The sequence below is a fragment of the Passer montanus genome, unplaced genomic scaffold, assembly GCF_014805655.1.
Source record: "Passer montanus isolate IOZ18808 unplaced genomic scaffold, ASM1480565v1 scaffold1, whole genome shotgun sequence".
NCBI classification, from domain to species: Eukaryota; Metazoa; Chordata; class Aves; order Passeriformes; family Passeridae; genus Passer; species Passer montanus.
In genome coordinates, this window is record NW_024356504.1 from 23,339,817 (window position 1) to 24,473,423 (window position 1,133,607).

At 39.0% G+C, this 1,133,607-nt stretch overlaps 2 protein-coding genes across 5 annotated transcripts; both read right to left on the reverse strand.

The window, feature by feature from the left end:
- Nucleotides 1–1,243: 1,243 nt before the first annotated feature.
- Nucleotides 1,244–165,477, reverse strand: LOC120502356 (von Willebrand factor D and EGF domain-containing protein-like). Its single transcript, XM_039710115.1, has 31 exons — nucleotides 165,226–165,477; nucleotides 129,276–129,460; nucleotides 118,865–119,090; nucleotides 116,087–116,319; nucleotides 107,990–108,079; nucleotides 106,586–106,721; nucleotides 102,008–102,225; nucleotides 100,317–100,390; nucleotides 94,291–94,561; nucleotides 91,636–91,814; nucleotides 87,169–88,112; nucleotides 73,826–73,962; nucleotides 72,627–72,782; nucleotides 68,190–68,294; nucleotides 65,270–65,384; nucleotides 61,993–62,243; nucleotides 60,544–60,763; nucleotides 55,777–55,914; nucleotides 53,132–53,272; nucleotides 51,417–51,572; nucleotides 37,051–37,911; nucleotides 29,084–29,179; nucleotides 28,241–28,336; nucleotides 25,856–25,951; nucleotides 24,281–24,376; nucleotides 9,877–9,972; nucleotides 8,676–8,771; nucleotides 8,085–8,087; nucleotides 5,079–5,107; nucleotides 1,527–1,592; nucleotides 1,244–1,306 (listed from the first exon to the last, which is right to left on the reverse strand). Exons 1-31 carry the CDS (start codon nucleotides 165,320–165,322, stop codon nucleotides 1,244–1,246), a joined length of 5,670 nt encoding a protein of 1,889 aa, XP_039566049.1. The 5' UTR covers nucleotides 165,323–165,477.
- A 121,785-nt stretch (nucleotides 165,478–287,262) lies between these two features.
- LRP1B (LDL receptor related protein 1B) lies at nucleotides 287,263–913,798 on the reverse strand. Of its 4 annotated transcripts, none has more exons than XM_039700520.1 (92): nucleotides 913,690–913,798; nucleotides 752,986–753,111; nucleotides 655,414–655,551; nucleotides 583,088–583,207; nucleotides 581,318–581,446; nucleotides 574,829–575,086; nucleotides 555,052–555,214; nucleotides 518,884–519,106; nucleotides 515,870–516,041; nucleotides 513,289–513,432; nucleotides 511,240–511,476; nucleotides 506,630–506,810; nucleotides 503,609–503,828; nucleotides 501,661–501,850; nucleotides 496,555–496,677; nucleotides 494,715–494,855; nucleotides 491,231–491,356; nucleotides 489,373–489,489; nucleotides 486,030–486,110; nucleotides 484,628–484,795; nucleotides 482,781–482,963; nucleotides 476,211–476,411; nucleotides 474,386–474,631; nucleotides 468,379–468,576; nucleotides 467,486–467,690; nucleotides 464,997–465,161; nucleotides 464,180–464,424; nucleotides 457,054–457,185; nucleotides 455,662–455,889; nucleotides 452,715–452,889; nucleotides 452,305–452,399; nucleotides 448,562–448,711; nucleotides 439,666–439,806; nucleotides 438,806–438,931; nucleotides 437,532–437,663; nucleotides 435,430–435,564; nucleotides 434,425–434,554; nucleotides 431,857–431,983; nucleotides 431,551–431,702; nucleotides 431,143–431,267; nucleotides 427,722–428,093; nucleotides 416,698–416,887; nucleotides 414,444–414,648; nucleotides 408,955–409,147; nucleotides 407,683–407,808; nucleotides 405,559–405,687; nucleotides 404,155–404,274; nucleotides 402,429–402,542; nucleotides 402,090–402,239; nucleotides 399,467–399,589; nucleotides 397,616–397,735; nucleotides 395,514–395,642; nucleotides 394,535–394,657; nucleotides 393,564–393,704; nucleotides 392,260–392,447; nucleotides 390,629–390,812; nucleotides 389,322–389,407; nucleotides 385,717–385,839; nucleotides 381,825–382,006; nucleotides 379,391–379,590; nucleotides 367,171–367,359; nucleotides 366,285–366,433; nucleotides 363,604–363,697; nucleotides 362,439–362,555; nucleotides 362,149–362,268; nucleotides 359,721–359,840; nucleotides 354,044–354,160; nucleotides 349,059–349,165; nucleotides 348,257–348,386; nucleotides 347,413–347,519; nucleotides 346,968–347,100; nucleotides 343,662–343,784; nucleotides 343,081–343,203; nucleotides 342,684–342,821; nucleotides 342,044–342,178; nucleotides 341,273–341,392; nucleotides 339,886–340,127; nucleotides 333,987–334,210; nucleotides 333,623–333,729; nucleotides 331,767–331,883; nucleotides 329,749–329,922; nucleotides 329,104–329,229; nucleotides 321,915–322,079; nucleotides 313,391–313,552; nucleotides 309,154–309,328; nucleotides 308,431–308,535; nucleotides 306,353–306,466; nucleotides 297,443–297,519; nucleotides 295,278–295,368; nucleotides 292,857–293,001; nucleotides 291,748–291,846; nucleotides 287,263–289,359 (listed from the first exon to the last, which is right to left on the reverse strand). In XM_039700520.1, exons 1-92 carry the CDS (start codon nucleotides 913,769–913,771, stop codon nucleotides 289,219–289,221), a joined length of 13,914 nt encoding a protein of 4,637 aa, XP_039556454.1. In that variant the 5' UTR covers nucleotides 913,772–913,798; the 3' UTR covers nucleotides 287,263–289,218. The 4 variants fall into 4 exon arrangements, with proteins under 4 accessions (XP_039556454.1, XP_039556427.1, XP_039556445.1 ...); XM_039700501.1 differs by lacking the exon at nucleotides 306,353–306,466 and adding an exon at nucleotides 289,792–289,841 and having other exon boundaries at nucleotides 289,224–289,359; XM_039700493.1 differs by lacking the exon at nucleotides 306,353–306,466 and having other exon boundaries at nucleotides 287,264–289,359.
- Nucleotides 913,799–1,133,607: the final 219,809 nt, after the last annotated feature.

The window sequence follows — 1,133,607 nt, forward strand, 5'->3', positions numbered from 1 at the left end:
ACTTTTGGGAGGCTTATCATCTCAAGTTTTTTACAGAAATGTGGGTATGTGTACAGTTTACTGTAATCCAGGCTAGTAAATTAGCTTTTCATTTCCACATCTCTCATAGTTTTAACTTTTTGGAGGAGTAGCTCATTTGCTTTCATATAACATAAGCCATGTAATTTATATCAGACACCATGAAATCCATAATTTTAATTACTAACTGAATTTAGCTTTCAGCAAGGCTCACAGATTGAAGGAAACCTGTTAAGTCCCTTTTATTCAGAACATTTCCTTCTTCACATCAGAGCAATACATGTCCATGTCAGAGCAGCCAATCAGAATTTCCGCAGAATAAGCCCTGAAACTGAAGAGTGCTTCAAACAGTCTTAAAAACTGTGAGAGTTGTGAGATCATTGCTAGAGAGACATGTGTGTTTGTATGTGTCACTGGTCACTTGGCATTTTGGACATACATAATTTGCAAAGTCTTTTTCTACTTTCTTTTTCTGTCAGGACTGATTTAGTGTGTAATAGTTTGTTCATGTGGAAAAGGAAGTTAGATTTTTAAAATTATTATTATTTAATATTTTCTTCTAAGTGTGATAGACTTCCACTTTATTTGTGAAATGACAAATATTCTACTTTGCACATTCACAACTAGAATTATTCTTTAAAGCAGTCCTGGTAATCTTGGTCTGATGAAGCCAAAAGGTCAACTCTTGACCTAGCAAGGGAAGTCTCCTGAATGGAAGTACCTGCAGAGAGTAATTCCAGTTTATCTTGGAATATCTCTGCCTTCATTTAGACTTCTTCTGGTAATTATTTGAGAAAATGTTCACCTTACTCTCCTAGGCTATGGCCAACCTGTTAAATAGGTTTTTTTATGTATAGAAAATTGCATCACTTACTCATCTTATCTACATCAGATGATTTCAGTATTGATGTAGGAGATGTAGTTTATTAGGAGAACGTACTTGTTAAATCTATACAGAAATTTAATTGTGATATTAAATTCTAATTATCATTAACAAAATTAAGTGGCTATTTGAATAGAATTTCATGCTTTCTCTTAATATGTTATGTAATTGAAATGAAAATACATTGATTTTTGCCCCTGGCCTTCCAGTACAGGTGAATGATGGGGCAGCCTCCTGTTTGGAGAGCTGGAGGTTGGGCCAGCCAGGACATCTGACAGGAATTGTGTTTTGGTATGGGAAATGACTGTGGCTGAAAAAAAACCCTCTGGTGTGATGGCCAGGTCAGGCCCAGCTGCCAGAGGTGCAATAGCCTTGCAAACCATTCTGGCATTCAGACATGTCTGACTGAGGGTAAGGCATAAAAAAAGGGGTGAAAAGTTATCCAGAACTTGATTATTGGCCTAGTTTGCAGCTGAGCAGTCATTCAACTCTTTTCAAAGGTCATTCTATGACCTTATTTACATCTTCCATAGGGTTAACAAAGCTTTATTCATTTACCTGTAAGCTATTTCAGTAACATCTGGTTATTTTTGTTACCACAAGGATCAGTGGCTTTGGGCATTACCTTCTTCTCACACACAGATCCAGCACAGCCACTTCTGCAAGCACAGACATTTGGTCTGATCATCTGCTCCCAAATTGACAGTTTTGCTCAAAAAGTGCCACAAAGGAGAGACAAAAGTCTTTAGAATAAGTCTCACAATCAGGATGTGAATATTTGAAGATACTGAAAACTAAAGATGGTTTGTCATAGGCTTCTCACTCCTCTGTGTCTCTTATGTTTACAATTTTTAGTTTTTCTTTTTGTTCCCAATGATGGGGAAAAGAGAAGACTGACAAAATAATGACCTTGTCTCAGCTGGAAATGGATCAGTACGAGCCCTAATTTTGAAAGCCAGGATGCATTCTGAACATTGATGATTGGGCAAGATTTGTGCCAAAACTGATTTACTTTTGTTCCAATTAAAATAAAAAACAGCTGTTAAAAGAGCTGACCTCGAGCTGAGATGAAAGAACACTCCCAAAGGTGATTCTATCACAATAAATAAATAAATGGGAGAATTTGGTGAACTTCACACTTTAGACCTCTAGAAACCAAAGAACATGTGATTTAGTGGTCATAGAGAATTAGGAATGATCTACTTATCCCAAGGGGGAAAAAACCAGAGAAATGTTTTATCTAGAGCACTGCATTTATAAAGGCCCATCACTTGGGAGATATTCTGTTCATAAAAGGATCAGTGTTCTATTATTTTTTAAAAGAGAAAAAAGCAATTAGTCAAATTTCAGCTGGTTTTTCATCCTCATTAGCAATTTCCATTGTTATGACATTGTTTTGGCATAGAGGAAAAAGAACAGCCAATTCAGAGGGCACCAATTCAAGAAGAACACACATCACAGTATTTTAATTAGATCTCATGAGCTAAACCTTCTACAAATATTGCCAGAATATTGTATCCTAGTTTCAGGCAGTCTAACTAAATGCCTTAAACACTGGTCAGATGTGACTCAACAAATGGTTTCTTACATTTTCTTGTGTGGCAGAGGAGTACAGGAAGCTGCCAACCATGCCCCATTAAGACAGAGCTGAAAATAAAGTAGACACATGTCTGTGACCAACCTCCTTCATGATGGAGCAGACATTCCATCAGATTTAAAGGAATTTGCTGTATTCCTGTGAGCTTTTTTTTTTTTTCCTACAGGAGATCAGCTTAAAAAAATTAAGGGGCTGAAGGATCAAATTCCACAATTTCAGTTTGTTGCACTTAGGTTCTGATTCTGCCTCAGATTTAAGTTAGTGAAAAGTCTCTGTGTTGAGATCTGAAGTCTCAGACATAGACCAGGACAAACTTCTTTAGTAAACACATTGTGGGATCCTAAGGCATCCAAAAGTGATTCTCAGCATTTTAATAATTGTAATGGTGACCTTGGCATCATGGAATGACCTGGAATTTGTATTGGGTTAGTTCTGTCAGGTTATTATGCCAGTGAGGAGGCTGAGGTTTTGACAGAGTGAGGAATATTAAAATCTAAATATCTCTAACGAACTTCACAGCCATGGGGCAGAGAAGCAAGGAACCAGGCTTGCTGCCACTCCACACTTCTTAAAGAGGAGAGACTGTAACCAGCTTGGCAAAAGAGTGTTTTTATGATCAGGTAGTGAGAGCTCATGCTGTGTCAAAGCACTGCCCCAGAGCATGTCCAGAATAAGAACACACACAGACCTGCATGTGCTGGTGACCTCCAGGTGCTCCTCTGGGAGCAGCCAGCTGTGCCAGTGGCTGTGTGCTGCAGGACTCCACTGACCTCACAGACTTGCTTCCCTGGTCTATGAGCTTGTTGGTGTATCCCTGCCACTTTGAAAAGGCAAAAGTGCTGTTTCCTTGAAACAAATTTTAAGGAGGAAACTTGGTTTTGTTGGGTGTCCGTTGCAAAAATCTCCTTAAGATACAGAACAGTGAACTGAAAAGCTCAGAATTTCTCCTTTTTCTGAAAGGGCAGGGGGCAAGTTTGAATTCTGGGTGTGGAGGGGGCAGAGGAGGAATGAAATCACACTCAAGCTAGAACAGGGATCTTATCTCTGGAGTGATACTCCAGCTCCTCCAGGAACCTTGAAAAGACACATTTACAATTGGAAAATTCTTAGAGTTTGGCTCACTGGAGCAGAATCATTTCCCAACAGGGGTTACATTGTCAGCAGAAAAGGCTCCTTGTGCCCCAGCAAGTTTTGCTCCACTGTATGGTAAGTCTCCTTGAAAAGACAGATTTACAATTGGAAAATTCTTAAGAGTTTGGCTCACTGGAGCAGAATCATTTCCCAACAGGGGTTACATTGTCAGCAGAAAAGGCTCCTTGTGCCCCAGCAAGTTTTGCTCCACTGTATGGTAAGCAGGAAGAGAGAGACCTGTGTGTGATAATATTATTAGGGGAAGAATTGTGTATATTTCTATTATTTGTTTGACATGAATGGAGAAAAATGGAAGCTGATTTTCCTTTCATCTTGGTAGCAGATAAAATAGGAACAGGTAATGCAAAAAGAAGTGGATTTTCTGCAGATCCCTACAGCATCTGGGGGTGTTCTGGTACACATGGGCATCAGATGAGGTACTAGGATTTTGTTTTCTGTCTGTGGTTTTCCTGATTCTCAGTGTGTGAAAATGAATTTTAAAAAGGGAAAATATTTCCTCCTTTTTTCATCCTTTTCTTCCTATCTCTCCCTGTTCACCCCCCAGCTTCTTTCTGTAGCGCTCAGAAAAACAAGAGCTCAGTTAGGAGAAAAGTTCAAAACATTTTGGAGGAAAATTGGAATTGACATCACAGAGGATAATAACAGAGCTGAAGTTCAAATGAATATTTCATAAATGTATTTACAAGGGATGCTAAGCCACTAAACACTAAAAATGACACCAGCTATGTATGCATTATCCTGTACAGATTCAGCAAAGTCATTTGACAGGCTAAGCTTATGTTAAAATTATAATCAATAAATGCCAATTACAGAAAGAGTTTTATCCCTGCATGTTAAAAGAACAGAGCTATAATTTGCATGCAAACGACATTCTTTTCAAAATTATTTGCTTTTTTAAGGTTTGGAAGGGTTACAGAGGAAAGCTTGAGGAAATCCTGCCCAGGATGTTGTTCAAGGCAGAGAGAGAGAATGTGAAGAATATTGAGGAAATTATAAGGCCATAAGCTTGACACTTATAACATGCAAATAAAGAGAAGTTATTCTGAAGGGCAATGAGGAGCCAGTATGGGTTCAATAATATTAGAACAGAAGACAGCAGCATGAATTTTAATGATGAACATCCTTCACAACTATAACCTTCTTATACTTTATAATTAATTGTTAGAATTATATCATGATCCTGCATTCAGAGCCTCAAACAACAGACCTGTACCTCTGGCCAGAAGCCTTCTGACTTTACTGAGCTGTGTTTTGGGTGTATCTGTCAGGGTGATCCGGTTCTGCTGCCAGATGTTCATTTCTTTGGCCCAGTGTTTCTTTCTGAGCCCAAGAAAAAGAGAGATGTGAGTTACCAGCACAGGAAGCAAGGGGAAGCCACAGACCTGGATCTTTAAACTGGTGTCTAATATGGAATAGGAATGAAATTACTGATGGGAAAACACAGTGATCCTGGCATACTGTTTCTTTCTTTTCAGAAAGGCAAGTTTTTGGATATTTTTGCAGCCATGGGAGCTAAAAGCAGAATCAGACAAAAATAATTCTAATGGAAGAACCCTCCTCTATAAAGCTGCTCTTTTCTATAGTTGAGACACATTGAATATTTCAAATTACTTTTTTTTTAACCTGTTCTTCCAAAAGGTTATTTCCCTACATTTGCAGTACAGTCTGAAAATTGACCATTATTCCTTAAACTATGCCCCTCAAAGTCACAGGTATTTATCAAGGATAACGTGTGTATTCCCCCATACACCCTATTTGTTGGGACAAATGACCTATTTTATCGATTCTCTTTCAGAAGCCATTCTGTTCAGTTACAGATGAGTGGGGAAGAAAACTACTCTTTTGACTGACCTCTTTATTTACAGTCTGATAAAGGAGGACTATTGTGTTTTATCCATTATCAATGTCTACTGAAAGTCTCTTTTGCTCTTGCCAAGTTCTCTAGTTGCAGCCAGGGACCTGTGAAACTGTAAATAAACTTTCCTGCACAGATGTCTCTGGAATGTCATTGTGAGTTTGACTGATTTTAGCATTAAGAAATTATAATTCACTGCATGACACGGACATGCAATTTCATTGTGCATCGTTGCAAAAGAGGCAGAGTTTTTGCCTGTGTGATTGCATCTCCAATATGTAGCAGAGCTGCTCCAAATTAGTTATAAGTTCCTTGTTACCTCTGATATTACAGCCCCATTCTAGCTCTCTGAGGCATTTTCAAAATATTTTAGATACAAACTTATTCTGCCTTAGACATTGCCAATCTTTATTGCAGTAAAATGGAAAATCTGCTCTAGGATACTGTCAGTGGGTTTGTCTGCTGAAAGTTGAAACCTTTTGGGTTATCACTTGTGGTAGAGATTTATGTCTTTGTTCCTGGTGAAAGGTGACAAGAAAACCTGAGACATCAGTATTTGAGGTTGCAAACAGTGAAATTATTGGAGACCTAAAAGTAGAAAATGTTTTGCCTTTTTTAGTAGAAGGCTGAAGAAAGAAAGTGTTTAGAGAGGAATTATTGTGGCAGCTGCTGCCTCCAAACATCTTGAATAGTCCATGTGGGCTCAGATGGACCATTCAGATGGAGGTGATCTGGGACTCTTATGAAAGATAAATCAAAAAGTAGATGTCCAAGATGATTTCCTAGTATTTGTCCATTCTTCCTTTCATTGGCTTAAGGACCTACTCTGGCTATCTCAGTATAAGGGACTGCAACAACCTGTTCCATCTGGGAAATGTCCAGAAAATGGTAGTGGAAGTCTCTGTGTATCCTGTGGTTTAGTCACCCTCCTCAATGTGTCAGGAAGTGAGGCAGGAAAAAATGAGGTTTGGGGTGTAGATGAAACCTGTATCTTCATTTCCATCACCACCATCCTGATAAGGACAGTCGAGTGAATCTACAGGCTGAAAACAAAGAATGAAGCTGGGATTATCTAATTATCTCCTACCCTTGAAAAAGCCCCTGAGAAAAAATCCTGCCCTAATGGATTCTAGGTTAGAGAGTGGTTGTTGAAAACACCTATCCTCTGAATTGTTACTTGTAGAGTGAGATGAAATATTTGCATTATGAAATGGAAATTATTGAGATTAACGAAATAGAAAAAAATTAGATTAATAATTTGAAAACATAGAAATAATAACATTATGAATCAAAATATTCAATATAGTGTAAAAGCCTGTAGTTTTGATTTAATTTAATGTTATAGAATAAACAAATATAAGTATGAAATAATATGTTCATATAATGTAGCATCTACTACTTTATCATCTTACAATGTGAACATTTTGCTCCGTTGTTGAGTTTTATAGCCAAAGTCTGTGGTTAAAGTGGTGCAAATCTAGGTTGAATTCAGCCTTGCTGATGTTACAGTGGAGTTTGGGAATACACATCCAAGCAAGACAGGGGTGCTGTGCTCAGGGAAACCTCAGGAGCTTAAATGTGACAAAGCAGTTTTGCACAGGGGAGTGGAGCGATGAACCCAAGAGCTCCTTGCCAGAAGCTGACGGGTTTTGGCAGAGCCTGCGGGTTTGGCCCAGTGTCCCTGTGCTGCTGGGAGATGGGACAGAGGCCAAAGCAGTACAAGAGCAACAAAACCAGTGACCAGGGGTTGGTTTCAGTTGGTTTCTGTGCTGCTGCAGCCTCTGCCAGAGCTCAGGAGAAGGTGAGCAAGGGAGGCAATCAGGAGGCTTCTCATGTTTAGACAGATAAATTCATTTGTTCCATCGAGTCCAGGGTTTGAGGGAATGGCCTCCCATTAAAACATGAAACATGACTTACTTTCAGGGTTACACTTCATGCCTAACATCTGTGAGGATGAAGACTTTCCTGTTCCCCTGCTTCGCCCCTGCCTCACTGAGAATACCCTGGAGCAGCATTGTAAGACCTCACCATCTGCTCTCTGACAATAGTCTACTCTCCTTCTCTTTAAAAAAGCACAAATTTGGGGTTGCTGTGGGACCTGGGAGTTTCAGCCAGACCCTTTTGGACAAGAAAAAAAAAAAGATTTAACCTCCCACTATGGGAAGAAGTAGTAAAATCAGAATGACTAGCAAATGAAGGGATTTGGAGCAAAGTTTCAAAGGTTAGATAAATCTATAAAAAATTACCTGGCTTGTGTGCCTGCATAGGACAGCAGAAATTGTTAATGCTAGTCCTACTTGCCTTTCACATGAGCAAGCACGATTTGTTTATTTATTTTATAAACTGAGTCAAGAATATGCCATCAATAACTTTAAACATTCCCATGTTTGAACTAGAAGACAGCTGGCACAAAGAAACAATTACACAGCCATTGGGAGTTAGCTGACAGAAGATTTCCATAAGTAATTATGCTCTGTGAGTGTGAGGGAAAGGATGATAAAGGAGATAATGCCCTTTACAGGGGATAATGCCTTGATATTTTCCTCATACCCTTTTGCTGTAAAGCTAATGGCAGCAACAAGCTGAAGTGACCCTGGATGTAATTGGCAATAACAGATCTCTTCCCATTCCAGCTCTGCCACCCCTCCAAATGCAAATACTTCCAGCCACCTTGGTCAGTCTGAACAAGCAGAATTTACAGGGTCAGACTCTAAGGTTAGCAGACACACAGAATTTCTGTGCTTAATGCCACGTGGGTATAGAGAATGGGTACTCCATTTCCTTTTCTCCTTGACCTCTCCTTTTTACCTTGTATTTCAAATTATTTAATTTAAAAAGTACTTATTTTGGCTGACAGATTGATGTCAGCATCAATGTGAGAAAAAAGATGAGTCAAGCCTCTTATGCTGAATCTAGAAATGTCTTTGAAAGTACCTACCAGTTTCACTGGCAGCATAGGACAGTTCTGACAAATAAAGAGGAAGAATTTAGGTGCTAATCATGTTATGGTTGACTTTTACACGTAATAGAATCATGGAATCTTTTAGGCTGGAAAAGACCTTTAAGATGATTGAGTTGAGGCACAAACCAGACAGAATACACACAGAGGAGAGAATGCAATGTGTAAAACCCTGCGGTGTCACAAAGCTGCAGGAATCAGGAGCACTCACGGGTCTGGCAGAACGTTCCCACCCATCCTCTGGAGCACTGGCAGACGTTGGGACCGACACACTCCCCTCCATGGAGACACCTCTGCAGGCAAACAGCTGGACAGGGACAGGGAACCAGTGAGAGGATGGATGTGATGTACCTCAACAGCTGGCTGAGAGGTGACCTTAGGCTTTATTCCATGTGGCCAACTTGCAAAGGAATGGGTGTGTTCTGTTCATCACTTCCTCAGTATGATGATCAGCATTCTTTGATATTTTCTTCTTAAGAAATTTATCTCTGCTAACTGTCTGCTGGGAGACTTGGCATTTCTAATGCTTAGCTCATCATCAGCTAAGAAAAATCTCTCTATGATACATTCATGCACTACATATTCTATGTAAAAAACAAATATTTTCATAGAAAAGTTTGATATGTTTATTGTATATATTTTTTGTTCAGAGATCCTGAAAGAGTGAGTGTATGATCTGGTCTATATGTATGAGAGACACTTCCTTCCTTCAGCATTTCTGAATAAATTATTAATATTATAAATTCAAGCCACTGGTTCTGAAATCATATTTACTAGCAGGACCTAAAGGGTAAAAAGCCAATATTTTAATCTGGTTTACATACAGTATGTCATCTTGATTATAAATTTATTCAGTTTATCTGTCAACTTCACGGTAATGAATAGCCATGTATGGAAAAATATTCCTTGAAAATATTTTAGGGTGAGAGGTTTTTTTTTTTAATTACATTTTTATGTAACTGTAGTCAGAGTTACAGAGTAAGAACACGTCATTCTCCAAATTATGCACCAATGACCTTGAGAGTACATCAGTTTGGAAAGCTTTATAGCAGGCTTTAGATAGTTCTGTACTTTGAAATACATGACATTTCTCTGCAGAATATAACAAAATATGTGAAGCTGTTAAAACATAAAATCAATGCTTCAAGTTTAATACTGTAAAAATGAATTTCCATAACAAGATGTATAACAGAGCTGCATGAAGCAGAACCAGGGTTCCCCCACACGCTTTTTCTCCTCTGCAAGCATCAAGTGTTTACAGCATTTTGTAGCACCTGTACTTAAAACTGTTATTTCTTCAAACTGCTGAAGTGGCAAAACAGATTCTGTGCTGGTTTTTAGTATTAAAAGATTGCAAATTGCTGTTGACTGCACTAATGAATATAAACTTGGATGGGAGTGGAGGTGCTTACGTTTGCTGCAGTGCTTTCCCCTCCAGCCGGACGGGCAGTCACAGACATTGGGGTGGACACATCTCCCCCCGTTCATGCACGTGGGCTCACAGACACCTGCAGGAACACAACAAAGGAAGAATGTGAGGGCTGGGAAATGAGGGAAGACTTTAGTGCAGGATCACGTGCTTCCTTGCAGAAGGTTAGTTGGCTTGTAATTAAAAACCAGAAAAGTGGTTTGGAATTGAGAATGTGAAACCCAGAGGCTCGATAGGTCCCAGAAATCCTTATGGGAAATGCTGTGTCATGTGGAAACTTTTTGGCTGAAGCTCTGGTAAGAGCTGCCTCATCAGAGCAGAGAGGCTGATGACAAAGATTCTCAGAAAAGCAAGAGGACAGGCCAAAGATTGTTAGAGCTTTCGCTTCCATATGGGAAAACTCCTCCATCATGTTCTCAGATGTTCATATGGGTAAGAAAGGCCTTAATAAGGATGGATTGTTTTCACACAGTTTTGGGTGTGATTTTGCATTCAACCAAGCATAAATCCTAAAATCTATTCATCCATTGCCCTTTTGAACCGTTACTTGTTAAAATACTTACCTTTTTACTTTATTCTTTTGTACAAATAAGATGTGAGCGCTGAGTTGTTCTTTCAAACACAAGAAGCCAGATGTGTTTTTTGTTGACTTCATGGAAAAATTGAATAGCTAGTTTTTGTGTCTTTGATTAAGCTGTACTTATCAATGTTGTTTCAGAACATCTAGCATTAAAATCTCACATTTCTGGGATGTCACACATCTGCAATCCCAACCTGCTTTGATGTAGGGAGATGCCATAGGCAGGTACCCAAATTCCTCCTGTCCTGTCTCTCCCTGCCTATTAAGGTAAATGCAGGAAGCACCCATCAGAGGCTGGGTAATTCAGAAACATGGCAGTGCCAGTATGGTGAGAGTGGGAATGATTTGCATTTTACATGGAAGGAGGCATGGGATAATTGGGTGGAGTACAAAAAGCCGTGTAACACAGCAAGTGGCTGCAATGGGCTAGGAGAGCCAAGGCAGGAGGAGTTTGGCAGTGAAGGTGTGAGAACACATTTGTGCCCAAAGGCTCCTGCCATGTCCAAAGCTTTGTATGCACAGTGGGGCTGGCAGTGACCCCTTCCCACCGGGGGTAATTGATGTTGTTCCTCCCTGCCTGCAGGGATGGGTGGCCGTGGGACACCCAGCTCCTCTCAGCAGAGCAGGGGACTCGAGGGGCTGACAGCTAAAACACAGCAGTGCCTCCATCAGCCCCGAGGCTGTGCTGCCTTTCTGCACATCACTGAGTGTTAATGCTGCAGCAATCCTGACTGTGGAGCTGTCACTGCACACAGGGCTCTGAATGACCACAGTCCCCCTCAGACCTCTGCTGCAGGAGGTGGAATGCTGATAGAGCTTCAAAATAGGGATGATTACTGAAAGACAGCATGCAAAAATGCAGCAACTTTTATTTGATGGGAGAATAACCTTTTGTTCCTCTCCCAGGGATGATCAGGCATTTTTAAGTAGGTAGATTTAGGTTCCCTAATTATTCCTGTGATGTAGTGAAATATTGCTTTTGTGGCACTTTGTGCGCTGGTCTCTCCCTTCAGCCCAGATGCTGCTGCACTGGCAGCTTTTGGAGCTGTATTGCTGCTCTTGCTTGGCTGCTACATTTGCATTTCATTCTGTGCCAAGCCTCCTGGATCCCTCAGCTGCCCTTAGGCAGGGCAGGCATGGCCATGATTATAGGGGCTGCTTGGACCCCGGCCCTCAAGCTGTCATTCTCCATCTCCTTCTTTCTCCACCTCTCCTGATCCATGCTGGAATCTTGGCCTCTGCTTACTCAAACTAACTGGGATCTACAGTTCTTGCTGAGCTGTTAAAAAATGCTGCAACCACTGGTTCAAACCTACATGAGTTCAAAGGGTCATGGCCTCCGTAACTCTGAAATAATTTAATCCCTTATTTTCCCTCTTCCTTTTTCTCTCCCCTTTGATCTCACATCTCCAATAAGAGATTTTTGATCCACAATCTTGGATCAATTCTTATTTCAATTATACAACAGCTCAGACATTCAGAATTTAGAAAAGATGAGCCCAAACCATAAAGTTTTGTTCTAGATTTAAAATCACTTGGTGCTTTTTGATATTCATGGACCATGATGTCCCTAGCACTAACCCGCTTTCCTAAAATCAGTTGAAAATCTATAGATTTTGTTTTGAGATAGTCTGAAACTTGGACAATGTCTTCCCACCACCTCTTAGAAAGTGAAATCAAGGTATTGAGGACAGCAGCATTTGTTCAGATGGTTATTTCACCTTTTTTTCTTTCTTTTGTTGCTTACATTTTCTGTATATTTTTAACCTTACACAAACAATCACATTCTTATTGTTTGGGTTTTTTTTTGTACTGACAACAGACCCAACGGCAGACAGTCAAATTATTAATTCAGCAATGGTTTCAGCAACAGGTGAGGTCCAGTCTTGATCTGAATAAAACACATAAGTTCAAACTGACTTTCAACTTTTCGTTTCTACCTTTTTTTTTTGTTCAGTTGCCTTACAAATGACCAAGTAGCTATGAAAATATAGCATGAACTTGGGGTTTTTTTTGTACTGACAACAGATCCAGTTGCAGGGAGTCAAATTATTAATTCAGCAATGGTTTCAGCAACAGGTGAGGTGCAGTCTTGATCTGAATAAAACACATAAGTTCAAACTGACTTTCAACTTTTCGTTTCTACCTTTTTTTTTGTTCAGTTGCCTTACAAATGACCAAGTAGCTATGAAAATATAGCATGAACTGCCTTTATTACTTATGGCATCTCTGACTCCAGTGATAAATCCAAAGGAGTTCAATTCAAAGTGAACTAAGGGTTCAGGTCAGTACCAAACCTGTTCTGAACTGGAGGAGCACTTCTGCCTCCCTGCCGTCTGGGGAAGAAATTCTCTTTTTTGCAAAGGAATTCACAAGCACCTTTAGGTAAATGAATGCAGTGTTATCTCTCCCCTTTTCCTTCCTGACATCTCCACCTTGTCCTCCCTTTCTTTAACTTTCTTAAATACAACTCCATCTCAATACCCATCAGGCAGGCTTCAACATTTGTTAATGATAACTAGTTTGGATCCTTTCTGGTCCCACTCCTTGGCCTCTGTGGAGGAGTTCCAATTTCAAAATAGCAAACAAAAATGCTAGAGCGTCTCACAGGAAAACTAAATAAATTATCAGACACTAGGAGAGCAAATCAAATTATTGCAACCCTCCCAGGTACGAGCATGACTTTGAAAAGACTCGTATTTTTTTTGCCCTCCTTTTAAGAAAGCCCTGGTACCTTGACCCAAGACAACAGGGGTTTGATAAGTTTTCCATCTCTCTTGGGAGCTAGTCCTAATGCCATGGATATAAACACATTTGTGTCTTCCCTTTGCTGCAGTTAGGCAGGATATATCACTGGGACAGGGGCTGTCCACAGGTCCTGGGTGCAGGCTTGCTGGCAGTCAGTGCTTGTCACCAAAGCCTTCCTCATTCCCCTGCTGCCAGTGCTGACATCTCCATGCTCTTCAGAAAAGCACAGAATTTCATTTGCAATGGTGTTTCTCAAGCCTGTAACGTGCCACAATTCTCTAAGGCCACCACTTACAGCTTGGAACCACTTCCATGATCTTCGGCTGCCCTGAACGGGTGGGTTAGATAAGGTGAGCCATGCTGAAGGTGGTGATGCAGATTGAAGGAGCAGTGTGGTTCTGTGCTGTATTTCAGAGGAGGGGTGGTTCTGATAAAGTGACAAGCAGCTGCAGGTGCTAAGATAAAACACAGGTGATGCACAGAGCACCACATAAAACAGGCACCCTCCTCCCACACACTGAAAGGCATTCACAGCTTGCTGAATTTGCTGTTTAATGCAGCAGCTTTTTCTCTTTGATGGCTTTAATGGATTTTGACCTTACAATCACTTAAAATTTCCTGTGACCCTTTTCATGGCTTATCCCCTCTAGGCTCACTTGACCCAGTGAAGTGCTTTTTGAAACTCTTTTATCGACCTCCATGAAGCTCCATACCAAACTCTTCAGCCCTAAAATCTCAAAGGTATTCAGACCTTCTGCTTTGTCAGCCGAAGAGAGGAATTTGCCTGCAAAATAAATATTTCTGGATTACTAAAACCACCCAACACCTGAAATGTTGTGTTTGAAGTGAACCCTGCTCTCCTGCTGTGAGTAGCACCAGCCATGGACTCCCACAATTTCAGTGACTTCTGCTGCCTGCCTTTGTTCCCATTGATCTGCAGCAACACTCCTACTAAAATATAAACAGTATTAAGCAAATTATCTGTTGTGTAAAACCAGATGGGTCTGGGGGCAAAGTTAAGCACTGGGCGTGCTTTGCTGGGTGAAGGGTCACACTGCTAACCATCAGTATCTGACCAGACACAGAGATTACAAACAGCCAGACTTGTCCTCCAGACTCCCACTGCTTCTGTGGATTATCAAAAACTGTCCTAGTTTAACCTAAGCCACCTTTAGACAAAAGGACCTCATTACACCATTTCTCACTAGAAGGAGATAATAAGTAGTGAAAAGCTTTTAATTTTGCTGAAATAAGACATATCACCACCCTCATAAAGTAAAAAAAAAAAAAAAGAGGGGAAATATTACACCATGGCCTTGAAATCTTAGAAGAAAGAGATCTTCTGCAATGTTTTAGCAACTGAAACATCCTTGTCCTTTCCTGGCCATGAGACTGCAAAGACTATTTCTTTCTGAATCAAAATTACCTGTCATCAGGCATCCTGAGCCAAGGCTCTGATGAGGAGACTGAATCAGGCTGCAGTGCTGATTAGCAGACATAGTTTTCAAAATAGCTTTTCTTTCAGTTTCTGCCTTTTTTCTTTTTTTTCTTTTCTTTTTTTTTCCTTTTCTTTTTTTTCTGTATGGAAGCTAAGCAAATTGACCTGCTTCTGAGTGCCTCCTGCCTTTGGAAGGAAGAGAGAAAATAGCCTCAAGCAGTAACATCTGTGTGGGCCAGCTAAGGCAATGCATCAGGCTGTATCTTGCTGACAAAGAACACAGAAATGCAGCCAAAAGATCACCTACTGGTAGATACTTCAGCTTATCCCTTAAGTCACCATCCCTGTGCTGACACTTCTGGGTGATTCACAGGCACTGCTTTTATTTCTGGCTGGTGTTGGTTTTGAACTGATGACTTCTCTGTGGGTCCAGTGCATATTTCAACTTGTTCTACTGCTCTTCTGTGGAGCAGGGAGCTTGATCAGTCTCAGGTTTGCTTTTTCTATGGGTACGTGTTGTTTTCATGTTTGTTTCCTCCTTGCTGCTTAGTGGTTACTTTGATTTGCTGTGACATTCTCAAAAGCAAAGAGCTGTAGCTGGGGAGATACAACCCAGTATGGACACAGAGCATGGGGCAGATTTAACAATATCATTGACTGCTCTTGTCAGGAAATGCAGCTGGCAGAGCTCGAGCTGTGGACAAAAATGAAGCCATTAAATGTGAAAGAAGTGGATTTTGTGCTAAAGCTGGCACTTCTAGCCCTTTCAAGTGTTTGTAGGTAAAATATATCACCTATTGATAAAACAAAATGAACGTGGAGAGGCTGTGTGCCAGGAATGGCATGATCATGACACTGTAGGGATGTTGCTGATCCTTCTCACAGGACACAAACTGGAAGGTCAGACCAGCAGTTTCACAAAATAGCACAGTTCAACTGGTCCACTGGAGGACGAGCTCCATCTCTCTGGGTGCATTATGCACCCAAGCAGCACTGCTCAGATGAAACATTATCCTGACTGCAGAAAGGGAACAACTCTTTGGATTCTTCTAGGCTCCAAATAAAGATTTGATCTCGCTGAGTGATTTTCAATCCTTTAAAATAAAAAATAAGAAATAAAAAAAAAAAAAATCCCCAAGTGGGTGTGTTCTGGCCAAAAAAGATGTTTCTAACAAAGGACACCATTGTTTGGATTCTACTGGCAGAAACTAGTAGAGGTAGAAAAATGTCATTCACCCTTTAGAGGGTATAACTGATGCTCAACAGATCATTAGTGAGATGGATGTACCAATATATCTGCTGCTGTAAAGGTCCCAAATGCACACAGCTCTGAAAAACACGTTATGGATTCGGGACACCAGCAATTTCCAGTCCCCTTTTTCTGCTTCAAGGGCAGTGAGGAAATAGTTTTGCCCATGCTGAGTTTTAGGCACATATGTTCTCCCACAGCTTGATTTTATCTGAAATTCCTCATCTGTGTTGATCTGGGTTTGTAAATAAATAACTTTCTCTGCAAGCTCTCTCTGAGTAACCTCAGATGTGTGATCCACTGAATGGCAGTAATTACAGCCACAGATTAAATTTTAGGGAGAAAGAATACTTCCCATGTAATAAAATTCCAAATTTTGTGCAATGCTTGAAAATTTGGATCCTTATCCATATCAAGCTACCAATCATTTTGAGGTTTGCTCACCCTATTTCTCGCTTCATGTACCTCTGACAGAGATGCAAAGCACTTCTTCAATAAATTACCTTTCTGAATAATAAAAAATAATCTGGTAGAAACCTCTGAGGGATGCAATGCGGGAGAACAAATTACTACAAGACACAGAGGGAGCTGTAAATGTAATTGTGATGGTTGTGGTGACAGTTTGCATTTCTAATATATTCACTTTACCACAGAGCTCCAACAATAAGAGTTAGTTTGCATGACCTAGCACACATTTCAGAAGAAAAAAAATGGTCAGAAAAATTGCAAACCATATAGATAGCATTGCAATGTCAGTGCTTTGCCTAATTATGTCTGGGTCTTCATGCTGATGTGTACTCTGATATACTTATGGGGCCTTTTAGAGATATTAAAGCAGGAAATAAATCTAATTTAGTTATTAGTTCAGTAAAAATGAGAAAAATAATTACTACTATATGGAAAAACTACTGAGCTGCTAGACTGCACTCCCAGAGTCAGTGTGTGATGCACTGCAATCCTGTTTGCTGTCACGTTATCTCAGCAGCTGATAACATTTTCTGTCAGCTAAGGAGGATCCTGATCTCTCCATCTCTACCTCCAAAGGATGCCCTGGGAGTGAGTGGTAGGCAAGACTCCTAAACCTCAGGAATCAGTGGGGGATTGTCACTGCAATACAGGCAGGGGACTCCCCACTCCCCTTGCACTGAAATGTCTCTGTCTTGGTCTCATGATCTTCATTTTGGCTATTGTCTGCCATCAGGTGAAACTCGGGACATGCAATAGTATCATGTTGGGATAGCTGTGGAATACTTCAGCATCTTGCAGAATGAAACCACCATAAACAAAATAAGCACGTGCAGGTGCACATTTGGATGTTTGGGGAATATTCTGCTAGGAACTGAGATTTTGAAACCATTAGTAAATCCTTTTTCTCATTTATGGACCAGTTTTAGTCTGATTGCAACACTATTAATTTGAAAATTACTGTAGCTCTGCTTTATCCTCATCTTTGCAACTGGTAGTGAATAATTAATGTGGGGAATTGCAAAGTATACTCTCAGCACAGGTCATATTCCCAACTTGTTAGGGGCTTGAGTCTGGTAACATTTTCTCTTCATTGAAGAATGCTCTGTGTTTTATTAGGTCAGTGAACCATTCCAGCCTGCATATAAATTGTTCTGCTGAGCTGCTTTCTTGTCATGCCTGAATGAGAAGTGAAAGAGTCCTTATACACACAGTTTCTCCTCTCTTGATTGTTTTTGGAGCTCTGTGCTTGAGGATGACCAGCAATTCAGGCCATTTGGGCACATTCTCCTTGCCCTGAGCAGGCTAAGGCATTGCCTGTGCTTGGTGCAATTTGATTCATTTTCATCTGTGCAAAAGAAAAGGGAGATTCAAGTCCCAAGACAAGGAGAGCAGGCACAAGGTGCAGTGGTCTGGCTGATGACCTAGCCAAAAGTGAGGACCTGGTCAGGAAGTTTGGATCAGGACTGCTGCCTGCACTGGCACTGCACTATTCTCTTCATCACCCTGCTATTATTGCCTCAGAAATAAGCTTGAGCTTACATGGAAATCAGTGCTGGAGAGGATTGTCTTGCCTCTGTCTTTTTGTGGATAAACAGACAACATTAATCTCCATGACCATCTGTCCTCTGGGCTTTTCAAGTGATAGACCCATTGCTCCTTTTTTAAGAGACGTTTAAAAATATTTTAATCCAAAAAATAGATCCCCAAAATGTTGTTTCTTAAATCAATTAGTGGGCAAAGAGAGCTTTGTGTCACACAGAAGCCCACTGCAAAGAGAGATACAATAATTCAGGAATCCCTTTTATTTTGCTTTAGGCATCCTTTTACATACAGCAGCAGATCTGGTACATTTCTTCAGTGCATTTAAGATATAGGTAAAGAATATTAAAATTTAGATGTTCTGCTGTAGTAAAATTCATGCTGCAGTCTGGGAATGTTCTGCTTATGGAATGAATAAAAAATTTAATAATGCTTTTGGGCTTATTTAGGAAATATATTCTGTTCTTACCCAGATTTATTCTTGTTTCCTTCCTGAAAAATAAATTTAGACAGATGCATGTACTCAAACCCCTTATTAAAATAAATGCATCACCTACATATATATGAAAAAATTAGTTTTTAAGAAAGGTCGACTAATGGTTTTGTCACAAATCCTTACTAAGGGTGAGCAGTGAGGAGCAGTGCTCTGGGAGCACACCAAAACCAGGTTGTGCCGTGAGTTACTGTCTCCTGTTGGAAGTCACAGCTCTCCCTGTTCCCCCCAGGCAAGATGCACGTATCATGTTTTGTTCAGCTGAAAAGGAAAGACAGCAGTAGCCTGATTTTTTTTTTTTGTTCATCTTCTGTTGCATTTCCTGCCCAGGGGAGGAAGATGGCATCTAATACGAACCTATTATGTTACACAGACTGGAAAATCAAGTGAAAACTGAGACCAGTGTTTCCTTTTCCTGTGTCTCCAGACTGGACACCAACCAGGGGACAAGCCAGCCCACAGATTTTGTATTTTTGTTGCTTTGAACAGGAAGTTACAGGTCTGTTTGCCATAACCTATTGCATTTGCAGGGTGCCCTGATGAAGGAAGGAATGATGAATCTGACTTCATGTTCTCAGAAGGCTAATTTATTATTTTATGATACTGTATTATCTTAAAGAATACTATACTAAACTATACTAAAGAATACAGAAAGGATATTTACAGAATGCTAAAAAGATAAAAATGAAAACTCATGGCTCTTTTCAGAGTTCTGACACAGCTTGGCCCTGATTGGCCAAAGAGTGAAAACAACTCACAGCAGAATCCAATGGAACAATCACCTGTGGGTAAACAATCTCCAAACACATTCCAGCATAACACAGGAGAAGCAAATGACATAATAATTGTTTTCTTTTTCTCTGAGGCTTCTCAGCTTCCCAGGAGAAAAATCCTGGGCGAAGGAATTTTTCCAGAGAATGTGAATGTGACAATAAGCAGCTGCTCATTTCCTTCCAAGCACCCACTGTTCAAGCATATTTTCTGTCCAGGAATCTTAGATAGACACTTGTTGCTTTTAAAGAAAACATTCTTACTGTATGAAAAGCAAGTCTGGTGTAAATGGTTCCTCCATCCATTTGGATGAGATACGTGGTTTGTTCCCTGCTTGTTTGTGTGGGAGGGTTTGCTGGACCTTTGGCTTGCAAACTGGCTGGTTTTTGATAGCTTTAGTCAATCTGGCTACTCAGTGAAGACATTCCAGAGAATATATCACACAGTGTCAAAATGACAACTCGGTGGGAGTCTGATTTGTTGAGCAGTAAAACTTCCTGCTTATGCAGCTGGCGAGGCAGTAATGCACAGAAACATTACATGGGAAGGCTGGAATGTGGGAAATCAGTGACTTTCACAATATGACATTGCTTAGCAAAAAGCTGCCTTTGAAACCCAGTGTTCACATTTCCAATTAGTTTGCCTCTAGTTCTCATGCAAGGAAAGTCCTCATGCTACCGGGAAGGGAAAAGAAAGGAGGAGGGAAGAGGAGCAAGCAGAGCTGGAGGAATGACTGTGAGTTATATTGCACACTGTGAATTGGCTATAAATCCTGGCTGCAGGAATTACTGAAATGGAGAAATAGTTATCTCCTAACTCTGAGATCCAATCTGCAAAGCCCCAGTGTCAGTGGGATGATTTATGTGGTACAAAGTTGTCAGGATCGAGCCCAACACAAGGAAACAGCTGCACACAGAAACTTGCTCTCAGTTTTACATGGGGAGCAAACCCCATGTCTCTGGCTGTGTTGCATAGCCATGAGGTAGTGCCAGAAGAGGGGCTGAGGTCAGGCTCCAGGCGTGCCTGGTGTGCTGGGAAAGGCAGGAGGAGGATGCTGTTTTCCCCTGACCTCTGCTGGCTGATGAGCTCCAGAGGGAGCTGTGGCTCGCCTTTTCTCGCTCAGAGATGCACTCACAAGAAGCAGACAGCAGAGGAAAGGATAAATGTGTGGTCCCGTGAATCCTTCTTCCTCTCCCCTTGTCTTCATTCCAACCTTTCCTAAGAAAACTCAGCTTTTATGGGCTTTCATTTTGAAAGGTGGTTTGTAGAGCAGTCCTATGAAAATACACATAGTAAATAAAGGAAACCTAGTGTGTCGTCTTTGTTTATAATTTTAGTAAGGATGCAGTAGATATCAGTCAGAACCCTGCTTTAAAGCCTCCTGAAAAGCAGTGACATGCCAGGATTGTTAAAGCTGTGTTTTTCAAAAGGGAATTCAAATCACTGCACAAACAGTTTTTCTCTAACGCCTGAGTGTGTTTGTTGGATGCAAAGTTGATCCAGAAACATATTTTATTTTGAGGTGCTGCCAGCATTTGCCTCTTCCCTCTCAACAAGACTGATCATACTGGAAACAATCCTTCTCAAGCGAGGGTACGAGGTTGTAGATTGCTGAGGCACAGCCACACATTTCCCTGTCAGCTCTGCCACCCTCGCCCAGGCTGTGGGTGTCTGCTCTGCATAGTCACAGGCACTTACTGCAGCTGGCAGCCAGTCACACCTCCCTGATCCACACTTCTTGGGGTTTTGGAGTGATGTTTATTTAGATACAAAACACAAACTTTCAGGCTGAATGCCTTTCTCCACACACTCAGGAAGAAAAGGAGAGCGAGCCTGAACAGAAAAGATGAGCTGCCACCACTGTGTCCTGCACCTTTTTGGCTGTCATGCAGACAATACTAGAATTTCCAAACTGTGCAAGGATGAAACTAAAAATCATAAGGCAGAAATTCCAAACAGTACAGGGATGAAAGGGATGACCCTAAGCCATGGTTCTATGTGTTTAAAATAAACAAATAGCTTGTTTGGGTTCAGTTCAAAAATAATCTCTTTGATGGGTTGTGTGGCTTTTAGTTTTTATTATCTCCTTCAACTGAGAATCTGAAGCTGCCAAAATTAAATAGAAGCTTTTTTTCCTCTGTCCCTGCAGGTGAGATATTAAGAAGGAAAGAGAAATGTCTAAAAGCAGTGGAAACAATATCAGTGCATCAAACAATGACAACATTGAATTAACTGCCAATTTGTCTGCCTTAGTATTAAGTTTACTCACTCTTTTGATAGGTTTTATTAGTCAGGTAATCATCCACCCCAAATTTCTGAGATTATAGACTCAGTAAGTACATAATAAAGCTGTTTTGCTGCCAGAAGTGTTTGAAATGGTACTAGAAGTGTAAAAGTACATAAGAACACAGCAATTTCATATCCAGAGTGCAAAGAACAATTAAAATAATGATAAAATCCTTCAAAAGATTTTTTTTCCCTCAGAATTGTCACATTCATCATTGTGGCTAAGCCACCTGTACAATTCTCAGCGTGAGGTCACCTGGCAGCAACAGGGGACACCACTGAGCTGTGATTTGGGCCACAGGTTCACCTTTAGCAGTCTCTCTGGCATTGTCCTGGTATTTGGAAATAGGAAATGATGCAGTGTTAAACTTCCAGTAAACTTCACATCTGATCACAGCTTTGCTATCATGATATGTGCATTTTTTTTTCCTCACTCTTTGTATGGATTTTACAACTCTGTGCAAGCTGAAGTGTCCTGTGCAACTCAGGGCTCAGCTAGCTGACATGGAATCCTTAAAGCCTGACAGAAAAGATGCTCAAATCCAGAAAAAAAACCCAAAAACAAACAAAACCAAAAACCCTCTGTAAAGCAGAAATCTACTGGTTTTTCCTGATTCCTTCTTGCCATACCCTTCCCGGGAAAGTCAGCAGAAGCATTGCACAAAAATTCTCCCAGCTGGATTTCTGAGCACTCAGGCACACAGCCCATGGGGCTGTCTCACCCCTGCACAGTCAGCTACCCTAGATGGCCTCAGGATTATCAAAATTAACCTGATTAATGTATAATTACAGATGTTTACTGCTAGTGACACTGCAGAATGAGCTGCGTGATACTCAACTGTATTTGGAATTTCAAATGGATATTATGGTAGCTTTTACATGTTTTATTTAAGAAAAAGAGGGGTTGGGTAGTAGGAATTCTTCATGCTATGGACTTAATATGTGTATGCCACATATTTTATCTAATCGCTGTATTTGGAATTTCAAATGGATAGTATGGTAGGTTTTACGTGTTTTATTTAAGAAAAAGTAGGGTAGTAGGAATTCTTCATGCTAGGGATTTAATATGTGTATGCCACATATTTTATCTAATCCCCCAATTTAGTCTATGCCTGATGCAAAATTATACAAAATCATGCCTAAAAAAGGGGTGAGATGTTCTGCGTTTGGGATCTCAGTGTTCTGCATTTGAACTCTGAGTGGTTCATAGGACAGAGAGCAGCCTCCCACTGCTGGGAGCACTGGTTTTCTGCATTTTCTGGGGAGGAAAGTTTGCAAAGGTCAGCTGAGACTGACTTCTGCTGTGCTCTGCAGGCTTCTGCTCCAGAGGAACAGCAAAATCTGGAACCTCTGACAGAGGAGAGAGAAATTATTCTATATGACAATAAGACATACAACTCTAAGAGAAACTGCTTGTTACAAAATCTTGTGAATTAACTACTTCTTTTGATGAATCTTGATACTTGTCCCATGTGCTCTTGATTTTAGGCAAGAAAAAAAGAAACATTTTTCACCAATTAGCAGTCAGTGGCCAGAATCAGCAAAAAGTAGCGCTTTCCTTCCACTTAATTATGTTTCTCTTCATTCATCACATTTACAGGTCCTTTATTTAAGTTTTTATAACACTAGGCTAAATAAACCAGATTAAATAGCAGTTATTGAAGTAGAATGAAGGCTTGGATCAGACAGAATAAAATTGTTTTCATCACCTCAAAAAACATTTTTGCAAAAGATTTTACCAAGATGGACAACAAAACCTCAGAAACTTTTGGAAAGGAACCTGCTGTGAGTTGGTGGAGTTTGGAGGATTCCAGGGAGTGCTTTGCTAGACTGCAATCATCATCAGCACGCTTCCCTTTGATCTGCCTGGAGATGTGGCAGGGTGTTTAAAGCTGGAAACAGCACTTCTCTAATGTTCCCTAACCTCAAAAACAGGATGCCAAACATAAGGTTTTTTCCTCCTTTTTTCTCCCTCCAGCACATTCCTGCCAGAACAGACTATTCAATTGTGCAGTGTGCGTCACGACCCTCTCTGCTGAAGGAGGGGAGAGCGGCAGTGTGGGGAATGAGAGGCCTTTTGTTGCTGCAGGGAATTTTTTACTGGCTTTTTTTCCCTCTGTGTGTGAGAGACATAAAATGCTCTGGAAATGTACAGATTCTTCCTGCCAAGAATGGTTGTTTTCACAGCTCCCCTCTTGCCAATTTCAAACTGATTAAGAAATAATAAAACAAAACAAAAAAAAAAGTTTTCACATACATATCCTAAACTCTCTGGCTGACAGATATTGTTGAGCAATTGAGTCTGTAAAAGTGCCAAAATAACCTATTTCCCCAGAAGAATCGAAGAATCAAATATTAATACTGATGGTAACGTGAAAAAAGGGAGTTTTCAGTGACAAGAGCAAATTCAAGGATAAAGTGCTGTTAACCAATTACCTTAATTAAGTTGGAACTATGACTTTCTAATATTTTTAAGGATCTTAGTCAGCTTCTTGGCCTTTTGCTTTAATTCTTTCTCCAAAAAAATTATCATGCAAAATAATTAATTAATCTCTGAATACAAATGTTACTCATTTTGAACACATGAAATATTTAGAGAGGATTCCAGCAAAATGTTCTCCTCCCTACTTTGAATTGACTTATTCTAATTAACAAGTTGGTTTTGGGTATATTATGGGATCAGATGGAAATATAGGTGATCACAGCATAAATACAGAAAAATGTTCTGTGGAACATGCACAAAAAGGAGAAAAGCTGTTTAGGAGTCAGAGAACTTCTGGAAAACAAAAGGAAATGCTTTGAAATGTTAACTCACTTTTCTGGCACCTTGTCCCAGTGTAGCCCTCGGCGCAGGAGCAGACATTGGTCCGGACACAGTGACCACCATTCTTGCAGGGGGGAATGCAAACAGCTGGGGAGAGGAAAGGAAATGTTCTGTGCACCAAACTCACCTGGGGGATCAACACTGCCAAAGCACAGGCTCCTTATTGAGGTGCCTCTGTTGGGAGAGCAGCTCACAGAGGTGTTTCTTGGGAAGGTGTTTCCCCAAAGGGTGATTTGGGCAGGTGCCTGGATGGACACTGATTCTGTGTTTGTGGCAAAAATGTGTGGGATGTGATTCCCAGCACCTGAGGATCTCTTAGATACTTGCAGTTAAGTGGTCAGAATATTCCCAATGGTGTCAGAGTTTCAAGTCTCTGTCAAAGGGCTTCCTCAAGGGCTTCTCCCCATGAAATATAGATCAGTGTTGGACGTTTGCTAACTTGGCCTTTGCGCTGTTTCTTCTCTCTTTCTCAAAGAAGCAGAAGGGAGGGCTTTGCTTTCCTTCAGCATCTATCCATTATATCCTGCCATCAATTTCAGATCCCATGAATGTGGATACTTATTTTCAAATTTTAGCTCTGTCTAAACCAGAACACTTGAGAGCAAAAATTTCAAATCAGCTAGATGCTGAAAATCACGTTCTGTGTTCAAGAGAAAGATCATAAAGCTACAGTCTCTAATTTTCACTCTCTCCTTCACCCCCAACATTATTAAAAAAAAAAGTTTCCAGCGAGCTCCATTTTCAATTAGATTTTTCTGTGTGAATCATTCATTTGCGAAAATATACATCAGGACCACATTCATCTAGGAATGTGGGACACAAAAGAGAGTAAGAACAAAAAACTTTAAATGTTGAAGTTGTTTTGGTAATAAAGGTGCGTTTATATTCCCAGATTCAGGGGGAGTTACTAGATCCATATTTGAAAAAGAGAAGCCAGTGGTGCTCCAGCTGCTTGGGCCCTTAGTTCTCCTCCTTGTATGAGACACTGGATCATTAAAGGATTAATTAATTTGTCTTCTACAGCACAGAGTAAGAAGCCCAGAATACTGTTAGTCTCAGCTTAGAGCTAGGACAGGGATTCAAAAATCAGAGCAATATTGGATCACATTTTTAAGCAAGGATCTGATGAAGTCCTACAGAAGTCTCCCATCCACAACAATTTAGGGTGGTCAAGTAGGTGGCACTGTGAGCCCCATTTGAAGGTAAATTATAACCTGGCTCTGAAACCAGGATAGTACACCCCACAGGGTACCAAAATGAACAAAGTACTGCCATGCTTTCTCATTTCATTGAATAGTTGCTAATTAATGATATCACTGACTCAAGTAGTTTTAGAATAATTATTTAGTTACCATTAATGGCATCAGCAATAAGTTGTTACTTCTTCTCAATACCATCAGGAACAATAAAAAGTGGATTTATGGCAGACTATAACAACAAGGAGCACACGTAGTTATGACAAGGAGAGTCTCTGGATATATTTCATGTGGGGGTAGGTAATGTTATGGGTAGATTTATATTTTGAGCCTGGGCCCTTTATCAAGATGATAAATAGAATTTTCTTACCTCTCTGGCACTGTGGCCCATAGAAACCAGAAGGACAGGAGCACGTGTTTGGCCGTACACAGACTCCTCCATTCAGGCACACAGGATTGCACACAGCTGGATGGGAATATAGGATAACTTCATGAATCTCTGATAATGTTGAACTTTTCAGAGTAGGCACTCTTTTACTGCTGCACATGCCATTAGAATTAATATTTCTAGTGATACTGTGAAAAGTTTAACGCAACCCTTGCAGATCAGCTGTGCTGCAGCATTTATTCATGGTTGACACAGTGGGAGCATTTCCGTGGTGTTTTAGCCTAGCTTGGGAGATGAAAATGACTATAATTTAATGTAATAATTTAATTTCTTTCGGATGTATTCTTTTGATTCGCACAGTTCATTTATTTCCATTCCAGTATTCTCACCAAGCACAATCCCAAGGTAGTAAATGTAGTCAAATAAAATACACCCTGGATAACCTGGAGATGAGATATTAATTGTTTGCTGCTTTGTCTGAGTTCAGCAGAGCATTGTGGCATTTCCATGGACTTGAATAGGTGTGCACCAAAAAACCTGTTTGTTCTGCCTCATTTAAATGCCAGTTCCCACAACACATTGGCTCATTCATCACCAACAAAGCCACTGGCTGAGCTCCCTTTGCCTCTTTATGTATCTGTTATTACTCTAGATGATACAACAGGCGTTAGGAATTAAAAGCTGTCTTGCATATTTCTATGTGGCAAGTACCAGACTGCTAAAAACAAAACTATTAGAATTTCAAATTGATTTAGATGGGGAGTCAGTGTGTGAAGAATAAGGAATCTGATCGTTTTCATTGTAAAGCAGAGTGACACTTTAAACCAGCCTTTTTCTTTCTGTTCCCTTTGTCTTTCAGTATCTTACAGGATATCCCATTAAAATATAAATGCATTTAAGCTTAAATAAATTAGGGGTCGCTAAAATGTGTCAGATGAACTAAAGAAGAAATAAAATGTCAATTTGGAAAAGAAAAGAAAAGTGAAATTATAGTCTAGATGAGAGTTTTTTCTGACTAAGGAGCAGTCACTTATGAAGTCAAAATGGACTTAATTCATTGCTTAAGGGGAATTTGGTTTAGTCATGTCATTGTCCTGGCTACTTCATAGATGTCCATAATTGTGTCAGTCTGTCAGTGTTTATATTTCCAGTGGTAAAATCCTCTTTTTTTTTAAATTTTAATACCTGTATTCCTGACATTTCTATCATAGAACTTGAGGTGGGAAACCCCAGCAGTGCCCTCAAAATATTCTGTGCAGTGCACTCAAAACTGTGGCAGAGAGGTGAGTCTGGCAGCCTTTCACCAAAGATAAAAAAAATCCTGCTGCTGTTATTCTGGTCTGGAACTTACTGCTTGTTGTTTGTCCTTCTCTTGGAATGATTCTGTTCAAAGCCACCCCAAAATAAAATTGCAGAACTCCTTGAAAAGAAAAAGCAGAGCTAGTGGGAACCAGAATAGCAGTGACAATCCCACTCATTTCCTGGGGATCATAGCTGGGCTAATTTATGTTTCCTCAGTAGGTCTGTCATTTTAACACTTACAGGAAGAGCAATCTCCAGGAGATGGAGGTTAAAATGACATCTCTCACCTTCCAGGAAAGGTAATGTAGGCTGAAGGTGTCTCAGCCATTTAATATTCACAGTGGCAGAGGCAGACTGCCTCTGGAGCCTTCAGGTCTGGCACTGATTCAGGTAGTTCTCATCTTTTAATATTTCACTATTTTGCATGCCTTGTCCCAGGTGAGCGCTGTAGTTTCTGTGCCTTTGGAGAAAATATCCACCCCAGCTTTTAGGACTTTGATCCTGAGAGGGTGGGGGGGGTCTGCGCTCTGTCTGTTTAAAACTTTGGGCCCTGACTAGAAATAAGTACCTAATTCCAGTCCACACCTTGTCATTTTGTACTGGTGGGTGGAGGTGGCTTTTTCCTGAGCTCCCCCACTCCTGTGGATGCTTTCTGTGGGTGCTCTGCAAGTGTGAGATGCAGGCAGGAGGAGCAGTGTGAATTCTGGCAGCACAGTGTGACAAGAACTAGCTCCAGAATCACACAAGCTTAAAAAGCTGCAAAAAGATTCTGTTTGTAGGTTCCCTCTATAAAACCCTGAGATTTAGGTAAACATTTAAACTTAGGAATACTTACATAAATATCTAAACTTATGAACAGTTACATAAACTCAACCTTTCTGAGGTTTTGCCCTGTACTTGGTCTCCTCTTCTTTAGCTTTAATTCTTCCTTAGGCTCCTCTTCTTAGGCTTTCATTTTTTAATGAAATTAAAAAAGCAATTCCCAGTCTGAGCACCGAGCTGTGGGGTAACCTGAGGGATTTTGGGCACTTTTGGGCACAGGCTCAGGCCCTGCCAAGCACTCACCTGTCTCACAAGAGGGGCTGCTCCAGCCGTGCCTGCACTGGCACTCGTCTGGTGACACACACACCCCCCCGTTGTGACAGTGCCTGCTGCACACCACTGCAAAACACACAAAAAACCAAAATATCTCATCACTAACTCCAGTGCAGATCCTAAAGTTGCCCTATTACAGCCAATAACTGATAATATTACTCCTGGAGGTAAACTGAGGGTGGGAGCTGTCCCTTTCCTTGATTTGCTGTCTCTATTAGAAGCCATACACCTAAAATTCTTTGCTTTTTAAGTGTTCCAGCTACTCAGTTTCACAGATAAAATTATATTCCTCTCAAGGGCAGCCTGATATTTAAATAAGCAGCGAGGTCTGTAATGATGGAAGTGCATGTGTTTTGCTGATATAGAAGGGTTTGAAGGCTGATTTTCAGATATTTTCTGTATTGAACCTCTTTTTAAATTGTATTGCAGAGTAGCATTACTTCTAATAGGTGTGGCTGGTCTTTTGTATTCTCAAAATTAGCATTACTATGTTCACTCACAATCTTAAATTTCCTAAATATTACTATAAATAACATGCACTTGTTTCTTCTTCTTTTTTGGTTTGTTTTTCCAGAAGCAATTTTACATAGAAAATGTTGATTTAGATGTGCATATTTCACATAATACAGCAATGCTGCTGGTAAATATATGCTCTGAAATAGCTACTGTATTACTTGAATCCTTTGTATTCAATAATCATTTTAAGAGGAAATATGGGGGAAAAAAGGCTTTTTGGTGGTGGTTTTTTTTCTCTTGTAATTTTTTGCTAATTGAAACATGTGATGAAGAAAGCCTGGGTGAGTTCATACGTACTTGTTTCACACCGAGGCCCTACAAATCCATAAGCACAAGAACAGGTGTTGTGAGGCAGACAAGTTCCTCCATGCTCACACGGGGGCTCACACTGAGCTGCAGGAGTGAAAAAATACAGTTCAAACATGAAATTCTCAGTGGTTGTGAGCACAGCACAGGTTACTCCTTTTCCCAACCCATTGTATTAACCCAGTGAGTAATTTGGCTGAGGAAAACACGGCAGGATAGCAGTAGCTATCCCATTAGCAACAGAGCACTAATGAGCAGCTGTATGAAGTCTGCAAGGGAATGGTTTTAACATAATCATATTTAACGTCTGAGCATGCACGTTTTTAAGTACATGTTTTGAAGGCTAGTGATGGATGAGGTACAAATGCAGTCACAACTCAAGACCTTGCCCATCCCTCTCTACAAATCTGCCTTGTGGATGGTCAGTAAGCTTCTACAGGTGTCAGAACTCACAATAAGGCAGAGATTAAGTGTTTCTTATAGCAAATAGTTGTGTGTGGATTTGTCAGCAAAATGGCAAACATTTAAGCAAAACCAGTTAATATTTAATGAGTAGCATGAGCTCTGCAGACAAAGCAGCAAATCAGGTAAAGATTTCTTGACTTATTGCAGTATGCAATGTAATTCCGTGGAAGGAAGAGATGAGTGTGGAAAGAACTGCAGCTCCTGAAACAGGCTGTTTGCTGAAAGCATGCTTGTTTTTCAAATGTTATTAATTTTGAATCTAAAAACTTTATTGTACAGGAAGCCTTGGAATTTTGGACCCTTAAATCTAGGATCTAAGGCAGGTACCTGACAATTCTTTTGTAATACTCTAATAAGAGTTAATTGCTTATGGCAAACTCAAAAGAGGAGGAGGAGGAAGATCACTGAAGGGACAGGATGATCGCTGAAGGGACAAAATAATTCCAGAAGGGACAGGGTGACCACTGACACTCAAAGGAGAAACTCTGTGGCAGGAGCAGAGCAAGAAATGTGTTCCAGAGGCACCTCATGCCTCTGGAAAAAAAAAAAAAAAAAAAAAAAAAAAAGGACCTCACAGAATGAAAAATATCTTCCCTTCTGTGTGGGAAGTGAATACAGTGAAAAATGTTGTACTTTGGCTCACTTCACTGGCAGAGTTTTGTCTTTTATGAAGGATATGAGGCTAAGCAAGGTTATTCCAAGGAAAAAGCAAAATGAAGCTAACGAGACCTGAAACAAAGCATCTTTCATTTTAAGAATTGTTACGAGGGAAGAGAACCTTTATGCACCACATTTTGTTCTTAAAGCTGGAAAATGGGCTATGGAAATGGAAAGCTAAATGAGGGACTAATTCTTGGGGAGCCAAGTAATTTAAATGCAGTTATTGTGTTAAAGACCTCATCACCTCTTGTGATTTTCACCAAGCCATAGAATATGAACTTTGCCATCCAAAAATATAATGAAAGCCCTCATACATTTTCTAATTGTATTAAAAAAGACAAACTCCAAGAAGGTGCTGTTAGATAAACCATTTTGCCATAAATATCACTGAAGAAATAAATATATTTGATATTTAATGATGAAATTTTTAATACTGCATTATATAACTTCAGGATTTGACCTTCCTGAGAATAGAGGAGTTACAAGTGTATTTTAGATCCATACTGTATATGCTGAGAATGTCATTAAGCTAAATTTAGTTTTGATGGGATAAGGTTTAGAAAAATTGCAAATCAACATGTACTTAGCTGAAATTCCAAGTATACATCCATGGGAAAAAAAAAAAGAAAAAAATAAGGGAAAAACCCAAATAATCTTTGTCTGGACAACTAAATAGATTTAGATAAGTTTAAATAAGGTGTTAGGAGGAAATGATTAGCTATGAAGATGATGAGACATTGGCACAGGGTGCCCAGAGAAGCTGTGGCTGCTCCATCCTTGGAAGTGTCCAAGGCCAGCTTGGATGGGGCTTGGAGCAGCCTGGGACTGTGATTTCTTTATCCCCCTTTGTAAGGGGGGTATAAAACCCGGGGGAAAATGTACCACTCTTTTTAAAGTACATTAAATGTGATTGCCTTTCCTGCAGGATGATGGCTGCATAAAGCCTCCAGGTGCCTCAGTGCTGTGCCAAGCACGGTGACATTCAAGCATTTTACGCTTTATTTCAGTGTGGTTTGTGTAGCACTTAGAGCGAGTGTGTCCGTGTGAATAGAACACTTTCCATCTGGCCTTTGCACATCCTGAGATGCATCTGAACTGTCAGAAAAGAACATGGTATTTTGGATATTAAAACATTTAGCTCTTACAGTGACATTTAATAGTAAAATGTTTAAAACTGTTCTATTACTGGTGAATAGCAAAAGATAAAAACTGAACACTGGCTCCTCTGTGACAGTAAGAGTAATATGCACTTAAAAGACATTTCCCACTGTAATAGAAATATACTGCTTATGTCAAATTATTTTCCCAAACTTCTGTCTTTCATCTTCTGAAATGAATACTTTTTTCCATGAGCATTTGCTAAATTGTAGGAAGGTATTGCGGTCTTTTTATACTAAGCGGTTTTGGATAGGGAAAAATAACAGCAAAGAGGAAAGCATTGCTGCAAATGGTCAATCTTGCTGTCAAGTGTACGTATGTTTATGTTTACAATTTAAAATCTGGAGGTGAAAATGGAGAAGTGCATTATTGTTTCCTTTGAAAAGGCTTTTTGGGAAATATCCCCAAACTTCTATTTTCCATTAAAATGAGATCATACCGTTTTTATAAGTTTCTCTGCAATAACTTCAGGGGCACTCAGGAATACCAGATGCTGTGTTGTTTCCCTTATTTTCCATAGCCTAATCAGCAAATATCTTCCAGGACAGAGTTATTGCTTGGCATCTCCACAGTGAGTAACTCCCTGTGCCATCCCCACGCGAGGCCCTGGGTCTGTGCAAATAAAGCCAGGCTTGGAGCTGTGAGAGCTTTGCCTGCTTAGAATTTTGCACCAAAGTCAGGTCAGGACAGGCTTCGCTGAAGGGAGCACAGTCTACCTTGTTTCATTGTACATTATTTATTTCCTTTCAAAGATACATTAACCTAACTTCCAAAATGTGAAGATGAAGTTTTAATGTGTTCCGCACAAGGGTGGGATGGAAAAAGGGAAAGGAAAGCTCCTCAGTTGTTGTTTTTTTCTTTTGGAAAGCTGTGGACTGAAGCTTTTCTTTTGCATGTAAGGTACACAGATAAATGAAATGAAGCATAGGATTAAAACATGTGCTACTGCAATTAAATTAACTTATTGCATATTTAAATAGTCCAGCAGTCTGGGAGCCCAGTTGTGAGAGGAATGTCCATTGCAGCAACTGGAATGTTAACAAGAGAAACTTGACTGAATAAATTGGGAATACAAATGCAGGCACCAGTGCTGGCTAGATTGTACCAATGCATTTTGCTTTGTGAAATGTCAGCGGAGTGCTCATCTGCAGCCAAAAAACCCCAAATAAAGTGGTAGGAATCATTAAGAAAGGAGCAGAGCACAAAAGGCCAGAATTCCTTATGCTCTGTACGCATGGTGAACTCCATCTTAAATACCATGGGCAGGGCTGAGCCCTCAGCTCAGAGAAGCTACAGTAAAAGTGGAAAAGATGCAGAAAAAGATTCAAGGACAAATAAACAAAGTTATAGAAGAGCTTTTGTACAAAGAACAAGTGAATAATGAGGCTCTTCAGAAATATATGACTTTAGGATAGAAAACTGTGAAATCAGATGTGAGCTGGAAAGGGTGAACAAGATAAAGTTCCAAGGCATCACCCTGGTGTTTTGGAGCACATGATCCATAATTTCTGAGAAGCTATTTCAGGGAGTATCCCTCTATCTTTCCCACATATTGCCAGATAAATGAAGTTGGCAGCTCTTGGAGAAAGGGAAAGTACTTCTGGTTTGATAGGGTAGATCTTATTGGGCATAAAATGTAAAAAAAAAATTAGTGTGAGCTACCAAATTTTTTTTCTTGTTACATGCAGCTCTGCATGGTGAAGTCATAATACTTTCCCAACTACTCCATCTCTCCTGTTATTATGAAAATTATTTAGTTTGAAAAGTGTTATTGTAATGTCAAGTCAATGCTGTGTTTTTAACTCTTGAGCAGAAAACATGACTCCCACTGTTCCAGACTTCCCACTGTTCTAGACTTCCCCTTCTCTTTGAAAATACTGTACAAAGACAATTAAATAATCCAGTTTTACTGACTTCACTCTCTTAAGAGTATTTCTCTAAAGTATTATAACTTTATCTTTGACAGGAATGCTGAGGCTCTTTTATGACTGCTGAAATACCAGAAAGATACCACTCCTTAACTGTCAACCTAATCCAAAATGGTTTTAAATGATTGTCTGTATTTTATGAAATGGAGGCTGACTTTTTAATGGTACAGGTTTAGTGACCAGACACTGCCTATCAAAGGAACTTGGAGCCTGGGAAACAAAAAAACCTGAAAAGGATGATGAGAAATTTGGTTTAAATCCTTATGTTCAATCAGTTTTCAGGTCTAGGTCTCAGAAAGAAGCTCAACGACGATACCCAGAGCAGAATTTTTCATTAAGTTCAATTCTGTTATCAAATGGAAAGGCAGGGTTCCACCTCAGGGCACCCTAAGGAGCTCCAGCTGCTCTCAGGCAGTGCCATATGCACAGACCCTGGGGAATGAGCTGAGCCCAGGGAAATGACAGCATTTTCCCCTTTTCCTTGTCCAGTGGATGCAGCAGCTTTGCAAGTGATGACCTGTGCACCTTGGCAGAGTGGGGAACAGAGGCAGGATGGCAAGGAACTGCTCTAGGGTGACCACCAATATTAACAGATATTTCAGAGTGTTAGCCCCAAGTGTTACAAATCACTGCAGCACTCGTGCCACTTGTAACACACCAGACAAAATGTCAGAAATGCTGATATCTGATCTCAATCCTGTTTGGGCTCCTTCTGCATTGTTACAGTGCTAGGTTTTCATTCGACTGGCACACGGAGCTGAAATGTGTAAAGCTCTGTTTGTGCTCTGATGCTCCTGCAGTGCTCCTTGGCAGATGATTTGTGCTGTCCCAAAAGCTGATAGAAGGAGACTGTACCAATGCATTGGTTTGTACTGCAGATATCCTTGGAAACAGCACTCAGAGTCAAAATTAGGTATTTAGCAACCTCCCTCATCACCAGAGGAGTGCTTGGCTAGGCTTATTCCAGAAATGCCAGAGAGCATCTTCTGCTAGAGAAACTGTGGGAGAACCCAGTGGACTACAGCAAGCCTTTCCTCCCCTACTTATTTTTTAGTTTTGTATAGTTGATGCTGACTGTCTCCAAAACGCTGCTCTGAAATGAAGATTTTAAAGCTGGCCTGTTTGGCTGTGAAGTCTTAACATTAGGCTACTAAAAAAAGCTCCTATTGCCTTTGTGCAGGAAGGGGAAAGAGCTGCAGAGCCTTGAGGAACTGTTTAATCTCCCCTCACCTGCAGAGTACATAGCTGCTGATGGAAGGAAAATAATCTGTAATTCTATATTACACCAAAGCAGGAGGAACAAAAGCAGGATTCTACTTCTGACAGACAATGCAGATGCCAGCAGTGAAGGGAGTGATCCAAATGGAATAGTGTGAAAATATCTCAGTTCAGATATCTGAATATGAGCCAAACACACTGACATTTAGCTGTGTTTGTCCAAGAGAAGGTAGGAGGTTACACCTGATGGTCCCCAGGGGTCTCTTCCATCCTGTGGTCCTGAGAGTTTTTCCCAAAACACTCTGATTTTATGGATTCCCACAAGAGTGTGTGACCCCCAGGGCAGGGTGACAAAGCAGACAAGGCTTCCAACTGAACTGTGACAGAGAGGCTGAGGGGCATGTCCAGAGGGATAATCATATTAAAGAGATAAAATTTTATATATAAAGATATAAAATATATATATTAAAGATATAAAATGTTATATTTAATCTAACATTTTACATTAAATATATAAAATGTGTTCTGACATACTTTAAGAAAGAACTTAGTTTTCAGGGTGCTGCTTATGTTTTTTTTCCTACAAGTCCTCCAAGTCTGGTTTTAATCTGCACATTTAGAGAGAAAAAGAAATTGTATTCTATCACAGCATACATACCACTTTTTAAAGCACTTCTTATTTTACATTATTTTCAGACATTCTTATTAAACAAAGGTCACATCCCCTCAAGATCCAAAGGTATTAAAACTTGCTATCAGCAGCCTGGTTCTTTTATCTCGTTGAATTTTGATATGAAATAAGATGGTGACAACTATCAATAGTGTCTGAGTCTCTTGACATTTTTGCTCACTTGCCAAGGATGTTATGTTGAAGCCTGGAGATTTTGCAAATGTTGGTCTCATCTAAGCTCTGATTTTTTGCCCAATGTTTGTGTCTCCTGTTCTCAGAGGGCACTGCTGTCTCGAGGGGAGTTGGGGTAGTGTGGGCATCACAAGGTGCTGATAGCTGAGGTTGTGACAGGCCTTAATCCAAGAAATTACCCTCATTTTTCAGCCTCGTTTGTCATGATGGATCACCTTCATCTGACATGGGAAGGGACATCCATGGCTGGAGGTACAATGGGGGCTGTTCACAGCACTGGCTCTGCTCCAGGGTGCAGGTGTGCAGGGGGCTCAGGATGGAGAAGGGAAGGGACAGGCTAATTATTGAGTCAGGTGTCATGGTCACTGACAAAAGACAAAAAAGGATGTTTGTGCATCGTGTCATCAAGCCCCAAGATGCAGAATGATGTTGGTAATAAAGTATTTCATCCTAAGGACTCTCCAGGGAGATTTTCAGTAATACCAGTAACTGAAGGGAACATCTCACAAGTAAAAGGCAGAGGCAGATTTACATTTTAAGGTAGATTTATGTTTTAAGGATTATAGTGATGGGTCTGCTGAACACACAGCAGCCTTTTGTCCAGACTGTAAATATTCATAAGTACATGGCCCTGGTCTTTGAGGAGAGGCCTTTCTGTGGCCAGACTTGCTTTGAGCTTCCCAGTACCAGAACCTGTTTGGGCCTTTTCCACTCTAGGTATAAAGCAGAAGTTAAAGACAAACTCCTTTGTGCCAAGTAACTCTAAATCCTTTAGGAGGGATGTTTCAGAAATGTGCAAATAGGCAAAAAAAATGAAGTGCTCAACATTACAGAAACCTTTTTTTGTACATTTTGTATCTCCAATAGTGCACTGAGCTCAGACAGGTGTAGCAGTGCTGGGGGCTGCAGACCCCCACAAAGCCTGGCTTACAGCAAGGTCCTTCCTGGTACATCTTGGCTGAGACCCCCCTGCTCTGTGCATGAGGAATGAGAGACCAGACAAGAAAGAGAAGAATGAATGTTACAAATACTTTTGCTTTGTCTGTTGGAAGGCCAGTTAAGATATCAACTTATCAGAGGGATGTCAGCGAAAGGTGTGATTAATGATAGCAAAGTCAGGGAATTCATTGCTTCAACAAAGTACATAATCCTATGGGTTTATGGAGGGATTCTCAGGTGCCTAATAAATAACTCAATATATTGTGAAAACCCTTCTGGTGTTATACATTTCAGATGACAGGTTCAGTTTCATATTTGAGATATTAGATAGACATTTACAGGTAATTTTTAAGATATTAGAAAAATTAGTTTTTCCTAGAATGTGTTGTATAGAGAAGTAGAATCAATTTTTCTCTTTCTCACAGAAATTTTATACGGTTTTGAATGTGATGACTTTTGTAGGATGAATCTGGCATTAAGCAAGATCACAATCTGTCCCTGGTTTTAATAGATTAGATGGTATCAAATAAACAGGTCATTTTTGTAAGCAGAAAGAGCTGTTTCAAAGTTATAGGTTTTAGTTATTATTTTGAAATATAATTGGTTTTGAAAACAGAATGGTCCCAGACCCAAAATTTCCAAATGTATAGTAAAAAAATAATTTTTACTGTGGAGAATTATTAGACTTGGAGATATCAGAGTGGTTTAAAGGGGATTTTCTCCCTTACCTTCACATGTGATTCCATCACCGCTGTATCCAGGGGGACAAGGACCACAGTGGAACTCTCCATCTCTGGCTGGCTGACACTGCACCCCTGTGAAGCAGGGCAGCTCAGCACACACCGCTCTGTGCTGCACCCCAGCGCTGGTTTTTGGCAGCTCCACAGCACCCCTTGCTCTGCTGAACGCCCTCCTGGCTGCTGGGCTGTGTGCTGGGAGCCCTGCTCCAGGAGCAGAGCCAGCACTCCGGGATGGAGCAGCAAGGGAAGGGCCCAGCCAACGCGGAGGAGCAGGGAGGAGCGTGGCCAGGGGAGATGCTCTGGGCTGCTCTGTTGGGAAACCCTGGGGTGCTTTATTCCTCAAGATTGAAACTCGACTGGGCCATTTCCTGGGAGAGTAACCATGCCTGGAATGAGTCTGTGAGCTTGCAGGGAGTGAACCTGGATTTGTGTTGGGATGGGGAGGAGCAGTCCGTGCTGTAATTTCTTTGTGCTGCTTAAAATGGAGAGAGGGGTGGGAGGTCACACCAACACCTGGGGCTCTGGGCTCTGGCTCCTCATGCAGAAAGGGAGTGATATCACTTCTTTTCTCAAGAAAAGGTTGTTTCTCAGGTGCTGTGAACTCCGTACCAGGCTGGTTTTCTGGTGATGTCTGAGCTTGGGAAGTCTCCCTTTCCATTGTAAGGGATGGAGTGTGAATGGCTGTGGGGTTTCTTTCCAAAAGGAATGTAATATCTTGTCTTGGGATTTGGGGTTGGGAAAGAAAGGAAAATACATTTCTTGATGTCTTAGATACATCTTGATGAGAGCCTCCAGCATCTTCAATATTTCTTCCAAGAAAATCCACATGGGCTTGGAAAGATCTTGAAACTAGGGCAGAAGGAAGATATATATTAGCTAAATTTGCTGGTCTAGAATTGAAAGGAACCACAGTTAACCTTTGGGTTTAGAGCAAACAACAGAACATCAAGTCTAGATGTAAAAGAGTTAATTATCAGATATTACAGGGAGGTTTATGCCAATTGGTTTAGAAATTACATGGGGCTGTCTGCTGTAGGTGACACCAGCACTGATGCACAGGGAACTGCAGTGATGACACTCAAAGGGTGGCATTCATGAACCAGATGAAATATATTTTTGGTAGCAAGTTTCAGGGAAGTTCAGGCATTATTTGTGTTGCAGCACTGGGCTGACATGCAGGGGTTAAATTGCAGCCAAGCAAAAACTTCCTGTGCTGCTGTACTAATTTTGGCTTGCACTAGTCTGTGAGGTTTTGGTACTGTGCACCTTTTTTGTGGTGAATCTTCCAGTTCTTGACCTCCTGAGCCAGGATTTTCTTCTTCTTACCTGTCTGTACTGCAGTGCTGTGCTGGGAAATGCTCTGAGGGCATAACTCAGAGTTCTCATTCCAGCTCTCTGAGTCAAGGAGACAGAACATCCCAGCTTGGCACAGACAGATGCTGGAGCAGGAGAAACACACAGTGTCAACATGGCCCTTGGCAGGAGCGTGCCCTGGAGAGGCTCCAGTGCCATCACACCAGTGGGTGACTCGGGAATGCTGCTGTAGCCCTGATGGCAAAGGGAAGTTATAGGGAAGATTTTAAAGGAGACAAATGGCAGAGCTTTGTTGGTGCTGTGCACAGCTCCCCGCAGACGAGAGGGGCAGCGTGTGAGGGAGCGGCCGGTTTGTTACTGTCACCCACTTGTCCCAAAGCCAGCCACCTTTTCAGCTGTGTAAGGAGGGATGATAGATGGGCAGAGGGGACTCTGTGAAGGGCCTTGAAAGTGGAGACGAGTAGTTTGAATCAATACTTTCAGGAAGATTAATGGCCATCTGCTGACGCTAATGAATGGAAGAGGCTATTTTTAACCGGTTCTGGCACACTCACTCTGTAGGATATGGAATACATTGGATCCTGAACAACAACCCTCCCTTGGTTCTGGGGTTAACCCCATGCAGGATGCACCTCTTTCTTTAAATATAAATATTAATCACTTTCTAAAAACTCCCATTGATGGAGATCTTAACCATAGATTGCAAGGAATGCTTGGATGCTTGGCAAGGGTCGGATGAAAGTTAGGGCATTGACTGGACCAAAACAAATCCTGGCAGCCAAAGCAGTGTTTATTTGGCTGATAAATAGTGTCATTCTGCTGGCAGCTGATGAGTTTTTATTGCCCTGAAGCACAATGTTTTGGAGATTTACAATGGTGCTGGATCGAGCTGTGGCCATCAGCAGGTAAATACATGGTATTTAGTGGAGCAGAAGGCAAATACATGGATTTCAGTATCCAAAGCAAGGCTGGTAAATGATGGGGGACACAGAATGGGAGAGCAGAGATGATGAAGCAGGAGGACATCAGCAAAAAGAGCATGTAAGGATAGGAGAAGTCAAAGGATTTTTAAAAATGAATGAATGAGAGAAAGATGAAAGAAGTATCTCCACAGAAAATTATAGGTAATAGATGATCATTATAGCCCTTAGAAAATTTGATTCGGGGACAAGAAATCAACAGGAATGACAGTGAAGGGCTGAATGACCTCTGACAGATTTCCAAAATGAGCCCTGATTATAGCTTTAAGCTCCTTCCCTGTGTCATAATTAAATGGGTTTCCCTCCCAATTAAATTTGAGTAACTAGTAAGGGGATCAGACTGACTACCTGAGAAAGGCAAATCTTTTATTTCTTTAGCAGATGATAGAGGTGAGATATCCATCCTTTAAATAAACTTCATCTTTTCCTGTAATGGGGAGCATATTTTTGGAATATTTCCCTGATAAGGTAATTTTTACATCTCAAATGCTACCATTGAAGAGTAGTGACACATTTTTGTTGGTCATTCATTATGATATATACAGATAAAGGTCCCTCAGCCACTCTATAGAGGTGACTAAACTCCATAAGATGTTGGTGTCATTGAAGGGTGTTGACCAGAGTGTCCTCTCAGCCTTTATTGTTTCAGACTTTTACTTGTATTGATAGAGTGCAATTTAGTTCAGATAAGAACATGATAGATTTTTCTCTGGAATACCTGAAAATTTCTTTCTGCAGCCTTCCAAGTATCTAAATAAGCTAAAACAAAGAAAGCAAACCAAAAGAATGCAGACTCAGTTGTCTGTAGTCAGCAGCTTTCTCAAATCCTGCATTACTTCAATTTATTTTCCTTGCTCAAAATATTTTCCTTGATCAATATCTTCAAATGTGTAACCCATTATCAATGCAAACTGTGAGAGTGTCAATCTGTTTTCCCTGTTATGCCAGCCTATGATTGCATATTGGACTGGATGAAATCACCAAAAAACCCCACAAGGTGAAGTGCTCAAGGTTATATGATGGAACAAACCCACATTTTCACTCCCTGTCAGTATTTCTGCACAAAGTAATGGGGAAGTGTGCAGCACTGGAATAACTGAGTTTATTTTTCACTGAAGTAGATAAGAGACAGAAATGCTGCTGCTCTGCTCCAGCTGGGCATGGCAGGACCTCAGTTCTTATTGATGTGAGCAGAGCATCATTCCTGTATGGATCAGCTCCCAAAAAGGCAGATTCCTCTGCTGTCCCCCATCTGGGGAGCACTGGAGCAAGGGTGACAGAGAGCAAATTTCTGAGACACAGGTTTAACATCCCTCATCCAACTGGATGAGGCACTTTCCACCAGGACACTTTCCATCCCTGTGGCGCAGAAGTCCCCCAGCCTGTGACACTCCAGCCTCTGGTTCTCCAAGGGTTTCCCACTGGGATTTCACAAATCAGAACTGTCACAGCCAGCCCCTGGTTCTCCAGTGCCATCATGGTGTTGCTAAGGCACAGCAAATCTTAGGATCCAGATCATTCCCAAGGGAATAAAAATGATTGAAGTTGGTGAAAACAGCCATTCACAGAGAAGGTACTTGACATCTCTTAAACCCAGGCTACTTGACATCTCTTAAACCATCAACATTCCGAAACAAAAGGAAAATCAAATATATTTTTTTCTCTTCTGAGTTTATGGTTTGTTTTGTTGGAGTTTTTTTCTTTTACATTTAGAGTCTTTCAAAAAAAGACCAGATCCACACTTGAATTAAGAGAAGTCATGTCCCCTTCTGACCCCAACTACTTCTGCTCCCAGTGAAGCAGCACACATTTCACACCCTGCCTAGAGCAGGCTGCACCAGGCTGGTTGTTATTCCTTGGTGCTGTTCCCCCACATCTTTGCTGGGCTTAGACTTACACACCTTCACACTGTTCTTCCCAAGCCATGTGCCTTGGAGACAGCCCCATCCTGACCAAACCTGGCAGCTGACACTTCAAACACTTGCCTAAGCTGCCTGCAGATATCAGTATTTATCACCTTTCCATTGCCATGCTTCTCTTTGCAGCTATTAGAGTTAGAAACTTTCCTTTGGGTTTAAAATATGAGTGTTACTTTTTATTTACGCAATGGCTAGAGCATCTTCATGTAGTCTCAAGTGCTTCTCTCTCTTTTAATCTACTAAAATGCCCCAAACCAGTCTGCTCTTCAGGTGGAGACTGGCTCCTTCTCCTTAAACTCCCAGCCACAGAAGTGGCTGTGACCACTTCTGCCTTTTACTTCAGAGGATTATGGGCACCTTTAATTCTGCTCGAGTTACAACTCTTCAGAATTCTGTGAGCAGTTTAAGGATTCATTATTAACACAATTCAATAAATTTACAATTTGTGTAGTTTTAGAGCTATTAACATTTAGTAGTACCTGCTGTCCAGCCCATTTCTCATTCAGAAGAATGTTGGCAGAGAAATGCTCTTTTGACATATTACACTGTGTGGGTCATCATTTAAAATTTGAGACATCTACCAGCACATAAATCTTATTTAAAATGTCAAGAGAGAACAGAAAAATTACACTGGTCTAAGAAGTCTTGTTACTAGAGTGCTAAAGATATTCCCATTTCCCTCTGCATCTTTCCATGTTAATATTTGTTTCTGTATTTACTGAGTGAGAAAAGGGAAACAAGAGCAGCTGTCAATAGGATGCTCCAGGGAAATTCTGTTTTTTTCATCAACTGTTCGTTTCCTCTTTTATATTATTATGTTCTGGCATTAGTTTCTTTTCTACTCAGAGTGTGCTTAATTCCTAAATCTCTTGTTTTGCAACCCAGTGATGCCCTAATGTCTTCCCTCTCCTAAATATTCAATAGCACAGTTCTGATTCTCCTTTCCTTCCTTTCCAGCATCCAGAAGCTCCCCACATTAGATGCTGGGTGGAATTCCCAGCCACCACATCCCTTCTCCTACAATCACAAGCAGTAACTCCCAGAATAAATTCCTCACCACCTTTAAGTGAAATACAGCTTCAACCTCCCAAGTTTTACAAAGAGTTACATCCAGGATTTTTTTTTTTTTTGGTAGCAAAAAAAAGTATTTCAAAGACTCATTGTGATTGGGGTATTAATGTGCATTTAGATAGGAGCTTAATTTTTCACCTAATGATCCTTTACATATTTTTTAATGTAAAAAAGTGGAAAGTCAAATGTGGTGTGCCTCACATCCACACAGCTCAGCACAGAGCAGAGCAGTCACACGACTCTCTCTCCATCTGTACAGGAGCATTCAGTCCTTGTGCTCTCAAACCACCACTTCTGTGATGGGCAAATTTACTCACTGGATGCTTTAATGATGAAATTAAAAGGTGAATATCTAGTTCACAATCCCTGAGCTCTTTCAGCCTGATAGAAAATGAGATTATGCCGCTGATGTCGCTGTCTGGTGAGCAATTTTCTTCCCCTTCACCTACCAAAATCATGAGCAGCAGGGAATAGTTTGTGGACTCTGCATCACTCAGCCACTTCTGATTATAACAACTCCCCTGCTCCAGACTCTGTTTGCCAACGTGGCTGCAGCTGCACATACACAATTCTCTAACACCATTCACAATTTGCAAGGCAAATTTGTCTTGTGTCAGTGAAATACAAAATCATTCTGTTTTAACACAATTCTTGTGGGGAGGAGAAAACCTGGGATCTTCAGTCAGCTCATCCACTAAACCTTGTTTATGAGACTTTCTGTGTTCAGAGTAAATGATTCCCACAATAAAAGGGGGTCTAGACTCTGCTATCAAGGAGGTCTTTTCCAGTTCTGGGATGTTGAAAACCTTTATGAGTATACAAGAAAATATTACCTGAGTGTGAGGGAGTGGGTTTGCTTATTTCACGTTAAAGGTAATTTATAATTTTTGCATCACTGCGCAGTTCATTTGCCTTAAGGTTTTCAGAGCAATATAATTGACATCTCAATTCATTAACTGCTGTCTTTAAAGAAAATGGGGATTCTGAGATGACTGGCCAGGAAAGAAACCATTCATGAAGATGCAAATGATATTGCTGACTGCTTGACAAAGTTTCCAGTCTTATCTAAGATGCGTCAAGGAGTACATAAAGATTATCCCTTTCATACTGAACAAATACAAAACAATTGTTAGAAAGATTTTGCTAAGGTATAGCTCTTTTTTAATAGGGAATATTTTTCTTAATAAGGAATATTTTTCTATTTGTAAAACTTTTGCAATAGAAAGCATTGTGATTTAGAGTTTAGGAAACAAAAAACCTTTCATGACATTTAAGAGATTGTGGGGATTAATTAAAGAGTAATTATGAAGACTACATGACAGAAAAAAGTAAGAAGAACAAAGAGTTGGGGCACTAATAGTGCCTTAGTTCATAATCATTTAAGCCAGATTTCTCATAGATTTAAGTGATCAGCTCCTTTTTTGGCCTCCTGGGTAGATAAGAGTGCTATTAGGCCGTGAGTTGGAGTTCTAGTCTGACACTCAAGTCTGAAACTGATAGAACAGCTTTAAATATGAAATTTATCCTAATACATTACATTTCCCTCTCTTATGTGGATCTGCTTTCCAAGTAAGATTCTTGGGACAAGACATCATATAGAGGCAAACTGCAGGAAGGTGATTAACACAATGAGAGAAAAATGGCTCTTGGAGGAAAATAATGTACTTTGAGCTCTTTGTTTTCACTCTGTTTGTTGAGTGGATTTCTTTCTTTCTTTTGTGATTTTTTTCTATATGTTTTCAATACAAATTTTACCATCAGGGTCACAAGAGACAGCATTTTTAAAATAGTGTAAGAGTTACTGATTGCAACGGTATGAGCATGCTCCCCACACAAGGATTTTTCTCCCTTCTCTACCAACAATTTCCTTTATCAGTAGGTTGTTTTTTTTTTTTTTGATTGCTTATGGAGGTTTATAAACCTGCTCTGTTTTTACAAACAAGGTTTTCTCAAACACCTCATCTACCTTCCAGTTTATTTCAAAATTTAATTGAAAACCTCCCTCATGTGGGCTGGAAAAACCTCAGAATGTTTGATGTGCTCTCACCCCTGGCACGGGAGCCGTGCTCCTCTCACTGCTTGGCTGCCAGATCTCCTTCCCTGCTCTTTACATTCCTTGGGTCTAACCCCTTCTCTGCTGCTGCTTTCAGAAGTGCTCTTCCTGTGCTTTTCTCTGAATTCCCAGAAAACAGGAAGAGAAGGAGAAGTGAGGCTGTGTTTCAAAACACACCCTGGATCTCCCACTTAATCCCCTCGTGGCTGATTTATCACCCTTCCTTTCATTGTGCCTTGTCCAACTTTCAGGTGTGAACTTTTACCCCTCCTCCTTTGTGTTCTGCCTCCTCCAGTTATTGGAACTTGAAACTGCATTATTTCAGCAGCTACAAAGGTGGTGTTAAGATTGAGTTAATGGAACCAAATTATATTTTCCATTCAAGAATTGACAGTATATTTTACTTCTCAGAACTAAGGAAGATGGAAAAATTAATAGAAACTGTGTTCTTATCTGATGATGCCTCATGGGTCTTCATACTCATAGCATGAACAGGTTGATAGATGTATAAAAAATAGGCTAAATTAAGGCAGATAATTTCTGAAGCATCCCTATCTAATACTCTGAAATATCTATGTAGAATCCTTTAGAAGAGTAATAATAGATTATAAAGAAAGTTCATTCCTTCAAAAGAAAAGCCATAATATTTCTTCAAAGAAAAAAATAGCTGAAATACTTCAAAGTATTTCAGCAAAGAAATAGCAAAGAATAAATTACTGAAATACTTCTTTTATTCAACTCAAGAAAGAAATGGTCTAAAACAATAATTATGTTGTTTTGAGCTGTAAACATATAAAAATTGAGTTATTTTACATATGAAAGCCAAGACACAAAGTGAACTATGCCTTACTGGGAACCAGTAATGAACCTATTTAAATATCATGTAAGCATGTATAAATCCTCTCAGTGAAATCATGCTTTTATGGAATTCTCCACAATTTCAACTGATTAGGTTGACAAGTACCTAGACTTTCTTCTCAATCTAGAAAGCAAAAGGCAAAGAATTACAATAATAAGATTTCAGATGGTGTGGAACAGAAGAACTTAGGTAGTTCTTTTTGAGAAAACAAAGGTTCCACCCGATGTCTTTTGAGGTCCCTTCCAACATTGTTATTCTGATTCTCTGAAATTCTAAATCTAACATATCATCAGCATGGGCAATGATTTTCTCCTCCATCCCAGGGGATCAGTTGCCTTGTGTTGGCTATAGGCTGTTGCTGTGTCTCTTCAGGAATGAACCAATCCTATTCATGTCATGTGTAATATTTGGGGAAAAATTCATATGATTTGGCAGTGGACATCCCCTGGTTCTGCAAGAAACTCCTGTGAAGTCCTGCTATGCCTTTATATACCTGTTCAAAACCAGTGAGATGTTTAGGAACTGATCCTAAATGTGTCCTGACCATGATAAGTCTGTGTATTTCACACCTATTTTTTGTTTAAACCCTGTACTGTGTTGTGTTTTGTGCTGCTTATAAGTCCTTTCTCTTCAAATCCTTCTTTGCTTTATCCCTCAGTGTTGCTTTAATGGGGCCAGGATATTGGTCCAGCCTGAGTTACTTCCAGTTCTAAAGGGGCCTTTAAGTGCCTTTAACAAAACAGCAATCTTGTCAAATTTGTGCAAACAGGGTTGGCTCCCTTTAAAAGCTGTGTGCTATTATAGCTGGATGATTAAATGAGCCTGGAAATTCTAAGAGAAGATAATCTTGCTCAGCTCTGTCAATGTAAAAAACTACTGAGCCTGTATCCTGTGTAGATTATTTGTTGGAGACTGAGTTGTTATTATCACTTAAAAGTCATGATGGCCCAGTGATTGCTTAAGCAAAAGGTGGCACATTCTTGGTAGGAGAGAAATGTAATCTGTACTTGATATTCTGATTGAATGTAAATATTATTCATGGCTTATAGCTGAGTCCTCTTCCCTAGTGGTTTTATGGCTTGGGCTTCATTGGTCTTCTATTGCTGAGCTACATCATTTCCTAAATATATCATCTGTATTGGAAGCACTTAACAAGTTCTGGATTGACAGAGTGTATGGATCAGTGAAGCTGGAGACCATTTATCTTTTAAATTATCTAAACATATTCTTCCCACTGTGTCTACTTTGGTTGTTATGTTTGGGTCATGGCATATACTGTACAGGTCTCTTGATATTTTTCTGAAAATACTTAATATTTTATGAGGTATCCTTAAGGAGGAGAAAGACATCAGAAAGACTCTCTCTGGTTCCCTTTCTGTCTTGACATGTACAGGAGTGGATTTCCAGTGGCAATTACAGACTCAGAGGGCAGGAAAGGGTAAGAGCTTGTGTCCAAAATGCCAGGTTGATCCAGGCCTCATGTGAAGATTACTGGCATGCCATTTGCAAAACTCACTCTTTCATAAGACCAAATTTATATGGAATGTCTTTGTGTGGCATTTCTAACCCCACTTCAGTGGCCATTTCATCACATACCCCTTGAAGGAGACATCTTTACAACACAACTGCTCCATCTGAAAAAAATGTACATTTTGTCCTGAAATACACCTTGGCTAGAAACACTGAAATTTTGTTTCTACAGGGATTAGCAGCTCCCACCATGCATTCCAGGGATGAATTGTGGACAGTGTTTCCATGGCCTGAGTCAAAGCTAGGAGCTGGAAGCCATTGGCATTCAGTGCTTCCCAGTTTTGGAGCCCAGAGGCAGAGCTGAGAGCTCTTACCACACAGAGGCAGATCAGAGTATCCTTTGCTGTGTGTTTAATGGTTCTGTTTTGTGTTTGCAAGGATCTCAGGCAACCTCACAGCTGATGGCTGCAGCATCTCCATCCCTGCCTTCAAGTGTGCCGTGTAACTCGTTGCATAAACCATGTCAGGATGGGTTAGTTCCTCTTTGCAAAGCACTCTCTGAATGCTGAACAGTGCTGGCCTTTTATCTACACCTATTGGTACACACAGATCTCAGATTTAAAAATCCCGTGTGTGATGTGCCTGCCTTAACAGGGGCTTTTTGTGTCTTCCAGGAGCTGTGCTCAGTTCAGCCCATTAGGGTAATGCTACTTGTGCAGTGGAGTCACTTATGATTTACACTGGGGTAAGTGAGACTGGAAGCTGGGCCTTGATCTTTTTAATGCAAATTCATCAATTCTGTTAGATACAAGATGAAAGGAATCTATTACATTCCTCAGTCATCTCTTGAAACAAAATCATTTGATTGGTTCCAGGCAGTAAGAAGTCCTTACTCCTGTAGTTATCTCCAGACATGAAACCTTGAGTTATCTACCAAAGCTCCTACTGAAGATATTTATTTTTCATGGATAGTGATTAATGATGAGTGCTAATAATGACAGAAGTGATTTCCAAGTTAAAATGTAAGAATGCAAAACTTAAGGTTAACATGTTCCTCTGGTGTTTGACTGAGCAGTGTGTGTTTAAAGACACGCACCTTTTACTTCAAAACGTTTTATTCTCCTTTTAAATCCGCACCTGATGTCGATCTGACAGCGGTGCAAATGAGGAGGTGACAGAGGTCTCTCTGATGTAAAATCAAAGTGAATTCAGATGCACAGTGCAGACACTGGAGGAGTGTGAAGCACAGAGCATGTAAACATAACAAATAGCTGCACATGCAAAAGTATAGCAAGTGCCAAATGTCTACAATACTGCAAATTAACTGCTATGACAGGAGATCTTGCAGTGGTGCTCTGAATGGGAAAGCAGAACTCCATTACAGAGATCATAAAATCACCCCCTCCCTTGATCTTCAGCTGCCTAAACCAGGAGAGGCAGAAAGAGCTGGCTCTGAACAAACAATCTTTTATGGGTGATGGATGTGGCACTGCTTTGTCCAGTAAAATTGCTGATTTACTAATAGTTAAAAAATAAATCCTTTGTGATGACACCAAGCTCTCTAACCTGCTGAAGAAAGTGCAAACAGATGGGTATCTGTGTGACTGTGAGTGATGAAAGCAGTCTGGAGAAATACCCACAGCTCCTGACGAGAACTGATATTGCAGCGTGCAGGAGCATCACCAGCATCCCCATTAGGATATATTCATTTTCTTTGTGCCAAGAATATGACCAATGATGCTGGGTGGTTTGATTTAATAGATCTGCCTCTTCTAGCAAAAAAGCAACAGATATTTTATACAAAAGTGAAATGTGCCCAGGGAAGCCTGGACAGATTTAAATTCCTCAGGCTTTCCTCTTTATTGCAATGCCAGCAGACTTAAGGGACTTTTGACCCTACTAGTAAATTTTTAAATAAATGTAGGATACCTGCTTTATGGGTCTGAAAGGGACAGGAATAGCTTTTCATTTCTGAGAGGAGAGTCTGTTAGAAAAAAATCAAAAAACTTCCCTTTATATGTGAAATTCCATACTGGCTTTTCCTTAAGCCTGTTCTGATTTACTTCAAGAAAAATTGCAACCAAGTCTGGTTGGTTCAAAGTGGTACAAACTACAGATATAAGCCAGGTAAAATATGTAAGTGAGAACAGAATGAGGCCCTGCATTTTTAGAGCAGATAAACGTAGCTCAGAAACTTATTTTTAGAGTTACGTAGTTTGCAGCAAGTCAAGCACTTTGAGAGATGAATACCTATCACATATCAATGCCGAGGAAACGGTATTTTGTTGATTATAAATCAAAATTGAAGGAATTTTTGGGTGCTGCTCATCAAACATTGATTTAGGAAACAGTTTTCCTCTGGAATATTTTACTCCTCAGCAGCCTACAAAGGCAGTTGGGTAATTTTTGTGGTTTCGGTATGAAGAAATACTTATCCTTTAATCCTTAAATCACTGCAATTGAGTATAATTTCATGTCAAAAGCAGCCAATAAAAGTACAAAATAGGGATTAGCGGGAGTATTTTTAGATTAAAATTACTTGAGTTGGAAAGAAGTGGCACATAATCCCAGTACCTTCACGAGCACTGTAGCAAGCTGAAGAGGATTTGTTCTGTTTCATTTGAAGACTGATGGCATAAGTTACAAGGGAGAGAAGCTATTATTACAACAGGGAGGATTTCACAATAATCATAATCCACAACTGTACATACATTTAATTGAGAGTTAATACTTTTTTGTCTGATATCTTTTAATCATCAGTGCTGTACAATACTTCTGCTTCTACTTGCAAAGCACTTGGGAAGCAAAGTTAAACCCATCATTTTGCCCATAAATTGGGACACTCATAAAGCTGCAACAATTGCTTCCATTTCTAAGTATTAAAACAAATGACTATTCTCATTTAACCTTGAGGCACAAGATTCTCATTGCTTGTATTGTGATATAATTCACAGGAGTGAATATAAGCTTCTGTTGGACAAAAATAATAATTCCTCTTCATTCTCTTCCTGAAGTGTTCAAGCTGGCATCATTTTCAGCATGAACTCCTGCCTAGTTTGCATATTCAAGAGAAAAGTGTAAAACAATCCCCCTGTCTCTGACATACAGCTCACTTTTGAAGGAAGCATGTACTTGTTTCAGGTCCTGATACCTGGGATATTTCTTAAATCTTTGTCTGGAGTTGTATATGACAGGTATGAATAACAGCAAATGGCAGCTTCTCTGTGCATTCCATTTCTAGAACACAGACAAATTTATTGGTTAATGTTTATATAAGCCCAGTGTAAGTGTGCCTGATTTACTGTACCAATGCCTGCAGCTGTAGAAAGTCTGTTCTACTCAACAGCATTTAAAGGACCTTTGGGGTGCACAATGTGTATCCCATTATCCCATTAATGACAAGGCTCAGCTTTGGGCAATAACAGAAAAGTTATTTATATGCACAATGATTTTTTTTCTTCCTCAACCACTTTTACAGCTTCCCCAAGTTATAGAAGAGTCAATAGCTGGCTTAGTGATGCTGGCAGACTAAGTAATACTTTGTACATACTCATTGCTAGGGAGAGAAAAATGTTGAGTTTATTTTTGTGACCTTTAGATTCGGAGAACTGGCTAAAATCAATTTATAGTTCCATGAGATTGGATGATACCTACACTAAGCAGTAAAATTGCTTCCACTTTGATAGAGTGTGTTAAAATATAACAGCAGGGAAACAACCATTGATTAGGATACAGAATGGGAAGTGAAGGGGGGTTGGTCAAGTGTAGAAGGTCAGGGAACAATTTGACAGGTTTCAAGCCACTCTGTCTTGAATGCTTAGGAAAAAGATTTTAAGGAATCTAACCTGGCAACTACTGTCATTAAGGAATAAACATGAGCACTCCTGGCAGTAAAAAGGGGACAATCATCCAGACTGTGCCTATAGAACCATACATTGAATTATGGGAATATCATCGAGAGAGACCAGGATCAGATGACAGCAGTGGCTGTGCCACTGCCACTTTGTGCCTGAGGTCAGGACCCAGCTTTTCTTTCACCACAGCAGATCTCTTTTAATGAGGCCTTCTCTTCAATCCTCAGTGATTAATGGGAGCAGCTGATTTTCAAAGCTTCCCAAGGAAGATTACTGCTCAGGTTATGAACAATACTACAAAAATTCCTTAATTATCTGTTGCCTTCAGTTCATTCCTATACACCTTCAGGTATAGTTATTTTTGCATGACACTTTGTTTATTATTGCCTTCACAGGTCACCTTGCAGAACAGATGCCTTGCAGAAGAAGAATTAGGAAAGAAGGAGGGCTGAGTGATACTGGCATGTATCTATCATGTCATGTCCTGATCCTACTGAGGAGGAAACGAGCCCTGCATTCCTGTGCCAGTGCTGTGGCAGAAACACAGATGTGGTGATTCATACCACTGAACAAGTCCTCATGTGAAGAATTCCCCCTAGCAGCAAATGAGGTGGTTTATCTACTGGATTTCAACTCGTGGAGCCAGGTATTCCTGAAATAATTCCTGCCAGCTGCTCCTCAGCTGAGAGTGGCACAACACAGCCATCAGCACTTGATCCCAGAGTACAGAGTGTTGTGATGCCATGCTAGCTCACACAGTCTCACACCCTTCCTATGCAAAATCTAAAATGTAGAAATTGTAAAAATTGTAAAATTCAAAAAACCAGGAAGTACCTGCTCTGGGGACTTTGGTACAGCTCCGGCCATTTCCAAAAAACCCCTCAGGGCAGCGGCCACAGAGGTACCCAAGGAAGGGGGGCTTGCGGTCGAAGCAGGGCGCTCCAGGGAAACACGGCCTGCTGGCACAGCTGGGGACCTGTGCCACAGCTCCTGCACGGGCAAAACAAGGCAGGTCAAGCATTTATTTATAATTTATCAGATGAAACACATACCTAAGATTTAGCCCAGCTAAAGCTTTATAACTACTTTTATTCTTTTAAAATCTAATTAATGCGAAATGTTCGCAAACCTTGAGCCAAAGATGAGAATGTCCTGTAGGCACAGTGTAACAGAACAGCTGTTTCTCATTAAAGCAAGATTTATTAGTTCTCTAATTACATGTTTTGAAGTTTATTACTCAAACTTGTTTGGCGTTTATCATGTAAAATATAGAAACTGTAATTTTCAGCATAAGTGAAAGCTTAACTGAGTGAGAAAAGGTATTATTTGACATCTTTTTTGGTCTTTTATACTTGGAAGGTAATTATCAAACCTTACAGAACCTATACTGTACTTTTGAAATTACACTGTGAAGTACATATGTTACTGATCTGGAAATCATCCTTAATGTGTCAAACCTTGTATTACAGAAAACTGCTTTAATTATCTTAGGACTATGTGCAAAATCTAACACTCTGGTAGTATACAATATTTCACCACTTATGATGTCACTGAATAGCAAGTGTATATGAACTGCCTGTGAAGTATTTAATAGTGTCAAGGCGGAGAACAGATGATGAATACAATCTTAATGATAGTTGTAGATCCTTTTTAATTGCTTCCCACGGAGGTCTCCATCATGATTCTCATGCATTTTCTGCATTATTCTTGCTCTTTACCTACAGTATCATGATATAGGACACTGTGAGATATAGTTCCATGAGATTGGATGATACCTACACTAACCAGAACCTGCAGGAGGCAGGTTCTGCTTAGGGGTTGGCTGGCCTGGTACAGATAGTACAAAAAAAAAAGAGAGGAAGAAGAAAAAATACTTTAATTTTCCATATAAAAGATGTTATTTTTAAGTATAATATGTATACATATATTTATATATATTTATTTTTATATAAAAATATGTTATTTATCTGTTGTCTCTGTACAACAGATATGACCAATCTCAATTTTTTGCTGCCTGCTTTCCCTGGAAAATCAATTAAAAATGCAACACTCACTAAAGCAGGACCAACACAATCATGGTGCAGGTGCACACCCATGCCAGAGTGCTGCACCTTTGGGAAAAGCTGCTGCCACAGGCAAGCTCATTCCTCATGATTAAAACTCTGTAGCAATTCAATGGCTGCCCAATAGATACTTAAATAAAACAACAGCATCACTTGGTCATGGCAAGCTGCCATGCCATAAGCTGCCACTTTTTCATCTTGCTTTGCACTGATCACTTCAATTTGGGGTGGTTTTGTCCTGCTTCAGAGGTGGTGATGTCTAATTAAGCCTGACCACTCTGGTTGTTATTGTTGTAATGCCTGCCTTCCATGTCAAATTGTTTAGCAGCAATCCACAGTCTGATGTATTGAATGTTTTTTTCTAACTCAAATTTTCTTGTGTTATAAACAGCCAGTTTGTGTTTACTGTTAAGGTGTTAAAATTAATGATTTCTGAATCCATAATCTTTCCCAAATGAAAAATATTTCATATCCTTGTATACCTACCGTGCCTATCACTTATGTTAAAATACTTAATTACAGGAGAATCCTTTGTCTCCAAGGATTGCAGTGGCTGCTTAACCTTAGTCCTGTTCAATTCACCTTTGCCATTGCTTAAAGCTTCTGTAACGTCAGCAGCAAGCACAGCTGTGGAAAACATCACAGAGACAAAAACAAGGTGTTAGAGCTCAGCTGTGATTGATGATAAAAAGCCACAGCAACAGCAAATCAGGTAACCTGGCACAAATTTACTCTGCAAGTCAGCAAGCAAATAAAGGTAGATGAGGTGGGTCCAGCTGCTGACGTGCAGCAAAGCTTCATGCAAGTACAGGAAAAGTTACTATGCCCAAGCATTCTGAACTCTGCTTGTCTGGGAGCCTGAATGTGCCCTGTGATCTTTCACTGGGCTCAGGGCACCTGGAAAGGCTCAGGTCAAGCAGTGTCTGCCCCTTGGATGGGGATGCTGCACCTCACTCTGGGAGCTGTGCTCTGGCTGAGTTTTTCCCCTTCTTGACACCTCTCCTTCCCTCTGAAACTCTGGTGAGTGTGTTTGTTCAGTCAGTTCAGCTGCCAGCTTTGTGTGCTTTGAAATATTTGTGAAAAGTGCACGTGGATGCAATGAGGAAACTGAAAAATATGACTTTCTGCATAATTTTAAGGTAAGGAATTAGAGGTACAGTCTTCATGGATAGTGCTGCAAGCTAAACAGTTATTGCCTTGGGTCTTTTGAATATTCTCTGCTCTTAATAGAGCCTGAAATTCTGACACTTTGTATATTAAACAATACAATGAGCTGTTGCTCACTTTAGAAGCTATAGAACAGCTTCAGTCCTCCTTCCCTTTATACTCACTTAAGCAAGGGAGGTAACAGCAGGAATGTTAAGTTTCTGAATCAGAGCTAAAAAGAATAATCATTCTGAACTCTGCTTGTCTGGGAGCCTGAATGTGCCCTGTGATCTTTCACTGGGCTCAGGGCACCTGGAAAGGCTCAGGTCAAGCAGTGTCTGCCCCTTGGATGGGGATGCTGCACCTCACTCTGGGAGCTGTGCTCTGGCTGAGTTTTTCCCCTTCTTGACACCTCTCCTTCCCTCTGAAACTCTGGTGAGTGTGTTTGTTCAGTCAGTTCAGCTGCCAGCTTTGTGTGCTTTGAAATATTTGTGAAAAGTGCACATGGATGCAATAAGGTAACTGAAAAATATGACTTTCTGCATAATTTTAAGGTAATGAATTAGAGGTACAGTCTGTGGATAGTGCTGCAAGCTAAACAGTTATTGCCTTGGGTCTTTTGAATATTCTCTGCTCTTAATAGAGCCTGAAATTCTGACACTTTGTATATTAAACAATACAATGAGCTGTTGCTCACTTTAGAAGCTATAGAACAGCTTCAGTCCTCCTTCCCTTTATACTCACTTAAGCAAGGGAGGTAACAGCAGGAATGTTAAGTTTCTGAATCAGAGCTAAAAAGAATGATTTTTATCCTATCCTGAGTGGACAAATAAGCCCACAAGTTTATTCCTTCTAATAAATGTAATTTCAGAAACAGAAATTTTTTTTTCCTGTAATTAAAAAATGCAAAGTAAGAAATGTTATATTTTTCAAAAGCACATTGTTTGGTATACCTTTCCTTTGTGGGTCAAGTTAAAATATGCATTTGGGAAACAGATGCAAAATCACTTTGAAATAACCAATGTGGCCAAATGCTACATCACAGAAAACTTTATATACAGGTGTTTGGCAATATGATTGAAGGAATGTTTGGTAAATCTGGCAAAAGCAGTGCTGCTGGTGCCAGGGTCCTGCAGCTACCACTCAGTCTGTTTGCAATGGATATTTTTTTCCATTCTGTAGTCAATATGGGGAAATGTTAATGGCTGCACAGCAAATATCAGCATCTTCCGCTTGGATGTCTTTGGAAATACCAAGAAACAAGTAAAAAAGTCTTCAAGTGTTGATTTATTTCCTTCTGGTTAAAAAAAGAAAAAAAAAAGAAAAAAAAATTCTTTTGGAGAAGGCTTTTGTCCATGTGCCTGGAACAAGCAGAGTGTGTGTGAGTCACATCAAGTGCACTGGAAGGTCTCAGAGTACAGAGTCATCTTAGGCTCCCCCGTGAAGAATCTGTTGCTCTAAAAGCAAATATTGAGTGAGCAGTTCTAAAACTGTTCATGGCCCTTTCCTTCACTAGCTGGGATCTGAGGAATGACATCATGCCAAGTGTTCCCTGGGCTCTGTCCTCTAATGAAAGCACAGCTTGGAAACAGAGGAGAGAGGATGGAAAGGTTTGGCACATTGTCCTTTCTCTTACTCTCCTGGCAGCTGCCGCCCAAAGCAAAATCAGCCCTGGAGGTGCTCACCAAATACTCACTCATGGATGTGTATTTAGGAGTGAAATAGTGGAGAACGTGCAGCGTGTCCTTGGCAAATTATCTATCTGTGAAGTGCTTTTTTGTAGTCTGTGGTGCTCCTTCTCTACCAGAATGAATAGCAGAGCAATTTGCAAATATCCACATCAATATAATATGACAATAGTCTGCTTTGTACATTTAAGGGTCTGTACTTGAAATGAGTGGCAAAATACTCAATTAGGGATAATAGCAGTAGAATTGAACTCATTCTCCCCCAGTCTCTTAAAATAAATCATGTAAAACACTTACATTTGCAAGTTTTACCATTTCCCTCCATCCCAGTTGGGCAAATTCCACATACATAAGATCCAAAGGTATTAATACAAGATACTCCAGGAAAACAAAGACTCTCTTCACATTCGTTCTTGTCTTCCTGACAAGTAAGCCCTGTGGCAAAGCAAAGGGGAAGTTAATAATCAGGAAAGGTTCCCTGTTTATAGTTCAGCTCAAATGTTGAAGCAGACAAAGGCTCACTTCTCAGCTTCAAACTCATTACAGGGTATGTCACTCATGTCCCAGCCAAATTCCCCACTGTCTCACTTAAACCTGCTTTTATCACACTGTTTATTGCTGTCATTATTGGCACCAGAAGTGCTGAATTTGAGACTACTGCTCATGGAAAGCTGTGCACGTTAAATAAAAATGCACATAAATGAAATTAATATTGCCCCTGCATGTCATGTCTTTGCTGCTGTTTTTGTTGTCTTGTTAATGTTGTTAATATGAGATCTTTGTAATGTACTGAAGAACCCCCTGAATTTCACCTTTTAGGCTTTAGGATATGAGGAGCCACTACTGACCTCTATTGTACTTTCTGTTTCTATGTGAACCTCACACAGCTGTGAACTGGCCTGGTAGAGTCTGGTTAAAGGTAAACCTTACAAAATGATCAGATTTTTAAAAACAACCCACATTTTTCTATTGAAAATAAAAATTTGAAGGAACATTCTGAAAATGTCACTGAGGCACAGTACTGGTATTGAGAGGATAGGCTGCCACAGGATCTGAATCCAAAATAATATCACTTGACTATTCCTGATTTTAGAAAGAAGGTTTTAAAAATCCCTTAAAGCAATTGATTTTCAAATTCACAACATTGAGTGATTTAATGAATCAAATTAAGGGAGGGTGACCCAAAAGATAAAAATACAATCTGAACAGCAATGAGGCAGCATAATCAAATATAATGTTGTTTAAAACTCCTCCAGGTTTCGGGTGCAGCTGTCTCTGTGCAGTGGGTCAAACTTGCTTGGCTGCTGCTGGTCACAGGATTTGCAGCCCTGAGGGCAGCCACAAACCAACCCTGACCACTTTTATTAAAACATCCCCTTTGTCCCTGCAGGAATAAACAAGGAGATTGGGACGGCTTCTGGAGAATCCAGGGACATGCCTCAAGACACAGGTACAGAAAGGTTTGATCCATATCAGATATCCACTTTTATTGTGACAAAAGGTCTAAGGATAAAAGAATCTTCTTTTTTTTTTTCTTTTTTTTTTTTCTTTTTCCTTCAGAAAAGAAATTTGTCACAGAGGAATGAATTGCAGGATGATAAAAACAGAAAGTTATTATTCACCTCCTACAACATAATCTATCCTTGCTTCAGCATTGCAGACAGCTTCCACTAGTCCTTTCATGTTAAAATAGTATCTCAATGTAGAAAACTCAAATGAAGTCTGTTTATAGTTTGAGCTGCCTAAAAAGCCAGTGACATCACCTTCCCATGCCTGCTTCTTGAGGAAAAAAGAGCAGCAGCAAGAAAGCTGTATCTCTTTTCCTGTGCCATGTCAACATAATTTATTATGGTTTTCATGCTTCTTGCTTCATTTATTGAACCTGGACATCACACAGTATTGCAGGGCTGGGCTTACCTTTTCCCTTCCCTTGTTAAATTTTGGCTGACTGTTTATATTTCATTATATTTCAATTATCACATTCCTGGCATCAGGCTGCTTTTCTCTGCTGCTGATTTCTGGTGATTCATTGGGAAATTATTAGACATCACATGGAAAATATTGAATGAGTAGCCCTCTGATTAGATTAGTAATTTCTTTCTCTGAGTATCATGCAAAGAATAAACATGTTACCATAAACTATGAGAGGAGGATCAATGTTCCCAGTTTCAGTAACAGCAGTCACTTCTCCCTTGGTCCCTCATACTTCCCTTCTCACCTTCAAATACTCTATTTTCACTGCTAAGGGCTGTCTTTCATATCTCAAGGACAAGAGCATTATAGAAATCAAGGAACACTGTAAGTAACAAGATAAAATTCAGCCACTTTGTAAAGCTGGAACTATGCAAGCACTACTTTTTACATAGAGACATTTGATTTTAAACAGTGTCTGACCAATTTGGGCATAATGATATTCCTGATGAATTCAAGGAGTAATGTTTGCAAAGACTCAAATTTGGTTGCATGATGCTGAAGAAGCAGCAGAAATGGACACAAAACTGCACCAAGAAGTGTCAATTATTCTGTTTACAGGACCTCCTGTGCACTGTAGCACAGGGGAGTCTCAACTGTCTTGGCAATTCTACAGTACAAATAAAAATAATAGGAAGAGAAGTTCATCAAGTTCCAAGGCTGAGCCATCTGTTTGTGTGCCAGCTATATTTCTCCATCCCTGCATGGGAAGTTGTTTGAGAAAATAAAGTCCTTTCATGCCTCGATAGGAGCTGACCACCTGCAGATGCAAAGAAAGATTTTTTGACTGTATTCACATTAAGCTGACTCTAAAGGAACAGAAAAATCCCATTTAGGGTCTCTGTGGTTATTAGAAACCAGTAACAAATCCTGGGAGTTTCTTCAGTTTCCTGAAATATAAAATGAAATTACGGTTCCATCTTGCTGCCCATCCCACCCCCAACTTTGTACTAATCACTGGTGTATGGGGAAAGAAATAAATGATTTTGTGATTGGGATAGTTATCAGGGATGAGTTCTCAGGTGGGTGATGTTCTTGCTTTCTGTGGCCAGAAGAATAAACAACAGGGAGCTTTGTTGTCGTGTTGACAATGCAGATGAAAAATGAATGAGCTTTGAACACTCAGAGATCCAGTAATAACTCTGGAGTCAGCCTTCTCTCAGATTTCCTACTGGATTTCTCCCTGCCTTGCTCCCATCCTTACATTTTACCCTCACATGATGCACCTGAGCTGTGCTTCCCTTGCAGGGGTGCTGGGGAAGCTCTCACAAGTTCACTCCTTGTTTCTACTGCCTGTTTGCTGTACATTTGTAAATGATGCCTGTTTACATCATTTGTAAAGATTTGATGGTGAAGTGGTGCTGTCACTTGAGCTGAATAGCATTGCCTTCTCATTAGATTATTGATGGTTTTCTGGGGAATTGAGGCATAAACACAGCATCAAGAATGAGCTTTTATTGTTGTCACCAAACCTGCCCTGAAGTAAAATCATCTGCTTCCCAGCTGGCTTGCAGCTCCACTTGTTTATAATTTTTCACCTGCTATTAAAACTTTGAGATGTATTCCTTTTTCACTCAATCATATCTTATTTTATTTTCTTTTGTTGCTTGTGTTTTGGCACTTTGGGAAGAATAGCAAAACCCTTGTACTGTTATTTAACTTGCAAGATCTAAAGGTGAAGCAAAATCTGTTTTTTCTGTGGCCATCAAGATTCTGTGTGTCCTTGTCTCTCCAGTCAGAAGCTCCACTGAAGTTATTAATTAATGGAATTATATTGATTTTTATTCATTCAATCAAACTATTTACAGGCAATCAAAACGTTTTCTCATTGTCTATCTTCATATAGACACATCTATCATAAAAAGTTCCCAGTTTTTCCTGTGCTCATAGGAATGTTCTTTCCAGGGGATGACAGACATTCTTCATATGTTTGGTTGGCTAGGGATTTTTATATTTTGATCAAAATTCTATGTTAGAGCTTTATTCTCCATGCTTAGGCTTGTGTGCTCTTGCCTCAGTGGAGTCTCTGGTGCTGTAAAGACTTTGGACAGCAGCAGGATTTGGCCATTAGGCAGCATCAACTGGAGTCAACACAGATTAAGTGTCACAAATCTTTTAGGCTATTTTTATGGACTTCTGAAGGATTTTTAATTTTAATTTCTGCTGGAATTTTATAGAAATGAAATCTGGGCTTGCAGTCCCACATGGCCAAAGCAATAAAGCTGCTGACAGGCAGGAAGGGTACCTTGCCCACTGAGTAAAATCTGTTCACTGCTTTTATTTAAAAATGAATGTTTTTGTGTATATATGCACAATAAGCAGTAATAATTATGTGCATTTGATGTTATTTCTACTTTATTTTTCCAAGCTGTAACACTGGCAGCAGCCAACCTTATGTGTCTCGAGAATGTAAACAGAGAAGGGGGTTAAGTGATTATCTTTCTTCCCTTAATTTCTTAAAATCACACTTTGGCCAGCTTTTCTGGTTTTGGCTTGGATAGAATTTTGAAACCAGGGCACCAGCCTTGAAGAGTTTCAGGGGTTAGATTTTGTTTCATCATCGTGTTTGCAACTCACTGGGCTTGTGATTTTCTAGTGCTTAAATTTAATGAAGCTTCAAGTGGGACTAAAGGAAAATTTATTTTTCCTTGTTTTCCATGCCTTCTTATTCCTAGACCTAAGAAACCTCATTTAATCCTAGTTCTTTCCTCAGCTTAATTAAGTGAAATCCTGTCAAGTGCAAAAAAGGCCCTGGATCTTTGCCTTTTCTCTCTTTCACTCAGTCTTCTCCTAGCTCATCTCATGGATGGATAAATCCATGGGAAGCGAGCAGGAAGCAACAGAGATCTGCGAGGTTCACATCCTCCTTGAGTGATCATTTCAGGACAACAGAGCTTTAGGTTATTTTTCCTCATTATTAGATAGAAAAATATCATCTCTCTATGTCTACAGCTGAACCACAGCAGCAGAAGAGCAGGATTATGTCTGCAGTCCATTTGGCAGATGTTGTGGTCATGCTACACTGAAAGAATCCTGTAGCTCAGTTTAACCAGACTTGTGGTTAAACCAGAGATGCAAACAGAGAGGTGTTACCTCCCAGGCCAGGGGGGCATTTACAAAAGTAGCTCCCCACGCTGTCCACACAGGTTCCACTGCCACAGGGGTTTGATTTGCAGTCCCTGATGTCTTCCTGGCAGAATTCTCCATCAAATCCATTTGGACACAAGCACAGGTATTCACCAAGGCCTGGAGGGTATTTAATGTTGGTGACACATGTGCCACCACTGAGGCAGCTGCAGGGCTTCACTCCAACCTGGAAAAGGCAAAAGGGATTCTGGTAAGATTCCTCTGAATAACCACAGCTGGGATATGTATTGTTCCCGTTTTGCAAGGGAGAGATTTGCACTGCAAACATGTTATCCACTATTACGGAAACTTATTTTAACCAATTTCCTTTGTCTAGGTAGATGGTCTTATACTCACTGTACTTATTTATTTGACTGAGAGCTCGACTTCAAAGGGATTTCTTTTTTTTTTTTTTTCATCATTTAAGAGGCACATTCTGACTTCTTATAAGGAAAAAAACCCAATCTTATTTGCTGTAACAGCAGATTTCACATCGTATCTGAGGGCAGAATTTGTTCCTTATTCTTCGAAGAAGAAAGGAAAAATCTTTTCTTTTTGCCTGCCTGCCCACCTTCCTCTTTCACGTTACAAATGGCTCCCAGGCAGGAACATGACTGTGGCATTCCTTATCTGGTGTCTCCCTTCAGGGAAGGGAGATCCATGGTTGTATTTTGCGTATGTACAAGAACTGCATTTCTACAGATTCAAAGCTCTGCATTATCTCCCCCAGATAACACAGGTCTAACTTGAAATATTTCCATTACAGCCATATCTAGGCTCCAGTTTCCCCTTTGCTGTGTGGGTTCAGCAGATTGGTATTTTGTGTTTTGAATGAGCAAAAATAGGAATCTCTGGGAATAAAAATCTTTTCTTCACAAAACTGTTCTTATATCAAGAGTCTGTGTCCTGCTTTATTAGCTCATCTGATCAGAGGATTAATGTTAGCCCATACAATAAAGACAAAGCCATGCACAAGCTCTGCCAAGAAACTTAGAGTGTGGAGTAAAGACATAAGAGCAAGACATCCTCTAAAAATATCATTGAGAATGAGTTATAATCTCCCTTTTATAGCTAAAGCCTGGTCTTTTATGTTATATGCTTTTTTTGTGCAATCCAGATGCAAAATGTGAATTTTAAAGCAGATTAATGAACCATTAAAAGGCTCTGCAAGAATGTTCTTTCAAACAGCAATCAATAGCACTCCCTCTTGTTCTCTGTGTATATAGTTTCTATGTTCTCAGAGATATTTATTCCATTAATTGATCATTATTGCTGTGCTGGATATTATACACTTATGAGGAAATAGCTGAAGCCTTGTTTTTCAAGACAGTAACAAATTATTAGCTATGATGACAATTGCATTGACATGACAAACAGGTTTGTTTTGTTTTTCCTTTAAAGTGCTCTTTCCCTTACCTCAATAGAGTATCTGCTCTGTGCATTGCACTCATCTGACACAGTGAATTCAAAGGTCTGCATTTCTTCTGAATCCACTTTCCAGAGGAGCAGGCCAGCAGGAGAGAGCCTGGCATCCCGTGGCCCAGCCTCCAAGATGAATAGCACAGCTGACCCTTCTGGATCCACTGCTATTAGCTGGTAAACAAAATTCTCACCAATAAATGTCAGCAGCTGGCTGGAGGGGGCCTGGAACACAGGAGGCAGGTTGTCTAAACAGCAAAAATGAAACCATGATTACATAAACTCCAGTTTCTCCCACGTAGAGATTCTCAGAGTGGGTCTTTGAAGGAATGCTCTCAAAGAAAACATGCAGATCATGCCCAGAGGCTGATGGGGAAGAGATTTGTGTGTTAGAGGCAGCAAATAGCTTTACCAAAATACCACCTTTTTCCTCCCCTTTTTTTTCATTACCTATGCTGAATTTTTGTACCATCCTGCAGGTGGATTAATTTTGATGCACTATCTTATATATGGGAGTAAATAATACATGATGTCTATAACCTCCCCCTAGTCCCAATTCTTCTTAAAACTGAAATTAGTTATATTTCTTATACTTACATACATATTTAATCTACCTACCATCCATCCATTTAAATAAAATCTCAAAATGCTGAATGACAAATGAACTGGGTGGGCAACTCAGAAGGAAAAATAAATTGTCACTCTTCCACTGAGTAGACTCTCCTGCCTTTACCCATGAGGAGTAATTAAACAAGCAGTTTGAGTGAATTCAGTTGGACATTTCTTCAGGAGCAAAGGTCTTTTCAGTGCCAGCAGAGACACATCAGAGGCTGCCCATCCCCAGTGACTGTGCTGTGTATCATGTCACTGCTGGCACTGTTATTTCTGGGGTTGCTGTTTACATTCAGTGTTTCCTTAATGAAGATAAGCCCCCCTAATTTTACAAGGCTATTTAACAGCAGAAGATATATGCTACCTGAAAATACTTTCAATGTACATAGGTAAGGAGGGCAAGGTAGAGAAAATGATTACATTTTATAATTAGAACCAAGGAAAAGTAAGATCAGATGAGTACCCTGAGGTGACAGCAGCTCTTTTCAGGGCCAGGAATTTCATCTCCATGTCCTAAGCCTCCTCAGTCTCATGGCATCTTTCCTCTTTAGCCAGTAGTACAAATTGACAGGTATTGATATTTAAAGGAATCTTTCACAGTGTAATTTGACCATGGTTTTGTTTAACTTAAAGCACATTTCTAATACCCAGGATTAATTTCAAGCCATGCTCTAACATTATGAACTATATATGAGTTCTCATAAGGACTCCTTGCACTATGCTCATGGGAAATCATCATTAGGGGTTTTTTTGTGGTGCATATAATTTCTATCCAACTTTGCTTTCCATAGCACAGCTTAGACGATGCAATTATTTAAATATGTGTCTCCTTTATTGCTGCTGTGTTATGAGAGCTTTCTAAAATGCTTGTCCAGCAGATTGTCCTGGCATAACTGTTGAAAGCTTCCATCTATTCATTTACCTTTTATTTCCCAAACACTAAAGCCATGGAGCCCATAAAAGTTGTGCCCAAAGTAATCAATGAAATATTGATGCAGGGCATGCATTTATGGATAAACACAAAGGTGTTAACTGAATGGATGGTAAGTGGAAGTGGTAGGCACAAAATAACATAAAATCAGATGTTCCGAAAGGAGTCTGTGGAGTGTTTCTAATCCTACAGAGATCTGCTTGCCCTCCAGTAAATATATATATACACTCTCCGTACTACTGCAGAACTTTTAAAGAAGTTTTCACACTTTTGAAAAAAGTCTGACAAACCCTTTCTTCTAAATATTTTTAAATTTTGACATCATTTAAAAGTGAACCATGAGTTCACTTTCAGAGTTCCCAAATCACTTCTAGTTTTATAAATTTCAAAACAAATGCAGTTTTTTACTTTTTAAACCATGTCCTGAATTTGAAAATTGAGCTGTCTTGGTATTAGTAATGAGTCTGTCTGTGTAACACCCAGGATCAGCTCATCCCTGGGGATGCTGCTGCTCTGGCCAGCAGAATATAAGGTCAGGTTGGATGGGGCTCTGGGCAGCCTGGTCTGGTGGAACGTGTCCCTGCCCATGGCAATGGGTGGGACAAGATGATCTTTGAGGTCCATTTCAAACCCTTCAAAACTTTCTATGATTCTGTGACAGAAATGAGGCAAGGTTTGTGAGTCACAGATAATGTCCCTCATTGGATTAAATATTTTTCTGGGGAAAAACACACAGTTTTCAAGTGTACAGACTCTCTTTCAGATCTGACACACCCCTAGGCATTTTAACTACTCATCCAAGTGACATCCAAATGGATCTTTAGTTGGCCAGCTTTTGGAATGTAATAAAACCCCAAACAACTGAATCAGGCTGGTTCTCTGACTCACACACCTTTCTGTAATGTGTTTGGCTTTGCAAAGCCTAAAATGCAGAGAAACTCCTTATGGAAGCACCATGTGGATTTACATAAAAGCAGTGATATAATCTTTATATTGACCAGATCAAACAAGTAACGGAGGAGATGGGCTGTGAGGACAATGCTGCTGGAAGCACGGATTGTCTGTAAAGAGTGGGGTGAGCAATGGTTGTTGTTTACACTGGGCAGGTAGCCATGAAAAAACTATGATTTAGTCTTCATTCCCCAGGAGATGCTTCAAAAGGCAGCCTTCCCCATGACCCCTGCCTCCAGGGGCTGCAGAATGAGCCTCTGGGTTCTGTGAAGGTAATAGTGGCTGATCCCTACCACCTGGACTCCCTGCCAAGCCAAGCTCTGTTATGAGGCATTTCATAGGATTTGGCTCAGCAAAAGGAAGCAATTCTTCCAGACACCAAAAATACATGCTAGCGTTTTAAAAACAGTATTTCCCCCAAATTGCCTCCTTAAAGATTTGTACCTGCGAGATGTTGACAGAGATATTTAGGGTTCATCACCTTTAGCTGACAGACTTGGGCACTGCATGGGGCACTGGCATGTCAAATTCTAATTTTCAGGCTCTTTTTTTTCATTTATTAATCTGAGATTTATCAGGTTTCAGACAGAACAAGGTGCATAGTGCATGCAGTGGAGGCTGCATTTCTGATGTACCAAATTATTCCCACTGCAAACAGTCCATGTGCACTCACAGGATAGATTCAGGTCAGCTAAATGGAGGAATGATATATTTAATAAAATGAGTCATAAATTCCCAGATAAGTGCTTCCAAATTCTAGAAAAGAAACCCCTGTCTTACTTTCATTAACAGACCAGGTGAACTTAGAAATGCCAGGTTCACAGAGAAGACAAGGGCTTGTAGGGCTTGACTCTCCTTCACCATAGCAAAGTCCATCGATATTGCATGTATTTTCCTGCCAAAAAAAAATTAAATTAAATGGTGGGAGGTGAAGGCAATGAAAAAAAAGGAACAAGAAAGATAAGAAATTGGCAATTATTAATTTCTGAATATAAGCAGAAATTCATTTGTCTCTTGAAACAAGGAAACAGCAGCAATTTAAATGTTAGTGCTTTCTGCTTACAGTGAGGAAACTGGAAGTTTTCCAGTCCCAGCTTGGGATCCTTGTAGCTTTGAATGTTTTAGCTTGGGCAATGAGGTGTTGCTTTGTCATAGATGGATGATGGATGCAACAGAATATGACTTGTCCCATTTGCACACTTATGTGGTGTATGTGGTCACTATTCCCAGCTGTGACTGTTCATATGGGGAATATCAGGTATCCATGAAAGGTCAGCTCCACAGGACTCCCAAAACCCGAGACTAGACTATTTCCATTTGAAATATTGGAATCTTGCTCTTCATAAACATTTGCAAAAGCAAATTCTGCTATAGCAAATTCTGCTATAAAAGCAGAATAAAGAAGTGCATTAGGATTCAGGCTCCCATGAGTTTCCATTTGAAATATTGTAATCCTGCTTTTCATAAACATTTGCAAAAGCTAATATCAAAATTCTGCTATAGCAAATTCTGCTATAAAAGCAGAATAAAGAAGTGCATTAGGATTCAGGCTCCCATGAGGGAGAAGAGCTGAGCACATCCCTGGTGCCTTGGTGGGGCAGAACATCCCAAAAGCCATTTGAGAGGGGATGCTCTGTGGGCACAGCAGCCTTTGGGCTGAGCTGCTCCTCTCCCACCAGGGCCGGGAGAGGGGTTGAAGGCATTTGGGTTCTCTGAGAAGAGAACACAAGGACATAATTAACAGATGGAGTTAAAGATCTATCCTGTGCAAAGGTCCTGTGGAGGAGTCAGGCCTTGTAGCCTGTGTTGGGCAGGTGGGACTTTATCTGGCCATGCAGATTCCCATAAATACATGGAATACTTCTGGGAACAAGGGGGCTGTCCTTGCCGCAGTTGGACAGTAGGATGGACAAGCCACCAAAGGCATTTTTCCTTTCCCTTCCTTTGTTTTTCTGAGACTGGGGTCTGTCCTGTTACTGGCCCTGTGTTTTCTGTCTACTGCATTAGTCAGTAATACCACTTTAGGGTAATGGGTCAGGTAGAGAAACAAAAAGCATTCTTATAATTGGCCACAACATGATAGCACATGACAGATCTCCAGCATTAAAACCTGGATGTTAATTAGATTTTATGACATTGTTGTTTTCAAGGGTTTGATGCTCTGATTAAAAAAAAAAAAAAAAAAAAAAAAGATTTTTTTTTTCTGATGTGACACAGTGTGGTACAGAATGGGCCCCATAAAAGAACACAGAATGTGAAATGAGCTGATATAAAATGTCCCCTAATTGAAACACCTTTTCTGAAAGCAATTTAGGTGTTGTAGAGTAATGTAGAAGGGGAATAATTAGACTGTGGTCTGATGCAATTGGAAGCCTAGTTCAAATATTCCCTTGAAGCATCTTAGAACAGAAATTACTATAATCCCTAGAGAACACCATATTGAGAGACCACATACATTTCTGAGTTTCAAAAACATGAGAATAAATAAAGCCTTTGACAAATAAAGCCCTCCCCTTAACTTTAAGTGAAATGATTCCAACACAATTCTTTAAATCTAAAACTAAAGTGGTTTTGCCCTCAGTTGGGCTGTGCTGGGTTTCCCTGCCCTTATCTCTCTGAGGGCAGTGACAGAGGCACTTTGAGGCATCCAGTCAGGGTCAAACTACCACACAGGCCTATAAAATAACTTCTGTTCACTCACTTACTTTGAAAAAAAGTGAACTTTAAAAAAATTTTGGTAACTGGTATGTGCTTGCAATCAGTGCAGGTTTTAAAGCTGTATTTTCTCATTAGCATTAATGAGAACAGTGAGGCAAATGAGTTAAGATGTACCTGATTAATCTTCATTTTATAAAAAAAGCAGACTGGTGGCCTCCTATTAATTCATACTTGCCTCAGGGCAGGAAAGCAGGATCAGCGCATTCAAATATCCCACCTAATACCCTCCAAAATTTTTTTGAAGCCCCACTGCAAACCAGATAATTTGCTTAATGCAGGCCTCTGGAAAAAAGAGAAGAGAAGATCTTTTTAAGGGATGCTACACCAATAATTCCACAGGAAAACAGTGGGTTATAGTGCTCTGCAGGCAGTTTCTAACATGTTGGCAGTTTAAAACGTGGCTCTAGACTTTTGGTTACGGTTTTGAAACTGTCAGAATACTCTATGTTTGTACTTAGCAGTGTTTAATGCAAGCAGGAATGGTTTATGCTCTCTCAAGGGTGTTCTCACATGACAAAAACTGTATAACATGCATCTTTGTGTGCCTCTTGCTAAGGCAGAAAATGGGAATAGAAATGATATACCCTCACCAAACAGGCTGGGAGAGGGAAAATAGCAGAGACACTTCAGAAGTGAAGCTAAGCCTCTCAGGGCAGGCTCCTCACTCTTATTTACTCCCACTAACAGCTGCAAAGGATAAATATTGCCAGCCATGAGCTTTCCTGAGGTGTTTGTGTGAGGAAGGTCCATCATAAAGCATGCTCTATCAGGTGTTCATACCCCACGTAAATATGAAAAAGAAATAAAATATCGCAGACGCGAGGCTGTGAAAGAGAAAAGCAAAGTGTTGGGCTGTGCAGCTGATCTGTGAAATAGGTTTTCCCCTTCCAGAGCAGTCATTCCACACAGCACATCCGAGGGAGGGAGAGGGCTAAGGAAGAGATGAACGATCTGTATTAAACCTTTATGATCTTTAAATTACCTTTAATTTACAAAGTGCGGTGGGGTGGAGTTGGCAGAGCTGGCAGACCGCGTCGTACAGGGTCAGCACTCGGGAGTTGCTGTACTGCAAGCCATCGTTAGTGACCTGAATGGTACAAAAATCATCTTTAGAAGTAATAATGCTCCATATGGAGACTGTCTGCTCATTGTGGAGCACATACCACTGCCCCCTTGAGCTGGATGCGTGCCAGCAAGATAAATTAAACCACTTGTGAGTGGCTCTGCGAGCTAACAAATTGCTTAATGCTCCAAACTGGAAATTCTTCATTAATAACCGAAAGATCTTTTGGCTCAGCTGGTATTCAGCTTTCTGATTGCTATTAGGTTTTATCCTGAAGGTGGTTTTTTTTTTTTTCTTTCTGATACCCTTATGGAAGCTGTACTCAAGTATTAAATTGGGGATTTCAAGGAGTTGTGAAACACAATTAACATTTTTGGCTGGGACTCAGAACCACTTTTTTACTAATAACAAATCAGTAGAGTAAAATCCTTGGCCTAAAAAAAAAAAGAATGTGTATTATATAGGTTTGTTTGAAATTAACCTTATAAAAGATGCAAGGGATGATAATATGAGAGAGAAACAGTCTCATTTCTGTAGAGCAGTCGCCTGTCCCAGCTCATAATGGGTAATCAGAAAGCCTTAAACGTGGCCTTTATTATATAAGAATGCTTACACAATACAAAGGAGTTGAGTAAATTTATCTTTTAATTTTTCCACAGTAAAAATGAAAAGATAGCAGACAAAAGTGGATAAGTGGGAAGCTTTTGAGAGTGCTTTGTGAGACATCTTGAGTGGTGTGAACTTGAAGAGCACCCCAAAACCCTAGGGAAGGGCATGCTGTAGACACTGATGAGAACCAGCAGGAAAGCAAAGCCTTTTTGTCAGGTATTTTTCAGGTTTTGTCTTCTCACAATCAAAATAAAGCTGCTGCTTAGCAAATCTGACAGGGTTTGCTTTGGATTCATCAGGTAGCCCTGTGTTTTCTTGCTATTAAAAACCCATCCCCAGCCCTCCTCCATCTCTCCTGAGACCACAAAGCTGAAACATCCTCGGTCCCTTTGCAGGGGATATTTATAAAACTGAGGCCATAAAGTTTTTGATCAATCAATAAACTCTTCCAGCTCACAGAAAGAATAGTAAGTTAAATTGAACAAAAATAAACAGAAGTACAGAGAGCAAAAAATACTTGGCAAGTTTCATAAAAAGTAGCAATTAGCATGAATTGGTTGCAAGTTCATGGGAGATGATAGAGCAGATTCTCCCACAATGTCTCATGGGATGTTTCTGCATTTTGAGCTGAGTGTGTCTGCAAAAACCACAAGGGCAGGCACAGGCAGCATTCATGAATATTCACAATTTCAACTTTTGGAAGAGAAATTACTTCTTTGGACTAATACAAATTGGTCCAAAAATTCAGTCAAATTCATTGATCTAGTAAAATTCACTGGTTTAAGGAAAATATGAGACTAGACTATTGACATATCAGAGTGTGTTGTACTACAGGTAAAAGTGTTTTTAAAAGAAATAAAGGATTTCTCCTGCAGTTTGAGAAAAAACTGAAACAGAAAACCTCCCTGTAGACCTGCTCTTCTCTGAAATACTCTGGCAGTAAGATTTCCATTAAGAATTTATTATTCTTAATGCAATTTAAACTTAAATTCATTATTTTACCAGAGTGTCCAAAGTGGTCTCAATACTGCTGCACTAATAATGGGTGAAAAAAATGGCTAGACAGGGAAAAATACAAAAAGCTGTAAAATTGCACTAATTGTTCTGTCTGAAGTGAGAGTTGTGAGTGAGACGTAACTTCTGTAATTTGATTATTTTTTAATCTGTTTTTTTTTCTACATTCTATTATAAACATCTATTTTGGTTTCTTTTTAGAATTGGGCTGGTTTATAGCTATTTTAATTGCTTTTTCATTAGTCATCTTAGTGATGTGGAACAAACAATTTGATGAGAACTGAGCTGAGCTAAACCTTTAATTTGTTTGGACCTTAAGAGGCAAAAACCAACTTAGAGCTGGGCCTTGTTTGCTTGGGCATAGGTATGATTTGGAAAGAAGGAGCTGCTTCTGCAGAAATGCAAAGGATGATCAGGAACTCTGTTGCTTCTGTCTCAGGTTTTTCACCCATCATGAAATGATCTTGGCTATTGGCATCACTTTACATACACTTTGCATGAAAGTTTCTAAAAAATAATTTGAAAGGTGTAAAACTGTGTAGAGCTCAAATTCAGTTTTTGCCTCACTGAATTTTTTGTGATTTTTTTTTCCATTCTAGACAAATACAGCAACAGCAACTTAATGAAAAGGATGAGAGCTGCTTCCCAAATTAGATAAGTGCCTGCCAAGCTCTTTCACCTCTTTACCCAGGCATCTGCCTGGACAGCTCAAGTCATCTGCTGCCCAAGCATGGGTTTGTATTTTGATATCTCAATTAATTATGCCAAACACTCTGGTGTAGCCACATGTACTTTCTTATCTGTGTTCAGCAGCATGTCATGGGAACAATGGGCAAAATCTGAAACATGAATACAACAGGAGATTAAATGAAAGAGCACTGAGAAGAGCTCCTGCTCCCCTAGTGCTGGTAGTGAGAGAAGCTGTAGTGAATTTTTTCTGATTCCTTTGAAATTTGATTTGGGAAGGGGGAGAGATTCTGAAAATATTGAACAGTGACATTTCCAGAAAGAATTGTGTTGACTTTTGGTTCTGAAAAATCCTTTAGCTATGTTTTGAAAAGTAGATACATAGATACATAACCCAGATCATCAATAAATCTTATGAGCTGCAATAAGTCTTAAGAGGAATTTTCTGGAACAAGAATTTTTGAACACCTGTGGAATTAACTGAAAGTAATTTTTTATCTTGAAAAGCTCCATGATTTTGTTCTCTCTGCTGCCATGTAAGGCCAGCTGCCTTTGAAACTGAGCACTAGGCTCTGCCTTCCCAATTTGTTCATCTAAAGATCCACAGGAGTTCCAGACTCACGTGCAGACTGAGATGATTTAATTGAGCATTTGCTGCGTAGCCGTCAGCCTGGTTCCTCTGCAGGGTTTGAAGGAGAGGGAAAGGGCAGAAAGCTTGCAGGTGCAGAGGTTTTCTGCAGCTTTAGTGCACGGAAAGAGTTTTTGTAGCTGTTTTTGAGGGGAAAGAATGAGAAAAATTGTACAGACCTCCTCAGGGCTGAAAAAAGAAGCACTTGAACACAATCAGAATTGTAACAGACCTGTGCTGTGAGGACGATGTCCTGGAACACTGAGGAAACCTTCCTGGGCTCATACCAGGATTTTAGCTGTCCTCTTGGGCCAGGAACACCCAGGGTGTCTCCCTCTCAGATCCTTCCACCATGAGACAGCATTTTATCTCACATCTGGCAGAGTTCAGTACCTTTTTGGAGCAATTTTGGAGCCCTGAGCAGAGCACCTTCCCTCCTGGTTCAGCCCTGGTGTATGTATGACACAAGGAATGTCCAAGGTCCACCCCAGCAGCAAACAGCCAGGCTCTGCACCCTCAGAATTTTACCCTAATGTCCTAAACTCCAAAATCCTTATATTTTTAAAATGAGTGACTGACTAGAAGACTTGTCCTGCCAAACATCTTTCTGTTCCCCCCCGGCCACATGGCTGCACGTGTCCCCAGCTGGGTGCAGGCAGCTGCAGGGTGCAGGACAGGCAGGGGAGAGTTTTACGTGTTTCATTTTGCATGCTGCAATTTTCAGAGCACATCTGCAGTCTCTCTACAATGACAATATATTCTTCTCAGCTTCAGAGCCCTTAAAAAAAAAATCTCAGTTTTGTAAAAAACAGCTGATCTGCAGAAAATAACCATTCAGGCCTAGAGTGAGTCCAAGGGCAGCAGGCATGCAGGGTCAGGAAGGCACTGGTTTCCTGGTGATATTTAGAAAAATAGGTACCATTTTGTGAAAAAAAAAAGGGCTAAAACTGCAGCAGAGAACCCAGAAGAAGCAGATACTGCATGTGCCTCTTCCTGCAGCCATTCAGACCATGACTGTGACCGTGACATCCCAGCTCAAGCCTGCCCAGGAGCCAGCCCGTGCACCCAGGGAGCCAAAGCTCTCTGACACTTGCTGCCTAGTCAGGAGTTTGAGCTGGGGTTTTCAGAAATGCAATGCTAATGATTAACAATTGATTAGCATAACTGCATCAATCTCAGGTGATTACCTCTAGAAGTGGTTGTAATTTGCTCTTTTGGATTGGCTACATAGACACCTGGGTTTAGCTCATTGTTTTGGTTGGTGGGGTGTTTTTTTTCCTCTACGTGACATTAGTGCAAGTATTTCTACAGCATTTTCATTTCTGAAAGGAAGAAAACTGTGCTTTGCATTTTAATTTGCCATGACAACTGATTTTCTCTTTCTAAAACATTTCTTAGAAACATAATAAAATTCCTACTTTCACTTGCCATCTTGCGAACGGCTCATCACCAGCCACGAAGTGCACGGCCTCTGTGATGTTCAGGAGTGGGATCTGGCAGTCCACAGCCTCAGAGCTCAGGAAATCTGCTTTTGTGCTTTCTTCTTCCCTTGATATCCATTTGCCATTGAGATGCTACAGTAAAGCAGAGGGAGAGTGCAGAAAATGAAAGCTCATAAAGAGATTCCAGTGGTCAGTGTATGTTTCTATTTCTAATCAATAATATAAGGCATTCCTAGGTGCTTTATTCAAAAGGAAACATGCTGTTACTATAGCTACAGTAAAGGGGAAGCCATGCTTAGCTAGGCATGCAGGTGGTCTATTGATTTAGGAAGTGCTGTGATCTGCACTTGGGATGAGATGGGGTGATGTAATCGAGTAACTTTGTGTTTCCTGCTGGAGCTCAGCAGCCGGCTCGTGGCTCCTTGGAGGTGATGTCAGCTACTCCCCCAGATCAGCTGCACAAAACATTCCAACTTGGTAACAGCCCATGGAGCCCTAAGGGGGCTCAGCAAATCTCAGCTGTGCCTCGTGAGTGTGCCAGCATCGACTGGGAGTCAGGCTGAGTGTCTGTTCTGAGGTGGATTTATGAGTTTAATCAAACATTTCATATCTGAGGACGCTGATCCACCAAATAACTCAGTTGTAGCATTGACTGTGTATAGTCGTTTATGATAAAATTACAGTGCTTGCATAAGAGATGGGTTTGATGCTCATCAAAACCTCTGATTTGGTGTTGAAGTGTGACTAAGAAAATTCAAATAAGAGCCTGTGTAATTGTGATGAGGAAACCCTATATTCAACCACACAAAACTTAACATTTAAATGTGTTTAGGAAAACAACCAAGTGTAGTGATTCCAGATGTACAAAATGAGAAATAATATTGTGATTTCAGGCTTCAATGGACTACAGAGCAGTTGAACCAAACAGGAATCAAACAAAACTCCACAGAGATAATGAGCAAGAGCTCATAGCTGTGCATTTCCAGGGAACCAGTCCTGGAAAGTCTGAGCCTCTTGAGGTCCCCTCACTTGTAGCAAACACATTGACAGTGGGCTCGGAACCTGCTGAAGCAGTGAGGGAGGATCGCACAGATCAGAGTAAAACATTTCTATATAAACATGCCGATGTTTCACTGCATCATCCATATTTTAGGAGCCAACAGGAGGCAGCTTACGATTAGCCTGGTGACCTGGCAGTGCAGGCTGGGAGAGTCTTTGAAGCCGAGGCCAAACACCCGGATCCTGCTGCACTCCGAGGCTCGGATGTCGCAGAGGCCCCCGTTCTCCAAGGCTGTGATTTCCAAAGCTTGCTCTGCAGGGTGAGATGGACACAGAGCTTTAGAGAGCAGCACTTACACGCTGCTTGTTCTGCTTCAGCAGAGATTTTGTTGCAGTTGTTCCTGGTTGTTGTGGTTTAATACTTTTCCTTAGGGTCTTCCTTGCCTCCCTGTGGATTTCTCTTGAACAGAGAAACAGCAGTTGTCAGAAGGGGAAGCAGCAAACCTCTATTAAATATTGTCCTGTACACCCAGTGCTGCAAGATGTATTAGTGAGTGTCAGGGCTCCTGAATCAATTCCCTGAAGCTGTGGTTTCATGTTAAAAGGTCTCCAGGGCTAAAACTTCTGTTGACCTAAGTATACAGTGGTAATACATCTGCTGAGCCAGGTAAGAGGGGTAATACATCCCTGAGCCAGGCAACAGGATGGGAGCACAGCTGAGAGGGCAAGGCCTCATCCCACAGCATAGAGAGACATGGGAACAAGAGGTGGCCCATGTCACCAGGATCCCTGGATTGTTAAAAAGCAGGGGAAAAGCCAGCCCTATGTTTTTGTATTTTTATTTGTTTGTTTGTTTTTTTCCTCTAAAGTTTTGGCAGCAGTAAAAGGGTCCTTAAAGTAAAGCTTTCTTGTGAGGGTAAAATCATTAATGGTGGCACTCAGCTGTGCACTGTGTCAGCACAAAGGTCATGCACCAGCTAAGTTTCACTTAAATGCTACATTAAGGCCTTAAGTAGAGCTTAAGTGAAGTACAGCCTGTGCTGCTGACTTCCACTCATGACTGCTTTAAAAAGGTTTTATGGCTCTCAGGTAAAGTTTCATTTGGGTTCTGTTTTATTTTGGGTATTCACCTTTTAAAATTGCTCATTGCTTTCATATTGGGGTTATTTCTACAGAGGAAAAATGCAAGTCCATTGGATGTCAGAATTCACATCTTTAATTAAGAAGAATTATAATTTGGTAGATATTTGCACCAGCTCTTGGGTAGCAGAAGAGTCAGAATGGCTCCAATATTATATCTTAATAATAGCAGTTGTTTGGGATCATGCCTGAATATTTTGGTTTATGCTATTTGTAGATTTAGTGGTCAGGAGAAGCCACTATGATGACAAGTAACACAAAACAGAACATTTTCTTCTTGTCTCCTGAACAACACTTAATAGCAGGGGCATGACCAGGAGCCCTGGGAGGGACATTGCTCACCTGCAGAGTGGAGTTGTTATCCCTGCGTGGCTTCCTCTTCCCTGCCCCATCACCACTGCTCTGGCAAAGCAATATTGCCCATCAGTTTTCTCTGAGCTGTAGCTTGGCTAAAACAGAAGCTCTCCATCACCTAATATCTTAATGGTACCTTATTTCAGCTCTGATTTGAGGGGCAAAAGGCCCTGAGTGGAGTTGATAACCTTCCCTAGCACCTTGCTGTTCCTTTAGGGCTCTGCCATTTAGGCTGTATGTAATTAGGAGAAATGCTGTTTAAACACTGCCATCCCACCAGATTGCAGCCTGTAACAACAGAGCCACATGGCTCATGTTTTTCCAGAGGAAAAAAAGAAGGAAAGCAACATAAACATGAAAAAAAATGAAAATACTTTTTTTCCCCCCCTGCACTTCTGAAGTGCTTTTAGCTTTTCTTTCATTTTTTAAAGAAATTGATTTTATTGCAGCAGTATTACCAACACTGCTGGACATTTTGCAATATTTACAAGAAGAGAAATCGTTTACAGCTTATCAGCTTTCATCAGTTACTGGTGGATTCCTGTAATGTACAAAACTATTAGTCAGATGTGGTGACTGGTTTTGATAAATTGCCTTCTTCTGTGGTTAGTGCATAAAAATTAAAAAATAAAAATGCTTCATTATGTTTTTCATGAGATTTTAATAGTTAGCTCCACTAGTACTGAGGTAGCTTGGATTGCATTAATGTTTCCATTATCACTGCAGGTTTTCAGGCTTCTGTGGGTGAGGCAGAGTCGCAGAGCCTGGGAAGGAGTGGGGCCCAGGAATGTGCTCCTGCAGCCCTTCCTGCTCCCCCAAAACACTCAGCACTAAACCCCTGCACTTCCCCAAGGGTTTCCTTACATCTTTATGGCCAAGGTCAGGGCAAGGTTACCCAGCCCCAGTGCTTTGCCCAGTGACTTACAGGATCAGCTCAGCATTTTGTATTTATTTCTCTCAAACCATTCTGTACACACTTGTCAGGGTCTAACCCCAGCCAGGAACTGAATATCACACAGGCACTTCTCACTGCCCCTCCTGGCAGGATCAGGGAGACAATCAGAAGGGAGAGAATGAGAAAATGTGAGTTGACTTAAGGCCAGATTAATGGGGGGGAAAAGGAAGAAAATACATATAGTAATACATAGTAATGGTAATAATAATGATGAAATATTTAGAATATATACAAGTGATGCACAATGCAATTTCTCACCACTTGCCAAGAGATGCCCAGCCAGTACCTGAGCAGTGACCCCTGCCCAGCTTTCTCCCCAGTTTATGCACTGAGAGTGTGCCATATGGAATGGGATATCCCTTTGGTCAGGGGGGGCCAGCTGTCCTGTTGGTGTCCCCTCCCAGCTCTCTGTGCAGCCCCAGACTCCTCACTGGCAGGGCATGAGAACCTGGAAAGTCCTTTCCTTAACACCAACACTACTTGGCAACAACTACAAACATCAGTGTCTTGCCAACTATAAATCTGATGGAAAATAAAAGTAATTACATAAATTAAATAAATTAAAATAAATTTATAATTGAATAAAAATTAAATAAATTAAAATAAAACTAATTACATAAATTAATTAAGTAATTAAATAAAAGTAATGTCTCTTTAAAAAAAAATGGATATTAGAGTTCAGCCTTTGGACCTCAGTATAGGCAGTAGATAAATATTGATAAGGGTTTTTATTTTTATCCTTTTAATTTTTTTAAAATGTCACACATAATGGGTGTAGGAATTTTTGGCATTTGGTTTTAATAATGGTTTCTGTCTATCTTCCCCTCTGCCTTCTAGGGTTGTTGCATTTTAGCCAGTTCGAATCAAAAAGGGGAGAGGAAATCTCCATTCCACTGGCTTTGGAAAAGTCTCCTGGCAGCTGGGCACTCAAACACCCAGACCCTGCTCTTGCTGGGTGCAGGGATCAAGGTGTGCTTCATGGAGGGGGAGTTGGAAGTCCAGAGAGCTGCTGACATCAGAAGGGAACATTGGAGAGCCTGAAAAAACCCAGCAAAAGAGCTGCAAGGAGTTCAGCTGAAGACTGGAGGGAAGAAGGACAGGAGCAATAAAAAGAGCTGGGAAACATCACAAAGGTGAGAGTGAGGGCAAAAGTGCAGAGAAAGCAGAGGTTGTGGAGACCTGGGATGGATGTCTGATGTCTGTAGAGGAGCAAGTTAGAGAGGAGAGAAATCTGTAGGTAATCATGCAGTTCCTGGAAGGTGCTTGTAAAAACTATGATATATTCAAACATTAATAATTTATGTTTAGGGAGTGTGAATGTCAAAATACCACAAAATCCAGGGCAGAACATCCTCTTTCTTTTCTCTGTATGGCCTATAGGCCAAAAATGTGCTTTGACTTTTACTAGTAGATTAAAAACTGAAGCTCAGGGTGGCTCAGATGTGTGACAGGGTGCAGCACTTATGGAGGAGTAGTTAAGGAGCTGTGTGTTCACATCCACTGGCTCAGGCATGGGCATCCCACTGCATTTCCAGTACCCAGTCTGTACAGACAGCAAGGAAACACAAAAAAATGCATCAGCCACCTAGCAGAACATTGCATTGGGATAGTGACGAACAGCAGGAAACGTTGGGGAAAAAAAGTTTAAAATCTTGTGTTTTCATGAAATTGTGTTGAGATGAAATGGAGAGAAGGATCTGGAGGTGAAGGTGGAAATCTCAAAGACCTCCAGACAGAATAAAGGATCTGTCCTCTGTGGTTTGCAATCCTTGTCCTCATGGTACACCTCCCCTGCCTTCCCTTCCTTCTCCTCCCATTTTCAGTAGGAATTTCCAGGAAGGAACAGTAAATTCAGAGTTTCAGATGGTGTGGTTTCATTCTGTAATCATTTACATCAATCAAACCTGACAAAGAGCACAGGCTAAATAATAGACTGAACTACCCCCCATAAATACATGGCTGGATTTGCAGGTATTTTTGCAGTGCATTTTGTAAATAATATGCACAGTTGTAGAAGTAAAATGAAGACAGTTGACACAAAATCAAGAATATTGCAAATCTACACTTATTGAAGTCTTACTGACAGATAGAAATGGTTCATGTTGGATTTACCATTTGATTAGAAAACTATCCCAGCACAAATAAACTTTCTTCTGCAATGTTTGAAAACTACACATGTGGCTTTGGGCTGGAGCAGCAGACTGAAATTGAAACCAGCAAGAATTTTGTTTGAATAAATAGAAGGAAAGGAACTGCCCTGCTTTTCTTAAAGGGGATGATAAATAAGCAATCTAAGCCATGAAAAGCAAATCAAGAGCCAGATCATAAGTGCTGGGTTGGGTTAAATCTTTGCTGAAGTGAAAAAGTAAATGACCCATGATGCCCAGCTGCCCCTTCCTTGGAATCAGGCAGCTGATTGAACAATTTTCCATGCCAGAGCTTGCTGGTGTGGATGTGGACCTCCAGCTACCATAGGTATGAGGGTTCTGTATCAGAGCAAACTGATCAATTTTCTCTACAGCTTGTACAGAGCAAGTCTGAGTCTGCTTCCATCCAAATGTTTGCACAAATATTGTATTTGTTTTTGTATATAATGTTATTCTGGTAATCACAGACACAATCATTGAATGCATTATCCTGGAACTCGTGCTATCCGTGACCCAAAGCTCATTTGATAATAAAAACCATCAGCAGCCATATGCTCTTTGCCAGAATTCTGGCACATCAGTGACCTCCCTGGCTTCTAAATGAAAACTGTGTTTTTCCTGCTTCCAAACCCAGGTCTCAGAGGACCAGAGCAGCTGAAGGAGCTGGGGGTGTCTAGTCTGGAGGAAAGGAGGAGCATGGGGACCATCCCTCTACAACTCCCAGAAAGGAGGGTGTGGCCAGGTGTGGGTTGGCCTCTTCTCCCAGATAGAATTCTCAAATTGCAGCAGGGGAGATTTAGATGGGATATTATGGAAACTTTCTGTGATTAAAGGGTGGGAAAGGGTGGTCAAACACTTCCCAGGGAAGTGGTGGAGTCACCATCCTTGGGGGTATCTAAAAGCTGTGTAGATGTGGCACCTGGGGACACAGTTTAGTGCTGGGCTTGGCAGTGCTGGATTAACAGTTGCACTCACTGACCTTGGGGATTTTTTCCAACCTAAACAACTCTGTTTCCATAGTACCAAACTCTAGATCTGTGACCTTTTGCTGGCATGGAGTGAATCTGGTTTTCTGCTTTGAGGGTCTCTGGTATCCAGTATGGATTGCAGAAACGAGCCCTGAGAGAGCGTGGGGAAAAAACATTTTGCAAGAGCTCCGTGCCTGTGAGAAATGGCCTGGCTCAATTTCACACTGAAAGCATCCATGTGCTGCAACAATATGGTAGATTATTTTTTGCTTTGGAAAACTCACTGTGACATTTTAGGTTTATTTAATCCTTCTATTTTTAAAAGGCTTGCTAGCAAAGTACTTCAGCAGTAGAAAAGAAGAGGATTGTGCTGTTGAATATAGAATATTTTTTCTTTTCCAGATGGCCTGGAGAGGTGACCTCGTGTAAGGCTCTGGTTGTGCATTCATGGTGCTCACTGGCATGCCAAAGCAGGTCTCAGTTTTTGTCCCTCAATGGCATGTTAGGGAAGAACCCTTGGCAGCTTCTTGAGGCTTCCTGAGAGTGAGTGCAGTGATGCCACAAAAAGAGTTTGGGTCATCGTGGTGTCATCTTGGTCCTTATGCCCACTCTAGTGCCCAATTAGTTGGTTTTAGTAATTTTCCCATGTTTAAAGTTACTGAGTTGGATTAAATCTGGTTATTACACTTGGGGTTTTGTTCACAATTGGTTGAATGTTCTGTATCTGGTGGATTGTGAGCTCTTTACACAACATAAAATATTATGTAAAGGCCTTAAAGGTTTGCTCTGAATTTTTGGTTTTGGCCAATTTAAATCAGACCTTTGAAAGGTTTGCAAGTTTTAATTCTAGTTTATAAACTGTTGTGAATTTGTTATTTACCTTGTATGTGCATTGTATTTGGAGTATTTGGAGAAGGAGGTTGTTTTTTCAGGGCTTTTTGTTTTCTTTTGGATTTAACAAGATTTAATGTTGAAATTTCCTGTGGTACCTGTAAACAGCCTGGTGTAAAGAAGTTATAGATGTGCTTCTGGGGTGTCTGGCTTTGGTCAGTTTGAATGAGATCTGTAATTTTTTTAACTTTTCTAGCAATTTAATTCTGTGTTCTTTGGAAAATGTTATTTTTTTTTAACTACAAGTTTCACTGGACTGTTTTCACTGTTTTCATTTTGCATTAAAGCAAATAAACTAATCTGCAGAAAAGACTGATCTCCCTGACCTGGTTTGCAGGGAATTGTTTGGACCACTGAGCATGCAACCTTCCATGTCCCTTATCACCAAGATCTGATATCCTTTTAAAATTCGTTTTCTATTGACTTTGTAACGATAAAGCTAATAGTCCTCTCCCTGCTCAGCCAGTCTGTGTCTCAAATGGAAAGAACTGGGACTTAAAACAGTAGATTAAAGCTGGTATTGATGTTTGCCTTTTCAGATGCTTGTTTATTGCATCTGCACCAGCAAAATCTAAAGTAAAACTGCTGTGAAAAGAAGAAAGGCTTCAAAACTAGCAAGAAGTCCCCAGTCCCTGAGAATTGCCCACAAAGATGTTTGATGGGATTGAGAAAAATGTTTCTCTGAGCAGAGTATGTGGGAGTCAGTGAAGATGCATCTGTGGTAGTTAAAGTTTGTGCTTTTCTTCTCTTTTGATTCTAAACTGTTTTTCTTTTGTAAATTTTGCAGTTTTTACTAAAACTCTTGTGGTTGGGGGTGTTTATTCCTCTAAAAGAACAAGAGTGCTATTTTCAAAAGGTGACAAGTCCTAGGTTCAAAAATTGATATTTTGAAAAGTAATCTCAGAGTTTGATGTTTAATCATGATACCTTTTCAAATTGTGTCTGCTAACACTGGCTCTGTCTTTAGCCTGAGAAGAATGTATTTGTGTAAATTTTTACGGCCCAGGCCTGAAGACACTATAGAATAATTTTCTTCATACAGGATGCTCCAAGTCCCATCTAACCTGGCCCTGAACCCTTCTAGGGTTGGGAGATCCACAGTTTTTCTGGGCATCCTGTGCCAGGGCCTCAATGATCCTCTATGCAGATGGCAGGGAGAAGGAAAATGGTTTTTGCAAATAAACACTTAAAAGATATTTTCCCCAGTTTTCTTTCAGTACCAAATCATAAATTGTTTGAACTAGGAAAGAGCTGACTAACTGAACACAATGTAATCTTAAATTGCATAATATGTATCTTCATACTTGTTCTTTATCTACTTTCCAATATTGGTAAGCTGAGAGAAAAAAAATTCATAGTAAGTGGAGATAACAGGTCTCAAAAGAAAAGTTTTCATTTTCAAGCTTTATAGAACCTCTTTTATGGAGCATTGATATCTTAGTGAGACTTCTTTAATGTCAGCTTCAAGGAAATAAGAATATATCTTTAATATCTTTAAGCCCAGTGTAAAGAATACATTCCCAGTGGGAGGGCAGCTGTGTATTAAAGTGTGGTTTATGCTGCAATGGTACATAGGGATCTGCTTGAAATGCTCCCTGCCTTACAGGATTCTCTACTGAAGAAAAATGTATTTGGTAGAAAAAGATGCCCCAGCTTCTAAAGTTTAGTACAAGAACACAGCCTCACACCCATGAGCTGTTGATGAACCTTTAAACATGAGAGGGAATGGGGAGGCTGCAGGCAGTGGAAAGTTTCAAACCTCCCTCAGCTGGATAGACAGGAAAATTCAACATTTTGGAATGCAAAAGTCAACAGGTAGTATGAGAAAAAGGGAAAAACAAAAGCAGATTTGTGAAAAAGAGACCTGATTTTTGTCTTGATAGTGTAACTTCGTCAAAGTGACAGGAACTGTGATTTTGTTAATACTGTGTCCACCAAAGTCAATGGAATTGTTATAATGAAGAGTAGAATTAAGCCCAATGACTTACTATTTGAAAAGAAGAAGGGCTTTTTAAGGGATAATGCAATTTATTATTTTTTAATAGCAACAGTACTTTGGTGAGAAAAGTTTAAAACCGTGAGCATGGTTTTTGCTGTTCTCACAAGCACATTTGACTCTTCTTATGAAATCCAATTTTGAAAAATCAATGGAATTGCTAAAGTGTATTGCATCCTCTCTGCCACAGAACATGTTTTGCCATATTAGCAAAAAGCCTGGTTGTTTTTTCTTTGTTTACAAGCAAAAGTGATTTGAAAAAAAAAAATCAGTTCCTGTGGAAAGGGTCACAGTTTCTGGTAACTCTGTTTCTGGGGCCTTTGTGTTGCTATTAAATGGAATTCTCCCTTGAAGGTCTGGTCACCACAAGCTGGTCCCAGCCACAGAGAACACCAGTGAGAGCAATATTTTTCATTGCAGATATCCTGGGGATTTAGAAAATGGATTATATTTCCTTTTAAAAGTCTAAGATGCGTTTTTTACTTTGCATAATATTTTAATTTATTTATTTTAATTTATGCAAGGACAGCATCTATTGAGCCATCACACTGTGATGGCTCCCTCTGCATCACATATTGAAAAGTGTTCATTTACTTGACTTCCTAACAGCCCTTACATAATCATTATGATCTACAATTTTAAGATCATAGAATTGATTAAAGTGGGAGAAAAGTATTTACTCCAGCCAGTATTTTCCCATACAAATGCTCCAATGTCCAAAGCAGACTGGAGTTTGATGTAGACAACTGAAATGCTCTGTTCCCTTTCACCTGGGGATCCTGAAAAAATTTAAATATTTTCTTTCAGTGTCTTCCTCATGCTTTGTCTTTGAAAATGAGAATTATGCTTAAAAATAAATCACAATTAATAAACAGTAAGATTTTTATAATATGTACTTGACCTTACATTCATCAAAACTCTGAGCTCATTCTTCCAAGGAGGAGAGGCATTTTCCATTGGAAGATCCAGCCTGAAGAACTGAAATAGCTGACCTTATTATAAATACATTTTTTAAAATATTGCATCTTTAATTCATATTATTTAATTACAGCACATGAACAGGACCCAAAGCAGACTGCAGAATTCAGAAAGGTCTGTATAACCACTCTAAAAATAACAGGGTGCAATCGACGTAGCTGCTGTGGCAGATGGGTCTGGGGGACCTGTGTGGTTGTGGTTCACAGCTCTGAAAATGCAGTCAGGTTCACAGCCCCTCTTGGTAACACCAATGGAATGCATTGATGTGAAAATGGGATATCTGTAAGTGTGGTAGGTGAACATTCCCTTCTCACCTTCTCATCATCATTTTGTGCTCGCTTTGATTTCTTTGCTGGTTAATTTTTTTTCTCCCCAGAACTTTCCACGTAGAAATTTAAACTTCAAGTGTCATTACTTCACTGAAACTAATTTGTCGTTATTATTCCTCATTACCTTTTATCTTGTAATTGCTCTTTAGAGCTTCATACAATCTGCATATTACATTACTCTATGTGTGCTTTACTAGTCCTGATATTTTTTAATAAGCAACATGGTCAATATATACAAATGGTAAGCACCAACCTGATTTGCTATCTGCTGTAATTGGATTCTGCCTTTAATTACAGGTGGTAATGACATTTTAAGCACCTTATACAGGTGTTGGGGGGGGTGGGGGTTATGAAATGTTAAGCAACATTAAGAAATTCTAAGCTTCTGGAGTGCTGCCAAATTTCAGAGGTGCCTTTCAACTCCAAATAGCGATTTTCATGTGAGGATAATTATAGCTCTGGCCACCTGGACTGCTCCTATTGGAGTCAGGCAGAGCAGAGGAGTGAACTTGTCTGCAAGCCACACTTCACATCTTCTCTCTTTATTTCTGTTTTCATTTTAAATCACTTCAAATATATCATGGCCTGTATTTTGATTCCTAAAAATACTGCAGGACCATATTTTTGGGTGTGTTTGCTGGCCAAAACCAGTGGCAGAATATATTGTTCTGTATTGGCAGTGTAGCTGAGGATGGGTGACCTTGGAAAATATATTTGAATTATGTGGATACCCTCCTTGATCTTGTGGGAGTTTTAATTCACATCTATAATTCCAGCCTGAGAAAATTAGACAGAGATTTGTTTTGGAACTGATGGGAAAATATATAGCCAGCAAAAGGAGTTGCCTTCTCCTTCATTACTCATGTAGCTTCCCATGGAAAATAACTTTTCCCTAGCAATAGCACTTAAAACTCAGCATTTCTGAGATCAACACTTATTCTCCTGTTTCTTCTGTCCTGACTTTTTAAAAAGAAAGTGAAAGAGACAGCACTTTTATATGTCCTGCAGGAACCTAATTCAATTCTTAATTTCTCCTCCTTTCTCTCCCTTCCTACAGAACCTCTGCTCATTAGCCACAAAGCCCAGGGGCTTATCCTGCCTGTGCTGATTTCCTGGGCTCTGCCAGCCAGGCCAGGATTCCTGAGCTGCAGGGATGAGGCTCAAGCTGCTCTGGTTGGAGCACACAGCTTTATTTCTGAGACTGATCTTAATTCTTCATCTCTAATAACCTGTTGTGGTGTGAGAGCCAGGCTTTAGTGACATCAGCAGGAGCTCAGTTCTGAGCACCTCCAGTCCTGTGAAGTGACATTTGAGAGGTTGGTTGTGGCTGTGTGGTGCTGCTGGGCTCTTCCCTGGAAAGAGGTGTCCCATCACTCGAATACCTTGGGATCTGTAGAGGAACAGCCCTGGGGGATTTAGCCTGGAGAAAAGGAGGCTCAGGGGGGATTTTATTGCTCTCTGCACTACCTGAAAGGAGATTGCACCAGGTGGGGAATGGTCTCTTCTCCCAAGCTGAAAGCAATAGGACAAGAGGATCTTGTTGCTGTCATCACCAAGAGATGTTTGAATTGGATATTAGGGAAAATGTATTCACTGGAAAGGTGGTCAGGCGTTGGAACAAGGAAGTGGTGGAGTCACCATGCCTGTAGGTGTTCAAAAAACCACCTCAGATGTGACACTTGGGGACATGGTTTAATGGTGAAGATGGTGGTGCTGGGTTGAGTTGGATTCCATGATCTCCCAGAACCTTTCCAATCTAAATGATCCCATGCTATCTGTGTAGAACATTTCTGCATGTGAAATGTGAAAACAGCAAATATCCTTAAATACATTTTGAATGAAATTCCAAAATCAAGAACAGCTAAAGGTGAAGCTCCCATGGAGGCTTGTCTTGATTGACTGTACCAAATTATCTAGATGACCTTTTCTTAGTATTATAATGTCAGGGTGATTGGCATGCCAGAACTAAGGTTTTATTTCTCCTTGTAGGGGATCTGACCTTAGGCTGTATGTATAGATCTCCTTTATATTTCATTCACAAGATCAGGTAATTTTATGTATATCTAATCTATATCTATATCTATATCTATATCTAATCTATATCTATATCTATATCTATATCTGTCTATATCTATATCTATATCTATATCTATCTATATCTATATCTATATCTATATCTATATATATATCTATATCTATATCTATATCTATATCTATATCTATATCTATATCTATATCTATCTATCTATCTTTATATGTATGTGTGTATATATATAACAGCTTCTCAATTTTTCTATATATAGAAAAATATTCTAAATCACTAATAAATGAATTAATAAATAATCTTTAATAATAGACCTCATTCCAACTCATTCCACTGATTTACTCTAGACAGTGGCATCACTTTCCTCTCCATAGTCAATGTTGAAATGAATTTAATGTGTGATGTTTCCTCCTAATTTCTCTGCATTTATACCAAAGACGAGGGAGAATATCCTGAAAATTAAGCATGCCAGTTGTTACCTTGGTTTTAATTTTCTGGGTTTTTTTCTCAATTTTTCTCTAACTCAAGAAAAAGCATTGTCTAGACAAGATGGCCCAGCACCCTGTCCAGCTGAACATTGAAAATGTGTAATGCAAAGGCAGCAAGAGACAGAAAAAGCAGTCAGGGCAGAAGAAGAAAATGACTTTGGGGGTGTTTGCCACAGCTGATGTGTGTTTGTTTTCCAGTTCTCACCTCCCTGTGCAATCGCAGGCTGAGCTCTGTTCTCTGTCCTTGTTTATATTTGATGTCACAGCAAGAAGACAAGGTGCCATTAGCTTTTACATGAAAGGTCATATTGAAGCTATTTTCCTCTAATCTGAGAGATTTCAGCCAAAGCAAAATAAAATTTTAAAATTTGGCCTAAGCAAGCCCCCTAACCCCTCTGTATCACAGAGAAATAAGTTAAACATTGAATTATATGTTGGGCAATTGCTTTGAAATTGCTCAACTCACTTTTCAGTCCCTGGTGACAGTTTTTCTCTGTGTGAAAGAGAATTAATTCTCCCATATTTGGGAAATTATTCTTCAAATTTTAGCCTGTCATTAACAAAAAAATGGATGTCAGGATATATTTTAACTGCTTTAAACCCATGCAATGCAGTCATGTTTAATGTGAGGAATATGGGTGATCCCATCCCTAATAATAAATGCATTGGGGTGTCAGATGTGCCACTGGGCTCCTGGAGCTGGCTGGAGATTTGGATGTTTCAGCTAAGCCATGGTGACTGGCCCTAGACTGACCCTATTTGATGGCTTTGGCAGGGTTACTTGTTCATTTTGTCACTTTTAATTTTGTGTTGTTACTAGTACAGTGTTTGAAATTAAGGTTAAAACTTTATTTTCTCTTGACCAGGAAAAAAAAAGAAGTGAGACATATCTCTACACTGTTTACATGATTATTGACCACAAGGTGAGCAGGACGCTCTTCTTTTTTGTGAGAAGCCTGCTTGTCAGCATGCCAGTGATAGATCAGATGTAAAGAAAATCACTTCTGCAAAACCAATTTGCTAAGGGGCTTGTAAAATCCATTTTTAAAAAGTTACTGAGGCAAAAAAAGCGAAGGACCAGCCAACCAGATATTTTGATTGGCTCTTCAAGGTCAAAACCCGATTACTAATTCATCAAATACCTTACTGGTAGCGCTGCTTGAGGAGCAAACAACTCGGCGCAGATGTTCTGCCTAATAATGCCAATGTGGAAAGAGGGCTTTACTCACTTTTGGCAGTGCTGCAGTCGTGGGAGCTGTGGCCTGCACGGCACTGGCAGCCCAGCTCCGCGCAGCGTCCGCGGCCGCTGCAGAGCGCGGGGCACCGGAGAGCAGCAAGGATCTCCTCCCGGGCAGCAGATCCCTGGTTTCCACCTGGGAGCTCTCCCTTCCTGCTCCCCAGCACTCTCCTTTCACACTCATTTTCCAACAGGGCTACCAGTGCCCTCACCCAAGCCACGTCGTCTTTGAGCTGCAGGTCCAATAGGCAAATATCAATTGCCTCATCCAGGTGCTTTGCCAGGAGGCCTTTACACGCCAAGCCAATGGTGGAATTTGCAAGAATTTGGTGGCAAATCTCCTGAGCTTTGGTGGCAGTCAGGCCATTGGGAGTGGGCCATGACAGTGGGAATTTCATCCGAACCCCTTCGAAGTAGTCCTCGGGGAAAAAATATGCCAAGCTCTCCGAGTGTCTCTGGGCTGTGCCATGCAGTGGGTGAAAGGATGAGTATTTATAATACTTGTCTTGCCTCTTTGCTCTCCTTAGGTCTCCTGTTGGTTTGGTAGAGTGAATAGAACTGCTGCTATTCATGGAAACATTGTGTGGGAGGGGATTTAGTGGTACCTCAGGGCTTCTTCGCTTTTGGACTGATTTAGAAAAATATCTTTGACCAAAAGCCTTGGTTGGTGGTTTTGCCTCTTTTCTCAAAGTTGACTCTGCTTCTGCATGAGTGACAAACTCAGATGTAACATCCAGATATGGGATTGCAAAGCTGTGGTCCACATGGTCATGATGGCAACCAGAAGGCTCAGGGGAAGAAGTCTGAAAAGCATTTTTTGTGTTTGCCATGGGCACGGGCTTGGTGCTCTCCTTCTGGCATCTGCAGAAACTTTTCCTTTGCTTCCTCTCAGAGGGTGCTGGAGTCTTGTCAAATAAACTCTTCCCTGGAGGAATTCTGATTTAAAAATAGGAAAGGATTAGAAAGAGAAAAATTTCAACAAATTAGTCTATCATAAAAGGAAACTTTCACTGAGGGTAGGGTAAGCATAAATACCCAATCTAAAAAGTACTTGAGAAACACTTAAGTTTAACCTGTTTTCTTTAGTCACTTCTGCACTGCCCTTCTTGAGTTGTCCTGTGTGTTTTCTAGCACTCCATGGAGATTTTTTATACCAGATGTTTAAGTGGCTTGCTGGAGCACTGCCTAACTGCTTGACTTCTCTTTGCAGGACTTTCTTTGAGGTGCAGGTTATCCTTTGTGTATTATACATGAAATAAGGCCTTGGATTTGTCCTTGGGTGACACAGCTAACTCTTGGAGAATGACAAAAAGTCATATTTGTTTCAAATCCTATATTATGAAAATCATCTTTATCTGTGTGCCTGTTCTCTCCTCTAAGATGTATATTGCTAACTTTTTTTATTTTAAAATGTCTCCCCCCTCTTTTTTTTTTTTGCATACTTCATTTCATTCTTTCCTTCTACTAGAGTTTTCTTTGATTTTTCTTTCAAAACAAAGCAATTCTCTATTGATCATAGGGCATCATATAAGCTGAGATGATTGTCTTCCCCCTTTTAAATTTAGTCTTTAATGATGGATGAACTTCTACAGACTTCAGTTTGAATAAACAGCCACGATTCAAGATTCTTTAGAAATCTCATATCTCTTATTGATCTTATTTGTGCAGCACAAGAGGAATTTTAGAGCTTCATAGGAAAGGATATGTTTCTTGTCCCAATATTTTGCAGCATGTCATTACCAGACACATTTGAAAGAGCACCAAAAATTAAAATAATTTTGGCATTAATTTTGTCTTGCAGCCAAATGTTGGGGTTTCAGGAAAGGGAAAGCATTCGCCAACATATTGGAGCCAAACATTAGATACTGTTGTTGGAAGCTGTAATTGCCTTTATCCAATTTGTTAGAAATACATTTTAAATGGCATATCTGATATTACCATTTTGATCATTGACACAGTCATAACTTTTAAATAGAACATCTCAGTGACACTGGCAAAATGAACTTATTTCTCCTCCTGAAACATGAGCACAAACATTTACAGAACTGTTTTGCCCAAAGTGTGGGCTCAGCAGGAGCCAGTATGAGACAAAAGAGTGGTTTCCATGCTCATGGAAATGAACAAGCTGTTCTGCACTTCTCCCTAGTCTAGGAAAATAAAAGGGTTTTGGTGATTGAGAGACTTGTCCTTTGGACAAAACATTTTAGTGTCTGAATGAGTGTCCTTCACGCTCCATTCCTCTGGTTCTAATGGAGGGGTTATCTGCCCCTGAAGCTTCCCTGACTCAGCATCAAGTAAATTTAAATCTGGACTAAGGCAGCAGAAGTAACTCCTCCTTTGATATACTACATAAACTAGAAGCTATTGTAAATATTATTTATTTAATAAAAAAAATCAACCATAATAAATAGTCCAGAATCAGGCCAAAAACTTAACACACCAATGAAAATTTCACTAAAATGAAACTCTTTTGCCTTGATGTTTTATTGAAACAAAATCCTCTGTTCATCCTACATGAAACCAATTACCTTCTTTTGGTCAGCCCCTGTCCACAGAACTGGGGTGTATGGTGTGGAAAGAATGGAAACCCCAACCTCCTCACAGCCATGCACGTACAGCTGCTCCTCAGTGAGCTCAAATGTCCCTTTGTCCCCTGCATGAGATGACCAGACTATCATTCCTCTGAGCCACCCACTATAATCCAGGAAGAACTAAAGAAAAGGTTTTTTTCATCCAATTGAGTTGGATGCTATTATAGAAAAAGTACCCAGAATTTAAGAGCATTTCTGCTGGTTTCTTGGTATATTTTTAAATGTCTGAAGATTTTATTTTGCCTACTTAAATCACATGTTTTAAAATTCATCTCTTCTCCGGTTGCTATTTCATGGCTGGGAAGCTCTGATGTTGTTTTATTGTTTAAAAGTTGTGTTGGAAAGCTGGTGTGTAAAACTGATCTGTGCATGCAGGGCCCTGCAGCTGCTTGAGAGAGGTGGGAGCCAGGGAAAGCTCTGAACTGCCAGATGGTGGGCACTCAGACTAGCTTCAGGTGCTGGAGAAAACCTAGCACACTTTCAGGGTTATTTTAAATGAAATTAAAAACAGCAGCAGAAAAGGAACCCTCTAGCTTTTGTTTTTTACTGGGCCGTTCCTCTGTGAGTGGATCAGAGAATGATCCAGTCTCCTCTGGAGGTGACCTCAGTTTCTCTATTGGTTTATTTACCCAGGTTCTGAGGGGTCCTTGAGAATCCATCCTTGGGAGTAGTGCAACATGAAACTCAGCACCCCTCCTGCCCTTCTCACTTAGCAGGAGCTTCTGCCTTCCCTGAAGAATCTCCATCACACAGCCCTAGAAAACTCCTCAGTGTTTCATAAATAAATTCCTTTGCACTGCGCTTTAGCTCCAGCCTTTTTCAACAAAATTGCTTGAGCAAGTTCTCCTAAGGACCTTTTAGCCCTTTTTTGGGGCAGTGAGTTATTGGTTGGTTCTTGCACCAAGCTATTTCTCCATCTGCCTTCCCAGAAGCAATCTCTGACTGATTACCCCATTATTAGGATGTTAATGATGGCTGTTGAATTCTAAATAGTAGAATTTACATTGACAGGCCAAAATAGACATTAAATGGCCATTACTTAGGCCCACTGAACAGAACTACAATATGGCAGAGGTGCTTGTTTGTTTTCTGAAGTGCAAGAAGTCTAAAAATTCATTGCTCCTATAGAATTGTGCTGAGCTCCCAGGTACAGATTAAGTGCTATGTTAGTGTTTTGCCTTCTTTACTTCACAAACCAGGCTACTACATAAGCAAACCCATTTTGGTTGTAGGAACACCTATTAGGCACGTTTGAAGTTCAGCAACAAGAATTAAAATGTGGGATAGGGATAGAGACAGGAACAGGGATAGGGACTGTGACAGTGAGATGGCAGAGTCAGACCCCTGACTGTTTCCAGACCATCTGTCCCAGAAAGCACAAGTTTTCAGAGCTCACTGTCATCATTAGTGGAGTTGATATTAGGTTTCAGCATGGTACATATATTACCAGACTTTGTCAAAATGTAACATTTAATCTATACTCACATATTGTAATTAGCGTTCAGGAATGAAAGAACAAGAGAAATGTGAAACCCTTAATTAATCCCTATTGTCAGCTACCTACATTTTCAAGTGTGGGTGAGAGCTGCATTTTTTTTAACAGCTGAGAGGGATCTTAACACAGCTGTTAACATGGCATCACTTGTGAACATAAAGCTTCTCTCTTGGTGACTGCTGATGTGTTTTGTGCTGACTGAAAATTAAGCCCCTGTGCTGCCAGGATGGAGATGGGACTTCAGGCTTCTCCCTGAGGTTAAGGAGGTCTCTCTGTCAGGCCGTTAGGGGAGTCTGGAATGAAATAAACCCATCAAGGCCACTTGGAACACTGCTAGGAGCATCTCCTGGGAGGGATCTCTGTGGCTTTGTACCTCCACTGCTCTATGAATTCTTCCTCTGGCACGTTGCTGAGGTCGTTGTGAGCCATCCCATCAAAGAGGCCACACAAGCCCCGCGTGCTGTTGAAGTCCCTGCCCGGTGTCCTCACTGTCACACCCATTCCCCACTCGCTCAGGTCCGCTCGAACAAATGCTCCAGAAGGGAACAGGATCTGAAGAGGTAGGGAAAAAAAATAAAAAAAGCCCCAGTGAATTGAAGCTCTTACCAAGTTTTTTATGCAATAAAAAATGTCTCTTTCCATAAACAAACATTTCAAAGCAGGATGTTGGCGATGGCAGAGGTAATTTAAGATCACTTAGAAACACTATAAATATCTATTTGTGGTATTATTTAGCTTGCTTTCAGATTCCATGGCATTAATATCTGATAGCATCACATAAATATATAACTGCATGAGTACTTTCTTCTTAAATTAATATTTGCATCCATTAAAGTTTTCCCAGTGGTAAGTTACTAGCTAATTTTTGAGGTGACTTCCATGAGAATAAGGCCACCCTTGTGTCTTTTATATTAATAATTTTATAATAATAACTTTTTTCAGAGAAACTGCCAAGATTGAAAAATATCTTTCTTCCTTCTGAACAATTGTTTCATTTTCCAAGGCTGGATTATCCAGAAAATGATTGTGTTTTAAAGTGGATAAAGCAATTTTCTCATTAAAGGACTAGTGGTAGGCTTACACTGACCTTTAAAAGGAAAAAAAAAACCAAACCTGGCAGGGTTCAAAACAAGAACTAACTGTGTGGATAATGGATTTTTCAGATTGGTTTACTAACCAAATAATAAAATGAAAAAAAAAAGCAAAAAGAAAATATCTGTTCAACTGATTTTTTTTTTTTTTGTTTGCAGTATTTTTACAGGTAAAAAAGACTATTTGAAAATTATCTGGGTCTGGAGAGGGACAGGAACATACTATCCTGATAAGTAGCATTAAGACTTTCTTTTTATCCAAGTTAATCTTAAAAAATACATTTGAGTTGCAAACATCTCATTATAATAATTTCAAAACAATTATTTTCCTTTTTTAAGTGGCCCCTGCCTAGATATAATTTATTCATCCAAATAATGTCCTTTGTTTTCCTTTATTTTGGGTGGGGATTTTCTGGTCTTTGAAGTTCCTCCCCATCAGATCCAGTCATACCTGTGAAGGCATAACGAGCTCATATTTTTATTCTTGTGCTTGAATCGAGAGTTTACTCAGAGTTTGGCTTCACTAAATTATAATTCTGCCTATTTTTGTTCCCCATTACTTCAGGCTTTTTCTAGAGGGCTGCATGTAAAACCCTTGCAGTCAGAACTGCATGAGCTGCTCAGTCTTCTGCGCTGTCCAGATTAATACTTCCAGGTGTGGATTTATTTTGGGAGTTTGGAGGGCTCTCACCCTTTCCTATCCTGCTGCCCTGAGCAAGGCATCCCACCTGGATTTAATGCTGCTAATTGAGGCTTCAAAGAAGGTTTTTTGAGCCCTCAGTTTGCAGAGTTATTTAGTGACTGCCTGCTGGAAGCATTCTGATCCTCCTTGAATGTCATGGGAGCCAGTGGGAGCCAGTTCCTGAGCTGCATGAGGATAATGATGGACAAGTTGGGAGGATTGGGATGCACCCCACTCGGAGGTGTGCTCAGGGATCCTGTTCACTGCTGCACAGCTCCTGTAGATTCCCACTCATGTCACAGCGGGATTCACACTGTGTCCCCAGTCTGCCCTGATTTGTTTCCCTGCGTTTTACCTCAGGTGAAAATGAGAAAAGGGATTCCTTGCTAAGACTATCCCGGTAATAAAACAGTAATTATATTGCATTCAGTTGCAAAATGAAATGACAGCTTGATTCCTGCTTTTCCTCTATTCTATAATTAACAGACTTTCAATTACTGCTTTCCTGAGGTCTATTCCAAGCGAGATCACAAGGAGAGCCAAGCACAGGCACTTCCTGCATCATTCTGGCTCTGCTGTGGACCGATCTTCATCCAAAACATTTCATGGCAATAAATCTTGATGATACAACTCTGGGATAAAATTATCTTCTTGGCCATAATTTGCAGCTCTTTTCCTTACCAAAACCCCTGGTGCAGCCTGCTCTTATTTTTCCAGTGATTTCAGTCTATTAGTGTGGATAAGCAATACTTATGCAAAGTAAGTTGTGGCCATATATTTGTTTAGGCAAATGCTTTATGTTACAGCAAATGTTGCACATTTACAACCCATTTTCATAGCTTTTGGGGGCTCTCTGGATCTGACTAATAGTGTCTTACTGCTCCACTCAAAAACTCCATTACTCTGCTACCTGTGATTTTTCCTTGCATATTTATACCTTGAGCTCTGCAAAGAAATTTGCTTTATGTGATGTGGTTGGGTAGTGCCTGGCATAAGCAAACACGGAGTGCTGCAGAGAGTAAGCAGTGCTATCAGAGCTCCGCTGTGTCGCCAAAAAATTTCCAGAGGTATTTTTTTTGTTTGGTTTTACAGTTTGCTAAACCAGCACATTAACCAGCTACTTCCCTGCCTCTCATTTTGGCTGCAGGTGCTCTGATAGCTTCAGATATTTTCACAGCAACTTCATTGATAATTCAGAAATATTAAAGGCATGTTCACAACCGCCACGAGAGCGCTCAGCCATCCCCGCACGTACTGTTATTTTCCTGCCTCCGTAAGACTTCAGGATTTTGACTTGCGGCGATGCCTCGGTGCTTCTGATGCTCAGCTGGGGCCTGCTGTCCTGCAAGTGGCCATTGCAGGTGTCCAGCACCACGGTGTCCCCCCCTTCTCGTGCAGCCAGGCCGCAGTTGCAGGCGGTGGCGGAGCGGTGGCCGCCGCAGTCCCACTGGCGGACGTGCACCTCGAACGCCCGCGACGCGCCGCGGCACAGCAGGAACGTCCCGACCTTGTGGCTGTCGTAGCGCCTGAGCAGCCACGAAGGAACAAAAACAGACAGGGCTGGACACCCTCAGCACGCCCCCGTGTTGGGAGTTTGCTGGCACTCGTACAGCAGCGCTCCATAAGTAGAGCAATGCTGGCTGGCCTTGGAGGAGGGAGCCGTGCACAGGTGGGGAAGAGTTTCTCAGGGTCTGTATCCAAGGGAATGCCGCGGCAGTTGTTAGCTGGAAGTGCCTAAGAATTCCTGTGAGAAGCAGGAGCTGTGTCCCAGCTGCTGCCATGGCAATGGGCATGGATAAAAAGTGTAAACATTTGATATAAAGCAAATGGGAAGAAGTTTCCTGCCTCCAGGTCTTAATAAATATATTTTGGTTCTAACCGGTTGATTTTAGAGTATGAGGTTCAAAGGGAAATCAGTGCTCAAATAACTTCTTCTGTGACTAATCAGCGAATTTTACAAGTCTGGCTGTGGCTAGGTAAAGGCTTCCTGTGAAAATCTGGGATTCTGCTGAAAGCCACTTAAAATGAAGTTTGTTCCTCCCCCTCAATGACTTGCCCCTAAGCACAACTTTCACACTCGATGGATCAGCAATCAGCATGGGGAACAATTTAGGACTTTCATTCTTTTCTATAAGGAACATCCCTTCTCTGTCTGGGTGAGACAAGAGCAGGATACTTCAATAAGTTTGCAAGGTTGCAAGGCCTCTGCATGAACTGTCTGGAACCTCTGTGGTTTCCACAGCAGAAGCCTGTGAGAGGACCCTCTTCTGCTTGTTCTGTGTGCTCTCACCCCATAAACTTGTCTCATTCTCACTCTATTTTATTCTGTTATATAAAAGGAAATAGTAGCCATATACTTAATATATGTTGTTGATATTTTCTTCCTATAATCCAACAGCTTCCATCTTTAAAAACAATGGATTATTCTGCTTTCTTTTAAGGCACTGTGATTAGTTTTAAACTCAATTTTTATGAAATTAACTAATATGGAAACTAAACTATAGGCTTATAATAATAAACTTTATTGTTTTCTACTATAAAAAAACATTAAAAGGAATGTATAAAATGCTTCTGCTAAATGACAGGATTATTTTTTAAACAGTGGCATACAAACATCCACATTGTTTCAGGCCATTAATGCTTCTTAAGCAGAGGAACAAATGGCTTGTGAACTGTGACTTTTTCACGTATATTTCTGTGTTTTGCTCCTCTTCAGAAAAAAAAAAAAGGCAATAGATAACTTTGTAGCTTAAAACACAGTAAAAAATTTAAACTCCAGCTCCTTTTCTCTCACAGAAAACACATCTGACTTTATCTTTCATCTTGAAAAACTTAGGTTGGCCATAAAGTGATAAGGTTTTGAATGGTTCTGTTTCATCCTATTTTCTAATCAGACATATAAATCCTGTGTTACACTGCATAGATGCTGCTGCTAAGATTGATCAGAACTAAGGACAACATAGAAAATAGATAATCTCTTTAAACCTCTAGTACTTGCTCCATTTGGATGTCTTTGTGGGGGAGAAAGAGGATATTTTATGAGAGCACCTTCCACAGTTTCCTTCTACAGGATCAGCTTAGAAGGAGAGGTTTTTGAGGAGGCTGATGGGAAATCAGGGATCAGATTGGCTGTACCCAGACTAATAATCTCTGTCTGGTAAAGGAAGGCTCTTTTTGCATATGCATATAAATGTCATTGCAGTCAGGGGAGCTATTTATTGCTTAATAATCACTGACAGTGGACCCAATCCAACCCTCCTGGAAGTCACTCTGAGTCCTTCAATTAAGTCATGGCATAGATTGCACAGCACAAACCTGCACCGTGCCTAAATTAGAGCTTTCAGGCTCCCTCAAATCAGTTGAATGGATAATTGGATGTAGTCAGGTAAACTTTTGTGCTGTTTGTACAACTGTAATTGTGATAATGATTCCTTGGACAACCTTGGAGTTGCCTGTAGTACTAAAAGCCTGGAGTAGGCTTAGAGCAGCTCTTGCACAGGGGAATTCTGCATGTTCCTTGTGAGCCATCCACCACTGCTTGTGTGTAAATCTGCCTCCACAGTGCCTTCCCCACCCTGCTCCCCTGACAGTCTGCAGCCCCTCTGTGTGCTTAGATTGTTTTCCAAGGGGGAAGCAAGTTCTTGTCCTGGCACAAAGTCACAGCTCGAGTTATGCTCTTTGTCCAGTAATTATAAAACACTCTCTCCTGTTTGGTTATGGCAGTGAGCTTCTATAGGAATAATTTCTGTTGGTAAATCATAAGAGATGGCGTAAATAAATCATAACAGAAGGGGATATAGACATATGTAAACTACTACTCCCTAGTAGTGTTCAATTAACTCACACCCTGCACTTCCACTTCACTGAGCTGCACTTTACCTTTGTATTTATTCAGTGTTTTTTGTGGTCATTCCTGAAGATTTTCCACAACAGCTTTGCCATCAGACGATTTGATTTGTTGGCATGGCACTCCAGGCTCCTTCTTTCTTTGCTACTAGGAACTATTTCATGGTAGGCTTGACCTTATGAAGAGCTGGGTGATGCTGAAGGACGTTCTCTGCTTTCAGAGTGTTCATCCCATCATGTTGCTCTCAGAGCAGATGTTGGGTTATATTCAGCAGGCACTGGATGCCTGGGGACACCTAAACTGCTGCAGACTATCAAAACCCCAGCACCTGGCAGGGCTACTCATGCCCAGGACTTAGCTAGGGCTCCTATGATGAAAGCCATTAAAGCCAACCAGCAAATGGTGCCATTTCCTTGGAGATAATATTGATGGGATAATATAGATTAGTGTAAATTTTTGAGAAATCTGAAAAATCTTTTAACCTTTTTTGGTTAGGTAAAATGCAAAATAACATAAATGATGTATATAGTTCCCCTTTATATCAAAAGAAATTCCCCTTTTTACTTTGCCCTAAAAGGATTTTCTGCATATTTAGTTTTAAGCTAGTACTTCATATTTAAGAATCTGCGATTTATGGCATGAAAAGCTTTTATATTTATAATGTGCCATAACCAGTAATGAGGGCTATACTTTTGCTTTACCAGGCTTTCACATTTGTTTAATTTAGAAGGTACTTTGCTATAAAAGGAAGTGCTCTCTCTGGATTTTAGCTGGCATAATTAACGTTATTTCACATCTACGCTCCAATATACACAAATTGATTGTGCTTATGCTGTAAAATATGACACATTCTTCTTTGATTTTCAGTCACTGCCTTTGGTGAAAAGAATGAAAAGATTACAAGATAAATATTCCTACAGACACATATTAGCAGGAGGCACAGCAAAGGGGAGTGTTATTAAGGAGTGGGAGTCGGGTATTTCAGTTGTCTAATGAATAGCTGACTACCTCAGATGTAACGTGAGCTCACTGTGTCAGATTAAAACCATTGGAAACATCACAATAGAAGTTAAAATTACATTGGAAGTGGCCATTTCAGTAAGGAAATTGTACTGCCAATAAGAAAAACACTTCCAGTCTTTTGATTTTTGTACAATTTTTCAATTTTCCAAATTCATTCAAATAGCTATTTTTATTGAAGTTAAATTTTAAATTTTTAATGATTGTAGTTTACATTTTGAAACCTCGAAAACGTTCTCATTCCAAACACATTTTCCCATGACATTCCCTTCCATGAAAAGATGGGAATGCTTCCCTTCCAGATCTCTGAGTCAGCCTTTGCCTTCAGATTGTACTTTTGTACCAGGACAGAAGCAGGAATTGCTTTCCTCACTCCTTAAAGACGGAGCTTTAAAATAATTTGCTAACGTGGTAACACTTTTTTGGATAGGCAGTTAGAGAAGTTGCTTAACTGATGTGTAATAAGGTAGCCTAATCATTATAATAATTGAAAGAGAAATTATTTACAATAATAAATGAGAATATAAGTAGGAGTAATGGGACTGTGAAATGATGGGTAAGAAACTTGGCTGAATATCAAGAAGTGATACATCTTAGGGAAATAACCTAGTTATTGAGATGGACGAAGCCCCATCAGCGTGGCTCATTTAAAGCTGCACTGGACAGAGCAGTGATGAATGTCTGTCCACAAGGAAAAACGTGCAGCTTTTGAGGGGCCAAGCTGATCCTGGTTTTTTCCTCTTTCCAGTCTGTGTGACTCTGAGGCAGGATGACACAGACTGATGGGCTTTTCCAAACTCCCTGGGCCAAAACAGAACATAAATTGCTTAGAAGCATTTCTGTGTGATATCAACAATAGGATTAAAAAATTAGTTCTTCAAATAAAATTGCTTTATTTGGTTTTAGACCTTTTGTTCTCCCACGGAAGCAATGTAAAAATGTGCTACATGGCCGGAAGGGCGTCCCCATTCCAAGAGGTACTTTTCAGCTATTTGTAACTCCCTAAACACAACAGTCTGACAGATCACTGCCTGTTCCCAGCCCTAAATCAAAAGGGTGTATTTTAGAATATAAATGTATGGAGAGGTTTGAAATAATACTCTGATCTAGTTTAACATCCCAGAGCTGAAATAATTGCAGCTACATGAGGTATGGGAATATCTTTGAACCTCATGCAGCTCTAATGAAGCTTCCAAAGCAAGAAAAGCACCCAAACTTGTATGGAATAAGTTCCTGGTCACGTTTAAATGCTGTTCAGCAAAGCAGAAAGGGGACTGGGAAACCATGGATAAGCAGAGCTAATTTCCTATCTCAGACTGCCCAATTGAAGTGAAATCTTTGTTAGCAGCAGAAGTGTAACCTTTAATGGAGTCACTGCCTTTCTTACTCACATTTCATCAACAGATTTCTCCAGCTTTGATATAATTTCAGATGCCACCTCCAGAGCATGTTGGACTGAAATTGGGATGTCAGGATAGCAGAAATTCCCACCTGCCAAGTCCTTGTGGATGCTGTGCACCCAAAGTCATTGTCTGTGCCATCAGGAGGTCAATGGCAGAATGACAAAATTGGAATGTCATCTGAAATATTTGCAACATTGGATCAAATGTGCCAGGTGCAAATTTGAAAAACTTTCAGTGGTGCCAATTAGCTGGGATAAACAGATTCATGAATGATTAGGGGAGTTGAATGTGGAAAAGTTCTGTACAGTTCAGGCCGTCAAACACAAAGGCACCATTGTGGCTCAGTAACTCTTTAAACAGCTCATTGCTGGGTAATACAGAAGGACATTTGGACACTACAGGAAGATGTACAACTTTATTTTTGCATTCTTCTCCTTATATTTGCTTATAATTTCTGCACTTCTTTATCTGAGACATTAGAGCTATCTTTATGGGTTTTTTTGGTCGTGTTTATGATTGTCAACTCCAGCTGGACATAAACCAGCTCTGGAAACAGAAGAAATCAAGAGCATCCTTCTGATGAGTGACTTTGCAGCTGATGTTGCTAAACTCCTTGAAAGGTTTCCCTGTGTGCTGCCCTGGTGACATAATGTGTCACTTGGATGGCACTGGGGTGTGACTGACACAACAACTTGTGGTGCAGACACCCTCACAAAGCCACTAGTGATGGTTCTATTTGAAGAACATTTTGGAACCTGACCTTTGTCTTGTAAAATTTACTCAGATTCAAACCCATAGCTCCTCAAAGATTAATCCATTTCTAGTCCTTTTGTTAAAAGGAGTACACAGCCTGAACGAAAGCATTTGTGCTGTTGAAGGAGAACATTCCTCCTTGTAAGCAAACCTGTTCAATGCATTTTTGATATTCTAATGTAAACCCAAATGCATGCCACATCCAGAAACTGATAACTGCAGTAATTGAGCCAAATTATTTCAAAGTAAAATACTCACCATCCATCAAATGTGATAATGTGTGGATCAGTGAAAGAGTAGCAGTTTCCTGTTGGGAGGTCTCGAACTGTGACCTAGTTAAAATGAAATGTGTAATGAATACAGTCTACACAGCAGTTTTCCTTCATTACTGCTCCTCACAAAACATGAGGGGCAGGATTCATGGGTTAAGTACAAACTACAATCTGACTTCTGAAACATGATTGCAGATGGGCACAAAATAGGCTTTGCTTTCAAGAACAGTGTTTAATCATAGCCAGTGAGGGAGTTCAAAGTGTTCCTGTTCACCTGATGCGATGTCTTCCTTTATCTGGTAAAGGCTCTTTTTTTTTTTTTTTATTAAAACTTTTTGCTAAGGAGCAGATCATTCACTGAAATTACCAGGAGAATAGAGTGCTCATTAAATTGTACTAATTTTAATGCCTGAAGTATGGTAAAAAGGTATGCTGTAATTAAGTAACATTAGCTTGTTTTAGTAGTAGCTGCCTGTCCCCTGATTTGACCTCAGATTTCCCGTTACAGCATCAGAATGGCTGATTTATCTATTTGATGTGGATATTGATCAGATATTGATGAGGAGGCTCCAAATCACACTGCTTTAAGTATGTGGGTGAAACAGGAGAGGACCTACTGCAGCTGCAGAGATCTTCACCTGCATCAGCCCTTGGGCACCAGCAGGGTCACAGAGGAGCTGAGAGAGCCCTGGTGCCCTGCAGGGAGCAGATGTGCAGGCAGGGCTCTGCAGCTCTAACACCTGAATCTCAGGCAGAGCTGGGCCCACACTGCCAGGTCTGCTCCAGAGGGTGTTTTTCTAATGGCTGAATGCTCTCCTGACCAGCTCCCAAAAATGCAGGACCGGCTTGTGCAGTGATTTGTGATATGAAGAGCTCCCAGTGATATTGGTGGGAGTGATGGAGTGCAATGGTTTTCCATTACCCATCCTGACAGACTGATTTCTTGGCCAGGGCTGTTAATTCTTTGCTCCCTCCCTGCCCATGAGGAGCCCAGAGGTGCACTTCAGTTAGTTCTACCAGGATCCATGGAGCAGGGAAGAAGGATGGCTGCTATATCCCTGTGCAGTCTTTCAGTGACAAGGCAGAACTTGGCTTTTGGGAGCAGGGGTGAAATTAAATAAATGAATTAGAGGGTGAAGATAGAACTTCAGTTCCTGACAACATTCCTCACCTGCAGCAATGCATCATCTGTATTTCAAAATGTCCCTAAACCATGACACAGAAACACTTAGATGCCCACCTGTGTCTGGCACACCAAACTTTTAGAATGATGGTCTTGAAGACTAAAAAAATTAACTTCTCTTTGAACAACTTTTTGATCTGGGGTCAGCTGTATCATTTGGATTTACTGTGTGATATGAAGTGTCTCAGAATTCTCCCATTTTCTCCACAGCCTCACACATCCTAAGTAAAAGTTTAGCACAAACAAATCCATGTGGCCCTTCCTGCTCCGTTCCTTCTTGCATGATTTCAGCAGAAGACACAATTCCTGGCTGGAGGCAGGACAAGTTTGCTGACAAAACAGGTCTAGATGTGTTAGTATGTTCTGCCACCATTTCTGTTCATTTTCTTTGGAAAAAAAAAGGAAAAAAAAAAAAAGAAAAAAAAAAGGAAAGGAAAAAAGAAAAGCCCCTCATTTAGATTTGCCGCATTTTCCAACTGATTTCAGGGCCTAACCTTCACATCCCTGGGTGTGTGAGCCCTCCAGAGCCCATCCGTTGGCGCGGCGGGCCGAGCGCTGACGCGGCTGACGTGGGTCCCGTCCTGCGCGAAGTCCGTCACGGCTGTCACTGTCACCGTGGCCGCTGCACAGCTGCTCCCCGAGCACGGCTCCGGCACCAGATCCACCTGGCAGGCCGAGAGGGCGATGTCTGGGGGCCCTGGGACCTGGCTGCCTGCAGGGAACACCAGCACAGAGTCTGACAGGAGTCACCCAAAGTGCCGCTCGTACCGTGCTCTGTTCTACAGAAACGCTTCCCGTTCCAGGACACAGACACCTTGTGTCCAAGGCTGAAAGATTTAGCTGGGCTGTGTATTCTATTGCTGTCTGTTAGAGATGGGACAGTTATCTTCTGTTCATTGGGCAGTTTTTCTCTTCCATGACCAATCAAGATCTCTTCTGTTCATGGCTGATAAAATTCCATAATCCCATTGGGAGATGCTCCGCCCAGGGGAGGAGCCAAGCATTCCTACCTGGATATAATCTGACCCTGGAAAACCCCAGCAGCCTTTGCTCCCTGCATTCCCAGAGGAGCAGCTTTCTTCTGCCCTGCATTCCCAGAGGGAGACCAGGCCCATCTCCAGCAGCCCTGGAGCTCCAGAGGAAAACTCCAGCCTTGTGCAGGATCCCTGCTCCAGCAGAAGCACAGCTGGCACTGCAGGAGGGCTGAGACACCATGGGATGGGACTGTGCCACCACCCTGACCCACAGGGTATCAGGGCATGTTCTGACTTTGGCAGTGGTTTGGTTTTTTTTTTTGTGGTTTTTTTTTTTTTTTTTTTGTTTTGTTTGTTTGGGGTTTTGTTTGTTTGTTTTGTTTTGTTTTGTTTTGTTACTATTGCATTTGGTAATTTTTTAATTGTCCTAGTAAAGAACTGTTATTCCTATTCCCATATCTTTGCCTGAGAACCCCCTAATTTCAAAATTATAATAATTTGGATGGAGGGGGTTTACATTTTCCATTTGAAGGAAGGCTCCTGCCTTCCTTAGCAGACACCTGTTTTTTCAAACCAAAACACCTTGGAACCAGATGGGCTTTGCATGAAGACAGTTGTGACTGACTGAATCTGGCATCCCTCTGCACTCTTCACTGTGCTGCTTTTTTATCCCCAAAGTTTTCTAAAAACTCAGTGGTGTCTATTTTTCCACAGGTGCTAATATTTCTGGGATGACAGTGTTATCTTTATGGGTCCATGCCCAGGGAATGAAGACAAGTCGTTCTCATGACAAAGAAAGAGATGAATCTGTGTTCTGGAAAACAATTATCTTTCACTGTCTGGAGTATAAGGAGGTGTCTGCTGGGAGTTATTTAATTTAAAATAAACAGGTGTTTTGATGTGAAAAGGGAGGGTTCTCAAGTAAGTTTTTGGTGAACTACGGATCCACAACTGCAAGGCAAATGCAGCAGGTCTGTATTTGTAATTTTTGGCTTAGTTACATTATGGTGTTTTGCTTCCCAGTCTGTAAAACAATGATAGTTTTATTTGTGTCCTTTGCAGAAGTATTGTGCTGATAAATTCACTAAAAAAAATGAGGAAAAATAATAAGCTGTTTAGATACTGGTTATGTCAGCATCTGTGGTGGGTAGAGAAATGATGTGTGGTGACAAAATCAGTGTGGCAATGGCACTGCACATCATATCTTTCCTAAAGAGACCTCCACACATAGCCACAATGGCAGTGTCCCCTTCTCTCAGGTCCTGACCCTTTCTGCTGAGGTCTCAGGTGAAGGGAAAACCTGGATTTTTATTTCCATAGGTGTGTTTTCCCTTACACACACTGAATTATGATAGCATTTAGTTCTGAGCCATCTGCAGTGCACTACATACAGTGTGCATTTTCTTATCAAGAAGCCACTCAAGCTTTCATGAATCCTTTGGCTGGCAGGAAATGAAACTGGTCCTGCTGAAGCCAGCCAGAATCCAAATGCTGATTTCAGGACTTACAGTGTTTCTTGAGGAATACTTAGTTTTCTGTCCCAGACCACTAATTATCATCAGATAAGAATAAAGTTCTAGAAATGGTGGCCATAAAATCAATCTGAGATGAAAACAAGTGATTTTCTGATATTAAAATAAGTGATTTTTATACCATTGTTCCCACTTGTAGAATTGCTTAATAATTTCTAGAGATGGCATTAAAGAATTTTAAGATGGCATTTCTAACACAATCAAATTATCACTGTCTTATCCCTTATAGAAAAATCTTATTAAATATAATTTATATTAACCCTGTACAGTACTATGGGAACTGAACTAAAATCTACAGATATTAATGGCATTTTATCTCTCATATCAAATCCTTAAAGGCTGTCTCACATCACATCTTATAGAAAAGTCCTGGCTCATTTTCAAGGTTCTTGATTCAATTAAATTGGAGGTTTCCATGAGGAATAGTTACTGCCATTACAGCCCCATGAGCTATGCTCAAAACCCAGAACAAAAGTTTAAAATCAAAGAAAATCATCTTGTCAAAATAGTAGCGATAAACTTAACAGAAGCCAAACTCCAGTGGCTCTGCTGTGCCTTGCCGTTCATTATGATATTGTCTGAACTTGGAGAGATATTTCTGTGCTTGTAATTAGCTTTCTTATCACTTATTCCCTACATAATTAGCACAAGAGTGTAGTTATATGGATTCAGCCAGACAAGGAGCTTGTCAGTTAATTTATTCGGTATAAATGAATCGCAGCTAAAATGGTTTTTATTTTTAATTTCCAGCACTGTGGCCAGCACACATTTTTCAGAAGCCCGCAGTGCTCCTTCAGATAAACTAATGGAGCCTAAAGACAATAAAGGCTCAGAGCAAATGTGGTTGTGCAGACACCCAGCAGCAGATCCTCAGCCTTAAGTATATATAGATAGCTCAGTAGATAACAGCCCGAGTGTCATCCCAGGAAACAGCCTCGGGATGGAGCAACCCAGGGCTGGAGCTGGGTTTAGCTTAAGCTGCAAAAATGAGTTGATCGAAACTAACAGGAATTTTCCACTTCAGTGACAACTTCCTTCAAATATGAGTTAATTGGACGAGCTGTGCCTTCCTCCTGGCACCTCTTGGCACCAACACATCAAGCCCATTGACAGCTTGAAAATAGAGCTGCTTCTGCAAGTCCTGTGTCCTCTCTTTCTTCCAGTCAAGTGCTCACTGTGGGACTGGAGGAGACCTTGGTGAGGAGTCAGTCCCAGTCCAATGTGCTGAGCTCAGCCTCCCCCACCTGAGAGCCCACGCTCCCAGTGTCAGAGAGACTCTGAAAGCCTTGGTGGATTCCCAAGAAAATGTGAGTTAAACAAATGGCCTTTACTGGGACTAATTCCTGTCTGACCTTCAGTGTCTGAGTTGTTTGGGGTCCGTGGGGATGTCCCAGCACACACCAGCCCTGACATCCCAGTCCCTCAGTGTGAGGAAGCCTTTCCTCCTCCTGGCTATCCAAGGAAATCCACTCCCATGAGCTCAGAGATGCCTTCCTGATGGAGCAGCCCAGACTCCAAGCCAAGAGCAGTGTGTAGAACAGAGCAGCACTGAGCCATGGAGAAATGCAAAGTACTGCACTCACGAGAGCCAGCACAGCTGCTGGAACCATAAGGTGCTGCTCAGTTTAAGTTCATTGTGTTATGATACCATTTAAATTATTTTTCTTTCTTCTGTCTAAGCACTTGGCTGGTGGTGAGGAGAGCTTGGAAAGGGAATTAAAAAGAGAAATATATCAGGACCTATCTGGATTTTGTCAACATTTTTTAGAGCTGGCTTTTTGTGGGTAGGGAAATTGCAGCTGTAATCCTATCTAAACATTTCTCTCATTGAGTCACTTATGGAAGAGAAATAAGTGACTTATTATAAAAAAAGCTTGGGTGTTTTATTTAGTGCAAATGGAAAGTAAATACCCACGTGCCACCCTTAGGCAGGATGAGTATTCCACCTGACTGACCTGAAGACAGCATTTACTGAATAAAAGGGCAAGAGTTTTCTCAGTGACATTGTCAATGTTTTCAAGTTAGCAAAATAAAAAACCCCTAAATGTTTAGAAAGAGAATAATACATAAGCACAAGAATGATTTTTTCCTTCTGTATTAAGTTAGACACAAACTATAACCCAGCAAAAGAAAGAAAAAAGGCTTCACTACACATTTACTGAATAATAAATCTGCAGGGGAGCTTTTTATTGATAATTAATGAAATTATTCTACCTAAGAACATTCCTGCTACAAAAGAACCCAAAACCTAAAAGTAGAATTTTATGCTCCTGGAATTTAAAATAAGTTTTTCTACTCTCAGTTATTTCATCCATAAATCTCAACAGACTACTGTTCAGGTTATTGCTAGTCATATTTATGGCTTTGGGGTTTTTTTCTCTCAAAAATCTGTCAGATATATTCAGCTGGTTTATTCTGCAGATAAAAATATGGCCTAGTTTGCTGATTTTATGGCTTCTGCCCTTTGGTATTATTTATATATGATATTTTCTATTAGAATTCATTGTAAACGAAATAACAGAAAAAGCAATCACATTGATTAGATGTCAATATGCAAAGCTCTTACCCAAGTCCTCAGTACTTAGTTGCAAAGTAATTTTACAGGAATCATCCTGCCCAGGACAGGCAATGGGTACTGTGCTCAGGACAGTCAAAACATGCTCCTTGCCATCCTCTGCAATTTCCAGTGATTCTGGTAAAAACTGGAAATAAGAAAACAACTTTAAGTTAATTTTGACAGGCAAGAGTGATGACAGATTAATCAGGCAACACTGACATCTGTGAAGTCTGAAGTGGTTTTAACCAATTATTAAGATATTACTTGCAAAATAATAATAATCTTTATCATAATCTCCTTAATAATAATAAATTTTGCAATAGCGATCTTCAACTTTATAAGGTAAAATTGCTTTTAACATTTTTTGGCAATTAAGAAAATGTTTGCAGTGCCTATATATAATGTGCAATTGCTTCTCATTTCCAAATCAGAAAGCCAGCTTTTATTAAGCCTGAAAATAATACTGTGGAATTTATTTAATTTTTAATATCCCTGGTTTAAAGGAGCTCCTACCCCAGTGCAGTAGGAGGAATAGCATGGCATAAAGTCTGGCACAGCCTCATGGTCAAGGACCCCATGTTTGTAGTCTGCACCAGGTGCAAAATAATTGCAAGTTTTCTCCAATTCCCCTTCCCTGCTATGGCAGGAAGAAAAATTGCTTTGCAGATAAAATATTACAGGTTTGGAGACCCCTGCCCCTGGGACAGAGAGCTGGGGTTCTGCCTTTTCTGTCTGCCCATTGTCCTGGGAAAAGAGCAGAAACAGCACTCAGGGCTAGTTGGAAATGGGAATTTCCACTCCCTGGAAAATTCTGACATTTAAAAAAATTCCTCAGAAATTGTTCTTCAGATACCACACAGAATGGGCTGCCAGATGTTTGAAACCCCTTTGATGGAGGCATGACACTTGGATACTCAGAAGATCCCAAAATCTCCTGGGCTGCCCAGCTGCCAGCCTAATCCTTGAGTGGGATTAGACCTGGTCCTTGCACTCAGTGTGAATTTCTCTTCAGCAACTTCTGTTTTGCAATGCCTGACCGCAACAGGATGATGGATAAAAATTAATATTTTGTCTTCACTTTGTTTAGTTACAACAGAATTGTAATGAAACAATTACAACTAAACAAAATAAACAATCCTTTGTTTGTAGGTTTGTAGAGTGTCTTCCCATCCCACAAAACCCCCAGAGCTGTTCAGGGCACATTTACTAGCACACGAAGCTTTGCCCATACTTTGTGGCACACCAGTGTCCACACCTGCACACGGTGCCAGTGGTGCTCCAGGGTGTTTTACAGACAAACTGAAAGCCATTTTCTCACAGTGAGCATCACTGCTTGTGACCATCAGGATTTATGTTTCTTCATCATGATTTTCAGATATTCCCCATGCAGTGACTCAGGGCTATGGGCGTTACCTTAATCCCAGCATAGAAACCTTTGCTGTCCTCAGGCAGTGACTGCTGCTCAGGAGAGCCCCTCCTAAAAGCTGTGACAGTGCAGAAGACCTGTAATAAACAAATAAACAGCACATGGTATAGCATTTCTTGAATAACATTTGTATAATTATGCATCTTCCTGTTGCGCAGAGTTTTCAAGATTTCATTCTAGGGCTGAAATATATTTTGGGGAATTAGGCTTTGAGAATATTTATATGTAAATTTTGAGATTTGGAAGAATTTTTGATGCATTTAATAAGCAAAGAAATATGGCTTTTGTCTCAACAATTAATAACACTTTATCCTTATGACATGTATTCTTCTTCTTACAATGTGTTTTTCTTCTTTCTTTAAACACCCTGGTTTGTGATTTTGACTCATTTTACTAAGGAAAAACTACATTGTTCACAGATGTCACTGTCAGAATTCAGACATTTGCTCTTGGGATCCCAGCTTCCAGTCTGTCCACTGGATCAAGCATCTTCCTTCTGTACCACGTTTGTAAGCAATTTATTTTAAAATTTAAATTTGTTTGACAGTCATCCAGTCTCAGAAACTTTGTCAGCAATAAGAGAAGCTTCTTTTTTTCCTTATGGTTTTATAAGAGATGATGCAGATATGCCTACAGGGTTTATATTGCATTAAAAATCTAAGAAAATTCACCCAAATAAAAAAACTCCTCCAAACACAATGTACCAGGACACTTGTGTTGTATTCCTAGCACAGCCACACAACTTTTATCTCTGCTGAGCCTGCACACCATCTGCCAACTTAATGTTTCATTGGTTTCAGAAAAACCAAATTGCAAAAATCATTTCTAGGATCATAAGATTAAAATACAGAAATTTTCCTTAAAGCAAATGACAATGGACTCTGAAGCTGTAGTTCTGAATATTTTTTTTTAAGTCTTCTTGGAAATGAAGTAACAGATTGTGACATATTAAATCAAATTCCAGATACTCAGATGACATATTTATAGCTGCTGTCTTTTTTAAGCCTCAAGTAACCCACAAGGAAGAACCGGACCAATCCAATTTATTTTCCATTATCACAAATGCCTTTGGATAGATTTTTCTGCATCACTCACTGGCCATGCTGATGCTTGTGGCTCTCACCTGCTGGCTCAGGAATGACCCTCATGACCAGTACCTGCAAAGCAGGGTCTGCACCAGGATATTCCCAGATTCATGTAGTCATGAGCCATATAACAGCCTGCAATATTTCTTTTAGCACCCTAAAAGTCCCTCCTCATTACCATCTAGTCATGAGTTTCCTCCAAAATGAAGAATCCTCTTTCCCACCTCATTTGTGCACAGTGGAAATTCCCCACCAGCAATACGGGGTCGTCTGTAGGGCTGTGGGGAAAAACAAGTGTTTTCTGTGCTCTTCAAGTGGATTATTTCCAGTTCAGCTCCGTCCCAGCCTTATGTGCCTTTTGGGATGGTTTTACCTTCACAATTTTTCTCACTCTCTTGCAGACAGCTCCAGACAGTTTGGCCCAGTGAAAATGGTGTCATTTGTTACATTAACAAGATGGAAGCCTTGAGGTCATACTGGGTGTACTGGGGGAAAAACAGACAGATCTCACCTCACAGAGACACTTTACAGTTAAAATTCCTCAGATATTTCATAGTTATCCAGCTTGCCTCTGAAGGGGAGCAAGTTGTTTCTCCTCAAGGTAATAAGCCCCTGTTATCATTAGATATTTATTATCTCCAATCCTTCCCTAAAGGCTCGTGTTCAGCTTACAGACTTTTCAAAACAGTTCTTCTGCTGGGAAGGCAGAGAGTGAGCGTTGATCATGCTCCTGCAGCTTCTCCTGCTGCTGCCACAGGGAGAGTCTGCAAAATCAGGATCTGGCAAGGTGGTGACAACAGATAAAAAGTATATTCCCCCTACCAAAAAACAAACAGCACTGACCCCCTTGCAGAGCTCATTGAGCAGATCACACGGACCCCCATTGCAGATGATGTATTTGCTCTCACTGGGCTGTTTGCACTTTTGGCTTCAGTGCTTTTAACCAAAAATGTTCACACTGAGATTCCCTCTGAGCCCAGCACGGGGAGTGTTTGTGCCAGGGAGGGAGCTGCAGCTGCCAGGGACAGGCACAGGGATGCCCAGCACTGACAGAGGATGGCCTGGTGATCTTCCCCAAAGTGAAGTTCTGGAAAATACCAGAACCCAGCCTCGTTGTATTTCCTCTCTTATATATTTTAGATGTATATTTTATAGATAAAGCACCAAACACTCAAATAAAAAATTACTCCCTAATGGTACACAGAAATATCTGTGGGCTACCAGTCCATCCAGCTAAATCTTCAGTGCTTTTGGAGGTCAGCACAAACTTTAAAAATTCAAAATGTATGGACAGCCATCAGAATTTACATTTTATTTCTGTCTTTTATATAATTCCCACCCTTGTTGGGTGCACACCTCACAATCAGCAGATATGTTCATCAGATACTGAGCTACAGGTTGACAGTTTGTCACATAATTATGATAGTCATCCCAAGGAAGAGGGATTTTTTTGCCTTCAGCTAAATACTAACTCTTTTTTCGGCACTTCAGTAATCAACTTTTTCTTTCTCTTTTTCTCTTCCCCCCCTACACCCATCTCAGGATGCAGCCTTTTTAAAGCAAAGAGATAAAAGCACCACTGACAGCAGTATGCTGATGGCCGTGACAAGTTAGGAAGTATTTTTCCACAAACTCATTGGATCTCTTAAAAAAAAGTCAAATTCTATTTTGTCATCATCTCTTTTAAAGGGACAGGTGCCCTTGGACAGGATGACTGGATTGCTTCTTAACATGGGATGCTTTCTTTTCCCTGTGTGCTGGCAAAACTTCCCATAGGGCAGAAGACTTATTCTAGGCACAAAACTCTTATCAAAAAAGGCTCTTTTAGATAAGAAGTGTCTCCTTTCATGTATGTTGGAGCAGATTCCCCCTTTCCCTGGACTCAGAGTTGTACCCATTTTGACATGAACCACATGTGTGGCTTCTTTGGCTAAAAGCAGCAGTCAGTCATTAATTTGGTGAGGATCAGTTAGTTCTGTGAAACAATTTAGGAGAATATTTTAATCCTAGGACCTGTCACCATCCCCCAAAAATTTCTCCTTAAACTTGCACATTAAAATGTGGGTATTTCCCCCTATAGCTTTCAGAATTCAGATTTCCTCCAAATCAGATGTTTCTCCTCGCTTTGATGACAATAATGTCTTCAATTTCACTTTTCCTCTTAACCAGTTCTGAATGTGGTGTGGGTGGTCCAGCCTGGGGCAAGGATGGGGGTGTTTGCCAGCAGATCCAGCTTTGCCTGGCTCCTCTCCATCAGCCTCTCCCCCTGTGCTCTTGCAGGGGTTCAGTTAACAAAGGCAGCTGTGGGGAGCTCCCCTGTCCCCATAAGGAGCCCTTTAGGGTCCCCTCCTGCTGTCCATTCCCTCAGCAGGGCAGTCTGGGAGCTGCAGGTGCCAGTCTGAGGGGGAATGTTAGCCCTGGGGTTGGATCCAGCCTCCCGTGGGTGTATCACCCATGTCAGAGCAGGCTGGGGCTGCAGGGCTTGGGGTGACACTCCTGGATTGAAGGTGGAATCAGGTGGAATCCTGGGCAGGGAATCAGCAGGCCAGGTGAAAGGTGTGTCCTGGTGGCTGTGGGGCACTGCAGCTGCCATTGCCTTCTCCATTAAACACTAATGGGCTGGGGTTAGAAACTCTGCTGGGAGCTGGGAGGGAGCTGTGGTTTACAGCCTTGATGAAAAGAGAAAAGGATGAGCAGAACTGAGGGGTGACATTTCTAGGGAAGCAGGAAGAAAAGAAAAATAGTTCTCATTAGCTTGAGAAAATGATCTGGCTGTAGGTATTTGCAGAAAGGGGTAGGAACAAAGTCTCTGGGAAGGCTTTCCAGAAGGGTTAGCAGGAAGGGGAAAGTAGGGAGAGTCTGTCTTTGATTTAATTAATGAACTAGACCTTGCAGCTTTAGAACACAAATCACTCCCTGTGAGGGGCTGTTGGCTGTGGAAGGAGGGAGCAGGTGCAGCTGTGTGACCTGGCACTGTGGGTAGCCCAGCTCTGCTCACTTTCTGCTGGCTGTACAGGAGGAAGGCAGCTCTTCCCAGGAGTCAAATGGCCAGGCAGTGTGGGGAAGCTGACTCTGGGTCATTATTCTGCTAAGGAAGGAAATTTTCCCAGGGTAATAGGAAGGTGTTTTATCATCTGCAGAGTTTTGCTCATCATCTCTCTGACCCTTTCTGCTTTAAAATCTCTGTTCAAGTTCACCCAGAGTTCTGTTTCTGCGGGGATGTTTCTCATATTCTACCTGAAGGTTAAGGAAGAAATTGTAAACTCAGCTGTGACCTACAAACAGGCAGGTCTTCCATTCCTGTTGTTGATTTTGACAAATCCAGTGGCTGGAAGGGGATTAGTACTTAAGATGGGGAAATGCCACTTTGTCACTTTGGAGTCCAGATGCTGGTGCAGACCTCTGAACTGGGCAGTGACAGAGTCTGAGTCAGTGAGAGCTGAGCCAAGGGCATGAAGGGGAGATGCTGAGAGCCAGTGCTGACTGGGGGTCTGTAGGATTTAACCTTACTATCTCTGGGAGAGGAGAAGGGGCAAGCCCTCAAGATGGCCTTCCAAGTGCTTGAGTATTTCTATAGGTACAGACTTAATATGATTTAACATTTATGCCCAGGATTTTCTGTCTAACTGCAATAAATGCAGTGAATCCATCATCTGCAATGAGCTGCTTCTCTCCCCTGGGCTGAACTGGGGCATCTCTTAGAAGTGCTGGCAATAAGACAAAAATCCTATTTTCCTTGAGAGATGAAGTGTGAGTGCTCTGCAAGACCTGGCTTTCTTCAGCACCAAGAACAACAGGACTGTAGGGTCTCTTGCTTCATCACTGGAGTTGTTTAAGGCCAGCTGGGACGGGATTGGAGCAACCTGGCCTAGCAGGTGTCCCTGCCCTTGGAGGGGGTTGGAACTGGATGACCTTTGGGCTCTCTTCCAATCCAAACCACTCTATGAAATTTCACACTTTTTCCCTTGTGATAGAAAAATAGTTATTTTATACATTGATGCAAAAATCTGCTGTCTTTTTGGCTGGGGCATAATCTCCTTCTGTTGCAGAGTGCCATGCAAAGCAGCCACTTCTATCACAGAGCTCAGAAAGGCTGGTTTTGCTTAAACATTCTTATTTTACAATGAGCACCGTGGTTTATGTAGGGTGACAATTGATCCTCGCCATGTGAACTTTTGGATTGCTGTGCTGAGCAAAATCTGCACAGTTTTCTTCTAAACACCTTTCTTTCTTAGCATAACTCATTACTCACAGTGTGCTGCTATAATTTATAGATGGCTGTGCCTCGAGGAATGAAATGACCTCTGTCACTATCACATAAATAAGGCTTAGGAATGCCAGGATTTTCATATCAGATGGAGTAGGCTTCTTTCAGAGCTTATAGAGAAATAGTGGCATGTTATAGATTTATTTAAGACTGCAATAGTTTCATGAACATTATGCTGCCAGCATTACTGTCTGAAATAACAAAATTGGAACCCAAAGATGGGGGGAAGAAAGGACACATGATGGCTATTAAAAAATAACTGGCTGTTTAGTCAATACAAGTTCAGGAATGCTGGCTGGTAAATCCCAACTCTTCTCTAAGGTTTGACTGCGTATTAAAATATATCAATAACTATTCCATTATGTGACTGACCTATTACCTGGAGATGTTTTTACAAAGAACAGCATTGACATCAACCACCCAAAAAGTGATGTAAAAAAAATTAATCTTGCTTGGCTGTGGTTTTTTGTCAAGAAAGGAACAGAGAAGGTGCTGATTTCAGGCCGTGAATGTGTGGAACCAAATGCAGGTTATTGTGCAAGTAGAGATTATGAGTTAAAAAGGTTCAAAAAAGGCAAGCAGTTTTCCAAATGTCCTGAGGGACAAATTCTGCCTTGAATGCCCCTTGTGCACCCTGTCAGTGCACAGCCTTGGGGATGCAACCATTGGGCTCTGCATGGAAAAAGGGAAAAGTACTGGAAAGTGCTCCTGACTTATTGTGTCCCCTCTCATACCAGTGTGAACCTGGCCTCCCTTTAATGGAGAGAATATTCTTCCCTCTGCATCTTTCCTCGAGGGTAGCCTTACAAGTGCTAAATTTCTTCAGATTTACACCACTGGAGGTGAGAGTCTTCTCCCTTTTGACTCCTGTTAGACATCCAGACTGGGATGGCAAACAGTGAAATGCTTTTGTAAAATCTTTATTTTGTAAAACTGAATTCTCAGCTGCAGCTTCATTGCTTGGTTTTCACCCCTGATGATTTATGGATAATTACAATTAGTCTAATGGGCCATGAAGACCTTTAAAGAAGCCTAACAAGGAAGAGAATGTTTTAGTCTCACTAAACCCACTAAATTAAACACGTAGATTCAGCAGAGGACAAAGAAGGGCTTACTGGAAACTCAATACAATAAAAATAGTCTTATAAAGATTTGGCAATGCTACTTATTAACAGAACCATATTTTCTCTGAATCCCTTAGGAATGTTAAAACAAGATTTGAAATGATTGCAAGTGAAATAATTTGGATGAGAATATCTCTTCATAGCACAAACTTGTCTTAAACTGGCAGAATTATCTGCCTCATTTTATAACATGTGAGGGCATCATCAGTCAGATCCTGAACTGGGCTAAAGAAATCGTTATCTCAGTCAGCATTTCTCAGGCCACATCTGGAATATTGTGTTCAGTTTGTATCATCACTACACAAAAACATGTGGGCAGCCTGGAGAGGGTTCAGGGAAGGGCCACAAAATGAGCCAATGTCTGGGGAGCTGCCATGTGATGGAAAGGTTGGGTTCATTCAGCCTTGATAAAAGGAAGCTTAGGGGAAACCTCATCACCATACTCCAGCTTTTAAAGAGTGGATTCAAAGATGGAGGGTCCCTTTTTAAAAGTAGTAACATGGAAAAGGTGAAGGAAAATTCAGATTCAATACAAAAATAATTTTTTTCACAATGAGAACAGTTATCCATTGGAATAATCTCAGCAGTGGTGGATTTCCCTACATTGGACACTTCAGGTTCAGCAGGAAAGGGTGCTGGGCTGTCTTGTCTAGACTATGCTTTTGCCAAGAAAATTTAGACCAGATGAACCTTGAACCTTGAACTTTTAGACCCGATGAACTTTGGGCTGGTATTCCATGATTTCATGATCTCAAAGAAGAGCTGCAAAATACCAAGACTATTTCCAACCCCCTTTTAACACCAGGACATTGTCCCTATTTATTCTGTTTGCTGTAGCATCACTAATGTCCCTCTGCCTGTAAAAGTTATGAACCTAATTTAAATTTAGAAGTCTTCTTTCTGAACCATAAAAGGCCATGAATTCATACACAAGTCATTTTTTTTCCCACATCTGTATTGGTTTCTGTTTTGTTGTTGTTGTTGAGAGCAGATCATTGTTGCTGTGTAAGCCATCAAATATACTTCTTAAAGATTGTTTTGTAATGAACTCTATCTTTCAGTATGCTATTGAACCAGGAATTTGGAATCAGAGAGGCAGAACAACGTAGAAAAAAACCCATAAAATGAATCTCTCTCTCTTTTAAAATGTATAATTTTTTTTTTCCTGTGAAAAGATGTTATTGTGTCTCTGGTCCATGGATATAAAAATTACTGAGTGCACGCAGCTGAGCCTGCCTCTGCTGCAAAATCTCACTGCCTCAAGATACAAAAATACTAAGCAAAAATTGGCTCAGGCACATGTACCCACCACTTATACAAACCTCAGAGCATTCAAGGTGTAATGTAACTGCAAATATTCAATTTGCCTTTAGAATGGGGTAAAATACCTTCCAAGAACTCACTGCAATTCATAGAAATTTTACAGGTCCTGAACCCGGTTAATGTTATTAAATAATCTTGCCGTGGAGCATTCTCAGATCTTTTTTGGGCAGCAGCTCTAAGCAGAGGGAGCGAGGAGCAGCACTAATGGAAGCACAGCAAGGGTTTGGGAAGGAGTTTGATCCCTGTGGGTGTGTGCCCTGTGCCGCTGGAGGCGGCTGGCGGTACCGTGTCTCCCAGGCGGAGATTCACACCGTCCATCTCCACGTAGGAAAACGGCTGCGGGGTTGTCTCCTGGTGGATCTGCTCCCTCTTCCCAGGGCTGGAGAGGCGAGACCAGAGCACCCTGAAGTGCACCGGGGGCTCAGGGGCAGGGGGGCTGTAGCTGCACTTCAGGTGGACTCGGCCTTGCACGAGCTCGGGAGTGATGGCCGGTTGCAAAGCCAGGGCTGTGGGCTTGTCTGGAAAAGGAAAACAAAAGAGGGATGTGGCACAAAATGTCGTTTTGATGTTACAGTTGTTCACCTAACAAGAAGATGTCAATGCAATTAAACATGGGAGAAGCACTACATTTTATCTTCCTGTGGCTTAATTAGTAACCATGCAAGCAAGAAGGTGTGTTTCATACTAAATGCAAAAATTGCTAATTGTGTCCTGACTGCCTATTGCTGTTATACCATCTGACCTGCTGGTTTTGAATGTGGTTTTTTGGTTTTGTTGTTGTTGACTTTTTTTTTTTTTAAATTTTGCAGTGAGAAAAACATTATTGAAATGAAGGGCTCAGATTAATACAAATTAATTACCCTGGCAAAGGTCCTCAGCTTTGCATTTCCCTGGAGCACAGCCTTTTGATCCAAGTTTTGCAATAAGCACAGGAGAGATATGAGAAATCACTATGTTGCAGAGGTAAACTGACTCCCAGAAAGCAGCCAGCCTCTATTGCCTTGCTGAGAACATCCTTTCCAGGCTGTTTTAGGATGTATCTAGGCTAGGTCTGCTCAATATAGTCTCCCTCTGCCCAGAATAATTCTATTGCTCTAAAAATACAACTTGCTTTCCGTAGGCTTCAACAAGTAATGAAGTCTGAAACATTTCTTCCTGTTAAACTCCCCTAGAAAGTAGAAACAAAGAGAGGTATAATAGTGTAAGGGGATGTTTTTCATCTCTAGAGACCCAGACTCAAACAAAACATGAAGCTGGTTCAGATGTTTTGAAAGGATAAATTAAGTAACTTTTTTGGACAAGTGTAGAAAATATAATATGTGGGAACCCAAGAGAATAAAATATGAAGCTGTTTCAGCAGAACAGAGAACCGATGCGTTAACATCTGTCCAGGGCAAACAGCAAGAGGTAAGAAACAAGTTACTTAAAAGATGAATAAAGACCAGTTGTTTATACCCTTTTGTATTTCATTTCTTAGAGATGTTGCCTCAAACTGTGGCTCACATCATGGCTGTGTGCAGGAAATTATCCCAGAAGGACAGAGTTAGGTGATCAGCTCAGGGGAGGATGTGAGTGGAATTGCAAGCACGAACTCTGCTTTTCCCAGCTGTGTCCTTTCTGCCAAGTTATGGAGTTTTAAATTCGGTTTGTTTTGCAGCTCAGAAGCGCTGATTGCTGTCCTGCTCCTGAACCCCCAGCAGACGGGGCTGGGGAATTGACCCTGACACAAGGCCATGGCAGCTGGACCCAGCAGAGCCTCTTGTGGTGCAATATTTACAGCTGAATTTAAGCCATGAGGTAAAAAACCTCAGTAAAAAAACTCCAGATTTGTGTTTTTTCCATCCAATGCATGAGACTGCAAAAACATCCTAAAGGCAAGAAATTAAACACTCTGAAGGACTGGACCACACTGAAAATGAGATTGGGATAGATAGGAAGGGATAAGCTTTCTTACCTTAGAAATGCAGGTGGCTTTACATCACTGAACAGGTATGAATCATCACATAGGACAAAATTATTCACCCAAAATGTATTGGCAAAAAAATTCTTTGAACAAGAGTGGTGGAAATCTTATAGTTTATAAAAAAGCCAAGCTTAAACTGAAAAAATGACTATTCAGTTAAAAAGTAATTTCGGAGTAAGAATCGGTTTCATTTATTTTAATGGATTTTTTTTATTTCAAATACTGAATTAATCTCATGTCCTTTGAGCCTTTCTTCCTTCCTCTTCTTCAAGTAGGAATGTTAAAATATTGATAAAGATAAGAAAATAGTTATCTTTCTCTTTAAAATTTATTTAAGCTTGGATTTTGCCCAATTGAAAAGCTGATAACCCTAGTTTCTCTATGTCATGTTTCTGTCCAAAAACACTAAAAGGAAAGTATAAAGGTAATTTTTTCATTTTGAGAAAGGAGCATGTTTTCTGATGAAATCTATATGCACCTGGCTGTGCTCCAAAGTTCAGGAGGTTTAACTGAATGAGCAATTGCTTTCTGCTTTCCCTTTGTTTCCTAGCTACCGAACAGGGGTTACATCTCTCGTAGTAGGCTGAAAATTATTTCTGATGAGAACAATTATATAAATGTCATGAAAAAGATGTTATCAGTTTGGTCCAGGGTTGTTTTTTTTTTTTTTTTCTCCTTGCAGAGTTTCAGAATTACCTTTTTTGAGGGGGGATACTGCATTGTTGAAGATAAGGAGAGGCCTTAGAGACAGTCTCCTGGATACGGTGCCTGGGTGCAGCTGAGATGCCTCCGCTCACTCGCGTTGCAACTCCAAGCCAAAGTGGAGCCAAAGACAGTGAGAAAGGTTACACGTGAGCTGTAACCAAGCGCAGAACGCTTCAGCAATACACACCAGATTGCATTTTGCACTGGTAATAGGAGCTATTCTTCAGGAACACCTTGGACTGCCACTGATTTATTTCCTACAGGCTTGGCGCCTTAGCGGGAGTGACGCTTGACTCGCAAGGTCGCCGAGATGCACACTGCAGCACCGGGGCCTCTGAACGCCCAGCCTGAGAGGCGTAAGCAATCTTGTTGATAAATACTTTGCTGGTCCTCACCTTCTGCACAGTAGCCCATGCATCCTGGGGTGGGCTGCAAGAGATACACAAAGAAAGCGCCGCAGTTCCTGACGGTGACGGGGATCTGGAACAGGCAGCAGTCCCTGGTGCCCCCAAAACCCTGCCAGGTGGCACAGCCCGTCAGCCTCTTGCTCTCCCCAGGAGCTGGCAGGGATTCAGACTTCAGCGACAGCCACACCGGGGCTTGTGTCCCACATTTGTTCATCTGAGGGTGCACACAAACGAGACGTTTACGGCAAGTGTGTAAGATTCCTTTCAGGAGAAGGAATTGAATTGTGGAATCACAGAACAAAGTCTAACAAACACTCTGTAAAGAAGCATTTGATATGATCAAATTGATACCTTTTGGTATGATCAAATAAAATGCAATTGAAAAAACCCCAGAAAATTTGGAAACGGAGTGACTACAACCGAATGGACTGAGATGAAATGAGGGGCAGTGCAAACGACCGAAACTTGCCGAAATTACTTCAATTAAAATCCTGAAATCAGGGAAATAAAGTAAATAAAGAGACAGGAGAAGAATTTGAAGAAATGAAACACTTAAAAAAGAGAAAAAGGAAAAATTCTGATACCAAGTGAAAACAATAAATTGAGATGACAAGAAGTGCAGGGAAATGGACTAAAGCTTGCCCAAATAATCCTCATTGAAATCTTTAAATCAGAGAATAGAGGTCAGCAAATGCTCTGGAAAGGAGATACGATCAAAAACAATGCAATTGAAAAAACCTACAAAATTTAGAAATTGAGTGACTACAACAAAATGGATTGAGATTAAATGAGGGGCGGTGAAAAGGACTAAAACTTGCCAAAATTACTCCAATTAAAATCCTGAAATTAGAGAAGAAATGTAAACAAAGAGAGAGAAGAACCTAAAGAAATGAAATGTTAAATTAGAAAGCAAAAATTCTGAAACCAGGTGAAAACAATAAATTGGAATGAGATGACAAGAAGTGCAGGGAAATGGACCAAAGCTTGCCCAAATAATCCTCATTGAAATCACAAGATTTCATTCACTTTCCTGAAAATGGAAACCACTAAAACCCAAGAGCCTGCGTGAACCTGGAGGGTCAGTGAAAAAGCTGTGTAGGTGGGGATGAAAATGTCTTTCTCGGTTTTGAGAGGTGGCTTTACACAGATAAAAGTCTTAAAGGACACAATAACAGGATTCCAAAGTATTTTCCTCTGGTTTTGGTTGGTTTGTATGAAGAGGATGAAAGCAGGCTAGATGACCTGCCCCCAAACCAGCTGCCCTGCTCCTGACAGCTCCTGCCCTTCCAGCACACACTGGGCACATCTGTGGGGACTGTACCTCTCTCTCGTTCTTGAAGAGAGACACACATGAAGGATGGACAAAACATATGTGCAGGACATGCATGACTTAACTTTCTAATTTTTTTTTTAGTTTTATATTTGCTTTCAGACTTTTATCTATTAACAAATTCCCTGAATACAGAAAATCCCAAAGCTGAAAGTGTTGCTCTTAAATGGTTTAAATGACAGCATGTTGAGTCATGGCCAGGAGAGACTGATTTCCATTTCCCAATGTAGGGATGTGTGTTCAGGAATCTCAGATCTGAGCTGCCCTCTGTACCTGTCAGGCTCTCTCTCCTGACTAAAGGAACATGGTTCTCTAAAGCTGTCTTTAATTTAAGCACCTCAATGAGGAGATTAGGTGTAATCAGGGCCTTATTAAATACACAAAGCCAATTACAATGGTGACTCATTTTTCTGCACCATTACCTAGCATTTGCCAATATGCAAAGCACAGAGGTATCTGAGCTAAAGTTTGGAAATTATTACCAAATACTGACAATAATTTGCTCTCAGATATCAGTCATATTCAGCAGAGCATGACTGCTGCTGTCACTTTGCATTTCTTCAGCCAGTGACAGTGAACCATCTCTACTAGTCCAGCTTGGGAAACGTGATTCCTCCCAGTGTGAGTGTTTGGCTATAAATCACATTGGGGAAAAGAAAAACAAACCACAAAAAACAAAACCAAAACCCACCTTTTTTTTTTTTTTTCCATTGGCCCATGTTTGCTGCTTCACTTTCAAGATCGAAAGTTATTTGTGACAGCAGTGGAAGCAGTGAAAGTCAAAGGATAAATTTATTAAGTCACGCACCAGTTCCCTCCTGCAGTTTGAGTTGTACCTGGGAGCTATTCAAGCCAGGAAGCAGGGGCAGGGGAGAAGGGGTGCACACCCAGGAAAGCAAGGGTAGTTGAAAAACAATCAACACTGTGACATGGCATGACACAGTCTGATTTCCATTTGGAGCTAGTTATTGCCAGCCTTCTGAAAACAAGGATTCCAGAGAGACACCACTGCAATTGTCCAAGGTTGTTGGGGTTTTTTTCCTCCTGAAAAGTGGCAGCAGCTGAGCAGAGAGGCTGACCCTGCCTTCCCTGTTTGGTGTTTGGTGGTCTTGCAGGTGGCACTGGAGCTCACACAACGCAGCAGCTCCTGGGGAGGAGCAGCCTTGCAGCACTGTGCAAGCAAAGGAGAAAAAGGGCCAAAATAAAAATTATTCTAGGTGGAATTTTAGACCAATCCCTTCCCTTGCTTCCTTAAAAGCCACATTGTGTGTAAGTTTAAAGAGGTTCTTTCTGTTTGTTTATTTACAGCTTTACGCGACTCAGGTGTTTTCTGTGCTGGGAAAAATACAGATAATGGGAATTTATTGCATCCTGGACAACTTCTGACCTGGAGTGCAAGATGTGATGTAGAGAAGCATGTTTCCAGAACGTGCTCATGAGCATACACTTGTAATGACCTGGGAGAGTGGAAAAGACAACATCCAGAGAAGCAGCATGGGAGAAGAAAGAGGGATGGAAACTGAAGCTCTGTGGTCTCTGCTGTATCCTCATCTGGGTGTGATACCTGCAGCCTGAATTTCCTCTTACACAAGGAAACCACAAATTTCAGTGCCTCTGCTTCTCTAAGTAAAGATTGCTGGACTGGAATATTCTTTTTGAAATTGCACTAAAATGCAGGTATTAGTGAGTTCACCTTGGAGGTGTTTGGAGCCACACAAGCTGGAATAATAAGTTATGGGGAGCAGAGCAGCCAGGATGAGTGAGCACTGGATTTCAATGGATGTATGCAAACTCAGAGAGTCTTGTAGTAAAGGGTTTGGTGAGGAGACACAGCACAAACTACCCATCCCAGCTGAAAAAAAAAAATAAATCTTATAATTCTCTGTAAAAGAACTTTTGTTGCTTAAAATGAGCTACAGCATCCATCTCATGCTGCTTTTGCCAGTGTAACTGGTACCAACACATCAGTGCTGCTCCACCGGGAGTGCAGCTGCTGGGCTGCCTCTGGCCAGGCACACACTGTGCCTCAGTTTCTCTGGCTGCTTCACCTTGGGCAAATACAAATCACTGACTCTCTGTGTACCTCACTTCCTTATCTCTCAACCAGAGGTGGAGGTGGCTGAGATGGTAACAGCCTTCGGTGCCTTGCAGCAGTGCAGGGAAGATAATTCATTAATGAGACACCCACCTCTCTGCTGTGCTGGGGGCCATGCAAATAAATAGATGTGAATGCATTCTGGCTGTGAGAAAAGACAGAAAGTGATCCATACATAAAACTGGGCCTGGATCTCTTGTTAACAGACAGAAGAAAAACTGAAATGCTGGAAGAAGAGGATGGTGATTTTCCCCCTCTGTTTTTATCCTCACCAGAAGTCCGTGAGCCATTTCAGTGCTGGAGGAAGTGTGGATTGGCATCACTGATGTCAGAATGCAGCTTTCTGATAAACCCCTACAGGGATCTCCTGCATTTGCCCTGGCCAATCTGGCACTGAAACCACTTGAGAGACAGTTTGTTATGTAACATGCACAAATTACAAGCAATGACCAACCCTTAGGAGGGTAAAAAAAAATCAGACTGTGAGACAGCAAGTCATTGCAACAAGCTGTGACACAGGATAACAGGCTGACCAGGATTTTGGTATAAATCAAGCGTTTCTGTTTTCCCGGCAGCTCTATGACACACATGAATTTATTTTCTCTTCTGAGCTGCATGTGGTCCTTCGGAGTCAGGCAAGTTGCCACACACTAGCCAAAAGGATTTGCTGCATGAGGCCTCTGTGAATTAGAAGACAGACCTGGGAAGGCAAGGGCAAATGTATATTCATGTGTTCAAGCAGCAGCAGAGATAAGAAAAGAAAAAATCCCCAAAACCCAAACAAAACAAAAAAAGCAAAGAAACTTAGAAGAACAATCTAGGAGAAGAGGCTTCAAAGAGCCAAAATTTTCAAGTCCCCACTGTGGCATGATTTGCATTGAATTTTGTAGCTGTCATTTGGGAGAGTAACCAGAAAATTGAACACAGAGGTAGCAGATGATTGGCATTTAAAACAGAGCATTTACCTGCAATGCCTGCAGTCACTGCTGCTCTGAGGATGGTGGAGAGATGTGGGAGTCTCACAGCCCCACTCAGCAGCATTTCCAAAAGGAGGGAGGAATTACACAGCTGCCTCTACTATAGGAGAGCAAACTCCACAAGTTCAGGTGTCCAGTGACACAGCTTGCACAAAGGAGAACTTCTCCAGCACAGAAGGGGCACTTCAGGCTGTTGGCAGCCTTCTTTAGTATCTTTCTATACTTTATCCAATTGTAATTAAGGGGTGTTTTTAATCTTCAAAGCATTTTATAAAGCTTACCCAACTAATCTTTGCAACACCTCTATGTGGCAGGTAAGCATTCATTAAGTATTTTTGATTCCTAATTAGACACCAGCTAATAATTTAAACAATCCAATTTAGAAAACCTAAACAACAAAAAACCACATTTTCCCCTTTCCCAAAACAAGGGAATGAGCCATTATTGTTTAATCCAATGATGTCTCCTTCCATTTGCTTGGGGTTTGGAGTCTCAACCAGTTTGATTGATTGGACACTGTGGTTCTTCATAATTGCACAAAGAAATCAAGCTCGATTGTTCTTGTCACTTGGGTACTGCTGAAATTATGCTGTTAAAAATAAGTAGCACCATATGTGAGGAATGCATTGTTTTAGTTGGATGGAGATGGAAGGCTTTTTGGTGTGCTGCTGGTTGGCAGTTAAAGCATTATGATTTTGCATCTGTTATCCACTCAAAACTTTAGGGTTTTTTTTTATATATTTCTTTATAGTTAGTTAAAGTAAATAAGTTTGTTTTTTTAATTTTTATTTCAGATTGGGGCCAAACTCCACAGAAATCAGTTTACGTCAGGAATATCTGTAGTAGCAATTAAACTGGTGCTTGTCTTGTTTTTCTTTTAAGCACATGCCTCTGAACAATAAAGGCTGTAATTGTAGTTTGTGCAGAAGGGCTTTTGCATGTCTGAAAAACAAGCAAGAAAAACAAAGGCTCTTCATACCTAGCATTATGATTGGGAATATTCACATAAGTGTTCAAGAAAGAATTACAATTTAAATAATACCTTGAAAGTGTCACTTGCTTTTAAATTCATAGAACAATTGCAAATCAAAGTGGGGCTGGATTCAGAGCAAAATAATAATTGAAACAAAATAATAAATTAATGGCATGCAGCTGAGGTACTGTGTTTTGATTGTGAGTATAAAATGTTCTAGAAGAGGTTAAGGAGGAGGGAATGAAACTAAGTATGGAAAAATAAATCTCCTCTAGAGACTGACATATTAAGCATTATAAGCAGGTTAGATTTGCCATGCTTGAACATGACCTTGTTTTACACACCAAAGATTAGCATTTAAAACTGTGTTTGATCCTAGTATACATGTAAAAAAGTAAACCTATAGTGCTAAAAATGAAATTATTGAGAAAATACCAACCCTTACTGCATAACACTTCCTCCATTTACATGCACATCTGCTGTTGTACATGGATTTACAGCATGCTCAGACTTGGAGAGGGTTTTGCTCATTTAGAGGATGAAACTTTTGAAGAAGGGTACTGGAAATTATCTTGATACCCCGTCACAGGCAGGTATTATTGGACATTTCTCAAACACAGTCCCATATCCATAAGTAGCCTGTAGAAAATGCTACAGAATTCTGTGTGCCAAAAAATTGCAGTTATGGGGCTGGCTCATGGGAGAGAAATTAATTTAATCCACAGAATCACAGAATCTGTGGGGCTGGAAGGAACCCAGAAGGATCATCAAATCCAAATCCTGGCCCTGTACAGAACAATCCCAAGAGTCACACCAAGTGCCTGAGGGCATTGTTCAAACACTTCTGAGCTCTTTCGAGATGTGTGAATCACTTCCTTGCAGTTCTTGGAGCTGTGACCCTTCCCTGGGGAGCCTGTTCACTGCCCCACCACCTCTGGGGAAAGAACCTTTTTCTAATATCCAACCTAAGCCTCACCTGACACAATCTCAGGCCATTCCCTCGGGTCCTGTCACTGTCACCACAAAGCAGAGATCAGTGTCTGCCCCTCCTCTTGCCCTCACAAGAAAATTGAACAACCTGTGTCTGAACTCAGGAGTCTCTGAACCAGGAGTTGCTGGAGATTTTTAATGTGCAAAAATGAAATTATTCCCCTTTCCTGCCATTCCCTCCAGAAAAACACATTCAGCTGCTGGTGAGGACAAACACCTAGGGCCAGTGGAACTTCTCCACAGGAAGAAGAGAATTTTCAGCCCATTTCTGGCTTTGCTGTGAGTGTGGTGTGGCATTTGAATTTGCATTACAGGCAGCAGCGTGCACTGCTCTGCTGTAATCCACAGATTGATCTTTTATCTGACTGTGGAGCAGAGCTTCAATAACATTAGTGTGTGATGTTCCCTTACATTTCTTTTTAATGTTTGTGCCTCCCATGGGGCTTGCCCATATGTACACGAATCCAGGTGTATGCATATACTCTGCATTATTTGAATTCAGAAGCTGGAATTTCTCTAATTGATGTATGTTTTCCCATATTGGCTGTTAAGTACTTATCTGTATTTTTAATAATTTTCTGTTGAGCTTTAATTTTTCCATCTTTTGTTCTTCCTCTGAAGGTCATTTTACCACGGTCTGGCCATGTCTGTGCATTGTTTCTTGCTTCTTAATATATTGTCTTAATCTTAGTAAAAGCTTCACTATACTTTTTCTTTTTTTTCCATTCAGTGTTTTTGCCTTTCGCATTTGGCAGTTCTTGAAGAACAAACCATGATCTGTGGCAGCAGCCCCAACACCTGAGGATCCAAAATTTGCAAATTTTTATTGGACTTCTACTACAATATATTTTTGGATAGGGAAGTGGCTGTGACCAGGAGTGCATGTCCAGGATCTGGTAATTGCTGTGCCTCCTTTGGGAGCATGGGGGGAAAGGCAAGGAAGAAATAGAGGGAGGGAGGTCAGGAGCATTTGTAACCTGCCCTGAGAAATGCAGCAGGCAAAGCCTAAATTGGAAAGCTCTTTCAATCAAAAACATTTTGCCACTGGAGGAATAAGTTTATGGACAGCAGTTGGATTCAAGGGATGGCAAGTCCAGGAATGCAATTAATATTTTCACTTTCTCTGACATAAAAGCTTTTGGGTTTTTCTTCTGTCTTTTTTTCACTTTGTAGCTTCTGGGGTTTTCTTCTGTCTTTTCTCCCTTTTTCCCCCCCCTTTTTTTAATTAAATGAGTGGATGAGAAGCAGCTCCTTAAGAGCTGCTGCTCGTTTTTCATCGCAAAGTTTGCTGTGCCCCTGAGCTGTGGCAGGGCTGCATTCTGGGGCTCTCACATCCCCTGTGTGTGCCCTCTGTAGAATTCTCCTTTCTGTAGAATCTAACACTCCCTGTGCTTATGAAACCACGTGCAGACAGGGACATATTTTTATTGTGGAGGTTTAGTTCATGGCAGGATTGGGAAGCGTGGAGAGGCTGTCTGGAGGAGTCAGGCTGTGGGAGCTCCCCTCCCTCGTGTCCCCCAGCACTGCCTTTTGTCCTCCCACACTTCTCCCCCACGCTCCAAATCTGCTTTATGGCTTAAATCCCTCCTGAGCTCAGCTGGGTGACAGGAATCCTTACCTACCAGCACTCTGAATTAAGAAGTTAATCTCATCCATCGATAAGCAGCTAATTGTATCTGGCCAGTATCAACACAATATCACTGGGTATATATTTTACAAGGTGCTGGAGTAATGTACTTTTTAATTCTGCAGCCGTATTGTCAGGCTTTATTTGGTCTCTTTTCTCTTCTATCTGTTCAGGGTTTTGTCTTTGACTTTTTTAATTAAAATCAGCTCGCTCCAGCCAGACTGGAATGTCCAATAATAACTGCTTATTAAGGAGTGGAAGCTGCACAGTTATTAATTTAAATTATTTTGTTCCAGAGGTTTTGCTGAAATTAAATGGAAAACCAAATCAAACAGTGATTTAATTAAGTGGAAGAGATAGAATGTAGAGGCAGATTTAGAAGGTGAAGATCTAAAAGAAGTGTATTCTTTCAGTTTTGACATCTAACAGATGTAATCCTTCATCAGCATGGCGAAGCAGAGATTTACTGTCATTCAGAGGATAATGAAGAAACCAATGGCAAGAATTATGTTACAAGATAAGAAACTAAACTAATGAATATACCTTCACAAACCTGAATGAAAAACTCCAGAGAAGAGATTAAAAGAAACAAAGCATGCATTGTTAGAAAGCAATCTCATACAGCTGAGCATTGCTACACCCTCAGAACTGCTGAAATATAATGAAAAATTAAATAATATTATAGAATATTTATGTACACTTATAGAGCAACCTGGAAAACTTCATAGTGCATTGGGATATTTGAGGATGCCATGAAATTAACTTTCAATAGTAATCCCACCAATTTATTAATGTCAATAAAATTTATAGTTTATATATGCAAAGTGTTATAAATTATACAGAAATAACAACTATCTCTTAACATTTCACTAAATGTTAAATTATTAAGACAAACTTAAGTTGTGGTGAGTTCACAGGTCCAGTTTGAATAGATATAAAATGTTTTTGCTAATTTTGAGAGGGTTCTCCAGCTAGAGTAGAATCACCCGATACCAAACATCCTGACACTCTAGGTTGAATATTTCATCTTTCAAGTAATTTATGTTAATTAGTTTATTATTTTCTGAATAATTTTGTTTAACTTTATGTTTGAAATTATGCTAACCTCCTGCAGCTGGGATATTTGAGGTGGCAGTGACTTTAGTGAGGGGCTCAAGTTGCTCTGGCAACAACGATTGCAAGTTAAACATTATTGTCATACATATTAAACACAGATAAAACCAGATAATTATTGTTTTGTCTCTTTTTTAGAGAATGGTGGAGGGTTTTTTGCTCCACAAAGCCATTAGCATATTTATGAAACTAAAGAATGCAAGAATTGATTCAATGCAGAAAGAGATTCAACTTTAGTTTTTCCTTCTGTTTCCCCAAAGATCACTTTAAATATTATTTTTTCTGATTTCTCCCTTCTCATTTCATGAGCAGAAGAAATCCCTAACTCATAATAATTTATATGGGAGAAGAGTCAGGTTGCAGAATCCATTCTTAAAGCCATACATTTGCTTGGAAAAAGCACAGCTTGAGGTGACATACATGGTTTACTAAAAATCTCTCTGTGGAGTTGGAGAACGTCTGGTTTTATGCTGGAATATTTCCTAACCTGGTTAAATATTGGCTGCTCCATAGGGATCCTGATCTGTGACTGATGTCCTTGCATGTGACAGTGGTGCTGTGTGCCACACACTTGGGGTTCACCAAATGTGGTTGTGTTCAAGGGTCTCCAGGATGAGGGAAGAGATGAGAATCTTGACTCCATATTTCAGAAGGATTATATTTATATTATATTATATTATATTATATTATATTATATTATATTATATTATATTATATTATATTGCTATACTAAAACTATACTAAAAAGAATAGAGAGAAAGGATCTCTCAGAAAGCTAGAGAGGAATGGAATGGAATGGAATGGAATGGAATGGAATGGAATGGAATGGAATAAATAATAAAAACCTATGACACTCAGAGAGTCTGACACAGCTGGACCATCATTAGTCATTAAGTAGCAACAACTCACATAGACTAATCAAAGATGCACCTGTTGGTAAACAACTTCCAGACCACATTCCACCATTATCAGATAGTCATTGTTTACATGTCTTTTCTGAGGCTTCTCAGCTAGAATAAGAGAAAAATCCTAGCAAAGGATTTTCATAAAATATCACAGTAACAGTATTGCTGGTTTTGATGGTGGTGGTGGTTTTGTTGCTGTAGTTTTTATTGTTGTGGCCATTATTCTTGTAATTATTATTATTTTCATCATAATTAAAATGCTTTTCCCATTACCACCCCCCTATCCCCACTGGATACACACTGTTGGACAGCACAGAGAGGGATGGGGAGGGAACCCCCCTGGAGGGTTTATTCCAGCTGCCCAGGGGCAGAGCTCAGGTTGTGCTGACCTCGACGCATCTGGTGGGCATTTCCACGGGCCGCTGGCCCAGCATGAGGCAGTACCAGGCCGGGGGCAGGGAGTGGTCACACACCAGGTCCCGGCTGCCCGCTCGCTGCAGCTCCAGGGAGTCGAAGCTGGTGCTCCTGCGGGGGTTGCGGAGGACGCGGTGCCCCCCCGGCCAGCACTCGGGAGCTGGGGAGGAGGGAGAGGGCAAGCAGTAATTAGTTAATCACTTTAATTCCTCTCGATGCTGCTAATAGCTTGTCTGAGATTGGAAATGGGGGGTGTGTGTTCTATTCCTAGAGGTGGGGCAGTTATCTTTTGTTCATTGGGTGGTTTTCTTTCTTTTCCACAAGCAATCCTCGCTCTAGGAAATGTCTTCTGTTAATGGGCCATTAATTATTAATTATCTTCTGTTAATGGGCCAGTGAGTGTCCCTGCATGGCTGATCAAATTCTATCATCCCATTGGGAGATGCTCCACCCAGGGGAGGAGCCAAGCATTCCCACCTGGATATAATCTGACATTTGGAACACTCCAGCAGCCTTTGCTCCCTGTATTCCTGGAGGAGCAGCTTTCTTCTCCCCTGCATTCCCACAGGAGCACCAGGCCCATCTCCAGCAGCCCTGGAGCTCCAGAGGAAAATTCCAGCCTTGTGCAGGATCCCTGCTCCAGCAGAAGCACAGCTGGCACTGCAGGAGGGCTGAGCCCCCATGGGATGGGGATGGGACTGTGCCACCACCCTGACCCACAGGGGTCTGCTCCTGCTCTGACTCTGCCAGGGGTTTGTTTTCTTTTTTTTTGTACTATTGCATTTGTATCGTAATTTTCCTAGTAAAGAACTGTTATTCCTAGTCCCATATCTTTTCCTGACAGCCCCCCTAATTTCAAAATTATAATAATTTGGATGGAGGGGCTTTACATTTTCCATTTGAAGGAGGGCTCCTGCCTTCCTTAGCAGACACCTGGCTTTTCAAACCATGAACATCCTATATCCTTTTATGTTCCCATTCGTTTTAGGATTGGGATAATTTTCAAGGTGAACAAATCCAGATTTAAAGCTATAAATGTGGAAGCTTAGTAACATAAATATTTTAGTTATCTAGATTTTCATCATATCTGAATCAGGACCAAACCCCTTCACCTTTTAACGTGATTTCAGCCTAATGTTAGAGATTGATTCGCATCTGAGTGTCTCCTCCTCAGAAATCAAGCAGTGTTTTGAGGTTCCAAAGCCTGGAACCTGACCTTTGAAAGTACGTGGGGTTTTAATTTAATTTATTACATGCATGAACAATTTAATCGTGATATAAATTGATGCTCGAGTACAAAGTGCACTTCACATGCTTTTAAATATGTGCTGAGAAGATTCAGAACAAGAAGTGTTGAAAAGACAAAAGAAAAAAAAGAGAGAAATTGTATGAAAACAACAGTAAAGGGTTTTGAGAAATCAGCTCAGGTTAGGCTTGAAAATATTGAAGCCACAGGTCAGACTCGCTTGAGCTTGGCATAAAGCCAAGCACATCAGGGCTTGTGTGTGTGCATCAGAGTCTGAATCAAACCTGCTGCCCCTTGACATGTGTTTGTTTACTCGCCTGCCCTGTTTATTTTCATACATTTCTTGAATTTTGCAGAATATTCAATTCTTTTCTTCTCACCTAATAAAAAGAAGCCTTGTGGTGATTCTGTTAGAAGCTGTTTATCTGCAAAGAGCTGAGCAAAAATGGCCTTTTCTGGTTGTCTGAGCCGTTCCTTGATGAGGCCAGGTCCCTTTTCCCCACGTCAGCGCTGCAGGGTGGGCACAGGAGGGGACTGAGGTGGGGCTGCTCTGCTCTGTGCCTCAGCCACAGAAGGCTCAGCTAATTTCTTGCTGCAGTAATCTTTAATTGCTAATGATGATGTAAGAGGCAGAGGCCACATCACAGGAATTGCACAAACTGGCAGTTAGCAAAATCACCTCTTTTCCCTGTAAATAGAGCTTATTTATGTGGCACTGTTGACAGAGGATAAGACCCCTCCCCACAACCTAATTTTTCAAATGTCACTTTTCAGATTGTAACTCTGCTTTAATATTACGCCAGTGGCACTCTGAAACACATTTATCATTTTTATTTTATTGACAAGATACTCAGAAGGTCAAAGTCAATCCATTTATGGCAGTATTTTTAAAGATTATTTTGATTGTGCCAAAGGCAAGGCAATGGTATACAAGACAAATGGGGACAAAATGTAGCATAACGAAGGCTTTATTGCAATTTTCAGGGAACTAAACTGTCAAAGCCATTGCAATTCCAATGCAAAATTCTGCTGAATTAATACAATTGCCTTTTTAAATAAGAAGGAAATGCCCTAAGCTTTTCTTTCCTATAGGTAAGAGACATTTCAGAGAGAGAGCACTTGGAAATATTGCACCTCTAATTAAATCTGGGATCAAATTCCTTCCCTCAGAAGTCCTTTCTGGAGACCACATGGAGACTGTCCTTTGCTAATTCCCAGCCCAAGGGAAGAAGTGACATTTCAGCAGACCAACTATTTTACAAAAATGAAAAGTTTACCCTATATTTAAAACCCCTTACAAAAATGCAGACCCTTGCTGACCCCTCCAATACCACTCAAGGCTTCAGGACTGTTAATGGGAACAGAATCTTGGCTCCTGATGCCTTTTGCTTGCCTGAATTAGCTCCTGTCTGAACAAAAGGAAAAAAGAATCTAAAAGCAAACAGCTCTTTGCACGGTGTTGCCACAGGAATCTTGCAAGGACATTGTAATTAATTGCGTTCACTTTCTCAATAATAATAATAATATCAAATAGTGCCTTTAGATGTAACTAATAACCTTCTGCTTGATATGTGTTAGCTATAATCCAAATTCACACCACATGTTGTGGTCTTACCAGTGATTAACTACTCTGTCTAAACAATGCAAATATATCAGACGCTGACACATGGCTAATTGTTTTTCATCCCTTGCATGGTTTTGTTTGCAGTAGTTTAGAAGAGGCTTTCTCACATCATTCCAGAGGAGCAGAATGATGCAGATGGGCCTTGGAGGAGCACAAGGGGGAGACCTCCAAGGTCCCTCAGGAGAGAGGTGTTCATCCAGTAAATTCAACAGGATCTGGGACAAAAAACCATGAGTTTGGTCCCCCAAGGAGCCCTGGCTCAAACAGCCCCCTCTGAAGGTGTGTTTTACCCTGAATTCACTGCCAGAGTCTGTTTGTGTACCTGAGCCTGGGTTTGGCTGTGCTGGCAGGCTGTCACTGAGGAGGCAGGATGGCAAATTGATCTGCTGTCACTCCCCTGGAGCCAGCCTGACGGATTTTGTTCCCTGCCTGACGCAGAGCAGACCCAGGCACGATGAGCTGGTGGCACAAAAAGCTTCACCCAGGTTTTGCAGCGAGCCATGAGCAAAACAAACCCTCAATTACTGAGTTCCCCTTGTAAAATGGTGCTCATTATGGCCCCTTGACAGGATGATTGTAAACTTTAACATGCAAATTGCAGGCTGTGGTGCGAGTTAATTACCACTGGCTTTCCTGCAGAAATAAATGAATAAAGGCATCAATGTAATCAGACTTTATTATAAAAATGTTATTTAAAAGAAAACAACAAGAAGGCACAGCTGAGCCCTGGTGGTTCTTCATCTGAGAGATGCCCCTTGTACTTTATGGTGGCTGCAGCTACGTTCAAATCAGATGAAACTTTCCTGTTCAGTTTTAATTCAGGTGCAGGTATCAAGCTTATGGACAGCCATGAAGTGCTCAACGTCCCAGCTGTCCCCCTTCATGTGCAAATTCATGTCTAGTATGGAACCAGTGCTACTCTGGGCTATGCAGATTAGGTTGTCTTAAAAAGGAAATATTTATTTTATTAAGATAACAAATTTAATTTAATCCAGCACTATTTCTACTACTGTATTTAAGGAACCCATGAAAAAAAAAAAACCAAAATCTGGCTTTTTAGGGAGGTGGTCATTATGACCATTCTGCTTTCCTTCAGCAAGAAATTAAACATTGCAGTGAGATTTTGTGGCTCTCTATCTGGAGCTGCTGGAATTAAATGCTGGATGTACCTGGTGCTTTAGTCTCCTGCAAAGAGCTGCTCCTTGAACTACCACCAACTCAATATAGGCAAGGAGCTGTTGCTAAGACATAAGCATTTGGTTTTTTTACTATAGACTCAAAAGCTTTTATCTTTTTTTTTTTTTTTTTTAATTTGTTTGCTTTACTATAGACTCAAAAGCTTTTATTTTTTTTTTTTTTTTAATTTAAGGATTTTTTTTGTCAGAAAGTTGTGGCAAAGAGACACTGAGTAGCTCCTTTTTTTTTTTGGTCAGAAAGTTGTGGCAAAGAGACACTGAGTAGCTCCTTTTTGACACTGAAAGCAAACAAATAATACCTGTTGTAAATGCTAAGTGAAAGTGACATTTGAGTAGCTCTGGTGGCTGGTGGAGCAGGTTCCTTGGGGAAAAGCCTGTCTCCATCGAAGCCATGAGGAATGCTGCTGCTAATGCCTGGATGTTGAGAGTCATCTGTGGATGTGTGGGAAAGGAGGGGCAGCCTGCAAGCCCACCGGGGAGAGGGCAGCCTCCTGCAGAAGGCAGAAGCATCCAGAAGTATCCCATGGGAAATGAGCAGGAGGTGGACATCTGAGCTGAATGTGCTGCTGTGGGCAGGGGGTTTGGCTCTCGGATAAAGGAAACATCAATGTGACCACAGCTGGGGGAGATATTTGTGTCAGCAGGTCCTGGGGACAGCTGGAAGCCCATTCTGAGCTGGCCAATATTGTACCAGGTGGCAGTGAGGCTCCACACTCCCCACCAGAGACCAGCCAGACACAAATCTGGAAAGGTGAACAGAGGGCATCACTTTGGGAGACTCCCTGCTTTGGGATACCCTCCCTACCCACACATTTAACCCCTGGAACACCCACTGGAGTTTCCAGCAGGTTGGTAGCTGGATGCTCTGCAAACAGCTGAGTCACCTGTACACTTTTTGGGCAGAGGAATTGCTGGGAAAATACTGCTTTGGGTCTTCTTGCTGAGGGTTTGTCCCTGCTCATGGCCGTGGGAAGAAGCATCAGCCATAACAGAGATAAAGCCAGGAAACTTAAGAGTGGCAGGCTGAAAAATCATAAGGAAATAACTTGCTAAACCTTTGCTTTCATTTCTAAAGACAGGTGAGTATAAGTGTAATAGAGCTTTACCTGTCCCCCTTGCTCCCAGTAAATATCAGTGGCTTAGCTGGAGGAAGGTTTAAGAAGTTGTGAGATTTTGTTTGTTTGCTTTGAATAGCGGCTGCAAATCAAATAATATCAATAGGTGATGGCAGCCAGGAAACCCTGAAAGAAATATAGTCCACAAGCCTGAGGTGCATGTTTGCTTTGGGCAAAGCCACACAATATATCTAAAGGGCATTCTAAAGCCTTGGGAAATAGCTGGCAAATTGTAAAATAACTTTTGTGGGGAGGGTGATTGAAAAGCCAGGGACTGATGCAGGCAATGCCAACCAACAGCAGCATTTGGTGATGGGCTGTGATTGAAAAGCCAGGGACTGATGCAGGCAATGCCAACCAACAGCAGCATTTGGTGATGGGCTGTGATTGCTCTGTGACCAGGAATGATGGGTCCCCACATGCAGATTTCCTTCTTGCCATCCTCTCCCATATTGTGGGAATTCAATCTGGAGTTTGCCCCAAAAATACATGTAGGCATATGTATGTATGCATACATTTATTAAATATATATATATTTCAAATTAAGTATGAGTACTTGTATTTTTGACATTTGTATGAAATACAGTAAATTTTTGAGGTCCCTCCCTCTGTGGCAAATTTTCACATTTCTGCTTTTTGTATCTTACAGCCACAGTGGAACAGAACCTTTCCCATCGTGTTTGACTTTCTCTTCACGGGAAATTATGAAATAATTTCCATAACTCCAAATTAATTGCAGACAAAGGATGTGTTCCCTGTCTTCTCTTTCTGTTTTAGAAACGGAAGGAAACATTTTAATCACCAGCCACTTCCATGCTCAGGGGCTGGATTTCAGAGAGGTAGAAAAGCTCAGGTAAGAGTTTCTGAAGCTTTCAGCATGTCAGTGCCACCTCTTCCCCATATTGTCATTTACCACGCATTGAAAGAGAGTTTGTGGAGAGAAGGAAAGGCAGATGTTGGGAAAGGGAAATTCTTTCCAAGCTCTTAATGGATGTGTTAAAAATAACATAGAATCCAACCCATCTGAGAACATTTAAAAATTCCTTTTGGTGGTTGCACGTTCCAGGTGAACAAACATCTATTAGTAGATATTTGTAGCTAAGGAACACCTGACAGTTTATCCAAGTTAAAAGTTCCTGCCCTTATTTCACCAATACTTTAAAGATTTTGCTTCAATTATTCTGCCTTCTGATGACAAAAAATTTCATTCTTAATGATATTCAGAGGCAGAAATTTGTTGTGAATGTGACAGTGATCACACACTAAAACGCTTGAACCATGAGTGCTCCTCTGGTAGATAAAACATAATAACTGTATTAAAAAACCTTGATAGCTAATAAACAAAGCTATTTTCAGAGATTTCAGAATCAGAGGACCCTCCTACTGAGCTGAAATGATAAGGAAGCCCATTCTACAAACACCACACACTCGTAATGGCCAGATCCTCAACAAGTCACAAAGCATTCATAAGGCAAAATTGATACAGATAAATGAGCCATTGTGCAAAATGAATGTAATTATAGAAATTTTGACCCAGGAAGAGGCAAGAGGCTGAGCACCTGCTGAAAAGAATATGACATTTAATACATGTTATTTGTACTGAATAACAGGCAGATCTGAGGAAAAAAACAACCCTCTTACAATCTGAAGGTGTTGTTTTATAATGCATCTGAATTTCATTTGTCTGGGAACAAGGTCACTTGTCATCCTGGTCTTCTGTGGAGTAAAGCAATAAAGTATTGACAAACCAAGGGCCAATGCTCAGTTCCAGAGCAAACAATTATTTATTCACGCTCCTATCTCTTATCTTGCCTTGCATTTCTATTTTTAACTTGTGGTTTAGAAAGGAGGAATTGATTATGTGAGATTTTCTTCCAGTTTGTGTATCCCCTGAATAATTTGCAGAATAATGAGCTGCACACAGCTCACAGAGGGGGATGCAGGGACAGGCAGGGAAGCATTTTGTGTGGGGCCAGGGAGGTGTCAGGAGGGGCTGATCAAACAGGTGGAAACAAGGGGTCCTTGTGAGCAGAGTCTGAGTATCTTCCTGGCAGGTTACAGTGGATTTTGGAGAACTGTCACAGCAGATGGGATGGACAACACTTCCTTCAGTGTCCTATATATAGAGCAGATGAAGGAACTTTTTATTTTCAGGGACAATGCATGTGTGGCCAACTGAAATAAATGAGCCAAGAAATGTCCAGAATATATTTTTTTTTACTTTAAGATGTTTCAATTTCCAAGAATCACTGTCTGGCATCTCTCATCAGTGTGGAAATTGCTCATGGACAAGGTGGTGGATGCAAAAAGGACAGGAAACATCAAATAGATAAAAAGCAACAGGCCAGGTGAAGCCACTACTCCTGCTTTGCAAAATGCAGCCTCATTTATTAACTGTGCCATTTAGAAAAAAACAGCAAAGCTAAATTGTGTCAATAGCTCTATTGTATTTGACCAAATCTCCTCCTCCCTTATTCTGGCTCAGTCCTAAAACCAGGAAGGCTGAGAATCTGAATATAGAAATCACTTGCTATTGCTGTGTCACAACAGAACTCAAAACCTCATAAATTCCCTCAAGTTATCTCTAAGTTAATCATGATGTCTTTAAAGGCTTCTTAATAAAAATCAATAAAAAGAAAATTATAATTATTGTTATTGATCGGTCTATTTTGCTCTCATCCCTCAGAATGAAAAAGTGAAATCAAAGGAAAAGGGTCTTTCTTACCTCCTAATCTCAGCTGAGCATACAGTCACAAATGTAACTTTCCTAAATAGAAGCGACAAAAACAAACTCACAGGTTTTGATTTTAGAAGCCACTGGGCTCTATTCAGATGGAAATTTGATTTCCATGGAGAGCTGGAGGTGTTTCTACACCTCAGCCATGACACTGGCTAATTACCATTTGCGAGCCACACATTTTTCCAGACTGCCCCCATGGATAATGCTGAATTTTGGGCACATTTTCCTGCACTTCCTCAATGCAGTGCTGTATGTGGGTGATATTGTGCTGGGGAAAGTGTCACCACTGCCTTGCTGTCAGTGCTCCCAGGCTGCAGCAGAGGCTGGTGAGCAGATAAGGGGATGCTGAGTGCAGGCAGCTCAGCGCTGCCAAATTCCAGGTCTGCCGTGTGTCCTGGGTGTGATTCAGCTCCTAGTGGATGCAGGGTGACCAGGCAATTTTTCCTGCTATTGTTTTGCTGTTATTCATTGCTGTTATTCATCCCATTCACTGGCACTACAGTGGCTTCAGCTCCTCACGTGTTTATAATGGGCTTTTCTGTCAGGGCTCTGACATTTAGGATGAATGGCTGGGCTCCCTCTTGCCTTTGGAGTAAGGCTTTATTTGCTACAGTGCTGCAGTAATGTACAGAGATATGCTCCACTTCCCAGCTACTGCACAAGCCTGGAAGGATCTCTCCACCATCCTACCAAAATTTAGGTTTTCTCTGACCCTGTCCTTCACCCCCTTGTGGGCTGTCAGCTGTGTGAAACTCAGAGAGAGTTGATATCAAACAGTCTCGAGCACATAGCAACTCCTGCTGTGGATGCAAAAAGTTCTTCTCATGCATTATAGCACTCTGGATGGATTTAAAAAATATTGAAATAAAAGGTCATGAGCTAGAAATAGCCAGGAGCCTGCCTGGCCACTGTGATAAGATAAAGCTGTGTACTCCCAACCGTGGAATTGCGACATTAAGCCTAATAGATTTCTAAAATCCAAATTTATCAGCAATCCTCACTGTTTGTTTCTTCAACTTTTGGAAAGCACTGATTCTGTACATATAGCCATGGTCTATTCAAACCTAAAAGAAATCAGTGCATTCCTCCCACGAAAACAGGATTGTATCAGTTCCAGCCAGCATTTTCCCTGGGCCACGATGGAATTCCAGGGAATCTCACACACCTGGTTGTGTCTCTAGCACCTGACAGAGGTCTGGTAATGTCTATTCACACCATGAAACAGCAAGGCTTTCAGTTCCTATATACAAAAACCTCCAGATAAATGTATTTGCTATTTTATTTAGTTGATTTTAGTTCTCAGTTCTAAGAGGCACTGATTTTCCTGTTTTGTTTAGGGTCATTTCTGCTTTGGTTGCTCCGCAGATCTCTGCTTATTTACCAGGAGTAGTAGGGCCATCAATAAAAATAGTAAGCACTGATTTTCCTTTTTTGTTTAGGGTCATTTCTGCTTTGATTGCTCCGCAGATCTCTGCTTATTTACCAGGAGTAGTAGGGCCATCAATAAAAATAGTAAGCACTGATTTTCCTTTTTTGTTTAGGGTCATTTCTGCTTTGATTGCTCCGCAGATCTCTGCTTATTTACCAGGAGTAGCAGGACCATCAATAAAACCAGCAAGGTTTCAGGAACCTATGAGGCCTTCAGCTATAAGCTGCTTTTTGATGTAAAAGAAAACGCAGCTCAGCTGGTATCAGCTGAGTCTTCATCACATTTACAGCTGCTACCTGTGCAACCTTTTAGGATGTAATTACCATAATAAGAAAAACCATCTCCATAATTATATATATGTAAGGCCCAATGCCTTTCTGTGGCCCTGCAGCCAGAGCTGCAGGTACAGATCTGCACGTTCACAGGGGACACAGGGGATTAGGGAGGCACAGGAACAAACAGGGGACAATTGTTGCCCCATATGGTGCACATTATTGGCAGCTGTGCTTTGATCAGGATCAGCCGTGCAGAAGGCAAACCCACTGATTTCTTCTCATTTACACTGAATTAACTTTGATCACAGCGTAGCTTTGTGTGTTTTAAAACTTCTGCTGTCTTGAAAATGTGCTGGGGAGGTCTGTGTCCTCAGAGGAGAGGAAATGAGCAGAAATGAGCCCTGTCCCTCAATGGCTGATGGGACCTGGGAGGGTTTCCCATGCAGGGATGGGTTGGAATGGGATGGGGATTTCTTCCTCACGGTCTACATGGTGTTTCTTACAGGAGGTATAGCACTGGCACTTTCTTTTCTTTAGAAAGAAAATAAAAGAAAATCAGATTGCCAGATGGAGCATTCTCAATGGGAACCACTCTGCTCCTCAGACACGGACAATGCAGTACAGTTTCTTCTCACCAGATGAGGTGAATCCTAGCAATTTTTTATTTCCGTGGAGCCATTTCCATGCTGAGCTTTTCATTCTACTCTTCCACCTCCTTCTTGCCTGATAACAGCCAGAGCATGCTTTTAGGTTATAAAATAAAGTTATACCTTTTAGTGAAATACATGCTTTAAAAAATAGCATTACTGAGCTGAAGGAGGAAGCAACCAGATCTCAGTTCTTTTGCTAGGGAATAATTCAACTGAAAATGTTATCTGTGCACCTCCATCCCCAGGTAAACAAGGCAGCATTTCAGGCTTTCTTCCATCTTTCTGTCATCAAAACAAGACTTGGTTTTGCATTCTTATTTGGTAATTGGCTAATAAGTGTAATTTTCATCCTGAGAACATAGGCCAGTAACCAGTGCTCAGAAAAACCCTGCAATATGACAATTGATCAATTCTTCATTAGACTTGATGCATTCAGGTTAACACAGTCATTTCTTTTGCAATTTGAGCTAAAAAATAAAAAACAATCAGCAAAAATCTAGTCAAGCAATTTCAGGTTGGAAAGCCATAACACAAATTAATGCACAAAGAACCAGCAGGCAATCAATTTATCATTTGCTACTTTATTCTTTAGCAATTTGCAGTCATTGCTGAGTTGCTTTTGAAACTTGTAAAATTTGATTATGTGAGACCTGGTGAGTGTCAGGCTTTGGTCATTTTGTGTTTTATGAGTTGTTTTATGACAAAAGGATGTAACCTCAAGCTGTACCAGGGGAGGTTCAGGTTGGAAATCAGGAAAATTTATTCACTGAAGAGGTTGTTAAGCTTTGGAATGGACTTCCCAGGGAAGTGGTGGAGTCACCATCCCTGGAGGTGCTCAAGAATTGACTGGATGTGGCACACAGTGCTCTGGTCTAGTTGAAAAGGTGGTGTTTGGCCTGAGGTTGGACTCAATCATCTTCGAGGTTTTCTCCAACCTTAATGAAGCTGTGATTCTGTGACTCTATTCTAGGGGCTGGTAGGAGGACAGAGGGTTTGTATAGGTGGGCCTGTCTGGCATCTGCTGATGTCCTGCACACACATAGCTAAGTCTTAGCCTGGAAGTCCTGGCAGCCACATTTCTGTAGTTTTGTACAATTAACCCAATTCAGAGAAGGTTTAGTTACCCCTAATGCTTCAAAAGCCACTTTGAAAGCCGCAGTGTGGACCTACAGCTGCAGACAGTGCAGGAGGCAGCTGTGGCTCCTGGAGCAGGAGTGGCTGTTGCCTCTCCCACGGCACCCCCAGGGCGGGTGGGCTAGCACAAAAAATGTGATGATGCCTTTGACCCTGGGGTTTGGATAACTCACCTGCCAGCCCATGAACAAGGAGGGCTTTGCCTGTGACAGACGGAGCAGTGGTGGTGCAGCCCCTACACCTGTCACATTTACCCACAGGTGACTTCAAGAGCACCTTCTCTTTTGTTGTCCCTCACAATGCTCATCTTTTGCATTCAGAAATGAGGGCCCCTCTTTGCCCTGATGATGAACTGAGTTGTATAAATGTTGTTTTCAAGCAGCAGGAATGCTCCAAGAGGCACTGGGTGTGTTTGGAGCACAGGCAGCAGAACAGGCCTAGCAGAAAGCAAAAACCAGGTGAGAGCAGCAGGGTGACTTGGGGACATTTTCTGCTGTGTTTGAGCTTCCTGGGCAGATTTGGAGATGGCTGATTTTCCCTGACTTCAAACCATGACTGCCATGTACTGGGGCAATGGCCTGAGCATTTGGCTGTTTCATGGCAGATCCCCTCCCACTGAATCCACTGTCTTTTCTGTAATTTTGTTGACTATTCAAATATAAAAATAAATAAGAATGCTCTAACTTTGCCAACTTCCAATGCTGTTTTCCTTCTTTGAATTTTTTTTCTTTGTTTTTTTTGTTTTTTTTTTTCTTTTCACTGATGCATATTCAATATTAAACATAAAATGCATATTTTCTTGAAGAAAACCTACAAGTCTAATACTAAAATGTTCTGCTGCTGCCTTGCTGGACTCTCATTCTCACCCCATGTTACTGCTTGCCCTTTTTACCACGGACTGCAGCTCTCTGTGATGATCTCTCAGCTCTCCCTCCATGATCCTTTTGGGTCCCTTCCAATTCAGGCTACTCCAAGATTCTATTTTTAACCCACAAAGGCTTAAAAATGTGGTGTGGAAGGAAATCCAGGGTCCAAATTTACTGTGAAGATCCCTGCTAGATATTCCTTAGCCTCTCATTCCTCCTCTGCCATGCCACAATAACACTGTAGGCCAAAGTCAAGTTCCATTTCATCCTCTCTATTATATGCTGAAATAAATGTCTGGTGCAAAGCAAGGCACTCAAATCTGGGTTATTCCCTCACAGAACATGTAGATTCAGCAGCATGGCTTGATATTAATAACATCTGAATGGCTAAATCCCTGCAAAGTGGGGTAAAAGTTTGCTCCTAGGGATCCAGCAAACACATTTGAACCACTGAATTATCTTAACTCTAAAATAGTCTTCCAGCAGCACCACAGGGCCAGGACACACTCATGGGTTATTTTGCTGTATCTGGAATTTTAAGGCTATTCCAGAGACATGAAGGCACAATGAAAAGCAGAGTTGGACAAACATGTGAAGGCTTGAGGTATAAAAGGATTAACAGATGCTAATGTTCTACATTTTTCTGCTGCAATAATATAAGTACAGACAGCTCCCAGAGCAAAGCAGAAAATGAAGGATTGCATGTAGGAGGGACAGAAAGACATGGCTATCATGGTGTGCTGCTGTAAATTCTGAAAAAAGGCAACTGTTGAGCAGATGTTACCAGCACACAGAAGATTTAGTGTGCAGATGATTTACAATTCACTGGTCCATTGAGGAAAAGTTACTTTTTTCCTTCTAAAGTAAAATCTTTCCAATTTCCCAGAGAAATAAAATCTTTAAAATCACAAAGAATGATTTATAATATTGAAATTCAAGCTAAGCTCCTTGTGAGCCTAAAATTAAACATTTTGTAAGCAGGAGGCATTTCGTTTGCACAGACATTGAAAGGAAAAAAAATATTAAACTTCCAGAAAAAATATAGCTCTTTTTCTCTAGGCTAAATAGCTTGTCAGATTCAAAATGAAATTATGGTAGATCTTGCTGACATGGGGAAAAGTGTCATTGGTGCCATTTGAACCCCCCCATGAACCCAGAACATCCTCTCAAGGATGCTCACAGCATTGGGTTTGCTCCAAGGAGAATGATCCCTGTGTTTTTGTTTTCCTTATCTCCATTTCCTTCATTCACGTGAAATGTTTTGTAAAATGAACTTTTTTTTTTCCTTTTTTTTTTTTTTTTAATTCTGGCTATGGAACAGCCAAGTCCAAAATGCAAATCACCTCAAGAAAGGATGTCTAATTCTAATTTATCTCCCATACAGTACAAGCACCTAAATTAACATGTCCCCTAGATACTCCTGCAAGATTTTTACGTATTTCTTCAGCAGCACAACAGTCTTCATCCATCCTGAGGGACAGCTGTCCCACTACCATTTTGGACCTTTTGGGTTGCAGTTTTTCACAGTCCCAAGGAAAATGTGTTGGTGGCAGCCAGTCTGAGCTGCCATTCTGCCCCTGGGGTCCCAGTCACTGATGTGGGTAAGGCAGGGCAGGCCTGACTCCAGTGGCCACGAGACCCAGTTAATTTCTGCCTTCCTCTCAAGCTCGTTTCTTGGTATTTGTTGCTTATTCATCATGACTCCTGACTGCAGAGAGCACATCAAAGTGGGATTTTTCTCTTTAATCAGGGACCAAAAACATTATCACTCTGATCACAGGATTGCAGTCTCCATATTTTCTTCTCAAACCTATTCTTGGAATGTGTCCCATCATTTAAAATCCTCTTCTAAGACAGGAAAAATTACCTTTTCTCTTTCAAGGCAAACCTTTTCTTAGGAGATAGACTTTGTGGGTACATGCCAAGAATGACATAGATTTTTTTACAGATTAAATCTTATTTGCAATAATGATTTGCAGTATTTTCACATCACCAAAGTCCTTTCCAAGATTTCTTACAACAGCAGGTTATTTTGGCTGTGATTACATGAGAAATTACAGTCCAGCTCTTTGCAAAAGCCTCTGCAAATAGTCATTAAGATAAATCTCCTTTCCCTGAGAGTGGGATGTAAAGAACTGACATGTCATCATATGAGTGTGCACATGAAATATGCAGATGACACTGTTTTCCACCCTCTTTAAAAGATAGGTGCATAATAAGTATATTATATAGTTATTATATATTTATAGTAACTAAAATAAGAGCTGATGTTTTCCTGCCAAATCAAGCAGAAGTTGGACCTGTTAACAAACAATGTCAAGATGAAACAGAATAAACAAACCAATTAATCACTTCTGGCCCAAGTAAAATTAACACTGCAGCTGAGTTAGCACCTCTTACACTGAGAGGAGAATATCCCTGTCCACAACAAAACCTTGCCAGAAGGAGAAAGAGAGGGATGCTCTGGGGACAGACTGCCTGTCCCTGCTGTCCCTGCAAGCCAAGCCAGCAGCAAAGAACCACAGGACACCTGGGTGCTGCAATGGAAGGTGAAAGCAAACAGGGCAGGAAAGGACTGGGGAAGGTCATTTAATGTCCCTGCATGCAGCAACACCCCCAGGGACTGTCACACACCAGATAACCTCTGTGAACTTAGGGATGCTCAATTGCTGGGTGTGTGCTCTTAGCAGAGAGCTTGTTTTGGGTCGTTTTGGGTTGTTTTGGCAAAAGACTTCTCTCTGAACAGCTCCCAGTGCTGGAGCTGTGCTCCTCAGGGGGAATATCTCAGGTCCCTCTGAGGAGAGGACTCCAAGCATTCTGATGCTCAACAGCAAGGGGGGCTCCTTCACACCCCTGTCTGTTTAGGGCTTGGCATGGATTTTCTGTGCTCGTTTTACTCTCTCCTTGCTAACAATTTGTCCCTGAGTATTTGGACTCAGTAGCAAGTAAATAGAGTGAGATACTATTATGTTAATTCCAGCATGCTTTTTGGCTGATAAAAGTGAAAAGTATAAGCTCTTGGGGAGATTATTGCATATGAATAGGCTAAGGCAATGGCATGGAGAACCTAGCCAAGCAGCAGCTTCACCATTAAGATTTTATCTAAATGATCCAATGTTATGAAGGAAAAAAAAAAATAAAAGGCAGCAGAAGGCTGGGTAGCAAGATCAAACTACCTAAAAATCTGATTTCTGCTCATGCAGAGGTTTTGAATGTTGAGGTTTTTAGTATGTGTATGAGATGCTCAGGCTGTGGTGGTGCATCAGAACAGTTAATCTCTTGCTGGGGTGACTGTGTACATCTTGCTAGAGCAAACAAATAAAAGTGGCAAGGAGGGAAAGGATGTTGTTCCCTGACGCAGTTGTTCTCCTGACACTTCACACTGTGAAATACACTCCAATTTCCCAACAGAAAGAAACTGAAATTATGAGGAAGAAGATTGACTGAAACGGATGGCAGTGTTTAAAAAATGTTAGCTGGTATTGATGTTTTGGAGGGAAAAAATGACTCCAGGAATGCTGGCCCGAGCAGGTGATGGATAGGGCTGCCACGGGGGCTGTGTCATGCTGGATAAGTCACTCCAGCCGTGTCAGAGGTGATCATTACTCCTGTGCTCCTTGTTTTCTGGGTGCCTGACTGACGACCCTGATATGCAGAAATACGAGGCACTTAAAGCTCAGCTGCCTCTGAAATCTTGGTGTTGGAGCAGGCTGTGAGCTTTCTGATGAAAATCTTTTTTTTTTCCCCTCTGTTGGAAAATGTTGGCTCGCCACAGCTGAGATTTTCACAGAGTGTGTTTCTCCATTGAAGTTCTTGTTGTGTGATTTTTAGTACAGAATTGCCAGAGGGCAAAAAGGGAGGAAAGAAAAGGGAGAAAGCTCTGCACTTTGGCATAATCAAAGCACATGAGACAACACAAAATGAGGGGCTTGGGCTCTGCTCTGGGTGTGCCTGAGCAAAACTTCCCAAATTAATGTCACTATCTCCTGGGCTGGTAGCTACTAGGGGGTTGTGGATGTGGGGAAAGGGGAGGAGAAAAGGATCTTTCTCCTTTTTCCTCTCTTTCTATGTGCTTTTACTAAACATTTCAAAAGAATTTGTTTCATTTCAGTGTGAAAGAGTGGAAAAAAGTCTCTGTGCTTTTCGTGAACGGGAAGAGCAGCTCTGGGTTCAGGGGTCAGACACCTCAGCAGATGGGACACACTCAGCCCCATTTCCCTGTCTCTGCAATTTCAAATTAACAAAAACAATTAACTTCTTGTCCTGGAGATGTTGGTGAAGGCAGGATACCTCACACTTGCCTTTTACTAGACCAGTAATGCTGCAAGAAAAGAGAATTGGCTCACATGCTGCAATTGGCTCTGAATAATCCACACCAGCCTTTTCCTTATTTCCCTGTTTTCTGAGGCAGGATTTAAGGTTGCTGAGCCATGCACCTGTGGGGTTTCCCTGCCCTCTTCTAGTCCCAGGTGAAGGAATTTTGTGAACAATGATCTCCCAGACAAGGTGTCTCACCACTTAAATCGTGGCTAAGCCCATTCCAGCCCAGGTCAGGCTGCTCTCCCTCTTTCTCCACCATCTGTGGCCATGAGGAACAGCCAACTGCTGTCCTGGTAGTGTCCTGTCAGCTTCCTCAGGGCACTGAGTGCTTCCCTGCCTTGGAAGGAGTTGGGTCTTTCCCTCCTGCCTCCATCTGTTACTGTTCCATGCTTATCCACTGGAAAAGGACAGAATAATGAATATACTCCCAGTGAACACATGCATTTGTGGCTATTTCCTCTGCTGAGGTGTGTGGTGGGTGTCTGATTGTGCCAGTGCTGCTCTCTCCAGTGCTGGTACCCTGCTTGCCCCGTGTCTCATGTGAGCATCTTCTTTGTGACTTTTTGTGACTGCACTCTTGGACCCAGAGGGAACATTTGAAGTGGACTGTGTTGTCTCTGAAGTGACCAAGGATTCCTGCAATAAGGCTGTTCTTACCTGGTGACCTGCAGCAAAATTAAGACTTTATTTACTGCTGGAGAGGTGTGAACAGCCGCCAGAGTGAGTCCAGACTTGACCTTACTTTCCTCTCAAATACTTTTTTTTTTTCTTGTACATTTTTTTTTTTATTCTCTTGTCCAATCTGGCTGCTGGGGATTTTACTCACAGGCTGTCATCTGACCTTTCTGCCCATGACTGTAAAATTAATTAAACATGCCTCTCTCCATGCATGCTCACTAAACAGGCTGTCCATTCCAGCATTAGTTAGTACAGAGTTCCCATCAATATTAACAGGAGAGATCTGAATACAGGGCATGGAAATTCTGCACTCTGCCTGCTGCACAAATCAGCTCACTGTACCTCCCCTCCATGTCCTGTATGTGTAGCCTCTTGTCTCCTGTGTCCTTTTGACTTAATTTTAGTTTGCCCTCTACTTTCCCCTCCATTCCTGTGTTATACATGGGCAGTTGGCCGTGTGACTTTATCATATTGGTCTCCTCCTGCTGCTTTACCTCAATCATCTCCAACCTTTCTGCACTGAACTGACAAAGGGACTTTCTCCTGTGCCGTGGAGAACATGAGCTAAACCAATATGACAGAGCTGGGGTTCTGCATGCATAATTTCAATAACATCCCGTGTAACCAGTCACCAGGCTGAGCTCTTTTTAATGAAATCACCCTTGTTATCAGCCTGTTTTCATTCAGTTCTCACAGAAGGATTGCTCACAGCGTGAGTCATGCCAGGCATTCGGTGTGTCTCTCAGGAAAACAGTAAAGATAATAAAAAGGGGTAAAAGCATAAAAAACAATTGGAAATATAATACTTAGGAGAAGTGATGCTGCTGATCATTTTCAGCCATTTTGCAGAACATTAAGAAAAAGAAAACTCAATCAAATGCCAAAAATGACATTTTATTCATTGATTTAAAAAAAAAAATATTTCTGGGCTTACTTGCATCATTGTGCAACTCTAGGGTTCCATCTTTTTTTCATTTTAAGGTTTTCTGCTCTTCCCCACAGAATAATAGAAAACTCAGCAGGGCAGGAAAAGACACTAATTTAATCATGTGAGGCTGGGGCTGAGCCCCCTGCCATGGCTGCAGTGAGGTGGTGCTGAGGGCTGGAATGTGCCCTCCTGCTGCCATCCTTAGGGAGCAGGGTGAACACTGTCCCTCTGGCTGGGGAGGTGCTTCCTGACCTCAATCCTCTCCTGTCTAAGCAAGGAAGGACCACACCACACACAAGGGTGCACTGAGATCATCTCTTGGGCTTTTTTGCACACATTTTCCTACAAAAAAGTACTTTTTTTTTCTTTTTTGCAAAGTCAGTTGGTGATATCTACATCATTATGAAGCTTTCCTGGCACTGCATCTGCTGATTGATGGCTGTGAAAATGCAACATATTTCATTTTCTTTTCCTAGACATAAAGCCAGCTGCTAATGGTTTTCCCAGGGTGAAGCTGGCAGCTGCAGGATCAGGTCTCGGGGCTCTGAAATGTACATTTGCAGGAGAGCCACCTGGGCTTTTGGCTGTTTCATTAGTGGTCATTACTGCTTGTGGAAAAGGATGTAAGCAGAGTGGGTGCTGAGCCTGGCTGTAAATTCTGGGGTTTGGTTTGGGAAACCACAGCCATTAGTGTTGGATGGAAGCAATCTCAATGATCTCAAAATCTTTGTCTGCAATTAAAACTTCCATCTCCTGCTTCCAAAACCACATTGAGTCCCATCGGATGGAAGCGGTCTCAATGATCTCAAAATCTTTCTGTCTGCAATTAAAACTTCCATCTCCTGCTTCCAAAACCACATTGAGTCCCATGGTTTAACAGTTCATATTTATTTACTTTTATTCATCTGCCTCTTCAAGTCAAATACAGAAACTCATGCATAAATAGCACCCTTTTAATGTTAATTGTGAGTGCTTGCTGAGGACTGAAGTGTGAGTGCCAGAGCATCATTAAGATGAAACTGTGGCTCTCTGCAGACACCAGACAGCAATAAGCAATCTTCTCCTTCAGTTCTTGGATAAAATTATTATCTAATTCACTCTAGAAAGAGGTGTTTTATTAACATGTCTGTATTTAGTCTGACTTTCCTGTATTTAATACACAGCAAGGGACAAGGGACTGTGGTGCTCTCCAAGGCCATCTGGGCTATGGGATTGTTGTTCTGCTGCTTCAAAATCCCTCTCTGACTTTGGAAAGGGTGGGATTGGTCCCTCCCAGATGTGTGGATGGCACGTTCTTCTGGGAGGTGGAGGCAGGCAAACTACAGGGGCTTTGGTGGTGCTGGATGTTGCTCCCTAAGCTGAATTTTAAAAAGGCAGGCAAGAGTTCTTACCTTTCCTAGAGAAATATAGACTCACCTGCATGCCTGTGGCGGGGGGAAAAATAAAATAAAGCAGAGCTGTGAAGAGATTCCCCATCAGTTTTGTAAGCTGCTGTCAGACAAGGAGCAAGAGGATCTGCATTTGCATTTTGTGGAGTGTTTCACAGCCACTTAAATGGGGAAGAACAAAGCAGGAATGATTGCTTGTGCTGCAGTTTCTGAGAGCAGCAAGAGGATTTCATAATCACACAAAATCACGCAAGCACAAATTTTGCATTGTTGGCCCCTGACAGAAAACTGACCTTGACGTACACTTGAACAATCTTAAATAGAATAAATAGGTTCTATAAGCAGAAATACTGTAAATCAGAACCTTGCTTCCACGCAGGGAAGTCCTGTTTGCTTGATTTCTAATCTGAATGATCAAGAAAAAGCATTCCTAACTGTTGAGTGGTTGAGAAGTGGGCCCAGAGTTTAGATCCTTTTCTCCTGTGAGGCTCTGTGGGTTGAATTCTCTCTCCTCAGTGAGTGGCACAGAGCCTTTAGATAAGGAACCTGTGAAGAATAGCTGAGCAGTGAAAGCTATTATCCTAAAGACTGATATTTACTGGATTCCTGCTTTTTGCCTTTCTAGCTGAGTCACAGAGTTTCCTTTGTTGCTGCACATTCATTTCCCTCCTTCCTCCAGCAAATACCATCGAATTGAGCAGGCACGTCTTATACACAGTTACCCAGAGTCATCTCCAGAAACCCTTTTAAGTCCTGCTCACATACCAATGAGCCTTGAACACTGCCAGGGCAGAGCAGTGCCTTAGCAAGCCTGAGAATTAACAATAGAATTGGGTCAATAAGAAAAGGATATCCCATCTGATCACAGGGTTCCCCCTGCAACGTGAAAAGCTGCTTTCAGTGCTGGAAATACAGCAGAGCAACAGTTAAACTGGTGCCACTGCACAGAGCTCATTTGGATCCCTGCCTGCTTGTTCTGATTTGCACAAGCAGTGGGAAAGGCTATTAGGATAATCAGGAGAATGAAGAGCTTGCTTTTAAAGTATAGGTTGAAATTAATTTGCTTAGCCTAGCAAAAGGGAAAACGAGGATGCATTTTGTGTTGCTGATATGTGCATAGCAGGGAGGGGAACTTGGGGTAAGGGAGAATGTGGTGAAAACATCTGCTTTCAGAGCAACATCTGTGAACATATTTGAGGTGGAAAATAGGGAATTTCTTTCCTTTGAAAGGTAAAGATCTAGGTGACTAGAGCAAAATATCTTTTTTCCAAGATGGAATTGTCCCTTGCCTCTACAGGAAGGGGCTTGACCTGGGCAAGAGCCATGGCATGGTTGGTTCAGGAGGGGCTTCTGTCCTGTCACTGAGGGAGTGTCACTGCATGGTGGCATTGGCCAAATCCTTTCTTTTCTCTGTCTCAGAACATGGGTGTGACCAAAACAAATCCTCTGTGTGGCAGGCAAAAAAACAGAGATAACCCCAGCCATGCTGACTGGGCAGGCAGGAATTATATCTTGTGGATGTAATGCCTGAAAAACCTCCTGGAGACCAAAAATGAGCTTGATGCAAGAATCTCTCCCCCCAGGTTACTTGGGTGTATTTAATGAAAGGAAAATGTCTGCATATGACTGCAGACACTGAAGCTGGAAGATTCTGGATCAGGGGATCAGAGAGCTCTGAAAGTTTTGGAAATATATTCTTGCCCTCACCCACTGCAGATTTGATTGAATGCGTGTAAACCATGTTATTGTTTACAATATTTCACTCTTCTGATGCAAGTATTTTGAAACCTGTTATCTATTTTATCATCAATTATTGAGTTATTGTTGGGGGAGGTTTGTACATTCACCATCTTATCATAAATATCCTGGAATATAAAAATATCCGATTTTTACACTCTTCCTATGAATAAATTAAGTTGGATTTATGAGGCTTATGGCCTGTTCTTCCTCTGTTCTTTGGAGGGCTTTGTGAATGTGCAATGAGAGCTCTTATTTCTTATTATGGAATTTTATAGTCACCATGTAACTGGGTTAATATAAGAAGTATAAATAAGGATATGCATTTGCCTGTGAGATATTTGAATATGGAGAAGAGCATCTGAAGTTCAGAAAATATGAACTGAAGCACAGACTGTATATCTTACCCTGTAAATAGGAAGAGAAACTGTTTCAAGTGCTGAAAAAAGAATGGAGTGTGTGGGCATTGTCCCCTAGGAAAGGTAAAAAAGCCATTGGATTTATTTTTTTTTAAGCCATCGTGCTCTACTCTCCAACTACATTTTAGCAAACAGCCTCAGATGCTGCAGTTGCTCCCTCTCACCTGCTGGTCTCCTGCACAGGCTTTCACAAAGTGAAAGAAAAGGCACTGAAAGCAAGAGAAGTTGGAAAGGATTGACAGCCAGGATGCTTTGCCTTCCAACAGTTCCTCTTCTCTTTGGTCTACAGGAACTTGGGTGCTGTTAGTGCACGCAGCCTGAGACCCAGACAATAACCCCAGCCTCCTTTTAAAAGAAAAAAAAATAAATAGAGACACACAAAATACTCTTTTTATTAAAGAACACAGGCTAAATCCTGTGATTCTCTCTCCTGTGCCTGAGCAAAAATTGTCCTCATTCATCCCTGCCCTGTGTCCTTGTCCTTGCCATAGCTGAATGCTGCTTTAGCAGAAGGATGAAGGCCATGTCCCTGCACACAAAGGAGGGGATGGGGATGGAGCCAGCACAGCTGTGCCTGAAGAGACAGCAGCTGGAGAGGACTGGCGTGGCCACCAAAAGAGAGAACAGCTGGAAAACAAACAAAAAATTTGTTTTAAAGGAGGCACAGACAAGCTGGCTTAAGTGAGAGGAGCAGGTGCTGGTCTGGAGAGGTGAGATCACCTCGTGGGCTGGGGGGATCCTGGGAAAGGAGCAGGATGGGAGATGGGAAGGAGAAAAGAGAGTTTGTGCTTCACACAGGTTGGGGGAAAGCCATTCCAGCAGCTCTGCAGCCTCTGGGCTGTAGCAGTAAAAGGCCATGGGGAAGGGGCTTGGCACAAGTGACGTTTTTGGTTTCCCTTCAAAGCAGAAATTTGGGGGAAGCCAGCATGAGGCTGCTGCTCCCAAAGGGCTCTCAGCCCTCCTGGGCAGATTTCCTTCTGCTGGCAGCAGGATTGGCTGTGGCCGTCTGTAGGAATGGGACAACACAAGTTCATGGACAGGCTGACTGTAAAGCTCAGTGTTTTGGAGCAGGGGTTCACTGCTCTTTGTGCAGTACTGTGGATGAGAGCTTTTGTACTCCTTTCACTGTTAAAAACCCATTTTCCTTTAGCCCTAAAAGTGAGAGTGCAACAGGTATTCTGAGCATAATGGGCACTTTATTCAAAAGGTTAAAAAATCACTCTGCTCTAAAGCAAAATGGTGATTTCCCACTGTGCCTCACTGCTGTACCCATCTTTGCTGCTCTGGGGTGTCAGAGGGAGAGCCAGGCAATTGTGCTGTGTTCTGCTTTGCTGTGAAATCCAGTCAGATTAATGAATTTGGGGTCCCTCGAGATTTGCATAATTTATATCCACATCTTGCTGTTTAAAGTGTTTTACAAAGTCAGGAAATAAATTGTAGGTTTTATAAAAATATCATAATTAAAAATTGACTTGTACTAAATATTGGCTCCAGGAACGTGTTTGAAGTTCAAGTATGATGGATTGTTTTCCTCACTGAAAACTATAAAAAACCAGGAGAGACTTATGATGATAAAAAGTACTTTTTTTAGGTGGTTACATTATCAATCTTTATATTGAGCCAAATGCTGCTTGCGTTTCTTCTGTGCATATTTTATTGACTTCATTGTGACCCATTGGGGAAGGACAGAAATATTTGTATTGCAGTGAAGAAATATTGTCACATACAAAATCAAACTGTGTTCTTTAACCAAATATAAAATTTCAGAAGACAGAAATGTCTTTAATATGACTTAATCACTCCAGATTCTGGCAACCTGCAATAAATTTTCTGCTATAAAAACAGAAGGGGAGTTTTCTTGCCTTCCTTTGCCTTAGTAATACAGATATCAAGATGATGAATGCTATTTTTTCAATAGTTTGATTCAGGAGGAGAAAAAAAATGTAAAACTATGCAAAGGGGAATGTGTGACATGTAAGGCTGATCTCAATGTTTTTTTAATGAAAATGAGTTTGAGGACAGCTGTTACAATGAAAAAATGAGCCAAACTCTGTTCACTGTATGGCTGTTCTGTTCCCAGTGAAAATCAGTGGAGCTGGACAGGACCAACAGCCTTGAATTTCACATGGTATTGCATGTTAAATAACATGAGTTTAAAATTAGGCACACAGTCTTCTATTTTTATGTGATATCAAACCAAGACTCAATTGTTTAAGCAGGGTACAGAGACATGCAAAAGAATTGCTAAAAATGTGAATTTCTACCTTGCTGCTATGATTAACTTTTTTACAGAAAGGGCGATAAAATCCTGGAATGGTTTCCCTGGGGAGGTGGTGGATGGTTAAACACCATCCCTGGGTGTGTTTAACAAAGCCTGGATGTGGCACTGGGTGCCAGGGTTGAGTTGAGGTGTTTGGGCTGGGTTGGACTCCATGATCTTGGTGGTCTCTTCTAATCTGGTCATTCTGTGATTAGACATGAAGCAAGAAATGCTTTCCTACCCTTTCCCCCTGGAACAAGGGTGCTGGGAGAGACAAAATGTCCAAGGAAAAGACTGAGCAGGAGCTGGAGAACAGCAGGTGGGATGAGGCAGGCTCTGGGCAGGGCAGGAAGGAAGCAGAGTCCCTGGGCAGGGATAGGAGGCACAAAAGCACCAAAACCTTCTGCTAAAGCTCCTCTCACAGCCCTTGGCTTGAGCAGAGTGACTTGGGCACACAAAAGTCTCCTCATCAAGCACAGGAATGTCTGTCCTTGGAGGTGGTGGAGTCACCATCCCTGGGTGTGTTCAACAAAGCCTGGATGTGGCACTGGGTGCCAGGGTTGAGTTGAGGTGCTGGGGCTGGGTTGGACTCCATGATCTCAAAGGTCTCTTCCAACCTGGTCATTCTGTGAATTTTGTTTGTATGGGCTACAGTGTGAGACTGCAGGGCAGGTCTGGCTGCAGGCTCCTGCTCTCCCACCCAGCCCTTCCCTGGAATACAGCAAGGAGCTCTCTCCTGCTGGATTTACTGCTCAACAAGCTCTGCCCTCAGTCATGGAACAGAATGGCCAAGCAAAAGGGAGAGAGGCATCCTTCTGCTGCACCCTCATGGAATGGGTTTGAAATAAGTTTTGATCTCTGTGTTGGATATCTGTGAAAATAAAAATGAAATTCTGAAATTCTATTCAGTGGCTGCTTTTTCTCCCATTTTGCTGCCCAGTTCTTGTCTGTTTGACTGTCTTGCCTCACTGAGAGCCCTGAGCCAAAACAGGATGGGAGTTTCTTTAAATAACAACCCTGAGATCATGAGGCAAATACGGGCAGAGCTGTGTAAAAACTTCTGGATGGTAAGCACATCATGAAAGTGGTCCCTCAAGCCCAAGAGCCTGGTTTTAGGCAGTGGCTGTCCTACAGATGCTGCTTGGTGCTGTGTGTTACTGCCAGCTCACGTTCCTCCACAGCTCCACTTGGGTTTCAAATCAACAATCACACACTGATAAGTTTCCTGGGCCTTTATTTTCCAGTTCCCTGAATTATAGGCTAGTGGCAAAATCACACAGATAAAATCTTCCAGATGCCTTATCTGCGTTTCAGAAATAAATAACATGCTGGGTTTCCTCTTGAACTCCCTCACAAAATGCATCACTAGGGGTCACCAGAAAGAAGCAAAACTTTGTTATTTAACCTGGAATGCCTATGAATTTATACAGTGTTTTTCAGCTAATCTTTTAGAGAAGGTAATTTAGTCTTCAAAAAGCAAGACAAATTATTTTTCTACAGACAACAGGTATTTCCTGCTAATGAAAATGCCATTATAGAAGGCCTGTATTAAAAGAAAGAGGGGGAAAAAAAGGCTTGTGTGCCATTCCTCACTCCCATAATTGCATGCTGATACTGAATGGACACTGTGATTTGAAATTTTACTCCAAGCTAAAATAAGATGTTTGCCTTTCTGGTTTGGTAACCTGTGTCAGAATACCAGCTAATTTAGCAGTCTGAATTTTAATTTTTCAGCTGGGCTTTTACTAAGCAGCAATGATTTGATTCTGATAAAAACTTACTACAATATCTTTATGCTCAAAATTGTAGAAATACAGATTACAGCTCTTCAGAATTTGTTCCAGCTCTTTGCTTGCAAATCTTAGAAAATATATCACATGAGGTGATGAGGACTTTACCCAAGAACAGTCTGCTCAGGTCAAAAGATTAATATTTACGGGTATTTTGGGAGAAAGGATCAAAGATAACATAGGTGGAGTTCAGTGGAGCTTTGAGAAAGAATGAAGAACAATAAAATGATGCCAAGCCAAATTCTTGGTGCTGAACAAAGGCAAAGTTTACCTGTGAATATTCAGCCAATGGTCAGTTTGGCTCTAGCAGAGATTAAGAACAACTCAAGGGATCAATCTCTTTTTAAAATAGATCTATTTCTGCATTTTTCCAGTGGCTTGATGCCGGTCACAGGAAAGGCCAGTGTTTGTAGGGGTGTTTGGATGTGCTGAGATCAGAGATCTGCCTGTGCACAGTCTGTGCTGCCATCAGTGAACATTCATGCAAGTTCTCCCATGCTTTGTCTTGTCTCCCTTCAGTTTGGGTAGAAATGGCATTCTTTCCTCCTCCCTCCTCAAATGTATATATTTTACAGCTAATGAAAAAGCTCAGGAAATATAACTGTCCCTTGTATTGATTTTGCTTTTATGTAGTGCCTTTTCCCCAAATGGATGCCAGAAGGCACTCTTAAAATCAAACTATATAGAACAATAATTTCTACCAGAATGGAAAAACATGGCAGCAGCTTAACAGAGCACTTTAGTGCTAGGCAACACTTTAGGAAATGAAGGTGGCTTTAAAGAGCAGGAATAAGCTTGTGGCCTTGAAGAAGTTATTGGAAATGAATAAAGAGCCAGATCAAGAACAGGCTCTGTAATCCACAGCTGCCTGCTCTGGATGCAGGGAATATATTTCCAGTCCCTTGCTTAGAGCCTCTGATATTGGGAAATAGGTGTTCCCAAGAATATCTTATAGGCTGAAATGTTATTTAAGTTATGAGGGCTCTTAAGATGTCAGATTTCAGCTCATGTCACAAATAAGCCAAGAGCCCCCAGCCCTTCACAGAGAAATTGCTCCAATATATCCCTGTCTGCTGTGGACCCGCTGCCCCAGCTCCAGGACCCTTCCAGAACCTCCCAAATTAAGGAGGCCCTTAAGAAATGTGATGCTTAATCACCTTAAGAAAAGTGATGCTCTTTGTAAAGTAGAAGTTAGGTTCTCTTTATCCCTTTTTCTTTATGCAAAATATCTAGTAGCCTTATGCCTTTCCCTTAAGCATAAAACAATAGGGGGTTGCAGGATAGTCCACGGCTTTCTTTGGGCATAAAAGGACCTCTGATTAAAAAAGGAAGTTGAAAATTGGTGTGTTAAAGCATTGCTTCCGAGGCACAAAAGAACATAAATCACTCCTTTCTGCATTGCTGGGGACTCACAAACAAGTATCATTACTAAAATTGAAATTTATTGCCCTTTTTATTCAGCTTGTCCATTCTTCTAAAAAAAAGTATGCTCTGGTCAGAGCTGGTCAGGAATTTTAAGTGTTGTTTATTTTACATGCTGTTAATGAAACTCTTTATCGAAATTTGAATAGAATTTTTGTTGTTGGTGAAGTTTTTATGTTAGGAAAGGAAGAGTTTGAAGGCTCATGCACTTGGGCATAAGGTTTTGACCAAAATAACAAGTATTGATCAATTGATCAATTGATGATTAGTCTATTTACTCATCCAACTATGCCAGAACTGCTTTATTATTATTTTTTTATAAATAGCATATATACATTATGCCATAGAATGATTGAAGCTGCTGTCCATCACAGGTATTTATACCTTTACTGAACACATGGGAGACTGACACCAAAGCCCTCATTTCAAACGTATTTAATTGCTAATAGAAAGTGAAGTAGTTCAGATAAGATCTTCTCTGTGGCATAATCGATGGAGCAGCTCTGAGGGCTGTGACAGCAGAGATTGATCCAGTTCCTGTATCCTAAACCACAACATCTTCCCTGTCAGCAGTGATCAACACAATACCAGACTATCAGTTTCGGCTTCTCCTGGTTATGTCTCAGTGGAACAGTATTAAAATTTCTAAATGTGTGCAGTTGTGGAAGCAATCAGACAGAAGCAAAGCTCTCTGTGTGGATCAGCAGGGGTTGCTCGTGCTGAAGGAGGAGCTCTTTGGGCAGTCACATAACCTGTAATGCAGATAATCACAGTGAGGGGCTGGGCTGCAACAGCAGTGATGGAATTCAGAGGCAAACCCCCCTTCATGGGTGGATCTGTGATTTGTGAGGTTTGTTTTTTGTGGCCGTGATTTTTCTTGCAGCATTTCTGCAGCACTGATTGCTGTGAGAATTGCGTGAAGCAGGGATGACTCTGGTGGCCACAGGGATGTTTCCTGTGCTTGGGGCCCCACTGGCCACCTCTGCTGCCTTTTTTAGGACTGCAGAGTTTTAGTTTCATACTCAATTTGGCACCACTGAAAACAACATAAAGCTGTCTGCTTAGGGTCTTAGAAAATAAACCCTGATGCTACCACAAACCCCAGATTTTCTGTTTTCAGAGCTGATTGTTTTCCAACTAATCAGGTATTCAGGGTCTCTGCCTCCAGATTTTCTGAGTGGTGAAGAAGCTCCTGCTTTCTTCCAACACAGGCTTTTGCCCTTGTGAGGGTTTCTGTGCCTTGGGAGCAGAGTGGGGCTGACCAAGGACAGCTCTCCAGGTCCCCCCACAGCGTTCCAGCACCTGATGGGGGTGCTTGGTATTCCCAGAAGGAAAGCTGCAAGCTCAGATCTAAGACAGAAGATGAAGTTGTTTGGAAAAAGCAGATGGATAACGTTGTCAGAGGTGTATTAATGAGAGAATGTGTCTCCACACCCATGCAGAGTAGAGGTAATAGCAAACAGAACAAGAAATCTTCCTGCATAGCAGACGATAGGAAGCAGCAGGGATAACTGTGGGGGATTTTCCTGATTAAGATATCAGTTATTGGGGAAAGGCAGAGAAGCAGCGAGGGACTGGGGTGGGCAGTAAGTAGATTTATGATTTATGTCAGAGCTGTTTGTACTGTCAGGCAGCAATCATGTCAGGAGGAGGAAAGAGCTGTGAAATTCCTCTGGGAGAGGCATGGGCTGTGCTGGGATTGCCTGCAGCTCCAGCCCAGCTGTCCTGAGTGCATCAGTGCTGTCAGCCCAAAGCCTTCACTCCAGGGACAGGGGTCAAGCCCAACCTCATCCTTCCACACCCAAGACTGAGCTTCCACGTGCTCGTGGTCTCTTGCTGTGATCCCCCAAGGGAATGCCAAAGCTGCCTGCCTCTGAGGGGCACAAGGGAGGGCTGTGTGGGCAATGCTGAGCCCACAGGTGATGGCACAGCACGTCCTGCCCCTGAACCCACTCCCAGGGAGGGCAGCGGGAGCCAAATGCATCTTTGCTCCAGCCTGGGAATGCTGTGAGGGCACTCCAGCTTTCCCAGTGAATTTCTGTTGCACGGTCAATTGAGAAAGCTAAACCTGGCAAAAGACTGAAAATTATCTGAATTTTTGTATATTTTTATATTTAACAATTGTAAGTGAGACTCTTAAAGGATGATCTGTGAGAAAAGAAGCCCAAGTGCTCCAGGAAGGTTATGGGATGTGGGTGTCTGGCATTCACAAGACTCTGTTGGATGCAAAAACTTCTGGGATGGTTCTGGTCTAGCTAAGGGAAAAGGATAGATTTCTTTGACCTTTATTCTGCTTTATACATGTTCAGAAAATCAAATATCCATGTATTTTAGCATTTGAAGAGGGAGTTGCAGGTACCGTGGGATAGGAAATAGCCTTCTCTTCATTTTCCTTCTATTTCTTGCAGAAGAAAACCAAAAAATTAATTAGATTTCATCCTGTTTATGTCTCTGTTGCCAGCTTTAATCTTAATATCTAATAGAAAAACAGAGCAAATGGCTTTGTGAATTTTTATATATTTTTTTCCTCTAGTCCATTAAGAAAAGAGGTGATGATAAGGTAACCTGCGTGAATTAAAGCATCTGTGCTGTGCTCTTGAAGGAGGCTGAGTCACAGACAATGAGTTTTATAGCAAGCCCTTGGCTGATTGTAAAGTAAATAATTGGGGGAAAGGGACAAAGAAGATTAAAGTAAGATCTGAATCATGTTTGTGAATTGGTCTGGTCTGGTACCTGGACCTGGTCAACAAATAACACATCTGATGGATGCACTGAAGTCTAATATGCTAATTCTAAAGAAATTTTTAATTGTTAAGTTATGACTAACAAAACATTAGCTTAAGTGTTGAATAAGCCATTGCCTGAATTTTACCTGCCTTTGGTCTTCCTATCAACCTGCAGGATATCAGTGAGATAAAATTCCATGAGAATTTTGCATGATGGTCAAACATCAGCAAAATACAATTTCAAATGGAGATGAGAAGGAAGAAAGTGTTGACATAAGGCAGTCTCCTTTCTGTGAAGGAATTGTCTAGTTCAGATCCCAAGTAATTTTTCATTTTTGAAAAATTTTTCATTTTTGAATTTAATTTACCATTAAATTCATTAGAGAGCTATTCAGGCACTTCTGAGAACCCACTTGTTTTTGTATCATCTTCCAGATTTATTTTTGTTCCACAGACTTTTTCCTTCTGAGACAAATTGAACATAAATTGATCAGCCATTTAAAGAATGGAGAGAAAGGCTGGGGGATGTTGTGCCTCTTCTTATTAGAATGAGGAGGAGGAAAAGTTGGGGCACCCTCCAGTCTGGGGGAAGTGCAGTGGCTACTGAAATGATTAGCAAATACTGCAGGAGGGGGCAATCACTGATGCAGTCAGCACACAAAGCTGCCAAGGGACAGTTGAGTTGTAAAACACTTCAGCTGCCACAGGAGATGCATTACATTATTGTGGTAAGCAGATAATTTGCTATCCAGCTTTTGGAAGCTGCTTTGTAGCAAAAAAAAATAAATTAAAATGGGGAATAAGCAAACTCGTTCTCAATCGATGAATTAATATAAAACCAACAAAAGAAGCAGAGCAGACTACTACTATCCCTCAGCTATATTAGGCAATCAATTTTTTTTTTCCTTTCAATATGTAGAATATTCCCTGGTGGCTCCCTGTGGATGCCATGCAGTGTGAACACAGCAATCAAAGTAATAGACGTCAGAATAATCAAAATAAGATGTGTCAGAAAGAAGCAAATGAGTACATACTCTCATTAAGTAAATCTCCTAAGAGCTTAACATACCAAACTCTTCCCAGAAAAGCTGTACAAACAATTGCCTGCACTAACACATGGCTTTATTGCTGTTTCAGAGACAGCAGAGATAAAAATATTCTTCAATCTAATCCATGTTTTTTCAGATTTTACCATAAATAATCTCTACCTGAGGCAAAAAACATGTGGCTGCCACAATGACATTAATAAAGGTCATAACTGAAGGTAAAACATACTACTTTGAAAAAAACTTCAAAATCATTAAACAAGCAACGTGCTGCCAACCATGTTAGACAATATCCATTTCTGCAGTGGACTGGCAATGTCCAACACCAAACTTCCATCTGTTAGGTGACAAGACACTTCAGGTAGTCAGCACCAAAAAATCAGTATAAATCTTCCAGGGAAACAAATTTTTGGATCAGTAATCTGGCTGCCTTGGAGACTTATCCCAGCAAAAAATTTCAAAGAGATGCAGTACAAACCCAGTCCAAAATCAACAAAATGGTATTTCCACAATGTTCCCAGCCTTTTGAGGCAGCAAAACTATGGCACAAAAAAAGGGGAGGAAATGTATTTGGAGGAAAGAGCCATTTCCAAGGTTCAAATTATTTTAATATTCTACAGAAGTGGTCTAGGAGGAAGTAGGAACAATTGGAAGAGAAATTCTGTCTCTAATGAAGCTAATTCAGGATTAATTTTTCCTTCTGCTCTCCTACTATATTTGTATGATAAAGAACTTAGATCATTTTGGAAGGTAAATGGGTCATTTCTCATTGAAAACAATGGGAATTTGTTGGGAATTTCAAGTACTGACCAACTAAAACCTGTTAAACAGACTAAAAACTACCAGAAATACTTTGAGTATGTGTGTGGCCATTTGACTTCAGACTTTACAGGGAGGATGGTGAGATGCTGAGCGTTTTTATTGCCCTCAAATTTATTACCTTGGCTTTTGTGCCAGTTCTGAGCCGTGCCACAGCTGATGGGGCTGGGCTGTGACCCCTGGGACCCATCTCAGCCTCCCCAGAGGGTTTTCCTCGTGACCTTGAGGCACTGCAGGTGCCCGTGCCATCAGTAAGGGAGAGGGATGGTGCTCCCTCTCCGCAGTGATCTGTCTTGTCAGGTCAGGAGCAAACACTGATTTGTCTCGACGCCTCGCGGCTCCTATCGATTGCCAGGGAAGTTGGATGTGCACAATGCTTCTTCAGGTTTGGCATTCTGAGACAAAATAACTTTGAGGAACTGGACCATTAAAGGAAACATTTTGGCTGTGAATGTCCTGTACTGTTATGAGCAGTGTCTAATAAATTGATTCTCAATTTCAGCACAGTACAAAGTAGTAAATAGCTGCTAAACAGCTTACAAGTTTGTCAGGAAAATGGGAAATAGGCAAATCTTTGGGACATGCAGCTGAAAGGCAGCCCTCTCACATCAAACTTTTCTTTAAGTCTGTATAATTTTGAACAGAATCATTAATTTTTATCAGAAGATTAGAAAGCAAATGTGTGAGCAAACAATTATTTCAAAGTTCTAAAATCCAGTAGTGGCACAGGAATCACTGGCCAGTACAGGTCAGGAGAGTCAAAAATAAAGGTGACAGAGGTTCTCTCACCCCTAGACTGCAACAGTGCTCAATTCTGCTTTCTTTATTAATTAACTTTCCCTGAAGTGGCACAGCCCTTGTCCTTCAGGTAAAAAGGAGTGGAACAAAAAAGTTATCAGCAAGCAGAAATCAGTCTACAGCCCCTGCTTCCCTTTGAAAACACAAAATCAGATAAATTCCGATTTCTATCTTGGTTTAAAAAATACAAACTGGCTTAATTTGGGCCAGTGGCCTGGTTGGTGGGTGGCAACCCTGCCCATGGCAGGAGGGTTGAAACTAGGTGGTCGTTTAGATCCCTTTCAAACCAAACTGTTCTGGGACTCTGTGATAATTCCAGGCAGTGAGGCTATAGTGGTATTTGATATAGACAAAATGTAATGAGAGGGAAATAAAATTTTAGCCTGTAAACGACTTTTGATGATTACAAATAATGCTAGGAGAGAAACATGCGGTAAATGTAGTTCCTCTCTCTTTAGGAGTTGTTACAATTTCTTTGGCATGGCTCTCCTTCCATTCAGTGGGTTGTTGTTTGCTTGTGAATGTCTGCTGTGCTTTCTCCAGAGCAAAGCCATGGAGCCAGATTAATCCCAGGGCTATTTCCAGAGGCACAGAATGGTCTGACCAAACCCACTCATGGCCTGAGAGCTTGATCCCTGGAAGATGTTTCCAGGGATTGCAGATCCTGGGGATCCCTGGGGTGGTCAGACCCCTCTTTGCTCAGGCACCCCAAGGGTGGAAGAAGCCCTGGGGCTCCAGGGTGTTGTTCATCTGTGTGTAATGTTTGAGCCTGACCAAGGGATGGGACAGTTTATCACCTGTGGCTGATACCTGAAGCAGCTGGCAAAAGTCCTGAATAGTTTGGTTAGTTCCTTTTGAAATACTCATGGGGAAATGCCTTCTCAGCTCCAGCAGATTTTTGTTTCCAGCATGGACAGACAAGGGCACTCAGGATTTGCAGCAGAAGCTCACAGTGAAATCATGGGTTGCTTTTGATTTGAACACAAAGCAAATTAGATACTCTGACTTTCATTTCACTCCTGTACAAAACAAGACCAGCACTCATGTAATTGCAAGATACACTGAGTGGTTTTTGCCTATTTCCATTTTGACTACTTTCCATATTTTGATTATTTCTATTTACTTTCTTAAATCAAATTAGACCACTTGGGTCGCTGGAAACACACCATCTTTCCAGGCTAGCTGTAGACACCTCACCTTCCCCTGACACCACCCTCTCTCTTCTCTTTCTCCACCTTTGGATATGCTCAAATTTCTTCTTGTGTGTTTCAGAGCTGAGGGAAACCCACAGGAGTAAACTTGCAAACAACTAATTGTAGCTGAGTTTACTACATATGCAACACCTTGCAGTGAAGCCCCAGTGGGTTTTGGGAGCTTCAAGGGTACCTTTGCAGGAAACTCATATCCAAATTAAAAACTTTCTCAGTTGTACATTATGAAAAGGCTCCAGAGGGGATGGGGAGAAATTCCTTTTCACTGGTGATGTTACAAGCAACTATTTTCAGATAAATGTTTTTTCTGTAAGACACCACTGTAAAAAAAATCTATTGCCTTTTTTCTCTTGACTGACTTATTTACAGAATTTCATCTCAGAAAACTCTGACAAGCTGTGCTGTGTCAGCCCTCCCACATCTATGATTGGGTTGCTTTTGTCCCTGGTGCTTAGTCCTGTAATAGAGAGCAGCTATGGGTATTGTTGGTAAACTTTTTTTTTTTTTTTATTTCTTAGGGGATTTAATATAAAAACCCCAAATATTGAGAATTCTCTCAGTCACAGGGAGCTTCATTACCTAAAATAAGATTATAAAGTTCTTTAATCTTTAAATTACTTTTTCATCTTCTTTTTTTTTTTTTTTTTTAACAAAGCATCTGCAAAGAGTTCTTTGGTCAGATCTTTCTTATTCACCATTAAATTCTTATGGGACTAGTAGGTTTATTAGAGTACAAAAGTAAACAGCATATGGCTCTGTTAATATCCTTGTAATGTCACAACCCAATCTGTCAGAATGTAAAGTTTTTTAAGCAGTTTCATTTACTTCAAGTTCACTTTATGGAAAAGAAACCCACAACAAGCCTGATGAATCCTTCTGCATCCCCTAAGAGACAGCACAATACTTAATTCTTTTGTGTTCCCAGTTTATTATGTCCACGCATTTTACCTGCAGTAGGAAAAATACAGTGGCAAATACAGTAACTTAGTTACTAGGAGTTAAAAGGTCATTTCCTCCTGATGAAAAGCCTGCTCCATCAGACAAGTGGCTGCTACACTCCATAAAACTGGCACCCCTTCAAAAGGTTTCAGAAATTAAAGGCATTGTTTGAAGATAAAGGCGATAAGGTCATTTGCTTTGAGTTTAGTCCTGCAGAACTTTCTGGGTGACCCTTTGATATTCAAGTGAGGAGAGCTCCAAGTTGTTTTATCTTCATGGAGCTAATGAGTGCTGGCTGACAGTCACTGTTAAGACCAGTTGGGACTCTACTGGAATTAAATATTGTAAAATATTACAATACATCTCCTTTAAGGGGGAGTGCCTCTGCTGGGTTTGCCAAAGCTGAATTCATAATCACTCACAGCACTACGCTCTTTGCTTTTCTCAGTTGCTTTTATTAACTCAGTTTTCACTAGCTGAATAATGTCTAACATGATTCTCAATGTATTTTTGTGTTCAATTAATAAAGCTATATAAACAAGCCACATATATGAAATCTATGTCCCCTTCAAACTCTCTGCTAGAGTGAAACAAGACTTACATTTAATGTGTACAGTAGTAGAGAAATTACTCAAGAACTTTTTATTGCTGGAGGCTGTAGAGCTGTGTATGATTATTATATGTGTAATTAACTAATCTATAATGTTCCTCTGATATATGGTGTATATAATTCTTTCCTAGAGGAACAGAATGTTATTTTAAAGCCTTTTTTTTCTCTTTTATGGTTTGTTTCATTTATTCCATTTATGGGAAAATGTTATGTATACTCCTTAAATAATTTTACTTTTTTTTTCTAGTAGGAAGTAAGATTTTTTTACAGGTTTTAATTTTTCTTTTTTTTTGTTAAAAAAATGTGGCAAAGGAAAGGGAATGTCCTGTAATGATCAATATACATCATGTGCTTGGCTTTCACTGTGACCTTCTTCATTACTTTAGTTGTTTATTTTAACCTTATCTCCATCCTATTTCAGAGACTCTCTAATAATAGCCCTCTGTCACTCTAACCCACATTCAAAAGTAAACGTAAACAAGATCATCTCCGTTTCAAAGACACGTGAACTCTATCCCCCAAACGACCATCAAGGAATTAAAAAGCACAAAATCCTTACCCAAGGTCGCTGACTCAGCGCTAATGGCCAGCAAGGGAATCCAGCAGAGGCAGGCAACAAGCTGGAGATGCTGATGGAAAGGAAAGGGCTGCTGCATCGTGTCCAAGACAGCTTTTATCCCTGCATCTGCAGTTGCTTACAAGTTAACTTTTTGAAGTCCTGAACTTTGCAGGAAAAGCCATCAGCCCGCCTGCCTGTTTCAATTCTTTTTGGAGTTTTTTTTTTTTTTCCTCCCCCGCCTTTCTTTCGTTCTTTTCAATCCAGTCTCTCGGAGAGAGTTTAATGTGTCATTAATCCCAGAATTTCCAAGAGGGAAGCCCTGCAGCCACACACTCACACACACACAGAGCACACACGTGTCCCTACAGCTGCTGCAGCCACAGCTGCTGGGATTTGTCCCCTGGAGCTCCAGGACAGCCTGAGCCTCGCTGTGGGAGCTGATCCCAAAGGAACTGGGGCTAGAACGTGCTGCTCCTCAGGGTTTGGAGGCAGGCAGCACCGAGTGAAGATCACAGCAGTCACATCTGAGGGGCTTGAGGAATGAGAGGGGCTGTTCAGTGTCACCACAGCAGCCAGTGACAGAATAGAGCACAGGAGCCAAGAATTCCATCACTCAGGTTGCAGTGATGCTTAGGATTTTAGCTTTTACATTTTTCATATATCTGTAATCCTGCAATTCTTTAGTGTACAACTCTAAACTCCATACAGAGTATTAGCTGCTGTCTTCACATTTTGGTCAGACACAACAATTCCTCTCTAGGCTTTGCAATCAAGCACACCTTTCTGTCTCAGGCCCTGAGAGATGTAAGCAAAAGTGAGTTGGGGGAGCAAACTGGGGCTAAATAACTTCATTACCTGAAGCTGTAATTGGAAGATTAACCCCCAATGTTCAAATGGTCCAAACTTATAAGAAAACCCATGACCCATGGTCCATTTTGGGTGTAGCCCCTGGGGGTGCTTCATCTACCCAAAATGTACCTGGAGGCCCTTCAATATGTAGAAATGCTTTTTATTCTCTTAATTTTGTCTGGCATCTGTTTTAGGTAGCCCCAAAAAGGCATCAGCACTATCACACTATCACATTTTTCTGAAGTTTGGTCTTTCAAGATGTCCTGTTGCTGCCACATGGTTCCTGCTTTTACTCAGTGTGAACAGAGTTCATTGTGTGACAGTGCAGTTCCAACCTTAATGCAAAACAAGATTAATTTGCTGTTGAATTGCATCTTATACTCTGATATTTACACTCATAGTGTTTTATTTAGAAAATATTGCATCCCCACCCACTGTTCAGCATTTTCCATACCTGCCAGCACTCCTTTTCTTTGACTTGTCAAGTTTAAATATCTTGTGTCTGCTTGTTTAAGTGAGGATATTGTGAATTATCTGATAAGAGAATATTATGCAAGACTGTAAACATTCCACGAAAATCACTGTGAGGAGGATTTCATGGAAAAGTACACACCAAGTCATTACAAATATTTTGTCGTGTAGCCAAGGAGTTTCAAAAGTTCTTCATTTGGCTTAACTACATTGCTCAAGGAGTTTTATTCTTGGATTCCTTGAGGAAAAAAATAGGTTTCTGAAGAAGTAACTTCTAAATCTTTGTTCCTAATTTTGATTTTGGATTTTGCTGTTGCAGAATCACTGGTTTTAGCAATCTCATTGGACCAGCCATCTTACAGGCCTGACTTGTAGCCCTTTGGGAGTCTTTGGAAGTATTTCCATTAATTTCACTGATGTTTAGATTATATTCCTTCAAGATCACCAACACTCCAAGTCCAGTATTTCTGATATTTTTTAATAAGAGATCTCTGTCTGTTTCCTAGAAATGGAAAAAATAATATGTTTTTAACAGTACACAATTTTTACTTTTCTGTGGCTTTCTCTGCTGATGTTTGAATTTATTTGTGGCAGTCTCTGTGCACTGGTAGGGGTCCAGTGGGGATTTTGACTCTAAGTTGTGGCCTAAAAGGCACAGCTTTGGAATCTGTTGAAGGGTGAGATTTATCCTTGCCAAAATATTGGTAATCAAAACCAATTTCCAACAAAGAGAGTTTTCCAAAATCAGTCCAGCCTTTTTTAGTTGTCTGTTTACAGAAAACAAAAGGATAAAAAAAAGTAAGTGTAAGGTATTCAGGGCAATGGGAGAAAAGGGAAAGTTTTAGGGATTGTCTTACCCCTTACCTGTGTTCTCCTAAACAGATTTTAATCAGAGGGAGCCTTTGAGGGTGGTAAAGATGAAATTTAAGCTTCCCATTGTCTCAAGTAAGATTTTTTTCCTGGGCTGGCATGTCAGACAATGAGGTATTTCCCATTCTTCCCATCCAAGACAAGACCTTACAGAATTCAGGAAAAAAGAAAAACATTGGCTTCTCCTTACCTCCGCTAAATGTCATTCTAAAACTAACAAAACAAACAAACAAAAAAAAAACACCAAAAAAACAAAAAAAAAGGTGAAACTAAAACCATGGAGAACGTACATAAAAATATCAGAAAATATTCTTGCAGTTTCCACAGTTGCTAAATGTCATTCTAAAAATAACAAAACAAACAAACAAAAAAACAAACCAAAAAAAAACCAAACAAACAAACAAAAAAACCACCCCCAAAAAAAAAGGTGAAACTAAAACCATGGAGAACGTACATAAAAATATCAGAAAATATTCTTGCAGTTTCCACAGTTATTAACCTGAATAAGAGGAGAACCTGAAACTCCACAGAAGGTCGGTACAGTCAAATGAGGGTAGGGGATGCTTGGAACAATTCTCTTCACTGTGCACAACAGTGAACCCTTTACACCAGTCCTTCTGGTATTAAATGGATTTTCAATGGTGGGGGTGCATACAGGGAGGTAAAACAAGCCAAAAGTCACAGCTGGGAGCTGCCAGCAGCATTTCAGACTCAGCCAAAAATTGCCTGATGGATACACACGTTGGGTACTCAGATGTCTTCACTCTGTTAGAAGGAGACAGTGTTTGCCTGATCTCTCCTGGCATGGCAGAGTGGGGAGGGGCTGCAGGGGATGGGCTGGCTCTGCAGGGAGGATGGAGCAGCCTGGGGAACCAGCAGAGGGGGAGGAAGGCTGGAGGAAGAGTATTAAGAGCAACAATCTTTGCCTTTTTCTTCAGACGCAGAACCAAGTGTCAGGATGGAACTGAATGATAACACAGTCACAAAAATGCAAATACCTAAAGGCCTCCAAAGGTGTGGTTTTTGACACTTTGCTCCAAGTGTGAAATGTTCAGGATCCAGAGTCAGTGTAGGAGGTTTGAGTGGCCACAGAAGACCTGGGCTACAGAGGAGTGTTGAGAGATAAGTCCCATCCCTCACACACTTTCTGGTCAGGTGGAAGCATCCTTCCACTTGGGTACCCCCAGGAAGGAAAGGAGAGGGGAGTTTCATGTTCTGCTGCTCAAAAAGTGTGGCTAGCAGTTTCCTTTTGCACTCGAGCCAGCAGGGAGCTGTACAATCCTTTATTTGCTTCTGCTTCCTATGAGGAATACCCTTAACATGAGGCTGTCCCCTGGGGTGTCTTTCTAGGCAGAGAAGAGATTTGTTATTCACAGGTGACATAGAGAGCATGACCCTGCCTGTACAAACACTTTCTTAGTAGGACAGTGTCCTTCAGAGGGAAAAGATGTCTTCACTATAAAGTTTCTTTTTTGCAAGTCTGAATTTACACATTTCACTTCGTAAAACCCTCCTCTGTCCATTTTTGTTGCTATTTTTTTTTCATCTGACTGAAAATACCTGCCAACTCCAGTGACAAGAAATAAACTCTGTGCCCCAAGGGCAATTTCCTCTGTTGGTATGGGCTGGCTGTGTCCTCTGATTCTTCCAGTCCTTTCTGCAGCTCCTGAGCAGGAGGAAAGTTTGGCATAATGGATTTTGACTGAGTCCCCAAAGGATTCTCCTCCCCCAAATCCCACCAAAGGATTTTTCTAACAGGGATGAGAAGAGGATCAGTTCTGGGATTCTCTCTCCCTATTTCTTTTAGTCACCTTTTCACATATATCTTAAAGAGATGCCAAAAATCTTAGGATCACCAAAGTGCAGTATTCGAACTTCTTGTTAGCCCAAACAACTGCTCCTTATCTCTTACTTTAGGACTGCACAGATGACATGGAATGGGGGGAAATTCATCGGAACTTATGCCCACTTTGGGGAAATAAGCAGTGGCCATACAGTGATAAGAGTTTGTGTTTCCCTCTGTTTTGTGTTCTTGTGTACAGAAAAGAGCATTGCTGGCTCTTCAGAAAATAGTGCAAGGAGTACTGTATCTAATTTAGAGGACCAAGCTCTTCATTTAAGTGAGAACTAGTTGTGATTTTTAGGGTAATAATTCATTACACATAAACATATCCTCCTTTTCTGAGCTTTGGGATTACAGAGAATGATTTCTACATCAGATCATTTGGTGTGTTCATCTTTCAGCTCCTAATTCCCTTGTGAGAGGGACAACTCTTTTAGAGAATCACTCCTCATTAGCCAGTGAAGGAAAATACAGGACTTCAAACTCTAAAGCAGAGACAAATTGCAGGAACCTCATGATTATCTCCAGGTTTTTTCAGGCTAGCAAGAGCATGAGTGCCTGGGCTGTGAGACAGCATAAGTGCTCTTATTAGAGGCAATAAATCAGTTCCTTGTAACTGCAGTGCCCCGTGGCATGGATCAAGGCAGGGTGAGCTCCCTGCCCTGACCTGGAGCCCTCCCAGCTCTGGCAGAGCAGGGGCAGGAGCCTCTGTTTCTCTCTCCTCACTGTTTTGCTGCTCTGACCACCTGAACTTTAACTGGGCGCAGTGTGCCCTTATTAAACCTGCAGAGTGCCCCCTCAGTGCCCTTCTTGGATGGCACCACTGCCAGGTGCCAGGGCACAGCCAGGACTGGTGTGTGAATTATTCATATCAGCTCCTTATTTAATGGGAAACCCCACACTGTTGCAGAGATGTCACAATACATCACATTGCAATGTGCCTTTGCTCCAGAGTGCCCCAAGACATGTCTGAGAATGGCTGTTGTTGCTCAGCAGTTCAAACCCAAAAATGAGTATTCTATGGGAAGAGATTGGCAATTACCAAATATTCACAAAGAGGACACTCATGTACATCTATGTGTATTGGAACTGGCTGGTGGTTTCCCATCAGAATCCATTTTCACAAAAGCATATGATTTCCATGAAGTCTGTATGAAAGAGAAATCTTTCATTTCATTTTTTAGAAATTTTTTTTTCCTTCTTCTTCCTAGATGGAAATGGATACATGATTAAATAACCAAACAAACTTCATTTTGATCCTCCTTCTGCAAAATTAATATTAATGACTATGGAAGTGTTATTGAAGCTCTTTGCCTCTCCTTCCTAAGTCTTGACTTATTTTGTCTCAATAGCAAGAGAAAGAGAAATGGCTTCTCACAGCCTTCATGCAGTCACTGTTGCTCAGAAATTTTCTGACTGAATTTTCCCACTGAGTGAACTTTCCATTTAGAAAAGAATTTCCTTTGAAAAAGCAGCAGAAACACATTCCACAGGAGGTTTTCATCAGTATCAGCAGTGGAAAGGCATGAAGTGGAAAGGTGTTGCCCATCCCTTGAACCATTTCATTTAGCCTTTTCCTTTTCTTTTCTGAAGAAATCAAAACTCTCAAGGGCAATCCCCTCCCAGGTGTTCCAGCCAGGGGTAATAATGAGAGTCAGAGCAGAACCACCAGCTTGGACTGAAAACAGACTAGAACCAGCCCTGGAACTGGCTGTCCACATCTCTTCTCTCATCCTCCTTTCCCACCCTGGCTGCTACAATTTGTTGTTGTGGGAGAGGCTCTGTAAGCAGATGTTGAGTTCAGGGAGAGCTCAATTCCTGCTCTGGGGCAGACCTGGAGGTTGCTGCCACTTCCACGCAGATGGGGCCTCTTCCAAGCTTTCAAACAGGATGCTAGGAGTAAATAAAAAACATCAGAGCTGTACTGAAAGTGTTATATCAATGGTATGAGATGCAAAATATGGCAAAGCTATTGGGTGAATGAAAACAAGAGACATGGGAGTATTGCAGTGCAGATCACTCCCCTAATTTGATTCAATTGCCTTTCCACATTCATTCCAGACAGAAAAATGCTGCAAATATCATTTCTTTTCAGAGATGATGGGTTAGTATAAGTATTAATAGGAGTATTCATCATGATCAGATTAACTCTAAAGCCCTAAGAGACAGGAATCCCAGCAGATTTAGGAGGACAGTTAAGCTCCTCCATAGGATGCTCACCATAATTTATTGTTTCAGAATTCCTGAGAAATCCCCTGGAGAATCCTCACTGCATCCCTGTAAAGGAATCCAAGGCATCAAAGTGTGTTTTTAAAACTCCTCCCCTTCTTCCAGTCTGTGTCATACACAAATAGGAAATGAGGTTTAACAATTTTGTTAAAACATTTGCAATTACAAATAAGAATTTTATGTCAAGCTCCCAGTGACATATGTTCCACTCCACAACCTTATCTCAGAGTAGATTGCTTTGGAAAAGACAGAGATTTATTCTGAAACATTTTTCTTTCATCTCTTTATAGTTCTTTTGATGATTTTAAATGTTTGTGCTATTGGTACTTACATACAGTAAATGATAAATGATATATTGTAACAACAACTCCACGAAGCTGAATTGCTTTTTTTTACTGAATTTAGTGAATTTACTGCCTTGAAAGGTAACAGATTGATAGCACTAGTGAATTAAATCCTCTCTTTATCCCCAGAACAAGAATAATATGGGCATTGCAAATATTTTCCAGGCCTATAAATCAGCCATGGCACCTCAACTCTCATCCACAGGGACCTGCTGCTCCCTGCTTGTGTTTTGCTTTTTTTTCTAAAGCTTCTTTAGGGATTTTACACAATACATCAATTTTAAGAAGAAGAGGGTTGTGGAGTACATCATAAGCCTCTGGTTTATGTATGAAACAAAAATTATTAAATTATAAATTATTAGAAATATTAAGGAATTTATGATTTGGTGGTTAGTGCTGCCTCAGAAGGTGGAGCAGGGGCTGCTGAAATAAACTCCTAATCCAGCCATGGATGGGAGACTCCTCCACCTCTCACAGACACTGTTTTCAAAATCTCCACTCTTTTACTGAGGTCATAAACCTCCAAGTGGCCACCTTGGAAACCCCAGAAACCATAGAAATGTTGGAAATACAGTGCTGCCTTCTCTCAGATATATTTACTTCGTTGCTCTCAGTGAAGTTAATCTGATTTATACACATCACCCCACAGGAAAAGCAAGTTTCCAACAGAGCTCAGAAAGACCTCATGGGAGCTAAGGGTCAATTTCTAGCCAGCCCAATAATTTATTTTCCACAAGGCTTCCTCTGTTCAGTATTCTCCACCACACATTTTGCAAAATCCAGATTTTCATCTTTTGAGACAGGTAAAAATCAATTCATTACTGAATTTTTCTGAAGAAAATTGTGTGCAGGGAAAAAGCAGGTGTTAAATAAAAACTGAGGCACTCCAAACACATTATTTCAGCTCTTATAAATAACAGTTGTCTCTTAAATTCATCTCTTGTAAAGAGATCTCATCTAATTCACCTGCCTTTGAAAAGCCAGTAATATGAAACTAATGGAATAATATTTATTGTTATAGACCAGTAGCATTTTAGAGGCAATGAAGGGACTAGAATAGCTTTTATTTCATGTGGGTTTTTTTCACCAAGGTAAGTATTCATTTCAAATATCACATAAATTGGAATCATAACTCTGTGTTACAAACCTGTGTGGCTTTTTGGGCAGTAGATAATGGGCTGCTCATAAATAATTGCCTTCCTGTCTCCCACTGCACACAGACCTCCCTCGGGCTAGTTTTGCAATGATTTCTTTCTTTCTGCCCAACTTTTTCTGTTGTTGTCCATTTTGACATTTTTATGACCTCATTTTGGATTAGCTGTTTCAGCCACCTTTTTAAGGGACATTTCACCTCCAGAGTAATGGCCCTTAGCTTCTAATATTCATAAAATTCAAATCTTGCCTTCAGCCAGTTATTCCTGTTGCTTCCTTCTCCAGTTGCTTTTCTATCCTTTCAGTTTGATTGGCAACATGAGTTTTGCTGTGAACCACCCAAAAATTCTGCAGTTGCTGCTTCTGAGGGTCCATGAAAACACAACAAGTGCAGCAGAGGTAATTTTTCTGTTTTCAGCTTTATTTTTTATTGTGGCTCAAACCAGCGCAATGCAGAGACATGAAATTAGTGGTGTATCAGAGCAAATCTTATGAAAGCATTCTGGTGTTTATCTGTATAAACCCAAGAAAAAACATTTTTACTTTATTAGGGGCTTTAATAACATTTACCTGTTTGGATTTTACGGCCTCAGTGTCACATGATGTGTTTTACACAGCTGACTGCTTGTTAATTGAATACTTCAATTCAGCCTCTAATTCTGCCTTTTAATGGTTGAAAGGCCATTAAAGCAGTTATTTCTCTAATAGCTGTGGAGAAAAGGTGATTTTTTTTTTTTGTTTCACCCCAACCAACTCTCTCCCTCACCTCTGGCTGAGTGCTCTGAAGGGGCTGACCAGAACCTTTTGGTTCAAGCTTGGTGCCAGAGCAGCTCAAAGCTCATTTTCAGAATTATCTCACAATGCAAACAAGACAGACCTGCTCTGTGTGTGTTTTCCACAATAAAACACTCAGATCAGTGTTTCCTGTTAGCTCATATTAATTTTATTTATATACTATGTACTATATACTATATAGTATATACTATATACTATATAATATATAATATTATACATTGTGTATTATATATTATATATATTATATATATATATTATATATATTATATATATATATTTTAAAGTTTTATTAGCCTCAAACAATGGTCTGCTATATATATCATAATATATATAATATATAATATTATAGTATACATTGTGTATTTTATATATATATATTTTTATATATATATATATAAAAAAATTTTTTTTAAGTTTTATTAGCCTAAAACAATGGTCTGCAGAACTCCTTTCAAAAAATTTAGCCAAACCCTTTTTTTCCAGTTAGAGAACCTAGATGAAGCTAAATAAGTCCTCAGAAAATTGCACAGGAGGAATGAAAGCTTGATTTGTTTTTTTTTTTTTAATTTCCCCAGCACTCTCAGAGCTTCATAAAATTCTGGTTCAAGTTGAAGCACACTGGGTTGCAGGACACTTCTCTGCAGCTATAAAAAAAGAAGCAGATGTTTGCACCTGCCAGATTTGCTTCTGACTCCCATGCTGTGAACGTGTAATCACTGCAGGTAATGGCATCTTGCTGAAGAGTTAACTCAATAATTTGCATTAAGGGACATGGAGCTTATGATTCATTTTGTTACAGCATTTTGTTACACACTTAGTGGAACTGACTCAATACCAATGGCTAAATTATGACTAAATACCACTGGCTAAGTTATCAAGGTATCTGATTTTAGAACTCCATCTTAATGTGCTTTGCTCCTTTTTGGGCTTGCTAATGTATTGCAAATTGTCAATTCTTTAAAATATTCTAGAAAATGTCAGCTCACATCCTTGCTTGGCCTAAAGTCAAATGTAACAAATGCTTTGGTAAATAATTGGTGTAAGACTAGAGAACAAAGTCATCCATCACGGAGTCACAGGTTTTGTTTTGTTTCCAGTAAGTTCCTTCAGTGCAATTTCCTTCTGTAATAAATCTTAGATCTGTGATATTCAATAGCATTACACAACACTGAATTTTCTCTGTGTTTAACATAGGCTAAACACCAATATGAAAACCAAGAGCTTACACAGACCTTTCACAGCATTTTTGAGTGTATAGTGGGCATAAAATATTTAAGATGTGAGCCAACTACTGCTCAGCTGAAGAGGAAACTTCTGCTATTCCCCCAGTGCTCATTATCAAGTTTGCTGAACTTTCCTCAGGAGCAGCTGGTGCTGGGCAATGCCTGATGAAATGAACAGTCTGGCTTGTCACATCACAAATGCTTCCTCGAGTTTGGAGGGGGTCACAGAGCAGAAATTGGCTGTTTCACGGAGCAGGAACTGTTGCATCAGCCACATTTCCAGCTTTTGGATAAAGCCTACCCCAGTGCCCCTGAGTGAGGATCCCCCTGGCCCTGCAGAGCCCGGCACTGGAGATGAGAATCTGGGGAATGGGGCTCTTCAGTGGTGTAAAGGGATCTCAACAGTTTGGAAAGGCATGCCTCCTTTTCTAGTGTGAATCAGTGAATCTGAGAATCTAATTCCCATTATATTAACCTTCTCTAATGCTGTGATTTTGGTTTTGATTTATTTAAATTCTTTGGAAGGCAAATCAATTAGTAAAAGATTCAGTTGCACAAGCTCACGGATACATGAGGGTCTAAGTGGTTCATTAAATCAAAGAATAAATGGAAATATTTTTGATAAGTTCTGGCTTTCTCTGGGTTTTAGGATCTGAGTCAAAATGGTACCAAAACACAATGCAATTTGGTCCATTTTTTTGGCTGAAATTATTGAGAATTTCAACGATTCTATAAGATTTTCAGATGAATTATGAAGACCCTTTTATCACCAGTTTCTCTGAGTTTGTCTTACCAAAACTGACTCCAGGTTTAGTTGGAAAAAACTTGCAATGTTTTCCCCTAAACTAGCAGTGTGAACCCATTTTCAGTTGGCCAGGATTCCACTACCTATTCTTCCAGGAGATGCTAAAGCAGAGATTAAACTCCAGGGAAATACATGACCACCAGACCCATGGATCTGGAGTCTACAGGCAGATTCCAGTCTCTCGTGAGGTTTCTTGTTATTTTTTGTGAGGTGGAGGCAAGATATAGGTGGTATTTTAACATTTACACAAGGGCAGTGGATGAAAGCATTGGCATCTCAAAAAGACTGTGGAATTTCTGGCATATCTGCAGCATTTCCTACAAATTGCTAATGTCATTTGGTGACAGGCTGCAAATAACTTAAAATGGTTAAATATGCTTGTAGATGGGCTTGTTGAAATCTTTGATCACAGAGAGAAAGGGACTCTCTTAAAAACCTACTGTTAACAGTAGGTAAAAAGTTAATGAGAAACATGTAAATAATTAATTCTTCCTCTAGAGGCAGAAAAGATTTGTTGTTACTGTTAATGGACTCACTATATATGTTGTATTGTCTTTTCTGAAGTAAGCACTCAATTACTTGATCTCCATACAAAGGGAAATAATTTATTGCACCAATAGCTTTAATACTGCTTTCCCTGAAAACAGTATTTTCCTGGGTTAACTACAGGAGCATGCCTTGATGATAACACATGGCTCAGCTAAAGTGACACTTCAAAAATAAACAGGATCTTTTAAATCAAAAAACTGGAGAAGGAAAATATGGAAAAAAATTCTGGCACTTGGTATTTGCAAGAAAGCTATTGCAAAGCACTCGTAACTCTCTCAGATGACCCAGCTGTAATACTGCATTTAAATAGATTTCCTTCCTCCACACAATGTTTTCTGAAAGAGTTGCTCCAGGAGAAGCAAATTTATTTATTTGTATTCATTTATAAATATAATAAGCAGAGTCTGAAGGTCACAGCCTGAAGGTCATTCAGGTCAAAAATACTCAGAGGATTGTTCAGATGTGGTCATTCCACAGCTGAACTGAAAATACCATCTCTCCCCACTTTATTTGGTATTTTGGCAGTGTTACAATGACCTCTCCCATAATTTGACATTGTGGTATTAAGTAATGTGACTGCTCTTAGCTGGCTCAAGGAAAAGAATTCCTGGATAGTTGTGATGAACTCCTAATTTTAATTCAACCTTTCTGACCTCATTCTCTGCATTGTTTTAGAAACTGGGCTGAAGCAGGGGCACCTCATGTAGTGGTGTTTTGTCATGAACCAGAGGATAGCTGGGTGTAAAAAAACATAAAAATTGCCAGCCAGGTCCTTTCTGGATAAGATAGTCAGCTCGTGGTACAGCTTCATATGTGTGTGACACACACCAATGGTATTTAATCATTATAAATGCACAGCACCTACTGCTGCTCCTGCTCCTGATGGAAAAGCTGCACCTTGGCTATCGGAAGCTATTAATTTTGATTTATAAGTAAACATAAGTGAATAAATATAGTGGAAGGATTTCTATTGTTATTTTGTTGTTATTGTTATTTTTAATTATTTTATTTTTTATTGTTATTTTAATTTTTTTAATGAGAGTCATAGTAAGTTCTGTAGCATAGAAGAAGTTTCCATAGCACAGAAAAAACAGGGGAAAGAAGCAATTTAAATATCCCAGGATATTTTTTGTACTGATCATCCCAGGAGGAAGCCCTGGCGAGGTCCCAGCAGGGCTGCAGCCACATCCATGCCCACACTAGTGCAGGACCTGGCCTAAGTTTGTGCCTTCCCTCATCCTCTGCATCACCACCTATTCCCCCAATCTCCACGAATTCCCTAACAAAAGGTTCTTCATCCCCACAGCCAGGTGCTTCATGCAGCCTCACCATCCTCCCCAGCAGAGTCCTGCCTCCAGGCAAACCTTTGCAGCTCAGGCAGCAGATCTGCCTGAGCATCCCAAAAAGGATGCCCATCTCCTCTGAGCATCCCAAAAAGGGATGCATTTTAAATTTCAGCAGGAGTTTCAGGACACTGAATTACTTCATCATGTTTTCCTCATTCCCCATGGATGTCTGAAATAGCTGGAGGTGTCACAGCTTTTATAACTTTGTAAAAACCAACAGGCTGATGGAGTGGGGGTGGTAGGTCTTGTGTAGCTCCAGCAATTGTTCCTCTGCAGAAATGGGAATCTCACTGGCTTTTCACACCAGGGCTGCCACTCATCTTCACTGAGGGACCCCAGCAGATTGTCTCCCCACAGCAACAGGCACATGCTTGAGCCTTTTTTCCTGCTTCCTGTGAAAGCTTTCCTCCACTGATCCAACTGTTCACAAGTCTTTGGTCATTTGGTGGGTGGGAAAAGCTTCTCACAGTTCCAGGCACGCCATCCCTGTTTGTGCCTTAGGCTACAGGAGATGATGAGCCTTGCCCACGTTAGCTGAGCTGGCAGCCCTGTGCCTTTGCAGCTCATTGCTGCTGAATGCCACCCATGTGTCACAGCACCTCACGTCCTCCCTGGAAAACGCTTGTGTCAGAAATGAGGCTACATCCAGCAGCCAGTGATCCTGCTGCACTGACAATTCCTGCAGGAACCATTCCTGGGCCTTTGTGACGTGCTAGTCCCCACATCTGGCCGTGGCAAGCATCTCAACTCGCCAGTGGACATTGCTGTTTCTGGGTTTCTGCTTGCCAGGCTGGGTGTGAGCAGCTGCATGTGACCTAGCAACAGATCTGGAGAGCAAATGATACCAGTCCTGATGGGAATTAAAATCATATATCTTTTACAGGGCACAGCTGCTCTAGGGGTGCTGCTCCCCACGCAGAAATGCTGTGAAAAATGTTCCTCAGTTCCCTCCTTGTGTCATGCAAGGCAGACATGTTTTGTTATGTATCTATTTAGCTGAGTCTTACACAGCAAGCAGCCTGGGGAAGCATCAGCAGGCATCAATAATAGAAATAATTAAGAATTACGTGATGAGGGCTTACCAGGCATGTTCCAGTGTGTACCAGGGAGCTGGGAGTCACACACACTCTCATCTCCGAAGGAGCTCTCCGCTCCCTGAATTACCCAGCTGCCCAGCAGATGGTGGTATTATTTCAACTACTCTGCTCTGAGCTCCCTGGGAAGCAGCCAGGCTGCACGGAACAACCATCGGGAAAGTTGGTTCGGGATTTCACAGCTCACACTCTTGCATTTGCAGGTTATTTCCTGCAGCATCCTGATATTCCTTCTCGTAGAAATAAATGTTACTGATGTGTATCAGCCTCCTGGTACCCAAAGGAGACTTAGAAGAAGGTTGAAGAAGGACTTTTTTCAAGGGCAGAGAGTGACAGGACAAGGGGCAACGGCTCCACACTGACAGAAGGCAGGGTCAGACTGGAAATCAGGAAGAATTTCTTCCCTGTGGGACTTAGAAGGTTGAAGAAGGACTTTTTCAAGGGCAGAGAGTGACAGGACAAGGGGCAAGGGCTCCACACTGACAGAGGCAGGGTCAGACTGGAAATCAGGAAGAATTTCTTCCCTGTGAGGAGGTGAGGCCCTGGCACAGCGTACCCAGAGAAGCTGTGGCTGCCCCATCCCTCTGTTCAAGGCCAGGTTGGATGAGGTTTTAAGCAACCTGGTCTAGAGGAAGTGTCCCTGCCCATGGCAGAGGGATTGGAACAAGATTCTGTGATCTATTAAGTTAAATTAATCATATCTTGCATCAAATGCTGGCAACATGAGGGAGATCCCCTTCTCACTATCAGGAAGAAATAATTGCTTTAAAGGTCTCTTTTACAGAAATTTCAATCAGCTACAAGCAGCATTTGAGCCATGGCCTTGTGGTGTCATTACCTACAGGGAATTCCAGCCTTTTCCACAGCTTATGTGGGACAACGCAATTACTCATCTCTACCAGCAATAAGCTGTTTGTTTTTCAGTTCTTGTAACATTTTATTCTGCTCTGGTTCTTTCCTCTCCTGAGCAGATACTTCATTAGATTTGACTCTCTTCCATCTCCTTTTTGCAGTCTGAGTTGTGTCCTTTTCCCTCTGAGCTGCTGGCACATCTACAAACATCAGCTCCTCTCCTGGGTTTTTGGCTGCCATGGAGCAAGATTCCCCAAGGGAGAAGTAAACCCCATCCCAGATCTGATGGTGTTGGTGCCTTTGGATGGGAGCTAGAGAGGGGAAATAGCATTTTTAGTGTGGAGTCTCTCTCTCTACTCTCTTAAGTTGTACTTAATCTTTTACTTTACTATAATCCATTGAAGCCTGACATGGTCAGTCACCAGTTGGGAATGATCATCCAAAGGCAGTTGGAAAAATCTGCTGAATAATACTCAATCATAATTGATAATATTTAATAATTGATACTATTCAATCAGTTGTGACCTGACACAATTCCAGATGAGTGAGGAATGGCATGTTTCAGTGCAGACATCATGAGCTGCTGCACATATTTATTTAGCTGCCGTGGATTTCATGAATACTTTATATGAACCCAAAGTCTGGAACACGATGCAGTAATTTTCCTGATGCCAGCAGGAGCAGAAATTTGTCATACCTATTTAGGTCTTGTGACTCCATAGTAGAGTGCTAAGAAAGCAATAACTGATTATGAATATTGAATATGATGTAAAAAATATTTAGGACCAAACTTTTTTTTTTTTAAAATATTGCTCACCTGCAGCTTTCTTTGAGCTCTATCACTTAACCTGCAGCTAGGTGGCAGAGAGCTGGCAGAACATCCCATCCTCTGGAAATCTGGCCCTGGTGGGAAGTCAGGAAAATCAGAATTTTGAGACCCCGACAGTGCAGATACAACTGAAATTTGAGGGTGGGACCCAAGATTCTGTTTCAAGTGTCTTTCCTCAAACAGCTCAGTCCATCCCTGGCCAAGGCTGGTACTGCAGAGCTGTAGCCTGGGTTGCAGTTATCCCACCCACTCTGCCATGCACAGTGAGGGATCAAAATGTGAGAGACATGAGAAGGAGACTGCTCGTGAGGACTGCAGAGTATAATTTTTGTAATATAAGGCAATTTATATGTAAAATATCTGCAATCTGGAAAAAGCGTCTTAAATACAATATTCCAAATTCAGCAATAAAAATCCTGTATCAGACAAAGATAAAACAGTGTATTAAAAACATGTCACTCAGAGAGGAGGTGTTTGTGAGGGAAACAAGGATTGTAATGTGGAGTTAAAACAGTGGTGACGTGAGCAGGGTCAGTCATGCACAGCTGATCCCTGTCCCCAGCAGGGCCAGGATGGGAGTTTGGAGGTGCAGAAGAACTTCACACTTCAGAAGGGGTTGTGGGCACCAGGACTCTGCACTGGGGCTGCCAGGACTGTGGATTTGTGGAATTGGACCCTACAGTAATAGGAACTAGTTGCTGGTCAAGTGGTAAATTCTTCTAAATTGGCTCAAGTGGGAATAGTCTAGAAATTCCTTTCTTCTTTGTGTCCCAGGCCCCAAAGGACTTCCTTTTCAAACAGTTAAAAATAATTAACAAACTAATCAAGTCTTATCTAATCATCCTGGTTATGAATATTATGAATATTACCTTTGAATCTTACATCTCCCTGGACTTTTAGATGGCATTTCACTGCACTTGATCGCTACACAGAAGATTTCCTTATAACCCAAAGACAAATAAACTAAGGAGACCTCTCAAAGTAGAATTTAGAAGCAGTTCCCTAACTTACAGAAAAAGCAGCTAAAAAAATTCACCAAAGAGAGTGGAATAATGCATACCCTACATCCTTGAAATGAATTTTAGACAGCTGTAGAAGAACTGGGACATTTCAGTTGTACTGTACCAAAAATGAGGTCACAACCTAGCTTTCATGGGAATTAGATCTTTATATATCTTGTCTGTGCTTGATTACAGTGGTGGGATGAAGTGCAAGAAGTTTTCTAATATTCTCTCTCTCTCTCTCTCTCTTTTTTTTTAATTTTAATTTTTATTTTTATTTTTAATTATATTTTTATTTTTCCCCTGTTAAATCTATTTCCAAAGTAGTAAGATGGAAGGTTTAGATGCTGGAATGCAACTCTGCCATCAAGCAGTCTTGGTACAGAAGACATAAACATGTAATACAGTGTGTAATTTAACAGGATTATCAGAAAGTGTTACCCAAGATTTTGTTCTACTAAATGTTCACCCATCCTTTGTCAAGTATTTCTAATTACCAGGATTTTAATGGTAATGTTTAACAGCCCCAGAACTCCAGGGTCTTTTAATATCTGCCACAACTGAGTTTTCAATTATCATAATTCTGTCCTTAATTTCCATCATCATAATTATCCTTCATTACAGCAACATTCTTAAACTGGACTCATCAAAGCAAAATTTTTCCTTGTTCAACTTGACTTGCAACTCAGACTGGGATTTAACCTCTCAAACTGTCATTTCACTGTAATTTCAATAAGTGGAAAAAAGCACCAACCCACTTTGGTTTCCCCCATGCAGCAGTTGTTGTTTCGGTGTGGGAGACACACCATCATTTTTGTCAAAACTGAGAGTCAAGGGTTGAGTATTTATACAATTCTTGTAACAATAGCAGCAACAGTGCAAGATAGAACTCTGTGATATTTGCAACAGTCCCTCACATCACAGCATGGCTGACCTTCAGAGAACCCAGCATGTAACAAAAGAGCATTTGTAGTAGATAAGAGCCATCTCTCTGATAATTCACCTATCTTAGAAGAGCAATCCATTTGATATGCTATTAATATCATTAAAAAATGCTAGGATACCAGCAAGCTACAGCTCTTAATTTATTTAAATTTCTCATATGCAATTCATTTCCAAAGTGCCTCAACGTTTGCATTTGGAAAATGTGATGAGCCTACAAAGGAATTTCGATGTTCTCAGTGTCAGATCTTCCAGCCTCCAGCAGCTGGGAGTGACCTCAGTGTGATGGCAAAGCAGGATGGAGTTTGTCTGCCTCCAAAAGGGGCTTTCAAGCCCACTGAAGCAGGTCACTGGAAGCAGTGGTGCACTGCTGCATGGAGTCATTCTCCACCTCACCCTGAGCTCATTGAAAGCAATTTTATTGCTGATTTTGTGGGAACAGACTCCAGCTCTCCATCCCTTTGTCGGCGTGCTTTCAAAATCCCTTCTGCAGTGCTTCATCCAAGAACTCAATTTCACAAATTCAGATCAGGAGGACTGAAAATCAAATGTAGCTGTGACAAGCAGGTCATGATAAAGGGTTGGGGGCTGTTTATTACTTTGAGTAGTTCTGTGGTATTTCCTCTCTTAAGCCTGTGTAGCAGCCTCAGCTTAGAAGGTTTGTAAATTAAAACTAGAATATAAGAAATACTACATCATAGAGAAAAATAACTGGCAATCTCACTTTATTTGATGAAGAAAAATAACTGGCAATCTCATTACCCTCTTCTGTCATTGCCCTGAGGGATGCTGTGTGGTGCAAGGAGATTGTGGGGTGTAAGCCAGCCCTGGTACGCAGCTGCGCCTGGGAGTGCCTCTAGAATTTTGGACCAGTCACTTGACCTTCTTCCCTTTCATTCAAGAAAACTGGAAAATCAGAGGCAACAGAGACCCAGAGAGTGAAAACTGGACATTGCTTATAGCAGTGTTTTTAGAATGGTGAATTGCAAAGCATAATTTGGGAACAGCAGCTTTGTTCAATGCTGTAATAACGTGTGTGCCACATGCAAGCAACAATTCTATATATACAGAGTGCAATATAAATTTATGAGATTTATAGATGCATGTCTTTGCTTTTTGGCTGTCTGCTATGCACTAAAGAGATCTTCTTGCAGGTGCCTAAAATCTATAGATAGTAAAACTGTAGTCCATACTCAATTGCTAATTAATCTAGATCTTCTCTTTACATTTTATTAATTTTAATGTAGCTGATTAGCAGGCAAAAGACATGATTTATGTACAGGCTGCACTTAGCTCATTGCAAGAGGCTTAAGCTCTCAGCTGTAGCATGAGAAGGAGGGAGCCTGGAAACATTTTCCTTCTCTCTCTTTTGCATCCTTGTTCTCTGCAATCCAGTGTTGACTGCACAGTCTGGCCAGGAGACACAGAGCCATTCCTGCTCTTGGCCATACCTGATCTTGGTGAGCATCCTGCACATTCCTGTTATTCCTGGTCCTGCTGACCATGCTGCTCCATTCAGGCTGGAGTGGATGGCCTCCAGATGTTCCTCCAATGGGCACTTCTGGATTCCCTTGGTCCTGCTGCTCAGGGGTACAAAATCAGCCTGGATGGCATCACCTGTGAGCAGGGGACACTGCAGGGCCTGGGGTGCCCTACTGAACTTTTTAAGAGGTTATCTTGGGAACCTTGGAATCCTCAAGAGGATTCATGTTCAGTTTGATTCATGTTTGCCTGGGAATTTTTCTGGGGGTGCAAATCTGCATCTGGGTCTTACTTTTACCCCCACTAAGTGCCTTTGATCCAAAACCTGCAACTGTTGTAAATGGGAGATGGTAGACAAAACATACCCCCTCAATGGTAATAAAACATACTCCCTCAAAAAAACCCAACAAACAAACAAACAAACAAAAAAGCACAAAACAAAAACCACAAACAAACAAAAAAGGACACCATAAAATATATTTTCCATCTAAGATGATAGTTAATTTACTTTTTAGAAGTTTTACTTTTTGTTACATTTTAACAAAATATTCTATTTCACATAACAGTTCCTGAGCTGCTGACAATTCCAGAGTAGCAGCCTGAGAGCAGTTTTGATTTTCCTTTCTGATAAAACTCCTCCTGTTCTCACAAATGTTGCTACAGTTGCAGTAGGATAATGTTAGCAGTGAAATCTACCTGTGTCAGATCAACGTGATTTGATTTATAGTCTATATGGAGCTACTTAATTCACAGCTATATAAATAAATATTTTAAAAAATCAAGTACTGCAAATAATAAGTCAGAGTGGGAATAACTAAGATAGTTTATGGAAATATCAATAATGCCATGAGTATGTGTGTGACACCAAAGAAATAAGCAATTACAAGGCATGACTTGAATACTACTGCTGTGGTAGTAAAGCAGTTTGAAGCAAGGATGAGGATTTTTATTTCTTGATGGCATTTTGAGAGCCAGCCCCCTTACAAGCTGGTGATCCTTAACTCAATCATGTTAAGAACTGTCCAGATTAAAGCAAATTTGTGTACGTGAAAGAGTAAATAAATGCATGTGCTTGATCTTACCTGTTTGTTTTCATGCAGTCCCAGTGTAACTGCTCTTTACATTAATGGTCTTAAGAACTGTCCAGATTAAAGCAATTTGTGCACGTGAAAGGGTAAATAAATGCATGTGCTTGATCTTACCTGTTTGTTTTCATGCAGTCCCAGTGTAACTGCTCTTTACATCCATAAAGTTAATCAACATCATGGCTGATAAAACTTCTCCTGTTGTGGCCCATTTACAATTTTTAGAAATTATTGGCTGGCTTAAATAATGAGAGGATGAAATAGCATTTGCTTCTAGTCGTTGGACTAGCTTTGTGCTGCAACACTTGCAATGTACAGGAATGTATAATTAAAAATTATCTACTATGTTTTAACAATATTTACTGAAAACACTTTTGTTCACACAATATTGCCTATTCCTCTTCAATTTGGGTTTCTAGTAAAAACATGTGGAATTTCAGGGGTGATCAAGAGAGGCAGCACAAAGCATTGGCCCAAGCTCAAGTAAATTCATAACTGAGTTTTATCTGTCCTGGATGAATTAGCAGCTCTTGCTAAGCACTGCTCTGGGTATGGCCCATCTGCCTCTTCAGCACATTCTACCCAACATCTTCTGTAAGGTGGAAGCAAACAAAGAGTCATTCTTTGCTTAACCTCTACTTGAAGGAGAATCTGTCTCATAAATGTTGGGCCCTGAGTGGGGAAAGTATCTGAGCTCACCTGGAGCCAGCTGTGCTGGGAGCTGGCTGCATTGCAGGAGTCCTTCACAGCTGGAATTCCTATTTCATCTGCTGGGACAGAATTCAGTGCACTTCATCCAAGCAGCCCCCAGAAGAGGCAGGCAGGCAAATTCTACCAGAAAAATCAAAATTTGGCTGGGTGTGGAGAGTTGACTCTGGCTTGAGTTACCTTTATGAACACGAGTGCATATTTCAAACGCTGCAAGCACATATGGTAATGGCTGGCAATTAGGCATCCCCTGACAAGGATATTTGTCTTCAAAGTCAACAAATGCAGTATGATTACCCTTCGTCTAGGTAAAGAACAAAAGTGTTGCAGTTCCTTATTTAAAATTATGTACTTTGTCATTCATAGAAGTCTAATCGTGCCATCATTTAATAAAAAAATATTGAAGGAGCCAGCAAGATCTCAGCAAGGAATTTTATCTGTCCTTTGATTGCAATAACTTACAGGCCAAGCAGAAAAGCACTAAAGAGAATGGAAAACATTCATCCTGTTCACTTTTCTATTAGCACAGGATTGTTTTGCCTTCTGTTTCATCAGTGTCTTGTCTAGTCTGGTCTCCAGTGTTCCTATGAGACTTCTGAAATAATTTAGCAATAAAATAGATAGTGCTGTTAAAATTTTCTCTTTGATATGTATTGGCATTTGTCAGATATTTCACTTTTCTCTGATTAAGAAGAAGTGGCTAAATGTAAACCTTAACCAATCTTTTTTTTTTGCAGGGTGTTTTGGTTTTTTTATTATTATTAAATGTGATGAAAACAAAGATTTCTTCTTTTTAAAGTCACACTAAAATCAGGATTTGGTTATGATCATGTTGATAAAATTTGACAAGTTGCATTTATAACCTCTGAGTTAATGTCCTGTCCAAAAAATCGTATTTGTGTGTCCTTTTAATCACATTTCTGTCATTGATAACAAGAAGCTGCCCTATAGTGCTTGTGATCAAATCTGCTATTCATAGGCGTGTTTTCAGATGAAGCTGTAATAAAGAAATATTTTCAATGGAGCTTTCTTTAACAAAATATTAAATGCACTCTTGCAAATTAAATAAAGTATAAAAGAAAGCATGATAAATGTGAATATGTCAACAGTCAAAGGCTATGCAGTCCTGCCCTTGACTGACTGAGGGAAAGCTTTTCTGCTTTGGTAAATATTAAGAGTAGACTCTGCAAAACACTAATTAATGTGCACAGTGCCTATTGACTCTCAGAAAGACAGGACGTTTCAAGGTCACTTATCCATTTTCAATTATTCCATCTTTAGGCTTTAACAGGAGACTCACATCACCATGGTGTTCAAGAAAAAATGGCGTGTCATTTATTAGGAGCTACTCTAATGAGTGAAAAATCTAAAGCCATTGTATTTAACTGTTTAAAACCTTCCATTAGGGGAGCCTTGCCTGGAGTTTGGACAGGGGATCCAAAATTTCCTTGGATGTTGGGGAGGAAAAAGTGTAGTAATTTCCTCTGATAATGAATGCAGAACAGCTAATCTTCCTCTGACTCCAAAACACTTTTACCTGGGCCCAAAGTGAGCTGTCATTGGAAAAAAAAAATCATAAATAAATGCTTTAATAGCAAGAGCAGACTGAATTACTTCCTGTAGAGGAGAAGAGTTGTTATGACCAACATCAGATTAAAAATGAGTGTTCCAGAATAAATTCCTTATTGGATGTAAAACCCACTACCTGTCCTTCCCTAAGGAACTGAAGGTTGGTTGTTTCTTTTTAAGAGAAAAAGCCAAAAGACTATAAAGGCAATAAAGAGGAATCATACAGTCTGCCAGCAAGGCAAACACAGAAGTCTGGATATGTGTATCCCATTTTGCCTTGTATGCTGACAACTGATACTGAGAAATACCACCAGCCCATACCTCTGTCCTCCCACTGCTCATCCTAATCTTGACTAAAAAGAAAATTAAAAAATGGAGTCTAGTTATAAGAATACAGAGTTTCCTGTCCTGGAACAGTGGGGAGCCAGCAATGAAGGGAAACATTGAGATAAAAGTAGGATTTCATGAACAAGGAATATTTATATTATAATTAGCCCAAGAAGAAAAATGCGTTGTGTGAGCATCAGGAGGCATATTTTGTCCTGTGATACCAAAATTTCAATTCACCTCTGGGATGGAGGCTTACAAAATCCTGAGGTGGAAACATGTTGAAACAAACTGTTCCATTTCCAACTCTGGCACCAGCACCACACAGGGTGAGCCACCCACTTCTGCTCTGTCTCAGCTTCCAGCTCTGAAAACCAGGTTAATAACACCTATCTCACAGAGAATTCGTGAGCTTGCATTTTTCAGCCAGATTGGAGACAGCCAGAAAACACGCTGAGGTAATTGACTGATAGTTGCAAAGCACTTTGAATGTAAATATCCAGTAGCCTGACTTTATTCAGGATTTCTTATCTTTAATTTCCCATTTACAAACATGTGGCACGCTTTTTAGTTGCAAAAGGCATTTTTTAAGGGAGCTTACAAGTGGTAGCATATCAGAAGATCAGAACAGGGTGGATTTGTTGTGCTTCTTTCAGGTTAACTGTTTGCAGCTTTTACCACAGAAGTTTCAAAAGTGCAACCTAACAAATCTAAATGCCTATTTAGCTTCAAAAGCATTTGGAAAACTAATAGCATGATGGTTTTATTCCCATCATTTCAGTGATTTTTCATCTTTCCATTTCTGTCTTACTCTTGTGCTTTTATCCTTTTTAGTTTTTATTACCTGATGTTTGATTTCTTCCCAGGCACCTGCAGAAAAAGGGTGAAAGGTGGGATCCAGAAAATCTGCTGGCACCAGCTGCAACTTCTTCCACACAGAAATGCTCCCAGGGAACATCTGTTCTTCCTCAGGGACTTGCAGAGGTGGGTTCCTCTTCTTCCTCCTTTTCCTTTAGTAAAATACTGATGCACGTGCTGTTTCTCCTGGATAGGCATTGCACAGTCATGATTGGAGAATTATTATTTTTATAGTTATTTAACAAGACCAAAATGTGTGGATCAAAAACATTTCCTTTCCGGAGACTGCTGTGTTTTTTGACGGATGAAACAGTTCCTTTGGATGATCTAGCACAAACTTTTAGGGGTTTAATGAAGAGACCAGGAAGGCTTTAACAGGGTCAAAGACCATTTTAAACACCACACACTTTGGTGACCCTGCTTCACACACGTAAGGAAAGCCCAATCAGCTGTAATAATATGCCTTGCCACACTGAAGTGTATTGAAGCTCATCAAAGCTCCCATTTTCCACTGTGTTTCAAAGCTCCTGAAATCTGAACTTCTACCAATTGGCAGCACAAGTATTCAGCCCTAGATTTCAAATTGTCATGTTGCTTTTGCTAAATGGGAATGCTTTTGAGACAATTGTGTTCCTGCTCCAATAATCTCTGTAGCTGCTTGTTTCCATCAAACCCTTCCTCTGTGCTGGAGTGATTGCAGTTTCTTCCAGTTCAGGAGCACTGCTACAGGCAGGCTGGTCAGAACTAGCTCTGGCATGCCTGAAATTCTGACTCCTGCTTCTGCATGTCACTTTTCATCTTGTTTGGGCTTTAAGATGAGGGATCATTGTGCAGTGTTGTTCCAGAAGGCTTCAAAGTCATTGATCAAGAAATATGAATCCATCACTCAGTGTAATTGGCTGTGAACTGTCTTCATCCCGCAACTGGCACTTTGGCAACATCAGAAGGGATGCACTTTTACTGAAATAGCCATCATAGCAGGATCCTGTGTCTTGCTCATGCAGCTTTTACTAACTGAGAATGCAGAGGATAATTTGACATCGCTGCTCAAAGCAGCTGGGAACAGTCCTTGAGCCTGCTGCACGGGCTCTCGTGGGCAAGTCTTTTCTGGCATTAAAATAAATGAATTTATGGTCCTAGAGTTGGGTAGCCAACTTCTCAAATGAAAATTACTGCACAGCAGTATCCAGAGCTGTCACAGCAGAGTTTTCAAAGGGGTCTGTCTCAGTGAAGGCCCAGCTGTTGTCAGTGCCATCACAGTGGGTGAATAAATATTGGCTGGCCAAGAGGCTGCTCTGACAGGGACATTAGGTAGGAATTTGAAGTGGCTTCTTGAACAGGAAACATTCCTGGGAAGTCCTGATATATTCTTTTTTCCTGCTTTGCAAATTTTAATCCATTGTTTGACCCTCTTAGACACCCACTAGAAGATCAGATGCTTATCTCCCACTTAACTCCCTCTTATGAGCTCTGTTCTGCTGGGAATGAGAATAACCAGTGTGCAAACTCATATTATTCCCACTCTTTATTCCCTCTTTTATCTCTCTTTGAATGTGAGAGTTGAGGAGGGATTGCATTTCTGAATTGTGCAGAGATCATCACACTTTTAGGCAGTGCTACCAAAAAAATTAAAGAGAGTAAAAATGGAACAGAGATTATTTTCAAAACACCTCATCATACTTCACTGGCTCCCATCAGTCCCAGGATGTGCATGAGGAAATCCTGCACACAGATTACATCAGAAACAGGAACAGACTTTTGCTTTCTAACCCAAGAGCTCTTATCAATATTTCATGTTACTTTTACTTGGACTGTGTCTTTTTAAATGTGCCTTGAAATCTTCTGTAATGTGAATCCAGTCAAATAAGTGTAGAGACTGCTTCTTTCTCTGTATTTCTCATTAATGCTTTGGACAAAATATTTCCATAAAAGCTCTGGCAGTGCGTGGCAGGCTTCATATAATAGAGGCTTGCAATGGATTTGCTGACAGGCTCTTAGTTAGTGCAGCACTAGCCACCAGAGCTATGATAAAGAGCTTTATCTGGGATTAAAGCTTCTGGAATTACTCATTAATTGGATTAATGAACTGTAATTCATCATGCATGTCAATCCTACTTTGCTCTAGCTTCTTCTTCCACCCTCCTTGTAACATTCATGCAAAGGAACACCTCTGTTCTGGGAAAGTTCAAGAACAATGTTAAGATTTCAATGATTCATTTTAAATCCCTAATGTGATCAAAAGTCCCTTTATTTCTTCCTGGAGCACCTCTACAACTTTTCGTTATATCATACTTAGAGAATTTCTTTAAAAGCTCTCATTTCTGAGCTTAGGTCTGTTTGAGATGTTTTTTAAGCTTTCAAGGCTGTAGAAACATCTTCACTGTTGTTTTTTAATTTTTTATTTTAAGAAATTAAAGTACTTCAAGTGCTTAGGTTAGATTTGTTTATGTGTTGTAATGCATTCTATTAAAATATTTACTTAACTAGGGCCAGAAAGAAATACGGGTTGAAACTTCCAGTTGATTGTGGTTAAAAAATCTTTGGAAAATACGCTCTACCTTTTTATTCTCACTTTTTTTTTCCCTATGTGCTGATAAATGATCTAAAATATTCGCATGTGTTTTTTAGCTTTTTGCCTCAGATAAGCTGTTTCATTTGCACCTTCAAAGGACACTTCATTGAATATACAGAATATATATTGCTCTACACTCTGAAACAGTAACATTAGCCCTGCTCAGCTGTCAAAAGCTGAAAACCAGATTCTGCAGATATCACTCCTCCAGAGCTGTTAATAAATTGCCTCGGAGTCTGCTTGCAGAAGAATATATGCGTGGCAGGAAGTCAGAATTTGAAATGAAGATGTTTCTGAAGTTTGGAGGTTTCCTAATCACACATCTTCCTGTTTGCTCCGTGAGCACTGAAGCCCCTTGGCCTGAAACTCGGAAGGGCAAGGAGCTCCCTACTTTCACACCTTGCTGTGGAGAAAGGGATGTTTCATCTGCATATCCCAGCCACTCTCAGTCCTCAGCAGCTCCTGAGGGATAGGAGCTATCTACTCCCAGTTATTTGCAGAGTGAAAGGCAAACATGGTCACAGGAATGGTTTCAGGTACATGTGCTTTCCGTACAGAGCATTTGCAGTAAAACCGCAGCACTCGCCCTGCCTGAGAGAAGTCAGAATAGACTGAGGAGTGGAGCAAAAAGATTCTGCTATTTCATCTTTCTCTGCTCCTGTGCTGGGGGGAGGGTGCTTTGATGGAAGCCTGCACCTCACTGAGGTGCAGAGCAAAGCCCCTGTGCAGGAGGAGAGCGGAGATGAACAATGCCAGCGACACCTCCCCAGCTCAACCTCAGAACGTGATCGCTCCCTCAGAGCTGGGCCAGGACCTCCAGAGAGGGCCAGCCTTGGCACACAGACCAGAAATCAGTCAGGCTGACTGCACCCAAACTGACATTATCATATTCCCTAGCACCAAAGCCAGGACCTAGCCCAGCCAAGGAAGAAGAGCAGCGGAATGACATTTTTCCACATGCCCTTTTCTTAGTCAGGGGAAACTGAGCTAATGAAATACCAGCAGTGTTTCTGTGAGTGAACACATTGCTGAACGTTATAAGAGAAACATCTTTTATAAGGAAAGGTAACATCCCTTATTAAACCAACTACATAATTAGAAAACAGAGAGACTTTCAAGCCAGAGTCACTTTGTTAGTCTGACAAGAACAAAATTCAGCTTAATGTAGGCCAGACACAAGAGCTCATAATTCAAGCTAATTGTGTTAATCACTTTGTGGCAGAGAAGGGAGGTGGCACACCAGTGCGGGGAGGGCTGATATCAGGGGACAAGGGGCCATGACCTTAGTTTGGGAGTAACATGAAGATGCTCAGAATTGCAGAGTGGGTGAGGGGAAGATTGCAATGTACTGTTTTACAGATTTTTATTAACCAGTCATGTTTTAAGATTTAGTTCCTGGCTTGTCTTTTGATAGTATTTTTAGGGTATTTTCATTTCCTGAGAATCAGCTCTGAGAAATTAAATATGGAGCATGTGCTTGGAGGAAATGCTCCTCTGGAAGAACAGAATTGTGATTCATATGGCATCTCTGCTTCCTAACAGGACTGTTCACTATCTTTTACCCCCAGAAGTTTCCCTTGTTTTGTACACAGACTCAGGGTGGGATTTACATCACTGACATTTAACCGTTTTATCTAGGAGAGCCATCACCCAATCAAGGGGAAAAACACTCCTCCAGAGAAAAATTCACATCACCCACCCTCAGGAGAGGCTTCTACTGGATTAGCATAATGTATTTGACAGAAAACCCTGGTAATTCAATAGCTGTCATGTCATCAACAGCATCCCACAAAGGGGCAACGACTGAGGGATCCCCCCAGGGATGGAAACCATCAAGGTGATCCAGCCTAAGCTACTCCTGATGTTTCAGATATATTTTTAAGATGGGTTAAATCGGCCTTCAGAAGTGGTGAAACAGAAAGCACCAAGGTAAGAAGTTTTAACCATCTGACTTACCAATGCAGCCCTCCCAAGTTTAATTATTTCACTTTTTGAAAATAGGGCTTACCAAAACATTATTGATCCCAGGAATTCACAGAGGCTGCACAAGGCACAAGCAGTTTTCTTTAAAGAGATCAGCTTGTTATTTGAATCTGGCCCTTGCTATTAATAGTAGGATATGAAAGATTAAATCTAAAGGTAATAAGCATGGAAGATGTTTGCAATTAAAATTATGCACTTAAAAAAAAAAAACCAACAAAAACCATAGAATAATAAAAGTGAATTGGGTTGAGTAGCCAGTTGATTTCTGCTTTGAGGACACCTGGAAAACTTACCACTGCTCTGAGGCTTCTCAGCATGGGTAGAAGACAGAAATTAATTCAGCCAGTGGGATCTCTTAAATATAAAAGACTGCTCCATCAGTTCTAAGTAGGGAGATTTTTTCTTTTCTTCATTGCAGATGCACACTGGGATGGTGACAGGAGGACACTCCCTTGTCATGGACAATGAAGGTGAAAGAGAGAGCCCAGGGCTCTTGGGACAGTCAGCCTCCTGCCACGAAGGTTTCCTGGAGGTGACCCACCCATGCCAGCAGTGACCCTGTGTGTGTCCATGGAGCGCTGACTCGAGGCTTCAGGGGCTCGAGGCAAAACCTTCTCCCTCAGCCTCAAATTTGGAGCAATTTGCACAAAGTTAACAGACAGAGTTCAGGCCCTGGGACACAACAACAGGCAAGCACCGTGTAGAGATGGCACTGCACAGATTAACATGCCAGAGGAGCGTAATGATGAATGGAAATTTCATTTGTGGCTTTAATTTCCTTAGGTGAGAAACAGGGTTGTAAACTCCATGTCTTGAACTGCAGTGCTGGCACATCTCCATTCCACATGGAAGTGTCAAGGCCACTGAAACCCTCAAAGAATGTAAGTGACACCCTATCTATATTGAAATAATCTCTATAGATTTTATTTTTCTTTATTCCAAGCAGACTATGAGGTTTTTTTACACAATATACTGTGTATCTTGTGATCAATCCCAGTGGTTTTTCTCTCCAAAGCATTGATCTCATCCTGCTCCCAGACCAGCTCTACTCAGATTTGTTCTGTGCCTCACAGAGCCATGATTCCCATTGCCAGGCACTGGCATGATTCCCATTTGCTCCAAGCAAATGATAACACTTTACTTGTGTTTTAGGATGTGGATTGAGGCAAAAGGCTGTTTTTCTGAAAAATCCCACATCTTCCACCATTATGGAGCTTTTCTTCAACAAAGCTGACACCACTTCAAACCGAACATTTTTAGATGGCTGTCACAAAAAACATCAGACTCTTCTGTTGAGTGTAACAGTCGGTGCCTGAACCCCAGAAACATTGCTCAAATTATCATTTCAAACGTCAGCACTGGCTATAATGAAAACTGAATTTCTAACCACTCAAAACCACACTTACAAAAGGATTTTTCTGGAGTTTTGATAATTCTGTAGTCTATGAGAGAAAAAAATCCAATGTTATATGTATATAAATTAATTTCCAGAAGCACAGATTATGTTGCATTATTATTTTATTAACACTTCATGACTGGATCACCCTACCAGGAAGATGACAGTTTCTGCAGAATTGCAAAAAATACATGAGCCTAGCAAATAGAATCTAATACAGCACAAAATAAATTATGATATGTAGTTTTCCCAAAACATGAATGCCACAATATTAAAGAAAAAGTTTATTACACATAATTGCTTGCTCTGTTTATGCTGTTTCTGTAGAACTTGGATAAGCAATTTAAGTTACAGAGATTTATAACTGTTTCCCTGAAGATGTATGAAACTAAAAAATTGCAAGCCTTTTTAATCCACCTATAAATCATTTTATACATTTAATTTCTTCTGTATACATTTCATAGGTTCATATATAAAACACAACTGAAAATTGCTACGTGCTTTCATATGAACCAGCTTTCACATTTCTTTTCACCTCTTTATCATTACTTTATGTATTCACTTCAAGTAGAATATATTAAAATTCCCACCGGTTATTTAATATTAAATATGTAATGGCCGTACAATTCTGCATTTAAAAATATTTTTGCAGGGATGTCAGTGGTGAGTATTGCATATGCTTCTCCTCAACAGGACTTGGAATGTGTTGATTACTTTGGAAACCTGAGTACTGACGAGGGAGCCCCAGACAAGGCAAGGCTGGCCCAAGGCCCAAGGCTCTGGGGAGACCAAAGAGACCTTTCCAGTGCCTTGAGGGGCTCCAGGTGAGCTGGAGAGGGACTTTTCACAAGGACATGGAGTGACAGGACAACGGGAATAGCCTTAGGCTGAAGGAGGGAAGGGTTGGATGGGATATTGGGAAGAATTCATCCCTGTGAGGGCAGTGAGGCCCTGGCACAGGCTGCCCAGAGAAGCTGTGGATGCTCCGTCTCTAAAACCATTCAGTGCCAGTTTGAACAGGGAAATCTGGTCTAGAAAAGGTGTCCCTTCCAACACAAAGCATTCTGTGATTCCATGACTCAAAGGGAAGCTCCAGCTGGGGGCCAGCACTCTTGGATCAAGCCAAAGTTTTCTACATTGCCCCACCTCTGATCCCTGCCCTCAAGGCAAGCCCTGGAGAGCTGGGGATGTCGGACTCACCACTCAAAGACTTTCCTGTTTCAATCTATTTTTCCTCTTCGCAAGGTGCAGCAAAATCCCTCATTTGCTGTCAAGAATCAAGGTATTTAACAGAAAAAAGGGGCAGCACCAAGGCTCTGACTCCTCCCTGCCCTTGGTGGCTCAATCTCAGATGTCTCCTCCCCTCTCCTTGTCACACGCGCTTGGCCAGACCCCTTCCTGAAAAGTTAATGCAGGTTTTGCTGTAATTTCAGTGGCAACAGGACCTTAAATTCTGAAATCCCCTAAAGACTTTTGAAATGTCTTAGTCTGAAGTGTGACTGTGCCACTTCTAAGGTAATAACATGGCATTATCCACTCCTGGTTGTTTTGACTGTTTTTTCGTAAGAGTGGATTATTATGCACATTTGTTCTTTGTGAGCAGTGATTTCTGACATTCTCCCACCAAAAAAAAAAAAACCCACAAAAAACCCCCCAAAACACAACAACAACAACAAAACCAACAACAACAACAAAAACAACAACAACAACAACAACAAAAACACAACAAAAAAAACCACTGAGGAAGATAAATTAAAAGTGTCCTTTTAGCATAACATTCTGCAGATAGGCCAAACACATATGGAAAAATTTAGGTCTATTTTATTTGTATTTTATCTAATAATAGCAGAATTCAGACATATAAAATGCTTGTATAGTACTTTTAAAATATATTCACTTGATTGGTGTCTCATACTGAGCAGCTTGTCAGTGATTAATCAAGATTATATTTAATATTCAAATAATTGAATTGGCTGTTAAAAATTAGGATTTTATTCCTCTGGGAAGGAACAAAGTTTACGTTTGGAAAAAATATATGCCACAGTACTAAAGAGATTTTTCTAGTTAATTATTTTTCCATTTCTTTTCATAGCCAAATATTTTATTGAGCAGATGGGACTCTGATACTCCAGTATCAGAGAACATATGTAAAATATAATATCCCTGGCTGCCTTGTTCACAGGGGTATGAGAGAATTCTATTTTGTCCTGCGGTTTTGAAGCCTTGACTGAGATGCAAGATGAGAAATGTGTGTAACATGGTAGATGCACATTTATGTGTCTCATAGCTAAAGGTGAGAAAAGCAGTTGAAGTAAGAAGATGCTACAATGAAATGAACTTTTGGATAGATCTCAAAATGCTTTTGTTTAACAGTTTAGGCTTGTTCTGTTTCTTAATAAAATGAAAAGAATAAATTGAGAAATGGTGAAAAATTACCTGCAGTGCTTGTTTCCTGCTCTGCATCACTGGAGGATCCCCCATGAGATTCACTGTCCATGTAGGATGAATTTCTCATGGTGGAAACGACCACCAAGACCCAAGTTCAGGAAGAAATCTCTCTTTTACCTCTAAGTTGGGCACTTTTCATCATTGCCTATCCCACTCTTTTGTTGCCTGAATTTTTATGGGCTGTACTTCAGCTCTGCCAAGAGAACAGCAGCTCCTAAACCAGGAAACATTTTCACACAGGGCAGCTTAGCCCTTCATGCATTTCCTTATGGATTTTGCTTCTTTCCATTTTGTTGTACAAAAGCAGGCAGCAGACCTAGTTTCTCAATGGAATGGTTTGCTGTGTTTGCTAGCCTTGAGAGGGAAACAGTTAATTTGGACGTGCTCATTTAGATGATCTTTTTACCAGTCCATGTGGGAAGACAGAGAATTACTTGCAGATATTAAAATCTCAAAAATGCGACTGAGATGATACCTTAATAGAAGTCAGACCTTATAAATATTCCATGTGCCTGGGATTGTATATTACATTTCTGCAATTTTCATTCTGCTATTATCTATTTTTATTATGAGCTTTATTCCATCAGCAGCTCTGATAACTTCAGTAAAAAGTTTATTTAGAAAAACAAATCCAGAAAGGTTTTCATTGTAGACTGCTAGGGAATTTTTGGACTGCCAGTCATTCTTATTTCCAGTTAGGATTTATTGCCTGTTTGTCACTTGTAGTCTACAGATTATACTTATCAATAAACAAAGACTTGTTTTTTTATTACAGTTTATGCATGTCAAGGATGATTTTTCATTCACCTGCATCATCAGATGAGTTAATTTCTGAATATTCAACACCTCTGGTTTGTCAGCTCATGGGATGACATGACACCCTGCTGCCATCCTTGAGAGGTTTTTATATGAAGTATTATGTTAGTGTCAAACTCATGGATCTGTGACTGAAGGTACAAATGTGAACAAACTGGGAAGGGTGGGTTGGTTCTCACAAGTTCCTTAGGATTAACATGGTTTGGGGTCCAACTTAAAATGAAGAAAAATGTGGTTGGTTTCAGAGTTTCAAGAGTTCTTTTTCCATGATCAATCTGCTAGACTCTGTTCCAGGGAGGGAAGCTAAATAGAGAAATAATTTACCTCTTGTAAAAGCTGATCCAGGACCTTTCTGCTTACCTGCCTACATGGGTTAGAGCAGTCACACAGCAAGGAGGAGGCATTTGCAGGGGGCCACCTCCTCCATATGGGGCTCAGACACACTAAATAAATAATACATCCCTTCCTAATGTCTCAGCAGGATGATCTTTCACCCTCTGGCTCTGGTCTCCGGGAAGCCATTGTAGTTCCAGTTACAGTCATGCACTCCTAATTTTTGAAAAGGTTAACACAGTTTTATCTTTAATAGCTGCTTGATCATTGCAGAAGCTAACAAGTCATGTTGGAAGCATTAGTCAGGGAGACAGGGGAATATATCTGGATGTCTCACACAATTATAAGGAGGGTTTTTCTCCTGCTGTTATCACTGCATTACCATGGCTGGTATTGAAATGACATATTTATTAGGGAAGAGTACATGGGGTTCAAGAAGCTTTGGGTGCTTGCCAGCAGTGGAGTGTTTGCCTCCCCTCTCCTCCATCTGGTCATCTGCTTCTCCAAACCATCTTGTGAAAATAGTCAGGCTATTGCTGCTCCTCTTATGTTAAAGGATTTCATGCTTCCACTTTCACTGACCAAGTTCCCTTCCACAGTAATTTGATTTAATGGCAAAGTGCTGTATTAGGTATACAGTCAAATGAAACAGCTTCTTTTTTTTCAAAATGTACTTAATTAAGCATATGCAACTTTGTGTCAATTGTCTTTGAAAAATGAATTATAATACAAATTTAGTGTTCATTTAAAAAATCTTGTGATTTTCCCTACATCTTCTCTCTGACCAGATTCAGCCGAGCTCTGTGTTTGCCAGGAATAAGTAAAATTCCTCAATCTCTCCTGCTTTGGTGCTCCATCTTGGGAGAGATTAATATCAGGAACTGGAGTCATGGGACAGGTCAAGGGACATAAGCAAAAGCAGTGGCCTCTCATGTGGTTTCAGCTACAAATTCACTCTCTTTCTAACAATTCAGACTGAGAAATGTTATAATTCTTCCTGTTTTTAAGTAACTACGTGCTCTGGGGAAAAGGTAGGTGGATGCAAATTTGTTTAAGTTGCTTTTTCACTGGAAAATAAAAACTGTATTGACTTGGGTATCAGCACATGGATATAATGTTATTTGGCAGTCGTCCATGACTATGGCTTATTTCTAGTGTTTACTTTAGTTCATAAAATACTTTGCAAAGATGGACTAGAAACAAAACTGTATTTATTTTCATTGCAAAATATATTATTATACATTTTAATATTACATATCAATATGTAAATAATAATATATCTATATATTACTAACATATCTATATCAATATCTACATTTGTAGAATGAAACAGATATGGACGTTCATATCATTATAGATATAAATATCCCTGTGGATATTCCCAAAAGCATTCTGTGTTTAAGGAATGAGTAGTCTAACTCAAATATAACTAGCAACATCTGCAGCTGTTATCAAGGTTGCTCAGGTAATTTTTCATAAAGACATAACAAAAATTGTAAAATCCATTGGTTTAGAGAAATCACACATTGCATTGCATGAAGAAATAGTCAGTGCAAGATTGACATTTATCCACACCTAACTACATTTCAGTTGAATATAGGTTAATATCACAGCACCTTTTGTAGCAATTTTCACTAAAAGTAGTATTTTACTGGCAAGATTTGTTGCTGATTTCACACTGAACCACTATCACATTGCATTTAGACTGTTTTAAATTTTAAAGTTGTGGCTGCCTCATCCCTGGGAGTGTCCGAGGCCAGGTTGGATGGGGATTGGAGCAACCTGGGACAGTGGAAGGTGTCACTGCCCATGGCAGGGAAGTTGGAAGGAGATGAGATTTAAGTTCACTTCCATCCCAAATTCTACGATTCCATGTTTTCAGTGGCTTAGTCTTACTACTTGAGGGCTAATTATTTGCTGTAATTGCTTAAAGATTCTGTATTGCCTTTAAGTGGGGAAAAGAAAAACTAATGAAGTTGTACAATTAGAGTAATCATAGCTAATAATTAAATAAGGCTGGAAATTGCATCTATGGAGCTGTTCTGCAGTGTTGTTTTTTTTTAATGTCCTAATCTTAATGACTTTGCTGAGCCTTAAGAACAGAAGCTTAAGAGAAATTTAATGTTCCCTGTCTACAGCGGATGGCCAGAGACTGCAACATCCCAAAATAATTAAAATTCTAGCTGAAAGCCCAGCCCATATTCATTGTAATGTAATAACATTTTGATGCAGTTACTGCAATAGCGTTTTGATTTTTACTGTATCATGTGAAAGTATTTTGGAATTAGGAAAAGCAAAATGGGCAGAAATAGTCTTTTGTCTTGCATAGATTCAGGAGATGTCTCTGACCTGTGCTGTGGGTGTGCAGACCCTGACATCCTTTCTTGTAGCCACCTTCTGGTGAGAAGGGAGGGTACTTGGGGGATATCTAGAGCAGTGAAGAAGGAAAAAATGTCTTAAATAAAACTTGTTAGAACAACACCACAAGCTGGGAGGGAAATGCTCTGGCTGATAACTGGGGGCAAGTCTGTAATGGTTGCGGGCAGTAGAGCACCAGCTTGGCCACACCAGGTTCCAGAGAAACAAAATATAGTACTGATTTTTTTTTTTATAATTTTCAGCTAAAGATTATTTTTCTGGGTTTGGTTGGGTTTTTTTTCCTAGCTAGAGCACTCTCTCAATTTTCTTTATTTAGACTGTTTGCACACACATATTTTCTAGTGTTGGAATTCTCTGCTGCTTAATGTAAACACTGGGCAACATCTCGGTTATTTTATCAGGAGTGTTGCACTAAACATGAATGTGTCAACACATGAATAAACCTAGAAAAATTCAAAATAATTGGACAAGTAGCTTCTACTTCAGCCTTCAGCTGACTAAACTAATAGCAAATGAGAATGCCATGATGGAAATATTGAGACATGCAGTGCAGAAAACACATGAAATGCTAAATGAATCAAGGAAACCCTGATATCAAATTAGAACAGTGAAGCAAAACCTGACTCCAGGTTTCTCCAGGACTCCTTCCAGGAGAAGGAAAATGGAGCTGAAGGTCCTGCTAAGATTTTGACAGGCTTTGGCTATAATCCACCATCTAAATACATGTGTGTGTCCCCTGAGTTTAACACCGGTGTCACAAAAAACCACACAAAAACCAAACAAAAAACCCTCAGCTTGCAAAATACAGAACAACTGGGGTAAATTAAAAAAGTGTCTGCTTCTGCCTTTACCCTATGAAAATGTGCTGCTGGTACCAAAGCTCTGGAGTCACCTGGAACTTCTACCAAAGAACAAAATCAATGTGGAACAGCTCACAGTCTGGGATGGGCATCTCATAAACCCTCTGAGCCTTGCAAAATTGTCATTTAAAAGGCTCCTTCAACCTGGGAAGTTTAAAAAAAAGCATTAAAAAAAACCCTAGAAAATAAACCCCAAACTAACTAAACAGAAGATAGGAACAAACTTCCAACAGATGTAGCTGTCATTTAAAATTAAAGCAAAAAGCTGTGGTATGAAACCTTATGATGTGTGCAATCACCCTTGTTTCAAGCAAAGCAAAAGCAGCAATGTCTCCCAAAATAAATCCGTTAAAAATAAAGGAACAAAGTGCACCAACAGTAATTAAATCAAGACACTGGGTAGAAGAGCTCCACAATCTGTCCACACACCCATCCTATAGGCACCTCAAAGCCCTGTCCTCAAGGACCAAACCAATAATCACTCCAAGAAGTGATTTACTTTCCTTGCCACAAAACGTGCTGAAACATGAAGCCTTAAATTCTCCTGCTGAAAAGAGGAACACATACCTGTCCTAAAAGTGAGAGGAGCAGGGAAGAGGAATGGTTAACAAAACCCACAGCACTGAGCCTTGAGCCTGGGCAGGGGAGCACTGCTGGAGGCCTTGGCTTGGGATCAAGTGCCTATGAAAGAAGCAGGGAAGATGATTGTTTTAGGAAAAAAGACCCATTTCAAATAAGGCAGCCATCATATCACCATCAAATTAGTGGTGCTTCCAAAAAAAAGCCCCCTGCTAACCTGGAAATAAAGAAATCTTCCCAAACTCATCTGTTCCAGGTCTGAACTGCACTCGTGTCCCCTCGGACAGAGGTGTGGATGGGACAGAAAACACCTCATGTCTCCAGAGCCTTTTTCAGCCTCTGGTTTCAGAGGGGACTGGGGGAATAGGTGATTGCATACCCTAAGTGGGAATAATTGTTTTCAGGTAAAGAAGATTACTGTCATAGCCAAAAATCCACTTTTACTCAAGTAACAGCGAGCCCTCTATATATATTAAAAAAAAAAAAAAAAAAGAGAAAAAAAAAAGGCATCATGAAAATATGTCAAATATGTTTAAATTCCTGTGTATTTTACTTAACCAATGAAAAAATAATTTGGTCACATTTTTATTTCTGAAATTATGTCTTTCCCATTCTACATAGATATCTTTAAACCAACCTTCTGTGCTGTTTCACCTAACACCTTAACACTTGCATACAAGGAAACATCATTTTCAGATTACTGTTTCTGCCACGTACATTAGAATTCCTTCCCAAGGGAACGAAATCCTAATTTTTAACAGCCAATCCAATTATTTGCATTTTAAATATCATCTTGATTAATCACTGACAAGCTGCTTGGTACAAGACACCAGTCAAGTGAATATATTTTAAAAGTACTATATAATCAAGCCATTTAACGAAGCATTTTATATGTCTCAGGACAAAACAAACCTCTGTCAATAAAATTACAAGGCATATCACAATCTACAACAGATGCTTTATTGAATTCTTTAAATATATTACTCCATTAGCATCAGTTCATGTCAGTGTGGCACATCAGGTGAAGGCTTCTTAAATGAGCACCAGATAAAGGATGAACCTGTTGCACCAATAGATTTACTGTTATGGATTTAAGAGGCCTCTGCTGTATTCACATTACTTTATTACCATTTAGCACATTCTAATTAAAAATAAAAAGACTTCTTCCCTTCGCCTCCTTCCCTTGTGCATTGAGAAGTGATTTAATTCTACAGAGAAAGAGCAAACGACGGATCAAAAGAAAATGTTAGACTATAAATTACCTGCTTCTCTGGACATATGGACTATTCATTAAGCATGAGGTTGAATGTTAGTTAAATTGCTTGGCTGTCAGATATGCTAATTCAACCGAGTCATTTTCTACATCGTGTACGACATTCCCTCGCTGTGATTTAGGGAATTGCTTCTCAACTGGAAGCTCTGGTTCCCAGACACTCTCCAGCCACATCTTTGCTGGTGTGACAAGGACTGGCACTGCCCACAAGGCCAGGCAGGTGTCTGTTCCACCACTACCACCCAAAACCTTATATTCACTCAATTAACCTGAGAAGGAAAGCAATCTCAGTGGATGAATGGCTAGGAAAAAAAAAATTGCTAGGAATAGAAATGTCAGCAGCACAGATTCGTCCTTCTCAGAGAAAAGCTCAAGTTTGCCTTTATGGAAATGAAATGCTGGGCTCCCCATGTTTCAAAGTGTGCACATCTTTAAAGACAGCCTGTGAACGGCAGGACAAGGCAGGCAAATTGCACTCACAACAGAAATGGAGTTGCAGAAAAAACTATGCTGTTGACAGCCTAGAAGTATGTTAATGGGAGAGGGGGTAGCTCATGCCTTTTGGTACACTTGGAGGGGGCTGTGTAAAGGACCTACATTAGCACTACGTTTTATTATTTAATTAAAACCTCCCACAGACATTTTTGTATTTTTGCCAATTTTTGAGAGTGGAAAAATTGTTGTTATTATGCATGAAAGTCCTGAATCCTCATTGTTGGATTTTTATTTTAGATTTTGATGGCTCTTAACATTCATAAAAAATAATAATAAGACAATTTGCACTGGATAGATTCTGGCAAAAGCCTGCCAGAACCAGCTTAGCCTTAGCAGAGCTGAGTGAATGCAATTTAGCTTTCTCCAGCAACCCTTTGCTCTTCCCAGGCTTCCTTTCATCAGAGACTTGCCAAAGTGTTTTGAACTGCTTGGTTATTTCTGACTTAGATAAACACCCTGTAGGAAATTAGATTAATACTAGTTCACAGTGGGAAAAGCTTATGACCCCCTTTCATTATTACCACTCCTATCATCATTCACATCATGAATAAAGATGTGGGCCATTGCTCCTGGAAATACATTATGTTGCTAAAAGGCTGCATTTTTAAAGTTACCTTTGCCTTGCTGGAAGGGGAGAGGTGGTGCCAAGGCAGGTTGTTTGGAAGAGCTTCACATTTGCCAAAGTGAGCTGATACAGTGAACCTCCAAAAAGCAAGGCTAAGAAACATTAAATATGCCTTAAACTAGGGATTTGTTTTCTTTATGATCGTTTAAAGCTTACTTAGTCTCTGGTTAAAATGTTTCCCAGATGTTGGATAGGGACATATTAAGAAAGCTGAAGTTTAATCACAGGCTGGCATTGCACTTCAAAATAGTTTTTGCTGGATGAGTTTCCAACTCAAAGAGCACATGGTTAAAATTTATTTGGGACATTTTCCTACACAGTAAATTTACCAAAAGGAAATTCAGTTCTGTGAGAGGAGAGAAATCTTCTGTGTATGTCAAACTACTTGAGTCATTTGGGCTGTAATGAAGAACATGTTATCCAGCTTTAACTGGATATTCATGTCAGGGAGAAGATTTCACCTACTTAGCAGGAATTTATTGTGGAAATCAGTAATTTCTCTGAAAAAATACTGCTGATTAATCCTGTTGTGGCAGGAGTCACCAGGAAATTTTGTTAACAGCCTTGAAGTTATTTTACTCAGAGAGAAGGCAAATCAGAATTTTTCTCTGGAAAAGCACTGTGTTGTTCACTGTTCTCCTAAAGAGTGGCCCCTTGAGAGAAGTTGTCAGATAGTGGAGAACATGTTTTTTGCATTTTATCCTCCATCTTTCAAGGAAATTTCTAGGACAGAGCAGCTTTTTGGGAACTGAACTGTGGTTCATGGGCTAAATTTTTCAGAAGATTGGGTTATGGTTTGCCTGAATATCCCCTTTTCCTCTGATGAGACTGGTGTGCATATGCACAAAGTAAGTTAAACTCAGACTGTAGTTAAACTCTAAGTTAAACCAGACTGCTTCACTGGTTTCTCCTCCCTGAGCTATTCTCTAAGGGCAATGCTAAGCACTCAAATGTACATAACTTATTAGAATGACATTGACAGTCTGGCCAGTTGGGGAGAGCATAAATCTGAATTAAAACGTCCACTTTTGAAGATTTTTGTTACTGACACTGATTGCAATAACTTTGCAATCATACCCCAAAAATGCAATTGTGCATGAGTTTGTAGGGTTTTATTTGTACATAATTAATATTTTGTCTCATTGGTAGTGGGTACAGAACATTTGCAGTGGTTGGAGAGATGAGGGGAGGAGTTGGCAATTCCCACTTCAGTACTCAGAGCTACTAAACTTAAAATTCAAGTAACAATTCCATAAACATGAAATATGAGGGTGAGAAGTGATTTAAATTTATGAATGGGGAATAAAATTCTCCTGCTCTAAAACTCTCTTACCATTTGCTAATGGTAGAATGGTAGAAAATGATGGAATGGTTTGTGAATTTACTTTGTGACTAAACTACAGATTAAAGCAGTTCTGAGCTTTCAGAACATCAGAGTTAGATGAGACACAGCACTATGTAACTGTCAAGTATCACACTATATCCATAAAGAAAAACTCATTAACAGCAGTGAAACTGCAGATGATTTGAAAGGTATCTAAATGATTCTAAATTTAGCTCAATTAAAATAATAGACCAGTGTGAAAAATAGTGCTTAAGAAGTCTGAGGGGAGAAAAAAATTATTCTAGTGATCTAGTAGTCTGTGCTCTGCATAAACAAAGCTCTAAAGATTCAGAAACAAGATACTGTAATTGAAGTCCATTAAAATCAATAGAGGAATAAAAAGCAGAGGGAAATAGCACAGGGAGGAAAACATGCCAAGGGAGTTTCAGGGTACTGATTGTACCAAGGGAGTTTCAAAATATCGAGTGCTCACCTGCAATTTCCACTGGATAAACAAAAGCCATTGGTGGTCAAGAACTGAGGAAGCCTTGGAAATCTGTCTGCTGGTAAATTTTGGCATGAAACTCTAAGGACATTATTCCACTGACCTCGCTCAGCCTGTGATCCCACCCCTGTCCCTCTGTTTTTCCTTTTTACAAGGTGTGGATTATAAATAAGTCATAATGCTGAATCACACGCTTTCTGCAGTGCAACGTTCTCTGATCTGCTGCATTCGCTTCGTCTGAAAGGGCAAAGAAAAGTATTTATGTCTGTCCTTAGGCTTGCCACGCGTTACCCTGTCAGCACCCAGTATTTCTAAAAATATATCTGTCATTCAGAGAGTTCTTGCTCCCACCCTGTCCTCTTCTCCCTCATGGCCACGAGGATCCTGAGGAGCCTCACCAGTTATAGGAACTATACACCAGCAGTGACAACCTTCATGTTCTGACTTCATGAGCCCGGCTTCAGCAGCAAAAGATTTTACTTCTATTTGTGTTTTCCATCTGTTTTTTCATCTTCAGCTGTCATTTTCATGACTTTTTTCCTATCTATGAAGAATGTTATTTTTCCCATTCAGGGAAATGCAATTTTAAAGAATGTGAATGTCATTTTTCCCATTCAGGGAAATACAGTTTTAAAAAAATGTCATTCTAAGAGTTGATGCTTTAGAAGAACATAAACTACCATGAGATTTATAAGATATAATTAAATGAGATTTTGTTGGTTTACCTTAGAGGAAATTTTCCCTTATTTTCCTGACTCTTCTCTCTATTAAAATAGCACAAAAGCAGGGAAAAATCTGCAGCATCCCCATACAGTCACCATTTGAATTTACTGTGTTTGGGTACCCAGCAGACCCATTAGTGAGTATCATTACATACAGAGAGTGCTTATTTCAGGAAGAGCATCATATTTGATTATAAACTGTGGAACACATATAATTTTAATATGCTGTATTGGCCAGATTAATTGGTCCTTCCTCTTACATTGTAAGTGGTCTCATTTATTTCAGTACAGCACAAAATTAAGTTAAGGAACAAATAAAAGCAACAATGGGTCAATTTAATAGTCAGGAGGTTGCACAGCCTGCACCACTTTTTCTGCTTCCACTCCAGACAGGCTGCTGTGATAATTTTAACTCTGCCTGGTTAATGATGATGTGAAATGCTGGCCAAGTATTGTACACCTTGCTCATGCCAGCAATCCCACTGAACCCTGGTGTTTATAGCAGTTTCTGTACTCCATCACCTGGATGCTATGAAATGAAGTAGGATAGTCCATTAATTTCTTTTAGTGCAGGACTGGCAAACTGAATACTGCACCAATTGATGTGCTGAACAGGGGGCTGGGAGGATGGAAGTGTACCTGATGCTGCATCTTTGCACACAGCTCAAGTAAAAAAATAATCATTAATCCATAAACAGCAAAATGTATTTTTCAGAGGAATTTTTTTTCCAATGAGAAATCAGCTGCTAAAATGGCTGCCATAGGAAAGTTTTCCCATTTCAAGTGAAGTATTTGTGCAAACTGGCTGATAAACAAAAGAAACAAGATTATTTTGTAGCCACCCTTAAAAGAAATTTTAGGCCCATCAAACAAAAAGATGATGTGTTCCTGTGCTTATGAGTGCATCCTTGCCTCAGAATTTGCTTTGCCTTCATTTGGTGGGCTAATTAATTCCCATTTATGTTTAAGTAAATGCTTCTTCACAGCATTCACTGACTTAGTCCTTATTGGATAAACATAAACAAAATTTATGGATAACTCTAAGCCCAAGTCCTTGAACTGCTGAGAGGACTGTCTTGAGAATTCAGCCTTCAATTCCCAACTTCTTAAAAAGTCCACAGTAAGTAATGATGCTCAGTATATCAGCCTGATACTGCCTCTGCACATTAGCATTGCTTGGATGGTGTCCATAACTCTTGCAAGCTGAAGCCCACAGTAAAAACAAGCACCATCATGAGGCTTTTCTCCCTCAATAAAAATGTTTCTTTGCATGGAGACCTATAAGCCTATATCAAAACAACGTGTCTAACTAAATAGCCATTTGCTCAGTGGATTTTGGGGAGTACAAAGGTTTTGAAAGGCACAAGTTTCAGTGGGCTAAGCTGCTTGTCTGGCTTTATTTCCTCTGCCATCTTAAAGATGCTCAAATGTGGGTGACATTGGATCAAATGATGTGGGAACTTGTACCTATGTATTTTTTTCTCAGCCTGGAGAAGAGAAAGCTCTGAGGAGAACACATTGAGGCCTTTCAGTACTTAGAGAGGGCTTATAAAAAAGGACAAGGGCTTTTTACCTGGGCAGACAAGAGGGAATAATTTTAATCCGGAAGAGGATAGAGATTTGGATTAGGTATTAGGAAGAAATTTGTGTCTGTGAGGTTGGTGAGGCACAGGGTGCCCAGAGAAGCTGTGGCTGCCCCATCCCTGGCAGTGTCCAAGGCCAGGTTGGATGGGGCTTGGAGCAACCTGGGACAGGTGTCCCTGCCCATGGCAGGGGTTGGAACTGGATGAGGTTTAAGGTTCCATCCCAACCCAAAACATTCTCCAATTCTCTGCCTATGGAATGAAGCAATCAGGCATTTCAGAAATATCAACAGGAGCAGTTTACTAAAATCCCTGTAAGTGGTCTCTTTTAGATCTTCGGGAAAAGGCATAAAAATTAATGATCATAAAATAAAAATAATGATTTTTATTTTATCAAATCATTGATCAATGATTTTAATAATACCTAATTTTGCATTGGTGGTATCTATTAATGTCATACTGCCATTGCCTTTGGTTAAATTTGGGCAAGAAAAGTGAGTGTGGACCTGACCCATGGGCACTCTGCCAGTGTAAGAAATCTGCTTGAGAAACAAAAGCAGGCAGGTATTTAAAAGAAAAAAGCAGACAAACAAAACTACATTTTCACTTAGAAAAGGAATTTTAAAGACAAAACAGGCACAGGCACTGTAGAAGCAGATAGGCAGCATTTTTAGAAAATATCTAGACTATAAGGGCAGCAAAATTAAAATAAAAATGGAACAACTTAATGAAAAGAACAAAAGATTCCAAAAGCATTGGAGCACCTGTTTTACATAATGAAGAATTCAAAAGAAAAGAAGAAAAATAATGAATTTTAAATACTGTTTTCAGTAGTACCTAAGTCTCTAATCAAAAACAGAAGGCTTTGTACAGAGCACAGCAATTATAGTTATCAAATACAGTGTGCAAGTTTATTTCTTTGGACTTTTTCTTGTTTCTTGTTTTTGCTTTTGTTCTTTCTTTATTATTTAGTTATTTATTTTTCTCTCTTCCCTGCTTTCTTGTCCCCTGTGTGCATACTATGTGCATACTATTATTTTTTCATAATTTTTCAGTGCATTTTCTTGTTTTCATTAAGTTATTTCTAGAAAACCTTAAGATGACATAGTGAAAACATGTGAAAGACATTCTTGTTGATTCCTGTAATACAAAATTTTTTAAACTGTGTTTGGGCTATGACTGTGAATAATTATATTTAGGCCCCAAGAATGTAACATGACCCCAGTGGAACGATATTGTTTGTTACCTGTTAAACTGTATTTTGTAAACACAAAGATGTCTCCCAGCGGGATTTGATACCAAAGTCCTTTGGCATCAGAGTTCTGACAACAAGATAAAATAGGAAATTAGGCAGGTGAAAATCAGTTATCTGTAGTGAGTTTCCTTTGCTGAGACTGCAGACTCCAAAGCAGAGTTTACATTGGTGTCACCCTCAACACCAATGGCATCAGACAGGAAATGTCTGATATTATAAACTAGCCCATACTCAGCCCCTTAGCAGCAATGATCACACCAATCATTTCAACATCAAATACACTACAGCAAAAGTCTGAGTAGCTTTAAATCATTTTTCTTTAGAGTGGTTTAGCTTGTTGGCTCTCTCTCTGTCATTATACATCTCTCTCCTTTTTTTAAGGCTTACATAATTTAGCATCAGAAAGAGTTGGGAATGAAGTTGTCTACATCAGAAAGAAAAACCCAAATAAAACAAATAAGGCAAGTAAAGCAGAAATAATTTGTTTATTTTATCCCCAGATCCTATGAAAACCATAAAAAATTACTTCAGAATCTCTATCTCTGCCCATTTTGGATAAGCAAAACACATGAAAACTGTGGCTAGAAGCAGAAAAGCTGCTGTTGAATAATTTACAGTGTAAAGAAACACATGCACATCTCGCTTTTCTCACTTTTCCAACTGATGCCAAGCTTTGTGAAACAACACATCTTGCCAGACATATCTGAATGTCATCCCACCCCCAGGAGTTTCTACAGAAGACAACCTAGAATGCTGCAACATTCATACATGAAATAGTTTTCATTTTCTGCTGTTATCAGGGCAGAGGAATATTTTGATATAAATAGACTAGTTCCCCACAACACTGCTGATCTCATAAACATAATAAATATCAATAAGGCAATATGAAGCCTCCAAAATTATTGATGCCCATTGACAAAATTTCCATTTCAAGAAAATCTTAAAGACATTTTAAGAAGCTGATACACAGAGCTTTTAAAAGGCACTGCTGATAATCCTCTATTGTGTCTGCAGCTTCTAAGTCTTCCAAGCTGCTCATTTTTAGGGAGATTTACATTAGAGAGAAAATTAAAGGGTTTAGATTAAGCATGAAGATTTTTAGATTACAAATAATAAACCAAACCTGAGTGTCTGAATAAACCAAATTATTGAGATTTTCAGGCTCACCTAGAAGACTGTTTCTTTTATCACTAGATCTTGCACTTCTGATAATTCAGGTTTTAACTGGAAAGAAAATAAATCCGTTCCTTCAAAACAAAATTATTGTAGAATTAGCATAAAACAGAGTTTAACATTTGTTTTTCAGCAAGGTGCCTGATACGGTAGATTTTAACTAGAAAATAATAGCTCTGTATTTCCTCCACTAGGGAAAGACTTAGGAAAAAAGTAAAATTATTTATGCTTTATTATTTCCTTGGGAGACCTCTTTTCCACTTCTTTTATGATTTCTGAAGTCCCCAAAAGAGAATCACTTATGACATAAAAGAGGAAAAAAACAGAAGCCATTTTCTTTCAGCTTATGTGGACTACGCTGTAGGTAGGAGTTGCCTCTTTTTCACCCAGGAATCATTTTCACTCAGTTATCAATACTGACAATTTTACCTGTTTAGGAAAGGTATGATTGGTTTTGACAGGTCCTGGTGAAGGATGCACCCAGCTGTGTGCATCTCTCAGGCTCTCTGCTCTGATTCCTATCCCAGAATGTGAAATCTCTGTTTTCCAGCAGCTCAGGTGCCCTCCTCTCCTGAGGAGTTCAATTTCCTCACGGCCAGTAAATGAACGGGTGAAGACGCTGCTGCTTCAAAAATCATTGCTGGGCACTGGTGGTTCACAGTAAGGAGAGGAAAGAAGCCAGTGAGTGATTCCTGTAGTTGACCTTCACACACACACAGATGGGCCTGAGCAAGAGAAAGTGCCACGGAGAGCAGCGCTGCAAAATCTGATCAGAAAGACAAACACTCCTGATGGAAAGTGATCTTTCACCATCAGCTCCTTGGTTCAAACCCATTCAAAGGCCGTGAGGTCAAGCAAGGTTAAAGGACTGAGTTACTGAGACCCCAGAGCTCCAAGAGTTTCCTTGTCCTCTCTGTGTACTTAAAAGGAAAATATGAATGCACAGAAATACCTGCTAAAAATTTCAGTGAGATGTGAATGCCCCTTGAAAACTACAGAGAAACAGAGTTAATGCATTTCATGTATGCTCCTGCTTCTAATGGTAAACACGGCCACATTGTCCCAGACATTAAAGGAGATAAAAGTTAAGAGGGAAAATGAGCACTGCTCATAATAACAACAAAATATTTAATTTAGAACTGTTTTGGTTTTTTTCTTTTTTTTTTTCTTTTTTTTTTCTTTTTTTTTAATTGTTTGTTTTGTTTGGGGTCAAAAAAATTTCTTTTTTTGTTTTGTTTTATTTTGGTTTTTCCCCACTACCACGAGGTTTTAATGTTGAATCCTAAGTTTTGAAGCATGGCTTATTGGATAGATGACAAAACCCAGCATGGCAATTAGCACAGACAAGTGTGAGGGAGCAGAATCAGGCTTTCTTGGCAGCACAGTGAGTGCTATGCCCTGATGGGTCCATTTTCTCCTTTGCTTGCAGAAACAACTGCACCATTTCCTCATGCTGTGTCTCAGTTAGAATTCAGGAGCAAATGGGGAGAAGTCATTGACAAGTTTTTTCCAGCACAGAAAGTTGACTTAATTTGGTAGGAGATTGTTTTCTTGTGCAAAAACACCATGATATCTGACATGAGGAGCTTTCTTCTGAGACCTAAATTGTTTTCACCAATTCTTACAACACCATTTGCTCCACTCTCCTTAATGGTTCAGTTACCAAATGAGATAGAGGAAAATACTCTCATATCCCTTTAAAATTCCAGGAATAATTAACCTCTAAAATAAACTTTTGTTCTACTTTTGGAGGAATCATTAAGCAATAATGGAAACAATAGACGTTTTAATTAAACTTCACTGGAGAGGCAATTCTGGTATTTGCTGAGCTTGTCAGATGCTGTGATAGCATTTCCCAGTTTTGCTGGCATTTTGCTGCTTTTTCTCCCTGACCCTCCCTGAACTCTAGCTTTATTTAGGGAATCTTGATGTTGACAAAGATGTTCCCAGCAATCTGAGTTTTCATCTTGCTTGCAGACACTTTCTGGTTGCCAGTGTCACCTTGTGCACTCCCAGGGTGTGGTGCAGGCTGCCTGGCTCAGCTCACAGTGGCAGGTCAGGTTTCAGGGAAGGGAACATCCATCCTTCAGACTTGGTCATTGGCTCTCTGCTCGTGTTTTCTCAGGAACCACCTGAAGTCCTGACTTCTCCAGGAGCAAGCCAGATTTCTGGAGGTGTTTCCACTCTGTTCAAAAGGGATTGTCCCTTGACATCTGGACCACCATTACTGACCACCCCAATCTCTGTTGAGGACTCGTAGGTGCTTAGATGAAATCAGCCTGTGAAGGATCTGCTGGGGAAAGGGCAAGGAGAAGAAACACCAATGTGAGCAACTCTAGATTTTGTCTCCTTTTGAATAGTCTGTACAAGATGAGATAAAAAGCACAGAGTAAGAAGTGGGTGAAAGAGGCAGAGCAGTAAATTAAGATATCAGAGGCAACAGAGCATGATGAGTTTGGGAAGTTTGTGTTAGACAAGTGTTGTGTTTGAAATGTGTGACAGAAAGTTGCCAGACAAGGATGCACACAGAAGAGTGGTCAGAGATGGGCCATATTTAGATCTATATTTAGATTTATTTTCATCCATATTTAGATGTTAGTGAGGGTGGTTAGACATTAATGGGTTTTCAAATCTCAGAGTAAAATGGGTATCAGGAGCTGAAATGAGAGCAGCTCATCCATACTCCCCAGGGGGAAAATAAACTCCACTGTTCCTTTGGGTGCAACAGAAGGAAAATCTGCTGCCAAACCCTGTCACGTTCCAATCATCTGCAAACACAACATGATGAAGGCACCAATACAAGTCGTTGTTAGTGGCACAGCTCTTCTAAAAATGGGTTTTTTGAAGTCTTGGATAGACAAGTCCAGAGGTAAAGGTGGGAAGAAAGGAGACAGCTCAGACACAGTGCAACAATTAGATCTTCTCACCCAGTCAGGTAGCTGAGTGTAAGGAAAAGCCTTATCAGCTCCTTGTGAGGAAGTGGAAACCTGGGTTAGACAGGTATATTGAGGTACTATAAAAAAGGATCTCAGGAAAGTATCAAAAATTGTACTAGCAGATTATTGTGGAAAGGGAGTTATAAGTAATCAATAACTGTCTGGATGTGAAGAAAGCCTTGGCTGTGAAAAATCCAAAGGAAAATCTATTTATTGTATTATAAAAACTACTAGTATTATAAAAACTAGTCCTTTAATATCAATGTCTATTTTAGATCTCATAACTTCTCTCTGCAGTTATCCAAAAATTGCAGTTGCAATTTGTTGATTGCAGCTATGGTAAAAATTAAAAATAAACTTTTTTTATCCTCTTCGACCACCTGTTTTAAGAATGGCATTCAGTTCTGCTATAATAAATGCAAAATACATAAATAATGTTTGGGGTTTTTTCACTATAGAGAAAATAATTTGTTACTTGAAAATTACAGTTTTCAAACACCAGGAGCTTAATTTCTGACCAGGTGATTTTAATAGGAGTGACATTGGATTACTGCCAGGCATTTCATGAAAAATATCCCCTTAAGTGTCTTCATTATAATTATGAAAACAGTGCAATTCAGCTAAATCTAAAAAACTTATCCCTAAGTAATCATGCCACGACTTTTCATTATGGTGCATTAGTTTAAAGCACACATTGAACCCAGGCCAAATCAATACTTGATTTAAAGAGGAAGAATGGAAAGTTTTGTAAAAGTCTGGAGGTGTCAGCATCTGTACATCTCTTTTTCCCAATAAAAATGCATTGCAGTAGCATTTTCTATCTGAGAAAACATTTGGTTGGCAGGTTCTAAACACACAAAACCCAAACCTGACGCAGATGCTTTATATAAAATCTGGAAATCCAGCTGAGACCCACAGCTGCAGGAGGGACATTTGAATAACAGAATAAATAGGGGGCCATTTTCTGACTGACCAGCTCATTTCTCAACTCATGTAATTTGAGAAGTGCCGAGTTTTCCCTTCCAAATCTTCCATCATCCAGAGCACACCTAGCAGAGTCTGATCTAATCCTTCCAGGAGTTAATTTCCTTTGTGTTCAGCAAAATGTTCAAGACTCCCTATTTAATCTTTTGTCTGTTATGTGAGCTTTTAGAATGGGTTCAGAGTATAGCAGTTTTTACATTATGTGTTTTTACTGTTTATTCTGATATATGTGAAATCTCAGTCAAATATTTTACTTAATTTTAAAATCCTATTTTTATGCCTTTTCCAGTAACATTAACAAATATTGTGTTAGTGCAATAGCTAAAATATTAGCATTAAATGCACGTTAAATACCTGGATGATTTCTAGGCTGAACTACACCTTCAGCTATTGCTGTTTAACAGTCATCAATTCCTGTGAATTGGAGGAGAGTTCAATTTTTCTTCCTAATTTCTCCCTTATGCTTTTTCAGCTTTCAGACTCTGGCCTTTTGGGGGAATATTCTCCTTTCTGGACATACATGTTCCAGTGCTGTGGCCATGGAAACTGGAGTCCCAAATAAGAAAGAAAAGCAGAACAGGAGTTTCTGCCTCCTCCAAGACCCAGGACTAAGTCCCAAATCATCTTCTGCACTTCCCTTCTCTTCCAGATAATTGTTTGCTTCCAACTATTTATTTTTCTCTTGAACTGGTTTAGTTTTCATCTTAGTTTTCAACTATTTTTAAAGGTATAAAGATTGATTACATTCTCTCCCTTTCTTTTTAGCTGCCATTTGTCACTGTTGTGAAAAACATCAGCACAAAGGCTACTTCTATTAAATGGGAAACACTATAATTCCCATGCAATTTGTCCTTGTATAAGGAACAAAAAAAAAAAAGGGAAAAAAATAAAGAAGAAATAGCATTTCCTCCATGGCTAGATTTGATTTCCCCACATAAATCCACACCTTCACACATCCCACCCCCACATCATTTCATATCTGCTGCAGAGTTAGTGAAATGCCACGGACTACAAGGAAATATTTTAGAAACAATTGCATTTATCTTGTGAGTGGCACCCTCTGATTAGCTTCCTTATAATCAATCACACTGATATCTGATTGACAAAAGCCCAATTATGCCTCTGTAAGAGCAATTAGATGGAGACCTTAAAAGAACAGATTAAAAGGTTTGAATACTTGGAGAGAGTAATTTAAAAATATTTAAAGGAAATTACTTTTTAATTTTATGTATTCATCTATTTGTAAGTTAATGAAATTAATGAGGCAAGAAATGAAATGGAAATTCCACAACTTTGCATTTCTACAGTTAGTTTGTTTGCCCGAAGCAAGCACAGAAAACCATATTTACTACCATTCTGGAGCTAAAAATAATAAATAGTGTATAATTGCAAGAGTAATTCTATTACATATTTTGCCCCTTTTCTCTCATATAATCTACAAATATCCTAAATATCTCCCTGAAGGAATCTCTGTTGGCCAGCAGGAGGCTGCAATTCTACTGTAAATGTGTATAAAGTGGCCCTGGAAAAATCAAGCATTTCTATTGAGATTGGTTTTTTCCCTTCTGCAAACAATATCTGCTCAGCTTTCCGTGTCAGCCTAACTCTGAAATGAATCATTGGTGGAACTGAAAGCTGTGGCCTAGGAACTGTGAAAAAAGCAGTTTCCAGAAGATATGTGTGTACTTGAAATGTTTTCTTCCTGCCTCAGATGGGGAGAGATTTGCTCGTTTCCTTCGTCCTAGCTTGGAAAAATCAACACAATCAAAATAAATATAAGAAATGGGCTGAAACTCAAACCTGCAGCTCCTTTGCAATCACTGAACATCTGTAAGTCTTGATCAAGCACCCAAGCTAAGGAGGAATTCCAATGATTGATTAGGCCAGGTTCTCTAACGAGGGAGCTGGGCAGCATCTCCTCCTGCTGACGTCTTCTGTAGCTCACTCTTGGTGGGCTGCCATCCTGATTTCTTTTGCTTATTAAAAAATCATAATTCACCATCCCAATGCAAGGACACACTAATATACACAAGGGATTAAGTTTTAGTGTCTTGGGTTGGGTTGGGTTGTGTTGTTTTTGGGTGGTTTTACCATAGGCAGGATCACTCCTCTGGGTTAGGATGGGCTGTGGGATCAGATAGGAGGCTCCTAACAGACAGTGACTGACATTTTTTGTTGTTTAGACTCAAAAATCTATCATCAGTAGGTGCAGACACAGAGCAAGAGAATAAAAACTGACAGTGTTGAAATGAGGCAGGAACAGGAACCACTGCTCTTAAAGATTCTCCTCAGAAATGTTAGGAAGGTCATTAAACAAAGCCTTGCTCAGAGAGGCACTGATATTTGATAAAGTTCTGAACATCAGGATCTGACATTACTGCTCATGAAATTGGTGGGAGCCACTTGGTTGAATCCTAAGATCCTTTTGAGAACATCCTTAGAAGGATCAAAAAGGGGAACAAGCAAAGCATCAAAATCTGAATGATTACATCTAAAGTAAAAGGGAGTCATTGCAAATATTCAAAGAAAGTGACATCAGTAGCCTTTAGGTCTTGTGAGAAACAAAATTATAACTTTTGAGAAAAGTGAGAAAAAGTACATCATCAGGGCAGATGTCCCAAGCTAATATAACACCAACAGAACATATTTTACTTTTACTGGAAGCCGTGAAGCACTTAATTAAAAAGATCAAGTTGGCAAGAAGCCTTCTTATTAGTTATATCTAATTACAAGCAATTGCTGTAGTATTAAACAGGTAATATAGCAAAAGTGTTGTTTATTGTTATGAGATTCTGTGTAGTTTAAAGCTCTGTTTAATAATACAAACAACAGTGATAATAGCGTTAATGTACAAAGCATTAGCAGGAAGCTTATGGGGTCATTGTCCTTGTCCTGTCAGAAGGAATCCTTCTGGCAATTTTGGTTCTCTGATTGGACTTGCAGGACTCAAACAAAAAGGAAATCTTTAAGTTGGAATATTTGGGTCTCAGCCCATCAAATGTGAATTTTTTCAAGCTTGTCTATATCTCTTGCTCTTGATCCCTCATTCTTGGAGACCAGGATGCAGCATGGCACCATCCCTAGGATCCAAGCATGGGAACATTCTTTACATTGGTATTTTTTTTTAAGAGGACAGTTTAAACCAGGTTGTTTTTTAAAGACAAAATACTTCCTCTAAAACGAATGGCTGGACACATAGCACTACAAAAGCAGCAGACATTTGGCTTTGGATGCTCATTAGCTGTTCTTTGGCTGGGTTAACAAAGGCATCAGTCTGGATTTGATAGGGAAATCCTGTAGATATTTATTCTCCTAATTTTCCTCACTACCTTTACACATAGACCCTGACGCTACACTCCTTGCTGTACCCCATTTCTCTCCTGCCAAGCAGGAATCCAAAATCTCACCTGACCTGTGAGTTCCCTTCTCCTTTCACTCATGCCCCACTGCAATGCTGACCACAATGGTGATTATGTTTCAGGTCTGGTGGTGATCCACATGCCTGAATGGTCATCAAACTTTAACCAGTCCCCATCATTTCTAGCCAAAATTATGCTAATGGAAAACTGCGCAGCACTCAGATATATCAAAGCATCATATTAAGAAACAATTTTAGACTTCCACCCAAAATTCATAAATTCAGCACAAACAGATTCCTGGAGCTGTCCTGTTAAGTCAACTGTGAATATCTGTGGGTAAGTGTAATTGCTTATGTAAGTAAAATAAACAAATAATGTAGCAGATGACATCATATCTTTAGTAACACAAAAAGAAATCTTCAAAGTAGAAATAGGATTCAGTACAAATTTGTGGGAATACAAAATGTTGCACAAGATATAAAAAAAAAAAAAAAATTAAGCAAATTAACAGTGCCCAGCAGTGCAATAGTTCATCCCCCTGTTTGCAGCAGCCCCACTGCCCACACTGAAAATCTCATGCCTTGATATGTAACAAACTTGACTTGGAGAGAGTTTGGACCAAATTGAGTCAGTTGCATGAAAAAATTCTACTGAAACCAACCTCTTATTGTATATTTGATTTTAGATTTGAAGGACAAACCCTTTTAAAGTTTAAATCTAGCCAAAGTTTTACTTTCTTTATGATCTTTATATTATTTTTGCAGAGAGAGATTTTGACTTCAGAGCCTGAAAACCAACAAGATATCTTGATATTCTCACCTACACAAATTATTATCCATAAAGTCATGCTGTCTCCTTTGATGCTTTCTCATTGAAACTGGAATCATTGATACTAAATGTATTGACATCTATGTGATTTTAGGTGCATCAGTGCATCCTTAGGTATTTATTATTTTTGTATTTCTCACTGCTATATTGTGTTTTTCTTGGCAGCAGCTTTCTCACCTCTGCTCACGTCATTACCTGATATAATTAATCAGCAGGAAGTGCTGGGCTCTACAGTCACTGAGTCATAAATATTATAAACACTCCTTCAGTGCATCCTGAAAACATAAAAATAATGATATCAAAGTGTATTTCTATGAGTCATGCAGCTACTTCTATGGAACCAAAAATACATCGTTTTTTATGGAAAAAAAAGGATCTTTTTGGCAGAGGTTGATTTCCAGAGAAAGAATTCACTGTAGCTCTGTAATTCTGCTTGTTTTTCATTTGCTTCATGGATGATTATATTCAGATTACGGATATTGTAATGACTGAATATTTCAATGACAGTTTGAGAATGAACTATCTGAATTTGCTCAACAGAAAATAAATTCACAGTAAATAACAAAGTACCTTTGTCTTACAAAGCAAACTAAATAATGGATTCAAACTTCCTTGAGAAGAAGTATGGAATGCTTTCAAAATGTTAATTTAGCAAATTGGATACTCACATTTGTTTCCTGCATTTCAGGATGATCTGAAAGTGGAATCACTTCTCAGCCAAGCAGGAAAGAGAAAGAATAAAATTTTCAGAAATACTTACAGTAAACCTAAGTAATTTTTTTTCCACTTTGAAAATTATAATTAATAGTGATATAAACCCATGTCAGTTCCCAATTTTGTGTTTTCCTATATATTGGCAACTTTTGCAGTGTGATCTTAGTTCCACTGAAGTCCGTAGTACAAAATAAAATCCTTCAGTGGCTAAACACAAGCACCCTGCGACAAAAGAGGTACTCTGAAAATGAGGACCTTGAAAAACACAACAGACTTTTTCTTTCATCCTGATCTATCATTTTTATCTCTGTGAGCCCTCAGAAACCTTCAGCTTATTTTTCATGGAAATTATGAACACCCTTCTCTTTTAAACATCCACCAATGCAGAAGACAACTCTTCTTATTTGCAAAACAGAGCTTTAGAGCTATTATTTCTCTCCCCAAAAAACATAATATAGGCAGCAGCAGCAAACTCTTTTTGTGATCTTTACATTTTGCTCCAAAATACTACAATCTTTGAAATAAATGCTGGAGCTGGAAAATTCATACATTCACAATCCCCTCAATAAGGCAAAGATTTCTTTAGTGGCCCCTGCCAATAAGACATGACATTTATTTTGGCCAGGATTCATATGTGTTGACAAGGGAATGAGCAAAGTCCTAACCCACTTTACACAGGCCATGAAATATTCCCATCAAAGGGCTGCACTGCTAAACTAAGACTGATTTTAAGAGGTGAAGAATGCTGTATAAGCATGATTCCTTGGAGCAATTATAACCTTCAAAAGGCAGCCGTGTAACAGGATTTAATCTAGAGTAAGAAATAAAAGACCTACATTCTTGGGTCACATATGAGATAAAGCTCAAATTCTGCATTTTTAATTTTTCTCCCAAGAAATGATTTGAAGAACATCGACTTTATTCAACTGCCAGACCTAAATCTTTCCAAGCTAATACACTGCTTCCTTTGATCCTGCTTTGGCACAGGCACAATCTGCCTCATTGTAATCTGAATCCCCTCTTTTGTTTTCTGTTTAACATCAGACACTTTAAGAGAAGAATGAAAGTCCCTGTTCCATACAGGTCTCAAAAACCTCTTTGCATCATTTGGCTTTACCTCTGAAACTGGCAGGACTCACAAGTGTAAGACTCCAGCTATGATTTTCCAGTGATTTCTGGAAGGTTCCCTGTCCAACAGCTCTTGTATTTACAAACCTGCAGTTTGCACCCATAAAATGCCCTCTGTCCTTACCTTCTGGAAAACACAAAATGCATACAAATATTAAATTCTTCCAGTTCTCCATCACATCAAGGTGGTCAAGTTGAAGTTGCTGCCATGAACTCAGGCCCTCAGATTATTCACCCTCACATGCAAAAATCAAGCTTTGAATCTGAGCTTTGTAGATAAGTTCTTGAAAATTGAATAATAGAACTAAGATTATAGATGTATAGTTTAAATAGAAGTGTGTAATACTATATAGTAGAAAACTTAGAGTTTAAATTTTAGAATATAGTAATCTATATAAAATAAGTTTTAAAGTAGAAAGTAATATTTTTTAAAATTAAATATTTTTTTAATTTAATTTTTAAATTTAATTTTAATTTTTTTTTTTTTGCATAGCTGAGAATTTAACAATTTGACTGTGCAAACCAAACATTTTCTGAGTGCTAAAGCACTGCGCATTCTTGCCTGGTTTGCTCAGAGGAATATAAATGAGTGGGTCAGATGGGAATCTTTATTCTTTCGTTTTTAAATATCTACTAATGAAGCGATTGTCAGAAGGCTGAGTCATAATGTAAATGTGTTTCTGACCAAAGGTCTGACTGCTCCAGCACACTTCAGAGTATCCGGAGGAGTACATCTAATCTGCATCCACTCCAGTTATTCATCAGACTCCTGCAATTATCTCAAGAGTGCTGGAAGGAAACAAGCAGACACAGGGAAATTCTTGGAGTATATTTTGATCTGACTGAACTGAAGCTGCTACTTCTACTCCAAGAAGAAATATTCTTCACAGAAGTTGAAAACAGTTACAGTAAAATATGTCAGGGTTCATCCTGGCACCAGAAAGGTGGCTAACAAGTGTTTAGAATAATTTCTCCTGGAAGGAACTTTTAAAGGTCACCTAGTCCTTCCCCCTGCAATGAGAAGGGACATCTTCAATCAGATCAGGCTGCAGAGCCCTGTCTTCTCAGAGGATGCACAAGTCCATCCCTTTTGATGCACAGGGGAGGGAAAAGAGCCACCAAAGGAGAGGGGGAAATAAAGAAAGAAGGAACAATGGCATTAATACAAAGAAGAACCAGCACATTTAGTTCAAATCCTTCAATATGATGTAAACTAACAGAAATCAAGCTGCAAGTTATATTTGAAATTAATCCAAAGTAAAACCATAATATATGGTGAGAAGTTTTAGCATTGCTCACGTGAGAATAATGGCACTGTCCCTTCCCCTTGAGAGTATGGATCATTCATAATTGTTACTCTAATTTAAAGGCTTCTGAACACTTTTCAAGCACCTTCTCTAGACGGTGGATATAAGAAGGTCAGAGGTTTTATAAGTATATAGGAAAAGAAGGGACAGCTAGCAAACAGAAGGAGGAGAGAGTGAGAAAGAGATATTAAACTGGTAAAAAGAGAGAGACTGGGATGTCTGGTAGCTTCTCCTGCAAGTACTGGAATGGTTTGCAGAGGTAAAGACCTTCCCTGAAAAACTTTCTCAGAGCAAAGACATATTTACAGTTTGGTAAGTCCTGAAATCAACCTGTGCTTTCCCATAGATCTACATATCCTCACATCTTCCTTCCACAATTTCAAAAGATATTACTAAAATATGCAACCACGGTATTTATTTCCTTAATGCTAATTGTTGTCAAAGACCATGATCTGTTTTGACAGCCAGGGTACATTTCTATGCAGCCTCTCAGCTGGAAAGGAGCTAAAGCAGAAGGAAGGATTTTTCTGGACTAGCCTGCTAGGACACGAGATTTTGGCTGTACAAACAGGCTCTGACTCTCAAGTAGGTATGTGCATGTGCTTGCACAGTGTTTCAAATATTTTTAACTTTGGATTGCCACCAACTAGTAAACTTTCTGTGTGCCTGTGCACATTAATTATTTTCCTCGCTCTAAACTTCCTCACCTTCAGGGAAGAAATGTCTTGAGATTATGTTAGGAAAAGAAACACACTTGGCCCTAGGTCTAGGTCAAACATTGACTTGAAGAAACAATAATTGTGTCAGTAAATTATTTCTGGCACAATATCTGTCACCTGTTTCAAAAGAGTTGAAGGCAAACATGCCCATTCCTCAGCTTAAACAAATCTGGCCTCCATGCTGCTGAGCTGGCAAGAGATGCTTATATTCCTTTTCTGATTTTTTTTTAATCAAGTTTTAAAAAGTCCTTGTTGCCAGGTTTCTAAACAAGCCATTTCAAGCCAACTTCTGGTTTCTTTGTTTTTTCGGGGGGAATTTGAGGGCTTCACTCTGAGGGATTCAGACAGTCATTTTCCTGTGCTTGTGTCTCCCCTTCTGCTGGAGAATCAATATCTGGGAAGGATTTAAAATTTGGGGAGCTGGTAAGGACTAGGAGTCAAAGTACTCAATGAAAGTATTTGTGTAAACACTAGGAAACCAAAATACTAGATAATGTTAACATTATTGTATAGGAGAATAACAATATTGAATAGATGTAGCCACACACCTGCTCTGGAGAGCTCATTTTAAATTGATTGTTCAGGTCTCACCAAGTGCAGCAACTTTTTCTGCTGATGCTTGTGTTAGTTTGAAGCTCAAGTGAAATGTTATTATTAGTTGCTTCTCAGTTGGTTTCTCACTTTACTCGTTTCTGAAGGATTTTAGACCAATCTTGTTATTTTTCATACTAAATGAGGAAAACCAGATGGACAAGATGGATCACAGACAGCCTTGAAATTATGCTTGTTCCCCAAGGAAGGGATGAAATCCTGCAGTTATACCATTTATGAGTAGCTGTTTACTTTTACTGCCTCATAACCAGACCTTGGGATCCATTAATGACTAGAAATCACACACCCTGTAGCCACCATTCATGCAAACTTTAGTGAGCAAAAAAAAGAGCCATCCATATCTTTCACGTTATGCTATAGGAGAATAATAACATCAAATAACCCAGAATATGCTGCAATGTAAAAGTATCAGCTGCAGGTCTGCATACAAAAAAGAAGACACTATAAAACTTTATAGTCAATGTCTTTTTAATATTCTAAATTAACACATAAGTGTAAAAAACTACTTTGCCTGTGTCCTGTTAGCCAAGGAGGGCAGAGGTCTAACGTTTCATCTCATAAATTTATTTTAAGAAATAAGAAAACCTGCCTTTGAGAGGTATGTCAATGCAAAAATAATTATTGCATGCAAGCTCCTCAGCATAAAATGAAATTAGACAAGAAATAAGGGAAATGAAACAATACTATTTGAATGATTAAATCAATTTTGGCTGGGGTCATGTTGCATTAAGGGAAGACATTATGCAGGCAGGACTAAATTTTCCCTTCCTGTCAAGAGGACTGCAGTTCATTTGACTCCTACACCTCAGCAGTGCCTGTGCCACCCAGGAATGTTATCTCCCACTGCCATTTTATAGGAAATGAAAGCTGTTCCTCTCCAGTGCAAACCTCGTCACTGTGACCCAGGTGTTGTTGAGTTTGGGCTGTTTGAAGAGGTTATACCAGTAGTCACCTCAGCAAATTCAATTATCAAGGGCAATCGTATCTCCCCTTCTCAGTGTTTGAGCAGAAAAAAGTCTGATTTTGTAAACAAATTCTTCTCTGGGATCCTTTATCCCTTCCTGCAGCAATTCCAGTCTGGATTCACCATATCTGAAGAGGGATAACAGTCAAGGTGTGCAGCAGCACACTTCAGGGTCTTATTCATTAAGACTCCTAAATACTTAATTATCTTCACTGGGAAGAGCCTGCAATTACAACCCCTCAGAGCAGTTTGTAAGCAGCGTGCAGCTGAATATGATATCTTATATTTTCTCAGGTGTCAAACTGATGACTTCATCACCAGCTTCTCTACACGAAGTAATAATTTTCCATCTTAGAGCATATCAGATGTGCTGCTGAAACTCAACCCCCAAAATATTATTTCACTTTTCATTTTCTTTTTTTTCCCCCAAAACACATCATGACTAAAATATCACAATGATTTAGGGATAATAAATTTATAGACCATTTTGCTTTATTGCCTTGTATGCATTTTATTTGTTCTGAGTACAGATAGAGGTGAGCCCAGCCGTGGTTTCACATCTTGCTTCAAACAATTTTTTTTTCTCCTTCTAGGGCTTGTAAAGGCTACATCAAGATGTCTAGGCAGTGCTTGTGTGTAGTTGTGTGTCAACAGATTATTCAAGATTCTAAAGACTCTTAAATTATTTGTGCACATGGTTGGCATCAAACAATTAGGCTAAGGAAAGGCCTGGGTTTGGGACCATGCATCTGCAATTTGTTGAACTGATTGCTGTCAGATGGTCCCCAGGGAAGGAGTTTAGAAGGATTCAAATGAGTGATGAGCCATGGGTGTGGATGGACAGGAGGCTGACTGAACATCAAATAAGGACACAATGAAGGGCTGTGAGGCCCTTGCTTCAGGCCATAACAAGAGCTGCAGTGCTTAGGAGGAAAACACTGCTGTGACTGGGTCTTTCCATCACCACCAGGATTATTGGATTTTCTTATTCTTATCAAACAGTGCCTAAAGAGCAAAGGATGCTGCAGTGGCTGGACCACAGGACAGTTGTGATGTTCCAAAGAACAAACTCAGAAAATCAACACTCATCAGTTTAAACATCTTAATCTATTCTATCATTTATTCTGCCTATCCTGTTTGTAAACTCCATTAAAGTGAATTAACAAACTATAATACTGAAGGCAGACAAGAAATCTAATTATCTTTTGTCTCAGAGCACCATATGCTTCTTTTAACTTCAAATAATAGGCTGAAAAACATTAGTATTTTAAATGAATCTTTGATGAAATTGAACAAGAGAGAGGAAAAAAGCATAAGCTAACCAATCCCTTCCAGTTATATTGCTTTTTGCTAGATGGATTTACCTTTTTCATATGCTTGTTTTGCAGCATACCAAAGGGCAAATGAAAACAGGTGACAGGGTTAGTCACTTTTATGTCAGACATCATTTTGCTCCCAGCTGTGGCCCTGAGGAAGGTTTTCTTCATTGTTTTTTTTTTATATTACTGTATTTTTGGCATGCTCAACTAGCTGCAAAAGCACCAGATGTCTCCATTGACTTTTTGAATAAACAAGCAAACTAGAAAATTATAATAATTTTAAATCCCTTCATATCTTGCACGCATAAAGGAGGGTCCTGTTCTTCGGGATTTATTTTTTACTCCAAAATGTTACACCACCAAAAAAAAAAAAGCAAACAACACCCCAACCCACCAAAACAAAACAACCCCCTGGAGCAATACCTTCTTGTGGCTGATGGCAAGTGTGGATCCAGTGGCCTGGAGAGCACTTTCTCAAAAAGTGGAACCCAGGAATTGCCCCTCCATCCTGCTGGGTGTCTGAGTGCACCGAGGGCAGCGAGGCTGTGTGGGTGCAGAACACCCCAATCCATGATCTTCATCCAGGAATGCTGGCTCTGTCCAAGGAGGTGTCCATTTCCCCAGGGGCATCTGAAAGGAGGAGAAACCTGTATGGAAAGATAGTTAAAAAGATTTCTGTTAAAAATAATTCTATTAAAAATATTTCTATTGCTAAGCTCACTTTTGCTCACTTTTTCTTTTCCCTCTTCCTTGTTCACAAGTTTTACATAAGAGGTAACTGGTTTATCTGTACAGCTCTTTCTATCAGCAGCAGCTATCAGAATTTTTTAAAATGCATTATTAGTCTTCTATAGAATAATCCACAAATAAACATAGAGGATAAAAAAATGGCTGTTCACAATACTGATAATAAAAAAAGAAAAAAATCTATTTTAGATACTTGGCAAGACTCCTTTTTGCTTTGTCTCCAGGCAGGAAGAGAACAGGAACCATTTGGTGTTTCTGTGCTGGTAATGAAGACATGCACATGGGCTACCACCAGCTCTGCTTCATGAAGCCATTCTGTGCTCTTCAGGTGATTAATAAAAGGCTTTGTGGTTGAGATTTAAGGAAGAGAAAGGTTTTCATACATTTGCTCTGGTTTTCTTTTAAAGGATTACTCACATTCTTTCCAAAAGAAGCTGGCAATACTTTTTCTCAGAAAGGAAATTAATTATAACAGCAACTTCTGGTTTCATTACATATATTAGTACTTTAATATTTCATATTTGGTTAAGATCTGAAAAGAGAAATAAAAGCTGTTAAATCTTTAGCACATCACTTCAATTTCCTCAGAAAGTCTGGGGAAGCAATTCCTTCTATTCTATTCATTACATAAAGGAAAAGAGGATTATTTCAAATGTATTCAGAGACCTTAACTATGCAATATCCTGGTGGAATTTGCATGTAATGAAGATTTTAGACCGAATTCTTCTTTCGGATAAAGTCACAGTAGTATTTTTTGATTTCAGGACTGGTTCTAATGAAATCAGATCTTGACCACCTTGAGCTCTGGCAGGTTTTTGGGCAGTGCCTCCTTCCCTGCTGGAAGAACTGCTCATATGGGTCAGTCCTGCTCTGAGTGGAGTCTCAGGGACCACCAGTCACCTGCAATATCCTCTGATTTCATGTGAAAAGTGAAAGGATATGGAATTTAGATAAAGAATTGGTTAACAAAAGAATTTTACTGAAAGCAATAATCCAGAAATAAAAAATATGTTTTCTAGCCCTAAGAATGCCCTTTTCCAGTTTCACCTGCAAGAAAGGCACAACTGGCTAATACAAGTTCCAGACTGGAAAGAAATATTTTCCTTTCTAAGCATTTCATTTGGATCCTGACAGTTTTTTCACAATCCTTTGGGTTTTCATCCCTCCACTTCAAATATATTATTCCAGGTAATAACTACAGTATTTACCATTTTTATCTCCTCTCAGTGGTGCTGTGAAAGTACTTTTTGGAGGTCTGAAATGTTTTTTTGCAGAGCATCTGAGGGGCACTGCAACCCCTCTCAGGTGGAAGTGGGTGCTCGAGACACTTCTGACCTTTTTACCCTTTTATCAATGAAACTTTTGTATACTCACTTTAAAACTGGACCATCCATACCAGCCTTATTTGTGTTTCTTTATAAAGTCTCTTTGCTGCTGAATCCCTTAGCAGTGATTCTTTTGCAGCTGGCCTTGCTTTTTTGGGCTGCATGTTCTGTTTTCCTGGAATGAATCTCATATCACTTCTAAAATGTGGAATACTGTCAAAGGGAGGGACACTGACTGCATCTTCACAAAAAAACCCCCCAAAAAACTGCTGAGAAAGACACATAAAATGGATCTCACCCCTGGCTGAGGAGGACTTAGCCCCATCCCAAGACTACTAGACTAAACTAGGCCTACTAATAAAAAATGTCAAACTGCCTCCCTTTTAGGGGTTCTACTCCACGTTTATCCAGGGATGCTGCTCTTACATGAGCCTCCATCAGCTGTTCAAATGCAGGCAGGTGATGCCTCTCTTCATTCAGTCCTTCCAGGTGAGATGTACCTGGATGTGGACAGGTCTAGGAAGCCCCAGGTGAGAAACCTGTGCTGCAGTGGGGGCAGCATGCAAAGGACTTCCCTCTTTAATATCTTACACTTGCTTATTTTAAGTGGATGTGTCCTAAATTGTGCAGTTAAAGACCTTAATAATTGAATTATTGAGGGTGTCTCCTCACTGTACAGTTTTGTATCCCAGACACTTAGGAGAAAAACTAGAATGCAAATAATTGAAGTCCACTTTTTGAAAAAATTAGGGCTTGGGTTTGTTGTCGTTTTTTCTTTCAGTTGTATTACATTATCATGGTAGGTCTCTTCCAAGTGAAAATTTTCTATTCTGTCCCTTTTAATGAGTTCAGTCTTAAGCAACAATTGCACTACCAGCCCCTCAGCCTGTCTTCACTGCTGAGTGATACTCTGATCAACAGGAAAAAAATAGAGAAATGGACAACTTCCCCTAAGCCATCATAAATATTTCCTGCCAGGACCCCCGTGACAAGATGGAGCTGCTGATTTCGTATTGCAGCTGCATCCCAGAATGGCAAAAAGGAATTGCATGGTGCTGCTGCTTAGGGAGCCCATAAAGTCCCAGCTACATCTCTGTCCCCACACCAAGGAATGTATATGATAAAGCTTGGACCTCATCCAAGCCCTGCTTTCTGTCTCCAGCTTTCTGTTTGCAGCAGCCCAGCCTTTCAAATTTATACTGGAATAATGCGACCTCGGGAGATCTTTATTTAAACAAATAGAATTAGGTTGTATAGCTATGCGGTTAATGACAGTTCCTGAAACACATTCAGCAGCAATTTGATGTTATTATTACAGCTAAGTAGTTTCCATAAGGTCTCAGTTAAATATTTCCCCACTAACTCATCAAGACAAAGAGTTGACCTCAGCTTTCTTTCGGAGTCCATCAATACAGCTATTTGGGAAGCAGAGGGGCTGTTTAAAACAAAAATAAATCCAAGAAATTCCACCTCCTCCTGTTCCGTATTAGCTAAACACACTGAGTCGGCAGGGCTGCCCATCCCCTGATGGCCCATAAGAGCTGTTTTCATTCTATTTTTAAGGGTAAAGTTCTCTGTAAAGGTGGGCTGCCTGCTGGGATCATGATGGATTTAAGATGTTGGTATTCAGATTAGGGCAGAAGCAGCTAAAAAGGAAGGAAAATATGTTCTAGTCTTGCTGTTGTGTTCAATGGAAGTCTAATCTCATGAGGCATTTTTTTTCAAATTAGCATTATTTGTGTTTAGCCTTCATTAACACAGTTTAAATTGAACAGTTGGTTACAGTAAACCCTACAGGAACAGGGACATGCTTCAGCTTCTTTGCAAAGGGGCCTGGGGGTTGCATATTTATAGAGATCCATGGAAAAGATTACAGATAAAAAAACCACAGATGCCTTTGTGTGAATCTAATTCATATTAGTAATGTGAAGATATCAACATGAAGGAAGAAGATTCTGTTAATAAGGGAGCATCTCTGCACTTGTCAGCATGACAGAACTGCTCTGTAGATGGGCATTTTCTTTAGAATATGCCCGTTGTAAAGCTCACCAAGCCTGACATTGCCCCAGAGTCTGGGTTCACATTCAGGGGCAGATGAAGAATGGTTTGGGTGGAAAGGAACCTTAAAGATCATCTTTGCAACCCGCTGCCATGGTCAGGAACAAATTCCTGTCCCAGGGTGCTTCAAGCCCTGTCCAACCTGGCCTTGAACACTTCCAGGGATCCAGGGGCAGACCAGCTTCTCTGGGCACCCTGTGCCAGGGCCTCACCTCCTCACAGGGAACAAGTAGAAATACAGACATTTATTTCCCACAGAGCACAGCTACATGAGACCTGCAGGGATACTGGAGGGTGAAATACACAATTTTTTTTGCTGGTTGGCCTCTGTGGTCTTGGAAAGCTCTCCTGGATCCAGGGATTGGTGTGGGCTTCCAGGCAGATCTCATGCCCCAGAGGTGCCCAGCAATTTCTCAGAAAAGTTACCTGAGAAAGAGCTACCTGAGCTTTGTCCACTGCCTGGAAAAGTTCTCATGTCCTTCTGTCAAGTTTCCCTGTTATCCCAGATGTCCTTGTCCATGCCTTCTACTTGCCCTCTATATTTTAAGCCTGAACTAATGTAGAACTTCATCCTCCAAAACGTCAAGGCCCATTTCCTTCAATCTTCCCTTCATGAGCATTAACTCCTGAACAGTCTGGGATACAAGCAGACAGGCACACAGCCCTCTCTTCCAAGTCCAGATAAATTACCTGCATGAGCTGCTCTTCCCTCTGTTCAAGGTTGTGGTTTTGCACCACGCCCTCGATGTCTGAGGGCTGAAAAGGTCAGGGGATGTTGGAACTCTGATGGTTCACCAGCAATGGAGGCAGTGCCTGTCCTGGGGCCCAAGGACAGTGCCAAAGTCTGCCAGAGCCCCGTGAGGTTCTGCCCACCCAGCAGCAAGAGAGGTGATGGCACTGCAGGAGTGAGCCCAGCACTGCAGGAGCAGAACTCACCTCTGTGTGAGTCCCCACTTGCTCTCCGTGATTTAAAAAAGTAACTACAGAAAAATAAACAAGATTTTGCTTACAAATATGATTGAAGCACCTCAGTGGAGGCTTTTACAGCAACCAAGGGAGCACACTGTGAGTTTGTAATCAGGCCATGCTGTACTGTCAGAGACTGAGTCCTTTCAGCAGCCGTGGCAATGACGTGCAAGTGTTGAAAAGTGAAAAAACAACTTTATGTTTTTCCCCGTGGGGGAAAACACTGAAAGCCTTTTTTCCTTTTTAATATACTAAGAGGTGTAAAAGATTTCATACTATCTTCAGATGTCAGTATTAGATTAGGATGTGATGACAGAGGACATAAGGTATTGCTGGACAGTAAAATGCCTCTGGCCACAAGCAAGCCTGTCCTCGTTAATTTTATCTCAACCTCATCTCTCTGATTTGTCACTGGCTCTGAATTCTTCAATCCCTTCTCTCCATAAAAATGTCTAGCTGTCTCTTAAATTCATTTATGTCATTGCCTTTTATGACCTTTCTTGATAACTTACTCTTTGTATTTTCTATCCTGAGTAAAAAGCTCTGCCTGAATGAATTCACTCATTGGTCTTAATTTCCTACTTTTGAGGGTTTCTGGCTGTCTGTCCAAGTTATTCAATTCTGCACCAATAAGAACTTTATATTTATGGAGATTTAGTTTTTTCACTATCTAAAAAGCTTGGGGAGTGTTGGGGTTTTTTTAATTTTTATTTTTCTTTTTTTTTTATATAGAAGTTTTTTTTTCTGAAACATCCATGGGCAGCCTTTTTAATATTTTTAATAATTTTTTTTGCCAGATGTAAGTTTGGAAAGAGTTTTAAATCTATACATATCTATACTGTACCTGGAGCAGGGAGTCTTTAGCAGGGTTGGGTGTGAGCCAGATAAACACAGCCGTGACTCAAGTTGCTGACTTTGGCAAGTTCCTTCCCAACCTACTCTTCTCTTCCCCTATTCTACGGTTTGTGTGTTTTAAACCATCATCCTCTACTCTGTCAACTGTGAATGCAGCTTCTGCAAAAATGTTCCTCTTTACTGTCTTGATAATTTTTGCAGTACTTGGAATATTAAAAACTTTGAGAAACAGTAAAAAAATACAATGTTCACATGTATCTCTATTCACATGCATCTCTATTCTTTACACCTCAGCTTGGGCTACCTATAAAAGTCTCTCATATGCATTTTCCATTTCCAGACTTTGTGCTCCAGACCAGTTCAAAAGGCTTTATTATTAAAACTTTACCCATTTCATTTCTGTGCAGATTTCATTGTCCGTCATGGCCAATATATCTTCTCTTAATTTTCACAAAGTCCAGCCAGGTAGGTCATGACCAGATTCTTCTATAATCTTTTTATATATTTAGACACTGTAATGAGATCATCATCCAGTGTGCTTTTCTTTCAGGCTAAATATGCTACACTTCTTGTGTCCCTTTCTCATCCATGGCATAAATTTAACTCCTTACCTTTACCACACTGCTGCAAAAACTGACTGAAGTCTCAAAACTCTGGGTGGCTTTTCAACTTTTTTGAGTTGGTACACTACTTTAAAATTTTGTGGGTCCAGCTCCTTCCCTTCCCTTCCCTTCCCTTCCCTTCCCTTCCCTTCCCTTCCCTTCCCTTCCCACACTGCTAAGTGTTGCAGAAGCTGCCATTTGGAAGCACTGGTGAAAAAAAAACCAAACCCAAATCAAAACTCAAAATTTGACTGCTTTTTCCCAAAAGCTGGCTGTTCCATGGGTTATTCTTACCAGCATCCAGCCCCTGGCTTGGAAAGAAGAATAAAGGCTCAAGACCTTTTTGTTCCCGTATTATAAACCTTACAGGTAACAGAGTTGAGTAGGAAAACTGTGTAAATTCTCAGCAAAACAACTCAAGTTCTGCTCTGGAATGTGCATAATGCTCTTTTATAAAGGGAATTTTTTCTTCTGGACTTATTAATGAGAAGAAACTGTGAAACACTGAACACATGGATTGTTCTGCAGCACTAAATAATTACAGCAAGTTCTTCTAGTCCTGTCTGTGAGCTGGCAATGAAATGATTCTTTCTTTCCTCTCAGTGTTTAGCTATATTAATTCCTATGTCCCTGAGTTATTTGGCAAGAGTAAGCTGAAAATTCAGAGGAAATGCTGCATTTATTTTTTAGTACTGTCTTCAGTCTCATGGGGCCAGCATGGTTTGTACTCAGGAAAGACATAATTTGTTCTGCTTGCAAGAAAGGAAAAAAGTAATTGGGGGGTGTTATTTACCATTGTTGTATAAATAAGAGCAGTTTGATGTTGAATTTGGAGGAAGATGTGATTGGATTTTTCAGACAGGTAAGAGTGCTGGAGCTGATGCTCAGCAGCCAGGACAGGGAGCACCAGGGACAAGGTCCCACAAGTGCAGGGAGGATGGTGGGCTGACGCCTGTGTTGCCATCCCTCCCTGCAGGACCAGCTCATAGGCATGCACTCTGCATCACTTCAAAATATTTGTTTCCAGCTGCAATTCTGTGCATGAGCTGCTTTGCTTGGAAGCTGCATATCCTGCTCGGGTGTTTCCATAAAGATGGGAAAGTTTCTCAGCAGAAAAGGATCATGTAACAGATAAAGCACCACAAGCAAATATGTATTTTTTTAATATTATCAGACTAGGACTAGATTAAAATGATAATTATCAGGAAAAGAAATGCCATGATAGGCTTGGTTTACTCAAGTCTGGCTGATCATATGAGCACAGAGCTACACTTCCTCCAAAGCATGCCTGAGATCTGTTCCTGAAACTGGATCCAAGTGATATTCATTAACAGCTCTACCCTGCATATTTATTTTGCAATGCACATGATAATGTGTGAACAACAAAAGGGATAATGTCATTATGGAGGTGCAAGTAGCAGCTCTGTACTTGTGAGCAGCTTTATTTTCTCATCCTCTCATTTTCTGCTCTGAAGATCTGTCTGCATTATGTTTTTGGTTAAAATAGCAGATAAAAAAAAAATTTAGGAAAAAAAATTGTTCCAGGAAATTTAAATCCAGATTAAACACATTTCTATGCTGATTATTAAAACATCATTTTGGTATCATCTTATGCTTTGCTTTTCACACAGATCTCCCACACTGATGAAAATTTGGCAGAGATGGACTTCGAGCCTCTCTTTGCTTCAGGAGCAAAAACAAGAGATGCAGTTCAGGCAGCCCACCCTGGAGATGGCAGCACTGGCCAGGTTTCCCGAGATTATGAGTGTTCTGTCCTCTCATGCTTTACTTGAAAAAAGCTTTGGCACAAACCCTGGTGCCAGAATTTATATCAGAAAGTGTGGAAAGCTCACAGGGCTCCTCTGAGATGCCTTTTGCAGCACTAGTCTGCTCATGAGCTCCACAGTTTCAGTAGCTCAAAACTGCATAAAGGAAGATGTGTTTTTTGAAGGAAATAAAAGTCGCACCTAGGAAAAAAAAATCTAAAATACCCCTGAAAATATGAAAAGACAGAAAATGTTAGTATTTCAGGATGGCTCTGAAGCAGATTTTGAAGCAAACAAACAGTGAAAGAAAGTTACAGGGGAATTTTAGAAAGGTGTTTCTGTAAAAAAGCAGGCTGCTCCTGTGTTTGTTGCACATGAGAAGGATGCAGGAGCCTTGTGCACGCCCAGGCTCCTTTGGTCACAGCAGGACTTGTTCTGTCCTGCCTCGAGCAGAGCAACTGCTGTCACCCAGCCCTGAGAGCCAACTGCACAAACAAACAAACAAACAAACAAACGGGCTGGTACCCACCACACTCGGGAATTTCTTTGATGAATTGCCACCAGTGGAGAATAATTTATCATAGCTGAACCATTTTTTGGTAGAAAACACAGTCTGAGCAATGAAATATGTCAGGAAATACTTTTTAGCTGGAGGTTCTGTTCAGGATGAAAAATGGCTTCCTTGAAGGAACCAGCACACTGATCCCTAGGGCAGGAAACGGGGATGTGCAGGGAAAGGTCCTTTATCCCAGGAGTGCACTGTAAGGCTCAAACAATGGAATCCCAAATGGAATCCCTTGTCTGCACAGCCCCGTGGTGAGGGATGCTCTTGGAAGACACAGAAATGGCAGCGTGAGGACACGAGTGTGCGTCCTACACCTCCAAACAGAACATGTCACCTCTGCCCAGGAAAATTATTCAAATCTCAATACTTCCTAGGAAAGGAAAATTCTCCTCAAGAGGGGAATGTGTCTCTCTTAGGAAGGATGTGCTCGTTCTGGAGCAACAGCCAGCCAGCACTGCATTTCCACCTTTCACCAGAAGTCCTCAGGAGCCATTGTCTAATCACTTCTTTCTTGTGTCATGTGTGGTTGCAGACTTTCCTCACTCTAAAATTAGTTTGTGTGTCCTAGAAAACCTGGGCACCAGGAAAAAAATACTAGCCTTTTGTTGGGGCTTTTTTGGGGGGGCTTTTTTTTTGAGATTTAGGAAATATCACCATCTACCCTAGTGGTATAATAAACAAAGAACCTATTGGAACAAATGGACAGCTTTCATTTTTGTCTCCTCTCTCTAGTAAATAACAGCTCATTTGAAAGCAGCAGGAATTAGCTGCAACTAAATGAAACAACTATCCATGATAAAGGTTTATGACAGCCAGGCAGGAAATGGTTTTCTGGTTTCACCCAAATTTTGTAAGTCTGGGACATTTGTGGCTGCCTGGAATGGGTGAGGGCTGAGATCTCACTCTCCATTACAAAGAGGATGTGAAGCTGGTGGAGTTCTCATGAGTCCACCAAAACTTTTATTTTTCTCAGGTTTCATTTCAGTTTTGATTTTCTTATGTTTATACTGCAGTAAGGGAGAGCAAAGTATCAAAACAAAACTCATTTCCAACCTTCAGAAAACGTGTAAGTGGGTTTAGAAAGGGTTGGAATGAAATACTTCAATAACATGCAAGCCTTTCTCTCTGAAGAGTTTCACATCAATATCTTTGTGGAAACAAACATTTTCCTGATTTCAACATGCCAGTGCTTCTTCTCAAAACACCTTTCAAGGCTCTCACCTAATTCAGAATGTTACACAGACACAACTCCAGAAATCCTATGACTTTCTTTAGGCTTTTTGAACTTCCCTAAAAAAACGGCACGAGTTTCTGTTCCATTTTCTGGGACAGAAATACCTGTGGAAAATTGTAATTGTTTAACATTCACTGGAGTTTTGCAGCAAAAGGTGAAACACAAACCTTTATTCCCAGGTTCTCCAAACCCCTATACTTTACAGCTGGGGTCCAGAAGAGAGCACCTGACATTTCCTCAGTGTCCTCACCTGGCACTGGCACAAAGCTCCATGCAATTGGAATCTTGCTTTGAAATCCATGACCTTTTTGGGAAGCTGAACATGTATTGTTCAAGCTCCACCAGCAGAAGGAGGGCAACCAGCTGCACCCTCATTTTCCTCCCAGTGCACTCCTAAGGATCCCAGTGGGTAACAAAAATTTTGCTTTATTACAGCCCCTCTCTGTATGGATTAATGCACTCACTGCAGCCTTCTAGCACTCCACTGCTCAAGTAATAGACTATAATATCCCTGACATTCAGGATGAAAAAAAACAGAGTACAATTAAAACCAGAATACATAATATTCACTGAAATAAAACAGATTTCCAATCAATTAAAACAGACTCTCCTTCCAATAGCACCAGACAAATAATACATTTACAAAACTAATCGGTTCTACACAAGCTGAGCTAATGAGTGTCATTTGGGTCACATCCTCAAATTGCAAATAAATGTTATCATTTATCAACCTAACACATTACTCAATAAATCTTCTGCACCACTGTTCATACTTATCAGCTGTGTCATTTAATATTCCTTTCTGGTTTAGAAAACTATTTCCTCTGGTTCCTGACCCTTTGTAATGAAAAACTCCTGAAAACAGACAGTAGCTAATTCAAGAATCATATAATTTGGAGCTAAACAGAGCTGTGGCTGGTGTTGAAATGCTCTAATATTAATTTTTCAATGGGTCTCCTCCCAGGCTGGAAATACTACGATCTGTTGAGATGAAATTTTCATTTAAGGAAGGTCAGACTGCAGTCAATGCCATAAGAGGTTTTACAGTATATAAAAGCATGAAAATGATTTTCTGTTTTTTCATTTACGCAAGAGCAGTTTGGACACTCCCAGTCCCAGGCATAAACCCTCTCCATGTCAGCCACCTAATGCACAGCACAGCACCTCACATGCAGATTGGTGATTCTGGTGATTTCAGCATCCCCCAATTCCTGCTGGCATGGAAAGGAGAAAGGGGGCAGCTTCCAAACACTGCTGACCAACATCCCTCCATCCCTCCCTGACAGCCATGGGACAAACAGGTCTTGATACCTGGGGGGTCCTTTCCTTTGTCCCAAACTGCTTCCCCAGCGGTGGCATCCTGGCAGGCTTACACAGAGAGGCCCCTTTTCCCAACACATCCATTCCAGAGCTGAATTACTCAGATTCATCTTCTTCCCTGCCAGCACATAATGCACAGGCACACAGCCACTGGGACACATCTGAGAGGGACATCCAGTGAGTGCCCTTCTCCAGGAGCGTGCTTGTGTGTCTGCAGAGCATGTCCTGAGTGGCTGCTAAACACTAAAGGAGCCATGAGCTGCTGTGTCCTCTTTGTGCACCTGCTTTACAACCCACAGCACAGCTGGACACAATCCACAGCTCCACATTTCACCAGCAGGGCCCTCACTAGCAGTGCTCGGGGTAGTAAATTATCTGTTTGATGTCCATGGCTGAGCTGGCCATGCTGATGGTGACGTGGCTCAGGTTACTGTGTGGCTCTAACTCATTCCTCATTTTCAGTTCTCTTTTTCCTACCTCTTTCTGTTTCCTGCTATTTCCCCCATCTCCTGCTCCTCTGCTGCTCAGAGAAGTGCCCTTGCATTGATTCCACTCCCCCTTTAGCACCATCAATGCTCCTATCCCATCATCTTTATGGCTCCTAATGTTCTCATCAGCTTCCTTACTTTTACTTTCAGCTCACACCCCACCCATTTCTATTTCCCAATGCACCACAGTCCATTTTCTGTCACCTCCTATGGTCTCTCTCCTTCATTTCCCTCCTTTTCATTCTCCTATGTCCTTACCTTTCATCATTTGAGCCAGATATGCCTGCCTCTGGCACCTGCACAGCTAAAAGCAAGGATGAGAACATTTTGTTGTCAGCTCGAGCCTGGTTGTGACAGAAACCACCAAATGCAGAAAGATTTGACTGCTCCAGCAGCTGGAGACCCAAACAGAGTCACAGAATGGTTTGGGTTGGAAGGGACCTTAAAGATCACCTGGTTCCAAACCCCTGCCAAGGGCAGGGACACCTTCCACTAGAAATATGGGCAGGCTGTCACCCCTGAGTAGGAGCAGTGGAAGTATGGACTGTGCAAAGCTCTGCAAAGCTGGGACACACACAGGGGTGTGCAAAGACTTCCTCTTTGGGGAAGTTGTGATTGCAAAGTCCGCAAAAAGCACCTCTGGTACAGGAGGATCTGCTGACAAATAACAAGCTCTCATAGTAGGAGATTTAATCAAGGTAATGTGGCTTAAATTATGTAGCCAGAAGCAAACATAAGTGTGGGAAGTTATAAACAACTGAAAATTAGAGGTTGATTATGGGAACTGCTAGACAAATTTAGCTAAAATGTAGAATTCTCACTATAGATAATACTCCCATATTGTTTATAAACAGGCTTAGATCTACTGAAATGTCCCATCACAAGGAATTCTGCACCATCAAAAACTGGCCACTTTTCTGACTTCACTGAGAATATATGGAAACAAGCAAATCTGCCATTCTGGATTTCCCTATCAACAGAACTCAGATAAACATCCCAACACCTCACCTGCTCCTTTGAGCTGTAGTTTTGATGTTCCTGCTTTCAGTGGGAGCCCTGGAAACTTAACTGCACTGGAATATCCAAACTGGATTCTTCTGTGCAGGTCTGAGGGGGAACTTTCCCCTTGACTGTTAAATTTATTTTAATGTTTGTTTATATAATTTAATAAACACATCAGTACTATAGATGGAATTTAGCAATGTGTAAATACCTCAAAAATAGTATGCATAACATTTATGGTACAGCATAGTCATAACACATCAACCACTATTAAAAACCCATTTACTTGAATTTTAGGGTTGCACTTCACACTGCTAAATGTCTTAGATAAGTTTATCCAGCCATTTCTAATGTAACATGCAACATTAAAGTAAAGGCATTTGCAGTGCCCATTGACCACTTTAACCAGTTTAATAAACCTTGAATAATAAGGTACATGCACAGAAGTGTCGAATAAGTATTAGGTGAATCTTCTTTTTTAAAATATTCATCTCCCCATCTAAAAGAAACACTTTTTCTTTGAATGACAGTGTGCTGAACTCCTGTGAGTTAAAGAGTCTCTTTGTGCTTTCAGTAAATATTTTCCTTTGTGAGCTCAGCCTGTGTGTATTGTGTGTGGGGGTGCTTCAGATGAGTATTTTCTGGCAGTATTTACATTTCTATAATCACATCACCTGTAGTGACAATGAACAGTTGTTAAGCATCTTGTAGAGCTTTGTCTTGCTCAGAACTACTTCTTCCTCTTGTGCATAAAGAGATGCCATAACTGTGTTAGAATGTTTGCATTTAGAGGAGACTTCACGTTTGTAATCTGGAAATGTCTTGACTGAGTCACGTTCCAAAAGACAACTTTTAGGTCACCTGGCACGGGGTGGACATGCAGCCTGTTCCATGAGAGCATCTATTTTCAGAGACACAGCAGTGAGACCTGAGAGCATTCACAAACCACATTCTGCTCTCTGTGCACATTGCTGCACAGAAGTAGCAAGCAGATTTTCACAGGGATGTGAACTTAATGCAAATTCCTTGCCTGTTTATTCTGTGAAGATACATTCCATGCCTTTATTCCTTCACTAAAGAGTCCTTCATTTAATTACAACTTCGTGGCACATAATCCTTTCACCCATGCACAAACTCCTGTCTCTGTGCTTTCCCTTTGTCCTTCTCCCATTCAGCAGTGTGCAAAGCCCCAGCCTTTCTCTGCATTTATCATTCCTCTCCCTGCTGCAGCTCCTGCAGAACCTGGCTTGCGTGCTGAGGAACAGCCAGAAAAAAACACCACCCAACCATTTAACAAGACTTTGAGCTCCAGTCATCTGGATTTACTCTGTGGATCTTGCAGCTGGTATTGATCTCAAGGAATAACTCTGAAATAGTAAGTTCTGGGAAAGTAAATAGAAACAGCCACCAGGGTTTTTCTTACCCATGCTCCCAAGTATTGAATGCTCCATTATGAAAGCCATTCTGGTTATAATTCTTCCCTTATCCTAACTTCTCTCTGCTGCTTGCTATTTTCAGGAAAACCTAATAAATAATTTCTCTAGGGTTTTGTTTTCAAGGATACAGAATAATGGTTGTAACTTGCCTCAGGTGCCTGTTCACCATGGTTACCACATCGAGGTTCAGAGAGCTGCAGAACTTTGGACATCAGGGATGTGGGCTGAGGGAGTGAGCCCCTGGCAGGACAGGGAAGCAGCTTGGAGACTCCTAAGGTGGCAGAATAAATTACAGATTAATTACCACTGTCTAAGCAGTGACAATCATAATTTGTTTTTCAACAAGAGATGACATCAGAAGTCCTAAAAAAAGCCCCCACATCATTTTAAAGCCAGGCAAATTAGTACAGGTATGTAATATGTCTCACCCTATGGTTATTTATAATTGCAAAACTTTCTTGACCTTCCCTTGAGATGTCGAAACTTTTACTCTGAGCTCTGTCATTGCTTAGTTTTGCCCTTCTTCAACATTATGCCTAGATTTTTAAAAGATTTGTCCACAGCACTAAGCAGCAATCAAAGGATGATGAATTTTAGACTTTGATTGCATGTAAAGTAGAGAGACAACAATGCATCAATATGCTGCTGCTCTGAGCAACAACTGAAGCCTATTCTCTCACCAGCTTCATGGCTGTAGGAATCTGACTCATAAGAAGGTATTTCATTTAGTTATTATATCTCAGAGCAGGCTGTGCTCTGTATAGTGCAGAGTCTGCTGACTGAGTCTTCAAGATTAGTAATTATTCTCCAAAGATGAGGTTCAGAAAAGCATCACCTAATCAGTGTGCTGGCTTTATTGCACACGTTCGTTGACATTAGCAGTCTGTTTTACTCCAGGCTCTGCAGCATTTTGGACATCTTTTTTGCAACTACTTCAATAAAGTTTTGGTAGAGAGCTCAGGGTGTTAAGCACATGTTCAACATTAACAATAATGGCAGTCATGCACATATTGCTATCAGGACTTCATTTACTAATTACCTCCAAGGCTTTATATTCTAAACCAAATACATTAAGTGTAGCATTTGCCAGAATGCACTTGCGTTTCTTCCATTCATACTTCTGTTCCAGGCTCCAGACAGACCAAATATTCTGATCGTGTCACTCTTTGATGCTAAATTGGATACAAATGTACTGGGGTAATTAATCACACTCAGTGTTTATTGTGCATCTTTCTTATTATTATGCAAGCAGATTTCTCACAGCTTGTAGTTCATTATCAGAGTGCATGAAAACAGCTGATTACCTTTCTTCTCATATAATTACATTAACAGCAAGGCCAACTTCCTTTTTTCCATGTATCTTTGACCATATGAAGTATTTGGGAAAGAATCATGGGGAAAAAAAGAGCAATATTTCACAGGTTTCAACTACCACCAACAAACAGAAATAACAGAAATACCCAGCATTCCCATCCTCATAGAAAAATACCCCAAAACACAGAAACATAGGAGTGCAGAAAACAATAAAAAGACTAACAAATAAGTCTAGCTTTAGATAGATTTGGCTGAAGAAACATGTTTTTCATGGATCTGTGATTTCATTATAAAATTATTAAAAAAATAAAAAATTACCATGACCCAAGTTGCATCAGTTCACTGACTTTTACTCATCAACCCTCTGGGTCATTGGGGCTGAGATTTTTTACCTTATGCAAGTATTGCTTTGCTCTGTGCCTATAGTCCCCAAAAAAGTGATCTTTTGGGACCCTTCTTTGGAAATGGGTGCTCATTTTCCAGCCATCCCACAGCTCCCTCTGTTGGTTTGGCGTTCCTACCTTGCTCAGAGCTCTCTGTATTCCCCTTGGCCAGCTGCTGTGTGTTCTGAATAAGATGTAGACATTCAGATCTGGAGCAGCTAAAAGAGAGGTGGATCCCATTTGGATTTAAGTTCAGCCTTTTAATGATGGACAGCATGTAAATAGCTTCACCTAAACTTATGCTTATGATGGATATTTTTAAAACAAAGTAAAAGTGTTATTTAGTTAACATTATTTTTTTTCTTCTTGAATGGATAAGCAATTTTTTTTCATTAAATTACAAGAAAGTGCACTGTGAGATCTTAGCTTCCTTTTTCAGTTCCTCTAGTAGATATTTTGCTTTGCATTGAATCTGTATTGCATTATTATTCATAATTGCCCCATTTTGTCTGATAAATTACAGGGAATGAAGAAGAGTGACTCAAATTCTACAAGGAAATTAGAAAATTTGCTGGCAAAAAGATTAGCACCATATTGACTCACCTTAGTGTTTTGTTAAAGCCGATTATTAAAGGAGAATTCATCATCTAAATTTTCCCTAAATATATCAAGCCTCAGCCCATCTCTGATATAGAAAAATACCACTCTATGAAAAGTAATGGTAAACATAAACCAGAGAAACCTTTGTTCAAGGTGCTCTTATTGGCCCCATCCACTGAAAACAAACACAGAGCTGCTATGTCCCAGAACAGGGGGTAAAATCAGCCTTGTTCTCCCCGTGCAGCTTCTGCAGGGTTGAACAAACAGGTGAGCAGATAGATTTTCCTCACTCAATGCTTCCAAGGGGAAGGGCTGCCAATCAAGGAGCTGTTCCAGGTGATGGATGAATGATGGCAAGGGCTGCTTACATCCAGGGCTTTTTGTGTGTGTAAGGAGGGTCCTCACTCCAGTTCTGCCCCACAGTGCAATTACAAATCCTCATTTTGTACCATGTACCTCCTTTTGTTTGAAGAACAGGACGCTTGAGCACTCACTGTGCCTGTTTGCATACGGGCATTTTACAGCACTTATCATCAACCCTGCTCCCTTGTGTAATTATACCAGCCCAGCTTTTTCCTGGGGCTCTCTTCTCCTTCTCATTATGCCTTCACCAGCACTAAAATTCTCTGCGCCTGCCTCTAAATTATCTTCTGGACACAATCAGTGTTTAGAGCTTTAATCAAACTGAATTTAGACTCTGCATCCTTTCTCATTAGTTTGGTTACACTTTAAAAAGTGTAGAGACAAATAGCAGTATTTCTACTGTGCTTTGGAATTATTTCTATTATGCTTTAGAATCACTTCTGGGATCAAATTATCTTTCACATCTGGATGAAGCTGTTGACTTCACTGGGACTGCATGTGCAGATATCAAAACAGTACAATGAGACCAATGGATGCTTAATAAATTAATACTTTCAGAAAAATAGCTCTGTTCTCTGATGGGATAAAGCACTGGCACAAAATCAACCACAAACATGTACTTACAACACAGAGACCTCAATTATTTTCCTAACATTTATTTTTATTGTCTGTAAATTTACCAGGAGGGTAACTCCCTCTTGTAAACCATATGAAATTTCATAAACGTGTTATTTTCTTATTAATGACTTCCCTCTAGAATTTAAGGTGGAAAAAAAAATAAAGGGTGGGGGAAGGTAGGTCATGCACTGTACTGCTCTGGTGCCATATACATATTTAAATACTTACTGCTTGCACATGTGGATCCCACTCCAACAGCAAGTAAGGAAGAGAAACTTTCAATCAGCTTCCACAGTTCCAGGGTTTCTCTCATCACTGCTTTTAGACTTTTATGCTAGAAAATTATCTTCACTGTTAATTTCACATATTAAATGGAGTAGCCTTTGAAATTTGTGTATGGTTCCTGTACATATTTCCTATGAATAGGCACCATATTTTCACTGCTGAAATATTGGAACTTTTTCAGATGGCAAATTGTCCCTGAGATTTATTCTTGCAAACAAGAGCATTATTAGTTCCTTCTTTCATTTTTCAAAAATTGGTATATGAAAAAAGAGAGAACTCTGCCCTCAGATAATTTTTCAAGTAAACTGGTTTCATCTTATATCAAAAGCAAGCCAATAACTACTGTCAACAAGAGACATAACCTAGCATAAATAAAAGGGGGTTTAATTGCTCCTATGATTATATGAGATGAAGGTAAAATCACAGGTCTCTGATGGGCAAAAGCTGCATCTCATCTTGTCATTTGTGAAAATTCAGGATGTTTCTACTTATGCTGTTTGGGACCACTGTTTTATCTTTCAGTCTTTTCCCCCCTTTGCTTCCTCCCATTTTTATTCCTATTTTATGAAGAGCCCAAATTTAATTTCTTCAGAAGGCCAGGTTAGAGCAGCTCACCCTCTACAAGTGTTTGAGTTCATATGCTGTGGGGTACTTTGGAAACATGAGATAAAAAACTTTTATTCTCTCCTGGTATTCTCTGGGACTCAACACACTCTGACAAATATGTTCTCAGCCCCAAATTATCCTATTTGGATCAGCAGAGCTTGCTGCATCCCAGAAGGAATGGAGGCAGCAGAGACCTGTCCTCCTCTTCTTCCTGTGTAAGAAATAAACCCTGGATCAAACATCCTCACAATCACCACCCTTGTGAAAGAACAACAGATGGACAACTACAATTTAGAATCTCTCTGGAATTCCACTGGAATACTTAGCAGTGTTTCTTTTGTTGTTGTTGCTGCTGCTGCTGATTTATGGAACAGAACAAGATTAAAAAGTATTGTCTCACTGGAGAAGCTGAAAATTGTAATGAGTTTTGTGGTCAGCGGTGATCATATTAGCTTTCCTTAAAATAGGATATATCCAAATTCTCATCTAATTACAGTTTCAAAATGAAGTAAGGGAGAGAAAGGTCACAGCATTAGAGCCAGCATATTTTGTTTTCCTCTGGAAAGAGTACAAGAATAGTTTCAATGGAAGCAGTTTGTGATTAGGCTTGATAATTTGTAATTAACTCTCCAGGGTGCTGGTGAGGCCTAATTAATTACTTATTGGAAAGCATTTGGAGATCTTTGGATCAACGCTGTTATAATAATGCCAGGAATTGTTGTTATTGTTATCATTAGGTATTTTCCATCCCCAAATGCAGTTAGGTGGAAAATGTACCTTTATTACTTTATGATGTCTTACAGGCAGGACTAATCTGCAGAAAAGCAGTATTTAAAAGCTGAGAATCATTTTCTCTGCAGTGTGAGGCTGGAGATGTTTATTCCAAACCTGTGAATATAATTTATGAGTAAGGCAAACACATAAATTGCATTCAGGAGTTTCACAGTAATAACACACTTTATATTCTCCATCTGCAGATAAGCAGGTGCATCTATTTGCAGGATTTGTCTTAAGTTATGGAACTGTCTCCAGTGCTGTGAAAGTAGCATAACATGAATGCCTCTGTGTGTTCAGCATCCAGCATTCATTCTCAGGCCTGTCAGCAGGAGCATGCCACCTCTGCAATTAACCCAAATTAACACAGAAATGGAGGGTCGTGAAGAGATGAGGATCTCCATCCAAACCAGGATTATACCTTGCTGCAAAACACCAAGAAACCAGTCCATACAATATTTGTTTTTCACAGAGCTTGGGTTTGCAGGGTGGGACAGACTCACATGTAAAAAAGATGACAGATGCTGGCTTTTCTCCCAAAAGTCAGAGAAGAGAAGGACAGGTCCAATAAACAGCACCTTGCAGGAGGCTTGAGCTGGAGGGAGGAACTGACTTTGGCAGTCTCTGCTGTTCAGACGAGCTGTGGAGGAGGGAGGTGAGCAATGGAACAAAAGCTGTGTGCAAGGACTCGGGAGCCTTCCGGTGTCTCCAGACATAGCTCCAAAAATGTTCAGTCTTGGTAGAGAAACTGAAGAATCCATAGAGAATTTTCTCAGAATTGTAGATATTTTTCTCCCCCACCCCAGATCTTATGTTTTATGGTAGGTAAATCTAAAGCAAATGGTTAAGTTATGCTCTGTGACTCCTAATCATAGCTGCAGGTTTATCTTCAGTATCAGAACCCCATGGAAATACCTGCAGTGCAAAAGTATCTAATTGTGCCTCACTGAAGAGTCCAAGAGATAGGAAATATTCCTGAGGTTTTGTCGCTGTGAAGAGCTAACAACCTGGGAGTCTAAAGCAGGATGCTTTGCTATACACTGTTCAAACAAAGCAAGGCTGAAGTCTGAAGATAGTGAGTGTCTTTCAAGTACAGAGCGACCCTGGAGGAACCCTGACAGTGCTGGGAAAATGGGGGTAAAACCAGACACAAATATGCATCTGATCTACGGAACTCATAATAATTACCCAGAGAAATATGGTTTACTCATAGTAAGTATTCATGCTTCTTTCAGAAGAAGAAAGATCTCAAAATATATTGCTTTCAATATTTTGTCCCATGCAGTAATACATTCATGAATAAATCTCTAGATAACCATATAACACTCCTTTTTTTTTTAATATTTATTTTTTATGGTGTTGAACGTGTAGTTCCCTCAAGCATTAGCTGTCTCTAACAAGCAGGTTGTGGTGGCTCTCTGTTTACCTTGTCAACAGTACTCATTTCTGTTATCACTCTTCTGGAAGAACAAAGTTTCTAGATATGCCTCAAAGGTGAACATAATTACGCTGTTTACATTGTTATTCCTACAGGGATCATGAAACAGTACTTAGAATGATGTTTACAGTCATCAGCGAGGCAGAAATCACTCTGTAGGTAGGAGAAAGGCAGCAACAAACACCCCATCACCGGCTAATTACAAATGGGACTGTGCTGTGCAAAGATCCCCTGCCTCACACACGATCTAGGTGTGGGTACAGCAGTAGCCTGAAGCATCCAGCAATTAATCTGTCCATCAAAACAAAATTTCTCTGAGGTGTTTTCATTGGGGCCCTGCAGACAGTGTGACTTACCAGTTTCTAACCTGAGAATCAAGGCAAAAAATACCTAAAAAAACACATATAATGATGTAAGCTTTAATGTACCAAAACTCCCACATCCTTCCTCTGTGCCAAACTTTTCTGGTTTTCTGCTAGGCTCAGCAGCAAAGTAAACTGAAGCCCACAGAATAATTTCTTTTAACTTCAGAGTGGTTTGGGTCAGAAGTTTGCAGAGGAGCTCATGAAAAACAGCAGCGAAGTGGAAATTCTGCTGCAGGGGTGTTCACACCGAGGGAGCACAGCTGCTGCTCCTGCCCTGTGAGCTGCCTGTGAGATCACAGACACAGCAGCACTTTTAAAGTTACTTCTCTAAAATATACAAGAAATACTGATTTAAGACAGCTTAGCAATGATCATTTACGCTTTGCTTGAGACTAAAACTTCGATTTTTGCACAAAACCAGATGTTTTCCTTATTTCCTTGTTGCTAATCACCAACAAGCCTGTTCCATTCAACTGTGATGTTATTTGATATTCACAATCTTCCTGCTGTAATATGAAGTTTATCCTGGCTGACACTTTCCTTCCCTCATTTGGTGGCTTCGTAGTCAAACATTGTTGCTGTTTGTGGAGGAAGAGCACGGGGGAGGCATCAGCTCCATTGCACATCCGTGGCAACATCAGCAACACAAGTTCAAATTAAACAGCCAACATCATCAAATACCTATCATAAAAAACCCAAAAGCTATCATTTTGGAGAGAAGAAAAATAATAAAAGAAGTACAGCATATGAAATGCATCGAGGATGCAGCAAAACCAATTTTTGTGGGAATCCTTGGACCTTGTCGACACAGCTCTGTTGTTTATGGAGGCAATTATGCCAGTGTAAGCACTCTGCTGAGAGAAAAGTGCAACTTTTGAAGTTAAACAGATGGAGGATGTACCTTTGCCCTGGTTAACCTGGATAAAGGTCTGGGACAGTCATGCTGTGCTCTTGGTCACCTGTGGGCTGCACTGGAAATTCAGCATTGTCCTGGGGTGCCAGTGGAAGGACACCAGGGCACTTTTGCTACATCTGGAGAACATAACCCACAGAATCTGTTGCTCTCTTCTTCTAAGCCTTCTGATGTTTACCTTTTTGTAATGGAGTTCTCACACACTTTTATCTAAATAATTATTATTTTTACATTCTTCTCTGGAGGAGGAGAGAAATTTGATGGACTGTTGGTTTGACCAGTGTCATTGGAGATGTGGCACTTTCATCCTCCAATCCAGGGTCACTTTTGGAATTCTATATGTATCAAGGCTGAGAAATAAACTTCATTCTTTTTGCCTTGAAGGTTTCAGAATGTGTGTTGTTCATCTCATGTCCTATTGAGACAAAATCATGAAGTGGGGTGGGCTGGAAGGGACCTTCCAGAGGTCGCCCAGCCCTGCCCCTGCCATGTGCAGGATGCCTTCCATGAGACTGGGTTTCTTCCATACAGGCTGTCCTTGAATCCAATAATGCTCTGGAAATTGCTGTCCAGAGACCAAAAAGGGTTTTGAGAGGTTTTCAGTAATTTTTTTTTTTCCTTTTGATTCTGTGAAAGAATGAGAGCTGGTGAAGTCACTGAGCACATAATCATGGATGACAGCGAGGTCAGGGTTTCCACCAAGCTGTGAAGTTTGTTATTAGCACAGCACTTCCAGCTGCAAAACACAGGCCAAACTCAGGGTTATTGCTGTCACATATATTTAAGAGGTGACAGTCATGAAAGAAAGGGCACAGAGTCCACCAGAGGTTCAGTTCATACATTAGCAATTTCACAACCCATCTGTTAAATTCTTATCTCTTTAGATTTATCACCAGCTTGACAAAATAAAGCTCTAAAAAGATAGAGGCATCTTCTAATCACTCAGAAGGCTGAAATAAAACATTTCCATATCTTTTTTGCTGTATCTTTTTTTTTTTTTCGTTTTTACAGGATGTTTCAGTCTCAGTTACTCATGGAGTGTTTAAACTATTTAAAGTGAAACAGGGGACAGTGTTGTCTGCTTTTCTCTTGCAGAGTTTCAAACTAAAGAACTTATCAGGTCTCAAAAATTTCAGTGTTGTATCTGGTCTCATAATATAAAAAAGAGGAAGCTTTGGTGTTCTTGTCTTTGTAGAATATTATTAATACTTTCCTCTGCAAATGGGGCAAAATTTAGAAGCCTGCACCACCTGTAAAGCATTGACAAAATTTCTGACATTTCTGGTTGACATGTATGTTTTTCTTAATTATTTCTTATTTTATCATAGCCCAAACTCTCCAGGTTCAACAGCCATTCATATATAAGGACTCTCATTGATTGTGATTAAATTCTTTCTGCATCTCAGTAATGAAGGATAAGTGCTCCAATTAATTATAGAATTAACTGTTCTCAATACTATTATAGAACTACTTTTTAAAAACTACATTAATATGATTTAGCAATTAAGATCAACATAATTAAAAAAATTAAAATTGTGCAAAATTGAGAGGATCTGCTCACCAACTCTCAGACCCATGAACAAAACACAACTGGAAGCTGAGGTAGTGCAGATAGAAGGCTTCACCATGTTGTTTTCACAACTTGTCATCCTCTCTGAACAGCCATTCTGTTTAGAAAAAATGAACAGCTATTTTTATGTGCTTTTCTTATTTTGTTATGCCCCCAACCATATCTTCAAATTAAATTTGCTATTTCCATTCCTGGTTTAAATTCTGACTATTTTACTTTTCTGAGTAACTCCCTAAATTTGTTTATTGTAATAATCTTTTAATTTATATGTGGATAAATTCATGCACAATTTCTTAGGTGGATGAGGAGGATGAGAATATATTTTAGTAATAACAATCAAGCCTGTCTCATTTCCTTGGGATTAATGATTAGCTGGGAGAGCTGATGGCCTCAAGTAGGAGTCATTATTTTATTAGAGGTAATTGTTTTGTTTTGTTTTTAATTAGGCAACAATTAGAAAAAATCCTGACTTCTCTGTGTGTAAGACAAATGAAAGCATCACAGGAGAAAAAAAAATACAATTTCTCAGACACGGGAAAAGGTTTCTTTAAAGTGTTTGATAACCTTTGGTAAGATAAGCAGGTTAATACTGCAACAAACCAGTATTTTCTGTGGGTTTCATCTGTTCTCTCGAGTGTTTGTGTTTCTCTGTTCCCAGTGGGGTTTTTTGTTGATGTTTTGAAAAATGAAGCATGTAGATTTTGAGAAACATCTGTAAATCTATAGTGCATGCTTGGAAAAGGTTTTACAACATAATCTTTTATGATGAGTGGCTCTGTCTGACTTCAAGTCTGTCAGCTGAAATGCATTGTAAGTGGGTGAGGAAAAGCAAAACTGGAAAATGTCAAAGACCTTTAAAACTTAAAAACCTTTGAGCCCCTAGGGAGATAAAAACATAACCCAAGCCAAAGCAGAAAAGAAGAGGCAGAGGTTTAAAAACCAGTCAATATAACCTCTCTTACCAAGAATAAAAAATTATAACAAATAGTTAACTATTTGCAACTACCCAGAAGACATTAGAGAAATGGGTAACAACCCACACAAGTTCATCAATAACTGTGACATGATTGTGACAAATTTCTTCACTGTCAGTTGTGTCAACTATTTTCCTATATCACAGTAAAAGACTCCTGCTATTTTTATGTGCTTTTCTTACACTACAACAACTTAAATGAGCTTGTTGGGATGGAGAGTGAAAAACTGCCAGCAAACACACACTGAGAGGGAAGGCAGGAGGGGCTGGAGTGTCAGAAGGTCAGACCTGGCAGCTGCAGCACCCTCAGGTTCCTGTAAGAACAGGTTTTATCAGTGACCAGGGAAGGTCAGAGCACAGACTTATAAAATTTACACCCAACATGAAGCAGAGGGGAACTGCAAACACATTGGAATATGAAAACAATTTAAAAAAATCAAGATGATTTTGAGTGGTGGAGTAGATCTGTAAAGAAACACAAAGGAGGAAAAAATCAGCAGGAACTAATTTTGTGCTTAAACATAATTATCTGCACAACTACAGAATGGTGAAAAGCACCCAGTTATGGGTGCTGTAAGTCAGAAAAAGTTGTGGAGGTCAAGGAAAAATGTCTGAGAAGTGCAGAAGTTATGACCAGAGGTTTACACAATATGCAGTCCACACAGGCAGCCACACAGAGCTGCCATCCCTGATTGTGGGGAAAGAAGAGGCATGGTACTGTATGACAAGGTGATGCAGGGATTTCATAGATAAAGACAAGGGCAAAAATACTTGAGATCAGATGGATTCTGAAGAGAAGTTTTTCTAACTATGCCTGACCACGTTGCTCTTGGGTTCCTTGGCAGTTTTTTGCACTTCTCAAGAAACGTTGTCAAGAAAAGGGAAGGGAAGAAACCTTCTTGGTGTGTCTGACAAGCAGGATCACACATCCTGAATAAGAAAAACCTGCACCCACTAGAAAAACCAGTGTGCAAAGTTCAGATCAGTTTGATCTTCATTTTCCAAACAATTTATAAATTAGCTGCATCTTGCAGGTTTTCACTCTCATTAAATGTGTCATTTATACCTCTAAGTGTTGTAGCTGAGGAGAACCAGTGCCCATGACAATGCTGTTTTCAGTTCAAGCACACTCTTGATGACTTTGTCTTTGTTAACTTATTTGTCTTTGCTTTGTGAAATTATCTGCCATTTGCTCATCATGTTCTGCAAATCCTCTGCAGTAATAACTACATGCAGCAGCCCTTCTGTCTAGTCAGTCGAGATTTGACAGCCTCTGTTTGTTAAAGGAATCACTTCACTGAGACTTTGGAACACACTTTTCATCTCCCTCCATTCTCATTATCCAGCTAAGGTCCTTATAACATATGGTCCTATTTTCCTAATTGCATCCTCCGTTCCACGTCAAACCAAGCTAATCTTTCAAACCGTCAGGCTAATCAGTACAAAATGCATGGCCACTGTTTGCACACATGCTGGAAACAAGAGGGGAACAGGACCTACACAAATCAGAAAATGCCACCGAGTCCCAGCTGCCTTGTTTATTCCTCCCTCATTTTCTAAGATTATCTGAAATGCATCTTCTTTCGCATTTACATTTTCCGAGTGATTTTCTCAGCAGAGAACCATTAGCACTGGTGGCTGGTGTCCTACCCAGCCAGACCTCCACCATAAAATACAGCTTTCACTAGTGATTCCCATGAGACAGATCATCAGGTGAAGGAATAATGCTGCATAAAATGTTCCTATTATCCACAAGAAAAGACAACATATTATTTAACTACCTTTAAGGCAGCAGAAAATGTAGTTTGTGCGGCAATTACCACTCAGTTGCAGGTTTCTTATTTGGTAAAAAATAAAAGGTAACATGCAGCTTGTAATCTACTTTATCATAACTTTGACATAATCCCAGCAAGCCTGATCATTCCTCTAAAGCTGGCTGGCTGGGCAGCTAATGCAGAGAGGGGCTGGAGAGATGTTGTTTTGTACATTTAAACACACAGCTATATACTGAATGAAACAAACTCCTTCCTTGCAGTTTAAATATATTTTTGGTATCTGAGCCAGCTGATACATCAGAGACAATTCCATCAAAGCTGTATGAATTCAGTAGACCTGATCTAACTCCTAGTGCATCTTCAGACTGAATTATCTTTACTCATGAATAAATGCAACAGAAACATGAAGACTGAGACAGTTCTGAATTAGGATTTCCATCAACTTTGGTTTCACTCCTCAACATCCCACCTGACACATTTGTGCCCTGGGTCCTCACATATGTGTGGGGCTGAGCTTTTAACCACACACACAAACAAAACCCACCCATTTTCTGTGTTTGATCTGTGCCTGTGGGGAACATTTCTCACAGAGTTGCTCCACAATAGCACAGGAAAAACTGAGAGCATCTTCTCAGTGAGCAGCATAAGAGGTGTAAACCCTCATTAAATTAAAACATGGGTGCCAAAGGGACAATTGGTTAATATGATCAGAATCTGGACTATCTTTAGGTATAAGCAAATGTTTCAAATATAATTAGTACAAATCCTTATAAGCCTGCCTTGAAAATTAGTTCCTGTAAGAGCAATTTAGCTGTCACTCCCCATTCCTGCATTGCGGACAATCCTGTGCAAGTCATTATGTGACTTGCTCCTGGTTACACAGATCCTGGTTTACCTGACCTTGGAACATCAAGATCTGTTCCTAATCCAAGATAACGAGCAGTGAATGAAGGCAAAGTCTGTATTTTCTCATACAAAGGGAAAAAATACAGAATTCAAGGGTCCCGCTCTCGTTTCATTCGCACCTTGCGTGTCGGATGTGTCTGAAACAGGAATTGTGGAACTGTCTCCTGTAAAAGACACCTAAGTGCTGCTCCATGGAAATGCATGTATTCACACTGGGGCCCTATTTAGTGCCTTGGTTTGATCTCCAGTCTAAAGATACCTCTGAAGTAACATCAAAGCATGATTTTAGAACAGCTTTCCTCACATGTATTACACGGAGTTGACTTTATACAATCCAACTGATACAACTCAGACTAGAAACCAAGTAGGGAGGTATTAAATGTGAGACACATGGCAGTGCTGGGAGAGGCACACAGGAGAGGAAAAGGCTGCTGGATCTGTGTAGCTGTAGATACAGCCTCTGAGTAGGGAGAGATTAAATGGGCTGGTGCGCAATCTGTTTGGGAAAGAGATGGCTCAGGTGGGATGTCGCAGAGGAAAGTTATGAACAGCAGAGGAAAAGTTAATAGGGAGCAATTATCTGCTGCTTCTCAACACAGAAGGGTTTGGGACAGTGCACTAAATTAATTTGTGTAATTTAAGAAGAGGCAAAGGGCAGCATTTTTTTCATGCATTCGCGATTAAACTGTGGAACTGGTAATTATAGGGTGTTACAATCATAAAGAGGTTCAAAGGCAATTAAACTAATAGAGAGAAGAAACACACTTCTGGGGCCAATCTACGATGATGTGGATGCTGTGTGGGTGAGAGCAGGGGAGCCAGGCTGCAGGTGTGCTCTCCTTCCTCAGGCATTTCCTGACAGCCACTGCCAGGGATGAAACCCTGAACGGGATGACTCCACAGCCCAGTCCATCACAGCCAATTTTCTGGTTTATATTCTGAGTTTTCCCATAGTTCCAACCCTAGCCACTCCAGAGCCTCTGGTAGAAGGGGGCAGTCACATCCCACAGCAAAAATAAACCCCAGGCTACAGTGCTGGGCAGGCTGTAATGCCTGGCGGTAATTACTACAGGTCACATAAACATAAAATAATTTTCTTCTAAACACATTACTAAATTTCACCCAATGGCCAAAAGAAAACAAAATGTAATTAAGTAAATTATGTTCTCCTCTATATTTCTGAGGCTTTCTGAAGAAGAGAGGGGGAAAAGGATGCTTAGGATCTTGAATTTTCAGTTCCAGATAATTAAGTTCTGCATTTGAGGCTTATTAAAATATATTGCCCAAGAGACCAGACAGACTGTGAGATGGCTGGGTACAAAACTTTTAGAGATAAAGAGAACAAAGCTGCGAGGCCTAAATGACCTTTTATTATTCCTGAATACCTTATGATGTTGGGGAATGAGGACTGTGAAACAGATGGAGCTGTTAACGAGTTTAGGCAACAACAAGACATATGCTCAGAAAGACTGTAGCAAAAATGCTTGAATTTTGTGTTAAAAACTGTGGGTCATTTAAGATCAGTCAAATGTAGAAGGGAAAAAGTAAAGAATCATAACTTTTTTTTTTAATTTTTAAAAGCCAGAAAAGCTTCTCTCCAGATGACCTGCCAGAGGATTCCCCAGATGCCTCTGGTGGGCAGGATAGGCTGGGGATATCTCAGGAAAAGGGACCTGAAGCCAGTCTATACTGGAGCTACCTGCTGTGGTTTATGCCTAAATAAGTGAATTGAATCATTCAGAGGAAATCAATCAGCAGAATTCAATCAAATTCAGCACAAAACTATGGATGTTGCACCTGCAGACAACTGTTGCTTGAGAAAAATAAAAGCACTGAGTTTTGTTTGAAAACGAAGGGCCTACTAAGAGTTGAGATGAGTAGGACAGCCTGTGTCGATGCTTCTTGCACGTGTCTGAGCTGCTGAGCTTGGTCTGTCTCACCAAACTGCACCTGACAGAAAGGTTAGATAAGCTTTCTGTTACATTTCATACCCACCACACACAATATAGAAACGTTAATAATTTATTACCGTTTGTCATTAATATTGCAAAGTCAAGCATTCATAAGCTGGGTTGTCTGGGCAACCTTCTCTTTTGCTCTCTCGTGCACTGTATTGATGAGTTCTGTAATTACAGCAAGACTTGCCATTATTTCTGCAGGACCCTCAACTCGTTTGGTGCACGGATCAGCCTCAGCTCCTTTAATGAGCACAGCTCGTCAATATTTTATTTCAGCCCCGCTGTTAATTGTGTGCCTGCATCACATTTACCAGCCCTGTTTAAACACAGTGCTGAGGACTGACCTGCCAGGCTCCCCGCTGACTTTTAAATCACATTCATGATTCCCCCACTTTTGTGCAGATCAACTGCTTGATCCCGACACCGACACCACAAGGACAGGGCAGGAACCTGCTCATTTCATTGTGGGAAACTGAAATACCTACAGATGAAGGTCAAAACAGTGTCCTAGTTTTCAATGTCCAGCCTGGGGCCTCTGGGAGGTGAATTTTTGAGAGTGCTCAGCATTATGTGACATGAGGTACATGCAGTGCACCCCTCCTATTGCCATTAGCTGCATCTACAAGCACTCAACATTTCTACATGTCACAGTCAAAAACAATGACCAAATGGTAAAAATATCAGAACTTTAAGATGCTGCAAGATTTGCCACATTAGGTTAAATTAAATAGTCTTTCTTGTTGAAATTATGGTGTGTTTCTATCTTGTAGATATTTTACATTATTTGGACTTTCCTTCTCTTGCTCCCACAGAATCCCAGGCACTGATGTCCTGACGCTGCTTTCATGGAATAGCAAACCTTTCAATGGTTTCAACAGAGCCAGGCTTGGCCTGACATGAACAATATCTAATGCTCTGTTCAATTTGGTCAATGATGTCTCCTCACAATACTGGAAACAAGGATGGACTGACCCGTGCAGTGACCCGTGCCCTCCTCTCATTCCCCTGCCTTCCACCACGCAGCTGAACAAATTAATACAACCTCAAGGCAGCCGAGTTCAGGAAGAACAGTAAATGGTGTGTTCTCTTCCAAACCCCCAAATAATCTACATTTGTTTTGGAACACTACCATGAATCACTTTAATCTTTCCTTTCTCGAGATATTTTTTTGATTTCTTTCCATGAATTCCATCCTTCCCCAGCTGAACATGTCTGTTCTGGGTGCATTTGAAAACTCCTCAGATGAGGGTTTTAGTCATTTGCTTTTTGGTGAGTAATTGTGCTCATTTTCAGCCAGAAGGCAGTTAACCTTTTGAGACAGTCAATTGCCCTCTCTGTGTACCTACTGCTGCTCTTACGGGTGGTGGAAGGCTAAAACTTAATAACCTAGAAAAGATGAAGCATTAACTCCGCTCTGAAAAAAACCCCATTCTAAGTTTTAAGGCCAGAAATTTTCAAGAGAACCTGAAGGATTTGGTTCTCAGAGAACTATTGTAGAGTTGGAAACCTGACTAACTTAGTACTTACTAAATCACAGTCTGTATGACTCAGACAGCATCTGTGACATGTCCTTATGTTTGATTGTGATCACTTTGTGAGTTTGAAACTATTACTGAAAGATAATGTAAAATATAAGGATTGCATGTATGTATATATCCTCTTTATCAATTAGAAAATCTTGCTTTGCTTCAGAAAAAGAAACCTATGCACTTAAATTAAATGATGGCAATCTTTAACAAACACACCAGGAGACTGTGATTACCTATAAGCACATTAAACTGTGCATATCTCTGTAAAAATCCCATTTAAAAAGCACTATATGCATTACATATGCAAAACAAATATTGCAACATGATACTCTTAGAGTAATACCTGTGATAGCAGCCAAGTTATAAAAGACTGGGCAAACCCAGCAATAAATCTTTAACACTTTATAAGTGAAATTCTGCCCCACTTTTTGGAAGGGCTCACAGTTATGCAGGCAAGCCCCAGGTGGCCTTTAAAGATGAGAACAAGGGGGAGGCTCTTTATCTGTGCCCTTGAAGGTGGGCTTTAAGCACCTACATTTCCTCCTTGTTCCTCCCTCTTTACCCTGGGGGCCACCAGAACTGGGACAACTGGGACAGAAGGAGACTGGGGGAGGTCAGAGGGGGATTAGACCCATCCAGCATCAGTGATAAAGTGAGGGAAAAGAGAGGGCAAGAAAAGCAGGAAGGGACAAAAACCTGGCTTGGGGAGCTACCCTCTGTCAGTCTGGGAGTCCTGACACAGAGTGGGCACAGTCAGAAATCCTGGGAGTGGTTTTGAGGGGGAGGAGGTGGGAGAAGATGATGTTGAGGAGACACACAGGCAGAGCTCTTCATCTGAAAGTCAAAGACAGAAAAATAACTGGTTGTGGCTTTGGGGACTGTTCTTTTTTGTTTTGCATTTACTTTTTCTTGATAGAGGAAGAGGAAACAGGGAATTTCCATTGGGCTTGGATTTAAAGTGGAGCTGTAAAATCATTCTTCACTTGACAGACTTGGTCTCCTGGGTGGGAAACTTTCAGAAGACGGTTCAAAAAAATAAAAACCAAAAAAAATCAACAAACCACCAAAACAACCCAAGACAAAACCTGCTAAATATCCCCACAAGTATGAAATCCAAATAGATCTGTGTGAGAGATGCTCCTACCCCTGGCAGAGTAAGCCAAAATGATGATGTTGCTGTCTCAGAGAAGAGCAGATGTAAAGTTGTAGAGTGAAGGGAGTCTCTGACTCACACACTTCATTATTTCCCTGTGCATCATGAAAAATCAGGCTCTATCTATGCCATACAAAGCAGGTGTTCTTTCACAGCTCCTCTTCTGCCCTGGTCTGATCTCAGTGTCTTCTCCCCCCACCCCAGCTTTGCCACCAGGTGCTTTCCCTGCTCCAGCAGCAGGAAAACAAACCCCAAACTGGAACATCCACAGCTCTTTCCTCATCCCTGTTTGTAGGAAAAGGTCTCATTTCTAGAAGCTTTTGTGTGGGCTTGAATACCTTAAATACAAATTAATTCTTTTTTGAAATGCTATAAATTCTTAATTCCTCAAATGCTAAGAACATTTGCTGCTGAAAAATGCTTTATAGAAAAAGTTTCTTACTGCAAATCCATCTGTCTGCTTAAAGGTGAAAAATTACATACATTTCTTAACAGACCCCAAAGGATATGCTCTTCTGAGGGGCCTATTTTCAGGTGTTTTGTATTTTGCTGCAATCAAAATCACAAAACTTTTTAAAATGATAACTCAGAAAATTATATTTTTGTGACTTTGTGATTTTCCTTCAACTGACTACAAAGTCAAAATTCTTTAGGCAGTCATTATCTGGCAATTTTTAAGCAATTTCCTTGCCAAAACTAAAGAGAAATATCCCTACAAAGATACTTAAAAAGAGACAATACCTGCTTTGGTGATGACTCCATGCAAAGCCTTTGTGAGAACTGAATTTAAGCAGACATGCTTGGAGCTGGAAGTCTGTCTTTGTTGAAATAAGAATGAACTGACCTGAAACAGCATTTTGGCTCCTTTTCAACCCCTCAGAAACTTAAAGGTGTTGCTCAAGGAATGTCCTGCAAGAAAGAATAAAATGGAAGCTTTTACAATGCTCAATAATTTCTGCCCATACAAAGGAGACACAGCCACTGAGCTCAGGAAAAATTATAGCCTAACCTGCACATGTTACAGCATATTAACTAGGGATGACCTGCTCCTGCTGGCATGGCAATTCCATGGAAACACTGGGCAAACGAAAAAAAGTTAAAGGAGTGAGGATTTTTAGCAGCCAGTGCCTGGCAGAGGTGATGTCTCATGCTGAGTGGTACGTGGTGGTGCCAGGTGAGCACAAACATTTCTTCCAAGAGCCCTTGTTTTCATTGTTTTCATTGATCTGATAAGATTTAATTGAAAATTCAGCTTTGACCAGTCCTAAAACTGTTTATTTCAAATGGTTTAGTATATCAAGCATAGTTCCTGCATTTTTTCATGAAGTTATTCTGGGCATGGAATTCTTCTTGATAAATCCATGTTCCAGGAAGTGGGAAATTTAGTTGCTATTTGGTACATCATCTGTCTTTGCAAACCAATAAAAACACATGTATTATTTATTTATAAACACTTTTTGCTCTCTTAGATACTGAGCCAGGGAATGGTTTTCTATACTGTTCTTTTATTGAGAATGCTGTCACATTTTTTATTATTATCAGTTGGGTTTTTCCAACTATTCCTCCTCACCCAATGCCTGGAAATTCAAAAAACATTAAATATGCTGGTTTCTCTTAAGAAGCTTCAAGTATTTCTCCAAATTCCCAGCAAATCAGGCAACAATTATTAAACACTTTTCACAAATCATAAACTATTCCAGAAAAGCTCCCTTCCTTAATACAACCATGATTTAAGAGAAGCAATTATCACTGCAAAGGCTTATTTTAGGGCTGCAGCTGTAACAGAGTGAGAGCACTGTGATTTCATTAATAATCAATAAAAGAGGCAATAGAAGCCTTCCCTTTAAGCATCCTATTCATCGTGAAGGAAACTTCTAGTTTGAAGCAAAAATGCAATGCAGATGGATGATGACAACATCACTGGAAATATCTTGAGGCATTTACATATTTTTCTGATTCCAAAACCCATTAGAGAAGTCAGGCACATTTTGCACTCACTTTTGAGCACTGTGAACACCAGGAATTTAATAACGAGAAATGTTCCAAGTCAGTGCTAGTGTAGTGTTAAATGCAACCTGTATTTCTCATATTTTTTTCTCCCCCTAAGTGACAATCTTGACAAGTCTAGACAGGCTTTTTCTCCCACATGTTCACTGAATTTGCCACTGAAAATTTCCAGCAGCCTCCACAGCGCAGCAGTGCAGCCAAAACCAAACATAAAATGGTGTTACAAACCCTTGGTGGGGAGTGGTGGGGAAATAAATTATGTTTTTGCTACAGAACTGGTATTTGTACTTTAAAATCTTCTTTTTATGCATCCAAGTTAAAAAAAATCATAGTCCCTGATGGTATCAGGGAATGGTTTGCAGATGGATAGATATTTACCTTTCCCTGCTAATATTATGATAGTAGTGTAAGAGCTGGAATATAAGAGAGATGAGGTTTTCAGGAAAGGAGGAAATACCTTTTATTAAAACATAGCTGGAAGAATCATGAATCTCTATCTGTGGTAAAAGTTTTGTATCTGAAAGCATCTATTGGGGTTTTTCTCTCTCTACTGAGAGCAATTTTCTTCCTACAACCACTTATAACTCATTTACACCACCTATGTCAGGGAATCCGCCAACCTTCACCATCTCTGACATTACCAAAGACAGTAAAAATATTACTCCAAAGAGACACTCAGAGCTTCTTGACTGCCTTTGGGGTGAAAATTGTCCAAAAAAACCAGGGAGAAAAACTGGGCTGCAGTTCTCTGTCCTGGCTTACCTACCTCTGGAAGCGACTGCCACATAAAGAGGAATAAACAGAGAATCCAACATAGAATATTCTGTGTTGGAAGAGACCCACGAGGGTCCTTCCAGCCCAGCTGCTGGCCCTGGGCAGGGCAATCCCAAGGAGCCCCCATGTGCCATGGTGTGATCAGCACAGAGCACGGAGGAGGACGATGCCCTGTGCAGTCTCTGTGTCCTTGTGCAGACCCAGCTGAGCTGAATGCAGCCAGGCCTTTGCACAGAGGAACATTGCTCCAGAAGCTCCTGGAGCCCTCCAGCAGCCTGGTCCCCAGCAGGCAGCAGGGCTGGCATGGACCAGCCATCCTGGCTCAGCTCCTGCAGAAACAGGGCAAGGAGGAGGAACACCACTCCAACCAGCACAGGAGGTCAGTGGAGAAGAAGACTAAGGGATCCCTGTGGTTGTCAAAAGTGCCATCTTTTAATGAAAATGGCAAGCACAAAGTCACTTATTTTTCGTGTATTACATGGCAACGCTTGTCTCGCAGTCAAGTGTCGCAGGCATGCTTTCAGCAGGGCTTTTAATGAGGTGCTTGATCCTTATGTAAAATCAGCACCAGAGTCCTTATCCAGCAGGAACTAACAAGGAGCTATAAATGGCCCAATTACCAGACTGAAATGTCATTCACACATTTGTTATCTCCCACACCAACAAGGAAAAATAACGCAGAGACACAGTAGCTGAAGGGGAATTGAAATTACTGTTGATTGAACTAGAACTTGTGAAGCTCTTCATGCAATTCAAAGCTTTAAAATTTAATGTGAACTATATTTAGTTTCAAACATTAGCTGGGTTCATTGATATTTTGTTTTAGCCTTGCCAAAAGTCACAAAATCCTTATTAATAATATTAGCAGCTTTGAGTGTTGCCTACATGATGATGAGCTCTCTAGAGAAGTTCTTTAGAGGAGTTACTTTGGGAGCAGCAGCCCTCAGCACAGAGGATTTCTGGGACATGTAGTCTTTGAGGTCAAATGCTCTTCCTTCAAGCCAACATCACTTTTGTGTGAGGCATGATACCTGAAGAAGGGATTTTGCATGTTTGATTTTTTTTAACTGAACTTCTCATCTTAATCATTCTGTTGCCAAACCATTTGCTGGCTAATTTTGCAGAACAGATGTTAATCCCATATTATTTAGATCTTTATATTGGCAGTACTATAATAGTAGAGCAACTAAATAATTAAATTATAGAATGGTTTGGATTGAGAGGGATCTTAAAGCTCATCTTCTGACTGCCTGTCATGGACAGAGACAACTTCCACTGGACCAGGTTGCTCTGAGCTCCATCCAACATGGTTTTGAACACTTCAAGGGATGGAGCATCCACCACTTTTTGGGTGAACAGTGCCAGAGCTCCACCACCCTCACAGTAAATAACAATAAATAAAAACTACCATGAAAGAAAAAGAGAGCTGCTGATAACATCATAGTCTTTAATACTATAATGTAATTTTAATAATTGAGCTCTGTCAGGCAGTGGGAGCACCTTGGCCATGGCACAGCAGCCCTCAGCTCCTCCCATCTTCCCCTCTTTCACAGGCACATCATCTAATTCAAGCAGAGCTCTGAAATAAATGTTTCCCACTTCAAGTTAGCACAGGCAGCTCCCAGCAAGCAGACATCATCTAAAGCCCTCACTGCTTTCTACAAAAATAAAGCTGTTTTTCCTCCTTCCTTTCCTGTGAGCTGTGGGACACCTGGCTCCAAGCCCATGGGGGATGCTGTGATCCCCTACAAAGCCCTTCGGATGAAACAAAGCTGAATGTCTCATTCCTGAGGTGCTCAGGGAAGACACAGGGCGTGTTCAGATCCCAGCACTGTCACGTTTAAAGAGCCTGCTAAGAGAAGGGAAGAGTTTTGCATTCCCCTTCTCACTTGGAGCTGTCAGTAAATTCACTAACTGGGGCTGTGAAATGGCTCATTTCTGGTGTTACCTGGGAGGCAAACAAGGGCTGGGGGTCAGGAGCTGGAATGGAGGGTGCAGGTTTGGGACCCACTCAGTTCTAGACACACCTTACACGGGTGCACATCACACATTTGCAATATATTTCTGTTGATTCCCAGCCAAGAATTTTCAAGCAGATTTAAATAAATGGGGTTAAATTTGCTTGCAGGAGCACGCCTATATTGCACTTTAAATAAAAACAAATTATGATAATGTGTGTTGCTGAATGCAGAGAGCTATAAGCACTGAAAAGAATAAACATCTTATCTTCCTGCCTTTGTAAGTGATAATACTTCAGGCTTTTAATAGTGAAATAGCTCTTTTTTTTTAGCTTTGGCGTGGCATATTAATCCATTAGATTTCACTGAACTTCGGTGCAGTGAAAGGAGACAGTTTAATTTTCAGTGATTTTGGTAAATCTCAATTTACCATGTATTTTACAGAAAACACTGAACACATCATGTTAGGGACTTATTTAAGTCACAAAAAAGTACATTTTTTCCTATTTTTTTTTTAAGTAAAGATATCAGAAAAAAAGAAAAAAGTCTGATTTTCAGCACAACTATATACAACATGAGCATTTTTCATGAGAATATTGCTATAAAGCATCAACATCCTAACACAAAAAAGGACCCCCATTTTAATGCTATTTCTTCAATTAATATTTAAAACACAAGGAGCTACTTACTTCCATTGAGTAGGTCTTTCCTTCTTGTCTCTCATTTTTACTTCTGTTTTGTTCTTTTGGCTGTTCTTTTGGAGACTTCTCAGGTGATGAGGGGGTGGTGTTGGCTTTGCCTTTTTTCTTCCCTTTCCAACTATTAGGATGGAAGAACAAGATAAATTACTTTTTCTACCCATCATTTTTCTCCTGGAGTATCCTTTGCATCAGCATTTCCCTCCAGCTAAACTCATGCTTCACCAGCATTTTGAGCACAAGGAACCATCTCTGTGTTCCCATCTCGGAGCAGAGTCAGCCCAGCCTGCACGAGAGGATATTGCCCCATGCTCCCCACCCTGCACACATCACTCCCTTGGGAATTTGTGCTATAATTTTATTTAAGTGGGAATATACAGCTGTTTCCTGCTGTTGAATGAGGGAAGATTTGGCCTTTGGGCCAAATGTCACTTGCAACACGCATTGGAACAGTTGTGCATGGTGGATTTGCTGCTAAACCCACTATATTATGCAAATTTTCCTTAGCAATACAGTGTGGCCCTAGAAAAAAACCTAATAAACCACAGATAGAAACAGAGGAAGTCACTGGAGTGGGCAAAGCAACTTCACTTTTTTACTTTTTAAGGATCACCTGGGTGAAGGTGCCTGGTTTTGGTTTGGGAGGGCTGGACACTGTGATCAAGGCAGATCCTTCTCTCAAACTCTCCTGTGATCTGCTTGTTTTTGTTTATTTGTTCTTTGGTGGGTTTTGTGTGTTTTGTTTATTTGTTTGGTTTGGCTTGGCTTTTTGTGTTTTTGTTTGGGGTTTTTTTGTTGTTGTTGGTTGTGATTGTTTTTGCTTTTTATATATCATAGAACCATAGAATGGTTTGAGTTGGACAGGACCCTAAAGATCCTCCCGTTCCACCCCCTGCCATGGAACACCTTCCACTGAACCAGGCTGCTCCAAGCCCCATCACCATGGACACTGCCAGGGATGAGGCATCCATAAGGATTGTCACAAGTTTTGCCTCTAAGCTCTGAGAGCTTACATGGAATTTTAGTTATAAGCAAACAAGCAGGAGAGTTTAAAGTACATCCCTGCTTGAGTCAAACAGGAACTTAATCCCTGAGCAGGAGCAGTTCCTACACTACAGCCTGACTTGTAGATTAAATTTGCCACAGGACACGAATTTTCAAAGGGAGAAGATAATCCTATGGACAGACAAGGTATCCAGAGACATAATTAGCAGCTCCTGGAGAAGCTGGAAGGAAGTTCAAACATTTATATTTTACATATTAGTGGGCCGGATTGCTTTTTGTATCTTTGCATCCTGAATTTAGGGGAAGAGCTTATTTTTTACTTTTTTTCAGGCATCTCACAACTGACAGAGACAGATTGCAGAAATGTGTGGTCTTTAGGTCTCATTCAGTTCCTAATCACTGCATCCTCAGATGCAGTCAGGCAGCATTTTTCTCTGCAATCACATTACAATTTGTAGGCGAACTCAGTAACGCTTTCTAAACTTGTTTAATATTTCTAGTGCAGTTGTCAGCCGGCTTATGAAATGTTTACCTGTGCAGTGGTTTTCTTGTTCCTCTCACCGAGTTTCTTCTTTGGAAATTAAAGCTATCCATGATCTTGTGCAAAGATATTGCCAGTGCTGCTGACCAGAAGGAGCATGGAGTTTCCTGAGGCCACTTTATAATTGCATTTTGGAATACAAATGAGTTTACTCTCCGAAGCAGATATTTCATTTGAATTCTTCCCAACTTAATTTCTTTTGTAAACTCCATCATCCAGTGTTCCTGCAGTCTGTCCACAAATTAAACTGCACTTTGTGACAGTGCAAAGTGGCTCCTGTGTGGGATTCTGACACGTGATTTTGTCCCTGGTTTATAGCCTGCTCTCTGTGAGGATGAAGGACAGATGAAGCAAAGTGGGCACAACCAAAACCCTGTGTGACGTGCATCACTCTGCAGTGATACTGAAATTGCAAATCCAGAGCCCCTGACTTGCACAGCTGTGAGTCAAATCAAAATAAAATAGGCAACAAATTGCAAGTGAATGCTCTCTCGGACCACCCAGAGGCTCTGTGATGGAGCAACGCTGAAATAACGCTGTCAGGTGGTGGCAATTGCTATTAGAGCTGCCCCACTGTGGGGATTTGGGTCAAAAGTCTCCTGAAATGCCAGAATGTTCTCCATTTCATATTGCTGCTTTCTGATTTCAAAAGCTGTGCATGCTAAACCCCCCAGAAGTTTGGAAGGGAGACTTCTATAACTCGATAAATGTCTTGCCAGAAAAAATGTTGCCGCAAATAAGTGGTGATTCTGTCCTTCTTGTATTCATTCTTTTTCTCTAGCTTTTGTGGCATTTTCCCCCTCTTCACTACTAAAACACACACTTTTGCAACAGGCAAGAGCTGCTGAAATCCTTTGGTCTGTCTCCCTGCACTGTGGTGTCCCAACCAACCCCAGCTGGTCACCATAAATAAATACCTAAAGAGGGATTTTCTGCTTTGTGCTTTGTGCTCACATTACCTGTGCCAGCCCTTCAGCAGAGTTTTAATGCACTGAACCATTCCTCTATCCATTTTTACAACCTTTAAGTATTTCTAATCATGGTTTTCCTGCCAGTCTAGACATTGATAGCTCATTTTATCTTTCCACACAGTGCCTGCTTTGCCGACCTGCGAACCATTTTTAGAGCTTTTCGCTAAACTCCTTCCAAATTAGTCAACATCTCCCTGCTAATGATGCATTCAGAGTTAACACAAAGGTGAAAAAGCATCACTAAATGAGCTCCTTTCTACGTTAGCAGTGACTTAAATGAAAGCAAGTTCAAGTGAAAAAGCTTATTTTAATGGTAGTGGTGTCTGAGCAAAGTCTGCTCGGATGTGGAGCACCAGGCAGATGAATGGCTGAGTGAACCTGAACAGGCCAACATGCTAATGTGGGAATGCCAATAAACAGAACCATTTGGATGAATATTTGATGGGTTCAGGAGAGCTTCATAAGGATTTAAATTTTATCATAAAGGTCTTGGAAATTAGAGAATGACTGAAATGTGTTCCCTTCCTGCTGCTTAAAGGGAGTTGTGGTGGTTTTTTTCCATCCAAAAATATAAATTTTTTTAACAGAAAGAATAGGGAGCATGAAGTCTCTATAGCTGCAGACAGATCAGTCTTCAGGGACAGCCTGGAATATTGATTCAGTCTGTAGCAGGAGGGAGATTTGGGGCAGGGGGCTCGAGGTAGAGAAGGAAACTTTCCAGAATATCAGTAGGGAAAGCACTGAGCTGGGATGAACCACAACCACATGCTGCTCCTCTGCACTCACAGGCCACATTACAGATTCTTTGGTGTTTCAAGTAAGCAGTAGAATGGACTTGTGTGGAATTTCTCAGCCTACAAAAACTTGGTTGTACAGAGACATATCTCTTAAAGTTAAAATTGCATATTTTTCTGTACATGCCTTGAATGTAGCACAGTGTAGAAATAGAAGAAATTAAGTATTAAAAACATCTGCTCATGAAACATCTTTTCAACAGAAAAGAGAAAACTAAAAGTTGGAGAACATTAAATGCCAGCAGCTAGATCCACAAATGGTAAAGCAAATACTTAATCTTTGCACCTTAATTGCATGAATACTAAATCCATGACAAAGAGTCTCTGGCTGGACTAAGAAAAATACAAGTAAAGCAACTTAGATTCAACATCAAATAATGAGAAAAATTGTGCTTCCCACAATTAAGTTAGGTTAAGCTCAAAGCATTTATGGAAATTCATAAGAAAATATAACTCAGTGAAAAGGAAAAAGGTTCTTGTAAATTTTTAATATGAACTATGCAGACAATTATATTAATAAGATTTAATTATACCATGAAATATTTAGTGTTTCTCTCTATGCTAAATATTATTTTGAACACAGTTCTAGAAAGATTATAAAGCTTAAGAGATACCAAGAAAGAAAACAAGAACAAGTATTAAAAAAAAATTTTGAAAATGCATTAACTGTAAAGACCATTTTTTCAGTCTTTACTTAAAGAAGGGAACTTTTTTTACTTAAAACAAGGGAACATTTTGGTCAGCTATTGCATATTAATCTCTTTATAAATACAGATATAAGGAATACTTTGTGTGCTATGTTTAATTAACAGAAAAAAACAGCTCATGTCTTATAGGTCACATTTAACAAAATCTACAATTAACATCCAAGTTTTGGCAGAAATGCATAACTATTTATTAGTGTCAACATTTACTTTTTATTATGCCAGAACTAACCAGCCATATGTTTACTATCAACCACAACGTGACTGGCTAATTAACCAACTTGTGAAATATTTCCTAAATTGTCTACTCTTGCTATCTTCATTCTATGGCTCTTTGGTCTCACACTACTTCATAATTAGTGAAGCCAAATTTCCTGCAGGAAGTGCACTGGATTCTGTCCATCCTCAGCCCTGGTTCTGCTTCAGGGTAGGCTGCATCCCTACTGACCCCCAGGATGGGCTCCCATTGCCACCCAAATGCCCTGATGCCCACACACCTGGTGCTGGGAGTTCAAATTGTCATTTAAACTTATTGCCAAAAGCAGCAGAATACCCCAGGACAGCTGTAATTGTATAAATAAATTATTATTCCTTAAAATGCACATTTTTAATGCTATGGAAGTCTCCCCTGTACCACCCACCTGTGCCTCAGACCCACTGATTTCACTGAGGTTCATAAGGAATTAGGTGCCAGAACACCACCAAATGTGGTTTTTCACCCTAAACATGAACAAAATGCTTTATGCATCTAATAAGACCAATATTCAATAACCAGAAAGGGACTCCAAAGGTTTACCTGACTTCCAGGTGAGCATAGGGCAGGTGGAGAAGCCAGGGAAGTGTGCTGGAAACCTGGGCAGCCCAGAAAACATGCAGGATAAGTTCTTCCTGGGGTTGCTGTCTGCTCCTGAAGGGGAATGAGTGCTGTGGAGGTGGCCCTGAAAATATTTGCATCATTTTTTGTAAAGGGGATGTTTGTCTTTACATTTCATAGAGCCAGAGAGTCACAGAATGGTTTGAGTTAGAAGGGACCATAAAGGTCCCTTTAACTAGTTAAGGGATCTTAACCTTTAGTTAAGGTTAAGGGATCTTAAACAAATCTTAACTACCCTTAAGCTAGTCCCAGCCCTCATGCCATGGTCAAGGATACTTTAATGGAGTTAATTAATGTGAGTATCATTTTTTGTAAAGGGGATGTTTTTACATTTCATAGAGCCAGAGAGTCACCGAATGGTTTGGGTTAGAAGGGACCATAAAGGTCCCTTTAACTAGTTAAGGGATCTTAACCTTTAGTTAAGGTTAAGGGATCTTAAACAAATCTTAACTACCCTTAAGCTAGTCCCAGCCCTCATGCCATGGTCAAGGATACTTTAATGGAGTTAATTAATGTGCTAGCTCAAATCTATACATATTTTTAATAAGGATATAATATAGAACATATATTTGCATATGGATGCAGAGCTGTCTATATGTACACACACACACAATCTGTATGGAAGCAAAGCCTGCACCCTCTGCTCTGCCCTCCCCTCCCATCCCTGTCAGAAATACAAATTAACCTTATTTCTGCAGGGCATGACCACAGTTTGAGGAAGAAAGAGGTGAGGAGCCTGTGCTGCTGCTGGCACAGGGCGTGTCCCCATGAGGACAATCCCTGCTTCCCACAGCCAGGGCACTGATTTAAGGTGGGTTTGGAGCCTGCTCCCTCACCAGTATCACTTGACATATGGAACAGGGAAGTGGCACTCGGTATATCCAGCCCCAGCAACTCCTAATGCTTTATTTAATAATTTGTCAGAGGAGGAGGTGCTATAATTAATTCTGAGTGCAGAATGCTCACACTGCTTCAGCATGGTGAGCTCTTTAAAGGATCTGCCAGAAGCAGACTCCAGTTGTGATTTCCCATCCTGCCTGACCTGGTCTCAGCTGGGGCACCACAACTTCCAGACCAGCCCTTGGTGGGTGGTGTCTGCCCATGGCAGGGGGTTGGAACTGCATGCTCCTTCCATCCCAAACCACTCCATACTCAGTGATGTCATTCTATTCTGTTTTACATGGTTTCTCTGCCCTTCACCACTTTCACTGTTTTTTTTTTTCTTTTTACTTTTAATTCCCTCACTTTTATCTCTCTTCCCTTTTGCCTACAACACCGTTTTAGCTTTAACACACTATTTCACTCTGCCTGCTCTGCCAGGGAGCAGCTTGGATTTGTTTTCCATTTTATTTGGAAGCCCATAAGGGAGGGAGAGGAGCAAGTGGTCCCAGGTGCACAGGGGCAGCCACCTGCCCCTTGTGCCACATGGTGCAGGGGCATGAAAAGCAAAGTTACAGATGGGGAGCACGTAGCTCAAGGAGAGAGGCTGCAGGGGGATGAGGAGCCAAGAGCCTGGGCCCAGAGGAGGGGAGAAAATGAACCTGCCCAGAGATGAGAGAGAGGAGGGCACACTTTGCTGCAGCTCAGAAAGAGAATTAACCAAAGCAAATCCCACAAGCCAGCACAGACCTGCAAGTGTGGCAGGGGAGACTGGAGGAGATGCACAGAAAACTCTTTTTTGCTGTTCTTCTGTCACTGCTCAGCTCATTCCTTTGAAGATTTCTGTTTGTTTTAGATGGAAAATACTAGGCAAAAGTGAACTGAAAAAAATATTTTGTAGGTGTTTCTTCTGTCTTTTTTTTTTTTTTTTTTTTTAATTTAAAACACTCTACTCCTTCTGGAGATCTCAAAACCCAGAGGAGGCAAGTGCAGACCATCTCTGACTGGTTTGGGGTCCCATCACATCTGCCCTGGGAGACACAGACAGGAATGGGCAGGGCTGACTCCCTGCATAGCACACCAGGCAGGAGAAGACATTAAATTTTATAAGATCAGAAAATAATTTTAGATTTGTATTTAGTGTTTTTTTGTTGGGGTATTTTTATTCCTGTAAGGGTTAGGAATATCAATCCCTCAATCTTTCCCATGTCTAAGCACCTGCTGGGGCACTGTGTCACAGCTTGCATTTAGTGAAGAATAGGATTTAGGTATAAATCAACCCTATTTCCACTTCTCCAAGCAGGAAACTGGGCACAATGGACCTCACCTTTTCTTTTTAAGTGTAGGAAGATCATCCATGCAGCTCTCCTCACTGGCATGCAGGAAGGTTGCCCACTCTGGACCAGCATTCTGTGGGTAGAAAAAGAGGTCACTTGCTGTCAGCACAGCATCAGGCTTTGCAACAAATGTCACCATATTAGGCACCCCCAGAAACTGAATTTTCTCACCTCAGACACACTGCCATGCACATGGGCAGGAGGAGGGAGGAAGAAGAAACCTCTGCATTAGGCCAGTTGTGGAGAGCACCAGGTTAAAACTAATACTTTCAGAATATATTGATTTCAAATTAAGTATCAATTTACCTTGCCATCCTACAAGCTTTTTCTAGGACACTAATTAGTGTTACACACACACAAAACAGTTGAGGAGCCAGAAATAAGACATGCTGGTTGAATTTAAAATTATTTCTGCCATAACAAAAAAACACCAAACAAAAAAAACCCAAAAAACCAACCCTTTTTGTGCATAACAAAAAAACACCAAACAAAAAAAAACCAAAAAACCAACCCTTTTTGGGGGACAGATTCTCAGATAAATCTGCACAGCTCCTCTGGAGTGAACTGACCCATGATGTTTTGTAATCCAGCTACAGAGTTTGTCCATGTCAGATTGATCCTGATGGACACAAAGTCAGCCATCAAATCCCCTGTATTTTCAGCAGGGAAGGATTGGTTCCATTGTATAAACATAGTCAAGTTGCTGAAAATATGAAGGAAGAAAAAGACATCATAAAGTTCCTGGTTTCCTAAGCAGATGGGAGAAAGAATGCCAATTATAGTGTAAAGCATCATTTCACCAGGAGAAGTGTCCATGCTGGAAGAGCTCTCAACAGAGAGGATTTTGCTTGGCCATGTGTGGTCTCTGGGAAACAAAAGGAAGGGTGTGACTGAAATGAAGACAGACAGAATGCAATATTTCCCTCTGATGTGTAAACAGATTTAATGCAACAAAAATCAATGAGGAAACTCTCCAAAGGAGAGTGTTTTGATGTGTTATCATATTTCACATAGATTTCATAAAAATTCAATTTCAATTATAGCACAGTTTACAAACAGAGGAAAGCGCTGTGCCTCCCTGGAAAACATATGGCCATCAAAACTTCAAACAAAACACTGCCAAAGTCACTCGTAAAAAAACAAATAGCCATAAGCCAGTGTGTTATTGTCCTTTTAATGCCTGCTGAATGCCCATAACTCTTCCCGTGCCCGCCTCGGCTGTCAGCTCCCTGACACTCCAGCCTCCTGTTCTCATAGCTCCCCTTGATGAGCTCCCGGGGCAGGAGCTGCATTGTGAGCAGGGCTGGATGGTTCTGGTGTTATCTCACATCTCCAGCTGGCTGCTGCAGAAGAGGATCCAATAAATAACCCCAAAGAGCCCCAGCGTGGCAGTGGAGCGGCAGCAGGGAGAGGCTGAGCCCAGCCACGGGCCAGGGATGCTGCAGGAAGAGAAATGGGCTCTGTCCCAGGCAGCAGCAGTGGTTTCCTGAGAGCTCCTGGCTCCAGCCACCAGCTCCTGCTTCCCCAGATTGAAAAACCCATTTGGTTTGCCCGAGCTGGACAGCAAGACTCAGTGTGGGGCACCTCATTTCTGGCTTTGCTGCAGGTGTACGGAGGAGCTCTGGTCCTGTGCAGAATCAAAAAGAGTGCTGTGCATACAAGAGAGACCTATTTTGCACTTTTGCCAAGGGGCTGGGATAGGAATGAAAGGAAAAGTCCAGGCTGGAAGGCAGAGGTGGCTGTGAGACACCACTCCCTTGGCAGAGGTGCAGCTTTGTCATCAGCACATCCTGTACCCCAATGCCCATTGCTGGGACACATTTGTGTGACAAACCCCTTTTTTCCTGCCACTGGGATACAGCTAAAGCTTCATGGAAAAGCAATAATGCTTTATCCCCACCTTTAACTGCTAGAAGGATCACCATATCCCTCTCTGAATTTTCCATCTGATGGAGAGAAAAGCTGCTTCTATTAGCAACCAAACTGTGCCCTTTTTTCCAATATTTTGTCCTTTAAGAGCTTCCTGCTGTTGGATGGACACCTGCAGGGATGCCTGGCTGGGGGAGGAGAACGTGTCCCACCCCTCTCTGAGGTTTTGGCCCTTTGCAGAGGGAGAAAGGGAGGGCAGGGAGGGGGGAACTTCTCTTGAGACAAGGCCAGGGGACAGCAGGGCAAAGGCAGCATTCAGGGAAGAGCCAATCTCCAGGGCAGCACTCCCCAGCCCACTCACATCCCAATTTAATTTGGAAATACAGCAGACACCTACTGGTTATGTGGGTTTTGCTCAGGCTGGAGGGAGGTGAATAAGGAGCAAGTGCCAGGAATGGAGCAGAAGAAATGAAAACCAGAAATACACGGAAGAAGGAAGACATTATTGATGGCATTAGGGAATGTAAGTGTGGGGGAAGAAAACTTGATGTATGCTGGCAAGGGAGCTCACAAACCTGATGTATTTTATCTGAGGGAGAGAGGACAGGGCTCAGAGCTGACACTTTTCTCAGGGCACACCTGTCTGGCACAGCCTGGGGGATGTGCTGGCAGCAGCAGGGCTGGCTGCACCTCCACAAGCTCCTACAGCTGCCACCTGCAAATTTCACTCTGCTTTCACTGGAGCACAGGACAGACACCCCACATAAATATAAAGAAGAAGAAAAATAATTTCTCCTTTCTTAATAGTAGCCTGCACCTAGGCTAGAGAATTCTTTTTCCAGAAAGGCTATAAAATGTATCATCCCTACCCTCCCACAGGCATTAATGTCTTACCTCAAAATACGCCCAATCTCGGCTTTAGGACGTGTGGCCCTTGGAGTAAGGCCAAATATCCACACATCTGCCATTAGGATTTTACAGGAAACCATTTAGTGGCAAGGTTTTCCCACAGGCAGTTCATCTCCTCACTAAATGAGCCATTTTGACAGCTTCTGGACCATCTTTCTCTGTGAGCTCTTTGGGGCAGGTTGGTTTTAAGGCTCCTGAGCATAAACAGCCAACAGCTCGGGTTTGGTCACTTCTAGAACAATAAAGACAAAAAGGAAAGGCTACTGATTTTTTCTTTTTGATTTTTTTTTTTCCTATTACAAGCAATAGTATCTAAGCTCACAGTGGGTATCCAGGAATATTAAAACAGACCATTCTCCAAGGGCCTGAGAAAATAGCAACAATTAAATGCTAAATATAAATGCATGACCCTTTCAAGGTAGTTCAAGCCAGCTTCATCAATAAATAGCATTACAGGGAAAGATGAGTCTCACAGCATCTCCCAAAAGGAACTAAAAATGATGGGAAAACTTCAGGCACAGTCACAACAGCAGTAGCATCAGGGTGCACAGGAATGCATGTTTCTGCACACTAAATATTCTCCTTACAACTTTCCATCTGGGTCTCTCCTGTGGGGGTAAATTTATTCCAATAAAGTCCAATCCTCTACTTAGAGATCTGTAATGGCAAGGCAGCCCAAAGCACAAATTCATAGAGACAAAAGCCCTGGAGAGCATTCACAGCTGTGTGCCTCCACTCAGCCTCACCAAGGAACACAAAAGCCCAGAATCTGCAGCAGTTTTGGATCAGATATACAGTATTTTTTAAGTTTTTGTTGGGTTTTTTTTTCTGTTTTGTTTTGGGGGTTTTTGAGTTTTGTAGTTTTGGTTTTGTTTTTTTTGGGGGGGGGAGGGTTGTTTGTTTTTTTGTTGTTGTTGTGGTGGTGGTGGTTTTGTTTTGTCTTTTTTTGGGTTTTAGTTTTTTAGTTTGCTTTGGGTTTTTTTTTACTTTTGTTTCCTCCTGCCCTGTTAGCTGGGTGCCCTTCCTGAGGCTGAGCAGTGTAGTGGGGTGGGATGCTCAGGTGGGAGAGCTTTGGGTCTGTGTGCAGACAAGGCAACACATATTTGGAAGTGATCTATAAAAAAGCCTCAGGTTGATACCTAAATTCTCTTAAATATTTAACTAATGGCCATGAAGAGAAAAGTGGCCACCTTGTTTAACCTATGAAGCACTGGGCTGTGTGAGCTGGCTCTAAAATGTGTCTAAAATTCCAAGAGGAAGGGGAAAATAAAGAAACACAAATGCAGGGGCAATGGAGACATAAAAGCACCTCTGCCAGTGGATAATTTGGAAGCTTTGCTCTGCATGGGAGGTGGGACTGGAGCTTCCAGGGATCATGCTGTGGGTTTGAAGGGTGATGGTGTTTAGAGACCAAGCACAGCCTGTCCCCAGGACAAGGCTGGAGGGGAGGAGAGCAGCTCAGACATGTCACCTCCAGATTTCCAGCTGCTTCTGGCTAAAGCAACAGAGAAATATATCCCCTTCCCTTCCAAGAAACTCTCCAAGGATCCACAACAGTAAAATTAGAAAGCTCTAACCTAACATTTATAAAGAAGAATATAAAAGAGGAATAAAAAAATATTGCACTGGTGGGTAAGCAGTTGGTTAAATCAGGCAGGAAAGCCAGGAAAATGCCATCCCATGTGATGAAGTGCAGCCAGGAGGACACAGCAGTGGGAGGAGGAGTGTGGAGCTCTGTGATGGAGCACAGGCTGCTTGCCTGGGGTGCTGCAGCAGCCTGCAGGCTTGGGCAGTGCATCCATGCCTTGGGCATGTTCAAGGGGAAGAGAGAAAGGAATGAAGGATGTGGTTATGGATTTTCAGGCAGGGCAAGGAGGAAAAAGTGGCAAGACCAAAAGGGTTCTGGTGAAATTTGCAACCTCTTGGCATGCTCAGGGATGACATTGCTTTGCTGCTGAGGGAATCACTGCTGGAGCTCCCCAGCATGAGGTGACTTTCAGAGAGCTGCAGTAACCCCAGGAGAACACTGGGCTGGTGAAGATCAGCCTCGGGATGGCCCTCCAGGAGAAGAGCAAATAAATCTGGGCCACAGCTTGCCCACTCTGCCCAAGGAGCTGGGAGAAGTCACAGTGCAGGAAAGTTGTGCTGGACTTTAATGAGGCTGCCTGTGGGCGAATGTGAAATGAATAAAAGACAGCTGATGGAAACTAATCACTGCCTAAAAGAGCTCTGTACAGATGTGTTTAAGACACAGTTATGAAAGACAGGATTGAACATCTCCTCCAATAAAAGCTGTGTCAAATGACAGCCAAGGCCGACGCAGTTAATTAAAGCACAGCGTTGAGACACTCATGTATAGAAAGCAATAAACAGCTTTTGCAGTTGATTAAACAGTGAAGACTGGGGGTTTTAAATTGGCACAGGAGATATTTGCTGTAAGCACACCTCAGAGTCACAGGTATTCATGCTCCAAAAAGGATGGTTTGCTCAGCTTACCTTCCCCAGAGCAGGAGCAGCAAGCGCATGGACACAGGCAGATGGATTTTCTTCTCAGCAAAGGTGGCTGTGGTCATGGGGGAGGCTGGGGAGAGGCTGCTGTGTGGAGCAGAGATGACCTGAGCCTCCAAAAGCAGGTAAAATGCTTGATAACAGGCACTCATTTTGTTGCAGTTCATCTTTTCCATTTCATGGATGCCCCTGTTGGTTTTCAGACACACAAAAGCCGTTCCAGAGCTGAAAATTGCTCTTACTGTGAGAGCACCTGGCTTCTGTGGCTTGCAGCTTGCAGCCATCCCCAGCAGCAGCAGCCAGACGTGCTGTGTGACACTCAGGATACACACACAGCAGCAAAGTGCCTCACCCCAACTTATTTTTATAGACAAAGCAAGAACAATAGCAAAGCCAGAGGCACATTATATGAGTTTCACAATGCCCTGCCATCAAACACAGCCTCCTGCAGCCTTTCCTCCTGAGCAAAGAGTTTTACAGAACAATTTACCAGGGCCACAGAGAGCTAAAGCTGGGAGTGGGTGAATATTTTGCTTTCCCCCTCACTGGTTCATTAAGCACAATTAACCCTGCACTCGAGTGTGCCACCAGCTGTGCCTTCCACTGCTCTGTCCTCTGCTATGCCACACCCACCAGTGGCCCAGGATTTGTGAGCAAAGCTCATACTGGGCATGGAGAGTCCCACACTTGCAGAATATTTGCAAGAATAGGGCACTCACAGCCCAGAGGAAAAAGGGTAAGGTGGTGAGGCAAAATATTTGCTGTGAAATTCACTTTTCTGTTAAGTGGCAGCACCGTGTTTCCCAGCTGTATCTACGTGATAAGCAGTGTAGGGAATTCAATCTGAGGAATTCTACTTGAAATATCATCTGAGAACTGTAAATAATGTAATTAATATAATGTTGTAGTGCAATGTAATTCAATGCAAGGTGCATACAGGTGTCAGTTGACAGCAAAGAAAGAGAAGGTGCTGGATACAGGCTAATTGACAGTGCTAATTATTCTCATGAATGGACAACATATATAAAATATTATAATTTGTATGGGATCCTGAGTGCTGAAGGAAGATAAAACCATGAGGTTATGCTGGGAGGAGCAAAGGGACAGGATGGATTCCAAGGAAGGGACACAGAGCAATGCCCTGTGCTGCTTTCAGCCCAAGTTCTCCAGGCTCAGGAGTCAAGCAGGGCCCCCTGTCCATTCTGTACTGAACTTTACAGTGCAGGGAAAAGCAGGAGCTCAAAATGAGTTTCAGTAGTGAAACTGCACTTTACTTTTCATAACAATGGATTTTTTAAAAGGTATGTCAAAGAGAATTGAATTTGGGCCCATGAATACAGCAGTAAGTGATGTAACTCAAGTTAATTGCATTCTCTCTGTCTCCCAAGAACTGGATTTTTCCTTCCTCCAGCAGATATACTCTGTGTATTGTAGGCTTGGTTAAAATCTAAGTGTTCACTTTAGATCAAGGTGCTTTCCTAGTGAAATATACTGAATACATTTTGGATTTATAAAATACTCTCATGAGCAAAAACTGTTGAAAATGAAGATGGGAAAGCAGGGACCGTATGAAACAGTGTGTAAATATTTTCTGTGACATTCTGGTGCATGTGGAGGAGTGCCCCTCCTGTGCTCCAGGGGGTAGAGTCCCTTCCCTTTGGCCAATACTTTCTATCAATATACTACCTATAATAATATCTATACTTTTCTAGAAAAAAGAAAAGAAAAAAAACCCAAAACTCCTTCAATGCATGAAAGAGCCCCTGGGACCAGGAAATGGCCAAACTGTTTCTTGAAGCATTAAATCATGGAATGCCCTGAGGTGCACGTTGAGAAAACAAGGTTTTCTCCAGGCTATGTGGAGAAGATGGTGCTGCTCTGACAGAGTGATTGTTCTTATTTCTTTTTGGCCTTTGGCATGTGACTATCATTTCACATCCTGATGCCCATCAGCAGTGTCCAAACAATGTTCATTGCTGTGACATTATTGTTATTGTTGTTGAAAAATGGAAGTAAACAAGGGGCCTGGACATATCCATAGGGCAACAGGATTTTACAAGCACTTTTAAATACACAATTTTTCAAATTTTTCACTTGAGTACTCTCAATAGCAATACTGTGTGCTCTTACAAGGGTTTCAGCCTGCAGATTTATGCTCTAGTGTGAACTACATTGCTACCTTCAGCTGTAAACCTGGTCCAGGAAAAAGAAATAAACTCATATGCCCAGACTGCACAGTGAACTTAAAAGAAAAAACCCTGTCATTAAGAAGCAGGTTTGCTCTACAGAATTTTGAACAGCCTTTAATTTCCACTGAACATTCACACACACACACTGGACGAACTGCAAGCTCTCACAGGAAACATCCAGAAAGGGATTTTAAATTCTAGAGTATAAAGAAACTGATTTAATCAGCTTAAAGCATGTTGATAAAATAGTTAAGTAGATTAGATTAAAATTCAACAGTTTCAATGCTTCATGAGTAAAGCTGTTTGGTCCCTATGAGAGTGGCACTTTTTTTGCCATCATCTAAGGAAAGCAGTGGACACTGAATACATGTCACATCACAATAAATGCTCTTTCCTGGCAAACTTGGAACTCAGAGCACTCTTAAAGAGCAGGTTATGTAAATATCCATTTCCTATTAGAAATTTAATTATGTGGTACCATGCTATGAAAATCAGAAATTCACTTCCTGCCCATGTACCTGGACTTTAGAAGACATCCATGTGTTTCTGCAGCACAATAATCTCAAATATTCTGAAATTCCTAAAAATTCCTAAAAAACCCTAAAAATCAGTGTCACCACATCACACAATGACACAAAAAATACTTAGAAAAGTGATTTTGACATTCTAAAAGGAAGCTAAACAGCACCATGAGCAGAATCAAGTAAAGCAGATCCATCTCTGTGGTGGCTGCTGCCAAATTCCCCCCAGCTTAGCAAGCAGAACAGGTACAGAGAACTCTTAAAAGCAATCAAAACTGAAATTACAGGGGGAAAAAATGTGGGATAATGGAGCACTTTGCTTTGCAAGGCTGCTGTAGGTTAGGTCAGGCAGAGTTTTCAATGGAAACAAAAAATCTCTATGCAGTGGCAGCAAAGAAAACTGAAATAGGCGATGCCCTTATTATCATAAATGTCTATTTTCCCCTGTATCCTTTAGGATATAACTTTTCATGGACCTCATTGCTATGTAAGGTTATCATGAGCCCTGAGGGAAGCCAGCCAGTGCAGCCAAGCTGGCTGAGATGTCCCTGCTCTGGTGGTCATGAGTCTGGTGCTCAGAGTGGGGCTGAGAGAGAGCTCAAGAGCCATCAGGAGGAGAAATGGCAGAATTTCAGTTCCTCGGGGCAGAGAGCCTGGTGGCAAGGGTGAGGAGTGAGAGGAGGGAGCTGGAGTGCAAGGTGAGGGCTGCTGGAGAGAAATGCTGGAGAGAAAAGGGGTGTGATCATTGCAACTGCACAGAAAAGACACAACGCCTTGCACAATTACTGCCTTTACAGAGAAGCATTGTTCTGCCCTTCATGAAGGAAATGTGGGGTCAGGGCCTTCCTAGGATTGCTCTCTGGTGTTCACTTCTCTTGATTTCTGTTTTGTGAAATCTTCCCTTTAGCAGCTAATAGTGCTGAAAGGGTTGTAAGAGGAATCCCAAACAACAAAAAAATCCCACCTCACTAGCTTCTTTTCTGTTTTGTAAAATCTTCTTTTTAGCAGCTAATAGTGCTGAAAGGGTATGTAAGAGGAATCCCAAACAACAAAAAAATCCCACCTCACTAGAGCACCTGGCAACATGACAAGACACCAGCTATTTGAAATGCTATCCTGGGGAAAGTCTCTTCTTCATTCTACCAGCACAGACCTTCCTTCAACCCAAAAAAACCTCAGAAGTTTCTCCAGCAGAAATGATTCAGAATGTTTGTAGGCTTTAACAGGCATAATGAAATTAGCTACATTGGCTACATTATCATAGAATCATAGAGCATCCAGGGTTCAAAGTAACCCACAGGGACTGAGTCCAACTTCTTAGATACATTAAATACTATCTGCATGACTCTCTCCTGCCCAGAATTTTGCAGAGGTATGGATGCAGCCTTGTATAGTTGGAATTTTTCTCTGCTGGAATATGAAGATATCTGCTCACAGTGCTAATTCAATTTGGGGGTTACAGATCATACCTGGCATCAGCAAGGGATCAGTGCATGTCTTCACCCACAGAGCAAGATTTACCAGCAATGAAGTGACAATTCAGAGCTCTGTGATCACTTGGACTGCACTAAGGAGGAGACAGAATGCAAAGAGTCTCCATGAGTCCCTCCCTGCTCAGGTATCACACACAGACCATGGGGTGCAGCAAAAGAGAACAACCAGACCCCTGTGGCCTCTGTGCTGCCCCACAGCCTGGCTGGAGGTGACATTGCAGCAGGACCCCCTGTGCTCATGAGGTGTGGAGCAGGTCCCACCACAATGGGGTCACCTCTGCTTCATTTTAACTCATCACCTTCTTAAGGGCTGTAAAAAGTAGGGTAGTTTGTCCAAGCAGCTTTAAACTTCACCAGTGGAAACTGAGACATATGCATTTAAAAAAAAAAAAGAAAAATAAGGACAGCAAGTGCTGAAATTGGCTGTTTAAGGATATTGCTGTCACTCTTGAAATTGGCTGTTTAGGGACATTGCTGTCACTCTTCAGAAATTCTGGAGAAATGCCTGTGGAGGCTGCCTGAGCTATAGCTGATGCTGTTAGAGAAACGTGGAGAGGGCAAGAAGAACCCCAAGGTACTGTCAAGCCCGGTGATTCTGTATTTCTTATTCTTAATTAAGTAGTTCCCTCCCTCAGTGCTGTCCACAGGGTTTCTGTCATCTGTAATGAGTATGATTCCATTTTTCTGTCATTCAACTCTTCCAAAACACCACAAGTTTTTAAACTGCAATTTGAACTCTGAAATTGCAGGAAGTATAAATAAAAGGAACTGCTCTGTACAAAGAACTCAATTTCATATTATCTGTACCCATGGAAATCCAGTTAATTTCCCTGACTTTTTTCAACCTGCCAGGGAGTAGGAAGCAAAACACCCTATGAAAACATTAAAGAAATAGAATTGCATTTGAGTACTTTGGAATAGGAATAAAGAAGGGTTGAAAACAATTTAAGAAATAAGAGGCTTCCAGTAACTGAGTCCTACAGACTTTGGATACACATAGTATCTATAGAGATAGTTACTCTCTGAAATAACTGAAAACAAGAATTCAAAGGATCCTGTCGGATATGTAAGGTGCTTTACTAGTTATTTTCCATAACTTCCTGTGTGGAGTTATTATCCTGAGCTTTGACATCCCTCAAAGTCCTCTCAGCCAGCTAAGGTAAAATCTAAAGAGAATTATTTCCTCATAATATCCACATTTAAAATACACCACATAGCTGCAAATGAACACCACTCACCAAAACCCATAAGTCTCATTATTTATCTTTTTTTTTTTTTTCTTTTAATTTTAGGTAACTTACATGTAGCTTTCCATGTACCTCTTGGAATCTTCATCATTTTGCTCCACACCTCTGGAGACAGTTCCCTCTCCCAGCACTTGTTCATGGAGCCAGGCAGATTTTGTGAGCTCCCCAAAGGCTCGTCCCAGATCTAATCTTGCTCTCTTGCCATTACAAGACTGTGTAGGTGTTTTATTTTTTTTTTTTTTTAATTAAGAAGGGCCTCATTTCCTTCCCTCTGAGACACAACTGCTGCTTTGTTAGGTCAAGAAACATTCACTCTCCTGATGGACTAATTAATTGCTTCTTGTCCCAGGGAAGGTAACGCTTCTGTCCCCTCCCTTCAGAGAGTCACTGGGCTGGTCTGAGAGTGAAGTGTCCTTTTCAATGAACGTTCATATTTTACATCAAGCTGTACCAATAAACAGACCTGGCCCAGCAGTGCAATGGAGTTTCAGTGTCCACAGGTTATTGCCTGCTCCTAGCTGACATGGGAGCAATGAACCACCCCAGGGTGACTGACATCAGCATTTTTCTCTTTGGTGGACTGTAGCAATTGTTCTGATATTAATGATGCTAATGAAAATAGGATGTAATGCAGTAATATGTGACAAGATCCAGGTTGTCATACTGTATTTATGGGATATGGCTATTTGGACAGACAATACGATTGCTGCTTTTCAATTTTCATTATGGTAATTGATTTGCTGTTTCATTTACTGCTAATGGGCTTGTTAACCTAAATTATTTTATTCCTTCATTAAAATGTTAATTTAGAAAAGCATCTTTCTGAAAGTCTACTTTTAAAAGATACGTGAGAAGAAAATTCCTTTAAGGTATTTTCAAATATTGAAATGTTATCTAAATTTTAAAACACTTATAGAAGTAGACACAGCTTGTAATGGATGTATTAATTTTTTACTACAAAAAAGAGGTTTGCGCTGCTTAGAGCCTTACAAGTAATTTAATATTGTTCCATTCAGTTTTGATATTCCTTAAAGAAATACACTGTTGTCAAGTCAGATGTGCTTAATTAGGACTTTTTCAGTGACAAGTTCAATCCTTTAAGACTAATTAATTCTACAACAAAATGCATGAGAGCTGTCATGTAGTTTGCCAGATATTCTTAAATCTGGGTAGATAATATTTGGGTAAGGATTATGGAGAACTGTAAGTGTTCAGCGTGACTCAGTCTGGGCTAAGAATTTTGTTGGGTAAATAATATTTGGGTAAATAATATTTAGGTTTTGTTGGGTAAATAATATTTAGGTAAATAATATTTGGGTTAGGATTATGGAGAACTGTAACTGCCCAGCGTGACTCAGTCTCAGTTAAGAATTTTGTTGGGCTAAAGAAGTGGGGCCAAACTCAGTGGTGGTGCTGGTGGTCCTTCACCCCACGAGTCCTTCAGTGGGACACAAGGATGTGTAATCCCTATTTCCCTGCCAGTCCTTCCATGCCTGACATTCCTTTCCAGCTGCTGCCACTGCACTCGGGGATTACTCTCAGCTCTCCCAGTGCTGTGTCCCCGTGCCCTTGCATTTTTAATCATAATTGGAAGTCAAGTGACTTTTACGAGACATGAATGTTAATTACCTTTCAAATTGCTGGAGAGGGTACTTTGTCTGGAGTTCCTCTGATTGTGGTAATTAATTAGTTGTGCGAGGTCAGCCTCCTGTCTTGCACAGTTCATTGAACAGCGTCTTTTCAAATATTTATAAAGATGTTTTAGTACCTATCACTGAAAGCTGCATTAATGTTTTAATTTAAGCAGAAAAAAGCACAACTTAATCCTGTCAGACACAACTGTGGTAGTATATCTACATAATAGCAATCTCAAATTAGGCATTGTGTTTTATTTTGCTCATGTTCATTAGGGCAGAAATGTATCTGATTCTGCATTGTAGGAAACAAACTAGAAAAAAATGAACTAGAGCTAAAACTGTAGAAAAATTTACATTAAGTTACTTTTCAGGGCAATAAACTACTAGGATTTCAGGAATTTCAAAATTATTAAAATAGCTAATATATGCAGAAAATCATCACAGATCTTCCTCTAAGGTTTAACATCTTCTGAAAGGTGTCAGACAACACACATCAGGGCAGAGCAAGGGCTGAACCCAATCATGCACACACTGACAAATCCCAAAGAAGGTCTATCTCAATGACAGACCAATTTTCCAGCTGCCTGTTGAGCTACAGAGCCCTACAGGTGAGAAAGGTTTTGTTTGCACCGCCACAGCTCACCACAGCCGGTGGAAAGGACACCAGAATTCCTTGGGATCCCCAGCCTGGGGGAGCAGAGGCTGCACACCAGCCCTGGGGAGCTCACACATGGCTTTTATTGCACATTTTATCGACTCTGGTTCTGTTGTACAAAGAGCTCTGCTACACTCTTACTGCATAAAACAAGTTCCAATGGCTGCCAAGCTCTAACTGGAATATTGTGACTCCTGAAGCAAGGACAGACATGCAGCATTGCTAGTCCAGCAAATCTGATCACTGGAGAAGGCACGGGACGCCTTTACCCAGTTCTACTCCCCAGTGCACTCCTCCTGCTCTGAAAAGCAGCAGATAAGACCAGGCTTTTGAAGTTGAACATTCACAAGTGTACACAAAAATGCAGGATATGCTCATACTCCATTTTTGTGTCAGGTAGGAGAAAAGAGATGTCCAGAATTACAACTTACCTGGAGAAGAGCAACCTTAATCTTACACATAAACCAGACCACTCATCCCATCTAGTTTTATACTTCCTAAAGGATATCTCTCCTGATGTATTATTATAAGATATGGCAGACTACCGCCCAATATGTGGGAATATTACTTGAACATTTCTTCCTTTTCCTTTTAAAAAAAAATATTTTTTAAAAAGAATTTTTTTATGGACATCTAGAACCTCAAAGTAACAGCAGTATAGCTGCTGTACTTACATTTCAGTAATCACTTCCTGATTTACCAAGCAGTTGATCTCATATTTCACCAAGTGTGCAGAATTTCTGTTGGGCAGCTCTGGGGATAGCTGGCCACACTCTGAATGTGTGAAGGAAAGGCAGTGTGTGGTGTCCACAGCACAGCAGAGGGCAGAGCTGGAGGTTAGAAAGCTCCCCCTGAGCTCCCTGCTGCAGTTTTCTATCAGGGGTCACTGCTCTCACACCCAGCAACCTCATGCTCTTCAGAGCTTCATTCCTGCTTTTCTATCCAACCAGGGCTCCACTTTGGGATACCCCAAACCTCAGAGTCCTCCATGGAATTAAAGCTTTGCCCTAACATTGGCTGCTGCTCTTTGGACAGAGCAAGCCCAGCGTGGCTCCTGCCCTGGTTCAGGTGCTGGTCTGACACAGAGCTCGGTGAGCTGCTCACACACACAGGGAACCAGATCTAAACACCATCAGGTGGAAACCCATTCCCCGAGGCTCAAATGCAATCCTTGCCACCGCCTTCAGCTATTCAGGAGCTTGGACACTCACCTGTTGAGCAGGTCATCTCTTCAGCAAGGGTTCTCATGAATCTGCACACACTTACCTTATTCTCTTTATCACTAACAAATCCTCCAACACCAACTCATGTGACAGAATGCTGCCTGTGCATTACAAACAGTGAGAAACTATTGGACTACACAGCTTGTTTCCTGAAATCTTCTGAGGTGCCAACTCTTGTAACATTCAAAATTGTTTATTTAAGAAACATTTCAAGAAAAAGCCAGTGGGCAGTTTCTATAATCCTTATTTTTTTTTTTCTCTCCAGCATGAACAGACACTTAAAAAGAGCTTTAGCAGTAATCCTAAATTAATATTTCATTTGAGTTTCCATGGTAGTTTCAGCTCTTCCTATTCAACTGTGAAAATTATTTTTTACTCAGAGTAACTACAGATGAGTTCTGATACTATACTATTCACTGTATACATTTTGCAGTAACAGATGAGTTCTGATACTATACTATTCACTGTATACATTTTGTATTTGTACGTATTGTGGTAAAGGTTTGTTTTTTTTAACCAAAAAATGGATCATTAGAAGGCTCAGTAGCAGTAGTGGAGGTCAGCAGTATCATCAGCTTCATTCCAGGGTAAACTGATTGAACATCCTTTGAGGCCAGCAGACAGTTCCCTCTATACAAGTTTGACTTTGAACATCACTGCCAGAGGTCACAAGAGGCACAACACATACCAAGTGATGTGCAGCTGGCACAGGGGAGCAAAAAGATTCCTTATGCTTTTGTCTTCCTTTTTGTCACCTTAAAATATGGGCACTGAATGAGAAACCCCTGCCTCCATGAGATCTGTATTTCACATGTGGAGATGTGAAATACAGATAAATTAGTGACCTAGGATGATAAATTATCCTTCCTTCCATCAGCCATCCTTCTGTCCAGCATAGATTTGAAAAATTCCAAATGCCCCAGTACTTTTGCAGAGACGTCCAGGGTTGGACAGACAAGATTCATTGTTGGTCTGCTTGTTCCACATGAAAAATATTTTCACTTTTAAGGCTGACAACCTTGAGGACCTTTTATCATCACTGACATTGTTTCCCTATATCATCTTCTCATCCTCCACAAAGGGGATGGCATTCGTTATATTCTGATACATTAGGCACTTCCACAAATTGAAATGTTCACACAAAATTCGATTAATATATGTGGCTACACTGATTCTGATAAAAACATAACAATTGCTGCTACATTACGAGTTTCTCAGCAATCTCACTGCTAGGTAATAGACTGAAGTAGGAATTTTAGGCATTCCACTAGGGAGTTTTCCTTCTGCAAACATCAAACACCATGACTGTCTCAGAAATGAGAAAGAAACAATTAGAATATGCTCAGCAAAATAAATATTCTCAAATCTGCTTCCTAATGTTCATCAACAGGACTGCATTGATGTTGGCAATCTCAATTTTGTGGAGTGAGTAATCAGAGTACCAGGAACATCACCCATCTCAATTTGTCATTTAGAGTTTTGTTGTCATCATTCAGAGTTTATCCAAACTCTTGTATAGACCAAGAGAACAATCACAAGGCAGAGACTCCACTGCACTATCATGTAAATAAACTGGAATAACTTCTGTGAGGAAATATAAAATTGATTAGATGGAACTATAAGATTTTCAACACATCCTTTTTTTTCTCATGTTTTGCATAGAGATTCTCCATTCAGCAAAGAATTTTAGAACCTAGTTTGTGATGGAGCACATCATGTCCCCCTTCAAACTTAGATTTCTTTCTGTTGTCTATTGAATGAAAACATGGGTATTCCTTAGCCTAAGAGCACAATGTCAATGAACAGTTCAATTTCTGTAAATAATTTTAATTCCTACTATTTGTGGAACCCACAGACACCTTCCCATTGCTAAGCAAAATCATTAGTACTGTGAGAGAAAAATTTTATCTCAATGAATTCTATGCAATAGTACAAGACTGGCATTTCACCTGAGTGTTCACTGGATGCTTTCACAGGAAAACAACCGGGAAAAGCCTTGCAACTACACTCTGAAGAGACAGATTCCTCTATCTGTGTTGAAGCCAATTTTTTTTTTACTTCTAAGCTTGTGTCAACTTACAACACACATGAACCTGTGCTCTACATAACAGCAAAAAGGCTGTGGGAATGTGAAAAGTTAAACATTTCTCTGTCCCTTGTAAAATTTTATAGAATTTCCTGCCAAAAACCATTTTACTGAACTTCTGAGGATGCATAAATAAGTAATTGATCAGGTTCTCAATCTTTCACCCATCAGCTCCTTGTGTGTTCTGCCCACCTACAGAACCTGGGGATTCTGGGGCTGTTGAAGGATTGTGGAGAGAGTTCCTGTGGAGAACTTTGGTAAAGCAAAAAAACAAAAAACCAAAAACCCATTGTGGATTTTTACACCTAGTGCAATTTAAATGTTATTAAGTATGGCAGTGGTAGAGCTCAGTATCTCCATCAAAATTCTGCCTACATACTTATGACCACATTCTGATCTAATATCAAATATTTAATAGCTCCACTAACATCAACTGTGTATTTATAAGGAAATAAAAATATTATTTATAAAGTGAATAACTCTCAAGCAGGTGTAAAGTAAATAAAATGTATCAGTGAAGGGAAACTGAGACATCACAATAAGTAAAATTCCTTAGGCCTGTGTAAGAATTCATGCTTTAACTCATGTTACTTCTATACCCACCAGATAAAATTTACATCTACCTGAGTTTTGAAGATAAGAGATTCTCTTCCAGAAAATTCATAGCAAAGTTTCTGAAATTTCCAACTACTTACACCTCATAACAACTACAATTTTGTGGAAAAAAAATAAATAAAAGAGGGCCTGATCCATCTCTGATGATGTCAGCAGAACAAAGGCAGAACCTGTGGAATCATAGCTGTGTGGTATGAAACTATTTAATACAGTATTTTTATAGAAAAAATAATAGCTTTAAAATTCTATTGACATTAATATACAGCTATACACCTAAGTCATCCAAACACGTGCAGAGCTGCAAAAACATTCAAATAGAATTTGTATAAAAAGCAAAAATTCTCATTAAGAAAATGGATTTAGCCATTTGTACAAAGTAATATTTTTTTTGCTTCAATTTGCTCTTTCTTTAGCTTTCATTTTATAAGTTAAATTTAAAAATTAGTCAACACACTGAATTAAGTATGTAGATTTTCATTTAAATAAATCAGTCAACAATTTTTTTTATAAAGTATTTAACACTTCATTGTAGAAACATAGGCAAAATGACTATTATAACCAAAATGAAAAATACTGTTCAATTTAAAAAAATGTACTTAAACAAGAACCTGAAAAAGTTTATGATATGCATAACATTGTTCAAGCAAAATTGCACTAGTATTACATAAATCAAGAGTTTTATAAAGGCCCCAATATGGCAAAGTTTAGAAATAGGTAGTATGCATGCACAATAGTACAACAAAAATCTCTTATAAAACAGCAGTTATTTTTGTAATGCTTGTACAAAGGGAATAAAGAGCAACCACAAACATATTTAATCTGTTAGGTTAATATATTATGATAGCTAAAAGTCAGTCATGTCTAGCAGAGGAAGGAAGAGTCCTCCACAACATATGTGTGAATACGTCTTTTGTGCCTTTAAAGTTATGTATAAAATATTTTGATTCAGTTCAAACCTGAAAGTAATTGTATTCTTTATTTCCATCAAAATTAAAAAAAGTGAGTCAAATTTTGCGTCTTAGCAACAACAGAAAACAGGCCAGGTCAGAGAAGTGCTGGAAACTGATACTGATGCTTTTCACTTTTGATACTTGGACTTTGATATTGAACCCAGACTACTGAAACTTAGGCTTTGCTAAGGTCACACTAATACGCAGCTTTTACCTCCACAATACCACAGTTTATCTTAAATTAAAGAAACTGCCGTGTTCTGAATCCTTTAATATCACTAAAGAGGTGTGAGGGGTTTTATTTATGATTGTCAAAACCGAATGCTGTGATCATCTGAGTGTGCTTAAGGTTTGGGGTCTGGCTTTTTCCCTACTGCTCTGTGTGAGCTGGGGAGTTATTAATCCATAAGAACTGCGTGTGATTAAGTGAATAAACATGTAAAGCATGTGTAGGCAATGCCCTCTTGTGCTCTAGGGTGGCTACTGTCCTACAGGACTGTTGGAGTTTGTATGCTTTGTCCCACAGCAAGTAAGGTTTCAGCTTCCAAGATATATTGTTACTATGTTCTATAAGGTTTTAATAAATACAAAGCTTGTTTACATGGTATATATGTTTAGTATATCATGTACAGTCACTGAATTTCTGAAACATAATCATTGTGTTCATGCAGATCATTAGATGTTTCACTTCTATAGTCTTGTTTACTTCTTGGCAACCTAAAGCTAATTCAAAAGCAAAGTTATGTTTGTTTGTGAAAAGTTATCTAGCTTCATCAGGATCTGAAGAGAAGTTCTAATGGGCACAAAGAAGAGAGTAGACCATTCAATCATTCTTTCACCATTTAAAATAAACAAAATTACACACTGTACTACAGCTTCCAGACTACATAATGAAAAAGTGCAGATACCATCTTCATCGATTAAGTAGAACCAAAAAAGTTCATAGAAAATAGATTGCTCATTTTCACGCTACAAACGAATATGTTGTTTGCCATTTTAACAAATTTAAAGGTGTGTTATTTCAGCAGCATTGTTGTAAATTGTACCGTAGTGCAGTTTCTTTTTCATAAAAATACCTTACAAATGGTCAGTCAAAAGTCATCAGCAAAAGAAAAACCCAGAAAACAATCAACCAAACAAAAAACAGAGGTAATGCTGATGCCAAAACAATTATAATACTGTTGGTACATAGAAAAGTAATCCTTATATTTTTATACATTTATACAGAGTATAAAAGGTAACAGCAGATTATGCCACAGTCTCCCTTATCCCAATATCTATTTTCTTTGGAAGAAGTTCTCTTCTTTCATCAACACTTGCTAAGGAGTTTCGACAGTTTTGTCCATCCACGTATAACTTTGCATATACTGGATTGGCGTAATTTGTTGGCTGCAGAGAAATTAAGCACACATTAGACCAGTCAGACAGAATCAAAATTAGCATTTATGGAAATGGAAATGGCTTTGTTAAAGCAAGAACAAGTACACATAAAATACAACAGGACATATTTAATAGATACCTGGACGTCTGCAAACCTGATGATGAGTTAATTATTTAGTTGAAAATTAAATTCATGATGGGACATGCTATTAAAGTAACCAATGACATGACATGCAGCATATTATGATATTAAAACCATAAAAACATTGACAAAAATTAAATTAAAAACCTTGAAAAAATGTCTCTGAGGTTGACTTGTCCACCTTATTACACTGGAAGATTTCAGAATAGATATGAAGGAGTTTATAGAGAAGGTGCACTGTGAGACCATGTGACAAATTTAACAGTAGAAAACTGCAGCCAACAGTTTCCATATATTACCTGTTCTAAGACATCAGCATCCCATCAATAGCTGACCATGTTTTCGAATTCTGTGGCCCAAATACACAACATGATTTGACCAAAAAATTCAAGACTTTCGTCATGTAAATTAAACTTTAATAACAAACCAGCATAACTGTTAATATATCATAGCAGTTACAAATTGAGAAATCTTTTCTCAGCAATTTTGGTGGTTTGGACTGTAATGAAAAAACATCTGTTGAAAAGAGTGGCATTTCAGCATAGGACAAGGCCATTTTTAATGCCTCAAAGCACTTCATTGTGTGAGAAATCCCCTGAGTCTCCACTACTTCCTTCATACTTTGTACCTTTATTGCCTCTTGAAAAACTTTGCTATCCAATTAGAGTTCAGCTTTTACCCATGATAACATGAAAGGGCACCTTGTGATCAAAATCCTCCTCTTTTTATAACTAATTTATCAGCACTGCTCTGCTTGCACAGATACTGAGCGTAACATCAAGAAGCTCTAAAAAAGAGAAATTAATTTGTTTGGTGTAATTTGAAGTGGCTAAACTTTGAATTGGCCAAACCAGAACTGAGGAGGTTTGCCTGACTTGAAAATATCCTGAGTACACCCTGGGAAACAAGGAATGAAAAATGACTTTAAGTCTTAGTTCTTCCTTTCCTTGTTGCTTAATTCTGTTTCTGAGCCCAGGATTCAGATATTCCCCAGGCTGGACAGCTACAGCAGCTGCTCAGTTAGTGAGTTAAAAGCTGCCCATTCCATCTATTACAGATGAAAAAGTGATTCCTCATGGTCCAGACTTTCCTGGAATGGAGGCAGAACAAGTTGAGCCACATCTATTTAATTAAAAAACAGAAAAAAAAAGCAAAAATAATAATCATAAAAACACGCTACTCTCAGTTCTATCTGTCTGTCTGTCCCCATCGACCTTTACTTTTGTGGTCATGATTATAATCAGAAATTTAGGTCTCTTGCAATTGTCAGGACTTTTTTACTTCATTGACAACCATTATTAAGGATGATAACCGCAACAGAAGAGAGATCTTTTGCATCTATGCAGTGCCTTATTGGGTTATTAAATTATATCTAATAGTAGGGTCTGCCTCATGATACCCCTTTGAGTGGTACTGATTACACAAGGCAGCAAAGTGAGGTTCAGAAAGAAGCTGGAGTGACCAGAATTTAAGAGAAAAAGTTAAAGATGAGTGAATATTCTGGCTTTTATCATCCATGGTTCTGTGCTCCATCAGAAAAAACACACCCCATAACAATTATTACATTTCCAAATACAACATATTACAATCATGCAAGAACGTGAATGGCACAAAAAATGGATATATACTGAGGCACATGGAAATGAATGTCATATTGATGTCCTTTTTGTATCTTAAATCTTAATGTTTGCAAACCTCCTACTAAGTTGAAGTAAAAAATTCAATATTTGAGAAGTTCTTTTATGATACAAATCCATTGAAATCTGAGCAATTAAAACGTGCTTTGCAAATACTGAAGGAAATTGTTAATTTTTTATGTGCATCAAATTCTTCTAAAATAAAACCACTTGTTTCCATTATTTGGGACCATCTTTCAGTGATAAACTTCACTAAATGTCTGTAATTACAGACAGATTGCGAATATATCAGGATACATGGCTGTGAAGGCCATGCTAAACTTATATAATGTTGTGGCAAAGCATGATATTGCTTACTGTTTTTTTTATTCTTTTGCAAAGACATTTGCAGTTTTATATCATGTTAAGATGATGGGTACAGATGAAATTTTGTATGCAGAGGGGCACCCTTTATTTCAAATAGAAAATGTATTATTTACTGTCATTCTTCATTTCAGTAAAAGAAGAAAAACAAAATTAAAAACAAACAGAAAATGCCTCTATTCAAAAATGACAGACAAACTTTCTTTAGAAAGGGGCTGTGGTGGAATGGAATGGACTTGGATCATCATTTCTCACCCCTGTTGATAGTGGTCCTTTCAAGTCAGAGTTTAAGTAGATTGATGGAGCTGTGTGGGGCAGCTTGAATGCAGTGGACCCTCCCCCTATGTATCTGGCCTGTATAAACAGAAAATTTCAGTTTCTGTGCTAATAGAGCATTTTCCATGTGTACTTATCAACACTGTTAAATAAACAGTGCACCAACTGAAAACATTATTTTAGAGTGATCTACATTTATAAAAACCTCCTTCCAGGCAATCCTCAGCACAAAAAATTTTTACATTCAATATGTTAATAAAATTCAGCATTTTCCGACCATTTCCCACTAAGGATTAGGGCCAGACTCCACAATAAGCATTGGCTCAGCCACTCTGCCTCCAGTGAGTAACTCCATTTTCAGCTTACCTCCTGCACTGAGCACACTGCCTGTGTGATGCAGTGGTGACATTCCTAGAGCTATCAGTAATCCCGTTATTGCTTTGTCATGAACGCCACGGAGCGATGGCTGCCCTTTGGTGTGTGTCTGATTACGGAGCTCCGGGAGCGATGCCGCCGCATTACCCCGCTCATCCCGCGGCACATCACTCAGGCACTTCAATCACTGGAGTGCTGCTGCAGGACTGACAGCATCTCTCACAAGGAAATGATAATACTTGCTAGCTTTGTGCAAACATTTAATCTGTCTGCCCCGTCAGGAATCCCAGTTCCTCGCGCTTTGGCAGGTTTTCACACGTGAAGTAAGTTAGTTTCCTATGCATGCATGCACTCTTTTGTGCTTCAGACAGGACAATAATGTGTTTCCAGTTTTAAATATTTGCCACTAGGTTGTGGTTTGCCAGCTCATAGACACGTCTTCCTTGACAAAAAACCCCAATCATATTGTAGTTAATTTCTAACTCTATTTTGATAAAATACAGGCACTAGGAAAAATGACCATCAGGCAGCATCAGACTACAAAACAGCTGTTAATATATACATGACATTTATTCTAATGAAATCTAACTTGGTTTTATATTCATTAACTAAATCTAAATGTCATTGTTCTACATTTCTATTCGTTACATTTAAAGACAAAACCTTTGCAAGAGATAAAATGGCTTTGCCACCAGAAAGAGAAAAGAAATTACCTTTTCTGCATTTAGAGTAAAATCTGAGGCTAAAAGACCACCTTCACTGTGGTCATGGCCCACCTCATACATGTTATATGATGGATTGCCAATTTCTACATTGATTCCTCCATTTATCATGGGTTGTCTTCTGATAGTTTTTGTCCTGTAATGCAGAAACATACAAAAAAGAAGATAGTGAACTTTCAAGCAAGCTGTTGGGTATTTTGTTTCTCTTTAATCTCTAAGATCAACAGGATGAAAAAGCATTTCCTGCAGAGACAATCATAAAATCCTTCCATTTTCCAAGCAAAGTAGCAATCTGAGTCTACGTATAGATCTTACAGAAGCTGGAAGCAGAATTTGATTGTTTTTCTCCGTTTGACTGTAGTGGTATGAATCCATACAAAGTGCTAACTCGCTGTCTACAACCCTGACTTCCTCCAATTATTTCCAGATTTCCCTCACTTCCAAGGAAAGCCTTGTAAAGTTATTGCCAATTCCCTGCAGGAATGAAGGCAAAGAGAATATGAGTCATGTCCTCTTGCTCATTCATTTCACTTTTGTTTCAAACCAGTTGCCCAAAGTCAGCTGTAAACTGAGGACAAGCAAATGTTTCCATCACAATGCATTAAAAATGTATGAACTTCTCCTCATTCCAGTTTGCATTCCCTGCCAGTGGTGATTGGAACACTGAAGTTCAACTTGAATTTTCTTTCAAGCTTTAATAAAAGACAGAGCCTTATTTTTAACCTTGAATTAGGTATCAGTAAAGATAAGTGATTGAGTTGAATTGTTTCTGTTGCTGAATTCATTTCTTTTAGCTAAGGAGGTGATTTCAGCCCGAGCAATTGAAATAACCTCAAGAGGGTAATTTTTTCCCAGTGCAATATGTTCTCTAGAATTACAAGGGAATAATAGGGAGGTCACAGTCAGGATGATAACAGTTGAGTCCTCTTGTTGGCTGAGTAAGATGCAGTCAGTATCTGAAATCCAATATACTAAATGATCTGTATTTTTCAGAAATGTCATTGAAAAAATATTTCCTAAAATAGGCACTTAACAGTAGCATGCAAGTGCTGAACAATATACCTGGTTTAATACTTGACAGTCTTCTCTGAAGAGGTAAAATAGCTCTAAAATACATTTTCAAATATAATTTTAAGAAGAAAGCCCTTTATTGAGGCTAGTTCTATTTCTCCACTGAAAAATCTATTATTTAACAAGTGATTCTCAGTAACCTAAATAATTTACAGAGCAGCAACTGGTTTCAGGATTTGGCTATCACTAAACTTGGCATTTTAGGTGCAGCAGCACATAATGACATCCATGGAGTCTGGCAGGGTCAGCACTACTAAGAGTATGGTCAGGAAATGTATTTATCTTATTGGCTTTACAAAAAAGGTTTTAAAAATTGATGCTCACTAGTTTACACCAGAGTTGGCAGGGGAGAGAGACGTTGCATGTGATGCCAGATCATAGTAACTTAAAAGATTCTTTCAGCCAGGAGCACTGAAATAGCCTCATAAATGGCCACACTTGCAGAAACAGCAGCTTCATCACTTATTTTTAAAGGGCTTAACAAAGAGACATTATCTTGGTTTCAGATGTGGGGTAACAAGCCCCAGGAGGAAGGAAGACAGCTGCTCAAGGCCAGCAAGCAGGACAGCTACAGGCCTGAAGTAAATGGTTTGCTCTCCGATTCCTGCTCCGCCTTCCCTAGTGGGCCATGTCCTTATTACCAGGAATCTCCCCTTGTAAATCTGCATCACCATCAGTGTGATGTTCTTTGAACATGTGAAGGGTAGCAGCTCTCTCAGGTGTCTCATACAGCAGAAACACTCCTGCCTCTCCTGGCCACCAAAAAAGGCCTTGGAAGAAATGCCCAAAGTCAGAAAGTTGAACTCAAGCTCATTATCAGCTCTAAGGCAGGTAAATTCAAGAGAACAAAGTATTCCCTACTCAGTGCTGGAATTTTTCTTCCTGTGCAAGATACTAAAGGAATACAGTAATGAGGAAAAGGTTTGGGACTCTACAGTAAATATTTTGAGTATTTACGTCTTCAATATAACTTGAAGATGTAAACAATACTTAAAATTTTAGAATGTGGCTTCAATGAAATACATTAATTCTGTTAAGTTCTCTAAGTGTCTGGATAAAGTTAAGTATTAACACTTATACAGCCTTGTCAGGATTGAGCAAAGTGGGTAAGAACTACAATTTTTTTAACTACTGCTCAAGGAACTCGAGTATCAATAACAGATATGGTTGTTCCAGCAAGAACCAAAATGTAACTGATTTGCTGCCTCCAGAAACAAGTCATGGGTCATTTGTTGCATTTTTGTTTCTCACATAAAGTGATTTTTTGTATATCAGAAAGGTGCAAATACTTTAAAGATTTATTTTTTTTTTTACTACATAAGTGAACATAAAATAACTTACCTTCGTTTTCTTTTGCAAAGAAATAGTCCAATTACAAGAGTAGTGATCAAAGTCACCAGTAGAACAAGAGGAACAATGATTGCTATGCTTCCTAAAACAGAAGGAAATATCATTGAATAATCATGGCTTCACAGCTGTAAAACAATTAAATCAATTAAAAGAGAATAATTTCCCACACCAACAATGAAATTTCATGCAATGAGCTTCACTCATCAGTTTGAGATTTTAATGCTGATCAATAAAAAACCCAACTTCATTACAGTTAATAGTGTACACACAAGTACTTTAATAAACAAATCAGCAGTTTTCTCTTTTTGGATACCAGTATAATTTGGATTAATTCCCTGCCCTCATTTGCAGCAACAATCCATGAAAATCTGGAATTGCTGAACTATTTGGACTGGAGCAGCACAGCCAGGATCTTGAACAGTTTATAGGTCATGCAATTATTAATTTAAAATATCCAGTAGGCCTAGCTCTGGTTGAAGAATTAATTAGTATTTTTAGGTACCTATTATCTTTACTTGTGGGAAAATAAAAAGCAGCCAGTAATCTTCATTTGTAGATAGTTGGTGCATTCCTGCATTTTGCTGCATTTTACTGCATTGTACTCGAGAGCCAACAATTTTGTTATGTTGATATAAGCAATCACAAAAACTACAATAATGCTTAATGCAGCAGAAAAACAGTGCACAGATCAGACAGCAATGTTAAAGGAGAGGAGGAGCAGGGAAGAACAAAATGGCTTCACATTATTTTGGCAGATAATTTCACTGAAATGAGACTATCTGCAAAAATAAGGTCAGTAACTGTACCCTTATTTCTGAGCCTTGCTTTAAGTATCTGCTCGTAAAGAAATACATGCAACAAATAATTTCATGTTATAAATACAGGACTTATAAAAGCAGGAATCCAGCATAAAGCCAGTGTGGAGTGGCATGTATTTTCTTTAATATCACAATCCTTAACTGGCGCAAAACAAAAATATTGCTGGTTGTTTCACTGACAACATTTATTGATTTATTAAAAAAATAAGCTGCTGGCAGTGTCTGCTCTACATTAAGTCTAAATAAAGAATTGAAAACTGCTTTGAATTCTGCCTGAAGGCTTTCTGCCTGAAAGCCAAGTCAGGTTGTCAGAGACATGAAATAAAGTACTGAATAAAAACTGGAAGCATCCTGAATTCACTTCAGCTTATAAAGATTCAGCGTGTAAAGGATATTACAACAAGGCTCTTTTAAGAAAACATTTGATAAATAAGTGTGTTAAGGTCTACTTAGGTGCCAAAAGAAAAAAAAAAAAAGTTAATTTTGTCTTGGCATATAAACATTGAGGAAAAAATCCCTGAAAAACATCCCAGCAGGCATGAGTTACCATTTGGTGGCCACGGTGCAGCCTGGGGTCTGGGAGAAGCCCCTTCCCCAAACTGCAGCTGTTATTCCCTCACAACGACGCAGTGCCCCATGTTCTGCCCGCTTTTTTTGCCTATTTCCAGCTTGTTCTCTCTCTCGTGTGGACGGCTGGGAAAGTTTCATCCAACCACCAAGCTGACCTGAATAGCAGGCAGCTCATTGTGCTGCTCCACTTGGGCTAAATGTGACCAGGGCAGGTACAGCAGGGCACCAGCAGCACACTCAGCACTCTGCAGGCAGCCTTGGCCACTTTCAGCTGCCAACACTGCAGCAATGCCATCCTTTTATGCTTTCAGAGGTGTTAAAAAACATTCAGCAGGAGCTATTCTTACTTTCAGGATGATTTTCGCAGTAGGTAAAACTCACCCCTCTGCAGATGGCCAATACAAAAGTTGTGCACCACTTACAGCTCTATTTTTGATGCTTTCAGTAGGATTTAAATGGTCAGAGGTCTCCCATTAGTTCCCTGCACAGGGCTGATATGGCCAAATGCTTGTCACTGGATATTCTTTTCTTAAAAAAAAGTGCAGGTAGTCCTTGGAGCAGGGAGTGCAAGGCCTAAGAACTGCCTCGTGCAACATAAAATGGCAACCTAAAAGTCTAGAAATATCTACATTTTGGTTTTTTTAAAGAAAAAGATACCGGTAATGAGCATTTTTCATGACATAAACTCACATTTTAAGATAGCACAAGGCTTATATTTCTAAAGTGACCCAAATTTGCCAAGTGACAGCAGTGGCTGGAAGTACTTACTGGTGCTGATGTTGTCAGACTTGCTGCTTTTGGGAGCTGGCCTCTCACACTGTGTGCCTGACCAGTTGGCTGAACATCTGAAAGGATCCAATTACGATGGGAAAGTTAATAAATGTCAGCTATTAACCCAGCAACCCATGAAAGAGACCACCAGCATCTTCTCAAGAGCTACATGAACGACAGAAGTGCTTCTACAAAACCAACATGAATCCTCATGGAAGGAGTCAGCTGGACCCTGACACAGCACTGACAACATTCAGAGTAGGGATTTAGTTTAAACCTACACCTTTGTGTGTTTGATTCCTGTTATTATCACTGCAACCTTAATTCCAGAGTTCTTTTCTAATCTCTCAAATAACAAAACAAATTTAATCAAAGGTATATTAGCATTTTAACTTTTGAAATGTTGAACTTTATAGCCAGATATTTATTTGCAGAAATATATCCACATGTGTGTGTGTAAGCAGGCCGGAGAGTCAAAGAATAAAGAGTTGTCCTACAGGGACAGGAGCATCTCCTGGCCTCAGAAAGCCCTAAATACCATTTATATTCAGAATATGTGTTCCAGGAGCCAGGTGCCTGGATTATGCACAGCTATTCTGCTATAATTTCCTTGTGTGAATATCAATATGCAAATAGTTCCTCAGTTGGGATTCAGAACACTCTCCATGCACACAAGGAAACACAAGGAGTCCATGGAAGCAGACTCAGCAAATCCATCAAAAAGGGAAACAAATACCTGAATTAAATTCAATTGCTTATTCAACCTGCTGTAAATATGATTAAGTTTACTACAGACCCTCAAACTCTCCTTGTGGAAACAGCAGGAAGTAGTCACTTTTCATCTGTCTCTCTTGCATATTGTGCAATGAATCATGTTTTTTTCTAAGTATTTTTGAATTATTTATGAATTTCAACATCAGTTATCTTTAGGGAGGTGCAATAGAGCGTTGCCCTCATACAGTTCCAAGAACTACTGCTATCTGATGCCTTCCTAAGGATTTAATAAATTGCCAAGTTTAGAGCTGGTTATGCTTAACAACTGATACTGTTCTATAATAAAAGAAATTTTGGAAAGACACCAAATATTCTAGACAAAACCAATGCCATTCTCAGAGAGGAGCCCCAGGCAGCTGTGCTGGTGATGCTTTGGGCTCTCTTCTGTCTTTGCAGATCACTGCAGAAGACTGGCTCTTCTCTCTCCTTGCTCCTAAACCTACTCCAGCACAACCTGACATTCAGATAAATCTCTTTACTGGGTTTCATATTAATCTTGAACTTCTTTAGGAAAGTTATTTTAATTTTTAGTGGGATACACTATGAAAGTGCTTAAGCTCTACAGAGCGAAGGCACAGAGGGTCTTTAGAAGCATTATTGATTTTTTAAAGATATTGATTATTATTGCTAGTTGATTCATATATTGCCACACACTAGCTAAATTGCATTATAATTTAGAAGTTCTTCATGTTTACTGAAATAAGTTTGTTTACTTAAATAAATATAGTTAGGTTTCCTCACTGCAAAGAACCCCCAATTCCTAATTACACACATGCTTCACAATGATATATTTTATAACTGAACCCAACTGACTTTTCCACCTGCTTACCATCACTTCAGCACATTGCAAGTCACAGGGAACACAACTTTAATCTTTCAAAAGATGCATCTGTTCCTTTTTCTTTCCAGATTACTTTTTAGCAATTATGTAAGATAAAAATGCTTGCACTGACAGCTTACCTTACTAAGAACTGTTCAAGGAATTTGCTTTTTAAAAATATCAATTTTCAACATACAGCTGCAAAATAAGTGTCTCAATTCTTGTAGAGAAACACTATACATCTTTACACTTAGAATATTCTATTCAGCTCCAAGCTGTTGGCACATGACAAACATGAAACAAAGTCTTTCTATTTCTTTCTGATATTTTACATCATTCCTGCTCAGCATTCAGCTCATGTAATTAAAACTTGTGATGACAGGCAATTTGCATTTAATACTACACTACTGAAGGCAAAAAATATTTTCAAGTTAGACATATCTAATTTTGCAACTAAATTCTTATGTTAAATGTTTCAAATGCTTCCACTGCATATAAAATCATTATGATAAATCTGTCACAGAAGTAGATAAGGCAGTGAGACTAGCAAAAGGATCACCATGAAGCATTCAAGTACCAGCTCATGAGAAAATTGTATAATGTACAATTACATTCTTCAAAACCTTTCAGCAGACATGATATCACAACAGCTGGTGAAGAAAAAAATCCTAAAGCTAAATATGCAGTAAACAGAGGAAAAAATAAGACAAACATATTAAAAGTTCTTTACCTATCTTGTCATTCTAACTGCAAAAAATCAGCAATATTGAAACACCTGAGGCACTTGATAGAAGCCTCATAAAAACATTGTTAGTTGCCACTATATTTTAATTTTTTCCAAATGCTTGCTTTCTCCAGTAAACTTTAAAGAGGCTGAAGCTGGAAGGATGGCAGTCATTTCCTTCTGCACTTTGAGGTGAAATGACTGCCCTTTGATGGTCTAGCAAGGTGCTTAAGGCTTGTCTTGGGCAGACACAGGAGGAAAAGGAATAAACCCCAGGGAAAAGGGATGTTTTCTGCAAGGGAATTTGACACAGCAAATCAGCCATGAGCAGGCACATAAATAATGGTGGGATTGGGACATGGACAACTGTTCATGCAGAAACATGGGAAATGAGCAGATCTTCCCCAGTTTTAATTCTCTGCAGAGAGAAATTGCTCTTAATAACAGCATTTTCTGGTGTCAGGACATTTAAGTTCAGACTGCTCAGTTCCTAGCATGGGAACTGGCTCCTGGATGAGCTTGATGGGCAATGGTTTGTCCTTTTCCAAACTCTTTGGTATCAGGAGCTGTTCTGTGCCATTTTCAGGGGCTGGATGGTCAGACAGGACATTTGCAGTACGAGCAAACAAAAAGCAATTGACAAAGCAGAAGCACATAAAGCTGCTTTGTTTCATCAAAGACGTTCCCATCATCACAAACTCAGGAGAAAAAACAGTGGAAATGCCTGATTTGAGTCAGCCCCAGACAAATACAGATGGAAACAGATGGGGAAGCTGACAGTGAAGGACAGGCTGGAGTCAGCTGCGTGGTGCAAGGTGCTGCAGAGAACATCTCAGGTGCAAATCTCCAGTTCCCGGCAGAACCAGGGAAAGATCAAAGAGCAGCAGTGCCACAGGGGATGCCCACATGAAGACTGAGAGTCAATGTAATAAATAAAGGTTGCACACGTTCTGCTGCCAAGGTCATTAATAAAACTGCTACAGCTGTCTCTGTAACCATTTAATTCCACATTTATAAAGAGATGCGTGCTTGGGAAGTGCCTCCTGAGGTGCTGAATTCCTGTGCCATTGGAATTATCTATTTTGAGAAAATAGCACTGCAAAGAGAGAAGTTTTAAAAAACTTTCAACTGAGGTTATGAAGGTGTTGCACTTGGAGTGAGGAATGTTTAGAATGAAGATATTTACATTTCTGATCATGTTGTTGAACAGAGTCTGTTCCTGACAGAAAATGTCTCTCTCTTCTACTTCTGTATAAGCCCTACAAGTCAGTGTGATCAAACTCTCTAAACTCCCTTATACAGGTACTTGACCATTTGACTAAAAAATGACTGAATTAATAAAAAAATAGTAAAAAAAGAGCTAATTTGGTGGCAGTGTGCAATTTAAAAAAAAAATTGTTTCTCCTTTTTTCTCCCTCTTTGTGCCACAGGCATTGTCATAAAAATATAATGAGAAGGCGTAACATGCAGTTAAAAGTGCTTCTGTAGATAACTGTTTTCCAACTCAATATACCAGTGCAGATCCAAAAATGACAACACTGAAAGATTACTTTAGAGGTGTAACAGATACTGTGGAAGAGTCCTTACAAAACAGAGGTGGAAGGGGAACTGAAAAAGTTTCTTAGGTATAAATGATATGTCTTCATTATACAAAGTATTTTTTTTAACTTTTCCCTTTGGTCATGACATAACAATATATACTAAAATATCCTAATGAAAGTATCTAGCCTCACTATTTTAAGAACACTTAACATTAAAATTTCACTGGAACTTGTCTTATTATCTTCAAACTGCAAGACAAGAGAACATCTGGATTACAGTTATTTACTGTCTACATTAAACTGCATTGAAAGAGAGAAATAAAAATTCCCTTTTTCCACATTAGTTTTTTTCTAATGAGCATCCCTCAACATCATAAAAGGAAAATAATATAGAAGCTAATATATATATTATTATACTTGTTACCTGAAAATGAAATACAAATTACCTTGCAATCCAATACATTCAGAATAGGACAATGACATCATTCAAATGCAGGCAAAACAATAAAAAAATTTCTTTTCAGGAGCACCAAAAAACCCCTAAAATTTAGTCAAAATATACATGGAAAAAAAAAAAAGAAGCAACTCTAAAAATTAATTTTAATTTGGGCATGAGATTACTATGCACAAATCATTATTCACAGCTGCATGAAGCTCACTGAAAGGAATTTCCATGTGAAACTCAGCCTCACTCATCCCAAGGTAAGAAAAAGAAACTGAGAGTTATTAACCACCATGCAATATGTGTACAGTACAGAAGCTATACAAATACTAAAAATAATAACAGAAAAATATATAAAAGCATGTCCAGGTGACTACTACTGCAGCTGAAATTACACTGAACAATAAAACAAAAGGAAAAGAGATTGAAATGGTAAAACTAAAACGAAAAGATGAGAAAAGACTGGGTAAGTAGGCAGATAAAAACCCAAGCATGTTTTTCCCAAGCAGTGGTACACAGCAGCAAATATTATACAAGTTTTATCTAAACAATTTTAAACTCATGGACAAAGGATATCTGCATTACAGCCTAGTTAGTAAATGCTCCATGAAAAAGATACATATTCCTCTTTTCCAAGATCTTAACATTTCCTCCTCTGACAACCACTCTTCAAACACCTGTTTTGGTTCTTGAACTACTACTAGTTCGTGGTACAAAGTGGATAAAAGATCTTTTATCATACAAAGGTATAACCTGCGGATTATATTCAGTTTCAAGATATTTATAACAAAGATATTTTTAGTTGAAAAAGAAAGCTCTCAAAGGACTGGCAGAATGCTGTGACATTCCTCTTGTAATTGCAATTGGGGAGCTCATTAAATATACCCCAGGAAATCACATGGAAAGCATTTATTGCAGGATACTTGATAAAATTTCCTGGTTTGTGTTGCCTCTCAGGGTTACCAGGGCCTTCTCTTAGTCAGGCTTTTCAGTCCTGTGACTGTTCTATACCACAGAGGCTTTTTCTACTCAGCCTCCAGAAAATGCCAGTCAGGGACTGCAGGCTGTGGTCCCTTTCTTGTCCACAACTGGACCATGGAAGTACCTGAACCTTTTTTTGAGCAGAGCTTTGGTTTAGTGGTGAGTTTATTTATTATAAACCTGTGTGTAAATGTAGTACCTGTACAGGTGCATTGGCACTTAAATAAAAACTGTTCATATTGGAGGATTTTTCAACAGGAAAGGAATGTCAGGAGGAAGGCACAGCATCACAGGCAATTGAGCTGCAGGGTAGCTCCTCCATAAAGAGGAATGCACTCTTTTATTTCTGAGTTCTGGGACCTAAACACACACACAGAGTGCTCACCCCCACTCTCCCCTCACACAGTGCCTCTCTCCAGCCTCCTGGATATAAAGCTGGCAAGAACAACTTGGCAACACTGGACCAGGCTTCCCAGAGAAGCTGTGGCTGCCTCATCCCTGGAAATGTCCAGGCCAGGCTGGGTGGGGCTCTGAGCAGCCTGCACTAGTGGAAGGTGCGTTGGAACAAGATGAGCTTTAAGGTCCCTTCCAACCAAAACCATCCTAGGATTCTGTAAGAATAGCTCTCCTGCTTTTTTCACTCCTGCAGGAGCTACTTTCCCTAATTTATCCATGTCTGCACTTCCAGGTTCAAACTTTTTTATCAGTTTTGTGTAATTCCACAACTTGTTCTCTCCCCAGTTTTTCATGATCCTCAACCTGTTATTTGACCAAAATTCTCCATTAAGAAATGAAGTTATTTATTTCTTCTCCACCCTTCGCTTTTCAGTTTCCTCTGTTACCAAACTTAGCCTTTCTTCCAAGCTCCTGCATGGTCTGTGCCTTCTCATTAACACTCCAGGATGACTCGTTATTCATTACAGAGGAACTGATGTTTGCTCTAAGATTGAAATACAACACACACTTGGATCCCTCTGAACAGTTAGCACATCCAGCCACAGGCAACTAATGTAATGCTGTGCTTTGTCTTCTGGTTTTTATATTTCTAGAATGCCTAAGGGGGTTGTGTAAGGGGATTATGATTTGATCACATTTATTCTCAGATAATAATAACAGAACACATCCATGTACAGGTGCAAATACCAATAGTAATAAAAAAAAAGATGGAGTTCTAGCAACTTATAGATATGGTGAAGGCATAAAAGAAACAAAGCTGAGAGAGAGAAATATTCTGTGCTAAAGATTCTGTAATGAAAGCCCGGCCCATTCAACAACCAGAGCCACTCTTGAGTACTTGAAAGTTTTAATTCTTTCCAGTTCTCTTCACTGGTAACATACAAGGTGTAATCTCTCTCTAAACCCTGCTTCTCTTGCAGGAATGAATATACAGGTGGGTAATTAGTGAGAAGGAAACAGAGACATAAATAAAGGTATTAATTAAAAGACAGATTGATAGAACAGATGGAATGAACAGTTTGTGAAATACACAGAAAAAAATTTTCTTGATTATTTCCCATATGAATCTGATCTCCTGATCATTCTTTTTTTCAACTGGTTTGTGAATTTACTGGGGCAATTCAGGCATGCCTCTCCTGTTATGCACATCACACACAGACCCCACCCATTATTGAGTACTAAAGAGATCCTTGAAAATGTAGAATGGGAATACTAAAATGACAGTAACTATACATAAGATTATGCTACTTTAAGACACCCTAAGTGGAACATTTTCCAGAAAAGGTCATTACCCCAAATTTTAACATTCTGAAATTCTCTCACAACCTTTGTAACTGCGCAAGAACAATAATGGGGGGAAGGGGGAATAATAATAATCATATATCTAAAAATAATGTGAAGAATTAATAATCTAGATTGTACAGAAGTCCAAAGAGAAATCACAGCATATTCTGCATATTCGAAACCATGACAGAGCTTTCACTGAAACTGGCAATAGCCTTCATAAAACCTTCTTTTGTTTTAGTGGCTTATATGAAGCCACAGCAAGGCCTTAATTCATTCCTGAAATGGTTAGGTGAAAACCACAACTCCTCCTTCCAGAGTGCAACTGATATTCAGGTCATTTAGTGCATTCAACATTAAAAAGACACCTTGAGACAGGAAGATAAAATAAAAAAGTGTGCTAGCAGAAAGCTGTTGAAAGGAGAGTCTGTTCTTACAGGCTTAGAGTTGCTCTATAATTATGGCTTTAGGATTGCCCTTTGGAACAGCTAAGTCTTATTCTCTGTTGTCTTTACTGAATGATAATAAGGGCATGATTATGTGTAAAGTTTGCATTCTCAACTGATGCTGACTGTGAGAGAGAGCAGAGCTCCTGCTGAATGACAATAAACCCAGGCATCTCCTATTTCTTCTAAAAATCACCCACTCCCCAATTAGAGACTGCTTTAGAAAAACATTGACCTGTGGACAAATGGCTCATGGAGCATTGGAGAGAAAAAGCAGGAAAGGTACATCCAATATGTGACTTTATAGGCAGCAGTATGTTCTTAGGGCTGCATGATTCTGAAAACACAAGTATGATACATGGGGATGCAAAAAGTTCTGAGCACCCCTGTCCCACACACTGCTGACCACCCCACGCTCTTCCAGCTCTCAGAAGTGGTAGTTAGGACACTAATCTTATTTCCAACAGATTCATGGTACCTCAAGACAGGGAGTTTCATTGCATGAGAACAAAAAGCAACTGAGACCATGTTAAAAAAAAAAAAATTAATTATTCACCCTAAACAGTCACTGCCTTTGCTACTCACCAGACACCCACATCACATCCCCACAGCATTCTGTGTTTCCATAAACCATTCACTGAGACAAGTCAAAATCTGTGTAAATTTCACATTTTCTCCCAAGTCTGGGTCTTTGGCTCATGATTTCACTACTGACTTTTGCATCACAACCACTGAATGAAGCTTGTTCATCTGACAGATATTTTGTATCTCTCTGTACATATGCCTTACGGGATTTTCAAAGGCTAAGGTTGTTTCTTTTCCTGATGAAGAGTAAAATTTTCTCTTTAAGAAACAGACCTAAAATCCTTTAGAAAAGTAGAGAATACAAATGTAATTTTCTTTTTTTACCACAGAAATCAACATTATGATGTAGCTCATATAATTTTGTTTAACAGTTTCTGTTGTACAACATTATTTCTATAAAATTAACAACAAGACTTATAAATACAAGGTAAATTCCTGAAGTAGCACCTAAATACCTGTTCTGTTCCTATTTCTTATCTGAACAGGGAAAGAAGTCAGACTTCAGAACATGTGCAATATCATTGTTGACTAAACTTTATGCTATGTAGGATTAACTTTGTAAAATATCTCAAAACATGAGCAATAGAGGCCAAGTGGCATTTTCAGTTTTCTTCCAATTTATTTAGTAAAATAAAGCCTTTTATTTCTTCCTCTGATGATACACACACTCCAAATGTATTTTTAAATATACTCATCAGTGCAACTCTCAAAGGGTAAGTGTGTATTATAGAAATGGTCCCCCAGATTAAGTATATATTGTGAAATGTATGTGAATGTGCATGACTTGAACCAATGAACTGTGGCCTGGAATGATGTCACAGAATGTGCAGCATTAAGTGGAAGGTTAAACCTACTTGCATCTCGGTTCATTAAACGTGGTTAAAGTGCAAATTCCCTCATTCTGACAGTAGTAATCACAAGGGTTCACTTTCTGGTCACAGCGCTGACTTTTAAACCCCACAGAGCATCTGCAGAATTTCAGTAAAATAGACCTACATAAATATTCTGCCTTGTGCTGGACAGATTTTAAACGCGTTACAGACAACGACGGCAAGACACGCACACACACACACACGGGCACACACCCACAGAAGACAAAATCAATATTTTCTTTTCCTGGAAGGTCCATCTGACAACACTGAAAAGTTTGCTCATGAGTGATGATCAAACAGTTTTTAAAACAATGATCCTATGCTGCCTGAAGGGATCTCAGAGTATTGTTGTCAGATGTACATTTCTATCGATTGATCCAGATTGCAATGGCTTTAAAAATGGTCATCACCATTTTCTTGGTATTGCCAGCATTTGTGTCTTGCAAATCCACACACAAATTACAGCACAAAACCTTTTTTTTTTTTCCTTGAGATGCTATGGTGTTCCATGTGAATTGAGAAAGAATATGAGAGTTTTATAAGAAAAAATAATGAAAAGTCACAAGCTTCCCAAATAGCCATTCTAGGTGTTTAAGCAAATGAATTACCAGGCTTAGTCAGCATATTTGGGCCTTACATATCATAGCTATGATACTCTCCTTTTCTCAGGATTTATCAGTCTCTAGTCCTCAACTAAAAACATTTAAGGAGGCACAAAAAACAGGCAAAATGGTAAAAACAGGTAAAAATAATAACAACAGAGATAAATAAACACCTAAAGTATTTCCAAATTAATAAGGGCTACCATGCAAAACTAAATTTCATTGTCTTCAGCCCCAAACCTGCAAACATACATTGACAATTTTTCAATGGTAGTGCCACTACAATTGTGTGTCCTTTTTCTCAAGCAGAAGTGCTTCAGGTCTCACAGGGAGGAACCCTTGGCATGCCTCTTCCACTGGTCAGACTAATGAGATCTAGGCATTTATGAAACTCCTTTGAGAGTCCAAATAAAACTCTCTTTCAAGATCACCTGCATCAACAAAATGAAGGAATGACTGTATCTTTATTTACAAAATTGTGGTGACAGATTCCTTTGGGCAACAATTTGCTCATGTCACCCAGGGAATGAGACATTCATGTCCAATTCTGTCTTCCAACACCTCTCTCCTCCAGCCTGGAGGATGCTCTGAGCTCCAGGTTGTTTGGAGAAGCAGGAGATCATTGTGAAATGAATATTTTAAGAAAATAAATTTAAAAATAATAATAATAATAAAAAGAGTGTGACTAGGTAGCTCAGAGTAACGCAGAGCAGGAAAGAAATTAATTTCTTGCTACAGTGACTACAGTATTTTGTATTAAGCATCTGAAAAAGAAGATACACCATAGCTCTCAAGAAAGGAGTAGAATGTAGGCTTTTCTGCTTGCAACAGTATTTCACTTCTAAGCCCCAAAACACATATTTCTTTTGCATTTTATGTCTGAGCTTAATAAAAGCACCCTGAATCACTCTCTTGACCATGACACAGGAGGGAGCACAGCCTCACCCCAGAACAGCCACAATACTCTGGGCAGTGGGAAGGTTAGGGCAGAAATATGAAATACATGAGCATATCTATCTCCTTAAGGGAAATAACACTGACATGATTTTTCCCATTCTCTAGCTACCAGGAGAAGGGTTTTGCCTTCAAATCTGACCATCTCTGTAGGAAAAAAGACTTAATCCACCTCTGAGAAACAGGACAGGCAATCTTGAGTTTCCATTCCAGAAAAAAATGCCTGAACAGATCTAAAATTACTATAAGTCTCCAAAGATATATCTTTGTATCTATATGTATTCACAATAGAGCCCTTAGTTCTAAAATTCAACACACATTTTGCAAAAAGGTATGCAAAGTATGAGGTTACACAAATAGCTAGAAAAAAAATACTGTAAGCTGAAACTGCAACCATCACATTATTCATCCTAGAGAGACCAAAAATGCAGACACATGCACAATAATTTTAATATTTGTTGTCACACAGGCATTTTAGTGATCTGCAGGATGCAGGATACTCACAGACAGACAGGTATGTTTGTCTCTGGGTCCAGCTGACAGGTGCCACCATTGTAGCAGTAGCCATCACACAGCTGACAGGTGGAGGCAATTTTTCCATTGGTGCAACTGCCATGGTTAAAAAAAGAAAAGCAAAGTGTAATCAGTATTTCAGTAACTCGGAGCATTTAATTGTAAATTCAGTTTTTAAATATATTATTATAAGATCTACTGATTGAAAGAATTCTAGGTTTCTGGTTTGAAAAGCTAGCACAGACAATGAGATTTTTGCACAAAATATATTTTATCTTTCTTTTAATGAAAATAAACTATTATAATACAAAACACTCAGTAATAGAGCAGCACATGTTACCTATGCCTCCAACACTATTTATTATGTCTCTATCACTGTCACAGATAATGCAGAATTTTCAACAGTGAAGAACAGTGAAGACATTTCAACAGTATAGAAGAACTCCATTGCTAACTTGATTAATTTCAATGTTTCCAAGTGAAAAACCATTCAGTCCCCTGCTACATTCTGTTTCCTCCAGCGAGGAGTGCTCCATGAGTTGGTTTTGAAAGCCAGGAGCCATGGGTTTGGTATGAGCAGGAGCCACACAGAGGCACTGATGTGACATGACCACTCCAGGGACAAGCTACGGCGCGAGACGTGTAAAGAACAACACAGCAAACTGCTGTTAAACGTAGGATTTGGAGCAAAACCTCTCCCCCACACGCACTCACTTGCACACTACGTCACTGCTGCCCTTGTTTGTGATGCAGTGTCCCCCGTGGCACCGGGTGCACTTGTCCACCTCGCACTTGGGGCCCTCGAAGCGCGCAGGGCAGACGCATTCCACGCGGCCGTCGTCGGAAATCGTGCACGACTCGGAGTTCACGCAGTAGTGGTGGCAAACATCTGAAACAACACCTGACCTAATTACTGAAAGACGTTAAGGAGCATTATAGAATTAAATAATACATTTCTTTCATGTTTTAACAGGTACTGTAATAAAAACAAAATGGAAACTGAAGCTAGTGACTCACTGGCAACCACAGGAATCGAGAATACCCCATAAAGAGATATATAATATATTAACAATGTAATCTTGGGAAGTGAAATGGAAGTATAAACTCATAAGAGGGTTTTTTTTTTTTCCTTTCTAGTTGTCTAACCATTTATAGCATCATTCCATATAACATAAAGACTCCTGATGAGAAAGCAGAGCAATGTTAACGTATTTAATGGGACGTTGGCTGAATAAAAATCTTCTGATACATTCACATTACCATTAACAGCATTATGCTAAACTGAAATTGAAACGATATTTTGAAATAATTAAGTTTTATTTTCATTTATCCACATATTAAAATTTTATGAAGTTCTAATAATAATATATAAAGACATAATCCATAAGTTCTACAAAGTACTACAAACATGCATAAGCTTCACAGACTGTGCAAGACCCCATTATGGTATTTAACTGTTTAAATGCCAATAGGATTGAGATTTCAAGGAGTGTATTCTTTGACTCTTCAGAATCACCAGTAACTGTCTCAGTTTTCATCCCTTTTAAAAAAGCAAATTGCCTAACTGAAGAGGCTTCCAAGGGCTACGATATACTGGTATCTTAACATTTTGGTTAATTTTTATTTACGTGGTAGTTACAACTTTATTTCACGGTTTGTTTTTTTGCTTTAAAGTAATCATTTATGCTCCTTAATGGGCAGGGACACCTTCCACTATCCCAGGCTGCTCCAAACCTCATCCAAGCTGGCCCTGAACACCTCCAGGGATGGGGCAGCCACAGCTTCTCTGGGCATCACCTGTGGGGGTATCTCAAAGTCAGAAACACATTTTGCCAATGTTACTCTGTGCTGTTTTTCCTCCTCTCCAAGAAGTGAGTACTGCTGGAAGAGTTTTGCTGAGGGACAGATCAGGGCTGTTGGAGGAGTTATTTCTGTTTGAATATTCATTTTATGTCTCCACTGTCTGTGCAGGATGTAGGCTCAGCTGCTTAAGGAATTAGCAACAAGAGCGGCTTAAAAAATGCTAAATGAAGTTGTTGATTGTTTCTTGTTCCCCCGTTTCCAGGTATGGAATGGCAATTTGCAGCAGGGGGCCTGTTTTTGGAACAAAAACTACCGCAGTTTGAAAGCTAGTACTGAGAGTGATTTTATGTAAGAGCAGTGCAAGGGGCATATGTTTGCGTGTACATTATGATTTTAAAAAAATCCAAAACTGAAAAACACAAATGCGTAGGAGTAGGAATGTCATATGTCAAAACAATTATTAGTTTTTAGGATTGATTTCAGGCACAAACATCTATAGTCATCTGCAGTATCTAAAATGTTTATGCTACATTTGGGTTGAAATGACACAAAATGATTTCTTTTTTCTCAAAAAAAAGGGATTTCAGTTGCAGAAAAAGTCACAGCTTGTGGGATCACCGCATCCACTTTGAATGATTGCAACTGCAAATGTTTCCTATTTTTTAGGTAGTTTGGGCCTTAAATGATACAAGAAATGAACTTTAGCTACTCTGTGCGTCTTTTTCTGGAATTTAAAACAGGGAGCTACATTCAAATGCATCAGATTTATGTGTATTTAATAACATGCACAGTGTTAGTAGAATTCTATGCAAATTCAGTCACTTAAATTTATTTCAGCCATGCCAGTGCCTTGACACGGAGCGCTCATTTAGGTTATTAGTCCTTATGTGAACTAATCACAGGAGAAACTCTGCATTGGGTAATTGGAGACGATAAGTGTGGGGAAAATGAGGTCTTTGCAAGCTGGTAATACTGCAAGCAAATGTCTTCTCCCTGCCATAAAACCCTACTAATAATATTTTAAGCTTCGGAGCAGGAGTAAAATACCTGCACACATTCACGTGTCATCCTTTGCATATGAACTACCTTCAATCACAGCAAGGACAGACTGAAAAAGATATCTGGGAGGCAACCAGTCTTTGTAATAATGCCATATTAAAGTATTCCAACTGGCATACAAAGTGAAGGTAATTAATAAAGCAAAAGATCATCCACATGTGTGAATAAAGCAAAAGAAAACCCAGATATGGCTCCATATACACATTATTAACTGTAGACTGGTATAATATCACAAAACTTATTGGGCAGCAAAAAATACTCTAAAAGATTGTGATACCTTTTTTTCCCCCAAAAGACTTAAGTTTTAAATCAGCAAAAGCTTAATTTTATTTTGTATTTTATAACGTCTTCGAGTCTCTGTATTGTGGCAATTTCTCAGACAAGCCAAATCTGATAATAAGCACTGTTTAAAAAGTACCCCTAAATTCCTGAATTTACATTTAAATTAATTCTCTTAAAAAAAAAAAAAAAAAAAAAAAAGGATGTTTGCAGAAGCATTCAACTAGAAACAATTTGTTTGGTTTTGGGTAAGCCTCAAGTAAATATTTTTCCTTAATCTGTGTGTCTGTCTGTGCATGATTTATGTGCTATACTATTTTCAAATACCCAATTGTGTTTGCAGATACTTATTTGTGGATTCATGCAGTTTGTTTAATACCAAGGGGGAGAGAATCACAATTACTGCTGGTTTTCCATTCAAAGGTTTCAATTTATTTCATAGTCTCCCAACTGGAAATATATTCAGTTTACTTCAGTACAAATCCCATTTAAGATACACACTATCCCTTTCCTTGTCTGACAGACCTTTCTCTAAAACTAAATGCTTTTTTATATTGTAGATAATTCTAAACCAGTCCTTTATAACAGCTAATTTCCCATCCCTTTTTTTCTTAAATCAAGCCTTCTTCAACAAATTCACTGAAGGTATATAAGAGATGATGGCTTTCACATTTAATGTTCTATGATAAGCACTATGACAGTCTTACTAGGCTATGACAGTCCTTGCCTTTAGAATGTTACAGTCAAATAAAGGCAGGAGCAGAAAAAAGGAGATTATTAAAAAACATCATTCATATCTCAGTAAAATAATTGGTTCTAACTTAAGGAAGGTTGCTTGTGAGTCATCATTTTTGAAAAGACATAGGGAAGACAAACTCATTTTTAAATGAGTGACCAAATGAAGAAATTCAAGATTTTGTTCAAATGTCTTGGGTTACTGAAAAGAGATAATGGTGAAAGAAAACAAAAGCATGGCAAGAAAAGTAATATAAATGAAGTAAGAGCAAAATGCTTATTGGTTGATAATCTACTTTTCTTATTCTTCTGTTAAAGAAGTGAAAAATTAGAGGAAGTTGTAGAAAGTGAGTAGAGCCTTTCTAAGGGCATGGAAACCTTCAGAAAACTATCTCAATGAGAAGGGACTGATGGGTCAGTGGAATAAAAAAACGGGGAGAAATGCAGACACAAAAGATAGAACCTAAGACCTGAGATTTAAACAAGAGTAACATTCAGAAATCCTTTACAATTCTAACATCAGGATGGGGCAGAAATCATATTCAGGGTGATCTTTAAGTAAGCTGAAGGAATATAGCATTGTGAAACTCTAAGCTATCCTCAAAGTGTTGCTTGCTGGGGTTAGAAACAGAAAACAAAGGGAAAGGACCAATTTAAAAGACTTTTTTGTCTGCAAAGATTAGGGACACCAGAAGGTTCTTTAACCAACTGTGTCAATTCATTACCAGCATAACAAAACACATGACAAGTTGTAGTAGAAGATTTTAACACAATTATCTCATGGCTACTGACAAAGTCATCTGTCTTGTACCGCTCCACTCTATGGCTTATTCATGAAAAAAATAATAAATCATTCCTAAAAAAGCTCTTTCTTCAGCCATGTAGAAGGGGAGAACTCTGCTCAAAGATCACCTGAATACACCAGATGACATTGCCTCAGCTGCACGAATAATCCAAGGCCAAATTTAACAACACCGTAAAAAAAAAAAAAAAATCACCCACGCGGGCTTTAACCTTCCATTGCGTGGAGCTTTTCCTACAACCCCAGATGGAATAATTTGTGGAGATTACTTACAGTACTGGCACCTGTCTCCTGTGTACTCGGGCAGGCAGGCGCAGAAGGGCTGGTTGCCAGCAGTGACACTGCAGGTGCCCCCGTTCTGGCAGAAGCGCTCGCACACGGTCTGGTTGCAGCGCGGCCCCGTAAAACCCAGAGCGCAGCTGCAGGTCGGCCGGCCTGTCCAAAACAGGGAAAGCTATTTTATGATAAAAATAAATACAAATTGAAGTAATAATCAGCAATTTCGCAACACAGGTTTATTGCAAGAGTAGGAGGTTTCAATGTTCCAGCCCAACTGGAACGTGGCTTTGCAAGCATTGCTCTAATGTAGAACTTTTGAAAAACTAAATAGAATTATGGAAACTCAAAAACTGCATCTGTACATTTTTATGCTTCTGCATGTAAAATCGACTCCTTTATGAGAAAATAAGTCATTATTTAAAAATATACAATCATTTCAAACGTGGTCTTAAGCAGGAATTCAAGATATGACTGAAATCTTCAAGTCATGCTGCCATCCTGGGTTCCTCCTGTTGCAGAGGAAAACTGTGCGATCACCATTGGTATCTCTGGAGAGTGCACTATATTATTCTCAAATCTACAAACCCTGAGATATAATCACATGAAAACAAATATTTAGTAATGCAGTAATAGCTATACTTTACAGAACAATTTTTAATAAACCACAAGTATCTGTGCCTGTTTGTTGTGCCACCCCTCTCAGATAATGAAGACTGTTACACAAAAATTGCTGTCTGGCATCAGACCAAAGATGCCTGTAACACCAATATTCAATGTCTGAAAAGCAGCTAACACTTGGGGATGAACATTTGCACACAATGAACTCCTAGTCTACAGCTTCTTTTCAAAGGATTTTAAAATAGGCTTTAAAACCCAATGCATTTTCCCCCTATGATTCTTCTCTATTGTAGTTTTCCCATTTTTTTCCTTATCTAAATCTCATGTCTAAAGGATTTATAGCTTTGTTACCATTCCACTGTTTTATTAAACCCTTCTACTTTCTCATCTTATTTTCTTAAGGGTTATCTTCTTTAAAAAATCTTCTAGATCCCATTAATGTTTTTCCATCTCCTGACTTTGCTTTTTTATCTCATTTATAATCTTCAGGCAAATGACCTGATGTGTCCAACCAGCCATCTCCCTTCTCACTTCCTAATAAACTATTCTCATTCTTGATTATCTCTTGCAAGACATTATTTTTCCCCCACCCTCCTCTTTGCTTTCATTCAGCTTTAAGGATTTTCCCAAATTCACAGAGAACAAAGTTTAACACTTTTATTTTTCCTGGCTTCCTGGGAAGGAAAGAGATGAAAATTAAGCAAGACCTGAGGACCCTTCTGAAATAAAAGGGCAGACAGGATGGATTGGAATAAGATGAGCATTAAGGTTCCTTCCAACCCAAAACATTTCATGATTTGGTGCTTATTAACTACATGTGTGATGCAGAATCACTGGACTGGAATTATAGGCATAAATAACCTCTCAGATTTTACCATTTTACCACACAATGTATCCACTTTCCCACTTGCCTCCTGATGCTCACCACAGCTGCATCTGAAACTCGGAGATGTGCAACCCTGCTTACCTTGGTGGGCTTTCTTCTCCACTTAGCTGGCTGTGTTATTGAGCAATTAAGATTAAACTGAGTATTCCACAAACCCCACAATTTGATTTTTCTTCTGGTCTGCTTTTCTTTTAATCCTGTGCAATCATTTAATATCAAATTCCTTGGAGAATTTTTCAATGCAACTGAAGTACCCTCATTTTGTCTCCTCTCTCTGACTCATGCAGAATGATTTATTCAATCTTTTTCCTTCACGTCTCACCCTTCTAACGCGACACACTTCATGTAATTCTTTTCTGTATTTTCTATTTTAAGCTATGCTAATTTAAAGTGTTTTGCAAATCATCCTAAGGGCCATGAGATCAGTTAGTCTCTTTCTCTAATGAGTACAGCAGGAACAAAACCATTGACCTAAAAATAGCTCCAACTCCTTTAATATGCATCAGCCTGGTTATTCATATCTGTCCCCTGTGATCTAAACATTAAATCAAAGATGTTGAACTCAGATGTTAGCACAGATTCCACTTGTTTTTCCCCATGTATACAGACGTATTTAAATTTCTGCCCCCAAGAGAGGGGGTTTCACATAATCCTTCATCTGAAGCAGTGTTTCAGTAAAAAAAAAAAAAAAAGAAAAAAAAAAGAAAAAAAAGGATAAAATAATGATAGAACATTGATCTGGAGGTCTGAAATCATTTACATTATAAATACTCCTCTATCTGTTAAAAAGATGAGACAATGATATTTTTCTAGTTTATAGAAAAGATTATTCTGTTCTTTACTAAAGTAGACTTATAAATATGCCAAACTGCTGACAGCTAAATGAAAATTTAATACAGTATAGCCTAAACCCCATTTTTGTCACTCAATTTAACATGACTTTCAGTAATGTTAACAGTCCATTGCCTATTTATACACAGACTGTTGACACCAGAAATAATACTAATAATGACATTTTCATTTGCCTTATTCTCATAAATTATTTCTGATACCAAAAAAATGGTTCCAAGAACAGTTTAACAAAACAGCAGCATTAAACAATGCCAAACAATCCCATAAGGTTTTGTATCACGGAATCAGAACATAAATTTATGTTTACAAAGGAAACAGTCATGTAACCAAGATGTCACATAACCCAGCTAGCAGAAACTGCAGGATGAGCTCATGCACAGAGAGCTCCAGCACGTTCTCTGGCCAAGAAATCTCAGGATTAGAACTCTACAGACACAGAATTAAAACTCCCTCTGAATTCTTGACCCTCATCACCACAGAAAGATTCACAAAACTTTAGCATATAAAAAATATTCACATGGAAAGTGGCTTATGGAATGCTAAACTGCTTCAAATGCAGAACGGAATTTAGTAGAATAAAGGAGGATCTATTCTGGTAAGTCTAAGATGTAAGTTATTTTTGGCAGTAGGATATGAAAAAATAGATGAAATTTTTGACATAGAAATGAAATGTAGTTTCACCCTTTCTTACAAAAAATAAATCATTCAAAAAGAAAAAAAAAATTATCCAGGGATTAAATTTTTTCAATGTTCAATTAGGTTTGGATACAGAGGCTGTAGCTACTCCTGGTTTGTCAATTTAATTTGCTACATAATAACTTTGTCTACATAATAACTTTTCAAATAAACTTCAAACATTTCAGAAATATCTTGGTTTACTTGCTTAGTAATATGTGGGTGACTTCTTTTGGGAATTCATTTATATATCTTATGCTTTTATTCATACATATTTTGCAAGGATTATAATTCTAAGGAGATACATTTTCATTCATGATATTGCCTAAGCAACAGAGAAATACTCTGCATTTTCAATGACCAAATAAAGTTTAAAAAAATTAAAAATAATTATAACCTAGGTCAATAGCATTATCTTTTAAGCTTTCTGCAAGTCTTGAAAACTGAGATCATCCAGGTGAATGTCTTCACCAAAAACATACACTATTTCTTTCTTCCAGTCACTGGTAAATTCACTACAAGAAATTTGTGTTTTGAACATACGTTGTGTTATGTGTGAATATGCACAATTAACTTCAATATTTAACTTGTTGTCACTTGTTAAGAAAAGGAGGTGGCTCTACATGAGCTTTCTATAAGCAATATCATGTCCTTGGGAGTTGTTATCAGCAGTCTGTGGGAATCACAATATTCATTTCTGTGTGGCTGATGAACCATAATTAGCTTTACTGAAACAATAGGAGTGGAGAGAAGCTGCATTATTGAAGATAATTAGTAGGTGAGCTGATTGGGATCTATCCCAACAGATACAGAGTCTCTCCGTGTTATTGGAAAGGAGAAGAGAACAATTTCTAAATATCTCTGAGGAGTCTCAGGGACTGCTTTTTCCAGTGCTGGTGGTGGTGGTTCTGCTGGGATCAGCTCCAGGGAAACACCACCCTCATGCTTCCCTCAGCCCCTGTCCTGGTGAGAACACCATGGGAAACTCCTGCGACTCATGTGGCATCAGCAAAACAGGTTCTTCACTGCCTGTTTTCAGTAGGCACCACATCACCATGTTTTGCTCATAAAATAGAATACAAAATAATGTCTGCTTCATACACAATGATTCTTTCAGAATATTTCATACATTTTCATGTAAAGACAATCTTTTTTCACTCATTTTGAAACAAACATCACAATTCTGTATGATTAGACATACCTTAGACAATCAGCAAACTATTCCTGAAATAATTTTACTTTAAACTACATGGAGAAACAAAGTGTGTTTTTATGGTGACTTTTTTGCCCAAATTCCCATTAATTTGGCTTACTGGAAAGTGTTCATTATTACACCCAAACTTTTAATTACATGTCTCAGATGTGTACTTTTAATTAACTGATGACATTTTCTTTGTTCAATTATTGTAGTTCAATACAACTGTCGTAAACTTATAAATTTTAATTAAAGCTGCTCCAATCTCTGGCTATATAACATTCACATAGGAATTTGCCAAAAGGCTTAGCAGTAAGTAAGCCAACAGTGAATAATCCCTGAATTGCCAGTGGGATTTGTTTAACAAATTAACATTTGTGTGCAGATAATGAGGTTCTACAACTTAACACATCCAGCAAAGATTTAGCACAATCATGTTTAAAAAAATTAGTAATACTCTGCAATTTACTTAATTAGTTATCACATTACTATTCTATATTAGGTAGGGAAAGAGAAGAGGATTTACACATTCGCTGGAACACACACATTCAGCACAAGAGTAATTGTATGCTGCATTATTTTATTTAGATCAGAATATGAAGCAAGGTTAATTCCCAGGAAATGTCTCCATTGTTTGAACGAGAAATGCTCAGTAAGGAAATTCCTTGACTCTGGGGAAGCTTCCAGCTGTGGGGACACTTTGGAAGCATCATCTCATGAGGCTAAATCTGCTGGCAGCCCCTAAGTTCTCCAGAGGCCACGTGTACAAAATGACACTTGTGAGATCGACTGCATCAAAGCTGTTAGAATAATATGTCAGAATTGACAAGGGCAATTCAAGCCTCCAAGAAAGAGAGGGTCAAGCAAGCTGAAATGATCACAGGTCATTTGTATTTTGAAATGATAACAGGTCATTTATATTTTGCAGATGGGATTAGATTGGCACTGGTACACATATGGCTTCTGCAACTTCCAGAGGAAAAATTGTCATCATTTTGAACATCATTTTGAACAAAAATACACTTGAAGAAAAGGCAAAATTGGGAAAACATGTACAACTTGATTGCATGAGTTTAGCAGGTCAGTTTGATGAGTCAGATGTATAATGGATCAGAAGGATGACTGCTGCTTGTTGAGGAGGTGTTTGTGAGTATAGACAGCAACAGCAGATCAAAGTCAAATGATACTGAGCTGACTTAATTTTAAAATAGCAATCTTATACTTCACAGAGATTGAGGGAGTTCTTTACCAAAATCAGTTTGCAATGTATCTATTGGAACATGGGGATTTGAAGGATGTGCCACTTGTAGATTTGCTTTAGTGGGGCACTGGCAGAGCTGGGTTAAGGGCTGGACTCAACCTCAGATCTTTTCCAGTCTGAATTATTCTATGATTCTATTGCTGTCAGACAGACCAACCTGGTAGGACAAACTACCAATCTAGGCAAAATGTAATGCTGAAGTTCTAAAACCATTAATGAGAAACTGAACAACTCCTGGTGATAAAGGAAATTTTCATTCCTACGTGTAGAAATGTGCAAGACTAAAGTAAGGACAGACTAACAACTCTCACATGAGCCTGGCACAGCAGCTCAGCTCTGCCTGGAAGGCCGAGACAAGAAGTCTGGTCTGGATTTCACATCCTCTGTCCAAGTGCAAGGGGCTTGTCCATGCCCTGCAGATAAACGTGTCCTGCCCTATTCAAGGGCTGTGTATCCAATGGGAAAGATGAAATGGTTGCTGCAAAAACACTTGAGGAATTAAAGCTCTCTTGCTTTAATTACATTTTTCAATGGTTTTGGGGAGACCAGTGTAACTTCTCTCTGTAAAACATGTAACAGCCTTAGTACATCACGGGCTAGATTAAACTGTAATAAGGGGCATCTCACTGGCATGCTGGTTTGTTTCAACACCCCACGATTTATGGACTGATAGAGATAAGAAATACAGCCTGATAAGAAATAGAGATTTCCTCTTAATAGAATATTTACCAGGTCCAGGGGCTAGGCATGCAAGGAAGATGAGATGCACATCAACCTGAACATTTTATCTGGAATATTGGATGGAGTCACTGTGATTTAGAAAGATACAAGGTCTTTTTTCCACATTTCCAGCACATGAAAGTTATGGTGTGGGCTCCAAGGCACAGCAACCCTCATGAATTGGAAATGGCAGGTAGGACATCTGGTTAACTTGAAATATGGCTGTTAAAAATTTGATGAAACTAAAGGCAGCCAGCACAGTAGAAGAATACTCCTGTCAGTGGGTGTGCACAGGTACAGCCATCAGAACCAGCTCTGTGCTCATCTCAGCTCTTAAAGGCATACTTTGGTCATTTGGGACCAAGCATCAGGCTGATACCTGCCCTCCCCAGGCTGATTCCTGCCCTTCCCAGCCTTATTTCATCATCCCCAGGCTGATTCCTGCCCTCCCCAGGCTGATTCCTTCATCCTCATGCTGATTTCTGCCCTCCCCAGGCTGATTCCTTCATCCTCATGCTGATTTCTGCCCTTCCCAGGCTGATTCCTTCCCTTCTCAGGCCCATGTTAAGAATTCAACAAAGTGTACTGTAGACCCTGCTCATATCTTGACTCTACACACTGGTGGCAAAACTCACTGCACTAATTGTTTTAGCAAGGCTGAGAGATTTCAGAGGCTGGATTTAGCAGGAAAATGAAAATTAAAAATATCCATGCGATAGCATAGCTGTGTGAGCACAGCAAGTGTGAGCTGCCTGGGAGAGGGAAAACAAACTGCTGGAGGTGAGTGAGCCCTGTGGCTACTGCCAAAAAAAAAGGATTACATAAAACCCTGGGGTCTCTGCAGGACTCACAACAGAGCTCAGTTCCAGGAGCCAAGTTATTAATTTTATTAAGCCTTTTAACCCCACAAAAAATCAATTAGATGCCAGACATGTAAAAATGTGGGAATAAACATCCTCTCTTCAGATGATGAGGAAGCTCTGCACACCATTCAAACCATCACTTCCACTCACTTGCACGTCCTCACTTAGCATTTATTGATCTCACCACATTGATAAAAATCGCTGCTTATCACTTGTGCCAGTAGTTCCATCAGCTGTTAGGAGCAGTTTAAAGTCTAATTCATCAACTTCCAGTACAAGTAATTCTCATTTTCTGATATTTAGTCATTATTATGAACAACATTATTAACCCTCAATGACTCAGAACTGAAAGAATAAATTACCAGACTTGCATTTATTTGGAATTTTGCCACCACGCCTCAGTCAATGGGAGGAGGCTCCAGAGAAGCCAGCAAGTGGAGCTAAATTAGCAAATTACATAGGCTTACATAGGTTAATTAGTAAAGAATGTAATGGAAATCTTTACAATCTAAGCCCTCTCTGCCACAGAGACTCAGATGCATAATTCTGCATTACAGGGAGGAATCTGTGATGAGCAGTCACAAATTTCTCAAGGTCAGGTGCCTGGACTTTTTTCAGAGGGTGGTGGCCACTTCATCACACAGGAGAAAATGATTCACAGCATCTTAGGCAGATAAAAGCTTCTGAGAAAGAAGCAGCAAACTCTTCTCCAGCTCTTGTATTTTGAGTATTTAAATATTCCTTGAAGCAGAAAATAGAGTTCTACTTCTCTTTTCTCACAGAATTGCTACATTTTAGAGGACTTCTTTTTACACTTTTCCACTCCAGCTCAAACATTATACCAGATACAAAAGCTTATGTGTTAGGGACAAAGACCAATTGTCAAATTCCTGCTTTTTAACAGGATAAACCCCCTGAACCCGGGAGATGTAATTTCAGATTCCTTCAGGGAAAAGAAGGATCTGAGTTCTCATCTACAAAGTCTTCCTGAGAATTAGGTGAGTAAAATTCCTGTTTGGTGAACTCCAGTAGGACAAAGGTAAAGGATTGAGGTCAGGTATTTAAGCAAATATCTCTGTGTATGCACATATAAATTTAGGGCATGAATTGATATAAATGTAAAGAAGAAAATGTCTGGACTTGTAGATGTAGTTTGACTGGACATTTTGCTTTACAATTCTGCTGCTACACCACAACACGTGTCATTACATTGAATATTTACTTCTATTCTTCCTTTTCTGATATAGATTTTAACTGTGCTCAAACACCCAGATAAGTGAATGAAAATCCCTATTGATTACAAAGAATACGTGGGGAATATGCTGCTATTTTTTTTATATTAAGTACAGACAAAGCAAATAAAGAGAAAAAGAAAACAATTAAAAGGAACAAATTCAAGCATTTAATGCAGGTACAACAGCAAGATAGAGCTGTTCAGAAATCCTTACCAAGCAGAGAGGCCCCACAGGTTCCTCCATTCTGGCAGTAGTTGTAGCAGTGGTTGGTTTCACACCTTTCACCAGAGTAGCTTGGCCAGCAGTGGCACCGGGCATCCCCCTTCTCATTTATGATGCACTTCCCTCCGTTCTCACAGGTTAATTTACAGCTGTCATCTGCAGCAAGAACACACACAGCTTCAACAACCCCAGCTCCGTGAAATGGCAAAAACAGAGCCTTGCCTCAAACTCAGCCACGGATCTCTGTCAGTGAGGGGCAGAATACCACTTTTCAGAATGGAGAAAGTAAACTGTGCCTCCTGTTTGCCCAGTGACAGAAAAACCCCACAAATCTGGGGACCATAAACCCTGGAAAGGCTGCCAGGAGCTGTAGGGCTGGTGAGAACTTTCACATGGCACACAGAGAGGTTGGCCTCCCTAGGATCTTAGTGAATAATGATCGTGTTAATTATTGTTTGAAACTATGATTCCAAGTTTGAGAATTGGAAAATTGAATGCTGGTTTCATCTGGGAGACCTTGGAAAACTTCAGTCATTTTCTTGTGACTTCAAGCCCCTTTTTATTACCTTTTTTTTATTCTCTTCCACACTCTCTGCTAAATAACATCCTTCTTAACGAAGCCTTGTCCAAAATATTTAAAAGGAAATTATGTAGCCTTTAATTCCTCTTCCAAAATTGTTATTTGCATACAAACTTGTTACTCCTAATTAATATTTTCTACTAATTTATTTTTCTCTGCTCAGACTGTAAAATCCCTGAGAAGGGAAGCTGCCTGCTGCTCTGCAATCACATTTCTTATGGCAGCAGTGCCACCCTCTTAGTGATGAGGTGTAAGGGGACACAAACTCTGATCAGGCCAGATTCACTCTTCATATAAAGATCTTTTGTACTTAGAGTCGTGCCTCTCCTCGAAACACTTTGAACAGTAAACCTCTATTAATTTCAATGAACAAGGTACAAAATCACTCAATGATAACAACAGCAAATTAATTATAGATAAGCACACATACAATGCTCAAACACACAATCAACTGCAATCCTAAAGAAGCAGAAAAGCACCTTTCCAGCCCAAATCACACTTTCAGCAGTGAGACTTCATTTGTCACGTAGCAAAACAATTCTGTGAAGCCAGACTGCTTCCTAACTAATCCAGGAATTTAGCCAACATGGTTTTAAACAAGAGAGATGCCACAAGAACCAAGAACTTTTCAATAATACATCCACTGCAGGAGTGTTGCTGAATTTATCTGCTTTATTCAGACAAGTAATGAAAAAAAGCCAAAGTTCCTGTTTGTCCCTTTCTGGTTGAGGTCTAACATTGACTGACACGGCACAGGCACAGCACCTCCTTTGAGTTTTAAAGAAGCATATTGTGCTGCAAATGTAGAGTTTAGGAATGTTAACACAAAACCTGGGATGGAACCTATTTAAACAAAACTTCTGGAAACTGTCATCTTTCAGATAACTGTAGCTTTCTAAAATTAAGCTGCAACTAGGCAGCAAATCTTTAATTTCCAGACTGACTGGTGCCTCATAATTTCATGATTTTACAATAAAAATATGAAATCCTGTTTTTCATTTGATTTTTTCAGTATCCACCCTGTATGTATACAATTGCTGTAAGAAAGCTACTTTGTATTTGGGAGTTTGAGGATGCTTCAGTGTTTTATTAATTTGGGTGGTTCATTAAATCCTTTGATGTTCCATGAACCGTTCCTCAGTTACTCATTACAGAAGTTGTTTGAATGGATAATGTAGCATATCTTATTGGAGAGAAGGTCTATTTTTGTTTTGCTTATCTTATCTGTTTTACTTATCATTAGTCATGAGTTTATGGAGCAGAACTTGGGAAAAACAGAATAAATAACAGTGACGTACAGACAACTGCTCATTTTTATGAACCTTTCTGATAATGCATTAAAAACATGTTCTATTCCTCTTTTAGAGCAATTCCACAAAATTAAGATATAAAATTTGGGAGAGAAAATGGAAATTACTACTGATTTTGTTCTCTATGAAACATTTCAAATTCAAGAGTCTCAGTACAACTCTAATATGGAATGGAGAAATGGTAATACAGCAATTTTGGACTTTCAATAAGCTGAGAAAGAGGATTGAAAGATGCAATGGAAAAGGCAGTTTTAAAATAGTGTATTAGACTTGAACAATATAAGGGGTTTAATGCTGCTGCTTTGTTGTCTGGAGGTAAATACAAGAAACAAATTACACTGATTCACATAAACTGAGTACAAAAAGGGGATGACATGCCTGCCTTTGTGTGGGAAACATGAGCAGAATGGTTCCATAGAAGACAGGAAGAAAAGGAATACAGGAGAAAATACTGAAGAATTAGTAGAAAAAGCTGAACACAATTAATTGGAACTACTGAATAAATACCTCAGAAAGGAGAAGTGGGAACAGGTCTAGCAAATACCCACCCTTGGAACAAACTTGTTAAAAAGACAAAATCAGAAAAGTTTCTAACTCCAGTCATCAGTGCTGCTCTGAGCTTGCTAAACCCAGACTTAAACCTCTCTCAGCTGCTCCTTTCACTTCTGAAATGACAGAGGTATATAATTTCACTTGTTATCCTACCTCTAGTCTAGCTACTGAATCTCTCTAACATGAAATAAAAAAAGGATTACAGATCATGTAATTTTATATATTCTCCCCTAATCTGGATATTTAGTCTTCTGCTGCTTTGTTTTGCCTATTTCAATCTTAACATCTTTAATACATAATCAAAGAATTTTGATTTGCCATTTCTCTTACGATTTTCTTCCCACTAAAATTGTTTGACACAAACATTAATAGACTTTGTCTTATCAGCTTCATCATTGATTCTTCCCTTTTACTGGAAGCAAAACGGAAATCTTACCAAGAAGAAACACTGATAAAACAGCAAATCAAAGCTTTGCTGGTATGTTTTTCTTTCACTTCTTCAATTTTTTGATATTCCATTCCTCTCCCTCACTTACACAAGACACACCTTTTATTGGCATTTCTATAACAACTCTATTCTTTCTTGAGAAAAAATGCACCTTTTTTGCTATTTTCTCCTTTTGGAGAATTTCTGGACTAGACAAGTTAAATGGGGAGATGATGTTATAGAGCACAAGGTTCGGGACCGACATTCTTTGGGACAAAAACAGTTTCCACCACAGTGGGAAAAACTCATCCCATGGGGAAGAAAGTTCTTTGCTCTTGGCTCGCCCTTGGACAAAGATGTAGCTCATCCTTTACTGAACTGAATGCACCTAATAAAGACAGAGAGCAGAGTTATAATGTTGAGGTGAGGTTCTATAAATCTTCCTTCAGATGAGAGTTGTACCACACCTGCCAATCTGCCATATGCTGAAAAGTATCAGAACAAGTTGTTCTCCCCAAATTTTGTCTGAAGGCTGTAAGACAGATGCTCCTCTTTGTTTTCCCTTCACTTTTTTTTCCTCTTAAAACATCTGTTTTCTTTACAATTTTGAAAGGAAGAGAATGGCTAAGAAAAAAATGCAGAGTGTGAAAATCTAACTGGCATCCATTCTCTTCTGCACTGGGAAACAACCTCCCAACAAGGACCCCTTTGTAAATACAGAAGAAATTCTGTAAACAGATTTTTTTTTTCCAAACCAGAAGCAGATTTCTTTGTGACCCTTGTTTTTCTGAAATCTAAGAAGTCTGGAAAAGCAGAGAACCCCCAGGAAGACAGTATGGACCAAAGTGCCACAGCTCCTCTTCCCTGAGGCAGACTTTGGGCTTGAAAAAGAAGGAACACAGGAATGAACCTTTCCAACCCCAGCCGAAGCACCTTCTCTGCCTGCAATGCAGTGGGCAAGTCCCCACTGAGATGTGCTGAGGGAAGCAACATAATAAATTAAATGTTTCATCTCTATTCAGAAGAAACAACAGTTCTGAGTCTTTGGAATTCTTTCCTCAGGCTTTTCATTCAACCAAAAAGAACAGAAAAGTTCCCCTCTTAAGAGGAAAGTGATAAGTGTGAGGTTCCAGAACAGGGAACTCTTGGAAGTTTTCATTACTCCTGCTCTTCCAGCTGTGGGACTCAATGTCTTCCTCCAGTGCAATTCTCTCCATTTTCATCCTCTGGGTACATTTTTAGCTTCATTGTGCTACAGACAATTAGACACAAGAAACCCAATGGATGCAAATGCAGGGGTCTCTTTTAGGAAAATGAGGTGCGGTACTCTGCTCTATCCTGTAGGAAAATTAAAGGGTAGCTTCTAAACTGAAGAAGTCCAGCCTGTTTCAGTCAATAAATAAACCCCAAAAGAATCTGGTCTGTCAGTCACAATCATCCAGGGAGAAATGAGATGGAAGCTTATCTCATAAAACACTGGAACTTGTACTCACTCTGTTATAATAAAACATTCTCAATTATGCAACACACCCATATGTTGTAATGACTCCAGCTTGAAAACTCCAGATCAAACCCAGAAGCTGTTTCTCCTCAGTTGCTTGAGGTGCTGGGGAAACAGCTGTCTGAGACAATCTGGATTCAGTGTACAGAAAGCCACTGAGGAGTCAATATTTAACATCCCTCATGTATGGCGCATGAAGAAAAAAAAAACAATGGACCAAGCCAGGAGGAGCAGCATGCAGAATTTTAGGACTTAGCTAATTTTCTTCTGATTAAAAAAAAAAAAAAAAAAAAAAAAGGAAGAAACAGAGCAATCCATTGAACAAGAATCTGAGTCAGTTTTTGGGATGTAGCACAAGGAACAGAGCAAGACTGAGATTACCTTGCAGTCACCAACCTTTATAGTAGACAGACTAAGAAGAAACTGAATTGAAATGGAGATGGCTGTCCCATTTTGGCTCTGCCAAGTCATGGGAATCTACCAGTAGTTTCCTTATTGCATTTAAAAAGACTTAAAAAACACTCAAATGCATTAAAAATATTATGATTATTCAAGATCCTACTATTTTCTATTGTAACTTGAATTATATATTATTCAAAAAGTACAGTTCAATCCTACAAGTTCTTGATATCCACAACTGCTATTAATTTCTAAGAGTAAAAAGCTTCTCACACGACCTAAAATAGCTGTGTGCAAGCATAATAAAACCAGAACATCTCAAAAACCAGAATACCACCAAAATCAACAAGAATATTTTGACTGATTTTGAATCAGGATTTTATTGCAGAGCAACAGAAAAAAAAATATGTCTGTATAGCCTCCCTTCAACAATATACAGTCAAGTAAGGCAGGATTTTCTGTTTTGGGTTATTGACAACCTTAACAGTCCCAGAAATATTCTGAATATCTTTGAACAAGGTGAATGTGTGGGGTCTGGACTATTTCACATACATTTTCTAGATCTTCATCAGAAGAGGAAAACTGCAGCTCCTAGTTTTTTATTCCACACTGTATAACTTCTTAAAGGAAAAGGACCTGATTTATAAATTGATTTTTTGTTTGTTTTCCAGGCTATTAGTGAACTATTAATGGCAAGTGACTATCAGTCAGCCTTTAATTATAAACCTGTATCAGGTCAAGATGCTGATCTTGGCGTCAACACTGATCTTTCCAGAAATCTCTGCTGGTCTTTGGGAGCTGAAGTGGAGTCTCAGCCAGAGACAAATGTTTCACATCCCCTTACACTTAAAAAAAATCAAAATAATGCATAAAAATTATGAGAGAGTACTACAGAAGTTTCAATTAATAATTTGAAATCTGTGATACTACAAAACTTGCAGTATACTATTACAAAAATAACAGAGATGAAAGAAAAAGTAAGAAAAAGCCTACATTAGGCATTACTTGAAATATGATTGTAAACACAAAATTAAGGAAACACTTATTCAGCAGCCCTTTAAAAAGTCATAACAGATATTGCAGCCATGGGAAGGTACTGAAAATTATCAATATATTAAAAATGCTTCTCTTGGCATTTTCTGTCTGCCCATAAAAATTTATAACAAGTAATTTAAAAACCTCTTCAGATCTCTCTTTAATAAAAACACACATTCCTGAAAACATTACCACAGCATAATCCTTTGCCCACCAGTAAAAATGGAGCATTACTGAAATTATGGGTACAAACTGGTACAAGTCAGCAGTGAAAAACAAATCCTTCTATTTGTCCATTCTTTAACACCTAAGTAGTGACTATGGGTAATTTGAATTAATTTTTAGGTGGTGCTGGAACAGCAGAAATTCTTGATATGTGTCCACATAAGATGGACAAAGAGCTGACACTTGGGCAGGAATGGTGTTCAGACTGATTTGTGTCCAGAGTTGGACAGTTTTATTAATATCACATCATGAACCACTAAAACACAGTCCTGCTAATTCAATATTTAAAGCCTAGGCAGTATAGATCTGTGAGATTTTCTCCAGAGAATTATGACATTTCAGGTAAATTAATTTAATTGCTAAATTGGGCACTTTAAGCACAGAGGATCTCACCAAATATCCATCACTTGCACTTCTGAGCCTGGAATTAAACATCAGAAAAACATCATAATACACATAATAAACACAAGAAATGCTATTCTGTGATTTCTAGAACATTTACAAATTCAAGCTGGCTAAGAAATCATTCCAGCTGTGTGACCAAGCTAGGTTTGGCCTAAATTAAAGACATTTTAAAGTACTTAATAATATCCCATGGAAATTATTCCCTCCCTACCCTTAAAACACATCAAGAATTTAGAGGCTCTTTTCTCATGAATTCTGGTTTCCTGTGTCTCAGTATTAGTCATTACAGAGGTTCCCAGAATATATAATTTTAGATAAAAATGCCAAAGGTATTTTTGTTCTTTCTTTGACTTACTTCAAAGTCATTATTATTTGCTATGTTGCTCTCACTTCCTTTTCACCATTGCTGCAATGTTTTTTTTTTCTCCTGAATGACTCACTTTTAATTTGGAATCCAAAACACCTCAGTGCTTTTCAAACTTCTTTTGGTCAGTATTTATACCCACTCACTTTTAATCATCTTGTATCAGTTAAGCTGAAAGCTCATTTTTCATTTTGATGAATACTAGCAGGGGAGGTATTTTTTTGAATCAGAGATTTTTTTTTTCCTTCACCTTTCAGTTTCAGCTAATTAATGTGTATTAAACATCACAAAACTCTGCACTCACAGCCAGCCTGGCCTTTTGCAGTGACCAAAACTGACCAGCTGTTTATTTTCTGGTTTTCCTGCAGTTCTCAGTACCTACCTAGGAGGCTCTGATCAATGCATGTTCCATTCATCAACGCCTTTCCTTCAGGACAAGCACATGTTGCACCAGAAGGGTTGAGTAAACAAATGAATTCACACGTCAGGTCCAAGCAGGGGTTAGGCACTGTTTAAAAAAACCAAAATATTAGAAATATTGATATTTATTTATTTATTTAATAAATTCAGAGTTTTGTTCTAAAGCTAAGAAAAGATAAATAATCAGATAAAAAATTCCGATACACTTCCACTTCCCAGGATATCAACAGCCTCAAGTCTGTTTGAATACATTCCCCCAAACAACAATGCAAGACCCACAGAAGGACAGAACTTCTTCCATTACCAAAAAATCTATTAGTAACATGGAGTAAAACATTTCATCTGCTTCTGGCTAGAGGGATTTTCATTCACCTCTCTTCTAATTTTCTTTTTATCTCAGTTACAGTGCAGGTACAAAAGGCATTTCTGTACAAATTTGTACAGATCCTTTCAAATGGGTACAAACACGTCAAAACTCTATAAAGAAATATGACTAAATCTATTTTCAATTTGTACAATCAGGCTCTGGTTTATATTTATACAACTTGGTTACTTTTCCCCCCCTGAGGTTGAATTTAAAGTATTTAAAGTAATTATGCTTACTCACAGTCCGTTTGTTTGTAGCGGTGAAAAATCAAGGCACTTTTTGCTTTATCAACATCCACACTCAGATATTCTACAAGGCTCTTGCCAAATTTGTGCACTCTAAATGCACCATTTTTAGGGCCTGCTCCATATATGTAATCCTCAAAAATGTCAATTCTATGTGGATGCAGTAAACCTTGAATAAAAATGGATAGTAAATACAAATATATACTCATATTCAAATAATGAACAACTTTTTAAAATAAAAACTTCATTACTGTGATTAACACTTAAGGACATTATTTTTCAGACAGCTTGTTTGGTCCTCACAAAAATTGCTTTAAAAAAAGCAATCTTCCCCAAAGGAACCCTTCCCATTTTGCTGACAACTTAAATTGCAAGATTTTTATCAGTTTTCCACCCAATTGAGCCTCAGAAACTGGCTGATCATTGAAATAAAAGGAAACTCTGCAGTAACAACTCACTAATTAGAGCAGACTTGTTCTACTTGTTGTACCTTAGGTACAACACTTTAACTAGATGTATGTGACAAGGAAGAAAGAGGTCATTTTGCTTCACATGAAAGAAATTATTCTGACAAAAAGAAATTATTCTGACAAAACATTTCTTCAGCTCCTTCCTAACATATTTGAAATGCTAGCTTTTGTACCACACTTGTTTTAATTCATAATTATAGTAAATTAATGCAAAAGGAATTGTTAACTCTACCAACTCCACATTTTTAAGAGCTCTGAGGGCCTCTTAGCCCACCAGTTGGATTTCCTGTGTACAACTGGCTGCAGAATTTCACACTTGCCCTTCATAAAGCAATGGCTTCTAACTAAAACTTCTTTGTCTGAGGTGCAGCTCTTCCTGAAGCCATAAAGAATCTGAATTTATTCCCTGTGATACCTTGTGCCTGCTATTTTCAACATTTACTCTAAAAATGGTTTTGTACTTCCCTTGTATTTACTTAATTTCATCAATCAGCCTTTATTTCTTCCTATTGTTCTTACATACTATCAGTGCTTGGTACTCAGTAGTTCATTTTCATAAAAATATTAATGAATTCTAATTCATTATTTTAGGATTGCTTAATTCAATGGATTGAAGGTTTTAGTCTCATTGCAAAGAAATTTCTAAACTGCCCCAATTTTCCTTTGGTCCAGTGCTAGAGGAGGTTGTGGTCAGATCCCTACACCCAAAGTGATCTCTCTTCAGATGATTATCTTCATGTATATTGACACAAATTGGGGAATAAAATGCATTTAAACCAAAATAAGATGTTTTCAATCTCGTCCTGCCCAATTAGGGTTATGGGAGATTCCTCCTAGTATATTCCAGAATATCCTGGTGAATTCTGGGTTAAAACACTCAGTAGCACCAGGTATAATAACACCCTGACAATTCTCCAGAACCAGCTGCCCACTAAGCAATTCTCCCCAAAAGGCTGCTTTCAAATCTTTTTAAAATGTGTTCCTTTTATTTTCTATTCAAATTTCATACATTTCTTACTTAACAAATTGTTAAAAAGCCATAGTGCAATTGAAAACAGTTTGCTTCACCAGAATCTCCTTTTTTATCAAAAGGAACTTTCTTATTCACATTCTGTTAGCAGAATTCTGTGATTACTTACTGACCTAAAAGCCAAGCCCATTATTCTCCCAGAACTGATTCAGATCAACTGTTCTACAACCCCTAAAACTCCAGTTCAATGCAGGCAGCTCTAATAGAAGTCCAAGTGAGATCAAGCCTAAATATTAATCACAATGTTACTCAGTAATACCTATACTTGGAAATCTGACATATCATTGAATCTTTGTTCCCCTAAGGTAATTTTATCAGATTATCTTAAAGCTGAAATTATCTTTATCCTATCTAAAACACTTGCTTAGATAATGTTTGAAACATTGTCTAACAAAAGCACAAAAAATTACTCAATAATCACTGCTTTTTGTTAACATAATTTGTCTGAATAGTGAAACTTCGGCCAAAAAAAATAAAATAAAATGAGAATTTTTATGCCAAGGCTCTCCATACCTTGTTTTGTGCTCACAGACACAACTGAGTCGGACCCATCAAAAAGAACACTGCCAATAACAGACAACTCAAAGTCAGCCCAGAACAAGCGCTGGCTGAACTGATCAACTACGAGACCTACAAAGGAGACAAAGTTCAAATAGGAACATAAAACCTGAAAAAAAAATAGTATTTTTCTATAACTCTACATTTTTATGTCATCCATAGTCTTATGTGCACAAAATATTGCAGTAATGAAAAGATTTGACTGGAAAACAAAGAGAATAAACTATAACAGCTCTCACTTAAACCTTCCCCTTGGGGCAACCATGGTTTTTTTTGCTTTCTTTACCTTACTCTGCCAAAGGTCAGCACCTTTTTCTAACCCATTCTCCTCAGCAGGTAGGGATAGAAATACCAGGTGGGAATTAAATACAGAGTCAACTCCTCTAACCTGTTCTCCCAGCCAAAATCTAATATGCCAATTGCACCAGTGTGATCCTGTGTTAAAAACAAGGCATTCAGAATTCATGGAGACTTTGCACCCTGCTTCCACACATATTGAATTCTGTTCTCATTTTATCACTGAGACTTCCCATGCAGTCTTTCAGAATTAAAAATGAGATTATTTTAACTACATTACTTCTGCAAGACTTAAACAGCAATATTGGAAGATATATAGTTATAAATATATTTTTTCATCTGTATATGAAAAGAAAACAAAAGAGAATAAAAAGATCAATGACATTATAAATACCCAGCCTCTAGGCAATAATTAAATAGTTAAATCAAGTAGTCCATGCTTCACAGAGGAAGATTAAATGGTTAATATGCCATTTTAGGTCATGTCAAAAACTTCAGCCTGAAGAAAATATTGGAACCATAAAATAATTTCATCTGAGCTTTTGAAGTTGCAGTGCATCTTTAATAAGAATGGGAAAAGGTATTTTTCTTCCTATTTATGTAAGTAGGTAAGTCAGAAAAAATACATCAAAAGAAATTATACATAACAGTGAAAATACTCCTCTTAAGGTCATAAATTAATCAGCTACAGATAGATGAGAGGAAGTGGAGAAAATCTGACTCACAGACCAGTGAAATATGTTTACATTTAAAACTCCATTAAAAAAAGCCCTCTTTTAAAGAAACACTGGCATTCAGGGAAAAGGCTGAAGACAATAATTTCAGGTAAAAGGCAATCCCAATGTATCATTTCTGTGTGAAACATAGGACCTGTAAGGGGCATGCTTTAGAAGCAATACCCACTTTCCAGCTTCAAATTATTCTTTGCATTTTAATGAGAAGATTTAAATATAAATTAACACATAACTAGCATTCTCAATGTACTTTGATGATATCAGAGATAAAAGTATTTCTATTTGTTTTATACATATAACACTCCTGTGACAGCCATTTCTGTGTGAATCCTATGAAGTCAAGCCCAAATGCTCAAACTCTCACTCCCTCTTATTTGAAATAGGAAAGCCACATGTGGTAATCAATTTAAGAACATCATAAATAGTATTAATAAAATCCTATTTGGGGAAATATTAAAGGTTTGAACTCTTTCTTTGCATTCCTTCTACATGGACCTGCGTTAAATATCTGGCAAAAAAATTTTAAAACTATTTATTTCCTACATTAACATCTACCTTCTACCATGAAGTAAAGAAAGAAAACACAGAAGGATGGTACTAAAGTATTTTCAGGCAGTAAATACAGGAAAATGCCCATTTCTTGGGTGTTTGGTCAGGTTTTGTTGTTGTTGTTGTTTGCTTTTTTGTTTGTGTTTTTTGTTGTTGTTTTTTTTTAACTGAGAAACTGAAATCTTCCTGAGCTAGTGAGTAGCAGGTATTTGGGAAAAATAAGGTGTTTACCTGTAGGTCTTTGCAGGTTCTTTTGAACCAGTATCCTTCTCAGAGTGCCATCCATAGATGATTCCTCTATGTGAGACCGATCCCCAATAACTGTCCAGTACATCATCCTGAAATAGTCACCACAAAAATTGAGCTGAACGCCTGCTCAGAGCCTCAAAACACTTCACTGATACTCAATTGTTGTGAGCCTTTCAACATTCTTGGCAGAGTGGAGGTGTTGGTTTACATTTAGGTAAGTTGAGCAGGAAATTAAATAAACAACTTGGAAAAGTTTAGACAATTGCAGACATAATTTTCTTTCCCTTGCTGCATTTTGCAATTTTATCTGAATTACGAAATCACAGTGATGTTGAAGGATACATACCCCTTTTTTGGATTTACAGCAATTGCATATGGCTCTCCTGCAATGCTGGTGAGGAGCCTGGTGCAGTTGGGTCCCTTCAGCTGCCCCACATTGATGGAGTACCTGAGGCTGGTCCAGTGAGTTGTGTAGTAGCTGAACCAATGCATCCGGGAATGATCAGTCCAGTAAATATTCCCAGCCACCCAGTCCACAGCAATGCCCCTGGGCCTTTTGAACTCTGGACACTAAAAAGAGCAGATGGTGCAGTCAGATTTGTGGAAACGGCCTTTCACAGCAGCTGCACAGCCACAGATTTGTGTCATTTTTACAGAAATAATGTATTGGAAAGACTTAAACTGCACCTCCAAGAGTTCAGCTCTGAGGGTTCTGCTGACACCTCTATTCCATGCAGAGGAACAAGGCAATGCTTCCTTCTAATCTGTTTTCTCAACTTTAAGGCTACCCACATTAGGGACAAGTCACTTTGACACCAGCTACTTTAACTATTAACACTGAAGCAAACAAGTGTTTTGGATTGTAATTTGAAACCAAAGAAAAAGGAAAAGATTCTGCAGCTATTTGATTCCATGGTGTTCATCCCAAAGCCCTCAGTGAAAACAGAGTGAGCCCATCCTGAGGAGTAGGTAGAGAAAATCAGTGCATTTAGAAAACTGCATAAAATTCCCTCTGTATTCATGAACGTTCATCTTCACACACAAAAGATGCTTGGCTGATTATAACATTAAATTTATCAACTGGAGGATCTCTATATTTATATTTTTTCCCATAATCATTAAGGCTTAGCTCTGGAAGATGGTCCTAAGGACAGGAGTTCATATTGCAAATAGGAGATCTATATGAACAACTCTAAAGTTTACTGGAATTCCTGTGGAAATGAGTATTCCCTGTAAAATAGGATTACCCAACTCTTTGTAACGTGAATGCAGTGTATCATAAAAACCTCAAGGCCAGCATGAGATAAATACACATACAGTTGTTTGCCTATTTCCTTATAACTATATCAAGTTAAATTATGAAAAAACTCATATATTCCTTAAAAAATAAAGCAATGAAGTGCTACTAAGCCACATACTGAAAACCAGGAAAGAAAATCCTAAAATAACTTGTTTTCCCTTAAGTGTCAAAGTTCCCTAATACCACAAGACATTTGTAGACTATTTTCATCATAAAATAAAGGTCATTTCATTCTCTAGGTGAAATAATAGGACCACAATGGTGAATTTATTGAGTTCATTGCTCATAAACTTCTTGATTCTGCAAAAATTTCATAGAAGGTATGTGTTATAGATACATAGAACCTTGATTTTCTATTTAGGGGAATACTAAAGCAGCAAAATCAGTCACTGCATTTTAAAACCAGTAATTTTTAAAAATAGAGTCACAGTTGATTTTTAAAGTTAAATAAAATATTGTGCCATCATTCTTTGGTATGAAATGATGACAATGGTGGCATATGCTTCCACAAATAATACATTTTTTTAAGTGTGGCATTTCTATACAAATAACTTTTGTCTTTGTCACTATACAAGCAACATTCACAGAAAGGACCAGATACCAAAAAAAGGGGTATTTTCAGAGAAGACAAACTGTATTTTTAGTCCAACCTGCTTTTAATTCTGGGCAATATTCAGGCACCTGAGTCAAGAAACCTCTCGTACCTGGAGATCTCATGGGATACTACAAGGATTAATGGCTTGCAATGCTGGCACCAAATATTCTTTTAAAAGGAAAGCAGCTGTCATGGCCAGAAAAACCTCTCGCCTTTTCTCTTCTTTTGACTGTTCAAACCTACAGTTCACCATAAGACTTTTTTGAGGGCCTGGAAAGACCAAGATGGGAGTTGCCAAGCAGACTGAGAGATGGCTCCCAAAAAAGGTGGTTCTAGAAGCAGATGAGATATCCTAAAATAGACATCCTATGAAAACTGGGGGGTGAGGATGAGGTTGTTGAGGAATACTGAGCCTGTCTCCCCAACTAGACAGGAGAAGTCTGGTTTCAGTTCCAGTAATGCTGGGGGGATATTAAAGATCAAATGAAGAAGGAGATGAACAGAAGAAATGTCAAGGAGCCATCTGGTGTAAGAGATTTTTAAAAAAGAATTTAAAAACCACTAGCTGATGCTATGGCTGTGTAATTTCCAGTTGTGTTCATTAAATTGCAGCTACATCATATTTCTGAGGTCTTCTGCATCTTCTCACACTGTCTAGTAAAATTGCTAACTGGAAATGAGCTCTGACCTAATAGCTTATTTGGATTATGTTAATTTTGAAGAATAATTCTGCATACAAAATAAGGATGAAAATACAGGAAGAAAATCACATTAATGTTTTCTACAGTGATTTTAGCACTCTTTGATGGTAATTATAATGTACTACAACTTATTAGAAAAATTGGGGTTTGAAAGCTAATTGCCTTTCACAGTTTGGAAGTCTCTGCACAGCTATAGACCACTTTTGATCAGAACTGCTGTCTTTTGTAAATTCTGTTTTCAAGGTAAAGAATTAGTAACAAAAAAAAAAAAAAAAGAAAAAAAAAGAAACCCAAACAAACAAACATAAAAAAAAAGAAGCTGCAGTAACAACTTGGATCTGGAAACCTTTTTCATATAATGGCAAATTACAGATTTTCAGCCCCTCAAGTGGAGTTTAACTGAAGAAAATATGTTGCACATGCAGTAGGAACACATCCCTTTGCAATGTTTAACAGGAAGAATAAATGACAAATCTAATTTGTATCATAAGCACAGGTGAAGCAGTATTTTATCTTATTGATTTTGCAGATATTTTGGGTAAGGAAATGCTGTGGAACAAAGTAAAGGAGTGTTTTATTTTGCCTAAAATGTCTTCTCTAAAAAATAATACATTATCTAATGTTATATTAGTAGAACAGTAAAAAGAAATTAAAAACAATGAAATGTTTAGAATTTTTACCATTGAAACATGCATTTTTTTTGATAGATGAGCATCCCAGTGGGTGCAGTAATTCACCCAACCACCACTGGTATTCCATAAAGTAGGATCATTTATAAACCCCAACCAGCTGATTCCAGAAAGAGTCTTCTAAGTATGTAAACTTCATCCAGACAGAGCTGTAGCTCTGAGATAAAACCATAAATTCCTGCTGTTTAGAGAAAATGGGCTGGAAGCAGTTTCCATTCACAGGGGTGCACTGGGGCAAATGTTGGGAAACACAAGAGAACTCATCTCAAGGGTGATTAAGGGCTCTTGGGAAGCTCTCAGAAATCTGGGGCTGGAGCAGGCTGCCAATAAACTGGATACAGCACAAAGCCTGTGCTTTTCTTCCTGTTAGACAGCATCATCATTTTAATGTTCATCCTTTTGTCCTCTTCCACGAAATAAAGCACTTGAGCTGAAGTGTGGGGTGGCTCCATGTTCATTGTTCACCTCAGATAACTTCTGCAGCTCCCTCCAAGGATCAGGCAGCAAACAGCTGCTCCAGTTATCACCAATTCACTTTGACTGCCTGAACTCTGTTGGGATGAAATCCTCTTCTGCATCTGTCAATAAACTCTGAAGAGCTGATATTTACTATTTCCTTTAATGCTTGAATTTGTACCAGTCTTAAACCCCTTTTCACAGAAAATCAGGAGAGCTACTTAAAGCTATTCTCTGAGGAAGGCTCTTGATATGCTAATTCCGTGGAGCAATTTTGGTTGAGATGGATTTTTGCATTAATGTAATTACCTGAAAATGCAGGTGACTTTGTTCAAGTTTACTGTCCTGATTTACATATCAAAGTCTAGATATAAAAGTTATAATGTAACCTTTGAAAACTTACCTATTAGAAAAAAACTTGGGTTAAAATTAAGGAATTCTCAAGCCTTTTAAAACCAAATTTTGGTGACAATATTAAAGCAACATTATAAAACCAATTAACCTATTGATCAGCTGCAAATAAGGCAACAATATTTGAATATTAATGAGATAATGCTGGGAAAATAACTGAACAGTTAAGTACAATGAGAAGCAAATGTTTCACAAATATAAATGAGAAGTGTCCAAGACATATTCAAATACAGTCTGCATTTTTCACATTCAGATTTGTAAAAATCTTTGTCTAGCTTGGATCAAGCATTGTCATAAGGACCTACCTGCACTGAAGAGACAGGGGAACATGGGGTATAAAGAAAAACACAATTTTTTCAATATCTTTGAATAGAAAAGGAAGTGACTGAGATATATGCTCAGATAACAGTGAAAGGGATAGAAAAACTGAATACTATGTCAGTACATTAAGAAAATGTTAATTCTAAGAATATTTTATCTCTATTCATTTAAACAGGGAGACAGTGACAAATGAGCTGTAAAAATTTCAATCCCTGGACTATGAAGATGTCTGAAGGAAGCTTATGCTCCATTTTATGGACCTCTAAGAAAATATTCAATCTATTAGAGCGGCTGCAGGTCAGCAAACTGCTCTTGCTGCAGAATGCATCTGCAGATTATCCCCAAAAAGAAAGAAAATAAATAAATAACACCACCACCTTCTCAACATTAACTTCACAAGGCTTTACAATTTCATTATTTTCTAATGAATAACTCAATTCAGAGATCTGTTTATCAGGATTTTTTAAACAGAAATGTACACCACATTGTAAAATGAGATAAACTCCATAGTAGAGTTACTCCACATCTTCAATACAAGTATCCTTCTGCAAAACTCAAACGACAGAGCTGACCTGTTGGAGATCCTGGTCATTATTTTGTACTTCAGATCTGCTTTCCATACACTTTCTCTGAACAAAACCTAGACACTTCTGGACAGGGGGAAGTGCTGCTTTTAAACCACTCTTATAAAGATGCAACAACAGATTCCAGGTTTCTCCAGTGTCCATTGGTGTCTACATCAGGAGGCTTTTTGCCCTGCTGGTGTCAAAGGTCAGGAATGTCATTCATTTGGAGAGGAAATATCCTTGGCTGGGATGTACTCAGAAGTGGTTTCAGAAGTGTATGAATTATAGATGAAAGATTGGGTTACTGTTGCTAATCCTGTTTATTCTGGGTGTATAAAAGCAGGCATGTGATGGGAGGTCATCACGGTTACCTCTCCTAAGTTTAAGGAAACGTGAAAAAGTCAGAGAGGTGTTTTTTCTAACTGGCCAAGAAAAAATTAAAAACTCTACTCTTCTATCAAATTCAGTGAAGACTAAAAAAAACCAAAATCTAAATTTACTGCATTATAGAAACACCAATGTATAGACCACATAATTATTCTCAGTTCAGCAATATCACTTCCTAGGGAATTTTGTAGAAATATTTTAGGCAAGATGAGTAACAACCTACATTTATTTTATTTTCAAGGAAAGACCACTTAAAATAAACCAAGCTTATGAAAATCCACATTTCTGTTGCAAAGTCCAAACCTACATTTATGCTTATTCAAAATCAGATAATATGCAGTTCAACAAAAAGGGAATAAATACCAATTGTTCTAACATTTAAATGTATGTCATAACTTTGCCAATATCATTGTTTATATGATCACTGTAGAAATTAAACTTGTGTTTAATCTCCATTTTCTGTCTTCCAAAGATTTGAAATTCATGGCTTTCCTCTTCTATATATTATATTCTTCCCTTTTCTCTGTTGAAATAAAAAATCTTGATGGTATACAGCCTTCCCAATGTTCTAATATAGTGTTTACTTCTCTGCAGGAAAGTTTTTTAAATCCTACAATTGTGTTGTCTTGGAGACTCTACCAAATCTGTCAGAGTCTTGAACAGGAAAGCCTTAGTAGCCATATATATCACTGAAATAAAATCATTCTCAGATAGACATTTTAATTTACTGAATCAGCCCATGCTATTACAGAAGAGTCAGAATAGAAAAATAAATTGAATGAAATTTGTGTGATTTAATCTTTGATTTTGATCACTTACTATCAAGCCACTGTTACTCTGCCTTCTCTCTCTGTCGTGAAGTTTTCTGTAGAAAATCCCTCCTGGATTAAACTGAGTGCTCCAAACAATCATATCCCCTTGAAAATATGCATCCATTCCAGTTATCCTTGAATTGTGTTCAATATGTGATATTTGCTGATGAGCATCGCTGTAGTTGAATGGATATGCAAAACCCAGGATGTCAGTGTCATTAGCAACATAGAGAACTTGATCTTCAGAGCCTAGGGATTATTATAATGAAACAAAAATAAGGTAAATGTCAACTAATGCAAAAATCAGTGCGTTTTACTCAAGTAGCTTTTTTGTGCTCAGCTGATATAATTTCTGAGGTTAAAATTATTTTCTGGTTGTTGAAGCCTGCAGAAACACCTACATCTGGGCAATGAATGCAACTCTTGATATTCTGATATCAACACATCAACTTCAGTGCTCTCCAAGCACACAGTGAGACACCCAGGACTACATTTTAAGGTGTATGTAATATTAGAACTTGAATATTTTTAAGCAGTATACAAAAAAACCAGGATATTATGCATTCAACCCATATTATTCCCATATTTTTATATGCATGCTGTCTTTAGAGGGTCCTAAATGTATATATTAAAGGAACACAGAGCTGTCAATAAACATGTTTTTAAATTGCTCTATTGGAAATGAGAAGTGGAATGATTTTATCTTTAGTGAAGGCTGTGAAGTTTTGACAGCAACAGAACCTGTGTCTTACATCACATTTCAGATAGCTAGATATCATCTTAATCCAGATGTTGTAAAGTATATTATTCATAAGAAAATGTTCCCTAATATCAATACATTGGGTTTTGAGAAAGTTAAAGTCAGCTTGATAATTTTGAATGAATTTGGATAATTTTTATTTCTCCATTCATATCCCATTTATCCATAGAGAATCAATTTTAAATGTCACACTTCCCCCTTATGAGTATGAAATATCAAACATCATTTGTTCCCTTCCTCCTGATAAATGCAAGAACAAAGAGGAGGTTGCTTAAAGCAAATATCAATGAGGAAAGAAGGCAGCATGAACTGTGTTACAATGGAATCGAAGCTCGTGGACAATTCAGATTTAGGACAATGACTCCCAGATTTTTAAATTATAAACTCTCAGAATTATGTCTGTGTTCCTATAATAACAAACCATTATCTTCAATTAGCAACCCTATTTGTTCCCATGTCATAAACTGATTTCTTTAGTAACAGGCAATGATGCCAAACCCTGAGAGAGTCCACATTATGCATGAAATACTAATGACTCATTAATATGATCTTCCCATGGCAAATTTGCTTCAAAATTATGGACAATCTATATAAAAAATGACAGCACTGTCTATTTTGATTTTTATAGAATTACCTTTTGCTATGCAACTGTAGTTCCTCTCCTTGTAATTTTTCTCACAGGCACATCTGTAAGAGCCCTTTACATTGTGGCAGTGCTGGGAGCACGTACCAAATACCATGCACTCATTGATATCTATGAAGAAAAAAAATTGTAATTTATATACCTGTAGTTTAATGGACTATTATTTAAAATGTTCTTAAAATCATGGAACAAAGCAGATGAACAAAGAGAACTCATAAACATTTTCTTGTTAATTTGTATGGCACCATCTACATTTTCTAAGGAAATTCACTTATTATCTGTTCACTTTGATTTCAATTTTGTATTATGCATCTTTATTATTTTATGCATCTCAAAATATCCTCATATGTCAACTTCAACACCAATGTTAAATTATCTACTAGACCTTAAAAAATCCATTTAGTGCTTAAATTATTTAATAGCCATACTTGAACCTTTTAACATTCTAACAACTTATGTTCAATTAGTTGTTCTTAACAACTAATGTTAAATCTTTGATAACCTCTCCAGGTAAAATGTATGAACCTACATTTTGTAAATACTTTCTGGTGTTTGGTTTTGTTTATTGCTGATTTTTTTTTGTTGTTCTTTGTTTTGTTTTAGGTTTTTTTTGGTTTTGTTTTTTATTTCTTGATGCCATAGCTATCAAACAGCTTTTATTCTGTGGAAAAAAAATCCCAAATGTGATATGTATCTCTTTCTTCAGCACAGAAAATTGACTTTTAATACTTCACAGCAAGGGAAGATGGAAAATATTTGTACCTTCACATTGTCTATTCCTCCTGTTTCTCTGAAATCCAGGTTTACACTGACACAAAAGGGATGATTTTGTTTGATTACAGAATGCATCATCTCCACAAGGATTCACATTATCTTCACATGTATATTCAGCGACGCCTAAACATAAACAAAATGTCTAAAAAATCCCTGGTAGAAGTGTTCAAAGGGTTAAAAATTATACCTGAAGTGACAACAACAAATAACAAATTCATCTTTCTTTTTAAAGAGGATCAGGTAAATCTTTAACAAATAAATGACATTATAGTGTTTATTTAAATCTGCATGATTTAATGTATTATATTTGATGTAATGACTGTATTTAACTGAGATACATTTCCCATCAAGAATTTCATACTACAATTTTTCTTGTTGCAAATATGAAACAATACAATGAACTTGTGCTTAAATTTTGTAAAGAACTTGTAACTACACCAAAAATCCTCTACAACTCGAATTGCTACCAAATTTGCCTTGCTCTTGTGGTACAGAATTCCATCCATTTTTAACTAAAAGAAGGAACTACATTCTGTATTGTTCAATAGGTCTTGCACAGATAAATGTCTTGGTTAATTGTTTCTTTTCTGCTACAATCAAGAGAACAGATCTTGCCAGCCCAACTCACTTATTTTGCAGTCTTGCTCATCTGAGCCATCTCCACAGTCATCAAACCAGTCACACTGCAGCTCCATGGGAATGCACTTCTTGTCATTGCAAGCAAACTCATCTTTTTTACACGGTCTGGCTTTATATGTGATTTTATCTACATAATTACAGATTAATAAGAGAAAAAACAAATCAGTATTTAGGATTCTCAGGTTATTTTAGACATGTACAAATGGGAATGACTGCCAAGCATTAAGCAACTAGAAATTATTTCAAGCTTAATTTCTTTGGGTTTCAAATTCTGATGGGCTAACCTGCAGTTAAGCCTTACTGAAGGACAAGCAGATCTGTGCAATAAAGTTAACCTTCAAGGTGTTTTGTCTGATCTGAATGCCTTGAAAGGTGATATCACCTACCACAGTGATCCTCATCCGAGTTATCTCCACAGTCATCGACCTCGTTGCAAATCTGCTCAGGCCGCAGACAAACCCTGTTGTTCCTACACCTGTAGGGCCTCGTTGGAGGGCAGGGAAACTTCACTGCACAGCAAAGAAAAGAAGCAGCTGTTAGCCAGCTATTAATCCTTTTTTACACATCAAAGCCAGATAGATATGTGTTGGCACTCTAAGTTCTTCGTTTAGAGGTTTTGTGTCATAAGGGTGATTTATAGCTTTTTTTTTAAGAACTAGTAAATATGGCAGAAAAAGAGCAAAAGAAGGATGAAGTGTAATGATGCTCAATATTACATCACACAAGTAACTTTTTCCTCCCTCTGTGGGTTTCCTACAGAAAAGTTTCATTTCTCAAAAATAGCAAACATCAAATATCTGAAATTACATGAAAAGCAATAACAAAAGAAAACTATATCCCCATATTTCAAGCTTATCTTCTAAAAGCAAAACTAAATTTAAGACACATGTGCCTTTATATATTTGTGCGTCTCAAATGTCATTCTTGCTTTATTATACAAAAAACTCTGAAAAATATAATGCCATACCACACATTTCAGCAACTTCATCAGAGTTATCTCCACAGTCATCCTCACCATCACAAACCCAAAAATGCAGTTTGCAGAGGGAATTGTTACACAGAAATTCATCAGCTCTACAAATATTTCCCCCTGGGAAGATGAAAAGACGACAGAAAAAAAAAAAAAAGTCAGGAAAACAAAAAGACAAAAAAAAGTCAGTTTTTGATAAAACCACTGCAACCACTTATCACACACTATTTGCAGAGAGTAACACAGGTAGCATAACTAAATTTACAGATCCCAAAGGAACAGGTTGGAGAGGCAGAGGAATACTCATTCAAAAACTCTTCCTTGACCAAACAGCTCCTGTTCCTGACTGTTAGCTGGGAATTACCAAACCAGTGACCAGCTGGTCAAATGTTCCACTTGCATTTAGCCAGGAGATGTTGAAACTCCCTGTCTGCAACTCTCCTTGGTGATGCAGCCTCTTAGCAAAGGCCTGGCTGGCACATCAGGAATTTGGACCATCAGAGAATGAGATAAACAGAAAAAGGGCCAAACATGTGAAAAGCCACTTCAGTCAGTTTTGTTTCACACCAAGGTCTGATTCTCCACCTATTTCTGCTCCACTCTCTGAGCCACACGTCAGAGACAAAGTGATTGCAGCCCATCTTCTCCTGAGGAGCAACAGGCTTGGCCAGGTTTGTAAAACCCCCACCACCTCCAAATGCTGTATCCAGGAAAGGTCCAGCCATGTGGGCACAGAACAGGTAAAATTAAGGGACCTCTGACAGGATCTTCCTTTCTGCAACTTCTGAAATGCCTCATCAGGATATTTATTGAGCACAGAAAGCAGCAAGGATAAAATCTTCCATGTGCTCTGAATCATCTAACAAAAGGGAACATGGGGTTAGGGCAATGGTTTAGGACAGAATGCTCTCAGGCTTTAAAAATTAGTTTAAGGTAGATTCAGTTTCAATGTGTATTGTAATAAGAGAGAATGTGTTTCTCAATTATGACTAAATTTTATCACTACCAATCAACAAAGTTATGGAAAGTTCTTGCAATTAATTTCCTACAAAACTCATTTTTTTGCTAACTGGATTTTCAGTTTCCTGAGAGGAGTGGAGTATAAAATAAATAAAGCTGTGTACCTGCAGAGAAGGAAACAATGAAATTTTATATGATAATGCCAAAACTCTCACTGTGGCTTACCTCAATGCATTACACCCACACTAAGAGCTAGATCAGGCTTCAGTGGCTTTTTACTCATTCATTCAATGCCCTGTTCACCCCTCATTAAAATCAACAGAAGGCTTTCTTTTGCTATAAAGGTTCAGAATGGCTGAACTTTTTTCCCCCAAAAACTAATTTCCATTAAATGTCCATTGCATAAAAGGATGTTCGAACTCTCACACGATGCTACCAGGTATAATTCACTCCCATGGCAAATATAACTTATGAACATTAACAGAAATATCCTGTATAATTATCCAAGGAAAATATATGAAATTCAAGTACTCTTCATGATGAAAGGCATGAATCCAAATAATAGTGTGTGCAATCAAAATATAACCATCATTCTAGTTGTTTAATAAGATTGAAGAGAGTTATTTTTATAAACATGCACAGTGGGCCACAGATAAATATTATGGATATTATTTTAGAATCCTGTAGAATAAAACTTCATTTGTGTTTGCTGTATTTCCAAAGATGAAAAAATTAGTTATCAGTGAGATAAACTGGCATTTCTTTCATGTGGTTGCTCTGGCTGTCATAATTCCTTTATAAAATAGATTTCTGCAACAGAATCACAATTGTGACATAAATACAAAGTATGATAGCAATAACCAACTAGGAATAGGCTTCTTATTGTATTGTAAGCAATTTGCAGTTCACAGAAGCTCCATTATGCTGCCCAAAGAATAATGTGGGCATCAGATAAAATAAGTGTATTACTATTTACTTACAGTCCATTGGGCTTTAAAGAGATACAGTCCAGATATTTTAAAAGCAGTTTTAAATGGACTAGATGGTTGATATTTATTTATTTATTTATGTCTTCTTGCACCTAAACATCTCTGGAATATTCTCCACATTCTCTGAATTTTCTGGTCTTTCTTTCAAACTTAATCATCCCCACATGATGTCTTTGTTTCCTTTTTTTTCCCTTTAGTCTTAACTATTGTGTAATAGACTCAAAACAAGGAAAGGGTAATATACTATGATTGCTTTGTACCTGATTATTATCCCATATAACTGTACTCCATTATGTTTTGAATTTATGCACAGAACATGTGACTGTAGATGGCTAACCCACAGAACTATCCACTTAAAAAAGGAAAAGAAAGAAGAAAAATCCAGGAAAAACCCCCAAAACAGAAGACAGAATGCCAATTAAAATTATTCTTTAGAAAAAAACTCCTTTAATTTCACTTAGAGGAGGGGCTGGTGAGGAATGTGGAGCTCAAGGGCAGCCGGGGCTGCAGGGACCATGGAATCGTGGAGTTCAAATCCCTTAGGGCTGCAAGGACGGTGCAGAGCAAGCTCCCTGCCCTGGGCTCCAGGACAGCACACTGTTCTCTCCAGGATGTGCTTGGGAAAGCCCTGGAGGGAAGAGGAGCCCAGGAGAGCCTGGTTGGTATCCAAGCATCACCTCATCCAAGGCCAGGGGGAATGTGTCCCAACAAGAGAAAGTCAAAATGTGCCAGAAGAACTCTGTGGATGAACAAGTTGCTCCTTGACAAACACAAAAAAGAAGGTGAAGCACTGGCACAGCCTGCCCAGAGATGCCCATCCCTGGAAGTGTCCAAGGCCAGGCTGGATGGGGCTTGGAGCAACCTGGGATAGCAGAAGGTGTCCCTGCCCATGGCAGAGGGCAGGAACTGGATGAATTTTAAGGTCTCTTCCAATCCCAAGTGTTCTGTGATTTTCTGAAATAAACAGAAACCTGGGCTCTTAAGATGATTTATTTAGCAAATGTTCATTATATTGCACAGCTGTGTGATTTATTGTGCATGGCTTTGTAGTTTATTGGGGCCTGTAAAAGCCTGAATTAACCAGATTTACTGCTGATTTCCTTGATGAAAAAGAACATGCTTCCAGTAACAACATGACCTTTTTCATCACTGGGGAGGGAAACAAAGGAGGAACAAATCATAAACAATCCAAGTTTCCTTATTCCTGCAGATCACTTGTGAAGCTGCTCTACTGCCTTTGTCAGGAGAGGTCACAGAACTTTCCTTTCTCCACTCAGAATGGCCAGGGTGCTACTAACTTGCAATGTGTGTGCACATAAAGCCCAATAAATGTTTTTAGAGAGGTGCCTCTTGCCTTGGTCACAGTTTTCTTCATCGCTGCCATCCACACAGTCGTGGATCCCGTCACACAGCCATCGCACAGGGATACAGTAGGCCTTGTTCCTGCACCGGAACTGATCCTCTCTGCATTCTGTCACACAATCCATCTGAGGGAACACAGACACCAGCTAGGCATTAATCAATGGCAGCAGCAACAACTCGTCCATGCTGCCAGGAGGGAGCAGTTCCTGATGGAAACCATCCCAGAGCCACGCTTGGGGGTTGACTTTGAGAAAACAAATTTCTGCACTCCAAAACCTGCCCGCAGGGCACAGAAACATACAACCATGGGGCTAAGTTATCTGACAGCACTCAAAGGATGCAAGAAAACCCTATTTCCTTTTCAATTATTTTGAGACCTAAAAATTTTCAAAAAAAAATATCAGGAAGAAACAAATAAGCAGAAATGTGTCAGGTACCTCATCAGATCCATCAGCACAGTCCAACTCCCCGTTGCATTTCAAGGATGCTGAAATGCAGCCTCCACTTGCACACACGTACTCACTTGAAGAGCAGGTTGGAGATGCTGGTTACAAACACATATTTTAGCATTAAGAAAAAGACAATTCATGAATAAATTGATTTTTAATTTAAAGTTTCCTTCTGGTTAATAGTGAACCAACTTGTGTCTAAGCACTTTCAGGAATTACAATAAATCAAATTGACAAATCTGAATTGTGGCATCTTAAATAAATAGCATAATGATAGTGAAAAGGTATTTGTGTTTTTTCACTTAAAAATTTAATTTTATTTTCTCCTTATGCTTGGTAACAAAGGCAACTATACAAATGCATATATTCATAGAATGAGTATATTTTTAAAATTGCATTCCTTAAAATGGTCTTAGAGTTTAGCTAAATAAAAAAACAAAAAAAACCAAAACAAAACAAAAAAAATCCCCAACAATTTAGTATACAAAATCTTTGAGTAAGGACTATTAAACTTAGAATGAAGACCACAAAACATTTCAGGACATGCCAAGATTTACTGACATTTTCAGAGCAGAATTTTATATGTGGAGTATTTATTATCAAATTACAATACAAAATAATTAAATTAAATACCTATGCCCCAACAGGCTTCACACTGCAGAGTTGTACATAAGTAGGATTTTCAAAACACCAGTAGGAAGACACAATGATGCAAACTCAAAAGGTAAAGTTTCAGGTTTTTTGCACTTTCTCACTACTAGTAGTACCCAAGAAATCTTGATTTGATGATTTCTGACTTCATTTTATAATTCAGAATTACTTAAAACAATACCTGGTTCACAGTTTTTCTCATCATCCCCAAGTTTGCAGTCCTCGTGACCATCACATTTCCATTTTGCTGAGATGCACTGGCCATTGGAGCACTGGAACTGATCCCTAGAGCAGCCTGTTTCACAATACCTCTGGTACCAAAGAAACAACCAATAAACAAGATCAAGAGTTTATATTAAACATTGGTAAATATGCAGCTGGTGACAGAAGTTACAGCCCATGATCCTCCATGTTATGAAATATGTAGTAATTAAAGTCTTGTGAGATGAAATATATTTGTGGATATGATCCAAAATGGTGGCTCACACCCTCTAAATAGCTGGAAACACCTGAGGTCCAGTATTGACAGGAAAAGAGAAAGGAAAAAAGGGAAAAAAAACCCCAAAAAAACCAAAACCAAGAAAACCAGTGAAGTATTATCCAGTGAGCTTCTGATACAAAACAGTCTTCATTGCTCTCTCAAAAAAATCTCTCAAACCAAACCAGTGCTGTGTGTAAAAAGAATGGTTTCCCAATCAGGACACATAGTATTTATGTGACGGGAAGAGGTTCAGATAACTGCTGGGACAAGAAAATGTAGAATACTCTTCAACTTTATTTGATTTATTTGTATGTTCTCTTTATTTAAGGAATAATTACATCAAGAGGTTTGGTTTTAATTCAGTAATGAAATTTGCATACAGGGATTCATTGTGTAGCGTTCCCACTGCTGCCTTTTAGAAAATTTCTCTGCAGGAATCCATTCTCCAACAATTTTAAACTACAAATTCTCTGAAGAAATACTTTTTCTGGAAGATGCCTACCTCATCTGAGCCATCTGCACAGTCATAGTCTCCATCACACCAGAATCTTGCTGAAACACAATCTCCATTTGCACAAGGAAAGTCTTTCAAAGTGCATGTTTGAGGCTCTGAAAAAAGAAAAAAAACCACTAGGTTTATTAGCATTTCCTTTAAATCAATAAATATAAATAAATACAAATCCCCCAATCAATAGATATAAATAAATATAAATATCCCCCAAAGAATAAATATGAAAAACTCAAAACAATTAGCTTGCAAATGATAAGGAGTGATTTTCTGTGACATTTTATTCCACAATATCTTTTAACTAAATTTCATTTACATACAGTAAGATAGTAATGAAAATACTTCCATTACTTTCATACATTTGGGTTCTACTAAATTTCTTTGCAAAATAACATGATGTTGAGTATGTATATATATTTTACGAATTTCCACACACGTACGTCATTACAGGGTTTGTGAGATATGCACCAGAGGCCAGAAAAACATTTTGCATGTCAATATCCAATGAAATTGGAACTAAGCAGATTTCTGACTTTCCATCACACAGTAGCACATCATTTATCACATATCTTTTAGAGTGTGTGTGCCAAGAGCGCGCTTCCCCCATGCTCAGCATTCAGGGAAACAGCAAATGGAACACAAAATTTGGTGTTTCAAATAAAATTTTTCACTACTGCTGATGCAGAAACATTGGCAAGGGGGCCCTCTGGGGAGGAGTCCCACAGGAGAACATCATGTGTTTTCCTCCTGAGAATGAGGACCACTCCAAAAGATATTTTTTGGATGCTGGAGCATCAGACTAAGCAAAGGTAAAAGGTATTGGGGATTTAGGAGATGGTCAGCAAGTCTCTATATGCAATTTAGATCTGCCAGTCAGAGGGCTTGGGGAAAAAAAGGACTTTAAAAGCAAAGAAAGATTATTGGTGGGATTATTTCCACCACAGGAAACAATGCATTATAAAATCAAGAATAAGGATTAATTAGTAAAACCTTTTTAGCAGAGAGATGGGAAACAGCAAATGACAGTGACTGAACCAAAGGAAGAATGGGGGGAAAAAAAAAGAGCAGAGACAGAGCAGAGAGCTGCAATGGAAGCAGGAATAGACAGCAGTAAATTGAGAAATCCTGAAGGGCTCTTTAGTGAGTTATGGAAGGTGCAAGCATGAATGCTTTTCTAAAATCTACCGAAGTGGTAAAAGCAAACACAAAAGTAAAGGCCTCAAACTGAGAAAAATTTGCCACACATGAGTCACATGGATGTAACAAACTTGACTTCAGGTGTTTTCTTTTTCATTTTTGTTTTTTTTTTTTTTTCCCCAGGATTTATAAAAATCAAAAACTATTCCAGGAAAGACGTAGTTTTAACCAACTTTTCCACTACCTTTTTTCCACTCTTTACTTCATAAAAAGACTCAAAATTACTCTGTTTGAAATTCTTTAAGAGAAATTTCATTTTTCATGTAGGAACAAATTTTAATTTTGAAGTTGTAGGAAAATAATTTTAAAAGCACATTTACAGGAATTGCATCAGTTCTCCAGAAATGTTATATTTCAGCAAATCAAAGGTTGGCATTTATGTGGACTCAGATTATATGCACACTACCTCAAATTTTTTTTCCAAGTGTAAGCTCTAGCAAATCCCTGACATTTGATTCTTTTTGTTTTCAAGAAGCCAAGAAGGAGAATTTAATGATATGATAAAATATATAAAGGAACTAATTTGTGGGAAAAGTAATTCACAAGTAAAAAAAAAAAATTGTCATGTTTCTATATTGATTGGAAAAATTCAAGCAAATAATTTTTCTATACTGCTAATAAATTATTTATAAGCAGAGATTTGATACTGGAAAAAATGTACACAAAGAGCTAAGTACTCAATTCTCTACTTGCAAGAAATATTTCTTCTGCTGCTGGGATCCAGCTCTGTGATTTACATATGAACACAGCAAAGTACTTTTTCCATAAGTGCTCAGATTGTTAGAAAGGAATAATTATTAATACAAAACAACATTAAAGGAACAAGCATTAATTGACTTCTGTATAACCCATGAAGGACAGCATTCTTCAGCTTCTGCTTTACCAAAACACTGAAACTCCTTCCCAAGAAAAGCATTTGAGATATAAACTTATCCTAGGACAAAATTAACTAATTTGTTTTCTTGGCAACGTGTAGAAGCAACAAAAGAGCATTAGGAAGAACTTGTAGCAGCATAAATATTTTTACACTGATTGAATTCACGTCTTGCTACAACATTATTGTGTTTGCTTTGCTTCAATGGCTACAGTATCTTACATTTTCTTTAACCACATTAAATTAAAAAAATACTGGTGCCTTCTTTTTAGGTTAGATAGATAGAATAAGATTCATTCCTATGGAATTTTCCTTTTTTGGACTTTCCTGAAAGAGCAAACACTATCTTTGCGGTAATTTGTTTTTAAAAATACAAATCTGAAAGCAAATTCTCCCTTCAGACAGATATTACCTCAGAAGAGTTAACAAGGTATCCTACATTTCTTATTGTGGACCTTTTATGTACCAATATCCAAGCTAAAAATTCTTATTTCAGTGTCCAAATATAAATAAAAAACAATAGACTCTAAGACAAAGAATGACAAACGCACTTATAGGAGCTGTATCAGCTATGAAAAAATGCCTGACCTCTCACTGCTTAATAATCTGGTGAATTAAAAATAAATATTACAATTAGTTTATCTTTATCAGTTAGTTACATATCACATTTCTTATCTCTGAAAAAGAATCATAAACACTGTTCAGAGGTAAAGTGATAAGCATTTGTTAACAAGGGATTCCGGTGTTAAAAAAAATAAAACCTGAATGGGTGTGAAAAATGATTAGTGTTGTATCATTTAAGCCCTTTAAGACTTTGTTATGATATGACCAGAAGAGTGAATTTCTTGCATGTGAAGAAACTACAGAGAAAAGTGCAAATGCTTGAGCTGAATTTCTGTAATTCAGTGAATTCATTCCACATTCTTGAGAAACAACTCATTTTCTGATATAGTTCTCTGACAGCCCTTTCTATATTATATTCATGGATGCCATGAACAATTTATCTCACTGTGCAATGTAACTTATTTTGTCAAATGCTTTTGAAGTTCTAATTTCATATATATTTGTTTCATTATGCTTTATTCTGTAAGTGGCTTGATGCTCTATAAAAATTTTATGCAACTATTTCAAACAGCTGAATATTATGTACTGTCCCAGTGCTTCCAAGATTTTGGATTTTAAAACTATGCCAGCCTACTGTGTTTAATATAAACAGTAGAATCTATAGCTAGAATTTCATTTTGCATATGACAAGCAAAAGTAAATTTTACAAAACCCTAACACTTTTTTTACCTGAATACTGTCAACTCACTAATTCCATCCATTACAATTTATTACAAATTTCTTTAAGTCTAGAGAACAATCAAGAACTGAATTTTTAACTTAGCTACTAATATGGACACAAAGTTGGCTAATGCCATAGTTTTCTTTTTTTCTTAGAAGCTCCAGATTATTTCTCTCATTATTTGAACTTTTAAATATCACTTTGTAGTGTGATGATCTGATCTTTAAGGAAGAGTATTGTTACTGCTGGATCATACACATGGCTAATTCCAAATATGGTACTCAGCACTTATTTTGCCAACAGCAACAACATTTTGTGGAAGATTTTGTTTTTTCATTTTTTTCAAATGTTCAACAAACTGCCCAGTCCTGTAGATTAACATCACCACAGCAAAACTATCAGTCTCTATTTGATTTCTACATGAGAACAAAAACATAAAATATTTTCTTGCTACTTGCAGTACAGAAAACTGACACTAATAATCAATTCCTAAGTAAAATCTGCCACAAATCTAAGAAAGCTTTTGTGTGCCACCCCCCCGGGGTATAACAACAAAAGGCTCTGAGTGATTACTGAGCCACACCACATTTTCCCTTTTTTATGTAACACTTGCATATGAAAACCACAGCACCGCTGCTTGCAGTAATAAAACTCACAACAATTTTCAAGTGCAGGGAGTAATTACCAGGCAGAGAAATCCACTTGAACCTCCCAAGCTGAATGAGCCACCCTGTACCTATGGACACCACATCTTGGACTGGAGAAAAGGGCAGCAGCATTCACTCAGCATTAGAATGCCTAATTTATCCATCTTTCTAGATCATTACCTTGAAGATACTAAATATACACTCATGGTATACAATCAGGAATGTGTATTCAAGGTTATGTGCAAGAAAAAGATATTAACTTCCTGCATTTCTGAGTAAAAAGGAAAAAACAGAGCAATTGTCAAGAGAAGGCACTTCAGAACTATTTTGGGAATGTCTCTCTTGAAATATTTTATAAAGACAATAATTATTAGATAAAATTATTACAAATTTTTCATTTCCTCCTGAGACACAGATGGAAATTAACTCCTTGAAAGTGGTATTACAGAGATTTATTAGGCCTTCAGGTTCCTCATGGGTAGGAGAGAACTGGGTATCTGAGCTACTTCTTAATGCAATTAAATACTACAGAAATTGACTTCTCAATATGAAACAAGGCAAAAAACTCAAGAATATAATGAATATAACGAGCAGTGTTTGATCCAAATTCCTTGTTAACAAATGCTTATCAATTCACTTCTGAACAGTGTTTATGATTCTTCTTTAAAGATAAGAAATTTGATATGTGACTAACTGATAAAGGTAAACTAATTGTAATATTTATTTTTAATTCACCAGATTATTGAGCAGTTGGGGGTCAGGCATTTTTTCATAGCTGATACAGTTCCTTATAAGAGTGAACAGAATTGGAGAATTACAGCAAGGGACATTTTCAGTTGTGGTCAGCTGATTTTCAGCAGATCAGAGGGTGTTGAATGAAAAGACACACCTTTGTTTTATCAAAATTCAAAAGTTTCCTCTTGCATGTTGCTAATCTGACTCTGTTCCAACATGGACCAAGGTAAAAGTTACTTACTACAGTTTTCTTCATCAGAATTATCTCCACAATCATTCTGGCTGTCACATCTCCAGTGATCTGGAATGCAGTTGTTGTTTTTGCACTGGAACTCATGAGGTCCACAAGTTTTTTTATCTGTAATTAGGGAGAATAATTACAGCATTGCAAACAAAGAGTCAAAATGAGAAAGACTCCCACTAAATGCATTATAAAGTTACGGGATACATATAAGGACAAGCAGCCATAATATTTGAAGTTTTCCTTTCACAAATAATTTATTTCTCATAATATTCTTTAAACTTCTATTTATACATTCACACCTGAATCTTAAATTTGATTAAATTAAAATATGCAGTGTATAAAGTGTCATACATAGTTTAAAAATATAAAATTCAGAAAGGGTCACAAGAGAGGGTATTATTACACTGAATCTCAGGAACTGAATTCACTTTTCCTTGAATATATCTGTAAGATTACCCCAAAAAAGATCAGATCACAGTAAATGACTATAATATTGATTTGAACAATGTACAAAATATGTATTTCTCAAAAGTTATTTTTGCATATAATAATTTAGAACAGAAATTTTGCACTTTGATTTCAATTTTTACCTACTGATGGATTGGATTGGATTGGATGTTGCTCATATTGTGTAAAACATTGCAAAGCCTATAGTGTTGACCTGAGGGACATTTCCTCATTTCCTTCAGGTTCTATATTTTCAATGAGCTTTTCTATTTACAGAGAAGCATTAGAAGCCTCTTAGAGATACATGAACACCTTGAACTCCTCCAGCAGGAAGGAGCTGCCTCTGTGTGTTCTGTGAGCAACCCTTGAATAATTTGTTCAGCTTCTAAGGACTGAGATGAAATGAAGTAAATTAAAAAGTTATCAGTGACATTTTCATTGGGGGAGGGGAAAAAAAGAATTTGCTTTGTAAAAGCCTCAATGACATATTTAAAATTACATGTCACTGTGATATTGCACTAGAAAATGCTAAATTTCTGTAAGGAAAAGTCAAAACTTGTCAGAGCAGCTTCACTCTGCTCTCATGGCAACCCCTGGGCTGGTAATGACTGACAAACAGCAGCTTCAAGCACCTGATTCCTCTGCTGCTGAACCACAAATCAGAGGTGCTAATTTCATGCAAGGGCCAAATGTTGCATTTTCTCTTTTGTTTTAGGTGTGGCTCTGGAGCCAGACTGATAAAACTACATTTGAGTACCAAGACTGGTGTTGCAGCTCAGTTGTGTGCACTCAAAAATCTGGTCACTGCAATTCTGCCTTTTGTGCTTGTTTCTTGTTCTCCTTGTTCTTATTGCAATGTCACAATTGCAATAAGTTTTCTCCCAAAGTATGTTTTTTTCCATGACATTTTTTTAATATTAAAGTCTATGATACTTGCATCATAACATTTCAAATACTTGCACTGGTAAACAATTAAAAATATGTAACATCACAAAACATTAAAATATTCCTGCCAAACTTATGACACTCTTGCATTTTCATTCTGTAGTTCTGCAAAGGATAAAGTTTCAAACCTGAAATCCATCCTATGTTTATTAAAATACTTCCAGTAAAGTCTGCAATCTCCCACTAGAGTAGTTGCCCACAAAATGAGTTGTAGCACTAACGACAGATAACATCACAGCAACATATACATATTCTATTTATCCCTCCACATTCAGTAGAAATACCAAGATGTAATCAGTAATACACAAAAGCTAGAGATGACACCCATTCATTTCAGTTACCCCAACATGAACTATATCTTTTCTTACCCTTCATAAAGAATTATTTAGTTCTCAAGCATGCTAAATAAATTTTGTAGCATTTTCTTCTCTAAGCATGTGAAGAAAATGTAGATTTTTTAATTTATCCAACCTTAACCTCTAATTGCTACTTGAATGTTAATCTTTCTCTTCATACTTTATTCCTACCAAAAAAATAAAGAAATATTTCTTTTAATACAAAATATTTTGCATTTTTCTAAGGCTCTCCCTTCTTCACAAATCTGAAAACTTTATTTTTCCTCTGATCTCTAACAGCTGACAGTGTCTTACAAACCAGATTTGCTTGCCTTGTATTTCTTTCTTTGCTTTATTGAGAACTGAGGGAAACATTGGGATACCAGAGACAGGATATAGCAAAGAGGAAAGTTTGGGAAAGTTGTGTAACAATTATCTGATCTTTGAGAACGATGCATTCGTTCACCTCAAATAAAACACTGCAAGACCTTCATTATTGGGAATTGTGCAACCATGAAAAGCACAGGGGGGCCCACGCTCTTTTTGTCATCTCTGCCTTCAACACTAAATTGCTTTCTCATTTTTCTTAAAATAAGACCCCCTTAAAGTGTGAAAGTTCAGATAGAAATGGTGCAAAGGAGCAAGCAGTGATAATTCCATTTTCATATTGCTCTCTTCAAGTTGTCATTAAGAGATTAAATGATCTGCTGTAACAGGCACAGCCCTTCCTTAGAAATTTGTGTGACCTGAGGGAGCTGCTGCAGAGTTGGATTCACGTTTTTGTGCTGAACTGAACTAGGATTTCATTCTAGAAATACTTCTAAATGATCATGAGGAAAATGGGATGAAGGCTGAAACAGGGAAACAAAAACAAAACAAGGCAAAAAAGTCCATCTGTACCCTAAACACATTTTCATTCAGATACCAATCCCTATGAATGAAACCACTAATTGTATGCATTGCTCTTTGGGATTTTAAATCCATATATTTTCATGAGTGTGCATTTGTGTATGTGTGTAGTGTGTGTCTGAGTGGGAAAAAAAATCAAAACTAAAATGAATTTGCTTTTGATCCATGATCAGCTGGCTGTCTTAGAGCTTGGCAGGCTGTCACCCATGCTGGAGACAGGAAATTATAAGCCTGTTGAAGGAAGTTCAAGATTATATAATGCATCCTCCAAGTGCCTCAAAGAAAATATCCTTTATCTTCAAGAAAAAAGCCTACTTTTTTACTTTCACAGCTAAAAATAAAATCAATATTTAAAAAGTGAGAAGGAAGAAAGCAGTCATGCCAGTGTTGACACATCAGGGAAATAAAGACCTGAAACACACATAACCTTTAAAGAATATTATAAAATCACTTTTCAAGACCACACACAGCTTTCTTCAGATTCTAGCTCAAACTGGTCCATTTTGATGTAAAGTACCAAAGTTGTGAGCAAGGACTAGCATAATCTAAAGGATTTCTTTAATTGCCTGGACAGTTAGCACCAATGAACTCCACCTCCTGTTCTCTGAGAAACACCAGACACTCCTAAAGAAACCCACATTTCCTGATTCTGCCTCAACTGTCTGAGTTGGAAAGCAACCACAGAAGAATAAAGACATTTACACTGCTTCTAGAAATGTACTCAGTGCAATATATCCAGTAACACACAGCAGCAGAAGTTGACTAAGCAAAATACATATGGCCATGCAGCACTCAAGCAAAAAGAGATTCTTCTACACAAGTTTTGCATTGCAGACATTTTAGAAATTAACTCCAAACAATAACAAATTAGTGTTATAGCAACATATGTAAATCCTTTTTATACTCATTCATATACTTCATAGAATTTAATTCTATCAAACTTTGTATATAAAAATAACAATCTTTAACTTGAAAAATAAAATGCAGAAGAGCAAATTGTGTTGAAACTACTGCCATTGTAAGGTCACTTAACCATATTTTCAAATGCTAAAAAATATGGAAAACTTCAAAATGTGATTAAACACACCCTGTTCTTGTCAAGGCTTAGCTGTTCCATGTGTGCTCAACTGTGTTTGGCACAGAGATTGTGACTATGGATAAATTATTCTGTTTCCTCCAACACAAAACCCAAGAGCAGTGTATGCAGCCAGGAGATTAAAAATAAAGATGTGGGTGTTTTTTCAGGGAAGTGTGTGGTTAAGCTGTGGGACACCTCACTGCAGCATGTTGTGAAAACTTCACAAAGGCAAAAAAAGTGAAATCTATGATGAATTATAGTACACAGAGACATATTTGACTGACAATATCTCTGATCCTCCAGTTGTTAGAGGATGGAAGAGTATCCCAGGGAGGTTTCAGTATGGGTCTACTTTGCTCACATATTTCTGCCAGAGACAGGACAAAAGTCGAGTCTCAGATATGAACCAACACCTCCAGCTGGAGGTGATTTAAAGGTCTGATTTAAATATTGTGATTTAAAGAAGCTTTTGAGCTTGATACTGCACACAGTCTCAAATTTCTTCTCTATACTTTTTTGTCATATGAGTAATTGTTATTCTATCTATTGTAAAATGATGGCTCAGAATGAAGTACTTAATTCTAAACACAATTTTTCCTATTTACTGTCAGTATTATTTCTTTTTCTCTTAAAAAAAAATTGTTTCTCAAGGATACTACAATCATTTGTGCCACATCAGTTGGGTGTGCACAGGTTGGCCAAAATGTGAATCCACAGTTTGGAAGCTTGGAATGCTGTCCCAATTGGAAAACCACAGCATGTTGGAGATGCAGATGATGTGGAACGGTGGAGGAGAAAGTAGCTGTGATGTAGATCAGAAAGTGAGCAGTGCAGGGCTGCTTCAATAACAGCCCAGACGTGGATGTGAAGCTTCATCACCTTTGCATTCACTGTTTCTTCAAGACAAAATGATTCCTTGCACTGTAAACCTCTCACCAGTTGACAGGAGTAATTATTTTTCCCCATCCTGGCAATTCAAACGATGGTCGTAGGTTTCCAGTGTTGAGAAAGTTCATTTTCCCAGGCATATTTGCCATCTTCAACATTTTTTATATATGCTCATGTGTCAATTATTTAAAACACATCCATGAAAAAGCAGCTCAGTGCTTTGTTCTTGACTGCAGCCTGTAGTTTTGTTACTCTGTTGTCCCAGAGATAAACCTGTCCAGACACAGGTGTTTCATCAAACCATTCACTGATGTGTGGATGAATAATTGAGACAGCTTTAAATGTTCCATATTTGTCTTGTTCTCCTCCACCTCAGACCATTTTTCTGTATTTTCCTTTATAGACCAGTCTTGGAAGTTTCACAAGTGTTTCTGCACATGGTCAGTGTGTGTCTTGCACTGACACACATCTTCAGGGATTTTCCAGCAGCACTGATCCATTACTCTGCCTCTGATTGTCTGTAATCCATTTCCCAGGCAGAACATTTATATTTATTATTTTCTCTAATTACAACAATAAGAGCTGGGTCATAACTCCCTGGAGCTCACACAGCTATGTCAAGTTAGAAACTGCTCTGAACCTTTCTGTACCATCAGTCTTAACTACCAGGATTTGCAAATTATTGTATTTTCACTATTTTCCCTACTTATGAACTTCAGCAGCAATTAAGTGCAGGCTGAACTGATAGAAACTGGTTAACACTGTGAGAAAAATAAAGAATATCACCTTATCCTATGACAGCCACTACATTCTGTGACACTTCCATGACTCTAAATGCCAAATGAAAGCCTCATTTGCAGCTCCTGCCAATAAATAAGTGGTACAATAGGAATTTTATGAAGTGCTCATACAAAGATTGCCATTCAGTAAGAACTGGATGAGCCAGAGAGGTTTCAGATAGGTATTACCAAACACTGAAAGAGGATATAAAATGTGGTATGATTATTTCCTTTTGCTAAAACAATTTAAAGCCACAGCAACAGATGTGCAGCAGAATCACTGGCATACTCACCACAGTTTGCTTCATCTGACCCATCTGCACAATCTGGGTCCTCATCACACACCCACAGCTTGGAAATGCAGTGTTTGGTTGTTTTGCACTGGAAGTGGTCTGGAGAACAACTGTTTTCAGCTTTAAATAAAAGAATTCCAGGTCAAAATTAGAAATTTCTGCTAATATTTACAATATGCGTCTCAAAGAAACAAAAATTGAGGATTCAAGAATCAGAAATTGGGTATCTCTAGCACAATTTATATATCTGCAAGAAAAAAACAAAACATTCAGGTTTATACTGCTTATAGTTTTGTCGTTTTCTTATATATTATTTTATATAAACATTAAGGTAAAACAAATGTAATGAACAAAATGTCTATTGTGATATTCTTTTAACAGCAAAAAGCCTTACTATTGATAGAATCAAACCACTTTAGCAAAAATCAGGCAAGTTTTTTACCTTACCTTTCTAAAATGCCAGTTATAAATTCTGAGAGTCAGTTTATAAGACTGAGGCAGCTCTGGATGCTTTGATCAAAAACAGAATCAAAATTATGCATGATTTTTCTGAAATTCTGTGTTCTGTTAAATTGGGCAAATGTTGAGAAAAGTTTGACAAATATTTCACTTTATCAGCTTGGAACAACAATTTTTGAATGAATCCTGCAGCAAGAAAAAGATGCAGAGATGCAGCTGAGCTTTCAGCCTCTTCTTTAAGGATGGTCTAAGTTATAGTTTAGCTGCATTAACCTTAGAACAGCCATTTAAAAACAAAACAGATCCTCAGAGCACACATGTGATTTCAGATTTTCTTTAGAGATATGGACTCTAAATAATTTTGAACTGAATTGACCACAGGGGAAAACCAGGAAATGTTTGATAAGGTTTTCCCACATTAACGTATGTCTCACCTTCACCTAAGGAATTTTCTAGTGCCTCAAAAAACTTTCCTACCCCTGTTGAAAAACAATTTACTCTCTGATATTATCATTCTTGTTCCTCAGGTTTGGCAACGTGAAAAACTTTAGGTTTGCTAAAAGTTGGTGTATTATTTCATTCAATGTCACATTTCCATAGACTTGGGTATGTTCCTAACTGTACCACAACAAATAATTCTGATCCTCAGCTTGGACACATCACCAGGAGATTTCACAGTGCTTCACAAAAAGGACACACAATGGCCTCCTTTGTACATTTGGAATGCCTTCTGTATGAAATGTGACTATGAAAAATTCACCTGGTAAGCAAAACAGAACAGTGGCAGAGCTAAAAAAACAAAAGTATTTTATGGATCCCAGACTGGTGACATTAGAGTGAGAGAGAATCTCACCTGTTACCTGTCTGTGCCAGGAGCCCAAGTCAACACGAACTCACAGCCCCTGAGCCTTAGACTCTGCTGCTCTGATTTAACTTCTGCCAGCTACACCTCAAGGTTTTTGGGAGCCTTCCATGTACCATGTGCAGTTCTTTCCAAGGGAAAAAAAAATTAATCTCCCTTATCTTTCACAGGAGCTTTCCTGATCCTTCTTAATCAGTTTTTAAAGAAACCCAACATGCAAACCAACACAAAGATATTTCTGCAAAACTTGTATTTACATCTGTCCTGAGCAGTTTGGAAGACAGCCACTAAACATGACCATCCACAAAGCCTTTCTGTCCTTAGCAGCCCTTCTCCCCTTGGAGAAGGATTTGCTTTTTGCAGAAATGCAGCACATGCAAACCTTGAGAAAGCTGATCTGGAACAAGCAGCTCAGATCAGCAGCAGATCTGAGCAGTGAAATCAATAAAAGACAGAGCTACATTTCAAGGCAGCCCCATCATCTTTGTTACAAAATGATCAGACACAAACTTATTCAACAAATTTCCATTATAAATCTAAACATATTTTCTCCACTTATGTCTAAGAAATGTAAAGTGAAAATAAATGTGTGAAAAGTAAGTTGCATAAAAGCTGAGCAAATGGAAATCCAGTTACATAGATAAATTCATTAAATCCCCAGAGACAGTGGAACAGAAAAGGTAAAAATAATCAATGAAATAAGAATGTAGAAGGAGCTTTGGATCTACAGCTTTTCCAACAAAAGATTCTGAAAAACATCTTTTTCCACTGAAATGTATTGCTGCAAGGCATGGCAGATGAAAGCCTCAGGATGATGAGTCATTTGTGAGGTTTTTCAGAGTCAAATACGTGTTTCAACCTCAGTCAAAAACCCAATTAAATGCCTGAAATTGTTTATACCTCTCTCTTATTTGCAATGACTTCAAATTGGAGTTAATAAATGGCATTTTAGTTTGCTCTTCTGTATATGAAGCATTGCTCACCAGTCCTGTGAATTAACTGTTTGCACATTCTCAAATTGTTTTAGATAGAGGACATTTACAGTGCTTTACTCCAGTTCCCTGCTTAAAACCAGGTACAGAGCAAAATTCTCTAAGCAAAACTTACGACAGTCTCTTTCATCTTCTTCATCACCACAGTCATCCTGGCCATTGCATCTCAGGTTTATTGGGATACACTTCTGGTTCTTTGTGCACTTGAATTGCCCTGACAGACACACGTGTGTGTCTGTAAATGAAAATAAAACAAAAAGAACAAGTTAAAATGATTAAAAGTTGAAGAGATTCAAAGCTTCAAAGGTGGATGAAGAAAAATGCCTTTTGTTGACAGAGTGTGAAACATGACATTTAAAGAAATTTGGCCTGTTTCTGAAGCCTGCAGTGCATACAAGCACCTACCACAGTTCAGTTCATCAGAATTGTCCCCACAGTCGTTCTCTCCATCACAGATAAAGGCTGGGAGAGCACAAAGCCCAGTTCCACACTGGAAACGTCCTGGCTGACATCTGAATTCAGCTGGGAAAAGACAAAACTGCTTATGAATACTAGCAGAGCAATGGTTAAAGTCTCACTATTGCTGTTCTTACCCTGTGGACTAATCCAAAATACCTATAAACTTGTATTTCCTTTATAATCTCAATCTGAGTAGACATTAGTAATTAAAGGGTACACATATGATTGCAAGACTAATTTCAAAGTCTGATATCTTTCATTTGTGCAGCTCTAGTTACAGTGCTAATGACACAGAGTGAAAACCCCCTGCAGGTTGAAGCTTACCAAAGGCTCAACAGAGACCTAAATGTTCAAGTCTGCTTTTAAGAAATTCCCTATCCCACTGTAATTCTATTTCCCAAGAAAGGAATTGTTCCTTCTCCAGCCACTGTCATTAGAAATAATGAGCAATTATGTACCTCTATAGTAATATTATATATATGCATAGAGTAACTTAAAATAAAAACTTATGTAGAATGATTACATATGGTAACATTTGCTTCAGAGGCCTTTGCAGCAGGAGAAAAGAATTAATTATAAAATTGTAAAAAATAAGGGTGAGGGATTTCAACACCAAAAAAAAAATCAAATTAACTGTTAATTAACCAGAAGATTGTAGAACACACAGAGCATTTTTTTTCAAGTATAAGCTTAAGAAAGGAAGGCAAGGATGACAGGGAGAATATTGTTACTGCTCAGAAAACTGCACTGAAGAATGTGTATCTAAATGCCTACAAATGCAACAAAACACAAGCAAATGAAATTAGAATCCCACATTATTATTACACAGGAAAAAAAAAAAAGCCAAATAAAACTGTCAGAACTTTGTGTTCATGCAAAGAATCCCAGAACTTCAAAATTAAAATTTTTAGCGAAAACGTAACCGGGATGAAGTAAAGGTTTGAAAGACGAAAAACATGTATGATTTTCCAAAGCTCTTAAAAGACTCAGAGACCAAAAAAGATAAAGTAGTGCTGCAAACTAAAGTGCCCGCAAAAATCCCCTTCCTAAACTTATTTATAAAGTGTTCTCTTTGGCTTGGGCCCTGGTGACGGAGCCAGCGCGCACTCACGGCACTCGGCGGGCTCGTCGGAGCCGTCCCCGCAGTCATCCACCGTGTCACACTTCCACCAGAACGGGATGCACTTGTCGGTTTTGCAACGGAACTGCAAAGAGGAAAGGCCAGCAGGAGTAAAAGATTTCATGTTGACATTTATCCATTTATTTATTTATTTATTTATAAGCAGGAATGGCACAGTTTATGAAAATCGGCTCCGCTGTAACATGGGCTTAGAAATTTAACTTAAGGTAGAAGTCACTTTTGGCTTTAGCTGGAGTCTGTTGTTTGAACTTCTTAAGTCTGTTAACTTGTGCTCGTAACAGAGAAATAGATATTCTCTGCAGAGAAAACAATGGAGACTCAAAGCTACTTGGAAAAGAATGCAAACATCCAAGATGAAGAGAGATAAAGAGGGTCCCCACCGACGTTGGGGCTCAAGCAGACAGAAAAACTGAATCTGGGTTAAAAGCACCACATTACAGCTATGTGACTGAAAAAACGTGCAAGCTCATAAAAATTGGTAAGAGAGTTCAATACATATGCATATGTCTTTTATGCATGTGCAACAGGTTGGGGGATAAAACAGACTCAGGAATTTTTGGAGGTACACATGTCCTTTAAAGGAAGCTATCCCACATGTGTCCAGCACTAAAATAAATCATATCGACCACAACTTTTACAAGTTGTGGAGTGTTTTTTTCTGCAGATCAGCTGCTTGAGGCATTGATGCATTGAAAATTTTCTGGCTGTTAATTTTACAAAACTTGTATTTTAAATATTGGGGTTTGTTTTTTATTTGGAGATGTTTGGCACTGAGGTTGCCAAAGTGATAAAAATCACTGAAGTTTCAATGACTGTGTTATGCTGGCTTGCAATGTCCCAACACAAACTGCTCATTACATTTTGCTGCATTCTGTGATTTCATTCTTGAAGGTCTTATTCAAAGCAAACACTTCAATTCTCAGTTTTTGCAGACTGTTGAAGCAGACATCATAATTTTTCCAGATAAACCCAAACATCCACAGTTACAGAAAAGAACCTTAATGTTTGGTGTTGTGTACAGTATTGCTTACATTGTTTGAATTAAATGAACAAACCAAATGTAAAGCCTTCCAGACTTCAAAAGGATAAAACATCTGTAGAAAAAACTGAAAAATCCTTTGTAAGAAGGCTGTGCATTTCCTTTCTACTCAGGTGACTGTACCTTTGTTCTGACTGAAAGTGGAATACAAACAAAACAAACAGTACAAGCTGATGTAATTTTCTAGGGCTAAACCTAAAAACTGAGTACATGATGTGGCTAATGTCAGAGATAAAAATCTAGGTAGATTATCAGTCAGCTTTTAAGAAATGTTGGTTTTCCTACCTCGTGTCTCTGTGAGCACAGAAAGGAAGGAAACCAAAAAATTTAGAAAGGCAAGACATTTCCTCTTCTGTTTCTGGGCAGCTTTTTTCACATTTTAAAAATTGTTGATTATTCAACAAAGCTGCTTTTAAATGGTATATTAAATTTGGTACCTTAGCTCAGTTTATATTTTCTGCCAAGAAAAATCAGGGTTTCAAAGGCATTTATGACATAGAACTTATAGTTGGAGCTACATCATTCCTGTAGCACCTTGAGGGACCTGCTGTGTAACAGGCTGGGCTGAAGGGCAGCTCTTACTGCCCCATACAGATCTGCAGCTCAGAGGGGTCAGCAGGAGGATGCCAAAGGCAGGAGACAAACAGAAACTCAGACAATTGTCATTCTTTGTGTTCTCTACTTGTTCTGCTCACCACAAAGGGACTTCAGGCTGTCAAAATGGCATTAGAAACTTGTTTCCAGGAAATAGGTACTACATCTTAGATGTTGTTACAAAGATACTTGTATTGCCTTCTAAACTGAGGACACAAAACTCTGCAAAATCAGGGATCAGGGTCATATGGGTCTAAAAAGGATGGAATGTTGGTGTTCTGGAGTCTAATGGGATTTGTATTAAAAAACTACTCATTCCAGATGGTCCATCACAGGATAGTCTGGAGGGGCAAGGTCAGTTTGTGGACCATCCAACTCCTTTCCATTAGAGATAGCCAAGGGTGGCTGTGCTGTCAAAAATGATGACATCGTAAGAGCAGCTCTGATTTGACAGCATCATCTGAAAATCTTAAGGAGAAACAAAATTTTGCCACTGATCTCTGCATCTGATGCCATCAGACTGATGAGTTATCAAACAGTAAACAGATTGCAAACCTGGAAAAAAAGAGATGAATAACCAATGTCAACCTCTAACTTCCTGTCTCTGTAAAAGCTACCTCTTCTACATAATTCTGCTGTCCACTCTGTGGATTCCATAGGTGATAAAATATTGCTCCTCAAGTATCCAAGATATGATGCTATTTCTTCAATTCGTACTACCACTGAATTAATTAGACTGGAATGGAGCCATTCAGCCAACTGGTAGTATATAATTCACAGTGGAATAAGCTTCTAGTGTCATTTAAAGAAATATTTTTTTTAAGTGTGGGCAGGTCTCTTCCATCAGCCAGCTCCTCCCGGCTAAGCCGAGCAGGGAGATCACCGAGAGGTCTCAACCTCACAAGGCTCCAAGTGCCCCCCTGAGTGCTGAGCTCCTTTTGAAGCTCCCCATTCCCTGGGTGAAGCCAGCACTCCCTGTTCCAGGAGCAGGGCAGTGGAACCCCCTTCCCTGCAGTACCTGGCTGGCAGTGCAGTTGGACAGGCACGTCCTGTTGTCCGCGGCCAGGTAGAAGTTGGTGGGGCAGGCACAGGAGTGCAGCTTGTCAGGGGCCAGCAGGCACAGGTGGCTGCAGCCACCATTGTTCAGGGTGCACACGTGTCTGGACACTGTGGACAGAACAGGGAGGTAGATCAGAGCCTCTTAGCACACTTTGGGGTATCTGCTTTATGGATGAAGAAAATCGTGCTCTGTGTACTGTCCTTACAATGCAATGTCTCAAATCAAAAACTCACAGAGGCAAACTCTTCCTGCTGCCTTTAAGCTATTCTCTGCAAAAATGAATTATTATCATGGCTGTACGTTCAATACTGAAAGAATAAGAGGAAGAAAAAAAGCTCTTTTTTATAATGGGAGAAAAATTAGCTTATCTAGGTCAATTGCCAAATAGCATTCAGTTACAATTCAAATACAGTGATATCAGCAGATAAGATACAATCATACCACTCACATTCTGACATTCCCTCATCGTAGCAGTATTCTTCAGCAATATTAACATTTTCAAAGAAACAGGTTAAAAGTTTTCATAACACTCTGTTCCTCTCTTAAAAAATAGTAACTTGTACTCTAATGCAACTTAACAGTTCTTTACTTTCAGCCAGTATTTGGCTTAATTTTTAAGCACATAAATTATTGCTCCACTGAACAAGTTTTGTTAGATTTATTTATTTAATACTGGATGTGCTTAAAACATTAATCACAGATTTATGTTTAAAAACGATAATTTGACAACTTCCACAGAACAGAAACAATCATTGCAGATAAATGAGCACACAGTACCACAGCACATGGCTACTCAGTTAAATACATCCATGTGCTGCTTGGGAAGCAGAGACAGGATAATTACCATCAGGCTGCCTGTAAGAATGATACACCTGGATGTCTGTGATGGTGTGCCACGAGTTAATCAGGGAGAGCCTGTCTGAGCCAGAGGTTTTGTGGGCACGGCTGAGGGATTTGGTTTTCCCGTCTGTCCAGTAGATGTAGTCCTCAAACAATGTCAGTGCAATCACCCCTGGGATGTCTTGATTAGGGACTGGAAGGAGAGATGCTCAGTTTAATGTTCACTCTTGGGAAACTGCCAGTTAAAATACTCCCCACTGCACAGTATTAAAATATTCCCCACTGTAACTTTTCCCACTCTTTGCATAAGCAACATAAATTGGCTCTTTTACTGCAACACAAGTTATTAGAAAACTTCCATAACATAACATATAAATCCCTGATGCACTGTGTTTAATATCCTTTCATACAATTTATAGCATTTTATTTCATCAAAATATACTGACAAGAAAGACAGGAAAAAATAACAAAAAAATTTGCATTAAAATAATCATTGCAGTAAGAGGGATTGTTGGTTATTTCTAGCATCACCAACCACACAAAAAAATTTAGAAAAATCAACAAAGTGATGATGATAGTCCATATCTACAGTATCACAAAATTATGAGCCACCATTATTTGAAAAAATGATGGAAGGACAAAAGGGAGAAAAAGCTTTGGAGCATTCTTTATCCTTCAGTAACTCCTTAACCTGAAGTATTTGTTCTTGGTAAACAGTAACTGAATGCCACCTTTCTTTTTTTCTCCTTTAAACATCAATAGTAGCAATCATAGATGTCACAGGAGACTATCTGCCCACAATAATTAATTTGTAAATGATAATCTTTTGCTGCTGAATCACCTAATTACTGATAAAGGTGAAAAGGCAGAGCAGCTGACTGTCACATTTAACTAGCACGTCTTTAACACCTTTACCTTGTTTCCTGCATCTTTTTACCTGAAAAGAGTTGACACAGAGTAGGCAAATCTCAAATTCCTGTTGGAACATTTTATAGCTCACTGAGATCTGATGACTGGTACTGAGTATATGGAACAACAACTTAGAAAATTCAATTTTCTACCCAGTACTCCTCCCTGTACTGAGCTCCAGTGCAGGACATGTTGCCCTCTGGTCAAGGAGACCTTGCTGCTTATGCCTGAAATTATTTTGCCCTCTTCTATGTCTCCATGAACTACATCTATCACAATGAAATAAGAACATGATATTTTTGAAAGAGCTTCAGAGCATTTCTGAGAAATCAGTCAAAGTCCAAAGACATTTTGGCAAATTTAATCTTAATTCTCATAAGAGAGGCAGCTTTGCCACAGTTCCATACATGGTACAGTACAAGAAAAGCTCTTATGATTTCTGTGATTTGTAGAATCCCATTGTGTGATGTTTCCAATGAGAAATACAAACCAGGCTGGCAGGAGAAGCAGGATGGGACCTCAGAAGCTGCTGCCCTGAATGAAGCCCTGAAGCTTTCCATAAAACTAATTATTTTTGCTTCAGTTCTGAGACAGTATTGGTTCATAAAAATTATAACCCTTGCTTCTACTTTTGGCACCAAATTAAAGATTTCAAAGGTCCCACTCCAGTCTCTCTAAAGACAAAATATGTCCTATTTTATCTGTCTGTTTTCTCCTTTTCTGATCAAAGTTAAGTTTAAAATCAGAATAAAAGGGTATATAAAAGCATTACCATACATGAAGATATTTAAATAGAAAAAAATATTTTGATTTCTTAATCTTTATTATTACCAACCAATGAAAAATAACCCAATAGTCATCCTTATTTTGGATATCCAGGAAGTAAACCCCATATCCTAAGCATAGATACATGAATAAATGCTTATTCTTTGGTTTTGTGGATGTTTGTGGGTAGCCAGACAATTTATCCTGTCTTCATTGGATTAGACATACATCAAATTCCAGATGAAATTAATATTCATGAGCTAAAGACGACTCAGGAGATTACCTTACACTGCCTGAATTGGCCCATCACACTGCATTAACAGGGAAGCCAAGTGAAGTGTGTGGCACAAAATATTAAATATTACAGTTAGAACACTGCACATTAGAAAATTGGTCACTGACTCAAGTACAATTTTCTTTTATTTAAAAGAAAAAATAAATTCTGTAAGTACCAGGTTTAAAAGCTTAACTCTTTCAAACTTCTTAAAAATAAACCAACCTTACCAGGAACAATGCAACAACTATTAGACTCTCTTCTTTTTATGTTCTTTAAAAGAAGAATGACAAAATTTATTTCTTTCTAAAAACTGGGTTTTCTATTATTACCATTTATAGGTATAAAGTTGAAACTGTCAATGGCTTAGCACTCACAGATTCAGGTTGCAGTTTATCCTGTCACTATTTTTATTTCTGAACAACTCTGTAATTTTAATGGGCTTCTGCATTAACTTTCCATTAGGTCACAATCAACACAAAGTTGCACCATTTAAAGCTTTAAAAGCTAAATGTATTTTGTTGTGAAACAAGGTTATTAAAAAATCAATTAAGAAAGCAATGAATAGTACACATATATGTAAATGAAAATCCATTTGAAGAAAACTGAATATAACTACAGAATCACTGGACAAATATTTCTGACAAAAATTCTACACTGACCTTAAAAATATAAAATTCTTATAAAAGAAGAATAACAATCACATAACAGAAAAACTTATAAACTTATAACTTTCTTCTAAGCTGACCATAAAACTCAATGTATTTTCTTGTAGAAAATGAACCTGTAAAGACTGGGCAGAATTAATAATAATTACATAACTTATTACAAGAAATTTTATAAGTTCTTAACTGACCATAAAACTCAATGTATTTTCTTGTAGAAAATGAACGTGTAAACCCTAAGAGAGTTTTCTGAAAACAGGCATTATTCAGAGTGGCTACTAATTCTGACTTACTTTATTTTTAAGGAATAGTTCTACCATAGCTGAATACAATTCTTCTTTGCCTTTTAGTATAAGCAAGGAAACATCAGAACTGTTGACATGCAAGAGGTTACAGAATTTACAGTTCCTATTACTTGTGAATGACCAAACAAAAATGAACAGAAAACTGAGGTCATTTTTACATCTGATTATCTGATGGAGCAGTAAAATAGTCTCTCATGCTCTTTATTCTTTGCCTTTGAGAACATCAGTGTTTCACAATTTCCAAAATTTCAGGCAGTGAATATTGATTTTTTTTTAGAAATGTATGGAGTAGAAGAAACACCCACTTCCTTTTTTCACTCTTTCCTGTAACTCCAGAAAAAGCTTTAGCTGATTGATCTCACAATAAATGACATACAGTACTAACACTGTATGTCTAATACTAATTATTAACACTAATTATTAACCCTATAGCAAGCTGTGTGGTGTGAATTGCAGTTTTAAACAGAAGACTCATTGCTCCTCTTTCTTTGGCAAGCACTGCAAACCACATTATTTTGTGTGAGCTTACATTAAAGGCAGATTAGTCATAAAAAACACCTCTGTTTCCTCTGCATCAGCTATTTGAAAACATTTTATCCCATCTCAAACCCATTAGTAAGAAAGGAATATATTCTGTTAAAGCTAAAAAATTTACTTCATTATTCCTTTCTCCTCCACAACCTCCTCCTCTCAGAGCTGGGCAAGTTCCTTGCAATTCCTTCTCTTCCAACACACCTGCTGCCAACTCTGATTCTCTAGTGGTTCATTTTACACACGAATTTTCTGACACTGAATGCTAATCCCAAACAGGGATTGACCAAACGGGTAGATGAGAGAAGGGGCAAGAAAGAGGAGGCAGAAAGGAGAAGGCATGCAGAGGCCTTCCACAAAGCTGCAGAAAACAGGAAGAAAAAACACATGCAGGTAATAAAAGGGAAAAACAAGGAGGCATGTAACAGACCAGAAGTGGTGGGAAATAAAACTTATTAGATACTTGAAGACAAAAATGACACTATATAACACAATAAAGGAAGATAAAGCCACAAATCATGGATTTTCTGACCTGAATGCTAATCCCAAACAGGGATTGACCAAACGGGTAGATGAGAGAAGGGGCAAGAAAGAGGAGGCAGAAAGGAGAAGGCATGCAGAGGCCTTCCACAAAGCTGCAGAAAACAGGAAGAAAAAACACAGGCAGGTAATACAAGGGACAAACAAGGAGGCATGTAACAGATCAGAAGTGGTGGGAAATAAAACTTATTAGATACTTGAAGACAAAAATGACACTATATAACACAATAAAGGAAGATAAAGTGCTGCATGAACTTAAGAGAAGAACCACAGGAGGGAACATGGTTGTGTAGACACATAAGAAACATGACAGACTCAAAGTATATCTCTCTCTCCTGCATTTTGTATCAATTTTGATGCAAGAATATAAATTCATAGGCTGTAAGTCATATTTGTGATACAAATGTTTACTTTTCTCTGGAAAGTGAACTCTGCTTCCCTTATATTTTCTGAGCACATTTACTTAAGCATAAAAAAATGCTCATTTGATTTCAGGAATGAAATCATTCCATCTAGGATTCCTGAGCTACAGAACTTGAAGCCACACAGAAGTGAAACCCAGCTCCCTTGGCTCTTATTGAAACAGAAGTTTTTCCAAAAGTAAAAGCAAATACAATAATTCAAATAATAATTTAAAAGGTCTCACTGGTGGATGGTAAAATCAATGTACCAAGAAAAAGTGTCCTTTAAAGGACAAATGTTGACCCCTTGTAAGAGAAAATCAAAACCAAAATTATCAATGCCCTATCATGTCCAGAAAATGGTTGATCACTTCCAAGACAGAAAGAGATGTGTCCCTTCCCTTTCCAAAAACAAGGGACTGCAACCTTGCCCTGCCCTTGTGCAAACATTACAAAAACAGAAGGGGTGAAAGATCCCTGCTAGGCTCTTCCCAAAAATTCACCCTGCTAGAATGCCAGCCCTGGGAAGCTATGGCTAAAGGTAATTAATTATTGTTAAGCAACAATTTAAATTCCTTTCTAGCTCCCTGTGGCATTAGAGCAGTTTCTGTTCAAGAGTTTTGGCACCCAAACACAGAAAATTTACATGGGTGACCCAACCTGATAAAACAGGCTACACTATTTTGAATTCCACTCCCTGAAACTTGATTTTCTGAACTGCAATAAAACAGAAATAAAAAGCCTACTGACATCTCGATCTAAATGGAACCAGTGGTAATCTCCTAGGAAGGATTACAAACCCTCCAAAGACAAATTATATCAAAGAACAACACTTAATAAGAAAATAGCAATTAAACCTACAAAACCAAATAAACTTGGAGATTGCTGATTTCTTCTGCAGCAATTCCTGGCCCCCACTGTCCTCTTGCCAAGTGAACTCCCTTGTAGCTGTTTCTGTCTCATTTTACATTCAACTTGGAGCCTCTCTGAGACACAGTCAATACCTTTTTATTTCCTATACTACTTACTTCTGATGCTTGTTCCCTTTGATAAAGAATTTGAAGTGCTTAGTCCATAGTAATGAATAATGACAATAACATTATCTTTATTAAGCTTGTGACAAAGTGTGTAGTTCTGACAGATATAATTAAATTTAAGTATATTACATTGTATTATATATTACATTAAAATACAGTATTTTAAAGATATTTTATAATCATTATTACATTTATGAAATTGACACTTGGTTTAGAAACCTAAACCTGTCAAACTCAATGAACAAAAAATAAATATTAATGGAATATATAGATTAAGTCTATATATAACTATACAGACTTAACTATATAGTTATATATAACTATATAGACTTAACTATATATAACTATATATATAGTTATATATCGAGAGAGAGTTTTATGATGTTAATACTCATATCTTTAATAACATGTCCATGCATAAATATTTCTTTTATACATCACACATCCAGCCTGGGTTAAGTATGGAAGATAAAAGTCCTAGCATTCAGTGGTGGGATATTTTGCCAGTATAAAAATGTAACTGAAACAATGAAAACTGAGAGTATTTCAGTACAACAAACTCACACAGAACTTGCTACACATCCCCAAACTATTACTAAAGAAGCAGGAAATTTAGCCTTAAATCTAAACATCTTAAGGCATTCATATGTTTGAGATATTAATGCTCACTATTAGATATAACAACACCATAAGAAAACATGCATACATTTTTCAAAATATGCCTATAAAACCAATTGATAAAAACTAGGAATGCAATATTTTATTGACCCACTTTAAAATGTTTTATTACCTTCTTTAATTCACTGTGAGCAGCTGTTTATATGCCAGTTACTCCATGGCAGTACAGAGCAGTAATAAATTACTCTCAAATATACACAAGTCACTATTTGAGTGGAACAACTGTGTGTGCTAGTGAGTTTCAAAGGATTTTTTAATTATTTACAGAGACCTTTTACCTGCCCGCCAGCCCCTCATCTTAGACTCCTGTCTTGGTTTTGGTATTCATTCCCAGTGACCCTCCAAGCTATTCCTTTTATCTTTCCCTCTCCTGCCACCATCCAACTGTGAGGACATAAACCACTGGGCCACTTTGGTTTACCCCATTTATCTTCTACTGGAACCATGGGAGCTGTCCAATACTGCAACTCCCTTGATCAAAATCCACCTGTTTTCCATTGTGTTCATTGGAACAGGGAGAAAACAGAAAATCAGTGGTTTATATTCTCTGTCCTGACTGTCCCCTGACAGGAGCAGCTGCATGGAAAATAATGCCCATCCCTTAAAATTTGTGATGGCACAAGTCCAGCTCATGGAGAAGTTTCGAGTATAGTGAACTATTTTTATAAGTTTATAATCTAATTTAATTGAGTATATTTCACAAGACCAGGGGAATATACAGAAACCAACCTGCTGACAACCTTTGATGCCTCAGATTTTAGCTTTTATATTTTTCAGATTCTGTACTGCTTCAGTGTGCAGTTCTGAGCTTCATGTTAGGGGATGGTGAGCTCTCTGCACAGAGTAGGGAGATGAAACAATCCCTTCTCTAGCTGGGCACCAAGGACAAATGATCCAAATCTCCGGCCCAAGAGCATAAACAATGGTGGGCTGCAGAGAGAAAAACAAGCAGGGTGGGACTGCAGGGGCTGCAGCTGGGGTTGGCCACTGAACTGCAATGTGCACATGGAGCAGAGCTGAGCCCAGGGAGAGACCCCGGCAGCGCTCGTGCATTTTGGGACCATTTGGGTTCATCTTGGGTGCAGCCCTGGCTGGGCTCTTGTGCTGCCCAAGGTGCATCCATGGAGGAGATCCTTTGAATAAAACCCTACTTTATTCTTTAGTCCCATCTAGCCTCTGTTCTTGGTCAGCCTTCACAAGGCATCACCTTCATAAACTGGAGATTGGGAACCCTTAGAGTAAAGTAACTGTGTGAACTGCCTGTAATATAGGTGAATCTGAACAATTTCTCCTGAATAATATCCTTTAAAAGAGAAGGACCCCAACAAAATAAAGTAATCAGATTTGGGAAGACATATAAGAATTTTATAGGAACAATTATGAAAAGTGAATCCAGAATTCAGGAATGGAGAGGAAGCAATTATCAGTTTGCGTTATCAGATGTGGCTACAATGAATAATTCTATAGACTCCTCAAAAATTAGGAAAAAACGCCATATCAGAACTACTTCTCATCTGCTCTGAGAAACAAACCCTCTTCAGACTTCTCCAATTTTTCAGCTATGAAAACTTCCAATATAAATCTGGAAGGAATTGGCTTCTATAATCTTTTAGATAACTTCTACATTAGGACAAATTTATAAACAATTGGGCATATACTCTTTTAAAACTCTGGTGGCAGAGTTCAGAATTTGACACAAATACTCATCTTCTACCTACGGACTCCTGACAATGAGAAATTTTGAAATTACAGGCACTAAAAATAAAAGTGGTTGCAATCTCCAAACCCCTTGTTCTCATTACTTCAAAACTTTCATATATACTCTCCAATTCTGAAAATTTCAAACATTCAGACAGAAGCTGTCTCAAGAACAGGGTGTTTTTTCAAATTGAATGACTCCAGGAAAGCTATTATATGTTAACTATATTACACCTAAAGAAGTAATTTAATAATAAAAATTTAATTAAAGTGCAACACTTTTCCACTGCTTAATTTCCACCCCCCTGTCAGATGAAGGAATGAAGTGCCCAACTTTTTCTTTTTTTTTGCAGTATAAACCAACAACTTGACACAGTTTAAGGCCTAACCTCAGAGAAGGTTGTCTACGTCCTAAACTGAAATGCCAGATTTCCTGTTTATAGTTTCATTTTACTGAAATGCTCATCTTCAAAGGGAAATAGGGCAATGCAGCCAGCTCTGGGATTTAGGAGCCCTGAAGGTTGGGAAAACCTGCATGGAGCAACCAGATACCCAAGAAACTGTGAAGCCTGCATCTCCTCTGAGCTGTGGGAACAGAAAGCAGCTAAGTCTGACAAATTCTTAAATTTTTTATTTATTTTTTTTAATGCTCACATAAGTAAACCAGCTTAGTGCTTAGCCAGATTAGTGCTTCAATACTTGCTTAATCATTTACAGGGTATAACATTTGTGAATGCTGCAGTGCTGAATTGGCTAAGCTCTAAAGACACTTTATATAACCAAGCATTAAACTTCAAACAGCTCAGCAAGGTCATCACTGCCCCAGCGCCAAGAAGAGCTCCCAAGCACTCTAAGATTTCTGGCCTAGTTAGCATGTTTTCAAAATTCTTACTAGGAGTCTCTTGGCAATTATAAAACACAATTTCTCTGCTGAAATGCAGAGGAACTTTACAAGAAAAAAGCAGCAGATGTGCCCCTCAAAAAGCTTTAAGGTTCAGAAGAAACAAACAAATTTTGAAAACTCCATACTTGTTGAAGAAATGTTAAGACCAAGATCTAAATACATGTAAACTCTCATTGCATGTAATAAACACTCCCTGGTTTAGCAGACAGCGTGTCAATAATTAGCCTAAGATTGTTGTGTTTATCCTAAATTATCTGATGTGGAGCACAGAACACTGCACACTGTCTCATACCATCCCTTAATGATATGAAATCCACCAATTCTTAAAAGCTAATTATTTGCTGAGTCTTTTGAAATCCCTGTGGCATTTTCTGACACATTTTGTGTGTCAGAAATTTAAAACAGACAATTTAAATTCCAAAAATCATAGTGTCAGGAAAAAAACCTTAGAGCAAGCCAGCCTTATCCTCAGAGGTCACAGAAACAGGTGAGAAAATGATTAGCTTGCCATTAGGAGCGCTTCAGATTTCATCACTCACAGCATTCCTGTTCAGACTTTATCCTCTCCTCCATGAAAATGTATTTTGTGGTCACCATATCTGTGCCTTTATCCTTCTCCATTCAAAAACACAAAGGATAAGAACAAACACAATCATCTCCCCCTTAGTTAACTTTGACAATACATAATGTCCAAAATGACAAAGGAAAACAGACCATGAAATCCATGTGAAAAACATTCCTTCAAGGAACACAGTTATCACAAGTGATAAAATCTAATCTTTCTCATTTAAGTTCTTATCACTGTGGATTACAGATATCAGAAGGCCAAGGGGGATCACAGTTCCAAACACTGAACTTGAACACTGTTTCCCCTATTAAAATAATTATTTTACAATGGATAAATTTCATTGTCAAAAATATTTCTAGTCTTGTGCTGAATCACAAAGAAATTAATTTTTTTTTTGGTTGGTTGTTCCAGGAGAAAGCAGGGAGAAAGAGAAAAGACTTTGATTAAAGGCAAATTGATCATTATGTGTGAACTCTGCAAAACTGTCAAAGCTCCCCTTGGAGCACCCACGGGGCTGTTTCATCTCTTTCAGACACCAAGAATTCTATCACTGTTAAATCCACAGAAACTTTTTACAACTTCATTTTGATTTGTTAATGATGTTTTGAGTGGAACTCCTGACAGCAGAAAGCGACAAGAGGCATTAGGTGTGGGCAGGCGGGAGAGGATCCAGACAAGGGCTACAAAGATGATCCAAGCCTTGGGAAGCTGCCATGAGAGCAAAGGCTGAGAGAACTGGGTTTGTTCACTCTTGAGAAGAGAAACCTCATTACCACATCCCAGCCTTTAAAGAGGGCTGCAAAGAAATGGAGATTCCCTTTTTACATGGAAAAGGTGAGGGGTGATAGGAACAGGCTACTCTTGGGAAGATTCCCACTGCAGACAAGAGGAAAAATTTTCACAATTAGAATATTGGAATATCTTCCCAAAGAAATGGTGGATTGGACACTTATAAGATGCAGCTGGACATGGTTGTGGGTCATCTAGACCATGCTTTTCCCAGAAAAGATTGGACTAGGTGATCTGTGAGGTTGGACTAGGTGATCCATAAGATCTCTTCCAACCTCATCCTCCACAATGATTGCCTAAGGGAAAAATCTGCTTTCACATCATTTAAATACCTCAGGATCTTTCTCCCAAAGCTCAATTCTTATGGCTTGAATATTTATACACCATCTGGACTTCAAAGAGACATGTCCTCAAAAGCAGCAGGATACCAGCTTTACACAAAGTCACTATTGCTTTTGGAGCTTGCCTCAGATACTTCACTGGTACCAAATTTGGAAAAAATTGCTGCAGCATTGTGACAAATTTCCTTATTCTACAGGATCAGATATCCTGAGGAGAAGACGTGAACTCTGTGGATATAAAGCAGTTGAAACTGATTTTACCCAGTTGTGCAGGAGAACCCCACAGGCTGAAGACTGAGGCAATGAAGATGACCTGGCTGGAATTTTGCAGCTATCTCCTCAGTTTAGTGACAGGAGGACATTTTTAGGGAAAAAAAAATTCTGAAACTCTCAGGCTGAAAGGGAAGACTGTGAAAGGTTTGACCACTGCAGTTTAGGGCTATTATTTACCTCTTTCCTTTGAAAGTTTCAGAAAGAAGAGTAAGAGGATGATTTTATGGGAATGAAAATAGCAGGATAGCAGCACAGGGAATGACATCAAGAGGAGTAGGGAGCTTTGCTTCCTCTGTCAGAAGAGCAGAATGTCAGCAGGAATCCAGCTCGGGGCTATGTCTGAGTGAGTGCTGCTTAGGTGAGCAGGTTACAACTGACCGGTGTTTATCCCAAAAAAACCATTATGCTGAGAATTAATGGGAATGTTTACAGCTCTCGTAGTTACTGCTAGAGTGTCTCCAATCTACCATCTCAGACAACTGCCACTGAATTATTCATGATGTATTTATAACCTACAATTCATGAATGTAAGGGCTAGAAAACTTGTTTTGCTTTGCTTTTTTTTCTTTTTTTTAATTTCATGATGAAGTTTTGATCTGAAAATAAAGTAGTTATTTCATCATTTGGATTTGGAGAAGACCTGAAGGTACCCAGTACGAGATAAAAGCCTAAAAACGCCCAGATCAATGAAGTTTTACCAGCAGTACAGCAGTGCTGAGGTTTGGGTAAAGCTTGAGGAAGGAGCTCAGGTAACAATTTTGTCTCAAATAAAGCCCCAACAAAAACTTAGTAGACTGATACTATTTAATATATTTGAATTTAAATGAAAGATCTTTAATTATACCATTTGGAATATGAGAACAATTCATCATAGTGTAGAATTTTTTTTTGAATACTTTACGGATAAATGATACAAGCTTTTTAATTACCTGTCAGGTGAGAAGCAAAACACAGGGATAAAGATTAGTTCATTACAGAAGTATTTCAAAAGTTATTATTTCACCCATCTACCAGGAAAGCCCCAATTACATTTGACATACTGGTCTCATGCTGAGCAGAGTAATAGCATTTCCAGGCTTTCTGAAGTGGGAGAAAAGGCTGATTTTAGCCCCCTATTCTGACACATGGCACAGAGGATCTATCCCTTCTACTTTTACTCACTTTGTAACTTAATCAAGAACATGACTATATAGGCCAGAGTATGAAATTGAAAGGGTCTCAGATTTCTGAGTGTGTTCTTAGACACACTCACACTTATTTGACAGTTTTCCCACAAACACATAGTACTGGCCTCAGATTTCTGAGTGTGTTCTTGGAGCTTCTTTTACTATTTGACAGTTTTCCCACAAACACATAGTACTGCATGTTTGAAAACTATTCATATCCAAAAAAAAAAAATAAAAAGGAGATTTTAAAATATTCATAAAAGGAAAAAAATAATCTCGAAAAACGTTGGAAAAAGGTTTGAAAGGACAGTTTTTATATAATTATATATAACATGGAAAGCATCAAAAAGAAAAAAAAAACAACTGGAGTGTTCACCAACCTTTATGTCTGTGAGATCCATCCATGTCAGAAAACTCAATGTGGTTTTCATCAGCCCAGTACAGTCTGTGGTTGACGTAGTCTATGGTGAGAGCCATAGGTCTGGATATCTGTGTTTCTATAACCACAGCTTGCCTGGATCCATCCATCCCAACACGGCCAATGTGAGGGGACTCACAGCAATCGATCCAGTACAGGTATCTGTGAACAAAACACAGCAGCTGAAAAACTGTGATGCCTCAGATTTTATCTTTTCTATTTTTCAGATTCTGTGCTGCTTTAGTGTGAACTCTTGAGCTTCATATTAGAGGATGGTGAGCTCTCTTCACAGAGAGAGGTAGACAAAACAAATCCTTCTCTAGCTGGGGACCAAGGACAAATGATCCAAACCTCAGACCCAAGAGCACAAACAATGTGGACTGAAGAGAGAAAAACAAGCAGGATGTGACTTCATGGGCTAAAGCTGTGATTGGCAATTCACTCCAATGAGCAAATGGAGAACATATAAATGTGAGAGACCCCGTGAGCGCTCGTGCATTTTGGGACCATTTTGGTTCATCTTGGTGTAGCCCTGGCTGGGCTCTTGTGCTGCCCAAGGTGGACCCATTGAGGCCTTCTATTAAATCCCTACTTTGTTCTTCAGCTCCATCTAGTCTCTGTTTTAGGTCAGCCTTCACAAGGCATCAGCAGTAATAATTGACCAGAGAGGTTGTGGCTGCCCCATCCCTGGAAGTGCCCAAGACCAGGCTGAATGGGGCTTTGAGCAACCTGGGATGGCATCCCTGCCCATCTTGGGGGTTTGAAACTGAATGATCTTTGAGTCTCTTCTTAATCAAACCATTCTGCGACTCAATGCTTAAATTATTTAGTTGATCTCAGCAATAAATCAGTAATTACAATATTTCCACCTTCCAGATAAATATTTTCATTTTTCTGGGCCTGTCTCTAAATAGGTGTGCTGAATGTAAAGGGTTTGAAGAAGAATCCCCATGCTAGATGTGATTTTATTAAACTGATGATGGACTAGTAAAATGTGCATTTAAATGGCTTAGTCTTGATGCCTTAGAATTTGAAGCATCAGCCAAACTGGACTTTGTGAATCTCACATCCTGCATAAATGGATCATTACTAAATTTATCAGAAATATGATATTACATCTACTTCTTTTTTTTTACACATATTACAAAACTTTTTTTGCTGTTAACAGCCACATAATGCAAATTGAATTGCTTTAATAAGTACTAGCTCCAAAACATTAAAACAGTTTCTTGCACAGAGAGTTTAAAAATGTGTGAAATACTGAGAGACACTGTCGGAAAGCTGAACAGAAATTTCCCCCTCAATATGCTATTTAACCACAATGCAGAGCATGTTTGCCATAAAGAAAGAAAAATCCCATTATTTAGCACATGGATGCATGTGGCTGCTGTTGTGTGCCATTACTCAGAACCTCAGGACAGATCTTTCCAGCTGGGAAGCTCATTCTGCTCTACAGGCTTTGGACAGGCTCTCCAAAATCCAGATGCAGCTCATACTCTTAATAACCACCTGGAACAGAATTTGTGTGCAGGAGAAAACGGTGGCCCTAAGAACAGTTACAGGTGTCCTACAACACACAGGTGCAATATGCTGGCACCCAGCCTGCTCCACACTAGCAGCGGAGAGAGGAAACTTTCCCCACTCTCTCCAACAGAAAATGTTTTCTTTGGAAACAAACTGCATGGCAGCAGCAGGATAATTCACTGAGCATTTCTCATTTGTGAGGAGAAAAACACAAACCCAAGATACAAGTAACACCATTACAAATTATAAGTCTGAATTTGAGTTTGTATTTTCAGTAAAATTCTATTTTAAAATAAATGAACAAAGGCTTATGTTTAGCAATAAAAATGTAAAAAAACCCAGCTTTTGAAAGCTGTCTATACACACAAAAAACCCCCCAGTAAGTTATTATGTCTATTTATTTATATATCTAAGCCTTCCTGAAAGACTGGGACTCTGTGTACTAACTTTGCAGAGTGATTTTTGCATACTCAGGGATGCCCAGGCAACCACAGAAAGATCCCATGAATTCATCTCTTGAAAACATTAAACAAAGGTCTGCATCCTCCCTCCCCAATTTTACAGGGAAGAAATGGCACAGTTACAAGCAAATTAAATTCTAGTTCTAAGAAATAGTAGAAAACAGCTTTTACCTTGAAAAAAATAGTAAACTAGATAGGTTATATTTTTGTGCAAGGAAAAACACTGCTTTTCTTTGTTTAGGTAGAATCCAGACCAACACAACAATTTTCTCCTATCACTGAATATTAGATTAAAAAAGCCCCAAACCAACAAACAACTAAGTATTATTTCCTATGCATTTTTTGAATAAAAAATATTTTAATATCAAATAAGGATTAAGTAGGAAGTACTGAAAACTGGCTGCTTCATACCCAGCTTGAGGATCTAAAGACAGATCTCTCGGAAACTTCACTCTCTTGCTCACGAGGACGGTTGGGTACAAGCCATTGAGTTTAGACACCTCAATAATTCTCTTTTCAGTATCAGACCAATAGAGATTCTTCCCAATCCAATCAACAGCCAGGGCATTGGGAACAGCTGTATTGTGAACTACCTGGAAAAGCAAAAATGACATTAATTATTTATCTAAATAACTGGGAAAAGGAACAATAATTTGAGAGCTACTGATGCCAGGATATTGAGAGACTGGATGTTTGATACAGTGACATAAAGCATGTAAAAATTGGGTATTGTTTAGTGCTAAACACTGACACTTTTCAGGTAATGACACTTCTTAAGTAGCTACAACAATGTGACACTTTTGTCCTAGTAAGGGAGAATGGAGTATACTGTGGTATTGTAAAGAGGAAATTACCAATGTCTCTGTATTATGAACTTTTAAAAACTTTTTATCTTTCATTTTTCATCTTAAGCTTCTAGTTTTCTCTTAATGTAAAATAAATAAATAAATAAATAAATAAAACCAAACCAAACTTTTCTCCCTTTCACTATTTTATTTTTTGTTCCGCAGAACACAGTGGAGATGAGGCTGCTCTCCCCACAGCGTGCCCTTGAGCACATCTGCTGCTCATCTCCCCATTTCTCTCAGCAGTCTCCATCAGCATATCCTTCATTTTAATGTCACAGTAGTGCCATATGTCATCGAGACAGAGAGACCATGAGAGCACTCAGAGTTGCTGGCTGGAAAGGAAATACTGTGCTCTTATTTCCAGCATTCATGCAGCAGAAGAATTAGGAACTTCCCAAGAATTTGTTAAATTTCAAAAGGACTACATTGTTAAGAGACAAAAGCAATTTAGTCACCTACTGGAAAGCCTAAAGACTACTGATAGGGATGTGTTATTCTAAGGGTTTTTGATGACTTGGATAATTCTGGAACTTGAACAAATTCCTCTAGATATATGTGATTACAAATCTCATCATGGCATGAATCAGTCTGGCTTGTCTGGGAGTACTTCATGACAAGTGTTCAGTAATATTCGAATGTTCACAATCATTTGAGTCCAATTTCTTCTAGGCTTGAAAATTCTATTCCTGAGAAGATCTATCCTGACTATTCCATTCCTGATTAAGTCCTGATTAGGTTTGTGCAACTAGAACTTCAGGAAAAAAACCCACAAATCAAAAAGCAATACTTGAAAATGTATGAGATTTCTTAAGCACTAATAATGGGTTTATTACTCTGGTGTACATTCTAATTTACTGTTATCTTTATCACTAACAGCATGTGCACCAGAGTATAAACATGCATAAACCTGTATTATGTACAACTGAATGTGCTAGTTTTAAATTTATTTACCATCTGAAGACATGAAAAAGCCTTCAAGATAAGAAGGGATATGGTGAGATGCTTTAAATCAATTTTATAGTTATGAATATGTAAAAGCACCTTCTCAGGTTGTTACATAATTTATCACCTTATAAAATCTTTTTAAAAGTTAAATTCCAGGATACATTGCTTTCCTAATGGAAATAAGAGGTTCTGTTTTCTAAAACCTCCACACTACCAGCTTCACCAGTTTATAAATGAGTAATTGCAGCAACTGCTGCACTGGCACAAGGGACATTTCATGCAGAAATGGATAACTCTGAAAAAGTAGGTAGTGGTTTAGCTGTCTAAACACTACACCAGAGCACCAACCTAAATAATTAGTCTCTCTTTCTGATGACTTTTCCTTGGGAGAGTCACTTCAACCTGTCCCAGTCACTGAGACCACCAGTGTGGCACTTCATGTGCGTGGTCCAGCTTCTGACTGCATTTCCCACTAACATTTGAATCTGAACTCTCCATAAAACACTGCTAACAGCTGACCACAGCCATGTGAAAAAGCTGTCATTTCAATTCTCTAAGAATCTCCTCCATGAGCAGAGGCAGAAGAAAAATGAGATGGCATCAGGCTCCCCAGAGCTGGTGTGCTGAAGAAACGCCATCTCCTGCAAGGGGAATCCGAGGCAATACATCAAATAGCATCACTTACACTGAGAGCAGACCTGTTCATAGCAAAGAATTACACAACAAGGGGGAAAATATTAAAATGAGAGATCCATCAGGGAAAAAACACAAAAACACTCTCATGAGAAAACAACCCCATTAGAAGATGCAAACAGGTTTGCTAGATAACGAATAAATAACACAAGCAATTAAATAATTAAATAAATAATCATAATAATTTCATTTGAACTAATTTTTAATAACGTCAGTTATTAAGTATTTCCTATAGCAACCTAATAAGAAAATCAAAGAGCAACAAAAATTTGGCACTGCCTAAAATGTTACTGACAGACCATTCAGGTTACAGACAGGCTACTGATTAGCTGCAGTATATAATTCTTATTGATTTTTTTCACCTTTTTTTTTTTTCTTTTGCTTTCAGAGGCCAAATCTGGGCCAAGTTTTTCACAGAAAAAAACCAGCTTTTTGTATAAAAATTAAATGGACTTATTTTTCTGATTATTGCTTTCAATATGGCATCCTTTATGAACAAAATTTTCATCAACATGACACTTGCACAAATTACACATTGATGGAAAAATAAAATATCCTCCATGTCCTCATCCTAATTTTTTTCTAGTGGTTGTTCAACTTTCTGATACCTTTTCTTAAAAAATGAAATTAGTAAATCAGTAGAAAGCAATTTTTTATAGTCTTCTACCTGGTTATTGGAATGTTTTTAACTGGAAAAAATTCTTTGTTCTTGAAATAGCGAAAATTAGAAATAAAGAGTCTGAGTAATCCCCAGCCCTTATATAATACTGAATCATCCAGAAGGGACAGAAGCTGAGGAGGATGCTTTGGAAACTGTTTAAAGACAATAAATATGATTCAAGGATTTAATGGATTTTGAACCCCACACTTGCTAGTCTTCTATTTCTTTCCCCACACAGGTAAAACTTCTGATTTTTTTGCTGGGCTTTACTTTTGCCCCAGTGCAATCAGATTGCCAGAAGCTGCTCATCCACTAGCTTCTTTTTTCTTTTTAAGAACAATTATTTTGGTGTGAAGGATGCAAAGGCTCACTGGCTCCAAAGGTTCCCTGGAGCCAGTGAGTTTCAAACCCTGACTCATAAGGAGCAAAGCTGATGTGCTCTGAGGTTGTCAGTCCATGCACAAGCTGAGAAGGAAAACCACAAATCTTTTCTCTCTGCATGTTTTTTGTTCCCTCTTTGCACACCAATATTCACAGGCTATGTTGCTGCTCATTTAACTCTGTGTTTCAGAAGGTCAGACATAATAGAATAAACAAAGCATTCCTTACTGCTTATCACCAGTTCTGGGAAAACGTTCACACAAGTCAACAAATGTGTTTTATAGTGGATTTGTGAACTTAATCCACTACAGAGGCAGAACAGGCTGTGCAGAAATGGGAGTGCACTTTTACCCTTCACAGCAAAGACAGTGAGTTATTTTAATTATCAGTGTAGTGGAGGTGAAACAAAAACAAACTGAAGATCACAGGAAATGTTATATAGGAAGAAATAATACACCAGTGTATTTACACAGCTTACACCTAATTATAGCTCCTTTCTTTGGCATCCTGAAAGCCACATGGAACTGCCAATTCAGTAAACTGTCAGATAAGTCATAAGGAATTTAGCTCCTAAATACTCCTTAGTTCTCCTTGTCCCTATCTTTACTTCAAATAAGATACAAATGCAATTAAATTTTACTAGGACTTGCTAACTCATGCTGTGTTGGTATTCATACACCAAAGCCTCACAATCTGGGTTAAATGTATGAAGGAGCATTTCCCAAAGCACTCAAAAAATTTAATTCTAGTAGTGACATTATTAATCCTCAATTACCTTGATGTCACTTCCATTTAAAGACATTCTGTTTATGCGACTGCCATTTGGTCTGCTGGAATCAATCCAATAAATGAACTCTTCTCTGTAGTCAAAGTCTATTGCAATCACATTGTTCAGCCCCTAAAAACAGAAAAAAGGTCCATTTATTCAAATGTTTGAACACAAACTGCTGGATAGCATTCAGAATGCAAAACATAGTTAATATTCCTAATGCTTTATTGTACTGTCTGCATATTTCTGAAGCACTTCCCTCTCATTTCCATACATTACTTGTAAACAGAGTCAGACAAAGACTGTAACAGAAATAAATATGGTGACAAATTAACTGTGTCACTTCAAAAAATGCAGATGATACATGAAACTAAGTGAGGCTCCTGTGTTTTTCTATACTCTGATTTAAATGAAATTTAGCAGTAAATACTTCTATTTTTTGCTCAGTTTCACTGCTGATTACTACCTTTAGCCTTTCTTTAGCAAACTAGATGGGAGGATCAGAAATAATATAATCTTTATGACATTTAAATAATGAAAAAAATTTCCTTAATAATATAAATTAATCAGGAATTTAAGATGGTGATGGTGCAAAAATACATTGATGTTAATTCCTGAATGAGGAGGTTTTGCCTTCTTAGGTGTATTATACACATACTATATAGATATACTATATACCTATAGTATTATAGGCACACATTCTCTCTCTTTATACATACATGTATTTATATATATGTGTGTGTGTATACATGCAGACACAGTGGTAGATACAAAAAGAATGAAAATTGGAGATCCAGCAGGAACCTGGGAATCTCCTATGGCTCCAATTACAAAGCCAACACATTTTGAGAGAGTGGTGATTATATCTGAGGTACTCCAACACCCTGGGAGGAGCAGTCATACAATAATGGCTTTTCATCCCAAATGGCAGATAAGGAAGAAGAGGGTTGCATTCAGATGATGCCTCTTATTTCCTTATCTGCCCCATAACCTGCTGAATATTCTGATATGTAGTGAAATCACAATTATCCTTAAAATGCCAGGTTGTTGTTATCAATGAAATACGGAGCAGCAGCGCTGAAAGGAACGGATGTGGTCTGTATTCCCTCTATAAATTCAAGGTCAGTTAATCAATTCCCTTATCAGCCCAATGGCATCCTGCTCTCAGGTAGATCAGCAGCCTCCCTGTTTAGTGTAATTCATTGCTGGGAAGGGGTGTGCAGGGCCAGCCAGCTCCAAAATAAACAACTAAGGACAACAATATTTAACCGTACAGAAACTGATACACAGCTTATCCGCCACCTACTGCTGTGTAATTACTGTAAATCTACCTTTTGATCAAAATGTACAGGAAAAGAGGAGTTAGGCTGCACAAATCATCATTATAAAAAGCCTGAAACAATTCAGTGTAGGAAGATCATTCTCATTTTTCAAAAATATCATATACATGCAGACACTTTTCACAAAACCAGCTGCAGCTCTCACTTGTAACTGGGCTGCAAAACACTTCTCCTGTCTCTTTTCCTCCTGTTAGTGTAATTGAATCTACAGAGAAACTACCACCCCAAATTCTTAACCAAGGAGACAACAGGTCAACGAACACAAAATATTATTTAATACTATTTTATAACATTCTATAAATCAAAGACAGCAATTGGTAAAAAATATGGCTTTATCTCTACATATTCCACAACACTGTAAAAGTTTCCTAAGGACCAAGACCAATACAGATAATTGGCTGCCTGCACTTTGGTTTCAAGTTTTATTTTGGGTCAGCTTAATTTCAATTTTTATCAGAACATCAACTGCAGATAAAAAATTCTGTACATCTGTAACAGAGTTTTCTGTCCAGACATAATTTCCTCTTCATCATATACATATCTCACTTAAGCCATCCTAGCATAATTCTTTGTCATTTCACAAGTAATCTGCTTTTTAGAAGGGATAGGGAAGATTTCAAATGGCATCAGCTGCCTTCGTCTCTCATCTTAAACCTGTGGGTTTGTTTCTGTTACACACAGCACACAATATATCCTTGGCTGTGATTTATGTTCCCTTGGTGCCCCACTTAAAAACATGGAGATAAAAATCACAAATAATGAGGACAAAGATTATCTACTCTGCCTATTGAAACCCTGAGGATTTTGATGACTAGGAATGAAGGAAATGGAAAGCAAAGACGATACATGAGACACAATTCAAACAGTTGTATTGTTTATGCGTATTTGAAAAAAAAAAAAAAGAAAAAGAAAAAGAAAATAGAAGAAAAAGCTGGCACATAACTCAGAGAAGACTGAAGGAGCTCCTGCTTTCAGTTCCTTTATTCTGAGTTTATATGAACAACTATTAGAATGGTAATCACAGATCAAATACACAGAGAGAAGGGTGGGTTTGCTCCTCTGCCAGAGCCACTCTGGTGTTTGCCAGATGTGCAGGAAAGAGCCAAATCCATCATGGCACGACAAGGACACAAGGATGTCCTTATGAGGGACACAACCCCCCTGTCCTGCTGCCTCTTTGGCTTTCACATCAAATGCTGCCTGTGCAGGAGCAAAGACCAGTGGGTTCAACAGCAGAGGTGTTCATCAGCCCACTGAAGGAATGGAACATGGAAAACACATATTTTGTTCAGTGGCTGGAGCTGCTCCCTAATGCACTGAAGAGGAGCCCATTGAATTCAGGACCATCTGCCAGCACCAACCACGAAGAAAATTTCCTGTTGCTCCCCTCTTTTCACAGGCTTCTATGAACAGATACACCAGCAAAAGAGAGAGGCAGTGAGATGCAAATGAGAGGGAATCAGAAGGACTTCAGGAGAACAGACAGACTTTCACAATGTCTAAACTTAAATAAAGGCAATGTTTTATTCAAAATGGCTAATTTCATAATTACAAAGTTACAAAAAGCCCAATGATATTGATGGGGAGTAAATAATCTCCTAGTCTTACTGCAATTGATCTATTAGTATTCAAGGAAATCAATATTTTTATTAAAACATATTTTGGAAATCTAATCTGTGGTAAATAACTACACTTGGGTGAAGCATAGAAGGACAGCAGACTGCTACAAATGGCAGCTCTGTATTTACTGGGTGACTTTCTATTTTTGCAGCTTTTCATTTTTTCTTTTCTCTCTTATAACATTTTAGAGTAATTACTTTCAAAATTAGATTTACACAAATATAAGAGTTCACATTTTGTAATACCATAAGTATTGGGATTGCCTGTCTGAAAATAGATTTACATTATGACAGTAAGTGGCCCAAATTATACATGGCCAAATGGGTGGGGATTTGTTTTGTTTTGTTTTGTTTTTTTCTTTTTTTTAAACTGAAATAGACAAATTGCACAAAACACATTGTGATGGAAGAGGATCACAAATAACATAATTTTTTAGTACATCAGAATGACTGACAAAACAACTGCCTGAGCTTTAATCATGTCAAATCCAGACAAAATAGTCAATTAAAAGTATTGTAATTACTCTGAAGGTACTGCAGTTGTTCTGTGGTGCACACAATGCCAATTATAAGATGATGATTCTGTCAGTTGCAAACTTTAGAAAAAAATAAAATATTGAGTTAAACTTAGAGCATGGTACTATGGTTATACCTGTTTCAACAAAGTGTAGTTGGATCCATCAGTGCTAATTTTTCTTATTTCATGATGATCAGCCAGAATTAAGAAAGGTTCCTCATCTAAACCCCGGGAGAAAGAATATATTAGACTAGCTTTTACGTTAATTTATGGAAAATCAGGAATACAATGCTGAAATACAGATGGCTTGAAAAATAAATGTTACATGCTCTGATCAATGTTATGGATGAAAGAAATATTTAAAACATTCAAATGCTCCAAGAAAGATCAATGATGCAGTATAAAAATGAACAAAGCAATCAATTAGTATATCTTTCAATGCAATTTAATTCTTTTGCCTTTGTAATATGGGAACCACACTGTATTTTATCTTAGTTTAATGTCACCGATTAAATGGGAGATATATTTAATTCCATATGTTTTAATTTCAACATTTCCTTTCAATTTAACATTTACTACTAATTATGGTTGCAAACCAAGCATGTTTTGACCATTGCTTTTTGAGATTTCATTAGTCTGAATGGTACAGTGAGAAAGGAACCTACTCATAAAAACCTTGATTTTTAAGTTTAAACTGAAGCCAATTTGACTTTGTGTAACCCTGGCTTTCTAGTTTATAAAAAATATTTACTTTCAGATACTCATTCACGACACCACTGAAACATCTCTGACACTAACATACATAATTCTAAAAATATTTTTTTAAGGCTGTCTTTATTTTAGCTCTATTGAGAGACACCTTGACAAAAAAAAAAAAAAAAGAAAAAAAAAAGATTACCAGAGATAACTAAAAATGTATTAAAGGCTTTGTATCTTTGCTCTTGCACTCTAGAATGTAATGTGCTGCCCAGCCTACTCTGCTCCTGTACCGAACACATTTGCATGTTATAACAGAGTTGCATTTCCTATTTTTTTTCCTCCTCCTCCTCCTTTTCAGATGAGGAAGTTTGATGTACATTCTAATATTCTAAAGGTGATGAAATCTTATCATAACCATGCTATTATCATCTGACTCAGAAGCAGAACTAAGTGATGTATTTTAACTTTTCTAATACTTTTTCTAATAAAGTTAATTATTCACACTTTCGAAAACCACTGTATCTACTTGCTACAAGTGAGCTGAGGAAAACACAGCCTAAAAATATAACTTATTATTGCATTCAGACACAGTCACATTCCTATTTATATTAAAAAAGTAGCAGATTCAAAGTAACTCTTCTTTTATCTTGCATATAAAGGTATCACAGACCTCGGGGCTAAGTTTTTTCCCCACAAATTATTTGGATACAGCTGTGGATAATAAAAGCATTAAATAGTAATACCTGAAAGGGATTTGCAGCCATTTGGGTTATCAGGCTGTGTTTCATACCCTTCTGCACACAAGCATTTGTAGGTTCCGTAGGTATTGATGCATTGCTGGCTACAGGGAAATCCAGATGAACATTCATCAATATCTACACACGTTTTGCCATCATCCTTCAGGAGAAATCCAGGCCAGCATTTGCACTGAGAAAGAAAACCAAACACATTCATTTTTAATTCTGTTTATCACCTGTGTGTACTTGCTTCTGAATATGTTAGCATCATAAACTTTTTATGCATCCCATTTTTTCAAGTAACATCCTAATTATTTTGCTGCTTATATGGTTTACAGGAGGCATGCCTACTTTTCTTCTCAAATATTGCTGATGTGATCCTAAGCATTATTTCCTCCATAAAAACCCAAACAAAACCCTGTAGAATGAGTAATTATTCTTTCTACTTTAGCTGAAGAAAAAGTAAAGCACAGCTTTTCAAAAATATAGAAAGGATTTTTTCTTGAAAATAATGATGGATGGACCCTTTGGAGATCTTAAGTTTCAATTATACATGTGTTTTTTGGTAAAGACAGACAGTTTTAATTATTTTCCCTGGAATCATTGATATCATTGAGCAATCTGTGTAACCAACACAGGAATGTGAATGAGAACTCTTGAGGCTGATTAGGAGCTGGACATGGACAATTCTTGTAGATCCCTTCTAACTCAGAATAGTCTCTGTTTCTCTGACATTTATTTGGGTCTGATGATGATTCTGGCAACTTTATCACTTGCAATGTGAAAGGTGCAAAATACAACTGCGCAGAGGGGTTTTGAAAAAGGGGCATAAATTTTATCTGCAGAAGACTTCCTGTCATGTTCCCTCCTGTATTCCCTATTTCTCTCTGCAGAGAGCCAGGACGTGCTTTCTCCACCTCTTCAACAAGGTTTTTGTTGAACCCAACAGCTCCTGAGTCGCTGTCTCAACCCTCACATTTCCAGAGGGTTGAGTACCTGAGATCTAAGCTATGCTGCACAGATTTTATTTAGTTCTCAGTGGGCCAATGTTCAGCTGAAAAGATGGAACTTTGGGAGGGCAGTTAAGGTTACTTCAGAGTTAAAACCCTGAAAAAAGTCTTTCTATTTTTAGCTGCTATTTACAGGCTACTGCAGGCTGTTCCTGTCTACTTGTCAAGGCCAAAGAGCAGAGTCAAAAAAACATCCTCACATGTAGACAATGAAGAATTTTATTCTGCTACTAAAGTGATATTACTTTGTTTAAATATTTCTGTAAGAGTCTCTGTCTTGGGAAAAAAAACAACAAAACAAAACAATGGAGAAAACCACTATTTCTGCTGTTCATTCCTATATGTTGTAAACTCATTGATTTTCAGTGTTCTGTATACACCAGTATGATTTGTTGCATTTAAAGCACCTTTCCACAGGTTTAAAATACGTACTGTACCATTTTTTAAATACAATTGGCAATTGTTTGCTTAGAGGAAATGAAAATTTGAATGTTCTTATTTTGGTACGCAAGCTACTTCACTACAAAGAGGTAGCACACAGTGGGCCTTTATTATAATCATGCAGTAGTTAAACACTTGAGAGCTAAAAACTTGCATTATATTAAACCACATTTTGCAATTTTTCACCTTGTATCCAACAGGAAGGTCCTGACAATCTTGGGAACAGCCACTGACTTTCTTACTGAGGCACTCATTAATGTGGCAGCTTTTCTCATCAGACCCATCACTGCAATCTTCTTTGTTATCACAAACTTCGCTTTGAGGAATGCATTTGCCATTTTTGCACATAAAAAAAGAGCTGTTACATGACTGCTCTGGAAAACAAAAAAGAACACACAACTTGGTGTCATCTCTTAGTATTTGGGATTAGTTTTCTCATGGATCAGCTGCTGTGTGTGTACAAAAGGAAAAATTGTATAACAATTCTTTATTGATAGCTTTATAATAATGTCTCACTTTTCAATATCTTTGAAGGTTATTCCTCTCTTGGAAAAATGAGTGAAGACATCAACTTATTACTCCCTCCTACATATTTTTTTTCATATAATGGAGAACCCTCTACATAATCTCTGCACAAAATACTCTTCTAATTTCCAAAAGTTAAAAAAAACTCATGGGTTCTCCCCTCTGTGTGGGCTGAGGTGTTTAGGAACACAACTGGCTGAATTCCAATGCATTCCTTGTCTAATGACCTTATGTCATATGTTCTTCCTTGTTTGGCAAAACTTCAATACATCATTTCAGCTACATTCAGATCCTTCAAATAACAATTGGAACATTTAAATAAATATAAGGTAGGTGTGCTGCCTCACCGCACAGCAGATGAGTGTTTTCCATCAAAACTGGAATAAAGAACCAGGCTACAGAGCAATGAAGACAGAAGAATCGGTCTTTCAAAAAGCCACAGACTAGAACAACAAATGCAGACCAGGACTAATTTCCCTCTCAAAAACCAATCAGACCTCATAAAAATTATTAATGTAAGAAGAAAATATCAATAAAACAAATAGCACTGGGTCAATAATTTACTAAAAAAAAAATAAAGTACTGTTTATTATTTATAGTGGGATATATTATTTATATCCCCTTTTATATGAACTCCTTCTGTGTGATGAATATCTTGAACACAATAACCATTATAAGAGAAAGCTAGAAACTTTGGAAATTACAATATGAATATAATCTTATTTTAGCATCAACAGGAGTTATGCATTAAGGAAGTGTCTGTTATTTTATGCCATAGGAACTGGTGGCTTGGACTTTGTGAATTGAAGTTTTGGAGGCTCAGAACAATTTCTCCTTGCAAGACATGAGCAAAATAACCAGGAAAGCACTGAAAATTTAAGGTATGAGGTTTTTGCTGACTTAGGACTCTAAACCATCGCTCTCAAAAAAGAAAGATCACACATGCTCTTCAAAAAATTACAAACCTGAACTTTTGCACTTGATGTTGATAGGGGCTTCATCAGAGTGGTCTGGGCAGTCAAAGTCCCCATCACATTGCCACTGGGAATTCAGCAGGCAGTGCCCGTCAGCACAGGTGAACTCTCCAGGACGACAGCGACGATACCCTACAAAACCAGCAACCACTCACCTCATGCTTGCTCTCATAGTTTCAACATAAAATTCTGCATTTTTGAAGCAACACAAATAAAATTATTTTTTGCTCCATCTAGAGATAGAGAGTGTTATGCTCATACACCAGCAAAGAGAGAAATCAAAATAAGGAAATCTATAATATACAGATATTTTCTAGATATTTTCTGTTGTGGTTCTCATTTCTGGAGCAAATTTAAGAGTAAATAACCAATATAGATTGTAACAGCATAAAACCAGGCATGATAATCACCAATTTGTCATTTTGAAGGGGATATTTGCTCTGTATTTTCCATAAATATTATTTACCTAGATTAATGTTTTTGAGTATGGCCCAGATACTTTGAACAGACACTCAGAACATATAAGGAACCCTAAATTCAATGTTGAAAATGAAACATTCACATATGGTTATAGTTGATATAATTTAAATGCAGTGATAATCATGACAGATGTGTTTGATTCCTTGATAGAAAAAAACCCCATATATGGAGACAAAGACAAAATATATACAATAAATATAAACTTATTAAACAATAAATTCTAGGACATACTTTTAAAATTCTTCTAAAGACTATTAGCAATCAACTGCAAGACTCTATGGAAAACAATTTGTCACTGTAGCCTCAGATCCAAGTCAATTTAAGCTGTATTAATTAATGCATAATTTAAAAGTGAGAATAAAAACAATTAAAAGAAAAAGAACTTTCTTTTTCAATAATGCCTTAGAGTAGCAGGCCCTGAAGAATGCCTTACAGTTAGCAGTGTGAAATTATTTTATTTACTCTATTTTTGTTATACTTGCCACATTCCAGGGATTCATCTGATCCATCTCCACAGTCATCATCATGGTCACAAACAAACTGTTTGGGAATGCAGACTTTGTTATGGCACATGAAAGCATTCTCATCACAAGTGTTATTGGGAGCTAAGGAAAATACAGCACATAAAATAAAAAAAAAAGAAAGAAATTGAGAACAATCAGATAAACAGCCGTTTTTCTTGCACAAAGATGAAATGAGAAGTGAATTTGAGGGAACTCAATGGAAATAACCATAACTTTTTAGTCAGATAAAAAGCATCACACAAGTCAATACCAGAAAAAGCTACTTATCACAAAGAATGCTACAGAAGTTCCGACAGCTAAAATCTTCTGTAATACAAGAAAGAAAAGCTTCAGAAGTCGATGCTGTCCATGACTAAACTAAGGTCTGGCTCTGAAGAAATAATATTTGGGAAAAAGAGCTGTCCTTATATTGGTCTGCTCCTGAACAAATGCTTTTTGAAGTCCACAAACACTCAAAATATATAGAATATACTTATGTACCATTTTTATATATTAATAAAAAAAAAACTCTCCGAGGAAACTATTACTGAACTCTTGACACTGTTCATGGAAATGTGTCTCCTGGAAGTAACATTTTATAGGGCAAGAGATGCCAGGATCTGAACAATTAGCCAGAAAAAACTGAAGACAGAACTTGCATCTCCCTTCTTGATGCACAACCTCCGTGACATCAGCAGCAGCATTTTCTTCAGGAAGGGCAATAAAACTGCAGAGCCACTGAAGTGCTGATTTTCACCAGTGAACACTGCAAAATGCCTGTGGCGTGCCACACATCCTGATCTCCAGCTGGGCTGCCTTGTTGTGTCAGCCTGAGTAAAGCTGTGAAGGATCCTCCCCATGTGCTCACACATGGCTCAGCACTCTTCACCAGCAAAGTGGACATGAAAACAACATGAAATAGCATGAGAATAACATTTTTTTGGACGTGCAAACCTACCACAGCCCGCTGTGGAGAGCTCATCGCTTCCGTCAGGACAGTCGCGCTCCCCGTCGCAGAGCCAGTGCTGGGGCACACAGGCGTGGGAGCCCAGGCAGCTGAAGGTGTCTGCAGCACACGTCACTGAGCCTGGGGACACATGGCAGGGGAGCCCTCAGCACTGAGCCATCCCAAATCCCCAGCTGGAACACCCTAACCCATGTTGGTATGCTGACTGGTAATGATTAAAGGGGTTTATTTTAAAATCTCAGTGACTATTTCATTCTGCACATCATGATAAACCTACTGGCTGGGATGATTTTACAGTCAAATTTTCACAGAATTCACAGAATCACTGGGTTGGAAGAGACCTTCATCATTCAGTCCAACCCAGCCCCAGCCCCTCAACTAAACCCTGGAAACCAGTGCCATATCCAGGCATTGTTAAACACATCCAGGAATGGTGACTCTACCACCTCCCTGAGCAGCCATTCCAGAACTTTATCGCTTTTTCCATAAAAAACTTCTTCCTAATATCCAACCTGTATTTCCCTTGGTGCAGCTTGAGGCTGTGTGCTCTGTTTCTGTCAATGCTGTCTGGAGAAAGAGACCATCCCCACCTCACTAAAACAACTCTCAGGGAGTTGTAGAGAGTGACAAGGGTCACCCCTGAGTCTCCTTTTCTCCAGGCTAAACAACCCCAGCTTTAGACCATCTGCTGTTTCTTTCATTCTTTTCATTTATCCAGCCTCTTAAATTCCCCACACTTCATGGAAACTATCCAGCAGAACAATTTTTCAAACCAGTTTTGGTCAGTAACTTTGGCTACACGTTTGGACTGACTGGACACAGGAACTGATCTTGCAAACCACATATTCCCTGCATCACCAAACTATGCCAGGAAACCAAAGGCACTCCAAGCTTTTGTTAATCAGTCCCACAGAGAAGAAAATGTGTACCAAGTATAACAGTAGTGGGAGCAAAAAATATCTGACAGCTCTGATCCAACTAACTCAAAATATTATTTATCTGACTAATTGTTTTTGGGCATTTTTTAGACAATATTATACCCTAGGGTTATACTTCCTCCATTTGGAAGTAAAAAAAAACAAAACTGATTTTTCTAAGATTAACATGAAGTTTAATTCCAGAAACATCAAAAAATGGCAAATGAGTGTAAGAAAGCAAAAGTTGTCCCTTTTGCATAAGATAGAAAATAATTTTAAAAATATTTTAATATTTTATTAAATTCTAATTAAAACTAGTAGAAAATGTACTGTCTCCATTTTAGTGGAGTATTTTTAACTTATCTACGAGGGAAAATAAGAAAGAGCTAGAAAAACCCCAAACCTAACACAAAAGTACAATAACATTAGGGTCTTTGACCACCTGGCATTCTAAAACTCAAACAGGGGTTTTACATCAAGGGTAGGAACTGGGGAACAGGCTGGCTGTCCTTTTACTCAGTTTGTCATTCATAACTTTACTGATAATGATGCCTTAAGTTTTAGCTTATTTTTGAGATTTTGTGCTGCCTCAGTGTGTGACTCAGAACTTCATACTCAGAAAGTGTTAGTAAGTTCTCCTCACAGCTTAGTCAGACAAAATAATCCTTTTCCAGCCTGAGAACCAAGGACACCATTGCAGCTTCTGGCACAAAAAATGTAAGCACCAGCGAACTGAGGAGAGCAATCTGGGTGGATGGGACTTCATAACTTGAAGCTGTTATTGGACAATTGACCCCAATATGTAAATGGAACAAAATGTATAAAAGTGTGGAAACTCCTGACTGATTGTCCATTTGTGTGACTATTTTGGGTCCATCTTGGGCAGAGCCATGGCCAGACTCTCATACTGCCCAAGGTGTATCCTTTGAAGGCCTTTTAATAAATACCTACTTTATTCCTTTAATTCTGTCTAGCCTCTGTTCCAGTTCAACCTCTTTAGGCATCAATAGAATTACACAAATCATACAGTTCCCATAAAAATGAACCTCTCTGCTGGATCCCTCACACTCTTTGGAGATTCTGTCCTTGTTCCCCTCCCAGCCTCTCCTTGGAACACGTGGTCCCCCTCGCTCAGCACGACCTGACCCAACCCAGATCTGAAAAGATCCAACTCACCGCAGATGGCATCGCTCTCATCTAACCCATCTCCGCAGTCGTCCTCGCCATCGCAGGTCCACTGCTTGGAGATGCACTTGTTTGCAGAGCAAGCAAACTGATTCCAGGAGCAGGACGAATCTGGGGATGACACCAGGCCCTGCATTTGTTAGGTTCACAACATCACTGCATTCCCTGTTTCAAGCACAGTTTAGGATTTTTTGCACTGCTCCTTTCTCTTCTCCCAGCTTCCATGTATTAAAATGTTCCAACTCGATACAATCCCAATCTTATTATTCAGCATATTATCAGTTTGTCCAAGAGTTTGCATTCACCAACACATTTTTAAAACTAAACAGTGAAATGTTCCAAAAGGCATTCTGATATTTTCAAATATTTTGTAAGTGGGATGAGGATAAACAATTTAAAAACCTGAAGCCTGGTTTGCATATTTAACAGGTGCTACAACTATGGTGAACTGCTTTTTTTGGGTAGTAGGACAGAGAGGGCAGAGATCAAATTTTCCAGCCCAGCCTTCCTCCTAGTATTTCAGAAGTTAACTCCATCTTTAAAAGATGTTGGGTCATTTTTTCTCACAACAAATATTTCTGTGTGTTTGCGTTATCTTATTTACACTTTTCTATCCATTGAAAATAAGAGCTTAGCTTCTACATTTCAAAATCAGACTGCAGAACTGTCCTAAATCAATGCTATTCTTTTCTGAAAAATTCAGATCTTGCATTTTTCCCAGGCTTCTTTCTTTAAGAATAAAGTTTATTTTGTTGCAACTGATTTTGATGACAATAAATTTTAATATTAACATTAAAAATAACTTTAGGCAATAAAATCTGAATTTAAAGGAGAGCACTGTAACAGGTATCTCAAAATGGGAAACAAGCATTGACTTAACCCCCTTCCATTTTGCCCATAAAAATCAGCTAATTCAGTTTGCAGTATTGTACACAAGAGTATAACACCTGGAAATGTAAACAACAAGTTATGCTTGAAAATGTGGCCAACAAAAAAGACTCTGATTGTCACAGTGCATAGCACTTCCTAATTTCAAAGTTATGAGATAAAATATACAATGTAAACTGCAAATCAAATATGGAAGCCTGTCAGTGGGAACTGGGGCATGAAGAGAGTAATAAAATAAGTAATAAAATGTTCACGCATGGTAAGAAGTAAACGGAAAAAAAACCACAAAAAACTGAAAAAAGCCCCGAATTTCAGGTCTTATTTAAATTGGGAATAGAAAAATTTCACACTGTTCTCTGGTACAATTCCATGACAAAAATAATCCATTCAGGTAATCCATACAAACTGAAAAGACCAGCTCTCACTAGGAGTAAAACCCACCTGCTTTGTATCTCAATTACATAAAATTTAAGAATATGAAATTATCTAAGACAGAACAGTCCCTTAACCCAGTTCACAGTTCATGCTGTATTTTATTTACATCACTTTTGTCATTACTTTAAACAATTATAACTGTATGGCCTCTGATGCAAAGCAATGCCTACTTTGACGTTTGGGTATTTCCTGCTGGGCCCCAGACCCTGATTCAAATTCATTCTATGTGTAAAACTCTTCTAATCAGGAGTTATGAAGAATTAGTGGAATTGTTAAATATTCAATTAATAGAAATCCCTGTATAAAAATATATCTTTAAGAGAGAAATAAATAAATTAAAGGGCTTTCATTCTGGCATGAAATAGAATTGAAGGTATTGGCAGCATGAAGTATTAGAGTGGAATCTGAAAACACAGCATTAAAGACTTTTTTATAGAATCTCTGAGATATAAATGCATACTTCTTTGTTTCCAAAGTGCATTGGTGACTAGAGAAATACAAATAAGACAAAATGCTCACCACAGTGCAATTCATCTACTCCGTCCTCACAGTCTTTCTGCCCATCACAAAGCCAGGTGGTCAGAATACATCTTCCACTAGGACAACCAAAATAATTTTCTTCACATGTGGGTTTGTTTTGAACTGTGATAAAATAAAGAATGTAATGTAAAATGGTCTCTACTAGTATGATTAGGAGCCTAATACATTTCTGCTAAATTTCTGAATACTGATGGACAAAGTGTTTATGTCTAAAAATGGGGAAAAAAATTGTGTTTAAAAAAAAAAGTGATTGCTAAGTAGTTTAGGGAGTTGAAATAATATTTTTTTATTTTTTCAGAGAAGAATCAGAGCACAGCTTCAAACTCAATCAAAAGGCCTAGAGAGGAAAGTAGTTCAGTTTACAGGTTTTGAGGTCAGGCAGGTCAGCATTGCTTGTTGTTTTACACCAGCTGAAGAAATTGCCCTTCTGAACTTTCTGCTGTCATTTACAAGATAATCTAATTGTGGCAGTATTTTTGTCACTGGGAGAAGCCACAAATCTCATGCATGCACTGACTAACAGGAGCTAAACCAGTGATGCTGGAGCCAGAGGTTTAGACTTGGTCAGAAATTAAAAAGTTCTCCCTTGTCTTTTTAATGTTGTTGAGTCAGAAAGTAATTTAAAATTTTACTTTTATGAATGATTAAGAAAACAGGTGTGGGAAAGAAAGCATGCCACATGTAGAGTTTCATGATGCAAGCAGAAATATTAGTCTAATAACAGCTTGCTTTCAAAATCTTAAGCAAGGTCCTGGGAAAACCCAGGATGGAATTCCAAGCACTGGAGACCACTGAAACTCTCTGCCATGGTTTTCATTATTCCTTCAGTGTACTGGATTTGTTTTCAGCCTCCTCTCTTTTAAAAGGAAAGGTAAAGTAAACATTTATGGCTTCTACAGCTGTATGAATGAAAAAAAAAAAAGACCAAAGAAAGAAGTGGAACATTTGTGATGACTTGGTAGATATTAAGGATTCCCTAAGCAAAGGTAACCTCCATGGGTATTTTGCTGTAATGTTCTGTAAGAACAATGACACTGAACCAAACTGCTAATGGGAATTGCAATATTCATAACAGAAACAACACTCAAAAACTTAATGTGCCAGAGCTGGTCAGTTTTGAATGAAATGGCAAAGGAAATCACGTGTAGGCTGAGTGGGAATGGTATTGCTTCCAAGTAAAGGAAGGAATGATCCAGGCAATTAGTCACACATTAAAATGATGGAACATTTTGGCACACATTTGGAATTCAGAGAGAAGTAATACAAATAAATGGACAATGGAATAAAATGCACATTAGTGTACTTATGCAACATTAGTTTACGGAAGCTGCAGCACACTGCTCTCAACATTTTCCTTGGTATGGAAAAAAACCCTTTCTTTGTCTAAAGATACAGCAAATTAAACTATTTTGACCTTAATGAAGTGTTATATACAATAAATTCTTCATAATTAAGAGATAATCTAGAGAACATAGAGATTAGAATGAAAACTCTAACTTAATATGCATCTATTTTAAAGGACTAATGGAAGTTCTTAAAGACGGGTTGGTTGACAGTTCTGCTGAAGTCCCAGGTTCCTCTGGATCCTGGTAATATTTTTGTCAATAAATTTGGCACAATGTATATGAGAATTCTAATAGAACCTTCTGGTGACACAACAGGATTATCACACAGATACAGAGAATATTAAATAGAAAGAATCAGATTTTGTCCACTACTATGCAAAAATTTGATGGCATTGAACAAGAAAAAATTAGAAGTTTTAATTTTACAAATGAATAAAATTTATTATCTAGCAAATATTTATTTTTATTTAACACTAGTTCCTAGAGGAAAGAGAGTTACTGGTCAACAGGAGGTCAATTTCAAGCTACAATGAATCAATTATAAAAACAAATAGAAATAAAAAATGTTTTTGTTTTGTATTTAATATTCTCAAACTCAGACGAGGAGTTCTAGATAAAAATTGAGCAAACACCTAAATGCCCTCCTTCATTAGATAAGAATTGAATAATATGAATAATTCAATGGTTAACATTAAATAGAACTTCAGTCCTGTGTCTGGGGCTCAAGTTGTCATGATCCCTTTCTCCTGGCTGCTATCATAAAAGCAATAACCCTGGATTCTACCCTGGCAGCCTATTCCAAGGACTCCACCAAATAAAAGAGAAAGTAAAACAAGTCAGCAAGAAAAGAAATACCACCCACTAAAGTAGCAGCTAATAAAAGTTTCTGAGTGATTATGCTGATGCTTGATGAGCTTGACATTTTAATGACTTGTGTTTTACTTAAATAAAAATGATAAATGGCAGGCCTAACCTGGAGGAAATGGAAAGCTAGACATTACCGTCTGCTTCAGAAAAAAAGTCAGTATTCATTTGTAATAATTTGCATAATCCCAGGAAACACAAAATAAAGGTGAATATACTGCATTCAACATTGCAATAATCTCTATGTTAAATAAATCAGTATTGACCAAATAAACATTTTGCAGCACAATGAGAAACATTCTGCCTCCCCAAACAGGACTTTTCAAAATTTGTTTAAAAGGTAAATTAATGTTTTGTGTTTGTTTTTTTTAAAAATTTCTTTTTACAGTTACCTGGGCATTTTAATTCATCTGTATAATCTCCGCAGTCATTAGAGCCATCACAAATCCATTCTGGCAGTATACAGAGAGAAGTGGAATTGCAGCTGATAAATCCTGAAGACTTTATCCCAAGTTTATAGAAGTAAGCACAGTTTGTATTATCTGGAAAGAGACAGAAGATTACCACACACCTAACGCAGCCTGAGAGCCTCAACGTTTAATTTTCACGTGAGGCTGAAGGAGCCCGCGCAGGTGTTGGAATCCCAAACAGCAACACCCAGGAATGAACCGCTCCATAACAAGGAATAATCAGGGAGCAGCTGCTGGGAGGGAGCAGGAACACAAACTCACTGCAGTTCTTTTCATCCGAGGCATCTGCACAGTCAATGATCTGGTTGCACCGCGCTGATTTCCCCACGCAAAGCCCATCTGCACAGCGGAATTCTGTCGGGGCGCACGCCGAGTCTGCAACATATGGTTATAAAGGATGTAAATTTGTGTGCTAAACACACTCTTCAGATGCACATCAGACACATGATGATGCTTAAGCCTTCTGCCTTTCAGAATGAGGCATTCAGAACACACTGTTCCTTCCAGCAGACATATGATTTGGAGTTTATTATACCTTAAAAGTTGCTAATTTTTTAATTTATTTTTTAGCCTAAAACTGTCTCTAGGTAATTCAATTCATTTTGAGATAATCAATTGTCCTGGCTCTGCATGATTGCATATTTCCCCGGGCGGCTGCTATTCATGAAAAAAATTGTGAGCCATGAGAGAACTGTTTATTTCTTGTGGAGAAGTCTCCACAACATTAACAAAGGGACTTCTCTCCCTAAGCAAACTGAAGAAAGACTTTTCTAGAAATGGTAAACTTACTGAAATTTTAGGTTTTGTTTCTTTACATTGTCAGTGGGAAAGAAAAGCTTGTGGGGGAAGAAGAAGTGCTCTGAAGGTTTTGTTTTGATTCTTATTACTCTTACTTATAGTTACTGCTAATAAACCTTTCTTTTTATACTCTTTTAAAGTTTTGAGCCTGCTTTGCCTTTATCCTAATCCTAGCTCACAGCAGGCTAGTTACTGCTAATAAACTTTTCTTTATACCCTTTTAAAGTTTTGAGCCTGCTTTGCCTTTATCCTAATCCTAGCTCACAGCAGGAAGTGAGTGCAATGGTGATTGGCCAGCACTGAACCCACCACACTCACTGGTGTGTTGGCCAGGAAATCTCAAAATTGACAAAATCTCAGATTGGTGAACCAAAACCATTACAAGAAATTGGTGTTTCCACCTGATTTCAAACTGAAACCACCACATCATCATTTGAGGGAGGAAGAAGCATTTTCAGGATCATCCATGAATCTCAAATTTATTTCTTGTAAAACCAGCTTGGGGTTCTTGCCTATATGTTTTTCACTCTACTTACATCTAGATAAATTATTAAAAACAATTTGGTGCCTTCAGAAAATGCTTATTACTACAGCTATTTAGCTTTTAGCTATAAATCACGTGGAATAATACCCCTGCCAACCTTTCTGAATTGTAACTAAGGATTTGTGTGGTCTACTTGCTGATCTACATGCATTGGATATATATGCATATATCCATTGCACGGATATAAATATTCATATTAAAAGATATAAATCAAAAAACAATTCTGATATGAAGAGGAAAACAATTCTAGCAAGAATTGCAAAGGACATGGACACAGTCATGCATTTGGGAAGCAGAGAAATAGAGCATTTCCTGTTTCAGAGAAGAAGCACATCCAGAGAAGAAATCACATCTTTCAATCTGTCTGCAGTAAAGTGACTCTCATTATTTCACAGAAGATACAGAACCCGTATTTTATATTTTATACATATAAAACATAAAATATTATATGTACAATGCACATGTATATTTTATAGTCAAAACCACTCTCCTTCTAGAAGGCCGTAGGTGCAAACCAAAATCAGCCTTTGCATCAATCCCACCATTTGATTAAATCACACGTTATTTTCCAGCTACACCTATTTGCATAATGAGTATTTACAAAGCAATATTCCGAAATCACCTTGAAAATAAGATGCCATTTACCTTTGCAGTCGAATTCATCAGAGTTGTCACCACAGTCATTGGCACCATCACAGACTTTGTCGCTGGGAACACAGCGGCGGTTGGAGCACGGCTTGAAGCCCTTCCGACAGCCTCTGTTTTCTGGAAAGTTAAATAGCAGCTCATGATTGGATTGACACCTCATGAAAACAGCCTCACCCTCAATACAAACAAACATTCCACAGCAATATTTTAATTGGTGATGCATTCCAAGCTAGAGAAGGAAAAAATCAAACTTCAGAAATAGTTCATCTATTATGCAGCATAACTTGGACTTATATAGGGATAAAGAGCAATAAATGAAAGCATGATGAGAAAGAATGACATTAAAAAAAAGAAAAAGCGTGGCCTGATTCCCAGCTTTCATTACCTTGGTACAAAATGCCCATGTATTTTAAATGCATTTGTTTTGAAACACTTGTTTGGGGAGAATGTTTGCATGTGGCATCATACAGAATGAAGCATACCAAATTTGGCCTAAACCAAAACAGGAATAAATGGAGAATAAAATAACAACAAATATTAGCAGAGAGGTTTTTGGATTTCTGAGCACCAATACCAACAGCATTCTGCTCAAGAACACTATTGAAGAATGCATGAATTTTACATATAATTATATGTTTGAAAATTCAGGACTGATTTACTAAAGCCCTAATTATTGCAGAAGTTACAATAATAATGTTCCCTGCATTAGTTATTCAAAATAATGAGTCCAGCACTTTGTTCTTTATCAGATCCAGAAAGTAAGACCCTGTATATGACCCAGCGCATGAAAGTGTGTAGCAAAATATTTGGTAGAATTGATTTAAATGAGGTAAAGTGTTCACAGTCACGCTGCAAATTAACAGAATGGTCTTCATAAAATTATGTGGCAAATCCATGCAAAGACAAATTGTTGGTTCTCAGAATCACAGAATAATGGGCAGGGACAGGGCAGGAACTTCTCCAAGCCCTGTCCAACCTGGCCTTGAACACTTCCAGGGATGGGGCAGCCACAGCTGCTCTGGGCAACAAATCCTGTATTTATAAATCTATTTATAAATTTAATAGCTAGAATTCATATATTTTACAGTACTGTACAATAAGGTATCTTCCATCTTTAAAAAAAGCAGTTAGCCATGTTTTTCCTTATTTTTGCTCTAGAGACAGGAACATGAGAACATTTTAGATGCTTTTTATTAAATATCTTATTTAATACATGAAGTTTGGAAGAAAAAAATATTTTCAGGTAATCTTTTCCGTGTCATGTCAATGTTTTCTTAATGTGTGTTGGCATTTTCTTCCTGGGCAGCTTGGCCGAGCAGTTGGTGTGAATAAGAGGAAACAAACTAAGCGTGTTTAACACCAAAATGACAACAGGAAGGTGAAAGATATGGAAATACCCACCACAGTAGAAAAGTTTCTCATCAGACTTGTCCTTACAGTGAGCAGTGCCATCACAAGTCAGCTGATAATCAATGCATTCACCGTTCCCACATTCAAACTCTGAATAGATGTTGCAAGTAGAATTTTTACCTAAAAATAAACCATATCAACACGTAATTTTTAAAAGCTTTTACAAGTAGTGAAAATAAAACATGCTGGCTGCATTTCAATTTTGACCTACACAAATTTTGAAAACCTGAGTACAAAACAGTAAAGCACACCATGGCATCAGAATTTAAAACCTTCTAGAAAGAGAACCTGTAAAAGAAAATACATTGACAAATACCCATGAAGGAACATGCAGTGAAACAATCCACAAGCACTCATTCTGATAAGGTAAGAACTTGGGCACTACTGTGCTCAGCTTCCTTCTACTCACCTATGCCTTCCCAATGCCCAGCTTGAATGATACAGCGTAAACCCCAAGGCAGAAAATCTGCTGCTTCCATTTTATTTTTTTCTTTTATCCACAAAAACCCTCCCCTTCTCATCTAGTGGATGTTTTATCTGTTATTTTAGAAAGGCCCAGCTGAACATTTAAAATTTTTCCTCTTTTACTTAAGAAACAAAAACATTTCACAAACTGGATACAACAGTTTGGACATGAACTTCAGGATAAGTCATACATCTGCTTTGTGAGCACGGTTCTAACCGAAATATCAAAGTGAAGAGAAATGAGGAGCATTTAGGACAACTCAAGAAGAAGAACAATGGAGAAATTATATCCAATTGTTATGCTTCTTTCTTGTTTCCATTATAATCACTAGAGCAAAAATTCAGGAAGAACCAATGTTACATGCAATAGCCAAGCCAACATAAATTGAAAACATTTCTTGATTTGATTGAAACATGAAGAAAAAGTGTTGAAAACAGATTCTGAACAAGGTGATATCTGATCTTGAAAATGATTTATTTAGTCCTTTACATTTGAAGTATTTTTATCTCTTTTCTCTCCATTTTCTAGCACTGTAGGAACTTATGCAGAATAATTATAAATTGCATTTGTAGTTCATCTAGTTCAGCATCTTAGACTGCAATCTTTAGAAAAAACATTAAAATAGTAAAAGTATGTATAATATAACCTGCCCTCAGTTCGAGTCTAACTGGACACACTTGTAGAGATTGCTTCAAACTCCATCTTGCAGAAACAAAGAATTTAAACGCCTTTCAAATGGTTTCTTTGATGACAAGTAAGTAGTCGGAGTAGTCATTACCCATATCATCATCTCTCCCTCTTAGAATTTCACTGCAGCTTTGTCTCAAGACTCTTGACTGGCAGTAAGTTACACAGCCTAATTACACTGTGAAAGGACAGTTAATTCCTTTTCTCAGCTGGAATTGCTAACTTTCAATTTTATTGAGTATCACTTGCAGTTCTGTTATGAAGAAAGGAACTTTTGATCTCAAAGCTAAACTGAAGTCTGTCTTGTTTCCATCCTTTCTGTGCTACTCTACCCCATCATTTAATGTCTTCGTTTTTTTCCTGATAGCTGAGATCAACATTTCCTGCAAACACTCTACAGAATAATTTAGCAGATTAAATCTTATTTCATGTCCTAGATGACAATTTCAACATGGTTTTACCTAAGAGCAATTTTAAGAGTTGTGATACATTTGGAAAATATAAATGCCATATAATTATAAAATAAATTGTTAGGCGTCTGAATTAATCTGCTGAACCTCTCTCACTTCCACTGCCAATCACCGGTTTGACAACATAGAGAGGTAGGTGAGAAAGTGCTTTAATTAAGGTACAACTTCAGTAGCTTATCCCACATAACCCTAGGGAAGGATACATACAGAGATTTCTATCTATCTCAGCAGTAATTGTGATAAATACATAAAAATCCTATTAATAGGAAACAGCAACCCACTACCATAATAGGAATTTAAGGAGAGCATGAACACTTTTTAACCCTCCAAAAAGCTTACAAGACAAAAGAGTTAAAAGCCTGGTTGGGGCTGAATAGCCAGATCAATTTCTACACTATACAGAAGAAATAAAATTAATGGCTTGGGCCGTGTCCTATGAAAGCCAAGTGCCTCACAGCACAGAAAAGCATCGTGTCAGCCACCATTACTTACTCACACATCTGTTATCATCTATCAGGACTCTGTCCCCTCTGCACGAGCAGTTCACTCGTCCATCAGGCGTCAGAAGGCACAAATCATGGCAGCCTCCATTCATTTGTGCACAGGGAGATAACTCACCTGGAAGACAAATGACAAGAGATGAACTCTATTTTATTAAATTTGCTTCAGTGGCCAATGTCTTTGAGGGAGCAAAAGTCACCATATCTCAGATTCATGGGCAATTGATTCGGGTTTTATCAGTCAGATGAAAATGTCAACATCCCTCAGATACTGGCATGCTAAAGGTAAACAAGCACCTGAAAAATAATAATTTTAAAAACCTGCTACATTCAAAACTGCAGAAATTTGACAGGAAAGTATTTAACTGCTATCCACTGAGCTCAACGCCCATAGCAGAACTTTCCAAATAATGCTTATTTACTTGGTGTCCTGGGCCATAAGATATATCTGTATTCTATTTGCCATCTGTTAGAGGTGCGGCAGTTATCTTCTTAATTGGGTAGTTTTCTTTATCTCTTCCACAACCAAACCTCCCTCCGGGAAATATCTGCTGTTCATGGGCCATTGAGTGTCCCTGTGTGGCTGATAAAATTCCATCATCCCATGGGGAGATGCTCCGCCCAGGGGAGGAGCCAAGCATTCCTACCTGGATACGATCTGAGCCTGGAACACCATAGCAGCCTTTGCCCACTGCATTCCCAGAGGAGCGGCTTTCTTCTCCCCTGCATTCCCAGAGGGAGAGCAGGCCATCTACAGCACCCCTAGACATTCAGAGGAAACTCCAGACTTTTCCAGGATCTCTGCTCCACCAAAACCACTGCTGGCACTGCAGGAGGGCTGAGCCACCATGGAATGGGACCTACTGCCACCACCCTGACCCACAGGGTGTCAGGTTGTATTCTGACTCTGTGGTGGTTTGTTTGTTGGGTTTTTTTGTTTGTTTGTACTATTGCATTTGTATTTTAATTTTCCTGGTAAAGAACAGTTATTCCTATTTCCATACCTTTGCCTGAGAGCCCCTTAATTTCAAAATTATAATAATTTGGAGGGAGGGTGTTTACATTTTCCATTTCAAGGAAGGCTGCTACCTTCCTTAGCACACACTTGTCTTTTCAAACAAAACACTTTGGAAAAAGTTATACACCATCTTTTCTTAATGAAAGAATTTATGAAACATCATGAAACACTTTTAACTCAGCTAAAACTAAGTTAAATCCCTGAAATGAATGATACTGGCATTAAGAAAAGTACTTTGTAGCTTACAGCTGTTGGTGTCGTTGGCAACAGCGATGATTCCCATGGGCTGGTGCGGGATGTCGGAGCGGAGAACTTTGGTGTCTCCTCCCGTGTATTTGCTGGAACGCAGGATGGCTCTCCTCACTCCATCTGACCAGAAGATGTACTCGTCATACACAGCCAGGCTGAGGAACGTGCCTGGGCCAGACTTGACAATGACCTAAAATGCAAAAGTGCAGAACAGAAACAGGAGTGGCTGTCACTGAATGAGAGGATTTTAAAGTGCAAACTTTGACTCCCATCACGTTTAGGCAAAACACTTAATACTTTTATACCTGCAGCACCAGGGGAAATGAGATAACAGCACTTAAAATGTGTTAAAAGGATGCCACAGGCATCCAAATTTCAGGAAACCAGGCATCTGTTCCTTAATTAAAAAAAACCCACAGTTTATCTAAATGTGCCTGTAAAAATACCTACTCAACACTTTACCTGCTTAATAGCTCCAACAGAAGAGAGAAGAGATTCTTTCACATGGCTGAAAGTCTAAAAATTCAGTCTTTAGGAATCAAAGTGAACTGAAGAGTGCTCACCACATCATCACATTAGAAACTTGAACCCTAGACAATAAATGTTTCAGGTCTCCCCATTCAGAAAAAAAAATATAATCTCACCACAGTAATAAGTAATTTAAAACCTAGAAGGAAAAATGAATGGAAGGTCACTATATAGTAAGGTTTGAAAAAAAATCTAGAAATACAATTAATTTGATCCTAATCAAAACCACGGCTCCTGTAAAATATTTACATATGTTCTTTTTATTCCATATATCAGAATTAAAAATTTCATGTGAACAGTTTCCCTTCTGATGAATAGGATGTATTTATATCAGTTTTTTAGTTGAAAGTTTAATTTTGGCTGGACAGAATTACTGGAAGGCAGTTAACATTTCTCCATTAGATAATGGACGTAAATAATACTCTTCCTATTTTTATTGAATCATATTCTAAGTTTCTCTGTGAAAAAATAGTAAGTTATGTATATTTATGAAGTGAGAACAGTTCTCAACCAGGCTATGGAAAAAAAAATCCTGTGTCTAAGTGCTATTTATCATAGGGAAATTGGGATAAAACTAGAAAAATAATATCCTTTAACACATGTACTTAGATCACCATGGTTTTCCATCTGCTTTGTGTGCTTTATCCCCTTTCCCAGAGGGAGTTTATAACAGCGATGAGATTTCATGGAAATCTCCATGAATCAGCAATCCTTTGTGCTTGCAAGGGGATGCTGTGTGACAGCTCTTCAAAAAATGCTGGAATGAGAATGGAGCAGTAATACTCAATCCCATATTTAATTATTAAATAACTCATTGTGGGTGTGTAGGAAGTCTTTCTCCAAATAACAAATGCACCGACTATAGAGGACATCCAAATTTCATTTTGTGAAACAAAAGCCCCCAATTTTGATACTGCAGCTTTGCCTTGGAGAATAAGAAGGTGTCTCAGTTCTGCAGGATTCAATACCAAGGGATGCTCCAGGTTTGCTCCCACCTGTGCCAGTTCAGGTTATCTCAACAACCTGCTAACATAAATAATTCTAGTCCTGTGCACAGGAGCATTCCTGTCCATGTTTAAATTCACTTATACAGACAGAATGTCAAAATTGCTTACATTAATCAGATAATTATAACAAATTCTGATTCACTATGTATTTCTGCATATTTTAAAGAGGGTTAGACAGCAAATCATTTTACCCAGTAAAACTTTTTTCCCCATGATAAATATCCCAAGAGGACAACTTTTCTCTACCCAACATTTTTCCAGAACAAAAAGTATTAAAAGATAAATGGGAATAAATTAATGGCAAAAGATTTCTTCTCTAATTGTGCACATTTCCAGTAAGACACTTTTCATAATACACCCTTAAAAGCTTGCAGTATTAATATTCAGGCATTTCAGGGAAAAAAATTAAAAATCATCTATGTTTCTGAAAGATCTTTATGAAATCTGGCCATGCAGATTTTGCAGCCCCATGTTCTTCTCCGTGATAGTGTGAAACTGTCCCAATTGGAAAGATTTTTTTGTTAAAACCAAGACTAAAACAATGATCTGCTCAGCTTTTTGTGCTGGGGAGCACTGTCCTAATTTATCTCAGACTGTAACAATAGAATGCAAATTCACTACAGAACTGATCATTGCTGTTCAGCCTCGGGAGAGCTGAGATCCAAATACAGTGCCACAAAACCAAACATTATTTTCACTATTGCTCATTGTGAGTCTCTGTATTATGTCACAGCCCCAGCCCCATCCAAGGACATTGGTTTTATTCAAGCAACCAAAATAAAGACTTCATATTTCTATCAGCTTTTGGCCACCTTTACAGCTCATTTAAATTCTAATTTATATAATAACACTGAAAGTTGTGACAATTTTTTATTTCTATTTTTTCAAGTCTGAATTTATACTAAAACTTGCAACAACACAAGCACAATTTTAAAACTTTAAGGAATCATGAAAGGACATCCCTACTATCCCTTCCACCTGCAAGAGTGGAAGTCAGACACATCCAAGAGTACATCCCATGTATCTCAATGATACCAAACTTCTGTTACAGAAGATATTCCAAGCTCAAAGTAGCAGATTAAATTTTTTCTCTGGTTTCTCTGTTTTTTCATAAATTCACAACCAAGCCTAAAGCTTGCACTTCTGCTGTAGACTGAAGAAGATATCTGATAAAATCTAATTGAATAAAACAGAAGTTGAACACCAACTGTGGAACTTCTTGAATTGCATTAATACAGAAATTCAACTGAATAAAAACAAGCATCCTGGAAACTGAAAGTTACAATTACTGGCAGGTTGCAATTACATGAAGGTTATAATTACCAGAAATATCTCTTAACCCATATTGATTATAACAATCACACCTATAGGTCTTCAAAATTATAACTGAGAGCAAAACATTCCTCCTGCATGTTAAAAAATAAATGTTTACAGAACATGAACAATGTTTCTAGTTTTTCACACATAAAATGTTACAAAATATTTCACATTGAAGAAGAAAAGGAAAAATAAATCAAAACAGCTCATGATTTATTAAAAAAATAAGTCCAAAACTGGAAATTAGTTTTATTTGCTGAAGGTTCTCTTTCTGTGTTCATTAAAAAAAATGTTGGATTTAAAGCACTAAGCAGCCAAAACCAGGTGTAGCCATAATATTTAACCCAAGTAAGGGCAGGAGAAAAGACAGAAGAAAATGGGAAAGAATAATAATTAAAAAAAAAATGCAACTTCTGATTTTGAACCAGAAGATTTGACAGAACAGAACAAAAAATGTTAAAAATCCAACCCCCAAAAACCTTCATATACTCTATGTAATAAGAAGGAACAATAGTAAAAAAGAAAAAAAATCTTCCAAACTTGAAGGAGTATTCCTGAAACCAAATACTGGTATTAAAATATCAGCTCAACACAAAAATCGATAAACCCTCACTTTAAAGAGTGAGTTCAATATTGCTAAATGATTTTCTACTAATTCATTGCACTAGATTATTGTGGTGAGCAGAATGAAGAAAGAAGCTGCTATCTGGAAGGAAATTAATTACGTTACCATTAGACTTTCATGTTCTGCTACCCAGTTTCAACCTTGTTAACCTAACTGAAACCAGAGAGCAATGAAGCAGAGATGCTGGGGGAAAGGCTAATCTGTCTAAACTATTTTTGACAGGTGGTTGAGGACTGAAACACCCCAAAGAATCTGAGATCACCAGAAGAGCAGAACAATAATTGGTTGCATTGATGCCACAGAAATCAAAGATCTCATCCAGCTGGACAGCACATGAGCAAAGTGAAAAAGTGCCCTGGAAATAATATTTTTCACTAGGTTAATAATAGAGCTAGCAGGCTGGATTCTGGCATTGCTTGTGTCAGTAACAATGAAGTAAAAATGATCTACAGCATGATCAGCCACTCTTCTGAAGTGCTGCTAGAGGCCAACAGCCTGCTGGGCTTTTCCTTCTGCCATAACAATCCTCATCTAAGTAATGCAGGAAGAGTGAGAACCCAGATCAGTACTTCTGACAACAGAAACAGCTGATTAACCCACAACAGGTATTGGTGTAACACACCAGAGCTCCCAAAAAGCTTCAGAAGAGTGTGCTGGATTCAGATCATTGTGTTCAGGAGGTTTTGTTTTTTTACTGCAATGGAGAAGAAGAGGTAAATTGTCAGAAAGCCAAACCAACAGGCAAGGTACTCAGAAAAGTTGGAAGTTTCAATGTTCAACTGCTGAGAAAACTCAATGATCCTTTTCTTCTTGCTGCTGCAAAGTGAAAGCAAAAGACCTGATTTAAAAAGTATTTTAGTAATGGTTTCTGTAACTAAGTGGCATCATGCCCTACTTCATGTCTGTGGTGCCTATTTTGTTATACCTTATGCAAAGATGAAGTTAAACTGTTTAATCACAACCTACTGATTACCTTGTACTTAACTAATCACCTTGTACTTCTGTTTTGTATTAATGAGTATATAGTCAGAGACTGAAAACTTCAGATTCCATTTGGTTGGTTTGCCAAGTTTCTGATACAGTTACTGCATCTGAAAGCATTAGTGAGCTGTGGTCAATTTTTATAGAAGGAAAACAAAAGGAAAAGCACATGCCTATCCATGCTGACTGTACTTCAGTTCTGCTCTTACAAGCTTGGCTCTCCTATTTTATTCTGAAAAAAATTTGTCTAAAAATAGTGTGGGGAACTACTGGATAAGATTCCAAAATCCACGTGGTTTTCATTTAAGAAGAAAAAAAATATTTCAAAGTTCATATATTGCATATGAAGCACTTTTTAAAAGTTAATAGTTATCAAAGTGAGATGATGAAAACTCTTGTAGAGCTTGGAATTGAAGCCACGTGTTTTTCATTTAAGATTAAAAAAAAATATTTCAAAGTTCATACATTGCAGATGAAGCACTTTTCAAAAGTTAATAGTTATCAAAGTGAGATGATGAAAACTCTTGTAGAGCTGGGAATTGAATACAAGCCAGAACATGCCCTTCATTCATTATATCCTGAACTTTGGGAGGTACAAAGTCCCTGAAATGAAGATTTCATGAAATATGAGAAATGTAGTGCTAAAGATGTAACAAAACCACAAGCACAGATCAACTGCCTTCAGCACATTCCTAGTAAAAGATCTGCTTGAGCTGAAACTAAAAGAGTGTTCAAGGACCAAAATATATTATGATGAAATACTAATGGAGAGCAGTTCAATATCTGAAAATAGTATAGTTAGAATATATTAGAAATAAGATTTGAGTAACACTCAAACATTACACAAAAGAAATTCTGAGCAAACAAAGCATTATTTGTATTTCAATAGAGTTAAAAGTCTCATATACAACTAATACTAGGAGAAAATTAGGCAATTATTAATCTTTCTGTAACAATTTCACTTTGAAGATGGTAATGAATGCAAACAAACATACAGTGGGTATGCACTGAATTTTTGTTTTACTTACATATCTTTGTGATCCATCGTATTCACACCTCTCAATTTTTCCCAAGCTGCCATCTGAAAAGTAAAGTTTCTCTGCCCTGTGATCAATGGTGAGTCCATTTGGTGTCAGAATATCAGTGCTAATGATAACCTGGGCATTTTTGCCTGAGAGGGTGGATCTCATGATGCTCGGGAGCTGCTCATTCCAGTTAGTCCAAAACATTAAGCTGTATTAAAATCAAAATAACAAACAAAACCATAAGATACATTTTATAATTTAATTCTCTACTAAATGAGCAACAGAGAAAAAAAAAGCCTTCATAAACAACTCTGAATGGCATCTATAAATAATTGTGATAATCAATAGTGAATAACAAAATGCAACAGCTTATAAATAAATTACACATATAAATTATAGCAGTTTTGTAGTTCATTAATTTGGATAGAAGTATAATTTTTTCTCTTACAGATCTGTTCAATCCTGATCTTGTCTCTGTAGTAATTTACCATTAGAGAGAGATACAAGCTGTGTAATGGTATAAACTTAATTCAGCTAATGTGTGCATTAGTAATATTTAACAGTGAAATTAATCTGCAGCTTCTCCCATGTTAGAGCTGTAATAGAGACCCAAGAACTGGTGTGCAGAGAGTTGATAACGGGAAGAAAAGGACCTTAATGTGCTCTGCAGCAGGCTCAGTCAGGCCCTTGTTGCTGTTAACAGTGGCAGAAAATGTTATGGACTGGGCTGCTGATGGAATTCTAACCCATGGACTCACAGACCCTGCCCCTCCTCTCATTGCAATCTCCATCACAGCTTTGGGGTTTATTGGTGGTACCTTGGTAATTGCATTTTACAGTGCAGCATAAATTCTTGATTTGCATTAAGAGGACATGAAGTCACACATGGAAATATGCTCCACTATTCATGCAGCTTTGTACATTCAGCTAATACAAGTTAAAAATAGAATATGGCAGAAATGTTCCCCCAACTCCCCCAAAAGACAGAGACTGTTACACGAAGCAGAAAAAGCAAACTGCCTTTCTCCTAGAATTAACAGAGAAAATTTAAAGTACCTCAAATATGTAAGACACTGAAGTGAAAATAACAATCCTCTTGCTAACACAGTATTTTTCAGAGTGGTGGGAAGGAACGAAGTTCGGTTTCTTTGTAGGATTTTGTCCATTGTTACATACTTTTATACAACACTGATTTCTCTGATAAACACAAGGGCCTCTATGTTGCACACAAGAAACTCGGACTTCTTTTTGTAAGTGCTTAAATTAATTTTGGGGTTTTTTTAAACTTAAGCAGTAAGAGTGATGATGCCTTTTGAAGGCTGAACTAGAACAGGCTAGAGGGAGTTAAAGAATAAAGTGGGTATTTATTAAAAGGCCTCCATGGATGCACCTTGGGCAATACGAGAGCCCAGCCAGGGCTGCACCCAGGATGAACCAAAATGGTCCCAAAATGCATGAGTGCTCACAGGGTCTCACTTTTATAACTTCTGCTCCATTTGCATATTGGCTAGAGGGAGATAAAGAATAAAGTGGGTATTTATTAAAAGGCCTCCATGGATGCACCTTGGGCAATACAAGAGCCCAGCCAGGGCTGCACCCAGGATGAACCAAAATGGTCCCAAAATGCATGAGTGCTCACAGGGTCTCACTTTTATAACTTCTGCTCCATTTGCATATTGGAGTTAATTGCCAATTATAGCTTTAGCCCATGAAGTCCTATCCTGCTTGTTTTTCTCTCTTCAGCCAATGTTTGTGCTCTTGGGCCTGAGATTTGGATCATTTGTCCTTGGTCCCCAGCTAGAGAAGGAATTGCTTTTTCTCTCTACTCTGTGAAGAGAGCTTGCTATCCCCTAATACTAAGTTCAGAACTGCACACTAAAGCAGCACAGAATCTGAAAAATAGAAAAGCTAAAACCTGAGGAATCAGTGGCACGCCTGAGAAAATGACCATTCAATAATTTTCATTTAACTCACCCTTAAGAAAAGCAGCTTGATGTTTTTTACATTCCATGAAAATGAAATTATTATTTGATCTGAAGCATAAGAATATATAAACTATTGAATCTTACTTCTGCAACTTCTTTATAAGAGCAAGACAACACAAGATTCCAACAATAAAACATGTTAACATTTGCCTCCTAAACAGAGGAATCTAACCAGCCTTTGTAGGGTTCAGCAATATTGGCTGACTGAAAGAAAGAAGTGTTGCTTGACACCAGGCAAGAATTAGGATTTGCAGGAGAGATGCAACACCTACTTTTGGCATTCATCCAGGGCCAGCACGTGGGGATGGTCGTCCTCGGCCATGGTGATGACGGCCTCGCGGTTGAACGCCCCGCGGCGCCGCTGGTCCACGCTGTGCCTGGTGATGGAGGACGTGGTGGAGCTGGTCCAGTACAGCGTGTCCCAAGCTCTGTGATAAGCCAGGCCCTCCACTGACCCAACATCTGCAAGAGACGGGGACAGACAGAGCAAGTCAAACTCCTGCCAATGGACTGGTTTTGTTTGTCCTCGGAGCTGACTCGCAGGGTTCACTTATTTCAGCTTATTATTATTTTTATAATTTCTTCTGTTTACTTTTATTGTAATCAAAATATTATAATTTTCATAAATTTAAATTAAAACAACATAGAGGGCACAACCATTTTAATAACACTTTACAATATTTATTAATTCTAACAATCATTAAACTGATATTACCACTACAGTGCCCACAGATAACACTTTAGAAATAACAAACATCTATTCAAGACAATAATTATTTATTCTCATGTTCAAATACCATTTAAACCAAGTCTTGGCATTTTTTAACAGTTGTATTATTTAGCACCATCTCTCAATGTATTTTGTAGCACTGACACGCTCTACTAATAGGGATCAAAGTACCCTGTTGTTAACAACTGTATTGGCTTTTGCTAAACACCTGAAAATTACTGAAAAAATATCAGCTCTGAAGGTCTTGGCATCAATATATAATTTTAATAAGCCATGACACCACGCTCATTCATTCAACACAAAAAAAAGTGAGCTAGGAAAAAAATATTAATAAGCAACTAAAACACATATTTAATGGCCTGAAAAGATAAATTGTATTTAATCCTAATATATAAAAGTGACAGACTGTGAAAAATAGGAATAATTATTTTCTACCACTATTTGTGAATTACTACAAAAATATGTATCTTGATAACTTCACTTATTATTTTGCTAGAAACAAATATTTTTAGACCAGAAGGTTCATGCAGCTTATTAATGAGCTACAGAAGGCAAAAATCTAGAAATATCATTAGGATTATATTATGTTGGCTATTACAATTTACATTCAGCTTGGTGAAAGATGTAATTTTTACTATGTAATTCATATGCACAGAACAAAAAGTCCCAACTTTTTGACTTTCTGGTTGATCACTTTGAAAGAGCAAACACTGAATCAAAATTTTGAGGCACATAGATCAAAATAATGAGGCCAATAATGATGTATCAGTTTTTTGTATTTTTCTTGTTAAACCATTTGGCCATCTTCTGATGTCACATTTTGTGACATACCTGTGGAGAAGTAACAATGACTTGTATTCAAGAAGGAACAAGAGAAAAAATAAATGAGATGACACTTCTTAAAGGGAGATGAATATGCGTAAAAAATAGTTTGCCTACTTATGAAACAGAATTTATGAAACAAACCCCATTTAACTTCAGCTCACCTACAAGTAACTCAAAATATTGAAATATAGTGAAGGTTTTAGAAATCACCAACTGAAATTCAAAGATAATCAGTTCTTTTAAATATCGTAACAGAGATTTCCATTAAATTTGTATGCTGAATCCAAATTCAAAACTACATACAATTCCCTAAACTAAAACAAATGTTCTTACATATATGATTTAACTATTAGGTTTCCCTTCCCTCCCTCATGAGGACCATTGAGAACAAGAACAACTTGTTCTCAATGGTCCTCATGAGTTCTTTCCAACTCGGACATTCTGTGATTCTGTTAAAAAATGACATAGGTATTGACATTTTCTGACCAATTCTACACTGCATTCGTAAGGAACAAACCATCAAAGCATTGATTACTCTCCATTTTTAAGATGACAGAAAAAAAAAATCATTTTCCTGGTGTAACTTTTTGAATTTCCATCAATTTTAGATTTTTTTCTTGTCTGAATCTGTCACGAAATTTGAGAGCAAACTGATTACAGAACATGGTCCAAAACTCTTTTGTAGCAGACAAAAAATAGGGGATGAAAGTGCTCTTCAATACCAGGTTTGTTATGATGGTCTTCCTGTCACAGCGAGATGCGATCAACTAAAACACAACTACAGGAATGAAAGTGCTCTTCAATACCAGGTTTGTTGTTTTACGAGTAATTCCTGCACTAAAGACTGAAACTCAATTTTCCCAGGGGTATCAGAAAGCAAAGTTCCCCCTTCTTACATCATACTGCAGTTCCATGTTTAGGCCTGTGAATGGTGACAGAAGAAGGTTTCATTTCAAGTTACTGTTTACAAAATGGTAATTTCTAAATTTTTAGACAACAGCTACATAGGAAGTTATGGCATGTATGGAGACAAGTGAATATTTAGCACACAGATGAAAAATGTCTTAATAAATTATATCAAATGTACAGTTTTGCAAAAAAAGACCTTTGACATACAAATTATTTAATACATAATTGAAATAGAAAAACTCAGAGTAAAAAAAAAATATGCTCTTACAAAAAAAAAGAGAAGGAATAAGAGTAATTAAATTACTACCAGACAAGAAAAAATAATTAAAAAGAAAACTGGCTGCTGCAGACACACACCAAATGCATTTTCTTAACTCCACCAAAAGCATTTATTCTGAAGGATTTACACCAGGCACACTCTTTTATTTGCTAATAAACTTTTAGTTTTATCATGTTCTGTACTTATGGAATTGACAACTCAACCAATATAGAAGTGACTCATTTAATAGCTTTAGAAATCTATAAATAAGGTGGCTTTAAAGTCAAGGGAAATTATTTAGAGAGTGATAGAACTTTTAGATAAATACAATGGATAACACAAGTAACTTTTTTCTTACTAGCATGTGGTGTGAGCTGGATATGCCAGCAGTGCACTTTTTTGCTAATTTATATGTTTCTAGATTAAATTTGTTTGTTTTATGGCTTTTTGGGTCTTTTGTTTGTGCTTTTATTTTGGCTTTCTTGTTTGTTTGTTTAGTTGCTGATGAATCTCCAAATTCCTGTAAATCTTTTTATCAGTGATAAAACAGTGACCAAGGACAGATTTATCCTAGAAATGGTCCTCTAGACTTTAGGCTGTTCCTTAAAACATTTCAGCAACTTTATATTTCTAAAGACAGGACACTGGAGAAGATTTCTAAGCAGTGTTATATCATTACTGATTTGCATAGATATAATTTTTATTTATTTATTTAATACTCCTTTAAAGAATATTCTAGAGCACTTTTTTCCTCAAATTTAATTTATCATTATATACTCAGTTACTAGAAAATACATCAGAAATATGTACTCATCCTCTCTGGTGCTACAGTTGGGGGATTTAGTCCCAAGGTTGAAAATTAGCAATTTGTTTACGCAAAGCTTCATATTTCTGCAGCATCATGTAATATTCTGAATTGGTAAAGCATAAAGAAACTGGAAATGAAAAGAATCCCATTTGTTTCACTGACATATTGAATTAAAACACTGATGGCATTAGATGCCTACAGCACTGATTAAATTTATTCTAGCCATGAAGCAACAGTTTATGATTTTCACATGAATAGCATACTTAAATGAAAAGAACATTAATACAATATGATATTAATATACAAATACTCACATTATTCACCTGCCACTGACGTTCGGAATTAAATCAGTAATGGGGTGTATAACTGATTAAATATCTACACAAGAGAATGCAACAGCCTATGATTTACAAAGGCAATGCCAGAGTGATCACATCATTACGTTGCCAAATGCTATCTATCACTTTTACTGAAGTTAACGAAGATAGATTGCATCCCACAGATGAGATGCAGCGTATAAATATTGCCATGCTGATCTTCAGCTGACTTTCTCGGGGAACAGACAAGCAACAAATCAATAGCTGAAGAAGTCAGAATAGGCTCCCTTATTAATGCAACCAGAAAATAAAAATACTAAAGGGCAAAGTTTAAATTATCCAAAAATAGTTGAGTTTGGTAATATATATACACACAAAGACACACTAGTTCTCCAGTTTCTAGATTTTTACCTCTTGTCTTCAGTTTTGAAACAATCTAGAAAGTTTATAGTCAAAACTTTTGCAGCTGCACCACTTCAATTACCTTGTTCCTTTAATTTCCTATTTCACCAAGTCCTTTTCTTTAACAATGATGTAAAGCAAGAACAACTGTCAACATCATCATTTTTTTTAACACTGAAAAGCCATCAAAGTAATAAAATTGAGCATAAACAGCACTTTGCTATCAGAACATTGGCCATGGCTTTAACGATCAGTATTCATTCTCTGGCTCAGTTTTGCAATTTCCTTTTCAGGATTCAGCCCATGGATGGTTCCAGCAGGCTGGTCACAGGAGGGGGCCGTGGTTTCTGTCACTGTGTTTGTGCAGGATTATGGTGACAGGGAACGGGTGGTCACTGTTTGATCTGGGCTGAAAGTGAAGCCTCACGAGCAACAAGGCACCTGAAGGAAAGTGTTTATTTTCACATCTCTCACTGACTGCACAATCAGAACTTCACATGACTCCCACCCTCGCTTTGCTCCTCAAGTAACAGAAAGCCTTTTGCTAAACACTAGTTCTAAGACAGAACTAAATTCATAATAAACTGCAATAACCAATTATAACATCATTCTATTTAGCGTGAGAATATAATTTAGTTTCAGAGCAGATGTAAAATCTGCTAAAATTATACCAAAAATGAGCAAATATCTGTATCATTTTTCTTTGTCTTGAAAAAATAAAGTCCTCCTATAAGCTATTGCACATAAAATATTTTTAAATGCAATAAGACAGCAGGAACAAAGGCTTTGGGTTCTTCAAGGTAACAATTAACTTAGTTTCAAGAAACTACAAACATCTCCATAGATGCAACCTTACTACTCAAACTTCCTGAGATAATATTGGAAAGAATGAACATTTGTTGGGAATGATATAAAGAAATATAAGACCATCCTAAAAGCAGAAAAATCCCTCACTCTTTTTGTTGTTTTTTGTTTTGTTGGGTTTTTTTGTGGAAAGTGTAATACTGATATCTCATATCTAGCAAAACATTTAGTGCCTGCCAAAACCATCAACAGCTTTTTGACAAAATGTATATCTACCTCCAATTACGTCTTTCCAGACAATGGATATAGCCCTTCCACAAATGTTCCCTGATTACTTACCAAGGAAAATCACAAGAGAGATGCAAACCTGCAATACTCTGTGCTTTGTTATCTGAGATATAACTTACCCCTTTAATAAATCTTGGGATTGTCTTAGGGTCAGCAGGAATAATGTAGCAAAGGACTACAAAAACTTAAGAAAAAGCAGGGAACTCAACCATTTAGGAAGCCAGTAGTATTTTGTATAACTGGAACCCTCCAAGGATGTTTCAACAAATCATTACTAGTTAGCAAGTGTTATGATATCATAACTTCAATGTAGTTAAAAGTATCCATATAAAAGAAGTTTTACAAGCAGAAAGGGATCTGGAATGGAAAGCTAACACATAAAGATGGAAGTGTTTTACTAGATTATTAAAAATATCAACAATTTTCGTGGAAGAAATGTTTTCCTAATTATAGGAGCTCACATTTTCTTTTTATGCATTACATGTGCACTATAAAAAAACCCCAAAACTCTTCACCCTTACGACCTTCAGAACAATATCACAACAACCCTAATAAGCTTTTTAATAAATGTGTATAATCATACACTTTTATTGTTGCTGTTGAAAAAGAGCTATTTGAGGCATTAATGACAGAATAGCCTAGTAAAGCCTCATGATCTAATAACATTAGCTAGATCACATTACCCTTTAGAAAAAAACCAATAAAATTAAAGGGATGTTCCTCTGCAGCTTTTCCCTGACAATTCGCCAAACACATTTTTACCTTTTGTGCAACTAACTCACATCTGCTGATGGAAAAAAATAGCAAATGTGTACATCAATATAAATTGAAGGGATATGTTTAAAGTTGAATAAGTCATAAACATTGTTAATTCTTCATGAACCATCTCAAGTGCAATATGCAGGAACACCTTTCCTCAGTAATGAGGCTGGGAATGCTCAGGACATACCAAACTACGAGACCAGTGTGAGTAAGCTCTCATCATGAATATTTTTCAGAGCTTCACACCAGGAACACCTAAACAAAGCATGAAAAGTGCAGGAATACATATTTCTAAAATTAAATTTTTTAAAGATTAATAAAAAAATTAGTAAATTTCATTTACCTATAAGAGCAACTCACAGATTTTACCCACTGATTTTTGTCTAGTGGAAGGTATCCCTGCCCTGGCAGTGTCTTGGAACAAGATGATCTTAAAGGTCCCTTCCAACCAAAACATCCTGTGATTGTCTGATTCTCTAATATGCAGCAACATACATTAAAAAAAATTACATTGACAAACAACTCACTCTGGTTTCCTCTAACAATGTTGGCATTGTAATAATAAGTATTGTGTTTTACTATTTAAATATCCTAGACTTAACAACAGCCTCTCACTTTCATTCCTTTAAAAAGTGAAAAATCACTGGACCTCTATTCCAACACACACAGTTATCATGAATCCCTTTAATTTATGAAATGAAAAATGGCAATATTCAAGTATTTATTTTTAACAGTTTAAAAAGTTCTTTTTTGGAGAAGAAAGCTCCAAAACTAAAGGGATCTCACACAATGTACAAAATGTAATGCTCTGTAAGAGAAATGGGAACATAAACGCCTTTTTGACAGTTAAATTGGACCCATTTAGTTGGGAAGAACAGTAGCACACATTGGAACATCTTTAAAAGATTCAGACTGTAAAAAGCCTTAAAATACATCACAGGATCTGACACTTTATGTTAACAGTGAAAAGATTTTTGTGTTCCTCGGGCATGAATGCCTCAGGTTCAAAACAGGAGCCTTTTTTTCACAAAACATTTCCTTTTTCTGCTGTGAAAGACACTACATTGGCAAAATGTCTCCGTGCCATTGTTTACAGAGGCAGGAGAAAAAACAGCTCACTGAGTGTATCTCATCTTAATACTTTTCCCCCTTTCTCATTTGATTTTTTTGTTTTTCCTTGCCTCCACCTTTTTTCTGTAATTTTTTAACTTTCTTGGTCTTCTGTCTACTGTTGTACCACTCTATAAACCTGTTGGAACACTGCACTGCTTTTCTAGATACAGTGAGACAGGCTTTGGCTAGTGAATATATTACTTCAAACTTCTCCCTATGATAATTAAATAAATAATACCACTAATGGACTAGAAACTGAAACTTTAACTTCTAAAAATGCTGCTTGGTATAAACATAAGCTTTGAAACAACTTAGATCAGCCAAAAGATCATTTGAGGAAAACCAGAGGCAAGAACAAGGTTCTTGTTTTTAAAACAAGAATAAGAAAGATTAACCTGATAGAGTTACTTAGGAAAAAAAACCCAAAAAAACCCAAAAAAACAAAAAACAAACAGAGAAATCACTGCTGATTGACTGAAGGAGTTTAGAGACATGAAAGAATCTCCTCAAAAAAAACCAACAAAAAAACCCTACATTGCACAAAAATAAAAGTGTTAGGGCATGGCACTGTGCATATCCTGGACTGGTTTGTTGTTGCTGTTGTCATTGTTTCTTCCTGCTGAAGACAGGACCCCACCAGGTACAAGAATCTTGGTGAGTTTGGAATCTGTTTTTAGTGAACCGGAACAAGTTAGATAAAGTTGTTTAGACGCTGTAAATCTACTTTCCCTGAGCCTAAAACGTGTTAGCTAATGGGTTGTTTATGAGTTGCAAATCTGTTCAGTGAGGTGAAAATTTGTCAGATAATGGCTTGTTTATGAATTCTAAATCAATATTCAGTGAGTCGGAACTATGTTAGATAATAGCTTGCGTATGGGTTGTAAATCTGTTTTCAGTGAACTGGAAACATGTTAGATAATGGGTTGTTTCTGGGTAGTAAATCTGTTCTCAGTGAGCTAAAAACATGCTAGATAATGGGTTGCTCGTGAGTTGTAAATCTGTTTTTAGTGAGCTGGAAACCTGTTTTACAAAGAGCTCTATGGGTCTTAAGTGTTTTTAGTGTGCAGAAAATTTCACGGATCTATTAGATTTGAGTGGCACATCTGATTCCAGGGAGGGAGAGATCCATCTGATAATAGATCCTTTATGAGGAGATTTACGTTCAGGAAATAAAAATCTGGGACACCAGTGTCTTGGATATATTATACCCTATTTTCTCTACTAAAGTCAATTACTGAGTAAAGGTTTGCACTATTTGTAGACTTCCACTTAATGAAGCAGGAAAAGAATGTAGAACTGATATAACCACACCGGGGATATAACCACACTAGGTATTTCCAATGTGGTTTTGAATCCCTTCCTAATAAAGGAAAACTTCCTACAGATGCATTCTAATAATTTTGGAGGAAAAATAGCAAAAATCGATATCAAATATGTAACTTTTCAATACTTAAATATTATTACTTAAATCTCTCAGCAGGATTCCACTTAATTTCTAGATCACATATTCTTAACATGGAAATAAAAAAAATTTTAGAATTTTTCATCTTCCAGTGAATGGAATTTCTGGTGTCAACCAATCTTACCACTGCTTTTCTCCTTATAGGTGGAGGTTGAACAAATACCTCCACTATATCTGTCTATATCATGAACTGTCTGCTGTTTGCAGTGAGAGAAAAGTCACGTGCAAACTGTGGGATGGAAGGCTACAAAAACAACAGCTGAAAAAGAATGACTCAACATAAACTGAAGAGTTTTAAAACACATGAAAGAGAGCAATAAACATATTATTGTACATTATATCCCTTCTCACTTACAAAGAAGCATTTCTACAGAAGCATTTCTACAAAATGCCATAGTTCACATGTACATCCCAAGCATGTACAGTGAAGGTTTTTACAAGGATAAAAAATTTCATCTGACATTCAATTATTCAGAGTGCTGACTCTGCTAATGAAAAATGAAATCTGGCATATTAAGCTACAAGTAGAAATACTTCCTTGCAATTTCTTAAAACTATAATTCCCAGCTGTGCTTTATGGAATGTCTTTAGCCCTTGTAGAGCAACCTATAATGAACTAATGAGGAATACTTTATTGTTCTTTTAAAAACCAATTTCTATCTGCATTAGTCCTTCACCAGTATTTATTTCTCCTCTTTGTCTGTTTCAAATGTTGAAAATTTCATTGGCCTTTCATATAATACTGTTAATCTCTTCTTATAAAACAAGAGTTGAAATTGTGCTTCCATGTCATCACTGCATGCTTCTGTCTCTTGTGCAGCTAAGCTCAACTCTGAATCCCTGGGTGCTTTTCTGGGAGTAGTGGGAACATCCTGACAACATTGCTTAGTTTATCTTCAACACATCTCAATACAAATGCCATAGATTCCTCTAAGATATCCACACGTAGGAAATCAATGGAAAAAATCCTCAACACCTTGTATCATATAAAATCACAGAATGGTTTGTCCACATCTAAAGGAACAAATGCTACATGGTACATAGGACATTTTAGAAAACAATTACTGAAATTGCAGCCTTCAAATAAACCAGACAGTATTAAAAAAGGAAAAGAGAACAAACAAATTACGTATCTGCATCTGATAAGTGACTACAGATGAATGTGGTTTGTTGCATATTTTAGAAAAAACTAAGTAGAGCACAAATGAAGGAGAGCAGTTTTTGCACTTAACACATATAGTCATACAGATATAGTCACACATATAGTCAATTAACACATACAGTCATACAGATTTATGCATGTTTAGCATTAAGGATGTATTCCTTATGTATTCACATTCAGAGTTTCCTCAAATTCAGATTTTCCCATGCCAAACCTGGTAACTTCCTACATATGCATCATATTACAGTTGTGTCAGACTTGACTGATAAACATTTTATGCCAGATATTGAGAATTTATTGAGACCTCAGATGTAAAATATGTATGATCCTGAAGACTTTGGTGAAGATGCTGGCAGAAATTTCTTGATAATAGTGCCAAGCTTCAAGTTCCAAAGGCTAGATACAGGTCATATTTAATGAAATTTCTCCTACTACTGTGGTGAATGAAGGCATAATAAACATTAGGAGTGAATAAGTACATTGTCAAGCAAGCTTTTATTAAAACAAAGCAGTTCTGTAGGTTGGAATTTGCCTCTGATTATCAATGAGCATAAATCCCTTTCTGGGGCTTTACTTCAAGAAGGCTGAATCAACTGAGCACACCAAGGTCTTAATATTTTATACTGAAAAATGGCTACAACAGAGAATTCACCTTCACTAACTAGAAAAATAAACAACCAAATAGTTTATTTCCAAGCAATTCATAGTAAGGTTTTGTTTCAACAGTAAACTTTATTGAGACCTCAGATGTAAAATATGTTTTGTATGATCCTGAAGACTTTGGTGAAGATGCTGGCAGAAATTTCTTGATAATAGTGCCAAGCTTCAAGTTCCAAAGGCTAGATACAGGTCATATTTAATGAAATTTCTCCTACTACTGTGGTGAATGAAGGCATAATAAACATTAGGAGTGAATAAGTACATTGTCAAGCAAGCTTTTATTAAAACAAAGCAGTTCTGTAGGTTGGAATTTGCCTCTGATTATCAATGAGCATAAATCCCTTTCTGGGGCTTTACTTCAAGAAGGCTGAATCAACTGAGCACACCAAGGTCTTAATATTTTATACTGAAAAATGGCTACAACAGAGAATTCACCTTCACTAACTAGAAAAATAAACAACCAAATAGTTTATTTCCAAGCAATTCATAGTAAGGTTTTGTTTCAACAGTAAAGCTCCTAAAATCACAGTAAAATAAATTAAGCATTGCCACCATCACTTCTGTTTTCCAGTAATACGCTTCACACCTCATAAGCCCATTTTAAAACAAATTATTTTGAGGTGGTTAATGTTTAAATGTATCTTACAGGGGTAAAATATAATAATTAATTATAGCAACATTTCATTGATTTTTTACTCTATAAAGCCAAGTGATCACCAACTTTTCACTCAAGTTTATTGAAATAAAACTGGAATTTTGGGAAATATGTTTGGGTGTTGTTTTTTTTTTACTTACTTTCAATTAGCACTTTTCTGCCAGTCCAGTTGTCTTTAATAACTTGGATGTTTCCATAGTGGGCATCACTGAAGAAGATGCGATTGGTGCCCCTTCCCTTCAGGCTGTAGTCGAAGGCCAGCGCTATCACATTTTTGAAGTACTCTGGGTTTTCGTAGGGCCTCACTGGAGAATTCAGGTTGGTCTCATCTGAAAGGTGGATGCTTTTTAATATTGTCCTTCCCGAGTAGAGCAGGTAGCCCTCGTGCCTGAGGCAGCTGACCCCATCCTCTGCCAGGTACCCGTGAGCGCAGGCACAAGTTCTCCGCGCGTTGCCGCGGTAAAGGCAGAGCTGGTGGCACCCACCGTTGTTCTTGGCACAGATGTTGGTACCTGGGAAAAAGCATAATAAATCCTGTCTGTCATAAATAAAAATATACTTAGTTAACTTAAACAGAAATTAAATTTTATGTCTTCTGGGAATTCTCCTCTTAAAAATTATTTAATATGTTCACAAGGAAAACAAAAGGCCAAAAGAGCAAATAATGCAACTTTAACCACACTGAAAGATAATTTTGAAGAATAAAATCAATAAGAATTGTATAATTAATGTCCTTTTCAATTCACAACAGCACATATTTTATGAATAGGAAAAGATAAAATGGGTTATTCCTCCAAAACCAGCTGAAGACTTAGAAAATGTTTCAAGTCCTTTGAGCTTTAATTATTTTTTTTTAAACATCTGTTACTGGCAAAAAGTCAAGTGTAGCTACAATCAGAATATAGTACTGCTTTAAGGTATTTTCTACCAAGTTAAATATGCATGTATTGACTGGTAAAAAAACTGTGAATCCAGTTCTCTGTATTTAATGAAGACATTTCCCAACATTTTGTTCTAATTTAATTCAAAACCTGACTTTAAAAACTTACTCACTGACAATTGCACACCATTAAGGAATCACTGTCAAATTAGTAACTACACTTGTTACAAGTTATATTTAAAATAACTGTAATCATCAATAATTGGGAGCTATTTGTCTTTTTGATTTTGGACTATCTATGAATTACAATTACAGCTAGTTGAGATAATTCAGTTTCTGTTTCTGACAGCCCTTTCCACCGAACAACTCAGTTTTTTTAGTATAGTAATTTTCCCATTTCTGAAAGTTTTCCACATAATGAAGGTGAATAAAACATTTTAATAGAATGTTTTGAGGTACAAAACTGTAATTGTTGGGAAGATGTAGTGTCTGAAAGTACTGTTGAATGAAATCTTTAACTGATACATTTCAAGCTGAAAATCCTTTTATAAAAAAAAATCATGGCAAATGAGAGGTAACTTGTTCTTTAAAGGAGAAATATTTAATTTTGTTCTCCTAGGAAAAATTCCATGAGCTAGTCCTCTGGAGTTATGTAAAACATGTGAAGATTCAGGTACAGACATTTTTCCATTCCATTTGCTTAAAAGATACTTTAAATGTTTTATTAGGCTAGAAAAGTTAATATCTGTTTGGAAGGATGAGAGGTCTAGAAGAAAAAAAAAATATATATGAAATAGATCCTCAAGCTTCTAAAATCTCTTGGAAAACTTCAATGCTTCCATGGTTCACGAGCTGTGAACATCTTTAAAAATGGCCAGTTCTGAAGCCAGGACAGCCAGGGCATGTCCTTGCACACTTGTAAAATTGCACTGAAGGATGGGAATCTTTGCAAGTCCCACTGCAGGACAGATTCATCAGAAAGGGTAAAAGAGGTGTTTGAAAAAAAACCAAACCATCAATCACAATCAGCACAGCTCATTAGGGTGTTGGGGTTTGTTGTTTGTTTGGTTTTGGTGTTTTTGTGTTTTTTTGTTTTTTTTTTTTTTTTTGCGGGTGGTTGTTTTAATAACAAAAGTCAGGAAACTATTTAATTACATTGTTTTTTTAAAAACACTTAACTACTTCTAGTTCAATAAACTTTAGAAAAAAAATTATATATCTATAAAATAGTGTGAGATAGAAAAACATTCCAAAAATATTTTTCACCTGTTTTTTCCCTTTTGTCCTTCTGGCTCACTGACATCCCCTCCCAATGACATTAACCATTTGTACCCTAGTAAAATTTGAAACATGTATTAAAAAATCATTCAGGTATGTTTTCCAAACTAACATCAGTAGATTTTTAGCCTGAGTAACCATTTCTCCCATTCCTTATGTGATCAAGTCTATAAATCCATCAATAAAAATTACACCTAAAGAAGCATTGTTTTATCCCATTGTTCTGTTTTCCTAGTTCTACAATATAAAGCCCTTCCAAACCAGCAGACATTAACAATTTCTAGCCTAGTTCAAAGAAATGGAATTTGGTGTGGATTTTTATCCACAAAATATGATGTTCTGAAATTGCATGCAGAAATCCATAGCAAAATTATTATGCATATATGTTTGCAAATTATTTTTCTAAAAAAAATTTAAAGTGTTGTTTTATTAATTCATAAATAAGTTTCCTTTCAAATTGCAGATTTATTTAACATATCACATATAATGCAGTTATTTGGAGAGATTTAAGTAGAAGACACAGAATCTTTGGGTATATAATGCTGTGATTAAAGCAAATTTTGAATGCTATAAATATGTTTGCATTAAAAATGTATAAATATATCTGTATAAAAAATTTATATATAATAGTGTTAACATTATTTTTTCCCTCTCTTTTGAGTATATTTCTTGAAAATTTTGTCTGGATTACCCAGTAGCAGGTTTTTCTGAGGAAATCATCACAATTTTTTCTCAGTAAAACAAGTTTTTCAAGGTCTTGTCAAAACCAGAATTTTAGAAGTAAAAAGACAGTTAAATAGCAAGATTTTTCTTAGTCAGGTAGTGGAAAATAAAGTTTAACCATCAGTACCATAAATCACAAAGAGTCTATAATAGCTTTTGTCTCTTGAGTTTGCTAAACTAATTGAATATAAAGGAAATCTGATTATTTACAAGGTCTTTTTCCATAGAAGGAGCAAAAAAAAAAAAAAAAAGAGAGACTCAAACCCAAGTATTGTCAGCAAATATATATTGAGACACATAGGATGGGAATTTTTAATAAGAAAAAAAACTGGGTTGCTTTCCAATAGAAATCTGAAACTCCTGAATTACTGCTCTGTGAAGCACAGGTCAAGGTCTCCCAATCCTAAGACTGTCTTTTAAGAAAAACAAAACAAAAACCATAAAACCTGGAATGACAGGAAGTGTTTTGGTTTTAGGCTTTCTTTTTGAAACACTCTGAAGGATTTTAGTAGGATTTGTACTATATGTTTAGTACATTAATTTTAGTTTAAAAAAAAATAATTCAAGAGAAAAAAGTAGTGATAAAATCATTGATTACTTAATTTTTGATATGCTTTAATATACAGAAAAAGTAGCAGGTGATATTAAAACAATCAATAGCATCCTTAAGAACAGCCAACCTTTCTCTCGTGCTCTATTAAAGATTTTCACTTCCTTCAGGTTTATTCCAAGGCCAGTCCTCATGGTCACAGCATCCGTGGCCTCATTCTTGTGGCCTCTTCTAATAGAGCCATTTGCATGTGCTCTGCCAAAAAAGTTGAAGATGTCTCATCAACAATCCTCAACTAATTCACACCAAACAAATGACTGAAGAGCAGAGTTCAGTTAACAGGAGGTGGAGAAGCCTGTTCTCATCTATGGCACTGAGGCACTTTTCATCTTTCAGAACTCCCTCTCCTTGGAGACTGCGCGGGATTCCGCGATCCCGCCTGCGACCTTGCTAAGGAACGGCTAATCCTACAAAGGTGAGGCACCTGGCACCGAAACAACTGTTTTGAGATTTTAAATACTTATGAAAAATAAATTACCTGTCAGACCAGTAGATGTAAGCTCCGAACACAGCAACTGAAAACATATCCACATTGCTCCCTGACAGCACAATCTCCCGACTCCCTCCACTCTCAAGGTCAATCCTTTCTATCTTGTCGGTACGAGCATCACACCAATACAATTTATTTTCCTAAAGATTAATTTCAAAGGAAACGTCAACAGGCTTGTCCAAGTATTTAATTAAGAGTTATTAAGATTACATCAAGGTAGAACACCAGCTGTCTTTAATGAAACATAACAAATACTGCACATTCTTAGGCATGCAGGAAGACAGAGGAACCAACCTCATAATCGATGGAAATCCCGTTAGGCCATGCAATCCCCAGGCTCACAAGGACAACCTTCTCAGAGCCATCCAAGTGTGCTCTGCCTATGCAAGGGCTCTGTCCCCACTCTGTCCAAAATAAATACCTAGAATGTTGTAGAAATCACCAATTAAAATTGCAAACAAAATGCGCTATTACCATTAAATGGATACCAAAAAAACCCCATACGGTGCTCATGTCTCTAAGTTGTCTTAAGAAGTTAAATGCATCAAAATACTTGCTTATTGGACACTTTGTTAATATATTGTTTTCAAATTATATATATGAAGAAATTCTTAAAATTGTATTTCATGAGTCCATATGCAATTCTATTCCTTAAAGAATTCAGCTTTGTGCTTGGAAAAAAAAAAAAGTGAGTTGAAAAAAGAAAAATAAATTCTGGAACAGAGGCTCTTGCACCTAATCACTAAAAAATGCTGGGATAATACAAGGGATATGTAATTTAAAAATGTTTTAGATATGAAGTACTGAAAAATACTGTGGGAAATGGTAGAGAAACAGGACCTTTTTGAGGACAAAATATTTTTCAAATTCTGCCAAATGTTTCATGGGAACAATCTGAATCTTACTTATCTAATCTTATGTCCCTGTGTACTTAACTGCCACAGTTGCATCATTAATTTGGGACAAGATGCTTTGTCAAACTTCTGCCTTGGTAAACTTCTCAGTCTTTTGCTTCAGATATAGCAGAATGAGGCCAAAAAAATCTACACAGATCACTTCCTTTATGAACAGTAACCTTAAAGACTACAAAATATTCTGGGCACTACTAAACAGTTCTCCCCTATGTCTCGTGACATTACACCAGTATGCACTTAAGCAGCTGTATTTGACTAGATGACTACAGATACGTGAAATAATTAGGGATAATAATGTGATAAAGGTGAAACAAATATGAATCCTATAATTTGCTCATCAAGTTCAGCTTCTGAAACAACCCACTTTGGCTCTCATTGTAGAGCTTTATGGCTCCAGAAAAAAATGAATCTGTTCTCATAGTTCTTGATATAACAAACAATACCATTTATACTACTATAAAACTCATTCAGACTAGGAAACAGAACAGCAACATGATATAAAATAAAAATATGTTGAGGAATGCCAAAATAAGCAGTATTAATCAGCTAGATTCTAACAATCACTACATAAGTTTAACGCAATTTTAACCAGATCATTAACAGCGCTGCTAAACAGAACTGAAATTGCTTTCAGGCATCTGGTCAGAGGTCAGAGAGTTATTTGAGACTTTCTTAATAAAGGATATGAACTAAATATTGACCACAGGAAAGCAGACATTCAACATAATCAAATATTCCTTATTGAGATTCCTCAAATTCCTCAAATATTCCTTCTATATTCCTATACTCAAATTATTCCTTAAACCAACCCATAATTAGCAGGTTAAATGAATCTAAAATTATCCAAAGAAAGCCATAAACATCTGCCAAAAAATATATGAATAAATATACCTGATGAGGGACAAAGACACCCTTTTGTAGGGCTACACGTTCCTCACTTTTTCCTCAGTGACAATAAATAATGTCACCAACCAGCTGAATACTGCCTGCTTCCCATCTTGGCATAACTGACAGATTCAATGAGCTCTAATAACTGCTATTTTCTTCTCTATTCTTACAGCTGTCAACTCCAGCTTCCAGACAAATGTAGAATGTGAAGTCAAGGCAAAGGGAGGGAAGAACACCTTTGAAAGTTTTACCTCAAAAGGGGGAAGAGATTTAACAATAATGCAAAGGGAAAAAAGGCCTTAATCTTGGCACAGAAAGGCAGCCCTGTACTTCCCTAGCAAAATGTTGCTGTGCTTCTCCTGGAGGAACTGAGTGGAGACATCTCAAGTCACCACAATATTATAAAACAAATGAATATTTCCTTCCTTTGTAGAATATACACTGTTCTACCAGACACATAAAACTAGTCTTTGGTCCTCTAATTCTCCTTAAATTCTCCTTAATTCTCCTAAACAACCCCCTCACCATGGGCAGGGACACCTTCCACTAGACCAGGTTACTCAGAGCACCATCCAGCCTGGTCTGGAACAACTCCAGGGATGGGGGATTCCACAAAATTTGTGGAGGTGGAAGGGGATGGTACATTCCATATTTCTCTCAACGCTGCAGGGTAGTCCCTGCCCTCAAAAATCAGCTGGGTGACTACAGATGTCACTTTTGCCAGCTGTTACTCTCCAATCCACAACTTTCATCTCACGTGGCTTTCAGCTACCCTGGCCACTCTCCCTGGCTGTTGCACTGGGATGTTACATGACCCTGGAGTTCATAACTACCAAGGATTACACTGCTCTGGGATTTCATCATGAAGTCCTTCATCAGCTGACGTGGTTTCCTTGGATTTGTTGGGCACTTCAGATCAAAACATGCTTCCAAGCAAGGCCTAACCTTCCGGTAAAAGGATTCCTCAGAAAACCAAAACTATTTTGCAAAGAACTTACAGAATGTTATGAATACAGAGAGCAAAGCAAAAGCCCTGTGTACTTTAGGAACAACATGTTACCCTTTCTCTGGGTGTACCGCGATAGAGCGTGGCTGGTCCAGCCCCTGGGAGATCACCACGTAGCGGAACGAGCCGTTCAGCCGCGCCACCTCGATCAGGTTGAAGCCATGGTCTGTCCAGTATATGTTGCCTGGAAAAAACACCCTGAAGTCACTGCATGAAGGAATGGCTAATTGAAAACTACTGCTTAAACAGACTACTTCTGCTTATATCAGAACCAGAAACTAACTGCTCTATTTTCAATTGCATAGGCATTATATTTGTAATTTGTAGTCCTAGCCAGCCTTCTTAAAGCATAAACTACTATTGAAACTGTTCATCTAGGAAATTCCATCATACATATATATATACATATATATTATAATTACATCTATATATATTATTATAATTATATATATATATTATATATATATACATACATAAGTAATTTCCAGACATTTACAATACTAGAAACTAGAGCTGAAAGGAATCAAAGTTATTTAACCTTGGGCTGAAGAGGCAAGCCTTTCCTCTCAGAAATGATGACAAATGTTGCAGTAAGATAGAAAAATCATAGAGAAAGGCTTCATAAAATTAAGCCTGCTCTCCTGGAATCAGTGGCTGGCCTTGTGAAAGCTATATTTTGCAAGTTCCCATGTGAAAGGAATCCTGTTGTGAGCGATTCGTTAGTATAACCATCTATTCCTGGGTAAAAAACAGCTTGCACCTGTATAAACTGTTTTTGCACCCTTAGACAGAAAAATGAAAACTATCTTTCACAAACAACTTCCCTGTACATACACACTGAGAGTCTGAGTGACCAATCAATACAGAGTAACAACTTGTTAGTAACCAATAAAGTAATTGGCAAGAAAACTGCTAACCAACTGGAGTCCCACACGCGGTCTCTAAAACTGTATTAAAAGGAGTTATGTGAATAAAGAATGGGCCTTTTTCCACCCTGAAGAAAATGGAGTCCCATGTGATTTATTCCCCATGCAGACACATCCTGGAGCTCAGACCTACCTGCTATCCAGTCCACTGCAATGCCCTCAACTCTCCCCAGACCGTTTGTGACAATGTCTTCTTTCCAGGTTTGGTCTCGCTTAGCTCTGCTGATCTTGTTGAAACCCATGTCTGTCCAATAGATTGTATCGTTTCCTATAAAACACGTGCCAATGATTCTCAGATTAATTCACTTCAGTCCAAGTTTCTGCATTAACAACTGTAAATATTGCCACTTATAGCTTTAACGTCTATTAAGTATCAAAATTATCAGGTTTAATTCCTCATTTGTTTGCCTTTCTTGAACTTTGTTTAAAATAATTCTGTCAGAATTCTACATTGTTTGGTACAGCACGTGTAGCACAATAGGGCTATGACAGGAAGCTACTACCTCTGTTAAAAATCACAATAAATACGCTGTCTTTACCTTTTCCCTAATGGAATAAATGCTTCAAAAACATACTATTTTGTTTGTCACTATTCCAAAATAGTCAGGAGTCTGAAAACCTACAGTGTAAAACTGCTTGTACAGACTTTTCCTTCAGTAATCAGACACATTGAATTTTAACAGTGTAAGGGAAAAAAAATTAACTTGGGAAATAAAAAGTGACATTTGACAGTGATATGCTGACAAAAGAATAAAAAAATATATTCCATCCACAAGTCCGTTTTTATTTTAAATGTCCTGACAAGCTTCCACTTTTTGTTTGGTGTTTCAAGACATCCTAGCTGTCTTTCCTGCCTTTCTGCTGCAGTGATTGTCCATAAAGTGGAATAAAGGGACTGCTTGACCATTTAAACTCAACAGCCAGATGCAGAATTTGATGTGGCTCAAGCACAGACACAAACTGCCCTATTATGTGCCCTCTGTGGCACATAATAGTCTCAAAAAAGAGGTGGGGCAAACAAAATGAGAATGTCCCTCAAGCAGGATTGTCTCTATTTTCACTGACACGGTTCTGTAAATAAGCTGTAACCAACATCCTGCTTGCAAAGTAATGAACTGATTACCTCCTTACTGAGATGCTTTGCAGAGAGATATTAAATATTTGTTCCTTTATTATGTTTTCATACTTTGTAAATCTGCTTTTAATTCCATACTAGTGTATTTATAGAATATATATTTCTATATACAGCATAGAAAGGTTACCTATATAAATATTTATATTTCATACCTACATATTTACACATGTATCTATATATATATATGTCTGTGTGAATATTTGTGTAGATTGATAGATATATTTATAAAATAAGATAGTTATTTGTGACCAAACATTATTGGTATGCTCAAGAATCTTACCCTACCAGCAACTAAACAAATGGCAATCCTGACTTCAAGCAGTCAAAGCAAATATGAGAGTCATACATTTTGCTATTTGCTAACTAGAATTTAGTTAGAATTATCAAAACATAGGGAGAGAAAAGGTGTATTCATCTTCTAGCTTGTTCATCTCTGCAAAAACACTGTCATTAGACTTTTAATTATGATACACTGTACTACTAGCATATGTAAATATATTTTATACACATTGCATACCTAAATTACTGAGATAACAGCAAAATTTGGGAATCTTTCTTGATTAAGAGTGAAATGAAAGCAACATTCATTAAGTGGAAAGCAAAAAAACCAAAGAAATCTGAAACGACCTCCATTTGCTTTCTGAATCATAGTTGATATATGTAGGTTTTAGAAATGAATTTATACAATTCAATGTAAGTTATCAAACTGAGAAAAACAGATGTTTTTGAAGTTGAAATGCTGTTGAAAGCTATAACATTTTTATAACACACTATCCCCTTGTGATTTCACTGCTGCACATCATTTACATTTAACTTTGCAATGCATTTGTCACTGCCAGTTCTAGTCATGTTCCCTGTGCTGTGACTTCACCAAGCCAAACTGGAGAACCTCAATTTCATCCAGCCTCAAATTTCGATTTTTCCAAAAAGTCAAAAATTGCATTGTCTTAGTAGTCCCTCTCATGATCACGTGTGGTTACAACTTCTGTCTCACCTGTGTCTTTTTCCAGGAATAGATTAAATCTCTGTAACAGAGTCTTTCTCATCTCAGGTGTGCGTACAAAGGTTCTGGCTTTTAAGTGATTTAACTTTATATTTACCTGCATGGAAGTCTATGCCCACAGCAAATGAAGCCCCAGATATAGGCATTAAAGCATCCATTTTATCACTTGGGTCAAGAGGAATTCCTCTAATTCCCTCATGAACAGAGTACATGAGAAATGATTCAATACCTAAAGAAATAAATAAAGCAGCCAATGAGAGCAAAGTGGAAACTTCCCAAATAATCAAGATTAGAGGAGCTAACATACATTGGACATAATTTTCCACAAGTGCTCCACAGTTTTTCAGAGTGACAACTCCAGATCTTTGAAAAGACATCCATGAGTTATTACAGTGCATTTCTAATTAAATTACAAACGTGGTCCAATCAAGAGAAGGGAATCACTGTCCATTTCAAACACCACCTTATAATCAGGAAATTAACAGAAATGAAAATTGCAATTTAAGAAAAAAAATGGGTTTGAATTATGAGAAATTTAAGAATATTTTCAGTGCACATCTGTGCTTTGTGAACATATTCAGCAAGAGATAATTTTAAAGAACTTGTGGAAAACAGGAAAGTAAATTGTCTTTTGAGGTACAGGTTTCATCTCACTTCAGTTATGCACATTTCCTCTGCAGAGAGAATTACATGGTTTTAGTGACGCATTTTAAATGCCTACTTTTGTGTTTGATTAATCAAATTTCAAATGCATCTCTTTATTTTAAGTAGGAATGAATTCTACTGTGTAGACTTCTTCTTACATAGTAACTCTCATTAATTACTTGGTCCTAATTAATAGTTACAAATAATATTGAACTTATAAAACTATAAGACACCTTGACCATAAGGTTGTTTTGCATTATTCAGGCAAAGAGTAAGACTTTGGCTGTGAGCTATGTTCTGACTTCTGCCAACTTAAAAAATAAAAAGATTTAAGGAAAAAAGTGGGGTTTATTTTATATTAAGAGCAATACAATAGTATGAGATACCCAACCATTCAGATACTTGTAGCCTGTAATCTAAAGATAAGTTATATGACCTTGAACAAAAATTTATGAATGATGGTTCATATGGTCTGCTTTTCTGTCTCCATCAAAAAAAAAGTAACTGGCGTTACCACAGAAATTTATTTATTTGAATGATATTAATTTAATGAAAAGCTAAATTTAACTCTGTCCTAACCACAACAGACATTTCTCTGTTACTGCTTCAATCAAGCATATTAAGCATAGTTATTTAACTGAAAATGACTAAAGTAAGTTTATTTACTCATTGCAATGTTCCCCTGGAACTTAAGTTGGTTAAAATAAATGCTAAAAGCCATTTTACCTTTGCAGGCCATACGGTTTTTTTGGAGGTTGTAGCCTACTGTGCACACACAAGTTCTGGTGGTTTCTGATGTTGGCAAACAAAGCTGGGAGCATCCCCCATTGTTTAACTGACAGGAATTGCTGCCTATGACAAGATAGAAGAGACAAGAGAAACCAACACTGAGCAATGCAACCCTGGCTAAAAAGTAAGTCTTGTCAATATACTGTTATTATTTCCAGTTTTTGTTCAGATAACCTATTAAAAAATTGAGATATGCATAAAATATTTCATCAATTCATATACCTTTCCATGCTTCACTCATGCATTCAATTCTGCATATTCATGCAGAATTTTAACCCCACATTTCCCCTCGGAACATAAATAATCCTGTTTTCTGAAAAATCTGCCTATTTTAAAGTAGAAGCATATGAAAAACCTGAACATTCTCTGTTGAGTTAATGATGAAATCTCACTGACATTAGTGTATCTTAATCTAGACCACGAACAAATCATTGGTTATGTCCTATTCAATCATCAAATATTATATTAGCCTTGTTATCTTCATGAATGAGCCATTTTTAGTATATTTAAGATATATTCTAAAGTGGTATCACAAATCCATGCTCCTAACTGCCTGAGTATTACAATAGTTAAGTAATGGAAAATATATTTTAAAAGGATTTATAGCAGACATTATATACAGTAAACTAAACACATCTCAGAAATTTGAAACTTCATGAAGAGAAATTTAAATTCACTAAGATACTCAAGGAATTAATTGGTTACAAGTTATTGTTTTCTTCACATTGGGAGAATCACATAAGAAAAGATACTGTGCACTCTAAAAATAGGTTAAACATCCTTCAAATGTGACTTACCTTGCTGTGCTGCCTTATCATACACTTTCATGTGAACCACACCTGCAGTTTTGTTTCTCAGGACAGTTGGGTTTCTTCCATCTTTTTTATTACAGGTGCCAATCTGAGCCAAGTTCTGATCTGCCCACCAAAGCTTTTTATCTGTAAAATTTAGTTTCAGAAATTAGGAGGATCACTATCAAACAGTATGTGGTTGAGACCTATGGTGGGAAAAAGCTTTTGATGTTAATTCTGAGATCTGTTTTAAGGGAAATCACCTAAAGAGGTTATAGAGAAAATCTGAAGAAATTGTGTTATTAAGATTCTGCAGACATGAAAGCAGTTTTCACCAGTTTTACTTTTGCTGAGACCACTGCTGATTTAAGGCTACCTGCACAGAAAAATGCCTCATTTTTCATATCTATCTGGAAATTCTAGTGTTACCCTAGGGAAGAAATTCATTTTCACAAGCAAACAAAATTGCTTGAAATATTAAACTAAATATTTTATTTTTTAAAAAGTTACAATCAGTTATTAAGAAATCCTGAAAAAAATTGAAAAACAGGCACTGCCTCCCAATGTTTCAGAATTACAATTTTAACAGCTTTGATTTCAAGCTCAAACTTCAGTGAACTAATGGCTGAAGACTGTAGCCAATCTTGTGATTGTCCCTGCCAGGAGTCCTCACAGATGAATAATGGGATGGGCTCAGGGCTCTTCATTTCAGACAGAAAAGATAATTACTGTAGAGGAACCAATAGTAAAACCTTCAACTGAAAACCTTTAAACTTCAGGAACACTGCCTTCCCAACAAATATTGTGCATTAGCTTCACTTTGAGTTAATTCTCTTTTCAGTAAAAATAATTTTTGCCTACACTACAGTTTTAATATTTAAATAACAGATTTATAGAGCCAGAGAGTCGAGTGATTTGTGATAGACAAAATCAAAGTGCAGATCTAAAAATAATTTCCACTGTGGTAACTGTAAAAAGTTACAGCAAAAAATAAAATATCCAGGAAAAATCTAAAACATACTCTCCACAAGTATATAAGACTAGAATCTGTGGAATGAAAAATATTTTAAATACCAAGATTTGGAGACACAAATTGAACTCTCTATTAAAATTTGGATAAAATTTAAAGAAAACCTATAATTTCTTACATTGACTAGTCAGTCTAAAATTGACTGATTCAAAACATCATCATGCAATAATGATCAATGAACAGCAGCTTACATCTAAAGAAAATTTTATCAGAAAATGCTTAAAATAAGTGCCTGTGTCCAATTTTGATTGTGTCAATTATAACAAAAAGGCACATTAAAGCTAAAAATGGGAAATCGTCTGTGTGCTATAATCCATACATGAAATATTGTGAATTGGAGTTGTTTTTTTTTCCTGTTAGATAATGACCCACAATCCTTATGGTTTGGTGAACTTTTTCAATGAAATGTTTGTATGTGAGGAAGAGTTTTTGTTCTTCACATCCTCTTTGTGACCACAAATTAGAAAAGGCCATTAAATAATTTTGGTTAATTTAATTAAATTAACCAAATTAAATAATGACTGATGTTTTGTGCATAGTAACATGAACTTACATTTTACATATCCAAATCCATTTATAAAAATGAGTTGTTTTGTAAGACTAGGGTACAGAAGAAAGCAAACTACATATGGTTTTGGTGTTTTCATCCTTTATTTCAAGTAATCAGACTGTTTTAGTCATTTCTTTAGTATTTCGTGCAAAACCTCAATTTTGGCTATGGTTTCAACAAACTCCCAGACCTGTCCTTGGCTGACCTGCCTGTCTCCTTAGGAAAAGAAAAGAAGCAAAAACTCCAAATAACCAACTTGTCATATTGTTTTACCAAGAGATGAACACATGGCATGTACGTAATCAAGGAGTTTAATTACCAATGACTATCTACACCACAAATATTTTCATTCCTCCTTTTTCGTAATAAATACAGAGCCAAACTGATTTTTACATGAGCAGCTGAATGTTCCATCAGGAACCTCTTTTGTTTATTGAGGTACTCAACGAGACCACATCTGCTTCCGTGCACAGTTGAGAGTGTATAAACAATTTCCATCAATGATATCAGACTCATCAGATCCTGAAGTTGTTCTCCTCTGGTGACAAAAATAACACTTCATAAACTCATTAGTAATCCTAAGGTTCTCAACAGTGACTGCAGACGTCGAGGCGTCTCCTACATCCCCTACACCAATATAAAGGACAAATCACAACAATTCACACATAAAATATCACAATACTCTTCAAAATTATTCTTTTACCTTCCACTTTCATTCTTGTTAATGTGAAACCAGGATAAACCTTTAAATAAATTGTAACTTACAAAATCTTACTGAACTAGTGTTTATTCTTCCCTTACATGGAATGGCACACTATGACTTTTAGAAAGAGACAAAGAGTAGGGGGATTTACGTGAGAAAGGTCATGCAAATCCTGAACTAGTATAGTTAAAAATAAAGAAAAAAACATCCCAAAAGGTAAAAATATATAATAAAATCAAAAAAACCCACCAATCTAAAAAAACCCCAAACCAATATGCCAGAACAAAACAACACACAAATTCTGAAGTACAGACACCTTGAGGTAGTCTTATGACTACCAAAAACTTGCCAGTTATGCCCTAAAACTGAAGAAATAAATGTTTCAATTCTTCAGAAACTGCTAAGTGACCAACAAACACCACTACAGTCTCAAATCAAGGGAAAAAAACCAAAACAAAACAATTACATGTCTATTTTTGACCATAATTCTAAGTTAAATTTGGACTATTTCTCTCTGCATTATTGATATTCTGTCAGTAGACAACTCATCTATGATGTCTAGTATTGAGGATTAACTAATTATTTCTATATTAATTTTAAAATATAGTAGATTATTTTACAAAAAAAACCCACTTCAGCGTAAGGACAACTTGCTTTCACACACAAGGGAAGAAAAAATGCTGTTTTGGACCTTTAAGCATCAAATGAAAGTGATTTATTTGCTTGATTATGCTAACAAGAATGTTGCTTGATCACTAATTACAATCTTGTTGCTGAAACTGGGTTATAATATATATTAAAATTGTTGTATTTATCCATTCTGTTGGGTAATTAGCATTAAGTGCAGCAACATATTGGGAAACAGCAACTTCAGATGCCAAAAATTGCTACCCTAGCTTTGTGGACAGTCCTTTGGAGACTTCAAGTAGCACTCCGAATGCAAATTTTGATGGGCCATTAGTTTTCATTAATGGTGGTTTGAGTATTTATGGAAGACAACTATGTACTGCACTTAGAACCGGGCAAATTGCCTAGATATATTTCATATATTAATGCTAACGTAATGAATGGTGTTATGGCAATTAGAAGACTGATGACTTGGAAAATTAAGGTGTGCGTGTTTGAAGTCCCCTGATCTGAGCAGCCCCTTTCACTTTGCAAACAGGTCCAGCAAAGTCACAGCTCCCTCCATCTGAGCTACTAGGAAAGCATTGTGGTGTTAGTTTTGAAACTTTATTTAGGATGAAACAAAAATCAAATAACCAATATATCATCTAATGCACGATGAAAGTAAACAGGAGCATAAATATATTTTGGTAATATTAACCTACATTTTCTGTCTAAAATGAAATACTATAATTGTTACTTTCTTTTTTGATGGTTTGATAATACAACTTGATAGCTATATTTATATACACTTTTTGTTCTAAAAGTGTTCTCCTAATATCTGCATGCCCATTGAAAAACTATTATGTATATTTGATTTTGTTGTATTGCCGACTGAATTTTTTTTTCATATGAACTTCAACAGAAATAGCACTTACACATAAAATCATTCACTACATCGATTTACTCTTCTGTATGCTAAAAAAACCCCAAATGCACAACAAATTATATCCTCATTATATTCCTATTTTGTAGAGACATGAGCTGAATGTTGTGGTTTTGTGTAAATTGTATTTCTGTGAGGACCTGATACAAAATCCAACAAAAAGACTTCACCAAAACTGCTGACAGAAGCCTTCAGCATCCCTTTCTTCTCAGCTACAGACTTACAGTAACTAATCAATACTTTTCTAGTTTCTCATTGAGAGTCATTTGTCATTCAAGAAACAACACACCAGTTTGGAAACACGTCAGATATTGCTGCGAGCTCCTCTGCAACTCAGCTTGTGTGAAATAATGACTCTGCTCACCAACACAGAAATACAGCTCTCACATCAAAGGAAAATTTCTAACCAGTTTCAATAACAGTCAAGGGACCTTTTTCACTAAGTAACCTGGAAGGCAGGAAATGAGATTTTATGCAGAATTCCAAATACATCTTTATCATTTGATCTCACTCAAAACATTGGCTACCAGGAAAATGGCTAAAATCAGATATTGAATGGTAGGTTAAACTCAAAGACAAATATAGAAAGTATTTTATTATTGTTGAAAAGAAATTTGCTATACTGTATAAGATATTCAGAGATTCTTTCACATGGAACATGCTGAATATCAGAACAGGGGATCTATTTGATACCAACTTTTAAATTGTGCCAGCAGCAGGTGTTGAAAATTATGTAGGGCACAGGGTGTTGTGAATCAGATAAGCTTTTAAATGACTAAAAAAAACCAGCAGAGGTCTTTGAAGACAATAAAATGTCAAGTTTACATAGTAAAGAAGAAAATTGTTATGACCAAATGGAAGACAATAACCATTGGGAGGTACTAGACAAAGTGTGCATGTGGTTTTTGACTGATAGATGAATTAAAAATGGCTGATGTTGCATACACTGACATCTTGCAGGGTGAATATGGATTTAAACAAAAAGTGGGAAGAGTAGAAAAGCACGTATGACTTCAGAGTTTTACAACAACATTTTTGTAATACAGAATGGCAGCAGCAAACTTTTTTTTTTTGTATGCTTAAAGGCATGGAAAAAATAGCCATTTTGTACATATGAAATGGAATATTATTTTCATCCCTTTACAACATTTTTGTAATACAGAGTGGCAGCAGCAAACTTTTTTTTTGTATGCTTAATAGCATGGAAAAAATAGCCATTTTGTACATATGAAATGGAATATTATTTTCATCCCATGAAAAAATGGGGATGAAAATAATATTCCACTTGATATGTACATGTTCAAAAAGGTTTAGCAAAAGCAGGCACCAAAAGACTAGGAATTTTGCTCAGCATATTGGAAAATAAAGATGACTGACACTGCTGAGTAGAAAACCAATAAATGAAAGACCCAAAATACAGAAAGATGTGAATTATATGTTGTTTCCATTCCCCTCAAGGATAAACCTGACAGTTACCTTGGCACCAGCTTGTTTGCTAACATTATTTTTTATGTCTTATCATTACCTTCTCTAAGCTTCCACTAAAGAATGCAATAGCAGGAAAATGTTAAACAGAGCCTGGAAAGGACCAAACAGCAGCAAACATCTGAAACAGAAGTGGCAAGTTCCAAATGGCTTCCAACAGCTAAACTGCAATGCTAAAATAGAGGAATTGGAAGCAATAAAAACAATGTGGAGATTGAGAGGTCGTGCTAAAGGAGATCCTCATTACTGGTGAAGCTCTGAACCACTCCATAAATTGCATTACAAAGCAAACCAAAAACTTTACTGACTTCACTGGCAGTGTCTATAGAGTTCAAATCATAGAACACAACCATGGAAGGCCTAACTGCCTCTCTTTTCCAATACTGAAACTAATTGAATCAAAGATCAAGCAACTCGAGCTATCAGAACAGCACACAGATTTCCAAGGCAAACTGAAGAAGTCTTGGTTGAGGGCCAAGCCTCCCAGTCATCACCATTTTTATATCTCTGAGAAATCTTCTGGAACATGAAGTGTAAGATGCAGCAAAAGCCACTGGGAACTGTCAGATCTGTGAGTTTTCTGTGCAAAATTCTGTCCAGACATGGGACGGAAGGCATTAGCTCTTGACACAGGCTGTGGGATTCTTTTGGGGTGTCTCTGAGACAAGGAGACTGATGGCTGCGGAAGATGTTTCCCAAACTGATAAAAAAATTTTCAAAATCAACAGCTGAGGTGCTTGAAGAGGCATCACTGGTGTAGTAAATTTATCAGAAATTCATTTTTTCTGAAGATCTTTCCCCCTTCAGAGCACCTAGCCTTGGCAGGGAATGGGTGCATGCGAGCCAGGGCTACCTCAGACCACATTACCATCCCCTCAAATCCACTGAAGTGCCCTCCACTGTGTCCTTGTTTCAGCTCCTCAGTCCAGTAAAGGTCCTGGTGATCCACAAGTGACCAACTCTGTGACCTGGTGACACAACTGTACAGAGGGAGTCTCAAAATACCAAACTTCATCTCCTTTTTTTGTTCAGTGAAAACACAATGCAACAATATGACAAGACCATATAGTAAAATATACAAAAAAAAAAGAAAATAGCTGTCCAAACTACTGATTTTATATGGGAAAACACTAAATGCAAAAGACAGAATAATGCAAAAGAAAGCTGAAGAATACAGAACTCTCCACCACTGAGCAGAAATTAAATCCTACAAAAGAGTTAATAGTTTGGGCACAGGTATCATCTCTCTCTTCAGTCACTGATTAATTCAAATGGTACAAAAAAAAAAGCTCAGTGTATTCACAGAGGAGAAATTCTTCATTCATGCTTTATTGTGTTTACTGTGTTTTTAGATACAAGCAGTCAAGAAAATTTAGTAATAGGAGCGAAAATGATGCAATAAACACTGCAATTACTGTGATTCACCTGCTTAAACCTCTGATTAAACTTGTAGACAAGCAGATCAGCAGGGGTAGTAAATTTTCATACACTATCGCATTAAATCTTTCATTGGAACAAATTAGTAATTCTTTTTTACTTTTATATTATTAGTTATGACCATTTATCAATTAGAGTTCTCTTATCTTGCTTCACATGGCACGGGATTTTCTGTTCTGACCCACTTTACATGCACAAAAGGCAGCTTGTAAGAAGCTGAGGTGCATCCAGTCACTCTTTAGGAAAATAAATGGCATTTATGTTACCATGGTGTGTTCCACAATATGGAAACTTACAGGAGAAATGAATGCAGGGACTATTAATGTTTCTCAATCAGCACAAACAATACTGCTGATAAAACTGTATGTGCTTGTGCTTTTTCTCCAGCAGATTTTTATGGGGAATCCCACTGCAACATCAAGATGCAGTTTAGCACAATTATGATTCTAAAATCCCAAAGCAAAACAAACAGAAAGCCCCAAACTCTTTGTAAGTTTTGTTCACCATTTTTGAGGAGAAAGAGTTGACATCACCCATAAAAAACAAGCATCCCAAACTATGAATAGTAGAGGTACATGTGATAAAACCTACACAGCAGGTATTCTTCCATCTCCAGATGTGCAAAAATTCAATTACTTTCATGCACTATTCTTTACATGGCAGCTATAAACTCTTTATTCCCTGTCCCAGAGGGATCATCACTGTTGTAGATTCTGTGAATGGCAGGTGAGGAGGACCTGACACCACCACCAGCTCAGTACGAACAAACAAAACACACTTTACACCTCCTGGTAAAGACTTCCAACAGCTCCCCAGAGTAATGGTCATTTATTCAGTCTACTTCCAGTCACAATCCAATCAATGAAAAACAATTTGTCCAAATTAACATTCATGATTCCTTCTGACACCAAACCTGCTCACGGTTATGAATGCATATATGAAAGCATAAAATCTCCAACAGATACTGACAGCATTTACAGTTCAGTACTGGCCAAATGGGTGTATAATACATCTTATTTAATAATTACCACTTTAAATATGATACAACTTACACCATGTGCTTAAAAAAATCAATAAATCTTATTTAATCTTCACTAGCATGCCACCTATATGTACATAATTATTATTGAATTAATCAAATAAAGTATTTCCTAAGAAGAAATATAAAATAATAATAAATATAAGCATTAATAAAAGTATAAAAATATTTAATAAAAAGACTGGTAGTTGATAACCCACTCATCCTAACAAAAGTCTGCTTACCAATTGAACTTTTTTTTTTTTAATACCCAAGATAAATACAAGTGATTTTTAAGTGAGTCAGAATAGAGGTCAGTAATTTGCAGGAAATATGGAAAGATCTGAATTCATCTCTAAAAAAGCAGAAGCATAAATGAAAATTCTGAGTCAAACTGGAATTTCTTACTACATTCTGTCCCAGCTACAACAACAACCAAGAGCTGAAGGTGCATATGAGAAAAAGTCCATTTGAAGCAATATTTTTATAAGATTCAGTGATCAGCAATTCACTGGGGGTTTTTTGGGGAATTTTTCCTTATGCTACCATTCTTTTGATTTTTCTGATAGGTATTTTTGAACATTCTAAAAATTTCATATTTACAAACTGTAACAAATAGAATATTTTTCTTTCAATCAATTTAATACATGGAAGATGAGCAGACATCTGAACATCCAAATCCTCAATCATCAATTCATAACCCAAAGAAGTCTTCCCAAAGTGCCAGGCAATCCAACAAACTAGGAATATTCTGAACTATGTAGGAGGGATTGAGCAGAGGAAACACATAATGGATAATTCTGTGTAATAAACAGTGTAAAAGCTCCTTCCCCTTTCAAAGTTCTTTACATGTGACTATAGTAAATATAAGCTACCAATTTGTTACCTTCATTCCTCTCATTCTTTCTCTCTATATATATGCAAGTCTACAATTAGAAATATCCTTGTAATAGAGATTGCAAATTGTTCAATTGAACACAAAGAACTTTTCATGGACAACACAGTTTGACTTGTAAATGCACTGTATGTATAATTTACATAAAACCAACACTAACATCCCTAAGCTTCTCATATTTCATTATTAATTAGCTTTGAATAATTAAAAAATATATTATCATTGGACTTACCCATAATGGTTAAAGCTGTGGCTTTTGTTAAGTCTTCCTTCATTGATTCAATTATTTCGAGATTACCACCATCCAAATTGCATCTACTTATAGTTCCATTTCCTGAACTGATCCAGTAAAGCTTGTTCTCCCCATAATCTATTGATAAACCTGTAATTAATGCATACAACTTTAACTGTGGCTTTAATAGATGATCTACATTTCTTGCTAGGCTGTTTTCATTATGAAAGTGCATTTAAGGAATATAATATATATATATAATATAATATATATACACACAATTATGTTATCTAGTCACTCATATACTTACACTAAAAAAAAAAAAAAGAAAGAAACAAAAAAGAGAAAAACCACACTTGATCATTTCCAATGAAAAAAACAGGCTTTTGGAAAGATTACTGCCTTTTATTTCTTTCATCAGTTACTAAAACCAGTGACAGACTGATGAAAGAGCATTATTTGGCAATGAAGAATTACTTGAATAAGCTGAGGTCCCAAGCAAGGTTATTAACAACTTGTAAATGCAAACCAGAAGCCATCATTTATATTTTAAAATTATGAATACACAGAGACGTGGTAAACAAGGTACTTTTTGTGATTCAGAACTATAAAAAAGTCTGTTCTCTCCCTGCTTAGGATGATGAAATAGCAAAATCTAATCCAAACTCCTGATAAATTTATAGTATTACTTTTCATTTTGATTCATAGTGAACTGACCTCATAATCAGTTCTTTGGAGCTTGAAGCAAGAGAACTGTCAACGTAAAGATACTTGCAAAATAAGCTACTAAATGAATAAAGTATAGAGTTTTCTGAAAGTAAGAGTAAAGAACTAGGAGATAATGTATTTCAGACTTCTGTAATCCTTTAAAAATGTTCAAGTGGTAGCAGGAGATTTTCCACAGTGAAATATTCTTGGCATGGCAACAATACCCGCCATAACAATTTGCTTCGGTGCTCCAGCTTTCCCAGAACTCATGCTAAGCATCCAGCAGCAAGCTGCCAAAAAATAGTGTATTTCACTGCACGGGTCAAGCTCTGGATATTGTACTGTAGTCTTTTCCATCCTGGAAAAGCTGTTTTGGAAAAGCTGACAGGAGAGAGCAGTGCCATGACCTGCAGCCATTACGGCTGCCATCGTGTCACTACTTCTTCATGCACATTTGACACAGCTTTCTGAGCTCCTAAAAAACACCTTCCCAGTCCCTTTGCAGGAACTGATATTTCCTTCCACCTCTCTGCAAGTGTTTCCCCCAGGAGGAAACATCACACTCTGGGGGGAGGATCTGGAGCAGTGCCTTCAGGAGGGACTCCTCTCGCGGTTCACATCCTCGTGTTTGTACAACCAGCTTCCCTCCGAGCACAGAGCACCAGGGATCCTGGACACGGGCACAGCACAGGGAATTCCCAGCACAGGGAACTACCCTGGAAATATCAGTGTGGGTTAAACACCAGCAGGAAGGTTCCCCTGCTCTGAGATGTGCAGCTTTTGGGATCTGACACATCTCCTGCCCACAGATTGCTCCTGGATGGGATCAGTTTGTGAGGCACTGCCAATACCAGCTGAGCAGCAATCACAGTCCTGTCCTGCCTGGTTTTATACTTCAGATATCCAACTGGTGCTTCTTCACACAGGCATTCCACCTACACAGCACCAACTGACATGAAAAACATTCCTGTCTCCTTCTACACAATTCTACCACATTATTCTCCCCCAAATACTTTCCACCTATTACCAACCTTTGCAAAAATACATTGTTTCTAATGTAGGCCGAGCATGTTTAATATCTGATCTTTTTCAGGAATTGTCCTGCTTTACTATGAAAACAAGTGGTTTATTGGCCATAAGCATCACAGGTATTCATGATGAATTCAAGTGTAGGTGACTGGTTTAAACCTTATGAGCTGCTAAAGTGAATCTGAACATGAGGACTGGACAACATCGGTCTCAGAGAATTCAAATGAGCAAATGATTTGCCCAACAATGTATAAAATGAAGCATGAATTCCGAATTCCTAAGAATACAGATTGTTGGCACTCCAACGACCAGTTCTTTTATCGACAAATATATGTGTTAGCTAGCACTGGTGACTTTTAGAACTGCAGAACGGACCAGCAAAACATAACTAGTTTGTACTAGTTAAGATAAAAATAAATTATACCATCTGTCATCCTCAGAGTATCAGTTCTCAAAATTTCCAAACTAAAAATACTCTTGGTAATAATATAAAATACTGTAATTGAAAAATTGTCTGCTTGTTTTGATGGAGCTCAAATAGGAAAAATAAATCCATCAGCATAACTCAGGTCACAAACTGGAAAACTCCCTCATTTTTTAAGTTCTGAAATTTTACATCAAGAAAACTAAACAGCCCATCAATTACCAGGATATCCAACTCTAATAAAACAGATATTTGTCTTTTTCAGCAATCTACTGAGAACTCCCCAAACACTCAAAATTAGCACTGTATGAACCAGAGCTCCATTAAAGGGAAAAGAGTTTTCTCAAAGCACAAATGAAATATTAAATTAAGGTTTTAAGACTGCTACTTCCTAAATCTATAGAAGGGTTTCGTTTTTCTTAGCATGGGACTGTCTTATGATAGTGGGAAAAAAAAAAAACAAACAAACAAAAAAAAAACCACAAAAAAAGCACCCCAAAACATTTAAACCATTGAAACTGGCATTTTGCCTATATTTTAATTCAGAGTTTGATATTGGAAACCCTAAGCACTGCAATTTAGGACCTTGTGACCTCTGATCACAAAATATTCAGTGCAAAGTGTTGCCCACAACTGTCCTTAATATTTCTCTAATGTTATTACAAGTGCTTTTTCTTCACCTTAAAATTAGTTGGTTTGCCACTCTTTTCTCTCCAGATAAAAAGGTAATTGTCTCTTCAAGTGGATAGACAGATAATCTTATCAACAGTAAAACAGTTATCAAGTAATTTCTAGAAAATTCATTGAATTTAGGCTGTAAAATGCATGTCATGTTGCTCTTATGTCAAATTTGTTGAATTCTTTAAATCACTTTCAGTTCTGCTTGCTTGATGCATTCAGTTGTAAAAAAAAATAAATGTTTTAAAATCACTTTACTGGTGGGCCATTAATAAGGCAGCAACAATTGTCATATCCACTTTAACTCTCTAAAAATGAAATTATCTACCAAGAGAGACTTGAAGAAAACCAAAAAAATACACACGGAAATAGATTTTTTTCTTTTTTTTAATGCCATAATTTATCATCAACTATATGAATCCAAAAATAATAAAACTGAGGCTAAGTCATGATATGAAATGGATGCTTCAACTGTGGCTTTTTTCACTGTGTGAAAAGTTAAGGGCCAGTTTATATTTTGATTATGCAGCTGAGATTCTGGCCAGGAAGGATCCACATTTACAGTCAAAGCATCCTCTCACATATATCCACAACTTATTAAAACCCTGATCTCCACATTTTTGGAACCATGATACAAAAATTGATAAATACTGATGGGCTCTCCTTTAGTCTACTGTAGTCCTAGAAGTCAATAATTCTCCAATAAATCTACAGTGGATTTCAAGGGGCCAAAAACATCTTAAATTGTGAAACACAACAATAACACAAGTGTTGTTCATATCTTTATCCCTGTTCTTATCACTGTAAATGAAAAACATCCTTGTACATTTAAATTAAGAGTTCAAGATAATGTCCATAATAAATCACTCTCAGTTAAAAAAGAAACAGGAAAAAAGGTATTTACCAACAGGATCTTTTTGGTTCTGAAAGAGTATTTTGCTGTTGCTGCCATCCATGTTTGCCATGTTGATTGTGTTGCCATCCGTCCAGTACAGCTTCCTGAAGAGGAGAATTTACATATTTACAATATTGCTTTGTGCACACAGTGTTACCAGTGAGCCAGTAGTGAAAACATTCATCAGTTTATACCAGACAAAGTGCACAACTAATAAATAATAAATAAAATAATAGTTACATGATTTAATCAGCATCTTTCTAAAGGAACTATTCAGTCAAGATATTTTCAGTAAAATTTTAAAATTCGTTCTTTTAAGTTTGAAGGAAAGCACCATGGCCAAACTTAAAATACAAATGAAGAGCCACCTTCTGATGAGCTTTACTGCAGTTTATTTATCACAACCATGGATACCTTACCCTTTTACTGGGTGAACTGCAAGACACTGGGGTTTGTCAATTCCATGGATGATTGAGGTTTTCAAGGAACCATCCAAATGTGCCACGTTAATTTGGGTTTCATCAAATTCTGAGCTAATCCAATATAAATTACGGGATATCCAATCCACTGCAAGACCTCTGATACTCTGAATATCTGCAAAAAGGGAAAGCAGTTTGTTTGATTTTCTTTCTGGATTGTTGTCAGTGTTAGGGATAAAAAAAAAAAGAAAGAAAGAAAAATTTTACAGTTTAACAACCCTGTGCAATATGCTGTTCAGATGGATTTATTAACTAGTTGCCAAGAATTAATAATCTTTATGTTTCTTCATAGGCCTGATACACTAAGAACATTAAAATCATACTGAATATTCACAGCATGAAACCTATTGTTCCAAAAAAGTTAATCAGAAATGCTGAACTTCTGCATTGTATACTCCTACTTCAGAAAGCATTTATTGCTCAGTGGCATTCTAAACCAATGCTCTGCTGAAATTTAAAAGCCTCCTTCCTTCTTCAGCTCCACCAAGGCTCAGTGCAGAGGATCTGGACTAAAACAACTGGTCTATAGCATAGTTCTGTGGCTCATAAGTACTTGTGTCACTGGTTTTACTTTTGAAGGCTTTGAAGACTCCAAGTTACTCCCCTGCCTTCTTCGATATGGCAAAAGATCTGTCAGCAAATGGGAAGTAGGGAATGAAGTCTTTATTTTGCTTTCTTGCTGTTCGCAGCTTTTACTTTTTGTATTAATTTGTTTTTATAAGATACACAAGACTTTTGTCACTTTTACCCTTCTGATTCTCTTCCCCATGAAGGAGCAGCTGTGGGGGGCTGGCGGTCACAGCACCACTATTAACCGAGGCAGCAAAACAGGAATATGATGTGAGTGGTTTGGTAACTTGATGGGCTTCCTGAGCAAGGTATTTAAATAAATGTCAATCTGTGTTAAAATCTGCCTGAAATACTGGGTGTAAAGTCACTGCTCCATCTCTAGGTACCAATACACCCCTCTGCCCTGAGTTAATAGTGGTTGGCATCTTTGTGGAGAAGGGAACAGGGCAAGGGTGATTGAATGATTCATTATAGTTGATCATTTATACACATCTCCTGTCAAGTCAACATGGTAATTTGCCCTGACAGGATTATTGCCCTTGACAAACTGACATGGAAGTGGCTGAGCACTGCTTTGCACATCCATAAGGCTGAGCAGTGATTGGGCATTAGGAAGTTTGCCAACATCACAGAATGCAGCCAAGGACACCAAACACACAGTCCTTGACCCATTTCAAATTGCTCCCCTGCCCCTCTGGGTGTTTTTTTGTTTGTAGGAACTAGTAAATAAGATTTTCATACTCTGAAAAAAGCTTTAAGCAAGACTTGGCATCTTTGTGACACTGGCATAAGTCTTCACCCAAAGAGAATCCCACCAGCACATGCTCACAAAGCTTCTTATGTTCTTATAAGAAGTATAAAAACATAACTGTAAGCATATGAGGTAGTTTACACATAATAAATAGTCTTTATAATGTTTTGATGTGCCAGAACATTGTCATTTTCTCAAACTTACAATAAAAAGTTACATCTGGAACTAAAAAAAAAAAAAAAAAGAAATCAAAGCAAAACAAACCAACCACAAAAACCTCTACCACAGAAGCTACCATAATAAAAGGAATATGAAAGAACAGTATATTTCTTTTGGTTTCATTAAGTTCCATGACAAGTTCAGTGGTTTTTCTATAATAAACAACTTTTTTATTCTACTACTTTTTGAAAAAAAGCAAGCAACAAGTCCCTCTGTTGAGCACCTGAATATCTGATATAAAGATCTCTAGGAGACATTCTAAGCCTTGCTCTCATTACCGGGACTGGAAAACGTATCTGATTGTTAATAAAGTTGTCTCTGAAATAGCAGGGGAAAAGAAAAAGTAGCCATACAAAATAAATTAATTCACAGTGTACAAAATGGGAAAATTGCCATATTTGTCCAAACATTTCCCAAAATGTGCTTACACAGAAGTGATTTCTTCTAAAGTGACACAAGGGGCAGAGTTTGAACTATTTATTTCCTAAAGTCCCCAGATAATCAACTATATGATTTATTTCTTCTCCAAGTCAGAAAAGGTCTGATCTTACACAACTGAGGTATTTCTTTTCTCTTCTCCCCACCAAATATTCATTTAACTGTTGGGGAACCAGAGCTAGCAAAATTTGCTTTCACATAGTCAGTTTTTCTTATTTTCAAGCAGGTAGGTACATTACAAAGTAGAACAACAAGTGCTGCCAGGAGAGGAACTGACAGTGGTTGGAAACAAAAACCACATGTCACCAAGGACAAAAAATGGTTTTCACTTCAGTACCAGGGCTACTGAAATAGTGTTGAACCAATCAGATATAGACTTTATTAAGTTTGTGCTTATGTACATATTCTGTACAGAAAAAAAAAAGAACCACATTACACCAGTATGACCAAAATTACAAGGCTGCCATGTTGTGGTTTCACCAGTGGTCCCAAAGCTGAGAGATTTACATGGACTGGAAAGAGAAAATAATCCTGACAGAGCCAATTGCACTGCTAGGTCAACACAGGTAGCCAAAAGACATTCCAGTGCAAAGCTGTGTCAGGATACTGTGCTTCTCCTGCTTTTTATCTTTATTCTTTCTACCTTCAAGACATTAATTTCCTTTTTCTACTACACATTTCAATCTTGCACAAAATCAATGCAAAATTACATCCCGATTTGTTTACATAAATTGAATTATCAATCAATAAAGTGAACTAGTATCCTAAAGAAAATTCTGCTCACTTATTGTTTAGATCAATTATCCAATACCAGGGCAAGTTACACATCTGAACAACGTGCATGTTCCTATTTTAGCATGCTCATTTCCCTAGAAGGAATTATTTTTACTTCAATACTGTGCTGTTTACCTCTTGAAATGATGGTTTCTAAGCCAGTCCCGTTGATGAAGGCACGTTTGATGGTCTGTGTTTTCACATCAGTCCAGTATAAACGCTCCTCAACAGCATCAAAATCTATGACTGTCACATCATCAATGTCAGGAACAGTGAAGGCTGTGATGAAGTTGAAATATGGGTTCTCTATGTCCACCCCTCTTATTTCTGAACGCCTTGCATAAAGAAGAAATTTCTTTCTTTCTGTTGGAAAAAGAGAAATGTCATTCCTCATCCCCTTCACAACATCTCTAACAGAAATAGAAGTCATTCATTTGAGAGCACTTTACAAATGTGTAGATGACATTTATATATGTGATTAAACATCTCCAGAAAACCTTCAGCCTAGTGACACTTGAGAAATAATGTTATAGAGTATAAAAATCACAGAAAAAATATAAGACTCTGTATATTGGACATTATTGCCACACCTCTAAATCAATATGGTCTTATGAATGTGAAAGAAAAAAAGTTAAAAATGTTATTTTAAACATATCACCCTCTTTACTCCACTCAAACAAATCCTGTTTCACCTGCACATCATAAGAGATATTAGCATTTGGTATCTCAGGGTAGCAGATTCACCGTGAAAGGGAAGTTTTGCAAACAGCAAATGTGTGTGTGTGAAAAGCAAACAGCTGGAAGAAAAAGGGCAAATTGGTTGTTTTAATCTACACCTTCACTAGTGAAAAAGGATGATAAATTAAAGGCAAAGCAGAGCTCTTTTTAATCTTAAAACTCTGAATGATTGGATCAAGCGCCTGCAAATGAACAGTGAAAGTTACTTTTAATGCAATATCACTGACATGACAAAATATTATTTTCTTTTCTATTTCTTGAATGTTATAAATCAACAGTAAAAAGGATAATTCAGTACAAGGTTTTATAGATAATACACACAATTATTTGACATTTCAAGGGCTTTTAGAGCTTAAAAGTGCGTATTGCATTTTTTTAAATAAAACTCCCCTGCAAGGATGCACTTCTAATATTTACTCATTGTTTTTTAATCCTTGAAAATGAAACTAAGACAACTCCAGAGCAGGTAGAGATTTAAGGTATTAAGCATCTTTTTGTTATTCAGCTTACCTGACTCAGAATGTTGGGAGGATGCACATTTCAGTATAAAGCTTTCTGTTTTGCAGAGATAAATTTTATGAACACATCACACACACCAGCAGCACAAAGGAACACAAATATCAAAGCACCACAGACCTCAACTATTAGAATAAGTCATCGATTCTCAAAAAGCAGCTTCTCCTTTAAAACACACCATTAAAAAGCACTGTACAGATTTCATTTTTAACATTAATTTGTTCATTGATTCTAAAATCAATGCAATTGCCAGGCTGTGGGAGGAAAACTTACCATAACATGTTTTTTTGTCTGAAGAGAGTTTCATCAGGTGTGGACAGGCACAGGCAGCACTTCTGTTGTGATTGATCAGACACATGTGAGAGCAGGGACCCCTGCCCTCGTTAGCAGCACAGGGGTTGGGGGCTAAAACAGAATCATTGAAACACAACATGTAAAAACACTTATTAAAAATCAGGGTTTGTCAAACAGCTGGGAGAAGGCAAAAATTCTGTCTGAAGACAAACCCAATCTAAGTGATTGACTGAGCTTGTGCTCTAATAATTTTTTATAGGCTAATATTCAACTCTAGTCCAAGAATATATCTATAAAAATATATATATTCACCCCATAGAAAAACCTTCAGATATAGATATATCTATATCTATCTATACATATAATTTTGGTTTTGTTAATACAGCCACAGTTTTTAATTGCAACTTTAGGAAGTAACTGGATATAGTTTTCCCCGTGAGATATTAATTTTGCAGCCTTTTCATAAGATTTAAATCATACATGCCTAATCAAGACACATGGGATTAAGAAAATGTCAATATCACATGGACCTGAAAAACAGATTTAATTGTGTGAAAGCAATAGTCAAAGCTTAGATTATGAGATGAACTATGGCAAATTCAATTTTCTTCTTAATTTGATTTCCCTGCTAGAATATTAGTTGGAAATCTAACACAGAAAGAGAATCTGAAAGGGAAAAAAACTCAAAAAAACCCAAAAAAAACCCAAACAACAAACAAACAAAACAAACCACAACAAAACCACAGCAAAGTATTTCTGCTTTTCTCAAAGAAAACCTCTCCTAAGTGTAGGTTCCTATAGCTCACTGATTGAATAAGATGTGCCAAAATTGTTTTAAAGAGCGGGGGAAAGCTGACCAGAGAGGACCTCCCTTAGTCTTACAAAATCTGGAAATTGTTCTTATCATCTTCATTCCCTGTTATAAACCCCCAAACTGCAGAGCACTGCTGAAGAGACATTTCAAGCATAAACACAAAAGTAATGTTGATTCTTCCTTTTGTTAAAAAAAAATACCCTTTGAAAATGAACATTGATGAAAAGGGAAGTGAGATTGACTGACTCAAACACAAACTTATAATTAACTAAACCAATTAGCACAGAATATATTCCTCTAATGTTGTGCTAGGCTGCAGTACAAGTAATTAGATAACCACAGCAATCTAATGTATGAATTTCCTTAAAAAATAAATTTAGCTCAAACTCAAGCACTCAATCACTACAATTTAAGGATAAAGTTTCCTTCATTGAACCATTCTTTTTTCTACTAGTGCATGCTTCCTTAAATTTATCCAGCAGTTCCTGAATCCTTTAACTACATACTTACTTGTCTAACCTGTGGGAAGAAAGAAGCTTTCAAAATCTTGGAAAAATGGTAATTACAATCATAGTCATGATTCTATTTAAAAAAAACCCAAAAACAAACAAACAAAAAACCCAACAAAACAAACAAAGAAACCCACACAAAACAGGCTTTTACTATTTTCTACAAAATCATCCCATGTGCCCCTTTTAAGCACTGTCAGCACTGGAGGCTACTTAGCTTTTCCCATGAACTAAAAAATAGGAATATTTATTTAACATCACTTTTATCAATAGGATCACAGAGAAAATCCGGGTGATCTCTTGCAATAAGTTCACAATTTCATGTGGAAGACAAAAAAGATGTGAAATTGAAGAAAAGATACTGAAGTTAACAAGGCTCAGGGAGCCTTTCCAACTATTAATACTCCATTAGGAAAGAGAAGTCATCTATTCCTATGGAATGTACATCAGGAACACAACACAACTTAGAGTTCTGAAAATATTGTGAAGGAGATCACAGAATCATTTATGTTGTATGAGATCACAGGAAAGCAGCTAGAGATTCAACCTCCTGCAATTTTTTGGCATTTTTTCCACAGGTGCTGGAAGACTGTAAAAATCTAGTCCTGTTTTGGTGTGGTGTTTTTGTGGGGGTTTTTTTGGGGTTTTTTTTTGTTTTTTTGGGTTATTTTTGTTTGGTGGTTTTTTTTTTTTTCAGAGAAGCATTTTCTTTCATTTATTTGCCAATACAGAGTGGTAATTTCTGCGGAATTTCAACCTCTCTGTATGCATACAACCATCTGTGACAAGGATTTACTTTGAGCCTAAGAATAATTAATCCCTATATTGTCTTTCCATGAAAGTAGTGCTTTATGGAATGTAATTTAAAAAGAACAGACAAAAGAAAAAAATAAAAGACATGTTAGTTAATGTTTGTTTTAAATAGAGTGTCGTAGTTCAAGCATGCTCCAAGCATCCAGCAAGAGCAGTCAGTGCAATTTGTGTCCTGTTCACATCACAGCTCCCTCCATATTGCACAGAACACAAAGTTGGTGGGAAAAGAAGTGTTATAAAGCAGATGTGTTTGTTTCCACCTGAGTGCACAACTCTAGGAGCAAAGTACCATGATCTAAACATTACTTCTAGCAACACATATTTATAGGTTCCTTTCATATTCATGGAATAACAGCTAAGCCTGCTCTTTATTTCCTAATAAAAACTAATTCTCCCGAGGGCACGCTGTTATTGCTCCGACTCAAAAATTTGGCTTTTTTATTTTCTTGTGCTCATTCTAACACTTCTATTTCTATTGTGAATAACCTCAGAAGCATTTGTTACTCACCGTTTCTGTGCCATTTATGATTTCACAGAATTTCTGCCACCATACAGAAGCCTGTCTATAACTGGTATTTCCAGCAGCACCAGCCAACCTGTCCCCAGAGCAAAACCTGTCCCATCCTCCTGATCAGCCTGTGAGGCCTTCTTGATGTGCTGTATATGATCTGTATACAGTATTCCAGCTGTGGGAGTGATATGGATTTATACAGCAACACAGTTCACTCCCTGTGCTGCTTTATTCCTTTCTTAATCATTTCCACCAATCTATTTTCCTTTTGATCACAGCAAGCCACAGAACTGGCATTTTCCCTGACTGGACAGCCTTTTTCATTATTTGATTGGTTTCCAGTGCTGATTGCTTGTCAATCAGTTTGTCTCACAGTGCTGTGCACAGGTGTACACATGTCAGTGCTGTCACATTGCTTCTTGACTGCTCTCCAAAACTTCATTTAAACAAAATACTTATTTTTCTTGACCAGTAACCCTTAAAAACAACCCCCTCAAACATTCTATCACCGTCTGACAAATGAAAACTTACTCTGACAGCCTCTCAATATGCATTTCCTATAGCCAGCTTATGCCCTGCATTAACTTCGTACTGAGCTTGTCCCCAGATTTTAGCAAGACAAAGTTTGATCTTCCACTTTAACAGTGCACAAAATAAGGAAGATAAGTGGGGCTCAAGCCCACATTCCTGAGAAAATTCTGCATTAGGGGAGAAGCTCCCGGCCAGCTTATGCCCTGCATTAACTTGATACTGAGCTTGTCCCTTCATGGCACCTGATTTTAGCAAGACAAAGTTTGATCTTACACTTTAACAGTGCACAAAATGTTTGAATTCTGCCTAAACCTTCAAATATCTGCACTACATTCACATCAAAAAGTGCTTCCAAATTGCTGGCAATTGATTCCCACTCATATTTAAAACCAGTTACAGATCAAATGCTCTGCTCCCTGTCAATACCTCCAATTGAATTGCTTTTCCTAAGGCCAAAGTACTCAGCCAAGTTAAATCTTCGTACTGCCTGATTATATCTGGTTATTTTAACAGCAATCTTTGAAATTTGCAAGTTAGGATTGATCAGATGTGTAAGTTCTAAAGTAAATATTTATTTTCTCTAATCACTCTGTTTCAGTTTTTAATCATTCATTTCAAAAATTAGTCAGAAAAATTTACATCTTCACCATGAAAGTAAATAAACAGGAATACTCTTAGAACAAAGCACAATTCTTGATAAAAGCTTAGACAAAACATATTATTTTATATATATATAAATATAAGTAAAATAATAATATACATTTTTGCATTATTTATAATACATATACCAAACTTTCTGCTCATTTTGAAGTAAAAAGAACATATACAAGGTTGAGATATGATCTCAAAGTAATACAATTTTTTAGTTCTCCTCATTTTCAGCTACATTTCTGTAAGGTTTTATTATTTTAAACAGCTGGAAATCTGGGCCTCAATAGAATATTGTAATAAGACAGTGCTATGAAGTTAAATGTTCTTCATTTTATTAATTACAAAAGAGCCCAGTGGCACCAATATACTATATTTCTTATTGTACTGTTTGTCCTGATTTATAAATAAAAATTTAATCTGCAGAAAGAAAAATAATGCCATGGCCATGTTTGGTTTTTAATTTTAATTCAAATTAGTACCTTGAAGAAATGGAAAAAATAATAAAGGGGAAGTGTGAGAAATTCACAGAATTGTGTTTTCAAGCTGTGATCCTTCCAATGCTCTATATTTACACCTCTTACCACCATCCTCAGTAGTGCACCGCTATAACTTCCCAAGAATAAAATAGACCTTGTTCTTTACGGCAGGTGGATTTTTAAAAGACAATGATAGCTGAAAAAAAAAAATTAAATCTTCCTAGAAAGCCTGTGTTTGCCGTCTTACCAGCACTCCTGACACACAGCTTTGGTTCTGGGAAGACAAGTGGGGCTCAAGCCCACATTCCTGAGAAAATTCTGCATTAGGGGAAAAGCTTCCCCAATCCCTGTGGATTACTGAGAGCTGAACTTATCATCCATATAAATATCTCACTTTAACTTTGCTACCTTCAATTAGCATCTGTCCTAGATTGACTCAAATGAAATGGCTTTAGGCTAGGGGAGTTTATTTAGCTCTGCTCTACTTCATTTCAATCAAAATAACTTCCTTGATATATATATTAAAAGCTAATAAGCTTTCACCCACGTAGGTGACCCAGATGGAGATGAAAATGCAAAATGTTCATCCTGCAGTGCTCTACTCATACTTGCAATTTGCAGTGTAAATCTACTCCTAATTTTATTTTAGGATTCTAACCTGCACACTGTCTTGATCATTTATTGTAAAATAGCTACAAATTGAAAGGACAATTTAACAAGCAATCAGGCAGTATCATCATTTCTTCAGCTCAAATAAAAAGGTACTGCAGATTTGAAGTTAAAAAAAAAAAATAAAAAAAAATATATATATATATATGCTCCTGCTGGAAGACAGTAATTTAGAGCAAACCCAGAATGCCAAACGTAAATCAGAGTCCAGTGCTTTCTACATCATAAAATAAAAGCTGCAATTACACAACTTGATCCTTGAACTTCTTGATTTTGGAAAAAAAAAACAAACTGAAGACTTCTCCACAGCTTTTATTTGCCTGGGGGCCAAGATATCTGTGACTGTGGAATACTGCCTGATGTCTCCCTAGGCTACAGAATCCCTCTGAAGATGCTGTCTGGCCCCAGTCCAAACAGAAAGGAGCTGTTCTTTTTCTGAGAGCAAGAAAAGGCAAATGGCAACTCTCCTGCCACTTTAGAAACATCAAATATGGAACACTGTTCCTCAAATCCCAAAGTTATGAGCGATTAAATTAAAAGAAAAATTGCCAAATTAAAGAAATTAAAAGAAAATTGCCAAAAGCCCCAAAACAAACAAAAGCACCCAAAAACCTGAAACAAAAGAAAAAGAAACACAAAAACAAAAAAAAAACAAAAAAACCCACATCTGAAAGGTGTGTGCAGAGATGCATATTTACTCCACTGCTATTTTAACTGCCTGAGCACACATATTATCTTCAGCAGAAGTCAGACAGCTTTTAAGAACCCTGCCCCAAAAAGTAAATTCTGAAGAATAAGGGAAATAAATGCCTTATTTCACAAACAAACAAAAGCACCCAAAACCCTGAAACAAAAGAAAAAGAACAAAAAACAAAAAAACCCCACATCTGAAAGGTGTGTGCAGAGATGCATATTTACTCCACTGCTATTTTAACTGCCTGAGCACACATATTATCTTCAGCAGAAGTCAGACAGCTTTTAAGAACCCTGCCCCAAAAAGTAAATTCTGAAGAATAAGGGAAATAAATGCCTTATTTCAGAAAGTGATGAAGTCCAAGAGACTTGACATCCACTGAAAACCTGCAACATTAGTCTTCAATATACATTCTTTATTGTTTTAAAATAAAAGTATCACAAAAATGAATCCTGACAATTTCTGTCACATATTGAGAGGTCACAGCTGTCACCACACTTGGACACACTACCCAACAATGAGTGGTGTTCATTGCTTTTCCTTTATTCCATGTGAGAACATTCCTCAAATCCTTTGCCTTCTAGTGTGCAGTGGAATGTTCCTTGCTGGTACTCACTTACATTAGAGTTTTAACCATGGTTTTCTATGTATAACTAATGCAGAACTGGGTTCTCATATATTTACACTATCCAAAATTGTGAGGATTTGATGTTTTCAAATCAAGATTGCTCACAACCTACTAACATAAAAGTCTAATTTCCTTACTTAGTTCCTACAAACCAGGATGAAGAAAAATACAAATTATCATTTCTCATTATTAAAAAAATAGAAAAAACTATTTATGAGATAAATTCTAAAATAGTATCAACATCAACTTCTTGCCAGGAAAGTTGAAATGTATCCAGAGAACATGGAAGATTCTGTAACTAATTGGTGGTCATCCTCCAGTGGTATCTTTCACTTTGAAGTATTTCTCTATAAAATATTCACTATCTTTTGTTATATCTTACAACAAAAATTCATGATGGTTTTTTTTTTTTAGCATTGCTATTTTGCATGGTGCATCCTAACCTATAGATATATATATATATTTGTAGCCAATAAAAACTTCTGCCACATGAATTGTGTGGTTTGTTTAGCATTGCTATTTTGCACGGTGCATCCTAACCTATACATATATATATTTGTAGCCAATAAAAACTTCTGCCACATGAATTGTGTGGTTTTGACTTCATCCAGTGCTGAATACAACAGTTCAAGACAAAATCATGTGAAGACACGTGACAGACCACAGCAAACTCTTAAACAAATAAAAAAATATGGATTTCCCTCCTCAGGGGAGGAATATTTAACTATTCTGCTAATAATCCAGATATTTATATATAAAAAGAATACTTATTTCCCCCCTCAGTAATAAATTATTGTATAAATATTCACCTTGTGGCTGGCGACTTGGATGATAAATCTGGAGATCAAATGGCTGAGCACTTGTTTTTTGTATTACACTGACATTTTGGCCAGTCCATTTATTGGCTTTGGCGAGGGTATTGGTCCTCCAATCTGTCCAATAAACTTCACTCCCATACAAAGAAACAGCAAAAGGGTGAGAAAGATATTCGTGACCCCGTATAATCTCTATCATGCTGGTTCCATCATACAATGCAGAATAAATGGCATCCGATCTACAAGACAACCCCAAATTTAAGATTACGTAAAAATAAAATAAAAATTTTATTTTATAAATAAAATTTTATAAAATAAAATAAACAACCATTATGACATTTGGCAAAAAGTGTAAAAAACTTACTTGTAAGAGTAGTAAGACCAAAGAATTTTTGCAGTGCAATCATTAACTTTATAGATTATAAAGTTCTTATTATTCATTTAACTAGACACATGAAATGCTTGTTTGTATAATGCTTTAATTTACCTCAGTGCTGTGAGGAATGCAACAGAAAATTCAGTTTTCTTTCAGATGAACTTTAAAAATAATGAACTAACTTGAGCCTTGCATGGATGAGTGTCAAGGAGGACACATGGAAAGGCACAGGGGGCTCCCTGTGGTGGACTGTGGGTGATCCCACAGCTGGCAGGGAAATTAAAGCAGTGTACATTTTATACATGTGCCTGCCCAGGGCTCTTCATGTCCATAACTCATAATGTCCATAACTGCATTCCACTTAATGCAATTCTCATTTCTGCATGGAGGAACGAGGATTTCTCAGTGACAATAAGGATGCTGTGAGCACTTTACCTGGCATCTGTCCACACTATTCTCTTTTCAAAGTGATCCACAGTGAGGCCGTTGGGCCAGGCTCCAGTGTCCATGTCCTTGTAGATGATTTTCCTCTCTGCTCCACTCATGGAAGCAGACTCAATGCGAGGGAAATTTGCATCCCAGTCTGTCCAAAACAGAATTCTGGTGAGAGGAAAAGGAAAAGGAAGGGGGATAGAAGAAAATATTAAAGCATGAAGAAAAAATCTGAAATGGTTTATGAGACAACAGTTGGAAAAAATGTTGAACCATTTACATACTTGAAATTAAAGGATTAAACATAGATCAATTTGGGTCTCTATATAAATTTCTTAGGGCAACATGGAGGTAATATTTCATTATTATTTAGAGCCATAACGAAAATAGAGAACTTAAACCAAAAAAACCCTAGAGGTTTAATGGCATTCCCTTTTCCATGTCCATTTACACAGTGGCAGCTTGCCTTGTCTTCCCTCTATAATTAGAAACCCAGCTCATTAAAAGAAAATATAATTAGAGCCTTTGAAAGCAATCCACAGATAGAAGGATGAGAAGGAGAGAATGGGAAGAAAGGTGATTTCAGGTAGCAGGGATCAAGGAACAGGCTAAACAAGAGATTTTCAGCTACTCTTAAGAGTGTTCTAATGAAGACCCCTGGATTTTGTTATGTCACTAATGAATTTTATACAGATTAGACTTGCTAAGAAAACTTCAAAGACAGATTTTATTGTTGTCTCTCTCGGTTTTGTACCATTTCTAATGTTTTTCTAATAAGGAGAACTTTCATTGTTATAACCAAAGAAGTATCTTGTTAATTAACAGAAACAGCATCACCAAGAAGACAGAAAGAAACTCTAACTGTTCTTAGATTACTGAATTTTCAACAATGCACAGACTTGTTAAAGGAAAATTATACTTTTAATAGGGAAAACTTGTAGTTAGTTGCATAAAGTTAATTGCAAAGAGCCAGACTGCAACAAAACTTCTGACAAGTTTTTGTATTTCCCACTACAACACCTTCAGCCTTGGCAGCCAGGGAGGTTCACAGAGGATGTTTTTATCTACAAATGTTTATTTTGCACACATCTGTATGGGTGAGAACACTGCTCAGCCCCACTGCAGGCTGGAGTGCAGCTCTGCCTCCACTGAGATACAGGATTTGTGCACTCCTAACACAGCCCTTTTCCTTGAAATACCAGTGTTTATTCATATTTGTTTGTGAAAGGATTGAGGAGCTACTCCTGTCTAGGTTTAAAGATTTTTTTCTTTCCTGACTTCTAACATAATGTATCATCAATTGCCTCTGGCTCTTCAAAAGGCAGATTAAGCCTTCAGTTTCAAGAAGAGTGGTGATTAGAATTTTTTTTCCCTCCCAACCATTTAATTTGAGCAACTTCTCTGCCAATTTTTCTGCCAACAGGATGCTTCTTTTTAAAGATCTTTATAGATAAGCGATGCAGTCTGTAAATAAGCTTTCTAACAGCTCAGTTGAGAGGGCTAAAGCCTTAATGATTAAGGCATGCACATCCTAATTCACAATGTAGATCCCAGAATCTGGAACCTTTATCAATCTTTATTTTTTTATTCACAGCTTTGCTTCTGAGAGAAATATTCAGTGAAGACACATGACAGACCACAGCAAACTCTTCACAAAATTAAATACCATGGCTTTGAAAACAGGTCAGTTGTGTTATTTTGGCCACATTTAATTTGTGGTTGGTAGCTTGTCGGTTTTGTTGTGTTTTTCTGAATGTTTTTGTTTGTTTGGGGTTTTTTTCCCCTCTCTGAAAGAGCGGTAATTTTGGGAAGAGGCTGGAGCTATTGAATATACATAATATTCTGGTTGATAGCATACCCCTAATGAATAGGTAGAAAAAATACCGACAGGAGCTGGCAAGCATTATCTCCACTTTGAGATGAAAACCAAACACAGAAGGTGGCATTTACCTCACCCAGCCATTAGGCTTCCAGCAACATCTAAGCTGCATTTTTATAATCCCACCAAAAAAACAAACAAAACAAAACAACAAACAAAAAACACCCAAACCCACAAAAAAAAAAAAAACCCACAAAAAAAAAGGCCAACGACAAAAAATCCCAACAAACACAGAAAGGCAAAACAAGATACCAAAAAACTGGTCTCTAAGTGAGAAGAATCACCTAAATCTGTCCATTAACCACACATAAATGTTAGACCAAACAGTCCAGTCATCATCCACAGCGAAAAAAAAAGAAATTAAACAACATGGCAAGATAAGTAATTTGCCAACAAAAAGATCCCTGTATCTCCTGACTTACCATTTTTTAATCCTTTTCATTTAGAAAAAAAACCACATTAATAATGGATTCTTTCTTATTCAAATTAGACTTTCAAGAACTATTGGGAACTATAACTCACAACAAAAAAGGAAATGAAACAAATAACACATTTAAACATTTTTAAGATACTTTGCAACAAGAAAAATATTGCTTTTGTAATTTATAATTACCCATATCTGGGATCCAAAGCAATAGCCCTCGGGTGCTCCATAGCTCCAGCTATTAATGTTGTCCTCAAAGTGCCATCGAGTTTTGCTACTTCAATTTGGTCTAAATTGCTGTCTATCCAGTAAATGTTTCCTGCTATCCAATCCACAGTCAGACCTTCAGGAGTGGCCAGGCCATGCTGCACCACAACCTCAATGGCACTAACACCTTAAAGCAAAAGGAAAAATAAGACAGAAAATTAATTAAAAAAGAAAAAAAAAAGAGGAAAAATAGATTCTTAAAGAACTGATGTAGAGACTGGTAGAATGAATGTGGACATACAAGTCTATCAGATATTCTTGGAGTAATTTCTGGATTATTTGTGGTTTTTCTTTTAGATGAAAGCACTGGAACATACACTTCCGCAAAGAACATTTTGTAGAAACTCTTTTGTCTATATTATGGGGTTATATTGAGTTATAGGCCATCATTATGTCACCAGAGCAAAGAAAAAGTCTTTCTGGATGCTATAAAATTTTGAAGCAGAATCTTTCTCCTAGTGAGAGGAGCTAATTTATCACACATCCAATAAATTCTTATACTTTTTTAATAAGGTGAAGATAAACTGCAAAAAATGAAATAAATCAATATTGCACTCATTGAACCAGGAAGAAACACCAGTTCTTTGCATTTGCCATTTTCTTCCCCTTAGAGCATACCGAAAAAAGAAACTTTGATAACAAAAGTCTTTTTCTGCTTGGAAATGAAGCACAACCTCGATATAGGCCTTGTGAAAGGCAGAATGCCATCATAAATTCTGTTTCTGAGAAAGGCAGCTCAGTTACGACTGACCAGGTCTCACACCCTGTAACTGCAGGTGCTCTAACTGTTAAGGAAATAAAGATTCAATCCATACCTCCAGTATCAGAGAGCTTCCCTCTGTAAATTTTGTCCTCCACCACATCTGTCCAGTACAGTAAACTCTGACTGAAATGAAAATCCAGGGCTATTGTGTTTCTTAAACCAGGAACTAAGAGGCTGTAGTCACGCTTGTGAAGATCAATTTTTCTGATCTCGTGTCGAATAGAAAAAATTATGAAAGCCTCAAATGGATCTGGAAGACGAAGATCAAACATTTCAAAGGAATAATGAAAAAAGATATTGCTACAAATTTATATAAATGACAAGTGGAAGGTGAACAACAGAATACTTTATCAGGAGAAAGAGATGATTAAAACAATTCATCTTTTGATAAGGAGTCTTTCAATTACTTTTTCAGTCCAACAGACTCCTTAATTCTCCCTTCTAGCATTATCTTTGATCCCAACTAGAGATATTAGACATTAAATTTGGGAATATCAGACTCAACTCTTGAACTGTATTTTGTAGCTCTAGCACTACGAGCCCATAATTAGAGCTTTAAAAAGTCACATTATCAAATTTAAAATCTGCTTCTCAAAAGGTTCAGAAAAATAAAACCATTAGAATATACATTGTTTCAAAAGCCAACCAGCTGAAAGCATTTACTACTACATAAAACTAATACAAAAAGTACCTTTTGAATATACAGTGTACCTTGTGTTTTCAATTGAAGTGCATAGGAACTAACAAGCAAGAAAATGAACATTTATGTCATGTCATCACAAATCCAGCTACCAATGACTTTCTGCTTCCATTTTTAATGAATTAATGCTACATGATTTGTGCCAGTGAGTTGATATCAAAGTGCATAAAAATATCTGTAAACATGATCAGCATTGGTCAACCATGCTACGAAATTCATTTTATCTTTTATTATAGTTCTTACAAAGATCAGGAAAGGTTTTTCAAGCAAGGAGCTGTGTTAATAACACAAACAAGGAAGACAAAAAATTGCATTCTATAAACTGTTGAATCAACTCAGTATATCCACTTTGATATTCTTTTTCCCAGCAAGCCTTTTCTGTGGGGAAGTAGTTGTTCCCACCAAAATACTCTGAGTTCCTTCTCCTAGAGTGAAACACAGATTAAGGGAGATTTGCTTTCCATACAATTAAACTTCTTTATGTAAAAGATTAATGGCAGTTTATGGCAATAGGCAATACTCCTGCTTCTCAAGGCTCCTGAGAGCTCTGAAAACACCCAGTTTATCCCTTCTCATTCACTTGAACACTTCCTCCTGCAGCTCCTCTTCTCCTGATGCCCACTGCACACAGCTATTAAATCAACTGTGATGTTTTAGGCTAATCAAGCACCTCAGCAAAGTGGTGTTTCTACTCTTGAAGCACTTGTTCACAACCTGCCTTGAACTTCCCCATGACCCTCCCATCTGTTAAAGCAATGAGTGACTTTCAGCAAAGCAAATTATTCAAACCTCTGCAGTGGTTAAATAATTTAGTGCAGAGCAGGATCACTGATATTAGGAGCTGTTTCACAAGAAACAGTTATCTAAACTGAGACACACTCTAATGGCACTTCCCAAATTCTGATAAATTGGCAGCAGTTATGCTGCCAGTAGCAGGAGGCTACTGATCTATTTGGTTTTTTGGCAATTCCAATGCATAAGAACACAAGTCATAATCCTCACTAGGAGCTTTTTTTTTTTTGTAATTCTCAGCAATTAACAACACAATAGGAGAAAAAGAAACCTAATAAATCTGTGCTATGCTAGATTGGTTTTTTTTCATTCAAAGTAGAGGAAATACAATTTAAGATAAATAACCTACAGTGCAAATTATCTGTATGAGAAGGATTGAAGTTCAATGGGATTTTGACAGGATTTAGAACTGAAATAAACATGACAACACCCTAAACTTGGCTGACAACAGCCTGCAAAACTATATCTTCCTCTGAGCACAGCTCTTGAAGAGTGTGAATCAGTACCGAAATACAAGAGGAAATGAGCAGGTGTTCCAAGAGGTCTAGAAATCATGGTCTGCAAGGGAAGAATGAACCATCTTGAACTGCTTAGTCTAAAAAAATGGAATTAGAAGATGAGTGGAAGCACATGAAATTCCCTTAAGACATAAAAGGCTTATGAATTGAAAACAGGAAAAATCCTGTTTTCTGTATAAATAACAAGTAGGGCAAGGATTAAAGGCTCAAACTGGACCAGGAGGACTCAGAAAGCCCAGAAAAACAAAAGTCTTCAGCAGAGTGAGTCAACAAAACATTTCACCCCTGGGAAACTGGGAGTTTAGCACTGAAGGTGTCCTGAAGGTTTTGGAAAGCAGATAACAGCAGCAGTATTAGCTGGGCTTTGATCTTCCTTCCAACCTGATCACTCAATGGCTCTAAAACTCCAGCTACATTACAGGGAATTGGGATTTTCAGCCTCAATCAAAAACTTTTTTTTTTTTTGAAATTATGCTTCCATTACCTGATAAACCCAAAATTTGATGTTATTTTCCTGATAATCTTCTAAAAATTGAGGTAAAATGCATTTTATTCTGAAAATTGATTAAAAGAACTTCTCTAAAGTCTCAAATCAATACAATAGTTATTGATCACATTCTTTGAAACTTCCAGGAAAATTAGCTGTTACCAATTTGTTGAGAAAAATCATACATTTCTGCACTCCATGATTCCATAAATGCCTCAAAATTTTTTATCACAAAGGTTAGGATATAAAATACATGAGGCAAACAAAGTATAAACTACATGAAAAGCTGTAAAAAAAAAAAAATCTCTGCTACAAGAAAACTGCCCACACAATGCCATCAAAAAAAGACTCTATAAAGAATAATCCCTCACATTTTTCAGTGATTAAATTTAAAATTCTTTCTTAGGGAAAATTCTGATTGAACTTAATTGTTTGATTGAAGCTCACTGTAACAACAACAGCACAGCAAGAAATCTACAGTGTGCTTTTATGAAAATTACCTCAAAGAAAAACAATAACTTGATAAAGATTCGGAAAAGAAACCTTAATTAAAAGCTTGACTAAGCTCAGAGAGGATTGGAATATTCCCCTCTCCATTTTAGTATTGAAAGGTATCTGGAAATTATAGCAAAACTGAGCTTCAAAGCAGCTAAGACAGATCAAACAGATAGACACAACATCCTCTATTTAAAAAAATAAATAAATTATATATATATATATACACATATGAAGCGATATAACAGTTTCCACTGCTTGGGAAAGACTGACAATCAATTTTAAACAAAGTGTTTCTGAGCTCATCTAACATTTATTATACCAAAGTCTGAAAGGTTGAATTTAAACATGAAATTTAATTATCTTTTAAGAACAGTATTTTTTTTTTCTGAATGCTTATTATCATTTAAAAGAGCAAGTGCAATATATCAGCACAACTTATTTTGAAATGTGTTTTAAGAGAAACCAGGATCAGGAGTATGAAAACATATAATTTGTATTGACTTTCCATCTGAATAATGGAGCTCTGTAACACACTCTCAGTTCAATCAATACAAATTTAAATCTAAAGGAAACATTTAAAGTTTGGGAAGTCAGCAATGTCACAATGCCAGAAAAGCAACAAGCAAAGGAGATGAAAACAAGAGACATGGAAAGTGCAGAAGCTCTGGAGGAGAAAAAAAGACAACATTTAAAACCCTCAAGAAATGAAGACAACATAAGCAGAAATGAGATACAACAAAGGAAACTAAAAAAGGCTTGGAAAAAGAAACTGGAAAGAGAGAAACTGCTCAATTCAAGCATTTTAGTTCCGTATAATTATTACTCTGTAACTCATTATATTTCTCTGGCAATTCATTAGATTACCCTGACAAGCACACTTTTTGATACAGGAAAAAAAGTCTGAATCACATAATTCCTGCATTTTCAGCATTCCTATTTCCCTTCTAATGGGCTCACAAACAAATGTTTTTACCATATTCTGAAAACGTGTTGCATACTAACTTCACATGTTATTGCTGTGTACTTGTGAAATGTTTCTTATGCATAGGAAAATGCTATTTCAAGTAGAGGAAAAAAAATGTAAAGGGCAATGTTCTCATTTTCTTCTGAGTAATTCATTCTTTCTTCTGGAAAACAGATTACAAGTTACTGTTCTAATAGAATACACACCTGGTTCAAGGCATCTTAAATCACTATGGCTATTCTAAGAATTACTTCATAACAACTGAAATTGTTGAAATAGTAGTTTGGCATTTGGGGGACAGCTTGTCTTCATAAGGTCACTTTGAACTTTATTTCTAATAGTATAATACAAAAGTTTTTTCTTCATTCTAAGTTCATTCAAGATCTCATACTCAGAGACTTAGGTGATGGGGACATTTTGAGTCTCACAGATTCACAAAAGGAACCAAAATGGTTCTCACTTTCCTAAAACGCTCTTCACACAGTCAGCAACTGAAGTGTCTGAGGATCTGTCCTCCAGAGAACTTCCCATGCCTTTTGAATTAAATAAACTGAAAAGGGCCAAGATGATTTGTGCCTTTAAAAGCAGATGCCATATTTAATTTGGAATAATTTTGTCACAGCTTTGATGGCATTAGGGTAGCATCATTACAGTTTGTATAGAAAAAGATAATTTTTCTTAATATCAGCTGACACCACAGGTCTCAGATCATATATTTAGTATTACATTCTTTGAAAAAAAATCTGGAGAAATCAATTTGTAACTTCAGATTCTCACTAACACCAGTAAACATTAAGCAGAAATATCTCCTGGGCTTAAGAAACCCAGGAAACAGTAGTCTTGCTTTTCTTATTTTATGCCACAAGTGAGTATACTTCACTTTTTCCCCATTTAGTTTCCAAATATCAGTTATTCCTACCTGATTTAAAGTTTGTTTCAAGCTTTTCTCATATGAGTTACTAACACTGTCTTAAATTCCTTTAATCCTCTTGGTTCTCCAACCTAGTAAGAATGCACTTTTTTTCAGTTGCTGGAGGTGTCCATAATATAGCAAATCAGATTGATCAAAAATCACTGAGAACCAGACCAAAGCACTGACACAACGCAAGAACTTAAACAGCAATAACTGCAGAGTAAGAATAAATAAAGAATATCCTAATCATATTTACTGAAATGTGAAATATCCAAATAAGCAAAAGCGAATGTGGAAGATATTTCTGTTCAGAGTTGCTAAAACTCTATGGATGAACAGAGATAATATAGAATAAAATTATCAAAGAATCCTGAACCAAAGAAAAGTGAATTATGAAAATCTAGAAAAGAAACTCAATATTATTTTAAGTCCCTAGCAGGGAGGTAAAGGTGTGATAACAGCTTATAGTGCACATGCATGTTTCTGTTTTGTACACAACACTGCACCTGAAAAACACACTCCTAACGTGGTTTCCAAATGATGCCTCTACTTATTAACAGTGAACAATGAGGGGAATACATTCCCCTCTCCTGGTTTTGGCTCATGTTGGTTTTCACCTCAATTAGTGAGCTGAGCAGGCTCTTACTGCTGTCAAAAAACAAGTGTCAGAATACCTTAGGGGAAAAAACATCTTAAATATTGAATGCTAACTAGCAGCATGTAATTGTACATGCAAAATTAACCTTCTGAACCCTCAACCAATACTGATCAATATCATCATTGATCCATTTCTTAAAAATACATGTTAAATCCCCCATATAGAATGTAAAATTGTGTTTATACATATATGCCCATGCATATTAACTGCACATGAAAAACTGTATAAAACTTCAAAAAGGTTTTTCATTACATTACTATATTTAATTATATCATAATAACATTCCTAGAAACACCTGGTATTAACATTCTTAGATTAGCAACAGCCTAATATTTCAATAGCCCTTTTTACATCACGAATAGGGAGAGTTTTAATGAGTCCTTAGATTGCAATCAACCCCACATTTGGACAATCTCTGTATTTCATATACAGAACAAAACAAACAAAAAAAGTGAAAGAAGCTCTCAGTAAATTGCCATCACAGCTACTAACATCCTGAATATTGAACGTGCATCAAATTTCAACTTACCAGTACTAACACAGCTCTCTCCATCCTTACTGAGCTTCCAGCCTTCATAACATGAGCACTTGACAGTATTTTTATGCTGTTCACAAACTTGGCTACACTTGAGGTGCTTGGTGCAGAAATCCATAATCTCACAAGTTTTGTTGTCCGTAGTGAGATTGAATCCTGCAGGGCAGGAGCACACAATTCTTCCTCCAGGAACCACAGAGCACTGATGGCTACATCCACCATTGTTAAGTGAACATTCGTCTGAAATAACACGGAAAAAAAATAATTAAGGGCTGCAAAAGCTGTCAGTTAAATTGTATATAGCAAAGTCAACTAAAATACCTATAGAAGCCTCCAAGATGGGCAAATAAAAATTTGTATTTCTAAAACAGATTTCTATACTCATTTTAAAAATTATTTGATGTGCAACCATTAATCTGGTAGCTTTACTGAACCCTTCAAGGTTTCAGCATAGCTCCATGTCCAAGTGGTGATCCTCAGGAGTCAGTGCTGGCATTGACACTGTTTATCACCTTTATCAGTGACGTGGACAGTGGGTTTGAGGGCACCCTCAGCAAGTTTCTGATCAGAGTTGTGTGAGTGATGCAGCAGGGAAAAGATGGACCAGAAGGACCTTGAAAGGTGGGGCCTGTGCCCCCTGAATGTTGATGTTCAACAAGGCCCAATACCAGCACTGAGTCAGGGCAATCACAGGCACAAATACAGGCTGGGAAAACAATGGATTGAGAGCAGCCCTGAAGGGGGAAGAAGTGGAGTGTTAGTAGATAAGAAGCACAACATGACCTGGAAACGTGAGCTTACAGCCCCGAAATCCAAATGTGTCTTGAGCTGTATCAAATAAAGCTGTACCTCAAAAGGAGGAGATTTGTCCCCTCTGCTCTTGTGAGACTCCACCTGAAGGAGTGAATCCTGCTCTGGGGCCTCAACATGAGGAGGATGGGGGCATTTTGGAGCAAGTGCAGGGAAAGCCACAAAAATGCTCTGAGGGCTGGAGCAGTTCTACTCTGTAAACAGGCTGGGAGCTGGAAGTGCTCAGCCTGGAGAAGAGAAGGCTCCAAGGAGACCTTGGAGTCCTTTCCAGGGCCTAAAGGGGCTCCAAGAGAGGTGGAGAAGGACTTTGGACATAGGCCTGCAGTGACAGAACAAGTAGGAGTGGCTTCAAATTGACAGAGGGAAAGTTAGATTGGATATTGGGAAGAAATTTTTGACTTTGAGAGTGCTGAGGCCCTGGCACAGGTTGCCCTAGGACACAAGCAGTGACAGGACAAGGAGGAGTGGTTTAAATTGACAGAGGACAAATTAGATTTGTCATTGGAAAGAAATTTTTGACTTTGAGAGTGCTGAGGCCCTGGCACAGGTTGCCCAGAGAAGCTGTGGCTGCCCCTGGATCCCTGGAAGTGTCCAAGGCCAAGCTGAAAGGGGCTTGGAGTAATTTGGTCTAACAGAAGTATCCCTGCCTAAGCAGGAGGTCAGAACAAGATGACATTTAAGGTGCCTTCCAAGCCAAACCATTCTGTGGTGTGAACTCAAGCTTCTGTAGTTGGAGAGAACTGTAAATGAGCTAAAGTCCTTTCCTGCACATTGATGCCCTTTAAATTGTTTACTTCCAGGAATGTTTTAAAGCGTTTGAAAGACTTGTCTCCTTCACCTTATTTGAAGAAAGCTAAAACTTCAAGCACAAACTCAGTATGACTTTAACTAAACTAAAATCCTCACATAGGCTCCAGAGCTAAAATTTCAGTGCAAGAACCTTTTCCTCAGCAGGAGGCATCACAACAGGCAGTATCATGAGCAATCAGAAAAGGTGTCTAAAAAGTACCACAAAGATCGCCTTCATCAGATCCATCAGGACAATCTCTTCTCCCATTGCAGAGCTTCTCAGGCTGTAGGCAGATGGAGGTATCATTAGCACAAGGGTATTTTGGTGGTCCACACAAATAGCCCTCGCAATTATCCTCATCAGACTGATCCTCACAATCAATATCGCCATCACATAGCCACGCTTTGCTAATGCATCTCCCTTGGGGAAAAGAGACAATAAACACAGCAAATCAGACTGGAAGCAAACTTTAGGAGGAAAAAAAAAACCTTCAAAACAATGTACAGATTTTTTATTTTTTTTTATTAGTAGTATTCTTTTCTATTAATACTGTTTTCCTCTTTAATGAGCAGAAAGAAACCAACTTGCACTTATACTCTGAAGCATTGTTCACAGCACTCTGGACAATCCAATTTTCCAAACAACACCAACCCTGCTCATTTGTGTGCTGCACAAAACTGCATACAGGCAGAACACAAACTCAAAATCTGTTAAACACACCAAATGATACTAAAATTTTCTAATTATTTTTAATTTTTGCTTTTCTTCATCTCTCATCTTTTATCTTCTGCTGCAACAGCCCTCCATGGAAACAATGTCTCAATACATGACTTTTAATTACCATGGGTTTGCAAAGCAAAATCTTTCTAGGAAGTAGACACAACCATTCCCCAGTGATGTCAGACAAAAGTTCTCTTTTAGGCAAAATAACTGCAGCAGAAAAAATTTCTTAAATTAATTCAGTTTTGTCAAGTATATGTTCAGATCATGTCTCAAAAGGGAGAAAAGGAATTTGTGAGGACCATCAATGTTTAGAGAGGCAAGAAAGCCTCTTGATTAGAAAAAGGGTTTCAATCTTTAAAATCATGGAGGTATTAAATTAGAATCAACAATGGAGGGATTTACATGAAAAGAGCCAAGACTGTGAATGCTGACACTTACAGGTGTGTGTGTGTGTGCTCCTGTCCCAACCTATTTTTCTACTTTCTATCTACAGCCAGGAGGGTTTAGCTGTAAATTTTGATAACACTGAGCTTGAACAGAAATGTCATGCACTTTATTTTCCAATTAATAGAGAGAGAACAAATACAAGCACAACTAACAAAGCTGATCTAGAATTTTTTTTTTTTCCCCATGAATTAATGATGCAGAGAAAGAATTCAGTTGGAATGGGAAGGAAGATCCTGGGAATGGTTAGTTCCATTAACAGCAGTTCTGGAGGATGCCCAGGCACTGACTGGCAAAGCCTGAGATTTCTAAGTTGAAACCTGCTCAGCATGAAGTGACAACTTTCTGCCCACCCTTCCCAGCTTATACAATATTACATTTCAGTTTTCTTAAAAGGACACATTTGTTGAAGATTGGTTTAATGCACTCAGTTTGACATTTTAGTCTTCTTTTTATGCAAAAATAGTTAATGTCTCACAGAAAGTCAAGGGGATAAAAGACGTTGAAACAATACACTGAAAAAAACCATGCTTCTGCAGCACTCATGAGGAAAATGTGAGACTGTTCTCACTTTTGGTGAAGAAAAGCAATAAGTGGAACTTCAGGATCATATTACACTGAATGTGAGGTTTAAACAACAGAACATCATTTTTCTAGTGCAAAATCAGCTTGAAAACAAACATGGATGGGTGGCAACTAGAATGAAAAGCTTCCACCATTTTCTTTAGTGGACGAAGTCCCAAACATCCCATACTGAAAAGACAGAACTGCACAGACATGAGGAAACAAAATAGTATGCACGATATGTATGCAGCTTATCATTGCATGTAATCACAAGTGTTTCAAAAAAGTGTCCCTCTTCTTTATTATCCTGAATGATCATTGATTTTATATATTACTACAACACAGCAGTAGAATGCACGCTAATGGAAAATACCAACATGAACCAAACCAACCATAACCCAAAGTAAATTGAAGTTGCTTCCAGTAGTGCTCCTAATCTGTTATTTTAATCTTTAATGCATTCAAATGTTTACAGAGAAAATCAGTTTCCCTGTCTTCCTTGTACCTTAGTGAAGATATGTTTTATAATGAAAGATTCATCTTTCATTATGATAGATATGACAAGTTCTTAAGTAGAATATACTTTCAAGGAATTAATCTTTGCCAAGATTCTAAAGAGATGGACTTAATGAAATATTATGACTGTCTTGAAATCATTACTTAAAATTCACTGAAGTATTTTTCCTTTATTGCCCCTTAGTGAAACTCACACTTCTGGTTTCCAGGAACCTCTTTAGTTAAATTCCATCATAAATTAATTGCCTCAATAGCTGTATCTGCCCTTTTCCAAAGCTCTTTTGTGTAACACAGGAGGCCTGAGCAGCAGGTAGGCGGGAAAACCTCATACAAACGCTTCTCCAATGTTTTTTTTTTTTTTTTTCCTACAAATATTAGCAACAGAATTAACTATTTATACACCCCTTCAGTCTTCCTCAGGATATTGAACCCAGGAGGTTTTTTGACTGAATACATCTTAAACCATAGCCTCATACAAACGCTTCTCCAATGTTTTTGTTTTTTTATTTCCTACAAATATTAGCAACAGAATTAACTATTTATACACCCCTTCAGTCTTCCTCAGGATATTGAACCCAGGAGGTTTTTTGACTGAATACATCTTAAACCATAGGAAAACTACTTTGGTGGAGCATTAATTGCACTTTCTCCCCTTACAGCTAATTCTTACTGCCTAAAGCTGTAATGTAACACCTTCCTAAACAAGAGCATGGACTCAATCTCCATCCCATCAACATTACAGAATGTTCCAACCTGAACACATTTTACAAAATGTTGTGGTGGTCAGTGATCTCACTTGTTCTGTAGAACACACATGGGACTTCGACTGAATCACACCGTTTCAAAAATATGGTCATTTCTCAATTTAAAGATTTTAGTACAAAGGAGATGTTTATAAATGGCTCCTGGATGAGACAGGAGGAAAAAAAAGAAAAAGAAAAATGTGGCCATGAACTAAAATGATAAATGATAAAAACTCTACCAATTTCCTCATCACGTTTCTAGAAAACATTTCCTTTCCAGCTTTCCTCAGCAGCAGGTTCTTTGCTCACAAATCTAATCTGGACTCTGACAATACACATCCAGACAGCACCAGGGTTGCTTTTGTTCTATTCTTCCAGCATCACTGTGATCTGCACCCATTGATTTGATTTCCTCTATGTTTGTTCCTTATTCTCCATTCCAAACCAATACTGCTCCTTTCCTCAAAATCTTTTCTCCCGTCTAATATATTATTACATGTAAGGGAAAAAAAAACCAAAAAAAAAACCAAAGTATAACAAAAAGTCCAGAGTAGCATCAAAAATAGGTGGATAAAATCAACTGCTGCTTGAAAAGATTAAAAGAACATTAAGTATGACAAATAAGCATTACAGCTCAGATGTACTGCTTACTAAACTGAAGTATTCATGGCTCTTTTGCATTTGTCTTCACAGAAGTACTTTATTATGATCGTTAGAGTAATTAGATGACATTTTAAGTGAGATTGCACAGATTCTGCTCTTGGTGCAGCACTATTAACTGAAAAGTAGGGAGAGGGAATAAAAAGGGTAAATTTATGTAGTACATAAAATTTAGCTGAAGTACATGCCTGTAATAATTTTTGGAGGACAGAATCAGAATTTAAAATAGAAAGTTGGACCTTTGTACAATTTAAATTAATCTAGTCTAATTTAAAAGAAGCCTAATCTAATTTAAAACTAGAAAATAATGGGCTAGCAGCAGCCCAAGAGTAGTCAATCTCAATCAGGTAATGACTCCTTCTCACATTCTACTGCTGTGCAACCTCTAGTATATTTTTCATCACACATCACTACAAACAAACATGAGATGGTTTTGAAAAAAAAATTAGAAAAGCAATTCTGAAATCTGGTATCTCCAGTACCTGCAACATTTTGGCTGACTTTGGACACAGCAGCTCAAGGACTGCCCAGGCTGAACAGTTCCAGCAAGACCAACAAAAATAATAAAGGTTTAAAAACATATAACAGAAATGGAAGATGTGCAAGGAGAGAAGAAAAGTATTTTTTTTATTCAACAAACAATGGTTTTAGGGACCCATAAGTCATTCAATATCAAAAGGAATCAGATGACTTGTTAGGAATAAAATGTTCAGCTACTAGAGGCAAATGACAAAAGGCCATCCTGTAAGTTTTAGAGTACACTCTGCCATAGATCCTTAACTGAGTATTGGAAAAGGAGCTGGGTATGATGGGTTCTTGAGACCACCATCCCTGTAAACAGGAAAATCCCTTTTGGCTAAATGCTGACAAATCCTGGTTTTGCAGCTTGGCACTCATCCCTGTGGCATTGTGACACATCAACCAAAGCCACAAAAGCCACAGTAAGGAAAGACCCTGCAGCTACTAATTACAGACATAAAATGGAAAGAAATAAGCAAAAAATGGGCAGTTCCACCTCACTATCACTGTTCCCACCAGCTGCCACTCCCGTCCTGAAGTACTGGCTGTTTCAGCTCCCTCCACACATGCTCCTACACAGAGCCATCACATTCTGTATCAGATGTCACCACCCAGCAGTCTCTGAGGGGACAATTAGCCAGTGCCTCCTCTCCAGAACAGCTGCCAGAAATGCACAAGGCAGACAGCATTGTTTCTTTAGAATCGTGCACAGAGAAAATTACACTTCTTCTGAAACATTCCAGTAACTATTTCTCATAAACACCTTATTACTTCTTTGTCCAAACCACACGGAACAAATGAAAAAGTGGCTAAACAGAAATTTGCCTTTGCTGTTTTCTGCTACAGTGCATTACTACATGCCTCCTCCAAATTTTGCTCCTTCCAGAAAGAAGCAATATTGCAAAAGAAAAAATTTGACTGTCATAACTGGTTGCTCCAGTGGTGTTTCCACACAACAAACAAGCACAATTGCATTTTCCCTCAAATCAAAGCCAAATACCCTTCAATTTACCAAAGTTTTGATGAAAATTTTTGGTTTGGCCAGAGAAGTAACCTTTCATTTGTACATTGAGACAGTGCCCTCCTTTAACCTGACTACAAGCATAGGGAAGTATATAATGAGGGAATGCAGCTTGGGCTGTGGACTTTGAAGTGGGGTTCTAGTTCTCTATTGAAAAAACAACTCATTCAGACAATTATGCTGAACTAAATCCTTGCTATTTCCTGTTATTATGGCAGCTGTATTTGGAAACTCTGACCTTACCACCAGAAGGGGTTTCCATTCTCTGTATCTAAAATCATTCAGGACAAGTAAGAAACCAAAGCCCAGCCTAAGAAGCAAGCTTTTCTGAAAGGAGTAAAGCCTAATAACTAACATCTACATTCCATTTTATATTCCACACTGCCCCTAAACTATCTCTGCTTCCTCTTAACTGAAGTAGTAATAGCTTGTCTCATTAGCTTTCCAAATGCAGATGATGAAAATAAACCTCATCTATTGTGATTTATTCACCTTTCCTCCCTCTAATAATTCTGCTTTGGCCACTTGCACTGGTGTTAGCTTTTTCCCATTTAGGCCCAAGGAAATACACGTGCTCCTGGTGCTATTTCCTGTATCTGGGTTTCCATCACTCAGTTTCAGAAAGGAGACCACTCTGTTGGAATTGAATAATCCATTTTTACTTATAGAAAAAGTTTCATTTAACAGCTGCTTATTCTACACATCTTTAGGGACACAATTCAGTATTCCATATTTCTTTTTCAAGACATCATGATTTTTATATTTATTTATATTTTTATATTTTTATTTAAAATCCAAGTAACAGCAAGATACTTTTGGATAGAGAACGCACAACCCCTCTGACACATTTATTGTGCTTAACTGTAACACAGGCATTAGAATGGGTTCTAGCTTCCTTCAATATTCGTAGTTGTCCAATGGCAACGATATTTCTGCTTCTTATAGCCCTTAAATATTGTTGTGAAAGTTGTTTTAACCCTAATATCACACAAAGCTTTGATAGAAATCACAAAAATTTTAATACAGTGCTGACATACATTAATTTTTTCTTTAACTGGACTTTCCCTTAAAAAAAAAGTTCCATCTCAACATTACTGTTTATGTCATTGCATATCGTCATGCAATGATTGCCACATTCTTATCCCATTTTTTAGTGTAGTATACTTAGAGAAAAAAAATTAGTTTTAAACACAATCTAAGAATGTATTTTTCTTCCAATACTGTAGTTGTAATTCTTCAAAGTATTCAAGGTACTTTTTTCTATTTTATTCAACTTATTTCTAGGGCCAGAAGGGGGAAATAGAAGAAAATACATGAACTTTGGAGCACTATTAAATGCTTTATGTAAGTATTTGGTGTGATGTACTACCATAGGGAGTGGTCTCAGCTTTAAGTAATCTCAAAACTCATCCATTTCATATTGTAAATCAGAAAACAGGATGTGTAAACCAATATTATTTCCCTGGTAGGAATACAATGAGTAACCTCACCTCATTAGTATTAAGCATTCATTAAAGAGTAGATATGTGATGAAACAACACAAACTCACACAAACACACACCGAGTAAGTGAGAGGAAAATGCATCTGCAAGCCCCTACCTGTACTCCTGCAGGAGAACTTTGTTTTCTCATCACACGCCCTCAGAGTTCCATTGCAGCCCTTCTCATCACTGCCATCCTCACAGTCCTTCTCCCCATCGCAGCGCCACAGCTCAGGCACGCAGCTCCCGTCAGGACTGCACTGAAATTCCCTCCCACTGCACCTTCCAGGAGAGGGAGTTTCTTAGAAAAATAAGAATTACATTGAAGAATTTGCTCATGTGAATTTTTTCCCATTCCAAGTCTACACTGGCTTAGAATCTTCTTTCTAACCCAAGCCAAAATCAGAGTTCTCAAGTATAACACTCAAAATGCCCTATTCCATCCTATAACTCATCACTCCAACACAGGCTTCAGTCAAACTCCTTCTTATCCTCCTCACTTCTTTCACTCCCCCTCCAGCACATGCTCAATACTGATTTTTATTTCTTTTTTCCACATCTGTCAGACAGGAAGGAGTTTGGAGGTATAGGGAGGAGGAACAAGGCCGATGAAGTTTTCCCTGGTGTTTCATAAACCCTGCGCTTAATCCTCAAGCTGCTTTCCCTCATCCTTCCTCATTCTCCTTTTTTACCCAACAAGGTCCACCTCCTAATGGACAGAACCTGAAAGGTCCCAGCTGTGTTCTCACAAGGCCCCACACCTCCTGGTTTGTGCTTTCACAGCACTGCAGGAGCAGCTGGAGCTGTTCCAAACCCCAGGGCAAAGGGGCTGCATTCAGTGCAGCCTGGAATCTGTGCTGACTACTTCAAACAATAATTACTGGGAGGTTTTAATTATTCATCACATACATAAATTCTCTAAGCATTTTCTAGCTTATGGCCATTTCAATTTTATTCTTGCTTTTCTTTTCCCAAGCTATTACAACTGTATTTCTATTATTTAATAACCTACTAATGACAATAACATGAACTTTAAAGTAATGGCATACTTATACTTCCCTGCTTGTACCAAGAAGCATTATTTGAATCAATTCTTATAGCACTGTTTATAAATATACATTTCATTTTATTTAACATTACTTTGTTGTTTTTTTCCCTTACATACTCAGCATTCTTATATTCTATTGTAAAAGGTTACAGCAAGGCTTTAAATTTAAAATGAAAACAGGGGTAAAAGTGAGTTGTTCAGTTCCAGACTGATCATTTTGATAGAGATAAAAAATTACTCTTGTGAATATATAAAATTAATATGACATTCTGATAATTCATGCATTTGTATGAGGTATCCAACTAGATTTAAAATATAAAGTTATTAAAAGGGACCAATAACATTGTGTACCATTATTTTGTTGTAGAAAAAAATGTTAGGAGCGAAATATGAAAGATGTTCCCTCATTCTAATCTGATTATTCTTTATCCTTTGCCATAAGCATCCTTCCTTTCTCTCCCCAGTCAAATAAATACAATGTATGGCATTTAAATAGGGCTGTAGTTTGATAAAATGCTTTCATGTAAAAAAATGCACAAAGACTTGCATCACACAAAAATGAGAATACCAAAAAATATCAATAATAACTTAAAGAATGGTTCTTACTGTCTTTTCACCTAGACAGCATGCATCTATGCAATAAGACAAACGCCACATCTATCCTAATTCCCTGAAGAAAAACTGTAAAACTTATCTCTCTGTAATACCTGTTCTGTTTCCAAATGCATTCCTCTTCATGATAGACTTCTGTGTTATCACATTGCACTTGACATATTTCCCATTCCAGCCTTTACCAAGGTTAAAGGCATCTCCTCTTTTCCCATTGGCTGGAGGTCAGGTATTTATAACAAATTATTCTCTGTGTTTATAACTATTAAAAAGTTGGAAGACAAAAATAAAAGAAAATAAAATCTAACCTTCCCTGCTGCAGTTTGTTTTGGTTTCATCACTGAAGTCTCCACAGTCATTGTCACCATCACAGGCCCAGTGACCTGGGATACATCTGCCATTCTGACACCTGAACTGCTCAGCAGAACACGAGTGAACACAGCCCAGCTCGTCACTGCCATCACCACAGTCATCATCTGCAAACAGCATTTTAAAATATTTTAAGAGATAACATTTGTGAATGAAATAGGTAAGGAGGGAAAATCATTTTGAAAAAGGCAACAGAAAATCCAGTAATTAATGTAATATGTTTTATGCCCATAGGTATCAAATTATTTCTAATGCACGTAATGACTTTAAATGTTATTTACCAACAGCACTCAACTCAGTCATTTTGGGCAGTCTAACCCCTTATTCAGTTATTCAATCAGAGACACCAACAAGCATGAGAAGGCTGTAGATTTTCTTAATTTCTTTATCTGTGTGTGACTACACAGGCTTTCAAACACGGTTGGTTTACTTTATTCTCTGTGATAACCTAAGATAGTTAATCACAGACACAAACAGCATCATATAAACCAAAATGAAAACCTGAAAAATTTATTTTCAATGCTACTAAATTTTGTTTCCATGTGCTTACAAGAGTGCAAAATAAATAATCATGGACTGCAGTTTCTCATTACTCTAATGTTGCAGTCATTACACCAGTCTTAAGGCAATTCCCGTAATTTGATTGTGGTCATCAAGGGAAGAGGGAGATAAATATGTTAGGTACACTCTAAAGGGTCTCCATACACCGAAATTCATCAACACATTGTGATAATTTCGGGAATTTGTCCATTTACAGCTAAAAATTCCTGTCAGACAAATAAAATTATGGAAACAACAAATGCTTTGGACCAACCCAATGTTATTAGGACTGGAGCAACATCACTCCCACACCACAAGCTCTGAGAGGAGATTCATTTTAACATCCAAATATGTGCTCTTCCAGCCAAAAGAACTAAATACATTGTAAAGTTTTGCTGGCCTTCATTCTTCAAGGATGCTATTTATTTAACTGAACTTGTCCACAAAGAGCAAAAAATCAGATATATTGGTCACCGAAATCATGTTGTTTTCTAAGAACAGAAAACACTTTCATAAGCAATAGCTTTGCTTTCCTTTTTTTTTTTTAGTAATGGATCATCATACTTCATTCTACATAATATAGTATTTGTACCCATTACAATATCCAATGCCTCATTCCTTATCTGAACCTTCAGTATTGCTGATTTCTATGTCAGGTCAGTAATTCTAAAATGCTTTATTTATTCTCTGACCACTTACAAGCCAAGGTAACAATTTAAGTCTCAGAGAAAAAGAACATCAAAGCAGTATTTATGTGATATCCCTCATATTTATTTCAGATACAGAGGACTTGATACTTGCCTGAATCACAGAGCCATTTGCTGCTAATGCATCTTCCATTTCTGCAGATAAACTGAGTTAGTGGCTCACATGTTGGGAATTCTGTGAAAGTGTTCAAAAATAAATAAAACTATTTAACATAATTTAACATTTCTCTTCAGTAATATTCTGTCACCTTCCTGTATGCATAAATTACACAAGTGTGCTGTAGCAAACATTTGCACCTTCCAGGTATTTAATCTGGAGAGGATAAAAAAGTGAGAACCAAAAAGAAAATATAAAATGGCTTCAAACTTTAAATACTGTCCAAACCCTACTTTTCATCAACATGGAATTCATTCCCCTGTGATACATGGTCTGGCCCTCTATTCCTATCAGATCAAGGCTGGTTTTCCCACTATACCAATATTTAAGACTAACCAGAGCTTGATGACTGATACAAACTCTATTTTCCATGTGCCTATTTACAGAAGGGTTCTCCAATTGCAACAGCACTGCCAGGCAGAGACAGGAAATGGAGCACTATAAAATGGGAAGGTTAAGTACCCAGCTAAAGAACAGCCAAGAAATAAAGTTACTCCACACTGGCATAATAAAATACAAGATTAAAATGTCAGCCTTCACAAGCTATTCCTCCCAGCATTCCAGTAAAGCAGTAGAAATCTGAGACAATGTAATTCACAAAGAATCATCTGTATCGAATACACATATTTGTTTCTATAATTATCTAATATTCTTCTGAATAAAGTAACTAAAATATAGTCTGAATTGTTCTGAGCTTCTTTTTCTTCTAAAGCAAATTACATAGGTAGATGTGTGAATTTATTACTAACCTGCTAAACACGCTGAGAAAAACTGAAGAGTTTTTTCTATTTTTTTAAACCATACCACCTAAATATAAAACTCTCTTAGGATGAGAACTGAAATCACTCTGCTTTTACTGAACCTTACAAAATTTTGGCCTAAAAAGAGTCACACTCTAATGAAGCACTAAACCAAACCAGCTGCATCTAATAAGAAATTTTTTTAAAATAAATTTTTATTTAAAAATTACATAGAGAGCACCAAGAACTTGATTGAACAGAGGTGATTATCATGCTTCAAAGTTGAAAAGGGTAAGAAATAAAAGTTAGTATTGATGACAACACTTCGTCAGTTACCTCTAGAAAGTTCTTGCCTTTTTTTTTTTTTTTTTTTTTTTTTTTTTTTTTTTTTTTGTTGGTTGGTTCTAGGTTTTGTTTGTTTTGGGTTTGTTGGTATAGGGGTTTTGGTGGTTTGGGCTTTTTGTTTGTTTGGGGTTTTTTGCTAAACATAATCATTAAAATGACAAAAAAATCTGTTCCAAGAAAAAAATGGAAGTGTACAACTGCAGTAGTTCTTAGCCACAATGTATGCCCCGGGTTTTGTTTGTTTTGGGTTTGATGTTATAGGGGTTTTGGTGGTTTGGGCTTTTTGTTTGTTTGGGGTTTTTTGCTAAACATAATCATTAAAATGACAAAAAAATCTGTTCCAAGAAAAAAATGGAAGTGTACAACTGCAGTAGTTCTTAGCCACAATGTATGCCCCATGTGCTTCAAGCAAAGCTGAAAGCAATTTTTAATTTTCCTTTTTCAAATAACGTTTCCACAAATTTAACTCATTTATTAAATGCAATTTTCCTCTTTTCCATATATGAATGCCTCTATGACTTAATTTTCTTTATGTTCATCTGCACAAAGGGACAGAAACTGATTAAAATAAATTGTGATTACCCTCCCCACCACCAGCCAGCTGACAACTCCCAGCACAGCTTTTCCAAGAATGTTTTGTAGCATCTCCAGAGTCTGCCCCAGCCTGTGCGTCCTGCTCACATCCCAGAGGACCCCCAGCACTTCCCCTTGTTGTCCCTAAGATCCTTTCCTACTTCTCAGAACAGAGATGCACATCCTGCAGCTGACCCACACCCAGCCCTGCCCCGAGTGCCCTGGAGACACGGAAATGAGCAGAGGGGACTCTTGAGCTCCCAGTGGGGTCTCTCACAGTGTAGACACCAATCTAACTTCTCTCTTGTGTCCTTATGGATACAAGAATTTTAAACTGTTTCACAGCAGGAAGTATCTCCCACTAAACAGAATACATGAGTAAGTGCCATTAGCATGCCCATTAGTGACCAAATTATAGGGCAGGATGAAAAATGAAATATTTGACATAATTGCACAGCCACAGTGTTTGAAGATAACAAAGCAAGATGCTAAAATATAAAACATGTCAAGTTTGGCTACACAGAAAAACAGCCAGTGACATAAACCCTGATTAAAAGATCTGAAGAAATATTCCAGGTGAGCTGGGAGGATGCTGAAAAAATCTCACAGGAAGGATTTCCAAAGATGCCAGTAACATCCCTGTGTTGCTGACATGCCTGAGAATATGGGGTAGAGGCAGAGAAACTTCTAGCACTGAGAGTCAATGCTGTTCTATTAAACTGAGAGTTAGAACTTGAGAAATTGCAAAATACACATACAAACCCCCTGGTCACTCATCCTGCCTCTGTACACAACTGAACTTATTTGATTGGAAGCAAGGCAATTAGAAGTCTACCTTAATAATATTATTATTTTTATTAATGAAAATACTTCCTTTTTTGCCCCATCCCTGCAAGTGCTCAATGGCAGTTTGGATGGAGCTCTGGCCTGGTGGGAGGGGGTTGGAACAAAATGGTCTTTAAGGTCCTTTCCAACCCCCACCACCCTGTGCTTCTACACTGCAACACATCATGATTTGTGATTCTGCATCTGCAGACAGCCCACTGACCCTCGTGCTCTCAGACTCACAGCAGTCACCAGTGCCCTGCAAAACAAGTGACTATTAAAATCCTTAATTGTTTGGAAGCAGCTGATTAGAGAGAGCACACCCCTCTCTGCAGTATCTCAGCAAAGCAGCAGTCAGCACAGCTGCTGATACTCTCTCATGATAGAACCAAGTTTTGTTATTTTTTTGTGGGTTTTTTTTTCTGAAAAATACAAGATCAAATATACTTCAGTTGAGGTTTGAAACAGGCTGATTTTATTGACATCTAGAATATGCTGAGGGGGCCTATGTGGAGAGGTATGTGGCAGAGATAAAGAATAATTTTTGAGAGTGACAGCATTTGATAATGGGCTGTAAATTAAAAAAAGTCTTGATTGAGCTGCACATTTGGCATTGTAGTTAAAAATTCATTAAATAGAAAATGCCGCATTTGCTTTGGGTTTATTTATCAACCAAACAAAGTCTATTTGCCATTTCAAAAACAGTATTACAATTTCATTTGACAAGAGATCCCTATATGTTCTATATGTTACAGAAGAATTTTTCCTTTCCCCCCAAAAAACAAAAATCCACTTACCACAGGATGTCATTTCATCAGTTCCATCTCCACAGTCATCCTCCCTGTCACACAGCCACGACGTTGGAATACACCGTCCGTTCCCACAAGAAAACTGATTAACCTGACAAGTTCTTGCTGTCAAGACAAAGCACTCCAAAAATACAAGGGAAATGGACTAGATCCGTTGGGTCTCGTGGTGGGTGTCTGATTTTAGAAGCTGCAGGGCTGGAGGGCACCTCCTGGCCTGCTGCACCTTTCCCTGCTCTGACTAAACATCATTCACCTCCTTTGATCTCAGAGAAAACTGAGGTAATCTGCAGGGCTGTGTTCTACCTCTGCTTTGTGGAATTATTAGTGGTTTCTCCTCGTAAAATAACATTAAATTCTAGATGCAACTGTGCAACAGGTGGTAAGAAGAGAATTAACATGCACTAATGCTTGAAGTAAACAAAAATATCAGGTCATAAAAATGCCCACCAGTTGGAATATTAACAACCTGTATTCCACAACATGAACAATGATCTTGTGAATTTTGTATTTACACAGGAAAATGGGAATTAGCCTGTGTGTGATGTGCCTGGCCTCACTTTCTTGGAATCCTTGCCTTTGCAAACACTTAACTGCAATCAGCCATTAAAGAAATCAATGCACATCTCTCTCCTGAAGAAATAAGGATCACTAAAAGAATTTTTGTTATGTAGCTACAGAAATTACTTTGAAAGCTGATTAATATTAAAATGTCACTAAAAAGCTAACATAGAAAACTGTCATTACGTATAATTTTGTTTATTTAAAATTTGAACCCATACCAATGCCAGAGATAGCAACACAGATTTTTATTCCAAATTTAAGCTTTCAGAGCTCACCTGCATGTTACTCTACACATTAAAAAATGGCTGATATGTCAACAACCCCAGTGACTGCAATAATATTTCTTCACTTATTATTTGCAACAACCATTTTCTTTTTTCTTCAGAAAAGTAGCCCAAAACACAAAAGAGGAATCTAATTTTAAAATATGTCCAAGTAATTTTTTAAACATTAACTGTGTTTACCACTGCAGGAATAAATGGAAAAACAAGAATACAAAATTTGTTCCATTTCCAACCGACACAGGGTTAAAAAAAAATGCTCTTCACATTAGACTCTCACCTTTCAAGCAAACAGTTGGATATCAAATAATATCAAGGCAGTAAGGCAACAGGGAATATTTTAATAGACAATGTGTGTTGTCTTGCACTGCACTTCAGTTCAAAACACTCATCAGCTTATTGATGGCTGGCATGTTGCATATTTGAGATTTAATGCTTGTTTAGAGTACTCTGACAACAAGCACTAAACACCACTTCCACACAAGCAAAGGACAGATTTGGGAATTCTGTGATTTACTACAGTGGAATCAGTAAACAATCTTCATCTTGCTATTTGCTTAAAAACCCACTCACCAGTTAATAACTCAGGAATGAAAAGAATTTCAAGGCACCGAGTGGAAACTGAATAACTAATTATGCATGAACTAAATCAGCATAAAATAAAATTTGCTGGTGACATGACACCATCACAGCACATTAATAAAAAAAGGTTCTAACTGCCAAAAGAGATTTGTACCTCAGAGTGTGTACCTGAGCATTGCTTTGACAGTCGACCCATATGGAGATTAAGAGCTGAATAATTTTGGAAAGCACAGCCAAGCACATGGATTAAGTAAAATATAATTTGTGTTCCAGCCTCAGTGGCATCAAAATCTGAATTCATTTAAAATTTCAATAATCAGGTTAAAAGTAGCAGCTTGGTTCAGTTTAGTTCAAATCAGTCTTGAACTATTAATGGAACTGAAGTTAGAGAACCTGTTTGCATAACCAAGTAAAATTTTTACCTGCACAAGTTTTATTTGATTCATCTTCGTTATTACCACAATCATTAGCTCCATCACAAAGCCACCTCTTGGGAATGCAGCGATTATTTTGGCACTTAAACTGATCATCAGGACAGCTGTGATTGACTGGGGATAAAAAAAGAGAGGGTTTGTTGTTTTTTTTTTCCCTAAGAAGATAACCTGAGAAAAACAGCTGTGAAATCTGTGAAAAGAACACATTAAATGCTGCTCCCTAGAGATGCATTTAGTGTGGTTATCTTGTATGTATAACTACCATGACATAAAGATTGTTCAGCAAACCAGTCAATTACAAACATTGCAGTGCTTCAATCATAAATTAAATAATATCTAGTAAAGATGCCAATACAGGGATCCTCTTCTATTAGGTGATAAAAGGTAGCAGCATTTTATAGAGTTGTTTCCTTAAAGAAACATGTTCTTAATCACTTTTGGGCAGTGTGATGAGGTTTGCAAACTAAAGTGCATATAAACAAAGGAAAACACCAAAGGGAACAGCTGCAAGCTGCTAAGTGCAGATCCAAAACATGATACCACAGTGAGCAGGGATTTGGGCAGGTCGTAAAATGCTTCTAAAATGAGGCACGTTACTGTCAATGGCCACATATAGATCTGCTGTTTACTCACCATGAAATTGTAGGTGTCAAAAAGTGAAATATGCAACACGGTGTAAAACTAACAAAAAAAAATCTGGTATTCAGGAGTGAACAAGGTATCTCTCAAATATGTTTTTGCTGGCTACCAATTCTCAAGGAAAGGATGAAGCTGAGTGCACAGGATTTATGTAAATACTATTGGCCTGGTCTTGCAACTGTAGTAAGTGTTTATGTTCTGCTTCTTTCATGCTAATAACATCTATTATTAGCAGATCTTGCTCGTCTGGATCTAGCCAAGAACAGTAAACTGCACACAGTTCCAAACACTGGGTTAAAAATAATCTCCAGCTATTTTTCAGCTACTCAGCCATCCACAGGCTCTTTTTTAAAGTTTAACATACATCTGGAAACAAAGGGTATTTAAAATGAAAGGATGTCTTGCAGGCTTATCCTTGACATTTCAGTAGCTTTTTTCTTTGACCTTTCTGCCTATTCTTGCAATTGAAGACGACACAGAGCGAGGGTGATATCAAAAGCACACGAGCCCTGGTCTGTGTGCAGGGTGCAGTAGCACAGGAAGCAGAGATTAATTAATAATCTGAGCAGAAAGGTGTCCCAAAACTCGTACTTCCAAAGTTTGCAATGTGACTGGAGAACAAAACTGGGAGCATCCAAGTAATAAAATCACAAGTCAATGAATTAAGTTGTTTTTTTTTTAATTTGACTTTAATATTTGACATAGACACTGCTTTAAATGGTTGTTAAGCTTTTGCTAATATATATTTAGTAATGAGTATTCTACTCATAATTGCAAATATTTCAAACTCATAAAGGACTATTGGAGTTACCATGGCAACTGCTGAGAAGAGATCAATGTTATCACACTGGCCATGTAAACTATAGATCACGTTCAGGTTTAAGACCAGGTTATTATTTCATTTATATTTGTATAAATCCTCAGAGAATTGCAAGCTTTGATCAATGAACTGGTCTTCTTTACACTAATTTAAAAGACAATCAAGTCAAATCTGCTGAAAGATTTTCCTTCTCACTCTCTTTATTAGCTGAGCTCTTCAATTTAAGTGCAGGAAATGCTGGTTTCAAAACAAAATGGGAGTAAGCACTACAATTCAGAACTAGGAAAATATTTTAAAAAATAATACTGAAATCAGCAATGGCTACTACATGGAGCTACCAAAATCCATAAATGCTGTAAAAAAACCCAAAAAACCACAATAAAATAAAGCAAATCCAAAACCAGCCATTTTTCAGCCATATGGCAAAAGGTCTGGGCATTACAGAGACCACAAGATCAGTTTGTATCAGCAGAATCAGGCCTGTGTGAAGCACGCAAGATTTACCCAAGGATGAATAAACAATCACCCTTCACAAACACATTCTCTCAGCCTAACCAGCTTCACAAAGGCCTCAGCAGAAATACACACATCCAGTTTTGGACATCCAACCCCTAGAATCACTTCAGAAAAGAGCAATCAAATCTAAAAAAAACCTGCCATAATCCGCTAGGGGAAAAAAAACAAACCAAAACAAACAAAAAACACTTGCCATAATCCACTAGGGGAAAAAAAATAAACCAAAAAAAACCAAAACAACAACAACAACAAAAAACAGCAAAAGACAACAACAAAAATCTAACAAAAGCCCAGAACAGTTTAGAGTTGTTTGGTCTCAAAGAGATAAGAAAGAGAGACTCTGAGAAGGGTTTTCAGACTCAACGATACTGCAGAGCAGAAGAGTGTTCGTGTCTACAACTGATTGGGAGAAGTATTGTACTTTCATTTCAGTAAAGGAGACTTGGTTTAGAGAAATGATCTAAGGACAGAAATAGAAAGCATTGTGACAAACAGAGTAAGGAAGAGGATTCTCAGTGCTGCGACACTAATTTTAAAGCAGGCCACTTAAGACCCTTCCAGAAATGACAGGGATATAATTGGTAGATTTTCTATTATTTTTCATTTCAACAGTGGAACTCCTCTACAGCTAAAAAATACAGTTCTTGTAAAACTGTAACTTTAAAGACAACGTACATTAATTAAATACTCCAAGTCATGTAGGGATTTGGGTTTTGGTTTTGTTGCTGGTTTGGTTTTCTTGGAGGAGTTTGAGGAGGAGGTGGTTTGTTCACTGTGTTGGTTTGAATACTTGTGGGGTTTTCTGGTTTTGTTTTGTTTGTTTGTTTTTCCTTTTCTTCTTGAAGATTTTAATATGTTTTTTTTTTGTTTGTTTGTTGTTTTTTTTTAAGAAATGCATTGTACAATCTCAGAAATTTCCATGGTTGGAAGGAACCTGCTACAATCCTCTGGTGTAATCCCCTACTTGAGCAGGGCCAGGTAGAACAGCTTTTTCAGGACCATGTCCATAGAAATTTCAAGCATCTCCACAGACAGAAGCTCCACAAGCAGTCTGGGCAATCTATTCTAGTGTCTGACAGTAAAATGTGTTATGTTTCAGATGTTTACATAAAATTAATGCTTTTCAGTTTGTGCCCATTACCTCATGTCCTGCTAGTGACATTACCAAAAAGAGCCTGGCTCTCTTTTTCCACTCCCTATCATTGGGTGTTATACTGTGACCAATATAAGAAATAGTGAAAAACAAAGCAAAACCCAACAATATTTAGAGAATCAGGAACGACAATGTCAATCCCAAAAGACGACTACTCTGGCCCCGTGCTATGCAACAAGTGCACCAGCGAAATTTGAAAGGGTGCCATTACTGCACGCAGCAAAAGAAGGAAATTAAAGATTTGCATGAAGTTAAGGATGATTGCTTTAGTTTGGCTGCACGGTTTGGTTTGCAATCCTTGAAGCTGAGCATGGATTGTGGGGTAAAGGGAAGTGCCCACGTACAGCAGATCTCCGAGTGCTCGTCGCTGCCGTCCAGGCAGTCGTCGTCGCCGTCGCAGCGCCAGCGCTCCTGGATGCAGCGCTTGTTGCTGCACTGGAACTGCTCCGCCTTGCACAGCTGGGGCAGCACCTCTCCCTCTTTAACTGGGAAAACATCCAAAAAGAACATCTCTTTATCTGCTTGATACACTCAGAATGCAATACTGCCCCTACATAAATACATATCACAGAACTCACAGAATCCCTGGGTCGGAAGAAACCTTCAGGATCATCGAGTTTAACCAGCCCCAACATCTCAACTAAACCCTGGCACTGAGTATTTTTTCAAACACACCCAGGGATGGTGATTCCACCACCTCTCAGGACACACAATTCCAGAACTTTATCACTCTTACAGTGAAAAGCTTTTTTCCTAATATCCAACCTATATTTCCCTTTGTGCAGCTGGAGACTGTGTCCTCTGGTTGTGTCAGTGCTGCCTGGAGAAAGAGCCCAGCCCCAGCTGAGCACAGCCACCTTTCAGGGAGTTATAGAGTGATAAGGTCACCCCTGAGTCTCCTTTTCTCCAGGCTGAGCACCTCCAGTTCCCTCAGTCATTCCTCACAGGGTTTGTGTTCCAAGCCCCTCTCCAGCCTCATTGCCTCCTCTGGATGTGCTCAAGCATCTCCATGTCCTTCTTAAATTGAGGGAAATATCAGTTCTTGTTCTTGCACTTCAGAACATTTCTACCTAAACTCGGTGCATCTGAGGTAATCCTACCTGAAGCCTGTACTGGCACACATATCTGAGTGTGCGGTTGAAGGAATGAATTTTTAATAAACAAAAAAACTCTGAACAGAATGGCACTCAAACTGGTTTTCAAATTGATGTTTCGATCGCAGTGTAAAGTATCAGTTTAAATATTGCAATACCTCATCAACAGCAAACAGGAAATATTCTGACAGACATTGGCCAAATTCTGGTGCACATTTAGAGATAGGAAATGATTACTAAAAAGCTGATTCTTGTATCCAAGCAACAACTCAAACACCTGCATTATGTACTGGTACAGACTTGGCAGAGAAGAGAGGATAAAATTCTGCTGGGGTAGAGTTAAGTAGCAAGCTAGAAGCTTATTAATAAATCCAGGCAGATGCTTTCCTCAATATCAGGTTCAGAATGCTTCACATGTAAATGCCACACACGAGCCCAGGACCCTGTGAGGAATATCAGAGTCCTAGGAAAGAGCCAGGCAGGGATGTGTTTTGGGAAAAAAAAACAACAGGAGACCTGCCCCATTCCAATCTCAAAGTCTCTAAACTCTCTTCCTAATGCCTACATCTTACCAGTGAGGAGTTCCCATTCCAGTTACTTCTGCTAAAAAGAAAAATAGCTTTATTTTAAACCAAAGTGATGGCTCTGTCTGGTCATTGCAGGCTCCATAATGTTCATCATGTTATGAAATAATACTTATGCTTTACTCATCTCTACTAAGCTTACGCTGGAGACTTTCTGTTTAAGATACTTAGAATAATCTGAAAACTGTTCATATATATTCAATTTTATAATTATATGGATCCATTCATGATATTTTTAAAATATTTCAGCAAACTATTTAAGTGCTTTATCATATCATATATGCTGAAATATTTTCCAATGCATTTTATCCTTACATAATGTACTTAATGTACGGTTTTCTTTGCAAAATCTTTTATATTCTGTAAACTGAAACTAGAATATTTATTCAAGTAATCTTCCTTCATCTTATGGACCCTCTAGGAGGCCACAGTTTCTGGTTTTATTTTCAGGTCTGACGTGATCCCTTAACAGCAGCATCAACTCAGATATTCTGTAAGAATCTTACTCATGCAGGTTGTACTGTTTTCCTCCAAAAGCTGATTATCAGCGCAGGCACAAACTCTGCCTCCAGGAATGGCCAAACAAAGAGTGCTGCAGCCTCCATTATTAACACGACAGGCATTATCACCTGGGAAAAGAAATAAAAAGCAACTTCAACAGCCATGCTAGGACTAAACAATGGGGGTTTTAGTTGCCTTTTTTTTTTTCCTTTAGGAACATAAACAAATGAAGAATTTTTAGCAATTACTTTCCTCTTGTGTTAGGAGCACATTATTCTCATATTTTGGTTACCGTGGGTTATAATATTTAAACATAATTAGTTACAGATCACAATTCTATAATAATAGTACCAACACAAAAAACTGCACCATCAGCTCTCAGCATTTTATCTGCCTGTTTATGAAAGGAACAAATACTGCAAAATATTTGGCACAGCTACATGCACGCAATGGCTTCAAGGAATCAAACAGCAGATAAAGGAATGTTCTGAAGTTAATTGGCATCTGTACACATTAAAACAACGTGGCTACAAATGCAGATTAGGAAAAAAGAGAGAGAAAACAAAAGTATAAAGAGATCTATGGCAGATAGAATATAGGCAAATATTCCACTACTCTTTTCTGAGCACATCTGCCATTGCTGTGCTTTGCTTTTCTGTGTTATTGCTCCTTCCCCAAGCTGTTCCCATGAAAACACTGACAGCTGTCAGGTGTTTTACCATCCACCAAGGGCTGCTGCACCCTCACCACCTCATTCCTGGGAAAACCAGACTTCAGTCACTGAGAGCCCACAATGTCCCAATTTCTGTTTGTGTCACTTTTGTCACTTTGTCCTCATTCCTGAGAAAACCAGACTTCAGTGACTTCAGCCACTGAGAGCCCACAATGTCCCAATTTCTGTTTGTGTCACTTTTGTCACTTTGCTTAGATCTGCTCTGCTGGGGACAACCAGCTTCCCATGAGCAAAGCTCTGCTGATTTCAGGTGCTGCTGAGAAGTGATTATGACCAATAGAAAACTTCATGTCTGCTAAACCTTTAAATGAAAGCTGTTTTCCTTTTTTTTTTTTCCCATCTTCCTGTTCTAGCAAAAAACAGTTCCTCCTTTTAAAGGTGCAGAAAACATTTACCAGTCTGGGCTAAACCAGACTCCATACAATTCCCTCTCCTCAAAGCTCCTCACTTCACTTTTCATAGAAAATATAATATTAAGTTCTCATGGAGCTATGAACATGAATATTAAACTGTCCCACCAGAGCCCATCCTGCAGGTGCAGAGAAGTCTCTTTAAATTATCAAATGAACATCAGACAATGAACAAATAATTTAAGATTTTGATTTTTTTTAAAATATTTTAAGATGTACCTTAATATGTCTTGCAATATTGAGCAATGTTAATAAACATTTTCTATACTTTTTGTGATCCATTATACACAACATTTCTTAGAAGAAAATGTGTCAACAATCCATTAAAACCCCACTGAACTTTTAAATAAAATTGTGCAAAATGATTAATAGAGAATGATGTGAAAGGCCATTGTAGTACTTGTACTTTCAGTGGACAGGGTGTCAGTGAGATGACAAGAACACAACTCTATAACCAGGCAAAATCAGAATTCTCTGAGATGTCTGAGGGCTTGATCACAATTTTAGAAAGAGCGCAGACTGGATACTTAATACACATTATTAGATCCTGACTTCAAGTCTGAGACAGTGATATAAACCACTGTTTAATGAACTGTTACAGCTATGCTCACCAAAATTGAAATATTATGAATGAAACATTAAAAACACAAGAAATGTATTTGAGTCTAAATTTTGGAAAACCTCAGGTAAAACAAAGCCTCAGAAAAAGTAGCCTTGAAAGTCTCTCCATCTTTACAGGGCCATCATTATACAAATCAAAGACTGTCAGTTACATGAAGATTTAAAAAGTCATCAGAAGTTGCCAAAATAAACAAACCAAAATACAATCTTCAAAAATTACTCCAAAATTACATGGCACAAGTCAAAACATTTGCAGTGATTTAATTAAAGCATGTACATGAGTTTGTCACCTCACTAAAAGAGAATAAACTTACAGAATAAAAGACTATTTCAGCCAAATATAGAAAACACATGATGATTCTGAAGCTCAATGAAAGCTGAAAATAAATACTATCAAAAATTAAATCACGAGATCAAAGTCAAATGGTCCATCTTGAAGAAGAAAAGTTCCTACTTAACGTCATAATTGGGATGACAAACTCCTGCACAGTGGGTTATGTGCTAGGTAAAGTGATAAAGAGGGGATGATGACAAGGAAAATAGAAGTACCAAGAGTTAAAGCAAAAAGATCCAAGATAAAAGGGTTTATAAAGTGCAGTCTTCAACCTGGAGGTGCAATGAGACCTTCAGTCCCATCAGTCTTGCTGAAGTGACTCCTAGCCTTAAATGTCTCCCAAAAAACAGTTCGAGTAGGTTAAGCCTCTTTATTGAACAAGCTGTAGAACCTGTAAAGCTATCAAGTATTTGGGGAATTAAATTTCCTCAACTACAGCTCCTAACAGCTATTTTATATGGTTGTTCTTAAAGTAGTCCCAACCTTTTAAAATACTTTCTAAGCTATTATCATATTTTTCATATTTTGACAGCTTTTAAAACAGTTGTTGCCCTGTTGATCACATATGAATAAATCAGGCCAATTCCATTTTAATTAGCTAAATAATTAGTCTAGAGCTAAACCAATTACAACAATGTAATTGCATTTCAGTCATCATTCTCAGGGAAAAAAAATGGAAACCACGCACATCTGTTTAATTTTTTCATTTAAGAGATACACTGAAGTATTTATTGCATTTATAGCTTCTTATGAACCTAACCTCAAGTACTGTTAAATTGGGTAAGCCCACTCTTAGGATCATCCTCCACACATGAGGAGCAGCAGCCTGGTGCTTGAGCTCTTTGCAATCTGAGGAGTTAAAACATTAGCTGATTTCAAAAGAGGCTACTTTAACTGCTGTGAATGCACTTACTCCAGAATTATTTACACTGAAATAGCAATCCAACCTTGCAATGCAGTGGAAATACCTGCAGGGTCATATTCTGAGTGTAAATCCAACTCCCATAATTACTGTGCCTTACCCTCCCATATTTTATGATGCACGGAGACTCAAAAACTCAGCCTAAGAAAGTAAGGGAAATTCTAAGCTCTGAAAGCAAGGAAAGGGGGATAAAACCCCCCCAAAAAACCATTCTTCCTCAAGAGGATCATGCCTCCTGAGAGAGAGACAATGAAAAACACCTCTCTTTGAGAAGATCCCAAAAGCTTCATGTCCCTACAAAAAGCACAAAAAGCACGATTTCCAGGAGCAGTATCCTGGAAAAAGCCCTCTAAAAAATGCCAGTCTGAACTGAACCATGCCCAAATGAAATTACAGTTTCTGTTTGTGTGACAAGACCAGCAGCAAAGCAGCCACCTCAAAAGATCACAGCCAAAAGTTTCTGAGATATGTGCACGTAATCTTTAATATACATCTTGTCTATAAAGTGGTTTTCTCTGTGCAACAATTCAGCCTCGAGCCTGCTCTTTTACAAGGAAAACATGCATGCACACACAAATAGTTTCTTTAAAAGAAATTTTTATGCTCCTTTGGGAGCAATGGCAAGATCAACCTCACTGAGCATGACAAAAAGGGGAGTTCCTAAAGGCTGCAGTCAGCTTACAAAATTCCAATTACAATTTCAAACAAAGAATATATTAACAAGCCAAATTCCCTCCCTTAAGACTTTAGCTCATTCAGCAAAACTGTCTAAGAGGCAATACTTTCTCTCTCTGGTGTTAGCTTATTTGGAAGCCAACAGCAACTGCATTAAATGCCCCTTTTTTCTGAAAAATAAAGGAATTTCTGAGTACCAAATAAAGCAGCAGTCATATTGAAAGCAAACACTGCATCTTTTTTTAGCAGGCACAGAACTCTGAAATTTGGCCACCTCGAGGGTAGATTAGGGCCCAGATTTTGCCTAAAAACACCAACCAAACAAAACCCACACTAAATACAAGAAAAACCCCAAACAAACTATATTTTCACATGTGTTTGAATGTCAGAGAGAGTGCCTGAAAAGCAGCTGTGGTAAGAGGAATACTGTTGCAGCAACCCTGACATAGCACAGTGCTAGAGAGACCAGCTTGGGTCAGGGAAAAGAAATTTAGAAGCTACAGTATCAGAAAAGAGAAAATTTTAACATAAAAAAAATAATTTTTTAAACAGTATTTTCTCTATATTTATTCCTGATGCTTATTTTTACGTTTGGTGGCAGACCAAACAATCTGGTAATTAGAAATATGTTTTAATTAAAGCAAGCAAATAAATAGTCAACAACTCCTAGGAACACTGCATGTAGTAAGTGGAATTCAAAGTTTTCTTCAGTAAAACACATTTTTATCTTTACCTGTAGAGTAACAATTGTATTTTCTGAATTCTAGCCATGCAAACCTATGGCGAGCTCCTAGGAACACTGCATGTAGTAAGTGGAATTCAAAGTTTTCTTCAGTAAAACACATTTTTATCTTTACCTGTAGAGTAACAATTCTATTTTCTGAATTCTAGCCATGCAAACCTATTGCTTTTATCTCATTTCTCTACTGATACTAGTAGCAACAACTATGGATTTTTCCACTACTCTCAAACTACTTTTATCATGTGCAGCATACAGTGTTGATTGTAGACCAAGATGGGGGAGCAAATTAAAAAAAGTGCAGGCAGGATCTATAAGCTCATTTAAGAAAAAGTAAATGTAATCACATATTTTACATCTATGAATCAATGTAAATATGTTTCCCTCTATAATTGATACTTGCACAGCATTTCTTGGTCACACAAGAAAAAGGGCAGTAAAGGCAGTGTGAATGCACAGAAGGAATTCAGAGAGGAATAATGCTGTGATTCACTTTTTAGTATTTATGATAGAATCAATTTCTGCTTCAATGGACTGAAACTCTGGAGAGGAACTTTCTCGTGCCACAAGCCATATTTGTTTTTCTATTTTTGTTCATCCAGTCACCTCAAAATGCTTGGAGACTCAAAGGGAAAATGTCCTTCAACAACAAAACTCTGGAGAAACTCTATAAGTACCTTGCTGTTTGCGTGGATCATAAATCTGGAGCCCAAACAAAGGTGGCCTTTCACTTCTCAACAGTGTCACATTCCTTGATACCAAATCCAACTGGAAAATTGACCCATTCATGTAATCTGTCCAGTATATATAATTTCCATGGTGTGACAGTCCAAAAGGATGATTCAAATCTTTTCCATTGTAGACTACCTGCAATTAATTAGTGGTAGGTGAGCATCAGCAAGGTTAAAATAATCTTTAACTTTTAGAGAAGGTAAAACAGGAAGTAGGAAAACTGAGACAATTACTGTCCAAACATAACAACCTATTGCAATAAAATGAAATGAAAAGTGCAAAACCCTTCTGTGCAGCAGAACCAATATCTAACTAAAAAAAAACCCCTTCATTTAAATTCACTTTAAGTGGCCCCTACCAGACAACACAGGAAGTGGTGCAGTCTCTAACCCTGGAAGGATCTGAAAGATTTACAAGCGGGGTTTAGGGTCATGGTTAGTGGTGAATTTGGCAGTGCTGGGTTAAGGGTTGGACTTGAAGATCTTAAGGCCTTTCCCAACACAAAAAATTCTATGATCCTGTGATTTTATCCCAGCAGATGCCATTTGGAGTCATTGGTCTCCTTCTGGCTGGGATCCTTGCTTGAACCAAGAGTCTTTTTTCTACCTTGCCTCTAGAGAGAAGGAAGCAGCTCCTCACATGCCCTACCTTCTCTACTTCCAGACACAAACCCAAGAGAACAGGGAGATAAAGACAACTAAAATACTCTTTTGAGGTGATTGACAAACATCACCCCCTCTTGCTCTTTAAATTTTCTCTTTGGACTTGGAATTCTTACATTCAAAGCTCCTGATCTCTGATCTGCTTTTGATCCAAATTCATCAATCAGTCAATAATTTGACAGCTATTAGTGGAATTAAGTACCTCCCTATCCCCCAAAACCTTTACTGTACTAAAGATTATAGATGTGACTGATCCAGTTCAATTTTGACCAAAATAACCTATAATTAAATACAAATGATGAAACATCAAAAACAAGTATATTATAGTTATTTTCAGCTACATAAATTCAAGTAGTTATGCATTTTTTATTACATCTAAGGATTATAGAAAACTCACTTTTCAAAAAAAAAAAAAAAAGAACCATTCAGTGACATACTTCAAAATAAAACCTGTAGACATGTGTTTCTTATTATTCACCAGTCACTAATTTTATGAAGCAGATGGTAAAACTTCCCCAAGTTATCAGACTCCAGTTTGAGCCTTAACCATTGTCGAAGTGTCTTATTCTGTGCTTGTTGCTTCCACAAACCCACACAGAATATCTGCACAGTCTTGTATCCAGCTAGTACAGACATTAGTAATAATTAAAGCAATCTCTGTCTCTAACATTTTTGAGGACTGCCCCTATGACTATTGCAAATGCTGAAAAGAGGCATAGAGATTCAGAAAAACTCATCCAGCAAAGTTCAAGGAAAAGCCTATCTTTGGCAAACAAGTAAAGCAATCTCTGTCTCTAACAGTGTTAGTTGAGGACTGCCCCTATGACTATTGCAAATGCTGAAAAGAGGCATAGAGATTCAGAAAAACTCATCCAGCAAAGTTCAAGGAAAAGCCTATCTTTGGCAAAGCCAAAAAACCCGTGTTTTTTTACCAAAAAGCACTTCGTAGCTTCATGGCTTCCCTCAAAATATAACTTATTGCCACAAGAGAAAAAATTGCTAAAAAAGAAAAAATAAAAAACAAGGTTTGGTGCCACTTAGGACAGAGGAACACCTTGATCTGTGTTTCAGCCTCTCACTCGAGGCTGCCACCATCACTCCAGCAGAAGTGATGCAGGACATGCCATGGATTCTGCAGACTTTAAAAACCTTGGGAAGTATTTTCAACACAACCCAATAAAATCCAGAGACCGAACATGCCTGAGGCAAACCAGCAGCATTTCTCTTTTACCTTTCTGTCAGTCCCATTCAAATAGATCCTTTCAATGTGATCATAATAGGCATCACACCAGTACAGCACGTTGGCATGGTAGTCCAGAGTTAAACCATTTGGCCAGAGCATCTTTGATGTGACAAAAACCTGCCGGCTGTAGCCATCCATCCAGGCCTTCTCAATCCTCCCCACGCTGGCATCTATTTCATCTTCCTCCCAGTCTGTCCAATACATCCATCTGGGGAATTACAGAAATGAGCATTCAGATCCCATTTTAATCAGGTGAATTGTACCGCAGGCTTTTAGCAGCAGCTTGTCCAAGCCAGAGCACTTTTGACTTTTTCATGTTTCTTTCCATTGCTGTTTCTGCAACTCTATTTACTGTCCCTGACCACTGGATGCTGCTGAAGTGACACTTATGTTATTTTGCTCATATTGTGATAAATTACATGAATACCAAAGAATCAACAGACAAGAAAAGTGAAAGAATTAAGACCTTATTTATTCCCACCAGAACTATAGGGTTTCTTTGTTGTTTTCTTTTTAAACCATTACTTGTATTGACTTTGTAAAAAAAACCCCACATCATTACAGTGAGCTGGTTCTGTCCAGGTCAATTTGCCTTCATGATGAAAATCTCCTTTTTATTACACCTAATTTATGAAAGAAGTTGCAACACAATAAATATTTGCACTCTAGTTTTAGAGCAAAAGGATAACCTTGGCATTCTGTGAACTTCATGAAAGCAGCTAAATCACTCAGAAAACAGTAAGGTGCACTTTGTCCATCACAAAAATGTTTTGCTTTTTTTTTGTGAAAATTAGTTGAAAAAAAGCCAGTAGGCAATTTTAGCATAGTTTTATGGCTTATAGTGCAACAACATAGATTTTAAAAAAAACCCAAACAAAGTCTGAAAGAAAAGCACCAATATTACTTTGGAAAAGTTTAAAAAAATCTATTAACTACTCTAAAAGTATTGACTCAAAGGAATTCTATGGGCCATTCTCTACTGGAAACTACAGAATAAACCTTTGAATTTAATTATTCTGAATATCATATTCTATTAATGAATTTGCCCTTGAAAACTGTGATTTTGACCATTTAAAATACAAAACGTGAACTTGTCAAAAACAGAAGGTAGCAAATATGCTAAGGAACATCACTTTTGTTTTTTCTATTTTTTAAACACGTTTTTCACTAGGGAAAATGAGTTAATGGGAATAAACACTTAGAAACCTGTAAGCACTCTGAATCATCTCAGATTGTATCACATACAGTCACATCATTTCATAAATGAAAACATTTGCCAGACAGCAGATGTTTACTTTTAGTCAAACCTAGGGCTTCAATTAATAAGCATTAAAGAGAACAAAAACATCATGCCAACCTTATATCCTATTAAAGTTATCATGATTTAATTGCTATTAATGTACCTCACCCTTTCTTTCACCAGGTTTATGTTTCTGAAATAACTTCTGTGATCCTAACCCATCAACCATTTTATGGGCCTGTACTTTGAAGAGTAAAGCCCTGGAATTTAAATACTGAATTTACAAAGGAATGATACACTGAAATGAAAAATTATTTTATCACACCTATGCAAATTATATCAAATCTACTGGTTAAAAAATTATTCAAATGCACTTTTTTGTATAAGCATAAGTTGATATTTATGAGAAACTGGAAAAAAAAAAAAGAAAAATTGCATTACACAAGGCTGCAGGTATGCACATGCAGTATTGTTTGCTTTTAATTTCTCTCAAAACACCCACTAGAAGGTTGTTTTGGGTTCTGTTAATGTTTTTGTAAATATGTGCAAAGGACATCAGTCTATTTTTGATCCACAAGCCTTACAAACTCCATTTCATGTTTGACTAACAGCACTAGGTTTAATCACAGAATTATAAACCTTGCACATGCCCTGAGGCTCAGGTCAATATCGCACTTATTTTATTGGGAGACAAAATATGTTTTACAAATATTTACATGACTTCTCAACAGCAATTACTGAGCTTTTCCCCATTAACTTTTTGTCTGTCCTCATTCCGTTTATCCTGTCATAAGCTAAAACCTGCTCACGGTGACAAGCATTTATGTCCATGTGCTTTAATTGTATCTCAAAATGCAGTTAATGTTCCAACACCGGTTAAATCAAGACTAAAATTTTGGAAACACAATTAAAAAGCCATAATAAATGCTATCCCTCAGGAAGAGCTTCCATGAGAAGTATAATCATGAAGGACACGCTATTTTATTAGAGAAGTGTTTTATATAATGGCCCTTTTCAGGCAATACATCTTCATACCCTGCTTCCTGTGCCATGCATTTACTGAGCTGGAAAATTTAACAAAGTAATTGCAGGTGTGGTTATGGCTCGTGGTCTCATTTTATACCCTCACTATCTGACCTTAATGAATTGTAGTCTTTCCACAGCCACTTCCACTCCTCAAAGGACAGACTCAGAAGGGAAAACCTGAGAGGGTAAATATTTTCTGTAATAGGAAAATAGCAATCAATCCAGCCACACTGAAACTACCTACCTACATCATTCTTCAGTGATTTTTTAAGTAAATTACCATCATACCACAGTAATATAATGTGATTTTGTTTATTATGCAGCCTACCAAAATTAATTTAAGCTAATAAGTAATGAAGAGTACCTGTCTCAGTTTTATAAACCAATGTGTACAAGAATATGGTCATAATTGGCTCCAGAAATTGAGATTACAGAGAGAGAAAGACAGGAGAGTATCTTAAAATTCCCTTAATATTAAAAATTCATGCAGGACTTACACCTTCAATTTGTTTGAGAAAAAGGTGAGTCACATTCACATTAACAGGACAGACATGCAACAGTGACAGGCATACAAATTCTCCTGAAGGCTTCGGGCAAGAATTCTGGGCAGGAATTACAGATATTATGGACTCCTGAAGGATTACAGATCCCTACATAACTCTACAAACCTCACCCTGAGCAAAGTGAATCCTGTATTTATGCCACAAAGACAACCATCACAGAAAAGTCAGTTTGCTTCATACCCATTGACAGGATCGACAACAATTCCTCTGGGGTGGGACATGTCTCCCTCCAACAACGTTTTCCTACTCTGAGCAGCTTTTTCCAGTCTGGCAACAGCAATGGTTTTCCTGTGGCCATCATTGGTCCAATACAGATTATTTCCAATCCAGTCCACTGCTATGCCTTCCACATTATCAAGATCTGTTGAGAGAGAGAGAACAGTAGTAAGAGATTAATACTATTTATGCTCTACATGTACTTACCTTCACTATTTATTATGTGATATCCATGTCATATTTTTAAAATTGCTTTTTTCCCTTATCTACTGAAGGTCCAAAGCAAATTACAGATATTTGGTACCAACCAAAGGACCAACTAAACTTTGTTCACCTAAGAAACTAAACCTAGATTTTGTAAATCAATCACAGGTGTAGAGATGACAACATGTCCTGTGAGAAAAAAATATGAGAAAGCTATTTGGAAAAAAAAAAAAAAGTGGCATGAGCTCTGGATTATTGGAAAATGTGTTTTAACATTTTTATCCATATTTCTGATATACCTGAACACCACTGTACTTTTTGGAAACTATTTTTCCCCGTGGTTTAAGAAGCTGGAGGGAAGCAAAGGTGTCAGAATGAGCTCTCTGGGACATGAAACAAGAGGATGATGACATTTCTAACCCAGCAACCACCTGGTCTGACCAGAATCACCCAAAGCACAGAACAACTGTGGCTCAGGCCATGTCTGAGAGCAGTGCCAGCAGCTCAGCCAGCTTCCCCAGGCTGATGGACACTGCCAGTTTTACTTTTCATCTCTCAGTGCCTTTGCTACATTCTTTGGAAAAGACAATGTCGGAGGCAGCTGAAAGTTCCTGAAAGAGGAGAGTAGCCTTTGGTCTTGGAGTGGACCTGGAGCCCAAGGCTCAGAGGGGAAAAAAAAAAACAAAAAAAAAAACAAAAAACAAACAAACAAAAAAAAAAAAAACGGGAAGCTGAACCCAAAAAAAAGCCAAATCTGAACAGGACAGGCAACACAGGGAAACTTGAGCTGTGCAAGAAATGTCCTATTGAGCTCTGAGAGGCCTCAGCAGATTTTGCTCAAGTCAAGAAACCACTGACATGAGTAAAATCAAGCTTGAGGACAAGGAACTATTTTTTCAAAACCCATTTTATTTTTATCCTGTCTGATATAGGCAATTTGAGCTAAACACAGTTTTTATACCAATAAGATCAGATTTTTTTATATTAATAGGATCATCTTATTAAAGAAAATATTTTGCTAATTTTTTGGTTCTTTGGGAGTCAAACCAGTTCAAATATGGACTGTATTTTTATCAGCAGCAAAACTGTTAGATTAGAGTGCTGGATACCTCCTAAAATTTCCACATCTATTCAGCTTCATATAATAATGTCTTTGAGCTACCTTGCCTTCTGCAGGAATTTTGGGGCAAATGTGATTCTAAACTAAATACAATTTAAGTTAAAAAAAAACCCACATGGTAAGTAGATACTAAATATATCAGAAAGTTTGGAGGTTTAAGGAGTATTCTACTGCATGACTCTATAGAGATAAGTTGCATTGGTTTTGAGGAGTTATAATTAAAAGTCACTTTTATTTCACTAAAAGCTTTAAATACATTAATTACTCTTCAAACGGTTTTCACATCAAGTAGTAAACAGGAAGAAAACAATGGTCATTGTGCCATTCTTGTCTTGATTTGACTACAGTAACTCAGTCCTTCTGCAGTAAAGCCCTTTCAGCCTAAAAGGGATGAGGTGATAAAATATCCTTGTGATCATTCTTCACTTGTTAACTGAAAAGTTAGCATTTGTAATTCAGGAATTTCCAGCAGAATTTTCCTAGCAACACTAATATGAGAGCTCCAGATACGTTGAATGTAAAAAGGAGGTTTTTAAAAACAGTTCTTGAGGCAGCAGTTTGCCACACTGCTGTTCAGTATGAAACAGAGAACAGGCACAACATCTAATTTGGTACAGAATGGCCAAGCTCACCAATGCCATGTGTAATAAATAGTGCTTCAAATGCCAGATTAACATAAAACCTGGTGGGAAAATAGTTCTTCTATATACCAACCATCTAAACAGCTTCCAAAGAGCTCTACAGACTTACTTGGTCCTTGTTTAAGCAACAAGTTGACCACCTTGACTAATATTTACAAGTAAATGTTATAAGAATTTTAGGGTTACAGCAACTCCCCCCCACCCCAGAAAAACAGGGGTAGAAAGACAAGTAAAAAAAATCCTGAGCTTGTGTTCCTGTTACATTCACTGAGCAGTATTTAGATCCATTTAAAAATGTCTGTGGTTTTTAAAATCACAGACATGAAAATTGTGGTTTTTTTTCCAATTTTTAATGTAAAAGACTGATTTTACATGCAAGTTTGAAAGGTTAATTATAATTCTTGTTGCTGGTGGAAGTACAGTACTGCTGCAGCTGTGCCACCAGCTCTAAGCTAGGCTGTGCTGGGGGCTGTCAAATTGTTATCAACACTACCCAGCAGTTTGCTTCCCAAAGTGAAGAAACAGAAATCACAGCTGAAACTATATGGGAAATCAAACTCCAGCAGTGTGAGGTGCTCAGTGATCTCAATTCCCAGTGAACAGCTGTAGGATCAGGCTCTTATGTAGGCAAACTGTAATTATCTGAGCAGCAATACTGTCTGAACAAGTGTATACATTCTCAAAAAAACCTGATAGTCACAAAAAAAAGGCAACTTCTAATCTGAGAAGTGGCACCTACCACAGCTAGAAGCCCTTAGCAGCATGCTGCTCAGAGCAAATATTAAACCACCTCCTGACACACCTGATTTTCTGTAGTAGCCTTCCACCAAGGAATGATTTAATCTGTCCCTGCTGAGTTCGTGAGAGTTGACAAGAATAAAAACTGAGGTGTTATGGCTGGAGGCCATATTAAATTTTTAAATCATGAAAAATACATTAACAAGTGTTCTTTAAATATACTTTAAAGTTATGAAACTACACCAGGTTAGAACTAACAACATAAGCTCCTGGGGAAGAAGGAAGGGGAGAATGACAGTGACATATTTTTGGTCTTTGTAAATAGTAGAATCACCAATAAAAAATCATCAGATAATCCACAGCTCTTTCAGTATTGCATTAATATTTTTTGTACTTATGTTGTTGTACTTATAAATGTTGTACTTATAAAGAGGAGACACTGCACTTAAACATTATTTACAGGAATACCACAAATTTTCTGGTTTGGCATGCAAAGTTTATTAATTTTTGAACTGTTTGAACCCAACCTGTCTGACCACAACCTGTCTGACACCTTTCAGCCAGGATGCTCCTTGCTGTTCCTTTATAATGTTTTAATTTACATATTTCCTGCTCCTTCCTCTACTCCACATTTGAACTACTTCCCCGTCAAATGAAATGCACAGTTATGAAAGGAAATCCAGCAGTGGAAGATGTGAGATGTACATTATCTATTCCTGTGCTGGCAGTGAAATGAAGAATTACCAGACTGACAGCTGAGTATTTGTTATTTTCTGAGACAAATGCCCTTTATTAACCATTCACCAGAGCAGGGTAAAGAGCCTGTCACTATTCCTTGCAACTGCTGCTGAAGGGATCTTCGTGCAGACTCTGAGGAGAGACCTTACACTAAAAGAGCATCATATCACTGCACAGAGGAGATGGCTCCTCAGAAGTGTGCATTAAAACATGCTTATGAATGACAGGCAATGAACATTCTCCTGCTAAAACAATGGTATTTTAGTTACTTTCACTGTCCTGAGCTTCCATTCACAAGTAAAGATATTAAGCTCTCTCTGAAGGCTAAGATAAATACTTATGTTTCTTAGACTGAGGACCAGAAAATAATTACTGTAGAATGAATTGCAGCTGAGACAGTTGCTACCTCCTGCTGAAGCAGTATTTCAGAGAAGGGTCCATAAAGGAAAACAAAATATCAATTGACAAACTGGATGTTTTTTTCACTACAACAACATTTGGTGCGATGAGATATGATTCTAGACCAGGGAGATTCAGTGTAGTGGGAGATGTGGAAACTAAAGACTTGCTGGCATTTTCCCTTATTGCTATAATAAATGCTACAAGCATCTTAATTAAGGTTCTAATAAATGTTTAGGTCTAACTGTTGCTTCCACATTCACAATGGAAAATGCATCAGGAAAGACAATGCTTTTTTCCTAATGAGTTTTCAAGCACTACAGACAGTCTCATTCTGCCAAACTACTTGAATAAGCTCCAGAATCCACAGTGTGATGCAGGCTGGAGAGAAGAAGTTTTGTAAAGTCTGCAAGGATTTGGGATGGCTCAACAAATATCCAGCTACTGGAAGGACACAGTGGAGAAATAGGAATTAATGACCAGTAGTGAGCTTAAATAGACACAGTAAGAATTCACAACAGAGTGACTTAACCAAACTTTATACTTCTGCCCTCAGGAAAAAAAAAAAAGAAAAAACGGGAAGCTGTAAAAAAGTATCTCCAATTCTTTTCAAGGTCAAATTTGTGTCTGTTTTCTATGGGAGATCCAAAAAACCTTTAAATTATCTGCAAATGTCAGTTCAGCTTCTAAGTAGTGAGCATGTCTGAATGCCACCACCACTGAGCATCACCCACCATCTTTGAGGATTGTTTCTCTCTCTGTGCCATCAATTTTCTGCCGTCCAATCAGGAAACTGGTGGTATCAGCAAAGTAAATGTAATTGGTTTCAGCGTGGAAGTCCAGAGCACGAGGATTGACCAGGTTCTCGATGGGGATCATGTACTCATCAGATATTTTGGTATTCAGGTCCATTCCCCGGATTATTCCCGGTCGTCCCTTCCCATAAAAAAGAAACAATTCATTCTTTGGTCCTGCAAAAGAAAGATTACAAACATAAACAATTGATGCTGCCTAATCTTCTTCACAGTGCATAATGTCCCTGTTTAATTAACTGGCATAATTAGTGGGGAGCAGGAGCCTTATTCAATACTGAAAATTAAACTTCCATATATTCTGAAGGTATCTAGATTAAAAAACCCAAAAAAAAGCCAAAAAACAAACAAACCAAAAAAAAGAGAAAAAAAGTAGCTAATTACATTACCTTATTCAAAACACAAGTTACTTGAGTGAACTGTTTACATCTAATTATTTTTTTTGTGTAAAAGTTCGCACTGAAAAAGCAGTTATTGATCACAGAATAACTTTGCATCTGCTGTGAAGTGGACATATATAGCTCTGTAGACATTTAATTTTACAATTCATTAGGATCCATCAAGGTAATGTAGACCACAACTGAAGTAATCTTAAAATCTAAATACACCATGAATGCCAGCATATACAGAATGCTTTTTTCCACCTAAAGTTTCTCAGAATCAAACAACAAAAAAGATTAAATTTCTTTAAGACTGAAAGGAATAAAAAACCCCAACATACTCTGTTCTTTCTAGCTGTGGTAGAAAAGACAGATATCACAATTTCATATTTCTAAGATTTTTACAATTTAAATAATTAAGCTGACTACCAACAACTGAAGCTTAGCAAAGTTATTTTCTTTCCTTAAAGATATTTATCCTTAGAGCCTTAATGCTATCAATATACTTCTTGGAATTCTCTACATATTTTTCCTGCTGGCTCTCAGGCTTTTTTGGTGGAATTGTCAGTGAAAACTGCATCAGGTTTGACTGAGGTCACATAAATCCATCTACCAGCATCCATCAGAGTATCTAACTGCATGTCTTTTACCTGAACTAAATCAACACCCTTTGATTGAAAAAACAGGCAAAACCCAGGCATTCCCCAAAACTCCTGTTGGCTGCAGGTGACCAAGAGATTGTGTACGTGTAACCTGAGGTATAACCACAGCTGCACAAATCACATTTGTTTTCACAAAGTATTCTGAGAAAAACCTTGACTTGGTCACATGAATGTTCTGCTTTTGTGCTCTAAGTTGATTGTATGGGTGGAAATTGTAGCAGTACCTGTGTGCTGTGAAAAGCCATGGCATATAAATAAAGAGTGATTAATGTACAGCTTGTGATAATTTTAGTATTCTTTGAGCATTCCAGGTTTAACCTGTCACTCCTGTGAACTGATCCAAATCAAATAACGTAAAGGGAATGAAAGAAGCATGTGAACAAAGCATCAGGTACCCATTAGAAGTGTGTAATATATAGTTGAAAACTTAGAGTTTAAGGCTTTAGAATATAGTAATATATATATAAAATAAGATAGAAGTTTTAGGATAGAAGTAATATTTTCCTCACCTTTTTTAATGAGTTCAAGTAGTATTGTAATTAATATATTGCAATTAAATTATAATAAAATTACCATTAATAATTGTAAATAAATTTTAAAAGTCTATATGATAGGTTATAAGTAGTTATTTATTAGGTTAAAAGTAAAAATAATTTAAGTATTATTTTTTACTTAGATAGTTTATCTTTAAAAATGTTATTAAAAATATAAATCTATTTTTAATTTATTAGAGTATTGTAAAATTCACAGTTTATGAGACTATAATATAGATAAGAATTAATAAACATTTGAATTTAAACAAAAAATACTGTCCCACACATTTAACTTGAATCCAACTTTACCCCAAAGCAGCCCATGTGATCTGCTAGAGAACACCCAGAACCACCCCCAGACGATTCCTGGCTGGCAGACTGATCCCAGTGACATACTTTTGCATGACCTGCCGTCACTCCCCAGGATGAAGCCAGTCCTGCAGCGACAGGTCCGTGCTTTGTGGCTGCTGCTGAGCAGGCAGAGGTGGGAGCAGCCCCCCGGCATTCCAGACGGATCCAACTCACACGCGTGGCTTCTGACTGTGGCGAGGGGAAAACAGCTCAGATCATTGACAGCCAGGCAATTGCATCAGCATGGAGAGAGGTTAGGAGGGAAAATATAAAAAAAAGGGGGTTTTTGTCACAAGAAATCTTTCCCCAGAATATAACTGTGGCGTTCACATTCTATGGAAAAATCCCTTCACCCAGGGTTTTTCTCCTGGGAAACTGAGAAGCCTCAGAGAAAAGGAAAACAGTTCCTATCTCATTTGTTTCTTCTCCATTTTGCTCATGTGCAATGTGTTTGGAGGTTATTTACCCACAGGTGATTGTTCTATTGGATTCTGCTGTGAGTTGTTTTCACTCTTTGGCCAATCAGTGCCAAGCTGTGTTGAGACTCTGGAGAGAGTCACAAGTTTTCATTATCATCTTTTTAGCATTCACTAAGTATCCTTTCTGTATTATTTAGTAGTATAGTATTCTTTAATATAAAATAGTGTTATAAAGTAATAAATTAATCTTCTGAGAACATGGAGTCAGATTCATCATTTCTGCCTGCGTCAGGGATCCCTGCAAATACAATATATAACTTCTAAGGAAGGTGTTTTTTAACAATGGCATCCAAGCCAGGCCAATAATGCCCAGGGCTATGGTGCCGTGCCCGTGGCTTTGTGCAATCACCCCTTTGTGAATGAGCTCCTGCACAGCATTTGCTGGGCAGTGCTTCCCTGGGGGAGCTGACACTTCTCCCCTTTTCCATTTGCTGCTTTGGTTCATGTGCTTGGATGGGGTTTTCTGAGGACAGAGTGCATCCCATGCCCACACAGTCTGGTATTCCTTCTACTCCATTGGGCAGCACCTTTCTGGGCAGACACATGTGCTGAAACTAAGGAACAGAACAAGCCTTGTAGAATTCTTCCATATTTATAGAATCCCAGAATGGTTTGGGTTGGAAGGGGCCTTAGAGCCCATCTTATTCCAAACCCCTGCCATTGGTAATGACACCTCCCACAGGATGTTCCAAGCCCCATCCAACCTGGCCTTGAACACTTCCTGGGATGGGGTGCAGATTTGTACAGCTGGGATATAAAACCAGCTGAAGTCAAAGAATTCCTTATCCTTGATTTCACATTTCCAAATGCATGGTTCTATATTAGCAGCCTAATTTTTAATTTTTTTTTAGCTGTTTAAGGCAATATACTGAGGAAACAAAATCTATCAGGCTATCTTACATTTATTTTCTAAGCTGGCTGAAACCAAAAAAGAGTAGTCTAGTTCAAAAAATGTTCTGTTCTTCCTACGTTACCTCAAGCTTTTCAGGTTTGTTTCTTTTAAAATAAAGCAATCAAGTGGCTTAGGGTCGATAAGGTTAAAGGTAATACAGCAACTCCACCAAGCTGAGACAGCTGTTACAGAGAATCTTGACAAGCAACAAACATGTCCATTCAAAACAAAAGGACTAGTGGAGTAATCACAGGATGTAATAAAAGATTACACTGTGCTCATGTCTCTCCTCTACTCAACCTCTCCGACTCCCTCAGGAGTATGAGAGGGATGATTATAGCAAAGAAAGAGACTTTGCAGCCTCCTTCAGACATTGACATCTGCAAATCAATGTCCTCAGCTCCAGGGTGAAAATTAGTTCACCCACTCTACATCAATTTAGAGTTTGTTCCCACTTCACAAACTTCTTCAGATGCAGCCATTCTGTTTAGAAACATCGACATTGAGAATTGATGTGTTGGCTTTTCTGTCCAAGCAGTCATGGCAACGATTTATTGTTATCAGTCATGCCAAAAACATTCCCATAAAGCATCACAGTAAACATTTTGGATCTTGCTACATTTGCAAAAGTTCCCAGAACTCCCACTAATGTTCTGCATACAGAAGGGATGTGAAATTGCTGTTTTACCAAAAAAAATCTGAGATAAAAAAGAGTTTTTTCATTCCAGATGAAAATGAAGATTTCTTTCACTGATGGCAAAACTGATATTCGCACAAAGCAAGGACACCCTGTCAGCATCTCCCTCTCTCACCAGGGCTGTGCTGGCAGCTCAGCTGCCCACACTCCTGTGCCTTTTTGGCAGCCCCAAAGACAGGAGCTCACCTGAGGGGTGGGTCTGTCTGAAAAGCAGGCCCAGAGATATCAGGAATCTCTGAGGTCTGAGACCCAAAGCATGTGGACAACACTGGACCTCCAACAATCCTGAAGGTGTTAAATTCTCAGAGTGCTGAGTGCCACAATGTGCAGAGCAGGGCTCTTGAGCAGCTCTCCAGACTGAATTCTCTGAAAGTGTTGATTTGGAGCTTAGAGACGTGGGAAAAGTAGAACAACCACACAAAACTCAAGGAAGAGAAAGCTCTGCCACAAGGACAAATTTTCATTCCGTCTTCAGATGCTTTTTTCTGGTAGGACCTTTTTGACTGCACAAACACTATCTGGTTTTGTGCTTTCTAGAGACAGGAAATTTGATCTTACCTGCTGCTTGAGTTCTCTTCTGGAACACACGGATCTCTTTAGCATCATCCAGCCTAGCAAGAGCCTGAACATCAGTACCATTGTATCTGTGTATTCGTAAAATGCTCAGGGTGTCTGAATTAATTGTATATAAATAGTTTTCGAACACTGCCAAACCACAGAGATGCCTAATCTGGAAAAGAATAAAATGGTATCATTGTTTTAGCTCAATATTTTAGGCATTTAGGTGAGTTGTAAATGCCAAACACTACTGTGGATTGTATGTGATAAACTGCACAAAAGCCTTTCTGAGTACTTGTAAATAATAAACACATATTACACTAAAAGTATAGTTCACATTCTTGTAGTCTGAAATTTATAATTAGAAAAGCTTTGTACACGAAAGGTAGAAAATTCAAATAATTTAGCAATCTAAATTCCTTTAGTCTACAAATTCCCCAGTTTCTCTTTTTATTAAATTAAACTCTTCTACATTCTTGAAGTGCAACAGCTGCATTAGTATTAACTAATGATCCTTAACTAATAGTAACTAAGATAAATTAACTATTATTAACTAATAAATATAGCAAAATTAGAAATTTAAGACACAGCCCATAGGTGTAATTGATCCACTTTTAAAAATTATTTTATGATCAAATGAGGGCAAATAGTGCAAGATATACCTGCTGAATATTTTATTGAGAAAATATTTTATGAATAATAAACAAATTCTGTCAGCTTTGCTGTGTTCCTTTTGTTTTGGTGCCTCTGAATGTGGTGGTGGCCACTTGGTTCTGCTTGTTTGTCAAAAAGTAAATTCTGAAATTGTGAAAATCTCTGATGTGTCCGGGCACATTGATTAAAATTATTTAATAGCGGGTAGTAAGACAATTATAGATCAAACACAAAGTGTCAATAATTTAGAGGCTGTGCTTGATTTATAGATTTAGAAAATGTAAAATATCTCACTGACAATTCTGAAAACTGAACAAATTAAAGATAATTTTGTTGGCAAACATTCAGATATTCATAGGCTGAATATCTTATTACTTTAACCATCAATTGTTCACCACAAAGTATTTACTTATCTCATTCACTCCCAAATTCAGACATACATCACCAAAACCCAACCCAAACAAAAAACCCTGTTGTGCATCAATTATTTCAGTCATTCTGGAAATTACACCACAATTGGCCAAGTCTTACCATTGTATTCTGCCTTCACCCAGGAAAAGCAACAATTAATGACATCATTGGAAGGGTTTGATTAAGACCCAATAGAAATTCAATGCAATTACAGTAAGATGGAAAAGAAAACAGCCTTGAAAATAAAGCCACATCTGCAGCAAACTGTGGAATTCTCCCCTGAATTACAATCCTTTCTTCCCTATTTCCATTTGCACTCAGTTTAAATCTTTATCATTTAACTCCCATGAGAGATTTTCTTCATTAAAACTATTAAAGCTATGTGGCTCATCCTACAATGTTTTTTATAATGATCCAATAATACATATTTATTTTTTAATTTGTTGGGTTTTCTACATCTCATGAAGCTTTTTAGCAACCCTGTACAAGAGTGAAAACATTACTGGCTTGTCCTTTTAAAGCCACCCAGGCAGTTAATCACAGAATCTGGTTTTGTTTGGAAAGCACATCTTTGATGCATTTCTACTTACACAATAAACTTTACTCCCTAAAAATTCTTGGGAACATTTTCATGGTCTGATGTTTCCTTGGACTAATGAGGAGTGATTTTGAGAAACAGTCATTCTAGGTCATAGCATATGCAGCACAAACATACTGAAATTACCAATTCTTCATTTGAGTGGAAAGGCAATCAGTACCATTTGTGACAACAGGGAGAGGCCAAACTTCTTCATACCCTTCACCCATATCAAAAAACAGAGATCTCATTTCTTAGCTAATCTTGAGAAGAATCCCTCTGAACTTGATAAAGTATCCACTTTTGCACCTAAATTTCAGCAAGAAGGGGAAGAACAAGCATCTCTCCTATGACACAAGTACAGCTCAGTTAGAAGCCTGTAAAGGTTTTGGTTTTTTTTTAATGGCTTCTGAAAATGATTTTAGCTTTTTAAGTGTCTAGTCCAAAATGGTACTTAAAAAAAAAAAAAAAAACAAAAACAAAAAACCCAAAAGTTTTCAAGACCTCTTGCTCCAGAACTGGTTAAAGACTGAAGAGATTGGCAAAAATAGGAAGGTGTTTGCTAAGCCACCACTTAGACTCCTTTTTGTCACATTTTCTGCCTATTTTTAGTTAACAGTCTCACCAGTTGCATCTTGCTAAACACTGATTACTTGGAAGCAACGAATGACAGAAGAACAGGTAAAATGTTTATTCTACTTGCACATTTTTACATTCCCTGTTTAACCTCAGGCAGAAATATATGCAAACTTGGTCCTCACACCTGGCAGTCCAGGTAGTGACCAGAACAGTTTGGTCTTTGCTGATTTTCCCTGGATTTACATAAGATTCACAAGTGCCAGAGAATTCTTCCACTCTCCAGGTTAATGGACTGAAATGCTCCTGCTCTAAGACTCACAGGCTCAGAGTTTGTATTTATGACTCTGAACATCAGGATCAGCTGTAAAAAACATCATTGCCACCAACAAAAATAAGATTTAAGGGTGTCCAGATTAGTCTGAATGGGTGAAGAGCTTTTGCTATTCTATTTCACATTATTGTGCCTGTTAGTCTCTCCTTCCTGAGTGGGTAAGGACATCTTGTCATTAATGATTTATCTCCCTGCACCTTTCCACCCCAGATTTTCCCTCCTGAAGTCTTTAACAATGGTGACTTACAGGGTGCATTGTTAATGAGACACTGCATGGAAATATTGATAGGTTGCAAAATTGCTAAATTGCAGATAAACCAAAGCATGTAGATGAATCTTCTAAATTCTAACACATCTGAACCAAAAAGGTAAAAAAATTATTAAATTCCTGTAGCTGCTAGCATTATGTGCATTCATTCATTTATATTATTACTTTTTATTGATTTGCAAATAAATACCTACTTGTCTGCCTTTGGTTATTGTTTGCCTCCTTCTCCCCTGGTAGTCAACAACTTCTACACTCTCCAGATATATGTCAAGCCAGTACACATATTTATTGATGAGGTCTAGTGCCAGAGCAGTTGGCTGTTCAATTTTCGAGTCTACTATCCACGTCCTGTTCATTCCATCCATGTCACATCTCTCCACCTTGGCAGCATTCCCATAGTCTGTAAAGAAAAGCTTGCTGTTGAAAGAAAATAAGATGTTGTAAGTTTTAAAGGGTGTGAGCAGAGTGCAAAGCTCCTGCTGGCTCTGAAAAAAGGGAGTTTTAATTCTTTGTCATTTCAATTTCCTATATACACCATATAAGCACATAATTATTTTTTAAAATTCACCATACCTTCTAACAAGTTAACAATTACACAGAATTATCTTTCAAACGTAAAGCACAGAAGTTCTAAATGCATTTTTCTTACTAAACAGATGCACCACATAACACTCCAAAATTACAGTCTTAAATTCATTTCTAACAATTATTTGTAAAAAGTGGTAGGATAGTTACAGATACCAGTGACAAAAGCACAAAGCACTCAGGTTGTCTGGAGAACAGTTATTGCACATAAACTATACCAAATACAGGGATCCCCACTGTCAGTGGTTTTAACATTCACTTCAGGAGGAGTTGCTTCAGTCTGTAGTACATTTGTCTCCAGCCTTGGAAAGGTGTTCAGGCTTCAAAATGCTTCCACAAATCCAGTGAGTCATTCCATGCAGGAATAATGGGAAAATATCAAAGACTTAAAATTGCTGCTAAAGCTCCCTAACCCAATGCTTGATTAGCATTCACTGGGTTTAGCAAATCAATTCTGATTAACCTGACAATATTTTAACAGGATTACCTATTTGTGAGAACAAATTGCACTTGCAGGCTGAAGACCACCTTGCCATGACTTTAACAGGCTGTAAAGAATAATCTGATTCCAGGCTGAATGTTACCAAAGCCATTTTGAGAACCAGGATTTCATCACCCAAATGAAGTGAATTATCTCCTAGTTATTACCACTAATGGGAATAACTTTGGATCAACAGCATATAAAACTTCAGATATCTTTATGTGACAGATCAGTAATTTATAGCCTTGTAACTTCTCATAAAAATCCAGTTTTAGGCTATTTGCTGAACAGCAGAATGAAACCCATATCCTTTATTTTTATTCTTCAAATAAATAAGAATATATTTTAAAGTGTTTCAAGTGCAAATATTACAAATAAAATAGAAAAAAAATCAACACAACAACTTTTTAAAAAAGTAAAGGCATTAGAATCATCTATAGTCTATGTGCAGGAGCTGTCAAATGCCAAAATGAATTGATCTTAGAATCATAAAATAGGGCTGGAGGAGACTTTGAAAGGTCATGTAGTCCATCACCAGACCATAAGGCAGAATAAACTTTACCTATAACATTCCTGAGGGACAACTTCATTCCTGACAGAGATTTCTATTTATCACAATAATTCTGAATTCCTGTCCTGCCCTTCATTGTCATTCTTAATCTCAGCTGTACTCTAAGAAAATATTTTAAAACACACACTTAACATCCAGGTCTATATAAATCAAAATGTCCATAGCACAGAAAAAGTAAAGTAAAAATTTTGCAAAGTAAAAATCATGAAAAGGAAAATTAATTTGGAATGAAAACAGAAGGGAAAAAAAAAGTGAGTATCTAGCAGTATATACACTTATTTATGTATGTATTCATATCATCAGAACTAACAATGCCAACACCTATATAGATTTAAAATAAGTTGTTAAAATGTTACATGTACTCCAGGATAAAATCTGTAATTCTGGGGATTTGATTTATGTTTTTTAATGGAACTTTGTACCTCAAGATTCAATAATTCAAATAAAGCTCATTTTGGAATTATGGAACCAACTGGCTTTGCTGTGATCAGACACTCATATAGAAAAACATATAAACACACATTTATGTAAATACACATCCAGACACACAGCAGTTACAAACACCTGAAGTTTGACTTCAGACTGACTCTACTGCATAGTGTTTGGTTTAATTAATAATTTAACATTTCTAAAGATTAAAATAAAAGTTAATAACTTTTACAATGAGATTATCTTTTCAGATCAGACAAGAAATAAAATATTTGTATGTCAATAACAAAAAGATCCAGTCAGGAATATCAAAGAATTAAGAATATTTAAGAATTTAAGAGGTTGCTCCATCTTTGTGGAATAGGGGGTCATTTCTCTTTTTTTTCTCAATATCTGTTTTATAATAACATCATTTGTACAAGTTATCATGACTTCATGTGTAAATTACACTCTTTTTACTCTAAAAATCATTATTCTTCTCCTTGGGACTGACAAAAATGAAACTTTATAATTAAAGGAAGAGGTAAAAGACAGAACAAGAAAGTAGTTTCCTAAATGCTGTTGCATGATCAAAGTGCTCTGAAAATTAAATTAAGAAAATTAAATGCTTTACTGTTCAATCTTGAAACTCAATTCTGTATTAAAAGACTAATTCAGATTTTAGAGTGAGGTTGAAACTGGAATTGCATTTCTAACACAAGAAGTTGACCCACAATTACATTGTATTGCCTCTGCCTTGGGAGATCTAAAGGATGCACTGTACAGTATTTATTTCAGCTCTAGGCTTATTTTTGTGCTCACAAATGGTGCTGGGTTTGCCTCTCCACTTTCACCAGAGGGCAATGAAATGTTTTATCCATTCACAGAGCAGTTTTGGGAGGAAAACTGACCAGTGCATGTCCCTGCAGAGCCCAGCTCAGGGCACTGGGGCTGACAGAGAGCTGAGCCCATTCATTTCCTGAGACTGCCAGTGAGGCTAATTGATTGCTAATTGAGGCTGCTGCAACAGCAAAAATGTTGGCACTAAACTGAATTTTATTAAGGTAGGTTATCTTTTGAAAAGTGTAGACTTCACATGTGGAAATTCTGAATTCTGCCTCTAATTAAACAACAGGGGAGTCTTCTTCATCGAGTCCTGGAGCTTTGCAGGCATTTAAACTCAAAAGTATTCAGTTGTTTTGACTCTTCCAGAATGGTTTCATTGTGCTCCTAGCAGTTAGGAATCTACATCTTATAACTGATGGTGATATCTTCCAGGCTGAATTACACAGACTGATTTCTGCAGCAGCTTATTTGGCTTAAACAGCTATTTTCACCTGTGCTCCTCTCCAGGGCTATTTCTAGATGGAAATCAAATTCTTTCCCTCTGCCTAGCAGCTAGAGATAAGCAAGGCAAGGCAGAATTCCTCCTCTCATAAGACAGGCCCTTTCTGTTGCCCTCCTGTGCAGTTATTCCAATTTTAGGTCAGTGATTGAACAAGCATGGCCAGCACTGGGTTTGCTGCTCCAGACCGAGTTCACCGGGGTCTGCACAACAGCCCAGCAACCTCCCTGCACCAGCTGGGGACTCAGCCACCCCTGGATGACATTTGCTATTTTTACAGCTCTGTTACACTGCTGATAGAAACTCACCCTTCCCTCTACTACGTGCACCCTCCTCAGTCTAACAACTGAGTCTTTAAAAGTTATGGCTGGAGCTTTTCCAGCTAGGAATAAATACACAGGGACTATTCCATCCACATCTGAGCAATGACAACTCTCCAGCCTTTTAAAATAATCCTCCCTGACCAACCCACTGACTAAAAAGAGCAATAAATGTTACCAAATAGAACTAATTCTAGAGGAAACGAATGCTATCATGAGACAAAAGTGGCAGAGAACTTCCCAGTCCCTGCTCTCACATTCATCTTTCCTTCAAGTCTCAAAAAGATGTAAGGAGTGCCTCAAAAGAGCTGTTGTTCTTTCCTTACAGAGACATCTGTAGGATAGTTTCTGCCTTAGCTCAGCAGCCAAACCCCTTATCACCACTGATTTTGCGCAGAACTTTCTCTCTCCTCACTTCCTTTTGTTTTCCAGGCTTTCCGTCACCTCCTTCATAATCCACCTATTTAATTATCTGAGAAAGAATTGTTTTCCTTTGCAAAGCTACATTTGGGCACTTGCATGACTGAAAACTCCTAATTTCTAATGCACCTAAGATGCTAAACACTGTACAGAACAATCAGAGTTTGCGGGGCAAAAATACACAATTCTGGATCTCTTTGACAAAAAACCAATTAAATATTATAGGAAGCAAATTAGTAAAGTATATATAGAAAAAGAGGCAAAGTTACTGCTATAAACAAGACCTAACTAGAATACAGTAAAATAACTCCTAGCACACGTCAACAGCAGCTATGAGTAGAAAGGACAGAGTTTAATTTTCAGAAATTACACTGACAGGGTCATTTTCAAGATAGAAGGCAACTAAAGATATTCAGTTGATCTTAGCAAAATGAACAAGTCACAAAAAGTTAAGAGGCTTTTTACCAATTTGGGAGCAAGACTATGATGTGGGGAAAAAGTTTGAATTGGAATGAAAAGAAATGCTGTGTAATTTAATTGGTTTGAAGCATAATGAGAGCAGCATTGGCATTGAGTGGCACCATCAGATTTACTGTAGGACAAATAAGATAACTAAAATTGTGGGGACTGTGGTGAACAAGGAACCTTCTTCAGAGGAGGTGATCAAAACAGCTAATTAAAAGGATAGTGTGAAAACACCCCTGGGGTTCTCCTACAGCCTGTGCTGTGAGGTGATCCAGTGACTGGATTCTCAGAAGGGGACTGCCACACAGTCCTGTGCCTGATTTCCACTGCATTAAAAAAAAATTAATGTGAGTTTCCATCCCATTTAATTAATAATAAGCTTTATAGCATGGTCCAGGGGCATTTTTAGCTCTGATGATGTTTAGGTTGGTTTCTGGGTTCAGCAGTTTTCTTTTTCATCCACATCTAAAGCAAAAGAAATTGGCCATGCTCAGATTTGGCCCATTTTTGGGTAATAAATGATCCATGGCCCTCAGTGTCCCAGACAGATTTTAGGAACTTCAAGAACACAGTTTGCTAGAACACACACACACACACATTGAAAACAATTCTCAGGTTTGGGGCAAAGGGAAATTTTTCCCCAGAGGAGGAACTGAAATACCACTGGATTTGGGCATTTCAGTTTCTCCTTCCTCTGCTTCTTTCCAGCACAAGGCAGCATCCATCACTTAGAGGAATTTCCACACTATTTTGGGGGGGTTAGAAACTCTTTGGCTCTCCAGCAAAGTGCCTGATTTTTTTTGTAACTGATATTGCAAGGAAATATTGAGTGGATGTTTTTGTGCTGCACGGGAGTGAAATTCTATTAAAGTTCCTCTGTGATTTCTGCAGCGTAAAGGAGGACATATGTTCCAAATGTTCCTGGCATTTTGGAAATCTAGCAATGAGTGCCTGTGAGTAAAATAATAATGGTTTCTTCTCCTAGAGAGCTGCAGATTTAGTGCCAGGCAGGAAGCAACACAGGGTCGAGCTGCAGATAAAAGTAAAACCCAGTCAGACAACTCATTCTCAGCATGCAGAGCCCAGCTCCACTCACTGCCTGCTGCACAACAACAGGCAAAAATCAGCAAAACTCAACCCCAGGGGGGACATTCGTAATGAATTACACTTCTCTTTACAGGGAAATCGCCAATTCCAACCAAAGTTTTCTTATTTGAAGCAACAGGGGTGGAGGCCTGAGCAGCAAATGGGGAAAGTAGCTGAGAATTTGGGGATGGATTAAAATCAAAGCCAACCTGGTTCACTGCTAAAGAAAATACACTTTGTCATATTTGTTTGTTTGTTTGTTTCTATTTAAACTGGCCATCATCCATTTATAAAAATATGCCTGTTAGAAAGATAAATTGATTTGTCATCAACAGATCCCCCCAGCCCCCAGTTCCTTACAGACATAGAAATGTGAATTTTCAGGTGTTATAAAGTGAACCTAATTTGGAAATTCAGGATGGTTTTTTATTATATTGTCATGATTATACTCCACAATTGTTTTAACAATCCTGCATGTTTTTCTTCAAGTTTGATCCCTTCCACTAGAGAAGGTATAAAAGCCTTTATTTTATTTGTCTTAGGGGTGTCAATCAAATATACATATTTAAAGTTCATAATAATCCTTAAAAGTGTTTACCCCTCCCTTTTCTACCCAAATATATTTTTTTCTGCAGGGTGAGAGTGCAGATGCCCTTCCTGTGCACTCATCTGCCATCTCTGGGTCCTGCAGGGATGATGTAGGATAGAAAGATGTACAGCTGAATTTCTGTCTAATGATGTTTTGTCATAGTTGCAATTTTCTCATACCAGCTCTACTTCTTCTTATACAGAGGAATATGTAAAATATGTAATATTCTATATTACATATTATATATATATATGCACACATATTTATATTACATATTTAATATTTAAATATGTAATAAACCCACCCATCAATCCTACCATGTTCTATTTCTTGCTCCATTTATGAGTAGTTGTGGCTGTACATGCTCAAAAAGCACATCTGGAATGTAACAGCAATAAATCAAACACACTGAGAAATGGAAGTTCAGATCCCAGGTTTTGCTTGTGGATAAAATTGAGGAGAAAATTTGTCTTGCACTCTCATCACAAGAATTGTCTGGTTTTTCTTTTTTCTCATGTCAAGACTACAGCAATGGGATTTACTCTTGAAAAAATGCATCCCTTAGAATGTATCAAATTTATACTTGCTTAAACCTGCTTTCTGTCTACATACAATTCGATATATTTTCATTAAAATAATCTAATTACCTTGAGTAATTTTGTGCACAAAGTAAATTTCTGAATAAAAAGTATGTTCCCTGAATTTTAAAAATTTATTCCCAATATGAAATTTTAGTAAGGAAATCAAATATTACCTTTTCAGTCACATTTTTTCCATAAATACATGCAAAGTTTTAATAACTGTCAGTTTGAAATCAAAGACACATTGCAGATGTATTCCTGGATTCATTAAAGACCCTGTATCAGTATTAATTTGTCAAATTACTGCCATTTATCTGAAAATGTAAGGATACAGACTTAAATCAGATGCAGAAATCTGGAATTAAGAGTCCTTTCAGACTAAATGTGTTTCTCCATGTGCAACTATAAGCTCATCAATTGGAACAGAAATGAAGAAACATTGATTATTCCCATTTTATCACAAACCAGCTGTGCCAAATCGATGTGCTGATCCACTGAAAAAAGTCATTTTATAAACAAAGTGCCATGTTACATGGCTTTATATCAACATTTAAGTAGACTTTTAACGTGACAACCAAATAATACCATGAAGTCTCTATCATATTTTTAAAAAGTAGATATAACCCCCTCCCAAAAGTAAATAAAATATTTAGCAGATTTTATATAGTTATAAAATATATGTTTACATTCAAAGATGTTAGAGATGTCAGAGATACTGAAATCTGGAATGTGATGATGGATTATCCTGAGAATTTATTTTTGAGGGTAAGAATGTTCATTATCCCTCAAACTCAACCCTAGATAGCTATTTTAAGGTGCAATTTTTGATTATTCTGCTTTGAATGATTTCTGGAGCATCAAGATGGTGCCACATGACCTTCTATACTCTTTACATGCACACTTTTATGTACAGAGCAGAATACACATATTCATACTCTGATTTGCAAAGATTTCCTGACTATTGTACCAAAGCTCTTTCACAGAAGAAATAAATGCAGCACTTTCCCTGAAGGTATTTAATTTTCACAAGATATTATTATGTGCAGTCAGACTCTATTGCTTCTTCCACTTAATAAATAACCTTTTCCCTCAGTTGAAAAGCGACAATATTAAAAATTACTTTGAAAATAGGATTTTTTTGGGGGAGAGGGGGGAGGAAGGGGAAAAGTTTTCATTAATTGTCCAGTGATTGTAGGGCAATAAAGGCAGAAATAATGAAGATCCCTGAAATTGTGTTTGCCTTGCAGCCTGAGGAGCTTCAGGCTAATGCAACGTGGAGTTTGCAGGGTTTAAGTTTTGTCCTAGAGCTAAGCTCAGGCTCAGAGCAAGTCGGGACAGCCCCAGCAGCAAGTCCTTGTTTAAAAATGAGTGTCTAGACACAGGAGACCATCATTTCCCAAACACAGCCTCACTTCTCCAGGGCCTTTTCCTTCCCAGAATTTGAGACATGGCCTTTTCAACCCAGCCTGAGAAATGATGGTTCCATGGAGCACTTGGCACTATGAAATGTGGAAAATGGGCCCACTCAGTTTGTCAGGGATTTAAAATCGTGTTTTCCACACCACCAGCATCAATCACAACACAGGATGCTTTGTCTTCAGCTATGTGATTTCTGTCAACCTACTTTTTTCCACTTAGGGACAAGCAATGAAAAGGGAAACATTTTTGCAATATTAATTTCTTTTAAATGTATTATTAATGAGAAAAAAATAAATTAAAACAGTTCTTCCAGCCTGGTATTTGATGACCTATACCAGATTAAATGTCAGTAATAGCTGGCATTTGAGAACCTGTCTCATCCATCTTATGCAGAAAATGCTGCGATAATCATCATTATGTAGGATTACATTAAATTAATCAAAAGTCCACAGTATCAAGCTTTAGGAATCTCAGGGCTCCATCCCAGACAGACCTGCAGAAAGGCCAGGATTACATTGAGACTTTAGATCCCAAAGGCTTCAGACCCTGAAAACTGATGATTTTAAGTTATAATGAGTTAGCAGTCAACAGGAGGAATGGGGATGGTTTTTTTTTTTCTTTCCAGAAAATTCAAGGAAAGATGTATCAGTGCTACTAAATGCAATGATGTTTCAAACTCTGAAAATCCCAGCATTGCACACAGCTAGAGTTGGCAGGCTTGCTGTGGGAGCTGCTGCTGGACGCTGGGTTATTCTTTCTTTCTTTCTCATCTAAGGTGTGTTTCGGGATTTTTTTTTTTCTTTCTTTGTATTTTTGTTTGTGGTTTTGTTGTTGTTGTTTTGTTTGTTTTGGTTTTTTGTTTGGTTGGGTGGTTTGGTTTTTTTTTTTTGGTTTTTTTTTTGGGTTTTTTTGTTTGTTTGTTTGGTTTTTTTGTTTTTAGTTTGTTTTTGTTTTTGGTGGGGTTTTTTTGTTTTGTTTTGTTTTGTTTGTGTTCTGCTTTTCTCTGCATGCTGTGGGAAGCAGCTTGTACATCCCTTAGTGCCCCTGATCTCAAAGCACTTGGGTTAGATTTAAGTCATTAAATATAATCAATGACATCAAAGCTGAAGATGATCTTGGATGAAGAAACAGGTGAGGCTGTAAAATAGACTATTCTGACAGAAGATTACACCTGAAATTTATATTTCAAATAAATATAAAGAAATATTTTGAAAAAAAATACTTCAAATTAAGTTTATGCATGTTAATGATCATACCTTATGGCAAAGAGAAGACAAACCATTTAATATTTGATCTCCACAAGCAAACACTACTAACACAATAAATCCTTAAGCTGGTTTAAATTGTGCCAATGGTTATTTATCACAGTGTGGAACAGAAAATAGACAGCCTGTGCTTGGCAGCAATGGACAGAACTGATCTGTGTCCTGGCTTTCCTTTGGGGTGATGCAGTAAACTTTGCAGAATTATTATACACTGAATTATTCCAATTCAATTGATGATTCCAGTGGTGAACAGCAATCAGAAATACTCAGGGCTCAACAAGAAAAAAAATGTATCTAGGCAAACTATAACTGTAAAAAATGAAATAAAACCAAGATTCTCATCCAGCACTTCAAAGCTCCTGTTTAGGAATCTCTGCTCTTTAATTTTTGTGGGTTTTTTTTTTTTTTTATAAAGTAATAAGTTCTGAAGTAAATATTAGAACTCACATATTGAATTTCTGATGTTTCAAATATTTTTCAATATTTGAAATATTACAATATTCAAATATATTTCTGGATTTCAAATATTTTCTGCTGCAGAGGTTGGTTTGGCTGCTGCTGGTCCACACCAGGCTCAGTGATGGCACATCCCTGTGCAGGACTCAGAGAAACAAATCTTCCCACTACAAATTCCTACCTGGAGCATTATTTAGTGTCAGCAACAAGGGAATTGTCTGATTCCATGTCTCATCCTGGCATTTGACAGTAAGTAAAAATAAGCAGTTTTTCTTCCTCATTAACTACTGAGTAAATGAGCCATTTTCTCCCCAAAACTGTACTTGCATATTAAATTTATAAAAAAAAACAAACCCCAAAGTCTTGTCTAAAATAAAGATCATAGGCAACAAATTATCAAGTAAGTAGAACAAAAAAACAAAGCAGGATTTTTACAGAACTGTACTATTTGAAATTAAGTTGGAAGTATTATATTTGCATTATTCTAGCTCTTCTGAGATCACACACTCTTTAAATCTTCATATTTTTTCTTAAGGCACTACAAAACAGAACTCAATTTCAGTTAAGTGTCAACAAAATTGGTTTTATTCCACCACAGAGGAGGCTCTTCTGCTTTTGCTGTTGTTAATCTATTCTTGATCTGTTAACCTTTAATTTACAGCAGCAAGGCCTAGTGGGAAGGCAGAATTATTTATGATGCCACTAGTAATTAGTGCCTAATTAGTAGAACTAATATGAAGCTGCTAGAAAGCTGTGCATATATTCAGGATTTAAAGTCAAGGAGTGCTGATTTGTAACACAAACATATAAACAGCAGAAATATTTCCATTTTGACTTCCAAAAGTTCCCCAGCAGAGAGCTCATCGACAATCTGCCACATTACTTAATAAATTTCTACTTTGGCAGAGAAGTTATACAAATAATTGTCAAAAGGAGTTCCTGCTTTTGGTTCTAGTTAGGAAATTTTTTCACAGACTTTTCCTGAGAGATTTACTGAGTGCCAAGAAGAACACAAAGACAAAAAAGTTTCAGTATGTGGTGGTATGTAATGATATGGAGATACTGACTGGAGTGTAACAGCAAACTGCTGGAGGTTCTGTATTTTGATGTTCAAAGTGATAAATATGCATATATTTATTTATTTCAGTCATTGGTTTGAAATTCCCCCTTTCATTAGAGCGGATCATTCCAATAATCCTTATTTACTGAATTACCTGCTGCTACTTTCCACATGAACTTTGTGTCATTTGAAGAGCAGTGAATACCTGTGCTGGCATGACAAAGTACTTTATAGAAAAGCCATATGTGTAATACACTCGTTGTGCTTGTTACAGAGCTGTGAACATAAGTAATGAATTAAATAAGAGGCTGCAAGAAGCAACGTGGGAATTGTGGGATTAAAGAGGCTGTCAGCTGATCCAGAGGCACAGCATCCACTTCTGCTCCAAACACATTTATATATATATATTTATTTTTTTTTAAGCAGTTGGCAAAATGTGGTAGCAAAAATTTATGCTTTGCTTACAAAAATGATGAAGGGATTAGTTGAAATCAGACAAACAAAGATAGAAATAAAATAAATAAAATAAATTCCCTCTCTCCTCCCAGAGAATCTGCAAAACCATGGTAAAAATTGACCAAGATATTCAACAACAAAATAAATATTATTTCAGGGGATTATTGGGTTATCTATCTATCTATTCATATCAACCAGAAATTTTCTGCTATGAGATTTTGACTCCTCCTTGTTCTCTGGGGATAAAAGCATGGAGCACACTCAGCATGGAAAGAATTCCAGAAAATCACAAATCATAAAAGATTAACTGAACAGAAAAAAAAGGGCACTTTAGCCCTTCCCCTCCTGCCCTGCTCCACTCTGTCTGCCCTGGGCTGTCCATGTTCCTGAGGAATGGGACACACGGGACCATCCCACCCCAAAATTCCTCTGCAGTGCACACCGAGCCCATTCCTGGATTTCCTTATTCTGGGAAGGAATTTCACAAGAAATTTTGAAGCCAGAAAACAAATCTTCCTGATTACTCTTCTGCAACACCAGAAATGTAGAGATGCATTAGCAGCCCTGGCTCCAAGCAGAATGAGGAGAAAAAGGAGATTTGGACACCCCAGTGATGGCTGCATGCACCATCTCTGTAAAAATGTTTCAAACACCAACCTACCCGACATAGAATTAGATAGAAAGACAATTTCTGAAAATTGCTAAAATTGAAAAAGGAAAAAAGAAGAAAGAATTGCAGGAAAAATAAAATAAACATACTTTTCTGGCCAAGAATAGGACTATATTAATGCACAAAGCAGGCAGATTATGCCAGCATGAACTGATAGCTGGGCCATCCACACTACCTCACCTATTTTATTATCAATTCTAAGACAATTTCAGAACTCAAAGAAGTAAGTTATGGCTGATGTCATTAATACCATATGAAAAAAGGAATTCTAACATATTTATGTTTCATGCCACTCAGTCTCACAGGCTTTTGGTAACACCAATGGTCACCAAATCACTTTTTCCTTGCTCAAAGTAACACTGCTCCCCAAGTCTCCAGGCCACCAGGCACACAGTGATGAGTACAGTTGCATTTTAGAGCTGCTTAACTTATTTGTTTTATTAATTAACTAATTCTCTCATTTTAGGAGAAGAAGAAACAATATGAATCCCAATACAAATGCTGAGTACCTGGTATCTCAAGCACTGAGTGACAGCATGAAAGGAGGTGAAGCTACACAAGGAAAGCAGCTGCACCTGCAGCCCAGGAGGTATTGATGGAGGTGCTTTTATTAAAACACCAGATACAGTCTGAAAAGAAGATTCCCTCTGCAGCAGAGAGCCTGAAAGCAGATCGTGGTGTGCCTGCCTGTCAGGAAGGCTTAACTTCTTTATTTTAAGACAAAACTGATATACAGTGACATGAGTGAGAGTGGATCAGCAAACAGCCTGGTGGGATTTGGAGGGGAGCAGGGCACTGCCTGTTTGCTTGATTGATTACAGGACAAAAGCAATAATCTATAGGCATCCTTAATGAGATATATTATTTTAGTCTGATACAAGAAATATAATTAATACCTACTTTGCATATTATCTGCAATAGAAGTGAATTTACTCTAATCAGCCTGAGGTGAAGACAGCACAGATTGACTTGGGGCTTTCTTCCCCTCCCTTTGCTTCACCATAATTGTCCTCCTCTGACACACCCCAGTGAATCATCTCACAACCTCCAGCACTTTATAATCACTCACATTCCTCACTGCCCTCTTTGAGGAGGCAGAAGATAGCTTGGGTTGGGACACACAGGCACCACCTGCTGCAGAGCAGTCATTTCCTTTCTTGCCTTATTAAAAGATCTGCTCCTGGTCTTTTCACATTTTTTTTTTCCAAGAGAGGGAAGACTGAAGAGCAGTAAGGATACTACTTTATATTCCTTAAGAGCTGTTCCTGTGTTCAGCAAGCAGTAATTGCTTGATTCAACCTTCTTGATGGCACCTGGCAAGGGAGGTGCTTACTTGTCAAAGCATAATGGGGAGACAGCAGTAGTGACAATCAGCACAGCAGATCAGATGGAGCCCAAATCCCTGTGAAACCTACACCAATAAAAGGAATAAACCCCTGGGATTCAGTTCTTTTTGGAAATCCTGATTGCTTCCCAAGTCACTGAGATCCAGTCCCATCCCTGTTAAGTCAGACAAGGTCTCACCACACAAGTGATGAACCCCAAAAACTCTGAACACAGAAGAACCACTCAATTATAATTCAAAACTCCATCCTTCCTGCTATTATTTGGTTCCTTTTTTCCGTTTTTTTTTTTTATTATTTTCTTCTTCTTAATTAAACTAGTAATTGAGGCTGTGCTATGAGCTGAACTCAATTAAATAAGTCAGGGTATGTTCAACACATGCTCCCAAAACTCTGCCACTCAAAGCCCAGGCTGGAACATCTAATCTGCAAGCATCAGACAGCTGTAAAGAGGAAATAAATTGCCATCTGAGCATCGTGCTATTGAACATGTCTAGGAAAAGGCAGCACTCTCCTCAGAATCTAAATAGCAGCTGAAAATCTAAGGACAATTCCAAAGGTGAGGAGAAATTCAATCAAAAAGAGGTATTTACTAGAGAGAGCGGGGCATTTCTTTGGTTTATTGAGTAATTACTCTGCATTAGGGATTTTGCTTTAATATTTTATCAAGCACAGTGATTTCAACATCACATGATGTTTTCTGGTGAGAGGGCAGCAGAGTGCACCAGATACTCCAAGGGCTGAGATAAATCTGCTGCTGACTTGATCAGGTCTTCACATCTCCATCAGAGATCAAGTCCTTCTACATCAGAGAACCTGGCCCAGCATTTCCTTCTGAAACTTTTCTATTACTATTTAAAACAGAAGAGAGAACAAAATCAGTAAAACCAGGTATGAGTGAGACAAAAAGTTTCTCATCTCTAATGAAAAGTATTTATTTACATGTTGAAAAAAAAGCTTCAAAAAGATAATATTTGGTGGCTAAACACTTGTGTGGTGTGTTGGAAGAGTAGAGATACTTGAATTTAGAAGTACCAGACATTACATGAGGATCTCCTGTGGCCGTGGTTTTCCCAAGTTGTTTCCTTTTTTATGGTAACTGTGAAAGTTCCCAGGTTCACCTCAAAATAGAACAGAAAATCTCTTGCAGGACAGAAAAAGTTCTCCCTGTCACCTCAACTTCTGAAACATTAAGAAATAAAAATGATTCAACTTTCTTTGTAAACAAACAAAAAAAGCCTAATCAATTTTGATGCTAGACATCCCAGATATCAGGTGATTCCTTACAGAAAATGTTCTCTCATACTTAAGAGTAGCCTAAACTGAAGGAAGAAGCTCAGAAGGGCAATAGCTGTAGTGTTTAGTGTTTATTTCGTGTTTTCCTAATCTGTTAAGGATATCCAGCTCTCCTCATATCCAGAAACAGAAAAGCTGCTTCAAATCCATTCTCAGAATGTTTTAAACTGCACACTGCCATCATGTATTTGTGAAAACACCAGCTATTTATAGAAATAAATAATTGGACATGAAGCTCCTGCATTGTCATAACAGATCACTGGCCATCATGAGATGTTCATTAATCTTTGTTTCAGTTTGAACACATTCTGTTTGAAGCACAGAAATGGAAGCCAAAAGAGCAGAATACAATGTGCTTTATTAGCAGCTGTTTTTCAAATGCATCCTCTAATGCCACATAACAAAGTCAGTGATCCAAAGAAGCTAAGAAATTCACAGGGTAAAAGGACTGAAAAGGATGATATTATTAAGCCTCTTTTCAGGTTTTCCTAATAGAAATCCCATCACTAATCAGTCATTCGTAACAAATACTCATTAATTGTAATCCTTCTCAAAGCACTCAGCAACAGGCCGGCATTTTAGAGGTGGGAGAGGTTGGAATGTAGAGCAGTGAGCTCACAAAACTGACAAGTATGAAAACAGGAAGAAAAATCAGTGTTTTTTTAGCTCTTACACCTGTGCCTTCCCCATCTGTCTATAGCTGGGTCTTTACTGAGCACGGAGCAGGCAGCGTGCCCGGAGCTCAAACACATCACGGGAGACAGAGACGTATTGGCATCTCCTTGTTTGCCACGTACAGCAAATATTTGCTTTCATTTCCCAAGCCCTGCATTGACATCAAATAATTTATAACTCTATTGAGTATAAACCTCAAAATAAGCTCATTTGGCTGACACAGAATTAAGCTCATATGCTGCAGAAGACGAGGAAGACTCTGTGCCTCTATGCCTGTGACACACCCCAAGAATTTAGAAACACAAAGTGCTCAGTCTTGCCTTCTGCTGAACACATGTCTAGAAAACTTGATAAAAAATCAGTTTGCTAAGGTTTTATGAAAGCCTCCTCTACATCTCTGGTCAAGGTTTTAGGCCTCTGCCACAGAGCCACAGTGGCAGCTGCTGTAATTAAGGCAAGATGCTTGATTTTGTCAAAACATTGTTTCAGTTTCTTTGGTTTCACCTTTTCCCAGACATGTTTCTGTACAAAGAATTCTCTCCAAGGGACTTAGATTTTACAACTGAATAGCCTTGTGCTCATAAGTCCTTGTTTCAATATTTGGTGAGATCCTGTTGGTTTTTGCATGCAGGAGGCAAAGTTCACTTTTCAAGAATGTGCACTTGCTATGAGAGAAAGATGCACGGGCTCTCTGTGGGCTCTCCCACAAAACCACTGTCCCATCCCAGTAAATATTCCAATCAAAATATTAATATTCCACTGTAAATACCAATAATAGGTGGAGCACAGTTTCCCAAGAGTGTGGAACACTTGAACAATCAAGCTAAAAACTGAGATTGTCCCACTTTGCATAAGGCTTCTTTTTTAAATATTGTATTTAAATATTTAAATACATTTCTTTGTATTTTCTTTATAACTGTGACCAGAATAAAAAAATACCCATTCTACTTTTTTTCTTTTTGTCCCCTTAATTCCCACCTTTTCTTCAAGTCTCTTTATCCACCTATTTTTCACACTACTGCTCAGCTCCTTAACTAGATATTTATCCTCACCTCCCTGTTTCAGAGCACTGCCACTTGACTGGAAGCCACGAAGGTTGAGCAGTCTCAAATGTCCCCATTTGGGAAATAAAAGGTTTAATTCATCCAGTTTGTTTTTGAGATCTTAGGGTTTGGCATTCAATAAAGAATAATTGCATATTCTTGAAAGGAGCTCATTGTGCACGCAGATAAATACACCGTATTTTAAGCACACAATGAATTTTAAAATGCATATAACGACATGAAATATTTCTTCATTGCTGTCACAAAACTGTTTAATTTTTTTTTCTTTAATCTATCATGACTGTAGCTATAAATCCAGTGATGGAAAATAAGCATTTTCATTTGATTAAGCATTTTGAAGCAGCACTGAGTTTGGGGAACACTCGCTTGAAGCACAAAATGAGAAATAAAATGACACAATGAAAGGTAAATGTCACCAATCTTATGATTAAAAATACAATTAGGGAAGACTTAAAACTAATTCTGTGTATGATTTCTTTTTTTTTTCCTTTAAACTGTACCACATGTGCAAATATGCAACACAGACAGCTTCACCTACAGAGGCCAGGCCAAGGGCAGCCAGTGACCTCTGACAGGTGCCCTGCAAAACACTCCTGGTGCCAACAGAGCTGTGGCATGACCTTTGCTTTATTTATTGTGAGGGAGAACAGTGCTAGAAACAGAAAATAGGAGTTAAAAATCACATAAACCAGAACTGGAACAATCTTCTAAGCCTTATCTAAACGAAGCATTCTCCACTGGAAATTTTAACAGGTTTTTATGTGTGGTTTTGTTTTTTTGGTTTTTTGGGTTTTTTATTCAATTAAAGAAATTAATTACAGCTGGCTACGTTTTCATGAGGCATTCTACCCAGAAAAATAATATATAGCCACAGAGAAGATATAATATATACCTGCAGGAAAACAGAATGGTTAGATTCACCTCCCAGATAAAACTTCAGCATCTTTCCTTTTCTACCCTGATTTTACAGCAAATTCCTGTTAAAGTACCTTCCATGAACACCAAGTTCTTCAGAGAACCTGAAATTTTAACTGTTTGCCTAATAATCAGTTTAGGGAAAGGGGGGAAGCAGAAAATCCAGGTCATGGACATTCCCCAAAGCTTGTGGGTGAGCTCAGCATCCCCAGTGTGAGCCTGTTCAGTGCTTGAGTGGCTTGGACCTGATGGTACTGGGTTTAAATGATCATATTTGAATGATCTGTATCAGAGGAAAGAGTCTCAAGCTGTTGCATATTAGGAAAAAGTTATTAGGTTGGATATCAGGAAAAAGTTTTTACAGAAAGAGTGATAAAGTTCTGGAATGGCTGCCCAGGGAGGTGGTGGAGTCACCATCCCTGGGTGTGTTTAACAAAGCCTGGATGTGGCACTGGGTGCCAGGGTTGAGTTGAGGTGTTGGGGCTGGGTTGGACTTGCTGTTCTTGAAGGTCTCTTCCAACCCAGTGATTCTGTGATTTCTGTGAATATTTACTTTCACAGAGAGGTAAAAAAAAAAAATGGGGAAACCACAAGGCCAAGCTCAGCACTGCACACAAAACACCATTAGGGCTGGACTGAGTGCCAGCATTACCCCAGCTAAAGGGGCTGCTGAGCACCCTGAGAGCCAACTCACCTTCCCTTCTGCTCCAGAATTCACAGGGCTGGCACTTCCCTGTTCCAGGATGGTGCTGGTTTCAGGAGTCAGGTGTATTGGTGTAAAAAGGGCTGGAGCAGCTCTCATTTTACTCATTTTGGTTGCAAACAAGCAGTGACTGGGAAGAGTTAAGTACAATTTCTTTCCTCCCCAGTCCCTCCCCAGCCCAAATCGAAACATCTTTCCCCAGAGGTTTGGCACTGACAGTGACAGTCGTTACTCCTAATACTGAAAAACAGTATCATCTCCAAAACCTGTAAGAACTCTGCTTAGAAAAGAAAGATTCTCCAATCTTCATCTCAGGGTTTTCTTACCATTTGCAGAAATCCATACTACACTGCAGTGGCAAAAGCTTCCTATCAACACCTGTGGATTTCAAACTGCAAATTAGGAGCTCTATTTCTCTGCAGTATCACAACAGCAAAATGAAGCACCAGCAGGACACCAGATGTGAAATGGTAGAGTTTGACTCGTCAAGAATAAATTGGGTCCCATCCAAGAGTAAGGGAAAAATCAAAGCTTCTACAATTTCTGTAATTCTGCTCTATGTGAAGTGGCCCATTCATGGCTCCTATTTTCTCTTTACCCAAACAAAAGCAGGTTGCTCAAATTAAAATGTAATTCAGCCATAGACAGTTAACAAATGGAGATTTATGTCACAGCACTAGAGAAGTTATTTTCCCAGCACAAAAATATATTCCTTTCATTTTCCTTTGGGTGTTCAGATAGGTGCACATTTAGGAACATATAATCTGTCTGTGTGACTCTATGTAGGAAGACATTGAGTAAAAATGTCATTTAAATAGGATCAGAGCTGCTTTTGAGCTGCTTGGAAGACTGAAAAAATGTTACCTAGGATTATTTAATACATGCACACTTTGTAACTGCACATAATTACTTACCTGACAGTAAGACAGAGCCTACAACTTCATAAACATAGGAAAGCTGCTGTCATAGCTCTTCTATCTCCACTATTTCTCCTTCAGCAGATAGAAAATGGCTAAATTATCTTTCTCATCCATGGCAAACCTAATATGAGCTCTCAAACCCACCACATGCTGAGGAGAAAATACAGTTCAGGTGCCCCTGGTTATTATTAGCTGTCATATTTTTTATTCTAAGAGGTCTGTAAGACTTCATTATCTGATTTTACAGTGGTACTTTGCTGCTAACGAGTAAAACCAAGTAAAGAAGCACAAAGAAATGGAATTGTGCACTCGGGGAGGTGCAGTGGCCATCCTGGAGAGGCTTCTCCAGAGCAGACAGGGTTCAAACTGCGGCCAGCTCACCTTAACACCTGTAAATCAAACCCAAACCTGTGCCCTGGGAACCATCCACAGATTGCAGGAATTTATAGCAATGGGCAGGATCACAGCTTTTCTTTGTTCTAATACCTCTGCCTGTCTGCAATAACCTAATGATGTCCTTCATGCCGAAGCTTTCTTAGCTTTGTTCCTCCTTTCCTTTTTCTCTTCTTATTTTTTCCACAACTAAGTTTGTCCACTCTTCACATACTTTCGTCCCCTCTCACCCAATTTGCTCCTTTTGCACTTTGAATTGTGTCTGCTTGTCTGACCTCAGATTATTTTTACTGCCCTTTCTACAAGCTGGCATTTCATATTGTCTTTTCCACGTCTGTCCATACTCATTTTAAGCACTAAATTGTACTTTCCTTTCTACAGCTTTCCAATGTGATTTGAAATTGAAGAGAGAAGCAATAGCCTCAAGACATTCAAACCCATCCATTTAAACTTGATCATAGAGAAGGCTCTGTAACTGTGAAGTTCACATCTTTTTTTATGGTCTCTTTTCCCCTGGAACACCTATGCAGAGAAATATCATGGCAGAATAAAAAAACTCATCATTAAGCCCCAGTGTGTGTGAATATGGAGGCAAGCCAAAACATAAATAGATATTTGGCTTTTGGCAAGATAGTGTTTAGCATTTAATACATCAAGCAGTAATCTGCATTGTATTTATTCAGCTGAGTATTTAAGGTGCATTTGAATGTGAGAGTGATAAATAGAAAGGAGTTACACAAACTGCAATCAAACTGTGTGCTATTCTAAGCCTCAGAATTACTAAAATGAAAATACAAAGAGAAGAGCATGGGGGGTGTTTCTATAAAAGATGCTTTAGCTAATACCTCTAAGGGTTTATTTGTAGGTGCAATTCTTTTTCTCTCAGTGGAAAACTGCACCTCTGAGGCAGCTCTCCCAAAATCTCATCTGAGTTTGGTACAATAGTCTGAGACTACTTTTCCCATTCAGCTTTTACAAATGTTCAAATGCAATCCAAAAATTTCCAAAGCTGCCTGGTAAAGAGCCAGTTCAACCATCACAAAATCCACAGATCAGGCACTGGCTCAGGCAAAATTATTGTGATTGTAGCTCATATTTATTTTTGGAGTGTTGTACTGTCATTTATCTCTGGGCCAGCCCCAGTAACTGGGTTGCAGCTTTGTGTCTCTCCCCATGGCTCCAGGTGAATTAATTGCCAGATATTTACTTGTTGTTTGTCATGTGTTTCTCTCATTACCTTCAGGGGACAGATGTTGAACAGCTGCTGAGGTGGACAATCTTTTGTATCGTAAGCAAATAGGTTTGCAATTCTGCCTGGGATTTCAATCCTTATTATTTTGTGATATAACATTTGCCATTTAATATATTAGAGGATAATCCATGTTGTATTTGTTCACAAATACAAGTTTGGGCTACTTGGAACAATAAAATGAAGGAACTTTTTTTCTGCAACATTCTCAATCAGTTGCAGGGGCTGAAAGCAGAATTTTCTGGTGATCTTTTGGCAGCCGTTATTTCTCTGGTTTTCTTTCTCTAGCTTATTATGCATTGCAGTCAGTCCTACAACCACTTTTACTTGAATGAAAATGCCCACACTTGTTTGTGTGCAACTTTTTAACAAGTGGAGGTTGGAACCACTGAGGCAAAAGGAAAGTGTTGATACACAAATCAGCACTGTATTTCTCTAATGAGACAGAAAGGAAACTGCCAGCTGACTGGAATCCCAGTTTGTCCTTGCTGGTGCTAACAGCACCTGGATTTCTGGAACTCAGAGCTTTACTTTGCAGGAGCCTAAAGGTCAGACCTGTTGCTGTGGGAATGGAGCAGGCTGCTCAGCAAGGTGTGAGACATGGATAAATTCAGCCCTGTCCACAAGACACTTCCATGGTGTCTGTGGCAATTTTTGCCACACAAGATGACTGCCCTGGTGTCAGTGACCTCAATACAGCTGTGGGACCTTCAGCTGTGACTTCTTACACCCTCCTGCAGCCCTGTTACCTGGTGAGTGTGTTTAGCTAATGCATCTTAAACCAAACACCCCAACTCCATATTTAAAGCTGAGCACAGTTTGCACAGAAATGGAGAAAGGCAAATTTGAGAGCAGCACATTGTGAGATGATTGGAGCTGGCCTGAGAGTGCCTGCAGGAAGGACGTGATCACTTTGCTGCTGCTATTTTTAATTGTATTCTTGCTAAAGCAAAACTCTACATTAAAATATGAACATTTCATCTACAGCATCACCAGCTGCCTTCATCTGGTAATGCTGATGCCTTCAAGGTGATATAGCTCATTGGTCATTGGGCAATAAAATACCCCAAAACACTCAGCAGTAATGATCTCAGAGAAGGCCAAAGCACCATCTGGCAGAGCCCAGAAAGTGCCACAGGGCACAGGAGGCACCAAGAGCCCTGCCTGGGGAGAGCTGCACTGGCAGCAGGCACAGAGCACTGACTACTCATAAGTCCTTGTTTTAATTTTTGGTGAGATCCTGTTGGTTTTTGCATGCCAGAAGGGTCAAAAACCAGCTTACACATTATTCTGCTGAGAGGCAACTCTGCCAACTTCACCCTCCTCTAAGCCGTGTAACATTGAGGTGATGACAGACAGGAGCTCACACTCCCACACTCTGGCAGCTGTGTCCCTCTGTACCTTCCAGGGTCACTTTAAAAATGGAAGTGGAAACACAGTAGAAATCATTTTCTGAAGTTCTGCTGGGCATCAGAAAACTATCTTTTAGAATAATGAATAATGTGTCACAGAACAAAGAACACATCTTGCTTTGAACAGCACCAAAAAAATAAGGGATGGCAAGGAATATGGGGAAGGGAATTAGACATCCCACTGTCCCAGCTGAAACAGGATGCAGTTGAGCAGGATGGATAGGAAAAGCTGTCTGTAAAGTGTGATTTCAACAGAAGCTGAACCATCCCAATGGCTTCCCCTGTGCAAAATCCCGCTTTTATAATCCCTCTTTATAATGATGAGTGACTCATCTACACAGATACACGACAAGGAAGACCTGGATCTGCAAGAGCACTTCAGGAAAGGATCTAAAAGGTGAGGCAGTGACAGCTGGAAGGGCACAGAAAGAACAGGAGCAGAAAAATATGTAGCAGGAAGAAGAAAATCCAGATCATTAAATCACTTTTACCAAGGTAACACCTGACCAGAATCTAGACTCAAGTCAGTTTTGTCACAGTGCCAAGGAAAAAACTCCAGATAAACAGCAAGTATTACACTCAACTGTTTACAACAGGAAACAAACTTTCTTACTTCCATCAGCTTTCCAGGAAAATGGAGACCAGAGACTATACAGAGTGAAGCAACTAAAAAAATTAGAAGTTTGGATGAAGAAAATGTTAGTGGAGGGGAATATATAAAAAAATTAAGTTGCAAGAAGTGAGATTTCTTCATCTAGGTTAAAAGAAGTATCTGCTAGTTGTCCTGAAGTAGCTAAAAAGTCACCTCAGGAAAAGGCAAATAAACTGTTCTTCATGCCAGCTCACAGGATAATTAGAGACAATAATCTTAAATTGACAGAGGCAAAGATGTATAGTTCATGAAATCGCCTCTCTGAATATTATGGATTATGAAATTTAGACAAAACCTGCTTGTAGAATGTCACAGGCTCATTTATTCTGCCTTCAAAGAATGTGATAAAATAAGCAACCTCTCAACCTCTACCTCTAATCTCTCCTCCTTTTCCATACAAACTGGACAAGGTAGAGTAGGTGTGGATCTATGCAACTTATCTTCAGGGTGTGAGATAAAAACAAAAATAAAAATGCACATAAAAATGTTACAAGTGCAAATCCAAGCATTCACATGCTAGCAAGCATTACAATTCCCTTAAATTTTCCCATGATATGAACAATCAGAATTCTCTGATTACATCCATGCTGGTTATTATTTCAAAACACCCTCCTCATGCTCTGAGGAGTGACTGCTGCTTCCTTACATAAGTGCTGCCTCACACCCTTCCACAGAGATGCATTTTGTTCAACTCCTGCTCAGAATGCAAAGCTGCTCATTTCCAAACAGGCACTTACCAGTGTTCACACCTCTGTCTCCCACTGCTTCCCAGACATTAATGAAGTCTTCTTCACAAAATCCTCCCAAGCTTAAATGAAGTGAACCTCACACCGAATTTAAACCACAATTTCAAGCCTACCCAGTAATTATGACTGCTCAGCTTAAGCTTGATGCTGCAGAGCCTGATTCTGCCTCTGACACTGTTATTTTCAAAAACCTCATCCCAAATCACAGGCAGTTCAACACAGCCAAAACTTCTGCCTGAGGACACAGGTGGCTCATCAAATATTATTTATATATATACATATGTGTAATTATATTAAAAATACATAAGCAGTGTCTTGTAGAACATCAGGCTAAAATAATTCACCAGTAAAAGACAGGAATCCTCTCCTGAAGTGTTGGAAATCATAGAGAGACACAACATGTATTATGTAAGCAGCCTCACTTCAGCAGTCTCAGCTGTTCCCTGAATTGGGTAAGACCTGTGGGCATTCAAACCTTTCAAAATAAAGCTGCCAGCATATTGAAATTTTAAGCACGCGTGCAAATTCCAATATTAAGATTTCACTTTTGAAAATGTTAGAATAGACATCAAGTTTTGTGAAGTGACAGCTGCATACACCAAAGTATTGTGATCTACTAAAGTATTACAGCATTCAGAAAACTCCCCGTGACAAGTAACAGAACAGTAATTTAACAGAGATTCATACATAAAACAAACAAACAAATAAATCCTTGAACTTTCAGAAGATGCAGTGTTTTCACATCAGTAAACCATGTCAGGCACTCAGGAATCCAAACAAGAGCTTGGCTTGGTGCAGTCAACCGAGTTCTGTTCCAATTTAAATATTTTGGTTAGAGGTCTGATTTTCTGTTGAAGGCAGTGTAATCCCTGTTGGGAATGCAGTTTGCTTTTTCTCCTCTCCTTCTGCTGAGCCCCAGGAGCTGTGCCAGCAGAAAGTACAGTGCATTTCTGTTCTGCTGGAGGAGAACAGCCAAGAGATGGTGCTGTGTAATCCCTGGGTCTGGAGAAGCCTGTCAGCAGAACCCTGTGTTTGTAAAACTTACAAAGCTGTCCAACTGCAAGCAGTGGTTTCTCAGCATGTAAAAAAGGCAGTGAGGTTCAAATACCCGCCTATTAATAGGGCATTTTCATTTAATATCAGTTGAATAAAGATCCCTGAGTATTTTGCTTTGGGGTTTGTCGATTTGCTGTCAAATCCTAATGAATAAAAATGATCTAAACCAAACTGAAGCAGAGTCAATGAGATTATTTTTTAACTCAATGGCCTTTTCCTAGATTTCCCTGTGCTAAAGGTTTGCCTCCTCAGTGAGCTAATTACCCATTGATTCAAAGTAAACAAGTTTTCAAGTGCCAGCCTGGACACTGCCCAAACTCCTAAATTCTGCTCCTTGGAAACACCAAGACTGAGGCCAACTGCAAATCTGGACCAAGTTTTTTGTGTGCACATGAACGTGTTGGTGTGGGAAAATGAACCAACTAACCCAAGCTAACTGGCAATGAGCAAACTTCAAAAAGTTTAAAAGTTTCTAGCACAGATCATACTCATTTCAGAGCCAAGACAAAGCTAGTGCTCCCACATTTTGAGGAATTTTGCTGGAGTTTTCAGGATGGTGAAGCAGAAATTGATTCTCCTCCCACTGTGGGCTGACACAGTTGTGTTTCAATAGATAACTCTGGACAGTTTATTTAACAGCTCCGTGGCTGATCAAACACAGCAAAGAGATTGTGTCAGCACCTCCAAAGAAAAGCTGCTCCTCACCCCCAGTGGCCACAACCTTCTGCCCAAGACAGCAATTTGCCTTCTCAACCACCAGGTGAGAAAGCTGCTCATGCTGATTTATGAACACAAAACTAAACAATTAAGCTCACAATTTAACCACTCAAATCAAGGCAATTCCTAAAAAGCAAGGATGCAGCCCGTGGGTAGGAACTTATGTATGTGTTCCAGGATAAATTTTTGGTATCAAAATCTCTTTAAAATCCAATTTTCAGTTTAATTTGCAGCAAATCCTCTAAAAGAAAAAACCAAAACTTCCCAGAATTTCTATTTTGACCCATTTTCCTTACATTCTCTCAAATTCCTTCAAGTGGAGAATAAACAAAACAAAAGGTTTTTTATGATCACAAAACTAAACAATTAAACTCACAATTTAACCTCTCAAATCAAGGCAAATCCTAAAAAACAAGGATGCAGCCTGTGGGTAGGAAATTATGTATGTGCTCCAGGACAAATTTTTTGTATCAAAATCTCTTTAAAATTCAATTTTCAGTTTAATTTGCAGGAAATTCTCTAAAAGAAAAAAAACCAAAACTTCCCAGAATTTATATTTTGACCCATTTGCCTTACATTCTCTCAAATTCCTTCAAGTGGAGAATAAACAAAACAAAAGGTTACTTTGGTAATGATTCAGCCATATTTTTGAAATAGCAGCACTGAAATGTTAGTAAATAGAATTATTGACATTTATTCTTCTAGCACACCATTCTTTGACATTATAAGCCTACAGAAATGCACAGACATACATCCTGATGTGAAATCCAAGGCTGAACCTTGAATCCCTTCCAGACAGAAAACCCAAGTGTCCCTAATGACAGAGGGGCTTCTACATCAGTTAAATGCTAAGGTTGCCTCAGACTTGAATTTTTTCCCTCTATTTACCAGTATCTGCTAATTAAAATTATTTTTCCTGTTCTTTATTTAATAAGAATTAAAATCTACCTTGCTATTCTACCAATATTTTATAAGAATAGTATGGATTTTCTCTTCTAGAATAGGTTACCACAGTTCCTGCAAGTTTTACACAGGCAATGAGGTTTATTTTTCGTCCATTTACCAACATGTGCTAATTAAATTTTTTTTCCTGTTCTTTATTTAATAAGAATTAAAATCTACCTTGCTATTCTACCAATCTTTTATAGGAATAGTATGGATACTCTTTTCTAGAATAGGTTACCACAGTTCCTGCAAGTTTTACACAGGCAATGAGGTTTTTATAATTTTTTATTTCCTATTAATATCTCCAGATTTCCTCCAGCTTTTCTCTATCTTCCACCAAAAGGAGTCATGTTGCAGCTGAGCTCCAGCAAGGCATGTTCACCCTACTGAGAATAGCAACGAGGCCACTGACATGCAAGGAACCTCAGGAAAAAAATAAAATTGGAAAATCAATATATATTTAAAAAATAGCCCTCCATGTAATCAGCCCTGAGAAAACAGCAGCTCCATCAGGATGATATCATCACTCTGCTGATGAATTAACTGAATTGACTGAATTCATCATTTTTGTTTCTCTGGGCGGTTCTGGTTAATCCAGAGCAAGAGTAATGGACTCAGTGATCCTTCTGGGTTCCTTCCAACTCAGAATATTCTGTGATTTAGTGGTTTTATTCTTCAAACATGGCATCTACACAGGCGGTTATTTATCTTGCAGGAAGAAGGAAAAGAATGGCATGGCAAGAGCTTATTGGAAAATTCATGGTTTGCACAATTTTGCACTTCTTCAATGCTAAGACTCAGTTAAAAAACACAAGAAATATGTGGGCTGCACTAGGAAAACAGATTTGGAAAACTTTATAACACCATAATACACTATCCGTGTTAAATGTGAGCTTTTTCTTCCTGTTTTAATTTTCTTCATTTTAGAGGGAAAAAAAAAATCTCTATCAATATCTATCTATATACACATGGATATTTTTAAGCCCAGATTAATACATGAACACCTAAAAAAAAAAAAAAAAAAAAAAAAGATCCTGAGCAGCTATTTCAATTCTGTTATTCCACTTATGCAGTGGTCTAATTCAAATCAGAACATGTCTTCAACATAAATGACCTTACAGGAGCTGGTTAGATAATAAGATAATCAGGTGATAAAATGAAAGAAAAAAAACCAAAACCAAAAAAACACCAACCAAAAAAAACCCAGGAGATTTCAAATGGACATGAACATAATGTCCATGCATTATGGAGCCTTAAATTCCCATTTATATTCTCATTCAGAAACAAAGTGGCCTCAATTGTCTCCAGCTTAATTGCTTTCAACTTGAAGAAAATCACTGATAGGGTGACATAAATCATGCAGCTTTTTCCTGGACATCACTTCCATTCCAAGGAGAATAACAAGTCCATTTCTGGGTCTCCTTCACAAAAAAAAAAAAAAAAAAAAAAAAAAACCACACACACACAAAAAAACCAACCAACCAAAAAAAAACCCCACAACCAAAATTTAATTCATAGATCTATGGTAATTTCAGTACAAGTGCATTTTGAGCAGAAGCTTAATTAGTGAAGGGCTGAGGGTGAGGGGTGTGAGGAGCAGAGTAAGGACTCCAATCCCACAGGAGGTGTGAAGCTGGTGGGAGGAAGTGTTGGATCAGCTGTGGATGCCCCCAGGCAATGCACTCAGAGTTTTATTTGTGCTGTTCATGTGCTCAGCCTGGCTTGCTGAGCCACTTCTGATGTTTAGGGCCCAAAAGCAGAGGGCAGAGCTGGTTTGGGGAATGAAGATGCTGCGGTTTGACAGCTCAGCTCCCCAGGAGAACCTGAGCCCCTGAGAGAGGAACCACACTGCCTTTGTGTTCCTCTGCACCAAACTTGGGATAAGTGAAGAAAAGTTTTACTGACTTACAAGCTATTTTTGGGATTTTAAATTTTTTTTTTCTTTTTACAAACTGCAGCTATTTGTAATTCCATAAATGTTTTTGTATTCCGACTGTTTGGGTTTTTTTTCATACTTGCTGACACTACTCAAATGTTGTTTCTCTTAGTAGCAATATATGAAATCCATTAGTGGGCACATGCTGCATAAGAAAAAAGGCTCACTTTAGTTCATGCTTCACCAGTATTACTCTAGTTAGCTTTTTATTCTCCAGGCAGTGTTGTTATTATACCAAGTCTCAGAACATCAGTTCTGAACTATTCTAATAACATTGCCAGTGTTCACTTTGCCAGCTGTTTCACAAAGGATTATTCTAAAAAAATACATCCTTTGTCACTGCTATCAGTATTTTTTTTCTCTGAAAGCAGCTTGGTTTGAGCACCAAATACAGCCCAACTTCAGGGTAGATACAGAAGACTGGATATTAATTATACTCATCCATTCAGCAATGTTTGATTAATGAAAAAGTACGCACAATAGCAACACTCATCATTACTTGAGAACATGCATGTAGCAAACCTGTTCAAACCTATTCTATTTTTATTGTTTTGATTATATGTGTCACTTCAATCCAGACCAATAACTTGACACTGTTAATGAGTTCCTTTTTAATGCAGTTAGGGCACATGCTTGGTATTTTAATTCCTTTAGATTTGTCAGTGACTGAGTCCTTTTCAACTGAATTGTTTCAACAAGTCCTTTTCAAGCTGACTTTTTCATACAAGCTCATATCTTTGCATGTTCAAAAAGCAAAAATTATTTATTTATTTTTTAATTTGCTGTTAAAAAGAACCTTAATTTCTCCTATCTTCAGTTTGCACATGAATGCAGAATTGTTGTATCACCTTATTTTGGGAAGGAGAGCACATGTGACAATACCCCTTGCTTCTTTTTCTTACCAAGAGCAGCAGCCACAAGGTTTCCAGTGAGCAGACCTGTGCTGCTGCACTGGAATTGAAGTTTCAAGGGATTAAAAATCCAGGGGGAAATGCAAAGATGAAAGAGTTTTCTGTCTCAGTTTAGTTACAAAAATTAAAATTAAAAGATGGAAGAACATGTAACTGGAAGCAGTTCTGTAAAACCTGAGATCAGAAAAAAATCCTTTTCTTTTTCATAATTTTCTAGCAAGCATTTGAGCTAAAGGGATAAAAAAAGACGTGGAAATAATTTTAAAATTATAGTTTGGGGTTTTTTTCATCTGTGTAAGTATCTTTACTTCTCTCATCTTATTTTGGCTCCTCTATTACACCTTCTCCAACTGTTCACAGGCTGAAAGAGGCTGTGGAGGAAAGGATGAGCAATAAAATATGAATTCTTAATGAAAACTTTCATATTATGATTAGTTACTACAAAGTTTTTAGTGTTTTTTTGGTTTGAGGGGTTTTTTGTTTGTTTTGTTGGGGATTTTTTAATGATTTTTTTTTAAGATTCTTTTTCAGGCCATCTTTAAAACTTTTTTGAAGTGAGTAGGTCTTATATGTATCTTACAGCTCTTTGAAAATCTTTGTGACAAGAAAAGGAACTGAGCTCTTTTAATAATGGCATGTTATTAAACCACTAATGATTTGGCTGTTTAAAAGTGAGCGTTAATGATTATAACTCTCCTCTTTGATCAGCAGAAAATGGTGACTAATCTGATAGGGAAAAAAAAACCCAACCAAAACCAACCCAAAGTTTTAAGTCTCAGAGTCCCTCCTAAGCCCAATGGCTGCTATAAGAGCTCAAATGCAAGAGAGCAAAAAGAGAATAAAATAGGCAGCAGACAATAAGTGCAGCTGTTTTATTTTTATCCTGAACTACTCCCCTGTCTAAATAACAATGAAGCAAACAAAGAAAAAAATAGATGGTTTGACCTCCCCTCCTTTTTGAATTTCTACTCTTCCTCCCTGCAAAAATTTCCAGTTCTTCACTGATACCTCCAGGCAAATGTGAGCTGGATGCAAACTATTCATTGTGCCCAATACAAATTGCATTTGTGGTTTGCTTTTTTTTTTTTTTTTTGGAAATGCATAGGTAGAGAAAGATAAGAAAACCAAAATGTCTGTCAATAAATTTGTTTCAGAAAGGTCTCTCTCCACCCCTCACCAGCTGATTTGCTCTCTGCTGGCTCTTGTGGATTTATTAATCATTAATGCAGGATTTCAGGGCTGGCCTTGGGTTCTGTCCCATCAGGGATCTCACCCATCTTCTGTCCAAAATCCCACTAAGTAGGACAGCTCTTGCTGCCTTACATGTCTACCCATGGTGCCAAACAGGTTGAGTTGTCAGCCCAAAACTCTTTTTCATTTATATCTTCAATCTCTTTAACTCATTAAGGGCTGTTTTCCATCCTCTGGGATGGCTTTCCCAGACCCCAGGCACCATCTCCTGTGCATGGCTCTCTAATAAGGAAAACTTTTCATTCAATGATGTGTAAATTTTTTCCATTCCCTTCAAGTTTTAGTGAAAAGTGCTCAGTGGACCTTGCATTGCATTTTGGTCTGGCCAATAAAAGCAAACATCCCACGAGGATGGCCACACACAGCTTAAGAAAACAACATTTGCAACAGCATCTGAACACCCTGATCACAGCATGGTGATGACCAACCCCCAATTTCTATCTCTTACCTCTACCAGATCTGAGAGGTAGAATAAATTCAAAAGTAAATCTTAAAAAAAAAAAAATAGAAAGGCAGAATTAAACATTTCTTATGATTTTTTCTTCTAGATCCTTCAAAAAATGGTATTTTAAAGCTGCTGTTCCAACTCTGTTATATGGAAGGATGAATTTCAAAATTTCTTCTTGCTTCCTCCTGTCTTCTGAAATTTTAGACTGAGTCAAATTTCCCCACTGTGTTTTACACAATGACATTATGTATTTTTAATTATCATTATTATTTTCATACTGTGGCTTTGATTTGAGCCACAGAAGAAATTTGTGCTTCGCATCTTCAGAATCAGGGAGGAAGTTCATAGAATAATATTTTTATATTTTTTTCTCAGAATAAATTTCTGATATGATGAAGTAGACAATTTCAGCTGTTAATTCTTCACTTGTTTCCCATTGCACCCCTTTGTTAATGCCAGAGGTATCAACTGATTGCCATTACAGATTCAAAATACAACAGAGTATTTTTTTTTTGCTGTTGTGCTTTTGTTTGTTTTTTCCTGACTCACTAACACTACCAAGAAATGGTACATAACACCATAACACTTTAATAGCTGTTGTTCTTCAATCATCACAACACAATCTCTTTTTGAATGCATTCACAAATGTTGTGTGGAAGAAATAAGCAGAGCCTGTGGTTTTTTTTGTATTTCTACACCATAGCAGAAAGAAAAGCCGATTAAAAGATTTATTCAAATATTTACATGACACACACTATTGCAGTATTAAAATGTGAGCTTGCTCCTTTTACAAATCTCTTTAGAAGTCTTTTTTCCCCTTTGTTCCTAATACAACTTTTAAATGGCAGTCACAAGTTTGAGTGACTCCAGCAATGACTCAATTGTTAATCCCCTCTGGTTCTTCTCTTCCCTCAATCCACCATCTCTTTTATTGGCCTCGTGTGCCCTGGCAGCCCAGAAAGCCACCCAGGTCCTGGCTGCAGCACAAGAACAGTGGACAGGTCAAGGTGAGACCCCATCTGCAGAGCTGCCTCCACTCCTGGGATCCTCAACACAGGCAGGACGTGGAGCTGCCAGAGCAACTCCTGGGGAGGCCAAAAAGATTCTCCCAGGACTGAGCCCCTCTGCTCTGGAGCCAGGCTGGGAGAGCTGGGGGTGTTCAGTGTGGAAATGGGAAGGCTCTGGGGAGACCTCAGAGTCCCTTCCAGAGCCTAAAGGGGCTCCAGGAGAGGGACTTCAGACAAAGGATGGAGGAACAGGACACAGGGAATGGCTTCATTCTGAAGGAGGGCAGGGCTGGATGGATATCGGGAAGAGATTCATCCCTGTGAGGAGGTGAGGCCCTGGCACAGGGTGCCCAGAGAAGCTGTGACTGCCCCTGGATCCCTGGAAGTGTCCAAGGCCAGGTTGGACAGGGCTTGGAACAACCTGGGATAGCAAAGGTGTCCCTGCCATGACAGGGGATAGAACTGTCTGAGTTTTAAGGCCCTTTCCAACCCAAATTATTCTGGAATTCTGTGATAATTCTAGGGAGGTTCATGTAGGAAGTGTCTAAAGCATTTCCTTACTCCATCACTGCTCCTCACATCCTTCCATGCTCCAGCCTTGCTCTGTACATCCTTTTTGCAATGTCACTCTGTTTAACCTCTAATCACACATCTCCTCATGTTTGAACAGTTGTGTCAGTGGATGCTACATCAATATCATCCACATTTCAAACCTAACCCTCTTGAAGTTCATTTTTTTCCATCAGCCTGGGAAATAAAGTAGAAAGTTATGGCTGGCATCCCAAAAAGGCATCACAGCCATTGGTACAAGCTGCACGTTTCTGGAACCAGAAGCCCCAAGGCTGCAACCTCATCTGCTCCTCCTGTCCTTTCCCCATTTTCTGGCATTCCCAAAGAAATCAGAAAATGGGTATGAAGAGAAATTAAGACACCCTGGTATTTATATTATTCCATATATATCAGATGTCTGAGCAGCATGGCCAGGACTGAAGTGTTGGGAGGGCACTGCAGCACATCCCCCTGCTCCAAGGCATTTTTGCTCTGTAAAATGGTGCAGCACATTCCCCATGGCCATTGTGGTGCAGTGGAAGGCAACAATTTACCCAGAACACTGGAGGCAATTAAGTAGACATATTTACCTAAATATAGTTAATAAATATGATAATGTACACAGCATTCCACAATATTAATTCCTAATGTTACTGAATGCATCCAAATATCACATAGCTTGAACAACAGGCACTGTATGCTTCTTATTCAATTAAGTAGTCATATTTACCTAAATATAATTAATAAATATGAAGATGTACACAGTTAGCGTCCCACAATATTAGTTCCTAATGTTACTGAATGCATCCAAATATCACATAGCTTGAACAACAGGCACTGTATGCTTCTTATTAAATATAAAGAGATGCAGAGCCATAAAAAAAAAGTAAAATGTGTGGAGGCATTTAGCTGGTTGTGGCAGAGCTGGGAGAGAACCTAAATCTATCTATCCTCGTGTGAGTCTTAAATGTGTTACCTTCCCCACCATCAATGTCTGGTGATCAGAGTCTCATGAATATGCCAATGGAATACTGGCTGAAATACTTCAAAAAACCATTCCCTGTGAGTACAGCAGACCTGAACTGAGGATCTCAGCTAAACCCATTCTAACCCAGCTTGTATTTGTTTCATGTTGACAGTCAGCAGCACCATCATCAATTTTACACCAATTTCATGGACCAGCAAAAGTAATTGCTTCTGTTCCTTGACCACTGAATAAAAGAAGTCCCATATTAAAATTTATCAAAGCTATCAACTGCAGACATATGGAGCCAAACATCTTAGTTCAAAGGCATTTGATAGATAATATATTATTGTAAAACAATTTATTCTCCCTCTCTGTTACCAATTGCCACTTTATTTCCTACTCTCCTTGTCCCAGTTTTTCCTTCAATCCATGTTTCACTGCCACGTCTGGGCTCTGAAGTGCTCCCAGAGATCAGTGCAGGCACATTCTCTGCTCCTGGAAATGCTCTCCTTAACACAGCTCTGATACTTACACTGTGCTACCCTTAATTGATAATTAGTTGATGTAAAAGATGAGTACCAGCACTGCAAAACCCCTAACTGGGTAAGTTACCAGCTCACTGGGGGAAGCAGGTATTTTTCTGGTGGTTCTGCATTAGCTCTAGTCTGGAATAACCAAAACGTCAAACACGGTTGTGATTGATAAAGTGCTGAAATCCTGCCAAAGTAACGTGCTTGGAAGAGAAACATAACAAATGTGGCTCTTCAAGAGCTGTATGAATAGCAAAATCTTTTTTTTCCCCCTCAATTTCAAATTCAGTTTTATGAGAATAAACTTTTATGAAACATTCTTTCACTCCCTGTGTGATATGAAAGAGACTTAGTAGCTCAAATTCCATTGTAAGCTCACAGGAGAATATATCACACATCACCACTAAACATCTAACAGAACTTGCAGGCACACAGATGTAAAATTAACCACACTCAGAAAATATATTTGTGAGTGCAGCGAGGGGAACCATTTGGAATGAGCAAATTTTCCACCATGACTTGGCTGTTTTATGGATAAAAGCAGAATTTCTGGTTCATGACACAACTAAACTCCTAACACATCAACGTGAACATGCAAGAATAGCAGGGCTTGACCCTGTGCTACTACAGGAAGTTTATCACAGACATAAAGGCTTGGGATCACACACTGAACTTCTTAGAATTGGAAATGATCCCCTCTGGGTGAGCAGCAACTCATTTGGAGCTCAGCTTACAACATAGGTAATTTAGTATGAATGGTTTTGTGATTTTCTTAAATCAATAAACCCACCAAGTTACCCAGACAGAAATACCACCCTAAAACTCTGACACCAAAATAAGTCTCAACTATGATCAGCATGAAAGGGTTCAAACTAAAAAAGGACAGAAAACAAAAGACAAAACAAAGGATCAGATTTTTGAAAATAGCCAGAATGCTTTTTGATTATCTGTTTGCATTGTGGATCAAAACCCAGTGAAAAACTAACATAATTAATATATAAATTGGGGGTTAGCAGTTAAAATGTGTGTTAGGTATCTTATTAACAGAACATACATCAGATAATTAAGAAAAATGCCCAAAAAAACAAGTAATGAAATAACTGCTGAACTTGCACTCTGATAAAATTTTACACAGTGTTTTCACCACAAGATAAATGGAGATTGCTTGTGGCCTTTCCTACAGGCCAGCCCTTCCCTCTCCCCACTCCTCCCCTTGCACGTGGCACTGAACAGGTGGCTCTGAGCAGGAATGGTTTGGAGCCAGCAGATAACAATTGAAATCTCTCATTTTTCTGTCCCTCCTCACAAAACCAAAGGCTTGGGCACAATTCCTCCATCCCTGACAGATAAGATTAGCTAATGACAAGCTTTGGATTCATCCAAAGCAAAGAATATACAAGTAAAGGCATAGAAAAAAGGCTGCTGTCAGCAAATTTGAAAGCTTCAAGTTCTTTCAGATCAGAACGTGCAGAAAATCAATTTCTACATGAATTTTTATTTTTCTTTTTAAACAACTCTGCAGTCAGATCAAGTCAAGCTTACCATCTGCTGCAGAGAGAAATACAGCTATACTCAAGCTCACATTATCAAACTTCTTTGTAAACTTTACATGCAAGCTGTTCCTGTCAGAGCTGAAGTCATTGCGATAATGCTTCTTAATATTCGTTCAGGCTTTAAATAAAGACTGACAAAAGTCCACATATGGATGGCAAGCTGTTCTACTGTAAATATTTTTGTATTTGTTGAGAAGGGGCTTATGGCAGTTTAGGACATATTCCACCAGGGATTTTGGTCTGAACTACTTACTGACTAATAAAACCAAGGTAAAATGCTTGTTCAAGACCCTTACCAAAATTTAGTTATAAATTAATTTGATCCTATTTCTACTCCTATTTAGTAATGCTTTTATATCATTATTGCTTAAAAACTTTTCCCAGCTGGTGGATGTTATAAATTGGAGGACATTTAGTACTCTGTATTTTAATCAAGGCTTAATTCCGAACTGGCACTGAATGTGGAACAGAAAATGGTAATTTTACCATTTTACCATTAGAGCTGACCCTCTAAAGAATAGTAAAATTTCTTCCACTTTTTTTTGTGTAAATAACCTCAGTGAACTCATTTCCAATATTCCTGTAAATGAGGGGATAGAGCATAAAAATCCTTCAAAAACTCCTTTCCCACATCCTTTAGTTAGAAGCACAACTTACAGAAAAGCAAACACAAAAGCAAATGTTGTGACAAGCAGGGATTAAATTGCTTTCTCAGTTTTGATTCCATTTTGAGAAGTCACAAGGCACATGCTGCAATAATTATTACAATTAACAGTTAAGTATTTGCTCCAAGTTCATTACACATTATTGCTTTAGTATAGCAACTATGCAAGTAACTCAATACAGCAAGATAAAAATAGTTATTAAAACACCTGCATGGAACAGATACATGATGTGCAGTCACAGAATCAAGTGAAATAAATCCTAGAGCAAAGAAAGAACCTTACCCTGACGTTGGATCGAGAGCTATGGCCTTGGGGTTGCTCAGGTCCAGCTCGATGAGGGTCACACACACTGACCCATTCTGGCTGCAGACAAAGATCCTGTCACTGACGTGATCCACAAAGTAAAAATTCCCAGTGATCCAGTCCATTGCTATTTGCTGCACATCTGCCAAAAAAAAAAAAAAAAAAGGGAAAAAAGAAAGAAAAAGGAGCTCAGGAGTGCAGCTTCAATCCAAGTAAGCGACTGCTGGCTGCTCTGCCAGCAGATGCTCCACTCACCTAAAGAGCTCCAGCTGCTTTACATCTATTATAGGATTTCTAATAAGGAATCCAATTCTCAGTACACAAATAGGGGTTGGGGAGAATTTTTTTTCCTTTTTAAGTAGAGACATCTGATTGCAACCACATTGGTATGAAAGATACACATTTGTTTTGAACTCTGTAAAATACTTTTAAGTCTGTCATTGTGATTTTTTTTTATGGTCTCCTCAGAAGCAGCACCACTGAATGATGTTGCACCTGTGAAGCAGCTGAAACACTGGTGGTACCAGATTGCTGGGGGAGGGCAGCTCTGAAGTCACTCAGATTCTGGATTTAGTGTTCTAGGATGTCTGTCAGACCCTGGGGATGGCACATTGGTAAAGCTTAAAGGAGTTTGTTGGTTATATTTGAAAGGGACTAAAAGCAGACCAGAAATACGTAACAGAAATTTTTAAAAATGTGATATGCATGTCTAAAACCATATTATCTATTCATTAATTTTCATTTAAAAAACCTCTTTCTTATAGTTCTGGATGCTGCTAGATTTCTGATAGCTGCTATAAGAAGTAGCATCAAAGTAAGTTTTCTGTGATAATATTCACTAACATTTACTAACAACCAAGTTTTCCTTCTCAGGCATCTGTGGCAGCTTCACAGCACCCTAACTACTCACTCTGTTCTTTTCCTTGTGGGATCCTGGAACCACACTCTGTAAATGCCTTATATATCCTCAATTTTTCTTATAAACCAGCTGACCTGCCCGTACACCATCTTAGTGTTACAGTAAGCAAAAGTACAGAGAAGTGCAAAGAACATAACTTTATCAATATTATTTAACTAAGATTTCTTTTCTTCCTCTTCTTATTGACAGTATTCTACTGATATTACTCTAAGACATAATTAGTTATTCTTTAATAAAGAATGCTGCAAATAGAAAATATATATCATGTTCAATGATCAATATAAATGATTTTTGATTTTAAAAACTTAAATATGTTTATTATATTACAGTGTTTTCAAAATAGTGCTAACATAAGCCGAGATTCTGTCATGATGAGAGAAGCCAGATGTGATAAAATATCATTACACAGAGAAGCTGGTTTGGTTTTTTTAACTTCTAGTTTTCTGTATGCTTGTAATCCTTCAGATGGGGGATTTTCAGGTTTGCTTTCCACAATCAAAAAAACACCAAAACTGTTGCCTCCATCACATCCATGCTGCACTGGAGAATAGTAAGTAAACTTGATTGAACAAAAATTGTATTCATTGAGTTTTTGATGATAACTCAGGGCTTATGAGCCTTGTACTTAAAACAGACATGGAAGCTCATTTATTGTCCTTCAAAGTGCAGGTAACTTAAATAAGATTTATTCAGTGAAATACCAGGAACACCAACTGTATCCCACCTCAGCCACCTCATTACACAGTTCACTGCTGTCTTCTGTCTCTCCCATTCCTGCCCTTCCACCACTCATTTCCCTTTTAATTCAAAGTGAATATTGGGCCTGATAGGTCCTATTACCAAGATCTGCTGAGCCAGAATAAAGAAATGCTCCATTTAGTCCAATATCCAAACTCCAGAGAAGGCCAATGTCAGATGCACTGTGAGATATGTGAGCATTTATATATTTCAGACAGTAGGAAGAAAATACATTTTTTTTCTCCTCCCTTTTTCCAAGCAAAATATAGGACATGCTTTTAAAAATGCCAGAAGAAAACTCTGTGCCTCTGGAAATCAGTAATACTGAAAGCATTTTCAATGTGCCTGCTCACCATTTTCTAAAGTTGGACTCATGGAATGAAAAAATTATGGTTTACTGATTCAGGAAGACTTTTGAAAATTGCAGATAAGCTTCTGTGTTACAGAAACATTTTAGAAAATATCTTTTAAATGGGACAAAAGGTACAAAAGGGATCCAATTTCAAACATTTGTAGAAATAAGACTAGTAATTAAATTCCTGCAATGAGAGCTCTAGAAGATTGCTGTACACTGGGAAGTGGATGAAAAGGAACAAGGTTAAGTAGCGCCAGCCACTTGGAGGAGTTTTTCTTGTGTGAAAAACGTACCTATTTTGAGATAAAAGTGATATATATGTGAAAGGCCCATCACACACAGGTTGTTCTATTTGTTAACATGACAGTACTTACAGTTATAAAATGTTTGCTCTGTTCTTTCCTTACGTTTTTGGTAAGACATCCCAAGAAATTGCACCAAACAGCTTAGGTTGATTACAGAAACCAAGAATAATTAATTCAAGGTCATTAGGGATAGCTATTTGTATTAGGTAGTTAAAACTGAGCTCAGCATTCCAGGAAAAGTGAGACATCCAGAAGCAATACCACACCATAAACAATTAAGAGTATAGCAAGAAGAAATAGTAAGGGATAGTTAATTCTTAGCAGATGGAATAGTTAAAGCTAAGACATAAATCATGTATTTGTCTTTACTGTGTTTAAAGAAACATAATAGGATGCTGATCTAATTGTGAAAAAGAAGAGGACCTGGGCTCTGAAACTTGAGCTACAGCCAAGGGGACCAAAGCCTGTCTACAAGGCAAAAGTAAAGGGTCACTCTGACCTCAGAAGAGCATTGACCCATTTCAGAACCCATGCCCCATTTCAGAACCCATGCCCCATTTCAGAACCCGTGATCCATTTCAGAACCCACTGCCCCATTTCAGAACCCATGCCCCATTTTGGAACCCATGCCCTAGTTCACAACCTACCGACCCATCTGAGGTGAGGGACTGCACAAGCATGAAAGAACTTTGGACACATTTAAATACATTTGAATACTAAGAGGGGGTAGGCGGGGTCAGGTAATGAAAATGTATTGGGTGTTTTGGGAATTATATGAATATGTAAGACTTTTTTAGATAAACAGAGCCTGTGATTCTTCGCACATGCCTTTGGAAATTGTTCTGCTTGTGCCTGGCGCTGTAATAAACACACCACTTTTCAACTTTAATTAGTTGAAGAGTCATCTACCCATGCTTCATTCCTGCTATGCAAAGAACACTTCCCTCCAAACCATCCCACCACTGTCCTTAGCAATTCACATGGGCACTGAGAACATTTGGCATTTGTGTGTTGGAGGCACCATTGATCTGCTTTGGGGTTTGTCTCTGTTCCTGCCCCTGAGTTGGACATATCCACTTTCTCATGAGAGAAGATTGTAAAGAATTTTATGGGTCCACTCCCTCACCAAATTAAATGCTGCTTGAGAAATCCCCTCGGCAGGCAGAGAATGGGTGGTGTGAACCCCATTCTATCCCATGGTTTGGTAGCAGCTCTGCACGAAGCTGCTGTGAGTGGCTCCCCAGCTGCATGCATTGCAAACCACAGAGGAAAGGCTCTGGTTGAACTGGGAACTTTTAAAATACATATAAAACTTTTTGTACTCAAGAAGTTGCTGAATTCATTTCATGCCTATTTCATCATATATAAACCCCACTATGTGCAGATGTCTGCTCCACTCACATCTTTAAAGTAATTGATCTTTTTTTCTTTCATTTGTACGGTTTCAGAAGTCTCTAAAAAGAAATGTTTCCCCTTGAAAACACACATATTTATTCTGAGCAATCTTCTATATAGTTTTGAGGGCTTTTCCTACATTAATAACAGTTTCCTTGGAGCATTTCTGCCAAATGTGATCATCTTTCCTTTATTACTCTCTAAAAACTAGGATTTCCTCTTAAGGACTTCATAAAGAATAGTTAAGACAGCATATAGATTAAATTCTCCTCTACTTAATGACATTATGTGGACTGTGGGCACAGCAAAAGTGTGTCTGGAAGTGAACTTTTCCTATGTCTTTTAAACACACAGACATTCTTAGACCTTTAGAGAAAATAATCATTTCATATAATGGTGGCTAAATCTTCAAAGGGTTCTGGAAATATATGTCTTATGGCCAAACCATAGTTTATGGAAATCTGAGAAAAAGAGAATGGCTCTCTTTTTTCACTTTGATTTTCCAACATATATCTTGTATGAATTATTACGTTTATTTCCATTTCAAATCAAGACTAGCACAAGACTTCAGATTTTTTTTACAAGAGAGAGGAAAAGCAGTGACATATTCTTGTATTTCTGTTTCTGCTGCAATCATGCACTATCTATTAAAGTCAGTATTATATTAACAGATTTCTTTTTTCCCAGATGTAGAAACAAATATTAGCAAGATTTTTCCTCTTAAAAGCGTCAGTATAAACATTCATTGTTTTTAATGTAAGAACTGATCTGTGCAAACTACTCAGTGGAATTCTGGAGTTGTTGGACTGTTTTTGATAAACTTCTGAGTAAACTGGGGAATGGTTTTGGATGAAATGTAATTAAAATTTGAAATATTCCTTGAACTCTCCATATGTTTCTTGTCAATGAAGAAAGAGATAGACCATTTCTCACTATTTTAAGGGAAAGAACTTAGCTTCTACTGCATTATATAGTCAATTTTTCCTTAGTCTGGACATTACTGCAATGAAAACTTCCCCATATATGCATATATAAATCTGTATTGGGTTCATATTTATATTTTCCCCATATTAATATATATTTTAAATATATATATTTGAAAGTCCTTAAAACAATCTTTGTTTTGGCACAGAAATGTTAGTTGGTTTTTAGAGTTTTGTGGGGTTTTGTTTTTTCTTCTTTTTTTTGAGTTTGTTTTTGGTTTTGTTTTGTTGGTTTGGTTTTGTTCTTTTCAAAATATTGATTATAAAGGAAGAATTATTTTGCTTGGTTTAAATTGCCAATTTTTCTTCTATAACCCCTACATCTCCTTTCTGAATACAATGTCCAAACTGGCATGGCTATACTTAGTTTAATTTATTATCTTGTTAGAAAGAAAAAAAGAGATAAAATTATGTATTTATCAGGGAACAAACAAACTTTATTGCAAAGACAAGCAGAAAATCACTTGGGAACAGCTTTTGCCTCCACTGAGTAAAAAGCCAAGTTTGGAACAAGACAAGGAGCACCAAGTGTTTTTTTCTTCTTTTTTCTCCAATAGCCATTGATGGTGAGAGCAGGTAAGAAGTGTGAAAACACATAAATGACAAGCTGTGAAACCCTGCAGCAGCACAGCCTTTGCTGTGCCACTCTTTTGACATTAATGCTCCTAATTAGCAGCCCAGACAGCCTTGTACTGACACTGTGCCTTGGGAAAGTGAAGCTGGAATGGATTTTCTCTGTGCCTCTTACACGACCAAGAATTTGCCATAATTCTGTCTGCAATGCCACTTAAAAGTATGATTTTTATTAAAGATGTCAGCATTCAATAAGTCAGGCACACTGGTGTCTCAACTTTTAACAGCCATGTCCGGAGTGATTATTACATAAGTTGAAAAATGAAAAATCAAGTGAAAAATATCCATCCATCTTTTTCAAATTACTCATCCTCAAATATCTGATTCCTCTGAATTAAATCAACCTTCACAGATACTCTTTGTTAGAAGCACAGTGCTGAACCTAAAATACACTAAATTTAAATAAGCACTTTAAAGCATCTAGACTTCAAGTTCCTCAAAAGAAGAGAGAGCTTTTCCTTTTCTTTGTGGAGTAAAAGCATTTCAATTTCAATCAATTTGGTTACTGACAAAAATATTGTTGGCTTTCTTTCAATCGTGGAGCATTATATACTGCATTAAAAACCTATAAATGTGAACACTGAGACAATAGCATTTTCTCCAAGCTAAAGAATTTTCAAAAATATAAGAATAATCTAAATATTATGAATACTTAATGAAAGCATCCTGATGGCTCAGAAAGACACAAAGTCTCTCAGAGACGTGTTGGATTCAGGTGTTCTGAGATTCAGGCATTCAGCTTCCCAGCAAGTGCAGAAAAGAAAAATTCTGGGATTTGGTGAGGAACTGGAACAGGTTGTGGCTGGAAGCGGTTGTGGTCCATCTCTGGCAATGTCCAAGGCCAGGTTGGGAAGCCCTTGGAACAACCTGGGACAGCAGGAGGTGTCCCTCATGGAATGAGATGATCTTAGAGGTCTCTTTCAACCCAAACCATTCTGTGATTCCACGATTCTGCACTGGCTGAGGTGGAATATTGAGCAGTTACTGAGAGAGGAACATGAAAGTGTGGCTTTAATAAACCTCCATTCTTCTACTGAGGGTCCAAAAAAACCAATATAACAACAACGACAGCAACAATCATCAGCAACACCCTCTTCTAACAAATTCCTTTGCACAGCACCCAGTGGAAATGTGATGATGTCCCAGATATATTTGTGCCTTTCCCAGGAATTTTACAACAGGGTAGCAAAATCTGGCCCTAAATTCTTAAGCATATTTCTTATTTTACTTTTGTTATAGAATGATTCTATCAGGAAATGCATCGAGCTTCTGGAATGAGTAAGAGGAGTGAAATTTCTGTTACTGGGCCTTGCATCACAGAGCTGGCTGTGATGCCAACGGGTTAAAGGAGCAAGGAGAAAGAGTGAAGCAATTAAATAAGAGCCTTGTGAGTGGCCCTATCTTTTAATCCTGACTGTTAAGATTTTTGCAGAGGGTGAATTTTCTGACATCAATCTCATGTCAGAAATTTGTAAGAGTAGCTGAAAACTGTAACATTCCTAATTTCTGCATTGCTGAGTCTCAAACACATTGCCCAGTGATTGCAAACCTGTAATGGGGTCCCAGTGGCCCATGTACATGCTGAACAATAAAGACAGATTTATAGAGGTACATAGCTATAACAGTCTTATTTTTTTTTCTTTTTAGCTGCACATTCAACAGCTCCTTATAAATCTAGTGAGACTGTAAATCAAACCCAGTTATTTACTTCAAAGCAGTTAAGTCACCCACTGTTAAAATTAAAGCATAATTCAGCTGCAACAGGCATCCCACTGAGCACGTGGCCTCGAGAGCTGCTGTGGGGACATGGTGTGGCTGCTCCAGGCTGTGACATTCCCCTCCTCCAACCACCTCCCACCTCCCTAGGACTGCCCCCTGCATGGGTTATGAACCCCATAAACCATCATCACACAACAATAAAGCCACTTAAAGCGTTTTTCCACAGACAGCCTAAGCAGCAGATGATTACAATGCAAAGAGATGCCAATAAATTTATGGAGTTGCTTTCAAAATGCAAAGTATTTAAGAGAAATTACTTCCAGAGAAAGTTTGAACAGTTTAATACCCGAGGCAAGCAACAGTGCTTTAAGAAATGCTTTTTGGGGAAACATTGAGAAGTGAATTATGTCTGACAACTCTTAAAAAATGGGTTAGGCAACCCAGGAAAGGAAACTCACTCTGCATTTTTTTTTGTAGAAGGCAACATTTGTTAGAGAACTCTCATTCACAGGATCCAGATGTGCTGTAGGTTCTTGCAGGTACCATGCAGGCCATAATTTTGTAGGATAATTTCATCTGCTGCCACTCTGGTTGCTCTTAGCAATAAATGGTCTAGACAATATGGAATGCAGGACATGCCATGACCCAGTGGTGTAAATCAATCCCAAAGGACATTATTACACTCAGTTTTAATCAGAAAGTAATACTGGTCCTAGAGTATTTAATTTTGTTATACAGACACATTCACACTGGGCACAAAAGTCTTTGTCTTCATCTCAAACATATTATGGGAAAAGTAGAAGAATAACACTTGCAACAAGCAAACAAACAAACCACACCACCAAAAAAAAAAAAAAAAACCCACAAAAAAAAACCACCCCAAAAAAACAACCAACCAATTAAAATAAAAGAAAAGAAAATAAAAACCTCCAAAACGTTGCTAAAATAAATAGAACTTGCTTAAAATATAATTAAAATCTGCATACGGAGTCCATTTTAAATCCAGCTGGAGAATTACAACTTAGACAATCTAAAAATATTCTCCATATTAAAAAATACAACCTGTACAGTTTGCAAACATACACCTCATTTCTTCACACAGTATTTTGGTAACAAAACCCTATCATGTACTTTACTAGATAAAAAAAAAAGTCTTTATTAGGGTTGCTACAGGGAAAGAAAAAAAAAAGCTTCTTATATTCAGGACATTGAGCTTTTTTTCTTCATCTTTTCCTTTCCCTCGAGCAGAGGGATCCTCACACCATGCCATCAGCAGGCTGCCACTCCTGCAAGACTCTGAAACCACTGCTCAGCACCTACAAAAGTCATCTGAGAAAATCAAATAAAACCCTTCCTGCCTACCATTGCTGCCAACAGACAATAATCAATGCACCCCATGCAAACATTACCTCATCCTCCCTTTCCTCCTCTCTATCCTTTTTTTTCACCCATTTATTACATATTTTCAATATCAAAAGAATAACCTTTGAGGAGAAGACTGTTATTTATTATATGTGACCTGACCAACAAAACAGACAACTGCCCAGACTTAAAATATTGACATTGTTACTGCACTTAAAAATAATAAAACAATTTCTTGTGAACTTATTTCCAGTAATATAAGAAATAAAAATAAAACATGGCTTTAGATTTATACGTAAATTATTTTTCTATCCATTTTCAACCAGACATTGGGACACTGCTTTTTTTGTTGTTGTTTATTTATTTCTCTCATTACCCATTGGTGCTGCTATTGGTCTACCCGAGCATTACCTTAAACCAGAGTGGCACCACAGATCCCATAAAAAGTCTCATCAATCTCTCACACAGCCGGTGCTCCCAGAAATATGACTCCAGCTCAATGTGATTATATGTCAGAACCTGACCTTTGCTTTCAGAAGGCTTCCAGCCCTTCCCAAAACTGCCCACCCCAGGAAGATGTGAGCCCATAATCCCACCTGCCCACAACCCCTGAAGCTCCAGGTACCTCGTGCCAACCACTCCCACCTTGTGTATCCCCCAGCATTTCAGGTTCTAAACCTCACAGTGCCTGTTATTCTCTGTTATTCACAGAATCCCTGGGTTGGAAGAGACCTTCAAGACCATCGAGTCCAACACATGCCCCAGCACCTCAACTCAACCCTGGTACCCAGTGCCACATCCAGGCTTTGTTAAACACACCTGGGAATGGGGACTCAACCACCTCCCTGGGCAGCCATTCCAGACCTTTATCACTCTTTCTGTGAAAAACTTTTTCCTAAAATCCAACCTCTACTTCCTTTGACATATTCTGCCTTTAGAGGGGAAAACACAAAACATTCCAGAACTTTATCACTCTTTCCATGGAAAAGTTTTTTCCTAATATCCAATCTCTATTTCCCTTGACATATTCTACATTTAAAGGGGAAAAAACAAAACACAGCATATTGCCTTTCTTTCTACATCACTGTTGCTTTCATGTAAACAGTAAAAACAAATTGTCCCAACCCTTGCAAAGTGCAGAGGAGAGACACCAATCTGCACTGCAGCCTCCTCCAGGTCCACTTGGATTCCTCCTAGCAATAATTTTTACCCATGAAATTTTTGCCTACCCAGATGTGAGCTCAGTTCTGTGCTGAGGGAAGCCAAAGGCAGCACAGTGTGACACTGAGTGCAGCAGGGGCACAGCCCCAGGGGCTCCTCAGACCCTCGTCCCTCCAGCAGCTCTGCTCTGCAGAACACAGATCTCAACGCATTTGCAGGCTGTCATAAAATACATTTTCTCTTGCTTCATCTTACTTGAGTTGCCTTTTCTCAGTGGGTTTGTTTCTGCAGGTAATGCAGGGGTTATGACTGTTTAAAGAAAATCTGAATTCTGCAATCAGTTGTAGAGACTCAGTGACAAAACAATAGCATCTCTGAAGTATCTCTTTTAAAAGTAAAGTACATATTATCAGTATATGCACAGGGAAAAGGCACTAAGAGAAAAGACACTGATCTTTCATAACACATTATACTTATCTCCTTATATGTCAGTAGAAAAGCTCCCCCAAATTAAAAAATGTGATCATGCATTTAAGTAAAAGAGCAATAAATGACATTCAAGACAAGTCCAAAATTGTCAAAAAGAGTGAGGGTGTCCTAAACTGCCAGTTGTGGCACAGATCCCCACACACTCCTCAATCAGCTCATTATTTTTGCTTACACAGTGTGACAGAAAAGTTATGGAATTACACATGCACGGAGAGCCCAACCTTTGTCCCCAGCTCAGAACTGTCACAGTGAATGCCTGGCCCAGCACATGGAGTGGCAGCTGCTGGGTGACATGCTGATAACACTCAGGGCATCAATTTTATGCAAGCAAACTGACCCTTTGCATATCCTGTCCTTATCACTTCATTGCTTACAATGGTCCCAACACTATATTTCCAGAACAAAGAAAATCAGATTTTGCCTTTGCCTTTAGCAAAAGTGATCTACTTCAGATAGAACATTTGTTGCATGCAATTTGTCAGTTTTAGAAATATGCCTCACTCAACCATTGAAAATGTGCAAGAAAAACTAAGATTTTATTATATTGAATTCAACTGACAAATAGTGAAAAGTGAATAATGAAAACTTTGTTGTTACATTTTATCTATTCCATGATGCTGACACAATCGATAATGTTTTCAGCATTTCAAGTTCTATTCCAAAGCTGAAGTCACAAGAAAGTTTTAAATCAAATTTTCTTCATTCCAATTAGAAATCCGCAATTTTATGTATCGAGAGCAAAAACAATATTTCCATGATCTGATGATATTACTTGTTGAGCCAGCCATTCCTTCTGCCAGTCAAAGGAGTTAAAAACTGAATAAAGCAATCCTATATTAAATCCCCACAATCAGATGGTGGTTTTAATTTGTCATGTCCATCACAATGTAAATAATAATCACAACTTTGCAAAATATGCAATTCATCTTTTTGTAAGGGCTCCTGATAAAGTGATAAGGAAAGAACAAGTCCTTTATTTATTCTGACACACACACAAACATTTTGGTGTGTCTCTGCCACAGACTCCAGTCCAGCACAGAAATACCCAGGCTGCTGTGAGGACAGAAAGCAGAATAGGCAAGAGCTTAAGGTGCTGTAGCAGCTGATTTTAATTTTATCACATATGTAGCTTCTCTTTCAGGTTTGCTTCCATTAACGCAATTATTCATTATTATTCCCTTCTGAAAAACATGCTCTCTATTTACCCTTTTCCCTGCAGTAGAACAAAGCATCAGATCAAAACCTGAGTTTCAAAACAGCAATTTCCAGAGGCCACAGTTTGATCAGGAGTTGCATATTTGTGATTTTAGTCTATGAAAAGATTCATAGACACAAACAGATCTTTTTTTTTTTCTTTTCCTGCTGCTTCCCCAAGATTTACAGCAGGTGGAATGTGTGGTTCAGCTGTGCCATCCCCTGTGGGTCACTCCCCTGCAGATCCCTGTGCAGCACAGAGAATTCCTAACCCTGCTCAGGCTCATTGCTAACAAAATACTGTTCCCTCAAGGCTTTAGCTACTGACAAATCCCTCTCTGGGATGGACTTTGGTCTGCAATTGCTCAAGTGCTTCATTTTTATATCTAAACATGGTTCCAGTTATGATGTTGGATGTAAACAAACCGTATTTTGGAGTTTATAGTTTTTATGTCCCCTTTGGTCCTATAAAGACAAAAGTACTTTCAGAGAAGACACAGACTTTTTAAAGTTTCCTGCAATGTTGGTCTGTGCCTCAAGAAAAATCTTTAAGAGGCAGAAGAACTCATTTAACGACACAATCCAAAGTGCATTACGAAAAAGATAAAAAGCCCAAAACCAAGAATTCTTGACTTCTTCAATTGAATTTTGTAGTGTGTTTTAGGTTTTTAATGAAGTCTGAATTAAATATTTGCATTAATAAATAAATATCTGTATGGAAAATTTGCTGTCCATTAGTCCAAATGAAGCAAACTTGGTTAGCAACGTATGTGAGTTGCATTTACAAAGATATTTTACCACTCAAGAAGACAACCACTGGCTAAATCATAAGAGATGTGAAATTTATAGAGACAATAATAAAGTACCAGTAGGAAGCAAAAAAAGTTATGCATATGTAATTAGCATATTGAAATACACTGGAATATTAATAATTTATTTTATTGCCATTAAGAAAGTTTCCAAGAGTGCATTTGAAGCCTCAAGTCCATAAACAACTTTACTGAAATGGGCAGCAAATAGAGAGATAAATAAGTGATAAATAAGATAAGATAATACAAATGTTTGTCTCTCATTTATCTCCTCTATCTCTCCTCATTGGAAGAAAGGCAGAGGACCCTGTGAATACTGAGGAAATGTGGAATAATTCCAAGAACAATTCAGTGGCTACTGAGTAAAGAAGAAAATGAAGCCAACATGGTCCACATGGATGCCAAAGTTTTGTGGAAAAATGTGAGTCTAATCCCATAAAACATGCAATAATTAATGCCACATTTCAGAAAAAAAATAAATTACTTGTGAATATGGTTTTTGTTTAACCAGTACTTCACTCTGTTGCATATGAAAATATAAATGCTTTTGTAAAATATTCACTACAAAACTGTGATTTACATTAGCAGAAACCTAGTTATCTACACATTATATCTCTACAGCCCCCACAATTATTTTATTCCTTAAAAACCTTGTTAACAAAATCAAAATGCTACTGTTTTACAAGAAGCATAATAACTCAACTTGACAGAGACAAAGAGTCCCTCAGAATTCTGACTGATAAAGATAAATTTATGTGGTGACTGCTACTTTGACAAAAAGTCCTTTTTTCTTTACAAAACCCTTCTGCTCTGTGGGAATTTGCTTGCTTGCTCTTGTATTTCCTCCCTGGTGCAAGAGCTTTTCTACCCAGGATGCATTGGGATCTAAGGAAGACATAAAAAGATCCAGTCATGTCCCACTTTAGGACAACAACAAATCTGGAATTAAGAAGGAATTCCAAAAATGGTGAGCTAGGAAATTGATAAAAGAGGGAAAAGGGAATATGGCAATACAACACTGATAATTTTTGTCTCTATGCAGAGAGAGCATTCAGGAGACTGATCCAGGCAGAGCTTATGAGTCTAGAGAGGAGAAAAAATACAAAACAAAACAAAAGCAATTGAAAATTTGCACTGAGAAATGCCATTGAGATAAGGCTTTTTATTTCCTGTACTCAGTCTGAGATGTAACTGTCCAGGATACAACTACTGAAGAGTAAATAAAAGAAGAACATACATCATGCCAGCTTTGCTAGGAACAGAAGCCAGACACAGGGTTTTGACCAATATCAAAATGTCAGCAAGATCAGTTGTGGAAGCTGGATGAGTAACAAAGCTTGCAAAACAGTAACATCACATCTTTGAATGACTGAAAAGTCTGTTTGTGGCAATTAACAGTCAGTTAATAAGTGGCTCTGGTGCCAAAAAGGATTAAGTGCAGATACCCTAGCTTTGGAAGGAAATGCCACCAATTCAGACTCTGCCGTGGGAGCTTGTGCCTCAAAGTGACACCACACAGTGTTGTGGTGACAATACTCAAACCAGCAGAACAATTCCCAAGCCAGATGGAGAGGCCTGTACCAAAAAGATGCAGCAAAACCAGACAGATCCTTCACAACTAATATTTGGAACCTCCTAAGAAAAGAAAGGCCCTCTTAAGGTTTCAGCTATACAGATCATATCTTAACTTCTGTGCAAACACCATTGAGAATTGAGGCATATACCTCATTATATGCATATTATTCATGTTAAAAAAAGATAATAAATTTGCAGTACACACCACAAAGGATGATGCCCAAGTGATTGTGCTTATTAGAGCAGAAAGGTTGAATGGAGGTGAACTACCCCCATCCTTCCACTAACCCTGAGAACAATCAAAAAGTCTGTGCAGAACGAAAAATCAGCAAAGACAAGGAGCTAAAGAGAGGAGCACCCTGATCAAAGGAAGTTTCTGTACAGGTCTAAGTCTCTAAAGGAGTCTTGGCATTACAGGGGACTCTCTGAAAAAGGACAATTATCAGATAGCACCATTTCCTGCACTAAATAGAAGTCCATACTGCTCTAGGAAAGCACCTTATTGAGGCTGTATCAAATCCTGGAGCACATGGAAATTAAAATGTAAACAGGGAAACACAAAAACCCCAACAGACACTGAGGAGAACTCGGGAAATATGCAGCCTGACAGGACAGAGATGGACCAAGGATGACCCAAGGGGATCAGTCCTGGTTCTCTGTGGAACAGCACCAAGTTCCAGAGCAACAGGCTGTGCTGGAACCTGTGTGAGACAACATTCATGAGCCACCTGGAAGATGACATGGATAACAAGGTGATGAGGTCCAATAAAAATGAGATTTCCAGAACAGCAAAGAGGATGGTCTGTTTTGAAGAACTGCAGGACCTTAGGAGGCTGGCTGGCTGGACAGTGAAAGGAGATGGGAAATTCAAGCTGAATAAACAGTTAATGAGAAAAATATTCTAGTTTTGTAAATTTACTCATGGCTCTGTCTAGAGCACTTAAGAAGGAGATGCTGACACTTAAAAAAATTAAAAACCTAAAGCCAAAAAGCAAGAAAGCCCTCCTTTGGACAAAGCAAGAGAGTCCATTATCCCAAAACCAGCATTTGACCAGTCTTCTCAGAAATGCAAGGATAGCAATGCAAGATCATCCAGAGCTTGAGAAGCCCACACTCAGGAAAATTATTCTGTGAAACCCCCTTGGGACACTCTTCTCCTCTCCCATTTGGGCCCCCATGACTGATTCAGGTGCTCTGAACACCACAAAGGAACCACGTGAGGTATAAATTGCCTTTGACATGAAACTTTCTCCTTTCTGTGCATCTTCTGGGCTGTCTATCACAGGAGGAAAAGCAAACCCACATTCTACAACTGTGTGACAGCTCTTACTGCCTGTCTGGAGGCAAGTTTGGGGCAGACTTTGTAGGAATAAACACTTTCCCCCAGATCTTCACAGTTTTGCTCCTGCAGAGTAAGCCAAACTTTGCTCTGATTTGCCATGAATATTCATGGCACTTCAGAGGAATTGCTGACAGGAACACCATCTCCAGTGCTTGGGGTTTCCTTCAGTGACTGAGCCTCATCATTGCCAAGGGAAATTACTGCAGCTACTCTGAGCACAGCAGTGTTTATGGAAAATCACTGCTGAGAAGTGGTTCAGCTCAGGAGGTGGAGGAGCCATTAGGGGGACCAAAATCAGGGAAGGAAACAGTAATGTACCCAAACAGACACTCCTGGCTCCTGGCCAAATTCCCTGGGCCCTGATGTTCTTCATGGCACTCACATCCAGAAAGTGGGAGATCCAGAAAGCCAGCCTGGGTTGTACCCAGCAGATCAAGTAGAAGGTTCTGGGTCCCACAAGCAGAGAGGCAAATCCCTCTCTCTCCAGAGTCCACCTCCTCCTTATCCACCCCCTGCTCTCAACCTTGGCAGGTAAAAACTGAATTACTACAGAAGGAACAAGATATTTCTCTTAATCCAGAGCAGTCCTGTCCAAACACAGCTGCCAAAGAGCCTGTGCCCCTTCCCAGGTGAGGTGTGATCAGCTGTGGGCACAAGGCACAGGTGGCAAAGCTGAACACAGGCACTGCAGCATTGCTTGTGGTGTGCTGAGATAACCGAGTGCCAAGAAAAGCTGAATCAAATGTCAGCCAAGCAGAAAATATCATGCATCATCATTGAGGCATCATCCCAGAAGAGATTTTGTTATATTCTGTAGAAGAATAGCAGCTAAAAACCAGGTTGTGCTGCCTGGTGCTGGTTTGTAGAGCATGAAAGGTGCTTGTAATGATGAAGACACAAAATGCCTCCTAAAATGAGGAAGAAGGAGATTCTTGCATCCAGAGGATGCTGCTCTGGCCACCTCTCAGCTCCCACACACAAAAGCATTAATGTAAGACTGCACATCATGGCTTTGAAAGGACAGAAAACTGGGAGATTTTCCCCATTCATACCATTAGAAAGAACTTTTGTTAGTTTGGGCCTAGAGATATCAGCTTAAATAAATGATTGTTCCTGAAAGTCTTGCTGTACTCACTGAAGTGGGCTGTGAGGTGTCAAGGAGCACCCCTGTTACCATGGACAGAGGTTGCATCATCCTCCCTTACAGGAGAATCACCTCTGAAAGCCCATTTGGCTCCAGTGCTGTCTGCATAAATCTTCCCAAAGAGGAAAATTTCCAGCTTCTCTTCCAAAAAACTTCTTGGTCTTAAAAAGGTGAAACAATGTTGAAAATGCGTGGCCTTGGCTGAGACCAAAATGCCTGTGCTGATACTGCTGTGCCTGCAGAAAGCTGTCCTTATGTGAGGGGATAAAACTTCCAAACAAGCCCTGAGATAATAAATATTTTAAGTGAAATTAGCCTAATTACTAAGCACAAGCTGCACCCTGTTCTCCAGAGCAAAAAACACCCAAGGGCAGGCTCAGCCTCTGCTCAGCCTTTCCCCCTCTGCAGGATGAGACACCGACCAAGTTCCCCAGTGCTTCAAACGATCTGATTCCATCCATCTGGGACTCATCCTCTCCAAAGTGAAGTCACATTGGACTCTCCTGAGGGTGAATGATGGAAACTAGAGGAGTGTAATTTCCTTTCTTTTGTGAATCCAAAGCTTATGTTCAGTACCTGGAGCTGGTGCTGTATGACCCATCATGAAAACGAAGTCATTTTCATAGTCCCTGCTTTCCTAGATGGAGTCTTTCATCTTTAAAGATGATCCATATTCTTTGTTCCTAACTACAAGACTTACTTGCCTTCACTGAAGAAAACACTTTGAATAAATCTACTTCAAGCAGTCCCAATCACTTTGTTTAACTGACTTTTCTAGCACTTTTTGTGTCAAATGCAGATTTTTTTTTTCCACTAACAAAATGATTAGAAGATTGGAATAAAAAAGATAAATTCTACAAACACTGCTAAGAAAGCCTTTTATGGTTTTGGTGGTTTTTTTCCCTAGTACTTTTAAGAATAACCAATTTCATGCAAACACAAAAGAAAGCTTCCTATGAATAACAGAATATACAATTTTATGTAAATCACCCCATGGCCCTGACCATTTATTTGGTTTGAGGTGGCAGAGAATGCAATTACATTGGGAAACATTTTCCTTGACAGAGTTACAAAATTAATTTGCCTCATCAGGTGTAGTGCTGTATGATGAAGAGAAACAGCAGAAACGACCTGACAGGTAACAGAAGGTGGAACAAAGAAAAAGGGGAATTTAAAATTAAAACTCAATTTTGCAGCAGCCACAAGATTATCTGGCAGATATACCAGGTAGAGCAACCTGAGATTCCTGCCATGCCCTGGCAGGAATAACTCCAGGGGTGTCTAGAAGATCCTAATTAGGTGAACAAAAGCAAGTTTCATGCTGCTTCTTCCTGTGAGGAAACATGCCCAGACCATGGGGATTGATGCAGCTCCACTGAGCAACACAACAGAAGTGTCTGTGGGTGTGTGTGCTTGGGAAAAACACTCCCACAGCTACAGCTGTGAGAGTGTGTCAGTCAGAGCTCCCAGCAAAGTTGTTTTATTGAAGTCCCTAAGCTCTATTTCCCAAATCAAAATCAAAGAAAAAAGTCAAAGCAAGTCTCTACAGTCAGTTCATGTCCTAGGGAATTGTTATTCTTCATCTAAATAAAATTGAGTGATTACCATGAAGTTTGAGAAGAATATTAGAGACCACAGGCTGGTGTGTGCTGGCATTATGAAAAATGAGCAGCTCATTAATTCCAGCACTGAGTTCATTTCAAACCCATGCCGGGGACTCGGTTTTGCAAGCAGATGCAGTGCTGCAGATCTGGCCAGCACAGGATCAGAAATTCTATGGACATGAAGGAAACAGAGGGACAGGAACACGAGGGGAAGGCTGAGGTCCACTCTGATTGTGCAAACATCATGACAGAACACACACACACAGAGTTCAAAACAAAGCACATTTTGCCCAGGACTGTGGTTAATTTGGTTTTTCTTGCTTAAAGGAAAAATAAAATATCAATGGCTAGGTGAATTGAAAATGCACAATGAAATACTACCACCATGATCTTTAGGGTATTTGATGTCTAAAGTATAAAAAGCCCTCTAAAATACACTTAAAAATTGTTAAAAAAAAAATCCCCAACCAAAAAAAAAACCCAAAAAACCCCAAAAAAGACCAACTGAATTGAGGAAAAAATAAGAAAGAAAAAAAGAAAAAAACCCCTTCAAATAAATATATTCATGCCTAGGATAAGAGTGCTCACTAAAAGTATATTCACAATGAGTAGTGAATAAAAAGATCCCCAAAATCCAAACACTATTTTCAGAGATTTTTTTAAAAATCAATTTACTGTTATAATACATATAAAATTAGGAAAATAGGTTAAAAAAGACCCTTACCCTGCATCAATGAGCATACCTAAAACCAGCTATCTTGATAGTCCAAAGCACAATCTCAATGAAGAATTTATCATTTTTGCACCTCTAAGAGTTATAGCCAAATTTATGGTTTAAATATTCCTGAACTGGTGGTCAGAGGGTTTAAGATCCTTTCAGAGATATTCTTTGATGCACATCCCACCTTAAAAGGATTTTTCCAAAGCTTAGATCAAATTTTAGTCCATCTCTGTGAAAGAGGAAGAAAATCCCACTTTTTTTTTTTCATTCCCTGCATGGCATTTTGCAGTCTGTTCACATGTTAATGCTGATGCCTAGAGAAGCTACCTGGAGCAGGGGCTAGACAGAGTTAAAGGAATAAAGCAGGGATTTATTAAAAGGCCTTCAAAGGATACACTTGGGCAGTGCAAGAGCCTGGCCAGGGCTACACCCAAGAGGGACTCTGAGTCATGAGTTTTCACACTTTTATAACTTTTGGTCCATTTCCATATTGGGGTTAATTATCCAATTACATCTTCAGGTTATAAAGTCCCATCCTCCCCAACTCTCCTCAATTCACTGGTGTTTACACTTTTTGGACATCTTTTGCAATGGTGTCCTTGGTTCTCAGGCTGGAACAGGAACTAAGCTGTGAGGAGAACTTACTAACATTTCATGTGAAGTTCAGAGTCACACACTGAGGCAGTACAGAATCTGAAAAATATGAAAGCTAAAACTTAAGGCATCAATGTGTCTGTGGATGAACACCTTCCTCTTCAGGTATCTGTCCCACAAATTGAAAAGCTGACTGAGGAAAAACACTGTAATGCAAAGTCTAATTCAGTGTGATGACTTCAGGGGTTTTTAAATTTATTTTCTTAATTAAAAAAATAGAGGCAGCAGTTTTTTTGCAGTAAGTCAGGAAATATTTTGGTATTTTTAAGAACTAACATACCTGATAGTCAGTGTGCTAAATACGACTCCATTTCATTATTAGTATTGTCCCAGTAACAAAGAATGACTCTCAAGCTTTATGTAGCACTATTTTGCCAGAGAAAAAGAAGCCTTTTACATTTCTTCTTCCATTGCACTGCTGGTTTTGTAACTCCCACACATAGTCAGTCTATAAAACCACACATCTTAAAAACCTTTGCATAGATACAAACACTGCAGCTCAGGCTGAAAAGATGAGTGAAAACCCACAAAATTGCTTCAGTGTGAGCTGCAATATTTAATGCCTCAAGACTGTTTTCAGCTGCAAGCCCAAAAGCACTTCTGCTTTTGCCAGGACAGACACCACTGTTGTGCCCAACACTGCCAAATACTCACTGTGAAGGTTCTGGGCGATGTTCACTGCCCACTCCTCTGGTAAGGTCCCATCTCTGGAGATCTTGGAGCACTTGAGCTGACTGGAGAGGTCTCGGGACTCAAGCCAGCACAGGGTGTCCTCCCTGTAGCTGTAGTCCAGGGTCACCACTGCAGATCCTTTCACAGGGCTCCGGGCAGACATTCTGCTGCCATTCAGGTACAAAACCTCAATGCTGTCAGGGCTTGCAATCAGAAGAAGAGGAGGTCTATCAGCAGGCTCTGAAAACAAAGTGAGGAGAGTTTAAAGGATTAACAGGCTGTGTATTTCATTTTTATATTTTCAGTTTTAATGTAGTTTTTAATGTTCTTACCTGCTTGTTTTAAGATATGTAATAAATTTGTTTTGTTTTTATTTTCATAACTATCATATATTCCCAATTATTAGTCTATTTTATCCTGCTGTTCCAACGGTCCACATCATTAAAGAAAATTAATTACCCCAGCCCCACAACCTCTGTTTAATTCCAAGTATCATTATTGCAACATTTTTCATGCCTAAGTCATAAAATGAAATACAACTTATGCAAATTATCTGTATCCAGATTACTGGAATTTCAAAAAGAATTAAGGCCAGAAAAACCTGCAGAACTCATGAGGACACATGAAATTGTATGATGCTGTCCATATTAAAAAAAAAAATAAAAAACTGTGTTGCCACATCAGGAGCTCTCACTAGAAAAACCTGCAGAACTCATGAGGACGCATGAAATTGTACGATGCTTTCCATATAAAAGTCTATAAAATAGGACAAAATCTGAGGAGTGGGTGTCACTCAAAGAACCTGACAATAACCAACCTGACAATTAATCCACTGCAATCTATGCTTTAAGAAACCTTAAAGCATAGAAACTCTGCAGTTTTGGGCACATGTGAAAAAAAATAAAAAACTGTGTTGCCACATCAGGAGCTCTCACCCCAATGTAATCTGCTTGTTTTCAAAGGAATACATCAATGTTTGAACACTGCAGCACTGTCAATCAACATTTCACCTAATGGAGTTCTCAAATTTTCACTAAGCAGTTACAGATGTCTAAATTGTGGGAAAAAAATGGCATAAATAAAAGGATTTGACAAATGGTACTTCATCAGCAGGTCTGATTAAAGAGAAAAGAATATTTCAGTGAGTACAGTGCTCAGTGGTCTCACACAAAGCCACAGCAATAGCTGTTCTGTTCCTTAGTAATATCTGTTTTTATTTAAACATCTTGCTTTAGTTAGATATTTATTTTATCATGTAAAAACCCCTTATTTTAAAAAAGTTTCAGTGCATATTCTTTCTAATGTAAATTTCATTTACTCCTTATTTATTCTCATTCCATAATGTATATTCTGACTTGTTATACATCTTGTCCCTCTCCAGTAAATCCCACATGAACATTTGTAAATCCACACTTCTGCAGTGCTACTTTTGGAACTTACTGCCTGTCCTCATCCTCACATTCATTTCCACCCATCAGATCAGATCCAAGCATTGTTTTTCTTTGAATTTCAGAAGATACTCAAGAACTGCAGGGATTCAATTTCTTTGCAAAACAATCCCTTGAGGTGGAAGCCATGAGTGAAGCTCTCAAGTGTTGTTTGTTGTTCCCTTTCCAAAAGATAAAGTAGTGGGGGGAAGGGGGTTTCTCACTAAGCAATTTTTTGTTTGAAATGTGCCAGGTAGGTCCCTTTGCAGTCAGTGCCTGTGAATCTCTCTTTCCCCTTGTTCTTAGCAACTTTTGCAACCCTTGAGAAGAAAGGCAGATTTAGGAACTTCTGTCCCTATCACCCACTCACCCCAGACTGGTACAAAAGCAGAGTTTCCATCTGCATCCTGCTGAGTCTGGGGATTTATTTTTACATCCAACAGCTCTGTGCCCAGCTTCTCCCTCCCCACAAAATAACACCACTGCCTACCTCTGGATTCAATCACTCTTTCCCCAGCTCCCAGCAGTGAGGAAAGACCTTTATTATGATTTTTTTGCTCTTATTCTGTGTGTTAAGCCGGATATTTCCACATTCTGCAGTATCTAAAGCCTCAAAGAGAAGGCAGCTCACAGGAGCTGTTTGCAGTTTCAAAGCCACCAGGTGGTTTAGGGCTGGGAGAGAGAACCAGATCTTCGCTTTGAACTGACCTCTTGAAAACTGTAACGAGGATTTAATACCTCACTAAACTCCAGAGAAAGGCTGTATTTTGGTATTAGGGTCTAAGACATAAAGGAATTCTTGAAAGGAATTCAGTTCAAACCTCTTGAGTAGCAGTTGTAATCAAACCTGGCTGCAGACAAAGGTGTTGTAAGGACCTGTGGCATTGCCAAGGGGTTCTGCTCAGCAGGCACCATTACACATTAAAAATACAGAGACTGGATTACTGGGCTTGAAATTGTAGTTTTAAAGCATAAATACATTAAATAATTCAATGGATTAAAGCAGTTAATCATGGTTTTGCACAGTAGGGTAGATTACCTGTTTTTTCAGTGTTACTCAGATAAAGGTTGATTTCATAACTTGAAAATTATGATGTATTGATAATAAAACTGTAAAAAATATTAACATTTCATAAAAATACATAAATCAATTTACTGTATAGCATAATGCAGATGAAAACCAGGAGATACTAAAAAAATCATGTCTTCACTCCCACAAAAACTGCTTGTCTGTTCCTGGAGAACAGATTCTACACAGTTTACAAGTTTACTGGACAAATTTAGGGTGAGTTCCAGTGAGCTGACAGCAGCTTTTCAAACAAGTGGACTTCATGTGTGTTATTTTCACAAGTTTTTCTTTTTTTTTCTTTTTTTTTTTTTCATTTTATAGGAAAGACTAGATGTGAATAGCTCTTTAATCTGGGGAAGTTTTATGATTCATCTTTCTTGACTAAAATGAAAGCATCCTCCTTTGAATTATGTTTAAGATAGAGTAGTGGAAAAGATGAAAGGCTTGCATTTCCCTCCTACCTGATCTTGTCTAAAACACAGATCAATAAGTGATGCCACAACAAATCAGAAATGAAGGTGTTTTGCACTGCCAACAGACTTCTCATCTGAAAAAACCTCAGAAATGCCAGCATTTTCTAATATTTCCACCACAATAAACCCCAGAATTCAGGGTTTACAAACAGCTTCAACCCCCTTTTCCTGGGGTATACATTGTAAATCATAAGAGCTTTGCTACCACCAATGTATATATTGTATAAAAATCTGCAAAAATACAGAGAAGTCTAATTTTTTTTTTCATTATTTTTAATGTTTAACCATAATGTACCTCACAAATGGGCTGTTTTATTTCTAAAGTTTTAAAACTTGGTTTGGTGAGATTTTACAAGAAAACTGTATTATTAAATCAGTTAAACAGGGATGACTTTTTTTTTTTTTCTAAAAGCTAATTTTTTTTTTCTTTAGTCATTATCAGTTCATCCCACTTTATCTACATGACAAATGTTTCTTACCACACAGCATTTCTCTCTAGATTGGCTTTGGAGATATAAAACATACCAGAAACTTTTGTAAAACAGGTGAATTTCTTTTCCTCAGCTATATATTCCCATATCTGTAATTTTCTTTCATTAAATATTCTTCTCATCACATGTAGACTTTGCAATTTAGGCATAAAAACTTGGTAAACAAGTAAGTTCTTAAATTCTGTTCAACAAAGCTGTGTTTTGTTTCATTTTCACCTCAGAAGAAACCATTAACTGCCTCTTTATTCATAGAAGAAAATATGCTTTAAAAATCTGGAAAAAACCCACAGTGAGCCCCCAGCTGTTTTGATACCCATTTTAACATCCTTCCCAAAGGGAATGTGCAGCTAAAAGCTTTCATCTCCGGAGTTATTTAATTGTGCTGAGGAAGAAAATGCAGAATTTAATGAGGGAGAGACCTCACCACCTTCCCAGCCGAGTGTTTGGCTGCCTGAAGGGCAGCAAAGAGCAGATTTTGGGGAGTTCTCTGCTAATTGTGCCACCCACACAGGCAGAGGTGGTTGAGAGGGGACAGGCTCTGAGGCCACCCACAGCTGATGGACCTGTGGGGTCACCACTGTCCCCAGGGCAGGGCTCCTGCAGGTGTCCCCTGCTCAGCACCTCACTGCTCCTTATGGGGAAAACAGGAAAGGTAAGAAGATTTCCAGAAAGCTGGGAAAGTGGGACTCAGAAACAGAAAGAGTAAAGAACTCATAGCCAGTTGTAATTGTAGAGTCTGAAAGTAGAAAAGTTACAGTAGTACAGCAAGCAAGAACATAAAACAATAATTTGAGTTTTAGGCTTGGCTAAGATAGACCTTAAGACTACAGAAAAACAGTCTACAGAAGAGTAGAGAAAAAATTTTAGAAAAATATGCTCAACAAGATACTAGAAGGTTTTGAGCTTAGCAATGGAGTATTATATACTGTTAATAAAAGGCATACAAGCAAGCATTGTGTGAAGGAGGTGCACATGTATTTTAGTGATTGGCCAGAGTGTAAACTTTAGCAATATGCTGTTGGCTAGAAAGATTTTTAAATGCTCTGTAACAAATCTTTGAATATTTTGAATCTTTGGCTACTTCTGGCAAGACGTGAACTTTTGCCATCTTCCAATTGTCTCAACCATGTCAATGATCTGTAAATTTCGGCAATATGCTATTGGCTAGAAAGCTTTTTAAATGCTCTAGCAAATCTTTGAATATTTTGAATCTTTGGCCGCTTCTGGCAAGACGTGAACTTTTGCCATCTTCCAATTGTCTCAACCATGTAACGGGGCTGATGCCACAATAAAGCTCAAGGAACTTATCCCACCCTGTTTGTGCAAAGCTCCAACACACTCCTCAGTGCTCAGAAACCTCCCAGCTCATTCCCAGAGCCAGCTGGGGTGTTTGGTGTTCTGGGTTGTGTGGTTGCCAGGATCTCAGCATGGATGGCAATTCATATTCAGAGCAGATCTGCTGTTATTAACGTTGAAAGCTCCACAGAAAGCCCAGCCTACACCTCTAGTGCTGCTTCTTATCTCTCACAGCTTTTGCACACAGAGCTGAATGTTCCTCAGCTCATTTTCTTCATCTGTTTGACAACTACTTTTGCCAAATGTCGACAAAGCAGAGAGGTTGCTCTTTTTCCAACCTTATTTGCTTTAGATTCTTTAAGGACAAAGATTGATAGGTTTTCTAAGGGCTTGGTTTCTTTTTTCCTTAGACACCTCATTTTGTTTTTCTTGGATTTTGTTCTTCTGATCCACAGCTACCTTTTTTTCAAAAAAACTCAAGTAATGGGGAATACTCATTTCTTTGCAGCCCCATGACCCTGGTTTTATTGTCATACAGAGATTTCTTTGATTAATGAGTAGTGATTCCTTTCTGAGAATACCAAAAATGTGAAAACTTCTGTCAAATAAACACATAAAGTAGCAAAAACTACAGAGAAGTTCCTTATTAATGAGATTTGTTTCATCTTAACACCAAGAGCTAACTACAATGCTCGGCTGTTACTCAGTTTTCTGTGTGTAAAAAGGAAAACCAAAAGGGTCATCTCATTTCCTGATCTAGAATTGTATTTTTGATTTTTATGAGCTGGAGAAAGAAGAATAATAAATTATTTTTACTTTGCATGGGCTTTCTTATCTCACAAGACTTCAGGGTCTTTTTTTTTAAAATGTTCATGTATGGATCAAGAAAAACCAGTATAAGCAGGGAAACACTCTAACTCTTAGTGGTGATCAATTAAGGACACATGTAGTAATGCTCTTTAGGTGAGGAAGCCTAAAAACCATCACTAGACCTTTCTATTTTCTGATGGCAAAATACAAAAAGGAAGCCTTAAAATGATATACAATAAACATGACTTCATACTCAGCTGCACATGCTTCAGTATTGTGGCTGTTGAAGAATTCCTTAAGGAACTTTTTTTTGTGTTTTAATATGAAAGTATTGTTAATTCATTATGCTGAATAAGAAAACACTGTGTACTATATTGCCTCATTAAGCACAATTGACTAATTTCCTCAAATACCCAATCCACTATAAGTAATGAAAACATGCACTAAGCAACAAAAACCCTCATGTGAATATGTATATCAGGAAATTCACCTCTTGGGATGATGCAAGGACAAAGCAATCTCATGTCTTTTTTCATCCTAAGGGTACAATTACCTCATGATCATTTCCCCTGTCTCCATTGTCTTCCCAGAGTAAACAGCCTTTTTTGTTTGTGTGAGGAAAATCTTTGATTTATTTATGAACAGGGAAACTGGGAACTCTTCTAATCTTGGCTGAATTGAGTATTTTGCTTTAATTAATAATATCCAGATAATAACTTTTGATATTTCCCTTGGAGTATTGTCTTAATAAGTGATAAGTTTTTTTTCTAAGCTTGTTGTGCAGCTCTTTGTAGTGGAGTGAGGAAAGTTCATCTCACCTGTGTTCATCTCTGTCTTTTCACATGAATCCTCCAGGACCAAACCACAAAATATTTTCAGAAAGGTAAAAAGAAGTTAAAACTTACTATTTTTGGCCTTGCAGGACTTGTTATCAGGCTGAAGCACATAACCCTCCACACAGCTGCAAGTGTAGGATCCATCAGTATTTACACACGTCTGGCTGCAGCTTCCATACGTGTCACATTCATTCACATCTAAAGGGACATTAACAAGATCTAGTTTAGGGATCAGGAAACAAAGAAATTCAATAAAAATTGACAATTCTAAGAGAGATTTTTAAGTCATGAATCATTTTGGTGGGAGGCCTGATGTTTTTCCTTTCTCAAACCGTGAGTTTATCAGGGATGTTGGCTGTTGAAATCACTCAAGTAGCCAGAAAGAAGGGCAGGATTTTCAAGTTCAATAGCTCTTAATTTTGAAAGATAAAACCTTCATTATTTCAAGTAGTCTCCAATGCCTGCATCATGTTAGGGAGACATTTGGGTCCTTGTTAGCAATAGAGATCACTAGTTATCAGGGTTGATGAATGGAGCAACATTTCAGGAGAGGAAGTAATTGATTACCCTTCTCAAGCCATTTATGCTGGCAATGTCTTACAGTTCCTTAAATGAGCTGTCACCACATCTCCATTAAACCACCATCCACCATCAAAAACTATATACTCCTCTAATAAATACAATGACTGTTTTCCTCAACTAGGGTGTATAAAAATAATACCATAAAATCAAGATATGCTATTTAACAGTGGCTGAGGGTTTAAGTAATAAATTGACATTCTAAAAAACCTGCTGTTTAAATTATTTCCTGAGATATATTTTTAATCACAAAACATGACAACCATAGAGAGAAAGAACTTATAATAAATTATATTTATGAAGAATCTGGCTCAGTACTTTTAGTTGCAGAGAGAAGTGATTGGTAGTGAGAACATCCATAGGGTCATAGAACTCCAATATGATTATTAATGGAGAAAAAAAAAAAATCAAGAAACAAACACCTGGATAGAGAATGAAGAAGTCATATATTTCAAAAATGGAAGAGAACAGTCTACAATTTAAGTCTACAGTTTCAATCTACAATTAATTACTCCAAGATAACATTCCCAGCTAGGGTGCATGACCTTGGGAGGGTTTGTTTGTCAAATTCTAATCTAGGTGTGACTAGGAGGCCATGAGGTGAAACACTGCAAGTTTTAGAGGCTCTCCTGGTGGGGAGGTGTGGAGAGAGAGCAGCTCACACAACTGAGCTGTAGCTCCAGAACTGCTCCAGTCCAGCTGAGCTGTGGGAAATAAAGGTTAGATGATGCTTAAAGCAAACATTGTTTGAAGCAGGTAGAGTTGTACTTTTAGTGATTGGCTAGAACAATTGTCTGTAAGCTTTAGCAATATGCTATTGGCTGGAAAGCTTTTAAAATACTCTGTAACAAAACAAACAAACAAACAAACTTTGGCTGCTGGCAGTATGTGAGCTGTTATCTTTTCCCATTGTCTCAACCATGTAATGAGGCTGATACTACAACAAAGCTCAAAGAACACATCCCAACAGCCCCATCCTATTCATGAAAAACCCCAACATATTGATCCTTCAGTGACTTCAGGGGAGCTGCTGCTGGGGCACAGGAGCATCAGAGAGTCAGGAGGGAGGTCCTGACTTTCATTTTAGGGGCACTCATTCCCTGCCCCAGAAGCCCATGCTGCTCCCTGACCAAAGCCTTTGAAGAAGGATGAGGAAGCAACATTGCTGTTCTGATTGCTCACCAGCTCCCTGCCCCTGAGAGCCAGCAGGGAACCATGGAGACACCTGGGTGTTGATGTCACACTGAATTTCTCGTTTACCTGTGCAGCTTCTCCCATCACTGCTGGTTTCGTAGCCATCCCTGCAGTAACAGCGGGTGCCGTTCCTGGTGATGGCACATCTGTGCTGGCAACTCATCTGCTGGCACTTGGGGAGCAGCTCTGGGAATGGTAACACAGCAAGATGTTACTAAATATTTGTGTTATTCCTAAATATAAAATTTTAGAAACACTGAAATATATTTAAGTGCACGGCTCAGGAACGAAGCACCACCACCATTTAAATTAGCTGGAAATATATCTCACACACACCCTGTAAAGAGCTTGTTACGAAAACTGCATGTCAGCAAGTAAAACATTAGAAATCAACATTTTATTTCTATCAAGAGTTCATCACAAGTTTATAATTGAGGTGTACTGTTTTTCTGCCTAAACATCCGTTTTTTGCATCTTAGTCACAACAGTTGGGAAAAAAACAAACCAAAACAAAAACAATCCTGAAATGGTAAGTTATAAAAAACAGATTATGAGAAATGTTTCAACATCTATGTCTTTATTATTCTTCATACCAATTGATTTTGTAACTTTTTTAAGCTTGTTTTGATTTAATGATGCACACAAAACCTTCACACCAAACAATGGGGATACATTCTAACTCAATAATTTAACATTGGACATGTATGCTGGATAAACCTGTGGAGATTATAGATGTCATTACTGCAGACATCCTTCATAGAATCTGCTTAAACACACACCATCAGCACAAGGCATGATGCAAACAAACTGTAGAAATCATGTAGAAATACAGACTGCAATGTTTTCCAGAATGAAACAGCACCAAACCAAACAAAAGCCACTCCAACTCTTCCCAGCCTCAAGCTGCGTTCTGTGTTTCAAGAATTTTGCTGATCAAAAAAACCCCTACTATTTTAATGAACAACACTTTTTCCCTCCAGGAAAAAAAAAATAAAAATTGAGAAACCCAGCTTAAGGAGATGCTCTGAGGATATTTTTCAAAACTATGCAGATGAGTCAGAAAATAACCTGCAAACGGACAGAGAAATTTCTGCTACAGGGCTGGCTTTAAGTAACTGGGTATGACCTAAGGAAAAAGAGAAATCTGTATCCTAATATGTGAACAGTTTTAATCCATCTGATCATTATTCATCGAGTCCTACTTGGGAGTAGAATGAACATGAATATGAAGAAGAGTCTCTATCAGCATCTGAGCCCTGGAGCATCCACTCCGGAGCGACTGCCGCTGTCAAAATAAAGCTGAAATTTTGGGAGAAAAGTGGATGTGGCTGGCACACAAAGTTACTACTTACTCTAATGAAACTATCCTAAAAAGAAAGTGGTTTCACACAATTTTCTCAGAGCATTCCCTAGAACCCTGTGCCACACAATCTACGCACTGCCCAGAGGTCGATAAACCACACACTGTCTAAATCTGCCCATTTTCCCACTGGTTTCTGGTATATTTCTCTAACTTTTGGGCCCCTGTGCATAGCAAGATAATATATTTTGTGGCCGTAGATGGTTTTGTTGTTTTTCTGTCCCTAGTCCAGTCCTTAAATCTGCTACACTTTTCAAAGAACAAGTCCCACATAGAGGATAAACCAGAGAACTTCCCCAAAATTCCCTAAAATGGGTCTGCATGCTGAGATGCAGAGCTGTTGATTTAAATATCTATCTGAGCAAAATCAACACATACACCTCACTTTCTGAGCAAAAATGGATCAACCATCCTTTACCACCCATAATTTTCTTCCCCCAATATTTGTCTGATGCTGCACAGCCAGGAGCTCCTGCTGGATGAGAAGTGCTTGACTCACAAACAGGACTTGGTTTGTTTGCCCTCTTTCCTTAATGGGTGCAGACAGACAGCAGCTTTAACCAGAACAGACCTGCACACGGCCAGGATAGCTGAAGAACTGACAATAAATTGGGAAGTGAAGTCCGTTTGGGGAAAATTAAAACAAAAACAACCAACAACAAAAAAAGTCTTTCTGCCCTTTTTTCCCCACCAAAAACTGTTGTATATCATTGATTTTAAGTTATTGCAATATCATGTGAGTGATTTTTACCAGCAAAAGGATTGCATTTTCCTCACAAAACCATTAAAGAACCACTGTTAGCTGCCACTTCTTTCTGACTTCAGACTGACATTTTTTCCCCTCCTCCCCTAAATTATACACCAGATCATTTCAAATACATTTTGGTTTTTTATTGTGACAGACATTTTTTGGCCTTAGAAATTTTTGCTGTTGCTGAACTGCTAACCCTGCCAGGGGAATGTGTAAGTGAAAAAGCAAAAAATACAATAACAATTGAGGGTAAGAATAGATAAAATATAACAAAATAGAATAGATTAGGAAGGAATATTTCATTTGAAAGGGACTTACAATGATCATTTAGCCCAACTGCCTGAGCCCTTCAGGACTGACCAAGAGTTAGGGCACGTTATTAATGCCTCTACCTGATGCCTTTAATAAATAAAACATTAAACACTAAAACAGCAAATGTATTTTCTACTTTACTAGCTGGTTTGTAATAGCTGCAATAGTGATCCTGAAAACCTTTGGAAGAAAACAGAGTTTGACTGCCTCTGGCAATGTTTGAAATATTGAAGGACAAGCTATGGAAGACAGTGTATACATTTAAGGCTTGGTTAGATTTGTAACAGGTTTCTTGGGAAGTGAGGAGGCAAAGAAAAATCATGAAGCAGAACACTGATATTTTTAATGCTCCAGCTAGGACATTTAAAGAGATAAAAGCCAGGGACTGTCATTTCTTGTCTTTTCTAAAATTCTGCACCCACTTTGATCTCCCTTTCTCAGCTAGAACTGGTTTACAAAGTACACAGGCAGTGAAGAATGAGCATCACTGAGCTTTCCACTTTCATCACAGCTACAGAAACCTCTGCATTTGTCAAAGCCTGGTATTTCTGCTGCAAGATTTAAAGGAAGGAGTTGCACTGAAGGAAAAAACAGGAGAGAGCTTTACAGCTATCTGGCAGAGCCACAGTTCAAGACAAGGAGCTGCAGAGCAAGCCGTGAGATTTGCAGAAATACGGGGTAGCAGAAGCAGCGGTTTCTTTAGGATGATCTACTTTCCCCAAACCCAGGGAGCAGTGACAATTCATCCAACTCTGATTTAGGTCATTGTGTTCAGTGTTTTCTTTCTTCCACGGCAGACATGAAGGGCAGCATTTTTTACTTCCCTACATCTCCATGAACTCTCTGAAGTTGTGGTCCAGGTCTGCCACAAAAGCCACCCTGCTTTCTCAAAGACACCCATGCCAATCTTGTGCTTCCTGACTTTCACGCTGCTCTAACTCCCAGGCAGCTGGTCCCACAGGAGAGCAGTCAGTCAGGCAAAGATGCTGCTGATCTCATCTCCCCTAAAGTGATACACCTTTGACAATGACTCAGAGGAGCTGTAAGCTTCCCGGACAAACTGCTCCCACAGGAATTCGCCATAATAAAATCCTGCCTTCATTTACTCCTTCTGTGTTCAATGAAACACACTGCTTATCACAGTTCATTCAAGATGAATGATATAAGGAACTAACTTCTCCTGAATGGCTTTTTAATGAAAGATTTAAGCAATTGATCTGACTATCCTTTTTGTCAGCTCCTCCTGAGCTGACACGAGGTTCACAAAGGGTTCACATCAGGTTCTGATGCTCAGATGTTTTGGCTGTTTCTACAAAGGGGAAAAGAAACTCAGCTTACAGCTTCTTAATAGTGAATTTATTTATTTGGTGGCTATTGGGGACTGTCAAAAAAAACAAAACAAAACAAAACAAAAAAAAAAAAAAAAAAAAAAAAAAAAACCCCCAAAAACCCAAATTTACCAATGCTCCTGTTTGCACAGTTGAGACAGCCACAATACATAGAGTACCACCAGACAATTCCAGAAGGCTTCCACCCATACAGAGTAACACCACAACTCATCAGAAAGCTTCAAGCATCTGCTCTTCTTGTTCTTTAGCCCAACCTTTTATACCCCTCATGTTCATGCACTGCCCCTGTGTGCCCTCTGCTCCCTTTGTGGTTGGTCAGTGCCCCTGGGCACTCCAGGGCTCATTGCTCAGTGCTGCTCACCTGCTGCTCACAGCTGTGCCCACTGGGGATGAGGCTGGGCACAGACCACACCACAAAGTGTGTGCCTACACCTGTTGGCTTTGTCTTTGGGAAAACAACCAAGGCCAGGTTGAGCAGCCTCATCAGGTGGAAGGTGTCCCAGACCTTGGCAGGGTGGTGTGGGAAGCAACTGTAAGGTCTCTCCCAACCCAAACCTTACTGTGATTCTGTATGACCGTATGACCACTTGAGGCACACACAGAGAAAAATATATTTATCTGTCATTATTTCTGAACCTCCTGCATGATAATAAAGCCTTTTAGCTGCAATGGGTTCCCAATTATGTTTCCTATGTACTTCTGTAATATATAAATCCTGTTCTGCTCTTTTTGTAATGACAATATATACTGGAGAGTACTGACAACTTTTCAGTACTCTGTTAATTAAAATTTACTGACTATGCAACGTTGAAAAACATCAAAAATACGGAGCTGGTACATATAAAGGAAACTGGCTGAAGTTTATATGTTGAAAGTGCCAGACAATACACCAGAGGGATAAAAGCAGAGCTTCTGTTGTCAGTTCAGGACTTCCCAATTTGAAACAACAAAGGATCTTTGTCACATAGTTCATCAGAGAGTGACCAGGAGCTACCAGTGCAATGCTGCCTGGGAAAATGGGAAATGCATCACTGAGAGCATTGGGGGAATGTTTCCCAAAGAGAAGTGTTGATGTCAAGGCCCAGGATGCTCCTGAGTGCTTCCCTTGCAGGAGGCATCCTGCTGGCAGCTGTGCACACCCCGATGGATAAGAGGAGAATAAACTCAGCTTTAAGCAGAATCACAGCCTGAGGGATTAGCAGGGGAATGGAGAGCTGCAATCTGATGGGGAGACTGTAAATTTTCATCTTGATTGGTGCCAGGGGATGAAAATGAAGAGGAATTAGGACTGCTGTCTATGAATATATCAGAGGATCAACAGCAGGGAAAGAGACAATTTAAACTAAAGGGCTATTGGCAGAAGTACAAATGAGTATAAATTGCCCATTAATAAATTCTGGCTGAAAATGAGAAGGTTCTTAGCTATTACCATAATCAGGTTCTGGAACTCCTCTTTGAGCAGGAAGAGCAGGGACAGAAAAGAAGTGTTTGCTTTTGACATGGATCATGATAGACCAAGGAAAACTAGCATATGGAAAGGGCCCTGAAAGATCAGAAACCATTTATGTGACCCGGGAGGCTCTTTCACTGTGTTCCTCAAGCAACATTATCCTGATGCTAAAACACAAGTTTCCATGATGGAACTAAGATAAATATTTTTTTTTTTATTTTTTTTTTCTTTCTTGTTGTTGTTGTTGTTGTGTATTTGTTTTTTTTTCCCTTGTATCTGAAATATACTAAAAGGAAAACTTACAGGATCTTGTTACGCTACCATTTTTCAAATTGAACTCTCTGCATTCTCTTTTTTTTCTTTTTTTTTTTCCTCTTAAATATTCAAGTTCTTTTTGGCATCTTTGTGTTTCATAAATTTACTTGATTTTATCTCTCTGTTTTATTCAGTTTTTGTGATTCAATATTCATACACTGATGTCTAGACTATTCTTATCACACATATGCCATAAGCCTTGTTTTTCTTTTCTGGCTTATGTTTTGAGTTTTTGAAGAACAACCCTTTCATAAATTAGACTTTGTTGTAATCTGCTGTAAGTTTTTGTTTGTTTGTTATTGTTGATGCTAGAGAGACAATATAAAGCTCCATGGATTGCTTCTCTGGCAGAAAAGGGTGGCTTGATTGATAGAATTCAACTACTGAACTGAAATAATGCAGCATGCTTTTATCTTACATTTGCTGGTCATGTTATTAGTTTTTAATATCTTACCATAAAAACAAAAAAGACAGAACTGTAATGAACTTTGTCAAACACCTCAGCCCATAACTCTGTTATGGGACATGCAGCACAGAAAAAGAGACATGGAAATCAGAGATCATGACCTTACAGCCCTGCTGTGGGTGACCTCTGTCAAATTCAGCAGAGAAGCACAAGGAGTCAAATTTTAAAATGTTGGGGTTTATTAGCTCCTAGGGAAAAAAAAACAAAAAAACACCCAAACCAAAATAGAATAACCCCACCCATTCAGAAAAATAAACTGGGAATGTTAAAGACTCAGCCATTTACAGCTCAAGTCTGTAGCCAGCCCCAGCTGCCCTGCCCCAGGATCCATCAGGCAGCACAGGATTTCTGTACAATTCACAGACAGGGCAATCAGGCCCCAGAATGACGAGTTAAAACTCTGCATCCTGAGCTCTGACAGCAAGCCAAAGCAAATGCTAAGTCCTGGGTATAACCACAAGCCTTTTCCTTCACACTGCTGGCATGTCTAAGTTAGGACTGCTGATAGGTAATTCCATGTGCTCACACTCCTGAGGGCAGAATCTCTTCCTAAGGCTGGAGTGTTACAATAATATTTTTAAGACATAGGGAGAGAAATGATGCTTGAGGATGGTGCTTTGTCCTGGGTACCAGGCTGCTTCTAAATTTTCCACAAAATATTTCCTGGATAAAATGTATCAACAGATTGCTGTATTTCCACCCTTTTTCATTGCTATCATCATCATGCAAGTGAGCCTTTTTCCCAGCAGTATTGATTCAACCTGAGAACACATGAAGCAGCAACTGGTGCATCCTCTGGAGGAAAGGATGATGGGCTGTGATGTCTGAACACCCCTGAGGCTCAGGAAGCACCTGAGCAGTCGTGGTTGCCCTCTCCTAAAAAACTGCTGTGAGGACAATGCTGTCACATAAAGGCTGAGCACCTCATTTTGTCATGTTAGTTATAATTTATCTGTAAAAATGACCTTAATATACTGTGTCAGAGCTCAGCCCCATCAGCAGGAGAACCTTGGCCTGCAGCAACAAGTGATGCAGGAAGTTTTCCTTGGAAAAGAGCAGCTCAAGTCAAGCATGGTGGATTGTGCTTCACAATTCTACCTGATGTATCTCAGCCCTCTATTGTATCTTTCCCCACATCACTGTCTATGTGTTGGCAATCAGTCGCTGAACAGCTTAATTTGTTATTTTAAATAGACATTACAGCGTGTTTGTCTGTTTTATGATTACAGGAAAATTACATATCTTGTTTAATCTGCCTGTCAGTCTGCACACAACCAGAAATGTCTCACTGTGATTATTGTTCAGTGAAAATGGGCATGTCTTGCTGAGTAAGTTCAGGCAGCTTCTGAGTAACAAGATATTACTTACAAAAGACAGATTTTTTTTCCCCTATTTTTTTTCCCCTGCAGTCATTTCCAACATATCAAAGTCAGAGAGAAGAAGGAATGTTGCAGGAAAAAAAAACAAACCAACAAACAAACAAAAAATCCCCACATTAAATAATATGTTTCCATAACATTCGGCAGTTCTTTTCAAAGTATAACTACTTTAAAAATGATACTGAACAGTCTTTCCCTACCCAGTTCATGGATAAATGTATTTTTCAAGGATGTACTATTGAAATTTCTGCCTGCCTAAATCCTGACCTACAATATTTGGCTCAGCTTCAAAACAATTTGTTTTATGTGGTGCTCTTCAACCATAGCATCACACAACACTTTAAAAGATGAGATCAGCAGGTAGGGGGCATGTAGAGAAATATTGGCTTCAACCATGGAAATGGCTCATTATCCTGACCTTTTGCTGTTTTAGTTATACCTTGGCTGCCATACACAAGCATAAGCTAAAGAAAAGTTCACATGGGAAAAAACAAACTGGGTAAATGATTTCATGGCTGAAGAGAGTAATTTAACTGTTTTTTTAACCTGGATACAAGATATAAATTTAAAAGAATAGCTATGAGAAGAATACACATTTATTTAAGTTCATATAAACCCATTCATATTTTTAGGCATATTCAATGCCATTTAATATACAAATCTTCATGGTATTGAAGAATTATTGAGGTACAGATAATAATCTTTAAGGGTGTCTAATGAGATATGAAGCCTGACAGTACTGCACATGTTAAAAGGCCAAAGATGAAAGCAGGGAGTGATAAAGTGTGTGAATGGCAGAATAGACAAACTACAGAGACCTCCAGAAGTCAGCAGGAGCAGATCACCTGGGCATTGTAGTAGTCTGGACTTAGTTGTATGAAATTCATTTCCAGAATTAGTTCATAATTTCTCAGCCTTGTAAGTAAATAGCAGTTCAGTGCCTGAGGAATGCTTGGACACCAAGCAGCAATTTGCTGGCAGGAGGATAGCAGGCTCTGTTGGGAAAAATGCTCAGGAAGAGCTTTTGGCAGTAAAGGATGTCAGGAAGCCTCTCAGGGGGAGCTCTGGAAATCTAAGTAATTTTGGGGAGACTGTCCCTGATTGTCTCTCCTGGGTTGTCCCCTCACCTATGTAGTATTCACATTCTCTGAAAAAAATCCCTTCACCCAGGATTTTTCTCCTGGGAAGCTTAGAAGCCTCAGAGAACAGGAAAACAAGTATTATCTCATTTGCTTCTCTTGTGTTTTCTCATGTGGAAGGTGTTTGGAGATTATTTACCCACAGGTGACTGTTTCATTGGATTCTGCTGTGGGTTGTTTTCACTCTTTGACCAAAGAGTGCCAAGCTGTGTTGGGACTCTGGAGAGAGTCACGAGTTTTCATTATTATCTTTTTAGCAATCTGTAAGTATTCTTTCTGTATTCTTTAATATAGTTTAGTATAGTATTCTTTAACATAATATAGTATAATAAAGTAATAAATTAGCCTTCTGAGAATATGGAGTCCGATGCATCATTCCTCCCTGTCACAGAGGCCCCAGCAAATACAATACACCCAGGCACACAATTCCACCCACTCATCTGGTCACTGGATGACAAGGACTTCCAAGTGGAAAAAGTGTGGCTTCCTGTGGTTTTATACATGTTCTCCAGCTTTATTTATGGAAAGCCAGCTCACAGCACAGCATCACCAATGCTCAGTGTCTCTCTTAAAACAGTCCCTCACAGGAGCCTCTCACTCACTCGTGAGCATCAGCTCACCCAAAACCAACAGTGTGTTTTCATATGTGGATTTCTGGGCATGGCCCAGTCCAATGGCCCACAAAGATCAGCTGAAAATCTCTAATGTGCCTGAATACACCCCAGCCCGGCAATGCCCTGTTCCCTTCATGTGGCACACCAAGATGTCTCAGTCCTCTTCTGGAGCAACAATATTTAGAGATAAATAACAAGTTTAGACTCTCCTTGTTGTGTTGCCTTCATCTAGTGCTATAGATATAATGGAGCTGGGAAGGGTGTGGAACTTTTAAAACATTGCAGAGAGGCCAAAAAATTATTAATTTTCTTTTACTGATACTTGATGGGGAAGGAGGTGAAGGAAAAGGGAAAAAAAAAAGCTGGCGACTTTATTTACTTTGCTCGGTTTGTAGTTATGTGGAAAAACATAATTAAATCATTCTGAAATCACAAAAGACACCTATAATAGCTTTTCCCAACGCCCAATTTCATGCCTCTTCATGGAAGTAGTACCTCAGAAATTGGTTCTCTTCGTGAACACAACTACACTTGACAGATAAAATCCTCAAAAAATTGCCAAGCAGAAACCTCAGGCTCATGAGGCAGAGCCTTCCTGGAAACTCAGCCAAGGACTTGGAATCAATTACAAAAATAGCAGCAGGTTCCAGGGAACCAAACATGAAATTCAGTAAGTGAATATTGTTTATGTGCAAACTAAACCCAGTGAAGGCTAAAAGAAAGAACTTTTAAGTTATAAGCAAAATTAAAAACTGGTAGCAAGGAAAAATTATACTGGAGAAATAAAATCCTTATTCACTTGTTGACTGTTTTTATCCCAAGGAGACAGACATATGCACTCCTGGACTCTGGCATGGGCTACAATAAATGATACTTTCCCTCACAAGCAGATGTTCAGTCACCTAAAGAGGCTGAATATTTAAATTTCTCCCTGCAGCAAGCAGGGTGGGATTCAAGTTGACTTTTGGAGCGTGTTTGTCCCATTGGAAGTGAACACTTCATGACAAATTCTACTTTAAGGTGTATATTGCTGCTGCTGCCTGGAACCACTCACAATTGCCAGTTCTCAAGGTAGTGCTGGCAGTGTTTTCCTGAGCATTTCTCACCCATTTTTCCCAGTAAATATCTGTGTCACCATCTCACACACGTGTGTCAGGGTACACAAATGGAGATGTCCAGAGAGCCAGGCAATGGGATCCATCAAATCCCAATGCTGAGGAAATCACTGTGACTCAAACCTGCTGTCCCGGTGTTTGGGAGAACACTCACAATTCCATCTTTGATGATTTGATGTCATCTCACCTGGCATCCAGCTGGGATTGCTCAGCAACAACTTTTCTGGAAGCACCAAACTTGGAGCAGCAGCTGCAAACATGATCAGCAGCACCACTGCAAACCATGGCAACATTTGCTGCATTTCCCCATGAGCCATCTTCCCTTGCTGCACTTCTTATATTTTGGCCAGCTAATGAGCCCTTAGCCCTTGGCAATGTGTGACTGACTCAGTGGCACTGAGTTTGGAGGCAACAGAAGGCCAAGAACTGCTTTTCATTCAGTTCTTCATGCAGCTGCAAGTCAGAGACCGACCCAGGGCATCCTTGCTGCCCATGCATGTTATTGCCATAGCCACACATAATATATGCAGGAAACCTTAATTTTACTGACTATTTTACATAGGATTACATCATTCTGTATTTTTTCAACTCCAGCAGTTGATTCAGGATTTTTTTTCCCAAATCATTTCAAGTCTCTAGAGCCCAAAATAAAACCCTTCCCTTTTCCCATCCTATAAATCAAAGAACTGGTGAACAGAAAACTCCAGTGATGAATCATTTCAGCCACCTGTAGCTTTTATGATCAAGTACAGTTATATTTTTATGTAGCTGCATGTACCTTTGCATGTAAAGGAAAAGAAAAATGCAGTTTTTCACAGGAGACCTCATTTACACATTTTATTAGTGGCTATAATGTAAATAAATGTAATCCCTGTAACCTGCCCCTTGCTTCATCCTCCAGGCCACAAGCAGCAAAGGCTGAGAAAAAAGTTAATGAAACATGGTGTTTCTCAGTGCCAATTTCAGCATTCCAGAACCTGAGATTATTGGAGGCACAGCTGCAAAGGATAACATTGAAAATGAGAGACTCGGGTGATGTGCTTTGGAGGCTGAAGGGCACAAAGATCAGCCCTGTTTTCAGCTCCTGAGAATAAATGTGGAACTGCCAAGGTATTTAAACAAGGGCTCATTGTGTTACTTCATTTATTTATTTACTTACTTACCTACTTACTTACTGACTTACTGACTTTTAATAAAAGCCATTTAAATATCTGAATATCAGAATGATCTATAAAGCAAAAAAAAAATCGGAATAGATGATTACTGTGAAAAAAGAAAGCAGTTAATGAGGGAATGAGTTAGAATGGGTTCAGGACAACTAAATTCTTCGTGAAGAAAACAGAAATTGAAAATTAAATTGAGAGAGCATTTGTAGCAACAGCAAAATTTAAATGTGTACACTTCACCTTCAATTTTTCTAACAGCCAAAATATAAAAAATGTACTCAAATTTAGAAAAAAAAGGTCTTGCTTTATTCTGCAAAGTCTATTAGCATTTATTTATTTATTTATTGCCCTGTTTGACCATGCCTTTTTGATATCTCTCAAGCTTTTAATTTTGCTCCATGCTCCTCATTGTCCCTCCCTCCACCAGACTACCAAACATTCTCCATTTGGAACACATTCAATTATTCTTCAAAAAGCAGCATTTTCTACTTCTCACAAACTTTTTCACTGCTCTCAGTCCAGCATACAGAATAAAGAACACCAGAAACAAAAGGCTTTTCTTTCAACTGCCTCTAAAAGACAGGGCATGTCCTATGAAAAAGAAAAATACACAATACTTGCATAACTGTGAAAAACAATTCCACTGCCACATTTAAAAGAGGAGAGGTTTCAGAAGGCAAAATTGTTGTTTTGCAGCATTTTTCCTTTCTTGTTTCTGTTGAGGTTGTAGAAAAAGTCAGATTAGAAAGTTCATTATTAAAAACTTCTCACTGTTACCTGACTACACCTGTGCCATTAATTGAAACTATTTAATATGCATCAAACCTGATTTATATATATATATTTTTTTTTTGTTCCATGCTTTAATGAGTACTGTAAGTGAACTCCAGCCACACCTGCTCCTGACCTCCCTATGGCAGCTGTGTGACCACATTCCCTCAGAGCAGGTTACCACCAAAGGGTTCCATCCTGCCATCATCTGAAGCTTTGCAAATGCCACAGTTTTCATTAATTTAATCAGATTTTTTTTTTCTGTGTGTTTGTACCAGTGGCGATTTCAGAGCAATGAGGAGACAGCAATTCCCATTTCCTGCCACAGCTTTTTCACAGTCCTTCCACACATCTCTCTCCAGAAGGAGAAGGACAAATCCAGTGGCCTTCAGTGGTTAAATGCCAGTTCACAAGCAGCTTTGGTGATTTCTTTGGTATAGTGTTAGTAGTTGTTGTGCATGCATTTCTATTAACATGAGACAGAAAATTGGGTCTGGGGTTGGAAAGTAAAAGTTGCTGGTTTGTTACTCCAGTTTTGGTGCTAACTTGCTTTTTCAGCCCTGCCATATTTCCCTTTCCTAAACTGATCAATTTTCAGAAGCATACAATGGGAATCACCAGGTAAGAGACCCACGTTTTAAGAGAATACAGGAGATCACAAGAGGAATCTGCATCAGACACAAATCCACAGAGGGTTGTTTTCTTCATTTGACAATTAACCTGATTGTGGCACAGCACAGCTTTTACAGTTTTAATAGTACAACTTAAAGTAATATTTAAAATATCTGGAGAAAATCCTCCACCTCTGTCCCAACAAGCCATCCCCTAAGGAGCTGTTCCAAAGTGATGCCATTATCAGCCCTCCTCCGCACCCCACAGGTCTGTGGTACAACACACGGTGTGGCTGTGCCCTGTGCAGGCAGCAGTTCCAACTTTAATGAGATGAATTTTGAATTTACATAAACCCAGCCATACATATTTAACACACAGCTCCAGAGCTCCTTCCCAAGCCTCACTGTCTCATGCAAAGTCAGCCTGATGTAGCCTGCAACATGCAAGGCATCCTAAGGCAGAACACAACCCAGAAACGAGTCTGTATCCTCACAGTCACATCCAGTTTCAAGTGATGTCCTTTAAGTGGCTGATGAATGGACATTATTATAAAGATGTCTACAAGACAGGTCTATTGGAGAATCCTGAATAAAATAAAGACTTCAAATACTATTAAAGTTAATGAATTAGGTCAAGGCAGGTAATTTATCACCTGTCTGAATTGGAATCCAATCTGCGGCATCCTTAAAAAAAAAGACACATTCAAATGAGGTGGTGTTCCCAGGGAAGTTCACAGTGAAGATAATCATAATTTAAATGAGAAAATGCGTCCATAGTTTTTTGCAAAGCCTGACAAGGGACTCTGTGCAAAAGCAGCATGGTAAGCGAAAGCAAATTTCCTCAAATTAATTTGACCTTGATGAAAGGCACATATTTTTATCAATCAGCCTTAACAAATATTGACTTTAGGCATTAAGTGAAGGTATACATAAACATTCAGGTTGTTGAAACAGTTGTCAAGTTCATTTTCCTTCTAAAATCACAGTTTGCTGCTGAAGATCAAACTGAACTTAACCTCTTGAAAAAACCTGTGGTGTCTCATAAAGCAAGAGTTGCATGGATTGGTCTTCTCTGTCTATCAGCTGCTAAAAAAAGATGTGTGACAGAGGCAAACTGAAACCTGGAGCCAGAGTGCTGACTAGAATACACACAGATATGACACTTGGAATAACTAGAACCACACTGGGCCCTGTGCCACGGCCCATCCTCCTTCAGCAGCACCAGCTGGAGGCTGTGAGGACATTTCCCCTTCACCATGGAGGTTTTATTGCCATAGGAGGGGCAGCAAGGCAATTTGCTTCCAGGAGCATGATTTATGGGTCGCCAAGCAGAGGACTTGCTTAAGGAATGACTAGCACACAGGCACTTCTTAATTTTGCAAACATCTGAAAGATGAAAAAAACAATTTAACTTTGTATTCTCTCTTCTTGGACGAGGGAGGGGAGAAGAGCAGCTGCTGTACAACAGTGCTGTCTTCTTTTAAGCCACTCTAACAGAATCTGAATGAAGAATCAGCCCTCACCCTGGGAGAAACAGGATTCCCAACACGTGTCCCCAGTGCCCGGGCAGGTACAAGGTCTGTCCTGCCAGGCAGGGCACAAACCCAGGCTGAGGCTGGGAGTCCCTGCAGGAAACACTCCCCGCTCGAAATCACCAACACATCTTCCCTCCTCTGAGCCCAAAACCTTCTCTGAACTGTCAGATTCCCTGGGAGAAGGCAAGAGCAGGAGCCACAGCAGCAGCCAAGCATTTGCAAACATTCCGTAAGGTGAGCGCGAGACTGGACTTGAGTACAAAAAGGTTTTTCTGCACCACAGTATTCAGGCATGTATTTTGTGTCACGCTCAGACTTCACCAAAGAAACACCTTGAGGCATTTCATGGCTACGTTGACATTTCAATTATGCTGCATTTAAATAGATTTTGTTGTGCTGAGTCTTGTGTCTTGCTAAAATACTTCCGCTTCTAAATATAGAGTTACAGAGTTATTTACTGAGGTAAATTCTGACAGGGAATGTACCAAGGAAGCAGAAAAGCAGAAAGTCACAGTATTTGCCTCCCCTGTTTAAAAATCCTCTCTGTCTCTCCATTTTTCATCTGCTCCATGACTGTAGGCTGTGCACAGAGAGCACTCCAAAGATAGAAGCAGGGCTCCGTAAGGAATCTTCAGAACGGATTTCGCATGAGGAATAGCAAAAGAAGGTTTCTTTTCTCCTAGAACTGGCTGTAAAATGAGCTGGAGATCAGCCTACCTGCTGAAGTGGCCAAAAAAGGTCCAGGCCAACATAAGAAATCTGTGAACAGCCTGAGAATGAAAGGCTGTAAGTAACTCAGGGAGCCACTCAGCCAACCATGTACGCCAATACTTTTCCTGAAGCTTATAGGAAGCAATAGAAGAGAAGAACTGGCAGATAAAAATTGCCTCCATAATTTAGCAGCCTGTCTGTAATGACTGACTTCTCCATGAGCCCTAGAAACGTCAAAGGCTCTGCTAGCAGGGTTTGTAGAGCTCCCTTAAACGCTCGTGCACAGCGAGCCCTCCGGAACCTGCGGCTTCCTGAACCACGGAACAGCCTCACACTCTTTGAAGAGAGAAGAAAAACTAAGACTCAGTTAAGTTTTATCACTGTCTCCTCTTCCACCTATTCCTGGCTCAGGAAAGTGACAGTTGGCTAATTCCAGACTAGCTAGGTATAAAGGTTTTTTTTTTTTCCCCCAGCACAGGCTGTGCCTCTCTGCTGCCTTAGCTCTTCTGCAAGTGACAAATGGTACAGAGCCTGAATATTTCCCTACATGTACATTTAAGATTTGTGCTAACTGCTGTTTATCCAGAGAAAGTAATGGCTTTCAATCCTGATGAAAATTATAGCAGATTCAGGCCAAGTTTTTACCGAATCTGGTTTTATGAGAAAGAATAAAACAAGTGTGCAGAGCTCTTCAGCAAGTTATATTGCTCACTTTCTTCATGTGCCTAGAAATATTTGAGGCGGTGTGAAGGTGATCTCTGGAGGATATATCCAATACCCACTGTTACCCTTACAATCCCATGCTGAAACATCACTGCCAAAAATAGCCTCCTAAAGGTGACACTTCTATATAAGATGCCACAAGTTGCAGCAAGAGGCTCAGGAGTATATAAATTATCTTTACAGTGCTACTGCACAGGTATTTCATGCATTTTCCTTTTCCTATTTGATATCCCTTCTCCAATTTTAGAGGAAGTTTTTAGGCTTGGAGCTTATTTTCAATACATGCAGTTATGTATGAGGTTTGCTTGAAAAACCTCAGTATTATATGGATGAGAATATATCTACAGAACAGTGGGCTTGAGCCAAAAAAGGAATCTGGATACCAAAGAGCAAGTAACCACTTTGTACATTTACAAGACAAAGAAAGAAAGCTATTGCAACAGCAGATAAAAGGAGAAATAAAAAAAATTTTTAAAAATCCACCAAAAAAAAACCTACCAAACCACAAATTTAAAAAAAAAAAATCCCCCATATTAACCCCCCAATAAAAAAAATTTTTAAAAATCCACAAAAAAAAAACCTACCAAACCACAAATTAAAAAAAAAAATCCCCCATATTAATCCCCCCCAATTTAATAAAAGAAGCAAAAATTAAACCATTCCCTACACAGCCTCAAAAGAAACAAGTAATGAATGGATGTTAGTACAGATATTTGGGCAAAATTTTTCACTTTTTGAAAGCATCAACACCATCACATGACTTTTATTGTAATATTTCCCAAAAACTCAATTTTCTCTACAGTGACCACTTATTTCTGCTTTGTCTTGTCCTTCTCAGCACAGCGGAGGCTCCAGACCTGATTCAGATTTTGAGGAATAACATCTGTCCACCAGTGAAATCCGATGGAATATTTACATAGAAAATGCTTATTATTATTCAGGTGACATAAAGGCTGTTGTGGGACCTAGAAGTGATGCTAATTTTAGGTCATATTTCCAACTGCAGCGAGCAGCTTCTTTTATTTTATATTTTATTTCACTTTCACTTGCTCTACTTGTCACTACAGTAGGTGATTCAGGTACAGGATGCAGATGAGCTGCAGGATATTAGCTGCTGGTGTAAGAAATATTCCTACACTTTTACTACAATGCTTCAGACTCATTTCACATACACAACCATTACGATAAAATATGAGGGGAAAAACAACCCTGAATGGTTAAATTAATAAAAAAGGAATTGTGTAAATGAGGTAGTATGAGCATATCCTACCTCCTACCCTTTTTGCAGGGAGAGAAATACAATTTTTTAATAGCTTTTAGTGAAACTAAGGAAAAATAACATCTTTTTTTAAAAGCTTGAAAAATTAGTCAAGAAAGAGAAATTTTAGCTTTCCTTCAAACAAAAGTTGCTCCATTATTCAAAGAAAATGATGATCCTATTAGAAGTCCCCCTCAGTCAAAGTTGTTGTGGGTGTTTTTTTTTATTTTTTTTTATTTGAGATATGAAACATTTAATAAAAACAAACAAGGAGACAACACAAAAAAAACCAAAAAACTCCACATAACCAAGCAGGTTTTTTTTTTCTACACTGATGTTAGATACGAAACATTTAATAAAAAACAAACAAGGAGACAACATAAAAAAAAAAACTCCACATAACCAAGCAGGTTTTTTTTTTCTACACTGATGTTAGTTTAGGGCAGTTAATAGAGGCTACTTTTGAGGGCAAAAAAAACAAATTCACAACTTAAGACACAAGTAGAATTCATACACACCCTCTTGATCCTGATAAATAAAATTAACTATCATCAAGTTCTTTTTTTCTGACAGGGCTGGTTTGCCAACAAAAAGTGCAGATTGTTCTGAGGGGATGCAGGCTCTGCAGTGACAAAGGGAAATATCTTCATATCTTATGACAAGTGGATATATCCGTATACTCTGCTGAAATGCTGTGGTATTAAAACCATGTCTGTTCACTCTAAGGTCAGATTGGCACAGTTCATGTGCTTTACACACCTGGGGGTGAATGTGATTAGTTATCCTCTGTCCCAAAACTCTACCACTTCCCCTCCATCAGGATCCTGGAAGGACACGTAATTTTATGCATATAATAATATTTTGGCACATGTTCCTACAGTTCTCTCCTCTTGGAAGAGCAATTCTTATCTTTAAAAAGCACAGCAAGTCTTGTGACAGCTACACAGGCATTGAAATGGAGGGTGAAGAATGACATGTTCTTTACTACTCCCTCTACTACTCCTAATACATCAACACTACATTGCTGCTACCATCTGTGACTGCACTACTGTGATCCACCCACTTGTAAAGAAGGAGAACTTGGCTGACCTCTGGGATTTACCCTAAAATATTTAAACAAATTGCTAATTACCATAGTAATTTTAGCTCCTAGGAGTAAGGAAAACATAAAAAGGAAAGTCAATTTCCTTGTAGGAATGAGGTAGAGTATCAAGCAGAGATGTGCCAAAATTCATGCTTCACCTTTTAAAAGCAAACCCAGGTCTTTATTCCAATATAAGTGAGAACAAAACTGGGATTATACTTGGATGAAAGAACTGGGAACAAGACTCCCAATTAAAATCATACCAGCAAAACCCAGCAATGCATCAACCAGTAAGAAATCCAATTGTTCTGCAGCCCCCAGCTGCCTACCAGGCTCAGCTATAAGGAAAATACAACTATGTCTAAAACTATTTCCAAAAATTCGTATGGAGAACTTCTAAGGGACCTATGTTACTTTTCCTAACTTTTTACAATGTATCATGTTCTCTGAAGTGCCTTTATTAGTGCATTCAGGGTTTTAATAAATTGAGAGACTATCCAAGATCAGAGATCTAGTTCCTTTCAAGCAGCACCTCCAAAAACCCTTCCAACATCCAGAAGTTCAAACCGAATGCTGACTATCACAGTGTGCTCTTCCTGACCTGAATATTTCAAATTCAGTTTTCTAATGAAAATCTCCCATCAAACACTTTTTTTTTTTTTTTTATTGACAATGGTGCTCTCCTCGGAACAAAGAGAACGACACCTCGAGAATAAGAAATGTGTATCTGCAACCCCTCCATATTTTACTGGCGACAAAAGTTCTCTGACTTCATGCTTTCTCCATACAAAAAAAACCCTACAGGGAAAGCTGTGCCATTAAAATCATAGGAGAATCAAGAGTGCACTAAGAGCCCATTATTGCTGCTAATGAGGCTGATACCGCTGCGTCGAGTTGCTCTTTGGCGGCTGCTGCTCCACAATTGAGGCAGCCTGATGGACTCGGAGCCAATTGTCAAACACCCAGAAGGCAGCACAGGGAGGTCACGGGTCTGTGCAGCACCAGACACGTGGGGAAAGCCAAAAGAAGGAAGATTGTTTGGAAAATGGGGAGTATGCAAATGCCTTGTCTTTATAGCAGCAAAATGTGTGGCAGAGGAAGCTCTGCTATTAAACCCCAGGATGGCTCCTGTGCTCCACTCAGGTCTCTGCAGCCTATTCCACTGCAATGGAGCAGGAGGATGACTTAAAGGAGCTTTCAAAGTGCCACCACTTCCCATGAAGGTCCTGAGATATGGCACACCCACATCCACATCCACCCAACTTGTGCAGCGCCCAGCTCGGCGTAAAACCGCGCGGTTTAAAACACCACAATCATAACTCTACATTTCAGGTTTGTTACAGGGTGGGTGTCTGCTGCCTGTTTTATCTTCTGCAGATGGAAAATCTATGATTTCGCTTGAAAATGTTTCAGAGAAATTCAAGGAACTCGCTACCAAATTCCAGGGTACAGCAGCTCCCATCAGTTCCTGGCGGTGACACGAGGACAGCGGTGCTCAGTGAGGAGAAGCAGAGTTCTCACAAGCAGCCACTGACTGTGCTCACAACCAGCACACACAAAGCAAATCAACCAGCAGAGTATAACCATGTGGGCAAGGCTACACTGAACTCAGCTTTCCTGTTTTTACTGGAAGAAAAACACAGGACAAGCGTGGCTGTGTCAGGCAGGTCAATGAACTAAAAATGGATTATTGGATCATACATACTAGTGCAGCTCCTGTATAAAATACTGCTATTTATAACCAAAGCATGACTCAAAACTGGAAAAAAAGAATCCATAAATGTTTAAGTCCATTTTAAAGATACTCATATCTCCCATGATTCCAGAAATCACTTCACCTCTGCTTTTATTTTCCACATCTAATGGACATATAGCCATTGATAAGCAAGTATTTGTTAGCCAAGCTTACAATTTAATTCCATATTTAAATGAATTACCTTCAGATTAAATTATTTCTTTTCATTCTTTGGAGATAGAGACAGCAAATATAAAATATTGATGTTCATAAAAATCTGTGGGAAAGCAACTGAAAACTGTAAAAAAACAACTAGTAGAACACCAAAAATTCCAAGTTAGGAGACCTAGTAAGGTGACAATTACAGCTGAAAAATAAAAAAGCTAATGTATTTCCATGATCTCCCATCTCTTGCAAGAATTACTGTATCCCTCAATACAATCTTTTTTTCTTCCTTTAATGAAATGCCATTCAAAAGCCCTTCAAGAAGTACAACTGCCAGCAGCTGCAATATTCTTTAGATTTTTAAAAAGAGATGAGATGACCTGATTGAAAAATGCTGGTCAGTAACAATAGCTTTGTCCCATCTTTCTTTTTTTTTTTTTTTCCCCCAAAGGAGAAAAGTGCTCCCTGGCTGAGAAGAGTGGGCACAAAGTGTGTTCTCCTAATCACTCGGAGGTAACAGGTCCCAGCTGAGCTCTACCAGGCAACAAGCTTTCTATTTTCTTTCAAAGAAAGGGAGGTAGACCTCATTTAGAGAATTTAGAAGTTGGATGATTTTTTTATTCCTTCTTGTGAATAGAAATGGCTGCAAAATAGGCTGACTAATGCTTCAGTGGCTCTTCAGAGCCATATTGGGTTTATTGTGCAAAAAAGAACTTGGTACCTCTACTGCAGGAAACTAACGTGGACATGCAGGGGCTCTTCTCAAATTGGTCAGTACTCTTAATGTTACAGTCAGTATTAATAAACCTGATTTTTCATCTGTTTGAATTTGCTTCTAATGAATCATCAAAGTTTGGTTGGTTGTTTGGTTTTTTTTTCAGAACAGATGAGAGATATAGTTCTATCCCTGTTTCAAATACTCTAATCTGTAAGCAAAAAAAAATAAGCCAATGGATAATTTGGGCTGGTTTCCCTTGACCCTGACAAGGAATGACACAGAACACAGAGCCTGGGGTTAATTTGGATTTCATCATTTAATGACTGGGCCTGTCAATCAGAGAGGAAATGTGTTAATAAAATCCACTGAAGTGCTAGGGGGGATTAGGACTCCTTTCTCTGTGTGGGACTGTGGTGGCCAAAGGTTATCGTGGGGAATATTAAAACCAAGACATGCTGATAAAACAGCTTAGCATGTTTAGCAGCTGCTGCACAAACACAATAATCATTTCCACACTGAGCACTGAATCGATACAGAGAATTACTTCCCAATGCCTCCCAGTTTGTTCTCAATGTCACCAGGGAAGGTCTGTCTGAAATGCCAGAGTGCCCATCCAGCACCTCTCCCACCCACTGCCCTCCCTGACACTCTTTTCTGCCTCTGAAAACTCTGTTTGACATCCTGCTCTTCTTCAGCTGCACTTCTTCATCTGCCCTGGTCTGTCCTCTCCAACCCACAGACTGAACCAGCAGAATTATTTAGTTCTCAGGCTGCTCACAAAAACAGAGACACAAATATTGTCCAGAAGACTTTCAGAATAACTTAGTCAACCATTTTCTCTCTCACACACATCCCCCCCTTAAAATGAATAAAGAAAATGTCTGGCCAGTTTCTACTCCTCTCTCCAGCTTTGCAATTTTTTTTTTCAAAAGTTTTCTTTCCAGAAAATAATTTGAATTTTTTCTTAACTTTTTATGCTTCAGTGCTTTGCCCTTACAGAACTTCTGGGTCTGCTTGTGATTTTGTCTGAGTCTTTTTTTTTTTTTTTAATCTCTTTGACTACCATATCTTGACTCTTAAACAATTTATTTTATCTATTTTTATACATTCTTTCAAATGAATATGCTGCACTTAACAAATCTACAACTCAGTGTTCAGTGCCTCCCAAAGCAAAGCATCAAGAGCCAACAAGTCAAGCAAATAAGAAGAGTAATTACAGAATTAATCTACTTTTACTTTTGACTTGAAGTAAACTAAAGCAAAATTAATGTGGTAAATAATTCCAAAGGAATGTTGGATGAGCAAATTCTAGGTCAGTAAGTTAAAGAAATAAGAAAATGAGACATTAAAACAGAATAAGTAATTGAGTGGAAAACCACTGGGCATCTACAAAAAGAAAAGAAATGGGGAGGGCTAAAGAACTTGAACAGGGATAATGTGCTTATATCTAACACTTGGTAGCAGAACTATTATAATCCATATTTCATCCTTAAGGAAAATATAAAACCAAACCAGTCACCATTTCCATGCTATGTTGCAATATTTAATTGCCAACTCTAAATTGTTTACAACAACTCATTCCTTAAGATCAGAGCTAAAAAATTTGAAAAAATAAATAAATAAACCACAAAGTCTATAATATCAGGTGGCATGATATAAAATTTCTTTTTAAAAAATAATTATAAACCTTTTGTAAAAATCTTTAAGAATATTGAATAACTTTAAGTCTCTTAATATAACCATATTTTTTTAGCTTTTTATAGATTTTCACTCCACTACATCACTACATCTGAATCATGCTGCAAACAATGCATGTCCAGTAAAGAAAATCAGGAGAATATTAATTCCAGAAATCCAATGTGAAGAACAAGAGAAGCTGCAGAAATAATGTAAGTTCAGATGCTTAAATTTCAATATCCTTTTAAAAGATGGAGAATATGTTCACTTGCTTGAACATCATTTATTGAACTCTAGATCACACTATAAGAGCTACAAAGGATAATAATTACTGTTGAAGATACAACAGTGGTCCTGAAATAGGAATAGAGATAGGGAGAGAGAGACTGCTCAGCCTGGAAAGATCTAGTACACAATTTGAGTTCTAGTGTGAAAACTACTGTTTGGTGACTCTTCAGCCAATCACATACAAACTAACTGTTAAAGCAATGTTTATTGTTGGCATAAATCTGCTTTTCTACACCTCTGTATGACTGAGTTTCTAAATCAGAGGTATAAAAAGTACAGTTTCTTAGCCAGAAGCTTCCTTTTTTAGGAAATGTGCAAGCTCCTGAACTTTTACTGATTTTGAGATCCCTGCATGGTCCAGGCTCGTAAGTCAAGTCAGATTGCCTGGATTTTCAAAACAGTTATCGACTGAGTTTCTAAATCAGAGGTATAAAATGTACAGTTTCTCAGCCAGCAGCTTCCTTTTTTTTAGGAAATGTGCAAGCTCCTGAACTTTTACTGATTTTGAGATCCCTGCATGGTCCAGGCTCGTAAGTCAAGTCAGATTGCCTGGATTTTCAAAACAGTTATAATTTCAATATTATTTTAGGAGATGAAGATTTAGATCTGAGTGTGATTTTTTTTTTCCCCTCACAGAATACCCTGTCCTTCATGGCTGGAATGGAAACAGGATTTAGATTTGAGTGTGATTTTTTTTTTCCCTCACAGAATACCCTGTCCTTCATGGCTGGAATGGAAAAATGACATCAACCATCCAGCTGGAATATTCTTATAACCCTAAAAAATAAGGGGCTGGACAAACCTATGGAAACGGAAAGAGGTAGAGGTGGGTTAGAACTGGAAAGAAATGAGATTTAGAGGATAAAAAGGGCAATTTTAATAGTCAGAAAAATATGCAGCAGGCAGAGGAGGCAGTTAATACACATAGATGCAATCAGAGCCCTGTAGTGTGCTGATACCTGCCCATGCCTCCTGATAATGTGAGCTCATCATCAAGAATCCTCCCAGGAATCTCCATTCCTGGGATTTTGAAGTCTGGGACAGTGGCAGTGCTCTGTGACAGCTGTGATCCTCTGGAAGGGTGACAAAAGGCAGCCCTTGAGCAGGGGCAGCCTGGCAGGGCCAGGGGCTGGGGCTGAGCTCAGCTGGAAAGCCACAGGAGCTGCATCAAGGGAATGTCACCACACCCAGCATCCCTGCAGAATGGCTCTGCCCTGGACCCCCCTGAGGATTGTCACTCTCCTGATGAGAATTCCCACAGCCCTCATTCCAAGCTGCTGTTGGCTTTTTTCCTCCTGGTATTTCAGGGATACCAAATGCCAAGTCTTTCCCGCCTCTATCAATATGTTTTTTCTGCACATTCCTTTGTTTCTTCATTTGGCTCATGGTGCAACTGGCTCCAGCCTAGACTCAAGCCCTGTTTTTCTAACAGCTTCTTGAGTTTTGATTTGTTTTACTGAAGAGTAAGATTTCCTTAAATATAGGCATCCATATTTCACAAATGACATGAAATCCTGGAACAAATAAAAATACCTGCCCAAGAAGATAAGTGCTGAGACCCAGCTTTTACCAGGAAAAGCTGCTGCCACTACAAATTCCTCTTTGTCACAGGATTCCAAACCAAGAAGCCTAAATAATTAAATACTATTTTAAAATTTTTAATATTTTATTTTGATAGCTTTATTGTAAGGCTTTGTGTTTAATTGGCATCAAAACCTAAAAACCACAGAAATATTCTTTAAACACTAACAAACACTTCCAAAGGTTGAACTCAATAGTCTTAGAGGTCTTTTCCAACCTTAGTGATTTTACTATTCTATATCACATCACATTATAATTGTTTTTACTATATAATATTTTGCTTATATTTGTCCTTGTGGTAAAATATTTTCCCAGCTGGAGTCACTAAAATAATTGTCATCTACCAAGAAAAGAGTCCTTTGTTCTGAGATGGTATTTTGGGTTTTGTTTCAATAATTATTCTGGCCACCAGTTGAGATCCTTGCAATAAGAGCTCAGATACTGGGTGAATTATGCAGGAGCCTCACCAGCACAAAATATATTTTCCCATGAAAGAATATTATAACTTATTATCCACGTTTCTCTAAATTTTAGTCTTTGGGCAAGGAACACTTTGAAAAAAATTAATTCTGTGTAGTAAATATTTTAAAATGTGTAATGTGCGCTACCCTGTGGCTACTCAACATAGATATAAGCTTATTATACAAATTATTATTTTTTCTGCCAGTAACTCAAGGCAGAAATCCCTTTTACTGTAATTTATCCATGTTCTTGTTGATGCATGAATAACTCAATTTCTCTTATGCTGAAAATATTCTGGAGATGCCCCTCGATGAAAAAAAAGCAGCAGGTATTTTTTCTTTACTGTATTGAATGTAGGTAGGGGGCAGGTTTAATATATAATCAGAATCCTCTTTTACAGACTTGGATTTTATAACAGACTCCCTTTTGAAGTTGGTACTCTCTGATGAGGCATGTTGGATCTACCAAAAAGTGAAGTATGAAGTGTTAATTAACAGAGGTGATGCTAATGAAATATAAATATTCTAGCAGCATAACGATAAAGAAAATTACTTTCAGATAATTCTTGGATCATGCTTGCCAGTACCACATTAAACTGTGCTATACTTTAAAATTGCCCTTTTGCTTGCCTAGATGTCTGATAGCAGCTTAATTAGTGGCTTACACCCAGTGAAAAAACCATAATTTCTTATCCTTTTCTTACTTCTATTTTGTGAAATGTTACTTGCATTAAAAGTTCCTTTCTAGTTTGGTGTTTGCAGCCTGGAAACTGAGAAGTTTGACCCAAGCTCCAAGTGGCTGGGACTGAAGATGAATGAGGAAAACAGGAAGAAGCCCAACCAGAAGAAAAACTATCAGGAAAGGACACAAAGTGCACATTTTTCCTCTTCTTTCTTCCATTCACACAAAAACCTGTTCTGACATTAAAAGAAATCATTGCAAAAAAGCAAAGGGTCCTTGTTACTTCTGAGGTGTGAGCTGTCTAAATTTGGGACAAATGAGCAAGTTGAAGACATTTCAATTTCATTTCAAAAGGACTAAGGACACTCTTTAAAAAGGTCTTCTACTATTTGAAAAAATTCCCTACTTTGCTAAAAAATATAAAAATTTATATATCATTATGGTTTTCACTTGGTACATAAGAAGCAGTGAAAAGTAAAGCCACTTCAGCAAGTTCACTTTTCCATCTGCCACAATTTATGCCAGTATTTTACAATCTAAGGGAATTTTTAAATGTACCATTAATGGCTATTTCATTTTCAAGTGAATATGGTGGAAGGCTCATCAAACTTACACTCCTGGGAGCAATCCTGAACTAAAACAGGGGTGACCAGAAGATACCACATAAATATTTCATCTCTAATTTCTTAGAAAAATTAATAAATAGTTCTATGAGTTGATCACAGTAATTGTTAAGAGTTCTTTATAAATGAGCTCAGCAGTGCCATGCCCATAATAAGCCAGTAAAAGAATTCTCTACCCTTAGATCAAAACCCAGAAATTAAGAATCATGTCTAATAATAATTAGTGGGGAACTACAGGTTCTCACCCTGCTTGATCAAAAATGGTCACTATCATTTTGAATGAGGAAATATTTACCTCTGTACTGGTTGCAGTAGATTACAGAATAAAATAAAAAAAAAAAAAAACACAAAAAAAAAACCAACAACAACAAAAACCTTAAAAAACCCCACAGAATATTTGATAATTTTCAGTTTTTAATTGAATATTCATTTTGCATTTTGTCCAACTCTTTGGCAGATATACTAAATCAAAATTCCTTCTGGAGTTCTACTGAGTGTGCTTAATTGATAACACCGGCTAATTAAATTTACAACTTCTATGCATATTAATTCCTCACTTTTATTTTGGCACTCTGAAATTCCATCAAGCTCCTGTTAATAAAGGATGCAAACATGGGTATGTAGCTGTTTCTGTTGCTTAGTGCATACGTGGAGTTTCAAAGCACAGAATTTAGAACCTATAATAAAATGGACACCTTTTGGAACTCACTTGGAATATAAAAGGCAGCCTCAAAAACCCAGACGTTTCTGAACCTGTAGCAATCAAAGCTGTGGTTTACTTAGGAAAGATAATTATTCAAAAATCTTTTAGATCAAGGTACATATATTAAAAGCCTTAGGGATATGGTTTAATGTACGATATCCACCTTACAGTTTCCTTCCCCTACACAATTCACAGAAATTATAATGCACAATTTTCACTGGCAGTGATGGGCGCTGTCTTGATTGACCCAAGTATACTCACTCAAAACATTTTGTGACTTTGATTTTTAAATCTTTGTACATCATGAGATTCAGAAAAAAACTTCCCAATCTGTGGATTTGTCCTTAGAATGCATTCACAGGTGGTTGAATTATTTTTTCCTTATAGATCTGAAGCTTCTTGTATAGTGAAGAATTCAATGAAGAGGGCCACATCTGTATCACTATAATTGTCACAATCACTCTCATTTTGCAGCCACAGATCTGATTGCACAAATTTCTGTTGGATAAAAATAAAACTTTTTTTTTTTTCCTTTCAAAAGCTCATGCCTATTTGATATCAGCATCATCTCACACCATCTTGAAGGAAAGGAAAGTAATAAAGACCAGAAAGGACAAGGAACTCTTGGGTTCAGAGCACTACCAGGACTCCTTCTCACTGGTGCTGTGCATTTGGCCACCCACCAGCACAGTCCAAATCTGGGATTATATTACTGACACAAGAAACAGATATTTTACAGCAGTTGAGGAACAGAAAAAAACAAAAATTGTAGGGTGAGTGGGAGATTCAGTTTTCCTTGGAATATTTTCCTCTTTGATTTATTTTCCTATTTCAAAAGATATTTTCTGGGCATTAAAAAAAAATTGTATAGCTACTACAGCATCCCAAAGCAAAGAGATGTTTTCAAAACTGATTTAGACCATTTAATTCAATGAACTACTTTATCTGAAGTCAGAGAAAAGTGGCTTTGACAACCAATAATAAAACTTGGATCTTTCAGAATGTTGTGTTAATAAGACTTGAATTTGATGGATGAATTTCGCTGACCTCACCGTAAACCTTTTACATTATGGGGCTGTCACAAACAGCACTCAGCAAATGTGCTCGTTGGAGAGGGGGATTGAATGTGGGTATATTGGCTCCTATTGGCACATCATTGCATTGTTAGATTTCACTTTTATTTTTGAAATCCTGATGCACTTCAGGTCACTGATAATAACCAGCAGTCATTCCCAAAGGATTTCTCACAGTGTAATCCCAGTGAACTCGTGCTGCTGTCTATTATCCACTCCAGATGTGTGCCACTAAATAAACTGAGATTTACGGCCTTTGGAAGTAGTTAGTAAGTGGAAATTAAAAGCAAATAAACTGTGTAGTTTTCTGTAGGATAAATTAAATCTAATTGAAGGAAGACTTTCATTATGACCAAGATTCTCCAAGAATATGGCAAAATACACAACTGTTTGTCAAAAAAGCTGCTTCCTGTCTTGGAAAGGATGAGGCCCACCCTGTGTCAGCTCCTGAATTAGGCAGCTGTACTAAGCTGTAGTTCAAATCCTTCTGAGAGCCGCCAAAATTCACTCCTTCACAAGGGAAACCAAGTTTAACATAGGCAAGGCAAAAGGACAAGGAGGAGAAGGAGGAGCAGGAGGATGAGGAGGATTTTCCTCTGTCTCAGAGGGAGCTGCTGCCAGCTCCTCTGGAATTTCCACAAATCCTCCCTGAGCTGAGGGATGCCACCAGTGCAGAGCTCGACCTCTCTCACTCAACTCCATCTGTCAGGTGGCACAGTCCAGGCCCTAAACACAGAGCTGATGAAGCCTGTGGATCCTGCAGCTGTGAAGAAGTGTAGGACATTTAGTGTGGGTCTCTCCTGTGCCTGGCCTGGTTGGAATTATTGATTGCATTACTAGGAGCTAATAGACAACAAACAGCACGGCCATGGTGTGGCCATGGAGGAAAAGGTTGTGATTATGGAGGTCATGGAGGAAAAAACATAAAATTTCTCAAATGGATGAAAGAAGTTCATAAAACTAGGTGTAAAAGGACATCCAGACTCAACACTGTGGGAGATGCTTATCTTCCCAAAACAAAGGGCACACACTCCTTGTCTCCCCACCAGCTCTTTTTCTAATATTTTCCCCAAACAATGACTCCTGGCTCCTGGCAGAGACTGGATCCTTGGCCAGCTGGACCTTTGCAGAGAAGTTATTTTGGGGTCAGAATTAAAAGGGAAAGTTTCTCCCCTTGCCTTCTAATCCCCCTTACATTTACCTTTCTCGGTTACAGTACATAAAGCTATTGAATTAGCCAATAAAGGCCAAGTATTAAAGCTATTATTTCTGCTCTTCTGAAGTTACACTTGAGAATAGAAGGCTTGGAAGAAGTTCTGCTTGATCCTTAGGGGGAGAAAAGGCTTATTTATAAAAAGGAACAGATGTAGCTAGATGAAAAGAAGCCAACCATATCACTTAAGAAGAAAAAAAGAAAGAAAAAAAAAGGGAGAGTAATCCTTCACTCAGCAAAAAAAAAAAAGAATACTTGCAATATGTGAAGATGCTATTAAAATCTTCTTTTAATAGCATTCTATTATGCTTCTGAAATTTTCAACTTAATGCTCATAAGTAAAATGAACTTTTTGGGAAAAAAAATCCTAAAATCACTGAATCACTTGGGCACAATTTTTTTAGAGAATCATGAATGTAGAAGGCTTTCCCTAGTTTTATTGATAAATGTTTCTTTTCCTCTTCTATTATTATTCTTATATTCATTAAATGAGCTTCAAAATTCTCAGTTTATGTTCAAAATTGTTTATTCTGCACCTAATAATTTGCACTAGCAGGCCATGGTAGTGCATGGAATTACCTGCTGTGCCCTTACAATGTATGCCTGAGAAGAATTTAGGCTAAATTCAAATGGTGGGGAAGACAACAGAATGGCACATGGCTGACAAATGGTTGCCCCTCCTGCTCTCTGGGCACGTTTACAGCCTGATTTGGAGCCACATTTCTTTTTGCACGAGGCTGTCCAAGTACCATGGCATGGCAGCACGTTCCCTAACAAGAGCCTTGTGGCTTATAAACCTTAACATATGAGCTTATTTTAATTCCTTCATCTAAAAGCAATTCTCCCAGGTGGCTTCTAAAGACCAAGATAACTTATATTTGCGTGACAGAGAAGCAGAGAGGAAGCACAATATTTTATTGATGATTTGAAAAAGTCATCAGCAAGCTGCAATTTGTATCCTAACTAATATAAACTGTGTTGTTGCCATCCCTTAAAATAACTTATCAACCAGCCAAAATTATCCTAACTCTGGTCTCTTAAATTCTAGCACACATCCATAGTAAGTGGAGCTCAATGGGCCTCATCTAACACTATTTTTGCTAACAATTTGGTGAGCAGTACAGAATTAATTCACAGCAGTGTCACCACAGACTGTGCTGGAGGAAATTCATGGTGCTAAGGATTAAAACCCAATGACAATGATTACCACAGGTATGGGGTTAGTATTTGCAAACTGCTTTTTGTGTTTATCTCCTTACAGGAATAATTAGGCTTGTTCTTGGAAAGACTGAATAAAAGCCAAAAAAGGACATAAGCACAAATAGCTGTGGGTGGATATTAGGAGGAACAGAACAGCTATGCCACTTGATTTATAATAGACAAGGCATGTTTTGTGGAATAAATAGAAGAAATTTGAATGGCAGGACCAAAGGGTTGAGAAAAAAGCCTCTTCCATTGCTTATTCCAGGATGCTCAACTGCAGCAAATGTTACCTATGCTGCATTCAGTGAAAGTAAAAATCCATTTCCCTACATTCAACAGCAGTATGCCTTTCAGAAGTTGAGAGTTGATTTTTTTAATGTTTTTGTTTCTTTTCTTTTGTTGGTTTCTTTTTTTTTTTTGGTAATAAAACAGAAGAACGTTTAGGACACTTGAACTAGGACAGTAATGTCACTGTAATTCTCCAGTTTCTTACTCAGTTTTGGTCCTGTGTGAGCACCAATGATAATCCTCCTCAAAAATAAACAAACCAAAATCTTGGTTGAAGTCATAACACCTCTGACCCTTTTTGATCAGAAGGCTCCAAAGGATGTTATTAACACAAGCTTTACATATTTTTGTGCATCAGTTGTGCAGAATTTAATGTTTTCTTCTGCATATTTACAATTCAGAATTGATCTGGGTGCTGGAGGTTATTTTCCTCTCATCACATAAGTACAGTATCAACAGCTACACCCAAGGGAATAATTCCTTCAGAAGGGAAGCCCAGGCCCATCCATTTTCCGTAAGAGCTGAATGGGAATGACTACTCAAAGTAATAGGTTTTAAAATGTTTTCTGAGATAAAGCAGCAGCACTCCAGCACTTTTTTTTTCATTGTGATTCTGTTAGGAAACAGGTAGGCAGCAAAACTTCAGGATGTAATTCCATTTACACACAGATCTGAATGCAGACTTGAGACTCCTTTGTGTAATTCAGCACTCTGGAATTGTCACATTGGGTGTATCTCACTAAAGCCTTGTATTATAGATTGCAAATGCAGAACAGTTGTTAAGTTCCTATCCCTGGGGAAAGTGCAGGCACTGCAGATTTGGAGTGCTCTGTCTGCAGGCGAGAGGAGCCAGCCAGAAGCTCTGTGCATCAGATTTTCTCCTGGCCAAGGAAAAAGTGACCTTGTTCCTGTCCTTCTTAGCAGGTCTGAGTGACATGCAGGAAACTGCATGAGAAGTGGGCAGCAGCAGAGGAGAGGAAGGGGATATCTCACCCCTTGGGGCTGCAACACAAATAAGGCTGCAAATAAACACGTGTCTACATTTCACTGTGCTTTTTTCCCTCGTATTTTTTCATATTCACCTTCTCTCTCCTGCCTTTGCTCCCAGGCAGGCTGTTCCTGTCTATCACCCTGCCATGGGACCAGGTGGCACTGACACATTGTAGGAGAAAGCAGCAGCAGCAGCACTGATGAAGGATGCAGGAGCCACAGGGATAATTATGTGTGGCACAACAACTGGCACCCAGCTCCTCTGTACCCCTCAGCAGCTGCAAGAATCCATGGAACCAAACCCTGGGAATGCAGGGGCAAAATAATCAGTGAAAGGGCAGAAAGGTTGGGCAGACTCCAGCCTGCTTCTCTGCTGTGGTGGTGCTGCTCAGCTGGGCACTCTCACGTGGGGCTGAGCTGATGCATGCTCACACACACACTGAAGAGCTCAGAGGTGCACTGTGAGGTTGTGTTATGTGTCTGATCTCTATAATAAAGTCAGCCTTGCCTGAATCCATGTGTTCAGGTCAAGCTCCTGTCCCTGAGTCCTGCAGAGATGCTCCTGTCCTCTCTAATAACACAGCTCCCAGAGCAAATGTTGTGTGTCTCATGAGTTTCAAGATCACGAGGCAGTTAGAAAAAAATGTGCAAGGGAAACGCTGGGATTTGACATGATAATCTTTTCAAGGCAGAGCCACTGGACATTCATTTTTGTTCATGTATAATTCAGAGTGGGAATTCAACCTGAAAGGAACACATTGTGTGTGCAGTTAGGCACTCACAGTAATGAAGAATTTAGGAATAATGTTAAAAATGAGAAGAGTATTGCTCTTCAGAACACAGCTACACTTTTGAAGTGTGTTTTTCCACTTGAACAGACAGTTTACAGCTCTTGAAGCTGTTGGACTATTTCAACTAAGCAAAAGGCTGACTTTTAAAGATATTATATTCTGACAAGATTTGTGCAAATCAAGAGCTTCACATGAGAGAAACTTATTTCCAGTCTCCATTACTAGGGAAGCTGTGAAAAACCTCTCTCCTTGGTTTGCCTCAGTGACTTTGGCAATCACCTCACACACTCTGCTGTGCCAATGAACCCCAGGACAGGGCTTTTAGGATAACCCCATACAGGGCTGCCCACTGGGGACAAGGGAGGGTTTGGGGGGCACTGCAGGGAGGGAGACTGTGGAGGGAAGGATGGCAGCAGAGTCGGGCCTGGAAGGAATGTCTGAACTAGCTTAGGAAGGGGAAAGGAACACTTAGGGGTTTACAGCAACCTGGCTTTTCTGGGGGAAGGACAAATATGCAAGATACTATTCAGTTTTTTAATGTATTTTCTGATTATGTAAGAACTCTTTTTTTTTTTTTCCTCTTGGTTCTTGGTTAAGGCTATTTTCACTTTATTCACTATTTCCTTGGTCTTTGCACTGTTTCCAGTAATTGAATCCTTCTTTTCCCCCTTTCCAGAAGGCTGCTGCATTGTTGCCTTTGAGAACAGCAGCATCTCTTCTTACTGATTCCTGCCTTTAATCCCTCCAATCCTCCTACAGTGCCTTGATTCACATCTTACCTTCCTCTCTCTGGTTTCCAGAGTTCTAGCCCCACATTCTCCTTTAATTCCTATCCCAGGTGTTTTCCTATCTTGTGCAAAGACCAGACACATAATTTCCCTGCCTCTTCCACTGTGTCTTATTCTCATTTCTGGCCTCTGCTCTGTAGCATGAAAGGCACAGTGCCCCTGCTTTCTTTGTGAAAAAGCAGTTTACAGGCACCTCCAGGACTTTCCCTGCCATCAAACCCCTTGAATGGCCTGCAGCCGATTTTCAGCTGATTTTACAAATGTCTTGAGGTGTTAAAGTGAATACAATTCCCCTCAGCCTGAATGGCTTAGAATCAGATATTTCTCCTCTATACCAAAAGGCAAATGTGTATTTGATGTCTCTGACGGGTGCCTTTGTTCAAGGATCTATATGTCTGCTGCTGTGGCATGATAAAAAACCTAAGAAGCAGTAAAAACATTACCTGTATTTCAGCTGACAGCACATACATCTCAGTATTAACCATGAGCACATAGAGAATATCAGCTTGTTTTATGAACAGGCTCTGCTGCAATTGCAGTAATAGACCTGGTGCTATTAAGGAGTGACAGTTTGTTGTGTTTGCATTACAACTGTCAATTCCAGGCTTGCACAGACCTCACTCGGCTGCCTCTGCCACGATGAGCATGAGAGGCAGAGCGGAAAGATTAACTGCAAATCAAACTGGAGGAGCTGCACAGGTGAGGCAAAGTTTGTAGGAGGGTAATGGCTCTGTTCTTCTCAGGAAGAGACAGGCTGTGAAGGGGAAAGTGTTGTTTCCCAGCCCCAGATGACATCAGGAATGTCAGAGATTTAACACACAAGCTATTAACTTGCACATTCTCCAGCGGGATGTGATGAAGTTCAATTAATACTTGCAAAATATTTGAAAATGAAATGCTAAGAATTGACATTGCTATCATAAAAATCAGTCACAATTATGGCAAAATCCTGTTTCTCAGCTGTTGATAATTTCTCCCACATATTCTCTTTTAGAAAAGAGCTATAATCATATCTTGCTTGTGATAGTCTATTATCCAGCTACCAGCTCCTTTTTAACAAAATCTTCTTAGTAAATGGTTCTGGTTTTCACTATTTAAAATCGCTAATTCTTATCCCTCTCTTATGTTGTATAGCACAAATCCAAACCCCAATTAAAAGAAAAAAGTAATTGTGCTGACAGATTATTATCAGTATTTTTCAAGGAAAAAAAAATTCTTAGAAATGACTACAAAGTGCAAATATTGTTTACAATTAAAATGCAAATCCTAGGCCTTTAAGCTGAAACTCACAACATTAATTCTGTACAACAGAAGCTGGTCAAAACAATATTACATTTTGTTTATCACTTGACATAAACAGACAAGAAGGAATCTGGTAGTCAAGTCTTTCTCTCTCAGATGTATGAAGCTTTCTGCTGAGATCTGACACCCATCAGGACGCCCCAGGAAAACTCATTGTAGTGCTAGGAATGATTTATAGTGTGTTGTGAACATTGTTGTTTCGTGTGGTGAGGTCTTGTTAGAATTCTGATATATTAAAAAAAAAAAAGTATCATCACCTGTTAAACTCTGTGATAATGTATTAAATCTGTCTTGGTGGCCATCCAGCCTCAGCACTGCCAGCTGTAAGAACCAGCAGCTTTCCTCTCCGAGGAGCTTTTCTAAACACAGCATTCCCTCAGAGCTGAGGGTTTCTGATCAATCCTGAGCATCCAAAACCACATCAAGGGGAGACTTTTTTTACTTCCATCACCAAACAGAATAATCCCTCCGCCATTTAAACCATTGTGCTTCTTGTTAGCCCAATTCTTGTTTAAACATTTCTTCTTTCACAATTGCCAGTATTCTGGGTCCTTAAGCAATGAAGAATAAACAGTTCAGCTGTTGTGACTCTGCAGTGGTTTCCAACTTGATAATTAATGTATTAATTAACTCACAGAGCCTTAAATGTAGGGGATGTTATTATGGCAGCTAAAACTACACAATGTAGTGTTTTGGCCAACTTGTATTTCCATGATGGTTTAAACCATAAAGTAAGAAGAAGAAACAAACTATAACAAAACATTCCGAGTACTGATGGCAGTACCCAACCAAATTTCCCTTTCCCAATTACCCACATCTCTGATATTTCATAAACAACTACAAAGCAACATAAATCTCCCTCTGATGCATACAGGAAAATTACAGATTTCAGCCTCACTGCATAGCAGATATCAGAATGCAGATCAGCAGAAACTGCTGAACTGAAGCAAGAAAATAGTTTTATTCCAAAGACATGTTATAGATGTTGAATGTAGGCCTGAATCTCTCTCTGCTGATGTACAGGCTTACATCCAGCCATGGAAAGTGTCTGAAAAAGCCTACAGCAAAGAGAGAAAGAGGAAAGCAGCCCAGATTTTGCTCACTCCCATTAGTACAGCAATCAAGGAATGGGATAAGAAGCTTTTTTGTTTTGTTTGAGTTTAGCAATCAGACTGCACCAGCCTATGTTTGAGCGTATATTTAGCAAAATTACACACAAAGCTGGTCATCAAGTAGCTGAGAGGGATCCTGCCATGCATCCAAGGAGGCACAGAGGTTTCCACCTCAAGGAGTTCATGACAGGATCTGTGTGCACTGCAGGGAGAAGCTGCTGCAGGGACAGACACCATGATCACCCATGCCTGCAGGGCCAGCTGATCAAAGGAATGCCTAATTGATGGGTTAATTATGATTGGGTTGCTCAGATCTTACACATTTTTAGCTAAGTAAGCTTCTGCCTTGACAGATGGACAGTAGCCTGGTGTCTGTGGGAGCTCAAAGGGTTGAACTTCTAATGGGGGTTATAGGAGGAAATAATGTTCCCATCTGCAGCATTAAGCATCCCAGATCTGATACAGAGCAGGGTCAAGAACATTTTTTACATGGATGAACTATTATGGATGAACTATTGAGCAATATTTTCAAAAAACGCATAATTTGATGAAAATTAGTTTGACTCTACTATTAAGGTAGCTGATGAAAATGCCTTAGTGCCAAAGTAAAGGAGGGAATAAAGAGATCAAAATGGGATTGGTTGGAAGAAAGAAGAAAGAGGTTACAGGCAGTAGATCTTGCAGTCACAGGGTAATAACACTCATAACTGAATATTTTTTACTGCCACTTTAAAAAGTGGTATCTTACACACTGACTATTAAAACTACTCTGTGATTAGGAAAAAAAAATCAGAGTAAAGTAGTTTTACAGAAATAAAAAAGAAGTCCTGAGTAAGAAGGATCTTCTATTGGATTTTTACTAGATTGTTAAAAATGGAAGAAAATGGAGTGATATTTTTTTCTTCACTGGTTGGTAGAATGAAGTTCTCTTGAACATTGAGGAAAAAAGTGAACCTTTCACTGGCTTTACCAGATGAGAAAGAGCTTCATGGTAACAATTTCCCTTTCTTGTTTAAGATCACCTCATCCAGGCAGCTTCAGTCTATCAGAGCTCCTTTGAAAGGCCTTGGCAGCACACCCACAAAATTCACCGAAGTCCCCTTTGCCCTTCCAGCTGCTTTCAGTGGAAGTTACAGCTCCTGTTGTGCAGGATTTGACCACTCTGGCATGAAATTCCTGGGGAAGTTACCACACATTCCTCCCTAAGAGCATCTGAAGCCTCAATTTCCACCACTTTCGGTGCTACAGTAAACAGTGCAAAAACAGACAACAGTAGGAAAAGATGCTATGAAGCAGGAAGTCACATTGGGATTTCAATCCATAAGTATTCACATTTTAATTGATCATTTTAACAAATGCCCAGATATAACTGATTTTCCTAGCCAAGGGCATAGCCAGACAAATTAAACAAAGCTGAAGGAACTGTTGTCATTTTTATGTTCAACAAACATGTAAGAAAAAGACCCTGTTCTAGGAGAAGCTACAGAAGAGAACATGATCATTTGCTCTCTATTCTTACCTCCTGTAAAAACTATTTGTATTAAAGAATAAAATTTAATGACAAGTGCTCCACACATCCAAATCCAATTATTTTATTCTCTGATGACTGTTGGTTTTTTTTTTATGTACTTGTTAAAAGAAATGTGTGAGGTGAACTGTGATCTTTCTCAGATGCAGCAGGTCTGATTGCTGTGTTTCTACAAGGTGTAGCCAATACAGCATTCATTCAAGGCCACAGGAAACCAAATAGTCTTGTTATTGTCAGTCAACTACAATCTTTTATTTACCTGGACTTGACACTAATTATAGTAGAGCTTTCATAGTAAGAAATGTCCTCTGATAGATTTATCAAGGACAAAATAACAAATACCATAATAGGAGAGTAACTTTGGGTCAGATTAGAGTAATTTACATTTATCTAAATCAAGATTAATTCTTTGGATTTCTATCATAATAATGAAACAAAAAATGTTCTTGTTTTATTTTTTGATGTTGTGTTTCCTGAATGAAGCTGTACATGTCAAAGTCTTTTCTGTTACACTTTTAAATACAATACTAACCATTCCCACCTCAAAATAACCTGACCAAAAACATTTCCATGAAACAATAGGGAAATCAAAGTCCTCATTGTTTGTTGTCAATGCTTCAAAATGCCTTTTGAGAATGGAATTTTCAAGAACAGCTTTTAGATATGCAACAAAAATAACTTCTGCAATTGTACCAGAACTGTTTTTTTAAATTCATTAAAACAGCACCATTTTGTTTCTATGAAAATCATATTAATGGAATAGAAAATCAAATTTATCTGAGGCACTTCAAATCCTAGTTGTTGGTTGGGTTGGGTGTTTTTGCTAAAGCACAGCACACAGATAATCTGGTACTGGCTCAAAGCACAGGAACTAAGGAAAAGGATACCCCAAAATAAACAGAATTCTTATGCATGACTTTGGACTTGAGCTCCCATGTCATGCAGCATTTTTCTGTAGAAATGCACTTTTGCATTCCCTGTTACACAGAATGTTTCATCTAGTTTTATTTGAGTTTTCTTGGTGATACTTTGGAAAACTGAAAAACTTCACATCAGTGGCACTTGGTCTATTTTAGAGAGCAGACATTAATTCAGACAATAAGTGTCTAATCTGCATTTTATCAAAACAGAAAAAGAGAAGAAAACCTCCACCAATTCAGTTTCTCTGTCTGCTCCCAGCCTTCTTTTCCTCTCCTGCTGCCCTTCCAGACCTTTCCCAGCACCACTGGAATTAGCCCATCTCCATACACACCTTGGACAGGCATACTCAGAGGCTCTCATCATTTGTTTCTTATCAAATTAACAGGAAAAAATGTAAATCCTCACCAAATCTCATTAGGGACCAACCAATTACACTCACTTGAACTCCCAAGAAGAGATAGGTAAATAATTAACAATTTACTAGATGATTTAAGATCTAATTTTTACTTGTAACAAGATTGCAGAGGTTTGGGGTTTTTTTTTCAAATATTTTTATTATTGCCTTTGGAAACACCCTGTGAACTATTTCTGTAAATAATTCTTTGTGAGCAGTTTCTAGTTGTGTTTGACTTTCTCTGGGGGATTTGTTACTCAGCACTTACAGGCTGAGATAATTGTCTGAAACCACAGATCCCATATTATGTTTCTATCATGTTTTTGCATGGCTGCATTAACTATAATTATTTCCTGACGTGAATATTAAATCAGTGCATCTGAAGCAATTCTTCACTATTATTTTAAGAACTGAGTTTCTACAAGCATTCTTGTAACTAAAATTCAAGATGGTCTTGAGAACACCCCCAAGTTCATCTGAGCTACTGGAATTATGTGTGTGAGAGTGGTTTGCAATATTTCTGCAAAGTCATTGGAGAGCAAGATATGAAACAGATCCATCACTGCATTCACTGAGGGTTCCTTCTATTCTGGTACTCTTCCAGCCTCGGGGGCAAGAGAGTCAAACACCAGGCTCAGATCTGGAGTCTGAATGAAAGAAAAAAGGAGAAAATCTCAATAGGCAAGAAGCCAGAGCTGGGATAGGTAGGGAAGAACAAGGAGCTGTGTTAAGAACAGAAAAAGAAATGGAAGTGACAAGGAATGAAAGCCAGCATCCCCTGATAACAATGTATGGAATATTTAATGGTTTAGTTCCAGACCTAAACAGCTCTCTCTATCAATAAAACATGCCCCCCTCTGCTGCAGACATTATTCTTCCTGGTTTTATATTTTTCACAAGTCTTTAGTCTGTCCAGAAACCATGAAAAACAAGAGGGAAATAAAGATATGGTTATTCAGGCATATATAGGTTAGAAAAAATGAATATATATAAATTCAGAGAGCTCTCAACTTGTACAGCATGAACTATCAATGAATGGATTTAACCCATATTTAATTAACTCTATTTTTAATTATGAAATCATCAAAACTAGAACAGTATAAAAAAAAATTCAAAAAAGGTGTCTGAAAACCATCCTTCTTTCCAAACTGTGTAATTACAAATTCCACAATATTGAACTCATCCTAATATACTAAAAATATATATATATATTTATCTACTAACAGAACATGGTTTGAGTATTTCTGGATAACTAAAATTGTGCAAAACTAGTCACTTATCAAAAGAATTAGGAAGATATTCACACACACAGCTCCTGCTAAAGAAAGATCAAGGCGGACTTCTTTTTCATGGAGAAAAATACCAAGAAATAAAAAGATGTACTAACACATCAAAGAAAAAAACAGTGAAATCCTTCTGGAGAATAAACAGTGTTAAGAAAGGAAACCTCAGCAAAATTTTTGTTTGTTTCTTCTAAGACAAGGATTTCTTTTTTCCCTTATAGCTAAAATTAGAAGGGGGAAAAATCTGTTGTAAATATACATCAAGAATGAAACTCATTCCCACACTCCAAAAGAAATCTTTTGTTTTGAATCTTTCTTTCTAATGTCTTTGAAGAATTCCTTGTCTGCAGCCTATTTCTAGTGGAGTTAAATGCCAAATAATCCAAAAGTGAACTACTTTGGTTATAACATTTCTGTGCTTGGCTCCTTGAGCGTACAATAGGTGTTAGAATTAACTGTGAATTCATTAGAAACGCTGGTAAAAAGCTGGGAAGCTCCTTTGGGGAAGCAGGTAGGTGAAAAAAAACATTGAGACTTCCTTAAAAGTCTGGTAGCTGCCACTGTTCAGCCTGATAGGGCAAGGACAGGACATTTGGGAACAGGAGCTTCACTGAGCATTATTTTGGGATTGAGAAAGAAGTACAAAGACTGGTGAAGAAGAGACCAAAAAAAAAAAAAAAAAGCTGCAAAAAGCTCCTTTGGGGAAGCATGTAGCTGGAAAAAAAAATTGAGACTTCCTTAAAAGTCTGGTAGCTGCCACTGTTCAGCCTGATAGGGCAAGGACAGGACATTTGGGAACAGGAGCTTCACTGAGCGTTATTTTGGGATTGAGAAAGAAGCACAAAGACTGGTGAAGAAGAGACCAAAATAAATAAATAAATAAAAAGCTGCAAATAACCTGGGGCACAGCCAAGGAGATTCTGGAAGCTCTGCCCTTAAAAAACAAACAAAAAAACCCAACAAAACAAAGCTAAGCAGGGAAGCTGCTGGGCTGAATGCTGGAGAGCCAGAGACATCATCTGTATTGCAATTCCTGGCTGAGGGAAAAGAGCTTTGCATGTTCTGTGTGACTAAATAGGACTGAGTAAAAACCAAAATACAAACTAATAAAAAAACCCCAACAAGCCCAAAACACACATAGAGACCAAAAAAAAAAAATTTACAACATCATTTTTTTTAATTCCTACTGGGAAAAAAAATTCTTTAGAGATTCTGGATCCAGTTAACAACTTCAAATAAATAGTATAAAAAGTAACTGTTGCAATGGAATTCAGTTTCCAAGGGAAGTAGCAAGGAACTGGTCCTCCTGATGATCCATGATGGAACAAACAGTGCAGGTACTTTCATAGCTCACAAATGTCTCAGAAAAAATGAAATATATGATTTAAAACAAAGGCTGGACACATAAAAATGAATTAAAGCTGTGTCTGAAAGGTTTCTAGAAAACAGCAGAGGGATGTCTTGCTTTTGGAGATGAAACATCTTTTAAAGCAACAACCAGACTGTCTAGACAGATTATGAAGTCCATTTGTCTCGCAATGGTAAGACAAATCAGGACAAAGTGACTAGTAATGCAATTACTACTGACAAAAATATTTTTCATTGTAAAAAAGGTAGAGAAGTTAAAGGATATTCTTAATGGAAAAGAGCTGCAGCAAGGACTTCAGCACCTGGGAGAGGGCCGAAAACACTGCAATGGTAATGTTTGGAATATTGACAGAAAAAAGATACAGCCCAGCTCTAGTTCCAGCAAGCAACCAAAAGTGCCAAGAACTTAAAACTTCTATCAGTTATATTACTCATTTATCCCAGTTTAGAGCCTGGTCTTCTTACAAGTTTCATTGCAGTCATTTGCCAGGGACAGGTAAGGCACAGTTCAAAGCTGAATAAAGATATAAAGAAGAAATTCTATCCAGGCTGATGGGGGACCTTGGGAAAGTTGCCTCCTTGGCATAACAGATTAATTACCTCTGGCATAAACCAGAAATGACCTGGTTTATAGCTCCTGTGAAATTTGTCATGAAACTTGCAGTGATAACCAGGAGAGGCAGAATCTACCAGGGCAGGGAAAGAGCTTTTCCCAATAGTCCCCAATACATCCTGATGTCTAAGATGTCCATAGGATAAAGGGTTCTCATCTGCTCCATGACACTCCTGAACAAATATCATCAGTTTGTAAAATAAGAAAAACAAAAAGTAGTGAAAAAAACAGAGGAAAGTGGCTGGGGGAGATGTATGCAGTCCCATATTGGCACAGTCACAAAATCTATCAGGCCTGTGTCCTCTTCCTGAAAATTGCCAGGAGCAAATGCTTAGGAAAATATACTACCAACAAGACATGTTCAGAGTCATCTTTCCTCTGGTTTATCTTCCCAGGAGCTGACAGCCAGAGGCCAGTGAACATCTCCAGCTGATGGCTGTGCCAGGTGTATTAGCTACTGATCAATAGTGCTACCAGGAATGTGATTATTCCCTTTTTTTATTGTTATTATTTTTCCTTTAAATTGTAGGGATAATTTAGCCATATTCTGAGTAAAAAACACATGAAAGGAATGGCCACAAAACCCCATGCACCATAACTATTAACAAATCCAGTTACACAGCAGATCCAGCACCAAACAGAAAGCAAACATGAGCTGAAAGTCACTTTCCTGTCGTGAGAACAAGAGGCAGCACAACTTGGAGGCAGGCAGCAGTCTGTAAGTGCTGTTTACCTCTGCACCTCTGTTTTCTTTGCTTACTGCAAAGTAATAATAATGTTAGTAATGCAATTATGTACAGGAATGGTAGATATTTGCTGAAATGTAATAGTTATCAGATCTGACATGCTGAGACAGCCCAGGGGAGTATTAGCTGCTAAAGTTCCTGTGGATCTGGAGGAGAAATGTTGTATCTACCTATCACTGCCTGCTAAACATTTTAACTGGCAGAAAATGGTACACAAGGAGCAAACCTGAAGTAGAAGCCTTTGAGAAAGAAGAGAATGCAAGAAGGTAGCATTTCACTAGAAATGAGCAAGACTTTCCAGTCTGGGACAGCCTTTGCACTCTACAACAATCAAAACTTAACTGGTCCAGCCAAACACTGAAACTGGAAAAAAAACCTCAGAAATATTTCTGTGATACTCTACTTGAGTGTCTAGTAAAGACAGAAGAAATTTCTCAGGCTGATTGCTCATTTAACAAATGGGTGAGTGAGCTTTGGGTTTTAGAAGTTTTTACCCCAAACTAAAAAACCCCACACTTCACTCAAGATACACTCCAAGAAAGTAGGCCATGCATGTTAATCTCAGTAATTTTATGTATCTGATACTTCTGACCTATTATTACTGATGTAAAAAGGTGTCTAATCTTTATTTTGCATCCAAGTGATTCATTTCTATTTATGCCACTCAGTATCAATGCCGCCTGTATTTCTAACTTGCATAATTTCTTACACTTGCTTTATTCCCTGACCAACAATTTAAATAACCTTTGCGGCTTATCCAGTAACTTGTTTATATCAGCATTCCCACAGTTCGATCCACTTGGGTCAGGGAAGAAAAACTTCTAATTAACTACATTCCTCGAGCATCTAAATTGCTCTGCTTGAATTTCTGCAAAGTTAAAAACCTCAATAGGGTCAACAGCCTTTTAAAGGGCTCTTAAGTCACCAACATCCTGAATGCAACAGCAAGTTCAATCATTTATTCCTCCCCACATTAAAGGCCAGTATTGGCAGCTGGAAGTGGATCTGAAGGAGAGGGAGAGATTCTTGCAGAGAGAGCCAAGGCCTTGTAATTTAAAGTCATGGCTTTTGAACCTGGCCACACTTAGCAGGCTAATGGTGGTGACAGTGCATGACCTGCCTCATCACTTTGTTTGTTATATTAGCCCATAGATTACTTTTCTATTGCATGCTAAAACCCTTGGAATGTCTGAAAGATGTGTGAATAATCTGGCAAAACCCTGAGCTACACTGTGAGCTGAAGCTGTGAGTGAGAATTCCCGATTCTCTCTCAATAAATGAAAACACAGATGCTGTGGAACTGTCTGTGGCCAGACACCAGCTGCACTGAGGTGACCCTCCTCTTAAAAACAACCACAAAAATGTTAATTTATTGCTTTCTTGGTTCAGATAAAATATTCACTATACGCACTGATAAAAACCTGTATTGCAAAGTTTGCAAAGTTTTGGCATTATGACAAAATCTGCCATGAAAATATATAAAGCTATTTTCAAAATCAGAACTCCCAGTGGAGCAAAGCACGACAAGAGTGCAACATTTTGAAACTCCACAGTTGAGACATATTCTCTAGATGTTTTTAAATGAATGATGAAGTCAACTGAATTATTTTAGCCGAGATCTGATTATCTTCTCTAAAATTTAATCAAGTTTGAAGATCTGTTGTAGATTTACACTGGGACACAATGCTACTGTGTCACCTAGTCGGTGGCACAACAGGTAAATTAGTAATTTTAACTATTTTCATGAGTTATTCAGCAAGGTGATGAATACCCAACCTTTTTTCCCAAAAAGACCATATTTGATAATATTAAGAAATATCCAGCAATGGCTGAGTGCACTGAAATTCCCAGCACTGCTAGAAGCATGAGCAGTAAAAACCTGCCAAATCCAAACATGGTGAAAAGGTCAATTAAGAAAGGCTGGAATCTTAAAATAAAACAGGCAAAGGTGTTGTGTATTTGAAATGCAAATAAAAGGAGAAATGAAAAAAAAATGGTGCAGATGAAAATTTCTTACTGGTAAACACAGATTTTTTAATTTTTTTTTCTCTTGGAGGACACAGTGGACCCTGCTAGAATTGTGAGCACTTGCAATGCATGTATAATTCAGCAGGTAAAGTGCTAACTGTTGAAAGCATTAAAATCCAATGGGTATGTTCCACTGGAATAAAGGGAACAAAATTCTTAACCTCATACACATCCACTCACAGAGTTTAACTGTACTTCCCCTAGAATATGTTTTTAATAGAGAAAAGCTCTCAAGAGAGTTCTGGTGACTAAATACTACTTTGTAAAGAAGATCACATTTCATTTATATTGTGCACTCCTGAAAAATTATGGGCTCCTCGTACACAACATAAAGGTCAAGTCATTAGCCTGGAAAATTTCTGCATTCAGAGGTGGAGAGAGGAGCTGTCTGAGGCTTCTTATTCTCTGCTCAAAGGTCTGGCTTGGTATTTCATCAGATACCTCAGAAATCTTCAGGCTGGCAATATGTTCTCTCCAGCTTCATCATACAGTGATCTCTAAAATACAATATATTTGATTCTCATTTTGTTTGCCCTGAGATGTTTCATGTTGAGCACAGTTTCTGTTCCAGCACTGTGAGCATGTCTTTCTGTACTGCTTCTATTGACAAATTATCTGCATACAATGATTTTAATGTCAAGGTGAATTATGTGAAGGGTCATCGATGGCTTGCACCCTTTTCTCCCCTTGAAGAATAATGAAATTTTGACCTACCAACAAACTTTCCAATCTTATTTTCACTGAATTGCCTCAACCAATCAACCAACCAACCAAAAAAAACCAAAAAAAAAAAAAACCACCAAAAAAAAACCCCAAACCAAAAAGAAATCCCCAACATTTCTGGATGAACTGGTTCTGTCAGTTCTTTAAAATATTATATCATTATCACTATCTGAGGAGATTTATGTGGCACAGCAGATAGATGGGGACATATATCAACTGGGAGATCTATGATGCATGTTTGCCATGTATTGTGACAAAAAAAAAAGATGGGACAATAAAATATTAACAGGTGTGGTCACTGCAAAGCAGGCTTTTTTTGTTAAATGTTTTAAGGAATACCACAGAGCAAAAGAATTAATCTTCATTCTTTATTTGTCAAAATCAAAAGCCAGACAAAGTATGTATATTCTAGTAATTCAAATAACTTGTGCTGGCACCCGGTATTCAATTTTTTTAGGTTCATTCCTTCATAGGAAATTATAAGTATATATTTAAATAAAAAGGAAAAAAAAACCCTAACTTAGTAGAGTTCTCTTTAACTCTCTATGTACAATAAATGGTGCATTCCTTGCCATTTTTATTAATTCTTAAAAAAATATACTAGTCTGTGTTTCCTGCAGTAATTCATAGGAATAAATAAATAGTTTATAGGGGGGAAAAAAAGTCTCTGAGCTCTGTTCTTTGACAGAGTTTGGGGGTTTTTGAAGAGTTTTGGGTTTTTTTTTTTTTTTTTTTTTTTTTGGTTTTTTTTTTTTTTTTTTTTTTTTTTTTTTTTTTTTTTTTTTCTTTATCACTGATGACTCAGCTCCTGAACTTTCATTTCCAGATAATACCTGAGCTGGGGTTGGTCCTCAGCCTGGGTTGATTCTAGAACTGAAGCTGAAACTCTTCACCTGGAGCTTAAAAGCATGAAGAAGCCAAGACTCTTGGATCAAGGGGATATTTTTAGAGCAAACCTCTCAGAGCTGCAGATACCATACCAACGTCTCAGGTTTTGGCCTCTCTGTCTCAAGTGTTTTAAATATCTGGGATTGTTCTGTTCCTAAAGAAGCATGGGAAAAACAAATCATGCAGGCTCACCAATTTGATACTGCAGAATGCAGATGTTTACATGCTGACTTTGTACCCTTGCTGTAGTTTCATTCCTGTTTTATTTTCAGAATTAATTTATACTGCATCTTGATTACATCTCTGTGTATTCCCTTAATCTCACTGTGTAATTTGGAACATTGAAATTTCCTTTGAACTGGCTTCTCCCAACTGCTTAATGTCATTAGCAAACTTTATCATGTTACTGCATTGTTCTCCTTGGAATTAAAATGCAGAAAAAAACCCAACATTTTCTGAAGGCACCCTTTTAGTCACTGGCTTGCTTTAGAAAACCCATCTGTCATCAGTATCTTTAGCACTGAAGTCCCTCCTGGTTCTACCCTCGATGCAGTCACCAATTACTGTATTGCATTGCACTTTATCAACGCTTCCCAAGACCATTTTTTTGTTGTTGTTATCCTTTGGGGGTTTTTTTCACATTTACATAAATGCTACTGCCTGGAAAAGACACTTCATGATGACCAGCTCACAGACCTCTTTAACATGTGCTGATTTCTAAGTTTAACAAGAGTCTTGTGTAATCCCCTCAGTAATGAATACAGCCACACACTCAGCAGAGGTGGGCTCCTGCTTGAATGTGGAATTGCTGAATTACAGTCCCAGTGCTCCAGGTTGGGATAACAACAATACAATGAGAAAATATAAAACAACCATCAAGTTCTGTGCTAATTTTGTAAATAACACAATTACTGCAGGAAATAGAGAAAAAAGAGACTAAGACATAAGTTGATGCACAAACTATTGCTGAGTATTGTGTTGGATTCATGTCTAGGAGCTTCCCTAACATCAGAACGTTGGGACAAGCAGTGGAAGCTGCAGGGGTGGGACTGGACATCCCACAGAGACATCCCACAGACCCTGAGCTTTTCCTAATCTACATCCCCTGAGCATGCTGAGATCACACGTCTGTGTGTAAATAACTCCATCCTCACCCTGGGAGCAGAGTGACCCTTGGAAGGCACACAGGGAGCTCCCTGCCCTTCACACTCTCCTTCACACCCCTGCAGAGAGCTCTGCAGGTAACTCTGTGCACGGGACATTGCTGAAATTGAGCTGAGTGATTCCCCAGGTTTGCTTTGTGTTTGGATACAATTTACTGCTCAACATAAAGCAGTGTATCACCAGTTAAAATCACTGACCAGGCAGCCTAGCACATTTAAAATTTGTCATTCTCTCATTAAAAAGAACGCTTGATGAACATGAAGAATTTTATTCTAATAGATTCTTCTTTAAATTTTTTTGTATTTTTAATAAGCTAGCAAACACTGTATTTTATATTCTGGAATGTTTTAACAGCTCAACTTTAAAATGCCAAGCTTGTACGTATAATGGAAATGCTCACACACATTTATTGTTGCCTCGTTAGCCGAGCCGATATGATAAAAGCAACTTCATCTATCCTGTGATTTTGACCTGATTGTTTGTGTCAGCGAGCCTTGTAAGAGCAAGAGGGAGCACAGCGTGCTCTCCTGGTCTCTAAATGGCAACATGAATTGTGGTCATTAGAGCATTCATGACCTGTGTACAAAACAAGGCATCAGTGTTAGCACAGGCTGGAGCATTCTGCGGGACCAGATAATTGTTCCTCCTGCTATGGATCAAACTCTGCCCCCGCTGCAGCTGGGGAGCTTCAAAGCTGAGGGATCTCTCCACTCTGAGCTTCAGGACTGATACATGTTAGAGTCTATTTTCTTTCTATAAATGTAATTCATTGCTAATCCAAGGATAAAATAAGCGTGATAACAACAACAGAAAAACAAAACAAAAAACAAAGGGAAGAATTATCACAGCTCAGAAAAGGCCTAATCTGACCGCTCTTAAAAGGAAACACATCTCAAATTATGTATCTTTCTCCTGAACAATGTGCCTTATTTATTCATGAATACACATCAGCATGTGAAACCTATAAGCCTGTATATACATTTAAATGAAGTAACTGTTACTATATAACATTCATTTTATTTCCTTCACCAAATCCTCTGAGCAAACTGAAAACAAAGGAATTATAAAAATGTCTAGGTCAGCCAAAAATGTGTATTCTCAGGCATTGATTAATTTATTTTTGGCAGAATCACCTTTTCTCCAGCTATTTTCTAATTCAGAATTAATAAGGCACTTGACCAATGGTGGATTTGGCTTGGTTGCAGAGAGTGGCCCTGTCAGATGTCCAGAGAAGACCAAGCTTGCTCCACTAATCTCAAAAACACATAACTCCACCATTCTTGTTCAGTAAAACTTGCTGCCCAACACTCATTTCTCCCCAGTTTTGCAGAGTGGAAGAAGCAATCTTTCATTCCCCAACTACACTGACTGAAATCCACTTTGTGGGAGAGGAAAACAGAGATCCTGCTTGCCTGTCTTGGAATTACATCTCACCAGGACAAGTCTTGGCTAGGATTTTCTACTTTACAAGTCAAATATAAGTTTTATGCAAAAGATAAGAAGATAATTTCTCTAGAAGTCAGTACTTACCCTCCTGAGATACAAACCTAGGTTCCAGTTTGTCACTGAAGAATATCCCATATTAAAGTATTTTAGGATAAATCAGCACCAATTGAGATTGAGAGCTACCTACTCAAAACACTTCCCAGAATGACAGTCTAGTCAGCTGTAAGAAATTCAGGGAAAAGTTCACATTGACTCAAGCAGCCAGAGTTTGAAAGTGTCTCATGCTTTGTGATGAAATTTGAACCCTTAAGTTTAAAAAGGGGGTCTTCTCCCAAAATTCTGTTCATCTCAGGACAACATGTTCTGAAAGTGTGATTAAAACTCACCATAACTTTCAAATTAGTCAGGAAAACCTGAAATTTTAAATAAAAACAGCAAAACCATTCATCAAGTCCTAGTCTGTTAGCAATCTCTGCTTTCCAGGAAAAAAAAATGTACTATTTTTTTAAAATTCAGATCAACACAGCAGATGCATCCCTACAATGCTTTAGAGCTTTACAAACCTCAGTTTGTACACCACAATGTTTTCACACAAAGCCCTTTGCAGGGCAGCAGCCAAGTGAAACAAACACTGTCTCTGAACAACACATCTCATCTGGTGCTCAGAAAAGGAATGGCTTACCAAAATTGAGTTTGGAATACTGGGTGACAAAGAAATGAGTGATCAGGATATGCAGTCATTACTGAGGGATGAGTCAACTGACACAAGAAAATGAAGAAATATTATCACCAGAAAAAATGGGATAAAATGGCTTTGGATGGACACAAATGTCCCCCACGGCTTGGATCTGGTTTTCCATTTTTCTCTTTTCCCCTAACTGAGTCAACAGCACACAACACACACAACAAATGCTTCTTTATGGGGCAGAAGACACAGGTGGAAGACACAGGTAGAAGTTTAATGCTGTTTGTGGGTTTTCTATTTCTGTTCATTTCCCTGTATCTATTCCATGTGGGTGCAAATGGATGCTGGGTGTCCCAGAGCTCGGAGGATGTTCCATGCTTGTCCAAAGGTACTCCCACCACCCCTGTAGTCAGTGAAGAGCTTCCTTGTGTCATGTTTAGAAGACGTTTTAGGAAAAATATCTAAATTGCATGAACTGCTTCATTTTCTTCCTACTTGTTCTGCAGGAGGAATATTCTTGCACAGCTTTTGTAGCCATGAAAAAGCAAGATTCAATAACATTTTATTTTGCTGCTCTTCCAAAAACTTTTTCAAAGTGTTAATTGGAATGCAAATTTTTTTTAGAAATATTTCTAACAGCTTGTTTTATTGCAAGTACTTTCCAGAGATCAATAGTGAGATCCCCACAACTCATTCTTAGGGACTCTCTGTCCTGCAATGTTTCAAACGCCAATGCACAAAAGATGGAAGGATTAAGAATATGCATTACATCTATCATGTCACTGGGAGGAGGTTAAGACTTTTACTATAAATAAGTATAGGAGTTTTACTATAACCAATATTATTAAAAATCATTTTGGATAAGAAAAGAAGGGAAAATGTCATGGTTTAGGTCCATCTCTGTAAATGGGGTCCTCACCTGTGACTTAAGGGATTTGCCTTCAGATGATGCAAGTTCATAGGAACTATTTGAAAGGAACTGTTAGTTCCGTTCAAAAAGGAACTATTAGTTGTGCCAGTGTCTGGTTACCCAGCTGTAATCACACCTGCCTTCCTACAGGTAGATGTATAACCATAAAACACCACATGGATATTATTCCAAAGTGTTGCTATTATTATTAAGACAAAAATAACACCTCATGAATCAGCTTATTTTAGCTGTGGAAGCTGCAGAGTGAAGGCAGACAAACAGAAATACCAAATGTCTGAGGCTGTCCCTAGGCAGAGATTGGGAACACGCAGGAGTTTGTGCAGAGCCTCAGGAGCAGGATGCTCCAAGTGACACCGCTGTCGTTATGGCAGAGGTCACCAGATGGCACTGTTAAACATTCCAAGATTCAACCGATAAGATTTATTCTAATTTTTTTTTAATTTTTTTTTTTTTTGGCACTGTTAAACATTCCAACAAGATTCAACCGATAAAGATTTATTCTCTTTTTTTTTAATTTATTTTTTTAGATGAGCAATGCTTTAGTCTTAAATAAAATGCTATTGTGTCGCTTTAGGGACACTCGAGGTAAATCTCTGACAATTAATTAAGAAGTTTTCTGTTCGTCTTGATTTGTCTATTTAGAGTCAATAACAGAGAAGGAGTGATCTGAGAGCTCTGGTTTAACTTCTGCAATGAGAGGCAGCTCCATGTGGGATGCTTCTGGCCTCTTTGTTTCCAAGACCAACACGCGTAGTGTAAAATATACTAATCATACAAACAGCATAAAGCTCTAGAGATGCAGAGTCTTTTTTTTCCCCCCACCCATTTGGAAACAACCCACAAAGTTGTGCTGTCCGGTACCATGTGTCAAGAAGGGGAAAACTACAATCTCCATGGAAAGGGGAGATAGGGAGACTTCTCCCATTCCTTACCAATGATTTCCTTCTATTTTTGTTCATATGTACAAATCCAAAAAAAATTTTTTCTGGAGTGTCCATGGAGCTTTCCGTAAAAAGAGGAGAACACACTTTGTCAGAAACTTCTTGGCAACGCTTTATATTAATTGATAGTTTATTCAGCAGGGAAAACCACGCAGATCACCTCTGAATATTACTTTGTCCTGTTGGGAAATTCAAAATCTTCCCAATAATGAGGATCAGTGGAATTCCACCAACTTGTTAACCTGAAATCTTTATTTTCTAGCAAGGGAAGATATATTGATCAGCACTCTTGCACAGGATACATCGATCATACCTGTCTACTTAGATCTAATAGCAGTGGGGAGGAGTGGGAATGTGTACAAACTTGCACATGAAATGATAAACAGCATAGTCGTGTCTGACACAAATTTTATCACCTGGCTGGATGCTGAGGAGATTTATGGAGACAAGTTGTCTAACTGGCTGAAACGACACATAAAATCTCACTAGCTGGTCACTTAGGCAGGGAAAGCTCTGAGGAATTTTGGCCCATGCTTTTATATTTAGTGAATTCTCTTGTCACTTAACACGTTCGTATAAATAATATCACATTTTTAAAATTTCGACCTCAGGAGCATAAAACTGTCAGCCTGTATAAATTGCTGTAATAATATATGACAGCACAGTTTGGGCGAGTCAGCAAAACTGGGGTTAGAATTAACCCAGTGATTAATTTCATTGGCACCAATTGAAGAGAAAGTCAGCAAATACAATACTTTTACAGTGCCATAATCATAAGGGAGAGGAAGGACTTATATCTACAAGCTTTAGGTGCTTTGAAATTTCAGTTTATTTCCCTGTGAAGCAGCAGACTTCATGAAATACCAATAAAACTCTTTTGGTTTTCATATTTATCTGCAAAATCCACATAAAAATATTGCCTGATGCCCTTTCAGCTGTGGCTTGAAGCTGTGGTCTGGCTGTCATCTCTGTCCACCTAGTGATGGTACCACTGAGAAGGATCCATTCAGCTTTTGGGTGTTTTAGGGTATCACTATGGTTTTTTGCTGAGAGGAAAAAGTGAGAGTCTCAAAGCCATTCTAACATAAAGCAGAAACCTTTTTGAAATCTCAAAAAGCATCCTTAGAACATTAACAGGACCTTGTGCCCTGCTGATGTCTCTAGCCTAGATAAGGCTATTTATTTACTCCATTTAGTAAATAAATAGCTTTATCTTAACTTTTGCATTGTGGAACCTGCTTTCTCTTTTTTATTTCAAATGCAGACATGCTTTAGGGAAAAAAAAAAAAAGTGTATTTCCTTCTTTGTAAACTTAAATTTGCTTCAGCAATTAGTTCCATCTTCATTTGGAATTCTGTCAAGAGTCCAAATAAAAGTGGCAAATACAATCAACTGAATATTACAGAAATAAATACAGACCATGTAATAAATCTCCAGCTATGATAATCTCACTGAAATCCACTGATTTACACCAATTCCCAAAATTTTTAATTTAAATTAAAAAAAAAAATGAGATCATTACAGATTTCAGTTTTGTCCCATGGTGTTTTCCTGTGCATATTTTTTTGTTAAATCAGTGCACAGCTAAACAATAAAGCCTAAGGAAAGAAAAGAAGACAATGTTATTTTAATCTATTAATTCAAAGGAAATGGTTTTGGGTTTGTTTTTTTGTTGCATCCTAATTAAGTTAAATGACATTAAAATAACTAAAATGCACAAATTTTTGACCAGGGAATAGTTGGCAAGAGTCTAACATCTGTTTAAGCTGGGGAAATAAACTAAATTTAGTTTATATACCTATAATTGTCATTTAGGGGGAAAAAGAATCATACCAAAACCATACATACAAAACAAAAACCAAAAAAATAAAACAAACAAACAAAAAAATCCCCTAATACAAAACCCAAGAAGCTCAAAGGGAACATTTTTATGTAGGACATCTATTTTTTCTTTACTGTCCTATGCAATATTTATTTATTACAGACCAACAGGAATGAAGACTAAATGTAAATTAATATTATGGTAGGTGTCTCAGCCTTTCATCCACAACCAAAGTTCATAACCCCAGTCTGATTTTTAATAAGAAATCTATGTTAAATACATATTTGCTGCCTTCCTTACATTAATTTACTGCTATTACTGACACTTGTCAGCTTCCATTGTCAGAAATTTATTTTCATGGACAGAACACTTGTGGGATTCTTGTAAAACTAAGTGGTGCTAGGCAGTGTTGTGGAAAAAACCTAAAACCTCCCCTTAAAACCAGCTCTGTGTATAGGATTTACTTCTGAACATGCACAAATTCCTGGCTAAAGCCACTTCTGAAGTTCACTTTTGAACAGGACAAGAAACACATCAAATGGATGGTCAGGGGACAGACTGGCATTTGCTTGTGATCTAAATAGGCAAATCTGCTTTGCAATCAACTGGAAAACATAAACCATGATGTTCTAAAAAAGTATTTTTCCTTGTGAAGAAATGTATTGTTCACCAAGGTTTGGCAGTATGGCCAAGAAACTCCAAATGCGAATGACTGGACAGTTGGCACCCAGTAGGCACTGCCTGGAAGTGTGAAAGTAGAACCTGGATCATGTCCAGCTCAAGGATAGAGGTCATGGACTGAAAAAACCTCCTCTTTTTATTAAACAAGCTCAGCATAGACACTCCAGTCATAGTAGAGTTCTCTGTTCAAGAACACGGGCATGTTCCAAGGAGTGCTCTTGATAGCGCACTTCAATCCTGTGCCCTTGCCCCCAGGAGTTTCCCTTAGCATGAGCAGCAGATTGCAAGATTTTCCATAGAGTAGGAAAAGTGAAACAGGTTTGATTTCCCTTCTAGAGTTCCAGCTTTGTACTAAAAACCATCAGAACTTGTTAAGAGGAATGACCCTGCAGCTTGGCCTTAAAGAAATCACATCTGATATGATGAGCAAGTGTCAGGGTGGACACAAGGAAGAAGGAACATCATTAAAATGGATTCTAATTCTGTGCAGTATGGAATATTGGAGCTGCGCATTCTCCATTTGTTCTCCCCTTTGTGCTGCAGGGGTCACCCCCAAGGTCACCCCTCCTGCTCAGGACAGACGGTGGCTCCCTGCTGGTTCCACTGCTCCACAGCCAACTGTGACTGTGTTGGTCACTCAGGGGCAAAGAGTGTGAAATATGGAATTGTCAAGTTCTTTTTACGGAAGCAAACAGTCGGGAAGATTGAAAAAATCAACACAGAGATTCTCAGTCATTTAACTGCTCTTCTTACGGCACATAAGTGTCTCTGGGAGACTGAAATGCTTTTCTGGGTTGTCATGTCACCTTAAATTTTGGTGACTCAAGCATCCCAAATGACTTCCCTGAAGTACATAAAAAACCCAGCAGGAAGTGTTGAAGTAGCTACTGAATGTCTTTGGATATTCAGCACAATTTAGACTCCATGAAATATAGATTTTTCAGTACACCTTGTCCACGGCAATAATGCGCTGATGTTTATAACAATACATTTGATAATTTGTGAGCACTGCTGTAAAAAAAAATAAAAGAATAAAAAAGCCAGGAAATCTGAATGTCGAGTAGATGGTGGCTGTTTTCAATGCCTTGGCTGTTCTCTGCTACCTTTATTATGCAGCTCAACACAGTGCAAGATCAAGAAGTCTGTTTCCACCTTTAGGCTGGGGTAGTTGGGCTCTAGGAGGGTGCAGTTTCTTTAGGCAAGCATGTGAATTCTTATCACAAACTACAAATCCCTCTTTTGTGGATTATTATTATTCTCCCCCAAATCAATACCAAGGAGTAGGTGGAGAATGCAGAAGGGACAAAAGCACAGACAGTGCAGTAATGAACAACAATTTTGTTTAAAACTGTAAAAATGGCCTACTTTCATTTATTGTCTTCCTAATATGCACAGCTGGGCTTCTCTCATATTTATGCACTTTTGCTGATATAAACTTCTTTCCATTGAAACTGTACACACCTTTGTTGTACTGCTTCTAATGTGCAATTTATTTTGGCTATAATAATCCTCAGCATTAGGCTAAGTCAGAATACAAATAAAACCAACATAATGAAAGTAATTCCTTTTCTGTTTGATTTCCATGCATAAGATTTAAACGTGTTTTGGGGAAATGCAGGAGGACTGAAGAGACTTCAGAAACCATCGAAGGGAAGGTGCAGCAACCTGAGAGTCCTCTGTGCTGAGCCTTCCTCCCTCCTATGTGTGCCAAAGGCTGCCAGGAGGAGAACAGCAGCTCCCATACCACACAAATCTTATGGCTGGGCACAGGAGCAATGCATCAGCCTCCTAAACATCAAAAGTTATGAGCAGCACATTAGGATTTCACAACTGTTTCCCAAAGCCACTTCATACTACAGCTCCTTGGTGTGGGAGGTTATGCTTTTTTATTCCTCAATTTTGCTTCAAAGTGCCAAGCAGTTGTATTAACACATAAGAAAAATATTCAGGTCAGTGCTGAACAGTAATAATCTTCCATGCAAAAGGATCATAAAGTAATTGTGAGCTATCCAAGAGTCATCCTCAAACTGAAATGCATCCATGTCTGGGATGGAAGGAAGGGAATTTGTTACAGCAGCCCTGGTGCTAGTAGTAGCAGCTCAGGATAAAGTAAAATAGGGCATTTAATAAGAGTTGTCTGTGCAGGCCTCACAGAACGAGGCCTGTAGCCAAGATAATGAAATTAGCACACTGTGACTTTGGGATAAAACACCACCAAGTGCTTCCCTAACCTGAGCCATGGAGCTCTGGCTCTGTGGTGGACACATCCAGAGTCCTTGTGAGAGAGGCAGAGCAGTGCCATGCCCAGCTCCTGGCTCCTCCAAGGCCCCTGGCATGACCATCCCTCTCCATTCCCCCTCTCCCTCCTTTAGCATCAGGAACAGGAAGTTTTTGGTGCCCTTTCGGCAACCAAGGCCATTGATGCCAGGCACCAAACTGCCCTCCATGCTGCACAGAACACCCTGCACACAGCCTTAGGAACCAAACTGTGTAACATGCACTGAATCACACTCAAACTGCCACTGTATCAATGACTGAAGTTTCCTAGACTACCTACTTTTGGATCTGCTTTGGCATGTCAACATTCCTACTTCTGCCATTACATGAATGAAATAAAGCAAAAACTTTAAAGCCCTGGAAAGAAGAGAAAAGAAGAGCTGTTAAAAGCAAGCATTCCTCTTTCACTGTGCTGTTAATTTTGTCTTTAACAGATCACATTCCCAATGCCCCCTGAGCCAGGAGAGGGTCTCAGTGGTGGTGTATTTTGCAGAGCACTCAGTAGCACACATAAAACCCTACCTGTGTAGGACACAGCTGCTTGAAATTTCCATGCAGCTGCCACATTTGTTTTTGTTTGGGAGGTTCTCGCCGCAGTTGATGCACAGATGGAGAAGGCAGCTAACTAACAATGGTAATAATCATCCTCCATGACAGGCCCAGATCTGTAATGAGTTTTTGAGGCATGGAGTCAATGCCCTGGCCATTAGTGAGGGCACAGTGTAGGAGAGGCACAACCCTCTGTTCCTGTCAGGGATGGAGGCTCTCTTTAAGCCACTAAGCCCAGACAGAGCTGTCAGGCAGAACCATTTATGATCAGGTTATTATCCTGCTGCAGTGCAGGACTCCTCCATGACAGGCCCAGAGCTGGGTCCAGATCTGTAGTGAGCTTTTGAGGCATGGAGTCAATGCCCTGGCCATTAGTGAGGGCACAGTGTAGGAGAGGCACAACCCTCTGTTCCTGTCAGGGATGGAGGCTCTCTTTAAGCCACTAAGCCCAGACAGAGCTGTCAGGCAGAACCATTTATGATCAGGTTATTATCCTGCTGCAGTGCAGGACACACCAAAGAGAAGCCACTGTTTGAAACCACTATTAACCTTGGTGAACAGGTGAGTTCTCTAATCATAAAAAACGTGTTATCTTGGAGGCATCAGGGCAGGGAAGGACAGTCTCTCTCATCTCCTCATCTCTGCTGTGATTCCAACAGGAATGATACAAAATCCCTCAGAGGTTAAAGGTTTTGATATTTCTTTTTTTCTTTTTTACTACACAGTTCCATTATCCCAAACAAAAGTTTATCACACGAGTGTTGCATCCATTATCTTATTAATTGTCATTATTGTAATGTTAGTTGTGGGTAGAAGGATTGAATAGTTTGGTCTGGGTTTATTCATTATAATATATGAATATATTTAACAAATATATTTAATTTGCAGCTGAAGTGGAAGCCCTCTGAGGCAGACTTTACAGTATGTCTGGCTTTGCAGAAGTGTAAAATATGAATAGTGGGTGAAAATTATATCAATGCACCAGAGTAACCATGAACTATTAAAAATATTGGAATTCAAACACTTTGAAGTGCACTAAATTCCTGGTTTCAAAATGTTACATCAGCTTTTTACTATGTAGTAGGAACTAGGGCATAAAAAGTTCTCCCTCACCCTATGAATTCTATAGTATTAGTTTTGAAGTGCTCTAAAATAAAATAATCTTAAATTTTCAGTCTGTAGCACCAAATTAGGAGAGGAAAGGTGTAGCAGACATTTTTCAGTTAAATATAAGCTGTGAAATTTTGTTAAATTTTGCTGTGAATAACTTTTGAGGCAATATTAGAAATATAAAAATATGCATGCATATATACAACATATCTGGCTTTTTAGTTTTAAAACAATCCAGACTTCAACAGTCCCCAAAGTGCAGTTTGGGTGAATTTGTGATGGAGGAGATGCCTGGCTCCTTGTGCTCCTTGTCCACCCAGACACCCTCCAGGCTGGATTGTCTCATTGTTTGGTCTCTTGCAGCAGTCATGGTGCAACCACAGCAGAAAATCAGCTGAACCTAACTGGGATTTATGCTCCGTGCAGCTTCACTGGAAAACAAAAGTTTGGATTGTTTTTTATTCTGTCCAAATGGCATCAACCACCCTTACACTGCAATTGCATGAGCAGAGGACAAAGAAGGTCAAAGAATAATGAAATTATATCTCAGTGACAAAATAACGAGCAACAAATGAATGCATTGGCAAATCAAGCTCAAAGACAGAACATTAGTCAAACAACAACAAAATGATTAATAGATTTAAGTATTCCTGGTGATGATTAAAATACCTAAATCCTGTACTTATGGACTTGATCATTCCCTGGCTGTGAGGAACAAAAGCCACATGGTAATTGCCACCTTCTTAAAGCCACTGCTGTGGATTTAATGTGCCCAGACTAAAGTCCTTTGCCTTTAAAGCCATGAGGAATGATTGCAACCTTTTCTGGCACCTATCAATAAAAAATGTGTTTGTAGTGATATTAAAAGATGAAAATCACTTTATTTTACTTACTGACATCTCCTTTTTGAAGTTAACTTTATGATTAAAACAAGAGCAGGCGCTTTTTGTCACCTCTGAAAGATGGATGGATTAAAAGCACATATCACCACTGCAAAGAGGCTCCAGATCTTCATCAATATAAATCCACAAAGCATTTGACTGTGCCAGAGAAACATATTCTCAAATTTTCATTCCACCAAGAGATTACAGGGACTTAAAAGGCAAATAGCCATTGATTCTTATTACACAAACTGCTAAAGCAAGGAGAAAAAGCAAACATTTAAACCATTCTTTTAAATCTCTTCCTTAACTTCTGCTTCTTCTCACTGAAGTGCTAAGCACTGTTAAATTTTTTGTGCAGTCTGTGCTATGTTTTCCCCCTTGAACTTTCTTTCATTTTGCAGATCAATCAAAACTCTTAGAAAATATTTTATTTTTTTCACTGAGACAGAGGAGTCAGCATTTTCCCTACTCTTGATAGGGTATTTTGTCACTGAAGGGGCTGTTGAGTGTTCTGAACAGCCAGGGTACTTGTACTACACCCTAAGGTCTCCTCCAGGCTCATTGATCCCAGCTCCATGGAACAACCACTGGTCTCCCTTCTGCACACACTTCAGTGTGTGGTAATTGTCTCTGGGGTGATTAGCCATAATTATTATAAGGTAATCATTATTACCTCAGTGCCCAGGAGTTCAAACTACATAAGCAGATCCCCTCTATCAAGTGAGGTATTCCTCTGTCACAGGGAACTTCCTGAAATTGCCTTCCAGGTAATTAAGGAGGGAAATAAGGAAATTACAGCCAATACCACGGCCAGTACAAGAGGCAACTCCATCACATGCCAAGGACTCCATTTCACATTAGACATTTCCATGTTTCCAGAACATCCCTGAGTTTAAAGGTATCTAGTATCCACAATTTTTAACAGAAACATTATTTTAAAAAACATTTTGACAAGAAATGTGAGTTAATATTATGATTCTAAAAAAACCTTCAAAACAGTTATAAAAGCTTTATCCTGCAGGCTTTGGATTGATCGTCTTTTTATCCTTGAAAACATCCATATTTAGATGACCCTCTGAGGAGACTAGAGAATTTTTTTGCATGATATTCTGAAAGTAAATTACACTGCAGCTGGTGACACACAACTCTTTTTTAAAAACGCATAGATGGATTGAGGTAAAAACAATTTTCATGCTGCTTTATCTGGCTGTTTATTCCAGGCAACATTAGATGTGCTTTCAAAGCTTCTGACCAGCCCTACTCATCCACCAGCTCCAGGTGATTTCCTGCTGCTGGAAAATCTGTCCAGAGCACACAACAGGAAAGTATCCGGGAAGAAAATATTTGAACTCTGTGATTTTGGAAAGCACAGTGCTCTCCTTCTCCCTTGGGCATTTTCCTGCCTGGATTCACAGGTCTCCTTCATCTCAGCACCAGCTTCACCTCCTCCACATCCAGAAAGTTCTTGATCAACTGTTGTTTTCCCAATTTAATCAATTATCTGTGCTTTACAAGCAGCACAGAAGAGTTTCTGTCATAATATCAAAGGGACAAGACACCTCTCATCCAAATGCAGGGACTTTGCAAATTTTAAATTAAATTTGTGAAGAATCAAGTATTATTTGCTCTTAACTTCCAGTAATTTTTTTAGATTTTTATCACAACCAATAAAATATAATTTTTAAAAATTCTTAACACTAATTCTAAAGGTATTGTCTGACCTTTCCTAAAGTACAGCATGGATTTAGTGGAGATTTCTGCAACTCTCTTCTTAAAATACATCAGCATGGGAACACAACAAAACCTATGCTTGCAATTAAATCAGGCAGAGTCTGTGGTGTTTTGCTAAAGTGCTAATATCAAATTGTTTTTAAGATTCACCTTCGACTTTTTAATTTAAAAATATTCTAGCTTTCTGTACACAACAAAATTAAAACTACCTAGATCAATTTGCATTAAAAACTCCACAATTTGTTGGCTAATGGCTCTTAAGAAAAAAAAAAATCAATTATCACGTTATATTTTTGCCACACGCATTTTTTCCCCCAAAAATGTCCTTTTAAACATCCAGATGCAAGTACAAGCAATGTTTAGCACTATAACCAACATTTCCAAGCTACCTGCCAGCAGAACTCACAGTGCTGAACATCAGCATTGTCAGCTCCTTGGAAGCCTCAGACATATTTTACATAGTCCAAACAAATTATGGTCTCCATTTATAATCCTTGCATGCAGGGAGGGGAGCTCCTGAGCAGAAATTGAGGCTAGAATGTGCATTACAGCTGAAGAAGATCACTGCACAGCAGGTTCTGTGCCCAGAATCAGTGCAGGATGCTGAGCTGAGCCCACCTTTCCTTGAAGCAAATGAAACTACCAAAGATGAGACAAGAAATGGCCAAAAAAATTCCAACCAAAACCAAAAAAACACCCAGTAATTTCTATTTCAACTAATGTTTTCAGATTTTACAGAGTCCCACTTGCTCATCCAGACCCCAACACTAAATGAAGCAGGATACAAACTCTGGCCAATGCAAAGACTGTCTGAACTGCCACAGCTTCTCTGTGCTTCTACCACCAGAAATGCCCTCAGCACAAGACAATAACAAATCTCTCCAAGAATTAGTCGCTAACAACAACTCTCTTTGAAGGCAGATAAACTATTCTGGAAGTCTAGAATCCCTAATCACACTCTTTGTCACTCCCTAAATGCACAGCTGTGCCTTCATTAGGGGAACAAGCCCTGTGTGAGCAGCACTTCCACAGCTGAAGCCAGCAGCAAAGGCCTGCAGATGTGTCCTTAACCACAATTGTATTTCACTCACAATCCTTTTAGTTAGATCCTAACACAGCAGCAATTCCTACTGTTATTTACAGTCCATCTATTGAAAAGAGCTTCCTGGGTGCTTTGGTGAGTGGTGAGACCCACAGACTGATTTTCCATATGCCAGTACTGGAGGGATCCTTGCAAAGCTCTCTGCCCCTGTTCTCAGGATGTACATTTTCACATTTGGGGTTCAAACCCAGCCAATTCCTGTCCTGTGTGCCTTTACATCCTGGCCAGCTTCCTTCTCCAGCTGCCTGCTGAGAACTTGGTATGATTTGTATAATCCTTAGGGATGCATCATATGGAGCACATATATCCTTCAGATACAGCAAGGGATCTTTCTGACTTTGTGATGAGTTTTAGAAAACCTGAGGCATTCTCCAAATGGCTCCTCTCAGCTCTAGACACCTTTGGCATCCTAAGGAAAAAATAAAACATCCTGGACTGTCAGAAAAAAATATATATTACAAGTAATGAATGGACTTTTTAAGAGATATAAATAATGAGATTGCAAATGTCTGCATTTAACACGAAATTCATATCCCAAAATCTTGACTGTTTTTGAACTGGAATGATTAATGTCTTTACTGCAGTTTCCAGACAATATCAAGAAATTGGTGGACATCAAAATAAAAAGTTTTCAAAGAGCAGAAAGGCTGTTTCTTTATGGGAATCATGTAAGGGCATTTGTTTTGCCTTTCATCTGGTTCTCCTTTGGAGACCCAAACAGGACACGTTTGTAGGACCCAGCAACCTTTTCAGTCAGAGAGGGACCCTCCATGATCCCCATTTTCCTCCAGCTGAACTGTAACCCACACCATGTCACTAAAAGCCACACTGCTATTTAAAGCTGGGTTTTTTCCCTCCTCCATTAAGCTCAAGAGAGAGAAATTACAGTTTGAAGAGCACAGTGCTTTATCCTTTAATAGCAGACATTATGACCAACATCACATTTGGTTTGGGTTTGTTTGGGTTATTTTTTCTCTTCACTAAAAATCAAAACATCCAGCTCTCATGGGAAGGGCAGGATGTATTCCTAGGTTTTCCTGAAGGGCTCACTTCACATTTTTTTGAATGCAGGACATTCAAAGTTTACCACAGAAGTATGGGCCTCAAACTGTGTCCACTTAAATGTATAACTAATTAATTCATTATTTTTTAACATAAATTGGAAGTGTCAGCTCATGGCAGAAAGCAGAAGAGTTGTGCCTCACAGAAGTATTTTTAGTGTCCATGTACCTTAAATGCGAGTCCTCAGGATGTCTGAATAATTTTGTTTTAATGTAACTGTGTTCATTTTATGTAACATTTTGCAGAACAGAACTTATTCCCATTCTTTTTTATCCTCCTGATGCCACTGTGTGCCATTAGTCTGAGAATGCAAAATTATACTCATGTCTTTCCTGTAGGAACCTAAAAGTTACCTGCACATAAATATTTTGTGTAGCTCTGCTTCCTTGTCTTTCATAGATTAAAAAAGCTCAATTTGTTAAAAAACAACCAAATGTTCTTCTACTTCAGTATTGTGAATTCTCTTTTTCTTTTTTATTTGTAAGCTGGAGTTATCTCTGCTAAAATTCCAGTAGATGCACATCATTAAGAGAGGAAAAAAGTCAATTAAACAAGTAGCAGGTCCTCCATCTGATGCATGGTTTTGAAAGAGGCTATGAAATATGCAAGACCATTAGAAAAAAGAAAAAAATTACCTTAGACAGCAACTAATTGTGCTGAATTGCCTGCTGGTAATTAAACAGGGCATTTGTTAAAAAGACCATATTTAGTTCTTAATGAGTGAGGATTTTGACCTTTATAGTTGGGCTAAAAAATATGTTTGGGGCTTGAATCACTATGAATGATTCTTTTATTGCAAAACACAGACATTTTCTTCCTTACTGATCTTGCTCAGGGAATGTGACATCAGCTCTTGTGGAATCTCTCTCATATGAGTGTGAAAACCAAGCTGAAAAGTCAGAAAAGTGTCACTGTGCATGGGATGAATCCTTTGTTGGAATCATAATCTGGACTGCTGCTAATTTTTCCTCATTTTCAATCCTAGTGGCCAACACTTCCTTGGAGAAATTGGGCACTGGTACTTTGTTCCACTAATCCATCCCATGTACAAGATACCCTATCTCCCAAAGTGTATTTTTGGTACTTTGCTGCATGATAATGGATTTTAGGAAGGATTAGATTGACAGAAAATATTTTAGACAGATGTTAAATGTAGTCTCAAAAAGGATTGATGCTACAGGATTTGTTTCACCAGGATATCCCACCCTTAGAAAGAGATGCTCAGAGAGAAGCCAATGCAACTGCAGCAGCCTTTTTCAACAGCTGAGTGTCAGAAAATACTGCTGATTTGCAGAGAGTGGGTCTGGTCACATCTTGAGCTTTAAATATGGCTTATTTTTCCTCAGATAGAACAGTTACCTAGAGGGTTTTTTTCTTTTTTTTTTTTTTTTTTTCACATGTAAATGTTTAGAGTACCTGAATAGAAGGGATTAAAAACCAAACCAACCAGCCAACCAAAAACCAACAACAACAAAACACCCAAAAACCCCAATTTTTTTTTTAGGTTGTTTGTTTGGATAGGCCCAGTCCAGAAGCCCAAACCCATGGAAATGCTGCCATTCATTCCACTAGGAACTCAGGTCTCATCATAACTATATTTTTTTTTCCCTTCTTCATATCCTGTCACCTGAGCACAGCAACAATGCTTTCAACACACTCATTTTCACAAGAGGTAAAGTGTTTTTAGATTATGGAATCTCCTGGAAAACTCTTTACTTTCATATTGGAGTCAATGCACTGGGAACACGTTCCTATTCTTTGATGGACATAGTCCAGAGAACACTGATTTAAAGTAGTTCTGTTTGACAATCCCTCAAATAAAATATCATACTGAGCCTTGATATTGACTGGGCTCTGTGTTCCCCCAGTTTTCTGTTTTACTTAATTGCTTCCAGGTATTTTTTCCCCTGTTGCCCACAATGTTTAACTTATTCTGTTTCATCTCATAGTATTTTAATCTGTACATTTGTCATATAACTAATATCATGAGCATTACTGCAGTGAGTTACAGATTAAGTTACACTTTCATAGAGTTTTGTGGAGAAAAGATGACTGGAATCTGAGTGGGTATAATGAATTCTGAAAATCAGTTTTTGTACGCTCTGTGCATGTTCCTGCTTCTGAGTGGAAGAGCAAGAGTAATTTCTCAATGTGTCAAAGCAAACTTCACACCACTGAGTAGTATCAATCTCACTTAAAACTGCTGGTGATATCTTGACTTGTTTATCATAGTCTCAGAAATAATGGCAAATTTTAATTTTTAAACTATATTACACAGTTTGAGAATGACTTAGGCTTTTGGATTTTACAGTTCCATGAGCTTAAAATTGAAAAACGCAAGAAGCAGGGAACAGTAGGGAAGCAAAGCCCTTGTCTGGAAGAAAAAAATAATGGTTTCTCCTTATTTCAGCTATGAATTGGAGTGTGTGAAAATGCAGAATCTGCTGTGCTCTGTGTACAGGTGGTCAGGCAGGTGGATGCTGTGCAGAGGCATCTGCATTCCAGGTAGGAATACTCCTACCCCAGCTCCCAGAATTTACCACTCTGGTTAACAACACACAGTTAATTGCTGAGATGGGAACAAGTGAGAGACCAGAACTCACTCTGCAGATGCAAATGAACCCTCCTGCAGCTTCAAGTATTTGTAGAATAAATGTTTAACTGTTTACGGCTCCTGGAAAAGAGCCCCGAGGAGCAAAAGTACCCCCTTCACAGAACAGATGTAGTTTCCTTATTTGTTTATTCACCTTGGGAAGATCGGGAGCTGGGAAGTCAAATCCCCTCAGGCAAGGAGTGGAAGAACTCGAAACCAAGTCTTACAATGTAGCTTGGCTGAGGGCTCCTGGGGCAGAAAAATGACAACTGCACTTCTGACAAATTATGTGATGCTAGCCCCAGAATTTGCTCTTTTCTTTCTTCTTCTCTGTCTCCAATTTGATACCATTCTGTAAATTTAGGCTGACATTATAAATTGCTCTAGGAGGACCAAAATCACGTTTTTCAGCACACATGCTTGTCACTTTTTTTTTCTCACTTCAAACACCAGGTTGCCCAATTATTTTAACACTGTTGAATGGAGCAATGAATAGGCAAATAATGTCACTGGAAAAAGAGTACATGGAAATTTAATGACATGTTTTATTGATGGGCAGATGCCTCAGATGTGTTTTTCTTCAGCAGATATAATTTTACTATTAGTTAATGCAAGAAATAGTAATTAAATTCTCACACTAAATTCTCAGTGTTATAGTTTATGTATATCCTGAAAAAAAAAAAGAGGAAAAATGTCCAAAAGGAAAAAAAATAAATTTTCCTTCTAAATAAGATTTCAGGATGTCTAAGCTATCCCATCTCCTCAAATATAGGTGGTGATAGCTGAAGACAGATCCCGCGCTGTCGTTCTCCCTACGCCTCAAGGTTACCAGAGCTTCACAAGCATTTGGTGTCAGGTCCCAGTCCATGCTCAGTGAAAAGCTGTCCCTGAGGCCTGGATATTGAAAATACACTGAAGATTTACTCTGTGATGTGATCTAATGGCAGCCAGGCAGCAGCTACACAGCTATTGTGCTCACAGCAATTCCTGCTCACGGGCTGAGTTTAGGAGCGTCAGGGGTTTTTTTTGCCATGCAAATATGTCTGGAACTCCTGATACAGAGATTATGCCCAGAGTATTTATCTTCATAAAAATCCTTTGAGATTTATTCATACAAAAAGCTTGCTGCATTTCTTACTCCTTAAGGAGTTTTATTAGATTATTTGTTTGTTAACAGGGACAAATTAACAGGTAACTCTGCACACTAATCAACAGAAAGGTAATAAAACATCTTGAGTAAAACTGGAAAGGAGATGCTCATAGTATGAGTTTAAATGTTTGTTTTCTCAAAAAAGGGCAGTCTCAAAACAGTAACAGCAGGCAACAACAACAGCAGGCAACGATAAATAGCATTTAACCTAAATCCCTGGCAAGCAGAATAAAGATTTCTCAGATCATTCCTTGCCATCCCCTGAGTCACTGACTGTAGCTGCTTTCCTTGGGTTTCTGCAGCCCCATCCATAAACCAGTTAACAACCACTAACGGGGCCTCTTAACCACCATCATCTCACCTCAAATATGATACATTAACATCTCTGCTACACTTTGTGCATTTTATTGGGCAACAGGATCATTGGAAACATAAAATATTTGAGTTATAATCTTTACTCCTCTTTTTCATAATGCAGAATTCCATGGATTAACCATGCAACACTGCATTTGCTATCGCATGGTTTCTGTGCCCTAAAGAAAGCATGTGTATTTCAATGTGTGTGCTAAAAATACTGATCCAAGTTTGTATTCAGGGACGCCAGACCTGACCAACACTTGATTTCACCAGCAAGGAATAGTAGCCTACATTTTCTCTCAGGAAAGTGGACACTGCAACTGAAATGGGAGCACTGGCTGGGAGCAGACAGGACATCCACTGCTCCTCCAGTGGACAATATCAGAACACTCTCTACAAGCCATCAACCAATTAATGATCTGCTGTCACACATTATCATCATAAATGGCCAAACATTTAAATCCTACACTTAATTTGCCACAGAGACAATGCTGGTACCTTCACAGCAGCCTTCCTTTGTGAATTCTAGCCTAAAAACTCCTCAGCAGCAGCCCATCAAGGTAGGGTGAAATCACATCACTCAAATGTCTTCCACTGCTCATTCCCCCACCAGCCTCCTCTAATTTGCTTTTCTGCAAAAGGATTTTGTGATGGAAAGTTATTAAATCACCAAGCCCATGACTTCTTTGTCTTGACAGTAGAATAGGCTAAATGACCTTGGCTAATTTAAATGAGCCACATCATGCTCTATTGAGGCAAAAATATAGGAAAGACAGTAATATACAAGAAATTGGATGTTTGGATGCTGAAATGAGAAGAAATCATAATACTAAACTATGCAAATAGAGCTCTTTACTAGCAGCTCTGTTCCAAAGCAAAAACAGAGAGGTTTTTTTTTTGTTGTTGTTGTTTTTTTTTTTAATACCCCCACTTCCTCTTTTCTGCCTCACGGAAATCCAAATGGAAACCTTGATGCAGAATGCAGAGTGGTCACAGTGGAATCATTCCAAATGTTACCTGATGGTTTCAGCAGCCCCACTGGTCCATCAGGAGCTCTGGGAGATTTACTGGGGGTTCAAGGATTCAGTAACCTCATGTGAGGCTTTGTACATCACAGCCTTAAAGGATGAGTGATTTAAAGCTTGTCAGAATAAATAAAATGAATTCACAGGGAAGTCTGATGCAGGTGAGCATTACTTCCAGAAAACATCTCATGAGAAAATGGACGGACATTTATAAATCCTGACTGTTTCAGGGGGTTTCTGTTACCTCGTTACACAACTTCACTAGGACAAAAAACAAAACAAAACAAAAAACCCCAAACAAACAAAAAAAAAAAAAGACTAGGACGCTAGGATCTAAATGTAGGTCTATATCTTGAGGTTTTATACCTTTGCATCATTCTTGAAAGGTCTGAATTGTCCTTAAAATTCTGAAATTTGTATTTCCCCTCTGGCAAACACTATTTAAAATTTCCCACTGTTTCAGCTGTAGAAAGACTAGAACAAAACATGATTGAGTAATAGCAGCATTTATCTTCATCTTCTGATAGGAATTCATTCAGAAAGCCTAAACAGAAAAATAATACCCTGATTACAGGCTGCTAAAACAGAACAGCTTTTGGCCAAAAATTCTCAATGTGTTATCTGCAGTTTTTTGATTTTTCTGGATCATCAAAATGATCCAAAGTTTGCCTTTGAATATTTTATTGATTGGAGACTTCAGAGATTATGGTTCAGCTCACAGTTAATAAAGATCCAAATAATCTGAAGACTTGGAAGGATTCTATTTGCACTGGTATTTTTGCAGTATTCTTTTAACATTTTCTGTCTGGAAAGCTAAAAAATTCCAGGAGCTACTAAACTTAAAATAATACCTTAAGATAGTTAATTAGAAAAGGAGATCTCCATATTCTCTACAAGTTTTAGTTCCCTATAACTCTAACTCAGACCAAATCTCAATTTTGGCATGCCACTTCAATTGTGTGCCATATACAGCACCGATTTATAAAATTGCACAGCTCACCTCTGCAGCCCTATTAAACAAAACCTAAACAAAACAAAACAAGCCATCTTTACTAGATTCATGGGATTGTGACTGCAATTCTCTAGTAATTATCTTAATAATTATATCTAATGGTGATAGATGTGATACTCAAGGCCAGGTAACTCTAACTACCCCATGAAAGACATTTACCTGAGCCTTTAATAAAACTTTCAGGAGGAAAAAAAAAAGGTATTTTAGCCTTCAAAAGACCTCAGAATCAGTCTGGGGCAAGCTGCAGCCACATGAGCCCAGCTTTAACCAACCAGAGCCAGAGCCAGCCCCAGCCCCATACTGGGATAAACCCTGTGAAGGAAAGACTTGGAGCTGAAAAGTTCAGTTTGCAATAATTTGGCAGCTCCCTGGGGCAGGAGAGTTCTCAGCTCATTGCTCAGCTGAGCAGTAGAAGTGGCTGCAAATGCAGCTGAAATAAAGGCCTGGCTCTCCGAAGAAGCCTGGAGAGGTGTGTCAAAGAAAGAAGCTTAATTGCCAAGAGCAGATCTGGAGCAGTCCTCAACTAGAACTAGTCAAGCTTGGCTCCAGGTTTGGCACTGGTAAATTCTATCTGAGCCTCAGCAACTCTCCCAGGAGCTGATGGGTGTGAACCCCCCACTCAGCAGGGCTGGATTGTGCTGGAATTGTTGGGATTGTCAGAAAGATGAACAGCCCCAGTAGAAGCTTTATAGGAAGGGTTAATATATATTTTGATTTCCCCCTTATTCAGCCTCTCTAAAGCATTCTTCAATTAGATAAAAAATGAAAAGGAGTCAAAAATGACCAAATATAGATGTCTTATCACTATTGTATGCTCTGAGGTTCAAATCCAGTGAATCACACACCCCTTTCTCCTCTGAAGGACATTGGAACACATAATGTGAAACAACCATGCGTAATAAAACATTTTTTATTTCATATTGCCACAACCTCTCCTGAATTTATGCATTACATTCACCTGCAAAAATGCATATGTGCCTGAAATAAAAGATGATCATACAGGAATGTCATTGTATTTACTACCATTCCCTTGAAATTTCCCATACATTACCATTTCACACTGGAGCAATGACCATATTTCCCCTTGCCAGGGAAAGGTGCAGGCTTGAATACAACTCTAAAGGTCCTTAATAATGAATTAACGTGAGAATGTTACATTTAGAGAAAGAAATTAGAATAATCCCACCTACTGAATGCATTTTCTCCATTAGTTCTTAGAGATTTTACCCCTTTGGAGTTACCTGTGCCCTGAAATGGGCTTTGCCCTGGTGACACCCCCTTACTTCAAACCATAACTGATTTTCCTGGTGCTCGGACTGTGATTTATTTACACAGCACTGTCAGTGTCCCCAGCAAGAGGTGATTTTAACACAGCTCTGTGACCAGCTGGGCTCCTTACAATTCAATACTGAAAATTGCTGTTGCCTTCCTCAAACTCAAATTTCACATGACCACTGTTAATTACAGCACAATTGATAATGCCACTCTTGTGAGTAATATAAAGAAAAAACTAATGGTTTGGGTGGATTTCTGAAGTAACTTTGCAACTTTTGGCCACAAAAATGAGTTCAAAATATGGCTTATGTGTTCAAGACTCAGAAAGTAATGAGGAATGACTCAAAGGTCACTGAAATATTTTTCTAATAAATATATGTGTGTATATATACATATATAGAGAGAGAGACAATAATCACAACTATAAGGAACTCATACCAAATATTTGATATATAGGAATGTAACATAATGGCACTTTAGTTGCAGCTGTTTGCAATAAACTGCAGGATCATAATGTAAAATTATGGTTTTCTATATCCTTTGGCTCTGTTGACAGAGATGTGTCCACTGATATTTTCAATTCTGCCCCCACCAAGAAAATGAAAATATGAAACTGACAGAAAAATTAATATTAATGAGTTGTTAACCATTTCCTAGACAGTGACATTTCATTATGCAGGTGTTCTGTGTGGTCTAGCAGAAATATTTATTTCAAATGTTTTACCAAATTCTATGGTGATTTATTAAAGCAGACATTAATTTTTCCACTGGGAAGCTTTCATATTCATGCATGATAATAAAGAAAGGAGTGGGAATCAACATGAACCTTACAAAGAGTATTTGAGCATAAATTAAAAGGATGTGAATACAGATTGGGTATTTTATGTGCTATCACATTCCAAAAAACAGGACATGTACAATAAGAAAAACAAACATATTTCACTGCCACTAACATAGGATTTTACTTTTAGTCTATACTTTTTTTCTGATTCCAGACAGGACACATGTACAATAAGAAAAACATATTTGTCTGTCACTAACATAGGATTTTACTTTTAGTCTATACTTTTTTTCTGATTCCATTAATCTTGTGGTTTAATGACTTAAAACATAATAAAAATATAAGAGAGTTATAATACAATAATTATTCAGCACTGAAGATTTTTAATCCTCTGTAATTTAATCCAGAGTATTTTACAGAAAAACATGAAATATTGAAGAATACAAATTTAAACAGAACTTAACGAATCAATACTATTCTCTGAAAAAACACTCATCTGCAACTAAGAAGTTTCAGTATAGGCCAAAAAGTGCTTTGACCAGTTTAACTTTTGGGATTTTTTTGGATGCAGGGCCCAGTGCTAAACCCAATATGCTGGCACAAATTTTGATTTTGTGTAATGCTCATTGAACGAGGACTATAAAACAGTTGAGCCTTCAAGAAAAGAAATGATTCCTATCACTGTGAATAAGAATTTTCATCTATTTTATGACAGCCTGTATCCTCACCTGGTTATATAAAAATAACTATTTGTAGTTTTGTGAAGTCAGCAGTATTGCACTGATTAATTCCAGATGGCTTTTTTTTTTTTTCTAATTTTAATTTCTTTTTTCAATGTGGCTTATTTTTGGTGTGGGCTTAGATTTTACTCTGACAGCTCTGAAAATATGTCCACATAAAATTTTAAATTCTAATTTAACTTTCTGAACTCTACCATTAATTGTATCTTTCACTGTATATTGTCATTCTGCATTGCAGCAGAAGTCCCAGCACCTGTCTCTGGGTTTCTGGTTTGGAACATCAGATCTGTTGAACATCACCAACAATCATTCATCTGGAAATCTGCTGATGAAAAATAACTGATTCAAGGTATCCAAGATTTGGCCCTAAAGCTATTCCCAATGCAGACCTCAAAAAATCATCTCAGTTGAGCTATCAAATAGTTGACCTTCACCAATTTCTATTTAAGATTTTTCATTGTCAGAATTTGGTGAGTACATTATTAGACAGTAGATTATTTGCATAAACCCTCCTGAAACAAAGTTTCCATGCAAAATACTGCCCATAGCAAATTTGATATATTTTATTCATATATTTGATGTATTTATTGATATATATTGATATATTTTATTGATAATGCTCATAGCAAATTTGATATATTTTTCAGTGGTTTTCTTTGATTTTTTTTAAGCAGAAGTTATAAGGAAAAGAAAATTCATCATGGCAAACACTGTTTGTGCTGCCCACCTTTTGTTCAGTAAGTTTCCTCCTCCTTCTTTTGATAGAAGATTTCCATCATATAAACTTAGTAAGTAATGCAGTAAAAGTCCCAAAAACTGTGTGTTTTTTGCTTACATTTCAATCACACAAAATATTTTTAAATTAACTTGAAACAGGCTTTAAATTTAAATACACTTCTCTCATTAAAATACACTTCTATCATTCTATCGGTTTGCTTTTGGATGTTTTATATAGATTCACACACACATATACACCTATGTGTATTCCCAAGGAGTAAATTCTGGCTCTCTTTGAACTCAAAAAAGAAAATGCAGTGGAAGATTTGAGGTTTTTCAAGGATTTAAGGAATTTTCACTCACCCCTGCAATGAACTCCTTCGTCGTAGCCATCGGAGCAGTCGTAGACCCCGTTGCAGAGCTGGGACAAGTGGATGCATTTGTTGGTACCAATGCAGCTGATGAAATTCGGGCTGCACTTGAAATCTGATTCCTCAGGACCTAAAGAACACATGGAAAATTTCTTACACGTGTTTTTACATTCACCACAAGGCAAAGAAAGTTCTGCACCTTGTTTTCTTTTTAAAGTTAAGGGTGACACTCTGTATTAGTTCATTTTGAAGAATTTCTTCATTTGGCAGATTTAAGGGCCTTGTTACCACATGTAAAGTCATCAAGAAACAATTAGTGTAATTACAAGTCAATGGCTCAGAGGATTATTTCCTAAAATACAGGTGTTTTGCAGTTGCTAAAATAATCTTTGCAGACACTAAAAAGCATCATAAGATTTTCAACTGACCTGTGAATATCCTATCAAGAGTCCTATCAAAAGTAATAGGTACCAGTATTACTATCCACTGTTGTGCTATGAGATAATTGTAGATATTTATGAAAATACATATAGCTGTCACATCTTTGTGGCTGCATTAGATAAGAGAAACTGTTGCTCCAGCCCAGGAGACTGCCTCAGAAACTGCACAGTCCAGGATGGAAGTGGGAGGATAAGGATGCTGTGATTGCTCCCTTTGGGATACCACCCCAGCTGCAATCACTTCTCTCTGTCCCCTTTTCCCTGAAGTGTTTGGTTCAGGGAGTTTTGATGGAGCTTAGGGACTCCTGAGAATCACTTTTGTTTATCTCTTAGAAATGGTTCTGACTGATAAAATTCCCCCCCCACCCCATAATTCTACTATAAAGACTTTGAGAGTTTTAACACAGCAAAGAACATTTAGAGGTCTGAAGGGTTTGGCTCAGTTAGAGGTTGAACCATAATTTACCATTGTATATCATTAGCTACTCACAGACCAAAGGGTTGGAAATTTTTTAGGAAAACGACTTGAACCTCCTTGATTTTTCGTGTTGGAGCCTTGGGTCTGTGCAGCTTGTCCTTTAGGGAAAATATATCCTTGGATGCACAGTGCTCAAGTGCAAGATGCATTCACCTCCCTCAAGGCACTAACTCCAGGAGGAAGGACAGAAATCACTGGCAGTATCTGAAAGTTCTCTAATTAATAAGCTGGAAAATCTCAGCTTTCTCAGGTCTTGTCTCTCGGAGTCAGCAGGACAAACCATTTGAGGGGAATCTACAACTTCTATAACAAATGTGTTTAGATGCCGCTCAGCACAGACCATTAAATAAAAAAACTTATACAAAATTTGTCCTAATTAGAAAACGCCCATCAGCACAGGGCAGTGCTCTCCTTCCCCAGGCAAAGCAGGAGCCCCTAGCAGGGCCCATCCCTTGTGCAGGAAAAAGGGATTCAGTGCCCTGCTCCCTCCTCTGACCTTCCAGCCCCACACCTGGTACCCCTGAGGGACACCAATGACATCCTTGAGGAATTCCTGATTAACAGGGACACAGCATGCTGGCTCTAGGCATGGAAAGGTAATGCTTGTGGGGATGAATTCACCCTGTCTCAAAGGATTTGTGTGCTCTCAGGATGAAGCACAAACTCTCCTCACCATGCTCCAGGTTAAATACACACAACTCAAATGTAGATGGATTAAAATGTTTCACAAAGAAAACATACTCCCTGCATTTTTCAGAAAAATATGTGAAGAAATTAACAACAGAAAGTTGGTCAAAATTTACCCTAGATGTCAGGATTTGCTGACTATGGTAATGAGAAAGAGAGAACCAGAGAGTTTGGGTTTTAGGCATTTTATTCCTCATTTTGCACCCTGGAGGCAGGACACTTCATGTCATGAAGCATCCCATGTCCTTACAGCACCTGCAAGCCCTGGCAGTGCCAGGCACTCCTCCAGGACTGCTTTCCCCCTGCAGACCTTTCAAGGAAGAACATAAATAAAGCAGACCAAAGCTCAGTGTCAGATGGGTCATATAAAAACACAAGGTGGAATTTGATTCCCATCTCAGCTGCATCAGTACTTGAAGGCACCTGACATGTAAATAAACCAAACTAATTCTCTGATTTGCCAGCAATAACATGCTTACTCTTTGTGTTAGAGAATCTGTGATAGAATGTGAGGAGTGAAAAAGTCTTTTCTTCTAAAACAGAGAACATTCTTTGAAAAAAAAAAACAGGTCTGTGAAGCAGGTCAACCATGGTGCCTGCCTGACTATAAACCTTAGATCACTAGAGGGTTTTCATATTTAGCAAACAGAAAATTTTGGATCTGTGACCAAAACTATCAAAACATATTTACATATATCCTAAATTTAATGAGTGAAAGAAGGAACCTCTTATTAACACTTAAACCTTTAATAGACTAGTCTGACACATCCCTGTCTATCACATTTTTGATGCTACTTGCTTTTAAAATACAAGATTCCTCCAGGACACAAACATTGTGAAATTCTAAATATATGCTCTAACTCAAAATACTAATAGAGGAGCTTCCTAATTAAGATTTCTTTGATTGGGAACATAGGATGGGACACTGAAAAAATATTCCAGGAAGTATTACTTGAATTGTTTTGGTTTTGAGACAAACTTTGTGCACCACTTGTGAAAGGAGAAGACTGGACGTTATTCCCTTATTCATGCGATAAATTCATTTGTACTTTGACTTGTGACAAGTATCATGCTTTGGAAGGCAACTTGACTTAAAAATGAAGATGAGCTTCAGTCCCAAAAAGTCCTGTTTTCTAGAAGCTTTGTGACTTATTTTTTCTGCATAATAAATTGAAATGGTAATAAGTCTCAACCATCAACACCAGCAGAATAGGACAGCAGGCCTCCCTACCCACAATTTCTATGACCACTATTGAAAAAACTAAAAAAATTAAAAAGTCAAATCAAGCTACATGTTGTGATGCCTTTGAAGAAGCACTTGCTTCTCCCACTGAATCCCTCCCAGCTGCTGCACTTTCTGAAATGTCTAATGCAAATAAAGAAGAGTAGCTTTTTATCTTGTTTACTCCTCTTCACTCTCCTTTAACAGACAGCCACTTCTGGCAGTGTTATCAAGTGAACTTCAGGAAAAGGAATTTAAAAGTGTTCTTCCTCAAAATAATCTCGGTGTATTTTACATCAGTGCAAGAATGCTAAGAATATAAAAGACTGATGGTGTCTTTTCTTCCCTTCAAAAGACATAATAATTCTTAGCCTTGCCAGTTGGTGGAAAAATAGTCAAAACTACTGGCTGCAATTATGGTAATACAACATCTCGATGTTTCAAACATTCATCCTGGGACGCTGCTTGGAGGGCAAAGAGGATGCAAGCAGCTCAAGAGAGTCAGCTCAGCCAGCAGAATATCCAAGTGTTTCTGTGAGTAATTGTCTGGGAACAGATGGCTGAGGAATGGGAAAGGAGCTGAGCTGCAGAAGCTGAGCCAGGGCTATGGGGGAGCCCCCCAGGGTCACAGGGGAGCCCCCCAGGGCTGCAGGCAGGGCTGTCCCAACCCTAGGGAAGGGTGTTGGGCACTGGGTGCTTCCCTAGGGGCAGGGGGTGATGGTCAGGATTGGTGAGGGTGCCAAGGCCAGGCACATTCCATACCCAGGTGCACAGATTGTTGCTGCTTTCCCTGAATCTGCAGAAAATAACCTGTGCCCAGAGGCAGACAGGCTGGAAACAGGAGAGAGATTCATTTCAGATCCAGATTGCTTTGGCTGTCAAATCACCTAGGAAAGCCATTTCTGATTTGGTCACACCAGGTCACACTCACTGGAAGGAAGCTGGATGGTACAACATTTCCACTGTGGACTCAGAGTGTGGAATATGACATTTAAATCTGTAGAATTGATTTCAAAACTTTATTCTTTAAAATCACTCTTGGCAACAAGAAACAACCTCCAAATTGCGGTCAAAGTTAAAATATCTGATACAATTTTAATTGAGCAGTCTTCTCACAGGTGGGGTTTTTAATTTATTTTCTGCCCAGTTCATTGTCAAAACCGAGGAATTTCAAAAGTGCTTATCTTTTAGAAAACTTATAATTACAACATCTTAAAGTAATGTCTCTGCCCCTGCCAAGACAAGACATTTTGTAGCTTAGTAAAGACTTTGTTTTTATGGGAAAATTAGATGGCTTTGTATTGAATTTTGCCTTTTTTTTTTTTACTTAAATGTTTTAACTCTTACGAAAGCTTGAGTTCTATGTATTAATTTCTGTAGTTATGAGTCCATTTAAGTGTAAACTAAACACATAGGGGATATCTAATGGTATCACAACTGCTTTATAAAGTCAATTTTTACACAGACTAGAGACACATTTCTAATACCAAGACTTTGAAAGACTGGGAAAAATGTATGGAAATTACTTAAAATCCTTAGTCTGATATCTTGTATATATGCAAAGAAAGAATTTCATATTTAATAAGGATTTATGCTGCATAAGTAACCCCTTATCCATAGTTACTTTTATCCATATGCTTCATTCAACCATGCAGACTGATAATTAATATAAATTTGAAGTCACCTTCGATCAAATCAGGTATTCAGCTGCCCATGTAAGGAGAATAATAAACATTTACAGAAGGATGTGGATAACTGAAAAGAAGAGCAAAGTAGAAGTATTGTGCTGTAACAGCACAAGAAGTGTAAACTGTGACCTCGCAGACACAGCATTTTATCTCCAAAATAACACTTCAAAGAAACAATAAAGCCAGTGGCAACCAGTGGCTTTGTGAGTTGGCAAGTGAGCAAATGCAGCTCCAGCACACAAAAGTCATGGCTTATGACCAAAGCTAAGAGAGGAGTTAAGACTCTAGAAACCAACAACAAAACAAAGAGAAACAAAAGAGAAAATAAAGAACTTCAGAAATCAGAAGATGCCTTTGAGTCACCACAGCCTGACAAGCAGTCATCTGTGCTGGCTCCACTTGTCACACACCTGGTGACAAGTGTCTGCTCTTTACCTGGGGGATGTCAGCAGCTCCTTCTGCTCTGCACAGACAGCAGAAAAACAGCTACCCCAGCCAAATATCTCAAATTCAAACAAAACAGCTACCCCAGCCAAATATCCTAAATCCAACCAAACAGCTACCCCAGCCAAATATCTCAAATTCAACCAAAACAGCTACCCTAGCCAAATATCCCAAATCCAACCAAACAGCTACCCCAACCAAATATCCCAAATCCAACCAAAACAGCTACCCCAGCCAAATATCCCAAATCCAACCAAAACAGCTACCCCAGCCAAATATCCCAAATCCAAACAAAACAGCCACCCCAGCCAAACATTCCCAATCCCATCAAGGACTTGCATGGATCAGTTTAAGCCTCCTCTTGAATCCTGTGCTCAGTTTTGTGCTCCCCATACACAACAGACTTTGAGGGGCTGGAGCATGTCCAGGGAAGGGAAGAGATCTGGAAAGGGTCTGGAGCACCAGGAGAGGCTGAGGGATCTGGGAAAGGGGGTCAGCCTAGAGAAAAGAAGGCTCAAGGGGGACCTTCTGGCTCTGCACAACTCCCTGACAGGAGCGGACAGCCAGGTGGGGTCTCTCCCTTCTCCAAAGTGATAAGACAATGGGAAATGGAGTGATAAGGCAATGGCAAATAGAATCAATTTGCACAAGGGGAGGTTTACATTGGATATTGAGAAAAAATTTCTGCCTCAAAAGGCACTGGGACAAGTTGTCCAGGGCAGTGGTGGGGTCACTATCCCTGGAGACATTTAAAAGACAACGTGACCCTTGGAAACATGGGTTAGTGGTGAACACAGTGGTGCTGGACTCAATAATCTTAGCAGGCTTTTCAGACCTAAATGATTCTGTGGTATATAATTTGGTCAGTCAATAACACATAATAATAAAATAATTTTAAAAAACCACATTAAAATTCCCTTCCAAAGGTTAGTTCCCAATTCTGTGCGTTACAGCAGGCAAAACAGCTCAAGGTGTTATCTGGCTGTAAAGCTTAACAAGGCTCACAGTGGCTCACAAAACTCCCATTCCTGGACTCCTGTGACACCCTTAGCACCAGAATTGTGCTCAAATGAACTCACAGGTGCAGCAGACAGCAGATGGATATTGGCTTTATGAGCATCACACTTTTCCTCTGTGTGGATTTATACACACCAGACAAGCAAACAGCAAGACAGTCCAAATCTAATATCACACAACACCTTTGATTTTTTAAATACTTCATTTCAAACCACGATAAAAAACCCAGAGCTCTGTCAGTTCTATTTGAGATGGCTTTTCAGCAAACACTTCCCCTCTGGCTCTGTTTCCTGCTCACTGCTTTCTGTGTGTCAGACACTTGCTCATCTTCACTGCACAGATGTAAATAATTAACAGAGCCACAGGACTCATCCTTTCTCCTGTAATGGAGCTGATGGCCACTGGAGACGGGGAAAGCTGTGCTGAAGGTTGCACAAAAGCTGATGGAGAGGAGAAAAGAGGTGGAGGAAATCCTTCTGAAGCAGCTCAGTGCTGAATCATTACCCAAAAATCCCTCTGGGCAGTGTCAGGCTGGGGTGGGGCTGGAGGCAGAGCAGAGCTCTTGGTAGGGTCAGGACAAGAGCAGCCCCAGAATTGGGACCTGAATGAACTGTGGTTTCCACATAACATCATAAAAAACTATAAACTATAGGGTTTTTTTGCCACCAAAACTATAAAAGCCGTGCAGGTATTCAGACTGATAATAGTTCAAATCAACTCATTAACAGTAAGTCCATCTATACTCCTAAATGAAGTTGGATGTTTTGCATCCTTAAATTATCTCAAACTAGAACATTTACCTAGCAAAGGGAGAAAAGATCATCTCCTCAGCCAACCTCCATCTAATCCTACCATTCAACAAGACTGGGGTATTTTTTCACTGAACAGCTCTGAATTTAACCATTTCTGGATTAAATACAGTGACAAAGTGGGTTTTTTTAGGTTTGGGGTTGGGCTTTTTTTATTTTTGAAACAATGTTCAGGGTGATCAGTGAAATCCATGGCCACAACTGGAACACCAAACCTTACCTCACCCTCACTGCTCTGCAGCCTGTCTGGTTACAGAAACAAAGAACAAGTGATGGCAAAGAGGAGAGGAACTAAAACTATTGTAGCCCAGGGAGTTCCAATATTCATTCCCTCAGTGTGAGGAGATCAATGTAATAAATAAATTAATAAATATAGTGCTGAAACACTGCAACACTGTACCAGAATTAAGTTAAAATTAGAATTAAGAATTGAGTTCAGAATTGAGAATTAAGAAAATTAAGTTCAGGGGAGAGGGTAACACAAACACCTAACTTTAGAGAGGAACTGACAAGCACCTAAAGTACACAATATGTTTGTGCTTGCATTTTTTTCTGATGTCAGTGAAACTTCCCACAGAGATGAGAGAATTTGTGCTCTTTGCCACAGACCCTAAAAATTAAAAACCTAATCCTAAACTCTTGCATGTAGCATGTATCAGAATATAAAGGGAGGTCCTTGTATGTAGCAACATCAGCAAAGCCATTGCTAATTGATATTCCCTGGTTATTTTTAAGGAATGGCTTTGCAAACATTTATCAATGATGAGGAGAAAGGAGAAAAAAAAAAAGTGTGTTCTCAGGAAGGAAAAATAATTAATATTCTTTGTACTTGCAGGGACAAAAAAGCTTTGCTAATGGATTTTTTGGTGATTTACTACAACACACCACAGCAATAATTTATGATCAATGAAGTAAAAAATGAATATTGTCTCATGTAGATGGTCACTCCTCATTAGTTATAAGGAACCTATTTTTAATTTGGAGATTTTGATTTAATTAGTGTCACACATCTCGAGGCTGCCTTGACTTGATGTCTGTGTGTGGCACAGCAGTGGCTGCTGCTGGGGTCTCACTGAGAAAATGGCACGAGGTGAACTGAAGTGTTAATTACCTAAACAATTAAAGTACCCAACACCAGCAATGGTGTAACACATCAGCGCTCACGTTATGGATGTTTACACAGCCAAAGTGGATAAATGTCACTTGTAAATGTTCCTTGTAAAGCAGTGTAATCGTGCAATAGAAGAGCTGGATGCAGCAGCCACCCAAAGCTCTGCAGCAGCCCAAACAGACATTTTAAAAAGTCTGTTTGACATTTGTAAAAGTGTGTGTGACACATTTGCACACATCATCTCTCTCTGTACAGACCTTTCCATCGAGTTCCATCTCAGCTCTTCATTAGACACAGAAGTTGTATCAAAAGAGGATCCCCTCAGAAGAAGATTTTCAGTGGATCATAGCAATTCCAACTCTGATGGAAACCCAAGGCCTGCATCTTACGAACACTGATGCACTCCCACACAACCTCAGAAATGCCCATGGACTGAGAAGGAATTTACCAAGCTCACTTTTTCATCAGCAGGACTGGAATTCAAACACACAAACAGTTTTCAAGCCCTACATAACACAAAATTTCACATGGTTGGATGGAATTTGTAACATAAGAAATTTTTTAAAACAAGACAGGAGTAGAACATGCATTGATACTTTAACTCCTAACTTTAAGCAGCAAGACATAAAGTTTTCATCTAATTTGCAATACTTTAAGACTTTACAGTACATGATGTTAGTATCAACATGCATGTTTTATTTATGATTTTGGGATAAAAATTTATCATCAAAATGCTGTGTTCTATAATCACATGAAAATTAGCTTTGAGGGCCAACACTGTCTAAGCATTTGAGCTTTAAAAAAAAAAAATCTGTATTATTAATTTTAAAGATTATCTTATATGTTTAATTCAGCTTTAACACAGAAACTCCAAAATAGTTCTCATGCATTTTTAAACCAAGCTAGGCAGTGTGCAATCATAAACTTATTCATTTTTATTTTGTACACAGACATATAAATTGCATCCAATTAAAGTAAGTGTTTTACTTGTTTTTTTCTTACCTAGTCATGCACTGAAAGGATGAGAACCAATTTCAATTGCTCTAAGTACAAAATATAACACTATAAAAGATTTAATCAGCTTTGTTGGAGTCTACAGTGTGTCAAAAAGAGAAATGGCAGGGCTTTGTTTTGTGTAGACACTGAGTGTCCTATTTGATTGAGTATTGGCCCATAACTAGAAAGTGACCTGGAATTTCTTTCATTTGGAACAAAAAAAATAGTATATGTTGGTGTGTATGTCACAGTAAAATTTCCATCTCTCACAACATCTCTGTGCTTTCCCTTCCTTAGTAACAAAAATAGGAGAACAACATCTCAGATGGGAAAAAAAAAAAAAAAAATCTTTCATTTGGAACAAAAAATAGCATATGTTGTTGTGTATGTCACAGCAAAATTTCCATCTCTCACATCTCTGTGCTTTCCCTTCCTCAGTAACAAAAATAGGAGAACAACACCTCAGATGGGAAAAAAAAAAAATTAGAACAACTGGTAAAATAATGCTGTATTGGTTACAGGACATGTGAGATTAATGGTTCTTAGAGACTTCTAAAAGGCTTTGTAGTGTTACAGGTACTACAATTCAGAGAGAAAAATAGTTTCACATGTTTACCAGCAAAAAATTAAACAGCTTTCCCTGCTCATTTTTGTGCTCTTAGAATAATTCTGAAGAGGCATTATTGAAGGTGATTCAGTCCTGGCTGTATCACTTTCCCTACACAAAACCCAAAGTGCCTCCTGCTAACAGCAGACAAAGAGCCTGTGTCAGACACAGCCACGGCGTTTTTTAGCCCTTTCAAGGCAGATCTTCCCCCATTATTGGGCAAGTACTAATGAAATTCAGGGGGAAACCTCCAGCTCATCCATAAACTGAAAGAAGATTCTGCTGAACTCGAGGCCCAGAGCAGGAGGACCTCCAGACCTGATCCTCACCCACCTGCCCAGCAGCTCCTGCAGCTTTCTGCAGGTGCAAACTGCAAAGAGCTGGAGTGCTCAGGGTGTGTCTGAGCTCTAAAATGTCTTTTTCAGTCCAATTCTGCATGTTTTAAACAGAAATTGGTGTTTCACCACTAACAGAATAGCCCAGAACACTGGAATTTCCAGGAACTCATGCCTGGCTTGTAGCAGAATCCTCACCAAGTGAAGGAGACTGGGGCATTAGGTCTGAAGAAGCAAGAACAATTTCATGTGAAATGCAAAGAGAATATATTGGGGTTAAAACTATTAATTGCCTGCTGAGTTCTGCTCACCAGGGAGAGGCACAGAGACATTTCCCCCTTCATCACCAACAGCACAGCTTCTCAGAGCTGAGCATGTAGACATTCACTCTTTATCTACCATTTGTAGATATTCACTGTTTATAGGATATTTTAATCTTTCCATCATGTCCTAGAAGAGCCGAACACTTCAGAGGACTCAAGAGTAAAGGAAGCCCAGAAGTGCAGAGACTTTGACAGAGAAAAATGAATGCAAACATCCAAAATGCTAGAAGACAATAATAAAAACCACATTCAGCTTTCCATCTTTCACCATATCTGGCACCATTTTCTCTACAACTTATAATGCCAAAAAACTATTCTATGATCTCAGTCTTCTGTCTCTCCTCTCCTCAAAAAATAGTGCTGCTAAGCCATGAGATTCATCATTTCTGACTAAGGAAATCACTTCCATCATGGGGAGCTTCAGAGAGTGTTTACCAAGAAATCCAGCCTTTATTGGTACTCATCAAGGTCTATTAGAGAGGTGTGTGTCACAGAATAATCTTTAAAAAATTATACTCTAAGATGAGAAAACATCCTTTTGGTTTATTAAAAAAAATCTTTAAATGAATCCAAGCCCTTATTAAAATCCTGTGTATAACTTAAATCACCATTAAAAAAAAACAAACAAAAAAAAGAAACAAAAAACAACAAAACTTGTTATGAAATTGAAATAAAATCAAACCTCTTCCACATAAATCTATGAAATGGTAATTACAATGGTAATGATATTACTTGTAAAATTACCAAGTAAAATAGACATGGAACAAACACAATGTTTTTGTTCTATGTACACTATTTTTAGAAAGTATTTTACGTACCTGAACTAGAAGTTTATGGTAATAAACTAGTTGTGAGGTAAAATTAGCGTGTAGAAAATAGAAATGAAGATATGCTTCTATTTCTAAAAGGGATAAAAAACAGTTTATGGAAAGTATTTCCTCTCTTTCACAATAGAACTAGTGGTGGAAAGATTTCCAGATAATTGCAACAGAGTGTACTGAGCTGGACTGATGATTGCTGTTAAGACTATTTCCTCCAATATTGGGCTTTAACTGTCAAGATTTGAGATTTAAAACCATATTCAGGTGAATAGTTGTAATGTTTTCAAATATCAAACCCAAGAAAGTGTCAAAATGGTTTATAAAGAAGATATATATTACACTGGTTTTATATATAATATTCTAAACCTTAGAACATGCTGCTTTGTCAAAATGAAAGTGGAGTTTCTGTCTAAAACTTTTTTTACTGTCTTGTGCTAACACGTTGTGGCTCAACAGCTAAAGTTCAATACAGACAAAAAAAATATTCCTGGTCCTATATTTAGCAAATATTCTAAAGTTCTTATATAGATCTGTTAAAAAAAGAAAAACAAAACAAAACACAGATCTAGACAGAAAAATCATATAATTTTCCTTATAATTTCATGATGGTTAAAAAAAATACAATCCTTTATATTTTTCCTGAATATATGAGAGTTGAATAGAGAGATAGTAACCTTTCCTCTGATTTACCTGTAACAAACAGACCTGGACCATGTTGGTATGGAAATTTCTGGTATGAACTTGGTGTTTTCAAGTCCAACTTTGTAATGAGTCCTCCTTTTCCAAGAAACAGATTACATGAATGACATCAAACTGATTATTTTTCTATTTTATATATAAAAAAGCCCTACAAAAAATTTAAGACTTGGTTCCAAAATATTACCAGTGACTCAGTATTCAGTAATTCTTGCTGAGAATCAGCAGTGCCTAAAAAAATGGATAGGCTCAGTGCAGCTGGGAATAAGTGCTGCAATTTAAGTATCTTTAGAGTAGGGACATTTATTGTTCACTTGAAATAGAAAGCAGAAATTTTCCAGGAAAATGACAGTACATAACATATATTGGTGGGGTATTGGTGTTTTTTGGGTTTTTTTTCAAGTCTACAATGGTTGACTAAATAATGACAGAAATTCTATATTTGATAACTACAGAAGAGACACGGGTGAGTCTGAGTGCTGTCAGAATCATTTACACCCTTTACAGACAGGTTCTAGGAGAAGAAACTCATTTACTTGAATATAATCTCAAGAAATTCCTTTTGTGCTTAGTGAACCCATCTGCTGTGCTCTGGCATTTGGTGAAGCACAAAAGTCACTTTATTCTGATGAGAGCAGCTCAGAAAGAAAAGACTGTAATATTCATATTTTACCTGAATACATTCCTAAGCACTTTTAGGACACATATATTTAAAGGATTCAATTTAAAGCCTGCTACATTGACAATGTTATCCTGTTAATCTCCACAGTTTGCCTTTGTGCTTTATACTTCTGGGCTAGAACCTAAAAAGTAACAGAATTGTGTTCCTTTTCTCAGCACTGCTTAGTTTTCATCCATGCTCAACTCCTATCAACCTTAGGCAGCTTCCACAAGAGCAGGATGTGATTTTAGTTATCACCCATTCACATCTTTTTAACATTCAGCTTCTCACAGATAAATGTCTTTTATTTCTTTCCTAAGTAAAGCACTCAATAGTGTCCATAGATATCTTGCTTTAAAAAATATATATCTATATTTTGCAAATATTTATTTTTCTGTTTATTACCTCTCACACCTACAAAAAGTTCTGGGTCTAGATCCAGAGCATGTGGAGTGAAACTGGATGAAATTTGGACAACTAAGGTCAATGTTAAGACTAGAAAAGTCTCCTAAACTCCATGAGTGAAATTCCCTTTCAGTTCAAAGCACTGCTATGCAGAAGCACCTTGAGGAGCTGGAAAGGGAGGTGTTTGCACAACACACAGGAGCATCATGGAATAGATGAGAACTCAGCTGCCACAAACTAACTACAAAATAATTAATTTCTCTTTATCATTAATTCCAGCTGGGATCAAGCTGGGCTTTGAGGGCTGTATCTACACCAATGGCTCTTATTGCTCCAAGAGGAAACTGAATATTGTTTGTTTTTTGCAGGGCAAAGACCTGAATTGCAGGTTAAGGAAGCTGGAGTGTAGAATTTGTACTGTCCTTCAGTGTTTGACTGAAGAAGGAGTAGGTGCATTGCCACAGTCTCCTTTTCCAGACCTCTCCCATTGCTGCACAAACACCCCACAGCAGTTTGCTCTGTGAAAAGACCTCATTTGCAAGAACAAAGCCTGTAGGGATCCAGAGTTGTGCCCAAATATTCATTTTTACCTTGCTAGTCTTGCTTTAAAAAAGGAAAAATGTAATGGCCTCTTCATAGTGAAACTTGCATTTGTCCTCTGACTAAAACCAGATCCAAAATCAATTGTGCTGGTTTCACTGTCCATCAGTGACGGTGGAGTCACCCCTTCTGTCTGAGATTTTTCTGATGTCCTTCTAAGAAGATCAGTAGCTGGGATAACATTTTATCCCTGTTTTGCTGGTTCAAAATGATGTTTCATTCTAGTGCCATTGAAATTTGTTTCAATTTTAAAAGAAGTAGGAATTTTTCTCTTTTTTTTTTTTTTTTTATCCTGATCTTTGACCCAGATGTCTCAATTATAAAGAGTTTAAGTAAACAATGGAGTTGGAGGGAAGCATTTTAAATGTATCTTTTATTCATGCCCTTTCTCACAGATGCTTTTTTTCCTTTTTTTCCCATGCTAGATATGATTAAAAAGTAGAAGTCTACACCATAAAGAATGGTCTCTGTCTTGGGACCTCTTAACTACAACAAATATTTAAAAGGTGATGTTTCCCATTCTCTCTGCTATTGTGCCTTGGATGCTTTCATGGAAGAAAAAAAAGTTTTTATATATATTCAATATGCTGTTTGGAGGACCTTTCTCCCATTTTTGTTATCTCTGCCTCCTGGTGGTCTTTGTTTTTTGAGTTTTATTTTAAAAAATGCACTTTTAAGCATTTCTTTAGTCCTGACTTATGTTCTGCTATTCGCATGCCTTTGCCTGGCAGTCACAGGCTTTACCCTGGTGCATTTATTTTATACATTAAAAGAAAGTTATTGAAGCTGAGATCACAATATCAAAGAATTGGCCCCGTTTTTCCTAGCAGATATATTGCCTGCTTTTCAGATCTGTTCCTTGGAATCTTATTCCTCAACTTTGCCTGTCTCAGGTTTGCTTCAAGGTAATACTCTCTTGTCAGAGGAACAATAACGAGTGACCTTCCCATGCTATGATCCAGTGTCCAAACCCATTTCAAGGCCTTTATTCTGCAGTTAAACAGAAGTGCTTTTCCCACTCACTTTCATAAAACAGTTGTGAGGCTCCTTGCTCCAGGCAGTGCCTCATGTAAATATTAGTTTACAAAGTTTCTCCCCCTCACACTGCCTGCAGAGCAGCTACAGAATCCATCAGTCAGTACAGACATCAAGGAGAAAATAAAATGAAAAATGGTATGACTTTGAACATATCTGCATAGACAAAGGAATACTGGAAGCATAACCCAGGATCAGAGGCAGAGAAAAATCACAAGATGTTTTGGGTTGAAAGGGACTTTAAAGATGATTTAGTTCCAACCCTCCTGCTGTGGGGAGAGATGCCATCAAGAGACAAGAAATTAGGCAACAGACACATGCAGCAAATGGGGGAAAAAATATAAAAACAAAGCCAATCCCCTCAAGATCTTCATCTGCTATAATATTTTTGTGCACTTTTTTTTTAAAGACCTATAGTGCTTGCTGAAAGGCTTTGATTGATGAGTAGGAAAATAGTTTCTTTCCTAATTTAAATGAGTTGAAAAAATAAGGTCTGACATATCTATATATTCAATGGATGTATTTGTATGTCCACAAATAGATAAATGGATCATTTATTCCCTTCCATGAAGGCACCTTTATGTGTTGGAAGATAAACAAGAGGGAGATTTGTAGAGCTCCATAAAAGTCCCAAAGCCCTGTCAGTACTCACATTGTTTCCCTGTGTATTTACTGGTGTGCAGACACAACCACCTATTACCTGAAAGATTTTCAGTCACAGGTCTAAGTGAACTTCTTTAGTTCCCAGTTGAGCTTTTAGAGAAATTGTCATGGTTTCTGAGCAAAAAGAAAAAAGTCCTAGACTTAAGTTCCTCAAAGCAGAAACCTATTTTTAAGCTACTTAAAGTCTTGAGGCATTCTGAGTTCCCAAAAATCCATTGTTCTCAAGGAATTATTCCAAGTTTAAGTTTTACATCTTCAAATTTATTTTATCAGATTATTAGAATTCTGTACATCAACTGCCAGGATTTGAACTGGTTTAACAGGTGGATTTCAAGTCAGGCACGGCTTTTGATTCATCACTGGGCTCCTTTTTTGGGGGGTTATGTTACTTGCTGACTAATTGCTGTGCTGAACATCCTCCTCCCTGTTCCACACTTTGACTTTTACACAGTTTTGGGCAGTATGCAGCGAGCTCTGCTTTCCGTGCCATGGGGATAATGGAATTCATGCTTGGCCTATTGTGCAGAGCTGCCAATTTCGCTCCTGCCCGGCTGTTTCATAGCATGACTTTTAATTCAGAGCAAATCTCTCCCTTTTCTGAACATGAACTGTGAATTATACAATTAGTGTCCTTTTATATCTGAAGAAAGAAATCTAAATGTTAACTAAATACAATTTTCCTCTTGATGTGTATTCACAATGGTGGCTCAGTCTTCTCAGTCCACCAACCACACACTATTAATAGCCCTTTTTTATTTTCCTTCAGACCTATTTCATCTCACTTCTAAAACTCTATTTACTGCTAAGATTTCATTTTTTTTCTGAACACTTTCGCATCTTTGTTTTCAGCAGCTTCAGTTAGTGCCTGTGCCACAGCAATTCCAGGGAGACTGCATTTTACCATCATTCCCTCATCTTCTAGAAAAGCACATTTCCCAGCTGAGCTCAGTAAAAGCAAAGGAGATTTTTGTAACAAAATGTAGGCACACAATGGTATGTCCCCTTTTGTCATTTATATAATTGTATGGCTTTTTTAACTTGTCCGTTTTTAGTGAGAATTTTCCTAGGTTTTCTGTTGCTAATATTCATTAGCCAATTCATTATAACATTTTTTAATTATTATTATCAAGTAGAAATGCAAAAGGAAGAAACTTTTTGTTTTGTTTTGTGAACACTGTCCACAAAATGCTGTAATCTAATAGAGCTGTCTCAACTGGAGCTGAAGAAGCACATGAACTTGAGTTATCCACATCTTTGATGAACAGTCACTGGATTATTCCATGCTTTCTGATTTCATCATTTGCTCAGTAACATTTAATTAAAACTGATATTTTCCATGCACAGTAACTACTTAAAAATGCAGCAGCTCCTGTTCACTGAAGCCCATATATTCCAGCATCCCAATGTAATTTTCTCTCTTGCACCAGTTCATATTTGTGAGACTATACCCAAAGTGCCTTCACTGCTCATTACTGCAGCTCTAGGACAACCTTAGTAACATCAGCAACTAAAATAATTTTGTTTTGCTTTGTTTTTAATGGGCAAGCTGAGACTCCTTCAGCCTGTAGCTTCAATTGTTCAGCATTTCAGATACCATCTGGTGGGTGCTGGACACATGCCACAGACAGATAAATACTCTTAGAAAGAGATGTGGTTGTTATTGCTTAATTCATCCTTTGGCTCTGCTTTATTTACACTGCAACTCTTTCCTGGTTTAGAACCATATTTTCTGTCACTTTGCAGGAAATCATCATCTTTTAATAAAGTTTGGGGTTTTTGTTTGGTTGGTGTTGTTTTGTGGTTTTAGTACAGTATCAAATGAACTTAAGAAAACAAATAATCAATTTTCACAAGGGCGAGGAACCTTTTACCTCCCATCACTTCTGATACAAAAGCAGGTGCTGTTATCAGGTAGGCAACTTTCAGACCAAGAACAAGTGATGCTCCAGGAGTTATTCCAGCCTTGACAGACAACTCCAGCTCCTGGCCCATCACAGACATGTTACAACTCATTGAAATGAAAAGCAGTTTTCAATGGGGAGAAATTGAGTTTATGCCTGCATAAAAATTTGCCTGCCTTGGCAGAACTGCCTCTTGAAGAAAGGAGTATTGTCTTTTTCTTACAAGTTTGGAAAATTACTTAAAACAAAAATAAGTTTTTCTTCTCTCTCCCAGCTGTTTGCTTGCTTATTTTTTTATTTTTTCTTGTTTTTGTTTGGGGTTTTTGAGGTTTTTTTGCTTTTTTGTTTTGTTTTAGTTTTTTTGTTGTTGTTGTTGTTGTTTTTTGGGGGTTTTTTGAATGGAAGAGTATTTCTTCCAATCACAGCCTGTTAGAAAACCAGAGCACAGTCATGTGTGTGCACTCCCAGAGCTGGCAGTCAAAATCTCCTCAATTCCTGTTATGTCTTCTGAGAGTTCCCCAGTAGAAAGCTGATTAATCTCCTCCTCCCTTCCTTGTGCAGTTCTGTAGGCACCCTGCCTACTGGTTTTTGGTTTGTTTTGGGGTTTTTTGTTGGTTTTTTTGTTTGTTTGGTTTTGCCTTTTTTTTGTTGCTGTTTTTTTGTTTGTTTGTTTGTTTTTTAACAGGAAATTGGTAGCAGTGTGGTGATGCTGGGGAGTCAGGGCAATCTCAGACATCCCTCGAGCATGACACAATTTGATCGTGTTCATCCTGGAAGGCAACAGTGCCCCACATGTTTCAGAAATGGATTATCACTTCTGATTTGTGTAAGCATCTCCAGCTCAGCCAAGCATGCCATCCTCCAAACCCACATCAGGTGTTACAGAAATGGATTATCACTTCTGATTTACTTCTGATTTGTGTAAGCATCTCCAGCTCAGCCAAGCATGCCATCCTCCAAACCCACATCAGGTTTTTTTGGTGGCAATGCTATAATCACCAGTCCCATCCCTTAGATGAAAAATTTTTTAAGCAAGGCTTCTTGTTTGAAGGCAGCATCATCACAACAAGCTTCAAAAATTCAAGTAGGAAATGTTAAATTCTTTCTAGTTACTGATGTTGTGAAGGAATTTAATAATTTACAAGCTGCTTTTCCAACTCCTATTCTCACTTTTTCACCTAGATCTCCCTGTGCCCTCTCAAAAGTGGTTTTGGTTGTTTTTTTTCTCTTGACCTAAAGTGATTCACAGCTTATCTGTGTTCAACAACTGGGAAGACTGCTTGAGTGACCTGACATCAGCTTCCATCCAGCCAGAGACGTCCCTGTCACCCGTGACCTGGGGACAGCTGCTGCCATGCCCAGAGATTCCAATGATTGTCAGATCTGACTGGAATCACTCCTTGGCAGAGCTTCAGTGAGCTGCTGAGCACACACAAGCTCAGGAGAACAAGTCCCTCAGCTCTGACATTTATTCCTTAGGCCAGCAGAACAATCAGGCTTTGACCTGTTTTGGGACTTGATTTAAAGCCTAAACAACCCTGAATAAAAACAAGAAAGTCAGTAAAGAGGGAAAAACATAAACAAAAACAAAATAAACAAACAAACAAAAAACTAAGAGAGAGAGCAGAAAAACTTATTTTTGTTTTAAGTCATTTTCCAAACTTGGAAGAAGAAAAAATTACCCCTTTCTCCATGAGGCAGTTTTGCCAAGGTAGGCAAATTTTTATGCTGGCATAAAATCAATTTCTACCCATTGAAAACTGCTTTTTGCCCTTCTCTTATCTAAACCCCACATCTTCAGCAACAAATAAATGATAAATAAAAGCAAACTAAAAAGGACAACATAAAAGCCAAATGAACTCTATAGATAAGGTGCAGCTGATCAAACTTAGTGAGTTAAAATTATTCCACATTCTGACAAGACTATGAGACTTGATTCTTATTGAGTTCATTAACCCAATTTTATCAAAACCCACGTACATCTGACACAAAATGAGCAAGGCAAATGTTAATCCTTGCAAAATACAAAGTGTCAGTGTCACAAGATATCACAGTGGTCCTGAGGACTTGGGATGAGCCCTGTCCCCACTGGTTAAACTGGCACAGGTGGGATATTTGGTTACTTGTGAAAGGAAGGGAGAGCACAGGGTGGATAAAGAAGCACACCCACCACTGATTTTTCTCTTTCTGCATTAGCTAAGGCATGAAGAAAGCATGTGAAAACACCATTTTACACTGACAGCGACATCAAAAAGAGAAAAGGCAAATGCCAGCAAAAAGATACATTATAATATATGTGGAATCATTTTAAGAAGACAGAAAGAACTGGAAGGCTGAAGAACAGTATTTACATTCACAACAGAAAAAAGCTTGAGAGCACTGGTTTGATAAGTGTTTCAGTGGATATAAGAGCAACAGCTGCTTTTATGCTGCTGACCCTTTAATGAAAAGCTACCAACTTTTAGTGAGAGAAATCTTTTCTGTTACTAAATCACTCACTTTTCAAAAGCTGCTCCTCGTGTATTTGTGGTTGATTTTTTTTTTAATACTTTTGTAGAGACAATCCTGATCTGGGTTCTTGGGAGAAAACAATCTTTAATCTGAACAAGCAATGTAATCAAAGGTCAAAAGTCACAAGCTGAGAGAAAAACAATAGCAAAAATACCAGCAGACATCCAAAAAAGCCAGAGTGGAGTAGAAAGTAGAAGACACTACAACAAAATGCTGCTGTGATGGCCTGAATAATTATTCTACTTATGCAAAACTATTTAAAAGAAGTTAAAAATAACAACTTATCAGCTTGAAACAACATACACAACTCCTGGACAAATCATTCACATCCATGTGGAACACACAAATTAGAGATGAACACCTGCAGAACCACAGCACATTTATCTTTAAATTAAATGTTGTTTTAAATTAAATATATAAATTAAAGTACAATTAGCTTTAATTCTTATGGAATAGAACTTTTCTACAGTAACCTCACACATGAAATAAGGGCAAATGGTTTAATACATTTATGATACTCACAGTTGCCACTTGCTTCAAATAAAATGTTTACTGTACTATGACACCCTGTAATTCCCTCCAGAAATGCATATAATTATACAAAACGTCCAGAAATATTAATGGAAAAATGTGAAAGTTTGATTTGGGCAAAATCTTCCAACAAAGTGTAGCTGGAGATTTCAATGTGAGTTTTATTCCAAACCCTGAATTCCAGGAGGAGTTGTCAATATTGGTTGGTCCTTCTCATTTTTATGAATTATATATTTAGCTTCATTTAACATAACCAATGAGGCTTTAATTTGGGAAACAGCAGATGAGGGTTCCCAAGGGTGTGTTGATGGAGAGTACGTAAATTATTAAATTCAAGTAATCAAATATAGAGGAAAAGCAAAAAAATGCCTGCTAGATCATGCATAATTAACTGCATACTAAGAGCACAACACAACTTTGGGTAATTTGTTTATTAGGCTCATAATTGAATTTTTTCTTCTGTTTCGAGCTATTAATATTCTCTAACCTTTCTGTAAAACACCTGATGTTCTTTAGTCGAGACTTTCAAGTGGGATGCTGAGAGGCTAATCCAGCTCACATCTATATAATTGCACGGAGATTGTGTGGCTGTATTAGTTAATATTTGTTCTTTATTTATTTATAGCAACATAAATCACGAGTAAGTTGACAGAAATCAAGGCAATTATAGGGCTATAAAATAGATGCAGGTAAAGATAACCTACACCATTAAAACTGAGCCTCATTAAGGCTGCTTTTCAAGTAGGAAAAGCTGATGGATGGCAGGGGGACTATTTCCCAGGAGCAAAGTATCCCAGAAATATAGACCCTTTTACCTGGCTGTAATGATCATATTTAGTCATTACTCAAAATCAGAGTAATCATTAATGCAATGCACTTGCCAGCACACACCTCTCACCAGCCATTTGACTATTTATGCATCCCGTGGTGCTGCACAATTAGGTCCTCAATTCCAGTGACATTCCTGCCCTGATCTGATCTCTCCTCAATCAAACCACCCATGAGTATCAGGTAACTGGGGTGTTCCTGCCATTCCCTTTGCACAATTTTGTGAATAAAAGCATGATATTCTTATTGTGGCAAAGTGAAAAAAAAAGGCAAAAGGAGAAAATAAAATAAATTTTAAAAAACAATGGATTTTCTTGCAACTTGGACCAGTAAAAAATTTTTTTGCAATATTTGCTTTGCTCTAATTGCTAGCATACCATGACATTTTTACTTAAACTAAAGATCAAATCAAGGTAATTTGCAGTAATTAAAGCTGCAATCTCCAAACACCTACTGGGTGAGGGGGGAAAAAAAAAAAAAAGTGTACTGCTGAAGGAATTGCCTTCAAACTTCCCTGGGCTCTTGGCTGTTCGTTCTGTAGCTCCACAGGTGGAGCTCCACAGCAGCCCAACATCCACCCTGTGTCTGAGTCTGGAGCAAGATTCTGTCCACTATTATTCAGATTAACAAGAAGACATATTAAAAAAAAAAACAAAAAAAAACAAAAAAAAACACAAAAAACCCACACCCCTCTATCCTCCTTGCACCCCCCATTTCCATTCCTTCCTTCCTCCCAAATTTTGTAAAACCTCTTCTATATGATAATCACAAAGTATTAGTGAATTAAGGAACTACGTAAATTTGTACCAATTCAACATAATCTCTATTTAAATGAATGCAGAAGTGAAGAATCCAAAATTACCAGAATAGAAAGAACTAGTCCTGAAAAATTTCTAAATATATTTATATGGTGAACTTCCAGGGCATTGGAAGATCTTTATTTACCTAGGAACTGCACCATAAACATTTTTTTCTTTTCTTTTTCATTCAGTAAAAATGTAACCTCATCTGTTTAATGAGACTCTAACTAAAAGTAACAAGGTGATATTTTCTAATCATATTTTCAAGTGAATGCTGATTTTCAGTCTATACTCTATCACACAATTTGTTTAACCACTTTTAAATACAGTTCCTGCCACCGAAATCTAAATTCTTTGTAGAGTATCCATGAAGTAATAGATAACTCAAATTTCTATCCATGTACACAGTGACACAAGATTCATCAAAGTCTTACTTCTTGCTTATTTTTCTTAATTCAAGTTAGAGACACTAAGACAGGAAGCTTTTTCTGACATTGGTAGCTGTCAAAAAGCTTTCCTAAAAAAAGAACCTGGGAGACAGTGCTGCATTTTAATTTCCATCTGATTTCAAAACAAGATATTTTTCTGTCCTACAGGCAAATTGAACACAATGGTGTGAAAGTGCCATTGTTTCAGCCTGATAAATGCTCTGCTCCCAGATACTTTTTCCACTCCTTCACTTTGGTTTTAGTGTTTTGTTCCTGTTGCTTTTGTTACTATTCCTTCACCCTCAGTATTTCTCAGATTCGCCTGGTCTAGGCCTCTGCTCTTACTTTTGATGTGGTTTTTGTTTGGTTTTGTGGGTTTTTCCCCCTCCTGCTATCTATTCTCTTCTTTAATATATGACCAAGCAGGTTTTCTCTCCATAGTCCTGTTGCTTCTTAGGTTTTTCCCCTTAGTTTCCACAACAGAATTTAATCCAAGCTCTGGCAGTAGCTTGACCACTCACTTTGTATTGAGGACCATATTTCAAGGCTATTACTGCCCAGTTACAAAGTCCATATTAAATTTACCTAAAATATACTAAGGGCTAAATAGAAAAATCTTCACAGGTAGGCCCCTGACTTATATGATAATCATTCACTCTAAGATTTTGTGTGAATAAACTCAAAAAGGATTCAAAACCTTGTCTTGAAGAAACTCTAAAAATTGCATCTGACAGTATTCATCTCTCATTTTACAGTTTTTTTCTCTCAAGCATCAATCTGAGTAGCATTTGGTTTCCACAAGTGTTTGCAGAAAGAAAAAACTTTTGCATCTTTTCAGTGTTTTCTAAAAAAATTATTTGTTCAACAACTTTAAGATGCTCTTTATCTTCCTTCTATTCGTGAAAGTGTGGGATTTCACAGGAATTAAAACTATTCACAGTTCATTACTCTGCCAACTAACAGCGTTAATTGGTCAAATAATTATTTGCTAAGAACGTTTCAGCCAATTATCTTGAAGTATGCTGCTGGGGGAGAGGGAGGGTTATTTGTCAAGAGCATGCAGCTGCCAAACACATTCTGCATTATCATAAAATAATCTGAGTCTGGATAGGCTGAGGAACACTTTTTTTATAATGCTTTCTTTGTTAAAAGGAATCTAAAGGAATCCTTATGCCAGCTCTTCTTTTTATCCAAATTTCACAATAACTTTTCATCTTACAAATAGGGAAGAAAAACCAAACACCAAAAAAGCCCCCCCCCCAAAAAAAAAAAACCTCCAAAAATCTTCTATGGGAGGCAGTCCTACTAGAGTAGAAGAGGTAAGAGAAAAATCTGTTTAACCTTTGTGTCCTGCAACACGAAACAGCTGTAATTGCACCACAGCTCCACTGTCCACAGGAGAACAGAGAAATTCTCAGCAGCTGGTTACAACCAGAATTAAATTTCTTTAGAATAGGACCCATCTCTAGTGGCAACACAACCTTATCTCTGCAGCTTTGTTTACTTCTCCCATTGATTTAGATCCAGAAGATAGGACTTATTTCAGCGATAAACTGTGAACAACGTAGGCATACTATTTATCCTCTTTTGTGCCATCTTTTCAAAACCTCATAAATCTTTTTATTACGAGCATACCTTCAAAATGTTACTGATTTCCTGAGATGTGCCCCTCAGTGAATGTGTCACATTTCATGAGACAAGTAGAATATGAAAGTTCAGACTTAAAGAAAACATGCTCCACGTCTCAACTTTGAAAATATTAAGATCTTGTAAAGGAATAATGGGGGGAAACCAATCAGAAGAGTATATACCAATCTCAAAAGACAATTTGCCAATCATTTACTCAACTCTCAGCTTCTGTGGGGAAGTTCTCCTAAATAACAATAATTTGACTGGCAAATTGTAGAGCTGCAAAAGCTCATCTTTGGCATCCCCATTAAAAGGCTTTCAGCTACTCCTTAGCTCACTGAATGTAGTTTTATTTTGTTTACTTGTTTGGCTGTAATTGCATGCAATTTGTAGTTGTGCCTTCCCTCTAATTACACATGCCACTTTTCCTAGTGAAAAAATGATGCAGCAACGTGGCAGTCTAAAGATATATGTGGTGAAATTTGACAGATTTTCACTACTACACGTTTTTGATGTGTATAGGTGTCATGGAAAAGAATGAAGTCCTAGCAGTGCACACAGATCAAAGCTGCTCAGTTTTGCAATGGAAATCTAAACATGCATTAAAATTCTTTTCATCTTAATGATCATAGTGTAATAAATACTTTGCTAAATGAAAAACCTTTCATTGTTTCTTTTTTTTTCAGATAACTGTGTAGACTCACAACAGTATAATTAGCTGAAATAAAGATGTATTGCAAACTTCTATAAGTTGCCCAGTGACCCAAGGGTTATATAGTGCAGCACTTCACATGCTGTATTTCATTAATTTCTAAAAATAGGGCTAAAATACCCAAGTCTTTCAGTCATCAAATGGATGCTTTTGATAATCCTTTCAGAAATAAATGGAAGAACACTTGGTTTATACAGAAATGAGGATGAGTTATATAGCAAAATTGTACAGTAATAGAAACAGATGTTAATGCAGTTCACGGAAATGAAAACATAATCCAGATTTTAAGAATTCCAAACCTAAACAATCCAAAATTCGACTCTGAACTAAGGTTACTGCAACTGTGGATGAGAAATGATGAGAAACTAGAGGAAATCCTCATTGTCCTTGCCCCACGAGATGAAGAGAAGACAACACCCTAAAGCATTTGGATTCCATTAGGGTTAACAAAAGAGAAGTGAAGGAATAACACATCCCAAGCAAGTGGTCACACTGACAACACTTCAGTCACTTAGATAAACAGCTGCAATTTTAACAGCAGCACTGCTAACACTGCATAAAAAGGCATGTGCATGAATCCTGTTAACTATGAACAGTGTGAGTGTACTGCAGCCCAAATGCTCTCCTTCTCCAGTACACTGGATATTGGGAAAATAAGGATTCAAAAGCTGGCTCTGCTCACGAGTCACTGGCCACGTTCTTGTGATGACAGCTAAATTACAGGTTATCTATCACATCACAGTCACTCTTCTGCGTGTGTGTGGATATCTGGATGCAGGCAAAACACACTTCATTTCCCAAGGGTAATGCACATGGGTTAAGTTTTCACATTTTACTCTCAGAAATGATGGAATATTCATGCTGTTTTTGCTGCTCCTTTGACAAGCAGTAGCTTCCTGAACTATTGCAATTTGTGTACGTGACCATGTTCTGACCAACCCACCCAACAGACTGTCCTCATTTTACAGATAAAACAGCTGAAACAATGGTGACAGATCAACTTCTTGTTCTTCATCTCAAATCTGCCCCTGCTGTTTCCACACTGTCTCAAATTTACAGCCAAGCTTCAGTAGTCTTCCACACTTTGCCTTTTTAAACAATTTTTAATGATCTTTTTAGTGCTGTAATAATTGTAATATATGTCTGTGTAGATCGTTGTGGGAAGTAAAACTATTAAGAAATTTTACTAAAATAAAGCATGTCGGGTATTATAGAAGCCTCACTGATGTGACTTTTATAATTTTCCAATTTTATTCATATATTTTATCCCTCCCAACCCCAATTGTTATTCAGAACAGACTTTTGTAATTCTATGCACAACCTTTTACTGTCTCCATCAGTAGCTGGAAATGCTCAGAATGAGTAAATACAAAAATGCAGATGAATTTCTAGGCAGTGCCAGTCCATCAGTGTCTAACATTTCCATTGGCCACTTATTCCTGTTGACTGGGAAGGTGGAGGGAAAGAATGAAAAAGCCAAGCCTTATTCAAATGCCTGAGAATATTCCCTTCAGAAACAAATCTCAATTTATTTCTCCATCAGCATTTCAACTGATCTCACAGAACAAACCTATTTCTGATTCCTCTGTCATCGACTGAGCATGGGAACAATAGATGTGATGGACAATGAGCATTTCTGGGCAGGCAGGAGAGGGGAGCAGGAGTTTCCTGCTGGGCTCCATCCCCACTTCCCATCCTGTCCTTTGCAATGCCTGTTTGTGAGCTGGGCACAGTTACTACTCCAATACTCCTGCTCTTATTCAGGTAGTAACTTAGTGATGAGCTGAAATGAAGTTCCACCCAGTGTGGCACCCTTCTCCCCTGGCTGCACCTCCCTGGCACAGGGCACCACCCCTGCTGCTGCTGCTGCCAGCTGAGAGGGTTTGATCCCACCCAGAGGTGGGGCTGTGATCAGGGACTCCCCCCTTGTGCCCACTTAGGGCTGCTATCCATGCAAAGATGTTTTTTGCACTAATGAAAAACATCTCCTCTGAGTGCCAACTCACCAATGTTCTAAAAACTGGCATTATAACAAAAAAACCCTCACACATGAAACTCCTGCTTAAATATATCCAAGTTTTTATGCCATATAGTCTAGTGAATCTATAAACAAAAGTAAGCTTTTCTCCATCAGATCATGGGTGTTTGGCATTCTAAGCTCAGCCACCTGTGGTGCCTTACTCAGCCCGTTCTTTTGCAGTTGTGGATTTGCAGCTTTCAGAGCCTGTAACCGATATCACAGAATGGTTTGTGTTAGAAGGAACCATAAAGATCATCCCATGGGTAGGGACACCTTCCACCACCACAGGTTGTCCCAGACCTGGCCTTGGACACTTCCAGCCTCACTGAGCCACCTGTGCCAGGGCACCTGCCACGTTCACAGTAAGGAATTTCTTCCTGATATATGATCAGGAATATTTGAAATCTGGATAACTGAGACAAAATTTGAGTGTTGCTTCTCTTCCACGCCAACAAACCCACTGTGGGGTGAGCTAGCTCTTCTCCAACACGTTCTACTGCTGCAGATGGCCACAACCTCCTGAAGGTCCCCATTAAAAAATCAGTTTGCAACAACAATATCACAAGACTTCAGTCCCTGATTTTCCTCCAGGTACAGACATGTGCAGCTATGACTGTGGGAGTACCGATGGAAAAGAGGAGTTGCTAGTACTGTATGTATTTTTCATTTAAACTCAGTAATTCCTTAGAAGGCTTATTATGTCAAAATAAAAGTGTTAGTTTCATTTATATCCTTCGAGAAATATATTACCTTATATATCAAGAAAACTAATTAGAGCCAAGAACATTGTTTTCTGGTCCTTTCTAAATTGTACACAACCTTTTTATTGAAACAGTGAATTGTCCCTGGTTGAAAGTGATGATTCCTTCAGAGCCAAACACTTAAATCTTTATTTAATAGTGGAGCAAGCCCTGAAGAAACAATATTCCCATGTGTCAAAGTAGTGTATTTTTGAAAATACAACCTTCTGCAGCAACAGATTTCAATTACACTTCTTTCATGCTTAAAATACAGTTACCTCATTGACTAATTTTCCATCTAGCATATAACTATGGAATGTATAACAATTTCAATATAAATGTAGCTGGCTATAACAAAAAAAAAATTACTTGAGAAACAAACCACTGCAAATCATTGCTTAATTGACTCACAAATGTCACTAGCCCCAACCATGTCACAGCAATGACAAGTTACTATGGAAACTAATGTATAAATTATGCTTTGGAATAATTAAAATGTGCATTACTTCAGCATTGCAGCATTTATTGGAGCTATGTAGAAACAAACCATCTTGCACAGAGGCATCCACCACTGCAGAACTGACTCCTGAACCCCATGGAAATGAGAAAGGATTCATTTTCCTGTTCATGACATCCTTGAGACTTGAGCTAGCTACACTTGTACTCTTTGAGAGGAGCCATCATCTGTGTCTTGTATCTCCATCAGGCACCAAACTAAATGCAGAATTCACAAGCTGTGTACTCTATTTCTGCTTTTTCCCAGGGAGACAAGGGCAAGGCAGACTGGAAGAAAAGACAATCGTGTTGGATGCTCTGAACATTAGATGGAAAACAATTCTGAAGTGGATGTAGGTGTAAATGCATCCTCCTGATCTGTGTCTTCACAGACAGCAGCAAAGTAACTCATTGTTTTCCCTCACATGTTAACACTGTGATAAGCAAATGAGAAAAAAGAAAAGAAAAAAGAAAGAAAAACATTCCAGCAAATTATTTTCCCCAAAGATCAAATCCTTTGTTCTGCAGAGCATGTCAGTGTATCTGAAGAGGGATCCATGAGAGGGGAGGGAGTTAATTGACTTGTGAGTCCAATGCTCTGTTAATAGAAATTTCTTCTGAATAAATAATGTGGAAACAAGAATATTAAACAGCTCCAGAAAACACAGAGGCTCTACATAACACCATTTCAGACAGCTTTGTGTTGTGAGAGCTGCTGGGTTAGAACACGTTTCAGTGACAGAGAATCATGATTTGACACTCATTTGCAATTTCTCATTGCTGGGAATTTATCTGAGAAAGACAATGTACCAAAACCTTTTTTTTTTCCCTGGCTTAAACTTTCCCAGAGGAAAAAAAAATCAAATTTTGCTGTTCAAAAGACAGTGCAAATGAGTTTGGAAAGTTGGCTTCTAGACAGCAATGGGAAATGTTCCTTAAAGGAAAGCCTAGCAGGACTTTCTTCTTCCTGCTGTCTTGGGGTCTGCACAATGTCACATTTTAACTGTTAAATATTGAATTTTCTTAATTTTCTTTCCCCCATATAAGTTGATTATGGAAAACTTCATTTAGAGATGGATTGAGAGTTTCTAAGTGAGTTAAAGTTCTGTTTCACTATATTCTAAATTTAATCATGAAGGCTAAATTTATATAGAACAATTCTTCAGAGGCAAGTCATTATCATAATGTGAGCTCAGTAAAAACCCAGATTAAAAAAAAATTGCTAAGGGAACCTCTTTTTTTCCTCTTTATGTAAACAAATAACCACAATCCAAACATCCCCCAAAGTAAAATCAATGCAATGCACTACAAAAATTAAAGTATTTCTCTCAATGTCTTTTTTTTTCAGGACTAATGAACAACCTACATGTGATAGATCATACTCACATCCCTTAGTAGTAGGAGCAGTATTGCAGCAATTAGTGGGTTATTAGTATTTACATAAAACAGAAGTTGTAGAGACAAAATGAGTCTTCCAATCATAGAAAACAGGTGGAAATTGTATTAAAAAAAAAGAACTAACAAACACATGATAAAATAATTAATAAGATTCAAAGAGGAAGCTAAAAAAAGATGTAGTATTAAAATAGAAATAAAGTGTCTCTCAAGTTTACACAAGCCTATGAAGACAGTGAGAATCTTCTGGAAAAGAATAATGACTATAAGTCATATCTATATGATAACCCTTTTTACTAGTGTCCCTTACCTAAATATCTTAAAATAACTGTACCACGACGGGAAAAGAGAGAAGGTCATCCTGTGAATTCAAGAGTTTCTGAAAGATTAAAAGCATATGCCAGAATTTTTATTTCCCCCCCCTGTAATAGATGTAGGTTGTTTCAAGGATCAGGGCCCAGAGCTGTGCTATTCAACATTTAAGTAAATCATGTGGCAAGTTGGAAGGTTTGTACATAAGTTTGATGGAAAAGGCACAGACAACACAGACTGGTGATAAAATGGCAGATCCATCTAAATGGCAGCACAGAAGTAAAAATAACCCTACCCAGAGCAATAATAAACCCTAGATAAGACATTGCCACTCATACAAGACATCTGGTGTCGTGTCAGACAGTTCCCTAAAAGTGTCAGATTAATGCTCAGTAGCTCTCAAAAAGGCAAATAGAAACCTATTAAGAATATCTCAAAACCATCATCACGCCATTGTGGAAATTCTTGATGCACATCTGGAATTTTCCATGCAATCCCAGGCATCTCACCTCAAGAAAGCCTTAAGGCAGAACTACGAAAAAGAAAGAAAATAAATAAATAAATAAATAAAATCATATATTTTACAGAAGTTTCTAAACAGGAAAAAGAAACCACATGTAATGGAAAGGGAAAAAAATACAAATAGAACAAAATTTTTCAGAACAATAAAGAAACAGAAACAAAACCAGACAAAATAAAATACCAAATCATATGAGGACATTAAAAAATTATATTTAATGTATTTCAAAGAAACAAAAGAAGATAAATTTAAACAGAATCTTGTAAAACTTCCATTTGAAATCATAATTTTGCAACAGTGATGGGGATTTGATTGAAGTCAATGTGCTCAAAAACAGGTCAGGGCAAAGTCAGTCACTGCCAACCAGTTAGGACAGTGCAGATACAAACCCTGGCTCAGGAGGGGTTTTTTGTTGTCCTTAACGCATCTGTTAAAATCTGTGAAGTATCCCAAGGCTGGGTAAGTTTCCCTGTGTCCTGGATGCTTTATGTTTCCCTACTGGTCACCTTCCAAAAGACTTTATTGAATTATTTGGATGCTCCATCTTAGAAGTTTTTATACTTCTGAATCCTTAAGCTTATTTGTTGTCAATGCACACCTGATCCAATTAAACTTTGATTTAGCTACTATTTCATTGGATGTTTTATTTGGATGTTTTATTTGGCTGTTTTATTTTACTATTACTGGATAGGAGTTATCTCGTTGAGATACGAGATTCCTCTTTATAACAATTCATTACAAAGTTATTTCCAAGTATCACACATTTTCCCCCTTCCTTACTTTCCGTTTACTTTTTTGTGGTTGCATTCTCACAGCTTTCCAAAAAAAAGTTATTTAAACAGCCAGACAGCATTTAAACCAGTGTGAACCTCCTCACACTGAACTATTAGCTAACCCAGAGCTGAAAATTGGTTGGAAATTTGCTGTACTGCAGAAATTGAAAGACAACTCCATGGCAAAGGTCAAGGACTGAAATAAACAGGCAGAGATTCAGTCTGAGTCAGTGGACAGTAACATCTGAATTTTTTTTCTAAAACACAACAACTTACCCAGCAAATTGCTAAATTGCTGCCATTCAAGGCACGCAGGACTCAGAAAATACACTGGGACTGCAGTTTAAAATATCTGCTCCTGCTCTGCCTCTGCTCCCCAGGCTTGGCTGCTCTCCTCCTCTGCGCCAGCACTGGCACTTGTGGGATCCCAGACTGCACAGAAAGCTGGAGTGTGCCAAAATTATCCCATGATGGAACAGCACAGGCTGCACAGAGCAGCTCCCAACACCAGAGTTATCCCAACTGATGGAACAGCACAGTCTGCAGACAGAGCAGCTCCCAACACCAGAGTTATCCCAACTGATGGAACAGCACAGGCTGCACAGATCAGCTCCCATCATGGCTCACTGTTCATGGGTAGATTTCAAGTGATGGAAATGAAGGAAACAACAGAAACTGCTTCTGGAGGAACCATATGCAAATAGTCTGACTCAATCTATTTTTATCATCATCAACATTGTTATTCAGCATAAAACAAGAGCAAATACTTCCATAACATCTTATTTCCATTAAAAAGTCCTTACGAAAGAGGAAAAAGCAGGAGTTGTCCTCATCTTTTCAGAGGACTATTCACTTCTCTCTACAACGATCTTTTGCCAGAGAGATTTAAAATGCTTTCAGTCTATGGATAAATAAAGACCTGCCAGCACTACAAGGAGATTCTAATGGATTACCATTAGCAACATGTCCAGATACAGAAAAATAATTGAATTGGTCAGTGAGCAGTTCTGCTTCCTGTGTGGTGGCATTAGGGAGGCACAGGAGAACTGGAAGGATGTGCTGATCATAAAGAACCATGTCAGCTTCTGTACTCTCAGCATTATTAGCAGACCAGATCTTGTAAAATCCCAGCTGATAAGCAGTTAAATGTGGTGAGCACTGGTACTTCCCATGCACGGCACCTCTGGAATGTTTCTGTGGGATGGGATGCAGACTCACAGTTTGAGTATGAGCTCTAGAAACCCATCCTGAAATTGGAGAAATGACTCTCCTATCATGATAGGCCATGGGACACCAGAGTGAACAACAACCTCTTAAATTCATTTTTGAATAGTTATTTTTAGACAAAAAACCCACCAACACAGGCAATACTTCACTGTAACATTCTAGTATTTCAAAACCTATGGTTGGTCTAAATTGAGAAAAATTAAGTGTTTTGAATGGTTACCCAGACCTGGCAGGTTGAAATATTATTTTCAAAGCTATTCTCCTTTCAACATCAATATTCAGGATGGTATTTGAGAGGAACATAAAGCTCATCAGAACCCCTGCCCAAGGTTCTGCTCTCCATAGTCAGAACATTCAAACACAGTCATTTTAGATGATTTCAGCACAGTTCTTACACAGTATTTTGGGAAGTCCTTCTTCCCCTTCCCCTCTTCACCCAAAACATCAAACTGACAGATCCCTGCAAAATATTTTGGCTGCACAAAGCCAACAAGCTCTACATGTAATATTTGCTGTTCACCAGCACCCTGTCATGTCAGAGAAACAGATGTTTCCCTGCTTCCCTTCTGACAAGTGTGTACAATGTGCAGCAAACCTCCATCTCCCCTCCTTGGCACCAACCATGCTGTCAGTCACGAGCACAAAGTATTTAATCACCTCCAAACAAACCTCCCAGACACGAGCCAGGCTGAGAAATAACAAGAGTGCCTCAAAAGGGGATGCACTTCTTTCAAAAATAATCATCTCTCATCCCATCATTTTTCAATAGCTTAGATTTGGGATTTCTCTGCCAGTTCAAGAGGCTTCCAGATTTCCTTTCACATCTGCTCAGAGCTGGAAATCCTACATGTAATGAATTTCATTCAGCTTGTCCAGAGGGAATCTGTGTAATCATTTAATTAAGGCTTCCTTTTGTTCAGCTGGCCAGCCTGGGTTGGGGGCTGGAGAGATCCCAGGCCCAGGCAGGATGAGTTTGAATTATACTGATGGTGAATTTCACCAGACTTTTTAATATCACTTTAAGGAAAAACGTAAAAGAAATTGAAAAAAATACTTTTATCAAAATATTTGTTCAATACCAGCTAGAGACACAGTTCATTGAGCCTGTGGCTAATTTATGAGAAGGTCCTTCGTGTTTCTGATGTTCAAAAGAATCTCCATTAAGAAAGAAGATCTGGAAAGTCAGAAATCCACTTCCAATGGAAGATTTCAAGCATTCCTCACACTTCTAGCATAGCACAAATGAAAACTTGCCTTAGATTATATTCAACAACTTTCCCCACAATCCAAAATGAGATCATGAACCAAAGGGCAGAGTTCTGAAAAAAACAAAATACACTGCCACTCTGTAAAGCATTTAGGAATATTGAAGCAATATTAGCTTTAGGTTTATTTTAGTCTGGGGTTTACTCATGTTCCTGTTTTATTACTGCCACTCTGTAAAGCATATGGGTATTTAGGAATATTGAACCAATATTAGCTTTAGGTTTATTTTAGTCTGGGGTTTACTCATGTTCCTGTTTTATTATCCTGACTACCCTGAAGTTAGAGTAATGCACACTAAACAATGAGGCAGTTGAAAATATCTATATAAGAACAGCATGGCTACCTTGAGGATGAGCTCTGCACACACCTCAGCACTGATTTACACTTCTTATTATTTAACCATATCAACAGTGAGGGAACTCTCCTCATTTTTATGAGCTCACAAAGGTAGCAGCAGAGAAGAAAAGCAATTTTAGGTGTGCTGAAAACCTAGAATTATACTATTTTCTAGGATCCTTTCAGAGACATATTTCAGTAAATTTAGCCTTTAAAACAAAAATGAATTTGTCACAGAAATTCTAAGTCAACTCTATATTAAAATTAGCACAAACTTTCCTAATGCCAGTTTCTCCAGTCCTCCCTACATGATCATCTGCTTTTTCCCTTTCCCAAAAAGAACTCTTAATTCTACATCAAAACTGAAAATAAAACTCCATTTCATCTCCTCTCATACTCTCTATGTAGTTTTACCAGATACTTCCAAAAAAATTATACATAAAATTATGATTTTTTAAACTGAAACATTTAATCACCTTTTTCATTTGACAAATGAATATGTGAAGACCACTTCCTCAAGAAAGATCAACTGTAATGGCTTCTTTTCATTTGCATTATGAAATGCTGACAAAATTTCAGCCTTTTCTGTCCTATTTCATTATCCTTTCTCAGATTTTAACAACATATGCTTTGTCAGCACTCTTCATTTATAGCATATTGCTCTGTTCCCTACGACTGCTTTATCTTACTAAAAATAAAATTGGGAATTTGTCTTGCTTAACTTGGCTATGGGGCTTGTTCTGTCTATCTTCCTTTTTTTCTCACCCGCCAAAAATCCACTTACTGTCATTCCTGTCTTGAGGCTTCTCAAATAATATCTATACCAGTAAGGTATATATTGGTCTTTCTTGACAGCTGATTCTTTAGTTTGATAAAGATTTCCCCAACCTTACACGCAGCACTAGAGCAGCCAAAATTTACTCACCTTTCTGTTTATGCATGGAATTTGATAACATATCTTTAGCTAGAAATTCCCACTTCATTGCTGTGAAGACAGAAATGTGACGAGTATATTTATCCATATTACTGTGAGTGGAAATTTTGGCTGAAAAAGGTTTTGATTCCCTCACTGAGCAAAGCTCCAGGGTCCATAATTCTTGAAAGTTTTGGTGAACAGTGACCTCACAAGTACAGCACTACCACCAGACTGGTCATAATCCTTCAGAGTGAAATGGAGAGCTTCACTGCAGTCAGATTGTTCAGTCAGCTCGGTAATTAAGGCTAAAAAAGGTTTGGATTTTCTACTCTGAGGTGCCCAAATTGTTTAAATCTGAACTGAAAATACACCATTTGGTTATTGTTAACCTCCAGCCCTATGTTGTGTTGCTGTGTTCCTGAGGTAGCTCATGCTACAGATGTTTTTCCAAGGCTCATGACTAATGTCAACATCTTTGTTTTATCTATCAACTTTTAATCTCATCAAAACCAATACCAAGGTACCTTGGTAGGATCTATTTTCCCTCAGCCAATGCTAATAGGCATTAATTACATTACATTCCTTACATTTTTATTAAGCAAGCCTTGCATTAACCACTGCATTATTTTGTTCTGGATCAATACCAGGCTAACAGGCCAGCAATCACCAGGACCAGCAGTGACTTTTTAAATATCAGCACAATGTTATCCTTCTGCTGGTATCTGAACCTTCCCAAGATGAATTATTTTACTTATTACAAAGAACAATTCTACAAAAAAAAAAGAAAAATGCCATTGCTGAAGTAACTTTAATTTGGTATTTTTGGTATAAAACTATAAAATACATTTTCAAGAAGCCTTGGGCATCTAAACATAAAAACTTTAAGATCTCACATCCAAAACAATGAGGACCAAAACTGTTCAAGTCAAGAACAGTTTATGGTCAAGACCCATTAGGGCAAGATGACATTCAGCCCTTTCACCTGTCAGGTTCATTGTATTAATGAGCTCTGATTATTTCAGGAAAAAGACAAAAAAAAGGCTCCCCTTTTCCTACTGCTGCCCCCGCTGCTGCAGAACATTCCCCATGGGAGATCCTGCTCCATATCCTCCTCCAGCTGAGCAGACTTTAATCCCTGTTTCACCTCCCTGGAGGGTTCCCCACTGTTCTGCTCTCAGTTATTGGGCAGCTCCATCAGTTTCTGCCAGCACGATTTCTATGGACTTTGTAGGCAGAAATTATTGATTAAAAACAGTATGTTGAAGGTATTGATTTAAGAACATCCAGGGGGAAATTTGCTCTTGAAATTTCTTAAACTAGGTTTGCAAAGCTGCATTCATATATATATGTGTGTGCGTGTGTATGTATGTATGTATATGTATTTATATATAAATACACAATCACACAGATATTTATATATTTGAAATTAAAGACCACACTGAAATAAAAATTAACATCCCTATAGAATATGAAGAGTATTGGAAGTTCTGAAACAAATGAAATGTCATTTCATTTTCCTTCTACTTCTGGATATTGGGACATAGAATATGCACCAATTTACTGTCTTAGAAAAAGTTTTTACATCGATGATTTAACATAGTTTATTCATCTCAAAAAAAGAAACAAAATTGTGAAGCAAAAATGTAATAATGTGGATGTCCAGAAGAAATTTTAGACACTGTCAAAGACAAAATTAGGAGCTTATATAAACTGACTGAAGTGAAGACAGCTGGGTGCTAATAAAAGATTTAGGTCTTGTAAAAGTCCATACTCTGGTCAAAAACACTGGACAGAAAATTGGTGTAATTATATTCATATTCCTTTTTTTTCCCTGGGAAATAAATAATCTTCTATAAAACTATACAGTATTTTGAATCAGTACAAATGATTTAATTGCTTTTCCCCAAAATGTTCAAATCAGTGACATAATTACAATAGTTCTTTTATCAATATTTTTTTCCAAATATGGACTATTTTGCTTATGACATTCAACTCTACAGTGCCCAGCAGATTTCCTTTTCCTCTTTACAAAGCTTTTGAAGCAGCAATACTAGAAAACCAAAGTACACAGTACCCAGAGGAGCAGTTTCTATTCACTGCCTTTCTACTTCCCCACAGAAAGTAACCATGTTCTTAGGCTAATCTATGCCTAAATATTTTATTATTTCTTTTATTCATTGAAAAGAGCAGCAGAAGTGTATAATAACTCTAAACCACATCAAATGCCCTGGCACAAAGAACACAGCATCTTTGAAAACTGTTTCCCAACTCTGCCTCAGAACATCTGAAAGAAGCATGAGGTGATGCGCAAGTCTCCCTGGCATGTCTCCCAAAGTAAGAGAACTGCTCATTTTCTAAGAAATGCCCAGTGGTGTATCAAAAAGGAAAATTTTGTATTGTTTCCAAACCTTTTCATCCACACAATGTAACAATGACAACTTTGCATTGAAGTGAGTAAGTGGCACAGGAGCAATTCCAATACTTGTGATTCCTCTTCTACATGACTGTGCTCAATGCAGTGGCAAAACCCTAAATGCTTTTCCATTTCATTCACCACCTTAGCAAATACACATAAATAATGCACAACAAAAGATTACAACAAAAGATGCTCCATGGAAACACTCTGTTTAATAGTTTGGGGCTTTTTCCTATTAATTCTTAATGCATAATGAAATAGTTGGTGTTATAGAGTAATATAATAGCTGACTCTCACAATTAAGGGGTGAATATTATGCGTATGTTGAGATGTTTAATGATGTTATTGTCCTCCCATAGGCCTCTCTCCCCTCCCCCTTGTAACAGCCTCAGGAGTCAGGGCATTTGGAGAGAGCCAGTTTATTACCAGGAGGTGCAGCATAAAAACACTGATCTCCAGTCAATGTGTAAGAAAGTGATCTCCACCAATGAATGGTAGAAAAAGAGTTGACTGACAAAAATTTGGGAGGGCCTCAAGGTATAAAAGGCAGAGCATCCACTTTGTAGATGAGCCCATTGCTGGTAATCCCAGTGCTGCCATTTTCCTTATTCAGTCCTTTGTTGTATTTTTTGTTAAGGTTTAACAAACCTTTTAAAATGTTAAAAGTGAGGGTCATTTCTCCCAGCTGGCTTCCCACAGAACACTTTGTTCATCTAAAGAAAGTGGAAGGTATGACCTGTATTGAGTCATGGAATGGTTTGGGTGGGAAAGGCCTCTAAAGATGATCTCATACCAATCCCTGGTATTGCCCAGGACCCTTTCCACTACACCTATGATGTCAATCAGCTGCCTCATTTTGACACATATATTCCCACCATATTCTGAGCAATTCAAATTTTGGCTTTAAAAAACCATCCAACATTGAGAACATTCTGATTTTGAATATCCTGACCAGGCTGGGAGGAGGCAGAGATTTAAAGAACATCTCTGGAGGCTGTGCAGCTGGAGCTCTGCAGAGGCAAACCTTGTCTTTGTGTCTGATACAAACACATCAACAGTGACAATATTCCATCTGGGCTTTCTGTTTTCTCAGTCTTTCCATTAAAGCCTCTGTTTCTTCAAAAATATTTCCATTTGCCTACTGTCAAATAAACTGCTGCGGAGCTATGGGAATTCCAGGTATTTGTAGCTACCCAAACTGATTCATTAGTTCTCAGAATAGTGTGGTAGGCAGCTCTAAAAATCACATTTTCATCAGATGAAGGTTGCCTGAGCTTCAGGGGGTAGTTATATATCAGAAATAAAATGTATTCTAAGGCATAGTTCCAGAAACTACAATAGAGAATTAGTTGAAAATTGCTGAAAAGTACAAATTAAATGGCTCTTTTGGTAACACGATTCTAGAAATAAGATTGCATTAAAGGAAACATGTCACAGCTTGACTTTGGGTGGTTTTGATAACTCAAGAAAAGAGTTTTTAGAAGATTACATTTCTTAAACACTACTCCTCAAATCAGAAACACAATTTTTATTTATAGATATATATTTAAAACCCATGTGAGCTTTGATACAGGTTCTGTATTTTGCAGAATTCAGAGCTGGAGGAGAGAGGGCAAAGAGGAGATAGAGACTCCAAAACAAAACCCAAATCATGTTGAATAATGATGCTTCAGTGGCAGAAAACCATAGAAAATTAATATGCCTTTTATCTGAATAAGCTCTGTAAAGAAGAAAAAGCTGTAATTTAAATTCCTTGCCTAATAATTATATATGATTATAACCAGAAACAAGACTCGGATCAAGTTTTGGTTGTTTGCTTTTTTTTTTTCCTTGACTCAGCCAACCCTTCTTTCCAAGAGGCAAAGTTTGGAGAGACCCACTCACAGGCTTGGTGGCAGCTCCATGTGCAATGAAGCACTAAACAATCCAAAAGAAAAGTACATGCAAATTTTTGCCAGCAATTAGCGGGGTTTATGAGCTCACTCAGAATGTTATTCTGTGAATTGGTGGAAAAAAACTGTTATTTCTTTCACGAGCAGTTGACATTTGTGAACAACAAGGCACCAGACCATCAGGTGGCTAATTTAAGCATTAACAGTCCTTGGCAGGAAAGACAGCCAGACTGCATGCAGGCATTTATGACAGCATTTCTAAATGTAGGTTTTGGTCTGTAATCCTATAAATGAACATTCTTTTGTGCAATATTTTGACAAATCAAGGGAAAAAATGCCAGGAAAAATCCAGCAGATAGCATGAGTCACACCTTTCCTAAGCCATTTCAGGCATCTGCTGCTAGGGAACCATATGGGTAAAACAGAAGATGCAGGTACCTTTTCCAGTCACAAGTATTCTAAAGATAAACATATGGGCAGAAAAATGCTAAAAAAAATAAGAGACTGATTTAATTGTTTGTTAATATGATGTACTATGCTTGCAACAGCTTTTCTTTTATCACTGTTACAGTTAATTGTGATTCACTGTTGCTCTTGGCACTCTGACATCCAAGTGTCAAAACCAAAAGCAAAACAATTTTAAATTTTAAAGTTGTGGGGTTTTTTTGGTTTTCAGGGTTTTGTTGTTGTGGTTTTTTGTCTTTTTTTCTAATTGGGAGTGGTTGTGTGTTTCTGTGTCAACTCTAACCTCATTCTTCACCCATATTTTAAACTTTTCTCATTCTTCTACAAGTTTATTTTACTGTTAGAAAATGGAGCAGCTGAACAGACTAGGCTGTAGTTGTATTTATTTTCTCCATATCAGAAGATTGCTGAATGATGAATGTGCAAATAGCTTTGACACCAGGGGTTAATGGATCATTACCCGCATTTGCATAAGAAAAACTTAATCATGGTTTGTTCTTTTGTTTTAGGGTAGAAGAAGATTCCAAGATATATATCACCACCAAAAAAAAAAAAAGCTTCCCTCATGTGTTTCTATAAATGGGTTCCAAAGTGCTGGCAGACCTGAGAAGACACAAAATCCTGGAGGCAGAGTAGCCCCTGCTAGCACTGGATATGCCCAGCTGCACTTCAGAGCGAGGTGCCACAACCAAAATCCCACCTTTTAACACAGATATGTGACTCGAGGCACAAACCATGTCAGGGTAATTTATCTTGCTCATACTGATCATTAAGACGTGACAGTGCATGAATTGATAAATATTATGATTTTTGCACTTTGTTCATAATATGATTATCAGATTAAGATTTGTAAAAGTACAGGTTACTTTTACTGTATTTTCCCATTTTGGGTGCCAGAAAAATTTCAGGAGCAGACAGGTAGGTAATTTTCAAGCTGTTCTCAAGGTGTGAATGAATTTGAGCAACTTCCAAATCCATGATAATTCATAAATTTGAGGACAGCGCAATTTTCAGGCACCTAAACAGCTCCAAAAACTAGAGAGCAAAGTCTTAAGTAATATGCCTTTTCTAATGAAAGATGACCTGTATTTTTATACATATATATATAAATATGTATATATAAAATATGTATATACGCATATGTACCATAGAATGGTTTAGGTTGGAAGGACCTTAAAATTCATCTACTTCCCCCCTTCCTGCCATAGACAGGGACACTTTCCACAAGACCAGGTTGCTCAGAGCACCACAGATAAACATATATAGATAAAATTCAGTATATCAGATTTTCAGTTCCATTCAGCTCAGTTAAACTGACTGCAGAAGGTGAATTGGACAGCAACATTTAAAGATTTTATCACAATTTTTTGAGGAATATCCAAGCCTTAGAATAAATTACCACTATGTTGTGGGTTTTATATGCATTTTTTGTTAAATAATGTTGCTTTCTTCCGGATTTCAGCTCTTTAGTTTGTATCCATTCTTTTGGGCCTGCTGCAGGACTCTGTGCTGATTTGTATCCAGCAGAAATGTTAACACTGTCAAAGCTTTCACCTTCCTTCCCTCTTCTCTTCCCTTCCATCCTGAAGATTTTTTAAAAATACAATATTTCCTTATCAGCAAACCATACGCAGAGCTAATCATGAAAGGTGTGTTATCACCTCCGCTCTTCCAATGACAGTTCTAACAGAAATCAGCTTTAAATCAATTACAGCATCAATCAACCTCCCTGCACTCCAAATTCAACAGGACCTTGTGTTTGAAAATATCCACTCCAAAGGAGGGTCTGACAATATGCACAGCTGACTCTTCTTTCTCTCAGTGGCAATGTCTTTTTTATCATAATGATAAGCAATGACACTTGAAATAAAAGTGCTGGAAATCTGAATATCACAGCCTGAACAATGTTAGTGTCTCAGGACATTTAAAATGAAAAAAGCTCAAATCAAAGCCTAATGCTGCCCGTTTTATCTTCTCTGCTTCTTCCTGTCAGGTGAAATAAAAGCACGAATCCACAGAATACACAAGGATTATGAAATGCTCCTGCCTCCCTGAACACCCCTTGCTGGCCTGCACTGAAGGTAATTGCTGTTGAGTCAGAAACTGCTGAAAAATAAGAGAAGAAGCTGCAAAAGGCAAGTGCAATTGTAGGCATAACACAGAGGTGACAGGGCCTGCCTCAGAATGTGCTCTGTTGCAAGCCAGCATCCTCCTATTTGCCCTTCCAAATCTGGCTAGAAAAAAGGATTTATTTTCTGTTACAGTTTTGGTTTTTTTTCCCCAGATCCAGTACACAAATACCACTTCTCTACATTGAAATGTGCATTTATTATCTGTCTCTTAAATTCATATTTCATTGAAATTTTATTTCTGTACTTTTTTAATTGGTAAAATGTATATATCAACAAATAATTTTGACTTGCACACTGCTCTGTTCCACCATACCAGTGCTAGCACCAGTCAGGTTTCAATTACAATCTCAATACTGCTGAGAATATTATTCACATGACCATAGAAATCTTTCAGGCAACCTTCACAAGCTGCTGTAATGATATTTTACTTTGAGACTTCCATGTGTGTAGCCCAACAGTAAATTTTAAGCAGAAAACAAATACAGTACTGAAACATATCCTAACATGTGTATGGAGGACTATTTTAGTTTGGTTAAAAGTGGACCCAGACATACATGAATATAAATGCAAATGGGTTGGCTCTTTAAAAATCAAAATAAATTAAGAAAGATGATTTTTATTCCTCTTTTTGTTTACTCCAGAGGAAGTAATCAAGATGCATTTTCAAAACTAAAGGATATTATAGCAAAATTATTTTACTAGGTACAATTAGAAAATAATCTGATTTCAAATTGTCAGTGAGAAACATGTGCTCTTACTAAAACATTAATTACAGATAATTTAATTATTACTTAGTTTTTAGGGGTTTTGTTAAACTTTTGTTTCTATTTAAAGCAGTTCACAAACCTTACTCTCATAGTGGTTAGAAAATTTCTTTTTAGACACAAGCAAATAATAGTATTAACACATTATTCAGTGAGAGCCTTTGACCAAATCCAATTCCCAACCTGAACTGAAGGCTTTGTAAACATTCTCCAACATTTCATTAGGACTATTTGCATATCTTTGATCTTCTTGTTTCTCTCTGGGCTGAGTTTTAAGTGTCAAAATAGAAAGAATAGAACAAAATACAGACAAGTCCAAAGTTGGAAGTGTCTACAATGACCATCAAGTTCAACTGCCCAACCACTTAAGGGATGACCAGAAGTTAAATTCTATTTTTTATTCAGGGAATAGTTCAAATCCCTCTTAAGCATGGACAGGGATGCAGCAAACGCAGGCAATATTCCAATGATGCTCCCAGAGAAAGAGGACCTTCTTTCTAACAGGAATATCCAATTATATTAATTTTCTTCTGGGAATGCAACAAAAGAGTGGTCAGTTTTCTTGTTAAACCTTGTAAACAATTAGTGTTTACACTAGTATTACACTTAGTGAAATAAGAAAACACAGTTTGGGATAAGAAATTAAACTTTGTATCATGGAATAAATATTTTTTCCTCCCCTTTATATATTCCTCTACACAGAGCACAAACTCCCAACAGCCTTTTTTTGTTCATTTAACAATTTACAATAATTCTTTGAAGACTTTTCCCCTTATTTTACCTCTGTGTATGTACATTGCCTCTGTAGGCACAAGCTCTGCTCAAGTCAGAGGCAGAGGTGATCATCCTGTAACAAGCAAAAAGCCATGGATTTAACCAGAGATGCATGGGAAAATCTTACAAAGGGCATTATCCCCTTGGGAAAGACTCCATTTCCTGGTCATTATCCCAGCAATCTTTCCCTGTATTATATTTAGGTATTATATTTAGCCATGTATTTAGGGCAAATCAGCAAAGATCTGTGTGCCTACACTTAAGGATGTGTGGAAGCCTTTCTGTGCTCAGCACAGGCCACTGACCCCAGCCAGCAGAGCACTCAGACATCTCTGCAGAAGCCTGAAATCACACACACACTGAGAAACTGCAACGTGCATTGCCACCAGTTTTGCTTAAAAGCAAGTAAATTGCCTACAAAATACTTAAATCATTGCCATGCATGTAAAATACTCTTATTCTTGTTCAGTGTGATAAACCCCTCTCCCAGGAGTTAATAGTTTTGCTATATTCAGAGCTCTGAAGACAGGCAAGTGCACAGAAGAAAGCAAAGTATGAGTTACTCCGTGCTGATAGCAAATGTTGCAATTTTCCCCAATTTCTACAGTCTGGTCCACAATGCAATCCTAATTGGAATATGGTTAAACATTGAGCAGCTCAGTGTGTTTGTCACTCAGTCTCTTGGCTCTGCAAAACCTGAAGAGAAATAGATAGGCCACTTGTGGCATTCACTCTGCATATGTGTGGTAGAGAGATAATTAGCCTGGACACAAAAAAAGATGTGCTGCCCTGCACCAAAGACATTGACACTGATGTGATGGTATCCTATGAGTCCTTACCCTCCCAATAAATACCAAGCTTTGAGAGAAAATACACAAAGGAGAGGAAAACAGGCACAACAAGGCCAGGTTGGATGAGGCTCTGAGCAACCTGCTCTGCTGGGAGGTGTCCCTGCCATGGAAGGGGTGGAACTGCAGGGTCTGTAAGGTCCTTCCAACCCAAACCATTCCATGATCTTAAAATCCAGCTCACAGTTGTGAATGACACCACACAAATATCACAATGACAGTCTTGACCTTTTAGAATCTGCTGAAAGACAAAGATCTCTTAGAAGGCTGTAGGTTGAGGGGTTTCCACAGAATTTCCTAGGAAATTGATCAGAAATAGACTCTATACACTATAATAGATTGTGCTTTGCTCAAGGATCCTAAGTTTGTACGTGTTACTATAATTCAAAGGACATTTACAAGATCTTTTCTTCAATTCCCAATACTATGGACCATTTGTTTGGATTTTTTTTTCCTGAACTTGTTTCTTGGTAAATCAATAGATCTTAAAAATAAAAATGGTCTAAGAAGTTTGCTTTGAAAAATTACATCAGTAAGTTAAAAAACACACCAAAAAAACCCCCAGACTTCAAGCACAGAATTTCCTAAAGACTCTACTGGGAAGACAAAACTGCACTTAGTATGTGAGGTTATTGTATAGAAAGCCCTGGGGAATTCTGTATTTGCAGATCAGACAACATTTGAATGCTGCTTTAGGAAGGCTGGTTTCTGAGAGGCAGTTGTCGCCCAGAGGCTCTCTGATATTAACAGCAAATCACTCCTGATGGTGTGTTTTGAATCAGAAGAAAGAACATGGTTATGGCATTTTGATCTTATGCTAAATATTCATGTAATAGCCACGAGGGTGAATAGTAACCATTCTCCAATGAAATCACTCTTTGGATACAGGTGTCAATATGAAAAAGCCAAAGATTAATCTTTCCTTTTGGATGCCACAAGAGAGCGTGGCCAGGATAGAGGAGTTCTTAAAACTCCCAACCCAGAGTCCCAGGTTAAGCCTGGTTTGTGTTGCCCTGCCATGAACCAGAGCTAAGGTCTCAGTGTTTCTGAGTGTCAAAATGCTCCTTTTGTGTTCCATTTCTGTTTCAGCAACTGCAGTGATCTAACACCACTGACTTTTTGAACCCTCTCAGGTTTTCTTCTGTAACATTGAATTAACATGGTGTTAGGTAGAAGGCAGAGATTTAAGAAGCTGTGATTCCATCATAACATGGTTAAAAGGGTGTTTTTTTTCCTTCCCTTCATCTTGTTTTGTGTTATATTTAAACAAAATAAATCCAGCCTTTGCTAATCAACCAGTAGAACACAATGGCCTTCACCCTGTTTGTCTGATATGGCTTCTTGATGAGATAAAGGCTGCTAATAAGGAAATTATTACACTACATTTGTTCTAATTTTGGATATTAGTATCTTAGACATGAAAATAGAAAACATAATGACCTGAATTGTAATTAAAGCCAGTATTGAAGGTGTTGTGCAATAATGAATGACTGATGATGACCCTGCTACCACTGGTGAGAAAGCAGACTGCAACCTAAAGCTCTTTATCTCCCTGTAATGGGAACATTTCCTTTCCCTTGATGCCCTGCTAGAGGTTTAGCCTTTCTGACATTGTGGTTTGAGTCAAAGCCCCACACAAAAGGCTAAAGAGAAGAGCAGATCTATTGAGCTTGCTCTGATATTCTCCTTCTACTGCTTATATTCCCTGATAAGCATTTCGACCTCCACCAGTGTCACTGCCAAACACCTGGAGCTGAGGAGAGAGAAAAGGTGAATGAGAACGGGCTGGGTGTGGATTGAACTGAATCTGATCCTGAGGTTCCTGGCAGCCTGTCACCACAGGGCAGTGACAGAGATCAGAACCACTGGGCAAACCACAGAGCAGGGCTGGGGGTGCTTGGGGTGTGCAGGAGAACAGGGACATCAGGAGTGCTGATCTTCCAGCTGTCACCTTCTTCACAAGAGAACAACAACCAAAGCCTCAGAAATACCTGAGCAAGACCAAAAGGAATCTTTAAATACCTTCTAAGGTGATTTTAAAGAGAATTAAATACGAGGCTGTGCTCCTGGAACAGTTCATACCCCAAAGCTAACTTACTTCTATTTCATGCCAAATAAAAGCTTTATGAATCACATAATAAAATGTTATGGCTGCTGGCACAATTAATTAGAGATGGAGGACAGCACAACTTTCACCTCAAACAGAAGTGTCATATTAAAGAAAGAAAGCTGTTAAAATACTGTGACCATTTTGAACTGATTCAGTACAGAAATTAAGAGATGCTAAGAAAATATTAATTTAAAGGAGATAAGGACAATGTATCACCGTAATGTTTGTAAAACACCTGGAGATCATATTGAGAGGAGGGTGGATCAACACTTCAGATTACAAACCTCTAATTTCCCTACTGCTAATTATGGCTGCAAAAAAAAGTGTATCAGCATCTGTACGTGGGCCAATAAAGTCCATTTACACACTTGGCAAAAGAAACTTTCACAATTAATGCACTGATGTCCAGCTTTCCTACAAGATTCTGAATATTCCTTCTAGACTTAGACAATTATACTCCTTCTAACATTTCAGAAACAAAAATCAAGAATTATTCAGGATTGCTCAAAACTGATTACCCTATTGAAGGATGGCACAAGTGCTTGTGGAATGGAAACCCCACTGTGTATTTTATTTGTGGCTGGGCTCACAGGGCATCATCTTTATGCAATTCAGTGCATGAAGTCCATACACTATATGCTGTACTGACCTGCACTGCACAAAAAGCTAGTAAACACCTTAAAATATAGCAAAGCAACTGTTTTGAATCAATGAGAATAAATGTGACATTTTTTTAGAGGCTATTCCTATAGCAAGCATAGGTATAACTGTCTATTAACTACCCCTTTAGTTCCATTCACATTGACAAAGTTTCAGGTGTGACCACTTAACCTGAACAGTAAACTTGCAGTCCTTGCTCTACATCTCTAAAGTGGTATGGATGGTTCATTCAGAAGAAATGTAAATATAACATTACTCAGGTACCAAAAAAAAAAAAAAAGCTAGAGTGGTGAAAACATTCCTTCTGGTCACCAAACATGCTCAGTCACCGCTCCCAGAAGAAATGTGGATTTGGAACCCAAGTTTTGGCACTCAAGGACTACCCTCCCCACATCCCACTCCTTTTACACAAAATGAGCAGTCACCCTTTGCAGTAAATCATTGTGTGTGACTGCACAGTGACAGCTGAGATGTCACTTGTAACCTCTGATGCCTGATTATGTCACTTAACAGAAACACTATTTTAGAAGTGTTTATGCACACAGTGCAGTGCAGCAGAAATCGGGGATCCACTTTTGACAAAAGCAGGCAGTGGTGACACAAGGGCTCATTAATAATCTGCCTGCATGTGTCAGCTCTAATTTTTAAAAATGTCTATTTGGAAGACCTAGAGATTATATATAAGTGTTTTGATTATAGGTCATTACGAAAGATGTCCTAAAAGTTTGTTTCAGCATTTTTAAGAGTGGTGCTCTTTACTAAACAATCTGGGAAACTTTCTGAAGAACAAGTTGTTAGTAAATAAGACTTTTCTTAGTCTTTGGCTTTTGTTTTTTGGGTTTGTTTTGGTTTGTTTTTTTGGGGTTTTTTTTGTTATGATGGTTTGTATGGTTTGTTAGGCAGGAGTTCTGCTCTACTGGTCGATGCAAATTGCAGCTCTGCTCAGATGCAGAGTGCCACGCTTCTGTCTGCACCAAACCTGATTAACAACGAGCATCCACCAGGAGCTCTGCCTCTCACAAATGAAACTTAACTAGGTTGCCTTCTGTGATGTTTACCCACAGGGAATGAGGAAAAATTTGTATTCCTACTTAGAATTTCTTCCTCTTTGCATGTAAGAGGAAGCAAGTTTCCCCTAGGTATACATCCTTCTATGTTTATGAACAGATGTAGGAAGGAAGCAGGGTTTATAGTATACTACTTTTAAATTGACTCATTTGTGATTTCATTAAAATGCAGAATAAATTTGATATCCCCAGGCAATATTTCCACAGAATTCTTTAGGTTAAGATTTCCTATTTCTCTAAAAAGCAAAGGAGATTTTTCTAAAGCTTGCTGATTTTATATATCATTAAGAGTGCTGTTCAAAGAGGAAAGGAGAAAAGAACAAATTTTATTCCTCAATATTCATCATTACTTCTTGAAACAGCATACATTTCATGAAACTTAGAAACTCAGTCAGAAAGTTAGAGAGCCTCCACTTGTGGAGCACCTATGAAGAGTAAATATCTTTGCATATCTTACACTTTTGAATTCTCTTTTTCTGTCTTTCTGCTAATGTATTTATTCTGGATTAGATTAGCATGATTTTTAGGCACTAAAAAATGAAAGACAGCTGTTGGTATGAAGTTACATAGAGCAAGAAACTACAATATTTTTGCCTTCATCTCAGGAGTCTGTATTCTCATACATGAATATTTCCTAAATTCTGTGATCAATAAAAAAAAGTTTCTATAGTTTAGCATTCTACATTCTATATAAAATTTATTCTTACAAACTACTTTGATGATGAAAAGTCAACTTTGGTGAACAAAAAAAAAATATTAATGTACTTCTGGTTAAATATTCATTAGGCCTAGAAAATTCTTATCTTTAATGACATGTCTAAAAATGCCATTAGTGACCCTATATGCCATCCTCAGACAATTTTTGAGGTTTGAAGATTTGGCACACGCCGCGTGCATCTGAAACGCCAAGATGAAAAATCATTTCAAAATTTTGTCATGGGAGATTTAGTCACAACCAATTATAGTGAGGTTCTACACAGGCAGTAAAAGACAACCCCAGACCTGTGCTGCAGGTGATCAAGGGGTATAATTCTTTGAAATATATCCATTTCTGCAGTTGCAACCACAGTAATGAACTGAGGAAGTGACAGGCAGATACTTTTGATAGAGCGACCAAGTCTCGCAGCAGAGGGTTTGGAGTCCTTCAGCTGCCAGCTTGTGTCGGCCTCCTGGCATCACCTTTTCTGGCTGAATTCCTCCTGACTGGAGTATTCCTTACACTACAAAGCACTGAACTGTTGGATACATGGATTTTAGTGGAAATTGTGCTGTCTTTTAAATTTGACTGTCTTACTAACAGCTGGACTTTTAGTCCAGTACCAGGAATCACTTAATAAATGAACAAATTGCTGCTTAGGCAGGAGACATTTTATACAGGTTATCTGAAATACTTCTCTGTCAGTAAAGCCATAGGGCAAGCAACACAAAACAGTGTTTATTCTACTCAGTTTATGGTGAAGATATAATAGAAATGTGGGGGGAAATAATTAAGAGAAAAACACATTTATTTCTGCATAACTTTCCCACCTTACAGATCCATCATTACAGCTATTATTCTGTGAACAAGGAATTAAACCTAGTTTTGAAAGCTTAATTGAAGCTTTTTGGCTTTGTGACAGAACCAGTTCAGGTCTGCTTGCTTCAAATAATCTCACTGCTCCTTCAGAAGTTCCTGGACTTGAACAACACCAGCAGCATAAGTGATGTAACAAATTCTACCACTAAAACCCTCTCCAAAATTAGGAGATATTAACATGAATGCCACATTTCTTAGTCTCACGTGCTACTATAACAAAAAAAGTAGAATTATTTCCATGAAGCATTTCTTGTTAGGATACACTGCTTATTTACAAAGCAGCTATTTGAAATTCCTGATCCTTGGGCTGCTGCAAACTATTCAGGGACAGCAAGAGAAACAAAGACTGAGGGATGAGGAAGATCATGAAACTGGGTCAGGGTTCAGTCCCAAATTAATGTGATCTGCTGAGACTCTTGAACTTTTCAAAAAATTGGAATTCATGGGGAAACATGCAGCATGACCTAAGTATCTGTGACCGGCCTGAATTAGACTGCAAAAGCTGTGGGGACAGCCAGGCAAACACTTTTCTGTCCTGCATAATCCAGGCAATAAGTGATGTAAAAGAAGGCAGCATTTCCCAAGTGGCCACCAGAAGGTAAGTATTGTAACCCAGGCTTTTATTGTTTCTGTCTGAACTGCTTATCTTCTGAAAAAGCATTTCTCTCAGAAAGAGATGAACACTTCATTGCAAAGTTAGCTGGAGAGGCAAATGTGGGACCCACTGGGAACCCGAGGCTGGAAATGCAAGGCACTGTCACTAAGTAATAAGTCCTATTTACCACATTAGGGGATTTTCTTTCATTTTGGTTTTGTGCTAAACAACTGTAAGAGAGGGGAAAAGCCAGGCTCCAAAAACCTTAATTGACAAACATTCATGTATTCCAGGCAGGGTAGGGGGAAATAGATGTATTCCACTTGATTAGGTTAGAGCTGCTCTGAGAACAATATAAATTGAGTAGAAAACAACTATGGGGTGCAGAGTGATGCAGGGAATATCACTCCTCTCATGTCTGTTTCCAGTTTCAGCTCAAATCCATAAATTCCTTCCCATTAATAAGTGCATATCTTTACTACTTATCTACTTAACTGAATAAATTTAACTCTTCTGTAAATAGATGTTATACCAGGTATTTCAAGAATTCAGAAGACTATATTTGGCCAAACACACACATTCTGGAGCACATCTACAGATTTCAGTTTCTCTCTGACCTTGCAAACATTGACATTCTTGTGAAAAACCACCTTTTTATGTTTTGTGCATTGCTCACTTCCAGCTCACCAAGTGTAATTAAAGATTTGTTACTTTTGCAAGGTTTCAGCTCTGACTAGCAACACTGAAAGCATGTGAAGATTAAATCCTCCTGTCTAATAGGCAAATGAATGCATATCAGTTTTGGTGAAGAATCCCAATCTGGCAGTATGGGATGACACCTGAGGCTGTGCTTTACATAAAGCAAGCCTTTAGAGGTGTGCAGCTGTGAAGGAATCTGTCCTGTGCTGATGAATTCAGCTCTGACTAGCAACACTGAAAGCACGAGAAGTTTAAATCCTCCTGTCTAATAGGCAAAGTAATGTATATCAGTTTTGGTGAAGAATCCCATTGTGGCAGGAGACCTTCCCTGGGATGACACCTGAGGCTGTGCTTTACATAAAGCAAGCCTTTAGAGGTGTGCAGCTGTGAAGGAATCTGTCCTGTGCTGATGACAGAATGGGAAACAAAAATCAAAGAGAGGGGAAAATAAGACTGCACTATTTTCATGGGTGTATGGAACATGCCCTGTGAAAAAAGGCAAAGGACCAGCAAAAAAAGTAGGTGCTAAGATGTGGGAAAATACAGTAAGTGGGAATTTTTAGATGTTTATACCTTGGCAAAATACAGACATGAAGAATTACAGATACAGGTGTACATCATGGGCAGGAGTAAGAACAGAATATGTTCTTCACTAATGTTTGAATGAAGAGGCTCATAGGTTACTTAAGGAATGGAGGGATAAAGGAAATTGGGAAATGCTTCCTTGCTTCAAGGAACCTTTACAACACACCCCATGAAAGGCTGTACCATTTGTATGTAATAATCAGGCAAAGAATATATTTTCCTTTAATCTCTCTCTGAAACACTGGATATATTTCATAGACTGAAATATCCTGGTATTTAGCTTAGCTCATGTAACTGACACGAAAGTTTCTGCAATAGATGTAAAGCTCAGCAGAAGAGAAACAACCCCTGAGAGCAGGGTTTGGTCTGGAAAGGCAGCAAACAATCCCCACAGGAGCCCCTGCTGCGAGTCCTGCCAGGAACAGAGACAAAGCAGAGCTTTTCCCATAAGCCTCCAAAGATATTGCCTTGGATTCTTGTCAACTACCAAATTCTGAAGCTGTCTGTGACTGAACTTAGCTGCCACCTGCCACATCTCACGTGGCAGAGGAGACATTGCTTCCAAGAGCACTGGCAGGAGCTGTGACTTCTGACATCTCTAATGCTTGCTTGGAAGAGTAACAGGAAAATTGGTCTGTCTGAACAGTATTCAATTCAAAAAGCAATTTACATAGCAAAACAACACACAACAACAACAAAAATCACTTTTAAAACAGAAAGGGCACTTGCAAACCAAGTAGTCCACAGAATTTCTGTTATAATTATAGCTATACATACAAAATCCACACTGTAGGCATAGTGAATGGCAATTCTCAGTCGCTCTCATCCTTGACCCAATTTCAAAACATTAGATAAGATGTCAGAAAACCACTTTGAGGGATGGTGAACATTTGCACCTCAGGACTTACGTAATACTATTTTCTTCAATATTTCATCTGCCTGTCTTATGCCTTCTTAGTTGGAATGTTCTTTATTAGGCCTCACATAACATGACTGAGTGTCAAGAATACAAGCACTCTAAATGCTCAGGATATTTCTCTCTTGAAAATGGTAAAGGATAATTGAATACTACTTGCCTGGGGAGATTAGACTTGCAATATGCTTTATATATCCTAGTTGATTGGGTAATATACTTAATGGAACATACCTGGGAAGATGAACTGCTTATCTGGCCATAGCATTCCTCCAGGAAACATAAGACAATTGACTTTTTTTTTCCCTCCTGAACCGATAGTTCTTGATAATTCACCTGTTTGTTCATTTGTATGTACCAAATGTTTTATGGAGCCTTTTACATCCACTCATCAAGAGGAAAATGTGGAGAGCAGTAGCAAGCAAGCAGCAGCTCTGACATCTCTGAACAGGTCTCTGTGGGTGGAGCAGCAAATCAGACACCTGCACATGCCATGGTCTGGAAAAGGACTATGGCAGGAAAAGCTGCAGCCCACTGAGATCAACCAGCCTTGAAAAGGGTCTTGCCGGGTCTTGCCTGAATTTTTAGCCCTTAACATAACAATTAAGCATCCTGGTATGAAGCTAAATCAGATCCCTTCTTCACCCACAGCCTCCATTGCTTGTCAGCAATGCCAGAAAGACACCTGTGGCCAACAGGAAAAGTGCAGGTAAAAACAACAGAGATGCTCTTCAATTTCTTCTGCAAGCTCTCCTTTACCTGTCTCATCTCAGATCAAAAGAGCACCAGGCATTAGCAGTTTGTTTTATGATCCTTCTTTTCAGAATTTTTTTTTTATAGAGATGAGATCTATTTTTCTGTGACAGGATGCAGTCAGCCACCCCTGACTTTGGAGTCATTACACCCCAGAGCTTTCCTGAAAAAAAGTGGGAACAAACAGCAGAGAAGTTGAAATGGTACTTGGCAGGCCAGTCTTTGTTTTGAGAAGGAATTTCAATCACAAGTAATCAGAGGGGGGGTCCAGCTTGGAACTCACCCTTCCTTCTGGTGGGTTTCTGTGGAAGCTGCAGAGCAAAGGCTGTGCCCTGTTTGGCTCTGCCAGCTCAGCAGGTGGGTGATCACCAATAGCAGTTTTCTCTCAGGCAATAAAAGCAGCACCTCTGGTGAACTGTGGTAGGAAACCAACTCAATAGACACCATTTCTGCAGTCATTTGGCTGACTCATGGCCAAAATCAAGAAAACAATTATATGAGCAAAAAGGTCTACAAAACTTAAAAAATTCTGCAGGGGCTTTGGTGCATTTTGCTGTGCCACGTGTAAATCCCAAACTACCTATGCCTCTAAGGGTCAGAATTCCAACCTCTCACTTTCAGTACTCCACAGAAAGATCTACTTTGGGAAAGCAAAAAGGCTCCAGAGAAAGATGTTGACAAAGGACAGAGAAAGAACATGGCTTTTGCTAAATTCCTTTTTACTTTCATTACTAAAGCAAGGGAATGGACACCTTTTACTGCCAACAACTCTGCTAGCCAGTAGCTCACAACAAAATTACTTAATAGATTTAATAAGTGAATCATTTCCTATATTAAGTTACCAATAACTATAAATACAGTTATGACAGCTGAAGTTCCATAGTCTGGGAGAAGCAGGTCACCCTAGGGCCATGGTTTTTTTCCACAGTAGCTGGCTTCTGATTTAAAAGTCAGTTTTAAGAGCTCAACTTGAAAAACTTACTGAGTCACCATTATCAAGGCAGGAACAACAAGTTCTTGGTTCATTACATCACTTCAAATTGCTGATGCTGCTCACAACTGAAAAGTAAATAAACAAACAAATCCAGACCAGAAAGAAGTGGTATAAGCTTACCTGCAGCTCTTCATTTAGTCAGACTAGGTGTTACTACCTTCTGTCGTAAAATATTGGTGTAAATCATTATAACCCCAAAATAAATTCAACAGTGTTCTCTTTGAGTTTAGTGAAAAATTGGATTGAATTTATACTACATTAAAAGATTACCAGACTAAGAACATTCATAGAATCATAGAAGGGTTCGGGTTGGAAGGGATTTAAAGATAATCTCATTTCAAACCCCTGCCATGGGCACCTTCCACTACACCTGGTTACTCAAAGTCCCCTAAACGATCAGGGAATGTCTTCCTGATACCTAAAGATCTCTCACTTTTAAACATTTTAAAATAGTTTATTTTTATTTCCAAGCTATCAAATGTTGTGCACAAAATAGTTGGGAAAAGCCCAGTACAAGGTCCAAAATGCCTTCCTACCTTTAATACAGGTCAGTCTTTTAGAACAGGGTAGAGTTTATGAAAGAAACCCTCTTTTCCTCTGTTCCTTTCCTCACTCCTTGCTGTTGTTTTCCTTATCTTTGTGGTGCTTTTCCACATCAATTTCTATCAAAAGAATTGTTAAGTTTTACTGTCTACATCTCAAAATGCCTTTCAATAAAATGAACCCGCAGGTGCAGTGCTTTGAAGGGAGTAACTTTTCCAGCTGGGACAAAATGATACCATTTTATTGACAATAAAGAACAAAACCAAAAAGAATGGGGGAGAGAAATAAAAACACACCTAAAGCCATACCTTCAATCAAATAATCGTGGCACTAAAGATGGGACAGTAAAAGAGAGCAAAAGCAGTATTTAAGGGAAGGAGAAATCCACCTACTTTGATATCCCTTATTTGGGGTGATATTTGAGGAATTATTCCAGATATTTTGCAAATGGAGAATTTAACTGGACTTCTCTCTGGGAAGACTGCTCTTCAAAACATGTAATGCATTTCTATTTATGTTCTTTAGTGTCTAGCAGCAGTGTGACAAATGGAACAACTGATTCACTAATTCACAAAAACATATTACTCAGAGTCTGACAGAAGATAATAAGTAGTTCAACATTAATTGCATTTATGAAAATGCTTCAAAACCAGTCAAATTGATACACAGCCCTGATACTCCTAGACACTTAATGCCAGCATAAAATGATGACCACCACACCAATCTATCCTCAAACCTACTATTCAGATTTTGGATTTCAGTATGGCCTTTCCACCATCTAAATATAAAGCCTAACTGAAATATAAACTTTAAACTAACAATTAATAATAAAATAATTATAAAGTAGTTAAGAGTAGTTTTGTGTTTGCTTGGAATGGTCAACTACAGAAGCAACACAAGTCAATGCCTGCCAATAAAACATTTTGAATATAAAGTGCAATGAATGCTTTCAGTCTTGATCTATATATTTCCCCAACACTAAACTGCATAACAGCTTTATACTTTCAGTCCTTTGTCTTTCACAATAAATCTTTAAAAATGTCTAAAGAACAGAAGTTCAAGGTCCAGCTGCTCTCACAATCAACTTTATCTTTCAAAACAGTTGAAACAAATTAGATTAAATTGATTATCTTGAATTTTATTGTGATTGGGGAGCATGCTGTTTCCAAGCATTTGGATTAATTGCATCCCTTTGAGGCCTCCTAGGCCCTGCTGTGGTACCAGGAACCCATAAATACTAACTAAGTTTGTTTTTATAAGGTGAAATATGCCAAGCTGGAGGAAAAAAAGAATACAACTGGAAGGATGAAAGCAAAAGAAAAGTATAAATAACCAAATAGTTTCTGTTCTATTGACTGTGAAGCATGTTAGCTGTCTGGCCTCATACCATTCTGCAACCACAGAGAGAAACTTAGGCTTCTGTTCTCTTCTTTAAGAGAAGTATTAGCCAGAATTTGTAGTTGCAAGTCTTATTCAAGCCTAGATTCTCTGCTCCTGGTTAAAAACAACAAGATCACATGGATTCATATGTCTTGACAGAGCTTTCAAGTAAATGAAACTAATTTGGATGAGTTTACTTGATTAATAAAATCCTCAAGCTTTAGAATGTTTCATTTTGATGGACAGGAAAGAAAACACACAAAGCTGTGTGAGAGAAGAAATGTTATTGAGCTGGCAAGAAGCTTTGCATCACCAGAGTTGTGATAACCATGCTCAGGATGTCACCTTGTGTTTGCCTGTATGTGGAATATCTTGCCCCTCCCTAATTCAATGGCATGCAATAGAAATAAAACACTTATCAAAGAGGTGCCATCAGTTAATTTTTCAATGGTCTACCTTGAGTTACACAGTAAAATCTAAAGATTTGTAAAAAAACTGAGCTCAATAAGAATATGTATTAAAAATTCCAGATGAAAGAGCAGAAGGCCAGATTTTGAAATATCCATATCAGGATATGGCACATGACAGCTCCCAAATACTGATAGTGAATAAAAACATAACTTATCTTAATGACAACATTTTTTAATTGGTTTTGAAGTACTACTGTATCTCCCTACGTGAAACTCAAAAATTGAAAACTGAGTGAAGTTATATGCTAACATGTTGCATATTTCAAATCTTCCATCAGTTTAGCATGCACATTCATACATCACTGACATTCATTCATAATTCATGAAACATTTCCCCACATTATCAGATTCAAAAACATGTTTCTCCTTTTGTTTTGCAAATGCTACAATGAGACACATGGAAGGATTTGAGAAACTGCAAAGGGGAAATCACTGAACCAAATTTGTTACAATAACCAAATCCTACCTGCAAAATGTGTCTGACTGAGCAGTTCAATTGTTCTTCTGCTACTCCCTTGGCAAGATAAACCACACAGAAACAGGTCAGGACTCCAGAAACTCTTATCACTTGTCAGCTTCATGCAGGGATCAAAGCTTCACAGCCACACACAGATTTGAGAGAAATGAGAAGGGGCTCCCTGGATTTACAGCAGCAGTGCCTACAAGATCACCAGAATGATTTAGGTGCCTACACTTGAATGATGGAAATGGTTCAGTCTGCAGCTCTGAGGTGCTCTGGGAACACCTTCCCCTTCAGACTCACAGTCTAGCAGCAGTGCTAGAATCACCATGGGGTTTAAATTTGCAGTCCTTTCTCACTTACAACTGGTTCAAAACTTGGTTTTGGCACGTGACAAACTTGAAGGACATCTGCCTTCACTAAGTCACTTCCAAGGGACTCACTCATTTGGCATCAACCACCATTTGCAATAACATAGATAGGAAGGGGCAGGTGACAACAAAGTATCTTCACATCATCCTTGGGAAAGGTTAAAGCCAGAAAATCTGATGTTTCCCCTTTTCAAAGAAACCTCGTGATTTTAGCTGTAGGAGTTATTAAGGTTGCTCTTTGTCTTGTTTGTTAGTAAAGCACAAGAATGAGAATAAACAGAGTAAGAATATTTACAGAAGTGTGCTCATTAGAATACACCATTCCTTGAAAATTTCCATCCATATGTGTAATAATTATAGCTCAAACCCCAAGATCTACCTGAGTAGACACATTACAACAAACACAACACTTTAAGGATCAGCACCAAATCTCTCCCAGTGAGCACCTCCAAGCTGAGTATGGACCAAAATGAGAAAATCCACAGTTACAGAAAGGAGGAAATGGAAAACAAAAGCAAATTGGGCACTAAAAGTATAGAGAAAGATGTTTTCTTGTGAAGTATCTGTGTGGCCTATTATTACTCTAAGAGACACCTGCAGACAAACCTCATCACTAGAGTCACATGCTGCTGTTATTTCTGGTTTGAATTTTACACAGCAAATTACTCATGTAAGATGCAAACTGTTTTCTCAGTAATGTGATTTTAACCCGTCTTTTGAGGCTTTTTTTCTTGATTAATGGTAAATTACTGTGACTATTCAATGTCTTTCAGTAGGCTACTTCTACATATTAACAACAAGATAATGATGGGTAATTCATTTTAACAAAATTAAAAGCTTTCACATGTGCTACTTTCAGCCCAAAGATGATTTGCATTTATTCCAATAAGACTGCAGCACATGGACAGGTGCCAGTGCTTTTCTTATTGCCACTTTACTCCTGGATTTTTGCGTGGATTCTATTTCTTAATTCTGAAGTCCTTTTCTTCAACATCCACACCCAGAACAACTTCTGGAGCTTTTGAAAGGAAGCCCAACATCATCAAAATCAACGCAAGCAATTTCTGTTCCAGCGAGGCAGGCTGCACCTGGCATTCAGCAAACACCCTGGGAAGGCCTGGCAGGGGGTGCAGCAGCTTTTTAATTGCTCCAACCTGTCCTGCTGCCTCGCACCTGAGCTGGCAGCAGCAAAAGTGACTATTCAGCCTCCTGGAGGACCTTCTGCAGTAGGATGTACTCTGTAAGAAATGCCCACTCCGTGTTTCCGCCTCTCTTAAGCTTTTGTTCACAGGCACTGTTCCGTGTGAGGACCAAACCTTGCCATTAATTTGTGCACAGCACTTCCCCATTGATCCCAGGAGGATCAATAAAGCAGGAGCTGCCTGCTGAGCCAGCAGAGCACGGGGAGCATCCACCCCCTGGGAGGCAGCAGAGATCTCAGGGACCACAGAGCCACCCCTGCTTCCCACAGTGCTCAAATTGGCTTCCAGGAGTCCCCACCACCCTCAGTTTCTCTCTGCAGAAGAAACACACCACAGAAATCAGACATATAAATCATGCGCTGAATAAAAGCTGCTTTGAGGGCAGGCTTGGCAGAAAATAATCCTTTAAGGCCCCCGGCTATTTTTTATTTTTACTGTGTCATTAGACTCACATATTCCTATCCTGGATTACCTAAACAGAAATGCACACACACCTGCATATCCCATAATCAGTGTCTCCTACTTGTTTGGGTTTACTGTGGAGCACAAGTGCTGATCTGTTGACCCAGTGTGGCTCAAGAGCAGACCTGGATTTTTCCAGTCTAACCAAGGCACTGGCTATGGCACAGCTACAGCATGTCTGTCCTGAAATTTTCCAGTTCAGCCAGAAAAGATATTCATTAGGAAAGTAAACACATCTGGGAAATACAGTCACACATCAGTTCTATTTTGCCCAGTTCTGCCAAACTAGAATGCAGAAAATATAAAAATAATTAAAAATAAAAATTCAAACATACTTCTGTGGTGCATTGTCAAATTGCGCTACAAAATGTTCAGGAAGAAAACCAGATAACAAAAACCAAAATCAAGAACAGAAGAAGCTGAAGAATATGAATTAAAATAAATTTAAACCCAAGCAATGGAAAAACTTTATGTATATCAAATAATTCTCTGCCACAAAATGTAATTGAGACAGGCTGCTCAGTAACATTGGCATCTATATGATGTTCTGGCATCTATATGAATCCCTAAAAGATTTCAAAGTCGTCATAACTATGAGTTGCAAGTTTGACAAAAGAATATAAAAAGCATCTACAATCAGCAATAACTGTACTCATTTGTACATAATGGTAGAAGTGAAATAGCTGACACTTCATTACAATGTTCCAGAACTATCAATTAGAAAACTACTAATTTCATCAATAAACAGTTACCAAGAGATGACACTTTCTTAAAAGTCTCCGACTCATATTGATGCCTCAGGTTTTAGCTTTTATATTTTTCAGATTCTGTGTTGCTTTAGTGTGTAGTTCTGAGCTTCATATGAGGGGATGGTGAGCTCTCTGCACAGAGCAGGGAGACAAAACAATTCCTGCTCCAGCTGGGCACCAAGGACAAATGATCCAAATCTCAGGCCAAGAGCACAAGCACCATGGGCTGGAGAGAGAAAAACAAGCAGGGTGGGACTGCAGGGGCTGCAGCTGGGACTGGACACTGAACTGCAATGTGCACATGGAGCAGAGCTGAGCCCAGGGAGAGACCTCATGAGCGCTTGTGCATTTTGGTTCATTGGACCATTTTGGTTCATCTTGGGTGTAGATGTGGCTGGGCTCTTGTGCTGCCCAAGGTGGATCCATTGAAGCCTTCTATAAATATCTACTTTATTCTTTAACTCTGCCTAGCCTGTTCTGGGTCAGCCTTCACAAGGCATCAATGTGGACTGAATTCTGTGTCATTTACTGGTTTTTTCACACCTTTTGTTTTTAATGTCTATTTTAGCTGTTTCCAGCTGCAGCAGTTATTTTTAATTTTCATAGAATTATTAAGGTTGGAAAAAACATTTAAGATCATTGAGTGCAAGCAGCAACTCTGCACTGGCAAGGCCACCACTGAACCATGTCCCCAAGCGCCACACCTACATGGCTTTTAAATCCCTCTAGGGACAGAGAGTTTGCTGCCTCCCTGGGAAGCTGTGCCATGGCTTGACAACCAGTTCAGTGAAGAAATTTTCTCCAATATCTAATCTAAACCTTCCCTGGTACAACCTAAGGCTGTTTCTTCTTTTCCTATTGCTTGTTACCAAGGAGAAGAGACAGATCCCACCCGGCTGCACCCTCCTGTCAGGGAGTTTTTGGGAGTGAGAGGGTCTCCCCTGAGCCTCCTTTTCTCCTGGCTGAAGCCCCTCAGCTGCTCCTGTTTCTCCAGACCCTCCCCAAGCTCTGTTCTCTTCTCTGGACACACACCTGCTCTTCAATATTTTTGTCACCATGATGGACCAGAACTGACTCTGGGATTGAAGTGTGGCCTCAGCACAGGGGGCAATCACTGTCCTGCTCCTGCTCAGCACAATATTCCTGACACAATCCATGCTCCAGTCCAACATGACGAGTCAATCCTGTACACTCATGCCATGACCACCTCTGGTTTTGAATCTCCGGTGCAAAACCAAGCTTGACCTTCCCAATCAATCCTAATTGATGTTGTTGAGTCATTTGCAAAGAGAAGGCACTAGGGAAGCCTAAACCTTGCTAAATAGACCACTTATGAGAGAATATCCTGAGGAAATAAAAGGTGAAAATGCATTGTTTGGGAGCATTAAAACACAAAGTGACAAAATCCATTGTAAGGATATCACCTGGAACATCATTGCCCTGGAGGGGAGATTAACTCCTCTGTCTTCTCTCCAGCGAGCCCGAGCTTATTTGCTCTGTATTGAGCTCTTCCTCATCTGCTATTCAAAGCAACTTGGAGGCAAATCACTTATCACTAATTGCTATCTGTTCACCGTGCTACAAAAATGTACACATCAGTTTTTAGGGCACTTCTCCTGTATTTCATTTGTAATTTAAATTAACTCTCAAGTCAATATGAAACATCCCTCTTTAGCTCAGTGAAATGCTCTTAATTATTTTTGTAGTTATAGGAGCTATAAAAATCAATGTCATTATAAAGACAAATACATTTTATGCGAGTCACAGAGACTACTGTTAAAGGCAAGTCCCCTTTTCAACATCTATTTTGTTTTCTTTGTAAGAAAAAAGCTCTTCTATTTAAAGCACAGTTCTGTCCATTCATAAATCACAAGGTAGCTAGAAAGTTTTCTAAGTGAATTAACCAGACCTTGCAAAACTCCAGATTTAGGCAGTGGGAAAAATGATTTTTCAAGTGAAGGCCATGCTTTTATGCTAAAGCAGAATTTAACTGCACAAGTTTGACTAATACCCAAGCTGTTTACGAATCAGGATGCACAATGCACTTCTGAGTCAAACTCATTGAATAACTGTCAAAAAAAAAAGCCCCACTGATACTTCTGAATATTTATGCCATGTCACACTGATGGGCTGCAGAAAAATCACTACTAGTTGAGTTAATCTACTATGGTTTTATGAACCAAAGGAGAGATACATTCTATGCCATGTTCTCAAAAACCAGTTGTTTCCACTTTTACACAACTGCACCACAGTCCCAAGGAGCCAGGCTGCAATGAAATCATTCATAACATCTGAAGAAATAAAATCATGTGAAAGAGAACAATAGAGACTGGGTGAAGACCATAATAAAGGAAGAGAGGAAAACCATACCACCATGGACTAAAAAAAAAAAAAAAAAAAAAAAAAAAAAAATTAAAAAAAAATTAATTAAACCTTCCATTTTAAAAATAGAAAAATGACAAAGTGTAAAGAGTCTGAACCATGGTGGAGGCAGAGAGTAGGGAAGAGCTTTGGGAGAAAGAAACTGTTGTTGTAGTGATCAATCTGTATCTGTCCTAGCCCCTCACACTGACCCATGCTTTCATTGAAGAGGGTTTATCCATGAGGCTGAAAAGCTTCAGAGGAACAATTTTATATATTTATTTCTTGGCAAGTAGTGACTCAAAATTCAAAAGTTCCTAACTTCCCAACAAACTGGAGAGTGAAATAAGGAGCTGACATTTATTGGGACTTGCCTTCCCCTTTTTGTTGCCTGGTGGTGACATTATCTCCCTTGTTCTGTTACAATTTAAATGTAAATCTATTTGGTGTGTTTTATGGTAGTAACTCTGAAATTCAGTATTGTAATACAGAGAGTCCATTTAAAGCTCTAAGTGCTCCCAAAAGGTATCTGTCATACTGCCACGTTTTATTATTCTCAAACATCATTGTGAGCAGGGAGAGGGCCAATTCTCACACATTATGCTGCTTTACACCCATTTTTTTCCCCCTGGTTCTGCAGGAAACTGCAGATCCATGCACTTTTGGATATGCTCTTGATCATATTGATGCTCATAAAAAAAAAGAAGAAAAAGAAAAAAAAACCAATTTTACTTTTAGGGTCATTAATACTGAAATGTAAAGGATTTGTTTCAAACCACCTCCTTTAAGATACCCAAGTCATTTAAAAGGATCTCTTTGAGCACCCTTTTTGTCTCACAAAAGTTTCCCCAACTTCAGCATTGCACATAAAGCTGGTGCACAGAGGCAGAGCAGCCTGCCTTGAAGGGGTCAGGTACTCCCCATCAGCCAGGAGCTACCATCACATGCAGCCTCTTATTAGTGATTCTAAAATCCCCTCAGCCACCAGGGTCAGCAGATAATGCTCACAGTATCCATTTCAATGACAGCATATACAGGGTGATTTCAGCATCTCCTTTGACTGAGGTCCAAGGCTGCTTTGGGGAAGGATGACTCCCCTGCTCCACACAGCATCACTGTGGGAGATGGCTAATCAAAAATAACTGCAGTAATTACATGATCAGCAACACCGTTGTGACAGAATTTGTAAGATGCAGTCTCTGATTTAACACCAAGTATCACATAAGTATTAATGTGCAAATAGCAGAGCATTTATCCCACTTGGTACAAACATAATCTTGGGAATAAAAGACTCGGGGAGGAAATTTACACTTAACAGAATGCAGAGTTTGAAATTTCTCCCTATGACTGCAAATTCTACTGTTATTTCCTTCAGACCACATTAGGCAATTGTGGGGAAAAAATGTTTCTGTAGTTGATGCATGAAGCAAATTCTCAAGAAAAGCTTTTGAGAAGATACTTCACAAATTGGTAGGTAGTAGGAAATGCTGGGATGTTTATGCATCTCCTTGGAAAATACATAAATTTAGAACAGGAGAGCAACTCAGGAGGATATGCTCTTACAAGTTCCTTATACAGCATTTTAGTCCTATATACAAGTTATAAACCCATAAAGCCAAGTTTATTTCCTGATATAAAATGCCTGTGGTCACATGATGTTCTAAATTGTGTGGGATGACCAAAACTTGCAGCACCACTATCCCACTATTGCAAATCAGTTTTCATGTTCTTTACCATCCAGAGGATGGCAGATCAACTGATATTTTTTATCCCATATAAACATTTTCAATTAGATTATTATTAAAATTATTTGGTATTCTGAAATCTGTCCTTCCAACCCAGAGCATTGTGGTTTCAATAAACACTCACTAAAACATAAACAGGTTTTGCAGCCCCAAGGTCCATATTTCATAGGCTGGGCTGAGTTTCCAGCTCACTTTTGTTTAAGTTGGATTTAGGTGTTTCAGTGCTCATGCAACTCAAAGCAATATCTTCTCGTTTGTATGTGTCTGACCTCATTGAATTCCATTTTTTTCCAGAACCTCAGAGGTAAGATACAAATGTCAATACAAATTAAACTCTGGCCAGTGTAAATCTCTTTAGTCTTTTATTTCTTTATAAAAGAAAACAAGGTGCAAGAAAAGAAAGAAACAAAGAGAGAAGCAGGCTTCAATCTCCCGTGACTTCAGTTTGAAAATAACCATTTAACTAAAAATAAGTATTATCCTGAGTATAAGCAGCCACATTACCTTCCACTAACTGCTAAATGTGAAAATTACCATTAATGGTTGAATGCACACAACTGAAATTTCCCTAGCCTATGAAAATTCTACCTATGTCTTATAAACAACCAGTCCAGCTTCTCATTTAATGCCTTTAAACTCAGTGAGTCTATAGAGGAGATTTGTAAAATGGAAATCTTATAATAAACATAGATTCAGGATCTTTAATTTTATTGACAATTACTTAAAAAAGGACATAGATTTTCTGTGCAGCTAAGAGAGAAACTGATGGCATTTTCTGAAATGCCTGTGTAGCACTTCAGCCTTCTCACTGTTTACTGAAATCACAACTAAAAGGTATAAACAAAAATCCTATCCCCATCTTTTTTACCACAGCACTCCCTGCCTCCAATTCATAAATATGTGGGATGCATTTAATGCACATTGGGACAGGGAGGTTTTGATATCACTTCTTCCAATTTTTGTTCAGCTTCCAATAAACCTTAGCAGAACAACCGGACCATGACAGTGAGAAATCTGGGACCAGCATTATTCTCTTCTTCCATCCTCCCTCTTGCTCTCAGATCTGCTGTGCTGCCTCCCACCACCCTCTTGTGCCCACAACACAAACCAGACTCATCCAGGCTCCTGTATTTATTTCTCAAGCTTTTTAAGAGCTCCTTGCAGGAACTCTTCCCTTTTCCCCCAAGGATTTAATCACACTACAGCAGACATTCAGCAAGTGTCAGCTGCCATGCTCCAAGTGAAGGATATATTATAGGGTTTTTATCTTTATAAAGTTTTACAAAAACTACATGCAAATTTGCTGCCTGCTTTTTCCATCAGTGCTGATAAACAAACAGGCACAAAGCAACAGCTTTGTGCTGTAGAGTTTACAGCTGGAACTCCCTAATGAATGAAAATTAAATGTCTGTGCTGGCAAAGGACGAGACCTTCACTTCTGATTCCCCTCAGCTCCAACTTTGAGCTGAAACCTCTTCAAACTGAGCCCAGCAGAGCACTGCCTGCTCCAAGGCTCAGAAATCCCCACTGCTGAAAGCTCCTAATCCTCCTGCTTCCCCTCTCCTCCCAGCTACCTCTCCACATGGCGTTATTTTCATAAAGAGTTGAATTTAACAGTAACAACTGCTGAACCCCACTCAGTTAAATGCCAGGGCTGTTCTTAGTTCCAGATTAAATCATATTTTCAATTTTTATTTCTTGGCACTGGGGGAAGAAGAAAGAAAGGAAAGGGATGAAAATATGCTCTTAGCGGATTTTTCTAAAATATGTGAATAACATTCATTGCTCAGAAAACATGAAATAAATTACATTCTACAGCAAACTGTTAGTAGGAGCTTGAAACAAATTCTGCTAATTGTACTTTTCAGAAAAAGCCCTGCGGTTAAGATAACTAATCAGCTGGGAATATTGTAATCTGGCAAAGAAAGCTGTCAATTGGGGGAGGAATTTTTAGCATTGCTTATGAGCCAGAATTAGGACAGCTACAAATGGTTCCTAGTATTTGGAAATATTTGAGGAAAGTTTAAGTAGGTTAAAAAAAAAAAAAAAGGAAAGAAAGAAAGAAAGAAATTTAAAGCTATGACCAGCAAAACAAGATGGTTGGGGAAAATAATATATATTTTTAGCACTGCACACAAGCAGTGCAGACACACACTGTATATATATTTAATGATAAAATCCAGGTTTCTAATATTCCACTATTCTCATTTTCACTGCAGAAAACCACATTACTTCCTTGTGCCCCAGTGTAAAATCAAGTAAAGAGCGAGGAAAATAATTGTTTCTAAAAATTTGAAGTGCACTTAGAGATTTCAGTGTCTAGGAATTCTCAGGAAACTAAAGAAAAAGTGACTGATTGACAGTTAAAAATCAGCTCAGAAAACTGATGAGACATTATACTCAAATCTTTTAAAAAAATCCCTACTGCTGTTTTCCTGTCCCTGGTTCCAGCTCCTACGTCCTGTCCCATGTTTTGTTGAAAGAAGGATGGTTCAAATTGGTCACAGGGACTTTTCTGCCGTGTTATAGAGCAATAAAAACCTGAAAATAATGTTTACCCTGATAATGAAAACAAAAACAAACAAACACCAAGGAAAGCTCACATCCCTGTTAAGGAAATTTCCCTGACTGTCCACGTCACTGAAGGGGATGAACCCATTCTCCATGTTCCATTGAAAGAAGGATGGTTCAAATTGTCACAGGGACTTTTCTGCCATGTTATAGAGCAATAAAAACCTGAAAATAATGTTTACCCTGATAATGAAAACAAAAACAAACAAATACCAAGGAAAGCTCACATCCCTGTTAAGGAAATTTCCCTGACTGTCCACGTCACTGAAGGGGATGAACCCATTCTCACACAGAGATCACACAGCAGAGACCCAACTGATGAACTTCTGAGAGCAAAATGAAAACTACTGAAAAGTGTTATCAAAGCTTCTGGGTTCTAATTTATCATTTTTATATGTTACCTAGTTATATATTATTAGCATCTGTCATCACAGATTGATAAAGAAAGTGTCCTTGGACTACACTCGGTCCTTACTCTAAACAAAATACAGTTACAGCCCAAGGAATTCAAATGGATGGAAGCTGTACAGAAATTTGGTGTCTCTTGCTTGACTAGTTAATATAATTTTGGGGTAAAGCTCCACAGCAAACAGATAAAATACAGAGATTTTGTCAGATAGCTGGTATGTACAAGGCTTGTATTTTCTATCTATATCAAACTAAAGACATTCCCTATTCCTACAAAATACGAGTATTCAACCTTAAAACAGTAAAATTAGTGAAGATGATGGTATATGACAGTGTCACTTCACTTTACTTCCTAAGAAGAAGGGAAAAAAAAAAAGGAAATATGCATATTTAAGGAGTTCCTCAGACTTTTAGTTCTTCACTAGGGTAGATGAAGTATTTGTACTCAAGGCTAATAAGCTCATCAGGGGAATAACCGCTAATGATTAAAAGTCAGAAAACAAAATTTGCAACATTGAATGGCACTCAGGCTGAAGTGATCCGGCATATTTAGGAAGGATCACATCCCAATTAAGTAGAATATTTAAGGCATTTATGGAAATGTGTAGTTCTCAAACGTTAATAAATAGATTTCATATGATTACCAACTGGAGCATTTGCCTGGGTATATGTTATATGATATCTTTATTAAAAAAGAAAAAAAGAAAATAAAAGAATTATTATAGGATCTATACTAAGACTGAAATATTATTGAAAGAAATTTAGAGCCTCTAAATTAAAGGTAATAAAATAATGGCTAACAGATGAGAGAGAAAAAAAACTAATGGATTGCATTAAGTAAACGATGTGTGTTGGTACAGGCATAAAGCAAAGGAGGAAATTTATTTCAATTGACTTTACTCCAATCTAAAAGCAGTAATGCAGATCTATAAGAAAAAAAAAAATTACTCAGACTGGAGCTAGGACAGTGCCAAGCAGCACTGATGTAACAGGGAAATGCTGATTAGAGAAAGAGTATCAAGGTCATTCTCTAATTGAAGACTAATTGATCCCAGTCCACTGGAATCAATGAAGCCTTTCCCAGTGACTTCTGTGGCAGCCAAATGCCAAAGGAATCCCCCAGGGCACACTGGGAGCCCAGGGCCAGCAGTGTGGGCTCCTGGCAGGGAGGGGTGCCAGGGCTCCAAACCCAGCCACAAACCATTCCTCCATCATGGATCACACCAGGTGGCCCCTATGCTTGGTAGTTTGACTTACTAAACATCACAGAACTGTAAACTTCCAGTCAAATCCAAAAATGATACAGCATTCATGCTGAAGATTTATATAAAGAATCTACAGAATATCCAAAGAAAAAAATCTGTCAGGCTACCATGAACAAAAAGAGAATGAGGTGACACAGCAAAAGAGGTGTGATGCACACAATGATTCAAAATTACCCCTAATGAAAGATGGGCCATTACAAGCAGTGTCTTCTAAATGCAATGTTTTTGTTCTGGATTTCCCATACATTGGCATAGTCATCAAAGACTTAGATCAGGACTGTTTATTAAAAAAAAAAATTAGTCACTTCTAGACCTACTACCAGAACACCTTTTCCCCCCGTGTAATTATTTTTAAATCCATCTCCTGCTTCTCCAACAATTCATTGCTTTGACTGTGACTCAAATGGTATTTGAGTGACTCGAATTTGTGACTCAAGCTCAGCTTTTTCTGAACACACTGAACTGAAGTCCCATTGTGGGGATGAGTTTGTTGCTTTTGTTGCCTCTCTCAGCGAGTCCCCTTTAATCTCTCACTCCGCTCCTGGTGACAATTTGTGGTGCAGCTGGAGGTGCATTGAGCCATCACCACAGGACTGTCAGTCACTGCACTTCCCAAGAACTCCTCCAGCTTACTGAAGGGAAATACACCGAGCAGAGAATTTAGGAACTGCCCACTGACAATAAAGTTGACACTGCACTGGACAGGAAATGTATTTGACATTGCATACAGTGACTCTGGAAGCACTTTGGTCATTAAAGGAGGGTCTATGTCCATTAATGCTCCATCCATCAATGGGGATTATCTTTACTGTATCATTGTGTTTCATCTCTTTCTGATTTTCTGTCACAACAAAAAAGTTTCTCTAAAGGTTGTTTCAGATCCAAACTCAGAACAGGTAAAAACGCAATGTCAAAAGAAAAACCAAAGAATTAAACCCCAACACTGCACAACAGTCAGCCCAAGATGAACCATTCCCACCTATATGCTCTGCAGCCTTGTTTTTCAAAGAATTTGATTCCTGTCTCTGTTGAACAATTACAATTATTTCTAATCCCATCTTCCACTTAGTACCCTTAATGGTGATACAGAGATAATTGAATCACCTCGGAAATGTATTCAGGTTTTACTACTAATTCAACATGAACACAAGAATGTATATTCTGAGTCTTTTTGACAGAAACATCTCTGTTCTATCAGAATTAGCAGGTTTGGATCTTAATATGTACAAGATGTAAACTTCCTCATCCATGTTCCAGGTCAGCTCTACAGAGCAGAGCCCTTGGCATCTCAGGATTGCATGGAAAAAGTCCCCACGTTCTGAGGGAACAGGACAGGCTGAAAAACCAGTAAGAAACTTATGAAGGAATTGGAAAACAACAAGAACAAAATAACCAAACTCATGGACAGTTAAATAGAGAGATTTAGAGCAAACTCTTAAAATTAACATGTTCCTATGTAATTTCTAAATATCTGTTCTTCTGCTGAGAAGTAATGAAAAGAAGAGACATTACAAACCATGGATAGAGTGTTTATACAGAGGCTACTGTTCACCCTCCAAGACAGAAATTATTTCTGGAGAGACCAGGGCATGCAAATGTATGAGCTCTGAGTCCAAAACCACAGCCAGATGTTGCAGACTTGTCATTAGAATCACATGAAGAGGCACTGTTTGCAAAACAGTTTCATCCCAGAATCTCTTGACTGATGCTTGAACAGCAGCCCAGTTTGCCAACTGGCACCAGGTTAGGGAGGCTCCTGAGCAAACTCATTTGTGTCATCTGCTGGTTCTTATGGATGCAGCACACTCCATTTCCCCTTCCCCACCCCCAGAGCACAGGGACAAACACAAGCTTTTTCTGGAAACAACAGAACCGTTTTAAATTTCATCCCTTTTCACCCTTTCCACTGTCTCCCCAGGAAAGCCCAAGTTCTGAATGTTTTACAGCAGGAGGAAGGCAGTTCCTGATGTGCCCTGTACCAAGTCTCTGTGTATGACAGCAGCCTCAGCCTTCCTGCTGCTCCTCCCCAGCTTCCCCTGGTTTGCTTTGCCTTTCAGGACCTCAACTTTTAAAGCATCATTGAAGCTCTCCCAGGCCTCTGTGGACGGCAGCTAACAACCAGGGAGTGGAACCTGCTATGTTTTATCTCCACCCTGTTCTCCTTCAGAAGATCAGCTTTTACAATTTTGTACAGCAGATGGATTCTGGAAACTCCTTTCTGCAGGAGGTCATAACTTATTTTACACAACAGAGTCTGTGTTCAAGTCCCAGAAGTGAAGAGAAATTATTGTGTGCCCTTTCTAGTTTAGTGGGGACTCTAAAACTACTTGTGCTTTGTTCTCCACAACCTTCAAACAGAAGTAATAGATAAACAGGGCCAGTTTGTTTTGGAAAAGCCATCATCTTCAATAAAAACTAGATTTTACTGATTTGGAAGAAACTATAGGATTAGTCCCAGTCAGGATTTCCTTTTTTTTTTTTGAATCATTGTCCTTTCTTCTTTTTACAAAATGATAGCTGTAAGTGATATCAGTATGGCAAAGCCACCAAGAGAATCATTATCCCACAGATAAAATATTCAAACTATGACTTTAAAAATGAGAGACATTAGTTGTACTGGAATAATAAGTTTTCTCTGAATCTAATATAATTCCCACTGAAACAGATTTCCTGAACTGAAAAATATGTAGTTGAACACTATTCCACTTGAAAAATTTTTGAAAGTAATTCTGTAAAAGGAATTCCTCCATAAACCACATTCCTGCTTCATTAACCCTCATATAGTTACAAAAAATTATAATGTAATTATTAACCTTAACAAAGATTAAAGCGTGTCTGCAGAGACCCTACGGTATTAAGTGTGGTACAACTGAATTTTTTTTTTTCATTTAATAGGTTCAATTCCTTTTCAAAGATTTAATATCTGTGATACAGACACATTACAGGAAACAAATACACGAAAGGGATCTACGAAAGGAAAAGCCAGAGGATGGAAATATTACACTTTGCAGTTTATAAAGTGAACTTCTCTTGTTTCTAGATTACATTGAGAAAAGCTGTTTTTTACTGAAGCACTGATCCTTCTTTTCCCTGAGCACCCCACAAGCACATTGGGTCACCCAGAGCCATTGAAGGGGCACAATTTGGGCTTTCAGTCCCAGAGGGTGAAGGCACACACCACAGGGTGTGTCAGTAATTGCCCCAGCAGAGATGCTCTCTGGTCTGCAGCAGCACAGGCTTGGCTGACCAAGATACTCTGCAGAAACCAAATTTCAAACCTTCCTTTGGCCCATTCCCATCCCCTTATCCTGGCAGAGCAGGATGAAGGGGAAGGCAGGATCAAGAGATTCCTGAGTTAAAAGTTAAAAGGTTCTAAGTCTATCAAAACCTAAAGGGGATCTGCAGAATGTGAACTGAAATGTTGAAGGAGGTGAAAAGCCATTTATGATTAATAAGCTTTTTATTTTTCATCTTCCTATAACTTTAATTAAACACAAAAAGCAGATATGAAATGCAGCCCTTTACTTTGCAGCACTAAGATGAAAGCATGCTGCTGCTTTTCATTCCCAACCCATGCCCCTACACCACACCTCTGCAGTAAGTCTGTCTTTCAAAAACTGTCCTGGGCCACATTAGAAGGGTCGGAGTGTGCATCTCCTGTTCCTGCCACTCCACGGGCTGCCCTGTGCAGCATCTCTGAGCAAGGCACTCTCCTCCTGCTCGCTGGCACTGCTCCATGTCACAGATAATATTCACTGGGTCGGCACCAAAAGAGTCAAAACTCGCATTCGAGACCCAGCCAGCCAGGACAGTCAGCTAATGATGACTGCCTCACTTGGAGTCCTGCTCCAGTGAGTGCCAAATACTTACTCTCCAGCTGCCACCAGCGTTTCCTACATAACCCAATCCGTCACGCACCCTCCGCAGAGCTGAGCACGATTCCTGCGAAAGCAGCTGGGGGAAGCTGCCAGTTTGAGTGGCAGCTGAGCTGAAGATCTGAAGCCTGGACTTACACTTCTGAAGTGACAGGCATCTGTCTTAACCCTGTGGATGCAGCCTTTAATGGCTGTGGAGCCTGGCAGCTCAGGCAGACAGGAAAATGGCAGTGTCAATGTCCCGCTCCAGCGGAGCCGCACGCGAGGGACGGGCTGGGAAGCACAGCGTGCCCAGCACGGAGCAGCCAGGGAATTTCCCTGCCAGCTAGAGCTGCTAACCTGTACACAGCAGGGAAAGAAAGTCCTGGGACAGCAGAGGGAGGATCATCTCTGCTGGAAGATGTCCACTTGTATCTCCAGAGGATCATCTCTGCTTGAAGCCGGGGAGTGGCTCAAGTTGTAGTTCCAGAGGGTGAAAAAGCAAACAGGGATTGTCTGGAGGTGATACTCTTCCCACTGCTCCCCGTTTGTGTAATCAGAGTGATGAAAAACTTACTAACACAATGCAAGAGATCTACTAAAAATGGAAAGGTAAAGTTCCAGAAGACAAATCTGCAAAACCACTCAGGTCCTGTGACCCATCAGGGCCTAGGGCTGCAAGCTCGAACTTACTTTTCCCAATCCAGTCTGTTCCTTCTGGAGCCAGGACACTGGATTGGGAGACAAAGCCGTTTTTGCAATAACTTTCTTTTCAATTACATTAATAACTTTATTTTCAATTACATTATCCCTTGCATTTTTCAATAAAAAAGAAGGAGCACCTTGCTGATACATGACAATTCTTTTTGTAAACCTGAGGTTTTGGCATTGTACTTTCAACAGCAGCACCTGGGAGATCTGCATAAAAAAAGTGCAGGAAAATCAGAGTTCCTCAAGGGAGCTTAGACTGCAAATTACTGATGTGCTAATAAGATTCTTTATGTACAAACAGGAATAAAGAAATGAAGAATATAGGCAATATCAGTAGGATATATACAGATAAAATTAAATAACACTGTGGGAGTAATCCTCTGTAAAAGACATAATTTGGGACATTTTATTTCTCTCTGCTTAGTTAAATAAATGAATTGCCTAATAGAAAGTCAGAATTATAGTCTTTTTTTTTAATTTAACTAATGCTTCATTTTTTTTTAATTGCTTAAAGAGTCTAATTTTTCCAAAAGTACCTATGCAATCAAATATGCTGGAGCTAGAAAAATTCATCCTCATAATATTTCAGAAAGTTCTCCACATATGATCTAAAATTTAAAAGCTAAAAATATGAAAAAAAGGGCAGGAAATGCTGCCTTTTAATCTACTGCAACATGCTGCATGCTTAGTATTATTCAATGTACTTAAAATTAAAAAAAAATCCAAAGACACATTTGTGTCCTTTTTTAATCTGGTTTCTCAGTTCTGTTGTGTTTATTTTAGTTAATCGAGCCTGTTCATAATTCATTTTGGCCTTCTGTTAAGAATATCCATTTTTCTAAGAGCACATGGACTCAAGATACTGAACATGTAAACCCATTTTTAGTTTTTGTGGTGCAGGGCAAAAACCTGTTTCCAATCTTAAGCAGCACAAACCCTAAAAAACTTAGTTTTCATTCTGAAGAGTATATTTCTCATGTAGAAATAATGAGGAGAAAAAGTTCTATATTGATAACTAAGAGGAGTTTCAGACCAAAAAAAAAAAATTTTGGAAAAAAAGAACAAAGAAAAATCACAGTCTGGGCTTAACACCAGATAGAATCTGATGCACAAGTTCAAGGGGGCAGGTTCACCCAAAATTCTGAAAACCTGAGATGCTTCGTCTTGCTGCATCCAAAGTGTTCTCTCTTTCTGCTTTTAAGTAATATCATTTTCCGGCATTAAACATTAAAAAAGTATAAAAAAGATAAAAGAATTAAAAGACTGATTATGTTGTGGGTTTTTAATCAGCATAAGTGATTTAAGTCATCCATTGGCATCAGAGAGAAAAAGAAAAGAATAATTTACAGGGCCTTTCTTGTGACATTTTTTTCTTTTCATTTCTTTCCGGAATCACACAAAGATTAAACCAGGAGTGATTGGGAAGTTGAGGCTATATTTCAAAACAGAGGAGTTTTAATTTCTGAACTAATGTTTCAGTCACCGACTGTTACATAAAATCCAACGTGTCAACTCAAAGATCAGAAAGAAGTCTCTCTCTTTAAAAAGGTTTTCTTCTTTTTCCATATAATTTCAATTTTTTCCTCTTTGGAACAGTGCAACAAAGAGGGAGTATCTCTTATTTAATTGGAAGCTTGAAAAGAATGGATACATTTTATATGTTACATAAATCAGAGCAAGAGATTAGAGTTCCTCTCTACAAGATTTTTTTCCAATTTCCAAGTGTTTCAAAAGATGGAGTTTTCTAATATATAAAGTTCTTAGAAACTATCTGACTTTGACAAAAGATTTTTTTTTTTTTAATTCTGGGATAGTCTAGAAGACAAATAACTTTTAATACTGTAAGAAATTCAGCATAATTCAGCACACTAACCCACAGGCATATGGTCTTTCATAGTATGCTACACTCTACTGATCTCAATGTACTTGGGACTCATGTCTGAGCACATTCCTCCAATTTATTGGGAAAAAAAAATATTTCCCCCCCTTTTTAAAATAAACCCACGAAATTAAAAATCCTACTAATTTAATTTAAGTACCTGGTAATATTTTCCTAATTATTTTCCACCTTCAGTTTTTTGTAGCCTCATACCATTGCTAGTAATGAGTCATAATAACAGCATAAAAACGGTATTAAAATTTCCTTTAGATAACAAGAGCTTCCATCCATGTGGACAGTTATTTGGTTATCCTGTGTGGAGCATTTCCTGAAAAATATTTTTTTTTTGGTTCCTCAACCAAATACTGCAAATCCTGCTTGTGCTTTTTCTGCCTAATAAAGGGCAATTATCATGGTGGAAGGAAGGCATCTTGGGCAGAAAACAGACTTAAAAGGCTTGCAAATATCACTTTTCTGAATTCACAGTCTTGACTTAATGCTGGACTGGAGAATTATTTTTTTTTCTTTCAATTCCCTCCCACTGCCAGGTTCCTTTTTTTTTTCTTTTCTGGTCTTGAGAGAATCCTCCCATTTCAGCATCCTGTTCCTTTTGCACCTCCTTTTTCTTTTTTTAAAAAAAAAATAAAAGAAAGGGAAAAAAGCAGTTATGCAGTAGTGGGATTTCAACAGCTACTAAGTGCATGAAAGCAAAGAAACAGCAAGCAGGCAAGGAGCCAGAAGTGAATGGGTTTAGGATTTGCTAGAATGCTGCTCAGGATCAGCTGCTGTTGGTGTGGGCTGGAGGAACAGGAGTTTCCAGGCGGTCACTGGGGACAGGGAGCTGCCCGTTCCCTGTGGGATGCTCCAGGCTGCAGGGGCTCCCCTCCAGCAAACCTTGGCAGGAGCCCTGGAGGCAGCTCAGGAGCCTCACACAAGAGACACAATTGCTCATTTGCCTCCCTTGTCTGAGCTCAATATCCCTCTCCAGGAATGCTGAGAGCTCTCCCGGTTCCAAGGCAGTGTCAGCACGGTCAGAGCCTCTCCAACACAACCTTGTTCTTGCACTGCAACTCTCCTCACTCACTCTGCCTTTCCTCGGGATGGACAGGGGCTCTATCCATTATTCATTAGAATGAGACAAGGACTCCCCAAGGCCTCTCCAAAAAGGACAGGAGATTAAGGGAACAGGAGAGGAAAGCTGGAGGTGCTAAAAGAGCCTTTCAGAAAAACCAGCAGGATCTGTGTTTGTATGCATGATTGTTCAGAGGGATGAAATTCCTGATGCATTTTCCATTTTCTTACATAGCTTTGGGATGCAGCTTTCTGTGTAATTAAGAGATCCAAAAGCACTGCATCACTGGTTTCACCAAAATTTAGGTCAAAACCATTATTGACCAAAATACCCATCACACCAAAAACAATCCTCTGCCCTCCTGTGCTACAATGTAGTGTAAACAATGAGTAGCTACAATTAACAGCAGAGCATCTACACGTGACTTAAAATTGATGTTTGGTTAACACGGCACTGGAGCTGCAGATGATGTATTAAAGACTATTGTTACAAAAAATTCTGTACCAATCAATTTAAAATAACCTTGTAAAGCTTAATTGCTATCTTACAGGAGTAATGAATTGAACAAATGTCAGATCCCAGTAAAAGTGCCTTTTATCATAAATCAGTATTCCACATACAATAATTATCCCATTAATGCTGAATGAAATGCTTATTGAGTTTGTTTAGCATGCACTGTAAGTGGATAAAGTGACCAGGAATACCTAATAATTTCCTGACAGGCATATTCAAATAAATATTACTTTGAAAGGGAAATTATATTTTTTTAAAAGTACTATATAGAATATAATTTAAATAGAAGCAAAAGAATTTAGTGTCCTAAATTCTCTTTAATATGTTCTGACTTTAATAAATAAAAAAGACACCACCAAACTCCAGCATCTTCCTAAAGCAAGAAGGCTCAATGTTTCATTCTGGTTTAGTTCTGTCTTATGAGATAAAAAATGGAGCAGTTGCCAATTTATCTAACTTAAAAAGTCCCAGACTTGCCAAGAATGCTGTGATAAATAGTTTTAACTACCTTCTGCTCATATTTTATCATAGGACATGACAAAGGGATTTGTAGATTAAGTCTTCTACTTTACTTGTGACACTTTGCAGAAGATAGATAAGAAGGGCACTTTAGAGGTCTAGCATGAAAAACACAGTTTAAAAGGTAAACAAACAGCAAAACTATATTTTACATTGAAAATATCTACAGGTTTAGAAAAGCTTTTAAAGAAAGCTCAGTGTTGTTGCAAGCACTGAGCAATGCCCTAAATAACCATGATCTTCTCGTTTTCTGAAGTCCATCTGTGTAGATCCTGTCTACATGAGGAAGCCACTGGAAGTACACGGCTGTCTCAGCCTGGGACTCTGAGGGAAGCAATCCTCTGCTGTGATATGTGAGAGGAAATGTAGGCAAACACACAAATGTTCCAATAATCCAATTCAATGAGCTCTGCACAGCTGGAACATTCCTACACAGCTGGAACGCCCAAACACAGCCTCCCACTGCCACAATGAAGGGACACCATCAAAGCTGCCATCTCCTCTTCCCTTTCCCTTCCCAAACTCAAGCCCATCACACAATTTTCTTGCGTGGGTTTCAAAGTGAGAGCTCCTTTTCACATTTTTCTCTCTGAAAATCACTGTGGCACGAGTCTTGCCTTTCACTGAACCAGTTTGCCTGCAGGCCATCACACACCCTGCAACAGCCTCTTCACGCTGCTGTGACCAGTGAAAGAAACCCATGCATCTCTCTTTGCCACCTTGGAAATTAAAGGCTTTCTAGAAAGCCCAGGAAAGCTTACAAGTGTGCCTCCTGGTTCATTAGCAATTTGTGTGCACCAGTGATAACCATCATCATTAAATCATTAGCATAAATCATTACCATTACATGGTCCTTGCCCTCATCCTCTAGAGCACCTGAACTGATCCTGCATCATGACAGAAAGCTTTTTGAACTGTTATATTTTGCAGAACATATCAGGTATAACACTTCATGTTTTTGCCTGATATAGCAAACAAGTTATTAGGCAGCTTAGTTTACCTTTTACCTGCTACAAGCTGCAACCCTTCTCCCACCACCTCAAGCAGTGGTTCTTACCTGCCAGTTTTAACAACCCCATGTCCCAAATGATAAGTCTGGAAGTACATGATGATTGCAAGACAAGAAGAATAAACAATAGTTTAATTATCATATTATTCTGTCATCCTCATGACAGAAGCCTGGCAGTTGCTACAGAACCATCATCTAACAAACTACTGTTCCTGAACCAACCCAGATTTGAAAAACAGTGAAAAAAAACCCTCACATGTTTGTGTAAATGTGGAAAGAAATGTAGATGGGATAGAAACTTGCCAAATATGAAGTCACCACAGGCTCTACCTCTGCCTACAATTTCTGGCACACAACATACTTTGCTCCCCTTACATATGCTTAGATCATTTTGAAACCTGTTTTATTTTACAAGATAAATATCACTGTGATCTTATACATTATAAAATAATAATAACCGGAAAAACATTGGGCAAGTGTTTTACTGATATAGTTTATTACATTTCTAGGAAAAAAACCCAGAAAACTGCCTTAGAGAGTAGTCCTGTAACAGTAGAGGAGAAAGGTCTATTTGCGCAGAACCTTGTGCAAGGGATGGAAACAACCCCTTTGTCTCACCAGGACACATTTTCATGGCTGTTTTTCCTAGTCTTGCTTCATGGACTTCAGTGCTCTCTCAATGGTTACACTGCCATTTCAGGCTATGGGTACAGGCAGTCAACTTTTATCTTTCTTGAAACCCCCAAATACTGAATTTGCTCAAACAATTACGTGATTGTGACCTACTTGCAAAATAACTCATCACCAAGAGATAGAATCATTCTGAAATATATTAGTCTGCTGACTCAACTCAGAAACCTCAGTGGTAGCTCAGCTCCTGTGACTCCCTTGAGCAGCAACATCACTTTTTTCACACCTTGCTTTCTTCTTGGTGTTCTGTTAGAATTATGCCAACACACCAGACAAAGCACCTGCTTCTCTTCCCACACCCACACACTTCATCTGAGACACCACAAAAAACTTTTCCAGTTATTTTTTTTTAAATAATAGTAATTATTTTATAAGCTACCAGTACAAGAGACAATTTTTGTATGTAGGTCTGGCTCTTGTGTGCCCACATGTGTGTATGTGTCAATCTGCACCTGAATAACCTATAAAAGAAACTAAACTAACTTTGCCTCTTAGCTACACCTCCCATGTGATATCTGTGACATCTACTGGCTAAACTCCACCGAGGTTCCATAGCTTTTTATTTCATATGAGATTCTTTTCATATAGGATCTTCTCCAACAGATATTTATCAAATGCTGACAAGTTGATAAACTGATTATTCCACTGCTCACCACAAAGTTGTTTATATTCCTTCTTTCACCTCACTGCTAAACAAAAAATAAAACAAAAAGGGGAAAACATCAACCTTTCTTCCTTCCAGAAAAAAAACCTGGAAATAATAAAATATCAAGCATTGTTCCTTTATAAATTTGTTTTCTAGACAGAACAATATTCTTTATGTGCTACTTTACATTTTGAAATCTACAAGTTATTTCTGTTTCTTGTTTTCTACTCATGCTTCCACACTTCACAGATAAAAATCCTCAATAAATGTGGGACTAACACATTTCTTGTCCTCCCACAATTTGTGGAACTTCTCAGAGCATCCTTAACTTGTGAGAATCTGTGTAAAAAGTCTCTGGGAAGAGTGTGAAAGCTCTGGTTATGTTATGCCAAAGCTAATATTGCAATATACTGGCCACATTTATATGGCCACACCTAGCCAACCTTCCTTCAGGCCCTTCCTGGCTGAGGGATTAAAGAATAACATTTGTAACTCTACGAGGTTTTTAATGGCATGACTGAAATTAAGCCTGTCACAGGCTATGCTCTCTCTCAAAATGGTGGCATGAAAATTCTGTTGAAACAACAAAAATTTTCCAGGTGACTCACATTGGAAAAACAAACTTTAAAACTCAAGAACCATAGAATCAATTACATTGGAAAAGGGCTCTGAAATAACTGAGTGTAACCTCTGACCAATATCAGACCACAGCACTGAGTGGCACATCCAGGCTTTCCTTAAACACCTTCATGCACCCCACAACTTCCCTGGGCACCCTATTCCAATGTCTAAACACCCTTTCTGTGACGAAATTCTTCCTAATGTCCAACCTAAACCTTCCCACTGCAGTCCATATAAATATGAAAAAATATGATCACTATCCTCTGCTACAGGTTGTACAGAAAGGAAAAACATAGCTCCCTGGGCACCCCATGGAGGTGTCTAAATGTCTAAACACCCTTTCTGTGATGAAATTCTTCCTAATGTCCAACCTAAACCTTCCCACTGCAGTCCATATAAATATGAAAAAATATGATCACTATCCTCTGCTACAGGTTGTACAGAAAGGAAAAACATAGAAGAGATTCAGGGTAATGCAAGACTAAAAGGAGCACTGATCATGAATGAATCAGCCCTAAAAAATAATAAAAAAGTGTTAAATTTAAGGACCAGACTTCACATTAATAGACAATGTTGATAAAAATGTTGGGGGTTACACAATATTGAATCTATGCACCCCAGGCATATCTTGAGGCTCGGCCCTTCACCTCCAAACAACCTCCCTTGGAGAGGGGTCCAGGCAGCTCTCTTTCAGAACTGGAGGTTTTCCACATTTCCACCACTCAAAGCACAGCCCTGGGCTCAGTGGTTGCCCTGACTTGCAGAAGCATTCTGGCCCCCAGGCCAAGCCCACAAAAGACAGCAGAAGCTCTGGAATTTGTCAAAAAAGCAACATAAGAACCAGAATTGTATCACTTTGCAGGAGTTTGGATGGCTTGGCAAAGCTCACAAAACCACCTCCTGAGAGAAGAAATCCTTCACAGAAGTAACTGGTGATATTGCAGCACATAATGAATTGACTATTAGCCTTCAGCAAATGGGGTATTTATTATTTTTAAATCGTGCATTAGTGCTCAAGCAGCAATGATATTTATACTGCACATCAAACCACAAGAGCAGGGAAGTGGTGAGCTAAAACTGAGGACTTAGATTAGTGATCTTGTATGCCCTGAGGGAGCACGAGACCTAAACAGATGCACACATAAAGTAAATAGGATGCAATGATATGGGAAATGATGCCAACTGAGTCAGCAATATGAAAACCCTACTGCACAGAAATGTCCTGTGGACATCAGACTCCAATCTGAAAAGACAGCTTGGGAACTGGAGAGATGCTATCAAAAGAGGGAGCAATGCTGAAACAAGAGCTAAGAGCACCTCCAGGAAAAGCACTGACTAGTTCCTTCACAGTGCAATGTCTAGAAAGCAGCACATAAAGCTGCTTGCAGAGCAGAGTGAGCTGGCACACACCAGAATGCTATACCATCATGTTATATTTCTGTCTTCGGAAGTTCTCCTCAGAGAGCAAGCCGAAACATCAACATATCACTATTAAAAATTCCTGTTATCCTCCTACAGCTTTTAGGTTGTGGATATTAACAAAGAAGAAATGCTTATCTGTTCAAATAGAAAGGCAATTTTGACCTTAGTGCATTAGTGTAAAAACAAAATGTGCTGTTTTGATATTTACAAGATGCCAGAATTAGCTGCAGTTCATAATCAGCCTCATGGCATCCGTGCTAAAGCAGCCTTCCAAAAGTCTCTCTGGAGGAGGAGAGAAGAGAAAAAGCAAGAAAAAGCAGTTACCAGTAGAGGATTTACAAACCAGACTTTTAAAAGACCAAACTGAGCACTTGAGCTCTGCAGACAAAGGATTCATGAAGCCCAAACTAAGAGCAGGCTTTGCATTTATGTCCAACCCTTCCCAAGCCCAGCTAAAAGCCTGTGATTGCCAGAGCTGCTACGGAGGATGAATCCTGCTTTCCAGGGACTACTGGAGGTGCCATGAGGATTAGGGAGAAAAAGCTGGTTTGCACAGGCCACGTTTATCCTGATCTGTCTGTACACCCTCCCAGTCCTCTGGCAAAACACGAGGCAGAGGCTGTTTACCTGGAGATTTTGGCCAGCGCTGCTGTCAGTGAGCCACCCTGAGCACACAGACATGCAGAAAAGACTGGTTTTAACTGATCTGAGTCCTCAGCTACAACAAGCAGCAGCACCAGGGTGAGCACTGCAGTGCCATCAGTGACTGGCTGTGCTGCAGGGGGCTGGAGGAGGCCCTGACACCCAGCAGGGAAACCATTCACACCAGTGCCAAGCTTTTTATTAAACATCTCCCAGCAATACACCTGGCACAGCTCTGAGAGATTTCTAGTTTTTATTTTATTCACTCCTTATTTCATCTGCAAAGATCCTGTGTGCCTTTAGAGGAATATTAATGAGCAGAAGACCCAACCCTGAACCCTGTGAAAGCTATTACTGTTTGCTCGGAGTAACTGGGCTGATGCCAGCTCAGTTGATTATATCTCCTTTGTTTGTTTCCCTGAAAACACGATGCTACAGTGAACCAGGGGATGTTAATGTATTTCCATGCCATGCTGCATTTGTTTTTATAGCTAGGACTCCTTACTTAATATAGCTGATACCTTCTTTGAGGCTGAGACATCTTAATGAGCTCAGCACAACCATGCACGGAGGCCACACCAAAGATCACTGCCTCGCGAGCACTTTGCTGGGGAGGGCATGGATCACTTTGCAAATGCTACTGCTGGCTGCAGACTAACTAATGCAGCTCTGACAAGCTAAAAACATCCTGCTATAACCAATCTGTCATTACAAATAAGTAACAATAAAGTGGGCACATAGGCAGTGTATGTGTGCCGAGGTCGTTGCACAGCGATGGGAATTACGTTTGGTACTTGGCGTGGAGGGTTTTGCATACACTCTTTATTCTGGTAATTTCAGTTGATAAAAGAGATATCACTGTCAACCTGATGCATTATAAGGCAAAATCCCTTCAGCACCCCAGGTTCATTAAATGGTAGCACTAATAAGGCTGTGCCTGAGAGGAGTCCTGCCCACCCGTGTGCCCTGGAGCAGCAGCACCCCGGGCACACCCTGTGATCTCAGCCTTTCAAAGATCACACAGTGCCGGGCTAGGGGCATGCCAGGTGAGCCCTGCTCTGCTGACCTGCAGGGCTACAGGTGCACCACGCACATATCTTTGATCAGGACAGCGAGATGCTCTCCCTGAGGGATGGGGCTCAGTCCCAGCCCAGCAGGGCAGCAGGAGATGTGCTGTGAGGTTTAACTGAACCCTGCGCTCTGCAGCTCCAGGAGCGGGGCTCCTTACACAGGTAGAATTGTCATAGGAACATGCAAACACACATTAATGACAAGGCTCTTCCACACTGTTCTAAGAGAAAGAAACCTTTAAATTCAAACATAACTAAAAGTACATCCAATGAAGCGCTGCTCTGCACAGCCACAAAAAGATAAACAGAGATCAAAACCAAAAGAGACATCCCAACAGACACCAATATTAAATCCACCTTAAATCCAACACCTCCTCCTGCCCTCAGTAACTTTTCACATTGATTTTCCAACTATTAGGAGTTTTGCAGTAAAACCAAAACCTTTCAGTGAGGGTCATACATGAAAGGAGTCAAAATCTTCTGATGTTTAAGACCAGCTTGGACAGGGCTTGGAGTAACCTGATCTAGTGGAAAGTAGTGTCCCTGCCCATATTCAAGACCAGCTTGGACAGGGCTTGGAATAACCTGATCTAGTGGAAAGTAGTGTCCCTGCCCATGGCAGGAGGCTGGAATTACATGACTTTTAAGGTCCCTTCCATCACAAACCATTCTATGCTCCTATGAAATGTGGATTTCTTTTTTAAAAAAATGGAAATTTGAGGTAATTATGGGTGCTTCATCACTGTCTTTTCCTCACAATACATTCCTCAGGTACAATTTTACATGTCTCTTAGCTTTCTTCTCCACAATGGAAAAGAAACATTTCCCTTGACTGTGCATGAAGTTTGTCAGCTCTTTACTGTCATATAAAAAATCAAGCTGAAAAAAGTAAAATCTCCCTAAAGAATCTCACAGTAATTTTTATACACTCAAAATTATAAGCCTGCTGGCAGCTAAAATGTAGCCACAAATGCAGCTGAGTCACAGAAAAAACCAGAATAAACACACCGTGATTTATAGCTTTATGATTTACCCCAGAAAAGCCACCGGGCTGTCTGGATGACTGCAATTTTCTCTTCCTTTCTCCACTTGGATTGCTCCCAATTAGAGCAAACTATTTTAAGGCCTTTGAAAACAAATCCTTTAAAAAACAAAAAAAATAACCCCCCCCAAAAAAAAAAAAAAAAGAAAAAAGAAAACCCACAAAAAACCCCAAACCCAAAAAAAACCTCAAAAAACACCTGTACGATATAGACAGGACAAGATAAAGCTGTTTGACTATAAGAAAAGGAGCTGAAAAGTGCTCAGTGATGGGGCAGTGACTCAGGAGTGCCAGGCTCTGTGAGCTGTCCCTGCCTGGCAGCAGCACTTCATAATCCAGGCTCAGGTGTGAAGGCTGCTCCACTCTCACTGACCTGTGTAGGCTGTGAGAAGCCTTGAAAACTGCTCAGATCCTGCAGCTCCTCCATCTCCAGCCCACCACGGGCTCCTGCTGAGCCATTTGTCCTGCTCAGCCCCAGGAGGGTTTTCCAAGGGGCAGCAGCAGCAGATCCCTGCAGCAGCAGCAGCTGTGCTCCCCGCTCCTGCCTGTGGCTGCATTATGGATGCTGGAGGTGTAACCACGGCCTGCTCTCATCTTTCTGGGTGCTGCTCCTGACAGCAGCATGCCAAGAAACAGAGCCCAGGCCTTAAAGGTCAAGGAATATAATATGCATCATTTCAACCTATCATCAGCTCAAAAAAAAGCACCAACCACCGAGCCTCTTATTCTTTAAGCTTGGATTAGTCAAAGTTGACCTTCTTCTGGCTTATTAAGAAACATTTATCTATTTCATGTTTCCAGTTCTTGTAGGAAAATACAAAATGTTTTAAAAAAAAAGAAGTTTAAATCCATATACATGCCTAACCAATTAGCACCACACTTCAGAGAAACATTAAATTCGCCAAATCCTTCTTCCAGCATCCCTTTCTGTGGCAGACTAAAGAACAGGGCTGTGAAATGGCTTATTTTAATATTCTTGCTCATCTGCACCATCACTGTGAGCTGTGCTGGTAAACAAGGAAAGGAACAGTCCCAAGGCAGCCCTGTGCCCAAGCCCAGCACAGGACAGCGCTCTCTCCTTCACCAGCAGAATGGAAATCAAAAATGGTCCCATCTTCCCCACAGCTCTGCACCCTACCTTGCATATACATGAATTCACTCTCCCTCTAGCTAACTCCCATTCTTCCTGCTCTGGTGACTTGAACCCAACAACCAAATCTGAAAACTGGAGGAGAAATTCCCTTTTATCTAAAAAAACCAAAAGGTATGAGTAGGGTTTCTCCAATTTGGGGATATTCAGCAGTGTGGAGAGGGTGCTATATAATACTTCCTGTCAACAACAGCAGATGCGTTTCTAGTAGAAACAATTGGCTGGATATTTATTTATTGACATTTAGGATGACTGAACATTATCTTTTGATATTAATAACAATTTATACAATTTGCTATCTGAGTGAAGATCAAGGACCTTCCCTGACCCTTTTTAGAGGTATCAGCAGTGTTTATTGATAGGTTGGAATCCTGAATATGATTATGGAATATGGATATGTGGAATATGAAACACCAGCTGAATTAATATGGCCCAACAACAGCTAAACAGTAGCAAAAGCTGCTGGTTCAGGTCAGCATAAAACACTTTCAGAAAGGAAATAAGCACACAACTAAATCTGTACCAAATTACCAGTTTATAACAACTTAAACCCTCAATGCATCAACTATCCCTGCAAAATATATTCCTAAACTCCTGCTCCAGGCTCTATAAAATGCTTCCAGTGAATGCAGAATTTTTCTCTGTCACACAGCCTTGGGCCAGTTCTGGACAGGTAATTCACAACAGCCTGTTCCTCTGGCCTGGGCACAGCAAGCACGGCTGAAAGGCCAGAGAAAATAACTTCAAGGACCAGCATTTAATGCACAGGGACAGAGGAGGAACTGTTCATCACTTAAATTGTTCCAAAACCCATCCTGCTCCTTAGGCTGGACACAGTGGCTTGCTCATACAGAGCAAATTTAAAGATCAGGGTTCTTGACATGGTAGATTAGGCTCTCCTTCCACGCAGTTTGCTTGCTGTGTAATTTGATCGTTAACAATCTTTGTGCCACTTCCAGATAAGAATGTATTTAATGTCTGTTAAAGGCAGCATTTTTTCTCCTGAAATAAAGAACCTTTTCAGGTGATTTTTTAAAGCACAAAAAACTTCTTGCTGCTAGTATCAGTAATGTATTAATTATTTAACTGAAATAAATGCATCTGTTAATGTGTTTAATTAAGCATACAAAGCTCTTTATTTGATGTTATTTGTATTGAAAATTTCCTGTTTTCCCTGAAGTATTTATTATCCGAGGCATGATTTTTCTAATCTTAGACATACTCTGGGACTGAAGTACTATTTTATATCAGCATTTCTCAGCTGCTTTTATCATGAATAAATATATTACAAACCATGTTAATGAGCTGTTTAGCATTCATATATTAGACTTTTCCTCATTTTATATGGAAATACCACTATAAAAATTCTAAGAATACTAGTTTTATGTGCACGATTATGATGAGATTCAAAGCAAATAAGGAGGAGAAAATCTGTGGTGGCAGTGAATATGAAATGGATTAGTGCATCGTCAATGTGCTTTACATTGGTATAAAATTATTAAGCATGTAATTAAGTAGGATCAATGGTATTGTTTGTTTTAGGGGTAATGTTTTAGCTATTTTAGATGTGTCATCTTTAAGAATTTAATTTCACACCTTAATGATCTTTTTTGTAATTTCCTCCTCCTGCCACGAAGTCACACAGTCAGGGTAGGCACGACATCCACTGCAGATCAAGGAGTGACTCGGGTGGAAGGCCAGGCCAAAGCCACCGTGAAGGAAGGTGAGAACAAGGCAAAAGAATAATTTTGTAAATACAAAGGTAGTTCATTTCAAGTGATCTTATTCATCAGGCACATTCAAATCCCAGGGATTGTTAGCAGGAAAGAGGTTTTATGGTTACTTGCAGAATCTGCAGCTTTGACCTGGCTGACCTCGGAGATATCTCCAGTGCAGCCAAAAAGAAATGAGACTTGGTGTTAGAGGAGCCTAATGAGTCAAACCACAGCCTTCAGCACACTTACATCTGCAAGCAGAAATTAAAAAAAAAATAAAATCCAAAAATCCAGCTTTGGGCAAAGAGGAACAAGAGAGAGAAGATTATTCTCTGTCTTGGACAGAGAACTTACTACTGGTCACTGAACAAAAACCCAATGTGAAAACAAGGCTGCTACTAAACTGAATTGTCTCATTTCAAACTTGGAATTCCAAATCAGTGGAACAAAGCCTTTGTTATTATGGAAAACACAGTGTCTGAACAAGTTCCCTTATGAATTTTACATGCTGGACAAAGCAGATGCTGATGCTGTGGCCGCAGCTCATGTCCTCCTGCATTTGACTTGCAAGGGACTGACAGCAGAGCCAGGGACTGAAAAGGGTTAGGAAGGTGGAGACAAATCCATTGAAAGGCAAAATAGCAATAGCTGCTATTTTTTTTCTATGAAAATACAGTCAGATTTCAGTAGAGAATAATGTGTTTTTTACTTTGTTATTGAACCAAACAGGTGTTATACTATATAACAGCTCTTTTCATAGCAGAGCAGGCATCCATTATTTATGCTATTCATTATTTGTACCTGGGTTTTACTACCTGAGCTCATTGGCTTCAGGTTACACAGCACACTTTTAAAGGAAGCTACGTCTTGCAAAAAGAAAACCACCTTAGACAACTTTAGTCTAAATAGTTTTTAAAAAATGCCTCAAAGATCAATAGCCTGGTGTAGAAGCAGAGCAAAAAAAATAGGAATGAGTTAGAAAATGCCATCTCAATATTCTCCACAGCCTGAGCACAAGGGCAGCAAGAGACACTTCTAGCAGCCCTGGCCTATTTATGAATGCTTAACAAGTGAAGGAAGAAGAAGAACTTCAGAGCTAATTTTATTATACTACGAAAAAATAGGTTTCTCCCCTCACTCCTAGATTTTGTTACAACAGTTAAATAATGAAAAGTAAGTTTGCCACATCTTTAGTGTGAAGTAACTCATGTTATTACAAATCTACCATTAACAGCTATACCTGTGCCTTTAATGAGGTTATAAATGACAGATGGTAAAAATTAATTTAGCATTCTCTGTGAGGAAGTATAAACACAAACTTGTGCCCAGTCCTATAAATGGCTGCTCTCATGAGTCAAACTAACTTGAAATCACCTCATAGTGGGCATATTCCAAGTTTTACAAACAGTTCAAGTCCCAGTTCTGAGGGCACAGCTCACAGTCCTCCAAAGTGGTTGCACATGCATGCCAATGCATCTTTGAATAATGTGGCATGAAGGTGTTTAGCAATACAGGCTTGAAAATGTTTCCTCTGACCCAGCTAAATTTCCCCCAGAACTACCTGGACATGAGTAAGAGCTGCTAAAACATGGACTCTCTGTGTTCAATCTGTAAGTTGACATAAGGAATAAAATACTTATTAAACCTAAATTTGTTTGAAATTAATTTTTATCTTTTCCTTTTCTGCTTTATTAAGTTCCACTCCTCTGTCATATTTATACACTCCTCTTTGTGAGCAGAGGTTTTGGTCTTGCACTCTTCCTTCATCTATGGCAAAGTGCCCTCTTTGCTGACTAAAATTACTGTGCATGTAATCACTAAAAACATATATAAACTCTTACTTTAAATCAGAGCCCTATTTTCAAAAAAAGCAATTTTACTTTTCTTCCAGAAATTCATCTGCTTGCTAATGAGAGTTGTGTTCATGGGTAATTTTGAAGGAGAAGAAGAATGATTATTACCCTGGCAATTTCAAGTGACAAATAAGAAATCCATCCAGCCTCTATTTAAGTCCATGACATTTCTCCCAGTGTAGGATCTACAGGCCAGATGCATCATTATAATTATAAACATTTCTAATGAGCCTCAGTGCAATTGGGTGAAGTAGCATCACCTCAGATAAAAAGCTTTCAACAAGCCATTTCATACCCAAGATTGCTGTAATTTCTAAATCCCTGTGTTATCAAAAATTACCTTTTGATGTCACCAGAGCCAAGAAGGGGTTTGATGATGCTATATTCTTATGTTTTCTCCTAAATATGTTTCTACATTTTGTCAATGTCTATTGATTAGACATTGCTGTGATACAGCAATTTCTCCACTTCCCTTATACCAGAGCTATTCCTGGCAGAGAAAGCCTAAATGACAGCCTAAAAATCAGCACCCTCACAATCAGCTCTGGGATTTGGCTGAATTACCCTGCAAAAGGTGCATTCCTCATTTGCCAAAATATTCTCTTTTCCTGATGCTGACTCTTGAACAACAGCAGCATCACAGGACAGCAAGGCACACAGGACTGTTAATGGGAAGGTAAAAACTGAGACAGAAAATGAAAGAGTAGGTTTGGGTATCAGCAAAGTTCATGAGACCTATGAGAGGGAAGAGAGAACCTGTGGATGATGATGATGAGAGAGGAAAAAATAAAGGAACATGGAAAATGAAAAATAGTTTTCATAGCAGTTTTAATAGTTTGTCAGCAGAACTAAGCAAAAAGCAAGAAAAGTGTGAAAGTAATGAATAAAGCAACAGCAAGGATTAGGGAGAAACAAAATACTGAGTGAAAATGCAGTGCTACAGTGAAAGGGCTCAACTGATGTACAGAAGGCCTTGAGAGATTGCAAGAACATAAATATGAAAGAGGAGAAAAGAAAATAAAAAAATAAAACTGTTGTTAAAGAGAACACAAATTAAATGGATTGTAAATAAATGTGCATAGAAATGGGGACCAAAATATCATAAAGGGTTTCTGAAAGAAGCCCAACAAACCCCCCACACTGTAACCTCATATCTCTGCTCCCTCACTTGCCCAATGACCAGTTCCTGGCCCTTTTGGGGGCATTTTCTGCCCCAGTGTATCTCAGAGGTGCAGTTCTTTGATCCACAGGGCTCCTGTTTAGCTCGGAGACAGACACATCCCTCCTGTGAAAGCAGAGAGCACAGCCCCTGTACCTGACAGAGTGCCCACACTCAAACCATGCCTCACACTGAAACAAGTGTCTTACTTGTGGCCAAATGCTGTCAAGAAGGTCAATTCTTAGAAAGAAAAACTAAAGCCATTAGGCTCAGCTTAACAGCCAGCACAATCTCAGGAAAGACAAACCGTGCCATGTCTTTCCATCTCTTCTCTCCCCATGGACAATTCATTTTTTAGGGGTTTTTTGGGGGATATAATTTATAGCTTAGGTATGAAAATAAAATTGTTTTGGGTTAAAAAACGTAAAAACAAAGTCTTCTTCAAAGTATGAATTAATTTTATAGGTTTTTCAAAAGATTGATCTTTTAATTTTCTCGTCTTATGTGTATATATCACATTGGGTCTGTTTCTGTGTAGGAATTGCAATTTTAGCAAGCAATTAATCCATAAATGAGCTGTTTCAGAGTTTTAGGTATTGGGTATCACCCTTCAAAGGCTCTGTGCTGGCCTTGGATTACATCTCCATGTTTCCACAGACCTCAAAAGAAGCTCATTTTGCTAGCAGTCATTTAATTGAATTCCCCATAAATCACTTAGGAAAAATCATGCTCAGGATAATCAGGCACAGGCAAGAAAAAGGAGGTAGTATTTCTAATAACTGTGTCACTGAGAGATACAATGACCTTTACATCCTTCAACACTGAACTTCTTGTTGCTTACTTTATTCCAAAGGAAAATGCACAGTCATGGAAATTACACTTATTTGATCCTGGACCTCTTGCCAGGGCTGCCGAGTTTCTGTGCAATAACAGGTCCATGATTCCCCACCATGTAGTTCTTATCTTTGACACAGAGCAGGGAAGTTGTGGTTCTGACATCATCAAGCCCCCAAATTCATAATTAAAGGTTTTGAATATTTTTCACTATGTGCAAAAGCAAAATGAAATCTAATTTTATTCATTACACTGCATTTTGGGTACTCAGATGGTGACAAACTCAAGCACTTTGTTGAATAGAAGTGAAAATCTTGTAAAAGGTTATTCTTTTACTATGCACTGAAAGCATTTAAAGAACAAAGGAACTCTTCTTTCTTAAACTTTTTGTGCACCACATAAATCTTCTGCTATATATTTGCAAGGAAAAAATCATCCCTAGCACACCAGAAATGAGCTCACCTTACCAAAACCATTTCACTACAATAAGAGTTAATGTAACAGTTTATATTTGCAAGGTATAAATAACTGTCTAAATATCTGCATATGTAACACACCAGCTTTGGAATGATAATAAAATTCAAAGTCTTCAACTATTTTTTAAGGTGATTATATTTGGCTGGAACAGGTTTGGGTGTTTGGACGACGTAAAGGACAATGTTAAAGAACTTTCAGAGTGGAAACCAAACTGAAATGAATACACAGAATAGAAAATAAAGTAGGAAGAAATAAAACCAACAAAGCACAAAATGTAACAGAGCATTTTTAGTCTTTAAAATGCTTTAAAGAAAATTAGCAGAAGCAAGTAATTTTATTCCCTGCCAAATTCCAATGTATACCCGAGTGTAGCAGGACTTATTATTATTTAAGAAAAAAATGCTTTTTGTTCAGAAAGCTGAAATTGTAGCCCCTTGCTTAATGAAGCTGCTGGGGGCTAGGCTGCTGTTGAGCCCTTTAGAGCTCAGGCAGCAGAGCCTGACTCACCAGGAATGAGAATCTCTACATTTCTGACTCAAGTTGTACAGACTCACACACCTTGTTCTTCCAAGATCCTTATGTTCAATCTGGTGTAAATTTTAGTTCCCATGGTGTTACCTGACACTGTCTAATCCCACCAAGTATTTAAAGCCACTCCTCCTGAAAAAAAGTGAATAAACTAATTTATGTAGAGAAGGCAAATGTTGTATCCCAAGATGGGACAATGCGCTCATGCTTCAGAAGTAGCATTAAACCCTATTGGGAAATTATAAAATGGAATTGCCTCTAAATGTTCTCTGGAGCCTCAACAGCTCTGTCTATATGCTGGCTGTGGCAGGAAGTAAATGTAAAAGCATCAAAGTTATCCCCTGGCCCCAGGCAAGTGCTCCCCAGCAGCCAAAGATGGGGAGCCCAGAGGGAAAAGGAGCAGCATCAGTGGAGAGAAAGGCAGGAACATCCTCCAGGAATGATCCCCCTTTGGATGACAACTGGGCATCATCAAGAGCAGCCCAAGCACCCCAGTGGAACAGGCTGAGCACCTCCACACTGATGGCAGTGCAGGATTTGTCTCACTGGGGTGCTTTGGGTAACCTTCCCAAAGGGCTTAGAGGGCACCATGGACATCCATTCTTTCCAGGCTGTTTGCTCTAATACCCTCAGAGCATCAGCAATCCCATCACACCAGCAAAACCACATTTCCTGGAAGGGCTGCGCTCTCTGGTTTTCCAAATGATGCAGTAAGGAGAAAAAAGAGAGGTCAAAAGCTGCAGCCCAGGTCACAGTCACTGAGATATTTTCGAGCAGCAATCTATATGGATAGGATGAAGCCAGCAGCCCTGACAGGCTATGTGCCAGTAAATAAGATGGCAAAGGCTCCAGACAGAATAAAAGTGCCTTTATAAGTCTTTTTTTTACCAGTATTCACCAACCACAGAAGCATTGCCAGGGTAAACTGCAAGAAGAGCCTAAGTGGGAAATGTGTTTTGTTTCAGGTCTGTAAAAATTGTATCAGGAAAGTTAATATTTCTTCAAAACATTCATCTTGTTCTGTCAGAAACACTTCTCACCAGCTAACATAAAAGCTGGCAATATTGTATTGCTGCATTAAGCATTTAACTTAATTTTACGTAAACTAGCAGCAGTTGGATAAAATCTGTTGACATTTGTCATTTTGCTGTGGTTCATTTCCTACAACAGCTTCAGGAGTTTTACACTACTGATAGGAACAATCCTGATGCAGAGGAAAAAAGGGAATACCCATTCATCATCTCAAATTGGATTAAATTAATATCTGGCCAGTAACAAGTTCAAATATCTTGCTGAAAAATAGGTGTAAAAAGGTATTTTATATAGCAGATTCCTTGTTCAACAGTAACTACACACACCAAAATTATAAAGAGTGAAAACACAAGATCACATTTCCCCCTCAGGTCCAGCATTTCCTTCATTTACCTTTAGCAGCCTCATGGCAGTGCCCCTTCAATGTATGCACATTATTTATTGAGCTGGGATTTTCCAAAGATACTAAAGAGTGGTTTGGGATCCCAGCTTCTATTGAATTTCAATGAATCTACTCATAAAAGAATTAGGAGCTTTAGGAAATTTTATCTTTATTGTTTCATACCACAAGAGCAACATTGCATCCAATTATCTTATCCTTTGCTGGTAAAAGAACTACAACAGAGGTACCCAATTAACAATTTTTAAGCTTCTGAAACTAGTCTCCCATAATTAGCATCCAGAGAATGAAAGACACACTTTTAGCAACCAAAGTGAGACTCAAGCTTTTTAACAAGGCACTTCTTGTTGCTGCATTTCTTTTGCTCCTCCAACTTCAGTTTAATCATGATTATAGACACTGACATTCCCTAAAATCCCAGAGGAACATAATTATCAGAAATACTTTCAACATGTTACAATAAGGGTACATCTACTCAAACTACCAGAGACAGGGACCATTCAAATTTGATGATTTATTAATGGCAACCAGAATTGCTTCAATGCAGGGCCACAAATAAATTGTGTGGGTGGAAGGTATGCAAACAGTACTTGGATAACTTGGATAATTTAGGAAAGCTCAAATACCAGAGCAACAGTGTCAGGATCACAAACAAAGGGCAGCTGAGGACAATAGGAGACAAGAGTTGCAGTCTGGCTATGAGGAGTGAAATGTTTTCAGGATTTTGGTGCTGCTAAAACAAATGAGCATCAAGAACTTTTGGACTTGGCAGATCCTTTTAGAGTGCTGCTCTGTTAATGGGAGATCTGATATTGTAGGATTTTATTCCCTCTGGGTGGGAATAAAATGGCATTCAAGCAGTATTTGGGGTCATAGATGGCTCTAATGGGAAGCTGTGCTGCTGCAGAGCTCAGCTGCCTGTTCTGCCACAGATGGAAATGAAAGGAGCTCAGGGGAACCTCATTCCAGACCTCAAGTGTCTCCTCACAGGGCAGCTGTCAGGTACTGTTACAGCATCTTTCTCTTCTATGGCTGAGAGACAACAAACAGCCTTTGCTGGAGCTGCTGCACCCAGCACTACAATACCCAAACATAATCAGTGTGCACAGTTTCAAAAAGAAGCTGCAGGAAATAAGCAACTTCTCTCCCTGCTCCTTTGTTTCACCTCGCCCTGGCAGAATGCATTCTGACAGAGAGGCATTGGCGAGCTGAGATTTGAAAACAACATGCAAGCCAGATGAGTTCTGAAGCTGCAAACACACAGAAAAAGCCTTAAGTACTAAATGGAAGGAGTAATTTGCCAATGCACCTTTCAGATCTCAGCACTGTTAGGAGAAGGCTGAGGAGAAAAGCAGGTAATAGCACATCACATCAAATACTTGTCTGGTTTCAGAAACCACAGTATTCCTCGGGCATGGCTTCCTTAGGATGAATATGTTATTGAGAGGTACAATTGTGGAATACAAAACACACAGGTAAAAAACATGTTTTAAACTGCATCTTTAAGATACAAAAAATTAGTGAAGTTCTCTACTTACAGTTGCTGAGATACGCAAATACTTACAGCTGAAGACCAACACTAGTGGCAAGAATGGTAAAATAAACTAAAAAGTCCAATGAAAACACCAAAAATAAAAGAAACAACCACGCAAAAAAAACCCAAAAAAACACTAAAACCATCCCCAAGGAAATGAGTATTGCATTGATGTTTTTAAGTGGTAACTGCACAGAGTAGTGGAGTCAGTTGATGATACAAATATACAAATTGTTGTCAATATTATGTTTTTTAACTCAATGCTTTTCAACAATGGATTTGAGTTTTGTAATTGTCCCACCAAAATCATGTGTCAGGTGAGTCTGCAGCCAGACATTTTATTTTTCCCTGTAACAGAGCCCTGCCTCTGAACATTTGCATCAACCTCCAGACTCACTCACAGCTATCTGTAAAAGCCAAACTGTCTGGCCAGATTCTGGGCTCTCTGATAAAGTTCTATTGATTTTGAGTGAGCTTGCTGATTTAGCCTACTGAAGAACCCAGCATCATCTGATTAGGTTGAGTAAATTGATTTTTGAATCCTGACTATTTGCAAAAAACCCATGAACAACTGAGAGACCACCCAAGAAGGTGTAAAAATTACTTGGTCAAGAATTTTATTAATAATTTTTTAATCAATTTTCTCATGAACAACTCTGGAACAGAAAAGCAACAGAATTTGTTCACTAAATTATTCATTATAAGTTACTGAGGTACCTTGGTACTGTAAAAAACAGCATCTTCAGAGAGCAGAAAGAACTACAGCTGCTAAGAAATGGGAGAGAACATGAGTGTAGGTGCTGTAGGAGTTCACTTATGATTTTACCAAGCTGTTTGTGAGACCATTTAGAGGAAGGTGGGAAGTAGAAGGGGAACAGACTGGTGCTGGAAGCTTTCTGCTGACTGAAAAGAGCACACAGGCAGAGCCAGGACACCCAGCACGCCCCTGACAGCTCCAGGAAGTTGTGCCTGCACAGAGCCCTGCCAAAGTCTTTTCCAACAGACACTGAATTCAACAATAAATAAGGATGCCACCATTTCCCCCTTTTCTGTCCCGTCCCAGATCTCCTTACAAACAATAATAACTTACTAGATTGTAGGATTTCAGGTAGGTTCCTAAGGGAATTAGTTGATACAGGCATATAGTGTGTGTTTGTACAACCAAATAACTTTCAGGTTCCATTGTAAAACTTGGTTGAAATGCTATCAGGAGACTGCCCACAAAGATATTTAGTTCCTGGATATTTTCTGTAAATAGATGCTTGAGTGATGAGACTAATAAGACTTCTCATATTCTCACCATGGGAAAAGCTGCAGCTTGAGACTTTCTCTCCTTTTCTGTACTTTAAATCCCCACAGGACAGAAGTTAAGAACTTCCACTTGCAGAAAAAGCTTTGATCAATGCTTGCACGTTATTAGAACCCAGAAAACCCTATTACTAGGCACAAATCCACAGAAAATCAATCAAAATCCATTTGTTTACAGCTATAGGAACAACTAGCAATATCTGTCAGGCAACACCAAATAATTCATCATATGCAAGTCAAAAAAGAGCTGACAAATTCATCTAAAACAAACAGACACATGACTCTGTGCACAAAAACTGAATGTGGTGTGTCCCTAGCATTAGCACCAAGGATCAAACATATCATAAGAATATTTTTGATGCAATTTATAAGTTTCTACAGATACCGTGGTGCAAAGTATCAGCACCAAAAAAAATTCAGAAGCATTGTATTAATTTTTAATGAGAAACAACTTACCTGATGAAGCCAGACTAGGCACACATATTTCAACAATTTGACAAAAAATTGAGCTGACTAAAAAATACAGGACCATCCAGTGCAAAACAAAATTGTGAGCAATTATGTAACAGAGTTTCACCCAATGCCCCAGCGCTGTCACTTGATTCTCACTCAGTGCTGGGCTGAGTTACACTGAGAGGGTGAGAGAGGGCAGCAGACCTAAGGCAATTATTGTCTCGTGCACTCTGCTGTGGCTCAGGCACCTCATTACCCAGCAGCTCCTCAGCAAAGGGCCATGGAAAGTGCAAAAGAATAAAGACTTGGACACCTTCCTTCTCTATAACCAGAAAGGCCACGGTGCTGACTCCTGCCTTTGGCTTAGGACAGCCCAAGGAAAACATCTGACACAAACTGTTCACATTTGCAAAGGGAAAGGTCTTTCCAGAGGATCATGCTGGTTGATCTTGGGAAAAGTGTGGACTCTCTTTCCCAGTACCTCCCCATTTCCTCCAGCCATCAGTAAACTCCAAATGCCAGGTTTTTAATATGCCACAACTTTAAATGGAATTGCTGAACAGACGTCTCACAAACCATGTGAGGTTCTCAAGAGGAAAACACCTGGGCATCCAGCAGGCTGTTTGGATTTGGAACTACATGGAGTTCAGGAGGCAAGTTAAAAACTCTGTGTGTGACCATTTGTGTGCTCCTATCTCGATATTCATTATTAGAAAAACTTTTACCTGCACATACTAACACCGTGCTTGAAAACACATCGGAGAAGGGAGCAGTCAGCCAGCAGTGCAGTAACAAAATCCCAGCTGTACCCAACACTTCCCACTGCAGGATGTTGTGGCTGAGAATCCCAAAGTGTGTGGAGGGTGGTTAATCAGAGCACCCTCGCCACAGCCCCCGAGGCAATTTTCTGATCAGTAGCAGAGAACAAGCTCTGGAGCAGGAAGGCTGCAATCAGCACTGCAGTGTTTGCCCAGACAGAAATGGCTCCCAGACATCTTAAGCTTCTGTCCCTCATTTTAAAGATTAGACTCCTAAATACTGTCTGATGTTTGATATTTTCTTTTCTTTGAGCAGCAAACCCCATTTCCAGCCTTCCTGATTGTCAGTATTGCTTTGATACAAAATACATGGTTCTTCTCTTACATTAAGTGATTATCCTGGGGATAAAATCAGGAAATTCCCTCATTTTCCTCAGAACACAGGAAACAAGGGAACATTAAGATTTAATAACACCTCATCAGTAGTCTACAAGGCTGATAAGAAAAAAGTCTGTAAGGTTGTTACTCTGGTGTTCAAAAGCTCTTAGCCACATTAAAAACCAAAAAAACCAAAAAGGTCTTCACTATAATTAAATATGTTTTATTAAAGCTTTCCATCATCTTCCTTTCTTTGTTTATTTCCCCCCTCACAGCTCTCACATAGTCTTTCATTCTTCCCTTTGATGTTTGTATGCTTTTCATATTTGTATTGAAAATATTTTGCACTCTTCCACCCCAGCTCCCCCTAAATGTACCTAGAGGAGCACATTTTCCTGTGCCTGTCCCCTCTCAGCCCACCCACAGCTCGGGGAGAGCAGAGGGCACACATGCTCCAGTGCCAGTGCTCATGACAGAGTGGCACAAGGACAAAACACCTTCCATCTCATCCATTGCTTCTGTCTCTCACACACACTAAGAATGTAACCTGCTCTCCTCAACAAGAAGATTCATACAGGAGTGATGAAACAAAATGGAATCTGCCCTTCCAGTTATATAGTCAATGTGACTGAAAATGTTTCAGTTTAAAGAGAGATAAAATAAAAGAGCAGCTCCTCCTTTACTTACAGGTGTCTAAGGACTCATCAGAATCATCAGGACAGTCGGGCTCCCCGTCACACAGCCAGTGCCAGGACACACAAGTGACACCATCGTGGCACAGGAACTCCCCTACGTCACACAAGGGATGCTCTTCTGGAAATGAGAATGGGTTAGAGTGAAATGGTTGAAGGTGAAGGGGAAAAAAAAATGGCACAATGAAAATCAAAAGTGAAGATGATATGATTCAAAAAGCAAAAATCAAAGCAAATGATAGGAACAACATGAAGCAATAATTTAGTGGTATCTGATACCCTCACTTAGGGAACTCTAACATCCAGCTGAGGGTGGAGTGGGAGCTGCCCATCATCCTTCCAACATGACAGGAACAACATCACCATGAACTACTTGAATGGAATAAAATTTTAAGAAAATCTGCTTTTTTTTCTAAATATTTCACCATGAAGTAAATTTGCTCACTAGATAGAAACCAACAAGCTTTAATAACCTGTTACCAGCAGGGAGGTTCCTGATTCACCTCTCCTGCCACAAAAAATAGTTTTAAATTGTTTCAAGTAATCAAATTTTCAAAGATGTAGTTCTGCAAATAGTCAAAGTTCTACTTAAATAAGCATATCTATTTTCAACTATTTCCTTAGACACCTTTTAATGACCAAATCCTTCCTCCATTTTGAATAAAAATATTTTACAGTTCACATGACAAATTTGCAAAGAAAGAATTTAAAGTCAACACTGGGGCACCTTGAAAACAATGTTTTTTAAAAGAGGGCATTCTGGAAGTTTGGCACACCCACACAATCTGCTGCATTCAACCACCAGAGGCTGATGTCCTTGAGATCTAGAGTTAATTAACTCAAGACTATTCCATCATTATTCAATGTAAAACTATTCTAATATTAATTAAAGCTCACAAAACCTCTGTGCAATATATTATATTCATTTTATCAATATATAAATTACAGTAGTGTCTTCCACAAGGTTACATTGCAGATTGCTGGGAAAAGGTTTCCTCATTATTCTCACAGTGGCACAAGAGAGAAATAACTTCACTGGAGTCAATACTGCCACAAAGACATAAAACCAAGAATAAAGGAGGAGACAAAACCCAATCCACTCATAGATCTCTCCATTGGCTTAGTTCCTCCAAAAGCCATGGGATGTATTATCACTAAAGGAAAAAAAACAAGAGTCCTTTACTAGACTAATAATTTAATAATTTCCTGTGTGCAGCTCTTACTTCCGAGGTCAGGTTCTCAACTACTGACATCACTCAATTTTACAACAAGCCAAATGTACAACTACTATGTAGATATATTTCCTATTTCTTAAAATAACTCTATCCCAACTTCTTTTCAGCCTGCAAGAACGAAAGGATTTTTGTTATATCTTAATTCCTTCCCCTCAACAGCAAAAATGAGCAACTGGATAATTAAGAGTGCAAGTTTACATGGACTGGTTTTGCTTAAAGCTTTCAGGGAGATGATTAAAGGCCCTGCTTTGATAGCACATCTTGAAAAACCATCCTGGAAGTCAGAAAGAGGGAGAGAGTTTGGCAAGTTTTAGCATTTCAAAGATGTAGAGTAGTGTGAGAAACACACAGAAGAACTCTATAATATTTGGTTTTCGAGTATTCTTGAAACCCATGATACATTTCTGCTTTTACTACAAGATGAACTGCAATTTTCTGTGTATTGCACATCTGCTTCTAACAGACCTGGAAATATTAAAACTAGCATTGCCAAACATGTCCACTTATTTATTCAGCTCAGGAATGATTATTCCTCAGAGCAAAAAAATATTGAAAATGCTTTCATTATTAAGAGTAACAATTTTACTCTATTTATTTAGAGAGGTTTCTGAACTGACAGCTAAGTGAAAAATATTACTGAATAAATATAGAAATGTAAAGTTGTGAAAACACTTCTACAGTCAAGGTCACACAAGTGTCTGGTTGTACATGAACGTCCCAAAATATCTCCATGTCCAGCACCTGTGGAACAGAAATCTTGTCTGAAACAAAACCTGGCAGGGTGATTATCCCTTCCTTAGTGCAACTGCTTCTTCCAAATCTGCAGATGGTCACACATGTCTACACAAAAAAAATCTTGCATTTGCTTCTCTTTTGGGCAAAGATTATGAAAATAGCCTAAGTTACTCCATGTACAGAAGTTCTAAAAAGCAATTTCACATTGAGCTCAGAGCTGAATATTTGTTCTTGAAAAAAGGCTTGTTTGCTACCTTTTTTGAAAAATGGAAAAAATTAAGCTATTTCCATACTATTAAATTCTTGCTTTCAATTTTATGCAACAATACAGAAATTACGGAGATCTAAGCTTTTTATATTCTCTACCTTGAGAAAAACTTAGCAGAGTGAAAAAAACACTAACTTATAAAACACTTTGAAAAATAGATTTTGTTTAGAATAAAGCAGTTTAATATTACCTCAGGGTTTTATTGGCTCTGAAAGTGCTTTCTCAAATGTTTTTATTTTGCATAACCACAGAATTATTTTTATTTTCAGCTGTTTTCTTTACAGAATGAATTTGACCAGTTAATTACGAACACACACTAATTAGTGGGCTTTAAAAAACAAAACAAAAATCACAACAACCCTCTTGCTGAAAAATAGTCATCTATGATGGCCCAGAAGTAAAACAGCTCTTTTCTGTGACATCTTTTTCTTTCTGCAATACGTGAGCTGTGCAGGAAAGCTCCCAGTGGATGGGAAAATTCACGTTTTTAACATCCCATTTCTCTGAGATACAGAGCAGATGGTGAGAAATCATCCCTCTATGGGTAAATGAAAGCCTTGCCTCCCCAAGGATACTACTCCTATGCTCCCATCCTATGCTGCAAACACCTGGCAGTGCCTCTTAGAAGGAAAGTTTAAAAAAAGGAATAGAAAACCTGGTGTCTTTGTTTAAAGTCAATGTTCTCACAGCCAAAAATGTGGTGGTTTGTTTTTGGTTTTTTTTTTAAGATGAACATTTTTTAAAGAAGATGAAGCTCAAAGTCTGCATTAGGAAAGCAACTAGAATTACATTGTATGAAATTACACTGAACTTGGAAAACCAAAATTCCATTATGATGATAAAATAAAAGAGAAAAAAGGGAAGCAAACCAATCAGCTGACCAGCACACAAGGCAGTGAGTGATGTCTGCCTGGACCAGGAATGCTCCTGGATTAAAAAGGCATTTGCCTCTGTAAACTTGCATTCAGCTCCTAAATAAGTAGGGATGATGATCGCTGACTCTGATCACTGTTTGGGGTCAAAGGGATTTGTATCCTTCTTATTTGAGGGAATGCAATGAAGACAAGAAGGTCAACAGGGCTCTTGAAAAGAACCAAATGGGAGATAACATTTATATCATGGAGTGCTCTCCAGCTCTGTCACGAGACTGGAAATATTCACTGTGAATCTAATGAAGAACTGCCTTGGTCAAGGAACCAGGTGCCCAGAGAAGCTGCTGAATTCCAGAATTGTGCTTCCCACTTCCAGCAGTCCCTTGCTTGGGCGCTCTGTGGATCTGCCAGGCTCCTGCTGTGGTCCTGGTGACCCCCAGCCGCTTGCATGGGAGTTGCTTGGTGCTCTGTCTTCCGAGCACTTCCAGCTCCATCTGCCAAGAGCACCTGGGAGAGCCCAAAAAAAACAAACCTCCCATATGGCAACGCTCTTCAAAGAGCAAAACTCAGCCTAATAAAGTCTTGATCCACTAGAGCAGGGAGCCTGCTCATTAGGCTTTCACTAAATACTCAGAAAAAACACATGTGCACGCTAACCCAAAAAGCACATTCCTAGAGAAGCTTTTGAAGGATATGATACAAGCACGATGGGAATGAATGCTGAAGGATTAGAGATCATCAGAACATCATATTTAAAAGCTTCTATAGCAATACCTTAAGATCAGTGTGAAGTAAGAATACCTCACTAATTGATTTACTTTAATTTCACACTTAAAAAAATATTTCCACTGTATTTCACGTGAAACAAAGCTGAAATTTTTAATTCCCTCTCAATTTTCAAGGAAGAGGACAAGAAAAGATGCACATGGACTGGGGGGATGTATGTGAACATACTTTCCTTTTCCACTTGAGAATGGTTAGATCAAGAAATGCACCATGAAATCCATGAATAAAAAGCATTAGACCTCAGCTGGTTTGTCCCTTAGCTACATACCCAGAAAAAACTCCTAGGAGAGAAAAGGAATTTCCTGCCAAAATAGCAATTTTTTGGTGTTTTTGGTTTTGTTTTTTTGGTTTGGTTTTTTTTTTTTTTTGGTTTTGGTTTTTTTTCAGAAGGAAAAGAGCAGGAATAGTGAGAAAGAGCAGAAAGGCCAAAAGGAGTGGTCAGAAAACTGCAATCCAGCTGTACATTTCCATTAGGATCTACTGGCATAATCTGTCTGTATGACCAGGAATGCTGGCGATGATAACCAACCCATCCTGCCATGTTTCAGGGATGTTATGCAACCAAAAAACTTCTACTTTTAAGTTCTTAATTAGTTTTGCTTTGATTTTAATTCAGTTCTTTTCATTGCAAGAATTTAAGAACTCAGAATTATTTTCCCCCCTCTCAAAAGCATGTTTTCCATTTGGGATTTTCTTTGATCTCTCACTGAAACATGGGAGGGTTTCCATATTAATTTCAGCAAAATTTACTCCAAAGCTGAAAAATGTATTCTGGTAGTAATTTATGACAGAATTCATCATACACTAAAACCTAAATTACTGTAACTGAAAGGGAGATGTGAAGAAAAAGCATGCACAGCATTTCCTACTTATGAATTTCAGACTTTATGTAATACTTTTGAAATCTTTCATACCTTTGGAGTTAAAACTACATTTTAAGAGCCCAGCACAGAGCAAAACATTTAGATTTTGGCCACACTAAACTACAGACAAAATCCTTGAGATTTTTCTTGCAAAACCATAAACAGAGTTTTACATTCAGGGTATAAAAACATTATTATGATACCATTTATTTCTGCCCTACCTGGTTCAGTGTAATGCTGTGTTCAAAGTAATGAAATTTTATTTACAGAACCCAAAAATCTCTCACAAGATCTACCAAACCCTGATTTGTGCTCCCACAATGCAAAGGGGCTTAAAGAGCTGCTGGTATGTTCACATGTAGCATTCTAAACAGGAACGTGGATATTTTATGTGTATTTATTCAGCTCTAGCCATAATAGTTATCACTTAATCAGCATTTACTAATCAGCTAATTGCTTTCTCCATAAGCAAGGCACACACACAGGTACCTGTCAGTAAAAGCGCCATATGATCAGTTTAAGCCACACATGTTTAAATTCCATGTGCAAACTTTCCTCACTCTGCACATCTCCCACCCAGGAAGGTCACAGGCATCTTGTTTGGAGTCTGCGGAGTGACATCAGGCATCCCAGTTCTCAGTCCATAACATTGATGCTCAAATTCCTTATTTACATCACAGGGTTGCAAGTATTCCTCATATTTTCGGACTTGCTGTTGGCTACTATAATTTATACATCAGACTAAGCAAACACTGAGAGAGATCAGTACTAACAGGAAGCTGAGAAACATCTACCGAATGATGATAATCCTGGAACATTTTTGATAAGTTTAGGGACTGTCTTGTTTCTTGTTCTTTTTGGCTTTTTTTTTGTCAAAACCATATTTCCATTAAGAGAAGGGACACCAAGTTCCCTCCTAGATTTGAACAAGAGAAGGTTATTCAGACTCAAGAGAAGGTTATTCAGCTTGGCACAATCTATGGACAGAAAAATTTAAGAAATACTCAGATAATGAGAAACACCCAAATATTCCTGAGCCAATTTTTATCTAATCAACAAAGGGTCACAGAATAATACCTATCTCAGCAAACTACAAAATGGCATGATAGTTATGTTCCTTAATGGCACAAAAATACCACAGAATAGCCAGGTGCCTTCTCTAGCACAATAGAGAGACCCTAATAGAAACACATTACCTGCAATCCTGCCATTTGCCAATCCCTGCTCCCAGGAGCCCTACAAAGAAAGGGGGCCGGAGGCCAAACAAGCTCCCTCTGAACCTTTTCTTCACAATTATCCTTCACCTCCTTGAAGGATGGAGGAAACATGCAAAGACATTCCCCAGGGTGAAGTGGCCCTTCTTTCCAAACAGCCTGACGTGGATTCAATGTAAATGTCAGGGTGGAGGGTCAAAGTGACCATCACTTATCCCTCTGTGTGAGAAGAGTGACAAGCCCTGTACCAGAGTCAACAAGGTGCCCTTTCAGCTGCTGACAGCCAGTGCCAGGGTGAACATGAGCAAAAATGTTCTCACTTGTGGAAAGCCTTCAAAGGCTCCCACTGAAACAACCCTTCTTTCTTTCCCACGTCAAAGAACAAAATGACTTTGAAAAGAGCATTTATATGGAATGTGAAAACCTCTGAGCCTCTCCACTACCTTAGCCTGTATTATCATAGTGTGCTCATAAGACTCTAATTTCATTTGTTATTTGACAGGAAGAAATGGCTGCAACAAAACTTGAAAAAGTTAATAAATATACAGGAATAAGAAACAGGTTTTTACAAGGAATTGCAAGCATCTTGGAAAGACCCTTCCCAGGAGCTCTTATATAAGAACACTTCCTATACACTTGGATAAGCAACACAGTGTTTGAAATGAAGAAGGAATTCTAGCAGCCATGACTTGAATAACACGTTTCTTGTACACAGACGTGTTCCCTGCTTCATCAGGAGGCTCAGTGGAGAAAAGACTGAAGTTTTCAGCTGCTCCCAGGATCAAACCTCCAGAAGGTCTGACAGGCAAACTCCTGAAGAGCACAAGAAAGGAGCAGACGGGTGGGGACTGAGGACAAGTCACCCGGCGCCGATTTCAAACCCAGCTCGCCGCAGTGCGCCACTCACTGTGCCTCCAAGCAGGACTTCAAATGAACCTTTTTCATCTCCCAGCTCTTGGAATTCAGATATTTCCAAGTTACACTTCTTCCTTCACTGAGCTGTAAAGCTTCCAAATTCAATTAAAATGTTTTCACAACAAAATTGCTTCTTTTTCTTAAAGTGGGATGGAAATCCCAACTTGAGACAAATTATTTAAATAAATGCTACACAAAATATTTTCTCTTTTGAAAGCTGAAACATTCATTACATAGCTTATTACAATACCTTTGATAAGCCTCTGCTGAGCAGATGTTCTATCATTGTGAATTTTCACATATGAACATTTTTAGCAAATACTAAAAGATAAATAATTTAGATAAATTTCATCTATCAAAGGGTAATCAATGATGTCATTGTTTTAATTTGGTAGTTTTCTTACCATGTAAAACATAACAAAGCCATTTCACTTGAATATTGCAAACGGTAATAGAATGACATCTGTCCGCACAAGGAAGGAAAAGCACATTGACTGTTGAGATATTTTAAGATACTGGGAACATTATGGGAATATTAAGAAAAAAAATAGGCTCTGCTTATCCTCACTTTGAATAAAAGTAAAGTCTTCAGTTTTCTTTTAAAGCACAGATAACTTCATGAGGGAAAGATACAGATAAGTAAGATCTAGGTAGCTCAGATGATTGCATAATAGGGAAAACACAGTTACACTGAGAAAACAGAGAAAATAAGTTACCATAAAGGATTAAAAAATTAAAAGCAGTATGGAAAGAACTATAAAGTATCTGGATTGAATTGAAGCATCTTCTTTACTTTTTTTTTTTTTCCCCTGAAGGAGGATGTTGAGGCTGGGTCAGCATTGGTGCTTGATTTGCTTGCTTGTTTTAGGACTCAAGAACAAATTTTATTCCTTTTGCCATATCCAAAATTACATCTTGGACAGGATACCAAAAAAGGTTAATCCTGAAATCAGATAATCTTCTATTAACTAAATGGTTTGTTCTCATCAAGTTCCCCAGCCCAGCTCCCTCAGAGGTTGTCAATGCAGCTCTTGGATGCAGCAGTGGAATTCCCGCCCTGCCTGGCTCCTATTCCAGCAGATCCCATATCTTCTCCAGTGGGCTTTGATCCCATTTACCCAGATCCTGCTCCAGCACAGCAGCACGGGGCCATCCCTCTTCCCTGCCACTGCTGTGTCACTCCACTGCCACCACTGAGTGCTGCCTGCCCTGCTAAGCACCATCAGTGTCCCCAGACCGGTGGGGCTGATGGATGGCAGCGCGGAATTATCCCGCAGGAATCAACGCACAGGGCTGGGGGAGACACGGGGAGGAGACTGCGACTTGCACGCAGTTTAACAGCACAAATGAAACACAGAGTTTTGCAGAAGATGGCAAGGCTGGAGAAGTGAGAACCAAACTCTTGGAAAAAACCTCCTCAGAAGGCAAAGCATTCATTTTTGAAGCTAGCAAGGAAGGAAGCTGTGTCCTACCCTGCTCCCACAGCCCGGAAAGCCAAGCCTGCTGTCACTAAGCATTTCTCAGAATGCTCCCACTTAAAATGACACAAAATAATGATGAACAGGTTTCAATAGCAGATGGAAGCCTATTACATAATTCAGTTTTAATGACCAGAGAAATCTTAAATATGATGGGTTTGCTTTGTGCAACAAGAGACTTATATTAAATGGAACTGCCAGATCTGCTTCTGTAAGCAACTGCATATGTTTAATACACATTTGTTTCATATTAGGATAATTAATCTACAGGGAAATGGGGTTAAATACTAAGATAACTTTAAACTATACTCAGTTATTAAAAGGATGAGAGAACTAAGGGAAAACCAAGCTAAAATTCCTTTTTAAATAGTGTCTACATAAAGAGCTAAAAGGAAAATCTTATTACCAGGGTTAACTATTTTATTCAAGTTGGATGTCACCAAATATTAAAAATATAATAGTAATATTAGAAACTTGTAACTAAAACAATCTGCTTCTCATATAAACCTTTAAAAATTGACTCTAATCCTACAAATGTTTCCTCATTTATGCTGGGCCGTACTGAAATTGTATCCATTATTTTAAATAACTACAATCAACAGTTCTAAGTTAAATTGTAAGAATTAAGAAAAAGGCACACCAAAGGGCCACTTAATATAGGTTTAATTGCAATTTAACAGTTGGCAAAGTAGTTATAATTGTGATCTTCTGCAGTTCATGTCTGACTTTCTTGACAGCATGATCCAAGACCAATAATTTAAGGTGTAATTGGAAATGCATACATGGAATAATAATTTTCACACCACTAGAGAGCAATGTATTGTGATATCAGCTGCTGCTGTCAGTAGGTCTTCAATGTGATTTTCTGAACAGGCAAGCATATTATTCACAGGCAGCAAGACGCAATATTTAGCAAAAGGTTTCTGCTAAGATACTTAAAATGGTATTTCACAGGGAAGCTTGCATTTCACCTAAAAAGTCCATGTTACAAAGAAGGATCAAAGTAAAAGATACATGTGACACCAGCCTGGTGCCACCCAGCCACCTACAAACAAGTGGTGAAACCCTCTCTGCGTGGATTTATTGCCCCACTGTGAGTGAGCACAGAGAGGATTAATGAGCTCATCCTCCCATCAGCTCCTTGGAAACAAGGAGGAAATGGCCAAAGCCTCGACACTAAGGAGAAGAGCTGGATTGATAAAAGGATGAGAAGACTATTACAGGCTTCAAGTCTGGACTGATAACAAAACCCTTTTTTTATTTTAATGGAGCCAAGAGTCACCTTTCTCTGTCAAGAGCTTTGCTGCAGGAACAAGCTCTTGTCCTAAGTCACATTCTGCAGTCACCAGTGTTGATCATGCAAGGAAAAGCAAGTACTACTGCTCAAAATTATCAAATGTTACTAAAAAAATTCATAAAACATTTATTTATGGAATGTTTTAAAATATAAACTTTTTTTAAAAAACAATTATATCTAAATTAAACATTGAATTATTCAAAGGCAAACAAAATCTAAGGAACCATCAGTTTAGATAATTACTCCTTTGATTTATTAAGGTGATATTCTATTATGATTCATAAGTATTGACTACTATTTTAAAAAATACTGTAAAAAAAACCCAGAAAATCAGCTATCAAAACAGATACAAGGGAAATAAAGACAACTTTGGATATAATGTTATCAAACAACTTGGTCAAAATAATTTTAAAAGTTTCTTGCCAAGACATTTGGACACTTGACAAAAACCAAAAGACCCCCACATATCTTTATGGAGGAAGCATTTAATTCAAAGACAGCATTCCTGTGGGAAGGCTTTCCTCAGCTATTGCTTTTTCAAATCCCTGCCATCCCTGAGGGTATTTGTGTCACACAGGATGATCAAGAGAAACAGGCAATTAGAAAATTAAAGACAGCATCAGGAACAGAATCGATAGGATGGTATGCAGGATTACACACACAGAGTAAATGTTTTAGTTGCACAAAAACCAAGGAAGAAATAATTTAATTTTTAATGTAACTGCTTTCTTCAATCAATCCTAGAGTCTGAGGACTGAAGGGTGGCCAAGAAAACTCTAACTTTTAGGAAATTTTTAGGAAATCCACCGCAGTCTTGGAAAGGAGGCTCATAACCCTGATGTGCTGAACAAGGAGTTGGTGGTGGACACCTGAACAAATATGACATGCCTGGATTTCACAGAGAAAGTGTCACCACAGAATGGGATGGAGGAAATTAATCACAAATACAGACTCAGGGTCCTCTTTGTACCCTCTCTATCCAAAAATGTTCAAGTTATTTTTGAGACTTTTCATATGTGCGGAAAAGAGAATTACAATTTAAATAAAGGCTGAGGAGGCAGGAGAGGAAATCAAGAACTTCATATTCAGAAAAGATCCGTCATCTTTAAATAGAAACCAAAAGGCATGGGACAGGTGGTAAATTCAGGATGAAACCTGCAGATGGAATAATTTTAGCAGGTCAAAAGATGATGGATGTTTAACCTTTGTTAGCAATAGCAGATCTGACTTCATCAGCAGGGGTGCTGAGGATTTTATTACCAGCTTTGTGAGCTGCTGAGATTGTGAAGAGAAAATTAAGCCCTGGTTTTACCACACAAAAAAGTGAACAAAGACTCTTTCTGCATTGAGCTACTTTGCCTCTAAATGCTGATTCCGACTCCCCCATAAGTGATTTCGTGCGTATCAAAGGTGAGCCAATGCTTTATACTGTAAAATAGGTAAAATCATGTCAACTGTCACTTCTGTGGTTGTCCCCAGCTACATCCAGGTGATGCAAAAACTCAAACTATGTCTGCTGGGATTATTAAACAAACAGAATGCTTGGTAGACTAAACCATAATTAGGTACAATGTCAGTATTGTAAAAGCACAGTAATTATGGCCCTGCTTGTTCTACTAATTTCCTCAGCACTAAGAATGTAAATTCTCACTGCTAACATGAAAGTGGTAGTTTTCAGTTCAGAAGTCTCCTCTCTTCTGATGGGGAAAAAAATGCTTCTGTAAAAATAACAAAACCAGCAGACTCCACTATACATACATATATATATGTGTGCATATATATATAAATTTAAAAACTCCATGGGACTTTGGATCAGGCCACAAGTAAGGAGCTTTTATATCCCTGTGAAATATGGACCACTTAATAGAGTTAAGTGACATTCATCTTTATACCATCTCCTCCCCTGAGAACAGAATAACAGCAGCCGCCTACACACAAAAAACAATATCAGAAAGCGTGTATTTTTAGCAACTTTAATTATATTCTAGCATATTTAATTATATTCTAGCAGCAGGAAAGAAAGAGATGCAGAAGCGTACAAGCAGGCAATTTTCCCCAGAAGACAGACACAGCTTCAGAGCTCTGCAGCAGAATGATTTCACTTGTGAATGGGCTCGAGTCAGATTTACAGAAGGGACTGCTCTCTTGGTGCTGCATCGGTTTTTCCTTAACGATTCCTGAAGAATGTATCTACACACACTCCAGAAAGAGATGGTTTGGCCTGATCTATGACCACAGTAATAACAATACTTATATTTCTTAGGTGGTTTTTTTCAGTGGCATCCCATTTCTATGTTTCCCCCAGCTGGTGGTTTGTTAAGAACAGTCCTCTGTACTTTAGGGCACAGGTAAAAAACCAGTTTTACCTCTCAAATCCACTGTTGTTGAGAAGCTGCAGACCTGAATGCCAGCCTAGATTGTGCAATATCAATATTTTTAATAAGTATCCAAAGCAACTGGTATTCCATCCATGTAATGATCCAAAAACCCAGGGGAGAACCAGAGCAATGGGGTTCTGAACTAACCCAGCTGATGAACTCAAGGAATTTTTTTCAATACACTAAAGCAGCAGCTTTTCTGGGCAGTAGGCTGAGGGAAGATACAGGACAAAACATTCAAATCACTACTGCTGCTGATTACATGTAATCAGACTTTCATCATACCTATTGCTTTTGCTGTGTGCAGGGCATGATGGATCATTTAGATTGCATTTAAGATGCAAGTGAAGAAAAGAGCTTCATCCTACTCATAAAGAACACATTTTCCTGCTGCAAAGTCCATGCCTCTTGCTGAGCAGCGCAAATAAGGGCAGGATTTGAAAGAAGCTGAGCTTAGGAAATATTTACATCACAAAGGTAAATGTTTAGTTTGGTGGTTTAGTGCCATATTAGTTTGGGGAAATAAAGCCTCATTTCTTGACTGTGAAGGGAGGTACTTGTGGAGGTGCTGAAGGGCACCTGCATTGCTCAGCACTGTTGCCTCTGTGTCCAGCCCAACCTGAGGCAGCGCCACATTTTTAGGATATCAGAGATTTAAAACCTGTAGTAGAAAATTACTTTTGTAGCAAGCAACAGAGCATCCCATGCACGTTACATTTTCAGGGTGGATGTTATCAGCGTAGACAAAATTATACCCACACCAGAGACTTTCTATTGTAGAGATAAATAACCAGTGAAAGAAACCCTTGCTCAAAATGCCATCGCTTTAAAGAACTGCATTTAAATGCATGAGTTTTACAACCACTATTAAAATAAGTGTTAATAAAAACCACACACTTAGAGCATATGAATATACATTCTTGTGGGGGTGTCTATTAGAGCTTCAAGAACCAGGACCAGAAGTAAATACTCCCCAGGTGGCTCAGCCCACTTGCAGCTGAGACAGGGGAAGGATCTGTGAAGATTCATTCCCACTCTTATTTAAGCAAAACAGAAAGAATTTAAAGCCTGGCAATCAATAACCCAGACAGAGGCCTCCTGCACGACGGGTATAAACATTTTACAGTGCCATTAACACATCCCTGTGCACTTCAAAACTGAACCTTGATGTATTCTTTAATAATCCAGGAGGATTATAATGCTGACTGCAAGCTCTTAGCAAATGAAGTTGTGCTCACTCAGGAATACTTTTTGTCTAAAACTCTGCCAGGAACACGTGCTCTACAATATCCAATATGATCCCCTTTGCACACTACTGCTGGGGCCAGATGAAGAACCAGCTCTCATATACCAACAACAGCAAAAAATAAAAATATCAAATTGTTGCTCATTTTAGGCTGACAAAATCATACACAACATCATCCGCTGAATTTATTACTGGAAGACGTGTAATAAATATTTTAAATACTTTATTTCTCCAAAATAATTGCAATAGCTCACATTATGGTGTGACAGTCAAAAATATTAACTTTTGTTTCACTTCCTGTATTTACAGAACAAATACAAGCCTGAATTAGGGCTCAGGGAATGGAATATTTAGTTTGTACAATCTAAATATATTTCCCAGGGAAAAACAATTAATTATCTTTGTTACTGCCACTACTGCTGAGAACAGCTGCAATTTCTGGCTTGCCAAGTTCACGTCATTGAGGGTTATTCCTATTAATATCAATTAAGATCTAAACTGTTTGAGTCTGTACAATAATGATGCTCAAGTAGATTTAAAGTGTCGTCTCACAGAAAGCACACCTGTGGCAGATATTCTGTTCTATCTAAAAAAAAATAAAAAAATATATCAAGAATTATAGCTATGACCCACTGAAATGTGTTTGAGCACAGGTGAGGCACATGAATTCATAGGATGGCCCCAACCACCTGTGTATTTACTTTCGCTTCAGAAAGTGGTAAAAATTGAGTTCCTGGGATGAATCAGAGACACCATTACACCTTCACTTCACTGCCACTAAAGCCATGTCACACTGGCCATGTGTTTATGTGTTTAAAAAGAGATTGGATGTGTTTAAACAAGGATTGGATGTGGCACTGGGTGCCAGGGTTTAGTTGAGGTGTTGGGGCCAGGTTGGACTCGATCCTGAAGGTCTCTTCCAACCCAGTGATTCTGTGAAATTGAGTGACTTCACTGCTGAGTGCCCCTGGAGACCACCACAGCTGGAGGAAACTCCTCCCTGGTCATCCCAGTCCTGCCCTGAGTCCATCTATTTGTAAGATATTTAAATCTATTCCTCATTAAGCAATTGAGGGCTGATGAGTAAAAAGAACAATACTCTCATTGCAACAAGTTCCTTTAAACTCTGAGAAAACAAGTTCACATAGCAGAACACTGGCATTGATTGAACCAAGTCTAACTAAACTGAGCTCTAGGAATTAATAAACAAATATTTTTTTTGTCATTTGCCTTTAACTAACTGAAAACATACAGCTTTTTTTTTCCCCCCCTCTTAGATCAATTTTCTTCAGTGGCATTAAAGGATGGGGGGAAAATGACCAAAACAAAACAAAACAAAAAAACCCAAACAAAAAACAAGAAAACCACCACAATGATTTTGAAGATATTTCTAAAGATTGCATTGTGAAACTAAATTTATGGTCGCTTCGCAGGCAACTTTAGGTCAGATTTAGAAACAAGCCAAGGCTGTTTGAAAGCTGTATTGTGTATCTGCACAAATAAAAAATATTTTTTCCTGTCATTTACTTCTGAACACTACCATAAGTATTGAGATAGTTTAAGCAAAAATAAGCCTTCCAATCCTGGCAGATACAAATACCAGAAAAAAAAAAAAATCCAAGAGATTTTAAGGGCAATCTGACAAGAAAAATAAACCATATGCTTAATTTTGAAGAAAACCACATGTTATCACTGAGGACAAAACCAGCATTCCAGGTAGAAGACATGAATATTGAAGATGACCTAAGGTGATGAATGCAGATGGATACACAGGGGAAAACTTTTTAAACTCACACCACCTGTTTAAAGATATTTCAATGATCCCTTGAGGTATTCATTAAAATGACTGGATATTTGAAAGCATTTTGGAAACATGCCTTTTGAGGAAACAGAAAGATGACATTGTAGTATTGTAAACAGGCATCAAAATTGTGAAACTTTTGATCAACGAAAATCAGAATAAAAGCAGGATAAGGTGCTCTAGTCAAACAACATTTTCTTAACTGCTCTGCTAAATGGAGTGAGGAATATTTTTATCATAATTACTAGAATTTGACAGAAGATATGGTAAATAAAACTAGGTATTCATGAATTTTCCAAGATCTCCAGCTGGAAACACTGAGGTGTTTTCACCCCCTGAAAGGGCAGGGAGAGGCCTCCTGAGGACCAGGAGAGCTCTGTCCCACAGCCCCAGCAGAATTCAAGGCTCTGCTGAGGTCTCTGCACACCATTCCCATCACACCCATGGACCGAGGCACCAACAGGCAAACTACCACACTGTGCTCCACAAAACAAAGGATCTTTCAACTGGCTTGGCCACTGGCTCACTTCTCTTTCCATCTCCTGCTGTGCTGATGGAGATCCACATCAGAAGAGCGTTTTACCCCAGCCCATGCTTTCCCTTGCTTTTGTTCCATCAGAAACATCCCACTGGGAATGATTTTAGCTAAAAAGGGACATGACACAATGTGGTATAAAGAGTGAGGAGGTAGAGCTGGATCCATAATTTCCCTCTTTAGGTGGACATGTGAGCAGTTTCACCTCCCACAGAGATTAATCTGCCAGGCCAAACAAACACTGCCTTCTGCAGCAGAAAGATTTGTGAGCACTCAGGGAAAACTGTACAAGCTCTCACAATTTACAAAGATGAATGAGTTACAAATCCATGTTTCCAGAGCTCATCTGAACTCCACTGATCTTACCTATGAAAAGGCCTTTAAGGTTTTTTAAGGTTTTCATTGGACACTTTCACGAAAACCACTTTTCATGGTTCCACTCCCTGACTGTGCCTGGCCTCAACAAGGACATTGTTTGCTCCTCATGCTTTTCTGTGCTGGCCCAAACATCACTGGACACCATCTCCTCTCTCATTTCTACCAAGTGACACTATTTGTCATTCAGGTGTGGTCCAGAGGAGACCACAAAGGTGATTGACAACTGGAGCACCTCTGCTAGACAGAAGGGCTTGAGAGAGCTGGAGTTGCTCAGGCTGGAAAAAGAGCTAAAGTAGAGGAACTTCTGACAAGGGAGTGGCAGAACAAGGGGGAATGGTTTCACAGTGACAGACAGCAGGGTTAGATTAGATACTAGGAAGAAATTCTTCCCTGTGAGGGTGCTGAGGCCCTGGCACAGGTTACCCAGAGATGCTGTGGATGCCCCATACCTCAAAACTCCCAAGGTCAGGTTGGAAAGGGCTCTGAGCAACCAGATGCATTTGAAGATGTCTCTGCCCTGTTCATGGCAGTGGGGTTGGACTAGATGTCCTTTAGAGGTCTCTTCCCCAACCTATTACGTTATCTCAGGATTTAAGAATGCCCCAGACAAATTGATGGGAAGAAAGAGCTCTCCCTCATCTGAAAAGGGAAAAGGAAGCAGTAAAAGGGCTGCTGTTAAGGAAGCAAAAACTAGATGAAATTATGTTAAGATAGACAAGAAAGAGATAAAAATAGTCACAACTAAAAATATTAAAAATTAACAGCATGAAAGCAAAACAAAAATCAGATCAAAGCGTTACTTGCTTGTGTGAAATGAATTTCATACACTTAGGAACTGACCTCTGCACGTCCAAATCCATGGAGGGACCAGGTGAGTCAAAGGGATCCTTTTATCAGTGGTACACTGAGTTTGCACCAAGTAGACAGAGAAAATAACCTTTGGAAGTGAAGCCTTATTCATCATTCAAACCCAAATGCAGGATTGTTCCTGTTTAACTCAATGCTGCTTCTAATAAAGCAGGGGAGACTCACTTTATTGGCTTACAAGTCCATTTTTATTCTGATCAGATTCACTGATAGACACTGTTGTGCTCCCTCAACTTGTCAAAGGAACACAGGACCAACACATTCTCAAGGCTGGCATTTCAGTATATATCAGGACATTTATCACTCCAAAGCAAACTTTTTATTTTAAAAATGTCCCAATAGTATCCTGTGACTGGGTAAAATCCTTTCCAAGTTTTTTCTAGTCATGGTCTGGTTGAACAACACCAACATAAAAGCGACTACTTCATGCAAAATTCTGATTTTTTCCCCCAACCCTGAAGGTAATTGCCTTAAGTACTGCAAAAATTAAAATTCAACAACACCAATTTTAACACAGATAGTTACTTTATATAACTTAAAAGTGACAACTAGCAGAAATCTGAGGAACTACAAAAATTATAAGAAAATTATTTTATGAGTTACCTAGAAGTAATGGCCTCTTTGAAAAGTTGCATTTTTTTCTTTACCAAACCCAAGCTAACATTTCCATCTTCTCCATTTTCTGTTATTTTTTCTAATAGCTCATGAGAAATCCTGTTATCATTTTTCATAATTCCTGGCCAGACTGTTCCTGCTCTAGGCATGGAAATACATCATTAATCCAGGCAGGCTGTCTTCCCTGAGTTTTCTGGTGTGCTTTCCAGAGAAGGAATTCTGTTCCTACTCCACCTCTATTTCTGCTTGAAATTATGCTACACTGGTATCACTCAACTGCATTTGTATAAACAAAACTCAACCATGCACCAACATGAAGCATAACTTCTTCCTTGAATATTATCACACCCACATAAATAATTTAGAACTCCAGCCAGCTGAACTATCATCTGGGGAATAAAGATCATCAAGAGAAGAGATCAAGTGAAAGTTATTTATTTACAAAATGAAACAGAGGTTGATGGGAAGATCATCAGCTCTGAAGAAGGTAGAAGAGAAGCAAGCAAAAGGAATGTTTATGCAGGTGTCCTTGCCTTTAATATCTAGACTGACCATGATTTAATGTAGAGAAAGTTTGAAAACCTTAATTTGGATAATTTTTTCCTAATGACCAATAAAGGCATGTAATAATAAAATACAGTGGAGCTTAAAAAAGTGATGATTAGTATATAAAGCTATAAGTTGTGTACAATACATTCTCAACATTCCTCACCCATAAAGCACCAACAGTATGACCAAAACTTTCCTAATGACCATGTTTATACTTTATTTCCATGTGTTTACCTCGACCCATGATCAAAAGCATTTTTTCACTGCAATGCCAAGACCAGGAGCTGGCACCTGCTAACTTGCATTTAAAGACAGCAGCCAAAAAGGAAGTGTAATGGCACCCCTTGAAAAATCTCTGTCCTCCACTTAATTGCAATGACCCCAAGGTAATGAGCATTTCCTGGAACTTACAAAGTATTCTTTTCCGACGAGGACAGAATATATTTGTTTCCCAAATTAGGTAGAACCCTACAGATGTTGGCATTAAGTGTACTGATGGGAATCATGATCATCTGTCAGGAAAATGTATAAATCCTCTGGGCTCTATAGCAAGTTGACGGCGTTCCTGTGAAATATTAACTAGGCACAGTACAGACATTGACATTTAACTCTGTTTCCACTGGATTTTTCTTCCAACTCACCATTGCTGTCTCCAGTTTCCTCAGGCTCTCTATTTTAGAGAAATGGCCATATGTTTACATTTGTATTTGATTACATAATTGCAAAACTACAGCAGCTTGAGCCCTGCAAAGGAGCTGCAAAGCTGCAGAAACATTCTGCAATGTGGTGAAAGCCATGTTAACAGCTTCCAAATCTCAGCAATGAAATGGATACTTACACTGGTAGTTATAGCAGAAGCAGGAGACCAGGCAGCCCTTTACATAAACCAGGCTACATTTATAAAAGTACCAGAGGAAACGGCAAATTTGAATCTGTCTGGGTTTTTGGGTTCTGTGGAAAAGAGGGGTTGGCCTTTCTGTTAGATCCCTCATCATTTACAAAACAGCAACATAGGAAGACAGAAATTTTATGAGTGTTTTTTGAAGTTGTAGGTAGTAGAAAACAGCTTCTGTCTCAAAAAAGAAAGAGTCTAACTCCAGTTTTTCTCCTCAAGAATTCCTTCATGACCCTAAGGACTCTCTCCTTCAGGAAAAACTTTCACTGCAAGGGGTATGGCTTTCCAGATATGGCCAAGAATAATCAGTTTATAAAATGTCTGGGTTTTTTGTGATTAATCTACTTAATTGAAAGATTTTCCAACCAGCAACTCCTGAAAGACCCAAAAGAGACTCAAGGGACAGCAGCACAGGATGGGCAGGGGGGATCTAACCTCAGCTCCATCCATCTGTCCTGATGTCTCATTCTTCCCTGTGTGGGTGGTGAGGCCTTGGCACAGGGTGCCCAGCAGAGCTGTGGCTGCCCCTGGATCCCTGGAAGTGTCCAAGGATGGAGCTTGGAAGAACCTGGTCTAGTGGAAGGTGTCCCTGCCCATGGCAGGGGGTGGAACAGGATAATTTTTCAGGTGCCTTCCAAGAGTGCCACCCCTTCATAGCTGGGGACCCTTGAGCATCTTCAAGCTGTGCTGGACATCAGATCATGCACACTGGGTTCTCCCACGTAGGAGATCACTCCATGCAGTACTAGAAAACTTTTGCTTGAATTGATTTATTCTTTCTATATATTTACTTTCTATATTTAATAGACTTCAAGATTACAACTGAAACCAAAGTAAGTATTTAACTTGATGTGGTTGTAAAATACCTTTATACATTATGGTAGGAAGTGCCTAATTGTATTCCAATGCTACGGAAAGCCAAACTCCAAAATCTGACATAGGACAGAAGTTCTGTCTCATTCATTCTTCTAATCAGAATGTTAAAGTAAAACTCATCCAATTGAGGTAATTATCATTTCAACAAAAGCAGAGCTAAGATTTAAAAAGGGAAGTCTATTAAAAAAAATACAATCAACAAAATCTTGTATTCTCTAGAAAAACATAATTGTTCTAACTTGATATAGATGTACATTATTTCTTGGATGCAAAAAGCAAAGCTTGATTACAGCAGTAGAGAAAGCTACCATGATTATCCTAATTAAAAATTTGCCAAGTTATTTATAGTATAATACAAGGAAATGACATTCATTATCCTATAAACTATTCAACAAACCATTAAGCACTGTAATAAAATCAATTGGCAAAAAGAAGTGCAATTATATATATACTCATGTAAACTCCTTAGCAAACTAGAACCAAATCATCCTTTAGACTCAGCAGTCCTTCTGCAAGCAGTGGAAAGAGATTTGGAAATACAAAAGGAGTTCTTGATTAGTATGTGAACAGTTGTTTAACTTATAATTCAGTAGCCAACTGCAATTACACAACAGGTTTGCAGAGCACAGAGTTCAGAAGAAGAAAAAGAAACTTCATAAAGCAGGTACAGCTCAAGAACCATAAACACAAGTCAAAAACTATTTTGCCACCTTTTAAAATATGTTGATTTACTCTTAATTAACTGATGAAGCAGCATTCTGAAGTCTTTCTTTCACTACACACACAATTAACTCATAAGCAATCAGGGAAATTAGAGGAAAATTACAAACAGGGTTGTCATAAAGGGTTGATCATCCCCACCTGCAATACACACCTGCTGGAATTTAACTTGCATCAAGAAACAACTGGTTTGTAAAACACCACTTTATTAATTTTTTTAACATATTTTAAGCACAACATCGTCCACAACCTGGACTGTTTAAGCTACAGAAAATAACTGCCTTGTAGGCCAACCTTTCTGATTTGTGGTAACAATAAGAATGCAATGAACATTTCCCAAAGGAAGAAGTGAACACGCCATAATTTGCCAACACCTCTCCAGAGCCAATCCTATTTAGGCCAATTTAGAAAGGCATTGCACTACATTTCTATCAGCTCTGCTGCCCCTATCAATTTCTCAAGCTAGACAATAGAAGTTGATCACCCTTATCTCTATCAGCATGTCCTACATCAGCCCCAACACCCAGCAGCACTTACAGAGAACTGCTACCTGCCAGGCTCTGCCTTTGTGTCAGCTGAGCTGCAGAGGAATCCCTCAACCATTCATTTGGCATAAAGTGCAATAAAACAATTCTTTTTTTCTTTTTCTTAAGCTCAAAGGTTAGTTAAGCACCTGCAATAACACAATGAAGTTCTGTGACTTTGCCAACATACATTTCTTTTTCTTTTTTTTTAAGCTCAAAGGTTAGTTAAGCACCTGCAATAACACAATGAAGTTCTGTGACTTTGCCAACATACATATATATTTTATTTTTTTTTGAGAAGCAGTTAATACCTTTAAAGGAGTGTGTTAGTGGAAGGGTAACTCTTGTGCTTTGATCTCATTAGTGAGAATGAATCATGACTGGAATTCACCAGGGTGAATAAAACCAGGAGACTAAGCTTACATCCATCTCTCCTGCTGAGGAAAAACATGAAACTAACTAACTAGAACTTCCTTACAATAGTGTAGATTATTTTTTAGAGTCATCCTTCCGCCTCTTAAAAGGACTAATAAAATAGGAGCTTTGCTATATTTTCAAAGTAGCTTATCTCTTCTTCTTTTGATCTAAGAGATGTTTGACAATTCCCATGTATAGGAAATGTCTGTACCACTTCTCACACATTCTTAGTCCTCTGAATAGGAATACCCCCAACCCCGATGCACATATTTACTAAAGACTTCGAAATGAGCATTACCTTCAGTGTAACTTCCATTTACAAAAGCCATTAGCTCAAATAAATCCAATATCCTGCATTGAAGGTATCATTTACCCACAAAGGCCAGCTCACCCCACACCATGCACTCTACAAACCACTGGCATTTGCAGGCAGAAAGAGTCTCAACACAGCAGAAAGATTACTGGAAATGTGGACTTGCAGCTCATGGAAACAGCTGTTTTCTCCCTGGTAATGCACAAACTAAGTTTCACATCACTCCCTCTCTCATGAGAAATGAGAGCAATGAAAAATCCAGTTTGTCCCTCTGCAGCAGGACTCTGGTTGAGAACAGCAACATCTGTTAGAGCTGAGAAACCTCTGCCAGCTGACAACCTGAACTGAAAAACACTCCAAGGACCAAACACCAAATTTTAATGTTTTCTTTCTCTATCATTGATATTTCTTCCCTTACAATAAGGTTTTTGGGTTTTTTTGTTTTTTTTGTTTTTTTTTAATACTCAACATCAGAGTCAACATGAGGAATTTTAGAGGGAAAAAAGCAGCACATCTTTCCACTTATTTGTGATGCCCTTCAGGTTTATACCATAAGCAGTGATGCATATTCATGCCAGCAAAACAATAATTAGAGGGGGGAAATCATTCAGCATAAGAAATTGAGGCATCAGATACAGAAGTAGGGCTACAAGTAAATCCAGGAGAGAGCTTCAAAGCCCCTGACACCCCCTCAGAAATGTACCTGCTAGTCAGCTCCCTCCTTCCTCCATGCCCTGGCAGATGACTCAGGCACAGAAATTCAGTTAAAAATGTTTTCCTGACACAAAAGTTAAGGATTTTCCAGGAGGAATTAGTGATCAAATTCTATATTGATGTACACACACACTTTTACGCTGCAGCTGGGGGGCAGTGACATAGAACAGTTCACTTGGAAGGGACCTACAGCCCTCATCTAGTCCATGTACAGCACAACACAGCCATGACCAGCTGGGCTTAAATCCCCACAGTGCACAGGACTCAGGGGAGCAGGATTTGACCCTTCAGAGCCATCAGTGGGGTTTGTATTTCTTGTCGTGCATTGTCCTGTGTGTATTTCAGCTTCATGCCCTCTCCTGCACTGACAGTGCTATTAATCTCCTGGAGAAACACAAGGCAATTAAAATATTACCTTCTTCCTTAAGCCTTCTGGGACTCCTGAACAGTGCCATTTCAGAAAGAAGAGGAGAAAAGTTCAACTCTGCTTGTTTCTCCTCTCACCAGCTTCAGACTTACATGTTTTAATATCCACAGTGAATATAAGTGAGTTTAACGGCCCTACTGGACTACTCTTTACAGGGCAGATACAAAGCAATGTGGGAAAACAGCAAGGACACAAATGAAACTCCAACAAGCAATTAAATCTGTTTATGAGCCCTCCTTTCTGAATTTACACAGTCTGGGACTTGCAGATGCACCAAACCAGTGCCCTGGCTTGAGGGGAGGCAGGGTTTGCAGCACCCAGGGGTGCCATCAGAACAAAGCTGAGAGAAGAGGATGAATTTGGGACATAGGGCAATGAGAAGCCATGATGCCTTAATTTGCAATTTTAATTTTTTTTTTATAATACAGGAACTAATATTTAGTATCACTGAGAGAAAAGATGAAGGGGAGGATGAAGAGGAAGAATGTGGTACATGAAGAATTTATTAAGAACACACTAGAGTGAAAAAATCTCACTAGAGTGAAAATTCCTCCAAATTCAACCTTCACAGTCCCATAGAGCCCTGCCATTTTTGCCCCACGCAATCTCACTTTCCTCCAAATTCAACCTTCACTCCCATAGAGCCCTGCCATTTTTGCCCCACGCAAACTTCATGTCTGCTTTCTGGACAACTGATGACCTGTTTGCAATTGCAGCTAATTGTTATAAATCACCAAAGGGATCATATAATATTTTCTGAAACTAGACTCTGGAACGGACTTTCATGAACTCTAAAAGTAGGATTAAGCACACACACAGAGTGCTGCAAGGACACACTCCTCCTGTTTTCAAACCCAAGTTTGCCACCTCTTTTTACTTTGTGCTGGACAAGTGCAAAGCCAGGCAGGAATGTGTTTTTCTCCCTTGAAGTAGCCCCTCTGGTAGGATTATGCCTCTTCATATGTATTCTCTGTAAGATGAATTGTATTCCCTTTTTGCTTTTTGGCTTTTTAGTTATTTCCATTTTTATTTAAATAGAAGATAAAGACTAACAGCTTTATTTTTTCCTCAAAAGAAGGCAGTTCTTGTCAGACATCCTTATGAAGTGACCACGTTTTTCTGAAATCTTGGTTTGGTAATGGGAACAGCTAGGGGCTGATGTTCTTCAAAAATGTACACCCCAAATTACCTGCTGCTGTCTCTAAGCCTTCTAAAGAGATAAAGAAAATGAAGACAGGGAAATATTTGATCTTTCACTCTATCTCCTGGTAGAAATTCCTTCCTATCTTTTAAACACATTTAAGGCAAGTCCTGGAAGTAAAAGCACATAAGCAGTTGAAAGTAATTGTATGATACTGCAGAAGATCTGGCTTTGAAGAAAATTGGAGTTATTCAGTGTATAAATAGTACATGTGCTGCATTTTGCCTGGTTTTAGTGTTCTGTAAAACTTGCATGTGTGTACTGAGGTTTAGTCAAAGTCACAGAAAAATTTTCTTTTCTTGCACAGTTGATACATAGAGGGTTAAAGGCTGAACCAGTCAATGGCATTTTGCCACTGACTTCAAATGGCTGGGATCTTCCCCTTAGCAAAATTACATTCAGAAGAGCCACAGAGTTGTTACTTTTCTATAACTTTCACTGGATTAGCATAAAATAAGCAGAGCTTTTTGCTCAAACTGACACTAACCTTTGCAAGCTTTCAGAGCAAGACCAGCAGTGTCCTGTTTCCAAAGAACAGAAAAATACATCTGGCTTCTCAGACTGTTTGTCACAAGCTTTATGAAACCAAGGGTGTCAGCAGGGCACACACACTCACATTCAGTCAAGTGCAGCAGGTTCTGAGTCCCACTTCCAGCCCTGCTGAACCTGTACCAGCACCGTGCCTGGAGCCAGCACCGTCATTCCTGTTGTATCAGGATGGCACAGCAAGGCTCCAGGAAGAGGAGACTGAAACCCCCAGCAAATGGAGCAGGTCTCTGCCCAGGTACACCTAGGAAAGGCCAGCACTCTTGCTCCAAAGCACACATGCTGGAGGAAGACTGGCCCAGGATCAAAGCTGACGGAATGCTGCCTGCATGGGTTTGACATCCTGCTCCTGCCAGGTACTTCTATTGAGTCAACTGGTATGTACCTTCATCCTCACCACAGATTCAGACCAGATCGCTCTCCTCCAGCCTGGTACCAACATCCACCAAACTAATAACAAGAATTATCTCACTCTTTCTCTTTCAAACCACCTTTTTGTTGGGAGCCTAATGGATAAGAGCAGGTACATCAAAGCATTTGGCCAACTGGACAAATTCCTCAGCTAGAGCAGTCAGTTCACCCAAAATTTCTATCTCCCAGGAGACCAGCCAAAGGAAGGCTTTTGCCTATGGACCCCACACTCCCCCAATCAGCTGTGAAGACCTCTTTCTCCAGAGGAGAGAGCTTTTGCACCAAGGATCCCATCAGACAGGTCAGGATGGGCTGCAATCTCTGTTTCTAGCAGGGCTCGGCCAGTTTTGCACTGAATAATTACTGAGCAACAATAAAAACAACTCAACAGTCACCTTGAAAAATCTAACTTCTTTTCCAATTACACCTCTTCATCATTTCTCCAGGAGGATGCTCAAACCTCCCTGAAAAAAAGTTAATGGAAAAGTTTAATAAACCTGTGAAATCTATCTTGAGAAATCATCCAGAATTAATTGCCAACAAAAATCATCTTCTGTTCAAGATGGAAGGGAACAAACCACCTGGGCATGGCATTATGGACTGCTTGCAATAAAAGATATTTGATTAATCCTTCCAGAAATTAAAATGAGGGAAACACTAGCTGATGGTAAATACTAGCTGAAGCAAAACTCGACAAATGGTTTGGGATTTTTTGGTGGGATTTTGATTGTTCCGTTTTCAAATCTTTCAATCATATCATGTTCTTCTAAAGAAAACATAAACTTAGGTTTTCTTCTTAAATTTATAATATTGGCTGGCTGTGACACACCAAGACCATGATTCTGTGGAGTCACTCTGTGCTCTATATCTTCTAGAAAAGTAAATAAATAATTTTAGCAGCTAAGTTTATGTTTTCTTCTTAAATTTCTAATATTGGCTGGCTGTGAAACACCATCAAGACCATGATTCTATGGAGTCATTCTGTGCTCTATATCTTCTAGAAAAGTAAATAAATAAATAAATAATTTTAGCAGTTTAGCCATGTGACAACTGTTGGTAAAAAAGTGCAGGTAAAGTGCTCCAGAATAACTGAACTACACTACAGAATGATGTTATCAGCTTGTTTGGAATTGCCACTGGATACAGGCCAGATATCAAGATTTTAATTAGCAGCTAATTAGAGACACAGTCTTATCTTGGAGGTTCTCAGTAATCTCTAGATCTCTCAGTGGTGGTTATCAAACCCTTTACAATTGTTTAGAGCAAATTGGAGGGATCCTTTGTCACATGTAATGTTCCACCTTGGTTTTTGTGAGTACACCAGTGGCATTAATGTCAACAGGTAAGTAAGGTCAGAAATGACCTAGGGGAAAAAAAAAAATCAATTTACTTAAAATTAAAATCTATTGAAAAGGCTGTTGCATTCTTTATTAAAAAAAAAAAATCTGAGCCTTCATTTTCTGAAAAAGGGGTTTTGAAAGTTTGATAAGCTTCCATTTTTCAAATAAATAAAGATATTTGTATTTGAGGGATGTTTGCAACAGTGCACAAAACAGGAACTTCTTACAGATTTCAGGTATTTCTGTGAAGGAAAGCTCCCCTCACTATTTATATAAAAATTTAAACAGAAGCAATCAGTCAAGCTTCTTTAAAAGGAAGGAAATACTTGATACAAAACTCACCCTCTCCCTTGGGCAGACACATTTTCCATTAGCCCTGGCCTACAAAACTCAGCCCTGAATAGCACAGGTAGGAAAAGAGAAGAACAATTTAGATTGTTCTGGGACTTGAGGGAACACTACAACATCCTGAGACGTAACCCTGGCATTTTAAATTGCACAGCAGCTCTGGGGCTGCCACTCAGCCTCCAGCTCCAGATAGTGCTTCTCAATTCAGATTAAGAAGGGATCCACTGTGTGATGCTGATTACATGGACACATTTTGCTGACATTGTCAGGAACATTCATTTTAGTACAATGGAGGAAGTGGCTGCGGCAAGTTTAATTTTGACCTTGAAATAAGATATTATGCAACAGAGAGAACGCTGAGTCTATGATGAATAGACAAGTATGGGAAAACTAAAGCAGGTAAATCACAATGTTGAGCTATGGAAGTCAACAAGGTTTACCTTATCTAACCAAATTTGGGGCAAGGCCCCACCTATGATCCAGATTGACTAAATCATGCCATTTCAGCAGCCTCTTTGCCTGTTCTCCAAATACAGGGAAATATGAATGAGATCTTTGCTGAATTTTGCACAGAACCAAAGAGTACCCCAAACTGGAAAAGCTGTAGTTATTATGTAGGCATGTGGATACAGCACACTGTACCTGAAGAGAAGAAACACTCTATCTTTGCTTTCCAAAGTGGCTGCATCAAGCTTCAGGAAATACAACTGATAAAACCCAGACACACAAATCACTTTCCAACAACCAGTCAAAGCCATTTCTCCATCCATTTATATCCAAAAACCTCCATGATTCTCCCCTGCTTTCACCAGGGACAGGGCCTGGCTTGCCAAAAGCTCTTGGACATGGCAGAATAAAACATGCAGGTATTTTTCAATCCAAGTTGCTCTAAGAGTTATATACCTTGGATATGGTTTATTCCAATTGATAGAAAGGCAGCACTGTTTATCAAAAGGAGCTTTATCAATACACAAATAAACCTCTGAGCTGGTTCATGCCATGAAAATCCACTGTGCTTTCACATCCAACATAAAAGAGACTGTGAAGCATTTCAGAGGTTCCAAAATCTCATCAGCTCCCACCCAGGTTTCCCTCGTGGCACCAGGGCAGGGTTTTCTCTTTCCTTTTGCCCTCCTGTGTCTCTCAGTCCTTGCAGCATTGCTGTGCTCCCATTTCTGTAGAGCAATTAGCAGTCCCAGTTCAACCATGGCTAATAATACAACACTTGGGTGTTTCTCTATTCTCTATTTAAACTTGCTTGAACAGGTTTTCCATAAAAATAAACCAACTCATTTCACCCCCTACATATTCTCTTCCACAGACTCCAAGCAAGCAAACAGCAAATTTCTTTTACTGACAGACCTGAACAACACTTTACTGGTTCTGAACACTGAAAACAATCCTTGCTCTTCCCCCAAGTGCAACCCAAGACCCAGTAGCAAGAATAATTTATAATATGGGCAGAATCAGTGCATAAATCCTCAGCAAAACAGCTCTCACACCTGACATCCCTGGAGCCCCCAAGGGCAGGAAAGCTGGAGACCAGCCCCAGGGACAACATCCCCTGCCTCCCTTCCTCATCTTCATACAACTGGATATTCCTTCAGTGTAATCACTGCCTCAGGGTTTCCTGTTGTTTCCCTTTCCTCTTCCTGCTCCTTACCAGCCTCACCCTCAGGAAGCATAAAAAACAACAATTTTTCCAGGCTCAAAGTCCCCCCTTAATTAAGATAATTTTCCCTTTTCACCCCCAAACTGTGTATTTTATCTAAATACTATTATCACTCACCCAGTTCATTCCTGCACTGCTCCATATTCTAGATTATTCCTTCTTCCTAGATTAAATCCCAGAAGCTGCTTTCTCTTAGAGCACCATAAAAATGCTGCTTTTCTTTGTCCACCCTTGCCTCCTAAATCTTTATTGGGTTCAGGTGTTTTCTACCAAGTCCAACGAGGAGGCAAACAAGTCATCATAGCTGGTGTGAATTCTTCTCTTTAATCACACCTGACCTGAACTTTCATGATCTTTACAAAAATCTGAAACCCAGCTGTATGCTCTGTAGCTTTATGTATGGTTTTGGGGAAAAAAATGTATAATAGATCATAAATAAAATTTAAAATGTGTAACTATAGCTTGTTCTATTGCAGTGGTGTATTTCTGGATATGGGGATCTCAGGGGAAATCACTACTTTGAGTGTTTTGCTCACAATATGCAGTGTCCCCTCATTCCAGCAGCACAGTGAGGTCTTAGGAATTTCTGGCAGAAGAGGCAAATAAACCAGTTCCTGGAATGATCCCAGTACGTTTTATAATGGTGTGGGGTCCCAGCACCTGCATGCTTCAGAAAGCTGGGGAATTCTTACATCCCCTCAGAGCCTGGCATCTCTTTCAAAAATAACAAGGAGTTTCTGCAGAATGTAGGTGTCTGGGTAACCTGTAGCCAAAAAACCAGCAGCTGCAGGGTGGTTGTTGGATCTCAGTTCTAGAGCAAGTACTTAAATACTTCATAAATCTCCCATTAGTGTCTGGGTCTCTCAGGGAGGATCCAGTGATGGAGTTTATAAAGTTATAATTACTGCCATCAGACGATGCTCAGAAGGAAATGATAGATATGTGCAGGCTCACCTGCCAGGGGGGCTATTAAAGAACAAAACAAACTGGACTGGAAATTATATTAATATATGGTGTTAAAATAAAACTGATTCCAATTTCACCCAGCTTTCCAGTAATATTACCTAATGCACTGCCTTTCTTGTGCTGTTTTACTTACCTCCCAAAAAAAACCCCTTTTAAGTAACATGTCAAAGTCACACATCACCAGGATGGGGTTTTGTGGGTCTGCACATTTGAAAAAGCAGCAGGTTGCCAGAACCCTGGTTAATGGCTGAATTTCCACTCTTGATTTTGACATCACTTTTTATAACTGCCTATTGATATTTCCAACAAATTACTTTTACACCACAGCCTGTGGATTCATAGAGCCCAGGGATGGACAACTCAAATTAGCAGTTGGAAACACTGTTCCTCCTCTTCATATTTTTTCAGGGTTTTTTTTTGCACATGTTAATTCTGTGCCATCTGCACTCATTCTGCGCATACACCCTGTCCAGTTTCCTTGAAATTTCTTTTCAGTGATTAAAGATAGGTACTAAGTTAGCATTTATCTGAATACTTTAAAATTTCATGTGTATTGAGAAGTTAAAATTTACCAATACAAATATTATAGCAGACTGTGTGTTACTGCCCTAGACAAACAGGAGTATTATTTTAAAACCAATTTTATTTAAATATATTGCAAAGTAGAGCAAATCAGACAAAATCACAAATCTGAGGGTCAATATGATCTTCTGATTCAATAGAAAACAAATACATCACAAACTATTGCTTTCCAGGGATCCTATTGATAAAGTTTTGCTGTCTGAAAATGACACTTGCCAGTGGCTTACCCAGAGGACAAATTCTTTTTTCCAATATTGTTTTTTTCCTTTTCTCCTGTCTTTTGTCACTGTTTTGATGAACAACAATTAGGCTCATAATTTTTTATTCATATATTTTTTCATTTTTTTCTAGAAGAGTAGGAAATACCATACACAAAGTAGAATATACTGATTAGATCTATGATTTGACATCATAATTTTGTATTCTATTTGCATATTAATGGTGCTGATGGGAAGAACAAATTGAAAGCAGTTATTAGAACATGTAAGGAGAATTTTCTTGCATAAGCCATTTTTATATCATGTCGCCATTATAATAAAAAAAAAAAATTGTGATGAATGTTCCCCCTGAAGCTGACAAGTTACAAGGGCTTGTACTAAGGGAATAATAACTCCAAGATTCATAAAAACGGTAATTACTTTATCAACCTTCTAGTCACATTGCAGACGCACACACTGAATCACTCCAAAATAACACTGACAGAAAAATTAGACTTTATGTTGATATTACACTTCTTACCTGAGGTTTCCTTCTAAAAACATACAGGCCCAATATATTGCTAATTACCCTGAAACCAAGAAAATCAGGTTTATGTCACAGATCTTTAAACACCCAGGCAAGGCTGGACAGGACAGGGAGAAGGAGGAGTAGATATCAGGAGGAAGGAAGCATTCAGGTTCAAGGATGACACTGCCAAGGTGTAAGGTGCCATATATTTTCTCTAGGAACATCAAGGCTTACAAGGAGACAGCTCCTTGTAAGACACCATCATCTTGGACAGTGTCCCAGGAAGGGCAGCAAGAGACAAAAGTACACCATAAACCAAATCAGCTTCAGTGATGTTTCATGAATTAATGAATTTATTAAAGAGATTTTGTGCTTATGACACAACCAAGGAACATCCACATCCCTCTTGGCTTCGTCCATTACCACACCCCCAGTGAATGAGATCCAAAAGTGGTCCCAAAAAATCCAAACCCTACACCTTATTTCTCCTATGAAGCTGCCCAACATACCTACAGCTGTGCAGGTTGAGCAATGATGAGGAATAGCTCCATGGATGGCAGTAGGTATTCCTGTGTCCAGAGGCACAACTTCCCTTAGCACAGCTGGATCCCCCAGAGCAGAGAGCTGAGAGAAGCGCTGCTCTCTGCAGTAAAGACAAAAATGTGATCCCAGAGTTCATTCATGGGGATTCCTGTGCTCCATCCCAAGCTGCTTTTTTCTGTAAATGTGGCAGTCCTTCTGACCCTTTGCTTCCCAATTTAATCCTCGTCTCTGGAGCAGCAGAGCCCCTCTGACTCCATTTCCAGCTCTTATCTGCCCTCGATGATAAGGACAGGCAGCCCTTCCCTGGGGCTGTGGATACCAAAGGATGGGGGGATTCTGGGCTGTGCAGCACTCAGGTCCTTCCCAAAGACCCAACAGTTAATCCTTTGCCGTGTTCAATGTCTGCATCGGTATCCCTGTGAGATAAATAATATTACCATTGGGGTTTGCAGGTAGAAGCACTTAATGTACTTCTCAGAGATGAGTGGATAAGCAGCATTTGTTCTGTGTTCCAGTAAAAGGGTGCAACTGGACAAATAAATGCTCATTACTTCTTACCTAACTCATTAATCACTGTGTGCTGTTGGAGCAACCTGAAGGGATGATAACATCATTAGGCTGGAAATTAAAGGGATAAAGGGATCCCTCCGACTTTTTTTTTTTTTTTTTATTTTTTTTTTTTTTGGGGGGGGGGTTTTTTTTTTTTTTTTTTTGGGGGGGGGGTTTTTTTTTTTTTTTTTTTCCCCAAAATTTTAACGCGCAATTTGTCTCATCCATCAGAGTTTAGAGGCTGGAACATTCAAGGTAGTTCTCCCTTTAAAAGGTGTCAGTCGGTTCTCCATCAGAGAATCACTGGGTCACCAAGCACAGATTCTGTTTTAGGAGGAGAGAGTCAGATATTAAATGTATTTCAGTGTTTCATGTCCACGCAAATGCATGAGATTAGAAATGTGCAAAATTAGAAATGTAAATACTATTATGATTTTTTAAAGAATGCTTTCAGTCTGAGGCAGAACACCATCTTCAAAATACTGCTGCGGTTTTTCACACAATTTGTCTCATCCATCAGAGTTTAGAGGCTGGAACATTCAAGGTAGTTCTCCCTTTAAAAGGTGTCAGTCGGTTCTCCATCAGAGAATCACTGGGTCACCAAGCACAGATTCTGTTTTAGGAGGAGAGAGTCAGATATTAAATGTATTTCAGTGTTTCATGTCCACGCAAATGCATGAGATTAGAAATGTGCAAAATTAGAAATGTAAATACGATTATGATTTTTTTAAGAATGCTTTCAGTCTGAGGCAGAACACCATCTTCAAAATAATGCTGCGGTTTTTCTCTTAGATACACACTGCTTGTTCTCTCTGTAAGAGCCTGAACTACTCATTTTTAAACTCTTAATCACATTATTTTAATTTCTAATGAGTTCTTATGTGTGGCTGGACATTTGAGCCCTTTAAGAAGAGTGCCTTGCAGATGGAAATCTCTTTGCAGAGGGACTGCATCCTCCCTGTGAGCTCCCAGGCTCAGTGTAGCCTGAAAGGAGGCAATAGCTCAGCCTTTGTTCCAGCTGGGTCCTTGACCTCCTTGTTTACAGTGCTAATGGGGACAGCAGTTAGTCAGAGTCAAGATGGCATTTCTGAGATGTGAATAATCCCACAAGAAAACAGGCTGGAACAGTCGGCACATTCACAGCTCGGCCTAACCCAGCCGCTGGCTCGTTGTGATGTTCAGCCACCACCACTGATCCGAGCAGGAACAGAGACAGTGACCTATAGGAAATATAATCTGTGTCCCATTACCAACTCCCTGAGACATTTTTCTCCTTCTAAAGCCCAAGACTGTCAATGCCATCCTTCTCAAAAGACCCTCTTTCATGTCGCTTTTATCATCCTGACCTTGTTCTAGTGGGAATTTCCATTCTGCCTTTTGAGACGATTTTGCAAACGATGCAAAATTTCACTCCTCTGTTGCTGCACAAAGCTCCAAAGAGTAAAACCCCAGCTTGGGATGTGGCCTGTCTTGCCCAGCCGTGTGGCCAGCACAGATTGTGTGCTCCTGGTCACGCTGCACAGGCTGCCTGTTCCCACCACGGAGCCACAGCTGGCCCGTCCCTGGAGCACCAGCTGTGCTGCCAAGAACATGCAGTGTAAGAAGATTTGATCTATTAAATAGTTATTACATACAAACTCCATTTACAGAACTTGTTTTTGCAGAAGAGTGAATTGTCCTGTTTGACAATACCATCTTTACAAGTGGGGAAATGTGTCATTCAAGACATCAAATACCCATCTCAACGTTTTGCAAGGCAATCAAAGTCCCAGATACAATCCTTGAGAATTTATTTCATCTCTTCAGCAATTCCTTGTAATGCTACTTGAGTGAGCATAAAACACTCTGTGTTGAACCACTGCGGCCTGGATTTCCTTAATTATATTGGAATAAGATGAAGATTTCCCCAAAGCACAGCTGTGACTCAAATGCACTCAGCTCTGCCCAGCTAATGGGGTCACACCCTGTGCAGACACCAGGTTCATAGGTATCATGGCTCAAGAGCTGTGGCCTCAAGCCCAATGCACTCAGCAGAGTTGTAATTATAACACTTAAAGCTATTCCAAAGACTGAACCCACACATTAAGTAAAACCAGTAAGTATAAAACATTACATGGAGAGTACTGTTTGCACAAGCTCATGGTTTTAAGCTTCCCAATGCAAAACCTTCAGCTTTTATCACTTTACATCTGACTGTTTTTATGAAAAAGCTGTGTTTGTATCTTGAGGCCAGTAACACACAGGAAAAAGGAGAAGAGTGTCTGAGGAAGTGATCGAGGCTGTGTCAATCTACATTTTTCATAACACATTCCTTACTATTCTTTAATATGTCTTTTAGAAATGAAGGCTCTGAGGAGAATTAAGAAACCCTTCCAGGATCTAAAGGGGCTCCAAGAGAGCTGGAGAGGGGCTTTGGACAAAGGTCTGGAGGAACAGGACAAGAGAGAATGGCTTCAAACTGACAGAGAGCAGGGGGTTAGGTATAATAAAAAATTCTTCCCTGTGAGGGTGCTGAGTCCCTGGCACAGAGTGCCCAGAGAAGCTGTGGCTGTCCCATCCCTGGCAGTGTTCAAAGCCAGGTTGGATGGGGCTTGGAGCAGCCTGGGACAGTGGAAGGTGTCCCTGCCCATGGCACGGATGGAACAGGATGACCTTCAAGGTCCCTTTTAACACAAAGTATCCCATGGTTCTGGGATCCTTGGTAGGTGAAGGACTTTAACCACCAGTCTTGGGGTGATACAGGAAGAATAGTTTTACAATAAAGGGTCCCAAGTATTGCATAAAAAAGGAATTATTTTTTACACTTTGCTTTTTGAACTTTGATCAACAAGAAACAATCTCATCTAGAAACCTCAGAAACCACTTCTCTATGTTGGTGGAATCACAGCCCCTTCTAACTCAATTCACAGCCTTAATAGGTTCTGTCATCTGTTCTTCTGAGTCTCACTCCAATGTGCAGGAGAGCCTTATTTTAATTTATCTGTGGAGGAAATGCCAGAGTGTAACTTGTACAGTACATACAGCAATCGATTCCCTACAACAGTGCTACGATTACACAAATAAGAGCTATAATTTCCTGAATTTCACAGATGAAGAGAGGAACATCATTCTGTCTACTGCACCTTTTAACTTGTGAGCTGTATAGAAAAATCATAAATAATTTCCATAGGAAAAAAAGAGCCATTGCTTCACCCTCAATTTTCCTGTAACTTCAATGCATTGAATTTTCAAATTAGTTTGATATAAAGAAAGGGACATCAATGAAATGCTATTATCCATCTGACTTTCTAAGTAGAGCTGCAGTCATGAAAGATTGCTGGAAATGATGTGGTTAAAGCAGTGCAGTACATGTAGAAAATGTAGCAAGTAAGGTCAAACTTGCAAGCAAATTCACAGATAAGAAAGAATTGCTTTGATGATTTTTAAAACATCATAGTCATACTATATTGGGTCATCCACACTAGCTTGAATCTTTTTAAAAGTCATAATAAATTGAAAAATCCAATTTCTTGGATGAAATATTTTTATTTTTAAGTCAAATTCAAGCTTGATTGAAATGTACTTGCAGGATTTGCAAAGTAAGCCAAGTCTGTAAAGCAATCAAGAAATTCTGATGTAGGTAGCTGGAATAGTGTCATCCGTGATCTCCAAGTTCCCAACACAAAGTTTCTCTGCAATGAATGAGGGAGGGGAGCTCCAGGGTTCAGAGTGCCTGGTAGATATATTCTGTTCTGGTGGAACTAATGCATTTAGTTGCTAAAACTAAATGGGAAAGTTTTAAAGGTGAATTTGAAAATGCATTAACAAATCCCCTAGAAGCCGTTCCTGATCAGGCGAAGTTGAAATAAAATAATATTAAAAAATTTCCAAGTAACTTTTTGTGTTTCACCTACTTCTCCTACCAATTAATAATATTACGTTTGCTGCTATGGAAACTCTCATTTAAGCAGAGAACTATGTAATTTGCTACAAACAGAATTCTTGCACCTATTTTTCTGAGCCATGTCCAGGAATGGATCTGTATCCACGATTGCACAACCTGTTCTGCCTATGACACAGAGGTAATACACACAAAGTGTTTTCTGCAGAATATACCTTGGGAGGCCTGTCAGTACAGTGCACTGTGCATATAATTTCATACCACTATTTGTTTTAAATCCAGCTACCTGTAAACTAAATAGGCAATCCCACGTTTCACCCTCTAGTGCCTACTGGCTGCTCCTTGAGGGTTTCTGGATGGCAGCATATAACCAGCATAGTCAGACTTTTTGCTTGAGAAATAAAAGTATTTTGTTCTCTGCTACCTTCTGCTTGAAATGTGATTATCAGGCCAGGGACTCATTGTTATTTTATTGTCTGACAGCTTCAGAATAGAGTTGAGATATTACATATCTGTTGCCCTGAAAGCCTTTGCGAGATTTTGTCTTTGAGAGCGTGTGAAGCTGCATTTCCCTTGGATCTCTGGCCAGAAAGGGCTCTGACCTGTCTCTGCAGCAGCCTCTGTCCCCTGTGCCTTGAAAGGAGGCCGTGGCACAGCATCCTGCAGCCCAGCCTGCAGGGTGCTCCAGGCCAGGCCTGCAGGAAAAAAACACCTGGCAGATTTAGGATCTCCCCCACAGAACTGGGGCGGGATGTTAAAATAGAGAGCGGAGAGCTGGGCTAGGAAGGACTTTAGACAGCAGGTTATTTCTGGGTGACATGAACTGGAAAGAGCTTTTGTTTCTCTAACAGTTGGTAGAGTCACAGCTCGCTGGCAGAGAAACCCCACAGCAGGAGAGGAGATTCTGGACAGAGGCAAAACTTGTGCAGAATTCCTGTTTTCCACAATGCTGTACAGAGAGGGGTAAAGGGAATCATCCTCCAAGGAGACCCCAGCTTGCTCACTCTTACAGGTTTTCCATGTGCTGTAACTCTTAAATAATATTGCTCTGTTTTCTGTATGATTTTAGGAAGGTGTAAAAAAGTTGTTGGTTTCATTCACACTCTCTGCAATGGGACTTCAGGAGGCAAAACCACCCAACTTCAAATGCAATTCACAAATACCAGTGTTGTTTTCCTTGGATGGGCTACCAAAGCATAAGGCAGTATTAAAAAAATCTTTCATGTCATCAGAGAGATCCTCATACCATTAGGCATTTGCTGGGATAAAAATATCTATGTATTGCTAGAGGGAATTTTTTCTGCTCTTTCTGTAAAAAAAATTACTGCCAGAAGTTCAGAGAAATGAAAACTTAGTGGAGCTCATGGCAGGTATGACATACAGGATCAACACAGAATCTTCACTGCTTTTTACTCTTAAAACTATTTTAAATTGTCTTGGGTCTAAACTGATTTTCCTCAAACCATGTCTCCAGCTCTGCCATAGCTTTGAAAATGAGACAGTTGGCAAACAGTAGGAAAATGCCTGCTGTGTCTAAGGCTTCCTGCAAGGCTGGGAGCCAACTCCACTGCTAGAAACCCACCTGGAAAAGGCTTCCTGAGGGATCGTGTTTGGCTTAGGGCAGAATAACTTCTGCACTGTGGGCATGGAAAAAAAAAAAGGTTATTACACCTCCCTAGACCTTCCTGTCCCTAATTACTCCTAAGAGGGAGAGTCCTTTGGGAAGAGGCTGGGATGTTTCTCACATCCTCATCACTCCCCAGGGTACCCAGGGCAGGGAACTCACGTGCCAAGGCCATCAGTATGTGGGCTTAGCTTTAAATTGCCTGTCACTGCCACAGGTAATGGTACAATTACTGGCATCCCTTGACATTAAGCTCCCTTTCATACTGATGCACATTGCTGTGGAAGGATTTCCTCAAGTTCTCTTTAAGGCAGAACATTACACTTTTTCCTTTAAATATCCTGATCCTAAATGCAACTCATGACAACATTATTACATTTTTTTAATTTTTTTTTTAAATCTACCTGCATTTTCTTTTTTCTGCTATACAACCACTCCCAACCCCTGTACTCCTTTGCTCTTGGACACTTGCACCAGGAACAAACGAGGTCTGTACTGGTGTGAATTTGCTGAGAGGCTTCAAAGGCAGATTTTCTTACTTAAAAGGGACTCGTTTGATTTGATGGAAGGGGATTGAAATGAAATTATCTATAAGGTCACTCCCAACCCAAACCATTCTATAATAGCTAAAGAGCTATAGAATCAAGAAGTATGAGATCAATTAATGTGGGAAAAGTTGATAATGTGACAGTTTTGTTGCTGTTAAACAGCAAAACAAAGTTAGTATTGAACAGCCTACTAAAAACATGAAAGTGAATAACTAAATGTGAGATTTCAGGGAGCATTTATACTGCTGTTAGATATTGCACATAAGAAAGTAAAGGCCATTGACAGAGGCGACTGATGTATGTAACCCTGAAAAAAAATCTTAGCAACAGGTAGAAAAGATTAAGAATACCTAAGAAATCAGATAATGGATCAGTCTTATAAATTTTGGCTTAAGGTGCAGAAACTTTACTCTCATATACATAAATGAAAGAGTGAAACTTTTTTTTTTAAATGCAAACTTTTAAATATATGATCTCCATACACTTGTATTATACTGGCAGTAAATAATTAAAATACCCTCTAAACATATTCCCCCATCAGTATTATGGGAAAGGCATAAGGAGAATTTCTGATTTAGATGTCATGTTTGTTTTTATTTCCAAGTAAGACCATGGAAACACGTGAGGAATGGACCCTTGCTGGAGACACAGTTTAGGGATGGCTTCTGACAAAAGTAACTTACTTTTTGTGTCTTTTGATTATTGGAATCTTCCACCACAATCCCACCTAGCATTGAGACACCTTATGAAGGACTAGAAAGCTCCCACACTAAACAAGAGGCAACATTGTTAGATATTGTTAATAAAAATTTGGTGAAATGAAAGCTCTAATACCCCCTGTAGTGAAAAACTCTATCCTATGATGGCATAATCTCTGTCCAGATAAAGAATAAGTGAGCTATGATTCATCAGGGCAGTAAAAGACACTCCAGCTGTTGATTCCTCAAGCAAACTGTGTAAAAATGGTGGGGAGACATTTCAAGGAGAGGGACTCCATCTGAGAAAACTGCTCTGGTGTTTTGTGGAACCAAACGTGTCTGACTTTGGGATGCAGGGCAGGTACGTTTGCTCTGGCAGCCTTTTAATTGAATCTCTTCTCTGGCAGAGAGGCAGTTCTTGTGTGCGACAGTAATGTAGATTTATGGAAAATAATAAGGTGATCAGCTGCCCTGCAGAGTTATTATTTGTTTCATTAAAAAAAAAGAAGGCACTATGCCTAAACTGATGGGTTGATGAATGAGGTGACATGCGGTGCCTGTTTCATAGTTCAGTGCAGTTAATGGAAAAACTCCCATTGCCTTCACTTAGGAATCAACCAGCAAGTGCATAAACAAGGCACAACAGAAACAGAGAGAAAAAACCCTAAAGTTAGGTAAGTGCCAGAACAGGGACTGTTATATAAATATCCACATAGTTAAAAGAATTTCTTTTGACTCCATTCTTGTCCCTTTGTGTTCCCTGGGTTTCATATTTTGGCAGATTTATTTAAGGCAAGATTAATCACTAAAGCAGTGAATTTAAAATTAATATACCAGAATATGAAAATAACATAATAAGAAACATTAATTTTAAATTTATAATCATGTTTATGCATAAATAAGTATTAATTTTTTCACTTATCTACCTCTTCAAAATTATCTCATCCTAATAATAACTCTGTCAGATCAATGGAAGTGCTGGGCTTTGCTGGGCACAGGAAAGTGCCCTAACAGATTCTTAACCAGAAATAAAACACCCTACATGATCCAGTGCATCCAAGTAAAGCTGCTTGGGTTTCAAATTTCAATCTACAAAATCACTCAACCCTTGTATTTTGTCCTCTGCAAAAAAATCTCTGAGAAAACCCTTCAGTGCAGTGAATACTAACAAGAAATTGCCTGGGGCAGAAATTACTTACATGTACATACCCCCTTCTTATCTGTTAAAATTTCAGCTAGACACAGCACTTTGTGTCCTTCCCCTTTTTGGTTATCAGACCAGAAACATTTTCAGGAAACCAAACATTCTCAGTTTTTCAATTAATATTTCCAAATCTTCCTTTCATGGACACAAAATTATGCTGAAACAGCTGGAAGTACCAGAAGAATCCAGCTGGCCTCACAAGAAATGAAACTGTGGTTTTCACCACATACAGTATCAGCTAAAAAATATCCTTTGTTTAACCACAAGGAAAATATCGTGGTGGCAGGCAGGCCAAGCTGAGAAGGATGCACTTTTCCACCAGGATACAGAGGACAAGATGCATCCCAGTGTGTCACTGTCAGCACCCAGAAAACCCCCTCAGCTGAGCCCTTCTCCAGCCAGAGCAAACATTTCCATCGCTCCTTTTCAAATGCAGTAGTGTGTGAAATGGTGATATCACATCCTTTTAACCAAGAACTCCAAATTCCGCTCCATCCTTTGAGCCTTTTTATGGATAAGAAAGTTTCTAACTGAAGAAAGAGCAACCTTAGTGGTTCTCCAGCTGTTACTTCAGCTTGCCTGCAAAGGTTTTTCTCCTTTTCCCCTCAGAACACACACACAGCACATTTACTGTGAGTTCCAACACCGGATTTGGTTAATCTTTGTACACTTAATTGGGGCAGATAAGACAAAGTAAAGAGAGTAAAGTACATGAGGCAGAAGGGTAGTGGGAAGAGGAATGGTGCTCCTGAATCCAGGGGCAGAGCTGTACCAGTTTATCTCTTGACATTTTGTCCCTTGTTTCACCCTGGGAACATCAGGCCAGGGCACCACCACAGAACTGTGAGACAGAGACCAGAACTGAAGAGCCATCATTTTCTGTTCACCCTTTCCCATCAGTGCATAGCTTCTTCATGGAAAAATCCACTTAGGAATGTCTAAAATTGTTCCCTGCTCCTTTTTAAGGGATTGTGCAGCTGAAACTTCTCTGATGAAGAATGTCAGGGATGAGCAGCTCCCCGGAGCACACTGTGACGTGAAATATTTTCCCCCTCTCCTTTGCCTGTTTAAAAGGCAGTAATTATTTGGGATTGACATATGGCACATTAACTTATTCCTGTAATTCTCACACAGTCAAGCACCAGCAAAACGTGGAGGTTGACACTTGAATGCTTTGCTTGGTGCAGCAAGTCCTACTACACAATAAATTTTCTCATATTCCTCCTGGCAGTGCTACTTGTGGGAGAGGAATAATTTCTCTCCGTTTTCACTTGGCTTTTGAGTCCAACCCTGCCATTGATCAGCTCACCAAACTCCAAGCGCCTCCAAGACGAGTTCATATACAGCTTCCTGGAAAAGTGGGATTTATTAACACTCTGCTGGAGCTCCCAGGCTGCTGCTGCTGCCTTATTGATCAGATCCTGTGAAATGGCATGTCCACCCACAGAGATTATGGGTAGAATCAGCTAAGGGCCATCAGGCTGACTGATATTTTTAACAAATTTCATGTTGCTTGTTATTTTCCTGGTGCTGCGTGTGGGGAAACAAAGGTGCTAACAACGTAGGAGGGAAATAGTCTCTAAAAAGGGAATATCAAATGAACTTACAAATGTAAGTGGCATTTACTTTAGGCAAGAAAAGATTTTATCTGTACCTTTATGAATTCCTACAATGGATATTCCTGGATTTGGGGTTTTTTTTTGTGTTGGTTTTGTTTGTTTGTTTGTTTGTTTCTCTCTGAGTTTTAATCTTTCCAGCTAATCTTACCCTATTTCTTTTTTATTTTTATAAAAAAATCCCAGCTGACCCATGCCCAGGGTCTACCTAAGTCTTCTGGGATTTAAAAAACACGTTTGCTTTCCCATTCAATACTCCCAGGCTCAAGACTTTGGGTGGACTTTAATCAACTGCACATTGCCCTTTGCTTGATCTGAACAATCAGCTCAGAAAATTTCTCATTATGGCTTTTGTAAGAAGAAATAATAGCCTGTCTTCTCGCAAGCAAACACAATTTGAATGAGCAAAATTAATGGCTGCTTCTTATTTTTTTCCTCCTCCTGAAGTGATAGCTTATATAAGAGGTGTAATTACAATAATGTCAAAGTCGCTGCAGAAAGAGTTAATCTGCAAGGAAAAAATCCCACCAGGAAAAATAAAATAATCTTTGGTATGCAGATGAACTGTTTACTTGATAGCTCTTGTGTTATCAAAATGAAAGTGAGCTGAACTGCTGAAACAATAAAAGTAAATTGTTACTGGGGCTTTGCAAACCTCAATTAAATAAATATTATGCAGTAAACAACACAGTGGATTTTAGTTAGGATAAAACAACTGAAAAAAGGAGTTACCAACCTGTTGTGTTATCTCACAGTAACCTTCAAACACTTCTTTCAGGAGACTTTTCCATTGTAAAGAGATTTAACGAAACACCCACTCCCACTTTATTTTTATAAGTATCAAAAGTAATTTCATTATATATTTTCCCTCCTAAAAAAGTTTCTATAAAACTTTAAATTAGATAAATATGGGTATTGATGGTGGTTTTCTGGTCCCAGCTTTTCAATTACTTTTAAGAAAGCAAAGCATTTTGAAAATAATGTGATCAATTTGTTGCACTTACTCTAACAAAACAAAATCACCATCTAATTATCCAGTCAAACAAAAAACGAGTGCTAACTGGGGGGAAACTAATTTTAAATGGCAGGTACCAGAATGGAAATCATGCCTCATTTTGCATTTTTTTTTTTTTTTGGTAGGTCTAATGCAGTGCAACACAGTATTTTTATTATTCATTTGCTTTTTCTTTTTTTGTAGTGCTGTGCACTCTGTAACAGAGATGAATTCCTTGCTGAGCTACCAGATCCCGGGGTGCCTTTGGCAGTAAAGCAGATTTCTACAGAAACTGAAGCACAATCCACACTTCCACTCCTCACCAGTCTGTCCCAGCCCTGAAACTGGGTTCCCACAGCAAACCATGAGTTTTTCATCCCAGAGCACAGCGTGGAGCACGTGTTAGTATGGCTTAAAGGGGAATAACATGTCCTGTTACTTCTTCTAAAACAAACTTCACCCCTGTCTCCAGCAGCCTGGAGATCACCTTCATAAACAAATATATTTATGTGTGCAGTCTGTTTAAGTGTCAATTACTGTCAAATTAAGCTGTCTTCAAAATGTTAAAATTGCAGCCTTCTTATAAACATTGTTCCATTAATCAGCAGAGAAATAGCCCATTCTCAATGGAGACAAAATTATTGGTCTAAAAATGAAAAGTTGAGCTTGTAAAGAAATAGCAATGACATTTGTAGGTGCTGACATTTCTGCACAACATGGTGAGTTATTAATTTGCTAATTACACATGTAACACTATTTCAGTGCATACTTTAAGCAACAGTCTAAATTGAACCTGAAGATTTAGAATTTAAAAGATTTAAAATCTCACCCTAAAGGCTTGGATTTCTCCCTCCATTTTGCACTATAATCTCTGAAGTAAATTAACAGGCCGCTTTTTTTGTGACTCTCTCAGGAGGGAAAGTGAGAAGCTCAAGGGTCAGACGGCAATGCCCTGGGGGAACAGTCACCACTGCCCTGTAGTCTCCTCTGTACCTGCAGAATTTGTACATTTGATTAACCTTCCTGCTCTTGAGAGTTCCAGCAGTGCCCAGAACCACAGCTGGGCTTTGCCACCTCTCTCTCCCTTTTCCCTGCTGTTGGCACAGCTGCATTCACACCTGGAGTGTGGCAATGGCTCAGGTGCTCTCAGACACCCTCCCTGGCAGGAGCTGGGCAAGGGATCACACCTGGGGGTGTCAATACCTTCTGCTGCTGCTGCTTCTTTAGGTGATGATTCTCTTAATCAGCTCTTAATTCCACTTTATTAAAGAGACTATGCCTTACAAAATGTCATTACCTCCGACCTTTGCTGCCAGGTAATTTTCACCCACTCAACATCCTGATAGGGAGTGTTCATGTAGAAAAGAACTTTTTTTTTTTCCCCCAAGAAAATGACAGAATGACCTGCACACAGCAGGCTAAAGAATCAGTCAGATTTCCAGTGCCATCTCCAGCTGTTCCTCAGCCAAAACTCAGAGGCCATCTGTGCCAAGCTGAGTAAAGTCTTACCTAATAACAATCCTCCTGGCTCTCCTTTCACTCCCTACATCTTATTTGCTCCCTTTACCCTGCCAGGCTCCTTGCTAGTTTTTTGTTCCTGCTCAGAGAAAGATAATTTCCTTAAACAGGGCTCTTGACCCTATTTTAGAGATCTCACCAGAGACTTTGGCCATTCACAAGACCTCAGCAGTTTTATTCTGGTTATTCAAAAGACAACTCTTGAAGGTCAAAATGAAAATTTTCCACTACCCTCACACATCTGGCCTTCCCTTCCATATGACCAACAGCTTCCAGGTTCACAGAAGGAAGACTGACAGCTCTGTGATGTGGAACGCACAGAAATCCAACCTAATTAATTTAAAAGAAAATCCATCTTTTAATGCTTCTGTTGGTTGATTTTTCTACCAGCAGAACACAAAGCTCAGCTCTTAGTCAAATTCAAAAGTGACACTGGGCCTGTTCCTTTCTCTCTTTGTCCCCACCCCCTCGATATCCAAACAAAGATAAAGTGTGTAAAAAAATACTGAAAAAGCATCAAGAGAAATCAGGGAACTTCGTTACCCAGCAGTATGGTACATGGCACTCTCTGGAAATCAGCTCTTCCTAAGTTCCTGTTATACCTCTGTCTTAATTTCCCTGAAGACATTAATCATTAGAAGAAGAAAACCTATGTTTAGAGGATTTAGAGCCCTTCAAGTTGTTTTTGTTTGTTTGTTTTTTTTTTTAAATTTTTGTCTCACCTTTGAGGAATGCTGTTCCCTGTGTAAATTATTTTCTCCCCCAGCAGCCACCTCCCACAGCTCAGCACTCAGACAGCCAAAGGCTCCTCCAAGCTCCTGAGAAGGGGCACTCGGTGTCCCTGTGAGGACACACAGGCTGAAATCAGTCACTCATCTACAAATGGGGGTTTAAAGGCCTTATTTGACCAAACTCCTCAACTACGTTCCTTAATGGAAAGCTTACCCAAGCATATATGGATGTGTATATATGTTTATGTATGAGTGTATTCTCTGCTTACAGAATGTCCACATGCAGAACTTTCACAAGTTTTCACACTCATCCCCAGCCTCATCCCCAGCCTATATTTTCTCTCCATAGTTACATGTTTGGGTTCCATTAGAGAAAGGGATGAGTCTGACCCAAACCTCCTCTATCCAAGCTATATTCAGCTGGTCGAGGACACCTCCACTGTTGTAAATTCTGCTCTAAGAGAGTTCTTTCATAATGTACCAGAAAACTGGGAGGTAACCAGGCTGTGACCAGCTGGCTGATTTTTTTCCCCCAAGATTCCTTGTTGTAGCCTAGCACAAGCTCAACCAAAACCTTCCTGTAAAGAATCCCAGAATGCTGAGATGCTGAGATTAACAGACTCTGAAGAGCAGATGCACAAACCTTGTTTATGAAGACAAAGAAGAAAGTAGGTGAGCTTCACATCAAATGCATCTAAACAGCATGGTAGGAAAAAAAAAAAAAAGGTGTTTACAAACTCTAACCTGTGAAAAATTACTGTTTAAGACAAATACAGTGACCTTACATGTGGAACAGGAAGGTTGGGTGACTGTGGGTATGGAGAAGCAGGAATGACAAGAGTGTGATTTTGGGAGAGAGCAGTACAAAGTTTTAGGAAAACACTGGAAGCTCACAAAACTGCATTTAAAAGTTGATTTTTCTCCTTGGTCCCTCAGTAGATGTTGCTGTGACATCTCATTGCTGCTAAGTGAACAAAGAAGCCCTGAATATATGGTTAAACCACACACCACAGCAAACATTAATTAATTGATATTTGAATAGCATATGGAGAGCTTAAGAGTTGTACAGCTGGGACATGGGAAGCGTTCACTCAAATGTGACATCTCTGGTATTCCCAGTTCTCCCTGCAGCTCCCAGGCATGGCAAGAGCTGTGATTTTGGTGAGACACAATGACTGGTGTCCTCGTTCCTGTGGCTGGGGGGTTACAGTGGGGATGGTGGTGCCTTTGTTTTCCATGTCACTGCTCTCTGTGCTCATGCTCTCTGTGCACAATGAGAGGATGTAGGTGATCTTTTACTTTCGAAAGTTTCAAAGCATGTGTATTTTTATTCAATTTTTCTGAAAGGTCAATATACTACAGATCACTTATCAGTGATCCTTCCTTGCCTAGGCATCATTTGTACACTGTAGCATCGGTTTTCTTGGTTCAACAGTCAGCTCCTAATAAAAGAGGATGACATGTATAAGAGGTAAAGAAAAATAGCTGTAATAATAGCACTCCAATCCTACTTACTTGTCTCTTAACCTCTTTCTTTCAAAGGCTCCCACGCTGCAGTGCTCAGAAGAAAGTTGCCATTGAATTATCCACCGGAAATCCATTGGCATCTATTGCTGCTCTGGTGCAGCAGCATTCAGGGCAACAATAACTGATAACACTTCTCACATCCCTGCCCCTCCTCTGGCTCAAACTGCAGCTCTAGAAATAAAACCCCGTGCAGACAACGAATATTTTTTAAATTAAGCTCACAGCTGCAGACAGAAATCAGCTCCATCTGACAGCTCAGCCCCCCAGGACCCCGGTGCTCGCTCACTGCCCCCCTGCTCCTCACAGCATTGTTCTGGGGAAGCACTTCTACAACAATTCTCACTGATCATGAAAGGCAAATAAACCAAATCCCAGAAGCAAAAGCAAAAAGCATCAATACAGTTTTCTCCAGCAGCCTACTGCTATTTATACAGGTGACTGTGAACATTCACACATCAAAAACAGTGGTATTTTGGCATCTCTTCCAGGAGCAATCATCTCCCTAATGGATAGCACGGTAAATACACTGTCCCTGATGAGGAGAAGATGCTTGAATCATTACAGCAGCAGTCTGTAATGAAAAGGATGCAGATTCAGTTCCCTGTCAGATTTCCGGATAGGAGATTTTTTTAGAAATCTCACAGGTACCTTTGGATTTCAGTACAAGGATCTAGGTGGCTTTTAATGCCACAATTAAAATTTCTGTGCTTTTCCTAACTTCACAGAGGAATTATCAAGATTGATACATTAAAGAACAAGGGATTCATCAGGGAGCTGGCAGCACACAGCTTTGGTATCTAAAGTGGATGGAAATTCAAACTGGGTGAAAAAAACCCTCCAGTCTAAAACTGTACTGGATCCACCAATGATTGGTTCAAGGGGACAGAGGAACAGCCATGATCTGCTCACTTTTTAGGACACAGTAGCCACATAACTGCTGAGTTACACCTCTGTCCCCCAAATGCCCTCTGAGAGGGGCCCAGAAAACTTCCCAGATGGTGATGTGGTCTGTCTGCATGGTAAAATCCCAGAGTGGTTTGGGGTGGAAGGGACCTTAAACACCATCCAGTTCCATCCCCTGCTATGGACAGGCACATCTTCCACTGTTCCAGGTTACTCCAAGCCCATCCAGCCTGACCTTGGAGATTTCCAGGGATGGGGATCTTGCTGTTTTTACTGTAAAAGTGGCACAAATACATTCATCCAATATTTTCCTTGGACAGGCAAGACAATTTCAAACACTTTTTTTTTAAAGCACCTCTTGTGCTGATCTTGCAGCCTAGGCATTCACACAGCAATCTGGGCTATCTCATTTCTAAGATTAAGCAGTTAAATAGTCTTGGCCTGGATCTTCTTAATCACACTAATACCACTTTTACAGTGATCTGGGCTGAAAGGTTTAGTATGAAGGACAATCACCCTCCTTTATTAACAGCCAATGCTGAGCCAGTGCATTTAACAGGAAAGTCATTGTGGGCTTCAGAAAGAGTAAGATCAGAGTTAGACTCCTGTTGACATGGAAATACTCTGAAAAGTCTCTCAGAAGTGTCCCAAGCACTGAAGTTCTCTGTATTCCTCATGCCCTAATGAAGTTGCTGCCACAAGTCTGAATTTGGAGCTTTTCTTCCTGTTGAATCTTAGTGTAAAGAATAAATAAGATCGATTAGAGTCATTTTGGCACTAAAAAAAGCCAGTGTACTCCATGTCCTTGCCAGGGCTCCCCTGTGTATCTGACAGGAATAGCTGCAAGGACTGGAGAAGCAGTAACTTTTGGAAAGGACTATATCTCCTACAGAAGCACCACATTAAGTAGACCATTTCCAATGAATCCCAAATGCTCATGTTCATTAGCTTTTTGTGAAAGCAGAATACCATGTAAAATGTGCATTGCACAGCATGACTTGTACTGGTGCCCTAACCGGAGAAAGAAGTCAAATGACATCCCCAGATTAAACATTTAAAGGCAAAAGAAATTATCCCCAGATTAAACATTTAAAGAGAAAAAAAAATCTGAGCAGAAGAAACATTGCTCTGTAGAACTGCAGTCAAACAGAACTGGGAAGAATACAATTTCTTTACACCAGAGCATGAAGTACATGTATCTTAAAATCAGCTAATATCTACTTACTAGACCTTTAAACCAGAAAAAAATGTATTTTGCTATTTAGATAAGCAGCACAATATGAGTTTGGGGACTCTGTTCAGCATGGAATGAGATATTAAACATCAGTTGAGTCAGTTGTATTAATAAATCAAAATCCCAACGTTTATATATTATCACTTTTCTTTTGCTTCTTTTTTCTTTTTTTTAACCTGAGAGGCAGTGCCTTAGACAAACAGTTTTCTCCATGAGTAAGAGACTGTGGGAGCTCTAAGGCTTTGCTCAGACATGGGATCTGCTGGCAGCTCCAGTTCCTAAGATGTATGTGGCAGGATGAGGCCTGCCCTATCCCCCTCTGGTTCACAGCTAAAGAAACTCTCACCATGTGGCCCTGAAGGACCTGCAGCTTGTACACCTGCTGGGAAACTTTGTTCTGTGGCAAGTGTCAGGTATTTCTGCTTTTTACACAGACAAATCAATGTGTCAGACATCAAGGATTTCACAAACACCACTGTGAACAAGTAAAGAGATTGAGTTCACTAAATGGGATATGACAAATGTCATCGTTGACTGGAACAATTACTGGTTTTCCTCATATCTTTATAAAAGGTGACATCTAGCTCATAGCTAGAAGAAATATTATTTGCCATGTAGGTGAGCCAGATCAAAGCAGAAGTGGATTTAAACTGGAATATTCCCTTGTTTTTAGTACTGTATAAATTTTGCACGTGATGTGCATCAGGATGCTCTTGCCTACTGTGTGCTTATTGCCAGTTCTTTTGGTTCATTTATATGAAAGTAAAAAATGAACAAAAGTATTATCTAACTCACTGGGGAGTTATGAACTGTCACTGCTATTGATAACAACAGGAAATGAGATCTGTGCCTGTTCCCCTTGCTCAGCATCAGCATGGTAAAATCATAAAACAACTGAAAAACCTAAAAAAACCAAAAACCATGGCTCTGTTTGCAAGGCAAGGCGAGGGAGCAGCTTCAGCACTGTGACATCTCTGTGGCTCCAGCTGGCTCATAATGGAGCAGTCAATCACAGCCCTGGGGCAATTCCTGCCCCTTCCTCATCTTCAGCTCCCCAAAGGACTTTGTCTAAAGCAGTCCAGCAATACATTTTTGCACGTCCTGACTCCAATAAAACACCTCAGTGTCTGCTGAGCTGGTGTCCAGATCAGAGCATCACTACACAGTAAAGAAGATGTAAGTCATCTATTTAATCAAATCCAGGCAGCCAGGATGCTGCACTCGATGGACCATGGCCAAGGACAAATGCTTCAGACAGAGGCAGACTTTGCAAAAGCAGATTAAGATCTGATTATCGATAAGAAGTCATGCTTTAAGTGTGGCAAATTTACCTACAAAAATATTTTTTTTATTAGTACTTTTGAAGGGGTTATAAATCTTTCCCAGCAGAAGTCCAGCAGTGGGATTCTCTGTGGAGGGGAGACAGTGCTGGCTACCAGCATGGCCCATTGGCTTCTCCCATCTGGACAACTCAAGGTGCAGGATAGGCCCTGCTCTCCCAACAGCCACCAGCACCATAGACCGGGAACACAACCTGCACATTCCTGCTGTGATTCCCCAGGAATCTGTTGAAAACATCCTCTCAGCCCCTGGACAGCACTGTAGACCCATCATGAATTCCAGAGAGCACACAGCAGGGACAGAGCAAGGAAAAACACAGGGAAAGGACAGTGAGAAGGAGAGGTGTGATTTTGAGAACAGAAGGAAGCCAGCACTGATGAAGGGAGAAAATCCCTTTTGAGTCATCAGGTGAGACAACTGCCAACATGAAAAGCAAAAATCAGTGGCTGCTGCCAAGGACTAAACACTCCACACACAGGATATTGGCCAAAGTCCTCAAAACAGCCTTTAAAAGCAGCCATTCCAGGGCCTTGATGCCCTCTTGTTTTCCAGAAGGAACTGTCTTAACTTGCCCTGGACTACTGAAAATACCAGACAAGTAATACAAGCTAAAGACAAAATCTAATGTCGAGTCCCTTTAGGTTATCCATACTTTGCAGCAAATTCTCTTGCCTCTAAAAAGATCAGAGAAAAGCATCTTCCCTTGGTTCTGAAGGGCTGATCACCTAAGCAAGATTTATGTCAGGCCATGGACTCAGAGTGATGGAATTTTGCAGTTCTGGAAGGAAATGCTATCGGACAATCTGTGGCAACCCAGACCAAAAATCTAAAGATGAAGACATACACAAACCTCCCCTAAAATGTTAGTCCTTTCCCTCATTATTTCCTTGACTCCCTTTCCTTATGATCCTCCATCAAGCTGAAAGCCCACAATGGGAACAGGTTGCTTTGCTTGCAGGCAGAGCTACAATTGTTCCTATCAAGTTTATGTCTTGATCGAAGAAAAAAAAAATTACATTTTATCTCAAATTCTGCCAGAGGACTACATCCTTCAGCTTCCATTTGAGAAGGTTCCTTGTGGATCTCTCCAACTGTTCCAATGCCCATAGCCTGCATGTCTCCACAAGGATGATACAGGAATGGCACGAGTGTGGGTGTGTGAGGATGCTGCCATTCTGCTCCACAGGCAGAATGACGTTCAGCTCTGCACAGCAGAAAGGGAAGCACTTTGCTTCAAGTTACATTAAAAAAAACCCAAGCTTGGAAAGCTGTGCTGCCAGACAGCTCTAGGAACACAGCTTTTACCCTTGTGTAAGTACAGCTGAAGAAAGGAATCAAGAAACACAGATAAAATGGAACAAGCACTAGATGTTCTCAGCTGCTGCCTGGTTCTCAAGCACGGCCACTCCAGCAGGCACACAGGTACTGAGCTGGGCTGGTTCCAGTTAGCAGGGTCCTCACAGCAAAACTACCAGTGTCAGCTTGAACTCACTGCTGGAAACGTGTGAGGTGGATTAAATGCAGCAATTTCACCCTCTCCAAAACTTCCAGCACCTGCAAAGTTCTTTGCATCCTCATGAGTGAGGGGAAAGGCGCAGATTCAGCGTGTGCTGGTCCTGCCATGATGCTGGAGTTGGAGCACATCCTCTGCCACATCCCTTGGCCTCACAGAGGGTTTCGGGGCCTTGCTGCTGTGTCCTCTGACAGCTCCAGCAGCACGAGGCTCTTGGAGGATGATGTGCTGGTACTCAGCAGCTTGTTCAGCTGCTCATCAGGGAAGAGAAGCACTGGTGTTGCTTCTATCTGTACTTCAGCCTCTTGAAATCAAATATTGCATTTTTCCCTTCAAATCCAACTCCCTTCAGAGAGCCCTCAGTTTTCCATTTCCCATCAAAACCACAAGGCACCCAGTGACTCATGCATAAAAATTGGTCACAAACTCATGCAGTGTTAGTGTAGTTACACTTGATGAATGAGGCAAGAATTTGTGAAGTTATTATTCCATAAGCACAGTTTGCCAGGTAGCAACTGTAAATTCAGAAATATTTATTCAGATAAGATCTGATATTGATCTTCATTGCATTTCCTTTCTGGCTGGTATTTTTAAGGATCCTACCAGCTATCTCCTCCCAGTGATACCACCAAGGCTCCACCTATAATGAAACAAATCGCCACCATTTTAGCAAAAGCACATGTGAATGTGAATTCCACAATAATCCTTGAAAAATGAATACAGTCTATGCAGTGTTAATAAGGCAATTATCACACAAGTGGCACAGTTTTTTCTGTGATTTCCTAATTAACATGATTATCAACTGCTTGTTATTAAAGCAGTTTCCTATGCTTTGACTTACAGCATACTGTAAACAAATTTAAGATGCCATTTCCTGCTCCATCGTTTACATCACACTGTTCATTCACACTTGCATTTGTTTTTCCTATCTGTTAGTGCATTTCAGAGAGAACCGTACATTGTGATGGGGAAGAAAAGCGATATTAGAAACAAAGCCACAAAAAACCAGACTGGTGGATTATTTCCAAGTAAATCATGTACCATGGAATTTTTTAAATAATTTGTGAAACTACATATCAATAATCTGGAAAAACTACCTCCTTGTGCATCAGTGTTTTATTTGCCTTTCTCCAACAGATGCCACTGACAGTTTACTAAATGGTACACTGCTTAATAGATTTAGTGGAGGAAAAAGAACACTTATTTTCATACAAATTAAATCCTGCACGAACCTAACTGGAGCATTCAGGAGAAAAAGGCTTCAGTCCAGTAAAGTGGGGGAGCAGAGTGGGAGAGCAGAATTTCTACTCTTTCTTAGGTTAACATCAAGCAATTTCCAACACGGCACATTCTTCTGGTTTGCTGTTTCCTGTAAATGCCATCCCGTGGCTAAATTTTTCCAGAACCAGCAATTTAAATATCCAGCTCTTTGAAATGACATCTCTGTGGTGGTGCAGCTGTCAGAGAGTGCTGAAACCCTCAGGTCCCATAAACATCCACTAATGAGATGAAACAAGATCTAAAGTGCTCAAATGTTGATAAGTACAGAATGTAGCTCACGATGTACTCCTCACAAATTAGTGAGGGGTTGCTATGACTCCTTAATGAAATGTTATTATGTTTTAAAACTGAAACCAGACATCTGGGGACGGGGGGAGGAAATGGGAGCGAGTGTTTGAACACCGTTGTCTAGGCTTCCTTTCATCAGCCAGCTGAATTTGCTTACTTGTCCTGAATGAGTGGATCCATTCCTTCAGCTGGTGCAGTGCCTTGCAATAAAGCCGAGCAGTGTGTGCCGAGTTCCGCTCCCTGGGAAGTAGAAATCACTGCTATGGGAGAGGAGGCTTCTGGAGGAAAGGCTACAGGAGCTGCTCTTTCCCTGCTGTGAAAGTCTCCTGTCTCCCTGCAGCATCCAAGGGATTTGACAAATGCAAACATGCCAATGTATGTAGCACGTTCTCTAAACAACACGTCAGATCTTCAAAAAATTAAGCACTAAAGTAGTGAGAATTGCTTGTTTCATGCTAGACTCAGATGGAAAAATATTTAATTTAAAGTTCCTTATATGAGACTATGACAATTTCTTTCCTTACTAACCTTGATATACATGCCAGACAGACAGAGAGAGAGAGGAATACATGTATCTATATACACCTACCTGAACACAAACTTAAGTGACAGACAAGGATGGATCTGGCTCCAGCTACAGATTTCTGACCTCATGGTAAGCACTGGCTTTTTCAACAGTGCCCAGCACTCACAAAGCTATTTCCCTCCTGAGTCACAGAGCAATCACTGTATTACCAGCCACAGTAAGAACTAAATGCTCCATCCTTGGAGCTGGAGGTGATTCCAAAATCACACATGGAGAACCATGGGTTAAGCTAGAGCTAGTAGGCACCCAGGAACACACTTCCTCCAGCGAATCCTAAAAAAATTTCTTTAAATGCATCCTTTAAAACATTCTTTTGAGCGGATGAAGTGCGGGAGGACCATGCTGACAGAGATTAAACGAGCTGGCACTCACTCTGGGCACTCCAGGACGCTCAGCCTGCTGCTGGCACTGCATATCAACACCGCACGTGGGCGGCCGGCACAGCCCCCACGGGTGGCTCTGGAAACTGACCCCATCTTTCCTAACAAACAAGCACACAAATGTATATCCATTTAAAATCAGATTCAGCTTAAGTCTGATCCATTGAGCTAATTTAACTGTCCTGCTTGTCTTGTCTACCTTTCATGTGGCAGTACCTCCAGGCTGAGGGCTCCTCACCCCACGATGGGGCTGTGGCTTGAGATCCTGCATCACTATTGCCTCCCCAGGGTCCCTATTTTCCAAACTAAGGGTACTTTTAATATTTGCAATTTTGGTAATAGCTCTTGTGGGGAATTTTTTTTAAAAAGGAGACTAAAGACATGCAGTTCAGATGCCTGACAGCTACTCCTGGCCTTGGCAGACCTACAAAAGGCACTGGGGCCCGTGCCGCAGCCAGCGGCGTCAGCCCAGCCTGCAGGGATGAGTTCACACACCTCCTTATCCATCACTCTGGCTGCTGGATCAATTGAACTCATACATCAGAGCAGAGACTCAACCTGCTTCTTAGTACAGTCAGAGAGATATTTCTTACATTAATTACTGAACACAGAATCATAGAATCATTTAGGCTGGAAAAGCCATCTAAGATCGACTCCAACCATTCCTCCAGCACTGCCAAGCCCAGCACTGAACCATGTCCCCAGGTGACACATCTACACAGCTTTTATAGACCTCCAGGGATGGTGACTCTGCCACTTCCCTGGGAAGCTCATTCCAGTGCCTGAAAACCTTTCAGAGAAGAATTTTTTCCTCAATATCCAACCTGAACCTCCGCCAGCACAATTTGAGGCCATTTCCTCCTGTCCTAGTGCTTGTTACTTGGGAGAAGAGACCGACCTCACCTCACTACAATCTCCTTTTTGGGAGCTATAGAGACTGATAAGGTCCCCCTGGGCCTCTTTTTCTCCTGACTGAGCCCCTCAGCTGCTCCTGGTGCTCCAGACCCTCCCCTAGCTCTGTTTCCTTCTCTGGATACACTCCAGCCCTTCAATGTTTTTCTTGTAGTGAGGGGACAAAACTGACCCAGACTCAAGTGTGGCCTCACCACTGCCCAGTACAGGGGACAGTCATTGCCCTGGTCCTGCTGGCCACACTGTTGCTGATATAAGCCTTCTGGCCACAGCTGGCTCATGTTCAGCCTCTGCCAACAACTTCCCCTAATATACTTCATCTGGACATTGAACAACCAGATGACTTTGGCTGAACCCTAAGAACTTGAGTATGACTTTGTCATTTGAATATAAATGTGAAATTGTAAAACACCACTCAACCTACTCAACAGGACCCAGCTCTCAGTGCCTGGGCAGGAGCTCTCACCCCCGGCATCAACATTTGCAGGAGGATTAGCACATCAGAATCACAGAGGCAGTTCATCTGATGAGGCTTGAACAGAGACCTTCCTGAAGGAAAAGCTCTGTGTGAACACAAGCACTTCAGTATGTAGACGGAGGAATAAAATCTTGCCACTTAAAATTCATGGTAAAAATAATAGATTGGATTAAAACCAGCTTTACTCCTTGCTAATTATATTATTTCCTTCCCCTAATTGCTATGTTCACATCATAAAGTGCCATGCATGGATTTTAAACATTTTAAAAGAAGAATAAAGAAAAATGAAGGAAAATGTATGTATGCACATACATATATGTATTTATAAATAGACTAATTACTTTCAAGCCATTCAAATACTGATTTCAACAATGTAGTACTGGAAATCCCAGGCTGGTACTACAGTTCTGTAATCAATACTCCTAGAGTAAGTACTTTACATTTCCACAAGAAAAAAAATAAAAATTAGAACACTCAAAGTGATTTAAAGGGAGTGATTCAGATGATATATTACATGATTTCTGTTTATTACTACCTACTCTTTCTGATTTTTAATACCAACATAGAGGTTTCAGGACAAGATTTCCAAACAATTTGGTCTTCTTCCATTTGGCAAACACTGTGTCTAATGGAGCTTGAAATTAAACCAGCTTTTTTTGGTAATTCCCTCTTTGCAAAATCCCAGCAGTGATGAGGGACTCTCCTGTTCACGGGCTGCAGCAGAGTATGCTCAAAAGAAAAGAGCATCTCTCACACAAACAGCTGAACTACTCTGTGAGTCCCCAGTCCATGAACGAGGTCAGTAGGAGCTAACACTTTAAAAATGGATAAAATGTAATAGCACACTGTATTTTGATTTTTGCTGCAAGTACAGGAGAGTGTGATTTATGTCTTTGACCGCCTATGCTGGGACAAATGCAAGTGATAAACGGCCACTATAAATGACAAAGCAGTGGATGCTGTTACCACCTCACTGGGAAACTGACAATATCCCCTTGGAAATCCCTGTCTCACTAGATTAGGAGTGCATGCGACTTAATTAAAGAGACTTCTTCAACTCTTATTGAACATTTCAGTGACTCAAATAAATGCACTCACAGGTCTGTTTGTCTTTTTCTTCTTAAGGGTACTTGATCTTTTCCTGCATTTCAGAATCCATTTGGACAATCTAATCTGCTTTAAGAGATGAGTGGTTATGAAAGCCCTGTTTTGAAATGTCTTGGAAACACTTGACAGCCACAACCTGGACTTCTCCTTGTTCATTTGGGAAATTAAATATGTATTTAAGTTGGAAGTTTCTCATGCTGAGCCTTTAACACATTAGTCTTCATCCAGACTTTTAGTTTCCACCTTCAAAGTAACAGCCACATCTCCACATCCATACCAGCTACAGCTACTCAGGATATTTCATTTTGATTTATAGTCTGGCACTAGGAAAAGTGTTTTGCTAATTTTCCCATTTGTTTACTCAGGGCCATCTGTTAATTCTTCAGGAGTACTTCATTCCACTGCTTCCTACACTGCAAATGTCCTCCTCTTTTTCCAGTGTACCCTATGTATCAGTGTTGAAAAGGGACTGGGTTTCACCAGAGCCACTCCTCATGGAATACAATCAGTGTCCTGAACTGATCAGCTGTGCTCTCTCAAACCATACAAATCTGCTGTAGGGCAGTGACAGATTGACATTGCCCAAGATTTATGCTCTGTTTTCCAAACAATTCCTGGGAGATCGTGACCTTGTTGTGGATTTTCTTTGAGGAGAAACTTAGAATTATTAACTTCAGATGATATGTAAATATATGGATCAATGCTCCTCTCAGCAGGTGATTGCCAGAGTATTCAATGACTGCTTTTTTTTGGTACAAAAGACACCTTCAACTCTCTCCTTCCCTGAAAATCTCCTCGTAAATGTCTCTGATGGCAGATCGTTAAATGCTGAGCTGTGGCATTTCCCTGAAGATATAATTATAAAGCTGTGGGAGGAAAAGAGACAACTCTTTAGACCACACTCTTCATTCTTTTATGGCTGTGTAGTTCAGTGGCTAATGTGTATATTGAATTTAATTTAATCACTTCTGTTATTCTACCAGTTAGATAGCAGCCATTTCATCCAGACATATTATTAAATTATTTATATGGGATTTTCTACTAGCTCAACCTCATTAAGATGGAGTTAAAAGTTTATAAGCTCCAAAATAGCATGGCTGGCTGAGGTCATGGTGAGAAAGCCACAGAACGAGAACATTACATTTCCATGTTGGAATTCATGAGCCTGTCTGTGAGCCAGATGCCTAAAATCCACTGCCACTGGAGATCCAGCATGGAGACACAGGAATTTGCAGAGGAACACAATGGGCCAGCCACTCCCCAGGGCTCTATGGCTTCATCAATCAAGTCTCCCCTGGCATGGTAGATGAGCACACTGGCTGCATGTAGATGTTGATATTTAGGTTACTCTCATATTGAATCCCACCCAGACAACCTGGAGGTGAATCATCTCTTAAGAAGTTTTGAAAAGTTTGTTAGTTTATTTTATTTTTTTTAATTTTGTTTTTTCCTGGAAAAGAGTTACATTTTTTCACAGAATTTTTCTGAACTTGTTTTTTCTCAGTATTTGCTTGAATAGTGTTTGATTCCATGGAGGATAGTTTGGGTATTATTGTGCTCATTTTTCCTAAGGGCATCACAGCTTGGTTTTAGACACTCAAAAAAGAGCCAGGGATGCTAATCCATCCTACTCCCCAGTACCACACATTTAATGTAATGCCAGATTCCCAGTTTTACCTGTTCAATAATTACCTGTCCCACAACCACATTCTTCCCATCACATGCTCTAACTAGACAAAGCACATGTACAAATTTCCATAGGAGAGTGAACTTTGAATATGAAGTTTCCACCCTCAAATCACGGGACTCGTGCAGCAATATTATGGTGCCAACCTATTTCCCTTCCCAAATGTTGTACTGCTGAAGTCAGTTAGGTTTCAGCAAGTTATCAAAACATGAACATAAATTAAATCACTGTGTTCTGAATTTCAAAGACTGAGACATTTCCTAGACATTTAGCTGACTGGGCATGTGGGGAGTTTCCATGAGCCTTAGGTACTACAAGCACTATTTTTACAAGAGCAAGTTGCAACTATCTTCTTTCAAAAACCTGGCCATTTCCTGCAGCTTGCATGGAAAAAGCTCAGAAGTTCTTGTTGTCAAATTATACCAAAATATGTCATGCAATATACATAGTCATAAGAGATTATAAGAACAAGGGACATGTGAAAGAGAAAGATAGGGAAAGAATAAGGCCTTATCTACCATAAGTTGTTATTTGACTTAGCATGATTTTAAATTAATCTTGCTAAACTAGTGGAAAGACTTTGTAAACCCCATAAATCATTTTTACCATGGTTTAAATCCATTTTTTAAAAAACAGATTAAAGTCGTGGACACAGGAACTCGTTACTACGAGTAACAGATTTGTGCACCACAGGCAATCTGCAGTAAAGTGGAATATGTCACATGAACTGAAATAACACTGTCTGTGGAGATGCTTGTTTTAATTTATCTGAATCACCTAAGCCTGTAGGAAATGGAGACCTCCTGTAAAAAACACCACGACTGTGAGAGGCAAAGCAACAAATGTGTGAGAAAAGAGCATGGATTGTGTTTCGAATTATACACTACATGCATAGAGGTCTGGAGATAAACATTCGTGTAACACAAATTTATAGCACTGCTGAGGGCTTTCCATCACATCATAACACCAAAGAACAAAGCTGGAGTGTTTTCTTGCCAAAATGGGATTTTCTAGCACTTTGCTGATTGCTTGTTTTTACAGCACAATCGGTTTATTTGACTTGTTTCAGTCTTCCTGCATTGCAGCTTCTGAGCCTGACCTGCAGGAACAACAGCATTTGAAAACTTGGTTAAATATTGCCAAGCACATCAAAGATCACTGCAGTCAGCTGAAAAATGACTGCTGACCTCCATGATCTCTGGTGCATGTGCTCACCATGCTCCGGTGTCCAGCATGGAAAGATGCTGTTTTATAAAACATACTGAAGCTTGGGAAAAAGAGGCAGGAAAATTCAGCTGCTCTCCATCCTAAAGACAACATTGTCACATTAAAGATAATCACATTTACCATTAGAAATGTACAAAAGAAATCAAAGTGAGGTTCTTACTTAAGGATCAAAAGGCTTCTGTAATTCTGTATCACCAAGACTCTGTTAAAGTCACATTAATAATGGTCTTAAGAACTGAGCAATTCAGTTTAGAAGAACTAAACTAAACTAAACTAAGGCCCTGCACAAGTGTCTTCAACTACTGAATGCTTGCCATTAATTTCCTCTGCTATTTATATTCCTAATTTATAAATAATATGGATTTACAAATTCTTTTAGCACAGGTGGCTGGTTTCTTCCTGCTTTCCAGTTGTACTACAAGTTGGAAGAATTAGAAACATTTTTCATGACAATGCAGTGCCGTGCCAGCATGTGCCACTGCAAGGTTTTCTAAGCAATCTCTCCCTCTCCTTTTGCCACAAAATTGCATTTAAAAAAAATACTAGGAATCCCATCAGATCAGGTTCTGTCATACAAAAAAGTTTGCAGATATTTTTTTCTAGTCTGATTCCCACTTCATGGAGTTCAACTGGACTTCTTTGAAAAAAGCAGTGAATATAGGGTTTTTTTTGCTATGGTCTGGCTCCCAGCCACAAAAGCAGGGACAGTGAAAATTAAAAATGACATGCATGGCTTTTATTCACACTACCAGTTTCTTTCTTGATCTTATGCAGCAGCCTCGTTTTTACTGACCTTTGTGGTGCTGTAAGAAGAAAGAAAGGTTTGACACAATAAATCATGATGTCACTTTTGCTGTAATTGTGTAATACGTGACCGGGATTTTTTTTCTTTAATCAAGGTGAAATATAGGGTTACCCTCTCTTCAGTGGGCTCAAATCAACTCTAAATCCCAGTAACAATTAATTTTCTTGTCCTAATCAAATCCCAGGTTGATCTGGGCTTGTTCATGGCCAAATTTAGTTTAGTATGATAATACTCAGAAAACTGTGTGTTGGGTACATTATAAAACAAGCTAAAACTTTGCATTGCTCGAGCCAAACCTGTCAGGTTTACTTGCATCTATTTTTAAGCAAACCCCTTATGTAGGGTTTTAGCCTTTAGGGTTAAATGAGCAACAATTTCAAAGTTTATTACTTTATTTCTGACTCACAACTCTATGGTAACTCCCAGGAGAATTCCACCCTTCTGGGATTAAATGAAGTTGGAAAGGATTGGACTGGGACTAAGTGTTCCGTGTCCTTTAACATCTTTGTAAGTGTTTCATTCTATGAATATTTCATGGTGAAGAAAAGCCTACTTTGTGCATGCCAGATAAGAAAGGTTTCAAGGATCTGCCATCTAGCCAAGAAAATAAGAAAATCCATCAGAAATCCTTACCAGGGAGAAAACAGGAAAATGCAGCTCCAGGAACAAGAGTCAGACACTTGAAAATGTTTCATCCTCCCAAATTTACATCCTTAGCCAGCAGAAAAATGGGCTACTGCTGCTGCACATTACCGAAGCCTGAGATCAATAGTAAGTGGGTAATTAAAAATTTAGTTATGTTTAAGGGACTTCTGTTGCTTGTTTGATAAGCTCAAAATTTTGTCTCTGGGTTTAAATCTCATATTTTTAGTTGATTATGAAAAAATGAGCAGTAGAAGGTAAATTCCTTTTTGTTGGTTGACAGGGAACTCTTAATAGACACTGGGATCCAGGCCTTGGAAAAAAGGTAGGAAACAATCCTAAAAAGCCCAAAACAACCAGGAGCAACTAAACAAGAGGAGCAGGGCTAACAACTGACTTGCACCACAGGCACAATGATGTTTTCAAAAAGCCACCCCAAGGAGTCAGATTATAATCCATTTTACACAGATTATTCTTCCCTTTGCTTTCTCAAATTTATTGAAGTGGATTGGTTTATTCTCCAACCTGTGAACAGAGCAATGATCACATGAAATCCAAACTGGTTTGTTTGGGGAAGTAATTAACAGTGAAAAGACAGAGCTGCCAGACTGCCTTGGTCCTAGGTTAGGAATTATATTTTGATGAAAAATTCCTCCACACAGGACTGAAATGAGCTGTGTGCATGGGAAAGGCTGCTCAGTACTGAGAAGTGATTCCAGGTCTCATTAGCTTGATCGTGGTGTGATACTTAAATACTACTGCAGCATTCCCACATCCCCTTCCTAATAATCACAAAATAAATATATTTATACTTATTAGAAAGGAGATGTGAAGATTTATGGCACATTTTTTGAAAGCTATTTATATATTTGCAAAACCAACAACCCTCATCATTTTTTAAAATTAATAATGTGTGTCATGGCCTTGATATTTATAGGTACAGGTTTTTAGCAAGAAAATGTTAATTACATTCACCAGCCATGAGCAGAATGTATAAGAAGCAATTTATAAATTAAACACAGTAATTTGGGGTTTCAGGAAATCAGAAGTAAACTGAAATTATATTTAGATTCAAGGAACAGAAATAGGTAGTGATTCACTACATCACAGTAAAACATAATCAACAGATGGCAGAACAGTACTGGTCTTGGGGGGGTTTCTGTTGGTTTATTTATTTATTTTTTCTTAGTACACATTAATCTACATTAGGTTTATAAGACAACAGTATCAGTGCTTAATAAGGGTTTGAGAACAAATTTGTGGGTTTGAAATGTAGCAATTAGAACACCTAAGAAATACAAAAGCGGTAAACCCATGCAACTGGTGATTGGTAAAATAAAGTTTTAACTTAGATCTGGAGGTAACAGTCCTAGAAACCAGAGAGATTCAGAAATATGAGATTAACTTTTAAATGAAAATCACTTACACGTGAACAGACAAAAAACACAGAGGACAAGCTTAATTACTGTTAGCTTGTGCTTGTCCCAAAACTGAAGTTAACCTGAGATCATTAACCCAAAAAACTGTTCCACAGCATCATGAATTAAGGGAAAAGCAACTGTGGCACCTGAGAAACCACCAGCAGAGCTAAATTCCTTGCCTACGTGTTCATTGGGGAAAACAAATACAAAACCAAACCAAACCAACAAACAAAAAAAACCCAAACACCAACAATGACAAAAAGGAAATAAATTCACCTACACACCTGCTTTGAACAACTCAGCACCAGAGAAGGACCTGCAGGTAAACTGACCTTCTCATAGGAACAAGGCAGGTTAATGAAGAAAACACTTTTTGTCTCCATCTATTGGTCAGAAGCCCCTTTAGCTGCTGGTTGGGTATGTATTTTGCAGTACTATTCCAGAAAGGACATCTGTGTAGTGAATACCCCAATATCCCCATCTTTTCTATCTTGTGATGAGTCTTTTTGATGCCCAGGAACACATTCTCCATCTGCCTGATCAAAGCCTTTTTGTACAGAATGCAGGTGTCTGAGTTCATAATTTGCTTGTAAGGCTGCAATAATGCAGCAGCCTCTGAGAAACCACCTTCCTCCCAGAGAAATAAAGTATGTGCCTTCACAAAAGGAGAATATCACAGAAAGACAGAAACTGAAGAGGCAATTTGAGTTTTTAACTAAGCACAGGAGTTAGAATAGCATATTGACATGATTTCTGGTGACCTTGAAACCAGAATGGTTTAAGGATTTTTTTCTTTTACATAATAAATAAAAATGTAAAGGTTTGAGCTGAAAAAAAAAAAAAAGCTTTAATGTTTTAGGAATTCTTCAGTCAGGGAAGTGCATTACCACTTCAGGAGAGAAGATGCAAAGGGAATAAGTAGCTATTTAAATGTGAGCAGCATCCCTTGATTTTTTTCCCTTATTTTTTAACATTAGCTTCCACAATAAAACAACCTATATATAAGTTAATATTGGCATACTGTCCCTGCTCAGAAAGCATTCCTGCTGCATTACAGAAGGCAGCTGGGCGGCACAGTAAATGTGTCATTTGCTATTTAACATCTCTGTGACCTGGATTTAAATTCAGAGTCACACAAAATGAGACTTCAGTTCCCTCAGAGGACTATTAAGGCACACACAGAAAGACTTGTGAGGCATCCAAAGCCAGAGGGAATGCGCTCCCTGCGCTCGCCCCTGCGGACACACACCCTCAGAGCCCACGGGGGAAGAAGGAACTGGATAATTTTTATTAAAAGGATGCCTTCAGTTTGGAACAAGAGCACCCAACTACTGTGAATAAATCTTCTGTTTATTTAAAAGTTTACCCACAAGGCTTCAACCTCCCTGTGAGAAAAGGCATTTGATATGTCGCTTTATCCCAGAGCCTCACACAGAGCTTTGCAGGTCTAATTGTTTTCCTGTCCACAAAGAACAAAAAGGAGAGCTGTGAAAATTCAAAAATGTTATATTCACTCCCTTACAGCATCATTACCCACCATCTACTGCATAATACTCCCAGCCTTGCTGCTGCCTCTGTGAACAGAATGAGCTGTGTGTCTTACCTTCACAAGGCAGGTCAAGTGCTTATCATGAGACATGTATTTAAATTCAGCTCAAAGCTCACCTTCTTTACTAGTTTTACATTCCCCACCTCAAAATAATTAAACCTTCAGCTTTGGCATGAGTCGGTATTTTAGGCTCAGTTGTTATCTTTTTGAGAACTGGCCCAGCAAGACCTGGAGACCAACACAGAGGTGAGGTGGCATCTGTGTGCATCACACAGCCCAGGTGATGTGAGCCCAGCACCTCTCACCCCACTGCTGTGCCCTCTGTTCCTGACCCCACACCAGTCTGGATCCCTGCAATGATCCTCCTCTGCCCCTGCCTCCAGCTCCAGACTCCTGTCCTCTGCAACCAGCTACATGCAGCAGCCCTCCCAGCTGAAATAGATTCTCTTTTATTTTTTTCATTTTTAATATTATTTTTTCTTTCTTTTATTTTTTTGGATGGACTTAAACAGATTAATTCCTTGGTCCCCTGACTACCATGGTAATATTGGCACAGAGAAGGAGGTACAAAGGTATCATCTACGTACAGACTTAGATTAAATCTGACCTCCTAGACATGAACCCCAGAAACTCAGCTGCAAGAAGAGATACTTATATCTAGTATCTTCCATAGAGTTTGATTTTTGCCATTGTTTCTTTGAAACACTGAAACAAAAAAAAAGTGTTGCAGAGAGCCAAAGTTTAACAAAAGCATCTCAAAGTGTCAATCTAAATCAAATCACTCAATATTAATGCACACCTGTCTGAACCTCAACATGGTCTTTTCACTTTCCTTAAAAAACAAAATATTGTCAAACCTTTCTGAATAAAAAGATGAGGATGAACTGAGTCATAAGTAATGCTGAAAGGTTCCTGAGAAGGAGCAACCAGAAACAGCAATATCTTTCTGCACACTTTAAATGGTCCTTTTCTATGCAGAAGACAGATTCAAAGGAGAAATTTAAGAAGGATACCTGTCTGGTATGTGACAAGCCAAAATTAACTTTTCAAACCCCCTTGGCCCTCTGATGGTTGTGTCACACAAAGTACCAACGGCCCTGCCAGTCATCACTCCCCCTCACTGCCACCCTGCCCCACTGCAGGGACAGGACATTGTCCATTTTTAGCATGAATCTCCTTCCCTAAACCATCTTATTATTATTTTTGTTATTATATATGAAGGGCCTTGCAGAGCTCAGGCAGGTCCCAGAGCAACGTGAGGTCTGAGAGCACCAGACCAGGCTGTGACCCAGCTGTCCTTGTGCCCCTCTTCAGGTATAAAGGTGCCACCTCCATCCTCTGTCTCACTCCCACTCTCCAAAACAATTTTCTTATTTAATTTTACTAACCATTTCAGAAGGACACCTGTTTCCAACCTTGGGCCATGCCAGGCATTTTCTGCTGGCAGCAGCAGGAGATCCCAGGCCCCCAGACTTCGAGTGGACTCAGTAAAGGCTTCTGCATCTCCCCATAGTTTGAGTCATACACACACAGAGTTAAACCCATGTATTTTTCTATTTACGTTCTCAGTTTTATCTGTATTTTGTCACTGTCACCAAGAGTTACATGTGCTAAAACACCTATGAGCCCCAGGTTTCATCAAGGATCTCTTTTTGGCAGAATTTCCTTTATTTATCTTATTTCCCTGCAGAAAACTCTAATTGGGATGTTATCTGCTGGCTTTATTCAATTCCAACAGGACTCTTCGGGGCTAGGGATAACTATAAATCGAATGCTTCAGAATAAATCAAAGCATAAAATTACATTGTCTCTGGCAAGAAAAATATTTGATTATCTGCATTTCCGTACGAAGAAATTACAGAAGGACTTGCTTTGGAGTTTAAAGGCCTGACTTGTTCCCAATTGAAATGTAGCAAGCAAACAGGCTTGTCCCTCCAATCTTATCCTGACAGGCATCAGTTTGAGCTGATTTGTCCCCTCCCTGGTGACAGGGAGGGAATGCAGAGCACTTGGCATTGCAGATGGAGCTATTCCGGTCCACACAGACCGGCGGGGATTTTATGTGTAGCAGGAATTGAATTGTGCATCTCTCCCAAATGATGGGAAAATCACTCCCCATGAAGGTGAGGCTATGGAAGGAATCAAAGAACAGCACAAAGCACACTACAAATAAAGGTCAGTTTCTTGCTGTATTTTCTTCAGCGAAACACTAAACCTGGGGATATGTTGGAAACAGGTTTTCATCATTATCTGATGAGTATTTGTCGTCTATACAATCTTGTATCCCAAAACTGTCATCAAAAGTAAAAATGGGCAATATAAGGATTAGCTATAAAAGTCAGTAGTTAATGATTCACCATAATGCATGACTTAGCTGTAAGCTAGGAAAAAAACTCATAAAAATAGCTCAAGAAACTAATTTCTTATGCTTTTTCAGGCATACAGATGATTTAAACTCAGGCATTTCCATATTCTTCAGATCCCTGAGCAATGGCATTTGATGAGAAACCGATCTGTTTAGACATTCTCTTTTAGGGTGAATAACGACACTTTATGGCATCCTAGAAAAGATTGTGTAGTTCCATAATTGGTAATTTTGTACAGCTTGCATGAGGTCCCTTGTCATTTCACAAATTTCCCAAAGCAACTGCTGTGACTGGGGTGCTATAATTGATTACACAGAATTGCTGGGAGAGAGAAACAAGCACACAATCAATTACATTGATAGAAAATTGGTGGGGCTGAAGAGTGATTCATAGCAAGCACAGCTGAACTCCTAATGGCAGAACAGGTGCCATGCTTACATTACTGTGTTAGATTACAGAGCACCTCAGGAGTGATTCTGGATCACCCTGGGTTAATTCCAGCAGGACAGCCCAGCTTTCCTGTGAGAGAAAAGGCAGAGCTCAGCATTTCAATGCCTGCATTTTGCTCTGTTAAGCTGAACCCTGAGTTGTGTCCTTGGCTCTCTACAGCCAATGCCAACCTGATATGAGATTTGCTACTGGTGTCTTCACTCTGCTGTTTACTTTTCTCAGGATTACAGCCCTCAGTCATCAGAAAAACTTCGGGGAACACAAGATCTGCTTTCAAATTCCTTAGCGTTTCTCTTTGTGAGCAAAGATGGGTTTTAGCCATCAAGTGCTGCTTGTGTCAGATTTATCTCTAAGTGAGCAGAGTGTTTGTGATTTCACGGGCTCAGCTGATGAGGCTCAAATGAACTCAAAAGGTTTTCCATGTGCTACAGTGAGAGAGGTTCTGTCCTGCCCTTGCTTCACCACAGCAGCTCAAATCCTGTAAGGATTCTGCTTCCCACCTACAGCAAAGGGAAGACTGGACTGACGACGTAACAACAAACCCTCGATCCTCCTCATGTCTTGTGGTCCTCCTTCTACATCCAGTATTCTCCTGGGGTTTGTCCTTGTTTCTGAAATTTCACCACCTAATGCCATTAGTGGTACAAGAATGATAGATTTTCTGTACAAATGAAAAAGTTCAGCTGAATTCATGTCTGACCCTCTGGGCAGAAACATTACTGCGTGTGTCAGAGCACAGACCCAGACTCCTTCCCTTGCCATTGCTGGGAGCCTCATGTGCTAACTGAAGCAGCCTTCAGAGAATTAATGAGCAGAACTAATAAAGAAAAATCTTAATGCAAAAAATCTGTACACTTTTTTTCTTAATATAGAAAGTGGCTATGTAATTTTATGGTTTTGTACATATACACACACACACACAAGTACTTCATACTTATGTATATGTGTGTACTTTATACTGGTGTCTTTCAGACTAATGTCAGCAGTAGATGTGCCAGTTCTTGAACTCAGACCCAATGTTTTTGTAAACACCACAAAAAACAATCTGAAAGTGCTTGTAGTATCAAATTCCTACACTGAAACCTTTTATGTCACTTCAGAGCCTCCCATAAAGACATTAAGCACAGTTATGAAAAACAACAGTCTTCCAGGAACTACACTACAATGACTCTTTTCCAACACCAGCCATCAGAAAATCTCGTTAAGATGTTCGATGTGGTAAAATATGTAAATGACATACAGTTGCTAGGAGATAAAAAACTACATGAACTTGTGAAAACATTGCAATCTGCTGCCTTTGAATCTGCAAGGTCAGCTGTATTTTTCATGAAAATAACTTATTTATATTGTCTCCTTGCTAAAAATGAGCCTCTATGCAGGTTACCTCTTTGCTTAATACCAGCTGACCTACTGTACCTATAAATTGGTATTTATTACAAGGCTGGTTAACTTCCTCACAGAGTTTATAGCCCGTTAATTACATTCACCAGACTAATTAATAAATACACCATACACTACTCTTGAAACAAGCAAAGGGTATACTCAACACCTCTGTATCCAATTATTTATTTAAGCATTTCATTAAATGTTAGATATGTCTCTTTTTAATGAAAAAAACTGGAAGAGGAGAATGAAAGTGTGGTTTATTGTCCAATTAACAAATCTAGTAGCTTATTCTGTCACTCAATGAATGATAATGTCTGGCTCATAAATCAGGAAGAAAACTACTTAGGCATAGACCTCGTAATCAATGCTACAAGTATTGGCTGCTCTCCACATAATCCAGCCCTAAATGTGCAGCATGATTTTATTCCAGTAACACATTAACAGAATGTACAACCATTTTGACTTTTGGAAATGGGCTAACGGTGTCGCGGCAAAAAGCATTTGTCCATTTTTTAAAATAAATGTGTCCCAGTGATGAATGTGTTCAGCAATTTTAGTGATGAAGCATGAACATGAACTAACTGTGGCCTCACAGCGGAGGCTCCTTCATCACCATGTTTCAGATGGGATCTCGCCCAACCAAAGTGTGCTGGCTGGGATTCAGTTTTCACACGGACCTTGATTGTTCTGTGTTCCCATGCATATTCTTGGGATTCGCATATTTCGGTATCTGCTTTTCTGGGCAGCATCACTTGCTCTCTTTGAACAAATGAGTGCCAAAGCACTGTAGGTTGTTGAGGCAGTGGCCAGAGGCTTTGTCATACCATTGTGCCAGAAAGCTTGGAATGAAACCAGCAGCTTTCCCACTTCCATCCCACTACTGACTCCGAGGCATTGTCCTGGTCCAAGGACTTGCCACTCTGCTGTGGAAAGATGGCAACATTTCACTGTTTGTACTTGTTAGAAACCTCTCCTGATGTAAAGCTGCTGTCTTTTGAATGCTCAGAGGGTATTAAACAGGATAAGTGCTAAAAGCATCTCTCAAGAAACATAACAAAACCTTACTAAAAGACTTCACAAATGCATCGACAGAAAGCAAAGGGCAAGATCCATGGCTTCTGTCACTTCTTGGTTGACAACCCATTTTTGCTGACGCAGACACTGCAGGAAAGCCAAGGAACTAGAGACCCTAGCAAAATGACATGTGACACTGATGTGTCAAACATAAAAGCCTGGTGAATCCAACAATTTTATGTTGTTTTTGTCGGGTTGTTCTTTTTTTTTTTTTTTTCCTAAAGTGAGCTCACTTATTTGTTAAGCAGCTTTGCCTGAGCTTTCACAGCTAGAGCTGTGGAGCAATGGTAACAGAATTATGAAAGATCCCCCTGGGATATTTGAAAGGGTGAGAAGGTTCCAGAGTAGTTGAAGAATAAATCCTAATTCTCATCCAAAAGAGAGAGAATGGGATAATCATGAAAATATTAGCAGAATAAGCAAGTTGAGTAACAGCCAGAGGATCTTTAAGAGAGTCATCCCAAGCAGGATTGAGGAAACACTTAAATTAATAACATGTGGATTAGTACAGTTTTAGGATGAAATGGCGTTTATGTACCAAATCCTTCTGATCACACAAAATGGGGAAATAGAGCCATTCTGTGTGATGTTTTCTTGCAGAAATTTCTTCACTTAAAGAAATGATCAAGATGTGCAATAATGGAAAATCTCTGAAACAAGAGAAAACAGGTTTGACTTTGTTCCACTGTAATGTCTACACATGTACTGAAGCAGATGATTTAGATTGTTTTAGAAATATAATGGAAATATATATTTTTTCCTGTTTTCTTCTCTTCCTGGAAGTTGTAACATCTTTCCTAAGGGAAATAGTTCATGTACTGCCATGATGATCTTGGCACTACCAGAACAGAACAATCAATGCATGTTATTGTGAGAATTAATGGGAAATAGGACAGAGGAAAGAGATGGATCTGAAATATATCTGAAAAAAAATACTGACAAAGAAAATAGATACTGTGCTAAAACAAAAACAAAAACAACAGATTATTTTTGAGATAATGTGAAATGAAATCAGAGAAAATTTTCAACAGAAAAAGTCTCTAGCACTGGTGAAGGACTAAGCCGTCCTTCCGCAGCAGAGGAGCTGTCATGCAGATAGAAAAAGTCACCCATAGTTCAGTGAAGTAGCAGAACTGAGTCTTATCATCAGTATGGGATGAAATACAGGCTTTCTGCAGTGTTTTAACAGTTCCAACACTCTTGGAGTGTTGAGGAATGACCCCATGCATGTGTCTGACCTTCCCAATCTCAGGCCTTATTCCAAGTTCTGGTTCAGAGGGCACCATCATGGATTGCACAGGAACAGCCCAACTAGTGCACTATTTCAGAGAACTAAAGAGTTCTTGGGAATGAGATGAGCCTCCATTTGGCTTCTCCAGCTGTCTTTGCCACCCTCCCTTCTCTTAACCCTGCTAAAGCATCATCTGGCTGGCTTTTAGAGTGCTCTCCAGTTGCCAGATCTGATGGACATGGCTACACAATGAAGGTGTGGCATTGCCTCTCTTCTTCAGACTATGTAATTAAAGAAGTTTGTAAATATTATAAGCCAAGGGTAGGTGGTTTATTCAGGCACCGGTCTTAATCACCTGCAGTTTTCAGTCTTGTGACTGGATGCCTGTGAGGAGAATATGCTGGGGCTGAACGTGTTTGGAATTAGTCTGCTTGCTTTAATGGGACAGCCAAGAAGAAACAGAACTAGGCAGAATGGCAAAACTGGAAAAAAAAAAATCTGCCAAATCAATTTAATTCCCATCACAAATATCATGAGCAATCAAAACCAGTGGTCCTGCACAGGTCACCTCTGTGTCAAAGGCTTTCAGCAAGTTCTAGTTGGAAGCATCTTCTCCAGTGTACCACCACAAGAATCCAATTCACAAATGGCATAGTGTGCAACACTCGTAACAGAGCACTAAGGGCTGCAAATTAAACCCATAAACAAGAAAGGACTCCTTAGACTTTCTGACCTTGTCTACCTCTGTGATTGCTAAACTGGCTGTAAAATTCATGACCTCGCCTGATTTCACACAACCATCCTTGCTTCAGTCTGCAAAGGCCTGCAAAATATAAAGATATCATTTTTGTTTGCCCCCATTTTTTCCACTTAATAATTTAACTTCTGCAATTGAAATTGTCAGTATGCTTGGAAGTACAAAGCCTTGCAAAGTTTTATGTAATTACTGTACTTTTGTAATCAGGTCATTCACACCAATGAAGGTTTTTTCCTTACTACACATACCTTCCAGAGCAGGTCTGTTTTTCTTTTTCCTATTTTCAAACAAAAGACAGATTTAATACTTTACCTAAACAGACTAATTAGTTGGTTAGATGTTTGTAGGCTGACTGCTGAAGGAATAAGTGGATTGCATTTCATTAATCAAAATCAGCTTTAAAACCCTATTACTCATAAAACATTTACATTTTACAAATCAGCTGACACATTCCCAGACTATCCATTAGAGATTTGCTTGTGCTTATCTAGGATTCTACTCCTTCCCAAGGCTGCTGTGTATCTAATGAGAACAATGTGTTCCATTGACCTCCACAATGTAAAAAATGCTGCCCTTGTTTAGACACAAATTATTTCCCTCTACTTTACTTGGTGAACATGAAAGTGGTTAGTGCACTATTACACCATGCATAATTTAATGTTATATTTATTATTCTCCTGCTTATATGGACTTGGGGTTCAAAACTTCAATATTTATGTATTAAACTCTAATATAACACAAGGGGGAAAAAAACCCAAAAATTTCCTATAGCATATGAAGTAAGAGAATGTCTTTGAGCAGTGGACTAATATATATGGAACTAATATATATTGAACTTTGCAAACGGGGGGAAAAAGTTGTTAAGAGACTTAAAGAAGTTTTTTTAATTAATTGAACTGAAACAATGAATATTTCCAAATAGCAAAGGTGGAAAAGGCACAACTTAAAATGGCAGAATAGTTCAAATGCAGTTAACAAAGTGTCTGCTGGATTTCCTCTTTGCTTACTAACAGCAGTGCAATGCTCTGCCTCAGACTTCCCATGAGCCATTTCCAAATTGCTCAATCTCTCTAAATCTCTGAAATGAGAATAATAACAATTCTTATCTCCTGCTCTAAAACTCTGCTAAGGTCTCTTGTCAGGTGTTTGTGCAAAGACTTCCACAGCAGCTCTGAGCTCAACTGAAGTCTCTGGGCACTGCTGAATTTTAAATAAAATTATTTCTAGTGACTATTACCAGTGATCACCATCTCACAAAACTTAACCGTCAGCTGCCATACGAATGGTCGGTCTGAACACGGCAATTGTAATTTTCCCTATTCCAGAAGTGATTTCCATCTATAATTTATGTGGCTATAAAATTTAAATGGCTCAGCCTCTCCTCCTCTGAGTTTGTGATTCACCTGATCGAACAGACACAGTGTGCCTGACACTGAAGGGATGCTGTCTCATCCACATAATGGACTTTTTTCCTTCTTTCCTTTTTTCCTTCCTTCCAGAGCACAGTTCTACAAGGATTTGATCCCACTCCTGAGGAGCTCTGCTGCTGCTTTCAAAGGGTGAAGGAGGAAGCAGTGTGGGCTCTATCCACAATAGCAGGGGCCAGAATAAGCAGTTGAACGTTATATCCAACTGCTACCTGATATATGCAGCTTCTCCCTCAAAGCCAAGCAAACCCTGAATTCATTACAGTATCATGAGCTTTAAATAAATTAACACCCAGCTTGTGTCAGGACTCTGTGCGTGCTGAGAAATTTGCATTCTGTGCTTCCACGGATGTTTCTTCTCCTTTGCAACTCTCCTGTTGGCAGAAATCAAATCAGGACACGACGGATTGCACCTAATTCTAATTCTTTACATATTTTCCTTGAACTGTACTTAAAACTAATATGAAAATTGTAAATTGAAGTTTTAATAAAAGTTTATATTAGGGCAGAAATTAAATCAAGCAAGTGTGACAGAACACCTGTCAGACTGGACTGAACTTGGCCATCCTGATGGCCTGGGTTAATGATCAGTGCCCCTCCCCAGGCAGGCTGGGTCATGCTCTGAGATTCACAAGGAGTTTGTGACTCTCCAGCAGCATGGAAACCACAAAAATTCAGCTCAGGGATGAATGCTGAATGCCACTGCAGATGCTGGGACCATTCCTGCAGCACACCTTGGTGCAGCCTCAGTGTGGATGTACATCTCCCTCTTTCAACCAGCAGTATTTCCTCACAAAGCAGCCCTTGAATACTCCAGGTGTGATTTAGAACTGAACACATCTTGCTGCAGAATTTTTGTATTCATGATACTCCGGTTTTTCCCACTTCAAATATTTTTTACATGCTGCACTAACTTGGTGCAGTCTTGCAGAGAAGGGAAAAAAGCATGAAGAGTTTTTACCTGCAGGTACTTCTATGTATCTCATATGTTGCACACATGCACAAGCATCTTGATCCTGTCTGCCCTCTGTTTCTTACACAGAGAACTTGACAGACCCTATTAACTTTCTGAACAATGTCATTAAAGAAAATTACTTCCTAATTATGAAGAAATAAAAATAACAAGGGAATAAAATAATATTTAATAATTTTGTTAATTTAGGACCTAGCCTGCATTTTTGTAATAAAATCTCAAAATATATAAAATCATTCCTTCTTAATTTTAAAACCAAACACAACTGTCCTTGCAACTAGCAAATGACCAAACTACAAAATTATGCAAGGCAGTCTCAGTGTTCCTCTGACAACTCATCTGGGACACCATGCCCAGGACTTTACTGATGAACGAACCACAAAGAGATTGATCTCCAAAAAGAAATAGATGTTCCCAGTTATTCATAATATTAGGGATAAAAACTGTACACACCTTCCTTGCATGTTAAAATAATAAAGGTATTTAGTGTGAGGACTTGTTTTACAGCCAGCCCTAATTTCTTATTGCATCACAAGCCCTGTGTGCTGTGTACTACTCCTGCCCCTCCACCTTCCACCTCCGAGGGGTAAATTCAGAAAGGAAGGTGCTTTTTCGTGTCCTGCCCCCTCCTTCAGCAGTTACAGAACCACCAAATAACCTGAGTTGGAAGGAACCCACAAGGACTGTGGAATCCAACTCCTGAATAGCCACAGAACAACCTCAAATTTTTGGTAAAATTCTACCACTATCAACAAAGTTTTGCCATGGCACTAAAACACCTCCTTGATCATTAAGTCTTGAGGTTTTGGAGAAACATTTTCTGCTTTATCTTAGTTTGAATTTAATTGAATTCAGTTATTTATAAACTCCGTTACCTTCTACCCTGCTCGCCCTACTGTACCACGGTCTGTTGATTAAAGATCCATCTATGGCATAGCAAGGTCGTCTCACCCATGAAAGCTGTTTACGTATGGGATGCAAGCTCAGGGCATATTGATCCATAGGATGAAAAGAGATCATAGGGCAAAATGCCCTGACTATTTTTAGTTGGGTTAATTTTTTTCCCCGCTATCAGATAAAAGGAGATGGCTGCTTTAATGCATTGTGCTGGCTCCCTTGCTTTTCAAAGGAAAAGCCATATATGCCTGTGTGTGCTGCAGCTTCTCTGTCACTTCTGTTCTACTTCAGTTTGCATTAGTGACACTAAGAGAGGATCTGAGTGCTGGCCATCAGGTCTGATTGCTGGCCCACGCTCAGGAGCTCAGTCCAGCTCTGTGGTGAAAGAACACCAGGCATTTCTAGCCCCTGACACATTCAGTCAGGGATGCCTTGGCTCATGATGTTTAAATTGTATCTAAAAACTGTTTGCAGAAGCTACTCAACCATAGGGTGAATCCGTCTAATAGAAAAAAATATGTTTAGAAAAAAAAGCTTCAGTTGTCCCATTTACCTTCTGTTTGCAAATAAAAAAACACTTCAATTTATTTGCTGAACAAATTTCCATAAAATATTAAAGGAACCACTGGCATCAATTTTTCTCCTATTGCATAAAATATTTTGCAACTTTATACAACTCCAGTCAGAAAGCTTTTATTGCATCTATTTCCATAAGATAAAATCAGAATCTGCTCTCTTTTACAAATCTGATTGCTTTTGCCTTCTGGTCTGCTTTATCTCTTTAATGTTTATTCTTTCAGTCAGCACTTTGCAGTGCTGATTGCTTCAGCTTTTTTTCCCCCATTAGACAAAACTTTTCCCAAGTCATAAGCTCTGAGCTGGGTTTGGCTCTAGCACGAGCTCTCACTTGCATCTACAGGGCTGTGCTGCCTCCTGCCCACAAGGAATCTATTTCTGAAATACCTCATCATTTATTACCACTTTTTTCTCCCATTTTTGGACATCCTTTAGTTTTGATGGGCAACAGAAAGAGCAATTCCAGCCATGTTCAGAGCAGGAGTGCAAGGGCTCTGCATGTCCCATGTGCCAGGACAAAAAATGCTGGGTTTGGGAGAGGAGGATTTAAGAAAAGGATTGTCAGACACAGAGTGACTGAAGGCTTTGGATGAGGAATACCGTCCATGCCATCCTCTTCTGTTTCTCTGACTCTGGTTACCTGCCTGCTTGGACTTCAGGCTTTGCTCCCTCAAGGTCTCTCGTGCTTCTTATGAAGACAGCTGACATGGACCAAAAAGTAACCTGAAAAAGCAATCCTTGGGAGCAGCTCTGCCATGAATCAGCCAGGAGGAAGAGACACAGAGAAACTTCCAGGTGAAGGAGCGTAGAGAGATTGTCATGTCAGCCCTGGGGCTGATTTGTTTCCAGGCTTTCGGGCATGTATGCTGAAGAAGTTTGTTGCAGATATTGTTTTATGCTCTGCAGAAAACCCAGCAGAGGTTTAGATTTCCTTTGAGCACCTTGGTTTAGAGAAACAGTAAATACTGCTTGAACTTGAGCAAAGAAAGAAGTAAAAGAGAAATGACTTATCAACAGTGCTGAATACCTCAGTATTTCAGTCTGGGAATGGGTGATATGGAGCTGAAGATGACACTGCCTTCCTACTAGTGGATGCTAACAAATGTTTACAAATGGAAAAAGGAAACCCCCCCCAACTTTCCCAAAACCTGAGCCTATCTAGAGGCTGGAGCACAGGAAATCACTGAAATTGTGTTCAGCACAATTCACATATGAAATATATGCACATTTTCTGGTCTGAAATATGTGAAGCAGAATTCCTCTTCCTATTTGTCCTTTGTCCTTTATCTATTGCAGCTATTTAGGGAAAGTCTTTCAAGGATGAAAGGTTAATTATCTTTTCTGCTATTAGCCCCAATGATATTATAAAAGTTCTTGAGATGTTAAGAATTCAACCATCTGTGCTTTTCAGGCTCATTGCAACCTCCTGCTCTCTCTGCTTGTGGGGGGAGGATTTGGGAAATGCTTTGTAAAACATATAGGAAAAAGGATGGAGATGGATGAAGTGGCTGGTGCCCACTCAGCAGACACAGAGGGGACTGGTGGTACTCAATGGAAATCAGAGAAGTTCCCAAGTCGTGATAAGTGCTCTAGGAAGCAGCTAAGACAAAAGTAAGGAATAAGAAACCTTCTGCTATGCGGCAAGTCTCTGAAACACAAAGGCAAGAGGCACTACAGAGGAGTTTGCTTTGGTTTTTGAGTATAAAAATACCTGACATTAAGCAGCTGAGCAACCACAAAGGGAAAGTCAAAGAGCATTTCAAATGCTCTGCTAAGTTATGTACAGCAGAGCCTTCTGCATTTATTACAGACCACCTTTTGCCATGCATCTGCTTTACTTATTAGTATAATGAATCCCTAATTTATTAAAAAACCCCCACAGAACAATCCAAGTACATGACTCCCTTTGCATTTGCAGTGTGAAAATCACGTAGATCGTGTATATTCAGTATCAAAGCTCTCTCTGCTCTCTGTGAATGTATCTCAGAAATCATCCCTTGCATCACACAGCCAGTGATCCTGATGCAGAACAGTCTCTGAAAGATGTTTTCATTTGTTTCCATTTTCCCCTTTGTGTGTGTCAAAGCTGCTGCTTCAGATGGAACACACCGAGTCTTGTTTGACTTTTTCTGAGCTACACGTTGAAGCTCCCATTCATGCAACAGCCTTGGAGAGGGGGGGAAAAAAATCACTTTGACAAGACTATGCATAATCAAATTGAAACAAACACAGGAACGTGGTGAATTGTACCCTGACAGCCCACGACCCTTTGCCAGAATCAAATGCACATATATCCTGATGTTCAGAAAAGCTCCATTATAATTATTCTCTGTATTTCTGCCTTCCAGCTCAATTTTGAGCCAGAAGGGATGGAATGATTGCATAAGTCTTGCTGCACAGTGTTTTAGTGTGCAGCTGGATTAAGCTGCAGCACATTTAGGAGGCAGCTGAATTCTATGCCAGAGGCAAAGAGGGCTCCAGGACTTGTGTAGGAATTTGGGGTGAGCTGTGGAAATGCTCTTTGCTGGTGCCTCTTAGTGGGGAAGGTCCTCCTGCCATGGTGAATCTTGGTGAGGCTGCTCCCTGAGCAGAGGCTGTCACCACTGGATGTGTTTATACGCACGCGATTCAGAAAAACACTCAGGGATCAGTTTCTGAGCAATTCAGCCAAATTCCCCCAGCAAAAATCTGCAAAAATAGGAACCTCTGATCTTTCTGATAATTGCAAAATGAAAAATAGATATGTTTTCTGCTGCAGATTGTGCCAGAACTTGCAATCTGTTCATAAGCAGCATAAAGTCATAGGATGGAAAGTTCTTCTGTTATTGTCTCTGCATTGCCCTCTTTCTGTCATAACATTTCCAAACCACTATGACTTTACTAAATTCTAAATTCTTGCTCCTCTATTACCAGCCATAAAGAGCTCAGCTTCATTATGCAGCTGTAATTTCGTTTAATTTTTTGAGACTTCAACGTGATTTTCTTCATGCAGAATAAGAAAAGTTATTGAAAATGACAACATTTTAGTTAGGTTGAAAGAGCTTATCTCAATCACTCTGCTAGGGTAATAATTTTTGTTGCCTAATGTGAAAACCTACCTAGTTTCTGTTTAAATGCAAAAAGGAAGGAACATTTACTCTGGGTTTCGTATGCAGATTTTAGGTAAAACAACAAAACATTCTAGCTATGCTCAGATATTTTCAAAGTTAATTTGTGTATGAGCTTCTGTATGGAATAGTATAAGCAGAAATAACTTTATGTATATTTTCTAGCAACTTCTAAGAAAACCTGCAGGTGTTTTCAGAGAAAAACAGATCTTTGCTCTTTGTAGAAAATAATTATTGTAATTAGCTTCTGTTATTTATGGGGACACTTACATTTCACAGAACTCTGGGGCCAACCCAGCTTGTTTTAGGGTGATGGTCTAGGTACACAGGGCACAGTGACAAGGACAAGAGTGTCTCAATCCATCTTTTGGCCAGTTCAATTCAGGCTCGGTCTGCAGAATGATTTTAAGGTGTTTTATGAATGCTCCATGCCACAGGTAGAGCTACTCTCTCACAGCACAGGGTGTGGACTGGCCACAAAAATGACAGTGGTCTGTGTTTTGATGGAAACCTTGCCTTGAATCTTGAGCCTTTAGCTATATCAGGATTCATTCATAAAAATAAAGATGAGCTGATTAACCTGGACACCTCTCAGTGCCAGTGGAGTGATGTTTGTGGGAGAGAGCCTGCCACAACCAGTGCTGCACGAGCAGTCTGAGAGCCTCTACATCTCCCCAAAATCCTGGTGAAGTGTTATTAAACTCTCTCCTTCCCCAGAGCAACCTGGCAGCTGAGGATGCTTGTCAAAGGGGGATTGGCTTCAGCCAAACAAGTCACCTCTCAAACTGGAAAACTTTCCCTGAGCTCTGCTGGGGACACAGAAGTTAATCCCTCAACTGCTCACAGTGGTGGCCACCTCACCTTCCACTGCTGGAACCTAAAGCACAGCGAGACATTTTGGTAACTATCCCACCCACTTACAGGGAGCTGACACCTAAGGGAGAAGCAAGGCTTTAACGTGATGTAGTGTAATGATGAATTCCTGTTTTATTATCCATCACTAAAAAACAGTACAGGAAAATAGAATTTTGTTTCTTAAAACCACACTGTTCCCCAAGTCTTCTTATTAGAAGCTACAATTGCTCATTCATTATCATCCCCACAGAAGCAGGCTACAAGTAAATACCAGCTTTTTGGAACACACACACGTGCAACATCCTAACAATTCCCAGTGAATAAAGGGAAATACTGAAAACATGTTTCATAAATAGGATATTCCCCAAAGTCTTAGTGGTGTTGGTTTAGTTTTAACTTCCCTTAGCAGCTCGTAAAAACTCCTGGGTCTTCATGTGCAAAAACCTTGCAAACAAAATGTTAAAACATTTCGAGCTGGGAAAAAGTCAGGAAGACAAAACAGTCACAATTCTAAAGTGCCAGCCTTTCCCTTTCTCCATGTTCACTTTGCTCATAAGAGAACATGAGTTTCAGGGTAAAAGGAAAGAGAAAAAAAGGCTAAAAGTAGGCCGAGATGTACAAAGCAAGATAAACCACTTCAGCCTAATGAAGCCAATTGAAAACTTGGAAACTGTCTTACAAAAAGGAGTCAAATGAAGCCAAACTGTTGCTCTCAGACTCCCTGCGCTTGGCATGCCTTTCCCTGCCTCATCTCCCAGTGGTTTTTAATCTATCAGACCACATAAGCAGTGCTTCCCTGTCTTTAATATATCTTTATTTTTTTTCTCATGAAAAAGACAGACAATATATTGTGAGTAAGTAAAGTCTAGAATTTTAACTCCATTCGTCTGCTCTGGTTTTTGAACTAATGTATTTTGTGTGAGTATCATCTATGACTATGCTGGCAAATTGAGACAAATGACTCAGAGCCAACAGTAGAAGGGCTGGAATATTGGATCTTCTTTTTCTGTATCTTGCAGCTCTTCAGAGCTCACCTGGAAAAGCAGTAAGACCTAATTTACGTGTATGCAACACCCGAGGTTCTGTACAAGGCTGCTCTCCTGCAGACCTCCCAAACATCACTGGGTAGACACAAACACTTCCATGTCCTCTGCAGTTATCTTGACTGCCTTATAAAAAAACTGCTACATTGCAGGAATGCAAGTCTGGCCCCTCCAGTCCATTATGCTTTGAGTGTAGCATACTTGCCAGCAGTCAGCATTTGCAAGCAATTAATATAAAGCACTGCGAGGTTCGAGATCCCATTACTCTTCCTTCATTAGCCTTAAAATCTTTCCTATGACAAGTCTGTGGTCGGCAAAATCTGACTTTTAAGAGCTTCTATAGCCCGCAGTTTTGACTTCTAGCATGTTGACATCTCCAAGACAATCAGTAACAAGGAGCATCCTAGGATGCTGAAAGGATTTCTGAGTGAGCATGGAGGGGCTCACAAGGCTGCATGGCAAGACCTGACACATGTACTTAGGGCAGTCCTGGAATACTGTGCTGGTAGGACACACAAACCTGACATTTCAGAGAGATGGATGTCTCTGAAGAGAGTAGATGAAAACTTTAAAGGTAGAAACTTAAATAAAGATGGTTCTACTATTATTTTCCCTATATATTTTATACATACATATATATATGTATATATATTCCTATATAGAGAGCACAGTTTCACTTACTTGAGTCCATCACTAATGACATAAAAAACTGTCTTGGAAAGAAATACAGAGAAGCACAGAGAACAAACACAGGTCCATTATTCATTCCCATCCCAAGTAATGGCTACAACAGATAAAAGTAGCAAAAGATGCCAACATTTCATGCCACATTCAGCCCAAGCTTGCTTATACTTTCTATGTTTTTGTTAAACCTCCTAGAACCAGTGTGTCATGATTAATTAATAGTGAAAATTTGTTGAAATATGTCCTTTGGGGAGTACAAATACTCCAAAAATTCCGTTCCAATCAGCACATTTCTAATTTGAAGTACACGGTTATTTACAATACGAATTTATAGTACAATTTATAGGTCACCATGCAAATGGAAATATTAGATTTCATTAGTTTACTGTTATTAAATAATGAAGGCATAGGTTTCAACAGATAACTCAAGTGGCACTGCTGCAATGGTCAGTGATTATTTCTGTGTCAATATTCATCAGGTCTCATGTCTCAGAGAAAGGCACTGCAGACCCACAAGGAAAACAGATGAATAACACCTAATTTAGAAATCTGCATTTATTTCCCAGTTGTTTACTTAAAGAAAGCTCTTTCCCAAAATTAAAACACAACATAAGCAAAGCAGAAGGATTCAAAGTCTTATTTATTTTTCTGAACCACCATGAAAAAGGCACCGAGATTGCAAAGGCTGGCTCTGTGCACAGGGATGCAGAATACAGTATCAGGCAGAAAGAGTGAGGAGGAGTGAGTGAAATGCTGATTACTTGACTGACAACAGGGGTGATGCTGATGTGTGACCTTGAAATTATGTCCAGAAAGCTCAAATTGCTGAAAGAGCAGAGCCTCTGGATGTTACAGTGAGTCTCTGTGCTGCTTCAGAAAAGAGTTATTGACACATAAGAGCATTTTTACATATAAAATTACTGTCTCCTGCTCTTTTTCAAAGATTTGATGAAAATCTGTGATACTGCTTGAAACTTACCTGCATGTATTCTGCTATTTTCTGACTCCACAGCTGATTATGCCCCGTGTTTTTCTCTGCAATAATCTTTTGCCCATAAACGTGGCTTTATTTACTTTCTTTAAATCATCCCAGCAATGATATAGCAATGTCTATCATTACCAAGTGACAAAGTTCATCCTAATTCTCCACTGCCTTTCCAAAAGACGATGCTGAGGTGCTTTGCAAATTTTGCAAACAAGCACCATCAGGTCACTGGGATGCAGCACCCATCGTGAGTGACTTGGCAGCCTCTGAATTGGCACAGCAACACCACACAACGCTGACAGCAACAACAACAAGAAGTGCCTGAGCTCATTCCTGATGGCTCTATGCAGGCAGAACAACAGGAGGAGTTATTTTTGGATTACCACTGCAAATATGTTTGTGTTATTATGCTCTCCTTTGAGGCGCAGATAGATTATGATCAAAGACGGTCTCGGGCGATTTCTGCCTTTATCCAGGTTCCCATTTCATCACTTATAATAGAGATGTCCATTTGTCCACAGTTGAACAGGGTTTTGTTGAATCACACTAAGGCTGATCAAACCTAGTCTGTAGAGGAGTATTACAGATAATAGGTCACTGCCTTTTCCCCATCCCTGAAGAACTTGATGTTTGAGATAAGAGATTCTCCTCATCTCATCTTAATAATACTTAGCACTTTACAAGCTCTGCTTCAAAGTGTTATACAGACATGAATTGTCACAAAGCCCCAGTGAGATAGCAAGGCATTATCTTCATGTAAAAGATTTAAGGAGAAAAATATAACCCAGACCCAGCGAGCTTTAGTGACATCTCATGATGGACAGAAAGTCCGGGTCAGAGCTGGAATTAGATTGCGGTGGTTCTTTGCTTTATCTTTAATCTCTAAATATAATTTTACCCCATCTGCCTCCTCTGGATATTAAGTATTTATAGAAGTATTGTCTCCTTCTCTCTCTACGCAGATCCTTCATTTTCAACATTACTAGCATAATAATTACACAAAAATTGAACTATTAGCACCAATTTCTATACAAATCTATAAACTCTGAAGCATAGCCTCAGTGTCGCATTGTCTAGGAGAGGAAAAGGGCATGATTTAATTGAATATGACTTTTCTTCTTTATCTAATTAATTTTGTAGCAACCTCACTGCACTGGCAATAATTCTTCTCTCTAACAGGTGGATAAAGTGCCCATTCCTCTGATCCCACCATTTTGCTTTCCTCTTGCAGCAGTAACTTCGTACAGGATTGAGGCTGCCCAGCCAAAGCAGACAGGCCCTCCTTGGGAATGGAAGTGATCAGAGGAGATCCAGGCTCCCATTCCCACAGCTGGGCCAATTGGCAGCATCTTGCATCTGGTGCCCTGCCTTGGCCACCAAATTTATTGGCAGTAGGGAAGAGAGCAACAGGATGATAGAATTCCCCAGCCATCTGGCTGTGGTGCTGATTTTCGTAACCTTGTATATGCTAAATAGCATAATAAATTTTGAAATAAGATTTTGAGAAGGCTCAAGGGAGCCTTTATGATGACAGGATGAGTCTGTTCTAAACAAACATGACCAGCCATGTCTCACATATCTCCATGTACCTGCACCCTGTTATTTTATCTGTAGGTTTACTAGCTAAGTAACACCTTGTGTAAACTTTTGTTGCTGTTGCTGTTGTGTAACCCTGCTCTGTGCACTCAGAGCTGTGGCTGTAAAATAAACACATCAGTCTGGGAGCTGTAACCACATCATATACAGAGAGCAGCCTTCTCAGGGAGTCAGGAAACTTGAAAGTAATTTCTGCTTTCCCCACTGATCTGACCCTATTACTTCAGCAGATGAGAAAGCAAGTGAAATGAATTCTCCTGCACGGTGAGACTTGTGTTTTGGGCCATGGAAAGGGGGGAGGCTGTGCCCTGAATTCCTTCAACTTCATCAGTGGCAGACCCTGTCCTCCGCAGGCTCTGCAGCATCCCTGGGGGTGTCACAGAGCCATGGTGTTCATGGCCATGCACTGCCCAGATGCCAGGTGGGTGCTCTCAGCACCACCAGCTCAGACACTGAGATCATGGAAGGCAAGAGGCAGAGAGAGCTGAGAGAGGGAAGAGCACACCAGCCCAAAGGGAGAGGGCTCTGGGTTTGTTTTTAACTCTGTCACTGACTTTGGCCTTGAAGAAATCAATCTTCAACTGACTCCTTTCCCCACTTCATACACTGGTGAGCAGTCTGGGCTGAAAACTCACATCTAACATTTGCCACAACATTTTAGGATGGTGCTTCTTAGCACTTCTTCAATGCTGATGAACAACTGACTCTTCAGAGCATGGAACCGGAGAGAGAAGGACGTGGAAGAAGTGCTCCCAGTCTGACTGTCTCAGTCCTGTTCCTGTACCACAGGACACAGACCCCTCTGAGAAACCAGCCAAACCAGACAGGTCTATTTCTGAACAGTTTCTTCAATAGCAACTCAAGAGGGCAAAAAAAGAGCCTTCCATTCTTTTCACTAGTGATTCAGCATCTATTTTAATCTAAATAAAACCCAAAGTCATGGCCCAATCTCATTTAAAGTCACCCTTTATTTGTGAAGTGCATTGGGATAGTCTTGCTCCCTTCATCCTGTACATAACTGCTGGTCTCTACTTTCCTAATGAAAACATTCTGTTCTTTCCACCACACCACCCCAAATGAATTCTCAGCTGAAATCATATTTGCAAATTGTCTGAGTTAAGTTTGCAGACTGAACCTACTCGGAGAGGAGTCAAAAAACACATCTGCAAGCCCAGGATTGTTCCATATGACCATATGAGTTTTTCCTTTTTTTTTTTTTACTGTACAATGCAACAGCACTTCACAATTAATTGCAATTAATTAACCTTTAAGAAAACCTGTAAGTTGCTACTATACGCTCCTTTTTTCCTGGTCTGCTTTTCTTATAAGGCTGTTTTGGGGAGATGTTAGGCTAAGGAAGGATTAAGAAATCACGAATACTAAGGCTGAATACTAATTCATTGCATGTTTCATCTGAATTTCCCAGCTCTTTCTGAAAGCACTTTAACTCTCAGAAAGCACAATCATGAAGAAAAAAGAAGTAATTTATTTTTGTTGCTTTCTTTATCTTTCCATAACTAACACACCTTATGGGTTCACAGTATTTCTGTAACTGCTCTTTTCCTGTGAAAGAGCCTAATCAACAAATACAGACTTGGTGGAAACCTGGCCAGGAGAAGAGATTTGAGGGAATTGGTGCCATTTACAGATAGCAGAGTCCATGGGGAGAAATCCTGCTCAACACAGAGCCCATGGACCTCTCTGAAATTGGGACATGATGACCTTTCCTCATTTGTCCTGTTGTGCGCTGGGCTGCCCTTCAGCACACTGCCGGCAGATCCTCACAACCAGAACTTTCCCAAAAATCTCCTGTCCTGATGAGCTCCCCCAGAGCTCAGCTGTGTGCACAGCCCTGGCAGGGGCTCTCACCACAGGCACACCCTGAGTGAGGACACAGCAAGTGTGAGGCAGCAGAGTCTCTCACAGCACAGAGGAGAAGCGTGATCCATCCCATAACGGGTGTTCTACAAACCCTAATCATGACTGGCATGAGCTGGCATCATCACTTACTGCTGCTGTCTGTGATATTCCTCCAGGGGAAAAAAGTTTCCTGTTCTTTACTCTAAAGGCTCAAACCTGCATGTGTGATCCCTGTCAGTGCCCACACAAGTCAAAAGGTGCATGGGATTTTCTACGGTACTGGAGGGAAGTGTACAGCATTCCAAAACTCCAATATTCCCAAACTTCCTCTACACTGGCCCATCAACAGTCTAAGCTCAGGAAAGCAATTCCATTGGAACAGAGGACACTTGAAGATCCTAAGTTTTCTACATAAGATTGCAAGTGGGGACACTTCTCATTCGTCTTTCCAAAACAGATCATGACTTGTGGCAGAACAATGAGAATTTAAGAGCTCCCAGGCATGTTTTTATGTAAATCAGACTTTGTGTTTTATGTAAAGACACATTTTGTAATGTAATTTATTAGTAGCTATTTTTTTTCCTTAAAGTTGAGATTCTATTTCATAGAAGACTGGCTTTTCTCAAAGCCTTTTTGTGTATCTCAACTTCCACTACTGTTTTACCTCCCTAATATGAACAGAAGGAGATGAAGGCTCATTAACAAACATAAAGAAATTACAAGAGACAATGCTCTCAGTTTTAAATTCACCAGCCATTCCAACTAACCTTTTCAATTATGGTAGCCTGCAAAGGATGCTTCAAAACCCAGGGGAAAACAGTTGCTATGCACTTACAGGTGCACAAAGGAAAAGGAATCATTTACCCATGACTGCTAGCATGGGATTATCCATCACAACAACTCCACTTGTCCACAGCATCTCCATGAGGTTTGCCAAAGGTGTTGAAGGACAAGGACCCAAGGATTCTTCTGAACCATGTGGAAACTTTACCCATGATTGTTGGCATGAGGATTATCCATCAGCACAACTCCGCCTGTCCACAGCATCTCCATGAGTTTTGCCAAAGGTGTTGAAGGACAAGGACCCAAGGATTCTTCTGAACCATGTGGAAAACATCATCTACATCTCAGCTGTGCTTCCTGGCTTGGAGACATCATTGCACAACGTGGAGCACCAGAAATAAACTACAAGATTAAGATTAATCTAAGAGAGAAGTTGCTAAAAGCCCACAGGGCTGTAGCACTGGAGACGGGAAGAATCATAGAACACTTTGAGTTTGGAGAAACCTCAGAAATCATCTAGTTCAAATCCATGTCCCATTGCATGGACTCCTTCCACTATCCCACGTTGTTCCAAGCCCCATCCAGCCTGACCATGAACACTTCCAGGGATGGGGCAACCACAGCTTCTCTGGGTCACCTGTGCCAGGGCATCACCACTTCCACAGGCAAGAATTTTTTCCAGCTAAGGGCACATAAACAGCATTTCTCTCTGTAAGTGAACGGCACTGGCATCAACGCAGACAGACGAAAGGTGGCTTTAATTTTCATAGCATCTGGCCTGACCTTGTCAATATATTTGTACTGCAGCAACAATTAAAAGCTCTGGTTTGGGATTAGGACTGGAGCAGACTAAAAGTGCTGTACAAACAGCCATCCCAGGCAGATGATCCCCACAACAACCATTTCACAACCACAGCATAAGGTGAGGCACAGACAACAGATGGGTATAACAAAAGGTTAAAAGCTGCACACCACGACAGAAATGATGATGATCACTGCCACCATCAGCATCTAAAGCATGCAAATGCACATTTCTTATACAGGATGCTGCAAATACCCCGCCCCAGGCAAGTGAGAGTAGTCATACATACATGATTATGAATCTCTAATTGTGGCCACAGGTCTGCAGAGCAGCCAAGGTAAAAGCTGAAAATTGCTTTAAGAAAAACTGAGTAAGACTTAGGGCAATGATATATAACTAAAGACATAAGAGGGGGCAAAGGGAGGCAACGACAGTGCATGGGGAATAAGAAAACCCCTTAACGATGAATAGTTGGTATTTCATGACCTTATTTCCTTCTGCTGTCAGTGTTTCTGGAACATTGGAACACCAGCCCAGGAGCTATCTGATGTCTTTTATCCAGGAGTTTTTCAGTGGAAAATACACCACTGTCAATATTCAGGAGAAAGTCACCACTAATAACAGAAAAGAAAGCCTAACTGCTGTAGTATATTGGTTGTCATTCTTTGACACTCACATAACACCTGACCAAAAAATCCATCTAATAGCAGTGTATTTTAGTCCAGAGGAGACTACAGTGCCATATAATCAGTGTATCTATGCTTAGAACTCAGTCTGTCAATACGGGCTTTCAAAAAAGTATTTCCAGGGGCTGCTTTCAGCCTGAAGGCTTTGGCACTTAAAGCACAGATGCTTTCTGTAGAATTTTTCCAATTGTAGTTCCACAAAGCAGCCTTCAGATGTATTAAGCACACAATCATCCACGTGCATCTCTGGGGAGGTGATTCCAGGGACTGCAGTTATGATCTGGAGGGGGGGAAATCCATCTTTTACTGGTGTTTAAATAAATGACATCATCTTTACCTATAACAGGCATTCTCTTGTCTTGCACACATCAAAATGTCAGGGATACAGGAGAAAACAGAACCATCCATCAAGTGAATCGTGCTGATTTCCATCTCCAACATATCTCACCTTCAGATATGTGTTTACAGAGAATTCTGTAACTGTTTTTGCTCAACCAACACCTACTGCCCTGCATGTCCCAAAACACCTTCTTATCTGCATTTATAGCAAATGAGATAGCAAAAAATTCACACTTCTTAAGGACTTCTGAGGCATGTAGTATATGATTAACTTTATCAAAACAGAAATCCACTGCTATAGAAAGCACCTTCACTTGTTCCTCCTATTCAGCTAATGAATTTTGAATAAGGGAGGAATTTCCTAATCAAGAGTGGTTCCAATTTCCTCATAACATGTCCTACAAACAAATTACAGTAAAGTGGCTGCTTTCAGACCATTTAAGACAAGAGTTAACGCCTGTTGAAAATTAATGAGCATCCTTCCACTGACTCTGCACAGCAGAGAGGACAGGGGATGGCAGAGAAGTGGCCACTTGCCATAATGGTGGCATCCAAGCCAGGTAGAGGGAGCCCCAGCTTCGTGTTGAAAATGCCTCTGCTCCCAGCAGCTGACAGGTCAGGACAATCTCTTGTGGCCTCTCACTGGTACAGAACTGTATTGATATTAATTGGCATGTATTGGCTCCGTCTGAAGCGCTAAGGAGTAGTTTATTTCTGGCAAAGCAGCATTCAGCTTTTGAAAACACACATATAATTTAAAGCACTTTTTCTATCTCTAAGGGCATGAACACAAAGGAGAGCTTCACTTAGTGCCCGTCTCTAACAGAGAAAAAGAACAGAGCAAAAGAAGAAGAATCTCAATAATTTTATACCTGTACTCAGTCACCAACTATCAACGGCTTGTGGGTGACCTTGTGGTTGCCCACAGCCACCTTAAAATGCTCCCAGGTGTCCCTTGGCCCAGCACACGGGGGCAGGCAGTCCATGACACTGAGACAGACCTGCCCCAGAGGAGGATCCAACACCTTCTGTTCATCCCAGAGGTCACTCCTTTGAATCCTCCTCTGAGCCCGAATGGAGCCCTGAGGAGATGCACAGCCAGAGGTTAAAGCACAGGGCTGGGAGTCTGAAGACATTTTTATATAAAGACCTGCCTCATGTCTTGGGGCAGTATCATGAATCTGGCATCCCTGCAATGTGCTCCTGCAGGAACTGATAAAGTGCCCCATATTCGCTCTGAGAGCCGCTCGCCACGATAAGCTCGACTTTAGCACAAAGAGCACCGGGGTCCAGGTGAAGAGACCATGAGTTATCATCTCAGCTCTCCCACTGACTGCCTGCACTATTTCTCTGCTCTTCCTAATTCTTAATAAGCAAGGTCCCTCGCCCCTGCCAGGGCCCAGATAACTGTAATTTACCAAATGTGCAGCTGCGGTGACGGAGGGGTTGGGCAGGTCATGGCAGGCCGACCTGCAGCCGAGTCCTCACTGCTGCCAGACAGACTCGCCTCTTATCCATTTGCTCTTTCAGGAGCTGACAGAAAATGATAAGATCACTGAAGGGCCGTCGAGCTGGCTGGCAGGTCACCTAATCACCACCAAATGAGGGCACGGAAGGAGATTCATCAGTGCCTTTTTTTTACACTGTACTTGACATCTGAGATTTTAATACTCATTCACAAATATTTATGCAGTCTGGAACAATATAAATGGTGTTTTCTTGCACTGGGTCAAAATCCCAGAGGGCAAAGGTAGGACTACAGTGAATGCTGTCTAATCACCCAATTAGTGAAAAATTGTATTTAAATAAATTTGATGAACCAGGTGAGATGTCAAAAGGAGCATAAGATGCAAAATGAGCAACAAGGAGGTGAAACTGTAAATTTATGGATCTTATCACAGGCTGAAGAACTTGTACTGTGCCTTGGCTGATGAAATTAAGGAGGACAGCACAGGAGTTGTTTTTCTGTTTATAGCAACTCTAAGCCTGCTTAGGATGGCTTTAGACCAGTCATATTCAACCTAAAAATTGCATCCCTACGATGAAGATGCCTTTTTCTGGAATGGAGAGCGATAAAGCTAATTAGAGAAATTTGGGTTCTCAAAAGCTTTTGCCTGTTTGAATGCAAAGGCTTGAGTCTAACCCAAGCAATTAGGTAGTAACAGGCACTGCCATCAAACAGATATTCAGGACTCCAAAAAGAAATAAGTTTTTAAAAATTAACTTGCAAGTACTTTCTCTATTTGTGAAATTTGGTAACAGATAATTCCTGCAGGTAAGTTTTAAGCAGAGGCTACACTGCCACAGAAAGCATTTGCAACATGAACCTTTCATTGGTTTGTGAAAGTACAGCCAAGTCCCGGTAGGATGATTAAGGAGGAGGAAATTAAAAAGAGCTTGGACTGTTTAGCCTAGCAAAATGAAGTCTGAGAGGGGATGCAATTATTCTTTATAGTTACATTTGGAAGTAAACAGCAGAGAGGGAGAAGAATTATTTAAGTTTGAAGGCTGATACTTGTACAAGACCAAGGGGCTATAAATTGTTCATGAATAAATTTAGACTGGAATTTAAGAGATTTCTGACAATTTGCAGACTTCTCAAAGAAGGTGATATAGGCAAACTCATTTGAAAGGAAGCTTGATACATTTCTGAAAAAAAAAATAAGATAGAGCAGAGAGGATATTGGAGGTAGAAATTAAAGTTTTCAGTAGAGGATTCAGGAGTTTGATTTGTTGTGATTGTTCAGATTTGTCTAAAACAGACTTGAAAGCCTTGTGTGACCCTTTATATGGAAGTCCCTGAGAGTCTGATTTTCTTGACCACACAAGACAGCTGCTGTGAGTATCAAATGCTCAAGATCAAGAAAGAGTTTTCAAGGTGAAATGCTGTTTCTGGCATGAAAGCGGCAGGTTAGTTTTGGAAGTCATGTTTCCTGGGATTTAGCAAGCCAACTTTCTATCTTTGCAAAGATGTATTTTCCTCTACTGCGTAACAAATTTTTCTGCTTTTAGTGATAAATAAAAGCAGACTGGACGGTTCTGTATTGGCCACTTGTGGAACAAATATAGGTTGTTTTTGGGTTTTTATTATGGTTACATGCACCTTTTCCACGTATGTTAATTAATATATGGAACCGAATAATAGCAGCCAATGCTACATTTGCCAACAAGAAATTTTAGGATCTAAGAGCTCATTTACTCTGATCCTGTGCTTTGTTCCTCTCTAATTTCTGGACACAAATTATATAAAAAAGCTATTTTTTCTTCTACAAAAATGTTTGCATGTAGGATATTCAGGACTACTCAGCTCTAAGTACTTCTAAGAAGCTCCATGTTTTAAATTTACTGACAAGCCATTTAACTACCTCTTCTAAAGGCTTTTGTGTGCCAGACACCACTAAGGCTTTTCCAAAGACTGTCCACAACACATTTTTTTTTTGTTATAAAATACAAAAATTGAATTTAAAAGTATGCATTTGTAGTTTTTTTTGGGTTTGTTTTTTTTTTTTTTGTTTTGTTGTTTTTTTTTTTGCCAACTCCATACAGGTTTTGCTCTCATGATTTACACATTTGTTCAAACATATGCTTTTTTCCTAATATTCCCTCATCCCCTACAAACCCAGCATGTCTCACCACAACATCTTTAAATATTCTTGCATACCCTTGAACTAAACCTGTTTTCTCTTCCAGCGTGTTTCAAAGTGCACCATTGCCACAGCAAGGATTTTAGTGCAATCCATCAATCTCCCTACATTATGAACATCAGTAACGACAGAAAAACCTTCATAGAATTTCTCTTGCTTATTTGGAGAGGGGAATTGATGAATACCATGATATGTTTGAGCACAGTGTTCAGGAATTGATTAGGGCAGCCAGAGAGAGGAGGCTGACTCAGGTACGCGATGCCCCCCATGAACCTCCAGGAGAACTCAAGGACTACTCCCTCAGCTAGTGGAAATTCTGGCACTACAGCTGAAATTCATTGGTTAATCTCATTTATATGGCATGAGATTCCTCTGTAACTAAACTTGAATGGAGAAAAAACAACAAAAATAAGAGAAACTTAGGAAGAGGAAGAGTGACATTGACTTTGTGCCATTCCCTCCTCCGGCAGGAATGTGGGTCACATTGGGCTGAAGAAGCCTCCTACGTGAGTGTGTGCTGGGTGTAACACCCATCTGTCTTCCCAGGTTTGCACAGCCATCCTCTGGAAACCTTGCTCTTGCTTCCTCCCCCCTCTCATTCCTCCAGCTTATTTAAGGAGCACGGAGGCACATAATGATGGAGATAACTCTCCTGTACCCTGTGTGGCACGTTCGGCAGACGTCAATGTCAGCCCCTGTGTGCTCAAGGACTGTGGCTCAGACACTGAAGAATGAGTCTCGTGGCAGGATCTAAATATAAAATTATAAAAACCTAAAAAGTGTTAGCATATTGATAGCAGAATCTGACTCTTGTATCTATGAAAATATAGTAAGATTACTGTGAGTTTCAAATGTAGGCATGCCTGCAAGATTTATTTACAGATGACCAGTAAATACACAGACTTTTATTATTTTTAGCACTGTAGCTGAGAAATTCAAAACAGAGTAGAAGGAGAGAAAAAAATAATTGTGATTCTAACTTTTGTTTCAAATTAGGTATAAATGGATGTCAGTCTCACAAAAGAAAATAAATCCAACATCATTTACTACTCCACTGTAGAAAGAAAAGCAAACTAAATGCGGCAGTAACAACATTAAAACTGCAACATTTTCCTAGACCTTATCATTACAGAAAGTACATCCCTTTCAAGTGTCAGCCCTCCAGCACTGCAGGTCCTTCTATCACGTTGTTACTACTAACCTCTGATCCTCCTGGATTCAGCAGCATGATAAAGAGAGCTAATTAAGTAACAACAGATCCATAGATTTTTTCCCTGCTATCATGTTAAGACGTGACATCATACCATCACTGCACAAAACCATCACTAAATAAGCACAAGCAAGAGCCTCATCTCCCTGGCTCTGCGCACTTAGTGGAGAGCAGAGACCCCAAATTCCCTAGGAAGGATGATAGGAAGGTGGAAAATACGTGTTATTCTACCTCCCTGAATAGGTACAGGCACACCAGGTTTTATTTTTTCACACAATTTTATTGCATCTTTTTAGTTTCATTAATATTAAATATCTAATAAGCTGAACGTTAATGGTTGAGACTCATTTACTTTAAAATAACCACTTAAATAGTTTTTCTCATTCTGCATAATTACAAATTTCACAGAGCTGTATTTGAAGCTTTTGTATGATTATTAAGCTTACAGAGAGCCCTGTGCAGAGAATCACAGAATCACAGACTGGTGTGAGTTGGGAAGGACCTTAAAGATCATCTTGTTCCAGCTCCCCTGCCATCGGCAGGTACACCTTCCACTAGACCAGGTGGTTCCAAGCCCCATCCAACCTGGCCTTGGACACTTCCAGGGATCCAGGGGCAGCCACAGCCTCTCTGGCCACCCTGTGCCAGGGCCTGCCCACCCTCACAGGGAATATTTTTTTTCCCCAGTAGCTGATCTAAACCTAATGTTTGTAAACAACCCCAGCTCTCCCAGCCTGGCTCCAGAGCAGAGGGGCTCCAGCCCTTGGAGCATCTCCACAGCCTCCTCTGGATTCACTCCAGCAGCTCTACATGGACACAGTGCTGGACACAGCACTGCAGGTGGGGTCTCAAGAGAGCAGAACAATTATCATCCAAACAGAACTACTCAGCAGCAGGCAATCCATGCTCAGAATTCATATTTTCTCACTGGACACTAGCTCTCAGGAGACAGTCTCCTGAAAAAACTGCCAGTTATCCAAATCCCAGCAATCCATCATTTGTTCCAATACTACAAACTGCCTCCCATCACTTAGATGTTGCTGTGACAAACCACTAGAAACTGCATGCTTTTCAGTTGCCTATTAATATCATATCACAGACAAAAAGGCATTAATCTAGAAATGGTTTCAAATGGGTAGGACTATAGGATCTGAACTAATGATTCATAAAATCATTTGCAGCTATTAGTCTACAAGGATAAGTGAAGCTACTGCTTTTATTTCAGTGCTTGGTGTGGTACCATCAATTTAAAATCTATCTCGTCTGCTGTGATGGATTTATGTATGCAGTGGAACCCGGAGCAGCCTTGTCAGGATTTTAAAGTCTAGATTGCTATATACAATTACAGGTGTCACAATATGAAATAACAATTGGAGGCACTGGGAGGAAAACTCAAAAAATTCCCGTGCATGCACCCGGGAAGGCAGTTGTTTAATATTCCTGTATCACACTGTGATTATTTCACTTGATGGAAGTGATGTATTTTTACATAGCTTGATCTAAGGTTACATCTCTCATGAAAATGATTTGCAGTCTTGAAATCCCCAGGGATAAGGAAAAGTAAGAGGGATATTTTTAATGGGCAGATGTCATTTTTGTAAACGTTTCACCAGCTGTCAATACAAAATGTGTCAGCTGGACTCTATCTTGGAAAAACAGTAGAAAATACCTTAGCTGGCAGATATTTTTGTTCTTAACCTTTTTCTTCAGCAGCAGAAAGGCAGAAATATGCAGCGCTAGGCATAACTAGCAGTGAATGCATTATGGAGGTGAAAACAGTCACCGAGCTGAAAGGAATGAGCAGGTTGAAGGACAAAACTCTTGGAGGACATGGCATGGTCCCTCTGGGTGGAGGTTGGGTCTCTGAGACCTCACAGCACTTTGCTCCCTCTCCCCTGTGCAGCAGTGACAGCAGCACTTCATTTCTGTCTACAGAATAAATTAGATTAAATGGTTGGGGTGTTGGGAGACCTGTGAGCCCCAAGGGACTGCCAACTTGATGAAGACCTCATTTTTAAGTTACTAAAAGACATACAATCATGGGGAGTGTAATGAAGAAATCAAAATTGTCTGGAGAGCACACGGGGCTGACTGACAGGTTCAATCCATTTTCTGTAGGACAGATGTGTCAAACACAACACAACAACACAATATGCACAGTTATTTGGGGCAAGGGCAACCTGTCCAGGAGAGCACTGAAGGGGCAGAGGGTGACACAAATCATTTCAGGCTTTTCAAAATTATATCCATCCAACACTTGTCTTATGGGAAGAACACTTGACCCCCTTCTTACATGTGCAAAGGGCTCTCACCAGGGTTTGGGTTTTTGGTGGCTGTTCACATTCTCTGCCACTTCCTTGCGCTGAGTATGCTGAAAAAATAATCTCCAGCGAAGACAGAGAGAGTATGTCTGGCATTATGAAAACAGCAAATGTGCTTTATGAGGACTTTAATTCAGCAATGTTTAAACTTAATTAAATTATTTGTATTGTGCAATTAATTATGCTAAACTGCCTAAGCCTTGAATGAATGTACTTTGCCTTTTAATCTAAATAAAACACATGCACAGAAAACCAGCAGCAGCAGAGAAGTCCACAGCTGCTGCCAAAACCTGCAGAATTTGAGACTCACGTGACCTTTCAGGAGCACTGCTGAAAAAACAAACCAACCAGGGGAAAAAACTTAAAACTGCTAAGAAAGGAGAAAGTGAATATGACATTTTGTCAGGATATAAAACACCTTAAGTCGACAAGTTAAATGGGCTTTACCAAATCCTTCAAGCTGCCCAGAAAGATCTGTCCAGTGTCAGTTAAAGAAGTAGTAAAGAAAACAAACGCTCATTTTGAGGTTCATCATCTTTGTGCCTTACAACTTGACCAGTGAAGGAAACCCAGAAGGCCAGAGCCGCTGAGCTGCCTGGTTTAATCAGCTGGTTTGTTGGGAAGGAGCCATCAGTGATTCAGAGTTCATCTGGATTATAACAAAGGACTCAGGTGCTTATTTTGGGGAAAAGAAAAGATTTGGGAAGTCTCCTCTTTTTTGAGTAGGTGGAATGAATCAGTCTATGCAGATCTGTATCCAATTTGAAATTACAGAAGAGCTTTATACACACGCAACCTCATTAGCCTTTTACAAGAGTAACTGTCATTTTTATTCTAATATTATGACTGTAATGCTGAGACTGGTTAATGCTTCTGATATTTAATCACAGAGTACAAACCATAATTGTTCTATTTCTAATACGCCTCTAACCTCTGGCCTCCAATGATAAACTGTGTGATTGGTTTTCAAAATACATAAATGTGCATAGATTTTAACAGTCACTTACTTAAAAATAGATATTTGAAAATATTAAGAACTTAAATTAAGCATTTTTGCTAAGAGAAAAATATTCCAAGATTTTGAGCTATATATGAGGACATTCTTTCCATATTTTTAAGAATACTGGCAAAGAAATTGAAGTACTATTTGCATATTGAACTGGCCATTTCCATACAGGCAGTGGGGGGATGATACTAAAATGCTTCCTGGTAGCTCTAAAAGAGACACCAATGTTAAGATCCAGCAAAGTTTTTCATTTTCTTCGGCACATTTGGATCTTGCAACCAGTACTGAATCAATGTTTGTGTAAAAAGCCTCTCAACATCTCATTCATTTGATAGGTCCTTTGGGGCATAATATTGTTCCTTCTGCTATAATGGACCATTGCCTTCAAATACTGTAACATCTGTGGTACATGATTACCAACTTCCTGGGCCAAATTAATCCCTGGTGTAAATTCCTCGAATCTGATCAAATCATGCCAGGGTGAGTCTGACTCTTTACCTCACCACATATCTTCTCAAAATTTAAGAGTGTAAGTGGTGTAATCCTTCACCTATTTTTTTTTTTCAGTCCTAAATAAATAAGCCAAGAAAATTTTAGAGGCCCGGGAAAGATCATTCAAGTAAAATGCATTGTTGTTGTTGTTGTTGTTATTATTATTATTATTATTATTATTATTATTATTATTAATTTTGTATTTAATTCTCTGTTTTCTACATGGGAACAGTCGTAATTAATTTTCTCTATGTTGGAACATAAAACAGGAAAAAAATCAAGAAGTTTCAGACTAATTGGAGCTTGATATTTCTTTAACTCTTTTGGAAAGTAGCCTAATACCCCAACTGTGCTTGTAAGTGTAGATTCTTTGGGAGGCAAAATGAAAAGCAGAAATCCAGATGGGAAAGAAGAGGAGATGCTTTGTGCAGCCTTAGGGAGTCTTACACATCTCTTTAAAGAATACCTTGGGAAGAAGGCTGTATTTGGAACCAGACAATGATTTAGGTTGTAAGGACCTCAGGAGGTCCAACCCCCTGCCCCTCCCAGAGCTGACTTCCCATTAGATCAGGCTGTAGGGCTTTGTCCCTGTGTTCAATCCTACCCTAGGGTTAGACAGAACAAACCTGCAGGGGGAATCCTAAACAGGGATGTAATTGTCATTAATTGCAATGGCTGGCTTATCAAGAGGACTGTTTTCCACAGCTGGAAAAGCGGCAGAAAACGCTTTTGGGATTTATGGCAAAGCTTTGCCATGGCTGCAATGGAAACGGACCATGGTGAAGGGCAGGAGAAAAGAAATACTGCCCAGGGCCGAGCACAGCCTTGAGCAGTTCACAACTGGAGAAAATATGAGAGGCTGAGGAAGGCAGCATTCATCCAGAGGAGGAAGGAAAAATGAGAGAAATAAAGCACAGTGGAGTGGAGAAATTTGTCAGAAATGGCAAAGAAGGATCACAGAGGAAGAAGAAAAACCTGGTTGTAATGGTGGAAAACAGATTCTCTGCCACACACTATCTGCTGACTGCAAGTGTCTCATCAGTCCTGATTTCTACCAATTTACAGCATCAAAGAAGGAAAGAGAAAGGGAAAAAACCTAGAACATAATTCATATGATTAATCCAACTATATGTATGTGTAGAGCAGAATATATCAGTGATAGCACAGGCAATCATAAACCTGCCCCAGTCAATGAGATCCAACTGGACCTTTCGAAGATCTCATTTGTATAATCCAGCAGATACCAAAGGAGAATCAAAACCTTTGGATGTGAAGAGGGTGAAGGTGAGTAAATGGCAGGGAGGGAAGTGGACGGAGATGAGCCAGGACTTTGCATAGCAGGTTTTGAGCTGCTGCCACCAGAGCTCTGTGACTCTGTAAGGAGATTTCTGTCTGGAGATAAATTGTCTCCATTGCCACAGGCACTGAGAAACTGCCCCTTCTCCTGCTACCAAATGAATATGAATGGAGTTACAAATGAGCAGCACTGACGAAAAAATCAGACTGATAATCGATAAGACTCTTCTGTACTGGGCACACAAGGAAGGCTTATAAAATTCACCCATACTGCAGTTTATTGCTCCATAAATTGCCATAACGATTTTTCCCCCAAATAAATACATACTAAACATTGTAAACGATGCAATATTTGAGAAATACATTTTTCCAGCAAGTATATCCCACCTTATTTCCAGCAGGTACAGTTTGTAGTCCCCATCACTGATGTGAGATTCAGGGGTCTCTTTAGGCTACTGTGATATTTTAAGTGTTATTAACATAAATGATGGTTTCTCACCATCACTGACAAGACACCAGCTCCTTGTTGTCTCATAAGAGTGCCTATATTATTCTATAAATTATTTAATGCTGTCAGATAGTCTCATAGAGGACTAACAATTATTGCACTCTTGTAATGATGGATAAAAGTAAGCTATGATTGATTAGGAATTACAGAGTTATTGATTAAATCAGGCTACTGAAATCCCATGACTCATTTTCTTTTCATGGTATGCAGAAAATAATTTATCAGTCGCCCAATCTTGTCTTTTTAATACCTGTAGCGTAATTTAACTTTCATTGTTAAGCAGGAATCTTCAAGAGCAGTTTATGACCTTGGCTAGCTATAGCTAGAAATAAAACCACTTAATAAATTCCTAGAATTTACATATTTTTTTCTAAAAATAGGCTATATGCTATATAATATGCAGATAATATATGCTGAAAAAGATTAACTAACTTAGGGAGAAGAAAAGGGGGGAAATGAGAAGATACTTTCTTTTTAAAAAAAATAAAATGGGAAAAATTATCTTCTCAAAGATATAGAACAGAGGTTCATAACTTCCTCTTGTTTTTTTTTTTAACTGATGCTTCCATTAATAAGTTATGTGGAAAGGCACAAGGACACAGGGGAAATGAGACAGAACTGCTCTGCTGAAAATTCAAACCTCTTCCAAACAGCAACACTTCCACTTGCACCAGTGGATGCAGTCAATTTTTCATTACTAAGAAATGATCATAGGTCTTTCAATAACATTTTTTAAACATTATTTCCTTGGAACCAAGTAAGAGTTAACAAAGTAATTTCAATAAAAACATTATGCATTTGCTTAAAATGCAAAACTTCTTCATGACAAGCTGTTCGTCATACTTTTGGCAAGGTTATCCATGATTGCCTTTTTATTTTTTGGCTATTACAGAGGCTAATGGCATACTAAAAAATCTCCTTTCATGTACAAATTAATTGTGTCCTTTTGCAATTCATATCAGCCTGCCTTACTTTTCGTTCAGAGGCTTTTAAAAGGTTTATATGGAACCAATGGATGTTCTCCTTTGTTGTGCACACCACTTCAATTACCCACTTTCCACGAGTTGAAAGCAAAAAGACTGTAAATGCTGGATACAGACCATTGTCAGCATGCAGTAATTTGGAAGAAAAAATTTTAAAAAAAGTTATCTTCAAAATAATAAAAAAAACCCCAGTAAATTTAAACTCTCAGCCTTGGAGATTGCCGGCAAATTATTTTTATATTTAGCAACTACAAAGATGTGTGTGCTCCCTAATGATGGAACAGGATCTTAACTATTTGCAAAGGTCTGAGTTTCACTCCTCCTGTTCCTGAGAAAAATATATTATCCACTCTTCCCTCACCATTAAATGAAGTTCAGCCTTCTCCGTTCTGTCAGTTCTTTGCAGAAGTAAAAACTTGTGTGTGTTTTTTTTTTCCTTTTTCTTTCTTTTCCTTGTTGAAAACACTGTTGGGCACAGAGCTGAGCATGGCTGTTCTCCACACAGAGCCAGGGACCTGAGGGACACCCTGAGCCCCCATCACCCCATTTGGGCTTGGGAAACAGAGACATTTGGTATGAACTTACAATTCCTGCAAGAGCTGATGGCATTTCAGCAAGCAGATAACAGAGGGGGCGCAGGAAACAGGACAAGGAATGACTTTGCCACCACAAACAATTTTGAAATCTGAAATTTTAAAGCTGCACTTTAAGTTGTCCTGTCTAAAACACCTGCAGGAACACACACACGGTGTCTTTGCAGGTTCACCTCTATCACTGTAATCAGAGTGAAATCACCCTTTATTTTATGCTGGTCACTGAGATACTGCATCTTGTAAACACTGCTAGAAAAGCTAACAAGAAAAAAGTCTATGCTTATAAGATATTTCTTCTCCTTGGATTCAAACCACAAATTCCTCAGGCAGATACTGGCTGTGTTATAAGCAAGTAAAAAGAAAATAGAATAAAATAGAGTAAAAAGAAAACGAAAGTTTTGGGGGTTTGGGTTTTTTTCATTTCCTTTATTCCTAAACAATACCTTTTATGCTCTATAGGACATTACTACTTTTTCAGCAATAGGCTATGTTTTTTTTCCTGTGTTTGATATTACTATTACCAAGCAGAGAGTTGCAAGAAGAGATGCAGAAAGTTTCCTTCCATGCAGCCACCACACCTGCAAATTCATCAACATATTTAGTGAACTGAATTCATTTGGGTAGAAGAAGGCATTGCATATCAACACTGGCGATTATGTGTCAGGGTATGAGATTCTGAGTAATAGATATGTGTGATTGAAGGATTCTTACATCAATATCAGCTAGCACTGGCTTGTCTCATTTCCTGTGCTCTGGAAAACAAGAACTTTTTAAAAAGTAAACAAAATTTGTATATATATATATAACCTCAGCTTCTTGTTCTTATCTCAAAAAAAAAAAAAAAAAGTAGGTTTTTGTACAAGAATGCTGACATTTTTAAGGAAGGAAAAAATAATTTTCTTTTTCCTTTCCTCTTAGCATTTCATGCTTTGTGTCATTTGATAATATACATGACTAGGTTTAATACTCAATCGTCTCCCAAATCCAATTTGACTACCTAACAGGGTTTAATTTACATGATGATACAATTTCTCACACCAGAAAGCATAGTAACCCTTCTTCTTGGGAGGTTAATGGTGATCTAGCTTAAAGCCCAAAAGATAATTACAAGGAATGTGCTTCAGGTGACAAAGTATTTTTGACAACCCCAGACTGTTGATAGCTTTTTAATTATACTTCTTCCCACCATAGGAAACAGTATGCTTTTTCCTAAATAGTTTGCAGGCATTTTGAGTTTATTTATTTATTTTTTAGCAAATTGCTATGCACTGTAATCAATATTTTAACTGACTGCTACCCCAGGCTCTGCTCTCTTTCTTTCTTCTGTTTGGAACAGAAATTAAACTTGGGGTTATTTTTTTTCCATAGAAAATGAAATACAAAAGAGCATCAAAAGAAGAATACAAACATTTATTGACTTGCTTCTTATCTTCTCCACCCATTTGATATTTTGTGACATTTAGAAATTGAAACTTTGCAGGATTTTTAGGTGCGAGCTTTACTAACAGAGAAGGTCAGGCACTTAAGCAACAAGGAAGTTTATGATTATTAAATATGACCAACTAAAAAGGAAAAAAAAGGAAAATCCTGTGGCTGTTTTTGCATTTCCTGAATATTTTCTGCCCCTGCATTACCCTGTGGGTAATAAAAGGGCTGGTTTGGTTGAGAGCAGAAAGTAATTGTTGTAAATAACTGTGATACACGGCAGGAGCAATAATGTGCAGGGGCACTTTTTTTCCATTTACTTTATATGCAAGTGTTGATTGTTTTTTATGCCACTGAAATTAGTTTCCCACTAGTATTTATGTGTCTTACAACAAATTGTTTGTCACTTTCCCTGATTAAATGTGCTCTTAATAACACCCAACTTTAAAAGTCTTTTCAGTTTGGAGCCCACAGTTCAATCATGATGTCTGCCCCTCCCAGCACTTCTCACTTGTCCGTAAATAAACACCTCTATAACTTAAAGAGAATGGCAGAAAAGTAAAAAATGAGACCTGGTTGTAAGTGCTCCAAAAAAACAACACAGGTCTTGGAATAGAACCAAAAAAGCAGAAAAACTGTAATTGCTGTAAAAATTAATTAAGAGTGTAACAGTACCTGTGCCCCCCAACATTCCCTCATTTTATTAGTCCACCTGCAGGTTCTTATTAACATGCACAGAGAAGACTAAGTTCTCTGTCAGGGCAGATAGGAAATTACGGAACTCCAGCACAAAGTAAATCCTTGGACAGAGAAGGATTTTCTTGCTTTGGATTTACACTTTCCTTAATTTCACCTCTGGTTCAGCTCAGCCTCAGATCTATTCCCAAGCCTCAGTTGGATGGAGCTCCCAGCAATCAGGTCTAGAGAAAGGTGTCCCTGCCCATGGCAGAGGCTTGGATGGAGATGACCTTCCAACCCAAACCATTCCAGGACTGCACAATTCTGTGAAATACATAATTTTAAGGTAATGCCAGAAATTCTGGCAGCTGAAACAGTACAGCTCAATCTATTTTTGTCCTATTAATTGTCAGTCCATGTAATTAATCCCTGGGGTACCTGACACCAGCAGGGAGACCCTTTAGGCTGGGGTTTGGGGCTTTCCACCGGGAAGCTGTGCAAGCTCCTGTGCCCTCATTCCTGTGCTGGAGCAGCTTTACAGTGCCCAGTCTTGTTAGCAGCAATTACAGTGGTGCAGCTCTGCTAGCAAAGCCTCTAAACATCACTTTAACTTATCTAAATTCTGTTCTATTTTTCTCCCCCCCCCCCCCCCCCGAATGTAGCTCATTTTGCCTCACTGAGTGAAGTAAGTGCTCCTGAAATAAAGAAGTTTAAATATTGAAAAAGCTCAACCTCCCCCAAAAAACCATTATCCATCTAGGCGAGCTCTCCCTATGCTGGGATTGCACAAGATCAGCTTAAAGCGGCCACAGACAGTGTCTGCTTGTGCAGACAAAAAACAGAGAGAAAAACTTCAGCATAGTATGAAATTTATGAAGAGTAATAGCTGTTGATAAACAAATCTTTTAAGCTACTCTACCCTTACAAAAGCTAGACTGGAATGAACTCCCCTAACTAACTCCAAGGCATATTTTTGCTATGGATTTACCATATATTTATATTCTTGTCATAAATGACCTTTTATTTTTTTGTGTGATGTTTGCTCTTATTAAAGCCTAGTAACAGCGGAGAGCAGATACTAAAAGCACGTCATACAGAATATTCAGAATTTTTATTTCTTAAAAAAAAAAAAGAAGCTTTGCATCAGCATTGATCACACTTCAAAAGATGTGTTATTGCCTAGGGTGTGGTTACAAGGCAGTGCATTATCACGGATGCTACATTTTAATCTGAAAATAATAAAAAACCGCTTTTGTAAACACATTGCAGCTACTTTGAATGCCTGCAATGAGAGCCCCACTACTTTCTCCCTGTGAAACCCAGCTCTGTGCAGTGCTAGTGGAAATCAGAGTGGTCTTATTCTGTCTGATTTATTTGAAGTTTCAAGGGCACACAGAAATAGCAAGTGGCAGATCTGCGCTCTTTTCCCCGGTATGGACATATGTAGGTTAATAGATAGATAGAGCAATTGGGACTGAGACACATTATGTAAGTTTAAAAAGTACTGAGTGCAGGTTTTTTTCAGGGCCACAACAAAAAATTCAGTCTAGAGGGCTGATACTGGAGTTCACATTTCCCCCCTGACTGTAGATCAGAGCAGCACCTCTGAAGTAAGTAACACTTAAATTAGTCTCCACTAAATTGCAATAAGTAGAGCAAATGAGATCCAGTTTAGGCCAGGCCACTGAAGCACTTTTTTTTTTTTTTTTAAATTCTCATGTAGTCCTTGGCTTCTCCAGCAAGCTCTTTATTATTATTGAATCTTAAACAGACTGAATGTAATATAAGAATTGCAGGAGTTAGGAGTTGGGATTTGGTTTTGGTTTTTTTTTTTCCCTATCCAGTCTAATCTAAAAGCAGAAAGTCAAAATTATAAGTATTTCCTAAAATCATTCCAGTTCTCCTTTCCTTTACCCCTCCTCTAGGTATCATTTTCTCTTCATATATCACATTGTCAAACACTTTCCTGTGGTCATCACAAGAACAACACTTGATTTACTTCCCTTCAAGAGTTGATTTTCTACACAGGTCAACATTTTCACATTTATTTTTTCTGTCACATTATCATCATGTTTTCAAATAACTAAATGACAGTATACTCAATGTATCATCTTGCAGCAACAAAACTCCCTTCTAAACCAGACTTCAAATGTGATGGCTTTGAATGTCACTTCTCCCGACACCCAGCAGCTGTGAAATCTGCACAGGATGTTTCTGCTCTCTCCAGACAGCTGTACACTTACAGAGCTCCATAAATCAGAGCAATACACAGTGAATTGTAAGACTAATACAGATTTCTAACCACTACAGGGATTTTTAATATCAGGTATTTGTGTAGCCGCTTTGTCTTATTTACACGGAAAATAAAATTTGCATTATCTGAGCTGTGCGTTATATAAAAGATTCTGATAATTCATCCATTTACTCAAGGTCCTGCTGCAAGCCCTACATTCAGCTCCAGCACAGCTCTCTCCTTTGAGACCAACTGCTCCTCTGATCCTTACTGACCTGGAGCTTTGCCTTCCAAAGGTGCAGACAGGCAACAAGCTACAGAATAAACTCCTTCTAAATATTTCTCCTTTAATTTGTGTGGGTTAGGTACAGGAGCTGTACCTGTTGATACAAACACTGCAAGACAGAGCTGCAGTCTTACTAAAAGAAGTTGTTTTATCTGTGACTAAATCACGAATGGCATCAGCAGCACAGGTTCCATGAAGGAACAGAACCCCTCACACCCAACACGACTGATCCAAGGCAGCTGGACAAACTCCAGTGATGTCTGATTCCTGTTTTCATCCCTGTTTCAAACGTAGAGCTCACACCTGTTGAGCTACAATCCTCATGCCTGCACAAATCCATGTTTCAATCAAATTACATCTTTTCTATTCTTTCTTTTTTTTCTTCTCTCTGCCATATGCATAATGATGGGTGACAGCTGAGAATAGGCTGACATGTTCATCACTGTGAAGGATGGCCTCCTGTCACCTCAGCTGTGACAGAACGGTCACAGCCTGAAAGGGCCTGATGAATAAGGAAGGCTGGATTTTGTCCTTCCTCCACGAAAAGTTGCAATAGTGCCTTTTTCCTCCTTCACACAGCAACACAATGTCGCAGTGAGCAATCCTGCTTGGATCTGCTTCAGCCAGACACTCAGTGTCTATTTTTACAAAACTGAAGAGTTTAGTAAAACAAAAGCAGCACATTGCAAGCTGCCCCTCAGCAGAAGAGAAACTTACAGGATGAGTATGTCAAAAGGTAGTTTTAACCCACACCACCCAAGAGGCCAGGAGAAAGGTGCAGTGCTTGCCCATTCAAAAGGCAACTGTAAACCCCCACTTACTTTCAAGGATACCCTTCCTGGAGCTGTTAAAGCCTGGGAAAGGTCATTTGTCAGGACACAAGCCAGCAGCACATCTTGTCCTTCTAACAAGAAGGACTTCTTTCCCCTCATAGCAGCGAGAGAGAAACGAGTACTGAGCTAAGTTCCTCAAATTGGCAGTAACTAGAATGTTTATGGGTGTGCTAAGAATATGATCTGCACACTGGTAGCAGCTAGAAAAGATTTTGCAATTCATTTGGCAGTGCAGAAGGTCATCCCTTTGCAGATGGAGAGCATTTGCTGTGTCCTTATGCACACAGGATGGTAACTGTGCATTTGTTTGCCTGTGAATGCATTCTGATTTATGTGGTTTATATGTATGGTGTGCACGCTACCCAAAACTGGGTTCATTGCCACTGTTAATGACTCATGATGTGCAGCTCCACATATAAATCATGATTAATTTGTGACAGAGGGATGGCAGGAAAGAAAACCCTGTATTACCTGATAAAGCAGACATATGATTCTTCATTCAAATATAGGAAATTCTGAAATGTTTTTATATATGCAATTTCTTATACTTTTGCTTTTTCAATTAAGTAGCAATTCAGTCTCAAGGCTACAATGAGTCTAGATGGAAGTCCGACATGACCATGACCAATGAGTTTTCCTCTTCTTGATTAAAAAAACCCAACCTAAATATACAGCATATTCAGTAAAATGTTACAAATATATAAGGCTCAGACTGTTTTATTAACTTGTGTGGTTGGAGGGACATAGAATATTCTGGACTCAGCATAATATAATTTATTCTGATCAGATACGAAGCACAGAACTTATACCCTATATAAAATAGGCACTGTTTTGTTTGTTTGGGGTTTTTTTCCAATTATGAACAAGCCCTAAAACTTCAAAATGTGCATACATGAACATTCTAAAAATTATTAAGTGGTTCCAAATAATTTATTTTAAATCAAGGCTGTCCTTGTTGTCTTATATCTTCTTGTAAACACAGAATAAACCACTTAGAAAGTATAATTTCCAATTAAAAACCAGTATCAGTTTAAAAAATATTATCGATTATCAGCTGAGACTCACAGGAGAAATTTCCAGAATTCCCTCTGAAACAGTGTCCCAACATAGGATAAATCCACACAGCCCAACTGAGCAAGTATCATAAAAACTGCTTTTGGAGTAGCTTTCAGCAGTAGCTTGAAATTAAATAAAATTAATAAAGCAGTTGTTTGGAGTTCTTAGCCTTACTGGTCTTTCTCATTTGAAGTAGTCCAGGGCATTCAGTGTGAAGGGTAAGTTCTTCACCACACAAAGTGTACTATAAACACACATTGTGCTCTAAATTACAAACCTTTAGTATAAAGATCTGAAAATCCAACCTTCCTCTCTTGCAGAAGTTTGCACCAAATGCAGGGAATTTCAGTAGGAACTTGGGTAGGGTGGTTCACTATGAAATAATGCTTTAAGAGTGTGAAAAGGTGGCAACCAACTAAAAGGATAAAATAAAAGAGTCAAATTTTATTTTGCAACAAATCATGGAAAATATGCCTATAAAGAAATTACTTGCAGATGTTGCTTTTAGGATGGGAATTAAAAAACAGAGGGCATGCGGGCAATATACTGCTCAATGTGTGAATTACGCATGTGTAATTTAGTAACTTGCTACTACATAAAATGTGTAATTAAAGAGTTAAATTGCTTCCAAACTTACACAATAAAGTCCAAGTAACCCATATATCTCCTGAGCTGAAAATGCCAGGGATTACACAGTACTGAAAGGTGTTAATGTTGATTTATAAGTGCACACCAGTTCTATGTACAAGCTCTGTACAGAGGGGGCTGGGTGCTGCTACAGTCATTGGTTCTTAAACTTGCAAGAGGCTGTTTTGCAAACCTTTAATGTGGCAATTACACAGGAGCTCTAGGAAAACTCCCAGACTGATCAGCAAGTCAGTAATTTTTGCTGGAAGACAAAATTATGGTATTTAATCGCTCTGTAGTCTAAATGTGCAGAATGATTCCCTTCCCTAAGCATCTCCTGTCAGAGACAGGGTGGGTGATGCTGAGGGATTCCCATGCTCCCAGTAGACAGCAGCTCTTCTGCTGGTCCACAAGGAAATCTGGGAGACACTGCCAGAAAGCAATTGCTTCTGTCTCAATTCCACCTCCATTTCCTTGCAGTCAAATTACTGCTGTTATATGTTTTCATTCTGACAGTTCAGTCACCTTCTGCTAGCATAAAACACACTAAGTGAGTAAATTCCCAGCTGCATTTTGTCAGGACTTGGAAATCTGGATGATTTGGAAGTTACCCTTTGGGATTACACTGCTGTTGGCATAGTAGGATGATTAATTTAAAGTAAAGAATGTGTTTGGAAAAGGGTGTTTGGCATCAGGAATAACCACTGCTGGACATCAGACCTGGGACAGCAGAGATTTTTGTTTTCCTTAAGAGTTAATACTGCATTAGGGGGAATATTTTGAATTACATGAGACAGCTTTCTGAAACACTCTGAATTTATTGCAATATGGAATTTGTCCATGGATATTAACATACTGATACATCAGTAAATTATTTTGGGGTCAACAAGCTGACTGGAGTCCAAGACCCAGTTTAGATCCTAAGTTCTTTTATAAAGGAGACCATAACTTCTTTTTTCTGTCATTTTTATTCTTTATTTTCCCTAATCCTTCTTGATGGATGGAATGATTTATTTTTTTTTCCCACTTCTTGCAGAATACTGGTAAACAACCTATCTATATAAAAAAAAGAGAGGAAGAACCTTTTGATGGGACATATGGACTGTCAAAAGTTACTTTGAAAAATCACGCTGCAAATGGTTTAGTATAGAAAGTTCATACACAAAGGGAAGTCTGCAAATTAACTGCAAATTAGAATATTCCTATTATATTTGTGTACAACAAAAATAATCTTATGACATTTCACCTTTATTTGGAACACGGTTCTAAAAATTAATGAGGGCAATAGATGACAATAATCCTCAGTGTACTTAAAATTTTAGAAAATATTGACAACACTGGTTTTCACAAGATTATGCCCCAAATTTTGATAATATTATAATATTGTATAAACATCTAGTATGCACCAGACTGAAGCTTTAAGATTTGAAAGTCACATTTTTAGCAACACCCAGAACTGGTATTGTTACCCACATCTCTGCAGGTGTGTGAGGTGGCAAGGTAAGTGAGACAGGAGCTTTTTAAACCCCTGATTAAGAGCAAAAAAATGTTGAATCCAACAGCAGCTGTACTGGAAACAGTGGCATGAAAGCAGCAACAGCCATTCCTGCAATGGGCTTGGTAGGAACAACATGAAACTGTCCTCTCCTCCCACACTGCAGACAAAGGCTTGCAGAGAACCTTTGGCACAGCGTTGCAAATTAAGCCTGTTAACAAGTATGTATCTGAGCTTTTGTGGCTAATTAAATGGAAAAAGATTTCCTCGGGAAGCAAAGAGCACAGGAATGCAAATGGAACAAACAGACAAAAAAAGCTAATACGCTGTTTCCAGAAACATCAAAGAGTTTCCTAAGTGACATTTTGTACACTATTGAGATTTTGTGCTGGTGCTATCAGAGTTTTACTGCTGTTTTCTGCTCTGTTTTAGGTACAAATCCGAACCTAAGTTAGTATAGTAGTATAGGTAGTACACACTACCTACAATGAAGAGCAGGAAGTCAAGAGACCTAATTGTAGCCAACACAGCTCAGCCCTTTATCAGATCCCTGATAAAACAAGTACAAGTCTTTAACTAGTACAAAAATCTTGGGCTTTTGTAAAGAGCAAATTATTCCCTTTTTTTCCATAAAGCTCATTCTAAGGAGAAAGAATTTGTTATTTTTTGCACCACTGGCACAACAATTCTGTAAATTTCAGAATTGAAGTTTTAATTTGGCAATTTCTGGTTTGTATCTTAAAAAAAAAAATAAAAAAAAAAATTCTTGAAGTGTAAGTGCCCATTCCTGGAAGTGTCCAAGGCCAGGTTGAATGGGACTTCAAGCAAACTGATATGGGAGATTTTGGCAATTTCTCGTTTGTATCTTAAAAAAAATATTAAAAAAATTCTTGAAGTGTAAGTACCCATTCCTGGAAGTGTCCAAGGCCAGGTTGAATGGGACTTCAAGCAAACTGTTCTTGAAGTGTAAGTGCCCATTCCTGGAAGTGTCCAAGGCCAGGTTGAATGGGACTTCAAGCAAACTGATATGGGAGAAGGTGCCCCACCCATGGCAGTGGATCTTTAAGGTCCCTTCCAATCCAAACCATTCTGTGATTCTATGAAAAGCTGATGACATCATGTCAGTGCTACCTAGTCTTTAAAAAGTACTTTTTAAACAGTTAATCATTAAATAATGGAATTTTGAAACTCCAAAGTTCTGTTTAAAATACACTGTGAGCTTTGAGAAGTTCTTTATCAATTTGTTCTGCATCCTGTACACAGGGATTGGACTAAAGTATTTTGACCTACAATGAATTCTGTGCACTACCATCCCTGCAGGTTAATAACCAGATCTGACTGATAGTTCTTTAAATTAATGGCATTTTCACAACAGTAGTGAAGATGATCCAGCTTCAAAACAATATAAAAATTAACTGGCAGAAAGTTCAGGCTGCTGTAGAAGCCCCATAATGGCCAATATGGACATCCTTGCTTCTGCTGGTGCTTGAGCTCACTTGCCTGTTATTCTACAGACCATTCCGCAGCACTCTTTTGGCCAAGATCTCTCTCTCTAGGGCTTTCCTTCCACAGCATCTCTTATTTACCATTTAATAAAGCCTTTGTAACATTTGACAACCAGAGGCCAGGGGGAACTTTGTTGCTGCCACCAAAATCTTCCGCAGGAGCATCACCTTTGACACAAAAGTCGAGAAGAAAGAGCAGAGCGAGACCTTTCTCAGCGCAGCCGCCCGCCCCCGGCCGAGATAAGACAACAGCCCCATTACTGCTGACTGTGTAGGGCCTGCAGCACAGGGAGAGCAGGAGTTTAACATCACCTCACTCTGCTGGGAGAGCCCAGCCTGCAGCGCTGGCATTCAGCATCCCCGCTTTGATCTGCATGGGAATTCTGCACAGAAAACGCCTCATCCCCAATGAACCCCAACATGAGCACCTCTCCAGTGCCCAAGGGGATGGATCCCACTCTGTAACCCAGGTTCCACCTATGGTTTGCCAGGAATGCTTCTGTTGGATAAGCACTGTTTGACATTCCCCTTTTCCCCCCAGCACGTGCCAGCCCATCCCGCTGGCAGCATCGATCGCAGCCGCCGTGGATGGTTCACAACTCCGAGCCGAGCCCCTGCTTGAGTCATTTGCTAAAACACGGTAAGCAGCAAACTGGAGGAAACAGCAAATCCAGACAGTTCAGCCAGAAGTCAGGCTTTTCTTCCAGCCCTTTGGACAGACAGGGAAAAACAGCTTGTACTGACTTTTTAAACTTGTTTTTTTATCTAGTTCATCACTTTTCCTAACTAATTCAGCCTTCAGAATTTTATAAGCAAATTAAGCTCTGTGAGGTCACTACTTCCTAAAGGGATTTTAATTTTTAAAATTTACGGATTTTCATTAAAATTAAAATTTACGGTTATTCAGTTCAGACATGTGAGTTCATAAACAATATTTGAGCTATATGGTTTATGGTTGTATTCTAATTATAGCCAAGATGAAAAAGGCCTGACTTCCTTTTTTTTTTTTTCCTATAGCTTCAGGCAGAATATTTTTCCTTTCAGCTATACATTTCAGTCTTTCTAAAAGCATCTGAAAGGTAAGAGAGCTAATATAAGAAAGATTTTCCTCCCACAAGTAAAGTAGCATGTCCTTCCACCTGCTGCGAGATGTGTCATATTAGAGTTTACAGATATTTTGAAAATATAACATCACTCTCTCTCTTCTCCCTGACACCAGCAGGCACCTGGATTTGTGGGTTAATTGCAAGTGCTTTCAGTTTATGTCAGTGTGTAGGTGTGAGTGGGGATCAAGAGCTTTAGCACCAGGAGAAGCTCACAGACAATCCTTATTCCAATTACACTCCCCACCTCGCCCATCTTTGTAGCATTTCAAAGATATGCTGACCAGGAGACAAACGATCAAGAATGCATTAAAACATGTATCTACATTTACTACACTTTTTACTGGTTTATTATTTTTGCTGAACTTGTAATATCTTAATTAACTGTGGTCACTTACAAAATTCTCCTTGGGTTCAATTTCCCCTAGTGGGAATGCCATTGCTTAGTTACTGCTGACCAGGGGTGACATCCAACCAGCTGAGGCACCCCAAAAAGATCCAACCACAGTGATTTATGGGCTTTAATGATAAACAGTCTTTTGCTGCTACTTTTCCTGACCAACTGCACCCAAGTTGTTATATGTGACACCATTTGGTGTCCACTGAGTGGAAATGTGTGATCCTTTTGCCAGCAGGCTGTGCAGGGCTATCTCGTGTTTGGCAATGGAGGCTGGTAGCACAGAACTGAGTATTTTCATTGTGAAACATGCTCATTTATGAGAATAACCTCTCTCAGCTCTACAAAGGATGTATCTTCTTTAAGAGTACTTAATTTAGGGCTTCTCCCCAAATTATTTTCATTTACCCAGATTTGCCTTGATCTCATAATCAAAATGATCAATCCACTCTCATTCGCAGCACTTATTCCAATCTCTCGCTCAAAAGCACATCAAACATTCCACATTTTTTCACCATTTTTCAGACATTTCCAAAACAATGATCTCCACAACTTGAACAAGTATTAGTGATGTAACCTACTTAATTTATCTTCTGGTACTTTCAAGAACTTCAGTTTTTCGAAGAAGAAATTCTTTGCTCAATAGCTACAGCACTTTAGTTTTTTTTCTAATGGAAATTTAATACTCTTTATTTTTAACTGTATTTTATAGATTTATTACTGCATATGTTAAAAATACATTCAAAGCAGGATTCTGTCAGCAGTTTTTGCAGTGAGTCACCAACTTCACAGCTGCTGTTCTGAAATAATATATTTAATCTCCAGTTTTTCCAGCTGTGTCCAAACAGACCACTGCTCCTGTGCTGAAATTTCTTCATTTTAATGGATACTCTGCACATATTCCCATCAGGAGCAGACTGTAGAATTAAGTCTCAGTCTGACTGCCAGTTGCACATGTCAGGCTCTCATGGAGCTGTAGAAGTGAACATTCAGAGAAGGTGAAAAAATTACATTCTTGACACCCTGGGCACAGTTATAGCACATGCAAGTATGTGCAGAGTACTGAAAAAATATAATTCGTTAATTTAATTTCTGGCCGATGATGTCTTTTAAAATAGAGGATAGAATCACAGAATCATAAAATCACAGAATGGTTTGGGTTGGAAGGGCCTTCCAAGACCACCTAGCTCCACTGTCCTGCCATGGGCAGGGACACCTTCCACTAGAGCAGGCTGCTCAGAGCTCCATCCAACCTGGCCTTGGACACTTCCAGGGGCAGCCACAGCTTCTCTGGGATACTTGTGCCAGGTCCTCATCACCCTCACAGGAGAGAACTTTTCCAAATATCTAATTTTATTCTACTGTCATTTTGAATACATTCTCCCTTGTTCTGTCACTTATACCCTCTTGTCAAAAGTCTATTTCCCCTTCAACCAACAACAAGGGGGTGTCCTGATCCCCTCTCCACCAAATTCCTTCCCTTGCTCTGCAGAGCAAGCTGCATGCACACACTCTGTTTCCTTCCTGCAGAGGATGAAATACACACCACAATAAAAGTCAATGAGGCTGTGCAGCACAAGGCCAGTCCAGGGGGGTTGTGATTGACGGAGGCAATGGGAGATGCTGATGGCAAAAGGCTTACACAGTCCACTAGGAATATTTACTCTGCATTTCATATCTGCCACACAAGCCTTAAAACCTGTTTGCTGAATGTCACTGTTTCACTCCATCAACACCCAACACAATGGTCAAACTCTCTCCAGTGGGGATCTGGTGTTTGCTCTGCCTTCCCTCCACTGAGCAGCACAGGTTAATAAACTGAGAAACATCTCATGGCATCCTATCTGTGAACAATAATCATCTCTTTGCTTTCCTGAATTTTGAGTTTCAAAATTGGGCATAATTATAAATCAGTATTGAAGACGTGATGCTTCCATCCAGGTTTAAATATTCTCTTTTTCTCAGCTTCCTTCTAAGTCATCAGACTTCTCAGAAGCCATATAAAGGAGACTGTTTCAATAGTTGCAATTTTAAAAACAGCACTCCCTTTTCATTTCTATGATTAAAAAATTTGAATATTTAGACTCCTAAGCTAAATAGAATTGTCAAAATATCTGCTGCTCTTTAGGAAGTTCTACAAGATTAAAAATAAAGGCATTTAGAATATTCATTATTGCTGTTTTATTTACAGTTTCCCTTCTTATTTACAATTTCCCTTCTTATTTACAGTTTCCCTTCTTATTTATAGTGAGTGCAGTAAGAGTTCCCTTCTTATATTACAGTGAGCTACTTAGAGAAATCTGGAATCAAAAATCAATTATTCTTGAATGTGTATTGAAAACAAGAATGATATGGTCAAGAGGGCTGGGTTTCATTCACCCAACCTTGGTGTCACTCCTTCACGTGTTGATTCAAAATAATGTTACTGACACTACATGTCTCCCTTGTGATGTCAATGCCATTTGTTTTTAATTTGGGATTTGGTAGCTACAAGCACATGTTTGCTGCCAGCTCCAAAGGGATCTCGGTATGTGCTGGTGCCCATTCTGTATCTGAGTGCCAGGAGAAATGTGTGGGCTTCACTGCCCATCAGCAGCTTTTTGCTTTGTGCTTTCTTGAACTGGAAGACTTCCTGTTAATAAGCATCTACAGGCAGATAAATGGGAATATAATTGACTTTTCATGGAAAAAAACTTGATTTATCTCAGTGTGGCAAGCATATACAGACTACTTTGTGAATCTGGGCCAATGTGGGCAAAACATGCTGGAGGCTTCAAGAGAGGTTCCCGAGAGGATGTAGAGCTGCTTCAAAGCAGGGACAGAAAGCCCAGCACAGAGCTTGGAGGCACTGGGCTCTCCTGCTCAGAGGAGACCAGGCCTGGGGCCACCAGGGCCCAGAACCAGCTGAACTGGCAGCAAATGAGAGAGATGAGCCCAGCACCTCTCCCTCACCGTGCACACAGAGCTATTCCAACACAATTTTCCCCAGCACATACACATGTCCTAGAGAACATCCACCTCTTAACAAAAGGAGGAGACAAAAGAAAGAAAAACAAGTTGCAAGTGCTCATAACAACACAGCCTAGAACTAAGCCTTTTGGAGCCACTAATTATTCAAATAAAGCAATGATGCTTTCCTTTCCATTAACACTATCTCCCCCATCAATACCCAAGGCTGGTATTTCTTAGTGTGAGCTGTAAGAGCAAGTTTAAAGGCTCTGAAGTCTCAGTCCCCAGCTCTTCCCCTGCTCTGGTGCACTGACTTGGCAGGTTCCTGCACCTCAGGAACCCCCTGTGAACCGAGGCACTTTGTGGATGCCAAAAGCTCGCTGTGCCAGTACCGCTCCTGGGGAGAATCCTTGAAGAAAAAAGGTAAGGAAACCCCAGGAACTGTGCTAATTGATTTTCCATATAAACAAATAAATCATTAAATAAGCAACTCAATGGCTTTACTCGCATGAAGTTAATAGCTAAATGCTCAAAAGGAATTATACTTAAGTCCTGGTTAACTCTTAAATCTATATATGCTGCTTATGCTGAAGACTTTTACATAATAGTAAGGAATAACCACAGCAAATGAAAATATTTATTTCCTGTATTCATGTGAAACAAAAGCAAATGGAGCTATTTGTCCTAACAAAGCTACATGTTTCAGAATAAGCAAAGCCAACTGTTTATATTTTAGGTTTGTTGGGGGAGGTATTTCAATAAAACACACTCTGCTTTTAAGTACACTACACATGAAAAAACATATTAAGTAAGTTAAATGTTGTCTAGCAGAAAGGAGCTCAATGGCAGTCTGAGCCAGGGCTGTCTAATGTCCATGAGATCTCTGGAGCACAGAGATATTCTGCATTTACTCCCCCAGGCAAACCTCCAGCACTTGGGAGTTTTCACCAAAGCATTGGCTCGATCAACTCACTGCAAACACAGTCACACTAAAACGCTTTTCTTCCCAACCCCTCCTTTCAGTCTTTTTCATCCCCACAATTTTCCAGACTCTCAATAATCATAATTCTAATTTTCTATTCTCTAAGCTTCCAAGACTCTCTTGGACAAACCACAAAATTCCAAGCTACTAACCCCTTTGCTGAGCACAGTGTTTTCCTACTAAATGCTGTTCTTCTCCAGTTCTTTGGCTTGCCTCCAGTTACCAATCTGCATTTGCAATGCCACCTATCTCTGTTTGCAGTGGCCCTCTCTATCCCCCAGGCAGTCCCCTCCTGCAGCTCCAGCTCCAGCTCTCATCACTTTGAGCCTCAGATCCATGACCAGCTTTCCCACATCTCTTCCCCAGTAGTATTTTATTTAACTCCAACGTTTTGTCTCTGCCAAGATCTAAGTAATGACTCCCTGGAACAAGCAACAGTTTTGCTCTTTGTTGTAGGATATGGTAGCCAATGTTGTATGTAATTTTGGGAGTCAGTCTTGTAACTCTTACCAACAAGACAGGAGATGAACCAAAAGAAGCACAGCAACTCACAAACACACACACAGATATATATATATATGAAATACATATGTAATTTTATGAGATAGCTACAATCCCCTGATATCTGTTAAGAATATCAAGCTCAGTCTGTGCAGCCACTAGGGCAATATTTTGATGCCAGGGGGCAAGTACTGAACTTGCTGATCTGAACTAAAACCTCACAGACCAAGTGAGAGCCAGTCCTGTCCTCAAACACTGGGAAAATCACACCTTTTCCACTTAAGAAGCAATAAAGGAACAAATGGAAGCAAAAATATGCATACATTAATAATTCACATAAGTAACACTTGGCTGAGATCACATATTTCATCACCACTGAACTTTCAGCACTATTGTTCCTGCACCATCACTATTTGTAAGACCAACATATTTCAAAATTGCAAAAGGCAGTCACAAAAAAAAGAGAAAAAGCAAAATGTTTCTTCATTCTAATATTAATAATGTTTCTAATAACTGTTTTCATTCTAAGTATCTTGAGATAGTAACTTTTATACAAAACTCATTAATTTTATGAATTTTAAATTAATGCAATAACTTCCAAATATCTATCTTTGCTAATTTCTACTATATTACCAGTACTTCATTACTTTAACATATTTTTTCATTGACTGCAACAGCAACAGGCTAAGATTATAAATTTTTAAAATACTGGGTACTGGATTTTGAAGAATTAAAACCAAATGGAGAAGCTTGGGAATTCTGATGAGATTGTTGCTTGGGCACTTCCTACAGATATTCTGTTCCAACTGTAGGCAGTGGGAGGATTCTTTTCAATCCAAGCAAGTCATTATGGTGACGTAAGACATGAAATGTCTGTCTTCAAAAATCAATGTAAATTTCTGCAACTCCAAAAAGAAAACAGGGGAATGTGAAATTTTCAATCCAAGAAAGTTATTATGGTGAGTAACACACAAAATGTCTGTCTTCAAAAATCAATGTAAATTCCTGCAACTCCAAAAAGAAAACAGGGGAATGTGAAAACTCCAACTCTCTGTAGCTTGGGCTTGTTGCTCAAACACAACTCTGAGACTTACAGAAGACCTAAAATAATGATGGTAGTCCAAAGCCATAAGGTAATGGATACAGAAGGTATTAAGAAATAAATTGCATCTGAGCCCTAGAGGACTCCCCTCTGCTGTGAAATTTCTAGGACTGGCTTGCAGAGAGCACCAACCATTCCCAGTCCACAACAGCCTGGGATCCCAACAACCTGTGCTCAGTGCTGCTCACAGAGGAGACCCTCAAGGGCACCTGGATGTGGGTCCCAGAAGACATCTGCTTATTGCAGGATTTCTCACAGGTTCACTGGCCTGCAGCGTTTTTCACTGGACTCAATTCTTTAAGATCACTTATTTAGGCAGAATGTGAATGTCTGGAACCTACTGAGGTTCCCCCACCATTGCTCTCAGTGCTTTTCAAGGATGATGCTCTAAGGCAATCACTCTTAATTTGACAGGCAGGGTCTTTCTTGTATTTTCCAGTAAACACTGTGTGTTACAGGCCTTCATGTTCCTGGCAAAGAAGTGTGGCATAAACCTTGAACAGACCTTTCACTTTTTTAGTCTTTAGTACAAAAATGGGGGAAATACATATTTTCTATGTGAAAACTTGTATTACAGCAGCAATACTAAAGCAAAAATGGTGATAATACATCAAGTTTAGTATGTCAACAATAAAATCCAAATTCTGTTCTCCTCTGAAATTCTGCAGTGCCTAATTGACTGGAATGGTAGAAGAGGAACCATGAAGAGAAGCATAAAAAATAGAGGTTTAAATTACAGTTCAATTTATTACAAATTCTGTTTTATTTAACAGTCTATAAACTCAGGCAAAAATTCTACAACTTTGGTTCTGTACATTTTTAAAATTAATTTCTAGAAAGATTGTGTTACATAGAAATTCTAATGAATTATTTTTTGGTTGAGCTCCTCCTCTGTTACCTATCAGATTTTCTGATCATTAGGTATTTCTCATGCATGTCGGACCTTTCATTTTTAATGCTTAGAATGATCAAGGAGCCTGATGTTTTGTCATTTATTTTAAATTAAGATGACCCTGAAAACTAGCTCAGTCAGTCATTTCTGTACAGCAGTCCCTTATCATTAAAGCAGCAACATTTTCCCAACCTCCATAATTAACCTTTTTGTACAAGCGAAAGCAATAGCAATCTATCCTTTGAAAGCCCTTCTGGGTCTATTTAGCACACTTCTCTCACAACTGAACACAAATAAGCCAGCAAAGATGAAAAAAAACCCCAAAAACAAACCCTGAACCACCCTGCTTAGAATAAAATTAGATACTTTGTTCTATATCAGTCATAAAAATATTGCAAATCAGAATTAAAACCTCATTTAACTTCTTTTTTTTTTCCCCCAGGTCATAAATGTCCTGCTTTATTTTTCATCTCTACGCACTCATCGGTTCCTGGTAAAATGTGTATTACTCAATTGCTTTCAGCATACGATTATTTCCCCCTTTATGCAATTGTTTGCTTCTACTCCCTATTCAAAAATCAATTTTTATTGATCCAGTCAGTGGCACATTGTTTCCCACAGAAAAGGAGAACTATGTCATACTAATTCATACACAGAGGCAAGTTCCATGGCTGTATCTGCCCTTCGTTTTTGGAAAGAATATCCTGGGTTTTTCTGTTTGAAACAGAGAGAGGAGCTGACGACAAACACTCTTACTCCATGAAACTGGATGCAACACTAAAGGAAAAATTACAGCAGGAGCACTTGGGCTTAGGTTGACAGGCCTTAAAGCAGAGGGCTGATTTACCCCAAGAGCTTGGCTCTCGTGGAAAGAGGCAGGACAGTGTTTCTGGCAGAGGTTGATGCATCACTTCAGAGCTCTTGGTGCCTGGGACTGCAGAGGTGCTCCGATGGAAACACGGAGATTAACGCCGGGCAGCCCAGAGCACGGCCATGAGACACTCCAGCCTCATTCCACAGACTGCAATCTTGCCCAAATTTTCAATTTTCCTCTTGGAAAACAAGCTACAAACACAGGAAATTATACCTACGACCTATATTTTAAAGTTAGTATTTGAAGATCTATCCATTTCATACAGTTTGGCTGCGAGCCTCTATTTCTGTTGCTGCAGGGAATGGAAATACCCAATGTATAAATTTGCCACAGTGGCAGAGATGAAACCTGTGTTTGCAGGAAGAAAAGGAATCAAGGTCTTGGCAGAAGGGTTTTTATTTGTTTGTTGTTTGCTGTTTTCATTTTTCTGGCAGCCACATGAATCAGTTGAAGAGTTTTGAACGCCAGAATAAATCTCAGCAGAGATACAGTGAGCAAAAGCAGGTGAAGTGAACAAAGCTGAAATTTAATCACATTTCTATCATAATCAAATATGCATTCACAGTTGTGTACAACATATTATACAAACACACAATGAGCTAAACTGTGATTTCAGCAGTGCAAATAGCAGAGAAAATGCGCTGATCTCAGGGGAGTACTTGTGGCTTCTCACTGGTATAACCGAGAAGAATTCTGAACAACAAATGCTAATTACATACAATATCATATGGCAATCTGTACAGCCATCACTGAAACTCAGCTCTGATCACCCTGCCAGGAGGCTCATTGGTCTGAAACTTTGCTGCAGGAAGAAATATAACCCTCGATTTTCATCAGGCAGCAAGTCAAACTTTGAGTCCTGCTAAAATAAAGACCATCAATAAACATGTAACAAAATATCTGCATTCTAGTTTGCCTTCCCAATTCAGTTTGTGGATAAAGTATGATTTTGTAACATAAAGACTCACCAAAACCATGCAGAAAAATATCCTGAGAATTTATTTTTCCATTCTCAATTTTACATGATTTGCCATTCTATTAGTAGAAGCATGCAATTAAAAACAAAGCCCATGTAATTAAATTAGGAGCTGATTAATTTCTAAATTGTATTCCTCATTGTTATAAAGCCAGCAACAAAACTCATCTGACATATAGAGATAATACCCCTAAGGAACAACACCCATAAGGACACCCATTAAAAAAATGTAAGAATAAGTGGGAGAGTGAAGGTAGGCAATACACCCAGTATTTGGGATTTTTCCTTTTCTTTTTTCTGAGCTGTAATATGCATTTATTCCCAGTTTATCAAGTGCTTAACAGGCAAAACCAGCCCAAAATATTAAGACTGAGCCATCCGTCTTTATCTCCTCAGTCCCAATCTGGCTTTAACACACTTAGTAGAAGCGAGTGCCTTGTCTCATTTTCATCAACTCTAACAGCAATCACTGTGCTTTCACTGATACATGAACTACTTTACCACCCAATCCCTCTTACCTTTAGTAAGAAGAAGGGATGTCCTGGCCTGTGGAGACTCCTGCTCAGTCCTGTGGAAAGCCTCTCCCTGCCTCTCCCTGCCCCACTCAGTTGGCACCTGGCTGAGTCCAGCAAACTTGGAAAATTGCTTTTTGAGCACGCTGGACTGGAGATTTCAGGTTTAACTGAAATCTGAAAGTCAATTCTAATATTAATATTTTCAGATGTTGTCCAAGGCAAGTGTGGAAAACCATGCTGCAAGCATTTTGCTTCAACATCTACTACAGAGTCTCAGTATTACCCCTAAGGTTGCTATGCAAAAGTGCCTCCTTCCATAAATGCATTTTAACATCTTCCCAATGAACTCTTCCTCAAAATCATCTGCTTTGAACCCGAGGTCACAAGTAAACCATAGTACATGTGATAATTTGTTGCTCCTGACACCTTCCATTTTGTCCTCATTTGAAAAATTGATCATCTAAATACCAAATAAAGTTTGTATTAAAGTAAATCTATTTTACTTAAGCACTGGCTTGGACAACGAATTATTAAATCCTGACAAAAAGAATATTTATGAGATACAGAAGAGCCTTTTGACACAGAGAAATCAATATTTTTTTTTTCTTCAGAATTCTCGGAATCATCAAAAAGATAATATTTATAGAGAAAAAAATCCTAAGGCAATGACAAGTGTGGTATTGTTTATTTTTTAAGTCAGTGCAATAAAATAAACAAGAAAAGAAATTAACTCTAATGAATGAGCCAATAACATGTCACAAGGGCATGTTATTTTATATGCGAGGGAAAAAAGGAAGAGTTCGCATTTTTCCGGAGGAGATGCTGGTACAGGCACACGGAGTCACACCCACACACTCAGCTTCAAAAACCACATGGTCATGGGGCACACAAAGCTGCTCTTATGGGATTTGTACCACTACGTTTTGGCACTAGGCATCAGCACAAATCCCTACGTGGATGGTTAAGATATGTACAGAACGGCCTAAAATCTCTCTCATTGATAGCAAAACCTCTCAGAAAATCCCCCACCTCATGAACAGACACGTGCTGAGGCCCCATCTTGCACCAGACCTGGGACAGCCACCTGCTGGCTCTGTGCCCCTCCACAGCTTGGGAAGATGGATGTCTCCAGGGATTCCTTGATTTTCTAGGATGTCTTGCACACAAAGCTGCGCCCCAAGATTTGAGCACTTGCCCTTCCTTGCACTCCAAATGAACCCTTGCAATTTTTGAAAAGCCCAGCCAAGCTCATCTTCCCATATTTTAGTTACCAGAAGCTCTGAAATGGGAACAGTATTACTTTCCTCATACTTATTTTTAAAGGTTAATTAATGTTCATACAACATCCTTCGACGACTAAATTCCATTATTATAGATTTGCTCATAGATCAGTGCACAAGACAGCAGATTGGCATTCTTTGCTTCAAACTGATGCACTACAGGAGTCACAGAGTATTGATGGTCATGGCTGAGATGCTGTAGAAGACGATGTTGAGAACTGCATATATTACCTTGCTAAAGTAAAGCTGACCCTTGCCAGCTCTATTGATCCTCCATTAAATTCACCCCTTAAAAATCAGAGGTGAAAAAACCACCTAGTTTCCTCACTTCTAATTCATTTTGCTCTTATTTCCTTTTGCCTAATATATAGTTTAATGATTTTAAAAGGTACCAGGTACCCAGATTATAGCCATTTTTCAAACTTATTGATTTACACTCAGGTGAAAATTTACATCCAACTTCTCTTAGGGAGATTTGGGCTTCTGTGAAATGCAGGACCACTCCCAAAATGGAAAGGGCAGAAGAACAGCCCCCTGAAAGCACTCACCTACCAGGAAAGGAAAAAGCCCTTTTGGGAAATGACAAGATAAATATTAGATCAGGCAGCCTGTGGCATTTGTAGTGTTTGAATTTGAACGAAAAGAAAATTAATTTCTCCAGTTTCCAGACGCTAGAGTGACTGACGACACCTTGACTTTATTCCTAGATTTACCATTCACCTTATTTCTAACCAGGGATAAATAAGGAAAAAATAAACAAAACAAAACAAAAATACCACATTTCTAGCACTTACAAAAAGACAAAATCCAATCACCCTTGAAAAGATATTAAAATTAGTTGCAATGTTTAATTATTATTTAAAGAAAAACTCTTGGAGATCTTCCAGTGACAGGCAGTAAATACCAGAGAACAGTATTATTTTTACAGTATTTGAGTGCATTCATCTGCCACTGCCTTTCCCTTTAGCCAAGAAAAGCTCAGAGGAGCTCAGCTGACCTAAGTGTTCTGAATTTTCCACTTATGCTCTGTGGTTCTGTTCAGGTCCATTATGTAATTGAAATGCTAGTTTTCATTGTTCAAACAAAACTGTACTTCTGAGATGCTGCTGATAGGAGATTATTTTAATTTCATTTTGTGGTAGTTTAAATTCTGGTCAATCTTTTGTGTTCTTTCTGTTCGGTGCCAGCTGCTTTGTACCTCAGCTGGCAGTGAGTTTTACATTCCAGGGTTATGGGAATGGACTGTAGGAAAAAGCTCATCGTCCTTTTGTACTGCAAAGGGAACAGCATTGCAACTGAGACAAAAAGAGCACACTTTAAAGACAAGTATCAGTTGATAGTGTAGCAGAAGATCCAATTTTTTTTTTAGACATCGACAAACCAAGCCCCTGGGAGCATGCAATACTTTGCATAAGAGGGCAGTAAATAATTTTGCACTGATTTACTCTATCTTAATGCAATACTATAAATAGAAAAAATAATGCCACTGCATTCACCAAGATTGATGGAGTAACATAAGTATAAATGGTTTAAAAGCCATTCTAAAAAGAAGAATTAATTTATAAAATTAAGAATAAAAGATAAGGAAACACTCCAAATAGATTCCTTTTAACTCGATGTGGAGCTGGATGAAGAACAGCACCATGACATTGCACCTGTAAGGGGTGTCAGAGGAAAGAAGGGTTGTTGGGGATTTTTAGCTCTCTCTCTGAAAAAGATGGATTTTTATATCACACAGGCAAAGGTTTACAGTGATCCTATTGTTTGCAATTTCTAATATGCTCAAAGCAGAGTGTCACTAACTTCAAAAGCGTCATTCTGGACATGACATTAAAAAACCACATTAGGTACCTACCCAGGCACCCCTCCAGGGCAGCAGCAGAGTCCTCCTCACTCAGTTCATGGACCTTCCTGCTCTGTGCCGCTCTGGGTCTTTAAAAACCTTCCCCCTGAGATCACTCACTGCCGCTATGTTCTGAACTGTTTTCAAACTCCAGCCATCATTCTCTGAATCAAAAAGCCATATACACAGAAGAGGTCCATGGAGAGAACAGTCTGTGAAATCTTGACCTGCTGATTTCCCCTTCAAAGAAAGACTTGGATGATGGCAACAACTCCAAAATAAGCATTTGATTGATAATATAATGAAAGCCAAGTTTATTTTCTTTAAATGCTTTGAAGGAGCCACAAAACAATCCCCTTTGACTCCCTTGAGAGAATTTCATACAACACCTTAAAGAAATTCTGGTTTATCATAATTGTATGCAAAGAGGGGAAAAAACCCCATAAACACAATTGGATGCGTGATTTTGAGTCTATCATTAAACACTAAGATGTATCATCTGGAGTTTGTAAAATGCTGCCTTTCATACATCACTGCTCTTACTCTTTAGATGTCAATACTTTCAAACATTATTCACACAAAGCTTGACAATGAAGCAAACACAGGTCAGAGGAGAAGCAAAAGGGCATCTGTGGCCCTGGCAAATTCAAAGATGTTCCATGTCATCTGAACCAGCCATGACCCCTTTCCCTGCCCACTGTCCCATGGGTGAGAGGACAATCAGCTTCTTTGGAAAGATCATTTTGATCAGCTTGCCAAACTCCTCCAAATACATGAGGGTTTAAAAAATTACTGTTTAAAAATCTTCTTCCCATCTAATTTGTTTTGCCTTAAGCCACTCTTGGTTTGGTAATGGGGTTTAACGACACTGGCCTCTAAACTCCATAGATGGGAGAACAACACTGGGATGTTGAGATGTTTTTATTGTCAAGCATGCTGTAGATGAAGCAAATGCCTTAAAGAATAAAACCCTATCATTCCCCCACAGAGGATAAATCAGAGCTGTCTTATTTAGGCTAAAAGCAAAATGCAGGGGTGAAAGGAGAAATCTGTGCAACTGTTTTTTCTGAGTCTGCTTTACTTTGCATTAGAAATTGTGCCCCTCCAGCACAGACTGGCAGGGTGGAGATCTGCATACTGCAGATACAGAAGCCTCCCAGATGTTCAGAGGGTGCAGCCACTCTTGGCATCACCCAGCAACCCTTCTCGGATCCATCCCATAGTGAACAACATCTGAGATTTCACAGTGTAGGCACTTTTAAAAAGGCAGCTTTCTTGAAAGACTGTCTAAAAATTGTGAGAAAAAATGTTTTTCTGTTCTCCCATGAAATGCATCCTTTCCATGGTTATTAACATAATGAGTCCTCTGCTCATGGGGAGCAGAGCTCGTCTGAGGGCACCAGCCTGTGATCATTCATATTTCAGGAATCTGAAGAGGAGTGCATACATGAAAAACTTCACTGAAGCTGCGAACTCTGAAGCTATCAGGGAAAGAAGCACTCAGTTTGCATCAGTGCAACCCTGCAGCTTCCTTGAGCTACCCCTAATTTACACACAGGGAATTGGAGGGAAAAGCAGAATTCACTCTGTGGAAGTTAAGAGTATATGAGATTTATTCTACCCCAGCACTAACACTCCACCCCACAAAACAGCACAGGGCAAACTCTTCACCCTCTGCTCCTGCCTTCTAGGCTAAGTCAGAGTTTGCATGTTTATTCGAGGCCTGGGAATAACAATTAAATCAGAACTTTAATTTAGATTGATCCCACACAACACAACAGCCCTAAAGCAATCTCTTATGCTGGTCACAAAGAACTGACAGATGTTGTACCCAAATGTGACCCCCACTGTTAAACATGATCATCACATTTCTATATGCAGTTTTGTCATTCATATGCTAATAGGCAGATGTACACATGGTGTGTCTGTTTTGATGGTAAAACAACAAACATTCCCATAATGGGGAAAGAAAAATCCTATATTCATACAAAGTGGCCTGCAGAAAAGATGTAATTCTTCCTAGCACTGAGCCACTCACTCTTCTTCAGGAATGTTTTTAAAGGACTGGCATAATGATAATGAAATTAGAAATAAAAATACTTCTCATTCACTCCACAACAAGCCTGCAGATGTGGCAGCTTCTGATCTTCTTTCTAGTTACAACACATCACACAAATCTTCTTTCCTTAGCTGTTTTATTACAATTCTGAGTACAGTTGCCACACCACAGGATCCCATTTTCTCCCATTCCCCTCCGAATGCTGATGGCAAGTCTGTATTTTATAAACACTTCCCAATTATTTCCCTTGGGCTGGATGAGACACACACCAATGAGCACTTAAAAGTTCAGCATTTTCTCCAAGATCCGCAGCAAGTGCCTACATGAAAGCTCTCTCTGCAGGGCACAGGGTATTTGAAACATAGCTTTCCTTGGCTCCCTGCAGGATGTCACAAACACATCTGACCAAGGAGCTCAGCTCTCCACAAACTGACAAGGTTTAGGTGTGCCTGTGAGGTCCCCAGGTGCCTCAGCTCTGGTGGCTGGTCACAAAAGGAAGAAACCCTCAACCACCTAATTGCAACCCTGGAGCATTTGTGTGCCTAAGGGCTCTGTATTCCTGGAATATTTTAATAACATCATCATCCGGTGCAATGAATAGTAACATCATGTTATGCTTAAATAGTCATTTCAATCTGCATGACCCCGTGTGTTCACACCAGACAAGGAAAGCACACCCTACACAGGTATTTCAGCTGTGCCACACCAGGCCTAAAAGCAAATGTGGATCTGGAAATACACTGCATATCAGAGGGGAAAAAATGCTGATACCAGCCTCTATTTGCACCACTAATTTACATTCTGGTTTTGCGAGGTGATTTGAGGAGCCAAAATTAAGTATTTTAAGAAGTCATACTGTGAAAGTTAAATTGGTGAAATCCATTTCTGTTTCACAATTCAAGTACTCCAAGAGCAGCCAGAGACACACCTCAGAGCTCAGTGTTCTTAATGCTCCATTCAGACATCTCTGATTAACTGAAGTAACTGCTGAAACCCATATATCAATACAAAAATGTCTGGGAATGTAAGAAAATGTTTACAAACACCCAGTCTTGTACTCCCACTGTTCTGAAAGGCAACATACATCTTGCAAAAATAAGTGATCTGCAACAAAAGAAACTTTTTTTTTTTTTTCAAATAAGACAAATCTTTGAAAAATACTACCAGATTGTAATGTGTATCCTTATCTCCAGAAAAATCATATACCAGATGAAAAAGGGTGCCTAAATGTGGACATCTCTGTTAGAGTGCCTGAGCTTGCTACAACAAAGAGATCAATGGTATCCCTAAATCCCATTCTGGGACTCATTTTTTGGGCTTTCAAATTATCCTGGAGCATTCAGTAGCCAGAGTTCAGAGCTCGCCTTTGATTCTTGCGGAAATAAGCAACGATTGTACATTCAGAACAAGTACAGCAAATGCACAAATTTATCTTCATTATCAGTCTCTTTTCAATGACTCCAACAGTTGAAACATGCCAGATTTTGGGCTTATTTATGATACTCATGAGAGTGCAAATATGCAACTAAATATTCACATCTGCATCACTGAGACATTGCTAACTGCATTTCTTCAATTGTAAAATGGGAATAATAATGCTTAGCAGTCCACGTTGCTCATTTAATGAAATAATTAACCAGAGACAATTTATGTTCCAGTTTAGATACTCCTTAAAACTGCAGCAGAAATAAGAGACATAAGTTATAGCAAGGTGTCTCCAAGGCTATTAAGTGCCACTGGCATCTGCTGAGGCACAGTGCCACAACAGAGGGGTTCATGATGCCTAAAGAGGCTGACCTGGAAGAGAGGCTAGACAGAGTTAAAGGAATAAAGTAGGTATTTATTAAAAGGCCTTCAAAGGATACACCTTGGGCAGTGCAAGAGACTGGCTGTGGCTCTACCCCAGACAGACCCAAGATGGACACAAAATGGACAACCAGTCACAAGTTTTCACACTTTTATAAGTTTTGACAAATTGGGGTCAAATGTCCAATTATACTTCAAGTTATGAAGTCCCATCCACCCAGATTGCTCTCCTCAATTCGCTGGTGCTTACATTTTTTGTGCCAGAAGCTGCAATGGTGTCCTTGGTTCTCAGGCTGGAAAAGGATTGTTTTGTCTAACTAAGCTGTGAAGAGAACTTACTACCACTTTATATGAAGTTCAGACTAAGGCAGTACAGAATCTGAAAAATATGAAAGCTAAAATTTAAGGCATCACCCAGGTTGTGACTTTGAATCTGAGAAGAGAAAAGGAAAAAAAAAAAGCAGCAAAGCCACTTGAGTTAGCACAGAAGCTTTTTCATCTTTGTGAACACTTGAATGTGTTAAAACAGCAGAGGCTAAAATTATTGACTGGTTGACCTTTATGCAGATTAGAAAGTTTCATGCAGACTCAACTCATTAGGCTACAAAGCTCAGCCTGAACAAGTTATTGGACACTGGAATGTTTCACATTAATCAAAAAGTTAACTGTAATCAATTATATTTCTAAAAGTCTTCAGGGAGTCACACACCTCTGCAGAGCTGTGGCTGCCCCATCACTGGAAGTGTTCAAGGCCATGTTGGAAGGGGTTTGGAGCAACCTGCCATAGTGGAAGGTGTCCCCAGTCACAGAAGGGGATTGGAACCAAAGCATCTTTAAGGTTCCTTCCAACCCAAACCATTCTATGGTTCTATGAAATGTGGCTTTTGTCCTGAGAGACTTTGGTTGGTTTTAATATTTAGTTTGGCAATGAGAGGAGAGTCAGCAGGAGGAGAGGCTGCAGAACCCTCGAGGGCACCACACAAGGAGATTAGAGAACATGGACCCTCATGGCAACCCATGGAAACACAGCATTTCCTGGATAAAGGTCACTGCTCAATATCACCTCCACTTTGGCTTCCCAAATCTCTGCGGAGCCCATTAAAGATGTGTCCATGCACATTTTCTTTATCCTAACCATCGACAAAGCACTTTGCCAAGACTAACCTGGAACTCATCACCTAACAATTTCTGCTTCTGATTCTTTGTGAGCCATTTACAGCAACAAACATTAACACAGGAGTTTAGGGATATTTCAGGAGCCATTAGCACAACACCCTGGTTAGGATCCTCAAATACTAGAGTCCAGAAATGGCCTTTTTCAATTGTAAGGTCAGAACAAACATGCAATCAAATTGCTAAAACTGTCATGCACAGGAGCTACACATCTGTGTTCCTATGGAAACTGCTTTGGTAATACTTGGGGTTGACATTTATTCATTTTCTATCGTTTTACCAGTTCTCAAAACTCACCTGTTCATCCAAAATTTTGAATTTCAGAGGCTAATCTCAGTTCTGGAAACAATTTCCTTGAAGACAATTAAAAAAAAGGCTTTTCATTCATGAATATGGAATGCACAGTGGATTGGTTGGGATTAGTGTTTGTCAAAATTTGTGAAGAAACAGAATGCCTGAAGTTGGCGATTTACAACATCTTGCCTGAGTCAGTCTTGTCCTCATACTTCTCATCTACATCTTCAAAAAGGATGTTGTGTTACTTCAGCCATTAATTTACACAGCCTTTACTTCTCTTATTTTTATTGCAATCTGACTGCTCAGCCAGGATTTTTCCCCCTAATGTACCCATCTTGTCTGATTTTCCTTGCCACATTTACAGAAAAGTCTGTAGACATGTTATGCTTCACAAAGCTTTTTCATACGTGCAGGAATTCATATTAGTGTAGCTTGAGAAGACTGAACAAATAGCTAAATCCAGAAACTGACCTAAAGGTGCTGTCAAAACTCAAAAACTGAAATTCTTTATTCTTCTAGATGAATATACCAATTTAATGATAAGCTGCATTCTTCTGAACTTCCATACTGCCCAAAAGAAAATGAAAACTGTAGGAGATTACAGGTCCAAATGAGGAAACAATCATTTCAATGGGTGCAATAAAACCATCACTCATTAAACAGCTCAATTTTACACCATCATTTTTGATTATTGGAGAAGTACTTCTGATATTCAGATTACCAAGAAGTATTCATTAAATAATTTAATATTTTCCAATGACTACTATAGTAATATATTAGATAGGCAGGTCTAAACAAGGAAACAAACACTTTGAAATAGATAAATTCTGTAATTAGATGTTAGTTATGAGATAAATGACTTTCCAACTTTTTAACTTAAAATAAGAAGCAAGAAGTCAAAGCAAGGCTGCTGTTATTCCAGACTATAAATACTATATACTACATGCAGACTATTCCAGAAGAACATAAAGCTGATATTTCTTAACCTCTACAGGATTTCAGAGAAATTTATTAAAATTTGCCCATCTCATTAGCATTCTTGCACTGGAAGGAACGATATAATTTACAGACATTTTCCCACATTTCTGTCCCATCCCAAATAAGCTTTTCCTTCTTCAAAACATTGTGGTCCTTAAGCAGCCCAGGCAACTAAGCAGAATTGCCCATAAGCTTATGGGTATCTTATTGGTTGACCCTGCCAAGCACTGTTTAGGAACTGTTTGCTTTTATTCTCCAATTTCTCTTTTTATTTCTCCCCACATTAACCCTCAAGTTAATTACTACCTCTGGTCCAACAAGAAAGTTGGAGACACCCTTTAATTTTTGTTGTGCAAGTGCATCAGGATAAACATTGCTACACAGCCTTTAATACAGACCCAAGTTCACCACTATTCTGTGTCACATTCGGAGCATTGGCAAGTGAAATTCAAGGCCCCCTGTGCCTGGAGGGTCAACCCCACTTCTGACAAGCCCAGGTTGAAGTCACACTGCTGAAGCTGAACTTTTCCTGCCACTCTTTTTATTCTTTTCCAGCTGTTTTTGTGTTTGCAAGGCTCAGTGGCTTTTGTAACAATTCCTGCAAGGATCAATGTCACTGTGTAAAGAAAAACCTGCCTTTCTCCACCTTATCAAGCCACTTATCATATCCACCTTAACCAGCTTAGCAACCCAAAGCTGGGTTGCTGTGAAAACCCACCTCTGAGGCTGACATTATGATGCCATCAAGGTATTAGCAGCTACCCTGTGTGTCTTGTAGCAATAACTGCACTGGTTAGAAACACTTTCACAGGCAAAACAGCTTTTCTAAAGAAAAGCCTTTTGTATTCTGAAAACTCCCTTTGCAAATTTACATTGTGGCTCTTTCTTGAACTTTTGATATTTTGTGCTATGCAACAATAATGGCTTGCTCAGACACCATAGCTTTCACAAATCTTTTTTCAAACAGACCGTGATTTAGGCTAACTGTATATATGTGTATATCTGGCCTCAACTATGGGACTGTCTCTTCAAGGAGCTCATTATTTTGGTGCAATTTTAGGCAAGTTTTAAAGGCTTCTTTCATAGCTTATGCATTTTGCAGTAGCTGACTGATGTACCTTTATTTTTTAAATGTATAATAGGGGAGGTGATTCAAAACCTTCCAAGACTATAATACTACCTGGACCCTCCTGTTTTCCCCCTGTAAGTTGGGACAGACCTTCAAAGGTCCTGGTCCAAACCCCTTGCTCAAAGCAGAATTAAATTCAGAGTTAAATCTGTTTGCCCTGGAGCAGGACAGGTTTACTGCTGGACATTGCTGGACAAGGATGGAAATATCACAGCTCCTCTGGGCACCAGTACTAACACCGAAGATTCTCTCATGGTGAAAGCTTTTTTTTCTAGCTTGAATTTCCCTTGCTGCAAGTCATGACCACTTCCTAATGTCACCAAAACCAGAGAAAGTCTCCTCTCAAACACAGGTGGAAACACTATTCCTCTCTATCCAGTTCCTCACTGCCCAAGGGCAGCATTCAAACCACTGAACTTCATTTTTCATTAAACATACACATTACATATTGGGAGACTGGTTAACAGTTTTATTGCCTTTTGTTGGTGTTTTTGGGGTTCTGTTTGTTTTTTATGAGACCAGACACAGGTTACCAACAACCGTGCTGATAATGCTTTGAGACAAAGCATCTCCACTCTTCTGCTATCTTTGAGGCAGATGGGGAAAGCCCTTAGTTAAATTTTCCTTTATCTTTTTTAATGAGCTTTTTACTAATTATTACACTGATGATTCAGAACTTTCAAGATAATTTGAGGAGTGTTGACAAGCAGTGGTAGAGTGACTGTTATTACTGCCAACATAAAGTAAGAACAGACTCTGCAAGACTTCTAGGCCACAGTGCCAGCAGTTGGTTCCACAGGACAGCAGAACTGTGTCACCAAACACCAAAACATCATCTGACACTGCAGGTACTCCTTGAGACAGGACAACAGACAGACAGCCTAAGTCTACTGGCCTGGCAATAGTAAGAACCTGGACCAAGATTTTTAAAACCAGAACCCACCCACCCCACGCCACAAACCCAAATAATGCACAACTCTTCTCTGACATTGCAGGAAGTGCAGACGACTTTGCAACATTGATGATTAATCTAATCACTTATTCTGTGAACTCATATGCTAAGTCTTAGAATAAATTTCCAAAAATTCATGTTCCAGATCAAGTGATCCAGGTTATTTGTACGAAGTCAGCTGGCTTGGGGTGTAAAGACAGAGAACTGTGATGTCTAGGGGGAGAAAAGAGAAGAAAAAGGTTGAAATGTAAAACTTCATGAGCTGTACTGTAGAACAGCAGAGGGCTAACTTTGTAAATAGCATAGAAGATAACATTGGCTCTGAAATCAATTTGACAGGAAAACAGAGGCACAAAGAATATTAAAAATATGTGTTGATATGCTCAAAGCAACATAACAAGTTTCCAGAGTAACATACATATGGATATGTGTTTCCTTAGGATTTAAAATTAACTACTTGATAGATTGAGGGGAATAACAATCTGTCATAAAGAGATCTTTTAAACAAGGCACATATGCACTGTAATAATTTAATTGTACATCTCTGTATTTTAGAAACACATCTGACCTTCTGCACACTAAGAATTTATTGATTTTCAATAATTCTTAATGCTCAGCAGGATCCTTGATTCTCAGAGCAAGCCAACAGCAAGTGTTTGTAAATGTGTCTCTTAAATTATAACTGCCTTAACAAAAGATGTCTCAGCTCTTTCTTAGCAAATTTATCTTTTGAAAATTTAGCAAAGTTACATGTGCATCTGTCAGTGTTGTGCTCCATCCTTGTGGTTACAGTTTTATGAAAATTGCAGCCAGGCAGCCACCCAATTTCTTCCCTAAGAATGGAGGCAGAGGCTGGAGCTGTATGCAACAGAGGGGCTGGAATGTGTGGAGCTGGCAGTGGCATGGCTGAGGGTGTCTCTGGCTAAGGACTAACCTCAGGCACAGGAACGGAGGGAACCAGCCAGGAATGGTGCCCTCCTTGATTTGCAGCCTGTTAGCAGAGCGGGCCTCATGAGTGAAGTGTGGTTGGTGGCCATCATGGCCACAGCAGTCATGAAAGAATCGAGTTTAAAACATGGTGACAGGAAGGAAAGCACAAATAAAACTTGGGCACAAGGAGAGCAGATTTCAGGCTGCTCAGGGAGTGAGTAAAGAACTCTTGAAAAACACTTCTGCTGAGGTCCATCATCATTGGTCACCTTTCTAAGAACACTTCCCAAGAGCAGAGGCCATTCCAAAATGTCAAAAGACAAGCAGACAAGCCAGGATTTAAATCCTCCAGCTGGTTTGGCTGACCAGGGATGACCTTCTGGAACTAAGGCAAAAAGAAAAAGAAGGGTAGAACCAGTGGAAGCAAGGTCAGCTGACATGAGAGGAATGAGATGCTGCTCACCACTGTAGGGAGAAAGTTTGTATAGCCAGGGTTCAATTATAGCTGAAGTTGGCCAGAACTGTGAGGAACAATGAGATTATTTAAATGCATTTCTAGCAAAAGGCAGTGTTGAAATAACATTGACTGTGGGAATGGTAAACTCCTAGTCAACCCTGAACTTGTGTGGGATCTGCTGCTCCAGCTGGATCCTGTAAGTCCATGGGGCCTGATGGGATGCAGCTGAGAACACATAAAGAGCTGATCACCATAAGGCCTCTCTCAATGATTTTTGAACAGTCTTGAGAATGTGGACAGGTCCCTGTTGAGCTGGCAAATGTTGTCCCAGTTTTCAAGAAGGATGACCCTGGAAATTACAGGTCCTTCAGTCTCACTTCAGTGCCTATTAAAGAGGGCCTGCAGAGAGGCCGGACAAATTAGAGGGCTGGAAAACAGCAGCTCTACAACAAAGATAACAAAGACACCTCGAGTCCTGGGGGCAGTTTTGGGCATCACAAACATAATAAAGAAATTAAGTCATTAGAGATTGTATAAAGGAGGGTTACAAAAATGGTCATGGCTCCAAGGCTGCCAGAGCTCAAGTAGTGTTTGGACAATGCTCTCAGGCATGTGCTGTCATTCTTGGAGCTGTCCCATGGTAGACCAAGAAGAGCTGGACTTTGACGTTCCTTAGGGTCCCTTCCAACAAAGAATATTCTATAATTTTATTCTACGATTCTAAATTATTTTCCTTATATAACTTTAGGATCAAGAAGTGGCTTAAACACACAGGTTGTTCATAATGAAGCAGAGATGGAGTCATTAAATTAAATAAAATCAGCCCCATGCATGGTTTCTTGAATTCTACTGAAATACTCCTCGTTTCTCAGGCTGGGATAAATTAAATAAAATGATTAAATAAAATCATGCATGGTTTCTTGAATTCTACTGAAATACTCCTCGTTTCTCAGGCTGGGCATCCCATTGCAATGCGCATGGCAAAGGAAAAATGACATCTCAAAAAGTTCTCCTTTTTGTCCTTGACAGAAATGATGGGGCTACAGGGGAGGCATATCAGCAGAATCAGCTCCTGCCTTCAAGTTCAAGGGTTTACGATGACTGGGAAGAGGTTTCTTAAAGATCAAGATGTCAAAATACTCCCCTTGCTTTTCTTATTTTGAATATACTGTTCCTTTGATTGCTTTTGTCAATCTATTGTTTGTCTTCCCCTTGGTTTGATTCACCTCCCATCATGAATCTCCTTGTATTTCAGTCTTCTAAAGAGAGTATTTTACACCAGAGGGAACATCTCTTCAGAAAAAAATTTTGTTGGATTTAAAGCCTGCATATTTTGATTTTTGAATAACACTCAGATCCTGCTTTACACATTCTCTTTGAACAGTTACATTGTTTTGTTCATTTTATTTCTTATTTTCATTTTAATCTCCAGGTATCTAAAAGTACCTAGAAGTCTTTTTCTGTAATCATGTATTCATAGTGCTGAGCAAACACTCCATGGTGAACATCACAGTCCATTTTCCCAACCAAAATTCAAAGAAATGTCAGGACTGGGTTCAAAGCCAAAGGACAGGTACATGCTTTAACATATAATTTCCCAGTGGACCACAGCACACACTGCTGTCTCACCAGTAAACACATCCTGGAAGATATTTTTCCTTCATTAGTAAAATATCACATTTTCCCACCAATTAAGAATATTGCTATGCACTTTTTTTTTTAACCCTATTTATCTACTGGACGAAGCATGAACATTCTGGCACTGAGAAAATATAATTCTCAAAAAATTGTAACAACACTACTGATTTTTTTGCCTTTCTTGCCTTAAGAGCAGCATAAATTATTCTTCAGCAAATAACATCAATTAGCAACAGAAGTAAGATGTGCTTCTATAAAAGGACATTATCTCCCCTTGGCTAATATGACCTTTTTAAAACCAAGGTAAAACTTTTAATTAAAATCTGAGTTGCTCCTAGGACTTTTTAAAACTAGGAATTTTTCATTTAATTGAGGTAATTATGAAGTACCAAACATGCCAGATTGAAAAGTAGTTTATACATATCGCATATTGATTCATATAGGCTACATAAATTTGTATAACAAGCAGATTGATGTAACCATATTTTATTTAAAAAGTGAGACATTAAATCTATGTCCATTTGCTTTGCTGCATATTGGTTTATGAATAAAATATGTTGTTGCATGGCTGTTTTATTTGCTTGTATATAAAACAGAGGTTCATTTATGACAAATTGATTAATGCATATAATAAGTTGACTTGCAGTTGCAGAATATTAAATGTGGCAGGATTGCTTTTGGTTTTGTAAGTCATTAATTTTTTGATAGCCATACTAGTAGGATTTAAAACACATAAAAGTCTATTTGCCTTTCTTTAACTGCAAGTAACAACCATTAGAGTTGATAGGACTTCTGTATGTAGCTGGAGTCTGAAAAAATATTCTTAGACTTATATGAATTAAAGGGAGAATAAACAGAATTGGAATCTTACATGAGATTTTGGGGTAGTTTGACAGCCAAATGAGGAAAAAATATTCAAGTTCATAAGACAGATATACACAGGTTAGATAACATTTCCAGAACAGGTAAGTGTTGTACATCTTATCCAGGTATTCTATCTCTGTATTAGGCACAAATGTTGTGGTTGGCCTAATTATGCACATTTTAAGCAGACTTTGAATCTCATGTCATTCTCTTCAAGCTCAGGTCACAGACTGATCAGGGGGACGGGTATTTGGCAAGAGAAAGAGAACAAGAGGAAGGTTTCTCCTCCCTCCCACACGTGGTCAAACAGCAGAGAGCACAGCAGTTTGCAGCCACCTCACAGATAGAGCTGATTACAGAAATATTGGCTTTATTGCATATTGCACCACAGCCTGCTTGCTCCATCTGTGGCAGAGCTGCTTACATCCAGTGTGGAAAAGAACAACACAAAGAACACAAATAATGTATTTAATTTATGAACCCAAGACCAGAGTGGCAGGCATGGGGCTCTGCCCAGGCAGTGAGGCAATTTCAGTGCTGGCAATGGAGCCGAGGTCCATCAGAGCTCCATCTGCTGACATGAACAGCAAGCTCAGCCAAAGCTCATCCAGAATTATCATATCCATAATTTGCACAGATCTTTCAATTCTGTCAAAACTCTGAGCTAGTGACAAATCACAGAGAAGGGAGTAAGACCAAGGTTTTTCAATGGGAGATGACCAGAGCAGAACTTTAAAAGGAGCGGGGGGAAATGTGGAAGAGGCACTCCCCAAAAAACAAATAAATATTTTCTCTTTGACAGCCTTATCCATAGATTTCAACATGGTAAGAGAAAATATTATTTGTATATATGGTTTATGTACACTTTAGTAAGAATATTACGAATTTATACAGAATACAAAATTACAAAGAAGATTACGATTACATACATTAAAGATATGATGACCAGAGAACGCCCTTTCAATTGTCAGAACATTTCGTGTTAGAAGTAATGGCAGGTTTGAAAATACAGCACCTGACCAATTAATGCCCATTTAATCTTTTCAAATGTCACATTTACTTTTAAATAAAAATGTATTTGCTGAAACACAAGAGCTCTACTGACTCCAGTGCACTCCTAACCAGAACAAATGTATCTACCCCGAAGCCCAAATATTTCAGCCAAAAAATCAATGCATTTTAAAACAAGCCAATAAAATTACATCTGAGACAAACTATTCTTATTATAACCAATACATTTCCCCTGGAATGTATGTAACACTGGTGAAACCAACCTGGAATCATTGCAACTGATTTAAAACTGGTTAAAAGGCTAGTGAATAGGAAAACACATACACAAAAAAAAATTTACTAGTGCCCCAAATCTTACTATGTTCCAGAAAACTTGGAATATTTCTATTTTCTTTATCATGACTCTAACCTCATTCATCTTGAGACATTTAATGCACTGTCAACAACTCCATGTCCCTGCCCAAATGATACTTTAGATTGTAGCAATCTCATTTTAATCAGGTAACACACATCCTTAATACTACAGGGGACAGGAAGCAGGATGGTGCAGAGGGTGTCATATTACTACTTTCTTGTTTTCCTAATTTCCCTTTTTATTTACCTGTGGATTTTAGAAATTTCATTTAAAAAATCCTCCAATTCTTATCTGTGTTGCCTGGATGGCATGTTGTCGCATTTCCTGTGATGGGGCAGGGAAAACACCGAGCCCGGTGGGAATCAACAACTCGCCCAGCAGAGCAGGCAGATGATGTTGGTTCCTCCCTCTCACATCCAGCCTGAAGCCTGTCTGCACTGCCTGGCCACTTTGCACCTGATTTGTATTTTAAACTATGCTGGAGAACACACGGTGCCACTTTTGCATCATAGAAAATACGAGAAAGTTTTTTTTTTCTTTTTAGAGGGTTTTTAAAAAAACCTGGCCTTTATATTTTTTGTGTTTTCTCCTCCATAAATGACCCAAGATATAAAAACGTGACTACTAACATTAGCTATAACATCAGATCTAGCTCTGTAGTGCCTGATTAGATCATCCTGGTTTGAACTAAAACTTCCTGAAACAATGTGTACTCCCTCTAGTGTTCACAAAAATCCACTCCAAATGGTGACTAAAATGTATGAAACGAGTTTTAAAATAAATGCAGATGAAAATTAATATATCTTGAGAATTAATAGTCACTGAATTAAATCTCACCCATTCACTTTTCAAACAGGAGCTGAAAATTGATGAAGAGTTAAGGTTGAATACAGATCTCATGTGGAAAAGACATATAAAACTAGGAGGAGTGTTTCACTGTTAGGCCAAAAAAAGTATCTGCTAAATTTCTCTTTGGTCACAAATCAGTGCGTTTACCCTGATACACCAATCAAGTAATTTGCCTCAAAGAAAACCACTAACACTATAAATTCACAATTAGATTAAAATCAATTATTTAAATCAAAGTTTTCTGCTTGTTGGTTTAAATCAGAGTTAAATCACTTTGATTTATGCCAATTCACCTTATTGAACCCTTTAATCTTTCAGTCGATGACAAAGCTGCCATTGACTGGGAGTGGATGGTTCAGGAGGATTCCCTTAGGCTGCACAAACCAAACTCCTGCCTGCTCTGCCAGAATCACGTTCAGACAATTATCAGCCCCATCTGATAAATTAGTTTTATAGACTGACACAGACCATGTCAAGAATTACAGCACCTCGTGCTGTAATGCTTGAGTAACGTGCAGGCAGAATCTTTGCCCGTGTCAGCCCCTGCATGTTATCTCTCCACCAGCCCTGCTTCAAAGCTAACTTGTTTTTTCTAGGCCTGGAAACCCAGATCCAGCTCCATGTACATCACTGGTTGAACCAGTGCAGAACTCTGTTTCCATCAGATCAGGCCCCATCTGTCAACTCCTGGAATACTGGCAGGTCAGGGTCTAAAAGTTTCCTGCGTTTGATTTGTTGATTTCTAGGGGGTAATTAAAAATGCAGCATTTTTAATAAAAAGCTGGATAACGTTGTACTGCCTTTGCATTGGAAGAGAAAGATCCTGCATCCGCTATTCACAACCCTCTCTGAACTCACGGTTGGATTTTGCCAATATATTAATTTTCACCATTTTTTTTCCTAAGGAAAAAGAAAAGACCTTTGGAAGAGAATCAAAGTAGTGAGCATACAAAACAAGCACACATGCAAATCCAAATCTGAAAATGCTTTCGGCTAAAAAAAGGGCTGCAAATAAAAACAGAAAGGCAATTTAAACAATCAAATTAAATAATCCAATTAAAACAAACTAATTCATATATTCTCATGGGTGTCTTGATGAGCTCTAAATGGAGGCCCAAACTGAAATAGTACCATTAATTTAACAAAACAAAATTATTCTTGCACTCCCCTTCCCCAAAATGGCTGTTTTGCTAAAAATCCCATCTTTATCTATTTGAACTATTCAATTTTTAATAGCCTTTTCTGGGCATCCAAAGGGCTTTTGTGAGTGGTTACGTCTTTCTGGGAACTGCATGTAGTTCTGATTAACACTGATAAAATAAAATCAGAATCTACCACCCCTAATGAGGCAATTATCTTGCAAGCTAAAAATAAAAATGAAAAATCCAATTAAATTACTTCATTCTCACTAATACTGACCAGTTGTTTTTCCCAGCACTTTTGACTCAGAAAACATGCACAAGTGATCATGTAATTTGCACCCAGAAATATGCACTTATGTCACTCTAGATATATATATAAAAAGTATATATAATATTGAATCTATAATATTATAATATATAATATATATATATTATATAGATTATATATATTTCACACTTTATGGATAGATATTTAAGAAAAATGGAGCTCTATTTCAATAAATATTGGGTTTTTGCATTTTCTTTACCTCTTCTGGGTAGCATCAGCAACAACAGCATTACCACACGGCCAAGATGGTCAAGAAATCAGTAGCTTATTGCCCATGATCACACCAAATAACAGATTAATTATATAATTTGTCTTTGTAGGCCACATTATGATGACCACACTGGCATTGTCCCCATGGTTACACCTTGATTAATTCCTGAATTATGTACAGAATTTCAGCATAAGCAGCTGCTGGGCAGGAACCCAACGCAAACACGGTACCCTGCTTAACTGGGCTATCCTACTGAATTATCCTTTATTGTGCCACCAGGATGCTATTAATAGTGACACTTTCAATAAGCTGCATTTTTGAAAGTGAACTAGAAATCACCACAGTGGTAAAGCACTTAGAAGTTATTGCTATACCACTAAAGAAATACAAACACAGTTATTAGATGTATTTTTAAAGGAAGACTTTTTTTTCTCCCCATATGATTTACTACACTCACAGTTCTTACGTCTTAAGATGTTGCCTGAACAAAACAAAGGTTTTGCTTACTTGGCAAGGAAATTCTAAATTGCTGATGCCAAGCACAGCACACTAAAGACAAAGCTATTAGGATTTTTAAGAGTATAGTGGGAAATAAACAGCTAAACACAAAGAGAACAGCGTGGGATGGAAGAGGTTCATCAACCAGTTCCAAAGGCAGGCTGGTCCGGGAACAACTGAAAACAGCAAAGAAGGAATGGGAGTTTGCAAAGACAGAGCTTTCCACCATAAAATCATGGGTGCTGTGTTAGACAGGAATCCTTTTCAGGGCTGCTTTAAAACATCTGTCAAGAAGATGTGAAGGAGGCTCACACCAAAACCACCTCAGAAACTTCTGCTGCACGAAAACATAAATACGGGTATGCAGAGGTAAAAGAAAACAAGAAAACAAGGACGAAGTTCATCTGGTGGCTGCCCTCCTTGTCTTGCAGCAGGTTTTGCTCTGCATCTGTGCAGAACCAGACACATGGATTTGGGCCAAGGAATACAGTTATGATTTTATTGAACAATCTTTATTGGAGGAGAGGGGTTGCTAAACTTCCACTTAGAGCTTTTTTCAAAATGTATTTCAGTAAAAAGGCTGAAGCTCCAGGGATGGTTATTCCAGGATAAATGCAGGAGCTTTACAGAGTGAAGCTGTTAATGTAGAACAAGGAAAGAAAAAGAAAATAGTCTTAAGAAATTAAGGTCATCTCCCACTTATCATTCATGCTTTTTTCCCTAAAAATACCCATCTCACTCTAATATTTTTTTGATTCAAGACTTAAGGACTCCTCTGGCCACTTTACCCACTACAAATTGAGTCAGACTTCCCAGTCTTCCCTGCTATCATGCTAAAAGAAACCTGCTTTTTTTCATTAGTTTAAACACCTACTCCAACAGTTTTCTGGTCTGTTTACCTTTAGACCCCCCTTCATCACCAGTTAAGAGGTGACATTTTAAGTCTGGCAGTTCCTCACATTCACAGAGTGGGTGTCTTGATCACATCTGAGAACAAATTTTTATTTATCTGCGTGCTCTCTTCCCAAAAGCATCATTTTTCCTTTACCAGATAACCCATGAATCGACATACACCCAATATACATCTCACACTCTTTTGGTAACTAGTCCTCCACTTAGGAAGGAATTCAATTTTGCAGGTTCAAGAAAAATCAGCTTGTAAAGGCAAATTAAGTGAAAAATGTATTATACTTGAGAATGCAATTGTTAAGCAACCCCCTCATTTAAAAGCTTCTTCCTGAATAATGACTTGGGGAATATCTTGTGAAGATGAGTTTTACGTGTCTATTAGCTGCCAATCCTGAACCTTTTCCCTCACCCCATTCCCTAATAGGCAATAGCTGTAGTAGCAGATTTGTCTTTAGTTTTGGTTAGTCCTGGCTTACCATGCAAGGGGAAGAGGAAGCAATTGTTAATCTGCTGTGTCTAGCTAAGAACAAAAGGAAATAATACAAGTGAGGCACAAGCGAGTGAGCTCTAGAGCCCCAGTGCCCTGCCTGTGCTCAGCAGACCAGACATAAGGAGACCAGGGGGAAGAAAATCCACTTCCTAGCAGGTTGCAGGAATAAAGATGCCAGGTGGAGGGATGGCATGCTCTCACTGTGTTTGTTTGCAGGTCTGTAGCGAAGATGGTTTAAGGACTTGGCATGGGAAAGACGAGAGCTCCCCCAGGAGCCTGGCTTTGGGCTCACCTGGGCACAGGCTGCTCCAGAGAGGGCTCTGCCGGGCCAAGGGACAGCTCACAACACCACCTCACCTTGAGGAGTGGTGGAGCTTGGACTGTTTTTAGCAAGGAACCGAAACAAACTCAATTTCCATGCAGGCAGACTGGCTGTCCTGGTGGCCAAGGCCAGGAGAGGCCTCTCTTGCCTGCAAACAAATTATAAATAGCAGTATTATTCATGCACTGATAGCAGGTATTCCAACACGTCTCAAAGACACAGACTGCAAACCAAGGCAGGGTGATGCACACCAATCCATGGCATTCCTAAAATAACCTCTTGTTTGTAGCTCTTGGACAAGGCACGGCTGCATCCTCCTGGTGCAGCAGAAATGTCAAAGGCAGCCTCCTCTTTATCCATGTGGATGAACTTGCTAAGAGAAGCCGTGCTGCCGGAGCAAATCAGGTACAGTTTCAAACAGAGATTAAGTGCCTTTCACATGCTGGAAAGAAAACTGGAATAAGGAGAATGAAAGGGAGGAAAGATTAAAAGAAAGGTGAAGAGGTGACGTCCTTTGATGAAAAAATGAAAAAGGTTAAAAAATATGAAGAAAGCACATCCAAAACCCAAAAGCTCAAGCCCTTTCAGTAGTATTCAGACAAACCCCACATAGGAACAGATTGTTAAGGCTTCTGGAATCAAGACATGTGATTTTTGTGAAATACTATTTAGTGATAGTTAATATTCTAGACATATTTGGCAAAGTGTTTTTCCTCTCAGACTTTAAAAAATACTCTTTTTTAAAACCTAACTATTAGTATACATTTTATATAAGAGAGACAGACTTATGAAAATTAGTTTCTAATTAAATAAAAATCAACAGATGGCACACTATAGGCAAGTCTTTATTTTCCTCATTAAATATATGGCTTTGCCTGTAAATTCTTGTGTGATTTAAAGAGTTTGCAATTTGGACACAATAACTCTGAAACAGTCACCTGAAATCTGGTTAAACTGGATTGTCCCTAACAGTGTCATTAATGACAGATGAAAACGATATATACAAGGAAAAAATCTGAACAACTCATATTTCCTAATTTTTACAAGAATAACAATTTTTGCAGTCCTGGAGATTGTAATTACCTTCTGTCAACAAGGTATTTTAATTCACATACACAAACCAAAGCCTTCCTGGTGGCAGCTACATGTTGCAGCTACATGCAACTTTGCACAGGGAATCACAGGATTATTTCTTGTTAGGTGTGAAGTGCTGGAACTCTCTGTATGGGTATCATAAATAAAAATGTCAGTAAACTAAGTTGCACACAGACTGCATCTTAGTGAGGAAAAGTATTAGTGAGTCTTCCTCACCCCAGCCCTCCAAAGCAAGTCAACCTCAATGAACTTTTCTTACATGACAAGTACAACTTCTGTCTTGCTAATTTTACCTTCCCTAACCCTTGGCTGGAAAACAGGATGGGCTGGGCCTGACTTCTGGAATACAGGACTCAGACACAGAGGGAGTTTTGTTCTGGGCTGCACAGGACACGATTTCAGCAGTGTTTTCTATCCCAGGAACTGTCAGAGGCAACTTCAGCCACAGCAGCACTGGCAGAAGCCATTCTGGACAAAAAAAACCCATCAAAGAGTGCTTCAGACCACACTTTGGGAATTTTTAACTAGCACTAAATTAACTCCACACCCCCCTGGACTCCCCCACAGCTGTTTCTGGGGGTAAGCAATGAGTACAATAACTCAGCAATATGTTTTTAGTTGGTTATCACACATGAAAGGTGACGACGCCGAAACTCAGAGTAGACTGACATGTAAATGCAGGGGTTTTGTCCTTGTGCAAATAAGGCACAGTTTACTGTAGGCTGATTTTTCTCTGTGTGATATCTGGATTAGCAATTAACATTTTAATTAAAGATGGATTAACAAATATTAGGAAAATTATGTCTGGAACTGTTCAATTTAAAATCTACCATATATACACAGATAAACATGTCATTAAGTGCAAGTCATTTTCTGCTCTGTGTAAAAATGATGCGATTTATGTCTTTGAGAGACAGCATAATAATTTGATTTTATTATACATGGAGATAACTACTGAACAAATATAATACATGGTGAATATTTTTTGAGAAGCTATATAATTACCATTAAGTTTCAGATGTTCATTTAATGGAAGCTCTGACTGCAGTTCAAGCTATAGACTAGTTGAACTTAGCTATGTTCAAACAGAGCATGGTGGTGAAGGAGGACACACTGTTCTAAATGTAAATTGTATTAGCAACAACATATTGAGATTTCTGTACTCTTTGTTCCATTTACGAATTTTTTGCCACGAGAATAAATCACAGCGTGCTTTCTGTTCTTGCAGCAATCTTTGCAGGGAGAAGCCAGAATCTGCACCATGTGCTTTTCACTCTGCATCTGGTCTCCTTTTGTCGAGGCACCCTGAGTGCTGGGTTTGCTTTTTCTGCTGTGTTTTTCTGTGAGGGTAAAAACTCCTAATCTCCATCTCACCTTCTTAGCAGGCAAGGTAACATTATGATCTGAGAATAACTGGGACTAATGACCAAGCAAGTCAAATAGAGAATAGGAAAAAAGAGCATAATGTGAGGAATATTTGGACCTATTTACTAGTCATTAAAATTGCACTTTCAGCATGGTCACAGAAAGGAACTGGAACTAGCACAATTATGGCAAACAGTATTATCAGAACCTGCAAAAAACTTAACTGTTCTCATCAGCACCTTTTAAACCAATCTGGATACAGCTGAATGATTTTGCATTTGTAAAATTTTACTATGCTTGGATGAGTAGTAAATAGCATAATACATACAATGAAGCATTGATTTATAAAGCCAGCCTTTTACTCTTTAGTCCCAAGGTGTTTTAGCTTTCAATAAAACACTCAAAAGAAATGAATCCAGATCATTATAGTGCACAGTTTCTAAGGCAGTAGCAAACAAAACAAAACAAAAAAATCTTTTAAGCCAAATAGCTTCAAAATGGCAAAGCTTTCTGGTTATACAGTTACTGAGCATCTCCCTGGGTTTAACTTCATTGACATGAGCAGTGACAAAGAAATTTATTTCCGACAGGTGCTGAGGAGGCAGAGCACCCACTGGAGGGTAGGGACACACATCCAATGAGAAGCAACTGCAACAATGCACAGCTAAGCAAACAAGAAAAACTGAATACCTTTGGAAAGGGAAAAAGCCTTTTCATCCAGGCCAATGTTTAAGGCAGTATTTATATAGGTCATGTCAGAATTGACTATGACTTCTTTCTGTATGTCAGTGTCATACATCTAAAAACTCACATTCAGAGCTTGGAAGGAAGAGAAGACTCAACAATAAAGTCTCTTGTGTCTACAAAGCAACTAGAAAACACTGAGGCAGCAGAAATGCATTTTAGAGCTGCTCACTTATGTTTAAACATGACATTTTGTCATTCCATGGGCAAGCAACAACAGAGCAATACAGAGTGATTACTCTGACACCATGTGTCCTAAAGGCTGTTCCAACATCTTCATGGAATAACTTTGTTAAACTGTGGTTAGGACTTCTGCTATTTCTTTGGGTTTTGGTTTTGCTTCTTTTTTTTCTGAAAACACTAGTATCAGTCTTTGTCTGTACCACACTGAAGTTCAAAGCCTTGAGCTTGGAACTACCTTATCCACATTTAACTGTGCAAAAATTGGCACTGGACAAGAGCAGAGCCCGTGTAGAAATGTAGGGAGGGGGTGAATTGGTTTCTGAGAGGAAAGACTTTTCTCGCCTTCCCAAGCAGCCTCATCATTCTAGCAGACAGCGGTGGCAAAGCAAATACAACCTCAGAGTGTTTCTGAAAAATACAACTGCGTGGTTTAACATCTTTGAGGTACTGAGAACCATTGCACAGCCTGGCCACAGACCACAGCCAGCTCCTCTGCAGAGGCAAATCCCTGCCGCCACCTACAAGGCTGTATCCCAACAGGAATTGTATTCCTACTGGGTGTCCAAGTAGGTAATAAACAATTTCCATCCATTGTGAAGTTCTTTGATGTGAATTTCAGAAGCGCAGGCCCCATACATTTCCAGTGTAAACACTGTAGTGTTTGCACCTGTTCTTTCTGTAAATGTTTTGACTTGTCCTCAGAGCATCCTTTGAAATTGCCAAAAAACCAACACCTCCTTGTTTCTTTAACTTGTCAAGTCATGCACTGCTATTAACATTGCAAAAATAAAAGCAGAAACAAACACAAAACCTCAGCTGCATTATTAGGAGAAGAGAAATAAAAAGTGCTGGTCATAAATTACACTGAAAGGGAAGTTCTAAAATGCCCTCACAGAAGTTGCTGCAATGTTTTGAGGAGAGAGAAGGTATTCTGAAGTGGCACATGTGCTACCTGAAGCTGAGCTGTCATAGCAACAACCTCATTAAAGCACCCCTCTTGGGAGTGCTAACCTGTATTCCAACTGTGGAAAGATTTCATTTATAATGTGACTTAATTCAGTTAAGAGTCAAAGTATAGTAGACAGCAGAAAAGTGAAACTGTTAATTTAAGGAATTCATAAATGAACACAAATACCATATCAAACAGCTGTGAAAAAATCTAGCTTTTGCACTCATCATCTTCCATTCCCTGAAACCACCACACCACTATTTCAGTCTTTAAGCCTATGATTTACAAGTTACTGGCAATTCCTCTTTCCTTGCCACCAGGGCTTGGAGGGAGGGGTCAGGGATGGAGCTGTGACCAGGGCTGAGGATGTGGCTCTTTTCTAATCCTGCCATCCCTGCACAGAAGGCATTGCCGTCTCAACTGCTCACCCTGATTGTCTCCAGCTCTCACACCGAGCTCTTACCCCAGCAACTCACACCCCACAAACAATCCCACAGCAGGATCTGCTTTGCTCCTCTACTGCACCACCCTCAAGGTGCTTCCTTCAGCATCCATCCTTCCCCCAGAATCCCTCAAAAAGGGACAATTCAAATGAACATTATGATCCTTATTAAGAAACATCTGCCAATATTCAGAGCCGCCTGGATATGATACTCATCATTTCTCTAATGGAGTGGCTGTGCAGCAGCCGAATAAATTCATGCATATTTGGATTTCACTTTTAAAGATCTATGATTTAATAACTAATTGACAGCAATAATGCATCAGTACAATATGTTTTGGAAGGGCCTTTCAGTTTTCAGAGGAGTAGAGATAATTGCAGATGAAAAATGAAAGAAAATGGCACTGCTTAGTAAATGAGTCGTTAACCTTTCAACCCGAGAGCTCCCACTGGAAGCCTGACCAGAGGGACTGCAAGAGCTCCAGCAGCTGCAAGAGAGAGAATAAAGTTAATTCAGCTTTGCATTTCTTTTCATTTTTTTAAACGCTTACAAAACTTGGTCTCCATCTCCCCAAAACAGTTGCTTGCCACAGCATTTTATGCATCACGAGGCAGGCTCAGATATTTTCCCCTTTGGTAGATCTCACAGTCAAGGTGAGCTTTACATATCCTTGCCCATAATGTGCTGTCTGCAGCATTTTAGGCTAAAACACGAACCAGTCGTTTGGTGTGAGTGCTTTGACCTTGAGTGATAAAAATCACAATTTTCCCTTTGTGCTTGCAGCTCCCCAAACAGCAGGAGCAAGCTCCTCAAAAGAGATGCAGCCTGCAGGGCAGCATTCCTCCCATGGGAAGCTGGGAGAGGAACCAGCAAAGCACAAAAACTCCCAGTTTTAACTTCTGTGGATCCCAGAAAGTGTCTGAAGTCATGATCCATAGTGCTATCTCTCAGTCAAGATTGCTTGGACAAATTACATGAATGTTTACATAAATCAGCTCTCCAAAAAATACTTTTCTTTTAACCTCATTAAATCTTGTTAGGCCTTAATCCACAAACATGATTTTGGATTTTGGTAGAAATTTGAAGACTTGCAGCTCTGTATTTGGATCACAGCTTACAGTGCTATTGCTTAGAATAACAACACAATACAGAAATGAAGCAATAAAAGTATCTGGGACTTGCAGAAAATAGGTTATTTACATCAGGCTCCTGGTATGGCTTCAGTTAAAAAGAAAACACTGCTCATATTTGCACTGATTTCAGTTATCCTGCACAGCCACATTTACCAAGGTTACACAAAATACAATTATTATCTTCTGGTTTGCTGGTTTGTTGCAACAAGCCATCTCTGCAGTTCAAGGTATGGTTTTATTCAGTATACATGGATCTCTACAAGACTTTCTGTATTAATGTGTTTATTTGTTAACTGTTGGCAGAGTTGCACAAGAGTACTTGTGCTGCCAGTTGCAACTTACAGATTTTACAATAAAAAGGGAGAAATATTGGCCAGATAGTTAATTAAATGGCACCGAAACAGTTTTTTTTCCCCTTTCACAAATTCCAGTTAGTATTCCAAACCTGTCTTAGGTGCCCCAATGACACAAAAACCAATAAATCTTCATTTATTGTCAGTAGATTTCTAACCTGGCTGTTTTAAACAGCATGATGAACACATTTTAGCAGAATATATTAGCTGTGCCAGTTTAATAAGAGGGAGATTGATGAAGCCTTTCCTTTCTTCCTGTGTACGAAGCACAGCACTCAGGGAAGAAAATCTTTTGGATTTTCCTCCTTCAGCAACACTGTTGCCTTTCCTGGGACACCATTTCTCATCCTTGGGCTATTACTAGCCAGTCTTCTCCAAAAGAAATTTCCAATAAAACCCAAGAGGGATCTCAAGCTTTATTAGCACCCACCTGATTAGAGTGTGGAGGAAGAACGACCTCAGCCTCAAGGACTGTATTGCCATGTCCAAGCTCTGCACAGGTTTCCCCTCCCTGCTGGGTTCAAATCCAACACAAAACTGAATGTGGTCATCTGGCCCTGACAAGGAATGAGGTCTGAGGAGGGGGCATCTTCCCCTGGGGAAGAGCCAGGGTACAGCCCCTCCAAGATCAGCATAGCAGCACCACCAGCACAGAAGGCATATCTCAGATCAGATTCCCTGGCAATCAAAGGGTTACTAAGGACAAAATAGAGATTTTCTTCCCCATTCTACAACACTCAAGACTATCCAGAAAAATACAAATACTTCCTGGTTTTAGGTTTTGTTTTTGGTTTGTTTTTTTTTTTTTAATTAAGGAGAATAGTTAGCTCACATTTAAAATTACACCAGGAACTAATTCTGTTCTTGATGCCTGCATCATTCACATGAAGAAGCAGAAGACCACACCATGAGCAACCCTTCTCCACCACCATCACAGGAGAAGCAGGAGTCCAACCCCACTCCTTCCAGACGTATTTTACCTACTCCTAACTGCTCAGGTATTTTTCTTGCAAAATAAAGATAATTTACCAGTTTTTCCAAAACTTTGCCCAGGCCCCTGTGTAGAAAAGGCTGCAAAGGGAGGCAGGAGCTGTGACCTTGGCAAATGTACGAGCCCCAGAGGTCCAGCAGGAAAGAGATGTTTTGAGAGGTGTTTCTCCCCAAGTATGGGTATGCATATTGTTACTGGCTAATGAAATTCATACTCATACCTCCCACTTACTCCTTCTGAAGGATATCCTTTTGGATGCTTTGTGGTCCAACAGACTTTGACATCTAAGAACCTGTTAGTCTGCTTTTTATTCCTCTTGTAATTAGAACAAATGTTCAGGTTATTGAGAGAATTAAGAAAATCAATATTAATGAGCTTTTGGACTATGTTATTAGATGGTTTCAGCCGACAACTGCAATGCTCTGGCTTACTTTGACAGGGTTTTGGGTTTGTCTGTTGCTTTTAAACACTAACAGACTTCTCAGGGCAAAAAAATGGTAAGACTGTGCACCCAAGCTGGCCAAATTGTAAAATCTCAGTTTATACCAGTCATTACACAATCCTGCCCCTAAAAACAAAAGAGCTCTAAAGACCAGAGCACTCCACCAAATACAGTTTGAGGTATGTACTTACATTAAATATAGCCAATTGCTTTAAAGGGCAACCATTCCCACAGCACAAAGTTCACATAAATTTTCCCACAAGTCTCAAATGCAAACACTATCTGCAAAGTCCACATGCTTTGTATTTCACCAAAGCTTTGCAGAATACATTTAGCATAAGAGAAAACAGAGGTTTTGCTCTTCACTTCATCTTTTCTGACAGAAAGATGTCAATAGAAAGGTGCTGGCAGGAAAGCTGACTGCAGCCCATGCAGCTTTATTACTGAAGTATGGGGGGATTACGTGGTGTTATTGAAACATCACTGCACTACTGCTGACTTCTTTTTTGTCCCTCCTTACAATGCTAGTGATTCCTATTGGGATGAGTTACTTTTAAACTTCACTTATTTATCAGTGGGGAAAAAATAAAAAAAAAAAAAAAGAATTCTTTAAGTCTAGAATAAGGGAGGTGAATGTAAAATACATCCACGCAGACTTGAGGTCCCACAGTGGGTTACCATTCATTTCTATAAAAATTAGATCTGGATCATCCATGAACTCTTCACTAATACACTCATTCCCAAAAGCAAGTGCTTCAAGAAGCCTCCTGTATTTTCAGGAAAGAAAGAAAAGATGTTGATTTCCCCATGGCTTATCAAAGACAATACTTGCACATATAAAATGTTGCTGCTTAACTCTTCATGTATTCAGCAACACAAGTTCTTTTTGGTTCAGCACTGTGGAGATTGTTAGGGGTTTTTGGTGCTGGACATGTCTTTTTAGCTTCCCATCAAATAAAATAATGCTGTAATTTAACAAGTAACCCTCCTCCATTCTTCCAGTTTGTATTTTTTCCCCATGGCTGCAAACCCCAAATGAAAACACAGCATTTGACAGACACCTGTACCATCAACATCTGTGACTCTCCAATGAGCTCAGCAGCACCTGGCCTCCTGAAGCTGTAAGGGAATTTCCCAGACATGAGATTTTATAAATTTGATTGGGAAGAAAAAAAAAAAAAAAAAAAAAAAAAAGAGGGATATCCTACTTGAGATAACCAGAATTCATAAGGTGAAAAATCAGATGTAGGAGTCACCACTCTGCTGGCCCACTAGCAAAACACCCATGACCAGCTTATGCTTCTCAGGTGTCCCACAATACACAACCCAAGATTTCCACTCAAGTGGGGCAACTTTTCCACTCAACAGAAAACAGGATACAAAAAGAAATGAAAGAAAGATGGTTTTTAATACTAGTAAGGGGAAATTACTTGTGTGCATGCATAACCAGGCAGTGGCAAGCAGTTCAAGATGACCACCCACAGCAGACAAGTCTTCCCTCCCCAAAAATCAGCACAAGAACCAGCAGCTGAATTCAGAACAAGCACTCTGCTGTGTTAATTTACTCCTAGTACCACACCAAGGACATGCTGTGCTATCTTTAGAAAAAACTGGCTACTGTGGGGCGAAGCAGACTGTTGATATATTACGCTCTGACATTTTTCATTAAGATATATAAACTTGTGGAAGATGCGCTCTTGAATTTGCATATTTGCATCATGCTTTTCATAGCCACGTAAACAGCCTTTAATGCACTTCAATTTCTTGGAGCTGCTGGATTAGCAAAAGGAAATGCAGTGGAAGGATCTGATTTGTGCCACACCTACTGGATCTCAGCACTCATTTTATGCAAATGCTTTTAGTTATGCTCCTAAGGCTCACAGCCACTTATTAAAATCTCCTGAATTTTCAAGTCTTTTGCTGTTAAGTCTTCAGAGCAGCAGTCAACAGCAGAATGGCAATCACTGAGAGTTTAGTTATGTTACAACTTTTTGTGAGGCACTTCTGACACAGTATGATGCCATTGTGGGAAGACAGGCCACCAATTAATGTAAATCAGCATGGTTTCATCAAGGAGCATTTAACAATTCTAACTGACATAAAATCATAACATGGTTCATATACTCATTACTGAACACCACTAATTGGTGTGGGGAGTTATGCTGTTTTCAGAAAAAAGTATGGAACTTATGAATTGTTCCGAGAATATTCCGCAGCAAAGGTAGCAATAGCATTAGAAACACAAGCAGGCTTTATACACTTGAATGTGCTTCAAACAGGCTTTAAATACTCAGCCTCACAGTTTGTATCAGAGCCGTATTTCAGAATTTTGTCATCATCTGTTGACAACCATCTGCTTCAAACTTCTTACTGCCCTAAGAGCGGCCAAAATTGGATACTGACAGAGAGAATTTCTGCACAGAAAGCAAACGATTCACAGGGCAAAGTAAGTGTCAAAGGCTGGAGACCTGGACACAGAGGCCCAGAAATCCGAGGTAAATAAGAAAATTATAGAAATTTAGATCTGACACTCTCCTGCAATACTACTGGAGATGCAGTTCACAGGGCTCTGAAAATGCAGAAGTAGCAGATTAGCTGACACCAATTCTCCAGAGGAGTATAATCTACAGAGTAAACAGGTAATATTGTGTACTGTCAACTCTGTTCAACTCAGAGCCACAGGAAACCCAGAGAAAGAAATGTAACACAGCAAGCGCAAGCTGAGGAATTCATTCAGGTGGGTCTGTACACACACACTGACCTGAATAGCTTGCTCCACTTTGAAGAAATGTGATAATGGGCCACTTGGGTCAGGGCATCAGATTCTATCTGCTGAAAAAAAGCCCTGGCACTCCTGGCTTTGCTGTACTTAGCACAGCACCTTTCATGGCTCCCCCTCTACAGCCAAGCCTCTATATACACATTTGTATATGTGCAATCTATTCTCACAGAAGTGGTTAACAGCAGCCCTACAACATCACCTGCTCAGGTGAGCCTCCAAAACATCTTTTTGCTCCAGCACAGAACATCTCTGTTTCCAAAGGCATATTCAAACTGTAGGCCTGGGATAGAGCTTAAGTTTTCACACTTCTATAATTCAGACCTCCCCTGCACAGGATTTAATGTTGCAGCCTCAAGAGTTTTGCCTAAGACTCCTTACTGTAAGGTACCACTATGGAGAGCCCATTTGCTGCTCACCATTCTTTCTGAAATCTAAATACAAAAATAAAAACACTTGGCTTAGGAGTTGGGCCCGAAGAACAAATTCCATTTTACAGCTTTCCTCCACTCCTTGTACTCTTAAACTCCCACTGCCTCAAACATCCCTCAGAAAAAAACAACTTCAGTAGTTACACAAAATAAACCTATTTTAAACCAAGTGTTTCTGGTGAATTTGGAAGGCAGGCCAGTTTCCCTCCAGGAGATATATGACTCTCAGCACTGGAGAATACACAGGCTTGACCTACCCCTCATTATACTTTACTAAATACTGCTGGAAAAACAGCTGCTTTAGGACAGGTTCCAAAAGAAGGTCAAGCATGCTCATCCTTGGATAAATCTGCAAAGATTCATAGGGAACTGATGTGCAGAGTGAGAAGGTGCCACCTTTATAATCCTTCTACATCTCCAAAGCCAATATACATTTTTTTTAATGAAGGGTAGTGCATCATGTAGAAAACCAGCAGATCCTTCTGTATAGCAAAAAAACTGGGTTTAACCAAGCCAATGACTTGCAAGTAGCAGACCATACACATCTTAGCATATTGAGCTGGATGGAATTTCATTTCTGGAATTTTCTCTGATTTTCTGACCTCACAGGAAAGCAGTTTCCTTGCAAAAACAGATGGTTTTACATTAAAAAAATCAAAGTAACTTTATTAAAATAATTCATGCAATAACTCCTCTTCTACAGGATTATTACAAATTCTGAAATGAGAAGTAATCATGCATGTGATGTGCATAATTTAAAATTAGATATGAGAAATATAATCATGGGTTTAGTTTAAGAAACCCCACAAAATTGAACCAACTATTGGAATATAAATATTTCAAGAAATAGGTATTCTTGTATAAAAGTCATAGTGCAATACAGACAACATAATTTAATTAGCAGTCCTCTAATAAAGAATTTCCAGTGAAATTTTAATAAAAATTTTCAAAGTTCCTTTATGCTTAGATGCAACCTGATTCTATTACATCAAGGACAAAAGAAAGAATCCATTGACTTCAGTGGTCCTGATGAAGGTCTGAAATCTATTTGTTTACAAAACATAAAAAATGTTTTGCTCCAGAGAAGAAACAGTCTCATTGGCAAATGACACACTTTGATTTCCTAAGCACACAGCTTTACACAAATACCAATATACTTTGGGTAAATCAGTGTGTGTTTGCATATGCAAAAGAGCATCCAACAGCAATGAACTTACTTTGCTCTCTCCTCTTTTATCTTCCCTGTATTTGCAAGCAAGAAGAGGCAGGTGTTTTGTGGAAATCTACCTATCATGTAGAAAATTGCTGTGATTTTTTGTGATCTTCTGGCATTAGTGTAACTTTTTCAAACTCACTTTTTTTTTGACTACAAAACACTACAGCATTTCTCAAAAAAAAAAAAAAAAAATTATACACTAAGAGGGATGTATCAGAAATGGTGGGGTTTTGGTACTTCCAGTGCAAACTCACTTTTTTTTGACTACACAACACTACAGCATTTCTCCAAAAAAAAAATTATACACTAAGAGGGATGTATCAGAAATGGTGGGGTTTTGGTACTTCCAGTGCTTTAGAATTACTGAGAAGAACTTTGCTTAAGGAAAACTACCTTCCTGCATGTGAAGGGAGGTGGAGACCCAAGTGTTCTACACTGTATTACAGCCTCTGAGAAAATTATAAACAGCAGCCCAAACTATTTGACAACATCAACATTGTATTTTACAAAGTATCACTGACAAGATACTTTTGTTAGTTTCCAGGCAGGTAAATTACAATCACAAAGCTTTATAATAAAGCCACATGGGAATTTTCGTGGGAGCATGTCCATGTGTTCCCAGAACAATCTTCTAGACAGAGCACCTCAAATCAAAACGCTGCATTTGCAGAGCATTGCATCAGCGTTTGTCTTGCTTGCACATGACCCGTCATCAAAAAATACCACTGCAAAACCAAAACTGCACCTTTTCATTCTCTCTGCTCATTCGAGGAAAACCAGGAGTGACTCTTATGAACTGCTGTTAAAAACAGAGCTCTAGAGCAGTGAAAATTTGGAGGAATTGTAGATATTATTTTGAAAGCTTACATTTTATCTTCTAGCACTTATTCTACTGCTCTTACAGTGTAAGTCACTTAAGAGTGCCATGCCTAAAAGTTACCAAGGGATGTCCTACAGACAACCAGGCAATTGATAGCCCAAAATACAAGGATATTTCCAAGAAAAGGAGATAGGTACATCCTTGTTTCTGAAGTGAAGCTGAGTTTCAGCTGTCTGGCTCCTCTGGAAGGCCTCATCACTCAGCAGGAAGCAGCAGGAGAGGTGTTTAGGAGCATCAGGCGGGTTGGGAAGAGCATTTCAGGATGCAACGTACCATATCTAGAACTCGTAATGCTGTAATCTGTTTTTCCGCCTCAGAGAACTAGGCTGTATTTCCAACTGCATGGAAATAAAAATCTCCAGGCGTACCTCACTTCCAGACTGGCATTACATCATCTCTAAAAAGCCCTATTACTTAGCAGCACACTCTGCATATTGCAGTGTTTTGTTATTAATACACCATTGCGATTTATAGCAAAATGGTCAATAAAAATATGGTTTCTGAAGAGACAAGCAGCCTTCTCTCCAGCATGCAGCCCTGCCCTCAGACTGCCAGGGTTCATAACCACCACACACAGAGCCCAACCCCAATTCTGGATTTACATCCTGCTTGGGAAGCAATGACATGTACAACAACAAAATATAATGGGCTCATATAACACTTCCCAGGTACAGAGAAAAATCTTACTTCTGCTATGCGGATCTTGCAAATTAAATCAGATTAATAACATGGTGAACGTATTACTGGCAAAAGCATGTGTTTATCTCTAATGATCCTTCCCAGTTGCCATTAAATCTAATTAAAAGGCACTGAGTGAGTTTTATTGGAATTCCATTACTGAGGTCCAATCCTGCTCTCCCACAGCCCAGCACCCATGGGAAAATGCCCTTCCCTCCTGCAGAGGCTCCAGAGCATCCTCACCAAAGGAATCCTGTCAGCAGAACCACGGCTGGGCTGGGCAGCTGATCCTACAGCAACAAGTCCCGGTTATTTCACTTTACCAAATGCTTAAAAAGGAAGATTTGTATCACTTTACAACACTATGTTTTGGTACATCTTGGGAATTTGTCCCATTATGGTCAACAACTGGCTAGCTAGCTGGGATAAATTTACAAATATTTTCATCTCTTCGATAGAGATAATTTAAGGGGGAAAAAATTCAACTTGTTCAATTAAAAAGCAAACTAGTGGGTTGGACAGAAGGTGCAAAGTCATTATTTGACTAATTATATTTTTAAAGAAACCCAATTAGTTCCTAATTGCACTTACAAATTTAAGACCTAGTTCTCCAATGTCTACACTTAGCCCAAACTGACATTAAATACAGACTCAATAGTCTGTATGACTTGCTTAGAAGTAGCCAAGTTCTGCTATTTTCATCTTCACTGTTCATCATTAAGAATGTTTTAAGGAAGTGCAATTAAAATGAGTTCTCTAAGCAAATTTTTTTAATTGCATTTGAACAAGACTATTAAACGACAGATTAATGCATAAAAACTAGGAAAAAAGCAACAACACGCTGGGATTCCAAATATGCTACTGTAACAAAAACAATGTTCTATTATCTAAATTGCCAGCCTTTCTAGAGAAAGCCATAATTCTAAATTCAGGAGTTACAATTACGTAAGTCCTTTGAGCCAGTGAAAATCAGAGAAACCAAATTTCTTCAACTGCAAATAACCAGCAAAGGACCTGCTGGAAGGTGCTGGAGGAACACTCACTTCCAACCTGCAGACTGAAGTCAATGTGAGTTTTGTGAGGTTAAATGCAGAAAGATCGGGGTCCATATGAACCTCAAAGGTATGGCATAGAGTCAGATTGACATAGCAGCCGTCACACAGCTCTTCAAAGGAAGCACTGTGTGAAGTGAGAGCTTCTCTCCAAGCCTTTGGAGGACAGCTCCTTCAACCTGCCACAGCTCCAGCAGAACTGCTGTGATAAATTAGTAAAAGGCTTGCTGCAGAACAAGTTTACACATAGTCTTTTCACATCAAACACCTAGTTTTGAACTTGGAAATGCAGCTTAGCCTTTAAATAGTTAGTGTGTTTCTACCACTTTCCTTTTACTAAACTACAGCTCTCAGAAACCACTGAAAGAACAACCCAGGTAAGAGAGAATGTGCATGTCAGTCCACAGAAACCCACACACAGAGCTCAGGCTCCAGGAGTGCCAGGGGTTTGTGTGTGCACTCAGACATTCAGCTGAGGGCAGACAGACAGCACTGAGTGCCTCCAAAACCAGCCAGCCACTGAAACTGCACTTGTGGACATCTCCCACCATTCCTGACTTTAAACAACCCTTATCACACATCCTGAAAAAAACGGTCCCAATTTCCATTATATATTTTCACCCTCCTCTGTAATTTTGCCTCTCTAATGATAGGCACGTTTATTAAGTAATAGTTTTTTTTTTAGGGTAAATAAATAAACAGCAAAGTCACTATGACATTGGAAGCATCTCTTTTGCACATAAGATACTAATACTTATTATGTATGTTCAAAACATAAGAAAGTTAACTATGGGAACACCCACCTCTGTAATACAGCACAGAAAGAGCTTTTGTGGGTTTTTTCAAGAACACTTTCCAGCAGATGGCCAAGCTGGAGCTCAGTCTAGTGAATTACAGCAGTGCTGGTACACCCAGTTTCCAGCATTAAGCTGCTGATAATGACAAAGTTGCATTGTAAAGGCTCCCAGTGCAGAGTCACCTGCTGTGGCACCTTACCAGGGAATGAAGGCCATCAGCAGTTGTCCCAAGGAGACAAATTTATTTCGCCTGGTTTGTGTTTCTGCCACAGAGTGAGAAATCCAAACTCCCACCAGCCTGACCTTAAGCCTGAAAATTCCATTTCAAAGTAATTTGCTTCCAGATTTCACTTAAATACAGTCAAAGGACACTGTGAGAACAATAAATTCCCTGCTAAGTGGGATGAAGACAGAAGTTTTGGAAGTGTTTTTGGGACTTCAGAAAAAAGTAAAATTCATGAAGATTTGTCATTCCTTTGAAAAACCAGTTTTCAAACTAGTAAAAAAAATATAAAAAAATAATGTGTGATATGCCATCACTCATGAACTTGAGTTTTAAGTTATGTGACAACATTTTCCCATCCCATATCAAGTCTCCCTTTGCAGGAGCATCTCTTGCCTGCAAGACTTTGCTGAAAAGCTGTTTCACCATGCCAGCGCCTGCCTGGGAGCTCCAAAACACTAAAACCACACATGAACGAGTGGGAGAAGACAGTGGCTCAGTGCTGCTGACAGCAGTGACGTGCCACCAAAACCCAACACAAACAAGCCTCAGCACAGACAGCAAGTCGATTAATAACGAGCAATGCAACTCATTAATACTGGTGTGGATACACATCTCACTGACAACACCGAGGTTATCCAGTCAAACTCCCGTTATCCGGGCCATCTCTGCAATTTGGATCACCTCTAATTAGTGCAGCGGATCCATGTAACGACGTTCACAGGAGCAGACACAGAAATCCAGGATGACAAAAAGGGTGTAGGAGCCCAGGCAGGGAGCAGGGTGAAGCTCCAAGGCTGGGAAGAGCTGTGGGAAGGAAACGCCCACAAGAACCAGGGAGCACCGATGGGACCTGAGAAGTTCCCTTGAGCGTCTCTAGGGAGAGCAGGTAACAAATGTTTCCTTCTCAGCTTCCCAAACTGTTTCCAAGGTTTTTTCTCAGGCTCCATAAATTCATTTGTTGCAGCTATACTGTGAAGGAGTTGCAAGCATCACAAGGAATCTGGGTCCATCCATTTCCTGAGGAAGAACTGACTGACTGGAGCAGAAGGAAAGGGAATCACCTCTTTGTGGCTTCAGTGGCACAACCTCAGCTGCAGCAGGACTTGGCCCTTATCCTGCCACACTCTCCTGGCTGGATTCCCTTCTGCTCACTTCCCCTTTTCCAGCTCCCCCTCTCCATATCATTTTCTCTTCACAATTTTTTTTTAATAGACACAAATTTAGAGGAGCTGTAACCTGGCTGAGGACAGACCTGATAAGACTGAAAGAATTTAATTGTATTTCAAACCCAGAGAAAAGGGCTTAGATAATTCAAACTTTGGTGGGGTCCCCCCCCTTTTTTTTCCTCCTGATGTTGCCCACTGATCTAAGAGAAAGTGTTACCTCTCCCTCCAGCACCTCACTCGTATGTTATATTACCATGGCTACCACAACAGTGCTATTAACACAAGCCATGACATTTTCCCAATTCTCTTATTACCTATGGCCAACCTCAGTGCATTCCAAATTTCAGTGCCTTTCACATACAGTAAGCTTAGCATGCTCCAGTGACTCAGAATTTCCTCCTGTAAAGGAAAATCAGCTTGGTATGGACAATATTTTTTGCACTGTATCATAAAGTTTATCTGATGTGCAAATGTAATTCCCTTTCTGGATGCCTCATCCTGAATCCCTTTTAGGTTGAGACCACTTGACATTTTTTTTGTGAAACAAAATGCCTTTTAAGTCATAATTTGTGCAGTGCTCAGTTTTGATAAGACATGACATTATGATATGATGAGTTAGTTGATTCTAAGTAAATTTGATTTATCCCACTTTTGGGGCTGGTTTGATTTACAAGGATGCTGCCTTTTAAGATACGATTGATTTTAATATAAGCTGGCAGCACCTTTTTTTTTTTTAAACACTAAATCAGAGCAAGGTAACTATAAAAAAAAAAAAGGTAACATTAAACAAAATTTAAACACCAGAAATTAATATTCATGAATAATTGGCACTTGCTTACCGCTATGAAGGAATACAAAGTGACAAATCAGTTTCCAAAACAATTCCACAAAATGTTTGGAAGTTTGATTTTTATTCATAAAATCAGATACAAGCTACAGTTGCTGAAATCTAATCTGCCCATTCTGTGACTACCATGGAAAGTTCTTGAAATATTTTCCATCAAACAAGCACTACCACGAGCACGAATCTTTGTGAACCAAAGCAAAAGCATATGTACCCTTCATAAAGCTGAAAAGATTTCCTGAGACCCTTTCCTCTCTGGCTGTTCAAGCGCCGTTCTAGGGAACACTATCCTCATTTCCTCGCAGCGTCCCTGCACCTTGTGATGCAGTGCTTTAAACATGCAAGTTTGCGATGCTGCAGCAATACTTTCCTCCTTGATAGGTAGTTATTTCTCATTTTCGCAGCATGAATCACCTATGTAATTCTGATGGCTACATGGGAAAAGGGACGGGAGAGGTTTGGTACTTCGATTGAAGCAGAAATCTATACCCCAGACCGACTGTGCAGAGGAATCCGCACTCACCTAAACGAGTTGTAAGCAGTTAGTAAACAATTAAGTAGGTAATGTGTACGTGATGGAGAAGAGCCGGGTGTCTAACAGCGAGAATACAAGGCTTTAGAGAGTTACATTTCTACTGAAATCTGCTAAACCCTCGCAGAGTGCGTACAACACCCAGGGCATCTCATTCATGAGACCACGCAGTCTGGGAGCTGAAGGGCTACAACAAGGCGACAGACAATTTTCTGGTGAGCGGGGTTTTCTACAGCGCTAAGAAAACCTGAGTCAGAGCAGCGCACCGCCGTTCCCGCACCTGAGCCACACAGGAGGCGGACTTGGGCTATACTTAGAAAATATCCAATTCAAACATCTCGCAGGAAGATGAGAGCGCTCTGGTGACTGTGCAATAAGCGACACGAAACCCAGAGCCCCGCTCGGGCTGGGGAACCGCAGCCCTCTCGGGTTAGGGACTTCTCGGGGCAGAACAGAGTTGGAAGTTCCGTGACCGCCCGCCCCGCGGCTGCGGGACCCCGAGCCCCCGTGCCCAGATCCAAGTTCGGGCACTGGGCGAGCGGCAACTCGGGGACATTGAGGAGGGAACTTTTGGAAGGCTGTGGGAAGCGGAGGGCGCTCGCCGTTCCTGCGGCACATCTCCGCCGGCCGCAGGGCTGGCTCGGGGACCGCGGCCGGGACCGCGGGGGTCGCGGGCAGCCGCGGCTCGTCCGCCCCGTGGCGGATCGCACCCCGTGTGCTCCGTGCCCGGCGAGGCCACCGGGACCACTGGGGACATCATCCCGCTCCTGGCCCCCGTGTACTCGCCGCCGCCAAGGCTCGCCGCCAGCGCAGCGCAGCGCAGCGCGCCCGCAATCCTAGCGTGCGGGAGCGCGGTGATGGAGCGCGGTGATGGAGCGCGGTGGTGGAGCGCGGTGATGGAGCGCCGTCAGGGGTGCGCTCCGCGGCCGCGCCCGTCCGCGCAAGGCGCAAGCGAGCAAAACTTCCCGAGCAGAAGCGGCGGGAAGTTCCGCGGCTCCGCACCCCGCCGCGGAACGCGCCTTACCTCCGCGGGCTGCCGCTGTCAGCGCCTCGGCGACGGGCGGTAATCCCCAGAGCGTCGCCAGGGCCAGGAGGAGCGCGGACATCGCGGCGGGCGTGCGGGAGAAGAGGCAGCAGGCGAGCCTGGCGGCCGCGGGCGCGGGGCGGCAGAGCCCGTGCGGGGAGGAGGCGCGGCGGCACCGCCGGCACTTGGCGGAGCGCGGAGCGGCGCACAGCCGCGCGCCCCGCACGCGCGCGCCGGAGGCGCGAAGCCGCCTCAGGGGAAGGCGCCCCTCACGCCTCGCGTGGGAACCGGGGTGTCTCTGAAATTTGAGGGCTTGTTTCGGCTTTTTTTTTTTTTTTTTTTTAATAATTCGCAAAGGCGAGTGAGGGTGAGAGAGGAGGAGTGAGTTAGCAAAAATTTAAAAAAATTACATATATTTTAAAAAATAACAAATTGAAAGTCCACAAGCCCTTTTGCCGCGTTGCTGAGGGATGGCGATGCTGAGGGAAGGAGGTGCGCGCCGCCTCCGGCTGCGAGCGCGAAGTCGTCGTCCAAAGATGCCCAGGTAAATTTGGCTTCAGTCGATGATGCTCCAGGGAATCGCCAGATGATTTGTGGTAAACACCAAAGCCCAACCAGTTCCAACTCTCCGCCATGGGCAGGGACGCCTTCCAGTAGAACAGGTGGCTCTGGAGACTCGGCCAACCTGTCCTTGAACAGGGTTTTGGTTTTAAGTAATTCACAGACAGTGAAAGTAGGGGATCATGCTACTTTAACAATACAACCAATGACCGCTCAATGTTCTCTAAGTGGGTTGTTTTTTTTTGTTTTGTTTTTTTTTTTTTGTCTTGAGGTAAGTCTGAGTTCAGGGTCGATACTGCCTGTTGAGACTTTATGTGACTTTAAGTAGGAGTATTACCTTGAAATGGCCCAATACGAAAACTACAGTTTATCACGTCTTCACACATTTGTTTTATTTAAAAAAAAAAAAAATCAAAAAAAAAAAAAAACAAACCCAAAAAAAACCAAACAAAAACACCAGACCCTTTAATAGGTGAAAGGTGATAAAACTTCTACATCATCCTCAGATATTAGTTTTCTCCAAAGACAGCCGGGTGCTGATATTGATGGCTGAGACCTTCACATTCCAAGGGTGAAGCCTCGGCTCCTTCACCTTCACGTTTATATCCACAGCACAGAACCTAAATACCTTTTATATGAAGCACTACGGCCAAGAGGCTTCCAGGACCAGACAGACCAAGCAATGCTGAAGGACAGAAAAGTACACAACGTAGTATGTCAAATATTTCATTATATCTGTTGAACTGGGGAAGTTCAGCTGCCCAAGAACTGAAGAGCCCAGTCTGGGTCCCAGAGTCGCCTCCGAGGTCAAGGACTGTCAGGACTCACAGAGGGTTGCAGGTTTGCTTGTTGGCAGCAAAGAATTTACAGCCAAAGGGGGAAATCCAGTTGGATCAAATTCTGCTTTCATCTACTGCCTTTAAAGCCTGTGTAATTCACCTGCAGTCAATTAGTATTTATACAGCCATAACTGAGCAGAATTATGGATCCCAGAGTAGAAAACCTTTGCTAATACAGAAACAGGTCTGAATAAAGATGAAAAAATCTGGCAGTGTCTGTGGTCTTGGAAATCGCTTTTATAACCAAAATGAAGTCATCCTGAATGTCACACTGGAACATCATTCCACCGGGTTTATGGAAGAGATTGCTCTTTGTCCTGCCTCAAACACCCCCAACCACCTATACGGCTCTTAGGCATTAATTGTGGCTTTATTTGAGCAACCTATTGCATTTCAAATATGAAAATGTGTAAACGCTGGAGCAAAGTGAGAAAAATGTGTGAAGGAAAACAAGGGAATTCCAAGTTTTAAGGAACTCCTCATTAAATCAGTGACATTTCCCCCGTGCCAGGACTGTCACATGGTATAAAGGCACACATATTCTCAGCGAACACGCTGTCCCGGCATTCTCAGGATGTGGAACTGTCTTTGCAGAATAGCCTTCCTTCATCTTCACTTCTCGCATCCTCTGCAAAATTTTCAAGGTCTGCAGGGTTGCAAGTGGTGATGCTTTTCCCCCAAACATTATCTGTTAATTGGCGTGCTGCCCTTTCGTGCCTCCTCACAAAAGCACCTCAGCTAACATCCTGCTTTTCAACCATCTAATTTACTCCTTTTCATTCTTATTCCATACTTATTTAACAACAGTCCTCACTACTCTCCATGAATAATTTCCTTTAATGATATGGTGCCATTTAGTGCCCATTTTAAACATTAGCATTTATGAGAGACTTTGAAGAACTGATTGATCTTGCTTTCAATACTGCTGATCACATATGCACATAAGCTTATTAAAATATTTAAATTATATTTATAATAAAAGTCAATGGCCTCCTTGTTTACAGGACATAAAGTTTTGATACAGAGTATGCAGTAAGAATTATGACTTAAAACACAATTACTGATAAGTAATTATTTTTCAAATTGCCTAAAAATGTAACTTGCTTTAAGATAACGCCATGAAGCAAGAATTCGTACACAAGTCTCATTTTTAAAATACAGGCTGTTGAACAAATAAAAATTGACCTTTGATAAATCATTCCCTTCAGCCCCATTTCCATGAAACATCAATTGCTATGAAGTGTTGGAAGGATGGTGCATCACTATATGATGGAATGGGATGACCTCAACAGTACAGTAAAAATACACAGAAGTAACTGCCACTCTCATCTCTCCTTTCCACATCCAAAAAAAGGCTGCACCAAGAACTGTATGAAAGTTTTAATGTATATATTCTATGAATTAAAAAAAAAAAAGTTTGCTGAAATGTTTGCTGAAATGACCATAACCCAAGGCAGTATCTCTACATGTATTATACTGCAGATTCTTCAAGCCATCACCTGCTGTATGACAGGCTTTTAAGCCTCAGACTTGAGTTAAAAAAGGGAATGGCAATTTTAGCTGGAAGTAGTTTCTGCATTCCCAGCCTCACTGTTGCTGTTTGAATGCACACAGCTGTGTTGAGATTTCTGTGTGGTGTCTGAATGTCGAGACACGCAGGACCAGTGCAGGTACACAGCTCAGGAACCAGCCTGGCTTGTCAAATATTTATTGAAGTCTTCACTCAGTCCCACTTGAAAAATCCAAATCAGAAGCACTGGGGAGTTACACAGAGAGCAGATACAGTGGAGAGCTACAGAAAAGAATCCAGGGAATCTCTTTTCCTTGCTACAGCCAAAAAAAGGAAGTTAATTGCATAGGAGACTAGACTTAAATACTTGTCAGAATTAAATTCAGAGTTAAAACTGCTGTTAGAGATCTGTTCGCACTTACGGTACTTTATAACTTCTTCCTCGTAATCAGAGTTATTAACACTGACAAGTTAAATAAATTAATTCATCAAGCTATAGAATATTATGAAATCTCTTATTTAGATAAGTGAAACAAAGTAGAACCAATCATTCATACTTGCCGGTATAATACAACGCAGGAATATTAATTATCACCAGAAGGTAACTCTGGCATTAGTCACTATGAAAATGCCTGGACTGCATCACTGAGACCTGCGTCGTGCTCTTGTTTGTTGTGTGCCAGCCACACCTTCGAGTGTTTGTGTGGGTGGGCAGGGATGGTGGCATCAGTGACTCCCCCAGTGCCCGGTGTGGCAGGGGCAGTGGGGACAAAGGTTGCTGGCTGGTGTGCAGCCCTTTGCAGAGCATCACAGCGCCTGGCCTGGTTGCTAGGGGATGGGGCTGGCAGCCAGACCAAAGGCGGTCGGGTGCCCTGCCCTGTCCCACCACACAGAGAAAAGTTGCCAGGCAGCAGCTGACACAGGAGCAGAAAGAAGGGAGAAAGTATTTGAGAGGATCGAGAAGAGAAGAAAGACCAAAGATTAAAAACAGAACAAAAAAACTCACCCTCTCTGAATTCAGAGGGTTGCATTACAAGCTATCCCTGCTGCAGAAAACATCCCTGAAGGAATTTTTCATTATTGCAGTGCAACGTTGGTTTCATTATTAAAGACTTTCTGAATGTGCATCTCCAACAGCTGCAAGGAAAAGTTCTCCATGTGTGAGCTGTAATGTGGATATTTGCATACCGAGTGTCATGGATGGGAATTGCTGCCTGGCATTCCAGATGATTTGGCCTGGCTTTAGTACATAAATTGGGAGGTATTAAAAACCACATAAAAACAGATCAGTGTGAAGACCCTGCACAAGTGCAACAATAAATGAGACACAAAGCAAGACACAAAGTCCTGAACCTGGAAACCACGACCTTGATCTGCACTAAACTCCATCTTCCAGCTATTATAAAGAAATCCTGATTCTTTTTAACTTGAAAAACTCTTGAGAAGTGATGCTGGCCCACACCAGAGGAAATGCAATGAACTGATGCAGCTCTGCTAAAGAGCAGCTCAAGCCAGCTTGTGGTACCCAGACATCTGCTCAGGACAAGTGACATTTTGCAGTTAACTGGACATGCTTTAGCGAAGGCATAAATGGGAAATCTTAATGCTGATTGCAAGGTTTGGTTCTCGTAAAAATAGCCTCATAAAAGTTATTAGAACAGAAAAGAACTCATCACCTTTCAAGTCTGTTTAAAGGACAATTTTGAGACACACACACAAAAAGTATTTCTTTCAAAAGAAAGTTCCAAATCATTCTATTACCCAATAAATTAAGATGTTTATATAAAACAGGCCAAATTCCTTACCCACCATCCTGCTGTACTCAGAGGTGCTGCACCTGCATGCAGGGACAAATGAAATTTATTTCCAGAGAGTGGAATAGTAACTCCTTGTCAAAAAAAAAAAAAAAAAAAGTTCATAATCACTGCTTAGAAAAAGTATGAAAAGTAGAAAAAAAAGAGAAAAATATCTGGTTCCATCTGTTTCAAACTCCCATGGTAAAATTTGTGATCAGACCCTGTTACATATTAGCCAGTTCAAAGTACTTCCTTCACCAGTTTATCCCAAAATAAATATACTACATAACTCTGAATAGCACAATAAAATTACCTTTGTTTAATATAATGTGATTTTCTGAGACGGGGGATAACTAGTTCATCTCCCAAATACCCATGAGCATGTGCTTAATCATGAATTTGTTCTACATCTTTAGTCCTGAAAGTCTAGTTACTGAAATTATTGAGATTTGGACAACTAAATGCCTCTCCAATAGGACCAAGGGGTAGCAGAGACAACCAGTCTACGATTGGTAATTTAGGATTAACTCCCTTAATTTATGGAATTCACACAACACCTTTTCAAAAACTCACACGAACATTGCCAAAGGGGAGAACTCATCTTTTTTTCTTTTATTTTTTCCTTTTAAAATTAGATCTCAATGCAACTTATTTATTAAATTTCCAATTGCATCGTGCAAGTGTTGTGAAGTAAAATGTACAGCTTTATCTCCCTCTTTTATTTTTCTAAACACGGCATCAGGAATAACCTACTTGAACATTGCCAAAGGGGAGAACTAATATTTTTTTTTTTTTCCTTTTAAAATTAGATCTCAGTGCAACTTTTTTATTAAATTTTCAATTGCATCGTGCAAGTGTTGTAAAGTAAAATGTACAGCTTTATCTACCTCTTTTATTTTTCTAAACACGGCATCAGGAATAACCTACTAGGATCTTTTTTAGTGATGGCAAATGATTAAAATAATAATAATACATAATGCATAATGTCATTGACAGAAGTCATTATCCATTTCCACAATCTCCTATTATGTTCCCATATCTTACTGCTCTCAAGGATCATATATTTGCCATTTGCCAGAAGCACAGAAGGGATATCTAAAAAAGGATGCACCTGGTGGTGCTGAAATTTGAGATACTTGTGTTGTAAATAGATGCTATTTGACAAATATCAATTGTGTATTCCCAGTCATGCAGCCTAAGAAGAAAAGATGATATACCTCAGAAACAGTGGGGTCCCTCTTGACAAACCTGGGGAGCTCATGGTTGTTTGGCATGCTCAGGAAACACATAAACCATTTCTCCTAATGCAATAAAATCAACTATAGTAAATGTATCTATTATTTAAAAAAATACAGTTGCCACTCTGTGTTGCACACTGGCTCTTCATGCCAAAATGATCCCAGCTTGAAGCAAAAGAGTGATGATGCTTCACATTAGTATTTTAGGTGATTTTCCTGAGGGGAGAGCCCTTCCTTTGCACTCCAAACACACCTCCACAATACTCAATTCAGCAGCCTTATGAACGCAGAACATTTTCCCTTCTTGATAAACCTTAGACACTCACATTACTGAAGGAGCCTGTACGAACGCTTTCCTCCTGGCACAATATTTTCTACAGAGTAGTGGAATTTTACAATTTAGATGAGGTTTAGCCCCGTGGCTGGTGGTGCATCAGGCCAGGCTCTGTCCCACCCCTACTGCAGCAGCATCAGCACTGCCTGGCCAGGCACGAGAGCTTCTGTGCAAAACTGTTTGCTATCCAACTTTCTTTAACTTTCCCTCTAGGAGAAATTAGTGCTATTTACCAGTCTGAGATGTTTGGAAAATTATCCTGCTGACAGCTATTATACTGACTTTTTACTCTCTTCCTCCAAAATGTATCAGAATGAAAACTTATGAGTCTGCACCACAGCGTTTCAAAGGCTAAACGAGCCTCCCCCCCGACTACAAAGCAAATTATTGTGCGACAGCAGCCAGGTGCCAGAGCAGGGTTTTCATTCTGGTTTTGGGCTAAGTCTGATTAATCATAAAACAGATCAAATAAAAGAACATCTGGTACAAGATTTTTGCCATCAGATAAAGGCTTTACGGTGGCGGTCCAAATGACTGTTGTGGCAAACAGCCACCACTACAACAGTAGGCAAAATTTTCCTTCATGGCAAAAAAAAAAACCAAAAAAACAAAAACAATTTGCATAAATAATTGTTTCACTCCATAAAGCCAAGAACAGAGCATGCAAATGCCATTAAAGTTTAAAACAATCCCAAAAACTCGGTAGGCGAACAATAATTGTCTCTACTATTGAAACATCATGTAAAAGGTATCTTGTTTAGAATTTAAAAATGCAGACAAGCTCCACAGTCTGCACGATGCTCTTACGCTTTTAGCATAATCAGAGTCTGAATGTCATTTAAATGCACCTTTTAATATAATTTTGCCTTTCATCGGGGAATAGTGAGACTGCGACAAAAAAAATGGTTTCGTTTATTTTCCTCACTTTTCTTCCTTTTATAAAATGTAATGTGAAAATGTGCCCCAGGGTCTGCCCCATCCCGGCGCAGACGAGCTGAGAAGTTTGGGAGGAGCGGGATCTGTTTGCAGTCCTTGAGTGCCCCCCATAGGCTACTGCTCAAATTGTCGCTTTAAACTAGGCTCAAACCCAAAAACCTTTCAATTTTGGGGGAAAAGGAGCCTAAAATCTTAAAATCGAAGCCGTCCCCCTACCGGAATAAAATTATAGATCACAAAAGAACGTTACAGTGGTTTACACAACTGTAGAGCCAGTCACTATTTACATTGCATTTTTTTGAATGTGTTTAGTAGGGTTAAGGCTTCAGATAATTCTATCATAATTTATTTCAATGTGGCCATTCAAATTAAAAAAAAATCAATATAGGATATTTTAAGAAGCATAATAGTTACTTTTCTAACAGAATTAACAACGAATTCAAATTTTTATGTGAAAAAAATCTGCAAAAGCATACTGTAACTTGAAATTATATCGTTCTCAAAATAAGATAACATATAAATTCATAAATTCTATTAGAAAAATTTTTTAAAAGCTAATTGTGATGAATACTTAGCAAGTAGGACTTTTAAACTTCTCTAAATAGTATCTATTATTATAATTGGCATTAAAATATGTTTTCCTTTTATCTGTGGTTGATGTTAAAGTAAACCTCACACTTTGTAGATAAAGAAACTTCACAGATATGACCTTGGCAGGGTCAGGCACCTCCTTGTCACATACCCACCCACCTTTGGAGTATCTCATGTCTGCACAAATGCACTTAAGGAGCATGAAGCAGGAAAGCTGTAGAAGAGGAAGGAAAGGAAAGGAAACTATTGAGAGAAAAAAAATTAACTGGGATATAAAAAAAAAGTTCAGTGGGTGCAGTCATTGAATAATATGTTAGAAGGTGATTCAGAATGGAGCATAAACCCTCTGAGGGGTTAATTCCCCCAGGCTTATCTGGCTAATGCTGTTAGGGAATCACAGCATTTACTCTTGTGTCTGTAGATGGAATAACAATGAAATGCAGAAATTGCTACATGGAGGAGAGGGAGAGCTGAAAATGAGAAACTATAGTGAACGATGCAGAGGGAAAGTCCAAATTCAACTTCTAAACAAAGATCACATTCATCTTTATTTATCTTTTCCTTGTAACAGAAGCAGGTAGATCTGCTACCAGTGCAAATGCACAAATCAGAATAACAGAGCTCTGTACATTGAATTTAATCCCTGACCTAAAAGTGCAGAGTAACTGCTCCCATGGAATGACTTTGACTCTCCTGAGTGTGAAGTCCAGCTCATTTGCTGTTACCCTTCTCTCACAGGAGAGACTTCAGCTCAAGTGAGAGACATCAGCTGTAAGTGGCTGATGCAGTGGGACACTCAGCAGCCTGTTTCTCCTCCCAAGCTCTGCAGTGCACATTGAGTAGGTCTGGAAGAAGTTTCCTTAAACATGTTCCTAGATAGATCTTGACTGATAATGGTTTTATAGTCACTGCTTGAGCTTTTAGAAGGATTCCTCTTGAAAAACATAATTCTGATTCAAAATACTTATTTGCTCCCTTTCCCTTCTCTCTGTCTCCTCTAAAGGATGGGTATCCCCCTCCTCTGACCAGGACAAATTGTGACACTTCTTTACCTGGAATGAGGATACAGGTAGTGCTGGTGGGGGGAAAGGAGAAGACAGAGAGACTGAAGACCTTTATGTTGAAGCAACTCTGTGTTGGTGATCCTGGTTAAGGTGGGAACTCACTTCAAAAACCTGAGCAACTCTTTCATGGCTGTGTGCTACCTTACCCATCTAAAGGGGGAGCAGAGCAAGCTGTGCACTCATGCAGAAATGAAAGGGCACTGAATATTAGGTAATGTCTAATGACAGTTACATGTGCAAAAAAAACTTCAAGGGCTTCAACATCTTTTTCAATACAGGCACAGCAGCAAAAGAGAGCAGATGATGTCAAAACACGCATGGATTTTTGTGGGTGTGAGGGACCTGGCCTGAGGTCATTTTCAGCTCTAATCATGAGGATAAGAACATAAACCTCTTCTTCTCCAGTCCTTTCCCCTTGATAGGAACATACAGTTCTCTGCACATGTAGAAAAATGGACCTCAGCTCCTCTTCTCCATGCAAGAGTTCAGCATCTGCCTGTACCTTTGCAAAGGACTTTCAAGGATTCTCTCATATGAATCTGAAAGGCGACTTGCAGCAGGATGAGAGAAGAAATTTCTTCATGGATAAATAGCTAGATGATTAGAAACAAAGGGTAGCAGTAAATTATTATTATTTTCTCAGTAAGGAAAGTGGAAATCACTCCAGGAGTCCCCAAGGATATTTCTGCAGCATCACATGCAAGCCAAGAAGACATCTCTTACATTGGGGTTTATACTTTGTCCTAATACATGCAGAAACTGTGTAAACCAGTAACCTGGTGCCCTTCCTCTGAAAGAGAATGCAGAGGATTTAAGAGTGAGGAAATGATACAGGGAGCAACAAAAGACTGAAAGGGAAACCCAAGAAATGCACAGAAGAAAAAGTCACGGGCAGCTGGGCCAGTTGGGAATAGTGTTCCTGAGGGAAACATTCTCCAGCTGATCTGAAAAGCTTATTCAGATTTTTAAAAATATTAAAAAAAAAAAGGAAAGGAGAGGAGAGGCAGGAATGGGAATGAATTATCTGATGGAAAGAGATATTAAATACCATTGGTCCACAGGAGGATTATTGAATGAAGGGGTGCTGCAACTTTCAAAATCAGACCTTATTTACCTCTTTTCTGTCTTTTTCTTTGCAGCAGAATACACCCTGAAGCTGGCACTTGGCAAACACTTTCAGATTATGAAAACAAACTTAAACTAGCAGATTCCTCCCATTAACTTGCTCTGAACACTATATTTAAGGGTTACAAGTGTCTGCAAAAAAACCCAAAGCAAACAAACAGAAAACCGAGACACAAGGGATGGTACTTACACCTTTTTTCAAAGTAAACAAAAGTATCTTTGTAAATACATAAACTAGGAATGAGACAAAACCAGTTAACAAGCTCTCATACTAACCACACTTTATAGAAAGCTTAATTCCTTCTTTCTGGAAAAGAAGGGGTAATGCTGTAGCAGGACACGTGGCTGGAATTATTTGAAATGAAGGCAGGAAGATCTTGTAGTGCCCAATGGCAATCCATCTGGGGAAGATTTCAAAAATATCCAACACTTACTTTAATATAGTCTGTCCCAAAGGCAAAACTATTTGCTTTTCACAAGGATTTTTATGAGCTACATCTTAAAAGTAATCACTGGCAGAGATAATTTATTGTTAGCTAGGGAGGATATTGAAAGGCAGGGGAGCTATTAATCATCTATGCAGATATGGGTGAGATGCTGGCCCTATGGAAGTCAATAGTAAAATTCCCATTGACATCTGTGAAGCTGGGCTATTACTCTCCATGCTGGAGGTTTAAGTGTTTGCTCTGTCTATTAGGTCAAGTTTCTCGTTCGCATAATTTTCTGATTTACAGAGTTATGCCAGGGTTTGACCGAGGGAATATCTCAAGTTTGCTAGAATTAATGTTTTTCTGCAGGAGGACAGCTTCAATATTTATATTAGGAATTGTTTCTGTGTTACAAGGTGCAAGCATGCTGTAAACATCTGGCTGTAGAGGTACAGTCAGTCTTTGTTCAGAATTGTGAGGAGGCTGTGGCTGAGATTGTGTTAAGTGAGACATTGTCACACTCTTTTCCTGGCAAGTGCATTGGTGCTTAATTTTGATTTCCTTGGGAGGAGTTCTCAATGGAGCTGTGAAGTACAACAAACCAACAGCAAGTCCAATGAACAATCCCAGAAATACCCACACTCAAAATGCTTTCATACTATCACCAGTGTCCTTCAGGATAATCCATGCCTTTTCTGGAAAGTGGGGATATGTGCGCCTCAAGAGTTAACTGCATAAAAAATGAAGAAAAAAGCCAGAAAAAATGCACAGCTTTAAGCAAAGCTCTTCCCTTTTCTGTTGAAGAGTGTGATATCTGATATGTTTCCTAGCAGATCACTTGGTGACATCATGCCACTTAGATGTCATGATCAACACACTCTCACTCCTGCTCAATATTTAGATTCCTTGCGAAATGTGTTGCCGATGCTTCATAAAGCTCCATCTCCTCTGCAGCCATAAAGGATGTGATCAAATTATTTCTACCTGCTTGTAGACAAAGTGCTCTGGAGGCATCATTTTTAGTCTCAGCCCATGGGAACAGAAGTGATTAAACAATTGCTGTTTAAAAATAGCATCACACATCACCAGCAGTCCATCGCGGAGTCAGCTGTAAACCAGCAGCAGCAGCAGAGATGTTTGTTTTTACCCTCTTCTGGGCTGTCATTTCAGACAAAATATTCTCTTTCTCCAAATTGATTTGTTCTGAAAGCCCAAGTATATTTGTTTTCCTGAGCAAATCCTTATGATTAATAATAGTAGGTGAGAGTTATTCTGTGTGCTTTATTTTAATGAATAAAACCCAAATCACAGGGAGGTTTGTGTTCAAACAAGGCTGGAACAAAATTCAGTGAGAGATTTTTGCTTTTCGCATGTCTTCTCTTTGGTGTTCAGGATTCAAATCTGTAGCACCACACTCTAAATCCCTATATGGGAAAAGCAGGGTCAGGCCCTAGTGATGGATTAAATCTCACTATCCAGAATATTTGAAATTGCTGTTTTATTCAGAGGCATGGGCTGATAAAAGGAACGATAGCCTTATCTATGTATTTGTTTTCATGTATATTCAAAACAGGATGAAAAGCCTGGTCTCTCTTAATTAAATCATGAATAAATATGAGATTTCCTCCTGTTAAAGCCCAGCCTGCTGCCTGAGCTCAGACTTTCCACACCAGGAGGGTTTGGATCGTGCAGGTTCAGCTGGCTGAACCCTGTTGTCAGCAGTTTGAGTGATACGTTCAGAGTGCACGATCTGGTTTGGCACATAGAGAATGAGATCTATTGAACACGATCCTGGTGCCTCAGAGCCTGAAATTCAGATTCAGAAGATGCACTGGCCTCCTTCCCAGGACTGTGGGATGTTAGTCCTGGCATTCAGAACAATGATCCCACTTCCTGGGACCCACATTCCTTATTTCTACCTCAGAGGGGATTGTATGCTCCTCTCTAAGGAGTCAGGCAGCACAAGGTGAAACCCTCAAGTTGGGAACTCATCTGAGCTTCCTAAAAATACAGCCCCACCTCATTATTCCCTGGGGGAGCGAGCACATGGAGCAGCCAGGAAGCTGGGACAGCAGATCGGCACCAGGAACCAAACCCACCAGGAGCAGACCCAGATCTCAGAGGTTTTAGCAGGAAATGTTCTCCCCACCCTCAGGTTCCATGCATGAGCTGCTTTCTGTCTGTCTGTCTGTCATCCTGTGGCTGGCCATCCATCCACCCCCAGTTTGGGAAGGGAGATGCTCCTGGGTATGGAGCACATGCTGCTCTTCCCTGCACAGGGCAGAAGGCAGCCAGCAGCAGCAGAGGAGGGTGGTGGATGGCACGGGAGGGAGCAGGGGGACAGTCCAGGCCATGTGATCAGTGGCATCAGATGAAAGGCACGCAGAAAGGCATCAGATGCAAAAAGCATCTTAATTATGGCAATTCAAGACAGAAGTAAAATTGCCTTCCTAATTTTGGAGAGTGCTGATAGGAAACACCCACCCTGCTAAGGCTGGAGCACAGATGGAGCCGGACTGCCAGCGATAAGGTCATTCAAGGGGGAACGTGGAAAGGGCAATGCCTTTGGGGCAAGGTCCTGCTCTTTCACTGAATGCTGGCTTTCTGCTAAAACCTTCTGCAATGCCTTCCATTGCCCCGATTTACCTATTCCTTCAGGAGAAGAGCTAGTGAAATCATGCTTTTCTGGATCAAATAATTCCCATTTGTCCAAGCTTTTCCAAAGAGCAGCTGATTATAGTGCCTGTGTGGCTCTGTGAAAAGGCTGTGACAGTTTGTTCCTCTAGCTTTTCCATGCAATGCACAAAAACCTTTCCCACTTCCCCAAATATCCATATCCCCAGAAGTATATCACAAGCCAATATTCATGTAGACTTCCAGAGCACTGCAATATCCTTAGAGGTGAGGGAAATGCCCAAGGGAGATGACTAACCCTGATTTTTTAATCAAACAGCAGAGGGTTGTAATGCAAACAGAAATTCAGATGCCATTTTCACATCCCATTCCTCTCTGTGTTAACCGTCAGTAACACCTGATCTGCCCACAGGCTGTGGAAAGAAGGGCTGGCTGTGTCCTGCCTGCACTGCCCTCAGCTATAGAAGACAAAACTCGTTCTACTGGATGGCAGGGAGAGGATTCTGAGCCTGCCATGAGCCCATAAAAGCCAGCACCTGAGCAAGGGACCTGGACAGACTGAAGAAGACATGATGGCAAGCTGAAGAAAAAGACTGAATCAGGGTAGGAGCTGCCTTTTGAAGTGCATTGAACACACAATGCATGAGGAATAGTTATAATTCTGAAGCCAGACCATAAAAGCCATGCTCTGCCACTTGCTATATCAATTTGGGGCCCCTTAAATTGTGCTGGGGAATCAGTGTGCATATGGTGAAATGTGAGCATGCAACCATGCAAGTGCATTTTTGGTAGAAATGGAGGCAGGGGGTGGGGAACCAGCTAAACATAATTTTATGCTACACTGAAATACTGAACACAGGAAAATGAAGGTCATATTTTTTTGTGTGCATTTGTCAAGTCCAGGCCAGATTTAATGGTCCAATTTTGAGTTATTTTTCCCCCTCACTGTTCCTGTGTTAGAAATCTCACACACATGTTGCAACAGATTGTGTAACGGCTTTATTTTCCTGTGGACAGAATCACTTTGGTGCTTTGAGCCCCATCTCCAACCCCCATCTCCTTATCAGGTGAATCTCCACCCTCTCGTGATGCTTCTACATTAAGTTGCATCTCTTGGGCCAATTCAGGACACTCGCTGTTGGCAGCACAGTACACAAATTTCAAATTAGCTTTCAAAGTAATCAACAATTTATCATTTATTTATATGTCCTTTTTATATCTAGCTTAACATTTAAGCATTAAGATGAAAAAATAGTCTTTGAATTTACTATTGCATTTCACTCTGCATAACTGGATGTATGAATCCTCTTTTGTTTGATATACAAAACTCTTGTGATGGGGTGTAATTCAGCTAACATTTCTGCTTTTAGTACATCTTTCTTCCTGAATTTCACTAAAAGGAATGGAAAAAAAAAAGTAGATGTGTGTAATACAGAGCTTTTTACATTATGGAATTCATAACCCTCATAGGACAATAACATAAATGATGCATCATCGAGTTCTGCATTGTCTGAGGCACATACCTGACACTGACAGTGAAGGAGCTTTTCTGAGTAATGCTTTCACACCATCAGCCTTGGATGGGCTCTGCTGCCCTGGGCAAAACTGCACCCTCACCAGTCACCTGTACAAAGGGGTCCTGAATGTTTTGCAAGAGTCACTAACAAGACTTCATAGTTCAGCCTTTTTCTGTCACTCTTGTAACATCTACTTTTCAGAAGAAAGGCTGCTGCTATAGCTATTTTTTTCTGACAATGGAAAAAAACCCTTTAGTTTTGTGCTTTGTTACTGGTGGGGTTTTCTTGTTGTTTGTTTGTTTGTTTTTAATAAAACTTGTCCTGTTCACACCCCATTTCCCATTCTTGTTCCCATTCTGGCTCCCAATGGCCCAGCAGAGGCTGGCAGAGCCCCTGCTAGTATGGAAGGAAGAGGCAATGTCTTGCCACCTTGCAGAAATCAGTCCACCTGAAAATGTCAGGCCACCAAAACTGCTCCTTGTCAGCTGCAGCAGGAACCATGAGCTGCTCAGCTTCACAACAGAGCGAAAGAGAAACAAGAAAGAGTGGTTTGTTGTGTGTCGTGGTGGCTGTTGCTTGACAATGAAGGAATTTTATTAAATTCAGAAACTTTGAAGTTAGAAGGTATCTGGAGAGAAAATAAAACCTTGACCCTTTTACAGGTTAAAAAAAGAAGAAAAAGGAGATCTTGGAGAACAATATCTAAAACAAACAGCTTGGAATACTGGGTATTAAGGATTTATTTGGTGATGGAGAGGAAAACTTACTAGATATGAGTTCCAGTAATAGCTTTCTATAGCAACCACAGAAATATGAGATCTGGGCAAAAGGAGAGAGAGAGAGAGAGAGAGAGATATTCCATTTGCCTCTGCTGATGAAGACAACAATTTTTCCTTGAGTGTGTCTGGAGAAATATATTAAAAGCCTTTATTCACCACATGCTCAACACAGGAAAATGAGAATACCTCATAATGTGATGTATAGGTGGCTTGTTCTCTCCCAATATTCTTACCTATCCCACCTAATGATAGTAGTGAGAAAAAGATTACTTTAAGTTTTACTTCTTTGAACAAATATTTGCTTACTGAGTGGGATTTGCATTTTGTTAAGAAGCCAGGGCACACCTGTACAATCATATACTGAAGGTCTTAGATGAGAAGATTAAAATGTTCAGTAATTTCAAGATGGAATTTACATGCTTTGGCCCTTAAATTACAAGGCTATAGGCATAGCTATGGCAATTATAATACCAAACTAAACAATGAAGGATGCAAAAAAGTCAACCTAAAAGAGCAAAAATTTATGTCAAAGCTACCCGAATTACTGGAAAAGTGCTTCTGCTTCAAGTTTAAAGATATTTAAATTATAGCTGTGTTTTAAATTTTCTTTTATAGTCAGAAATAAACTGATTTATTTTTGGTTTACTTACAGACAAAACCTACTTTCTTTGGCACTAATGATTATTCGTTACCTTATGCTTCCTTTCAACCATATTTTAAATGTCAGTGAAATTATTATAAGTTATGAACATGGAGATGAGAAAAGGAAATCTGGAGTTCAGAATTGTTAAATGCTTTGCACTGATTGTTTATTGCTCAGACACACACGATTTTTGTTGATCCTCTGCTGCTGTGGAGGGATCCTGCCTGGTTCTGTCAGCCTCTTCACCTTAGCACCTATATTTGTACTTCCCTGTTGCTGCCCCAGCCTGTTCCTCTTACTCCTTTAGCCCAACCCTTGCTCAAGCCTAGGAGAAAAAGAGTTTCCAGCCCTAAAATATTTGCTGCTACCTTACCCAGTCCTGTCTGGCACGACCTTGTGTAAATTTTGTATTCCATATTTATGGCATCATTCCCCTCTTCCTCAGGTCTTGAGGTGCCGCTAGGAATAGACGTGAATCCTGACGGTAAAAATGAACAATATGAAAGAACAAGCTTGCTCTCTTTTCCCCCCTCTCCATCTGAATCTCTGTTCTAGCCAGCAGCACCAAGGGCTTTGCTTTCCCATTGCAAATGAACCTGTCTCGGCTGAAAGGAGGCGTTATGTAAGATTTATATGTTGCAATTATGAAGTATTATTTTTAGACGTTTCTCTGGCGTTACAACATTTCAGCCAAAAATCTAAAGTTGCATAAAAGAGCACTTGAAGTGTAAACTTTGAAATGCGGTTTTAATAGTGCCCTAAGCTTGGCAGCAACCCAGTATTTCACCAGTCCTGTACCAGGAAGAGCAATAAACTCCCTAAAGGCTCTAGGCAGGGAACATCAGTCAGGGAGCACCTAAATATTAATACTGGTTTGCATTCAGGAATGCCAAGGACATCCCATTCACAATGGGATGGCTCAAGCCAAAGATTCAATCTGGAAAAAACATCTTTAATCCACACTCCAGTGTTGGGGGGCGTCAGGACATATGTCTAAACTGGCTTGGTAGGTTTCTTTTGACCTGATGAACCAAGAATTACTAGGTTTAAAACTGGGTTGTGGTCAATGTAAACATAATGAATCAGAAGTATATTGATAAAAGCAGATTACTTACAGAAAAATGCCAACCTTGTTGTCCTATATCACTTCTCCCCTAAAGGTTCCCTGTTCCTACAAAAAATGTTATTGAGAAAAAAAAAAGGGGGGGCAGGGGGGTGTGAATCTGTTAGTCCAAACCAGAATTCCTCAGACTTTTATCCAGTTTCTTCTGTGTTGCAGAAAGTTCTCAGTGATGCCATCAGTGATGGCATTCGTGCAGAAGTAATAGACTTACCTTACAGTACCCATCTCTTTCTGAGGAAAATAAGCCTTTCAGACATCTCAAAATTATGTCTTTTTTTTTTTTTCCTGTAATGGTTGTGTCCTTCTGTTTTATGTCTGATAACGCTCTGTTAATCAGAGTTATCTCCATGTATCTGATAACTATTTATAGTATAAAGGGAACAACACATGGAGCCAGGGCTCCTTTCTACCAGCCAAGAGCCCTAAATTTTAAACCCAGAAAATCCTGTTTCTCCCCACTTTTGGTCCTCTGGCAAGTAGAAATGGGAGATCTGGAAGGTGTCCCTCCAGCCTGGCACCCAGAGGCACAAGAGTAGAGGATTCACATCTCCTTAGAGATGCTTCATACTTCTGAGGCATTCAACTTTTAGTCCAAGTTCCTAATTCCTACATTTTTGTGTTCTGCTATTCCTGACCATATTTTAAACCTAGACTGAGGTGACTTGTGGCTGTTTGGTGTGATGTGTTTGCATTTCCACAGACCGGCTGCTGAGCCATCCTCCCTCACCATCTCAGGCAGAGAGGCCTTGGCACTGTAGCAGTGCTCGAGCACTCCCAGGTCTCGTGTGTTTGCATGTGAAAGCAACTTCCCTGAAATTCATCCTGCTCCTACATAATGGCTGTTCTGCCTACTGCATGATAAAATTAACTTCAAGGTGAGAGATTAAACTGTGTGCATCATCACAAAAAGAACTCACCCTAAAGTTACCAGCAGGAATGTATTTCAAGGGATAATGCTGCAAGAAAATTGGTTCCATCCCATTTCTGATCCAATCTCATGTTGATTCATGTAGCTCAAATTTGTTTAAAGGAATGAGATAATATTGTGCCAGTGATATGCAGTCATGATTCAACTTACACCTCTGTCTTCTGCTCATTACAAGAACCTGAAAATGTTTGCAAATTAATCATTAGCATGGATTCAATTGTATTGATTTATTTTAAATTTATGCAAGGTCTTGCTACTATGGGCCTTACAGATGTTATCCATTCACAGCAACACTAAATTCATGTAAGTCTGAATTTCAGGGCAGGACCAAAACTAAAAGATATTATTGCTTAGAACAATGTTAAATTTAGAAGTAGGAAAAAGGGACCCATAATCATCACAAATATTTTTAGTACTTTCTTGGACAGGATGAGTGTGTGGAAATAAAGAAAATAGGTTTGGTACTGGTGATTTTGAGAAGACACATCTTTAGTTTTATAGAAGTAAAAGACTCTACTGAGCAGTATCAAATATAGCTCCCTACATAAAGTGTTGTTAGTTTGCCTTGTCAGTCTGCGGATGCTCCTGAGCTGCTGAGCTTGGCATGGAGGGGAGCTGTGGGTGTCTTGCTCGAGTAACAGAGCCACAAGTGAATATGCTCACAGTTTTAAAGTGTTCATTTTTATTGCCTTTCTCTTTAAAGCTCTCACTGGAAAGATCTGATGTTTCTCTGAATTTTTTCAAAGCTGACTGTTAGGACAATAGGGGGTTTTAATCAGCTCCGTGCTTCTCTCACTCCTCTTTCCTCTCTTGTTCACCCTGTTTGTTAAGCAGAGATTTCAGGATATTTTCTTTTACCTCTCCTTCTTTTTGTAATGATTTTAGATTAAACTCCAAATCAGGATAGTCTTACTAGATAAGTCAATAAATATCTAGTGAGTAATATCTATTTTAATCCACAATGCAATGGACAGTAAGATTTACATCAAATTTATTCATGATAACCAGTGATCTGCTGTAAAACTCACCAATATTTGAAATGGAAAACTGGGTTATTTTTTCTTTAAAAAATTTAACAGTTGTAAAAACCCACATCCAAGACAATAATTTGATTTGAGCCATTATGAATACAGATATGGTTTCTTTAGTTTTGAATTTAAAATCCTGTCTATTTTTACCTCAAAATATTATTCCCATAATTTAGGAGTTATAAAATCAGTGGTTAATAGATTTTTATTTTCCATTCATTTAGTGTGAAATAGAGAGCTGTGCGCTAAGCCCATTAATCCAGGATAGCTGCTGTATGAAAACTACAAATATTCTGAAGTTTCCAAAACAAACAACCCTGAACTTAAAAATTAACTTAAAAACTCAGAAATCAGCCTGAGGGAAGCTCAAGGAAATGAATAAAAATATCCAGAAATAATTAGAATCAACCGTGGAGAGAGAGTAATTGGGTTGACTTCAGGTTGACTAATTCACACACTGAAAGTCAATAATTTTGGGAGTTAAGATTTGGGGTTTTTTAAGACTTGTCTTGTCTTCATCCTCATTCTTGGCCTTACTACAGAGATCCACAAATGTGTGTATTTCTACCTGCTTTTCCTCATTGCCACAATATACACACATATAGGTATGCACAGATGTCTATATATAGTATACCTACTATAAATTTCCAAATTTATATGGAAAAGACCTTCTTTTAAGTGAAATACACCACAAGCCAGCCAGGAAAGTAATTACTGCCCGTGGTAGGCAGGCTGCAGTGCTCCTTTGTGATACTGTCCTGGAAATTGTGTGACACGGGAGCTAAAACTTCTACTTCAAATGTGGTGCTAAGGCCTCCTTCTTCATCATCAAAAAGTAATTTGTGATATCCTTCCTTTTTAGCAGGGGAAAAATGCATAATGGTGGTATGTGGCTGAATTCTGAGAATTTAGCTCAAGGTAACACAAAAATAAATTCACTTACTTCAATGAAATAATTTTAGATGTAAACCAGAGTAACTGAAAATTTTTATTTGATCTCCAACTTCTTTCCTAACTGAATTGTTCAAGGAGATCCCATATTCTCACCCAGCACGATGCAGAGAAATATTTTTTTTTTCCCTCTTTGAAAAAACAAACCCTTCCCTTGCTGTATTAACCACCTAGATATTCATATGGTCAGCACAAATTACAGGGATGACTCTGCCAAAGGGAGATGTTTTTGCAGTCAGCAATCTTTCGTTCTCAGATGTCAGTGGACATATCAAGAAAGTAAACAAAATTAGATATTAGGCTGAGAAGAAAAAGAGCAGCAAACATCTCCAGTTTTGTGCTTCCAGTACACTAAGTCACTTTCCTATGAAAAACTCTGGGCTATTTGTGCAGTTTCTTCAGGATCAGAGAACCTGACACTTTTTATATCTATATATATAGATATATATGCATATGTATAGATATAGACATATACAGATATGTACAGCTCACGGTCCTCAGGCAGCCAGTGCTCTGCAGAAAAACACACCAGCACAGCCTTAAAAAAGAAATGAGATCCAAATTTGGCCCAAGGAATGTGAGGAGTCAGATACAGAAGGGAGACCTGTATCTTGATTTTGTTAGTGCTGCACTGCTCTTCCAGAAAGAAATGAGGGGGCACTCTGCAGGACATCTGGAAAGCTGAAAGTAGGAAGGGAAAAGGTAAAGTTAAGAAAACTGAGCTGAAATTTATCCTTTGCTATTAAACAGGAGGTTTCTTTCCCAGACTGGCTCATGGAGTCACAACTTATGGTTTGCATTCCTGGATTTTGTGGATGAAATAGATTCAGTGGAAGCCTCCATGTGAACTCCCATCCATTCAAATTACTGCCTTCCTCCAGGTTCTCCCATGCAGCAATATCCTGCCCGTGCAGGCTGACACAGCTTGGCCTCTGCATTGCTCCAGGAGCTCTCTGAATGATTATGAGCCAGTATTTCCACTCCTAAGGTCTGGGAGAGTCAGGGTGCTTATCAGCTTAAATGATGCTACAATTGCAAAAGAACAAAAAGAATCACACCGTCTGCACCTTTTAACCAGAAATGCCTCTTAAAAGCATTCCAGTTGCTGGTGAAAGTACAATATCTACTTTAATTCATTCTTGCAGATGTTTTGAGTTGTGTAGTGGAATATTTAATACTATCCCTGCCCATAATAGTAGAATAAAAGGCAAACAAAATACTTGACTACTTTTCTACTGCATCTTTTACTCCTGAAGAGGTTACAGTATCAACAAATCATCTCAGTGTTATGGTCTTACCTGCAATTATGTCTTCAATTTTGGTTATTTCTTAGAATGTGTAACATTAATAAAGGGATATACTGAGCAAAAACATAAACTGTAAAAAAATAAAAGAGAAACCTTGAGATAATTTTGGTTTTATAACACAGGCAGTAATAATGGTTTAACTTCTACAGAAATTATGAAAAATGAAGCAGTAAATAAAATCCTAAGTGCTGTTTATTACTTATGAAGAGGTAAACTCTGTGACCGTATCAACTTTCTTAGTGTAAGAGGGATAAAACATTCAACAAAACTGAATACTCTCTCCTTTCAAACATATAAGAAAATGTAAAATTATACATCTCCTCTCGCCTCTCTTCTTCTCCTACTATTGACCCCTGAAACTCAAGGTTAGTGACTGTTAGGGTTCTAAAGAGAAGAGTAAGGGTTTTTATGGATAGTAAAAGCATTGCTGACAAATGTACAGTGAAAACTTCTTAAAATTCTCACACTTAATGGAATTAGTCAGTCACATAGTGGAATTAGGAAAACAATCTCTTACTGTCCCTCCTGAGGTGTTCTTGTGTCTTTCTTGCAAGTGCTTGACAGAAGAAAACACCTGTGCTTTGACCATGCCAAGGTCCATAAGTGCCATTACATCTCCCAAAAAATAAAATACCCTTTTACTTTTCCTGCTTCCAAACTAATTAGCAACATTGCAGAGGGAACCTCAGCCCCTGTGAATGTGAATAATTCCATATTTCATAGAATTCAGGTCTTCTGTTCTAAAAAATCTTCCCTCCTAACATTTTCCTCTAGCTCTGTTTCTCACTGGAGGTCACCAGGGTGTTATCTCTGCAGATGGGAGGAAAACCACAAATAAAGAGGAGCTGAGATGCCGTGTTTGAGTGAGAGAGGTCTGGGCACTGCACTGATACAGGCTCTGGCTCCCACATGGATTGATGGATCTTTCACTACTCTTCAAAATACATCGTACTCTATTCCTTAATCCCATGTGAATTCGTGCCCAGGTGAAATAGTTCTCCACCCACGTGCTGGTTTTGCTGTCAAACCTAACGTGTGCTGTGGGCATCCTGTAAACAATTCCAAAAGGCAGGGCAGGGAGGAGGATTGTGCATGTTGTAGTTAAACAGAACTTGGACCATTTAGAGGTCTCCCAGTTTTCCCAAGCTGTTGGTTGTGGTAGGTCAATGTGATGTACAGACACTGGGGTACACCAGGTCCTGTCAGCCTCAGAAATGTCATGCCAGTACTCACCACACCTGAGTGGAGAATAATTTGCTGATGTTGTACACTGAGCCTTTGGGTCTCTGGTGCCACAATGACATTGGCATGGTGTTTTCCTGACATACAGGGAACAGGATCAATGGCAGCTTTGGGTTACAGGTTCCCCTTCCTCTACCTGACACTTGTGCACAGCAGGGCAGATGCAGGAATGTCTTAAGGAACACATAAACCTCTCACAGTGAGCACCCAGGGGCAGTCCCCTTCCCTGGAGAGGGCTGCACGTAATTTATTTTCATTCACGCTCTTTTCCATTCTTGCTAGCAGATAAGTAATCTTCCTCTTCTCAAATACATCCTTAATTATAGCAGACAGAAGATTATTTACCACATTGAAATTTCTTTCAGATCCATTAGTTTGCTCAATGTACAGCTAACCATGGCATTATTTTCTTTTGACAGTGTTCTTGCAAAAGAGTTTGCTAATACACAACAGCAACACATTTGTCTAATAATGCTCAAAACACAGCATCCACACTGGCTGTGTTTTAAAGGATTAGGGAGCCATAATAATATCTCTTGGATTTGAACAGTCCACCCCCCAGGACCATCAGAAGGCTTTAATAAGAGTAATTGATACAATAATCTTGGAAAGCACTTTTGAAATGGGAAGTATATTAACTTTATTAGCATATAACAGAACTATATAATAGATCAAGTCATTAACTGGAATATTGTTATAGACTGAAGAGAGACTATGATTTAAAATTTTAAAAAAATCCATTATTTTTACTTTTACTATTATTTTAATAGTCAAATGCCTGTTATAAAATGTGCCTTGAAGTATTTGAGGATGGATTTGATAATCTATCCAAAGTGGGCACCTTCAGCACCCATCAGCTGGTTACTTTCATGTATTTCCTTGCTCTTATTCATGGCCTTGATGGTTACCAAAAGAAAAAAAAATCCATTCACTCTCTTCATTTTAAAAGAAATGCTTTTCACATCATTCCCCAAAGTGGGGCATTCAAGTCAGAGACTGAGAGAGTTCACACCACTCCATATGAAGCAGCAAAAGGTGGATAGAGTGGACAAGGAGTACCCAGGCAGTGCTCAGAGGCAAATGGACTATTTCAAAGGGCTGGAGCAGAGCAGAGGAAGAGGAGGAGGAGTGGGAGAGGAGTGTCAGCACTTGGCCTTTGCTGGGTCATATCATAAAGTGAATAAAGGATTAGAAAGGCTCCTTAGGGTCTGTGCCACAGTGCCAACAGCCAGTCCCAGCCAAACCTAGCAATCAGATTGCTGGGCTTTTCAATCCCATTTATATTTTCCAGACAACTTTTTTTGCAGGGGACTTCATTCCTCTCTACAACTACCTGGAAGGAGTTTGTAGTGAGGGAGGGGTCAGTCCCCTCTGCATTATCTAAAGGAAAAGGACGAGAGGAAACGATGAAATGGCCTTAAGATGTGCCAGGGGAGGTTCAGATTAGATATTACAAATAAGAATTTCATTGAAAGAGTGTCCAGGCTGGTGGTGGAGTTGGTGTCTCTGCCAGTGTTCCAGAGGTGTCTGGGTGTGGCACTTAAGGATATGGATTAGGCATATTTATGTCGGAACTAGCCTTATAATGGGACAGGATGACCTTGAAAGCCTCTTCAAACCTTGATGATTCTGTGATTCTGTATATGTTAAAAATTGAAAACTGCTAAAAATTTTTACCAATCCTGTTAAAAACTGAAAAAAAAATTAAAAAATCCCTGAACACCGCAATAAGACCCCCTCAGGTGATACTCTTTAAATTGACAAAAAGAAAGTTAAAACAACTTTTGCCACCCTCAGAGCTTGTTCTCCAAGCAGGGCTCCTTTCTGGTGCCCCCAGACATCTTGCAAAATTATTCCCTGGTCTCTGAAGATCATTCAGTTCTTTTTGCAAAACCCCTCACGAGTGCTGAGCTGTTCCTTGAGGAGAAGCCAAACAAGAGGTTTATCTGTTCCCCCTTCCAGCTGGGCTATGGGAGCACTCCCCTGCATTTCTCAGAGCAATTCCCTCCACTCCATATCCTTGCTATCAGCCGAGGTTTTGCTGCCTGGAGAAGGAGGATTATTCTCTCCGGGAAGCACAGCCGGCATCCTCAGGCAGAGAGCGCATCCCTGGCGGCGTGTGATGATGTGCTGCAATGCAAGGCACATCCTCAGGCTTTTCCCACTATCAGCACTGACTCTCCCTCATCACTTGGTTTGTTTTATGTTTTTTTTCCTTTCCAATGCTAGATTTACTCAACAAATTAGAATTTTTATTTTTTTTTCTTAAACCTGACAACAAGCACCTATTCTTCAACACCACTTTTGATCTTGCATGTAGAAGTAGTTCAGGTGATAGATTAGTTATTGAGGCAGTAAAATGAATGAAATTTCTGCTGTTTAGTTTCATGATAACAGGGATATGGCCAAAGGGGAAGTGGAGTCTGAATGGAAAAACAGAATATCATGCAGTTACAGCAACAATTGTGTTACATATTGATTTGGAATCCATTGTTTCTTTAGATCCCCACACATCAAATTCTCTTACAGCTCTTACTCGAGGGTCTGGGATTTAATGAGCCTCTCAGATAAATGCTTCATTCCTGCTTCTCCCAAACTCTATTTCAGACTTTGAAAACTCAGGGATATGTTCTTGCACTGTCTTACCTTCAGCTAAGTTTTTCAAGCTCTTCTGTGTAGCCATCGCTACTAGTGGCAGAACATTTGAAAACCACAGCCTGAGATACAGAAGATAATTTCAGAGTGAAGAACAGTTTGCCATGCAAATTCTAGAGCAAGGCTAGGCTTTAATGTTCTATTCAATAGTTTTGTTTGCAGCTTCTTAAAGTTATTAGGCTGACTTCAGCTGACTTCTGTAGCCTATGTCTCAGGCCTGTGTATATTAGCTACCTCTATGAGTAGCCAAACTCATGTTAATACTAGATACCCTCATCATTTGCAGTGTTATATAATTATTGACCCATTGGTTAAGTTAAATCTAAATCTGAACTTCTTCTAACATCTTAATTGAAGAATAAAAAAAAAGAAAATCTAATCGGAGCAACAACAGCTGCTGTTAAAGCTCAAGAATAATTTTCAGGAAAGGTTTTAAAAAAATACACTCATGTTATATCTGACTTCTGATTTTGTTTTTCTTTTTGAAAATATAGCTTCCTTTTCAAACTTTTCTTTCTTTGATAAACCTCAGACCACTACTGTTAACAGACATTCTGAATCAACATATCTGTCACTGATTTTTTTTAAACATGAAGCAAATAAATTAAAGATCAAAAGGAGTATTGGAATAATAAAACACCTTTCTTTTGCATGAAGGGGTGACCTCGCTTGCCACTCTGCTTTGCAGGAGCGATGTGCCAGTAATGCTAATAAAGTGCTATCAATTCATGTGCTTTCTCAGTTAAATAATGGTGACTTTGAGAAGTGACACATCTTGAATTGTGTGGTCCTGTGTGGGGCACAACACACAGAACCTTGTGTGATGCAGAGCTTTGCCTGCTCCGTGCAGGACTGACCTGGCAGTGGGATGGAGGTGGTGCTGGGACCGTGGCTCTGTGCTGGATGATGCTGCAGCTTTCTCCAGGACTCGCTTCCTGTGGCAGAAAAGGATTGAAATTTTGCATTATGATTCATGAAAAGAAAGCTTCTGTCCATCATCACTGAGGTAAAATAACATGTGGCTGCAAAGTGTGCATGAACTCATGTTTAACAGGTGAACCCTGGCAGGAGAGCTGGGGCAGGTTTCAGTGGGAGCTGGGAGATTTGGGGTCCCAGTTACCAGACCACGTTAGGTTGTCTTTGCTCCTGTTGCTGCTAAAATAGAGTTTAGTGGCTGCTAAAATAGAGTTAACCTGGATGCGTCTTCTTTGCTGAAATTCTAATTTAGCTTTTCTGTGTAAACACCCATTTAGTATCTGTATCTTGCTCCCACCTTTGTAAAGTGAAATAATAATATTCTTCTGCCTCATATGGTGTAATGAAGTTTAATACATTAAAGATAGTGAGGCACTAGTTGCTATAGTAATGTACTATTTAAATAACTAAGGGGAAAAAAAGCCCCTCAGAAGTGTTTCAACAAATGCAGTTTATCGAGGGCTACTTATTTTTCCCAGAACATCTTTGGGATGGTGATCACACCACAGAGAAAGTCTCCGTGAGGCTATTCAGCAAAAGAATGGATAAGGGCAGTGTGGTGTGTGGTGTTAATCAGTGCTGAGAATGGAGAAGGCTTTCCCATCCTGCCACACCCAGGCTTAGCTGTCTGCTGGCCAAGTGGTGGCTGAGGTGGGGAAATGGTTCACCTGAGCCCCTCAGGCGGGGAGAGGCACCTCTGACCATCCTTACACATGCTGACAGGGGTTTGTTTTAGAATGGGCCAGCAGCAGGCCCAGTGCCTGTGAAGCTGCCAACTCTTTGATCATTTGTACAGCCACAGAGCCTGGAGTGCAGCTCCCTTCTCTGCTGGAAGCAATTAAACTCTCTGCTGCTAAATTAAACTGTCTTTGGAAAATACCTTTGGTCCCGAGATGAGAAACCCACCAGCACTGCTTCAGGAACTGCACTGTGGGGCTGGGAATGTGGGCTTGCACCTTCCCTGGCAGAAGGTGAAATCAAATATATATTCTCCATTTCTTGGGCAAACACTGTAAGAAATAGCGTATATAACACATGAGCACTGCCACCAATCATTCTCTCAAGGGCCAAGTTTTAAAAATAAAGCCACTTCATCTGTATTCTTCACATGTTTGTTGGCTGTGATCTCTGAACAGCTATTAGATCAAATTCCTCAAGAGACTTAAGGAAAAAAAAATCTGATTTCTGAGTTCTGATCAGCTTGATGGGTACAGAAGAGAAGCTGTGGGTAGCAGAACGCCAACCAATGCCCAGGGTACCTCACAGCTGGAAGGACATTTTGAGCAAAATCTTCAACTGAGATGATTCAACTTCACCTGAGTTACCCTTTAGGCACCTGCATAATTTTTACGTCTTGTCCACAATCACACTGAATAATTTCCTAAGTCAGGGAGACAATATGTGTAAGCCTAGCCCATTGTGTTAAGATGCCTCTAAATTATGAATGCAAGGATACTAATTTTAATTCTATTTCTGATCATGATACAGAAAAAATCAATATAATAATAAAAAAAAGGTGGGTCTGGATGAACAGTTTAAAAATTGCTTATTTTCTAATTTAGCTTTAAATAAGAGGGATTTTTAAAAAATGTGTAGACATATATAATTAGATGCTCTATTCCTTTGTAAAATTTTGTTTGAATTAAAATGCCTGGTCAGAAATAGAGAATATGGATAAAAATGTATCTTGGTAATAGGTCAAATGTAAAATGTATAACTTGCAAATCAAACCTTGAAGCAAGTGAATCTCTGTTGGAATCAATAGAAGCTGTGATGGTTGACTGAGCAGAAGGTGGGAAAAATAATAGTTTGTTGCCTCTCTGCAGCAAATATAAGTCAAGTCAGTCCATCATGACCTCAGTGTGAAGCAGACCTTATGCTTAAATGGTTTATTTTACATATTGACAATGCTCTTCTGAACTTTACTTCAGATTGCAACAACTTCCACCAGCTTTACTGGTGGAAAAAAATTACAGTATACTCAGATGGGATTTTTTTATTTTTTTGCAGAATGTTTGATTAAAAAATTCTGACTGTAACTAAGCAAATTGTTTTATGGGAAAGTAACAACTTTCAAAAAACTTTTGCCTAAAATGTTTTACAAATTAGGAGTGAAAATTCTAATTCCAGTAATATAAAGAGAAAACTGCACCTATTTTTGTCTCATGCAAACTACCTGAACACAACCTTCCTCAAATATATGAACACCTATCCCCACTGGGGTGTAGAACCATAAGATCATTAAGATCCCCAAGATTCCTTTTCCAATATAGCATTTATACCCAGAGGAACTACAGTGATAAAGACTTTCTGAGTGTTTTGATCCTCACTTGGAAAGAGGATCATGCCATTGTTTTGAGTCAATTACTTCTTCAGCTTCCCTTCCTCAACTTACATATTTATTTGTACAAAACCTATTTATTTACTTGTGAAAAGCAGCCCCATCCAGCAGATGATCAGCAGAGGAATATGCAATAGGCTGGGAGGCACCGATGTCCAGAAACCTGAAACCCAAAACCAGACAGGGGAAGAGCCAAGCTTGACTCGGTCACACCTTGTGCAAATGCCTCCAACGAGTTTTTATAATTTTGTTTTATGGTGAAACTTTCTGAAACCTCTTGGTTCTCCCTCACCCCAGAATGGGACTTTTGTAATCTGAAAGTGTTTTATGGCATGAGAAAAATGCTTCCTGTCTCGGGCTACTTTTCAAATTGGACCCAAACTACCATTATTGAATAGTTTTCAGGTTGTCCTTGTTGGTAACTGCAGTGACTCCATCATGATGAAGCTTTCAGGCCTTTTAAAAAAAAATTTGGCAGTGATTGCCTAAATTAACTGAAGGGAATTTCAGGCCTTGTATACTCCCATATTCAGTGAATTATAGGACTTTTTTTTTTTTTCCAGCGTTCTGCAGGTATTAATTAGTTAGGAAAAAAAGCATTAACTCTTTGCTCACATTCTTAAATATCTGTTAGTGCAAATCAGTATCTGCTCACACAAATCAACATATTGATCTCCTTTCAGCATTTCAACTAAACAGTTAACAAAAACATCTCTAATTATTTTATGGTCCTTCATGTCAAACAAGTGTTCTCCCTTTTTTAAGATGAAAGCATTTGAAACATCATGGGGTAAAATTAAGTTATTTGACTGAGACCACAGAAAGGCACTTTCAAAGGCCAAATCATAAAGCAGCAGACTTTACTTAAATCACCTCCATAGAGGTTTAAGCTAAAGTGTTGTGCTTGTCATTGTAAAAAAACTCCAACCTGTGTACAAAGTCAGCTGCAGTCACTTGGCTAATAAGTATAATCTGTTTTACTGCTCTAACTCAGCCTGGTTTAATTGTGTGCCCAGCAGTGGTGGCTCTAATGCTTTTTAGCTGGGGAAGGAGGGGTCAGCAAAAACCCTTTAGAGACTCTGTGTGCATGGAGGAGAGCTTTGAGAGAACAGGACTGTGCAAACAAAATCACTGTGAATGAGTAATTTTCATGACATTTTGAGCAAGACAATATTTAGTTATATTTGAGAAAACAGAAGATGGCTGTCTGTAAATATCCTTGCAACATCCTTCTCTGTAACATCCTTCTCTGCAGCACATTTGGGGTAGCTGGAGTTGCCCTATGCTTGCCTTTGTAAGGCTGGGGCAGCCCATGAAACTCTGTGTGTTTGCCTGAAGACACCAGGATCCACTAAAGCACTCCCAGATCTTGTTTACCAGCACAAAATATCATAACTAACAGGATTCAAGTGCAAAACTGCCCAAGGAATTTGCACAAGTGGCCGCACAAATAAAAGAGGAGTGTGGAGGGAGTTCTGCTCTCTCCCAGGTAAGAGGTCAGGCTGTTGCACAGCCTGAGTTCAACACCCGCCTCACAAACTCTTAGAAATCCCACCAAGATCCATTTTCTGTGGAGCAAGGAAGGAGGAGGGGGACAACAGGAGAAAGGACTGCTTGTGCTTGTCCTGCTTTCACCAGAGGTAAAGTGACTCACTGCTTACACGCTCACAGAAAATTAAGGTGTGTAATGTTGTATTTTTCCCAATTTCAGAAAGGTTTGAGCTAATTTTAGGTGCAATTGGAAGCTCTGAGCCAGTGCAATCACTATATATAGAACAATATGGAAACTTTTTAAAACTGAAATTATCATTAGGCTTTATGATCCATGTGTCAAAGGCAGGGAGTTGCAGCTACTGGGTCTTGGCTTGGTGGGCAGTGCTGTGAATTGGTGTTAGTCTGGCTCTGAACTGAGAAAAATTCTAAAGGTCACCAGGATTTAATGATATATAATTCTTCTTCAAAATGCATAAGCATTGAGAATTAGTGATATTTATCACTATTATTATCATAATGCATGTCTGTTTTTAAAAGATGCTCAGGAGGACATGGGAAATATATCTGCTGTGATCCCTCAAACCTCTCACCTGCAAAGAGGGGGAGATGACCCAAAGGAGACTAGTCTGGGTACTTCTATCACCAAACAGCAAATTTTCTTTCCCTTCTGGAATATTGTGGGTCAATTTCATGCTGAATTTAAATATCTGCAGAATCATAGGTTTAATCTAGATAATGTATTTTGTAAGTTTTCCTGATTTAATTTCCTGGCATTATTTCTCCATTGTGCACTGTAGTCTTTGTTACATAGAGCTACGAGATGATTGATAAAAATAATTTTATAATGAAATGTGAATTAACACTAATTCAATTTCGTGGGTTTTGGAGATGACAACTATTGATATATGGATTTCCTTGTTCCTCAGGAATAATAGTCAATAGCACTGAAATTGGGATTGATCAAATAGATTTTCTTATTTGTGTATGCAGCTCCTTTCATTACTCACAATATTCCAAAATATTCATAACTTTTAGGGATAACACTTGTCACAATAACTTAGGATCAGTCCACATTTTGTCCAGAGGAGCTGTGGCTGCCCCATCCATGGAAGTGTCCAAGTCCAGGCTTGGCAGGGCTTGGAGAATCTGGCATAGTGGAAGGTTTCCATGCCCATGGCAGGGGGTGGAATGGGAGCTTCAAGACTTTTCCAACCCAAACCATTCTGTAACTATATAATTTCTTAATTCTATATCATTGTGGTTGTAGTTATAGTCAGCAATTTAGCTCGGGATTTATGGTTTCCAGTGAATACCAGGAATCATCCAAGGAAATGCAAGATAAACTTGGAACACCACATTTTGGTAGCTGAACTTGTGAATAGCTTTATCACTTTTGGAATCATTAACACTGGAAAACAAACATAATTCTCAGAGTAGTGTGCACATAAAAGCAAAATTTGGAAAAGGGGAAAAAAAAAAGAAATCAGGTCTAATTAACAAGTTGCCCAAAAAATTGCATGGGAAATTCATACTTAAGAAGGGTGCAAAGCCATTTAAAGAATGCATTTATCCATTAAAAAAAAAAAAAAAAAGCAGAGTTAAATCCAACTGTGTCAGCTGCAACGGTAAATTATGAACAAGAGATCATCTGTGCCATTTATACAGTGAGTACCAAAATGTGTTTCTGTGATGGCATAACAAGGTGTTCAAACTCAGGATTCTGTCCAATGTCCTCTAAACTCAGATTTAAAATAACTCCTCTAGAATCTGACTTCCTTGAGTCACTGTGGTAAAAAGCAATATAAGAAAAATATATTAGCATTTAATAGTCTAGTTAAGAACAATAACATGCAACAAAGCACAAGAAATATGTTATGATCAAGGGAACTGAAATATTTCTAATAAGGAGACTATGGGAGAAGAAGGAGGAAGAAGAGAAAATCCCACCTGGTTTACTTGATTTGTTTTCAGTGGAACCTAAATAACGTACAGAACAGTACACAGACAACAAAAAATCTTTACTTTTCAGAGCTCCATATGGTGAGACACTGCAGGAAAGGAGAAGCTTCCCACCCCCACCAGTAATCCATGTGCACCAAGTTATTTACCTGAACCTTCATCCTCAGATAACTATGGCAATTACTTGGAAGTTGTTAAAAATATAAGCAAACCCCAAACTGATCGAATGATGGCATTAACAGCGTCTGTGAAGTGAATAATTGGGTCCAGGCAATGCCCCACTTCTTATTTTGCTCCCCATGTGATGTGATAGTGTCAGTAGTGGTGCTGGCCTGGCTCAGGGCTCCTGGGCTGGGCATGCCTTCTGGCTTGCCCCTTTGGACTGATGGGAGTCAGGGAATTGCTGCTCAGCTCTATTTCTTCCTTTTTCCCCAAAGAATGGGGCCAGTGAGCCTCTGAAAAGGCTTCTGAAAAGGAGACTGTTCTGTAAGTCTGGAAAGGAGGAAGAACATGGGACTTACATACACTTGTTCTCTTTAAAGATACACTTTTGCATGCCTCTCCTCATCCAAATAATTTTCCATTTTTTTTGGACGATTTCCCAAAGTTGTCACGACAGAGGAAAAGCCTGAAGGGGATTTAAATTATGAGATTTTTTGTTGCCAGATCAATACAGGGTTGTCATTCAGAATGTAAGAGGAAAAGTGCAAGTATGAGACACTTGTGAGGGAACTGGGCAGGCAGAAAATAGTTGAGGGGATAGGTAACAGGAGAAGAATTTGATTTTGTAACAGATGTCCCCATCTTTTTATTTGCATAGGGCTATAACCTGAAATGTAAGAAATCTGACAAATTTATGGCCAAGAAAAAGGCTTTAGGTAATTTTATCTTACATGACAAGGAGAAAGGTGAAACTGGTCAGTCCAACACTTGTGGTTTGATTTAGTTTTTTTTCTTTCTCTTTTTCTTTTTTCTTTTCTTAATGTAAATTATAGCAGTCCAGAATGGATATCCATGTTCAATCGTGTATAGGTGCAATTCACTTGAGGTCTTGCTCCAATCTGGTCATCTCTGTTGCTGAGGGGAGGCTGTTATTACCCCATCTCAGGTGATCCTCCATGCTCACTGCTGGTGTACACAGCCTGTGTGATGATGGAGAGGTGTTTACACCATATAATCACTGGTGGCCAGCCTTGCAGAAAAGGGAAAAGGCAAGAATTTCCTAGCCAAAATTACTTTCTCTCTGCCTTTGAGATAGATCCCATCAAATCAATGTTGTGAGAGGTAAAAGAGCGTGGGTGGCCTTTCAGTGTCACTGAGCAAATTGTTGCTATTCTTTGTTGTAAAATGACAATACCATTTCCAGAGCTCTCAGTCAAGGCAGCATCGTTCCCAGACACTGAATCCTAATTGTTAGATTCCTTCATTTTATTTTGAGCTAAGTTGATGACAGTGAATAGACAGGAAACAAAATATGGTAATTTCATTAGTAAAAAAATGCATATTAAAACTCTAACATTTCCACAAGTGGGGGAAAAAATCTATCAGACACTTGTCAAACTACCATGATCTCATGATTTGGCTATAGGGAAGGACCATGTAGTTCATCCTACTGTCACTTCATAAAAGGAATGGGCCACAGACCTGGTGCTGAGCACAGAACCTGGTTATAAATACAGATCCTTGCACACCCTTAGTGTCTGTCTCTGCATCAGCCTGCAGTGACAGCCAGGAGCAGATCCCAGAGCAGCAAATTGACCTCAGTTGAGGGAGAGGAGCTGCTGGAGGGTGAGGCTGCAGCAGAGCTGCTTGGTTCCCCGTGGTGCTGGAGCCTCCCTGGCCTAGCAGTGAACCCAGAGTCCCAAGGGCACTCCCTCATTTTGGGTCCCACTTGAACATGCGGCTGGAGACACTCTTGAGATCAATTTTTAGATTAGCTGAATACTTACTCACTGAAGCTGATTATGAGTGGAGGCTGATTATAGTAATTTTGACATCTCTGAACAAGTTTTAGATGCCTCTGATGAGAGCACATCCCTTCCTCCCCAAAATGGAGGCACTAGAAATCAGTGAGCACTCAGCAGTGTGAAAGATCTTCCCTTCTGTAGTTTGTTTTTAGATGTAGGCTTTAATGCACTTTTATGTCTCACAGATGTTGAAAGGATTAAACAAAAACAAGGCTTGGACCAAAGTAACCATTTTAGGCCGCAGAGAAACTTCTGATGTGACCCTATATCATATTGTTCTTCTGCTGTGGGTCAAAATCTAGTACAGCCACTGAGTTTTTAGAAGGATATGAATGATTCAAAAGGCCTTCTCCTTCCTAAATATCTGCATTCTATGTCTCCCAGAAAAATTTCATTCCTAAGTATTGACATTCTGTTATACAAAACAAACTATTTGACAAAATACCCAAAAAACCCCTCAAGCAAACAAAAAATCTCAACAAAATATTTTTAAAGCCTTGATCTAGATGCATCCCAGTTCTGAATCTACCAAAATAATAATGTGCCACTAGAAGACTAATTGACATTGCTTCCTTATAGATTTTTGTCCACTAGACATTGAGCAGGCAGATAAATCATAATATCCTTTTACACTGTGCAAAAATATTCTGTCACCAAATAAATAATATATTTTTATCCCCAAAACATCATTGCAAGTTGTTCTACATTAAAAACCCGTTTGTCAGACTCACCTTACTTTTTACCTCCTCACAGGCACAGAACATTCTCCAAAGCCTTCCTGCCTGCAAACGGTTATGCAAGTTTGGGGAAAATATAAACAGTTTCTCAGCTTGAGAATAAGGTGTGAATCCACTACTTAAATCAAGTTTACTAAATAAATTTAGAAAATTGCACAGAAGTTCAAGATTTAGAATCACTTTAAAATTTTGAACTGGTTCATTTTCTTTGTGCTGGATTATTGAAGGAAGTTGAGGAGCAGTTTGACAGGTTTTAGAAAGGAGAGAGATAACCTGTTTATTCACCACATCTCCCTAAGTCCAAGTATTGACTTCTGGTTTGCCATGCTCCCTGAAAAGATCTCTAGAGACTGAAAATACAAGGATGGGCTATAAAATCTGTAATCTTCTAGGACTGATTCTAATCTTCTTATCCCTGATTAATGAGAGGATGACATGATGACTCCTAGGCACAAGAAATTCATGTTTTATATTTCCCATCTGCTCTGCCCCAAAAGGAAAGAAAAGTTATATAGATAACAACACTCAACAGGTTTTGGAGACCTTTAATATGTGCACCATGGAAATGAATGTCCAGAGATCCCTGTAAGCCTGGTCGACTGGATCAAACAAACGAGAGTTTCCACACACGATTTAGAATCTGTTTCATGCACAGATTTCTGTGCATGGTTCCTTTTATATTGTTTCTGTCTAACTCTTGGAAATTATCTGTAGTGATTTCTATCATGTACTTTGTTGTCCTTAAATTTAGACCAGATATAATATTAGATATATCATGTGTGGTGATTAAATTTACTCTTTTAATATTGTGGGTATAAAAAGTGAACATTAATTCAGGAATACAAAACTAACATTTTCTTCCTTTATGTTGCTGTTTTTCTTTTGGGTCCTTTCATTACATCTACAGAATTAATAAAAACAAGCTCTTTACTTTTCCTTTTTTCTATAACATCTGTTCATATGGAATTGTGAACCACATTTTGGAGAAATGCTCAAAATATTCCAAATAGTTGATTTAGCTTCTTCCACCTAAATTAAATTTTTAGGATTTTATTTTTTTATGTATTTTTTTTTTTACTATTCTTGTACAATGTTCTGCTCCAGAGATTATTACAGTTTATCTTACTTATCAATAGCTCACTGACATTTATTGAGCTGGAAATATTGTTTGCTCCTCACTGTCAATCAAAATCTTGACTCCTACGTCTGGCTATCCATTCTGCTTTATGTTTCTGATTGATACTGGGAAAAAATCATTACTGGATATAACTTAACACAGAAGTAACTGTTGGGTTTGCTGAAGAGACAGCACATGTAGCAACTACTGTCAGAGATTAATGAAGTAACCCAACAGCAAACAGGCTGTGTTACTTAAACTTACCTACTTTCAATTAAAATGAAAATTTAATGCTGGGAGAGAAGCAAGGCAAAAAATATCTAGAAATAATTGGCCCAGTTAATTTACATCTGATTTTTATGGTGTCAGTGAGGCATCCCTCGGCTTTGGTTTGAAGAGCATCAGACTTTCTGGTTGTTAATATTTCAGCTGTAAGAATAACAGAATAGATCAGGAATGGTTCAAAAGTGTAACGAGACAACAGTGGCAAAGCTGGGGTGAAGGCATAGCTTTTCCCAAAGTTAGAGAATTTGGGTGGAAAGAGTAGTCTATGCAATTAATAGCCTAAAAGATCTAACAGGATGTATACTATGAATGTTGGGCAGCATCTGCTGTTCCTCAGAGTTATCCATATAAAAATGCTTTAATGCTTTAAGGTAGCCAAGGAATGCACCAAATAAAGCAACATCAGAGAGTGAACGCGGAGCAAACTTGCTGATGTGAGAGCTGAGAGTGCCCACACCTCCAGGGAAGCAGGAAACACCACCCCAGCTCCCCATGCCTTACTTGGGTACTCTGAGCTCTCTGCCATTACTGAAGGATTATCCCATGGACACTCAAGAATCACCTGAGCTGAGCTCAGTGTATTTTCTCACTCCCGTGGGCCCAGCATTGCTGAGTGACTTTTACACCGGCAGATGGTGATGGGACAACAAGGGGGAATGGTTTTAAACTAAAAGAGGAGAGATCAGATTAGATGTCAGGAGGAAGCTCTTGCCTGTGGGGGTGATGAGGCCCGGGCACAGGTTTCCCAGAGCTGCGGCTGCCCCATCCCTGGAAGTGTCCAAGGCCGGGCTGGCTGGGGCTTGGATAGAGGAAGGTGTCCCTGCCCATGGTATTTAAAGTCCCTCCCAACCCAAACCAATCTATTATTCTATGATTATGTATACAAAAAAGCAGTTAATTTTCCTTTTGGGTATTGTATGTACAGTGCGCTTGATTGGAATCCTCCTAACCTCTCCTTTAAGGCTCATGGACACAGGGAATAGGAGCAGCCCTGAGCTGGCTGGCTGGAAGGATAAGCAGGAGAGGTGAAGTTAGAAAACAGATATTAAGTTAACTAAACATGGCAGATCAAGACATATTTCTCTCTTCTATACCCACTCATCAAGAAAACTGTAGTGCTTTTTGTAATAAAGGCATCTATTCTGTTGAAGATGGTCAATTTAAAAACAAATTGTCAGTCTGGGAAGGGCTCCTACCTATGAAAAAGTGGGACCTTAATTTTTTCTTCAAATCAGACAGCTTTTTTATGCAGCTCAATTTCATTACCACTGAGATGACTTTCAGGGTCACTCTGAGAAAAAAACTAGCAATTATATTAAATAGGAGAAGAAAATAAAAAATCCTGACTGTTCTGTTTACTTGAATCCTGCCATTCTGTCATTCCAACATGAAAACTGTCCTTGAAGTCTAGTACAACCTACAAAGACAAACAGTGGAGGGAGTTTATATAAATCAAATTGGTGTCATATGATCCCTAAGCCCTAATGTGTTTCTATAAAGTTAGAAGCAAACTCTATTTTAAGCACCAAAGGACTGTGTGGCATCTCTTCTTTTTGTTATTTTCATTGCTAGGGGCATGTTTCTAAATAAAAATAATATCTTTATCAATAAAGGCATTCACCACGTGGTGAGGCACAGCCCAGGCTGACCCCTAATAAATGACCTGCTTGTAAGTGGTGAGTGCAAAGCCTGAATTGTTCACTTGTCAGACTTGGATCCTTTACTGAGAGGAAAATCCTCATCCATACAGTCTTGCAAAACACAAATCCTAAAAACTCAGTGGCCAAACTCACTGTGTTATCCCAGGGAATGGACTTGGACCACTGTTTCTATTATTTCTGTATGAATGCAGAAAAACCCTCAACAAATAAACAAAAATGGGTACTTTTCTTTGTCCACAGTGATAAGGTGCTAGCAGAGGGTTCTTTTGAAAGGGAGAGATGTTTATTCAGAGGTGAATATTTCTTCCAGTACTTCTGGGACCTAAGTTTCAGGTGGAAGAATTAATAATAATGACAAAAAAGGAAAAAAAATAGTTTTATGGTCTGCCCCAATTTCTTTCTCATTCTCTTTTGTGCTGCCTTTCATTCGTTCCCCTCCCCTCTCAACATTTATTTTTAGACATAAAAATATTATTTTTGAAGTCTTCAATTACAAAGAAGAACAAAGCACCAAGAAGCCTAAGTCACTATTGCATCTGAATCGAGTTGTGTCCTTAGATGTGGGTTGAGAAGAAAGCCTTCCTATGGAAAAACAAAAAACCCCAAAAACCTAAAAAAACCCCACAAACAGAACAAACAACAACAGCTACAAAAATAGGGGGGGAAAAGACTTTTTCTATCGAAATTTAAAAAATAAAATATCCAGCTTCCTAGCAAGAGAAGTGGAGGCACTAGACTTACATTTTTTATGAAAAACAAATATTCTAAGCACAGCAGCCTATTATCTGCTTGGCACTGGTTTCATTGTCTATAAAATTATGTGACCTTGGCTATAAACCCCCTATGAGCTGGACCGCATATAAAAATCCCCTTCCCTTAAAAAGGATTTGTGTGCTGTTCTTGTAGAAGGTGCATTTGTACTTTCTGTTTCAGCATTGCTCCAAGAACTCCTCTGCAATGACTCTTGTACGCTGAGTGCACTGGTTAAAATTCACATTTGTTTCAGAGGGACTTAGAATTAAAATTCACAGGTATATTATTGTTTAATTTTTTTTTAATTTTTACCTGCAGATAGCATCAAATTCACTCTCAGCTTTAGTATAAAGAGTCTTTGCTGGTAACCTTTCAGTTACAAAGAATTCAGCATTCAGACCTATCAATCTTACACTGCAGAGCTGCCAAGTCTCGTAACAAAAGAGTATTTTGTTTGAAGGGCAAACCAAATTGACTTGTGTTTCCAATAACTGTAATGTCCGGCTTCTTATCAGTATTAATAAGAAAATGCAAATTGCATTCCTGTCAAAAAAAAAAAAAAAAAAATGAAAAAAAAAAAAGTTGAAACGAGCAGTACAAGCAGTAAATTGCTTGCAATATGCTATTATATTCAGATTCTCATTTTCAGCTATACAGTAGTTTACTTAAGGTGAGCAAAAAGAGCAATCAATGCAAAAAAGGACCAAAATGTTCCAAGTCTTTTAAGTATGAGCAAACAGAAGAACATAATGGATAATTGTAGCAGAAATAATAGCACATAGCAATATGTAAATCATCAGCAGGTTAACCGTTAATCTCTTTATTGGAATTTTTATTTAAACTAAAAACAAAATTCCTATTACATATGCAGTACTTTAGAAATTCTGAAGTACCCTTGGACAATGATCAACACTTAATTAATCAATTTTCTGTCTGCGTTGTAAAAACAACTTCTGCTTTATTGCTTTTTGGAAACAAAATTAAAATGAAGCTGTAAAAAAACTATTATATGGGAGAACTTGTGGCTTGCAAAATGTTCTCCTCTTTGACTAAATTGTATCATCTCTGTTTTTTGTTTGATTACCTAATGTTAGTCAGAAAGCAATGGGTTTACTCATTTTTTTCCTTGTTCAAATACAATATCTGCTAGATTAAAATACATGAAATCTCAGTGCACCAGTATTGGATACAAGGGTCACACGTGGGACAAATGGAGCTGTCACCAATGTGTGACAGGAACCTGGAGATGTGCAACCCAATGATGGCTTAGAGGCTAGCTTTAAAATCTTCTAGAATTGATGATGTTAAATAAAATGTTCAATTCATTAACTGTTTACCTTCTTTTCAGGTTAATCTGCAATTTAATTTGCGTTAGTTACAATCATCCTGGTTTGCAGAGTAAGTGTGGAATGAAACATCACTGAAATATCTCTCTGATATCAGCATTACTTTGGTAAATAACCCATCAAGGGGATCTATGTTAGACCTGCTCTCTGTTACTTGTGAGGAATAATACCTGGGTACATTAAATGTTATTAAACATGGAAATTATTAGGAAGTGCTGGTATGAATGTGAGCCCAGAAAATGACTTTTGAAGGGTTCTATCCTGTAGGACATCCTCTCAGGAGGAGCTGCAGCCTTTCCTATGGGCAGATCCAGTAGTATTTGGGAATTAATAGATGAAAAATTTCCATCCAGGATCCAAGTCAGAAGCCATTAAAAAACCTGTACCAGACTCATACCACTCAGGAGCACATGTACCTTCTGCAATTCCATCTCTTACCCAGGAGACTGAAGGAACATTTGCATGGGGAGACCTTGTGGCAGTCTAATCTCAAAGTGCTCATGGCAGAGAAGTTGGAAACCTGGATCTTACTTCATAGCAGTGTGATGCAGATGTGAAAAACCCTAAATTCATAGCACAGAGAACCTCTGATAAAGCCTCTGTAAAGGCTCTTTAAGTCACAGAAGAGAAAAACTCACTAAATTCGGCTCAAGCTATGGCATCAACTATTCAAAGTTCACTTTTACTACCTCTGATTTTTATGCTATCAATGGTGTGGCATCCCACAAATAGCTTTGACTAACAGTGCCAGCACTCCAAATGACACTGGCCACCTGCTGCCAGCCTTTGCCATGAGTAGGAGAAGAGAATAAAAGACATTTCTGGTCAGATCACAGGTTTTGTTGATCTTCACACAGAAGCCATCCCATTTATTAAACCTCCAGTTATCTTCAAACATTTCCACTCCAAAATGCCTTTCCAGCATTTGTTCAGGACGTTAAGTGCTGTGGATTTGTGAGGTGACATAGCACTGCATGACTTTGCTTTTTCACTTTCTGTGCCTTCCCTAACACATCCTGGAACTTTGTTGGCTTTCCTGACTCTGAGTGAGTAGTGACTTCCCACACCACTTCTGCACCTATAGTTTCTTTAGCTATTTTGTTGCTGTTACTCAGAGCTGTGAAATCTGCTCCCTGCAGAAGGCATTCACATTGCACAGGTCTGCCTGACCGTGCTGCCACATTTAAATTGACAGAACCCATACTGTTTTCTATTATTTCCATTATTTGAACTTGATTTTTTAAAAAGATTTCTTATTCTTTCTAATTATCTCTTGTGCAGTGTTCTTTAACTAAGCCCCATGATTTTTTTTCTTGACCTTTTCTGAAGATGGTTTTGCTGAGGGTTTGCCTGATGTCAAAACCAAATTGAGGTTTTTTTTTTTTAAATTAAAAGTTGTCAGCTCACTGTAAATATTTCACTATTTTGTCTTCTCCTTTTTGTTACTTTTAAAAGATTTTCTTCACTTTCTATGATTTCCCTATGTCATACATTAATTTGAGATCTATTGTATAACATTTAATTATTAATTCAGTACGTTGCCAGTACAGGTAGACACCCTATTACACGGTGGACTTTAGGACAGTTGGGAGTTGTTGTTCTTAACTATCTAATCAATTAATTTTTTTTTTTTGTTTGCTTTGTAGCAATGTTCATTACTTTTCTTTCTTTACTTCCTAGCTGATATATTTAATATCCTTTTTTGTGTATTTTGTCTCAGGAAGGGCTGATCCCTCCATCTCAAATATCTGACATTTGTTTGATCTCACAAGGCCAAAAGGACCTTGACTGTGTACGAATAGATTACAGATGTTAATAACAAATCTGAATTTTCCTTAATTGAATGAAACGGGTAGTCAAAATTACTACTCCTGAAATTAATCTTCTAACTGGTTTGAATTATATTCTGTGTAAAACTGAGGTCACTCTTTGTCTGTTTGTATTTTATTTTTTTAAGACATTAATGAGGAATAAGCTTCTAGAAATTCACAGTGATCCAAGTTAAAAGAAAAAAAAAATAGTTCTTGCTTTAATTCCAAGTAAGTGCAGGTAAAAACCACTGTCAGACTTTTATAAACATGTGAGCCCCCACTCCTGTCCCATTCATCCTCTGGCCAATTTTTATACACGACTAATTTATCTAAGTTAGAGACCTCTAAAATCCACTGTGATAGAGCCCAGTAAAATGAAAATGAATTTTACCTCGGAAAATGAACCCAGATGGAAAACTTGGAAAATTGAAACCAAATGAGTATTAGTGTAGCTGAAAAGCTAAACTTAAATTAATTCATTTATCCCTCACTCAATTCTTATTCCTTAAAAATAACAGAGTATAATTGATATCTTGATGCTTTTGAAGTCAGTGGATTTAAGTGTGCTGAGGGTTTTATTTTATGTCTTTCAAAATAGCCTAATATTAGATAAAGTGATTGAAAGAGTATCAGGTAGTTATAAATAGTTTAGCTACATTGGCTTTTTAATTCCCCATGTCCTGTGCCTTAAAGCTGATTTTAATGAGGAAGGTATTGTCACATTTCCTCATCTCTTGTATATTCATGACTTTAGACTGTTCAGATAATTCATTTCTCACTAATCAAAAAGCCCAGGAAAATATCAATAGAATTATTCAAATCCGTAAAATTTCAGGAGCATTTCCATGGTAAATGCCAAAATTAATGGCAGCACTTCACAAGCAGAGGTTAATCACAGCTCATTGTTCAGCTGCTCCCTGCAACAACAACGCTCATTCCGAATGCATGTGTAGATGGAATCTGGAATTTTCATGGATCCCCTGCTCAGGTATTGCAGTGAGATGCTCACAATCCTTGCTGCTGATTTCTGTTTGCAGAGGAACCAATTAATGCACAAAATGCTAGAAACCATAGCTACAGTGGATCTCTGCATCCACTAAAATAATTTTTGAAGGCTAGTTCCTGCAAAGGCAGGCATGGTGGAGTGTTAGGCATGACTCAGAAAGGGACAAAACCTCTCAATTCTGTTTGAAAATTATTCCTTGGAGAACCAGAGATAGAATTTGGAGCTACATGACCCATTGTGGCATTTTGCATTTGTGAACTTGTCCATATACAGGGTGCTTTGGGAGCTTGAACTTAGTTTCAGGTCTAGCATTAAAAGGGAATTTATCTTATTCTTTAGAGGTAAAATTCTCTGTACTGTGGCCCACACAAAATATTTGCATTCATTTGCATCACTTACCATGAGTGAGTAATAAGCCCTGTGCTTCTCTCAACATTGCAAAGAAAAAGTTCTCCTTAGAAAACCTAAAAGAATTCATTGCTCTCTGAACCCATGGATTACGCAAACCCCCTCACCCCTCGATGATTAACTGTGCCCACAACACATCCAGAGCCCAGTCCATTGGGGCTATTTGCTGTGCTTGTTCACACATCAGAAAGCCTCCTCTCTGCAGCCTGAGAGTAAATTGAATTTTAATTTCAGTTTTGATGTCTGGTCCCCTATTTCATGTTTAGGATGAATTGTAGATTTTACTGGTCAAAATATTTCCTGCATCCCATTAATTGCAGTGATGGGATCTCATGATATACACTGCAGTCACTGCTGCCAGAAAAAAAAGGTGAAAATATCAATTGTCCTACAAGAAGCTAATGCACAATCTGTGACTTCATGTGAAATTTTCTAGTAGGACCTATATTCACAGGACATGTAAATTTAGTCCAAGCTGGTGAATCAAACTGTGTGAAATTACTGTGCATCTCAGATGAAGACTGATGCTTTTATTATTTTTCTTTATAAAAATTGTGGGTGCGACACAACTGAGCATTGCTTTGAGCACTGGGGATCCTTGTGAAAGAGACCCGTGGTCTTACAGGCAAACAGAGTGGATGCTTGTTAAGAAAACCCTAAATAATTCCAAGCAATCTCTCCATTCAGCTCATGTGCTGTGCAGTGCTAAAGGACATCTCACCTCCTTTAGTGTCCCTCCTACTTCTGCCAAAATGCCCCTGTCAGCACAAACGGCAGCGGGCAACCTGCCCTGACTATCCTGGTGACCAAGGGGAAGTGATTGATTACCTAGAGAGAACTCACCATTCCACAATGGCCACAAATATCCCTGTCCCTCCACGTTGACTAGTAAGGGGGAGAAGGTGCTCTTGCCAGAAGGGAGTGCCTTAGAAAAAGGAAAAACAAGAAAGAAAACCAGAAGAAATGATGCTCCTTGGTACCGCTAAATTTTTTATGCAGTTGTCTTCCAGAAGAAGTCGCAGATGTCCTCAAATATTAATACTTGTAATGAAATGCCCAGATTAGCAATTGCATAAATCCTTCTCTCAGACGGAAGTTGCAGCCTGTGGGATCGCAGCCGATTAAAAAGATTGTTCCAGCCACAGTCACCTTTGCCTTAAGCTGATGCCAGGTGCTATCAGCCAAGTTAGAAGTCAACACAGTGTGCAAAATATGATCCTCTGTGGGGCAAAATCTGGCTCATCTCGCCCTCAGTGTCCCAGCGTGGTGCATGTGAGTGAGGCACTGTGGGACAGCAGAATGAAGGCAAATTGCAGCAGGGAGGATAAAACTGCTCTGTGAAACCTTTTAATACATTTTAACGAAGAGACTTGGGGCTGTATCTTGTTCTCAATTTTGTATTGACCTTTATGGGGTTTTAAAAGAGAGCAGATTTTCCCTGTTCTTAATTTATGCCACTTACCAAAGATCCCTGGAGTCAAATCTGTACTAATTTACACAATGTGCAGATCCTCTAAAGGCAATGGGTTGCAGTGTAAATTAGAGCATAAATCAGGTCAGAATTTGGCCCCTGATGAAGAGCCAATGGAAAGATGTTGTCTTAAATGATTCAAAAGAAGCAGCTAAGCCTATTGATTTTTATTTAAATGAATCACGCTTGGAATAGATCTCAAAACATTATTAAAAACTGAAACAGAACGCTCTTTATTCTACAAGATGGAAATATTTAGCATATCTACTCTCTTGTGACCTAAAGGGAGAAGCTGTACTGACAGCAAGAACCAATTCCTTAACAGCCCCTAAAAATTAATATATTCCATGAATAACAGAATCAAAATTTGGTGCTAAATACCTACCTAAATTAGAAATAGCTAAGTAAAGGGAGCATAAAGAGCACCTGTATTTTCTTGTTTGTTTGTTTGTTTTTTAAGGCTAGGATCTTCATGATTTACTACAGCATTTCTTCCAAGGCCCTGGGTATCTTTGCTATCTCCACATATCCATAATATATCATTTTGGAACAAATTCATGGTTAGTTTTCACAGGTGCAGTCACATTAATTTCACACCTCTGAATTTAGCTCTTTGCTGTGTATCTGGAGACCATTCATCAATATTCTCTGGAAACTAGCTTGCTCCCTTCTCAACAAATAACCATATCAGCCTCTGATATTTCCAGCCAGAACAAATTCCACTTGGTGGCTTTCATTTTTATGTGTATATTATTCTAAATATAGGAAATATTCTAGCAGATGGGAGGCAAGGCATATAGGAGCTTCTATGGCAAACTTTAAATAAATTGGTTTTGTGAGGAGACCTTCTCAGCTGGTTATTACATCAATAAATCAAGAAGTATCGAATGTGGAAACATTAATCAGATTTTGATAACGTCTTCTGGAGTCATTCAGAACAGCTGACATAAAATAGCTGTAATTACATATTGTGGTATTGTGTCATGTGTTTCATATTTCATAACATTTATTCTTAGGGAATGTCTCAACAGTCTCTTATTAGTAGGAGAGCGTTATCCATTGGCAAAGGCCTATTTTTCTATTCTATGGACATTAACTCTTAATTATCTTTTTTTTTTTTTTTTTTGAACAACAATAAATTAAAGTAAATGAGAATTATGGAAATCTCTCTGACAAATATCCTGTGACTGTTACCTTAAATGCTCAGGGCTAGAGAATGAAATTAAGTGTGCATGAGCTCAAAGACGCTATTTACTACTTTAACATTTTACAAGTCATACATTAACATTTAGCAAGTCATAAAAAATTTACATCTTTAAGCGATTTGTACTTAATAGGTTAGTGATATGCATTTCATGCAGGACGCTGGGGAAAGAATCTATAAAACAAAGGCATTTTGCATTGTCTGCAAATAGTTTATACTGCTGGAGGATCAAACCATCAAACCCACAGAAGTCTGGTGTGCTGCTCCTCTTTAGCTGAGAGATATTCTCAATATCTCAATATTCTCAATATATACCACGGGCAACAACATGCCCATGGTAGCAGACTGGTACAAATTCTCTTAAAATTACTCAGCTTCTATTAATGTGGTTGCAATTTGAGGAAAAAGATATAAAATAATCCAGTGACCACTACAACAAAATTAGAGAAGTAGATTATTGTGATTCCACCAGGATAAATATTTCTGTATGATACCAGTGAATATTTGCCCTGTTTATTTTCAGGAGAATCCTGCAGTTATTTTTGCTCACATTTGATGTGCTCTGATAGATCAGTTGATGAAGACACAAACTTCACGTCAAGATCCCGATAACCAAACCCTGGCTCTGTGAATCAGTCACATCCATCCTTAACCAAGCTGGTGCCACTAGGTGGTACCCAAGAATGTGAACCATAGACAGTCACTTTTCCACGATTTCCCTACTTTTGCAAGGAAAGGAGCTTCCTCTGGGCTTCAGGAAAAGACTGTCACATTCTCATCATCTTTCAGGGGGATGTCAGAGGCACAGAAGAATTGACGCCAAATCCCTGCCAGATGTGATCCTGTTCTCCTAGTTTCCAGGCAGCAGCACTGAGTGTAGCCACAGCCTTTCCCTCAAACACAAACTACTAAAACCTAATGAAGAGGTATTCAAGATGAGACTACAAGCTGGAAATTCTCCATACAAAACCAAATGGTGAATTAATTTATATAAATTCTGAACTTCTCTCAAGTATATTCTGAATAAGAAAAACACAGAGATAGGTTTTCCAGATACATAGTGCCTATTAAATTATTTACTCTGCTCTATTCATGATTATATAAGCTAATTTGGACATGCTGCTGTTTCACTATTTGCATGTCTCTGGCAGTGACAGCTGAAAAATGAGCGTGATGACAGTACAGAGTAGGATGTTTAGACAGCAAAATACAGCAACAATAACTGGTGAAATGTTTCCTTCAAAATATCCCTATTAAATATTGTGGTTTCTTTTAAAGAATCCATTTTAGACATAACCCCTACTTCTCTAAAGTTTCTCTCTTCTATGATACAACTGTTAATTACCTATCCTTTAAATAAAACACATCTTTAAGCCTGGAACTGGGTTCTGCAGGATAGTGTGGCTTTTCCTTTGAGAGATCTCCTGGGGAGCAGCTTGGTGTTACAAAACCTCTTCAGCGTTTACCCTGTGGAGTTTCTGTCACGTTGCACTGCTGCAGAGGGATCTGCCAGCATTCATGGCATGGAGGGGAGCAGGCAAAAGTGTAAAATTACTGTGAAATCAGGGAACATGTGCTCCAATCCTGCTGCTGTCTCAGGAGGAGCATTAAAAAGTGTTCATGGAAAAAATATTAATATCTTCGTGTCACAGACTTTAAGAGATGTTTTGCTGTTTACTTGATGATATTAATGCTTTTGAAAACTAATTTTTTCAGTTAATCTTTGAAACAGAAATATTGGTTAAATCATTCCCCATCTCCTCCAAAATGAAACCTTTTATAAAGAACTTGGATCAAATCTAATCTTGTTCCCTTGTTTTTTATATGAGTTGCTCTCTTCAATCTAGTTCATCTTTGGAGAGGAGAGGAAAAGGATTTTATAAACACTGTATATTTTTTCCCTGTATCTCTGACACCTTCTGGATTAAAAAGTGCTCTGTGTCATGAGTAGACAAACACAGAAGTGCTTCTAAGGTTTTGAATGCCATCAGTGCTGTTGATGCTTCTGCAACAACTTTGTCAAAAGTGTTGGGTCCTTCCTAGGTCCTCTCCAATCTTCTCCATCTTTGATAAAAAAGAATTACAGAATCATATAGTTTGGAAAGGACCTTTAAGGTCATCGAGTCCCCATTCCCCCATCACTGTCAAGACCACCATAAAACATGTCCCCAAGTGCCTTTTAAATGTACGTGACTTTTAAATCCCTCTGGAGATGGTGACCCTGCCACTGCCCTGGGCAGCTGTGCCAGGGCTTGACAACCCTTTCAGTGAAGAAGATTTCCCAATATCCAATCTAATTCTCCCCTAGTGCAACTTGAGGCTATTGCTTCTTGCCCTGTTGCTTGTGACTTGGGAGAAGAGATCAACCCCCACCTGGCAACACCCTTCTTCCAGAAAATTTTATGAAACAAGAAGATCCCCCCTGAGCCTCCTTTTCTCCAGGCTGAGCCCCTCTAGACCCTTCAGACTTATGCTCCAGACCCCAGCTCTGTTTCCCTTCTTCAGGAAAGGAGTGTAAATTCCAGCCTTTCCAAACTATTCCTTTATTAGAGGGGTAGGAGTGCTGTTTCATTGCTCCAAATGCTTGAAACAAATGCTGTTCTAAAATGTTTCTAAATAACTTCTTTTTCCCCTACCAATTAGAGAACAAGTAAACATTTGCATGTTTTGATCTTGATCTAGCCTTCCAGCTGCCAAGTCTAGATATATATATAGATAAATATTCATTTATCTATATATATGAATTAATAGCTGCAATCTCCTTTAGAGTTAGAAAAACTTTTTGCTCAGCTGATCCTTTTGGGCATGGCCTGAAGCACAGGCAAACCCAGGACACAAAAATCCTGCTACGTCCCATTGAGAGCAGCACACGGTGCCATCTGCAGCGCTGCTGTTCTCCAGGTTGCTCTTTTCCCTGGGGTGCCATCCTCAGCCTCCTGAGTGGATGGCAGAGTTCAGACCTGTCACTCTTTCATCCCTCGTGGGCAATTCAGCACCTGCAACTCCCAGTTTAAAAGACCGTGGGGACTTTGAGCAGCCCGCAGAGGAAGAAGTATCGTGGTTAATGTTCCAGCTGATATCAAAGCTCCTGAGGTTAAAGATGCTCATTTGAAATGTGGGAGTAGTAGCTCTGGCTCTGGGTGCTTGCAACGTTTTTTATGTCTTTGTGTAAAATGGAGGGGGGGAAAAGGGCATGGAAATATTCTATTTGGCTTGTTTTTAGTAAGGGGTTTTAGGATATCCTGATTGTACAGTCTGAAAAGGTTTTATTTGGTGGGAGGTTCTGTAAAATTCAGGCCTGAGGAAATAGATGTAGCTATCTGCATATCTATTTCAATTTACTGTCTGTGGTGTTAGAGAGAGGGAAGAAACAAAATTATTTTCAATAAATTTTACACATAACTTGACATCCAATCAAGCGCATCAACATTAGCAATCAATTAGAAGCTCAATGCATGGTTCTGAGTAGCTGTAAATTACTGCACACTAATGGCTCTTAAGAAAACCTCCAGAGCAGGTTCAGCTTTTTTTTTTTTTTTCACCAATAAATCAGTGAACATCATAAAGCCACAACAGGGGAAAATGTTCAAATTAACTTAATCTATTTTAATTTTCAAATAAACAAATCTTACTTATAGAGCAAATAGCAGCAACAAAAGCAACATGATACATTCCAAATCCCTCTGGACCATTTAGAATTATTCTCATTCATAGTATAGCACAGGAATTTTCTGCATCCTTTTCTCTCTCTCTTTCATCTGGAAAGGCTGTCACTCCAGTTGTGCTGGGAGACTTCTGTGGATTTTTTTCTGTTTGATTCTGTTTTCTCTTTGCACTAAAACTCTACCATGTTTAAGGAGTAACAGGTCTGTTGACTTTTCCATCCCCATAAACTTATCTCATTTTCACTAGAGTCACTAGGAAAATATACTATGAAAAAATGATGTTAAGACCTTTTATTTATTTACTGCCTTTCTACAGCTCTGTATGAGGCACATATGTTTTGGAGTCAAACATATTTCTGACAGCCTCCCTGAGATCATCAGGATCAGATCTGCTAAGTAAGAGGATGCAATTTTTAAGCCTTTTCTCTAAGCTTTATCATCATTAATGGTACATACTTTACTAAAAGTTTCTTCAGATGTATTATGTCAAATGCTGACTTCATTGCACATATGTCACACACTGATATCATTATTATTACTCAAGTCTTACTGGAAAGAAGTTGGGGCCAAAGTACTTAATTTACTTAATTAATTGTTAACTGTTTGACCAAGTATGTCTTCCATAGAGAAGATGGGAGTACAATGAAGTGAGAAAAATTTCCCAGGGCTTTAGATCAGGCATTAAGTAAAGCAGTTATATCTTTTGGAAAAATGACTGTCAGCTAATGCAGAACTTCTTTCCTTTATTCAGAAGATTCATTAATATTCTTGCTTATGATGGAATATGAGCAAAAGTCGTTCACACAGACACTCAGCCTTCCTTTCCCCTGGATTTCCAGTATGCATAATTCACCTTTAAAACCGGGTCTTTTAGAAAAACATCATGATATTGATAAAAATTCTCCTGTCTTGTGCACTGTGATAGTAAAATCTGAATGAGTGTCCCTTGCACTGGTGCTGAAGAGAAATATCAGGTGCCTGATAACACTATTCTGCAGTTATTTACAAAGAAAGTAATTCTACTTTCTCTGAGCATTAAATGTTTGCATTTATTCAGGCAGTTTTACTGACATATAGTGAATTGTGATTGTGAATGGAGCTTTAGCACATTTACATGTTTATGTCTGTCTATTCCTTTCTCTTGTCTCCCTAAAACGGCATTAATCCTCCTGTTTATCCCAGTCAATATTAGTTTACTCATATATTCTTTTGTTAACTTTAGGAAGTGGAGGAGAATGCGAGTCTTCATTATTACAATGTATAATGACTAAAAATATAAAACTATAGAAAGGCAAAATCAGAGAATCATAGAATGGTTTGAGTTACAAGGGACCTTAAAGATCATCCCATTCCAATCTCCTGCCATGGGCAAGGACACCTTCCACTATCCCAGGTTGCTCCAAGCCCTGGCCTTGAACACTTCCAGAGTGAGGCATCCGCAGCTTCCCTGGACAAATGGTTCCAATATCTTATCACCCTCACAGTCAAAAATTTCTTCCCCATATCCCATCTAACCCTGCCCTTGTTCAGATTGAAGCCATTCCTCCTTGTCCTGCCACTTAATGCTTTTGTCCAAAGTCCTACAGCTTCAGGCATTTGAAGGGTCTCTAAGACCTCCCCAGAGCCTTCTCTTTTCAAGGCTGAGCAGCCCCAGCTCTCTCTCCCAGCCTGTCTCTGGAGCAAAGGGGCTCCAGCCCTCAGAGCATTTTCATGGCCTGCTCTGGACTGATTCCAACAGCTCCATGTCCTTCCTGTGTAAGGGGCCCAGAGCTGGATGCAGGTGGGGTCTCACAAGAGCAAACAGAGGGACAAAATCACCTCCCTTGCCCTGCTGGCATTCAAGCTCTCTCTCCCAGCCTGTCTCTGGAGCAAAGGGGCTCCAGCCCTCAGAGCATTTTCATGGCCTGCTCTGGACTGATTCCAACAGCTCCATGTCCTTCCTGTGTAAGGGGCCCAGAGCTGGATGCAGGTGGGGTCACACAAGAGCAAACAGAGGGACAGAATCACCTCCCTTGCCCTGCTGGCATTCAGAATATCCTAGAAAGACAAAAAAATAACCAAAGGCTCCTTTTCCCTCTTTTTTCTGAATACACATCCTACCTTCTTTTACAGCTTAGGGGCACAAAGATTCCAAAAATGCAACTGCTGAGACACATTGGTTTGCTTATTTAGAACCTGCAAAGGATCACATGGGGACAACGGGGCTCTATGTAGGTAATTTACACAACATCTAAAATGCATTGGGAGCCAGTTCCGCTCCTCGAGGCAGCAACTTTGTGCTGTCTTGAGAAGCATGTGTGCCCTTTAGCACACGTCAGTATGCAAAAATATGGAGATGAGCCACTGAGTGAGCTCATCCCAGGAGTTTCTCTTGGTTTCTCCAGTGGCTGCTTTTCTCTGTGCTGCCTGGGAAGCCCAAGGCACTGGTGGTGTGAGGTGCTCCTCGCTGCCTGCCAGTGTTCCCTCAGCATTTCTTACCTCTTCTTTCCATTTATTCCCAGAGATAAAGCTGTGTGAAGGCTAACTTAGCCAAAACCTCCTATTTTGCAGTTAAAGGAGAGGAAGTTCACTTACAACATGCTGCTCTATTTAAGTTCTCTAATCTGAACTATGAAGAGGAAATCGAATTAAAGGTTGAGTCAGTCAGAATTATGCATTACAATCACAAGAAATAAAACAACCCAAATCTCTATATTACATTAAAAATACACTAAAAGAAAGTTAAGTTAGCAAAATCAAACACTTAGAAGCATGGAAATACCATAAAAAATCATTGCTACCTTATGCCTCTTCAAACTAAGCCTCCCTCTGCATATAAAATAAAATACTGTCTTTAACAGCAGATTTGCATTACTTTTTCCACAAAACTTCTCCCTCGCTGCTTCACGGTATTAGTCTCCCTTTGCTTTATCTCATGTGCTCTTAAATCTTCTTACTTCTTCATTTACTCCTACTTTTCTCTCTTTATCCTTTCTTGTCTCTGAAGCCACTGAAATCTCCTTTTCCAGTGCTGGTCAGTTCTTGTAAGAATTAATTTTTTTGTAAGAATTATTAGATGTGGAGTTGTTGTTGAAGGGCAGAATTCAAAGCCAAGGGATGTGATGTCCCATGAGGGATTAGGCTGATGCTGTAGAAAGTTTGCTTTATAGTTTATCCTTTATTTAAACTACAAAATAACATCACCTGGACAGGCAGTCATTTATGTAAAAAAAAAAATCTGCTTAGAGCTGGAGAAGTTACACTGCAGCCCAAGTTCCCCATGGGGGCATCAGTGCATGTCTTTGGCCTGGGCAATTAGAGAGAAAAACAGTGAAAAGATGATACTTAAAATACCCAAGGAGATCTATTGTCTCTAATGCCTTTCAAGTATCCAACCTTAGGGATCACTTCTAACAACAGAAGGTAAAACATTTTTAAATAGACATGCAGTTTTGACATGGACAGTGTCCCTTTAACAACTTCAACATTTGGAGGATTTTATGTAGGTGGGTGAATCTGATGATAAATAGTTAAACCTGTTTTAACTAAGAACTTGTGACTTCCCAAATAAAATCTTGCCTGTAGAAGAAAGTAACAGCAATTGGGAACAAGGCACAGAGGAATGGTTCAGCTCTAATTTATGCAGGTCCAAGGAGGCCCATCTATGTGCTTACTTTTTATTTGTTTTTTTAATGTGAATAATTTAGCCAAATTTCTGATAACTGTCTCTGTTGGAACAAAAAGTTCCCAGTACTGCTGCGCAGCAAGTTCAGCCTCTCATGGGTCAAAAACATTGGAAAACATCTACTGAGCACAGTCTGGGGCCTCCAGCACGGGGTGTCTGCCGCGTTCTGCATTGACCAGTGTGTCCTGTGCTGCACCAGCACATCTGTGTGCACCCTGTAAAACCACTGTGGGCTGTTTCTTGGCTTGCAAAAGCTGCTAGATCTGCAAATGCAAATGTATTCACATTAATTAGAATAAATGACCACGTGGTTGCATCGTTAACTAAGTTCCCAAACTCCCAGGGAAGGAAGCTTCTGCACAGTCAAACACTGCAGAATTTGCATCTGAGGGAAGTGTTTTAGGTTTCTGTATATTTTACCAACAATTAAGCAACTGAGCTGGCACTTTCTTTGCACATTTGCAATTTAAATCTAAAATTTTGGGCCACCCCAACATGTTTTAGTTCCCATCTTGGTGGTCGATTCACTGGGGTGAAAAGAGTGACCTTGTCTGTGATGATGGTAGAATTTAGAACAAGAATTAGCTACATTGCCTCACAGAAATTGTTTGGCTGGCAAGGATAATTTTTTGGGCAGCCTCTGCCACTGTACAGCATAAGGTGATATTTGATGTATCTCTGTGTGTAACCAAACAGAGAGAAGAGGGCAGCAAAGGAGCCAGGCCAGCAAAACCGGGTGAGGAAGCCACGGGGCTTGGATTCAACAGCACACAATCATCTCCTCCAAAGGAGAGTGCAATTAAAACCTGGCTTGAATTTTTACATATCACCCTGCAGCAGATCAGCCAAGGAAGGCTGGTGGCACAAACAGCAGCACTGCCAGAGACACGCTGCTCCTTCTAGGTCAACAACAAACCCCTGCCTAAATTTTCAAAATATTTTCAGTAATCATCATAATCCAAAATTACAACAGGCAGTTCCATTCCTTGTGTCAGAAAAAGGGCCCAAATTTCTGTTCATCCTTGCTATGTGTACTTGGGGAATTACCACTGGCCATTGGGGAAAGCCAAGAGAATAAACAACCACTGAGCGCAGGCAGCTCCTACAGCAGAAAAAATGATCATCCCCAGGAAGGGAATTGGAGAAGTCTTAAAAAAATGGAAATTCTCTAGACCACACTTTCCTTGGGGCCAGTGCTGCAGGAGGTTTGATCTGCTGTGTACAGGCTCCCCTGTGCAGGGATGTTCCTGTACACAGCATTAAGCCCTTGAAAATTATCTGCCCTTCTTACATTTAATAGAAGAACTATATATTTATATCCAGCTTTTTAATCTGCTTCATCTCTGTGAAAGTACTGCATCTAGAGCTCTCATGTCCATACTGGTTCTGCTATACACTTTTTGTATAATTTAAAATCTTTTGACCAAATTGCATAGAAGAATATATATTAGGAACCGTCTGCACTTGAGAACATTAAAGATAATTATGATTTCTGTGTTTCAAGATTATTGGTTGTATAGACTTCTGCTGTGTCTTGGTAGAGCCCATGAACAGTATGGGCAGAGGTGAAGTACCTAATTAAAAATATGAAAGCAATAAATTATATGCATTTGAATATTATGGGCTTTGCTTGTAATCTACAACATGCCAGTGGTTTTAATGTAGCTGAGATAATATGATTTTTAACCTTCCACTCAGACCAAATTTAATTTGTATTTCTCAAGGCTGGCTACCAAATCCTCCCCCTTTCTTGGAAGTCTCCTAACAGTAAAAGTCATTACTACACTTTTAGCCAACCAGATATGTAGAGCTATGAACTTATTTGAAGGTGTGGCAAAAGTTATGCTTATTAGTAGCATGTTGGACTATTGCAAGTAAAGAGACCTTATTGAGTTCCCTGCCAAAATGTAACATTTTGGTGAGATGTGACAGGACGTATCTGTCTGAAGAAGAGAATTGCTGCTGTTAGTTTAGCTTTGTCCCTGTTAGAATAATTTAATACTAATATCAGAATATAGTAGGGATATCAAAATGATAATCCTTCCTCAAAGAAGGAAATCTTGCAGCCCTAATCCTGCCTGCTGCCTCAGAGGGACAGGACTTGTGCTGCCCCACGTCCATGCACACATCCCACTCCAGCCCAGGATGAACCTCCACAGAGCAGCTTGGCAGGAGCAGGTTTAAAGTTTTTAAAAAACACTATTGCATGACAGCTAATAGAAAACTCAATTATAAGTCACATCACATTAAAAAAATATGACAAGAGGAGAAAACAACTCATGAGACAACTATTATCCAAAGATGTTTCCAATTACAAATCGCAGCACAGCTTGAGCACCTGGGCTATTCATCCTGAGAGCTGATTACAACATCATGATATGAGTGATACAATGACTAATACAGTATCAGGACCAGCATCTCCCACTCTATTTTTTCAGTATCATGTAAGTGGAAAGTGTTTAATTAGAAAGCTTTCAGTATTCATTTTCTATCTTAATAGGCTTTTCTGGTTGATAACAACCTTATTATGTGTTGGGAATAGATGCTTAGCCAACCCAAAAATATCTTTTTTCCCCCTTCTTGTCTTTTAAGAAAAACAAGCAGATATCTTTCCTATCCATTGAAACGCTGTTATTAGATTTGACTCATTTTAATAGAGCTGTGTCAGTTCAATTAGTGTAAGGGCAAGAAATGACAAATTATATTCTAGTTTTTGTGAGTGTAATATCATGGATAAAACAGTGTAATTCCAGTCAATAGATGCAATTTTTCTGGTGCTTTATGGTGAGTCTGGGGAAATGTGTGAGGCAACGAATCTGTCTATAAAATTCCATTTTGTATACAGCAATGCTTGACCAAAGTATTAACATTTTATCCAAATGAAGCTCTCTCATTGCTATTAAATAGATGTACTAATTTCTTCCAGTTTCAGCAAAGTCACTGGTTCCCCACCAGGTACTTCCTGAGTAAGTTACAAATGTTGCAGTAAATTACTGGAGGATTTTATGCCAAAATTCCTCTTTTTTGTTTGTGTGACATGAGATTTAAATTATACCACATAGAAATTGAAGCTTCTGGTGCTCATCAAATATAAAACCTTCATTTTTGTTCCAAGGAAACTTGTAGTGAAAGTGATGGGGCTTGCATCCTTTATGTTCCAAAAGCTTTCCTTTGCCTTTCTTAATAGCTACTGGGAAGAAAGACGATTTACGTAAAAAGGACTCCTTGTCTTCTTAAGTGTTAATTAACATTTTCCTCAGAGTTTCCATTCAAGATATGGCCTTATTTTCAAAATTGAAAACCTGGGGCTTGCTTTGGGTTGTTCTTGTAAGTAAAGACAGAGAAAAAATATTATCTACCTTACTTTAGAGGAAAATTTACACAGTACATTTTTTAGTGCTTTAGGAGGGCTTTAGTATTTCAGAGGATTTTTATATAATACCTGAATCAATTTAGTTAGATTTTGGTTTATGTGGTTCTAGGAAGCTCTGGAATGTGTAACTTCAACTGGAAATCTAATCCCTGCCAAATACCATCACTGAACATTTAAAGTAGTTTCAGGTGTCCACACATCAGCTGTGATCCCACAGTCATCACCTAGGAGTAAAATCTTATAACATAAGAATAGGTTTGACTTTCACTTCTCTTTCATCTGAGGATAATTACTCTCAAATTTTGCAGTTAAATGGCAAAAATGGGTAAAAAACCAAACAAATAAGAAGAAACCTTTAAAAACTTTTAATTTTGTCAAAGCAACATAAGGTGCTAAAAGTGCCATGAACATATAGGTGCAGGCCAACCTTTGATAGCTGGAAGAATTGGAGCCAGGCAATAGGGGAAGGAGGCACCAGAAAAGGGGGAAAAATGCCTTTTTGAGGGTGAGATAGGTTTTTATTTAACGACTGACATGCGCTACAGACATTGTTTTGTTAGTTATAAACCCCAATCTCAAACTTCATTATTTTCTTCCAGCTGAGTCATGATTCTGACAGTTTTTCTAACTGAGAAGCTAAATAACGTTCAGTTTCACAAGGATCTCAAATTCTCATAGTATCTATATGTGGAATTTTGGTGGTGATTTTCTTAAAGAAAAATCATTACCCTTGTTATTTTTTTTTTCTTTAGGGTCCTGGAGGAACATGCATATTGGTTTTCATCTGCACTCCTGCACCACCTCCTCCTTCCTCATCCTCACCCTCAGCCTTTCCTCCCTCTTCAGCTCTGCTTGGCCCTGTGAGTACACCTCCACCTTTGTAATTCCTCTTTCAGCACGGTTAGTGCCTAAAACACTGAATTATCCCCATTATCAGCTAGCACTCTGTGTTTTCCAGGGAAATTTGTGTGCCAGAAAAAGGGCTATTTTGGTTGCAGTTAAAATATTAAACCATAGCTTTATGTCTGTAGGGTGAAATACTCCTTGACAAAATCTGAAAGCAGTGAAAGTGAGTGCAGTTGTTGGGTTTTTGTTGGCAGTTTAACTCATAGGAGTGCTTTGCTTATAAGAAATCAAGGGCAGTGGTGATGAAATATTCAATCCCTAATCTCCAGTAAGAATAGAATGCATAAGGTTATTTCTCAGGTGTTTTGTTTTTTTTTTAATCTGAAACTATTTTAATGTCCTGTTTTCATCATCATTATTGGGATGGTAAAAATATAAAATGCATTATTTCTCAGGTGTTTTTTTTTTTTTTAATCTGGAACTATTTTAATGTCCTGTTTTCATCATCATTATTGGGATGGTAAAAATATAAATAATACCCCATACTTCTTATGTTGCTGCTACCTTAGTGTTAGGAAAACTGGTCTTTGAATGTTTGATCCTGTATTTTCAGGGCAAACTGACAGTGGGTCAAAGTCCGAATGCTTTTGCTAAGAAGCATATATATTTTTTTATATCTTCTGAAGCAGGCAACAGTAGATGTAATTAACTGTGGGTTTTGGTGTTTGTTTACAATGCATTCTGAAAGCAAGAGCCGAAACCATCTCAGTTCTGCTGGTTTGCTTGTCAAGTGCATGTTCTTTGTGATCAGGACATAATATGACTAGATGGGTAAGGTTTCTTGAGCTCCAAGTTCACCGTGCATGAATATGTAAAGATAAAATATTGTAATTTGTGTGGCACTGAAGAGTTTGTATCTCCTTACGACTGCACTCAACAGATTGAGAGATCTCATGAAAACTCCATGTTGCTGATTCTTGCCTGTTTATTGTAACTCTTGTCTCAGTTGATACTCCCCTTAAACAAACTTCCTTTAGGAGCTATGGTTGCTTATGGAGCTGAGTTTTTCAAGAGGGAAAAGAATGAGAAGGAAAAAGGAGAAAAAGAAATGCTAATTTTAAGTTTTGGTGAAGAAGATCTTGAGAAAATTGATCTGAAAGGTTTAACATCAGACGTCAGTTCTGAGAACTCACATTTTTAAGTCACTGTTTCAGGCTAATGTAATGATCAGGCCTGGCTTAGCATTTTAACAGCTGCATCTTTCCTGACACCCGTGGAATTATTCATAAGGCTGACGTCAGACTATGCCAAGGTAAGGAACATCACTGGGATTAGGCCATTATGAGCCAATCTTATGCCTACTGGAAGCATAATTTTGCCATTAGTATGAAAGGTGTACAGACAGGCCTTCTGATTGCATGGAAAACATTCAGGTTTGTGTTTATAATTTGGTGTGTGTGTGTTCTACTTTGTGTAAATCAGACCGTTTTGTAGTGTCTATCCCTGTGACTATGATGTGCCTTTATGAATGAAACATAATATTTTGTTTTGAATGCATGACAGTTTGCATATTGATCTATAAGTTTGAGATTTTTACAAGTCAACATTGACTTTCCTCATGAATTCTTCTGAATATATTAAAACACATAATTTTGTATAAGAATCCCACTTTTTTCCACTTGATTTTTTTTTAATTTCTTGTTGTTTTCTTTTGCATTGCTCCCCATTTTTTTCTCTGCTTTTTGTCTGCCCTCTGCATGCAGGCAGTCTCTGAAGGCAAACAGCCCTGACACCCAACCCTGGAAGGTTTCAGAGTACCACAACCCATATATAGGTAGCATTATAATAGAACAAAAACCCGTGATGCATTATTATTGTCTGCATGACCTCCCTCTGAAGAAAAGCGCAGCCCCAACTTTGATATGATTATTCCTGAATGTGCCAAAGCAGTACTTTCTGAAATAGCCCTGGTGTCAAAGATGATGAATGGCCAATTCTGTAATGTCAGTCCCAGTGGTAACTCCAGCAGTGACACAGTCCTGGGCTGTCTGGAAACCAGGATGGGGAGAGGGACTGGGAGGGACTACGGGAATCAGCTCCTCCTGTCTGCATGGCACAGGGAGCTCCTCAGCCTCAGTCCAAAGCTGGGGCAAGTAACCCATGTGGAGCTGCTTTTACACCTGCTGTCTGGTGATACATGTGCTTGTCAGACTCACCAGAAGGCAAAAGAAGTAATCAAAAAAAGTAGCTACTATATATAAAAATAATAAGCACCAAAATATAACCAGGTGTGAACAACTGCAAAATTCCACATCTCTTCATGGTGTTTTAAAAAATGTCTATGGATATTTTAAATGGGGTTTGTTTTTTTATGAAGAACTTTACATAAAGTTTAAAATCCTGCATGTCTGAGGGCAATGTTCAGTAGTTTGTCTGGGCTGCAAAGACAAAATTTCCTTATTCAGCGGCAGCTTGCTCTTCTGCCACTGAATATCTACTGCTGCAGGGTCCCATCTCCAGACTTACTGCACCCAGGAGCTAAATCCCACAAAATCACCTCTGTGCTGTGGTGGGAATTTCTGACAGAGTGAATTAGTGCAGTGCAGCTCTTTGTCTGTCAAAATGCACCTACCTGCAGTGACTGTGCTGCTGCTCATCAAAGACACCTCCCATGGGGTTTAAAAAATAAGGTATTCATCTCATGGTGATGACTCACCTTCATCTTTTAAATGTGTATGTTGTCATGAAATTTCTTTTTTTAATCTACTCTGAGCTCTTGTTTACAGTTTTCCACTCCAGCAATGCCCCATTTCCCTTTTACTTTACCTAAAAAAAACTTTGTACTTCCAGAAAAACACACAGGATATGTGAAATATATGGTGCCTAGCAGGATTCTTTAAAAAAAAACAAAACAAAACAAAACAAAAAACCAAAAACTTTCTCAGTCTTGGCTTGGTATTTACTTTGAAAATTGTTCTTTTTTGTTGTGCTTTAAAAAAAAGTCAAGCCCAGTCACAAAAATATTGTATCTTTATATGCTGAACTCTTTCAGCTTTAGATTTCATAGGAATTGCCACACAAAGCATATAATCAATTAAACATTAAATGCTTAATACAGTTATGTTTTTGGAAAGTTGGTTTTTTTCATTAATTGAATCTTCCAAAGCCTCAGTTTAAAATACAAACAGAAAGGCATCATAATAAAGTTTTATTTGGAGTTTAAAAGCTAAAACTCTTCTGTTCCTCAAATCTAAATGAAAATATATTTCTTTTCTTTTGCTTACATGTCCAGTTTGCAAATCTCAGCCTGAAGAATACCTGTTCCCTCTGCTGTTCTCCTCCCACTCTTAACCAATACTTGAGGACCATTTTTAGACTTGCACATTCTGACTTGGAGGTTTTATTTAAAGAGTGAAAGCCTTTCAAGGATTACTTTCTCCATAGCCAGTGGTAAATATCACATTTGAAGCCTGCCAGTCAGATATAACTTTTAATATAATATTTCAATCTTGAGCCATCATTGTTTCAAAGAACAATGTAATTTATTAGAGTAACAAACCAGGCTATAATGGACTCAAATCAATATAATACAATTAAAGCACATAAAATATGCAGAGCACAGTGGCATTTTGGCTCTTCTAACTACTTTATTCTCATGCCCATATGCAATCCTGTCTCAAAGCATGGGCCCGTGGGGACCATCTCATGGTCCCCTAATTTGAAAGGGATCCTGCAAGCAGAGCACAATATTTAATGTACATGCATCAGTGTCCATCTCAGTTCTCCTGGTGTTGAATATGATATGCAGCTTCTACAAGAACTCAAAATGCTTAGGAGAGCCATTCTTGGTCATATAAACAGAAGAAGATATTGCTATATTGTTCTTTGGAATAATGGATTAGAAGCAGTTTGGTAGATGGGTGGGAGGAGAAAGACTAAAAACAAGACAAAACCCTTTTCCAGCAGTACAAAAGCAGTTTTAAAGGCTTAAAAATAAGGCTAATTATTTAAAATAATGCATAACACTTCCCACTGTCATAAACCTGCATAAAGCAAGTGGTTCATGCACAATAGTGAAATGTAGAATACTCTTATCTGGTTTCCAAAGGCACTTGTAGCACCTCATGCTTTTAGGTTCTGGTCTGGAAAGGTGCACAGGACCCACAATTGCTAACAACACACCAAGACTGAGGATCAGCCCTTTTTTCTTTAATTCCCTCCTGATCATAAGACTGCTTTCATTTATGCAGATTACTCCTGGAGTCTGATAACTGCACTGTGGGATTTTCCAGCATGAATAGCTTTAATTCTGTCAGTTTAGCTTTGTACATATGAGATGCTAAAGCCATAGATACAGTCTTCTGTTATAAATCTACTTAAAATATCTGACAGATTTCAACTTTTGGTAATTCTTTAAAGTTTCCGGATATAAAAGAGCCTTCCACTACTTAATTTTACCACAGATGTTTGTAATCGATGGTAAGTACTTCACAAATACATTTCTTTTTCTTTTGATAGAAAGCACATTTGAACATTATAAAAGGAGAAGCTTCTGCCTGAGTTTCTTCTGGGAATAAAGATTGGCATATAAATTGTTCATGGCAGCTTCTAGTGGTAATCCAAAGGTTGGAGGGCAGTGTTATATTTAATGACAACCACACAATGGAGGCAATATGTCCATTAAATATGAAGGACCAGAGAGTACACACTACCCAAATAACTCCTGCAGATTTGAAAAGCAAGAGCTGTTTCTCGAGATGAGTGTCTCAATCCAAGTATCGTGTTCTCACAAGTTTCTAAAGGAAAACATAAACCTCTCTTGAACTTAGCCTTATCTTGAGCTGGCCTAAAGGCTCACTCAATTGGTGCAGCACGGCTGAGTCACCATGCCTGAACTTCCAGTCACTAATAGAATTTCCCAATGTCCCTAATGCCACAATAGAGCAGGGGACAAGGGTCCCAGAGCATTATCTTTTTTTTTTTTTTTACTAAGTTTGAAATTTTTTTTTGAAAGTTGTACTCTTTTGTAAAATAAGTGGTTCTCAGAACTGTTAGGAGTGGCTTAACCTCGCCTGGGTTCTGTTCGTGTGTTTGGCATACTTGCAACAGAGCTTTGTTATTTAGTTTAGTGGAGATAGAACTTTCTCATTTCACCTTTTTCATTAATTTGAGGCAGTGTATGTGGTCTGGCTTTGGTTCAGAGCTGTCTGACAGGTTCAGACAGTGGAAAAATTAGGAAATATGCTGCTGATGAGAAATCTTTAAAACCAAATTAAAAATTGAAAAATCATGAACTGAAATGAATACCTATCATTTTCCTTGCTGCCTAATACATTGGTGCCTTGCTGTGATAACCCAAACCTGACAGTTCAGACCCTCAAAATAGGTCTTTACCTGAACTCCTGACCCTTTGCTCTCAGCAGAGGTGGGGATTTGGTGCTCAGAAATTTGGAGCCTTTATCCAGCACATGACATTTCAGTATTTGCTGCTTTTTTGGGTTTGCTGGAGGGCAGCTTTGAGAAGGATGTGTCTGCATTGCATAAAGCCCAGTACCACGATGCTTGGGCCAGAGAAGGGACTTAAGGAGATCAGATTAAGCTCAGATCTCATTAAGCTCAGATCTAACATAATCCAACACATCAGTGACCTGACTGACACCCATATAAATCCACACTGATGCATCGTTTTGACAGACTCAAAGCCACACACGTATGGCCCAGCAGAAGCAGGAGAAGTGACTTGGTCCTGGATCTGCCCTGCTCTCCACACATTTTTGCAACCACAAACTGCTTCAGAACTTCTGCAGAGCCAAGAGCTTTTGCAGTGTTTAGGCACAATATGTTTATTCCTTGGGTTTTGTGTCACACATGTAGGCAAAGTCTTTTTTACCACAGGCTCACATATTTGTTCCCTTCCCATGATTGCTTTTGTGGGGTCTCTCATTACTCAGAGACCTCTGGCTGAAGGGGCTTTGCTTTGCCTGCAGCTAGCTGAGCCTTCCCTGATGCTTCTCCTCTGTTGCTGAGCTGAATCATGGCGTTTGTGCTTTGCTCTAACTATATAAATTTCAATCCTTCAAATTTTATTTTTTTTTTATCCATTCTATTCAGTTTTGTGGTTTGTTTTATGTTTGTATGTGCTTAGGTCTTTTTTTCAGCTTTCCTGAGGGGAGAAAGAACAAACATAGGGGCCAGGGGAATGGAAATTATTTAGGGAGTTTCCAAACTATTTGAAGGGTGAGACCTTTCTCTGAAGTTATAAATTTTTGTAAGGCTTATTATTGTGGCACTAAGGGTAGGGGTCCATGATTTTTAATCTTCTCACATGTTTAATTGCTTATTTGCATCTGTTTATCCTTGTATTACAGGGTAAATATGCACTGCCAAGTGCCTTTGAATCTCTTCTCTGCCTTAATCCAAACTGCATCTGACTCCCCCAGCATGGGGAAAATCCCAGCCAATTATTCATGATCCCATTAACATTACTGGAATTGCTTGATTTCATATTGTACCTCATTTGGTAAGAAAAAAAAAAACAACAAACCCAAGCAATCAAACAAAACCCAAAAAATTATGTTTTACTTTAATAAGTTCACAATTAGAATGCCACTCCGCTTATGCTAGAATGTTACCATCTGATGGCTCAAATGTGAAAATGAACATTGTCCGACGCTGGGGTCAGGTTGTCAGATGTCTTTTAATGTAGCAGAGGGTTTTCACACCTTTATTTCACTAAGAAAGGTCAATTTTCAGAGACAAAGTACTGGTGAACCGTGTTGGCTTCTCTTTAAGCACTGGTAAGCACAGTTTACTTCAGAGCGACGTGACATTTGTTCTCACTTCTCTTACTTTGTTAAAATAATGGAAAAATATTATCAAAGAAAGTTTATAAAATAGTTATTTCTGTTTTTCTTCTTCTAGTTTGTAATATTACGGGGCATTTCCTCTCTGAGTGTGGAATTTCAAACCTCACTTCTCTTTCCCTACAGGAAAGGAAATGCTGTCAAGGCAGCAGCATTGAGGGCAATATCATGATTTCCTATTGTGCTGCACTCAGACTTCATTAAACAGCCTCTCCTAGGTTTAATTTGTAACTTTTGGACAATATAGAAACCTGCCTGATCTGTCTCACTGCTCATTATTAGATTTGGAGGTATGACACGCTTGAAAAGAAATTTTCCTTCCTTCTTTCTCTTTTCCCTATATTGAAATGGCTTGCTGAAAGATGGGATCTGCTGGACTCAGGCCAAAAGCACTTTGAGGCCATATATTTATAATGGTTTTGTTATGAAGAATGGCATCTGGCTAATGGACCCGTACAACTGCTAGAAAAATATTGATATACATGCAAATCACAGGTCATATACGAGGGAATAAAGCCGTGAAGAACCCTGCAGAGGTTAGTTCGTTGTGTTCAGGCATTTTCTTGCCATTTGTCTGTTTATTCTGTTTGCTATTTTAAAGTCAGTTTGGTAACAGAGAAGATATGTACTGTATTTTTCTGAGATCTTTTCTGTTCCCTCTTTTGGTACAAGATAAACTTCTTGCAGCTCTGTCATCCAATTCAGGCTTTCGTTGAAATGTTTTAAACCTTTTCACTGAATTCACGTCTTCTGCCAAGGATGCTTCTGTGAAGTACATTTTTCACACTTTTTCCACCATGGCTCTTCGTAAAGATTGGGTCATTTGTGTCAACTTGTAAACAGTCTTTTGGCTTATGATTCTTTTCTATTATTACTATAGATTAAAGTGGGTTTGGTAGCACAGCACTGTATTGTTGAAAGATAATTAGAATGTCCCAGTTTCAGGAGCACAGAAATTCTCATGTTAAGCTGGAGCGATGCTTAAAGTAGGATTTTGACAATAACCCATACCAGATGCTTCAGAGAAAAACCCTATACAGCACAACAATATAATAGCAAAATGGGAAGTTTCTTGTTATACCTATTGGCTGGCAGCTTGAATGCCTTCAAGCATAATACAGGAAATGTTTGAATTCTTATTCTACCAGCAGTTGTTCTTATATATATTTGAAAACACGTACTAATCTTTATCCTGCCTTTGCATTACAGCATGCCAGATTTTCCTGAGGGGCTCTCAGTGCTTTCCCCAAGTTAGAAACAATTCTGAAATACTAAGTAAGCACAAATCTCCTTTGATTATTCAAAAGATTCTTCCTTCTCTGTGATTAGGAACTATTACCTGCTATTACCTTCGTCACAGAGGGCCTCTAGCACATCCTACTAATGCTTTTTTTAATTTTTTTCGTTTTTTTTGAAAAGTGCCCTATGACATAGGTTTGATATTAGAGATGAAACTAATGTTATATTCTAAATTCCCAATGTGTGCCGTGCATCTCTTTACAAAACCACCTTGTTTATGTACATGAAAGAGCTGTTCATCATTAGTACATAACAAGTGCCACATAACTCCCTGCACCTGCCAATAAAAAATTGTAACCTGAAGGAACCAATTCAAAATCCCACTGCTTTGTCTGCTTTATTAGGGCATGTACTCTGCCTGGGCACATAACTAAAGCCCCAATAGTCTGATAAAAATGTCCCCAAACACAGATCTTTTTTCTTCAACTGCATTTGTTCCATTTTCCTGATAGATTGCTTTCACTTCCTTCTAATTTTTTTGTGAGTGGCACTCAATAGAAAACCAGAAGGAGAATGTTTGGAAAATATTTCAGCAAGTTGTTTTCTGTGCTTATGACTAGAACTTTTGCTGAAGAGCCAGACACACTGATAGATCTCATGTCAAGTATATATATTCCATAAGGTAATATGACAGGAAAAAAATATGCAAGGGATGACAAACACAATGTAATAAGTGCAATGTAGGAAAAAAAGTTTGTTAGGCATTTGGATGCATTGCTTGTGATTATTTTTTCACAAATTGCAGTTGTACTGGATGGTAAGAAACAATATAATCCTGGAAGCAATGGGAAGAAATATGGCCATGTGATGTGTAATAAGAACATTCTGAGAGCAGTGAGGAAATTGAGGTTCCCCAGGAAAATCCAACAACGTGGTTATTTGAACATGTCTTGGCCTGGAATAGATGCAGAAGAGAAGAGTGAATTCAGTGTTGTGGCAATGGGACAATCTTAGTTGTGGGGTTTACTGACAGTATCTGCAGTTCTCCAGGTGAGAGATAAATCACCCTGAGTTCACAAAGTGTGCCCCTACCTCAGGGACTCATGGAGACACAGCAAGACCCAAACTTCCCTCACAAGAGCCACTTGGAACACAACAGAAATAAAGGCTCCTACAAATTCTGTTAAAATCCATCAGGAGGGAAGCTGGAAATGTACAAGGAGAAGGAAAATATGTCTACTGAAGGTATGCAAAGCAGATAGTTTTGTGGGTGGGCTGATTGCCAATTCATCCACTCTCACAGGACACAGAGCAAACAAAAATGGCTATTTGTTATCAGTTTTAGTGCACAGACTGTCTGACCTATGCAGAACAAATATATTTGCTCTCTCTGACTTCTGACATATGGATTTTCTGGAGTAATGGAGCCCCTGGACAGGATTTTTTCAGGATACTTCACTTCCTGACTGCCTAGGGTGTCCAGGAGACCCTGAGAAAGTTTTGAGCTGGGAGAACTTCTACTCCCCTTGTAGTTGCTAGTTAGTGTTGTCCTGATTGTGAGGAGAACAGAATATAACACAGGAATCTTACTGATTCCTAAAGAGATCTCCTATGAAGGACATCATCTGAAGGGCTGTGCTGAGGGTCCAGAAAACAAAACAAAAGCACAAAAAGAGTCTTGTTCCTTCCTACTCTCCAGATAGATTTGGTACATACACAATTGTATGCACACAAACTGAAAAAAAGCCAGAGATATAAAGAGGAATTTGCAAGGATGAAGAAAACAATAATTTTAGCACAAGTGTCCCCGCTGTCACTTGGGAAATCGGTGGCTTTAGAAAATGAATCTTCATTGAGTTATGCAGCTTTTGTCCCCAGCAGACCTTTGTGTCAAATGCAATCAACAACCATTCAAAAGGAATTTGTATCAGTCAACAAGGAGCTCGAAGAAGAGCACAGTCCTAGCAGAGAAGAGAGGTTCAGGGGAATGAACACATCGCTGCATTGCATGTGGAGTGCACAGCTTCTCTGTAAATAGCTATTGGAATACTAAAAATTGTCTAGTTTTAGAAACATGGAGTCAGTTCAGGTTGTTATTAAATGTGTGGTATGTGAATCTTCAGAGGGAATTACAGCACAATGTCTAAGTTTGGGTTTGAACTTTCATTCATAAGGAGATATTCTTGCTTTCAAAACTCTATGAATCTGTCTAACTCATATAAAATGTGACATCTTCTAGTTAATGTTCAGATTATGGAAGCATGCTAAAAAAAAGAAATAAGGATGGAAATGCTTTTTTTTTCTATATATGGCTTTTGTGAGAAAACAAACTATAAATAATAAAAAAAAATCCCTCAGCAGCAGTATGAATCTAGGTTTGCTTTGAGACTTAGGCTAAAAATTCTTTGGTAGTCTTGAAAAGATAACTGGATGACTTCTAAATAGGAGGGATTGTGGTTATACAATTTCCAGCAACTTTCTGATTCATAATCCTTTCTTTTTGATTCTGTTGCTTTTTTTCAAAGCTTTAGGAACTCAATAAAAATCTATTGGTAGTTTAATTTTGTAATTGTCATGTCCCCTGACTAATTAGGCATGCAATATAAATGAGTACAACACAAAAGTAAATGTGTGGGAGGCTGATGAGATCATAGTTCTACTGCAGTTAGTTTGTTTAATTCTCAGCGAGTCTGAAGTTTGTGGAGCTGTCAAATAATTCTTTTATCGGGTCAAGGAGAAAAAATAAATAGTCGGAATTCATACAGAAGAAACAGTATAAACAAAATCTATTGATGAAACTTTATACTTCTGTTATCCACTATTTATAATATCCAAGTGGCATTGTAGTTGGATTGCTATTTGGGAATTGGATGCTCATCTTCCAGAGGAGAAATGGATTGTGGCCACTGAACATGAGAACTTGCTCTGGTCTCCAGGCTGTCCCCAGAGAGGAAGGGAAAAAAATTACTGTTATGGACGCTCAGCAGTAGCACATTCAGCCTCTCTGATGTCCCTATGGATAAGCATTGGTGGTCTGGAATAAAGGATGGAGTCCCTCAGCCTGAGCAAGATGGAAGGGAAGGAGAGGAAGAGAAAGAAGCATTGGTGCCATGTTTCAGTGCTCAGATGAAGTTCTGCTCTGTCGTTTATTTGTGTGGCACCCGATGTAAATCTCAACAGTGATCTCAGACAAATCAATGGAATGATTGTAGAGAAAGGTGTTACCAATGGGACTAATGATTGACAGCATTTTGCCCTTAGAATTCAATTAAAGTTATTTACCAGATTGCTGTTTTCAGCATCTTTCTTATGAACTAATTTCAAGAAACAATAGCAATTACATATCTGTCAAGAAGTGTGATTTTCAGAGCAGTAAAGAGCAACAGTCCATGTGCACTCTTTTGCACATCTGCAGGAATTGATTCAGTGATTAACTTGGGGGGGATGGGATCCCACCAACTGCCCTGCCGTGACTTCTAGAGGTGTGTAATGCTTACCTGTATGCTCAGGAATAATTAGCAAAATCTTGCTAATTTGTGACCTACCTTGTAGAACTGCTTTTCCTTGCCTCAGCTGAATAACCCCTACCTTTACACCAAAGGTCTTTCCCAGCTAATTAAACTGGTTTCTTAGGAAGAATGTCCCGGCCATTTGGTCACATCTGTTTGATACAACACACGAGCATAAAACTCACTTCAGTAAGCCATGGTCATGGAATCTGGGAGAAATCTTCTAAAATGAATACGTGTTTAAAGAAGTGATTAAAGACTGAAATTATTCAATGGAAATTCCATATGCCAAATGGTGAGATATAATAGATATCTGATCTGTTAAAAGGAAAAACCTTTTAAACTGATCGATCTTCTGCGCAACAATTTATGTCAGTGCCTTTTAAGATGATCCCCTCTTAAATGGGTGGCTGACAAAGAAATATGTCTGATACAACTGCTAAATGAATAGATTTGCAATGTACTAAGGCCATACATTTTAAGAGGTCTCTCTTGCATTTTGAGATGAGGTTAAAAATCCTGGCAGCTTTTAAAAAGCAGATTCTTAAGTGGTGTATTTTTTTGTGCCATAATATTATGGCTCAATAACATAGCAGCATTACAGCAAATATGGGTTTTCTCATTCTTCTTCTCAAGACTTTGTTTTCCAATGAACTAGACAAAAAAATACGAGGTTGTGTATTCAGTCTGAAATAATAAAAAAGGGACATTTTAAAAAGGGACAGTCTACAGCCGTTTGACAAAGCCTGGAAGCAGTAACTTGTTCCCATTCCTTCATCCAGCCCTTCATGGTCTTGTCCAAATTATCTTGCTGGCCTCCAGGACAGACTGATGAAGGTTTTGTTTGCATGATTTTCTATTTCATTCCATCATCTTTATATGTAAGGAAGTATTAAAAAATATCTGAGCTTACCACTTTTTTTGCCCTAACAATAAAAAGGAGGTGGTATCATCACCAATTTAACAGGGGCATTTTCGTCAATAACACAGTGTAAAGTTTTGTCTCTAAAATGTATTACAGTGATGCTGTGTCTCCTGCCATGCCTATCTGTATTAGTTATTATGCAGAGCAATGTAAGATAGGAAAACAACCACAATTTTTCATCCTAATGGTTGCAGACAGTGACTGGTTAAAGGTGGGGAGCCTTGTATTACTTACTCGTCCATATTCAAGTACGTATGCTACATTATATGTAGTATTCAACCAGGAAACATTTGTCCTGAAGAAGAGGGAAGAAAAGCATTTTGGGAATTTGCTTCCTTGTCTGCTTCCAGAAATAAGCACTAAAGTATGACCCCTTGTTGGGAGAAATGTTGGGCTCACAGAGACAGGAATATTTACCTAGAGATGAATCCTATAGAGGGTCTGTGCTTTTCTCCTGTAAAACATGAGTCAAGTCATAGCTATAACTCAAAGTATATCTCTATACTTAATGAAAAACCACATGCTGCTCACCAGTACATCTCCATCTGAGTCTGGGTGTACCATCTTTTTAAAATTAGAGAACAGTTGAGATTTAATGTTCACCAGTAAATTTCCACTCTGCTCCCTTTAGGAGAGTGCTTCTGATTCGCGGACGTCTTTATAAGCCTATAACTCTTTATTTTTAGTGTCACTATATTGCCTATGAGACCTCATCATAGAGGTGGGCAGCTATCTAAATAAGGTGAACATGCAGGACATAAAGATGATTTTCTAATCTCAAAGTAAGACAGGCAAACATGTAGAAATAAATAAAAAAGAATGGTGAATACGAGAAAGCAATGAGGTAATATTGATTAACACGGTGTGTAGTATATCTCAGTGTGGCCCTAGCCAATGAAAAACAGTCACTTCATGAAAAGAGAGGTTTGAGGGACATTCTGGAGGAGGAGTAGTTATTTTTTCTCATGTTTATGGGAAGCTCCTGCAAAGAGGGAGTGATAGTATGGGAGAAAGCATCAAAGTGCCAACTTGAAAAATGAATCCTTTAAAAATGGAGTCCAGCGGTATGATCTGGTCAGAGATGGAGATACAACATGGCTTCGGAGGAGGAAACAAGAAGTTTATGTTTGACATAGGAGAGAAAGCAGGAGGAGTAAGATGAGAAAGGCAGGGGATTAAGAACAATATTCTGCTTAAGACAGGCATGTACTCATAAAGGCAAAGAGGAGAGGACTGCACAAGCTGAAATTCACAATTAGAAAAAAAGTCTGGGTTAATTTCTAGCTGTTTTGATATTTATAAAACCTATGCATACAAGACATGCTGGGTAGAAAATATCTGCAAGATTTCATCAGAAGAGTTAGAAACTGATTAACTGATGGTGTCACCCACAGTGCTCCCAGACAAGAAATGTTCACTCAAATCTTCACTCAAATGAAGAGTGAATTCAGGTTAGGTCATCTGAGGCCAGAAAGTGTTATAAGTTAATAGAAAATTAGAGATGGAACATAATGTGTGGGTAATGTGGTTAATGCCAAAGGAAATCATCACCAGCCAAAAGGAGAAGAGCCTGTTGTTCCCCAGGCACACCCTAATGAATGGAAGTTGCATTTGTCAGCTGCTGAGTGAGTTAGCATGTAAAGTGATGTTTAATAGCCCAGTTTTTGCTGTTTATCACGTTGTTTGTTGTAAGATCTCTGCAGAGGTTACTGCTTTGCCCAATCTGGTCCCAGTGTCATGGGAAGAGGCACCAAGGCTCATTTGGTGACAAAATCCCATTGCTGTCTCCTGACCAGCTGTGGTCCCCAGGAGTCTGGAGGTGACCTTGGCCCAGCACTGCTGCCCTCAGGCCTCATCCTCGGCGCTGTCATGTCTTGGCCAAGAATAGCAATGCAGATGGTTTAATTTTAATCCATGGATAGGACAGATGATGCAGCACTTTGAAGTGCTAGGAACACCTTGCCAAGGTTATGAGGACTTACAGGCTGAGGGACAAGTGGAGAGATATTCCACATAGCATGGATCATGCATGAAATTCAGATAACCCGATGGACACAGCTGGGAGTGTGAAGAGGACACTGCCAGGAGAAAATTAATAGAGAGGTTAAAGATAGCATCTTGATTACTAAATATACTGCCAGCATGCTAGAGAGAGGCATTATATAAATTGACATAGAAGATAGTGCTGAAGAGCAAAGTAAATTTAAAAATAAAACAAATAAAATTTCTCACTTTGTATTTACAAAATTATATAGGAGACCACAGATTTCTTCACCTTGAAGAACTCAGCTCATATTAGCCGACAAATGGCAATGCCTTGTGTAGTGAGGTTATGGGAGCAAGAGGAAACAATGTATATTCTTAGTGGATTAACCTTGATATTTGTCTTGAAAGAAAAATTAAATATATTGCAAACTCAGGAGTATCTGTTTTACCTGGAATAGAATGGCTTGGTCTGGAAGGTGATCTGGAAAGATCACCCAATTCCAACCCCTAACTCCAAGTGGAGAGGGAGGGCATCCTTGGTCTGAAATTTTTGTCCAACACTTCATTTTTCAAATACTGCATTATATTAGGCAGATGAAATGTGGGAACAAAGCAGTGCCTAGATGATGTCTTTTATCTTCAATATTTTTACAGAACCCAAGTTCTATTGTAGATGTGTGTTTCCATTGCATACAGGTTTTTCCATCAATACAAAATCCCGTGTTTAACATATTAATACACAGGCTCATTATGCAAGCTAATAGTTGTATTCATGCCAATAAAAATTGGTTAAAAGGCCACATTTATTTCTATGTGAGTGTTTCCACCTTCACATGGAGATGTTATTTTGGTGTGTCACTGGACAGGGGAAGATCTCTATCCCCAACACCACAACATTCCACCACTGGAACCCATCTTCTGCTGCTACCTTTGGAAGCCATAATGCAGAGGATGTGGTTAAAAAATATGGGAAGGGGATGGGTCCCAGTATTTGGTTTGGAAATTTTAGCAGAGGCCAGGCACCTGAGTAGCCTGTGGGCACATATCTGTGTGGGTAGGTGTGCTCAGCCATGAGCAGGCACTGGGATGCCACAGGAGGGATGACAGGACATCCCCCTGTGTCTGTCCCCCTGTTGTGCCATTGATCACATCCCGGAGCTGCTTCAGCAGGAGCTCTCAGGCTCTGTCTCTCTTCATGGGAATCAGGCTCAAAAGCCCACATATGAATATTTAAACAAAGGCATTAGCAAACCTGCCTGGCAAATGTAACAAGAATGTATTTTTGAAGAAAATACTCTACCAAAATGACAGATAGCCACATTTTTCACTTCTTCCATTCTAAGTGCTCTTAGTGTTAATATGTGAATTAAGTTCCTAATGAAAATAGTGCTTTATGCAGTAAGGGTGGTATTATATTTTCTTAATCTATTTTACAGAATCCCTTTTGCAGTTCAGGCTGTTCTCATTTAAAAGCTAAGGCTTGTTTTGTATTTCACTGCTTGTCGCCAGCTTGCTGACAAAACTAAAGGCTATGAATTTGTTAGACCCTACTTTATAATATATTCTGTTTATCATCATTTCTTTTTCATTATGGTGGTGTTATTTTCACTGCTGTACTGAAGGTGCTGTCAAAATTTCCATTATAAATACTGTTTCTGAGGGTTTGTGAGTCTAAGAGTTCTGTATTAAAATCCTTTCTGGCTCAAATTTGGCATGCAAGTCTCAGCAAAGAACTGTTTTCTTTACTTTCAGTTTAAATTGGCTTCGTCATCTTTTAAAAAGAAATTTGCATGTAAGTATCAGGAGCCACACATAGAGTACAGTCTCATATATTTAAATAACAGTATGATAAACATATATTTACAGAAAATATTTCTGAATTTCAATAGGTTTCAGTCTACAAGCACTAAACTATGTGGCAGAAAAAAGCCCTGATAAAATAGACCTATTCCATAAATACACATTGACAATTTCATGACTCCTAGGTTACTGCAGCAGATTTATAGGGTAATGAGTAAAGATGCTGTGTTCAATGTTTGACAGAGACGCAAAACAAAAGTGTAGAAGTTGCAGTGGAGGAATAGATATATCATCCCACCAGCTCTAGGCAGGTGTTTGTGTTTGGTGGGATCCTATCAAGAGAATCAAGAACAATCTTTCAGTGACCTCTTATTTCATGAGACATTCAAGATGCTTAGTAAGAGTTTCTCTCCATTTGAATTTATAGAACATAATTTGTCCTGTCACTCCTCTGCTTTCACTGACTTCTTGGGGATGATACACCTGTCTGATGATTCTCCCTGCTGTAATGCCTTGTAACAGGGTCTTTTTGTGGTTTAGTTTATCTAGTCACCTCAAAAGTCTTATGGTTACTGCTTTTCCTCCTGTAAACTTAAAACATCTTACAATGGCAGGAAAAGTAAGCAGTGCTTGAAAATTCTACAAGAAATATCTTTCAATTAAAAAGGTGCAAACAATTTTTAAAAAAGCGTGGGATATGCATCAGACAGCACTCAAATAACAGTTCTAGAAAAATGAAAAAACACAGATGTTTCTCACGCTTTCATTTCTGGCAGTGTGCAGTTTTCTTAAAACAAAATAAGGACTGAAAAGGGGTGATTTTTCCCCTGGTTTATTTTATGCCTCCCCTGCCCAACACTGAGGCTCAAACTCTGGGGGCACTGTCTGCAGAGCAAAGCTCTGCCTCCCTTCAGTCTTGGACACTAAACATGTCTAGAGAGGACCTGTCCAGAGCTGTGTTGTGCTAAAACCTCCTGAGAAAAGACTGCAGAAATATTCCTAAGCACATTTGCAGCTTTTGTTTCCAAGCCGATCAACAGTTACATTTCCATGGAATACTGGTTTGTGTAGCCTCAGTACCCCTCAGTACCACGTGAGCATGGCACACAGCTGGGTGGAGGGAGCACTGTGTGTTTCCTCTGAAGGCACCCCTGCAGAAGCTGTGCTCCCCATTGCCTCCCAGAGACCTCCAGATATCCTCAGAAACCTCTTTCTAAAGCCTTGACAGTTTAAGGTTCTTGTTTTCTTTTTCCTTTCTTTCTTTTCCTTTAATAATGATCACAACATCTGTAACTGCCCTTGGAGACTAAGACATTTCCATGGCTTGGAGCATATGCAATATCTTGTCTGATTAATATCAGTAGATATCACTGTGTATGTGTGTGAGTCCAATTTTTTTTTTTTCAAATATGGTTCATTAGAGAAAAAAATACCCAGTGATTAAAGTATGTAAGAGATATTATGTTTGTTAACAGAGGCAGAAGAGAATATCTGTAAGGGCTGACACTACTACCCATCCCTGTGGTCCATCCCCCTCATGTTCCTGTAGCCACAGAGACACCCAGCAGGTAGAGGGGTAGAGCCCTAAGGAATCCAGCAGCACCCAGTGGGGTGGCAGATGCTGTTTTTGCCTTGTGTGCTTGCTGAAACAGATCCAGAAATCATGGCAAGACATCAGACTCCGTTTCGATATTCCCAGCTGAAATACCTGCAGGAGCTCCCAGGTCCTTCAGTCAAGTTATATTTCACTGGGTATGAAGAAGAGTAACTAAAATAATCCTTCAAGCACAAGAAGCAAAATATCAAAGGTGCAAAATTGCCCATTTGCTGAATATTTATTTAGTGGAAAACAGTTTTATATAATGGCCCAGTATTGCAGAGATGTATTTTGCTTCATGTATATACACAAATGACTGTGCTTCAGGGAAATGCACAGGTGAATCTTAATCTTTCCCCAGAACCATTTTGTGAAATGACTGATAGTGTAATTCATTTTTCGTTAGATGTCCTAAAGTAAAAAAAAAAAAAAAAAAAAAAAAAAAAAAAAAAAAAAAAAAAAAATAGTCATATGCACAGTCAGCAAGGTGTGCTGCTGTGGTACCCTTTTTATGGACTAGATAATAATAGAGCATTAGAGAGTCTTTCAAGTTCCTTCTCCTTCAAAAGCCTTTCTATATTAACATATCTTACAAAAAAAAAAGGCAAATTCTTTTACTTTTAGAAACTACATTGTAGTATTGAGTTTTGGTGAGGAGCCTGGGAGTATAAATAGAATTGTAGTGTTGCCTTTTGAATAGCAATTTATTTAATCTTTGAAAGATATTGCAGCAAGAATATAAGTAAAGGGAAAAAAAAGAGAGAGCAAATGTGCAAATCTAAGAGTAACATTGAGGTGAATAAGTGTGGAGCTGTAGCTATTTCTCAGCAGAACATGGCAAGCTCGTGGGACTGACATTATGTCAATAGTGCATTTCTCTGATTCATTTTTTCATTTTAAAGAAAGGAATGAAAGAAGACAGATAAATACAGCAGAGGCATCTCTAGGAATGATTCTGCTGATATGTAGACTTATATCCAAACATGTTTTCATAACTTCACTCCTGTAATAGTTAAAACCCTTCTGATTTTCAGCTCTATTCATTAATGAACATTTATTCTTTTATTCTGTTTGTTTTCCTCTTGTGCTATGATTAAGTTCAGCAGTTCCTCCTCATTCCCAGTGTTAAGCTCCATGCTGTATTGAGGGTGGAGATCATGTCCCCTCTCAATCTTCCAGAAGTGGTGAATTGTTCCATTCCCTCACCTGTGGGCATCTTTTGAACAGGAGTACAATGAGCTCGTCCCTTCTTTCCAAACACTCACTGAAAAGTTGGCTTCCTGCCACTTGTCACTCAAGAAGCAAAGGCAAGTGTGGTTGAAATTGCACAAATGTCTCTATTATTGTTCAGCTTGTTTTGCCTATCCCTCTGGTGACCAGAGCTGCACAGTAACTCCTGATACAGCTGACAAAAAGCTGCAGTACACAGGAAAAAATGGTCCAAAGGTAACACTCAGGTACACTTGGGCCCACCTTAGCAATCCCATGGATTATTATAAAAAAGATTTTCACTATTTCCACTATTAATCATAGCAGTATGGACTAATCGGTTTTTTATTACCAATGGTTTCCTGTAGGAGGCCAAGATTTCCATTTGGGTGTTCCTACAGGGAAATATCTGAGTGATGTCCAGCAGCTCTGGAGGACCCAGTGGAGGGTGCAGAGGGCATCATTTTCTCTTACTACAGGGGAGACATCAATAACACTGTTCCCCTCTCCAGGCTGCTCTTTCCTTCATGGAGGTTGCTCTGCTCATCCCCACAGAGGCACAGGGCAGTGGGCTCAGTGCCAGTGAGTTTAATGTGGTGCAGTAAAGTCAGGGCAAAACAAATAATCAGTTTTGGATGAAAGACACAAACCCCTCCAAGAAACATAAACCCCAGGCCTCATTTACACAGTCCTCATCGCTATCAATTATATATGTAGCATGTTTAATATTAATTGCTGCTGTGAAAACACTACACTTCTCTTTATTTATGAATCACAGATAAAATGGCCTGGGTTGGAAGGGACCTTAAAGACCATCTCATTTCAACCCCCTGTCATGGGTAGGAACATCTTCCACTAGACCAAGTTGTTCAGAATCCCATCCAGTCTGACCTTGAAAACAAGGAAAAAAATTAACATAAAACTACTTATGCTCCCCACATAGCAAAGAGGTGCAAACCAAAGTTGTTCTTCTGCACAGAGATATTGTGCATCTTTAGGTGAATGAAAAATCAAGGATCCAGATCTTTCAGATGGAAGTTTGAAATTCATGTCCAAGAGGAACATTTTTTATGTTCCACTGCCCTTGGCTCTTAGAGGTAACTTTGATAGCACCAAACCTGGATTCAAAGCTTGAGTTTCACATCCAGGCTTTTTGGCTTGAGACCATCTTTTAATAGTAAAAATTAAGCGACCCCAAAATATACAACCTCTGTTTCTGCCACATGAGTTACAACAGGAGAGAATCCTTCCCTAATGACCTTGACCTAGAATAAGTGAGAGCCTGTTTAAACACTGCTTGCCCATTTAGGAAAATTTATGGCACCCTAAGTCCTGAACATTTGGTCACAGCACTTTCACTACAGGTTGGCCTAATGAGTCTGTAATCATCATCTTTTTGTTGAGGGTTTTCATCCCATCAGGGTTGGTCTGACACTCACCAAAGTGCTCACATTTTTCAGGGGGAGGAACCACCAAAGGAAAGAGGTGCTCGAAGCAGCAATTTGGGAATGGTGGCAGGAGGGTGGGAGAAGGGATGCAGCAGGGGCTCAGCACAGCCCTGGGACCCTCTGGAAAGGACAGTTGGGCTGATGGGAAGAGCCCTTATGCCACTACCACTCATACTGCTCACACTGCCATGTGAAACTGTATCTAATATCTAATTTTGAAAAAAATACTGAAGTTCAGTGAAAAAAAAATATTCCATTTTAAGTGCATGTAGATATGCAACTGGGTAGGAAAAAGGATATTTAAACTGTGATGTTCAAAGATGGTGAGGGTGTCTAATTTACTTCCTCACAGTCCTGACTCCCCTGAACTGCTGCAAATATATTCCAAATATTTGGGAAACTGCATAGAATTGTTGAAAGTAAATTTTGTAGAAAGGTGACCTCAAAGGTAAACCATTGCTACAGGCAAAATCATGTTACCGGGAACTCTTCAGATATGGATGTTGAATTCTTCCCTTCCTTAGTCTGGTTTTACACCAAAGCATCTCTATTTCCTACTGGGGTTGTGATTTGAACCAGTGCAGGATGGCAGAGACAGCATCCCTTGGTAAGAAGGATGTGCATAAAATAGGAAAGCTGTGTCCCTACCCTCATGCACCGGGTGCCATTTCCAGTGGGAGGCACAAAGCACAGACAGGGAAGGGAGCACTCCTGTCCTGCCCAGGAAAAGTTGCAACATGCTTGTTCAATAGGGAGAAAAGATGACACTGACATCCCTTCTCCACTAATTTTTAAAGACAATTATCTTCTATATGAATTGTAATTCCTCTATTCTGCAATGGTGGAGAATATCCAGCATTCAAATGTTATTAGGAAAACATTCTCCACTGAGAAAAATGCTGTAAGAGACAGGGGGGTTTTTTTGTTGTTGTTGTTTTCTTTTGTCTTTTTTTTTTTAATCTAGGTATAGTGTCTTTAAAACATTTTCTTATTAAATATCTTTTGCCCACATGCACTTCCATTACACAACAGTAATGCTCACTAAGATGTCATGCTATGATTTTATTGCTGTAAAGTCAACACAAACCTATCTGCTTTTATGAAATTTGTTCAGCACAAGTTCCTCAGAGAAAGCAAAGTAAATTTGTTAAATGTTTCATGTCACCAAATTTGATTCCTCTTCCCCCCAAAAAAAACCCATTCCTGTCAAGAAAATATCACCCAGCTGTCAACAGATGTCACATTTCATGTTGGAAAGGAAGAATGCAACCTGCAAAAAAATTTATCCAAATTCACATCAGCTTGAAGGAAGTAGAAGAAAAAGAAAAAAAAAAAATCTGTTCCAAATAATTTCCATAAAGTTTCAGAGAGGGTGGCCAGGATCTGAGTTCAGCATGCAGAGAGCACAGCACGCATGGCATTGGCTCTCCGTGGGTCCTTGAGCTGAGGGAGCACAGTGTGAACATTCTCCCCCTTGGACAGCCCTGGGATTTTACTTAGCAGCACCCACAGGATGTACAATGATTAGAATCACAGAATTATTTAGGCTGGTAAAGACCTCTAAGATCATCAAATCCAATCCATGAACCCTGTCAAGCCCACCACTGAATTCTGTCCTCGAGTGCCATTGACAACTCTTTTAAAGTTTTAATTTTAGAGGATATTACTAAAAAAGCCCTTAAATAATCATCCAACACATTTGATATTTTAATGGATTCTTCTGAAGTCTGTATCAGAGTAAAACTCAAGATGTACAGGCGTATAGATTAGAAATTTAGAGGATAGACAGGAGCTTTAGGCTACCAGCTTTAAACAAAATCAAGGCATATGAGAAGTTGCTGAGGATCAGCTCCTGTGCAAACACGTGAGGAGGGAGCTGAGGGCTGAGCAAGCCACACTGAGAGAGAGGAGATGCCTCAGAGGGTGCCAAACCTATAATTGGGATGTACAACACCCCTGTGAAGGAGATGATATTATTCCCATTTTTACAGATGGAGAAATATTTTAGGTGTGACTTTTTTCATTTACTCACAACATTAATTTCACAAAGAAGAAAAGCAGAATGAACAGCTGTGGCTGCCCTGCTAGAATGGAAAACAGAGAAATACCTCTCTGAAAACAACTTGCAAGGAGAATGCAGCACTTGCCCTTTCTGGGTTTCAGTTACAGAGGTGACTTCCTCAATGGCATCAATATATCCCAGGAGCCCCAGTGGTGAAGGTGAGGAAGGAAGTCAGTGTGTTAGGAATTTACAGCTTCTTCTTTCCATTTATGTCCTGTAATATGCTCCCCCAGTCTGGTCTGTGTCCCCAGTGGTTTACCTCTTGGGGTCACTTGTCATATGGTGTTGAACAATTTGAAAACAAAACAAAAAAAAAAACCCAAACAAAAAACCAGAAAAAACCAAAAATTAAAAATCCAGAGCCTATGTGAAGAATAATCCAGCAGGTATACTGGGCTGATGGAAGTTGAAAATTAGGTTAATCCAGTTTCTACAAAATTGTGGGGCTTGGTTGAGTTGTTAATAAACAACTGAGTTGATAGTTAGTTCCAAGTTTGCAAGGCCACCCCACCTAACAGGAATTTGACATTACCACAGTGTTGTACTGGCCCCCTGGAGGGGCCAGAACAGACTTCAATATTGACATGTGAACTCACTTCATATAATGAGATTTGGGTCCAAAACCATTCCAACTAGACTTTCACAATGGTCTATCCCATTTCAATGGATCTCCACCCACAAAAGCCTCAAAGGCAGGCATCCACATCAGCTACAGGGTGCCTCAGGGTTTCTGCAGAAAAAGAAATCTAGTGCTTTTCTACACTTTTTCTTGGTTTGCTTATTTGTCTATTCTTTTCTTTTTGTCAAAAAAGCTTCCTGATCCTAGCAGTCTTGCTGAGGAGAAACCTTTTCCCACAATTCTTCTTTGTTTTTTAAAATCATACTAGAAAATTCAACATTTATCTCTGTCCATTATTCAATTTTTCCTCTTTCCCAATATCCAATAGCAAGATGCTGTGACTATCAATACATGTTGGTGCTTTCAATGTTTGATTTTTTTTTTCCTCCTTCAATACAATTATCTGTGTCAACTTCTTTCTGTTTCAAAACTTTGACTGCAGGATTGCCACGTTTACCACATTTGTGCCCTCAGAGCGAATAGAGCAAAATATTTCTGGATAGCCAGGGAGCTACTAGATGATCAATTGCTCTGTGTCCTTTTCCTCGAAGTCTAATTGCAGCCTACCAGCAAAATCCTCCTTCCTCATTGATTACCTCTCTTGCTTTATTTCTTACTGATTCGTTTCTCCCAGTCCCAGCTTTAATTAACAGGGCTTACTCTTCTTTTCCCAGACATTCAGAAACTCCTTGACCAGCCATGAGACAGGTACAACCTGTTTCTGGTCACATCAAGAGATCACAGCTCTGCTGGTATAAATTCTTGCAACTGAACTTTTTAGCTTTCTGTCACCCTTCTGTGTGTGTGTGTGTGTATTTTTAAAGCACTTCTAGAGAAAGCCCTTTATCTTTTCAAACCAATAACAGGTCAATGAAATTATTTTACATTCTGCAGCTGCAATCTTCCAATCTCTCATGGAGTGGCAATCATTTGCTCTCATGATTGACTCTTTTTCTTCAGTTTGTTGGAAAAATATACTAACAGCTTTGCCCTTTTTCTTTTGTTTTGGCTCTTGGCTGTGGGATGGTGGCAACTGATGTTCTCTGTCTGGGTGCATTTACTGACACAGGAGCTTGTTAGAGTGTAAATATGCTGCAAGGAGAATGATATTACCAGCTCTCATGGATAATATAAATGTTACCGTAGAAATAGTATGGGGAAAAAAATAAATCTAATTAAAGACTTTTATCTGACAAGAGTTTTGATTGTACTCAGCTAAACCTGAAATCAAGTACTTGTGTTCGACACTGACTTAAATCTTCCTGAGTGCATGCATAGACCTATTGACTTTGAGCCAGTTTTTCTTTTCATATTGGTGTGTGAGTCTGGAAAAATGGAGGCTGGCTAAGTTGACTTCAAGGTTGGACAGCTTGACTCTGTTATTTAGGCACCTTGGGGATGTCAAAGAAAAGTTGAAAGGTTTCTTGAAAGCAAAATATCCTTTCTTTTGGGTGTGTGGGAGAAGGTCATGGTGCTCTGTATCACACAAAGCCAAGAAAAACAGATTTGGAGATAGATTATACCCTCAGAAGTTGTTTTTGCTGCATTTCTGACTAGAGCTCAGTTTTTACTTTGCTGGTTTAGAAGCTCCTTCCTTAAATGCCTAAGAACTGCATTGGACTTGATGAAATTCACAGCTGAGCAGACAGCAAACATGAGAGATGCTTGCCTTCTACTTAAGACCTGCTTGAAATTGCAGGAATAGAAATAAACCTTCTTAGAGTGCTGATAACAGCATTGCCTATCTAGATTGTCAGCTGGTACAAACCCTGTGTCTCAGGCTTTTTGCCCCAGGGACTCTCCCAGGTTCACTAACACTTGCAGGAATTTATGGCAAGTTATTCAGCTTTCCTGTTCATCCTCTCATTTTCCATTTACCCATTGGCCATAAACACCAGGGCAGAAATCTGGAACCAAGGCTAAGCACACTGGAAAATATCTCACCAGCCTGAAATAATCTGAAAGCAGATTTAGGAGCCCCATTCTACTTTGTCATAAAAGCAGTGCTGTTGGTGTGGCTACTAATATTTCGATAATAACTAGGTGCATTTTTTTTTCCTGATACATTGGTATTGAAATTCTGTACCTTCATGAGCAACTTTATCACTGCAGGGATGCCAAGCCTGTGAGAGAAAAGCCAAACAAGGTAAACAAGAAGGTTCAGGGAATGGTAGATCCATCTTAAAACGAGACAAGGAATGGGAAAGGCAGTTAGCAGACTCAGAAGTGAGTAGTCATGACAAAGAGCTTGTGGAGTTTGCACTGTGTGCACGATGCACAGGCAGACAGCTGGGTTAGACTGATTTGTTTCCAAGCTCAAGCATAATTTCCCAGTGTAACCACATTGTGCAGATCATTGAGCAAAAACTGCAGAGCATCATTTCATCTCTAGCTCTGCAAGCTCTTGCTGGGCTAATTAACTGCACCAAAGGCAAACTCTTTGGACAGTTCCTACCCAACAAATATGTCAGTGTGTTCAGGTGCTCTGCTCCTGGGGTTACTCACAACATGATTTGACAAATTTTTTAGTTTTCTGTGAAAGAACTCCTAGGAGAACAGCACCCACAACTGTCATCCCACATCAGCAGCTCACAGTTACCCTCCCATTAACTCCCAACAAGGTCAAAACCATAGTTTCTAATACGTCCTTGTTTCTTAGGTAATGTTATCAAAGCAAAAACAACCCAACCAACCAACCAAACAAAAAAAACACCAAACAAACAAAAAAAACCAAACAACAAAAAAAAGATTCCTGGCTTTATATCTACCCAAATATTTTTCAAAGGTGCGTTTGCTGGCTGGTCATGATGTGTCACATCATCTACCTGCACTTTTTGTCCTCTGTGCAACACTTTCTGCCTTGATGTTTCAGAAATGTGAGTCCATTATACCTTACTGTGCCACACTGAGAATGGTTTGAGTTTTGTCCCCTCACTGTGCATTCAGATCTGAAACAACGCCCAGTTGTCCCCTGTGTATAGTCTGAAAGGAAAGGGCCCATTTCATGATGTGAAAATGCTCACTAAGGAGCAAAACAGAACAGCAAAGACTGAGCTCATTCTCCCAGTGTAGCAGTGAGAGGAAGCATGAGAAGCAAAAATGTCCTTGCTGATTTCAGAAAACAGCCTTCAGTTGATAAAGATCTTGCCAATATGGATCTTTCTTTTCAATTTGGAGAAGTCAAGCAGGCAAAATCCTTTCTTGTTGATAAACTTTTCTCTTTATCTGCTTTGTGAGACAATGAGTACATACATTATCTATTATTTGACAGCTTTACAGGTGTAAGATTCTCAATATTGCTGTGTGCTGCCAATCTTTTTATGATCTGGCACCGTGGACTCCCAAATGTCGCCTGTGACAACAGTCCCTACAGCTGATCTACCAACACCAAATTAACAGTGCAATATCAGCAATCCAAAGTGATGCACTTTAATTAAAGATCCAGTGATGATTGTTGGTTGGTGATTGGCCATGAGCTTCTCCAAGGTTTGGACAGGTGTGTGGATTGCCCACAAAAACAACTGGGCAACCTTTTGCTGAGCTCTTCCCCTGCTCCGTGTGCTGCTGCCATTGGCACAGCTGCGCTTCCCCCACGCCACCATCAGCTCTGCTTTGCCACTGCAAGCCCTGACTGCAGTCCAAATAATTCCTTTCTGCAGGATAGGGAGCTGCTGTAAACCACAGGTCCCAGGTGCTGAGCACAGCGTGCATGAGGTGTTTGGCAGGGGAGGCTGATGAAGGGAAATTTTCAGTCAGTGAGCATAGCAATACACGGGTACTTCTGACTAAAGACATTTTAATTACAAAAGTTGAGATAATAGGCAACCTGGCACTATCAGGCCATGGAAAAAACCTACAGCCAGCTTACAGGGCAACCAAAGTTCCCACAGTGTTGCACATCTGATACCAATTCTGTCTTCCCTTTCTTGTTGCTATCTTCCCCCTGCTGAAGAAAAAGGAGGAAAAGAAGTGCAGCATTTTTACAATTCTGCCTCTTTGTGACTCCATGTATGGCAGGAAATGGATTCTAAAAAGCTGCCAATAAAACTGTAAAAATGACATTCAGAAGTACTTCTGAAAAATTCTGATTACACTTTACATCTGGTGAAAAGACATGAAGGCTTCACTGATATCAGAACAATCCATCAGCTTTCACTCTGCATAATTATTCCTTGCCAAAATGGTACTCAGGGAAGAGGCTGAAAAATGCCCTTAAGTTCTTATGACCTCCAGCTGTGGCAAGTGTTGCTCTCTGTGCTAATATTGCCAGCAACTATTTGTTTGAAATCCCAGTTACAATTAGATTAATTGCAAGAACTAATGAACTTAATTAATGGAAAGAACATATATTTGTTTTTAAATGAGATTTTTAGATTGCACTTTCTCCTACTCTTTCAATGTGCTGTTTGCTAAAGATGAAGTCAAGCACCACCAGTAAATTTTTACTTTGCAGCTCTTGTAACATTCACATCCATGTTCCACTTCACCAATATTTTTTAGGATGCACTGTCTGAGAGGGAAAATTAGATCTTTCCAGAAACTGAATATTCAGAATGAGATAATTGCTCACCTGGTTCCCATCAGCTCATGTTCTGGACATCTCAATGGCTGCTGAAGGGTGAGAACTGTGTCTTCCACATCTGCTCCAGGAAGAGAGGGAAACTGTAAAAACAACAAGGGAGTGATCCTCATTGGCAGAGGCTGGTTTAGGGCATGCACTAGTTTGTCCTGCTTTTACTTGCCACTGGAATGGTGTACATCAGCTCGAATCCAGAGGCAAGAACAGTTCCCATCTCTGGGATGGGAGCAGAGCATGGTGGCATCTCTGTGCCACCTACTTAGACATGCTTGGCTATTGGATATTGTGTGTGTTCATTGGAAATTTCAGGTCAGTCAACTGAACTACAGGAGGGATTTTTGTTTTTTAATAATATTCTTCATTGTTTTCAGAGCAGCATGGTCTTCATTTTGTGTTCTAGAAGTTTTGATTTCATCTCAGTGTGATCAGGAGACATTTAATGTATCATCCCACTGAGGGGCCCATCCCACTGTGTGGCTGCTCCTTTCCCCTGCTCTGACTGGGGAGCTTCTGCTAAGAAGGAGAACTCCCTGCAGCTGTAATTTTGGAACCTACTTGCACATTAGAGAGAGAAATGAGAAAGAGGTTTCCTTTCAGGGTAGAGTCTCTATCTTCAAGCTGCATTTGCTCACATACATTTTATACACACTCGAACACAGATAAGTGTTTATATACACTGAAGTGTAACTGCAGCACTTATCTCCCCTCACTGACCATCCACTGACCCTGAGCACAGTTACATCATTCCACAAATTAAAGATAGATCATTATGTCATCCTTTCTCAAACAGATAAAGAGAAAACATCAAACCCTTAGCAAGTCAATCCTACACATTTCCTTATTTAAATATGTAACCTTAAAAGTATACTGAAAATCCTATTGCAGTGTTTATTTGATGTGAGGAAATTGTGCTCTGTGTGGAAGCTCCTGCCTGTGAACCATCACGCCCCAGGCTCTGGCACTCCCCAAAGTGTTCTCTGCACTCAATCCATGTTTCCATGCCCTGTTGGAAACACAAACTTGTACCCTGAGTATCTGTTTGAAAGGCCTCTAGAAGCACAGCATGTTGTATAAGAAAACACAAGTTCCACAAGCCAGAGATATTTCTTCATTTTATAATTTTCACTTTATTTATTCCTATCTGATTATTTTGGCCAAGAATGTGTTGTCATTAAGTGCCCAGAAGGAAAAGGATATTTTACCCCCGTGTCAGGATTTTTTCATTTCCAAGATATTCCAGATACTTTGTAGAGATTTCCAGAATCAGATGCAGTATCTGTTCACATTGTCTTATCATTATTATTCTCTTTTTTTTCTTTTTTTTTTCTTTTTTTTTTTTTTTTTTCTGTGGGACTACAGACATCTATTTACAAATGATCCGCCTACACATTATGCAATGTATAGAAGAGGGAAGGGAGCCATGCAATTTAGACCAAACTACAATGTTTTTGATGATTCTAAATCTGCACAGTTGCTGAAACTGTTGCTATGTTACATGAAGACATTTTGTGGCACCAGAAATTATTGAAGAGATTGAAGAGCCATGCCAGATGAAACACAGGGCGTTGAAATTCTAGTACATCCTCTTATGGCTTTGCAAAATTTGAAAAGGTTACTACAGAAGTTTCCTTCAAAGTAGGGAGAAATCCCTTGCTTGCAGCTTAATTCTGAGAAATGTAAGTGTCAGGATATTCTCTCGGTGTTATTTTTCAGTAGTTTGTTTATGTTTGGTAGGTTTTTTTTTTGACCGTCAAATACTTTTCTTTCAAAGGCTTCTCCTTAAGAGCCATGCTAGCACAATTTATTGTATATGTAAGAATGCAATAAAAAGTGATTTCCCTATAGATTTATCAGAGTGGGCTCCAGTGAGCCTGTCAAAAATCCATTGTATAATAGCTCTCATGTTTTCAATGAGACTGAAGCTTTCCTGGTATAAAAGATTATTTATCAAACAATTTTAATAACAATTTGGATTCAGCTGTTATTTGTAACCCACACTAAGAGTAGCACATAACACGTGATTTGAGAACAGTTTAGAAATCAGAATGAAAAATGGGAAAATCACAGTTCCTGCTTTGTCCTGTTTGGAGATACCTGTTCTGGAGGTCATGTCTATTCACTGTGATGGCTGCCTGGGCTTGGATAATAGTTCTGAACATTTGCCTTGGGCATTCTGCCCTCATCCTGCCTTCTCCTCCTCATCCTCTCTCCTCTGCTCTCTCCTTTCCCCTGCCTCACTCTTCCTACCTAAGCAAAGTCTCCTAAAGGTCAGAGTTTAAATAAGAGCAGGGACAGCAATTAAAAAGAGAAGGACAGACATCACAGGATCTGATTTAAAGCTGTTATCACAGGATTAATAATTTGGTGCTATGTCAGTCACCAAATGCTCCAGGCACCAGACACTTTAGGCTTCTCCCTGTTTGCCTGTGAGATTTCTGCACTCCCCTGCAGCATATTGGCCTCAGGTAAATACAGCAGGGAGTTAAAATCTTAAACCCAAGGAAACTCTGCTCTTCCCAAATTCCCAGGAGAAATTTGAAACCATCTTACAATGCATTTCAATTTTCATATGGATTTCCAGTGGTACTACGAAGGGATGAAATTTGAACAATGCAGATTGTCAAATAATTGGGATTTACATGAAATGTTCTCATCTCCAGAGGATAGGACAAATTATATGTCTTGATTTAGAAGGAACATGTGAGCATCCCAGAAGTACTGATGAAGGTCTGTGAGCCTCATACTGATGTCAGGAAGTCTTGGAGGTGCCCAAGAAACCAGAGGATTTATCCATGGGTTTGTGGCCTTAAGAGAATGGCATGGGACCAAATAGAACAGCTACTGTGGACCCTTGTAAGGGGCTGCAGGAGAGCTGGATAGGGACTTTGGACAAAGGCCTGGAGTGACAGGCCAAGGGGGAATGGATTCACTCTGAAATTGGGCTGGGTTATGTTGGATATTGTGAAGAAATTCTTCCTTGTGAAGGAGAGGACGCCCTGGCACAGGGTGGATAGTGGAAGTTGTCCCTGCCCATGGGAAGGAGTTTGGATTAGATGAGTGTTAAAGCCACAGCCAAACCAGACCCTTTCATGAATCAATGATTCAGTGAAATCATCAAGGACCTGAAAACCTTTTCTCCTCTATTGCCATCACCAATGATTGACCGTTTCCAAATATAGAGTAAGACAGTAAGCTTTTTGTTTTGTTTTGTTTTTTAGCTGCATAGCAACATAAATAATTCAATTCATTTTCCTATGTTAGCATTAATAAAGGCTTTTCCCCTCACAGAAAACAAATAGCTGCAATTCACAGGCAATGGAGATGGGGTGAGAAGAAGAGTGATATTGGTCTGTATAGATCCTTATATAACCACTCTGTGCAGAAAGTGCAAAACAAAAGTTGTATATATGTATTAAAAAATCCTTTGTGGGCCAGAAATTTTTGCTTTTGATGTACTTTAGATTTACAGTGCTTCTTGTAAGTTTTGGTTGTTCTGTTGTATTTCTTAATGATCGACTTGCTGCAGTAAATAATTCAGGAAATCATCCTGTACTCTATTGTTCTTCAGGCATATGGATTTTTTTTTTTCCTCTTCAAAGCTCCAGTTTCTACTGTATGTTGAAATTTCAAAGCTCTCTGAGGAACTGAATACAGGTTTGTAATTATAACAATTTCTAGCCTAGTACCTGTACATCTGCTGTACCCTTTGGGGAATAGAGCACAACAAAATGTATCAATTCCCTCTGGAGAAAATGTGACAGCCTTTCTATTTCCTTGCTTTCCAGACCTCCTAGGCTTATTATTTTTAGAACATTATGGATTGTTATTAAGCAGTAGTGGATTGTTGTGGAAACACAGGCAGACAAGGTGCACAGCATTGCCCTTCTGAAGGAAACCAACCCCACGAGCACAGCTCCTCCTTCTGCAGCGCTGCAGCTGCATTTCCCTGGTCTGTAACAGACACAGAGACAAGGACTTTACAGCCTCAGTCTTTTATAGAAAGATAGCTGGAGGTCTCCAGCAAAAAACTGCCATTAACAGCTTTTGGTCACATAGAAACATCTTTCATGGGAAACCGCTTAAAGGTGTTCGAGTCTGATAAGTGTAACAAATACTGCAAATTTCCAGTTTTTCTTTTTTTTCTTTTTTTTTTTTTTCCCTGAAAGAAACCTTCCCCTGTGCAGGCACATATGCATAGCCAATATAAGCCATTATGAGCAATTGAACTTTCGGAAATGTTTTTTAGCACATTGTTCTGTATCACTCCGTTGCATACATATTATTTCATGTAGAAGGCTGAAATGATGCTCTGAGATATCAAATAAACATTATGCTCTAAAATGAAAATATTATGTTTCTGGAAGACAACTTTATTGCCTTTTTTTTGAAGGTATCACACAATGATGATGATCTAATTGATTTTTACCTGTAGAGCTCCTATTAAATAAAAAAATTAGGACACCTAGGATGATGTTAAACTTGTAGGGAAAACCCAGCTTCAGTAAAGTTAATGGAAAAAATCCCATTTCACCTTGGTACTTTCTCAAATCACCTTCGAAAACCGGTTGCCTTTCTGCCTCCGTTATCATTTTAATTATGCTGCTACTTTTTTTAATTATACCCACACACTGGGTTATGTCTCTTGTGCTGCTTCTTCAAATCCCCCCATTCAGGATTTGAAAGCTGGAGAGGACCACCTGATTAAAAAAGGATATCTGAGTGATGCCTTCACTGATCCCACTCTGGTTCCTTGAACATTTCATTGTGAGGGTGCAATGGGAGCATGAGGTTTCACTGTAATTTGTGCTGTGCTGCTGCTTAGGTAAGAGCAGGAAGAACATGGGCACCACACCAGCCCTTCTCCCCTGTTAATCCTGGGCCTAACCTGCTCGCTCTTACCCAAGACAGCCCAAGATAAGACCAGATCAAACTGGACACATTCATGATATTGTGTGGGGGCACAATTATGGGGTTTTTTCCTCTTTTTTTTTTTTTTTCAATTACATATTATTATTGCAGACTAAATCAGTAGGTCTCTGAGGTGGTGAATTCATACAGTTACGGGGGGTGACCAGCAAAACAGGGATCACCAACCACACCAAAGACAGGAGCACACTCCAAATCTAAAAATACAAATCTAAATTTGAGGCAGAATTTATGCAAAATATCATTATTTCTATTTCAGATCAACCCATAATGTTGCAGAAGTTTTTTTAAGGTGATTGTGTGATGTTTAATTTATATAAAATAACTGGACAGATCAAAGTTAGAAGGACAAATATCAATCTAATCCTTACAAGAGCTGTTGATAATTTTCACCACAACACCAGAATCTTCACAGTTGCTTCTCCTCTCCAGGTGCTCCCCTGTGTGTCTTTAACCAAACAGTTGATGTTTTTCAACCCTGGATCAGGCTTAGAACTCACACACATGGAGGAGGAAGAAGAGCAGCTGCAGTCACATCCAGCTGTGCCACCACTCTTTCAAAGTCCTGTTCCTCCCCTGCTGCCAGAGCCCCTGGTCCAACCCTCATATTTCTCTGTTCTTTAAGTATCTTTTTTTTTTTTTTCCCAAAAACCAGAGAATTGGCCTGAGCTGTTCCTGAGCAAGAGGCAGTTGGATGGTGGATTGAATGACAGAGTTATAAAGAAACAAGGAGATAAGAATATCTAAAAGCTAAGAGGTGTCAAGGACAGCTTTATAAAGCTCTCCTCAGCTGTAGCTGGTATGACTGTAAACTTGTATGACCTAATTCCCTCCAGTTTGGTTTAAATGACTGCTGAAGAGTGGTTTAAACTGCTCTGCTCACCTTTGCCCTGAGCTGGACTCTCATCCTTTACCCAGTCAATCACTGCACTGCAGCCAGCAGTGTGAGGGGTTCAGGGCAAACCCAGACAACTCTCAGAGCTGCCATTAATGCCTCCATACAAGAACATAAAATTATCCACCGCTTGATAATCCAGTCCAGAGTCCTCATTTTCAAAAGTCTAGCAATTGTTTGCTTATATTGATGATTTGATATGATGATCTTAGAGGTGTTTCCCAACCTTAATGATTCCATGATTCTCACCCACTGGGAAGCCCTGGGATTCCCATGGTTGCCCACCTTGCCTGTGTGCTTGCCTAATCCTGTGATCTTTTCTGGAGTTTAGGTTATTTCTTGAGCTGTGTGGATGCGCCCACAGTGAGCTCAGGTACTGCCTAGAATACAATAAAACCCTGTAGCAATGGTTGCATGGACATGGCTTGGCTAAACTCTCCAAATGATTGCAACATCTTTGGTTATTTTAATTATTTCCTGCAGAGAACAAGAATTGAAGGTGCTGAGTCCTTTTGCAATATAATGCATAACTTTCTTTTAAAGTTCAGTGAAAGTTATTTGTAAAAACATTTTCCAAGCAGCACCTCTAAGAGAGAAGAAATCAGTGTTATTTACAAGCGAGTGGGATTATGCTGGTAGGTTTGCTGCAAAACTGGGTGCTAAGACAATAAAGAACTGGCTGCTGGTTTTATATACATTTAAAATAGATCATGTGGCTGTGCAAAGAACGATTTTTTGAATGCTTTCTCAAAAAAATCACAGCAATTTGTAGAAGCTTTTGATTTATGAAAATGCTTACTTGCCTTGTTCCAAACAGGGTCTATGTTGTCTGCATCCTGCTTTCTTCCCATGATCTCTGCTTGGCCACAGGAGTCATATCCAACCCATGGGGTTGCAAACCAAGCATTCTACCATTTAGACCTTGCCAGTCTGCTGCAAGGAACAACAACTCTGAACACCCTGGGAGTGAGGTCACCCACCTCCATGACCCAAGGTCAAGGGTCTCTCCTTGGCATGATCTGTCAAGACAGGGAGAAGGAATTTTCTCTTTCCTCCATTGAGGTGAACTCCAGGAACAGCCACGGTTGGCATGGTATAGACCGCAGTTGCTGCTTAGAACAAGTAGGGTAGAGACAAGTAGGGTTTTAGCAGTGCTGCTGTAGTCAACTGTCTTGAAATGTGGAGAATGAAAGCACTATCATGTTCCCTCTCACCAAGGCTTCATAAAGAAACTCTCTGCCTCAGAGGACACTGCACTTGAGCAATTGCTTTCTAATCTATGTTTTTCATATCATTCCTGTCACTTTGACATTTGGAATAAAACCCCAGGACATTGTAAACAAACATTTTAGCTAAAAGAAGATGGTTAAATGGGATTGATAGTATCAAAAACTGGTCTTACAGTGATGCTCTTTATCTTTTCCCTTCCTCTGCCTCACAGCCCTTTATCTCCTGCCTACCTAGAGCACAGAACTTCTTCGTTCCTGCTATCTAAATTGCAGGTCTTTCAGCAGTTTGTTAAATGTGGGGAGCCATGGATCTTTTGTGAGGTGCAGTAAAGCTCTCGTTCTGTTGGTTACTAAGTCAGCACTCACAGCACACTGTGATTTAGGGCTTTGTCATGGTGCTGTAACATTTACAGGCACAGCAACCACAGCACCAGTGTAAGAATGAAATCTATGACTACAGAGAGCCATCTGGGTAGAGGGAGGCTTGAGAATGTGCAGAATGTTTGTACACAAACTCAGAGAAGATGTTTTTAACCTTATCACTCATTTTGAAATGTTTGCCACAGATTTGTGGTCCCTGACAACAAATAGAAAGGTGATGCTTTGGAGAAGTGCATCAGATCAAGAGTACAGCATTGACAAGTTAGTGATGAAAGCTTGTGTTCTTTTCAGAAATGAGAGATGCCTTAGACATAATTTGCCATGTTTTACTAATTGAAAGTATTTCAGAAACAGAATGCCTTCTAAAAATCAAAGTGGAAAATAATACTGTTATGTCCTGTCTTAAGCATCCAGACAGAAAAATTTGCTTGGAAGGAGGAAGGGTGGAGATGGACCATTAAGTCAAGGTTAGAGAGGGCCAGCAGAAATGGAATTTCATGTAGGATATCAGGGGTTAGATAGCAGCACGCCAGGCAGAAAAGATTTGCAGATTAATTGTTGACATAATTTTAATGTTTTGTTAATTTGTATTCCTCTTCCTGGCTTGTCAGTGGACACAAAATAATTATAGGTAACACAGGAACTCTCTCCAGCTCTGAGGCGCTGGAAATCAGAAGGACATGGACCTGCTGGAGTGAGTCCAGAGGGAGCCACAGAGATGTTCTGAGGGCAGGGGGCCCCTCTGCTCTAGAGACAGGATGGGAGAGCTGGGGTTTTCCAGCCTGGAGAAGAAAAGGCTCCTGGGAGACCTTAGAGCCCTTTCCAGGGCCTAAAGGGGCTCCAAGAGAGACAGAAAGGGACTTGAGACAAAAGCTTGGAGTGACAGGACAAGGAGCAAAGGCTTTAAACTGACAGAGAGCAGGGGATTAGTTATTAAGAAGAAATTCTTCCCCATGAGGGTGATGAGGGCCTGGCATGGGTTATTCAGGGAAGCTGTGGCTGCCCCTGGATCCCTGGAAGTATCCAAGGCCAGGCTGGATGGGGTTCTGAACAACCTGGAATAGTGGAAGGTGTCCCATGGCAGGGGAGTGGAATTAGATGATTTTTATTGTCCCTTCCAACACAAACCATTCTCATCTGAAGAAAACAGCCTCAGGTACTTCACCAAGAAATAAATTAAACTTTCCATGCCATTTCTATGTATATAGAGAAGAAAGGGCAGAGGATTCCTCCCCTGGATTGTGTTGGCAGCAAGTGGATGGCAATCACTCTCCCTTTCTGCAGAGGATGATGGAAGTTAATCCACAGTTCAGAAGTTCTTGGATAGTTTTAAACTGATTATCTCATTCTGAATGCGCACAATGCCCTGAGTACAAAGCACATCTCCCCCAGACCGGCTTAGTGGCTGAGCACATACACTAATATTCAATCAGTGCTGTGCTCCATTTTTATTAATCATTTTCCCTGTGTATTTGCAAAATGGTATCCTTTGCAAAAAATAGAAAAGCCTGTAATTCTCTTATTGGGGTTTTAAAATGAAAACGACTGCACGACGATTTTGACCAGTAATAGAGAAAAGAAAAAAAGTAATGTTTTATGCTGAATTCCTTCTATTTCTTTGGATTTAAGAGTTTAAGAGAAAAAATAGCACATCCAGGAAAGAGCAGGAAAGATCTCTGTTTTAATTCTACCTAAAACAGAAAAAAAAATGCATGTCTCCAGTATAACAATCTCATTTAATTTTAGTTTGATCGTGGTAAATGTGATTCCAATTAATTTTACTTAGCAAGTGCAGATGGAGCCAAAATCATATTGATACATCTGAAGATAAAACTCAAATTTTATGTCAGGAGAAATAATAATGAAATTGCCTTGGCATGTTTGATAAAGTCGCAGTGAATAGTCTAGAGTACAAAAATAACTTCAGACTGCTCGTATTTAGATGATCAACAGATACATCTGATGACAGCAAAGAGAATTTAACATTGTTTTTCTTACACACCAGATTATGAAGATGAGCTCTTAATGAATAAATTCTCAGCATTTCCAATTCCTTTTCAAAGCCCAGTGGAATATATTAATTGAAATTTTTAACAGAAGTCAAGTAACTGAATTAGTTAAGCAATTATGTAGGTCCCATTAGTACTTGTGTATATATTTTAAGCTGTTGAATAACTTCACAAGTCTGACCCTAGGTCATTTAAAAATTCAAACTGGGGCCAAGAATATGTGGAAATATCCATGTGCTTTTAAAAATCTACTTTGATCCTTTTGTATGTGTTTAGTCACTTGAATAAATTAATGGATTTGATCACCAGGTATTTTTGCAAAACTTAGGGTTTTTTTCTGTGTAGCACATGATTTGTCTCAATCCCATTAATAATCTGAATTACAAACCCATTCAGTCACACCTGTGTTTGAGATTATTGGATCCATTTATTGGGATTACCTTCAAAATTTCTTGTGCTTTCATTTTCCTCTGTTGTTCATTGGCTCTTTGCTGAACTTTGCTAATGCTTCTTCTTTAGCAATGAATTCGTATTTTTCATTGACTTCTTTGAGAAAAAAAAATCCTTTGTGTCTGTTTTTTCTGTTCCGTGCTCTTAAGATTTTTTTTCTTTCTACATAAACAACCTGTATTGTTCAGAACCCATTGATCTGGAGATAAAAACCCCACAAAAATCTCCTTCCTGGTTTTCAAGGGCACACTTTTCCCCTCAGTCATAGAAGTTGTAAAGGTTTTTGTTTTTTCCCCTTCTGTGGTTCCCACCTCTGTGATCCAGAACTTTACAGGGAGCAACAGGGCTTAACTCTTCTCGTCTGTAAAGGACCTGCCAAGTCTCACTCACTTCAAATGAGAGATGTCCTCAATTTGATTTTTAAATTGCCTTAAAATTGAATCACTCCACTTTTGTGGCAGATGATTGTGTAGTGTGTTTCAATAAGACATGCAGAATAATGTTCCTAATACTCTGAAATTTCATATATTTCAACTGTCACATTTCGAGTCACGTGTCAGGCTTCCCAGACTTGGAGCTCTTGCCAGTAATAAACCATCTTCCTCTCATTTCTCCATCTTCCTCTTTTGCTGTTGTTTGTGAAGAAGAGCTGTGAAAAAAACTGTGCTGGCAGTGTCTCCTTTTTGCTGCAGCATGGATAATTCTTGGTATTCCATGCCTTATCCTTCATGGTTTAAGGTGCACTCAGAATTACACGGTAAAATCTGAAGTGAAAACCATGGACTTTTTGTTATCTCTTTTTAATATGGAAAAAATAATAAAAGAAAAAAAAAAAAGAAAAAATCCACCTTGGAGCCTTGGAGTAGAAGTTTGCTATATTTTTTTTTTCCTTTTTATGCAACACTTCCTGTGTGATTATGTTGTTATAATATACAAAATTAATAATATTCTCAGTGGAATCCTAACAATGTAATTGAATTTATGAGCTGGTGTGTTACTGTTAACACAAACTCTGCTCTTCCCATGCGCCAGTGCATCCCCTGAAGATGGAACTACACTGTTTTGCCAAGACCTGAAAAAGATTATGCCAAATTCAGAAATATTCAGAACTCAAGTATTGATGCCCAAAAGTGCTGTCATAATGAGAGTCTTTCCGACTTCTGCTGACTCCTATCATTCACCTGTACTTTAAAAAATCTAGGTGCAGCAATATACAGCTTTGCACTCAAGAGCTGATCTAAAAATAAAGGAAATTAAAAACACAGAAGGCACAATATCAGCAAATTGTTTAAGGTTTCTTGACTTTTTTGTGTCACACAATGATGACACCCAGCCAGGCCAACCTTTGATGTTACCAGTCTTTTTATTTTTTCTATTTTTCAAAGTTTAAACCATAAAAATTGTCCATGAGACTCCAGTGCAGAGGGCTATATTCAGGCAATAGATGCTTTTTTTCTCTTTCCCTTTATCCAAAGGAGAAGTAAAATTTGGGTAGGGAAAACAATCCAGTTTCTTTCAGCTTTCTGATAGCAAACCCCATGATTGCAAAGAGCTGGGGAGAACAATTTTCTAATGTTTGTGACTGTATTAATGAAAATTTGGCTAATCCAGTGACCTCCAGACCTTCCCAGAATGGGAATGGCTGAATCCATTTCAGGTGGGAGCAGCAGTTGTTCAAGAGCTCACCCTCTCCTGGGTCACAGCTGCCCTTGCTCAACCAAGAGACCCAAAGATTTCCCAGACCCAGGGGACTTTTCCTGTTGTTTTACAGAGAGAAAATATGGGCATGCCAGAGGCTTGTCTCAGAACCACTATAAGATAACAGAGTGCTCATTTTTGTCTTAAAATTCACAAGACAGCTGTGAGATTCCTGACTTTTTTTTTTTTTAACAATAAAATATTATTATTATAATTATTTTGAGATAGTTTGAATCAGGAAAGACTAAGAGTTCTAATTTGGGTAGCAAAGCTGATAGCTTTGACTATCTCATGCTCCCAGGATAAGCCACTGCAATGCTAATTACAGGATTAAAAAATATACACTATAAACCCAGAGAGATTCTTCTCTCCCTTTTTCATATTTCTCCCCCTCAAGGAAACTAATTAGATTAGGTGTTAACTTCTGCTGAATATTATTGTTGTGGGCAGCTAGAGAGTGACCTGCAGAGTTCCTGCTGTTTATCCACGGGCTTAAATTATTCCAGCCCTTGGATTGCATTAAAAAGTCCAAATGCCCAGTAGCTTCCTTAGGTAGTTGTTATATGAATGAGATTAGTGTTCATGCTGGTGATAACAGTTCTCACATAACAATAACAAAAAAAGTATATTATGACTAGGTGACATTGTGAAAAGCTTCTTTATTTTTTTTTATTAGTTTAAAAGTAGCTTTTCAATGAAAGTTTAAAAAAACCCCAGGTATAAGTGCGTAACAACAGCAAATATAGAGACATATGGATCTTGGATGAGTTTTGTTCATGTCTGAAAGATCAGGAGGGATACAAAAGAGAATTGTGACATATGGAGGAAGCAGATTAATTAATTTGAAAACAACCTTTGTTCAAGGAACAGTTTCAGCTCAAGTAATTAAATGTAAAATGTTGTATGGTTGTCAAGGTTTGTGTAAGGAGAGGGAGTCAGGTTCTGGGAGAGCGTTGTAAAACCTTGTAATCTAATAAGGTAAGAAGTACTGATGTGCAATACTTAACAGCCCATTTTGCTTGCAGAACTATTCCATGTAACCAAGAACAAACACATCACCCCGCCTGTAGCACAAGCAGTGATTATTTACTGTTCCCTCTGCCCTGCTCCGAGTTCAGCTTTGGGGAAACTTTCATCACTTTCTCTAGCACCAGAATGATTTTCGCTCTTCGTCTCTGACAGCACATTTGAAATCTTGTTTTTCATTGCTGATAGACTCAAACTGTGTTGTCTTTCTTTGCTGCCACATCTGTCACAGCTGGGGAAGCTGTGGCCCGGCTAGGTCCTGTCAGACACTTTGCTGGACAGTGACAATGTTATAATCACCTCTTTGCGTATTCTGCAGTTTCATGACTTAATCATGGGACTGTAAATAACCCCAGAATGAAAAGCTATTATTTTAGATCTTCTTGACCATTATTTATTTTGAGGAAAATATCCTCAAGCTGTCTAGCGAGGAGATAGTCCAATAAAATATTAAGAACAATTTTGTCAATGTAAACTCTGAAATATTGAAAGGGTTATGGTGTCAGGTTATTTTTTACCTTTATAAATCTCAGATGCCAAGTAATCCTGGACTGGAGCAAAGAAAAATTGTTGTCTGAGCAGAATGGTAGCTGGGGCACCGCTCTCTCTGCATTAATAGTGCTTTAACTGTGTCTCACTCCTCTCCAGCAAAGTGAGATTTGGATTTTTTCCCTAGGATTTCAGGGAAAAAACAGCACCCCATTAAGCAAATATTGATGGGTCTTTCTTGAACACATCTTGGAAAGAATTTAGTCTACCTGTGAGGGAAGGTAAAGAGAGCACTTTGTAGCACCTACCATGCTCAGCAAAAGCAATGTTTAAGACACAAAGCCTAGAAGCCTCTTGGGTTTCGTTTGGCATGTAGTTGGGACTTCTTGAAACCAATTACCAATCCAAATCAAAAAAGAAAAAAATCCAAAGTCCTAGTATCTGAATACATAAATTTTATTTCCTCTGAATTCCCTGCCAAAGTCACTTCAGTCATCAAACACACCCACAAATGATATGCATGCATTCTTACAAGCAATTGCCTTTTCCTTTCAAATATTCCTGAAGAAAAAAGTAAACTTTAATTATGAAGAGATAACCAGAGGTGTTACCCTCAGAATTTAATTATTATTTGATTAAATTTCAAAAAAACACAACTAAGCTATGACAGGGGCAGAAAGAATAGTAAAATGGTAATTATGAAATAAGAGATATGAATTAAGATAAGTTAGAAAACATTTTTGCAAGTGTATGCTTGTGGGAAGGGAAATAAAATAAGTGAATGTTCTCTCAGTCTTATAAAATATTAACATTTGGGGTTAGAAGGTGTGTTAATTGATGCCATCTGGTGAAAGGACATGGAAACCCTGCTGCCCTTTACCTTCTAAAATGACTTTGTGAGAGAACTGGGACTGCTGCTGTTGTAAGGTGGGCTGTGTTTTGTACTTCACAAAATTTGACAGTAAGTATCAAATAAATAAGGGTGGGATGAAACACCAATAAAAGATGGAGACCCAACTTAGCAGCACAGAAGCAGCAGATGTATGGATCCACGTGGCTTCTACAAATTCCCTCTCAGGGCCCTGCAGTTGCAGCCACTGCTGACATATTTTGAGCAGCTGGAATCTTGGGCTGCTGGTTTCCTGAAGAAAGTGAAATTAAACATTCTTTCAAGTCTTCATATTCATGATGGATGGTCCTATACACTTCTTTAAACTGTCAAGCTGTTCCTCAGCACACAGAGCTGCCTGCTTGCAGTATGAAGGATGGAGAGCTGAGAAGTGGAAGAGCTGAGGGTTTTTATGTTGAGGGCAGCCCCCCAGGCAGGAAGAAAAGCAGAGGACGAGCTGAGCTGGGGAAATTGCTGAGCTCTGGGTGCAGGATGGAGCAGCAGGGATTGCAGTCCTCACTATCTCCTCCCTCTCTCTGGCATGAGAACCAAAATCTGTGTCTTGGCCCATCTGCACATGTCTCCCTCTGACTTTTGCAAATACTCATCGTGGGTTCCTCAGAAATCCCCAAAATTCAATATTTGGTACTGACTTGAGAATGTGTGCTGGGAGCTCAGTCTTGCAAACCTTTACCCCAGTGATAATCCACATACACAGAATATTCACTCTAAAATTGGGATTAATTGCACACAAAGTCCTGCTTTTGAGATGTAATTAATAGGAAAACCAACTTCTTTTGTTAGATTTTACTTTCTTAAGAGGAGTCACCCCTCAATGAATCACTTGTCCTTGTTTCTCAGTTTTTTAGTACTTCAACTTCTTTTTCACTTTGGAATCTGCATTCTGCTGTGGTGTTAATTTTATTCCCAGACCATGAAGATATGTCTAAGGGAAGCATCTAATCCTGAAGTCAATTCATAAATCCGTCTAAACAACAATTTTATTAGAACTGAGGAGAAGACAAATACCTTTGTGTGTGTATGTGTCTACTGAGATACCTTTGTATCGTCCTTTAATTAAGGATTTAACAGCTTACAATTATTCAGCTGAATTTCCCTTGGATTAACTAGTTGGTTTACTACCCTTAGGAAAATACCAGCTCTTTCCTCCTAGCACTCCTACTGGGAAGTTTCCTTGAGTGCAAAGAGAAACCTGCCATGGAGGCTCCACCTTTATTTTTCCAGAAGGATGCACAAGTGCTGCAGTCTTCAGGTACAATTTTAATTCCAATCACAGATGAGTTCTACTGATACTTTGTGTTTCAGTGGAAGCATGAAGCTTTTTTGCTAATGACACTTTTTCTCTGTAGGCACTGTGCCTAATTTTTAAAGGAATAGGCTTTTATGGGCTGAAAGGTAGGAGGGAATAATGGAAATGATGCATTTATTATATTTTGTCTTATTTAAGTTGCACATTAAAAATCTGTGAGGGTCACATTCCAATATGAAATTTTCTGGTCATATGAGACAGAAGCTCAAACACATATTTGCAGGCAATTTCTGCAACAGTGGAAATTAATTGTAAATACAAATGTTCCATGTCCAAGAATGTAAAAATAGAAGTCCTACCTTGATTTTCACTTTTCCTTTGAGATTTGCCTAGAAATTCACAGAATATATCCTATAAATTGCTAACATTGGACCTGACATCCTTTGAGAAATGTTTTAACCAAGTGATCACTGTGAGTTTCAAAGCCAGTTGCTAGAATTTTAAGAAATTACTTTTGCCCTTCCTTATGTCATGCCACAGAAGCTCCTCTAACCCAGTTACTTATGTCAGGAATGTATGTACAGAAAAGTGACTTAATGCCAGAGACCTCTGTGTGCACTTACAAAGGGGAAAGTAAAAATCCCAGTACTTGACACCACACAACAACACAAAGAAGTTTCTTCTGTGGCAAAGTGCTCATGGTCTCCCTTCCTTCATCTGTTGCTGAGAAACCTTTCTGAGAATTAATCAGGGAAACATCACAAATGCTGCTAAATCATGCGCCACACTGCAGATCGAGCTGCTCCAAAGAGATGAGAAAACTCCCTTTTCCTGTTAACCCAGCACAGGCTGGTGTGCAGCACATTTCCTCCAGTGAGTGCACTGCTGTACAAGTGCAAAACATTTAGTCTGTGTCTCCAGCAAGGCTGACAGTCACGTCTCACCAGGAACCACTCGTACAACAAGGACAAACACAGGCACACCGCAAACTGAGCATGGGAGGAGATGCTCAGCCAGCTTCAGGGCATGCTGGAAGTTCAAGGTTGGACTGTGGATTTAATTTATTTTAAATAGACTTGTGGACATTATAACGGAGGTTTGATGGGCCCTGTCCACCCTGGAGTAGGGGTGGGAGGTGCTAAAGGTGACCAAAGCAGAGGTTGAGCTGTCATGGCGAGGAGGGATGCAACAAACTGGAGAAAAGCACTGCCAGCACCAGGAAGTTGCACCACTGTACCTGTATTGGCATGGGTTTGGTTATTCCAGTGGAAATGTGCCTTTTAAGAGCATTGCAGTCCCTGTGTGGAATGGGAAATAAGTAATTCCTGTATCAGACACTTCAAATCAGTCTGGCACGTAAAGGGATTGCGGAGAAAAAGCGTTCTGGTTAAAACACACACAGACTTCAACCAAATGCTTTCAACACTGCCAAGCTCATATTTAGAAGGGAGATGAGATTGGGGCTGGCATGGAAAGGAGGGAAAAGCTGGCTCTTTGTGCACAAACTGGGACCCGAGGGCTCAGGGAAGGATGCCGGGGAGCAGGAGGCTGCAAAATGCTGGAATGGAGGGTCAGAAACTCTGTTCTGCATTTCACAACATATGCTCCATAGCTGCTCAGCCTCAAATTGCAGAGATTACATTTCAGATCCTGCCATCAAAAGCCAAAGTCTTACAAAAATAGCTTTTCTTGTGTGAATTCAACCCTTCCTTACGTGAGGAATACATCCATTGTGGGTTTGGACTTATGGCTGGGTGTGTGTTCTGATGCGAGACGAATACTTTGGCCCTACATTCCAGTTTCAGGAATAATTATGTTTTTGGCTTTTTTTCTTTTATTCAGAAACTTTAAATTTATATTTTTTGTCAGACTGTGACTATTACAGGGATTGAAGTTTGTTCCAAAATCGTTTAGGAGAAGACCTTGGAGAAAAGCCTGTGCATAGGCTCAGTGGCAAGAACTGGCTCTTTTGCTTTTAAAGCTTTGTACTGCATTCTGGGGCATTTATTATACCAAGTGCCAAATAAAGAGCAGTTTTTAGATACAGACAGGAAATTTCATACCAGTGGTAACACAACTGAAAAAAATCCCAACTTCTCCTTTAGTCCATGGCTGGCAACACCAGCTTGATGTTGGCACGTGGGACTGTGACTCTGCTCTGTTGCTGGTCTTGGTCACGTTGCCATCAGACAGATGTCTCTCCTGCAAAGCCACCACAGTACCTGGCAACCTGGCTGGAGATTGTTTGCTGCTATTCATAAAGCTGGTTTTGTTTTGCTAGTTGGAGATGCTGTTAAATACAAAGGGAGGAATTAATCTTAGTGAAGGAGCCAAAAAATGAATTGGTGTGGAAAGAGAATCACTTGCACTTCTCAGTAGGTGGTCTGTCCTCATCAGGGCAGGGACACGTTCACAGAATGAGCAAGCAGAGCCTGCAGCAGCAGCTCATACTCCCAATGTGCAGAAAGAATTGTTTTCTGGGGCTTGCAGCCTGCTCTCTGGAGTCACTAAGTACATTTCCAACCAACCAGAAAAAAAGCTCTCCCAGCACAATCTTCCTCCCTTCCTCTTCTGTCAGATCATTCTTTTGGGGGTGTTTGGTGAATAGAATGGGATAGGATGGGATGGAATGGAGAATAGAAAGAATATTTTCAGTTGGAAGGGACCTCCAGCAATACACAAATTCAGCTTTCTAACATTTGTCCTGGCCTTATGATACTCTGCAGGAGCCTCTCATGAGCAAAGTCACCAGAGAACAAGAAAACTAAGTTCCATTTCCCCTCCATGTGCTCCAGGTTCTTTCTTCTGTGAGCAGAGCAGGGGGCCCCTGGATCCTTTAGTTTGCTTTATCCAGCACGTCAGTGGGAAGAGGAGCAGGTAGGAGAAGCAGGTAGTTCTTTAGAGGATATTTGGAGCTACTGCCACTCCTCTCCTCACCTGTGCCTGCCATGTAGCAGCTTGGCGAGGCTGCAGCAGACATGCAGCTCTCTCTTGCACACCTCATGCTCCATGGCTTTGATCATGACTTCCTTGTACCTTGCCCAGAGCTGTTAAAATCCACACCCTCAGGATCTCCTCTTTCTCCCACGTTCAGCACCAGCAGCAGTTCCCTGATGTCAACAGGAGCAGGAGCTGATGTCTGTGCTCTGGATTTGCAGAGCAGCGTGTCCGGCTTTATAAAAGTTGTTTTCAATGAAGCCTTCTAGGTAAACACATGGAGCTGCAGTGACAGCAGCTCGGCCTAACAGTTCATCATAGCAAAGATCAGTAAGATCCAAAGATGATGAGAAATTGCATTTGAAAATAAAAGAAGAATACCCCAGTAAAATATCTGCAGTTACACTGAAAGAATGGGAATATATAAGCATCATAAATCTCTCTTGCACATCAAGAGAGAAGTTATCTGGTTTCCCAGGGTCAGGGTGAGCAGTTGTAGACCCAGCCAAGTGTTTGACAGTATCAGACATCAGTATTGGCCACTGTTGTTAGACAGATCTTGTGCTGGGCCAATCTGATCTGCCAAGGTGAATCCCATATTCATAAATACCTGAAATAATATTGGCTGTTCATGTAAAAACCTTCAAAACTAAAGCTATCTCCCTTGGGCTTCAGCATGAAATCTCTTCATTACCATTAGTTAAACCATGAATCACCAGTAAGACAGAGTGCTAAAACTGGAAAAAAAACTGGAAAAAACCCTGGAAAAATGGCTCTGGCCATTCACAGATCCATTAGTTAAACCATGAATCACCATTAAGACAGAGTGCTAGAACTGGAAAAAAAAAACTGGAAAAAACCCTGGAAAAATGGCTCTGGCCATTCACAGACAAGGAAACCCCCTTTCTGCCATCAGGAAGTCCAACCACTCTGCTCCACCAGCATCCCATCCCTCACCAGCACAGGCTCCATTTTCGGTGGTGGGTTTTGCTGTGTGCCTTTCGGGAGGATTACTTTCTAGTTTTTGGTTGAATTTCTCAGTGTTTCTTTTTTTTCTTTCATGCTGGTCTGGGCAAACAGATGTCTGGAACACCTTGGAGTGCCCATTCTCACGCCCTATCCTCCCTCTTTCCAGGCAGTAATTGTTGCAGCATCCAAAGAGATAAAAGGGCATTAAAGGAAATGACCCTTGTTCTGATTTCACATATGGCTGGGCCTTACCCAACAAAATCCTAGTCCCTGTTTTACAGATAATTATGTATCAAAAGTGATAAGTGTTCTGTGACAATATATTACCCAAAAAACAGTAAAAGCCTGCTGTAGCTGGGAGTAGCCAGATGTGTATTCTGAACGAGGTGCTGTGACAAACACACACACCTAAGGCAAGATTTGCAGAACTATGTCTCCTTTTGGGAAGTGGATAATAATTTTGGATAAGTCTCAGCTGAAATTTTGAGCAAATTCTGTGCGTGTTCAGCACTATTGCATTTCCATAGCTAAATCTTTGTGATGACACATTACCCTTAGATATCTATTAAAAAGAATTTGCAATTGGTTTGTTGAGAGATGCCCACAAAGATGGCACAATGCTGCTTCAAAATGATTGATTAAATCAGTAAAAAGACATTAAACGTAAGCATGAATAGAGAGCTTATTAAAGATGTTGCCATGCCTCTTTCAGAATCAGCTCCTGAAGTAACTTTTAAGAAATGTAAAATGCATTAACACAATACTAATTAAAAAAAAAAAAATAAGAAGAGAGCCCACTTTCAATTCAGAAGGAAAGCTGATCAAAATTAACAGGCTGTGGGGGTCAGGAACCAAAAGATTCTAAATGTGAAAGCAGAGAAAAACAAGGAAAAAAAGGAAGTTATTTCATTATTTCAGCTTTTAAAGACCTTTAACAAAGCAGAGTTCAATCTTAGAAATTATTATTGTTCCAGAAAAATAATTGACAACTATAACTTCAGCATATTTAAAACAGTTTGAAACCAATTAGCTTCTCACCTAGACTTGAAGGAAGGCCAGTGCTACTTCTGTAACATAATGTAATCAAAATCACATTGAAGTATAACAGGAACTATCCTGATACAAGTTGGTTTTTATTCACATTTAGGAACAAAATTAATTGGACAACTGTAGAGAAAGAGTCACCATCCACCAAGTTCATAAGTGGAAAAATCCTTTGTACAGCAGTTCAAACTCAGCCACATAAAGCAACTTTGTAAAAGATTTAACTTATTATACAATAATGCACTGATATGGGAAGAGAGTGGCAAGTATCCAAAGAAACCATAAAGGCTGGATTAAAACACATTAAAAATTACTAAGATTTTATATGCAATTCTGTATGAGGGCACACTGCTGTTTGGCTCTAGGAAAAGCTTTGCTCTCAAATTCTTCGATTGTGAGTGCAATGGTTTCAGCTCCACAGCAGACACACACCTACACCTTTATACTTTGGTCGTCAGAGAATCTGTGCTCCTTAAATCATTTCAGCTTTTATTCTTGGGGTTTGTCCAATTGATCTCCCCCATGCTTGGGTTTGCAAGATGCAAGGTGAGTATTGCCCCAGTGCATTGCATTCTGACAAGAGCAGGAGTGATGTTTTGCAGTCTAGGAGAAGGGTGAGACCATGGATATGGCAGATCATGAAGATCCCCACTCAGAAATCATCTGGCAGGGCTTCTGCTACGTGGTTACAACCCCTGTGGCCCCCTCAGGTTCAGAGCCTGGTCTGAACCCATGCAGCTGATTCAGGAGGTTTTGATGGGTTAAATTTATATGAGGAGATGCCCTGCTCATCATTGCCATTGGATGCTGAGACTTCCAGTCTTTCTCCAATGACACAAAATCCATGTTGTGCGCCCACATGACTGAGAGAAATGGAGACACCAGATCCAACCCTGGTGAAGATCTGGCATTGACAGTGCTGATGTGAGCCTGGCAGGACCCAGAGTCCATCACCACTTGAGGGGTGCCTCTGGCAGGACCCAGAGTCCATCACCACTTGAGGGGTGCCTCTGGCAGGACCCAGAGTCCATCACCACTTGAGGGGTGCCTCTGGCCCTCTCCACCCAGCGTCAAACCCTTGGGACCATCTCAGACAAGAAGATTCTCCCAGGCCCTGCGCAGGCTGCAGTATTTAAGGCTGATTTCTCTTCTGAAACATTTGTAACTCTTTTCCATGCGGTACAAGCTCGGCTCGTTCCGTCTGTGCCTCCGCTGAGCTCAGACCACCTTTCCCTGCACAATGACAGATGTCTTGAGACCGTCGATGGCAACGGGGCTGGGAGGCAACACCTGCTTCCCACAGGCCAGGCCCACTCCTACAAGCATTTCATGTCTTCCCCACAGCCACAAAATTCAGAAAGTTACTTTTATGAAAAATTAACTTTTTTTTGCTGAGTGAGTCCATAGAAGAGCAGCCCTTTGCATTGAGCTCATGTTGCAGCTCCCAGCACACTTATGAACAGCACTATATTTTACCCAAAAATAGTGGGGATGTGGTGGTTTGGGAGTGCTGGGGCAGCCAGGCAGGTGTCTGCTGTCCACACCACAGCAGCTTTTATCAGCTCCCCCTGATTGTGTGCCAGTGGATATGGGGACATGAGGAGTCCCCACTGTGCTGGGAAGCATTGCTGCTTGCTGGAGCTGGAGACTTGCACCTTCACAGGCATTTGGGCAGGCAGGGAAGTGAGGCAGAGCTAAATCTGCTCCAAAAACAACTCAGAAGAAAATAATATATAGAAAAAGAGCAGCTGCAGTGCTTCCTGGGTGGTAGGGATGCACACAAGTGCTCCATGGGGCACTTCTGGGGCTGTCATGTCCCCTGCCCTGGGATATATGGGGCTGAAAAAGATTTTACCAACAGGAATAAGGATAGTGGTGATGGACTTCACTATCCCAGGGAAGAGCTGCCTCTGCTACACTCCATATTTAATTTAAATGCTGTTAGTAATGTGAATATTACATTTGTATACTATGTCATAGCTTGGTGCTATGAATAAATATGAAGACATAAACAAGGTCATTTATGGGAAGCCAACAGCAATATTACTGCTGGAGAAAGGCACACACAAAAATAGAAACCAGAACTTTTAAGTGGCTAGAGGATGTTGCTAATGAAGAAATAAAACATTTTTTCCAGTATTGTCAGTGATGCTTTAACTTCTGATATCTTAAACATATCTTCCCTTGTATAATATTTTCACTTCCTGAAAACAATTTGTTATCCAGAAAATGTTAAACACCAGCAAAACCAGGCAGTACTGACTTTGATGCATTATCTACAGACTTACAAGAAGCATGGATACTCTAGATGTCAGTAAACAAAAAGATGAACCTTCAAAAGAGTAGCTATTAAAACAAGCAAAAAAAACCAAAAAAAAACCCCAAAAACAAAGTGGCATTTGATAGATAAAAATAAAAACACAAAGAAAACCAACCCAAATGAGACACGGAGCTTCCTGCTAGGAGTTGTGTGCCAGTTTGACAATTAATTGATTCAGACTGATTGGTGACTTGGCAGGTACCATCAACACAGTTTCCTGCAATCTGCCAGTCCAACCATCCAAAGGATGTTACTGGATTCTGCCCCACTCTGTTCTCTCTCCCATCTGCTGTGTTATGCAAGATGAGATACAGCAGTCCTAGAGAATTCAGACAGCACTGCAGAGGAGAGAAAAAGCTTCTTCCTTACACCTTACACTCAGCATCACATTGCAGGATGAGGATATATTGAAAATGAAGACACAGTAAGGGAAATTCCTCTGGATATCTTGAAAACTTAAGGAAATTTTACTGTACAGAAATTGGAGAGCAACAGCTGCACTTTTTCAATTCAATAATCAGAGAGTAATGCAATAATTAGTTGTGTAAGAATCCCTACAAATTAGTTGTGGCTTCTTAGGGGAAACTGTGCTTTATATTTTTAAAGTACATTAATACACTCATTTTCTTAAGGTGAATAAATATCCTCTGCACAGATTTTTAACTACAAGGTGCATGCACAGGTCTCAAGATCTTCATGATTCTGAGAGGTCCCAAGGAGCAGGTATCAATCTGTTCCAGAACACCTGGAGAATCCCACACTGTGTCAGGGCAGTGCAGAGGGAGGCAGAACACTCCAGAAGTGACCTCAGCCCCTGACCTGTGGGAGTCTGATGCTGCAGCCTCTCCTGGGTGATGGGGACCACTTGGGGGTGCCACTAAGGACCAGAGTCACCTTAGGCAGGAAGATTTTCCATCAGCTTTTACAGCTTGATACTGCTCAAACATTATTAATATTTATTTTGGAGGATTTCCTAGGAGTCTACAAAAAAATATGGCCACCATCAGCTGCAGACTGATATTCCAGGTGTACAGATAATGGAGTTGAGGAACGAAGAAATGAATTTGGCATTTGGTTTTGGCTAAAGTTTTATCCAGCATAGATCAAAGATCAGTTCAGAGAATAATTCACCCTACCGATCTTTATTATTTCTTGCCTGTCCTTGTTGGCATTTGTCTGGAAAGTATTTTCCATGGACAATGTATCTAAATCTTGTTTTTCAAAGAGTGAAACACTGATATCTAAAATTATCCATGAAACAGCTGAAAATGCAAAATGGGAGAAATTTTATTGGTAAAAGGGATGGGTGGGTGGGCAACACTTGTGTGGCTGATGGAAGACAGCATGGAGATCTTGGATCTCTTCCACTGAAGGGAAGACACGGCTCCTTCTAAAACTCCTTCTCTCATCTACCCATTTCTTGTTTTCAGAAGATCTTTTTGTACCTTCAAGATGTTCATTGAAGCTGAAAGGAAGCACTGAGGTGCCACTCTCAGCCCTGGGCTGAATGAGCCTCTCAGCCTCACAAGAGGTGCAACTATAGAGGTACAAATTTATTTAGCAGAACAGGCTTAAGATCTGGGCAACTCTTGTCATAATTACTCAAGCAATTACCCTGCTAATGAGCAGCTGAGACGGCTGCTGTGTCTGCATGAGCAAGGATCAGGATGCCCCATCCCTGGAAGTGCTCAAGGCCAGGTTGGACAGGGCTTGGAGTAGCCTGGTCTAGTGGAAGGTGTTCCTGACCATGGCAGGGGGTTGGAATGAGGTGTTCTTTAAGGTCTCTTCCAAACCAAACCATTCCATGATTTTATGATCACAGGCAAGCTTTAGAGAGCCGCTTCTTCCTACAAAGATTTTTAGCTTGCAATTCTATCCTTCTGCCTCCTCCTGTACCGTTTCACACATGTGTGATCCTCATTAGTATTCAGTTCTGGATTGTTTGCTGATTTTGCTAAATACATAATGAAGTGTAATAAGCTGCAGCAATCTTCCTGCTGAAAAAAAATGGGATATGGAATTAAAACTTGCTGTTCTACATTGCACATCCTAATGGACAAAGTCAACATTTAAATGACTCCCTGCTTTATGTTATTTGTATTTTTTGTACAGAATTTTCAATGTCCCTATAGACAAGTGATGAACATTTCAGCCTCTTCAGCCATGTAGGCCCACAGCTTGATTTAATACATTAGTAGATAAATGGGCAACGTTTGAGCTCATCCGTTTATCCAAAGAACTTCTGTGCCAATAACAAAGATGGAAGGCAAGTATTCCTTCTGTTACAAAACTTTTATATATGTGGAGTAAGCTTAAAGCTTCAGCCTAATTTAAACTTTTCTAACTATTTCCACCCAGGTCTGGGCATGAAGCTGTCTGGTGATGTTTGTATGTTCTCAGTCAAATGTTTTATTTTCCGATTAAATTTAACACAAGACTTAAATGCCATTGAATAACTATTTTAATTTTTTTTCTTTTTTTTACTTCTTATCTGTGTGGTCTTCTTTCATTCTGTCTGTAATTAGATGGAATCACCAGTTTGCTTCATTGAGGAAGATTTTCTCAGAGAGGCAGAATCCATCATCTTTCTACTTCTTGAGCAGCTGAAAATCTACCAAGGGAGAGAAGTCACCATGCCAGAAATTAAATCAAGCAACACTCTGCATAAAAAAAAATCCAATGCCAATTCCAAAAAGCCAGGAGAATTGGTCCTGGAGAAGTAATTCACCCTTATCAAAGACAGGTGCTTTATATTTTCCCTAACAAGATCAGAGATTGATTCAATAGGACATGTGGAAAATCTAACTACATCTCCATTATTTTTCACATTTTGCAGCATTAGTTAATTAATTTTTAAATGTTTTTTCCTAATGAAAGTCTGCTGCTTTACCACCCAGGCTCAGTGCACTGAAATCAGTGCTTTTGGCAGTGCAGCTCCAAGTCACAAGAATTGCAGCACACAGTAGAGGCACATTTCTGCTGGAAAAATCTGTCATTGATAACAAAAATTACCTGAAAAATACCTGAAAAATTACCTGAAGTTGTTCTCTAGCAATTTTATGTAGTTGTTCCCTTACAATTTTATCTTGCTACCACCACAAATTTACCTCAAAATGGTCTGAATTTTGGGCGCTGCCTAAGGAACTCAAGGAAAGAAAGAAAAACATGCACTCGTATCCAATAAAATCCCAGTTCTTCAAAGATGTTTTTATCCCTGGCCTGTCACTCAACAGGAAACAAATAAAATTGTTATGAGTACATGAAATTGAACTTTACTAAAAATTTCAGAGGATAACTGAAAACAAGATCCCAGCCAAACCTTCAGTTTTGTGACAAATCTTCAATGCTGCACAGCTGAGGTTTGAAACCCTTTCAGAGACAAAGCTAGTGCAGTATAGTTAAATAAGAGTGAAGGAAAAAAAAAAAAACACCCAAACAAAAAAACCCCAAACTCCATGCTTTTATATCATTAACAGATCAAAATCCCTCACACACCCCTCTTCTTCTCCCTTATAGAATGAAGCAAGCATGGACTTGAGCACAGGTTTCCTGCTTCTTGATGGGCAGACTACCACAGCTTGTTTTATATCCCACCCTCTTCATTCTGCCTGACTCCTGCCCTGCTGCATCCTGTGACCCCACAGCTGTGCAAGTGCTGCCTGTCTGTGGTGCTTTCTGGGGTGAAAAATGCACATTCTGCCTGCTCACCCAGAGCAGGGCGTTGAGTCGTGCTGCTTTTGCTTGGCTTTGCCACTGAAGTTGGGACTTCTGCAGAGTTAAACTTTTTGAACTTTTGATTTAAACCCTCGGGAAAATACTGCAGGCTGGGGAGCCTGGAGGGAATGGGAATGCCTTTTTTTCCAACCTGATTCAGCCTGGCATTTAATCTCCAGAGAGAGCTGAGGCTTCCAACACAGTTATGTGTTTAGCATTTCCTAATAGCTAGTTGCTAGTAATGGCTCCACAATGTGAAAGTCTTCTAGATTACTCTTACAGCCTTTAGCTGTCTAAACTCTTAGTTTCTTAGTTTTGATTCCGAGTTTTAAATTCTGTTCTCAGTCTAATTCTTGTTGGTTTCTTTTTTTTTCTTAGGTGATACAGTATCTAATTTAGACCTGATTTCTTGTTTGGAAACAGAGCCTGGTCTGCTCTAATAAGAAGCCAACTCTAAAACTGAAAAAATGCTTTTTCAGAAAGGTTAACCTATTGCCTAGTCCAGGCCAATCTTATTGACTGATTGGTTACTCTTCCTACTTCTAAATATACACAAAACCAGGATTTTTGTTTATTTCTGGGTAAAATCAGCAGTCCAGTTCAGCTAACGTCCACTGATGATGTCTGTGTTTAAAAAAAATAAATATCTAGGCAAAAGCTGTTTGGATTTCAGACTATCAGGCTTCTTGTAAACATAATATTCCCAGTTTCCACTTCTGGAATTCTGAGCCTAGTATCTGCATTAAAAAAAAAAAAAAATCAGTTCCTTCCCCACAATCTCCACAGAGATAGTTAGAGAGATGTTATGTGGTGTAAGATGCTCTTCCCATCTCAAAGGATCAGATATTACTGACAGTAATATACTCTTAATTCCCTAACGATCACTTCATTTTTAGGAGCTTAAACAGTGATTTATGGCTTCAAATTACTGAGCAGAAAACATATCAAGCAATCAAAGCTGGAGTTGTTAATGAAGCATCTGAATGCAGTAGTTTTAATGCGAGAGCCTTCCAGAAACTATTGTAGATATTTCAGCAAGATCTGCCTCTGAACATGTGACAGAGTGACTTTACAACCTTTTCTCTTTCTCCTTTTGCACCAGGACTGGCTGCAGAAGTCAGACTCGATGATCTCAGAGGTCTTTTCCAACCTGAATGATTCTACAATTCTTTACCCTCAGTTGAGCTGTAAGGCCCTTTGTGCCCACCGTGACCTCATTTTACCAGCCCTGGAAAAGTGAATTTCATCCAAGATGAAAACACAGTCACATTCCCTCTTTGCTTTCAGAGAAGGTGGTATGACATCCCTTCTCTTCATAGCTTATGGAGAGCACCTGCCTGAGGGAAAACAACATTCTGAATTCCCAACTTTGCCTGGAAAAACCTGGAGCTGCCATTTGTGCAGCACAAGCCAGCCACCAGCACACAGACTGTGCAGGTTGAAGGCACCTCTCGCTTTCTCAAGCTGCCTCACTCAGCATCAACTATTCAAAATATGTTGTGAGAAAGGATAAAAAACATGAAAGAAGCTTTTGTAGGCTTGTGGTTGGGATGTTAAGGAGCAAGAGACCTTGGAGTGCAGTCCTTGCCTCAAAGAGCAGCTATTTCTGCTGGGGAGTTTCATGTAAAATGTGCAATAATCCCCCTGGAGCAGAGATTCATGTTCAAGCCTAACACAGGATGCAGAGCTGTAGCAGCCAAGCGGAGACCAGGCTGTCTCTGATGCAGGTGATTAAAGGGATGGAGCAGCACCAGGAGTGGGAGATGCTCTCTGCATTTTGGGGAGGAGCTGTGACACGTCTCTCAGCAGGAAGATGGGTCATTCTATCCTGACTGTGATTTTAACAGTAATAATAATAGTAATAGTAATAGTAATAGTAATAATAATAATAATAATAATAATAATAATAATAATAATAATGTGAGCTTTTGCTGCCCTCCTCAAGGAATCCAGCTGAGGTCCCTGCAGAGGAGTGTGTGACATTAATGACACCAAATGGGGAGCCCTGGCTGAAGGCAGGGAGGCTCCATTGGGGATATGTCTCCCTCTTGGCCGCTTTAGACTAAGCACAGCAATTTTAGGCTGCTCTGCTGTGCAGGTTGTTTCCAACCCTAACAAAACAGCTTTAGGAAGGAGCAGAGTGGAAGGTATTCCAGCACCCATTAGATGTCTGTGGGAATGAGGTGGTGAGCTGACAAAAGAGCTTATTTCTGCTGGAAAGAGCAATATTACCTGATATTCCCATCTCCTGGTTACATCCTCCATCTCTGCATTTGATACTAGCTTTGCTGCCCTGCAGACACCTCCACGAGGTAATTCTACAATTCTAATCCAGTTATACATGGTGGTAGAAAAAGTACCCAGCAAAAGAGTTGTTCCTGCAAGGTGATCCAGAGCAAGCTCACAGAGAAACCTAGGGGGAGAAGAGCTGGCAGGAGGGATGATGGATCCCAGAGATGGGAAAAGGCAGAGACCAGACCACCCACCTGGGAGCACCAAAGCATCACAGCCATTAACTTGTGCACAGCCACAGCCCTTAGTTATTTTTTAAAATAACTCAGGATCCCATAAGCAGGTGATTCAAAGCACTGACCTAAAACTCTGCTAAGTAGGAGAGCAAAAATCTTGAGATCCCAGCGCCAGACTGGCAGTGATGAGCTCACTGCTGCATAGAAGCAGCCACAAAAGGGAAGAGAGTGAAAAAGTCACTGCCAGGAGTCAAACAGCCACTGCAGCTCCTTTTGTTAGAGATCTGATCGGGTTTTACTGAAATGGTTTGGAGGGGATCAGCTCAGGTTAGGGTAGACTGGACTTGCTTGTCTGTATGAATGCAGCACTTCAGAGCTCACAGGAATGCGAGTATTAGCAAAGATTTTGTTAAGAAACTGAATTACAAAATCATAATCTTCTTTGGATGTCCAGGACACTACTTTTAAAAGACCTTTTTTTTTTTTTTTCTTTTCCTTACCTTTCAGAATTTATTTAGTTTCATCAGTTGTTGTCCTGAAGCTGCCTGGTTTATCCCATATCGCAATGTTATACCCTACCCTGTAAGCTAAAGATTCTTTTTGTGGAAAGAACAAAGCTTGAGCAACTACCACAAAATTAGAAGGCCTGTTCTTAACAGTTTTTATGTAAGGATGATCCTCTCCCATAGGAGTCTCTCAAGACAAGCCATCAGCTCAGACTTACCTCATTTCTTTTTTTACCAGCTAGCCACACAGTGTACTCTTTCTCTCATATCACTTTCTGACTCCTATTAAACATTTTCTAAAGTCAGTTGTAGTGAATAGGAAGACGAACACAAGCACTTTCTGGATCAGGCCTTATAATGAAACAAGTGTGATTTTCCAAAACATTCCAAGGAGCTAAACCCTGGTTCTGCAGTTCATGAACTATCCTATGGCTAAAGAAGAGTCAGGATAAGTCCAAGTCTTTTCAGGACATTGTTTAACTGCAATAAAACTGAATAATTTGACCTCACATGTTATAATTCCTTCCTTCAAATAAAATTCTGAATACAACCCTGAGGCAGGTGATTGCCAGGAACTTCAGTTTAGTGCAAATAGGAAAGGTAAATTCAGGTGGATTACAAACATTTTTTTATTGCATTAATTTAAACAATACTCATTTTCATCCTTAATAATTGTAAAATTTCTATTTCCTCTGCATTTGAGCTCAGGTCCATATTTTTCATGTGGTATTCATGGAGTGGCAAAGTAGGAAATACTTCTGTAAAATCAGCCACAGAAGCTGAATTTCCTAGATGTGAGTAACACCAATGTAATGGTGTGCAGGTACCATTACTTTTTTTTTCCCTACTTTAAAGAGTATTCAAGATGCCAGAGAGTCCTCAGAAACTCTGCTTCCTCACTGTATTATTTCCTTGTTTTCTGGAAGTAGTGTTAAAAGGTAGATTAGAAGGAAACTGTTTGGAAATGTAGTCAGGGATAATGCTGAATCCTGAAGGCACCGACCGAGGTGTTGTGCTTCATTTGCTGATTGCAGGAATGTTAATAATTCTTCAGTGTGCCCTGACAATTGCCAGGAGCAGAGATAACAAAACCTTATTTGTGAACTCCAGTTAATATAAAGCTCATCTGAGTTAGCACCTCAACAGAAACGCTGCTCTTAGAGATATCTTTGGCATATCAGCACACACTGTAATCACAGAACTTGATAATATTTCTGCAGCATTTTCACAGGGAAGGAGGGGATAAAAAGAATCTTAATGAACATATATGAAGCACACTTGTACATCACCTACATAATATTTTAAATAACTCCTTTGGAGTTTGATCCTTTACCACTAAAGTCAATGGAAATTTTTCCTGTTCATTTAGGTAGGATCAAATTCAAAGACTTAATGTCCCACTGTGTCACTTTGGGGAAAATCTCTCCTTATTATAAGAGAGTCTTGTAATTTGGTTTCCAGCTGTAGGAGATTACTTCTTTCCCTTTCCTTTTGTATGCACTTTATGACAGAAATAAAACACTGCACAATCACAGTGCAAAACAGAAGCCCCAAGGGCATCTTACAGACACTTGTGGCTCCTTAGGAAACCTTTAAAATCTCTAAAGCCACTGTGATTGCTTTGTGCTGTTACTAAAGAACACTTTCCCACAACAGGTAAATAATGTGATATTTTGAAGGGTATTGGAAATGCTTATGGAAGGTCAGCTGCGTACACTCACCTGGAGTCACTTGTTACACTGCAGCTGAGATATAGTGGAAATATTACATCTTTAATAGCCTATGCCTCACGGAGGGATGACAAGTGCATGTACTGTCCCACTGTCTGGTTAAAAAAAGCCTTTTTTCATATGTGGTTTCCTTGGTTTATGTGTAATCTTTAGTAGAAGCCCATCTGGAGGAAAAATAGAAAATGAAAGCAAAAATCTGTAAGCATTGAGAACTCTACAGAAAATCTCAGGGAAAACAACAACAACAACAAAAACCCTAGAAAAACCAGCCAAACAAACAAAAAAAACCCAAACAGGCCAAAATCCTGGAGGCCTTCTCCTCCCTTTCCTGGGGCAGCAGAGGGCTGGGTGGATGCTCTGAGCAGCCCTGGCAGCACAGCTTTCCAACCCAGGAGCTGGCAGCGCTGGTGCAGGAGCTGCATCCAGCCAGGTAAATCATGCATAAAACTGGCAGCTGCAGGAACAGATTGGCTGAATCCTGTGGATGCCACAGAGCCTGCACAGAGCTGCTGCATCTCAACAACAGCTCCTCCCTCCTCTCAGCCCTGGCACCAGGGCTGGCACTGCTGCCGTGTATTTTCCCTCCCCACCACACAGGTCATTATAAAAAAAGGACAAACCCAAAATTCTACAGACGAACTTGGCAGTCTCCACTCCCTCAGAAGCTTCTTGCTGCCCATGTTCATTCCCGATAACAGAAATAACAGAATGCACTGTGTAGTACTCCAATTTTTCTTCTTATGCATGAAGATTTTGCATGCAAAACTCATTTTCAGCATATTCTAGCCTTTAAAAATGGAATGTTTGTTGAACATTGTTCTAACAAGCAGTGTACATAAAGCATATGTATTTGACAGGAAAAATAATCTCTTCTTTCCAATCAGAGACAGTTTGCATATCTTGTGTTACATGACATCTCAGAAAAAAAGCATTCTGCTCTTTTCCTGCATTCACTTTGGTGAGATGGAAGGCATGGATTGCATATGATATTAGCAAGTCAAGATGAGCCCAAAATGAGGTATATGCATATACTGAGGTTTGAAAGGTATATAAAAAGCAAGGCTGGGGACAGAGAGAAAGAAAAATAAGGGAAGGGAAAAAAAAGGAAAAGAAATTATGCAAGGGGTTCATTTCTCATTCAGAGAGTTCTGGGTTATTCCTCATTTTGTAGCATGAAAGTGAAGAACTGAGGGGTTCAAGCTGCTTCCAGTAAAGGCACAATTCAAGTTCAGTCTCTAAACTTTGTACAAATTTTAATGGGAGCAGTAAAACATAAGCAAATGGAACTGTGAATATTGTGTCCCTGGATAACACCTGCAATAACTTGGGAGTTTCACTGAAGGGAGGAGAATAAAAAGGAGGATTAACTGATCATTCAGTGGGCAAGAAATACATCCTTGGAAGGAAATAGGTTATATTGATATTTAGGTCCAACCTCCCTGGTGTTCACACTCAGCTTAACCACATAAACTCTTTCCTCTTCTGCTCTTGCCTCTGCTTTTTGTCAAACCTACACTGTGCAGTCCTGCTCTGCAGAGTCAGGTGTCCAGAAACCGAATGAGGAGGTTCCAGCCCCTGTGCAAAGCTTTGGGCTCCTGTCACTGGTAGCAGTGACCAGGAGTGGGGACTCCCTGTGACTGTGACTTGCAGGACGCTCTCACAGTTTAAAATTGTACTGGATGAGCAGGGAGCTGATGGCTCTGAGGAGCTTTGCTGTTAGGAGTTCCAATTTCTTGCAACACTGAGGTTTCCCTCACTGTGTGGATGCTGGTTTTGAAACTGCACCAGCTCAGATGTTGCATTGTCAGGCAGCAGGGACTGACATGGTCTGGATGAATTCCCTCAGTGTGTTGGATGGACACCACAATGTGGCTGCTGGGATAAACCCAGCTCATCCAGATAATCCAGTTATTTCTCTCTGGAAACTAAGAACCTCTACTATGAGGTGCTGGAGCCTGCATACCTGTCTGCATGGTCTACTGTGGCACCAAAAATGCCCAAGGTACAAAATTAATGTTTTTCACCTAGATGGATTTATGTAGCTTACCCCACACAGTTGTATTCCTTTCCCATGAGTTTAATTCTTAGAGGAGATCTAAGATTTGTCCATTACTTGATGTTCATGATAGAAAATATCTTTTTTACCTGGTCTTTACCAGGCTTTTACCTGGTTTACCTCATCCCTCCAGCTCGGTGTGCAGGCAGTGTCAGCCTGAGACACACTTCATCCATCCTGCTGTGACACCACATTTATTAATGTGATGGCCCTTTGGAGATGAGGGTGGGACAGCTCTGTAGGACAAGGGCAGGAATTACATCTCTGATGGAAGCAAAGCATTTAACAGTGAAGGAGAGGAGGGGTGATTGCAGCAAGCCTGGTGGTGAGGCAGGTGTGGGCTGAGGGTGGTTGGGCTCCCTTGGAAACACACTGCACATTTTTAGCCTTAATTGAGGAAAATTGGCAGTGCAGATCCCCTGGTGTATTGTGTCCCCCTCCAAATTGTGATTGCCCAAGGACAATACAGCCAAGGTCGTGTTCACCTTCCTCCTGCCCTTGCCTCCTGGGGGTGGAACAGGGGCACAGAGGCTGCAAGTGCATCCTGGGTTACTTGGCTCTGCTGTGCCTTTATCCTCTGCTTTTTGCCAGAGGCGCTTTTAAGAAAGAGACACTTTGGAAAAAGCTGCATCAACTAAGTATGTTTAAATCAAAAACTCCAAAGGACAAAATATTTCCTGAGGAAAGTGCTCAGTTTGCCAAGCAATAATGAATTCACCCAAGCAAACCTCTGCAGATTCTGTCTCACTGGTGCTCTGTGTTGCCTCCCACTGATCCTGATATTGCTAGTAAAGAAGCTTTAAAAAAAAAAAAAAAAAGCTTTCAAAATGTATGCACTTACATATTCTGTTTTGTTTTTATTTAGGAGAGAAAATGGTTGTGGCTGCTTGTTTGTTATGAAACTTGCTTTAGGTGGATTAACATAATAAGGGCAGTTTAAGTGAATGAATTGTTCCACAAAGAATAAGGTTAAGAATTACTTAGTTGATCTCTATATTTCACAGTTAATTCCCCCCAAAGGAGTGCCTATACCTCTCTTAACATTAGCAAAGTCTACAGCCACCTGCAGCCTGGCTGGCTGAGCTTGGCTCACAGGGATGAGGATAAACGTTGTGGAGGTAGGGATATGGAAAATACTTCATTATTCTCCAGTGCTCAAAAGTACAGGTTGGCTGAGAAAAGCTAATTATTGCTTTCCCTGTGGTGCTGGAAGAATGCTTAAACCCTTTAAGAGCCCTTTGAAATTCCCAATTAATCCTTTAAAAAGGCATTTTTATCCTTTAAGGTGCTCCAAAATTATTTCTTAGTGTATGACAAGAACTTGCCAAGTGAAATGTGAATATTTCTAGTTTACTTTTTCTTCTGGTCCACCTGGTTATGGGTCCCTCCCTTAGAAAGACCTGCTGCATCTTAGAGCATTTGGCACAGGATTTTTCCCAAGCTCTCTGCCTGCTTCTTGTCAGCTGTGACCCTCCAGCTGGAGCAGGGGGAATTAAAAATGGAGATTCTCCAGGACCAGTGTGACTTTCCTGGTCACACTGGCAGGTCCTTCTGCAGCTGTTGGTAGCTTGTCTGCATAAATTATTTGCATTAGTTTCTTTGTGAATGCAACGATGGTTAAATCAGGAGACTGTTTCTTCAGAGATGATAATGCCTTCATCAAGTGGAGCTGTGAGGTATTAACTGCTTTTGAGGATCTGTTCCCTTCATGTAGACACCTGGCTCAGACAAAGGAGCCTGAGCAACACAGAAAATATGCAACAGCACAGGCATAATTACTGAGTGATGTTTTCCAAGGACACACAATTAAAAAAAAAAAAAAGAAAAAATATTATAAGCTTTTCCTCTTTTTCAGAAAGCTGCATTTTCCTGTGGCTGTTACTGGCAGAACCAATGTCTCATTGCTTTTTTTAAAAAAATCAGTTTAAAGTACAGAACTTTATGCTTTGGAGTTAAAAATGGTATTCAGAGAGGTTTGGTGTCTTTATAGGTTAGTTGCCACTATTTTTTGTGCTCTCCCTGGGATCTAATTCTTGTATTATTTTTTGTTGTTTTAAATATAATGAGGGGTAGCTCTGATTGCCAAACACTCTGTTGGCAGGTTTGCATTCTTGTTGTATACTTTATTTATAGCTGCTGGTTCTGGGATGCATGTGAGGGGAGTCAGCTCCCTAGAAGCACAAGGGGGAACAGGGGCTGCTCCAGATCACACAGATTTTTTGGGACACAGCCAGAGTTACAAGCCGCTTTTTTCCACTCCAACATGTTCGTATTTTCCTTATCACTTGTCAGAGTCAGAACTGAGGCTTTCTTTTCCTTTCTATAAAGGAGAAAACCTTGAATAAGACAAAGGTGAAATAATCTAATTCAAGAGTGATGAGAACTTCCTTTATGCAATTCTGCCTCTATTATCACAATTCAGTCTTGGCCATTGACAGCTGAATTGCAACCCTGACACCTGGTACACTGTTTATGAACAGGCAGAAACTCTTTCCTCCAGCATTTATGGCTCAGTACAGTGAAAATCTCACCTAAATACACACATAAATACAGAATAATCTAAATAAATGGGAAAATAGGCTGGATAGACTGGGGAAGAGTGCATGTCACCCCCTCCAGTGTGGGGATTCATTTCTCCAGCTTTGATTAAGAGAGGCCATGTGTCTCTTGTAGCATCATTGCACTGACTACTTAAGACTTGAATTAAATTAATTAACTCCAGCTCTTCTGGTTCTTCAATACCTTGCCAGATATGGGGAACCTTGGAGAAGATAACAGCAGGAGCTGAAATTCTACCTTCTTCACCCAACCTAAGTTTCCCTAGGAGCAACACCTTAAGGTTTGGTTTTTTTTAATTCACATTGGATTTTTTTTAATCTAATTTTTTTTCTTTGCCTTGACATGCTTAGAGCTGCTCCATCTGCTTGCATTTCTTTCCCCATGTCTGAGGTTCTTGTGCTTTTGACCCCACTTGCTGTGTTTCTGAGGTCATAGCACAGCACAACAGTGCATTACTTCTTTTTATTACATTTATTGGAGGCACTGTGCACACAGAACAGTATTGGAAATGCACAACAGCAGCTTGATACTAAAGCTAAGTATTTTTCCCAGGTGTGAACACTTTTATTGTGAGAAGGAATCAACTCCAGGCTTAAACAGAACATCCAAGGTCTCCTCCCATGGCAGTAGTGAGCCTTGGTGGGTTTTGTGAAGTACTTTTGCTATCTCTTTAGGATTCTTCTTTCAAAGCATCTATTAAAAGACTGTGCAGACTCTTTCTTAGATAAAAGAATTCTAAACCCAAGGAATTTGAGCAACATATTAATCTGGGATGTTTTTCAGGAATGCACAAAAGGGAAGATGTTTTAATGAGTGAGGTTCCTGCTAATGTGATGACAGGAGCAGCTGCTGATACAAGGTCAGTTGTGCTGAGCATCAAGATAGAAATTCAGTGTTGGTTTGAAAATGTTATCATGTCAACCTGTAGGCTGCAAGAGATGATTATTTCAGTCTTCCTCGCTTGGATTTCAGTGGACTGACAATGAAAAAGGTCTCTTTATTCATGCCCACCTTGCACAATGGTTTTGCCCATTTTAACCAGGATGTGGTTTCTTGGGGACCTGGGGTTAACTTCAGTCAGTGCATCCCCTGAAAGGGTCAGGAATTCTCTGCCCTCCTGCTCCATCCCTTTTCCATTTTCTTTTCTTGTACCTGCTCTAGGCTAGCTTGGGTCACTGATACAAAGAGATATTACCTGGCTTTTGTGGGATTGGTTTCTGACTTATTTATCTTGTGTGTCTTGCTGGCTGTGTAACCCAGGATGAGGAAAGCACAGATTGTATCTGCTGGGAAGGATCACACAGCATGTGCAGCCATGAAATGGAATGGTCAGAAATTAACTCTTTTCCATGTGTCTGAGCTTCTTCATAAAGTGAATTACTCTAATTATCCACATTGGTCTGAACTTCAAAGTTTCATAACTACTCTTGCTGAAAACAAATGCAGCTCTGAGATAGAACTTAACTTCTTGATCTGTCTTGTTTCTTTCATTAATGCATTTAGGGTAGATCTCAGGATTCCTGCCTTCTCTTAGATTGGCATCTTAGAAGAAATCCATAAATTATGAGTGTTCCTTGGGAATGTTTAATAAGGACAACTCCTAATGTCATCAGAAAAGATAATTGATTGCAGCTGTCACTTTTAAAAGTGTAAGAAAAAGCCAAATGCATTATGTGTGGTGTAGAGTTAGTCCTTATATTTTAAAAGCTGCAGTATAAAAGTGTGGTGAGACACTTTGAAAGCAGAGTTTAGCAGGGATACTCTTTTGTCTCCCAACATTTTACAGTAGATGTGAGTGAAGAGCTTGGTTCTGAACTCTTAGTGTCAGCTCTAGTTCCTTTATGAGTTTTTAAATTTAAGGGAGTTATTTTGAACCAGAAATTATTCAATATTTGTTGAATACACACATTTAATGTGTTACACACATTTCTTGTGTGTAAATGAGAGGATGAGTGGCAAAATGTATGAGAGTTCCTACTGAGTATTTTTAAATTTCCCCTAAAGATTATTTTCCTAAAAATAGCCACAAGAAGATGGGTGATAACTCTGAAGGGTCAATGCAGGAATGGCATTGCCTAGTTTGACTAAGAAAATAAAATAAGGGTGAATTGGCAGAACAGATATAGGGACAACATGTGAAACACACAGGGAAATCCATTCTTTGACTTTATAATCAGCCTCTGACTAATCAAAGCATCAGCAGAGCTCATGCTGGTGGCCTGAGCTGCTGGGTCAGGGTTTATTTTACCTCTCTTTAGCGTAACTTCAGGGGCAAAAAGTCCTTGTACAAAAGTGTACAGCAGTGCAATTGGAAAAGCAAGCGTGGGCCTGACCTGGCGACACCGATGTTTATTTCCAATACTCTGCTTGTTCTTTGTGGAGAATGGTTTATTGATTATGTCAAGACAGGTTTGAAATGCCCCCGCAAGGCTACAGCTGCACACCACTGGTGTGCTCAGTGAACCAAGGCTGGATGTTTGACCAGGAAGTGGGATATGAGCATTGAGGGTTTGACTTGGGAGAGTTTTGGTATTCAGACCAAATTCTATGGTCTAGAAAATGCTGACTTGGAATGAGTCTCCTTGCATGCATCTCATTTCTGTACTGTGACAGCTACAGAGCTGAAAGATTAAATTAATTAGACCAGCCAGCTGATAAACTAATTTTTCTAGCAGAAACTCGTGTGTCTAGAAAAGCAGGGTGGATCAGCTCACAATTACTGGCTATATACTGTTAGAACCCTAAATACTGAGAATTTTAGACTTTCTATACTGACAAACACTAACCCCCAAAAGAACACTACATTTAAGCTAAGACCATAGAAAAAAGCTTCCAAAACTAAATAATAAAACTGAGTCTGTAATTTAAAGAAAAGTATATTGTCTTATTTATTTAAATTTAAAAATAAATAAAATTTAAATAAAATAATTATATCCTAATTAATCAAATAAAAATATATTATCACATAATAAAAAACTTAAAATTTAAAAACATTTAAAATTTTGAAATCTAATAATATATATGAAACAGAATAAAAATTTTAAAACAAAAATTAATCCTCCTTCTTCATAAGTTTAAGTAATATTATATAATTAAATAAAAAAATCCACATTACAAATCACAAATAATTAGTCATTAAGTTAAAAATAAAAATTATTTAAATATAATTTCTTAATTAAACAGTTTATCCTTTAAAAAACTTATATAAAAATAAAACTCAATTTTTAATTTATTAAAACAAAATACTGGAAATGCACCCACTCCCTTTGACTTGACAATGCAAATACTTCATGTTGGAGCTCTTTGGTGAAATGGCTTGTTTGAAACCTGAGCCACTGATTCTTCTGGCGTTGATCACTTGAGTCTTTGGACAGGGACTCAATTTCCTACCTAAATCCATTCTGTATCACAAGGATAACTTGTGTACCTGCTTGAAGGCTGCACTGCTGCATGGTGCCTCTATGACATGAATATACAAATGCACAAAGGGTGTTTTGGATTGTGTAAAATACCCAAATAACACTCCAGGGTTTGCTCAAAGATTTCTTGTTGTTCTCCTCTGTAATTTTATTCAGGATGTGTTTACTACAGTTACTGGATTATGACCCATACATATATATGTTTATTTGGAATTCCATTTTGGTCTACTCCAGATCCCATTAGCATAAAAAGATCCCCAGAGCTTGCTGGAGTAGTTCATGGCATGTAAATTAGCAAACACTGCAATTCTGTCAAAACTCCTAATATTTTACACCATGAATGTTATTACACATGCCAGCTCTCTTTCAGCGTTTTAATTCTTTGATTTTGGTATGTTCAAGACGAGGATTATGCACCATCCATTTTCCCCAAAGTCATTAATCAAAGCTCATTAACTATATAAATGGGTTTAAAGTTTATAGATTTCTAAACTATGATTTTTTGTTTGCATGTCAACGTTTTCTGTGGCTGATTGGAACCATTCAGTGTTTAGGTTTGTGAATGGCTTTAAGAGGTGAGGGAGCCTTTTCTGGCTCAATGGAATTCTGGTTTTCCATCCATTTAAATATGGAAAATGAACTCCCAAAGTGAAATCTATATTTTCAAATAGGTGAAGCTTTGAAGGAAAAATAACTTTCTGAACAAGTCCAAGAGTAGGAGAGATGAGATGTGAATGAATCCCCAAGAAAATGGCAAATCAATCCAAAATTTGTGCCTTTGAAAGCAATCCTGAGGATAAGGATTAAACCTAGGCTCCTGCCTACTTTAGATTAAATTGGAGTCTAAAGTTTGGCTGCTAAATTCAGAAAAGAAAAGGGGTTTTATGCTTACGTTGGATTGAGCATATTAAATAAGCTTGGTTGCATTTCCCATTTAAATTCTTCTGAAATTTTGATTTTATCTGGACTTTGAATGCTTCCTGCATTTAACCCAGCCTCATTAAGATAGGAATAAGTGGATTTTGGAGTGTTTAAAAGAAAATATTTCAGGTTATGGGATTTATAAGGGATCCTGCTTGGTGTGAAGGTGCTCCAGGAGCTGGTACCACAGCTGAGAGTGGAGGAAGGACTTTGCAGTGCCTTGGTTTAACATCTACACCCAACAGCATCAGGGGAGTGGGGAAGGTGTTTGAGCTCTAAGGGGCTTCAGAAAACCTTCAATTCCTGAACTAACTCGAGGCAAACTTGACACAACCACTCTTTCATATCTATAAATAATTTATGTAATCTGCTTAGAAAAGGCATTTTGAGGAATTTGTCAGGGTTGACTGTAGAGCTTTGTTTTCAGGTACAACTTTCTCAGCTGCTGCAGGCATTTCTGCTCACTGCAAAGCTTTTGGATGAATTATTTTTATATCTGTTCTAGATCAGGTAACACAGCCAAGGTGCAACTCTAGGGCTGGACTTGTGATCTCCTAGGCTGCCTGAGATATGCTTAGTCTGAAGTCCATCAGCATAATTAATTGCTGTAAAATACAGTGTGTGTTGGCTGGTGTGAGACTGGTTTTCAGCATCTCATGGACAAGAGTAAGAATGAAGATTGCTTATGAGGAAGAATTCTTGTTATATTAGTAAAATATATTGGGAGATTGTCAGCAAGAGCATAGATAATTTGGGATTGAACCCTGAAGTGGCAGATTTTACTGTATAACTATAACTTGTGGATGAAGCATGTGACTCTCTCCCTCTTCTGTCTGAAATTTGCTTTATTTCTCAGCATTTTGTTGTTCAACACTCAAAACTGAGCTGATGTAACAGCAAACAATATCTGTGTATTTTATATATTGCATTCCAGGCGAGAGGAGAGGAAAACAACACTGGGCAGACTGTGAAGCAGGCAAATAGAACTGAAGAAATATGAAATAGCTTTGATAGCTGCTCGCTCAACAGATGTAAACTGAGGGCTGCTATCTGAACAATTGTATGATTTATGCATTGTGGAATGGTTTATGATTTAAAGTTTTCACAAGCCTGTCTTAAGATCTTTTCAATCTTTCTGTACCTTGGTGTAACTTAAAAAAAATAAACTTCCTGACAGCATATGGTATCTTTTCACATATGCCCAGCTAAATAATCCAGCCCTCAAAGAAAGAGATGTTAAGTGAACAACGTGAAAAATGGTTCTGGAGACTTGCAGTGTGCTGGTATAAATTCGGTCAGCCCATTATGACTTGTAAATTCAAAGCAACCCACAAGTTTTGACTTCTTAGGAAACAAGAACTTGAACTGAAATAAATTATTCAGGATGCATCCCATGCTTATCTTTATGTACATAATTTTCACTGTCCAAATAATTTAACAATTTAAAGGCCATGCTTGTATTGCTGTTTTTAGGACATCATCAGATTTTTTTTTTCCCTTGGTGTACCAGTTAACCTGCTGTGCTTTTGATGAGTTTATCCCAATAATTTATATACATGTCTATAAAAATGGATTTAGCCATGCTTACTGCTGTGTGCTTCCCACTCAGGTAGCTGTCATAAAATTGGAGGCAGTTCAGTATTTTTGTGAACCTACCAAATATTACCATTATTATCAACTTGTCTACATCTTCTATGACCTTATAGCAAGAATTATTTAAGCACGGGGCAGCCCCCCTCCAAAATCTAGTTACTATTCCAAGGCGCTTCATAGCAGGAGAATTATGATGAGTTTGGAAGGGGAATAGTGAAGTACTTTTAAAGATATTTCTAAAGTGTTACTCCCAAGAGTAAAATGTGATCTAGAGGTGCTTGTTTGGAAAACCCAAGTGGTGGCAACCAGTGTTGTGGAGCGAGCAGGGTGGGTTAGTGAAATGTCTTTACAGCAGCACTGTGGCTGTAGATCAGTGGAGCAGGAATGCTTTGGGGGCTGTGCTGTACCTGGGGCCCCAGAGCTGGGAGCATGGCCTTAGGGCAAGAGGAAAAGTCACATCCCCAAAATATCCTGTGGGTTAGTTTGTGCAGAACTTTAATTTAAGTCTATAGCTGGTTTCTAAGCACATTATGAGGTGGAATTGCACTGTATATTTGAACCAAATTAATTTCAGAAAATACTAGGCTCTCTTGCTTTATCATCCCAAACATCTTTTGAGAATAAAACTTTGAGTCCTTCTAACATGTAGAGTAGCCTTTGCCTTGGTGTAAATCACCTCCCATGCTGTTACTGAGCACTTCCCACTTCTGCCAGGCATCCCTGCAATCTGCAATGGACAGGAAAATAAGGGGTCATATTTTGTAAATAACTATTTTTATTCTTTAAAACTTCTTTTAACCATTAGTCTGATATTTTTAGAGAGCAAACACTCCTGTCAGTAAAGTGAATCAAAGTTGTACCTTGATACACTCCCTGCTTTCTATTGAGAATGCTACAAAGTCACTTTTTTGTGCATGATAAATGAGGAATCTGAATATCTGAATCCCATCTATCTTCAGTGTTTACAATAATTGTACCATTATTAATAGGTAATGACATACGTTGTGTGCACTCAGAATTTCTTAAAAATTGGAAAACCAATGCAAGTAAAAGATGTACTAAAAATGAGGAGTTTGGAATAGCTCTGGTGGCAGGGATAGAAGGAACTGTGGCTATAGGCCAATTTTGAATAGAAAACAGCAGTTTATAAAAGGGTTTTTTCAATCAAAATGTGAATATATTATAGCAAGGGACAGAGTTGTTGGGGAAATTCAATACTGGAGTAATTTAATAGTTGAGAGAAACTTCAGAAAATATTTAGTGCTGCCTCTGAAAAGGAAGAAAGGATACTGGTCCTATCACTAAAATAACATTTTTTCTCCCACTTGTATTTTCTAAATACGATATCACTACAGGAATAACATGGGTGTAGCAAAGGATGATTCTTGCCTTGTGGATGACTTGATATCGTGGCTAATTCGAGATGTTTTCAGCCAGTATTTAACATCTCATTATCTAAGCCTACTGCAGAAGATCAAAGGAAACACTTAACAGCTAAATGAAATGCTTCCCAAACAACAGCAAAAATAAATCCAGCAGAAAATCAACGCAAGACATGATATTTGTGCTTTAGAAAGGAATCAGGGAAATATCAGTTTAATGAAATACCACAACTAGAGTGCTGAAAATCACCCTCACTCAAATCAATGTTGTCTGTCTGCAACCCCCACCGACATTTCTTCAGCTGCAAACATTTTCCAGAGTGGCTAAGGAGCTGATTAACAGTGCAGGTTTATAGAGACAAGCTCGTGTCAATTAAGCCCCAGGAGGGGCCATCAATTAGTGTCAGTCAGGCAAACCATTTACCACTTAAATTAACATAATGAAAAATGGTGCTCAGTCATTCAAGGTTCAAGAAACTTTTTCCATCCAAAAGACATTATTTTTCAGTAAAAGCCTTGCAGCCATGAAGAATACTTTTTCTTGCAAAATAGTAAAATAGTCGTATGAAGAGTTGTCTTTTTTTTTGTTATTGTTGTTGAACTATTGTTTTTATAATTTTGCATTTTTATGTCTTAAGAGAGTGTTCAAGAAACCTTGGCCAAGTTCTTTTTGTTGGTTAACTTGGTTCTCCAAGGTATAATGAGGTGCTGGAAGTCACTGTGGTGACAGGATTAAAGCAAATAACCTGGCAAGATGAAAAAAAAGCAGCAATTAGACCAAACTCTCAGCACTCGCATTTAACTAAAGTTCAGTCTTTCATAAGCAAATATTAAACAACCAGAAACTCCAGTGCTTCTTAATTCATCATCCCCCCCAGCTTCTGGCTTTGCCAGTTGGCTGGAATAATGAAGATCAGTTTTAAGTAGGAAGATACTTGAAAAGGAGTTAGCTGGACTTGTTGCAAGAGAACAGACTAAGCGTTTTGAGATTTCCTTTGAGAAGTCCATGATGTATTTTTAATTTATGTGCAATATTGAGGGATGTGACTGTCAAAATCACATCCTCCCCTACAAATCACATGCACCGGGGGATTGCTTTAAAAATCAGATGGTCATCAAACAGACAGTGAGGATGGATTTGTGTTTCCTTTCCACGCTGTGATCGGGTGAACCTTTGGCCATGTTGTGTGAAATTAGTCCCGAGGTGACAGTGAACAGAGGTGAGAAGTGCAGGAGGAACAAGGCCCTTTGAAAGCTGTCAGAAATGGAAGTTGTACTTTTTTAAAGTGTTATTTTCGGCTTTGCACTGCTGTTGTTTGCTCTCGGAAGATCCTGGGCTGTCGGAGGGATTTGCTCCCCTTGGGAAGCTCCTGCCCTGCCCCCAGACTGGGAGGCTCCACTGCAGTCTCCCCCAAGAACCCCCCAGGAGGTTCTGGAGCTGCCCCAGCCCTGATGCAGTGTTGGAGAATACGTTTTTCTTAAGTTAAAGTAACCAGAAGACGTTTAAAAAACTTTTATTCCATTTTCAGTCTCATTAAAAAAGAGTGAAACAATACAAATATCATAATTCATGCCATCACAATCAAAACCCATTTCCTAATTACAATACACTATAAACATTTCTTAACCTATCAACTTTTTACCACATTGTATTATAAATACCTTAAGACCAATCATCTAAAACAACCCCTCATAAATCCTACTACAATACATCTTTCATAATTCTATTTCTCCAAAATATCTAACCTTATTTACAAAATCATCCTTTGGAGCTTTTTTCTAACTCTATTTCTCTCTCAACACTATCTATCCTATTCCATAACATTTCTAAATCAATATTGCTTATCTCAAAATTAACATAAAAATACACGCTGTATAAATTTTCTATCAAACCCTAAAAACTCTCTAAAAATCTATTTCCTACAATGCAGAAGTGCATCCCCTGTCAGCACTGCTGAGCACTTCTAGTGAGCATCCCTGGGCTGCCTGGTCTTTCTGCAATAGAGGAAACTTTACTTTTTCTTTTTTTTTTCCCAAACGGCTTTTTTATTCCAAAGCTAGCCTTGAAGGTATATATTATTGTACACTCACTGGTGAGGTTACATGGATTTTCTCTTTTTTTGGGGCAGATATTATGTTTTCTGTTTCTTTGGGGACACTTTATTTTTGGAATATCTATCATTTTATTGAACTGTGTTGCATTGAAGATGTTTACCTTATGTATATTGCATCCCATGCTGCAGCCTGTGGCTAAGGCACATATTATTAAGCATATTGCTATTGATTTTTCTTTGTCCCTGTTTTTCTGTGTGCATAAGAAGTTGAAAAATTTGTTTGGAATCTGTCCCTTACAGTGATCTGTTTGTGACTTCTGTGTATTGTGAAAGCTGATTGTGCTGTTAAGGCACAGAGAAAGTGATTTTTTTGGGGGGGGTTTTTTCATGAGTTCTGTGAGATGCAGAGTCCCAGGAACTGGTAGGGGGTGAGGATTTGGTACAAGAGGAAATGTCTGAATCTGGAGAGCGGGAGCTAGCTCAGAAATTATCCCTATCTGTAGTGCTGTGACCCTCATTCATAAAATCACAGAGTGGCCTGGGTTGGAAGAGGCCTTAAAGAAAATCCTTTTCCAACCCCTCTGCCCTGGACAGAGACACCTTCCACTAGACCAGGTTCCTCAGAGCTGACACCAGAGTGGAATCCAAATATTCCTAGCTTTTAATTGAGTCCCATAGAGAGCAAAGGGAGAGAGAGACTGTGTATGTGTATATATACATATATATATAAGTAGCCAAAACCACTTCTGTCATGAAAGGAAAGCTCCTCACCAGGAGATGGTAATTAGATTTTTACCTGGATACACTTGTATGCAACTTTTGCACTCAAAATGCCCAAACCCAGGTTTACCATAAGGGTATAAGTACATTTACAATAGCCCCTGTGCTTGCAGAAGGCAGTGCTGCAGAGCAGGGTTCCCCTGGGGGCAGGTAAGGTGACTTTTTGTCCTTCTGAACAGCCCAAAAGCCACCCAAGCTGAGCCTCTCTCCTGCTCCTTAGTGCCTGCAGTCATGTCAGCACAGTATTGATATAACACTCCTAAAAGCATGCACAAATTTAGATTTTTCTGCACAGCTGTTCCACTACGAAGGTTATTAAGTATTACACAGCTATCATCAAAACATTTTTTTTAATTAGCTTCTTCAGCACTCTGTTTAATTACAAGCACTTAGCCACAGGGAATGTTTGTGCCTCCTAACCTCTGGCTGAGGGAATACACGAGCTCTAACAGGACACAGCAACCTACATGTGTCAAATGCCACCAAGGGCCACCAGTTTTTCCCCACTGAGAGCTGTGTTGATGTTGAACATCACAGGGCAGGACCTGGAGGAACACCCCTGAAGAAATTCCAGTGTGAGGTGTCCAAGCTCCTCACCCAGCGGATATTTGTCTCAGGAAATCCCAGGAGGTAGCAGGCTGAACTTTATATTCTTAATTATGGCTTGGTGAAAATAATATTTGTGTTAAAGTTCAAAATTGAGGTGTCTTGTTTCTTTAGGCACTCATTTGTCCCAGGATTGTGGGTTGGAAGATGAGTCTTAAACTTGAGTAGTACAGAGAATAAATAGTTTTTTGACAGCCTTTTGAGGCTTCAGTGGAAAGTCAGTATCAAAATCTCTGATGTGGCTCTGACATCCATGCTTAAGAGAGGGAACTAAGTGTAGACATTCCAATGCATAAAGCCTGTAACACAACCCCCACCCGATGTGAGGGAAAAAGTAAAATGACTTCTTACCTTTTCTCCTTTTGCCAACTGTTTCTCCCCTTGACTTTTGCCAGATTCCTGAAAACTTAAGAGCAGTGTTGGCTGTAATTTGAGTCTATTTTTAACATGATATTATCTGTTTAATGATAGGAGGTAAATATGCCTTTAAAAAAATCATAAAAACCTACAGTGACTATTTCTCAGTTTGAAGCTTCCCTTTTTAACTGGTGGTTGTGGAGGAGATCTGGGAAATGGATGACTTTTCTGAGAGGGCTCCTGGGCAAGAGCCAGGTACAGCACTGATTATGCACGAGCCTGAAATATATTGGCTGGGAGAGTAAAGTGAGGATTTTCTCATTTTGTTCGGGGTGTAAGATCTGCAGCGTTGTACTGGAGTCATTAGTCACAATTCAGTGAGCTCGGGTAAAAACGTGAATGTGGGAAGTGCTCACTCCAGGTTCTGCTCCCAGAGCCCTGGGAATACATTCCCGGGGCTGCATGGCTTGCATGGGTGTGGCAGGAGAAGCAGTTGGACAGAGATTTCTCATCCCCAGAGGGCATTTGTCCTGCTCTGACAGCTGTGAGGAAGGGGCTCTGAAGGTGCAGAAATAATCATCTCAGCAGTCCTTTGTGAAAAGATGTGGTGTCTTTTCCTCTCAGAAGCAGCAGATCTAGAAGTTGTGTTGTGGTGGACAAGATATCCTTGTTTCTCTACATGCTGTTTCGGGTTATTTTTTTTGTTTGTTTGTTTGTTTTGGTTTGGTTTGGTTTTTTGTTTTGTTTTGTTTTGTTTTTTTTTTAATATGAAGAGTAGAGTTCATGACACCTTAAATTTCAGACTCCCATTTCAAGGGAAAAAAACAAAACAAACCCAAAACAAAACACCAAAGAAACCTTCAACTCTGTTGCTTATTTCCTTCTGTCTTCCAGACTGTGATAGTGCTTGTATATTCTTCTTTATTATTTCATTACCTCTTTCAACAAAAGCGTTGAAATCTGCCCATCATGACCTTGACTTTCCTCTCTGCCTTGGACAATACAAGTCTCTATTAAATAATGCTAGGATGTGAAATATTTTGGTTGGGAAATAAACATGTTGTTTGCACATTGGAATAGTTGTTGTATTTATGTTTATTAAAAAAGGCCTGACAGATATTCAGTCTTATCCATTTTATGGATTATATCTAGCCACATTTGTTCTTATTTTTATTTCTTCTGATTTTGCTTTCTCTGTGCTTTCTCAAATAGTCTACTTTGTCTTTAAGCTCCCCTAGAGCACCTTATGAATTACATGATGTTGAGTGGGCAACACTGGCTCTGCTGGAGCACTACAGGTGGACAAAGCAAATTCTGTGTAGAGGTAGACTTTTTCTCTTACATGACAATTTTTTTGCATTTCACTGGTGGAAGTGGCCAGGTGAGGCATAAGGTGGATGAAAACTGAACTCTTTTTCCAGACATTAGGTGCAGTGGGTTTTGCACCTGACACCAGGCAGTCTCCTGTGCTTTCCTGATCCTCCCCAAGCCCTCTAACACATCTGTCAAAACAGTATTTCAATGAAGCTGGAACTAATTTTTTAAATTTTTTTTTTTTAACATTGACCTCTTATGTGAAATCAGAACTTAGCATTTGCAATGGCTAATCATTTTTCCTTGCTAAATAGCCATTTAATTCCCATACTGTTTCAGTTCTGCACCAAACCTTGCTGTGTAATCAATTTTCTATTAGAGGAAGCACCTGCTTAGCCCATTACCATGGATTGAGGGTTTAGAACAAAGTGCAGCCTGAAACCATGAGGAATATCTAAAAGTTGATCTGCGAGTTGATAGGAAAGCTGTGTCCTGTTCTCTTCTCATGTTATGCACAGACTCTGGAGGTTCATCAACCCAAGCAGAACCACAAACAGGTTGATTTTCAGTCTGCTGCTGTTACCAGGAACTGTTTCAGTAAGCTTTGTTCCTCCTTTGATTCCCTGAGGCTCCAGCAGGCTTCGCCCTTTGCCACTGCCCCCTAAAAAAACCATTTCTGATGCTGTGAGGCAGCAAATACAGTGTGAGCCTCGTGGGCTCTGACACACACAGATGTGGGCAGATGTGGCTTGACCTGCTCCAGAGGAGCCCCGGGGCAGGGACCTCTCAGGGTGAGTGGGGCTGAGGGGGAAGCAAGGATGGCTGAGGAGAAAGGGAAGGAGAATCAAGTGCAGTGCCTAAAACAGCCTGCTTTGCTTCTCTCTTCACCAAGCTCTCTTTCCTGTATGGTGTTTGTTCGCCCTGGAGGTGTTGGAGTGGTGTTGAATTCTGATGAGGAAACTTGAAACCCCAGCACAGCTTTTCTGTGTTTGAAGATTTTTTTCCCCAGTGGAAAAGAACACCTGTCTACATTCAGCTTGCTGTGTCCTGTCACCTGTGATAGCACTTCTTCCTTTAGCAAGTGAGTACGTGGGGCTAATTTAGGATGAAATATAGAAGCATCACCAAACCAGCACAGCTGCATCCATTGGTGGCAAAAGCAAGGCAGACTCACCAGAAGTATGTGCTCAGATGTGTGGTGCATCGTGGGCAGCTTGTCCAATGCACCTGTGGTGCAACTGTGCTGTAAATTTTGTACTGTTGGGGCTTTTAAATTTTCTAAGAGGCAAAAATCAATTTTGAAGCAGGAGGTTGGACAATCCTCAGTGGCAGCAAGCATGCCCTGAGGGGTTGATTTGTGTATGGTGGAGAATAAATGAAGCATTTCTGGGCACTGCTGTCCAAGCATCTTAGATGAATGTGAAGAATCTATTTTTCAAAAGGACAGACACAGCCACGAGCCATCCTCATGGCAGCTGGGCAACAAAGAGCTCCCTGGGGTCACTTGATTGACACAAACCTCCCTGATTTCTGCAAGAGCTCCATCACCACTGGTGTGTATTATACCATCATCTACCTGCAGGAAAACGTGCTTTGTGCAATGGAACAATTGCACAAGTTGTCTGTAAGTGACAGTGAAATGTTGAAAATTAAAGGAGTTGCTGTGTGTTGGGAATTTGAGAGGTTAGTTGTAGATTGTAGTGGTGTAATTGGAAGCTTTGCTGATGGGGAATAGGAGATTTTCTTGAGCATTTTGAAAATTCTTATGAACTTATGTGTGTCCAGCTGTCTTTAAGGCAAATTGATCTGACAATACTCAAATCAGAAATTATTCCCCCTCTTTTTACCAGTACAGGAACCAGAAATAAGGTAGAGTGACAAAACAATGTGGACAGATCAGTCAGTGGGTGAGTAACTGAGGTGGAAAAGAGCTGCAGTTTCTCTACACCTAGTCCAGAAAATAATGTTTTTCTTAAGTAAAGCAAATTATAATTAATTATCATTTTGCTCCAATTTATGCTTGTTCTAGTCTTTGCAAGGAAATTATTCAGGAGACCACTGATAGAATTTCATTCATTGCGTCCTTAAAGACAAATGAGGAGCTGTTTTTTTCTTATAAGTTAATTCCTCACACATCTAAACTCGATGTAATTCTGGACATCCTTATCAAATAACGGGTGTGTGCTCCCATCTCACCTGTGAGGGACAAATTGCCAATCCCACTGGGTGCCCACACTTGTGTTTCAGCAGGAGTTTGGCATCACTGGACTCCTGGAGATTTGTTTGAAGAAACAAACCTGGCCTTGATGAGAGATCTGTAGTCTCGGAGGTGAAAAAGGCCACCAAAAAGTGTTTTCAATAGCAGCTTTTTATCTGTGAAAAGTGAGAGCTCCTGTCTGCCTCTGGGGTGGGGGGATGAGGGGCATAATCAGCTGACTTTTATGTTCCTGTTTTCCAAAGTATGTTCTGTTATGATTGTTGTTATAAAAGAAAGCAGGAAAACACTCTGGAAATGAATACCAAAACAGCCTGGGAACCTGCTGAAGAACTCTGGTCCTTGAATATATGTTAGCATGACTTTTCTATAGAAAAATAAATGAGTATTGCAGACAGATGTATTTTATTTTTTTCAGTCAAGTAAACAGATGCAGATAGGGCTGATCTGGAAATGGATTTTAAATATCATTAGCACTTCTTAACTTTGACCACAGAAGCTATATCTGCAGTATGATGGCAGAAGAGGTGAGTAGAGTACAGTGTACTGTAGCACTGCTGGAGTGAGAGGAGAAGATGCATCTCTGCAAGAAATATAGATTTTCAAGTTTACTTTTAGGTGTCAGACCTCTGTAGCTGCTCTTGGTTTGCAATTCAAGGCTGTGCTCAGGAGGGAAGTATATTCATCTCTTTCTTAATGGGTTTGCACAGCTCTCCTAAGCGTTGGTGGGAATTATAAATGGACTTTGAAGGAAAAATATACCTTTTAATGCTGTATTGCAGTTTGAAGTCTCGGTGCCCAGTGGGATCTGTGCATGTGTGTCTGTGTATACAATGCCAGGGGGATGTGGCTTTGGAACACTTCATTACTTGGACAAAAAGGGATGGTGACCTGGCTTGATGCTCTGTGTCAGGGCTGCAATATTTCTGCAGGATGGGGGGAGAACTCTGCTCCTGTTTACACCAGAAGTTTGGTCTCAGTTAAAGCTAAACTACTCTGGAGTGACAGAATAGCTGCTGCGGGGAATAACACTGATGACAAAAATAGAGCATTTTAGGCAATAACTTAATGATTTTTAAGCAGTGTCAGAGGTTCAATGAGTTTGTAGAAAATACATCTTGCTAAAGTGAACCTCTCAACCTGCCAATCTCCTTAAGACAAGAGCATTCCTGCTAAACATCCTTGTTATTCAGGCAGACTTAGGAAGGCTAATCTTAACTCCACACAGAAAGAATTTTCAGAAAATACTTTCAGAGAAGGAAAGAAGCACAAGCCCATTTCCCTCCTTGCTGTTTTCTTTCCAAATATCATGTGCATGTACCCATACTGGCTTGCTGAGATATCTGCAGGGAAAAAAGTAATAGCCTTAATCTTATCCATTCTTCTTTTTTTTTGGCTGGTTTTGCTGCTGCTTCACTCCTGGTCCTCAGGCTTAGAGTGAAAGAGCTTTGGTAAGGAAGAACTCCTTTCACACTGTTCATGCCCCTCTGTGTGAATCCAATTTAGCTCAATATGGAAACCTCAGCAACTCTTTGGTTCAATGAATATGCAACTATCATATCAACAATTTAAATTTACTGTGTTGTCCTTAGTTTTATCTTCAGTTCTGCTGCCAAGGTATTCCTTGAATTAATATTCTTCTGGGTCAAGCCATATTATACATAAAAATATCTGTGATCCCCTTGGTAGGGGGAAGAGGTGTACAGATTTGTTTTTAACAGTAGACATGCAAGGAAAAATACACCAGGAACTGCAGTGACAGGACAAGGAGTAGTGGATACAAATTGTAGGAGGGAAAATTTAGGTTCAATATCAGGGAGAAATTCCTCCCTGTGATGGTGGTGATGCCCTGGCACAAAGTGCCCAGAGAAGCTGTGGCTGCCCCTGGATCCCTGGAAGTGTCCAAGGCCAGGGTGGAGCACCCGGGATGGGGGAAGGTGTTCCTGGCATGGCAGGGGGTGGGACTGGATGAGCTTTAAGGTCCCTTCCAACCCTTTATCCTTCTATTATTCTACAATATCTAACACTGGGCCCTTTAAGGTGCATAATGTGTTTTATTTCCTTTTACGAAAGGGCCAATCTCAAGAGTTATTTTTCCTTTAGGAAAAGACAGTTGTAGAGTCTGTTTCCTGTGCTGTATTCTCTTACTGTGACTCATTGGTCTTTTGTTACTTGTTGTGACTTTCAAACTTTAAGGTTTTGAGGCAGCACCTTCAAGAGGTATTTTGATTTCATGAGGGAAAGTGTGTCCTTTATCTTTTTCTGCAGGGGTCTGTGGAGGAAATCTAACAAAAGGGATAAAATATTTTCTGATTCCGTAGTAAGATGTGCTTTGAGTACCAAGAGCAATATTGCTATATTAGATGAGCACCCCCTACCTGGTCTGCCTGGTCCTTATACTTGGCTGATCTCAAGAAAAATATTCCTGCATGTGTTGTGTTGTTCTGTGGGTGGTGGAGACTCTAAGCTCCTTGTATTCCCAACATCAGAAATAGGGTTTGATCAAACTGCATCAAAATGGCTGCTTCTTTGTAATGGCTATTAATATTTTTATTTTTCTCTCCGAATGAGTTATAAATACAACTGCATTGCTAGTGCTTAGCTTGGGAGTGAATTGGAGCTGATGATAAATGCAGCATTCCCAGCCATTTGTAGCTTGCTTTGTCCCCCCTGGTGTGGAGGAGGAGGAGGCAATGCAGTTGCTCAACCACAGTGACTGTAACTAATGAGGAAGCCAAAGCCCCTTATCTCAGCTGATAAATCCTCATCTCCTTATATCTGTCCTCAGCACTGTCACTCAGTGCCTGGCTCTGCTGCAGGATTCCTTTCAGAAGCAGGAGGTAACTTAGGCTTGCTGAGCACAGTAACTACATGCAGCATTTCGTGGAAGACAACCTTTCCAGAAATGCCTCCAACTTAAAATAACTGTTCCCAGTCCTCTAGCAAAATGCTACTCTATTATCTGTTTGCTACTTTGGGACCACACAAACAGCTGTATTTGTCAAAACATGCATCTCTTGCTAAAGAACTGTTGTTGCTTAGCCACAGCTGCCAGCTAAGCCCTGCACAGCCACTCACTTTCCCCACAGTGGCTTGGGCAAAGAATTGGAGAAGTGAGAACCTTGTGGGTTGAGATAAAAGTTTAATAGGTAAAGCAAAAGCTGTTCATGCAAGCAAAGAAAAGAAAATCAAGGAATTCCTCCACCACTGCTCATGGGCAGGCAGGTGTTCAGCCATCCCCAGGAAATCAGGGCTCAGAATGGTCCCAGTTCCCTCTTTTTTTCCCCCCAGGTTACATGCTGAGCATGATGCCAAATATTCCAGGATGTTCCTTGGGTCCACCGGGGTTTTCTGTCCCAGCTGTGCCCCTTCCCAGCTCCTGGTGCCCTTCCAGCCCCCTTGCTGGTGGCTGAGGAGCAGAACTGTCCCTGGCTCTGTGCAGTCCCTGCTCAGCAGTAGCAGCTGTGTCCCTGGGTCATGCACAGCTTCCAGCAGCTCCACAAGGGAATCAGTCCTGCCCCAGCCAAAGCCAGCACGAGAATGCAGAACAAAATCCAGACCTTCCCTGGAAAGTCCCTGGCAGCATCTTTCCATTTTAGAGGCTGGTCAAAGGTAAAAGCTTTGAGTGCTGTTTTCAAACCAGCTGTCTACATGCTTCACAAGAACTTCTCTGAGACCTTCCTTTCTGAGTTTACTTATGAAAGTGATGAGAGTTGATTTTGCTATCAGCAGTCTCACCAGACTGCATCTGCAGCTTCCCACGTGCTCCTCAGTGTCAGCAGTGTCTCTTGTTGGTGACAGGGTTAATCTGCTTTCCAGACATTCACACACTAAATGTTCACATTTTTATCTCCTCATTTTAAGCACAGTTCTAATAGACTCCAAAATACAAAAGCAAGGTTGTATGATCTTTAAATCCTTGGACCTTCTTTCTGTCTTCTCTTCGCAGAGCTGGTGCTCTCTCTGCCCTTCCCCAGTCCCCCAGGACTTCCCTGCCCTCTGAATTCTCAAAGATAATTGCTAATGGTTCTTAGATGGCTAAAGTTAATTCCTTGAGTACTTTACAGTGCATTTCATTTGTCTTTAGAACTCAAATATGTCTAACTTAAATATTCTTCAACCTTTCCTTTTCATATTCCTGTGCTATGCTTTTAGCTCCCAGTTAAAATTAATTGTTTTAGTATCTGGCTGTAATTACTCTAAGTGAAAACTGAAGAAAGGCAGGTTTTGGCTACTTCAGTTTTCCTGCATTTGCCATTATTATAACCAAAATAAGGGAACTTGTTGGCTCTTTATCTTCTCTTATGAATGTTGCATTTCTAGAACTGTTTTCCTGCTTTTGCTTACATTAGCCGGTCATAACTTGCTTTGTGCCTCTGTCTTTTCAATTCTATGCCTACATACTTGTACTTTTCATTTACACTTGTCCTTAATTATATATCCACTTTCAGCACAACTCCACTTTAAATACAATTCCTTTCTGATTATCTGGGTTGTTAAAGAGGTCCTGGATCTCTATTTCTTCCATTTTCCCTGCATCAGGATTATTTGATACTATGCCCTGAATAAGCTGTCCTTTAACAACAGCTGTCCTGAATTTTAAAGAGTTTTTTTGTTTTGTTTTAATTCCACAGAATGTCTTGACAATTTCTCCACATGTGCTGACATTTCCTTTTAATGTAGATTTTCCTTTTTCTGTTCCTTTGGAATTATAAACATAATTGTTCTGTGAATCTTTACATCTTCTGCCTTCAGGTTTTTTAGCTAACAATTCATATTCTCATTCTTTTGTTTACCTTATTGTGAGCAAAAATAAAGCCAGAAGTCCTAGGTGTACCAATTCAAACTGTGGCAGCTGAGACTGCTAATGGTGACCTTCAAAATCTGTTTTGAAGGGCAAGTTCATCTACAGCTTTGTCATACTTGCCCATTGATAAGAATCTTCATTTTATATAATTAAATTTGTTGAGAAACATGAGTGACAGGTGGGTCAGCACACACAGGGTGTGAAAGGCTGTCCCATGAGTTCAGCAAGGGTGGCACCTCCTCAGTGTGATGCTCACCTTTATGATTGCTCTGCACAGATGTCTTTGTTTTGCTTGTTTTATGAGATACTGAGGCTGCTGGTTATGTGTAATTCTACACAATATCTATTGGAATTATACCAAATATATCTGTGTACAATAAATGTACAGAGGACCATGAACAGGTCAAAGAGCAGGATGGAGCAGGAGGGTGAACTCTCAGCCTTGGCTCTGACTTAGACAAGATTTCTTAATTCATTAAATAGGAACACAGTGAAATAAAGCCTGTGCTGATGTGCATCACCTCAGCTTCTCTTGGGGGCTTCTCCTGATGTGAGGCCCCCTTGTCTTTCCCTGCCTTTTTTGTGTTTGTCTCCAACCAGCTCCTCTGCACTGCAGCTGCTCCTCTCCCCTTCCTTCTCCACCTCGCAGCCCTCACCAGCAGAGACAGAGCTATTTCAATAAGTGCAGCTGTGCTGCCAAATTGCAACTTTCCTATTTTTATTGGAAAACTGAATTGAGATATTTGTAATGATCCCAGGAGAAGGCTGGCCCAGCACAGAAACTCAGAGAGGCAATCTAATGGGGGCAGCAAATGAAGCAGTGCTGGGAATCCACGGTCACAACAACAGCTCAAGTTTCAAACATGTCTGGCTCCCTGCATCTGCATTTCACACAGCTATCAGTATTGGCTTGTTCTGTGGGCTTAGCTGGCTCTTCTTTATCTTTAAAATCCCTCCTGGAAGCTCCTTGCTGCAGCCCTGTTTCCCAATTAGCCTCCTGTTCCTGTGTGTGATAACATCATTTTAGGAAAACTCAATGCTTGCCCAGGCAGGGTCTGGACCTGCCAGGGCCTCAGTTCTGCACGGTGGGCAGCTTGACAGAGCCAGTTCATAGTGGGCCATTTCACAGTCAGTCCCTCGTGATACCCCACCAAAACAGGGCTGCTCTGCCCCTCAGGGGCTGGGACAGACACATGGACACAGCTGCAGCCAAATGTAGATGATCAGATCTTTGTGGATCCAGGGCCTCATGGTCTCACCAGCAGGAAGGAGTTGGACCAGATGGATGGGGAAGGGGGAATATTAAAAAAAAAATTAAAAAATTCATTTCTTTAGGCTGGAATAGAAATAAGAAAAAAGGTGCTTTTTAATTTTCTTTTTTTTTCCGATTTTTTTTTTTTTTGTTAAATTCCCCTAGAAGGTGAAAAACCTTGTCCATTCCCAAAGGGGGAATATTAAAATAAAATTTAAAAAAAAGGTTTTCATTTCTATAGGCTGGAATAGAAATAAGAAAAAAAGGTCTTTTTTTTTTATGTTAAATCCCCTAGAAGGTGAAAAACCTTGTCCATTCCCAAATTATATTAAACCACAGAGCCAACCATATATCCTCCTGTATTCTGCATTTTTTTTACTTTTCGCTCAAAATCTTCAATCCAGTGTTATTAATCAGCTTCCCAGCTGGGCTACTGATAGGTAAATTTGTAGCTGTAATCCCTTGGTGTTAAAATTATCTTTCCTCCTTGCACCTGCATGTCATCCAGCCACATCCTACAGTAGGCTGCTACCAGTAGGCCTGCATCTACAATCTGCATGTTGAAAGATAAAATAGGAACATGTTTAATGTTAGGTTTTTGTTTGTTTTTTTTTTTTTAAATTAAGAAATGAAGATGGCAAGCTAATATCTCAAATATGATGTCTATGCTAAATACAGATGGAAAGTGGTTTTGAATTTTTTTTGTTAACTCTGAGCCCTATATCTTTCCCATTGCTGTCAAACAGTCCTGGAAACAGTAATGTACCTGCAGGATTTTACTTAGGTGAGAGGGTTGGATTGATTGGAATTGACACTGCATTAATTTAGTGAGTCTGGAGCACCAAGTCAGAAATTCTTGGAAATAAAACAAATTTTACCTTACATTTGGGTTTCACTGATGTAGAAGACATAACTTTTCTTACCACCTTTCTGAAAAACAGTGTAAATTTTTATAGTTTGGTTTGTGTATTAGTTTGTTGGTTGGTTGTTTGGTTGGTATTGATTTGGGTTGTTTTTTTTTCCAAAGCATAGCCAATATTTTTAGATGGTAGTGAAATATAGTTTAGTATTCTTTGCATCTTTTGTAGGTTTTATTATACATTTGCACTGAAAAACTCCTTCTTAAATTCTAAGCTTATTATTCTTTTTTTTCCCCTATGGTCTCTGTGTCGATGTAAATGTGTGGGAAAAGGGAAACTTGTGAAATTGTACATGAATTCATCTGGAGGTGCCTGGCTCATTCCAAATCAAACTAATTAGATTCAACCTTCCAATTATCTGGTTTGGTTTGGTTTATGACAGAGAACAAGCTGGGTGTATTCACTACATCTGAGAAACAACAACTATTGGTTTTGGTGTCTGCAGGTGGAACTATGACACAGATTTTGGAGCATGATCACATAGAAAATTTTGCACATGCTGAGACTAAGCTTTCCAAGGAGACTTTCTAGCATAGGTGGCAATTGTCATTATAGGTGACAAATAGAACCACTTAAGCCCAGAAGTTGGTATTTTTAGCATATTTAAATTATTCAAACCTAGTTACTTCTAACTTTAACCTGCTACCATGGCAATAGTGGTAAGTATTAATAGACTTAAGTGTGGGGCTGACTAATCAGCTCCAAAGTCTGTCTCCAGAGTGGAAGGGTTTTGTTCAGCTACCTCCTTCCACCTGAGAGAAAGAAGACACCAAGGTCAGGTTAGCAAACCACATGGTCATTCCAGCCATCACAGAAGTCTGTGGAATTTGTAGGGAACAATTTCCAAATGGAGATACCTTAACTTCTCAGCGTATTAAAAAAGAAATAAAAAAGGAAAAAAAAAGAGATAAAAGTTCTTCCACTACAATCTTTAAACAGTTATTCATGCTTTTCACCTTAATGGGAGCTGCTTTTACGTGTTCATGAGTAAAGGGCACCTGACAGAAAATCAGACCTGTTTCTGAAAAAGTCCGTTTTCAGTAGGCTTTATCTTTAAAAATGTAATATTTTGATTACTATACAGAGATGTTGTCTTTATATTTAGATATTGCATGCTTAGCACCTGCTGTAAGGTTCTGCAGCTAATATTTGTACTGTTGGTAAAGAACTGTCTGGGTATTGAAACCAACTTACTGATTAAATCCCTGCCCATGGCAGGGGGGTTGTAACTATATGATCTTTTAAGGTCACTTCCAACCCAACTCATCCTATGATTCCATGGAGAAAATTCCAATGGGTCTTGATATTTTAAATTTTTTTTTCCCCATTCAGATGATAAAAATACTCTTTTTCTTCTTGTGTCTCTTCCCTTCCTATTTGTTTTATTGACACTATGGTCATATAAAATTTAAACAGTCACTGAGGCCATAACTTGTACTGAAGAAATTAATCCTATCCTTGACCTTGCTTGGTTTTAGAGCAGAAAGCTGGAAATCCAAGTTGCAATTGCCTCTTTACTGCCAATTTAGTTTCATGGATTTCTGAAATATTAATTATTGCAAGCACTGTTCTATTTAGTGCATATCTTCACTAAATGTTTGTCCTCTTGGCTGTCTCTATTTCCATTGTAATAATACCTGTAACAATAATCCCCAGTGTAGACCCAATTAGTGTTAAATCCTGTCACCAACTTAAATAGCTTTCTAGCCCTTCTCTTCATCAGAAACATGCCATGCATTCAGGAAAACCATAATCAAGACCTTAATCTGTGAAAACCTGAGAATATAGCTAAACTAACAATGTTTTTCTAAAAGGAGAAAGACCTGCTTATTTTCTTTCTTAAAAAAATCCCACAAATGAAACCACAAGTCAGTTGAAGTCAAGAGATTAATAATAAACTCCTGAAAGACCTGACCCTGAAGTCTTAGGTCATTAGTTGGAAATTATTTATGCCATACACTACTCTAACCTTTCTTTCCTCCTGTAAAAAATAACAGATCTAAAGGAGTGCAGTCCTTAAAAATCTTCCAGTGTTTTACCTAGTCCTAGAAAAGCTTCTTCACAATACTCAAAATCATTTGTCAAGTAGGTGGAATCGGGAACTTTTAATTTCAAAATATGGGAATAAAAATTAACTGGTGCCAAACAAAAGGCATCAGTTTAAAAGGTTTTTTGAACTTCTCCAGCGGTGACCAATATTTATATGACCTTCACCAAAACTAAGGCACTAAACAATCTCTTTAGTTCAGGCTGTCCAGGGTATGGGAAATAGGGGAAATGTATATGAAGAAAAAATTTTAGGACTGTTTTCCAAGTGATATCCCTGGTCTTTTCCCCAGGGAGACTTCAAAGAGCCTGCTTGACTTCTTACCTGCTCTGGGCCCTCAAACTGAGCCTGAGGCTCTCGCCCTATTTACTTTAATAGGTCTTTCATACCAGCACAGATAAAAGTTTATGAACCAAGGCATTAGCTGATATTTGTGGCTTCTCTGTGAATTGATTTCTTGCAGGCCACAGCCAGACCTGGTTATGCTGGGAAATGTCAAGCCAGCTCTGATATTAAGACATTTCTCCTCTCTTGTTTGTTCCAGTGAATAGCTGCATGATTTTTTGACAGCTCCTGACTGCATATTCATATGTTCAAACAGTGAACTCTGCATCTCAGATGGAAATCTGGAGGTGGTTATGTGAATGTTCCCCTCTGCCCAGCTAAGGGACGAGGTGATCTAGGCCCTCATAAGCAAATCTGGAGGTGTTTAGGAATGAAAACACAGGTTCTGCTGCTTGACTGAAGGAGCCCTTGGAGTACGTGGTGGCAGCAGGCTATGTGTCAGGAGACACTCATGATGCTGAGTCACAGCCATAAGTGGCTGTGCTGCTTTCACCAGTCTGTGTTCACAGCCAGTGCTTCCTGAAGCTGCTCCAGGGCCACGCTGGTGGCACACGTTCCAAGGCTTATGCAAAACAAATCCAGGCTTTCTAACATTTAACTTAGTTTTCAGATGAATATATTGATGTTTCTCGCCCACCTGCCTCTGAACTTTCTATAACGTGTAGGTTTATTGATGATAATACTCTCCAGAATAAAACCTCTGTCATAATTTAGCAATATATGCATGAGCTTCTCTGTGGGATTTCCATTCTGTATTCAGCATGGGAACCTTAACTCTGAACATCACCCCAACAAAGCAAGGGAACAACTTCTTTTATGTTTTGTGCCTAAAGGAAAGGGAAGAACTTTGCCAAGTGAGTCAAGAATTCTGAAATTTATTGCATGAAAAATAATTTCAGGAATTCTTTAAGGCCCTTTACTGTATTATATCAGTAATGTATTGTCTAGCTGGGTGAGAGCAGCAGCCTTTGATTTAAAACTGCAGAGCCTTTGGACATGCACAGCCCAAAGAAACTGGCTGTTCTCTTTGCTGGCAAACACAGACCCATGGCTTGTGCTCCTCACTGAGCATTTGCTCTGCTGTTCTGCAAGGCTGTAGACCAATACACTGGCCTTTATTTTTGTCTCCTCTGCTATCCTGTTTCTGTACAGTTTTTTCTTTAACCTTCATCTTATGGCACTGATGCTGAATGCAGATGAGCCATTGCTTTGCTCCTCTCAATGATTTTTTTCAGAAAATTAGCTGAAATCCCAAATAAGCATTCCAGAATTTTGTGAATTTTTTTGGCAAAGAGTCTATCCCTGATTCAGCTCTGACCACAAGAAAGTATTAAGAGGCTGCCATGCAGTTGATTCAAAATCTGTATTTTAGCTGCTTTTGAGTAAAAAAAAAAATTAAAAATCCACAACTAAGGATTTAGATTCATTTTATTCTAGCATCTGAATCTTGGTTCAGTACAAGGGCTTGGTGTAATTATTACTTGTGAAGTGTTGGTAGCAAGTATAGGAGCAGCAGCAAATTCTGCTGGGGGATGTTTGACTCCCTATACAAACCACAGGTGAAAAAATGTTGCTAATTAATGCCTGTGAAGTATTTACTTATAATTATATCTGTCTCCAAAGACTGCATTCTCATTGTGCTTTGCAGCGCTGGCTCTGACTCTAGAAAGGAAGGGAAAATGTGCTCTTTATGGCTAAAAGTGCTTTTCTAAAGTGGATATTTAGTGCTGCTCTTGACAGGAACTTATTCATCCAGAGAAAGTCAATAGGACAACTGCAACAGACCCAGCAGGTCCCTCACACTCAATACTAGTGGCAGGGAGGCTTAGTTGGGGAAAGCAAAAACACAGAGAAAGCTCTATAATATTAGAGGCTGTTTGCTCTTTAGCTCTGAGTTTTGCCTTTTGCTTCTTCTACACCCCCCTGTACAAAGCTGAGTGTGGTTAAAAGCAAAAGCAGAGTAATGAGTGTAGAAAAAGGGCAAATGTGTCAAAATTCCCATTACTGCCAGCCACAATATATAGTTAAAGGGGCCTTTCCATTAGGGAATGGTGTGTGTTGAATGAATTTCCTTTTCCCTGAAAAAACTTACCAAATAAGTCTTGAAATGCTATTCAAATGCTATTTTATCCATTCCAGTAGAAGAAAGCTCTCTGATGATTGTTGACTTTGTTTCCTTGCTGTGCTTCCCCTTGCCTCTTTCAGTTAGCAGCCTGGCTTAGTTCTGCTTCTGGGCATGCAGCATGGTCATGGCAAAAGCCAAATTTCCCCTTTCCTTATTTTCCCCTTGTGCTTGTGGTGATGGAACCATGCTCTGCACTCAGAGCTTTGAGAAGATAAAACTCCCAACACGAGCATCCTTCCTCATGATTTAAACTCCAGGAGCCTGGAAGGAAGCAAAGGGTCAGAAATCAATTCTGCAGTCAAATGGCTCAGGGGACTTGATTTCTCTGAAAGAGGTAAACAACTCTTCCTCTAGTGGGGTTCTTGTGGTGGGAGAGTTCTGCAGAGGAGAATGCAGGGGTCTGAAACTTCACTCCTTAGGAGAAGTACCCAAACATTTGCTTATCCAGCCCATATATTCCATTCCACATATTTCTTCTTTCTTCTCCTGCAAGAAGAGACCAGAGCTGAATTTTTGCCTTTTTTTTTTTTTTCCACAGTGGGTTAGAGCTTCTCCTCACTGTTGCAGCCATTGGGATTGGCTTGTTCCCTGCTGTGCAGGGACTAGTGCCACTCACAGCTTTGAGAAGATAAAACTCCCAACACGAGCATCCTTCCTCATGATTTAAACTCCAGGAGCCTGGAAGGAAGCAAAGGGTCAGAAATCAATTCTGCAGTCAAATGGCTCAGGGGACTTGATTTCTCTGAAAGAGGTAAACAACTCTTCCTCTAGTGGGGTTCTTGTGGTGGGAGAGTTCTGCAGAGGAGAATGCAGGGGTCTGAAACTTCACTCCTTAGGAGAAGTACCCAAACATTTGCTTATCCAGCCCATATATTCCATTCCACATATTTCTTCTTTCTTCTCCTGCAAGAAGAGACCAGAGCTGAATTTTTGCCCTTTTTTTTTTTTTTTTTCCACAGTGGGTTAGAGCTTCTCCTCACTGTTGCAGCCATTGGGATTGGCTTGTTCCCTGCTGTGCAGGGACTAATTAAATAATGGGCCTGTGCAAGGATGGTCACACTTTAAATATCACCAATTCTGGTTGCAGGGATTCCTTATGTGCTTCAAGGGAGTTTGCACCCCAAGGTATGAGGGGGTAAATGGCTCAGTGGTGCCAGGGTTGACCCTTGGAGCCAAGGAAAACATGGGGAGAGGGAAAGGGAGGGAAGGAGGCAGTGGAGATGAGCGTGAGGATAACGGGAAGTGGTTTCCTTAGCAACAACAGCACTTTGGATGGTTTCAGACAAGAGTACAACAGGGTACAAAGTATCTGATTAAAATTTATTGCAAGGGATAGAAGCAGCGCGAGCCATAGCAGATCCAGCGTGTGTGCTGGAGATGTGATTTGAATGATTGCTGCATTGTCTGGGCCATCTTCTGTGCTCAAGGAGAAGAAAAGAGGTTTGGGAAGTGGCAGGTGTGTGAAGGTGGCGTGACCAAGCTCTGAAGATACAAAAAAATCAAAATTAAATGCATACCTTGGGTTGACACTTAGGGAAAACATAAAGATGCCTCATATCTAAAAAAAAAAATTATTTAAGCATGTCCTGTTATAAAAAATTACAAAAAAAATTCTTTAGTAGCTATGAGACCTATATTTTTCACCATGAGATGGACCAACTCTTGGCAATAGTAGTTGGTAACTGTCTTACTGTGCTTCTATTTGTGAATTGAAGTTTCTGGCTTTTTTTTTTTTCTCATTTACCAAGGTGATAAATAAACATCCCAACCATACACTTTTAAGCCAAAAATAATCACTTTTCTTTATAATAATAGTAGGTCCAGTGGCAGAAATCCTGTTATTAATATTTAGATCTCTGCTTTCCCCCAGGGCTGCTGTTTGGAAAGTCACCAGGTAGAAGTTGTAAGTCTTTAAATCAGCCTAAGATGTTAACTAGGTTATTTTTAGAGGTTTATGTATTTTTATACCTGACAGCTCTTTTTTTTTTTTAATTGGAGCAAAATGCTCATTTCTGAATGTGACTACTTAAGCCATCATTTAGATGCCTGAGAGTCCATTTTAGACACTGAAAGTAAATGTCAATTTCTTAGTCATGCACTTTTCTCTGTGCTTAAGTTTCCTCATCTGTAAAATAACTATATTTAAGTTTCTATCTCGCACAGATGTTGCAAGATTTATTTCTAGAAGAAATGTAAAATGTTATGAGTTGCTTGTCTGGCTGTGTAAATATAAATTACTAACTACAAGGAAGACTTCAAAATTTTGAGCTTTTATCTGAAGTCTTGAGTCTTCAACAGTGGTCTCAAAACCTGATGACAACACCCTTTCATGCAGTATTCCCATCAGATTTGCCTTTTGTGTGTGTGCAGTGGTGCATAGAAAATCTCTGAAGTAAAATGCAGCTCAAAGTCAAACATTTCTTTGGTTCACATTTGGGTTTAGAGCTCTCAAATGTTGCAGCTCAGAGTGTACAAGACAGGTAGATAAAGAGCTCAGCTGACCTGTGAAGCAAAGGCTGTAACGTAAAGGTCTTTGTGTATTCACTGGACCAAACTCTCCAGAAATTGTAGAAAAACTCATTTGGTCTTTTTAAGCTCTTAACATTCAGTGTGAAAGGAAGGTGGGTTTGTAATGCTGTTGCTGTCCTGATGCCAAACCATGTGTGCTTAGAGAAATATAAATTATTGGGAAGCTCCCACAACAGTGAAAGTCAGCAAGTGTAAGGAGAGAACACCATCCCAGCCAACACATGTTGGAATTTCAGACAAGGAAGGGGAAGGTTGCACAGCCAGGAATACTTGGAGATGGCCAGAGGTGTAGCCCTTTAAGCTGTCCCACTTCAGGCACTTCCTTGGAGTCATTATCCCTCTTTCCTTTGTGTTAGTGGAGAAACAGCCTCGGATAATGGGGATCCAGTACAGTGGATCAAAACCAACACCTCATTTCACCAGCTGGCAGTGAAGTGCCTGAATCCAGGAGAAATGCTTCAGGCAGAAACGTAAAATAGTAATGGAATGACCAGGCTTGGATCTGAATGTTTTCATTGTATATTGCTTGCATAAGAATAGTTTGGTTAAAAAATAATTAAATAAATGTTCCTTAGAGTTGCCACTTCCTTTTCTAATTAATTCCAAGAGCTTTGAAAGAAACTATTTCAATTTTCATTATTTAGGAAATAGCTGTGAGCATGCTCCAAAAAGAGTTCATTCTTGTCATTCCCTGAATTAGTATGATAACCATAAGCGAGCAGAGTTCAGACTTAGCAGTGTGCCAGCAGCAGACTAAAGGGTCTCTGTGCTTCTCAATCTTGTTACTAACGATAGGATAACTAACAACTGTAAATGTTCCCCAAACTGGGGGACTATCCTGTTCCTTCTGCTCCTCAAAGTCACTAGAGTGGACTGCTCCTTTCTATGACACTGTCAGCCTCTGTGCCACGATGGGAACCTTTATCAGAGTCCCTTTTCCCAGCGAGGTGCCAACATCTGGTTCTTCCTTGCACAGGAGTTGTGACCTCTCCCTCCTCTGTCCCCTGCTGCAGCTCCTCTCCCACCCGCTGAGCTCTGAGGGAGATGACTTTCATAAAGCTTTTAGTGCCGCTGCTCGTTGCGCTGTGCCACCACCTATGATAGATTGATACATCAGGATTAAGAAATAATTTATTATAATCTCCATCAATTTAAAGTCGCCATTTGATTTAATGGATTGAGGGTTTATCGGAAAAGCTTTTATCCACGGTCATTGACTCGAGTTCCCTTGGCCTGGCTGCTGAAGGAGATGCACTCTGATAACTGGTTTGAGATCAGAAGTGGCACAGGTCAATTCTTGTTTGCATTTCTAACTAGGGAAAACAGCAGGCAGGGCTGCTGTCTGACATGCCTGCCATTTATCTTCTGGGGTTTTTTTAACTGATATGATATAGGATAAGATCTCTTGGGAATGCATTGGTGTTTGAAGAGCTGGAAGATGCATATTCAGTCTGGATCTTTACCTCTGAGTTCTTAGATCATCTTGGGCAATTGAGTTTTCTGTTAACCTGTTTCCCTTGTATACAGTGATAAAGAAAAATAAAAGAGCATTTTGAAATAATTTCCTTGTCAAGGGCAAGCTAATTTTTGAGGGCATGTCAGTAAAATCAACCTGGCATAGGACACACGTCAGAAGATGCTTTGTCTATACATTTTACAAGTCATCTTAAATTATATCTCCTGTACTGAATGTCTATTTTAAATAAGACAAGTGCTAAAACTCAATATAAGTGAAGCCTAAAAATTTAAAAGCTTTAAATTTTATGAAGTGGCATAAAGTATGTGAGATAAAATTAATGTTAAAATGCAAAATTAATGTTTTATGTTTTACTGTCCTTTATATGTAAATGCCTTAATTTTGGATTGTCACGTGAACTGAATATTAAAAAAAATATTAACAACAGAAGTTGAAAAATATTAGGATATACAAAAAAGTTGATCTGTTTTGTGTGTCTATTTATGTATTGAAAAAAGTAGAATAAAATAAATTCCTTACCGTGAGTGTTGCTTACATGCTACATTACTCATGTGTCATTTTGACTGTAGGTCTATAGATATTGCATAAAAAACTATGGCTGTTATTTAAAATATGCTTGAGGCTTTCCAGTAGTTATTTAGCAAATTTGATTTCTGAGTGAGGTTTGAGGTGTGTTGCACTGTTCAAACATAACCTTAACGTCATAAGTTAAACACCTTAAAACTGTAGAAGTATTTCTGCTCCATAGGGAATATCACACTATTTTAATCAATGACTAGAACTATTTTTAATGTCTTTTTTTATTTCTGGACTCACTTGCTTGGCCTAACAGCACTCTCCTTTCCAAAGGCGTACCATGGCCTTCCCTTTTCCTGCCTTTGCGGTCCAAGGAGAATAGATGAGAGGAACATATTTTCCCTCCATCAAAGCAGGAGTAACCACACATCCTCCAGTTTGCACCAGGGGTCTGTGTTGCATATTTTATGCCTCTCTCTACCCAAAGTCAGCAGAGAAAAGCAGAAGTGTAGAACAGGCAGAGCTGCTCTAAACCGCGCCTGAATGCGGATGAGAAGGAAGATTTATCCTCGTCTGTGGCCGTGTTAGTGATGCCAAATTTAACAATGACTCCAGGGTGGGTGACGCTGATCCTCCCTCAGGTACAGTGCTGTTGGGTATTAAATGCATTCTTTTCCACTTCTGATTATTGTTGTTTAACATATGAAGAAAATTCGGGTCATTTTGTGGGGTTTTGATGTATAGCAGGGAAAGTCCTGTTTAAATTTAAACAAGATCCCCCATTCTTTAACAGGCTGAGTGAAAACATCCAACACAAATTGTTTTGTGTCATGGCAAAACTCAGTTTAAAGGTAAAACATAACTCTAAGCGTGTACCAGAGGTTCTGCCTGATGTTTGGGGACCAGGAGTATTTGAATGATTCCCACAGGAATCACTTTATATGAGAGGCATGGAAATGAAATGGAGAAAAAGTGGCTCAGGAAAGGTGTGTTTTGGCAGGAGAGGAGGGAGATGAGGGTGAGAAGGCGTAGGTAGGAGGGAGTGAAGCCTGCCAAAATAGCAGAAGACAAAGTTTTTCAGTGGAGCAGAAGAAATGCCTCGTTAGCAGAGGATGAGCAGAGCACCTGGCTGTGCAAACAGCGGCTGGGGCTGGCAGCTGAAGGAGAAATCCCTGAGCCAGGGAGCAGGAGCTGCCCCAGAGCAGGAGGATGACCTGCAGGAAAAGCCAAAGGGCAGCTTGGGTGGCTGAACTCCTGCACAGTCGATGTGACTTGAAGGGACTGGTTATGCTGAAGCTCCTATTTGAATTTTTATCTTTGCTTTTATTAATGCAATACAATCTCTCCCCTCAAATCACATTTTTATAAGTCTGTGTGGCTATGTATTAGATATATGCATATAAATTGCCTCCCGATTAATTTCCAAAGGGAAAAAAAAATGTATTTTCTCAATTTACTGGGTGGATTTATGATATTTAAATGAAAACTTGCAAAATAAGTTTGAAATCAATGGCTCTTCAGGCCCTCTCCCTTCTGAATAAAATAGAGATCGTCCCTGTACAGCTCCTGGTTTGTGCAATACTGTAAAGTTACTGTTCAGTGTGGAAATTCAACTTTCAGGGTGTCACTTACCACCATCAATAGCCCTAAATATTGAGTGGTTTATTTATAATTCCAGCATTAATCCTGATATTAAGGCAGCACTGTACTGTACATCAAAATCCTAAGGGATGGAAAGCAAAGAAATTTTTCATGGGACTAGGAAGCATTTGATATGACAGATACTTCATAAAATTAGAGAAGTCTTATCATTTAAAAGATGAATCACACTGAGTTGTAACTGCCCTGCTGTGCTTTGCATTCTGTCTGCTGATATCTGGTATTTCAAGTGTATATATCATCAACCTCCTTATCTGTACTTTACAATCTTTTTTATTTTTTTTTTCTTTTGGTGTTGTTACAGAATTTTTGCTGATTCCTCATCTTTAAATTTAGTTTTAGAAGTGTAGGGTGGTTAATTTAAAGTAGGCTTAAGGTAACATTTAAGCTCAAATTACTGCTTAGGGATTTCTGGGGAGGGAGGAGGAAAACTTTATTTTATATACTGTCTCTCCCTTCAAGAACACCAGGGAAAACAGATCTGTGGTACAAGCCACACACATGACAAGAAAAGATACTGTGTTTTTCTCAGTAATTTATCACCTTCTGTATGATGGAAAGCCTAGTTTTCCAAAAGAAATATCAGGGAGGAAAAAAAAATACCCTGAAACAAACTCATATTTAGTACAGGTGAGGAATTCAGTGGCTCCAACCCAAGCTTATTTCCTGTATTTCTGAGGGACTTTGGTCTGCTAGTTACAGATGCTAAAGGGGATGCTCAGGAATGACCCTGCTGTGCAACTGTTGCCTAGTTTGGGGTGAGTTTGGGGGGGAAAGTTGTTGTTCCATGACAAATCTGTTTAGATGTTTCATACACATCTCAAATGAGCACCATTTTATAGCTGTTTTCAGCCAAGCAAAATGTGATATGTCATTGTGACTGTAACAGAGAACCGAATTTTTAAACAGATGTCATTTTTTCTTATGATTTTGGTATTCCATTATGAATCACTGCTGTTGGAGGGAGGAAAATAATCTTCATTTCTAAATGTACGAAACCTCATACCTGGAATGCACAGAGTTCTGGAAATAGCAATAATAGGACACAGTAGTCCTCCTCCTGAATCAGCCTCGAATGCCAAGAGCTCTTCAGAAAAGAAAAGCTGAGGCCTTAAAAGATATTGCTGGGTATTAAAGATATGAATTTTTATATCAAAACCAGCATATTATAATACCAACAAAGCCTTTCAGTATAAACAAACAGAATTGATAGCATTGGGTATCAAATTATCTATAAAGTACTTTATTTCGTGTAAGATGGTTCTGGAGGTTTAATATCCAGGAGAAAGTTGCTATAAAATGCCATAATGTTGCACATAAGAGAGCTGCTAATTAGAATTGTCAATCAGAGATTGATCACTGCCTCATAAACTGCATAAGATGCTGTGCATCCAAGCAATTGTGTTATCTTAAGGGGACAAGGAACTGCAGCATTCCGCTCGGAGCTGTCAGCAGGATTTCACAGAGTGGAGGTCTGTTCTATCCCTGCAGTCTGTTGAGCAGCCTTGCAGAGAACACCTAGAGCAGCCTCAGCTTCACAGCCTGCTGATAAAGGAACACTCTGCTGTAATGTAACAGATACTTGTAATGTCATTCTTTTTTAATGCAGAAAAATATATTTGTAGCGTTATGTTCGCTCGCCCATTTTCTTATTTTGTATTTCAACACATACAGGGAAGATGTAAATGGATAGATTCTTCTCAAAAGTCAGACCCCCACTCAGGGCTCTGCACCCAGCTGGGGGGTCCCCAGCACAAGAAGGACTGGATGAGCTGGAGGAGGTCCAGAGGAGGCCACAGAGATACCCAGAGGGCTGAAGCCCTTCTGGTCTGTAGCCAGGCTGGGAAGGTTGGGGTGTTCAGCCTGGAGAAGGCTCTGGGGAGATCTTGGATCCCCTTCAAATACCTAAGGGGGCTCCAAGAGAGCTGGAGAGGAACGCTGGAATATGGGCATGCATGACAGGGCAAGGGGCAATGGATTCACACTGGCAGAGGGCCAGGCTAGCTGGGATAGTGGGAAGAGATTGTTCCCTGTGAAGGTGGTGAGGCCCTGGCACAGATTCCCCAGAGACACTGTGGCTGCCCCCTGGAAGTATCCAAGGCCAGGTTGGACAGGACTTAGAGCAATCTGGGTTAGAGGAAAGTGTCCCGGCCCATGATCAAGATGATCTTTATGGTCCTCTCCAACCCAACCCATCTGTGATTTGATGAAAGCAGCCTCAGGTGCTTCACCAAAAGAATAGAACTTCATGCCATTTCTATGAATGTAAAGAGAGGGAGAAAAATTTACTTTCTGGTATGGGAAATACATTGTAAAGAAAGTTGGTAGCTATTACTTTCACAATAAAGTTAAGACAAATCTCATTATATATTAAGAGCAGTCTGATATGAAATTGTTCCTTCTGCTTGAGTTCTGGGTATTATCTGTTTTATCTATGTAAATTGTGTTCTCAGAATAGAAAAGTGACTCCTCAGCTTTCAGGTATCCAAAAAGAAGCTCATGATTTTTTTTATTTTTTTTTTCTGTGAGAGGTTTGGTATGGCAATGCCAGGTAGCTACTGAGGGGCAGGAAATTTCAAAATAACTGTGATTAAAATATTGGTATTTCTCTGCATGACAATCTACTATCAATCCAAACTATCTTTAGAGAGAGTCTGAAAGGAAGAAATTCTAGGAAATTAATTTTTTTTACTACAGAAAACCCTGGTAAGGTAATTCAGTGTCAGCTCTGCTAAAGGGGGCAAATCAGAGATCAGAGTTGAAGTTTGGTGGGAAATAATAAAATGTCTGCCTTAAACTTTATGAGGGTTAGAGAGCATTGGGGTATTGAAGACAAGGCAGGAACAGCCTGATGTCTATGAATTGTCAATCAGAGACACTGGTACAAGCTGCCTGTGTTGGGATTTGAGGGTAGCAGGGTAATTTAGGTAGGAAAGGGGCCCCAGCAGGTCTTGGGTCAGACTTCCTGTTCCAGAAGGGTCAACCTGGGGTCTGACTCACTTGTCTGGGGCTTGATCCACTTGGATCTTGCAAACCTATGAGGTTGGAGGTGGGCAATCTTCTCTCATTGACTGCTGTCGTGGGGGAAAAGCCTTTCTCTGAGTCACTCTTCCTTAGTTTTGAAAGATTAGAGTGATAAATGAAAAGATGGAGGTGATAGTGAGTCATTCGTGGGCAAAAATAAAATTACTCCAGGATATTGTCTTGAAGAAAGGCAGCAAAGCTTATCCAGACCCCAGATTTATTTTATGACTGTTGTGACTAGCCATGGGAAACAATGCCTTGCACTTAAGGCTCATTTGTAGTGTTTTGCAAAGCAATTCTGAAACTGTAAGTGCTAGGAAGGTTAATTTAATACAGAGTTAACAAAGAGACTCCATAACTCATCCTCCCTAATGTTAATCATTCAAAACATCTTTACTTCTTAACTGACTACTGTCAATTACCATCTCTTAGAGATGCTGAATAGGTAATTTCTTGTATACTGATTCTTGTCAGTATTTTATAAAACAGCATCTCATTCAGAAAGCTTGAATTTGGAGAGAACAAAAAGCTCTGTTAGAACAGATGGTTTCTGTGACTGACGCCCTAATGCACAGTTTCAACTCTGTCTAGTCTTTAACAGGAAAGTGTTTTAGGATTCACCAGTTGGCTTGTCAAATTAGCATCAGGGACTGGTTTGGATGTAAAATCATAAATCATTTGGTGACCTGAGGGTGGATGAAGTCTTGGCTAAAAGGAAACTTTTAACCACCTTTAAGTGGGAGGTTGGCCCCTATGAGCTGACCTCTCCTCTGCAGGGCCTGCATCCTTTTACCATGAAGCCATGGAGGTGCCTACTGAGCTTCCATGAAACAGCAGCAAAGAAAGGATATTTATGAGTCCTTAATGCCAGGGTCTGATGCCCCCACTATCCAGCAACTGCAATGGTTTTGACTCCAGACCATCCTTAATGGAGAGCTGCTGAGAAAACCAAGTTTAACTGAACTGACAGTGGAGTAACACCTCACAGACAGATGTGTTCATTAAATCAATCATCAGGTCCTTTGTGCTGCCTCCACCACTTTGTTCTCAGGAAATTTGACTTCTGTATAAGTGCTTGGCTTAGGTCAAGTTCCATTTAGGTCTTTCTGTCATGTGAAAAGTCTTTAGCAGTCAAAGATCAAGGAAAGATGTGGCAAAGAAAGGATGTGGCAAACCATCTACTTCGCTGAAGAAAGTGTTTAGGAGTTTACTCAATACAATTCTGAATTTTGAATAGTGTCAGAAGATTTGTCTAAATAGAATAAGACAAGTAAGAAATCCTGCCTCTTAGGGAATACGACTTTCCAATTCCTCCTTAATTTTTCAGACAATATTTTAATGCCAATATTGTGTGCCTGAAACAAGAGAGAGAGCTGTAGAAACTGGAGAGAAAAATAAATGTAGAGAAGAACAGGGAAATGGTTAGGTGTAGAGTGAAAGAGAGAAAATATAAGCAAATAGAAAGGGAAGGGGAAAAGGGCAAAATAAAAAAAATAAAATTTCAAGTGATGGGAGATAGAGGGTTGAGTAGGAGGTGGCAGATTCAAAACAAATAAGCTATGGAGTGTGGGATAAGCTTTGAAACTCCTGCTACAGAATGTGGGGAAAATTTGTGCTCTCTCCATTGCTTTTTCACAGTCACTATTACTTCCATATGTTGTACATGCTCAGCTTAGGTGCCTTCAGCAGAGAGGAGAATATAAAAAGGCACAGAAAAGAGAGTAAGTTCAAATAGAAGCTGCACACATTGATTAAAGATGAATCCTCTGTGGGCTTGGAAAGAACTTCTGGTGGGTGCTGGGGGATGGGATGGGATGGGATGATGGGATGGGATGGGATGGGATGGGATGGGATGGGATGGGATGGGATGGGATGGGATGGGATGGGCAGAGGCTTTGGCTTTTCCCTGCTGTTGGAGCTGGGATGTGGGATCTGGCACTGCTGCTCTGGGACTCTGTGGCTGCTCCTATGTCAGGAAAGAACCAGGCTGGAAAGTTGTGGTCGGTGCATGTTGCAAAAGAAACGTAGCCCTCAAAAAGCTGGATGTCAGCAGAGAAGGAAGATTTCCAAAGGGTTAATATCCATTTGCCTTTGCCCTTTTCATGGCACTGGACTTCTCTGGCTTTCATCTCTCTCCCATCCTCCCTATGCAGACGTTTCCTCTTGCTGCCTTCTTTCTGATGCTGCTGAAAGCCATCATTCTCTGTAAGCACACTTTGTCCTGATGGCTCCCCAGGCAGGTATTATCCCTCACCACTCACTATTTAGACTTATGCTCTGCTCAAGTACAGTATGTACTAATCTCTCTCACTCTGAGGAACTCCTAATATTTATCTAGAGCATATGCAAGGATTTCTTTGGGAAGATGAGTTCCCTGAGAAGTGAGGTACATCTCTGTTCAGATGGGTTTTGAACTGCACAGTTGAGCTGTGTGAAATGGTCATTTGCAGTGAGAGGAACCTGTAAAATTGCTGTTTGCTTGGTGCCACAAGGCCGTGCTGGTGGGATTTACAGCACATCCTCAGCAGAATGATCACTGGGAACTGCATCATTCCCTGATGTTTGGCTGACCACTGCAGAGGTGTGAGGTGGGACAGGAGAGTGGGTGCTCATCCCAGGGTGAGGGTGGAAAGGACTCAGTCCCTGACTTCGTGAATCATGGTTTTTCTTTTTTTATGGTAGTAGACCAGTTCCCTTTTTATGCATCCTTTACTAAGGAAAACACTCTTCCAATTCCTTTTCTCCCTCTTGTAGTTCTTTCCCATGGTGCAAGGTGTTGCCTTGCAAGTAATGGCCAAGCTTTCTTTTAGCCTGATTAATTTTTTGGTTGGTGAGCTATTGAAAATTAATGAACACATTACATAAGAATTTTAAAAGTCCTCCTACAGTGCTTTGCAAAATGTCACCCCTGCTTAGACTGAGAAAAAATTTACAATGCTCCAAATACACTGAAATGTATTCCAAAGTTCCATATCTAAATGCAATCAAAATTGGGAGATTATATGTGCCTATAAAACAGAAATACTTTTATCTGCTTCTCAAAGATAATTTTATATAATTTAATATATAAGGGATATAATGATAAACTGGGTGCTTAATTTCAAATCTGAAATGATAAAACCCCACACAGTTTTAAAGTGAATAATCCGTGTAAGTTGGCAGTTTGTAATCCTTTCTAGCCACTTCTTTGAGCCAGCATTGCATCACAGACACAGCTTATCACCCGTTGCATAAGGGAATTAAGTCAGTTTTACTGAGAGTATAGGGGACTATTTACCTCTGACAAAGTTACAGGGTAATAAATACAAGTAATGTCAAAGTTTAACTACCCAAACCATTGTTAATTACCCATTTCCAGATGATTATTAGAAGAAAAAAAGAAATAAAAAAAAAATTACTTTTTCCCTGCATGAAGAGCTTCTGAGAAACTTCAAGTAAGAATAGTATAAGAGTGCCTCCAAGTGGCATCTATCTAAATTAGAAAAACAGTTAAAGCAAGCTTTAGGTATTAGTTCAGAAAACCAAGCTAAACAAATCCAGCCTTTTTTGATTTTGGTTTGTTGGGTTTTTTGTTTGCTCTCCTTATTCCATTTAATTCTTTAGGTGTTTATGTTGACTAGTCAGTGGGGTTTGCTGTGTGCTATCAGGAAACCACAAGAGAAGGATATTTAATCTAAATCACTGCTCTTAGAGGCTTATATTTATATCCTACTTTTGCAGAGGTCATCCTTAGATTAATTTTAATGGTTAAATTAAATTTATTGACACATCATGTCACTGCATTGGTGTTTCCTGGGAACTGCTGCTTTGAAGAAATAATTTTTTCCTTTGGTTTTGTTGTGTTTGCTGCTAAAGGGTCTCCAGCAGAGCCAAGTTCTGATCCACACCCCACACCCGCCATGGGTTCTCTGCTGCAGGCAGAGGTTGCATCACTGCCATGGATGTCCTTGCAGGGAGAAAGGGGAGGCTGTGCAAAGGGTGGGAGACTTTTTACTGTGGGACTGGAGGTAAATGGAGAGACTCAGAGAAAGAGAAGATGTGAAAATTCTGTGATTTGATAGAGCTGGAAGGACTGGAAGAGTCTGTACCCTCACACAGGACAGGGGCTTTCATGGACACAGTGATATGCTGGAAAACCCCAGGAAAAGAGAGAAGTGCTTTTCCCTGTGCTCTTGGAGTTCTGGGCTCTGGAGAGACCAAAGGAGCATTTTAATACAAGGCACACTTGGTTCTGAAACTCATCAGAATGAGAAGAAAATCTTCCAAACCTACAAAAGAAAGGAATTTTTTGGTTGCTGTACAGGTGAGGTCTGGAAGTGGCTGCCTCTGGAGGTCAAGGAGACAGACAGCATCAGCCTGCTCAAAAAGGGTTAGAAAAATCCATGTTCATAAAAATATACTGATGGAAGGAAACAGGCAGAGATGTCAGCAATAATGTCCCTAACCCAGGAAATGTGGGTGTTGGAGAAGGCTGTGAACCACAGAAGTCATGCAGGCTCTCCCAGCTGGATTCAATGGATCAAGGGTCTCACCTGGTAGGGAATTTTTTGCCATTAAAAGAGATTGCACCCCACATGTTGAAGACAATTGATTACAGAATGGTTTCTTTTCTTTTTTTCCCTGTGTACTAGAAAATTTGTAACTGTAGTCCTGAAGTTTTAATCACCATAAATGAAAATAACTCCTATAAAAGAGACTTTATATGGAAATTTAAGAATAACACCAAATTATACATGGGAACAAACCCACAAGCTTCATAATCTTCATGTGTTTTTTTCCTACAGGTGTCTCAAGTTATTGTATCCTTTTTAAGAAGGAGATAACTCGATATCTGGGAGAAAATCAGTGTCTAAGAAACCTACGAATTTAAATTATCTTGCATGATTGACAGGTTTTAACACCCACAACTAATATGGAGCTACTTGATGGCAGACTTCACAGTTTACAGATAGATTAAAAGGAAGCAGAAAATTTGTTCTTACTTTAAAGCGAGCCTGTGTAGCACATAGCCAGCCTTCCTTTGAATAAGCAATCTGCTTTTGAGAGAGAAAACCCACTGATGCACATTTAAGAAAAACAGAAAATAAGAACCAGTATTGCAGTCACTGGTTTGTGTTTTTGTAGAGGTCTTTATAAAGACAGTAGCATTTAGCAACACCTATTTTTACAAGTCTGTCTGCACATTAAAGAGTGGGGACTTAGGTTTAGACATGCAATTAATAATAACTATAATCCAGCCTAGGAAAACACAAGCACAAATATCCAGTGCTTGTAACCTGCATTGATATTTCCCTTTGCTCCAAATGAATGCCTGTTCTTTATTTTTTCCTGACTGTATTCTGTGTCAATCCAAAGACTGTTGGGGTTTTTATTTCTGTTTGTTTGTTTTGGTTTTGGTTTTTTTTCTTTTTAAAGATAAATCATGTTTAGCTCACTTCGAGGTTTAGGCGTGAAATACTTTCAATAGTGATTTGTCGTTTAGTAATCCTTGGAATGGCTTTGTTGAGAAAAGAGCTTTGTCAGAGATCAGTCTGCAGGAAACAGAGATTTAAGAGACTAGCTGAAATAGTGGGGAAGTTTGGGAGAGCAAATCTGAGCAACCTATCTGAGAGGAAACTGGTTAAAGAGAAGAAGCACTGGCAGAATTTTCTCAGATCATAATATGCAGTTTATGCAGCTGGCACAGAATTATAGAGTGTTTTTTAGGTTGGAAGGATCCTCTACTTCCAATTCCCTTGCCATGGGCAGAGACACATTCCAGTTATTCTAGAATAACTCCAGACCTTGATCCATAGGAAGAACAAAGACAGTCAAACATGGGAAGGCAGAACTAAGCTGACAGGAGCTGAAGTGTGTTGGAAAGAATGTGTGCTATTTATCACTGTCATGGGGAGTACTGCCCCAGATTCCAAATATTTTAAAATTATTTTCACAGAAAAATTGTTAGTAGACTCCTATTTTTGCCCTTAGTTCTTTTAAAACTTTAAAAGTAGTTTTCCTGTCTTTGTACTTCACTACTGGTTGGGTTTTTTTCCTGCTTTTCCTAATGAAGGGTCTTTTAATTATTTTAGTTATTCCTGACCAGTGGTCTGTCAACAAATATGAACAAATTATATCATCTTTGCAGTATGCAATGTGTTCTGCAGGAATGTCTAAGTGCATGTGAGACTGCATTCACTTTAAGGACATGATCAGTTTAGCAAGAAAAGGAAAGAGTAAGCTCCACGGCTGGTGAGCTAAACCACATTTTCAAAATTCATCCATGGGAGCACAGCAGTGCCTCAAGAAATGAGAGCTTAGAGGAGAACTCAGGTTTTGTGCGGGCACAAGCAAAGATGCAGTGAAGTTGTGATGGAACAGCTGCATCTTAAGCTCCATGCAGTATATTTTGCAAGGTAAAGACAACACTATTTCTCTTGCAAATTTTAAATTAATTTTTCACTTTTTCCTTTCAAGTCCCCTTCAGTAAGTGTTTGCTGGTATCACCCCATGCTCATGATGCAGTGACAAGCCAGGGGACACATGGAGCCAGGATGGTGACATAGCTGATGGCAGTGGCCATGGCAATGGTTTGACATTTTATTTAAAACCTTGAAGCACAATGAATCATAAGAGCTTTGGGCCAGACCCAGCACAGCTGATTTAAGGCGATGGGATTTATGCCCCTGTCAGCACTTGTCTTGGTGTGCCTGGGAGGACAAGAGTTTTCTCTCTCTGGATGTGGAATCTCTTTGTATTATTGTCTAATTGAAATTACTGCAGAAAGAGAGAGAATCTGTTTCTCAGTGGTTAGAAAACAGGGAAGACAGGCCACCCATTTGAAGCCACCAGGTTTTGCCCTCCAACCTTTTGAGGAAGAGGGAAACATTTCTACCATCTCTCAAAGAACAAAAAGCAAAGAAATTTTTGTGATGGTTGCATTCCACCTCCAGCCACTGAACTCACTCCTCTGGCTTTTAAATCTCTTTATTTCAAAAGCTTTCTTTTGCTAGCTTTACCTGTACCTCTATAATCTTACCAAAAAGCAATTGCTCAGAAATTCTTTAGGAAGTAACAATTCAAAATTAGGTAACTCTTTAGAGGACATCTAAAACTCAGAAGTATAGAATGAGTTTTATTTTTGTTGTGTACACAAATTGATCTTTAGTCATAGTTTGGAGAAAGTGTTGCTTGTAGTTTTTCTGCTAGAAAATTATGAAACAGCATCACTGCCAGCATGATTCAGCATTAGTCAGGAGTGACATCATTGCCAAAAAAGTGACTCAGGCTCTACCAAGTGTTGCAGTTATAGAGGAAATGGAATTCTGAAATTCCACTAAGCAGTACAATAGTTGACAGGCCATCGCATTCAGAGATGCTTTTTTTTTTTTTTCCCCTGGGCAAATAGAAATGTAAAGATTAGTTAAAAGTATGAAGAAATAGTTAAAAGTAATCTTATAAAAAATTATGGTCCCTTAATATTTGGTGTTTTAAGATGGTTTCGCAGCCAGGATAAACACAAACTTCTAAGTGCTGGAAATAGCAACAGGAGATTGTCATTCTTCCAGATTTTCTTTAGTGATCTGCTCTCTCAGACAAAGGGAGAATTCTCATTTCTTCCCCCAAAGAAAGCAGTCTCTCCCTGGATTATCTCTGCTCCTCCATGAAGGTGAGTGGAAGTTTCAGGCCTGAGGTTTCTCTCCATCAGTGCCCTTGACTTCAAGTGAAGCTTGACTTCATCTTCCCATGTCTGTTCAGCGCTTCTGTTTGTTTCACTCAGAACCTCTCAGGGATGAGGGGTGGATATTTCCCCTGCCATGGCAGAAGGGCTCTGGCAAGGTCGGATGTGGCTTGTGCAGAGTTTTGGAGGCCGCACTGACAGCCAGACTGGTCTGTCACCTCTCTCTTTAACAGGAATTGATATTTTAAGGAGTGCTCAAACCTCCTTCCCAGGTTTTGTCTTTTTTCACGTCTGTAGAAGATGAAAGATTCATAGGTTAGAATCAGAATCATTGACATCAGAAAAAGCCTTTAAAATCAGAGTCCAGTCATTAACACAGCACCAAGTTCACACTAAGCCTCGTGCCCAAGTGCCACTTCTGTCTCTTGAACACCTCCAGGAATGGTGATATCCCTGCTTCTCTGGGCAGCCTGGTCCTGTTCCCCCGTTCAGAAGACATCTCTTCCCAAAGAGAAATCCACTCGAGCAGTTTGCTTAGGCAGTCCCACACATTCCATGCCTTTCCATATCATCTCTGCTCCACCGGTTTGTGACCATCTGCTCGTGCTGTTTGCATCTATATTTATTTGTATGTGTTTTTGTTGGTGGATACATCTCACATAGGCACCTTTTCCTGAAGCAACGTCCCCCAAAAGGCGGCAGCAGGAGCCTCACTTGTTGAGATAATTCTCACCCACCAGTGTGGAGGAAGAACTGGTCCTAGTCCGTTGCTATAGCAATTTTCAGAGGTGTGAATGTGGCTTAATAGTGTCATCCTGGAGCACTATAAATCTAAAGTAATGCCTGCCAAACTATTACATTCTGAAAATTCCATACTAAGGGAGTTAATAAAATTGATATGTGTGCAAATGGCATTTATAAGTTGCACATTACCAATACTGTGCTCGGTCCCATTCCAATAAAAATCAGTTGCAAAACTCTCGTTGATTTTATGGTGTTCAAGATGAGGCCCAACATCCAGCTGTGATTAAGTACGCAGTCTTGACAATTCAATGAAGAAAAGATAAAAAACAATGTTCCTATGGAAAACAAAGCTCCTTTTCTGTTTATCAACATATGTGTTCAAAATCTTCCATTGTTTAATAATACATCAATAATATTATAAAATGGAACGGAAAAAAGCAAGTGTCAAACTGAAATCTTTGATGCATAAACCTCTGTGAGATGATGAAAACCAGAGCCCAATATAGCTGCCTAATAAAATCTGCTAGGTGTATAAAATATGTGTACTTCTCTACTATATGACTTTATAATTAATGCTAAATCATTTATTGTTATAATTAGCATGGTTAAATAATAGTCTTCAGCAAATTTGTAAAATATCCACTGACAACGCTTCTGCAGTTTTTATATATAAGTGTAGTGAGACCAAAAGGGATGTAAAAACATGTTCAGCCCATGACAGTTTTAAGGCAAATGCAAATCACCTCAATTGTTTAGAAAACAATAATATTATGGGCTATTGTTGTGGAAGAGGGAGAAAACTGAGGACACAGTAAGCTAGACTGCCACATCTCTGTGGTCTGTTTATAAACAGAGAGCCCAGCCAAGCAGAAATAGGAGAATGAATTGTTTTTCTTATTTTCTTGTGCATAGTTTTTAAGTACAAGAGAACTCTGTTGTATTTTTTTCATATCTAAGGGAGGTTATTCCTTGTTAGTTCCTTTAGAGTGATTGTTTTCCCTGTATGGGGCTCAGAAGTTTGCACTCAGTAACTGAGGTGTTCCACGAATGGTTTTCACTCTTTATGAAGTTGATGGTACTCACCAGTGTGCTCCCAGCACAGTGCTGTGAAACATCTCAGTCACTGTAGGTGGGTGGGGATGGGGATTAGCTGGAATTAATGACTATTTTCTGTAGCTTTAAGGGTAGAAAAGGTTATTTGTGTTCTCGCAGAATGTGTTCAGTCATGTTTCCATACAGTGAATATTGCTGCGCCACCAATCAAGTTTTTCAAATTTAAAACCATAGAATGGTTTGGGTTAGATTAAATCTTCAAAATAATCTAGTTCCAGTTCCCTGCCATGGGCGAGAACAACTTCTACTAGTAGATGCAAGACTTGTGATTTTAATCTAAGAATCTAAGAAAAAACAATTTTTCTACCCTACATTGCAACTTCATGTTAAACTACCAGACAACCAATATATTTATTATGTATCAAGGTCATTCTTATTGCAGCAATCAAAGACTTTAAATTAAAAAAAAGGAGAAACTGAAAGCCTGAAATATTCTGAACAGATACTTTTTAATTATATGAACTTGATCCTGTCTTTTAAAATTATCTGTCAATGCATCATGGTTGCTTTGCAGTGTTTGCTTTTCAGGGGATGGAAATTGAGGACATGGCTCTTGTTGCAGTGGAAAATGAATTCAGAAAAGAGCAGCACGAGGCACGGGGGAGAAATGCTGTGACCACCAGTCCTTCAGCAGGGAGGTCCAGGGTCACCAGAGTGGGGGTGTCTGCAGCAGAGAGTGAGGAACTTCATCTCAGGAAACCTTGAAAGATTTTGCAGCAATTTCAGCAGGAATTGCCTGCCAGGTTGTGTGGTTTAGTTCGTGCTCTGCAGTTCATATAAATAACACAGATTTGCTTTCACTCAGTTTTCCCTTCTCATCCTCTTTCTTCCTGTGCAAGTACAAACCTCAGTCTGCCTTTGTTTCTCCAGAAAGGGCTGGAGCTCCTTTCCAGCAATTATTCAGATGTGAAGCAGTTCAGCATAGCAAAATTCAGCTATAAAAATAACAGCACAGACAGGAAAAATATTGCATGATGGATTCTGATCTCCTGTGTTTTAACATTAATCACAGTATTGATTTTAACAGGGATGACTTCTCAGCATAGTGACTGTAGCTGCTTTTTTTCCTCCTTATTTTACTGTGGCTGATTAGTTTCTGTCTGATGTCCAGTGTAGAACCATCCTCTGGAGAGAGCACTTTCAGAAATACTTCTATTTTTTTCTTAGTAAAATAATTACTTGAAGAGATTAGACCTAATAACTGCAGTTGAGTCAGCTTGTGTTCTTATTGGATTATTATGTAAAATTAAAAGATAGCAAATTCAGGATATATTTGTCTAAGAGGCCTGTTCCATTGCATGCCCGTAAATTGTAGACGATTTCCATTCAAATAATTTGGGAAAAAGTGTTGCAGGAAAATATCTAGCTGTGATGTAGGTCACTTTTCTGTCTGTTCATTCATGATCCTTGTTAAGCTTTTTTTTTTATTTTTAAGAACTTTCTAGGAAATGTCAGTCTCATTTTTTATTGACTTCAGTGGTGCTGCTCAGAAATCAGATTGCTCAAAATCTTGATGTTTGAGCTGGAGCTGGATAATCAAACACTGCTTTCTGCAGGTTTCATTCCAGCTTTACCTCTGCTCCTGATGTTTCCTCATTCCCTGCACCCCACTGCTTTGGGACAATGCAGGAATTTTGCTGTTCAGCAGATCTTTGGGGACGAGCGTCACAAAACAGATGCCCAAGGCTGGGGGAGGGATGCAGGACATGGTCCTGTCAGTGGCACTGCCAGCTTAAGCTGAGTGCAAGCAATGATTTCTGTGTATGTGAGATTTGCTGATGTGTATTAGGGTAAGTTTTTGCCAAAAACCTGTTAATCCTCCCAGAAAAGAACAGGGGACTGACTGGGAACTGGGAGAGTTGAGAGGGTACACTGAACCCTCAGTGTACCCTTCAGAGGGTACACTGAACCATGCTGGATCATCAGTGGGTTCTGGGACAGCTCCCCCATCTCTAAATTTATTTAGTGTAATGCTGGATCTAGCAGTGGGTTCTGGGACAGCTCCCCCATCTCTAAATTTATTTAGTGTAGAAGATAACTGTGAAAGTGATAGTTCTTCATACACAAACTACTAAAGTTTCATTTCCTTTACCATAAGAACAACCACTGCCCATTTCAGTAAGGTGTATTTTACCATTATTGAGGCTGCCCATCTGTGTTAGCTCTTCTGCTGCCTAATCACCATTCTAAATACTCCTGCAAATGTATCTTAGTTTCCCTGAACTGGTACTTTAACCTCTGGAAAACTATTTTTCTTGATATAATGTGCAATTCTCATTCCATCAGGGGTGACTGGGCTTGACTTTGTGACCTCTTGACTGCAGTAAAATCACAATAGTAATGCTTAATTACACACAGGGTTGAAAATGTATTTTTTAAGATTTGCAGGACCGTTACTTTCTCAATTTCAAATTTATCAGACAATTAAAATAATTAAATATTCAATCTCTGTTTAACTTAACAGAGAGAATGGCCCTACTTAACAGACTTTATTAAGCTCACGGGTCAAAATTAATTTGTTAAAACTACTCAAGGCAAGAGATAGTGTCCTGTAATACATCTATTTAATGCTGGCCTACAATGAAGCCACATACCAGATTTCTAATTCAATGCTTACCAGCCTTTAGAACATTGTTTCAATCCATTTTACTGAGTAAATTTGACTGGGGAAAAATCAAATAACAAAGACAAATTAGTTGCATCTTCTGTTAATCATCGATTATAAATTAGACATGCTAGCTCAACTGAAATGTCTCCGAGGGTGTGAATATTAGAGTTAATTGTTTAATTTGGAAAGGAGCTGGAAAGTTTGTTTCCATTTGCACTGGTTGTAATCCTCTGAGATTAAGGTGTTTGGATTGTCTCTTTACTCAGTAAGTGGCACTGTCTTTCAAACCCTCCCTGATTTCATGGGCCACTGTTCAGAGAGGAATTGGTACCTGGACAGCCAAAGTATTTTTTCACTCTCATGCTCACTCTCATTTCTTGTTGTTTTCTCCATGATCACACTTCTTGCATAGAATTATTACACAGAAAAATATTAATTACTATTTAAAGATACACCATTCTTTTCTTTTTTTTTTCAGCCATCTTGAAAGTTCTGCACAGAAAAATTTTGCTTTAATTTTGTGTTAATATATGCCTAACACTGTGGAAATCAGGTTCTTGGCTGATAGCCCTGGGTGGTACTGTGCTATAAATTTAAACACTTACTTTATATATAGATAATTTCTATATATAATATATTAATAATTTTGAATTTCTATAATTTTATAATTTATAAATATTAGAGAAATGAGAATGGTTATAATAGTTTATATTATTTAACTTTACTTAAGATCATCAAAGGTTTTGGGTTGGAAGGACCCTAAAAATCATCCCATTCCACCCCCTGCCATACTCAGGGACACCTTCCACTACCCCAGGTTGCTCCAAGCCCTGTCCAGCCTGGCCTTGGGCACTTCCAGGGATGCAGGGGCAGCCACAGCTTCTCTGGGCACCCTGTGCCTCGTCACCCTCAGAGCAAAGAATTTCTTCAGTTCTTTTATGTTTATATATTTTTATGCAATATATGAAATGTATCTACATTTTATAATTGTTACAACAATTTTGAACCGTTTTAGACATGGTTTCTTATAGCTCCTACTTCAAAGACTTAGTCAGTCTTCCTCCAATCTTTTAATTAATAATGGAAGGCAATAGGGCTCTTGGAAACATTATTGGATGCATGCAGAGCGTTCATCCATAAAATTTTAATGACAGGAGTGATAGTCAACTGTGGAAAAAAAACTTGGAGAGTCTTTAATGCAAAGAGATGGTGGTGGCTTTGTTGACTCAAGAGCTCAGTCAGGGGAAGCAGAGAAAGGAGGCATCAAAATGAGACCCATCACCAATTCAGTGGCAAACTCATGGGACAGACCTTTTCCTTAGCACTTGAGATGAGGAAATTCTCTGAGGAATCTTATGAAGAGCATTTAGCTCTGTGAATCCCAGAGGAACTGTACAAAAATGAAAAAAAAATAAATTGTGGAGCTCAGAAAGGAGAACGGGCAGCAGCAAGAATCAGGAATATTATTGAAATGAACTTTACTCTTCGGTAAATAGCAAAGTTTTCCCTTTTCCTCTGCTATTTCTGGCAGTGTTTAGATGAGCGTAGGTTGACTTGACACCTGAGTGTACCAGCCTGCCAAGAGGCACCACTTCTAACTTTTGATACACATGTCTCTATAAATGTTATATATTTTCTAAACAGCTGTATAATTAGGACAAAAAACTTTTGGAGCACCATTTATTCTGCTGCATAGCTGGAGGCACATGCCACCCATTAAACTCTGGGAAGGGGCTTTGTTCTTTTTGTGAAACACAACAAACCAGCAGAATCCATGAAAGCAACAATTTTTTTTCTGATTGACATCACGTTTAAGACTTTTTTCCAAATATTTTTCTGTTCTGCAAAACATAGTTTCAGTTTTACTAGTGCATCTCAAACTCAGCCTGTAATTGGAAGATGTGAAGGTAATGAAATGCATTTTTTGATGAGCTGTACACATTTTTACAGTGCAAGGGGGTACACAACCTGGTGAGGGTGGAGGTGGCTGGAACAGGTGGGTTGGGTCAGAAACTGCAGGTGACAGCAGGTCCAGCTACAATCAATTCTCTAAAAATTGCTGATGTTGAGGCAAAAGACATTTAAGTGCATTATTTAAATGCTTAAACTCAGAGTAAAGTGAGTACATGTTTAACGCCACGCACAGATGGCTTCCTGGGCTGGCGCCAAACCTGAGGGGAAAAGAAATTAAACATTAGACAATGCTTCTAATGGCAAGAAATACTGTCCTGGTGAAATCAATATAAATATTGGAATAGTCACAGTCAATATTCACCAATGCTGGACACTTTTAAGAGTTGTCTGGACAGGATGCTGGGCCATGTCTAGGATGTGCCTTTGCCAAGAAAGGTTGGCCCAGATGATCCTTGAGATCTCTTCCAACCTGGTATTCTGTGATTTACTTTGGCATTTCAAATTATTATAATAATCAGAATGAACAAGCAAGTTTAGAAAATGTAACCTATCTGTGCTATGATAAATTGGATGGGCTTCAGAATATCTGGTCAGCCTTTCTGGTGATTTATGAATGTCAGAGGCCTAATAACTGAAAGAAATTGGTTGAGTCTTTCCATCTGATCATGTTTGCTGTGCTTTGTGGTTTAAAATAAACTGTGTATTTGTATCAGGATTACAAAACATTGAACTAAGCGCAGAGATAAATCTATGTTGATGTAATTTGCCTCCATTTTTTGGCCACTTTCCACGCAAGCTTTTCCAACTCAAAATCCAATAAAGGCTTTCTACCACAGTACATATATGATTGCTTTTGTATGACATTAATTTTTTCTTAATTGTATACTTGAAATGTACATTTCACTCCGAAACTCTAATCACCTCTAACAGCAACAGAAATATACCTATAAAACAAGCATATGTGATATAAAAAATAGGAAAATGAGAAATTACACTGCAGATACCTGAATCTCCTTCAGTGTATGTGTTCAAACACAAAATTTTAAATTGGGTTTTACCCAAGCTGTGAATGATACAAAATAAACTTAGTGGAAGATTTCATGCATTTCTGATAGTGAACATCATGATTACTGATAATTAATCAAGATTTAGTCAAAGGTTTGATACTGCTGTTTTCTTGCAAAAGATCTTTCTCATAACTTCTACAGGAATATTTCACTGGCAGCCATGCACTCCATCTTAATATTTTTTGCTTATAAACATTTATATGATATTAAGCAATATGTGAATTACATTCAACCTGCCAAGGTGTACACTATAGCAGAGTGCAAATTATGTGATCCAGCATTTCAATAAAATTATATCTTTATAAACCTTGAGAAGGTGGATTTTGAAAAAAATAATAATAAATTTACCACCAGAGAAGATTTCGTTTGGGTCACTTTCACCTGTTGTAAAATTGGAATAGTTAATAGTCCTCTGTCTAGACTAGAAAATGTGGCTACAATAGTGCTGAACTCTGTAATGAAAATTGCATAATTGCAGCTAGGAGATATTTTAGTCTTTGCAATATAGATGTTGCAAAATCAACATCAAAATGGGAGTTAAATCTGATGGCATTGTGTCTTTTCCTTCTTAAATTTTGAGGATTTTGCATAAAGTTTGCATTCATTTTTATATATTCCTCACAGTCTGATATGCTCTTCCACTTTTCAGGAACTGAGATTATTTCTACAGCCTCATGAAGATCGGCCCCATATAATCATGTCACACCATAACAGGTCTCCATAAGATTATTTCCACTATTTCCAAACTTATTTCCAGTTTTCTATACAAAGTTGAAGCTGATCCACTCCTTCTGTAAATTAGACACAAAGCCTCCAGGAAATCAAACTGAATAATCAAGCACTTAATAAAAAATGCATCATGGTACGTCAGCCTATGTTATCAACTTGGAAGAAAAAAGCAGTATAAAATGCTCAGACAATAATGATTTTCATGCATATAAACATTAATGCTAACTTCAACCTCATTGTACTTCTGAGATGTTTAAAGCCTTTTACCAGACTAAGCTTTCTTCAAACCTTTCTGACAAAATATTTTGTTAAAAAAACACATGAGCTGATAAATGATTATGAACGAACAGATTGTGAATATGGAGGGAAATTAGGTCATGTCAAAGATATCTGTTCCATGCACACTTGTAAATGTTTATCCCAACCTCACTGGTAGGTCCTGGTCACTGGTAGGGCCCACTGAACAAGGTGGTTCCAGATATTCCTGCCCCCACTTGCAATTATTCGCTTTAAAACAGAAAAAAGAGCAAGACATAATCTCTCAAAAGGTTTTTTTAATTTTACCTTACTTTTCAGTAGTTTTTCTGTGTTTCTTCCACAAAGGAAGACAAGGACAAAGCATTTAGAATTCAATGTGGTGATTTATGATAAAAACCCCCAAGCAAATAAACAAACAAACAAAACTAAACATGTACTCTCCCAACAAAAAAACAAACCCCAAAATTATTCTGCTTACTTTGGCAGAGAAAAAGGGAGTTTTAGTCATTGAAAAGTCATTGTTGTGTTTAATCATATAAATTTCACAAATATGAAATGTGAATATCAGATTGGTACTTCTCTCTCTCTCATCTCCTTAAAATATTTCTCTTTAGAATCAGTTTATTTTCACATTTTGACTTTAATTCCCATTATTTTGGATTGTTTATGAAAGGACAGGAACCTTATCCAATATATTGCATATATTTATATGTATAATTTAGATATACATTTATAGCAATAAATTTACAGAACCGAGTCATATGAGCAACAACAAATTTATCTTTATATTTGCAAAGTAAATATTGTGGGTTTATAATATTTGCCTGCTCTGTAATAGTTTATTGAAGCACAAACAATTTGCTGATCTTGTCAGGAAATGGCTGAAAATGTTTTTAACAAAAGACACCATGATGATGCTTTAGGAAGTGTGAGAAATCACTATGAAATTAATACATTTTTGTACTCTATACATGACTTTTACACCCAGACCATCCCAGGGTGGCCCTTACCCTTTGCTGATCTGTGGATAACAACTGTAACAAGGAAACAAGGAATTTTAATTTATCTTTTCATTTCCTATACTCAATGATGATGGCCAACCTTTTAAAAAAAAAAAAGACAAAAAACTATGTATGACCCATGTGCTGGAAGGTCATTTTCCTCCTTAATACAAGGTTTAATTTTCTTATGTTTAGTCAAGCCAATTTCTCAAGGGTATCCACGGAAGCTTAGTCCTAGTGAGGATCTAAATTGCAGTGGATATCCCATGTATAATATTCAGTCTTGCATTAACTTTAATGCAGTGTTTTATAGTGCAGTTTTTTTACAGGATATAGTTTAGTTAATGTGATAAAACATTAAGTTAATGCTCTGCTCCTCTGAATTTATTTTACAACTGTTTTTTTGTTAAAAAAAAAAAAAAGTCACTTTACAAGGATATGAAACTTGAAGCGCCTGGCTTGGCAACTACATTTAAGATGGCCAAATATCAGTGGCCATCAAATGACTGGTGGTAAATGTTGCTTGGAAAATACTTGTTTTACAAGGAAAAAGAACTGTACAAGCATAAAAGTTGCTTTCTACTGCATTGTTTGTTGTACCTGGCAGCACTTTGATGCCTGTCAAGCAGCCCCTTACAACAATAACACCCAAGACAACGTCAAGTGAACAGGTACACCATTAAAGCACTAATAAAGTTCCCCTATCTTCATTAATGTACCTTGTAATAGACCAGTTAGAAGACAATTTGTTCTTTCTTTCATGCAGATAGTTCTATTAATGGAGCAGAGAGAATGATGACAATTTAAAAGGTACACTAAAACACTCTGATGAATATATGGGCTGAGTGGTGCTCCTGTGGCTGGGATGTGAAGGAAAAGAGAACATTCCTTGCTGTTGCAACTGCTGTGAGTCACTTCAGCTCTTGGTCCAGGTTGGTTTAGATATTTAGTCAAATAAACTTTGCCAAAAAATAGTTTCCACTGTCAATGTACAGGTACAAAAATTATTTGAGTATTAATCCAGATTCAAATACATAGTACACATTGGACTTAATTCCATCCAGTTCAATAAATTTGCAGTGATGTGGAAGAGTGTGGGGTTTGACAAATCATTTCTTCACCACAGGGTTCACCATGTATTTCATCACATTTGTCCACCATGAATACATGGTTCACCATGTATTTCATATTCTCTGGGCATTTAACTTAGATAATTTAGCTATCCAAAGCTAGAGCCCCAGCAGGCTGTACAGGAAAGACAGGTATTTAGACAGTGATTCAAAGCACCTCCATGAGATACCACAAGTTAAACCATGTGAGGAAGAGCCCATGGTCACAGGTTTCAGAAGTACAACAATTGACAGGGAATATTCCAGTGTCCAGCCCAGCAGATCTTTGAAACTTTCACTTACCTTTGAATATGATTTTGAAGTAGTCATTCTGAGTCTCCCCAATGTGAATTTCTTAATTGTGAAAAGGAAGCTGATTGGGGGAGTTCTACTGGTGTTTTACTGATTAACATTTAGCCTAATCTGGAAAGGGATTTGTATGCATAATATAGAACTATTTGCACACTTAAAATTCAGCACTGGCTTTATTATCTAGCTCAATCAGGATTAAATAAGTCAAAGTCTAAGTTCTTACTGCCTGTAGGTAAGTTTGGATCAGGACCTATGCTATCATCACCTCTCAAACTTCTTGAAAGGTTTTAAGAATATCATTGAATAGAAATGAAATGAGAATAACTTTGTGGTGCTCTTGGTGTTAGATCTTTAGTGAGTCATCAGCTCATCAGCATGGGCCATATCAGGAAGGAACCCTGCAGAGATAAAGCTCTCAAACTGTGACAGAGTGTGCAGGCTGATACCAAAGACCTGCAAAAAGAGTTGTGCAAAAACCTAAAGCTCTTTCTTCTGGGATTTCCTTCCTGGAGATAAATAGAGAAGTACTGGTGGCTGGATGAAGGAGCTGTTTCACCTGCCTATTCTCTGAACAGCCCTGGTGCAACACAGGATCTCAGGAATTGCTTTGGAACTTTAACACTTAGTGATCTCAGACTGCCTGGAGAAAAAAAACTCCTCAGCATTCCAGTATTTTCCATTTAATATCATTTTCCCTTTTGAAGAGTTTGGACACCCTGGAAGAGTCTTCCATGAGTCCTTTGGGAAGCAAGTCCTCCTCTGAGGGCTGAGCTTTTCCTGTGCTTTTATGTTCAGAATCACAGTGGCACCTTCCCTCCCTCAGCACCTGTTAGAATATAACACAACCTAAGTAACAGCAAACAAGCTTTTTTACCTTTTTCTATAATTATTAGTCTTTTTTCCCTAGAAAGAAAAGCCCTATGGAGGTATAATCACTTTCTATTATATCTGATGGTTCTTGGAGTGATTTTTGTAGACTCCTATTACAGTTTCATAGTCTCCTATTGATTTGGTTTCTCTTAAGGGCTTTCCCACCAAAAGATTGTATATAATAGAAAGGACAATAAAAGAAATTGCTAAGCAGTAAGGATTATTATTCTCCATGTTTACTGCTGTACCAACTATTTAGAAAAAAACCCCAGAAAAATAGGCTGAGGTAACGAACTTATGACCACTGGGATTTGTAGTATTTCCTGTGTAAATGCATGATGACCTCCAACTGCCTGGGATGGTAAAATCAATAACAAGAAATCCACCCACCGTTTATTACACTGAAATTGTTATGCAGGTTATATATTAAGAGAAGGTTTCATCTGCAGTGTAGTGTATCATGTTGCATAGCTGGACTTTTCTGAAAGCACCTATCATATCTGTGGGGATATTATATTACTCTGGCATAATAGCATTGCACTGGCAATCCAAATTCAGTATTTTTTCTTCTTAGAGGCTATATTTATGTCCAAAGTAGCCACAATTTTCTTCACATAAAATATGAAGTGTAATCTAATGTTTCTCTTCCTGACAGAAGAGTATTGTAATTCTAATCTTTCTCTTCCTGACAGAAGGGGGTCATAATTCTATTCAGTCCTCAGCCATTCTTTACAAAGATTAATGATGGAATTTTGGAAAAAAGACAATAATTTCTTTTGAAAATAAAACTGAACAATGTTTTCTCAGTTATGAAAGTAATTGTACCATGGTAACAAATATTAGTGCCAGCCTTCCAACTTTTTTTAGTGACACAAGTAATTCTTACTTAAGTAAAGAATCTCGCTCGGTGTGTACTAGCATCAGTCTTGGGTGTAACAAAGATGATTTTGTGTTTCTTTTGCAACAGAATATTGTTGGATAAGAAATCCTTGAAAACTCTTTGTTATTCATCAGTTCATGATTGATGACATTGATGGAATTTAGACTTTCCAATGTCACATGAATTTATAGACTTGAGCGTGGAACCACTGACACAACAAGAGAACTCAGCCTGACTTCAGTGATGCCAAGAAAAAAAGGAGCTTGGAATCTGAAAACTGATGAACACCTCCAGTTTTAAATAAGAGCAATGAATGTCCTCCACAGACGTATCCAGCATGTTTGGCAAACAAACAGTGATCAAATAAACCAAAAATAACTAGATATTTTTGAAAATACTGGTTTTAGTATGAAAATATTCCTTTGGGTATCTTATGAAAAAAATAATACTTTTTAAAATTGTTGATAGGGCTTTGCAACCTGCCCAGCTAAGAAATGGAATCTACAATGCAATTAAATAACACATTGTAATGCTAGAGAAAGAAGTTCTTTTAACTAGAAGAAAATGTTGCCTTTACGTATGGGCTACAAAATTTAAACCCCTGTGGTTGTTGCAAATTATGATGTACACAGAATTTGCCTTTTCAGTCCTTCAGAAAAGGAAGTAGGGATAATTTAGTTTCAGAGTTCAGTATCCAGGGAAAGAAAGAATAAAGCAGAGTGGAGAAATAGCAAAATGACCTCATTTACTGAGATAGAAATGAGTTGTTTACTCTTTGATGTAAGGTATCTCCTCCTCCTTTCAAACCAGGACATATTGCTTATTTCCAGGTTTATGAAGACAAGAAAGTAAGAAGTGGGCAGGAAAACTCAGGTATTACATAACAGGAAAAAATATCAGTTTCATAAAAAGGGTTGTTTATCAAAAAAGTTTAATTCCAGTCAGAATATTTTTTCAGAAATATTGTGGCACTTAGAATTTTTGCTTTTGAGGGCCTCATTGTAGCCTCTGAATAAGGTGTAACTCAGTTCAGGAATCAGAGGCATCAAGATGATATTGCTATGGATTTATACCCATTTTCTTCTCTCTCTCTCTCTCATTCTTTCTTTTAATTGGGTAATTGAGTACCTACTATAACCAAACTGGTATAAAAGGTCAGAGCATGAGTTAGTCTCCTCTTGGGACACTTTATTATGTGTCCTTGCAGTTTTTAAGGATAATTCCACTATGTTTAAAGAAATACATCACTAACTCGGGCATCAACCATTTATTTTTGAGGAATCTGCCTCCTTGGTTTGTCCTCCACAACACATCAGGAAACCCAGGCTGTTCTTTGCCTACAAAGGAACTCTGATAAATAATGTTTGCTGAATTTGCTTGTTGCAAGCAGGAAATGCAAAATGAATAAAATGTAAAGAAAGGGAAACCTTTAGAAATGAAGATTAAAATAGGGCCTAAGTTTAATGATCTATTACCCAATGTTTCTCTCTATTCACTAACTCATATCTTGGCTTGCATACACTGCAGTTATTGAAAATATAATAGAAGAAAATATTTTGGTAGAGAGATTATTACCAATATTTAGATTTAGAGGGAATGCAAAGCATAACACCAATTTAAAACTCATTAAAATTATCTTACTAGTTTATTTCTTTTACAAAAGGATTTGGGCTGGATTAATTATAGCATGAGCAAATGTAGAGACACCAATGCAATGTTTTGCTGATATTGTCCTTTATAATTATTTACTAAGTCTTGACTTCTGATACTCTGTATCCATCCTCTTCTGAAGTTTTTGCTTTGAATCATGGCTTTAGTTTGTGAATTCTGTAAGTAAGAATATACTCATTATTACTATGCTTCTTTCTAGGAAAGAATTCTCAAAAAGACAATGTGGTTTTATTTATTGATGTGATGTTCATTACAGGAGTCCTCCTTCCCATACAATGACCTGCAAGGCTTGATGAAATCTGGCCTATGACCTGCATCCAAGACCTTCCTTATGGACTGGACAATTCTGTGAGTATTAGGAGGACTTTGCAAACTCGTTAATGGGTTTTATTGTATCATCCCCATATAAAAAGACAGATGAAATAAAAGGAAAAACATGGCTTTTCTGCAAATGCTTTAGTAAGGAATGCAAGTAGGAGTTGAGCTGGTGGCCAGCAGAGATTTCTGGAGAAGCTGGGATGGAGGAGAGCTCAGGAAGTTGGTCAGGTTTGTCTGTCTGCTCTTCCCTCAGCAGCTCAGAGCTGAAGAGCCTAAAACTAGTAACGTCAAAACCTCTTCACTTTGTTACCCAACTTGTTATCCCAAAAAACATCAAAATCTTCAACCTAAGAATAAATCAGGTTAAAATGTGGGGAAAACTTGTGCTATACAGCTGCTTTCATGTAAAACCCAAGCAGCATAGATGAGTCACTGTGGAAGTCATGTAATTTTCTGCCAAGCGATAAATTATTACCTTAGCCTGCACTGGAAATGGGGGAAAAGTTAGCTAAAAGTGCTTGAAAAAGCAAAACCTCCTACCTTTTTGCAGCATAATAATAGATATAGTTATCTCTGATGACTCATGTTATGGGAGGTCATGGTGGGAACTGCGGAAGCATTTTGGCATGGAATTTAAAATGAAACAGCTCAAATTGTTCTAAATAAATATGCTTTTTTCCCCTCCCATTTGGGAATATTCTCAGACATTCTTTTAAAAGCAAGTATTTCACAAGAGATTCAAACTGCATGAATAATAAGTTGTCATTAACTTTATATTTGAAATCTGAATGGACAAGAAAATAAGGCTGTTATTATTCAGACTTAAGTTTAGAAAAACAGACTTTAGGAAAGAGAAATAATCTACCACTGGAAGTGGTAATGTGTGGCTGGTTCAGGAAACCATGGAAAAAAATTTGTAGTAACGTTAAATGTTCATGAAATATTTATCTGCTATAAAAATAAATATTATTAAGTTATGACATTATGATTTGTCAGGAAAAGTTCTCTACGCTGTCATTCAGAGTTTAAAAATATATATTTTTTGGCAAAATTTTACCATGATGGGGTTGATTAGTTCTGAAAGGATCCTCATCCAGTTTAAAAAAAAAAAAAATTGAAAAAATGAAGATACTTTTAATAGTTGAAGTCATCAACATTTGAGGTGATTAAAAAAAAAAGGGAAAGGAAAAAAGACAATAACTCCAATGATGGAAAAATTAAGTCCTTGATCTTCACTTTCACATTCCTGACTGACTGAAGAAAACCCAGAGTCAGATGCAGGCAGTGCCCTTTCCCAGCACTGATACCCTGTTGAGGCTCTGCCCTTCCAAGCATAAATAAAGGAAAGAGCATTGGACTGTGACACTGAAAAAAGCTTAAATGTCTTTACAGAAGGTATCAAAGTGTGCAGTGCAGGCTTTAAATAATTTTTAATATTGTCAGGAACATTCAGTTCAACAACAAAAATTATAGAAGCTCAAAAATATCTTGGTTTGTACATTTGTGCAAGTTTATTGGAAAAGCAATATATGTGCTGTCCTCTATCGTTAAGAAAATTGATGATTACAAGGTAACTTCTATGGGATACAAAAATATGTGTAGAGAGTGAGTTCAATTATTATTCAGCACATTGACCAAGCATCAAAAAAAAAAACAAAACCAAAGCTAAAATGCCAAGCAAACCATCCTCGACATCTGTCTCAAAAATGTTTAAATCAATAGGAAAAGCAAACTTTATTTGACTTGTAGTCACAGTCTAATTCCGTTCCCAAATTTTCCACAGGCTAAGTAATTACAATTAACCAATGATTAATGCTTTCACTAATAAGAATTTTCTTGCGGAGCTGAATGTAGCATAATTTCAAAAAGCACAGAAAAAGACAGGTTAAAAGAGTATGTCACAGGCAAACATATAGAGAAATCTATAGCAGAAAATGAGTTATTGTTTGATCAGTTCTGAAATTTGTTTTGTATTTGATTTATGACTTCATAGTTTACACTTCTAGTTTATCAGTTTTTCAATGTTCATAGACGAAATTATTTCCTCATTTTCTGGGAGTAAAATCAGGCAATTCTTTTTTGAGCTGATGGGCAAAGAAAATTTTTTTTCTTCAGCAGTATTTTTGTATTTACTAATATTTCCTAAATATTGCTATGCAATTTTATTTAACTTTGTTCTTTACAGCTAGAGTTTCTTGTTTCAATAGAAAAGCATTTCCATTACAAATCTTAATTGATTTCATTGCCTTTCTATAGAGTATTTCCTGTAGTAACTGGCTTTACTGTCTTTCAGATACAGAAAACATTCCTGGATGTCAAATAAATGCCCATGTTAGTAGTTTATTGTGTCTGTCAGCCACTTTTCACTCCTCAGGAACTTGCCAGAAGTTTTTATGCATCCTAGAAATATTCACACTGGCAGGAAAACACATTGTCTAGAAAAATCAGCAGCTCTGCCATGCAAAATGGACAAAAAAGGGGCAGTTTCTTAGCCATTATCTCTGCCTTGGGAGGCTTTAGGACTTCATGTTTAATTAATTGAGGACTCAACATGACAAAAAATCCGGAAGGTGAGGGACTTGCTCACCTGGTGAATTAGGACTTGAGGTCTGTGGCCATGCTTTGTTTGGATGTGATGAACCCCAGAAGATTTTCCAAAGGAAAATGTCCCAGCTCCAGGCTGAAGGACTCTGGCCCTCCTGCCCTCTTCCCTGCCTGCTTTCCCTTGCAGCCTGGATTTCCCCTGCCAGATGTGGGTCTTGCAAGCGGCCAAGAGGATCAATCCCATATGCACAGACCCAAGGACACGTGGGGACAAAGCAGTGGAGGTGAGATATTCCAACACTGGTGGTTGAAGTCCACCTGCTGTAAGTCCTGAGGGAATTTCCCTGTTTAACTCAGGGATTTGATACAGCTCAGTCCAGTCTGTCATCTCTGGGATTCCTCGAGATAATGCAGAATTCTGGAACTGGGAGTTCATTAGGCACAGATAATGGGGCTAAAAGGAAAACCACATGGACTGAGTTCTGTTGTCTTTGCTTCATGGATGATCAGGAAAAATTAGCCCCTGCACATGGTACACTATGCATTTATTCAGATATTTTATCTGTAATAAAATAACAGTTTCCAGTGGTGTGGGCAGGCTTCCCTATAGACAAAACAAACCTGCTGGGATTCTTATTACTTTGGAGCCTACTGCTACTTCTGAAACAGTTAAAATATTCTACCTTCTGCTTCCAGTAATTGCTTAATATTTACAGTAATTTTTATTATTATTATTTTTTAATTCTGTGCATACTTTGAAAGTACAATCAGTATTCTAACGAGTTTCCAGATTGCTGATTCCTCTGCTACAGAATAACTTGCACCGGAGGACTTAAAAGGCATCTCTAATTTCCCTCACTGTCAAAGACCGGGTAGGTCCAACATTTTACTTTGAAATTATGTTCTTCTTATGAACTGCTTATTAGGCAATTAAATGTGCTGTTTAAGCTAGAACCAGCTAAAATTGAAATGAAATTATTTCAAAAGACTCGGTGGTAGCTCTTGTTGAAAGACAGTTACGACTGTGTGGCTGTCAGATAGGGTTTAGAGTAATGAGACACACAGGTAATCAGCATGAGCTGGCAGGAACAGTTTTTCCATGATTTCATTCCAAGGGGACCTGATTAGAAAAAATATTGCACTTATTACTTCTGAGCGAGCATTTTAAGTAGGCTTGGCTAGAAAGAGAATTACATATGGCATTACTATTTCAGGCATACAAAAAACTCTAAAGTATGTGTAAAAAGAGGAAAATTGCTATTTCTGGGATTAGCACTTTAGAGGCCCTGCTAGCCAAATGTTACAATTTACAGCTTAAAGGTGCTACTCTCCAGTTGTGGAAGAGTCTCCAGATGTGACAGTCTCCAAAAGTGGTGAAACAAATTATATAAATTAAATATGTGAATTAGGGATAAGGTTGTGATTTCCATCTTGTCTGTACAGATTGGTGCTTTCTTGTGTATTCTAAAACCTTCAGGCCAGCTTTTAGCTATTATTTCTCATTATATAAGGGTCCCTTCATTGAAGTGGACCTCAAAACACTCCACAACCTTCTTTGTGCATTGAAGACCACTTCTCTGATATATTAGGGAGTTCCTGTTATCTTTGAGAAAACATAAACCAGATTAACATAAAATTAAATAATAAGAACATCAAAACAGACATCTGACTTTGAATAATGTGGATAGTCTACACACAGTACAGCAGAATAGGAAAGATGGACTTATCTGCAATCTCTTCTTCCTCTCACCACTTGTCTTGCAGCAGAGCTCAGAAGTCCTAAAAGAAATAACTAAATTATATTAGAAGATGAAATTTTTGCATTTCAATAAACCCCAGTTTAGACTCTTCACCCATTTTTCATTTCTGAAATCTGATTAAGTTTTTGCAAGTAGCTACCAGGTACTGCCTTATCACCACAGTAGGTCCAGTTCATAGGCAGAGATAATTCTCACTGATGTAGGTAACAATAAAGTCTGATCATTCTCTTTTGACTTTTCAAAGAAAAAAAAGTCATGATGTAAGGAATCACAAGAGCTCCCACAGATTCTCTTGAAGTAGTCCATGACATACTTGGAAAACATAAAGCTGAGCTACAAAGCCGTACACTTTTTAAAATCTGTCAGTGGAACACAACAATGCTTTTAAAACTGAAATTGTAATTATAAACTAAATAATCAGCTCACAAAGGGGAAAAAATTGGCTGTTCAGCATTAGCTAGCTACCTGGAGTTATGGTAAGTAGTGCCATCATTCATTTTAGGACATAATGAGATGCCAGGTTTGAAGGCATAATGAGATGCTGAAGTTGAAGGATATTTATTTGATAGTCATCTCCTATATGCTCCCTGATTAGTTTAAGCTGAATAAACCCAACAGCCCAGCATTAGTGACAAGCCAGCAGAGCTCCAGCTGCCTGGAGCATCATATGGGTAATGGATTATAAAATTCATCTCAATAGGTAAATCTGTCGCCATTCCACATTTTGTCTGAAAAACTTGGTAGTGTCATTGCTAACAAAGAGCTGATCTCAAAGAACAAAAGAAGAACAAAAAGAACCCAAAAAAGCCACAAAACCCCCTCCAAACTGAAACATAGGTCAGGCTTTGGAACAGGCTGCCCAGGGCACTGCTTGAGGGGTCACCATCCCTGCAGGGATTTAAAAGAGGTGCATGATGAGGCACTCGGGGATGTGGGTTAGAAGTGGGCTTGGCAGTGCTGGGTTAATGGGAACTTGATGATCCTAGAGGACTTTTCCAATCTTAAGGATTCTAGAATTCTTAAATTTCTGGAGCAGGGCACTTGGAAAAGAGGGTCTGACCTCCCTGGCAGAGTCAGTGACATGCTTTGCGCTGTGGGTTGTACAAAAGAGAATTTTCAGACCCCAACTTCCTGACACACCAACAGAACACATTACCCTCTGCTTGTGTGAATGAACAATGCTGAAATCACACACAAGAAAGCACTTTGTGGCAGCTGGACACAATCAGGACACTGTGGAGATAAAAATCCCATAATTTGGGAACTGTGCATCCAGAGAGGAGCAGATGGATAAACTACAAACTCTTCTTGAACAGGCAGCACCCTTTGGAGAGCAAGGCGGGCTGCTGACATCTAGTGTTTCCCACTCAAACACATCTCCTGCTCGTGCTTTTCAGGAGCAGAAGTGCCTGTGGGAGGTGACAGCCTCGGGGAGCACAAGGTGCAGGGCTCCAAGAATCTGTTAGGTGAGGGACTTGTGGAAGATGCTGGTGTAGAATTCCCTGTCCCTGCTACCTGGCATAGTTGTGTCTCCAATATCCTGATCCGGGGCAGAGGGGACTGCAGGGGGAGCTGCTTTTGAACATTTACTTTATTTCTCCTCCAGTCTTATTTTCTTGAACTGAGATGCAATTTCTAAAATCAAGATCAAAAATTATTTCAAGGAAATGCCAAGAAAGGACAGTAGGAAAATGGGGGGGCCTCACTTCCTAAATCCAACAACAATCAAATTTTACAGTGTTTGCTTTTCATACAAAGCAAAACAAACTAAAAACCTGGGAAAGAAGGCTTTCACTGGTATCGTAGATGCAGTCAGAGCACATAAATATTGCATGTCCTCACTGTGATTGTCACTATGCTTCCTTTTAACCAAACATAATTCTTCTATAATAGTTTCATTGGAGAACATGTTTTGCCTCCCTACACAAGTTCATTCTCTTTACTCTGTCTATTTACAGTTTGTGCACACTGTCTGATTACGTTAGGACTGTCATTCTGTGCTGTCATTATTATCTGGATTGTTTTGTTAGCTCTGTTGCTGTTAGACTCATTATTTTCAGCCTGCTAAATGTCCTGACCTAGATTTGATTGCCTACCAGGTGACTCATTATTTAAATTAACTGGTAGATCTACATCAGACATTACAATCTAATTCCTTGAATTAGATTGCCTGCTGATTCTTCCTCTCCAGATGATTGATAGTTTGAATGATCGCCATTTATGGAAATAAAAAAAGAACTAATCTTTTGTGTATGAATCCGTATTTAACTATTTATTTTCTTTTATATTTTAGACTCAAATTTGTCCTTGAGGCCTCAAACAAAATCATAGAACAGTTTAGGTTGGAAAAGACCTCTAAGATTATTGAGATGTAGGGACGTGGATGGCAATGATTTTACAGCAGAAAATATTTTAATATTTTGCCTGCAATAGCCTTTACTTAAATATTCCAGAAAGATATTTTCTGGCTACTGTTGAGGTTGTCTTTACTTATATTGCAGATCCTTTGACATGGCAGCTGCAGGGAGACCTTTGTGCTAAATGCAGGAGGAGATAGTGACTTCCCTGAACATCTCTTTCAACCTAAAGGTTACATTGAGAGTGTCTTTTTTGCAGTGATGGATGAGTGCCTGCATGAGCTGTATCATTATTTTGTATGGGGCAACTAGTGCAAGTGCTACTCATCAATGAGAATAACTGGTTCACAATCTGTCTCTCAAAGATAAGACACAAAAAGGACACAGACCTTGGGAGTGACTCCCAATCTGTTACCTTACCCACAAGACCATTATGATGAGGATATCAGGGTTTTTCTTCTTGTGTTTTGTCTAGAGAAGACAGTTTGCATGAGGAAATTAACTATTTAAAAAACTCTGTAAGCATTGCCCTGCATAAAATGAATTCTGAATTTTTTGCCTCTATAATTAATATTGTTTCCAGCTGACAGTGGGTTTTGACTCTGCAAGAAAGAGTTAAATTGATGCAGTCACACTGAGCTCTAAGCCTGTTAGTGTTTAGCAGGATGGGAATTTCTTCCCTTGAGTTTTTGCTTTTCACAGTGGAAGGTGTGAGATTTTGTGACTCCGCTGAAGTTTGCTCTACCTCTTCCTTTTCACCAGAGCATTTGTTCTCTGGTTTTCAGTTTGACAGTTTTGACTGAGGTTAGAAGAGTTCATCTTGTTTACAGCTTCTCTGGATGGGAGTAATGCATGTATATATTCATGTACCAAAGATGTAAAAGGTTTGTGTTTTGGAGATGGTTTGCTCACCCTCTCATTGAGACAGCTCTATCTGTTCATTGTCACAAGGCACTGAGAAAAGGAGTAATGGTATTTTTATTTTTTAATCCATCATTACCATGAGGCTAAGAGAAACCTCTCAGCACTGCCAGTGGAGTGACTTCTGTAACTCCAAAGGAGGGCAGGGCGGAGTAGACAAGCACTCAGGCTCATTGCTGGTCTCAGCTCAGTGAACATGCAATCACAGGCCTAATTGTAATCAAATAAGTGATCCAGGCCCCAATCCATAAACCACGTAAGGGTATAATTAACATTAAACAAGTACCGAGTCCTATTAGGTTTAACAGCAGATGAGCACGGACTAATGTTAAGCATACACTCACCTACCCAATCTCCTGTACTTCAGAGCAGCAGCCTTAAATCTCTCGTGTGAAAAGTGGGCTGCTTGAGTGTGGATTCTAGCAGACAGCAAAGCCCGGGGTGTATAAGAAGTGTAGGTGTTTGACATGTACAGCTGTAGGCAGAAATATGAAAAATGAAGAAAAGCATGTACTTAAGCCAGCCTCAATTCTCCTGGGGACGATGTATCAGTGCATAAGGCACCCCATGGTTTATTCTGTCCTACATGAAGGGTGAGAGAGGCTTAATGCATTGTTTCTGCTTGTTGAAACAAGAACAATCCCTGGGTGAAGGTCTGCTCTGTGGGACAGGAGCTATTCACAACACTAAGAGCTGGGGGGCTAAAGCCCTTGGTGCTCAAGGGACACCCCAAGGCCAGACTGGATGGAGTTTGGAGCAGCCTGGTCTAGTGCAAGGTGTCCCTGCCCCCAGCAGGGGCTTGGAACTGGTTTTAGGGTCCCTCCTAACCCAAACCATTCCATGACCCACAGAAGAAAATAAACCTGCCATGCCCACAGGTGCCCTAACCATCTGATTCAAAAACATCTCGAGAACTCCAGCATTCAGTGAGGAGCCAGAGATCCTGTGTCCTTCAGCATTTTATTTGCTGGCTCTCAAAATTACTTATTAATGAAAAATCAAGTATCTTAAACCAGGTAGAAATTAAGGGGGAAAACCCAGGAAAAAATAAGAGTGTGAGAGAACAGCAACTTACTATCAGTACAGTGGAGAATACATCAATGTATGCTAACTACTGATTGCAAAAGACATAAACTATCAAACTGTTCTGCACAGCCAGGGTAAGGACTGCAGAATTAAACATTAATGCTAAGCTGCTTAAAATGAATGCTGTGACTCCAGATTGTGTACATTAGAGAGGTTGACAGAAGACTAATTTCTAAAGGAGAAAATGTTTTAAAAATTAAGCACAGCCATCAATAAATCAGCCAAGCTTAAAATAAAAATAGGGGTTTGGATATATTCTGACATTTTAATATAATATAGCTGTGAGAATAAAGGTTTTAGAGAACTATGTTCTAAAGTAGTCAACTATTTCTTTCACTTAATATCTTTATGCAGGAGATAGTGTTCAAAGAATTGTAACCAATGGTATAGTTCATGGATTTATATCAAACTTCATATGGTACTAATGCTACAGTAATAATTTCTCCTGGAATATATATACCAGTGCAGATATTCAGAGTGCTTTCCCAGCACTATTTAATGACAGGCACAATGGCCCTTTGAGGTACGTATTGTAGGGATGGAAAAGCTGAGGCACGCCAAGATATTCCTTAAAGCTATTTTGTGAATAAGCAGAAGGGTAAGAATTAGAATTTAAGAGGACTTAGTTCCTCAAAATGACTGGGGATCGTCTTTGCACAATGCTTTTCAAAAGTGATTAAATTCTTAAAATGCTTTCATTCCAAATGCAAATAACACATGTGGGCTCTAGCCCACTCTGATGTCTCTGGCCTGAACTGTTTCTTTTCACTGCTCGGGGCTAGATCCTCAAAGAAGCTTTGTAATCTGGCCCCTTTTAACCAAGTGCTTACATCAATAAGACTACACTCGTACAAACTTTAAGTACCTGCACTAATGCCTCGGGGGATTAAAGCCATGCAGTTCAGCACCTTAAAAGAATGAGCTGCAAATTTAAGTTTTAGTGTCACGCTGCTTGAGACAATTAATTTTTAATAGAAAAGCATTGGTTATGACACACTTCCTCCAGCACAAAAAAATTAAGCTCTTACTAGTCCAATACTTTAGTTTATGGGCTCACTCAGTACCACCAAGCTGGTTTGGGTAATGCACAGGTGTTTTGGGACATCACCCAAACAAAAAATGTCTGAGGATCTTTCTCCAGCTGGGCTGAGCCACATCCCTGGGGACTGGGGAAATTCCTGAGGGCTCCTGTGGATGGGCAGCTAGACCCAGGTTGATGCAATTGTTCACTCAAAGCCTGTTTGAACAAAACAAGGTGAAAAAAGAAGAGGAAGGGTGGGATGAAGAGTTTTCAGGTACAGCACAGAATCCCTTTTATCTTATTTATAGCTTCCTGTCTCCAGGCCACTCTTCATTGTACTAATGAAAAGTGTTTATATATATATATATATATATATATATATATATATATATATAATATATATAAACACAAAAAAATGTAATTAACTTATCTATTTTCACAAGTAAAAATGTATTTGTTGCTGTTTACACTCAGTCCACTAATGTATCAACTGAATATGTGTGTCAGCATTTCTTAAGCAGCTCTCAACCTGGTACCTAAGCAAACATATGGGTTCTGGCAGGCAATGAGAGCTGCCTTGAAGGCACTCACTCCTGTGCCTTGAGTTTTAATTACAGCCAGCAGACATTATTTCTGATGTTTTGATTTAATTGTGGTTTTAATGATGAAATGTTGCATTTGGTTGTGATTTTTCTTCTGTTTTCCTTCTCTCTGCAAATTAAACAGCAGAGAAGTGTGCCTTTTCCTCTGACTTGCAACTTGAGCAATTAATTTCTTATTTCCTCTTTTGGTAAGATTTTTTTTCACAGCTTGTATCTTGCATTTGAGAAGACTTCACTTAAAAATTGAATACACTTAGGCTCCCGCTGCAAGATGTCCCAAGAGTGACAGACCTAGCATACAAGATGACAGTAGCTGTCTTTAGCTCTCCATGGAGATAAAAACTAAGAAAACACAGAGTCATTCTGCTCTTCAATCAGAGATGAAAAATTAAATTCAACAGTACATGAACTTGAGCACTTCAGGAATGATTTTATTCACTGGCTCATTTAGAGGATGATCAGCTGTGTTGGAATTTACAAGTTTCCTGTTTAATATTCAGCAATCTTAATATTCAGTAAACTCTAGTCTAATTTAGGGTTATTAGCATGTCTGCTTAGATCCTGAGTTCAGTAGGCTCCTCTAACGCTCATGAAGCTGGTGTTTGCAGTGATCCTTACAGTAATCACTAATATTTGATTAAAAAAAAAAAGAAATTTATCTTTTGATCAGGGATTTACACTGTTGTGAGGAGCTGTTTCCATGTTAAATGCAAAGAGTTTGCCTTTGACCGATGAGCAACTTTTTTTCCCTGTTTTGTAGTAAATTCTTTGTACTTGAAATGAGTTCCAAATCAAAGTAAGAAAAGAAAATTCAGATGTTGAAGTGAAACAAAACAAGAATATTCAATTGGAGACTATCAAGCTGTATTGCTGCTGCATTTCAAGATACATTGATAATATTATTCCAATGAATTCTATTTTATTCCTATTTCAATATTGCACTGAATTTCCTACGTACATAACATGTTAGCTCTCTGATAAACCTCTCTGCGAGTCTGATGGGGTGCTCTGTGTCTTGCCTGTTGCAATCTGGAGGACAGTGATGAGCAGTCATATTCTGAAGGTGGAAACTCCTCTCCTGGGAGCTTCTCCTGGCACACATGACCTGCCATATGGCCGTGTGTCCAGATGATCACCATGCTGCTCCTGGAATTCAGGACATCAATTCCTCAGTACAAAGAGCTCTCCCACGTCTTTTCCAGTGCAGGAATGTCAGCAGACAAAGTGACCAGCAAGACTCCCACTTTTCCTGTCCATTACACACGTTTGCAGTGAGCTGTGGCCCACATCTGCTTGTAGAACAGGGCCTCTGCTGAAAGATTCTCGGGGATGTTCCCAGATGCAGCCCTCATTAGGTTAGTCATAGCTATAGCTGAGCATAATTCCATTATAAATTAATGGAAGTATTTCCAGGCTTTCATGCCCTCCTTGTTCCCTGTGAATGACAGGACAAGGTTTAGACACTCAGCTGCTCTCTGCCCCTTGACCTTCCATGAAGGGAAACCTGCACACGCCCTTTGGAATGGAGTAAAAGAGAATTCCATTTTGCAGTTTGAATGATGAGGAAAGCCAGGTCCTGGGCACAGCAGCACTATCAGCTTCTTAGTGACCTTTTGCTAGATCTGGGTTTCCACGAGGCAATCCCAAAGCTCTCTGTGCCCCATATAGGGGTGATCTGCTGGGACCATCCTGTGAAAGCAGCTCAGTGAGCTTTGTCCTGGGGCAGGTCCAAAGTGCAGGCTTTGCTATACACAAGTGCTAAGGGCACAAGGAATCCTACAGGTTGTCCCTTATTTTCTTGGCTGTATCTGGTCAATTCCTGCTATCTCAATCTGCTCAGGAGTGATGGTGCAGTGTCAGACATGAATCCAGTGAGATGTTCTCCCAGTGTGTCCCATTCTCTGCACAAGCCTCAGCCATCACCAAGCAGAAGCAGTTTCACAACATATGCAGAAACAGAAGAACTTAGGAGGAGGGAAAATAGGAATAGTTCAAATTTTCATCATTTTTCTTCTCAGACCTAAATCTTTCTGTAGCATCCACACCTGGCAGTGTAATTAGCCAAAGTCTGCAGCAGTAGCCACTTGAGCTATGGGGTTTCTGAGGGCTGAATGTTTTTTAGCCTCCTCAATGCATTTCTGCAAATGTGCAAAAATGGGATTACTGGGAAGCTTTGTCTGGGTTGCTTTAGATGTAATTCCTGAAGAGTTTTTAGAGCTGCTAATCTAAGTGCTTGTCTCCGAAGGCTGATGACTCTTAAATCTATCTTGCCGATTTAAATACCTCACCCTTAATATCCAGCGTTGGGGTTAGAAATGCCACTTACCCTTTCCATCCCCTCTCTGCTCTCTGAGAAGGATGATAAAATTACCAGGAGAGACAGATAAAGATGAGCAGAAGGGTTAGGAGGAAGGAGACAGACATTTTTCCTTGCTCAGCTCAGCTTGCACTCTAACAGGTATTTACAGTCTCTGGCTCGTAGTGCTTGTACTCAACTGTGTCAATCTGCTTCTATCCACAGGCTGACTGTAGCTAGGAGCAAGATAATTTATCTTTCTTGCTCTTACCCTTGTCTGTGTCCCCACACATTAAGGATGTTTCTCAGGCAGCACAAATATGTGTGAAATCTCTTGATTGCCTTTGCCCCTTGTGAAAAGACATTGTGTGCTCCGTCCTTGACCAGCTATTGTTATGCCTTCAGAGCTGCCTGATGGATTCGCAGAGCACAAGCACAAATCCTGATGGACTGGAAAAAAAAGTATATAAATATATTAAAAACATCTCTGCTCTGTAGTGGAAGGGCACAGCTCCTGGTGACATTGCCTGGCAGAGAGCTGCCACTGCTCCGTGAGCTGGGTTCTCATATTTATGGGCTACTTTCTAAACAGCTGGTTCCAGGTTTATGGACTCTGTGTGTTCCTCTTCTGTCTTTCTAATTTAGTGTTTGTGGGTGCTGCTGCTCTTTGCAAAGGTCACTGCTCCCAAAAGGACCAGCAGCATCACTGACACCACTGCCCTTGCACAAGGTGTTCCCAAATCTGCAAAGCATACTGGCTCACAGTCATTTCTTCCTTGTCAGCTGCAAGGATAAAAATCTGTGATTTTTTTCCCCTCTTCTTTTCAGTGTGCAGAACTTCTGTGAGCATTTTTCACAATAGCTAATTATTTTTTAGGAAAAGACTAAGACTAAGTAGAGGCTGGGGGAGAGACACAAATTATTTTCAAGTGGTCAAGTTTCTCATTCTCTATTTAATTCCTGATACAAATGGAGCCTTCCACAGACATTTTTCAGGCTAAAAAGAATTTTTGGTGCTGCTAGACCTCACACAAAGCTGAATAATGCAGGTTGCAATTTTATATTCAACATCTCTCAAGTGATAAATATAACATCCTCCGTTTTCACTACCAGAAAAATATTTAGCTATTACAAAGGAATAATCTGTAAACAAAACTGTGACTGTAAACCACCTTTGGGAGACCAATATATCATTCTGGAATTGCCTCAAAATATTTGTGTTTAAGATTATTGGGGTAGTTTGTGCCATGTCGTTTGTGCTTCTGGCCCACATGCACAACCTGTGGGATTGGCAAAAATGCATCAGAAAAATTAACTGAGAACCAGAGTGAATCTGTGATTATTTTAGCTCTCAAAAGTAGTTATTCAAAACAAAATGGGTCAAGTACAACCAAAGCTAGGAGATAGAAAGCTTTTTTTTTTGTCTGTATCGATGTCAGTTAAATGTTATTTTCTATCAGGGGAACATCCATCTATCAGTGACTGGAGATTCAAAATCCAAGTTTGATTAAATTAACCATTTTTATTTTGGGAAAAATGTCTGTGAAGTGTCACATAACACAGACATTAGTATGCTTTATATCTCTGAAATTCTCAATTCTGCCTTTTTCAAATGTATTGGGAAGAGTGTTATAGATTAAGTCCTAACACTGTCTTCAAGAAAATTGAGAGCTAATCTGTATTTTACAACTGTAATCAACGGATTTATAGGAATACAGGAAAAGTATTGGGAAGCAGCAAAGAAATACCTTTGCATATCAACAAAATATACAGGAAAATAGTATTGAGGCTGAATAAATTCACCTTCTATTTCAAATACTTAATACAAATATTAAACTTTTCATTAGGAGAAAATCTTGTAAGTTCTGTGCAGCCCCTTCAAACTTTGCAGGCTTTTTTGTCTGGCACAGGATCTTCTTCAGGAGGCAGTTTTGGAGAGCAGCTGCTGACAAATGATGCTGCATGAATTCCCAGCAAATCCACTTTGCAAATGTACAGCCAGAATCCAAATTCAAGACAAAAACAGGGCATAATTAATGCCAAAGCAAAAGCAACAGGAATATGTGGAATGCCTTTTTCAGTTAAGCAGGGAGATAATCAAATGTATGGCAGCTGAAGCCAAAGAAAAAGAGAAGAAAAAAATTGAGAAGATGTGTGCTAAGCAATGTAAAAGGGGTAACAGGTATGGTGTAAGGTCAGAGAGAAAGAGCCAAATGGCTCAGGTCAGCTCTGGGACCTCCCTATCAGGGAAGTCAACGCTCACAGCATGAAGGAAGTCTGTGAAATCTTCTTTTTGACTTTATCCATTGCTGTGACCCTACACACAGGTCCCCACCAGGCTGGGTGCTTTGCTGTAAGTCAGTGAGAAGCTGATCTCAGTCCTGTGCTGCCTGTGCTGCTTCATTATTGCTTGGAGGATCATTACTGCATTCATTTGCCTTGGAGGCTGGAGGTTGCTCACAGGCCAGAAGACGATGCCAAGGCAGCAGAAGAGGTCCTGCAGCACTTGCTGGATTTGCAAAGAGCTGAAATGGGATCCACCTGTGTCTGCCAGAAGTGTGTATTCCAAAAAACCCTTTATTCAGGTTGTCATGAGAATTCCGTCATCTCCCTATGGGAGATTATTAAATTGTATAAAACCCTTGACAAGCCTCATTTTTTGGCCTGGAGGATGTCAAAGCTCTTGAGCAAGCAAGAATATCTTGATGTAGGAGCAGTTTTCTTATTCTTTGGACAGGAACAAAATTCAGTGACCCAAGGAACACTGAATTTAAATTCCGAACGTTCTATGAGTTATATATAAATATGCATACAACTTTCCTCATCATAAATGGTAGAAGATGAAGGGCTACACCTGGTGAAACATTCCAGTACTTTGTTTTTACCCAGACCAGACCTGAACAAAGGGGGACTCTATCTACAAAGCAGCACCAAAGAGAGTGAACCACAAATTTCCACCCAAGCTTTTTATTTTGGAAAAAGTTTGGTCACGCTGAAAATATTTTAGCTTCAGTTTGTGGTTTGTTTGTTTGTTTGCTTTTCACCCCCGATTTTTTATTGTAACCTAGAGCTTTCTTTTGCCTGTTGTTCAGAAATCTTCTGCTTCCACATCACCTTATCCAGGCTCTGTCAAAAGCCTGTGTTGGCTTCAGATGTATGTGCAGCTCCTATTGAACTCAATGGCTCTTCTTAACCACAGGTATTCAATTATCTGCTGCTAATGGCCCATCCATTTTGAAAACACCTATTGCTTTCTCTAAGTATTCTCTTAACTCATCCTAATATTGACCAGGTTCCTCTGGAAAAGGCATCTGCTGAGCATGTGTCAGGACATCACTTACCAGTGTAGTCTTTTCTTCACAGGATGCTCTCTAACTCTTATTTCAACAATTTTTTTTCTCTCCTCTACAGTGGTGATTCTGTCTGTGCATGCAAAGTCCAGAAATGTGCAAAACTTGAATTTCAACGAGAACCTTTAGAAAACAGTGTCAAAATTTAAAGTTTATCTCTGGGAGAAGCCAGGGAGGTGGTGGTGAACTCCAGCTTGTAACCAAAGCACCACCAGCTCTTAAATGGAGCAGACAGGATTTTAACATTTCACCCCAAAGGGTGCCAACACCTGTAGGACAGAGCCTTAAAGGATTTTCTGCTACAGAAAAACTAAAAGCAGATCAAATGCTCCTGGGTTTGCAGGAGAGTTCTTTTCTGTTCAGAGAGTTCAATCACAGTAGTGCTGTGGGTACCTGAGTCCCAGGTAAAGAAAACCTGCTGGGTGTGGGACAATCCTGGCTCTACAGAGCAAGCCATGATTTTTATCTTGCCTTAGCAGCAGGCCCTCCATGCGGGTACCTGCGGGCAGCATCCTCACAGGGCACAAAAAGTTGAGTAAGTTGTGTATTCAGGAAGTTTCCTGACTCCCTGGCGGCAGCAGCTTAGCACCGACAGCCCAGACTTCTCTTCCTCCACCCAGCCTATGGAGAGCTGAAGTCTCTCACATGCTCACCTTGACAGATCTGGGTTAGCAGCATCCCTGACAGCCCAGCTGTCTCGTGTCCCGATGTCTCTATTTGGACGCAGACAGCATATTTTAGGAGGGGCAGGAAGAAGAACAAGAACAGCTAATTTGCCCTTCTGAAGGAGCTGTGGTTTGATGAAATCCTGCCAGCCGAGCGGTGCCACGCTTTCCGCTGTGCCTTGTCACTGTCAGGCAGGTTCTCACTCCTGATCCGTGGCTGACAGCCTGAGATGCAGAACAGGAGATGTCCCTTTTTCTCTGCTTACCAGCTTCGTGTACTTGCTAATTACTTCAGAGGATAGTTAAATTTTATCTTGCAAACCATATTATGCCAGGTATTGTTTTTGCCTTTGTTCCTGGTAAATGTGGTGTGTTGTTTTCTTTGGCACATCATGATGACAGTAGTCTTGGGTCTGGTTGTTATTTATTTATCAGTTCAGTGACTTCACTGTGCTAAGGCAAATACAAGGTATTGTCTCTGGCCATAGGGGACAACATTGCATTTGGATGCTTTTATTTACTGATTGATCCTTATTAATATAAATTTCTAGGGTTTAGTCAGGTCATTTTCACATTCATTAAAAATGCATGGTTAAAAAAAACCCCAAATTGCACGTGGTAATTCAAATCAGAAATTTTTCATGGAATATTTGTTCACCTTGTGGATACCAAGTAGGTACCTTAGGTCACAGTACACCTATATGACACACAAAGGTTTCCTTCTGAGCAATATAACTTTCACTGTGAGCAATGAGCAGTGTTAATATAAACTAAATCTAATTTTGGCCTGCACAAGGTTTCTGTACCCAGATTAACCAGGGCTGTGAAAATCTCCATTTTTGGCACTGCTGGCACAATCCCAGGGCATTACACTCACCCAGATATAAAAGTCCTTTATCACACAGTAGCACTTCCCACACAGGAATAAGCTCTTCCAGAACATGTATGTGGCAGCTTCTGTTTGTTTGCACTTTCCCCACACTTGTTTTACTTCCCTTTGAGAAGGTGTGATAGAGGCACGTGAAACCTGCTGGGGAGAGGGGAGACAGGCTCGTGTCTGCAGGGATGGGCGCTGAGAAGATTTAGGAAGTGCTGAGGGTGAATTTTGGGTTGAAACCATGGGCACCAAGGACTGATATAGATGTACCTTTATCTTAACCTCCATGGAAATATTGTACGTCCTTTTTAATTTTTTTTCCTCTCTAATTGCTGTAATAGATGGAAGTGAGTAAGTCTCCTTTGTTATTCTAGCATGAAGTGTATCTCACATAAATCATTGTGTCCCCGTGGCCCACTAAAGTCCCTATGCTAATTTGAATTAATCGCTCTGTTCTGGGCAGGTATCTCATGGCACAGTCTTTCATTACTCATATAATTTGTTTTGTTTTCTTGTTGTTTGGGTTTGTTGTTTTTTTTTTTTCCTTTAAATAGACGGGAGATGCCAAACAGGAGCTGGGGGTAAACAGGCAGCCATAGAGCACACAGGTATTAGTCTCAGAGCTCTGTTTATAAATTGCCAAATAACCATTTCATGCAAGTGAGATGGTGCACAGGTGTTCGGGCTCAAACAAGAGGATGAATTTCTGTCTGCTATTCCAGCAGGATGCTCCAGCTCTCTACCTGTTGTAGGAATGGCAATGGGATGAGATAAAGATGTTATTTATATTTTTGACAGTGCTGATCTGAGGTAACTTATTGGGGAGACAAAATGGCTGAGCTCACAGATGTTGACTGGTTGGAAAGAATGATGGCACAAACTCTCCACTGGTGGTTGAAATTAGGTCTAAGAAGGTCTGTTTGCTTAAAAGACCTTTGCTGAGCTCATCTGTGTTTTGTAGCAGCAAAAGGCTGACCTAAGGCTTCACCTCACATAAAGCAGGGAGTTGCTCTTTTCATCTGAAAAGGGGCTCCTGGCTGTGTTAGTAGGAAACTGTGTTTAGAGATCCCAAATGGGTATAATTAGGTGAGAAACTCAGCAGCCTGCACTGATCTATGGGTTGCAAGGTAGAAAAGCCTGGTGGGAACATCAACTCAGCTCTGCAAGGAGCTGCTGTAGGTGTTGTGGTTGTGCCCTTTCTCTGGAGTGAACCCACATGGAAATACAGCCTGGCTCTGCTTGCAGGGCAAACCACTCTGTGCCCAGGTGGAGCAGGAGGACGGGCAGGTTCTGGCTGCCACCCAGAACTCTGCCAAGCATCTTTGAGCCCCCAATGGCAGTAGCCACCACATTGAACACCCAGAAGTATTATCAGTGTGTCAGGAAGCCAACAGACCTTTCCAGTCATATTGCAAAGCACTCTCCTCGAGATGAACCTTGATGTCTTCTCTGAAAAGCCTTCCCAGCACAGTCAGGGCTATTTTGCTTTGTAAATTTACTGGCATAATGCTGAGTAAATGTGAAGCAGATCCCAGTGTATCTTTTCTACCTCTTTATTCTCTTCTCCTAAGGAAAGGGGTCTGTCCTGTGAGGTGTTTTATTAGTGGAATGATGTACCTGACAACTTGCAGGAGGGTTTAGGCCACTGTGCTGAGTGTGAGACCTGGAGAGGGGAAATGAGCAGGAGCAGCTGGGAAAACAGGAGGTAGCCCCATATCTGTGAGGGAACAAGGAAACCACATGGCAAATGAGGGGATTTCATGGGTATATTTAAATTCAAGCTCTGGAAAAGAAGGAAATCAGATGTCACATATCTGGAAATGATTGTCCACATGGATATTTTTGTGCAGCATTTAAATTTGGTGAATCACACAGTTAATGACTGCGTGGGATATTTCTGGTGTGGGCTTTGAAGGCCCGTGGCTCTCCAAAATTTTACAGGAACAAATAGTTATGGTGAATCAATGCCTGCTAATTATTGCATGGGAGGAAGCAGTCTGTCAGGGAAGCATCCAGACAAGGGGATTCTCATACATTTCCTCATGTCTCCTTGCAGAGGTGGAACTTCACTGGGACTAAGGACATTTCATGTGCATCACAGGCAGGATGTGAGCTGCAGAAATCATGGCTGAATAAAGCTGGGTTTGAGGATTTGGCCCTCAAATGGCCCTTGTCATGCTCTTCACACTCTGCACCACCACTCTTAAATCACATTATATAAAACTGTTAGGATTGTCTTTGGAGAACTGGATGAACTTTTATATCTGTGTTATCTAATCCTTGCTCAGAAAGGTCTGGCAGTTGTGATTATGCAGAAAAGTTTTTAAAAACTTTCAGGTGACAAACTCCACACTTTCTCCACCATGATCTCTTCACAAAGGTTTGTTAAATAGGGCACTGCACTTTCATAGCCTTTGTTGTTCTGACACTTCTGAGTAATTCAGATTGAGTTTCAGTCTACTGGACTTAGTGATTTGCATTTCAAAGCCCCAGAAAGTGTGCTGCAGAGCCAGAGTCTTCTTGAGTTTGGGACTTAAAAAAATACCCAAAAACTTCGGCAATTGTTAGCTGAAATGCTGACTCATCAGTTGTGTCAATTTTTTTTTTAACCTGCCTCAGTGGCTAATTAAGGATTTCCAAAATGAAATACGGTGCGAAATGGAGAAGAGCAAGGAGAATTTGGCTGACAGGAGATTAGCAAAGAACAGAGTTGGATCTAAAGGGAACATTATCCTCTGTGCATCCCTGAATTGAGCTGCAGGGGTGTACCTGCTGCCTGGGACTGCTGAGGAGTGCACAGGATTTGTAATAAACTGCCAGGTCTACTATATCTTTCATGAGCTGACTGAATGTTTTTTTGGTCTCAAGTGAAGATGACACAGAGCTAATTCCCTGCTAACCTGTATCCTGCCTTGGAGCTGCAGATAAGCTGCCAAGACTTGATGAAGGGCTACAAAAAAACCCCAGTTAAGCCTATGTTCCAGTAAGAAACAAAGAAAAATGAAGGCAAAAGACTTTAGTTCTGTTAATTTCTTTCTTTTTACCTTTTTTTTTTTTTTTTTTTTTAATTTGCAAAACTGAACACGAGCCCTCACTGTATTTGGGTTCATTTAGGTCTCTGGTCCCACATCTGTCTCTTGGAATGTACTGGCTTCATAGGAATTCCCACAAGTGTAGGGAAAGAATTTGCCTCTGTATTTCTTAAAGATTAAATAGTAAAGACATTCTTATTTATGCATTTTATTATTTCAAATACCTTCATGGACAAAGGAAATCAACCATATTTGAATTTGTCAGCATAGATATTTAAATGTGTCTGGCTGTTGGATCTCAGTGCAGTGTTGAGCCCTCTTCAATTTCTTCACATTATCATTGCTACAGAGGGATGGGGACTGTATTAGTCAAACCCTCAATTTCGGTGTCATTAGAGAATAAGACTGAGCCTAGAATAAAAGGCTAAGAAATAGAATTACACAGATGATCGTGTGCATTCTGTTAAAACATTGACAAGGGGGTGTTATCAGGTATCTTCTGATCATTTGGAACATCTCCAGATTATTCCAACAATAATTTAACAATTAATATTTACAAATAAAAGCTCTATTAATGGTTATGACAGCTGTTTTTCCAGACATTTGGAAGTTCCAGTGTGGATTTAATAACCCCCCATTTCTTCTAAATTTCTTGTGTACTACTGGCATTAAACAATTTGCAAATAACTTTCAGAAAATCAAAGGATGTCTAATCTTAGCAATAGTAGACAAAATTATAGCACTCAGAACAAAAGCTCTTTTCACAATCTTCAGAAAATGAGACGACTTATTTTGGAAAAAAGAATGTTTACTAAAATTCACATTATACAACTTGACTATCAGTGGAAGTTGTTCTTTCTAGATGAGGTAAACTTTTTTCTAATCTCTTTTTGGCGTGCCAATTAAAAATAACAAATGTCTCAAGAACATTTACTTTATATTAACCTAAAAATTTTACTTCCATGTTTTTAATACATTTGTTTGGAGTTGATTTTTTTTTGTTTTGTTCTTTTTGTTTGCTTTTCACTTTTTCAAATCCTGTTACAGTATAAAGCTTTAAAAGGTATTATGAACTAGAAAGATGAAAGTGAAAAAAAGTTAAAATACCTGGTCTTCCTTATTGCAAGCATAAAACAAGTGTTAAGTTATTAATAATACAAGTACTCATTTGAAAATACATTTGCATTTTTGATATCAGAAGACAATCTAAAATATTTTAAAATAGCAATGATATGTGAAGAAAAACTTGACACATATTTAGATATGAATTTTCCTAAACTATATTCAGTATCTTCTCCCTTTTTTTTCTTTTTTTGTTTGATTGTTTTGGGTTTTTGATATTCCTTTTGCCGTCTCTCTGGTATCTGATAATGAGTGTACAGACCCAGCACTCTGAGCATGACAACTGGGAATGGATTGAGATATTTCAAATGAGGAGACAGGCACAAAACTGCTGGTGAATTGTTTAAAATTTAATTAAAAAAGAAACTTGAACCAGTGCTATAATTTTAAAGTGGTTTTTAGAGTTCACTAACTCAGGAAGTTTAACTAAATCCTTGTAGATGCAAGATAATCCAACAATCAGTAACTAGACCTCTCTTCTTGAACATGAAAGCACTGAGAGAGTGACTTAGGTAAAAAAAAGGTCACTATTCAAGTACAAAAAGTCTGTATATGAGAAAAAAAAATACATTATGCCTCTGAACATCATACATTTATTTACAACATGTCATTATTATCTCACAGTCTCATGTACTAAGCAGGAGAAGGAGCAAACTGAAGAGGAATCAAAGACATGCATTACTAAAATAATTCATCTTTAAGATTTGAGGGGTCTGGCTGGGAGGTTTATCCTGACTAAAAGAACATTGGTGCTACTAAACTCTGATTGTTTCTGGCCCCCAGTTCTGAGCTCTGCCACCCCTGGAGGCTCCACCAGGAGCCACCTCTCTGTCACCACATTTCTGCCTGGTTCCTTCTCAGATAACAAAATATTTAAGGACTCTGGTTTTATTAGCATTGAAATTATTGCTTTTCCTCTCCTCTTTCTGGCTTGTTTCTTGAAACAACAGTAGAGTGTATTTCCAGCTCCACTGACTTCCACTTCCCATGAATTACCTGGAGAAAGCCAGTTTAATTATTTCTATCTGCACATTTCTTGTCTAAATTATGCCAATTTTTACCCAGAATCTCACCAGTTCAGGAAGTCCTTTCCAGGGCACACCAAGCACAACTCACAGACTACAACTGATTTTCCACAGAGACTTTTATTTGGTTGTTTAACTTCTGGAATTCTTGAAAAAACCCACCTTTTTCAAGTACAAATGTGTTATTAATATTAAAGGAAAAAAACATCCTTATTATGTTGACATAGGAAAGATGAATATTATGAAGAAAGCATTCATGAATTTGCTTAATGGTCTTGCTGCTCCGACTTTTGGATTAGGTTGCTCTCATGGTGGGATTAAGAGACAGCACAGAAATAAAGGGCAGGAGCACCTGATGAATATTAACAGAGTCCAGACAGCTCCAGGTATAAGCAATGATTAACCTGCCTGCTTTACCTATGCCAAAGCCCCAGAAAGCTCAGCTTACTGCTCCTGCCACCCAGGTGTCAAGGTTTATGCAGTATAAATTACCAGTGAAATCATAGTCAGACTGCATAAAATACAACATCAAATGAAACAGAGGCAGGGTAGAGTGCCTGCAGTGCCATAGATGGCAGGAATTATTTATTTATGAGTTTTAATCATTAACCATGTTATTTTTTTTAACTATAGGTTAAGTAAAAAATTGTAGAACAGAAATTTTGGTTTATCTGTAGCTTGAGTTCTTTTAAAGGAACCTTTTTCTTTGTCAACTCTTTTTTTTTTTTACTTCATCAATTTAATTTTTGCAATTTATTTGCTAACAAAATTAATATCTTAGTAATTCATATACACAATTCTTTCTGCATGGGACAAGTGGTTTTCCTGTTTTATGTACTGCATTACAACTTTACCATAAATTCTTATTTACACATACAATGGTTCTCTGAACTAAATTATAATTTTACACATTTTATCAAAGAAGCAATAAGCTGGAAAAGGACCATTTTCTCAAGTTATCTGAAAATATCCCCACTGCCACTGAGATTTTAGCTTTGAGTTTTTGAGGTATGTAGAGTGAAACCTTGACTTGCCAAGGGACTTTTGGTATGGAGTTCAAGCCTTCCCCTCATACAGCCCTGCAAAGGGACAAGAGAGCTGGGATTGTTCAGCCTTGAGAATGCTCCAGGAAGATTTTAGAGTCCTAAAGAGGTTCCAAGAGAGCAGGAGAGAGACTTTGGGCAAGGGTTTGGAGGGATAGGACAGCAGGGATGGCTTCCCACTGCCAGAGGGCAGGGTTAGATGTGTTTTTAGGAAGGAATTGTTCCTAGTGAAGGTGGGGAGGCCCTGGCACAGGGTGCCCAGAAAATTTGTTGCTGCCCCTGGATCCCTGGAAGTGTCCAAGGCCAGGCTGGACAGGTTTCTGAGCACCCTGGGGTAGTGGAAGGTGTCCCTGACCATGGCAGGGGCTGGGATGAGTTGGGCTTTAAGATCCCCTCCAGCCCAGCCCATTCTGTGATGTACATCAATGTGATGTACATCAAGAGGCACACCAGGCTGATCTGCATGGGGATGCTATAAGGGAAAGAGTAAAGAAGTGAATGAAGAGCCTTTTCCCTCGTGGGGTGCTGAACTGCCTCACCCCACCCTGCAGAAGGCCCTGCCTGAGCTGTGTTTGCTCAGGGTGCCTCGCTGCAGTTTTGGGTAACGCGCTCCTGCCCCAGCCCCTCTCTGTGCCTCATCCACAGGAACCGTGGAAGAGCAGCTGCCCCCCTGCACGGGGAGCCAGGAAAAGTTTCAACTGCACTTAAAATTCATAACAGAGCTTGTTCTGTGCTGACCTCCCCGTGTAGACAAGCCCTTTATGAGATCATCTGCAGTTTTGATGATAATGGCGGCTTTATTTTCTTCTATTAGGCCTTGGGGTGCAAGAGCTATTGTAAATCCTCTTGCACTTGTGCATGCTGTTGCTCCTTATTTCACTCCTAATTCACAATTCCTATCCCCTAGACCAAAATACTGATGTAAATAAGCTTTTTATTTTCATTTTTCAAAGTTATAGCTCTGCAGAGTAAGAGACAAAAAAATCCACACATTTTGTTTTTTTCGGGAAAAGCATTTTTTTCGAGGAGGGGAGCTTTACATAAGAAAGGTCAAATGCTCCCTCTCACATTTGATTCATTTAATAGCAGGATGCTCTTTCTGGCCATCTGCTTATTGTTGAATTAATTGTCAATTAATTGTCTCTTAATTGAAGCATTTGTTTCCAATTTTCAATGATTAGCAGGATATTAAACAAGAGAGGTCAACACAATTTAGGAGAATGTTTTAAATTTTGCATATAGAAGCTGGGAATTGTAGCTTTCATTAAACATCACTCTGGTATAATTTGTGTCATTAAAAGTGGCAATTTCAGCCAATTACCACAGCTGTTTTGAGTTTACTTGCTTGAACGATTCCTGATTCCAGGAGTTAAGAAATGCTGAACTCTCACTGTTCTTGCTGCTGCTATGTCTGTTTAAAAATTGAAGTGTTCATATAAAGACTCATTCAGAAAGTTGGGGGGTTTTTTTGTGGAAAATATAACTCTTTAGTAATAAAAACCACACAGATACCTATTTATAAAGGCAGACACTAAGCCCTAATTAAGTTTTAAACTAAGCCAGGCTAAAAGTGAAAGGCTAATGGTGGTGGAAGCACGAGCCAAGCCCTGACTGCACCAAGGATGGTAAAAAGGTCTCAAATGCCTTAAGGTGATCTGTAGGGTCCAGAAGTCAGCACAGAGAGAGCCTGGGTGCCATGGAGTGTAATTACAGCAGGCAGGTAATGAAAACTCACAGATTTCACAGAGTCACTGGGTTGGAAGAGACGTTTAAGATCATTGAATCTAGCCCAGCCCCAACACCCCAACTCAACCCTGGCAGCTAGTGCTACATCCAGGCTTTGTTAAACACACCCAGGGATGGTGACTGCACCAATCCCCTGGGCAGCCATTCCAGAACTTTATCACCCTTTCTATGAAAAACTTCTTCCTAATAGCCAAGCTAAATTTCCCTTGGTGCACCTTGAGGCTGTATGCTCTGGTTCTGTCGGTGTCTGGAGACAGAGCCCAGCCCCAGCTGAGCACAGGCACCTTTCAGGAGTTGTGGAGAGTGGTAAGGTCACCCCTGAGTCTCCTTTTCTCCAGGCTGAGCATCCCCAGCTCCCTCGGTGGTTCCTCACAGGGTTTGTGTTTGAAGCCCCTCTCCAGCCTGATTGCCCCCTCTGGATGGGCTCAAGGGTCTCAACGTCCTTCCCAAACTGAAGGCCCAGAACTGGGCACAGCACTGGAAGTGTGCCCTCACCAGTGTAGGGACATGGGCAGAATGACATCCCTGCTCCTGCTGGGCACTCCATTCCTGATCCAGGCAGGAGCCCTTGGCCTTCTTGGCTCAGAGCAGCTGAGCCCTGAAGTGTGTGTGGAACCCTCAGGGCTGGGCTCTGCACCAGGCACTGAGCCCCCCTCAGCCCTCGGGTGTGGAGCCTGGCTGTGACTGATGGATATTGCCCACAGAGAGGTCGATTAAGCCCATGGATGCTCAGGGCTGCCATCAGCTGAAAGTTTTGCCTCTGTTTTACTTTCCATTAAGTAATTTAAATGCTTAGATTGAATAAGGCCTTGGTCCCCTAATGCATCTGCTTTATTGAATGGAAATACAAGATTAGGAAGATATGCTTTTTGAAAGACCCAAACTATTGTGTTTTATTCCCTAGAAAGTCAGATACTAAAGAAAAAAAATAATGCTTTAGTTTAATTAAATCTATAACTTTATTAATCAGAGATTGAGCAGGTTCTGGGGAGAATATTTTCTTTCACAAGTGGGATTTGATATTACATGTCTGTTTGCATTGAGAAATTTTAGATAAATTTTGGTAAATTTAGAGCTGGGAAAGCAGCTCTAATTCAATGTTGCTTTATTAACACTTCCTTCATCCCAGATTTCAGGATGCCTACCAGGAGGGATCTGTTTTCCCAGTATCAATGCTAAGACAGAGGCAGTTGTGTACATGCACTGATACAACCATTCTTTTCTTTTGACCACATTATCCCCACTCTCTAATCACAGAGAAAATTCTTCCCAGGGCCAGGCTAACAGAGTTTAGGAGATCAGAAATATCAGTGCCTGAGCAGATAACACTGATTACTCAAAGAATACAGCACTCTCTGTCTTATTTGATAGAGGACAAATGAAATTTGATTTTGATGTTTGCACGCACTCGAGCTGTACGAGGTTGGATGTACATCCATCGGTCACTGTGTGGGGACAATTTACAAACTCTGCCCAGGCCCAGCCTTACTTGTCTCTTCTCAAAGTATAAAATGTTATATTCAGAATAACCAATATAAATGTATAGGATAAATAAGGCAGAAATAAATGTAAAGTGCTGTTTGATGCTTCCATCGTTCCTCTTCTCCAAACTCTGCCAATTCCTGGGACAAGCTGGAAAAGGCAGCTCTGAGGCAGATGGTGGGACAACTGCAGTGGAAGAAAGGACCAGGTACTTGGAGGTGCTCGGGGTTTGGAATTTCAGCTTAAATCCCGAGGAAATGAGTCCAAAGGAATGGTAAAATTGAACCCTAACCCCGCGGTTTGTCAGTGAATTGCCGCAATTGTGTGTGGGTAGGATAAAGGGAAGGATGCTCAGGGAGAACCGAGGTCTGAGTCAGCGCCTGAATGGGATCACAACTCCTACTCACGGTAATTAGCTCTCTGTAAGCATTCAGGGAAGGACAAAGTGATAAAACCTGTTAGAAACCCCCAAATTCCAGGCATGTCCTGTAAACCAGGAGCAGAGATAAAGCTGCTCTTTACTCGTTTTAGCGCGAACCACCGAGTCCAACACATCTTTCCTGCCTAAGCCCATGCTGAACAGCTGGGAACCTGTTCTCACTGGTCACGCCGGCTGGCTGCAAATGATTTATTTGTGATTTACATCAGCATGAGTGGAAAATACAGCCTGATTGCTCTCACTGAGCACTGCTGAGGAGGTGAGTACAGTAAAGACAATTTAGTGGTTCTACACCAAGGTCTTAAAAAAAAAAAAAGTCGTATTTTAATGACATCTTCACAAATTCAGCAGGACTAAAGCACCGAAGTAGAGGATATTTGTTCATTTTTAAGCAAAATGTTTTGTGGAGGTCCTCATCAAATGCTGCGCACAATGATCTTGCAGAGAAAGAAGAAGACAATGCAGCTGAAAAATAAGCATTATTTAAACTGAAAAACACATTTTCTATTTGGTTGAATAGTCATAAAAGTTTGTGTTCATTTAGATATTTATTTATGTCATACAAAAATAATTTTATATGATATGCACCAAAGTTCAGGATAAGCCTTCCACTACAGAAAGTTTGGTTAATTTAATTATCTAACAATGTAATTATCAACATTGTATATTTGTCTCTAGAATAATTTCTCCCTGAATAATTTTATAGCTTAGAATGACCTTTTTTTGTTAATGGCTTCCAAGTAACATTTTGTTACATTTAAGAATTAGAGTGGAATAAAACTTTAACCCCAAAATCTGACATTCTTCCTAAAACACTGGGTTCACTCTCTGGATTAGTTCAGATGAGAGAGACAGGCTTGACTGCCAGCATTTCATTGACTAATTACAAAAATTTATAGGTTCACCATGAAAAAAAATCTAAATAATTGTTTTGCACCCCATGTATTAAAACCCAAGCTGTTGTTTACATCAAGTCATTGAAGGAAGCAAATAAGATGAACTTGAGGTCTCTTCCTTTTCTTTTTTTCTTTTCATTTTTACACCATCATCTGGTCTACTACCCTGGGGTGCTGTTGTGTCACGAGAAAAGGAAAGCTGTGTCACCAGGAAAGCTCCAAAGGACTGCTCTCAGATTCTTTCATTAGCTCAGTCCAAATAACTCTTATATTTTACTCAAACTGATATCAGCAATTTTCATTTTATTAGTGGAGCTTTAGCCTGAAGACAGTTTCTAACAAAGGCAATTCCTGCAGGTACACTAAATATTCTAAATGCTTTAAAATATCATTGTTTTCCTTTAAAACTTATTGGACAGGGTTATTAATAAAGTCCTTATAGACTTTGATTAATGAATGTCCACCACTCATTCCCTTATGTCAAGCAAATTTCTGAAGCCTAGTTTTTCTCCTCACAATTTTGCAATACCAAATCTTTCAGAAAATCAATGCACACGGCCGTTAGTCTAATGTTGCTTCTTCCTGACATCCCTTTGAATTGGCAAACCGTTCAGCAAGATACAGAGACACGTAGGGTAATTCACTTTAAATGTTTAGGACCTCACTGCATTTCTTGGTAAATTGAACACAAAAAAATGTGCGAGTTTTACCTTGGATGATATTAAATAGGTGTTTTGCTCCTGCTGTGAGTAAAACCCTTGCAGAAGAGAAAAATGTGGGATGCACTGCCACAGTGTAAAAATTGTCTGGCTTGTGTAACAGAGGGCTTTATCTGTTTCAAAGCCATTGAAGAGAGAAATAGGTTTAAATTATTGTATAGTGCAGTTCTAGTATATAAAATCAAAAAAGTGTCAGCTACAAACTGCTGGATGTAACAGGTGACTTGCTCTTCAGACATCTGTCAGTAATATCAGGGCTGTGTTGTCATAAAGTTTGAGTGACATAATAGTGGTGGCTTCCTGCTGACAAGTTTGAAATGTCCTTGAAATTTACAAATCTTATCAATGGCAAATTCCTATTAAAAATGTGAAACTGGGAGGCATTCTATGAGAAATCTCATTTTGAGAAAGAAATTGATATTCATCACAAATAAAAATTAGTTCTGGGATTGCTGAAAAGAATCCTAGCTTCACTGTCCTGAGTATGTGCAAAAAAGCCAAATCCTGAATAATGTTAATATTTTCAAAAACTTAATCAGAACAGACACTTTTCAAGGATGGACTTCCTGATTTTAATCAGTCATGAGCCTGATCAAAGCAGGACAAAGAAATAAAAAATAACCAAGGTGGATCATAAAAGTGAGATGAATAGCTATACACATAGAGAGTAAAAGATCCACTGGCTTCATTTAATAACAGAAACAAATTAAATATTTTTGAGAAGTTTACATTGATTTTATTACCATAGCTCCATATATATTCATAAAGCATATATCAGATACAAAATAACCTTATTGGATAAGCAGTATTTTAATTGGGAAGGTAAACACTTCAGAATTAAGAAATGCTAAGTGCGTAATTGTCTGTAATTTAATTTTGTCCTTTGCATATCTGTTCTATAATAGCTCACCAAGGTGATGCTGTGGGGCAGCAGCAGTGGTCAGAGTGTTTAAATTTCAAATTGGAGGCTTTTTCTTAATTCTGACATCTCAGGTGCTGGTGATAAGGCTTCTTTAGAAGCACCCTTATGTTGATTTTTCACCTTTCTGCTTTTGTGTTCCTCCTGTTCATGATATGCTCATTCTTGGGAAGGATGCTGAGAGCTACAGCTCCTCTGTGGATGCTCAGGTTCTGCTCTGGGAAGAAAACCAAATCAGGTGAAGTTGCCATGGTTTTTGTCTTTTTTAACATGTTTTGTTGGAGAGTTGTATGCCCAATGAAGCTGCTGTGAGGCAGCTGCTCTTCTCACTGTTTGGGTGAGATCCAGAGGATCACAGATCCTTTTAGGTTGGAAAAACCCTTGAGACCATTGAGTCCAACCATCCCCCAGCACTGCCAGGGCCACAACTGCCCCATGTCCCTATGTGCCACATCCACACGGTTTTTTAATCCCTCCAGGGATAGGGATTCCACCACTGCCCTGGGCAGCTGTGCCAGGGATTGGCAACTCTTCTGGTGAAGAAATTGTTCCTAAAATCCAACCTAAACCTTCCTTGGCACAACCTGAGATTTAGATGGATAAGATTAGATGGATATGGGGATAATATTGGGGTAGTTGCATAATTCCTCCCAACAGCTCACCTTGGAAAGGGAACAGTGTTGCTGCTGGTTCAAGAAAGGGTGCAGAAGCGTGTGGAACTTTACTGCACAGCTCTCTAACTCCTCCTGACTCTCTGATGCTGTCACTGTAACTTGTAGATGTGATTCAGCTGCAGGCTGTGTTGTATGTGCTGGCTAGGTACGAAGGTAACATGCTCTACCTAACGTGTACTGTACAGAAATTCATTTTTTTTCAGAGAAAGAGGTGCTGTTGCAAACCGCTAACTAATTCCCAATAGGGTTTAACAAAAATGTCAAAAATACGTATTTCTGATATTTTATTTAGTTGATAAGAAATTGTATTGTAATTACCGGTGCCACAGCAATAAAGCACTGCATTATAAAATAACTCACCATAAGGAAAAAACCACCTATGAAATAAAGGCCCCATAACAGCACAGCTCTTTCTCTCTGTCCTGAGTTGGATCACTTAGATTACACAGAAGGCTCTGATTTAAATGCATGTTTATTGTGTTTCTTTAATGTCATTATAAAGTTAAAGAAAAAAATCCAGGAAATTCATTTGGATAGAGCCCAAGAAGACCAATATGAGAAATTGATTCATTTGTAGCCCTTGTGATTGATTTTAAATTATGCTAAAGGAATCACCTCCATTCCCTTCATTCAGGAGTAAAGACCCATGTTTCCATCACAGACACCTCAGCAATGACTGAATTTTTAAATTCCCAGCCACAGAAGGTAACAGGGAGGAGTAGGCTGATATTTTTAGCGAAATCCTTTTTATCTCTACTGAGTGCCCGGCAAAGACATTGCTGGAAGGATTTAGAGACTCTGAGAGGAGTGTGGTTATTAGAGCTGTTCACTACCTGCTTTTGAAACTCCACAGAAAGTTTCCTCTGAGAAGAGTGTGAGTCTCTCACACTCACCACCCAAACTGGGGAGAAGTGGAGAGTCCAATGAACAAAGAGGTTCTTTTAAGATGATGTTAAAACCTCATTCTGTGGCATGGTCATAATAGACATCTATGGATATACTACATTTGCAAACTTACAGCAAAATATAGTCCTGTCAGCAGAGGATTTTTAAATATGGAACGGAAAATACCCAAAACCTTGCAGCTTCATTTAACAAATTGTAAAGAATGAATCCTAAAATGTTTGAAAATGTTTAAGGGTAAAATAAAGAATTTCTCACTGCGGTAAATAATGGGGTGTTTCCTCTGAGGCTGCCTGGCAGCTGGTGCAGTTGTTTTCTGTTTTTCTGGTTAATGCTAAGCCAGTGAGTTCCCTTGTGTCAGTAAGATGGAGGACAGGGAAATATGGCTGGGGGCTCCATCCAGCAATCTGTGCTATCCCTTGCCCAGGTGGCTGGAGCTTGGGAATGTTTTCTGCCTGTTTTGAGTGTGATTAAACCCAAATTTCACAGTGCCAGTCAACGTGCATTTAATTTCACACACAGAGAGCAATATAAAACACGGAAAACACTTCATGTACCAACAGAGGACCCACATGCAGAAGTAGCATTAAATAGATTGGATTTTTTAACCTTGTCTCCTGCAAATTTGGCAGACCATAGTTCTCAGAATGTGGTTGCTGAGACTCAACCCTTTGCATTGGCCCTGGGAATATAGAAATCTGAGTTATTTGCTCTGAGTGTGGCTATGTGAATCCCAGAGATGAGCTGGAGCTGTGGGCTGTCCTCTGCATTATGGTTTTGCCTGATTTTTATGGATCAGTGATTTAGTGGTGATATTATATAAAGAAGGACTTACCTGGTCCTGCAATTTAATAAAAAAATGTAAATAAAAGTGGCTATGGACAAAAAGTGATATAAAAAGTGATGCCAGTTAGTAAGGAAGTGGTCTTTGATTTCATTGCTATTTGCAAGACTCATTTTTGGAAACACATGTTGGAGGAATGAGAGAATAAGTGTGCTTAAAAGGCACATCAGATGGTAGTAAATGCCATGCAGCATTTTGTCAAATCACTTGTGGTTTATTTTTCCTGTATTGCTTTCTCTCACTGCACACTAAAAATTCTTTTTTTTTTTTTTTTGGGGGCATTTCTGGGAATCTCAAAAGTTCTGTGCACTCTAGGATTGTGTTATAAAGCAAAGTAGTCCATAAACACCCCATTAAAATCAGTGAGAGCAGTGTATCTCACTTTCCTCCCACCTGTTGGATGTTTTCTTTTGTGTCCTGATAACACCAGGGTAGCTCATATAGCCCCTATTTTATACCTTTGCAATTAATGCCTTTTGATCACTAAAATCACCTGAGTAGAATATGTTACTTCTGAAGAAAATTAAATAACATTTTTGCTGCATCTTAAAAAACCTCTCAGCATGTGTCTCTGTCTATTTCTTCTTCCTGTTCAATAACTACCCCCAAAGTACCACGTGAAAAGTTGTGTTGCAGATATATTATTGTTGTTTCTGCAGGGTAGGTGATTGCAATCTTTTAGAGTAAATTCCAAAAAAATGAATTGCTCCAAAAAATTTGGTGTTTTACAATGAACATACTCAACATTTTCATCTTTTATATGGTCATTGTCTAGAAGAAATATCCGTGGTGGGCAGTTAAGACACTCCTGTAAGGCACTAGAGCAATATGCTTTCTATTTCAAGTTAGGAGAGCCAAGCACTTTTATTCTTTAAGGCTGATGTAAAACTTAATAAAAAAAAATCTAAATTAAAATTATTAAATGGTGAAGTTACATAAAGGTGTGTTTCATTAAGATCTTACTGGAAAGTGATTCTGTTTTTTAACTCTTAGAGCATTTCTGAAGGTGTGGTATAAATCTGAGGGATTTCTACTGGCACAGAACAAGCCTTGCACATTTATTGCTTAATTGAAGATAATTGGCCTGGCTGTAGAAGTGTACACCTGGCCATTCCAGGATCATGACATCTAAAGGTTAAGTATCACTTCCAGTAAAATCCTCTTAGGGAATTCAGAAGTTGCAAAGCAAAGTTTGGTAAGATATCCAATTTTCTTGCTGACTGTGATTTTTCTGTTTTTTAATTTAAGGTTAATACAGCATTTGAATTTATTTATAACACATCTGCCCTGACCAAAAATGATTATTAAAGGACTTAATGTCACTTTAATAACTGCATTCATTTTGGGCTTTTTTTCTGAATGGTTTGTGAATTGTTGAAGCTATCTCAGTATAACGTAATTATTTGAAATAGAATAGGACAATAAGGATATTCTTCCATTAAAACAGAAGTAATAGGAAAAACATAAAATGTTTCCATCAGCAAATTAATCAAAGTAAATTGTGAAATAACTATTATTCAAAATCACTATTCTAAGAAATTCATAAATATTTACTTAGCATTGCCACCTCAAAACTATAAACCATAATTTTATGGCAATACAGATATGATTTAATTTATTTTGTGTGCTACTGTAATAAACATTGGGACTGAGTTAATTCTCAGCTGGCACTAGATTGAGCTTGATCCTGTGCAGGTAAACTGTATAAAAAACAACAATAGCAGTTTCCAGCTGTATGTTTGCCGTGGGGACACATCAGATTTTCTACTTCTTCATGTGCCACCTACAAACAAAATATATTAACTTGTATCACAGTTCTATTAGAAAGCAAGATTTTTGGGTATTTATGGCTAAGCTGTAAAGCTTGTTTCTGAGTGAAATGCAGAGATTTCCATCTTCTCTAACAAGTTTGTCTCTCCCATTTGCAGACAGAACCAATTTGTTTTATGATATTGTGTGGTTTTACACTGCAGTTAATGGGTGCAAACACACCATGAAAGATTGCAGGGGTCCTTGTGTAATATGGGCATCTCTGTTACCTCAGGTGAGAGTAAATCAGCAATTTCTGGTTTGCAATTAGATTGAAAGGTCCAAGTTAGGGCTGAATTTGTCATCTCTTCACCCCTCTTCTATCTGTGCAAACATCCACAGTTCTCCCACATAATCCAGCAGCCCAACTTTGGAGTGATCTTCTGGACACCTGGATAATAACCTGAAAGCTAAGGTAGAATAAATTAAAAAAAAAAAGGTATAAGATTAATTTTTAAACAATTTTTAAACAACTTGATAATCGGTATTGGCATGAGAGAGGTGCTGGAAATATGTGGCCAACACAAGAGAAGACTTTAAACCTTCATAAAACTGTGTGTTCAATTTTATTTCTTTGCCATAACAAGGCCAAAAGTTTCATTTCAAGGGAAACGGGAAAGGATTTGCACTCTTTTCCCAGGGGCATGTACTGTTTATCTTCAGTTTTCATCACGTTAGGAGATGCCAGGGATCCTTTAAAGCCACGTGAATAATTAGAAAATGTTCCTATGCAGGTGTATGTGTTTTGTGCTAATCACATTTGTCCTTCTTTAGTCAGGAGAAAGAGAGGATTAGAGAATGTCATTTTCACAACATGCTGTTAATTGCTCCAGCATCTGATAGCAGACATTTAAAACCAAAACCCCCCTCATTACTGAATTGGTGTTAAAACATTCATATTTAAATATTAAATTCCATTTGTATGCACATATACATGGGCTGTTTCCATAATGAATATTTCCCCAGAATAGAATTTCCTTACTTATTAGTAGGATTTTAATTCAGAATTTATTATCCTATGGACTCCATGACTCAATTTCTTTGTGCATGGGGTCACTGCTGCTTCCTGATGGGAACCTGCCCCTCTGCAGGACAGTGTCTCCTGCAGGAGCAGGGACACCTGGCTTTGTAGCTGTGCTGAGTGCTGAGCAGCCACTCCACCCTCAGCACAATCATGAGTGGTATCACTGCAGCCCTCAGTCGTTTCAGACTGATATCATGAGTAGTGCTTGCTGTGGTATTGAAGACTTTTAGCTCAACATATATATAAATTTATTTATTTATTTATTTATTTATTTATTTCATTTTTCCCCCATAAAATATAACCTTCTGGAGGATGCAGGGTATTACTCCAGCAGTGAAATCCCTAAGACTTGCACTGGGAGGATATGAAAGCGTTTTTATTGGTGGTATTTATAGATCTTTTGCACTAGAGGAACTGCAGAAAAAGCCTGTGGTGAGGCTGAGAGCTTGGCTGGCAGGACTGGCTCTTACCTGGCAGATGCTGCATCTTAGCTCTGCTCTGAGAGGCTTGAAAATAGTAATATTTCTTTGTGATACAGAACAAGATTAGGTATTGATTAATAAGAGTTAGGGATAACCTGCAGGGATGTGTTTTTCCAATCAAACCTGAGACATCAAAATTATGGTGTTGTCTTTAGTAAAGCTCTAATAAACTCTATTTTCAGGCTTTTGTAATGGAGCGCAGAGGAAATATCTGAGGACATTTTTGGGTTAAGCCTGATATACTGTAGACATACCTCAACATGCATCCAGCCAGTTTTCAGATAACTGAACAGCAGGTTTTTTGGTCTTTTTTAACTTTGGTTTTGTTTTCTTGTTTTTTTCTTTTTCTTTTTTTTCCTCTTAAATGGGAAATACAGTAAGAATTGCACCAGCCAAGTATTTTATTTTCAAAAGTAGGTTAATACATATACCAGAGTGGGACAACTTGAAATCCCGACCAGAGCTTCACCGCCTTTCATTAATGCGATCACTCTCTTTTATTTTTTGTCATAGCTTATAGAGGCTGTGGGGACATATTGGGATCCTTTAGGATCTGAACTTCCATAATGACAAGATGCACCCTGCTGCAAAAATTTTCTCTTAAACTTAGTTCTGCAACTGAATGTGACTTCATGGCCTCAGTTTTTCAACACTTATATAGGAGAAGGATAGTGGAGAGCTCACAGGCAGGTAAAGCTGGTGGAAACACACACATGGATGAGCCCTTGGTGTTAAATTGTTGGAAACTCTTTCCTCCAAGGTCAAGTGAGACTTGCTTTGTGCCAGAAATGTGCAGCCTGTGCATATATGTCAGCAAACCATTTTTATGGGCTCTGGCTCTCAAAATCTCTGTCTGGTATAAACTTGTTCAGCTTCAGTAGTAAGCACATTCTGCCTTTACTTCATTAAAGAAAATTGTAGAATAACAATAATTTCTGGGGCAAAAACTAGCAGGGGAATGAAAGAGGCTTTTGTTTCTTCATGTTTTAGCAAAGAGTGTCTTCCACCACCTCTTGTGCAAAAGATGTTGTGACTGCATGGAGAGCAGCATCTTCTGGAGCTGGATGGAGGGACATGACAGAGGGAAGGGGCTCAGCCTGGAGAAAAGAAGGCTCAGGGGAGACCCTGTGGCTCTGCACAACTCCTGACAGGAGGGGACAGCCGTGGGGGTCAGGCTCTGCTCCCAGGGAACAGGGACAGGAGGAGAGGGAACGGCCTCGAGTTGCACCAGGGAAGATTTATACTGGATTTCAGGGAACATTTATTCCCTGAAAGAGCTATCAAACACTGCAACAGGCTGCTCAGGGCAGTGCTTGAGTCACCATCCCTGGAGGTGTTTAAGGTGTGTAGTTGTGGCACCTGGGGACATGGGTTAATGGTAGACTTGGCACTGCTGGGGGAATTGCTGGACTCAATGATCTTAAGGTCTTTTCAAGCTAAATGATTCAATGACTCTAAAAACCTAGTTTGAATTACTCTGGACATGCCTGGGGTCATCCTAACCTGACAAACAAAGGACGGGGCCTTGCAAGGAGAGAAGGTCATACAGGAGAAGAAAGCCTGTATCCAAGTTCAGGATACACCTTATGAAGGAATAAAGACATAAAATAACTTTATTGTGGCCTGAGTATGGGGTTGGCCAAGAGGAAAAAAGTGTCTGTTTAAGAAAATTATCTCATAAAGGAAACAGCTTGGGTCCCCAGCCTGGATCTGCATCTGTGTCTGGCTGTCACTAAAGAATAACTGCTGGGACACGGTTCCTGAGAAGGTCCATGAGCAGGAATCAGGTGGTGGACAGCTGGGGCTGTGGTCACCAAGCATTTTTCTCCCTCCCAGGAGATGGTTGGTGAGTGTGGCAGGCACAGGCTGACCGGTCTGTCCCTCAGGAGCAGCCAGCAGATGGCATTCCCTCAGAGCCCTGGGAAGGCTGGAGAGTGTCCGTGGGGACAGGAGGTTTTAGGGATGTTTCAGCAGGGACCTGCCCTGCTCCAGCTCCTCTGACGATGAGTAGCAGTCGTTCCTGCTGAACCACAACTGTCTGGACTGCAGAGTGGTCTCAGCAAAGCTCTCTTTGCCCCGTGTTAGCCCAAAATCCCTGTTTGCAAAAGGCCTTTCCTGCTCTCTGGGTGTATCTTCTCCCAGCTCTCGTCTCAGCTGTCAGGACTTACAAAAGCCTGTGCTGATTTGGTCAATGGTGGCCACCAGGCCAGGGAAGATGTCCTGGTTTAGGGCAAATTTGGGAGAGAATTTCCAAAGAGGTTCCTCAAGAAAGCAGATTGAAGCAGCCTCTCCTCTAACTTGTTCGGGAAAAGATTTCCTTGGAGAAAAGTGGAACAAACTGGTTTATTTAACAGCCAAAGCATTCACCAGCACAAAAAAATTGAACAATATTAAACAATAAAACCTTTTGCTGCTATAAAAGAGATGACAAAGTCACAAAGTCCCCTTGGTGGGCTGTAGCTTGGCTCACTCAGTCTCTTATCAGAAAATGTCAGGGCCCAGGCCTGGCCTGCCGGGCCACGGGTGTGAGCTGCCAGTGATCTTCAGTCCAGAGCAGGTTTAAACAGCTCCAAAGAAAAGAAAAACCACACTCCAGGGAACTTCTCTGCCTCAGCTAGCTAAAAACTCACTAAAAGCAAAGGGGAGCTCTGTCCTGCTGTCTGTCCATGCTGCAGACAGCACAGCCCAGGAGCAGGGATGTGGAGGAGTAAATGCAGCTTCTGAAAACAAACTCTGCTTCTTCTCTCCTCTTTGCTCTCAGAACCAATCCTGAAGGTGCAAAACTTATTTCTGGGTTAAACAGACAGAAGGTAAAGCTGACCCAGCCTCCAGCAGGTTGTGCAGCTCCCATCTGGAGCATTGCCCAGCACTTTCTGCCCACCAGCTGCTCTGATCACCCCTCCTGTGCCTGCTGGTGATGCTGCCTCCCACTCGAGGTTTTGGATGTGCTCAGTTGTTTGAGAATCTAAAACTCAGCCACCTACAAATTCAATCTAAATCTAACATCAAACCCTTGGATCCTGCCCCAGGCCACTACAGTGCATGGGATGCTCCCATCTTTCCCTTTATTACAATTTGTATTAAAATAATTTTTCCAGGTATCTGGACATCCAAATAGATTAATAGATTAACCCAATAGATTTAGAATATAAAAATCATCAGTTGTGCATCTTCAATGTAATCGCCTGAGTTATGCAATTTCACTGTTACCTATTTTTAAAAATATTTGGTATTTTAGGTTTAAAATCATGTTAAAATTGAATGTTCAAAACCTAGCAGCTTTCAAAAAGCTCCTGCCTTTTTTATTTATGTAGAAGAAAATACAAGGAACTGTGGCAAATAATTAAACATTCTAATTTGAGATAATCTTTGATTAATGAAGAAGCTGCTTTCAAATGCTCTTCTCTGGCTCTAATAATTGATCTCTAATTGTCTCCTCTAAAGGTTATATATTGCCTTTCCTCCTGCTTGTGTCCTCCTAATGCCTTATAACTTGGATCAAGCTATTAGCAATGTTCATTAATTCTTCTGGAAAATGCTGTGAACTTTCCAAACTGAAAAAAAGAAAAGTTCTTTCTAAAACCAAGTTTAATTTTGTGCCAGTTTTGAGACTCTTGAGAAAATCACACCAAATGATGTCACAAACATGATGTGTAATTTTTCAGTTCTAAATTATTTAAGAATTTACATCTAAACTATTTGAGGATGTTGGACAGAGGAGGTGTAGGAGGATAAACTAATTAAAAATAACAGAACAGATGCTTTTTGTTCTCTTACTGCACGCAAACAGGTGGTGGATTTGCAATAAGTGCCTTTATGCAAAAATTGGAAAACTGTGGAATTTAGGATCTGGTGAAGTGTTTGTGAGGGTAGAAAAACTCTGGGTTGTTACAAAGGAATTTTACTTGGATCTCTAACCAGTTAGGACATGTAAACATTTATTTCATTGTTTACCTGAGAGATGAGGCTTTTCATAAACTTTAAATTCATTTCTGGAATAAACTGCACTTTAATCTTATTCTACTTTAGTTACTAACCCTTTTCACCTGTTGTTTAGCAGAGTTCTTTTTGTAAAGCCAAGGAATATAGCTAAACTTCTTTGTTGTTCCTACTAGATATTGAATTATGTTCCCTAAATATCTGTGTGTGTCTGGTGCTTGACCTCAGCAGGACAGCACCAAAGGCTTGTGATTATCCAGCACATTTTCTTCATCGTTTGATATTAAAATATGCATAAGGTACTTGCATGAGCACAGGTTTTTACAAATCTGTCTAATTAATACAATTTGAAAATGTTGTTGCTTTCTTTGCTCCTGAAATTTTCAGTCTAATTTCATTGAAAAGTGAAATACTTATTCATGTGCTGCTTTCTCCAATTTTGGCTTAATTGTTTCCAGTCTGTACAGCCTGGCTGTCTGGAGATGTTTATTACCAAGTAAATGTATTCTGCAAGGAGAGAGCCTGGCTAAATTGCTGGAAAGAAAAATTCTACAGCCTGACCTTATCAAGGCAGGATCCAGAAGGTTCTTATTTTTCATTTTGACTGCGGACTGTTAGTGAGACAAAAAACAATCCAAAGAAGTTAACTAAAGTCTATCACAACAGTCAGTGGTTCTGGGGGAAGGGAAAAAAAAGAAGGGGAAAAAAACCCAAAAAAGAGTACTGTCAACCACTTATAATCCATTCAGCAGGATAGCAGAAAAAAGCATTACATATCCTGAATGATACAAAGATATTTTCTTCTGGCTTTGGAAAACACAAATCTCTTCCAGGCAAATGCACTTGGCATTTAGGGAATCTTTTAATATACTTTAAGTATATGATAACACAAAATGAGAGTGCAGCATCAAAGTGTTCAATAATCTATTTTGAGTGATCTTTAGCAACTCTCATAAGCATTTATAGCTTGCTAGAGGGAAATGCATTTTTCAAAGATCATGAGCAGTCCCTATGGAGACCTGTAACCTTCCTCAGAGCAATTCACCACATCCTGATAGGTCTGATCACAGCACAAGGGAGACAGCCAGTGGAAAGGAAACGCTCTGGGAATATTAATGGAGCCCTGTGCCTGCTGAGTCACAGCCTGGAACCAGGGAGGGGGCAAACAAAGGGTTATCTGGGGATTATAAATATCAATATGCAGTTCAATGTTGGCTAAAGCTTTGTTTAAACCTTGGCCGGTTTGTGGTCTGATCTGCTGCCTAATCAGTTTATTAGTGAATCAAGCAAAGATAAAAGCTGTGCTCAGGGAGGGCTGGGAGGTTGGCCTCTGGGGCTGGGGGAAGGAGGAGTGAGTGTGAGGATAGCAAAAACCTCCTCGGAGCAGCACAAGAACCTGCTTGTTCCCCTGGACAGAGTTTGGTGCTGCTGTGTCCTGTGCAGCCTGCTGGGTTTGTGAATAAAGCTCAAGGTTTTCTCCTCACCTCTGGCCCTTTGCATGAGCCGTGCTGTGCCCTGGTGGCCTTAAAGCTTGTTGCTTTTCTCGTGTTATTTGGCGTTAGAGTTTCCCAGGATGTTCAGCTGTGCCAAGGAGAATGCCGCTGTTTCTGTGTGTGCTGTTAAACCCTCTCGGAGAGAAAGCTGCAGAATGAGTTTCTTATCACAGGATATGTGTGACTATATCCCCTTCCTAAGCCACTGCTGGACTCCCTCAGGTGTCACACACCGCTTTGTCACCATCCTTTATGTGCTGTTGGTACCTCTGCTCATTCCAGGCCATCCAGAACAGTAGCACGCTATTTAAATCAGGCAGAGTCCAGCCTGACAATTCCAGCTTTTGGAGGGACCTAATCGATGTGATTAACCTTTATTGTGCTATGTGTGGCCTTTGGATTATATTTTATTTTATTTTATTTTATTTTATTTTATTTTATTTTATTTTATTTTATTTTATTTTATTTTATTTTTTATTCCACTTTTCATAGACCCTGCATGTAGTACAAGCTCAGCTTGTTATTTTCTGTCCTGCCTT

Bases quoted from the DNA above. Each gene is read 5' to 3' on its own strand.
- LRP1B (XM_039700520.1), bottom strand. From the start codon at position 913,771: ATGTCCGCGCTCCTCCTGGCCCTGGCGACGCTCTGGGGATTACCGCCC. The intron at 363,698-366,284 runs GTACTGCAGGGA...TCCTCTTTGCAG, and splicing joins CCAACTGCACTGCCAGCCAG to TTCCGTTGCAAAACCGACAA. The intron at 347,520-348,256 runs GTATTGTTTTAA...GTTTGTAACCAG, and splicing joins TGAGAAAAACTGTGAACCAG to CATCTCCAACCTGCTCTTCA.
- LOC120502356 (XM_039710115.1), bottom strand. From the start codon at position 165,322: ATGCAGCAGCCCTTTCCTTTCCATCAGCATCTCCAGCTTGTTGCCTGC. The intron at 100,391-102,007 runs GTTAGGCCCTGA...CATTTTAACTAG, and splicing joins ACACACCCAGGGATGTGAAG to GTCACAGTTCGAGACCTCCC. The intron at 91,815-94,290 runs GTACGTGCGGGG...CTACCTCTTCAG, and splicing joins ACGGAGGCAGGAAAATAACA to ATCCTGTTCCCTTCTGGAGC.